Source organism: Emys orbicularis, chromosome 10, assembly GCF_028017835.1.
Source record: "Emys orbicularis isolate rEmyOrb1 chromosome 10, rEmyOrb1.hap1, whole genome shotgun sequence".
Taxonomy (NCBI): Eukaryota; Metazoa; Chordata; order Testudines; family Emydidae; genus Emys; species Emys orbicularis.
Genome location: NC_088692.1, coordinates 43994834 through 45096358, shown reverse-complemented (window position 1 = coordinate 45096358; position 1101525 = coordinate 43994834). Strand labels below are relative to the sequence as shown.

Below are 1101525 nucleotides of genomic sequence, written 5' to 3'. Positions count from 1 at the left end.
CAGGCAACACAAGTGCTACCAAGAGAAAAATGATTCTCTAAACAACGTTTAATAAAAAAAAAAATGCTAAGCTAAATATATGCTACAATACAAGGCAATTTTCTTGTGGTGCTGACAGTAAGATGCGCATGCTCTGTTCCTGTGAGGTTGCCTAAAGCAGTGGAATTATATGGAGATAGGCAATTCATAATAAATAAACTGTGCTACACACACCAAACATACTTCCAATCTCAACTGGAAGTCTTCTTCCTAGCATTTCTCACTAGTACCGGAAGAAGATTTCTAGCATGTGAAGGACAGGTCAGTTCAGCTACCTTAAAACCAGTAATGACTTACCTATCCAGAGACCACCTGAAAGAACAAGACCCCTCCAAATCAAAGATATGCAGGTCCAAGAAAATTATGCAACAGCACTAGCATAAAAATAAATCAAGTCTTCATCAGCAGTAGCCTATCCATAAACTGGAGGATGAGGCTGACATGAGCATACACCACAAAGGAAAGAATAAATGGTGAGCCTCGCTAGCTGAAACACAGGGCGATTTCTGTGCAACTAAGCCACATTTAGATTTGAGGCTCATTTTAAGGTAAACAAGCACCTAAGCTATCTCCCAAAAGACAGGTCTTCAGTATCTTACTCTGACCTACCCAGAAATTAAAAAGGAGCTTGCGTGTGTTCAGTCTCTCATCCCCAGCTGCACAGATACCTAAAACAATTTACAGAGCTTCCAGTAAAGCTCTCTCCAGCTCTGTGCATTTAGGGAATATGTACAGTACGTATCACATTTCAGCTCTGTTTACTCTGGCTCCCTCCTATGCTTGGGGTGCTGAGATTGAGAGGTAATTTTGTCAATAAGCGATATGATCACAATACTGAGCAAGTGGAAGGGTTGCTCTTGCCATGTAGCAATATGCTGCTAGGAGATAACGCAAGAGCCTTTTATTTTTGCTTTATCAGAAGCAAGACAGGGCTGAGGACTGCTGTGTACTCCCTGGGATTCATAAGCATGAAATTCTGTCTGGCTGCCTTGCTTTCAAGCACTATAGACACGACTGGCTTAAATTAACAATCAGCAAATCTGTTCCAAACAGGGATTTTGGTATCAGTTTCCCTCCTCCCGACATGCTTAAGACAAAGACAAAAAGCCAGTCTCTGAATTAAAATCCTACAACTTTTACATTAACATGAGAAACACTCTCAAGTCACTGCCAAGTGGTTAGAATATATTCTTTGGCTCTTCTCAGATAATATCCAGAGACTGTTTAATATCCCAAATTCCACCCCCCACCTTACTGTCTGAAATCCCCTTGAGAACACCATATTTCCTCAGACACTATATTCTTGGAGAAAAAGGCATCTCGTTTCCATAGCCTACTGAGGGTATAGTTCTGAATATAGGAGTCCTTCAGCTGAAATAGCATCTCCAAGTCCCACGGTCCGGATGGGATCTTTACACACCAAAACAGGGGTGAAATGGAATGAGATTCCCTCTCTGTGCCAGTGTGCCACTGGATCACCTGGATTTAAAGAGATTTTGGAGGGAGCCTCTGTATGGGAGGTCACAAACTCCAAGGGAGCTTTAAGAAAGACTCTGTCAGTATCAATGGTTTCAGTTGCACAAGCCTGTGTCCCTGCCACTCTGGCTCCAGCAGCCACAGCTGCTATCTGGTTGCCCCAATACCCATCCACTGTAACCAGAATGTGATAGGCCAGTGTGTGGAAGTGGATGCGGGTAAGATCAGATGCCTTGTCCATGGTCCTTCCATGCTTCTTCAGGATCCAGAAAAGGATGTCACTGACAATGCCCACATCTGGAACTCCATTCCAGGAACCAAGGGAGGCATGAGGACCAGAGGCTGACTGGGTGAGGAATAGCAGCTCCTGTTCATTTAGCCCGACAGAGTTCACCAGGGGGAAGACCTGCTAACAGAAACAGAATGAACGACAGTTTTTCTTCAGACTTAGAGGTAGAATCAGATTTCCCAGCTTCCTAATTTTAAAAATATTATGTTGTCACAGTACACTCTTAGCTATTGTGCATAACGGAGTGGGGGTGGGGGACTCCTGGCCCTTAGGGCCACAGATTGTGTGCACATGGGGAAGAAATAAATTTGGTTTCTTGGGAAGGTTGAAGCATATTTCTCTGCACAAGCACCCTATCCAACTGATTTATACTAAGGCAATAGAAGAAGTCAGGCATTCTACTTCCAACTGAATACATGTGGAGAAAAAGAAGGGGAAGGTTTCAGTGACAACCGAGGCTGTGGAGGGGACAGAAATCATGTCCAAGCTGGGGTGAGTTAGCTTTGCCCTTATCTAAGAGGAGCAAGATCAGAATACAACTAAAAAACATCCACCCAAGACTCTACTCACTTCTACTACAGGAATACAAAAAAAACCCCTAATTCACTCCTCTTAATACAGCCGTGCAGCAGTTTGGAAGAAATGGATCAATCTGTCAAGGCCCAAATGTGGGACACAACCTCTGACAAAGATCCAAAATAAGGGACACAAAATAATTATTCATGCAAGAAATGTAACATGCTGTGGAATTCATTCCTTCAGCGTAGATAACTTTCTGTAGCCTCAGTTTCGTAATTTTATTTCCAATATAAATAACTTTCAACAATGAAAGCAACAGAATACGAAATCCATATGAAACATAGGTAGGCTTGGCAGATTTCAGTTTTTCCCCTATAATTTTGACAGATATCAATGTTGATTTTTAAGGTTTTTTAGATTTGTATCTATTTAAATGTTCACAATTGTGCAAAATTATGGGTTTTAAACATTTATTTTTACCTTCAGTAATTTAAATGTTCACGGTTATAGAAAATTGGGGGGGGGGAGGGGCTTAAACATTTATTTAATGACAGCAGATGTTGAGATTCAAAAAAGTTAAAATTTTATAACCATTAAAACACACATTGTCAACATCGCATGTCCAAATATACAAAGTAAACAGCCTTAAATCAAACTAATAATTTCTCAAGCAGCATTTTTCTTACTTTGCCTGTCTGTAAATTTTGATGATCATGGATGGAAGTATGTCAGTTTGTGCATGCACAGTCAAATTTATGTTTATTGACATTTAAAAATAAAAATCTAATCCTTCCAAGCCAAAACATATGTAACTTGGGGACTAAAAGGAGTGACATCCCTTTAAATGAGGGAGCATTGAGTTGTATGTATGCAAAAACATCTAAAAGAAGCTTCAGAAGCCTAAGTATTTTTTTTAAAACCAGCTCCAGTTCAAATCATGGTTCTATCAGAAAGCTATAGGGCTGCTAAATCTGAAACAACTGTCTGAGATTACTCATGTCAAATCATCTGAATCTACAGAGAGTTCTTGGGTCATTTCCCTACTGCAGTTGCAAAGGAGGTTTATGGCTGTGAGCAACAAAGCAGTAGAATCCAAGTGTTTCCCTACAGTAAATCATGCAACTTCAGCTGCTGAGTACATTCATTTTTGCACACATCACCTAACACTGACCTCAGAACATTTAGGAAAACAGAGTGTTGATTGGCTGAGAACATCAGTTGATATCCTCTCAGTAGGATATTCCATTAAGGTGTTTCCAAGACAGATATTCCCTTTATACTGAAGAAAACACTCTGTCTACTACCAATTATGAAAACATAGATCGTTACACTTCTCCTGTTAATGCACTGTTGAGTGGGTGTGGGAACCTCAGCAGAGCAGTGACCTCGGCCGGAATACAAGTACAAAATGGCTCTACAGGCTTTATACCCAAGATACTCATTGCTCTCAGAAGAGGCAACCCCAATCCTAAATTTCCATTTATGATCACCCACCAGTCAGTCTGTGTGCTGCACCAGTGATGGAGTACAGACAGAGAGTGAAGTGGGCATGTCCTGTCATTTTGCTTACCTGATTCATAATCTTGCTCATGAGATCCTGGTCAGTCATACTGGCCAATTCCAGGTGTATGGGGATATCAGTGGGGATATCAGAGATGGAAGTCACAGCCTGCAGAAGGAAAGGCAAGACATCTTTGAGAAACAGAATGAATAAAAGCTTTTGGGCTCAAATATAGGCACCCTAACCTGCTCATGTCTGGATGCAGTCAGATTTCTATTTCTAAATGATCTAGCTGGCAAAAGGACTATGTTGCTCAGAGGAAGAAATAGGAGCAGCCTCTAGCGTTCTGAATCTCAGAGCACAACAGCATCAGACCATAATCTAGATCCAATCCCGCATTCGTCTAACTGTCCAATGCAGAAGACTTTCCAGACATGAAGCAGCCCCAAATGCTTGTTCCTGAAGCACAAGAGAACACATTGAATCAGGAGGCAGTCAGCTGTAAGATATCAAAGGGGTAGCCGTGTTAGTCTGGATCTGTAAAACAGCAAAGAGTCCTGTGGCACCTTATAGACTAATAGACGTATTGGAGCATGCATCTGACAAAGTGGGTACTCACCCACGAAAGCTCATGCTCCAATACGTCTGTTAGTCTATAAGGTGCCACAGGACTCTTTGCAGCTGTAAGATAAACAAACAGCAACTTCCACACAAGAGAGGCTCAGTGCAGCTTCTGCTTCAAGCAGGAAAGAATCCCTTTTGGATTACCTGACACAGCTACTGCCTACAGAATACAGGGGTCTCAGTTGCAGCCTTGACTATGCTAACGTGGGATGGAACACAGTGCATTCAGCCACTGGATGAGGCTCCAATAACTAGATAAATCCACCACAGTCTAGCCACCAGAGTGGCAGCTTCTTCTATCAAGATTCCACTGGATCCAACAAACAGTAATGTCAGTGTTAGAGGATCTCAACCAACCCACAAAACTAGAGCTCATGATGTTAGCTGTACGGTTTCAGATTACAAGTCTTTGGCCCATGATAGGAGGAAGAGCAGCAGGCAAATCGAGCAAAGACATCCTCTAACTGCATGCTGAATTCTCAGGAAGTCAACACCCTGTGCTACAGTGTTTACTGGGGCTGGAATTAAGGAGATGGTACAGTGCTCAGGTTCTTACCTCCAGAAGTCTCTTCTCACGCACTTCCCTGCTCTGCCCTTCCATCATGTGAAGCCCTGAGAGCACTACAAGGTCTGGCTGAAACTCATCCAGGCTGGACACAAACACCTCCAGCATGTTCATGGCTCCATTTGATAGGTCATGGGAGAAAATAAAGCGGTTGGCATTGGGAGCTCTCAACTGTCCCCATTCTTCACCTAGGAAGAAATCCCTCAATCAACAATAAAACAATTAAGCCAAATAACTAGAAAATAGTTTCTGGATCCTCACTGGAATCCCAGCATCAATCAGAGCAGTCATGGCTCCCTAGAGACCTAGCTAGGCAGAGTTTGACCACCTGATCAATACTTGACACTTGAGCTGTGCGTCATATTTAGGCCTGAATATATATATACAAAATGGTTCCACCCATCCCCACTGGGTACCTCTGAACACTGAGGTAAAGGAAAAAATTAGGTAAATTTGTGTTAGAGTCTAACAGGGACACAGATTATACAAACCACAGTCTAATTGGTCAGCTGTTCACTAACTCCCAGCTGTCTACAGATATAACCTCAACCCTGGAGTACACAAAAAAAAAAAATCCATACACCAGCTATGGTAAATGGGTTGTGGCGGGGTGGGGCTGGGGGGAGACAGCCTGAAGGGGATGGGGAATGTAGGGATAGAGCGGGGTGGAAGGACAAAAAGTGTTACTTGTATTGCTACCTGCAATTTGAAGGGAGGAAAGGTCACGAGACTGAAAGTTGCCCAAGCAGGAGCATTTATGAGGTAATCAGGGAGAGAACCACCAGGCCTGAGAGCCGGTGAGTGAGTTTGTTTGCTCAGATCTTACAGACTGATGGAGGATGAAATCAGTGTCTAGTTAGGCTGTTTTCATGCCGACATCTAGCCAACAACACTGGATTTAACTCAAGTTGCCCATCAGAAAAATGTTATAAAGAGCTTCACAGTGCAGTATGTTAAGGTCTATGGAGGACACAACATCCATAGCTCAACTGGTTCCCACAAGGGAACTACAAAGCAGTGCATTTCACACCAAAGCAGCATCTAGGAGAAGACAAAGGTGCCCATCATCCACATGGAATGTGTACTTCATACATGCAAGATCCACACAAAGCAAGCAGCGTGTTTTCCATTGGCTATGAGACAAAGACATGTCAACTGTGGTTAGCTGGCCCATATCGAGAGTTCTGGAGGAAGAAAACTTTGAGGAAGAAAGCTCTCAGTTCATACAAACAGGATGCAATAAAAAGGGAAGTACTAGAGAGTTTAATTAGCATAGGCTTTTGTAAGTGTTGGGGTCATTCTGGAGCCTGCTGCTACGACAGAGTAAACTTTTTAACCACACATGCAGCATTTCAGATACCTATGAAAGTCCTGCTCAGTTTCTGTTTGGAAAAGACAGCTGTCACTCGTTGTCTTGTTCATTGCCACTATGCAAAAGAAAGCCAAGTAGTCTTAGTCCTTGGGTTACAGGTAGCCACATGCAGAAAGAGTTCAGACTATATGGTGCCCTCTTTTTGAACTCAGGAAGGCTGTCAGTCTATTTTAATGTTAACAGAGAAGTCCAGGTGTTTTGTAATTATACCCATAAACGTTGCTTAGGATGCACACTTCTAATCAAACCTTCTAAGCTAATACTGTTTTAGAGCAATGGTGAGACTATTTACATTTCTCAGCTTACAGCACACAGAGATACATAGCTCTGAGTGAAATCTGATAGGACAGCAATATTGCAGCATTGGAGCAGGATACAGCATGTATAGGGACCACAGTTTAAGATGATTGTTCATCTAGCAGGCTACCACAGCTCACAGAACGGATGGAGCTACCAGATTAGCTCCGACACTGACAGCCGCTAATACTGATAACTTACACAGTTCTTAAGTTTACTGACATGCAGAAAGCTTTTAAATACATAATAAAACCAGAAACACCTTTGAGTTTTGAATAAGGTATCTATCACCTTGATACTTCACCACCACAGTGCACAGGTTTTGGTTTTTTAAATCTCTGAAAGTTTGGGAAAAACCAGGACAATTGTTTCACCTGTAAATTGGTGTCCTACAACAGACTTCTACTAAGTCAGATCTACAACTGGGAAGCCGAAGCCACTTCAACTTGAGAGGCAGGTTTATGCCAGTATATTTTTCATTACAGCTAAATCTAACAGGCTGTGGTACAGCATCAGTTCCTGAAAATATTTCCAAAGCTAAAGACAATCTAAAAGACAAGTAAAGAAGCTCTGGATTGGTGATCTCCTCTGTCAGAAGACCCATTCACAGGTAGCTAGATGTCCGGTTCTATGCAAGTGGCCACCACCTACCAATACAGACCTACTACTGGGACATACAAAGAGCTAGAAAGGGAGGAAAAAATAATGAGAACAGGCAACGTTAATAACTAGGTGCAGTCAAGGCTTCTTGGCATAGCCCCTTCATCCAGAAAGATCCTAAAACAATTTACAGACTACAGTGGGATCACCGATTATTGAAGCAAAAACACTGGGAATGGAATATGGCAGCTATTCTGTATCAGCGAAAATACACAACAGGTTTTAGGAAGGAAAGTGAAGAATAGCTTCTTCAACTGAAACCATAGGTGGAAGTTTAAGAGGCAAGATGTAATGCCCCCAGGTTAGGATCCGATCAGCATATTTACCAGATGATACAATGACCACAAAGGATCAATAGTTTGGTTTTACACTGCATTCCAAAGATGGCACTCTCTAGGAACACAGTGCCCAAGTCATGACTCTAGGGCATCTCGTTCAGGGGTACAGTGCCACTTAGTGAATCGTCAGTGCCACTTACTGCTATGTCCAGGTTTTCCTCAGAGGTCTCCCAAATGACTAAATACAATCCTCTAATTTAAGGGGGAACACCATGCAACGGGAAAGGTACTGTTACTGCAGTGGTTTTCATGCTCTATGTGAACTATTTAATAAGGAAACCATCTTAGGGATTGTCTCTTCTGAACAATCCCACACATCCTTATAGCAGATGTAGAACCTGATTGTATGAAAAGATAAAATTAAGACAGTATGAAAAGACAAGATGACTCGCCTGCTTTGATGCAATGAATATGGCTGGTTGGTTCCATTCCCACCATTTCCTCTCTCAATGTACAGTAGGACTTTTAGTATGGGACCATTTTTCCTTGCCTTCTCTACTCTAGCTCATTTTACAGTTTGGTTCTCTCCTCTTGTCACCACCACTCCAATTCTGGAATCTGTATATCTGGGGTTGAATTTACACCAGAAAGAAATCCCAAAGATTAATGAAATAGCTACACGGAGTTTTGGCAGGGGGTTTTTTTTAGTTGTTTTTTTGAGTTGATGGGTCAAACAAACCTCTGGAAATCCTTGATTGGGCTGCAGTGGAAAATATTTGGCAATGAACTAGACCTAATCAGTTTTTTACCCCTTTAATGTCCAATGTACTGCAATATTCAAAGTACCTGCTTGATACTCCAAGATAAGGTGGAATTCATCAGTTTCCTGCATAGATTCTGGTGGGACAATTACATTATCATCAAGTAGTTCATGGAGTTTAGGACCAACTGGACCACAAAGAAGGATCTAGAAACAAAACAAAACACAGTCTAAACAAGGATGCAGTGGCATGTCCTCTATGAGCAAAATCTGTAATCATCTTCTCTGTACTCATGTTAAGTAGCACTCCTCATATTTTTCTGAAGGTAAAGTCACTCTGACTGCTCCCAGATTGACTCACCTGTTTGCTTAGCAGTAATGATGGGGGGCAGGAGGGGCATGTATGCAGACAGTGCACAATACTTTCTCAAGGCTTATTTTTTAATTTATTTTTTTTAAGATTTGAATCATGGCTACCAGTTTCATTAAAGAGAGGGGCTGATGATCAACTGCTGTACAAGTTTCTCAAGACTATTCCAATAATGCACATCTGCTCCTACTTGCAGCACCCTTAATATTCCAATACAGTCTAAGAAAGAGGGTGGGGGAGGGGCACTCTCCAAAGACTGCTAAACTGTGCAATAACTGTTACATGAAAAAATGCCTATTAGAAATACCTTCTAAAGTTGAAGTGTTTCCTTAGATGAGACTTGAAACCATGGTGAATTGCTAGTACATTCACCCAGTGACTTGATTTGCTTATCAATATAGCTAAATTTCTATATCAGGCCTGCACAACTCGTAAAGCGGCGAGGGCCATATTACTCCAAAGAAAACAGCTGAGGGCCGAAACCCCCCGGCCCCGCGGAAACACCCCCCCCCCCCCAGCCCCGCCCAGCCCCGCGGAAACAAACCCTCCTTCCCCAGCACCGCCCCGCCGAAACAGCTAAGGTTTGGGTGGGAGGGTGTGTGATACTTTATTAAGAATTTTTCAATTAAATCAAACAATTTTTTAAATTATTTTAATTTTTTTTATTAATCATGGAAAAATTTAAAAACATCTGTTCCGTTGAAAGAAAACATTTGTACTTTTCATAATTACCTTGCAAATTTAATGAGAAATATTACATCTCTTTTCGGCAACAAGCTTGTCGCATTTGGGGGTCATATTTGAAGTGGATATTTTCACAATGTCTTCCAAATGGTCGTCAGTCAGAGAAGAACGTTGCTTGTTTTTATTCATGTTCATGATGGAAAATGTTTGTTCACATATGTAAGTGCGTCCAAAAATGCTGAACGTTTTCAGTGCAACTTCATTGTCCAGACTTTTGTAGAAGTCCCGCAAGCTGCTTTCTCTGTGCTTATTTCGGTAAACTGCTGAACACTGAAGTTCAATAACCTCCAACTGCAAATCTAGTGGCACTTCCTCTGGATCCACAGAAAAGGGATCTTCAATCAGCTTCAACTGGACGTCTTCTTCTTTAGACAAAGTAAGTCTTCTGTCAAATTCTTCAATCACAAGAATGATGTGCTTTGCGTATTTTTCTCCTAACTCGGCGTGTTTGTGCTGAGGGATACGCTGTGCACAAGTGGGAAAGTGACACATTTCACCTTTTGACAGCTGACTTCTGAAAAGTTTCAATTTCATTTTGAAAGCTTTCACTGCTGCACACATTTGAAATATAAGTTGATTTTTTCCCTGAAGTTGAATGTTGAGATCATTCAGGTGTGCTGTAATATCACAAAAGAAAAAGAGATCTTGATTCCAGGACTCATTTTCAAGCTCTGGGAATTTTATTGGCCCATTTTCTAGGAATTTTGCTACCTCCTCTTTCAAAGCAACGAAACGCTGGAGCACTCTTCCTCGACTCAACCACCTCACTTCTGTATGGTAGATTAAGTCATTGCACTCGGTGTCTACCCCTTCAAGAAAGGCTCGAAATGTCCTATGTTTTAGTCCTCTAGAACGGATGTAGTTTACAATGGAAACTACCACTGACATTACATGCTCAAATTTTAAGACTTTGCTACACAAAACCTGCTGATGAATAATGCAGTGATGTTTGGTTATTTCTCTCCCGATAAATTCTTCAAGAAGAGTAACTGCTCCAGCATTTTTTTGGCACATAGCTGGAGCACCATCAGTACAAATGGCCACCAAGTTTGTGAAATCTAACCCCGACTTATCATTCGTGCACTTTATCACTTCACTGGAGATTTCTTTTCCGGTTGTGCGACCCGTCATGGAGCACATGCCAGCAAGTTCTTCAGTAATTTCAAAGTTTTTATCAATACCTCTAATAAAAATAAGAAGTTGGGCGGTGTCTTTTAAATCGGTGCTTTCATCCATAGCTAGGGAGTAAAAGCAGAATTCACTGACTCTCTGCTTTAACTGATCACTTAAATTGGTAGAAATGTCAGCTATTCTTCTCCGTACAGTCATGCGTGATAGACTGACATTCTCAAATATTCCCCTCTTTTCTGGACATAACTCAGATACAGCAATCAACATACACTTTTTTAATAACTCACCTTCTGTCAAGCATTTCCCAGCAGCAGCAATTTCCTTAGAAATTTTAAAGCTTACTTTAGTAACTGTATCGTTCTCAGTGCTCACTTTCTTGAAAATTTGCTGTTCTCTACTAAGGTTTTTCGCTAAACTGGCTGCTTTAATTATTTTTTCATTTGGGCTCAATTTGGCGAGATTGGGATGCTTAGTTTCAAAGTGCCACCGAAGGTTGTATTCTTTCGGAACGGCTAACGTTTCGCGACACACGAGGCACAGTATTTTGTCTTTGGAAATAGTATATAAGTATTTATTCGTCCATTCAGTGTTGAAAACTCTGTACTCTGATTCTATTTTTCTCTTTTTCTTTTCACTCATGGTATCCATTATGAAGCTCAAGATTTTGTTGAATAAATTCACACACAAGGGAAACACTCACAGTCACACACAAAGAGAAGAGATATCTCACGGCGCATGGCACACTAGCAAGGCACTGACGGTGTGTGGAAGCCTGTAGGTCCAGGGGTCACTATATTACTGCACACAGCAGTCAATCAATGCAGTTGTAGATAAATCTCTGCATTATGCATTTTTATATAACTTTTATATGACTTTGTATTGAACTTTGGTACTATGTTATAGCGGGCTCCTAAGATAGTATAATTAAGGTAAAAGAAAAATTTCTTCTGTGCAAATTTTTGAAGCAGAGTTCAAATTTGTGTGCCATGAGGCAAATGCGCCCAAGTGAGTAAAATGCTTATACATTTAAAAAGTTTTAATTTGCAATTTGTGTCAATTTATATGGGTTTTCAAATAGACATCATAAGTAAAAAAAGAAAAACAAAAGTTTGTGTTTTAAATTGAAAATTTTCCTAAAAAATATCAATAAATGATTATCAGCCAAGAATAGATATGTAATTACAAATGCATTTTAATTTGCTTATTGGTCGAAATGTCAAAGACGGCTAAACTAACCTTACTGTTTTTCCCTGCGATCTTTTTCATTTGCCCATTCAATATAAACTCTGTCCAGATCTATCAGTCCTCAATCCAGCTGGTAACTCTTAATACACATCAGCACCCCACATAGAACCCCCCACTCGCTAGTTTCCCAATACACACAGATTTCTCCTTCCTCCCTCCCAGTGCCCTTCCCCACAGCCCCACCACCACACTAAACAATGCCCCACACAGACCCCCAGTGCCCTGACACACACAGATCTCCCGCACTGCCCAGCACCCCCCAACAGGCCCCCACTGCCTAGCACCCCAAAACACACAAACCTCCCCCACTGCCCAGCGCCCTCCACACCCTCACAGCCCAGCACCCCCCGCACATCTCCCAGACACTCACTCCACCACACCCTTCCCCCTTCCCTGGCCGCACTCACCAGCCCTGCTGGGAGGTCTGTGGCTCCTAGGGTGAGAGCGGCAAGGGGAGTCTCCAGTGGTGAGCGGGAGCCGGTTCGCACCGGTTCGCGGGAACCAGTTGTTAAATTTAGAAGCCCTTTTAGAACCAGTTGTCCTGCGCGGGACAACCGGTTCTAAAAGGGCTTCTAAATTTAACAACCGGTAAGTTGAAGTGACCAGGACCGTAGCTGGGGGGGAGCAGAGGGAGCGGCTGCTCCCCCTGAGCACATTATCCAAAAGTGGCGCCTTAGGAGCCGACCCCATGGGTGCTCCAGCTCTCCGCCCCGCTCCCCGGCCCCAGCTCACCTCCGCTCCGCCTCCGCCTCTGAACACTCTGCCCCGCTTCTCCCCCTCCCCCCCCGCTTCCCGTGAATCAGCTGTTCGCGCGGGAAGCCTGGGAGGGCAGAGAAGCAAGCGGTGGCTTCGCGCTCAAGCCCAGGGAGGCGGAGACGGAGCGGAGGTGAGCTGGGGTGGGGGGAGCCGCCCGCGCCACAGCAGGTAACCCGGGGGGAGGGGCGTGGAGGGGAACCGCTCCCCGCCCCAGCTCACCTCTGCTCCGCCTCCCTGGGCCTGAGCGCGAAGCCGCCGCTTGCTTCTCAGCCCTCCCCGGCTTCCTGCGCGAACAGCTGATTTGCGGGAAGCGGGGGGGCTGCAAGCTCAGCCTGACCCGGTGCTCCAGGCACTGCACGGTGGCGGCGTGGCCCGGCTCCAGCCGAGCGGCGCGGCTGTAGCGCCGCCAGCCACCTCCAGGCAGCGCGGTAAGGGAGCAGGGAGGGGGTGTTGGATAGAGGGCAGGGGAGTTCAGGGGATGGTGGGGGGTGGATAGGGGTCGGGGCGGTCAGATGGCAGGGAACAGGGGGATTGAATGGGGGCAAGGGTCCCGGGGGGCAGTCAAGAAGGAGCAGGGGTTGGATGGGGCGGTGGGAGGCAGTCAGGGGCAGGGGTTCCAAGGGTGGTCAGGGGACAGGGAGAAGGGGTGGTTGGATAGGGAATCAGGAGAGGAGTTGGATGGGGCAGCGGAGGGCAGTCAGGGGACAGGGAAGGGGGTGGATGGGGCAGGGGTCCTGGGGGGGGGCATCAAGGAACGCGGGGGGTTGGATGGGGCAGGAGTCCGGGGGGGGGTGGGCCAAAAAGCGCTCAGGACAGGGGCGGTGGCTGAGCCCCGTGTCCCGCTTGGGGGGGGGGGGGCGAGGGCTCCGTGCCCATGTCCCGCTTGGGGCAGTGGGGAGGGGCAGCGGCGCGCGAGGGCTCCGTGTCCTGCTTGAGGCCTGGGGGGTGCGGCACCGCGCGCGGGCTCCGTCTCCCGCTTGGGGCCGGGGTGTGTGTGTGGAGGCGCGGCGGCGCGCGAGGGCTCCATCCCCGTGTCCCGCTTGGGGCGGGGGGGGGGGGGAGGGGGCCGGCAGCGCGTGAGGGCTCCCTGCCCGTGTCCCGCTTGGGGCGGGGGGGGGGGGCCGGCAGCGCGCGAGGGCTCCCTGCCCGTGTCCCGCTTGGGGCAGGGGGGCCGGTGGCGCGCGACGGCGCAAAAATATCCTTGCGCCGGCGTTGGGTGGGGGGCACCTGAAAGCCCCGCCCCCACAGCTCTGATTGGGCTGGACTCAGCCGCCCGCATTGCTGGCTCCTGTCGGCGGGTAGGCACGCCACCAGGAGCTGCCCCAGGAAGCGCCGCCACGCCAGCCTCGGGACTTTGTGTGCGTGGGGTTTGGAATCCCCCCGCACAGGGCCGGCTCTAGGATTTTTGCCGCCCAAAGCAAAAACAATTTTGGCCGCCACCCCCCCCCCCCGTTTTTTAATTACCCCACCCCCGGCCCCGCCTCAACTCCGCCCCTTCCCTGCCCCCTCCCCCCAGGCTCTCAAGCCTGGGAGGGAGGGGGAGACTCCGAGTGGCCGCGGCGCGGGCGCTGCTTTTCTCCCTCCCTCCCAGGCTCTCAAGCCTGGGAGGGAGGGGGAGCAGCGGCGCTCGGGATCTCCCCCTCCCTCCCAGGTTTGAGAGCCTGGGAGGGAGGGTGAGTAGTGGCGCGCGAGCGGCAGCAGCAGCGGAGGTGAGCTAGGGCGGCCGGGGCACATTTTTAGGGGCGGCATTCTGGCGCCAGCCATGCCGCCCCTAAAAATGTGCCGCCCCAAGCACCAGCTTGTTTTGCTGGTGCCTAGAGCCGGCCCTGCCCCCGCGGGCCGCACAGTGAGCCCCCGCGGGTCGCATGCGGTGCAGGCCTGTTCTATATGAAACAATATTGCCTAGAATGAATATCTGTATTTTGTATTGTATGGAAACCCCAACTTCAGGCATCACAGGACTAAAACAGTAGCAGTTGCTCCACAGTACCATGCCGAGAACCATCAAATACACCCATGGGTGAATTTGTTTCAAACAATCTGGCTCCTACTCACTGCACCATAAAGCATTCTTGAATTTCATAGACCTATCCTACAGGATAGCAGAAATTAGAGGAGGACCAAGACCAACCAATCATGCATATTTGGTCTATTAAAGACCATGTCAATACATAATCAGTGGTGATAGAAAGACTAACTCACGGGATACAGCAAAAAGAATATTATTAAGACAAAATATATTGGATATAGAGAAGCTTACAAACCAGATACATTTCCTCTTTGTGTAGCGTAACAAGCAGTTGTGCTGGGTCAGACTCAGCTTCCACTAAGGAACATAATCTTGTGGTGTGATCCCAGAATATACATACAAGTGGTTTGGAGCCTGATTACAAACAATTAAATAAAACCAGGTTTTTGAGACACTTACCTTCAGGTTTGGATTTGTTGCAAGTTTCTGACCAATTAGGGCAGCATTTCCTCCCACATAGAGCTGTAAGAGATAAAGCATATGTGTGTAATATTAATAGTTTTATAGATGGAGTTCTACATATCTGCAATAACTTTGTCAGAATAAATGAAGTTAACATTGTGCTTTCATGGGACTGCGTCAGAATAATTCCACAGTTCTCTGTCCAAGACTGTTTCCTCCAATTTAACAATTTTTGTCCCAGGATGTTGTTATTTAGCCAGTATTAGCCTTCTGATAGCCCACTCGACCATACATTTCAATTTGTTCACCCCCTAAGCATTCCCAAAAGCTGTCCATTTAATTTGTTATTTTTATTTGGGGGGGGGGGGGGAGATGTTATGTTTTATCCTTATTAGTGAGCTGTGCAAACAATCATTTTAAGATATAAAAAAGATTTATCAAGCTGAAGGCCAATGTGCACAAATGAGAGAGAATCTGACAGACATCATAAGCCAAGCTGATGCCAGAATTCCAAGTAATTGAAAAATAAAGCAAGATATACTGAGCTATTGTGATTAACTGTTTCTGTTGATACCATTTTGCTAGATATGGAGCTCCTTCAGGTAAATTCATTACCTGACACCACAAGACAAAAGTTGTGAAATTCATAATCCAGTCACTGTGAACATGTACAAGACCAAACCCACAAAGCACCTAAACCACAATATGAACTTGTTTTAGATCATAGAATCATAGAATATTAGGGTTGGAAGAGATCTCAGGAGGTCATCTAGTCCAATTCCCTGCTCAAAGTAGGACCAACACCATCTAAATCATCCCAGACAGGGCTTTATCAAGCCAGGCCTCAAAAACCTCTAAGGGTGGAGATTCCACCACCTCCTTAGGTAACCCATTCCAGTGCTTCACCACCCTCCTAGTGCAATAGTGTTTCCTAATATCCAACCTAGTCCTCCCCCACTGCAGTTTGAGACCATTGCTTCTTGTTCTGTCATCTACCACCAGTAAGAACAGCCTAGCTCCATTCTCTTTGGAACCCCCCTTCAGATAGTTGAAGGCTGCTATCAAATCCCCCCTCATTCTTCTCTTCTGCAGACTAAGTTGATCTTCAACTTCTCCCCACCTTGCAGTGTAGAAATCAGGGAACTGGTCAAAAGCTATAGGAATTATGAGAACTAGTTTTAAGAGAAAAATAGGTGGAAGGCCAGAGACCAGAGGAAAATGAAATAAAGAGGACTGGAACATCTAGAGAAAGGGTCACTTAAGAACATAAGAACTGCCATACTGGGTCAGACCAAAGGTCCATCTAGCCCAGTATCCTGTCTACCGACAGTGGCCAATGCCAGGTGCCCCAGAGGGAGTGAACCTAACAGGTAATGATCAAGTGATCTCTCTCCTGCCATCCATCTCCACCCTCTGACAAACAGAGTCTAGGGACATCATTCCTTACCCATCCTGGCTAATAGCCATTAATGGACTTAACCTCCATGAATTTATCTAGTTCTCTTTTAAACGCTGTTATAGTCCTAGCCTTCATAACCTCCTCAGGTAAGGAGTTCCACAAGTTGACTGTGCGCTGTGTGAAGAAGAACTTCCTTTTATTTGTTTTAAACCTGCTGCCTATTAATTTCATTTGGTAACCCCTAGTTCTTGTATTATGGGAATAAGTAAATAACTTCTCCTTATCTACTTTCTCCACATCACTCATGATTTTATATACCTCTATCATATCCCCCCTTAGTCTCCTCTTTTCCAAGCTGAAAAGTCCTAGCCTCTTTAATCTCTCCTCATATGGGACCCATTCCAAACCCCTAATCATTTTAGTTGCCCTTCTCTGAACCTTTTCGAGTGCCAGTATATCTTTTTTGAGATGAGGAGACCACATCTGTACACAGTATTCAAGATGTGAGCATACCATCGATTTATATAAGGGCAATAATATATTCTCCGTCTTATTCTCTATCCCCTTTTTAACGATTCCTAACATCCTGTTTGCTTTTTTGACTGCCTCTGCACACTGCGTGGACATCTTCAGAGAACTATCCACGATGACGCCAAGATCTTTTTCCTGATTTGTTGTAGCTAAATTAGCCCCCATCATATTATATGTATAGTTGGGGTTATTTTTTCCAATGTGCATTACTTTACATTTATCCACATTAAATTTCATTTGCCATTTTGTTGCCCAATCACTTCGTTTTGTGAGATCTTTTTGAAGTTCTTCACAGTCTGCTTTGGTCTTAACTATCTTGAGCAGTTTAGTATCATCTGCAAACTTTGCCACCTCACTTTTTGCCCCTTTCTCCAGATCATTTATGAATAAGTTGAATAGGATTGGTCCTAGGACTGACCCTTGGGGAACACCACTAGTTACCCCTCTCCATTCTGAGAATTTACCATTAATTCCTACCCTTTGTTCCCTGTCTTTTAAACAGTTCTCAATCCATGAAAGGACCTTCCCTTTTATCCCATGACAACTTAATTTACGTAAGAGCCTTTGGTGAGGGACCTTGTCAAAGGCTTTCTGGAAATCTAAGTACACTATGTTCACTGGATCCCCCTTGTCCACGTGTTTGTTGATCCCTTCAAAGAACTCTAATAGATTAGTAAGACATGATTTCCCTTTACAGAAACCATGTTGACTTTTGCCCAACAATTTATGTTCTTCTAGGTGTCTGACCATTTTATTCTTTACTATTGTTTCGACTAATTTGCCCGGTACCGACGTTAGACTTACTGGTCTGTAATTGCCAGGATCACCTCTAGAGCCCTTTTTAAATATTGGCGTTACATTAGCTATCTTCCAGTCGTTGGGTACAGAAGCTGATTTAAAGGACAGGTTACAAACCATAGTTAATAGTTTCGCAATTTCACATTTGAGTTCTTTCAGAACTGTTGGGTGAATGTTATCTGGTCCCGGTGACTTGTTAATGTTAAGTTTATCAATTAATTCCAAAACCTCCTCTAGTGACACTTCAATCTGTGACAGTTCCTCAGATTTGTCACCTACAAAAGCCGGCTAAGGTTTGGGAATCTCCCTAACATCCTCAGCCGTGAAGACTGAAGCAAAGAATTCGTTTAGTTTCTCCGCAATGACTTTATCGTCTTTAAGCGCTCCTTTTGTATCTCGGTCATGGAGGGGCCTCACTGGTTGTTTAGCAGGCTGCAGAATTCAGAGCTTTTCCTGGCTCGGAAGAGCATTTGGAAAACTCTACATAAATAATCTGCAGAAATTATCTACCTTAACACTAAGTGCTAAATGGACACATGGCAAAAAACTCCAGAAGGCCCAATGTACATCAGAGCAGATGAACCAACTAGGAGACGGGTGTTTTAGAAAGACTGCCTATTCTCTTTAGCTCTCTCTAATGCCAGAGAGATGTGCATTTCCAAGCCTTATATCGTGGAGCTTCTGAAATTTATGGAAATGTTTTCAATTCTTTATTCTTGGATCCACCCCCTCACCACCTGTACCATTTAAAAAAGTTAGAGCCTTCTTTGTGGTATCAGCCCTGGCCCTCTGTCATAAAACAGACATTTCATTTGTTGCCTACATTATATTCAACAGCATTCTTGTGAATGCCATTTAAACTATCAGAGCCAAAGTATATGCTATGCTATGCAGCTTTTGGCAGGCTGGGATGTGCAGAAGGAAGAGACAACTCAACATTCTGCGATTTAGGATCCTACCAATAGGCAGAGTTAGAGAAGAATTACATTTTCAAAGAAAGAATCTGTGCATTAGCAGAGTGTTTAGATTCTTAGCAGCTTCACATAAAGTGATCAAGTTTTTCTAAAGTTAATATAGTAAAGCAGCAGTGTAAATTTTTATTTCTGGAATCTCTTGCACGATCATTTTGAAGTATGAAAAGGGCCATGAAAGCTGCTATACAGTTTGTCCATGTACAAAGGATAAGCCTTCTCAGTCTAGCCCTAAAATAGAGAACACACCTGTGCCCCAGGGTACTCTGACGCTGCTCGTGCAATGTGATCGAAGGTCTCCGCATCACTGAAGAAGCGCTCAGCAGCTGCCCCTTTCTGCATGAAATGGATGAAGGCTTCTTTCAGGTCCTTTCTGGAATTCAAGACAGCATGATCTTTCCCATCCCCAGGATCAAGACCAAGTGCCTGCAACAGCTTCACACCGGAGACGATTACATCTACACAGGCATTGACTCTGGAGAAAGAGGACAGAAAGGAAAAGTGAGCTGGGAAAACAGAGAAAGAGAGACTTGGGGGGACGTCTAAAAGTTCTGGGAGAAAGTTGCTGTGTTTTGGCTTATTGAAATTGTTAGCACTCAGATTCCAGAGAATTTTACAAGCAGCTTCAAGAAATGCATCAAGCATTGCTTTAACTGACAAAGTGGCCTGCTTTTGACCCATTTTTATTCAACTAAAAGACTGTGGACTAGGGACAGATTTCCAACTCTTTTATTCAAACCTCACACAGGCATGAAACACAAAATGGGCACAATAGCAGTGCTTATTACCTGCCAGGGTTGATAAAAATCAATGATTTTTTTTTTTAATTTAAATTGGATTTCTTTGATAAAATGTTTTTTGAGGAAAAAAAACTATCTAAAGATAGGTTTAATTAGGATATCTTTTGAGCGATAGTGTATCTTATCATGGAATAGGGATTATAAATTCTAATTCTATAGTATGAGACAATATATTCATGTAATGTTTAAGAAAAGTTTTGTAAATGAGTTCCAGTAGTTCATGGATTAGGGACCCTTATGGGGTTCCATAGGCTTCTGTACAGATTATTTATCTTTCTATCTACCCAATGGGACTCAGTGCTCAATCTAGAAGATACCATCAGAGATGCTTAGTTTTGCATTTCTCAAACTGTGGATTTGTGTCTCCAGAGGTAACATGCTTGTTAACAGCAACAATATTTTAAAAATAAATAAATAATATATAGAGGTGAGAAATAACAGACCTCAACTCTATTGTCCCTGTGCAAATTTGTGTACACAGGGTCAATTCCTTACCTCTCTCTAAAAGTACAAAGTTTCAAAAAGTTCAATGAATAGAAGATTGTTGGGGGCGGAATAGATCTGGACAAGTAGAAGTCTGGAGATAAATGTGAGAAGCAAGGGACATTTGCTTGTTTTGTTAAAATATTATACGTTTGCTGTTAAGAAAAAAATCCAGAATACTTAACGTTGTTTTAGTTAAATAAAACAATTTAAATGTCTGTCTGCTGATGTTCTCCTTCTAATACAGCATGGCAAGAAAATCCTCCAGATATTAATGATTAACCTGTTGAATTGGAGATAGTTCACCTCCCAGTGACTTCATAAATATCTGCTTCAATTACCTTTGGTAAATGAAATAACCAAACAATCATTCATTTTCTGATATAGCTGTAAAACTAATCTGAACAGTTTTCAAAAAAGATACTGTTTAAAAATGTATAGTGTGTACCTTCTAAAAATGAAACCTACATCTATCTCGGAGTTATGAAGAATATGTATTAAGGTTATAACAACCAACAAGAATGCACTTTTATGTAGAAAACCATGATGAAATCGAGTCTTCCTGACGAGTGATTTAAATCAAATCCACCCTGTTTCCTGCTAATGGATGCGGGGTGGGAAAAGAAACAAGACAGGACTGGAACTGGGTTCTGTCTGATAAAGACATACCCTCATTATCACATTCCGGTGTAGAATAAAGGAATGTTTCTTATTTCTCAGTAGTTTTGAGGACACTGGTCTTCCATTCTGACCCAAGTTTTACCATTTTATATTTGTTCACCGTTCCAACCCCCAGAGAAGTCAGTCAGCTCTCTGCTACAGGTGAGAAAATCTATTTGGGACATGAAGATCTCAATGGTGCATAGGGATGGACGAGCATACGTATGCAAAATGTCTGATGTATAAGCATGGAGCAGGCACTTGTTTATAGCCCCCGAGAATTCTGCCGTTCTAAAAGGCACTCTGATATCGTGGTGATGATAGTGCAAGAGCCTGAACAGAATCAGTAACAGTGCTTATACTTATAATACATCTGTAAGGGGGACTAGATGGCTCAGGAGATCAGCAGTGACACTCAGAACCTTTCAACTACAGGTCACTGATTCAAACCCACATCAGCTCAGTAACTGGTGTGGCTTTAACCCAGTTCCCCATCACTTCCGCCCTCTACCCCCAAACACACAAAATTTGCAACCTTGTAGTCAATCTCCAGAGAGGCTAAGGAGATGGGCCCACTAAGTCATGATTAATTTACAGTAGACAGCATGGGAAAGCTTGCATTGATACTACTCATACTGCACCTGTTCGGTGAATATACAGGACTTCACTCAAGCAAGGAAAAAGGGAGAAGAGACAGAGACTCCATGAAGTCCAGCAGGGATTTTGTTATTGCTGCTAATTTTATCAGAAGGCATTCTGATACTATGGTGATGAGCAGCAGTATAAAGCCCTAAGATAGCTAACTGGAATACAGCACCTTTCACTAGCACTGAAATTCATACACCTAACTGAAGAGAAAATTCGTTAAAGCATATTTATGGTTCTGAAAATTCCTCTGCCAGTATTACATACATGTTTAAGTGCAAGAGGTTACAAAGGTTTGCCAATATACTTAATATAATAAGGAATTGTTTTTTGTTTTACTTTTGAGGTTTAAACACGTGTGCAATTTAAAGTTGCTAATAACAAAACTGAAAGTTTTTCTCAGCTCAAACTGTCTTAGGCCAGTGTCAAAGAACACTAGTGAACGTTGCTAGTAGTTGGATCCATTTGTAAAGAGCTAGGAGAGCATCCTCAGCTGGAAGATTTGAAGATCATTTGTACAACACACAGATAACACCATTCCAAGCTCCTGGAGGTACCATATCTTCCTCTCTCCATGAATGAAACAGGAGCCAGTATTACAATATTTAGCTATTTGCAAGAAGTTTTTGGGACAAATTCAGAGTTGGATGTAAGGAAGCCTAAATTGCTGTAGCATCTTCCAGCCCCTTCACCATATAAATTACATCAACAATTCCATGAGATTCACACCCACTTACCAATGTGTAATTTACACCCCCTTACATATAACCTCTGGATTTGACCCAATGAGTCCAAGTTAGTGTAACCTACATGCTGAGGGGCCAGAAGAGAGAGGTATAACAGGAAAAGCATCTAACACAGGGGTGGGCAAACTTTTTGGCCTGAGGGCCGCATCGGGTTTCGTAAATTGTATGGAGGGCTGGTTAGGGGAGGGGGTTGTGGCCCGGCCCCCACCTCCTATCTGCCCTCCCCCTGAGACTCCTGCCCCATCCAACCCCCCCTGTTCCCTCCACACATCCCCGCTCCCTGTCCCCTGACCACCCCCGGACCCCCGCCGCCGTCCCATCCAACCCCTCTCATTCCTGACGCCCCCCCAGGACCCCTGTCCCATCCAACCACCCCTTCTCCCTGTCCCCTGACTGCCCCCGAAACCCTGCCCCAACTGCCCCCTCCTTCCTGACTGCCCCCCTGGGACCTCTGCCCCCATACAACCCCCTGTTCCCCCCGACTCCTACCACCACCCCGAACTCCCCTGCCCTCTATCCAACCCCCCCTGCTCCCTGCCCCCTTATCGCGCTGCCTGGAGCCACCACCACGCAGCACAGAGACCTGGTCAGGTCGGGCTCTGCAGCTGTGCTGCCCCAGGAGTTCAGAGCATTGCGGTGGCGGTGGAGCAAGCAAGCTGAGGCGGCGGGGGAGGGGGAACAGCAGGGATGGGGATGGGGGTAGCCTCCCAGGCCAGGAGCTCGGGGGCCAGGCAGAATGGTCTTGCGGGCTGTAGTTTGCCCACCTCTGATCTAACAGGAGGAGAATGTAAGAAGGTGTAATTTGCAACAGTCTAGACTCACCTCTGAACTGGGCCCTTTTGTTGCTACAGAAAGAAGTTGAGCAGGCAAAAATGTTTCCTTTCCAAATACATCCCACATTTAGAACATGGCTAGATAGGGCTAGTGAAAATGGTATTCATATTCATATTTCAGTGTCTTGCCTACATTTGAAGGGAATGGAAAACAGTCTGAGGTCTGGTCTATACTAGAAAATTAGGTCAGCATAATTATGACTCTCAGGTGTGTGAAAAATCCACGCCCTGAGCGGTGTCGCTAAGGGCATGTCTTCACTAAGCGCTGCCGTGGCAGGGCTTTAACATGGCTGTGTAGTCACAGCACCAGCAGTGGGAGAGAGCTCTCTAAGCCCTGTAAAAAACCCACCTCCACGAGGGGAGTAGCTACCAGCAGTACACTGTGTACACTGGCACTTTACAGCACTGAAACTTGCAGCGCTCAGGGGGGGTGTTTTTTCACACCCCTGAGCGAGAAAGTTGCAGCGCTGTAAAGTGGCAGTGTAAACAAGGCCTAAGTCCCTGTGTAGAGAGCACTAGGTCAACAGAAGAATTCCCTCCCATTGGCATAGAAAATGTCAACACTGAAGCAGTGCAGCTGCAAGACACAAACTAAAGGACATTAAAGGCCTGGCGAGTTCTCAGAGTATGAGCTGCAGTACTTAGTGAACTATCAGAAACTCCTCTGTATCCTGCAATGAGCTTATATACTATAGAAGCGACAATCCACACACACAATAGGAGAATGAAGAAACAGTAAGATCAATCAACATTTCTACCTCAAAGCCACCGGAGCAAAGGTCAGCAGCCCTGTGTTTTAACATACCATTAACAATGCAATAATGACATGAACCAGTTATGGTGTTTAAAGTGAGAGCTGCTCCTACACCTCTAATAATTTTCCAGCTATCTTCCTTCTGCCTCTCACCCCATTTCTCTACCACACCCCTCCATGCTGTTAATGTACTCCCTTAATGTTAATGCCTCTGTATAGTCTGAGCTCTATTAAAGTTTGAGGCCACAGGTGTTCAGTGTGTGCATCAATAGATCAGCCTCTTTAACGCAAACTCAACTGAGAGCTAAGTGATTTATAAAATGTTTTCTTCCACTCTAAGCATGGCAACAACAACAACAAAAATCAGACACCAAAAATAACCTCACACTGTATTTGCCAACTTCAACTATTTTACTATTTTTTAGGAAAGATCTGCATCCATTGTGAAAAGTTTCACTCTGATACAATTCAAATGACCAAGACATACCCTGCCCAACTGTTTTAACACCAGCCACAAAATAATAATTTAGGGTTGAAAAGAAATTACGTCACACCTGAGGATTAGTCAACTAGCCATGGTATAACTGTGCTGTCATGCCCTGAAATGTAAAGGAAGTAGAAGCAAGTATTGATTTAGTTGCACCTTCATCAGTCAGTCTGGTGGGGCATACCAACCGCACCTATTGATTTCTGGAAGGAGTTAATGAGAGCCTGTGGGCTCAATCAGCCTCATCACCCTCCTGCTACACCTGCAGTAGGTATCAAGCCTGGAGGGAGGAGTTAAAAGAGCTGAACAACCCAGCTCACCTGGGGGTTGATGAGAAGAAGAGCAGGTTGCTGGCTCTCAGCGATAGAAAGCTGGTGACAATCGTAGAGGTGAGCTGGACTGCTAGTACAGAGCCTCCTGGAAGGCAGGCCAGCAGGCCAGCAACAGGAAGCCCAAGACCGTTGGGAAGGAAAGTGAGTCTGCCAAGAATTCTCTGTACTAGGGGGGTCCGTAGGCAGCAGCAAGGGCCCTGTGGAGCCAGGGACTGCCCTTCCAGGGGAGTAAAAAAACTCCTGCAGCAGAACCAGCTAGGTGAAATAAGTACTAAGAAGCCCTACAGTGAGCCTGTGGAAGAAGCTTAGAGTGGAGCTGATACACTGGGAGCCCTGGAAGAGGCTCTGACAAAGGCCCAAGACAGGGCAAGATAGGAAGTGATCCAGGGAGGCAGCAAGGGATCTATGTTGCCAGGCTTTGATTGTTTATTTAAGGGTCCCTAGACTGGAATCCAGGGGAGAGGGAGGACCTGGGATCTTCTACCAGCCCTCTGAGGAAGGTGGAGCAGAAAAACACTAACAAGGGGTATGGACTACTAAAACTCTGTTTTGTATATGGGGTAAGGACTAGTGAGTCCACAGTTGGACTAAAAAGGCCCAAAACAAGGTGGATGGACTACCGTTTGCTGGACTACTGGTTTACCCCAGAAGAGGTGGGACTATATATGACCAGGCCAAAGGGCTGAGTCACATGAAGAAGCTAACCACTATTGGCCAAAGCGGCTGTCAACAGGGGGTGCCCAAGGAGGAGAGTATGCTATGCCATACCCAGCCACAAGGGGGTTCATTGTCTGGTGAGTCACATGCATACAGTCAGCTTTTAACTTGATATTTAAACTAGGGCTGTCGATTAATGGCAGTTAATCACATGCGTTAACTCAAATTAATCGCGATTCAAAAATTAATCACGATTATCGCAGTTTTAATTGTACTGTTAAACAATAGAATACCAATTAAAATTTTTGGATGATTTTATAGGTTTTCAAATATACTGATTTCAATTATAACACAGAATACAAAGTGTACACGGCTCACATTATATTTTATTACAAATATTTGCACTGTAAAAATAACAGTATTTTTCAATTCCCCTCATAAGTACTGTAGTGCAATCTCTTTATTGTGAAAGTGCAACTTACAAATGTAGAAATTTTGTTACATAACTGCACTCAAAAACAAAACTATGCAAAACTTTAGAGTCTACAAGTCCACTCAGTCTTACTTCTCATTCAGCCAATCGCTCAGACAAATAAGTATGTTTACATTTATGGGAGATAAGGCTGCCCAATTCATTAACAATGCCACGAGAAGCTGAGAACAGGCATTTACATGTGACTTTTGTAGCCGGCATTGCTAGGTATTTACATGCCAGATATGCTAAACATTCGTATGCCCCTTCATGCTTCGGCCACCATTCCAGAGGGCATGCTTCCATGCTGCTGATGCTCATTTAAAAAAATGTGTTAATTAAATTTGTGACTGAACTCCCTGGGGGAGAATTGTATGTTTCTGGCTTTATTTTACCTGCATTCTGCCATATATGTCATGTTACAGTTGTCTCAGATGATGACTCAGCACATGTTGTTCATTTTAAGAACACTTTCGCTGCAGATTGGTATTTTCTTTGCATTTTGTCAAATGTGAGATTTCTAAAGATAGCTACAGCACTGGACCCAAGATTTAAGAATCTGAAGTGCCTTCCAAAATTTGAGAGGGATGAGGTGTAGAGTATGCTTTCAGAAGTCTGAAAAGAACACCACACTGATGCGAAAACTACAGAACCCGAACCACCAAAAAAGAAAATCAACCTTCTGTTGGTGGCATCTGACTCAGATGATGAAAATGAACATACGTTGGTCCGCACTGCTTTGGATTGTTATTGAGCAGAACCCTTCATCAGCATGGACGCATGTCCTCTAGAATAGTGGTTGAAGCATGAAGGGACTTACGAATCTTGAGCGCATCTGGCATGTAAATATCTTGCCACGCTGGCTACAACAGTGCCATACGAACACCTGTTCTCAATTTCAGGTGACATTATGAACAAGAAGCTGGCCACATTATCTCCTGCAAATGTAAACAAACTTGTTTGTCTGAGCGATTGGTTGAACAAGAAATAGGACTGAGTGGACTTGTAGGCTCTACGGTTTCATATTTTATTTTTGATTGCAGTTATTTTTGGTACATAATTCTACATTTGTAAGTTCAACTTTCATGATAGAGATTGCACTACAGTACTTGTATTAAGTGAATTGAAAAATGCTATTTCTTTTTACAGTGCAAATATTTGTAATCAAAAATAAATATAACATGAGCGCTGTACACTTTGTATTGTTATAATTGAAATCAATATAGTTGAAAATGTAGAAAATTTCCAAAAATATTTAAATAAATGGTATTCTATTTAACAGTGCAATTCATCAAGATTAATTTTTTAATCACTTGACAGCCCTAATTTAAACATAACTTAATACCTCTATGCTTGTATTATACCCTTGCTTTTCTTTATTAGCGGGGAGTCTTCTTGCATTATCTTGCATCTTCATCCATTTCCTTTTGCTTTCTACCTCCACCCCTTATTTTCCTTTTTCCTGCTCTACTTCAGGGATCGGAAACCTTTCAGAAGTAGTGTGCCGAATCTTAATTTATTCACTCTAATTTAAGGTTTCGTGTGCCAGTAATACATTTTAACATTTTTAGAAGGTCTTTCTCCAAGTCTATAATATATAACTAAACTAATGTATGAAAAGTAAATAAGGTTTTTAAAATGTTTAAGAAGCTTCATTTAAAATTAAATTAAAATGCAGTTCTCTACCTCCATCTCTGAATTTCTTTCCTTCCTGCTCCCACAAAAATCCCGCTCAGTGCTCTACTTTGTCATCCTACTCCCCACATGCTCCTTACTCTCTGTTCTCACCTCCTATCTCCAGGGAATGAGCCAGTAGCTCTCCAACAGCCATTCAGCCCACTAATATGTCCAAGATTTGCACTCACTTTCAGCAAGAAGGGTTTTCAACCCCAATAAATATGATTCTTCTACAGATCCTTTCATCTAATGCTCTCTTAGTAGTCCTGTGACTTTTATAACCCTTTTACAGGAAAGTAAACTGATAGCTCATCTATGGGCACTATACCTAAGACCTACTCTCAAATATATGATCAAAAATAGAAAAGCCCTGAAGCTTTCTGCACAAGTGGTCTCTAAACGCAGAAAGACACTAGTCTATACAGTCTTAGCCTCCCAAACAGCTCTGCCAACACCCCTGACCAAGAGTTACAGCTTACTTGTCTATTTCCCCTCATACCTCTTGTGCAGAGATTAATACTGATCTCAATTTGTGAGATCAGGATGAAATCAAACAACTTTCACTTCTGACAAACAAATTAAATACAGCTCTCCAAAAAACCACCCATAAGCAGGAGAACCCTGATTATAAATGCAATACACTATACCTTTCATATTTCTTTTCTAACCCAGTAATCCACAGGGATGGACACTGTTCCTAATATCACTTCTAGCTTTATTTTCTACTTTCAGCATGCATTTTGGGATAACCTCTTAACAGTTCTGTATTCCTGCATCGCCGCTGTGAGCGGTGATAGAGAAATACGCCCAACCCGTTGACCAAGCACAAACTAGGACAAGACACAGCAGGCCTGTGTTTGTTTCACAGCGGCTGCCTGGTCCCCAGGCTGGTCCCCCCGAGAGTCCAGCCAAAGGTCTCTGCCCCAATAGGCAAAGCTCGCCCTGCACGTCTCCCCAACTTCCTGCAAGAGCGTCTCTGCCTCGGCGATAGCCCTGATCACTGCCCTGCCGCCAAGAGCACTAGGTGCGGGGTGACTCCGGCAGGGCCAGGGCCCGGGCCCGGGCCAGGACTCCGCCCGGGAGGGGATCCGCGCTCCGGCCGGGCAGAGCCGCGCCGCCCTGCGTGACTCACCCCACGGCCACTCTGCTCCACGGCCGGGCGGGCCGGGTGATAAGCGCCTCCCAGGCCGCCGCCATGCTGCTCTCGGCCGGCTCGGCCCACAGGCGGCCGGCCAGGTAGCGCAGCGCCGCGCCGGGCAGCTCGGGCTCCCGCACGAAGAGATAGCCCGCGGCCAGGGCCAGCAGGGCCACGCACACCGACCGGGGCCACATGGCGGGGTCCCGAGACCGGCCCGCCCGCCGAGAGCCGGGGCAGGGGGCAGCGACCGGGGTCGGGGGCTCCAGCTGTCCGGCTCGGGGCGCGGCGGCCCCCGGCAGGCGGGTCTGGCCCCAGCCGAGCTGCCCGGGGTCTCCTCGGGGGTCTCCTGCCTTCTCGTTCAGGCGTCTCTGCCTGGGACCCGCCACGTCCTAGTAGCAGGAATCAATTGACGGTCAGCGGGGCCTCCCTACGCTATCTCCGTAACGCCACTCCGGCACGCGCCCGACCTGCCTTAAACAGTTTGGGGAATAGCGACCAGCTCTATAGGAACAGCGCAACCCATCCCACCGGTATCTGCGTAACTTCCGACTTACCCTAGACGGGCTCCGGCTGCGCAGCCGCGCATCCAGAATACAGCGGTGGCCGCGGAGTACTGCAACCAGCTTGCATGTACCAACAGGGGAATAGAGAGAGGGGGAACACGAATGTACCACCGGGGAGGGGGGTATAAGACCGCATCCTTTGGAGATGAGGGATAGTCCAGGAGGTGCACGTAGATCAGGGCTCTCCTAGCAGCCTGTTCCTGTGCTCCCAGGGCTGGATTTAGGGGCAGGTGATCACCTGGGGTGCCATGTTTGGGGGGAGCGGGGGTGCTAGGCTCTGGTTGCTGTGCCAGTCAATGAGCTATAAGAATGAAGTGATGTGAGACGACTCAAGCCCAGCTGCGGTATTGTGAACCTTGTGTAATTGTGAAAGTGTACTTGTGTTTTAAGATGTGAAGAGTATAAGTAGCGACTAATAAAGGACATATTTAATGAGATGCCAGAGATAGCTACTGAACCACTATCTACGCTGTGCTTCAATTTGCGAGGACAAAGGTGAGAAAAGCGATCTTTTGAACTGAAGGACTAAGGTTAATATTCCAAGGCTGTCACTTACTGTAACACTAATACATTGGTGCACAGTTCAGTTTCTTGATGTTAGTACATTTCAGTTATTCTTAAAATTAAAAAGTTTCTATAAGCTTAGAGAAAAAAAAATTATTTGCTTATATGTGGCATGACTAAATACAGATTTACAGATCCTAGCGTGCAAATTTATCATCTTATATGACAGGGATAAATCACACATGCAAATCATGCATTAAAGTCATGAAATGCAATACAAATGCAATAAAAAATAAGGTACTCAAAAGTTTAACAAATGGTGAGGGGGCGCTGAAGACACTCCTTGCCTGGGGTGCCATTTGGTCAGAGACAAACACCTACAAGATCTTTATCAAGCATTCTTAAAACTACAATTCCCACCTGAGGAAGTGAGGAAACACTTTTTAAAGTGCTTGTACAAATAAGCCCTGCTTTGGGTCCCATATGAGGAGAGATTAAAGAGTCTAGGACTTTTCAGCTTGGAAAAGAGGAGACTAAGGGTGGATATGATAGAGGTATATAAAATCATGAGTGATGTGGAGAAAGTGAATAAGGAAAAGTTATTTACTTGTTCCCATAATATAAGAACTAGGGGCCACCAAATGAAATTAATGGACAACAGGTTTAAAACAAATAAAAGGAAGTTCTTCACACAGCGCACAGTCAACTTGTGGAACTCCTTGCCTGAGGAGGTTGTGAAGGCTAGGACTATAACAGGGTTTAAAAGAGAACTGGATAAATTCATGGAGGTTAAGTCCATTAATGGCTATTAGCCAGGATGGGTAAAGAATGGTGACCCTAGCCTCTGTTTGTCAGAGGGTGGTGATGGACGGCAGGAGAGAGATCACTTGATCATTACCTATTAGGTTCACTCCCTCTGGGGCACCTGGCATTGGCTGCTGTCGATAGACAGGATACTGGGCTGGATGAACCTTTGATCTGACCCAGTACAGCCATTCTGATGTTCGTAGATTGACAGAGCGAGACGGGTACCCAGAAGTCACCTACTACAGGACAGGTCCAACAAGGAAAATAATAGAACACCACTGTCCATCACATACAGCCCCCAGCTAAAACCTCTCCAGCACATCATCAACAATCTACAACCTATCCTGGAAAATGATCTCTCACTCGCACAGACCTTGGGAGGCAGACCAGTCCTCACTTACAGACAGCCCCCCCCCCCCAACCTGAAGCAGATACTCACCAGCAACTACACACCACACCACAGAAACACTAACCCAGGAACCAATCCCTGTAACAAACGTCGTTGCTTACTCTGTCCCCATATCTACTCTAGCAACACCATCAGAGGACCCAACCACATCAGCCACACCATCAGGGACTCATTCACCTGCACATCTACTAATGTGATATGTGCCAGCAATGCCCCTCTGCCATGTACATTGGCCAAACCGGACAGTTTCTACGTAAAAGAATAAATGGACACAATCGGACATCAGGAATGGTAACATACAAAAGCCAGTAGGAGAACACTTCAATCTCCCTGGACATTCTATAACAGATTTAAAAGTAGCCATACTTGAACAAAAAAACTTCAAAAACAGACTTCAAAGAAAAACTGCAGAACTAAAATTAATTTGCAAATTTAACACCATTAATTTGGGCTTGAATAGGGACTGGGAATGGCTGGTTCACTACTGACCCTGCCAGCAGGTAGGGGATCTTGGGGGACAACTACTGCACTGGTGGGATGCAAAATAAACTTTATTAAGAAAATGCCAAAAACAGGGAAAATTCAATAGTGAGGGGTATGGGGTTTGTTAAGGTAGACAATTGGGGAGGGGTTTCTTTTAGTAAATAGGATAGGGGGTTTCAATAGTGGGGTACAATACAGTTGGTAACCAATTAACACTGAAGTATAAATGTAACAGGTAGCTAACAATTTCTATGTAAAGAGTGTGTCACAGCAGCATATAACCAACTAACAGTATGGGTAAAATGTGTTAAATAACCAACAACTTTAGGTAAAAATGTGTCACAGTGGTGTAAATGTAAAATGTGAGGTGTGTTAGAGAGAAAAAGGGGTAACCAATGGGGTTTTATGCTAGACTTCAGTAATACAATTGAGGTTTGGCAGCAGTGGGAACGGGGTGAGCACGTGGGGGAAGGGATTAAAAGAGAGAGAGAGAGAGAGAAAGAAAAGCAGGTAGAGGAGTGAGGTTGGGGGATGGGGGAAGAGGAGCACGTGGTGAAGCAGAGGCCAAAGGCAGAGGGAGATTTAAACTCAGGGAGACACAGAGAGCAGACAGGCTGCAAGTTTAAACAGAAGAGAGAGAGGAAGAAAGTGGTAGAGGAATGAGGTTGGGGGATGGGGAAGAGGAGCACGTGGTGGAGGGAGATTTAAAGTCAGGGAGACACAGAGAGCAGACAGGCTGCAAGTTTAAACAGCAGAGAGACAATTATACAGAACACAGCAAAATCTTATCTATGATTTAACTTAACCAAGACTACACAAATTAGCAAGTAACAAAACACAATGCAACAATTCTTTAAGCCTAACTTACAGAGTACAATGCAAGCAATTTTCTAAACCTAATTTAACCACAGCTATGCAAAATGAAATTACAATTTATCTAGACTAAAGGCTAAATCTAACCTAATGGGTGCACCTTATACTAGGGGTAGTTTTAGAGGGCAGAGTGGTGTGTGCCCAGGATACAGCTCCAAGGGGCGGGGAGGGGGATTAACTAGTGGTGGCTGCAGCAGTGGGGTGGCTGCAAGCTGGCAGCCCAGGATACAGTCCAGGAAGGCACAGGCTTATTTCTAGCAGCAAAGGCGCTGCGGAGCAAGAAACAGATTACAGATACAGACCAAGGAGTTAGCTTGGGTCTGCCTGCTGGAGAAAGAAAGCTAGCAGCCAAAACAAGGGGAGTGTGCAAGAGGTTTTTCCTTACCAATCCCCAAAGCAGCAGCAGGAACAGCATCAGAGGACACAGAGAGGACTCGATTCGCTTACAATAATCAGGAGATCTCCAGGCACAAATTCGTTGTTCGTGGGAGGGGAGTTTAAAAATGGGGGTACGCTCAAAAACAAACGAGAGCGGGGAGAGGGCCCCCCAAAGACCCCTAGCTGATCAGACCAGGTGGCAAAGCAAGGACCTTCTCCGGGGGTCTGATCAGAAAATGTCTGGTTTTAAAGGCAAACTCAGGCAGTTTCCCGCCAGTAACTCTGATTGGTTCCCCTTAATCCAGGGGAGGAGAGAAGGCAGGGAAAACTGCAGGTAGGCACAGGACATGTCTGGGCAAGTTCTGAGTCACAGGTATGACTCATATGCTCAGCTATGTGGCCACTTTAGGTCTTGCATACCTGGGCAGAGCACCCTACACCGAGCTGGGTCCGAACAAAGAAGCTAGACAAAGGAGCGAAAAGCCCCCCCCCCCCCCCCCCTCTGAGCAGAGCAATGGCTCCAGTCAGTCTGCACAAGCCATTTCCATGAGCAGGGCCAGGCTGTGACTTTGGTCAGTTTCATGGCCAGGGGGCGGCCACTCAGCACAAACAGAAAGGAAAGGGGGGGGGGTGGAAAGGAATCCAGCAGGCAGGGGGACAGCTGTAACAGACAACTACAAAAGCAACTTTCCCTCTCCTGGCATTGACATCTCCTCATCAATTATTGGGAGTGGACTACATCCACCCTGATTGAATTGGCCCTCTCAACACTGGTAAGGTAACTCCTTTCTCTTCATGTGTCAGTATAATAATGCCTGCATCTGTAATTTTCACTCCATGCATCTGAAGAAGTGGGTTTTTTACCCATGAAAGCTTATGCCCAAATAAATCTGTTAGTCTTTAAGGTGCCACTGGACTCCTCGTTGTTTTTGTGGATACAGACTAACACGGCTACCCCCTGATATTTGGTCTAGAGCCAGTCTTCTGTGTCCTTGTGTAATGTCTCATGGGCATCAGGCCACAATGCCTCAAACCAGAATGAGCCCCTTCCCCTCCCCCCCACCAAACCAGTCATCCCCAGGATAACCAACCCCACACCTGAAAAGATCATGAGTCTGACCCCCAAAAGTCATGAGACTGGCTTAAAAATTAGATTTAAGAATAATTTGTGTGTTTTTACCAAGAAGTGGCTGTTGTAACAAAGGGCAAAATTCACAAGTCATGTCAGAAATGATGGGAAATGTAAAAAAACGTGGAATAGCTTGATACTTGTGATGACAAATTGCAAGTGGGTGACTGTCAGTGGCTGGCTAGTGTGTGGAAGAGAGGAAGTTATACCTAGGCTTGGAAAGACTAGATTTTTACTGGTAAATGTAGGTGTAACCCTTCTGCCAGTCAGAGTTCACAGCAACAAGGGCTGGGTTCAGTATCTAGCGGTTCCTTTTCAACAATACAACACAAAACCAACTCGAGCCCCCACCCAGTGACCTGGGACAATTACGCACCACCCTCTGGGCGCCTCTCAGAGGCAATACTTCCCCTCTCGCAAGCACAGAGTCTGAGTGTAGCAAAAAAAAATTAATAAAAGGAGGGAAGTAACCCAGCATTAATTTGGAGAAACACCGCAACCAGGGCTCATAAACATAAACCATGAGCAAAAGACCCACCCCTCAGGTTCTTAAGTCCAGCAACCCAAAAGTCACTTTAACGTGCCCGTCCCTTCTCTGCACCCCACTCACAGTTGTTGTCCTTGGACAGTGCAGACCCAGCGTTCCGAGGTGCATCTGCAAAGTTCACCTCCCATCTGGGTGGAGGGAGGGGTAAGGAGGCACCTTACTTGCGCCACTGCTTGGGTACTCACTTGCTGCCGCCCCTCTCTGTGGGGCGCTGCTTTGTAGGGTGACCAGGTGTCCCGTTTTCAATCGGAACACCTAGTCGAAAAGGGATCCTGGTGGCTGCAGTCAGCACCGCTGACCAGGCCATTGACTGTCTGGTTGGCAGCCCTGCACAGCCCCATAATTTCCCACAATTGTGAAAATTTAAATTGATAAAAATCAAATAAAAATCCTTAAAACCCTTAGTTTTACATGCCTCTTGTATGGCAGTAGCACATCTCCCCTCCCTCTCTCCTTCTTCTGCCCACACATGACAATGTCAGCAAGGTTGAGGATGGAAGACATGGAGGGAAACTTGAGAGTACAAGTTATTGTAATTTACTAGTTGCTGAAAGCCTGTGTAATTCATAATGGGTGTAATTCGTAAAGTCATCTGTGTACAAAAACTGAAAATGGGGGCTCTTGTTTTCCATGTGCTGTGTTGTCATGAGCAGTGTTGCTGTTTGTACACATTCCCCATAGTTTGTGAATGAAGCTGGCCCCTGGCTAGCGGCACAACCACTGCATAACTACAGGTTTCAGAGTAGCAGCCGTGTTAGTCTGTATCCGCAAAAATAACAGGAGTACTTGTGGCACCTTAGAGACTAACAAATTTATTACTCCCACTTTCTGTGATCAGTGGTCACATTCCAAGTGCCACAAACCCTTTGGACTCCAGCATTCCCACTGATGATTGAACCCTGGTCCTGTTCTAAACAAAAAAAGCCCTCAGCCTTGCTTGTAGCTGTTTCCTTTGCTTCCCACTGACTCAAGTTTCTCTCGTTGCAGCATCTGGTCTTCAGAGCCGACCAGTTGCTGGTATGCATGTGCCCTCAGTGATAAGTGTACATTGTGTGGAGGCATCAGCATCAAAGGAGTTCATATAAGATGGGGAGGGTCCTTCGATTCAACCAGTTGTACCCTGCTATGTGAGTATAACAGAAATACCTGCTAAAACCATTCAGTGCAATCAGGTTTCAACCTGGGGGAGCATGTTTATTTATAGCCCTGCCATAGAACATCATAATTAGACATGCCCATAAGACAGTTGCAACTCATTACATTGGTACAGTTCTGGGATTCCATTGTTAGCACTATTTCACCTGAGACTTGGGTTACAGGCAGATTCATAGAATCATAGAATATCAGGGTTGGAAGAGGCCTCAGGAGGTCATCTAGTCCAACTCCCCTGCTCAAAGCAGGACCAAAACCAACTAAATTATCCCACCCAGGGCTTTGTCAAGCCGGGCCTTAAAAACCTCTAAGGTAACCCATTCCAGTGTTTCACCACCCTCTAGTGAAATAGTGTTTCCTAATATCCAACCTAGACCTCCCCCACTGCAACTTGAGACCATTGCTTCTTATTCTGTCATCTGCCACCACTGAGAACAGCCTAGTTCCATCCTCTTTGGAACCCCCCTTCAGGTAGTTGAAGGCTGCTATCAAATCCCCCCTCACTCTTCTCTTCTCCAGACTAAATAACCCCAGTTCCCTCAGCCTCTCCTCATAAGTCATGTGCCCCAGCCCCCTAATCATTTTCGTTTTCGAATGATTCGTTTACGACTCATTGCCTACATTATGACATTAGATAGGTGGTTAGCCAGAATCCCAATTTGGGGAGATTATTTTTTAAATCTGATGCTGCTGAAATGTGCTGGATTGTCAGCCCTGGAAACTAAAGTCTTCTCTTTCCCCACAGAACAAATACCACACAGGCAGCTTTCAAACCATGTTCTGCGGGAACCACCTCTAGGGACAACTGGAGTTCAGTCTCTATGGCCCATTCCATCACTGGACTCTATGGCCCATTCCATCACTGGACTCTAATGGTACTACCAATTAGAGATAACTGAACAATTAGTTTTATGATATTGACTCCTGCCTGCAAAACTACAAAACAAAAACAAAACTACAACACACTTGCCCCTGCAAAGTCATTTCACTTAAGGAGCCAAAGAGGCATCAATTGGTAATTACTTCTAGCCAGTATAGAGCTGAGATTGATTCGAACTGCCAAATGAGAGGTGAAACAGTCAGTTTAGAAGTGAAAGTCTGTCCCTTATTCCCAATCCCCTGAGCCATCTGGCTTCCCATGTATTTTTGTATTGGGGTGAGGGTGTATAAATGGGGGTTGGATTAATAAAGAGCTGTGGCTCAGGCCCAAGAAGAGATAAAATGTTAATAAAAACCTTGTTTACTTCTACAAACATTACAAAGTTGGGGTTCAACATTGTGTGACATGTTAGCAATAGCTTACCCCTATTGTAAGAACCACCATTAGTAACTTTTTCTTAAACATGTAGAAAGAAGGGGGTGGGGGGAGAGTTAATGCATGTGAAACTTAAAAAGTGAAATAAAAACTCCATTTTAACAATTTCCCCTAGTCCCTTCTGTGTTGTTATTCTTTTATAATGAAAACCCTCTCATTGACAGTTTTTGATGGTATTAACTGTTCTCGTTGGGGGAGGAAATAAAAAAGAGGAAGCCAGTTTAAATGGTCTTGAGTTATTGAAGGCGGCTGAGCCTGTTTCGACAAGCTCACACAAAATGGGAGAAAGGAGTATAGTAGGGATAGACAACAGATGCATTTTCCTCTTTGCTTGCAAACTAGCTGTGGGAAATTACAGGCACAGCACATGGTTCTCATGGTTCTCACTCAGAACTGGCACGCTTTTACCAGTGTTGAGCATTTAAAGGCCTTTCTTTGAGCCTGCCTTTCTGATCACAGGCTCACAGAAGGTTTGCAAAAGGTGGCCAAGTAAGTACTGCGTGCAGCTAAGGGAACGAGGTGCTTTGGAGATGTTTGCAATTCCCTGATCCCGAAACTGTCCATGGTATAGGAAATCTCAGCTCTTCAGTCCTAGTCCGCTTAGTACAGAAGTGGTACAAAGAGTGCAGAGGGGAGAGGTGAGCCCTGATCTCATTTCCACCTATTCCCCATTTTGCACCCTACATTCTTCTCATTTTACTGCTTCTTTTTTTTTATGCACACTTGGCTTTATGCCTCTTATCATGCTGGCCCCATAAACCTGAAGCTACATCCCACTTGTCTGCCTAACATCTGTTCTGCTCTATCAAACCAATCCTTTCACACCTACTTCCTACTTTCTCTTCTCCAATAACCTTTCTACAACCTTCCCTTTGAGTCCATGCCTTGTTTAATTTGGGTTGTAAATGCTTTGGGGCAGGGACCATGTCTTGGTTCCTGTTTATGAAATGCTGTGTGAATTTCTGGCACTTTTTATGTGATGTTTCATAATAGCCAGTGGCTATGGAGTGGGATTTGTCTGTTAGCCAGTGGTATCTGTTCTAGATAATAGAATATGTCACAGGAGTAGGAGCTTTTGGGTAGGATGCTGTCAAGGCTGTATCCCTACTTTGAACTTTAGGGTACAAATGTAGGGGCCTGCATGAAGACTTCTAAGCTTAACCACCAGCTTAGTTCTGGTCCGCTGCCACCATCCCAAAGCTAATTCCCTTTCCTGGGTAGCCTTGAGAGACCTTCACCAATTCCCTGGTGAATACAGATCCAAACTCCTTGGATCTTAAATAAGGAGAAATTGACCCTTCCCCCCTCCTTCCTTTCACCAACTCCTGGTGAATACAGATCCAAACCCCTTTTGGATCTTAAAACAAGGAGAAATTGACCCTTCCCCCCTCTTTCCTTTCACCAACTCCTGGTGAATACAGATCCAAACCCCCTTTGGATCTTAAAACAAGGAGAGATCAATCAGGTTCTTAAAAAGAAGGCTTTTAATTAAAGAAAAAGGTAAAAATCATCTCTGTAAAATCAGTATGGAAAATAACTTTACAGGGTAATCAAACTTAAAGAGCTCAGAGGACCCCCTCTTCTGTCTTAGGTTTAAAGTACAGCAAACAAAAATAAACACTCTGGTAAAAGGTACATTTACAAGTTGAGAAAACAAAGTAAATCTAAGACGCCTTGCCTGGCTTTTACTTACAATTTTGAAATAAGAGAGACTTGTTTAGAAAGATGGGGAGAACCTGGATTGATGTCTGGTCCCTCTCAGTCCCAAGAGCGAACAACCCCTTAAACAAAGGACACACACAAAAGCCTTTCCCCCCCCAAGATTTGAAAGTATCTTGTCCCCTTATTGGTCCTTGGGGTCAGGTGTCAGCCAGGTTACCCGAGCTTCTTAACCCTTTACAGGTAAAAGGATTTGGAGTCTCTGGCTAGGAGGGATTCCATAGCACTGTACACAGGAGAGCTGTCACCCTTCCCTTTATAGTTATGACACGCCCCCCAAATCACAGATAGTGTTGGACGTTTGGTTCCACACTGGCTGTGATTTCTTTCCTGGAGCTCTAGGAGAAAACAGAGTTAATAAGACACATGTACCTTTAGACATACTACTGATTATATAAAAACTAACAATATGTTTCATTCCAGGAACAATTGTTAACCAGTTAACTCTGGGAAACTTTCCCGGGAGAGTGCATCAGCCACTTTGTTAGAAGCTCCCGAAATGTGTTGTATTTCAAAATCAAAATCTTGGAGAGCTAAACTCCACCGAAGAAGTTTTTTGTTATTTCCCTTGGCGGTATGAAGCCACTGTAGCGCAGCATGGTCTGTTTGTAGTTGGAACCGCCGTCCCCAAACATATGGGCGTAGCTTTTCCAGCGCGTACACAATGGCGTAGCATTCCTTTTCGCTGATTGACCAGTGGCTTTCCCTCTCAGACAGTTTCTTGCTGAGAAACACGACAGGATGGAATTCCTGATCCGGTCCTTCCTGCATTAAAACTGCTCCCACGCCTCGCTCGGACGCATCTGTGGTTACTAGGAACGGTTTGTCAAAGTCTGGGGCCCTTAGCACAGGGTCAGACATGAGTGTTGCCTTAAGCTGGTTAAAGGCCTTTTGACACTTATCAGTCCACTGAACTGCATTTGGCTGTTTCTTTCTGGTTAGGTCTGTCAGCGGGGCGGCGATTTGGCTGTAGTGTGGTACAAATCGCCTATAATATCCGGCCAAGCCTAAGAAGGATTGGACCTGTTTCTTTGACTTTGGAACCGGCCACTTTTGGATAGCATCCACTTTGGCCTGTAGGGGATTTATAGTTCCTTGACCCACCTGGTGTCCCAGGTACGCCACTCTGTTTTGGCCTATTTGACACTTTTTAGCCTTAACAGTTAGTCCTGCCTGCCGGATGCGCTCGAAGACTTTTTTCAGGTGCTCCAGGTGTTCTGTCAATGAATCAGAAAAAATGGCCACATCATCGAGATAGGCAACGGCAGATTCTCCCAATCCCGCTAAGAGACCCTCTACAAGTCTTTGGAAGGTGGCGGGTGCATTTCGCAACCCGAAAGGGAGTACATTGAATTCATACACCCCTGCCTGGGTGACGAAGGCGGACCTTTCCTTAGCGGGTTCATCTAGTGGTACTTGCCAGTACCCCTTGGTTAAGTCTAAAGTAGAGATGAATTGGGCATGTCCCAATTTCTCCAATAGCTCATCTGTGCGTGGCATTGGATAGTTGTCAGGACGAGTTACAGCATTTAGCTTACAGTAGTCCACGCAAAAGCGTATTTCCCCATCTGGTTTGGGAACTAGAACCACTGGAGATGCCCATGCACTGCTAGAGGGGCGGATTATACCCATCTGTAGCATGTCCTGGATCTCCCTTTGTATAGCCGCTTGGGCATGAGGTGACTCTCGGTAGGGTGGGGTTCTAATTGGGTGAGCATTACCTGTGTCAATGGAGTGGTATGCCCGTTCGGTCCGTCCTGGAGTGGCTGAGAAAATCGGTGCAAAGCTTGTGCACAGCTCCTTTATCTGCTGTCGCTGCAGACGTCCCAGAGTCGTGGAGAGGTTCACCTCTTCCATGCCACCATTCCTTTTTCCTTCATAGTAGACACCTGCAGGCCACTCCGCGTCATCAGTTTCCTGGGCTGTAAACTGGCAAACGTTTAATTCTCTAGAATAAAAGGGCTTAAGAGAATTAACATGGTATACCTTAGGCTTTATGTTGGAGGTGGGGGAGGCTATGAGATAGTTAACAGCTCCTAGGCGCTCCTGGACCGTGAATGGTCCTTCCCACGATGCTTCCATTTTATGGGCCTGGAGCGCCTTTAAGACCATGACTTGGTCTCCTACTTTGAAGGACCGTTCTCTGGAATGTTTATCATACCAGGCCTTTTGCTCTTCCTGAGCATCCTTTAGGTTTTCTTTAGCAAGGGCTAAAGAGTGTCGGAGGGTGTTTTGTAGGTTGCTTACAAAGTCTAGACTGTTAGTTCCTGGAGAAGGCGTAAACCCCTCCCATTGCTGCTTCACCAACTGTAATGGCCCCTTAACCTCGCGGCCATACACAAGTTCAAATGGTGAAAACCCTAAACTGGGATGTGGTACAGCCCTGTAGGCAAAAAGCAACTGCTGCAACACTAGGTCCCAATCATTGGAGTGTTCATTTATGAATTTACGTATCATGGCCCCCAAAGTTCCATTAAACCTCTCCACCAGACCATTGGTTTGATGGTGATGAGGGGTGGCAACCAAGTGATTCACCCCATGAGCTTCCCACAGGTTTTTCATGTTCCCTGCCAGGAAATTAGTTCCCGAATCTGTAAGGATGTCGGAGGGCCAACCTACCCTGGCAAAAATGTCTGCTAATGCCTGGCACACACTTTTAGCCTTGGTGTTGCTTAAGGGTACAGCTTCCGGCCATCGGGTAGCAAAATCCATGAAAGTCAGTACGTACTGCTTTCCTCTGGGTGTCTTCTTTGGGAAAGGACCCAGAATATCCACAGCTACTCGCTGAAATGGGACCTCAATTATGGGTAGTGGCTGGAGAGGGGCTTTAACCTGGTCTTGGGGCTTTCCCACTCGTTGGCACACCTCACAAGACCGGACATAATTAGCAACGTCCTTGCCCATTCCCTCCCAGTGGAAGGACTTCCCCAACCGGTCTTTGGTTCTGTTCACCCCAGAATGGCCACTGGGATGATCATGGGCTAAGCTCAAGAGTTTTACCCGATACTTAGTGGGAACTACCAGCTGTCTTTGAGGATGCCAGTCTTCCTGGTGCCCACCAGAAAGAGTCTCCTTGTATAAAAGTCCTTTTTCTACAACAAACCGGGATCGGTTAGAAGAGCTGAGAGGCGGTGGGGTGCTCCGTGCCGCCACCCAAGCTTTCTGAAGGCTGTCATCTGCTTCCTGCTTGGCCTGGAACTGTTCCCTTGATGCTGGAGACATCAGTTCCTCCTTGGACTGTGGACTGGGGCTTGGTCCCTCTGGAAGCGATGCAGGTGCTGGGCCTGTTTCCATTGACTGTGAACCGCTGTCCGCTGGTGCACTATGTGGTATTTCAGGCTCTGGCTGAGCCTTTTGGGTAGGGTTATTTGCTGCTTCCACCAGTTCAGACTCGCTGGTGCCCTCTGGCATTGGAGTTGTAGACGGGTTTGCAAGCGCTGGACTCAGTGCTGACAATGGTTCTGGTGCTGGTTGCGTTGCCAGTTCCGGTTCTGGGACTGGCTTTGGCTGGGTCTTTGGGATTGGATCCACTACGGCTGTTGCAGTCGTTGGCAGGGGATCCGGTTCCACCACCTTTGTTTGGGTCTCTGGTAACACAGACGGGGTCCTGGTGGACGGCTCAGGAACAGGGATGGGGGTGAAAGCTTGCTTAGCCTGGCTGCGGGTGACTATTCCCACCCTCTTGGCTAGCTTCACATGGTTGGCCAAGTCTTCCCCCAGCAGCATGGGAATGGGATAATTGTCATAGACTGCAAAAGTCCACATTCCTGACCAGCCCTTGTACTGGACATGCAACTGGGCTGTAGGCAAGGTTACAGACTGTGACACGAAGGGTTGAATTGTCACTGTAGCCTCAGGGTTGATGAGTTTGGGGTCCACTAGGGATTGGTGGATAGTTGACACTTGTGCCCCAGTGTCCCTCCAAGCAATAACCTTCTTTCCGCCCACTCTCAAGGTTTCCCTTCGCTCCGAGGGTATGAGAGAGGCATCTGGGTCTGGGGATCTTTGGTGTGATTGGGGTGTAATGAACTGTAATCGGTTGGGGTTCTTGGGGCAGTGAGCCTTTATATGCCCCAGTTCATTACATTTAAAACATCGCCCTGCTAAGGTATCACCGGGGCGATGTTGGTTGATGGAGACTGGTGTGGTGGGGTGAGAAGGCGTCTGGGGTTTCCCTTGGGATGTGGGTGGGGCCTTGGGTTGTCCCCGGTGATAAGGTTTTGTTTCGGCTTGCCCCTTCTGATATTCGCTCCAACTGCTACTAGCTTTTTTCTTTTCTGTCACCTCCACCCATTTGGCTCCAATCTCCCCCGCCTCGGTTACAGTTTTGGGCTTCCCATCTAGGATGTACCTTTCTATTTCCTCAGGAACACCCTCTAAAAACTGCTCCATTTTTACTAGGGAAACCAGATCTTCCAGAGATTTAACATTTGCTCCTGATACCCAGGCATCACAATTTTTGTCAATGTGGTAGGCATGCCGGGTAAATGACACATCTGGTTTCCACCTTAGGGCTCTGAACCGCCGACGGGCATGCTCGGGTGTTAGCCCCATTCTGAGTCTGGCCTTGTTTTTAAAAAGTTCATAACTGTTCATGTGTTCCTTAGGCATTTCAGCCGCCACTTCTGCTAAGGGTCCACTGAGCTGCGGCCTCAGCTCTACCATGTACTGGGTTGGAGGGATGTTGTATCCAAGGCAGGCCCTTTCAAAATTTTCTAAGAAGGCCTCAGTATCATCGCCTGCCTTGTAGGTGGGGAATTTTCTGGGATGGGAAGTGGTACCTGGAGAGGAGTTGTTAGGATGGTCTGATGCACCCTGCCTAGTCCTTGCTGCTTCCAGTTCCATCTCTTTTTCTTTCAGCTCCATCTCTCTTTTATGGGCCTCCTGTTTGGCTTTTTCTTCTCTTTCATGGGCCTCCTGTTTGGCTTTTTCCTCGAGTTTTTTAATTTCAAGCAGTCTCTGATGTTTTCTCTCATTTTCTTCTGCTTCTAGTTTGGCCAGTTCTATTTTGTTAGCTGCGTCTTTGGTAGTCATTTTCCTGTTTTCTTGTGCTGGGTCACACCCTCTGCAGTTGACTGAAACTGAGATGTATTTAGCTTAGGCTCCTGCTGAGTGCTGCTGAGTTAACAGAGACTTTCTAACTAGCTACTTCCGAGGATGTAAAAAGAAAAAAAAAACAATTCAGCTTGTAAATTACCTTTACCAGATCAAAGTTTGCTCACTTATTTGAACACTTCTCTTAACAAAGGACCTTGTTAAAAAAACTTAACACCTCTGCCTTCAGGCAAGGAGAGATAAGATATGCATCTACCTTCAGCTCTGCTCTCCAAGCAGCTAGAAGGAAAAAAAAATCTCTTACTGGCTTTTGGGTTTAAAACGATCCCACCGCTGTGCCACCATGTCAAGGCTGTATCCCTACTTTGAACTTTAGGGTACAAATGTAGGGGCCTGCATGAAGACTTCTAAGCTTAACCACCAGCTTAGTTCTGGTCCGCTGCCACCATCCCAAAGCTAATTCCCTTTCCTGGGTAGCCTTGAGAGACCTTCACCAATTCCCTGGTGAATACAGATCCAAACTCCTTGGATCTTAAATAAGGAGAAATTGACCCTTCCCCCCTCCTTCCTTTCACCAACTCCTGGTGAATACAGATCCAAACCCCTTTTGGATCTTAAAACAAGGAGAAATTGACCCTTCCCCCCTCTTTCCTTTCACCAACTCCTGGTGAATACAGATCCAAACCCCCTTTGGATCTTAAAACAAGGAGAGATCAATCAGGTTCTTAAAAAGAAGGCTTTTAATTAAAGAAAAAGGTAAAAATCATCTCTGTAAAATCAGTATGGAAAATAACTTTACAGGGTAATCAAACTTAAAGAGCTCAGAGGACCCCCTCTTCTGTCTTAGGTTTAAAGTACAGCAAACAAAAATAAACACTCTGGTAAAAGGTACATTTACAAGTTGAGAAAACAAAGTAAATCTAAGACGCCTTGCCTGGCTTTTACTTACAATTTTGAAATAAGAGAGACTTGTTTAGAAAGATGGGGAGAACCTGGATTGATGTCTGGTCCCTCTCAGTCCCAAGAGCGAACAACCCCTTAAACAAAGGACACACACAAAAGCCTTTCCCCCCCCAAGATTTGAAAGTATCTTGTCCCCTTATTGGTCCTTGGGGTCAGGTGTCAGCCAGGTTACCCGAGCTTCTTAACCCTTTACAGGTAAAAGGATTTGGAGTCTCTGGCTAGGAGGGATTCCATAGCACTGTACACAGGAGAGCTGTCACCCTTCCCTTTATAGTTATGACAGATGCTAACAAACATTCAGAAAGAAACAGTTTGAGTGGAACTGTGCAGAAGAACAGGTAAACACTGATTAAAACAGGAGCTTTGTGTGTTCTCAGAAACTGGGCAAGGTTCCCCACCTTCGCTCTGCCAATGTACCTCAATCCTGAACTGCAGCACCCCCTGCTAGTCTGCTCCATAAGACACACAGTGCTGCTAATGCATCTCACTCCTGATCTGCAGTACCCCCTGCTATTCCAATCCTACCAACTGTACTAAATTGTGCCAAGTTGTTTGGTTTTGGCCACAAAACTCATTTTCACTTGTCTCCTAACAAGACACCGAGTGACTTTCATCCAAGCACTGTCAGCAACACAGAAAAGGAAGAACATGTGAACACCCAGCCTCCTGCTAAATTCTCTAATTATATAGTGATGTGTTACTAACAAACACTTTCAAGCCTTGGCAATCGCCAAATGCATGTCAGCACTGTAGTCTATCAAAAGCAGGATCACACAGGAAAGGTGTGTCTGGTTTTAAATCACTTCATTAAGTAGCTTAACAGTCTGGACCCAGAATTTAAATTCTGAATAGATATCTAATGTAAAGCCTGAAATGTCAATTGTTTAAATGTTCTACAGAATCTGGGATCATCATGTTAGATGCATGTGCTTTTGCAGAAGTGAACAATTCTGAGCAGATAGTTTCTTTTCCCCACTCCCTTTAACTTTAAATGCTGCTGGTTTTAGAAGATGAATCATTTAAAATAGGGGCGTCATTTCAGAAAAATTCTTGGGTGGGTGGGCAATGTTGTGCCATCATATAGAATATCATATGGGATTATATTATATCCTGCAAAGTCTGGGGTAGGGTGGGGCAGGGAGGCAAGAAGTAGAAGATATCACCGAGCACATGGACCTATGAAAAGTCTGGGGGGAGGCATCTGCCCCATAGCAAATGCTGCTGCTAATTTAAGTCCTGTTCTTTTAAGAACTCTGCAGTGCTGATGTGATGGCTGTCAGCATGGCTGAAATGCAAGGACTGAACTGGGGACCTTTAGAGCTGAAAGCGTGAGCAGCTATAGCTTAGCTAAAGGGCTGCCCTCTGTAGGTGGGGCTGTAACAGACTCACATCCTCTGTGGATCAGGCAGCCAAGGGAACACAACACACACTGCAGCTGAAGCAAGCATGAATTCGAGATGATGACAAAAAACTTAGCAATCAGAATTAATGCCAGTGACAGGACCTCACTTTATGGAGGAAAGGGTTAAGATCAACAAAGCTAAAAGAATTCAAAGTCTCATCAGAAGAGAGAGGTAAGGAAATTGTATCAGTAATCTGAAAAAAGGTGTGGAGAAGTTTGGGAATCAAGGTCACTTGGCTCTGTCTCCAGTCCTGTCATATTTGGCTAGGGCCGGCTCTACCCCAAGCAAAAAAAAAAAGCCGCTCGGACTGCCGCTGCCCGAACTGCCAAAGCAAAAAAAAAAAAAAAGCCGCCCAGACTGTGCCGCCCCAAGAATGGACGGAATGCCGCCCCTTAGCATGTGCCGCCCCAGGCACGTGCTTCCTCCGCTGGTGCCTGGAGCCAGCCCTGTATTTGGCTCCAAACTAGTGCAGACCCCATCAGATGGACTAGATGAAGGACGCTGCTTCCCTTTCAAGCCATCTGAAAAAAAAAATCTGTGGAAAAGATTAGTAAGGCCCAGAGCCTCAAAGGCAATCAGACACCTAACTCCCTGTGACTCCAATGGGAGTTCTTCCTCCAAGGACTTGCCCCTGCCACTCGCTCCTCACCCATCCCCATCACTCGCTGGATTGTCTCCACCTCCCTCGCCCCTCCCCCCCCCAGCTGGGCTCCCCCCGCTCCAGGGCTGGGATGGGAGCTGCTGCAGCCTGACAAGGAGCCTGCCTGCAGGTAGAAGCTGGCCCCTTCTGAGCAGGGTCTGGCGCAGGTTAATGACCCAGTGCCTACTCCTGCCCTGCGGCAACTGGACTTTTGGTGTCCAGTCAGTACATCTGACTGGATAGTGCCTGGTCCCCTTTTCAACCAGAATTTCCGGTTAAAAACCAGGTACCTGGCAACCCTAAATGGCACCTGGACAGAGAAGCCAAAAAATGGGCTGTCCAGGTAATACCCGGACAGGTGGCAACCCTAAATTAGACGCCTAAATATCTTTGAAGATCTTGACCCAGAGTCTACAACCAACATGCTCAGGGGAAAATAAGTAGAAGGGAAAGAACAGAACAGGACAAGAGACAAGGAAAAGGAGGCAGGGACAAATGTGAGTAGTTAGGTAAAGACTCATTAGAAAGAAGGGGGAGGGAAATGTAATTTGTGACAGAACATCAGCCCCAAGGCTGAAGAGGGTGGAATAAGCATTGGGGGGAGGGGTGTGTGTGGGGGAGCCCAATCAGAATTTTGCTAAGAAGAGAACCCAGGTTACCTGCCCAGCTGACCGAAATTTAAACGGTTTTGTGACTCCATGCACCAGGCCCCAAGGCCACTTGTTCAAATTTGTCATCCCAGCAGGGAAGGGGCTCTGCTGTTATTCCACCAGCTCCAGTCAGGAGCCACGGGGGGGGGGAAGGAAACGGGGACTGGACCTCCCACACACACACACACATTGTGTCCCTACGAGTATGGAAAAGCTGGAGCGGGGGATGGCCTGAGGATGTGCTGCTCTTCAGGTCTTTCCACTTGCAGAGGGGAGGCTGCATAAGGGCCTGTTGAGTTTACTCAGCCACTGTGCTTGTGTAATCTTAATGGCCCACTCACTGCACAACTGTTCAGTGTCTGGCTTGAACATCCAAACTGGACACTAGCCTTAGGATTAGGGTGGGCAATTCTGGCCTCCTGTCCTAGGCCCATTCCAGGGGCATACGGGAGCTGTCATGGGCAGGGAGAGAATTGCCCTAGTGGAGGAGAAACATAGGGCTACTGACATGAGCCCCATGCTGCTCTTCTCCTCACAGATCCCGCAACAGAGGGCATTCCTGGGATGTGCCCTTGCCCTGCGAGGAGCCCCACTGCCACCTTTGCCCCCTTCTCTGTGCCTCTGAGGCAACCAAGCACAGAAACCGTGCCAGGGACTGAAACAACAGCAACTGGAAACAGTAAAAATCAGGTCCCAGGGCCTGCTTCCAGCACACAGACAGGATCTTCTGACTGACATAATTTGACTTTTGCAATATTTTTTGTCAGGCACCTTTCAACACACTCACTGAAAAATAAAATAGGATTTTGCCATGAGCCTATGCAGTGTTCAGCCGACAGACGGCTGTTTCAGAAACTTCACTGGGGAGATCCTCAAAACTATTGGTATGTTGCATAGTCCATATTACAAACTACTCACAGACATCATGGTTAATATATATTAACTGACACTATTCAGAGAAACTGGTGTGTAACAAAGATTTCTTCCTAATGTCTATTTACTACATGTTGAATAGCTTCATCTTTCGGTAGTACAGCTGTCTCTGGCATTTGTCACGTAGATGAGCAACAGCATGTAGTGGCAGAGAATTTGGTACTAGTATAAGGGGAACCAATGGCAGTAATTGTGGCTGCATGTGAAAACAGATCTTAATCTGTCAGTGAAAGGCATCTCCAGACAGATGACCGCTTTCTCACACAAGTAACCTGCAAAGAACTAGATAACTGCATTTCTCCTTGAGAAGAATAGAGAGTGATTCTGAAGAAAAAATATCAGAGAATTCCAAAACAGAGAGGAAGAAACCAAAAGTAATCAGGCCATGGAAGAACTGAAAAATAAAGCTCAAGAAAAATACCTTCCTTATTTTCAGAGAGCAAAATTAACCCCAGTGTAAAGGACTAGCACAAAACTGACACATCATCGAAACCCCGCTTAAGCACTATTTTGAATACTTCAGTGATACATAGGCTTTATGCAGGTTCTCTGAACAGGGATGAATTTGAGTCTGCTTTTGTTATTTCAAAATACCAGTAAAGATTTCCACACACTTAATATTTTCCATTGCCTTTCCTTTGCTGAGGGCATGAGAAGGTGGTATCCTGTACACAACTCAAGTATCATGCATATTCCACACTACCTGAAGCAGCTGCACAGAATGAAAAAGCCAGACCCCAGTAGCTGTCATCCAGACTAAAGTGGGTGAACCCATTCAGAGCCAAATGCTGCCAAAAAAGGTATCAACCTGTGGAAGGCAGCCACACAATTAAATCCTCTGACCAAAAATGAGAAACACCAGAAGACGAACACAATGAGCAGTAGGAAGAGAGAACAGGAGGAATAGCTGCAAAAATACAAAGACTGACTCCAGACTGTACAAGGAATAAGATGTGCAACACTGCTAGGCAGCATGTACTCCAGGTTTGAAAAGCATGGATGATAATTCACCCTAAATCAGCCCTCCCATTAACAGTGCAGCCTGTAGTTTGGAGGGCTTTGTTCCAGAAATGACAAGAGATAAAAGAAGGCTATTATTATCCTTGGCATCCCTGGGGTTCTGAGGGAATTTCGTTGCTTTCCTCTCCATTAAGAGATAATGCCCCAGTAAAGAACTTGAGCTAAGAGACTACATGGAAGCAAACCTCCCCTTCAAGTGGGAAGCCAGACCATGGGAAATACTATGGAAGGTTAATAACTATGAAGCACTTAAGTGCCTGTAGAACACTGGAAAACAGGCAAAGACAACCTGAGAGCTCTGGATAAGAGTGAAACACGAGCTGAAAAGCTCCACCAGGACACCAGCGACTTCCTAATGATGGAAGTGGCTAGCAGGTGTCAAAGAATATGAAAGAATATACAAAAGGTGCCAAAATAAGAGCCACATCTATTGCACCATCCTGTACGCTCAGAGCACAGAGACATAAAGCTGCCATGCACTAAAGAATTCCAACCACCCTGCCTATTGATGCACCCATATCAACCCTATATGTTAGACCAGTGGTTCCCAAACCTGTTCCGCTGCTTGTGCAGGGAAAGCCCCTGGCAGGCCAGGCCGGTTTGTTTACCTGCTGCGTCCGCAGGTTCGGCCGATCGTGGCTCCCAGTGGCCACGGTTCGCTGCTCCAGGCCAATGGGAGCTGCTGGAAGCGGCAGCCAGTACGTCCCTCGGCCCGCGCCGCTTCCAGCAGGTAAACAAACCGGCCCGGCCCGCCAGGGGCTTTCCCTGCACAAGCGGTGGAACAAGTTTGGGAACCACTGTGTTAGACAATTACTATGGTAACAGAGATACCTTCAGTAACCAGGCCCAGCTTGGCTGTATCCAAAATTATCGATTTGCTTTTCTCAAGGTAAGTGTTGTGACAATAGTCAGTTTCCCCTTAACCATTAGAAGACGTCAGTCAAGGGCTGATGGCCCACCTCGGACAGTAATCTTCCCTTTGAGGCAATCTAACCTCTCCTTTTACAGCTACATGGACAAACATCCCAAGAAGGGGGGCATCTGGGCCCAACACATAACTTCCCCAGGAGGTCTATGTCACATGCATCTTACAAGCTCAGAGCGAGCGCAGGTGACGTTGCAGAGGTCTATGTCCTTATGCAAAATCTTCAGGCTAAGGCATTACGCGCTCTGCTGAGTTACAGTGACCCTCATGTCACATCTAATATTGTTTCGCTGTTTCATTCACAGGACAGAGGACTCACCCAGTGAAGGCTCCAAAGACAAAGACAAAAAGACAAACTGGACTTATGAAAAGACAGTAGGCAGTGTCTATGTTAGAACGTGAATGCACTGATTATGATGGAATGTGTGACTGTGGCTGAAGTATGTGGGGTTCAGGGATCACTCTGGGATCAGGGGATCCCCAGACTTCCTGTCTCTGAAGCTAAGTTGCTTAAAGGTACAGTTCTCAATATCACAAAGTAAGCCATGTGACTGAGTTATACTATGGGTTGCTCTTTTGAGTCTTTACTGTTTTAGTTAACATTATTTGATATAGAGTGGCAGCTAAAGGTCCTGACAAGATCAGGGCCACATTGTGTTAGGTGCTATACAAACACAGTTAAAAACAGTCCCTGTTCTGAAGAGCTTACAATCAAAATAGACAAGATGGATAATGAGTGGGAGGGGAAACAGAAGCCCAGAGAGATGACGAGATTTGCCCAAGGTCACATGGCAAATCAGTGAAGGGGCAGGGCCGGTGCAAAACCCTAGGCGAAACTTCCACCTTGCGCCCCCCGCCCCAGCCCTGCGGCAGCTCCCCGCCCCCCCACCCTGAGGCGCCCCCCCCCCGCGGCAGCTTGCCCCCCGCTGCCTTGAGGCGCCCCCCCCGCGGCAGCTCCCCCCCCGGGGAGCCGTGCGGCAGCTCCCCACCCCAGCTCACCTCTGCTCCGCCTCCTCCCCAAGCACGCTGCCCCCGCTCTAATTCTCCTCCCCTCCCAGGCTTGCGGCGCCAAACAGCTGATTAGCGCCGCAAGCCTGGGAGGCGGGAGAAGTGGAGCAGCGACAGCGTGCTCAGGGATGGGGCATAGCAGAGGTGAGCTGGGGTGGGGAGCCCTGTGGCAGCTCCCACCCCCCCGCCCTGAGGCACCCCCTCCCGCGGCAGCTCCCCACCCCCCCGGCCCAGGGAGCCGTGCAGCAGCTCCCCACCCCAGCTCACCTCTGCTTCACCTCCTCCCCGAGCATGCCGCCCCCGCTCTAATTCTCCTCCCCTCCCAGGCTTGCGGCGTCAAACAGCTGATTGGCGCCGCAAGCCTGGGAGGCGGGAGAAGTGGAGCGGCCGCTGTGCTGGGAGAGGGAGTCTGAGCCGCACGTGTCAGCGCGCTGCTGGCAGTCCAGCCCAGGAACGCTGTAAAAAAAAAATTGGGGGCACTGCTTTTTCGCGCCCCCAAATCTTGGCGCCCTAGGCAACCGTCTAGTTTGCCTTAATGGTAGCACCGGCCCTGTGAAGGGGTAGGAATAGACCCCAAGTTTCCTCATTCCCAGTCCAATGTCCTAACCAATGGATCACACTGTTTTTCATAATGGTGCTCTACACAGGTGCAGGGGTCCACTTGACAGATCCAATTGCAAAATCAGCACCTTGGAGTTTCCAGGACCTGTGTTTTTTCTTGAAGAGCCTGGGGAGGATGTGAATTCCAGTGAATCATTCACTGCAATCTCGCACGTGAGTAAAACCTTTATTTTTAAATGTATTTTTATTGGATTTTAGGTATAGAGAAGAAATAATAGCAATAAAACCAATAATACAATAATATTAATACTAATACCTAGCTCTTATATAACTTTTTTTTAATCCAAAAATCTCAGAGCACTTTACAAAGGAGTTCAGTATCATTATCCCCATTTTTATAGAATAATAGTAATGTAGGACTGGAAAGGACCTCAAGAGGGCATCAAGTCTAGCCCCCTGGGCTTAGGCAGGACCAAGAAAACTAGACCATCCCTGACAGGTGTTTGTCTAACCTGTTCTTTAATACCTCCAGTGATGGGGATTCCACAAATCCCTGTGGAAGATGGAGAAACTGAGGCACAGGAAGAAGAAGTGACTTGCCAAAGGTCACCCAGCAGGCCAGTGGCAGAGCTAGGAATAGAACCCAGGTCTCCTGAGTCTCAGTCTAGTGCTCTACCCACTAGGCATGTGCCATAAAAAGAAAGCATTGCACAGCAAGGGGAAAAAAGAATACAGAAATCATGATACTGTATGTACCCTCCAAGCAATGACAGTATATGTTATCAAATTTAGACCCACAAGATTAAACAGAAATTTCAACATCATGGGCCTATTTTATAATAGAACCCTAGGAACACAACACAACAGGGCCTGAAAATTGGATCGCAATATCCTGGTAGTCATTTTCATTGGTGTGGAATAGACTATTTAAAAGTTATGGATGATTTAAAAGTTACAAAGCCTGGATTAACAATAAAGAAAGAGAGCACACAACAATGCGGCAACAATTCAGAATGGGTAGTGTGATGGGGTGTATACCCCACACTAGCAGAGAAACAGTTAACTGGAGCCAGGAGCAATTAGTGCACCCAGTTGCATCTGGAGGGTGGGCCAGGCCCAATTTAGAATAAGGCCCATGTGGGGAGGACCTGGGTGACTGAGTCCCGGGGTGGGGGGTGACTAATAAAGGACTTCAGGGCAGAAGAAAAAAGGCAGGAGTTCAAGGGGGATAATAGGTCTTGGGATCTTCCCCTGAGAAGGGAGCTCTGACAAAGGGGCCAGGAGAGAGAGACAGACACACAGAGAGCCTGGGGACAGGCAGACAAGAAGCTGGACCCTGGAGATAAAGCTCTGGGAAGTGTTGCTCTATGCAAGATCAGGAAAGAATGCTACAGAGCCAGGGAAGGGGCAAGGGCCCAGATCCACAAAGGTGAGTAGGCATTACAATACTGAGCATCACAACACCTGACTCCGAGGCCCCTAGAAAATCACTGGAATGCACAAACCCTAAGTTAGGTGCTTAGGCTTCCTATACAATGCATGGGGAGAGACAGGCACCTGAGAGCAGGATCCAGAAAAGCCAGTATGCTAGGTGGGGAGTCCCCTTAAACAGCCACTGGGTGATGCTGCTGAGAGCAGTGTGTGCTAAGCCCTGTGAGGCAGGGCCGGCTCCAGGCACGAGCGAAGGAAGCAGGTGCCTGGGGCGGCCAATAGAAAGGGGCGGCACTCCGTCCGTTATTGGGGCAGCACGTCGGGTCTTCGGTGGCACTTCGGCAGTGGGCCCTTCACTCCGTCTCTTCCTCTTCGGCAGCACTTCGGCGGTAGCTCAATCCGGCTTTTCTTTTCTTTTCTTTTCTTTTCTTTTCTTTTCTTTTCTTTTCTTTTCTTTTCTTTTCTTCACCACTTGGGGAGGCAAAAAAGCTGGAGCCGGCCCTGGAGAGAGGTGCTGAAATCCAGGCTGCACCTATCTCTGCTTGCGATCCACAGCCAGGAGCCTCTCTCCAGGAATCACAGGGCCTAGACACCTGGCAAGAACGGCTTAGGCATCTGCCTAACCCCACACAAAACAAGCCGCGAGGGCAGGGCCGGTGCAAGGAAGTTTCGCACCCTAGACGAAACTTCCACCTTGCGCCCCCCCCTGCCCTGAGGCGCCCCCCCGCGGCAGCTCCCCCCCCCCCAGCTCACCTCTGCTCCGCCTCCTCCCCAAGCACGCCGTCCCCGCTCTAATTCTCCTCCCCTCCCAGGCTTGCGGCACCAAACAGCTGATTGGTGCCGCAAGCCTGGGAGGTGGGAGAAGTGGAACAGCAATGGCGTGCTCGGGGAGGGGGCGGAGCAGAGGTGAGCTGGGGTGGGGAGCCCTGCGGCAGCTCCCCTCCCCACCCTGAGGCACTCCCCCGCCCACGGCAGCTCCCCACCCCCAGGCCCGGGGAGCTGTGCGGCAGCTTCCCACCCCAGCTCACCTCTGCTCTGCCTCCTCCCGGAGCACGCCACCCCCGCTCTAATTCTCCTCCCCTCCCAGACTTGCGGCGCCAAACAGCTAATTGGCGCCGCAAGCCTGGGAGGCGGGAGAAGTGGAGCGGCCGCTGCGCTGGGAGAGGGAGTCTGAACCGCATGTGTCAGCGCGCCGCCGGCAGCCCAGCCCAGGAACACTGTAAAAAAAAATTGGGGGCACCGAGAATCACTCTTCACAATTCAAACTTTAGGTGGGGGAGTCCTAACTATTTGCAACATAAACTGACCTCTTCTGAGGTAACAATTTTCAGAAGATCAAGGGGAAGCATTTCTATAATTCAGGGTACAGGAACCAAATGCTCTGGAAAACCCAGAATTTGGACACTTTGAGCCCTCCCTTAGTGTTCCATCGTTGCTGGTGAAGAACTATTTTTTACTGGAAATATTGCCAGTTTAGAGTCCCACAGTCTTTTATAGTCTTAATCTCAGTCTTAACCTGGCTCAGTCACTGCTCAGGACCAGTAAGGCAAGCCCTAAAAGGTAATAGATTCATATATTTTAAGGCTAGAAGAGACCATACTGACCACCTAGTCTGACCTGGAGCCCCTTCCCCAGTGATTCCTGCATCCACCCATAACTTCCGTTTGAGCTAGAGTGTGTCTGTTAGAAAGACAGCCAATCTCGATTTAAAGACTTCATGTGATGAAGAATCCACCACATCCCTCGTTAAGGTGTCCCAATGGTTAACTGCCCTCACACTGTTAAAAGTTTGCCCTGTATTTCTGGTCTGAATTTGTCTAGTTTCAGCTTCCAACCATTGGATTTCTTATACCTTTTTCTGCTAGATTAAAGAGCTGTTTACTATCAGAAATCTCTTTCCCATGCAGATTGTGATCGAATCACCTCTCAACCTCCTCTTGGATAAGCTAAATAGACTGAATTTTTTTAGTCTCTCTCTATAAGGTAGGTTTTTCCAGACCTCGAATCACATGTGTAGTTCTTTTCTGAACCTTTTCAATATGTCAACAATTGGACAAGTCCCACATGGATTCCATCCTTCCTTCTACAGAAGACACTGATTATTATAAAATATCCAATTTAACCTTGAGGGCAGTGATCGGTTCTTTGAGGGACTGGCCTTCCTCCTCTCCTGCACCTCCTACGGAATACAATGATGCCACCCCAGGAGTTAGTGGACTGGAGAAGTTAGCCCAACCCCTCAGGGTTGGCCTTACTTTCCCCATTTCCTTTGTGATCTCTTACTGGTAGGACAGAGAGGAGATCTGACACCCTCAGAAGAAACATGTTGAATTGTTTTTTCCACAGGGAATTGGGGAAGATGATGGTCCCCAGTGCTGAAATCGCTCTGCTGCACAGCTGTGGCTGCTGGTGCCAAGCTCTGACCTCCAGTGAAGCCTTGGGTAACACCATTTATGCTTCTCTGAATTGCTGCAACTGTTCATAGAAACAGAGGGGACAGGACATGTTGCAGGAAATGAGGCCTGAGATTGGGAGGAGGGATTCAGCTGCCTGCAGGAGTTGAAAGGCCACTGGATTTGGCTCAGGTTTTGGGATGTAATGCTTGGGAGTCACCTGCTACCTTTTCCCTTCAATGGCAGCTGCAGGAGCTCAGCACCTGTGAAAGCAACTAAGCCAGGGTCCGTGGAGTGAAGGAAATCTGACTTGTGATGGGGGGGAAATAGGGAGGGATGGAAATTGCAGATCTGACAGATGAGGGAATTCTCATAAAGTCACAAACGAGCAGAACAGGCAGCACTGTGTGTGTGCACACAAGCGCACGCTGGTTGTGGATCTTGTATGTAGTTGTTGTGCCCTGAGGGCTGCAGAAGCTGGAGTGTGGCCAGAATGCACTAGAGGGCGCTGTGTGCTTTCCATTCTGTTCCCTCCCTGTTTCACAGCATGGCAAATCCTATTTTTTCTGCCAGTTTTATTGCAATAGCACATATTCCATGGATTAGGGACAATATGCTGGATAAAACAGACAATAACAGGCAGAAAATAGGAGTGGAAGATTCACCTTGAAGCCCAGTGATTCCAGAATTTAGCGGGAAAAAATAAAATGCTAGAAACCTTAGATCTGTCCAGCCCAAAGGGAAAAGTGGACAGAAAAACAATTTGGTTTCAAACCATGATTGTTAGTGAATTTTGTTACAATTCCATCAGCTAGTTATCTAGACACTGCCAGCCACAGTCACAGTCTGAACGGGAGAGGGGTCTGAGGTTTTTGTTCTCCTCCCATTTTCGTGGAAACATCTTTTGGATCTTTAGGGGTTTGGATGCGTCATAAACCACCCTGGGGAAAGTGGCCCTGCAGCTCTGCTGGGGCACTGCCTAGCTCCCCCATCCAGGAAGGGGTCCTGGGGACAACACATGTCACCAGAGTGCGTTTTGGCATCACCAGAGTTGCGAGGTGCCCGGCTAGCCCCTAAGCAGTGCCTAATTTGTTAGTTTTAAAAATAATAAAGAGATGAGATTTGTGATACCTCTTCCTACCCTGGTTTAATCCTCCCATTCCCCCATCTTTCCCAGGGCCTGGGCCCATCCCACTGTGAACACACTGTACACCACAGGGTAACATTTTTAATTTCCTGGGGGGAGCACATCTCATGCCAACTGACAGGCTTTTTTGTTCTGCATCAGGCCTTTTATTAACCCCCTGCTAGATCGTGCGCTCTCTCTGCCTACCTACACCCGCTGCGTTAGTGATGAGAGTGTTTGTAACAGCAGGCCTGCCTTGGGAGATTATGGAGTCCTGCGGGCAGGGAGCAGTGGGTTGGCCGGCCTGTGTGCACATAGATTGCTAGCTGGAGCTTTGGCTCCATCTGCCTTCTCTGCTGGGGGGCGGGGGAGGGGGAGACCTTTCATTCTTCCTCCAGCTCCAGCAGTTTCATTTCAAATCCCACCAGAGCTGCCCCAAATCTCCTCACTTGCAGATTTGGTGTCACACCTGTGAGGTTGGCTGGATCCTGGCGGAGGGGTGGATGCTGAGAGGCATATGGGAGGTGATGTGTTGCTGAGGGATGACGAGAGGGTTAGCTAATACAAGGACATCTGCCATTTTCCTAAGCGCTCTGCTATCCTTCACCTTCTAGTAACCGACATCATTTATCTTGTATCTCAAGCAAAACCTGAGCATTTCCGATCAATAACCTCATCCATTTCCCCTCACGTATTTAGTGCCTTAGTTCCATAAAACGTTTGTCTTACACAGAAACAAAGAATTTATGGGGAAGACCTAGGACTGCTGGATTATTCAGACAAATGGATTTGGGGCACACACACACCTCCATGTTTCCCTCCCACAACACTGCAATTTCCAAATATCATCCTACCAAAACATTTAAGATACCTGCCCCGCAATAATTATCCTCCAGGCCAATACAGCACCTCTTAATCTGAGATCAATACCATCATCTGACAGCCACGATTAATTAAACTAAATACCACATTCAGCACTTTGATTCATATCATCCTAGAACAGCCTTCTATGTATTATAATCCATACATGGGTCTAATAATGTCCTCAAGTGAAAGGGAGGGAAAGATTGACACATCAAAAACAACTTCATTAAAAATCTGAATGATATAAGAAATCTCAAGACAAGTGGTAAACAGATGAGCCAGATCCTTCTCTACTGCTTATATGGCTCACACCATGAGCAAAATCCTACATCCAGTGAGTAAGAGTAGCAGAATTAGGCCTATGATGATTATTCTGATCTCTAGCCAGCCGCTGAGGCTGTATTTTATCTCACATTTTGTTCTCATGTTTGCCAGTGAAGTTGTTTTAAAATTGGAGATGGGCCTGAACCAGAATTTTGAATCCAAACCCTCTTCCCCTGAGCTATGGAGGAATTCACATGCAGATCTGAGCTTCCCAGCTCAGGGCTGTCTCTGTTACAGACCGAGGCAGAACATCAAATAATAACAACAGCAATGGAAAAGCTTTTTACTTCTAGAGCACTTTTAGCTGGACACTTCAAAGTGCTTTATAATAAGCTCTGATTTTACAGGTGGGGAAACTGAGGCAGGTAGTACTGTTGTGCCAGCTGATACAGTGAGTCAGTGGCAAAGGCAGAAATAAAATCCAGGAGTTGGATCCCTCCTCCATTCTGCTGCCTTCCTCAAACTGGGCAAAGTCTCATATGTAGATCTGGATCTGGATCCAGAAGCTGTGATCTGATCCCAGCTCTAGTTTAACCTCAAAGCAATCAGCCAGGTCTCCTCCTCACACATGCTGCTTATGTGTATGGTTAGAAAGAGCCTCTCTGAGAAACCCTGGTTTCAAATTCTTTTTAAACTGTGCCTCCACTCATCCTCTCACAGCTGCTCCTTCTCAGATGTGATTTAGAGTCCTTTGCACTTGCTCCCAAGGAATTTCAAATGACATGCCTGGAACTGGGGTGCAGTGGTTTGTGGGAAGCTCCTGGTGTCCGCGTGGAGACTGTGACTCAGCAAATCTACTTCAACAGAAATGCTGGGAACCTCTCTGTATGTAGCATGGCTACACTACAGAGACTGTACTGGCATAGCTGGCATAAACCCATAGTATAGCTACCCCCAACCCCAGTGGAAGGGGTTTTTCTATCGGAGTAGGACCACCACCTCCCGGTAGGCTTGCCTACACTACAGACCCTACAGTGGTCCAGCTACAGCACTGGCTGCTGTAGCTCCATAGCGTAGACACTTGCTATGGTGATGATGGGTTATTTTGTCGCTCCCACAGGCGCCGACTTTCTAAGGTGCCAGGGAGTACTCGACCCCTGGCTCTGCCCCCAGGCCCTACCCCCTCTCCACCCCTTCCCCCAAGGCCCTGCCCCCACCCTGCCTCTTCCCACCCCCGTTCCACCCCTACCCCACCTCTTCCCGCCCCGTTCTGCCCCCTCCTCCAGTGCACCACGCCCTTGCCCCTCGCCCTTCCCTCCCAAATCCTCCTGCATGCCACGAAACAGCTGATCGCAGCAGGGAGTGGGAGGCACTGATCAGCGGGGCTGGTGGCTAGGGTGACCAGATGTCCCGATTTTATAGGGACCATCCTGATATTCGGGGCTTTTTCTTATATAGGTGCCTATTACCCCCCACACCTGTCCCAATTTTTCACACTTTCTATCTGGTCACCCTACCACCGGCGAGTGAGAAGCACGGGGAGGGAGAGGGAGGCACTGATTAGTGTGGCCTGCCGGCAGGCAGCATAACTGATGGGGGAAGGGGGCAGCTAATAGAGGGGCTGTCGGGGGTGCTCAGCACCCACTATTTTTTCCCCATGGGTGCTGCGCCTATGGTCGCTCCATAGCTAGGTCAACAGAAGAATTATTCTGTCAACTTAGGGGGTGTCTACACTGGGGTTTAGGTTTGCTTACCTATGTCTCCAGGTGTGTGAATTTCTCACTTCCTTGAACAACATAGCCAGGTCAACCTCAGTTTTGGGGTAGGCCAGGCCTCAGTGACAGTAGCTACATTAATGGACATATTTGTCTGTCAACATAGCTGCATCTATACTGCATCAGCTGTCAGTCAGGGGTGTGGGTTTTTTCACACCCCTCGCTGATGTAGCTATGTAGCTAGATTTGATGTAGCTATGTAGACCAGGCATGAGAGTCCTGATCCACAAGACTGAGAATGGCAGACCTAACCACCCCTAAGCGCTCTGATAGGTCTGACATCTGATTTCTCCAGTGCAGCCATCTGGGAGATCCACAAAGCATGCAGCATCTTCCAAATTATACATGTGTTTCCTTTCTGCCCTTGTAGGACAAATCACCATGTATAGTCATTGAAGGGAAAAACTCAAGCTTCTAGGTCGACTCCAGATCCATGTTTCCTCATTAGAAAGAGGCTATGCTTTCCTAAAGAGCACACAAACAGGAATGTGCCCCTGAGGCTGCCAAGGAGTGACATGCTAGACTAGGGCTGGGCATTTACACTACGGTGTCCATAATGGCTGGAGAAAACAACAGAGATGTGCCAAGGCTCAGAGCCCTATTCTCAATTACAACAGCTTCAGGGAGCTTCAAAACCTGAGGCATTCAAAACTTGAACTTAACAAAGAGTGAAAAAATGTGTCCATGTCCATTTGAATTTGAAAGTGCATTCCAATTCAACCCCATTAGTAGTGCTTTCAGGTTTGCTTTCTGCAGACTTTCTAGCAATCAACCTCTACCAGCATGAATACTTGCAACAAGCAAAGGTGAAAGCTTGAATGTTTGTCAAAAGCAAATTTCATGTCACATATTTGATGCCACATCTAATGAGGGAAGAGAAATGATAGCATGTGATGTATGTAAGTGACCTGGTGAGCATGAACATTCCCTGCTAGTAGAGAATTGTTCCTTGTAAAAATTTGCAAATTATTTTGTGCTCAGCTGAGAATTTTGCAAATCAACTGACAGAAGAAAAACGGTGAATTCTGCAAAATAAATTATTTATTGGGAATTCTCTTCTCCGCTCAATTTAAACCCCTGCTCGCACCCTCATGTTGGAACACAGGATGGATCCCTTGTTGTTACTTGCACTTGTTGTTAAGTGTCAGTTCATAAATAGCAAATCCTGTGTTTGCCATCAGGCTGATTCTCGGTACGAATGAGCCAAAAAAATACAGATCTCTATCCCTCCTTCCTGAGGAAACTGGGGTTGTGGATGGAGCTGCAATACAACACCGTGTGTTTCTGGATTAAAACTGCTAGCCTTAGGTTCGTTGCACAACTGAGTAACAAAGGCCACTGTGCTTTCATCAGCCACACAGTGCAATTCCCCCTCCCACACGCACACAGTGAAAGGCACTGCTGGTGAGGTTTTACTGCTAATATAAAATGAAAATTATATACAAAATAAAGAGGAGAAAATTCTTATCTCTGCATTGTACTATTGTTCAGGGTATGACATCACTGGGAGCCAATCAGCAAGCACCGTTTGTGCCTGGACTTCTAATAAAAGCCACTTTCTTCAGAATAATTTACAGTAATAATTTATTCATCTTCCATGGAGTGATACTGCCCAGTCCTCACCCTGCTACAGAGAAAGCTGAGCACCTCACATTGGATGACTGCATCGCCAGGCTTGCATCCAACTAGAGATTTTATCATCAATAATAATTGTTTGTATTGCTGTAGCACTTAGAAGCCCCAGTCATGAACCAGGACCTTGTTGTTCTAGGTGCTGTACAAACACAGAATAGCAGCGGGAACTGGTATGGAGCGGTGGTATTGGAAAGGCAGCGTAACAGAGTCAGCTGCTGAACTATGGGGTTCACTGCCACCCCAAAACTCAGTCAAGAATCACTTGGTGAACCTGGGCTGTGGTGGGTGAGCACCTCACTCTCCTTGGGCATGGGGGGGAAGGGCAATTGGTTTTTTTTGGTGGGAACCAGGAAAAATTCAACACTTTCGGCTGAGATTCATTTTGAATTTAGGGGGTTGTCTGAATGCAGAAAAAGTGTGTGACCCCAAACTGCAGAGAGGCTGGGCAGCGCCTGTGACCCAGGTGTGTGCAGCTTGGCTTGCTGGGCTGCAGCTGCACTGTACAGAGAGAATACTAATGGTCAAAGTAGTCCTGAGGACAGCCACGACTAGTCAGGTAGCTGGATTAGTCTCAGAGCATCTCCTTGGAGCCTCCTTCAAACCTGTAATGTTCTCCTGAATGATCCTGAGGCTGTTAGATGTGGCAACCAGTCTGCTCTTCCCAGCTAGGCACAATAGCCCTGCAAGCAAATGTGCAGCCTTCTGCGTCCACATGCTTAGGGCAAACGTGTAGGGGCAATTCAGGAGTAGGTAAAAGCGAGACGCAGAGCCCCAGGGATTCCTCAGTCTGCTACACCAAGTGGTTGCTTTGAGCTGCAGACGCGGTTCCATGGTCATTTGGAGAGGAAAACTCACTGGAAGTGCAGCTGCAGCCCACACATTTTATTGCTCTAAAGCCATTTGGGTCTCCCATTCGATGTCTCTACGAAGGAGATTTGCCATCTCCAAATTCCTTGTCCTGGTGTCTGTGATTGGAAACTCTTGAGGCATATTCAGTGGGCTCGAGTGTGTTCCAAGGCTCATTGCACCTGACAGACTGGCACCAAATACCTCCCTGAGACCTGGGGAGCACAGGGGGAAGTAGGCCACTGCTGCAGCACACTTTAATTGAGTGACCAGATAGCATGTGTGAAAAGTTGGGCTGGGGTGGGGGTAATAGATGCCTATATAAGATAAAGATAAAGATATTAAGATAAAGCCCCAAATATTGGGACTGTGCCTATAAAAATCGGGACATCTGGTCACCCTAGCTCCAAGCAGTGGTCAATCTTTCCCTGTCCCTTTGGAGAGATGCACTTTGGAGAGCAGCACTTGAATAGATCTTAAAAATCCAAATAATTCTTTACTGCAGCCAGATCCCTCCAGCAGCAGGGTTTGTCTCCCCTACCGCCTGCAGCAGTGCAACCCCCTGAAAAGAACACATGGTTGTATTGGCCATTCCCCGTGCCTCTCTCCAACCTGTAGCCCAGCCAGTGTGGGTGTGGACAGCAACTGCAATACCCTATACACTCATACCCCTTTTCAATACACTTGCCAGATGTTAATGACTTGACTCGCACAAACTCCTCCAGCAGGTATTACACCCATTCCACAGAGGGAAGAAGGAAACTGAAAAGTATAGGCTCAGATTTTCAAAGTGACCTCTTATTTTGGGTGCCTTTAATTTTTGGGGCCAAGTTGAGATGGTCTGAGCCTGTTTTTTTAGAGGTGCTGGTCTCCCATGGGCTTCATTTGGACTTGTGCTCTGCACCTCTGAAAGGCAGGCCCTAGCTGCCTCAAATTGGGCATCCAAAATCAGTAAGTAATTTGCTTTAGGTCACATGAGAAGTTAGTGGCAGACCCAGGAACAGAATCCCAGCGTCCTGAATTCCCACGCTGACTGCTAGAAAACCATTCCAGTATTGTCACTGATCTGTTGAAAGTGCTCGTGAATACATTTTTCTGAAACACAGTTGGGTTAAAAATGTTTGTTTTTAAGTGGAAGGAGTTTGGCACAGCACAGACACATGAGTCAGTTACGAGGGCAGCAACAAATGGGAATGCAGGATTTGTATGTGTTCCAGTGACTGACACCAGTGTTAGTAGCTAATCAGAATGCAGGGATTTGTAGAATATGGCACAGTTAGTGAAAACTGCCAAATTATCATGTGTCCATAATTGGACAACATCTTTCCTCTCTGATTGGCCAAGACAATGCCATTTTAGCATAATGGGCCACCATAGGGACTAATCACTTTTGCTCTTTTGAAATTCAAAACAAACAAATTCAATGAGCTAAGTTAATTTGCTTTCGAAATCCTTTTGCAAACACATCCAGTTAGGCTTTCTGCTGGACGTTTCTTAAGTAATTTTAGCCCCTCAACTTAATGTGCTGCATTGATCCCAGCGAGCAGAACAACCCCACAGGATAAATAATCTGTCTCTCAACAATTCCTTAATGAAGTGTTTAGCCAACAGTCCATAAAGCTCTGAAGGAGTCTAGTGTAGCAGTCTGATAGGAGCCCACCCGGGCTATAATCTTGCTCCACTGAAAAATTATTCTTTTAGGTCTGGATTCTGGCCTTCATACAAGTGTACAGAGGGGCAAGAGGAACGTACACAAAGCCACCCTGAGACAGAACAGCTGCCAGAGCTTCCCTTAGGGTTACGTTGTTCATCCCACCCCTAACTACGGGCTGTGCCTGACCTCCTCCATGGGTTCCGCTCTGCATTGTTACCTTCCATATGATAGGAACTGAGGGGCTGATTCTGACAGGTACTGAACACCCTAATTGCAAACAACTTAAGCAGGAGTTCCTGGTGCTCAGCAACTTTCAGGATCAGATTGTTGGGCTGAGCCCTGAGATCTCTGTTCAGTGTCAATCCTTATCACTCTGGCAAACACCCATGGGGCCATGTCAAATTTCAGGGTAACTAACTGTGCCTTGTTTCCCCCCCCCCCCCCCCATGGTCCCTTGAGGTCACCCAAAAAAGGTTTCAGGCTCCCAGCCATCACCTCTCTTGGGTAGAGACCTGCATCTCTCCCTCCTGACCAGCTCCCTGCCTTACTCTGGGATATCCCCAGCAAGCCAGCCTGCCTATAGGCAATCACCTGTGGGTTACTTTCTCATCACCAGCTACAATCAGCGAATGGCCAGAAGTTACTAGGTACCATCAGCTCTTTCTAAGCAAGCACTTTATTCTTAGGGTAAAAGCATTATGGAGAAAACATAAAAAACAATACAGTTCTTATGTGCATGCTAGAAGCTCACCAGAGCTCACCCCTCAGTCTTATGGGGCCCTACTAGGCCAAAGTCTTTCCAACCCTTCTGCAAGGGTTTGGGGACCCTGCTTAGGGAGAAAGTGCTGTCCGTTTGACTCAGGGTCTTCTCTCTGATCCAGCAGTTTAAATCCAGCCTTTTTATATCAAAAGCCCTTTCTTTGTCTGTTGGTCTCTGGAAAAAACAGTTTGAACCATTCTATGGAAACCCTACCCACCTCTCTCCGGGGAGTGGTACCTCTTTGGAAGTGTTTATAACCTAAGCGGTTCACCTTAATCAACACACACACACACACACACACACACACACACACACACACACACACACACACACACACACACACACACACACACACACACACACACACACACACACACACACACCACCCTCTTTTGGTTCCTGGAGGAGTATGGTGACTCTCCCTGCCTTGGAGTTACATACACTCCCTGGCAGACATGCATTTAATACAACAGGTGCCCCAATGATATCACACGGGATTGAAATATCTGTCACTAGCCGCATCCCAGAGTCCTTGCACCGCTTTTACTTAGTTCTTGCTCAGGCAAAAAAAAAAAAAGTCCATGAGAGTGTCATCGGGTGGCTGCCTCCCAGGTGCTCTCTTGTGGCATTAGGTCAGCTGTGTGAGCAGCTCCTGCCTCAGTTTCCCACTACAAGGGGCTTTTCAATAACTCCCAAACTCTTTTGTCCATTTAGGTTCTGGTTTATTAAATTAACAAAACAGTAAAAATAAAGTCCTCAAGTCCCCCCTCAAACCCATCCATTTCCCTCCTCAGCAGGTCCCCCCGGCCTTTTCTGTCTGAATCTGCCTCCCCAAGTCCAAGGTTTCTCTGCTGGAGCCTACTCACTCCCTGAAGCCTCTCTCCTCCCTAAGAACTCTCTTCCTCTGCAGCTACTAGCTGCCCTTTCTGGGGGAATCAGACGATCCCTGGTCAGGTGTGCCTCCTTCGTAATCAGGGTTGGGGGCCCCCAGGCCTCTAGTCCTTAAGGGACAAGCCATCCTGTTACAGGGAGTTTTGCCTGAGTGAGGACTGATCATGGTTGTCAGGCAACCAAGAGAGATGCCTGCTTCCTCCTCAACACCCTCCGTGTCTAGTTGTGTTACTTTGACAGGTGCTAGGTTGGACTTTAAGTCATTAGTCACCCAGGGTGAAATCCTGGCTCTGTTGAAGTCAATGGGAGTTTTGCTATTGAAAGAGTTAAGTGGAGTTAGGATTTCATTCCAGGCATTTCAGTCCAGACTCCTTAGCTGGTTGGACTACATCTGTGCCCGTAAGCAATGTTCTGACTAAAGCAGTGCCCTGGGGTGGAAGAGGAAGACACAAGAAATGGATGGGGGGGGGGGCAGGAACTTGAGAGGGAGGATGACTCAGGTATTCCATCTCCCTTGTTACCTGCAGGACCCCTTTAAGAGTTTTGTTTATTGATTTACTTGAAACTACATCCCTGGCCTCACATGAGTGCAATCAGAGGAAATGGCAGGCCAGCTTCGAGGAGTTCATTGCACATTTTCCAAGAATTTCTTGTCATATTTGAAGATAAAATGAGAGGATAACCTACCCGCACACAGAGACTGAGGCTGAAGGCTGTTAGAATACACAGAAATTAGTTTCAGAGCATGGGGGTGATATGATGAAATCCTATAATAGGAATGAGAATAAACCTGTGCTTGATAGACTTAATGCTCTTGTAAATGGAGCCATGTTGAAAGTATCAGAATTGTTGGTGCAGTTAAGCAGGCAGAATCTGGAAACACTGGGCCAATTTATCTATCACTTCTTGGCTGTGTGAGGAATTGCAAACATCTCATTTGTCTTGAATGCACCTGTCTTGTAAGGCCAAGGAGTCCGTCATTGGTCTTGGCTCAATGGCAGAGGTCCACCTTTTCCCACTGTGATGGAGTGTATAAACTCTTGAATGTGCTGTTGCAGAAAGGGATTAAAATAGAACCAGAGGGAACCTGAGTATTCCAGCTGAACCCAAGTGCAGCTGAAGATATGAAAAGACCTGTCTCTCAGTAGTGGGGTGCTCTGGGTAGAACAGATTTCAGAGTGGTAGCCAGGTTAGTCTGTATCAGCAAAAACAACGAGGAGTCCTTGTGGCACCTTAGAGACTAACAAATTTATTTGAGCATAAGCTTTAGGGGGCTAAAACCCACTTCATCAGATGCACGGAGTGGAAAATACAGTAGGAAGATAATATAACAATACATGAAAAGATGGGAGTTGCCTTACCAAGTGGGGAGTCAGTTCTAACGAGACAATTCAATTAAAGTGGGATATTATCAACAGGACAAAAAATCACTTTTGTAGTGGTAATCAGGGTGGCTCATTTCAAACAGTTAACAAGAAGGTCTGAGTAACAATAGGGGGAAATTAGCATGGGAAAATTAGTTTTTAGTTTTTGTAGTGACCCATCCACTCCCAGTCTCTATTCAGGCCTAATTTCATGGTGTCCAGTTTGCAAATTAATTCCAGTTCTGCAGTTTCTCATTGGAGTCTATTTTTGAAGCTTTTTTGTTGAAGAATTGCCACTTTTAAGTCTGTTATTGAGTGTCCAGAGAGGTTGAAGTGTTTTTGAATGTTATAATTCTTGATGTCTGATTTGTGTCCATTTATTCTTTTGTGTAGAGACTGTCCGGTTTGGCCAATGTACATGGCAGAGGGGCATTGCTGGCACATGATGGCATATATCACATTGGTAGATGTGCAGGTGAACAAGCCCCTGATGATATGGCTGATGTGGTTAGGTCCTGTGATGGTGTCCCTTGAATAGATATGTGGACAGAGTTGGCAACGGGCTTTGTTGCAAGGATAGGTTCCTGGGTTAGTGTTCTTGTTGTGTGGTGTGTAGTTGCTGGTGAGTATTTGCTTTAGGTTGGGGGGCTGTCTGTAAGCGAGGACTGGTCTGTATCCCAAGTTCTGTGAGAGTGAGGGATCGTCCTTCAGGATAGGTTGTAGATCCTTGATGATGCGCTGGAGAGGTTTTAGTTGGGGGCTGAAGGTGACAGCTAGCAGGACACTTACACTGAGAAGCTGAGCAGTAGGGCTTACTCCTGCATGGAGTGAAAGAACTTGTGTAGGTCTGAGCCAGAAAATGCTCCTATACCCAGTGGAAAGAAGGAGCCTGCTGCAGGAATGGATGTTAAGGTCTGCTGAACTTTTTCAGAAGCTTCAATTTCCTTGACCCTTTGCAATTTTGCTGCATCTATCACATTCACAGACCGTCTAGTGACTTAGACCACTCCCATGGCTCACTAGAATTATCTGGGCATGCAAATGAACCAAGCAGGAATAAGACACTTTTTCGTGCTGTGACTTTTCTTATTCTCCCCACATGGCAAAATCACCCCTTTTATTGCCTTTCCTTCATTACAGCCTTTTAGACTCGTGAGTTAGTGTCACATACACATCCTGTGCTGTTGATCTCTGAGTTGTTTGCCGTGCTGTCAGGGCCGGCTCCAGGCACCAGGCACCCAAGCACGTGCTTGGGGCGGCACCTGGTAAGGGGCGGCGGGAGGAGCGCGGCTCGGCATTCCACGGGGGGGGGGCGCTCTGGCGCCGCTCGGCGGGGGGGGGCAGCGCTCGGCGGGGGCGGGCTCGGGGGGGGGCGGGCTCCAGCGGCGCGGCGCTCGGCGGGGGGGCAGCGCGGGGCTCGCGCTGGGGGGGGTTCCGGCGGCCTCGGCACGGGGGGCGGGCTCCGGCGCGCGGCAGTCGGCGGGAGCGGGCTCCGGCGCGCGGCGCTCGACGGGGGGGGGGGGGGGCGGCGCGGGCGCGGCGCTGGAATGGGGGTTCCGGCGGCGCTCGGCAGTGGGCGGGCTCCAGCGGCGCGGCGCTCGGCGGGGGGGGGGCAGCGCTCTGGGGGGGGTTCCGGCGGCGCTCGGCTGGGGGGAGCAGGCTCCGGCGCGCGGCGGGGGGGGGCAGCGCAGGGGGGGTTCCGGCGGCGCGGGGGGGGGCGCGGCGCTCGGCTGGGAGGGGCGGGCTCCGGCGCGCGGGGGCAGCGCAGGGGGGGTTCCGGTGGCGCGCGGCGCGGGGGCGGCGCGGCGCTCGGCTGGGGGGGGGGCGGCGCGGCCGCTCGGCTGGGGGGGGCTCGGGGGCGGTGCTTTTTTTTGCTGCTTGGGGCAGCAAAAAAGCTAGAGCCGGCCCTGCGTGCTGTAATTTGTCTCTTTTGCCTTCAGAGGAAGAACTCAAGTTCCCATGCTGCCGCATCTTGTCCTTTCATGGCCCTCTGATCCAGAGACGGATTAGGGGTTTTGGGGCTGTGGGCCAGAGCAAGTGGGAGCCCCTCCCCACCCCTTCTGCCTGCAGTCCCCCTGTCTCCCCGTTGCGCCTGCCAGGGGGCGGGGTGGGGCGCAGGGCGGGGTGCGGGGACTTGCCATGGTCCCCAGCAGGAGCACCAGGCAGGTGGGTGGGGAGAGTGGGGCAAGCCCCTATGCCCTGTCCCATTCTCAGGCAAGAGAGCCAGGTGGGCAGCACACATTGGGGCATGGGGGTGCCCATTTTTCTGGGGCCCCCTCATTGGCAGGGGTCACTGGGCACGGGCCACGTTGGCCCAGCGGCTAATCCGCCACTGCTCTGATCACTGCTTGGCTTCTCATACATTCAGAATTAAGGTTCACCAGTAAGGTTTTCTCCAGAGTCAGAACTGACTCTAAGTGCCGTTTCTGGGAAAGTACTTTATCTAAGATTCTGGTGACATGTTTGTTTCCTATGGGCTCCCACTCAGCCTCTCCAGACTCACAATTAACTGGCAATTTAGATGAACTCATAAATGTTTCTGTTGTTTCCACAGGTTTCTTGTTTCTCTGGTAGTAATTCTCGTGAATTAGGTACATCTAGAAATAAAGAATGTAGGCCATACATTCAGGATGGGGGACTCTGTCCTTGGAAGCAGAGTCTCTGAAAAAGAATTGAGAGTCAAAAAGGATAATCAGTTGAACATGAGTTCCCAGTATGATGCTGTGACCAAAAACGTTAATGCGATTCATGGATACATAAACAGGGGATCTCAAGTAGGAGTAGAGAAATTATATTACCTCTGTGTTTGGCACTGGTGGAACTGCTGCTGGAATACTGTGTCCCGTTCTGGTGTCCTCAATTCAAGTAGATTGTTGATAAATTGGAGAGGGTTCAAGAGAAGAGCTACAAGAATAATGAAACGATTAGAAGACATGATAGACTCAAGGAGCTTAACAAAGAGAAGGTTAAGGGTTGACTTGATTGCAGTCTATAAGCACCCACATGGGGAACAAATACCGGATAATGGGCTCTTCAATCTAGCAGGCAAAGATATAACAGACTCCAGTGGCTGAAAGTTGAAACTAGACAAAGTCAGACTGGAAATAAGGTGTAAATTTTTAACAGAGAGTGTAACTAAACACTGGAACAACTGACCAACAGGTGTGGTGGATTTTCCATCACTGGCAAGTTTTTTTGGTAGTTTTTCTAAAAGATCTGCTCTAGTTCAAACATAAATTAATTCAGGGCAGTTCTATGGCCTGGGCAACACAAGAGGTCAGATGAGATGATCCCTTCAGCCTTAGAATGTGTGAAAACAGGCAGAATCCAATAACACAGCTCCCGGCCCAGCCAGATGCTGAAGTGCCTTCAAGGAACCTGCTGCAACCACACCCTGCTTTTAGCAGTGTTCAAGCCTTAAAGAGACAGAGCATAGGAAATATAGCTCCAGCACACCAACAAGCTCTGAGGAAAACAAAAATATTATTCTGCCTCATCCCTCAACCCCCCACCCTCCAATGAGGCACCACTGCAATGTACAGTTACTGTTGAGTGCTGCACAGTCAGACAAGCTTCAAAATTGTGTCCAGTCAGATCTTTGCAGTTTAAAATTCCTCTCTCTTCTTAGTGCTAATGATGCACTGTGTACTTCCACTGCCATAGAAAACAAAAACAGGATATCGAAATTGGCTGCCAGCAACCAACACATTCCCATTCCCAACACCCCCGGATCTGAGATGATATTACAGGCAATGCCCATACTGTGCTGGATGTGGAGCTGCTATGTACTAATCTAGACATACTGCACTGTAACCATGGGGTGAATACTGGGGGTGACCTGGTCAAGAAGACAGTCACTGTATAGCTATACCGTGATGTTGTGCTTTCCTCTATGAATATATTGGTTTAGTTTAGTAGGGGGCTCTTGGAAAAACAAATAGGAAGGCAACACAACAGCTATAGATAAGTGGCCTCCCAAGAAACACTTGGGAACAATTCCAAGATCTTAGCGAAGATGCTACTTCCAGGCTCCAGCCCAGAGTTACATGGCTGCTTGCCAAGGCTGGGAGCCCAGAGATCAAAGGGACACTAAGCAGTTAAAAAGACTCTGTGGAGAGACAGAAGAGGAATGGTCAGTGAGTGTGGCGAGATGGACACAGACACAGACTGCCTTAGACTGGTCCTGTGTCTGAAGCAGTTGGAGCCTTCTCTGGCTCCTCGGGGGATGGTGAATCTTAGGGGGAGACAGGCAGGCATGCGTGGAGATGGTTTGTTGTTTTAAGATCTCAGTAAATAATACTTTGCTTTAAGGCGGCTGCTTGGTATCTGGATACCATGGTCATTTCTCCTGGAGGGAACAGAACAGCAGAGTCTGAGCCTAAGTTGGACCTTCTGCAGTGACCATGGTTAGCACCAGGGGAGGGGACTGCAGCCCAAGGCCCAGTCTGAGGGGAGAGAATCACATGATTCCACCCCGAGAGAGGTGATAGCTTGAGGCCTGAGACCTGAGGTTCAGGTAGCCTGGGAACTCTGACAAACCCATCCTCACTAAAGGACTCAGGCCCCTCCTGTTTACAGACGACTGCTACTTAGGGTATGTCTACACTACGAGAGTAGTTCGATGTTAGTTAAATCGAATATGTGGAATCGATATTACAAAGTCGAACGTGTGTGTCCACACTAAGGACAGTAATTCGACTTTGTGAGTCCACACTAACGGGGCAAGCGTCGACATTGGAAGCGGTGCACTGTGGGCAGCTATCCCACAGTTCCCGCAGTCCCCGCTGCCCATTGGAATTCTGGGTCGAGCCCCAAATGCCTTCTGGGTAAAAAAATGTGTCGAGGGTGCTTTTGGGTGCCTGTCGTCATCCGTCCGTCACTCCCGCCCTCCCTCCCTCCCTGAAAGCGCCGGCGGGAAATCAGTTCGCGCACTTTTCTGATTAGTGACAGCGCGGACGCCACAGCAGTGCGAGCATGGATCCCGCTGCGACCATCGCTGCAGTTGTGGCAGTTCTCAACGCCTCGCAGCTTCTCATCCACCTTTACCAGAGGCAGCTGCAGAGAAATCAGGAGAGGAGGCTACGGCACCACCGTGAGGGCATGAAGTCGGAGAGTAGCTCCGAGCTCTCAGAAAACACGAGACCCAGCACCCAGGACATCTCGGTGTCACTGGGTCTTGTGGATACTGTGGAACGGCGATTCTGGGCCCTGGAAACAAGCACGGACTGGTGGGACCGCATAGTGCTGCAGGTCTGGGATGAATCCCAGTGGCTGCAAAACTTTCGCATGCGGAAGGGGACTTTCCTCGAACTGTGTGAGTTGCTGTCCCCTGCCCTGAAGCGAAAGGACACCCGGATGCGAGCAGCCCTGACTGTCCAGAAGCGAGTGGCCATAGCCCTCTGGAAGCTTGCAACGCCAGACAGCTACCGGTCAGTCGCGAACCACTTTGGTGTGGGCAAGTCTACCGTGGGGGTTGCTGTCATGCAAGTAGCCAAGGCAATCGTCAAGGTACTGCTATCAAAGGTAGTGACCCTGGGAAACGTGGAGCTCATCATAGATGGCTTTGCCGAGATGGGATTCCCAAACTGCGGTGGGGCTATAGATGGGACTCACATCCCTATCCTGGGACCGGACCACCAGGCCAGCCAGTACATAAACAGAAAGGGATACTTTTCAATGGTGCTGCAAGCACTGGTGGACCATCGGGGACGTTTTACAAATATCAACGTTGGATGGCCTGGCAAGGTTCATGACGCTCGTGTTTTCAGGAACTCTGGTCTGTTTAGACGGCTGCAGGAAGGTCTTTACTTCCCGGACCACAAAATAAGTCTTGGGGATGTGGAGATGCCTACAGTGATCCTCGGGGACCCTGCATACCCGCTAATGCCCTGGCTCATGAAGCCCTACACTGGCGCACTGGACTCAGAGAAAGAACTCTTCAACTACCGGCTGAGCAAGTGCAGAATGGTAGTGGAGTGTGCTTTTGGCCGTCTCAAGGGGAGATGGAGAAGCTTACTCACTCACTGTGATCTCAGCGAAACCAATATCCCCATTGTGATAGCTGCTTGCTGTGTGCTCCACAATCTGTGTGAGAGCAAGGGCGAGACCTTTATGGCGGGGTGGGAGGTTGAGGCAAGTAGCCTGGCTGCAGATTACGCCCAGCCAGACAGCCGGGCGATTAGAAGATCCCAGCGGGACGCGCTGTGCATCAGGGAGGCTTTGAAAGCCAGGTTCCTGACTGAGCAGGGTCTCCAGTGACTGTTTAGTTTGTGGACACAGATGCTGAACCTCCCCCCGTTTCTTTACCCAGTTACTGTTGACTATCCTTCCAAGTTACATACCCCCTTCACCACCTTCCCAACAAATAAAATCTGTTCCGTTTTGTTAATGAACAACGTTCTCTTTCTTACTGTTTTCGCGGGAATGTTTTAAACCGGGGACGCAGACTGTGGCGGGGGGCGGGTTTAGTGTTCTGATGCAAATGATGCTTCTAAACTCCGGGAATGACAGGCTCCGCAGTGGTGGATTGGTTGTTTCAACGGAGCCTGCCAGCAGTCCTGGGCGGGACTGCGTGTATGTGTCGGCCAAGTGACTTTCTGGCAGGGGGCGGAGGGTTACAGACCCCCTGCTGCGTGGCTCTGTGATCCAGGATAAGGACCGCGGCATAAGATCTCTAACTGCCATCCCCCACCACAAAGTCACAGATCAACCCCCCCGCCCCCCAGAACATGAAAACCACCTCCCAGACTGACCAGGGTAACTGGTGACTGCACTGTGTATGTGTCCTGATGCTGGACCTGCCCCCGCCTCTGTAGCCTGCTAAAGGTGACTGTCCTGTCCAATTAACAAACCCCTTCCCCCCCTTCAGACAGAATCTCCTCTAAAAGACAATCTTGGAAACAGTACTTAACAGAAACAGATGTTTTATTATGAACCGCACATGAAAAGGGGGGGGAGGAAACTTGGACGGGGGCTTGTGTGAGATGGGTAGGAAAGGACTTTTCAAACTTTGTGGAACGAGAGCCTTCTATTGCTGCAGCAGTCTGCAGGGGTTGACTGAAAGTTTTAACGGCCCTTGCCGCCCCTCCTTCTTTGGACTTTTGGTGAGGGGGGTGTGGGACTTGGTGGCGGGGGAGGGCGGTTAGAGATAGACTGCAGCGGGGCTCTGTCCTCCTGCCTCCGGTCTTGCAGAACATCCACTAGGCGCCGGAGCGTCTCCGTTTGCTCCCTCATTAGTCCAAGCAGGGTTTGAGTAGCCTGCTGGTCTTCCTGGCGCCACCTCTCCTCCCGTTCCATGACTGCTCGGTGCATTTGTGACAAGTTCTCCCTCCACTGTGTCGTCTGGGCTGCCTGCTCTCGTGAGCAGTCCATAAGTTCATAGAACATGTCCTCACGCGTCTTCTTCTTCCTCCTCCTAATCTGCGCTAGCCTCTGGGAGTGTGATGCCAGGCTGGGTTGGGAGACAGTCGCAGATGTGTCTGTGGGAATGGGAAAAAGGGAGTGAATTCCTGAGACAGATAAATGAAGTTGCTAACAAAGAACATAGTCTTTCTCTGTGAACAACACCATGCACTGCACCTTTCACATGCGCACTCAGGACAAGGTCGAATTTTCGGCCCTCGCCTTCAGTGCCTGGGGTCTTGCAGTTGCGATCTGAGAAGCGTGGCAGGACACCTCTACTTTTGTTGCAGGAAAACATGGTAAGCCGTAGACTTGTGGCAGCTTAAAACTTTAATAGTAGCACTGGGCTCCTTTCGCACTGAAAGCAATGCCACTCTCTGCTGGCAGCAATCAGGGAAGCATGAGCTCTGCCCCTGTCCCACCACCTCGCGGCTGTCCCAGGGAAAGATCCCTGTATGCTGCCCCTCTGCCGCCTCCACCGCGTGGCTGTAAAGCAGTCCCAATACTAACATTCCCCTCCCTAATTTAAAGCAGGGCGTCATGTGCGACATCACGCTGATGAGGATCTCGGAGAGCGACAGGGGACGGATGCTTCGGGAGAGCATGCAGAAGCCAGGGCCGTATGCCGCCATGCTCTGCCGTGCTATGATCCCGGACTACTTGATAGAGTCATGGCGTGGGAATGTGTCTTACCACGGTGGACCTAACAAGATCGCCCTGCCACGGAACCTGATGCGCAGGCTTGAGCAGTACCTCCAGGAGAGCTATACTGAGCTCTCCCAGGAGGACTCTCTGTCAATTCCCGGACATATTGACCGTATTTTCGTGTAACTTTACTTGAAGGGACTACAGAGTGGAGCGTCCTGTGCTTGACTAATCATGAAAATCCGGACATTACTTGATTTTTTATACACAGTTGGGACTAAATAGTTGCCTAAGGCAAAGAAATCATGAACACCCAATTGCTGATATAGTTAATATTCCTGTTGTGTTATAAATAAAAGTTTCTATGTTTAAATGAGTGAATGAAAACCCCATTGTTAACAATATAAATATACCAGTTATGTTAAAATTAAATGTTTAGATGTTTAAAGCACTCACTGCTTGATCCTTCCCCTGACTCGGTGTCCGGGGTAACGGATGGGGACGGTTGGTAGGGGATCTCGGTAAGGGTGATGAAGAGCTCCTGGCTGTCGGGGAAATCAGCGGTGCAAGCGCTGTTGACTGCCTCGTCCTCCTCATCTCCTTCCTCATCTTCCCCGTCCGCTAACATTTCCGACGAGGAACCGGCCGTGGACAATATCCCATCCTCAGAGTCCACGGTCAGTGGTGGGGTAGTGGTGGCGGCCGCACCTAGGATGGAATGCAGTGCCTCGTAGAAACGGGATGTGTGGGGCTGGGATCCGGAGCGTCCGTTTGCCTCTTTGGTTTTTTGGTAGCCTTGTCTCAGCTCCTTGATTTTCACGCGGCACTGCGTTGCATCCCGGCTGTATCCTCTCTCTGCCATGGCTTTAGAGATCTTCTCGTAGATCTTTGCATTCCTTCTTTTGGAGCGCAGCTCTGAAAGCACGGACTCATCGCCCCACACAGCGATGAGATCCAAGACTTCCCGATCAGTCCATGCTGGGGCCCTCTTTCTATTAGATTGCATGGCCATCTCTGCTGGAGAGCTCTGCATCGTTGCAAGTGCTGCTGAGCTCTCCACGCTGTCCAAACAGAAAATGAGATTCAAACTGCCCAGACAGGAAAAGGAATTCAAATTTTCCCGGGGCTTTTCCTGTGTGGCTGGTCAGAGCATCCGAGCTCGAACTGCTGTCCAGAGCGTCAACAGAGTGGTGCACTGTGGGATAGCTCCCGGAGCTATTACCGTCGATTTCCATCCACACCTAGCCTAATTCGATATTGCCATTTCGAATTTAGCGCTACTCCTCTCGTTTTCGAGGAGTACAAAAGTCGAATTTAAGAGAGCTCTATGTCGAACTAAATAGCTTCGTGGTGTGGACGGGTGCAGGGTTAATTCGATGTAACGGCGATAAATTCGACATAAACTCCTAGTGTAGACCAGGCCTTAGTGGCACACAAGGCTGACATTTTAGGTTTATTCTCCCCACCACCACACACACACTATAGTCAGAGCATTATCTGGTGCCAGGGACTGAATGTTACATCTGCATTTTGTTACATGTCCATTCCAGTGTCTCTCTGGAAGAGAGGAAAAGCCCATGGGAGTGAACATACAAAGATTGCCCAGAAACCATTGGCCAACACAAGATCACTGTCTGCAATCTTCAAACCTGAATGAGGACAACCAAATCCAGCTCTTAGCCAATCATGTTGGCATGTATGTGATTTGAGCACTATTAAAGTGCCCTTGTTGGAGAGCTTTGCGCACAATCCATAGCGAGGAGCTGTTCAGTTTTCAACTTTCCAGCACTCAAGATGGAGCTATGCCAAATCCTGCAATCAAGCATGGCCTATACTTTGAAGGAATTAGGATCCAGTTGATCTGGATCTGAACTCCTGTACTTCACACACATAAAGGAAATGACTTCCATTTTTCTTTGTTTTAATATCTTCCTGTGTTGTAATAGCAATAATGACCTCCCAGTCAGACATTTCCGGACATTTAATGACAATCTATGATAAGGTTTCTTCGCTTCACCTCAGATCCTCCAACTGGTCATAAACTGCCAGGAAATGTCTGACCACAAAATTATTACTGGTGAGCACAGAAGCACTAATGTTACCTGGGGTTTAGCAAGGTAAAGGCTTTCAGCATCATTCCTTTTACTGCCTGAATTTTGGGCTAACTGGGTTCACATACGTATTTATACAAGCAGAAAATGTCATTATTCTGTCCAATTATAATCCCAAATTAAAAAAATTAATTGAAGCATGGTTTGAATAAGCAAGATATTGAATTGAGCAGGTTTTGCCTAAGTAAATATTTTCCACTTTGAAACCTAATCTATTCACTTAATAATCTAAAGCTCACTTTTATTAATTTATTTCCCACACCCCCCCCCCTTTTTTTTTTTGGTTTGCAGGAAGAAAAAAAAAAGTCTATTCCATTAGGAACTGTCACTGGCTTAAGAGGATTTTACTCCACATTTTATAGTTTGACTCAAAGAAAATTTATTCTTGCAATAGGTTTAACAATTCTTAGCTAAAGTCATCTTCCCAGCTGCAATAAAAAAAAGCTTTGGCTTTTGTTAGACTTGCACATTCTTGGCTGCCAACAATGATTAATCTTTCCCCTCCTCAAATTCAGCTCATTACTTAGGTTTGACTTAGGAGTGCCTATTCCCTCTAGAGCTTGAGTCAGGCTTTCTTGCAAGGCTCCACCAATGTGCTGCAGGTGTGACCATGGGTCCCCAGTTGTCCTCCCATCTTTCCAGGCTGCCTTTGCACCCTAACACCAATCTGCAGCACCCTCCATTAGAAACATCCAAAATGGATTAAGCTAATTTGAAAGAAATGCACTTTCATTCCAGAATAAGATTGTCCAGACATGGAATTATTCAGGAAGTTATTCTGGTATAGCTGTTCTTGAATAGCTATTCCGGAATATCTCCACGTGTAGACAAACCCTAGAAGGCCTAGGGCTCTTCTGGAGAGAGAAGCCTGGCCAGCAGGAAGGATAGTCCAGTCATTATGGAAAGAGGAAGACTGGTGCAGAGAACACAGGTGGCCCAGTGGTTATGATGCTAAACTGCAATCAGGAAGATCTGGATTTAAGTCTTTGCTATCCTACATCCTGTCTGTGTGATTGTGAGCTAGGTGCCCCAGTGCTGGTTTTGGCACCACTGCAATGCACAGAACTCTCCTGCACTCTGTAAACACATAAAGCACCAAAGCTTTCAAGGTAAAAGTTCCCTCAGCGCCTGCGTTCCTGCCTCTGAGCATATGCACAGCTGCCTCCCTGTAGGTGTTCAGGTGCACATTTCCTGCTGAAGCCCCAAGGCAATTCACAAAGCAGTGGAAAGTAAGTGTTTAGTCACCTAAGTCATATATGGGGCCTGATCCAACAGGTGCACTCAGAGGCCACCAGCAGAATGGGTCCTGTTCAAAACGGGTGTCGCTTACAACTTTTAGCCTAGTGGTTAGAACACTCACCTGGGAGATGGGCAGCCCCAGGTTCAGTTCCCCCCTGCTCTGGGAGGGGGGGGGGATCTGAACAGGGGTCGCCTACCTCTCCCGTGAGTGCTCTGAAGGCTGAGCTAGGGGATACATTGGTGGGGAGCGGGGACTTAGTCTCTTCTATTGGAGCTGTTCCACTGTGGATAACTAAGGAAAGCATGACTGGAGCAGGGGGACTGGACCTGGGGCTGCCCATCTCCCAGGTGGGTGCTCTCACCAGCAGACTACAGCAGTTCCCATTCATGGATAGCTAAGCAGAGACAGGCACCTCCCTGCACCTGGACTAAGGTTCCTACCTGTCATCGGCATCTCCCATTGGCTGGCTTAGGCAGTTCCCTGCCTAGCGTGCTGCCTTTAGTGAATCACATTCGAAGGCACCAATCTCTCCCCATTCATGGTATAGGGAGCTGGGTGCCTCACTGCAGCTTTGTGGATCACAGAGTTGTTCCTCTGATTTTCTAGCTGCCTAAAAGTTAGGCGCCGTGATGCTCAGCGCTGCAAAGCAGAAGTCCCTTCATGGATGCTAACCTTAGTCTCTCTGTGCCTCAGTCCCCACCCCCCAATCTATAAAATGGGGATAACAAAGCTGCCCTATCTCACCAGGGTGTTATGGAGCACTCAGATGCTAAGGCAACAAGAGCTGGTCACAGGGTGGCTGGCCGGCCGCTTTTAGGGGAGTCAAGGCCCAGTCTACCCAGGAAGGACTTCTTTAAGGAGAACAAGCCCACCTGCAAGTAATTCACTGCCTAGGTGGCTGGTTGGCAGCTAATTGACTAATGAGCACCTGGACAAGAAAAGGCTACCAGAGCTCAGCTGAAGGAGGAGATGCTAAGGAGAGGAGCTCCAAGGGAAACAGAGCAGAAGTCCCAGGGAAATGAATGTAGGGCAGGACCTCCCCAGGTAGTTGCAGGAGGCCCAGACTGCAAGGAGCTGTGGACTGCCAGGCTGCCTGAAGGGGACTCTGCATCAGCCAGCATAAGGAGAGAGAGAGCATTATAAGGAGCTACTCTGCGAAAGGGGCCTGAAAGTAGGAAATGGCCCAGGGAAACAGCAGCAAGTCTGAGGGCGTAGGCCTTAGCTGCTTAGTGTGGGGCATCTTGGCTGACACCCAGAGTAGAGGGAGGGCTGGGTTTTCCTACTGACCCCAAAGGAAGGGGATGCAAAAGCCCCCTGAGGCAAGGGGGGGACAAGGACAATCAAATGCAGGATGGGGCTGAGATCACTAGACTTCTGCTTTGCTAGACTCTTTGCTTCCCTGAAAAGGATGAGGACTAGAAATGGCTGGGCTATAAGGCTGAGTCTGAGAAGGGGAAAATCGCTACAGGCTTGGAGGGGCTGTCAATAGGAGGCACCAGAGTCGAAGAGGCTGCTGCACCATGCCCAGCAAAGAGGGGGTGTGCTGGCTGGCGTGTGACCTCCTTGACTTTAGCTAGACAGCATGTCAGTGCTTTACAGTGTGTGGATTTGTGGTGTGGCCAAACAAGTGTGACGTGAAACCTTGTGTTAACAAAACTCATGTTTTAATTGATGGCCAATTCTGGTAAACAAATGCAGCCCTTTAATGGCTTTTATAGATTAAAGAAAAAACATGGAAGGGAAACTGAGGTACTCAACCCGCTTTCCAAGAGAGACCTTTGGCATTACAAAGACACACACTTTTTATGAGCACTTTGATTCACATTAGAAGTGAATTAGTTAGTTATGAATCTGCTGGTTTTGCTCTCTCTCAACACCTGTATCCTTTCAGCTTGGAGGATTGTAAAACACTCTGCATAAAGAGATCATTTCACCCATGTCTGAAAAGCAGCCACCTCTGGGGTGGAACATGGCAGCTGTTTAGCAGTACCACACAACAGTTTGTAAGAGGGGAAGTGAAAGTAGAATAGGAAATGTACAAGACACCTGAGCTAGCATCTGTATGTTTTCAGAAAGGGTTTGTTAATAAGCACAAGGGGTCAGGACCATTGTTTTACATCTTCTCAGATGCCTGCTCCATGCTAGAAAATATCCCTATGCTGACAATGGCTGTCAGCAATAGGAGCTGCTAAGCCGGTGCTAACACTGCCTAGCTCCAAGCACAGGAAAAGAGAAGCTGTGTTCAGGGCCAGTTGAGAAAACAAGATTAAGTGCCAGGCTGGTCAGAGCAGGTTTTATGAGCAGCCCTAAAACAACAAGCCCATGTGAGCACAAGGAGAAGGCACCAGTGCTTTTTGGAAGGGAAACGTGAAATTTCTAAGTGCTTATTATAAATCATAAATTCATTCCCACAAGAAACACTTTGGGCACCTAAGCCACCTCCAGGCAGCAAGTTCCTGCTGATGGATTGCAAAGCTTAGATAGGCACCTCCGTGCAGTCCAGATTTACCCACCGATTCTGGGAAAGGGGTGGGGCTTAGTACACACCCCTCTGCTCGGCACCTCCCATTAGCTAGTTTAGGCAGCTCCCTGCATTGCCTGCTGGTGTTTATAGCTTGCAGCCTAAGGTAGCATTCTCTTCCCATACCTTGTATGGGGAACCTAGGTGCCTTACTCGGTTTTGTGGATCACAGTGTTTGTTCCTGTGACTTTTCTAGATGCCTAAAAGCTGGGCGCCATGATGCTCAGTTTTGCAACATCTAGATCCCTTTCTGGATCTGCATGGGTGTCCATGAGATAATGCACTTTGATAAGAGACATGCAGTGTGCGCTGGTGTCATAGGGTGGCTGGCACCTAGAAATGAAGCAGCTTTAATGTGCCCAAATAGATACTCCCAGACTGGCCAATTAAGACAGCAGGGCAGTTCCTGGGACCATGAAGAGCCAGGCTGACAGTAAGGAAAGGGGAGATAGAGCAGCAAGGAATTCCCTTAGAGATGCTGCCAGGGGAGGCCATGGGAACCTACTGGTGAAAGCCCCCAGGCAGAAAGCCCTGGATGGTAGTGCTCAGTTAAAAGAGCACAGAAGAATCATGCAGCTGACTCTGAAGCAGGCAGGACTGAGAGAGGCAAAGGGGCAAATCCCCTGGGAGCTGTAGCCAGGGGTGAGCTGAGGACCTGTCTGGAGTTTTTACCTATGTTTGGAAAATAAAACTGCCCAGAAAGAGAGACTGGGTGTGGCAGCAGGTCCTTCATGGGCTGGGGACAAGCAAGCACCTTACAACTGCTTTGTGCAATGGGTCATGGAAGGGGTAAAATATAGTGATGTAGCATGGATTTCACACACAGTACATGGCTATTGTCAAAGGAGGTTGGTTAGGGCTTAGCAGCCCTGACAGTGTCCCTTAAATCTCAGGAAAGTCTTGACTGTGAGCAGTGCCTTATCACCCACTGGTGTCAGCAGGATTTGGGAGTCAGGACAAATGTGGAGGGGAACCATATAGTGTCCATGCCCATGCTGTCTGTCTGATCTGATACCCATCCCTCTTTTCATCCATCTAGCCCTCCTTTCTATAACTACTTAGCCCTCCACACTGTAATCACCGGGTGCCTCCTATTTCTTAAGGTGTGCCTGTATTTTCTCTCTCTTCCTTCTTTTGTTTTTCTCATGAATGAATCAATGAGAATACTCTCAGGGAGGAGGAGGAGGAGGGGGCACTCACAGGTGTGTTTTATATATGGCTCTGAGCGTGGCAAGATCAATGGCCAGTCTCATTTCCTCCAGCAACAAGTTCCATATTCTTGGTCTGGCTCCCATGGAAGTTCTGTCACTGGTGGTCACAAGCCTACTGGCCAACAGCATCATTGTGCCATTGGAAGGCAGCTGTCAGGTCCTGGTAGCCAAGACCAATTCCATTTGCCTGGTCTGGGGAAGTTTCCATGGTTGTCAATCTCCCACTGTTCTCTAGCACTGAATTGACCGACTGGTCCTGAAGACTCCTCTATGTACTTTCCTCATTCGTGCCCATTCCAAGTGCGTGTCAGCTTTACTCCCAGACAAGACCTGGGAAGAACATGGCCCCATCTGCTGCTCCTCCATCGTTCCTCATCAGCCAAGTAAACAATTTACAAGGGGTTTATACACAGAATGGTTTGTTTAGGATATTGTCTGTGTGTCAGCCTCAACAGCTCCTCATCCTGCAGGGCGGTGGGAACTCTACGCTGACGTCTGCATGTCTGTGGCTGATCTAGTCAGAGGAGGCAAAGGGTGCAGTAAGGAACAGCTGGGACCCAGCAGCTTGTCAAAGGAGTTGGGATCACTTTGGCTGAGCCTTGGGCAGCACAGTCGAGGTGGGGGGAGGGGCAGTGCATGTGGCTAGCATGTGCGGAGTGGAAGTTTCTAAGAGAGGAAGGAGTTGTGTACACCCATGAATTAGCTGGGAGCCTGATGGATTTAGAGGATCATAGCAGGGTCACACGCACACACCATAGCTGGAGAGGAGCTTCTCTGTGTTGAGATGAAGAGGAAAGTTGGCTTGTGACGTTGCGCCCTTTGCTGGACATGGTTACATGGGAGAATGGAACAAATCTGAGTGGAAAGTCATCAACCGTACACCACGTAGATGCTACCCTAGAAGTGGTACAGGAACCTCCAACATCTACAGCTGCATTCGAGAGAAGCAGTGACTACTCGGGCATTATCGGAACTTGTTCTGAATCTCTCTGCCCATAGCCCATTTAGGAAAATAAGGCAGTTAAATCAAAAAATCATGCATCCCAGGAGGTTAAGGTTCTAAAATGCCCATTCTACATGCAGTCCATTCACAGCTACTAATTCAGTAACCAAGGGGCAATTTTCCACTGTGCCGTGTCATCTCTTATTACACCTACTTGGCACAGATATGCCACGAAATCAGAATAACTTTACACCACTTTGCACCCCCCACACTGGTGTAAATGAGGCCATGGTCACATGGCAATAGAAAATGACATGGATAGGGTAGTTCTTCTCAATGAAGGATAGTTGCAGGGGCAGTTGCATCCCAGGTAGCAAAGCGCCATGCTGAAGTGGGCAATCTCTAAAGCAGCAGCAGGACATCCGGAAGGGCTCTCAACAGATAAACCCACAAAGGCACTTTGGGGTGCCCCTTACTGAGTGCATATGTGGCTAAGGAGGATTACAGTGCCCTGTCCCCAGTGTCAGTTGTGGGGGGAGGGGGATTCCTACCATGCCTGAGAAAATAGCATAGCGTGTTTGCCAGCTCCCCCAAACTGTGTCTCATCCATCTGAATAGGGACTTATGCCACGCACATCAGCAGGGTCTTTGATCACTTCATAAACAAGCAGCAAGGTGCGAGAGCAGGCTGGGTAAGAAGATGCATGCACCCACCTCTCTTCCTAGCAGAACTGTACCCAGCACTGCCACAAGGAGCTTTTCACACTGGAGCAGCATTTACCCTTGGCCAGAGACTAAACTTCAAATGTAGAGACAGCATTAAAAAAACCCCAGTGAAATCAACAGGGGCAGATTTCAGAGTCAGAGCATGGCCAGCAAACATGCAGCATGGAGCCCAATGATCACATCACCTTAGGCTTTTTTAAATATAAAAAGTTTAAAACAAAGCACAGCCCTAAACAAAAGCTGTGTCTCCCCCCCCCCCCCACTTGTGTAGTTCCCAGGGTGCAAGGTTGCAATAATTGGGACACTCTTCCTTGGTACATTGTTCTATGATGCTGTCCAGCTCCCACCTTGCAGTCTCATCTTTCTCAACTGCAAGGAGAGCAGGGTCACTCAGCCATGTCTGTGAGAGTGTCAAACATGTACTTTTTGACACGTCTTCATGGGCTCATTGTGTGTTCAGCACTAACCATTCCATGGCTAGTGGTGAGAAACAGTCGAGACACAACATTTCCATTTCTGGTAAAATGTTATCAAGAGGACTCGACACTATGAAATTCAAGTAGCTCTGGATTCCAAGAGGCAAATTGATCACCCCGGTGTCTTTTGTAAAATAAAACATCTTGAAAGACAATCTCGTGAATTGAGTCTAAAGAAAAATATGAATATTTTCCCATATTAACAAAGCAAAATGGCCATTTGATCAACATGGCTAATATCCATGGTTGCATCTGCAATCGCAGTAAAAGCTTAGCTTATGTGCAGCTATTAACTATGTGCCTCCTGGTTTCAGATGCTAAAAGACCCAAAGTTCATCAGTAAATTGTCTTGCTCAAGTATTTGATTCTCTTGGTGTCACTGATCTGTTGGGCAAAAATTGGATTATGTCTGGCAAGTAGCTTAATGATGCTCAAGTAAATACCACAATTGTTGCTCCCTAACATTTCATGCTGACCACGGAAAGGGAGACTAATCAGCCGCAGACTCACCCGGCGGCACCGCCTGCTGGTCATCTCAGGAATTAGCTCACCAGTCATCAGAGCACCCTCTGCAGGCCAGGTCTGCCTGTCATTGGCCCCCCGTGTCCCTCCTGGACCCCAGTGCCCTTGTCTTGGGTGCTGCCCTCCTGGCAGTACCCCACTCTCTCTGGGTCTCCCCACCCAGGGGAACCCCCACCCCCTATCCCCACGTCACCTCAGTCGTGGCTACTGCCAGTCACCATCTAGCCCCCACACCCTGCAGTCTATCAGCTACTCATCACAGGCAACAAGGGGTTTGGACTGGCTGCCTTTACCCATCCTCAGGCTGTCCCTCTGCAACCCCAATACCTATGTGGGCCTAGGACCAGGCCCTGCAGCCTGGGGCATTGCCAGCCTAGGGCTTCCCAGCCCCTAAGGCGTTTCCCCAGCCCTGCCTCACTCTAGGTCCCCAGGTGCATTCCCCAGCAGCCAGACCTGTCTCTCTCTCTCCTGTCAGAGTGAGACTCCTGAGCTTCTGGCTGTCCTGGCCTTCTTATAAGGCTGAGTTGCTCAGTTTGGGGCGTGGCCCCAGCTGCAGCCACTTCCGCCAATCAGCCAGGGTTTTGCTCCTTTCCACAGCCCCAGCCCTCTGCAGGTCTTTTCCAACCCCTTCAGGGCTGGAGCGGGTGTTCACCCCGCTACAGAGACCTAAATTAGCTAAAGTTTTGACTGTGTCAAACAATATTTGTATTACTTGCCACTTCCTAATATTTTCAGATGCTTGTGTATCAAAACATGGATTGATACTATGGTCCTTCGTGAACTGTGACTGCATATATTTTTGCTCCTCCCATGAACAGACATTGACTTTAGCATATTCTTCCAATCTTTGAAACCTGTTATAAAATCTCAAAGATCAACCAACAAATGTGATAGTATGCATAATCTGAAAGATAGGCGTATGCTAGCCACTTGACACACAAATTGTCATGCAGTGCATTTGTCATTCTGTAAAATGAAGATGGAAAAATGGTGGCTTGTTTGTGGGGAAAAAGGAAACTGTTCATTTGGCATATATTTTCAGTGGACTGGCAAGGAACAATCTGTACAAGCATACACAATTGCTCTGGTGATAAAACGGAATCTTGAAAGTAGATGTTACCAGATGGGAACTTTAAACCTATTTCAGCAGGAAGACTGCTATGACCTGCTTCATTGTTGACCTGCTCATCCACAGGGCCTTTGGCTTTGATTGTTTCAAGTTCATCTCCAGGGTCTTTGAGTCTTTTGATTTTAAGATAGTCTATTGGAGTGTTGGTTTGTAGCTCATCTCAGGGTCTTCAGTTGTGCTGGTTTCAAGCAAATTTTTTCAGGAAATATCATCAGCTACTATTATAGGTGCAACTTCAGTGGTACTGCATGAGTTGTTTTCCTGACTTAAACCTTGACACGACAGATTCATGCTTGCTGAATTGAGATCCAGTCCTGGACTTTCTATTTCATACTGTGGGGTTGACCCGGAAGTTTACAAAACAATAGTTGCTGCTTCTTAGGATTTTTGGAGTCAGTTCATAATAAAATCTTTCTTCTCATTTTCTAAACTTGTATTTGTATTTATGGTTTTCATTTTCAGATAGTTATTCTCATACTGGAACATAAATTGGAACTATAGGCCTAAATAAAGTGTATTTTTGTGCTGCTTAATTTATGCTTCAGTTATGGGGATAAATCACAGGATTTATTTTCTATGCAGAGTCTAGCAGATTCTGTCAGTAGGCCTAGAGTGGGGCAGGGGTGGGGAGAGGCCAGAGAAGGCACACTTACCTCTCTGTGTCCCATGGCAAGAGGAGGATATGGAAAGAAATTACATTCTCCAACAGCAGCCCCTTCAGCACTGCAGCATGGCCAGTGGCTGCAACCCCTGCAGGATGAGTAAGAAACTCCTACTACTACTGGGCATGCTCAAGTGCTGTGGGATTTTGCAAAGGCATTGCAGGACAGGTGGGTGGGGTCCCCTGTGACCCCTATAAAAATGGGGGCTGATGGCCAGGGATAGTATGACACACACAACCCATGCAATTGCATAAGCCCTGATGCAGGGAGGGGGCCCCTTGGAAAGGTTACTGACTCAGCTACTTGTGAGGGTGGGGCCTCAGAATCAAGCGGGGCAGATGGCAGTGACAGAGGAATAGGAGGTGCAGCTAGGGTTCCCAACTTTCTAATCACACAAAACCAAACACCCTTGCCCTGCCCCTTCCTCAAGGCCCCTCCCCTCACTCACTCCATCCCCCTCCCTCTGTCACTCGCTCTCCTCCTCCCTCACTCTTGTTCACCAGGCTGGAGTAGGGGGTTGGGGTGTGGGAGAGGACTCTGGCTGGGGGTGCAGGCTCTGGGGTGGAGCTGGGGATGAGGGATTTGGGATGTGGGAGGGGGCTCATGGCTGGAGCAGGGGGTTGGGATGCAGGATGGGGTAGGGGCTCCGGGAGGGAGTTTGGGTGCGGGAGGGGGCTCCGGCCTGGGGCAGGGGGTTGGGGTGTGGGAGGGGGTGAGGGCTCCAGCTGGGGATGTGGGCTCTGGGGTGGGGCCAGGGATGAGGAATTTGGGGTGTGGGAGGGGGCTCAGGGCTGGGGTAGGAGGTTGGGGTGCATGAGGGAGTGAGGGGTGTGGGCTCTGGCAGGACAGCGCTTACATCAGGCAGCTCCCAGAAGTGGCCAGCATGTATGGCTCCTAGGCGGATGGGCAGCCAGGGGGTTACACGCGCTGCCCACGCTGGCAGGCGCCACCCCCACTGCTCCCATTGGCCGCAGTTCCTGGCCAATGCGAGCTGCAGCGAAGCCGGCGCTCGGGGTAGGGGCAGTGTGTAGAGCCCCCCTGGCCGCCCCTGCGTCTAGGAGCTGGACAGATCTGCCGCTTCCAGGAGCTGCGCGGAACCAGGGCAGGCAGGGAGCCTGCTGCGCCACCGACCGGACTTTTAGCAGCCTGGTCCCTTTTCAACTGGCCGTTCCAGTCAAAAGCCGGATGCCTGGCAACCTTAAATGCAGCTGCTGAGGGCCCCTGCACTTGGAGGATCCCTGCAGCTCAGGGCTGCTCAGCTGCACAGCACATGCCCGGTCCAAGCTGCTGCCAGTGTTTGCAGCCTGCTGGAACGTCTTGGGAGTGCAATGTGCCAGTCCCCACTGCCACGTTTGAATTTGTGCCTCCAAAATGGTGGCTCTGCCATGAATTGTGATGAGTGGGACCGCCAATGGCAGAGCCTCCAGCTTGGTCGGAGGCCCCTCCTCTCCTCCCACTGCCCGGGAAATTCAAATGGGGAGCAGGACCCGGCACGCTGCTCTTCCCAGGAACTCTGACTCTAGCTCTGATGGGAGCAGCTGCGGTGTAGCTTAGTTGCTTTGGCTCCCACAGCAGCAGTTCTGGCTCTGGCGGGAACAATGGTTATGGCTGTAGTGGTGCAGGGCCCCAGGCCAGAGGGAGCACATGGCATGGCATGGGGATGGGCAGGGATGAGGATAGGGATGAGTGTGGGAGGTGGGGGCAGTGAGAGGTTATTTAAATGTGGGACATGTGGTGGCAGGTGGGACCCCCAATAAAAACCTCTTGTTCCTCTGCCACTGGCAGATCGGGGGGCTGGATCATGTGGGGCCTCATCAGCATTTGCTTAGGCCTGGTCTACACTACACCTTTAATTCGGATTTAGTGGCTTTAATTCGAATTAACTCTGGAACCGTCCACACAACGAAGCCATTTAATTCGAATTAAAGGGCCCTTTAATTCGATTTCTGTACTCCACCCCGACGAGCGGAGTAGCGCCAAAATCGAATTTGTCAATTCGAATTAGCGTTAGTGTGGCCGCAATTCGATGTTATTGGCCTCCAGGAGCTATCCCACAGTGCACCATTGTGACCGCTCTGGCCAGCAATCTGAACTCGCATGCACTGGCCAGGTGGACAGGAAAAGCCCCGGGAACATTTGAATTTCATTTCCTGTTTGCACAGCGTGGAGAGCACAGGTGACCACAGAGAGCTCATCAGCACAGGTAACCATGCAGGCTGATAATCGAAAAAGAGCACCAGCATGGACCGTACAGGAGGTACTGGATTTGATCTCTATATGGGGAGAGGATTCAGTGCTAGCTGAACTGCGTTCGAAAAGACGAAATGCCAAAACTTATGAAAAAATTTCCAAGGGCATGATGGAGAGAGGCCACAATAGGGACACAGATCAGTGCCGCGTGAAAGTCAAGGAGCTCAGACAAGCCTATCAAAAAGCAAAGGAGGCAAACGGTCGCTCCGGGTCAGAGCCGCGGACATGCCGCTTCTACGCTGAGCTAAATGCATTTCTAGGGGGGGCCGCCACCACTACCCCACCTCTGACTGTGGATTCCGAGCTGGGGATAATCTCATCAGGGACACCTGATGATTCCGCGGAAGGGGAAGAGGAGGAGGAGGAGGAGGACGAGCTGGCAGAGAGCACCCAGCTCTCCGTTCTCCCCAACAGCCAGGAACTGTTTCTCACCCTGACTGAAGTACCCTCCCAAGCCTCCCAAGCCAGCACCCAAGACCATGACCCCATGGAAGGGACCTCAGGTGAGTTTACCTTTTAAAATATAAAACATGGTTTAAAAGCAAGCATTTTTAATGATTAATTTGCCCTGAGCACTTGGGATGCATTCGCAGCCAGTACAGCTACTGGAAAAGTCTGTTAACATGTCTGGGGATGGAGCGGAAATCCTCCAGGGACATCTCCATGAAGCTCTCCTGGAGGTACTCCAAAAGCCTTGCCACAAGGTTTCTGGGCAGTGCAGCCTTATTCCGTCCTCCATGGTAGGACACTTGACCACGCCATGCTAGTAGCAAGTAATCTGGTATCATTGCCTGACAGAGCCTGGCAGCGTATGGTCCCGGTGTTTGCTGGCATTCAAGCAACATCCGTTCTTTATCTTGCTGTGTAATCCTCAGGAGAGTGATATCGCTTAGGGTAACCTGGTTGAAATAAGGGAATTTAATTAAGGGGACTGAGGTGGCCGTTCCTACTGGGCTGTTTGCCTGTGGCTGAAAAGAAATCCTTCCCTGCATTTAGCCAAGTGCAAGGGGGGGGGGGAGGATTGGCCCAGAGCTTTTCGCGTTTTGCTAGCAGGGATCTTCCCTGATACCAGCCAGGCGGTGGGGGGAGGGATAAAGCACTCATCCCAGAGAATTCATGGCGGGTGGGGGGGGGGGGGTGTTAGTTTGGTTCCTGCAGGGATCTTCCCTGATACCAGCCACGCGGTGGGGGGAGGGATAAAGCACTCATCCCAGAGAATTCATGGCGGGTGGGGGGGGGGGGGGTGTTAGTTTGGTTCCTGCAGGGATCTTCCCTGATACCAGCCACGCGGTGGGGGGAGGGATAAAGCACTCATCCCAGAGAATTCATGGCGGGTGGGGTGGTGGTGTTAGTTTGGTTCCTGCAGGGATCTTCCCTGATACCAGCCACGCGGTGGGGGGAGGGATAAAGCACTCATCCCAGAGAATTCATGGCGGGTGGGGGGGGGGGTGTTAGTTTGGTTCCTGCAGGGATCTTCCCTGATACCAGCCACGCGGTGGGGGGAGGGATAAAGCACTCATCCCAGAGAATTGGATGGGGGGGGGGTGTTAACCTTCAGCAGCAGAAAACAAGCTAACAGGAAAACTGCAGCACAACGGGCTTTGCTTGGTATGTGGGAAAGCAGGGCGCAGAAGCCTAAAGACAGTGGCTTACCATGGCAGCATGCAAGGTGAATTCTGTTTCCCCGACCTGCGTCTGTGATCTCTAGCAGCAAAGCCACAGGCACTCAATATTAAGAGGCAAAATGCGACCTTGCACAGAAATCACATGTGCTATGTAATGTGAATAGTATACACCGTGAAAGAGTATAAGCATTGTTCTGAAAAATGTATCTTTTAAAAAAATTCTCTCCTTTTTTCACTCCCTCCAGCAGGTGCAAATGTTTCAAGCCTCCCTCCTCCTTCCCGAAGGCTATCCCAGATAAGGCGTCGTAAAAAAAAAACGAGAGAAGAGATGTTTTCCGAAATCATGCAATCCACCAGGAATGAAAGAGCTCATCTGAATGAGTGGAAGGAGACGGTTTGCAAGTATAGGAAAGAAGCCAGTGACCGTGAGGACAGGAGGGACCAACGTGAGGACATGAGGGACCAACGTGAGGACAGGAGGGACCAACGTGAGGAGAGGAGAGACGCTCGAGATGAGAGGTGGCGGCAGGAAGATCAGAGGAGTCGGGAAGCAACGCTGGGGCTGCTGCGTGAGCAAACAGACATGCTCCGGCGTCTGGTGGAGCTTCAGGAACGGCTGCTGGAGAACCGAGTGCCGCTACAGCCCCTGTATAACCCCCCTACCTCCTCACCATGTTCCATAGCCTCCACACCCAGACGTGTAAGAACACGGGGGGGGAGGCTCCGTACACCCTCCCATTCCACCCCAGTGGACAGCCCAAGCAAAAGGCTGCCATTTTTTTAACCTTTTTTTACTGGGCTTTTCCTTCCCGCAGATCCTCCTCCCAAACCCCACTCAGGTTCTGTGCCGCTACAGCCCCTGTATAACCCCCCTACCTCCTCACCATTTTCCATAGCCTCCACACCCAGATGTGTAAGAACACGGGGGGGGGGAGGCTCCGTACACCCTCCCATTCCACCCCAGTGGACAGCCCAAGCAAAAGGCTGCCATTTTCTTAACCTTTTTTTACTGGGCTTTTCCTTCCCGCTGATCCTCCTCCCAAACCCCACTCAGGTTCTCTCCCTCTTTTTATAATCAATTCATAAAGAATAAATGATTTTTAAACAATGGTGACTTTATTTCCTTTGAAAGCAAGCTGGGGGAAGGGGGAGGGTGGGTTCCTTACAGAGAATGAGTCAATAAAGGGGGCGGGTTTTCAGGAAGGATAAACAAACATAAATTTCACACTGTAGCCTGGCCAGTCATGAAACTGGTTTTCAAAGCTTCCCTAATGCGCAGCGCTTCATCGTGTGCTCTTCTAATCGCCCTGGTGTCTGGCTGCGAGTAATCAGCAGCCAGGCGATTTGCCTCAGCCTCCCACCCTGCCATAAAGGTCTCCCCCTTGCTCTCACAGAGATTGTGAAGCACACAGCAAGCAGTAATAACAATGGGGATATTGGTTTGGCTGAGGTCTGAGCGAGTCAATAAGGATCGCCAGCGACCTTTTAAACGGCCAAATGCACATTCTACCACCATTCTGCACTTGCTCAGCCTGTAGTTGAACAACTCCTGACTCCTGTCCAGGCTGCCTGTGTATGGCTTCATGAGCCATGGCATTAAGGGGTAGGCTGGGTCCCCAAGAATAACAATTGGCATTTCAACATCCCCCACGGTTATTTTCTGGTCCGGAAAGTAAGTCCCTTGCTGCAGCCGTTTAAACAGATTGGTGTTCCTGAAGACGCGAGCGTCATGAACCCTTCCCGGCCAGCCCACATGGATGTTGGTGAAACGTCCCTTGTGATCCACAAGTGCTTGCAGCACCATTGAGAAGTACCCCTTGCGGTTTATGTACTGGGTACCCTGGTGCTCCGGTGCCAAGATAGGAATATGGGTTCCATCTATTGCCCCACCACAGTTAGGGAATCCCATTGCAGCAAAGCCATCCACTATGACCTGCACATTTCCCAGAGTCACTACCTTTCGTAGCAGCACCTCCGTGATTGCTTTGGCTACTTGCATCACAGCAGCCCCCACAGTAGATTTGCCCACTCCAAATTGATTCCCGACTGACCGGTAGCTGTCTGGCGTTGCAAGCTTCCACAGGGCTATCGCCACTCGCTTCTCAACTGTGAGGGCTGCTCTCATCTTGGTATTCTGGCGCTTCAGGGCAGGGGAAAGCAAGTCACAAAGTTCCATGAAAGTGCCCTTACGCATGCGAAAGTTTCTCAGCCACTGGGAATCGTCCCACACCTGCAACACTATGCGGTCCCACCAGTCTGTGCTTGTTTCCCGGGCCCAGAATCGGCGTTCAAAGCCTATAACCTGGCCCATTAACATCATAATCTCCAAAGCACCGGGGCCCGCGGTCTCAGAGAATTCTGTGTCCGTGTCCATGTCCTCATCACGCTGGTCGCTGCGCTGCAATCGCCGCCTCCTCCTCCTCCTCGCCTCTTGTTTCTGGTCCTGTGTAAGCATAAACTCCACGAGAAAGCGCGAGGTGTTTATAATGTTCAAGACTGCGTTCTGGAGCACAACGGGATCCATGCTTGATGCAGAATGGAGTCTGCAGAGTTCACTCAGGAAAAAAGGCGCGAAATGGTTGTCTGCCGTTGCTTTCAGGGAGGGAGGGGGAGGCTGTACCCAGAACTACCTGCGACAATGTTTTTTGCCCCATCATGCACTGGGGTCTCAACCCAGAATTCCAAGGGGGGTGGAGACTGCGGGAACTATGGGATAGCTATGTAAAAGCTACCCACAATGCAACGCTCTGGAAATCGATGCTACTATGGTAGCTTGGACGCAAACCACCGAATTAATGGTGCCTAGTGTGGCCGAATACATTCGAATTTACAAAATCGGTTTCCTAAATTCGAATTATATAAATTCGAATTAATCCTGTAGTGTAGACATACCCTTACACTGTTAAATCTGCCACTGGAATTCAGCCCTCCCTCTGCAGGTAAAATAAGTTACTTTCCCATAGTGCTGCAGCCACAGGGCTGTTACAGTAGGGTGCACTGTAGTATGCTTAGGTATAGGATGATAGCTAGGAACTTATGTCTACACTGCAATCAGAGTGTGATTGCAGCTCAGATAGGCATACCTGCACTAGCTTTGATCTACCAACCTAGCATGGGTAAAAATAGCAGTGGGCATGCGGTGGCATGGGCTGCAGCCCAGGTAACAACCCAAGTATGTACCCTGGGTCACTGGTGAGCTTCTACAGCCCACACTGAAGTTTGCGCCACTGCGTCTTCACCGCTGGTTTTACCGTGCTAGCTAGATTAAAGGTAGCGCAGGTATACCAGCCCGTGCTGCAGTCATAACTCTGATTGCAGGGTAGACATCCCCTTAGAGAACATCGCTGTCAGGAAGTGCTTGATGGGAAAGGACAGCATACACTGAGGAAGGAATAAAGCCTGAATGTTGCACTGTCCTGGCTGCCTGGTTTTATGCTTGTACAATAGCCATTAAGTTCTCTGTTTCTCATCATTCTTAACACTCAGCTCTTCTGAGCATCAATATACCATAGCCCCCCCCCAAGCCACAAAATCCGGATCTAAACTTCTCCCAAAGCTCCAAGTGTAGGGTGGGGGGGAGATTGCTTTCGGGCCCCACCCTATATGATGATGTCGATCTGTCTGAAACCAATCATGTATTATTATGCAATTCCTTTTCTCATTGCCCCCCCAGCCAACAAACAGTTTGAAGTTTGAATCTAAAAATCCTGATTTAAAAAGGAAGAGATTCCAGAATTGCACTTCTGATCCATAGCTGAGTGATCTAGCTTCCAGAAGCAAATAGATGGACAAAGCCAAACATCATTAGAAGCCAGATCTGACCACGTTTTCTATCTACAGCATCACACTTTCCAAATATTTCATTCAGTGTGGTCACCAGCAGTGATTCCAGAGATAATCCACTGTCTCCTGTTACAATTTCCTCCACGACTGGGGCTCAGCACTACTGTGCCGTTATTCATTTGCTTCAACATCATCCTTAAAGAAAGGTCAGCAATTTCTTCCTCCTTCTTGTGTCTGCACTTCTCTCTTAATGCATGGAATGGCCCTGGAGTGACCTGAGAAGAATTTTGGAGGGCTGCATTCTGGACATTTCTGTGGATTTTTAAAATATTCAATTAAAAACATATTTTCCATTGAGGGAGAGTGGCTATTTGACTGCTGTCCAGCAGGAGCCTAGCTTTACACCGGGCTCTCACTGTAAATATTTAAACAAAAAATAATCTTGTCTAGCTAAATTAAATCTGGTTTAAGTCACATGTGGAAATGAATCTGGTAGTTTCAGCCTAGCCCCTTGTGGCTGTTTGTTCGCTTTATCGCAGAAACCACCAAATAGTTTGTCACAGTTGGCAGTCTGTGCTCCAGCAAGAGCAGTAGGGGCTGCACATCTGGACTGAGGTGCATTGGCTGAGCTGTAGGAGGCCCAGGAGTGCAATAGCAGGATGGCTGCAGGCCACCATGGATGTGCATTGGCAGACTTGCATGGTGCTGAGGGCTGGCATATTGGGGGGGAGCTGCATGTCAGGAATGGGGGGAGTGGGGGGTGGGGCAGGGCTGGAATAGCCAGGAGAGTTGGGGAATGAAGTGCATCAGCCAAGCAACATGGGCACCAGAGCTGGAATAGCAGGGGGACTGCAGGTCAGGAATGGGACACTGGTGGAAAGTCACTCCAATATGGTGACAAATATATTTCAAACAATGAAGTTTTTGCATGATCAATAATAATCTGTGATAGGCAGCTGCACCCACAGCGCTTTGGGTATCTTGAAAAAGCCACTGTCATTTACAATACCCAGGTGAGTTGCCTGATTGGATTTCTTGAGTGGAATCTGGAAAGCCCAAATGCACCCTACAAAAGGAAACCACTTGAGAGGGTTAAACATGACCACTGCCTCTGCGATGCAGCTGCTTTCCCAGAGCAGAATTAGGGTGACCAGGTGTCCCGATTTTATAGGGACAGTCCTGATATTTGGGGCTTTGTCTTATACAGGGTCCTATTACCCCCCACCCCGTCCTGATTTTTCACACGTGCTATCTGATCACCCTGGGCGGAGTAACCACTGCATAGGAGCTGTTGTAGTCTGATGATGCAGCCAGTGGGGCAAAGTTTAAGTAACATTATGGGCAGTAAGGCCTGCTTCTCTGCTTCCTTGCCCCTTGTGTTATCATCTGCCTCTGCGCAAAGTGAGCGTGAGACGCTACCGTAGCAGAGTGGCATGTTCCATGCCCACTTGGCACAGGTGTAAATGACAATACCTGGAGCAAGGAAATAGAAAATCAAGCCCAGTGTGAGACCTGGTGTGGATTTGATCCAGAAGATTGTAGGGAATGAGTTAAACCTCTCCCTCTGCCTCCGTTCCTCTGTGAAGCTTGGCTAAAGTTACCACATATTTGACCTTTGCTTTAGACCTTGGCGGCATCCAGTGTGCCTCACCTCCTTACTCTGCATTTGGGCTGAGGGAAGCCCTGTTGTATGCGCGTTTGGCCTTGAAAAAGGGAGGATATTCTTTCAAGCTATGTCTGTGTTGTACAGTAAAGCTCGCCATGCAGCTGTCCAAGCCCCTCCTAGGCCCACAGTGTCCTTTACTGCTGTAGCTGACCTTATGGCCTTATCTTGTGTATCACCACAGCAGGGAACTGGTGACTGCACCAGCCTGAGAAATCTAATAGTTCACTGAAGTTATCAGGCTACTGGTTAAGACATTGCCAGCAGCCTGAAATTTTTGAATGAACTCATCACAGCGTCTGCTGTAAGAGGGAAAGGCGAAGGGGCAGTGATGGGAAGCTCAGTATGAGGTGGTGCCGGAAGTGAAGGAAAATCAGAAGACCCCTCCCACAATCAGTCTGCCTTCAGTCTACCTGGATGGAGACAGGTGGGAAGAGGATGATCCAACATCTCAGTGACTGAGTCCCCTCCACCACAAAGAGGGACTTGGAGCTCAGCTCTCAGTCTGCCAGCACTTCCTTGGCAGAGAGGGTGCCCCTCGTGCCCAGAAAGCCCATAATCAGCATGCAGCTGGGGGCGGGGCGGGGGCAGGCACAGGCCAAGGGGAAAAGCCCAAAAGGTGCATTAATGAAAAACAACTGGGTTTGAAAAGTGATAGTAATAAAATGATGCCATTGGGTCAAAGCAATGCTGTGGATTACAACAGGGCCATCCCCGGCCTATGGTGTCAGGCAAGAGAGCCCCAGAGCAGGAGTAGTTCGGCCCTCTGGCCATGTTTTACTGTTCTTGCCTTTCAGAGCTCAGCCAGTGTGTGTGTTACGGGGTCGTAGCTGAGATGGTAACCTATTGGTGGGGAGCAGTGTGGTGAATGGTTGGAACACACAACTGGGAGTCAAGCCGTTTCCTTTCCAGGCTCTGCAACCGCTTCCCAGCTAGGAATTATGAGTTAGCATTGGTAACATGCCTGGAAGATGGAAAGCGCAATGTAATTGATAGGGATGATGATTAATAACAATGTAGGTAGCAAAGGGTGATTAATGTTTTGCAAATCCACTTTAGGAACCCGTAAGTTCCCTGAATCTTATGAATATACACATAGTATATTGGGACTATTGTGCGCAAATCCTGTTCTCTCACACTGAGCCGTGCATGTGTATGTTACAGCCGTGGCACGCTGGGCCTGGCTCCAGAGGTGTGTACTCTACATGCATACAAACTGCTTTGTGTTTGGATGCATAAGAAGCTGTAATGATTCCCATTTGGGTTTGACCTTTTGCTCGATATTAAGTCTCACTGTGACGCACTGAGATGAACACTGCAGTGAGTGCAATTCCTCACGATGAAATATCTCTCCAGTGGGTAATTCCAGCCTCATCTGAGCTATTTTTTCCCCCACTGAATCATTTATTCCTGGTGTCAGAAAAGTGCAGAACGACTCTCCCCACCGGCTCTCGGTGCTCAGAGTCTCATTGATTCCTCAACTCTTATGCCTGCAAATCTGCTACCGCAGCAACCTCCTTCCAGCTAGATTTTTTCCCCGGGGGATGCTGGGAGAAGGGGAGGATCCCAGGAAGGGGAGAGCTTCTCTAACAAGTCCATTCACAATCAAGGGGAGATGTGGTTTATTTAAGCTTCCTGATCCCCAGTCCATGTCTTTCTGTTTGGAGGCTTTTCACACTAGTCCTGATGCTGTGAAATACCTTCTCAGTACATTAGAGAGGCAACATGGGTGAGGTAATTTATTGGCCTAACTTCTGCTGGTGAAAGAGACAAGCTTTCGAGATTACACAAAGTTGTTCTTCAGGTCTGGGAAAGGTACTCTGAGCGTCACCGCTAAATAAAAGGTGGAATAGACTGTTTAGCATAAGGAGTTAATGTTGTAAGAGACCATTCAAGGTGAAGTGGGCAGCTAACACCTCTGCAGTCATAGGACAATGGAGGGTTAGTGGGTTATAGATTGTTGTAATCAGCCATAAATCCAGAGTCTTCCATGAATTTTGGTGTCTAAAATTATGAATTTAAGCTCCTAGGCTTGTCTTATGAAGGTGTTGTGTAGATTTCCTTTGAGGATAAGGATTGAGAGGTCATTATTTAATCTATTTATTACTGACCTCGGAACCGAATGTAGGAGTGGGCTGATAAAGTTTGCGGATGACACAAAGTTGGGAGGTATTGCCAATTCGGAGAAGGATCGGGATATTCTGCAGGGAGACTTGGATGACCTTGTAAATTGGAGTAATAGTAATAGGATGAGATTTAATAGTGAGAAGTGTAAGGTGATGCATTTAGGGATGACTAACAAGAATTTTAGTTATAAGCTGGGGACGCATAGGTTGGAAGTGACGGAGGAGGAGAAGGACCTCGGAGTCCTGGTCGATCGCAGGATGACTATGAGTCAGCAATGTGACGTGGCTGTGAAAAAAGCTAATGCGATCTTGGGATGCGTTAGGCGAGGTATTTCTAGTAGGGACAAGGAGGTGCTGCTTCCGTTATACAAGGCGCTGGTGAGACCTCATTTGGAGTACTGTGTGCAGTTCTGGTCTCCTATGTTTAAAAAGGACGAACTCAAACTGGAACGGGTACAGAAAAGGGCCACTAGGATGATCCGAGGAATGGAAAACCTTTCCTATGAAAGGAGACTCGAGGAGCTCGGTTTGTTTAGCCTAACCAAAAGAAGGCTGAGGGGGGGTATGATTGCTCTCTTTAAATATATCAGAGGGATAAATACCAGGGAGGGAGAGGAATTATTCCAGCTCAGTACTAATGTGGACACGAGAACGAATGGATATAAACTGGCCGTGGGGAAGTTTAGGCTTGAAATTAGACGAAGGTTTCTAACCGTCAGAGGGGTGAAATTTTGGAACAGCCTTCCGAGGGAAACGGTGGGGGCGAAAGACCTCCCTGGCTTCAAGATTAGGCTAGATAAGTTCATGGAGGGAATGGTTTGATGGGATAACGTGATTTTAGTCAATTAGGCAATAACGTGCCATCGCTGGTAAAATGAGGGTCCAGCTGGAGATTCTTGCCTGTATGCTCGGGGTTCTACTGATTGCCATATTTGGGGTCGGGAAGGAATTTTCCTCCAGGGTAGATTGGCAGAGGCCCTGGAGGTTTTTCGCCTTTCTCCGCAGCATAGGGCAGGGGTCGCAAGCTGGAGGATTCTCTGCGACTTGAAGTCTTTAAATCATGATCTGTAGACTTCAACAGCTGAGTTAAGGGAAAGTGGGTGGGTCAGCTTTTGTGGCCTGCATCATGCGGGAGGTCAGACTAGATGACCACAATGGTCCCTTCTGACCTTAAAGTCTATGAGTCTATGAGTCAGATGTGGAGTGATCATTTTGTGAACAGTGTTCACTCCCGGGTGATACAGTGTTTTTGCTTCTTGTCATTTTTCTGTGTGAGTTATTTGAGAGCGTAGTGGTTGTCTGGTTTCACCCACAAAGATGCTATTGGGACATTTAGGGCACTGGATGAGATACCTATCACAGCATGTGGTGTATGTGTAGGACCCATGGATCTTGAAAGATGTGTTGGGGGGGATATTGATAATTGTAGCAGTGGAGATATGTCTGCAGGTTTTGCATCTATTGTTCTGGCAGGGTCTGGTGTTGCTTTGAATTGTGGGTCTTGGTGTGTGGGGAGCTTGCTTCTGAGGATGAGCTTGGCGAGGTTGCAGGGGCAGGGGTTGAAGGCCAGAAGAGGGTCTTTCAGAATGTGGTCCCCATCGATTATGGGTTGTAATTGTTTAATGATACCCCCTATGGGTTCCAATGTTGGGTGGTAGGTGACAACAAAGAAAGTGAAGTCAGAGGGTTTTTTCCATATTGAAGCAGGGTCTGTCGGGTATTTGGGTGGCACATTCCATGATGCAATCTAATTCTGTCATGGAGTGATCTTGTTTGGTGAAGGCGTTTTTAAGTGTGTTAATGTGCATATCCCAGACTTTCTCCTCAGAGCATATTCTGTGGTATCTGAGTATCTGGCTGTAGATAACAGATTTCTTGGTGTGTTTGGGGTGGCTACTGGATCTGTGAAGAGAAGTGTGGTGATCCGTGGGTTTCTTTGTATATAGCTGCCTGTAGGATTCCATTGTGGAAGCTGATTGTGGTGTCCAGGAAGCTGATGCTGGTGCAGAAATGTTCCAGAGAGAGTTTGATGGATGGATGGTGGTTGTTGAAGTTGTGATGGAAATCTGAGGGAGTTTAGGTTGCCTGTCCAGAGGATGAAAATGCCATAGATGTATCTGAGGTATATAATTTGTTTTGTGCTGTATTTGTCCAGAAATTCTTCCTCAAGATGGCCCATGAAGAGGTTGGTATATTGAGGAACTATCTTGGTGCCCAGGCCTGTTCCCATGGTTTGCCCAAAGTGTTTGTTGTTGAATATAAAGTTGTTGCATATGAGGACGAAATGGATGAGTTTGGCGATGTGTTTGGGGTGGATCTCTGAGGGTTGGCCATTGTCTTGTAGATATTTGAGGCAGGCAGCGGTGCTGTCTTCATGAGGGATGTTGGTATACAGGGAGATTACATGTATGGTGGCAAGGATGGTGTTCTGATGGAGGTTGTTAAACTTGTGGAGTTTCTGGAGGAAGTTGGTTGTGTCCTGGAGGAAACTGGCCCTCTGTATGGTGAGTGGTTTGAGGAAGTCTTCTATGAGTCCTGATACCCCTCCACTAAAGAGTGCTGTGGCCAGATATGATGAGTCTGCCTCGGTTCCCTTATTTGTGTATCTTGAGACGCATGTAGAAGGTTTCTGGGATGGATTTGTGGGGGATGAGATTATAGAGTTTCTCTTAAAGTTGTTTGGGGAAGGATTTGATGATATCCTTAAATCTCTTTCAACATGTAAACTCCTTATGCTAAACAATCTGTTCCACCTTGTGACACACTGAGTTCCTTTCCCAGACCTGAAGCAGAGCTCTGTGTAAGCTTGAAAGGTTGTCTCTCTCTCCAACAGAAGTTGTTCTGATAAGAGATTTCTTCACCCATCCTGCCTCTCTAATATCTTGGGACCAACACTGCACACAACAATGGAAGATATTGAATTTTCTCAGTACATGGCTCCCATTGTGGGCTTGGAGACAGGGCTTGTCAGAGCTTCTGTGTAAAGCACATTATGCTGGAAGGTCATATTTTCAGGAATATGAATCGTATTCCTCAGTCGCAGGCTAATAGGCCCAGTTTTAGGCATCATGCAGAAACTGATACAGTTCAAGGAAGGCAGGGGTAATTACTCAGACATGAGTGGTATCTCTGGGTATAAATAGGCGGAGATGCATTAGCACAGTGAATCCGGTTCCCAGGCACAGGGTTACACAGAAGGCCAGGTGTTTGTGTGTGGGGAAGGGGGCACACTGCACTCCTCCCTCTGGAGCACTAAGCAGCATTGTCTGTGAGGATCAGGCTGTGTGTGTATCATACACAATGGAATTCCTGGGATTGCAAAGAGCCCTGAAGGACCTTGGCCTTTCCTGGCTTCTAGTCTCATGCTTAACAGGCTAACTCCATTGCTCACAGCAGGGATGAATCTGAGCCACTCTGCTCAGGGGCAGAGAAAGCAGCTCCTTTCTATGGTAGTGAGCAAATGCAATCGCTCACACACCCTCCATGCAGGAATGAGAGCATGGGGACCTCTGGACTTGCCATGGTCAATCTGTTTTAGGCACTTTGTCTGGCCCCCATCACCATAGTACCTCCCCCTCTTTAATGCATTTACCCTCCCAGTACCCCAGGTGGTAGGGCAGTGCTACTATCCCCATTGTACAGGTGAGGGAACTGAGACACAGAGACTAGATGACTTGCCAAAGGTCACACAGGGAGTCTCTGGTAGAGCAAGGAACTGAACTCAGGTCTCCTGAATCCTAGCCTAGTACCATATCCAATGGACCATCCTTCCAATCGGTTAGGAGTCTGCCTGGGCTTTCAAATAAGACTGATGTGACCCTGGTACATTAATTTGCTCCTCTGGAACCATAAGTTGTTCTTTCCTCATTCTCCATTGGACATTGGGATTCCACCATCTTTCAGCATTGCTTTCATTTCACAGAATAACACACCCAGGTTAGTGAAATCCTCCTTGGCGTTGGTCAGTGCAGTGCAGTTCCAGAACAATTGCACAATGAGTCCTGTCTCCTAAACCCTAGTGCAACTTCCGTGGTACTTACCTCTCTGCACCCCCTTGGTGTCATTATCCAGTAAACTGCAGGAACTTGTCATTAGTTATGAGGTGTTTATTAGGGATGGGCAAAATTGTTTGGATAAAGCAAGAGCTGAACTGCCACCCAAACAGGAATCTGAACCCCAGACATTTCTGAAGTTCAGTGCAGCTGGGCTAACTTTGCTTCTCATCACTCTGCCTTCCCTGGATGTCACTGTGCCCAGAGGCAGGGCTGGGGAGGAGAAGGTGCTGGTGCGCTCTGGGGCCCAACTGGCAGCAGGAATTTAAATGCCCCAAATCACCTCTTCTGCTGAGATTCCCAGCTGTGGTTTACAGGTACAGAGCCACTTGAGGTTTACTCAGTACTAGATTTACTTTGTATTTAAAGAAGGCTTTTGTAATCTCCTGTGGATACCCCCTTTGGATTCCTGACTGGGATTTTGGAACAACCAGAGAAGATCTTACCCTCTGGAGAATCCAGCTATTCTCCCCTGTCTTGCACCTTGTCACTTACACATGTGTGATGTGAGAGTCCACCAGTCTTTGGGAGGTTAGTCAGGGCTGTCTGGGTGCCCATGAGGAGCCGATATGATCAGAGAAGGTCACAGTCAGGCACTTCACTACTGAGTCTCAGGGCTTTGATTAAAAAAGTTCCCAGCAGCCTGGCCCTGGACATGAAGGCTGACTTGATTTCCGTGCCCAGGAACATTGTGTTCCCATTATTTCTGTTCTTAACCATACTTTACCATCTACAGCGTGCCCACAATGTGACCCTGCTTTTCCCCAGCACCTCTTCTATCCTGGCTCAACCTCTTCCATCCTTTTGTTGAGTGTTTGAAGACAAACACCAAAGGATATGTGAAAAGGGCAATCTCCTTAGCCATCTCAGCTGCCCCCATGTTGTGGGACATCCAAATGCACCTGTGCCTCACCGTGACACAGGACATGGGCTCCACCTGTTCAAAGGTGGTTATGCAATGCTATAGACACTGTAGTGGCATGGTACTCAATGGGTTAAGGCAAATGCAAGAACAATAGCAAGTGCAAAAATGTACCGGCTAGCAATTGTGGGGGAGATGGGGCTAAAATTAGAAAGCTGATGCATATCAGAAGCTATGGAGGCTGCTCAGCTTTGGCAGATACTTAAGTCACTGTTTATTGCAGTGCTGCATGGGAACAGAAAAGATCAATATTTATTAGTCACAGAAAGCATAATTTTGCATGAAAAGCATTGATCGGCCTGCCATCTGAAACAATGGCCTTATATCTTCTTTGTTATTTGGTCTGGATTCCCTTGAAATTAGAGTACTGCCCTCTTGACAGACAAAGACGGGAAAGGAAAGCAGGACTCGGGGAAACATACAGCGAGGATATGCTCTAGGGGGGAACCAACAACCTGCCTGAGGTTAGGGCGGCTATATTGCTGTTGGCAATGGGAATTGGAAGAGGAGTCCTGGCAAGGAGCTGAGGTGGCACATTTATGACTCACTCCAAGGTCTCGTCTTTGGAAATAGAGGGCAAAATTCTGGGATCAGGTCAGGCTCCCAGCCGATAACAAGGAAGTGTACACTAGTGGTTAGTGCAGAAACCTGGTCTCTTGGGTTCCACTCCTGTCTCTGCTTCTAACTCACCTGTGCAGGTCACTTTCATAGCATATGCACGACACTGGATTTGAACATAAACGAATCACCATTTTGGTCACCAGTACGCTTTGTATATTAAGTTTTCATTGTCGTAGGTCCAACATCAAAACAGAAAACCCACACTCGGTTCCCCCTTGTGCCTGTGCAGAAGCAGTGAAACTGCCATTTCCAGAACCATGCTGACATCACTAGAGACGCTGGTGCACAAATAAAGGTGGTTTTGCAGGAGTCTGAATCAGGACTTCTGGGTTCTATTTCCAGGCCTGCCACTGACTCACTGTGACATTTGGAGCAAGCCACAAGGTAACCTTTGTAGGCTACACTTTCAAGAGGTCTCAGTACCCACAGTCAGGGCCAGATTCCAAAAGAACCTCATTCCCATTTAGACAACAAGCTGTGTCCTGCTTATCAAAAGAGCTGAGCATGTTGGGCACTGAGGGTATGTCTACACTACGAAATTAGGTCAAATTTATAGAAGTCGATTTTTTAGGGAACGATTTTATACAGTCAATTGTGTGTGTCCCCACTAAGCGCATAAAGTCGGTGGAGTGCATCCACAGTACTGTGCTAGCGTCGACTTTTGGAGCGTTGCACTGTAGTAGCTATCCCACAGTTCCCACAGTCTCCGTTGCCCATTGGAATTCTGGGTTGAGCTCCCAAAGCCTGATGGGGCAAAAACATTGTCGCGGGTGGTTTTGGGTACATGTTGTCAGTCGCCCCTCCCTCCATGAAAGCAACGGCTTTTTTCCGTGTGGGTGCCATACTGCTTTCAGCAGACGGTGCAGTAGGACTGCTAACTGTTGTCATCAAACGACCGCTTCCGCTGCCACTCTGCTCTCCTAGTGCCATGAATCCACTTCACAGGTCCTCTCGTCATTCTGAATAAATATCTATTCTTGTGGCATCCGCTGCAACTCTGCTCTCCTGCTCTTGTCTCGCCATACCACGGCAAGCCTGCAGCCCGCTCAGCTCAGCTAAGGGACACCACCGCTGTTGTGTCCTGGTGCTGCTGGCAGCAGAAGGTGCAATAGGTCGGCAAAACTGGCCATCCAACCACCGCTTCTGCTGCCACTCTGCTCTCCTGCTCTCCCGGTGCCATGAATCCACCTCGTAGGTCCTCTACATGACCGTCGTCATCCACCGCTTCTGCTGCAACTCTGCTCTCCTGCTCCTGTCTTGCCATACCGTGGCAAGTGTGCAGCCCGCTCAGCTCAGCTAACGGACATCGCTGCTGTTGTGTCCTGGCAGCAGACGGTGCAGTAGGTCTGCAAAACAACCACCACTTCTGCTGCCACTCTGCTCTCCTGCTCTTGTCTCGATCAATAGCGAATTTCTCCATGTTGGCTGTCATGGGCTCCCGCTTCTGCTGCAACTCTGCTTTCCTGCTCTCATGAATCCACCTCGCAGGTCCTCTCGTCTTTCTCTATAAATATCTATTCTCGTGGCATCTCTCTATAAATCTATTCCGTCATCCACCGCTTCCGCTGCAACTCTGCTTTCCTGCTCTCCTGCAGACACCATACCACGGCAAGCATGGAGCCCGCTCAGATCACCATGGCAGTTATGAGCACTGTAAACACCTCATCCATTATCCTGCAGTATGTGCAGAACCAGAACCTGCAAAAGCAGGTGAGGAGGTGACGGCAGCGTGGTGACGAGAGTGATGAGGACATGGACACAGACTTCTCTCAGAGTACGAGCCCCGGCAATTTAGATATCCTGGTGGCAATGGGGCAGGCTCATGCCATGGAACGCTGACTCTGGGTCCGGGAAACAAGCACAGACTGGTGGGACCACATAGTGTTGCAGGTCTGGGATGATCCCAGTGGCTGCGAAACTTTCACATGCGTAAGGGCACTTTCATGGAACTTTGTTATTTCCTTTCCCCTGCCCTGACGCGCAAGAATACCAAGATGAGAGCAGCCCTCACAGTTCACAAGCGAATGGCGATAGCCCTCTGGAAGCTTGCAACGCCAGACAGCTACTGGTCAGTCGGGAATCAATTTGGAGTGGGCAAATCTACTGTGGGGGCTGCTGTGATCCAAGTAGCCAACGCAATCACTGAGCTGCTGCTATCAAGGGTAGTGACGCTGGGAAATGTGCAGGTCCTAGTGGATGGCTTTGCTGCAATGGGATTCCCTAACTGTGGTGGGGCAATACATGGATCGCATATCCCTATCTTGGGACCGGACCACCTTGGCAGCCAGTACATAAACCGAAATGGGTACTTTTCAATGGTGCTGCAAGCACTGGTGGATCACAAGGGACGTTTCACCAACATCAAAGTGGGATGGCCGGGAAAGGTACATGACGCTCGCATCTTCAGGAACTCTGGTCTGTCTGAACAGCTGCAGCAAGGGACTTACTTTCCAGACCAGAAAATAACCATTGGGGATGTTGAAATGCCTATAATTATCCTTGGGGACACAGCCTACCCCTTAATGCCATGGCTAATGAAGCCATACACAGGCACCCTGGACAGTAGTCAGGAGCTGTTCAACTATAGGTTTAGCAAGTGCAGAATGGTGATAGAATGTGCATTTGGACGTTTAAAAGCGCGCTGGCACAGTTTACTGACTCACTTAGACCTCAGCGAAACCAGTATTCCCATTGTTATTACTGCTTGCTGTGTGCTCCACAATATCTGTGAGAGTAAGGGGGAGACGTTTATAGCGGGGTGGGAGAGGTTGAGGCAAATCGCCTGGCTGCTGATTATGCGCAGCCCAACACCAGGGCGGTTAGAAGAGCACAGCAGGGTGCGCTGCGCATCAGAGAAGCTTTGAAAACCAGTTTCATGACTTGCTAGGCTACGGTGTGAAAGTTCTGTTTGTTTCTCCTTGATGAAAACCTGCCCCCTTGGTTGACTCTACCTCCCTGTAAGCCAACTGACACCTCCCCCCTTCGATCACTGCTTGCAGAGGCAATAAAGTCATTGTTGTTTCAAATTCATGCATTCTTTATTAATTCGTCACACAAATAGGGGGATAACTGCCAAGGTAGCCCAGGAGGGGTGGGGAAGGAGGGAAGCACCGGGTGGGGTGGGGTGGGAGGAGAGAAAGACAAGGCCACACTGCACTTCAAAACTTATTGAATGCCAGCCTTCTGTTGCTTGGGCAGTCCTCTGGGGTGGAGTGGTTGGGTGCCCGGAGCCCCCTTTGGGCGTCTGGGTGAGGAGGCTATGGAACTTGAGGAGGAGGGCAGTTGGTTACACAGGGGCTGCAGCAGTGGTCTGTGCTCCTGCTGCCTTTCCTGCCTCTCAACCATACGCCGGAGCATATTAGTTTGATCCTCCAGTAGCCTCAGCATTGCATCCTGTCTCCTCTCATCACACTGCCGCCACCTATCATCTTGCTCCAGCCATCTATCCTCTTGCGCATCCCTCCTGTCCTCGCGTTCATTTTGTGCTTTCCTGGACTCTGACATTGTCTGCCTCCACGCATTTTGCTGAGCTCTTTCAGTGCATGAGCTCAGAGAACATTTCATCGCGAGTGCATTTTTTTCGCCGCCTTATCTGTGCTAGCCTCTGGGACGGAGATGATAGAGGGAGTGTTGAAACATTTGCAGCTGCAGGAGGAAAAAAAAGGGAGAGTAGTGTAACCCTTCTGCCCATCTAAGTTGGCAGCAACAAGGGCCGGGTTCTGTATCTAGGGGTTCCGTTTCAATAACGCAATGCAAAACCGGCTCGAGCCCCCACCCAGTGACCTGGGACAATTACATACCACCCCCTGGGTGCCTCTAAGAGGCAATACTTCCCCTCTCGCAAGCACGGAGTCTGAGTGTAGCAGAAAATGTTTAATAACATGAGGTAAACGACATCAGCATTAAATTGGAAAAACAGCACAAACAGGATTCATAACACAAACCATGAGCAAAAAACCCACCCCAGCAAATTGGGCTGTGTCCTTTCCCTTTGGTTCTTGAATCCAGCAACCCAAAAATCACCCAGAGTCCCCAAAGTCCAACACCCCCAAAGTCTCTTGGGTCCAGCAACCACCCAAAGTCCCAAAAGTCCAACAACCCCCAAAGTCTCTGTCCCTGGTCAGTGCAGCCCCAGAGTAAAAGGGGGGGCGCACAGGGTGTTGAGGGGCACCTTACGTGATCCGAGGCCGGCCGGCCGTCTGTTTCTCCGTGGGGGTTCCGCCGCAGCCTTCACTACGAGCCAGTCCACTTCCTGCCATCCCACAAACTGCTCCGCTTTACAAGCTGCTCCGCTCACCAACCTGTGAGCCGCTCCAGCCGTCCCTGCAAACAGCTCTGCCCGCCGTTCCTTGGGCCGCTCCAACCGGCCCCGCAAGGCTCCGCGCCGCTCGCTGCTCCTCCAGTCGTCCCCACAAATTGCTCTGCCAGCTGCTTAGCAATATAGCTTCAGGCTCCCCCACTAGTTAACACAGCACTCAGTGATCTCAGCTCTTTTGTGATTTCAGCTCTTAGCAATTTCAGCTCATAGTAGGGGAGCCCCAGTGCTGGTGCACCATTGGCCCAAAGTGAATTCAGCTCAGCAGTCTGTAACTAGACTCCTAATGGAATCAAAGTTAGCTCTGACATTCAACAGTGGAGAGAGAAGGTAGTGCAATTGGTGTTTCAAACCCTCGGGGGGGAGGGGGGGGGCATACCATCCAGTACAAATACCTGTCCCCATCCTCTCTCAATTCACTGGGTTTTGTAACCCATGCCCCTTGTCAAGCAAGTGCTACTTAGGTAATGGTGAAGGACTCACTCAGTCCTTCTGTCATACAACAGTTCCACTGGCCTTGATTCACAGAATCAGGGTAACAAAACTTTATTCTTCCTGCCCCAATAACAGAGAAACTGGGGATCCCACACCAGCCAAAGTAACCACTTTCAGTTGCTGTTGTCTCATGCCAGGCGGGTGGGTGTGCCTATGCAAACAAGATCAGCCCCTGGAGTTCTTTTCCACACTCGCCATAATTCACCACCAGATGTCAGGGTAGAGCTCATCCTGACTCTGCTTACAGTAGTATTTAAAAAGACACATTTTTTAGAGAACAATGGGTAGACTCTTTCACGGTGAACCAAGCTGTTAACATTACATAGCACATGTGCTTTTGGTACAAGGTCGCATTTTGCCTCTGAATGTCCCCTTAATAAAATTTCCCTATTTCAACCAGGTGACCATGAATATCACTCTCCGAATGCATTCCAGTAGCTGTACTGGCCGCGAATGCATCCCAAGTCTTCAGGGCAAATTAATCATTAAACATGCTTGCTTTTAAACCATGTATTATATTTATAAAGGTACACTCACCAGAGGGGCCTTCTCTGCCTTCAAGGTCTGGGAGCCCGCCTTGGGGGAGGGTTGGGAGGGTATTGTCTCCAGGGTGATAAAAAGTTCCTGGCTGTCAGGGAGAACGGTTTCTCCGCTTGCCTGCTGTGCGCTATCTTCAACCTCCTCCTTCTCCTCATCATCCTCGTCCCCCAAATCCTCATCGCTGTTGCGTGCGGCTCCCCCCTTGCAGGAGTCCATGAACAGGGGTGGGGTAGTGGTGGGGCACCCCCTAGAATTGCATGCAGCTCATCATAGAAGCGGCATGTCTGGGGGTCTAACCCGGAGCGGCCGTTTGCCTCTTTGTTTTTTTGGTAGGCTTGCCTGAGCTCCTTAAGTTTCATGCGGCACTGCTGCAGGTCCCTGTTATAGCCTCTGTCCTTCATGCCCTTGGAGATTTTTTCAAATATTTTGGCATTTTGTCTTTTGGAACGGAGTTCTGATAGCACGGATTCGTCTCCCCATACAGCGATCAGATCCAGTACCTCCCGTTCAGTCCATGCTGGAGCTCTTTTGCGATTCTGGGACTCCATGGTCACCTCTGCTGATGAGCTCTGCACGGTCACCTGTGCTGATCAGCTCGCGATACTGGCCAAACAGGAAATGAAATTCAAAAGTTCGCGGGGCTTTTCCTGTCTACCTGGCCAGTGTATCTGAGTTGAGAGTGCTGTCCAGAGCGGTCACAATGGAGCACTCTGGGATAGCTCCCGGAGGCCAATACCATCGAATTGCATCCACACTACCCCAAATTCAACCCGGCGATGTTGATTTCAACGCTAATCCCCTCGTCGGGGAGGAGTACAGAAATCGATTTTAAGAGCCCCTTAAGTCGACAAAAATGGCTTCGTCGTGTGGACGGGTGCAGGGTTAAATCGATCTAATGCTGCTAAATTCGACCTAAACTCGTAGTGTAGACCAGGGCTGAGATTTCTTGAAACTCTGGCCATGTGTGTCACAAAAGGAGTTGCCAGTTCTGAAACCCCAGCCCTGCCTGTGGGTGCTGAGCCCTTGGAAATCTGGCCCTAAATGTCTGATTTTTCTGTCTGTGAAATGAGGATGATAATACTACCCAGCAGTGAGCTTGAACAGATGTGTCTGGGAAGTTGAGTGGTTCTGCCTGGTTATCTGAACAATGAATTTGGTGTCCTTTCATTCAAACAGGAGTGAACTTGTGCACAGGTTATGAAACAAAATTTTTGAAATGCCGTCTTTTCTCGCCCTAATGGAACCGCCCATTGTCACCTAAAACACTAAAGGCACTCAAGAAAAGTCTGGCACACTTAGATGAGGCATTGGGGAAAACACCTGAGAGCCTGAGTCCTATGTATATTACAGTTTCCACCATTGCTACCACCATGGCAGAGGAATTATGGGTCTCATTTTTTGCTAGTGTCGATACAGTCTAAGTGGCTGGACGCACGCTCCCCACGAGGGCTGAATTGTGCCAGAGCTCCTGAGACATCAGGCCCCTAAAGCCAAACACAAAGGGTGTAAAGAGGAGGAAAGTCACTCCCAGGCTAGATTAAGCCTCAGCCCAGCTCTGTGGCTCCCAGGAATCAGTCAGGCAAAGGAAATGTTCTGGTAACACTTAGGGTGACCAGACAGCAAATGTGAAAAATCGGGATGGGGGTGAGGGGTGGGGTAATAGGAGCCTATATAAGAAAAAGACCCAAAAAACGGGACTGTCCCTATAAAATCAGGACATCTGGTCACCCTAGTAACACTTCTCACTTCAGAGCAGTCTGAAGCGGACCATTTAGCAATAATCTGGCTTATGTATGGCTAATTCTTCCATGAGTCCTACATCAACTGAGGGTGGCAGCACGGTCTAGGAGACTGAGCCCAGCACAGGGATTTCAGGAGTTACTACTAACTTGCTGGGTAACTTTTGGGCAAATTTCTTCTCCACTCTGCCTCAGTTTCCCACTCTGGAAAAGGGGGAAGAGTAACTGACCCACTCCATGGGCTGTTGTGAGGATCTATTTGTGTCTGTAAAGCATTTTGACACAATGTATTCCTGGCATTGCTGCTTCTGGCTGCTGTAGCCAACTCTTCTGCATCATTCTCCAGACTCTTCCTAAGAAATGCAAGTGTTCAAGTCACTCCTTGTACGTTTTCCCTCAGAGACTGAAGCCAAAGGATATTTCAGGGTGGGCTGTCTAATTACATCACCACCTGGCAAAGAGGTACAGCGAGATGTGAGGAGAACACACAACTTCGCTGCATGGAGTCTTGTTGAGAGAGCTATAAATTTTGAATTAGGATATAAAAACTGCCTGAGCTGAACAGACCAATATTCCATCTAGCCGGTATCCTGTCTCCAACAGCGGCCCATGCCGGATGCCTCAGAGGAAGGCATAAAACCCCCATAATGCACCTAATTGTGCAATACTATCCTATGGGGGGAGATTTTGAGCTGACCCCAGCTGGTGAGCAGTTCTTGCCCTGAAGCAGAAGAATCAATAGCCGTTATGATATTCATCTTAGCTAGTGTCACTGTGGATGCTGTTCTTACTCACATAAATGTCCAATCCTGTTGAGAAACTTACTAATGCTATTTGTTCTATTGCTCTTTCGATAGCCTGTTGTAGAGCTGGTATTCTCATACTCAGGGACATGTGCGCAGGCCAGATCCTAGGTAAACTGCTGCTGTTTGCTGTCGGACACAGAAAGGGGTTTAATCCCCACTCTCCTTCCTCCTATTGATTAGTGATTAACCTCCCACAGGTTCCCTCTATAAAGAGGCCAGGATGTGAAGGAGGGGAATTGGTGGGCCTTGCTGGGTACACTGATTTTCTGCTGGGGCAAGATGTGGCACACAAGGGGTTAAGTTCCTTTGACTCTTTGTTATATCCAGAGCCTTACAACACTCCTTAAAGAGATGGACACAGGTGATCTGATTCCTTGTTGGCAGGCTGTGATCCCCTCACTCCCTACACCTGCTTGGGGTCATGGCTTATGTTTAGAAAGCATTTCCACTGTCTGGCAACACCCTGGTCTTGTTACCCCTTTGCTTGACAGGTGTTCCAGCCAAACCCTGCTGTCTGCTGGGCTGCAGGGGAGAGACACTTCAGCCCTTCAGCCAGCATCAGCAATCTGACTGCAAAGGCCTCTTATGACACATCCTGCCCCTGAGCTGGGCTGCCCATGCCAGGGCTGGACTCAGTCATGCAGGAGGCACGGGTGTGGTGGAAACTCCGAGGGACTTCTGCAAAGGGAACAGGTTTGATTCTACAGTCGGGTGAGGGAAAGTGTCCTGTTCAAAGAGCCCTGTCAGCATCCCTCACAGAGGAGGCTGCTCTCGCTTATCCTCCCCCCGACTCCCTTCTGTTCCTGGGCGCACACAGGCCTGAAAGGATTCAGTGTGGGCAGTGGATGGAAATTAGAGCTAAAAGTGGCTCGTCAGGGGACCAGTCGGTGAAGGTCTGCACTGCCAAGTGGGCGACCTGGATTCTGCTCTCTGTGTGGGTCTCTTGCTCTCCATCGGGGAGTGCTGGGGGCGGGGAACTCAGCCCCTGGGTGAAGATGGCGGGTGCCTCAGAGTCCACCACCAGCAGGGAGCACTCAGGCCAATGTCGTGGTAAGGTGACGAACTTCAACGATAGCGTCATCTGTTCCTCAGGAGTCCTGAGCTGGGAGCAGCCTGGATCATGGGAGAGAGTAGAGAAAAGGGGAAGGTACAGGAAACAGAACCCAGGAGCAGTGGAATTGTGCTTGCCTGCTAGCAAAAACAGCAGAGCAGAATTGAGGGAGGAGAGCATGTCTCAGCAGGGGTACCAGGCAGGGAGCTGACTGAGTCCACGCTAATTAGACCATTAAATCTGGCAAAGGCACAGACACTCGTGCAGCATGGCTCAGAGAAATGAGCGTCCACTGGTAATTCCCCAATAATAAATGTCTCCAGGAATTGTTCTGTTCAGCCAGTACTGGCTATTGTTGGTTATGTTCCTGGCCAGATTCTTCTCTCACCTCCAGACAAACCTCACTAAGGATCGCGGAGATGCACAGATGTAACTGGCTCTGTAACTCAATTTACACGCCTCACATTCCTTCCACGTGTTCCCTTTGTTTCTTTCTCCTATTAAGGGCTTCATGCTTTCTCTTGTACAAAAACAACAAGGAGTCTGGTGGCACCTTAAAGACTAACAGATTTATTTGGGCATAAGCTTTCGTGGGTAAAAACCTCACTTCTTCGGATGCATAGTGAGGTTTTTACCCACGAAAGCTTATGCCCAAATAAATCTGTTAGTCTTTAAGGTGCCACCAGACTCCTTGTTGTTTTTGTAGATACAGACTAACACGGCTACCCCCTGATACTTTCTCTTGTACAGCGCTTCCACACACACTCTCATGTACCATGGAATAGCTGCCCCCTTCCCAGGCACCAAGTAACCGTCTCTCCTCCTTAAATCCCATGTTTCCCATGAAGAATTCCAATATTGCATGCAGCAGGCCTCAGAAAATCATGAGATTTGCTTTAAAATGATGAGAGTTTTAAAGATAATATTTTTAGATTCTTTTTATTTTCCTTCTAGTTTGAGATCTAGGGGATGTTACCTTCTCAGACCTTTCCCTGCAACCATGAGAGCTAGCAACAAACTTTTTTATTAACACAAGTTGAGAGTCTCACCTGACCACATGACTCCAGGAGCTGGGGCTTTAATAAGAACACCAAGTATCACAAGATTCACAATAAAATCTCAAGAACTGGCAATATTGGAATTCCAGGGGAGATCTGCCTGGGGGTGGCATCATTACAGATTCTTAGCATGAACTGTTACATTTGTCTGTCAAGGTTTGGTTGTTGCTCAAGTTGCAAAATTTGCATCCAGGTTTTGAATACCCCAAACTGCTGGACTAACATATTTATGGATCTAAAGACGGAAGGTGCCTGGGATTATTTCAAGTTGAAGTTGCAGGAGCTGTCGGAGGCCTGTATCCCGAGAAAGGGAAAATGGTTCGTAGGCAGGAGATTTAGACCGAGCTGGATGAGCGAGCGTCTCAGACGGGTGATTAAGAAAAAACAGAAAGCGTACAAGGAGTGGAAGATGGGAGGGATCAGCAAAGAAACCTACCTTATTGAGGTCAGAGCATGTAGAGATGGAGTGAGAAAGGCCAAAAGCCGTGTAGAGTTGGACCTTGCAAGGGGAATTAAAACCAATAGTAAGAGGTTTTATAGCCATATACATAGGAAGAAAACAAAGAAAGAAGAAGTGGGACCGCTTAAGACTGTAGATGGAGTGGAGATTAAGGATAATCTAGGCATGGCACAATATCTAAACGAATATTTTGCATCGGTCTTTAATGAAGCTAATGAAGGACTCAGGAATAGTGGCAGCGTGACGGATGGGAATAAAGGATGGGGGGTTGACATTACCGTATCCGAGGTAGAAGCCAAAGTCGAACAGCTTAACGGGACTAAATCGGGCGGACCGGATGATCTTCATCCGAGAATATTAAAGGAACTGGCACGAGAAATTGCAAGCCCGTTAGCGATAATTTTTAATGAATCTGTAAACTTGGGGGTGGTACCATTGGACTGGAGAATAGCTAATGTGGTTCCTTTTTCAAGAAGGGGAAAAAAAGTGACCCGGGTAACTACAGGCCTGTTAGTTTAACATCTGTAATATGCAAGGTCTTGGAAAAAATTTTGAAGGAGAAAGTAGTTAAGGACCTTGAGGTCAATGGCAATTGGGACAAATTACAACATGGTTTTACAAAAGGTAGATCGTGCCAAACCAACCTGATCTCCTTCTTTGAGAAAGTAACAGATTTTTTAGATAAAGGAAATGCGGTGGATCGCATTCAGTAAAGCGTTTGATACGGTACCGCATGAGGAATTATTGGTTAAATTGGAAAAGATGGGGATCGATATGAAAATCCAGAGGTGGATAAAGAACTGGTTAAAGGGGAGACTTCAGCGGGTCGTACTGAAAGGTGAACTGTCAGGTTGGAGGGAGGTTACCAGTGGAGTTCCTCAAGGTTCAGTTTTGGGTCCGATTTTATTTAATCTATTTATTACTGACCTTGGAACCGAATGTAGGAGTGGGCTGATAAAGTTTACGGATGATACAAAGTTGGGAGGTATTGCCAATTCGGAGAAGGATCGGGATATCCTGCAGGGAGATTTGGATGACCTTGTAAACTGGAGTAATAGTAATAGGATGAAATTTAATAGTGAGAAGTGTAAGGTGATGCATTTAGGGATGACTAACAAGAATTTTAGTTATAAGCTGGGGACGCATCGGTTGGAAGTAACGGAAGAGGAGAAGGACCTCGGAGTCCTGGTTGATCGCAGGATGACTATGAGTCGGCAATGTGACGTGGCTGTGAAAAAAGCTAATGCCGTCCTGGGATGCATTAGGCGAGGTATTTCTAGTAGGGATAAGGAGGTGCTGGTTCCATTATACAAGGCACTGGTGAGACCTCATTTGGAGTACTGTGTGCAGTTCTGGTCTCCCATGTTTAAAAAGGATGAATACAAACTGGAACGGGTACAGAGAAGGGCCACTAGGATGATCCGAGGAATGGAAAACCTGTCGTATGAAAGGAGACTTGAGGAGCTCGGTTTGTTTACCTTAACCAAAAGAAGGCTGAGGGGGGATATGCTTGCTCTCTTTAAATATATCAGAGGGATAAATACCAGGGAGGGAGAGGAATTATTTCAGCTCAGTACTAATGTGGACACGAGAACAAATGGATATAAACTGGCCGTGGGGAAGTTTAGGCTTGAAATTAGATGAAGGTTTCTAACCATCAGAGGGGTGAAGTTCTGGAACAGCCTTCCGAGGGAAACAGTGGGGGTGAAAGACCTCTCTGGCTTTAAGATTAAGCTTGATAAGTTTATGGAGGGGATGGTTTGATGGGATAACGTGATTTTAGCCAATAGGTCAATAACATGCCATCGCTGGTAATTAGTAACAATGGTCAATGATGGGATATTAAAAGTTACTACAGAGAACTTTTTTCCGGAGGGTCTGGCTGGAGAATCTTGCTCGCATGCTCGGGGTTCAGCTGATCGCCATATTTGGGGTCGGGAAGGAATTTTCCTCCAGGGTAGATTGGCAGAGGCCCTGGAGGTTTTTCGCCTTCCTCCGCAGCATGGGGCAGGGGTCGCTTGCTGGAGGATTCTCTGCGACTTGAAGTCTTTAAATCATGATTTGGGGACTTCAACAGCTGTGTCAAGGGAGAGAATTATTCCAGGAGTGGGTGGGTCAGCTTTTGTGGCCTGCATCATGCGGGAGGTCAGACTAGATGATCATAATGGTCCCTTCTGACCTTAAAGTCTATGAGTCTATGAGTCTAGTTTCAGGCTGCTATAAAGCTAGGGGCCTGGTCAGATGACAGATTCAGATCCATATCTCTGGGTTCAGAGTGCAAAGATCCACCAAGTCCAGTGGTGTTTCAATGCAGGCAGGTACTCTGGAGCGATCTCTAGCTGGCAACTCTCCAGGGCAGAGGCTGTATCTGTCTGCATGTCTGTACAAGCACTAAATAGGCTACTCCTGGGGGGCATTCTGCACCAAAAAAATAAAAATTCAGCGCACAATATTTTAAAATTCCACAAAATTCTGCAAATTTTATTTGTCAAAATAACACTACATAACCACATCAGTTTCAAATATTTTGGTAATTTATTTCAAAATACCTGTCAGCAAGTATGTCTGTAACAATACAGACACACACAAAAATTCCCCCAGGAATCGAGCGTTAAAGAAACCCTTATGACAATCCAGTTCCTGTTTCTCTGCCCCCTTCCCTCTCAGCGCCCAGCCAGGGGGCCAGATACCCATAACCCCCCCCCCCCCCGAGCCCAGGTGCAGTGCCCCCCAAACCCTGTCCTCCTCCAGAGCCCTGTCGTGGGGCCCCCATGGCCAAGAAACCTGCCCCCCCTGCCCCCAGAGCCCAGTTGCAGGCCCCCCTTGCCCAGATACCTGCACCCCCTACCCCAAAAGCCCAGACACTCCCTCCTCTCCCCCCCAGAGTCCAGAGATCCAGGGGGAGAAACAGCCTGATGCTTGGTCCTGGGCTTGTGTGGAGTTTCCTGCATGCCGCTGTCTCCTTCCCTCAGGGCATGTGGGGAACTGCAACTACCAGGAACCCTCTAGCTCCCTTACTTCCCCCCCAGCAGTGTCTTCTATTTGTGAGCTCAGTCCAGCAGCCTCTAGTGGCGGCCAGCTACACTGAAGCCCATTTCTGTGGGGGAAAGGAAATTATGTGCGCACAGCATTAATTTCTGCAAAATTCTGCATTGCGCAGCGGCACAGAATTCCCCCAGGAGTAATAGGCTTATGGCATGTCTACACTGCATTTTAAAGCCTGCAGTAGCAAGTCTCAGAGCCCAGATCTACAGACTTGAGCTTACAGGACTTGAGCTGCGGTGCTAAAAACAGCTGTGTAGGCGTTCGGGCTCAGGCTTTGAACCCAGGGAATGAGAGGTAGGCTTCAGAACCCAAGCTCCAGCCCAAGCCACATCTGCATAGCTGTTCTTGGTGCTGTAGCGTGAGGCCAAGTTTATAGATCTGGGTTCTTGGACTTGTTGTGGGGTTTAAAATGCATTAGAGACATATTATAGAATATCAGGGACCTTGGGAGGTTATCTAGTCCAACCCCCTGCTCAAAGCAGGACCAATCCCCAGACAGATTTTTGCCCCAGATCCCTAAATGGCCCCTTCAAGGATTGAACTCACAATGCTGGGTTTAGCAGGCCAATGCTCAAACCACTAAGCTATCCCTCCCCCCCTCAATGGGTGAGTGTGTCACCCCTGCTCTGGGCCCTTTATGCTGGGCAAAGGGCCTGGAGTGCCATAAAGGGGCTTTAAAAGCCCTGGATCTGGCTCAGGGAGAATGCATGTAGCCCCCCGGAGATTCTGACCTACCCTGCTGTAATGAAGACAGCCTCCTGGTTGACTGGATTACATGGGAATCACTTTGGATTTGGGAGCAGCCTAGAAGTGGGAGGGTGCAAGTGTGGCTTAACATAACCTTAGTCTTCGCTTCCCAGTGGGTGCAGCATAGACCCTCACCCAGTAACTCCATAAACAAAGCATCGGAACACCACTGGAACTGAATTGCAGCAGCCAAGGAAAGTGACTTTTCCCCCTAAGAACAAGTATTCTTGTCTTTAGTGTTGCTAGTTTAAAAGTATGCATTGCAATCCTTGGCTGAAGCCGTCATACCTGGGAATACTGCAGCCTTCCTGAATTCTAATGAATGAGCCTGGTTTCTGAGAACAGCTACCATGTTTGCACGACCAGTTAGTCCTTTGTGAATGGCATTTACAATCATTCTTCAATGAAGAGCGATTTCTTTTTGCATTTCTTTTGGAGCTAACATTTTGTCAGTCAGGTACTGCTTTAATTAGCGTGGCTTTCTCACTGAGGTACGTGCTCCCACTGGCAGCAACCGGCACGTCTTACAAATTGGAAAACTTAATGAATCAAAGGGCCACCACCAACTTGAAAAATCATATTTCTGCCTGAAAAGCATGGTACCATTGCATCAAACTCCTAATGTGACTAATACTGAAAGAATTAATATATATTTTCCGTTTGTTTCCTCTTGTTCGTTGGACAGCATTTTGGAAATAGTCTGTTTCACTGTTTCCCTGTATAATTGGCTAGGCCACAATCCTACAACCATTAATACAAGTGAGTAGTCACGTTGCATAGATACCCAAGAGTGCATAGGCATTTGTGGGATCCAAGCCTTTGAGAGTCAGTTTTTTCCCTTGCTAAAAGAAACCTTGTAAAAAATCAACAGGGGAATAGAAAAACCCTTAAATTTTTGTAAAGCATTTTTATTTAAAATTTTGCTGCTGGGTGTGGAATTTTAAAAAAAATTAGTCAATTTTAAAAAAAATCAAGTTTATAGTGTCCCTTTTTTAGCCATATTAGAAAATATCGATCCTGCACTTTTTACTTGGGCAAAATTCTCCCTGAGATCTGGAACGTGAGGCTGGTAGAATGGCCAGGGGGTGGGGAGGCACTAAAAGATTTCCATGTTTTGGGGACCAGTTGGAACATCATGGTTTGGGGTGTGTCTGGATGCTAGCCATGACCAAAGGGTGGCATGATGTCCTTATGGGGAGGGACGGGGAAGCAGGGGGAAGACTGAGGGTTGTAGGAGGGGTTGTTTATTTGCCAGTATGAATGACAGCTCTTTCCAGAGTGAGTCGCTTCCTTCATATTCAGCTTCAGGTGTGATTTAAATCTAAATAAATTGGACCTATTTAATTTGGTTTCTGAAAATATCAGAAACTCACCACCGCCACCACCTATGATGTGGTGTAATTAGGGATTCCACTTTGAACAAATTGGCCATGTTGCATCATTGTCATGCTTACAAAGTTGGATGCACCTCCAACCCCTCTCTGAGTGCACCCCCATAGGAGACAGGCCTGGTGTGGTTAGCTCTCCTGGGGTGGAATTAGGTGACTCTCTGTGACACATAGTGCTGGCTGTAACATCATGGTCACTTAGGTAATTTTGTAACAGAGAAGATTACAGGCTCAGCTGGACTCAACCTGTTAGGTGAGGATTCTTGACACTTGTGGGCAATGACTGGGCTAATGAGGTAATTAGTTGAATAACAGAGCTATATGATTGGCAGGAACAGGAAGTAAGGGAGAGTGAGCTGGGTGTGGTAGAGAAAGCTGGGTGAAAGGTTCTTCCTGACAGGTCTGTGCTATGTTCAGCAGTGCTTGGAATCTGATTAAAAGTATACCTGCGGAAAGGAAATGCACTCTGTAGGTCATGAAGAAGAGACTACGTAAATGGGCTAGGCAGTTCATCACACTGGGTAGCTTAGGGAGCACCCTGTGACACTTCCGCTCCTAGACTGGGTCCTGGGTTGCAGCATCCTGTGGGTCAACCTAGCTGGTGTGACTGGGTTTAGTGTTTGCTGGCCTTCCCTTTGGGAGTCTGTGACCAATGGTGAATAGAGTTGGGATGCTGGCCAGGGCTGGTGCAAGGATATTTTGCGCCCTAGGCAAAACTTCCACATTGCGCCTTCCCACCCCCCTCCCTCCCAGAGCATCGCTTATTATAAACTTTCAAAAATGAATACAGTGGAGTCACACCTTACGCGGGGGTTAGGTTCTAAGGTCAGTGCGTAAGAGGAAAATCGCTTATAGGGAAAATTACCATAAAGTACAGTAGACACAGTATACGGTGTATGCACTAGAACAGGGGTCCTCAACCTACGGCACGTGTGCCAAAGGTGGCACGCGAGCCAATTTTTTTTTAATGGCAGGCTGCGGGTCCCGGCCACCACTGAGCCCGCTGCCGGCCTGGGGTTCCATTCACTCAGCCAGTAGCGGGCTGAGTGGGGCCGGCAGCGGGCTGAGCGGGCTGGCGGCCGGGACCCTAGACCAGGAGCAGACTGAACTGCTCAGTCTGGGGTTCCGTCCGCCGGCTCCTGCAGCCGGGGTCCCAGCCACCAGCCTCGCTCAGCCCGTGAACAGAACCACAGGCCGACGGACGGAAGACTGGGTGAACGGAACCCCAGACCGTTCACTCTGGCCGGCAGGAGGCTGAGCGGAGCCGCCGGCTGGGACCCCGGCTGGCAGTGGGCTGAGTGGGCTGAGCGGGGCCGGCGGCTGGGACCCGCAGCCTGCCATTAAAAAAAAAATCGGCTCGCGTGCCACCTTTGGCACGCATGCCGTAGGTTGAGGACCCCTGTTCTAGTGTATACTGTGTGTACTGTACTTTATGGTAATTTTCACTATATGCGATTTTCCTCTTACGCTCTGACCTTAGAACCTAACCCCCGCATAAGATGTGACTCCACTGTAGTGTAAAAAAAAATTTTGGGGCACCGCTTTTTGGCGTCCCCAAATCTTGGCGCCGTAGGCGGCCGCCTAATTCACCTAGTGGTTACACATGCTGGCAGACCAGGTGTTAGCTGGTCTCACCTGAGCACTGACAAATATGTAGCTGGAATCAGTCTGGCTCAGCTGTGTGCTATAATAATAAATGGAGATATCCTATCTCCTAGAACTGGAAGGTCATCAAGTCCAGCCCTATGCCTTCACTAGCAGGACCAAGTACTGATTTTTGCTCCAGATCCCTAAGTAGCCCCCTCAAGGATTGAATTCACAACCCTAGATTTAGCAGGCCAATGCTCAAACCACTGAGCTATCCCTCCCCTCTAGTGTTGTTAAAATAGGGATTGGAATTATAAGAATGTATTTAGACTTTATTGAATGCTTGTGAGTTGCTGCAGCATTAAACTCATAACATCTGTATCCATATTGTAAGGTAACATTTGAACGCTTGTATTGTCAGCCTCTGTATAAATTGTGACTGTGTAAATCACAAGCCAGGAAGGAGAAGGGGTCTTGTAACACTGCCCGAAGTAACTTGAGCATGAATACCACCCTCAGGGAACATAATACTGTATTCATAATACAGTTAGGAGCCAGAGCACAAACCCCAAATTGGTTGCGAGTTCTCTACTTAGATTTCACCAACCAATCAGTATGCTTGGTTAAAAGGCTAATCTGTATGTTAGCAACACAATGCTTAACCCTTCTTTAACTATGCCATGGAGGTTGGCTGTAACTAGAGCCACAAGCCAACATAAATTGCTTCTGTCAATGTTTTATTGGACTACGTCAAAGTAAAATCGATGAAGAGTTAACAAAAATAAACCAACTAATTTGCTAGACCAGACTAAGTCATAAACAGATTAGTGCGCTGTGGAGGGCTGGCTCCCGCATGCATATGTGAGCAGGTCTGTCTTCTGGGATGATTTCCCTTCCATCAGGCTGATGGAGGTGAAGGAATTAATAAAGAGACAGTCAGTGCTTAGCCATAAGGGGATCTGGGTTCATAATGTCTCCAATTTTGCTATTGCCCTTAATGTCATAACATATCAATGTTCTACCTACAGTTAACATAGAGGCAAGCTAGCATACGATTATTGTGTTAGAGGTTTGCTGGAACTTCATTAATTGACAATAAATTCAGACAAATTAATTAATTTCTAAAATGTAGCTTATTTTCAGTGGCTTTTTTGGGCACGCTTTACAGGCTCATGTGTGAAAGCGATTTCCTTCACCATCTTGTAACAAAAAGGCTGAGCTGGCTACGTGCACTTTGCAAGAAAAATAGCTGCTCCCTGGAAGAGAAATTACACAGTGAGGTTTAGGCCCAAAATGAATTCAAATATCTGCAATATAAATCTTGGGGAAAAAACAGGGTTTGTAATGGAAATCTTCCCTCATCTTAAATTACAGTGATGCACATGTGAACATGAAATTCATCCTGCAGTATCCAGGCAGCTCCCCGCGCTGGCCACGTGTCCCCACAAATAAAGAGAATAGCACAGAGTACCTGCAAAATGACCTTTCTTCTAACAGCTCCAATGCTTTTGTGCTGTAAGAGGCAGGATAAGATACATGAAGTGACAGATTGCTACTGACAGTGTAAGGCTATTTCAGCTGAGTTTCTCTACAGCCACAAGGATATATCCAGGGGTTTGTTAGGAGAACAACAGTACCTGCCAATAACCAGGTGGTCTAAGCCCTAGAGATAGGCTGATCATAATATATTTGCTATTTTGGTGGAATTACTATCTATAAAATCAATAGATATACGTGTATATAAATGTGTAGGTTATGTATTTATGTGTATGTACATCACAGGCAGGGTTGAAAGCACTGCCTTTATTAAGGATGTCCAACAAGTCCCATTTTAAGACCTTTGGCCAGTTGCTTAATTTTGCCAAATTTTAACTGTTTGGGCTGAATTTTCCCATGCTAGGTGTCTGCTTCAGGCTGAAAATTTCCAGAAAGTTTCTGTGGAAATGGCTCAGATGTTTCTGAGGATAAGGCTAGGGGCAAACACATTGTTTTGCCATGTAAAAAATTTGGTAACTTTTTCTTTGCAAAGCTGTGGTGCCCCCAGGCTGTGGAATAGGGATTTGAAATTTGGCACAGCGGTGGCCTTTATGTGAGGGTTGTGCATTGGCTATTCCTGTGCAAATTTTGCTAACTTATAAGTCTGGAAAAATTTCAGTTCATACATGCTCAGTGGAGATGTCTTAGAGTTGAATAGCTAAGATCGCCAATGATTCAGCCCTCGCTGAACATGCTCCATCCCTTCATAGCTCCGAAATGTGATCGAACAACACATGTGCAATTGAGCATGCTCCATCTCCACGCTGCTGCTCTGGGCTGGGGTGCAATCAGGCACCGGAGCTGAGAGCAGGGGGCCTCTCCTTCCTGTGCTCTCATAGACCCACCCTTCTGGACCCAGGCAGTGTGGTGGAAGAAGGCACCTGACTCAAATGCAAAGGGGGCAAGAGCTGGATAGGGGAAGGAATAGATCAGGTCAAGGAGCCTGATGAGACAGGGACAAAGAGAGAAGAGAAAATGGGTCTAGGAGCTAGGGGGTTGGGGTGAGAAACTGATTCTTGTTGGGCAAGGAGACTGGGAGCCAGGGGAAGACTGGGACTGGGAAACAGTAGGTGGGGGAAATGGGGTGGAGGTAACAGATCTTACAAGGAGCTGAGGTATGTGGGAAAGACTGGGACTGGGGTAAGGAACTGGAGTGGGTGGGAAGAATGAGATTAGATGAGGACCCTGGAGAGGGAGCCTGGGACTTGGGAGCATGCGGGGGTGGGGAAGAGGGGGCAAAGGAGGGGGAGAACACTTGGAGACCAGGGGGATGGGAGAAACAGATTAGACAAAGAATTGGAAGGGATGAGAAGTCTGAAGAGTGGAGACTGGCACTGGGTAGGCAAGGAGAATATGACTGGGACAAGGAGCCAGGAATGGGGAAGAGACAAGACTGGGACAGGAACAGTTGGCAGAGATGGGGAAGAAGGGGTCCTGTTTGTGGGCCATAGGCAGAAGGGTCTATACCCACTACAGTTCACTCTGGTCCAGAGCGTGGAATGGAACTCAAGAATCTTTAGTCTCCCCATTCCTCTGCCATGACCAAATATCCATGTATGTCTCATTCCAGCCTACTATTGATATCAGCACCAGTGGCAGAGGTCTGTGCAGTGGATTTAAAGGTTCCAACCCTGCTGATGAACCATGTGGGTGTCAATATAATGCCACATGATGGAATTTCTGACTTTTTTTTCAGTTTTCTTTTTTTAAAAACCTAGGCAATCGCACGTGTGTGTGTGCACATGCACCCCCCCCCCACCTATGTTAAAAGAACATTCAGGTTGCAAAGTCAAGCACTCAAAAATTAGAAAATGACACAATTAAGGATGAAGGGGGCAGGGGGAAACTGACTGGTTGAAGAGAAAATGTAGCTATATTAGTTGCTGTTGCAAATGATGTAATCAGCTAATTTGGATATTTGAAAATAATTGCCATTTTAACCATAGATTTGTTGTTTTTAATGCTGAGGAAGGTTGGCATGGACAGCCATGGTGAATGGAGCCCTCTGTTTATCTAGGCAGCAGCAGGACAAGGTTCTCACACACATTACCCTGCCAGCTTGCCTCAACCCCGAGATGGGGTGGGGACACTTCCTCGGGGATAGCAAGCATAGTTTGGTCTCCATGGCCCATGCAGTTCTTGGCCTCTCTGCTGAGTCGTCCAATGGGTGCAAAAAGTGGTGTTGAGTTTATGATGGGAGAGCTAGAAATGAGACCCACTAAACTCATCTCACATAGGGGCCTCTAAAAATCCATTAGATGGGAAATACTTTTAATCTTTACTGAGCTGAGCTATATTCAAACTGGCAACCTACTGGTGAAAGGCTCCATAATCCATTAGCAATGCCCTGAGACATCCAGTCCCCCAGTAAGTGCTAACTTAACAGGAAGGCCTACATAAATAAAGTATGAATGAGGATGAAGAGATAGACACTGAATGTACAATAGATAGATCATGCCTATACATTTTTATATGTAGTATTAAAGGAGAATTAAAACTGCAAAAGTTAGAAAATCCAAATTAAGCTGAATGAGGCAACCTTAACTCTGCCCTCTTGCATAGGTGCAACTACAAAAAAGTGGGGGGGATGGGATGAGTGGAGTAATTTCTTTAACCCCAAAGTTGCAGGGACAAGGTGCAGGCTTCACAGATGTGCTTGTTTCCTCCCTCTGCCCCCCCATACCATAAGTGTGCATGTGCCGATGTCTGTGCACACGTGCAGGGCTCTGAGTCCCTCTGTCTTCTCTCTCTCCTGCCTCCCACCAGGAGGAAGTCCAGCTGTATCTGGGTTTCCTCCTCCCCCTGCATGCAGCGCTGCCTGTGGTCACTTTGGTTCCTGTGATGTCAGTTGGATCCTGCCTAGGGTAAATTACAAACATTTATAGCCTAGTACGAAAGCAGTGTGGACTGTCCAGACCAGCTTGAACAAACATGTTCACTGTCTTGAGTTAGCTGGCAATCAATTAACTTGAGGTAAAAGTGTAGACACAGCCTTAGTTAGCATAAGTAAAATTTTACATTTGGAGTAAAATTTTCAAGAAGTGTCACTTTGAAGCCTCCATAATTGAAACGGTTTGGGCAATTACCATCAAACTTCCAAAATCAAAACATTTGTAATGTGCACTGAACGTAAATCACAGCCATACTTTTCCTGTGTAACATTGTAAGGGGCAATGATTATGGGGGTTATAATAGAGCCTGGGTTACATCCTAACAGTGGTGCTGTTGCTGAGCAGTTTATAGCTAGTGATGTTTTTTTTAATGGTCTGTAACTCACAAACTGCTCAGCAATTTTCTCTAAACTTGAAAAAATAAATGTAAAAAATCCTTTGCCTTTAGAAAAAGCCTGGATATATTCAGACCAAATCAATTTTGCCAACCAAAATTTTGGGGCTAAGGGTGCTAAATATGTGGCTTATAATGGAATCTGGCAGCAACCTTTACTACGGAGAGACTATTGTTTCTCCATAATAATTCAGCTTCCTATAAGGAAACCAACACACACAAACCTCCCTCTGTTGACATTTGCTGCTGGAGAGATTTATTTCTGTAATAAGTTCTTTGCAGCAAGACTTAATAAAAAAACAAAGGGGAAAGTTTATTAATTATATCTTTTACAGCTAATGAAACATAATATTCAATGGAAATAATTTCAGGCATCTACTGTGATAGCATGATCCATTTTCAATAATAAATGGTTTGTGCTTTCCCCTGTTGGCCTGCTGGATCAATCTGTTATAATGACAAATCTGCCCCTTTCCCCATATTTTGGTTCAAAAGAAGATGAAACCTTCTCCTGCCCTGCCCACAAAGAAGAGGCTGGAGCCAAATTGTTAGCTTTTTAATACTCTAGAAGTCCCAAAGAAATCAGTGCTCTTTGTTTAATGTTCTGGTGAAATTGGTGCTCATGAAATAGTGCACCAGTATCAGGGTGAGAAAGGGGAGGTAGGTTTGCTATTCACATACTGCTCTGCCTATGCACCACAGTCCTGGCCTAGGCCACCCCATACTGCCCCATCCCTGGCAACCCCAGCACCACTCCTCCAACGGACTTCTCCAGCACCTCCTGCTATTGCAGCCCTGGAGCCTCTTCTAAGCAAAGAATGTCAGCTTGTACTGAAATGCCATGCAGGAATGAGACTCATCAAACTCACTTCAGCTTGCTTTCAAACCCCCTTCACCAGAGGTGACAGGTCAGTGCATTAGATGCCCCTGAGTTATTACTCAGCTAGTCACTGAAGTAGCTCATGTTCAGTATCTGATGTAAATGGTGGATATAAGCCATCTCTTACGCTCTGACATTTGTTGTCCATGAGGCCAGGAAGCAGGGCCGGCTCTAGGATTTTTGCCGCCCAAAGCAAAAACAATTTTGGCCGCCCCCCCCTGCCCGTTTTTTAATTACCCCACCCCCGGCCCCGCCTCAACTCCGCCCCTTCCCCAAATCCCCAGCCCTGCCTCCTCCCCCCAGGCTCTCAAGCCTAGGAGGGAGGGGGAGAAGCAGCGCGCGAAACGGCCGCTCGGGATCTCCCCCTCCCTCCCAGGTTTGAGAGCCTGGGAGGGAGGGCGAGAAGCGGCGGCCGGGGCACATTTTTAGGGGCGGCATTCTGGCGCCGGCCATGCCGCCCCTAAAAATGTGCCGCCCCAAGCACCAGCTTGTTTTGCTGGTGCCTAGAGCCGGCCCTGCCAGGAAGTTCCTCCTTTAATATTGCTCTGATACTTTGCTACACTGTTGCCTCCTTCCTGCCAGAGTGGGGGCCTGTACATCATATACTGGCCCTGCCACTTGAGCCAAAAACAGAATCTGTTTGCAGTATAGGGCCTATGTCACACATTTGAGTGATTCTGATTCTATCCGCTTGGGGGCAGTTGCTTACAACCTGCTACACTGCCATAGTTTATTGCAAACAGTCCATTACACTTCACCTATGACTGAAGTGCAGCCACCTCTAGGGTAGAACATATTTTTAACATCACACAACAAAGCTACAGAACAGTTTAGGACAGGAAGTGAGGAGGAAATCTGTATCAGAATTGTAACCATGCAGATATTTTATCACACAGAATTAACATATATCCCGACTAAATGCAAATACACATCCTATGTGACCAGGGCTGGCTCTGGCTTTTTGGCCACCCCAAGCAAAAAAAAAAAAAAACGGGACAGCAAGAACGGCAAAGCAAAAAAAACAAAACAACAAACAAACTTGCGCCGCGGCCGGAGCACGGGTGCAGGGGGACCGGCCTGGGGGGGGGAGGAGGAGGAGGGAGCGGGCAGGAGAGAGAGAGAAGGGGGCGGCCAGGGCTACAGCAGGGGCGCTGCCACGCGGCCCCTCCCGCCGCGCCGCCTCCTGCCGCCTGCCGCGAGGCCTCCGCTCCGGTCGGCGGGGAGGGAAGGAAGAGGACTGCCCTGCAGGGCGCTCTGGTTCTCCGCGCCGCCGCCCCCTACAGGGCGGCCGGAGCGGAAAAAAAAAAAAAGCGTCTGTGCCGCTCTAGGATTGGGCAGAATGCCGCCTCGAACAATCTGCCGCCCCAAGCACCAGCTTGCTCAGCTGGTGCCTGGAGCCGGCCCTGTATGTGACATTCACTCTCATTTTTACTTTATAAACTATCAGTACAGTTGGTGGTTTTTCCCCATGGGGTTCACTGCAAATAAACGGTGACAGGTGAAGTTATTAGCTCTAATGGCTATGGACACCTCAAGACAACAGTCCTTCATGCATAAGAGGTTGTTTGGAAATTCTAAAAGAGGTGTTTATACAATGGCATGCCACAGGGGTTGGTGTTCAGTCTGATTTTATGTAATATCTTCATTAATGAGCCGGGCGAGGGAGTAAACCGCATATTAATGGCATTTACAGATGACACTATATTAGGAGGTGAAGACAGAAATAATGCAAAGGTAGGTTAGAAACAAATAACGCAATGGGAGGTTAGAAACAGAAGCAGGCCTGGAAATAAGGAGATCTGCGTCCTATCTGCTGCTGGCTTTCTGATTGGGTCAACACCAATCTTTATTCTGACAAAAAAAGGGTGGAGCCTAATGCTGAACATGACCATTGGGCATATTAAAACATGGTGTATTTTTTCAAGCTAGACGTGCTCTTTGTGGCCCCAAACATGCAAATGTGTAAGCACACAAGTAAGTTTGCTCAGGTGAGTAATCCCAATGGAGTGTCCTTGTTCTCCCCCGTCGGTGTGTCTGTAGCCATCTGTTGTCTCTTGTTTGACACGTAGATTGTAGCTCTTTGGGGAAGGGATGTCTTTTTGTTGTGTGTGTGTGTGAACAGCATATAGCACACTGAGGTCCTGGTCCATGTCTCAGACTCCTAGGCTCTATGGTAATATTGCTGCTGCTGCTGCTACTACAATAACAATGAGCTGTGATAGTCGTGGGAGCCAATGCTGAGATGGCATGGAGGAGGGGACGATAGGGTGTTTGTCTTCCTCACCCCCCGCCCCCCCCCCCACAAACTAGAATGCTTTCTAGAACCTCTTTTGTCCAAAGATCTCAAAGCAACTTTCCCAGCATTACTCAGATGAGCCGACCAACCCTCCTGAGAGGGTTGGGTGGGGGAGGGCTGGGCTGTGTTCTGTTTTTGGATAGGATGTAGCTCATTGTACCTAGCACATACTTATTGCTATATGTATTTTTGGATCACCCCCATCTTAGAGGGGCAAGCAGAGGGCTAGTTAGTCCTGTGAGTATGCACTCACTAGTGTGAGTGAGGGCTCCACGTGCAATCTTATCCTTAATGTTTGCCCAGCAGCAGTCAGCAGTAGAGGCAGGGATGGAAGCCAGGAGCCCTCACCCCCTGCTTCAACCACTAGCAAATGCTTCCTCCCCCTCCCCACCCCGGAAACCCCTCCTTAGAACCACCCGCGCAAGAATGGCTTTGTCCTTTGGCAGTGGGATGGGCACTGCCGTAGTGAATGGCCAGGCACATTTTTGGGGTTGTGTGTTGACTGAAAACTTGGCTGTGCTGGGCCGGGGAGAACAAAGGATTGTTGTTCAGCCGCCAGGAATTGGCGTCTCACTGCCTGTCTGTGTACATAGATCTGTAGATTTAGGCTGGGCTGTGTGGAATGGCCGTGGGGCAGCAGCCTGTTTGTATTAGCAGCCGTGGCTCTCCCCCGTGATAAACGCATCCCTTGTTACCAGTCCATGCTGAGTCTACCCTGGCTTCTCAGGCCCTGTGTAGTGACCTACTTGTCCAGTTTGCCTCTGGGCTCTTGCTATTGCTGAGGCATGTTTTTTTTAATAGCAACTCCTAAAGAACTGGCTCCTTCACAAGTGACTCACTCTTGGGACTGGTTGTCTCCTAGGAGACAGGTAGGGTGAAAGTGTGAAGATCACAATGGGGTAATAGGTGGGGGGGCAGGGCTGTCTGGAGTGAGCCCCACCTCCAGCCCATCAGGAACGCTAATTGATTTCCAGCCAGCACCTTCCGCCTCCCCCGCCCCCCACCTTCCCAGCCAAAGTGCCTTCCTTCTCCCAGTCCTTCACCTGGCCCAAGGACCCAGCAAAGGGAGCCAAACGGGGCAAGAATGCATATCCTAGGGGGGAAGAATGGACCCGAGCTGGGAGGGGAGCTACCAGCAGAAGGGGCATACTGGGAGAGCAGGAAAGTAATCTGCTTAGGGAGGGGGCTGCAGGTGGGGCGCTCAACAGGAGGTTGCTGTAGAGACAAGTGGTGGCTGAGGCCTGGCTCTGTTGGGAGGAGAGAGAAAGGTCAGAAGATTGGGCGGGGGGTAGGGGGGAAAGGAAGAAGGGGAAGATTAAGCACGTTTTATTCTTCATAAATTTCAGCTCCTTGGCATGGTGCGGGAAGGGCAGATTAGCTCCTCAGCACTGCAAGGTTTAACGAGGCTGTTAGTTAATAAAAGCAGATGGGAGGCATTTCCACTGTGTAACTGGCTGTCAACTGAGGGATTGACTAATGGGATTTTTTTTTTAAGTCATACGTCCTAATGCTGAGTCCCAACCTGGGGCTGGGCACCACAGGCACCTGGCTGATCCAGAGGGACATGTTCCCCTGGCACTCTAGCTCAGCCTGAGCAGTAATGTTGCTTCTTTAAAGTATCTGATTTTATTTGACCTCCGAAAATACCTCTGGGTTCTGCTGTACCTGTGGCTGCGGACACGGGGCACTCAATGATCTGAGCAGAAGTCCATCAAATCATTCTGTATCTCAGATCTGGAGAGATGGAACCAACCACTCGTCCTCCCACTATTTTCATCTAGTTTTTGGAGGGCTTAAGCACATCAGAGGGATCTGATGGCTCAAGATTGAAGCCTGTCTCTCCCCACCCTAGGAGGAGCATTGGAGCTGTGCTCTTCAGAGGGTTGGGTTTGAGATGTGCATTCCAGGCTAATTTCCCTTTAGGACATTGCCCCTTTTGCCGAGGAAGGACTGTTGTCCAATGGAGTGTGCATCTGCACAGTGCCTTTGCCAGCAGTTTTCGGCACCATCAGTAGGGTTGCCAACTTTCTAATCACACAAAACCAAACTCCCTTGCCCTGCCCCATCTCTGAGGCCTCGCCCCTGCTCACTCCATCCCCCCTCCCTCCATTGCTTGCTCTCCTCCACCCTCACTCACTTTCACCGGGGTGGGGCAGAGGGTTGGGGTATAGGAGAGGGTGATGGCTCTGGCTGGGGGTGCAGGTTCTGGGGTGGGACAGAAATTAGGGGTTCAGGGTGCAGGAGGGGGCTCTGGTCTGGGGCAGAGGGGTCCGGAGTGTGGGAGGGGGCTCAGGACTGGGGCAGGGGATTGGGTGTGGGAGGGGGTCCAGGCTCTGGCTGCGGATGTGGGCTCTGGGGTGGGGCTGGAGATGAGGTGTTTGGGGTGCAGGAGGGGTTTCAGGGCTGGGGCGGGGGGGGGGGGTGAGTGGGGTGCGGGCTCCAGGAGGGAGTTTGGGTGCAGGATGGGGCTCAGGGCTGGGTCAGGGGACTGGGGGGTGGTCTCTGGGAGGGAGTTTGGGTGCGGGAGGAGGTTCTGACCAGCAGGAGGGGGTTTGGGGTTTGGCCAGCATGTGTGGCTCCTAGGCGGAGAGGCCAGGGGGCTCTGTGCGCTGCCTGTGCCCGCAAGCGCACCCCCACCCCCACAAACTCCCACTGGCTGTGGTTCCCAGCCAGTGGGAGCTGCAGAGCCAGCGCTCAGCATGGGGGCAGTGCGCGGAGCCCCCGTAGCCGCCCCTGCGCCTAGGCTGGACATGCTGGCCACTTCTGGGAGCCACGCAGAGCCAGGGCAGGCAGGAAAGCCTGCCTTAGCCCTGCTGTGCTGCTGACTGGACTTTTAGCAGCCCGGTCAGGGGTCTCTTTTCGACCGAGTGTTCCAGTTGAAAACCGGACGCCTGGCAACCCTAACCATCAGTGTGGTGCCTTTGGCCCTTTCCACAACAATAATTGTATGAAAAAATCACAGGGGCAAGGTGGGGTCAAAATAACAGTGTTTATAAATTGACCCAGCATGCAAGGCCTAGTTACACATACACACCACTGCTCTGGCTGGCTTCTAAAACTGAATACAGTGATCACCACTAAAGGGCTCACTGATTATCTAAAGGGGTATTACCCAGGTCCCGTACACTACATTTAGGGAATCAGGGCTGACAGGATACTTTGAATCCTGAGGCCTGTTGTGTGTTGTGCATGGGGAAACTGAGGAAAACAATCGTGTGTCAGGAGCTAAACCCTTCTGTGCATGCATTCACTTTGGAGAGGGAGGGTTTGTGCAGGTGTTGGAGGGAGAAGTCCCAGAGGGAGCCCTGCTACCCTGGGGGGGACAGTATTCCTGCAGAGGGGCCAGATCCTGGGATGCCACTTCCCTCCCCTGATGACTACCAGGATTTGGAGGTTGTGCACCCGGCCTGCTCTGCAGTGCCCCAAGCCCCTCCCCATTGGAGGAAACTTGGAGATGTGTTGTCTGTCCCTCCGCCAGTTTCACAGCAGGAGAGAAGGCTGTGGGCCAAGTGAGGGCTTCAGGAGTGGAGCTCTGCAGAATCCAGGGGAGAGGAAACTCTTGCCCCAAATTAGTTAAGGGTCTTTTCCTTTTAATGCTTTGGTGGAAGGTCCTTGTGAAAATCTGGAAGAGAGAGTCTTGTGCAGTAAACGTTAAAACAGATGGCTTGAGTGTGCATGTGTGCGCGCATTGGAAAAAATAATCCCAACTAGACATACAAAATGATGGGGTCTGAATTAGCTGTTACCACTTAAAAAGGTGACCTTAGAGTCATTGTTGCTAGTTCTATGAAAACCTGTGCTTAATATGCAGCAGCAGTCAAAAAAGCTAACAATGTTAGGAGCCATTAGGAAAGGGATAGATAATAAGACAGAAAATATCATAATGCCACTCTTTGAATCCATGAGATGCCCACACCTTGAATACTGTGTGCAGTTCTGGCCACCCCATCTCAATAAAGAAATATTAGAATTGGAAAAGGTACAAAGAAGGGCAATGAAAGTGAATAGGGGTATGGAGCAGCTTCCATATGAGGAGAGATTTAAACTACTTGACTGTTTAGCTTGGAAAGGAGTTGATAGAGGTCTATAGAATTACAAAGGGTGTGGAGAAAGCAAATAGGGAAGTGTTATTTATCACTTCATATAACCCAAGAACTAGGGGTCACCCGATGAAATTAATATGCAGCATGTATAAAACAAACATAAGGAATTATTGCTTCATACAACACACAGTCAATCTGTGGAACTTGTTGCCATGGGACGTTGTGAAGACCAAAAGTATAACGGGGTTCAAAAAAGAATTAGACAAGTTCATGGAGGATAGATCCATCAATGGCTATTAGCCAAGACGGTCAGGGACACAACCTCAAGCTCTGGGTGTCCCTAAACTTCTGACTGCCAGAAGCTGGAACTGGATGACAGAGGATGGATCACTCAAAATGGCCCAGTTCTGTTCATTCCACCTGAGGTCTCTGTCACCAGCCACTGTCAGAAGATGGAACATTTAGTCTGACCCAGTATAGCTGTTCTTATATTCTTGTGTGGGTGGATGTGGTAGCTGACTGGAGAATTTGATTGGACTCTTTCAAAAATCTGTGATGCTTCCTTGAGTGAACCATTGAGACTGCAACTTTGCATGTTTCCTTTTTTTGATACTGAGGATTACATGGTGTCTTTATAAAGACACCGTTTTCCCTAACGATTTTCAGACAAGGCTGTAAAAATTCTTCTTATCATATTAGAGGAGGCTAACCCTGAGGGTAGCTTGTATGTAAAAGATTTTTCTCAACTTGGAATATCTTTTTGTGGAAGACTATATGGGTGCTTCTTCTGCAGATACCACACCTTTGGCAAGACCCCCATCCCTTTGAGAATGTTACCATGATGCTCTCAAATCTGGGAGGTTCCTTTATAGCCAAAAGTTGTTCTGACTGAATTTTTATAAAAAATAAGATACAGTGAACAGTTGTTTTGTTTGGTAACACTTCAGTTTACCTGCATATTATATTTTCAGGAGTTTCCTCTCCCGCTGGCTTGAAGACAGGCCTGCAAGAGTGATGTCAAATCCTGTACACAAGGGGCAACCAGTTTGGAGAATGAACCAAATACTGGTGTTGTATGGGTGAAATCCTGCTGGCCTCAGTAGGTAGCACTAGTGTCCCTAGGATGGGCTCAGAGGTGTGATTAGCCACTGACTGGAACATTTCAGTTTCTAACAGAGGGACGGATTCTCAGTTAGACTCATGTAAATCTGGAGTCAATTCAGTGGGGTTATTCTGGAATTAAACCAGTGTAACTGTGAACAGAGTCTCATCCAGAATTTTTGCCCCCTTTGTTGTGTCCTCCAATACTGCAGCTCAGAAAAGCAGAGGCAACCAGAATGCTCTGAAACCAGCTGTGGATTCCTGTTGTTCTCATGTAGTAACCTTATCTGATCAGCTTATATGGGCAGAAGCAGGATTTTCTTAAAGGCACAAACACATTCCAGGTCCCATTTCCTGGTTTATCCCAAGCTTCTCCATCAGCTGTAGTTTCTGTCCTAAAGAGGAGATGCCCCAGCTGCTCTCTACAGGTCTGCACCCTTATTGGGTGGGTGGGTGTGCTGTGGAGGGACATCTGAGCTGAAGAGCTTGGGACGCATGGATTCTCTGCATCCTACTCTATCATCCTTGCTGCCTTTGTGTAGCACAGCTTCACCTATTCCTTGCTGCAATGAAATGTGGCTTGCAAAGCAGCTTTCTCACTGAGAGAAAAGCTGCCAGGCTCCCGGTAGACCAGCACTACTAAAACTCCTCGGGCTTCCTCCTCTGTCAATGTCAAGTGTAAGAATTGCAGTGGTGCTCAGGCTCTCTTCCCCCTGTGCCTCCCACACTGTACCTTGGCCTGATGTTCTGGCTTCCCGGTTCCCCTTAGCACTGTCACAGATGGACCAAGGCTACCTTTCCATAGCACATTCTCCCTGCTCCCCCTAATCCATTGATCCAGCTCCTCTCTCGGGACGTACAAGATGTCTCACTCCTCCAGTCGCACACACCTCCCTGCATGTCATGGAGGGCCCGCTGACTTCCAGGCCCGCATCTCTCATGGTCCAAAAGTGCTTCATTCTCTGCAAGATGCCACCCCTGCCTATAATTCTGTTCCATCACCATCCATGGGGGAGACCAGTGGTCGATGCCCATCACCAGCTGCCTTCTCATCTCTCCTTTCACACTCCCCTTGGGAATATCCCAGAATTCCTTGACATTGTTTCCTGATGTCCTCCCTGATTTCCCTCCTCTGGGCTCTGGCAGCTCATTGTGTTCAGCTGTCTCTCCTAGTGCCACTGCCTCCCCTGGATCTTCTCTGCTTGCCCATCCTGTCAGTTGATTTTCTTGCTGTCTCACTGGAGGCTTTGCTTGCTGCCTCTGCTCTCTATTTTGATACCTTTCCCCTTGTACTTCATACCTATGGGGAGGACATACTTTGGGTGTTTACCAGCAAAGCAACCTGTCTGGTAGCCAAAAAGCATGCACTGTCTCTACCCAAAGATCCAGACCTAATTCTCACTAAGGGTATGTCTACACTACGAAATTAGGTCGAATTAATAGAAGCCGGTTTTATAGAAATCGGTTGTATACAGCCGATTGTGTGTGTCCCCACATAAAATGCTCTAAGTGCTCTAGTCGGCGGACCGCGTCCACAGTACCGAGGCTAGCGTTGACTTCCGGAGCATTGCACTATGGGTAGCTATCCCACAGTTCCCGCAGTCTCCGCCGCCCATTGGAATTCTGGGTTGCGATCCCAATGCCCGAATGATGCAAAACAGTGTCGCGGGGGGTTCTGGGTACATGTCGTCAGGCCCCTCCCCCTCCGTCACAGCAACGGCAGACAATAGATTCGCGCCTTTTTACCTGGGTTACCTGTGCTGACAACATACCACGGCAGGCATGGAGCCCGCTCAGCTCAGCTCACCGTCACCATATGTCATATGGGTGCCGGCAGACGTGGGACTGCATTGCTACACAGCAGCAGCAGCTAACTGCCTTTTGGCGGTAGACGGTGCAGCATGACTGGTAGCCTTCATTGGCGATCTGGGTGCTGGCAGCCGTAGGGCTGCATTGCACCAGCCCTTGCCTTTTGGCAGTAGATGGTTTATTACAACTGGTGACCGTCCTCGTCGTACAGCAGTGGCTGTCAATCATGGACACCTGGGCAGACATGGTCAGTCCAGCAGTGGCTGGAACTCCGTATGTCCCCCAGTCCCCCATCCTGCTGCCTTCACAATGACGATGATGGCTATCAGTCATAGTATGCCATTTTCTGCCAAGCGCCCTGTTGGCTCATCGCACATTAGCAGAGTCTTCCCTGAGCAGCAGATCGTGCAATAGGCCTGCAGGCTACTGCCAAGCGCCCAGTATTTGCTGCCAAGCACCCAGAAGATGCCGAGGGCTATCAGTCATGCTGCACCGTCGTCTTAAGATGTAAAAAATAGATTTGTTCTGTATTCATTTGCTTCCCCCCTCCCTCCGTCAAATCAACGTCCTGCTAAACCCAGGCTTTTGAGTTCAATCTTTGGGGGGGCCATTCTGTGCGACAGTTGTTTGTGTTTCTCCCTGATGCACAGCCACCTTTCTTGATTTTAATTCCCTGTACCTGTACGCCATGTCATCACTCGCCCCTCTCTCCCTCCCTCCCTCCTTCCCCTGGTCCGTCAGATACTAGTTTCGCGCCTTTTTTCAGACCAGACGCCATAGCTAGCACTGGGATCATGGAGCCCGCTCAGATCACCGCGGCAATTATGAGCACTATGAACACCACGCGCATTGTCCTGGAGTATATGCAGAGCCAGGACATGCCAAAGCAAAACCAGGACCAGCTGAGGAGGCGATTGCAGCGCGGCCACGAGAGTGATGAGGAAATTGACATAGACATAGACCTCTCACAAGGCACAGGCCCCAGCAATGTGGAAATCATGGTGTTCCTGGGGCAGGTTGATGCCGTGGAACGCCGATTCTGGGCCCACGAAACAAGCACAGACTGGTGGGACCGCATCGTGCTGCAGGTGTGGGACGATTCCCAGTGGCTGCGAAACTTTCGCATGCGTAAGGGCACTTTCATGGAACTTTGTGACTTGCTTTCCCCTGCCCTGAAGCGCCAGAATACCAAGATGAGAGCAGCCCTCACAGTTGAGAAGCGAGTGGCGATAGCCCTGTGGAAGCTTGCAACGCCAGACAGCTACCGGTCAGTCGGGAATCAATTTGGAGTGGGCAAACCTACTGTGGGGGCTGCTGTGATCCAAGTTGCCAGGGCAATGAGAGACCTGGTGATATCAAGGGTAGTGACTCTGGGAAACGTGCAGACCATAGTGGATGGCTTTGCTGCAATGGGATTCCCAAACTGTGGTGGGGCCATAGACGGAACCCATATCCCTATCTTGGCACCGGAGCACCAAGCCACCGAGTACATAAACCGCAAGGGGTACTTTTCAATGCTGCTGCAAGCCCTGGTGGATCACAAGGGACGTTTCACCAACATCAACGTGGGCTGGCCGGGAAGGGTACATGATGCTCGCGTCTTCAGGCAGTCTGCTCTGTTTCGAAAGCTGGAGGAAGGGACTTTCTTCCTGGACCAGAAAATAACCGTTGGGGATGTTGAAATGCCTATCGTGATCCTTGGGGACCCAGCCTACCCCTTAATACCATGGCTCATGAAGCCCTACACAGGCAGCCTGGACAGGAGTCAGGACCTGTTCAACTACAGGCTGAGCAAGTGCCGAATGGTGGTGGAATGTGCATTTGGGCGTTTAAAAGCGCGCTGGCGCAGCTTACTGACTCGCTCAGACCTTAGCGAAAAGAATATCCCCATTGTTATTGCTGCTTGCTGTGCGCTCCACAATATCTGTGAGAGTAAGGGGGAGACATTTATGGCGGGGTGGGAGGTTGAGGCAAATCGCCTGGCCGCTGATTACGCGCAGCCAGACACCAGGGTGGTTAGAGGAGCACAGAATGGCGCGGTGCGCATCAGAGAAGCTTTGAAAACGAGTTTTGTGACTGCCCAGGCTACGGTGTGAAACTTCTGTTTGTTTCTCCTTGATGAACCCTCCGCCCCTCCCCCCCCCCACCCGGTTAACTCTACTTCCGTGTAAACCAACCACCCCACCCTCCCCTACCCTCCCCCCTGCGAGCACCACTTGCAGAGGCAATAAAGTCATTGTTACTTCACGTTCATGCATTCTTTATTAATTCAGCATACAACTACGGGGATAATTGCAAAGGTAGCCCGGGATGGGTGGGGGAGGAGGGAAGGAAAAGGACACACTGCAGTTTAAAACTTTAACTCTTATTGAAGGCCAGCCTTCTGATGCTAGGGCAATCATCTGGGATGGAGTGACTGGGTGGCCGGAGGCCCCCCCACCATGTTCTTGGGCGTCTGGGTGAGGAGGCTATGGAACTTGGGGAGGAGGGCTGTTGGTTACACAGGGGCTGTAGCGGCGGTCTCTGCTCCTGCTGCCTTTCCTGCAGCTCAACCATACGCTGGAGCATATCAGTTTGATGCTCCAGCAGCCAGAGCATCGACTCTTGCCTTCTGTCTGCAAGCTGACGCCACCTATTATCTTCAGCCCGCAACTTGCTCTGTTCATCCCGCGATTCAGCACGCCACCTCTCCTCTCGTTCATATTGGGCTTTTCTATAATCAGTCATTGACTGCCTCCACGCATTCTGCTGTGCTCTGTCAGCGTTGGAGGCAGTCTGTAGTTCTGTAAACATGTCATCACGTGTCCTTTGCTTCCTCTTCCTAATCTTCACTAGCCTCTGTGAAGGAGAAAGATTTGCAGCTGGTGGAGGAGAAGGGAGAGGTGGTTAAAAAAGACACATTTTAGAGAACAATGGGTACACTCTTTCACGTTAAATTTTGCTGTTCACATTACACAGCACATGTGCTTTCGTTACAAGGTCGCATTTTTCCTCTTATATTGAGGGCCTGCCGGTTTGGTGTGAGAGATCACTCACGCAGTGCCAGGCCACAGATTTCAGCTTGCAGGCAGCCATGGTAAGACACAGTCTTTTGGCTTTTTTAACCTTCTTAACATGTGGGAATGGTTTAAAACAGTACTGCTCTCATTTCCCATACCAAGCACCCGTTGGGTTGGCCATTTAAAATGGGTTTGCAATGTAAAAGGAGGGGCTGCGGTTTCAGGGTTAACATGCAGCACAAACCCAACTAATTCCCCTCCCCCACACCCAATTCTCTGGGATGATCACTTCACCCCTCCCCCCACCGCGTGGCTAACAGCGGGGAATATTTCTGTTCAGCAAAGCAGGAACGGGCACCTCTGAATGTCCCCTTAATAAAATCACCCCATTTCAACCAGGTGACCGTGAATGATATCACTCTCCTGAGGATAACAAAGAGAGATAAGGAATGGATGTTGTCTGCATGCCAGCAAACACCGGGACCATACGCTGCCATGCTTTGTTATGCAATGATTCCAGACTACGTGCTACTGGCCTGGCGTGGTAAAGTGTCCTACCATGGCGGACGGGATAAGGCAGCCCTCCCCAGAAACCTTTTGCAAAGGCTTTGGGAGTACATGAAGGAGAGCTTTCTGGAGATGTCCCTGGAGGATTTCCGCTCCATCCCCATACACGTTAACAGACTTTTCCAATAGCTGTACTGGCCGCGATTGCCAGGGCAAATTAATCATTAATCATTAAACACGCTTGCTTTTAAACCATGTGTAATATTTACAAAGGTACACTCACCAGAGGTCCCCTGTGTGCCCTCAGGGTCTTCGTTGAGTTCGGGGGTTACTGGTTCCAGGTCCAGGGTGACAAACATATCCTGGCTGTTGGGGAAACCGGTTTCTCCGCTTCCTTGCGGCTGTGAGCTATCTACATTTCCTCCATCCTCCTCTTCCGAACCCTCTTCCCTGTGTGTTTCTCCAGTGAGGGAGTCATAGCACACGGTTGGGGTAGTGGTGGCTGCACCCCCTAGAATGGCATGCAGCTCCGCGTAGAAGCGGCATGTTTGCGGCTCAGCCCCGGACCTTCCGTTTGCTTCTCTGGCTTTGTGGTAGGCTTGCCTTAGCTCCTTAATTTTCACGCGGCACTGCTGTGCGTCCCTGTTATGGCCTCTTTCCTTCATGGCCTTGGAGACCTTTTCTAATATTTTGCCATTCCGTTTACTGCTTCAGAGTTCGGCCAGCACTGATTCATCTCCCCATATGGCGAGCAGATCTCGTACCTCCCGTTCTGTCCATGCTGGAGCTCTTTTGCGATCCTGGGACTCCATCATGGTTACCTGTGCTGATGAGCTCTGCGTGGTCACCTGTGCTCTCCACGCTGAGCAAACAGGAAATGAAATTCAAACGTTCGCGGGGCTTTTCCTGTCTACCTGGCCAGTGCATCTGAGTTGAGAGTGCTGTCCAGAGCGGTCACAATGAAGCACTGTGGGATAGCTCCCGGAGGCCAATAATGTCGAATTCCATCCACACTACCCCAATTCCGACCCCCTAAGGCCGATTTTATCGCTAATCCCCTCGTCGGAGGTGGAGTAAAGAAACCGGTTTAAAGGGCCCTTTAAGTCGAAAGAAAGGGCTTCGTCGTGTGAACGTGTCCAGGCTTAATTCGATTTAACGCGGCTAAAGTCAACCTAAACTCGTAGCGTAGACCAGGCCTAAAAATGAAAACTCCACAAAACCCATTAGCACTGGGCTGAAGCTCGTTAGACAGAAGAATAAAATGAGGCACAGAGGCAAAGTGACTTGGCTAAGATCATACAGTGAGACATTGGCAAAGCTAGGAGTAGAATCAAGTATAAACCACACTCCCTCTGCAGGGCCTGCCATAGATCCGAAAGTTCCCACTTGCAAGACTTCATGAACATAAAATTCCTTCATGGAAACTGATCATATCCCTCCCGTCACTCAGTATGTGGTCTACTCCTGCGCACGGGCTTTCGTTCAGGGAGCTGTCTGTAGCTCACCACATGTCTCCTTCACCAAATCTCAGCCCCCTCTTTACTTTGCCATCCCAGCATTACTCAGCACACTTGACAAGCCTTCCCCGAGCCTGGCCTTGCTGAATGGCTGGCCTTGCTGAGTTTCAGGGCATCTTAGGCCACAATCGCCCAGGGAAGGTAGGAATCTACTTTGGGTTTGGTTCTTGCTCTTACATTTTTAAGCCTAGAGTCCATTTCTGTTTGGCTGTCTTGGCTGCATTGTCTGGGTTGTGAGTTGTTCTAGCTGTGGTGACTTTTGCTCTCTACACACTAACACTAATAATAAGAAAGCACCCAGGCACGGCTGGCTCCCAATAACCAAACACAAACATGCAAGGCCTAGCTACACACATCCAGCTGCTCTTATGTTTTAGAAGCCATCAGAAACCCACAAAAGATTTGTGAGGGTCACTGGTGGGGTCACAACGTATTTAAAGGGATACTGCTCTATTCCTATACACAGGGTAAATTTCCGTTATCAGAATAATCAAACACCTCTGCTTGCAAGGGCTGGGACCAATCATTCAGTGGTTCAGAAATGCATCACTTAGCCTTCTGGGGGAACCTAAAACAAGGTTCCCTCAAAGAAAAAGCCAGTCACATTCCACCTACGGCCAGAAAGGGAATCTGCTTTATTTCCATCAGATGCTTAGACAAAGAAAATTCTAGCATTCGGCTCCATGAGGGAGGGGCAGAGAGCTGAGAGCTGTATGCAGCCCCCAGTTATGTCGCATGAGTTAATTATACAACCCACCATTCCTTACTGCACTTGGGGTACGTCTTCACTACCCGCCGTATCAGCGGGTAGCAATAGATTTATCCGGGATCGATATATCGTGTCTCGTTAAGACGCGATATATCGATCCCCGAACGCGCTCACCGTCGACTCCGGAACTCCACCAGAGCGAGCGGTGGTAGCGCAGTCGACAGGGGAGCCGCGGCCGTCGATCCCGCGCCATGTGGACCCCAGATAATTCGATCTAAGATACTTCGACTTCAGCTACGCTATTCACGAAGCTGAATTGCGTATCTTAGATCGATCCCTCCCCCCCCCCCCCAGTGTAGACCAGCCCTTTGTCTGGCACAAGCGTATGTTCTGGCTCCCCTAGTGGTAGCTCTTTAGAGCAGCAGCCAAAGACCGGCTCCATTTCAGTTATGATTTGTTAATGTTCCCTCTGGCTTTATTCCTAGCAGACATGTCTTGGCATTGTGAAGGGAAGCTGATATTGAACATATGGCTTACTGTGGAGCACTAATCTTCCCAGAACTCTTGCACTTTGAGGCAAAGCCAGATTGTAGGATAGAAGGTTGGCATGTCCGTCAAGTGTCTCTTTAAAGTATACTTGATAGTGTGGAAAGCCATTGCACCTGTTTAGGAAAATTAAACCTTTGCATGTGAAGTGCACTTGAGGTTGTCAAGTTATTCCTAGCTATAAAGCTGTGTAGCCCTTTAAGGGTTTCACACGCCCTTTATATAATTTCAGTAATGCTATGTTTTTGGGCCTCTCTTGTAGGGTTCAGTGACTGGCAGATAAGCCCCCACTCCCTCTGGAGAATGGCTTCTAGGGATTAGAGTTATAGGAACATTGGTTGGGTCGTCTATATAAAGCTTCGGTTACGGATGTAGCGGGAAATGTGACGGATTTGCTTGAAAGTTGGGATTAGTATGGCCTAGTTGATAGCGTGCTGGCCTGGTACTCAGGGGATATGGGTGCTAGGCCTGACTCTGCTGCTGGGTGAACTTGGGCAAGTCATGTCACCAGTCTGTGCCTCTTTCTCCCCAGCTGTAAAAGGGGGACAGTGATGGTGCTCTGTCTTGTAAAGCATTCTGCATTGTGTGGATGAAAAATGCTATATAAGAACAAGGTATTATTTATATTAAAGTCCTCAAACTGAATTACACTGTCCCTAAATAAAGACCCTACAATATCTGACTTTATTACATGATTGAGCCCCGCAGGGACACTGGAATTGTTTAGGCACTGCTACAGACTAGGGACTGAATGGCTAGGCAGCAGTTCTGCAGAAAAGGACTTAGGGGTTACAGTGAACGAGAAGCTGGATATGAGTCAACAGTGTGCCCTTGTTGCCAAGAAGGCTAACGGCATTCTGGGCTGTATAAGTAGGGGCATTGCCAGCAGATCGAGGGATGTGATCATTCCCCTCTATTTGACATTGGTGAGGCCTCATCTGGAGTACTGTGTCCAGTTTTGGGCCCCACACTACAAGAAGGATGTGGAAAAATTGGAAAGAGTCCAGCGGAGGGCAACAAAAATGATTAGGGGGCTGGAACATATGACTTATGAGGAGAGGCTGAGGGAACTGGGATTGTTTAGTCTGCAGAAGAGAAGAATGAGGGGGGATTTGATAGCTGCTTTCAACTACCTGAAAGGGGGTTCCAAAGAGGATGGATCTAGACTGTTCTCAGTGGTACCAGATGACAGAACAAGGAGCAATGGTCTCAAGTTGCAGTGGGGGAGGTTTAGGTTGGATATTAGGAAAAACTTTTTCACTAGGAGGGTGGTGAAGCACTGGAATGGGTTACTTAGGGAGGTGGTGGAATCTCCTTCCTTAGAGATTTTTAAGGTCAGGCTTGACAAAGCCCTGGCTGGGATGATTTAGTTGGGGGTTGGTCCTGCTTTGAGCAGGGAGTTGGACTAGATGACCTCCCGAGGTCCGTTCCAACCCTGATATTCTATGATTCTAAGTCACTTATCTCCAGCACCCAGACACCCAGCTTCCAATGGGATCCAAACCCCAAATAAATCCGTTTTACTCTCTATAAAGCGTATACAAGGTAAACTCATAAATTGTCCGCCCTCTATAACACTGATAGAGAGATATACACAGCTGTTTGCTCCCCCAGGTATTAATCACTTACTCTGAGTTAATTAATAAACAAAAGTGATTTTATTAAGTATAAATAGTAGAATTTAAGTGGTTTCAAGTAATAACAGACAGAACAAAGTAAGTTACCAAGCAAAATAAAATAAAACACACAAGTCTAAGCCTAATACATTTAAGAAACTGAATACAGGTAAATTTCACCCTCCGAGATGTTCCAATAAGCTTTTATCACAGACTAGATTCCTTCTTAGTCTGGGCCCAATCCTTTCCCCTGGTACAGTTCTTGTTAGTTCCAGCTCAGGTGGTAACTAAGGGTTTTCTCATGACTGCAGCCTCCTTTGTTCTGCTTCCTAGCCATTCGGTCCCTAGTCTGTAACAGTGCATGGGATTCTTCCGTCCTAAGTGCAGGACTCTGCACTTGTCCTTGTTGAACCTCATCAGGTTTCTTTTGGCCCAATCCTCTAATTTGTCTAGGTCCCTCTGTATCCTATCCCTACCCTCCAGCGTATCTACCACTCCTCCCAGTTTAGTGTCATCTGCAAACTTGCTGAGAGTGCAGTCCACGCCATCCTCCAGATCATTAATGAAGATATCGAACAAAACCGGCCCCAGGACCGACCCCTGGGGCACTCCACTTGAAACCGGCTGCCAGCTAGACATGGAGTCGTAGATCACTACCCGTTGAGCCCGACGATCTAGCCAGCTTTCTATCCACCTTATAGTCCATTCATCCATCCCATACTTCTTTAACTTGGCGGCAAGAATACTGTGGGAGACCGTATCAAAAGCTTTGCTAAAGTCAAGGAATAACACATCCACTGCTTTCCCCTCATCCACAGATTCAGTTATCTCCTCATAGAAGGCAATTAGGTTAGTCAGGTATGACTTGCCCTTGGTGAATCCATGCTGACTGTTCCTGATCACTTTCCTCTCCTCTAAGTGCTTCAGAATTGATTCCTTGAGGACCTGCTCCATGATTTTTCCAGGGACTGAGGTGAGGCTGACTGGCCTGTAGTTCCCCGGATCCTCCTTCTTCCCTTTTTTAAAGATGGGCACTACATTAGCCTTTTTCCAGTCATCCGGGACCTCCCCCGATCGCCATGAGTTTTCAAAGATAATGGCCAATGGCTCTGCAATCACATCCGCCAACTCCTTTAGCACCCTCGGATGCAGCGCATCCGGCCCCATGGATTTGTGCTCGTTAAATTTTTCTAAATAGTCCCGAACCACTTCTTTTTCCACAGAGGGCTGGTCACCTTCTCCCCATACTGTGCTGCCCAGCGGGAGCTGACCAGTCTGGGAGCTGACCTTGTTCGTGAAGACAGAGGCAAAAAAATCATTGAGTACATTAGCTTTTTCCACATCCTCTGTTACTAGGTTGCCTCCCTCATTCAGTAAGGGGCCCACACTTTCCTTGACTTTCTTCTTGTTGCTAACATACCTGAAGAAACCCTTCTTGTTACTCTTAACATCTCTTGTTAGCTGCAACTCCAAGTGTGATTTGGCCTTCCTGATTTCATTCCTGCATGCCTGAGCAATATTTTTATATTCCTCCCTGGTCTTTTGTCCAATCTTCCACTTCTTGTAAGCTTCTTTTTTGCGTTTAAGGTCAGCAAGGATTTCACTGTTAAGCCAAGCTGGTCGCCTGCCATATTTACTGTTCTTTCTACACATTAGGATGGTTTTTTCCTGCAACCTCAATAAGGATTCTTTAAAATACAGCCAGCTCTCCTGGACTCCTTTCCCCCTCATGTTATTCTCCCAGGGGATCCTGCCCATCAGTTCCCTGAGGGAGTCAAAGTCTGCTTTTCTGAAGTCCAGGGTCCATATTCTGCTGCTCTCCTTTCTTCCTTGTGTCAGGATCCTGAACTCGACCATCTCATGGTCACTGCCTCCCAGGTTCCCATCCACTTTTGCTTCCCCTACTAATTCTTCCCGGTTTGTGAGCAGCAGGTCTAGAAGAGCTCTGCCCCTAGTTGGTCCCTCCAGCACTTGCACCAGGAAATTGTCCCCTACACTTTCCAAAATCTTCCTGGATTGTCTGTGCACCGCTGTATTGCTCTCCCAGCAGATATCAGGGTGATTAAAGTCTCCCATGAGAACCAGGGCCTGCGATCTAGTAACTTCTGCTAGTTTGCCGGAAGAAAGCCTCGTCCACCTCATCCCCCTGGTCTGGTGGTCTATAGCAGACTCCCACCACAAAATCACCCTTGTTGCTCACACTTCTAAACTTAATCCAGAGACTCTCAGGTTTTTCTGCAGTTTCATACCAGAGCTCTGAGCAGTCATACTCCTCTCTTACATACAATGCAACTCCCCCACCTTTTCTGCCCTGCCTGTCCTTCCTGAACAGTTTATATCCATCCATGACAGTACTCCAGTCATGTGAGTTACCCCACCAAGTCTCTGTTATTCCCATGACATCATAGTTCCTTGACTGTGCCAGGACTTCCAGTTCTCCCTGCTTGTTTCCCAGGCTTCTTGCATTTGTGTATAGGCACTTAAGATAACTCGCTGATTGTCCCGCTTTCTCAGTCTGAGACAGGAGTCCTCCCCTCTTGCACTCTCCTGCTCGTGCTTCCTCCCGGTATCCCATTTCCCCACTTACCTCAGGGCTTTGGTCTCCTTCCCCCGGTGAACCTAGTTTAAAGCCCTCCTCGCTAGGTTAGCCAGCCTGCTTGTGAAGATGTTCTTCCCTCTCTTCGTTAGGTGGAGCCCGTCTCTGCCTAGCACGCCTCCTTCTTGGAACACCATCCCATTGTCGAAGAATCCAAAGCCTTCTCTCCGACACCACCTGCGTAGCCATTCGTTGACTTCCACAATTCGACGGTCTCTACCCAGGCCTTTTCCCTGCACAGGGAGGATGGACGAGAACACCACTTGCGCCTCAAACTCCTTTATCCTTCTTCCCAGAGCCACGTAGTCTGCAGCGATCCGCTCAAGGTCATTCTTGGCAGTATCATTGGTGCCCACGTGGAGAAGCAGGAAGGGGTAGCGATCCGAGGGCTTGATGAGTCTCGGCAGTCTCTCCGTCACATCGTGAATCCTAGCTCCTGCTGAGCAGTTTTTGGTTAAAGTCTACAGCTTTGGGGGCGTGGACCAGATCTGGGTCTGTGTTGCAGCAGACTAGCGTGTCTGGCTCAACAAGGCAGGGTTCTGGAGTCCCAAGCTGGCAGTGGAAAATGGGCTCAGAGGTAATTCCAGCACGTCAGGTGACAGTCCCAAGGGGGTTTCTGTGACTGAACCTGTCACAATGTTTACAGTGAAAACAAGAAAAAGTTTACTGAACAAAGCCCAGAGATTCATGTGATAACCAGTAGAAGTATTGTGAACAAATAGCTACATATAAAATCATGACACACATTTCATGTCTTATAGAGCAATGATCATCCAAGGTCCTTCCAGCGTTTTACAGCCAGGCGAGGCTGTGACCTTCCATTCCTGGGACAAGTTAGGCTGTCAGCTTGCAAAGATTATGATGACCAGTGGGCTACTGGCTTTCAGTGGAGACCTCACATGCTGCCCTTTTGTGAACTATTCTGCATATGTCTGACTCAGGGGATTCCTCTAAAACTCTATGCACCCCCTCTGGCAGCTGGCACTTAGTCCCTTCATCACAATAACTCTCAATGACTTGCCCAGGTCTTGGTGGGAAAAGTCTTTGAAGAGGATTCCCTACTGTCTCCCAAGAGCATCTACAGATGCTGAGCAGGGCCGTAGCAACAAAGAACATGGCCCCCTCCGAACGGTGGCCCCCTCCGAACATATGTCCGGGCGGGGCCCCTTACAATGCAGAAACTGGAATGCGGTATTTATTTTGCCACTTTTAGGGGCCCCCTTCCTTGCGGGGCCCCCTCCGGTCGGAGGGTACGGAGGGCGCTCGCTACGCCTCTGATGCTGAGGCTTCCATGCCAGGGCTGCTTCTTTCTGGGATTTACTTTTCTCCAGACCTTGAAGCCCATTCTCCTCTCTGGGCCCAGCTCTCTGGGCTAGTACATCTCTCCCTCTCTCTGGCATCTGCTCGAAACAAAATGATTTCTGCTGTATTTTCTTTTACTCTGCAATGACCTAATTAGTTAATTTTGCATTACAGCCTCTTTCAAAGTCATTTGTCAGAGCTCATCAAAGCTTCCTGACCCTTACACTGTGGGGAGGTGGATTATTAGCCTTTCTAAGGTCAAGGCTAGGGGAGATGTTTCCTTCACTTGAGGACTAGCATCGCTTACAAATTAATCTTTTTGCCTCCCCATTCAAGATCAAAACCACGGGCAGCTGGGAGAGCATTAGTGTAATGCTCATTCAAGGGGAAGGCTTTGTTCATTTTAAACAAGTACCATCCATGCTCCTAATGCAGCGAAGCGACAGACATCGTCCTCCCCAGCAATCAGCCCCCTCCGCTCTCGGGATGGACTGCAGGCAGTCCCATGCAGACATGCAAGCTGGCGGGGTAGGACATGAAGTAAGGAGCCTTCCGGGCCCCTGTATTGGTGCTGGACACAATCAGGCTCCTGCACTCAGGAGAAAATGGAAAATAAAGTCCAGATTGTGCCCAGTCCCTATGCAGAAGCTGACACCCCTTGGACAGTCAGGACAGTGATGCTGCCTCCTTCACGTGAACCATGCCCCACCCCCTGTACTGGCCAGTGGAACCCAAAGGGCAAGGGCCACATCCTGGAAAAGGGTGGAACAGCAGCCATGCGTCTCCTGTGCTCCCTGGCAACCCTGGGTCAGAGTCAGGCATATTGCCTCTGGGAGCTGCTGTTGGAACAGTGCACCTCTGCACCACCTACAAGGCCAGGATCTGCTTTGAAGGCTCTACATACATCCCTAAAGGGTGACCCGTGTGAACAGGAGAGCACCAGGGGGAGCGGGGGATGATAATGACTGTTACTTCTTCAGTAGCACCAACGTGCTCACAGACTAGGGGCAAATACTGCTTTCCCCTCACCCACTTTCGAAACACAACCAGCTCTGAGGTGCAGCATGGCAGCTGTTTAACACACACGGTAGAAGGAGGCTATAAAGGGAGGGTATTATATCACCCTTCCACCCCCCATTTCTCCCTGATGTCCAAAAAAGAAAGGGCTGAGAAGAAAGTTGGGCCATCACTTTGGGACGGTGGGCAGAATGCCATCGCTGTGCGCTGTTGCTGCCAGCACTGAGCACGCAGCAAACATTCAGAAAAGGAAGCAAAGCAGAGCTTGTCCACTTAAAGCTGCAGAGGGAATTGAAGGATCAGAAGTAATTAACCAAGATGGAACTCAGCCAGAACACTGGGGCTAACCCTCTACCCTTGCAAAAAGCGCCATGGGAACTTTAAGGAGTGCAAGTGGCCAGGCCCTCGATTTTAGATCTCCTCTGAAGTCTGGCTAGAGTAAGTCCATGTTTCAGTGTGGGTAGCACTATACACCCCCCTTGAGTCCGTGTGTTTATTTTCCCTAAGCTGACAGGATATGCCATTTCCCCCACTGTATTATTCTTGTGTGGTGTTGAGCTTCCGACCGTGGCCAGTGCCAGATGCCCCAGAGGGAATGAACAGAACAGGGCAATTTACTGAGTGATCCATCCCCTGTCATCCAGTCCCAGCTTTTGGCAGTCCGAGGTTTAGGGACACCCAGAGCATGGGGTTGCAGCCCTGGCCATCTTGGCTAATAGCCATTGATGGACCTATTCTCCAGGAACTGATCTAATTCTTTTTTAAACCCAGGTATATTTTTGGCCTTCACAACATCCCCTGGCATCCACAGGTTGACTTTGTGTTGTGTGACAGAGTGCTTCCTTATGTTTTTTTTAAAACCTGCTGCGTATTAATTTCATCAGGTGACCCCTGGTTCTTGTGTTTATGTGAAATAACACTTTTTCTGCACACCCTTCATGATTTTATAGACCTCTATCGTATCCCCCCTGTGATGCTGGCAGACCAGGTGTCAGCTCATGCCAAAGGTTCAGGGCCTCACTGAACACTGAAAAATGCATAGCTGGAAACCAGATCGGAGTACAATTGACCTGGGGTAAGTGACTGGACCTTTGGGACTGGGAGTACCCTGAATATTGTTGTGATTTTGTGTGTGTGTGTGTGACCATCTATCACATAGTCCAACTTGCTTGGGTAGCAAGATAGACTGGAATGCCCAAGTGGACTGTCTGTGACTCCATGGTAAGACTGTTATAGTGCTTTAGGAGTTTGCACTTGTTACTGGGTTGGTGAAATATAAATACAGCACATACAACCAGTTTGGGGTGTCTGCCCTGCTTTTTGACAATCTGGCCTGAGGTTGACTCTTTTATAAGATGAACAGTCCTAGGCTTTTTAATCTGTCTTCATATGGAAGCTGTTCTATACCCCTAATCATTTTTGTTGCCCTTCTCTGAACTTTTTCCAGTTCTAATATATCTTTTTGAGATGGGGTGACCAGAACTACATGCAGTATTCAAGGTGTGGGTATACCATGGATTCATATAGTGTCATTATGATATTTTCTGTCTTATTTTCGATCCCTTTCTTAATGGCTCCTAACATTGTTCGCTTTTTTGACTGTTGCAGCACACTCAATAGATGTTTTCAGAGAACTATCCACTGTTTCTCCAAGATCTTTTTCTTCAGTGTTAACAGCTAATTTAGACCCCATCATTTTGTCTGTATAGTTGAGATTGTTTTCCAATGTGCATTACTTTGCATTTATCAACATGGAATTTCATCTACCATTTTATTGCCCAGTCACCCAGTTTTGTGAGATCCCTTTGTAACTCTTTTCAGTCTGGTTTGGACTTAACTATCTTGAGTAACTTTATATTGTCTGCAAACTTTGCCACCTCACTGTTTATGCCCTTTTCCAGATCATCTGTGAGTATGTTGAACAGCACTGGTCCCCGTACAGATCCTTGGGGGACCCTGCTATTTACCTCTCTCCACTGTGAAAACTGACCGTTCATTTCTATTCTTTGTTTCCTATCTTTTTAACCAGTTACCAATCCATGAAAGGACCTCCCCTCTTATCCCATGACTGCTTACTTTGCTTAACAGCCTTTGATGTGGGACCTTGTCAAAGGCTTTCTGAAAGTCCAAGTACACTATATCCACTGGATTCCCCTTGTCTCCATGCTTGTTGACACCTTCAAAGAATTCTAATAGATTGGTGAGGCATGATTTCTCTTTTCAAAAGCTGTGTTGACTCTTCCACAAGAAATCATATTCATCTATGTGTCTGATAATTCTGTTCTTTACTATAGTTTCAACCAATTTGCCTGAAGTTAGGCTTACTGGCTTGTAATTGCCAGGATCACCTCAGGAGCCCTTTCTAAAAATCGGTTTTACATTACATATCTGCCAGTCATCTGGTACAGAGACTGATTTAAGCTATAGTTAGTAGCTCTGCAATTTCATATTTGAGTTCCCTCAGAACACTTGGGTGAATACCATCTGGTCCTGGTGACTTATTACTGTTTAATTTAACAATTTGTTCAACTCTGATACTTCAGACTTTCTCCCTCCTTGATGAAAGTACCTGCTGGATGACTCTAATGATGCTAGATGGCAAAGATCATCGATTTTAAAGGGGAATAAGTCTAAAAAATCTAAGAATCATTCCAAAGCTTTGGGCTATGTTCAGCTATTGACATCTGTGGAGTGTCTTATTCTTATGCGAGAGCTTAATTTGATCCATTAAATCATGGAGTATCTGGATGAACCAGAACCTGGGTGTTGCACTTTGTGTGTTTAGAGTTTCAAGTGCAAAGTTTTGCTGCCTCCCACGCTGACAAAATAGGTGTGTCTTTAAAATAACACCTTAGCGTGTCTCACTCCTTATGCAGCATGCAAATGAAGAACAAGGGGGCCAAATGCACTGAGACTAGGGCACAGATGTACAAAATATCCCACAAATGCATGTGTGCCCTATGTTCCCTCTCCATTCCAGGGGTGCTGTGCTGTGCTCACTTGTGCTATCTGGCATGCAGGGCCAGCTCCAGGCACCAGCTTGCCAAGCAGGTGCTTGGGGCGGGCACTCCGGAGAGGGGCGGCACGTCCAGCTATTCGGTGGCAATTCGGCGGACGGTCCCTCACTCCCGCTCGGAGCGAAGGACCTCCCGCCGAATTGCCGCCGCAGATCGCAATCGCAATTGCGATCGCGGCTTCTTTTTTTTTTGCGCTGCTTGGGGCGGCAAAAACCCTGGAGCCGGCCCTGCTGGCATGTCAAAAGGGGACACGGCCAGAGCAAGAAAGCATGGCTAATTACCAATGCTGGGTGCAGATTACACACAGCAAGACACAAGGCATGGTTAAATGCCAACACTGCCCAGACTGCACATCAGAGGTGCTGGAACAAGGGCGCTCAGGGGGCCGTACCCCTCCCACTTTTTGAAAGTGGAAAGGCCTGTCCCCTTCCCCACCTCTTCCCCCCAAGGTCCCACCCTCAAGCCAGCCCAGCAGCTGGTGGAACCCGGCCAGTTGTGGAAGCTGCATGGACCCTCCACCTGCCCACAGTGCAAGGGGGCTGAAAGCAGCCCCCAGCTTGTGTCCCCACCCGGCCCAGGGCAGGTGGAGGTGGAGGGTCCACAACTCCGCGCTGGCTCACCACAGCTGCCCGTGTGGCTCTCCCTGACCTGGCTCTGGCCAGGGGCAGGGCCTCAGAGCCGCTGCCTGGCCATGATAAGAGCCGCACAGGCAGCTGTGGGGAGCCACAGACCCTCCACCTGTCCTGGGCAAGGGACCCAGGGGGTGGGGACGCAGGCCGGAGCTGTTTTCCTCAGGCCCCTCCACTGCGGCTCCCCACAGCGGTCTGTGTGGCTCTTATCATGGCCAGGCTGAGACTCTGAGACCCTGTCCCCCAGCCAGAGAGAGCCACGTGGGCAGCTGTGGGGAGCCTGGGTCCCTCCACCTGCCCTGGGCGGGGACACGGGCAGGGGGCTGCTTTTGGCCCCCACCCTAAGCAGGGGGGAGACGGGCTCCCCAGCCCCACTCCAGCTTCTGGCTTTACCAGGGGCGGGGCTTCTGGGGGAAGAGGAGGGGCAAGGCGAGGCATTGGGGAGAGAAGGCGGGGCCTCAGGGGGTGGCATCCCCCACTTTTGGGAAGGCTCTGATGCCCTTGCTTCACATTCACACACATACAGGTGCATACATTCCCTCCCTCCCCCCACAGGCTGTATATAAAGTAAAGCAGCCTTGCATACCTGCACACAGATCGGCATGTGGCACTGTGGCTGTGGGGAATGCAGTAGCACAGACTGCATGAACAAGCAATGAGCAGTGAGTATTCTGAGTGGCAGACATGTAGGATCACACTCAATAAGGAGGACAAAAGGCAGGAATGTACAGTGAAGGTCCGGGAGGAGGTAAGATGGGAATGCAGCAGGGGAAGTAAGAAAAGTGTTTGATCTCACTGGACCAAATCCCCTTGGGCATCAGCAGGGACTTGGCCCACTCTGAGGAAGGAGTGTGCTGCACCCTGGGCAATATCACTGAGATATTAGCATAGGGCCTGTTAGCACAGCCACACTTGCTGGGGTAAAGGAGTGACTGAGATGCCATCTGCCCTATTGAGTCATCGCCACAATTCCTTGAAGTACATGCACTCACTTGGACTGGCCCAAGTGGAGAATACAGGTCTCCTTAGGCAGTGCTGTCTTGACTCTCACTGGGGGGTTGGCAATTGAACCACTGGAACAACTGTACTAATCATTAGAACATGACCAAGAGCCGTGGGGAGTTCTCCATCACTGACCATCAAGACTGGATGTTTTTCTAAGAGAGCTGCTCTAAGCATTATTTTGGAGAAGTGGCCTGTGTCACACAGGAGGTCAGACTAGATAGTCACAGTGGTCCCTTCGGGCCTTGGAAGCTATGAATGTAAAACCTCCATCACATGATATACGTGTGCCAGTTTTGCTGCTGTAGCTATGTGGCAAACAGCCATATGCCTCCTTCATCAACAGAGCCCCCCCTTACTACCCCCTCAACAGCTTTTTGTGCACAGTCCTATGTGCACTCCTCAGTGGGGCACCTCTGGGTGCCCAGTGTTTGTGGTTGGGCCCAGGCACCAGCTGGTACATCCATTTACTTAGCAGGTCTGTTTCTGCATTGCTTGAAAGAGTGGGCCCTCTAGAAGGGAAGGGGGGACAGAAGGGCAGAGGAATGATGGAAGAAGAGAGGGCAAAAGGAAAGGAGAGAGAAGCAGAGATAGGGAATGGAGTAAAAGCGGGGAGGGGTGGTGAATGGCTGGGAGAAATAGAGATGGAGGGTGGAAAGGGCTGCCTTGCCTTGTGTACTTGCCATACCCAGGGGTGTCTCTGCTTTAACACTGAGTTCTCCCTTCCGTCTGCTTGTTTCCTAATTGCTGGTCTTGTAAACTGTTTGATTTATGGCTCTGTTCATCAGTTCTGGCCCTCGGGTATATAACATGCTTTCCCTTCCAGGTTGGGAAGTGAATAACGAATTAACAGCCTTGCCTTAGGTTCAATAAGGCGCTGAGCGTTTAGGGATCTTTATTGTTTTGCATGTGCCAAGTCTAACTGTTTAATTTTTACTTCTAATTCATTGAGTTTATGCAGCGGCTCCTTCTCCTGAGCAGCAGCTGCATCATGGATGCTTGGTCATCAAGGCAGCCGTTTCAGTGTCCCACTAGAGGAGCCTTCAAGGAACAGTGTCATTATTAGTTTGCACAGAGAACTCAATCTATTTCCTTGCAGAGGGTTGGAAGCTAATGTTCTGTGTAATGCACATTTGTCTGGGGACAGTTGGGTCCCTTACCTCCTCCAACTGCAGAACAGGGGTGAACATCAATCTGCTGAGCAAAAATCATCCTGACAAAAGTTGGAGACAGAACTAGTAAAGTGCAAAGGTGCCACCACGAGGAGCACAGTATCTGTAACTAAATCAGTACTTAACCACTGGAACAGATTACCAAGGGCTGGGGTGGATTCTCCGTCACTTGGGAGACCTTCAAACAAGAATGTGTCAATCGTTCTAAAAGATACTCAAGTTCCATGGCAAGTCCGGTTGAAGGAATCGCTGAGTGAAATTCTCTGACTTGTGCTATGTAGGAGGTCAGGTGAGATGGTCAGAAAGGTTCCTATGACCTAAACTAATGATACTCTGACCTCAGTGGGTCAGGAGCCAAATTAGCGACAACATTACCCAAAAGAGCTACAGTAGCGTGAATTCATGGTTTCATTTACTACATTTATATTATTCTCACAGAAAAATGACATAGTAAAAGCATCCTGATTGGTTAATAATCAAATCTAAGTTATTAATCAATCACACAGTGTTTGAATATCATGTGCAGCAAAGAGCTGCAGGAGACACATGAAAGAGCCACTTGGGGCTCGTGAGCCTCAGTCTGAGTATCGCTGACCCAAACGCATCAAATTATTGGTTTGCAGGGAGACCTGATGGGCTGGAATTTCCAAAGGAGCTATAGGGAATTAGGCCCAGGCTGAAATTCACTGGACTCTGAGTGCCTAACTGCAGTTAGACTGTTCCAAAAATCCCTGCCTTTAATCCCACAAAGTTATGTAATGAGGGGGAGACTTCTGGTATATGGGTGAGCCCCTAATTTACTGTGGGACTGTATGCTGTGTGAATCCTTAAAAACAGAAGTGCTGGAACACACTTCCAGTACTTCCAGAACTATTCCTCATCGCTCTGGAAGTACCAGAATGCCCCCCAAAGTGCCGGAATGGCCTTCTGGAGTCTTCTGGCACAACTCGAACCCTGAGAGATCAGGGTCTGAGCACATCACTGGGGGTTCTGCTAGCTGCACCTAGCCGCAAACAAAGCTCTTCAATGGCCTGGACAGCTTCTTCTCTGCACCCCCAGCTTGGATGAAGCAAGGAAGGATCTGTCCACCTCAGCCACCCAAGGGGGGTGGGAAGAAGGCCATGGTAGGGGGATGGCAGAAGAGTAAATAAAGGAGATATTGTGGGGAAGGGTGGGGGGAGCACACCCTCACACTAATGTAAGAGCAGCAATGGGGGACAATCATGCCTTTGGCCATTGACATTTGGCACCCTAAATGACAGTGTGTGTGAGGAGGAATCCCTAAATCCTGGCCTAAGTGGATGATAAAGGTCCAGATGAGAAACAAACCCCAAACCCAATAATACGTACCAGCCCTGAGAGGAAAGAACATATGTATTCTTCTGAAGACGTACAAACCACATTAGCCCTAAGGGAGCTGTTCAGCAGAAATGTTATTTTCAGAGGTCTTAGGTCCAGGCGTCCAGGACTCTGGCAGCTGCTAGAGGATGGTGTCTCCAGGAGGGTTTCAGCTTTCTTGACCATGGGATGCTGTTCCGGGAAGAAGGACTGCTATGCAGAGATGGGGTCCACCTATCGAGGAAGGGGAAGAGCATATTTAGATACAGACTGGCTAACCTAGCGAGGAGGGCTTCAAATTAGGTTCGATGGGGGCAGATGACAAAAGCCCACAGGTCAGTCCAAAACATGGAGACCTGGGAGAAGGGTCGATTCTGGAGGGAGTATGGGCCATTGTAACAAAGATAAGGGAGAGGCAAGAGAGAACAAAGTGGGGAAATCAAATCAGTATCTTAGATGTTTGTATACTAATGCGAGAAGTATGGGGAATAGGCAGGAACAACTTGAAATGTTAGTTAATAAACACAACTATGACATAGTTGGCATCACAGAGACTTGGTGAGATAATAGACATGACTGGAATATTGGTATAGAAGGATACAGCTTACTCAGGAAGGACAGGCAGGAAAAAAGGGAAGAGGCGTTGCTTTATATATTAAAAATGCATACACTTGGACCAAGGTTGAGATGGAAATAGGAGACATACTTATTGAAAGTCTCTGGGTAAGGATAAAAGGGGTAAAAACCAAGGATGATCACAGGTGCTGACTCCGGGGGTGCTTTGGGGGCTAGACAACCACGGAAAAAAAATAGTGGGTGCTCAGCACCCACCAGGCATCTGCTGATCAGCTGTTCAGCCGCGGGCAGGGGGCGCTCAGGGAAGTGGGCAGGGGCCGGCCTCAGGGGAAAGGGTGGAGTGGGGGTGGGAAGAGGAAGAATGAGGGTGGGGCTTTGAGGGGAGGGAAGGAGTGGAGTGGGGGCAGGGCCTCAGGGCAGAGCAAAGGTGGAGTACCCACCCAGAAAAATTAAAGTCCGTGAGGGTGATGTCATGCTAGGGATCTACTGCAGACCACCTAACCAGGAAGAAGAGGTGGATGAGGCTTTTTAAAAACAGCTAACAAAATCATCCAAAGCACAGGACTTGGTGGTGATGGGGGACTTCAACTACTCAGACATCTGTTGGGAAAATAACACAACAGGGCACAGATTATCCAACAAGTTCTTGGGATGTATTGGAGACAATGTTTTATTTCAGAAGGTGGAGAAAGCTACTAAGGGAGAGAGGCTGTTCTAGATTTCATTTTGACAAATAGGGAGGAACTAGTTGAGAATTTGAAGTGGAAGGCAGCTTAGGTGAAAGTGATCATGAAATGACAGAGTTCCTGATTCTAAGGTATGGTAGGAGGGAAAACAGCACAATAAAGATAATGGATTTTAAGAAGGCAGACTTTAGCAAACTCAGGGAGTTGGTAGGTAAGATCCCATGGGAAGCAAGCAGGGCCAGATTTCCAATTAGGCACAGTAGGCATGTGCCTAGGGGCACCGGCGTTCTAGGGGCACCTTACCTCTCTAAAACTGTGTGCAACATGAAGGTCAACTGTAGGCAGGGTGGGGCGCTGAAGATGCTGTGCCTAGGGGTGCATAAGGTGTAAATCCAGTCCTGGATGCAAATCTAAGGGGAAAAACAGTTCAAGAGAGTTGGCAATTTTTTAAAGAGACATTAGTAAGGGCACAAGACCATATGATCCCACTGCCTAGGAAGTATGGCAAGAGACCACCCCGGCTTAACCAGGAGATCTTCAATGACCCGAAACTCAAAAAAGAGTTCTGCAAAAAGTGGAAACTAGGTTAAATTACAAAGGACAAATATAAATAAATAACAAGTATGTAGGAACAAAATTAGAAAGACCAATGCATAAAATGAGATCAGACTAGCTAGAGACATAAAGGGTAACGAGAAAACATTCTATAAATACATTAGAAGCAAAAGGAAGACCAAGGACAGGATAGGCCCTTTACTCAATGTGGGGAGGAGGGAACAATAACAGAAAATGTGGAAATGGCAGAAGTGCTAAATGACTTTTTTGTTTCAGTTTTCACCAAAAAGGTGAGTAGCGATTGGGCATCTAACATAGTGAATGCCAATGAGATAGTATCAAAGGCTAAATAGGTGTAACTCTTCTGCCAGGTGGAGCCATCAGCAACCAGGGCTGGGTTCAATATTGAGGAGTTCCTTTCCATTGATGCAACACAGAACCAGCTCGAGCCCTCACCCAGTAATCTGGGAAATTTACACACCACTCCTGGGCACCTCTGAGAGGCAATACTTCCCCACTCGCAAGCACAGAGTCTGAGTGTACAAAAGAAACTTTTAATAAAAGGAAGGAAGTAACTAGGTGTTAATTTGAGAAAACACCGCAAACAGAGTTCATAAACATAAACCATGAGTAAAAGACTCACTCCCAAGTAGGTTGGGCAGTGTCCTTTTCCCCTCAGGTTCTGAAGTTCCCCAACCCAAAAGTCCCTTTCATGTGCCCGACCCTTCTCTGCACTCCTCTCTCAGTTGCTGTCCTTGGTCAATGCAGCCCCGGAGTTCAGAGGTTCATCTACAGAGTTCACCTGCCCCCTGGGTGAGGTAAAGAGGTACCTTACTCGGTCCACTGCTCGGGCACTTGCTTGCTGCCCCTCTCTGCCAGCCACCCTGCTGGCCTCTTCCACTGGCCACCTGCTCACTGCGCCTGTCCACCAGCCACCCTGCTCGCCACTCATTGCACCTCTCCGCCACACCAGACACTCGTTCACCAACTGACTGTCAGTTGCCTTCTGCTGCCATCTGCCTCTCTGCTGTGATCTCTGCACATCAATCTCTTAGTAATTTTCAGCTCTTTGCAGGCTGAGCAGAAACCCTGCCCCACCTCAAGTGATTTCAGCTCTCAGTGATTTTTAGCTCTTAGTAGGTAGAGTAGAAACACAGTCCCACCACAACTGACTTCAGCTCTGATCAGGCATTTAACATAACAAAGAGACTTCTAAGGAAACCTATTTAGCTCTATTGTTTGAACAGTGGGGAGAAACAGATTAAATCAGTCTAGGCAAGACCCTTAATGAAGGCATGTAGCCTCCTGACTTGGGATTCCTATCCCTTACTTTCACAGGGCTCTGGCATTCAAGCCCCTGGCTTAATGACATCCTTTCAGCTGAAGGTGACCTCCCTCATTTGGGACAGGCTAAGCACAGTCCTGCTTCCCTGTATTCCCACAATAATTACAACATTTTGGTAACAGCATTTCACTACCCCTGCATTCAGTACCAAAGTGATTTGTACCCAACACCAGCCATAATTGATTACTTTGACACTGTTCTATGCGCTGAATATCTAAGCAGAACAGGAGCAAACTGTATTTACATAAACACACCCAATTCTTTCCCCCTCCCAGCTGCGCAAACCTCCCCTGTCCTTAGCTAGAGGACTCCTCCATTGGGCTGCCACTGAGTGTGATGGCATGTCCCTGTCTCACCCCCCCGCCCTCCGGTCCCCCATCCATGAAAGGCTTTTCCTGTGGCTGCTGTGGGAAGGTCTGAACTGAGCATGCTCTGAGCACCATGTAAAAGGGAACAAAGAGAATGAGTGAGTTTCTGCCTTGGGCCAGGATTTCTTCAAGGCAAACACGTGACTTGCTGATCAGCACCAGTGGCATGACACATGTCTTACTGATGGTTTTAATAACTAAACTTTCCCTCTTAATATGTTTGAATGTGTTTGTTTAATCCCTATCTTTGCACTGTGAATAGGGTTGCCAGGCATCCTGTTTTTGACCAGAACACCCGGTCAAAAAGGGACCCTGGTGGCTCCATCCGACACCGCCAACTAGGCTGTTAAAAGTCTGGTTGGCGGCGCAGCGGGGGCCTGGGGCTAAGGTGCTCCACGAGGCTCCCAGAAGTGGCCACCAGGTCCCTGCAGCCCCTAAATGCATGGGTGGCCAGGGAGGCTCCACGCGCTGCCCCTGCCCTGAGGGCCAGCTCCGCAGCTCCCATTGGCTGGGAACCATGACCAATGGGAGCTGTGGAGGCGGCACCTGTGAGTGCGATGGCAGCGCGCGGAGCCTCCCTGGCCGCCCATGCATCTAGGGGCTGCAGGGACCTGGTGGCCACTTCCTGGGAGCCGCTGTAAGCGCCGCTGAGAGCCCGCACTCCGAACCTGCTTCTGCTTCCTAACTCCCTGCCCCAGCCTGGTGAAAGTGAGTGAAGGTGGGACGAGCGAGCGATGGAGGGAGGGGGCAGGGCCTTGGAGAAGGGGTGTGGCCTTAGGGAAGGGGGACAGGGGCGGGGTAGCGTGTTCAGTTTTGTGCGATTAGAAAGTTGGCAACCCTAACTGTGAAGTGCCTACGTTATTTTTCCAGGAGATTGGTATTATATAAATGTTGCCATTGATAATGTCTAGGCTCTGAGAAGAGGCATTTCTGGGTTATGCACCATGCTTAATCTCAGCTAGGCAGAGTTGAAACACCTAGGTACATGTCTGAGGAGTGTGCTTAACACATCCTGGGGCTGTCCATATAGGCTCAATCCTCTTGTCATGGCGGACTTTTCCTGAGCAGCCACTCTGTTAAATGCACATGGATCAGCTGTCACCTTTCCTGAACCTTTCCCAATGGCATGACATGGCCTGAGGCACAGTCTCCATGAGCCTTTGAGTGGGGTGGAGTCCAGTGGAGTGAGGTAGCCAGGTACCATATCCAGCTGGGGTCACAATCTGGCCCTTAATGTCAGCACGGTGCTTTAAAATCTTGGAGGGAAGATGCAAAGTATTATGATTAAATAATTATGCAAAGAATTGCAAAATAATGCAAAGTATTATGATAATGAGCTGTCAGCATTCTCTCCTTCCAAATACCTTAATGAGCCTACAACAGGACAACACCTCTTGAAATGCAAGGCACATGCGTTTGACTTCTGAGACGCTTGCAGCACGAGCAACAGTACTACATTAACGTGCATTTGGGAACTTTTGGTGCATGCCAGCAGGGTCCGCATGGGCTAGTTAGTACATAACACACTGGTGCTCATCAGAACTTACACCCCACTGAAGTATATTTGGATCTAAATGCCTCACAGTCTGGGATGCAAGAGCGCAATGAAAGGAGATCAGAAGAGCACTCTGAACACATTCTGCCTTCCAGTTCATTAATTAGGAATTACTAAATGAATCTAAACACCCATGCAAAGTCCAGGCATTATCACTTACTGATAAAAAACTTTTTAAGGGCAAAATGCTGTGGGAGGAAGGGGGGATTGGAGCAGTAGCATCCATGCAGGGGGTCTGTAATATTTCCTGAGGTGCATGGCACGCAGGATGGCTCAGACAGAATGCACTCAGGGGGTTCAAGGGTTAGGCCATACCTTGAAGCTGGCTAACCATGCCACCATGGGGCTGCTAGCGGGGCCCCATCAAAGCTCAAGAGAGCAGTAGCTTGGAATCCTGACTGTGTATTTGGGGAGGAGGCAGAAGAAACTCCCTGCACCCTCTTCTCTCTCTCATCTCCATGCACCCACACTTGAGAGGGTGCCCAGTGGTCACTGTCTCTAGTTCATGCTGTGCTTTCCCCATCACAATGCTTGCACCACCTTGCCCAGCAATGGAGGTGTCTGTGGGAGCCGGCTGTTATAATTCCACCACCGAACTGAAGGGAGGGTTGGGGTAATTTATCTTCCTAAGACAGTCCCCTGCCTCTCTGGGTACTGCTAAATCCTCATTGCCATGGACAGCTCCTCCCTGGGGATTACAACAAGAAGAATTTAAATTGGAGCAAATGGTGAATATTAAAAAAAAAAAAAATTCACCTGGACTGATCCCTTTTGCGCACGGCCCCCACCAAACTCTGCTTTCTCGCTGCAAACATGGACCTAATCACCAGGTAATTGTACAGTCACAATTGTAAAAGTAAGCTCTATCTCCCTCCAACATATTGGAGTAAATCTCGAAGAGGCTGTGGTAGCACACTTAGCGATGAATCTGTTTAACTGGATGTGGTTGCCTGTGTATAGATGTGTGAAGAGCTGTTGAGGGGAAGCGAAGAGTCACAGCAAGTGTTGCATGTAGTTCTGAGCACAGCACAGTCCCTTGTTTCTTACAGGAGTCAGCTCCACAGTGTAGGTCCAGCTCTCATGAAATTCTGTCTCCTGCCCTCAGTAGCTTCCATCTATTAACAGTTTCATGTTTCCAGTGGTCCAAAGCTGTCACAGGAGGTTGTGATCGCAGGAGGAGAGGTGACCATATATTGGGCATAAAGTGGAATGACTTCATCTGTAATGCAGATGTTTATGGTCGCTCCAGTCTATAGACTACTGGGGCCATTGTCCATAGATGGTGCCTTACGCTTTTTGGATATATTGCGAGAATGCCACAAGACATTACAGTGAATGCTGTTCTCCATGTGGCTTGTAACATCTGGACGGCCCAGAGGCAGGCCCCCTATTACATGGGTTCCTCAAGTCTGTTCCAATGTTGGACTCTCAGGCTATCAATCCCTTGCAGCCTCACAGGAACGGACCAAATGGTGAATGATTGCTACGGCCGACTGTTCGTCTAAGCACTGAAGAAGAGAGAATATTATAAGAGAACATTTAAGTGTTTGCTCTGTAACTATAAAAGTCTTTGCTAAGACTAGCAGTCAGGGAAGAAGCATTACCGAGTGTGAAATACAAGTTCATCACAAGTGGTGTCATCTCCTCCCCAACAGAAGAAGCCTGGAGGCACCAGACAAACTATTGAGAAACATCTGTGAACAAAGGCCTTTTCTTTCCCCAACACCCATAAAGAGGGTACGTGCACAAGCCCTTGTCCCATCACAGCTTGAGCTCTGGGAAATGGGATAAAAATCCCTGTAAAAAAATAGTATCACTATGCTGCTTGAAATTTGAAGAGGGCAAAATTTCTAAGCATAAGCAAGGGATCCCCAAGCTGTTTGGCTTGGGTTAGCCCTACAGGACACATAGAGATTGCATATTATAGCAGCTATTATCTTCTTCTGGAACCTAAGACTGTATCTTGTGTGTGTGTGTGTGTGTGTGTGTGTGTTACCTGCTTTATCCTTGTAAAAAACTCTCATTTATTTTTCTTAGTTAGTTAGTATTGTCTTTGGTTTGAAATCTGCGGTACAATTGACCTAGGTAAGAAAGTCCTTTGGGACTGGGAGTAACCTGAATATTGTTGAGATTTTTGGTGTAAGGGACCCTCTATGACAGAGGCAGGCAAGATAGACCGGAGCGTTCCAGGGGACTGTCTGTGACTCCATGGTAAGGCTGTTACAGTGCCTGAGGAGTTCACATTTGTTACATGGTTGGTGAAATCTAATTACAGAACACACAATCAATTTGGGATTTGAGCCCTGTTCTTTGGCAGTCTGCCCTGAGGCTGGCGCCCATGCTCGTGAGCTACTCTGGACAGCTTGACCCTCTCCATAGCTGGAATGTTATGTAGGAGGCAAGTTCTACGAAGTGCTTCCCACTTTCTACTGACCTAACTTCTGCCTTGGTCAGTGATGTGCAGCAGCTGATCTCTGCTAGGTATTGGGAGAGCAGGGTGGTGTTGTTCTTGGCATCAGCCATAAGAGAGATGTGCAGCTGGGTATCATCTGTGCACTACTGGCATTTATCTGGGTGCTGTCTAATCAGCCCCACCGGTGGCTTCATATAGAAGCTGAAGAGGAGGAGAGGCAAGATTGGGCATTGTAGGCTCCCCACAGGGGAGGGTTCTTGGACCAGAGGAATAGGTTCTCAACACTATCGTCCTCCCCACACAAGCTGAGCATTGTGTGACACTCCCAGTATATTTAGTGGGCTTGATTCAGTGTTACACTGAGGCTCCTTTACATCATCTGGCAGAGTGAAAGTGACCTAAAATGAACAAAGCTGTGACCCTGAGAATAGCCCCTCTGCAGGTGCCCTTCCTGGCCAGGGTAGCACTGATGTCAGGGTGGATCTGGGATGCATAAGGGGAATGGCTGCACTATGCTTTCTGCTTCGAAGGGCCCAGTGGGCTATGGGAAGGGAAATGTAAGTGAAGGCAGCCCTACGGCTGCTGTAACTTACATCAGGGACCAGGCAGGGCTTGGCACACCCCCAGAATATAGGGAGCATGAAGATTGCTTACATTTAATTTAGAATACCCCTCTCCCTGTCCCAGGTACTGGACTATTGAACTGAAAATCAGACTGTGATAAATGAAGGGGGGGAGTAGCTCCCTTTTAAGGACACCCAGCCAGCCAGTTAATTCCATGGGGAATTAGCCTTGACATGGTGGCAGAGCAGTGGGATCATTTTGAAGCAGAGGCACGGGCCTCAGGATTTTAAAAGGACACATTTTTCCTTTTGGCAGCCTGCAAAGCCAGGGAGGGTTCTTTTCTTTTCTTTTCTTTTCTTTTCTTTTCTTTTCTTCGTTGCCTGAGGGGGAACAGGCATGCAAAGGGTTCAGCCTGCAAAGTCAGGGAATCCAACAAGCAGTTTATTTCCCCCCTAGCTTTGTGGCAACGAAATAGCTAGGCTAGACACCCCCACTACAACCCAGCGAGGAACTAGTGTCTCCAGCATCAAGGGGGCAGTTCCAGGCAGAGCAGCAAGCAGATGAAAGCCTCAAGGGAGCTTGGATGGCAGCACGGAGCGACCCACCACCTCTCAAAGGAGGACTCTTATACAAGGAAACCCTTTCTGGTGGACACAAGGAGGACTGGCATCCTCAGAGACAGTTGGTCGTTCCAACTAAGTATAGGGAAAAGCTCGAGCTTAGCCCATGATCACCCTAGTGGCCATGCTGGGGTGAACAGGACCAAAGATCATTTGGGGAAGTCATTCCACTGGGAGGGAATGGGCAAGGACGTTTCTACCTATGTCCGGTCTTGTGAGGTGTGCCAGAGGGTGGGAAAGCCCCAAGACCAGATCAAGGCCCCTCTCCAGCCACTCCCCATCATTGAGGTTCCATTTCAGCGTGTAGCAGTGGATATTCTGGGTCCTTTCCCTAAGAAGACACCCAGAGAAAAGCTGTACATACTGACCTTCATGGATTTTGCCACCCGATGGCCAGAAGGAGTAGCTCCAAGCAACAACAGCACTAAAAGTGTGAGCCAGGCATTGGCAGACATTTTTGCCAGGGTAGGCTGGCCCTCCGACATCCTTACAGATTCAGGAACTAACTTCCTGGCAGGGACCATGAAATGTCTTTAGGAAGCTCATGCGGTGAATCACTTGGTTGCCACCCCTTACCACCATCAAACAAATGGCTGTGGAAGTAGAGAATGGCCTAGTGGAGAAGTTTAATGGGACTTTGGGGCCCATGATACGTAAATTCATGAATGAGCACTTCAATTATTAGGACCAAGTGTTGCAGCAGTTGCTCTTTGCCTACAGGGCTGTACCACATCCCAGTTTGGGTTTTTCACCCTTTGAACTCGTTTGAACTAGTTAAGGGGCCATTACAGTTGGTGAAGCAGCAATAGGAGGGGGTTACATCTTCTCCAGGAACTAACATTTTGGACTTTGTAACCAATCTGCAAAACACCCTCAAAGACTCTGTAGCCCTTGCTTGAGAAAACCTACAGAATGCTTAACAAGAGCAAAAGGCCTGGTATGATAAACATGCCAGAGAGCGTTCATTCAGAGTAGGTGACCAAGTCATGGTCCTGAAAGCACTCCAGGCCAATAAAATGGAAGTGTCATGGGAGGGCCCATTTATGGTCTGAGAGCACCTGGGAGCTGTTAATTACCTCATAGCATTCCCAGACCCTACCCTAAAACCTAAAGTATACCATGTGTGACAAAGTTCCTCCTCTATCTTGGTGGGTCCTGCGCTTATTGGCGGATTTTCCTGCCTCAGAGATTCACCATGTGGGTTGGGGAACAGCCCAGAGACCTTCCCCTCTGGAAGAACCCACAGTCCAGGTCAATTGGGAGCTTTGGGGGGAACCCGGGCCCGCCCTCTACTCCGGGTTCCAGCCCAGGGCCCTGTGGACTGCAGCTGTCTATAGTGCCTCCTGTAACTGCTGCATAACAGCTACAACTCCCTGGGCTACTTCCCCATGGCCTCCTCCAAACACCTTCCTTATTCTCACCACAGGACCTTCCTCCTGGTGTCTGATAACGCTTGTGCTCCTCAGTCCTCCAGCAGCACACTCTCTCACTCTCAGCTCCTTGCGCCTCTTGCTCCCAGCTTCTCACACTCACCCCACAAACTGAAGCGAGCTCCTTTTAAAACCCAGGTGCCCTGATTAGCCTGCCTTAATTGATTCTAGCAGCTTCTTCTTAATTGGCTCCAGGTGTCCTAATCAGCCTGCCTGCCTTAACTGGTTCTAGCAGGTTCCTGATTACTCTAGTGCAGCTCCTTCTCTGGTCACTCAGGGAACAGAAAACTACTCATCCAGTGACCAGTATATTTGCCCTCTACCAGACTCCTGTATCCCACTGGTCTGGGTCTGTCACACATGTTAATTCTCTAAAGCCCTTTTATTCCTGAGAAATCAAGGTTCTCCAGTTTACAGCCCAGGAGAGAGACGACGTTGAGTGGCCTGAAGGAGTCTACTATGAAGGGAAAAGCAATGGTGGCATAGAAGAGGTGAGCCTTTCCATAATCCTTGGGCGTAAGCAGTGACAGTAAATCCAGGAGCTGTGCACCAGCTTCGCGCCAATGTTTTCAGCCACGCCAGGATGGACAGAACGGGCATACCACTCCATTGACACAGGTGATGCTCACCCAATTAGAGCCCAACCCTACCGGATGGCTCCTCAAGCCAAAATTGTGATAGAAAGGGAGGTCAAGGACATGTTACAGATGGGTGTAATCTGCCCCTCTGAGAGCACATGGGCCTCTCCAATGGTTCTGGTTCCCAAACCAGATGGGGAAATCCGCTTTTGCATGGACTACAGTAAGCTAAATGCTGTAACTCACCCAGAGAACTATTCAATGCCACGCACAGATGAGCTATTGGAGAAACTGGGACATGCCCAATTCATCTCCACCTTAGACTTAACTAAGGAGTACTGGCAAGTGCCGCTAGATGACCCAGCCCAGGAAAGGTCAGCCTTCATCACTCATGTAGGACTCTATGAATTTAATGTGCTCCCTTTCGGACTGCAAAATGCACTCGCCACCTTCCAGAGAGGTAGATAGCCTTCTGGCTGGAGTTGGGGAATTTGCAGTCGCCTATCTTGACGATGTGGCCATATTCTCAGATTCATGGGCAGAATACCTGGAACACTTCCAAGCTGTCTTCCAGAGCATAAGGGAAGCAGGATTAACCATTAAGGCCAAGAAATGTCAAATAGGCCTAAACAGGGTAACATACCCTGGACACCAGATGGGTCAAGGAACTATCAACCCCCTACAGGCTAAAGTAAATGCTATCCAAAACTGGCCTGTTCCTAAGTCAAAAAAGCAGGTCCAATCCTTCTTGGGCTTGGCTGGGTATTACCAACAATTTGTACCACACTACAGCCAAATTGCCTCCCCACTGACTGACCTAACCAGGAAAAAACAGCCAAATGCAGTTCAGTGGACTGAGAAGTGTCAGGAAGCCTTTAACCAGCTTATGGTGGCCCTTACATCTGATCCTGTTCTAAGGGCCCTGGACTTCAACCAACCTTTCGTCGTAACCACAGATGTGTCCGAGAATAGGGTAGGAGTAGTTTTAATGCAGGAAGGACCAGATCAACAATTCCATCCTGTCGTGTTCCTCAGCAAAAAACTTTCTGAGAGGGAAAGCCACTGGTCAGTCTCAGAAAAAGAATGTTACGCCATTGTGTATGCTCTGGAGAAGTTACACCCATACATTTGGGGACAGCGTTTCCACCTGCCGACTGACCATGCTGCACTGAAGTGGCTTTACACAGACAAAGAGACTAACAAAAAACTTCTTCGATGGAGTTTAGCTCTACAAGACTTTGATTTTGTGATACAACACATTTCAGGAGCCTCTAACAAAGTGGCTGATGCACAGTTCCGGGAAGGTTTTCCAGAATCAGCCGGGTAAAAATGTCCCTGTATTCTAAGTCGTTGTAGTCCTTAAAATGTGGAAAATACTGTTTAGTTCTTCATGTAATTATTAGTAAAATTAGAGGTTCATGTGTATCTTATTAACTCTGTTTCCTAAACCTCCAGGAAGAAATTCCAGCCGGTGTGGACCCAACCTGAACCAGGCTGGCCAGCACTGGCAGTGATTTGGGGGGCGTGTGATAAATGAAGGGGGACACCCAGCCAGTTAGCTATAAAATCCCTCCTAGTAGCTGTTCTCTACTTGCCTTACCTGTAAAGGGTTAAAAGTCTCACTGCTATGCATAGGTAAAAGGAAGTGAGTGGGCACCTGACTAAAAGAGCCAATGGGAAGGCTAGAACTTTTTAAAATTGAGAAAAAACTTCCCTTTTGTCTGTCTGTGGTTGTTCTCCGGGAGAGACGGACAGAACAAAGTTATGTTGTAAGAAGCTTGGGCCAGGTATGAAAATCCATGAGTATCATACCTAGAAACTACTCATTTGAAACCCCAAATATGTAAGTAGATCAGGAAATGTCCAGGAAGACCCGATTAGGTTTATCTCTTATTTCTTTATGGATTTTGGATTCCTCTGTGCTAACCCAGGTGCTTTTGTTTTGCTTGTAACCTTTAATCTGGACCTCAAGAAAGCTATTATTGATGCTTAATCCTTGTAGTTGTTGTTTTTTTAAATCTAGCAAATACCCAAGTTCCCAGATGTATTTTCTTTCTTTTTTTTATTAATAAAATTTACCTTTTTTAAGAACAGAATTGGATTTGTGTGTCTTAAGAGCTTTATGCACATGTTTAATTAGCTGGTGGCAACAGCTGATTTCCCCCCCCTTTTTCTTTCTCAGCTTTTCCCCATAGGGGAGGGGGGTGAAAGGGCTTGAGGGTACCCCACAGGAAGGAATTCCCAAGTGCGCCTTCCTGTTTCTCAAAGGGGTTCTGCACTTGGGTGGTGGCAGCATCTACCCATCCAAGGTCAGAGAGAAGCTGTAACCTTGGGAGTTTAATTCAAGCCTGGAGTGGCCAGTATTAATTTTTAGAATCCTTGCAGGCCCCCACCTTCTGTACTTGAAGTGTCAGAGTGGGGAATTAGCCTTGACACAGGCCCAGTGCATTTTCCATGATCAAAGTACAAACATCTCCAGTAAAATGCTGGAACTGTATTTGTTTTGCTTGTTTGCCCTGTAGTGCTGCCTCACAGCTTGGTTGTGGTAATGGGAGAGAACTGTTGTTTAAATAGGAAAACAAATTAATAGATCCCACAGTCCCTCATCCTCTTTTCAGCAGGGCACACATATGTTCCGGGGAGAAGTTGGTGAGATCCCCTTGCTGAAATATCAGTAGCCTATCGCTGCCTGGATCTCTGCTCCTTGAGTTGTGCTTTGCAGCCCCCAGATTGCTTCAAGTCAAGAGTGAACATTTATTAACTTACTAACTCTCCTCCTGTTCCCCACAAAGTGCTGTAACTGGCTCTGCTGCCTCATAGAGAAGATGTGCTATTGTGCTCTAATTGGAAAGTAAGGGAAAGTTACCCTGTTAGGTGGGGTGAGCGGGCTATGGGTGAGGGAATCAACATAACCAGTTAATATAGAGTGGTTCCTTTCCATGGTAACTGCAGTTCATTGAGAGCATCACCTCTGCAGATTCACTCTTGTGCAGAGTAGTGCAAATATCTGATTTTTTGGTTTGCTGATTTGTTCCGAAAAATTTGGTTGGGGGTTGTTTTGGGGTGCTCCAAAAGAAAATTTTTCCAAATGTTTGGTGAACAAAAACAAAAAATCCTTTTGGGTCAAACAAAAACTCTTGTTTCGTTTTAGGGCATTTTCAAAAGTTTAGAAATTTACATTAATTTTCTTTAAAAAAAATTGTAAACAAAAAGTCATTTCAAATGGAAAGATCTAAATTTCATTTTGAAAACAGTGAAACAAAACATTACAATTATTTGTTTTAGGCTTTTTTTCCAACTGAAATAATTCAGTGAAATCTACCCGAATTTGCAAAATGTTTTGGTTGAGCTGAATCTGCATTTTTCAGTAGAAAAATTTCAGCTGAAACATTTCACTCAGTTCTCCTGTGGGATGCAGCCATTCAATCCCCACAGATGACCAAACAAGGAATATAATTATGTACATAGAAATGAATGCAAAAATATTTGTCCCGCTAAGGAGACCAGGAATTAACAAAGAACACACTGTTGCCAAGAGGGTAAATCAAGAACACACCTCCTCTTATTCCAAGCACCCCAGGTCCAAGGGGTGAGTGAATGAGAATCCTGAAAGGTCTGACATGAGGTTAGCGATTATCCCCTCTCTATGGACACCCCACACCAGGATTCGAACCCTTGGAGCATGAGTAGCTTGAGAGACACCCAATGGGAAATACAGCCATAACTGCAAAAGAGAGGGCCAAACGCCAACAAAGAACAAATCTGTGTGCATGGGAAGAACTGTTTCCCCTTCTCTAACTACAGCCATGTCACTTAGGCACTCTATTGCAGAGATCTGAAGTTCTGTTAATAGCGGGTGGAGGTGGGGTTGTTTTTTCCCCCTCAGTTTCTTTGTTCAGTGTTTAGGTACCGGGTGGCTGGAAGGATTGCCTGGCTGGCTACATTAAGGAAGCCCTCAGCTAAACAAAAGTTTAAGTGTTCTTTCAGGGAAGGAGGGATTTGTTTGCTTATGGGTTTTTTTTTATGAATTATGCAATTTATTTTAATTAGCTCCTCTCTCTTTACGTAGGTCTCATTTAGCCAGAGAACAAAATTCTGAAAGGAGGATTTAAAGAGCGAGTGAGAGAAAAGAACACTCATTCAGGTTGGGATTATAAATTTATTCACTCTTTTTATCACCCAAGGGAAGGAAAAGAGAAGGACATGCCCTATACCGAGTTTAAGATAAATGTAAGGGGTACTTTTTACTGTTCTCTCCCTCTCTCTGGAATCTGAGTTCACCCCAGAGAATGAAATAAAATGAGGCAAGCTTTAGTTACTATAGCTCTGTCATGAATTCTACCACATCATGGGGGTGTACAGAGTTTATAAAATCATGTAGTCAGGTGTTCATTGAGGATGCTCTTCAAATGGGTCTGGCTGGAGCTATGAGCCTTTGAGGGCAAACAGTGATGGGACTGATGTCTGGGGTTTGGATGTCTGCTAGGAGGAGACAGGGACAGAATGACTGAAGTCTGACCAGAATAGGGGAATGCTTCTCAGGAGCCCCATATTCACCTCCAAACAAGGGGTCCAGTCTAGAGGTAACCAACATTGTTGGTCTGGTGATCAGCTGTGGTAGGCACATGGTGGATGGAAGGTGTCATTGACCAGCACATAGGTGGTCGTGCCTATACAGGAGTTGGTAACTAGGAATTGGAGCCCAGGGTCAGAGGCCAGAACCAAGGGTCACAGCTGGAGTCAGGAATTGGAGTCGAGGGTCAGAATTGGGTTACCTGGAGTGAGGAAAGGCTGGGAGCTACTGCAGCTATGGGTGAATGCTTTGAGCAGTCACTGAACAGTCTGCTGACTCTTCCAAGCAATCAGGCACTGTGGCCAACCAGGCAGCTTGGAGACCGGCTGCCTGGAGACTGGCTCTGTTGCAGGCCCTGATTCACGACTGGAGGTTTCTTTGGGCCCTTGGGTGAGAGGTGTTCTCTGTAGGGACGTTGAAGTCTCTTAGTGCAGTGAGATCTGGGGACCGCATCACTGTGTCAATGAGCATCTCTATCTGCTCTCCTGGGAAGCCTCCACTGTCTGGAAGTTAGTAGGATTTCTAGGTTGGCTTGTCAGCTGCTTTGTAAATGAGAATTATCTTCCTTCCACTCTTTTGCACTTGAGGCTGGACTGAGGTCACATGGTTACTCTGCCCCCATCATTCTGGGGGTTTGGTGGATGGGGTAGGTGACTTGGATGGGGTAGCTTGCAATCTGTCTTCTCACCAGGTACTGATAACACAGACCAGAGGGAGGAAGCCAATCATCTCATGATGCGGGAAGGCCTTGTGGACCATGGCTCTTGCTTTGAGAAGCATGACTTTGAGACCTGGGTTACAGCTGAGAGTGGTGCTCATCTGAGGGGCAGCTGCAGGTCCAGCTCCCCGGGGTGGAGGTAGGTTGTAGTGTCTTTCTGTTGAGGTGTGGGCTGACCTCAGACATCCATCTGTCCCATTAGCACTGGGGCTGGGGGGGCAGGGTAGTGAGCAGCCACCTTTGAACCGGATGCATTGGAGAACCAAAAACCAAAGGAGTGGCAAAGCTGCCCCACATTATGGGTCCTTTGTACCAAGCTGTAGGAGAGGGTGGAGCAGGGGTAGTTGTGGCTCTGCTCCTGAGCGCCAAAGAGTGGGCTGAGGGGCAGGTGGCCTTTCCCTCCTCCCTTCTTCCTTGCCACTCTCCCTCTCTCACCTCAGCTTTTGAGGGAGAAAGTGCCTCTCTGCCTGTGCACAGACTCTGGTGGGGGATGCTCAGCTGCTGCAGCCTGGGAGCTGGGAGGAGTAAGGAAGGTGGCGGTGGTGGGGCTGGGGAGTTGGACCCTATAAAGTCCATCTCCCTGCTGGTATCAGGACCTTCTGCCCTCCAAGCTGGAAGGTGATTGGTGGTGGTAGCAGCTGGGAAGCAGGGACAGTCAGCTGGGGAATAACCAGCTACAGATCAGGGTAGGGTTTGCCTATTGTATACGACTGTGAGGAAGGAGCCCTCCTGGTGCAAAGAATTAAAAACTTCTCCATCAAAGCAGTGTAAAGCACACCCGGCTGCTACAAGACCTCCAGTCCATATCTTAAGGCTGGCAGCGTTGCCTGTAGACTGTTGCCTTCCTAGCTGAGCTCTGTGACTTCTGTCTCCATTTATTCTTCCTCGGGGCACCTCCCTGCTGTCTGAGCGAGCTCAGGGTCACCCTCCCCATCTCCCACTTGAATTCTCTTTCTTCCTTCCAGCTCCTGAAACAAAGGTACCGATGGAATTTATTCCTGTGGATGAAGGAGTGCGAAACTGTCCGGGTTTTGTGAGGGCTTCATCAGCTTTTATTGCTTTTCAGTCCTCAGGTTCCAAACCTTCCTTCGGCTTGTAAAAATTGCCCACCGAGTGCAGATTCTGCCCTTATCCCGTCTGTTGGCTCCTTTGATTATTTTATTTATATAATTTAGTTTGTCTTGTCTTTTATTGTACTGGAACAGCAAGGGATTTTTATCTCATCAGTTTCTATTTAGCTTGTCAATGTAGCACACGATTTTCAACCTTTCCCTCCCTCTGCACATGAGCACAATGGCTAGTCTGGAGGAGAACAAAGCAGCTGACAGTTTTAAAAAGGCACATGTCTCTTAAGCTGCCCTTTAATGACTTCATAAACTGACCGGACACCCTGATTTAGATGGGACAGTCCTGATTTTATTCTACCATCCCAACTGATCCTTATAATTTCATAAAAACATGGTTAGAGGGAATGCAAACTACAACTTAGAGCAGAGGATTGAGAGCCAGGACTCCCTAGTTCTTTTTCCAACTCTTAACATTGGCCTGACCACTCCACACCTCACCAGTCTGTAAAATTGATATATTTGCCTATGTGACTGAGGTCTTGTGAGAGCTACTTACTTTATTTAGACTGTAAATGCTTTGGGGCAGAGACCAGCTTTTTGTTCTGTGTTTGTATAGCACCTAGCACGATGTGGTCCTGGCCATTAGCAAGGCTCTTAGATGCTATCACAATACAAAGAAATAATGATGATAATTCATGTTTGTAAAATGCTTTGAGATCCTCAAACAAAAGGTATTGCAGACAGGCAAAGTATAACAAGTTTTGGCCTCACATTTCATATATGGTCCTTTAAAATTATCTTGTGGATTGTAAATAGCTGTTTCCTTTAATGGCCATTCTGTTGCCAAGGCAACAGTTGTCACTTATTTTTGTTTTTAGGGCTCTCAAAAAAGTGTACTCCTCCTGCTGTGTCAACACTTACCCAACACTATTGCTGAAAGAGTTATGCTACTATGAATAGATGCTGCTGCTCTACAGATGAAGAAGTTCTGGCAAGATTTAGATGCCACGTAAGTTGAATCTGCTGTTAAACAAAAGCAGGCATGTTAATTTCAGCTCCATTCATTTCTTTCATTCACATATTTCAGACCTCCATGTCTGCTAAAAGGATAAACCATGGAAGAGAACAAGTATCTTGAAACTTCCAACAGGGTAGTAAAGGCAAAGAAAGAACCAAAAAAAAGTTAGAGTTTAAAAACTGATTAAAAACTTTCACCTGCCTTTGACTGTGTGGCCGGGCGACGATTCACCGGCGCAGTGCCTCCTGCTGGTCGTCCAGGGAATTAGCTCTTCCAGCCCAGAGTGCCCTCTGCAGGCCAGTGTCTCGCCTGCCACTGGGCCCTGTGTCCCTCCCGGACCTCGGTGCCCTTCTGTGTCAGGGTCCTGCCCTCACAGGAACCCACAGTCTGGGTCTCCCCGTCCCAGGGAAACCCCAACCCCCTATCCCCACCTTGCCTCAGTGGCTACTGCCAGTCATCGTCTAGCCCCCGCTCCCTGGGGCAGACTTCAGTCTGTAAACCACTCATCATCGGCCAGGGGAGTTGGGCCAGCTGCCTCTGCCTATATCTGGGCTACCCCTCTGCAGCCCTAGTACCCTTTTGTGGGCCCTTACTTCGGCCTGCAGCCTGGGGCTTTGCTAGACTGGAGCTCCCCAGCTCCCTCAGCCCTTCCCCAACACTGCTCCACCCTAGATACCCTTCTCAGCTTCCCAGGCAGCCAGGTCCTTCTCTCTCTAGGAAGCTAGAGAGAGTGTTTTTTTCTTCCTTCTGGCCCACCGCCCTCTTATAAGGGCCAGCTGGGCCCTGATTGCACTGGCTGCAGCTGTGGCTGCTTTCCCAGCTTTTCCCCTGCCACAGCCCTCTCCCAGGGCTGTTTTAAGCCCTTCAGGGCAGGAGCGGGATGACCACCCCGCTACAGACTGGTATACAACTTTTATATGTTTGCAGATGGGAAACATACTCAAGAGTTTCAGAGTAGCAGAGTGTCACAGCTAAATACCAGGTGGAACAATTGTTTAGCATAAGTAGTTAACACATATTTCAAGGGACCATTCAAGGCGAAGTGGCCTGTTAATACCCCTCCAATCACAGGGAGAAAGGAAGGGGTTGGGGGAAAGGCAGCGGTGGGGGTGGGGCTTGTTAGTAGGTTATAGATAGTTGTAATAAGCCATAAATCCAGTGTCTCTGTTCAGTCCATGATTTTTAGTGTCTCACAACCAGTGTTGACAGGGCCAATTCAATCAGGGTGGATGTAGTCCACTCCCAATAATAGATGAGGAGGTGTCAATTCCAGGAGAGGAAAAGCTGCTTCTGTAATGAGCCAGCCACTCCCAGTCCCTATTCAAGCCCAGATTAATGGTGTTAAATTTGCAAATGAATTTTAGTTCTTCTGTTTCTCTTTGAAGTCTGTTTCTGAAGTTTTTTTGTTCAATGATAGTGACTTTTAAATCTGTAATAGAATGACCAGGGAGATTGAAGTGTTCACTTACTGGCTTATGTATGTTACCATTCCTGATGTCCGATTTCTGTCCATTTATTCTTTTGTGGAGGGACTGTCCGGTTTGGCCAATGTACATAAGATGATAACGTCATTGCGGAGAAACTAAATGGATTCTTTGCTTCAGTCTTCACGGCTGAGGATGTTAGGGAGATTCCCAAACCTGAGCTGGCTTTTGTAGGTGACAAATCTGAGGAACTGTCACAGATTGAAGTATCACTAGAGGAGGTTTTGGAATTAATTGATAAACTCAACATTAACAAGTCACCGGGACCAGATGGCATTCACCCAAGAGTTCTGAAAGAACTCAAATGTGAAGTTGCGGAACTATTAACTAAGGTTTGTAACCTGTCCTTTAAATCGGCTTCGGTACCCAATGACTGGAAGTTAGCTAATGTAACGCCAATATTTAAAAAGGGCTCTAGGGGTGATCCCGGCAATTACAGACCGGTAAGTCTAACGTCGGTACCGGGCAAATTAGTTGAAACAATAGTAAAGAACAAAATTGTCAGACACATAGAAAAACATAAACTCTTGAGCAATAGTCAACATGGTTTCTGTAAAGGGAAATCGTGTCTTACTAATCTATTAGAGTTCTTTGAAGGGGTCAACAAACATGTGGACAAGGGGGATCCGGTGGACATAGTGTACTTAGATTTCCAGAAAGCCTTTGACAAGGTCCCTCACCAAAGGCTCTTACGTAAATTAAGCTGTCATGGGATAAAAGGGAAGGTCCTTTCATGGATTGAGAACTGGTTAAAGGACAGGGAACAAAGGGTAGGAATTAATGGTAAATTCTCAGAATGGAGAGGGGTAACTAGTGGTGTTCCCCAAGGGTCAGTCCTAGGACCAATCCTATTCAATTTATTCATAAATGATCTGGAGAAAGGGGTAAACAGTGAGGTGGCAAAGTTTGCAGATGATACTAAACTACTCAAGATAGTTAAGACCAAAGCAGATTGTGAAGAACTTCAAAAAGATCTCACAAAACTAAGTGATTGGGCAGCAAAATGGCAAATGAAATTTAATGTGGATAAATGTAAAGTAATTCACATTGGAAAAAATAACCCCAACTATACATACAACATGATGGGGGCTAATTTAGCTACAACGAGTCAGGAAAAAGATCTTGGCGTCATCGTGGATAGTTCTCTAAAGATGTCCACGCAGTGTGCAGAGGCGGTCAAAAAAGCAAACAGGATGTTAGGAATCATTAAAAAGGGGATAGAGAATAAGACTGAGAATATATTATTGCCTTTATATAAATCCATGGTACGCCCACATCTCGAATACTGTGTACAGATGTGGTCTCCTCACCTCAAAAAAGATATTCTAGCACTAGAAAAGGTTCAGAAAAGAGCAACTAAAATGATTAAGGGTTTAGAGAGGGTCCCATATGAGGAAAGATTAAAGAGGCTAGGACTCTTCAGTTTGGAAAAGAGAAGACTAAGGGGGGACATGATAGAGGTATATAAAATCATGAGTGATGTTGAGAAAGTGGATAAGGAAAAGTTATTTACTTATTCCCATAATACAAGAACTAGGGGTCACCAAATGAAATTAATAGGCAGCAGGTTTAAAACAAATAAAAGGAAGTTCTTCTTCACGCAGCGCACAGTCAACTTGTGGAACTCCTTGCCTGAGGAGGTTGTGAAGGCTAGGACTATAACAATGTTTAAAAGGGGACTGGATAAATTCATGGTGGCTAAGTCCATAAATGGCTATTAGCTAGGATGGGTAAGAATGGTGTGCCTAGCCTCTGTTCGTCAGAGGATGGAGATGGATGGCAGGAGAGAGATCACTTGATCATTGCCTGTTAGGTTCACTCCCTCTGGGGCAGCTGGCATTGGCCACTGTCGGTAGACAGATACTGGGCTAGATGGACCTTTGGTCTGACCCAGTACGGCCTTTCTTATGTTCTTATGTTCTTATGTACATGGCAGAGGGGCATTGCTGGCACATGATGGCATATATAACATTAGTGGATGTGCAGGTGAATGAGCCCTTGATGGTGTGGCTGATGTGGTTGGGTCCTCTGATGGTGTCGCCAGAGTAGATATGGGGACAGAGTAGGCAACGAGGTTTGCTACAGGGATTGGTTCCTGGGTTGGTGTTTCTGTGGTGTGGTGTGTAGTTGCTGGTGAGTATTTACTTCAGGTTGGGGGGTTGTCTGTAAGCAAGGACTGGCCTGCCTCCCAAGGTCTGTGAGAGTGAAGGATCATTTTCCAGGATAGGTTGTAGATCGTGGATAATGCGCTGAATGATCACGTCCCTCGATCTGCTGGCAATGCCCCAACTTATACAGCCCAAAATGCCGTTAGCCTTCTCGTCCACTGTAACCCCTAGGTCCTTTTCTGCAGAACTGCTGCCTAGCCATTCGGTCCCTAGTCTGTAACAGTGCATGGGATTCTTCCATCCTAAGTGCAGGACTCTGCACTTGTCCTTGTTGAACCTCATCAGGTTTCTTTTGGCCCAATCCTCTAATTTGTCTAGGTCCCTCTGTATCCTATCCCTACCCTCCAGCATATCTACCGCTCCTCCCAGTTTAGTGTCATCTGCAGACTTGCTGAGAGTGCAGTCCACGCCATCCTCCAGATCATTAATGAAGATATCGAACAAAACCGGCCCCAGGACCGACCCCTGGGGCACTCCACTTGAAACCGGCTGCCAACTAGACATGGAGCCGTTGATCACTACCCGTTGAGCCCGATGATCTAGCCAGCTTTCTATCCACCTTATAGTCCATTCATCCAGCCCATACTTCTTTAACTTGCTGGCAGGAATACTGTTGGAGACTGTATCAAAAGCTTTGCTAAAGTCAAGGAATAACACATCCACTGCTTTCCCCTCATCCACAGAGTCAGTTATCTCCTCATAGAAGGCAATTAGGTTAGTCAGGCATGACTTGCCCTTGGTGAATCCATGCTGACTGTTCCTGATCACTTTCCTCTCCTCTAAGTGCTTCAGAATTGATTCCTTAAAGACCTGCTCCATGATTTTTCCAGGGACTGAGGTGAGGCTGACCGGTCTGTAGTTTTAAAAGATAATGGCCAAGGGCTCTGCAATCACATCCGCCAAATCCTTTAGCACCCTCGGATGCAGTGCATCCAGCCCCATGGACTTGTGCTCGTTCAGTTTTTCTAAATAGTCCCGAACCACTTCTTTCTCCACAGAGGGCTGGTCACCTTCTCCCCATACTGTGCTACCCAGTGCAGCAGTCTGGGAGCTGACCTTGTTCGTGAAGACAGAGGCAAAAAAATCATTGAGTACATTAGCTTTTTCCACATCCTCTGTTACTAGGTTGCCTCCCTCATTCAGTAAGGGGCCCACACTTTCCTTGACTTACCCCATTTCCACACTTACCTCAGGGCTTTGGTCTCCTTCCCCCGGTGAACCTAGTTTAAAGCCCTCCTCACTAGGTTAGCCAGCCTGCTTGCGAAGATGTTCTTCCCTCTCTTCGTTAGGTGGAGCCCGTCTCTGCCTAGCACTCCTCCTTCTTGGAACACCATCCCATGGTCAAAGAATCCAAAGCCTTCTCTCCGACACCACCTACGTAGCCATTCGTTGACTTCCACAATTCGACGGTCTCTCCCCAGGCCTTTTCCCTGCACAGGGAGGATGGACGAGAACACCACTTGCGCCTCAAACTCCTTTATCCTTCTTCCCAGAGCCATGTAGTCTGCAGTGATCTGCTCAAGGTCATTCTTGGCAGTATCATTCGTGCCCATGTGGAGAAGCAGGAAGGGGTAGCGATCTGAGGGCTTGATGAGTCTCGGCAGTCTCTCCGTCACATCGTGAATCCTAGCTCCTGGCAAGCAGCAGACCTCTCGGTTTTCTCGGTTGGGGCGGCAGATAGATGACTCAGTCCCCCTGAGGAGGAAGTCCCCGACCACCACCACCCTCCTCATTTTCTTGGGAGCGGTGGTCGTGGAACCTCCATCCCTAGGACAGTGCATCTCATGCCTTCCAATCGGTAGAGTCTCCTTCTGCTCCCTTCCCTCAGATGTATCATCTACTCCACTCTCTGCATTAGTACCTGTGGAGAGAACATGAAAACGGTTGCTCACCTGTATCTCCATTGCTGGTACATGGACGCTCCACTTTCTTCTTCTGGAGGTCACATGCTGCCAATTTTCTTCACCGTCCCTCAGTCCCCTCTGCGCAACCTGCTCCGATTCTTCAGAACGTTGTGCCTGTAGAAGCATATCCTGACGTCTGTCCAGGAAATCTTCATTTTCTCGTATGCAACGCAGGGTCAATACTTGTTTCTCCAGACCTCGAACCTTCTCTTCCAATATGGAGACCAGCTTGCACTTTCTACAGACAAAGTCGCTTCTGTCAGAAGCCCGTGAGATGTTCTTTCACCATTGAGAGCTGCTCACCTCCTCCCCATACTGTGTTGCCCAAGTACAGCAGTCTGGGAGCTGACCTTGTCTGTGAAGACCAAGGCAAAAAAAGCATTGAGTACTTCAGCTTTTTCCACATCATCTCTCACTATGTTGCCTCCCCCATTCAGTAAGGGTCGTACACTTTCCCTGACCTTCTTGTTGCTAACATACCTGTAGAAAACCTTGTTACCCTTCACATCCCTTGCTAGCTGCAACTCTAATTGTGCCTTGGCCTTCCTGATTACAACCCTGCATGCTCTAGCAATATTTTTATATTCCTCCCTAGTCATCTGTCCAAATTTCCACTTCTTGTAAGCTTCCTTTTTGAGTTTAAGCTCACCGAAGATTCACTGTTAAGCCAAGCTGGTTGCCTGCCATATTTGCTATTCTTTCTGCACTTCAGGATGGTTTGTTCCTTCTTTAAAATACAGACAGCTCTCCTGGAGTCCTTGCCCCCTCATATTAGCTTCTCAGGGGATCCTTCCCATCAGTTCCTTAAGGGAGTCAAAGTCTGCTTTTATGAAGTCCAGGGTCCGTATTTTGCTACTCTCCTTTCTTCCTTTGGTGAGGATCCTGAACTCAACCATCTCATGGTCACTGCTGCCTAGGCTGCCACCCACTTCTACTTCTCCTACCAATTCTTCCCTGTTTGTAAGCAGCAGGTCAAGAGGAGCACGGCCCCTAGTCGGTTCCTCCAGCACTCGTACCAGGAAGTTGTCCCCAACACATTCCAAAAACTTCCTGGATTGTCTGTGCCCTGCTGTATTGCTCTCCCAGCAGATGTCAGGGTGATTGAAGTCCTCCATTAGTACCAGGGCCTGTGATCTGGAAACTTCAGTTAGTTGTCTGAAGAAAGCCTCATCTACCTCATCCTTCTGATCCGGTGTTCTATAGCACATGCCCACCACAACATCACCCTTGTTGCTCTCGCCTCTAAACTTAACCTGAGGACTCTCAACAGGCTTTTCTCAGGTTTCAAACTGGAGCTGAGCAATCATACCGCTCTCTTACATACAATGACCTTGAATGGTCCCTTGAAATATGTGCTAATTAGTTATGCTAAACAATCTGTTCTACTTGGTATTTAGCTGTAACATGCTGAGTACATTTCCCAGACCTGAAGAAGTTTAAGCTTGAAAACTTGTCTCTCACCAACAGAGGTTGGTCCAATAAAAGGTATTACTTCACCCACCTCGTCTCTCTCATATCCTGGGAACAACATGGCTACAACAACACTGCATGTCTCATTATTGTTATAGCTAATGCTAATTGATAACAGCCAGTTAGTAAATGAAGTGTATCCTTCAGAACAGGAGAGGAAGGCAGTAGGGGAGAAGAGCAAAGAACTACTACATGGTGGAGAGCTGGTAGAATCTGTGAATTACCTTAAAAATCCAGTGCAACCCACTCATTGCTTAGCTGCTGTGAGAATGTGTGTACTGTTTCTTTAAATCCCTGGCAGGACAAATCACATGCTGCCACACAGCAGCTCAGCTCAGCAGTGTCTCGATCAGGCCTTTTAAAATCCTTGCTTTTGGCCTCTCAGCTGCTTAAATCACAGAAACAGCTTCCTCAGCCTCAGTGGAACCAAGCATTAGAGACAGGAAAAGTGAAGCTCAGCTGGCCAATAGAGTAGGAGCAGAGCGGAAAGGACAGTCAAGCTAATAGAACCAAGCCCAGGCACCTGGCTGCCAGCATCACACCAAGAATTACCCTACACTTGACTACAGTGGCATCTGGTAAGTTTTCAGAAGTCAAAATGTGTCTCAGTGCTGCCAAGGAATGAAAAGGGGGAGATTTCAGTCTCTGAACAAAGGGTGACGACCTCCTCTGAATCACCTCAAACAACATTCTTGACTTGCCATTGCAGATAAAAACAGTGGTCTTCCTTCCTATCCTCCTGTCTCCAACATGTCCCATACCAGATGCTTCAGATGAAGGTGCAAGATACCATAATTGTTGATAGGTTTCAGAGTAGCAGCCGTGTTAGTCTGTATCCGCAAAAATAACAGGAGTACTTGTGGCACCTTAGAGACTAACAAATTTATTAGAGCATAAGCTTTCGTGGGCTACAACCCACAGGGGAAGTTTCTTCCTAGCCCCTTTGTTCTGAGGTTGGCTTAAGCCTCATGTTTCTCAGCATTGTCTCTCTTCCAAATGTTTGGTTGTGGTGGTGGTTTTTTCAATCCTAACTAATGTAACTGTTTAGTTCCTTGGGAAATAGTCACTTGTTTTTTATTAGTAATATTTTATTATTTATTTGTATTGCTGTAGCACCTAGGAGCCCTACGCAGAGGATAAAGTTGACGATACTGAGAACAGAGGAAGCCACCAACTCAGTGTATGACCCCTAGCTCTTCCAGTGGAAAATAGGGTTGCCAGCTTTCTAATGGCACAAAACCGAACCCTCCTGCCCTGCCCCAAGGCCCCGCCTCTGTCCCGCCCCTTCTCCAAGGGCCAGCCCCCACTTGCTCCATCCCCGCTCCCTCCATCGCTCGCTGTCTCCTACCCTCACTCACTTTCACCAGGCTGGGGCAGGGGTTGGGGTGAGGGAGGTGGGTGAGGGCTCCGGCTGGGGGTGCAGGCTCTGGAGTGGAGCTGGGGATGAGAGGTTTGGGGTGCAGGAGAGGGCTCCAGGCTGGGGCCAGAAATGAGGAGTTCAGCGTGCAGGAGGGGGCTCCAGGCTGGGAAAGGGGGTTGGGGTGGATGAGGGCTCTGGCTGGGGGGGTGGGATCTGGGGTGGGGCCAGGGATGAGGAGTTTGGGGTGCAGGAGGGGGCTGGGGTAGGGGTTTGAGGCGTGCAGACTCCGGGAGGGAATTTGGGTGCGGGAAGGGACTCTGGGCTGGGACAGGGGGTTGGAATGTGGGAGAGAGGATTTGGGGTGCGGGTCCCAGAGGCACTTACCACAGCTCCCAGGAAGCGGCTGCCAGGTCCCTGCAGCCGCTAGAAGCATGGGCGACCAGGGAGGCTTCACACGGTGTGTGCTGTCCTTGCACCTGCAGGTGCCTCCCCCGCAGCTCCCATTGGTCACGGTTCCTGGCCAATCGGAGCCATGGAGCCGGCCCTCAGGGCGGGGGGCAGCGCACAGAGCCCCCCAGGCCACCCATGCGTCTAGAGGCTGCAGGGACCCAGTGGCCGCTTCTGGGAGCTGCGCAGAGCTAGGGCAGGTAGGGAGCCTGCCTTAGCCCCAGGCCCCCACCGTGCAGCCTACTGGACTTTTAACAGCCTGGTCAGCAGTGCTGACTAGAGCAACCAGGGTCCCTTTTCAACTGGGCGTTCCGGTCGAAAACTGGATGCCTGGCACCTGGAAAATCCTGATCTAATGAGGTTTTTCCCCACCCCCTCCCTGATTGAATCCCAAAACTACTGGAATTAGAGGTAAAAGGGACAAAGTTGCAAATAGATAGAGTTTATCAGGCACCAAGCGTGTCTGCAAGGGACAGCCACGTCACTATGTGCTGACATAAGTGTAAAAACGTGCAGGCTGCCATGGGAAAGTAAGATCTTACTCAAATGTGGAAAATGTCATTTTCCCAGGATTTTTCTTTCCATTCATAGCTGTAGAAAATTGCATTTAATCTAGCAAGAAAACTGCTCAGAGATCAGGGTATCTGATATGTTACCTTATCCCTAGGGACTGCAAATTTCAGAGCTTCCTCAGGGTTTTTAAACATGAAGCCTTGTTCAAAGACTCAAGTGCAGAAAAACCTAATTTCAGAGAGAGTCTTAAGGCCCTTTTTATGCTAAACAAATACAGGTATGCAATCAGAAGGGGAATACTATTTGTTATATGAAAGATATGTAAATAATCAATTTTTCTTATTAATTATATGATATGAGGTTAGCTTCACTGGTGAGCACATGTAACTAATAGGGAACAGCTTCTGTGATACTTTTATTACTTTGATGGCACTGATTGAGAGCAGGCTACGCTTTCCTTATAGTCTTCAGATTAGGTACTAATTAAAGGGTCTGCTGTGAAACATCATGAATATTCTTTGCATGCAGATAGATGCCGAACATGCTCAATATTCTTTTACTTTCTATGGTTCTTAGACCTAACTAAAGCCCCAATTCATTAAAGCACTTAAGTATGTGCTTAAACCCCTTTGAAGTCAATAGGATTTAAACATATGTTTCAAGTTACATTTTACAGGGCCATAGACTGCTAGTTAGGAATAAGCTTAAGATCCTACTTCCAGTGAAGGACTCAAAGACATGATTAATGACTAACAAACCCCACTTACAATGTTTCGATGACACCACTCTGATTTTGCCGCAGTTAATTTTATTTAATGTTAAACACAACAAGCAAATTTCATAGTGCTTGAAAAGCTCCTTCTCCAAGAAATACAATAAAGAGGATAAACAGAGAAGATAGAGAGCATTATCTGTTGCTACATTATGTTATTGATGCCAATCAATGAGGAATCATTACAGGAGTATTTCTGTACAGTTGTAATAATACTGGTTCTGTGATAGCTTTAATGACTGGACCTTTGTTCTGTCTTCCAGCTGTGACTGTTGAATAACCAGTCTGCTTACTTTGCAGGGTGTTTTATGGAGTTTAAGTGCATTTAAGAACATTGTTAAAATTAGAAATGTCATTTAAGTATTCATTTGGAAGCAGATAGCTTTCCAGTGGTACATCTATGGAGTGTGCCCTAGGAAGCATCATTAGACACAGAAGAGCCTATTTAGACAACAGTTCCTTGGATACAGACCTTAAGCAACCGGCAGCCTCCCATTTCATCTCTTTTGCGTTCTTTAAAATTCTGTATGTGAAATATTAAGGTCATTAACCACCAGTAAAACTCTTCCAAAGATGGATATTACCCTAATTCAGGAAACACCTCTGCATATCTCTGAATATAGTTCATTGAAAAAAGACCGGGTATGAGAAGTATTTGTTGCATCCTACATTGCTCAGAGAGGAGTAGCTATACTAATACATAAAAATGTACCCTTTAGTATGATATGGATTAAGGTCTATATCCGGGTGGCTTGCTCCATGGGCTGGAGAGCCTGGGGCTAAGGGTTTTGTCTTACTACTACAGTGACAGGAGAGCTTCTCCTGTCGGTGTAGTCAGTACCGGATTTATAATGGTGCCAATGGCACTATGCCAACATTCAGAAGGGGCCCCAGCACCCAGACCGTGGCCCTGCCCCCCACTCCTGTGCTCCACCCTGAGGCACCACCCCCGCTCGGCCTCTTCCCCCTCCCCAAGGCCCTGCTCACTCCTCTCTGTCTCCTCGCCTGACCTGCCACTCACTTGCTCCTCTCCGCCACCCTCTCCACACCCACCACCTGCAGCTTGCTCCTTTCTGCCCCCTCCACCTAATGAGCAGCAGGCGGGGCCTTGGGGGGGAAGAGACCAAGCATGGTGGAGTGGGGAGCAGGGCCTCAGGGTGGGGCCATTAGGCAGATTAGAGGGCTGTGGGGCCCTGGGCCAGAGCAAGTGCAGGCCCTTCCCCACCCCTTCCACCTGCAGTCCCCCCACACCCCAGCAGGAGTGTCAGGTGGGTGGAGTGGGTCAGGGCATGGGGGTGCTCATTTTTACATGGCCCCCCCAGACACAGGCCCCATTGGCTAATCCACCACTGGCTAGGGCCCACAAAAAGTTAATCCAGCCCTGGGCATAGTTAAACCTCCTCCCTGAGAGGCAGTAGCTACATTGGCAGGAGAAACTCTCCCATTGTCATAGCACTGTCTACACAGGGGGTTAGGTCAGTGTAACTGCGTTGCTCAGGGGTGTGGATTTTTTACACCTCTGAGCCATGTAGTTATACCAATATAGGTCTGTAGTGTAGACCTGGCCTAAGCCAGCCCTGATTACACGATGAGCCATGCCTGGGTGAATCAGGTGATCCCCGTGTAAAAAGAGCAGGAAGTTGCAGTATAGGGCATGTGGCAAGGCACCTCTTCTCTCTTGCCAGCCTTAGCGTTTCTCCCCTCTGCCAATGGTGGGTCTGGGGTAATCAGTCCCACTCAGGCAGGGTTTGCCTTCCCCCCTTCGGTGCTCCCTTGATTGTGTCTTCAGGGTAGACCTGAAGGTGAGCCTTAGGGGTACTCCTTCCCCATTCAAAAAAGGGAAATAGTCCCATAGACGCAAACAAAGGGTGATACCTTTCCCTGCCTCCTCACTGGGACAAGGTGTCATCCTGTTGTTTGTCCTGGGGTGTCAATCCTTCCCCTAGCCAGCACTTGGGCTTGTCTGCTTCCCCTATGAGAAGGGACATAGCCTCTCCTCCTGGAGAAGCTAATTCCCTGCTGCTACTAGCCTGGTAACAGCTGGTGTGTCTGTGTCTTTCTTTCACTAGAAGAAGGATTTTAAAAGGGCTCAGGCAGCCCTTAATTGGATTCAGGTGTCTCTAATTAACCTGAGGTAACCCCTTCTCAGTTTGTGGGGGAAAGGGCCTTTAACATTCTAGGGCTAATATCTGTCTTCCCCAACACTCTCTTGTGGGTGTGGAGCTGGGTTTAGAGCTCTTGCTGCCTCAGGCCTGGTCTACACTACGAGTTTAGGTCGACTTTAGCCGCGTTAATTCAAATTTAGCCTGGACACGTTCACACGACGAAGCCCTTTCTTTCGACTTAAAGGGCCCTTTAAACCGGTTTCTTTACTCCACCTCCGACGAGGGGATTAGCGATAAAATCGGCCTTAGGGGGTCGGAATTGGGTTAGTGTGGACGGAATTCGACGTTATTGGCCTCCGGGAGCTATCCCACAGTGCTTCATTGTGACCGCTCTGGACAGCACTCTCAACTCAGATGCACTGGCCAGGTAGACAGGAAAAGCCCCGCGAACGTTTGAATTTCATTTCCTGTTTGCTCAGCGTGGAGAGCACAGGTGACCACGCAGAGCTCATCAGCACAGGTAACCGTGATGGAGTCCCAGGATCGCAAAAGAACTCCAGCATGGACAGAACGGGAGGTACGGGATCTGCTCGCCATATGGGGAGATGAATCAGTGCTGGCTGAACTCCGAAGCAGTAAACGAAATGGCAAAATATTAGAAAAGGTCTCCAAGGCCATGAAGGACAGAGGCCATAACAGGGACGCACAGCAGTGCCGCATGAAAATTAAGGAGCTAAGGCAAGCCTACCACAAAGCCAGAGAAGCAAACGGAAGGTCCGGGGCAGAGCCGCAAACATGCCGCTTCTATGCGGAGCTGCATGCGATGCTAGGGGGTGCAGTCACCACTACCCCAACCATGTGCTATGAGTCCCTCACTGGAGAAACACACAGGGAAGCGGGTTCGGGGTACGAGGAAGATGAGGATGAAGATAATGTAAATAGCTCACAGCAGCAAGGAAGCGGAGAAACCGGTTTCCCCAACAGCCAGGATATGTTTATCACCCTGGACCTGGAACCAGTAACCCCCGAACTCACCCAAGACCCTGGGGGCACACAGGGGACCTCTGGTGAGTGTACCTTTGTAAATATTACACATGGTTTAAAAGCAAGCGTGTTTAATGATTAATGATTAATTTGCCCTGGCAATCGCGGCCAGTATAGCTACTGGAAAAGTCTGTTAACGTGTATGGGGATGGAGCGGAAATCCTCCAGGGACATCTCCAGAAAGCTCTCCTTCATGTACTCCCAAAGCCTTTGCAAAAGGTTTCTGGGGAGGGCTGCCTTATCCCGTCCGCCATGGTAGGACACTTTACCACGCCAGGCCAGTAGCACGTAGTCTGGAATCATTGCATAACAAAGCATGGCAGCGTATGGTCCCGGTGTTTGCTGGCATGCAGACAACATCCATTCCTTATCGCTCTTTGTTATCCTCAGGAGAGTGATATCATTCACGATCAACTGGTTGAAATGGGGCAATTTTATTAAGGGGACATTCAGAGGTGCCCCTTCCTGCTCTGCTGAACAGAAATATTCCCCGCTGTTAGCCACGCGGTGGGGGGGAGGGGTGAAGTGATCATCCCAGAGAATTGGGTGTGTGGGGGAGGGGAATTAGTTGGGTTTGTGCTGCATGTTAACCCTGAAACCGCAGCCCCTCCTTTTACATTGCAAACCCATTTTAAATGGCCAACCCAACGGGTGCTTGGTATGGTTAATGAGAGCAGTACTGTTTTAAACCATCCCCACATGTTAACAAGGTTAAAAAAGCCAAAAGACTGTGTCTTACCATGGCTGCCTGCAAGCTGAAATCTGTGGCCTGGCACTGCGTGAGTGATCTCTCACACCAAACCGGCAGGCCCTCAATATAAGAGGAAAAATGCGACCTTGTAACGAAAGCACATGTGCTGTGTGATGTGAACAGCAAAATTTAACGTGAAAGAGTGTACCCATTGTTCTCTAAAATGTATCTTTTTTAACCACCTCTCCCTTCTCCTCCACCAGCTGCAAATGTTTCTCCTTCACAGAGGCTAGTGAATATTTGAAAGCGGAAGCGAAGGACGCGTGATGAAATGTTTACAGAACTACAGACTGCCTCCCACGCTGACAGAGCACAGCAGAATGCGTGGAGGCAGTCAATGACTGATTATAGAAAGGCCCAATATGAACGAGAGGAGAGGTGGCATGCTGAATCGCGGGCTGAAGAGCAGAGGTTGCGTGCTGAATCGCGGGCTGAAGAGGAGAGGTGGCGTCAGCTTGCACACAGAAGGCAAGAGTCGATGCTCCGGCTGCTGGAGCATCAAACTGATATGCTCCTGCGTATGGTTGAGCTGCAGGAAAGGCAGCAGGAGCAGAGACCGCCGCTACAGCCCCTGTGTAACCAACAGCCCTCCTCCCCAAGTCCCATTGCCTCCTCACCCAGACGCCCAAGAACACGGTGGGGGGGCCTCCGGCCACCCAGTCACTCCACCCTAGATGATTTCCTGAGCAATAAGTGTTAAAGTTTTAAAGTTTTAAACTGCAGTGTGTCCTTTTCCTTCCCTCCTCCCCCACCCATCCCGGGCTACCTTTGCAATTATCCCCCTAGTTGTGTGATGAATTAATAAAGAATGCATGAATGTGAAGTAACAATGACTTTATTGCCTCTGCAAGTGGTGCTTGAAGGGGGGAGGGTAGGGGAGGGTGGGGTGGTTGGTTTAAGGGAAGTAGAGTTAACCGGGTGGGTGGGGGTTCGGAGATTTCATCAAGGAGAAACAAACAGAAGTTTCACACCGTAGCCTGGCCAGTCACAAAACTAGTTTTCAAAGCTTCTCTGATGCGCACCGTGCCCTGCTGTGCTCCTCTAACCGACCTGGTGTCTGGCTGCGCGTAATCAGCGGCCAGGCAATTTGCCTCTACCTCCCACCCCACCATAAATGTCTCCCCCTTACTCTCACAGATATTGTGGAGCGCACAGCAAGCAGCAATAACAATGGGGATATTCTTTTCGCTAAGGTCTGAGCGAGTCAGTAAGCTGCGCCAGCGCACTTTTAAACGCCCAAATGCACATTCCACCACCATTCGGCACTTGCTCAGCCTGTAGTTGAACAGGTCCTGACTCCTGTCCAGGCTGCCTGTGTACGGCTTCATGAGCCATGGCATTAAGGGGTAGGCTGGGTCCCCAAGGATCACGATAGGCATTTCAACATCCCCAACGGTTATTTTCTGATCCGGGAAGAAAGTCCCTTCCTCCAGCTTTCGAAACAGAACAGAGTGCCTGAAGACGCGAGCATCATGTACCCTTCCCGGCCAGCCCACGTTGATGTCGGTGAAACGTCCCTTGTGATCCACCAGGGCTTGCAGCAGCATTGAAAAGTACCCCTTGCGGTTTATGTACTCGGTGGCTTGGTGCTCCGGTGCCAAGATAGGGATATGGGTTCCGTCTATGGCCCCACCACAGTTTGGGAATCCCATTGCAGCAAAGCCATCCACTATGGCCTGCACGTTTCCCAGAGTCACTACCCTTGATATCACCAGGTCTCTCATTGCCCTGGCAACTTGGATCACAGCAGCCCCCACAGTAGATTTGCCCACTCCAAATTGATTCCCAACTGACCGGTAGCTGTCTGGCGTTGCAAGCTTCCACAGGGCTATCGCCACTCGCTTCTCAACTGTGAGGGCTGCTCTCATCCTGGTATTCTGGCGCTTCAGGGCAGGGGAAAGCAAGTCACAAAGTTCCATGAAAGTGCCCTTACGCATGTGAAAGTTTCGCAGCCACTGGGAATCGTCCCACACCTGCAGCACGATGCGGTCCCACCAGTCTGTGCTTGTTTCGTGGGCCCAGAATCGGCGTTCCACGGCATCAACCTGCCCCAGGAACACCATAATTTCCACATTGCTGGGGCCTGTGACTTGGTCTAGGTCCATGTCCATTTCCTCATCACTCTCGTGGCCGCGCTGCAATCGCCTCCTCCTCGGCTGGTCCTGGTTTTGCTTTGGCATGTCCTGGCTCTGCATATACTCCAGGACAATGCGCGTGGTGTTCATAGTGCTCATAATTGCCGCGGTGATCTGAGCGGGCTCCATGATCCCAGTGCTAGCTATGGCGTCTGGTCTGAAAAAAGGCGCGAAACTAGTATCTGAAGGACCAGGGGAAGGAGGGAGGGAGGGGCGAGTGACGACATGGCGTACAGGTACAGGGAATTAAAATCAAGAAAGGTGGCTGTGCATCAGGGAGAAATACAAACAACTGTCACACAGACATGCCCCCCCCCAGAGATTAAACTCCTAAGCCTGGGTTTAGCAGGCCGTTGATTTCACGGAGGGAGGGGGGAAGGAAATGAATACAGAACAAATCTATTTTTTACATCTTAAGACGACGGTGCAGCATAACTGATAGCCCTCGGCATTTTCTGGGTGCTTGGCAGCAAATACTGGGCGCTTGGCAGTATGATGATGACGGATACCAGTCATAATATACTATCTACTGCCAAAAGGCAAGGGGTTGCTGCTGTGTAGCAATGTAGCCCCACGTCTGCCAGCCCCATGTCTGCCAGCACCCAGATCGCCCTCAGCCTCTTCTGGGTGCTTAGCAGAAAATACTGGGCGCTTGGCAGAAAATAGTATACTACGACTGATACCCATCATTGTCAAGACAGTTCGATAGGACAGAGCATGTCTGCCCAGGTGCCAATGATTGATAGCCACTGCTGTACAACAAGGACGGTTACCAGTCATAATATACCATCTATTGCCAAAAGGCAAAAGGTAAGGGGCTGGTGCAATGCAGCCCTACGGCTGCCAGCCCCACAGCTACCAGCACCCAGATCGCTGATGAAGGCTACCAGTCATGCTGCACCGTCTACCACCAAAAGGCAGTTAGCTGCTGCTGCTGTGTAGCAATGCAGTCCCACGTCTGCCGGCACCCGGATGACATATGGTGACGGTGAGCTGAGCTGAGCGGGCTCCATGCTTGCCGTGGTATGTTGTCTGCACAGGTTACCCAGGTAAAAAGGCGCGAATCTTTTGTCTGCCGTTGCTGTGACGGAGGGGGAGGGGCCTGACACAATGTACCCAGAACCCCCCGCGGCACTGTTTTGCATCATTCGGGCATTGCGATCTCAACCCATAATTCCAATGGGCGCCGGAGACTGCGGGAACTGTGGGATAGCTACCCATAGTGCAATGCGCCGGAAGTCGACGCTAGCCTCGGTACTGTGGACACGGTCCGCCGACGTAATGCACTTAGAGCATTTTATGTGGGGACACACACAATCGGCTGTATACAACCAATTTCTATAAAACCGGCTTCTATAAATTCGACCTAATTTCGTAGTGTAGACATACCCTCAGCTTCTCGCCTGGGCCAGAGACACCCCTCCCCCCCCCCGGCTGGTGGGCACCTGGAGGGAGGAACCCTGCCCCTGCTGCCACCACCTGAGGGGTCCCTCCTGCCTCGTTGCCAGACTGCCTGCTGGAACCCTGCTGGTGCCTCGAGGAGGAAGAAGACCTCTGTTGCTGGGGGAGCATGCAGGAACCCAGCAGGACAACGTGGAGGGGGCCTCCTGAAGGACTGAGTAACTTTTCAACTTTGCTCTTGTGGTGGGGGTATCGACTGTTGCTGTGGGAAGATGGGGTGGGGTGTGGTGCCTGCTCCCTCATCCATCTGTCCACCCTACCCCCGCCACTGTTGCTCCCTCCATCACCCCCACTTACCACTTGCCTCCACTCCTTACTCTGGGACTCAGCTGCCTGCCTTGTCCCTTTTCCACCACCTGGGCCTGAAGCAGCACCATGTTCAAACTGAGTTACAAGCGCACGTGCCGCCCTCCTTGGACTGCTTCCTCTTCCCTGCAGCCTTTGGCTGGTAGACTCTCCCACCCTCTGCCTTGCCCACCAGCCTTCCTGCTGCAGCCTGCCCCTTTTCCCATTGCCGCCTGCCCCTTGCTACCTTTTTTGCCCCCCACCCCCTTTTCCCCTGGACCTTAGTAGCTTCAGTTTGTTTACTTGCCCTGCCTTCCACGCTTGGGAGTTCTGTTTGTTTGCCTGTCCCACCCCGACTCCTGAAGCTAGTCCTTTTGGTTTGCTTGCCCTGCCCCCACTCTGCTTCCAGCCCATTTGTCTCTCCCCTCTCCCTCTACAGTGCCCCTGCCTTGCCCACCCCTCCTTCTGTGCACCCACATCCTCTCCAAATGCGCTTGAACCCCTTCCTCCCATTACGTTGAGCCCTGCTATTCACTGCACTCCCCCCCCATGATATTACAGTCCTTTCCCCTCCCCAGTGCAGCCAGAGGAGCCAGAAATCCTATCTTGTGTCAGTGCCTGCACCACTCCTTCCCTGCCTTGGTAGGTGCCCCTGTAACCCCCCCCACCCCCACCTTGGTGCCCTCCTCCTCTGCCCGCAGCCTGGCGGGGAGGAGTGGTTGATCTTCCCCTTCCCCATTCCTTTCCCTCTGGTGATTGTTCCCCATCCCCACTGACTATGGCAGGGGAAAAGGTGGGTGGGTCCCCTTGGGCGGAAGCCGCTGCCCCTCCTCCACCTGTTCCCCCGTCCCCCTCTGTGGCTACTACCTTAACCGCCACTGCCAAACTACCTGTCATTGCCCTCACTGGGGCACTGACATCCATAGTCGCCCCTCCTTCTTCCCAGCCTATCACTGCTCCCACTCGGGCCCTAGGGGCAGCTCCCCCCACAAACGCCCAGACGAGCGGGCGGGCCACACCTCCGCTGCGTGCAGTCCGGCGGGGTCCATGGAGCAGAGTGCAGTGGGATTAGCGCCAGGCGTAGGAGAGGGCCCATCCCAGGGGGAGCTTTCTCTTCCCTAGGCTGCCCCCGCACTCCCTCCTGACACTCTGTACCCTTGCCCCCTGGCCCTGGCCCTGCCCCTGCTAGCCAGCCTTCCGATAACACCTTAGAGGTCTGGGTCCTTGTCCGGGGGAAGGGGAGCAAGCTCCTCCCCACCCATGTGGAGGGGGCAGAGGCCCCCTGTAAGACCAGGAAAGGGGCCGCTGGGGCTGAGCCTTCTGCCTTGCCCCCAGATAAGCTCCAACCACTGGGGAAGTCGTGGCAGAAATGAGGGGCAGTACTGCCCCTCTTCTGGGGTCCCTCCACATGGGGGCCTCTGATGGACCCTCCTCCTCACCCCCTTGCCATCCGTACCCCCCATCGGCACCGAGGCAAGTGTTGCCTTGGATGCTGGCGGGGAGGCCTCCGGGGTAGTGGGTGGAGACTTCTCCATTTTTGAGGAGATTGAGGCCCTGGGTCTGACTCCAGTCACTCAGGGGGAGGATGACCCTACATCAGTGGGCCTCGATCTGGACAGCTTCACGCTGTCCTCCCTTCCCTTCCCCGAGCCACTGCTCCCACTCTCACTCTCGGGGAGCTCCCGGACTCATCCAGCCGCGGCCGGCACCCCACTAGTGGCCGCCGAGCCCACTGCAACGACGGCCAGTGCCATGCAGACGGGCCCTGAGCCATCCAGTTGCCCCACTCCAACAGGGGGTGCTCCCAATTTCCTTTCCAGGTGGGGGCCCCACTGTTGAACTTCCATGCCCTGATGCTGTGGCTACGGGCGCACCGCCCGCTATGGTGCCCGAGCCTGGCATCACTGAGGGCCCCCCTCCTGCTCCTTTTCCTCTCACCCCTGAGCCTGGCTGAGAGGTGCCACACCCCAGTAGCTCGGTTGCTGGGGCCCCTAAACCTGGGTCTGCTCCCCTCCCTGATCCTGCCCCTGATCCCAGTCCCATCCCTGTTCCCGATGCCATTCCCTTCTTCCCCCCCACACACACCTCCCATGCTGACACTGCCCCTGGAGTCGTCTTGTTCCCCTTCCCGTTGGACAACCCTCAAGGGGCGGCCTTTGTGTTTCCCTGTCCTGACCTCTTAGGGGCTGCTATTTTCCCTCTGCCACCCCCTTCAGAGATGGGGTCTGAGATGGGCTGTGCGGCGCCAGTACAACAGATTGCTACGAGGCCCAATGGGGGCCACAAGTGTCCCTGCCAGCAAGGGTCCCCCGCAGCCCTCACTATGGCACCAATCACCTTTGCCACATTAAACACCCAGAGATGTAGGATGGGTCTCCGCAGGTGCCATGTGCTCTCCTTCCTTTGGGAGGGGGGTACTGTGTTTCCTTCCTGTAGGAGACCCATACGGATCCAGCCACCGAAGCTAGCTGGTGGCTGGAGCGGGGGGACAGGGTATATTTTAGCCATCTTACAGCTAGTACGGCTGGAGTGGCTACCCAGTTCTCTCCCAACCTACGACCCGAGGTGCTGGAGGTTGCCGAGGTCATGCTGGGCTGCCTGCTGCACCTCTGGGTACGCATGGAGGGGCTAGTGGTCAACCTCATCAAAGTCTATGCCCTGACATCGGGCACGGAGCGGCTGCGCTTTTTTCAACAGGTGTCCGCCTTCCTCGGCTCCTTGGATCCTTGCGAGTGCCTGGTCCTGGGCGGGGACTTTAACACCACCCTCGATGAGCAGGACCACTCGGGAACTGAGCAGTGCCCAGCTGCTGTGGACATCCTTCGGGAGATTGTCAACCATCAGTCCCTGGTGGATGTCTGGCGCAACCACCACCCAGACGACGTCTCGCTGCTCACCTTCGTCCGGGTGGAGGCCCATCAGATGTGCCAGGGCCAGATTAACCTTTTGTGGGCCCGGCCAGCTGTATGCTCTGGCGATCGAGCTCTTTCTTTATCTCCTCCATCAGAGTTTGACGGGGTTGGTGCTCCGTGAGCCAGAGTTGCGGCTAGTCCTGTTGGCATATGTCGACGGCGTGCTCCTCACGGTCCAGGACCTGGGCGACCTGGTGTGGGTGGAGGCTTGCCAGGCCATTTATTCAGCAGCCTCCTCCGCCTGGGTCAACTGGGTCAAGGGCTCTGGCCTGGTGATCAGGGACACGTGGCAGGTGAGCTCCCTCCCACCCGCGCTTCAGGCCATTCAGTGGAACGCGGGTCCACTGTTCTATTTCAGCATTTCTTTCTGCCATGCATCCATCTCCTCCGGAGAACTGGCAAAGTTTAGAGGACAGGGCGTCGGAGCAGTTGCGGAGGTGGATGGGACTACTCTGGTGCTTCTTCCTATGGGGGAGGGCACAGATGCTCAATCAGTTAGTCCTGTCCATGCTCTGGCACCGGCTCAACACCCCGGTCCCAGCCCCGGGTTTCCTGGCCAACCTCCAGAAGTTGGTTCTGGAGTTCTTTTGGCCAGAAGTGCACTAGATCTCGGTGGGGGTTCTCCATCTCCCCCTGGAGGAGGGAGGACAGGACCTGAAGTGCCTGCACACTCAGGTCCATATCTTCCACCTCCAGGCCCTGCCAAGGCTCCTTTGTGGTGCAGGTAGTCCAGTGTGGGCACATTGGCGCACGCCTTCCTGCGCCGCTTCCGAGGGCTCCGATATGACCGGCAGCTCCTTTATCTCCATCTGAGAGGTCTTCTGCGAGACCTCTCCAGGCTGCAAGTCTTCTACCAAGACCTCCTCTGGACCTGGAGGCTGGTTTTGGCAACCAGGTCCATGGTGGCCACCGAGGGGGCAGACCTTCTCGTGGAGCCCCTGCTACACAATCCCCAATTTCATGTACAGGTGGTGGAGAGGTTAGTCCTGGTGCACCAGAGGTTAGTCCTGACAGAAGTCACCAGAATCAGAGACCTCTTGGACTATGACCGGGGAGACTGGGTGGACCCCCTGATGCTCGCTTAGCGCATGGGGCTCTCCACCCTTCGTACTCCCCAGCGCGTACTTCAAGAGGTGAGGGCAATCTTACTGCCTACTGCTCAGGTTTACCTCGACCAGGTCCTGCAGGAGGGTACTCCCTGCGCAGCCTGGGCCCTCCAGACCTTTTCATCGGATCTCTGCCCCATGAACCCCTCAGCCGCCCCACCCATACACCGAGAGCCAGCTGAATGACTTGCAGTCGGTTCGCTTCTGGACCGTGCCAAGGAAACATCTGTACATGTTCGAGCTCCACGCCCTTCATTTCCTCACCCTCGTGTCCCACCCCGATATGAAGTGGCAGGATCTATTACTACTTCTTGAGATGGTGAGGAAGCCGGTGGGCCAGCATATACTCCACCTTGGTCCCCTGGCCCACTGGGGATATCAGTTGGAGGCTCTTCCATGGAGCTGTGAAAATGGGCATGTACTTGGCGTGGTTCACCCCATCCCTGATGCCTGTCCTTTTTGTGGTGCGAGGGAGACCCAGACACACACATACGTGAAGTGCGCATTGTATGTAAGAGAGCAGTATGACCGCTCAGAACTCCAGTATGAAACTGCAGAAAAACCTGAGAGTCTCTGGATTAAGTTTAGAAGTGTGAGCAACAAGGGTGATGTCATGGTGGGAGTCTGCTATAGACCACCACACCAGGGGGATGAGGTGGACGAGGCTTTCTTCCGGCAACTAACAGATGTTACCAGGTCACAGGCCCTGGTTCTCATGGGGGACCTCAATCACCCCGATATCTGCTGGGAGAGCAATACAGCTGTACACAGACAATCCAGGAAGTTTTTTGAAAGTGTAGGGGACAATTTCCTGGTGCAAGTGCTGGAGGAACCAACTAGGGGCAGAGCTCTTCTTGACCTGCTGCTCACAAACAGGGAAGAATTAGTAGGGAAAGCAAAAGTGGATGGGAACCTGGGAGGCAGCAACCATGAGATGGTCGAGTTCAGGATCCTGACACAGGGAAGAAAGGAGAGCAGCAGAATACGGACCCTGGACTTCAAAAAAGCAGACTTTGACTCCCTCAGGGAACTGATGGGCAGGATCCCCTAGGAGAATAACATGAGGGGGAAAGGAGTCCAGGAGAGCTGGCTGTATTTTAAAGAATCCTTATTGAGGTTGCAGGAAAAAACCATCCTGATGTGTAGAAAGAATAGTAAATATGGCAGGTGACCAGCTTGGCTTAACAGTGAAATCCTTGCTGATCTTAAACACGAAAAAGAAGCTTACAAGAAGTGGAAGATTGGACAAATGATCAGGGAGGAGTATAAAAATATTGCTCAGGCATGCAGGAGTGAAATCAGGAAGGTCAAATCACACTTGGAGTTGCAGCTAGCAAGGGATATTAAGAGTAACAAGAAGGGTTTCTTCAGGTATGTTAGGAACAAGAAGATGGTCAAGGAAAGTGTGGGCCCCTTACTGAATGAGGGAGGCAACCTAGTGTCACAGAGTTTGGGGGAGATAAGGCCCTGCACCCCCGGCTTCCTGCGATTCACCATGACTCTCAGCCAGCCAGTAAAACAGAAGGTTTATTTAGACGACAGGAACACAGTTCAAGTCAGGTCTTGCAGGTACAGCCCACAGGACCCCCTCAGTCAGGTCCATCTTGGGGGACCAGGGGAGGCCAGGTGGTCTGTCTGCGGCGCTTTTACTCACCCGGCAGCGCTCCGGGTCTTCGGCGGCACTTCGGCGGCAGGACCTTCACTCGCTCCACGGGTCTTCGACGGCACTGAAATGCCGCCGAAGACCCGTGGAGCGAGTGAAGGTCCTGCCGCCGAAGTGCCGCTGAAGACCTGGAGCGCCGCCGGGTGAGTAAAAGTGCCGCCAGGTGAGTAAAAGCGCCGCAGCGGGTGGCGCCTTTTTTTGATCACTCCCCCTGTTCCATCTAGGTGAGTAAAAATTAAAAAGGTGCCAAGAAATTGACAAGGCGCCACTTGTGCTCAGTGGGGGAGTGGCCGCTGCCCCGCTCTCCCCCAGCTACGCTACTGCCAGACTACTGCCGTGGACAGCACAGTATGGGGAGGAGGTGACCAGCCCTCTGTGGAGAAGGAAATGGTTCAGGACGAGCACAAGTCCATGGGGCTGGATGCACTGCATCCGAGGGTGCTATAGGAGTTGGCGGATATGATTGCAGAGCCATTGACCATTATCTTTGAAAACTCATGGTGATCAGGGGAGGTCCCGGATGACTGGAAAAATGCTATTGTAGTGCCCACCTTTAAAAAGGGAAGAAGGGAGGATCTGGGGAACTATAGGCCAGGCAGCCTGACCTCAGTCCCTGGAAAAATCCTGGAGCACGTCCTCAAGGAATCAATTCTGAAGCACTTAGAGGAGAGGAAAGTGATCAGGAACAGTCAGCATGGATTCACCAAGGGCAAGTCATGCCTGACTAACCTAATTGCCTTCTGTGACAAGATAACTGGCTCTGTGGATGAGGGGAAAGCAGTGGACGTGTTATTCGTTGACTTTAGCAAAGCTTTTGATACAGTCTCCCACAGTATTTTTACCAGCAAGTTAAAGAAGTATGGGCTGGATGAATGGACTATAAGGTGGATAGAAAGCTGGCTAGATCATTGGGCTCAATGGGTAGTGATCAATGGCTCCATGTCTAGTTGGCAGCCGGTATCAAGCGGAGTGCCCCAAGGGTCGGTCCTGGGGCTGGTTTTGTTCAATATCTTCATTAATGATCTGGAGGATGGCGTGGATTGCACCCTCAGCAAGTTTGCAGATGACACTAAACTGGGAGGAGTGGTAGATACACTGGAGGGTAGGGATAGGATAGAGAGGGACCTAGACAAATTAGAGGATTGGACCAAAAGAAATCTGATGAAGTTCAACAAGGACAAGTGCAGAGTCCTACATTTAGGATGGAAGAATCCCATGCATTGCTACAGACTAGGGACCGAATAGCTAGGCAGCAGTTCTGCAGAAAAGGACCTAGGGGTTACAGTGGACGAGAAGCTGGATATGAGTCAACAGTGTGCCCTTGTTGCCAAGAAGGCTAACGGCATTTTGGGCTGTATAAGTAGGAGCATTGCCAGCAGATCGAGGGACATGATCATTCCCCTCTATTCAGCATTGGTGAGGCTTCATCTGGAGTACTGTGTCCAGTTTTGGGCCCCACACTACAAGAAGGATGTGGAAAAATTGGAAAGAGTCCAGGGGAGGGCAACAAAAATGATTAGGGGGCTGGAGCACATGATTATGAGGAGAGGCTGAGGGAACTGGGATTATTTAGTCTGCAGAAGAGAAGAATGAGGGGGGATTTGATAGCAGCCTTCAACTACCTGAAGGGGGGTTCCAAAGAGTATGGACCTCGGCTGTTCTCAGTGGTGGCAGATGACAGACAAGGAGCAATGGTCTCAATTTACAGTGGGGGAGGTCTAGGTTGGATATTAGGAAACACTATTTCACTAGGACAGTGGTGAAGCACTAGAATGGGTTATCTAGGGAGGTGGTGGAATCTCCATCCTTAGAAGTTTCAGAGGCCTGGCTTGACAAAGCCAGGGCGGGGATGATTTAGTTGGGGTTGGTCATGCTTTAAGCCAGCCCTTATTACAAAGATGAGTTCTACCTGGGTTGAATCAGGTGTTCTCAGGAGAAAAAGAACAGGAACTTGCAGTACGGGGGGGAAGTCCAGGAGACTGCAGCTCTGTCTGTAGACACAGCAGGGAACAAAAAGACCCCTGCAGGGCCCTGAGCCAGCAGGGGAAAGCAGGAGAGAGTGGTGTCCAAGCAGGGGAGAGGCTGTAAAGGCCTGTTTGGAGGAAGACTGCGAATTTGTCAGTGTTTTGGATAAATTAGGAGAGAGACACTGAAATGACCGTGAGGCCGAGAGGGCCAGTATGTACCAGAGGACTAGATAAATGGGACCCCTTGTGGGGATTGTTTGAACCACTTTTGAACTGTGAATTCTTAAAGGGCCCTGAAGAGGAGGAAGCAGAGGCAGGTGCCGGAGAGAGGCCTCTGGCCTTGAGAGGGTGCTTGGTAAGTGTGTATGGCACTACAAGGTCAAATCAAGAACGAACCCTGTTGTGTGAAGCATTATACAAACACATAGCAAGAGTCAGACTGTTCTCTGAAGAGTGCTCAGTCCGAATGTACGAGAAAAACAAATGTTGGGGAGGAATCCGAGGGATAGAGAGGTGAAGTGACTCACCCAACAGGTCAGTGGCAAAGCCAGGATTAAAACCAAGCTGTCCTGACTCCCAATCCACCATCCCACACATGAGACCACACTGGATCCCTTGGTGGTTAGATCAGTCATTAAAGATGAGAAAGGGAAGTTACCCATGCAAGGTCTGTTGAGCTCCACCTTGCTGTTTTTCTGCTGTGGCTGAGGAGTGTATTTAGTTGAGTTGCAACCATAGCTAGATACCTACCAGTGTAGTAACAGGCAAAATGTTACACACTTAGGACAAGATACCATCTCTCCCAGAGATTTCAGTAGGGGCCTGCCAGGCACTCAGTGGGTTGACCCTGTACTATTGCCTGTGTTAGGACCCTCACTTGTTGCAATTCAGTTATCAGGCATAGAAATTGCTGATTTTAGTGTTGATAGGTGGTAACCTGCTAGTGAACCTGGCAGCACAGAACCTCCTCTGCCTTCTGCAGGCTGCTATAGCAGGGTCTGAAGGAAAATCAGATCAGCTCAAATCCCCGTTTTGAGTAGCACATGTCAGGTTGATTTCTGCTGCTCCGGCTCTCCGTGCCAGTGCCTCTTCCTTGCCTGGAACAACTCTCTCTTGAGAGAGAAGTCTCTTGCCCCTGCAGTGGTAACTCTTGTGCCTCTGTGTCTGTACCCTAACCTGTACCCTTCCTGACGGCATGCAAGGCTGTGTATGCTCCTTCACAGGGCTATCCAAATAGCAGTACCAAAGGCTGAAATATGTAAGTCTAACATCTTTGTTAGGAAATCTTTGGGGATGACCTTCTTTTACTGTTAGTTTGCAGATGGATTTTGGACAGAACATTTACTGTAATAGATGTGAATCAGCAAGGATAGCAGGTAAATCATGTCAGACTAATTTGATTACTTTTGCTAATGAAATAACTTGGTCTAGGTTGCGTAAATCTATCTGGATTTCCAGGTTTTAACACAGTTTTGCATGATGGATTATTGTATGAACTCTCTACATTTAGGTTAAAGTAAACAAGTACTAAGTTGGAAAAGGAACTGGCAAGAAGGCAAAGAGTAGTGGCTTGGAGTTAAAGTTGAGTGTCTTTGAGGAATTGACTGAAGGCTCTCTGGGACTCTTTAATGTAATTTTGTCTACATCTTTAATAAATACAACACAAGATCATTTAAATTTGCAGCTAGTAGAAAGCTAGGGGGAGTGGGGAGGATGTAGCAGTTTGACAGGATAAACTTGACAAAAGATGTAAACAGACTCAAAAGTGCAATATGGTATTGAATGGCCCATGCTGATTTTGATGGAATTATGCCAGGGACAAACCATTGAGACTTAGGGTATGTCTACACTACGAGAGTAGTTCGATTTTACTTAAATCGAATATGTGGAATCGATATTGCAAAGTCGAACGTGTGTGTCCACACTAAGGACAGTAATTCGACTTTGTGAGTCCACACTAACGGGGAAAGCGTCGACATAGGAAGCGGTGCACTGTGCATAGGAAGCAGCTATCCCACAGTTCCCGCAGTCCCCGCTGCCCATTGGAATTCTGGGTCAAGCCGCCAATGCCTTCTGGGGAAAAAAATGTGTCGAGGGTGCTTTTGGGTAACTGTCGTCATCCGTCCGTCACTACCGCCCTCCCTCCCTGAAAGCGCTGGCGGGAAATCAGTTCGCGCACTTTTCTGGGCAGTGACAGCGTGGACGCCACAGCACTGCGAGCATGGAGCCTGCTGCGACCATCGCTACAGTTGTGGCCGTTGTCAACACCTCGCAGCTTATCATCCACCTTTCCCAGAGGCAGATGCAGAGAAATCAGGCGAGGAGGCTACGGCACTGCGGTGAGGACCTGAAGTCTGAGAGTAGCACAGACCTGTCAGAAAGCACGGGACCCAGCGCCGAGGACATCACGGTAGCAATGGGTCATGTTGATGTTGTGGAACGGCGATTCTGGGCCCGGGAAACAAGCACGGACTGGTGGGACCGCATAGTGCTGCAGGTCTGGGATGAATCACAGTGGCTGCGAAACTTTCGCATGCGGAAGGGGACTTTCCTGGAACTTTGTGAGTTGCTGTCCCCTGCCCTGAAGCGCAATGACACCCGGATGCGAGCAGCCCTGACTATCCAGAAGCGAGTAGCCATAGCCCTCTGGAAGCTTGCAACGCCAGACAGCTACCGGTCAGTCGCGAACCAATTTGGAGTGGGCAAATCTACCGTGGGGGTTGCTGTGATGCAAGTAGCCAACGCAATCGTTGAGGTACTGCTCTCAAAGGTAGTGACCCTGGGAAACGCGCAGGTCATCATAGATGGCTTCGCCGAGATGGGATTCCCAAACTGCGGTGGGGCTATAGATGGAACTCACATCCCTATCCTGGGACCGGACCACCAGGCCAGCCAGTACATCAACCGAAAGGGCTACTTTTCAATGGTGCTGCAAGCACTGGTGGACCATAGGGGACGTTTTACAAACATCAACGTCGGATGGCTGGGCAAGGTTCATGACGCTCGTGTTTTCAGGAACTCTGGTCTGTTTAGACGGCTGCAGGAAGGTATTTACTTCCCGGACCACAAAATAACTCTTGGGGATGTGGAGATGCCTATAGTCATCCTCGGGGACCCAGCCTACCCACTAATGCCCTGGCTCATGAAGCCCTATACTGGCGCCCTGGACACTGAAAAAGAACTCTTCAACTACCGGCTGAGCAAGTGCAGAATGGTGGTGGAGTGTGCTTTTGGCCGTCTCAAGGGGAGATGGAGAAGCTTACTGACTCGCTGTGATCTCAGCGAAACCAATATCCCCATTGTTATTGCAGCTTGCTGTGTGCTCCACAATCTGTGTGAGAGCAAGGGGGAGACCTTTATGGCGGGGTGGGAGGTTGAGGCAAATAGCCTGGCTGCTGATTACGCCCAGCCAGATAGCCGGGCGATTAGAAGATCCCAGCGGGACGCGCTGTGCATCCGGGAGGCTTTGAAAGCTAGGTTCCTGAGTGAGCAGGGTAACCTGTGACTTTTCAGTTTGTGTACAGAGAAGCTGAACCTGCCCCCGTTTCTTTACCCACTAAATGTTCAGTATCCTCTCCAGTTACATACCCCGTTCCCCCCCTTACAACCCACGTTTAAAAATAAAATCACTTGAATTTTGTTAATGAACACCGTTTTCTTTATTACTGTTTTCGTGGGAAAGTGTTGAAACTGGGACGCAGACTGTGGTGGGGAGCGGGTGTAGTGTAGTGATGCAAATGACGCTTCTAAACTCCAGGAATGACAGGCTCCGCAGTGGTGGACTGGTGGTTTCAACGGAGCCTGCCACCCCTCCTGTTCGGGACTCTGTGTGTGGGGGGGCTATGTGACTTTGTGGCAGGGGGAGGACGGTTACAGATCCCCTGCTGCGTAGCTCTGTGATCCAGGATAAGGACCGCTGCATAAGATCAGTAACTGCCCTCCCCCTCCACAAAGTCACAGAGCACCCCCCACCCACCACAGAACACTAAACCCACCTCCCAGACTGACCAGGGTAACTAGTGACTGCAATGTGTGTGTGCCCTGCTGCTGAACCTGCCCCCGCCTCTGTACCCTGGTAAAGGTGACTGTCCTGTCCAATTACCAACCCCCTTCCCCCCCTTCAGACAGACTCTCCTCTAAAAGAACATGATGGAAACAGTAATTAACAGAAACGTATTTTTTATTAGCAACTACACATGAAACTGGGGGGTGAAACTTGGATGGGGGCTTGGGTGAGGCGGGAAGGAAAGGACTTGTCAAATTTTGGGGAATGAGAGCCTTCTAGTAGTAGAGCAGTCTGCAGGGGTGGAGTGAGAGTTTTCACGGACTCTGCCGCCCCTCCTTCTTTGGACTTTGGGTGAGGGGGGTATGGGACTTGGTGGCGGGGGAGGGCGGTTAGAGATAGACTGCAGCGGGGCTCTGTCCTCCTGCCACCAGTTCTGCAGAACATCCACAAGGCGCCGGAGCGTGTCCGTTTGTTCCCTCATTAGTCCAAGCAGCGTTTGAGTCGCCTACTGGTCTTCCTGCCGCCACCTCTCCTCCCGTTCCATGTGTGATCGGTGCATTTGGGACAAGTTCTCCCTCCACTGGGTCTGCTGGGCTGCCTGGGCTCGGGAGCAGCCCATAAGTTCCGAGAACATGTCCTCCCGTGTCCTCTTCTTCCTACGCCTAATCTGCGCTAGCCTCTGGGAGTGTGATGCCAGGCTGGGTTGGGAGACAGTCGCAGCTGTGGGAATGGGAAAAAGGGAGTGAATTCCTCAGAAAGATAAATTTCGTTGTGAACAAAGAACATAGTCTTTCTCTGTGAACAAGACCATGCACAGCACCTATCACATGCGCACTCAGGACAAGGTCGAATTTTCGGCCTTCGCATTCAGTGCCTGGAGTCTTGCAGTGCACATCAGAGAAGCGGGGCAGGACACCGGAATTTGTGTAGCAGGCCGACATGGTAAGCCGTAGACTTGTGGCTGCTTAAAACTTTAATAGTAGCACTGGCCTCCTTTCACATTGAAAGCAATGCCAGTCCCTGCTGCCAGCAATCCGGCAAGCATGAACTCTGCCCCTGTCCCACCCCCTTGCGGCTGTCCCAGGGAAAGATCCCTGTATGCTGCCCCTCTCCCGCCTCCACCGCGTGGCTGTAAACCGCCGGTTACAGTTCTGTAAAGGAACAGGCAAGCAGTCCCAATACTAACATTCCCCTACCTAATTCAAAGCAGGTCACCATGAGCGACATCACTCTGATGAGGATTTCAGAGACGGAAAAAGAAAGGATGCTTCGGGAAAGCCTGCAAAGACCAGGGCCGTATGCCGCCATGCTCTGCAGGGCAATGATCCCGGAGTACTTGTTTGTCTCCTGGCGCGGAAATGTTTGCTACTACGGAGGACCCAATAAGGCCGCTCTCCCCAGGAACCTGATGCAAAGGCTTTCCAATTACCTCCAGGAGAGCTTCGTGGAGATGTCCATGGAGGATTTCTGCTCTATCCCCGGACATATAGACAGGATTTTACTGTAGCTGCACTGGCAGGGACTAAACAGTAGAGCGGCTTGGGCAGAACAATCATGCTAAACCGGACATTGTTAGATTTTTTTTTTTGTAGTTGCACTGCCAGGGACTGAACCGTTAAGCGCCTAGGGCAAAGTAATCATGCAAAACCCATTGTTAATATTGTTAATATTCCTGTTCTGTAAAAAATAAATGTTTAGATGTTTTAAACACTTACTGACTGATCCTTCCCCTGATTCCGTGTCCGGGTTAACGGCTGGGGACGGTTGGTAGGGGATCTCTGTAAGGGTGATGAAGAGATCCTGGCTGTCGGGGAAATCAGCCTTGTAAGCGCTGTCGACTGCCTCGTCCTCCTCATCTTCTTCCTCATCTTCCCCGTCCGCTAACATGTCCGAGGAAGCGGCCGTCGACAATATCCCATCCTCAGAGTCCACGGTCAGTGGTGGGGTAGTGGTGGCGGCTGCACCTAGGATGGAATGCAGTGCCTCGTAGAAACGGGATGTGTGGGGCTGGGATCCGGAGCGTCCGTTTGCCTCTTTGGTCTTCTGGTAGCCTTGTCTCAGCTCCTTGATTTTCACGCGGCACTGCGTTGCATCCCGGCTGTATCCTCTCTCTGCCATGGCTTTAGAGATCTTCTCGTAGATCTTTGCATTCCGTCTTTTGGAGCGCAGCTCGGAAAGCATGGACTCATCGCCCCACACAGCGATCAGATCCAAGACTTCCCGATCAGTCCATGCTGGGGCCCCCTTTCTATTCTGAGATTGCACGGCCATCTCTGCTGGAGAGCTCTGCATCGTTGCCAGTGCTGCTGAGCTCGCCACGATGTCCAAACAGGAAATGAGATTCAAACTGCCCAGACAGGAAAAGGAATTCAAATTTTCCCGGGGCTTTTCCTGTGTGGCTGGTCAGAGCATCCGAGCTCGGACTGCTGTCCAGAGCGTCAACAGAGTGGTGCACTGTGGGATAGCTCCCGGAGCTATTAGCGTCGATTTCCATCCACACCTAGCCTAATTCGACATGGCCATGTCGAATTTATCGCTACTCCCCTCATTGGAGAGGAGTACAGAAGTCGAATTTAAGAGACCTCTATGTCGAACTAAATAGCTTCGTGGTGTGGACGGGTGCAGAGTTAATTTGATGTAACGGCGCTAAATTCGACATAAACTCCTAGTGTAGACCAGGCCTTAGTGTAAATGATTTACTTGATAAGAGGAGAGTGGCAAGCTTGGCTACTCACACAGCAGGCCTGGGTCTTGCAATGAGGCCAGGACTGGGCCGCCAGGCATTTGCCATGTTGGTCTTACATGGGTCATGAGAGCAGTTGCTGCTACTGTGTCAGTATAAAGCCAGTGCTTGATGGGAGAATTGCTTTGCTCTTTGTGGGCTTTGCCTGCTCTCTCACTAGGAAAGGCCAGGTGATTGGAGAGCAGATCTAATGTCATCCCTTGCTCCAACAGCTGCCAGGCCAACACCCAAGTGCTTTGACTCCCTCTCGGTGTAGGTCAGGGTGAAGAATAAACCCTTGAAGAATTCTTACCTTTTGATTCCTCTCCCACTGTCCCTTCAGAGGGGAGCTCAGCTGGCAGAGAATCTATCCCTAGAACACCTTTCCCACCACCCATTTCCTGCAGTGATAGAGACGAGAGACTCCTACTGGTGCTTCTTCTATCCCAAAGGTTCGTGGAGTTAGCTGCTGAGGGAATGTCTTCACTGCAGAGTGAATTCAAGTGAATCTGCCCTCAAATTGCTCCTCTTGAGTTAGCCCAGCTCACGTGAGAGTGGCCACACTGCAAAATAACACTTGAGTGGCTGTGTCCACTCTGGCACTGCACTCATTTGTGAGTGGCGCTAAGACTTTTGGGGACACATCCCATGGTTCTTTGCACTTAGAAAGCTGAGCCACACTGTGAATTCTTTCCCATGGGATTGTGGGAGAACTTATCTGTCCTTTTTGGGGCACATGGGGGGAATTGTGGGAAAGGATTGTAGGACTTACGGCACTTGCAGGGAGCTGGCCTGTTCCATACCACAGAGAGGTCATGTTAGCAGCTGACGTGTTAACTTGAGCTTTAGCCTGCACCCCGCGTTGGACTAGCTAACTCGAGTTAAAAGCACCCCCACACTTGAGTTCAGGGGGTTTGGGAGTGGATGAGACTCAACTTTTTGTTTGGGCATGGACTCCTGGAAAGGTACCAGTGGAGTGGAAGGAAGGGATCGTTATCCCGCCCTATAAGGGGAAAGGCCCACACGCTGAGCCCAGTAGTTATAAAGCCAGTAGCTTTGCTCTCTTTCTGGAAAAATCTTCACACATGTCCTACTCACTTAGCTCCAGCCTCTCCTTGGCAAACAAAAATGATTAGGGGGCTGGAGCACATGACTTATGAGGAGAGGCTGAGGGAACTGGGATTGTTTAGGCTGCAGAAGAGAAGAATGAGGGGGGATTTGATAGCTGCTTTCAACTACCTGAAAGGGGGTTCCAAAGAGGATGGATCTCGACTGTTCTCAGTGGTACCTGATGACAGAACAAGGAGTAACGGTCTCAAGTTGCAGTGGGGGAGGTTTAGGTTGGATATTAGGAAAAACTTTCACTAGTAGGGTGGTGAAGCACTGGAATGGGTTACCTAGGGAGGTGGTGGAATCTCCATCCTTAGAGGTTTTTAAGGTCAGGCTTGAGAAAGCCCTGGCTGGGATGATTTAGTTGGGGATTGGTCCTGCTTTGAGCAGGGGGGTTGGACTAGATGACCTCCTGAAGTCCCTTCCATCCCTGATATTCTATGATTTCGAGTCAATACGTGCCAATAAATCATGCCTAATAGGTAGAAATGTCATGACTCCACCCATTCTATATTTGGTTTATACAGCTGGTTCAGTCTTTGTTTTAAATTAATATTGTTGCCCCTCTACCAGTGGTTGTAGATGTCGCAAGTCCGTTTCCCAGTGGAAGAGAAATCAGTGGTGTGGAGTCTGGGCTTATTCCACATGTACTTTGTTTTATGTACACATATACACTAATCCTGGAACAGAGGTGGTCAAACAGCCACAGGACAATCCCTTATTTCAGTAATCTCAGCCCAACACTACCACTACAGTGGTAAAATAGATGTGCAGTTACAATGTTATCCTTTATTTGCTTGGTTATCTCAGGGTTTATGTTTGTCTGTCTGATCCCCATAAGATATTACAGTAGCCTGTTTTAAGGCAGTCAAATTGAGACATCTTTCCTCTGTAATGGATGAGAGTATCAATTCAGGACAAATTGCTTAGAACAGGGCAGTCACAGCCCCAGGCTGGTGGTTTTCCACCTCTAAGGAACACCAAACCAGCCAAACAGAGAGGACTTCAATCTCACCTCACTGGCTAAGCATAAATTATACAAGCAATTCCCTTAAACACTCCAGTTTCCCAGTATCACCACCAGTGCCACTTGTTATGGGGACGAATGGTTATGAAAACCAATACCCCAGTAAAAGAAAAAAGGTTCTCCCAATCACAAAGGACAAGCCCCAGACCCAGGTCAATATACAAGTCAGATCTTACCCACAAATCACGCTGTTGCCAATCCTTTAGAATCTATAATCTAAAGGTTTATTCATTAAAGAAAGAAATATAGATAAGAGCTAAAATTGCCATTACTGTATGTAATTGATTCCATTTAACCAAAGTTCTTGGTTCAGGCTTGTAGCAGTGATGGAATAAACTGCAGGTTCAAATCAAGTCTCTGGAGTACATCCACAGCTTGGATGGGTCATTCAGTCCTTTGTTCAGAGCTTCAGTTTGTAGCAAAGTTCCTCCAGAGGTATGAAGTAGGATTGAAGACAAAATAGAGGGGTTTCCAGGGCATTTTATATTCTTTCTCTTGTGGGCGGAAACCCCTTTGTTCTTCTGTAAAGTCACAGCAACAAGATGGAGTTTGTAGTCACATGGGCAAGTCACATGTTCATGCATGACTCCGTTTTTTGCAGACCAACGCCATTGTTTACATGTTAGTTTGAACGTTCCTAGGAAAACTCAGATGTGGATTGGCATCTCCCAAAGTCCATTGTCCATTAAGTGTTTCTTGATTGAGCACTTACTGAGAATAGTCCTTTCTTAAGAAGCTGAGCAAATGCTTCACTGAGGCTACTTAGAATCAAACACATTGAGATACAAATCCATAGCCAATATTTATAACGTCAAATACAAAAATGATACACACATACAGACAGCATAATCATAACCAGCAAATCATAACCTTGTCATAGACACCTCACTTGACAACCTTTGTACAATATCTGCTGCACATATATAACAGTGGTTGCAACAATGATCTATACGGTCACAGTTCATGTCAATAATGTCACACACGTACACAAAACACAAAGTGAAAAATTGTATCAAAGTAAATGCTACAATAACTCTTAACTGAAAAAAAAAACAATTACTATTCCTTATTTAACTTAGCACTAAGAAGAGTGAGAGACAGTTTCTTCATAGAGATTCACTTACCGTTGGTATGCTGTAAAGTGATAGACTCAAAGAGCTCACTCTAGTCAGTTTCACAAAGAGACTGTTACAGGCTGACTTGATTACAGCTTATAAGTACCTACATGGGGAACAAAAAAGTTTATAATGGGCTCTTCAGTCTAGCAGACAAAGGTATACCAAGTTTCAGGGGCTAAAAGTTGAAGCTGGATTAATTCAGACTGGAAATAATGTGAATTTCTTTAACAGTTAAAGTAATTCACCATTGGAATAATTTACAAGGCTTGTGGTGGAGTCTCCATTCCTGGCACTTTATAAATCAGGATAGGAGAACTTATCTAACAGATCTGCTCTAGTTCAAACAGGAATTAATTCAGGGAAGTCCAATGTCCTATGTCATGCAGGAGGTCATAATCATAGTGGTCCCTTCTGATTTTATAATCTACGACTTTGTGAAATCTATGAACCACTCTCTTCCCTTCAGTGAACTCCGGAATGAGAATAAGCTACAGACTCCTGCCTAAAATATAGGCTGTTCAGGACCTTGGCTCTTTCTCTCCTCCACCATCTCCACCAGGGAACTGGAGGAGCCCACTAGCTCTAGATTAACCAACACTAAGGCCTGGTCTACACTACGACTTTAATTCGGATTTAGCTGCTTTAATTCGAATTAACGCTTGACCCGTCCACACAACGAAGCCATTTAATTCGAATTAAAGAGCCCTTTAATTCGATTTCTGTACTCCTCCTCGACGAGAGGAGTAGCGTCAAAATCGGTATTGTTAATCCGAATTAAGGTTAGTGTGGCCGCAATTCGATGTTATTGGCAATTAGATGTTATTGGCTACCCACAATGCAACGCTCTGGAAATCGATGCTACTACGGTAGCTTGGACGCACACCACCGAATTAATGGTGCCTAGTGTGGCCGAATACATTCGAATTTATAAAATCGGTTTCCTAAATTCGAATTATATAAATTCGGATTAATCCTGTAGTGTAGACATACCCTAAGTAACCACAGACAGCTCCAGCTCCAGATTCATATGACATGAAAAGTGTACAATCTTCCATTGTGCCTACCAACCCCTGACTGAGTCTGGGTCAGCTGGCACTAAGGAAGAGACACTTTTCAGCAGGGGTTCTCAAACTGGGGGTTGGGACCCCTCAGGGGGTCATGAGGTTATTACATGGAGGGTCGTGAGCGGTCAGCCTCCACCCCCAAACCCTGCTTTGCATCCAGCATTTATAATGGTGTTAAATATATTTAAAAGTGTTTTAATTTATACGGGGGGGGGGGTCACACTCAGAGGCTTGCTATGTGAAAGGGGTCACCAGTACAAAAGTTTGAGAACCACTGCTTTACAGCATACATCACTCTATTCTCGGCGTATTGTAACATCCTGATAGGCCCCAAGCACAAATTCAAAAGGGGGGTATGACGTTGCACTCCATATGCTTTATGAAAATATGCTTGGAATGTGAATATAATGTAACTGGAATATGCTCTATGCAAAAGGTCTCTTGTATGGTATCATTACAAAGCTTATAATGTACTAAGTGTGCTCATCCTATTTGTATGTATGTATCATTCTTGTATCTAAAACTAGAAATATGGTAACTCTGAAGTCCTATTGTAATTATGCAAAGTGTGGGCCATTAATGGTGGTTTAGAATCTTGATGGCACCCATTGACTAGGACAATTGGCTGTAGATGGTTTATTTACCTGCAAGTCTTCTTGTGGATGTGGGGGCCAACCTGTGGGTAATGAAGAATGAGGTCTTACAGTGACATGTGACCATGTCACCTGATACAGGAATCCATCTTAAACCAGGCGCTTTTCCATTTAGAAGGAGGGGTGGGAAACCAGAGAGACAAAGGATTCCCACCTTGGGCCAAAGCTATAAAAGGGGGTGGAACAGAACAAAGGGGGCTGCTGTCATGAGAAATCCCCTAGTTACCATGTGAGGTGGAACTAACAAGAACTGTACCAGGAGAAAGGATTGAGCCCAGACTAAGAAGGAGTCTAGTCTGTGAAAGAAGCTTATTGGAACATCTGAGGGTGAAATTTACCTGTATTCAGTGTCTTAAATGTATTAGGCTTAGACTTGTGTGTTTTGTTTTATTTTGCTTGGTAACTTACTTTGTTCTGTCTGTTATTACTTAAAACCACTTAAATCCTATTTTTTATACTTAATAAAATCACTTTTGTTTATTTGTAAACCCAAAGTACGTGATTAATACCTGAGGAAGCAAACAGCTGCGCATCTCTCTCTCGCAGTGTTATAGAGGGTGGACAATTTATGAGTTTATCCCATATAAGCTTTATACAGAGTAAAATGGATTTATTTGGGGTTTGGATCCCATTGGGAACTGGGTGCTAGAGATAGGTAACCTGCTGAGCAGTTTTCAGTTAACTACGCCCCCAAAGCTGCAGGCTTTCAGACCTGGGTCTGTGTTGCATCAGGATGGAGTGTCTGGCTCAACAAGGCAGGGTCCTAGAGTCCCAAGCCATCAGAGAAAACAGGCTCAGAGGTAATTCCAGCATGTCAGGTGACAGTGCCAAGGGGGTCTTGTGACCGAACCTGTCACAGGGAGCTCTAGGACTCAACTCTGAATTGTTTCCTCTGTCTGTAGTGAGGGGGCATAGCCTCCCTCCAAGACTGACACCAGGACACTCACACCCACCTCACCAGAAGCTGAGGGGTGGGACAGGAAGTATAAACGGTGGGCCCAGCAGCTCACTTAGGCTGGAGCCGCCGGAGGAGACAGACAGCCTTTTGCTGGGGCTGGAGCCTGAGGAGGGTCCCTGCAGTGCTGAGGACTTGCCAGAGCCATTGCCCAACCAAGTGCTGTCTACACCTCAATTAAATAGCCCAGTGAGCCCAAATCAGCTGGCACGGGCCAGCCATAAGTGTCTAATTGCAGTGTAGACATACAGAAAGTCATTCACCCAAAATGTCCTTTGTAACTCCTATCCACCCTCTCCTTCCCCTCCTGAACTTGAACAATGTTGGCTCTGTCTCTACCCCCTGCTTCCCTAAATTGAGGGGCTGTACCCTTCCTCATGGAGTCTAACTTTACTTCTGCAAGGCCCCATAAATTTGAGGGCTCCTAGACACAGTATAGGCTTCTGGGTAGGATTTATATCCATGCTTATCATAACCCACCCAAGACTCTGCTTTGTTCCATCACTCATGAGTTTTGAAAAGTTTTAATGTACTGACACTGCCTGCTGGAAACTGGCCTACACAGAGGATAAGGGGCCTATTACTACAGCCAGTTAAGGGAGATCTCTGTTAGCTCTGGCGATAGAAGCCTGTGCTTTTAGAGCTGAAGGACCAAGGTGTGACAGGGAACTGGTATGTAAGAGTGTTATGTATGCTGAGATATGATGATTTTGTGGACACAGCAGCTGACTGGGTCAGAGAAGAGAAGTTATTGTATTGATCTAACTTATAGTGAGGGTAGTGGAATGTTTATTATACGCCTATACTGCTTGAATTCAATGGGCTGTGTGCATGAAGGCTTCCCAGGTAAGAACACCCAAGTGTATACTTGAAAGACAATGGGGCAGACTGTTAGCTTCAAGAAGCCTGTGTCCTGCCTTCAACCAATTGCAAACCTTGTTTAGCCAATCCTGGGAGTTACCAGTTCAAAGGGCTATAAACAGTTAACAGTGGCTTGATCCCTGCAAAGGGGTGAGCTGCCAGGGGCTGTCCAGAGGCTTTTCCATGAGCTCTGACAGGGAGACAAGTTCACAGAGAGAGAAGCTCTGTGGAATTGTCTCTAGGGAGCTAGTCCTGCCAGATCCCTGTGTGAAAAATGGTTAAACTCCTGATGAACTAGATATGCATGTAGGCTGGTTTGTGGTTTTGAAGAGCTGTTTTCTCTTAAATGCCTTTGTTCTAAATAAATGATACTTTGCTTTAAAGGAGGCTGTTTGGTCACTGATTCCCCTTGTCATTGCCTGGAGTCAGGCTCAGTTCTGCAGACTCAGACCTACTGGGGTAATCACAGTTAGCACCAGGGGACTGCAGCCTGGGGCCCAGGCTGAGAGTGGGAGATCTCTGTAATTCCACCTGGAGCCAGGTGACTACCAGAGAGATGAGACCTGGGAGGAGGATGCACTGGAAGAGAGCAGGAGGGGTAAGAGGTGCAGATCACCTGGTCACTGTGATGCTGCATTCCAGTCCTGGCTGTGCAGGGGCATGGTGGGTGAGATTAATTTTGTTGTGTAATTATCTTTTCTTTGCAACACACACACTTTTTCACAAGGTCATCACCACCTACTGACTTTATTTCTGTGTCACGCTGCCCACTCCTGTATAGTCAGAGGGTGAGAGGATGAATTTCCCTTGCTGGCAGTTCAGCCTATAAGCCAGAAAGAGAAATGGAAACACAGGCTGTAAGACATGTCACAAAGCTACAGCGCAGCTCTTTCTGCCTCCCACACTGTGACTGATCTCTGCTTATTTTGGCTTGAATGCCAAGCCTGGATTTGAAATAGGAATGTACTATTCTCTTTTATAAAGTTATTTCAGGAGGCAGCCATGAAGGAGGAACCCAGAAAGCTGGAAGACAGGGTGTGAGAGATCAGAAGGAAATGTGGAGAACACAAGCTGCCACTGTTAGGATCCTGGGGGTGGGGTTGGATGAAGAGGGGTCTCCTGCTGTTCCCTGGGGCAGAGCTGGCATTGCTGTGCCGGGGAAAACATAGGCAAAGAGCTAATCTATCCAAACAGAAGGCCTTTACTTGGAGAAAGTGAACATACTGGGCCACTTTCTGTGCTGTTATACTCCATTGGCTCCAGTGGGGCTGCACGGCTGTAACAGGAGCAGAAATTGTTCTGTCATAGGCTCTCTCTGGAGCTGGACTGGTGCAGATTTGCAAGGGGACAGGAGGAGCTGATATCGGGATTATCAGCCCTGCAGGAGGGAAACTTTCCATGTTTCATTTGAGGAGAGAAAGCCACAGAACTTACCGCAGTAAGGCTTAAGTGGTGACAGCATCATACAATGAACGAATGCTTACCCTCCCACTCCAGATCAGGCACCAAAGAAAAGGTCTCTCCGTCTGCTTGTGTCCTCTATACTGCTTTTGAAATTCCTCCAGGCATTCAGAGAGTGATGGCTAAATCAGGCACATCTAGTTGGTCTTACCCAACACAAAAACAAAGACAAGCTCCACTCCAAACCATTACTTACACCCTGCAGTGCCCTGGATTTTTGCATAAAATCTCTCTGAGTAGAAAAAGCCCTGGGAGATAGCAGAAGCAGACGCCTGTAGTTTACCAACATAGGCATCCTCTCCTGCTGTCTCCCAGGGATTTGTCTACATGGGGAGATTTTAGGCACAAATTCCCCCTTGTATTAGGGTCTAAATTATAGGGTATTAAAAATTTCAGAAGTGGCCCCAGCTTTGTGTGCTCTAGGACTCTGACTGCTGCTACCAGCAGTGCAGTTAAAATAATGGTAGCACCGGGGGAAAGTTTTTAAAAATTCCCTAGTCTAATCTTGACCCTAGAGTTTCCTGTCTCCCTTGCAGTGTAATGTTGTGGCAGTGTGTGTGTGTGTGTGTGTGTGCTTTGAACGGCTATACACATAAGTGGCAGCTCTACATTTGCAAAATGATTCAGTCAGAGAGATGAAGGAATGAACATGTAATACACTCAACTTCTAGAAAGGACTGCATCACAACTTACTGTTGTTAGCAAGTGTTTCTCCAAGATCTAACTGCCTATACAGCCTTTTAACCAGAAGAGATAAGACTGTAACAGGACAGAACCATGTTACCCTGTGGAAGTTGATTGTCCTGCATTCTCCATCCCTCCTTCAATATCTTCCCCCAGCATCTGTGGAAGCCAATCAGGAGTTACCCCTGGTTTGCTGGTGACCTGGTAGCACTCCTGAATTCTGTCACAGGATGTTGCTACATGTTTCAAACATTTCTATTGCTGTAGGGAGGCAGTTGGTGGCAGTTAACACATACACACATATCCCCTGCTCCCCCCTCCCCGAATGGGAAACTTGCTAAATGACTTAAGTTTTTAGTGTGTTGAGCTAGACCTGTTAGAGAGTAGTGTGTGTGGGTTTTAAAAATTTTATTGATGGTTTGCAGTTGTTTACACTTTTCCTTGCTTTTTGCATAATTTGGGGGCCCTTTATAGAGCTAAAATACAGTGAGGAGACCAGCTCTCATTTTTAGGTCCTGAATAGAAGTACTATGAGCAGAGCAGATGTCTTATTTCAACCCTATAAATGGCTCCCTTAAGACAATAAAGATGTCAACACAAAGAATGAGATTTGAACCCCTGTTACAGACCCTGTCCATTGCTGTGGGCCTTACATTTCCCCGACATGGCTGGATAAGAATTCCTCTGGTGCAGGCAATGCACAAGACATCTATCAGCTGCTCTGCAAGACTCTCCCACAAGCCCTGCTGTAAGGGGAATGCCAAGAGCATGAGGGGTCAGGTGCTACAACATTCTCAGCAGTGGTGCTGTCCCGGGGCTATCTAAGTGAGGCCAGGCAATGTTTCAGCTTCCAGAGCAGTGGAGACTCAGGAGGGTGCAAAGATGGCATACAGCCACCTTTACCCTCCCTCCCTCCTCCAGTCCTGTGCAGTCTGTGCTGGCACAGACTCACCCAAATACCTACATACTGGGGTCATGAAAGCAGAGATTGACTATTAAATGGCTCACCTGGGCCTCTAAAATTAGACTTCAAACAGTCACCGGCTTTGGGGGCTGCTGAGCGACTAGGAATGACTGCATTTCACAGAGCAGCCTGAAGAGCCAAGTGTGGGTGTTATAGGAGGGGTTGGGGGGGGGGGGGAACAATCTTTACAGGGCTTTGTTCCATGTTACCTGTAAAGAGACAATGCCTCGAAGCTGCTAAGGGGGCCCTGGCCAAGAGCATTTTACAAATATTGCCAGGCTGGCCAGGTGCAGTGAGCAGGAGAATGGAGTTCGCCATCAGAGACTGACCTTTATCTGGCAGTGTAATTGAGACACTAATCCTCCACCCTCCCTGAGGACAGGTAGGAGGAAGCAGGTCAGCCTTTGACACATTAGCAGTAACTCCTACCTGCAGTCCAAGAAGCAGACTGATGAGCTCTGAGGGAAGTTATCTCCAGTCAGAAGGGGCACGAGGCTTATTACCAGTCAGGCGAGGGTGGTTGTTAAAAGGAGACCTCTCAGCCTCTGTGGCTGCATTTGAGTTCTTCTGGCCTTTCTCTGCCTCGGCCTTGGACACTGAATTCATGAGACAATTCTAGAGGTGGAGTTGTGGTTGGGGAGGCCCTGGCACTGGATGTGGAAGAGTGGTCATGAAAAATACATAAAATAAAGACCATTTACTAAGATGCAGGGGGTCTCACAGGGTAAATACTAGCTCCATAAGAAGTATGTCTGTCTAAACATCCTGGGCATTGCTTCTAGTGCACCCCTCATTCTCATATCATGGGACAGGATAAAGCAGGGGTCGGCAACCTTTCAGAAGTGGTGTGCCGAATCTTCATTTATTCACTCTAATTTAAGGTTTCGCGTGCCAGTAATACATTTTAACGTTTTTAGAAGGTCTCTTTCTATAAGTCTATAATATATAACTAAACTATTGTTGTATGTAAAGTAAATAAGGTTTTTAAAATGTTTAAGAAGCTTCATTTAAAATTAAATTAAAATGCAGAGCCCCCCGGACAGGTGGCCAGGACCCGGGCAGTGTGAGTGCCACTAAAAATCAGCTCTCGTGCTGTCTTCGGCACACTTGCCATAGGTTGCCTACTCCTGGAATAAAGCATCAATGAAGAATTGAGAGCAAAGCTATTCAATGACGGGCGACTGAATGCAACCAGCGAATGCTTTGCCTAACCCAATCCATTTCTCTCTCTCTCTCTCTCTTTCATTAATGTTTTTTATTACTCCCAATAAGAACTTTATGGACTTTATTTATCTCCCCCTCAGGAGCCTGATCGATATCTGGTAATACACGCTGCCCAGAAAGTGCTGACCTAGGTAGACACAGCAGAACATAAGGCACCAAGGGAGGGTCTCTTGCTGACTCCATTGCTGTTGCCAGATGCCCTCTTTGCTCGCCTTTTCAATCTAAAGTAGATGAAGTATTGCTACCATATCCCTCTGTGCCCCACTGCAAAGAACCTTACCTGCCTGTGGACCACATGCATTGTATAGCACTTGGGTCACCTGGAGCTCCTGGGCAGAAAGGGAACACGATTTGGTTCTCGCACTTGTTGGCAATAGTATCAAGCAGATGGGGTGTCCCTGGCAAACCTATTGGAAAGAGATGTGTGCGGTGGGAGTTTTTTTCCACTGCAAGGAGCAGTGGGGGCTATTGGAGGCTTTTTCTATTTCCTCCCCCAAGAAGGAAAAGGATGAAATGAACCGCTGAGCTTGTTTACAGAGGAAATAGTTACCAGTTACACCAGTATAGTTAAACCGCTAGAGCTGTACCGGTATCACTCCCCCTGCGGACACTTTTATTCCGGAATAAGAATGGCTTTTTTCGGGTTAGCTTGAATTCCTTCCTAAGTGACAAAAGCTGAACCGACAAAGGCCCTTTGCTCCTGGAGTAAGTGTGTCCCCAGCAGGAGCACCGCCAGCTTTTTTGCCGCCCTAGGCAGCGGAAGGTCCCGCCCTCGAAATACCGCCCCCGACAGAGGTGGCGGAAGGTCCCGCCCCCGAAATACTGCCGACGACCGGGGTGGCCGAAGATCCGGCCGCTGCGGTCGCCGCCCCCCAAATGTTAGTGTCCTAGGCGACTGCCTAGGTCGCCTAATGGGTTGTGCCGGCCCTGGTCCCCAGGAGGCATTATACCAGTGTAATTACAGGGGTTTTAATTCACACCTGAGCTTTTAGCGGTGTATCTTCGCTGAGTGGACAAGCCCTCAGTGACACAGAAGTTTTGGTTAAAGTAGAACAAAATAAGAGGATGGCTCAAAATCAGAGGGGGCGTTTCTTGGTGGGTCTTGTGATAAGGAGGCTGTGAGGGGTTATCCAAACCCCACGCTGGCCAAGAAAGGGTTATTGAGCTGCTGGGGCTCCATGAGCCTTGCCCAATACCAGATTTATAATGGCGCCATAGCACCGGGCCCACGGTCGACAGGGGCCCCGGTGCGCTCCTCTCCGCCCCCCCTCCCTCGCTCTCTCCTGTGGGGTCAGAGCTTGACGCTGCGGGCTGCTGTGGCTCCGTGGCAGCCTCTGCCTGCAGCCTGGCTCCTGCCCCGCCCCTTTCCCAGCATGCTGCGTACGTTCCCTCCCCCCCACCCCCAATCAGCTGGATCAGCTGCTAGCCAGCAGGAGGGGGAGGAGGGAGCCGCAGCACACTGCTCCGGGTGGGAGGAGGAGAAGAAGAGGCGGGGATGAGGCCTCTCCCCAGCGTGCTACGTTTCCCCCCCCCCCCCCCGCTGGTCAGTTGGATCAGCCTTGCAGGCAGGAGGGGGGCAAGGAGGAGCGAGCCGCAGCACACCACTCCGGGGAGGAGGAGAAGACAAGGCGGGGTGAGGCCTTGGGGAAGGGGCTGGAATTGGGGCATACCCCCTCCAGCCCCCTGCGTGAGCACCCCCACGACCCCAGCCTACCCCCTCAGCCCCCTGCCCACCCTAACCCCTGCACCCAACCAACCCCCGAGCCCCTGGCCCTGCCCTGCCCTGACCCTGCACTCCCCTCACACCTCCTCAGCACCCCCCACATCTCCCCAGCCCCCTGCCCCCGACCCCTGCACCCCCCACACCTCCCCAGCCCCCTGCCCTGACTCCTGCATCCCCCTCACATACCCCCAGCCCCCTGCACCCCCTTCACCCCCTCACACCTCCCCAGCCCTGACCCCTGCACCCCCTACACTTCCCCAGCTCCCAGCCCTGACCCCTGCATCCCCCCCTCACGCCCCCCAGCCCCTGCCCTGAAACCTGCACCCCCCTCACACCCACCCAGGCCCCTGCCCTGACTCCTGCATCCCCCCACATCCCCACCCCCATCCTGAGAACCAAACAGGAGCTGCCCCAGATAAGCGCTCCACACCCCAACCCTGAGTCCCCTCCCTTGCCCTAGCGCCTGGCCAGACCCTACACCTGAACATTCTTTTACAATATTTGGAAAGATCATTAAGTGGTCCGTTGAGACCCTCTGTGATTTTCAAGTGGTCTGTGGAAAAATAAGTTAGACTACAAGAACAATTAAGGTACCTCACTTTATTTTCATTTACTTGCTATTACTTATGGGAGGAGGATGAAGAAAAAAAGGATGAAAAATGGGGGAAGGGGGAGATAAGAGAGAATGTTCTTTTTCTTGACTGGGTCCCAAGGAGGAGCCCCAAAAATGAAGCTGAGCACAGGGCTGGGGGGCCCCAATAACTCTAAATCCACCACTGGCTGTCACGTCACCTGGGCTGGGGATACTGTCAGGGCCAGTGTAACCACTAGGCGAACTAGGCGACCGCTTAGGGCACCAAGATTTGGGGGTGCCAAAAAGCGGTGCCCCCAATTTTTTTTTTTTTACACTACAGTGGAGTCCTATCTTACACGGGGGTTAGGTTCTAAAGTCACCGCGTAAGAGGAAAATTGCGTATAGTGAAAATTGCCATAAAGTACAGTATACACTAGAACAGGGGTCCTCAACTTACGGCACGCATGCCAAAGGCGGCACGCAAGCTGATTTTTTTTTTTAATGGCAGGCTGCGGGTCCCGGCTGCCGCTGAGCCTGCTGCCGACTTGGGGTTCTGTTCACTCAGCTGGCAGCGGGCTGAGCAGAGCCAGCAGTGGACCGGCTCCTGCCAGCTGGGGTCCCAGCTGCCAGCCCCTCTCAGCCCGCTGACGATCTGGGGTTCCAGCTGCTGGCCCCTTGCCAGTCAGGGTCTCGGCCACCGGCCCTGCTCAGCTTCCTGCTGGCCTGGGTGAACGGCAGAAGACTGAGTGGAGTCGCCGCCTGGGACCCCAATTGGCAGCTGAGTGAATGGAACCCCAGGCCGGCAGCAAGCTCAGCGGTGGCCGGGACCCGCAGGCTGCCATTAAAAAAAAAAAAAATCAGCTTGCGTGCCGCCTTTGGCATGCGTGCCGTAGGTTGAGGACCCCTGTTCTAGTGTATACTGTACTTCATGGTAATTTTCACTATACGCAATTTTCCTCTTACGCGCTGACCTTAGAACCTAACACCTGCGTAAGATGTGACTCCACTGTATTCATTTTTGAAAATTTATAATAAGCGATGCTCTGGGCGGGGGGGGGGGGGGTGTGCAAGGTGGAAGTTTCGCCTAGGGTGCAAAATATCCTTGCACCGGCCCTGGATACTGTGTCAGCTGATCCCCATAGTCTCCTGGGCAGTACAGCAGACATGGCCCTGCCCACTAGCTCCTCTCCACTCCCTAGACCCCCCACCACTTGCCCCCCCCATAAGGCTTAGCCCTCTTACTTTTAAAAATGATTGCTTGCCCCTCCTCGCCCCCTCAGGCTTTTCTGGCACCCCTGTTGCCAGGTATCCAGTTTTAGACTAAAATAACAGGAGTACTTGTGGCACCTTAGTAGTTTTAGACTGGAAACTCCAGTAGAAAATGGGACCTGAGTGTCCGGTTAGCAGTGCTGACTGGAAACTAAATGTCCGGTTATAGGAGTAACAACATTAACCTCCGCTCCTCCCACTCCCAACACCCACCCCCAAGGGCTGGAAGAAAACTTGTCCTGCTTCTGCGGGAGGAGGGGCAGCTCAGTGCAGAGAGAGACAAAGAGAATGGGCTAGAACCAGGTAGGTACCCGCTGTATGAGGGCAGGGGGGGTCCTGTTTACCCCCTCCCCAGCCCTGCTGTGCTTACAGTTTACCCCTGACCCCTCCCTTGCTCCAGAGACCAACCCTAGCTCCTGCCCCACTGTGCTTTTACCCCCGCCCCCTTTTACAATTATTCCCCGGGGGGCCCACAAATATGTTTGGCGCCGGGCCCACAAAAAGTTAATCCGGCCCTGGCTTTGCCCTGCTACACCTGCAAGAGGTGTCAGACTGGGCAGGAGGGGCTAAAAGGGGAGAATATAGAATATATAGAGAATATATAAAAGGCTGGGAGGGAATATAGAGCTCCAGCTCTGAGAGAGTGGCCTGGCTGGGGCCAGGAATGGCCTGCTGCTGCCACTCAGGCAAAGGGATGCCGAACGTAGGGCTAGTGTTTGGATTTGCTATATGTGACTTGCCTATTGCTGCTGCTGAGTGAGACTGTTGTGGGTGGGACCCTGCTGGGAGGGGCCAACAGCCCCATAAAACCCTTTTGTCTTTTGCACCTAGCTGGGGCCCCAGCAGTGGCTTCTTGTGAGCCCAGGAGCAGCCCTACTATGGAAGAGTAACACCAGCTTGTGGCAATGGGATGGGACAAGAGGAGAAATCTGAAAGGAGTTCTTGTCCCTAAAGAGTCCCCTAGCCAGCCCAGCAAAAGTACGTGTAAGAGCAAGGGCCCACTAATGGGTGTTAGGCGCATGAAGACCTTTGTGGATCTGGGCCAAAGCATGTGGGGAGGGGCTACTGTTGGGTGCTGTCGTCGTCCCCCCCAAATACTGTTGTTCAGACTTGACAAGGATTCACAATCTAACATAAAACCGGAAGGGCCTCCCTGTTGAAATAATCGATGATCCCCGATTGACTTTCCTGCCATTTAGATAGCGTGGGAGAGAGATGATGTGGAGGTGGGGAAGGCAGGAGATACTGTGTTAGATATGGGACCATTAATACCTAGTCAACTGGAACAGGCCAGAGGCAAACTCTATTTGAATACCAGCAAACGTGCACCAGAACCAGCAGGCGCCTGAGCAGGTTTCCCATAAGATCTCTGAGCTCCCACCTTCGGCAAGATCTCTCAAGCCCCTGTCTCCTACACGGTCACATCCCAGACATCACTCTGGCCTGAATGTGGCACTTGTTGCTGAATTGTAACACCTGACTTCCACGCACTTGTTATCTCCGTACTTCCTCCTGTCACCTGAACTCTGCTTTCCTCTCCTAGGATCACAGCACTTCCTGCCTCCCCCTCTCTGCCACACCCCTGTCCCTGTCATTTTTCACATTTCCCTGACTAACTTCCCCTCTCCATCTAAGTAACTGCAGCAAGGGAGGTTTAGGTTGGACATTAGGAAAAAGTTCTTAACTGTCAGGTTGGTTAAACACTGGAATAAACTGCCTAGGGAGGTTGTGGAATCTCCATCTCTGGAGATATTTAAGAGTAGGTTAGATAAATGTCTATCAGGGATGATCTAGACAGTATTTGGTCCTGCCATGAGGGCAGGGGACTGGACTCGATGACCTCTTGAGGTCCCTTCCAGCCCTAGAATCTATAAGTCCCTGTATCCCTGTTCTGCTCCTCTGCCATTCTCTCAATTTCCCACCTTTGTCCCTTCCTGTTCTTCCCATCTGGCATCACATAGTGCCCTTTACATCTCCTAAAATCGCCCCCCACACATACGCCCTGAAAGCAGGGGGCTGGCAGCTGACAGGGCCATTTTGTTGCCTTGGGGAATTTTGTCCTTTGGAGTGGAGGGGACATAGTGGGTGCTGATTCCTCTGATCTCCCTTGGAGCAGGCAGAGCAGTCTCCCTTCTCCCCTTACCTCCTAGCTGGAAGGGGAGCTGGTAGGCAACAGAGTTTTGTGTGGAAGAGGCAGATGGGGGCCACTTCCTCTCCTCTCATTGGATGCTACTGCTCCAGGGAGGTTGAGAAGCCAGGAACCCCTCACCCAGCCCCAGCTCCTCACACTGCTCCCAGTGTGCCTGGGGAGGGCCCTCACTTCACCAGCCCATGAGGAGAGAGAGCTCTGGAGGAACTGAGCTCCCCCAAGCCAGAGAGAAGGGTGGGAGCTCACCCTCTGCTTTCAGTTGGGTCCCCCCTGAAGGAGTAGCCAGGAGAGCCCTGCCATGCAGCAGGGGCATTCACCTTTGTAACCTTGACCCATGTCAAGTTCCTGTGGCCCAGAAATAAAGAGCAGTTTCTTAGCAGCACTTCTCAGGGTCACACCTTTACCAAACTCCCCACCAGATGGAACTCTATGTCTGGCTCCAGTGATGGGCATCAGTTACACTTCACCAGCCCTAAATTCACAAGAAAAAATAAAATACACAGTGAAGGGATGGGCTGTTTCATTCTTACTCACTGATGCATGTGAGCAAGTGCTCGCCAGCATGAGCAGCAATGGCACAATCCACGCTTAATATTCCTTCACAGACATTTCAGGGGCTTAATTAACTTTCCGCTTGTGTTTTCTCCCTTTGCGTTCATGGCCATTTAAAACAAAGTGATGGAACATGGCAGCATGATAACGGGCATTTAATTCCCTTCTCATGGGCCTTCAGATTATCTGTCGCATCGAATGCGGAAAGGGGACAGTTTGCAGAAAGGCAGGGGGGAGCTTCCCACGGAGACAGAAGCTCACAAACCAGGGCCTCTGAGCATCTCTGGGGAGTTGTGCACATATGAGTTAGCTTTAAATACCATACATGTTAAAGACAGAAAAAGTCTAGTTCTTGGAATGTGTACACACTGTGACAGACCAAGACCAGTGGGGTACAGGAGTCTGGTCCTATTGGGATCCAGGATGTGGGCGGGCGAAGCCCACTGCTAAAGGATCCTCCCCAGCCTAAGGGGGGGTCCACAGGACCTGGAGACCAAAAAATTACAGGGGACAACTAATAAAAGAACAGGGACAGGAGTGAGGTCAAAGGGTCAAAAGAAGGGAACCAGACAGGGACACCGAGCAGAGAACCCCGGACAGCGCCCACTGCTCCTCGAAGGTGTCAAGGGAGCCAGTGGACGCCTCCCAGAGGAACTCTGCCCGGATACGTGAACGAACGGAGGACCGGAAATAGGCCCCACAGTCACAGGAGACTCCATCGGCCAACCTCTTCACTCTGGTTTTATAGATGGCCAGGAGGAGGTTGACCATGAGGTCCCGTGACTTTGTGGGGCGACGGATAGGGAGTGCATAAATAAAAAGGTGAGGGGAAAAGTGCAACCAAAATCTTAACAAAATATCCTTGAGGAGCCGGAATAGGGGCTGCAGCCTGGCGCACTCCAGGTAAACATGTGCCAGGGTCTCCCTCACGCCGCAGAAGGGGCAGGTGTCTGGGATAGGGGTAAACCGCGCCAAGTACACGCCCGTGCTCACGGCTCCGTGAAGGAGCCGCCAACTGATGTCCCCGGTGGGCTTCGGGATCAGAGTAGTATAAAGGCTGGCCCACCAGGGCTCCTCACCCTCCAGAGGTGGCAGGAGGTCCCGCCACTTCGTATCGGGGCGGGACGCGAGGGTGAGGACATGAAGAACATGGAGCACGAGCGTGTATAGATGTTTCCTTGGCGTGGTCCGGAACAGAACCGGCTGTAGAACGTGCAGCCAGCTCATGGCGAATGGACGGGGCGGGGGCCGGTTGGGTCCACGGGGCAGGGGCCCGATAAAAAAATCTGGAGGGCTCGGAGTGGAGGGTGGGCCGGGCGTGCCCTCTCGCAGGACCTGGTCGAGATAGTCCCGAGCAGGGGGCGGCAAACTACAGCCCTCACCTCCTGAAGTACGCGCTGGGGAGTACGAGGTCTGGAGAGCCCCATGCGCTGAGCGAGCGTCAGGGGATCCAGCCAATCTCCCCGGTCGTAGTCCAGGAGGTCTCCGACGTTGGTGACTTCTGCTAGGACCAACCTCTGGCGCACCATGGGGGACTCCGCCACCTGCACACGGAGCTGGGGGTTGTGTAGCAGGGGCTCCGCGAGGAGATCTGCCCCCACGGACCTGGTCACTGAGAACAGTTTCCAGGTCCGGAGGAGGTCCTGGTAGAAGACCGGCAGCCCGGAGAGGTCTCGCGGAAGACCTCTCGGATGGAGACAAAGGAGCTGCCGGTCATATCGGAGCCCTCGGAAGCGGCGCAGGAAGGCGTGCGCCAATACGCTCCACGCCGGACTACCTGTACCATAAAGGAGTCTCTGCAGGACCTGGAGGCGGAAGACGTGGACCTGAGCATGCAGACACTTCAGGCCCTGCCCTCCCTCCTCCAGGGGTAGATGGAGAACCCCCGCAGAGACCCAGTGCAGTCCTGACCAAAAGAACTCCAGAATCGACGTCCGGAGGTTGGCCAGGAAACCCGGGGCCGGGACCAGGGTGTTGAGCCGGTACCAGAGCATGGACAGGACTTGTTGATTGAGCACCAGTGCTCTCCCTCGAAGGGAGAGGCACCGGAGCAGTCCTGTCCATTTCCAGAGCCGCTCCGACACCCTGCCCTCTAAACCTAGCCAGTTCTCCGGTGGAGACGGATGCGTGGCAGAAAGGTAAACGCCAAGATAGAGCAGCGGACCTGCGCTCCACCAGACGGCCTGAAGCGCGGGTGGGAGGGAGCTCGCCTGCCACCCGTCCCCTACCACCAGGCCAGAGCTCTTGACCCAGTTGACCCGGGCAGAGGAGGCTGCAGAATACATGGTCTGGCAAGCCTCCACCCGCACCAAGTCGCCCGGGTCCTGGACCACGAGGAGCACGTCGTCGGCGTACGCCGATAGGACCAGCCGCAGCTCCGGCTCCCGCAGCACCAACCCCGTCAACCTCCTGCGGAGGAGACAGAGGAAGGGCTCGATCGCCAGAGCATACAGCTGGCCCGAGAGGGGGCACCCTTGACGTACTCCTCGCCCGAAGCTGACCGGTTCGGTCAGGGTCCAGTTGAGCCTGACCAAACACTCTGCGGAGGCATACAGCACCGGGAGAAAACCCACAAACTGGGGCCCGAAGCCAAACGCTCGCAGAGTGCCCAGGAGATACCCGTGGTCCACCCTGTTGAACGCCTTCTCCTGATCCAGGGACAGGAGGGCGAATGACAGACCAACCCTACACCCGAGTTCCAAGAGGTCCCGGACCAGATACAAGTTGTCGAAGATGGTACGGCCCGGGACGGTGTAGGTCTGGTCTGGGTGGATCACGTCCGCCAGCACGGACCCTAGCCGCAGCGAGATGGCCTTTGCTATGACTTTATAGTCCGTGTTGAGGAGCGAGATGGGACGCCAATTCCGTAAATCGCGGAGGTCCCCCTTCTTCGGCAATAAGGCGAGCATGGCTCACCTGCACGAAAGAGGGAGGACCCCGCCCTGCAAGGACTCGGCCCAGATGGTGACAAGGTCCGGGCCGAGGACGTCCCAAAACACGCGGTAGAACTCCACGGTCAGCCCGTCCATGCCCGGAGATTTATTGGTGGGCATGCGGCGGACGGCTTCCGAGAACTCGGCCAGAGTGAGAGGTAGCTCCAGCCGGTCTCGGTCGCCCGCGCTGACCGTCTGGAGTTCATCTCGGAGCATTCTGCAAGCGTTAGGATCGGTCGGATCCGGGGAGAAAAGGCCTGCGTAGAAGGCCCTGGCCCTCCCGCACATTTCCGCCGGATCCGTGAGGGGGGTGCTGTCCTCTGCTAGAAGGCAGGTGACGTGCTTCTTGGCCCCCCTCTTTTTCTCCAGGGCGTAGAAGAAGCGGGAGCCGCGATCCATCTCCCGAAGGAGGCGGATGCGGGATCGAACAAAGGCACCTCGGGCCCGATGGTCCTCGAGGGTCCGGAGCTCTTCCCGCTTCTCCCGGCACGCTCCGCAGAGGGATGGATCACCGGGGCTGGCGGCCAGACGCCTCTCCAGCTCTAAGACCTCCCGTTCCAACTGCCCTATCGCCGCATCCCTCCGTCGGCTGGTGCCCCGGGTGTAGTCACGGCAGAAGAGCCGGGCGCGCACCTTCCCCAGGTCCCACCACCGCCGCGCCGAGGGAAAGGCACGCCGCTGCCCTCGCCAGGCCAGCCAGAACTCCCGGAAGGACGCCACAAAGCCCACATCCTCCAACAAGCTATTATTAAAGTGCCAATAGGCCGGCCCCGGCCTCTCCGCGCAGAGAGAGGCTGTTACGGTGGCTAGATGGTGATCTGAAAAAGGGGCCGGCCGGACGCTGGAGGAGTGGGCCCGGGAAAGATGGAAGCGTGACATATAGATGCGGTCCAACCGGGAGTGGTACGACCAATGGACCTCCACCCGGACAAAAGTGAATGTCTTAACGTCACCTCGGGCCGTAGGTCGGGGGAGAACAGGGTCGCCACTCCAGCCGTACGAACTGTGAGGTGGCTAAAATAGACCCTGTCCCCCCACTCCAGCCGCCAGCTAGCTTCAGCGGCCGGATCCGTATGGGTCTCCTGCAGGAAAATCACAGAGTACCCCCCCTCCCGAAGGAAGGAGAGCACCTGGCTCCTGCGGAGACCCATCCTACAGCCCCGGGTGTTCAATGTTGCGAAGATGATCGGTGCCAGGAGGAGGGCTGGGGGGGATCCTCGCCGGCAGAAATGCCCATGGCCTCCTTCGGGCCGCGCAACAATCCGTGACCTACCCCGTAGGCGATTAAGGAGTCACGGAAGAGGCGGACCCGTTGGTAGGCCGCGGCGGCCTGCCTCCCGGTCCTCTTACCCTCCCCCATGAGGGCCCTCGCGGCCCGGAGGATCTGATGAAAATCCCCCCCATCGCTGGAGTGCAAGCTGTACCTTGTTGCGGGAGCCACGGACGTCCTCAAGGAACTCTCGGAGCTCCTCTCTCAGCGTATGGGGGGGGGGGGGTTACCGATCTATGGCTATCCCCCAGCGGGGCCCCGTCACAGCCCCGTGGCTCACCGAGACGGGCAAGCAGGGGGCAGACCCTCGACGTGGCGTCCAATAGGCTGGCGCCACGTGGCCCGCCTCAGACCCTGGCTCAATGGGGGGCGGCGGAGGGAAACTAGCAGCCCCCGGTGGGTCGGGACAGGGAAAAACAAAGGCCGCTCCTTGGGGGTCATCCTCTGGGATAAGGAAGGAGACAGCCCCAGGGGCGGCAAAAGCATCACGGGAAGTGGAGGGGACAGGGACAGGGTCGGTGTCAAGGGTAGGGTCGGAGTCAGGAATAGGGACAGGGGAAGGGGTGATATTGGGATCGGGGGTCCCAGCAGCCAGGCCACTGGGTGGGGGGGGGTAACACCCCGCAAATGGGCTCAGGGATTTGCGGGGAGGGAGGTGGGCCCTCCGTGATGCCGGGCTCGTGCTCCAAGGCAGATGGTAAGGCCACGGCATCTGTAGGTGGAGAAACAATGGTGGGGCCCCCACCCGGGAAGGAGGTCGGCTGCCCCTCAGCTATGAGGGAGTCCCCTTGTGACTCAGGTCCCGGTTGCATGGCACTGGCCGTCGCCTCAAGAGGCTCGGCGACCGCTAGCGGGGTGCCATCTGCAGCCGGGTTGGTGGAAGAGTCCAGGGGCTCCTCGGAGGCGGGAGCGGAAGCAGTGGGTAAGGGGACGGAACATGGGGAAAGGGGGGCTGAGGCAAGGTCGCTCAGATCGAGGCCCGCTGGCAGAGGGTCGTCCTCCCCCTGGGTAACCGGGGTCAGACCCAGGGCCTCGATCTCCTCATAAATGGAGGGGAGATCACCTTCCACCACTCCAGGGCTCTCCCCGTCAGCACCCGAAGCGACGCTTGCCTTGGTGCATACAGGGGCTTCAGATTGTAAGGGGGCGAGAGGGGCTCCATCAGGGGCTTCCATAGGAAGGGACACCGGAGGAGGGGTAGTGCTTTCCTCCGATGCTGCCACGTCTTCCCCAGCCGGTAATGGTGGACAAAACCCACCCGGGGGCAAAGCGGAAGGCTCAGCATCGGTGCCCCCCTTCCTGGTCTTCCAGGGGGCTACCGCATCAGATGGGAGGAGCGGAGCTCGAGCCTTCCGCTTGCCCCGCTTCCCCTGTACTAAGGACCAGCCCTCCATGGCATCATCTGGGGGCTGGCTAACAGGTGTCGGGTCAGGGAGCAAGGACGAAAGCTTAGGGACTCGGGGAGGTAATGGTGGCGTAACATGTAGGAGGGAGGATTCTCCCTGGGGCATGCCCTCTTCAATGCCCGGCGGTATCCCTACCTCACCCTCCTCTACAGGCCCTGCCAGAACGCAGGAGGCAGAGGCGGGGTCCTCCCGCTCGTCTAGGCGCACTGGGGGAGATACCCCTTGGGCCCGAGCGGGAGCTTTGGTGGGCCGGAAAGGAGGAGGGGCGGCTTCGGGCGCCGAGCAGCTAGGGGCGCCGGCGATGACGGGGCTGGCGCCCTGCCGGGGCTCGGGGGTCTCGGATGTCCCTCCGTGCCGGGCCAAGGGGCAGTCCCTCCGGACGTGTCCCATCGCCCGGCAGAGATAGCACCGGGCCTCCCCCGTTGAATAATGCACCCGGTAGTGGGCCCCCTGGTAGGGGACCAAGAAGGACCCCTCGAGCGCCTCTCCGTCACGTGCCGCCGGCGGCAGTTGTAACTGTACCTGCCGGCGGAATGAGAGGACATGACGGAGGGCGGGGTCTTTGCAGCCCAATGGGAGAGGGCTGACCACAGAGATCGGCCTTCCCAGGGTAGAGAGGGCGGGTAACAGGGCGGCATTTGGAAGGAAGGGAGGGACAGAAGTCAGGACCAGTCAGGCGCCCAGGTCTTCTAGCGGCTCCAGGGGGACGTACACGCCCCCCACCGCCAGGCCCTTCTCCACTGCCTCCTGGGCGGCGGCCTCCGATGCTAGGAAGAAGACGACCTTTCCGTACATCTTGGAGGCCGCCACAATGGCCGTGGGCCCCACCACCCTCGCCAACGCCCGCACGCTAATCAGGGCAAGGGGACCGCAGGGGGAAGGGAGCAACCAGGCGGGAAATGGGGCAGAGGAACCACGGGGCTAGCTTTAGAGGCTGGGGCGGGTCAAACAAAGGCTGCAGAGGGAAAGGGCGGGGCAGGCAAACAAACTGGAGCTAGCGAGGGGCTGGGGCAAGGGGGAGGGGCAAAAGGCAGCAAGGGGCAAATGGGTAGGCAGCAGGGGTACAGCTGGGGGCTTGCTGCAGGGGGGATGGGGTCAGTCCAAAAGGGGGGGTACGTGCACCCACATGCGCTTGTAACAAAAAAGAAAGTCTATGGAAGCTGGCTGCTGTAGCAGGTCCAATGGTGGCAACAGGGCGTGGCAAGCCTAGGTGAGCAGCTGAGTCCCAGAGGCAGGAGCTCGAGGCAGATGGTGAGTAGCCGGTGGGGATGGTGGAGGGGGCAACGATGATGGTGGTGGTGGGGATCGGGGGGGGGGGGGACACACAGATGGACCAGGGGGCAGGCTCCACGCCACACCCCCTGTGTCCCCACAAACACAGTCTAGATCCCTACCACAAGAGCACAGTTCAAAAGTTACTCAGTCCGGGAGGGCCCCCTCCACAGTGGTCTGTAGAATTCCTACGTGCTCCCCCACTGGCAGATGGTCCTCTTCTTCTCCTCAGGGCTCCAGCAGCTCCCCAGCAGCAAACGCAGCAGTTCCAGGCAGCAGTCTGGTGGCCAGCAGGAAGGAACCTTCTCAGATGGAGGAGGTGGTGGTGGCATCCCCAGTAGCAGGAGCAATGGCTGGGGTCTCTCCCTCCCCTCCTCTGGGGAGTGGGCCAGCAGGCCCCCCCCAAGGGGCTGTAGCTGGAGCAGCAGCAACCAAGGGTGTGGGTGGGTCTAGCAGCCAGTCAGCAAGCAGGTAGCAGAGAAAGAGGAGGAGGAGCAGCCCCCTACCTCCCTCCCTCCCTTCCTTCCTCCAGACTAGAGGGCTACAGGAGAGCGATTTATTAATCCCAGCTCAGACAGGGTTTCTGTTCCCTGAGTGACCAGAGCAGGGGCTGTATTAGAGTAATCAGGAACCTGCTAGAACCAGTTAAGGCAGGCAGGCTAATTAGGACAGCTGGAGCCAATTAAGAAGAAGCTTCTAGAATCAATTAAGGCAGGCTAATCAGGGCACCTGGGTTTTAAAAAGGAGCTCACTTCAGTTTGTGGTGTGAGTGTGAGGAGCCGGGAGCAAAAGGCGCAAGGAGGGTGTGCTGCTGGAGGATTGAGGAGCACAAGTGTTATCAGACACCAGGAGGAAGGTTCTGTGGTGAGAATAAGTAAGGTGTTTGGAGGAGGCCATGGGGAAGTAGCCCAGGGAGTTGTAGCTGTCATGCAGCTGTTACAGGAGGCACTATAGACAGCTGCAGTCCACAGGGCCCTGGGCTGGAACCTGGAGTAGAGGGCGGGCCTGGGTTCCCCCCAAACCTTCCAATTGACCTGGACTGTGGGTTCTTCCAGAGGGGAAGGTCTCTGGGCTGTTCCCCCAACCCACATGGTGAATCTCTGAGGCAAGAAAATCTGCCAATAAGCGCAGGACCCACCAAGATAAAGGAGGAACTTTGTCACAACACACACACACATGCCTTTGTGGATTTCCTAGTCTAATTCTGCATCTCACTGCTCTTGTTGCTCTTACAATGTGAAATGTGGATGTAGATCAAGGTTAGGGATATATTTCATGCTCCTGCACAAACACAATGTGAGATAAAGAATTTGTCCCCTTAGACATGGAGACGAGAGGGTATTTTCTCATAAGAAAGGAAATGCAGCCAGATACAAACCTGACAATTTCTTATACTCTCCTGACTTCCCTAGGAAGTTCAAACAAGCCAATTCTTTTAAACAGGGAGAGGGAAATAATAAAAAAAAAAACCTCCGGGAGTTTATTTACATTCTCAGAATTGTTCTCCGAATCACCGTCTTGGTGGGTGACCTTTTCTGCTCTCCTGTTTGATCAGGTCTGTGCTGTGATGGTGGCGAAGAAGAATACTGTGTGTTTTATGTGTTGGTGAACAATTAATAATTGTACCACATTTTACTGGAGCAGCATGTAAAATGCACCCTGGGAGGGAAAAATTACAGCTAACCAGGCTGTTAAACAGGCCGGAGCTTGTACTGTATTGTAGGAAAACAAAATGTGTGTGTCTGTGTGTGTGTGTGTGGGGGGGGTTCCTCTCACTCCTCAACAGCAGTAAATAACTGACACTCACCTTGATCTCTCCTTCAGCTACTTCTTTATCTCCCCAGCTTCTGTGCTAGAAGTAGAGAGGAAATATTTACTGTAGTTTGGATGACAGTGTTTTTATAGCCCTCTAATTCTTGCTTTTGTTTTCTAAGAAAGCCTTGATATAGCAGGTGTTGCCTGTCTGCCCCCAGCATACACACCCCTCAAAAGACTCCAGTTTACCTTCTTCCTGCCCGGTGTTGAAAATTAAACCCAACTGTACAATAACCATTTGTCTAAACCTATAATACTCGCATAATACAAGTGCATTGTATATGCAGGTGGATATGTATGGGAAGAACATGTACAGTGGGTTAGTCATTTTATATGTTTATAATCTAATTTCTGCAGGTTACACGAGACCCTGTTCTGTCCCTAGATTGCTTCTTGCATGTGCTAGTGAAAGATGCTGTATTGATAGCTCCGGAGACTGACATCCTCTACTTCATCGCAATACAGGTATTGCTTGGATAGTGGCAGAGCAAGCATCCCCACGCTGTCCTCTGCCTTAGAATTACCCTTCAGGGTGGGGCCTCTAGCTACAGGAGAAGTTCAGTTTTCATGCCCAGTCAGACATCAGTCTCTTATCAAGACAACCAACCCAGGTACCTGCCTGATAGTTCCCAGGGCCATGTGAGCATCTCCAGTAGGCGCTATGGACTGGACTAAGAACTCCAGCTCACTTCACTCAGGCCATCAACAGCTGTGAGATTGCGATAAATGAAGGGGGGGGGGCAGTTCCCTTTTATGGACACCCAGCCAGCCAGTAGCTACAAAATCCCTCTTAGTAGCTGTTCTTTAATTGCTCTACTTGTAAAGGGTTAAAAAGTCTCACTGCTATGCATAGGTAAAAGGAAGTGAGTGGACACCTGGCCAAAAGAGCCAATGGGAAGACTATAATTTTTTAAAATGGAGAAAAGACTCTCCCTTTTTCTGTCTGTTGTTGTTTTCCTGGGGAGAGGTGTTGTTTTCCAAGGGCAGAGTTATGCTATGAGAAGCTTGGGCCAGGTATGAAAAATCATCAGTATCATACTTAGAAACTACTCATTTAAAACCCCAGATATGTAAGTAGATCAGAATACGTCTAGGAAGACGTGACTGGGTTTATCCCTTTTATAGACTCATAGACTTTAAGGTCAGAAGGGACCATTATGATCATCTAGTCTGACCTGCACAACGCAGGCCACAGAATCTCACCCGTCCACTCCTGTAACAAACCCCTAACCTATGTCTGAGTTATTGAAGTCCTCAAATCGTGGTTTAAAAACCTCAAGGTGCAGAGAATCCTCCAGCAAGTGACCCGTGCCCCACACTGCAGAGGAAGGCGAAAAACCTCCAGGGCCTCTGCCAATCTGCCCTGGAGGAAAATTCCTTCCCAACCCCAAATATGGCGATCAGTTAAACTCTGAGCATGTGGGCAAGACTCACCAGCCAGCAACCAGGAAAGAATTCTCTGTAGTAACTCAGATCCCACCCCATCTAACATCCCATCACAGACCATTGGGCATATTTACCTGCTAATAATCAAAGATCAATAAATTGCCAAAATTAGGCTATCCCATCATACCATCCCCTCCATAAACTTATCAAGCTTAATCTTGAAGCCCAATATGTCTTTTGCCCCCACTATTCCCCTTGGAAGGCTGTTCCAGAACTTCACTCCTCTAATGGTTAGAAACCTTTATCTAATTTCAAGTCTAAACTTCCTAATGTCCAGTTTATATCCATTTGTTCTTGTCAGGGCCGGCTTTAGGCCGATTCACCCGATTCCCCGGAATCGGGCCCCGCGCCTTAGGCGCCTTTTTAATTTTTTTTTACTCACCCCGGCAGCGGTCCACTCCAGGATCTTTGGCGGCCCCGCTCTCCTGGCTGGAGCTCCAGCCGGAGCGCAGCAGCCCCGTGACCCCGGCCGTAGCGCTGCAAGCTCCACTGGCCCGCTCTCCTGGTTGGCGCTCCGGTCGGAGCGTGGCAAGCCCCACGGCCCCGCTCCCCAGCCCCCTGGCTGGAGCGCGGCAGCCCCCCGGACGGAGCACGGCAAGCCCCATGGCCGCGCTCCCCTGGCCGGCAATCCGAAGTGCCGCTGAAGACTGGGAGCGCCGCCCGGTGAGTACAAGCCCCAGGAATCAGGCCCCGCACTTGCTAAAGCCGGCCCTGGTTCTTGTGTCCACATTGGTACTAAGCTTAAATAATTCCTCTCCCTCCTTGATATTTATCCCTCTGACATATTTATAAAGCGCAATCATATCTCCCATCAGCCTTCTTTTGGTTAGGCTAAACAAGCCAAGCTCTTTGAGTCTCCTTTCATAAGACAGGTTTTCCATTCCTCAGATCATCCTAGTAGCCCTTCTCTGTACCTGTTCCAGTTTGAATTCATCCTTCTTAAACATGGGAGACCAGAACTGCACACAATATTCCAGATGAGGTCTCACCAGTGCCTTGTATAACGGTACTAATACCTCCTTATCTTTTTTGGAAATACCTCGCCTGATGCAGCCCAAGACCGCATTAGCTTTTTTAATGGCCATATCACATTGGCAGCTCATAGTCATCCTGTGATCAACCAATACTCCGAGGTCCTTCTCCTCATCTGTTACTTCCAACTAATGTGTCTCCAATTTATAACCAAAATTCTTGTTATTAATCCCTAAATGCATGACCTTGCACTTTTCACTATTAAATTTCATCCTATTACTATTACTCCAGTTCACAAGGTCATCCAGATCTTCCTGTATGATATCCCGGTCCTTCTCTGTATTAGCAATACCTCCCAGCTTTGTGTCATCCGCAAACTTTATTAGCACGTTCCCACTTTTTCTGCCAAGGTCAGTAATAAAAAGATTGGTCCCAAAACCGATTCCTGAGGAACTCCACTAGTAACCTCCTTCCAGCCTGACAGGTCACCTTTCAGTATGACCCGTTGTAGTCTCCCCCTTAACTAGTTCCTTATCCACCTTTCAATTTTCATATTGATCCCCATCTTTCCAATTTAGCTAATAATTCCCCATGTGGAACTGTATCAAATGCCTTACTGAAATCAAGGTAAATTAGATCCACTGTGTTTCCTTTGTCTAAAAAAATCTGTTGCCTTCTCAAAGAAGGAGATCAGGTTGGTTTGGCACGATCTACCTTTTGTAAAACCATGTTGTATTTTGTGCCAATTACCATTGACCTCAATGTCCTTAACTACTTTCTCCTTCAAAATTTTTTCCAAGACCTTGCATACTACAGATGTCAAACTAACAGGCCTATAGTTACTCGGATCACTTTTTTTCCTTTTCTTAAAAATAGGAACTATGTTAGCAATTCTCCAGTCGTACAGTACTACCCCTGAGTTTACTGATTCATTAAAAATTCTTGCTAATGGGCTTGCAATTTCATGTGCCAGTTCCTTTAATATTCTTGGATGAAGATTATCTGGGCCCCCCGATTTAGTCCCATTAAGCTGTTCGAGTTTGGCTTCTACCTCGGATGTGGTAATATCTACCTCCATATCCTCATTCCCATTTGTCATCCTACCATTATCCCTAAGCTCCTCATTAAAGACTGAGGCAAAGTATTTGTTTAGATATTGGGCCATGCCTAGATTATCCTTAACCTCCACTCCATCCTCAGTGTTTAGCGGTCCCATTTCTTCTTTCTTTGTTTTCTTCTTATTTATATGGCTATAAAACCTTTTTACTATTGGTTTTAATTCCCTTTGCCAGGTCCAACTCTACATAGCTTTTGGCCTTTCTCACTTTATTCCTACATGTTCTGACCCCAATAAGGTAGCTTTCCTTGCTGATCCCTCCCATCTTCCACTCCTTGTAGGCTTTCTGCTTTTTCTTAATCACCTCTCTGAGATGCTTGCTCATCCAGCTTGGTCTACAACTCCTGCCTAGGAATTTTTTCCCCTTTCTTGGGATGCAGGCTTCTGATAGTTTCTGCAACTTTGACTTGAAGTAATTCTAGGCCTCCTCCGCCTTTAGATCCACAAGTTCTTCAGTCCAATCCACTTCCCTAACTAATTTCCTTAATTCTTTAAAGTTAGCCCTTTTGAAATCAAACCCTAGTCCCTTATCTATTTTTCTTTATCCTTCATAGATTCTAGGACTGGAAGGGACCTCGAGAGGTCATCGAGTCCAGTCCCCTGCCCTCATGGCAGGACCAAATACTGTCTAGACCATCCCTGATAGACATTTATCTAACCTACTCTTAAATATCTCCAGAGATGGAGATTCCACAACCTCCCATCTAGTTTGAACTGAATTAGCTCATGATCACTCGAACCAAGGTTGTCCCCTACAACCATTTCTTCTATGAGGTCCTCACTACTCACCAAAACCAAATCTAAAATGGCATCCCCTCTTGTTGGTTCTTCAACTACTTGGTGAAGGAATCCATCAGCTATCGCATCCAGGAAAATCTGAGCCCTATTATTATTACTAGCACTTGTCCTCCAGTCTATATCTGGGAAGTTAGTCTCCCATGATCACACAATTCCCATTAGTGTTTAATTAATTAAAAACATTAAAGAGGTCTCTATCCATATCCAAATAGGATCCCGGTGGTCTGTAGCACACCCCAAGCACTATCTCAGGGGAGGCTCTAGTAGCTTTCTTTCCCAATGTGATTTTTGCCCAGACAGACTCTGTCTTATGCATTCCATCACTTCTTATTTCATTACAGTCTACCTCATCATTGAGAACACTTCAACCTCCCTGGCCACACAATAGCAGATGTAAAGGTAGCCATCTTACAGCAAAAAAACTTCAGGACCAGACTCCAAAGAGAAACTGCTGAGCTTCAGTTCATTTGCAAATTTGACACCATCAGATCAGGATTAAACAAAGACTGAATGGCTAGCCAATTACAGAAGCAGTTTCTCCTCCCTTGGTGTTCACACTTCAACTGCTAGCAGAGGACCTCACCCTCCCTGATTGAACTAACCTTGTTATCTCAAGACTGATTCTTGCCAGCATACTTATACCTGCCCCTGGAAATTTCCATTACATGCATTCGACGAAGTGGGCATTCACCCACGAAAGCTTATGCTCCAATACATCTGTTAGTCTTAAAGGTGCCACAGGACTCTCTGTTGCTTTTTACCTCATCATTGATATACAATGCTACTCCACCACCTTTGCCTTTATTTCTGTCTTTCCTAAACAGCACATAGCCTTCAATACCTGTACTCCAGTCATGACTACTATTCCACCATGTTTCTGTTATCCCTATAATATCTGGTTTCACTTCCTGCACCAGTAGCTCTAGTTCCTCCATTTTGTTACCTAGGCTCCTCACATTAGTGTACAAACATCTTAATTTTTGCCGTTTGGCTTCACTGACATTCTTTACCCGATTAAGCACAGACAATCTACCACCAGTATCACCTATTAGATGGGTATCTACACTACCCTTCCTCCTTATGTCTATTCTCATACCCACAGCTGTATCCTTTCTTACTTTGTTTTCTTCCCTCTCAATGTTAAATTCCGGCGTGGAGATTACCTGGACATCTCCCAACCATCTCCCCCAAATTCCTAGTTTAAAGCTCTCTTAATCAGTTGTGCCAGCCTCCATCCTAGAAGTCTATTTCCCTTCTTACTCAGGTGAAGTCCATCCCGAGAGAACAATCCTCTGTCCATGAATGCTTCCCAGTGGCCATACATCCCAAAGCCCTCCTTATAGCACCACTACCTGAGATCAGTGCTAGTTACAGGCCTGTCTATTCTTCTCAGTAAGGAGTCCCCAGTCACGTAGACCTGCGTTTTCCTGGTGGTGATGCAATTCTCCGGTCTATCCTCTGTTCCCTCTGGCTGCAAGTCCTCTCGATTTCTATTGTCCCTTGCAATCCTCCGCAACCCATCCCATATCCTCCTGGGGCTCATATTTTATTTCTTTATGGCTTGTGGATTCCTCTGTGCTTACCCCAGGTGCTTTTGTTTTGCTTGTAACCTTTATTCTTGATGCTTAATCCTTGTAGTTGCTCTTTTTAAATCTAGTGATAGCCTGAGTTCCCAAATGTATTTTTTTCCTTTTTTTATTCATAAAATTTACCTTTTTTAAGAACAGAACTGGATTTTGGTGTCTTAAGAGGTTTGTGTACCTGTTGTTTAATTAGCTGGCGGCAACAGCTGATTTTTTTTTTTTCCTTAGCTCTTCCCTGGAGGGGGGCTGAAAGGGCTTGAGGGAACCCCACAGGAAGGAATTCCCAAGTGCACCTCCCTGGGCTCTCAAAGGGGTTCTGCACTTGGGTGGTGGCAGCATCTACTAATCCAAGGTCTAAAATCCATCAGAGAAAGCTGTAACCTTGGGAGTTTAATACAAGCCTGGAATGGCCAGTATTAATTTTTAGAATCCTTGTGGGCCCCCATCTTCTGCATTCGAAGAGCCAGAGTGGGGAAATAGCCTTAACATAGATGGTGATGACTTTCAGTCCCTCCCTCCCTGGCTGAGTCCAGACCAGAGACTCAGGTTATGCCTACACTACAATCTGAGGTGAGATTGTAGCATGTGTAGAAGTGACTGGGCTAAATGTAGTGAAGTTGTGGCAGCATGAGCCCTGGTGGTGTGAGCAAGAAGTATAAGTACATACCCAGGGCTCCAGCCGAGTTTATACAGCCCATCGTGAAGCCAGCACCACTGCATCTTCACCGCTATATTTAGCTGCTCTAGCTAGATTAATGCAACTTGGGTATGTCTACCTGAGCTGCAGTCACACATCCAAATGCAATGTATACATACTCTTAGAGGTAAAGAGTTCTATATTTCATTACTCCTCTCCAGAGCCAGGATTTCTGTGGGAACTGTATATTTAAGAGGCTCTGGCAAGAGCCAGATGGTTATGTTGTACAGAGTCTTGTGTTAAGCAGACCTCTGTCAGACTCTTCGGCTCTGAGTGGCTGCTGACCATTACGTATCCATTGTTTGTTGTTTTTTGGGGGTGGGGAGTTGTTTTTGTTTTGGTGGCTATATGGTGGTGGCAGGATTCATGGCCATCTACTATTAATCGCCTGCCTCTTGGCATAGGTAGGAAGCTTTGCTTTGTGATTCTACGCAGAATGGGCATGGAGAGTCATGGAGGTATGGGCAAGACATGTCAATGCACGTTGATCAGTATGTAGTAAGCACAGCTATATACATGTAATTCCTAAAAGCCTGTGTCTAACCTATCTTTATGCAGTCTCCTGAATAAAACTGATCCAGGAAACTCCTTTTCAGACTGTCGGCAAAATGTGTTCATCTCTCCTCTGAACGTGTGCCAAATTGTAAATGCTTCAGGCCAGGGACCGTGTCTTTTTGCAATGTCTGCAAAGTGCTGTGTATGGTACTGCATGGTATTTATAACAATTGTAGAAGTAATGTGAGTTGCTGTGTTCCTATAGACTAGAAATGACTGGATGTGGGCAAAATTGATACATTGTTGCAATTAATGTTCTAGCCAGCATTAGTGATTGATTAGCTTGGCAATATAGCTGTTCAGATCAGGTTGAGGATCAATAGTGTGATATGCCAACTTTTTAACATGGTTAGACAGCTGTTTAGATCTCCTTGGCATCTCTGTTCCCTGGTTAATTAGAGGTAACTGGTGCGGTATTGTTATGCACTCATAGGCCTACAAATAGTTGGTGTAGGATTTTTATATATAGGTAAATATTAAGGTGTTTGGCGCATGATTGTCAAATAAAACACGAATGAAGTCTTTATATATTTTTGAAAGGAGTAAGATACTGAAAGGATGGGATGGAATTCCACATAAAACTCTTATCAGGAATAGGAGATACTGGGCCACAGCCCAGTCTGACCCCGATGTAAATCTGGAGCAACTACACTAATGCAACCTCAGAATAACTTTGTTGATTTTAGTGTAATTATTTCTGGTAGGCCAGATTCTGATCTCATTGTACACCATGCACTTATGTTTTTGGCGCACAGCGATACTGCACTAAGGTTTGTGAATAACAATGTTCTTACCTGTACCTAATAGCATACTTAAATCTTACACAAACAGCTATGCAAGTATGCTTAGGAAACACACTGCTCTTGGTTTGGTTTCTTTAAGAATTTATTTGAAGCAATTCCATAAAGTGAAAAGGACTCTGTCGAGGGTAATAGACGCTCATTCTGGGCTGTGAGCCAAGCAGATCTCTCACGAGCTAAGCACAGTCCTGCTTGGTCAGTACCAACCCTCCAATAAACACCTAGATGGTGCAGAAAACAGTGTAGAAAGAGGAAGGGATGATTCGGTGCTGAGGTCACTAGCTGGAGACTTGGGTTCAATTCCCTGTTCTACCACAGACTTCCTGTATGACCTGGAGCAAGTCACTTAGCCTCTCTCTGCCCTCAATTCTCCATCTGTAAAAATGGGGACCATAGCACTGCCCTACTTTACAGGGGTGCTGGGAGGATAAACATTAAAGATTGAAAAGTGCTTTCAGCAGTACTGCTGAAAAATGCTACGTAAAAGAACTAGGTATTACTATTGGTAGTTTAGTAGGTCATCAATTCTCTTCCCTCTGCATGGCATTTGCATGGTGCTAGTGGGCCTGTGCAGGTGGAAGTGCAGTTTCTCACATGAGACATAAAGGAGAGGTCCTTTCATCCAGTTGTGCTGGTATTGGACTAACAAAGGTGCTGAAGGTCAGGATTAAGGTGCACTGGCCAAACTGAAGTAAAGGATCTAGGACTGGAATAGACAGGAGCACTGCAGGTTGGGATTGTAACTCAGTGACAGAACTGCCCACGCTGTGCCTAGCTCTCGCCCACCCCTCACTTGAGCACTCCCATCCACTGCAAACACATCATATATATATATATATAGATAGATAGATATTCGCTCTCACGCTCTCTCTCTAAGGACACCTGTGCATGTGAGATGTCTGAGTTCAGTGCACACAGAGGAGGCCCATCGGAAGCAGCAGGACTTTTCCAGGGACAGCGTTTCCCTGAACTCATGCAGCACCACGGAGCTGTAAAGCTCATTGAGATCAAGGCACAAATGCCATCAGTGTCTCAGTCAATTCTCCCTTTAAAAATAATGAGTGAGAGAGGACGGAATGGGGTGCAGGGAGAGAAACAACCAATGCAGGGTGGTAAGGATGCTAATTGGAGCAAGGAGCGTTTTCCACTGAAGTTCTGCCTAGTGGAAAAGTCCTCTATAAAAAGGGCTCTAATGCTTTGTCTTGTATACCATGAAGCTAGCAGAGCTGAAACCTCTATCATGTAGATCAGTCTCTTCCCTCCTCCCCTCTTCTCCTGAGCCCATCTCCCTGCTAGGAGCAAATGTGCTGCTTTTTGTTAGGGATGACTGTGGCAGGTAAAGTGGAGGGCCGGTGCAATACAGGCTCCACCACCAGGCCCTGTTCCTTCTGCTAAGCAGGGCCGGCTCTAGGTTTTTTGCTGCCCCAAGCAAAAAAAATTTTGGCTGCCCCCCAGCACCCCCTGCCACCCCAGCACTGGGCTTCCCCCCAAACATGGGATCCGCTACCAGTACACGGCGGCCAAGCCCTGGCCCAGCCGTGACTCTGTCCCCATGCAGGTGGAGCTGCCGGGGGGCGCGGAGTGGGAGTACTTCCAGGTGGCAGTGCGGCTGCGGGGTGGCGCGGAGAACACGGCCCCTCCCTGGGCTTTGCGGCGCTGCTGGTGGCCAAGGTGGATCAGTTTGTGCTCACCGCCCTCACCCCTGATATGCTGGCAGCCGAGGACCTGGAGAGCCCCCCGGACCTGCTGCTCTTCAGCCTCACCGCACCCTGGCCCAACCCCAGCGGGCGGGAAGGCGAGGATCTCCGGCTGCAGGGCTACCTGCTCAGCACCGACGAGCCCAGCCGGCCGCTCACCTCTTCATACACTCCGGGAGCCCCTCTCCCGGCTCCTCACACACTCTGGGCAGGGCTGCCCAGAGAATTCAGGGGGCCTGGGGCAAAGCAATTTCGGGGGCCCCTTCCATAAAAAAAAGTTGCAATACTATAGTAACATGTATTTGGAAATGTAAAAAATAACTAGTGAAATAGATTCAAAAATTAATTTGTAATAATTTGAAAATACACTAAATACATTATTTAAAAACATTAAATGCTTTAATGGTATGTATACATTTGCAATTACATAATGGGCTGTTGCTGGGTGATGGTGATGGTTGATGCCAATGGGCTGTCGCTGCCTGGGGGTGGTGCTGCTGTTGCCCAGGGCTGGGTGGGGAGCTGGGCTCTGGGTTGGGGGGTACCTGCCTCACACGGGCTGGGCTCAGGGCTGTGGGGACATGAGATCGGGGGGTGTCCGGCTCAGAGGGGCTGGGCTCGGAGCTGGGGGTCAGGGCTGTGGGGGGGATGGGGTCGGGGGGTGTCCGGCTCAGAGGGACTGGGCTCGGAGCTGGGGGTCAGGGCTGGGTGGAGGATGGGCTCGGGGGGTGCCTGGCTCAGAGGGGCTGGGCTCAGAGCTGGGGGTCAGGGCTGCGGGGGATGGGGTCGGGGGTGCCCCGGCCCCTTACCATGCCGCTTACCCCTCTCCCAAACATCGCTGTAGCCGCCTGGTGTCTCCAGCGGGGCCTGAGTTCCCGCCGCTCGGCCGCAGCTTGCAGCCCCGCCCCCTTACCGGCTGAGATACCGGGGGATGGGGGAAGACGGAGGTGGGGGGAGCCTTGGACATACTCATGGGGGGCCCCTGCAGGGCCTGGGGCAAATTGCCCCCCCCTGGGGCGTCCCTGATTCTGGGAGCCCCTCTCGCCGCCACCGCAGCCCAGGCTCGGCTCCAGGGGGCGCCGCTTCTCTCCCTCCGCGCTCCTCACACACTCCGGGAGCCCCTTTCGCGGCCGCTGGAGCCCGGGCTGCGGCGGTGGCTAGAGGGGCTCCCGGAGTGTGTGAGGAGTGGCGGGGGGGGGGGGGGGAAGGGAAGGGAAGACTCGGCGCGGCAGCGGCAGCAGGACCCCATCTCCCTCCCTGCATCCCGGGCGCCGCTTCCCTTCCCCCCCCCCCCCCCCCCCGCTCCTCACACACTCCGGGAGCCCCTCTAGCCACCGCTGCAGCGGCCACGAGAGGGGCTCCCGGAGTGGGGGGGGGGGGAGAATGGGAAGCGGCGCCCGGGATGCAGGGAGGGACATGGGGTCCTGCTGCCGCGCCGAGTCTCCCCAGGGCAGCCCTGTACAGGGTGCCGCCGGGCTGGGCAGGTGGCGCGGATCCCAGCTCACGCTGGCAGCAGGGCGAGTGGCTGGGCCAGGGCCGGCTCCCGGCAATGCCGCCCCAAGCTAAAAAATAAAAATAAAAAAGGGGGGCCGGAGTGCCGCCTCTTAGAAAGTGCCGCCCCAAGCACGTGCTTGGAGGGCTGGTGCCTAGAGCCGGCCCTGCTGCTAAGTTACCCCACAAAGGTTTGTCCTGATGGTTTTTCCATCACTCCCCAAGCTGGTTTCTCTCTCTCTCTCCTCCTGCTGCACACCGACCCCTCAGTTCCTTCTTTCCACTTGCAGCAGCTATTGACCAACTCAGATATCTGGGGCTCGAGCAGCCCCCCACCTTACCCCTGAATCACTGACAAGACTGACTCATCTGCTCAGCACATCAGTGTGAGAGTGCATGCAAAGATGTACCTCGGCTGACTTAATTGTTCGTATCTGTGACCCCCAATGTCTTTGTAAATAAAATGGTTTAATCTCAAGGGGCTTGCTTGACGAAGAGAGTTGAATAAATAAATCAATATGTAAATAAATCAGCGAGAGGAAAGATGAACTAGGACTTTACAAAACTGTGATAAAGCATCTTAGGAGACTCACTGTTGCTATATTTCTCACCTAGTCTGACTAAGGGGACTGTAATGCCCTGGGCTGTGGGCAGGGGAAGGAGAGAGAGCGCGCGCTGTGACTGAAATTCCCTTCTGGATTGATTTGACTTAAATATATTCCATCGCTGATCTAATTGCTAGTTCAGTCTCAGGCTTTGACTTATTAATTTTTTCCCCCTTGCCTTCTTGTTTCTGCTAGCTGCTTCTTTCCTGCATTTCAAACAGCCTCATGGTAGGCAGCAGGCACAGCCCATCAGATCTTTTATCAGCCCCAAATAATAACAATAATTGCCCTTACTCAGCCCTTTTCAAGTGCCTGAGCAAAACAGAGTGAGGATCTCAGGCTCTGGGACATGGGGAGTTTCGCCTGCATAAGGGCATCAGGGTTTGTCAAAGTGCAAAAATTTTCAGGAAAAGTCCAGTCGCTTGTTCTAGGTCAGGAGTTAGGCCAGCTCTGCCCAAATGAGGGGCCATGTTGGTGAATTGTAGGCTAGCAACCAGAGTAAGTACCCAGGGCCCCCATTGGGCTTGTATTCAGGTGGCTGCTGTACGGGCTTCAACACCTTAATGTCTAAACTACTATTGTTATCCATGGTAGCTAGACTAAAGCTACCCTTGCTACAATCATCCCTTTGCTTTGCAATGTAGACATTCTACATAGCACAAAATGGAACAGAATGGCACACCCTTTTGTCTTTAAGGCTCGGCCCCTGGGCTGGAGACCTGGCCACTTGGATGGAGATAGGGTACTGCACCTGAGACCCTGTCATGTCCCTGAGTGGTGCTTGCATGCCTCCAGATTAGACCCTCACAACCTGTTTCTAGGGTCAATGGCTCTGATTTTCCACGGCTTTGCCCCTTGTGTCATCATTCACACCTGTGCAATGCAAGGGTAAACACCGCTATTCTGATCAGGTGGCATTTTACTCCTGCTGCTGGCTGTAACTGACAATATAAGATGCAAAGCAAGGGAGGATCAGACCCAATGTTCAACCCACAAGTTGCACTTTGGCCTGCCATGTTCCAGGCCATCCAGCCCTGGTCTGATGAAAGGGACCTTAGCAGCCTGTCAGAAACCTCGAGAATTTCAGTGTTTTCTGTGCTGGCCACATGAAAAGGAGAGGAGGGTAACCATCCCTTGCATTGTCTCATGCAATTACTCCAGCTCTGAATTCCGACCCTTGTTTTGCAACATGCCATGTGGAATTTTATCACCTTCAACAATGAAATCTGTCACCTTCAAGCTGCTTTATTGTAATCTGGGGACTTTAGCCCTGTCCGCTGTAACCCTGCTCTGGGCTGCTTCCGTACAGCGCTGCATTCCGCACTGCGCCATCACCAGCGTCTGTTGATTAGTGCTTTACTGACACCAACAGTGGTAACTTGAGCCAGGGGCCACATTTTGATTCTCCTCACAGGAATCGGATGGTTAGCTGATCTTGCTCCCTTCTCTTTTTGCTTTTCTTCTGTTGCGTGTGCATCCAAATTCTCAAATTCTGTTGGCTTGTTTTTTTCCTGCTCTGGGGAATTAAAAAAAATAAAATAAACCAAAAAGGCAGAAACTGCAACATATGCAGTTTAGAATATTTTCAAACATGATTTTGTTTAATTAAATGTAGGTTTTTAACTACCCAACCACCCTTGTTAGATAGGTTATGAAAATACCTGCAAGTTTCTTTGAATCAGCTTAAGTGTTAGATCTTATCTGTGGTAACCAAGCTAATAAACCTGTGAGTGAGTCTTCTTCAGCAGATGTAGCAACTGTCCTCGCAGCTCTTGAAGTGTCATGTTTTGTGATTTCCCTTGTTTATCTGCCGATGTGATACACTGAGATCAGAATGCTTTTCTTTGCTGTTTTTTGTTGCTTTTATTGTAGATGCTGCTTCCCTCCCCCTCCCCAGCACTATTAACTAGTGAGAGCAGTTAGGGCTAATACGGGGGGGAAGAGGGGGAAGTTTCCAATTGAAATAATAGTTTGAAAAAATAAATATGGGCTGGTTGAAAATTTTCTGTTGAAGCTGGCTTTCAACTGAATTTGGTTTTTCAACTGAATGGGTTTTGTTTGTTTGTTTTGCTTTATGGAAAGAGTTTGCTTACTGAAGAAAATTTTCACTTTTCATCTAGCCTCCTCTCACCCCCAAACTAAAAATATTGTGGCTGAACTTTTTGGCTTTTGTTTTTTTTGACAAAAAGTTCAATTTCCACATAAGATTACAACGATCTTTTTTCATATTCATTGAAATATTCCACATGGGAAATAAATTCCAACCAGTTCTTTATATACACACATGCATACACCTGAGCCTGGCATCTCCGGTTTTAATTTGCAACAGTTCATAATAATCCTTCAGAAACTTGAAACAGAAATGTTTCCTTAACAAAACTGCTTCTTTTCTTCTTGCATTCACTGCAGGTTGCTTATGAAAGTTGAACTATGCATGTTGGTTTGGTATTACAGGATTACTCACCTCATTTTAGCTCGATGGCACTGTTTTTTTTTTTTTATAGAGTTGAAATATTTATTTGAAAAATATGTGTAAAGAATGACAGCAACATTACAGAAATGAGGAAAATCAGGAAGTCATGTTTTCTGTCGTTTGCAGTGTTGTTGTAGCCGTGTTGATCCCAGACCTGAAGAAGAGCTCTGTGAAGCTTGAAAACTTGTCTCTTCTTCCCCCAACAAAAGTTGGTCCAGTAAAAGATATGATTTCACTCACCTTGTCTCTCTCATGTTTTCTGCTTGGCATTTCTAGGCATCTGTGTCTCTAGCTTTTAGGCACCAACCCAGATATTAAGATTGCAATTAATACTGGAGTTTACTTAATGTGTGCAGATCTGATATCCTTCCCACCACACACTGTCCCACCAGTGACCTTAGCTCTAGGCTGGAAGACAAAGTTTCCTTTCCCTGCTGGCTCCAACCCAAAGCCTCCCTTAATGCAATCAGTTAAGCCCACTGAGATTTTGAGGAAGTGGTGCTGGACTCTTGGGCCCACCTTCTGAGCTGCTGCCTTCAGCAAAGCTCAGGAAGGTGGTGGGAGTAAAGGTGCATCACCATTTCCCCCTGAATTCTGTGACTAGCTGGAAACTGATCCTGCTTCCTATGGCTCCAAGAGGTTGTCTAGGCAGCTGGGAATGGTCAGAAGACAGAGACCCTCCAACCAGGCTTTCAGGCCCCCGCCATGCCACCCAAGAATACCCCTTACACATGGGAAATTGGCAGAAAGCCACTTATGCTGTTTTCCCCAATGCTAACTTTCAGTATCTGCTATTTTAGCCTTGGGTTCCCACAGAGCTCTGCGGATGCACCTCAATGCTGACTTGCTACAGTCACAGATATTCCAGCTCTGGGCCTCTCCTGAACAGAGACCCCCTGCTAACATATCTCATTGGCTCATCCCCAAATCTCCACAATGAAAAACCTCTCCTCAGGCACATAGATTATTTTTTGCTTTGCAAACCTCATTCGCATCAGCTAATGAAAACTCCACATAATTTTTGCTGCAGATAGGACAGGAAAAAATACTTTGTTCCACCAACGGCCTCTTCTAAGACACTGCTGGAAATATACTCTCTGTATGTTACTTGTTAGGTGGCTCACTCTTTTGATTCCTTTTGCCTTGCAAGTCTTACTTTGGTGTGTGGAGTAGGATTTTCTGACTGCCCATCAGATCCATCCTCCCCAAAGCTTCTGTTTTTTCCAGTTTGTTAAACCTTTAATACACTTTTTTTTTTTTTTTAAATAACACTGATGAGCTGTGCTTTTGGAGTCTGCCTTTATGAGGGATTTGTGATTGGTGTCCACCAGGTATGAGACCACTAACCTCATTTCATTTCTGACTTCCCATCAGGATAAGGGCTTTACATCCCACTCCCTTCTTGATCACATCCATGTGAAAGAGGAAGGAAAGCAGATGGAATCAATCCAAGAGCTGTCATTCTGCTCTCCAATATTCCCCTCACCAGAGTGCTAAAATTGTGACACCATTCCCATCCCAAGTCATGGATGGGCCTGTGTTGAGAGGACACTGTCAATATACTTTTATAGTTTGGTTGGTTGGGGTTTTTTTTGTTTGTTTCTATTTCCAGTTACTTGCAGTAGCTCCATGGATCTCTGAAAACAAGGGCCGGATCCTCAGCTGATATAAATCTCATGGCTCTGTTGACTTTATGTGAATTTACAACAGATGAGAGTGGGCCCCAACATGTCTTTTCTAACCTGTTTTTCCCCCTTTCCTCTTAGCAAACATCAATTCCCCTTAGTCTCACCTATTGATTTATTTCCAACGATGCTGAAATTGACACAAACCTTTTGGTTTACTTTCTTATTTTTGCATCAGCGTGATGCCAGTACAGCTACTAAACAGCCAGCGGGGAGAGCAGGTGTGCATGAGCACAATCTGTATTTTGGTAGGACCCATAAAATTGAGACGGCTTACAAGACAATGTCTTGACAACAGAATTATTTATTGAGAATTCATCAAAAAAGTATCATCTGTGTAAATTAGAATCCAGATAATGTCACGCACCAAACTATGACACTATTCAGTTAGTCAAGTGTCATTTCCCCTTTAATACAGTCAATTATTTTTCCTTAGGGAAAAGATTTTGAAAGGCCACGTGTTCGTGTGGGGTGGGATGGGTTTATATGCTGCTTCACTTTTTTTATGTTGTTAAAGAAGTTCTGAAAAGTAGGTTTTGTTATTTCTTATATAAATTCCCCTTCTTTTCACCTTTGAATTATCAGGAATAGAGAGCTTGGCCTCCCCTGGTTTGGCTGGAGAACTCCTTGAAGGACCAGACCTTTGAAGTGGGAGCTCAGGTGTCTGTGTTCTTCCTGGGTGTCCTCTTCTCCTTTTCCAGGGTCTGAAAAACAAAACAGTTGCCTGTGTAATGGGAGAGTCCAACTGTGCCAACAAAAAAAAATAACTGGGCCTACCGCTCATTCCCACTGCTGCTCTAATGCAGGGCAGGCAGGTGGTGGAGGGGGAGCACACCCCCCCCACCCATGTAGAGCCTCCTGCTCGTTCCTTCTGCTGCTGTCACAAAAAGGCAGGCACATGGCGAAGGGAGGGTCCCATCATGCATGCACTCCTGCTTATTCCCTCTGTTGCAGGGCCAGGCAGGAGTGCAGGTGGGGGTGGGGGGGGGTTCATCTTACAGGCCTCCTGCTCATTCCTTTGCCTCCAATTCACAGCTAGGCAGAGAGAGTTGTGCCAACTGCCAGGGCCTATTTTCCCTGCTGCTCAGACACCAGGGCAGGTGGGTGGGCTGTGAGTCTCACCACAAACACACTGGTGGCCAGAAAGGGCCCTTTGAGGTTAACCCTGAACGCCTGGGTGTCCAGTGTTGTGAATGGGGCTAACAGACCACTATTAGATGTGGATGCCCTTGGCTTCCAGGTTGCAGTGCCCCTTCTTCTGGCAGGAACTGTCCGCCCCCAGGGTAGGCGAGAGAGACACTTGGAGCGTTTGTAAAGAGATTTTTGTTCAGAAATTCCTACATGTTTTTGCTGACCTAAGCACGCTGTAACTTTTCCAAATGCTTCTGACATTTCTCACAGAGCGATCCATTAATGCCACAGACTAGGCTTCTGCTGACTTCAGTTTGGCTCCCATGTTCCCTCAGACAGACTCTTTCTTTATGGGGGAATGCCTCAAGCCAAAAAAAGAAGAAAAAACAGCCCCTGAGCTAACTGAAAGCAGGCCCAAAGGGAAGAGCTTTTCAGTCGCGCTGCCTCTTGCTGGCTGGCTTCTGTTCTGGGCTTGGGGATGTGCCAAACTTCAGTGCCTCTGTGCTTTTGATTCCTGTTTATGCCCAGCAACATGATTGTCTATAATTATATATAATCTCTCCCTTGTTTACTCTTCTCTATCCAGGTCTGAACACGGCTTGTCGGCAGCTCCCTGCTAACGCTGTCAAGACTCCAGATCCAAAATGTTTCCTGGAGTCCTCAATCTTCTCTTTCAAAAGTAACAGCAAAGTTTGATTCCCCTCCCCCTATCCACCTCCACCAACCACATACTCTCACTCCCTTATGCCTCTCCACTCCCCGGCAAATGGACTATTCATACATAATGTGGAAACGCATTGTTCACCTTGCCTGCAAATTAACCTAAAGTGTGATCGAAAGGAAACAAATTTGTTGTGTTTAGTTACAGGACCAAAAGCGTGAGGCTGTTGCTGGTGTTTCCTCTGGCTTTTTCCCTTTTGCTGAACCACCATCCGTCTAACCAGTATCAGGCCGGAACTGGCACAACTAGATATCTGTGTGGATTGATTTGTTTACACTGGTAACAGACCATAAATCACTTGTAACCATCATCAAAGTTTATTGCTAAAGTTAATGCAATTTACCCCAATTGCTAAATATGCTCCCAGGAAAAAATCTGGTAGCGGCAGGCGCTGTGTCACGGAGCCCAGAATCACACTCAACTACCCATGAACTTGAAGATGATGTAAAAGCGTACGTGGATGCCGTGGACACATACAGACCAGTGTCAGAAAAGAGACCACTCCAGCTACAAAAAGCATCCTCGACAGACACACAACTTCAGGACATTCTAAGTTACGTTAGGCCCAAAGTATCTAAAGGAGACTAAGGAAGTGACAAAAAGCTACTTTGCAGCATGTGGACAATTAAGTCAAATGGACTCATGGTTAAAGGCTATTGCATTGTAATTCCAAACAAAATGAGAGGAGAAATCCTAAACCTCATCCATAAAGGACATCAAGGATTAACTAAATGCCACGAATGGGCCAACCAGTCAGTGTAGTGGCCAGGCATCAGCAAGGACATACTTTATTTTTTTTTATCTGCATGTGAACATTGCAGCACTAACAGACCAACACAACACAAAGAACCTTTAACACCACCACCTTTACCAGAAAGACTTTGGAAGAGACTAGCTGCAGATTTATGCAAATTCAAAGGACATCATCACCTGGTTGTTGTGGACTATTTTTTCCAGGTATATAGAAATAATGTACTTGAAAGGTATACTTTGGATTGTTATTGAGAAACAGAATTGCACTTTTGGTCACTTTTGGTATTCCAGAACAACTAGTGAAAGACAACAGACCACAACTCCAGATGAAATATGACTTTGATAATGTTACTAGCTGCCCACGTTACCCACAAGCAAATGGAGAGGCTGAGAGAGCTGTACAGACAGTCAAGAAAATCCTATAGCAGGAAGCTCCACATTCCTTGCTCTTCTAAATTACAGATCAACACCAATAGCAGCTCCTGGATACAGTCCAGCACAACTCATGATGGGAAGATGACTCAAATTCTTTTCCAAAGGTGGAACAGTAGTTATCCCCAAAGTGGCCAGGCATGAAGAGAGTAGCCAAATTGGATAAAAGGGCTAAAAGAGCTTATGAACACTTTTACAACAGATATCACTCAATAAAAGAACTGCCAGGACTAGAACCTGGTGAGGCTGTTCTTGTCAAATTAGATGAAGAAAAGGGATGGACAACTCCAGCTGTTGTAAAGAAAAAATAATTCAATGCCCAGATTATATGTGATTTAAGACTGACGCTGGAGAGTCCAACAGAAACCATCGACATCTACAGTTTGATCCTCAGAGAGAACAATCAACGGAGCAGCTGGCAGACGCAGACAAAGAAGACGACTCAAGGATTCTGGATCAACCACAGCCAGTCATTGCAACTAATGGACAGCCAGATGACCAAGTTGTTATGCATTTGGGTTGTTAGAAAACCAAAATGATTCAGAGACACTTAACAGACTGATCTGCACTGAACTACAAAGACAGTAATAGTTTAAATATTGCAAATGGTAGGAATGTAGAACTTAAATGGGGAGATGTAATGGAATTCTGAACTGTCCAGCTACTAGGTGGAGCTGTGTAAAATACCTTATTTAAACTAACCTCAGCCACTTCTGGCACAGCGTTAAAAGTTCTTATAATGATGAACACATATGGTGTGTATAAGCAAACTTTGTGACCAGTCCATATCTGGTACAGAAGAACATGACAATGGGACCATGAGTTAACTGATGCAGAAGATCTTGAACGAAATCAATTTCAACACACAGATGTAGGCAAAGAAGAGAGAGTCTCATCTATCCAATTTAGCTGTGTGGAGCCTTAAAATGCAGAGATTAGGGGAAAGTGCTGTAGTTTGAGGAAAAACAGAATCTTTGTTTCTTTTGGTTCAGTTTGATTCTAAATGCTCTGAAGCTCATAAAAATGTGGAAAAAAACACTGTACTTGGAAATGATTGTGACTCTAAAATCCATCATCTGCTTTCTTAGTCGTCCCCCCCCCTTTTTTTTTTATTTTAGAGATATTTGAATGAAAACAGAGTTTGTGTCTTTCTCTCCTTACTGCTCACTCCCTACCTGAAATTCTCATATTTTATTTGCAGTTACCAAAGTAACTACAAGCAGTGTCCCGAACAGAGGATTCTAATGAACAGCAGGAGCAGATGAATTCCTCAGAAGCAAAGATCTGGCTCTCGCACAAGCACAGAACAACTTTCTTTGTTTTCTGGGAGATTGCAGTGGCTCTTGAAAAGTAAATGATTGGGAGAAAAAAAATCAACTAGTATGTTTTTGGCACAGTCAGCTATTTCCAGTAAATACTGTTCATGTTAAAACTTGTAGAAAACTGAAGTAGTGTAGAAAGTGGGTGGTATGTTTCTACCAACCTTCTCTACACTAGCATTTTTCTTTTAATTTCCCCCTGGTGCACCTCTACTAGCACTCTCACTGTCATTATCACTAACGCAAAAAAGCTGTTAGTGCTCACTAGCATTTTAAACCACCATCTAGGCCTTCCTGAGCAGGATTAGACAGTGGTTAAAAATACTGGCACCACATCCATGCTAGCCCTGCCACCACTGGTGGAGCTGCCCCAACAACCTCCATGATGGGAAATATGAAGAAACATTCTAGTGCAGACACTGCCTTTGAGAAACCTCTCTTGGTATAGAGCATTCTTCTTTATTATTTACACAGTGCCCCAAAATGTGCTAGGCACACAAGATATGCAAATTGGACCTAGTTTCTGGGGGCTCTCCAAGTGTTTGTTTGCATGAGCAGCATCCCTATTGTGAGGAGGTATTGCTATGGAGAGCTACTCAATCTGTTTGATGAAAGTTTTTCTGTTATAAAATGCCATTACATGGTGTGACAGGGTGCACTCACCTCACACTGGATGGGGAATGGTTAATTCCTCACTGTGGGCTGAGCAAACCTATTGACTCTGGCCACTAGGCCTCATTGTTCTGGAAGTCAGGGTATTACTAGGTACTCTGGCCACTAGGCCTTACAGCCCGGGGACTCAGATGACTCCTATAGATTCTGATTCCTAGGCTGCACAGCCCTACAGCAAAGAGCCAATTGCTGGACTTAAACCCTTAGACCTCACTGCCTAGAGGCAGAAGGTGGCTTGAGAGATGGAGTGCACTCACCCTGCACTGGATGAGGACCCTCCACCCCATCACACATGGAAACACTGGTTTCAACAACAACTGTGTCAGGAAGGTTTCTCTGGAGAGAGAGATTTAGAGCCAACTCTTTTTTTTCATCCCAGATCAACCAGTAACTTGAACCAAGGTCTCCCACATCCTACAGCACTGCCCTAAACACTAGGCCAGCGTTTCTCAAATGTGGCCACCAAGGGATTTTTCTGCAGCCACAACAGCCTCTTGGGTGGATATTGGGGGGGGCCCTCACCTCACACTGGATGGGGCAGCTCCCTGCCCCCCCTCTGCCCTGAGGCGCCCCCCCCCCCCCCCGCGGCAGCTCCCTCCCCCTGAGGAGCCGTGCGGGAGCTCCCCACCCCAGCTCACCTCTGCTCCGCCTCCTCCCCGAGCACACCGCCCCCGCTCTAATTCTCCTCCCCTCCCATGCTTGCGGTGCCAAACAGCTGATTGGCGCCGCAAGCCTGGGAGGCGGGAGAAGTGGAGCAGCGATGGCGTGCTTGGGGAGGGGGCGTAGCAGAGGTGAGCTGGGGTGGGGAGCCCTGCGGCAGCTCCCCCTCCCGCTCTGAGGCACTCCCCCCGCGGCAGCTCCCCACCCCCCTGGCCCAGGGAGCCGTGCGGCAGCTCCCCACCCCAGCTCACCTCTGCTCCGCCTCCTCCCCGAGCACGCCACCCCCGCTCTAATTCTCTTCCCCTCCCGGGCTTGTGGCGCCAAACAGCTGATTGGCGCTGCAAGCCTGGGAGGCGGGAGAAGTGGAGCGGCCGCTGCGCTGGGAGAGGGAGTCTGAGCCGCACGTGTCAGCGCACCGCTGGCAGCCCAGCCCAGGAACGCTGTAAAAAAAAAAATTGGGGGCACCGCTTTTTGGTGCCCCCAAATCTTGGCGCCCTAGGCAACAGCCTAGTTTGCCTTAATGGTAGCACCGGCCCTGGGGGGGGGGGGGGAGTAGCCCCTCCTTGCAGCATCCAGCTGTTGCTCCTGGCTGCCTTGGTGTTCCCTGGTACCGCCAGCAGGGGATCAGCAGCCTGCACCACACAGCCTCCTGGGGGCTCTGGGCACCACCTCTACAGACACATGGGGTCAGTGTACGTGCGCTCAGCCGGCTTTGGGCTTCAGCCTGGTGCGGCGGGGCTCGGGTTTGGAAAAATTTTCAGAGCGGCCACCAGCAAGGGTTAGTGGCCACACTCTGAAGCTACCAAAAAAATTGTTCTGAGAACCCCTGTACTAGGCTATAGAGAGTCGGTCTAGATGTCTCTCATATTTTGTGGTCTCCGTTTTGTTCCACATGGAAATGAAACCAAATTTTGAAACCTCAGAATGTTTCATGGAATGGAATTGTTGTTTGCCTGCCAGCTGTAGTTCTATGCCTATGAAATCCAGTTCCACCGTGACCCCAAAATTAAATCTCTAGCTGTGTATATGTGTATGATCCTAGTGATGTGAGCATATGGGTAGCTACATAGCACAGTTACTTATGCATTTCAAACACTCTCTGCTACCTCTTGCATTCTGTACAGCATCCAGCATCCAAACACTACTGAAAAGAGGTGAAACATGGTAAGTCTCCAAATCTCTTGCGAACTACCAAAGGACATCCTGAGATGTGACTCCACTGAGTGGCAAGACTGCATGATAGAGCCTAAATGTTAGAACATGTCGCCACTGTGTACATACCCATAAAGACAATACAGTGAGTATTTCACTTTTCATTGGATTCATGAATGAATTTCATGAAATAAAGCTAAGTTAAAAGAACTGAGGCCTAACTCTAATGTATGTAAGTTCCCTTCTGAATCAGGGCCTCAATGATCAACTTTGAACCCTGAATCATAGAATTGTAGGACTGGAAGGGACCTCGAAAGGCCATCTAGTCCAGTCCCCTGTACTCAAGGCAGGACTACATAATAACTAGACCATTCCTGACAGGTGTTTATCTAACCTGGTCTTAAAAACCTCCAGTGACAGAGATTCCACAACCTCCCTAGGCAATTTGTTCCAGGCAATCCTTAACTACCCTGATAGGAAGTTTTTCCTGATGTCCAACCTAAACCTCCTTTGCTGCAATTTAAGCCCATTACTTCTTGTCCTGTCCTCAGAGGTTAATGAGAACAATTTTTCTCCCTCCTCCTTATAACAACGTTTTATGTACTTGAAAACTGTTATCATGTCCCCCCTTGATCGTCTCTTCTTCAGACTAAACCCAATTTTTTTCAATTTTCCCTCATAGGTCATGTTTTCTAGACCTTTAATAATTTTTGTTGCTCTTCTCTGGACTTTCTCTAATTTGTCCACATATTTTCTGAAATGTGATGCCTAGAACTGGAAACAATACTCCAGTTGAGGCCTAATCAGTGCAGAGTAGAGCAGAAGAATTATTTCTTGTGTCTTGCTTACAACACTCCTGCTAATACATCCCAGAGTGATGTTTGCATTTTTTTTTTTTTTTTTGCAACAGTGTTACACTGACTCATATTTAGCTTGTGATCCACTATGACCCCCAGTTCCCTTTCGCAGTACTCCTTCCTAGGCAGTCATTTCCCATTTTGTATATGTGCAACTGATTGTTCCTTCCTAAATGGAGTACTTTGCATTTGTCCTTATTCAATTTCATCCTATTAACTTCAGACCATTTCTCCGGTTTGTCCATATCATTTTGAATTTTAATCCTATCCTCCAAAACACCTGCAACCCCTCCCAGCTTGTTAGCATCCACAAACCTTATAAATGTACTCTCTATGCGGGACCCACTCAATATGCCCTTCCAGCTTGACTGTGAACCACTAATAACTACTCTCTGGGAACAGTTTTCCAATCAGTTGTGCACCTACCTTATAGCAGCTCCATCTAGGCTATATTTCTCTAGTTTGTTTATGAGAAGGTCATGCGAGACAGTATCAAAAGCCTTACTAAAGTCAAGATATACCACATCTACCACTTTCCTCCCATCCACAAGGCTTGTCATTCCATGTTAAAAGGTAAGAGTCCTTCAAAGCTCTGCTTTGTTCATAAGTCCATTCAGGTATCTTATGGAAGTGGAGCCTTGCCTTCATTCTACACTCCCATTCACCTTCTGTATAGAGAGAAGCAGGACCCCGACAACTCCTGCCTTGCTCCATCAAGAGTCTAGATCAGTGTTTCTCAAGGACCGGTCCGTGGACTGGCAGCAGTCCCTGAGATCTCCCTGACACAGTTTAGGAAGGCAGTAGAATTTGGGGAGCTGGGGACAAAAACAGGCAGAATCTGCCAGGATCCAGTTGTCATCCAGAGTCTGGTACCCAGACTCAGTGTCATGGAAATGAAGTTCCCTGGGGGAGGACAAACTCCCTCCTTTCACCCACAAACACACCCATAGTAAATTGAAATGCTGCTTAGGAGCTTGACTGTACAAGCCACGTTCTCATAGTTATTTGGGCCTGTACACGCTGTCCCTTGAGCTGTGAGCTCTGCAGGGCTGACTGCTGACAGGTATGTTTCCATATACCTGTTTCAGGCCTGACCATCGCATGGGTGTATGGTGATGTTGTCACATCCCTTCACCTGTGAACCTTCACCTGCCTGCACACACAGACCAGGTCTTCACTCATCGAGGACTCCTTTCCTTGCTACCCCACTGTAGTATAGGCAGTATTTACACTTGTGATGTCCTCCTGCAAGGCAGACAGCTCACTCTGGAGTGATGCAGGTTCCTCAATTGCTCAGTCCCTGACCTTCACTTGACTTCCACTGCAGAAGAGGTCTGTCAGGCCACTCCCAGTAGTGGAGTGTGTGGGGTCCCTATGTGCAGACTCAGGGAGGCCAGCTCTCCTTTCTGCCTGCTGGGGTCAGCTGCTGTTTGCTGATGGATGGTCCCAACCTGAAGTAACGTAAAGAGATTGGATTTTCAGAGAGCATTGTCTGAAAATCAGGCCTGTTTAAGGTGTTTTAAGTTGGGTACCCAAAACCCAGGCACACACAATCACTACTCAAGGCTGGAAATCTTGGCCTTATTTAATTTCTTCTGTCCCAGTAAATCACGCTCTCCCTGTGTCTTTCCTGAGCTGGGAGTTACTCTTCCACGTGTTCTCCCCCATTTGTCTGGGTTGCGCTCCCTTCCCTTCCCCCGAATCAATTCCTTTATTCACTGTTATTATTTGTGTTGTAGCACTAGCAGCTCCTGGAGTCCAAGAAATCTCACCTTAAAACTTTCCTTGTTGTGTTCGCTTATGATCGACTCTCCCACTGAAGCATTTTGTACAAGTGTGTGTATGAATTACACCATAGGACAGCTCTGACACCTATTCGGCCCCCATTGCCCATGTATTTCTTTGATAAGAAACATTTTCAAATCCATTGCGTGACTCTGTAATGGTTAAAGGGTGCTAGATTGGCAACCTAAGAGACTGAAATTCTCTTTTAATCCATAAGAGACAAAGCTAGTGTGATCTAGTGGCTAGAACCCTGGCCTAGCACTCAGACATGGGTTCTATTCTGAGCTCTGCTCTGACCTTGGGTAAATCTTTCCTCTCTTACCCCTTATCTGTTTGGTCTATTTTGATTGTGAGCTCTTCAGGAGAGAGACCATCTCTCCCTCTGTGAGGGTACAAAACCCAGGGCCGCCCAGAGGATTCAGGGGGCCTGAGGCAAAGCGGGGGAGCGGACATACTCACTGGGCGGCGCTCCGAGTCTGCAGCGGCAGGTCCTTCAGTCACTCTGCATCTTCGGCAGCACTGAAGGACCCGCCTCTGAAGACCCGGAGTGACTGAAGGGCCCCCCCACCGCCGAAATGCTGCTGAAGACCCGGACTGCCACCAGGTAAGTAAAAAGGCGCCTCTAGCCAGGAAAGGGATTCTCAGCCAGGGCTCGCGGGGCCTGGGGCAAATTGCCCCACTTGCCCCCCCCCTCCCCAGGCGGCCCTGACAAAACCCAGCACAGTACAGCCCCAGTGTCAGCTGGGGTCTTTGGTTTTGCCATAATACAAGTAATAAAATGTACACAGAGACAGCAGGGCAAGCTTCCCACATGCATGGCCCTGAAATCTGCTTAGAAGGAGCCTCTCAGTGAGTGAGGTGGGAACTGTGTCTACTCCCATTCAGTCCTCTGTGTCTCTGCAACTGCCAACAAAGGTGCTAAGTAGTTCCAATTACAATGTGTTTTTTGTGAGTTGAACTTCTGCCCCTGGGAACTGGAGTGAAACCACCAGACTTATTTCATGTAGGCCATCAAGTAGCCATACGATGGGAACAACCTTCAGCTATAACTACCACCTGGCAGGAGTTGAACCAGGTGTGTAAAGGGGAAAGGCTCAACACCACTATACTAATCCCCAGGGCCATGCAATCAGTACCAGATTTACCATGGCGCCAATGGCTCCATAGCACCGGGCCCAAGCTCAGAAGGGCCCCATAACACTCACTTCCTCCCCTCTCGCAGCGCTGCAGAAGCGGCGGCCCTGAGAGCAACCCTCGGAGCAGCAGGGATCCAGCATGGGAGCTGAGAACCCACGGGGCCCTGGGAACTATAGTTCCTTGGCCAGCTCCCTGCCTATAGAGCCAGCCCTGGAGCAGGGAAGGAACTACATTTCCCCGCATTCCCTTTGCAGCTATCAACAGGAAAGGGAGGGGGAGGGAGTGGGGAAGCTGTGAGACCCCATGTGCTGCAGCTTGCTGTGAATGGGGAGCTGGCTGCTAGAAGGGGGTGGCACTGTGAATGGGGAACAAGTATGCCCAAGAAGTAGAAGGCTTTGGCCCAGATATTGCCCTCAGAAGCCTTCCCCAGACTGGATTAGGGATGCTGGTGTGACCTCTCCTGGCAGCCCCCAAAGAAGGAATTGGGTGGACTAAATAATGGACAGTGCACCTCTCTATCTGAAGCCTAGCAAGGGAGGTATTGGATCCTACCAGAAGTTAAAATGATAAGTAAGGGAGGGAAGGCTCTACTAGAGGACCTGGGCCGCTTTAGATACAATACACTTCTGAGTAATTGGGTGGGAAGCCTCTCAGAAAAAGTTAGGTGCTGTAGGAGGTGTTGCTTATTCACTAGGTAATGCGAGACCTTCCTGTTACAATAGTAAACCAGTGCAGCATAGAATGCACTTTGCTCCTAGAGTCTAGAATGGGGTCCTTTGCTTCTATACACAGCCCATTAAAGTCAATGAAAAGACTCCCACTCACTTCAACAGGCTTTGGACAGAACTGGTTATACACGGGGTAACTCCACTGTCTTCATAGGGTTCTGGTCCCACAGCGGAGGGGGACCATGTGAGCTTGTTGTAGAGCTGCTGCTCAAGGATGGGAACCCCTGGAACTCTAGCCTCCAAAATCATTCGGGATGCACTTTCTGCTCGACTGTGTGCTAGCTGAGAGGTGCGTGGGAATTGGTGGCCTCTGCTGCAGGTGATGGACATCTCAGGTACTTAAAGCCATGGCCTAGAGGAGGGAAGTGCCTAACTGCAGAGTCTGCAGCTGCCTAGGGCCAGCACTGAGGATTTAGAGTCCATAGTGCTGTCGTTGCAAGATTCAAGCATGCTCTGCCTGGGAATTGCCACCCCTCCTTAGACTAGTAGCTACAGCTATCTAAGGCTGGCCTCTGGCAATTGGCCCCATGGCTGTAGCCAGAGAAGCTGCAGGTGGCTCTGTGACTACTGGGGGCCATTAAGCTAGGAGCAGATAAAGAAACTGGAGTTAACCTCAAGGAACAGAGGTCACCTGCAGGAAAGGAATGCCAAGGGAAGCAGGGAAAGAGGAAGAGGTCAGGCTTGCAGGGGAGAATAGCATCCAAGGTAGAAGGGAAACAGGCATGGGGAGAGGTGGTGCTGACCAGGTAGTAGACTAGTATGTAGATGGGAGCAGAGGGAGAAAAGCTGGTGACTTGGGGATCCTAGGGGCTAAGTCCTCACTTTGGGGAAATGGTGTTTGCAAGTGGCTTGCTCAAATAGTAGGATGGGTGCTGAGGGAGGCATTTGTCAGAACTGATCAGGTATCTGCTGGCTGTGGAACTTTATTGAGCTGAGACCAGAACCATATACAGTGACTGGTGACATAGGGTGGTACTGGAGACATGGCTATAGAAGGTCTGAATGAGGAAGGAGATAAATCTGTGGGGAGTTTCCCCTGATCACTATGAAAGTTCTGTTCACTGTGGACACTGGTAAACCCACATGGGAGTACAGCTCAATGAAAAACTGGGGGCTCAGGGAACTGTGTATGGCAATGCATAGAGTCATGTGGAGGTGTGTGATCAAAATGAAAAATGTCTCTGAGATTCAGTACCGGATATACTATGGCACCAATGGCATTGCCACACCAGGCCCACACTCGGAGCCCACAATGACTACATGGGGGCCCACAAAAGGTTAATCCGGCCCTGCATGCAATTCCACCCAGAAAGCATACTCCACTCCACTCCACCTAAATCACAGTCTTAGCCTGGTGCAGTTTTGTTGGCAATGAAAAGAAATAAACGTTGTTTCCATCTCACCTGTTCATTGGCAGTTTCCTTGCTCAAGTTTATATAATCCATTCCTCGGATTCCCTGGTCATTCTCTGTGCTCCATCCCAGCTTTTCTGTTCTTCCCTGGTTTGATACAGCATCTTGCTGGTCCTGCTTCACACTAAGAGAAAGGGTATTAGATGGATTCCCCATAGAATATACATTGAATGGAGAGAAGTAGCTGGTTTCCCTGCAATAATTTATCTGATTAAAAAATAACCTCCTACTCCTCCCCCATCCTACACCCTCTCCACACACACACACCAAAAAAAAAAAAAGCCTTGGCATCCAGGGTAGTATTTTGAACTATTATTCAAATTGTTGGAAAGGGGATTTAGATGGGAAAATACTGTCAAAAGATAGTTCTCTGGGGAAATATCATTAGCTCTGAAATTTGGAGCATGAGTTGTTATATGAAGAAGTGCAGAAAGAATAAATAATTCTGAGTCTAGTACTTGTGTGAGCTCTAGCTCTGCCATAGCCTTGATTCTGTTGTATAAAATATATAACAAGTGATTACGCAGTAACTCAATAGAAAGCAAGATTTTCCTGCTAACACAGTCAGCATCACTCTGTTTCTGCTAAACTCACCTAACACAGCCCAACTGAAACCAAAATTCCACTTCATAAAATACACAGCTGCCACCTGTACAGGTTCTGTTCCTTCCTGATCAGTATTAGCCTCAATTAGCTGTTTCCTTCCCTTTTAAAAACTTGCATTATTTTACTCAGATAGGTAGCTGTAAGTCACCTCCCTCCACATAATAGCAACATAGCCTAGGTGATCTGGACTATACATTTCATGCCCCTCGGCAGTTAGCTGTCCCTCTTTGTTTTGAGGGAAGGATGTACATATTCTATGTTTCATACTGCCACCACAGCAGGCAGTGATTTATAACAGTAGCTACCATATTAATGTCAAGGGCAGAATTGCTACAGACATTCAAGCTGCAAGAGAATATGAAAATTGGTTAGTTGGCTGTAGCATGGTCCACATATTGAGAGCTGTTAGCTATCGTCCATTCCTCTGTACCAAAGTGGACCAGCATTGTGCGATGCCTTCTGAGCCAGTGGGTGAAATGGTAACAGGCCAGCTCTAAACTTGAGGTTTTGAACCTGAGAGTAATTTCAGCCCGCTCACCAGAGCTCAGGTTTCTGACAGGATTGCTGTTCAGCTGAAACCTCTCTCCTCTCCTTTGTGGGGATTTTCACTGCCACAAGGCTTCATTTTTTCCAGATGTTTTACCTAATAAATCAGAGGGGCTCATCAGAGGACTTGAATCCAAAAGCTGTTACTATGACTCCTTCAGCACAGACTGGAATGGAAAGAAGCAGTGCAGACATTTTCTACAACTCTGTTCACATCATGATGGTGAAAATGGTCATTCTAGACTCGAGTTCCAATGCCCAGTCTATGGCTACCAAATCTCACACCAATTAAATCACCTGGATAACCATGTTGTACTGATGCTGTGTTCCTTTAACCAGTTTTTGTTTAACGTGGTCCTGCTAATTCAATCTAAGGTTGTGTGGGCACAGAAAATGTATTTGGTTAACCCAGGGAGGGCCTAATCCTGAGAGATGATGAGCTCAAGCAACTACTAACTGAAGTCAAGGGAACTTACTTTGTGTCAGGCCCCACCTCTTTTATCAGGTCACTTTCCCACTACATTTTCCCTCTCAATGCCAATGGAAGCTTTTTCTCACTGAAAGATTCCATAGGTTAGTTCATAGTTAAATGTTGGAAGCTGGATAAGGTTGTATAGTTGCAAAAGTGTGGTGGTGGTTATTAATAATTATTTTTATTACTGGTTTATTCTTTTATCAATAACTTATTTAGAAGGGATTCTCCAAAATAATAAACCTGTACTTTATGCAGTAAATCTTTATCACGTAATTTTCTCTTGCCACTGTATTCTTACTGCTAACTTGGTTGTCTGGTACTGTGAGAGTAGGAGAACTCTGTTACATGTGTGTTTTTACTTGCTTGTAGCTGAGCGTATTTGCTTTTGGGTAAGTGTCAGCTGAATGTTGTGGAGAATGTTTGTGTGCAGCTAATGTGTATACCAGGGTCCTTAAAAGTAACCTGAAGGAAGGATGGCCCACTGGTTAGGGCACTAGTGTGGGAGTTGGAAGACCTGGGTTTAATTCCTTGCTCTGCTATAGACTTCCTGTGTGACCTTGGGCAAGTCACACAGATCTGAATGTACAAAAATAGGCACCTAAGTCCTAGTTTCAGGACCACTGCAATGCACAAAACTCCTGCTGGAGGTACCTAAACTCACTCCTCACCTACTTTTTTGCAGTAATGGGTCCCTCAGCACCTATATTTCTGCCTTTGAGTGTGTGCACTGCTGCCTCCCCCTAGGTGCCCAGTTGTCTATCTCCTGCCTAAGACCAAGAGCAAGTCACAAACCAGGGGAAGATAGATGTTCAGCCGCCTAAATCACATGTGGGGCCCAATCTGGTAGGTGTTCTCTGAGTATGCCTACTGGATCAAGCCCCTCAGGTGTGTTCACCTAAAGCAGCTGGGGGCAGAAAGGAGGCTTACCTCCCTCATCACTTTTAGGCCAGGGGTTAGGATACTTGCCTAGGATGTGGGAGACCCCTGGTTCAAGTCCCCCTCCTCCTGAGGGGAGGAAGGGATTTGAACAGGGATCTGTCAGGTGCATACTCTAACCATTGGGCTAATCTGACATAGAGGGACTGCCTCAATTGCTCCCACTGCTGATCCACTGTGCATAACCAGAGTCACTGGGTGAGAGGGAGTGGATTCTGGGTAAGAGCTCTCATCGCCAGGCTACAGAATCATTCTCCTGTTTGTTTTCTCTCTCTGGTCCAGTGACTCCAAGTAGTTATCCATAATGGAACAGGTTCAACAGCAGAGACTGAGTAGCCTGACATCAGAATACCCCCCAGCCCAGTGGTTAGGCACGCACCTAAGAGGTGCTAGATCCTTGTTCCACTCCCTTCACACCCTCAGGTGGAAGAGGGACTTGAAATGTGGTCCCCACATCCCAGTCTAAAAATTACAAGGGAGGTCCTCTTCCTCCTCTAGCTTCTCACTAAAACACTGTAGGTGCCTAACTCCAAACAAGGGCTCACAGCTGTGCTTCACTAGCCAAAAGAGGCACCTAGAGGGGTGAGGGTTAGCATGCAACCCAGTGGTTGGCATCTCCCATTGGAGAGTTTAGGTGCCTCCCTGCCTAAAGTGCTGGCTTTTGTGAATCGCAGTCCAAGAGCCTGTTTTTCCCCCCTCGTTGTATAGGAGCTTCGGCACCTAACTCAGCTTTGTGCATCACAGTGATTCTCTAGGCCCCTAAAAGTTAAGGACTGTGATGCGTGGTATCACAACACCCGACTCCTGTTAGTGCATCCAGGCCCTAGTCTCTCTCTGCCTCAGTATACTGCGGATAATTGTATGCCTCTACCTCACAAGGGTGTTGTGAAGGGATTGTGAGGCACCCCTTAAGCCATATAAGTATCTATTTATTCTATAATTAGGCCATACTTTGAGTGCCCCAAGCAGCAGGAAAGAAGGGTACTCAGCACAGAAATTACACTCTCCTCCTGGCTCTCATATATAACTGCAACTCTCTAGCTCCCCTGGCACTGGGATGCCTCAGCATGCACCATTCTGGGATGTCAGAGAGTGGAAAGTCCTGGCACATTATGAGGATGGCCTATGGGAGTAGAGGAAGCTTCAAGTAAGTAGCTTTTATATTATAATACTGTGCTCTGGAAAAAGGTTTTTTTCCTAGGACACATTCTTTATTAATAATAAAGTCTTATACGTGTTGTTCAAATAATGTATTCACACCACATAATACAAATAATTGCTGTTTACCTTCCCTAACCACACCCTCTAGGCCAGCTCCACAATCCATTATGACTGCCTGGGATTTGTCACATCCTAGAACGCTACACTCTGGGTGATCATGACAGAGTGGGAGCAGCACAGCATGACTTCAAGAGCCTAAAAATAGGTACAATATTTTCTGAGTTGAAGGCTCCCCCCTGCCCCACCCAACGCTTGCGATTTGGCATATGCAGCACATAATTGTAGAGTTAATGATTTTAAAAAGTATCAGAGGGGTAGCCATGTTAGTCTGAACCTGTAAAAAGCAACAGAGGGTCCTGTGGCACCTTTAAGACTAACAGAAGTATTGGGAGCATAAGCTTTCGTGGGTAAGAACCTCACTTCTTCAGATGCAAGTAATGGAAATCTCCAGAGGCAGGTATAAATCAGTATGGAGATAACGAGGTTAGTTCAATCAGGGAGGGTGAGGTGCTCTGCTAGCAGTTGAGGTGTAAACACCAAGGGAGGAGAAACTGCTTCTGTAGTTGGATAGCCATTCACAGTCTTTGTTTAATCCTGATCTGATGGTGTCAAATTTGCAAATGAACTGGAGCTCAGCAGTTTCTCTTTGGAGTCTGGTCCTGAAGTTTTTTTTGCTGTAAGATAGCTACCTTTACATCTGCTAAGTGTTCAACCTCCCTGGCCACACAATAGCAGATGTAAAGGTAGCTATCTTACAGCAAAAAAAACTTCAGGACCAGACTCCAAAGAGAAACTGCTGAGCTCCAGTTCATTTGCAAATGCTCCCAATACTTCTGTTAGTCTTAAAGGTGCCACAGGACCCTCTGTTGATTTTAAAAAGACCATCTCCCTGAAGAGATCAGATTGTTTGTTTATTAGTGGACATTGCCAGTTTGGCGGCAGGACATGTTCTGATATCGTACACTGAAATAACTCCACATGACTTTCATGACACAATGGCTTACAAGTTTTCTATGGGCAATGGGGGTGGGAAAGAGTGTTGCTCATCTGCTGCCTTGCTATGTGGATAAGAATCAGATACAGTCAGAGGTGTGCTATAAAATGGGGAACTGAATTCTTGTGTGCATGGCTGCTCAAATACTTGAAGTATCAGAGGGGTAGCCGTGTTAGTCTGAATCTGTAAAAAGCAACAGAGGGTCCTGTGGCACCTTTAAGACTAACAGAAGTATTGGGAGCATAAGCTTTCGTGGGTAAGAACCTCACTTCTTCAGATGCAAGTAATGGAAATCTCCAGAGGCAGGTATAAATCAGTATGGAGATAACGAGGTTAGTTCAATCAGGGAGGGTGAGGTGCTCTGCTAGCAGTTGAGGTGTGAACACCAAGGGAGGAGAAACTGCTTCTGTAGTTGGATAGCCATTCACAGTCTTTGTTTAATCCTGATCTGATGGTGTCAAATTTGCAAATGAACTGGAGCTCAGCAGTTTCTCTTTGGAGTCTGGTCCTGAAGTTTTTTTTGCTGTAAGATAGCTACCTTTACATCTGCTAACACAATAGCAGATGTAAAGGTAGCTATCTTACAGCAAAAAAACTTCAGAACCAGACTCCAAAGAGAAACTGCTGAGCTCCAGTTCATTTGCAAATTTGACACCATCAGATCAGGATTAAACAAAGACTGTGAATGGCTATCCAACTACAGAAGCAGTTTCTCCTCCCTTGGTGTTCACACCTCAACTGCTAGCAGAGCACCTCACCCTCCCTGATTGAACTAACCTCGTTATCTCCATACTGATTTATACCTGCCTCTGGAGATTTCCATTACTTGCATCTGAAGAAGTGAGGTTCTTACCCACGAAAGCTTATGCTCCCAATACTTCTGTTAGTCTTAAAGGTGCCACAGGACCCTCTGTTGCTTTTTACAAATACTTGAAGTCACTCTAAATTGAATGATGGAGTGATGAATGTAGCACATTTTATTTTCCCTCTAGATCTTTTCTTTCCTTCATTCTATGACTCTGTAAATCTCATTCATACTCCCACACCTCTTCTTTTTTTTTTTTTTTTTTTTAAAGTTTACTCATTGGAGTTAATGCTAAACTCAGTCTCTGCCAAATCCAAATAAGCTATACTGTATTTATAAAGGAGCCTGGCTTATTCTGTACTGGGTGAGGTTTGATTCATAAATATAGTATTTTTTGGACAGGTCTGCTCCTTTGGTAGTGACCCATTCAAATGAGTTCCACTTTACACTGCTCTCAAGGCCATGCAAAGGAGGAGGGATTGTATAATGCCATATAAATCAAAGTTTCTAATAGGGATGTCAAAACCAGCAGCACAATGGTGTTAATAGTGAGCAGACAAGAAGTGTGGTAGCGAGTCAGAACCAGTCAGCAGAAGCTATGAAACTGGACTGTCTGGTCCTCAATGCTATCCACCCCGCTGCATCACGCACTATCTAAGACCTGGATTTCATTCTGTTGGTACTAGGGGGAGACTGGCTCACATCAAGTTTTCAAAGACTTCTGGCAATCAGATGGAACCGGTCTGGGAGCATGTCCTCCTGTTTTGAATTTCTACCCTCAGAAGGGCTCTGGAAATGAAGCAATAGGGGCACATACTTGGCCTGGTTCTCCTCCCAGTTACACTGGTCTAAAAATGCTGTCACTTGGCTGAAGTCAGTGGAGTTACATCTGTACAGAATTGCTGAGTGGATAATCTGCCCACTGGATCCACGGTGAGGCCACTCTTTGTGTAAGGATCTGTGAGAGGGCATTGCCCCACTCCTATCTCTGTCCTAGACACAAAGTGCTGTGAGACCTTCTTCTGGTCAAACACCTTGTGCAATTTATTTACCGTGTTTTCTGCACCATCTTTACAAATGTGTGCAGCTCTGTAGTTATAGGCATACAGTGCTTAGGTCACTCAGCCAAGGAGCAGAGACCGAGGGTACCTTTGTCCCCCAGAGAGATCTCTCCTTGTTCTGACTCTGAAAAACCTGACCGCCTCTCTCCTCCCCCTGATCACTTTCTTTCTGGGGCCTGGTCTACACTACGAGTTTAGGTCGACTTTAGCCGCGTTAAATCGAATTTAGCCTGGACACGTTCACACGACGAAGCCCTTTCTTTCGACTTAAAGGGCCCTTTAAACCGGTTTCTTTACTCCACCTCCGACGAGGGGATTAGCGATAAAATCGGCCTTAGGGGGTCGGAATTGGGTTAGTGTGGACGGAATTCGACGTTATTGGCCTCCGGGAGCTATCCCACAGTGCTTCATTGTGACTGCTCTGGACAGCACTCTCAACTCAGATGCACTGGCCAGGTAGACAGGAAAAGCCCCGCGAACGTTTGAATTTCATTTCCTGTTTGCTCAGCGTGGAGAGCACAGGTGACCACGCAGAGCTCATCAGCACAGGTAACCGTGATGGAGTCCCAGGATCGCAAAAGAGCTCCAGCATGGACAGAACGGGAGGTACGGGATCTGCTCGCCATATGGGGAGATGAATCAGTGCTGGCTGAACTCCGAAGCAGTAAACGAAATGGCAAAATATTAGAAAAGGTCTCCAAGGCCATGAAGGACAGAGGCCATAACAGGGACGCACAGCAGTGCCGTGTGAAAATTAAGGAGCTAAGGCAAGCCTACCACAAAGCCAGAGAAGCAAACGGAAGGTCCGGGGCTGAGCCGCAAACATGCCGCTTCTACACGGAGCTGCATGCCATTCTAGGGGGTGCAGCCCCAACCGTGTGCTATGAGTCCCTCACTGGAGAAACACACAGGGAAGCGGGTTCGTGATACGAGGAAGATGAGGATGAAGATAATGTAAATAGCTCACAGCAGCAAGGAAGCGGAGAAACCGGTTTCCCCAACAGCCAGGATATGTTTATTACCCTGGACCTGGAACCAGTAACCCCCGAACTCACCCAAGACCCTGTGGGCACACAGGGGACCTCTGGTGAGTGTACCTTTGTAAATATTACACATGGTTTAAAAGCAAGCGTGTTTAATGATTAATGATTAATTTGCCCTGGCAATCGCGGCCAGTTCAGCTACTGGAAAAGTCTGTTAACGTGTATGGGGATGGAGCGGAAATCCTCCAGGGACATCTCCAGAAAGCTCTCCTTCATGTACACCCAAAGCCTTTGCAAAAGGTTTCTGGGGAGGGCTGCCTTATCCCGTCCGCCATGGTAGGACACTTTACCACGCCAGGCCAGTAGCACGTAGTCTGGAATCATTGCATAACAAAGCATGGCAGCGTATGGTCCCGGTGTTTGCTGGCATGCAGACAACATCCATTCCTTATCGCTCTTTGTTATCCTCAGGAGAGTGATATCATTCACGATCACCTGGTTGAAATGGGGCAATTTTATTAAGGGGACATTCAGAGGTGCCCCTTCCTGCTCTGCTGAACAGAAATATTCCCCGCTGTTAGCCATGCGGTGGGGGGGAGGGGTGAAGTGATCATCCCAGAGAATTGGGTGTGTGGGGGAGGGGAATTAGTTGGGTTTGTGCTGCACGTTAACCCTGAAACCGCAGCCCCTCCTTTTACATTGCAAACCCATTTTAAATGGCCAACCCAATGGGTGCTTGGTATGGTTAATGAGAGCAGTACTGTTTTAAACCATCCCCACATGTTAACAAGGTTAAAAAAGCCAAAAGACTGTGTCTTACCATGGCTGCCTGCAAGCTGAAATCTGTGGCCTGGCACTGCGTGAGTGATCTCTCACACCAAACCGGCAGGCCCTCAATATAAGAGGAAAAATGCGACCTTGTAACGAAAGCACATGTGCTGTGTGATGTGAACAGCAAAATTTAACGTGAAAGAGTGTACCCATTGTTCTCTAAAATGTATCTTTTTTTAACCACCTCTCCCTTCTCCTTCACAGAGGCTAGTGAATATTCGAAAGCGGAAGCGAAGGACGCGTGATGAAATGTTTACTGAACTACAGACTGCCTCCCACGCTGACAGAGCACAGCAGAATGCGTGGAGGCAGTCAATTACTGATTATAGAAAAGCCCAATATGAGCGAGAGGAGAGGTGGCGTGCTGAATCGCGGGCTGAAGAGCAGAGGTTGCGTGCTGAATCGCGGGCTGAAGATGAGAGGTGGCGTCAGCTTGCACACAGAAGGCAAGAGTCGATGCTCCGGCTGCTGGAGCATCAAACTGATATGCTCCAGCGTATGGTTGAGCTGCAGGAAAGGCAGCAGGAGCAGAGACCGCCGCTACAGCCCCTGTGTAACCAACAGCCCTCCTCCCCAAGTCCCATTGCCTCCTCACCCAGATGCCCAAGAACACGGTGGGGGGGCCTCCGGCCACCCAGTCACTCCACCCTAGATGATTTCCCGAGCAATAAGTGTTAAAGTTTTAAAGTTTTAAACTGCAGTGTGTCCTTTTCCTTCCCTCCTCCCCCACCCATCCCGGGCTACCTTTGCAATTATCCCCCTAGTTGTGTGATGAATTAATAAAGAATGCATGAATGTGAAGTAACAATGACTTTATTGCCTCTGCAAGTGGTGCTTGAAGGGGGGAGGGTAGGGGAGGGTGGGGTGTTTGGTTTACAGGGAAGTAGAGTTAACCGGGTGGGTGGGTTTGCGGAGATTTCATCAAGGAGAAACGAACAGAAGTTTCACACCATAGCCTGGCCAGTCACAAAACTCGTTTTCAAAGCTTCTCTGATGCGCACCGCGCCCTGCTGTGCTCCTCTAACCGACCTGGTGTCTGGCTGCGCGTAATCAGCGGCCAGGCGATTTGCCTCTACCTCCCACCCCGCCATAAATGTCTCCCCCTTACTCTCACAGATGTTGTGGAGCGCACAGCAAGCAGCAATAACAATGGGGATATTCTTTTCGCTAAGGTCTGAGCGAGTCAGTAAGCTGCGCCAGCGCGCTTTTAAACGCCCAAATGCACATTCCACCACCATTCGGCACTTGCTCAGCCTGTAGTTGAACAGGTCCTGACTCCTGTCCAGGCTGCCTGTGTACGGCTTCATGAGCCATGGCATTAAGGGGTAGGCTGGGTCCCCAAGGATCACGATAGGCATTTCAACATCCCCAACGGTTATTTTCTGGTCCGGGAAGAAAGTCCCTTCCTCCAGCTTTCGAAACAGAACAGAGTGCCTGAAGACGCAAGCATCATGTACCCTTCCCGGCCAGCCCACGTTGATGTCGGTGAAACGTCCCTTGTGATCCACCAGGGCTTGCAGCAGCATTGAAAAGTACCCCTTGCGGTTTATGTACTCGGTGGCTTGGTGCTCCGGTGCCAAGATAGGGATATGGGTTCCATCTATCGCCCCACCACAGTTTGGGAATCCCATTGCAGCAAAGCCATCCACTATGTCCTGCACGTTTCCCAGAGTCACTACCCTTGATATCACCAGGTCTCTCATTGCCCTGGCAACTTGGATCACAGCAGCCCCCACAGTAGATTTGCCCACTCCAAATTGATTCCCGACTGACCGGTAGCTGTCTGGCGTTGCAAGCTTCCACAGGGCTATCGCCACTCGCTTCTCAACTGTGAGGGCTGCTCTCATCCTGGTATTCTGGCGCTTCAGGGCAGGGGAAAGCAAGTCACAAAGTTCCATGAAAGTTTCGCAGCCACTGGGAATCGTCCCACACCTGCAGCACGATGCAGTCCCACCAGTCTGTGCTTGTTTCCCGGGCCCAGAATCGGCGTTCCACGGCAGCAACCTGCCCCAGGAACACCATGATTTCCACATTGCTGGGGCCTGTGACTTGGTCTAGGTCCATGTCCATTTCCTCATCACTCTCGTGGCCGCGCTGCAATCGCCTCCTCCTCGGCTGGTCCTGGTTTTGCTTTGGCATGTCCTGGCTCTGCATATACTCCAGGACAATGCGCGTGGTGTTCATAGTGCTCATAATTGCCGCGGTGATCTGAGCGGGCTCCATGATCCCAGTGCTAGCTATGGCGTCTGGTCTGAAAAAAGGTGCGAAACTAGTATCTGAAGGACCAGGGGAGGGAGGGAGGGAGGGGCGAGTGACGACATGGCGTACAGGTACAGGGAATTAAAATCAAGAAAGGTGGCTGTGCATCAGGGAGAAATACAAACAACTGTCACACAGAATGCCCCCCCCCCCCCCGAGATTGAACTCCTAAGCCTGGGTTTAGCGGGCCGTTGATTTGACGGAGGGAGGGCGGGAAGGAAATGAATACAGAACAAATCTATTTTTTACATCTTAAGACGACGGTGCAGCATGACTGATAGCCCTCAGCATTTTCTGGGCGCTTGGCAGTTAGCCTTCAGGCCTATTGCACGATCTGATACCCACTGCAGTATGATGATGACGGATACCAGTCATAATATACTATCTACTGCCAAAAGGCAAGGGGTTGCTGCTGTGTAGCAATGTAGCCCCACATCTGCCAGCCCCATGTCTGCCAGCACCCAGATCGCCCTCGGCCTCTTCTGGGTGCTTAGCAGAAAATACTGGGCGCTTGGCAGAAAATAGTATACTACGACTGATAGCCATCATTGTCAAGACAGTTCAATAGGACAGAGCATGTCTGCCCAGGTGCCAATGATTGATAGCCACTGCTGTACGACGAGGACGGTTACCAGTCGTAATAAACCATCTACTGCCAAAAGGCAAAAGGTAAGGGGCTGGTGCAATGCAGCCCTACGGCTGCCAGCCCCACAGCTACCAGCACCCAGATCGCTGATGAAGGCTACTAGTCATGCTGCACCGTCTACCGCCAAAAGGCAGTTAGCTGCTGCTGCTGTGTAGCAATGCAGTCCCACGTCTGCCGGCACCCGGATGACATATGGTGACGGTGAGCTGAGCTGAGCGGGCTCCATGCTTGCCGTGGTATGTTGTCTGCACAGGTAACCCAGGTAAAAAGGCGCGAATCTATTGTCTGCCGTTGCTGTGACTGAGGGGGAGGGGCCTGACGACATGTACCCAGAACCCCCCGCGGCACTGTTTTGCATCATTCGGGCATTGCGATCTCAACCCAGAATTCCAATGGGTGGCGGAGACTGTGGGAACTGTGGGATAGCTACCCATAGTGCAATGCGCCGGAAGTCGACGCTAGCCTCGGTACTGTGGACGCGGTCCGCCGACGTAATGCACTTAGAGCATTTTATGTGGGGACACACACAATCGGCTGTATACAACCGATTTCTATAAAACCGGCTTCTATTAATTCGATCTAATGTCATAGTGTAGACATACCCTGGGCTAATTAGCCTTTGGGGCTCTCCTCCGCCCATCCCAATCTATCAATTAGGCACAGCTTTGCCGCTCAGGTTTACACTGGGGCAATATAATTGGTGATCCAGTGATCAGAGTGCAGGTACAGCTGGTCTTGGCCAGCACTCTGTCACAAGGTCCCACTCGGTAATTTGTTTCTGAAGGACAAAACTCCCTGTCTTTGTGCTTGCAAATAAGGCAGCTTCTCTACTCCAGCAGCAGTTTGTTGGCGGCAGCAGCAGCAGCAAGAGGGGGATAGCATAGAAAAATCAAACTGAAGAGTGTGAAAAATATAGTGAATCATTTAGTCAGCACTTTAAATGTGAGGCCCTGAACTGCATTTCCTGTACACTCAATAGCATAGTTATCATACACCTGGGAACCTTTTTATAGTAATATTTTTCTCTAGACACAGCTGTTCGTTGCGGGCCCAATGCAGCACCCCTTCCTCAGTCAAGTCCTTGCTCCTGTTGAAGTCGATGCTTAGCTTGAAGAGGGACTGCAGAACTGGGCTCTAACTGGAATTGCAGTGTAGGAGGTAATATTGGAATTCTATCCAACTCCTCTCTGGGCCAAATTCTTCCTGAGAATGCTCCCATGTATTTCACCATGAATCTTATGTGCAGCTCTAAGGGCATAACTTGGCCCTGTAAGTGGAGCTTCATTATACCCAGGGTCATGATGGGCTAAATCCTGAGGCTGTTACTCAGGCATGTTTCCACTGAAGCCTTTGGGAATTTGTGGAATACAAGCTGAGTAAGGATCTCTGGACACAGTCTTAGAAGTGGGTGCAAATGTATGTGTTCTTCCTTGATCTGACACACAAAGGGCCCATTGAACTCTAGGAATCCCAAAGGTTCCCCTCATGTTCTCTTTACTTACCTCCCGCCCTCCAGCTTCATGTCTCTGGGACTCATGACAGACCTCCAGCTGTGGAACACTGCAGCTGGGTTTGTCTGGAGGCCCTCAAAGTGGTTCCTACAAAGCAACGTGTGGCACTTTAGCCTCCTGAGGACTGAGTGTGCTGTCTCTGCTGCTTTCCAAGTGTCTGGCAGGCCAGGGAGAAAGGGGAGAGACTGAGCTCAAACCTCCTGCAAAGTAATACATTTAAACTTCAAAACAGAGATTTTAATGCTTCACAATTGGTCATGGGCCTTCCTTCTTACGAAGGGAATTGAAGAGGATGGAATGCTTGTGGGATGGGATTCTGGATAACACCATGAATCCATTTTATTTATACACACACCTCCCTCCCCATCCCCTTCTGTGACTGTATGCATATTTTCAGTATCTCTCAGTATTTTCTTTAATATTTGGCCTAATGATTTTGACTGCTAATAATTCATAGATTCTAAGACCAGAAGGGACCATTGTGATCATGTAGTCTGACCTCCTGCATAACACCGGCCATAGAACTTACCTGAAATAATTCCTTGAGTATATCTTTTTTAGAAAAACATCTAGTCTTGTTTTAAAAATGGTCAGTGATGGAGAATCCACCATAACCCTGAGTAAATTGTCTCAATGGGTAATTACTCACCGTTAAAAATATATGCCTTATTTCCAGTCTGAATGTGTCTAGCTTCAACTTCCAGACAATTGGATCATGTTACACATTTCTCCACTAGATTGAAGAGCCCATTCATAAGTATCTGTTCCCTGTGTAGGTATTTATAGTCTGTAATCAAGTCACCCATTAACTTCCTCTTTGTTAAGCTAAATGGATAGACTCAAGGAGCTCAGTCACTATAAAGCATGTTTTTTAATCCTTCAGTCATTCGTTTCTCATGCTCTTCTCTGAACTCTCTCCAATTTATCAACATTCTTCTTGAATTGTGGGCACTGAAATGGACACAGTATTCCGGCAGAAGTTGCACCAGTGCTAAATGAAATAACCTCTATACTCCTATTCAAGATTTCCCGGTTTATGCATCCCAGGATTGCATTAGCTCTTTTGGCCACAGCATCACACTGCAAGCTCATGTTCAGCTGATTATCCACCACAAGCCCCAGATCTTTTTTAGAATCACTGCTTCCCAGGATAGAGTCCTAATCTTGTAAATATGGCCTACATTCTTTGTTCCTAGATGTATACATTTACATTTAGCTGTATTAAAATGCATATTGTTTGCTTGTGCCCAGTTTACCAAACAATCTAGATTGCTCTGAATCAGTGATCTGCCCTCTTCATTATTTACCACTCCCACAATTTTTGTGTCATCTGCAAACATTATCAGTGATGATTTTATGTTTTCTTCCAGGTCATTGATAACGTTAAAGTGTAGGGCTAAGAACCAATCTTTGCGGGACCACACCAGAAAACAAAACACGCTCAATGACAATTCCCTATTTACAATTACATTTTGAGACCTATCAGTTAGCCACTTTTTAATCCATTTAATGTGTGTTATATTAATTTTATATTCTAGTTTTTTAATCAAAATGTTGTATGCTACCAACTGAAAGACCGTACAGAAGTCTAAGTATATTACGTCAACCCTATTACCTTTATCAAACTTGTAATCTCATCAAAAAATATCAGTTTATGGAAAATAGATCCTGTTAAACTAACTTGATATTGATTTGTATTAATTACATTACCCACCTTTAGGGTTTTTTTTATTACTGGTCTGGAATTTATTCTGCTTGCACACTATAAATGTGATCAAGTCGTGATCACTTGAACCTAAGCTTCCATTAACTTTTAGTTCTGTGATCAGTTCCTTTTTATCAGTTAGGACAAGGTCTAATATAGAATTCCCCTGTGTTGGCTGCAACACTTTCTGAGTTAGAAAATTATCATTTATAATGTTTAGAAATTCCAAGAATGTTTTAGTACTGGCAACATGAGACCTACGCATATATCACTCAAATTGAAATCTCCTGTGACATACAGGTCGTTTTTCCCCCCCTCTACACATTCTAGATAGGTGCGTAAGGAGGCGGTCATCCAGTTCTATAGTGTGATTTGGTGGTCTATAGCAGACACCAACTAATGCCCGCTCTTGTGCTTTATCTGTGAGGTCAATGATCCATAAGCATTCAAGATCATTTTCTTCTGCGTTATCAGTGATTCTGACACAGGTACTGCCATTTTTGATGTAGTGTGCCACTCCCTCTCCCCTTTTTTTGCCCATTCGATCTTTCCTAAATGGGTTATAACCATTGATTTTTAACATTTCAATTGTGCAAATCATCCCACCAGGTTTCAGCAATGCCAACTAGATTGAATTTATGCTTCTAAATGAGCAATTCCAGTTCCTCTTGTTTGTTACCGAGGCTCCTAGCATTAGTGTATAGGCAATTCAAGAATTTCTTCTCCATGTCCTTTGGATTTTGTATTGATTTTGTTCTCAATTGTGTGCTGAGTGCTCATATCTTCCGTCTTTCTACTCTCCCCTTTTGCTATTAGTTTAATCCCCTCCTGACTAATATAGCCAGCCAAGGAGAGTTGTCCCCCATCTATTGAGATGCAGACCATCCAAACTGTACTCTTTATGCCACCTCCTGTTAGGGTGATCAAAGCCAAGTTAGTATTTTGGGGTGGGTCTGCAAAAAAATTCCCTTTGCCCTCACAACTCTTGTGATCACATCAGTATGCACAGGGCCAGTATGGAGGCTTTCAGGGTATGTTAGTGACATGGCACCTCCAAACATAACTGACTAATTTTTCAGAGTCTTCTGGTTACAACAAACCATTCAAGGTCTGCTGGTCACCCATGAAAATAAGTTTACCAGTCTCAATTGAGTCCCTACTGTACATTTGTCTGTTTCTCAGTAAACGTTCCAGTTTGGCAGGCAGTTCATAAGAGTCCAGGATTGGAACAGCAGGGTGCATGGAAGGTCAGGATTGTGGGGTGCTGACAGAGCTTGGCAGAAGTCAGTAACTGAAATAGCATGTGATTGTTGCAGTTGAGAAGTGAGGTGCAGAGGCAAACCTGGATGAAACTCCAGGAATAGTACAACAGAGAGTACTGCAGGTCAGAAATGAGGTGGGTTTATAACTGTGTAAAGGCACAGACCGAGGACAGACAATTAGAAATAAGGTGCATAGGTAAAGCTCAGATACTATAGGGCTGGTGGCCAGATGGTTAGAGTGAGCTGTATAAGGACCAGGATGGAAATAAGGGGGAATTGCAGAACAGGAAAGGCTAGGGTACTCCTGCATGAGAGCTCCAGGTTCAGTGATGTTAGCTCTTCACTTCAACATTCATTCAAATAGCTGAAAGAAACCTGTGATTGGATTCCTAATTCTTCCTCTAAAATTCAGAAAGGTTGAGTATTTTAGATCCCTCCCACTATCATCTGGCTCACGGTGGGGAACACAGACCATTCAAAGTATAGAGGAGAGGATGTACTTTGGGAAGAATAGTGTGCAAATAGGTACCCTGTGGCTTTGATGCACAAAGCTGGATTTTGCTTTTATGAACATGTGCCAATTATAACATTGTGTGTGCCAACAGCAACTCTAACTTTCCTTAATACCTTTCAATGAGAATAAAATTTGTTCTTAGATGGTGCTTTTCATGCTTGAGGCAGTTCAAAGTGCTTCGCTAAGCATGGTAATGAGTTAGAGTCTGATAGTGCAGTGATTGTGTAGGCAAATACAATGACTATTATATGCTCTGCAATAATCCACAGTCTCCTATACTAGAAGATTGTTTCATTTATTGAGGAAGGGAATGTTGGCCAGGGCTCTGGGTGTCCTCTGGAGGTTTTTAATGAACTTTAACTTCCATCTAGACAGCTACCTAAGAAAGGTTTGAGCCAAGAGCCCTCATTCAAGGCATGACATGTCTAACAGTGGAACGCTGCACCTCTCAAAACTGCACTGTTGTGGCAGGTGTCCAAGACACATTGCTGCACTTGAGCTCACAATTGTCATGCCCAGAAGCATGTTGCATCCATCTGAGTCCTATTAATACATTCAATCAGACTCGGTTATTCAAAGGTTATTCAAAGCTGGTTTATTTTCCTTCCAGCTGAGGAACTCAGAGCTTTGCAGATGTTAATCCTCACAACATGTGAAGGGAAGGGTCTCGCTATTGGAGTGCCTCTTCATGGCCAGGTATAGCATCACAGCTGTCTCCCCTACCAATGACCACTCTGGTGGTCTGCTTCTTCCTGTGAGTCACTCAGCGATGTGGCCAGGTCACAATTGAAGTCCACCTGGGGTAACAGAGTCCCAAAATAAAAGTGCAGTGTCCTTAGATCAGGTCTTTGGCCCCGACTCTGGGCCCTATGATCCTTATGTCCCCGTCCTTAGGGCTCTTCATTGTCCCCATCCCCAGCCTCATACCACTGTACCAGTGGCTGAGAAGGGAACCTGGGCCTGCCCCTACACTGGGACCCTCTAATCAGCAGCCAAGGTCTGCTCAGTCCAACTCCTTACTACTGCCTCCACAGGTTTCTTCCTACCACAGCCTCTCTCAGGCCTTCTCCCTCATAACCTTTCTAGGTTCTCTGTTCTCTTAGGGTAAGTCTACACAGCCTGTGGCAGCAAGCCCCACCCCTGATTGACAGATTTGGGCTAGCGGGACTTGCGGGAGGGCTCTGCGAATAGCTATGTAGACAACACTTTGCAGTTGCAGCTCAGGATCTGAAGCCCAGTCCCCTCCTTAGGCTCTTACAACATAGTCCCTGCCCTCAGCTCTGCTGACTGGTGCTGGGAGGGAAAACCATGACTTAACACCACCTTTGCAGCTTGCTCATGAATGGGGGAATTGGGTGCATAGCACCTGCAATCCCCCATGTGCTCCTGGAGCAGCAATGTGAAAAGGTCTTCCACAGTTATACAGGTGGGTGGGTGGAGACCTTCCTCCCCCCAGCTCTCCTTCACCACTGCAGAGGACAACCAGAGCATAATCTAACCCTCAAATGTAAACTACTGTTTTCCATTTCCAGAAAATGTTATATGAGCCCCGCCTGATGCCTTCACATGAACTCTCGTGGTCACATGCACAAGGGCCTGGTCAGGGCCGTAGCAACAAAGAACGTGGCCCCCTCCGAACATATGTCCGGGCGGGGCCCCTTACATTTTTTTTGCCACTTTTAGGGGCCCCCTTCCTTGCGGGGCCCCCTCCGGTCGGAGGGTACAGAGGGCGCTCGCTACGCCTCTGGGCCTGGTAGCCCGCCTCCCTAGTACTAGATAGTGATGGGTGTTGGCAAACATACACCATCCACTTCTGCGCTGGGATGACACTTCTCAAGAGGGAGCTAGTCTTTCTCTGCAGCTGTATCATTCCAGCAACCTATGTATAAGAGCAAATGTTATTTTAACAAGAAGTTGGCTCCCCTTCAGGTGCATTGACGAGACATCTCAGCAGACACTTCTTCAGTGCAGTGTTGGATATACTGAGGGTTTGGCATCAGCATCACACTTAGCATACATTGGCTGCCAGTAGAGCTCATCTGCACATCAAAGTGCATTCTGTTAACCCTCTTCTTTCCACACTGCAACTCCACAGCCCACACATAGCAATACCGGTAAATAAATAAGAAGAGTTTCTCTGGCATTTTCAATGCTTGGAAGGCAATCTCCGTTCAAGGGCAACTGTAAAACTCCTCCCTAAAAGCTGGTGTGTCTGTTCCAGACTTGCTATGCTTATTCTCTGGGGAGAAAAGGGAATTTGCCTCATGTTCATCAGCACGTCCCCTCTGCTCACTGATGTGTGTTTTAACTGTGAGTAACAATAGTTTAACTCTCTGGAGTAGCTTTCATCTGAGGATTTCAAAGCGTTTTACAAACAGGGTAACCCCACAGACCTGAACAGAGCTGCACCAGTAGGAATGAGAGCAGAATCTGGCCTAGTAACTAATTAAGCTGCACATCACTCCAAAGGATATATACTATATATCCTATATTATATAGGTGTCCCTACGTGCATCACTCGAGTGAGACATCAGAGCAAAACTACACAGCAGTTTAGGACTGTAAATGAAGACAACTGCTGTCCCTAATATAAACTGTAAGGGTATGTCTACACTGCACACTAAGCCCAGGCCTGTGGGACTTAGGTTTGTGGACTTGGGGTTTCCAAGCCCACGATGGATGTCTACACTACATGGTAAATCTAGATTTATAATTGCTCCACCGGGTCTCGTGCATGGGCGACGGGTGGAGCCCCCCTTCAGGGAGGTTAGCCCCCAGCTCTGCCCCTTCCATTCATGCCCCTACTCCACGCAGCCAAAGCCCCAAGCACCCCGCCCCCCTCAGCCAAAGGAGCCTCGGGCCGGCCAAAGGAGCCTCGGGCCAGCCAAAGCCCCGAGGCCCTCCCCCGCCTGCCCAGAGGAGTCCCAGGCCAGCCACAGTTGTGCCACGCCTCCCCTCCCCAGACCCCAAGCCGCCCCAGGGAAAAGCCTCTCATCCCGAAGAGGCTTATGATATGCCCCATGACATTATGCCCCATAGTCTTCTTAGAAATATTGTTATAATATGTTTTTGGCATAATTAAGATGTGGTTTATGCAAAATGAGTCATGTGAGATATCATTGGAAAGGTTATGATTTACTGAATGATTATTCTATTTGTATGTGTAACAGGGTCCACGACCCGCCCCTCTTCTTGGGGCCCACTTGCCCTCCCTAATAAGGCTCAGAGAGGCTTCGGGGTTGTGCAACACCCGTGTCTTTATTTACTTATCGTTGTCCCACCACCAGTGTCCATCTATATACAAGCTTTACAGGTTTGGTTACCTCCCTTACAGGCAGAGTCAGCCTTCAGCTAGGAGTCCTCTAGCTCCCTCCCTGACTGACTTCTCCCTTGCTGAGCCCTTCCTTCCGGCTCCCTCCAAGCCTTTATAGCCCTTGGCTTGTCAGGCCAGCAGGTGTTGCCAATCCTCAGCCGGCATCAGGCCTTTTCCATCAGCTCCAATCTGCTTCCCTTGATTGGAGCTGACCGGGCAGGGGCTAATTAGGTGCTTCTGCACCAGGGCCCTGCTACGTACCTCCCCCTTAAGCTGATGCCAGGCCTGATCTTGTTCGGCCCCACTTTTCTCGGCTTGGGGTTTTACTCCGGGGATGTCCTCCCTGCCCATCTGGGTGGTCCCTGGGCTCAACCCTGTGGGGGTTTGGCATGTCCCACCCACAAAAGGTGCATTAGGTAGGGGGTGGGCCACCCCACAAGTCCACCTCCACCCAGAGATCATCACACCAGTCGCATCCTTGGGCCGGTCTCCCTGGACGTTCTCTTTCTTTCCCCGGTGGGGGAGACGGATCAGTGCCAACTGCAGGAGACTGTCCCGTGTCTCCGGTTCAGGGCCTCTGACTATTGGAGTTTGGACCTCCCCCTTTTGGGGTTCTACTCTCTGAGCTTGCTTTAGCTTCTCTTCCTCTATCATGGGCATTCCCTCCCCTGGGTGGGTACCTGGGCCATGGGATAATACTCCCCATCTCCGTGGATGCATTCCACCAGCATCCTTTCTCCAGGGATAAGCCAATGCAGCTTTACCAAGAGTCACTGTATGAGGGAGCGGGCTGAGGCCATATCCACTAGACCCCTCTGGAGCTTTCTTCCCACCTGCACAGGAATGGTGGCTCTCCCATGCCTCTTCTTCCGCCCCCCCAACCTCCTGTCGCTTGTCTACCAGCTTCCCAGCGGGGTGCTCACAGGGTTTCTTACCTCCCTCTGTGTCTTGCAGGGTCTGATGCTCCCTCGGGGGGAAGTCTGCCTCTGCATATTCCTCCGTCCTTTTGACCATGGCTTCTACGGTGCGAGGCTGATGTCGCTGCACCCAGACCTGCATGCTTTCGGGGAGGCACTGCACAAACTGTTCGAGGATCACCTGATCCATAATCTGCCCCACTGTTTGGGCGTCGCCCAGTCCGTCAATTTCTGGGTGAAGGCCCGGGGCCGCACGCCCTCTGCCCACCGAGCTGCCTGAAACTTTTGCCGGTATTTTTCCGATGAAAGCCCCAGGCGATCCAAGATGGCTGCCTTCACCGTGTCATAATCTCTAGCCTGGGCATCCATCAGGGCCATATACGCCGCTTGCGCCTCCCCAGCAAGATATGGGGCTAGCCACAGGGCGCAGGTTGTCCTGTCACATCCCCCGCCCAGGGCCACCCACTCAAAAGTTCCCAAAAAGGCATCAGGGTTGTCCGCCAGGGCCATCTTACAGAGGCCAAGGCCCAAGGGGTGGGTGCCATCTCCCCCTGCAGGATTCACCATTTTCTGCAGGAGCTGCTACTGCACCGCTGCCTGTTCTTTGATAAAGTCCTGCAAAGTCCGTTGTTGCTCGGCCTGCCAAGCCAGTAAAGCTTGCCTCTCCAGCTGGTGGGATTGCTGAAGGGCCTGCAGTGTCTTCTGTATCTTCCTGTGTTGCTCCGTGAGCCACTGCAGAGTGCCCACCATCTCCGGGTCGCCAAACTATGTCTCTGGCAAAGGTTCCTGGACAAGCCCCCATGTGTAACAGTTAGGGTGACCAGACAGCAAGTGTGAAAAATCAGGACGGGGATCGGGGGTAATAGGAGCCTATATAAGAAAAAGACCCAAAAATCGGGACTGTCCCTATAAAATTGGGACATCTGGTCACCCTAGTAACAGTGGGGTGCTCACAGGGTTTCTTGCTTCTGCACCAGCATCTGCTACAGTATGCATGTATCATTTTTGTATCTGAAGTTAGGAATATAGACTATTGTGACGGGGCAAGGCCAGATGGCTATAGGAAAGTAGTGAGAAACAGGTATGTTAGCCCCAGGCTAAACAAATCCCTGTTACCATGGTAACCAAATGGCAGTTGCTCCAGGTTAATCAAGACACCTGGGACCAATTAAAATCCTCCAGAAAGCAGTGGAGACAGCTAGGTTGATTGGGACACCTGAAGCCAATCAGGGGCTGGCTGAAACTAGTTAAAAACCTCCCAGTTAGTCAGGTGGGTGCACATGTCAGGAGTGACTGAGCAGCACACACCAGATAAGGCACAAGGAAGGAGGCCCTGAGGTAAGGGTGAAGTGGAGCTTGAGGAAGTGGGGGCTGCTGTGGGGAAGTAGCTCAGGGAATTGTATGCGTCCTGTTTTTAAAAGGTCAGCTATCATAGCTGATACTATTAGGGTCCCTGGGCTGGAGCCTGGAGTAGAGGGTGGGCCTGGGCTCCCCCCATTGCCCCCCCCCCCGATTAATCACTGAGACTGGGAGACAGACTGTGCAAGGGAGGATAGTTTCTCCTCACCTCCCTCGCTGGCTTAAGATGAAAATGGCTCAGTAGGCTGTGACCCTTTCCTCTAGAGAGAGAAGGGCTAAGTGGAGGGTCACAGTGAGCCTTTGAGGCTAGTGAAATCTGCCAGGAAACACGTGACCTACGGAGACAAGGACAGAGCTTTGTCACACTATGTATCCATTACAAAAGTGTTTGCACCTGTGGAACGCCAACCAGACCAAATGCAATTGTCTGACTGGTTAGTCAATGAACCATTAGGGAGAACAATAGGACTTTGAAGATGCTAATCTCCCACCTTCTGAGAAGCTTCCTGGGATGCTGGTGTGACACTGCAGAGTCATGTCATCATTTCACCTGGTACTGGACCCAATCTTGGCCTACTAGTATTTTTCCACTAATGGGGGTAGGGACGAAACTGGGAAACAAAGGATTCCCGCCATATGTAAATCCTATTTAAGGCAGGGAAGTGAGTAAATCTAGGTCGGTTCTTCACTGAATCCCCACCCAAGATGATGGCTGAAAACACCTAAGACTGATCTGGGGAAGAAAGAACTGGACCCAGGCTAGAACATGTCTGGCCCATGAAAGGAATATCTGGCGTTCTAAGCTGCAAGCAAGAGCGGTTTGTCTACAAGAAACTCTGCAACCTACTTAAAACAACATTTAGGATGAGAAATTATTACTTGTATCCAATTTTAGTGTATTAAGTTTAGTTTGCGTATTTGCGCCATAATCTGCTTTGATCTGTTTCCTATCCCTTATAATCACTTAAAATCTATCCTTTGTAGTTAATAAACTTGTTTTTGTTTTCAATAAACCAGTTTGCGTAATTCATAACTAGGGACAAAAAGCGGTGTATATCTTCCTCCACATTGAGGGAGGGGGCAATTTTCATGAGCTTACGCTGTACAGATTTCTGTGCAGTGCAAAACAATACAATTTTGGGTTTACGCTCCAGAGGGGCTGTGCACTTGCATGCTGGGCAATTCCCAAGCTTAGTCTTCCCACACAGAGCTGATCTCAGAGTCTGGAGTCTTTCTGCAGCTGGACGTGTCTCTACCTGTGTGTGTTGCGGCAGAGCACCGGCTTTGCCTCAGGGGGTCCTGCGCTTCTAGGTGGTTAGGGTTTGCCTCAGAGGTTTGCTGTGACCCTCAATGTAGCCTCTCTCCCCTTCTAGAGGCAAGGGTTACAGCTTACTGAGTCACCTTTATCATCTGCCAGTCAATAGGTTTGGTATAAGAACCCTCTTTAGTCCCTGTCTTCCTTCTCGGGGAGTGTTTGTGCAGAGGGCGGGAACCTGGGCTTGTCGTCGTCTTCGGGTTCCAGCCCAGGGACCCTAATTGGCAGTGGAAACAGGTAGTTTTCCTATACGGCTGGAGCTACAGCCCTTCCCTGGGCTACTTCCCCAAACGGCCCCTCCTAGCACCCTCCTTGGTACCTGACCGTGCTTGTTCTCTTGGGTCTTTTACTTCACAACTTCTTTCTCCCAATCATCCCACAACACACCTTCCTGCTCCTACCAGACAGCCTCTTTGAAGGGGCTTCCTTTTAAAAAAAAGTCCCAGCCAGTTCTAAATGAGCTTCAGGTGATCTGATTAGCCTGTTTCCTTTGATTGCTTCTAATCAGTTCTCAACTGGTTCCAGGTGTCTTTTGGAGTCTGCCTGACTTAATTGCTTCTAGTACCTTCCTGACTGCTCTGGCCACTCAGGAAACAGAAAACTCATCAAATGTGTTTACCTCTATCAGATTCCTGTCTTCCATACCACCCTCTGGTCTGGAGGGTGGAAGGGAGGTAGGGAGTGCTGGTGCTGCTAGACCCCCTGGGCTCTTCCTGATGCTCCAGCTATCCGCCTTGTCTGGACCAGACTTCCCCCCCCCCCATCCCTTCTCTGCTACCTAGTTGCTGGTGGACGCCCTGGTTGCTGCTGCTCCTGCTGCAGCCCCTTGAGGGGGCCTGCTGGCCCGCTCCCCAGAGGAGGGGAGTGAGGGACCCCAGCCATTGCTGCGGCTGTGGGCACCACCGCCTGAGAAGGGTCCCTCCTGCCTGGCCACTGGACTACCTACTGAAGCAGCTGCTGCTGCATTTGCTGCCTGGGAGCTGCTGGAGCCTCAAGGAGGAGGAAGAAGAGGATTGTTTTCTGCTGGGGGAGCGTGCAGGGACTCTGCAGACCACCATGGAAAGGGCCTTCTAAGACTGAGTAACTTTCAAACTGCTCTTGTGGTGGGAGGGGTCTTGACTTTGTCTGTGGGGACATAGGGAGTGTGGTGTGGAGCCTGCCCCCTCTGTGTCCCCCACCCCCACTGGCTACTTACCATCTGCCTCAGCTCTTGCCTCCAGGACTCAGCTGCTTGTCTTGCTTGTCACGCCCTGTTTCTACTGCTTGGGCCTGAAGCAGCAGCCAGCACAAACTCTTGACTTTTTCTGCAAGCGCACGTTGGCACAGGTGCCCCCCCTTGGATTGCCCCCTCCCCTGCAGCAGACCACCACCTTTCCCCTTACTGCCTGCCCCTTGTAGCCTTTTGCTTCCCCCCCCTTTGTCCCAGCCCCTCAGCAGCTTCAGTTTGTTTGCCTGCCCCACCCTTTTCCCTTTGCAACTGTTTCCTCCTTTTGTTCCGCCCCAGCCCCTGAAGCTAGCCCCTTGGTTGCCCTGTCCTACCTTCAGGGCCTGTTTGTCCCCTGTACCTGTCCCCGTAGTACCCCTGCCCTGATTAGCCCCTCGCTCTGTTTGCCTATGCCCCCCTCCCATGCACTTGTGCCCCTCCCCTGTTTCAGTTGAACCCCTGTATCACTACACACACACACACACACACACACACACACACACACACACACACCAATGCTATTATAGCCACTCTCCCTTAGTGCAACTAGAGGCGCCAGAATCCCATCTTGTGTTGGTGACTGAACCTTCCCCCCCCACGCTGACCTTGCCTCTATAGACCCCTCCACCCATCCCATTTTGGTGCCCTCCTCCTCTGCCTGAAGCCGAGCGGGGAGGACTGGTTGACCTGTTCCCCCTTTCCCTACCCCCTACGGTGTTTGTCCTCCATCCCCGCTCGTTATGGCGGGGGACAAGGCGGGTGGGACCCCTCAGGCAGACTCCGCTGCCCCTCCATCATACCTTGTGGCTCCCGTCTTGACCGCCACTGCCAAGCCATCTGTTAACCTCCCGCTGGGGCAGTGGCGGGCAAAGGGATGAAGTCCACTGCTGCTACCTCCCTTGCCCCATCCGATTCTGCCCCCCACCCCCACCCCAGCCAGCGGGAAAGGCCAGGGGAAAAAGAAGGGCAAGGGCCCTGCCAAAAAGGCTACGGCCTTCATGTTAGGGGCTTCCCTCTCTGCTGCGGCCCCGCCACCAGCCATGTCATCCCTCCCCGCTGCTCCCTCCACCAGCTCTGTGGGTGCCCTAGTCCCCAGGGCATACGCCCAGGTGGCGGCGGCTCCCCGGCCTGCTGCCATATCATCTCCCCCAGCCACCCCTCTGCTACCATCTCTGATGGCCGGGGCCCCTTCCCCACCTTGACCAGGAAGCACAGCATCCATTGCCTCCTGGTGCCTGCCTCGCCCCACATGGAGACCTATGTGCGGGCTTTGGCGAGGGTGGTGGGGCCCATGGCCATAGTGGCGGCCTCCAAAATGTATGGGAAGGTGGTCGTCTTCCTGGCAATGGAGGCCGCCACCCATGAGGTGGTGGAGAAGGGCCTTGCTGTGGGGGGGGGCTGTTCTTCCCCCGGAGCTGCTAGAAGATCTGGGCATCCGAATGGTCCTGACCTCTGTTCCTCCCTAATGCCGCCCTGCTACCTTGCCTCTCTACCCTGGGGGAAACCCCTCTCCCACTGGGCTGCAAAGACCCTGCCCTCCGTCATGTCCTCTCATTCCACCGGCAGGTGCAACTTCAACTGCTGCTGGTGGCGCGTGACAGGGAGGTGCTCGAGGGGTCCTTTCTGGTTTCCTACCAGGGGGCCCGCTGCCGGGTGCATTATTCCACGGGGGAGGCCCGGTGCTACCTCTGCATGTCCAGAGGGACTGCCCCTTGGCCTGGCACGGAGGAGCACCTGGTGTCACACCCCAATGGCCCCCCCCTCAGGGGGTCCCTTGGGGAGGCAGATCAGCATTGTATGTTGCTAACACTGTTATAGGCATTGCAAGGTATTTCGGGAAGGGTTAAAGGTGTGAGTGTGGAGTGAAAGGTTCCTTTGCAGGTTGCAAGAGGCTGAAGAGGGAGGGCGAGAGAAGGGAATGGGTTATCTTCGAGCCTAGCTGGAGCATCAAGTTAAGAGGCTGACTTCAGCCCAAGGCCACTGCACACAACTGACTCTCGGCTACCTGCCAAAAAAGACGGGAGCCTAGATTCTAACCGCGATCAGCCGTGAGAAAGCTAAGCAGGACTGCAGAGGCTGCAAAATTTAGTGAGACGGTGAGGGCCAGCGTGGGGGGCAACAAAGTCTCGTGTCCCTGAAGCTGGTGTGTTTTGGGAAAGCTGAGGAAGCCACAGAAAGCCAGTTTGGACTGGGACAAAGAGCACGGGGGACAGAGGTCCCTGAACGAAATGTCCCCAAAAGAACCCAGTACTTAAAAACCCTCCTGAGAGCCGAAGCAAGTTGGAGATCAACAGTGGACCCTGGACAGCCTGTGCACAGGACAGAACTCTTGTCCACCCTTCCCCCTCTTCTTCTTACATTACACCCAGGCTTGGCCAGCCTTGGGTGTTGTGTGTGTGCGTGTGCGAGTATGAAAGTGGGTTAGGGCATGGGCACTAACGCTTTCTTCCTTCCTCTGAGTGATGTGGGGAGCACCCCGCATTCACTGCTGTTATTTTATTAATAAAGCTTTAACATTTTGTCACTTGGTGTGCTCCTTCATCTCCTCCCCTAATGATCCTGCGGCCTCAGCCTGATCACCTTACGCCTCAGGCAGATTGGTAACAGAAATCTGTCACATTTTTGGTGGAGAATTGCGGGGGAGAGGGGGCTTGCGGAGCGCACCAACTGGTCTGCCCTTGGTATTTCATGTTTGCTCTGCCTGGCACAGCTGGTATTTTATGATTAAAGGTGTGTCCCACCCTCAGTTGTAGCTGAGAAATGGAGGGAGGTTTAGCATTCCTCTCTCCACCCTGGTAGGCGGGGGAAGGGTGCAGGTGGGTCTACCCCCGCCCGTAGAAGTGCCGGGCAATAGGAGAAGGACTTAGAGATCCTCGCTCTGAGCCGAAGAATAAAATTCTCCGTGCATACACCCTCAGCAGTAGCATGACTGATCGGAAGAGGAGAACATAGGGTTTCTTGCTCTGCCCCTGGGGGGAGGGGGGGGTTGTATTTGTGTATGGACCCTCGGTGGTAGAGGCCAAGTAATACAGAGGGAGGCTTAGAGTTCCTCCCACTGGAGTAACATTGGAAGCCTTGGTGCCGCTGAGGGCAACGTGAAATCTCAAGTGATCGAAAGACCGTAAGAGTTGTACTAACGGACTGTGACAACATGTTCAGGAAACAGAAGGGTACAACTGCGATCTCAGGAGTCCCGCAGTCATGGGCGATGGCATCAACGATGGGGTCAAGGCTGGACGCATGGGCTTTAGAGAGTGCGGACATGGGAGTCCAGCTGCCCGGCCCACTGGTGTCATGGGAGGTTAGTGGCCCTGATGCACGAGCTATGGAAGGGGCGACAAAAACCCGGTTGCCTCTTTCACAGGGGGGTGAGGACCTCTCCCGGCTGGAGAGGGCTCTCGCCAAGGTGGGATACAATCCCTGGGGTTCCGTGATGGAGCTTCAGAAAAGTGTGCATTCTTGGCAGGATTTATTAGACCCATAGGCCGAGTATGAAAAGCAGAAGGGTAAAAACCTAGGGGCAGCCATGGGATTGATATGGACTGCGGCGACCATGTGGTATCAAATGTTGGGACAGAAAGAGGAGTTGAGGGAAAAGGGAAGCCGTGTCTATCTGACGGCTAGTGGAAATTGAGCAACTGAAAGTGCAAATTCCTAACCAGGCGGCAACCCAAGCCTATGCCCAGGACAAGTTGCCGGCATTGAGACAGGACTTCCAGGCGGAAAAAGCGGAACGCACCCGCCTGGAAGCACTGGCTAAGCAAGTACCGGTCCTTCGGGGACTCATCAAAGATTTGACCATTCATGCCCAGCATTCGCCACAGCGGCAGTGTGTTTTCCATTAAAAGGAAATCGAACAGTTGAAACGCTAATTGGCCATGCCTTCTGTCCAGGTGGCAGCCATTACGGCGGGTGAAGGGGGAGAAGGTCGTATGTATGGCACCCCCAACTACAAAGAAGAGCACCCCGTGGGGTGATTATGAAGAGGAAAGGGACCAGGAGGGGTGGGGGCTAGTTAAGGAGCCCACCCTCCTTGCTAAATTGATAGTGGAACAAAGCCTGTGCCCATGGAAAGGGACGGTTCAACGAGAAAAACAGGATTGGGCCCAGACAAGCAGGCAGGCAACAGATAAAGAAATTGAAAAACAGGTATGAAGCCCTGAGGGCATAGTGGCAGGAGTAAGGAAAGGAGTAAGTGCAGACATGGGGAATTCAGATCCCTGAAATAGTATTTGGAATGGTGAAATCTGAGTTGATGAAGGTGTCATTTTGGGAGATAAGCAAGTGATTTAAGGAAAGAGAGTGAGAAGTTAACTCTGCAGAGGCTGGAGGGAATTAAGCAGTTAAATTTTGTGAAAATGTCAAAAAGGAAAAGTGTTATAAAGAAAATTCTTGGTTTCTTTGCAGTCATTCTGAAGGGAAAATGGGCCCTTTTCCAAAGGAATGTCTGTAAATAATCCAGGCAAAGAGACTATCTAACTGAAATCATTTGAGTTCGACTATGGATAATTCAGTAGTCAAATATGCTAAAAGAACATAAGGGGGTTCTTATGGAACTTAACTGCCCCAAATGTATAATGGGAATGTAATCTATATACAGCTATGTACAAACAGAGCAGCGTAGAAGGAATGTGCATTTTCCCCAGGACATGTGCAGTGTATATTGTAGAAGGGGTAAAAGAAATGCAAACATACCATGCTACTTAATTAAAATCCTATGAGGGCTCCAAAGGGAGCCACAATCAGTTGTGTTTTTTCCTTTTCAAATCACTGTGTGTTTTGGAAGCAGGAGTTAAAAGTAATCAGAACTCTGGTGAAAGTTGATTGTGTCCCTTTTAAGACAGAGTCTCTGAGCTGCTGATGGCTTTGGATCCAAAAGCAAACCAGAAAGCATCCATGTTAATGCAAATTACCTAACTGATAAAGGTAGAAGCCATTGAAACCTAGCCTGCATATAGAACAAACACAGGAAAATATGGGGGTAATTCCTCTGTTTTGCCTGCAATCAGCAAGGGTATTCGTAAAAGAAAGGAATACTTTAAGCAATAATCTGCCACCCCCAAAGGGGTAGAAACATGTTCTTTTTGTTTTTCAGAAAATCAGGAAAAGCTGATGCCAGCTGAAGAGCAACCCAAAATACCCAACCCAAAATCTATGGTCACAATAGAAATTGTGTTTTGTGTTCTATGTTTTGTCTTGTGGTGTTTGTTTTTGTTGCTAGCACCATTGTGTATTTTTTTTTTTTTAAAAATACTGCAGGGAAACATCCTCAGATAGTAGACACCATATTAGGAGGAATTGGTTTTGAAGCAGAGTTATGGAAAGTTAGCCCACTCCTCATATGGCACATGAAATCCTTCTGGCTTCCCCAGACCTCGAGCCAGTGGGCTGGGGAGGGAGGGAAGCTATTGGACACCAGAGTTTGTACCGAGTAGACTCCTCAAAAGTGGGTGTGTGCTTGTCCTTGCCTGTTGCTCCAAAGCCCTGTAGTAAAAATGTTTTACTAGGATCCTGTATGTGGGATGAATTGGATGATTATAATTATGAGGAGGGAAAATACCTCCAGAGGCTCTCCAGGGTTTGAGCGGCTGATGGAGCCCGACCCATGGTGTGGCGTAAGGCTGGAGGAGAGGAGGCATGGAAGCAACGCATAGTCCAGATAGACACAGTAGGGCCACAGCAAAATACCTGGCGGGTGGCCCCAGACCTCCTGTTGGGGTCTACTAGGCATAGCTACCAGGTAACTCGGGAGAGCGGAAGACCAAAGTGTCGATGAAGCTCTTTTGCTCTGGGCCTATCTGAACCCCCAAACCCCATCTTGTGAACTCTCACCTACTTCTGTGCTCACTGCTTACAGGCTTTGTAGCAAGCTGAAGCAGAAATGTAAGGGTCAGCTTTTCTAGCAGGCAGACTGCTGTAAACAGGCCTTGCAAGGCCACAAGATAAGCAGGCGTATGGGAACTTTCCTAATTGTAACTGCTAGAGAAGGGAGGGGTGGGAGGTGTAAGAGGGAGTAACAGGACAAAGGCTTACACAGAGACTGTTTGAAGTATAAAAGGTAAAAGTTATTTGTATTTGTTGCACTGGATTTGAGACATGCTGGTCTCCTAGTGCCATTTCAGAGCTCTGAAATAAACTTGGCTTGCTTTCTCCCCTCGGTGTCTTTATTGGTGCCAAGCACACCGGGCAACGGACCATTTGAAGTCCGCCTCGAGCACTTGGGCGGTAACACTCCCATGGACCCCCAAGGGTCAGACCTTGTTCCTCATGTGGTGACCTGGAGCGGAATGGGAGGCCCTTTGGTGAGCAATTATCGATCCCTGGATGCAATATCATTGTTGTGACCTCCTAAACCAGGCAAATGACATCCATGACGGAAGCCAGGGTGGGCTGTAATGGGACGACTAAGAACTTAAAGAGTTTTTGTATGTGCCTCAGCTTCCCCAATAGGTTCATTGGTGGTTCTTTTTCTTTCCCTTTGGTTTTGTTAACAGGACAGGCAGTAATAGCAAGAGCCCAGGGACATCCCAAACAGGAGTGGTGGGACTGCTCTTGCTGCTTCAGGCCTGCAGCATCCTTCATTGCAATACAATCCTCCTCCACTTAGCCCCCAGTCTTCAGGGAATGGTCCTAGGAAAGCACTTCCATGTCTCCCCCTGTCCCCAGCGGTGGTGGCAAATTTTACCAGCCACCACATGGGAGGCAGCCACTCAACGCTGGATCCTCCTTAATGCCACTTTAGGGGCTTTAGATATTTGTTTGCCTCTGGAATGCTTCCAAGTCCTAGCCTTCCTTCCCAATTGTACTGGGGGGGGGGGCACCTTCCAACTTGCCCTCCTTACCCAGATGTTGTCCCCCCCGCACCCGCCCCCCGGAAAAGGCGGACCCTAGTGAGCTCCTCGTGGGATGGGGCCAATTCGGCAGTCAATATTTGGAATATTCAGCAGGGGGCCATGAGAGACGAGCGGTTGGGACAATTGGAAAAGGCCATGGGGCTGGTCACAAGTGCAGATCTCACCCACCTTACAGTGGCCACCTCCGCCCTCACACATACTGCTGAATTAGCCCTCCACACGCAGGACACCTTGCGGGAATTGATTGAGACCATAAGTGAGGCTGGAGACCAACTAGCGTGGGATTCTGTGTGCTCCCAAATCCAACAATATTTAACCCAGCAAATTTGTAGCATCCAGGAGGATGTGCTCTATGGAGCCTGGCCTGGGGCAATCCATTCCCACTCAGGAATTCCCTGGGAACAATGGCCTTTTCGCTACTCCTGAAGACTCACTAATTGGAAGTGCACAGGCAAAGCCTGCTCCTTCACGGCCTTTGTCCCCATTAAAGGAGTATGGGCCCCTGCTATAAAAATCCAACCAGGTCTTTGGGAAGGCTGCCTCTGGGACTGGGTGGTCCATCGCGATGTGTGGGAGGTGGCTCCCCCCAATGACACGGTTAAGTGGTATGTGCTGACTATCAGCACATATGGATTGCAGAGGGCAACACCTGGCAACTATGGCCTATGGAACCCCCTTAAATGATGTGTAAAGAAAGGGCAATGCCAGGCCGCTTTTACAAGGTGGGTCAACACATCTGCTGGGAAGGGGAGGCATCAGGATATGCCCCCACTAAGGCACATCTGTTTACCAATACCTCAGTGTGTGTTTGGAGAACCATCGACCCTCTCGACTTGCTGTTACGATCTAAAACACAAAATTTTTCAGTGCATTGGCCTGCTGTTATTCGAAGTATTGTTAATGTTTCTAACTATGTTGTGTTTAATTTTTTATGGATCACGCCCAATGTTTTCCTACCATTGACACACACCCGGGAACAACTGACTGTGTTCCAGACAGATGCCTCCTCCTTTACAGTGTTGCAGCACACGTTTAATCTGGAGAAAACTGCCTTTGCCACAGCCATCCGGATGGGGCATCTATGCCAAAGGGGGATGTGTTCTGCTATGTTACTAATGAAGCCAGAAGCCACTACTGGCTGGTGTATGCAAATGTTGCTACCCTAACAATTTTGTTTGTGCTATATTGCTATTTATGTAGGAGGCCAATGGTGACCCTAGCCACTGTGTCAGAGGGAGGGTGAAAACCTAAATGGTGACCCCTCACAACAAAATGTTGATTTGGGGTCAAGGGGGGGGGGAATATCACACCCCAATGGCTTCCTCCCTCAGGGAGTCCCCTGGGGAGGCAGATCAGCATTGTATGTTGCTAACGCTGTTATAGGCATTACAAGGTATTTTGGGAAGGGTTAAAGGTGTGAGTGTGGAGTGAAAGGTTGCAAGAGGCCGAAGAGGGAGAGAAGGGAATGGGTTAACTCGACACATCGGGACCCCCAAGCCCTGGCAGGTGCCCCTGGCTTCCCGGAGCCGCCCTTCCTCCTCTCCCCAGCCCACTACTGGTCCTGCTTGGGTGCTGGGGGCACCTCCCCCAGCGTGCCCACTGCGTGCAGTCTGGTGGGGCCTGTGAAGGAGGGTGCAGTGGGGGTGCCGCTGGGCACGGGAGAGGGCCTGCCCTAGGAAGAGTTTTCCCTCCCTCATGCCATCCCACTGCTACCTCCCTGTGCCATTGCCCTTGCCTTCTGGCCTGACCCCTGCTAGCCAGCCTGCAGACGACACCATGGAGGGCTGGGTCCTTGTACATGGGAAGCGGGGCAAGCAGAAGGCTCAGGCTCAATTCTTCCCTTCTGATGTGGAGCATGCAGAGGCGCCGAGCCTTCTGCCTTGCCCCCAAGTGAGTTCCATCCACCGGAGCCGGCTGGGGAAGACGTGGCAGCAATGGGGGGCAGTACTGCCACTCCTTTGGTGTCCCTCCTTGAGGGGGCCTCTTATGGAGCCTCTCCCACACCCTTGCCACCTAAGCCCTCTGCAAGCTCTGAGGTGAGCGTCACTTCGGGTGCTGGCAGGGAGGTCCCTTGGGCAGTGGGTGACTTCTCCTCCATATTCGAGGAGATCGAGACCCTGAGTCTGACCCTGGTCACCCAGTGGGAGGACGACCCTCTGCCAGCGGGCCTCGGTTTGGGCGACTTTACACCGCCCCCCCCTTTCCCTTTCCCTTCCCTTCCTATGACTACTGCTCTCACTCCTGGGGAGCCCATGGACTCTTCCACCTGCCTGGCCGCAGACGACACCTCGCTAAAGGCGGCCGAGCCCATCGAGGTGACGGCCAGTGCCATGCGGCTGGGCCCTGAGTCACCAGGGGCACCCCTCGCTGTTGCGGGGTGGCCGACCTACTTTTGGGGGGATCCCACTCTTGATTCTCCATCCATCAATGCCATGGCTGCAGCACCCGCCAAGGAGCAAGAGCCCAACATCACCGCAGGCCCATTTCCCTGACACCTGAGCCTGGCCCAGGGGTGCCACCCCCTGGTAGCTCGGCTGCTGAGGCCCACAATCCTGATTCCACCCCTTTCCCTGATCCCGCTCCTGATCCCTGCCCTGCCCCCACTCCCAATGCTGATCCCATCTTCCTTGCCTCCACCTCCCCTGCTGCTGCTGCCCCGGGGTTGTCTCGTTCCCCTTGCTGGTGGATGACCCCCAGGGAGCAGCCTTCATGTTCCCTTGTCCCGACCCCCTAGGGGCTGCTATTTTCCCTCTGCTGCCCCCCACTTATCCGGGGTCTGAGTCGGGCTGCGTGACACCTGTACATCGGGTGCCACGCCGTGGGTTCGCCCCCTGCATGCCCGTTTTCGTAGGCCACGGGGCTTCAACAGGGGCCTCACCGGAGGATGGCCAGGGGGCCTGTGACCCTGCCCCCTGATAGGCTGTGAGAGGAGCTGCAAGAGTTTCTCCAGGACACCTGTGGGTCCTGGAACAAGATGCAGCTCGCTTTCCAGCTCTGGGGGGACTTTCATCAAATCCTCCGGGCCATGAGGGCCATTTTGGGGGAGGGTAAAGGGACCAGGAGGCTGGCCACTTCAGCCTACCAGTGGACCAGCTGCTTCCATGACTCCCTGCTTACTTATGCAGGGCCAGATTAACATTTTGTGTGCCCGGCACCAAACATATTTGTGGGCCCCCATCGGGGCAGTGGAGCATGGCACAGGGAGGTCAGTCCCCAGAGCGAGGGGCCAGCCAGGGGCAATGGGGCATGGCATGGCAGGAGTGGCCTCGCTCTGCCCAGCCCAGTGCAAGGGCACTATTTACAAACTGGTAGTTGCCAGACGCACAGTGGCCTGCCCAACCCTGTGCTGCCAGCGTGCCCCTTCCCCTTGGGGGCAGGCCTATGCCATGCCACACACCCCGGCCTAACACCCCATAGATGCTGACTCCGTGGGTGCTCCGGGGCTGGAGCACCCACAGAAAAAAAAATTGTGTGTGCTCAGCACCCACCGGCTCTCATCCCCAGCGCCTCCCATCCGCTGCTGATCAGCTGTTCAGCAGTGGGCAGGAGGCACGGAGGGGGAGGAGCAGGGTCAGGAAGAGGCGGGGGCACTCTGGGGAGCGTGCAGAATGGGGCAGGAAGAGGTGGGTGGCAGGGCCTTGGGGGAAAGGGTGGAGTGGGGGCAGGGCTTGGAACAGAGCTAGGGTCAAGCACCCATGGGGAAATCAGAAATTCAGCACCTCTGCAACCACCACCCCGACTCCCTATGGCCAGAACCCTCTCCCCCCCCTCCCTCCCACAAATGCAGAGTGCCCTGCACAACCCTGCAGGCCGAGACGAGCAAGTGGTGGGCGAGGGGGAGCCAGCGAGCAGGTCGGGGCCCCTTCTGAGCATTGGCTTGGCTCCGTGGCACCACTGGTGCCATTGTAAACCCAGGACTGTCGGGGTCGGTCACAGATTGCTGTGTGAGCATCCCTGGCAGCGAGGATCCCCTGCAGCCCTCCCTATGGCACCCATCACCTTCGCTACATTAAACACCCAGGGCTGTAGGCTGGGTCTCCACAGGTGCCAGGTGCTCTCCTTCCTTCAGGAGGAGGGGGTACTCTGTAGTTTTCCTGCAGAAGACCCATAAGGATCCAGCCGCTGAAGCAAGTTGGCGGCTGGAGTGGGGGGACAGGGTATATTTTAGCCATCTTACAGCTAGTACGGCTGGAGTGGCTACCCTGTTCTCCCCAACCTACGACCTGAGGTGCTGGGGGTTGCCGAGGTCGTGCCAGGCCGCCTGCTGCACCTCTGGGTCCGCATGGGGGGGCTGGTGGTCAACCTCATCAACGAATATGCCCCAACATTGGGCCCAGAGCAGCTGCGCTTTTTTCAACAGGTGTCCGCCTTCCTCGGCTCCTTGGATCCTCGCAAGTGCCTGGTCCTGGGTGGGGACTTTAACGCCACCCTCGATGAGCGGGATGCTTGGGGACCGAGCAGTGCCTGGCTGCCGCGTACGTCCTTCAGGAGATTGTCGACCATCACCCCCTGGTGGACGTCTGGCGTGACCACCACCCAGAAGATGTGTCAACGTTCACCTTTGTCTGGGTGGAGGCCCATCGGTCATGCCACTCCCGGTTGGACCCCATTTATTTATCACGCTTTCATCTTTCACAGGCACACTCCTCCAGCATCTGGCCAGCCCTGTTCTCGGAGCACCATCTGGCGACGGTGACAGCCTCTCTCAGTTCGGAGAGGCCGGGGCCGGCCTATTGGCACTTTAATAACACGTTGTTGGAGGATGTGGGCTTCGTGGCATCCTTCCAGGAGTTCTGGCTGGCCTGGCAAGGGCAGAGGCGTGCCTTTCCCTCGGCGCGGCAGTGGTGGGACGTGGAGAAGGTGCAGGCCCGGCTCTTCTGCCGTGATTACACCCGGGGCGCCAGCCGGTGGAGGGATGTGGCGATAGAGCAGTTGGAACAGGAGGTCTTAGAGCTGGAGAGGTGGCTGGCCACCAGCCCAAAGGATCCATCCATCTGTGGAGCGTGCCAGGACAAGCGGAGGAGCTCCGGACCCTGGAGAACCATCGGGCCTCGTGTGCCTTTGTTCGATTCCGCATCCACCTCCTTCAGGAGATGGACTGTGGCTTCCGCTTCTTCTATGCCCTGGAGAAAAAGAGGGGGGCTAAGAAGCACGTCACCTGCCTTCTGGCAGAGGATGGCACCCTCTCACGGATCCGGAGGAGATGCACAGGAGGGCCAAGGCGAGCCTTTTCTCCCCAGATCTGACTGATCCTGACACTTGCAGAGTGCTCTGGGATGGACTCCCAATGGTCAGCGTGGGCGACCGGGACCGGCTAGAGCTGCCTTTCACTCTGGCCGAGCTCTCGGCAGCCCTCTGCCGCATGATAAATCCCTGGGCATGGACAGGCTGACCGTGGAGTTCTACCGTGTGTTATGGGACGTCCTCGGCCCTGACCTTGTCACCGTCTGGGCCGAGTCCTTGGAGAGCAGAGTCCTCCCCCTGTCGTGCAGGCGTGCGTGCTCGCCTTGCTTCCAAAGAAGGGGGACCCCCACGACTTTCGGAATTAGCATCCCGTCTCGCTCCTCAGCATGGACTACAAAGTCGTAGCGAAGGCAATCTTGCTGTGGCTGGGGTCCGCTCTGGCGGACATGGTCCACCCTGACTAGACCTACACTGTCCCGGGCCATATCATCTTTGATAATCTGTACTTGGTCCGGGATCTCTTGGAGCTTGGGTGTAGGAATGGTCTGTCGTTCACCCTTCTGTCCCTGGATCAGGAGAAGGCATTCGACAGGGTGGACCACGGATATCTCCTGGGCACTCTGTGGGCGTTCGGCTTTGGGCCCCAGTTCGTGGGCTTTCTCCAGGTGCTGTACGCCTCCACGAAGTGTCTGGTCAGACTTAACTGGACCCTGACCAAGCCGGTCAGCTTCAGGCTTGGGGTGCTTCAGGGGTGTCTGCTGTCAGTCCAGCTGTATGCTCTGGCGATCAAGCCTTTCCTGTGTCTCCTCCGTCGGAGGTTGATGGGATTGGTGCTCCATGAGCTGGAGTTGCGGCTGGTCCTGTTGACGTATGCTGACGATGTGCTCCTCATGGTCCAGGACCCAGGCAACCTGGTGTGGGTGGAGGCTTGCCACGCCATCTACTCGGCGGCCTCCTCCGCCTGGGTCAACTGGGTCAAGAGCTCTGGCCTGGTGGTCGGGGATGGGCAACAGGCGAGCTCCCTCCCACCCACGTAGGGTGACCAGATGTCCCGATTTATAGGGACAGTCCCGATTTTTGGGTCTTTTTCTTATATAGGCTCCTATTACCCCCCACCCCCGTCCCGATTTTTCACATTTGCTGTCTGGTCACCCTACACCCACGCTTCAGGCCATCCAGTGGAGCGTGGGTCAGCTACTCTACCTTGGCGTTTACCTTTCTGCCACGCATCGCTCTCCGCCAGAAAACTGTCAAGGTTTAGAGGGCAGGGTGTTGGAGCGGCTGCGGAGGTGGACAGGATTACTCCGGTGCCTCTCCCTCCGAGGGAGGGCACTGGTGCTCAATCAGTTAGTCCTGTCCATGCTCTGGCACCGGCTCAACACCCTGGTCCCGGCCCCGAGTTTCCTGGCCAACCTCCAGACACTGATTCTGGAGTTCTTTTGGCCGGGACTGTACTGGGTCTCTCCAGGGGTCCTCCACCTGCCCCTGGAGGAGGGAGGACAGAGCCTGAAGTGCCTGCACACTCAGGTCCACGGCTTCCACTCCAGGCCCTGCCGAGGCTCCTTTATGGCGCAGGTAGTCCGGAGTGGAGCATACTGGCGCACATCTTCCTGCGCCACTTCCGAGGGCTCCGATACAACCAGCAGCTCCTTTATCTCCATCCGAGAGGTCTTCCGCGAGATCTCTCCGGGCTGCCAGTGTTCTCCGGACCTGGAAACTGGTCTCAGCGACCAGGTCCATGGCGGTAACCGAGGGGGCGGATCTCCTCGCGGAACCCCTGCTACACAACCCCCAGCTCTGAGTGCAGGTGACGGAGTCCCCCTCGGAGCGACAGAGACTGGTCCTGGCAGAAACCACCCAAATCGAAGACCTCCTGGACTATGACCGGGGAGACTGGGTGGATCCCCTGATACTTGCTCAGCGCATGGGACTCTCCAGCCCTTGTACTCCCCGGTGCGTACTTCAGGAGGTGAGGGCTGCTTTTCCGCCCACTGCTCGGGTCTACCTCGACCAGGTCCTGCGGGAGGGCACCCCCTGCCCACCCTACACCCCAGGCCCTCTGGTCCTTCTCATCAGGCCCCTGCCCCGTGGCCCCACCCGGCCATACCACCCCTTCACTGTGAGCCGGCTGCACGAACTGCAGCCGGCTTGTTTCTGGATCACGCCAAGGAGACATCTGTACACGTTCATGCGCCACACCCTTCATATCCTCACCCTTGCATCCCACCCCAACACAAAGTTTTGGGACTTCCTACCACCTCTGGAGGGTGAGGAACCCCGGTGGGCCAGCCTATATTCCACCCTGGTCCCGAAGCCCGCTGGGGATATTAGTTAGTGGCTCCTTCATGGAGCTGTGAGCACAGGCATGTTCTTGGCATGGTTCACCCCCATCCCAGACACCTGCCCCTTCTGCGGCGTGATGGAGACCCTGGCACACGTGTATCTGGAGTGCATCAGGTTGCAGCCCCTATTCCGGCTCCTCTTATATATCCTGTTAGGTTTTTGGCTGCACTTTTCCCCTCACCTCCTTACCTATGCACTCCCTATCCGTGGCCCCACCAAGTCACGGGACCTCCTTGTCAACCTTCTCCTAGCACTGGCCAAAATAGCCATCTACAAGACCAGAGAGAGGAGGTTGGCTGACGGGGTTTCCTGCGACTGCGGGGCCTATTTCCAATCCTCCATCTGCTCACGCATCCAGGCGGAGTTCCTCTGTCCCGCATCCGCTGGCTCCCTTGACACCTTCGAGGAGCAGTGGGTGCTGTCGGGTTCTCTGCTCGGTGTCCCCGTCAGGTTCTCTTCGTTTAGCCCTGTGACCTCACTCCTGTCCCTGTTATAGCTTTAGTTGTCCCCCATAATTAATTGAGATCCCGGACTTTGTGGATCCTTCCCTTAGGCTGGGGGAGGTCCTTTAGCAGTCCTTTAGCACTACCAGGATCCCAACAGGACCAGACTCCTGCACCCAACTGGTCTGGGTCTGTCACACTGTGCTAACAAAGGCTGGAGGGCCTGGCTTAGCAGGACAGGGTGAGGGAGCCCAGGCTGATGGAACAGATGGGCTCAGTGGTACCCCAGTACATCAGGTGGCACCCTGGAATGGGGGGGGGGGGGCAACCCAGCACAGCACAGCATAAACTCCCACTGAGTTTAAAACATATTGCCAATGCTTCTGGAGATTCTCCTTTAGCTTAATCAGCAGTGCTTCTCTTCTTGGATCTGAGGTTTGAGTTCCATGAGTAGATGATGCCTCATAATGGTACACTTACTGGTTCCACCTGTCTAGACTCTTATACAGTGCCCATCACCGTGGTATCTGAGTGCCTCCTAAGTTTACAAAGTGTACACCTAAAGATATAGGTCTCCATTTATCTCTTCACTCCAGTCAGTAGGGACTAGTTTTTTTTTCATTGTTGTTTATCTGTGGTTCACCTGGTCACAGAATTGGATTTTGCATTCTGCTCTGAAGGCTCTGAGGTTTGTTATCATCCTGATCTCTTCCAGGAGTAAATTCCAGGTTAGGAAGCCAGTTGCCATGAAACCTTCAATACATCTTTTTTACTACTGAATTTGATAGCTGCGTGGTTCTAATGCAATGTAGTTATCATGAAAAGTCATGATTTCACAGGGTGAAGCAGTCCCTCAGGTAACTTGGGCCAGTTCCATGGACAGATATAAGGAGGAGAATTGATTTAAACTGAGCCAGTATTCAGTGGAGGACCAGTAAAGAGAACAGAGCACTAGGTTGATGTGCTTTTAATGGCCGATGTTGCTGAGCAGATGGGCTGCTGCATTCTAATCTAATTTTTGTTTTGTCAGTGCTTTCATACACAGATATAGGGAATTTCAATAATCAAACCTAGAGGACTGAAATGCATGGATTACTGGGGCTACATCCAAATCCAACAGGCAAGGGGAAGTTTACTTGGATGCAGAATCTGAAAAAGGGGGTTGGCTGTAGCTACATGAGCATCAAGAAGCACCGAAGAGTCCAGGTAAATACTGAGGGTGAAATCCTGGCACTATTTAAGTCAATGGGAATTTTGCCATTGACTCCAAAAGGCCCAGGATTTCACCCAGAGGTTGTGGGCTGTTTTAACAATCTGAGAGCATATCATTGGATGAAATAGTGGTACAGCTGAACAACATATTATCAATGATCCTTGATTAGATTCCCCCCCCCCTCTGTGGTTTGGTTGTTTCCATGTGTTTCATACGTCCAGGTGAAGTCAGTTGCGTGTATGGGGCACACCTTCCCATTGCACTGTAAGCATGGTTATACCAGGCACAGACACCGAGGGTGATGTTACACCAATAGAGAGTCCTTCGAAGCGGTTCTGTTTCCTCACCAGCAACGTCTGTCTTTTCAGAGTTCAGCTCCTCATTTGGGTTCAAACCACCCGTATTTGTGCCTTGCCTTTGGAACGTGGTGCTTTTTCACACCCTGTAACTGGAAGGACAGAAGTCCACATCCTCTTCCAGGAGGGGAATATGGCTTAGAACAGGGGTAGTCAATAGGTGGACCTTGGGCCAAATCTGGATGACCAGACGCTTTTGAACAGATCCCAAAATCTTTTTATTTTCTTATTATCATTGTTGTTGTTTTTTAAATTATTTTCTTTGAAGTCTGGACCTTGATTATACCTGGACCAAGAAATTTGGACCTTGACAAAAAATAATTGACTAGCCCGGCTTAGAATGTAGTTTAAGAACCACGTAACCCTTCAAACAGTGTTTATCCCCAAGTATTTCCAACCATTTCACAACGGTAATTACCAGCACTGACAACTAATGTTATTTTTATATTACAGTGGTGCCTAGAGGCTAAAGTAAGATTGGGGCCCCATTATGCTAGGGGCCATACAAACACAGGCTGAGAGACAGGCCCTGCCCCCCAAAGATCTCATGCCCAGATCCTAAAAGATATTTAAGTGCCTAACTCTTACTGATCACAATGGGAATTAGATGGCTAAATAACTTTGAGGATCTGGGCATCACAATCTAAAGAGACAAGAAAAACAACTGTTTATAAGGGAACAGAGGCACAATTTGACTTACCAGGGCACCAGCAAGCCAGTAATCAAGCCAGGAATAGAGCTCAGGTCTCCCAAGTCCCCATTCACGCCCTACCCATCTGACTGTGTTGCCTTTCAAGGTATGTGTCTGCCTAACAAGACAGCAGCATTACTGCAACCTGTGAACAATTCAAAATGGTGGGAGGGGGGGGGAAATATAAGAGGGAGGGGAAACAGTGTCAAATACAAAGAAAAATAGTTACAGTCATTTGCCTCCAGGGAAAGGAATTCAAACACAAGGGAACAATTTTAGAACTAAGATGGAAGCAGGGCTGGCCTTACCATGAGGTGAACTGAGGCGGCCACCTCAGGTGCCAGACTGTGGGGGGGGGGAAGGGGGAAGGGCGCCACTAGGACCCAGAGTGTAGAAAATTGTGTCTACTGCTGGTGCATATGTATTCTCTTTGCTCTACTTGCACAGAGATGGTGGAGTGCTGTGCTGGAGGAAGGAGGGCACAAGAGACATAACAGGCAGGCAGAAGAAAAGGTGAGAGGGAATAACAGAAAGCAGCAGGAGCTGCAGGGAGAGAGAGGAGGAGGAGCCTCTTATATACCTCTCTAGCACCCGCAGGAGCCTGGACTGATTAACAACAGCTTCTCAGGGAGCTTCCTGTTTCCTGCTGCTTCCCTAAACCCACTTGAGGAGAACAGGCAGTCAACTGAAGTAGTAGGAGCCAGTTAGGCCCTTAAGATGCTGATACCTTCCCTCACTCAGGCCCTGCTACCAGCCTGCTTATTTGTCCCCTTCAATTGAGTGTTGAGAGCCACTATAACTGGCACAGAACAGCAGCCATGAGTGAAAGAAGAAAACACCCCTCTGGGGCAGCATTCAGAAAAAGAAAGAAAGCAAAGGAAGCTTTTCTATCTAAGCAGGAAGGAGCTCTCCTGAGATACATAGACACAAATGTTCACGGTAAGCTTTCCGGCCCCAGTGAAAATGTAAGTGATGAGGAGATGCCTGATCTTCCAGTTAGAGTACAGGTGACCTGGCAGCTACTGCAGCATCCATATCTCCATCTCAAATGGATGTAACCATGCACATTCCTGAAGAAAAGTGTAGATCAGAGAAGAGTGTGGTGGAGGTGCAACAAACAGCTGCTGCTGAGTTTAGTTCCTTAAGTCTAGATGATCCAAGACTGTGAACCCACTTGAGCAGTAGCCTGAGGGACTTCCTTGTACTGCATGGGCCACAGCAAGTGAAAAACTTCATGTTCCCCAAAGACAATGAAAATAGAAGTTTCCATCCATCACATTACTGGCGTGAATCCCCAATGGTGACAAAGTGGAGAGGCCATAGCTTATGTACTGAAAAACCCAGAATGCTGCATACTGTTTTTGTTGCAAACTCTTCCAGTCTAATGTTCCAGCCACATTGGGTTCTACAGGAACAAAGAACTGGAAAAACGTGGCTAGAAATCTGGCATGCCATGAGAAGGCAACAAATCACCAGAGAGTATTCCATAGGTGGAAAGAGCTTGAGATGAGACTAAGGTTAAAGGCCAGCTCTAGGCACCAGCCCTCCAAGCACGTGCTTGGGGCGGCACTTTCTAAGGGTATGTCTACACTACAGGATTAATCCGAATTTATATAATTCGAATTTAGGAAACCGATTTTATAAATTCGAATGTATTCGGCCACACTAGGCACATTAATTCGGTGGTGTGCGTCCAAGCTACCGTAGTAGCATCGATTTCCAGAGCGTTGCATTGTGGGTAGCTTTCCCATAGCTATCCCATAGTTCCCGCAGTCTCCACCCCCCTTGGAATTCTGGGTTGAGACCCCAGTGCATGATGGGGCAAAAAACATTGTCGCAGGTGGTTCTGGGTACAGCCTCCCCCTCCCTTCCTGAAAGCAACGGCAGACAACCATTTTGCGCCTTTTTTCCTGAGTGAACTCTGCAGACTCCATACCGCAGCAAGCATGGATCCCGCTGTGCTCCAGAACGCAGTCATGAACATTGTAAACACCTCGCGCGTTCTCGTGGAGTTTATGCTTACCCAGGACCAGAAAAAAGAGGCGAGGAGGAGGAGGCGGCGACTGCAGCGCAGCGACAAGCGTGATGAGGACATGGACATGGACCGTGAATTCTCTCAGACCGCGGGCCCCGGTGCTTTGGAGATTATGATGTTAATGGGCCAGGTTACAGGCTTGGAACGCCGATTCTGGGCCCGGGAAACAAGCACAGACTGGTGGGACCGCATAGTGCTGCAGGTGTGGGACGATTCCCAGTGGCTGAGAAACTTTCGCATGCGTAAGGGCACTTTCATGGAACTTTGTGACTTGCTTTCCCCTGCCCTGAAGCGCCAGAATACCAAGATGAGAGCAGCCCTCACAGTTGAGAAGCGAGTGGCGATAGCCCTGTGGAAGCTTGCAATGCCAGACAGCTACCGGTCAGTCGGGAATCAATTTGGAGTGGGCAAATCTACTGTGGGGGCTGCTGTGATGCAAGTAGCCAAAGCAATCACGGAGGTGCTGCTACGAAAGGTAGTGACTCTGGGAAATGTGCAGGTCATAGTGGATGGCTTTGCTGCAATGGGATTCCCTAACTGTGGTGGGGCGATAGATGGAACCCATATTCCTATCTTGGCACCGGAGCACCTGGGTACCCAGTACATAAACCGCAAGGGATACTTTTCAATGGTGCTGCAAGCACTTGTGGATCACAAGGGACGTTTCACCAACATCCATGTGGGCTGGCCGGGAAGGGTTCATGACGCTCGCGTCTTCAGGAACACCAATCTGTTTAAACGGCTGCAGCAAGGGACTTACTTTCCGGACCAGAAAATAACCGTTGGGGATGTTGAAATGCCAATTGTTATTCTTGGGGACCCAGCCTACCCCTTAATGCCATGGCTCATGAAGCCATACACAGGCAGCCTGGACAGGAGTCAGGAGTTGTTCAACTACAGGCTGAGCAAGTGCAGAATGGTGGTAGAATGTGCATTTGGACGTTTAAAAGGTCGCTGGCGATCCTTACTGACTCGCTCTGACCTCAGCCAAACCAATATCCCCATTGTTATTACTGCTTGCTGTGTGCTTCACAATCTCTGTGAGAGCAAGGGGGAGACCTTTATGGCAGGGTGGGAGGCTGAGGCAAATCGCCTGGCTGCTGATTACTCGCAGCCAGACACCAGGGCGATTAGAAGAGCACACCAGGAAGCGCTGCGCATTAGGGAAGCTTTGAAAACCAGTTTCATGACTGGCCAGGCTACAGTGTGAAATTTCTGTTTGTTTATCCTTCCTGAAAACCCGCCCCCTTTATTGACTCATTCTCTGTAAGGAACCCACCCTCCCCCTTCCCCCAGCTTGCTTTCAAAGGAAATAAAGTCACCATTGTTTAAAAATCATTTATTCTTTATTAATTGATTATAAAAAGAGGGAGAGAACCTGAGTGGGGTTTGGGAGGAGGATCAGCGGGAAGGAAAAGCCCACTAAAAAAGGTTAAAAAAATGGCAGCCTTTTGCTTGGGCTGTCCACTGGGGTGGAATGGGAGGGTGTACGGAGCCTCCCCCCCCCCCCCCCCGTGTTCTTACATGTCTGGGTGAAGAGGCTATGGAACATGGTGAGGAGGTAGGGGGGTTATACAGGGGCTGTAGCGGCACTCTGTTCTCCAGCAGCCGTTCCTGAAGCTCCACCAGACGCCGGAGCATGTCTGTTTGCTCACGCAGCAGCCCCAGCTTTGCATCCTGCCTCATCTTATCTTCCTGACGCCACCTCTCATCTCGAGCGTCTCTCCTCTCCTCACGTTGGTCCCTTCTGTCCTCACGTTGGTCCCTCATGTCCTCACGTTGGTCCCTCCTGTCCTCACGGTCACTGGCTTCTTTCCTATACTTGCAAACCGTCTCCTTCCACTCATTCAGATGAGCTCTTTCACTCCTGGTGGATTGCATGATTTCTGCAAACATCTCTTCTCTCGTCTTCTTTTTACGACGCCTTATCTGGGATAGCCTTCGGGAAGGAGGAGGGAGGCTTGAAACATTTGCAGCTGCTGGAGGGAGTGAAAAAAGGAGAGAATTTTTTTAAAAGATACATTTTTCAGAACAATGCTTATACTCTTTCACGGTGACAAATACTATTCACATTACATAGCACATGTGATTTCTGTGCAAGGTCGCATTTTGCCTCTTAATATTGAGTGCCTGTGGCTTTGCTGCTAGAGATCACAGACGCAGGTCCGGGCAACAGAATTCAGCTTGCATGCTGCCATGGTAAGCCACTGTCTTTAGGCTTCTGCGCCCTGCTTTCCCACATACCAAGCAAAGCCCGTTGTGCTGCAGTTTTCCTGTTAACCTTCAGCAGCAGAAAACAAGCTAACACCCCCCCACCATCCAATTGTCTGGGATGAGTGCTTTCTCCCTCCCCCCACCGCGTGGCTGGTATCAGGGAAGATCCCTGCAGGAACCAAACTAACACCCCCCCCCCACCCGCCATGAATTCTCTGGGATGAGTGCTTTCTCCCTCCCCCCACCACGTGGCTGGTATCAGGGAAGATCCCTGCAGGAACCAAACTAACACCCCCCCACACCCGCCATGAATTCTCTGGGATGAGTGCTTTCTCCCTCCCCCCACCGCATGGCTGGTATCAGGGAAGATCCCTGCAGGAACCAAACTAACACCCCCCCCAACCCGCCATGAATTCTCTGGGATGAGTGCTTTCTCCCTCCCCCCACCAAGTGGCTGGTATCAGGGAAGATCCCTGCTAGCAAAACGCGAAAAGCTCTGGGCCAATCCTCCCCCCCCCCCTTTGCACTTGGCTAAATGCAGGGAAGGATTTCTTTTCAGCCACAGGCAAACAGCCCAGTAGGAACGGCCACCTCTGTCCCCTTAATTAAATTCCCTTATTTCAACCAGGTTACCCTAAGCGATATCACTCTCCTGAGGATTACACAGCAAGATAAAGAACGGATGTTGCTTGAATGCCAGCAAACACCGGGACCATACGCTGCCAGGCTCTGTCAGGCAATGATACCAGATTACTTGCTACTAGCATGGCGTGGTCAAGTGTCCTACCATGGAGGACGGAATAAGGCTGCACTGCCCAGAAACCTTGTGGCAAGGCTTTTGGAGTACCTCCAGGAGAGCTTCATGGAGATGTCCCTGGAGGATTTCCGCTCCATCCCCAGACATGTTAACAGACTTTTCCAGTAGCTGTACTGGCTGCGAATGCATCCCAAGTGCTCAGGGCAAATTAATCATTAAAAATGCTTGCTTTTAAACCATGTTTTATATTTTAAAAGGTAAACTGACCTGAGGTCCCTTCCATGGGGTCATGGTCTTGGGTACTGGCTTCGGAGGCTTGGGAGGGTACTTCAGTCAGGGTGAGAAACAGATCCTTGCTGTTGGGGAGAACGGAGAGCTGGGTGCTCTCTGCCAGCTCGTCCTCCTCCTCCTCCTCTTCCCCTTCCACGGAATCATCAGGTGTACCTGATGAGATTATCCCCATCTCGGAATCCACAGTCAGAGGTGGGGTAGTGGTGGCGGCCCCCCCTAGAAATGCATTTAGCTCGGCGTAGAAGCGGCATGTCCGCGGCTCTGACCCGGAGCGACCGTTTGCCTCCTTTGCTTTTTGATAGGCTTGTCTGAGCTCCTTGACTTTCACGCTGCACTGATCTGAGTCCCTATTGTGGCCTCTCTCCATCATGCCCTTGGAAATTTTTTCAAAAGTTTTGGCATTTCGTCTTTTCGAACGCAGTTCTGCTAGCACTGAATCCTCTCCCCATATAGCGATCAAATCCAGTACCTCCTGTACGGTCCATGCTGGTGCTCTTTTTCGATTATCAGCTTGCATGGTTACCTGTGCTGATGAGCTCTCTGTGGTCACCTGTGCTCTCCACGCTGTGCAAACAGGAAATGAAATTCAAATGTTCCCGGGGCTTTTCCTGTCCACCTGGCCAGTGCATGCGAGTTCAGATTGCTGTCCAGAGCGGTCACAATGGTGCACTGTGGGATAGCTCCTGGAGGCCAATAACATCGAATTGCGGCCACACTAACCTTAATTCGGATTAACAATACCGATTTTGATGCTACTCCTCTCGTCGAGGAGGAGTACAGAAATCGAATTAAAGGGCTCTTTAATTCGAATTAAATGGCTTCGTTGTGTGGACGGGTCAAGCGTTAATTCGAATTAAGGCAGCTAAATCCGAATTAAAGTCATAGTGTAGACCAGGCCTAAGAGGTGGCACTCCGGCCCCCCTTTTTTATTTTTATTTTTTATTTTTTTTCTTGGGGCGGCATTGCCAGGAGCCGGCCCTGGCCCAGCCACTCGCCCTGCTGCCAGCGCGAGCTGGGATCCACGCCCCCTGCCCAGCCCGGCGGCTCCCTGTACAGGGCTGCCCTGGGGAGACTTGGCGCGGCAGCGGCAGCAGGACCCCATCTCCCTCCCTGCATCCCGGGCACCGCTTCCCTTCCCCCCCCCACTGCGGGAGCCCCTCTTGCGGCCGCTGCAGCCCGGGCTGCGGCGGTGGCTAGAGGGGCTCCCGGAGTGTGTGAGGAGCAGGGGGGGGGAAGGGAAGCGGCGCCCGGGATGCAGGGAGGGAGATGGGGTCCTGCTGCCGCTGCCGCGCCGAGTCTTCCCTTCCCTTCCCCCCCCTGCCACTCCTCACACATTCTGGGAGCCCCTCTAGCTGCGGCAGCCGCGAGAGGGGCTCCCGGAGTGTGTGAGGAGCGCGGAGGGAGAGAAGCGGCGCCCCCTGGAGCCGAGCCCGGGCTGCGGTGGCGGCGAGAGGGGCTCCCAGAGTCAGGGCTGCCTGCGGGGGGGGGCAAGTGGGGCAATTTGCCCCGGGCCCCGCAGGGGCCCCCATGAGTATGTCCAAGGCTCCCCCCGCCTCCGTCTTCCCCCATCCCCCAGCATCTCAGCCAGTAAGGGGGCGGGGCTGCAAGCTGCGGCCGAGCGGCGGGAACTCAGGCCCCGCTGGTGACACCAGGCGGCTACAGCGATGTTTGGGAGAGGGGTAAGCGGCATGGTAAGGGGCCGGGGCACCCCCGACCCCATCCCCCACAGCCCTGACCCCCAGCTCCGAGCCCAGCTCCTCTAAGCCTGGCACCCCCCGACCCCATCCCCCACAACCCTGACCCCCAGCTCCAAGCCCAGCCCCTCTAAGCCTGGCTCCCCCCGACCCCATCCCCCACAACCCTGACCCCCAGCTCCGAGCCCAGCCCCTCTGAGCCAGGCACCCCCGAGCCCATCCTCCCCACAGCCCTGACCCCCAGTTCCGAGCCTAGCCCCTCTGATCCGGGCACCCCCCGAGCCCATCCTCCCCACAGCCCTGACCCCCAGCTCCGAGCCCAGCCCCTGTAAGCCTGGCACCCCCCGACCCCATCCCCCACAACCCTGACCCCCAGCTCCGAGCCCAGTCCCTCTGAGCCGGACACCCCCCGACCCCATCCCCCCCACAGCCCTGATCCCCAGCTCCGAGCCCAGCCCCTCTGAGCCGGACACCCCCCAATCCCATCTCCCCACAGCCTTGAGCCCAGCCCGTGTGAGCCGGGTACCCCCCAACCCAGAGCCCAGTTCCCCACCCAGCCCTGGGCAACAGCAGCACCACCCCCAGGCAGCGACAGCCCATTGGCACCAACCATCACCATCACCCAGCAACAGCCCATTATGTAATTGCAAATGTATACATACCATTAAAGCATTTAATGTTTTTAAATAATGTATTTAGTGTATTTTCAAATTATTACAAATTAATTTTTGAATCTATTTCACTAGTTATTTTTTACATTTCCAAATACATGTTACTATAGTATTGCAACTTTTTTTTATGGAAGGGGCCCCCGAAATTGCTTTGCCCCAGGCCCCCTGAATTCTCTGGGCAGCCCTGCCCAGAGTGTGTGAGGAGCCGGGAGAGGGGCTCCCGGAGTGTATGAAGAGGTGAGCGGCCGGCTGGGCTCGTCGGTGCTGAGCAGGTAGCCCCGCAGCTGGAGATCCTCGCCTTCCCGCCCGCCGGGGTTGGGCCAGGGCGCGGTGAGGCTGAAGAGCAGCAGGTCCGGGGGGCTCTCCAGGTCCTCGGCTGCCAGCATGTCAGGGGTGAGGGCGGTGAGCACAAACTGATCCACCTTGGCCACCAGCAGCGCCGCGAAGCCCAGGGAGGGGCCGTGTTCTCCGCTCCGCGCCGCCCAGCAGCTCCACCTGCATGGGGACAGAGTCACGGCTGGCCCGCCATGTGCTGGTAGCGGATCCCATGTTTGGGGGGGAGCCCAGTGCTGGGGTGGCAGGGGGTGCAGGGGGGGAAGAGAGAGCCCAGTGCTGGGGCGGCAGGGGGTGCTGGGGGGGGGCAGCCAAAATTTTTTTTGCTTGGGGCGGCAAAAAACCTAGAGCCGGCCCTGCCTGTAGTGGGGTGGTTACCCCGCTCCTGCCCGGAAGGGCTTAAAACAGCCCTGGGAGAGGGCTGTGGCAGGGGAAAAGCTGGGCTGATTGGGGGAAGCAGCCGCAGGTGGGGCCACACCCCAGTCAGACCACAGCTGGCCCTATAAGAGGGCTGAGGGCCAGAGACTGAGAGAGACTCGCTCTCTAACTCCTGAGAGAGAAGGACCTGGCTGCCTGGGAAGCTGAGGAGGGTACCTAGGGTGGAGCAGTGCTGGGGAAGGGTAGAGGGAGCTGGGGAGCGCCAACCTAGCAAAGCCCCAGGCTGCAGGCCAAGCTAAGGGCCCACAAAAGGGTACTAGGGCTGCAGAGGGGCAGCCCAGATATAGGCAGAGGCAGCTGGTCCAACCCCCCTTGCCGATGATGAGTGGTTTACAGACTGCAGTCTGCCCCAGGGAGCGGGGGCTAGATGGTGACTGGCAGTAGCCACTGAGGCAAAGTGGGGATAGGGGGTGGGGGTTCCCCTGGGAGGGGAGACCCAGACAGAGGGGGTACTGCGGTGGGCAGAACCCCTGGGCAAAGGCACTGGGGTCTGGGAGGGACACAGGGCCAGCGGCAGGCGAGACATCAACCGGCCTGGAAAGCGCTAATTCCCTGGACAACGAGCAGGAGGCGCTGCGCCAGTGAGTCATCGTGCTGCCACACCACCATACAGTAAACTCCTCACTTAAAGTCGTCCCGGATAACGTTGTTTCGTTGTTACATTGCTAATCAATTAGGGAACATGCTCGTTTAAAGTTGTGTAATGCTCCCTTCTAACGTCGTTTGGCAGCCGCCTGCTTTGTCTACTGTTTGCAGGGAGAGCAGCCCGTTGCAGCTAGCTGTCCCTCCCCCACTGCCATGTGCTGCTCCTGCCCTCTGCCTTGGAGTTGCTCCCCGAGACTCTTGCTTGCTGTGCGGGGGGGAGGGAAGGAAGAGGGGGGCTAATGTCAGGGTGTCCCCCTCCCCCCTGCTCCTGCACCCCGCTTACCCCATCTTCCATAGAGCAGGGGGGACACACCAGGGCTCAGGACAGAGGGAAATGCACATATCTCCCTCCTGGAACCTAACCCCCTCATTTACATTAATTCTTATGGGGAAATTGGATTCAATTAACATCATTTTGCTTAAAGTCGCATTTTTCAGGAACATAACTACAACGTTAAGTGAGGAGTTACTGTAGATGATCAGCATCAAGAAGAGATTGCATCAGAGTCTCTTTACTGGCAAAATGTTCTGAAAAGGCTCATTGCCATTGTGAGAATGCTTGCTACCCAAAACCTAGCACTGCATGGCACTTCAGATCAGCTGTATGTGCCAAACAATGGAAACTTCCTTAAAATTGTGGAGCTGATGGCTGAGTTTGATGCTGTACTCCAGGAGCATCTAAGAAGAGTCACCACCCAAGAAATGTACACATACCACTACCTTGGAAAAACAATTCAAAATGAGATCATACAGCTACTGTCAACAAAAGTCAAACAGAAGATTGTGGCAGATCTGAAGTCAGCAAGATATTACTCTAGTATTCTGGACTGCACACCTGACATCAGCCATACGGAACAAATAACTTTAATGGTGTGTTTTGTAACAACAACAGAACCTAGTGAAAATGTCCCTGCAATGGTGACTGTCAGAGAGCATTTTCTAGAATTTATTGACATTGATGATGGATCTGGTATGACAAAGATGCTTCTTAAAAAGCTGGAAGATACGGGAATTGCAATAGCTGACATGAGAGGTCAGGGCTACGATAATGGTGCCAACATGAGAGGAAAGAATAGAGGAGTGCAGACACGGATCCGAGAGTTAAACCTTCGAGCTTTTTTTGTTCCATGCAGTTCTCATTCATTGAACTTGGTGGTCAGTGATGCAGCATCAGCTTCTAGTGAGGCTGCTAAATTTTTTAATGTAATTCAAAGCATCTATGTATTTTTCTCTGCATCAACTCATCGATGGCAAATTTTGAAGCAACATCTGGGAACATCCTCTCTGACACTGAAACCACTGAGTGCCACACGATGGGAAAGTCGAGTGGAGGCGATAAAGCCTATCAAACAACAAATTGGGAAGATAGATGATGCCATAGTTGCCATTATGGAGGATAATGCTATGACAGGAACTGTTCGTGGGAGAAGAGTGGCAGAGGGAAATGGAATCACCAGAAACACACATAACTTCAAATTTCTGTGTGGCTTAGTGTTGTGGCATGACATACTGTTTGAAATAAATGTTGTAAGCACGAGACTCCAAGGTGTTGACCTTGATATATCTGGAGCAATGGAACAACTGGACAAATCAAAGTCTTACCGGTCAGATGAGGGATTTCAAAACGTTCTGAAGAGTGCACAGAAGTTGGCAGAGGAACTTCACACTGAAGCTATTTTCCCACCCATTCAAGAATACAAGAGTCACCGAAGAAGAAGACATTTTGATTATGAGGCACAGGATAATCCCATAAGAGACCCCAAACAACCTGGTTGAATTCTTTAACCAGGTGCTAGATTGTGCAATACAGTCAGGTGAAGAATGTTTCATGCAGCTCAAGGAACACAGCAGTATATTTGGGATGTTGTATGATATTCCAAAACTCCTCACTATACCCGAAGAAGACCTACACCAGCAATGCAGGACACTAGAGACAGCGTTGACACACGATGACATGCGCGATATTGATGCGAGTGATTTAGGTGATGAACTGAAAGCCCTTTCAAGATACATTTCAGCAGGATCAACTCCAAAGGCTGTTCTGGAATATATGTGCACAAATAAGATGATCACCCTCTTTCCAAATGCTTTTGTTGCTCTGCGCATACTTCTAACACTTCCTGTAACATTTGCCATTGGAGAAAGCAGCTTCTCCAAGCTGAAGTTAATAAAAACACATCTACGCTCCATAATGACACAGGAGAGGCTGGTCGGTCTTGCAGCCATCTCAATAGAGCATGAACTGGCCCAGACTGTGGACCTTCAGCAGGAAGCAGTTCAAATCTTTGCAACCAAGAAGGCACGGAAAGCACCACTTTGATTATTCAAACAGATAAAAATGCCAGTGTTTACTATGCAGACAAGAAAAGTTACATTTGCTGTTCAGGCATTTGAAAGTTAACTGTTACTTAAAATTTTTGAACAAGGCATTTTAAGTTGTTAGTTCTCCTTTATTGGGGTAGTAGCAGAGCAGTACCTTGAGAGGAGTAGAACAGGAAGAAGGCAGAAATGAGACCTTTCAAAGTTTTGGCCCAAGCGAGGGAGCATGGGGGCGTCATTTGAGCTCCCCGCCTCAGGTGCCAAAATATTGTGGGCCGGCCCTGGTTACACTGGACAGCAATTAGCTGGTTCTACCTGGGAAGCTAATGCACAGACACTAAGAATCTCTGAGCTTGTCTCATGCTACTCTGTGGCAGAGTATTGCTCCCTGGTACAGCTCAACTCTTCTTACACAGGACTAGAAAATACTCAGCTGAATTAAACCATGCATTTAATAACAGGTACTATGAGACCAACAAACCTGGCCCGGCTGCCAGTCCCTCCTAACATTAGGAGACAAGTTGCCTTGCAAAATCTGCTCCTTAAGGTGTAAGATATGCCATGTCTACCCCTGTTTAAAGATATGTTTAATCCAGTGAGTCACTCGCTCAGCTCAAGTCACCCCTTTTGGACAATTCTCCTAAAGAACATTGATATCGTCTCCAAAGGGCATAGTAGGTGGCAATAACAAGCTTCAAACATAGCCAATTCTGGCCTTGCTACAGATCCAACACAGCACTGCTCCATCCCCATAGATAGTCCATCTTGTGCACTAAAGGAGGCCAGGTCCTGTGGAAAAAACAGTATTTGCTCATGCAGGTAATAACTGTATCCATAATGTATATGCATCAAGGGGCAGAACTGAAGTTGCACAGGCAGCTCTAATTCTGGTATTTCCTAAAGCTTGAGAGCTTCACTTTGCAACCTTAATAATGTTCTTTTCATGTAGTCTTTTTGCATGTGTGTAGTTTATTCAATTTTTTTTATAACTAACAGAAAAAAAAAAAGAAATTCAATCATGTGACATTATATTGACACCTACGTGGGTCATTGGCAGGTTTGGAACCTTTAGATCCATTGCATCTACCACTGCCACTTGAGCTAACAGAGTAAATGATAGCATAAGAAAATAGGAATGGCCATGCTGGTCAGACCAATGGTCCATCTAGCCCAGTATCCTGTCTCCAATAGTGACCAGAGTGGATGCCTTAGAGGAAATAAACATAACAGAGCATTATCGAGTGATCCATCCCCTGTCATCTAGTCCTAGTGTCTGGCAGTTGAAGGTTTAGGGACACCTAGAGCATGGGGTTGTGTCCCTGACCATCTTGGCTAATAGCCATTGATGGACCTATTCTCCATAAATGTATCTAATTGTTTTTCGAACTCAGTTATACTTTTGGCCTTCACAACATTCTCGGCAATGAATTCCACAGGTTAGCTATGTATTGTGTGAAGAAATATTTCCTTTTGTTTGTTTTAAACCTGCTGCCTATTAATTTCACTGAGTGACCCCTGGTTCTTGTATTGTGTGAAGGGATAAATAACACTTCCCTATGCACTTTCACCACACCATTCCTGATTTTATAGACCTCTATTGTATCCCCCCCTTAGTCATCTCTTTTCTAATTGAACAATCCCAGGCTTTTTAATCTGTCCTCATATGGAAGTTGTTCCATAGAATCATAGAATCATAGAATATCAGGGTTGGAAGGGACCTCAGGAGGTCATCTAGTCCAACCCCCTGCTCAAAGCAGGACCAATTCCCAACTAAATCATCCCAGCCAGGGCTTTGTCAAGCCGGGCCTTAAAAACCTCCAAGGAAAGAGACTCCACCACCTCCCTACGTAACGCATTCCAGTGCTTCACCACCCTCCTAGTGAAATAGTGTTTCCTAATATCCAACCTAGACCTCTCCCACTGCAACTTGAGACCATTGCTCCTTGTTCTGTCATCTGCCACCATTGAGAACAGCCGAATTCCATCCTCTTTGGAACCCCCCTTCAGGTAGTTGAAGGCTGCTATCAAATCCCCCCTCATTCTTCTCTTCTGCAGACTAAACAATCCCAGTTCCCTCAGCCTCTCCTCATAAGTCATGCGCTCCAGAGCCCTAATCATTTTTGTTGCCCTCCGCTGGACTCTTTCCAATTTTTCCACATCCTTCTCGTAGTGTGGGGCCCAAAACTGGACACAGTACTCCAGATGAGGCCTCACCAATGTCGAATAAAGGGGAACGATCACGTCCCTCGATCTGCTGGCAATGCCCCTACTTATACAGCCCAAAATGCCGTTAGCCTTCTTGGCAACAAGAGCACACTGTTGACTCATATCCAGCTTCTCGTCCACTGTGACCCCTAGGTCCTTTTCTGCAGAACTGCTACCTAGCCATTCGGTCCCTAGTCTGTAGCTGTGCATGGGATTCTTCCATCCTAGGTGCAGGACTCTGCACTTGTCCTTGTTGAACCTCATCAGATTTCTTTTGGCCCAATCCTCTAATTTGTCTAGGTCCCTCTGTATCCGATCCCTACCCTCTAGTGTATCTACCACGCCTCCTAGTTTAGTGTCATCGGCAAACTTGCTGAGAGTGCAGTCCACACCATCCTCCAGATCATTAATAAAGATATTAAACAAAACCGGCCCCAGGACCGACCCTTGGGGCACTCCGCTTGAAACTGGCTGCCAACTAGACATGGAGCCATTGATCACTACCCGTTGAGCCCAACGATCTAGCCAGCTTTCTATCCACCTTACAGTCCATTCATCCAGCCCATACTTCTTTAACTTGACGACAAGAATACTGTGGGAGACCGTATCAAAAGCTTTGCTAAAGTCAAGGAATAACACATCCACTGCTTTCCCCTCATCCACAGAGCCAGTTATCTCATCATAGAAGGCAATCAGGTTAGTGAGGCACGACTTCCCCTTGGTGAATCCATGCTGACTGTTCCTGATCACTTTCCTCTCCTCTAAGTGCTTCAGAATTGATTCCTTGAGGACCTGCTCCATGATTTTTCCAGGGACTGAGGTGAGGCTGACTGGCCTGTAGTTCCCCGGATCCTCCTTCTTCCCTTTTTTAAAGATGGGCACTACATTAGCCTTTTTCCAGTCATCTGGGACCTCCCCCGATCGCCATGAGTTTTCAAAAATAATGGCTAATGGCTCTGCAATCTCATCCGCCAACTCCTTTAGCACCCTCGGATGCAGCGCATCCGGCCCCATGGACTTGTGCACGTCCAGTTTTTCTAAATAGTCCCGAACCACTTCTTTCTCCACACAGGGCTGGTCACCTTCTCCCCATATTGTGCTGCCCAGTGCAGCAGTCTGGGAGCTGACCTTGTTTGTGAAGACAGAGGCAAAAAAATCATTGAGTACATTAGCTTTTTCCACATCCTCAGTCACTAGGTTGCCTCCCTCATTCAGTAAGGGGCCCACACTTTCCTTGACTTTCTTCTTGTTGCTAACATACCTGAAGAAACCCTTCTTGTTACTCTTAACATCTCTTGCTAGCTGCAACTCCAAGTGTGATTTGGCCTTCCTGATTTCACTCCTGCATGCCTGAGCAATATTTTTATACTCCTCCCTGGTCATTTGTCCAATCTTCCACTTCTTGTAAACTTCTTTTTTGCATTTAAGATCAGCAAGGATTTCACTGTTTAGCCAAGCTGGTCGCCTGCCATATTTACTATTCTTTCTACACATCGGGATGGTTTGTTCCTGCAACCGCAATAAGGATTCTTTAAAATACAGCCAGCTCTCCTGGACCCCTTTGCCCTTCATGTTATTCTCCCAGGGGATCCTGCCCATCTGTTCCCTGAGGGAGTCAAAGTCTGCTTTTCTGAAGTCCAGGGTCCGTATTCTGCTGCTCTCCTTTCTTCCTTGTGTCAGGATCCTGAACTCGACCATCTCATGGTCACTGCCTCCCAGGTTCCCATCCACTTTTGCTTCCCCTACTAATTCTTCCCTGTTTGTGAGCAGCAGCTCAAGAAAAGCTCTGCCCCTAGTTGGTTCCTCCAGCACTTGCACCAGGAAATTGTCCCCTACACTTTCCAAAAACTTCCTGGATTGTCTGTGCACCGCTGTATTGCTCTCCCAGCAGATATCAGGGTGATTAAAGTCTCCCATGAGAACCAAGGCCTGCGATCTAGCAACTTCTGTTAGTTGCTGGAAGAAAGCCTCGTCCACCTCATCCCCCTGGTCTGGTGGTCTATAGCAGACTCTGACCACGACATCACCCTTGTTGCTCACACTTCTCAACTTTATCCAGAGACTCAGGTTTTTCTGCAGTTTCATACCGGAGCTCTGAGCAGTCATACTCCTCTCTTACATACAATGCAACTCCCCCACCTTTTCTACCCTGCCTGTCCTTCCTGAACAGTTTATATCCATCCATGACAGTACTCCAGTCATGTGAGTTATCCCACCAAGTCTCTGTTATTCCAATCGCATCATAGTTTCCTGACTGTGCCAGGACTTCCAGTTCTCCCTGCTTGTTTCCCAGGCTTCTTGCATTTGTGTATAGGCACTTAAGATAACTCATCGATCGTCCCTCTTTCTCAGTATGAGACAGGAGTCCTCCTCTCTTGCGCTCTCCTGCTCTTGCTTCCTCCCAGGATCCCATTTCCCCACTTACCTCAGGGCTTTGGTCTCCTTCCCCCTGTGAACCTAGTTTAAAGCCCTCCTCACTAGGTTAGCCAGCCTGCTTGCGAAGATGCTCTTTCCTCTCTTCGTTAGGTGGAGCCCGTCTCTGCCTAGCACTCCTCCTTCTTGGAACACCATCCCATGGTCGAAGAATCCAAAGCCTTCTCTCCGACACCACCTGCGTAGCCATTCGTTGACTTCCACAATTCGACGGTCTCTACCCAGGCCTTTTCCTTGCACAGGGAGGATGGACGAGAACACCACTTGCGCCTCAAACTCCTTTATCCTTCTTCCCAGAGCCACGTAGTCTGCAGTGATCCGCTCAAGGTCATTCTTGGCAGTATCATTGGTTCCCATGTGGAGAAGCAGGAAGGGGTAGTGATCTGAGGGCTTGATGAGTCTCGGCAGTCTCTCCGTCACATCGTGTATCCTAGCTCCTGGCAAGCAGCAGACCTCTCGGTTTTCCTGGTCAGGGCGGCAGATAGATGACTCAGTCCCCCTGAGGAGGGAGTCCCCGACCACCACCACCCTCCTCCTCCTCTTGGGAGTGGTGGTTGTGGAACCCTCATACCTAGGACAGTGCAGCTTTTGCCTTCCAATCGGTGGAGTCTCCTTCTGCTCCCTTCCTTCAGATGTGTCATCTAGTCCACTCTCCGCATTAGTACCTGTAGAGAGAACATGGAAACGATTGCTCACCTGTATCTCCATTGCTGGTACATGGACGCTCCTCTTTCTCCTTCTGGAGGTCACATGCTGCCAAACTTCTTCACCATCCTTCTGCGCCTGCTCTGAATCTTCAGAACATTGTGGCCGTAGAAGCATCTCCTGACGTCTGTCCAGGAAATCTTCATTTTCCCTTATGCAACTGTGACGTTATTGATATAATCTGGGACCATATAGATCATTGTTGCAACCAAGGTCCTGTAGTGGCACCCAAATCTTGTATAAAGGGGGTCAAATGGGGTGTCTAAGACAAGGTTATGGATTACTGGTTATAATTATGCTGTCTATATGTGTGTATCAGTGTTATAGTTGAAGTTATGAATATTGGCTCTATACTGTCTGTATTGCAAACTTATGCTATGCTTCTGGGTGACATCCCAGGCAAGCTGGTGTTAGCTCTGCCTAGCCTGCTTGATGGCCCATTAAGAACCATCAGCTATACAATGGACTCATTGAGAAAAGGCAAATATGCCTTGAGACTCAGCAAAGTATGCAGGGACTGGCCCATGTGACTCCAGACTCCATTTTGCTGTAATTTTCCACAGTAAGAACAAAGGGTTGTTCTTACACCTGGAAAAGACTATATAAGGCTGATGCCTCATCTCCATTGGGTCTTCAATCCTGCTTCATACCTCTGGAGGAACTTTGCTACAAGCTGAAGCTTTGAACAAAGGACTGAGGACCCATCCCAGCGGGGGATGTTCCAGAGACTTGATTTGAACCTGCAGTTTATTCTAACACTGCTGCAAGCCTGAACCAAGAACTTTGCCATTACTGTATGTAATTGATCCCATTTAACCGATTCTAACTCTCATCTCTATCTTTTTCCCTTTATGAATAAACCTTTAGATTTTAGATTCTAAAGGATTGGCAACAGCGTGATTTGTGGGTAAGATCTGATTTGTATATTGACCTGGGTCTGGGGCTTGGTCCTTTGGGATCAGGAGAACCTTTTTCTTTTACTGGGGTCTCGGTTTTCATAACTATTTGTCCCCATAACGAGTGGCACTGGTGGTGAGACTGGGAAACTGGAGTGTCTAAGGAGATTGCTTGTGAGACTTGCGGTTAGCCAGTGGGGTGAGACCGAAGTCCTCTTAGTCTGGCTGGTTTGGTTTGCCTTAAAGGTGGAAAAAACCCCAGCCTTGGGCTGTAACTGCCCTGTTTGAGCAATTTGTCCTGAGTTGGCACTCTCAGTTGGGTTCCGCCAGAACCGCATTGTCACAGTGGCGTAGTCGTGCTTGGATCCACAGAACCAGGTCAATTAAGCTTTGGGTCAGAACCCCACGCTATCCACATTTGAATTTTGGGATTGAGAGTTTTGTTGGTTAAAGAGCTGCTGCAATGGCTGAGCAAAGAGCATATGAGGGACTTGGCAAAAAAGCCCTGGACAATTTGTGTTCAGAAAAGAGGATAAGCTTTAGAAAGAAAGCTACAAATCAAGAACTGAGAAATCTGTTAATAGCCAGTGATCAGGGGGCAAGAGCACAGCCCTTACCTGAGGCTACGGAAGATGCAGAAAAAATTAGGATGCAAAAGGTGACAAGTAAACTGCAATTTGAGCATGAACAGAAGCTAGCAGATCTTCGATTGCTGGAGAAGCAAAAAATAGCAGAAATAGAAAGAGAGAGAGAGAAGGAGGCTGCTGAGAGAGAGAAGGAGGCTGCTGAGAGAGAGAAAGAAGCCGATCAAAGAAAGAAGGAGGCTGATGAGAGAGAAGAGAGAGCTCGTAAGGGGCGTCTAGAGCTGCTCGCTGCTGAACAGGAGACTCACAAGATGGAACAGGAGACGGCCAGACTTCAGCTCCAAGTAATGGAAGAGCGGAGAAAGTCATCCCCACCTGGTACTCCACTTCCCCCCCGCCATGAGAAAAACTGGGAAAGGATGTGTCCCATTTACAACGATACTGAGGATATAGAGGAGTTTTTATCTACCTTTGAACGCCTCTGCAATCTGTACCAGATCCCCGACGGTCAGCGAATGCCTGTCCTGCTGACCAGACTGACTGGAAAAGCCAGGGAGGTATTTAATGACTTGGGGGAACAAGAAGCCTTAGATTATGAGCGGTTTAAGGATTCTGTGTTAAGGCGGTTCAAGGTTACTCCTGAATCTTACAGAGTTAAGTTTAGAGAGTTTAAAATGTCTAAGGATTGTACTTTTGTAGAATGTGCTCATAAGCTGATGGGTTTTGTTAAAAAGTGGGTTGTGGGAGCCAAGGCGCATGGGAGTTTTGAAAAACTGCTGGATTTAATAACTTTGGAACAGTTCTTAAACATTGTGCCTGACAATGTGAGAGCAGCTGTGTGTGATAGGGACCCCGAGTCAGTCCTACGGGCAGCAGAGATTGCGGATGCCCATACCCAAAACAGGGCTCGAGAAGGGTGTAAAACCCCAGGGAAAACTAATCACCATTCTCCCCAGTTCAAGAGGAGGGAAGGATTTAAAAGTAAACCTGACTCTTCTAAAGGAGTTCAAGGGGGCCCGGAGGGTAGGAACTCACATCCCAGGACGGAACAGGTTACATGCTATCACTGTGGTATGCTGGGCCACATGAGACCAGACTGCCCAACACTGAAGGGCAGCCCAAAACCAGCAACCCCAAATGCCACGGCAAATGCTAACCCTGTTGTTATAAACTCACAGACAAGCTACACAGAGCCCAGCATTGGTGCCCTGTGTGCAAATGCTGTTTCTGTGGTCTCTGAAGAATTTGACCTTAAAACTCACATTAAAGCTAAATATGGGGGAAATAATGCAGAGTTTATTAGCAGTGCAGAAGTGAATGGAGTAAGGTGTATGGCATAGAGGGACACCGCAGCAGATATCACTTTGGTTAAAGCAAGTCTTGTCAGGAAGGAAGATTATTTGCCAGGTGAAGATGTGACTGTTGTAGCCTTTTCTGAGTATTTTGTCAGGGTGCCTTTGGCTAAAATCCACCTGAAATGGAAGGGATTTAAGGGCACCATGGTTGTGGGAGTAAAAGACACACTCCCTAAGGATATTATGATTGGAAATGATATTAAAGCTATGGTCAGTCAAGTTAACACAAACCAGGCACAGGAGAGGATTAATCCTAAAGTTGTGCCTATGGAGGATTATTTTTGAGGATACAGACTAACACGGCTGCTACTCTGAAACCTGCCTATGGAGGGTTTCTCCAAAAGTTTGTCTTTGGAAAGTAGCTGTTTGGCTGTGAATGAAGTTTCTGAATGTCTATCTAATGTCTCAAAAGTAAATCTGGAATTAGATCAAGCGAAGGGAGAGGAGATTTTGGATAAGCCTAGGCAGTCTTGTGAGCTAATGGCTTTATCTAGTCAGCAGTTTGGGAAGGCAAGGAGAGTGGAAGATGAGTGTCCCCATACCTTACCTGTTTCCTGTGTGAAGAATAGTGACAGTGAAGGAAATGTGCCTGTGTCTGTCAGGGGTATTGACTTGCCTATGGAGGAAGCTACCCCTGTCTCCAAGCAGTTGTCTGTGAACAGCCCGGTGTGCTGGGACAAGGGAAATGAAATCCCAAACTGTGTGTCTAGTAAAGGAAAATGTGTCTCCAACTCTTTTTTGTCTGTGGAGCAGACAGAAAGTGCCTTTCAGCCTGTGATGGTTGAGAGTAATTCAGTTGTCTCAGATTTGGTTCTGGAATCAACTAAAGCCCAGGAAGGGAATGGTCCTAAGTTTGTGTCTGCTGGGGAGAATGGCACTGTAACTAGGTTGCATCCAGTTAGTGTTTTAGCAAAATCCCAGAGACCAGACAATTCTGGTGCTTGTATTTTGCCTGTTGCTCATGTGTGGTTGGAGAAGGGGGTAACAACTCTGTCTAATCAGAGTGATACCCTAGCCAGGGCACAAGGAGAGCAGAAAGGTAATTTGGTTGTAGTACCTAAGGACAGTTTAACAACTTGTAGCAAAAAGGACAAAATTCCTAAGCTTGTGTGTGGCAAAGGAAAGGAGAATGCTTCTGACCTTTCATCTAATGAGTCTATGGGTTTGCCTAAAAGGGGATTGTGTAGAAATCTGCCTGATGGGCCAAAGGTGATCCTAAATGTAAGTAAGACCCAGACAAAGTCTGTTGTTGCTCAGGAAAGTGTTCCTTTAGAGCAAGCCCTAGGTGAAGAGGGTAAGGGCAAAATTTCTGTGAGGGGTAATTTGCTGCTTAGAAAAGCTCCTGGGGAAAGGAATCCTCATGGTAATCTGTGCAAGCAGTTCACTGCAACTGAAGGGTGTGAGAGTGATTTAATCAAGGAACGGTTTCAGAGTAGCAGCCGTGTTAGTCTGTATCCGCAAAAATAACAGGAGTACTTGTGGCACCTTAGAGACTAACAAATTTATTAGAGCATAAGCTTTCGTGGGCTACAACCTTTAATCAAGGAAGTTTCAGTTCCTAACAGCCAGAAATTTTCTGTTGTGAATGGATCCACTGACTTTCCTTTTGAAAGATCCAGTGTGGGTAGCTTTGAGAAGGTCTCAGATGAAGTAAGAGCTGTTAAGAAAGTTAAGCAGCCCTATAACCAAGTGGCTGTGTGTGGCCATCTTGTTGGAAAGACAATGGTGTTGGGACAGGACTGTCTCCATGCTAATTCGTTAAGTGAGCAGTCGGTGCTTCAGGGTCTGAGGACAGATTTGGTTACTGGTGTTTCAGAGCAGAACAGTTTTATGGCCAAATGCTTGAGGATGCAGGGGAGAGCAGGCAAACTCTCACCCCCTCAGACTCTTTGGATTTGTGTGGTATCTCTTTAAGACAGAGTCCAGCCTTGGAAATGATAGCAGTTAAGGATATGAAAACTGGTGGACTGGCTCCTGTCTGTGGTAATGCAAATTACTTGCCTGGCTGGGAGAGGAAGGACTTGCTAATAGCTGTTAGCACAGAGAGCCCACCCCATCAGCCAGTGAATTCTGTTAAGCAAAAGAAATCAGGGTTTGATCCTGCAGGACAAGGAGGAAAGAGAAAACTAAATTTTGCAAAGGGAAGCCACAGGTTAACCCTAAGTTGCCCAAACTCCAATGGTATTAAGCCAAAGGTGTGCCATGACAAACATGATTGTAAATGAACACTTGCAATGAATTTGTTATTATTGCTAATGGTAATTTTTGTAACAAATGTGTTGCTATTACCACAAACTGTAAAAATGTACAATGTGCCTAATCTTTTGGAAAATCCATTGAACAGGTTAAAAGGAATACATGAGAACACACTTTATGTTAAAAGGCCTTGTTATACTGGTGTTTCACAGTTAATGCCTGTAAACAGTATTGGAACTTTTCACAGGGGGAAAGATATTCCAGACCTAATGTGCTGTATAAAAAGGGAAACCGAGGCACACTACCATATTGCTTTCATGGCTAAAGGCCAAAATTCCTGTACTGTAAACAACCTTAATATCTACATTAACTTGATGTTAATTGGGTTCCAAATATTTGCCAGAGCTTGTATGAATAAAGTAGCTGTTTTCTTTAGCTCGTGGCAAAATCACATGAGACATTCAGGAACCATGCTGCAAGAGCAGATCCAATCCACTATTGTTCTAACTAAGTTTTACCTTGAGTTTGTAAAAAGGTTCAATCATGTTATTGAACATGACTTTGATAAACCATTTCTGTTATACACTGGTATAACTTCTAACCCAATGCTAGCTGTAGTGAGACAGACCCAAGGATGGGGAGCTCTTGGGATGCAGTCAGTGATGTTTGTGTCATCCCTTCCTGCATCAATTTTGCGTTGGGGGTGTGACGTTATTGATATAATCTGGGACCATATAGATCATTGTTGCAACCAAGGTCCTGTAGTGGCACCCAAATCTTGTATAAAGGGGGTCAAATGGGGTGTCTAAGACAAGGTTATGGATTACTGGTTATAATTATGCTGTCTATATGTGTGTATCAGTGTTATAGTTGAAGTTATGAATATTGGCTCTATACTGTCTGTATTGCAAACTTATGCTATGCTTCTGGGTGACATCCCAGGCAAGCTGGTGTTAGCTCTGCCTAGCCTGCTTGATGGCCCATTAAGAACCATCAGCTATACAATGGACTCATTGAGAAAAGGCAAATATGCCTTGAGACTCAGCAAAGTATGTGACTCCAGACTCCATTTTGCTGTAATTTTCCACAGTAAGAACAAAGGGTTGTTCTTACACCTGGAAAAGACTATATAAGGCTGATGCCTCATCTCCATTGGGTCTTCAATCCTGCTTCATACCTCTGGAGGAACTTTGCTACAAGCTGAAGCTTTGAACAAAGGACTGAGGACCCATCCCAGCGGGGGATGTTCCAGAGACTTGATTTGAACCTGCAGTTTATTCTATCGCTGCTGCAAGCCTGAACCAAGAACTTTGCCATTACTGTATGTAATTGATCCCATTTAACCGATTCTAACTCTCATCTCTATCTTTTTCCCTTTATGAATAAACCTTTAGATTTTAGATTCTAAAGGATTGGCAACAGCGTGATTTGTGGGTAAGATCTGATTTGTATATTGACCTGGGTCTGGGGCTTGGTCCTTTGGGATCAGGAGAACCTTTTTCTTTTACTGGGGTCTCGGTTTTCATAACCATTTGTCCCCATAACGAGTGGCACTGGTGGTGATACTGGGAAACTGGAGTGTCTAAGGAGATTGCTTGTGAGACTTGCGGTTAGCCAGTGGGGTGAGACCGAAGTCCTCTTAGTCTGGCTGGTTTGGTTTGCCTTAAAGGTGGAAAAAACACCAGCCTTGGGCTGTAACTACCCTGTTTGAGCAATTTGTCCTGAGTTGGCACTCTCAGTTGGGTTCCGCCAGAACCGCATTGTCACAGCAACGCAGAGTCGATACTCGTTTCTCCAGACCTCGAACCTTCTCTTCCAATATGGAGACCAGCTTGCACTTTGTACAGACAAAGTCGCTTCTGTCCTGTGGAAGAAAGACAAACATGGCACAACCTGTGCAGGTTACAACAGCTGATCGCTCACCTTCCATATCACCTTCCTCTTAAGAGCTTCCTCAGCTGTTGCAGTAACTAGTCAGAGAAACCCACAGATGAAAGCCTCAGTGCGCTCTCCCCAGGCGAACTCCCAGGCAAACTCCCCCTGTTAACCTCTGCTGTTCGCCGCTCAGCTGGTTGTTTTATTTTTGAATGCAGGTTTTTTTTGTACATAATTCAACATTTGTAAGTTCAACTTTCATGATAAAGAGATTGCACTACAGTACTTATATTAGGTGAATTAAAAAACAAAAGAAATAGTATTTTCACAGTGCAAATATTTGTAATAAAAATAAATATAAAGTGAGCACAGTACACTTTATATTCTGTGTTGTAATTGAAATCAATATATTTGAAAATGTAGAAAACATCCAAAAATATTTAAATAAATGGTATTCTATTATTAACAGTGCGATTAATCGTGATTAATTTTTTTAATCGCTTGACAGCCCTAGTAATTATTATTAGGAGTACAAAATTACCCTTTTCTCACCATAACGCTGAACAAAATATAAACACAGTGAACCAAGTTTCTTATATATCTTTACACAACAGTATTTGTACCAATACATTTAGCTTTATTAATTGGTTACCCCTTGTAACAATCCAACGTTGTGATCACAGTGCTATATAGATACACTTTCTGGGTACCTCAAGATTTTCATGCTTCAGTCTCTCAAAGTACAACTGAAAAAAATTCAGGAATATTCTCATTTTAGTATGAAGATGACTAAGTTGAGCAGAACATGCGGATTGACTGGCAAGTGTTATAAAACAGATGATTAATCAAGGTGAACAATAAACTTTTCTAAACTATTGCTCAATTCCACAAAATTGAGTGCTGCTATCTAGTTAAAAGTGCAAAACTACACATTTTGTCCCTAGCAAAATATTTTGAACTAGTTTTAAAGCAGGTTATAGTACAATCACACAGCTGGAGGATGTATCCAGCCCAGCCATGTTTCATGTCTTATAATGCCCCAGGGGCCTGGTTATCTCATGATTACCATGCCACCTCTTGAGTCTTAGTACTATATAATTTATGCACTGAAAGAGACAATTCAATTAGCCAATAATAAAATTAGAAACAAAGATAGCATATATATATATATGAATAACATTCTGATCATATTATTTAGAGGAGACAAAGTGGAATGGAAAAATAAGAGCATATTTTGTGTGTTTAATGAAGGAGGAAAGTGTGTTCATAGCTCTTATTTTCCCCTTTGTAAAAATACAAGATTCAACAGTCAGAATTAAGCTGACTGGTAATGATACAATATTAAAATTATTTTGATTTGAATAGCAAATATTGTATACAACTAATTACCACCAGAAGAACAAAAATACTTTTTTTTTGCTTTTTTCAAAGTATATTTAGTCTTTTATTTAGTTGTATTCTGTACTTCAGAACGTATTGTTTTATTATTATTTTATTATTAAAGATAAGAATCTCTTGTTTATCCTTTGGTTACTTGAGAAACTTAGTTACCAGGAAAGTCAACAGCCACTGTTTAGCAGCAAACCCTCCCATCTCAAAGAAACCATGTGCCACAAGCTAATATTTTTACAGGATTTGCTTAATTCCTTTCAGTAGTTCTTAACACAAAATTACTTTCTCTCTTCAAGTTCACAGGGACATGTTGTCTAAGTATTCTTTACTTTGCAACTAGTCATCATAATAACCAAACTTTCAATGACTAATAGTTTTCCCTTTGTTAATCTTGTTTTAAGAGTCTTTCTGTATTTGCTTTCTTTGGTAATATATGTGGATAATGTGATGTTCTGCTTTTCCTAAGAATGGTCCAGAAACCTTATTGCATCATTCCCAACAGGCTGAACCATCTGAAATGTCGGTTAGGGTGAGTGCTGCAAGCAAGCAACTGTATAAGAATCTGTGGCCATTCTTCATCTCAGCCTAGATCCTTACCTGCACCATCTATAATGCAGGTTACGGTGAGTCCCAGAGGTACATTTTAAAAAAAATGTTTGATGACCAAACAAGAAATAGTTAAATATCGGGATGAAGGGACATGCAGTATAGCTCAAAATTATGTAGGGAGAGTATGGTTCATAATAACCCACCTTCTCTTTTCTGAAGAAATCCAGGAGTAGAAACTAGATTTGAAGGAGTCAATTTTTTTTTAAGTGAAGTAAAACTTATATTTTTTTTCCTGCTTTGAAGCACATAGGGCCAGAATTTTATCCGACATCATGCTGCTTTTCCCCCGTAATGCCAGCTTAACTGGATGGTATGTAAGAAAATAACTTGTACTGTCAACATTTGTTTTATCTTTCATAAAAAGATCATAATTCTGCACTGTTTTAATGCTCGATCAAATGCAAACACTGGTCACCCTAGAGGTTATAGGGGCTGGGAAGGGGGAGGGAGAAAAGATTAGTTGGGAAGTAAGGGGTATTGGGATGTAGGGGTAAGTATGGATAATGAGGGGTGTAGGATGGAGAGCTTTGTTGGGGTGGCACAGAAGAGAAGAGGACAAGGGGTATAAGCAGGGGTGGGCAGGAATAAAAATGTGGCCACTTTTGGAGAGGCACTTTCTGTGCCCCCCACTGCCGGAGGAGCTGTGTCTCCCCACCTTGGCCCCAGTGGAGCTGGCTCTCTCCCCCCATCCTCCACAGCCCCTGGGCCGGTGTTCCCCTCCCTCAGCAGACAGAGAAGCTGGATCTCCCCCTCCCCCCGCTGCGGAGCTTGCTCTCCCAGCCCTGGCTCTGAAGGAGTTCTCTGTCCACACTGAGTGTGTGTGTGTGTGCTGATTGTACTGATTGTAGGGGATCAGAGGGGTGTAGGATGAGGGGATGTGGGGTCGGTGGTGGGTAGGGGCCATAGGGGTGTGGGGTCGGTGGAGGTGTAGGGGGTCAGTGGGGTGTAGGATGAGCACGTGTGTGGTTGTGGGGGGTAGGGTAAGGGGGTGTGGGGTTGATGGGGGTCAGGGGGGTGTAGGATGAGGGGGTGTGGAGTCGGTGGAGTGTAGGGGGTCAGTGGGGTGTAGGATGAGGGGGTGTGGGGTCGTGGGGGGTAGGGGGTCAGTGGGGTGTAGGATGAGGGAGTGTGGAGTTGTGGGGGGTAGGGAGTCGGTGGGAGGTAGGATGAGGGGGTGTGGAGTCAGTGGGTAGGGAGTCAGAGGGGTGTGGGGTTGGTGGGGGTGTAGGGAGTTGGTGGGGGGTAGGACGAGGGTGTGTGGAGTCAGTGGGGGTAGGATGTTGGTGGGGGGTAGGATGAGGGGATGTGGGGTCGGTGGTGGGTAGGGGATTAGAGGGGTGTGTGGTCAGTGGGGGTAGGTGGTCGGTGGGGTGTAGGATGAGGGGGTGTGGGGTCAGTGGGAGGTAGGTTGAGGGGGCGTGGGATTGCCGGCGGGTAGGGGGTCAAAGTGGTGTGGGGTTGGTGGGGGTATAGGGGGTCAGAGGGGTGTAGGATGAGGGGGTGTGGGGTCGGTGGGTGGGGTGTAGGGGGTCAGAGGCGTGTAGGATGAGGGGCTGGGGTCATCAACTTGTCCATACACGGACACAAGTGTCTGTGGTATAAATAGGAGTACTTGTGGCACCTTAGAGACTAACAAATTTATTAGAGCATAAGCTTTCGTGGGCTACAGCCCACTTCTTCAGATGCTGTAGCCCACGAAAGCTTATGCTCTAATAAATGTGTTAGCCTCTAAGGTGCCACAAGTACTCCTGTTCTTTTTGCGGATACAGACTAACACGGCTGCTACTCTGAAACCTGTGGTAAAAATGTTGAGGTCCATGGTAATTTTTCAAAAAATTGAATGACTGAATGACACAACCCCCCACCCCAATGTCCATCACTAAGTACGATAATTTTGTTAAGTGTCCGTCACGCAACATGGTGTTGCCCACCCTGATGAGGGAGTGTAGGGGGTCAGAGGGAGTATAGAGGGGGAGGGGAGGGGTGTAGGATGAGGGGGTGTAGGGGGTCAGTGGGGACGAGCAGGCGCTGTTCCGGCACCAGCAGGGCCCGGTGGCCCCTCACAGCCCTGCCTGGGGCCCTGTGCCCAGCTAGGAGCGGCTCCCGCAGGAGCTCGGCGGTGCTATCCCCTCGATTGTCCCTCTCCGGGTTTCCCTGGCGTCCCCTTCGCGCCGCGTTTTCTCTCTCTCCAGGCGGAGTGTGGGATTCTTTGCGGGGGCGGGGGAAGGTGGTGCTCCGCGCGCGCCCCCGGCGGTTGGCCTTCGGAGGAGCGCGCCGCCTCCCGCTGGGAGAGAGACGGGAGAAGAGAAGTGCGTTTGGCGCATGCGCACGGGCGGCGGTGGTTGGGGGCGGAGCGCGGCGAATGCCCCTCTTGCTGTGTGCGGGAGACGTGAAGCCTGGCGCTGGGACCGGCCCGCGATGGAGTGACTCCCCTCCCCGGCCTTTCTGCACGGACGGCGCTAGCCCCGCGGAGCCCGACCAGGGCAGCCCTCTCCTCAGGCCGCCGCAGCAGCAGCGCCCGGTTAAGGGCGAGCGGACCCCGTCCGGTCGGAGAAGCCCTCGGGGGAGGGGCAGCTGCTGCTGCTGCTGGGTGCCCGGCTGCCGGGCTCGGGGCGCAGAGCGATGGCGGCGCGGGGAGCCAGGCGGCTCCTCGGCTCCCTGTGGATCGCCCTGCTCCTAGGGCAGCCGGACCCGGCCGGTGCCGCCAGGAGCAGCTCGCAGAGCCCCGCAGGTAACGAGCCGGGCGAGCCCCTGTGGCAGCGCGCGAGGGCGGTGTGGGCGGGGAGCTGGCGGGCAGAGGGGCTCCGCGCCGCGCGGAGGTTGCGCCCGGTCGCGGGGGGGCTGCAGTAGTGGCCTGGCGCGGCGCGCAGGGGCTGCCCGGGGTGACCGCTCCGCCCGCGCGCTGGAGGGAAGGGGCCGATGCGGCCGGCCGGGCAGGCGGCTCGCTGAGGGCGGGGAACGGTAGCCCCGCGGCTTTGGAGAGGTCCGGGCTGGGCTTTTACAGGCACCTTTCCCCAGCTCTGGGAAGGTCCGTTCCACTTGTGAGAGCGGGACAGTCTTGGGCACCTTACGTGCACCAGTAGAGGCTACTGCACATCTCCTTCAGTAGAGTTATCCCTGCCACTTCTCGGTACAGGGAGGGACACAGGAGGCACCTGGGTCCAGTTTTCCCCGTACGCTTCACCAAGGCCCTCCGTTTCCTGCTCTCATTGAAATCTATAGACAAACTACTATTGAAATCAGTGAGAGCAGAATCGGGCCCTAGCTGAGCTGCAAGACCAGACCTGCTTTGCTGATTTCAGCAGGGACTGCTTACCAGCCGAAAAATGACGACCTGCGGAGGGTGATCCTGTTGGTTAAAGGAGAGCCAATAAGTATTTTTTTATTTAAAAATTATCGAAAAAAGTCCCATTTTTTTTTGTCTTTGGGTGGGAAGAAATAGGGCTAGATTGTGTCACCCCTCAAAGTGACCACTAATGATCTTCTACATTGCTTGTGCCTCTTTTGCCTGTTTAACACTGGGATTGGCAGGCATACAAGACTTTAAATTAATGGTTTTGCAGCATTTCATTTTTTATAATAGTCACACTTGTCGGATTTTTACTGTTCATGATCTTAGTGTTTCCATTATGAATTCTGATTTTCAGGGGTTTAAAAATTAAATCACATCCAGTTGAAATGTGATATATGAATTAGTGTTTTCTAAATCTTACAAAGAATGTTAAATCTGTTAAATATGTTATAGAATGCTTATCAAGTCTTTAATAGTGTAAGCTGCTTAGTTTGCAAAGCTTTTGCTAAAAAAAAAAAAAAAAAAAACTTTTGTCCCTTTGTTGGCATTTGAATTCATGCTGAAAAAAATCTGGTTTCTAGTGCCAAGAAATACCTTCAACTTTTGATTGGAAATCTATTGTAGCTTTTGCATTTTGACATTTTAAAGATAGTGGTGGTGGTGAGGTTTTGTTTGAAAAAGAAATTATTGATCAGGCAGTGGAGTTTCTTCATAGAATTGACTGAATAGGCTCTGTTATTACATAGTATAGTATGGCTGTTTCAAATCACATTAGGCAGGAACTTGGCATGGGGGTTGTCAGTGTGGGTCCTGCTATAAAATATGTATGTATGGTGGCTGATATTTACATGACAGGAGAGTATTTGTCTTTACAAAATGCAAGTTTTGTAGGTTCTAACTCTGAAGTATGGCCTGTACCTTACGAAAAGGATGTTAAAAATGGGATATCGTAGAAAAAGATGTAGTGAAGTGGGAAGGGACCCACAGAGAGAGAGAGAGAGAGAGAGTACTAAAAACATGCTATATATGTTGGAACCAAAAGAAGATTCTCTGGAAGTTGGCTTGAGTCTGTGGCCTGGAGCCAATTAGGTGATTTTTTTTTTTTTTTAAATGACCTAGGGGAAAAAAAAGTACTATATTTTTGTCTTTGGACGGGAAGAAATAGGGCTAGAATTGTGTCACCAATCTGAAAATGACCAATTAGCGGTGATCTACAAAGATTGCTCATGCCACTTTTACCTCTTAGCACTGGGCTTGGATGGCATATAAGATTTTAAACTTCAGATTGTTTTTGCAGTTATTGCATGTCTTGGAATGATATTAGACAACTGCACTTGGAAAACAAATATTTTGTTCCTCTAGTACAGGGGTCAGCAACCTTTCAGAAGTGGTGTGCCGAGTCTTCATTTATTCACTCTAATTTAAGGTTTTGAGTGCCAGTAATACATTTTAACATTTTTAGAAGGTCTCTTTTTATAAGTCTATAATATATAACTAAACTATTGTTGTATGTAAAGTAAATAAGGTTTTAAAAATGTTTAAGAAGCTTCATTTAAAATTAAATTAAAATGCAGAGCCCCCCAGACTGGTGGCCAGGACCCAGGCAGTGTGAGTGCCACTGGAAAATCAGCTCGCGTGCCATAGGTTGCCTACCTCTGCTCTAGTATATAAAATATAATGTACTTGCTGGGTGCTGCAGGTGCCATTTAAAAAAAAAAAAGGAAAAAAAGAGAGAACACTGCTTGAGTGACTTAAAGCAGCAGAGCCCCAAGAGTGAATTCAACCATATGGTTACTGTAGGGTCATACATTCCTAATACATACTATAACTATTAAAATTGACCAGTTTATTCTTTGCATTCTTGCACTATGTAATTCCCATTAATGTTAACAGGAGCCATAGTGGCTAGAGGGACAAGAAGCCCATGCCCTTTGATTGGTTTTTTTATACTTTTACAAAGTTAACTGTTAAATTATTAATTTACCCTTCCTTTACTGTTGGTAAGAGTATTACCAGGCTTAATGTCCCAAGTCACCATTTATGATATAATTCCTCTTGTCTTAACTATTTATGGAATGATTATTAAATTCCCCAAATATGTTGTTTGATTTAGGTCAAATATATCTAGTTCTCTGACCCAAAGAGGTTAGACATGAAATGGCAAGGGAAGAAAAAAACAGAAACAGATAGGGGTGGGGAGGTCAAGGTTTATTTACAGTTATAAGATCATGAGTGTGCTTGGGTGATTTTGTGCAAATCTTTTATTGTTTCATTAAGAATTTTTGTATATATTTAACTTGCAAAATAATTATAAATACAGGACACTAAAGGAATTACTGATGTCATAGAGATTAAGGCCAGAAGGGACCACCAGATCATCTAGTGAAACCTTTTGTATATCACAGGCCACCAACACCACCTGCATAATAAATCTAATACTTGTCATACATGTATATTGACTATTCAGCATATAATTTGACATGTAAGTGACTTGATTGAAAATAACTCCTCCTAAGCTATGCATGATATATTGTTTTGGCATTTGCGTAAGTGCCCATGAATAGAGTGCAGTGAAAGGCCATCTTGATGTTTTTTCTTTGTGAATAAAGAATGACTTGCAATAGTCTCTCTATCTGGACTTTATGCAACAGGAATACAGCATAGTTTGTAGCAGCTGGTTGGTTTGGTTTAGTCTTCTGTACTATAAGTTTTTCTAACTTTTCAGCCATAGTTGTTAAAAGAGCAAAGTGAATGGACTCAGTTACAAGGGTATTATGTAGAATCTTTCTAGATAGTGCTTTATGTAAAGTTTGTTGTTATCTCGAGGGGAAGGCAGTACATTGCTACTTAGCTAAGTTGTAAGTGGGTGGTTTTTCTTTCAGTCTCACTTTTGCTGTGATATTACCTTGTTACTTCACATTTTAGCGTTCTTAAATTTATTTTTTTTAGTTGTAGGTCCTGTTTCAATTAAATGGTTGTTGACTGATGATGAAATTATTATAGTAAACTAATGTATGAATTTACACAGATTTGATCAGTTTATACATATACCTATGTGTAGTATGCATTTGTCACAAACAGGAAGTGTGTGGAAAATATTGTCATTTTCATTTTAAATTAGATTTCTTGGCTTAGTTGTGTTCCTCTTTTCTCTCTATATAAATAATATAGTACACACTTGGTTATTCTTGGCTATAAAGTATCCTGGTGGTTTGCAAGAGATCAGACTTTTGTCACTGTTCTATTCTAGGAGTGATTATTGCCAGGGCAGTGTAATATAGGGAAGTGGGGGAGAGATGCCACATTTTTGTTTGAAGGCTTTATAAATGTTGAGTCTTTGAAAGTTGTTTAGAGGCTTGCATTGTTAGTTCTGGTGGAGCTGAGTTCATGTCTTGAGTGTAGGTGAGGAGGACAAAGGTGCATGATAAATATGACTTCTGTGGATATCATCACATATATATTATGTATCTTAATGAGAAACCATTAATTTATTTACTTTGAAAGAGAAGATAAAATTATGCAAGCATCCTCAGAGAAATCTAAACACAGCTCAGGTGTCTTGTTCTTCTTTTTTTTTTTTTTTTTTAATATTCAGCTAGCTCAATTTTTTGTGGCTTTCTATCTGCATGAGATTTTCAAAAAATATTTAATGCATGCTTTTCTCTTAGTCAGCAATAGGAAGCAATGAGGGTGCATGGAAATGGAGCAAGATGGGTGTTTTCAAGAAAATTACATAAAGAACAATACTAACGTTCTTTTGGCAAATATATTTCTCATTTATGTAACAATACATAATTTCCAAATTGCAGCGTATAGATCACTTTGGGACAGAAAACAGGTGTTGCAGTAATTTTAGCCTTTTAGAAATCTTCAACTTCATGAAGTATATGCCATCACAGATATGATCTTTTTTTCCTAAAAATGCATAAGGATTTGTTTTCATTGTCACACTTTGTAATGCATGTGTGAGAGGGGAAAGAGTAATGAAATTGTTGCCATTATCTAATATTTATATTAGTTTTTTTGTGAGGAATCTGGGTTCTGGCTTAGAGAGAGAGGTTAATGAAATGAAAGTAGGCTTGATTCTGCTTCCACTGAAATTAATAGCCAACCTTCTCTTGATTTCAATGGCTGCAAGATTAGAACTCAACTGGCTGCAAGATCAAGATCACTATTTCTCACGTGTCTAATTAAAAGATTTTTTTTTTATAGCTAACATTGCTTTCTTTTCACAATCTCCCATCATTGCAGTACCAGTGTTCCTTTGATTTGTTATCCATTTTCTCTAGACATTCATCTACTCTGCTAAATATTGGTTACCTAGCTCCTTAATGGCTTCACTTGTAAATGATAACAAATATTTTCTTGCATATTCTTTCATAGTTGCCCTAATGTTACCCTCCCCCCCCCCCCAGCAAGCCCTAATGAGACTGACTGATATATATGGAGAAAAGGCACAAATCAATGATGTACTCTAGTAAAATGCAATAGTAGGCTTTTCTTTTGGTAGTGATGTATAGGAGAAATCCCAAAACTTGTTTAGTAGTGGTGTAATACCCAGATTGGTTTGTATGTCTATTTCTTAACTACAACAGACATTTAATGTGGTGCATGGTAATATGATAGTAATAAATCTAGTAGTTAAACGTGACATGTTAAAAGTAGGCTACGACATGCCCAAAGTATGATAGAAAATACTGTCACTAAATATCAAACTGGTTGTTCTTACAATACAAATTTTAGAGATTAAATTTAAAAGTAGTAGCCTGTGTTCACTAAATTTAAAATAACCTATCTGTGTATTTGGGTTGTGAATGGGGAAATATACTGCCTGTCCATATCTTTTATCATACTGAAATAGATTGATAAATGATATCATCTCACCCACCTAGTGTCTCTTAAAAATACCAGGTAAAAGAGCCAAAAGAATTCTTAAATCCATAGAATAAATATTACAGTGATATGAGAGAATTTGAGAAATCAACCATACTACTGGTTGTCTATTGATTGCTAGTGCTCCAATTAAGTCACTAAACTGCCTACTGGGGGGGAGAGATAGCTCAGTGGTTTGAGCATTGGCCTGCTAAACCCAAGGTTGTGAGTTCAATCCTTGAGGGGGCTGTTTAGGGATCTGGGGCAAAAATCTGTTTGGGGATTAGTCCTCCTTTGAGCAGGGGGTTGGACTAGATGACCTCCTGAGGTCCCTTCCAACCCTGATATTCTATGAAGATGGTAACCTGAGTAATTCCATGTAGTTTATGCACATACACACACTTTTTTTTATAGTTGCATTATAGGGTTCTTAACACCTCCCCTCCCCCCCCCCACTGGTATTATTTGAGGAACTAAATATTAGTTGGAAAAATGAGATTTAGATGTAGCAATATCTAATAAATAACTAATTTATTAGGTGCTTTCATTTTTAAAATGTTCAGTATTTTAAATGCTAAATATATACTATTAAGAGAATACCTTTAACTCTTAATTTTGCAAAGTGAACAATATGATTAACTGATGGATGCAAAAACTTTACATTCAATTGATAAAATAATTTTAGAGATTAAAATAGAAAAACTATCGATTAAATGGGATGAAGGAATAAACAGACCTGCATTGTTGATGGTGACTCTTCAGGATTTGAGAGGGGGGAAGGTTTCTGATGTTTCTCCAGGGTCTGGCTAACACAAAATAGGCTCAGGGTAACCCATTTTGCGTACTGTAGTATTCTGTAGAATTCAATGCATTTTTGTTTATGTATGCTTGTTTTTCTGTTACTCATACACATTTAACCATATACATCTACTATGAATAATATAAAGTGAATACAGTACTTTGATAGTTAAAGGTTATTGTTGTGTTTTTACCATTCTCATGTGCATCAGAGAGTGTAATGATGAAATGGCCTTAAAAGAATGATAGAAGCAGTTAGTGCTCTTTGAACATTTTACCAGAGTATTATAAGTGCCCTTTAAGAAAGTGTGTTACTGCAGTGCCATGATACTCTTAAATTCAAAGCGCCCTGCTGAAGAACAGATACCCAAATGTCCGTTAGAAATTCAATGGGTAGAAATTAACATTACATTCCCTGTCTCCAAACATTAGCAATTTACACTGAATTCTTGCATGAAGGTACTTAAGCCCCTGGAGAACTATATTTGGTAATTCCAGCTACTATAAAATCCATGGATTATACATAGAATACTGTGAATATACTAAGTGTCTGTTTTTTAATGTAAATTGTTTTTAATGATTTCCTCATAAAAATCCAATTGGAAAATTAAATCACCATTGTTTCTAATACACATTTACACGCTGCTGAGAATTTCTTTTGTGATATAAAAGTGCTTTACTGAATGGTTGCAAGTTGTGAAGCTGAGTGACACTTGGACTCATATCAAATTATTCCTGAGGGCATTCTGCGTGAAAAAAATTAAAATTCTGTGAAATTCTGCAAAGTTTATATGTCAAATAAATGTGGAGGCTCCAGCATGGCATTGGGGAGCACAGGCCACTGGCTGCACAGAGGTGGGAGATCACTGTGCAGCCCTCCCCCCCACCGCTGCCGCCAACCCTGCCACAGCTCAAGGACCGGGCCTGCCCCTCCATGTGGGCAGGCAGGCTCAGCAAGGCAGGATCCAAGTGTGGAGGGGCTGGGGGGGAGGGATCCAGGTGTGGGTTGAGAGGGTTTTGTGTGGGGCAGTCTGGGTGTGGGCAGCTCAGTGGGGACCCAGATGCAGGGGGGATCTGGATGCATTGGGGCTTGTTGTGGATTTCTGGTTGCAACGATAATGGGACTCTGCAGGGGGGGTCCAGGTGAAGGTGGTTGGGGCTCAGCCGGGGGTGGGGGGAGAAGTCTGTGTGTGGGGGGGATAGACCTCGGCAAGGGAGTCTGGGTATGCAGGGCTCAGTGGGGGGTGCAGATGCTGGGGCAGTGGGGCTCAGTGGGGTGGGGATCCAGGTGCAGCTAGTTGGGGTTCAGTGGAGTGGGGATCTGGGTGTGGGTGGCTTGAGGTGGTGCAGGGGGAGAGGGACTCATTGGGGGGTTCTGAGTGTGTGTGTGTGTGTGTGTGGTGAGGCTCGGCGGGAGGGTCTGTGTATGAGGAAGTCTGGATGCATGGGGGGTTGAGCTGATGGGGGAGCAGCTCCCTGTACAGGGTTCCCTCCCCCTGCAGCTGAGCAGCAATGGGTGCAGGAAAGAGGAGGGGAGGGGGAGTTTGCAGTGCTTTCTGCAGCCGGGGGAGAAATCTGGGGGTTGGTCTGACCTGGCCCTGGATGCTGTGCAGGGGAAGAGGAAGTCCAGTCCAGCCAGGACTAGCATCTGAGCCCAGTGTGCAGGGTAGGAGCCACCAGCCTAGTCTTTCCCCAGTCCCACCTCCTGCCCTGCAGTGATTTACCTCTCTGCTGGGTGCCCTGGGCACCTGAAACATACTGCTGGGGAGGGTTGCATGACCGCTCTTGTGGCTTCCCTTTGCTTCCCTGTCAGAAAGTCATTTTTCTGTGGGGAAGCAAAGAAATCTGCGGGGGACATAATCCTGTGCATGCTTCCCCCACGAGTAAACAAATTCCTTTTTCATATAATATTCTCCAATGCTATTTTATTTTTTATAAATAATTTTATAAGTTGTTTGGTTGGTGAGTATTCTTAGCATTGTTTAAGACCATTGCGGTGTTGCAATGTTCTGGCAGGACGAAATCAGACTCATTAGAAATCCACACTATTTGGAGAACAGTATGAGACAAGACTTTTTAGGAAGATAACAGTGCCTCAAATTGGGGGTGAATCCTGGGTGCCGTGGTTACAGTGGAGATAACTTGTAATACGGACTTTAGAAGTGAACATGTTACATTTTTATAGTTACTGCTAATAGAAGTTGCATACTTATTGCTGAGGGTTTTTTTTGAGATGCTTATTAATACCTGATAAAATTCACTTGTCAGATCAGTTGCTCTACACAATAGTTACTTCAAGGGCAGGGAAAATATGTGCAAAAGGTATCACCAAATAGGCATGGTGTCAATGTGAGAGCCTAAAGATTATCATTTATCACAATATAGTAAATCCATTCTGCTCAATGAAATGTGATACGTTGTAATATTTGGAAAGTTAATTCATCTGTTTTTTATTTTCTGTGTGTGTGTGTGTGTGTGTGTGTGTGTGTGTGTGGGAATCATAGAAGCTGTCACTGACATCACAAATTCCTCCATTTCTTTATAAACTGAAGGGGGAAAAAAAAGGAATCTGAATGGAAAAATAAATGAGTGGCCATTCTTGTTGGATTTATTAAACCTTTTTTAAGGCCAACTTCTAGGCTTGCTCCTTGGCTTAAGATTGTTTCCACAGTTTGACTATGCTGCTGACTAGTTCATTGATTCTCTTCCTGCAAATCTTTTCTTTGTTTGTCCTAGAAAGATAATTGAAATGTGATCTACAAGCTGTTATATAAATATTTTGTGCTTTTTTGGTGTGTCTTTCTCTCTCTCTCTCTCATGTGCACATCTATTTAAGACACAGTACATTTCTTTTGTAAGTACAATTTATGAATGTGCACCAATTTTTCACCAATACTTACAATCAATTTACTGTTCATGACTCATGACCAATCTTATTAGTCTTTCTGCTGTAACTTATGTTTTCCCATTTTATCTCTTAAAGATAAATGTAGTTTTTTTTTTTTTAAACTCTTCGAGTGTTCTTAAAATGTCCAGCCACTAAATTGATATACTCCAGCAGTTTTGGTACACCAGTCTGGAACACGTTGGCATTTTACACGCAACAGCACCAGGAATTCTGTCCAAAGTTTTAATGCTGAGGACTCTGTATTCCAACCTCTCTCCTATTCTCTGATTCTTTTTTAGTTTCTACAGTGAATTTCAGAATCCATACTTCTCCTTTGTGACCAAAATGGTTACAAAATATATTTATTCACAGTGTCAGAAGTGGCGCAAGGATATGTCTTCTAGAATTTCTAAACCTATGGCTACTGTGTCAAAGCTTTTAGATCCCTCAGACTCTGAACCATCAAAAAAGTGGTTTTCAGACACCTGCTATACTCGGATCTTCAACTGCTGTTAGTTGTGAAGAAACTATCTTGATAATGCAGAAGTGTGTGATGGAAGAGGTAGAAAAACCTTGTTTTTTCTGATTACTTGGTTACAGATGTTAAGGTTTCTTCTATCTTTCCTATCTGACTTTTCTTCTTTTGTAGGGCTTGTCTGCACTGAACTGAAAGTCATGTTTTTGCATTATGAGCAGATGAACAGGGCTTTGGAGCAGAACCCGGAGCTGGAGCGCGGAGCAGCTCCGGAGCAGTGGAGCTGCAGGTTTATGCCTGGAGCTGGAGCGGAGCCGGAGCACAGCTCCAAAGCCCTGGATGAATAAAAGTATACAAAAGGCAGATCAGGCACTATTTTTGTATATGTCTATCATGTTCTCTCTCTTTCATCTTCTCTCTAGGTGACCAGTCCTAGTCTTTTTAATCTCAATTCATACAATGTTTTATGCCCCAATCATTTTCATTGTCTGTCTTTTTTAGCTACATTCTACATGTTTACCAGAACTGAACATAGTAGTGGGAGTAAGGATATATCATTGATTTTATGATGGCTTTGTAATAGTTCCTGTGCGCTCCATCCAATTTCTCTATGCCTCCTAATGTTGTTTACTTTTTTGACCACAACTGCACATTGAGAAGAGGTCTTCGTTGAGCTATCCATAGTGACGCTCAGGTCTTTCTCCTGAGTTAGTAAGATAATTTAGAACCCAGTAAAATATGGGTAGTGTGGTTCTCCCCCCCCCCCCCCCTTCAGTGTGCATTACTTTGCATGTATCAACAGTGAATTTTCATCTATCATATTGCCTATGTTGCCCATTCAGGTAGGTTGGTTAGGTCCTTCTGTCCCTCAATGTCCTCCAGTCTTTGCTAACCTAAATAATTTTGTCAAGTATCAGAGGGGTAGCCATGTTAGTTTGGATCTGTAAAAATCAACAGAGAGTCCTGTGGCACCTTACAGACTAACAGATGTATTGGAGCATAAGCTTTTGTGGGTGAATACCCACTTCATCAGACACATGATATTGCTACCTCAGTGCTCATCCCCCTTTTGAATTAATTAATAAATAAATGGCACTTGGCCCAGTTTGGAACCTTGTGGCACTACACATAACTTTGTGGCAAGATAAAAATTGACTACTTATTCCTACTGTTTTTTCTCAGTTTCTGATCCAGGACAGTACTTTGCCTGTTCACCATGACTACTTAATTTCTTTAGTAGCCTCTTGTTCAGGAATTTTGTCAAAGGCTTCTTGTAAGTCCAGATAAATTGTCAGTTGGTTCTCCGTTAACCACTACTTTACTGACCCATTGAAAAAACTAGAGTTAAGAGTTAACTTTGTAGTAGTGGAGTTAGACGCTATCATTGATGTTCTACAATATTTTTAATTATAATTTCATCCAGTTGACCCAGTACAGAAGTATGTCTTGTTGATTTGTAACTCCCTGTATCTTCCCCGATGCCTTTTTTAGTATAGGTACAACATTTGCTGTTCTCCCAGTCCTCTGGTATAATAGCTTATTGCATATTTTTTGAGAGCAGCCCAGCCATTTCATTCTTAAATTCAATTGGAACTCTTGGGTGTATCCTCTCTGGATCAGATGACTTATTTATTTTTAATATATCAGTTTGTTTCTGCAGCCCTTCTTTTGATACGGCAATTTCCAGTGGCACCTGCTTATTACCAGAAAAGACTAAGTCTGAGTAGGTGTCCCCCTCACATCCTCTGTGGTGAAGACTGATATAAAGAAATCACTTAGCTTCTCAGCAATTTTCTTATCTACCTTTAATTTCTTTTCTCTTTCTGCTTATGATATATTTCAAGAGTTTTTTGTTTGTTCTTTATTTGCTCTTTTGATTTGCTCTTCAGATTCCTTCTTAGCCCTCCCAATTTCCTTTTTATATAATGCTGCTGTAATTTATGGTTCTTTTTATTGGTTTCACTGGGGTTGGATTTCCATTTCCGGAAGGATATCTGCTTGGCTTGAATAACCTCTTGAACCATGCTATTTAGTCGCACTAGTTTACTTTTTGCTTTTTTTTAATTAAAAATATGCATGACTTTTAAAATTATAGTTTTCTTAAATAGCATCTATACCTAATTTTAAGATTTTAATTGCTTTGTTTTTACTTTGGAGCTTTTTTGGCTTCTTTAAGCCATATCATGTTTTGATATTTGACCAGTATGTATGTCGATAGTTGAATTTTCCCATTATTATGATTTCATTAGACTTTGCCTCTTTGATCTGTTTTGTGCACTCTGTCTTTTTTCCTTATATGGATGTTGGTTTTATAACTCTGCTTTCATATTTGTAATCTTATAATCTGAGATTTGTATCCTTATAGATTCAACTGCATGATCCTCACCATTCAGAGAATTTACTTTACCAGATTCTGTGGAATCTTAGATATATACTACTCTTCCACATCTTCAACCTAATTTTCCCTTTTTATATACTGTATAGCCAAGTATTACAGTATCCCACTTATTTTTCCCCCACCATGTCTCAGTGATATCTGTTATGTTAAGGACTGTCCATTTCCATACATTCAGGTTCATTTATTGTTGCTCTCAAGCTTTTTACATTTGTATATACAGACATAACTTTTATTTTTTTATGTGGCTATTATTACTTTAATGTGACATCTTGTTGATTTAATAGCAGTTATCTGTGTGATCGTGACCTGTCCCTGCTCTGCCCCTGTTCAGCTGTAACTTCTGTTCTATCCTTTACTTGATACAAAGATACCTTTGTGTTGCTGACATCTCTAACAGTGTTTTCCCCCAAATTCTATGTTAAACAATTCCCCAAAACTTTATTAATTTAATTTGGCAGGGTTTGGTTCCGCTTTGGTTAAGATGGAATCCATCCTGTCTGCATAGGTTCTTCCTTCCTCAGAATGTACCCCAGTGTCTAATAAACTTTATCTCCTCTTTACATCATCTTCTGATTCATTCATTGAAACCCTGAATACCTGAAGGAGGTACCTCCCAACTTCTGTAACACTATTACTACTACTACTGATTTGGTGCATTCTCTCCAGTAAGTGTAGCAGGTTACTAAAATGCATTTTAGATCAGTAGAACAGTTGCTGTAACTTCTTAAAAGAAAGCATATGTCTCAGGTGCACACACTGGGGCAAAAGTATAGCATAATTTGCTTTCCAAGTTCTGATTTCAGACATTATTGTTGCATTTTTAATCATGAATACTGTAGTCATTATTTGAAAAGTGGGTGGGTCAAGAGTATCAAACATAGTGAGGAAGAAGGACTAGATAGATATTAACAAGGAAATAAAATGTGAGACTGGTATTGACTTTCGGAAACATTATTTTGAAAATGGGCCACAGAAAGAATTGCTTTATCTGTTGCTTCTTCACAAGACTGGTCATGGGAATTCAGTGTGATGTAGTGAAGTTGGGATCAAAATGTTTTTACATTGGACGGTATTAGAGTGAACATCATTTTGCTGCAGCAAACTCTTTTATTTCTGTATCAATTTGAGATGATCTTTTATCCAGAAAAATGCAGTTTGGGCAAACGTAACATTACCAAATCCGTTTTGCAGAATACTCATGTGAGACTACAGCAAAGTCATTTTTTCCCCTTCTGTAATCTTATTAAATTAGGCCTAAACATTCTAAGTAGGAATGATCCCTTGTAAGCCACACTAGTTTCATATGTGTAGACTAAAATTTGCTAAGTTAAAATGATGCAAATTCACATGTATTTCTAGCTGAATCTGCTGGTAATTGCAATGTTTTTCAAAATTCAACTTTAAACTGATAATGAATTCTCAGTTTTAGCTTTTAATTACAGTGCTCACCAATGCCTAATAGAATGGAACAATTACCTTCTGTGTTTTACATGGGATGCTAATACATTTATTCTTCTAGAAACTGAGTTTGAAAGGCCTGTCCCATAACTTTCCCACAGCTCCCTCTTTTCTGCAGAGTGGACTGGCCATAGAAACATCACATTCTATTTATCTTGCACAAAAACATTTTCTTGATTTCTTTTTAGAGAATAAAGTGTCTTATTAATTTAGGTTTTATTGTGTGGGTTGTTTATGGCCAGTGTGTATATTTGAAGGCTGATTTTTTGGGGGCCCTTTAGGTCTTCTTTTTCCTCTTTTTCTTTTGCAGTTTTAGGCTCTTTGTAGTTACTAACGTCTGGTTTTTGCTTATAGTATTCTTTGACAAGTGGCCAAATTTCAAGAAATGAGACCAGTAATGGCAAATCCTCTGTGATTGATGCCCATGGCCATATATGTGAAGTGGCTGGTTGATGGGTATTTGTTTTAAGGTTGTGGTTTTATGCTGATTTTTTTTTTTTTTTTTTTTTCAGATGCAGTTGGAAGGAAAGGCTCATACTTTTCTTAACTAAGAAGGCTTTGTAGCCACTTGTTCTGAGCTGTCCGTTTTGGTTCTATTGTTGAATGTAGATTCAGACTCTTCAGTCTGCCAGTGCAGTTCCCATGAGTCAAGAGGATTTTTTTTTTTTTTTGTAGTGTCCCTGTGGGTGCTCCACTTTAGGTGCTCTTGATTGGAGATTTTTGGTAGCAGTCCCCATCCTGCCTGCACAAGCACCCTACACAGCCTTAAGCCCTGTACCGAGGCTATATGGGACTACGCTGTTGGCAGCCGGTATCAAGCAGAGTGCCCCAGGGCTCGGTCCTAGGGCCGGTTTTGTTCAACATCTTTATTAATGATCTGGATGATGGGATGAATTGTACCCTCAGCAAGTTCGCAGATGACACTAACCTGGGGGGAGAGGTAGATACACTGGGGATAGGGATAGGGTCCAGAGTGACTTACACAAATTGGAGGATTGGACCAAAAGAAGTCTGAGGTTCAACAAGGACAAGTGCAGAGTCCTGCGTTTAGGAAGGAAGAATTCCATGCACCGCTACAGGCTGGGGACCAACTGGCTAAGCAGCAGTTCTGCAGAAAAGGACCTGGGGATTACAGTGGATAAGAAGCTGGATATGAGTAAGCAGCGTGCCCTTGTTGCCAAGAAGGCCAACGGCATATTGGGCTGTATTAGTAGGAGCATTGCCAGCAGATCGAGGAAAATTATTATTCCCCTCTATTTGACACTGGTGAGGCCACACTGAGTATTGTGTCCAGTTTTGGTCCCCACACTACAGAAGGGATGTGGACAAATTGGGGAGTCCAGTGAAGGGCAACGAAAATGATTAGGGGGCTGGGGCACATGACCTATGAGGATAGGCTGAGGGAACTGGGCTTATTTAGTGTGCAGAAGAGAAGAGTGAGGTGGGATTTGATAGCAGCCTTCAGCTACTTGAAGGGGGGTTCCAAAGAGGATGGAGCTAGGCTGTTCTCAGTGGTGGCAGATGACAGAACAAGAAGCAATAGTCTCAAGTTGCAGTGGGGGGGGTCTAGGTTGGATATTAGGAAACACTATTTCACCAAGAGGGTGGTGAAGCACTGGAATGGGTTACCTATGGAGGTGGTGGAATCTCCATCCTTAGAGGTTTTTAAGCCTGGCTTGACAAAGCCCTGGGTGGGATGATTTAGTTGGGATTGGTCCTGCTTTGAGAAGGGGATTGGACTAGATGGCCTCCTGAGGTCTCTTCCAACACTAATATTCTATGCTTCTGTATGCTGGTGAACCACTCTCAGTTCTTTCTCGAGCCCCTTCGGCCAGAGACTAGTCTAGCGTGTGCTTGTTTGCTGTGTACCTGTTTCCCTTTTTACTAGTGTTTTAGCTTTATAGTTGGTTCTTAGAAGTAGTAGGTTTTTAGTACCTTATAGTTGGAAAGTTTGTTCCCTTTTCTCTTTTTCTTTTTTCTTTTCTCACACATGCTTTTGTTTTTCTTTTTTCCCCTATTGAGGGGCTTGAACAAGTATTTCTTCCCAGGAATGCAGGGCTCCCTGGGATTTAAAAGGTGCTGCTCTTGTCGAGAAGCAGTCCTTGTTAGTGACAGTTATTCCCACTGCGTTCTTTGCTTAGGAGACTCTTGCTTTCCTAGCAAGTGTAAAATCTGTTCTTTGAAGGGATGACCCTATAAAAACAGGGAAATTAAGTATTGTCTATTAATGATGGAGCAAGCCTTAAAACCGGCTTTGGCCCTGGGTACAGAGAACCCCCCCTGTGCTGGGTCCCTCCACGGCTGCCAGTGCCCTGTCATCATCTAGATTGCATTCACTGAGAGCTTCCAAGGGAAAAACCGCTCCAGAACCCTGGACTCCAACACTTCTTGACTGAGATACCAATAACTGCACTGCCGGTTCCGAGAGCTTCCCACTCCAAGTACAAGGAAGGAGCAGTGCTTAATTTGTGCCAAGGCTTGCCAGGGCTGAGCCCTGGCACCACTAGGCTTGGCAGTTCATAACCCTGGCACCTCTGCGCTTGCTGCATACTGCCAGTTAATGAAGCCCTTGTGGAGCCAGCCAAGTCCATTTAACAAACTCCAACAATGCCCCCTCACCCCCACCCCATACAAGAGGGCTAATTTAAAAAAAATAAAAAATACTGCATCATGACCAGGGATTCTGAATTTTTATTTTCTCATCCAACATCAAAATGTCTGGTCATGGATGTAGTCAATGAAAGGGGCTGGCAGCATACCCCCAAAGCCATCGCTTATTAAAAAAAAAAAAAAAAAAAAGACCAAAAACGTCTGGACCTGTTTGGTCATAAGAGCTCTTTGTCAACAACACTTTTTAAGGTGAGGATAGCTAACCATGAGGCACTGATGTCAAAATATGGCAACATGAACTACGAGAAGTTCAATGCCTTTATTGACCATTTGCCACAGGAACATCAAGAATAGTTTAGTGCCGTCATAAAGGAGGGTCAGTTTTAGGCAAAAACTTCACCACAGGCTTCACTCTATGTGGTGGACGCTGCAGCCAGGTCTATTTCCGCTGCAGTAGTGATGAGGTGGTCCTCCTGGCTTCAGTTGTTTGGGTTTCCACAGAAAGTACAATCGACTCTGGAAGGCTTACCTTTTGATGGCCAAAAGCTTTTTGCAGTTTCTATGGATGACTTGCTTCATATCCTACAGGACTCTAGGACAACACTGAGGTCATTAGAGATGTGCATGCCTGCAAATAAAATTAAGTTTAGTAGGTTTCAGTTGGCACAAAGATCCTGCCCTGCCCAATTTTCCGCCTTCCTTAGGTCACCAGAGCCACCGGCTAAGAGGTTTTTCAAAGAAAAAGCCTGCAGCTACCTCAGCTGCTTCATCCCAGCCTTCAACATTGTCCAAGTGCCAGTTTTGATGGTTTGGTCAAGAGTCCAGACCACCCAATGACCAGGTTTTATCAGTTGCTTGACATAACTGCCCTTTCCTCAATTTGCACACCACCTCTCTCTTTCATCAAGCATGGGAGGTTATACCATCAGACAAATGGGTATTGCAGGCCATTATGTTGGGTTATGCTATTCAACTTACTTCCACCCTACCCTTATAGCCTCCTTCCCCGTCCCTTTTCAGGGACTTCTCCCACAAGCAATTGCTGATACAGGAGATCTCATCATTCGTAAGTTTAGGAGCCATGGAGCCAGTCCCACTTCAATGCAGGGAAAAAGGGGTCTATTCAAGATATCTTCTGATACCCAAGTTACCAGCACTGGGTCCTACATCCGCCCCAAGGGTGTTCTCAAAAATCATGGCAGTTGTAGTTTGCCTACTTATATTGTCGAAGAATAACTGTCTTTCCTTACCTTGATGACTGGCTCCTCAAGGGTTTGTCATGTAAGGAGGTATAGTCGGCAATTCAAATAACAACTTTACTAATACTAAGTCTAGGCCTGCATATCTTTACCCCCTACACAATGAATTCTCTTTAAAAGAGCACTTCTGGGTTCAATAATGAGCAGACAAGTTTCTTGCGCTAAAGAACCTTATAGAAAGAGTGCAGTGCATTCCTCAACTTCCAGAAAGGACATGTCTGCAGCTGCTGGGACACATGGGAGCTACCAGGTTACATCTCTGATATCTCCAGGGGAGTCTCAGGACTGCTTATGTACCCAACAAGCAAGTATCTGTACCTATAGTCACTCACCAGGTGGATGGGTCCATCCAAAGTGTGTGCAGGAATCTTGTTGAACTAGAATCATCCTACAGTCCTATTAACATTGAATGCTTCCCTCTTGGAATGGGGAGCACATCTGGGTCCTCTCACGGTCCAAGGCAAATGGTCATAACAGGAACAATGTTTGCACATCAGTGTGTTGGAATTAAGGGTGGTCAGAAATGCTTGCCTCCACTTTCTTCCCCTACTCAAAAGCAAGTCTATCAAGATCATGACAGACAACATAGCTTGCATGTATTATATTAATTGTCAGGTCAGCGCACATTTCCCTCACTCTGCACTTAGATGATGAAGCTTTGGAATTGGTGTGTAATCAGTCAGATAGTCATGTTGGTTTCTTGCCTACTAGGTATAAAAAACACCATGGCGGGTGACCTGAGCAGACAATGGTAGTTGGACTCTTGAGTCCTCGACATATTCCTAGCTTGGGTATTTTCAGAGGTTGAACTTTTTCCAGGGAAGCCAACACAAAGTGCATAAAATTTTTTTCTAGGGTGGGGCTCAGTCCCCAATCTCTAGAAGATGCTTTCTTCATTACATGGACAATGGGGATTTTCTATGCATATCCTCCAACTCCATTGCTCTTAAAGGTCCTTATCAAGATCAGACAGGTCCAAGCCAGTCATTTTGATTGCACCAACGTAGCCAAGACAAGTTTGGTTTCCTTATCTCATCAAACTCCCGAGCTCTTGCCCTCTGTGATGGGTCCTGATGAAATGCCGACTGTTGTCTCAGGGTGGGGGTCAGATGCTTCACCCCAATCTGAACATCTTGCAACTACAAGCTTTGTTCCTCAGTGGCTCTCAGGAATAGAGACCACATGTTCATCGGAAGTACAAAGATACTGTTAAATAGAAGAAAGGAATCTGTTAGACATACTTACCTTCAGAAATGGAGAAGATATAGCTTTTTGAATAAGCGGTGCCATTTTTCTCCTATCCACTTGTCTCTTTCCTCAATCTTGGATTACTTGATGGAATTGAAAATTTTCAGGCCTTTCTATGAGTTCCTTCAAGGTTTGTTTGGCACAATAACAGCTTTCTTGTGCCAATAGAAGGTTTCTCAGTATTTGCTCATCTGACCACAGTGAGATTCCTAGAAGGATTTATCAATCTTTTTCCTCAGAGTAGAGTCTCTGCACTTTGGGATCTCAATTTGGTTCTTGACCGTCTGATGAAACGACCCTTTGAGCCATTGACTGTGTGTTTACTACATCTGTCTGTGAAGATGGCCTTGGTGCCCATCACTTTTGCTCAAAGGGTTGGGTAGATGGGGGCTCTAATGGCAGACCTTCCCTTCCCTTTTCTTTGGAGAACAAAGTGATCTTTAAGATCTCATCAAAAATTCTTGTCCTCTGAATTTCATGTCAACCAAACTGTTCACCTCCTGCTCCTCCCCACCCGCAAAGCCCCATCCATCTACAGAAGAGTTTGCTTTTCATACGCTAGATGTTAAGAGGGAATTAACCTTTTACTTGGACAGGACTAGGCCATTCAGGAACACCCCTAGATTTTTTTTCTATTACAGATAGACTCTCCCTTAGACCTGTCTTCACTCAGAGACTTTATAAATGGATCTCTGTTATTGCCTACAATGCTTTTGCTGAGCTTACACCTTTTCTAAGAGTGACTGCACACTCTACTAGATTGCAGTCTGTCTGGAGCTCTACTCAGTGACATTCCAGTTGCTGAAATCTGCAGGGCTGCAAAATGATCCTCCAGTGCAAATGTTTTCTGAACTTTTTGCCCTAATTCATGTTGGAAGATCAGATGTGGCATTAGGCAACACAATTCTTTCAGAAGAGAGTCCATCACTGAAGAAACTCCCACCTCCTTAAAGTGTTATTGCTAGGGAATCACTTAAAGTGGAGCACCCACAGGGACATATTACTTGAAGGAGAGGTTATTTACCTTGTGCAATAACTGGAGTTCTTCAAGATGTGTGTCCCTGCAAGTGCTCCACTACCTTCCTCCTCCCCTCTACTTCAGAGCTGCTTTCGTGGTCTCTGTGGTAGAGAAGAAACTGAGGGCAGTTCGTCCACAAAGCCTTATGTAGCCTCGGTTCAGGGCACAAGGTTGCGTAGGTCGCATGTGTGAGCAGAACAGGCACTGCTACCAAAAATCTCTGATCAAAGGCGCAGGGGCACACGGGCATCTAAATTGGAGCACCCTGTGGGGGACACATCTTGAAGAACTCCAGTTACTGCACAAGATGAGTAACCTCTTCTCCTTCAAGCAGAGCTCCTTGGATTTGAAATCTGAGTTGTAGGTCCATCCTGAAGACACTGGATGTAAACAAGCTGGATCTGAAGTTGAAAAGGTTTTTAGCCCAGTCTGTGAGTAGTTCATTTTTGGAAGCTTTGTAAACCAATATAAAGCTTTCTGAAGATCTAAAAAAGAGCATTTTTTCATTCATCAAACACAGTGAAAGAATGATCTGATTGTATCCTGGCATCATTGGGATCCTCGAAAATCCTAGGTGGTTAGGGCTTGCTCTGATCCAAGTCAATGGGAATTATATAATGCTGGTGGGAACTACAATATGAGTTCTAAAGACTGGAGTGCTGTTTTCCCAAAGTAGTGTTTTACAGTTCTCCTTCTGAGACCTATCACTGTAGCCTAGGTTTAATTCAATGGAGATATTCATAGATATTCATTTGTAAGAGAAGACTGTTAATTAACTATAACTAAAGTTACCTGATCACATTGCCTCCACATATGCAGTAATCTATCCTGTTTCTCCATTCTGTGAGGACCTTGTTGTTCAAGCATCGGTCTCTTCTCCATAGTCAAGGCTGAATTCAGATTTGCACTTTAAGCAGGGTATCAACGTCTTTGAAGATCAAAGAACACCATATATACTCTCCACTCTTAAATCGCACTCTTTGAAAACAGAATTAACTTTCTGTCAATTTCCAAGTACTTCAGTTTAAGAAAAACACTTAAAAGGCTGTTTAAGAAACAATACTTGCCAGTCCTGTTTTGCCCCATCTTAATAATGGAATAACACATTCTTCAAACTTTCTATATAGTTACTAACTTAAATCCTGTCTCTAGGCTAGTTTTGAAGAAATTTTGTTGTAACTAAGTCATTCACGAATCCACAATTGGTACAATAAATATGAAAAAAAGTTTAAAATGTAAAGTAGGGAGATCAAACAGATGTATAAGTAAAAAAGGGCTTAGATCAGTGGTGGGCAACCTGCGGCCTGTGGGCCATACGCGGCCCGTCAGAGTAATCTGCTGGCGGGCCACCAGACAGTTGGTTTACATTTGAACGGCTGCCTGCAGCTCCCAGTGGCCACGGTTCACCGTTCCCGGCCAATGGGTGCTGCGGGAAGCGGCACGGGCCGCAGAGATGTGCTGGCTGCCGCTTCCCACAGCTCCCATTAGCTAGGAACAACTAACTGCGGCCATTGGGAGTCTGTTTTTGAAGCTTTTCTGTTGCAACAGACTCCAATGAGAAACTGCTGAACTTGAATTAATATGCAAACTAGATACTATCAATTTAGGCTTAAATAAAGACTGGGAATGGCTGAGCCATTACACACACTGAATCTATTGCCCCATGTTAAGTATCCTCACACCTTCTTGTCAAACCGTCTTAAATGGGCTATCTTGATTATCACTACAAAAGTTATTTTTCTCCTGCTGACAATAGCTTATCTTAATTAGCCTCTTAGGGTTGGTAGGGGAACTCCCACCTTTTCATGTTCTCTGTATGTATATATATCTCCTCACTATATGTTCCATTCTATGCATCCGATGAAGTGGGCTGTAGCCCACGAAAGTTTATGCTCAAATAAATTTATTAGTCTCTAAGGTGCCACAAGTACTCCTGTTCTTTTTGCGGATACAGACTAACATGGCTGCTACTCTGAAACCTGTCATCAAGCTGAGTAATGAAGAAGGAGTTTCCAACAGGGGGAGCAGCTTCTTCCAATTTGGCTTGGCACAACGTGGTAGCATTTGCTGGAGAAATGGTCGATGATTGGTCGTCTGCTGCTGAGTCAGTGATGAGACGCTTCACATATATCTTTGAAAAGTAACAGTTGTGGCATCTCTTGCATTTTGTCAAGGCGGTTCTTTGTGTTAGAAGGTGGGATATTAGAGAGGACTGTTAGCTACTTGGTGTTTGTTGGTCACATAACCCCTGTTGTTGTTCATATCATTTGATTCAGTTGTACATCCATGAACTTTGTATGGGAAGAATTTAACCCCACAAGAGCACAGTATTCTCCAACTGAATAGCTCCAAGCTCTGTGTGTGTGTGTGTGTGTGTGTGTGTGTGTATAATATATATAAGCTTCTCAAGCTGAGTCTGGAAGCTTACTTAGGAGGCCATTTTCACTCTTAAGCTTATGAGCTGCTTTGGTGAGGTGGTACCCACCAAGTTAGGTAAGCAGGGTGGATTTGATTTAAATCAAACTGATTTAAATCACTAGTCAGGAAGACTCTATTTAATCATGGATTTCTACATAAAAGTGCATTCTTGTTGGTTGTTATAACTTTAATACAAATTCTTCACAACTCAGATAGATGTAGGTTTCATTTTTAGAAGGTACACAATATACGTTGTCAAAGTGACTTACTTTGAAAACTTTTCAGATTAGTTTTACAGCTATATCAGAAAATGAAAGATTGTTTGCTTCAATTACCTTTGGTAAATGAAATAACCAGATATTTATGAAGTCATTGGGAGGTGAAGTATCTCCAATTCAACAGATTAATCATTAATATTTGAGGATTTTCTTGCCATGCTGTATTAGGAGGAGAACATCACCAGGCAGACATTTAAATTGTTTTATTTAACTAAAACAACAACGTTATGTATTCTGGATTTTTTTTTTCAACAGCAAACATATAATACTTTAACAAAACAAGCATATGAGTTTTTGAATTTAGTTAAACATTCAAGTTTTTTAAAATCAGGTTTGTTTTTGTTAACATTGTTTTTAACTAAAATAATTAAATGAAATATTTAAAAAAACAAAACAAAACAAAAATTTAATTGACTATGTCAGCCAGGTCAACATGAGAAACTTAAAATATTGGCTTCTGCAGCTAACTCAGTCTTCACCTTCATTTTCCTGTTTGTACATAATCTGGAAAAGAAAAACAAGCATTCCTGCTTTTTCAGGTCCCAAACCATTTGTCAATTTGGAATGAATTAGTCCAAAGGAAGAAAATATTCTTTCTACACTGGCAGAAGAAGTTACTGCTGTTAAAAGTGAGATTATCACTTCAACAGTCTCTGAATCCAAGTGCTTAAGTGGCTTCCACCACTTCACTGGTGTGATTTTTCTTTAAAACATCATCAGCAAACATATATTTCTTGAACAGGTCACCCTTAAGTGCTGAAGTTTATTATAGTTGGCATTATGGAGGGATGATTGCTGGATGTCCATGTCATAGCCAACTCCTCTTCTTCAGCAGTTAAAGTTTGACCCTGGTACCTAGTATTGAGAATATTTGCAAGAAAATGAGCTGGAGATAGTGCTTGTCCCATTCGTTTTTTTTAATGCTTGTAATTTAACTCTGTCATTGCGTATTTCTCTTTTTATGGTCTCACTCAGTTCCTTCCAAATTTCAACAGCGTCAGCAACAAAACAGCTATTTTCCTGCGTTTTGTTCAAGGCTACAGAAATAGGCTTCAGAGTACTCAGCATGTGTTCAACATTTCTCTTAAGCCCAATGTTGAGAGTGGCTGTGACGGTGCCATCTATTTTTTCACAATTTTGTTCACAAACCTGTCATCAGATTAGGCCAGTTCTTGATATAGTGCTCAAAACAGTCCACTACTGAGTTCCATCGCACGTCTTGTGGGAGAATTAGCTTGGTTCCTCCCACTTTTTTCAGAGCAGCTGCTGCAAAGTGGTGGTTCCAGAAGTATTTTGCAATTTCAACAACATTAGCCTTTATTTCTGGAACACTGAAGTCTTTGGCTAGGAGGTGTGTCAAATGAGCACTGCAACCGTATGTTGTTAGCTTGGGACTCTCTTCACTTTCTTCTAAATAATTTCTTCTCATCTTGGATGCATTTGCAGCATTGTCTGTGATCAAGCTGCATTCTAGACATTTGAATATTTTCCCACAGTTTATTATAGCTTTTACTGCTAGGTCTTGTAAGTATTCTGCTGTGTGTGCTTTTCCTGATGTATCAATTGTTTCTATAAGGAAGCCATTCTCCTGTTGTCACACAAGCACATACAACATGATCATTGTGGACATTGCTCCACCCATCAAGACTCAGGTTAACAACTTCATCCTCTACACCTTTTGCACACTGCTCAATTTCTCTGTCATACACTTTCACACGCTTTCATATCCAGGAATTTGCCTGCGACATCTGCTCTGTTGGGTGGACTGTATCCTGGTCTTAATGACTGAACCATGTTAATGAAGTGTGGATTCTCAATCATACGGAAAGCAGAGTTTTTGTTGCATAAACTAGCCGGGCAGTTTTTTCATCTGTTACCTCTTTTTGTAATCTGTTGGTTCTTATCACAAATTTATCTATGGTTGTTTCTGGATGACAGAGATTTTTTTCTTTTTGATACAGGTGATATAATATGGCTATGTGACTGAAACACTATCATTGGTAGATAACTCTGAAACTATAGAAAATGGTAGTGATCTTGAAGGTGGATAGTCTTCAGAATCCTGTATGTTGAGGATGGATTCTCCTAAACAAAATAAGTCAATGCAGTTATTACCATGCTGCTCATTTAGTATTACTCATTGCATTCACTGATACTCAGGCAGTCCTTAAGAAAGAAGTATGAAATAAAAAAGTTTACCAACATGAAGGTCCTGCATGTTCAGATATGTTCCTTTCATCATCTTCAATGCAGCTTCCTCCTGAGAAGAAACACTTCTCATGATGTTGTTTCATTTGGGCAACCAGGCCTTGCATTTCTTTGTTGGACTGTTTGCATTTTGCACGCATGCCTGTCTTACCCACAGGTAGAGGAACTTCATTTAAAATATTCCCAAACTGGGTCTCTTTTACGGCCTGCTGCCATTACAGGTTTTCCCTTCTAGTGAGAGAATGGAATGGTAGATGTCAAATCAATGAAAGCTACACCAGAAAGACCTCAAGACTTCTGGAATACGCTGCTCGAATAGTTTCACTTTTGTTTCTACTGCCTGTTCCTCCCGTCTCACATTTATCTCCAGACTTCTTCTCCGTGTCCAGATCTATTCCGCCCCGAACAATCTTCTATTCATTGAACTTCTTGAAACTTTTCACTTTTAGAGAGAAGTAAGGGATTGACTCTGTGTGCACAAATTTGCAGAGGGACAATAGGGTTGAGGTCTGTTATTTCTCACCTCTATATATTTATTTATTTATTTAAAAACATTTTTGCTGTTAACAAGCACGTTACCTCTAGAGAGACAAATCTACATTTTGAGAACTGCAAAACTAAGCATCTCTGATGGTATCTTCTAGACCAGTGTTTCCCTAACTTGGGGCGCCGCTTGTGTAGGGAAAGCCCCTGGCGGGCCGGGCCAATTTGTTTACCGGCCGCGTCCGCAGGTTCGGCCGATCGCGGCTCCCACTGGCCGCAGTTCGCTGCTCCAGGCCAATGAGAGCTGCTGGAAGTGGCGTGGGCCTTCAAGAAGATGTTGAGCTCTTGTAGAGAAGTGCCGTGACTCAAGTAGGAGAATGATGACACTGCCTTTGAGACACTGCTTGGCTTAAGTCTCCACTTCTTGCAGTAGCCACTAATGGCTGCCATGTGTGTTCAGGTTGTCCTCAGTCTTTTTGAAGTCTGTCATCTGCGTACATGAATGTCTTGAAATTGTTGCAGGCAGATAATTTGCAAATATGTTTATATATTAAAAAAAAAAAAAGTTGGAGCAAGCATACCCCTGAGGCAGTCAGTTCTTCTGGGTCAGCCATGTGCTCAGTTTATTCCCTAGCATTGCTTGCAATTGTCTGTTTTTTGAATTTTTGTAACCATCCAACCCATCAAGGTAACATCTTTGACATTGTGACCAGCAGGCCAAATTTCCAGATGTATCATAGACTGCTGTCAAGTCAAGAGACATAGCCGCTGTCTACTCCTGTTGAAAACCATTTTCTATATAGGTGGTAAGAGCAAAGATGTGATCACAAGTGCTCCTAATAGGTTTGAAGTCTGCCTGGTCATCACTCAGAGTGCTGTACTGTGGGTATGATTCTTTGCAGAATTAGTCTTCCCAAAAGTTTGTAAGCACAGCTCGGAAGTGAAATCAGATGGTAGGTTGTTGGAAGGGAGTGGTCCTTTCCTGTTTTTTGATATAGCTGTCACCCTAGCTTTCCTCCATATCTTATATGTCTTGTTCTCTTGAATGACACAGGATATGAAAATTTACAATCCATTTTATGCTTCTCTTACCAAAATAAAGTATAGTAGTATTTTTGGTGAAATCTTGTCAAGGCCGTCTGCTTTTTATGCTTTCATGCGACTCAGTGCTTCCTCCATTTCGTCATTGAGGAAAGACTGGAATATGTCTTCCTCATTCGGAGGTGGGGCCAGTCTGTATCTGCACCATTCCCTATTTACTGATTCCTCAAAGGCTAGTCTCTGTTGGCTTTTACCATGTTAATTAGGTACGTGGCAATGCTGTTGGTGGATATTTTACACTGATGTATGGGTAGTAGATTCTCTGCTGCTCCAAGCTTCCTTATGAGTGACCACATTTTCCTGCTAGACCTTCTCATGTCCCTATTGGATATAATTTCATCTCTGTATTCCCTGTGACGTGCAATGAGGTTGTCAGTGAGGTGGCTTGCAATCTGAGTCACTAGATTCTTCGTACTGCTTCAAAAGTTATGCACATTCCTCATGTAGGCAAGGTATGTAAGACTTTTGATAGCAATGTGTGATGGATTTGACTGCTTTGAAGATGAAAGCGAATATAAACCTCTTCCAGAGAGGTATTATGTGGTATGCATAGCATATATTCATTGGTCATCTCTGAGTATTTTTTGAGTCTGCTTTCCTATGGTTCCATTGAAATCTAGGGATAGTGGTTATTATGGCGATCATCACTCCTATCCAAGTGAGAATGGGACAGTGCTGGTTTTGAGGGAAGTTTCCAAGTACTCTGCAGGAGGCTGGTAATGGTTAGACCTGTGCTAAGGTGATCCATCTGAGGTCAGAAGAATAGCCCTGCTTCCATCATGTGGCAAAAAAAGGTGGCTGGCTTCTTAGGGTTATGCAAGAGATATAGGTAATTTGTAGAAGCCCAGTCTGAGATGCAGTCCATTTTTCTCAAATTCTTTGTAGCCCCATGAAGTGTGGGTGGCCACTGAAGTTCTCAGTTGAAGTGTTGGTAAAAGTGGGGTCTTCCAGGTTTCATCAGGAGGTTTATTATCACTTGCAACTTTAAACTAACTGACTCTAACATAGTCACAGTGAGATGAAGTAGTTGGCAAAGCCTCTACATCATCTATCACAGGGGTTCTCAGTTTTTTTTCTTCGAGGCCCTCCCAACTTGCTATTAAAAACTCTACGGCTCACCTGTGCCACAACAACTGTTTTTCTGCATTTAAAAGTCAGGTCTGGCGCTAGGGAATAGCGAGCAAGGCAATTGCCTGGGGCCCCACACCACAGGAGGTCCTGCAAAGCTAAGTTGTCCAGGCTTAGGTTTCAGACCCGGATGGTGGGTCTCAGGGTTGTGGGCATCAACCCTGTGCCGGCGGGGCTTCGGCTTTCTGCCCTTGGCCCCATTGAGTCTAATGCCAGCCCTGCTTGGCGGACCCCCTGAAACCTGCTTGCAGCCCCCCAGGGAGCCCCAGACTCCTTGTTGAGAACTGCTGATCTATCAGATTTCACATAAACGGCTCTGTCATATTTCCCATGAAGACTGTAGCTAACAACGTCATATCCTTTGATTGTCAGCCTACTGGCAAGAAAGGAATCTAGATGCGTTTCTTGGAGACAAATAGTGTCAACCTTGTGACAGGCCACAAGATTCTCTATTACTAAGCACTTTGCAGCTGACAACCCCTCAAGCTTGAGTTAAAGAATGGAAAACAAAGAACCAATGAATACTGCTCCCATACCACTGTAGCTGGTATCCAGAATATGTATTCAGTTTGCTGCTTTAGTTTCCCCAGAAAGGTACTCATGGGGTACACAATAACAATGTAGCAGCATTGCCCCCAGAGTTTAATGATTGTATCTAATTGTTGTTATAGATCAGGGACTCTCAAACTTCATTACATCGTAACCCTCTTCTGACAACAAAAATTACTACATGAGCCCAGGAGCGGGGACTGAAGAACTGACCCCTCGAGCCACATTGCCCCGGGCAGGGTAGGGGAAAGCCAAGCCCCGTTGCCCCGGGCCCAACACCACCAGGGCGGCGGAGCTCGGGCTTCTGCTTCGACCCCGGATCCCAGCAAGTCTAATGTCAGCCCTGGCGATCCCATTAAAATGGGGTCGCCACCCAGTATTTGAGAACTGCTGTTACAGATTAATCTACAAGGCCATGTCAATAGCTCAAGCTCAGTTGGGCCATTGTGAGATCACCCTTGGATTCCAGCCGATTTCCATGATTGAAATGAATCAGTGGCACAATGAGGGGTGTGTGTGGGGGGGGGGGGGACTGCACGTGTGTTAAGAGTTGTCATTGGTAGATTATTTTGGCCCTCAGATGTTGCTTCTCTTAAAAGTTCTTTGGTCACATACTAGGAAATTAATGGCCAGATTCACCAGCCTGCTTTGGATGCTTTCTGCTGCTCTTTAGTAGTACAAAACAACCTGAGTGAACTGGTCTATTTGGCCTTAAATTTAAAATAAAAATGATTTAAGGTTGTTTAATAACTTTAGCTCATTAGAGGTATTGCATGATAACATTCTGTTTGGATTTCTTGACTAATGTTTATGTATTTTAAAAAAACATTAAAAAGGAAAATCCAAGGTGGGAGAAATTACTTTACCTTGTAGATAATGTTGGAAGTATAGAATCTTAGAAATGTAGGGCTAGAAGGGACCTTGAGAAGTCAGTCCAGCACCGGTGCTGAGGCAGCACCAAGTAAACCTAGACCATCCCTGACAGGCGTTTGTCTAAATAGTTCTTAATAAATCTCCAGCGATGGGGATTCTATAACCTTCCTTGGGATTATATTCCAGAGGTTAACTACCATTATGTTTAAAAAGTTTTCCTAATATCTAATCTAAATCTTCTTTGCTGCAGATTAAGCTGATTGTTTCTTGTCCTCCCTTCAGTGGACATGGAGAACTATTGATCACAGTCCTCTTTATAAAAAGTCCTCACATATTGAAGACTGGTATCCGGTCCCACCGAGTCATCTTTTCTCAAGACTAAACATGCCCAGTTTTTTAACCTTTCCTCGTAAGTCAGGTTTTCTAAACCTATTATAATTTTTTTGTTACACAATTTGGGACTCTCTCCAATTTGTTCACATCTTTCCTAAAGTGTGGAATAGGACACCATATTCTAACTGAGGCCTCCCAAGCATACAAGACAGTTACTGCCTATATCTTACATATAGCATTGCTGTTCGTACACCCAAGAATATTAGCGCTTTTTCACAACTGCATAGTATTGTTGAATCATATTCAATTTGTGATCAACTGTAACCCCCAGATCCTTTTCAACAGTACTACCATCTAGCCAGTTATTTTCCATTTTTTAGTTGTGCGTTTGATTTTTTTCCTTCCTAGATTAACTACTTTGCACTTGCTTCTTCTTATTTTTCATTTTGTTGATTTCAGTCCAATTCTTCAATTTATCAAGGTTATTTTGAATTCTAATCCTGTCCTCCAAAGCGCTTGCAATCCCTCCCAGCTTGGTGTCATCTGCAAGTTTTATAATCATCCTCTCTACTCCATTATCCAAGTCATTCATAAAAATATTCAATAGTACCAGACCTAGGACTGATCCCTGTGGGACACCACTCGGTACATCCTCTATTTGACAGCGAACCATTGATATTTAGCCTTTGAGTATGGATTTTCAATCAGTTGTGCAGCCACCTTATAGTAATTTCATCTAGACCACATTTTCCCCAGTTTATGTATGAGAATGTCATGTTAGGACTGTGTCAAAAGCCTTATTAAAATCAAGATATGTCACATCTACTACTTCTCCCTATCCACTAGGCCAGTAACCTTGTCAAAGAATGAAATTAAGTAGATTTGGCTTGATTTATTCTTGACACATCCATGTTGGCTAGTCTCTATAATCCTATTTGCCTTTAGATTCTAACAGATTGATAGCTTATTTTAGTATCTTTCCAGGTATTGAAGTTAGGCTGATTCTAGTAATTTATGGGTTGAAAACATTACACTTTAAAAAAAATATTTGCAACAATCATTATGAACCAAGGAAATTCAGAATTAAATTTCGACTCAATGTATTTTCAGGTTGTAAAAGAAATACAAACACACATGTAAGGCACCCAAGCAAACTTAACTCAATCCTGTAGTGATACTTAGCACTCAAGTCATGCCAGAATGCTTGTGAATGCCATTACAGCAATTTTTTTGGTGGGGGAGCCAGAATGGCATTCCAGTACTTCTGTCAATCCTGGGTCAGACGGCTCCTTTTCCATGACCAACTGCAGAGTATCCTCTGAGCCAACAGGGGGCGCTTGGTGGTGGGTCAGCATGGAGGAAGCTGGTGGTGTTGTGGTCAGGACAGCATGGGGGTGCGTAAGCTGGGCTATGTCAGGAGATGGGTAGCAGAGCTGCCTGGACAATGGAGCCCCCCTGCAGGGAGCAGGAGTCAGTCACAGGTTGGAGGGGGACAGTATGGGCTCTGCAGGGAGTCAAGCCCTGCTCTTCTGGACCTCCCCTGGCTACCCTACTGCCCCAATCTTCCTCCCAGCTCCCCCTGCTATCCCGCTGTTCCCTCCCAACACCTCTCACTCACTTGTATTCGAGCACTTCTGTTTTGTGGACTGGAGGCCTAGTGATGACCTAGTTGGGGAGTGTTAGAAAAACAAACAATCTCTTTTTAAAATTCAGTTGCAGCTAATCGGAGACAGCATACATTAAAATATCTTAATCATAATTGTATGGTTATTGCCTGGTTATTATCTCAGTTTTACAGTTGGGGAAACTGAACCACAGGTAAAGTGACTTGACCAAAATGTCACAAACAGTGTCAGAGTTGGGTATAGAACCTGATTTTTAGTGGGTGGAGAACAAGATTAGACTATGCTGCTCCCCTTATGGCAAACTTTACAAGTGGTTCTGTGGAAATTGAAAGGAACTGAGGGATGGTTAGGGTGGGTCTCTTACACCCTCTGTTTCCAGTAGTTTGAGGGGGATGACTTGCCTCTCCTGATGGTTTTTGTTGTTGTTGTTGTTTTTGTTTTTTAACTGCTACCAAAGGTACTGTGGCATGGTAAAGTGGTATTGTCTTGTATATTCAGTGTGAGTATACAGATGCTTCTACAGTTATTGCCAATTAGCTTTGTTCTCTTGAAAAAGATCAGACGCTTGTTTTGGGAAGGGACCTCCTCCAGTCTTTCTTGTAGTGTTCTGCAGTTGTCATCCTGGGAATTGCTTTTGGTTGCTGGTTTCTTATACAGGTGATCTATACAGACAGTTTGCCTGAAAGTCAGGAAGATGTCTTGCCTAGAACTAGGTTCTCTGAATATTGTTGTCTCAGCAGATCCACACTGAGGAATATTAAATATTTGGGTTGATGCCTTTTATGACTATGATGGTTGTGTTTGGATCAGAAACTAATATGCATAGAATGCAATCTTCTACAGCGTGGATCTGTAGAGGAGTTCCAGTTCTGGTAGGTGAATTTCCTGTATTGAAAAAATACTTTGTCTATTAATTGTATAAAAAGAATATTAAATATGCCTCTCTTGAATCTGTTTGAATTTACATATGGGCAGAATGAATTCCAGAAATTAGCAGTGTGGCTTTGACTTCAGGCACCTTACATTGCTGTTATCATTGCCTTGCCTATAGGGAGTGTGCAGAAAATTACTTGAACAGAAATTACAGTGCAAGTGTATAAAACAGCAATGGATTTTTAAAAACTGCAATATATATATGCAGCGTATAATGTACCAGTCAGCATATGAACTTTTAATTAGCCAGTAAAATAAATTTCAATACTATGAATGTATGGTAAGAGGACGAAACTTGTAACCAAGATGTTCCAAAAATATATTTTTACAAAAAAAATCCCAAATGTGGCTTTTGTTTAGGAGATCATATTAACACCCTTTGTGACGGGTTCGGTCACAGAGACCCCCGTGGGACTGTCACCTGATGTGCTGAAGTTACCTCTGAGCCCATTTTCCCTGCCAGCTTGGGACTCCAGAATCCTGCCTTGTTGAGCCAGACATGCTAGCCTGCTGCAACACAGACCCAGGGTCCGGACCACGCCCCCAAAGTGGCAGGCTATAAGTGAAAACAGCTCAGCAGGTTACTTGCCTCCAGCACCCAAACTCCCAGCTCCCAATGGGATCCAAACCCCAAATAAATCCGTTTTACTCTGCATAAAGCGTATACAGGGTAACTCATAAATTGTCCACCCTCTGTAACACTGATAGAGACATACACAGCTGTTTGCTCCCCCAGGTATTAATCACTTACTCTGGGTTTACTAATAAACAAAAGTGATTTTATTAAGTATAAAAAGTAGGATTCAAGTGGTTTCAAGTAATAACAGACAGAACAAAGTAAGTTACCAAGCAAAATAAAGCAAAAACATGCAAGTCTAAGCCCAATACATTAAGAAACTGATTCCAGATAATATATCACCCTCAGAGATGTTCCAATAAGCTTTTTTCACAGACTAGTTAATTCCAGCAGACATCATAGGTGGAAACAGAGGGCTTTCTCATGACTGCAGCCTCCTTTGTTCTGTTCCACCCCCTTTTATAGCTTTGGCACAAGGAGGGAATCTCTTGTCTCTCTGGGTCCCCACCCCTCCTTCTAAATGGAAAAGTACCAGATTTAAGATGGATTCCAGTACCAAGTGACATGATCACATGTCCTGTGAGACCCCAGCCTCCATTCTTCCTGGGCTGGCCCACACATACAATGAAGGCTTACAGGTAAATAAACCATCTACAACCAATTGTCCTAGTCAATGGGAGCCATCAAGATTCTAAACCACCATTAATGGCCCACACTTTGCATAATTACCATAGGACATCAGAGTTATACTTTATATTTCTAGCTTCAGATACAAGACTGATAAACACATACAAATAGGATGAACACACTCAGTAGATTATAAGCTTTGTAATAAAAACAACAAGGAGTCTGGTGGCACCTTAAAGACTAACAGATTTATTTGGGCATAAGCTTTCGTGAGTAAAAACCTCACTTCTTCGGGTGAGGTTTTTACCCACGAAAGCTTATGCCCAAATAAATCTGTTAGTCTGTTTCTACAAAAACAACAAGGAGTCTGGTGGCACCTTAAAGACTAACACGGCTACCCCTTGATACTTGACACCATGCAAAGCTTTGTAATGATACCTTACAAGGGACCTTTTGCTTAAAACATATTCCAGTTACATCATATTTACATCATCCTTTTTGGACTTCACAACCTTGTGATGCAATTTGAAGCACATTTTTATAATAAAATCATAGAAAATAAAGACAAAAGAGTGTAGTCATCTTGTCCATTCCCAGAAAATGTGGGATGTGTTTGGTGGTTCAAAATTCACATTAACTTCAAGGCACCAGGATTTTACTCAAAGAATCTGCTTACAAAGGTTTACTGTATAGCAGCCATTCTCAAGTGGTGGTATGTGGAGCGCTGCCTGGTCATATGTAACGTTGTTTTAAGATCAATCAAATTAAGATACTTTGTCATGCAAAAGGAAAGTAAATGGTGGTGGTAGCTGGCATGGATGCTCATGAAGAGGAGGTGGTGATGTCTATAAGACAGATTTAAGAGGTCAATGCTATGCACAGGTTTGGGGGGACTTGTGATCTAGAGTTTATATCTGATTATCAACTTAATATCTTTTGTCAGATGTCACCGGTGTGGTGCTCTGCTCTGTTCAATGGTAAGTCGGCTCTGTGTGTGTGTGTGTGTGTTCCCTCTGTGTGCTGCCCTGGCTCTACAGATAGCTGACACAGCAGACCACGAGAGAATCCCCAATGACCACAGACTTCGATAAGGTACGAACGCACCCGGCCAGGTTTATTGTCAAATGAAGCACAGTAATAGTTTCCCGCAGACCCTACAGGACATACTATGAATATGTGCCCCCTGACAATGGACCAGCTCAGTCAGTGGCAGGATTCTCCACTGCCCCCTAGGCCAGACCAAGACAACCCCTCGGGTGCATTCTTATACACAGGTACAAACAAGTTACACATCACTCCTGACAACTCCTCTACATGTACAAGAGAGATACAACCCCTCTACATGTTAGGGTGCCGCCTCTCACCTTATACATGTTGGTTCGAACAAAACAACTCTATCCATCATATTATCCTTTTGACCCTGTCTTTAGGATGGGTCAGCATATTCCTTATTATCTATGTGGAACGTGTTAGTACTGGAATGTTCTGGTGCCATCCTGGCACATGTTTATCTTACTAGTGCTTAGTACCTTTTAGGTATGTGTATATGTGCAACATCAGCCTTCTTGGCAGCTTCTGTGAGCAGGGCCTGCCTCTGGCTCAGTTTAACTTTGCTTTATGTTAACAAAGTCTTGACCATTACTTTAGTTCAGGCCTTAGGTCTCATACTGGGCCTCTGATACAAGGGTTTATGTTTCGGGGCCTCATCTTACTACAATATGCAAATATACTAATATTATAGAAGTCTCTTCTTGGATGCGATGCATAAGGTATGAATGAAAAACAAACTAATTTCCCTTTTCTTTCTCTACTTTTCCCTCTTCCTTCCCTAATATCAGATTAATTCTCTGTCCCAAGTGAAGACTAAACAATTGTTAGCATTTAGTTAAGCACTGGGGTTCAGGATATGCACAGTGATCTAGGGATTTTGAAAAGCTCCATAAAGATTTCTTACAAAGCATCTCTGTTTATGTCACTTGACCAAGATTGTAAGATGTTGTGGCCAGGGAATCTGTCCTTTACTTGGTCTGTGAAGTGCTATATACACCTGGAGTTGTGCAGATAATCATTTCTTTCTCTGTTACATTTAAAGAAATAAGAATTGTGGGTTGTGGAGTGGAGGGAGGAATAGGTCACCTTTGGATAATTCCATTTATATCATGAGCTGCAGTCAAATGTATGACAGTTTTTGTCTGTAAACACAGAGCTGTATTTGCAGGGTTGGGTTAATTTTGTATTTCCATTTCCAAGTGCTTCTGGCCCTTTAAACAGTTTCTATTTCTAATAAAATTTACTATTTTAAAAAAGGCCCTAATTTATGAGTAGAAACTAATCTAAAGCTTTCTCTTGGCATCACTATTTGACCCTGTTGGATTTAGTTAGTAAAGGAAAACAAGAGACCCTTGGTTGCATGGAGAACTTAAAGAACTGTTCTAGTCACTAGACTAGAACAATCATTTTAAATCAAGCTTTATGGTTCCTAAAGCAACAGGTCTTGAGAGTTGGAAACAAGGCTTATTCCATAGGTCATTCTAATATAATGCATAACCACACTTTCTGAAACTGCATAATCGTTTGGGGTATGTGTGTGTAGTTATATAAAATTATAAAAATAAATTAAAAGGGCTTCATTTTTGAAATGTGAAAAATAATCCTTGTATTGAGTATCTTCAGTTTAAAATAAAAATGGGAAAACTAGTATTCTAGCGGTGCATTTAAAATGCATGCCAGTATTTTTATCATAAACCTCTTTCAGACTGGTATCTCTCTAGTACCATTTATTACTTCTTGCATCGGTAGTAGTTACTAGTGATCAAAATTAATGTTGTTTAACCTTGAGAGACCCAACAACATATATATTTTTTTAAACCTTTTTTTAAAGGTAGAAAGAAAAATAGTACACAAAATGCATAATGTTGACACAAAGCAAGGGAAGGCATAAATGTATAAAATATGTATTTGAATAGGTACAATAATGTGCCATCGTATCTGCATTTCTGGTCTTTGGATTTTCATCATAGTTGTCATGTTTTTAAATATATTTGCATAGAAAAGTCATCTACATCTTGCCCTCATTCAGTGGCTAAATCACTTTCTATCTGTTTGTCATATAAAATAGTTGTAAGATGTTTATTAGGTATTGTGCACAAATATAAACAGATTGATATATATTCTACAGAAGCAACATTTAGCCATATAAATCTACAGAAACATACATTTGATATCTTAAGGCCCCAGTGCTGCAGCTGACTCTTCAGAGGCAGACTGCTGAGCTTGCATGGAGTCCTATTGAAGATGAGCTTTTGCACTGATGTTGATGTGGCCACCTTCAGGTTAGATGCAGGATAAGGGCCTAAGTGCTAATATTCAGATTTCCAAAGAGCTGATTTTTAAGACAAATATTTTTTAGGATAGAATTCTTACTATTTTCATTTAAGAGTGATGACCGTAATTAGCTTTTCAAGCATCCTTGAATGTGTTTTTTTAAAAATCTAATAATCTTAGTCTAATTATGAAAGAGCTGCAGCCACTGTCCTTGTCACCTACTTGTAGAAATGAACCCCCTTTAAAGTGTGTTCTTATTTAAGATGATTGGCAAAAAAAAGAACTGATGCTCGGAATGCCTGACTTGCCTGTTATCTGAGAAAATATCCTGAAGTCTAGGCTGGAAGATGTGATAGAATTATTTTAAAAAATATGTAGTGGTGGTTATTTGGCCATTCTAGTGATTTTTTTTACATTTGCCAAGTTGCTTAAGAAAACTTCTGAATGTATTGTGTATTATAATACAAGGCCTGTTACCTGCCTTATTATTTTCCATCATCTTCTTTCCCAAAGATATTTTTTAATTTTGAGCACTTACAGCTCCTCTCAGGGGGGAGGGATAGCTCAGTGGTTTGAGCATTAGCCTGCTAAACCTAGGGTTGTGAGTTCAATCCTTGAGGGGGCCATTTAGGGAACTGGGGTAAAAAAAATCTGGGGATTGGTCCTGCTTTGAGCAGGGGGTTGGACTAGATGATTTCCTGAGGTCCTTTCCAACCCTGATATTCTATGATTCTAAGTGTCTCTTGCTGTGCTTCCTTGTTTATAAAAAAATAGATTTTCCATTTTCTCTGTGGGGGTGGGGTAGTTGTGTGTGTTTTTTGTACTGTTCCCTATTTGAATGCTTCTGGTCAGCTCTTCACCACTCCCTGGTATGAAGTTGAATAGGAGTAACAGTGAATTGGTGTTCAGGGGTGTAGTGAGATCAGAAATGGCAAGAAAAATCCTGTTGTGCTTTTCTTTTTTTGCGCGCTACTTTCCTCTCTTTCCCTCGTGAATTTTAGCATAAAACCAGATGCCCTTCATTTTGAGAGTACTCTTTTCTATACCTTAGTTAATTTGATCAGTGCCTTTTAATTGTCAATAAGGTATTTATAAACACACATTTCTCAGGTCTACTTTTATTTTTGTTGGTTATTGAGTCTATTTATGGTAAGTTAATTTTCAAACAGATTCGGATGACTGTAATTTGGAGTGACAGATAAGTGTGGTGTACCCAAAAAAGCACCCGGGTTTTTTTACTTTTTGTTTTGGATGTTACTGAGCTAGTCTTTGCTTAAGAAGGTTGCTCTTATTTTCATTGCCCGACAGAGCAGTGGAATGTTTGAGGCCCTCAGTAGGGGGCTGGTGAAAGCTGTTAGCCATCAGTAGAAGTAAAATTTGGACTGTGATTGGAGAAGAGCTGTAATAGTCCTGTGTATCTGAACAGAAGTGGTTGTAGCTGAGCAGATTTTTTTCCCCTTAGGATGAGAAGAAGTAATTTACACATGATATAGTGCACTGCTCTTATGAAGTTCTAATAGAAGGAAGCTAAATTTATGCAGTTTTATTTGTCCGAGAAATTGATTTCTTTTGGTAGACCTGAACACTGAGGGCCTGGATTACAACGAATTACTGTATACCTGAAGTGATTTACTTCTCTTCTCCACCAGCCCCCCAATACCTCGTAATCTCAGTTTTTGGCTAATATTTGCATCTAAATTACTTGGTTATAGCTATGTTCAGTTCTGAAAGATTTAAATTTGGAAATGCATAAGAAATCAAACAATATTACTTCAAATGTGGCAAGATATCAAAGACAAAGCTAAAAAAAATTCTGTCGTAGCAGTGTTTCAAGGCTTCACATTTCTGAGTTTAATCAATGTTTGAGCTACTGGAAATGTATTTGTAGGGGAGAAGCAGCTATGTAAATGTATACATTAATATAAACAAACACTGAGTTCTATTTCTTGGAAAACAAAACACACGCATTAGGAAGGGAATAAATTCAATTCCCCAGGGAGAGCAACAGAAGGGCATTTGACAAATACGTCAGGCGGAGTGAAATTTAAACTAAAACTACATGTATCAGTCTGAAAATTCACTTTCTGTGATGTGTAAGGCTGAAGAGTTAAAATATTAGTCTTAAATATTTTTAAAATATTGCATGTTTCTGTGGAGCAGCCAGAGGAGCTATGCCTGCTTTAGGCTGTGTGTTGAGGCTATATGCTTGTTCTCAGGGCTTTTCTCTTCAAAATGTTCTGGGTTCCGTATGTTAAGTGCATTAGGTTAATGTAGGCAATATAAACATTAAATTCTTGTTGTGTGAATTGAGTACTTTAAGAAACTTAGAGTATATCAGCTGAGAATAAATTTGCTGAAATAGCAAATCGTATTCTCTTCCGTATTTTTCCCTGAATTACATAGGGTTGCCAGGTGTCCGGTTTTCGACCGGAACGCCTGGTCAAAAACGGACAGCACCTCTGATGGGGCCATTAAAAGTCTGGTCGGTGGCGCAGCAGGGCTAAGGCAAGCTCCCTGAGGCTCACGGAAGCAGCCAGCATATACGGCTCCTAGGTGCAGTGGTGATCAAGGAAACTTCGCGCGCTGCCCCTGCCCCGAGCGTCAGCTCCGCAGCTCCCATTGGCTGGGAACTGTGTCTAATGGGAGCTGCGGGGGGCAGGGCCTGTGGACCTGGAGCCGGACACGCCAGCTGCTTCCAGGAGCTGTGCAGAGCCAGGGCAGGCAGGGAGCCTGCCTTATCCCCATTGCGCTGCCGACCGGGAGCCACCTGAGGTAAGCGCTGCCCGGCTGGAGCCCGAACCCCCTCCTGCACTCCAACCCCTGACCCCAGGTCAGAATCCCCTCCTGGAGCCTGCACCCCAACCCCCTGCCCCAGCCCTGAACCCCCTCCGGCACCCAGACTTCCTCCCGGAGCCTGCACCCTGCAACCCCTCCTGCACCCCAAACCCCTCATCCTCTGCCTCACCCCCAGCTGGAGTCTGCACCCCAACCCCCTGCCCCAGCCCTGAGCCCACTCATGCATTCCAAACCCCTCGGCTCCAGACCGGAGTTCCCTTCTGCACCCCAAACTCCTCATCCCTGGCCCCAACCCCAGAGCCCATACCCCCAGCTGGAGCTCTTATCCCCTCCAGCACCCAAATCCTCTGCCCCAGCCCAATGAAAGTGAGTGAGGGTAGGGGAAAGCAAGCGACGGAGGGAGGGGGAATGGAGTCGGTGGGGGGCGGGACTTCAGGGAAGGGGCTTGGCAGGGGATAGGGCAAGGGTGTTCGGTTTTGTGCCATTAGAAAGTGGGCTACCCTAGGATTTCACCAAGTGGGATGTTTCTCAACTAAGGAAAAATGGGTAGGAGAGTGCATTACCATGGCTACAGGGATCAATCTGGTGGAGTGTGAAGTGTAAATGAGCACTTGAACAGGTGACTAATCTTAAGTTAATAAATGTAATGCTTTTAGAACTTCTTGGTTATAGTAGAATAACTAAAAGGATTATTTTGATATCATATACTGTACCTTTTAAATATATTAGTCCAACCATATAACTTTGAATATACAAAGTGATATCTGCATTATTCCTGTCAATATCTGATACTCTGCTTAGAGTGCCATTGTTCGAAACTTGATTTTTCTAACCCTTTTATAATGAAAAATGTTGAGTTAGCAAGCCACCAGTGAATTTAAAACATCACATGCATCTGAGAAGACTAATGGATTTCTTCTCTTTGCAAATTTGAAAGAAAATAAGATGAATATGGTTTGACAAATTTTATAAGGAACAGTTGTCATGAAAACACTAATTATGGTGAATAGCTTTATCATGAGTGTTTTGCAAGGTTAATAGAGCTTGCTGTAGTAGGAAGAAACAAACGAAAGTGAAGTTTTTATTTTTCATCCTTTTTATACATCCTTTTGTTCTCTTTATCTGGTGTTTTTCTCCCCTTAGTGCTATTAAGGATTTCACTTTAGCGTTTCCTGTCTCATGGACATTACATCACCCATGTGTAGTGCTCCTCAGGAAGCTAGCATGTGCAATCTTCCTCAGGTCCTAAAAGAAGGTATATAATAATAGCACAGCAGCAAACCTAAAGCTGAACTGTTTTGGGGAAGAAAAGTTACAAAGCCCAATCCAGCTGTCATTTCTCTGTCTCTTTCTGAATAACTTGTAAAATCACAACAAACTCTTGAATTATTGTTTTTGCATCTAGGTTTGTTTTACCATTGAGGAAGAGCTGTGTGCATATATAGTATGCATAATATTTAATCCTTCCAACCTCTGGTTTTTAATTTAAATTAGAAACAAAATGCTAGATTCCAAAACTGAATGGTCTTGGTGACCCTAAAGTGTAAGGTGACCTTTTTTGGCACTGATCCCATTTTAAGAATGTATCGCTTCTTTGAGCCAAACTTTCAAACAGGTATTACTTTACAATTTAATTGGCTACATACATCTTGAAAAGGATATATACCAGTGGTTTTTTCCACTGTGGAGACATAAAGGTTTGTTTCACAGAAGAGAGAGCATAAACTAGCAGTTACAACGAAGCTTGTGTGAACTGAACTATACTGTATACTTTAGGGGAAAAGTTTGATCCTGGTTTGTTGCTTTTGGCAGCTTCAAACAAAACAGTCAGTGTTCTAGAGAAACTAAGGATTCTTTTTACGTTCTTGAAGACGCATTTAAAGAGGCGCACACTACTCCAAATCATTGTAAAACATCATCTGAAACAAACTTGCTTTCTTTAGCAGAAGGCTCCTTGCCTGGTTTCCTTTCTAAGAGTTCTACATGCACCATTAATAATGTCAGTTTGTGGTATATGTATTGTACACAAGACAATTGCTTTAGAAACAAAGACCATCTTGAAATGTAAAAATCAAGCTGGTTTGAAGTGTAAAAATCTTTTACAATTTTTTGGCTGCAAGCAACCCAGTTCAAGTCATTCTGAAACCAACAGAATTGTTTTCCCGCTGACCCACATTTAGGCTCTTTTCATGAGATCCAATCCAGTTGGGAACTCAATATTGGTTACATAAGCAATAGGGAGCCTAAAAACTTACGCATCCATCACAAAATATCTCTTCTTCTCTGAGTGTATGGTTGATATTCCCTCTTGATAAGTAATCCAGACACTTGCCAGAAATTGAAAGCAGTCAACTTCATTTTCAGTTTGTAAACCTTAGTGCTCTGGTATCAGCATGTCTAGATTGTCACTAGATAGCTGCCTCTACAGAAGGAGCTGCAGTTGTTGTTTGCTCCTACTCTGCAAAGGACATGGTTTATTGATTTTTTTCCCCTGGCTGTGGAGGCTGGGTATTTCATCATTATCTCCTTGATTCTTTGCTGTGGATCTCCTTTCCTTGGAGGGATTTTGTTCCCTAAGGACTTCTGCTGGGTCTGAGGTAGCCTAAGGATTGTCATTAATGGATTTCTGAATAGGACTAGTGGTCATCTAAGGGTACCATGAGGATTTGGTGTACCTTACGAGTAAAATTACGTTAAGAAGGACGTGTCCTCCTTAATTGCCATAGAAGTCCAAACGTCAGCATTGGAAGAGGAAAAAAACGTAGATCTAAAAGAGGGGTTCTCTTCTCATATAAGTCTTATTGGTGCACCCTGATGTCAAAAATGATTTGAGTATGAACAGATCTATCGTCCATGATTCACTTCAGATCATGGACTTTGTATCTTCTCCTAGTTTAGCTGAGAATTTGGGCTGATATACCCATATACTGAGTGGCAAAGCAAACCAATTTCTGGACAAGAGCGCTCCTCCCTTAAGGACCAGACCCCATAGGCAAAAGAATAGAGACCCCACTTAGGATTCTGGATTCATGCTTGAAATTTCTATGCATGCAGTGTACACCTCGAGTAGTTGTCAGGAGATCGCACATTATTGAAAAGTTTGTCTATGGCTTCCAGAGACAATTCAGGTGAATGATGTCATCTTTCTAGGTTCAGCAATGTTATTTGTGTGAAATGCCAGTTATGACATGACATTCACATCTAGAATTGAGGCAACCTAGAAAGCAACTAAAAGATCACTGAACAAGAGCAAGTCTGCATCTCATGAGAACAAGTTAAAGGCCCTGCCCTCAAAAGCATAAACCTAAGTTTGACATGACATAACCAGTGAGGAACAAAAACAGATAGAAGATGAGGATAAGATGTACATAATCATATGATCATCTTGATGATTATATTGAATTTTTCTATTTGCTTCTTGTTTCATCCCCTTCACTTCAGTATCTTCGTCCAAACCTTTCATATCTATCTTTCTTAATGTCACACTACCCATCTCTCTGATCAACTTCCTTCCCTTACATTTTGTTTTTAATGTCCAAAGTGTGCTAAGTGTACAGACAAAATAAGGCATGGGTCCCTGCCCCAAAGAGATTACTATCTTAAAAACAGGCTAAAGGTGGGGGAAAGGAGTACAATGTACAAATGAAATGAAAGGTAGGGGAAAGGACACAACATATAAGTATACAATCATCAGAAATATTGCCACTGATTTAAGTTTTTTTTGTTTTAAAATTATGGCACTAATATCCCCAACTGGCCCTCTGCTTAGTCATTATTAGTTCTATCATTCAACCTAGGTAGGTTCCATTACTCTTTTTCACGTTCTAGGCTTTGGACCTAGCATAGTCGTCTTTCTACAGCAGTGGTCCCCAACCTTTTTCGACGAGCCACGGAAGACCATGGCGGCGGATGAGCATCCGCTGAAATGCCGCCGACAAGCGGCGTCATCCAGAGGCTCGTCCGCCGGGCAGTACGCGGGCGCACTTAGATGTACCGTGTTGGGGACCCCCGTTCTACAGAATGCTCCTTTTCTCATTAAAACCCACTTTGTCCAGGAATGCCTTCTCCTGTCTCAATTTTCCAAGAACTTTCTCTCTTGGAATGTTGTTTCTTGTCTGATTTCAGATTGTGAGCAATTTAGAGTAGTGTTCATGTCTAATTTTTTTCAAAAATTATTAATTTTGTGGCTCTTCCCTTGCCTGAAAATGTTCTGTAATTGTAAACAATGGAATAGTCTATTGATGTATGCTACATGTATACTATTTTAGGTAACTAATCTTTGATCTTCATATTCACTATTTTTTCCATTGCATGAATTCTCCTGGGAAATTGGTGGTGAAACTGCCATATTTGCTTTACTTGAAAACTTAGGTTTATATGATAGTTCTGTATCACTGTTAATTAATATTGGTACAGTGCTTTGAAGATGTAAAGCTCTACAGAAATGCTAAGTGCTCTTCTTCCAGAGGCAATTATTAATTATCAGGCTGATGTATATAGAGAGAAGATAAGACTATTTAGGCAAAATTTGTGGCAAAATCCTTGAAATTTGGACAAATGTTTGCAAGAAACTTGACTCTGATTGTTTTTCTGCCATTGTTTTGTCATCTGTGGTACTGGTAGCAACTAGTAATATTTAAGTTACCAAAATGATTAAAAGCCAGCTTCTCCTCCCTTCTTTAAACAGAGGGCAAAAGGTAAAGCTCTGGATATAAAAGTAATTGGAATACAAATCAAGACTTAACAACTTTTGGTTCTTAATTTTTGCTTAATGGTAAGTATGAATAATTTTCTTCTTCAAAGTATTAAAAATTAATGGAGGATTGATTTATTTTTTCCTTTTTGTTTGACCACCCATATAATGGCCACAAGCAACCCTAATTCTAGTCTAACTAGACATTTGTCTGACCCTGTAGACCATGTCTTTTAATGTGCAATGCCAAATCTCCATAGAGAATAAGGCCAGCTGCTTTTGATAAGGAGCTACTAGAATTTTAAACATTTAGATAAATTACAGGTAAAAAGTATCAAAAGGAAATGTGATGGGCCAAAAGCACCTGCAGCTAGTGCAACTCTGTCTTTATTGTGGAGGCAATCAGTTGTTTGATATCTGTGGGTACATCTACACAGTAGCTGGGAGGTGTAATTCCCAGCTTGGGTAGAAGAACACGAGCTGGTTCTGCTTGAGCTAGCACCTAACATTAGCGGTGTGGCCATGGCAGCACACACTAGTCAGCCACGTACGTACCTGACTGAGATCCTAGGTACTTATTCTGACTGCTATCACAAGCTGCTCCCATGCCACAATAGCAACATGGCTAATTTTAGGTGATAGCCCATGCAGATTTGGCACATATCTTCTATCTGAGCTGGGTATTATACCTCCCAGCTGCAGTGTAGATGTAACCCGACAGGCTTCTCTGCAGAATGAATCATTTATTAGGTAATTTTGTCTTAACTTGAGAAATTCCTTATCACACATACATATTGTAGATTTGTTAGAGGAGAACAGATCTTTTCAAAATGGTATCCCAACTTCGTTTAATCTCTTGATGGAGGCTGTATTGCAGTGTGACGAATTAGTAAAATTGAGTGAGACATTTGGCAGTACGGTATCAGCTCATTCTTCTACTTTCTTATAATGGGACATTTGACCAAATAAAAACCCTATTGCTGCTGAGCCAGAAACAGGTCAATGTTTGAGTTTTAGGAATGTGCTTTTGATGTTCTTGGACAGCTTATCTCTCAACAAGAATTGTTAGTATTGGAGCTGCACAGATTGAATAAACTTCCTGGGAGGAAACAATTGTTAAGTATCCAGGAAGTTATTAGGAAACAGGAACAGAAGTTCACATTCATTGAGTTATTTTTAAAAAAGGCTGAGCCCTTTGAACACTCAGTCTTCCCTAATGTAGAGCTTGAAAAATGTACTTGCTCTTGACTAGTAGGAAAGTCTTCTTGAGGGCTAGAGGTCCTAAATAAAATTTCTCTAAAAACTCAAATTTAAATATTACAGATGTTCCTAATGACTGTGAAGAAAATATATTGATACATTACTGTTCTCTCCAAGTATGCAGCATTCCCAAGCAATTGTAGAGTGAAAATGTCTTGACTTTCATTGTTTTCCCATTGCTGCCCATGGTATTCTGAATAGCAGCAGGATAACCAGCAAGTCTCTTGTCAGTTTCTACTGCTGTTTGGGAACACTAAGCAGCAGCAGAAAAGAAAATGATTAAAATTGGAGGCAGCAAAAAAGGAGATTAGGGGAAAGTTAGAATAGTCAATATAAACTAGAGTAAGGGGTAGGAGCGTTGGGTTTCTTATCAAGGAGTTGTCCTGGACTTTGCTAGTGGATCCTCTCTCTAGCCTCTAACTTTCATATTGTCTTTGAGCTAGTCAATTAAGTTTTTGGTAATAGTTATTTGGTAGATGTCCCAAAATTCCATACAATAGATGAGGAGACGGATATTAAAGATGCCAAAAATCTGCTGCTGTGAGAAACTTGTCTCCATTAGATTGACTTAAAAGGAACCAGTTTACCCTCTAATTAGGGAGGAAAAAAATATTTTTTTTCTTCTGGAGAACTTGGGGGGGAAAAAATGAAAAGGAAAGTATAATAAGGAAATATGGTGAGAAAAAGTAATTCTGTGCCTTAGCAGTTTACAGTTTTATTTCTGAACTAGAGGTAATGCAATTCCTTGTTCACTTTGTCTATGTAAGTTAAATAATCATAACTATCATAATACAGGAATGTATTCCCACAAATGGAGTTATGATCAGCTAGTCACTTACGAATTTTATTACTAAAGTATAATAAATTTTAACACTGTACCCAGTAATGGTTCTTAAAATGCATAACTCCCTCTCGAGTTCAGAAAATGGTCAGTGGAGAGAATTTTTTGAGACTTCATGCTTAGTTAGAATTCAGAATTTAGAATTCAGATTTTATTTTTACTAACTTGAATGTATACATAAACATTTGTTTATTATTACTAGCAGTTTTTTCTACCAGTAAGAATTTATCTGGGAGTTCTCTAAATTGTTAAAATTACACCCTGCCATCTTTTCTACACTTTTTTAATTGGCAAACTGTCAAAATAAATTTTAGAATTTAGGATTTTTTCAGCTAAGTTTCTGTTGGTTTAAATACACGTTTTGTCCCCTGCTTTTGCAGATATCCATTTTTATTACCAAGAGAAACTAGAAGAATGTTGTGAGAATAATTAACATTAATCTGCTTAGAGTTGCACGGTGGTATGGTAGGCTTGTTAAATTTGTAGTTTGGTTTATGGTTTTGTACTGCTGCCCATCATTGTAGTATCTGAGCACTTTTCACTTTTTTTTTTTTAAAGGAAGAGTGAAGTCTCTAGTTTACTTCATGGAGTCTCTGGCACTTCTCCCTTTTGGGGTCAAAATTCTGCTTGGGGTTGGATTTTTTGGGTAGAGAGGAGTTGCACGGTTTGGGAATAAAAGGGATATTCACCTTGTCAGCATCACTCCATGGTGGAAAGGCTTTCTCAAAGAGGAATGCCTTGCAATGTGCCCTAGAGATGGCCTGACTCTGTGTTTGCCTTATATCCTCTAGAAAATTGTTCCATCTCTTTGACAGAATGCTTTGTCCCAGGTTCTCACATTCTTGGTCCAGAGGAGTGCAGCTTTACAAAGTGTTTTCCCTTTCTGACCAATCTCACTGTCTTGCCTCGGGTCAGTTTGAGACTGTGGCTCATTAACTGTGCTGTGTAAACTAAAAGTGGGAGGGATAAACCAGATTAAGAAAAGCTAATTGGCTTTAAAAAGTAGTTTTTAATATTGTCAATATATGGTCACTCTGTAGCAGAAATCATGGCGAGGGAGAAGTCACCTAATAACTCCATTTCAGTGGTGTTGAGGTCATGTGCATAGGCCACTGTACTCGATGACCTGCTTTCTATTTGATGCTCTGCCACATGGTTTATCTTCACAGCAGAGTTAACTTGTGTTATAACTTGAGCGTTGCCTCTAAACTCAAATCTCATCCATCCTCAAGAAAACTCAAGTATAGTGGATGCTTTAAATTAGAGTTGGCTGGTCTGGTGGTGGTATAGACTACAGCCTGTGTAAGTATGACAACTCAACTGTGAACTCTGTGCAGCTCGGGTGTTGTTTTGCAGTGTTACTGTTCTCACTTGAGTTACCTCTGCAGTGAAAACATACCCTTGCTCCCTGTGTTATTTTTGGCAAGTCATTTCACCTCTGGTTCTGTCCCCCCTTTTGTATGTCTTGTCTATTTAGACTGTAAATTTTTCAAGATGTAAGAGATGTTTGTACAGCAACAAGCACAATGGGGTTGCTGATATCTGGCACCTTAAACCATTACTGGAATGCAAATAATAATAGAGAATGACTCTCACATGAATGTGCCAGGTTAGTTAGCCTGAATATGTGCCATCTTTCTTTCATGGGAATTGGAAAATAATTCAGTGAAGAAATAGAACCTTGAAGGCTATTTTATTTTAGAAATGGATAACATGAAAAGCTGTGCTTGGAAATTGATCCAATATTTATAGATTTCCACTGTGAAAGATTTACAGCTGTCTGCTACCAGCACAGCTTATTATATATCTGAATTTTAATCTTACCTTGGATGTTTTAAAGAATTGTAGTGACCTCAAGGAAAGCTTTGAAAAACTAAAGGCATGTCTACACTTACCTCTGGAGTGATCGATCCAGTGGGGGGTCAATTTATCGTGTCTAGCAAAGACGTGATAAATCGACCGCCGAGCGCTCTCCCGTCGACTCCGGTACTCCACTGGAGCGAGAGGTGTAGGCGGAGTCGATGGGGGAGCATCAGCAGTTGACCTACGGCAGTGAAGACACTGCGGTAAGTAGATCTAAGTACGCCGACTTCAGCTACATTATTCAGCTAAGTTGCGTAACTTAGATCGACCCCCCCGCCCCCAGTGTAGACTATTTAGAGAGAAGTCTGCCTCTATTGTGTGTGCTTATACTGTGTGTTTTTTGTTTGGTTTTTATTGCTAAGGATATTTGCATAAGCACAAGATTTTTGTTTAGAATTTCCTCTGTTCCTGCTGTTTGTTTCTCACAGTAACTAATTGTGATGTCACAAAATGAGCACGACTTCAGGTGGGAACTAACCTACTTGAAAGTTTCTCCAGCTCCATCAGTCCTCTGTTTTAAAGCACTGCTATGCTTCTTGAGTCTCTGATCACAATTACAGTTTTTATTCATCTGTTACATTACTGAGGTTATTGGACTGTGCGGAGTGGGCATCATCCTAGTGTCAGAAGACTATGTAGACCAGGGGTCGGCAACCTTTCAGAAGTGATGTGCCGAGTCTTCATTTATTCACTCTAATTTAAGGTTTTGCGTGCCAGTAATACATTTTAACGTTTTTAGGTCTCTTTCTATAAGTCTATAATATATAACTAAACTTGTCATAACTATAAAGGGAAGGGTAACAGCCCTCCTGTGTACAATACTATAATCTCTCCTGGCCAGAGACACCAAAATCCTTTTACCTGTAAAGGGTTAAGAAGCTCAGGTAACCTGGCTGACACCTGACCCAAAGGACCAATAAGGGGACAAGATGCTTTCAAATCTTGGTGGGGGAAGGCTTTTGTTTGTGCTCTTTGTTTTGGGCGTTGTTCGCTCTTGGGACTAAGAGGGACCAGACATCAATCCATGCTCTTCAAATCTTTCTGAACAAGTCTCTCATATTTCAGACTTGTAAGTAACAGCCAGGCAAGGCGTGTTAGTTTTGTCTTTGTTTTCTCAACTTTTGCTAGAGTGTTTACCTCTGTTTGCTGTAACTTTGAACCTAAGGCTAGAGGGGGTTCCTCTGGGCTCTTTGAATTTGATTACCCTGTAAAGTTATTTTCCATCCTGATTTTACAGAGATGATTTTTACCTTTCTTTAATTAAAAGGCTTCTTTTTAAGAATCTGATTGATTGATTTTTCCTTGTTTTAAGATCCAAGGGGATTGGATCTGGACTCACCAGGAATTGGTGGGGGGAAAGAAATGGGGGGGAATGATTAATTCCTCCTTGTTTTAAGATCCAAGGGGTTTGGATCGGTGTTCACCAGGGAATTGGTGGAGGAGTCTCTCAAGGCTACCCAGGTAAGGGAGTTAGCACTTGGGAGTGGTGGCAGCAAAAGCAGATCTAAGCTGGTAGTTAAGCTTAGAAGTTTTCATGCAGGTCCCCACATCTGTACCCTAAAGTTCAGACTGGGGAAGGAACCTTGACAAAACTATTGTTGTATGTAAAGTAAATAAGGTTTTAAAAATGTTTAAGAAGCTTCTTTTAAAATTAAATTAAAATGCAGAGCCCCCCGGACCGGTGGCCAGGACCCGGGCAGTGTGAGTGCCACTGAAAATCAGCTTGCGTGCCGCCTTTGGCACACGTGCCATAGGTTGCCTACCCCTGATGTAGACGTTGTACCTGATGTAAATAGTGACTTGATACTTCAGGCTAATAGTTGGAAAATCTCAGTCTACCTTGTTGTAATTCTGCTTTTTGAAAAAGATTTTTGTTTTTTGTAAGAACTGGTTCTGCTTTCTAATCGTCCTCGTTGTTGTAGGTGTATATACGTCCAGGCTCATCTCATTTGGTGATTAGTCTGGTTTGTCTTGGAGTTCAGATACTGGACTGAACATGTTAGTTTGTATGGATTTCTGTTTCAGTCAAGGACTGACTAGTATCTGAGGCCTGGTTTACACGTAAAACTTAGGTTGACCTAGTTTACCGCAGTCATGGCTGTGAAAAATTTCACTCACTGTGTGATGTCAGGTAGGTTGACGCCACTGCAGATGCAACTAGGTCAATGGGAGAATTCTTCCATCAACCTAGCTACCGCCTCTAGAAGGGATGGATTTACTACATTGATGGAAAAAACCCTTCTGTTGCTATAGTATCTACACTTCAGTGGCACAGCTGTAGCGCACACATACCAAATCCATATTGACTGCTCGAAGACCTGCTTGTCAGGTGAACATAAGAACATAAAAACGGCCATTCTGGGTCAGACCAAAGGTCCGTGCAGCCCAGCATCCTGTCCTCTGACAGTGACCAATGCCAGGTGCCCCAGAGGGAATGAACAGAACAGGCAATCATTAAATGATCCATCCCCATTCGCTCATTCCCAGCCTCTGGCAAACAGAAGCTAGGGACACCATCCCTGTCCATCCTGGCTAATAGGTGGCAGGATCTGTCATAATTATATGATAGTGAGGTGGAAATATTGTTGCCAGGCACTTTCCCTGTTCAGAGCTCCCTGAAATATGCTGCCATGGAGACGTTCCTGAGCACTTTACCTTTAAGAACAGGAATCTGTTTTTCAAGAAATGTAAATGGCTTGTAATTCTTTTATGAAGAAATACCAGTAAGTTGTAATACATTAACATTTGCACACTCACATTCCTGCATAATTGATATTGCTTGTTGTATTAGTTAATGATCTGTCTCTTTTGTGTAAATGGAACTGACAGTTGAGGCCTGTTGTTGGAAATAATATTCCAAATACATTTATTATGGTTTACCATGACTCAGATTCCACACAAGCATTTCTTTGTTAGTCCAAAGTCCACATGGTGTTGGTTACATCCAAAATACCAAAGCAAGCATCTACAAACTTATATTTTATATCCAAATTATAATGCAGTTACAAGCATTGGCCACAATATTTATAACAGAATCAAGCCTGGGAAACACCTTCCCATCATGCCATCACTCCAGTTTATTTTCTATATCTTTTCGTAACTACTGGTTTAGCATTTCTTTACAATAAATCAATTATTCACTGCACCTGGTACCCAATTAACAAAGTTTTCTCAACCTAATCCTTAAAATAGGTAACTCTGGTATTTCAAGGGTCACGACCAGTGTTCCCTCTGATTTTTTCCCACGCATGTGCGGAGGGAACTTTGTGTGCACCAATGTGACACATCACCTTCATATTGGTGCGCATAACAAAATTCATGTGGTGGGGGTGGGGCCAAGTGTTTCAGAGTGTGGGAGGGCGGCTCAGGGCTGGGGCAGAGGGTTGTGGTGGCAGAGGGCTGGCTCAGAAAATTGGTGTCCGGGGTGTGTGTGAGAGGGTTCGGGGGGGGGGGAGGAGGGGATGAGGGGCTCAGGCCTGGGGCAGAGGGTTGTGGTGTGGGGGCTGAGGGGTCCGGCTGGGGGTGCGGGCTCTGGGGTAGGGCCGGGGATGGGGGGTTTTGGGTGCAGGCTGCCCAGGGGCTACGGCAGGGAGAGAGGACTTCCGCCCCCTCCCCCCAGCTCTCTCTCCCCGCCGCAGCACCTGGGCTGGGGGGGGGGGGGGGGGAGGTGCCTCTTCTCCGGCTGCAGCAGGTCCGTGCCAGGGCTGGGTTGGGACCGGGGGAAGGGCGCCTCTCCCCCGGCCGCGACAAGTGCGGGGCAGGTCCATGTTGGGGGAGAGGCATCTATCGCTGCTGCAGCCCTGAGCCCCTATGCGGCGCTTAATAGGCAGCTGCATGGCCATGCAGCTTAGAGGGAACTTAGGTCACGACAAGTTTAACACAAACAATCCCTCTTTCTCATGATATTACTTTTTTTTTGGTCACACACTTTGGGGCTATTGCTCATGCCAATGTCCAATTTCAGTTTAAAACTATTGTTCACTTGGGCCCAGTGTAGGTCTATATTAGTACTACTGTGGAACCCACTTAACAGGGATGAAATGTATCACTTGCTGTAGTGGGAGTAGACCTCCAAAACAACTGGATATTCCCTCGGAGTGAGCCCAAACACTGTGAATCTATTAGTAATCTTTAGGGAAGGAGCTTTGCATCCATCTTCACTGCAGAGGATGTGGGGGAGATACCCACATCAGAGCAATCCTTTTGGGAGACAGATGTGAAGTACTGTCCCACACTGATGTGTCAATAGAAGAGGTGGTTCTAGAATAAACTGATACATTAAATGTAATAAGTCACCAGGACCAGATTGGATTCACCCAAGAGTTCTGAAGGAACTCAAATATGAAATTGCAGAGCTACTAACTGTGGTATGTAACCTACTACTGAAACAAGGCACTGTACCAGGTGACTGGAAGGTAGTTAATGTAACATACTTTATTTAAAAAAAAAAGAAGGGGGGGGGGGGCTCCAGAGGTGATTCTGGCAATTTACAAGCCAGCAAGCCTAACTTTAGTACTGGGCAAATTGGTAGAAACTATAGTAAAGAACAGAATTAACAGACATAGATGAACATGATATGTTGAGGAAGAGCCAACACAGCTTTTGTAAAGGGAAATCATGCCTCACCAATCTATCAGAATTCTTTGAGGGTGTCAACAAGCATGTTGACAAAGGTAATCAAGTAGATGTTGTATACTTGGATTTTCAGAAAGCCTTTGACAAGATCCCTCACTAAAGGGTCTTAGGGAAACTAAGTAGCCATGGGATCATAGGGAAAGTTTTCTCATAGGATAGTAACTGGTTAAAAGATAGGAAACAAAGGGTAGGAATAAATGTTCAGTTTTCACAATGGAGAGAGGTAAATAGCAGGATCCCCTAAGGATCTGTACTGGGATCAGTGCTATTCAATGTATTATTATTCATAAATGATCTGGAAACGGATGTGAACCGTGACGTGGCAAAGTTTGCAGATAATACAAAATTATTCAAGATACTTAAGTCCAAAGCTGACTGAAAAGTTACAGGGAGATCTCACAAAACTTGGTGACTGGGCAACAAAATGGTAGATGGCATAGTAATGCACATCGCAAAAAATAACCCCAAATATACATATATAATGATGGGTTCAAAATGAGCTGTTACCACTCAAGAAAAAAATCTGGAATCACTGTGGATAGTTCTCTGAAAACTTGAGCTCAATGCGCAGCAATGGTTGAAAAGGCTAACAGAATATTAGGAACTATCAGGAAAGGGATAGATAATAAGATAAAAAATAGCATAATGCCACTATATAAATCCATGGTGCACCAGGCCTTGAACACTGTTCTATTCTGGTCACCTCATCTCAAAAAGCATATAGTGAAACTGGAAAAGGTTCAGAGACAGGTAACAAATATGATCAAGGGTATGGAATGGCTTCCATATGAGGAGAGACTAAAAAAATTAGCACTGTTCAGTTTAGCAAAGAGACAAGGAGATGATAGAGGTCTATAAAATCATGAATGGTTTGGAAAAAGTGAACAGGGAAATGTTATTTATGCATCCCAAAATACAAAAATCAAGGGTCACCAGGGAAGCTAGTAGGCAGCTGATTTAATACAAACAAGAGGAAGTAGTTTTTCACACTATGCACAATAAATCTGTGGAACTCATTACCATGGGATGTTTCTATGGCTAAAAGTATAACTGGGTTCAAAAAAGAACTGGATAAGTTCATGGAGGATAGGTCGTACAATGACTATTAGCCACAGTGGTCAAGGATGCAATCCCATGCTCAGGGTGACCCTAAATCTCTGACTGACAGAAGCCCGGCGTGGGTAGATCACTCCATAATTGCCCTGTTGTGTATACTCTCCCTGAAGTCCCTGGTATTGGCCAGAGACAGGATACTGTGCTAATGGACCATTGTTCTGGCCCAGTATGGAAGTTCTTATGTTCTTCAGAAGAATTGCACATAAGGAACTTCTGCTGTCATCTGTGTTTCACTGATTTGAGCTAGCTCATGTGACTGAAAGCTAAGATCTTGTATGGGATTGGTGTCCTTTATGAAATGAGTTGGACATCTTAGTTCAGTTTTAGTGAACAGATGTGTACATAATCACTACAGAAAAAATTGGCACTAATTGTGTCCCTTGTTGCCATTCTTGGTAGAAGCCAAAGACGACAGAGAATGGATCACACTCTCACTTCTAAGGGTAGTTCCTTTATATCAGGGTTATGGGTTGGCAGGGACATTTTGCTTGCATTATTATGGTCTGTGCTATATTTGTTCTGTGGACAGGGCTTCATTCTCAATTACTGTCAAATTAGTTCTCTTTCATGAGTCCTAATTCACATTTGAAGAAATAGCTTAAAGTAGCATTTAAGCATAATGTATATAGGTACCATACAAAATATATAGTAAAACAAAATGATCTGTTTCAAAGTTCTTTTAGTTTCCTTTAAAATGTAAGTAAAACATTAACAATTGGGTAAACTGAACTAATCTTGATCTAGCATTTTAAGTAAAAAAACCAAAAACCATGAGGGCTCTTAAAGTGGTGATTTCCATGAGACCTTAATCAGGAAAATCTGATAGCATAGCATTTTAAAATTTCATAATTTAAATCATCCCTGGAGTTTTATTAACTTAGTCTTCCTCCTGTGTGCATTAGGAAGGTGACTTTGAAGTGGAAGTATGAATTTTGACATCCACCCTCTATTGCAAGTTTCCTGGGTGTTAAAGCATTTTGTTATGATGGCAGTCTGTTCACTGTGCTTTCCTTATATTGCTGCATATGGAAGTCACACTTTTATGTGCTAGAATGGTGAGTGTTATTACCTTTAAACATTATGGAATCTTGTAGACAAATATGGGGGTGATAAAATCAGGGGTTATGGTGAATTAGTGCATTAAACCCTGTGATGTGAACTATTTTGCCTTAGGGTATGTCTACACTACGAAATTAGGTCGAATTAATAGAAGCTGGTTTTATAGAAATCGGTTGTATACAGCCGATTGTGTGTCCCCACATAAAATGCTCTAAGTGCTCTAGTCGGCGGACCGCGTCCACAGTACCGAGGCTAGCGTCGACTTCCGGAGCATTGCACTATGGGTAGCTATCCCACAGTTCCCGCAGTCTCCGCCGCCCATTGGAATTCTGGGTTGAGATCCCAATGCCCGAATGATGCAAAACAGTGTCGCGGGGGGTTCTGGGTACATGTCGTCAGGCCCCTCCCCCTCCGTCAGAGCAACGGCAGAAAATAGATTTGCGCCTTTTTACCTGGGTTACCTGTGCTGACAACATACCACAGCAAGCATGGAGCCCGCTCAGCTCAGCTCACCGTCACCATATGTCATCTGGGTGCCGGCAGACGTGGGACTGCATTGCTACACAGCAGCAGCAGCTAACTGCCTTTTGGCGGTAGACGGTGCAGCATGACTGGTAGCCTTCATCGGCGATCTGGGTGCTGGCAGCCGTGGGGCTGGCAGCCATAGGGCTGCATTGCACCAGCCTTTTGCCTTTTGGCAGTAGATGGTGTATTACGACTGGTAACCGTAGTCTTTTCCTATTACAAGTTGGATCATCGCACATTAGCAGAGTCTTCCCTGAGCAGCCGATCGTGCAATAGGCCTGAAGGCCATGGTCATCATACAGGAAAAATGTGGCTATCAGTCTTAGTACACTAACTGCCAAGCACCCAGAAGATGCCGAGGGCTATCAGTCATGCTGCACCGTCGTCTTAAGATGTAAAAAATAGATTTGTTCTGTATTCATTTGCTTCCCCCTCCCTCCGTCAAATCAACGGCCTGCTAAACCCAGGCTTTTGAGTTCAATCTTTGGGGGGGGCCATTCTGTGTGACAGTTGTTTGTGTTTCTCCCTGATGAACAGCCACCTTTGTCGATTTTAATGCCCTGTACCTGTATGCCATGTCGTCACTCGCCCCTCCCTCCCTCCCTCCCTCCCCTGGTCCGTCAGATACTAGTTTCGCGCCTTTTTTCAGACCAGACGCCATAGCTAGCGCTGGGATCATGGAGCCCGCTCAGATCACCGCGGCAATTATGAGCACTATGAACAGCACGCGCATTGTCCTGAAGTATATGCAGAGCCAGAACATGCCAAAGCAAAACCAGGACCAGCCGAGGAGGCGATTGCAGCGCGGCGACGAGAGTGATGAGGAAATTGACATGGACATAGACCTCTCACAAGGCACAGGCCCCAGCAATGTGGAAATCATGGTGTTACTGGGGCAGGTTGATGCCCTGGAACGCCGATTCTGGGCCCGGGAAACAAGCACAGACTGGTGGGACCGCATCGTGCTGCAGATGTGGGACGATTCCCAGTGGCTGCGAAACTTTTGCATGCGTAAGGGCACTTTCATGGAACTTTGTGACTTGCTTTCCCCTGCCCTGAAGCGCCAGAATACCAGGATGAGAGCAGCCCTCACAGTTGAGAAGCGAGTGGCGATAGCCCTGTGGAAGCTTGCAACGCCAGACAGCTACCGGTCAGTTGGGAATCAATTTGGAGTGGGCAAATCTACTGTGGGGGCTGCTGTGATCCAAGTTGCCAGGGCAATGAGAGACCTGGTGATATCAAGGGTAGTGACTCTGGGAAACGTGCAGGACATAGTGGATGGCTTTGCTGCAATGGGATTCCCAAACTGTGGTGGGGCGATAGACGGAACCCATATCCCTATCTTGTCACTGAAGCACCAAGCCACCGAGTACATAAACCGCAAGAGGTACTTTTCAATGCTGCTGCAAGCCCTGGTGGATCACAAGGGACGTTTCACCAACATCAACGTGGGATGGCCGGGAAAGGTACATGATGCTCGCATCTTCAGGCAGTCTGGTCTGTTTCGAAAGCTGGAGGAAGGGACTTTCTTCCCGGACCAGAAAATAACCGTTGGGGATGTTGAAATGCCTATCGTGATCCTTGGGGACCCAGCCTACCCCTTAATGCCATGGCTCATGAAGCCCTACACAGGCAGCCTGGACAGGAGTCAGGACCTGTTCAACTACAGGCTGAGCAAGTGCCGAATGGTGGTGGAATGTGCATTTGGACGTTTAAAAGCGCGCTGGCGCAGCTTACTGACTCGCTCAGACCTTAGCGAAAAGAATATCCCCATTGTTATTGCTGCTTGCTGTGCGCTCCACAATATCTGTGAGAGTAAGGGGGAGACATTTATGGCGGGGTGGGAGGTTGAGGTAAATCGCCTGGCCGCTGATTACGCGCAGCCAGACACCAGGGCGGTTAGAGGAGCACAGCATGGCGCGGTGCGCATCAGAGAAGCTTTGAAAACGAGTTTTGTGACTGGCCAGGCTACGGTGTGAAACTTCTGTTTGTTTCTCCTTGATGAACCCTCCGCCCCCCCACCCCACCCGGTTCACTCTACTTCCCTGTAAGCCAACCACCCCACCCTCCCCTTCTCCCTTCGAGCACCGCTTGCAGAGGCAATAAAGTCATTGTTACTTCACATTCTTGCATTCTTTATTAATTCATCACACAACTAGGGGGATAATTGCAAAGGTAGCCCGGGATGGGTGGGGGAGGAGGGAAGGAAAAGGACACACTGCAGTTTAAAACTTTAACTCTTATTGAAGGCCAGCCTTCTGATGCTAGGGCAATCATCTGGGGTGGAGTGACTGGGTGGCCGGAGGCCCCCCCACCGTGTTCTTGGGCGTCTGGGTGAGGAGGCTATGGAACTTGGGGAGGAGGGCTGTTGGTTACACAGGGGCTGTAGTGGCGGTCTCTGCTCCTGCTGCCTTTCCTGCAGCTCAACCATACGCTGGAGCATATCAGTTTGATGCTCCAGCAGCCGGAGCATCGATTCTTGCCTTCTGTCTGCAAGCTGACGCCACCTATCATTTTCAGCCCGCGATTCAGCACGCCACCTCTCCTCTCGTTCATATTGTGCTTTTCTGTAATCAGTCATTGACTGCCTCCACGCATTCTGCTGTGCTCTGTCAGCGTGGGAGGACATCTGTAGCTCTGTGAACATGTCATCACGCGTCCTATGTTTTCTCTTTCTAATCTTCACTAGCCTCTGTGAAGGAGAAACATTTGCAGCTGGTGGAGGAGAAGGGAGAGGTGGTTAAAAAAGACACATTTTAGAGAACAATGGGTACACTCTTTCACGTTAAATTTTGCTGTTCACATTACACAGCACATGTGCTTTCGTTACAAGGTCGCATTTTTCCTCTTATATTGAGGGCCTGCCAGTTTGGTGTGAGAGATCACTCACGCAGTGCCAGGCCACAGATTTCAGCTTGCAGGCAGCCATGGTAAGCCACAGTCTTTTGGCTTTTTTAACCTTCTTAATATGTGGGAATGGTTTCAAACAGTAGTGCTCTCATTTCCCATACCAAGTACACGTTGGGTTGGCCATTTAAAATGGGTTTGCAATGTAAAAGGAGGGGCTGCGGTTTCAGGGTTAACATGCAGCAGAAACCCAACTAACTCCCCTCCCCCACACACCCAATTCTCTGGGATGATCACTTCACCCCTCCCCCCCACCGCGTGGCTAACAGCGGGGAATATTTCTGTTCAGCAGAGCAGGAAGGGGCACCTCTGAATGTCCCCTTAATAAAATTGCCCCATTTCAACCAGGTGACCGTGAATGATATCACTCTCCTGAGGATAACAAAGAGCGATAAGGAATGGATGTTGTCTGCATGCCAGCAAACACCAGGACCATACGCTGCCATGCTTTGTTATGCAATGATTCCAGACTATGTGCTACTGGCCTGGCGTGGTAAAGTGTCCTACCATGGCGGATGGGATAAGGCAGCCCTCCCCAGAAACCTTTTGCAAAGGCATTGGGAGTACATCCAGGAGAGTTTTCTGCAGATGTCCCTGGAGGATTTCCGCTCCATCCCCATACACGTTAACAGACTTTTCCAGTAGCTGTACTGGCCGCGATTGCCAGGGCAAATTAATCATTAATCATTAAACACGCTTGTTTTTAAACCATGTGTAATATTTACAAAGGTACACTCACCAGAGGTCCCCTGTGTGCCCTCAGGGTCTGGGAGCACGCCTTGGGTGAGTTCGGGGGTTACTGGTTCCAGGTCCAGGGTGATAAACATATCCTGGCTGTTGGGGAAACCAGTTTCTCCGCTTCCTTGCGGCTGTGAGCTATCTACATTTTCTCCATCCTCATCTTCTTCATACCCCGAACCCACTTCCCTGTGTGTTTCTCCAGTGAAGGAGTCATAGCACACGGTTGGGGTAGTGGTGGCTGCACCCCCTAGAATGGCATGCAGCTCCGCGTAGAAGCGGCATGTTTGCGGCTCTGCCCCGGACCTTCCGTTTGCTTCTCTGGCTTTGTGGTAGGCTTGCCTTAGCTCCTTAATTTTCACGCGGCACTGCTGTGCGTCCCTGTTATGGCCTCTGTCCTTCATGGCCTTGGAGACCTTTTCTAATATTTTGCCATTTCGTTTACTGCTTCGGAGTTCAGCTAGCACTGATTCGTCTCCCCATATGGCGAGCAGATCCCGTACCTCCCGTTCTGTCCATGCTGGAGCTCTTTTGCGATCCTGGGACTCCATCACGGTTACCTGTGCTGATGAGCTCTGTGTGGTCACCTGTGCTCTCCACGCTGAGCAAACAGGAAATGAAATTGAAACATTCGCGGGGCTTTTCCTGTCTACCTGGCTAGTGCATCTGAGTTGAGACTGCTGTCCAGAGCGGTCACAATGAAGCACTGTGGGATAGCTCCCGGAGGCCAATAACGTCTAATTCCGTCCACACTACCCCAATTCCGACCCCCTAAGGCCCATTTTATCGCTAATCCCCTCGTCGGAGGTGGAGTAAAGAAACCGGTTTAAAGGGCCCTTTAAGTCGAAAGAAAGGGCTTCGTCGTGTGAACGTGTCCAGGCTTAATTCGATTTAACGCGGCTAAAGTCGATCTAAACTCGTAGTGTAGACCAGGCCTCAGTTTCCACAGATTAAATAATTATCTAGTTCATAACAAAAAGGGTTTAATTTCTAATAGTATCCTTAAACTGAAGGCATGATGCATTGACTTGCTGAATTTATTAACATACCTTGCATAGGGACTTTGATTTTTTTTTATATGTTAAAATAAAATTATTTTTAATAAGCAACAGAAGATGTTGGTTAAGGCTGTGAGTTTGCCAAGAGCCATGATAGTCAAACTAAGGCTCCATTGTTGGGTATTAATGGAAAAGGCCACCCCCCCCCCCAATCCTGTATTAATAGGATGTATTAGAGAGTAATAGAACAACCCATATACTATCACTACAATTGAAATTTCACCATAAGGAGATGGAAACTTTATCTAAAAAATATTTTTTGCTCTTTTAATGTTTCTTTAGTGACTGTCAGTGGTATTAGCCAGAATGTAACACAAGTTGAATTTTGTGTTCCGTATGTAAGCTGAAAGGAGGGTGAAAGGTCCCAAAAATGGGAATAATGTGCTACTGTCTTAATGGAAAAAGAAAATGGTCTAACACTTACTCTCCATTTAAACCCAAATATAATTAAAGGTAAAATATCTTGGTAATGACCGTTGAAAAATATGGATGACCGTGCTAAATATTTACATTTTACATTTAATATCCATATAAATCACTGTTTCAATAGCACCCAGCCTCAATTGTTGTGCAGGTTGGATGGTGAATGAGTTAAGGTATCATTAGACTCCTACCTCATTTACTGCAAAAGTTGAATGATATGTAGTCAGGGCCGGATTAACTTTTTGTGGGCCCAGCTTCAAATATACTTGTGGGGCCCCCATAGGGAACAATTGTAAAAGACAGGAGATTGGCACAGGAGTTGTCTTTGACACAGCGCACTTGTGCACAGGTTTTATTACGATATTTACAAGTTTAAGTTGCAGATGGAGGTGGCTGCCATTAGGGTACCAGCAATAGTAGCTCTAGGGCAAAAAGAATATACACAAGTGCACATAAAATACATTCTAAAAGAAAAAAAATACAAAATAAAACACAATGGGTATGGGGTGGTAGGGCTCCAGCTGCGCTGCGGCGCCCGGGCCAAGGAGGCTTATCTGGAGCAAGGAGCACCCACTGGTCGGGGTGCCTGTCCTCCAGGTGCCAGTGCTGCTGCCTGCCCAGCATGGTCCGGGACCCTCACGGTCCCTGGCCTCACCATTCGAATAACGGTGGCGCCGGGGCAGGGGAGCTGAATGCGCAGCACCCTCTCACTAGTGCTGTCCCTGGCCCGGCGGGGGCCCGAGACCCCAGGGAGGAGGCGGGGGCTGCGCTATCTGTGTGCAGGTGCCATGGGCTAGTCCAGCTGTCTGTGCGGCAGCCAGAAACCCCTGACCTGGGCCTGCCACTGCGCCACCCCCCAGCTATGCCAAGTGGTATGAGCTGCTGCAGGGAGGCAGAGCCGGACGCACCACCATGCCTCCTGCTTGCTGGCTGCCTCTGCCTGCTCTGCTCAGGGCAGACAGCTGCTGTCCTCCCCCCACACACATGGGCTCCTTCCCAAGTATAAACCCGGTACTGTGTGTAGCGAGTGAGACAAGTAGTCTGATGCACCCTCTCTTATTCACTGTGGGAATTGGATGGTGTGTAGTGAATGAAAGAGAGGACCGAACAGATAACAAATACATGCCTTGTTCACTGCACATCATCCAACCTCCACACTTCATGAGCTGGGAATTTTGTGAATAATTAGTATGTAAATGTATGGTGAAAGAATCAATGCATATGCACAAGGTAGAAGAGTTAAATTTGTATGGACAACTTTAACTTTGGTATTTGTCTCCCTTTTTAAATAGGGCTGGCTGGAAAACAAGAATTCTGTTTTGCCAGAAATGTCAAGGCTTCAGTATTTGGTTTTGTTCCACATCTAGACAAAAACCAGGGTGGATAAAAATCAAGATACCTTCTCATGGAATAGGGATTACAAATTCTAATTCTATAGTATGAGACAATATATTCATGTAATGCTTAAGAAAAGTTTTGTAAATGAGTTCCTTTAGTTCATGGATTAGGGACCCAATTTTATGGGGTTCCAGGGGCTTCTGTATAGATTTAGGTTAATCTTTCTATCTGAGCACTGAGTCCCATTGTGTAGTCTAGAAGATACCATCAGAGATGCTTAGTTTTGCAGTTCTCAAACTGGATTTGTGTCTCCAGAGATATGCTTGTTAACCGCAAAAATGTTTTTAAATAAATATATAGCAGTGAGAAATAATAGACCTCAACCCTATTGTCCCCCTGCAAATTTGTGTACAGAGTTAATCCCTTACCTCTCTAAAAATGCGAAATTTCAAAAAGTTCAATGAACAGAAGATGGTTGGGGGCGGAATAGATCTGGACAAGGAGAAGTCTGGAGATAAATGTGAGAAGGGAGGAACAGGCAGTAGAAACAAAAGTGAAACTGTTTGAGGAGCATATTCCAGAAGTCTTGAGGTCTTTCTGAGTGTAGCCTTCATTGATTTGAAATCTACCATACCAGTATTTTCCCCAGGAATTGAAATTAGGGGGTGTTGGAATATTCAGGGGGGATGAGGGCTGACGAGGGTTGAGACCTTGAGGGCAAAGATGGGCTGTATGGCACCATAGTAAAAACTGAAAAAAGTTTCCCAACCATTTTATTAGATTTAACTCATGTTTTAAAATTATCACAAAAATTAAAGTTGGTTACTCAAGCTTATTATGAAGCAGTACATCTACATCCTTCTTGGTTTCTTGCACTCTTTGGTGTCGTCTTGTGTGTCTGTCACTTCCAGTCCTTCATGATATGCTCATGATCAGGCAGAAGGAGACTTCTTTCAGAACACAAAATTCTATTCAATGAGGAAAAAGAATGCTCAACTGTAGCTGTTGTGACTGGGAGTAGCAAGAGATGAATTCCTACTTCTTTCATCTGAGGAAACCTAGCACAAAGATTCGGTTGAACCACTAGTGATGATAAAGAAGTTGAAGTTAAGTCTTCATTTGTTCATCGTATGATATTCCACTTTGTGTTCAAAATTCTCTATTCTGTCCTGATCACATGGTAGCCCCATTGCTGGTAATGCCTCGCTCCACTCAACTGTCAGTGTTTTATAAACCGGCATCTGTAAAAGCTACATGGAGGTTGAGTAGAATCCAGAAATCGCTATTGTAGATTTGTAAGAATCAAGTCTGTGTACTTTTTCAGATGGCTTAACAAACACTTCTTGTCCTCTTCACTTAAGAAGTCAATATAAGAACCTTCATTAGTCAACTTCTGGACTGAAGTCTTTGCTTCTTCCAGTACATTTTCAATGGATAGCTCTCTGATTGATCCAAGGGTAGCTTGTATTGCTGGACAAAGATCTACACTACTGTTGTAGCAGATGCCTGGATGACATTGTTTAATGACACAAAATGGTTTCAACAGTAGACTTACAAGAGAGAGAATGGTGCTAGTCTTCTCTGAACTTTGTAACAAAAGTAGTCCACCAGCCTCACTACTCAGAGCTGTCCTATCTTGTTGGATACTTTCCAAAGCCAGTAATAACAGTTGCAGTAATTTTAAGACAACAGCTAAGAATCGCTCATGAGAAAATCAGCAGGCTTTCCCAGGTTGGACTAATTTGAACTTCAATCCACATGTATCTTCTATTTGTTTTCCTACATGTCCAGTCCTTTTGGACTGTTGCTGAAAAAAGAGAGTATAAAAAGCCATTAAATTTATGGCTTTTTAATGTCTTTTGAAGATTCTGCAGCTTGTACTCGCGCTAGCTGGAGTAGATGGCTTCTGCAGCGTGTATAGGAGAGATTAGGATTATACTTTTCTCTGAGCAAAGTTTGTACTCCAGTATATCTTTCAGAGAAGTTTGTAGGTCCATCAAATGCACAAGCAGCCATCTGTTTGGGGTTCAATTTACAAGCATTTAACTCTTCTAAGATGTCACAGATGCAGTTGATGCATCTACTGGCCTACCACAGACATCAAGATGATGTACACACTGACTTGATGCCTCTTTGCATCGGTGCATTCATCAGCCATGTATGCACATATTTTAAGTATGGTGAGAGAGTTCTTCACTTTTTCAACTGCTGAGTCTTTCACTGTTGCACCACATGCTTCTAGAGAGTCAGCTGAGTTTTTTCAGAAAGATAGTGAGCATTTGCCAGTCTTGTTCGAAACCAGTGTCCAACTTCAGGATTAACAAGTAACAACGCACTTCACATTGGCCTCCAGTTTGTAGTGTGTGGTATCTCTTGCTTAAATAGAAAGTATGATGCAACAGCCATGTTGGTTCACATAAACGGAGTTGTGTCTCCAGCATTCTTAACAGCCTCATTAAGTTAATCTAAAATTGTCTTTGACAGTGACGGGCTTATAAGGCTTTCTGCACGTTGATGAAGTCCAGAGGCATGGTGTTTTTCGGCCTTTTCATATAGGTTGCCAGTATTGGCTTAGCTGATCAGTCTGGCAAACCAAGATCTGTTTGGCAGGAAGATTTATTCCAAGGGAGGCTTACAGTTTAGGATCATGAATCAACAGGCTGTGCTGGGTCAACACAGTTTTAGCCTGTGGGATAATATCCGGATGTTTTAAAGGAAAGCTTCTGCACAGTGCAAAGCAGGAGGCTATGGTCGAGGAGGACAAATTAGTTGCTAAAATAACATTTCAAGCGAGCCTACATGCAGTAGACTCTGCAGCTTGAGCTATGGCTTCTGCCATCACTGTGCAGCATTCATCTTAGCTGCAGTTGTCATGCCTTCCCCGGAGGTGCAGCCAATCATTCAGGGCCCCTCACTCTTCTGATAAGATGGATGAGAGGCTCCTTAATCTTAAGGATTCAAGGGCGACCCGTAAGAGTCTGGGGATTTATACACCAGTGACAAAAAGAGAACTGTTCTGCCCACAGCAGTCCTAACGCTTTCAGCCCTTCATGCCTCATACCCAGGACCTGTCCAGAAAGAGGGGAAGAAGTTACAAGAGGTGTCCTCCTCCTCCCCACTCTTCTGCAGCTGCTAGTTTTGTCTTCCCTGAACTGGTGGGTAGAATCTTGCAAATGTTTGTGAGGAAGTTCCCTTTGCCTTATAACAGATACACTCTCTAATTACAGATGCAGTGGATCTGGGTTGGGGAGCTCACTTAGGTCCCCTTCAAGCTCAGGGCCTTGGGACTAATTCTCCACATAAATATCAGGGAATTTTGGGCCATCCTTTTGGCTTGCACGGCATTCCTTCCACATATCAAGGGTTGGAACTTGTTGGTGCTCACAGACAATATAGCAGCCATGTTCTATGTAAACAAACATAGGGAGGGGCTGGTCGACCAAGTTATGCCAGGAGGCAAGCCTCCTTTGGAATTTCTGCATTGTTAGTTCCATCAGCCTGAAAGCTGCTTACATTCCAGAAGTTCAAAACACTATCTGGCAGCCCATAGGTCATTCACAGGCCACCACCACATGTCTCTTTGCCCTGATGTGTCCAGATCCAATTTTTCAGTGGTGGGGTACTCCCTAAGTTGACTTGTTTGTAACAAGAGCAAAAAGTAGTCATGTTTGTTCCTTAGTGGGGAGCAGCCCACTTTCACTGACAGATGCTTTCTTTCTACCCTAGTTAAAAGGCCTGCTGTACGCCTTCCCTCCAGTTCTGCTCCTACCCAAAGTGCTGTCCAAAGTCAGGAAAGATTCTGAACACCTTATTCTAATAACACCAAGATGGCCCCATCAACAATGGTTTTCAGTTCTACTAGCCTTGTCAGTCAGACCTCCACTGTCTCTCCCGAGAGAGGTGGATGTAATCTCCCAGGACCACGGCTGTCTTCTTCATCCTAACTTCAGGCTCCCCATCTGACAGCGTGGATGCTTCAGGCTGACAATCTCAGAAGGAGATTGCTCTAAGGGAATGCAGGAAATTCTGCTCAATAGTAGAAAGCATTCAACTAGGTCTACTTATCTTGCCAAATGGAAGAGATTCTCCATTTGGTCCATGCAAAGAAATGTTTACCCAATCTCAATCTCCGTTTATTATACCTTGGACTATCTCTTGTTTCTGAAACAACAAGGGTTAGCTCCTAATTCCATCAGAGTCCCTCTGGTGGCTATCTCAGCTTTCCATCCTCCTGTGGATAACTGATCAATTTTTTTCAAACCCTGTGTCTATCAGGTTTCTAAAGGGTTTGCACAGATAATACCTACAGGTACATAGCCCAGTTTCACAGTAGAGCTTAAATTTAGTTCTAGCAAAGTTGACTGGTCCCCCATTTGAGCTGCTAGCGACTTGTTCCCTGTTACACCTGTCTATGAAGGTAGCTTTCTTGGTTGCTATAACTTCAGCTAGAAGGGTAAGGGAGCTGCAAGCTTTAGTATTGGAGCTTCCTTATACAATTTTCTTTAGGGACAAGGTTTTTCTTTGACTTCACCCAAAATTCCTGACTAAAGCGGTGTCAGTTTTTTACATTAATCAAGCAATTTATTTACCAGTTTTCTTTCTAAAGCCTCATTTGAGTAAATGGGAAGAAAAGCTCCATCCTGTGAATGTTAGAAGAGCTTTGGCTTTTTACCTAAATAAAACTAGGCCATTCAGATCTTCATCTCAGCTCATTGTTGCAGTTTCAGACAGAGTAAAGGGCCACCCATTATCCACCCAGAGGATCTTTTTCTGGATTTCTGTCTGTCAAGGCTAATTCCCCACTCTGGCACTTCAAGTGCAGAAGGTGGGGGCCTGCAAGGATTCTAAAAATTAATATTGGCCACTACTAAACTCCCAAGGTTACAGCTTTTCTCTGACCTTGGATTGGTTGATGCTGCCACCACCCAAGTGCAGAACCCCTCTGAGAGCCCAGGAGGGCGCACTTGGGAATTCCTTCCTGTGGGGTACCCTCAAGCCCTTTCACCCCCCTGCGCGGAAGAGCTGAGGGGAAAAAAAAAATAAAAGGAAATCAGCTGTTGCCACTAGCTAATTAAACATGTGCACAAACCTCTTAAGACACACAAATCCAATTCTGTTCTAAAAAAAGGTAAATTTTATTAATTAAAAAAAGAGAAAGAAAATACATCTGGGAACTCAGGCTATTGCTAGATTTTAAAAGAGCAACTACAAGGATTAAGTACCAAGAATAGCTTTCTTGGGGTCCAGCTTAAAGGTTACAAGCAAAACAAAAGCACCTGGGGTTAGCACAGAGGAATCAACAAGCCATAAAGAAATAAAAGGGATAAACCTCATCACGTCTTCCTAGACATTTCCTGATCTACTTATATAGCTGGGGTTTTAAATGAGTAGTTTCTAGGTATGATACTGATGATTTTTTCATACCTGGCCCAACCTTCTTACAACATAACTTTGTCCTGTCCGTCTCTCCCGGAGAACAACCACAGACAGACAAAAGGGGAGTCTTGTTTCAATTTTAAAAAGTTCTAGCTGTCCCATTGACTCTTTTGGCCAGGTGGCCACTCACTTCCTTTTACCTATGCATAGCAGTGAGACTTTTTAACCCTTTACAGGTAGAGCAATTAGAGAACAGCTACTAAGAGGGATTTTATAGCTACTGGATGGCTGGGTGTCCATAAAGGGGAGCTACCCCCCTCCCCCTTTCATTTATCACACTGGCTGTATTTGTTTATGCTACCAATTGGCTGATATTGCATCTCCATGTAAAGTAGTAGCTCATTCAATCAGGTCACAGACAGATTCTGTGGCTTTTCTGGCTTGTTTGCCCATCCTGGATATTTGTAAGGCAGCAACCAGGTTGTCTGTCCATGCCTTTGCCTCTCACTATGCCATCTTTCATCGGTCTAGAGACAATGCCAGATTTGGACGAGTGGTCCTACAGTCCTTATTCAAGTAGACTCCGAGCCCATCTCCAGCTCAGACTGCTTGTGGAGTCATCTTCAGTGGAATGGACATGTGCAATCACTCAAAGAAGAAACAACTGTTGCCTGCCTTTCTGTAACTGTTGTTCTTTGAGATGTGTTGCACGTGTCCATTCCACGAACTGCCCCCCTTTCCTTTCTGTACTAGTGTTTTCTAGTAGAAAGGAACTAAAGTGAGTTGGGGGCAGCACTGCCCTTTATACCTGCGTGCAGTGGTGTTTGGCACCAGAAGGTGCTCATGCTGCCCCAATGATACTGCTGAGGGAATAATCTCCAACTGTGCATGAGACGCGCACGCACACAGTGGAATGGATGTGTGCAATGCATCTCAAAGAACAACAGTTACAGAAAGCTACGTAACCATTTTTTTTGTGGAAATTTGTGCTCTGGATAAGGGATGGAAATGATAGTGGGTGGGCAATGGAAACTGAAGGAATTGGTGGAGTGGAGGGAAAGGAGAAGAGTCTGAATAGACCAGTCAGAAGGAGGATAGGGAAAGCATGTCTGTTCTCTTTCATAGATTAAGGTCAGAAGGGAACCTTTGGATCATATAGGATGAGATTCTGTGGTTTTAAGTCACATTTGCTCCCTCCTGATTTGGGGCTGGCATGGCATAACTGAGGCAGCCCTCTGGAGGGCCACCTAAATTATGTCAACCTGTCCTTGGCTGCCTAGAGGCAGCAGCACTACCCAAAATCTCTGTAATGCTATGCACTGCGGCGCCACTCCCTTCTCAGCTCTGCTCCTGGCATGCCTCCCTACACTGGAGTTTGCATTGGTGTCCTTGGGAGACATCCTGCAGCTTTCTTCCTCAGTTCCTGTATTGAGGGAATTCTCCCCTGGCCAGATTAGGCTTTTTAGAGTCTTTTCATGCTTCTCTGGTCCTCTTACCTGATATAAAAGGGGGTAGGAGCAGTAGGAAGAATGTCATCTACATGCTGATCATCTGTATAATTTCACTTGGTGAGTCTTGCATCAACCTCGTAACTTCTGAATTAACTAGAGCATAACTTTTAGAAAGATATCCATTTGAGGGCAGTGAGTCTTTCAAAGCAAGATGAGGGGAGGCTTGGTGCTCCAAGCCCCCCACCCCCATTTTTGTTTGTGCATTTTGTGATTTGAATTTATCCTGAGTCATGCATGTAAATTGAGGCTATATGCCTTGGGCTTTCCTTAACAATTCAGTCATCAAATAATAGACAAAAGACATGTAACGTTAAAAAAAATCTTTTTAAGACAATATAATTATTTCTTAGGTGCCAATACTGTTTGCATGTATGGAATCATTTGGGATATATTGGTGCTTAGTCTGTTTTTAGCAAGTAAAATAAAGAGGCAACTTGACCTGAGATGCCTTTTAGAAACCGAAATGTGAAACAACCAAGAATGTTTAAATATTTGAAATTCAAAAGGCTGATCTTAACTCAAGCATAAATACTGGGTTATTTCAGGTCTGAAAATGCAGTAGCATACTAGTCTAGACATTCTCTGTAAAAGTATAAGGAATTTCTACCTGACATGATTTTTTGTAAATAAATCCACTAAAATATCCTGAAAGTGAAAGATATTAATTTTGTTTTACCTAGATGCAGAATTTGTTGAAATCTCTAGGTGATCTGGGTGAAAATAGGCAATGTATTTATCAAGTGCAGTGTTCTTCATTGCAAGGCCCACGAGCCTAAGTTCCCTCTAAGCTGCGCGGCTGCACAGCAGGCTATAAATAGCCATGCAACAACTCTAAAGGGCCACGCAGCAGGGACCTGGAGAGGAAGAGGTAGGCAGTGGGCGGGAACTCGGGAGGGGAGCAAGTTGGGGCTTGCAGAGCTGCTGTGGGCCTTCCCCCGGAGCTCCCTGCGTCGGGGGGGGGGGTAGGGAGAGGGCCCCTTTCCCCAGAGCTCCTGTGCTGCCTGCCGGCATGGGGGAGAGAGGGCCCCTTCCCTGGAGCTAGCTGCTGGTGGCAGGGAGAGGGCTGGGGGGAATCCGCTGGCCCCAGCCCCAGGGCAACCTGCCTGCACCCCAAACTCCTTATCCCTTGCCCCACCCCAGAGCCTGCACCCCCAGCTAGAGCCCTCACCCCCCCCATCCCAACCCTCTGCCCCAGTCCTGAGCCCCCTCCCGCATCCCAAACCTCTCATCCCCAGCTCCAGTCTAGAGCCCTCACTCCACCCTCTGCCCTACCCTGGGCTACCTCTCACACTCCGAACCCCTCAGCCCCACCCCATGTGGCTCTCACATTGGAGGTTTTTTGCAAAAGTGGCCCCTACTTCAAAAATAGTGAAGAGCACCGATCAAGTGCATGAGAGGGTCACCAAGTGAAAATTAGAGACTTCACTTAATATTTTTTTGTTTATGCCAAGCATTTAGCATCTAAAAATACTTTCTAAGGAGTGATATGAAAATTTTAAAAATGATTATCTTCAAAAGTAAGCCTCCCTTTTATGTGTGCACTCACAGTAACTCCTGTCTCCAGTAACTAAACCGTTTTCTACATTGTTGTCTTTTTCAAATATTTATGGTGATAGAAAAATAATCATGAGGCTTACTACAGGCAACTAGAACTTCAGAGCTAGGATTTCATTGGCAGGCTGGAAATCAGGCTGAGGAAAAATATTTACTTGAATAATTTGACATTCAAGAGGATGACCTATTGATGTCATTCCATTGCGTTTGACAGGTTAGGAATGAATCTTTAGTTGATGAGTATCAGGCTGAATTAAACTTCTAGTTTAAAGCAAGCTTTGCTTGAAAAAATTGGAAATAGTTATGTGTATTATTAATGAATGGTAAAATCACTGTTTAAATGTCTCTTCCTACAGTATATTAATTCTTCATGATAAACTACTACTAAAAAACTTAATACTTTGAGTGTATCCATGCTAGGGTTGCCAATTCTGATTGGACGTATTCCTGGAGGTTTCATCCCGTGACATAACCTTTCATTAAAGATTCATCTTTAATTCCTGGAGACTCCAGGACAATCTGTAGGGTTGGCAACCCTAATCCATGCCTTCACTCTCACTCAAATATTCTGCGCACAAGACCAAAGATTATGTACTCTCATTTTAAAGTAAAATTCCTCAAGGTGACTTCCCTCTTTGAACACTTACTCATGGGCCTCTTTTCCTCTCTGGATTTTAAATCATTAATTTGGCCTAACCAAAGATTTTTTTTTTTTTAACCTCTTCAGAAAATCACTTTCCTTTTTCTGGTCAAATAATTTAGCTATCATCTCAGCAAGACAAATATCGGAATTTATATGCCTCTTCATAGAGACTCAAATTACAAATTCACGTACATCAACTGGTTTTAAGGACTAATTTCACCTTCAATCACTAAGTGCTTTATAATTTTTTCCCTCAAGATCACAGGAGTTGTTTCTTACATTGCATGTTGTTAATTCAGAACTCACCCAAAAGAAACTTTGTGGCAAAACATAGATGACTGTAGGTTGTAAAGATGTACATTAGCCAGACTGCAGAATTCTGAAGTTCTCTTCCTCTAGAATCCAGTGGTCAGAGCCAAAAGATCTGTAAGTCTCCCATTGTCAGCTAACTCTGATAATTATAGAGGCTTACACACAGAGTGTCCTTAAAAGCAAACTAGCTGAAATCAACAGCAACTTTGTGGGCCCAAAACATTTAATGTAGCCTGCGCTGAGATGCAAGGTGGCTACCTTGCCTGGCCAGTGGTCTCTTGTTTCCAAAATGTTAGATTTTCAGATTTTTTTCAAATGCAGCATTCAGTGGGTGGCAGTGCACATCATAAGGCCTTGCTAATTCCTGGCTTCTTTCTATTTATATAGGAATTGGAGCTGCTATAATAGTTTATGAACACTGTATTTGAATTGGTTCTTTAGTTTAGTAAGGGGCTGTAAGAAAAAACAAGCAGGAAGGAAAGGAATGGGTCAAGATAAGCCACTTCTCTGCAAACGCTTGAGGGTTGTTAAGAGACAATGCCAGGACAGGAAGAAGTATGCGTGCGCTGGTGATCTAAGAATTGTGGCACATTTGAAAAGGAACACTCTTTTAGGAGAAGGAAGATTTGTTTCTGAGAATCAAGAATGAGAGGGACACTCTGCAGGTGTCTACAGAAGTTAGGATTTCCCGGTTGCCTTCAGGACATGTTTATGTAAGAGAGATATGTAGACTGTCTTTAAAATCCTCTTTCTATAAAGACTTTATTCTATTATAAACCATGTTTTTATGTCCTCTAACTTTTGATTTGAGAAGTGATCAGTTTAAAAACTTGAGGTTATAAGAATAACTTGCCCCTGAGAATTTAGAAACTAAAAGATACTGTATATACTCATTCATTAGCCAGTTCATTTATAAGCTGACCCCCCCCCCCCCCCCCCCCCCAAGATGGTTAGGTAAAAAGAGTAAAAACTGTATGACCCTTTCATAAGCCGACCCTGTATTTCAGGAGTTGGCAAACTTTGCCTCCCGGCCGTCAGGGTAAGCCGCTGGCGGGTCGGGGCGTTTTGTTTACCTGGCGCGTCTGCAGGCATGGAGCCCCTCAGCTCCCTGTGGCCGCGGTTCGCCATTCCCAGCAGCTTCCCGCAGCTCCCGTTGGCTGGGAACGGCGAACCGTGGCCACAGGGAGCTGAGGGGCTCCATGCCTGCAGACTCTCCAGGTAAACAAAATGACAATGTATTAGGTATTCAATTCAATGATTCCATAGAGTTTAAAATCATCAAATTTTGGTGTAGACCCGTTTATAAGCCAACCCCTGCTCTCTGATGTGTCATTTTTTTACCAAAAATATTCAGCTTATGAACGAATACCAATACCAATATATGGTAATGATTCTGAATCCAAAATTAACCATGTTTTAAATATTGCAAGTGTCTCATAATTCTTTGACCACCTCTTTCTTGGCAAACAAAATGTTTGAGAACTTCAGATTGCACATATGTGCACATAGGTCTCTCAGCAGTTAGAGAGGGCATTTTTCACCAATATGGCATCTTTTTTTTAAAAATGGCTAGTTCTGAATCTTGTGAACTGGATCTCTGCAAACCTCTTCATAATTAAAGTTGTAATTGCTGGATTAAGGTTTTAATTACAAGCATTAGCACTTAAACTGAATTTCAGTAGTGCTGTGGATTGGGACAACAGTGGTGGGTAGGTCATAGATAAAAATTGAACAAGGTGGCTAGGTTCTGGAGGGAAAGGATCCAGGAAGACGGTGAGGCTGCAAGTTCTCATGCGGAGGCATTTTTGGCAGCTGGCAAACCTGTTGAGGCCTTAAGAACAGGGCTTCCTTCCTGATTACCTTAGCAGAAGGTATGGGTGGGACCAAGGAGAGAGGTTGTCTAGGACTTATACTGGGCTGGGGAGTGGAGCTACATCCAAGTAATGAGGATTGGCTGGGGACTGGAACTAGGCAATGAGGATTGGCTGAGAAACTAAGGCTGGGGGCTGTCTGAAGAGCTAAATTGGTTGGGGAATGGGACTATGGAGTCAGTAAAATAATCCTAGCTGCTCTGGGAAAAAGTTCATATACCAGAGAGAGCTTTAATTAACATTTAAGCTTTCGACAAACAGGGTACAGAACTTTTCACAAAAAACAATAGAGCCTGAAATTTTATTACTTTAGAAACAAACGAACAAAACTAAGGCAATTTCAAACCAGAAGATCTTTTTTAAATTAAGGTTAATAAGTACTATTCAAGAATATACAGTTACACATGTCCATTAGTATTTTTTTACAAACTCTGCAAATTGCAAAATTTATTTACGTTGACACCAACCTTAATACCCAGTTTACTTACAGACCATTAAACAAACATTTTCATTGTCCTCCAAACAACCTTAACCCTGTCCTGTATCAGAGTTCTCACAAGAACTACAATTTTGCTCTTTACATAGATCTTTCTCAGATCCGTATGAAGAAGGCAAAAACAAAAAACCTCTTTAGTACAGTGTTTTTTTCTACAAAAGTTGTAAAATAAATAACTGCCTTTAAATGTGACTTTATAGTCCGCAAAATCAAAGATACTTAAATATTTCAAGACTACCTGGACTTCAGTCTAACCCTTTCAATATCTCCGGTTTCTACACCATGCCTACATCACTGGGTTATATAAGCATACCCAAATAACAATCTCTTCCTAATAAGACAAATAATTTCTTGTACCATAGGAAAAACATTCATGAAAACTAATATATGGATCAAACACAACTGCCTGGCACACTGAAAAAAATGTCCATTGCATTAAAGCAGGAACTTCTTGTAGTAATGAAGCATCAAATTTGATGCTTTAAACAAATATATACACCTTGAATTATCTAAATTTCTTGGTCTTAAAGAGACATATGATGGCCTGTTCCAAATTGTGTTGAAGTCAAAAGAGAGACTACCATTTACATAAATACACAAATGAAATGGCAAAGTTACTGTGATTTGGTCCATTAAGAATGTTTGCTTAATGATTCAGAAGAGTATTAGGATTGTTGTTAGGGCTGTAAAATAATAAACAGTTAAAGGGTTAACCGATAAGTAGGGCCCTACCAAATTCACTGTCCATTTTGGTCAATTTCATGGTCATAGGATTTTAAAAATTGTAAATTTCTTGATTTCTGCTATTTACATCTGAAATTTCTTGGTGTTGTAATTCTAGGGGTCCTGACCCAAAAAGGAGTCAGTGCAGAAGTAAGGATGGCATGATATGGTATTGCCACCCTTACTTCTGTGCTGCTCCCTGCAGAGCTGGGCCTTCAGTAAGCGGCCACCACTGTCCAGCCGCCCAGTGCTGAAGGCAGCAGCACAGAAGGAAGGATGGCATGGTAAGGTATGTTATTGCCACCCTTACTTCTGCTCTGCTGCTGGCGGAGCGCTGTCTTCAGAGCTGGGCACCTGGCCAATAGCCACTGCTCTCCAGTCACCCAGCTCTGAAGGCAATGCAGAAGTAAGTGTTGCAATACTGTGACCCCCTCCCTAAAATAATCTTGTGACCCCCCCGCAACTCTTTTGGGTCAGGACCCCCAATTTGAGAAACACGTCTCCCCCGTGAAATCTGTATAGTATAGAATAAAAGCACACAAGACCAGATTTCACAGTGGGAGATCAGATTTCACAGTCTGTGATGCGTTTTTCATGGCTGTGAATTCGGTAGGGCCCTACCGATAAGTATTAGTCTTACCATTAACCCTCCCTCGTTCACCCACCTTCTTCCGGGTGGTGATCAGCTGGTAGAAGTCCTTGCTGGGGTCATGGGCCTGTGTGCAGATCTCGAACAGGTTCTCCTGCAGCAGACACACCATTTTGGGATGCTAGCAAGAGGTGACTATGGCAACCAGGAAGGGGCGGGCATCATGAGAGGTCACTGGGAGCCCAGACCCCTCTTAAAGGGGCTGGGTCGATATTTACGCTTTAGCCCAGCGGGGTCTTCGCCCCAGCAGTAAGGAAGATCCTGTACACGCCTTAGATGGTAAAAACAGTCCATCCAGCCCCACTATTTTGAGGGGAAATACTTACACGGACCCAGAGGTGACAGAAGGCTACCGCTTGCTAGGCCAAGAAATGCCTGGCAGCGCAGGGAAGCAGGACGAGCAAACCGCCGGCCCGTGAGGTTTTGTGGGGGGCGGCTAGCCGGGCAGGGGGAGTGCGTTTAGGTGTGGGGGGGGAGGGGTGGACAGGGGTTGCAGGCCCCATTGGGGGGTAAAGTAGTCCCCAGCCTCCCCCATGCCACTGGAAGGGGTTTGGCTGCAGAGCTGGACGCTATGCTGGTTGGTGCTGTGGCTTCAGCTGATAATTGAAGGGAAGGGAAGCTGCTACTGGGGTGGCATGGAGCATCTGCGGAGACTGCATCAGGACGAACTAGGTACCTGGGACCCCTTTCTGTTTTCCTGGGTACTGAGAATGTGAGGGTGGTGCTGGGCCCCATCAACTGTCCCAGGCTGTCCTGGCTAGGCCTGTTGTATCACCCCGAGTATAAGCTCAGCTGCCCTTCCCCGTCTGTCCAGGGCAAGCGGGAGGGGAGATGTGCCATCTTAGGCATTGTATGGCCCGAATCGGTTAACCAGTTAACATATAATTTTAATAGTTTAAATGGGTACTTTTAAAAATGGTATTTACATCCCTAGATAGTGTCAGAATTGTTTGTGAAATTGTCTTGATTTCTATAGTTTGATTTTTTTTTTTTTTTTAAATGGATGAATGTCTTCCTTTGACTTGCTCTTGGCAAATTGGGCAGTTATTTTATACTAAAAGAAAATGTATTAAGTATCTGTACTATGTGAATGAAATAATATAGTAACTTAAAGCCAACTAACATTAAGATGGAGTATAATCTAATGTTCTAACAATTTTTGGACCATCTGCTTTCAATCTTACTTTAAGACAGACCACAATTTACCAGATTTCTGTAATCTATGTTTGTCTCCTACAGTTTATGTGAACTGTGGCTTTCTGAAGTTTCTTTTGGTAATGCCCTGCTCTGTTAATCTGCAAATTGATTTGTTGACCTCCAAGTCTCTTAACTTGTACTTGATTTAGCACTTTTTGCATTTACAGTTGATCGTTTAGTAATTTTGGTTTGTGCTATTTTAAAAATGTTTTATTATGTATAGCTTCAAAATCCTGTAATTTGTGATTTTTGTACAGTCATATAAAATCTGTGGCGATAGAGCACTGACTGCTAAAGTTACACATCAAGGCACTATTGCTTCATCTGTTGTGCTTTAAGCTATCATGGTTCTTAAATTGATATGTACAGTATCACTGCTATTCTATTCATTCATTGCTTTTCTATTCATTATACTAGGATCCTAAAACCCCTGTGATTTAAAAAGAACAGGAGTACTTGTGGCACCTTAGAGACTAAGGCCTTGGCTACACTTGCTGATGTACAGCGCTGTGAGTTAAACCTGACTTCGTGCAGCTCAGTAGGGAAAGCGCTGCAGCCTGTCCACACTGGCAGCTGCCCAGCGCATTGTCGTGGCCGCAATTGCAGCGCTATTGGGAGCGGTGCATTATGGGCAGCTATCCCACAGAGCACCTCTTCCCATTCTGGCGCCGTGGGTTGTGGGAAGGGGGCGTGGGTGTGGGGCATTCTGGGTCCTGTCCCAACGCCCTGTGATGCATCGCTTTGCATCCCAGAAATCCCTTTGTTTCCGTCCACCTTTGGCGCCATCTTTCAACAGTTTCTGTGCAGCGCAATCTGTCTGCGGGAAATGGAGCCCAAACTGCTGAGGCGTATGCTGACTTATCTCGCCAGCACGTCACGTTTGGCTGTCGAACTATTCCTTAAGATCCAACGTGACAGTGAGAGTGAGGAGTCCGACGATGTTATCGAGCCGTGTAATGCGTACGACACGAAATTGCTTGTGGCATTCACGGACATGCTCAGCAACGTGGAATGCCGCTTTTGAGCTCGGGAAAAAAGTACCAAGTGGTGGGATCACATAGTCATGAAAGTCTGGGATGACGAGCAGTGGCTGCAGAACTTTCGGATGAGAAAAGCCACTTTCATGGGACTGTGTGAGGAGCTTGCCCCCACCCTGCGGCGCAAGGACATGAGATTGAGAGCTGCCCTGCCAGTGGAGAAGTGGGTGGCTATTGCAATCTGGAAGCTGGCAACTCCAGACAGCTACCTGTCAGTCGCAAACCAGTTTGGAGTGGGAAAGTCGACCGTTGGAATCGCATCCTACTCAGAAGAACCGTGACTCTGGGTAACGTGCAGGACATAGTGGATGGCTTTGCACAAATGGGGTTCCCTAACTGTGGAGGGGCGATAGATGGGACGCACATTCCTATTCTGGCACCACCCCACCTAGGATCCGAGTACGTTAATCGGAAGGGGTATTTCTCTATGGTTCTCCAGGCGCTTGTGTATCACCGTGGGCGTTTCATTGACATTAACACAGGCTGGCCCGGAAAGGTGCATGATGCACACACCTTTCGGAACACTTGGCTGTTCAGGAAGATGCAGGCCGGGACTTTTTTCCCAGAGTGGAAGATCACGGTAGGGGAAGTTGAAATGCCCATTGTGATCCTTGGAGATCCCGCTTACCCGTTAATACCGTGGCTCATGAAACCCTACACAGGGAGCCTTGGACAGCAGCAAGGAACGGTTCAACTACAGGCTGAGCCGGTGCCGAATGACTGTGGAGTGTGCCTTTGGCCGTTTAAAGGGCCGCTGGCGATCTCTGTATGGGAAGCTGGACTTGGCCGAAAACAGCATCCCCGCGGTTATATCCGCGTGCTGTGCCCTCCATAATATTTGTGAAGGGAAGGGTGAAAGCTTCACTCAGGCATGGACCTTGGAGGTTCAACACCTGGAGGCTGAATTTGCACAGCCAGAGAGCAGGGCTATTACAGGGGCCCAGCGCAGGGCTGCAAGGATTAGGGATGCCTTGAGGGAGCAATTTGAGGCTGAAAACCAGCAGTGATATCTGTTGCCCTTCATGGGAGTGTAGTGCAGTAGTTCCAATCTTTGGGAATCAGTGTTTGCTAAGCAGATAAGCAGACTTGCAGTGCCTGTTTATTTCCTGGGCTACGGAGTCTTTTACTTTATGCAATAATAAAGAATGTTTTCAAAGCCAAAGAATCAATTTATTGAAAAGAAAAAAAATTATTTATTGAAAAGAAACAAGGGGGTGGAGTGGGGAACGGTACAATCACAGATTTGCATATGTCCTGTCTGGTGTGCTGTGCAGTGAGTGCTGCACTTCAGGATAGCTATACTGCATGGTGATGGGGGTTGAGTGCAGAGGGTAAGGGTCGTGGTTTTCAGGGCTGGGTGGTGAAGATACTGGTGTTGGGTGGCGTGAAGAACACGGAAGTTGGGGAAAGCGGGTTGGAGGTGACAGTGGGGCACAACGGAAAGTTTTGGGACAAGGGCTGTGGGGGGGTTGGCGTTTGCGTTTGCGGTACTGCTCCTCTTTCTGCATGGCTACGAGCTCCTGGATAGCGTCTGCTTGGCGCTCCAGGATGCTTATGAGCCGATCCGTGCTTTGCTGCCGGTGCTCTGTGCTTTGCTGCCGGTGCGCTGCGTTTTCCTGGCGGATCCTGCTTTCTCTCTCCCTCCAGTTCTGTGCTTTCTCATTCTCTTTAATAGATTGCCGCATCACTTCTTGCAGCATGTCTTCTTTGCTTTTTCCCGGTCTCTTCCTGAGTCTTTGCAGTCTCTGAGCAGGCGATAAGAGGGACGGCTGAGGTCTCAAGGTTGATGCAGCTGTATAGGCAAAATGCAACATTTAACAGTGGCAGCATTGTTTATACCAGACAGAGTAATGATTCTCCCCGCACTTAAGGAGTAGAAAACACACAGGGTCTACACAATAGCATAATTTTCCCGTCCGAAACAGAGCACACATATTCCACGGGAGCCTCAAAATGGTGAGTAAGGGGGACTGATTGTTTCAGGGCTGCACTGTCCTCTGGGTTTCTGTGCCTTGGGGAGAGCCAACAGCTTCAGGGGGCACCTCCACTGAACACTGTCCCAACATTTTCCACAGGAGGTGGTCTTGGACGATATCTCGCTGCTGAGGGTGACCTGGGAAGCAAGGGAGGGTCTTCTACTGCAATGCGGCTTTCGTCCTGGCCCATATGCAGCTTGCCTGTGTGCAGCAATGGTCCCCCCGCCCCTCGCGGCACAGTAGCGCGGACACGTTAGCCTGGTTGGGACAAGGACCACGGTGGCTCTCCCGATAAACCTATCTGCACACGTTCTGGATGAGACATTCGAGGAGATTACCGAGGCCGATTACCGCGATGTGATAAACCACATCAATGCACTATTCCGCATCTAGGCATGCATGCCTAACCCTCCTCTCCCAAAGAGCCCGCACCGAAAAAATTCCTTCCCGAAAAAAAACCCGCTTACCGGGAACCTGCTCTTCTGTTTGTCCTCCACCAAGTACCGGCCGCTGCGACTGGCTACCTTCCTCCTGGCTCGAGAAGAGCTCCTGGCTGCATGGCTCCAGGGATTCCGGGGTGTCTCCATCTGGCCCACCACCCTCACTCCTGTTTTCCTCCTCCTTCCCCACCCCCCCCGGCTCTGAAGTGTCCATGGTGGTGCTCGGAGTGGAGGTGGGGTTAACCCCAAGTATCGCATCCAGCTCTTTGTAGAATCGGCAGGTCGCGGGGGGAGCACCCGAGCGGCCGTTTGCGTCGCGGGCTTTGCAGTAGGCACTCCACAGCTCCTTCACTTTAATCCTGCACTGCAGGGCGTCCCGGTCATGGCCCCTTTCCATCATGTCCTTTGATACCTTCCCGAAGGTATCGTAATTCCTACGGCTGGAGCGCAGCTGGGACTGTACAGCTTCCTCCCCCCAAACACTGATGAGGTCCAGCAACTCGCCATTACTCCATGCTGGGGCTCGCTTGGCACGTGGAGGCATGGTCACCTGGAAAGATTCGCTGATAGCACTCCACACCACGCCGGGCTGAGCAAACAGGAAGGGGATTTTTAAAATTCCCGGGGAATGTAAAGGGTGGGTCACATGGTTGGTTACCTGAGGCCAGGGCAGTAGAGTTTGAACTGATGACCAGAGTGGCTAGAACAGGCATTGTGGGATACTGCCGAATACTTCTGGAGGCCAGTCACAGCGCATTGGGTGGCCACGCTGGCGCCGCAGCGCGGCAGCGCAATATACGCTATTCCTCTCAGGGATGTGGAGTACATGCAACGCTGCAACCACGGAGATATAGCGCTGCAAATGCCTTGCCAGTGTGGACGGGGAGTGAGTTACAGCGCTGGGGGCGGCTTTACAGCACTGCAACTCGCAAGTGTAGCCAAGGCCTAACAGATTTATTTGAGCATAAGCTTTTGTGGGCTACAGCCCACTTCATCGGCTGTAGCCCACAAAAGCTTATGCTCAAATAAATTTGTTAGTCTCTAAGGTGCCACAAGTACTCCTGTTCTTTTTGCGGATACAGACTAACACGGCTGCTACTCTGAAACCTGTGATTTAAAACTGATTCACTGACTAGGATTTCAAAATACTTGTTTGAGACCAGACTCTTAGAGACCATGCCATAGACCAAAGTGATACGTGCCATGATTTCATCTGTTTAACAACACACTCCAATATACATGTATTGTTTTACTATTTATCCATGTATACAAACAATAAATTGAGCTAGAAACATTTATTTTTTAGAAAATGGTTTTTTTAAATGTCAAAAGAAAGTGACCTTCAAAAGTCATTACACATCAAGGGCTTCTGTAGAGTGCTTAATTTCATTTGTTGCCAGGTTTGTGTGTGTAAGTATTGAGGGAGACCTGTAACTGGTGTTATGAAGGAAGATTTTGGTTAATTTAGCTGGTTGCTGTGCTTTACAGCATGGAACTATTAATTATTGACAAGGCTAGCTCAATCCAAAGCATCTGCACTGCTGTAGATCTATCTAATTTACCCTCCTGCATAGTGCTGAGAACAAAAATTAATTATTTGATTCTTACTACCTGTGTGAATGATATATGTATAAAGCTGGAAACACTGCTTGGGAAAATGTAATTTAAATAAGGTAAACGAGTACAAAGAGGCTGACAGCATATGATGAAGTGTTGATTTCTTCTCCACTTTTAGTTACAAGTTGGATTTTAACCAGAGACTCTCATACTGGCAAGCTGGTAAAGCATTAAACCTTTGCAAGTCTACCTTTTCAGTATGGAATTGTGGTGATTCTACCATTTTTCATATTGCTGGTTATGAAATGAATTTTTGTGTTTTGGCTGTGTAAGTTCTGAGTTTCCTAACCTCTACTGCACAGAAGAGCTACTTCATAAATACTGAAAAGCAGCCACCTCTGGAGTGGGTTGTGACAGCCATTTTGTATCAGATCAGGATGAAAACTCTTGCAGGGTCTAAATCCAAAGCAGCCCATGGTGAAGAAGTAAAGATCCACTTCCTTAGCAAATTGAAATTATTAGGGGGATTTTAGCCAAACCATAGTATGTAATTTATTCATATATAACCAAGATACAAGAAGTCGCATAGTCCAAGGACAGAAGAGACCATTGTGAACATCTGGTCTGACCTCCTGTATAACATAGGCCAGAAAACGTCCCAAAAATAATTCCTAGAACATACCTGTTTAGAAAAACACTCAATCTTTATTTAAAAATTGCCAGTGATGGAGAATACACCACTATCATTAGTACATTGTCCCAGTGGTTAATTACCCTCATTGTTAAAAAATTATGCCTTATTTCCAGTCTGAATTTGTCCACCTTCATCTTCCAGCCCTTGGGTCTTGTTATACCTGTCTCTGCTAGATTCAAGAGCCTATTATTAAATATTTGTTCCCCATGTAGGTACTTACAGACTATAATCAAGTTATCCCTTAACTTTCTCTTTGTTAAGCTAAATAGATTGAGCTCCTTTAGTCTTATCACTATAAAATGTCTTCTAATCCTTTAATCATTCCCATAGCTTTTCTCTGAACCCTCTCCAATTTTGCAACATCCTTCTTGAATTATTCAGATGTTATATTTTCGTGTGTGTAACCTTTGCCAACTTTCCTATACTATACAAAGTAGGTACGTTCCTTGTGCCTACACTTGTTACAGATTGGTCCTCAGGATTCAATCTTTCGATTTCGGCTTGTTTTCGGCCTTAATTGAGATCTGTCATAGTTGGGTTTTGAGCTCTATCTGCACCTACTATCCTCAAGTTTTGGTTTAACTGAATTTTTTTTTTTTTTAATTGCAGTAAGGTTTTACCAGAGTGGGTCACAAATCCTACTGTATAATCCTCCTCTTTTATCTGCGCTTGGAATTGGTACTGTTGCTAACAGTGGCAGAGTATGTCTCTGAAGTACAAATAGCCTGGGTGATGAAGTGGGCAACAAAAGACATTGTGAACAGTGTAAAATGTGGTAGGAGAGACGTGTTACATGACCTTAACTTTGCCTATGACATTGCTTTCCGAAGTATGACACAGAATGAATGATTGACCTTACATTAGAAGTAGAACAGGAAGCAGCAAAAACTGGATTGAAAGTAAATGCAGAAAAAAACAAGATTATGAAGGTAGGTTACTGCAAAGATGTATGTGGATAGAAGAGTTTTGCTATTTAGGGAGTGTGATATTTGAAGGTAGCTGCAATAAAGATACATCTGGTCAAGTAGAATATATCTACACAACCCATGGCAGCAAGTTGCAGAGCCTGTGTTGACAGACTTGGGCTCATGGGTCTTGTACTACAGCACTAGAAATAGCTGTGTAGACATTGCTGCTCAAGCTCTGACTCCCACCCCTCTCCCTAGGCTTCAGAGCATGAGCCGCAATATCTACACAGCTTTAACCTGGGCTCTGATATTCACTGCCACTCACTCTGTAGATGTATCCACAGAGGAGGACTCCACACCAAACAAAAGGTTATTTATACCATGTGGTTGTACTGAGCATGTTACTGTATAGAGCAGAGACTCAGCCAATCATACTGGCTAACAAAAAGAGATTGGAGGCTGTGCATCACAGATGGAAGTTGAGAGACATGCTAAGCAAGTATTGAATTGGGTACCCGAGGGGAGAAAGTGAGGAAGATCAAGGAAGAACTGGCATAAGACAATGAGAGAAGATATTGAATGTGCTGGCATCACCTGGGAAGAAGTACAGCTAGCAAGCAACTGGAATCAGTGGAGGAGCTGGACTACCCAATATGTCAGCTGCACAGGAGGAACTAAGATCTAAGGTATTTTTGAATTGTGAACTCCAGAACTGGACACTGTATTCCAGCAGCGGTTGCACCAGTGCCAAATACAGAGATAAAATAACCTCTCTACTCCTGCTAAACATTTGTTTATGAATCCAAGGATCATGTTAGCCCTTTTGGCCACGTTGTCGCATTGGGAGCCCATGTTTAGTTGATTATCTACCACAAAAACTTTCTGAGTCACTGCTTCCCAGGACAGAGTCCCCCATCTTGTAAGTATGGCCTACATTCTTTGTTCCTAAATGTATGTATTTACATTTAGCCATATTAAAACACACATTGTCTGCTTGCACCAAGCTTACCACTGTATCAGTGTCCTGTGCTCTTTGTTTTCCACTACCTCAGTTTTTGGGTCATCTGCAGACTCTATCAGTGATGATTTTGTTTTTTTTCTAGGTCATTGAGGAAAATGTTAAATAGCATAGGGCCAGCAGATTCTTGTGGGACCCCCTAGAAACATGTCTGCTCAATGATGATTCCATGTTTACAGTTACATTTTGAGACTTATTAGTTAGTCTGCTTTTAATCCATTTAGAGTGTGCCTGGTTAGCTTTATATCATTCTGGTTTTTTAATAAAAATGTTTTGCAGTACCAAGTCAAACACTTTACAGAAGTCTAAATATATGACATCAACACTCTTAACTTTATCAACCAAACTTGATACCTTTTTTTGATGAGATTACAAGTTGGTTTGACAGGATCTATTTTCCATAAACCTGTGTTGATGGGCAATAATTGCATTACTCTCCTTTAATTCTTCATTATTAGTCCTATATCAGCTGCTCCATTGTCCTACCTGGGATCAGTGTCAGGCCTATAATTACCCAGTTCATCCCATTTACACTTTTTAAATATTGGCATAACATTTGTTTTCTTCCAGTCTTCTGGAACTTCCTCAGTGTTACAAAACTTATAAAAAATCAACATTAATGGTTCAGCAAGCTCATCAGCCAGCTCTTTTCAGATTCTTGGATGCAAGTTTTCTGGACCTACTGATTTTAAAAATGTCTTCCTTTAGTAGCTGCTGTTTAACGTCTTCCAGCGATACTAGTGGAATGGAAAAAATGGTATGCAATATAACGACATCTGTTTTTTTCCAAATACAGAACAGAAATATTTATTGTACGCTTCTGCCTTTTCTGCAGTATTTTTGAAAATTCTACTGTTTCCATCTAGTAATGGACCAGTACTATTGTTAGGATTCTTTTTGTTCCCAATATACTTTAAAACTATTGATTGCCCTTAATTCAGCTGGCCATGGATTTCTCCTTGTGTTCCTTGGCATCCCTTATAAGTTTCCGTCAGCTCCTGACTTTGGATTTTTTTATTGGTTACTGTCAGCTTTCCCTTTCTTCCATTTGTTATATATTCGTCTTTAGTTTTTATAGCTGCCTTCACTTCCCTTCTAAATCAGACCAGTTTTTAATCAATACAGCCTTCCTTGGTTGTAGCTTTTTGGGTACAGTAACTCCTCACTTAATGATGTAGTTATGTTCCTGAAAAATGCGACTTTAAGCAAAACAATGTTAAGTGAATCCAATTTCCCCATAAGAATTAATGTAAATGAGGGGGTTAGGTCCCAGGGAATTGTTTTTTCACTAGACAAGACTATATTATATGCGCGCGTGTGCACACACACTATAAGTTTTAAACAATTTAATACTGGTACACAGTGATGATGATTGTGAAGCTTGGTTGAGGTAGATGAGTCAGAGGGTGGGATATTTTCCAGGGAATGCTTTTCTGCTAAATGATGAACTAGCAATTGGCTGAGCCCTCAAGGGTTAACTCTGTCAGTCTACAAGGCAGCAGGAATGGAGGGAGGGGAGAGAGCATCCACACTGTGTGTGTGAGAGAGAGATGCGCATTTCCCCTTTAAGTACACTGCCTTGTTAATTAGATCAGCTTGCTGCTGCCTGGAAGCTCCCTCTGTTGTGTGTCCCCCCTGCTCTATGGAAGATGGGGTAAGTGGGGTGCAGGAGCAGGGGGGAGGGGGACACCCTGACAGCCCCCTCTTCTTCCCCTCCCCCCCCGCACAGCAAGCAGGAGTCTAGGGGAGCAGCTCCAAGGCAGAGGGCAGGAGCAGCACATGGCAGTGGGGGGAGGGACAGCTGCAATTGCTAGCCTGCTGGGCAGCTGCTGCACAGGGAACTTAGGGGAGCGGGGAGCTGATGGGGGGCTGCCAGTCCACCCTGGTTCCCAGCCCCCATCAGCTAGCTGCAAGCAGTGGACAAAGCAGGCGGCTGCCAAACGACATTAGAAGGGAGCATTGCACAACTTTAAACGAGTATGTTCCCTAATTGATCAACAGCGTTAACCGGGACGACTTTAAGTGAGGAGTTACTGTATCTAATAAGTGTACTCAAACAATTCCCAGATAACATTCACATTTTTCTGATTAAATTTTTCTTTCCATCTGATTTGGCTCATAATTGTTTTCAGCTTTATGAAATTGGTATAGTTAAAGCACCAAGTATATTACTGGTTTGGACTTCATTCTGTTTGCACATTATAAATGGGACCAAATTGTAGTCACTTGTGCCTAAGCTACCATTAACTTTAACTCTGATCAGTTCCTCTATCTGTCAAGATGAGGTGTAAATAGAATTCCCCTATGTTGGTTGCAACACTTTTTGAGTTAGGAAATTGTCATCTATAATATTTAAAAATTCCAAGGGTGTTTTAGTATTGGCAGTATGAGAGTCCCAGCATATGTGTCACAGATTGGAATCCCCCATGATCACTCAGCTTTTTTTACTACAGGTCATAGGTAAGTGTGTAAGAAACTAATCATCCTGGTCCCTGGTCTGATTTGGTGGTCTGTATCGGACACCAACTAATACCCCGTATTGTGCCTTATCTGTTAGGGCCTTGATTCATAAGCATTCAAGAATAATGTTACTTTCTCAAGACCCACAGGGCCGTTAATACTTGATTCTCTCTTCTCTCCCTCCCAAGCCTCCCATGATATGCAGTCATGCGTTTTTAGAGAACCTACTGACATGCATGCTGACATGTCAAGATACAGGGTGATTCATGATGCACTTGGAATCTCTCTGTACATGTTCCTCCCTTCTTCCCCACACATTTTTTCCCTACACCTCAGACTTAACATAAATTCTTGGTCATAGTTGAGATCTGGCTTAAAAAAATATAGGTGTCCTATTGCATAGCAATCACACTTCCTGGAACATCTGATATTTCTTTGAAGTCACCCACCTAAATAAATAGTGAACAGACCCATACCCTGCTTAGTTTGAGACTGAAATTCAAGATGGTATGTCATCATATCAGGATATAGTGGGAGTAGCTTGCTCTAAGTCATGTGACTCTCCATCTGAAATTATCTCTGGTTTCCTTTGAGATAACTTAAAAAATAACCAGATTCATCCATACAAGTCAGCACAACCCATCACCAGTAAATCACTTAACTGAAAAACTCTAATTCTCTGTCTATCTTTATAATTCCACCTCATTTTGAATGTCTGGGGGCAAAAAAAATAGAAGATTTGCAGACTGCTCTGTGGATTATCAGATTCAAGCTATTTTAGAACAAGAGGGGTGGGGGAGTGAATTTAAAAACCCTGCCAGAAGCTTCTTTATTCCATAAGATGTACATAATAATTTTTTATCAAAACATATTTTGCACTTAAAACTGATTTAGTAAAATAAGTATTATCTGTAGTTAGTGAATTGATTGTTTCTAGTCACCATGTCCTTCAAGATTTTAGAACTAGTAGATCTTATCCTCTCACACCTAGGTTTTGTTCATAGGTTGGAAGAGGTTTTTCAACTCCCAATCAGTTTCTTAACTTTGAATTAATTAGTAATTGAACAAAACAAGTTAAATAAACTGAAATGAAGAAAATATCTTCTTTGCACCTGAAGAGGAGGCTACTGCTGTCAAAAGCTGATTTAGCTCTGCAACAAACTTTCTAGGTGCCTTAGCCAGTGACTTCTACCAGTGACTTCATTGGTTCGACTTTCTTTAAAACTTTGTCAGAAAACATGTAACTGGTTAATATTTTATTTCATTTAAATAAATTTAATAGATTATAGTAAATTTAAGCCTTAGGTTGTCATAATTTCAAATTTAATTTTAAACAGGTTTGTTTTAAATAAAAGTATTTCAAAATAAAATATGATTTAAATATATATTTTTTAAAAATCCCTATTTTTATCCACCATGTAAGTAATTCAGTTCCATAATATATTCTGGAGCTGTATAAAATAGGCTCATAACCGTACAGTTAAATCCATGCAAAATGACTTCTGTGAAAGCCAGAGGCATATAGTAACAGACCTATAAATATGGAATGGTTTTACATAAAGTAATGCCTTCATGAATTATTTTTAAATGTACAAAGAAAAAATAAATGTGGCAAAGAATGTAAATTTAATAAAGAAAAATATAACTGTATGCTTGCTTTTATTTCTCTGCAAACATATATTGCCTCACTGGCTTCCATGAACAATTTGAATCTGAAAAGAGAAAAATCGTCTGAATCTTTGTTCCAACACCCAGAAGCATTATTTTGGGACATGACGTGGTGGCTAAACTCAATTCATCTGAAGTGTAGGGTACTGACTTGATCTGTAATGCTGGCATACTAAGAAGCTAAGTGCCAGGTCTGTACTTGCTCTTAAGGCAGCTGTCAAATATGCTTTTGTCAGATCCCGCATAAGTAACTAGAGAGAGAGGATGGATGAACTAACAAGGTTTGCGATTTTCATTGCCTACTGCAAATGGATGTTTTATGGATTTTGCTACTAGGCTCAAGATTTTCCCTGAAAGGTATGAATTAGTCTGCCACCTAATACCTCTTAATTTCTTTTACCCTCCCTAAGAATAACACCAGTAAAAGCCAGAATTTTGGGTCCTAATGAACTTCCTGCATTTGAAGTCAATGGAAATTACTTGTATTCTGCAGGTGAGAGTCAAATCCATGATTTTTCCATTTAAAATATTCAGGTTGGAGATAAACCCTATTGAATCTTAGTCCTGTACTAATGCAGAAACTTAGACCTAAGATAGTGGAGTACTATTGGGGTTTCTTTTTTTCTGCTGTCAGCTGGAGAGTTCTTCAGTTAGTCTCTGGATGGCTAAAATACTGGAATTCTTACTATCAGCCAGCTTTAAAATGTTCTACTTTGCTAAGTGACTTAGGAAAAATAGAATTGTGAAGTTCCATATTCATGTCTCAGTGACTTCTGTACTAAATGTGCTGAGTTTACAAGTTAATGAATTCTTTTCTGCCACTAGCCCTATTTTAGAACATAAGAACAGCCATACTGGGTCAGACCAAAGGTCCATCTAGCCCAGTATCCTGTCTTCTGACAGTGGCCAATGTGAGGTGCTTCAAAGGGAGTAAACAGAACAGGTAATCATCAAATAATCCATCCCCTGTTGCCCATTTCTAACTTCTGGCAAACAGAGGCTAGCCGCTAGGGACACCATCCCTGTCCATCCTGGCTAATAGCCATTGATGGACCTATCCTCCATTAATTTATCTAGTTCTTTCCAATGGGAGCTGCGGAGTTGGCGCTGGGGGTGGAGGCAGCGCGTGGAGGCCCCCTGGCCCTCCCCAGAGGCCTCAGGGACATCCCGGCCGCTTCCGGGAGTGGCGTGGGGCCAGGTCAGGTTGGGAGCCTGCCTTAGCCCCGCTGGGCCACCGGACTTTTAGTGGCTTAAAATCTCCCAGTTTGACTTCAGTAGCCTCTGGGACATCGAGCCCAATTCCGGGAGGCTCCCAGCAAAACTGGAGGGTTTGCACTAGGGATGTAAATATCGTTTAAAAAGTTAACTGCTTAAATGTTTAAAATTATATAGTTTAACCAGTTAACCAATTAAAGGGAGAGGGGCTGGGGCTGCTCTGGACAGTGGGCGCAGCCCGAGGTTGTTGCTGGGGTCAGCGGGGCTAGGGTTGGCGGGCTGGTGCTGCTGGGGCTCCTCTGGCCCGCCCAGGGCTGAGGGTTAACAGTTAGGCTAGATTAACTGGTAAGACTAATGCTTACCATTTAACCGTTTATTATTTTACATCCCTAGTTGGCAACCCTACCAGCAAGTGCGCTCGGCTCTCGAACATCTGAAGATTATCCTATGCAGCTGGGAGGGTCAGTAAGTTTGGCCACCCCTGGTATATATAAAGGCCAAGGCACAAAACGAGATCAAACAACTAGAGACATAGAGGGTAACAAGAAAACATTCCACAAATACATTAGAAGCAAGAGGAAGACCAAGGACTGGGTAGGCCCGTTACTCCATGAGGAGGGAAAAATAACAGAAAATGTAGAAATGGCAGAGATGCTTAATGACTTTTGTTTCAGTTTTCACCAAGGAGATTGGTGGTGATTGGACGTCTAAAATAGTGAATGCCAGTGAAAATGAGGTAGGATCAGAGGCTAAAATAGGAAAAGAACAAGTTAAAAATTACTTAGACAAATTAGATTTCTTGAAGTCAAGGAGCTGACTGAGGAGGTATCTAGCCATTAGCAATTATCTTTGAAAAGTCATGGAAGACGGGAGAGATTCCAGAAGACTGGAAAATGGCACTATATTTGCCCATCTATAAAAAGGGAAATAAGGACAACCCGGGGAATTACAGGCCAGTCAGCTTAACTTCTGTACCTGGAAAGATAATGGAGCAAATAATTAAGCAATCAATTTGCAAACATCTAGAAGATAATAAGGTGATAAGTAATAGTCAGAATGGATCTCTCAAGAACAAATCGTGTCAAACCAACCCGATAGCTTTCTTTGACAGGGTAACAAGCCTTGTGGATGGGGGGAAGCGGTAGATGTGGTATATCTTGACTTTAGTAAAGCTTTTGATACTGTCTCGCATGACCTTCTCCTAAACAAATCAGAGCAATGCAACCTAGATGGAGCTAATATAAGGTGGGTGCAAAACTGGTTGGAAAACCGTTCCCAGAGAGTAGTTATCAGTAGTTCACAGTAATGCTGGAAGGGCATATCAAATGGGTCCCGCATAGAGAGTACACTTGTAAAGTTTGCGGATCATACCAAGCTGTGAGGGGTTGCAAGTGCTTTGGAGCAGGCCTGCACAACTCATAAAGCGGTGAGGGCCATATTACTCCAAAGAAAATAGCTGAGGGCCGAAACCCCCCGGCTGTGCTGAAACACGCCCCCCCCCCCACCCAGCCCCACCAAACCCCAGCCCCGCCCAGCCCCTGTGTAAGCAAGCAGGACGCACCCCGGCGGCGCCTCCTGCTGGTCTTCTCGGGAATTAGCTCGTCCAGCCGTTGGAGCGACCTCTGCAGGCCAGTGTCCCACTGCCGCTTGCTCTGTGTCCCTCCTGGACCCCGGTGCCCTTCGATCTGGGGTGCTGCCCCCTGGCAATACCCCCACACTCTGGCTCTTGGTCTCCTCTCTCTGGGGAACCCCCAATCCTCTAATCCCCACCTCACCTCAGTATAAGGCTACTGCCAGTCACTAACTAGCCCCTGCGCCCTAGGGTAGACTGCAGTATATCAGCCACTCATCACAGGCAAGGTTGGGTTTGGACCTGCTGCCTCCCTCTATAGCTGGGCTACCCCTCTGCAGCCCTGGTACTGGTCTTAGGCCCTTAGCTAGGTCCGCAGCTTGGGGGTTTTCCAGGCTGGAGTTCCCCAGCTCCTCTAGCCTTCCCCAGCCCTGCTCCACTCCCAGTACCCTGCTCAACTCCCTAGTAGCCAGACCCTTCTCTCTCTACAAGCAGAGAGAGACTTCCTCTGGGCCTCTGGCTCACAGCCTTTTTATACAGGCTAGCTGGGGCCTGAGTGTGGCATGGCCCAGCTGCAGCGGCTTCCCCAATCAGCTCAGCTTTTCCCCTGCCACAGCCCTCCCCCAAGGCTGTTTTAAGCCCTTCAGGGCAGGAGCAGGGTAACCACCCTGCTACACCCCCTGAAACACATCCCCCACCCCAGTGCCGCCCGCACCGCGGAAACAAACCCTCCTTCCCCAGCGCCGCCCCGCCGAAACAGCTGTGGGCCGAAAAGGAAGGGTTTTTTTTGGGGGGGGGGGAGGGTGTGATACTTTATTAAGAATTTTTCAATTAAAGCAAACAATTTTTTAAATTATTTTAATTTTTTTTATGAATCATGGAAAAATGAAAAACACCTGTTCCGTTGAAAGAAAACATTTGTACTTTTCATAATTATCTTGCAAATTTAATGAGAGATATTACATCTCTTTTCAGCAACAAGCTTGTCGTATTCGGGGGTCATATTTGAAGTGGATATTTTCATAATGTCTTCCAAATGGTCGTCAGTCAGAGAAGAACGTTGCTTGTTTTTATTCATGTTCATGATGGAAAATGTTTGTTCACATATGTAAGTGCTTCCAAAAATGCTGAACGTTTTCAGTGCAACTTCAATAAGATTCTTGTATTTTTCATCGTCCAGACTTTTGTAGAAGTCTCACAGGCTGCTTTCTCTGTGCTTATTTCGGTAAACTGCCGAACACTGAAGTTCAATAACCTCCAACTGCAAATCTTGTGGCACTTCCTCTGGATCCACAGAAAAGGGATCTTCAATCAGCTTCAACTGGACGTCTTCTTCTTTAGACAAAGTATGTCTTCTGTCAAATTCTTCAATCACAAGAATGATGTGCTTTGCGTATTTTTCTCCTAACTCGTCGTGTTTGTGCTGAGGGATACGCTGTGCACAAGTGGGAAAGTGACACATTTCACCTTTTGACAGCTGACTTCTGAAAAGTTTCAATTTCATTTTGAAAGCTTTCACTGCTGCACACATTTGAAATATAAATTGATTTTTCCCCTGAAGTTGAATGTTGAGATCATTCAGGTGTGCTGTAATGTCTCAAAAGAAAAAGAGATCTTGATTCCAGGACTCATTTTCAAGCTCCGGGAATTTTATTGGCCCATTTTCTAGGAATTTTGCTATTTCCTCTTTCAAAGCAACGAAACGCTGGAGCACTCTTTCTCGACTCAACCACCTCACTTCCGTATGGTAGGTGAAGTTGCTGCACTCGGCGTCTTCCCTTTCAAGAAAGGCTCGAAATGTCCTATGTTTTAGTCCTCTAGAACGGATGAGGTTTACAATGGAAACTACCACTGACATTACATGCTCAAATTTTAAAACTTTGCTACACAAAACCTGCTGATGTATAGTGCAGTGATGTTTGGTTATGTGTCTCCCGATAAATTCTTCAAGAAGAGTAACTGCTCCAACATTTTTTCCATACATAGCTGGAGCACCATCAGTACAAATGGCCACCACGTTTGTGAAATCTACTCCCAACTTATCATTCATGCACTTCATCACTTCACTGGAGATTTCTTTTCCAGTTGTGCGACCCATCATGGAGCACATGCCAACAAGTTTTCAGTAATTTCAAAGTTTTTATCAATACCTCTAATAAAAATAAGAAGTTGGGCGGTGTCTTTTAAAGCGGTGCTTTCATCCGTAGCTAGGGAGTAAAAGCAGAATTCACTGACTCTCTGCTTTAACTGATCACTTAGATTAGTAGAAATGTCAGCTATTCTTCTCTGTACAGTCATGCGTGATAGACTGACATTCTCAAATATTCCCCTCTTTTCTGGACATAACTCAGATACAGCAATCAACATACACTTTTTTAAAAACTCGCCTTCTGTGAAGCATTTCCCAGCAGCAGCAATTTCCTTAGAAATTTGAAAGCTTACTTTAGTAACTGTATTGTTCTCAGTGCTCACTTTCTTGAAAATTTGCTGTTCTCCACTAAGGTTTTTCACTAAACTGGTTGCTTTAATTATTTTTTCATTTGGGTTCAATTTGGCGAGATTGGGATGTTTAGTTTCAAAGTGCCGCTGAAGGTTGTATTCTTTCGGAACGGCTAACGTTTCGTGACACACAAGGCACAGTATTTTGTCTTTGGAAACAGTACATAAGTATTTATTTGTCCATTCAGTGTTGAAAACTCTGCTCTGATTCTATTTTTCTCTTTTTCTTTTCACTTATGGTAGCCATTATGAAGCTCAAGATTTTGTTGAATAAATTTACACATAAGGGAAACACTCAGTCACACACAAAGAGAAGAGATATCTCACGGCGCGTGGCACACTAGCAAGGCACTGACAGTGTGTGGAAGCCTGTAGAGGGGGAAAGAAACGGCGCACATAGGGTAACCAGATCACAGCAGTAAAATAGGACCTGCCCCGTCCCTGCTCGGCCCCACCATTACACCCCTCTTTAACCCCTAGGGGTCACTATATTACTGCACACAGCAGTACCAAAAATTAAAATACTGAAAATGGATGCCTCCTTCCAGCCACCGACTCGCCGCTCGCCTCCTCCCCTCCCCCCAAGTATAAAGCCTCGCCGCCACTACCTGCCCACTCGCCTGCTCAGTTCGTCATCCCCCCATGAAATAAGGGGTGGGGAAAAGGGGGACAGTTTGAAGAGATTTTCTGGGGGTATGAACTAAGCCGGGGAGGGGGAAGGGGAGCAGTGTGAAGGGATTGGATGCGACTGTCCCACACACAAACATAGGGGCTGCAGGGAGCCCTGGGGGTGGGGGCAGTGTGATAGGGGCTGGGGAGGGATAAGGTCCCTGGACCAGGGAGGGGGGCAGCAGTCCGGACAGGGCAGGTGCAAAACAAACACACACACACGGCCGGCTTTAGGAAGGGCGGGGCCCAATTCGAACATTTTTGGCGGGGCCCCAGCAGGGATGACTAGAAGGAAAAAAAAAAAACGTAAAAAAAAGCCTTTCATTTCTTCCATGTATTATTTACTTTCCATAACTATATAAATAATAAAATTATATATTATGTACATTGTGTTATATATGCTGTTGATCGGTTATTAATGAGCTCCATTTCACATGTGTGGGTCCCCGCCACTCCCTGGGGGTGTCCTAGGGTGACCAGATGTCCCGATTTTAGGGTCTTTTTCTTATATAGGCTCCTATTACCCCCCACCCCGTTCTGGTTTTTCACACTTGCTGTCTGGTCACCCTAGTGGTGTGCACATGTGTGGGTCCCAGCTGCTCCCTGCCCCCCTCATTGAAGCAGGTGTGCAGGGTTCCTGCCCTGGGAACTGCAGGGCACCAGTGGACATGGGGCTGGCTGGAGGCAGGGCAGGGGCTGACTGGAGGTAGGGTCTGGCTGCAGACAGGGCAAGGGGTGCGGGGCTGGCTGGAGACGGGGGTATGGGGCGGGGGCGCGGGGCTGTGAGGTTGGACCCCTCCCCCCGGCAGGGGGCAAACCTGGCAGCCGCGCTTCTGAGCGGCCGGAGCGTAGTACGCGCGGGCGGGGCTGTGAGATCGGCTCTGTCCCCGGGCAGGAGGTGAAGCCGGAAGCTCCCCCCGCCACTTGCCCGCGGGCCGCATGTTGTGCAGGCCTGCTTTGGAGGATAGAATTAAAATTCAAAATGATCTGGACAAACTGGAGAAATGGTCTGAAGTAAATAGGATGAAATTCAATAAGGACAAATGCAAAGTACTCCATTTAGGAAGGACAATCAGTTGCATTCATACAAAATGGGAAATGACTGCCTAGGAAGGAGTACTGCGGAAAGGGATAGTCATAGTGTACCAAAAGCTAAATGTGAGTCAACAGTGTAACACTGTTGCAGAAAAAGTGAACATCATTCTAGGATGTATTAGCAGGAGTATTGTAAACAAGACACGAAAAGTAATTCTTCTGCTCTACTCCGTGCTGATTAGGCCTCAACTGGAGTATTGTGTACAGTTCTGGGCGCCACATTTCAGGAAAGATGTGGACAAATTGGAGAAAGTCCAGAGATGAGCAACAAAAAAGATTAAAGGTCTAGAAAACATGACCTATGACGGAAGATAGAAAATAATTGGATTTGTTTAGTCTGGAAAAGAGACTACTGAGAAGGGACATAACAGTTTTCAAGTACATAAAAGGTTGTTACAAGGAAGAGGGAGAAGAATATTTCTTAACCTCTGAGGATAGGACAAGAAGCAGTGGACTTAAATTGCAGCAAGGGAGGTTTAGGTTGGACATTAGGAAAAACTTCCTAACTGTCAGGGTGGTTAAGCACTGGAATAAATTGCCTGGGGAGGTTGTGGAATCTCCATTATTGGAGATTTTTAAGAGCAGGTTAGACAAATACCTGTTAGGAATGGTCTAGATAATACTTAGTCCTGCCATGAGTGCAGGGCACTGGACTAGATGACCTCTCAAGGTCTCTTCCAGTCCTGTGATTCTATGTTATCCTTATAAAGTGCTCAGTTCCTACAGTTAAGATTCTGTAAAAGCCCTTATTGGCATCTTAATAGAAAAGTTGTCAGCCACTGAAATATTCAAAAGAAGTGTTGGAGGTACTGAACTGATTTTCCACCATATCATTCAGTTGAGAGCAGCCTTTTTTTTTTTGCCTTAAGACAGAATCTACAGCACTAGCTAGCCTTAATGGAGAATGCTTTCAAACAGTCATGTTTTGGTATGTGAAAACATATTTTTGATGCTTGCTCAGCAAGAAAGATTGAGTTTGAGTATACTAGATTGTCTAATACTACATGCTTTAAAGTGTAACTCGGAGCTTCTCTAGAAAGTATGCCAAATCTGTCAGATTTTGACAGTACAATAAAAGAATCACATCTTCCACGCCAAAAACACACTTAATGGAAATTGGACTGTTAATACTTAATGTTTTTTCCTTATTTTATCCTATAGGTTGGAACAGAGTAAACTCAGAAATGGTCAGGTTTCAGATGGATTTCCACTCCATACGGCTAAATGCAGTGCCTTGCATAATGACAGCATAATGAGAGCTTATGCTCTAATAAATTTGTTAGTCTCTAAGGTGCCACAAGTACTCCTGTTATTTTTTCAGAAATGGTCAGTCTTTCTGTGGTTGGCTCCTGTCTCCCATGTTTCTCTCTGCTGCCAGGACTCTTTACTGTGAAGTTGCACTGGGCTTCATGAAAGTTTCCCCCCCCCCCCCCCCCCAGCCATTGCATCTGTTCAGTTTGTATGTATGATTAGGGCAGGTCTGGATAGAATGGCATGTGTGGTGGGATTGGCTGTAATTAGGAGTATCAAATCACCACCTTCTCTCTCTTAAAACCCTTTATATGCCTCATCCAGCTTCAAGAAAATGGCCAGTCTGGTTATGGGAAAGAACCAGACTGACCAGTGTCCTAAGGTTTAAAGTACCGTTCACAAATGGCTAATATGTACTTCTCTTCATGTTCCTATATGAGGCTAGTCATCCAGAAGAAAGTGGTGTAATGTGAGGTTTTAGGTTTCGTTGTTCACATAAATAATTTGCCATTATAGAATTCTCAGTTTTCTCCATCAGCTAGACCAGTACCCCAGCTCTTAGCTGGTTCACAAGAACATGAGACAGAGAATATCTATTCTTAAGGAACCATTGAGTGAGTTTCCCTATGCAGCTATGGATATAGCTGTAGTGTGCAGTATGTTGGTAGCCCAGGTGCAATGTTCTTGTACAGAATGTACTTTGGACTGCTTCTCATTGCTAAGAATGGAAGCCACTTACATTCATTCATCTGCTGCTTCCCTATTGCCAAAACCAGGTGGCTGGCAGATATTAGAGGGTTGCTTAGAGCCCATAATGAGCTGGCATAAGCATAATTTGCCCTCTCAGTTCTCCAAGCACAACAGGAATACGGCCTAGAACCTGGAGGAAGGATGATAGTTTCTCTTGCTGTGTGTACTACAGAGGTAGTTGGCCAAGCATGAGGTGTTATGTTGTACCAAAGGCAGTGTGGTGTCCAGCTTTCTTTCCACAGGTAGGAAGAATGCAATGGAGTTTTTTCACTCTACTTTTGAAACTCCTAAAATCCCTGTGTATGTAGAGCTGTGGTTCTGAACCAGGGCTACGTGTACCCCGGGTGTACTCAGAGGTCTTCTGGGGGTACATCAACTCATCTAGATATTTGCCTACATAAAAAACAGGCTACATAAAAAGCACTAGCGAAGTCAGTACAAACTACAATTTCATAGACATTTGTTTATAGTGCTCTGTATACTATGTACTGAAATGTAAGTACAATATTTATATTCTAATTGATTTTTTATAGTTATATGATAAAAATGAGAATGTAAGCAGCTTTTCAGTAAATGTGCTGTGACACTTTTGGATTTTTATGTCTGATTTTGTAAGTTTTTAAGCGAGGTGAAACTTGGGGGTCCACAAGACAAATCAGACTCTTCAAAGGGTTACAGTAGTCTGGAAAGGTTGAGAGCCACTAGTGTAGAGGATGTCATCAGAGATCTTGTGTTCTGTCTCTCTCTGCTGGCAGGGAGTGACTATATATTCCCTCAAATATTTAGTCTTTTGTATATGAAAACTCAAAGAAATGTAACAGACACTAAATTTCCCCTTCCCATACATCTGATAAGCTAGTCTGTTTTGGGGTGGCAAAATAGGGGGAATGTACATCCAGTTGGTTTTGAAGTTGACATATTAGAAAAATATTTTTAGGCAGACAAACTGAAAACCAAAGCTTATCCAGGTGTGAGGTCTAGATAATTGGGTTTTTGATCAAACATTAATTTGGAAACAGCAGGAGAATATTACTTACATATTGTCTTTAACAAGTTAAAATGGAATTTTATTACAATTTTCTCACTTAAGTGGAATTCCTCTGCTTCTAGCTTCTTAATTAACAGCTTCAGATACGATTATTAAATTTAATTGCTTTTTAATGGGACACTGACCCATCTTTCATTCTATTAGGATGACATTTGTGTCAACTTTTTGAATAAAAAAAGGAAATGCGATTATGTAAGTGCACTAATGTAGGTGAAAAATGTAAGTGTTTTGGTGGGTGGAGAATAGATAATATTACTGAACTGAGCAAATTATTTCTCTTTTAAAACTACCCTCCATCCAGTAGAACCAGAACTCTCTGCCTTTTAGATTAACATTAATATGAACTAGTTTCTGTTCAAGCTCATTCATGTGGTTCTGATTATCTGACAATTAACCAAGCTGAAGTACCTTTTCAGCTCTGATGACTTCCACAGTATGACTTGCTAGTGGTCCAACAGGCAGATACAATTGAGTTTTGTTTTACTCTAAATCTACAGCTTCCTATCGCATTGGTGCGCCATGAATTACAGTAGAACATTGACTCTGTCTGCTATTAGAATCATAGAATGTCAGGGTTGGAAGGGACCTCAGGAGGTCATCTAGTCCAACACCGTGCTCAAAGTAGGACCAATCCCCAGACAGATTTTTGCCCCAGATTCCCTAAATGGCCCCTTCAAGGATTGAACTGACAACTCTGGGTTTAGCAGGCCAATGCTCAAACCACTGAGCTAACCCTCCCCTTCCTGTTACATTATTGGAAGGTGAGGAGATCTTTTTTTGACATTGTAAAATGTGCAATGTAGTAAATTTTGCATATTAAGACTTTTTTTTTTTTTTTTTTTTACAAAATACACCGTACAGACTATATACTAGTATTGAGGTATTATCAATAATAATTGGAGCTGAACTAGAATTGTTAAAATAAATACCTATTTAATAATGTATTATCTTTGGTATTTTGTTTACTTGTTAATTTGTGGAGGGCTTCACTCTCATTGGGATGAATTATGAAGGTTCTACTATATTTCTTCAAACGGTTTATTGTTTCTTCGTTCTACATATTGAATATTGGATTTTTTTTCTGCAGTTGATTGAATGAAGAAACAGTAATGGATATGAATGAAAATCTACATGAGGAACAGGGCTCAGTTTGATTCTTCTGGACTTCTTGATCTTTTGTTGTCATATGGGGGACTCTCCTAAACTCCTTGATGGATTAGGTTTTATTGGCTTGATTTTGTTGTTTGGTCATTCAACTCATCCCATCTCCTTTAGATTTGTAGATGGTGTGAGAACTCCTAGCATTGTGGAAGAGTGTTTCTCCTTTTGTCCACATTGTCAATGGAAATTCTTAGAGGTATTTACGTTTTTAGATGAGGTCTTTCTTTCACTGCTAACAAAACCCTTAATTCAAAACTTTTTGCACGTGACCAAGTCAGTATATCCATAAACTGAATTCTTAAGTATTTTTTGACCCATTAGTAAAACTAAAACTGTTCATGTTGATCAGTTTCATATGCATTGCTGTGGTCTGTTTGCAGGGTTAAATGGTGGGATGAGATTCCCAGCTAATTCCTTAATAACTGTTAGATGTCTTGCATTCAAAGCATGCGCATTGAAGCTCAGCTGCACTCGCTGAGCAGCTTGTTAATATGGCCAATTCGAGAATACCCAAGGCCATGTTTGACGGTCAGCTAAAGCAAGGCAGCTGTTCTCATGGTGGTCAATACAAACAATTTTAAAGATTCACTGAAGTCTAACTAGAAAGCATGTTAGGTTGACCCTAGCAACTGAGAAGCAACAGCCTACAACAGAGCAAGTTGCCGGCAGGTTTGCTATGTTGCCACTAACTGCCATGAAGCAAGGCACATTAACACCTTATATGAAAAGCATGAACAGCACAAAGCAAGAATAAAACAGCCTGCAACGGTCATGGACAATCTTGTCTGTCACACGTGTAACTGTGTTTGCTGTTCTCTCATTGGTCTGACCTCTCGTGTTCAGCAGAGTCATGTGAGACTTTCAACTTAGAAAAGTTTGAATATCTGCAGATGTGATCATCTTTAATCACACACAATATTCTGAATCTGCTAAATTCACTCTGCTAAAGTATTTAAATGTTGGTGCTTTGAACTTTTAGGTAACTGCAGCCACATTCTCTAGCGTTCAACATATCTGTAAAATACAGTTGAAAAATACAGTTTTGATTGCTAAGGGTATGTCTACACCCAGCCGCTAGTTCGGCGGCTGGGAATCGAAGTTCTGGGTTCGACTTATCGCGTCTTGTCTGGACGCGATAAGTCGAACCAGGAAGTGATCGCCGTCGACTGCGGTACTCCAGCTAGACGAGAGGAGTACCGCGGCGTCGACGGGGGAGCCTGCCTGCCGCGTGTGGACCGAGGTAAGTTCGAACTAAGGTACTTCGAACTTCAGCTACGTTATTCACGTAGCTGAAGTTGCGTACCTTAGTTCGAATTGGGGGGTAAGTGTAGACCAAGCCTTAGACTCTTTAGTAGTGACAACAGTTGGGAGCAGACCAGGTTGAGGTTTAAAATGTCAACTTACTAACATATGGTGAGCATAGACACACTGACTATATATCTATCTATCTATCTATCATGAACATCAGCCATAAATGCAGTCCATCCTTAGGTTCTTGCCTACTTTAACATCCTGGGATTTTTCTCTTCTGATTGGATGCTTCCTATTTGAGTGAGGTGTCAGCTAAGAAGGATCACACTTAATGTCTGCATTGCTCTGGTCGTTACCCGGAAAATGATTGAAAGGAAATTTTTACTTCTGAAAGATTCACTGAAAATGTACTATATTGTCAACTTCTGACTTGGGCTGTAAGTTGTTTTATTCCTGAAAAATGTTGCTGTTTGAAAACACATATGGCCTGTATCCTAAACGTGCTATGTTTGTCAGCTCCTGTTGACTTCAGCAGAATTTGTGGGTACTCAGCACTCCTGAAAAATCAAGCCGCTAGTCTTTATTATAGAGTCAAGATAGAAATGCCTTTTTCATTTTTACTCAGATATTTTAGCCCCAACTCTAAAATTCAAGAAGATGCTTTCTATTTCACACTTTTCATCATAGTGGTAGGCTGTTTTGACATTCTGGATTCAAGAAATAGATGTTAGTCATGTTTTGAAAATTCTTATGCTTTTTTGCCACAGCTTACCAATAAATCAGAAAAGGTTGAATTCCATATAGTGCAGTTTATTTGGAATACTTTCCTTAAATATTTTTATTGTGCCTTTAGGGTAAGTAAAATATAATATTTTAGTTATTTTAAATATAAATTTGTTGTATGGCTCACTGAAGGTGTTTAGCTAGGAGAGGAATTAAATTGCAGTAAGTCCATGGTGATTCAAAATCTCATTTTAAACAGAAGTACTGTAAATTTGATCTAAGTCATCATTTTTTTCCTTGGAAGTTGACTTGCTTTTTTCTTTTAAACTAGTTTTAATTAAACATTCCAGACCTTCAGCATTTGTGTGTGCAACAGTTCCTATCAGCTGAATGGAAATGGTTATCCTCTCCTTGTTGGCTTTTCCATTTAAATCCATTTCCCGAGAAATTGTAATTGGCCTTTCTGTATTCTTCACTAGCCTCTTCCCTGTTCTTAACATCGTTTTCAGTTTTAATTGCAAATGTACCAAACAGTGCATTGCCAACAATAAAATGATCATTGGTTCAAATTACCTTTATAGGAGAGGTGTTAAAGTACTCATAGCTCTTTTCCATGTTATCTTTGACAGTAGCAGGCAGACTCTTTATTTATAGTCGCTATCTGTAGAATGTGGAGCAATGGAACTCTCTCACAGAAAGCAGTATATTTCTTCGCTTGTTAATGTTCAAGCCTAGTAAAAAGGAGTTGCTTTACAAAGACTGTTATGTGCAATAGAGCAAGCATATCTGTGTGTATTGCAATATAGTAGTTTTACTGATGCCAGTATTTGAGGGTTGTTTTTATTTGTTTAGTTTTTTTTAGTTGGGAGAGCTTATGGAAGAGGACTTGTTGCTTTTATCAACTGATTTAAGACCATTAATTGATAAAATTACTCCTTTCATCTAAATCCTTGTAGAAGTACAGTACAGGGAGTCCTCGGACTTACGACACAATTTGTTCCTCAGAATTGAGTTGTAAGTCTAAACCACTTTTCCCATAGGAATCAATGGTATGAAGGGGGGATTGGTTCTTGAACCAAGGGTTGATACACTATTTTCACCACAATAACCCAGATTTTTGTACTAAATGAATTATAGATGACTGTTGCAACATCAATGTATTTACTGTATGCTGTATTTTGTAAACAGTATTCAAATAAATATATGAACTCACATATTCTGCTCAGAATGCCAGCAAAATAGGCTCAGAAAGCCAAGGAGAGGGGCATATATGCTGCGCCTCAGCCAATTGCTGTTTAAGCTTTCTGATTGGCAGAGTGTGGGGCCGTGAGCCAATAAAAACAAGTGGCAACTCTACCCAGCAACAAGCTACTCTGCTACCTTGAAGCGAATCAGAAGTGACCCCTTCCAGCTCCATACCAGTATAACGCAACCAAGACGTGATTTCAAGTGAACTTTTTGCAAATTGAGCATCGTAAGGGCAAAACGGGCAGTCAATTGAAAAGTGTCGTAAGTGGGATCCGAGGACTCTCTGTACAGTGTAAATCTAGAAGAATGTGCATTGGATATTAAAAATAGTGTTCTGGGTTGGCATTTGCAGCTACACTGGCAGGTTTGATAGATAACTAGATCCAGATGCAGTTTTCTTTAGTTATTCATACAAATAGAATAATGGCTTCGCATTAAATATTATAATAATCCTCCCCACCAGTGATCTAATAAGTAGTTGAAGTTATAAATCTGTAATCCAGATTCTTGATATAAAGTCACTGATGCTTCTGTTGGACTCCTAAAATCTGAATTTCTTCATTGTTTGTGTACCTCATCCATGGTAGGAAATAACCTAGATACAGTAAGCATCATTCTGTGAAAGTCCTGATGTTAGTGTGCTATTCCTTTTGCCCATCTTTAACTTCTCAGTGTCCTAAGGGACTTCATAAATATCACTTCCTCCAGCAAAGCTGCTGACATGAAGCAAAAACCTTCAATAAATTATTCATTTGCTGTTCATTTTCTGTGTTTAGGAATTAATGCGGCTTCACTTAGAAGTTCTTTTCCATGGCTGATGTTGAGCAAAATTGGTAGAGCTAAACCTGCATACTGAGTAACATATTAATTTCCTTAGATTGGTTTACATTTGTAACTAGTGGTCTAAGAAGCAATGAAAAAATAAGATTGCATTATTTTACTATTTAATATTTTGAATAATGGTTTAAGGTGTGCCTGTGAATTTTTTTATCAATTAAAATGTAGCTTTTAAAAGAGCAACTAAAGTGTGGTATTCTATCTAGAAGGTATAATTTTCAATATTTTGAGGTAAATTAATGGTGCGATAGCTCAAAAAAGTTAGTTTTGAATTTAAAATGTGACTCTTTGATCAAGGGGGGAGAGGGACAACCCAAAGTCCTTGGTGTTGATTACTTTTATCACTTTAGTGTCGTGTTATTTTCAAGAATGCTTTCTCTTTGTAGTTTGAACAGTGTGTCAAAATTACTACATTCTTTCTATCATTTAGCAATTATCTAGAAGTCAGAATCATATCTTTAGTTTTGTTTAAACCATTTAAAAACACAAGACATACAACTGTAGATGGCTTTTCTTATGTTGTCCTAGCATAAAAAGTGAACTAAGGCAAGTTTCTGAATTATTCCTTTTTCACTGGGAATTGTGGCTTGTTCCCTGGATTGTGCAGATTTTGATTTAAACCCATGAAAGTGTCTAGCTTTATTTTCATGAACAATTTGTTTCAGCCTTTGAAATAATGAGACTCACACAGTAAGTGTGAAAAGGTTATGTGGCATTCACAGAAAGGAGCATTCATGTTCAAGTCACTGCCTTGGAAAGGTGAAAGGGATGTTCTAAGATAGCTTTCCTTTTGTTAGTACAGCTGGTGAGAAGCATGTAGGATTCCTACTATATTTATGGAGGGATTAGCGGAAACTAGGTCTGTCAAGCGATTAAAAAAATTAATCGCGATTAATTGTGTGATTAAACAATAATAAAATATCATTTATTTAAATATTTTTGGGATGTTTTCTACATTTTCAAATATATTGATTTCAATTACAACACAGAACACAGTGTACAGTGCTCACTTTATATTTATTTTTGATTACAAATATTTGCACTGTAAAAAACAAAAGAAACAGTATTTTCAATTCACCTAATATAAGTACTGTAGTGCAATCTCTTTATCATGAAAGTTGAACTTACAAATGTCAAATTATGTACCAAAAAAAACTGCACTCAGAAAGAAAACAATGTAAAACTTTAGAGCCTACAAGTCCACTCAGTCCTACTTCAGCCAATCGCTCAGACAAACAAGTTTGGTTACATTTGCAGTAGATAATGCTGCCCGCTTCTTATTTACAATGTCACCTGAAAGTGAGAACAGGCATTGGCATGGCGCTGTTGTAACTGGCATTGCAAGATATTTACGTGCCAGATGCGCTAAAGATTCATATTTGCCTTCATGCGTCAACCACTATTCCAGAGGATATGCATCCATGCTGATGACTGGTTCTGCTCGATAACAATCCAAAGCAGAGCGGACCGATGAATGTTCATTTTCATCATCTGAGTCAGATGCCACCAGCAGAAGGTTGATTTTCAGTGGTTTGAGTTCCGTAGTTTCCACATCTAAGTGTTGCTGTTTTAAGACTTCTAAAAGCATGCGCCACACCTCGTCCCTCTCAAATTTTGGACGGCACTTCATGTTCTTAAAGCTTGGGTCGAGCGCTGTAGCAATTTTTAGAAATCTCACATTGATACCTTCTTTGCATTTTGTCAAATCTGCAGCGAGTGTTCATAAATCAAACAACGTGCTGGGTCATCATCCGAGACTGCTATAACATGAACTATATGGCAGAATGCGGGTAAAACAGAGCAGGGGACATACAATTCTCTCCCAAGGAGTTCAGTCACAAATTTAATTAACACACTATTTTTTTAATGAACATCATCAGCATGGAAGAATGTCCTCTGGAATGGTGGCTGAAGCATGACTGGGCATACGAATGTTTAGCATATCTGGCACGTAAATACCTTGCAATGCTGTTCTACAAAAGTGCCATGCGAACGCCTGTTCTCACTTTCAGGTGACATTTGTAAATAAGAAGCAGGTTGCAGTATCTCCCATAAATGTAAACAAATTTGTTTGTTTTAGCGATTGTCTGAACAAGAAGTAGGACTGAGTGGACTTGTAGGCTCTAAAGTTTTACATTGTTTTGTTTTTGAGTGCAGCTATGTAACAAAAAAAATCTACATTTGTAAATTACACTTTCACGATAGATTGCACTACAGTACTTGTATGAGGTGAATTGAAAAATACTATTTCTTTTGTTTATCATTTTTACAGGGCAAATATTTGTAAACAAAAATAATAGTGAGCACTGTACACTTCATATTCTGTGTTGTAATAGAAATCAATATATTTGAAAATGTAGAAAAACTGAAAATATTTAATTTCAATTGGTATTCTATTGTTTAACAGTGCGATTAATTGCAGTTAATTTTTTTGAGTTAATCGCGTGAGTTAACTGCGATTAATTGATAGCCCTAGTGGAAGCATAGGTCAACACTGGTTGCTGGTTAGTACATCTAGATATTTCAATAAGTATCCCTATATTTTTACTTTATTTTTAATTGTTTTCATTGTCATTTTATGGTGTTTAAATTATATAAAGGAAAACCGTATCAATATTTCATGACTGATGGAGCTAAAATATGGCTGCTATGATTTGACAGTATTATGTTAGTTTATCTCTTTGCCTTGGGAGCAATATGCAGTTTCCTCTGATCCTTTAGAAAAAACATAGAAAAGAAGCTAAAAGACAAGAAATACACACACACACACACACACACACACACACACGTTTTTCATAGAATATCATGGTTGGAAGGGACCTCAGGAGGTCATCTAGTCCAACCCCCTGCTCAAAGCAGGACCAATCCCCAGACAGATTTTTGCCCCAGATCCCTAAATGGCCCCCTCAAGGATTCAACTGACAACCCTGGGTTTAGCAAGCCAATGCTCAAACCACTGAGCTATCCCTCCCCCTATACAGTAGAACAGGGGCAATGCAAATATTAGAGAAAAATATATTGACAGCTATGAAAATTTAGAACAGAAAAGTACATGTAATTTCAGATGGCAGTGTTTGATCGGTGTTCTTGTATTAACCAAAGAGTAGAGAACTCTGGGAAATGAACCATATTTAAAAAATCATGGCAGCAGAATCTTGCATATTTCCTCTGATACCCTCTTTTCCCTCCATGAAATTGCTTCCTTAGATCCCCGTTCTTGGCGTTGTATATCCTACACACTCTGAAACTGTTAAAAGAAGTTACCCTAACTATAGGATTCCTGCCTGAGTGAATATGCACCACCATATTGCTCCCAAATCATATCTATAAAGAAACGCATTTGTCTTCTCTCCTCAGTTTCTGTTTTTTCTACCTGTTAATGAAAACTTGAATTACTGATATTTTACCATGTTTGTAATCTCTTTGTAGCTAGTAACTGTTAATGAATAGTTAAAAATTTGAATTAATTGCTGGTAGAATTTTTTTAATTAAAGTTGGACATTAATTTGTCTATCAAGTCTGGCTCCCTCAAGGATTGAACTCACAACCCTGGGTTTAGCAGGCCAATGCTCAAACCACTGGGATAGTCTGCTAAACCCAGGGTTGTGAGTTCAATCCTTGAAGGGGCCACTTAGGGATCTGGGGCATAATCAGTACTTGGTCCTGCTAGTGAAGGCAGGCGGCTGGACTCGATGACCTTTCAAGGTCCCTTCCAGCTCTAGGAGATAGGGTATCTCCATTATTATTTTATTTATTATTTTTATTAATTTTCCTCCTGTTACTGTTCTAGAATCTACTGATGTGGCACACCTTGACTTGAGAGATTATGGGTTTAATTGGCAAAATATGAGAAATACTTTTATAAAATGTCCGGTAGATGATTTGTAGATTCACAAATTAAGGTTAGAAGGGCCTGTTATAACTGTCTAGTCTGACCTGCATAATCTAGGCCGTAGATTTCTGCATAACACAGGAAATTCTTACATCTAGTCCAACAACTTGTGGCTGAACTAGATCATATATTTTAGGATAGGTCTTCCCTGCACAGTTAATATGGGTGATTGGTACCAGAGTTAGTTGAGTTTGGGTGTGAGCCTTCCTACAGCAAAACCATACCCATATTACTGTACCCTCACTGTTTCTGTGCTAATGTGTGTGTGTGTCTGGGCCATATCCATTGGTTCTTTGTGCTGACACACTTTAGAATTCTTTCCCTGTCAACTGCGGCAGTAATTTCGTGTCCTTCGGTATGGGGGTGGTGTGCAGAGCAGTTGAGGGATTGTGAGTAGGGACATTGGAGGCCCATCATCACCGGAATGATTTTTACCTGTGACCTCACTGCCAAAGAGTTCTGGGTACTAGCCTGAGTGAAAGCAGCACCAAAGCGCTAACCCATATCCCAGACTAATTTAAAGCACCACCAAACCTAGGTCAGATGGTTTGCTGTGTGGATAGTTGCGGGGTATAGGCTAACACTTGGGTAAGAGCCTGGATTAACACTGCAGTGAAGACCTAACCTTAGACATCCAAATGTCATTTAAAGATGCCAAATGATGGCGAATTTACCATATCTCCAGTAATTCATTACTCTAGTTGTTTTAAAAAAAAAAAAAAATCTTATTTCCAGTTTGAACTTTGATGTTAAACTAGCAGACAAGCATTGTAAGAGGCAGAAAAACCTTCTAGTATTCTCTTTTTTCTATGTAAGTAATTTATAGACTGCTGTCTAGTGGCTTTGTAACGTTTTCTTTGATAAAATAAATGGAGTGGGCTCCTTTAAGTGGCTTCTTGTTAGGTATGTTGGCCAGACCACATATCATTTTTGTAGCTTCTTTTTGAACCTTCTCCAATTTTTCAGACTTCCATTTGAAAGCATGGACACCAGAACTGGATGCACTATTCAATATAGTCTCACCAATGTCTTATATAGAGGTAATAACTGTACCACTTTCTTCTCCACATTATGCTCTGACTAGCCTGTAGAGGGAGACATAACACACATTTTCCAGTTATATAATCTTAGAAGATTAGGGTTGGAAGAGACCTCAGGAGGTCAGCTAGTCCAACCCCCTGCTCAAAGCAGGACCAACACCAACTAAATCATCCCAGCAAGGGCTTTGTCAAGCCAGGCCTTAAAAACGTCTAAGGATGGAGAGTCCACCACCTCTCTAGGTAACCCATTCCATTGCTTCACCACCCTCCTAGTGAAATAGTGTTTCCTATTATCCAACCTAGACCTCCCCCACTGCAACTTGAGGCCATTGCTCCTTGTTCTGTCATCTGCCACCACTGAGAACAGCCTAGTTCCATCCTCTTTGGAACCCACCTTCAGGTAGTTGAAGGCTGCTATCAACTCCCCTCCCCCCACTCTTCTCTTCTGCACACTAAACAAGCCCAGTTCCCTCAGCCTCTCCTCGTAAGTCATGTGCCCCAGCCCCCTGATGATTGTCGTTGCCCTCCATTGGACTCTCTCCAACTTGTCCACATCCTTTCTGTAGTGGGGGACCCAAAACTGGATGCAGCACTCCAGGTCTGGCCTCACCAGTGCCAAATAGAGGGGAATAATCACTTCCCTCGATCTGCTGGCAATACTCCTACTAGTGCAGCCCAATATGCTGTTAGCCTTCTTGGATTAAATATGGATTACCATTTAGAGCCTTGTTTTATAGAAGCACCTTTCATTTATTTTGTTAGGTATGCAAAATGCTTAAGAGATTAACCATATTAGAAGTACATTACCGGGTGCAGATGTTTCAGCCTTACTAATTTGCAGCAGTTGATGCAAACTATTTTATTTAGAGGAGGAAAGCCAACCTAAACATAAGGAATATCCATTATTTTGTTTTTAAAGTATCATGTAATGTCTGCCACCAGAGAAGCAGAAGATAACTTCTTATCTTACTGGAATATCAATGCTTTATGGTTAATGTTTAAGTGTAGTTTATTACGTGTCTGTCACTTTGACAATAGCCAAAGCCATAATCATGTATTATTTGTATTTCAGTAGCAGTTAGTCATGGACTAGGGCCCCATTGGACTAGACTGTGTACAAATACATACAAGAAAGTTGGCCTCTGTCCCAAGGTGCTTACAGTCTAAGTAGCTGTTACACTCACTCTCTTACAGTATGAATGTGCAGGACTGTGTGTGGCAATGTAGTTCTATTTACAATTTTTCCATAGACTTGCTTCTCTCAGTTTCTCAGATTTGTCATATGTAAAATAGGGTAAAACTTTCCCATGTCACTCGGTGTTGTGATGCCTTCACAGGAAGGCACAATGTGCTACATTAATATTATTTGGAGGATATGAAATATGCCAGTCCCTTGCTTACCTAAAATTGAATTTTAAAAAATGACCTGGTACAGAACTTGAAGATGAACTGCAGTGAATATAGTCCCTTGCGAAAGAGGAAATACTAGATAGGATACCCTTCGCTGAAACTTTCTACTATTTTTACTTTCTATATTAGAGAATAAATGTTAATGCTGGTTTTTTATAAATGTGAAAAATTAGCTCTAGAAATTATGAATTTGGATTTATGGAGTAGCTAGGACACTAAGTTTTTATTTAACTGTGTAAAGATTTTTCTATTTAAACAGTATCACAAGATCAAATTCCCTTTTTCTGTTAGAAATGAAATATTTATCAAGGAGTGTTCTATCTTCCAAGAGGTGCCCCTTACTATTGTGTAAAATGGTGCATGTAATGTGTGTGTGTGTGTGTGTGTGTGTAAGCTGAAGAATACCAGATGCAATATGTACCTTTCTCAGGATTTCTGCAATAGATGCCTCTTCAAAGAATAGATTTATTGAGAACAACTCGGGGCAGGTCTTCAGCGATCGATCTATCGGGGATCGATTTATCGCGTCTAGTGTAGACGCGATAAATCGATCGCTCTGCTGTCGACTCCGGCATTCCAGCACTGCCGAGCGGCGGCAGTCGACCCCGCTCCGTGAGGACGCGAGGTAAGTCGATCTAAGATACATCGACTTCAGCTATGCTCTTCTAGTAGCTGAAGTTGCGTATCTTAGATCGATTTCTCCCCCTCCGCCCCCCAGTGTAGACTAGGGCTTGGATGCACCAATATATAAACATAGTGTAAAGTCCTTTTAAATTAAATGAATGATAAAGGAATTAACTTCTAATGTACGAAGTATTCTAAAATGTCAAGAAATAGATTGACATTAAATATTTTTCTCTGTACCAAATCAAAATATTTTAATGTAGTTGAAATCAATACTTATTTTGGTGCACCAAAATATTAATAATCTGTTTAACAGATTGCTAATGTACTTGTACTGTTTTGGGCATCAATCACTATAGTATTCAGTAAGCTGTATATGGTGTATTTGACTATATGATCACATTAACTTTAATATCTTGGATTTAGGCAAGATATTACCAAAATTTTGGGCTCATGAGGATCAAGATTATTTCTCAAAGGTTTCATACTGAGTAAGAGAGAAAAGTGCTGACATTTGTCCACGATGCATAAATGTTAGACTATTCCTCTTGCTCCTCTCCTGGATTACAATTTTAAATTGTTTAATGGTTTGATATAAGTTTTTTCTTAGACATGTGAACTGAGAATTTTTAATACAGAAAAGCGAACTTCATTGGCATGTCTATACTGCATATCACTGTAATAGGATTGCCTAAATAAAGAGCTTGCTACTAGGTGGGACCTCTCTAATTTTTTTTTTTTTAGATATAAATAAAAACTGGGAAAACTTTATAGCATTTTTGTGTTAGCAAGTTAGTGAAATACATCTGCGCTGAAAGAGGCAGTCAATAAAAGGGACTGAAACCAAATAGTATGCAATAAGGATACATGAACACAGAGTGGAATAATCAGAAATGTACCTGTTCGATCAATAATGCACAGACACAGCTCATTGATGCATACAAAGGTCCCACTGTTGTAGTTAAAACAAGAACAGAAAAGTAGATTTATGTTGATGTTCTTTCTGGCTGGAGAGCAACCATTCTTGAAATGACTTTGTGTTGCATAATGGACTGTTAAAACAAGTTTAAAGAACAACAAAGATGTGGAGAGACTATGTATAAACAATATTAACTCTAAATAGGACATTTCAGCAGCCAGTACGTTGATGGAGGGTTTCCGATTGAATGGTAGACATTTTGGTTGGACGTTTCAGATCTTCAGCAGAAGTATGGGTAACCAACTATCTGATTGGTCCGTGCCAGCATCTCCAAGAAGAGGAACCAAGTTGGACCATTTAGCAGAAATGGGGGAAAACAGCCGGTCTCCTTCAGCACATTGCTTCCCGAAAGCCAAAGACTGAGGTCTTGCGCTGGCCACCTGGGAGCCCTCCTGGTGACCTCAAGTACCTGTCTTGGATCGGAATCTTTAACTGTGTTTCTATTTTCCAGCAATTCGGGTTGTCTGCTAGCGCATTGGGCAAAGACTATAGTTGTGTCTGTCCTCCATTCCACCTATTTCCTTCTTCTGTGAACAGTAACTGAGCTGACGGCTGAGCAAGGATTTGGTGACAAGTAACACAAATTTTCTCTTGGGTGATGACCCAAATCAGTCACTTGACTACTTCCTGAAAGTGGGTACCTAATTAGGTAGGAAGTGTACATGCTGGTGCTTTAAAGATGGTCACAGAGTTAATGTATCCTTGTTTTTTAACAGGTTCTAATCATGATTGTTGTAAAGTAGCTTTGAAGCTGAACAAGTTACGGTTGATAATTAAGTTTACAGAACACTGTATACATGTCTTTCATAGCTAATGGTTTCATACTTTCAAGTTCTAGGTGTACATAGACATAAAACAAGACCAAATGTGCAGACCTCTTGAATGGCACTCAGTCTTGTATGGTGTCATAAAATGTAGGAATTCATGTTAGGTAGTTAGGAGTGTTACTCAGTTCCTGGGGCTACTATTTGTGAGGAAATAGGTTAAAAAAGGGCTGACTACTATGGATCTATTTGGAGGGAGACCTTGATGTATTGGCAAGTAAGTAATTCACCAAAGTGTCTTATGCTTTTAGCTTTGGATTGTTTTATTTTATTTTCCTCCGTTATGTTAGCAACAACAAAGTTGATAACCAGTTTTAGCCCTATTCTGAGGGACTCTTAGTCAAAAATCTAAAAAGTTATCTTCCCAGGATAGTGGTTGAAAATAAGTAGGGTTTTTTTATTGTGATTTTGTTATTTAATTCTGAACACCTATATGATTAACATATTCACCAATTTTCTAGTTTGTTAGCAAAATTGTAGTCCAATACTATTTTTGCCTTATATCTTATACTATTATTTGCTGTTCAGAGTAGTTAATAAAGTTCTATAAAGTCAAATATAACTGTCAAGTCCATTTATTTAATTAAACAATTGAAATCCAAAGCACCCTAAGAAAAGTGGTTTGGGTAAGCAGTTTGCTTAATTAAGGATTGTTTTATACTCTGTTTTTCTTACAACAAGCTCAACAGTTGTGAAATACAACATACTTTTCAGTGTGTGTCAGAAAATCTGTTGCGGTATTACTAATTCAAATTTGGCAGGATTGTTTTAAGCTTCCTTGGCATTTGGTTAAAATTGACTTACTGTATTTACTGTTGAGGATTGAAATGTAACACCTTAAATTAGAGTATTTAAACTCATATGTAACAAAAGCTAGCCTCTGTAATCTGTCCAGTCTTTTATTTACAAATCATGATTCTTAATGAATGTTTTATAGGAAGGGATTAAAGAGTGAACAGAATTTTGCCTCATTTGCCAGGCACCATTATAAGATACTTAAATGGATTTATAATCTAAAGTTGTCTAATTGTGCTTGTTTCTCTGGAATGCCGTTTTTATCTGGAGGAAGGGCTAGGTAGATGAGAGTTTGAAGTTGCTTGGTATAGGTAACTTTTCAAGACAGTAATTTGAACGCTGTACAAGAGTGATGCTTATAGTAGGAAGAGAGCCTGAGACATAAGCTCTTGTATCAGAGGCCTGGTATGAGGCACGACCTGTTCACAGATTCTGCAAGAACAGGGCTGATATTGCAGAAATACACATTCCTAAAGTGCTAAGCACATAGTACTCACACAAACACGTCCTGATATTAAGTGGTACCAGAACATCCTGATATCATTGATGGTACATGTCTTAGTAGCCTCATAAAATCTGCCAGGTGCTATTACTGTGCTTTGTCAACAATAAACCTGGCCTGGTGCCTTCGTACCTTAACGGATCTTGTGGTCATTGGGTAGTTTGCTCAAGGTCTGCTGTGCTGGCTGTCTGTGCAGGGCTTCTAAGTGAATGGCTCTTGCATTCTCTCAAGGGTTTGTTGAGAAGTGTATATCAGGATCCACCCTTTCTTCCTATGTGCAGGAATTTCCTGACAGCCTTGCTACTGAATTAACTCAATGCATTCATACAGTAAACATCAAAATGACTCAGTTAAGATACAATATTCATAATTTACATGCCCCTCCAAATCCATCAGTGGGCTTATTTTAAAATAATTAAATGTAATTAACTGAAAAAAAAAATCAGTGATACCAACTCTTGAATCATCCAGAAAATTTAACTAGCCCCACCAAAAGCTAGGTCCTATTGTATTGTTTTAGGATCACTTGATGCAGGCGAGGAGGGGAATATTCTGAAAGTTCTCATTTCAATATCCTTGCACTCTTCCACAGATGCCATGGGTTTACCAGGGTTTAAAATCTTTGTGAATTTGAAATTTAAAACTTCCCCCATCTAGTAAGAGCTCTTGTAAAGAAGCACTTGCTAGATTTCATAACAGTATGTCACTATTGTGTCGGAACTTATTATCTAGAAACCACGGCCACTAAAAGTTTGTCATTTGGAAGCATTCCAGTGTCAAGGTAGGATGGAACTTGTTTTAGTTTTTTTTATACAATTCAACTTGTCATGGCAGCTCCAGTGTAATGGATACTCAATACAGATACTAGTATAGATAGAATTTTCTTAAACTCTTTAGGCTTGTCTATTAGTGCAAAAGTGCACTCTAGAGGAGTGTAGATTATAGAATGCTCTAACTGCCCCATGTAGACCCTGCTGGCTGAAACTAAAAGGTATGTAGTTCGCATTGATGTAGTCCCATTTCAAACAGGACTACATTAACGCACACTGGGTCCTTTTTTAGTTTTTGCTATCAAGGGTCTACACAGGGTGGTTAAGAATATTTCCTGTTTAAATTAACAGAAGCATAGGTCTCCACTAATTACACTGGTCTACAATTTTTGAGAAGTCGTCTGCTTCAGAGATAGAATGTGCTATTTATTATGTATTTTGATGTGCTGAATTCAAATATGACAATAAAACAACTGATTGGCTACTGTTTCTAAGATATTTAAGTTTTTACATTTTATGTCCATGTATATTGTGTAGATAGTAGAGTTTTAATCATAAATTGTAAACCTAGGTCTTTTCATGTGTTTATGGTTGCTTTACATGATAATATTTCACCTGTCCTGTTTATGTAACACTTTTTAAAAATCAGCAAAAGGGTTATATAAATAAAAGTTATTATGAAACAAAAGGCAAAAAACTATTATGTACATAGTTTAGTCCTATTCAGTGTCTACTCGGCGCTTCTTGGCTTGTCTCTTGTATTCATTAAATGGAGCATCTCTCGTCACTGTCCAGCAATAGTCTGCAAGCACTGATGGGCTCCATTTGCCCTGATAGCGTTTCTCCATTGTTGCAATGTCCTGGTGAAATCGCTCGCCGTGCTCGTCGCTCACTGCTCCGCAGTTCGGTGGAAAAAAATCTAGATGAGAGTGCAAAAAATGTATCTTTAGTGACATGTTGCAACCAAGGCTTTTGTATGCCTTGAGGAGGTTTTCCACCAACAACCTGTAGTTGTCTGCCTTGTTGTTTCCGAGAAAATTTATTGCCACTAACTGGAAGGCTTTCCATGCCGTCTTTTCCTTGCCACGCAGTGCATGGTCAAATGCATCATCTGGAAGAAGTTCACGAATCTTCACGAAACAACCTTCAAATCTCCACAAAGCTGCCACTGATGTTGGTCATAGTTTATGCACCTCATAGTTTGTTTCATGTTGTCATAGGTTTCCTTCATATGGACTGCATGACCAACTGGAATTGATGGCAAAACATTGCCATTATGCAGTAAAACAGCTTTAAGACTCGTCTTCGATGAATCAATGAACAGTCTCCACTCATCTGGATCATGAACGATGTTGAGGGCTGCCATCACACCATCGATGTTGTTGCAGCTACAAGATCACCTTCCATGAAGAAGAATGGGACAAGATCCTTTTGACGGTCACGGAACGTGGAAACCCTAACATCACCTGCCAGGAGATTCCACTGCTGTAGTCTGGAGCCCAACAGCTCTGCCTTACTCTTGGGTAGTTCCAAATCCCTGACAAGGTCATTCAGTTCACCTTGTGTTATGAGGTGTGGTTCAGAGGAGGAGGATGGGAGAAAATGTGGGTCCTGTGACATTGATGGTTCAGGACCAGAAGTTTCATCCTCTTCCTCTTCCTCGTCTGACTCAAGTGAGAATGATTCTGGTTCATCAGGAACCGGCAATCCTTCTCCGTGGGGTACTGGGCGTATAGCTGATGGAATGTTTGGATAATGCACAGTCCACTTTTTCTTCTTTGACACACCTTTCCCAACTGGAGGCACCATGCAGAAGTAACAATTGTTGGTATGATCTGTTGGCTCTCTCCAAATCATTGGCACTGCAAAAGGCATAGATTTCCTTTTCCTGTTCAACCACTGGCGAAGATTTGTTGCACAAGTGTTGCAGCATATGTGTGGGGCCCACCTCTTGTCCTGATCTCCAATTTTGCAGCCAAAATAAAGGTGATAGGCTTTCTTAACCATAGTGGTTATACTGCGCTTTTGTGATGCAAAAGTCACTTCACCACAAACATAGCAGAAGTTATCTGCACTGTTCACACAAGTACGAGGCATCTCTGCTCACTTTGGCTAAACAGAAATGTGTCCCTTTGCAAAATCAAACACTGACAAATAAGAGAGCACGACACTGTATGATTTCTAGAGCTGATATAGGGCAATTTGTTCAGCAGAGTGATGTAAGCTTCGTTATGATTGCATCATCCATGACTTCTAGGAAGAACATGATGCAATTCATATCATGTATGACGCAATACCAGCTTCAGATTGCATCATTCATTGTTTTGCCTAAAAAGCAAGTACTGTCCAAACCCAGTCATAGATTTATTCATAGATCCAGTCAAAGATGTATTTTAGTCATTTCTGGTTTAAATTGAGATCCCTTCCCTTTATAACTCACTTATCCTCCGCCATTCCCAAGTCAAGGGTTGTATATACTGACCCAATAGCATATCTTGAAAACTTGAGCCAATCAACAATTTTAAGCATCATTTTCGTTCTCAGTGACCCAGAATTAGTAAAGTTTGACTACATTTATTTCAGAAGCATTTTGGCTGTAGAGCAGTGTTATTTGGCTTCCTTTTCAATCTGTAGAGCCCAGTGTACCATTCTGATGGTGCTAATTTGTGGCCAATATCTCTGTCCTGTGTATTAGATCTCAGTATAAGTTTGTTTATTAGAACAAAATTTGTTTGAGGAAAGATGTTGCAAAGCATGATTAACATTTATTTCTTGAGTGAATATCTCAAACATTGAATCACTTAATCTGTCATGGCCAGAGAGATTATAACCTGGCTGATGATGGAAAGCAAATCTCAACCTTAACTATGGAGAGGTAACTGCCTTGCCATAATAGTGATGGCTTGATTTTTCAGAAGTGGTAAGCAACCAGAAATTCCACTGAAATCAATGGTTACTCTGGTTATTCAACTCTTCTGAAAATTAGAGCAGAAATCCCTGCCCTAAAAAGTCTACAATCTAGGTTTAAGACAAACAAGAAATAAGACATGGGTGAGGGAAGGGAGAATTAAGGGAATTGACTTTAAATCTTATAGCTTAGGGCCTGGTCCACACTACCCCCCCACTTCGGACTAAGGTACGCAAATTCAGCTACGTTAATAACGTAGCTGAATTCGAAGTACCTTAGTCCGAACTTACCGCGGGTCCAGACGCTGCAGGCAGGCTCCCCCGTCGATGCCGCATACTCCTCTCGCCAAGCTGGAGTACTGGCGTCGACGGCGAGCACTTCCGGGATCGATCCCAGAACATCGATTGCCTGCCGTCGGACCCGGAGGTAAGTGTAGACGTACCCTAAGTGTGTAATGTGCACATTTTGAGAACTTGATGTTTTTCTCAGTTTATTTGGAAAGATTGGGGTTTATTAGACCACTGTGACTGAAGCATTTTGGATGCACTAAAATATTTAAAACCCACAGACTGAGGGTGAAGAAAGTTTTTTTGATACTGCACATTCATAGATTTCAAGGCCAGAGGGGACCATTGTGATCATCTAGTCTGACTTTCTGTATGACAGGCCATAGAACTTCCCCCAAAATAATTCCTAGAGCATATCTTTCAGAAAAACATCCAACCTTGATATAAAAATTCAGTGATAGAGAATCCACCGCAACCAATGTTCCCTCTAATTTTTGACAGGCCGTGTGCGCAAAAAATTTCTTCTGTGCAAATTTTTGAAGCAGAGTTCAAATTTGTGCGCCATGAGGCAAATGTGCCCAAGTGAGTAAAATGCTTATACATTTAAAAAGTTTTAATTTGTAATTTGTGATAATAGTTTTACACCGTTATTTTATAAATGTCATTTAAAAATACTTAAAAGGAAATTTTACCATTCTTCATGAAGCAGAAGTTAGTTTTAAGCATTACGCTTTATGATCTCTTTTATAGACAATCACGAGCATATATCAAGCACATATTAATTATGATCATTATCAGTCCATAGGCTTCTGCCTGTTGGTGTCCACTTTCACCTTTCATTCTATACACATGTCCGAAAAGATTTTGATAAACATTTTATAAAGACAGTTTAATAAGTATGCCATTATGTCCATTTATATGGGTTTTCAGATCGACATCATAAGTAAAAAAAGAAAAACAAGAGTTTGTGTTTTAAATTTAAAATTTTCCTAAAAAAATCAATAAATGATTATCAGCCAAGAATAAGGTATGTAATTACAAATGCATTTTAATTTCCTTATTGGTTGAAATGTTAAAGACTGCTAAACTAACCTTACTGTTTTTCCCTGCAATCTTTTTCATTTGCCCATTCAATATAAACTCTGTCCAGATCTATCAGTCCTCCATCCAGCTGGTAACTCTTAATACACATCAGCATGTTCAAATGAACCACTTGTAAACAATTCCGTAGTTGGTTTTTTAGAGTGTTCATTAAGCTAAAGCTACGCTCACAGTCTGCACTTGATGCTAGGAATGTTCCTCCAATATCCATCAACTTTGCAAGATCCTGAAACTCTTCGTTCTGGTGAGCAAATGTCACTATATCTGGGAAACTTAAAACCAATTGGCTTTCGATTCTTTCGGCTACTGCAAACTTGAAGTCATTGTACTGACTGACTATAACAATTTCTTCAGCAAGAAAGTCTTTGTATTTTGAACATAGGGATTTGAACTGATGAATTCCAAAATGAAGTCACACTTAACTATTGCTGCACAATCAACAGCGGACCACTCCTGGACTTCATCCTCTGGAAACCTGTCTGCCAAATGTGCACACAAGATGTTTATGAAAGTTATTATGGAACTGGTATCAATTTCATTATTTTCTTGAGCGCTCATATCTAAGAGAGCCTTAACTTTGTCACACCATAAGACTGAATCGCCAAGGTACTGTCTTCTGATCTTGTTCAGTTTACCTCAGGCAAGGTGAAATGCTTCAAGAGGTGTAAGGCCCCGTTTCTGGAGCAGCGTGGATAGTGACGCCAACTCCAACATAACATAATTCAAAACTTCTAATGTTATTCGGTATTCCATGGTATTCAGCTTTTTGTGGCAGTATTTAGAAACTGGATCAGTATCTTTGTCTTGCTCAAAATATTCCAAAAGAGGATTATAGTTGCGAATAATTGCTTGAAGTGCAAAGTGCCTAGATAACCAGTGCACTTCATTGAGTGGCCTGAAAGCCACTGACTCACATTCAAAAGCATCCACTGTTGCCTGAAATTTGCATTTTCTCCTGGATGACCGACAGAACACCGTGTAGACAGTTCTCATTAAGGTTTCAATGTCTCTTATCTGCTTGACCTTTTTCCATGCATCGGAAATCCCCAAGTCTTCCCGGGGTGCAATGCAGTGTTGCTGGACTAAGTGTAGAAAATCACGTTTCAGCTGAGCTGCCATGCCATTGAGTTTGCCCAACATCATGGAGGCACCATCAGATGTGAACATCACCATTTTCATTAGATCAAGTTGGTGTTTTTTTTATAAAACTCTTTGATTGCAGACACTATTGAAACAGCATAACATTCTTGCAATCGTAATAGTCCACCAAACGTAGTTTTATAGTCTGCAGAATTTAACAGCTAGAGTATGTAACATAGCATTGGCAATTTCATGCATTTTGGACAATGCAGTTGATAATTTCAAGAAATTCAAAAGCATAATTTTTACTTCTCCAGCTCGCTGGTATGCGCACATACTTTTCCATATGGTCATTAATATCTTGAACAGAAAGCATTGAGCTGTTCATTTTAAAAGCCAATAACACACTGTCAATAAGTACCTTGATTTCTTCTGGGTTTGATCGCTTGAGTTCAAGATTAATTTGCCTCCTCTGCTTTTCAGCTGGACTTTCAAGAATCATGCTAAGCAATCCGCTCCGTAAGGAAGGGTTTTTGTTTCTAAGTCTTGTTACACCATCTATATGAGACTTACTTGACAGATGACACTTTAAGAAATCCAACTTCCATACATCGTTCCACATTCTTCCTGTTGAAAATTCTCCCGAAGCTCTGGCATCTCGACAATATACACAAACCATTCTGTTGTCCTCATCGTATGTGAATATTTCACGAAGTTTAACAAGCATTACACTATGTGACTTCGGTGTAACCGTCTCTATAGTCTCATCCAGCTATCCAGATTTAAATGAAGTTGCTGTTCTTTTACGCTTTAGACCTCTAGACAGTGACATTTTGGGATTGATTTTTTATCAGATTGGTTTGTTTAAAATTAATACTTTTATTATATGGCTACTATTTCAATGTGCTTAACAGCGTGACTCGACAAAAGGGCAAACGGGAGATCATTCAGAACAGGATACCGGAAGTTTGTGCATAGCAAAAAAAGTCAAAAAAAGCGGGAAAATGGTAAAACATCACGAGTAAATGTATGAAGTCCAATGCCTTTGAAAGATTTCAATCACAAAAACAACACTTACCTTTGTTCATTTCTGGGAAATCTTTGCAGTTCCTTAGCAACTACGGCCAGGCATTTTGACTTATTCGCACGTACTTGAGTTTGTACACAGCCAAATGAACAGACTACAAGGAGATGTGGGGGTCCCGACCGTCAGCATTTCGAACGTGGAACGTTGATCACGTCGGGACGGTTAGGACCCACACATCTCCTTGTAGTCTGTTCATCTGGCTGCGTACAAACTCAAGTACATGCGAATAAGTCAAAATGCCTGGCCGTAGTTGCGAACAATGTCAAAAGTCGCCCATAAATGATACTACATCGGAGCCAGGCCGAAATATTTCATTTTTTGTGCGCGCGGTGTTTCACCGTGTGCGCGGGGTTTAGGATCTGTGTGTGCGTGCACACGCGCACAGCTTAGAGGGAACAGTGACCGCAACCCTTGGTAAATTGTTCCTATGGTTAATTAAACCATTGTTAAAAATGTATGCCTTTTTTGAGTCTGAGGTTGTCTAGCTTCAACTTTCAGCCATTGGATAGTAGTATACCTTTCTTTCGTAGATTGAAGAGCCAATTATTAAATATTTGTTCCCCTTGTAGATACTTAGATTGTAATCAATTTGTCCCTTAACCTTCTGTATTAGACTCAAGAAGTTCAATCTATTTAGGTTATCACTATCAGGCATGTTTTCTAATCCTTTAATCATTCCTGTGGCTCTTCTCTGAGCCCTCTCCAATTTACCAGCATCCTTCTTGAATTGTGGACACCAGAACTGGACACAGCATGCCAGCAGCAGTCACATCAATGTCAAATAGAGGTAAAATAACCTCTCTACTTGCTACACGAGGTTCCCCGACTCTTGCATCCAACGACCACATTAGCTCTTTTGGCTGCAGCATCACATTTTGAGCTCATGTTCAGCTCATTATTCACTATGACCCCAATATTTTTTTCAGTCACTGTCTGAATAGATAGTATCCCCCATCCTTAGGATAGAGTCCCGCATCCTTTAAATATGGTCTAAATTTTGTTCCTAGATGTATATATTTACATTTAGCCGTATTAAAACACACATTGTTTGCTTGTGCCCAGTTTATCAAGTTTCCAGATCTCTCTGAATCAGTGACCTGTCCTCTTCATTATTTTCCATTCCACCAATTTTTGTGTCATCTGCAAACTTTATCAATGATGATTTTGTGTTCTTCCAGGTCATTGATAAAAATGTTAGATAGCCTTAGGGCAAAGAACGGATCTCTGAAGATCTCCACTAGAAACAAATCCACTCTAAGATGATTCCCCATTTGCAATTACATTTTGAGACCTATCAGTCAGTTTTTAATTCATTAAATGTGTGCCATATTAATTCTATATCATTCTAGTTTTTTAATCAAAATAAATCAGTCTATGTAATAGCAATATAATTAAAGTAATTCTACAATATTTTTACTCTCCTGTTTTGAAGTACATGGGGAAGAAGGTTAAAATATATCAATATTATATTCCTCTTAAAAAAAAAAAAACAAAAAAAAACCCTAATGTTATACCGATAACAGAAACTCAGTTAAGCAGAATTTCCTATGTTCTAATCAAAATTGAGTGTGCAAAACTCAGTTGTTTCAGAAGTTAAGTTTGAAGTTAAGTGGAGATTAAGGACAATCTAGGCATGGCACAATATCTAAATGAATATTTTGCATCGGTCTTTAATAAGGCTAATGAAGGGCTTAGGAATAGAGGGAGCGGGACAGAGGGGAATAAAGGAGGGGCGATTGACATTAAAGTATCAGAGGTGAAAGCCAAACTTGACCAGCTAAATGGGACTAAATCGGGCGGACCGGATGTTCTTCATCCTAGAATATTGAAGGAGCTGGCGCGAGAAATTGCAAGCCCCTTGGCGATAATTTTTAATAAATCTGTAAACTCGGGGGTGGTACCAATGGACTGGAAAATAGCTAATGTGGTTCCTATTTTCAAGAAGGGGAAAAAAAGTGACCCGGGTAACTACAGGCCTGTTAGTTTAACTTCTGTAGTATGCAAGGTCTTGGAAAAAATTTTGAAGGAAAAAGTAGTTAAGGACCTTGAGGTGAATGGCAATTGGGACAAATTACAACATGGGTTTATGAAAGGAAGATCGTGCCAAACCAACTTGATCTCCTTCTTTGAGAAAGTAACAGACCTTCTAGATAAAGGAAATGCAGTGGATCTAATTTACCTAGATTTTAGTAAAGCGTTTGATACTGTGCCGCACGAGGAATTATTGGTTAAATTAGAAAAGATGGGGATCTATATGAAAATCCAGAGGTGGATAAAGAACTGGTTAAAGGGGAGACTGCAGCGGGTAGTACTGAAAGGTGAACTGTCGGGTTGGAGGGAGGTCACCAGTGGGGTTCCTCAAGGTTCAGTTTTGGGTCCGATTTTATTTAATCTATTCGTTACTGACCTCGGAACCGAATGTAGGAGTGGGCTGATAAAGTTTGCGGATGACACAAAGTTGGGAGGTATTGCCAATTCGGAGAAGGATCGGGATATTCTGCAGGGAGACTTGGATGACCTTGTAAATTGGAGTAACAATAATAGGATGAGATTTAATAGTGAGAAGTGTAAGGTGATGCATTTAGGGATGACTAACAAGAATTTTAGATATAAGTTAGGGACGCATAGGTTGGAAGTGACGGAGGAGGAGAAGGACCTCGGAGTCCTGGTTGATCGCAGGATGACTATGAGTCGGCAATGTGACGTGGCTGTGAAAAAAGCTAATGCGATCTTGGGATGCGTTAGGCGAGGCATTTCTAGTAGGGACAGGGAGGTGCTGCTTCCGTTATACAAGGCGCTGGTGAGACCTCATTTGGAGTACTGTGTGCAGTTCTGGTCTCCTATGTTTAAAAAGGATGAACTCAAACTGGAACGGGTACAGAGAAGGGCCACTAGGATGATCCGAGGAATGGAAAACCTTTCCTATGAAAGGAGACTCGAGGAGCTCGGTTTGTTTAGCCTAACCAAAAGAAGGCTGAGGGGGGATATGATTGCTCTCTTTAAATATATCAAAGGGATTAATACCAAGGAGGGAGAGGAATTATTTCAGCTTAGTAGTAATGTGGACACGAGAACGAATGGATATAAACTGGCCGTGGGGAAGTTTAGGCTTGAAATTAGACGAAGGTTTCTAACCGTCAGAGGGGTGAAATTTTGGAACAGCCTTCCGAGGGAAACGGTGGGGGCGAAAGACCTCTCTGGCTTCAAGATTAGGCTTGATAAGTTTATGGAGGGAATGGTTTGATGGGATAACGTGATTTTAGTCAATTAGGCATTAACGTGCCATCGCGGGTAAAATGAGGGTCCGGCTGTAGAATCTTGCCTGTATGCTCGGGGTTCTACTGATCGCCATATTTGGGGTCGGGAAGGAATTTTCCTCCAGGGTAGATTGGCAGAGGCCCTGGAGGTTTTTCGCCTTCCTCCGCAGCATAGGGCAGGGGTCGCAGGCTGGAAGATTCTGTTGTGGGTGGGTCAGCTTTTGTGGCCTGCATCATGCGGGAGGTCAGACTAGATGACCATATTGGTCCCTTCTGACCTTAAAGTCTATGAGTCTATGACTCTAATGAGATTAGTGATCACTTATAAATTGACCAAAAGTGTGCTGGAAACTTTACAAATAACTTCTTATAGACTGTGCCCCAAAGAGCTTACAGTTAAACACTGCAAACAAAAAAAGATGACAAATAGAAGTTGTGATGGTGGAAGTGAGAATGAAGGATACACACTGAGAATAAGGCTTCTAAGTTTGGGTATCTAATTATGTAAACATTCCAAGTGACGTTTTTACATGTTAAGAACTAAATCATTCCCCCTTCACTCTTCGGTGTCAGTCCATAGTTATTCCTTGTCAATTGATGATGACGGTACAGCAATACTTTCTGATGTCATCTGTTGCATCTATGTCTCTTCATGGATCCCAGAGCTCAGCTGTTGTTCTTTAGCAGGTAGAGAACTGACAGTCAGCTTGCAAAAACTAAAAACTCCAAACTACATTCAGCTTTGGCAGCAAGACAATGCCTTTGTGTGCAGGAGTACCTGCAGCATCTACATGATACAACAGTGACCGACCCGGTACAGTGGGAGTCAAGTATAGCTGATTCCCACAGGAACGCCAAGGCACCTTCCAAGGAGTGGAAATGATACAGTTATAGCTGAGCACTAACACAAAATTTCAAAGTAGTTCCTCCCTTCTGTTTTAGTAGACAAGGTAAACTTGAAAACCTTTCCCTCTTGAAGTCCGTAAAATGCAAGACATTATGGAAAAAGCCACTCTATAAGAACTCTCAATTCCCAAGGAGTTTGAGGTCCAGGCAGAACAGGACAAATGTCTTCCCCACAGAAGATCCATTCTGTCCTTCACCAGGGACTGCAACACAGCCTTCTTCTAGGTTCTTTAGACAGTATTCCCTCTGAGATTCCAGCTATTACAGGGCTTCAGTAGACTCTCTATAAGGCAACTCTCCATACCAGCTCTTCCTCCAAATGGGTTCCTGTTACAGCCACACTTCCTCTTATCCATGAAACCGGGCAAGTTGTTTTGGGCCCACTCACCTCAGTATATTTCCACACATGGAGAAAAACATTTACCTCAGCCTAAATGACTTTTTAGGTGAAGCAAAACAACAGAGGTCATAAATGAAGACTCCGTTTGAGAGTACAGTGTGTCTTGCTCTGTTCCTAGCTGATGGCAAAAGAGAGCAAAATAGCTGATATGTGGAGAGGGGCAGCGCACAAATCTTGATATTAATTATAAGCCATGCCTGTGGTGTTTTCCTTTTCAGCTACAGTAGATACCCCCGGACAGAAGCTCTGTCCTCCTTAATATAGGAAAAGCTGACATTTAAACCAGGGACTATCATAGAATATTAGGGTTGGAAGAGACCTCAGGAGGTCATCTAGTCCAATCCCCTGCTCAAAGCAGGACCAACACCAACTAAATCATCCCAGCCAGGGCTTTGTCAAGCCGGGCCTTAAAAACCTCTAAGGATGGAGATTCCACCACCTCCCTAGGTAACGCATTCCAGTGCTTCACCACCCTCCTAGTGAAATAGCGTTTCCTAATATCCAACCTAGACCTCCCCCACTGCAACTTGAGACCATTGCTTCTTGTTCTGTCATCTGCCACCACTGAGAACAGCCTAGTTCCATCCTCTTTGGAATCCCCCTTCAGGTAGTTGAAGGCTGCTATCAAATCCCCCCCTCACTCTTCTCTTCTGCAGACTAAATAAGCCCAGTTCCCTCAGCCTCTCCTTGTAAGTCATGTGCCCCAGCCCCCTAATCATTTTCGTTGACTATCTTATAGCTTCCAGAGGAAATTTTGCCTTCCAATTTGTGGACCCGTGAAAGCATCCTTTTTACAGCATACAAAGAGGGGTTGGTCTGAGCGAGAGAGAGCGAGAGCGAGAATGAGTACTTCCCCTCCTCCAGATCCCCTGAGATGAGGATCAGTCCTATTTGGAGACTGGCTACTGGGGATCCTATCAATAAATTCTGTTACAGGAGTGAAACTTAAAGTGCAAGGACTTCTCAGGGGAGGCAGAAGCAAAAAGTTTTAGAGACTTCTTGCTGCCACTGCCAACAGGAGGCAGAATGAACTGGGAAGTTTTCCAGAAGGGAGAGCCAAGTCCTCCCCAGTCATTGATACTGACTCCAGAAGCTGCAGAGTAGAGAAAAATTAATTGTAAAAATTCTTTCTTTAGGAGAGAAATAGAAAATTCTTGTTCTGAGTGCAATAGATCTCTTGTCTTATTCAATCATATTTCTGCAATGAGAGTGCACCAGCAAGATTTTAGTGGCTTTGTATGACCCAGCTAAGTGCAGTTGGTTTGGCGCAGGGCAGGAATTTGCCCGGCTCACTTTGTCCTCTGCCCCAGCCAAGGCCACCTCTGCTGCTTCCCGTCCCACTGGTGGAGAGCGTGAGGTGGCAGTTAGGAGTCCCAGCCAGGCTGGCACCACAGAGGCTCCTGCAGGGCCAGGGGAGACATTACAGTGCTGGCTGATGAGGATCCATCTCCATGCCAGGATGGGATTTCCTCCCTCTCACACCAGGTGGTTGTGGTGCTGGCTACTGTGCTGGCTATAGCAACCCAAACTGTGCCTGAACCTGACTGAGCCTGAGAATGTTGAGTTGTTTGCATACTCTATCTGAACCCAACACTTATAGTTGGGTCCTGTTAGGTTGCAAGGCTCTAACTGGATCTTTTTATGCCCTTTTTTGGTTGAATTAAAGCTTTTTAAAATCAGATCTCTCTTCCCCATGTAGCCTGTGATCAAGTTGTCTCTTAACTGTTTGTTTTTTGGTTAAACTAAAAAAATTGAGCTTCTTAAGTATCTCATCATAAGGTGTGTTTTTGTAGACCTCAATCATTCTTATAAAAAGCAACAGAGGGTCCTGTGGCACCTTTAAGACTAACAGTTGTATTGGAGCATAAGCTTTCGTGGGTGAATGCGTCTGACGAAGTGGGCATTCACCCACAAAAGCTTATGCTCCAATACATCTGTTAGTCTTAAAGGTGCCACAGGACCCTCTGTTGCTTTTTACAGATCCAGACTAACACGGCTACCCCTCTGATACTTAATCATTCTTATAGCTTTTTTCTGAACCTTTTCCAAATTTTCAGTATCCTTTTTGAAGTGTGAATACTGGACACAGTATTCCAGTAATGGTTTCTCTCATGCCATATACACCTCTACCTCGATATAACGCTGTCCTCGGGAGCCAAAAAATCTTACTGCGTTATAGGTGAAACCGCATTATATTGAACTTGCTTTGATCTGCCAGAGTGCGCAGCCCCGCCCCCCCGGAGCACTGCTTTACCGCGTTATATCAGAATTCGTGTTGTATCGGGTTGCGTTATATTGGGGTAGAGGTGTATCCTTTCCCAATTCCTACTTGATATTGCACTATTTATACATCCAAGGATTGTGTTCACCTTTAGCTACAGCATTGCATTGGGAGCATAGTCAACTATTATTTACCATGACTGCTAGTCCTTTTCAGTGTTGTTGGATTCCAGGATTCCTATCTTGTGCTGTGCCTTACGAAAGTCATTGAGTATATTTAGGCTTGGAAGGATTTTATCTGTAAAAGTCTGTTTCACTGTACACACACACACACACATACACACACACACACACACACACACACACACGCTCACTCTGATGGAGAAAATGTTTCAATCAGTGATGATTGACATTTACAGATAGCCAAAGTAAGAAAAATGTTGGTTGAGCACTTATTAGAGTTTCATTTAAGGATATTTATTTATTTTGACATGTGATGCTGACAATTTGCTTATTAATAGTTAAAGGTAAATGTGTTCACAAATTCGGTAGATATATTATGTCATCTCATCATATAATATCAAGTTTACATGGCAAGACCTTTTCTATAAAACCATGTTGATTTGCACTAATTATTCTACTATCTTTCAATTCTTTATTGTGTTCCATGTCAGCCTCTGTATGATTTCACCTGAGATTAATATTGATTACCCATGCCATCCCATTTACCCTTTTAAAATATTGGGATTGTCTTATTTTTTTCCCAGTCCTCTGAAACATCCCCAGTGTTCCAAGGTTTGTTAAAAATAATATTAATGGTTCAGAGAGCTCCTTGGTCAATTCTTTTAATACTCTTGGGTGCAAGTTATCTAGTCTTGCAGATTTAGAAATGTTTAACTTAAATAGTTGCTGTATGGAATCCTCCCTAGTTATTGATGAAATAAAAAGTAAGATATGAATAAATCCTCTTGATTCTTTCCAAATTCAGAATAGAAATATTTATTGAATACTTCTTCCTTTTCTGTGTCAAGATTGACAATTTTACTATCCTAATTTAGGATTTAATTTGTTCCCGATACATTAAAATAATTCCTTATTTTCCTTAACCCTTCTGTCTGTAGATTTTTTCCTTGATACCTTTTATCATCATTTGTCTGCATTTCCTAACTGCTGATTTGTACTCACTGGTATTAGATTCCCCACTTTTCCAGTGTTATAGCTCCCTTTATTAATCTGGGTGGTTTTTTAACCAAAAGTTTTTTATTGTTATGTAATTACAGTCTTTTAAGCATTTAATACAACAGTTTTAAACAATAGCCATTTCCCATCCATATTTTTGTTAAAATTTGTCCTTTCAGTTTTGCTCATAATTGTTTTTAATGTTTGGAAATTGGCCTTTATAAAACACCATTTATAATAATATAATATACAACACAACTGGTTTGGAGTATATTCTGTTTGCACATAACTTATGAAATTAGGTTGTGATCACTTGCTGCACAATAGGGTTCACATTTATCTTTCCTGACAGCAGACTAATAAGAGCACTCTTGAAACAGAAGGTGGAATAGGACAAAGGCTTATTTATTTAAGGCTTATTTTGCTCCCAGCCCCAGGATTCATGGTGAACTTTTAGAGAGTTGACATACCCCAAGCTCATAACCTCCAGTACCTTGGAGTCATGATAAATACCGAACTCCAGGAGATATTTTAGGTAAGAGAGAGAGAACTAAAACAAAGCAAAAAATAAAACAGTGCAACCTGTCTGCCCAGAACTGCTACCATCTTTCAAAACTTTTATTTTGCTACGTATAGATCTCCTGACCTAGGTGAGAATCTACATTTGCTTACATTATATTTCTGCTTTATCCCTCAGCTGTTCATCTTCACCCGTTTTGCAAAGAGAGCTCTGAGGAGTACAGTCTTGCCTAGCCTGATGGCTTAGTAGTAACTGTCCAGTTGGGACACCTGATTAAATATCCACACATGAACATGACTAGATTCTCCAGCCAGAAAGTCTGGCATCCAAACACTTTTCACATTATCTGGTGTGGGATGATGATGGTTCTGGGAAGAGATGAAAAGGGATGTGAACTGAAAGAAGCTCCAAGCCATTCATCTACCACTACAAATACAAGTGAAGCTCCAACATGTCCTAGCACTGATCAGTGTAAATGGGGGAACCATAATGTGTTCCTTGCACCAATAAAGTGCTTGCCATGCTTGGGCTGAGAACCTTACCTCATAAAGTTGGATCCTGGTCATCAAATACCAGTTCAGTTGGTTCAGCCAGATGATTGACTGAGTAGATGAGAATGGACATAGTAGGCATGGAAGACTGACTACTCTGACCTGTAGAGATGACCCCATCAGGTCTGGGTTTATGTAGTGAGTGAATAAGTGAAGTATTTCAAGTTCTAGGCTGGGTAGTTCCACATCTTTTACTAGAACTAAATTAATTTAAAAAAAAAAAAAATCAGAACAAGCTTTGCTGCTTGACTTGTGATACATACGTATCCCCTTATGACTAGAGTTATTTGGTAAAATTATTAAACTGTAGAGCTTATATTTATATAGACACTATATAAATGGCCAAAAAATAATCCTGGACTTCTGCATGCTCAAAAAAGGTTCAGAGCCTAATAAAAGTATAATTCTCAAAGTTTAATTCCACTAGAAAAATATCAACGCTTTTTTATAAGGTAAAGATTTTAGTGGTAGGTGTATCCTTCCCTTGTTTTGGCTGTATAATCTTCAATCCTGTTAAAACAGTTAAACATACATCTTGTTGGGAATGAACTGTTATTTTGGGGGATGGGTCTGCTACCTGTTTGTCCAAGGCCTTATAAACACACAAGTTTAACTACAATAGTTTAAACTGGTGCAAATGTCTGTGGATATAACTTAAATTGGTTTTCACCTGACTTATAGCTATTTAGCTTTAAGTGTGTCCACATATAGGTTTGCAGTGGTTTAAATGATGAAGATAAACTGGTGAATTTTGCATGTAGCGAAGACTAGCTAAACTGCTAGAGGCCTGTGGCTTTCGGGGCATCTATTGCTGGAAAGTCTCTCCACAGCAGGGCTGGCTCTGGCTTTTTTGCCGCCCCAGGAGCGCCGCGGGGAGGGCGGGGAGCCCAGTCGCGGCCCCGCTTTCGGGCCTGAGCGCCGCCCCCCTCCAGGTGCCGCCCCAAGCACATGCCTGGTAGGCTGGTGCCTGGAGCCGGCCCTGCTCCACAGGCAAGAAAATCTGACTGTGGTCTCAAAAAAGATGAATACTTAAAAAAAAAAAAAAAAAAAAAAATTTACGTAGTACAGCTATGTTGCCTTTTATATCAACAGCCCTAGATTTCCATTTAAAATTCATATTCTGTTGTAGTGAATAACTCATTTCTGTTTATAAGGCTTTGGTTGTTTACTTTGACCCCCCCACCCCCGGTAGTAGACACTTGACAAGATCTCTGTAAATCAATTTGTTCAGGATCTAGAAGCATCTCATTAACATTTGTTTTCTCTAAACTGTGCTGCAGCTGTTCAACACGTTAAATCTCTCAAAGCTTTTAGAATTGTAATCATACATGTTGACAATGTGCTTCAAGTGGAAGAACTTGGTGGGTTTTTTCTCTTCCTCATCCTTTTCCCCATAACAAAGAACTTCCTTTCAAATTGAATTTCAGGTTCTGTGCATATCATTTTTGACTGAAAAAAGCTCAGTTGGAGAAATGACTGAAAGAATGTTCTTCTTTGTTTCATTTGAGAATAATTGTTCTTGATTTCGTCACTACTATAAAAAGCTAGCATTCAGTTTTTAGCTGCAGTTTCTGAAACAATGGACACAAGGAATCTTAACTTCCTTCTATGGTTAAAAAAACAAACCCCACATGGCAATATGTCATTGTGTGCTGCCTGTCCTAAACTGATGTGTTGCAGGCTGCAAGTCAAATGATATTTTATTTCAGCTTGACTAATATGCCTTGTAACGCACAGGGTGACCATGATTGCTTGCAGCTTTAGATGATTGATTCTCAGTACAAATGTCATAATAGATTATTTTAAAGAAGTGTAACAGAAAGGAATTGAAGTCAGTAATGCTCAGCATTCAAAAGATAACTCGTAGCAAAACATTACCGTAGTTTTTTTAAAAATATTTTTTTAAAAGCCTGTTAGATTTGTCAATATGGAAATAAAGATGAATTTCATGGGGAGGAGGTGGTGGGAAAAAAAGAAATAGAGATTCCCCAGAAAGAGCAATTAAGTAATTCAAATATGTACATATTTTTAAACCCACTAAATGTTGCTTGAATTACAAAGTAAATGAGAAATATGCATGTTAGATGCTCTTATATTTGTTTTGTAGCATTTTTGCCCCCAAGAATTAGTATTTAAAATGTATTTAATTGTGTAACGGAGTTAATATTACATTTGTTTTACAATAGTACAATTAACTCATTTTCTCAGTGTAAATGTTTGATATTTGACACTTATTCTTAATATTTAAGAGATAGGGAAGTATGTTTTAACTTAATTATAAGTACCAGATAACCCAAACTCAATTTTCCTTTTGGGGAGTGTAATTTAAAATCGCAGTGAAGCTGATAAAGATTTAATAATGCTCAAATTTAGGTTCAAAACTGATTTTATATTTACCTTATCTTAATCTAGCGTTATTTGCAAACCTTCCTATAGCCTTTTAAGAATGATCATGAAGAATCGGTAGTCTGGTTATTGTAAAATGCTACTTGCTCAACTAGTGTAACTATGGAAACGGGTGGTATGAGATTCCCACAGCGCCCCATCCCCCTCTTTGTATTATACAAATGTCTGAGGAGTGGGCTTTGTGATTAGTGGCATGTAGCTGTTAGTACGTGAATGCCTGTGCAGAGAATTGTATATAGGGCTTGGGATTGTTCAAATGGAATTGTACTTTTTGATTGATTGGAATGTTTTGAACTAAGGCCATTGCGTTGGGCCTGTAGCCACAAGTGAAAAGTGGAATGGCTATACACCATGTATTATAGCAGACAAAACTATTCACAGTTCATGCAGTGTGCTATAAATGCCATGTTAGCCTTTCTTGCCTTTTCATGGTCTTTTGGGCAGTATTGCTAATGAAGTTGAAACTATGCTCTCAGACTTAAGAAACATTCTCATAGGATAAAAAGAGTAATTTTAAGAACAGGTTTGAAACCTAATTCTAATGAGAAAATGAAAGGAGTTGTTTTAAAAACTGCAATGGTACCTGGAGGCCATGATCAGGGCCTCATTAATACTGGGCAATGTACACACAATAAAGACAGTCCATGCTTCAAATAGGTTACAATCTAAACAGTTACTCAGATCCTATTCTAAAAGTTCTCCACAAAATGTAAATGCCATACAACATATTTGAAGTTAAAAGTTTGGAATCAATTAACCTAGCTACTGAAATGTCATCTTGCTGAAACCCTGATGCAACTAGATTGGTAGTACAGTCTAAAATTTGTAAATGGATTCCTGTCCTCAGTCAATAATAGATCTATAGCCTAAGGGGGAAGGGGTGCTAAACCTTTGTTAAACTTTTGTTACAATTTTAAACTATTCCAGAATGTCCCCTAAATAAAAGATACTCTTAACTACTCCTCCATAAAATTTTATATTCACGTTTTCATGGTTTCCTCTTGTCTAATATCATTGACTCCTCCTTTGTTTTTATAGTGCTGTTGAAATGCCAGACAAGTAATAGGTCTAAACAATAAGGGGCTTATAATATAAAGGTACAAAAGTTAGTACTGTATAAAACACAGGAAGGTAATTGTTCATAGATGGTATATCTCAAGGTCTAGGTGAGTCTTTATTATGGAGGCACAGGTGGATGCATAGAATATATTAAGACCTCTTTAGAACAGTCTCCCATAGGACAGCATGCAAGAGAATACAAATATCTAGAGTGGATGAAGGAATCAAAGGAAGTGATTAGGAACATGGAGGGACCAAAGAGAATAGGAGTGAATATAATGACATTGATGTAAGCGTGGATGGAGTAATGGAAAGTTTCTGGTTAGGAATTAGTACTTTGAAATTTATTTGGAAGATGAGAAAAGTGTAGATTTTACACATTTCTGTCATGAACCAGTCAGTGCCAATCTGTGAGATGAGATATGTACATGGCTCCAAATTGGCTATTTTGAACAAGCTATATGTTGGACTAACTTTATAAAATCCTAGCAAAGGAGTCACTGCTCTGCCTAGCCAGTCTTGCTCCACTTGCTGTGAAAGGGAGTGGTGCTGGCCTCTGGGTCTGATATGTTGCTTCCTTCATTGTGTTGAACTTTGAGAGAGCCAGCAATCTTCCTTCCCAAGGGGTTGTGTCTTACCCAGCCCACTTGCCTTTCTTCCTAGGAGCCATTCTGCTGTGCCTTCTCTTTATTCTTCACCATTTGCTGTCTTGGTCATGTGGCAAAGAGTCTTGACCTTCTGTGCCTAACAAAGTTTTGGGTAGAGAGTGGTTTTCAGCCCTGCTTTTTAGTTGACAAATCCCCTCTCTTTTGTGGTATATATTCCAATGCTCCATATTTGTCTGAACAAAGGACAGAGGGTATTCTCAGTCCTCAGCCTGGAAATGAGAACATTATCTTCAACGTCAGAAGTCTTAATGCATTTTAGAGTCCACTCTAAAATCTCCATACTAATCTTCAAGGTGCTTGAGGGACTTGCATCTATTTTTACAGCATTCTCTAGTTGTTACCCAGGTCTAATTCTCTTCTCTCCCCCCCCCCCCCACCCCCAAAGTAACACAACACAAAACAAAACAAAAAATCCAAATGAAACAAAATCTAAGTTTCTATTCAGTTCCTTAGTCTTCAAATAATTCTTCTTTCAGTTCATAGATCCATAGACTTGAAGGTCAGAAGGGACCATCATAATCATTTCGTCTGACCTCTTGCACATTGCAGGCCACCGAACCTCACCCACTCCTGAAATAGATCCCTAACCTCGAAGTCCTCCGATCATGGTTTGAAGACTTCAAGTTACAGAGAATTCACTGTTTACACTAGTTAAAACTTGCAAGTGACCTGTGCCCCATGCTGCAGAGGAAGATGAAAAATCCCCAGGGGTTCAGCCAATCTGACCTGGGGGAAAATTCCTTCCCAACACAAGATATGGTGATCAGTTAGATCTTGAACATGTGGGTAAGACTCACAAGGCAGATATCTGGGAAAGAATTAGAATCATAGAAGATTAGGGTTGGAAGAGACCTCAGGAGGTCATTTAGTCCAACCTCCTGCTCAAAGCAGGACCAACACCAACTAAATCATCCCAGCCAGGGCTTTGTCAAGCTGGGCCTTAAAAACCTCTAAGGATGGAGATTCCACCACCTCCCTAGGTAACCCATGTGATGGTGTACCCCATAAGGCTTCATGGGAATATGCTTATGAATGTATAATATAACTGGAATATGTTTTATGCTCATATGTCATGTAACATATCTTTGTAAAGGTTATGATCTACTGAATACATTCCTCCTATTTGTATGCATGTATCATTTTTGTACTTGAAGTTAGGAATATTGGCTGTATAGTTGCTTGATTTCTATTGAGAAAGGAATGTACAAATTAAATGCCCAATCAAGAACCACTTAAGCCAACACACAGGAGCTTTCCCAGGAATGTGGCTTGGCTGGTAAGAAACTCAGTCATGCATGGACATATGACTTGCCCATGTGATGCCAAAACTCCATCTTGGGGCCGGACTTTGCATAAGAGAGAGGAGGGGGTCTCCCCCCACAAGTGAAAGTCTATTTAAGTCTGTGGGAGACCCCTCCATTTTGTCATCAGCTGGCTAAAGAGAGAGCCTCTCCATCCCCAAAGATACCTGAAAGAAACTGGGACAAAGGACAGTAACTACAGGGGGTGTGAGTGATTGCTGGACCCAGACTAGAAAGAGGCTAGTCTATAAAAGGAAGCTTATTGGAACTGGTGAGGTTTTATCTGTATTCAGTTTTCTTAGACATAGATTTGTGTGTTATTTTATTTTACTTGGTAATTCACTTTGTTCTGTCTGTTACTACTTGGAACCACTTAAATCCTACTTTCTGTATTTAATCACTTTTTACTTAATTAACCCAGAGTATGCATTAATAGCTGGGGGGAGGGGAAGGGGGAGGGCAAACAGCTGTGCAGATCTCTCTATCAGTGTTACAGAGGACGAACAATTTGAGTTTTTTATACAGGGTAAAACGGATTTATTTGGGGTTTGGACCCCATTGGGAGTTGGGCATCTGAGTGTTAAAGACAGGAACACTTCTGTAAGTTGCTTTCAGTTAAGTCTGCATCTGTGTTGGAGTAGACTGGCAAGTCTGGCTCAACAAGACATGGTGCTGAATTACCAGGCTGCCAGGGAAAGCAGGGGCAGAAGTAGTCTTGGCACATCGGTTGGCAGTTCCCAAGGGGGATTCTGTGATCCAACCCGTCACAACCCATTCCAGTGCTTCACCACCCTCCTAGTGAAATAGTGTTTCCTAATATCCAACCTAGACCTCCCCCACTGCAACTTGAGACCATTGCTCCTTGTTCTGTCATCTGCCACCACTGAGAACAGCCGAGCTCCATCCTCTTTGGAACCCCCCTTCAGGTAGTTGAAGGCTGCTATCAAATCCTCCCCCTCACTCTTCTCTTCTGCAGACTAAACAAGCCCAGTTTCCTCAGCCTCTCCTTGTAAGTCATGTGCCCCCGCCCCCTGATGATTTTCGTTGCCCTCCGCTGGACTCTCTCCAATTTGTCCACATCCTTTCTGTAGTGGGGGGCCCAAAACTGGATGCACTACTCCAGATGTGGCCTCCCCAGTGCTGAACAGAGGAGAATAATCACTTCCCTCAATCTGCTGGCAATGCTCCTACTAATGCAGCCCAATATGCAATAACTCAGAGCCCTCACCCTCTAGTGTTCCATCTTCAGCACTGGGGAATTTTTGCTACTGGCAGTCGATGATGGGCCACGTGCCATGGTAGACAGTCTCATCATGCCATCTCCTCCATAAATATATCCAGTTCAGTCTTGAAGCCTCTTAATTTTTTAATTTTTTTTTTGCCTCCACTGCTCCCCTTGGAAGGCTGTTCCAGAACTTTACTCCTCTGATGATTAGAAACTTTCATCTAATTTCGAGTCTAAATTTGTTGATGGTCAGTTTATAGCCTTCTGTTCTTGTGTCCACATTGGCGCTTAACTTAAATAACTCTTCTCCCTCCCTGGTATTTATCCCTCGGCGGTGTTTATAGAGAGCAATTATATCTCCTCAGCCTTCTTTTGGTTAGGCTAGACAAGTCAAGCTCCTTGGATCTCCTCTTAAAAGGTGGGTTTTCCATTCCTCAGATCATCTTAGTAGCTCTTCTCTGCACCACTTCCAGTTTGAATTAATCTTTTTTAAACATGGGAGACCAGAATTGCACACAGTATTCCAGATGAGGTCTCACCAGTGTCTTGTATAATGGTACTAACACTTCCCTGTCTCTACTGGAAATACCTCACCTGATGCATCCTAGGACTGCATTAGCTTTTTTCAAAGCTGCATCACATTGACTGCTCATAGTCATCCTGTGATCAACCAATACGCCCAGGTCTTTCTCCTCTGTTGCTTCCAACAGATAAGTCCCCAGCTTATAGCAAAAATTCTTGTTGTTAGTCCCTAAATGCATGACCTTGCAATTTTACTATTAAATTTCATCCCATTTCTATTACTCTGGTTGACAAGGTCATCCAGATAATTTTGTATGATATTCCGGTCCTCCTCCATATTGTCAGTACCTCCCAACTTTGTGTCATCCGCAAATTTTATTAACACTCTTACTTTTTGTGCCATGGTCAGTAATAAAAACGTTAAATAAGATTGGTCCCAAGTTCCCTTTCTTTATCTGCCTACAGTAGCCAGTAGAGCCTTTTCTCAAAATACCACACCCCTGATGTGGAAAAGATGGTGGTGCTCTGCACCTAGGTCCTAGTTGATACCTGGAATTTTCAAATCTAATCTCTTCTCTCTGGCCTCTGACTTAATAATTAGTCTAAAACAACAAGGCCCTACTTGGTGTATTATACAGGAAGTCAGACTAGATGATCAAAATGGTCCCTTCTGACCTTGGAATCTATAAATCTACTCTCTGCACCTCACCTTTCTATTTTCCTCTCTTCTTTTGTTATCCTGTCCTCCATCTTGTCTCAATTCAATAATTTTGTCTGAAATTTGTATATTGTAGGATTTTTAATCCTACTCCAGTATATTTTCAGATGCCACCTATGTTTATTAAATTACACATTTAATTTGTATTTGTATACACAGATGTGTTTTCTGTGAAATATTGACATATTTTTATTAAAAGTAAATAAACAATATTTAGTGTTTAGTGATTTACAACAGGAGCTTTATTGCGTATTAAAGCAGGGTTGGAATACACGTATTGTTTTTTCAGTGGTATCACGATGTAATTTTTCAGCAAGGCGGTGATTACTTTGATTCAAAATAGCCAATTTTAACTTAAAATTAAAGTGTTATTTTAAAGTGTTATTTTAAACATGGAAAATGGCTTCTTTTGGAACCCTTCATACTACAGTGCTCAGCAAAATGGGGTGCAGCTTTTTGTTAAGGATAATAGTGTGTGCTGCTTGTACATTGTTTGAAATGTAACTTGCAGTATGCTGACGTGCCCTTTCCTGTTAAGTGTCTGAAAACTGCTGCACCAGAAATCTGGTTTCAGTTAGTACCTCTGCTCATTTATACTACTCTCTTTAAATTGGGGCTGGGGAGGGAGAACCTAGAATGAATACTACATAGAATTTTGTTTTGGTTTGTGGTTACTGAGGGTCTCTGGCAGTTTTTAATATAAATTCTTAGTGAGCCACAGCACTGGGTTAACCTCAAATTACATAAAGGAGAAAACTTTTATTTCCAATTCGAACAGAGGATGAAGATTCACTAAATCTGAATTAACTTTGATGTTTTGAGGTGACTGATTTATAAATTTCACCAAATATAATTTTTATTCCATTTTATAGATGAAATACCACCTGGACTACACTTTAATGGTTTGTTTTGATCATGTGAATCTTTAACAGTCTCTCTCCCCCCCCCACCCCGGTTTTAAACGTTTCTTGTCTGTTTTTCTAGCTGGTTCTTGGTCTTGTTGAATTTTGTGACTCCTTGTGATATGTTGAAAAGAGAGGAAACGTAACTACAGTATATGCTTTTAAGGAATAAAAATGCTAATTATATAAACATTTTTTGAATGCAGAGATATTTTTTAGTTTAATACTGGTAGTATTGTGCCATGGGAACAGTTAAGGTGAGTGCTTATTGAATGTGTTAATCATATAACCCAAATATACAACTCAAATACACAACAGTCTAACATCAGTGTAAATTGACTATTAAAACTAGTTGTTGCAACCCTGATGAGCATCTCCTCCTGGACTCTCACCAGTTCACTGTACTACCCAACTAGTGCATCCTGCATGCTCTTGGCATGCTGGGTCTCATCTTGGCAGAGTTTAGGGCCTCTAGGGACATGCTCCAGGTGCAGAGCCTGTGCTTGACAGTTCTCCTGCCAGAGGTGATCCTGTGGTCTAAGGGCTTAAGCCCTGAAATCAGCACTGGCTTTCCCAAGCTTACACAGTAGCTTCTGTAAGTTTTCAGAGTCACACCAAAGCTGTGGACTCGCTGGCTGACAGTTTCCTAGGATTATCCTACTAGAACCCCTTGACATATTACAGTGAACAATTTGATAGGGTACCAGCCTGGAAGAAACAGCAACAAAAACACTTGCAGGTACCTCAACAGTCACTGGCACTGCAAGATCGCTTGCTGGTGCCGTGTATTCCCTCGGTACCTGAGAAGACCCAAGAAGAGTGGGACCCACCAGAAAAAGGATTGCTCCCTTCAGTCAAGTCCTCCTCCTCCTCGGCCCCTGAGGAGGTAGTAATGCCTCCTCTTAGATGACTTTTAGGGCCTTCCAGAGCTTAATAAAGTGTCTAGCAGAGTCTCTCCAGGTTCCTTTAGAGAGGATCCAAGAGTCTCAACATTCCCTGGTGGGCATTTTATATATCACTCCCCAGGGTAGGATCACCTTACCTATCAATGAAGCACTGTTATCAACTGTACGTACTCTATGGCAAAAACCTGTCACTATTCCATTCACTTGCAAACAGGCAGATCAAAAATATTATATTCTGTCCAAGGGAATGGAGTACTTCTTCGAGCCCACCGCCAACTCTCTTAACGCCTATATCTCCTGGGTGGGAAAAGCTATTTGTTGGCTGGTCTTCATTTTCGAGTTGCAAACTTCCAGGCCTTGAAATCAAAATAGGATTTTAACAACTGCTCAAAGTATACTCATTTTATTGAACAGCTGCCACAAGATCACGGGGAACAATTTCAAGCCTTAATTTGGACGGTGAGTGGATCATGAAAGCAGCAAAGAGTCCTGTGGCACCTTGTAGACTAACAGACGTATTGGAGCATGAGCTGTCGTGGGTGAATACCCACTTCGTTAGATGCATGTCCGATGAAGTGGGTATTCACCCACGAAAGCTCATGCTCCAATACGTCTGTTAGTCTATAAGGTGCCACAGGACTTTTTGCTGCTTTTACAGATCCAGACTAACACGGCTACCCCTCTGATACTTGGATCATGAAAGCTTGCCTGCAGTCTGCCTTTGATGCTGACATGGCTTCACGGTCCTTAATCACCACAGTAGTTACGCAATGAGCATTCTGGCTCCAATCTTCTGATCTCCTGAGGGAGGTCCACAGTATTTTGCAAGATCTCCTTTTTGAAGGGCCCAATCTCTTTAGTGGTGACATGGACTCCTCCCTCCACTTCTTTAAAGACTTAAGGGCAACATTGTGATTGTTGGCAATATGTGTGCCTGAAACAGACACGTTTCAGTAAGTCTCAAATGGCACAACGCTCCCGACTATTTCAGTACCACCCACAACAGATCTATGCTAGGTCTACAGAGTCCTCAAGGAAAAACTGCCCAACCACCATCTTCCTCTAAGCAACCATTTTGACAACTGGGTTGAGGGCCTCAAGCAATCTCTTCCTCCAGATCTTCTGCTACATGATTCCACCACCCTCCCTCCTTTCGGAGACCATCTGTCCTTTTTACTACATGTTTGGAAGCTCATCACCTCAGACAAGTGGATCCCAGATGTAGTCGCTACAGGATACGCTATCCGTTTCCATTCCACCCACCCTTAATCCCATTTCCTGGGACCCATCTCATGAGGATCTCCTAAAGCAGGAATGCCAGTTCCTTCTGCATCTGGTGCAATTGAGCCAGTTCCCCCTGAATTCATGGGAAGAGGCTTCTGTTCCAAATATTTCCTGATTCCCAAAAGAGGCGGCAGCTGGAGGTAGATATTAGACCTCAGGAACCTTAACACCTACACCCTATCACATCAGTTCAGGATGGTGATGTTAGCTACCATAGTCCCATCCCTAGATCCGGGGGACTGGATTGTTACCCTCGACTCCAGGTTTTCTACTTTCAGCTTGCTATCCATGCCTCCCACAAGTGCTTCCTGCATTTCATCGTAGGCTCACAGTGTTACCAATACCGTGTCCTCCCCTGTGCTTTCTCCATGGCCTTGAGGATCTTTGCAAAGTGATAATGGCTCACCTATATCAACGGGGCATTGTGGTCTTTCCATATTTAGATGACTGGCTCCTTGAGAACAATCTGAGCAAAAGACCCAGTTAGCAACCACCAAAGCCCTAACCCTATTTCAGTCTCTGGGCCTCTACGTCAATCTACGTTAACGCCAGTTCAGTGAATAGACTTCATTGGAGCCATGCTATACTTTCTAACTGCCAGGGCTAGCCTGCCCAAGGAGAGATTCTCCTCTGATCTCTACATCACAGCCTTCAAACAACCACAAGGACCTGCCTACAACTCCTGGGCCACAGGTCTGCCTCCATTTTCATTATGCTGCATGTGAAATTGCACAGATGCCCTCAAGCATGGGGAAAGACTACACCACAAACACAATATTTCCGTACGAATCATTGTACCTATGTGAGTACTGGAGACTCTCAGGTGGTGGAATGACCCACCAAAGGTCTGTTTGGGAACCCCATTCTCATGATCATCACCTTCTAAAATCCTCATGACACACCTGTCACGTTCTGGGATGCAATGCAGACCAGGGAGGGGATATGTCACTGCCTATCCTGTAATGCTGTGTGCCTCACCATGTGTTGCTGCTGTAGCTCCCAACCTGGGCTGCTCCCAACCAGACTACCATCATGAAGGTTACACCCTGAGTGTATGTGTATAGCTGCAGCCCTGGTCCAGCTGCTCTGATCTCAACAGCTTGCCAGCAACACACCAGTCACACCCTGGCTTCTACCAGCCTTGGTTCTTACGTACAGGGTAACTCCAAAACACTACCAGTCCTGGATTTTCTAAAAAATGTGTGTCTGCAATGTTTATCCCTTTCTTGGGCAGTTCAGATATTAAGGTCCATTGCCCCTGTAAGGAGTCAGTAGTTTGCTATGTTAACTGGAGTTTCCAAACAGTTCAGTTAAATACAGCACTGGATTGGTTTAGTTCAGTGGTTCTCAAACTTATTTGATTGGGCCCCCCTTCTTTGTGTCTGTAGTCATTTACGCTGCCTCCCCCCCCCCAGTAGATCTACCGCCATTCAGCTCTGGAGGCAGAGTGGAGAGCAGCGGTTGCTGACTGGGCGACCAGCTCTGAAGGCAGCACCGTGCCAGCAGCAGCAGCACAGAAGTAAGGGTGGTTAATGTGAAAAGTGATATTCCTCAATATCATTTTTCACAATAGACTTAGCACCCCATTGCCATCCTTACTTTTGTGTTGCTGCTGCTGCCCTGGGGTGACAGCCAGAGCCCCACAGCATTCAGATGAGGGATTGGGGGTGATGGAAGGAGAGCCCAAGCCCAGGTGGCAGGGCTCTAGCTGTCTCCTTTGTCCCCATCTCCTGGGTGTGCACGACCCTTCTGCACGAGCCCCAGCCACCTGGGGCTGTCAGCCAGAGCTCTTTAAAACAAAAAAACAAAGAAAAGGAGCACACAGCTCGCGCCTCCCTTGACACATTCCCATGCCTGGGATAAAGTTAGACATGGTTACGAGCAAATAAAAATGAAAACGCATCAAAAAATCTAAATCTTAATCTAGCAAGGTTTGGTTCAAGGCTTTGTTCAAGATGGTCTTTCTCACCCAGTCTTCCAGCAAGATGGTGACTGACCCGGTCCTCAGTTAGGATCTCTCCCAGAGGCCTAAAGGTGCTGGTGCCTTTGTCGTCTTAGGTGCAAGAAATCACTTTGAGTTTTCTGCCTCTTTTATAGTCCCATGCACCTTTAAAGAGGATTCTTCTGAAAGTTACCCTTCAAAGTAAAGTTTATCCAAGCAGTAAGGAAGGCAATATGGAGTCTGGTGGAGGAGGCGGCTCCATGCTCTTTCTTCCCACAGGGCATATTTCATACAAAGATAATTACAATAGTGTATCTGGTGTGAATACAGAGGTGCTTTTGGTCACACCACCTCTCTGCTTGGGTTGTGGGGGGGAGAGGGTGTATCTGTGAGCTGCCACAGCACAGGGCAAATAGTTCTCATTGCGCTACATCAACAAACTGGAACCAAGGACAGTCTGCTATGCATGTCAGCACTTTCTCTATGAGATAGTGGGGTAATGTTAGACAACAGGGCAGCTACACTACATAAGCTGACAAGACAGAGCGAGATCTGAATCCTTATGCGCAGAGTCACTAAAACTGTGAAGCTGATGCTTCTCTCATCACATAGACATTTCTGCAATTTACCCTGAGCAGGAGCTTCTATTAGAACTGCAAGTGAGAAATCAACTGCTCTGTTTTCCACAGCATCTGTTAAATGTGGGGCCTCCCGAAGGTAGACCTCTTTGGAACTTCAACCAATGCAAGGTGTTATCTTTTCTGTTCCAAAGAAGGATATGGCCACAATTCTTTGGGAGATGCTCTAGTAGTACTCTGGCCCAAAGTTCTGCACTACACTTACCTGCCTACACCTCTGATCCTCAGGACCTTGCTCAAACTGAGAGAAAAAGGGGTGAGGGCTATCTTGACTGCGCCCTCATTGCTGAGGCAATCATGGCTCTACTTTCTGTGGCAGTGCTTCTCTGCCTTCCCATCACAGGACTTAGGCACCATAACCTAGCCCAACCTTTTGTCTCTGAACCTGAAGGCTTGGCTCCTGTTTGATTCTCAGACATAGAGTTAAACTGTTTTGCCAGTGTTCAGTCAGTCCTCCTGTCTAGCAGGAAACTTACTTGTAAGACTTACCTGCAAATATGGAAATGGTTCCATTCCTGGTGTTATCTCTGCTCTTTGCAAGCTTCAGAAGCTCCACTCTCAAGGATCCCAGATTACCTGTAGGACTTAAACATAAAGTCTGTCAGTGAACTTAGAGTACACCTGGCTGCCATTACACCCTTCTACATGCCTATGTCGCCAAATTCCTTAAGGAGTTGTACAACTTATTTCCCCCTCTCCAGAACCTTGCTCCTACATGGGACCTTAATCTGGTCCTCAATGCCTTGAGGGGCCCCTCTCCCCATTTGAACTGATGGCTACCTGGTGCTCTTTACCTGCTCTTCCGCAAGAATTAATTTCTAATAGCCATCACCTAGGCCAGAAGGATGAGAGAACTTGGGGTGCTCACGGCAGACCACCATACACTACCTTCTACTGTGACAGGGTCATGCTATGCCCCCATCTTCCTCCCTAAAGTCTCATTGGAATTTCATATCAACCAAGATATGAAATTTACCAATATTTTATAGTTTACTTTATATTTTATACCTTGAGAGAGGAAGCAACTCTCCACACATTAGACATGAGGTGGCCCCTCACCTATTACCTCAACAGGACTAATACCATTATTTCCTGTCCCAGACTCTTCATCGGTTCAAGAAAGTATATAAAGGGGCACTAGTTGCTACTCAGAGACTTTCTAAGTGGGTTTTGGATTGTTAGCTTGACATACTGTGATGCAGCTGGGATAGAGTCATAGAGTGACAGCCCACTCCACTAGGACTCAGTCCACTTCTGTATCCTTAAGGATGTTCCCATAACAGAAATCTGCAGGGCTGCAACCTGGTCCTCAGTTCACATGTTCGCCAAACTTTACAAAATCGTACCAATGTCCAGAGCTGACCCACTTTCGGCAACTCGGTCCTCCGAACTGTTCTGGATTTGCTGCCTCAGCACCCACCTCCATGTTGAGATACTGCATGGGAGTCTCCTACAGTGGAGCACCCATCAAGACATATACTTAAAGAAAGGGGAGAGGTTACTTTCCTTTACAGTAACTTGAATTCTTCAAGATGTTTTGTCCCTATGGGTGCTTCACCTCCTGCCGTCCTTTCCTTCTACTGCAAAGTCTTGCTTATTATTTAACTGCAACTTTATGCTTGTCTGAATTTTGTTTTTGTTTTAAAAAACAAGACTTGAAAAGTTCCTGCCAGAGACTACATTTTGTGAATGCCACTCTTCAGCTGTTTTGTAACAGTGGGTGGTTGCCTCTACGTCCATTTGACAAGGTGCTTGAGTACCTCATTCGTCAATTCTACCTTGAACTGCAGGTCCATAATGAAATTTGCTAGTACATATGAATTTCTTGAACCAAGAAAGAACACATTTTGTATTTCCTATCTATCAAAGTGAAATTCCTAATAATTGTAATGTAGCTGGATGCTTCTTCAATGTAGTATAAATAATGGATATAAACTACTTCAGCTTTTAAGTCAATAGTGAAGATTCATTGAATGGGATATAAAATACAGTAGTACTATTGTTCAAAGCTGAAGAATGGCTAGGACAAAATCTTGTAAAATTTGATAATCAGGAAAGCTTTAGAAAGGAGAATTTTATCAAGATTTTTCCTTGTCTATATTGCTCACCTTATTTGTATAAGACTTCAACATTTTTATTCGCAAGTTAGGTTAGAAATGCGCATAAGATGAATGTGTACTTGTGCTAAGAAGCATTGGCATCCACCAATGGACAATGATTTTGGCCTTTGATTCCCGCTGATTATTGTCAAATCGGTGATTAATAAAGTTACAACTGTTCATGATTTAGTGAAAAATTAGGCCTTACTTTGCACATATCAGAGCCCTGGTGTGAAGATACTGCAGGGCCTCTCTTGTCATAGTTAATTCCACCTGCTTATTTGGAACAGCATTAACTGAAGAGAGAGCTACAAGGGGGTGGTGTGGCTGTTTACATCCATCCTGAAATGTAGAAAGTCTCCTGCCACAAAACTAGATAATCATATTAATACAACCAGCCAGTGGATGAAGATTGTGTATCCATGCTGCTGCTGTTCTGTCATCTGCCTTGATACAGTTGGTCACTAGTAATGTTGACTTGTCTGCAGACCACACCAGGAGTAGACAGAGTTGCTTGGGTGGCTCCTTTCCAGAGCATTCTCAAAGGATGCAAAGAGTCCTGTGGCACCTTATAGACTAACAGACGTATTGGAGCATGAGCTTTCGTGGGTGAATACCCACTTCGTCGGATGCAACGAAAGCTCATGCTCCAATACGTCTGTTAGTCTATAAGGTGCCACAGGACTCTTTGCTGCTTTTACAGATCCAGACTAACATGGCTACCCCTCTGATACTTCTCAAAGGATGTTGTCCCTGCTGAGAGTGCCCTCAGGAAGCACAAGTTCTGTAAAATCCATCTCGTCAAATCTCCTGTTAAACTTGTATATTATATGGAACAGTTACAAGAAGAAAGAGGTTGAACTGCCCTCAGTGCGCTGATGACATCCAGCTCTGTATCCAGCTAATCCAGCCAAAGTAGCTGCTTGTCTAACCCAATGTGTAAATCAGATTGGGGCATGGATGAGAGCTAGCTGGTTGTAACTCCATCCAGAGAAGGGAAAGGATGTTGGTAGGTTTGGGGAAACAGCTGGAAGAAATGATTGAGACTGTCTCTGTAAATATTCACCTACCATTTGTTGGGCAGTTCTGCAATCTAGGAGCCTGGTTGGACTTCAGCTGTTAATAGAACAGATAGCAACTATAGATCAGCTTTTTCCACTTATATACTGCCAGGTTACTTTCCTTTCAGTTCAGAACTTCAACATCATCAGTGCCTTTTGTCCTAGTCAGATTAGACTTCTGCAATGTGTTCTGCATTTGGCTACATCTTAAATCCATCTGGAAGCTGAAGATAACATAGAATTCAGTGGCTTGCTTGTTACAGGGTGCATATTTTCAGGAGTACGTGACACCAGAGCATCTGGATCTACATTGGCTATTTAATACCAGGTAGAATTTAAGGTATAAAGCCCTAAATGGCTTAGAACCTTCTCTCTTTGTCTCATAAACCCACAATTACATCAGTGGGGAATGCCAAACTGAAGCCCCACTCATGTAAAGGGATGGCAGTGCATTCCCTCAGCTTTCCCACATCCTAGTTTGCTGACCTTCAGGGCATGCTGCAGGACCCATTTATTTTTTCCTTGTTGGGAGGACTCTGGGAGATTTTAAAGATCTTACATATGTTTTCAGCTATGTGGTGATTGTCATTGGAAGAAGGGGATTACTTGGGTAATGTATTTTACTGGATTTTAAAAATATACCAGGGAGCACTGAGTGCCAGGGATAGGTACTCCTCTTTATGAACAAAATTTAGAAATCAAAATAAAAGAAATTATAGTCTGGAAAAAGCATGTGTATCTAACAGAGAAATGCAACCCCCCTGCATGTTGAACATACAGATCTTTGCAAAGACCTGTTAGACCTGTTAACAGGTGATGAAGTATTTGGTAGGAGCATTTGCTGTATTATAGTGTTTCAGTAAACTCAATTTAAAGGTTAAGGCAGAACTTGAGCTGTCGCATATAACTGCTGGTATGTCACCGTAGTGATGGATTAGTGAAGTCTCAAACTTGTTTGTCTAAGTTTTTTCTCAGAAATAGCATGTTGACAAATCTGATCTCACATTGATGTTTAGATCTTAGCAGTGATTGTCACTGAAAAAGACGATATATGTACAGAAACTTATATAGGCAGTCTATAGTGCGTGTTTTTATATAGAGGGAATACATGATGAGATGAAAAAATTTTTCGTAGGCACTCACTTGGGATGGCTGCATTACTTGCTAATGGCAAAATCCAAGGGCGAATTACCTTCTGGCACTTTAATTGAGGTACTAAAAGATACAGGCATATTTATTGTGAGTTCTGTGTAATTTAGTATGTCACATATTAAGTTCATGACATTATTCTACCTGGTGGCACTTTGTATTACTCCTGGGGAAATTCTGCGCCACTGCACAATGCAGAATTTGCACAGAATTAATGTTCCGTGCAGAATTTCCTTTTCCCTCCACAGAACTGGCGCTGAAGAGCTGCTGGCCACCACTAGGGGCCACTGGATGCAGCAGAGCCCAGCTCATCAGCTTGCAAATAAGACACTGCTGGAGGGAGGGGAGGAGCTGGAGGGTTCCTGGCAGCTGCAGTTCCTGGCATGCCTTGAAGGAAGGAGGTGATGTGCAGGAAACTCCATACAAGCCCGGGACCCAGCATCAAGCTGTTTCTCCCTCTGGATCCCTGGGCTTGGGAGGGTGGAGGGGGATGCAAGTCTCTGGGCTGAGGGGAGGGGGAGGGGAGCAGAGAAACAGTAACTGGGCTGTCATAGAGGTTTCTTTAACTCTCTTCTCCTGGGGGATTTTTTTTTTTTGGTCTGTATTGTTAGACATAGTTGCTGACAGGTATTTTATAATAAATTACCAAAATAATTGAAACTGGCATGATTATATAGTGTTATTTTGGTACAATATGCAGTATTTTGCACAGAATTTTAAAATTTTGGTGTAGAATTCCCCCAGGAGGGTTGCATATATTCAATTAAGTACTCAAATAACCCTGCCCCCTAATGAAACTCACATTCTACAGTCTTCTGCAGCCCCTCCACCCTTCTTCTTTGCCTTCTTAAGCAGAGTAGAACTTGGCAGTCATCTGCAGGTCCTCTCCCCATCCTAAGTGTCCTCTATTTGTCTTAAAATAATTCAGTTTTAGAAGTGTTTTGTTGTTGTTTCCAGTACTGAATAAAATGAACTTTCAGTGGTAAATTATTTTTCCTATTTAGTTACTTTTAAGATTTTGTTAGGCTTTCCATAAGATGATTTACTTTTATAATTTCCACAGAGCATAAAACAAGTGAAACACACACCCTTTAAAAATGGCCTCTAGCCAAAGTGGCTCTCTGCGATTTTTTGGGAGATGGGTAGGTATTGTGAGAATATAAATTACTTAAGGTGGGAGGATGTATGACACACTAACCTGTCTGCTCCTCTTCTGCAGTCCACCATGTTGTGACCATGTCTAGCATGCATGTTAGAATTCTGGTGTAGACAACACAGTTGTACTTTAACACAGGTTGGTATGACTATGAGAATGATCTGCAGCAAGGAAGCAATAGTACAATAATAGCAGAAATGGTAGGATGGCAACGCCAAGTCTTTATAAACACTTGACTGCTATTCAGTAACCCAGATTCCTCCTCAGGATCAAGCAGGGTATAGCATTGCAAATTTAGAAGAAAAATAATTATAAGAGTTCTAAAAAAGCACCTATCTATATGTTTCAGGTGCTCTTCACATAACTGAAAAAGACATCCTAAGTCAATGTTTCTGAAATGCGGCCACCAGGGGCTTTTCTTGCAGCTACAGTCTTCTGGGCAGTGATTGTGGGGGCAGCGGCAAGGCAAAGTAGTGGCCTCTTCCCTGGGGCCACCCGGAGAGGTTGGGCCCTGCCCCCCTCTGGAGGCACAAATGCCAGAGCAGACTGTGGATGAGAGTTCTCCACCTTCCCGGGGGAGTTTTAGAATTAATTCCGGGGTGGTAGTTTAGTGAGCATGTGATCTAATCATAGGTATGTGATCAATTGCACAGCTATGTAAAATGTATTTAACACGTGCCTGTGCAATTTGTTATGTGGATATCACCTCAATTTATGTAATATCAAAAAAACCCTTTCTTTATTGTAGCTGTCAAACTGTATAGATTTCTAATTATAGTAATGGATGATATTAGTAGATTCATAGTGTATGCATGTGGAAGATTTTCTTGTAGAGTTTCAGAAGAGCTTGAGGGATAGCTTTGACTGTCTCCAGAACTCTGCCATTAAAAGGATCCTGCCCAACACTTGTTAGTGAACATGCTGTCTGAGTTTAATACAATTTTTTTTTATCTTTATGTGCAGAAACACTCAATCAACTGTGCTTGAGCTGATGGCTTCCCTATCCAAACATGAGTTCACATAAGTTGCAGTGTGTCAAAATGTAACCTTTTCTTTGCTTTTATTCACAAAAGGAACTGAAAATTACAAACACAATCTAGCCTAACACTTGTTTGGTTTGGCTGTTCCAGGGTTCCTTCCTCAGCCCATGTCTTATGTCACCTCATTTCTCTAGAAAGCCATTCTCACCTCCCTTATCTCTGGATGGTGTAATCAACCACCTGTAAACAGGAGTCCTCAAAATACATTTGCTAGGAGAATCATTACCTGACCCCAGCTATGGCAGCCAGTTAGACCCTTATCATGTCGACGAGAAACACCAGCCAGACCACCTGGGAAAGAATTTACTGTAGTAACTCAGAGACCTCCCCATCTAGTGTCCCATCAGCAACTGTTGGGGATATTTGCTACTAGCAGTTGCAGATTGGCTACATGCCATCATACCATCCCTCCCCCCCCTAAACTTATCAAGCTCAGTCTTGAAGCCAGTTAGGTTTTTTGCCCCCCACTAGGTAGACTGTTCCAGAACTTCACTCCTCTGAGGGTTAGTCCTCCGTCTAATTGTGAGGCAAAACTACTTAATGGCTAGTTTGTATCCATTTGTTCTTGGGTCAACCTTGGCCCTTAACTTAAATAACTCCTCTCTCTCCCTGGTGTTTATCCCTCTGATGTATTTATAGAGAGCAATCATATCTTCCCATAGCCATCTATGGGTTAGGCTAAACAAGCCAACTGTTTGTGCTTAAAGTGTGCATTCTTATGAGATCAGTTAGAAATGGTCTAATTCTTTGATGTGGACTTGACCAAAGAGATGTAGCCCAATAATTGTAGTTTTTATGTTTGTATTTTGCATATAGTGTTATCTTGTGCTTTTAAAAAACCCCTCATGAGAGCTATTGACCAGAAGGTTGAGTTTTTGCCATTTTGTTCAAAAAGTGAAAATTGTTTGTTATAAACAGTAGGTTACAGCTTATAATGTACTCCAAATTGATTGTAACCATAGTTTAAAGAAAGGTTTACAAGAACTTCAGTTGCCCTAAGCATTACCTTGAGCATTAAATGCTGTTAATGATAGATTTTTCGGGGATTAGAACCTAATTATTTTATTATACTATGGCTAAGGTATGCTTGAGTTAAAAGAATTCTCAAATGAGCAAAGCTCATGCAAGTTGTTTGACCTCAGAACAATTTTAGTTTTTCTAACAATTACATTTTTTTAAATGAATGCTGAAATAATTAAACTGGATAATCGTTTAAAAATGTTGCAGCATTGTTGCTGAGGAACCACCTCCATTATACATGTCTGTTTTCAGACATTTATATTCAAAACAATTACCCTTTAGGTTGAAATTTCTCTTGCTTTGTTCTTTGCTGAAAGATGATTCTTTTTGGGGATGTAGTGAATTGAGGTAAACAATTTTTTGATTTTTCTCTCTCTGGGAAAAAGTTGGTTGTTGTAGCATAAAACTCTTCAGAGGCTGTTTTTATTCTCTGATTGTCCAAATGGCTTTTAGTTTATACACCTTGTTTTATAATTTAACATAAATCTGTTAACAAAAGCCTCATTTAGAAAGGATTAAGGTTGTTTAAATGTGACTTTCTCCACAAAGTAAACTTGACAAAGGAGATGCCAATAACATACCTTGATGTCCATGTCAGTGCACACATACTGTCCATCATAGTGTAAAGTAAAACAGCAATTACGACATCGCCAAATATTCATAGTTGACATACATACACAAGTTAAATGGGTGGTGTTGCATGTTCTTGGAAGAAGCCTAAGGTCATAATTAAGGTTCTCTTTGAGTAGACTTTGCAATGCCGGCTCTTGGAATGCACCTACGGTGCAGCTTGGACCGTTAAACAGCAGCACTGTTAAAGTGCTCTTGTGCGCTCCCCTTCCCACTGGGTTTTCAGCATTCAGAGGTGTAGTTATAAAAGGGGTGTGTGACCCATCAACTGCCTTAGTTCCTTCCAGCCACGGTAGCGGTTGACCAGCAATCTTGTGAGGTCTTTGGACCCAGATTCATTGGAAAGGCTCTTTGCCCGGGCTGCCACCATCACAGTTTTAATTAGGGTATAGTTAGTTCTTTATATTTTTATATTTACTTTTTTCTTTTTTGCATAAGGATTGTAGGGCTCTGGCATGGGTCTTTGGTTCTGGCTGACATAGTCTATTTAATTTGTTTTGTTTTTTTTAAATATTTCATTTAACTATTTTAGTTTAAAAACAATTTTAACAAAAACAAACCTGATTTTAAAAAAACTTGACTGTTTAACTAAATTCAAAAATTCATAGTGCTTGTTTTGTTAAAATATTATGTTTGCTGTTGAAGAAAAAAATCCAGAATACATAACGTTGTTTTAGTTAAATAAAACAATTTAATTGTCTGTCTGGTGGTGATCTCCTCCTAAAACAGCATGGCAAGAAAATCCTCCAAATATTAATGAATGTTGAATTAGAGAGAGTTCACCTCCCAATAACTTCATAAATATCTGCTTCAATTACCTTTGGTAAATGAAATAACCAAACAATCATTCATTTTCTGATATAGCTGTAAAACTAATCTGAAAAGTTTTCAAAATAAATCATTGTTTAAAAATGTATAGTGTGTACCTTCTATAAATGAAACATACATCTATGTCTGAGTTGTGAAGAATATGTATTAAGGTTATAACAACCAACAAGAATGCACTTTTATGTAGAAATCCATGATTAAATCGAGTCTTCCTGACTAGTGATTTAAATCAAATCCACCCTGCTGCAAGATCATTCTCCCTCACCCAGTATGATAAGGAATTAGAGCTGGTAAGAACAGTTTTACACAGAGGACATTTTGGTAAAATATGCTGTTTTTGTCAAAGCAGAAATGTTTCACAGAGGTATTGCTTTCCATAGAGCTTTTGTTTGGCAGGTTTCAGGTCCAGGGAGGGAAACTGACTGCATACCAGAGTGATTAATATATTGTTCTGAGAGACGGAGGAAAGAGGGTGGTCATCTTATTTGTGCACATATATTCCAGAACAGCCTTTGGAGTTGATCCTGCTGAAATGTATCTTGAAAGGGCTTTCAGTTCATCACCTAAATCACTCACATCAATATCGCGCATGTCATCATGTGTCAACATTGTCTCTAGTGTCCTGCATTGCTGGTGTAGGTCTTCTTCGGGTATAGTGAGGAGTTTTGGAATATCATACAACATCCCAAATATACTGCTGTGTTCCTTGAGCTGCATGAAACGTTCTTCACCTGACTGTATTGCACAATCTAGCACCTGGTTAAAGAATTCAACTTTGAATTGTTGTTTGGGGTCTCTTATGGGATTATCCCGTACCTCGTAATCAAAATGTCGTCTTCTTCGGTGACTCTTGTATTCTTGAATGGGTGGGAAAATAGCTTCAGTGTGAAGTTCCTCTGCCAACTTCTGTGCACTCTTCAGAACGTTTTGAAATCCCTCATCTGACCGGTAAGACTGTAGGTATGACTTTGCTTTGTCCAGTTGTTCCATTGCTCCAGATATATCAAGGTCAACACCTTGGAGTCTCTTGCTTACAACATTTCAAACAGTATGTCATGCCACAACACTAAACCACACAGAAATTTGAAGTTATGTATGTTTCTGGTGATTCCATTTCCCTCTGCCACTCTTCTCCCACGAACAGTTCCTGTCATAGCATTATCCTCCATAATGGCAACTGTGGCGTCATCTATCTTCCCAATTTGGTGTTTGATAGGCTTTATCGCCTCCACTCGACTTTCCCATCATGTGGCACTCAGTGGTTTCAGTGTCAGAGAGGATGTTCCCAGAAGTTGCTTCAAAATTTGCCATCGATGAGTTGATGCCGAGAAAAATACATAGATGCTTTGAATTACATTAAAAAATTCAGCAGCCTCACTAGGGGAGGACCATCGGGCCCAGGGTGCCTTCGTTCGATCCCGCATCCGTCTCCTTTGGGAGATGGATCGCGGCTCCTGCTTCTTCTACGCCCTGGAGAAAAAGGGTGGTGGTGGGGGGGCTAAAAAGCATGTCACTTGCCTCCTGGCGGAGGACGGCGCCCCCATCGCGGATCCGGAGGAGATGCGTGGAAGGGCCAGGGCCTTCTATGCCAGCCTTTTCTCCCTGGATCCAACTGTCGCCAAAGCCTGCAGGGTGCTCTGGACTGGACTCCCTATGGTCAGCGCGGGTGACTAAGACAGGCTGGAGCTGCCTATCTCTCTGGCCAAGCTTTCGGAAGCCCTCCGTCTCATGCCCACCAACAAATCCCTGGGCATGGACGGGCTGACTGTGGAGTTCTACCGCGTGTTCTGGGACGTCTTCAGCCCGGACCTCGTCACTGTCTGGGCTGAGTCCTTGCAAAGCGGGGTCCTCCCTCTCTCATGCAGGCGAGCCATGCTTGCCTTATTGCCGAAGAAGGGGGACCTCCGCGAAATACGGAATTGGCATCCCGTCTCGCTACTCAGCACGGACTATAAGGTCGTAGGGAAGGCCATCTCGCTGCGGCTGGGGTCCATGCTGGCGGACGTGGTCCATCCCGACCAGAGTTACACTGTCCCGGGCCGGACCATTTTCCATAACTTGTATTTGGTCTGGGACCTCTTGGAGCTGGAGCGTAGGGATGGTCTGTCTTTCACCGTCCTGTCCCTGGACCAGGAGAAGGCGTTTGACAGGATGGACCACGGGTATCTCCTGGGCACTCTGCGGGCATTTGGCTTCGGGCCCCAGTTTGTGGGCTTTCTCCAGGTGCTGTACACTGAGGCGGAGTGTCTGGTCAGGCTCAACTGGACCCTGACCAAGCCGGTCAGCTTCGGGCGGGGAGTACGGCAAGGGTGCCCCCTCTCGGGCCAGCTGTATGCTCTGGCGATCGAGCCCTTCCTCTGTCTCCTCCGCCGGAGGTTGACGGGGTTGGTGCTTCCGGAGCCAGAGCTGCAGCTGGTCCTGTCGGCGTATGCCGACGATGTGCTCCTCACGGTCTAGCACCCTGGTGACGTGGTGTGGGTCAAGAGCTCTGGCCTGGTGGTCGGGGACGGGTGGCAGGCGAGCTCCCTCGCACCCGCGCTTCAAGCCATCCGGTGGAGCGCGGGTCCGCTGCTCTATCTTGGTGTTTATCTATCCGCCACGCATCCTTCTTTGCCGGAGAACTGGCAGGATTTGGAGGCCAGGGTGGGTGAGCGGCTGCGGATTTGGACAGGACTGCTCCGGTGTCTCTCCCTGCGAGGGAGGGTGCTGGTGCTGAACCAGCTAGTCCTGTCCATGCTCTGGAACCGGCTCAACAGCCTGAGCCTGGCCCGGGGGACCTTGGCCAGGCTCCAGAGGATGGCCCTGGAGTTCTTCTGGCTGGGGCTGCACTGGGTCCCTGCAGGGGTTTTGAGTCTTCCCCTGGAGGAGGGAGGGCAGGGCCTGGTCTGCCTTCGTAGCCAGGTCCATGTCTTCCGCCTCCAGGCCCTGCAGAGACTCCTTTACGGTGCAGGTAGTCCAGCGCGGAGCACGTTGGCGCATGCCTTCCTCCGTTGCCTCCGAGGGCTCCCATATGACCGGCAGCTCTTTTTTCTCCACCCGAGGGGTCTTCCGCGAGACCTCTCAGAGCTGCCGGTCTTCTACCAGGACCTCCTCCAGACCTGGAAGCTCTTTTCGGCAACCAGGTCCTTTGTGTCCACCGAGGGGGCGGATCTCCTTGCGGAGCCCCTGCTACACAACCCCGATCTACGTGTGCAGGTGGTGGAGTCTCCCTCGGTGCGCCGGCGGTTGGTCCTGGCAGAAACCACTAGGGTCGGAGACCTCCTGGACTACGACGGGGGGACTGGGTGGATCCCCACGTGCTCGGTCGGCGCATAGGGCTCTCCACCCTTCCGACCCCCCTGCGCGTACTCCAGGAGGTGGAGGCTGCCTTGTCACCCGTTTCGTCTTCCTGCAGCGGGCCCTGCGAGAGGGCACTCCCCACCCACCCTCACCCTGGGCCCTCCGGACATTTTTATTTGGCCCCTGTTCTGCGAGCCCCCCCGGCCTCCCTGTTCCCACACCCCGAGCCAGCTGTGCACCCTGCAGCCGGTCCAGTTCCAAACCGCGCCTAGAGACCAACTGTACATGCTCGTGCTCCACACACTGCATTTTCTCACCCTCGTGTCCCGCCCTGACACCAAATGGCGGGACTATCTTCCACCTAAAGAGGTTGACGGGCCCTGGTGGGCCAGCCTTTATTCCACCTTGGTCCCATGGCCCACTGGGGACATCGGTTGGTGGCTCCTTCATGGAGCCGTGAGCACGGGTGTGTACCTGGTGCAGTTCACGCCCATACCCAAGGCCTACCCCTTTTGCGGCGTGAGGGAGAACCTGGCGCAGGCCTATCTTGAATGTGCCAGGTTGCAGCCCCTATTCAGGCTCCTCCAGAACCTCTTGTTGAGGTTCTGGCTGCACTTTCCCCCGCACCTGTTCCTTTTCGCACACCCCATCCTTGGCCCCACGAAGTCGCGAGACCTCCTCGTCAACCTCCTCCTGGCCCTGGCCAAACTCTCCATCTACACTACTAGGAGGAGGATGCTGGATGAGGGGGTGCTCTATGACTGTGAGGCCTATTTCCATTCCTCCCTAGTTTCACGCATCCGGGCAGAGGTCCGCTGGCTCCCTCGAGACCTTTGAGGAGCAGTGGGTGCTGTCGGGTTCTCTGCTCGGTTTCCCCATCTGGTACCCTCGTTTTGAACCTATGACCTTCACCTCAGTCCCTGTTTTTTCTCATTTGTTGTCCCCCGTACTCATTTGGTCCCTGGGTCCAGTGGTCCCTCCCTCTGGGCTGGGGGAGGGGCCTTTAGAAATGGGCGGGCTTGTGTGCCCGCCCACCTTCCGGGTTTCCAATAAGACTAGAAGCTGATGCTGCCTCACTGACCACCAAGTTCAATGAACGAGAACTGCATGGGACAAAAAAAGCTCGAAGGTTTAACTCTTGGATCCGTGTCTGCAGTCCTCTGTTCTGTCCTCTCATGCTCGCACCATTATCGTAGCCCTGACCTCTCATGTCAGCTATCTAAATTCCTGCATCTTCCAGCTTTTTAAGAAGCACATTTGTCATACCTGCTACTGTAGTATCGTCAATGTCAATACATTCTAGAAAATGCTCTCTGACAGTCACCATTGCAGGGACATTTTCACTAGGTTCTGTTGTTGTTACAAAACGCACCATTAAATCATTTGTTCCGTATGGCTGATGTCAGATGTGCAGTCCAGAATACCAGAGTAATATCTTGCTGACTTCAGATCTGCCACAATCTTCTGTTTGACTTTTGTTGCCAGTAACTGTATGATCTCATTTTGAATTGTTTTTCCAAGGTAGTGGTGTGTGTACATTTCTTGGGTGGTAACTCTTCTTAGATGCTTTTGGAATACAGCATCAAACTCAGCCATCAGCTCCACAATTTTAAGGAAGTTTCCATTGTTTGGCACATACAGCTGATCTGAAGTGCCACGCAGTGCTAGGTTTTGGGTAGCAAGCATTCTCACAATGGCAATGAGCCTTTTCAGAACATTTTGCCAGTAAAGAGACTCTGATGCAATCTTCTCTTGATGCTGATCATCTATGGTGGCCTTTAACCTTAGTCTCATCTCAAGCTCTTTCCACCTATGGAATGCTCTCTGGTGATTTGCTGCCTTCTCATGGCATGGCAGATTTCTAGCCACATTTTTCCAGTCCTTTGTTCCTGTAGAACCCAATGTGGTTGGAACATTAGACTGGAAGAGTTTGCAACAAAAACAGTATGCAGCGTTCTGGGTTTTTGAGTACATAAGCCATGGCCTCTCCACTTTGTCACCATTGGGGATTTCACGCCAGTAATGTGTTGGATGGAAACTTCTATTTTCATTGTCTTTGGGGAACATGAAGTTTTTCACTTGCTGTGGCCCATGCAGTACAAGGAAGTCCCTCAGGCTACTGCTCAAGTGGGTCCACAGTCCTGGATCATCTAGACTTAAGGAACTAAACTCAGCAGCAGCTGTTTGTTGCGCCTCCACCACACTCTTCTCTGATCTACACTTTTCTTCAGGAATGTGCATGGTTACATCCATTTGAGATGGAGATATGGATGCTGCAGTAGCTGCCAGGTCCCCTGCACTCTGACTAACTGGAAGATCAGGCATCTGCTCACCACTCACATCCTCACTGGGGCCGGAAGGCTCACCATGTACATTTGTGTCTATGTATCTCAGGAGAGCTCCTTCCAGCTTAGATAGTAAAGCTTCCTTTGCTTTTGCTTTTTCTGAATGCTGCCCCAGAGGGGCGTTTTCTTCTTTCACTCAAGACCGCTGTTCTGTGCCAGCTATAGTGGCTCTCAACACTCAATTGAAGGGAACAAATAAGCAGACTGGTAGCAGGGCCTGAGTGAGGGAAGATATCCGCGTCTTAAGGCCTAACTGCCTCCTACTACTTCAGTTGACAGCCTGTTCTCCTCAAGTGGGTTCAGGGAAGCAGCAGGAGGCTCCCTGAGAAGCTGATGTTAATCAGTCCAAGCTCCTGGTGGTGCTAGAGAGGTAGAATCATAGAATATCAGGGTTGGAAGGGACCTCAGGAGGTCATCTAGTCCAACCCCCTGCTCAAAGCAGGACCAATTCCCAACTAAATCATCGCAGCCAGGGCTTTGTCAAGCCTGACCTTAAAAACCTCTAAGGAAGGAGATTCCACCACCTCCCTAGGTAACCCACTCCAGCGCTTCACCACCCTCCTAGTGAAAGTTTTTCCTAATATCCAACCTAAACCTCCCCCACTGCAACTTGAGACCATTACTCCTTGTTCTGTCGGTACATAAGAGGCTCCTCCTCCTCTCTCTCCGTGCAGCTCCTACTGCTTTCTCTTATTCACTCTCACCTTTTCTCCTGCCTGCCTGCTATGTCTCTTGTGCCTTCCTTCCTCCAGCACAGCACTCCACCATCTCTGTGCATCTAGAGCAGAGAGAATACATATGCACCAACAACAGACACTATTTTCTACACTCTGGGTCCTAGTAGCGCCCCCCCACAATCTGGCACCTGAGGCAACCGCCTCAGTTCGCCTCATGGTAAAGCCAGCCCTGTCATCTGTTCTCTGAATCAGGCAGAGCAGGGACCTTAACTCGGGTCTTCCATATCCTGGGTCAGTATCCTAACCACCAAGCTATAGAGTGTGATGCTCATGTTCCAGTGCAGAAAGAAAACACCTTTTGAAACCTCTAAAGTTGATGCAAAATGGAATTGTCATTCTTTGGTCAGCTCTATATTGAGTTCCCTATTGGATACTGGCAGGGTTGGAAGGTACCACCATGGGCACTATTTAAAAGGCTGAAGAAAGGCAATTAAAAAGGGAACCTTCTCTCAGAAAATTACAACGGAATATCCTAAACTAGAACCATCTCATCTGGATCAATTACTCTCGCTATTACTGAGGGAACAGCTAAATCAATGGGTAACATAATGGGGGCTGGAACTCAGAATTAATACATGCAAGGAATATATTGTAAGGAATTATTGGAATTTCTTGTTCTGAGTTCTAAATTATCTATGACCACTTAGGAAGAAGACCTCTGCATTACTGGGGACAGCTCAGTGAAAACGTCTACTAAGTGTGCACAGATGTTCAAAAAATCAAACAATATTAGGATGTATAGAATATAATAGTGAATATATAATATATAAATTGGTTTGTCCTCATCTTGAATATTGTATTCAGTTGTAATTACCTTGCCTGGAAAAAAGAGCAGAAATAGGAGGGCATCTAGAAACAGGAGAAAAAATTATTAGAGGCATGAAAAGGCTTTAGTATGAATACCAAATAAAAAAAAGACTAATTTATAAAAATGACCAGTAAGAGGGTGATAGGGGACACACAGAGGAACTAGGTCAGTATTGTGGTGTTGTTTTTTCTTTGCTCAAAATACAACTTGTGAGCAACGTATTCCAAACTGATAGAGGTCCCTTCTGGCCTCGGAGTCTACCTAATTTGTGAAATTCATTGCTGGAAGGAAAAATGATTAGCTTACAAAGATGACCAATAGGAGGGGGACATAATGCAAGGCTCTCTGCACCCCGCCACCCCCCCCCCCCCGGCTTCCGAGCCTGATCTCTAGCCCAAGCTGCAACTTGAAAGAGTTGTCTACACAGCTATTTTTAGAGTGCTCAGGTGAGCTCTGGTAGCTTCAGTCTGTTGACCTGGGCTGGAAGTCTCACTGTCGTGGGCATGTCTACACAGCCCACTAAGTCCAAGAGGTTAGTAAGATTTAAAACAAAACAAACCACTACCACAAAAAAAACCCCTATGTGCTTATATGGATAATGGGAGCATCCACAGTTACACTAGATTGGATAAAGAATTAGAGACAGAAGGAATATTAACCCTTGTGCTTCAGGGCATAAGCCAATTACTAACTGATATGGGTTAGGAAATGTTACCTTTGAAGCATCTGGGACTGGTCACTGTTGGACAGGGTACTAGACTTCTTGGCTCTTCGGAGCTAAGATCAAGTGATCAAGTTTTATTTACAAATGTTTTTAGATGGTGAAATGCAATCTCCAGAATTTCTTTTGAAACAAATTTACCTTAGAAAAATCGTGGTTATGAATGAATGCACAAATGAATCCATCATTTAGATTTCCCCCATCATCTCTATTTAACATATGTAAAGCTAATATTTTAAAAGATAAAATAAATGGAGGCATAACTGCATCCTGGCAAAAATAAATTGGGTGACTTAAAACCCCAGTGTTTCATTTTAGGAAGCTGTGTGTGTAAACATGTTTGGTAAAAGATTTTACTTTATTGTTTCACGTTCTGCAGACAAGGTTTAAAATACTTGAAGAGGAGACAAGTATTTGTGTGAAGCTTTTAAAACTGGTTTTTCATTTAATTTTACCACACTTAGTCAATTGAGATGAAATAGGGAAAACTGATGGCAACTGGAAAGAACCAATAAAGCATAATAGGTAACTCATGTTGACATTTAAAATGAGACACACACACACCCATACACACACACACAGGGCTGTCCTTAGGCATATGCAGCATACGCGGCTGCGTAGGGCACCTGAAAATCCACCCGGCTTTTCCTATTCCTGTTCTGACCCTTTCTGCAGGCTCCCACAGCTAGCTGCTGCAGCCTCATGACTCTTACTCTGGATGGCATCTAGTAACTTAAAAGTCAAAAACCCTTCCAGCCTGCCAGACCTATTAGCACAATATTGAAACTGTTTAAGAGCCATTCAAGTGGTAATGAAGTCATTTAACAGGCATTTGCCAACCTCCAGGTATATACTGTCAGTTTCTGAATTTACTGACAAAAACAGTTGTGCATTGCTGGCCCAGACCCTGAGAGCCCAGGGCTACGAGGTCCAGATACACGTCCTGATCGTGGGAGCCCTGGGCTCCTGGGACCCCAACAACGAACCGGTTCTGAGAGCGTGCGGAGTTGGTCGACGCTACGCCCGGCTCATGAGACAGCTCAGGTGGTCCAGAGACATTTATACGGAACACATCACAGGACACCGTCAATACCACACTGAGTAACTGAGACCGCCGACCAGGGAAATAACCCACTTCCTTCCTTGACAGACCAAGGGTACCCCACCCATGTACTTATCCGCTACACCGATACTGACTTGGACTCCTTATTCATTCCATGGGTGGCGTACCCGAGCCCACTTATCCACTGACACTTTAAAAACTCTTGCATCCCAATCTGGGTCTATGCAGGTTATGCGATATGTATGTATCTTTACATCCTTGCAAATGATACTTGTAACCCCCCCATAACCCAAGCCTGACCCCAGATGTACAGTACCTTGCCTCTTAACCCGTGTATATTTCATTTTAAACATTTACTTTAATAAATTTTTTAAATCTGTTTTTACTCAGAACATGTTAATCTACAGGACCTTAGTTTAAAATTTGCTTTAAAAATATTTCATTAGTGAGTTGGTGAAGATTATAAAATCACATCTCTAAAAAATCCTTGCATAGATTTTTAGATGCACACTCATCTTTAGCCTTAAATGCTTGGATCTTCAGACATACCGTTTTTAAAAGAAATCCTTCAAAAGATCACCCTTATCTAAAATACACATTTTAATTTTAATTACTATAGTAGAAAAAACTTGCTTCCAAAGTTTTCCTGTCCTTTCTGTCCACCCCTTTCTCCCTTCACCCCTCCACCCCCATTGAAGAGAGCCCTTAAATGGACAACACCCCTTTCCTTCCAGATAACTGGACAAAGTTTCCCGTTCTTTACTTCTGACTATCGGATGAACTAGTTTTAAGAGAACCCTCCAGCAAAATCAGTACCTAGTAAGATATAAAATCCTTTGTTATGCCTAAAAAATCTTTGGAAACATATTTTTTAAAGTTGGTGAAATTTCACAAACATGTCTGTTGTTATGGAGATCACACAAAGTAAATTAGTGTTCCCTTTTTCTAAAAACAATGAACGTTGTTATAAACACACTAAACTTCTGTGACTGATTATTTTAAAATAATATCTTTGTTTCAGTCAGTTAAATATCTAGTAATCCGGAATGATTACTTTATGAAAGCTTCAGAGTACATTTAAAATATAAAATCAACTTAGAAGTACTGATTAAGAAAATGTAAAACAGAGAAGAGCTGCATCATGTATTACATAATATTTAATGTTGTATTCAGCAAGACAGCTGACTTGCCCTTACTACAAAGTTTTTGCAAATAAATTTCTGACAAACTTCAGGGCATATCAAAAAACCTGTGACATTTTTTATTCCCAAATTTAGTGCTTTTAATTAGGTACCTTCTGCATGTCCAGTCTTCACCCATCTGGCATGCAGTGGAAAACATGCTCCATTTTCTTTAGAAAGAAATTGTAGAAGTGTTTTTTCAAATGTCATTTGCTTCATTTGGGTTCAGGGATTTGGCTGGAAGGGGGTGAGCAGGGTGGGGGGAGGGTGGGGCCTGGGCAGGGTGGGGCGGGGTCTGGGACAGAGCAGGAGTGGAGTATGGGTGGGGCCACAGGCAGAAGAGATGGGCTGGGGAGCTAGCCTTCCCAAGCGTCAGCTTCACCTGCCCATGTCAGCAGGTAAAAGCGGGTTGGCTCCTGCACACCTAGTGCGCACTGCAGTCTCCTTCGGCAGGGGCCATATTCACAGAGCCGAATGCGCTGGTGCCACACGTTCTGCGTGAGGGAGAGTGTACGGGGGTCTCAGCGTCTAACTGTGACTCTCTGCCACCGTGAGGCAGGCTGGGCATCTCGGTATCCTTTGCTGCCCTCAGCTCTTCCCTCCCTTCCTCCCCTCCCCCCGGGCTGTGAGCCCGGGCTGCTGTCTGGCATAGGGGCGCCAGTTTAATAATACTGCATAGGGCCCCATAAATCCTAAGGACGGCCCTGCACACACAACTACACTGCTTGAAAGTAAGACTTTTAAACGATAACTACTCAGACAAGCACTTGACTCCTCCCCTTTCCTTAACAGACTGTAGAGATGTCAGTGCACCAACGACTCCTCTTTTGGGAGAAAGGGTTTGAGAATTCTCAACTGAATTAGTGTGAAAACTGTAGGTGTTCAGCCTCTGAGTGTAGGTTCTTCAAGGGCATATTATGCTACTATGTAAAAATTATTTCCGTCCTGCCCTGAAGAGATCACCAGCAGCTTAGTTTCTCTTCCTGAAAAATACTGTCAACTAGATAAAGTAAAATCATTTTGAAGCTGTAATGATGCATCCTACCAAATAGATTTTTGCGATAATTTGTTCTGAATGTAAATGTAGTTAATGCTATACAGTAGCCTTTCTAAAGTAGGTATATACTTAAAAATTGTTTAAATTTCCTTTTTATATAAACTTTATGCTTTGCTGCTTACACATACAGTATGCTTGAAGTTGTTAAATATTAAAAAGTAGCTGTAAGCATAGTTTGCATTGTGGAATTCCATGTTTCTTTCCATGACTCAAGTTCACAGGTAAATATTTTTTCTAACTGCCAACCCGGTAAACTCATTCTGAGATTTGAAAGCTAAATTGAGGTCTTTCCCTCATTTCACACCATTATTAATCCTGATTTAGCTGAGCTGTGTAAAAGGTGTGGAGATTCCCAGGATTAGCTTGCAGGGCTGGCAGTTGAGAATCAACCAAATCGTTATTTGTGAAATGGGTAAAATTTGATATGTTGTTGAGAGATGACAGATATGGAACACTGCAATGCCATATTTATTCACTGTTCAGAGGAGAAACGTGCATTTTAAGGACATGAACTCTGCAAGTGCCAGATGTTTAGGTATGAATGACTTGTATATTTTATTGCCAGAGTGGCAGCATTATGGTACTTGCTCTCTCCCCAGTCAGCTATCCTACTCATGGCTGAAATATTGAAGTACTGTTCCTTAATGTGGCAGAGAAGAAGCCAGATAATGCCACATCTTCTTCATGACTCGGTAAGTTTTCTGTTTAGTACCTGAGTGGGTCTGGACATGAGAATTTAAATGTTGCTTGGAAATGCTGGAAACTTTATTGGTGGTCTTGTCTTTCATTTCTATGTAGATGAATGCCTATTAGGTGTAGACTGGCCTGAAAATCAAGTAAAAGACCTATAAAATGGTATCTATAATTATAATGCTGTTCAAAGTACTTGTTTTATAAGTAGTGTTATCAACTATACTAGCAAAACTTAGTTCAACAGTATCTTCTTTGAATAAATTTGTAAAAATGCTTTTGATCTGTCACTGTTAGATTAAATGCACCTTTTTGAAAAAAAAGTGGTGTCATTTGAAAAGTGGACCGTTATATGCCCAAGAAGGACATTGCTAGAGTATATGGTTGTTACAGAAATAGCATAAGGAATACACATAGAATGAGCTGCCATTAAAATGTCAACAAGATAGCTTAGCTAACTGTGGGCACATGCTGACTTTTAAAAAGGAGAACAAGGTGATTAGGAACAGTCAACATGGATTCACCAAGGGCAAGTCATACCTGACCAACCTGATTGCCTTCTATGATGAGATAACTGGCTCTGTGGATATGGGGAAAGCGGTGGATGTGACATATCTTGACTTTAGCAAAGCTTTTGATATGGTCTCCTACAGTATTTTTGCCAGCAAGTTAAAAAAGTATGGATTGGATGAATGGACTATAAGGTGGATAGAAAGCTGGCTAGATTGTCAGGCTCAACGTGCCATCGCTGGTAAAATGAGGGTCCGGCTGGAGATTCTTGCCTGTATGCTCGGGGTTCTACTGATCGCCATATTTGGGGTCAGGAAGGAATTTTCCTCCAGGGTAGATCGGCAGAGGCCCTGGAGGTTTTTCGCCTTCCTCCGCAGCATAGAGGCAGGGGTCGCAAGCTGGAGGATTCTCTGCGACTTGAAGTCTTTAAATCACGATCTGGAGACTTCAACAGCTGAGTTAAGGGAAAGTGGGTGGGTCAGCTTTTGTGGCCTGCATCATGCGGGAGGTTAGACTAGATGACTACAATGGTCCCTTCTGACCTTAAAGTCTATGAGTCTAGGTAGTGATCAACGGCTCGATGCCTAGTTGGCAGCCGGTATCAAGCGGAGTGCCCCAGGGGTCGGTCTTGGGACCGGTTTTGTTCAACATAATTAATGATCTGGATGATGGGATGAATTGCACCCTCAGCAAGTTCGCAGATAACACTAAGCTAGGGGGAGAGGTAGATACACTGGAGGGTAGGGATAGGGTCCAGAGTGACCTAGACAAATTGGAGGATTGGGCCAAAAGAAATCTGATGAGGTTCAACAAGGACAAGTGCAGAGTCCTGCACTTAGGAAGGAAGAATCCCATGTCCTGCTATAGGCTGGTGACCAACTGTCTAAGCAGCAGTTCTGCAGAAAAGGACCTGGAGATTACAGTGGACGAGAAGCTCAATATGAGTCAGCAGTGACCCCTGTTGCTAAGAAGGCCAACGGCATATTGGGCTATATTAGTAAGAGCATTGCCAGCAGATTGAGGGAAGTGATTATTCAACACTGGTGAGACCACACCTGGAGTATTGCGTCCAGTTTTGGGCTCCCCACTACAGAAGGGATGTGGACAAATTGGAGAGAATCCAATGGAGGGCAACGAAAATGATTAGGGGGCTGGGGCACATGACTTACGAGGAGAGACCTGAGAGAACTGGGGTTATTTAGTCTGCAGAAGAGAAGAGTGAGGGGGGGGATTTGATAGCAGCCTTCAACTACCTGAAGGGGGGTTCCAAAGAGGATGGAGCTAGGCTGTTCTCAGTGGTTGCAGATGACAGAACAAGAAGCAATGGTCTCAAGTTGCAGTGGGGGACGTCTAGGTTGGATATTAGGAAACACTATTTCACTAGGAGGGTGGTGAGCACTGGAATGGGTTACCTAGGGAGGTGGTGGAATCTCCATCCTTAGAGGTTTTTAAGGCCCGGCTTGACAAAGCCTTGGCTGGGATGATTTAGTTGGTGTTGGTCCTGGTTTGAGCAGAGGTTTGGACTAGATGACCTCCTGAGGTCTCTTCCAACCCTAATATTCTATGATTCCATGACTATAGAGGCATTCCCTTCTCCTCCCCCCTTTCTTTCCTGCAATGTTGACACTGGGTATGACTAGCTTTAGCTCTTCTTTGGTGTGGGATTCCTGGTCTGAAGTTGAGTGGTGTATTGGACATATTGACATGCCATTGTAATGTACTGTAGGATCAACATAATATATCTTGTTCACTAAATACTTCCTACCCCTAAGCATGCTTTTAATTCCTGATGAATTTAGGAGTTTATAATTTAAAGATTTTTTTCTAAAATGTCTAAACCATGCAGCTATTTATGTATAGTAAGTATTTGCTTTCCTTGCTGCCATTCTGTTAATGTTGGATGCATGAACATGCTCAGGTCCCTGCTAGATAAAGTAATTTTAATTCTAATTACTGCAGTTTTCCTCAATGACTGTCAAATGCTCTGCCCCAAGGCATTTGTCTCCTTCAATTATTAAATGTTGGCAGATTCTTCAGATTTGAACAGAATGACTTTCGCTTTAATAGGAAGTATATAGAGGTGTGGATGGGGAGATGAGGTGTTGAGAACATAGATTTATATAGAAAGGGTTTAATCTGCTGCATGTTTTTCATAGCATTTTTCAGCTGGCATTGAAACTCTGGTGCAGTAGTGAAAGTAATGAATGAATGGTCAGTGGAATATCAATATTAGACACAACTCTATGCTTAAATAATTGGATTGAAGATGAATTTTTCCTTAGTTTCTATTTTTGTGTGTACAGTAGTCATTATTGCTTATGAAAGAACAAATATTACTGGAAATTTAAGTTCTCTATGTGCGATACAGTTACAAGAATTGGTAGTAACACTGCTAATTTTCTCCTATTGCCTCATTACATGGTAGCCTATGTTTTGGATGTGCTCTTTGAAGGCTTGTCTACACTATCGCTTTAGTCGATGTAACTTATGTTGCTCTCTCGCCGACATAGCTTCCGTCAAGTTCAGTACTAACCTCTGTTAAGAGTTTTGAGTGTGAGGTTTTTTTGGTGTGATATAGCCATTTGTTCATTAGGAACTGGATTGAGACCACCATTTCATAGACTTTGGAGCAGTACTAAATTGGTTTTAAATTTTGGGAATGACCCTGAGTTAAAGTAGGTAACTTTCATCAAAAAGTAAAAGCTTTTTATCCTAATATAAGTTCTTCTTCGAGTGCTTGTTCACGTCCATTCCACATTAGGTGTACGCGCGCCGCGTGCACGAACGTCGGAAACTTTTTCCCTCAGCGGCTCCCGTCGGGCCCGCAGGGTCTCCCTTCCCGCCAGAGCGGCGCCCCGCCCCAGCGTATATATACCCCTGCTGGCCCGACCCTCCCTCAGTTCCTTCTTACCGCCCGTGGCGACGTTGGAACAACTCTAGCTCTCGCTTGAGAGTGTCCCTTAGCATAGCCATTAGCAATAGTTATCAGTTCATTGTTTAGTAAGTGTTAGAGTTAAGTAGTTATTTAGTTGTGACAAAGACCAACCAAACTCTCGGTGATAGGGGTTTGGTCAACCCCGGCACTGGCCCTGGGCGGCGGGGCATGCCGCACGCCCAAGGCTTCAAGGCTTGTGCCGCGTGCCGCAGGCCCATGCCAGTGAGCGACCCGCACGAGTCGTGTCTCCGTTGCCTGGGGGAAGCACACCAGAAGGAGCGCTGTAAAATGTGTAAGGCTTTCAAGCCCAGAACTCAAAAAGAGAGAGACTTTCGCCTAAAACAGCTCCTCATGGAGATGGCGTTACAGCCCTCCGCTTCCACGGCACCGTCGGCTTCGGTGCGGAGTGCCCCGGCATCGGTCCGCGACCCGACACAGGCGGTGCAGACTAAGTCTACGGTGCCGCCTCGGCGAGATCACGCCCGGCACCGGTCTGCTTCGCCGGCCAAGCCCAAGAGCCAGCCCAAGGCCCGGGGTCGCTCCCCGCACAAGAAGGTGGCACCAACGAAGACCGCCAGTGCGTCCAAAGCCGTGCCGGCCCCGGCACAGGTCCCGGTACCAGTGGCTCCGGTGCCGAAAGGCCCGTCGAGCCCCGGGACAAGCGCGTCGAGTGAGGAGGAGGGGCTGGAGGAACTGTTGGAACAGCCCTCCACCCCGGACACATTTGAGGCGGCAAAGGACCTCATTGAATTGTCCTCCGTCAGCACACTCCGCACCAAAGACATTCCGCCGAGACTGCCTTCCAAGGGCAAGCCGGCGATGATGCGCCCATCGCGGTTGCCATCTCGGCACCGCTCCCGGCGCCGGTCCTGGTCGAGCTCCGCCTCGGTGGACTCCCGGCTTCCCGCCGCGCAACGGGCCTCCAAACAGACAGGCCCCGGCGCGAGCGAGGCACCGTCCCAGCAACCTGGCCCGAGCAGGCAACGGGACGCTTTGACGGCGAGGACCCCAAGACCGTCCTCCCGCAGCCGTTCCCGGTCCCGCGGTCAACGGTACCGTTCGCGATCCAGATCGGTACGGCGCTACTCACGGTCCCGGTCCTGACGGCACCGCTCCCCGACACCGGACCGGCACCGCTCCATGGCACCGCCGTGGCCGTCCAGGTCACCGTCGCTTGCGTCGGAAGAGAGTTCGGGACTGTCGAGATACGGCCGCAGAGGGCATGCCGCTACACGGCACGAGGCCTCTTGGCAACCGCATTGGAGCCATCCGGGACAGTGGCCGTTCTGGACCCCGTGGGCCTATCATCAACAAGGCCCGCCATCCAGAACTTCGAGATCGGGCCCTTCAGGGGACCGGTCCCGCTCCCCACGGTGCCGCCCCACCTCCCGTGCGGAGGCCACGGTCTCTAGACCGCCTGAGGCCGAAAGGGCGGACTCGGCACCGAGCCCGGCACCGTCCGTGACCCAGGGCAGGGAACGCACCCCGGAGGGCCAGCCCGCTGAGGAGGACTTACAGGAGGATGAGGACGCTCAAAAGGCCATGACCTCCTCCTCCTCACCGGATGAAGCCGTGGCGGGCACAACAGTGTCCGGCCCTCCCCCAATTGACCACCGGGCACACCAGGACTTGCTCCGCCGGGTGGCCCTCAATTTGGGGTTGCAGGCGGAGGAGACGGTCGAGCAGGAGGACCCCATGGTAGACATTCTCAGCCCGGAGGGTCCTTCCAGGATTGCTCTTCCGTTAATAAAGACTGTACAGTCGAACTATAAGACTGTGTGGCAGACGCCAGCCTCCTCTGCGCCGACCGCACGGGGCGTCGAGAGGAAGTACTTTGCCCCATCCAAAGGGTTTGACTTCCTCTTCTCCAATCCAGCCCCATGTTCGCTGGTCGTTTCGGCGGTCAACGAGAAGGAGCGCCATGGCCAGCAGGCCCCAGCCCCCAAGGCCAAGGAGGCGAAACGATTAGACTTGTTTGGCAGAAAGGTCTACTCGTCGGGAGGCCTCCAGTTGCGGATTGCGAACCAGCAGGCGATCCTCAACAGGCATAACTTTAACTCCTGGGCGTCGGTGTCTAAATTTAAGGATGCCTTGCCTCAGGGATCGCAGCCCGAGTTTGCGGCCATTGTGGACGAGGGAAAGGCGGTGGCCAAGACCTCGTTACAGGCCTCGCTCGACTCGGCTGATGCGGCCGCTAGGACTATCGCGTCCGGCGTGGTGATGAGACGCTCAGCGTGGTTGCAAGCGTCTGGTCTTCCTCCAGAGGTGCAAAACACTCTCCAAGACCTTCCGTTTGAGGGGACGGGGTTGTTTTCGGAGCAGACAGATGCCAGGCTCCATGGCCTCAAGGATTCGCGGGCTACCCTCAAGTCCTTGGGGATGCATACCCCTGTGACACAGAGGAAACCCTTTAAACCACAGCCTCCACAGAGGCAGTACCAGCCTCGCCCTCGACACGAACCTTACCGTAGGCGGGGCAGAGACAATAGGCGTAGGCGCAACAATACGCCTAACCAGGGTCAAAGCCAGGGCAACAACAAGCCCCAGCCGGGCAATAAGCAAGGATTTTGAAGACGCGATCGAGGACAGCGTACCGATCTCTTCCCCAGATCCTCCCGTGTGTTTCAGGGACCGCCTATCCCGTTTTTTCCGTGCCTGGTCCCGTATAACATCAGACCATTGGGTCCGCCGCACGGTAGAGTCAGGATATGCCCTCCAGTTTTCCTCGCCCCCCCCCCACACCCCCACCCCTCGTCCCTCTTCAGGGACCCCTCTCACGAGCAACTTCTTATGCAGGAGGTACGGACCCTCCTCGCTGTAGGGGCGGTGGAAGAGGTTCCTCCAGACCTCAGAGGAAAAGGGTTCTATTCCAGATACTTCCTCATTCCCAAGGCGAAAGTGGGCCTCCATCCTATCCTGGACCTTCGCAAGCTGAACAAGTACTTGCAAAAACCACGTTTCCGTATGGTCTCCCTCGGTACCATCATTCCTTCCCTGGATCCGGGGGATTGGTACGCTGCCCTCGATATGAAAGACGCTTACTTTCACATCGCTATCCGCCCGGCTCACCGGCGGTTCCTGCGCTTCACTATCCAGCAACGCCATTTTCAGTTTGCGGTCTTGCCCTTCGGCCTCGCAACGGCCCCACGTGTCTTCACGAGATGCATGTCCGTGGTGGCGGCCTTCCTTCGGAAACGACGGATGCGCGTCTACCCGTACCTAGACGACTGGCTCCTAGCGGGCCGGTCAGAGGCAGAGGTTCACGCCCACGTGACATTGGCGCTACAAGTGTTCCGCGATCTCGGCCTGTTGGTCAATGTGCCCAAGTCCTCACTAGTCCCCACACAGAGACTGGAGTTCATAGGGGCAGTCCTGGACTCAGTGGCGGCGCGGGCGAGCCTTCCCGTATCGCGTTTCCTGGCAATCCAGGAGGCCGTGACCTCCATCCAGAGATTCCCCACGACCACTGCCAGACGTTGCTTACAGCTCTTGGGGCACATGGCGGCATGCACCCACGTGGTTGGACACGCCCGCCTCAGGCTCCGGCCTCTGCAGCTGTGGTTGGCCCAAGTATATCGCCCCAACAGCGACCCATTAGACATGGTTGTCACGATCCCGGCTCGGGTATCAAACGCCCTCTGTTGGTGGCTTGACCAACAGCAGATCTGTGCGGGGGTCCCGTTCGCCGCCCCACATCCAGTTCTGACGCTGGTGACAGACGCGTCGGACCTGGGTTGGGGGGCGCACCTAGGGGACCTACGCACTCAGGGCTTGTGGTCCAGGGAGGAACAGTCGCTTCACATCAACCTGAAGGAGCTGAGGGCGGTTCGCCTCGCCTGCCAGACCTTTCACGCCACCATAAGAGGGCACGGCGTGTCAGTTCTGACGGACAACACTACCGCTATGTTTTACATAAACAAGCAGGGCGGGTCCCGGTCCTCTCCTCTCTGTCACGAGGCTCTCCTCCTCTGGGACTTCTGCATAGCCCATTCAGTGTACCTTCGGGCGGCATATCTCCCCGGGGTCCAGAACGGATTGGCGGACCGTCTCAGCCGGTCCTATCTCACACACGAGTGGAGGCTGAGGCGGGACATCCTCCGTTCAATCTTCCTGAGGTGGGGGTCTCCCCAGGTGGATTTGTTTGCCACCGTGAACAACAGCCAGTGCCCACAGTTTTGCGCCTTCCAGAACCGCAGTCCGGGCTCTCTGGCAGACGCCTTTGCATTCCCGTGGGGCGGGAGCCTGCGGTATGCCTTCCCCCCGTTCCCACTCATCCACAGGGTCCTTCTAAAGACCCGCAGGGACAGGGCGAAGGTCATTCTCATCGCCCCGGCGTGGCCACGTCAACACTGGTTTACAACTCTCTTAGAGCTGTCCGTGGCCTCTCCGATAACCCTCCCCCTCCATCACGACCTCATAACACAAGACCGAGGTCGCCTACTCCACCCGAACCTGCCATCGCTGCATCTCACGGCATGGCTGCTCTCTGGCTAAATGAGGCGGAGCACAGGTGCTCGCAGGAGGTCCAGCAAATCCTCCTGGGTAGTAGGAAACCCTCCACAAGGGCAACCTACCTGGCCAAGTGGAAGCGCTTCTCCCTCTGGTGTGAGTCTCAGCGCGTCCAGCCCTTGCGGGCCTCGATACCGCTGATCCTAGATTACTTGCTGAGCCTTAGGCGCCAGGGCCTTGCCCCCGCTTCTATTAAGGTGCATCTAGCCGCCGTATCGGCGTTTCACCCGGGGGAATTGGGGCTGTCCGTGTTTTCCAACCCCACTGTGGTCCGATTCATCAAGGGGCTGGATAGGATGTTCCCCTACACTCGCCCACCTATACCCCCGTGGGACCTCAATCTGGTCCTCACTAAGCTCATGGGGCCCCCCTTTGAACCCCTGGCCTCTTGCTCCCTCACGCACCTTTCATGGAAGGTCGCGTTCCTCGTGGCTGTCACCTCGGCTAGGAGGGTGTCGGAGCTGAGGGCCCTCACCTCGGAGCCTCCTTATACTGTTTTTTATAAGGATAAGGTGCAGCTTAGGCCTCACCCTAAGTTCCTCCCTAAGGTGGTCACGAGTTTTCACATGGGGCAGGACATCTGTTTGCCGGTGTTCTTCCCCAAGCCCCATACGGACCCACGCCATCGTAGCCTGCATACCCTCGATGTGCGACGGGCGTTGGCTTTCTATCTGGACCGTACCAGGCCTTTCCGCAAGTCGACCCAACTATTCGTGGCCATTGCGGAACGGATGAAGGGCCAGCCTATTTCAACGCAACGCCTGTCAGCGTGGATCGTGCTTTGCATACGCACGTGCTACGAGCTCGCCAACGTGCCTGCACCTCCGATCCGGGCTCACTCTACTAGGGCCCAAGCGTCCTCGACGGCCTTCTTGGCGCAGGTCCCGCTTCAGGAGATCTGCAAGGCAGCCACCTGGTCATCGGTTCATACCTTCACAGCCCACTACGCAATCCACCATCAGACCAGAGATGACGCGATGGTCGGCAGGGCGGTGCTTCAATCAGTTATTCCTTGACTCCTACCCTCCTCCAATGGTAAGCTTGTGAGTCACCTAATGTGGAATGGATGTGAACAAGCACTCGAAGAAGAAAAGACTGTTACTTACCTTCTGTAACTGTTGTTCTTCGAGATGTGTTGTTCACGTCCATTCCACTTCCCACCCTCCTTCCCCTCTGTCGGAGTCACCGGCAAGAAGGAACTGAGGGAGGGTCGGGCCAGCAGGGGTATATATACGCTGGGGCGGGGCGCCGCTCTGGCGGGATGGGAGACCCTGCGGGCCCGACGGGAGCCGCTGAGGGAAAAAGTTTCCGACGTTCGTGCACGCGGCGCGCGTACACCTAATGTGGAATGGACGTGAACAACACATCTCGAAGAACAACAGTTACAGAAGGTAAGTAACCGTCTTTTCTCTGAGATGCTTACTCACTGGGGCTAAATCTTGGTGTTATTGAAGTCAATGGTCAAACATCAGTGGGTCCAAGATTTGGCCCTTGGGAATTTTATTGATAAACAATTTAATAATGAGATCATAATTTAGATTGTTTCTAGTATTTTTTTTTTTTTAGGTTGTTGTTCCTGTGTGTGATTTCTTTGCTCCCAACTTCATAAAATTACTTTAATGCCCTAAAACAGAAGTGTGGTAATGATTATATAAAACATAGAACTACAGGGTTCATTCATGGCTTTGGCCACAATCCTAGGATAAGGAGCAGTTCATTGTTGCACTGCTCAAGGAACTCCCCAGGAGGGAAATTGTCTTGAGTCCCAATCTCCAGCCTGATTTCTTCACTACTCTGAGGAGGAAGTAAACTCTGAGTCTATACCAGCACAACTATGCTGCTTTGCGTGTAGCAGGGTGTAGCCAAGGCTCTGCCCGTTCCCTACCTCTTCTGCCTGCCTGAGTAGGGGGTGGTGTAATGTAGAGGCTCTACAGAGTTTGTTTCCACTCCCATGCTGAGTGCCAAGAGGGACATGCTGAGTGCCAAGAGGGACATACTGTGCCTCCTACTCACGTGCATTGGTGCACAGGATGGGCCATGATCAGGACCAGTAACATGATAGCTGTGAGATTAGCAAACATGAAAGTAAAGCAATAATCAAAAAGTGTTTTAATGTATGCATTGAAATCTCTAATTTTATAAGTAGGATTATTATATTGTAATCAAATTTTAATATTTTTGCTTTTTTGTATTACTTTACTAAATATTTCAGCATTTATTCAGTACCCTAATATTCCATTGCATAAGTGAATGTTTGTTTCACCTTTCCTTTACATTTCAAACAGTGCATATGTAGAATTTATCATAATCATAATGTATAAATTTTCAAGTGCATTATGCTTTTAGTTTCCCAATAGTGCAGCTACTGTTTGTGTATTCAGTAGCAGGTTGTTGTTGTTTCATAAAATATTAGCATAGTATCAATGCACTCTTCTCTCCCATTCCAGCCACTTTTGTTGTTCAGCCACTGGTTACTTGCTCAGTAATATGCTTGTGTCTTGTGGGTGCCTGATGTTTAGGCCCTGATCCTGCAGTGGTCTTCAGTGTAGATCCCCACTGGTATAGAGGTCCATTAGTGATTGCAGGATCAGGTGCAGCTGACTTTGGAGATGAAGAAGCATGTCAGGTTCCTCACCTTGTGCAGCTGCTGCTGCCACCACTGCCATAGTCTTTTCTAGTCACTGCCCAGCTGGTTGTTCCTGGCTCTGGTCTAGCAGGAGTAGAAGGGCCTAGCTGACTGCATCCATCAATCTCTAGTGGTTGAAAGGCTCAACTGCAGACAAATGCCAGCTGTCTTTTTACAGATCAGCTGAATATATGAGCATCCATCTGAGATATGGGAATGTGTGACAGGGCTGCGAAATGCATGAGTGTCACATGAGATTAATGACTTTTTGGTAGCCCTGTTAATCACTATTATCTACAAACTTGTATTAAGTTAATGAGGAGGTAAATAAAATTCTCTCTCTTTGTGGTGCCACTGTTATTTTGGAAATTAGTTTGTTTTTTCCTAACTTTGCATTCAAATTACACCTCTCCATTTAAATAGCAAATGTTCAGAATACAAAATCTACTGTAAAATATAATATTACTTTTTTGTACTTGACCTTTGAGCTGTCAGTTTTCTTTTACAAGTAAATTGGTTAAATACAGATTTAGTTTTGTGAAGGATGAAACTTCATTGTAAATTAATTTTTCCCATATGATAATGATTAACTTTTCAGATAGTAAGAATCAGTCTGAAGATTTAACATATACTTTGTCTTACCGGAATAAAAAGGCAAATGTAAATATGCCATTGTAAAAAACAGTCCTAATCAATATTAAGGTTCAAATACCTTTGTTTTTTCAAGCCTTGGCTACTGTAATTGGCTAGACTTACTAAGTCACAGGTTAGGATGTTGTATTGCAGACACAGGCCATGACAACATGCTGGTGCCCTGCCCTTGAATCCTGCTGTCTTTCTCCATGTCTCAGGAACCACAGCTCCCATGAATGCTAAATCAGTTTTCTCCCTCTGTGTCTGAAACACTCTTCCCACTATCTCCGCATCTGCATATGTCCAGTGAAGCAGATGTATTCACCTTTGGTTCTCATATATTGGTTACGGCAGTGGTGCCCAAACTTTACCACTTGCATCACCCCTTACCAAGAATAGAACATGACCGTGCATGTGTCCTGGATCCAGCACCCCTGCTTTTTTCCAACTGCTTGTCTCTCTTCCTCCTTGCCTGGGCATCTGTAACATCGGACCGGTGGGTCTTCAGAACAGTAGCTGGGGGGGGTATACCCTCCAGTTTATTTCTATCATCCCTTCCCCATCCCTCCCCCTCCCTCTTCAGGGACCCTTCTCAGGAGATTCACAGTGCTCCCTTTTGTCCTAGCAACGGCGCCAAGGGAGTTTACGAAGTGCATGTCGGTGGTGGTGGCCTACCTCAGATGTTGAGCTATCCAGATCTACCCATACCTTGACGACTGGCTCATCAAGGGCTGCTTCAGGGTCTGAGTCCAGGTTCAGCGCAGCGTTGAGATGTTGTGAGCCACTTGTCAAGCACTGGACCTGTTGATAAACGAACAAAAATCAATGTTGATCCCCGTCCAAAAGATAGAGTTTATCAGGGTGGTACTCGACTCTACCTGAGCCAGAGCATTCCTGCCAGAGGCTAGAGTCAGGGCAATGTCAGATCTGATTGCCAGCGTCCTTGCCCATTCGCTCACCACTGCCCGGGTCTGTCTCAGACTATTGAGGCACATAGCAGCATGCACATACATTGTCCAACATATGAGACTCGGGCTGCGTCCCCTCCAGATGTGGCTGGCGTTGGTCTATTCCTGGCCAGACGTCACAAGGTCATTGTGAACCTGCTGCGGGTACTTACCTCCCTGTAGTGGTGGTCCGACACAGTTCGGGTGTTGGCAGGCATGCCGTCCACAAGCCCACGACCCACGGTCTCTCTGATTTCAGATGCATCTGACGTTCGTTGGGGAGCACATCTTGGTACACTGCAGACTCGGGTTATGGTCTCGAGAGGAGCTCGTGTTACATATAAACATCAGGGAGCTCAGAGCAGTGTCTTCCTTCTCCAGCTGTCTGGTCGGGTAGTGCAGGTATTGATGGACAACACGGCCTCCATGTTCTATGTCAACAGGCAGGGGGGAGCTCTACGCCAGGAGGCCCTCCGTCTGTGGGACTTCTGCATCCAGCATGCAATCTACCTGGAAGCTTTGGACAGTCCCGGCATCCAGAACACGCTGGCAGATTGCCTCAGCAGGTCCTTCCTTCACTCGGAGGTTTTCAGAATGCTTTTCCAGAAGTGGGATGCTCCCTGAGTGGACCTGTTTACCACCAGACAGAACAGGAAGTGTCATCAGTTCTGCTCTCTGCAAGGCCTCAGCAAAGGCTCAATTTCCGATGCCTTTCTCCTGCCTTGGTCAGGAGAACTGATGCATGCCTTCCCGCCATTTCTGCTCATCAGCAAAGTCCTCTCAAAAATCAGGTGGGACAAGGCACGGGTCATTATGATCGCCCCAGCATGGCCTCGCCAGCATTGGTTCGGCATGCTCATGGATCTGGCTGTAGCAGCCCCGAGGCCACTTCCCAGCCACTCGCAGGATCACGGTCGGCTCCTTCACCCGAACCTTGCCTCTCTTCACCTCACACCTTGGATGCTGCTTGGCTGAATCCAGAGGAACAATCCTCTAGTCAGGTGCAGCAGGTTCTCTTGGAGAGCAGAAAGCCCTCCTCCAGAGCAACTTACCTGGCAAAGTGGAAGCGTTTCTCCTGCTGGGCATCGGAGCAGAATATCTCCCTGACCCAGTCGTCTGCAGTCTGTCCTGGATTACCTGCTTCACTTAAAGCACCAGGGCCCTGCCTTCTCTTTGATCAAGGTGCACCTGGCAGCCATATTGGCCTTCCATCCTTGCATCCATAGTAGATCGGTGTTCTCGCATGAAATGTCGATCAGTTTCCTGAAAGGCCTTGGAAGACTCTTTCCACCGATCCGGGACCCGGTTCCCAAATGGGACCACAACCTGGTCCTCTCCTGGCTCACAGGTCCGCCCTTTGAGCCTATGGCTCAAACCTGTTGTGGAAGGTTGCATTCCTTGTAGCTATTATCTTGGTGAGATATGTCTCTGAGATTAAAGCCCTCACTTCGGAGCCCCCGTACACGGTATTCTACAAGGACAAGGTCCAGCTGCGACCCCATCCAGCCTTCCTGCCAAAGGTGGTGTCGCACTTCCATGTCAACCAGAATATCTTCCTCCCAGTGTTCTATCCAAAGCCTCACACGACCAATGAGGAGAGGTGGCTACACACTTTAGATATCAAGCGTGTCCTGGTTTTCTACCTGAAGCGCACCAAGCCTTTCTCCAGATCGACCCAGCTCTTTATTGCAATAGCTGATAGAATGAAGGGCTGTCCGGTGTCCTCTCAGAGGATTTCTAACTGGATCACCACCTGCATCTGTACTTGTTATAAATTGGTGCAGGCTGTGCCTTCATCGATAGTGGAGACTCACTCGACTAGGGCTCAGGCATCTTCGGCTGCCTTCCTGGCTCATGTTCCTATCCAGACATTTGCAGGGCCGCAACATCGTCTTTGGTACACATGTTCACGACGCATTATGCCATCACCCAGCAAGCCAGAGATGACGCTGGATTTGGCAGAGCTGTGTTGCAATCGACATGTCCATGAACTCCTACCCACCTCCAGTGGTACTGCTTTGGGAGTTCCCTACAATGGAATGGACATGAGCAAGCACTTGAAGAATAAAAGACGGTTACCTTTCGTAACTGTTGTTCTTCGAGTGATTGCTCGTGTATTCCACAATAGGTGTGCATGCTTGCCATGTGCACCGGTGCCGGAAGTTTTCCCCCCCCAGTACCCGTAGCGGGGAGCGCCGCCCACGACCCCTGGAGTGGCGCCTGCCTGGCGTGGTATAAGGGGAGCTGCGTGCTCCCCCCACCCTCAGTTCCTTCTTGCTGCCAGTGAAGGTGCATCGGAACTGCTCTGCTCCAGCTTTGCTGTAGCTTGTCCCCAGAACTGTTCATTTGTTCAACGTTAGTACCTGTAGTTAGCTGTTTAGTTAGTTTAGTTAGTCAGTGAGCCTGGGCCAGGGCATACCCTGCGCCCCGGGGTTTAAGTCATACGCTCTTGCAGGCGTTCTATGCCAAGGAGGGACCCGCACGCAGACTGTTTGCGCTGCTTGGGAGAAACCCATATCAGTGAAAGGTGCAAGATTTGCAAGTCGTTTAAGCCTCGGACCAAAAGAGAAAGGGACATTAGGCTCCGGGCCATCCTGATGGAGTTGGCGCTGACCCCAACTCCGGCATGCTGCTCCGAACTGGTACCCAGCACCACAGTGTCGGTATGCGGCGACCCTCCGGTACCATTGACCAGTCGGCACTGCTCCCCATTCACGGGGCACGCCAAGAGGGCCAAGAAGACTCCCTCCTCGCAGCGGCACCGAGGGAAATCTGGGACAGAGGCTAGGCAGTCCTTGATCCCCTCCGGGCCCCAGGCCTCCGACTCAAGCTGAGCGGAGTAGCCTGGCCCCTTTGGAACAGGCCTCTCCAGATGTCCAAATGTCTTCCACGCCTGAAGCCCTCCAGGCGGCCCGGGACGTCATGACCCGGTGCCTGGAGCGCTGCCGATGTTGGCTAAGCAAGCCGCTACTGGGATCCACGGATCCGCCTCCGGCACCGGTCTTGGTTGAGGGAACGTTCCCGATGCCGATCACCGCCCAGCAACCGCTCGGGGCAGAGTCTAGGTGGATTGCCCTCGACGCTGACAAGACTGTCTTGCTGGGTTCCGTCCAGCCGGAACTCGCGGCACCGCTCATCCTCAAGGAGCGAATATCGACAGGACCGCGGTGGGCGTTGCCATTGGTCCCCGTCTCGGAGAGGGTCCCGCAGTCGGTCACGACACGATCGTCGACGCTGTTCCCGCTTGGCCTCCCACTCCAAGTCTCTGCCAAGACATTGTAGCCCCGGGCATCGATCGCTGGTGTCTTGCCATCGCAGGTCCGCCCGTTGAGGCCGTTCGCGGAGCAGCTATTACCGTCGGTACCAGTCCTCCATGTCGAGGTCGCGGTCCTTTGGCCGTCATAGATCACGGCACCACCACTCCTCGCGGTCCAGGAACAGCAGTGGATATTACGCCAGCCCAGTCTCCATCCGTAGCCATCCCTCGATGGGCCAGGCTGGCCAACCCGGATAGCCGGTCCTGCCGGTGCCACAGCAGGTGCAGTGGCACCGAGCGTCGTGGCTGGCCGAATGGTACCAGTGGGCACCGTGGCCTCCAGCGCAGCCCCCAGTGGGGGCTCGCTCACTCGGTGGCCGGAGCTTCAGAAGCACCGTTGGCCTCCTTCTCCAGACACCCAAGGAAGGAGTTGGTGGGACGTACGTCCTCGGCACCATGCCCGGAGTCCGACCAGGTGGTGGACCCTCCGGTGCCGGCCAACACCCAGAGCACCGCACCGGCCTCTTCGCCCTGCCCGGAGGAGGCGATTGCGGCCCCGCCTCCCTATGTCCCACAGGAGGACTCTAGGGCCCACCAAGAACTTTTAAAGAAGGTGGCAGTGAACCTACACCTCCAGGCAGAGGAGATGGAGGAGCCCTCGGACTCCCTGTTTAACGTGTTGTCCTCATCGGCACCGGGTAGGGTGGCCTTGCCTCTCCATGAAGGGGTGGCTAAGATTTCAAATGCCCTGTGGCAAACACCGGCCTCATTGGCCCCCATCGGCCCCCATCTCTAAAAAGGTGGAACGCAAGTACTTTGTACCCACTAAAGAGCACGAGTACTTGTATACCCACCCGGCGCCCAACTCCTTGGTGGTTGAGTTGGTCAATCATAGGGAACGGCAGGGTCAGCCAGCCCCAACCGCAAAGAACAAAGACTCTCGGAGACTGGACTCTTTCGAAAGGAAAATTTATTAATCTTTGAGCTTCCAGTTACGAGTGGCGAACCATCAGGCTCTCCTGGGCCGGTACAAATTCAATCTGTGGGGCTCCCTGCCTAAGTTTGAGGACTCCCTCCAGGAGCACGATAGGAAGGAGTTTAAGGCGCTAGTGGAGGGACGGACAGTGGCTGCTAGGGTGTCCCTACAGGCAGCTTTGAATGCCGCGGACACAGCCGCACGATCAATGGCCTCCGGGGTGTCCATGAGATGGGCATTGTGGCTCCTACTCTCTGGGCTGTCCAGCGAAGCACAGTCTTCCATGCAGGATCTCCCATTTGATGGGAAAGCTCTGTTTGCGGAAGAAACAGATACAAGGCTGCATGGCATGAAGGATTCCCACACGACCCTCCAGACTCTGGGCCTCTATGTCCCGGCTCTGGCAAAACCTAAATTCAAGCCGTGGCAGACTCCCGCTCAGGCCGCCCTCCCGAAGCAGCGGGACTGTAAGAGACGCCCTCAGAGGCAGTCTCGGCCTGCCCCCCAGCCTGGGTCCTCCAAGGGCAAGCAAGTGGGGAAAAGGTGTTTTTGACGGGACGCTCGGGGGCACCCCGCCAGTCCTCATCAGGGATCCACCCCCAATAAAGCTTCCCTTCAACCGGTTGTGTGCTTTCCTCTTGGAATGGTCATGGCTAACCTCGGACCAGTGGGTCCTCAATATCATTTCCCGGGGTTACATCCTCCAGTTTACTTCCTCCCCGCCCAACCGCCGCCCCCGTACTTCTTGGGGGACCCCTCGCACAAAGCTCTGTTTGAGCAGGAGGTGGGGCGGCTCCTAGGACTAGGAGCAATAGAGGCGGTGCCCGAGGAGTTAATGGGCAAGGTGCATTACTCCCGTTATTTCCTTATCCCGAAGGCCAAAGGGGGGCTCAGGCCCATCCTGGACCTCCGAGGTCTGAACCAGTACATGGTGAAGTTCAAGTTCCGCATGGTCTTCCTGGTCTCCATCATCCCCTCCCTGGCTCCTGGGGATTGGTACGCTGCCTTCGATCTACAGGACGCGTACTTCCACATCTACATATTCGAAGGGCACAGATACTTCCTCCGTTTCGTGGTGGGACAGAATCATTACCAATTCAGTCCTTCCGTTTGGTCTGTCCACTGCCCCCATGTCGGTGGTAGCGGCCTACCTCAGATGGCGGGGGGGGGGGGGGGTCCAGATATTCCCCTATCTGGATGATTGGCTTGTCAAGGGCACCTCCCGGTCACAGATGGGGGATCACGTGGCACTCCTCCTGTCCATGTGCACTGTCTTGGGCCTGTTGGTAAACAACACCAAGTCCACGTTAGTCCCGGTCCTACGCATAGAGTTTATTGGGGCGCTCCTGGATGCAGAATCGGCCAGGGCCTCTCTCCCGCCAGACAGGTTCGAGACCCTGAAAGATCTCCTAGACTCAGTCACAAGGTTCCCGGTGACAACAACCAGGGTTTGCCTGCAACTTTTGGGTCACATGTCGGCGTGCATGTACTTGGTCCGTCACGCCAGACTCAAGATGAGGCCCCTCCAGCTCTGGCTGGCCTCGAGGTTCTCCCAGGTCCCAAACAACATGCTCCAAGGGGTCCCATTCAGGGACAGGGCCCCGTCATTGGAGCTGGTGTCCGATGCGTCGGACCTGGGTTGGGGGGCCCACGTGGGGAACTTTCAGACCCAAGGTCTGTGGTCTGCTCAAGACCTGGCCCTACCAGGGCGGTGTGGCTAGCGTATATGGCCTTCCGCTCGCACCTAGAGGTCAAGGTAGTCAGGGTCCTCACGAACAACACAGCCTCAGTGTTCTATATCAACAGGCAAGGCGGGGCCCGATCCTCTGCCGTGAAGCCCTCAGGCTGTGGGACTTCTGTATAGCCCACGACATCCACCTGAAGGCCTTCCACCTACCGGGCGCCCAGAACGAGAGGGCGGATTGCTTGAGCAGGGACTTTCCCTCACAACACGACTGGTCACTCCACCTGGAAGTGACCCACTGGTTCTTCCTAAGGTGGGGAACTCCCCAGGTGGACCCTATTTGCGACTCGGCAGAACCAGCGATGCCCCTGGTTCTGCTCCAGGGAGGACCTGGGGAGGGGCTCTATCTCCGATGCCTTTCTCCTGTCCTGGTCAGGCCGGCTTCTCTGCACCTTTCCCCCGTTCCCCCTAATCAGCAGGGTCCTGGAGAAGATAAAGTCTGACAAGGCCGAAGTCCTCATTGCCCAGGCAGCATTGGTACGGGACCCTCATGGGCCTGGCAGTAGCTTCACCGTGGCCGTTGCCACTCCGCCCGGACCTGCCCTCTCAGGACCAGGGCCGCCTCCTCCACCCCAACCCGATTATCAAGGTGGGCGGTGGACCAGGGAGTCTCCCCGGTGACCGCCCCAATCCAGTTTATCCTTGATTACCTCCTCCACCTGAGGACCCAGGGCCTGGCGCCCTTGTCGGTCAGGGTGCACCTGGCAGCCATATCGGTCTTCCATCCACCGGTGCAAGTATTTTCCCATGCTATGACTGGCCGGTTCCTTAAGGGTTTGGACCGTCTTTTTCCGTATTCTAGACCCCCAGTCCCACAGTGGGACCTAAACCTGGTGTTGGCTCATCTCCCGGGGCCCCCATTTGAACCACTGGCCACGTGCTCCTGGTCTCACTTCTTGTGGAAGGTGGCCTTCCTGATTGCAATCACGTCGGCCAGGCGAGTCTTGGAGCTCAGGGCCCTGACCTCCAAGCTGCCGTAAACGGTCTTTCATAAGGACGAAGTCCAGCTCCACCCACACCCCGTGTTCCTCCCGAAAATGGTCTCCGCCTACCCACATGGGTCAGGATGTTTTTCTACCAGTCCTCTGCCCCAAGCCTCTCGTGTCCAGTGAGGAGCGCTGTCTCCACACGCTCGATGTGCGGCAGGCTCTGACTTGCTACCTCTAGCGGACTAAGCCGTTCAGAAAGTCCTCTCAACTGTTCATCGCCTTGGCTGAACGCGCGAGGGGCCAGCCGATTTCCACTCAGAGGCTGTCCAATTGGATCACTTCATGCATCCGTTCCTGTTATGAACTGGCGGGTGTTCCCCCGCCGCCCATTGTCAGGGCACACTCGACTTGGGCGCAGGCCTTGTCGGCTGCCTTCGTGGCCCACGTCCCCATCCAGGACATTTGTAGGGCTGCCATGTGGTCTTTGGTTCACACGTTCACCTCATACTATGCGATTGTCCCCCAGACCAGTGATGACGCCGGGTTTGGCAGGGCTGTCCTCCATCCTGGGAACTTGTGAACTCCTACCCACCTCCAACAGATATAGCTTGGAATCACCTATTGTGGAATGCACATGAGCAATCACTCGAAGAAAAGACAGTTACCTTTTCCGTAACTGGTGTTCTTTGAGATGTGTTGCTCATGTCTATTCCACATCCCACCCTCCTTCCCCTCTGTCGGAGTTGTCTGGCAAGAAGGAACTGAGGGTGGGGGGAGTGCGCAGCTCCCCTTATACCGCGCCAGGCAGGCGCCACTCCAGGGGTCACGGGGGGCGCTCCCCCCTACGGGTACTGCTAGGGGAATAACTTCTGGCACCGGTGCACGTGGCGAGCACGCATACCTATTGTGGAATAGACATGACCAACACATCTCGAAGAACACTAGTTACGGAAAAGGTAACTGTCTTTTCTTTGAGATGTGTTGCTCATGTCCATTCCATGACCCACCCTTCTTTGCCTCTGTCAGCGTGGAACTGAGGGAGGGGGGAGCTGGTGGCGCCCCTTATACCGTCACATATGCAGGACACTCTACAGGGCGCCGGAGCTGGTCCCCTACGGATACCCTTGAGGGAAAAACTTCTGGCACCAGTGCATGTGGTGAGCACACACACCTACAATGGAATGGACATGAGCAACTGTAACAGAGTGTGGCAGGGCCCCCTGGCTCATGCCTCTGCTAGGTCCACAAAGTCACTCTGAGACCCTGGGGTTAGCAACCACTGGTGCAGTTGATTCACAGGCTTGTTCCCACCACCGTTTCACCATGTACAGTTGGCCCTTCACCATCTGCAGGTAGGAGGGAGGGAAGAGCTACCTCCCGGCTTCTGCTACCTGCCTTTTCCCTTCTTTCTGCTCCCCCTTTGGCTTCCTTCCCCTGAGGCTTTTATACAGCCCCAGGCTAATTAGGCGACAGCTGTCTCTGCTTCCCTAATTAGAGCAGGTTAACTCCAGCCAGCTCTAATTTATTCCCCTAAATGGGAGCTGGCATGACAGAGAGCTGAATCGGCAACCCTTTGCCCAGCACCTTGTCACAGCAACACATCTTGAAGACCAATAGTTACGAAAGGTAACCGTCTCTTGCTAGGACTTGTAGGGTACTGGCTGGCCCAAATGCCTCAGTGCTGGGCTGGTGCATGTTGTGGCCCATTTCAGAAACATTGGTACAGGTACCCAGTTAACAGAACATATCAACCCCATTTCACAATCCTTTCATTGAAATTTTATATGGAATTTGCTAGGGAATCAGAATTTTATATCTGATGGAAGTTTTATTAGAGCTCTGAATTGTCAGGCCATTTGGTTTCTCCAAATTGTGAACTAAAATCTTAGTGGGATGCCGTGGTAACTGTCATTTCTTGGCATTCTCTATTCTGTTACAACGATTAAAGCTAAAGAAATATCTGTTTGCTATTCTTGTTACATCATTTGCTACTTTATATAGTATTTTATTGTAAAATGATGTATGACATTCCTGTGAGGATAATGTAAAAATACATTTTGTTGATCAAAATAGTTCAACCTACTAACTTTTAATACTTCTTGGAAACCTCTTCATTTTTATTCTACTAAAAAGAGCTTAGTTCTGACTGCTTGACATTTATCTTAACTTAATAAATGGAGTGGAAAGTTCATTAATTCCATTGTTTGTTTTTTAATCTACTTCATATGCCTTATTGTCTGTCTCAACCACTTGTAGCATTATTCATGCATATGCCCAGAAAGTCTAGCAGTTCTGCATAGTAATTTCAGAGAAGTGAAGGTCTACATGGGAATACAGAGCTGAGGACTCTGTGAAATGCACTTTCGTGCATAATTATCACTGTAGTTTTTAGCCAAATCTATCTGAAAGGTGGCTTTTAGTAGTAGGGGTGTGTTTGCCTCTCATGGAAAAGTGAAAATTCTAATTGAAAAGGAGGTGCCTTGTGGAAAGTTGCAAATTCTAGTTTTTCCAGGAAAAGAAAACTGTTTTGTTTTTGTGTTAGTGCTAGTGCTGTCATTTTCACCAACATGAAATCAAAGCCGTTTTATAGAATTCTAAAGGAAAAACAGTACCTAGGTCTTCAAAAATATCTTTAAGACCGAGAGATATTCAAAATTCCTGGAAGGATGGTGCAACAGAATCTGGAGACAAGGTAATTCCCATGATCACCACCAGTTTTATAGAATTCCTGCCCTTGAGTTGACCTGCTAACTTTTTGGACCAAATTTTTCATGTTATGTATTTAGTCATTTCTGAAAACTAACAACAAACCTACTCAAACATGAGAGAAGCGGATGCAAGCCTGACATGAGGTGTCAGTGGATGTGCCTGGGAGCAGTGAACTCCCTGCTGTTCATGCTTCTGCAGCCTGATTTTAGAAGTGTAGGCCTATTCTGAAACTGTGTGCTGCCTCCTATGGAGAGGTCTTTTGGGGGTTGGGTGCGTATTCTCAGGGCTGCTTCAGGGGTTGGGTGCCTTCAGACTTCCATGGAATTTCTCCCACTTCCCCTGGCTCTGTGGAGATACCTGATGTGTGAATTTGCTTGCCCATTGTGACGTTCCCCTCTGGTGTTATCTGGACCAGTGATCTGCTAGGTCACTCCAATCCTTGACTCTGGGAGCCAGCCTTACCCTGCTCTGCTGTGAGAACCACCACTCCTGGGCTGTTCACACACAGCCTCTAGCACAGGGGTCGGCAACCTACGGCACGAGTGCCAAAGGTGGCACACGAGCCGAATTTTGATGGCACGCGGCAGCGGGCTGAGCCGCTCAGCCCGCCGCCGCTCTGGGGTTTCCATCGCCAGCTCCTGCCAGCAGGGTCCTACCACCAGTCCTACTCAGCGCCCGCTGCTGGCCTGGGTGAAGGAACCCCAGGCTGGCAACGGGCTGAGACCCTGGCTGGCAGGAGCCGGCGGCCGAAACCCCAGAGCGGCGGCTGTTATGCAAACAAAACTACACAGGATCGTTTCAGGGGGCAAGGCAGAGATGCCACATTTATTATGATAACACAATTTGATTTATGACCAATAACTAATATATACACACACACACACACACACACACACACACACACACACACACACACACACACACACACACACACACACACACACACACATTAGATGTTCTGCAGCTGCTGTATAGTTACCAGTCCTGAACATAGCTTGAGTTCGTGGCTTGATTTCGCAGCTTGGGTTCGTAGCTTGTGGCGGCTAACTGGCCAGGAAAGCCAGGCACAAGGAAGGGCTGGGTCTGCCCTCCCATGTTGGCAGCAGACCGTTACCCTTCCAAGTCTTCCATCTCACTCATCCTTTTTGTAGGCTTTAGTTTTAATCCAGAGTCTATAGGTCTTGTTGTGTCACGCTGCCTCTAGGTTCCATGTGATTGATCACCCGTCAATTGCAGACATGACTTTCAGCCTCAGACCTGGCTTTTGAACTTCCTTCTATTGTACCTTTGTTCTTTTCTTTTTAGGGTGGACTTTTTTTTTTTTACTTTGTTAGGGCTGTTGTTTGCATCTTTAGCCATTGGTGTTTGAACTTTATTTAGGGTGACCAGATGTCCCGGTTTTTGGGTCTTTTTCTTATATAGGCTCCTATTACCCCCCACCCCCGTCCTGATTTTTCACATTTGCTGTCTGGTCACCCTAACTTTATTTCATCAGGATAGGCTGGCGCTGGAGGTTGATTCCATCATCCATACATACCTCATTCACACATCTAAACTAAACTAATAAGATTCAGCAGGGTTTTGCAAAAATGAAGGTTGCAGCAAGCTTTTACAAAATGGAGTAAGTGTTGTAAAATGGAGTTTGAATTACAATATGGCAAACTGAACAGAAGTAGACAAGTGTAGTGAATGGCAAACAACGAACAGAAGTTACAATACTGAAACAGTGCAAGTCTCAGTGATTTTAAGCAGGAATTGGATTGATGGTGAAACTTACAAGGGCAACTGGCTGAACGCTGTGGATCTTAACGAGCATCTTAATTGTCAATTAGCCAGTTATTGGGGTAACCGGTTTTATGAATGAATGTTGTTTCATTCATAAAACTTTACTTATGAAGTTACATTAATAAAGTGAACAATTAAAAACAACTTCATGTATCAGTTCTACACGGCGGGCTGAGCTGCTCAGTCACTGCACTGGAGGTTACGGCTGCTGGCCCCTTGCCAGCCGGGGTCCCCGCCGCAGCCCCACTCCCCTTGCTTCCAGTTGGAGTTCCAGCGCAGGCCCCCTGCCAGACAGGGTCCAGGCTTCCGGCCCTGCTCAGCCCTACCAGCCGCCAGCTCCACTCCCCTCAGCTGCCGATCTGGGGTTCCAACTGCTGACCTCCTGCCAGCCGGTTAACAACTGATCACTCAGAAGCCTGTGTGCAGCTTAAAGTATCCAAATACGTGCCAGACATTGGAAAACTCAGCAAGGAAAAACAAGGGCAAGGATCACACTAAACTGATAAGATCTGCATTTTAATTTAATTTTAAATAAAGCTTCTGAAACATTTTAAAAACCTTGCTTACTTTACATATAACAGTAGTTTGGTTATATAATATATAGACTTACAGAGAGACCTTCTAAAAAACCTTAAAATGTACTACTAGCACGCAAAGCCTTAAATTAGAGTGTATAAATGAAGACTCGGCACACCACTTCTGAAAGGTTGCCAACCCCTGCTCTAGCATGTAAGCTGCTCCTTGGATTGTGCAACCGAATGACGCTAGCCAATATCGCCGGTCCCAGACACAACCCTAGGAACCTCCATCTTTCAGTGTCCAGTTATGCCCGCTGGACACTGCAAGCTTATGAGTTCGTCAATTTAACAAAGCAATTGAGATGCACCAGGCTTGTTATCCCCACAGGAGTCTCTGACACACTTCAAACCAAACGCACTGCTTCCGATAGAATAAACAAAACAAATTTATTAACTACAAAGGTAGATTTTTAAGTGATTATAAGTCAAAGCATAACCAGTCAGATTTGGTCAAATGAAATAAAAGCAAAATGCATTCTAAGCTGATCTTAACACTTTCAATGCCCTTACAAACTTAGATGCTTCTCACCAAAGGCTGGCTGGTTGTTCTTCAGCCAGGCTCTCTCCTTTGATCAGTGCTTCAGTCGCTTGGTGTAGTGCTTGTAGATGTAGGTGAAAGAGAGAGGAAGAGCATGGCAAATGTCGTCTTTCCCTTTTATCATGTTCTTTCTTCCCTGTCTGCATCAGTACAGCACCCACACCGATGTCAGAGGCATCTGTACAAAGCTCAAACAGTTTTTCCAAGTCAAGGCTGTCTAGTACGGGTTTTCCAGACCAGATTGTCTTTATCTTATCAAAACTCTTTTGGCATGTTTCTGACCAAATCACCTTATTGGGTTGGTGCTTTTTACATAAGTTTGTGATTGGGGATACAATGTCGCTGAACCCACACAACAACCTTCTGTAGTAGTTTGCCAGACTGATGAATGATTGGACCTTTGTTTTAGTTTGGGGCACAGGCCAATTTACAATGGCTTCCACTTTAATGGGATCGGGGATATCTGTCCCCCTCCAACCAAATGTCCCAAATAAGGGACTCTGGCTGCTCCTATTTTGCACTTAAGAGGGTTTTACGGTTAGACCAGCCTCCTTGAGTTTAGACAGCACAATTCCCAGGTGTTTTTTATGATCGTCCCATGAGTCACTGAACACCACTGTCATCTATATATGCTCTTGCAAAATTTTGTAAACCATTTAACACTTTGTTGACCAGCCTCTGGAAGGTCGCACCAGCCTTGACCAAACCAAAAGGTAACGTTGTGAATTCATAGAGGCCTCTGTCACTGAGAAAAGCAGATTTTTTTTCTATGCATCCTCATCCAGAGGGATTTGCCAGTAACCCTGAGGTAGATCAAAAGTGCTGAGGTACACCTCTACCCCGTTATAACGCTGTCCTCGGGAGCCAAAAAATCTTACCGCGTTATAGGTGAAACTGCGTTATATCGAACTTGCTTTGATCTGCCAGAGTGCGCATCCCCGCCCCCCCGGAGCGCTGCTTTACCGCGTTATATCCAAATTCGTGTTATATCGAGTCGTGTTATATCGGGGTAGAGGTGTATTTGGTTTTGCTCAGTATATCCAGCATGTCGTCATTCGTAGGCATAGGGTATGCATCTGGTACTGTAACAGCATTAAGCTTTCTATAGTCAACACAAAATCTTAGGGTATGTCTATACTTACTTCCTGGTCCGGATGTAAGCGATCGATCTTCTGGGATCGATTTATCGCGTCTTGTCTAGACACAATAAATCGATCCCGGATCGATCCCGGAAGTGCTTGCCGTCGACGCCGGTACTCCAGCTCAGCGAGAGGAGTACGCAGCATCAACGGGGGAGCCTGCCTGCAGCGTCTGGACCCGCGGTAAGTTCGGACTAAGGTACTTCGAATTCAGCTACGTTATTAACGTAGCTGAATTTGCGTACCTTAGTCCGAAGTGGGGGGTTAGTGTGGACCAGGCCTTAGTTTTGTCCAGACCACAGGGGATGCCCAAGAGCTGTCAGACTCCTTAATCCCTCCCAGGTCCAACATATTGTGTGTGTCTGTACGAATTTGTTCTTGTACCTTGCCAGGGGCCCTGTAAGGCCTGGAAGGGGGTGGTTGCGTCCCTACTATAAGGATTTTGTGGTTTAGTATGTGTGTTTTTCCTGGCTTGTTGGAAAACATCTCACTGTATCCTTGCAGCACTGATAACACCCCCCCCCCCCTTTCAGCTGGTGTCAACTCATTGCAGATCTCAGTGCTTTCCATAGTTGAACCCTCTTGGCATTCAGCTTCCACAGTTCGTTGAAAATTTGTGACATGAAATTTGAGCTTCGATCAGATAAAATTTCTTTAGGGAAACCCACTCTGCTGAATATAGTGAGAAGGGCCCTCGCCACAGTCTTGGCTTCACTATTAGACAGAGCAACTGCCTCAGGATATCTGGTGGCAAAATCCACTACTACTAAGATATACCTGTTCCCTCTCTGGGTGGCACGCTGCATAGGGCCCACGACGTTCATCGCTACCCTTAGGAATGCCTGCTGTATCACAGGCAAGGGACATAGAGGAACTTTCTGGGGTCCTATAGGCCTTTTCCTCGCCTGGCACAATACACAAGACCTGCAATAATCTTTTACGTCATTTTGTATTCCTGGCCAGTAGAAATTCTTCTTCAGCCTGTCATAGGTTCTTTGTACCCCGAAGTGACCAGCAAAGGGACCATCATGCTCTAGCTGCATTAAGTCCCCACAGCATTGGCTGGATACAAACAACTGTTTAAAGGGCAGTTTGGCCAATGTACATGGCAGAGGGGCATTGCCGGACAGTCTCTATGCAAAAGAATAAATGGACACAAGTCTGACATCAGGAATCATAATATTCAAAAACCAGTAGGAGAACACTTCAATCTCTCTGGTCACTCAGTAACAGATTTTGCAACAGAAAATCTTCAAAAACAGACTCCAGCGAGAAACTGCTGAACTTGAATTAATATGCAAACTAGATACCATCAATTTAGGCTTGAATAGAGACTGGGAATGGCAGAGCCATTACACATTGAAGCTATTTCCCCATGTTAAGTATCCTCACACCTTTTTGTCAAACTGTCTGAAATGGGCTATCTTGATTATCACTACAAAAGTTTTTTCTCTTAATTAATTAGCCTCTTAGAGTTGGTAGGGCAATCCCACCTTTTCATTTTCTGTGTGTGTGTGTGTATCTATCTATCTATCTATCTATCTATCTATCTATCTATCTATCTATCTATCTATCTATCTATCTATCTATCTATCTATCTATCTATCTATCTATCTATCTCCTTACTATATGTTCCATTCTGTGCATCCAATGAAGTGGGCTGTAGCCCACGAAAGTTTATGCTCAAATAAATTTTGTTAGTCTCTAAGGTGCCACAAGTACTCCTGTTCTTTCTATGTCTTTAAAGATACTTCTAAAGAGCTACTTTTTTTCTTTTCTTTTTTGGAATTCACCAAAATGATGCAGACCACCTTGAAAAAAGGCATATAGGGGAAGATGATGCTGGACTCCCTAATAAGCTTCCAGTCCTCACCTTCATGGATTTCCAGCTTTGCTCTTGCTTACATCTCTGCTTTCATTTCTTTCAACCCTGTCCTTTCCCACATCAAGCCTCCCACTGAACTAGGACTCCTTTTTTGTTCCCTTTCTACTTTTTTTTCTATCTCTCTTCTTTCTTAGTGCCTCTTATGCTTGGAACACTCTTGCTTTTGTAATGTGCTCCTTTGGCCCTTCAGATCTCTCTTGCAAACACAAATTTGCAGCCTTTTTTCATTGTCAATCTTCCAGAGGAGTAAAGCAAATAAATGGGGAGAGGGGGAAGCAAAGAAATCTGCATTGTTATTAATCTGAAACTAGTGTTTAAATTGTATTGTATGTCTAACTTAGATGGCCAGTCCTTTGGTGCAGTTGCTGTGTCTTCCTCTACATACTGTATGGGGCCACATAAACTGTTATTTTTAATAAATGGTATTTATTAAGTGTTCACATTTGCTGAAGATCTCTTAAGCACTACCAAAGAATGTTGAGTACTCCAAGTATTTATATGGATCTGTTTGAACAAACAAAAATTAACCTTTCTGTTTTATTGCATTCCTGTTCTAAACCTTGTTTACAGTGCCATTATGGCCAGAAAAATGAAAGTCAGCTACTTACTCAACAGATCTGCTCCCTGCTTGCTTTGGTGACTACAATTGGTTTTTACTAACATTTTACCTGTCAGCACTGTAGAGCCAACACTGCTAAGAGAGTGGGAGAGATGGATTCTATTCTTGCTTCCACAGCAACAGAAGAATTCATAGAATCATAGAATGTCAGGGTTGGAAGAGACCTCAGGAGGTCATCTAGTCCAACCCCCTGCTCAAAGCAGGACCAATCCCCAGATCCCTAAATGGCCCCCTCAAGTATTGAACTCAGAGTTTAGCAGGCCAATGCTCAACTCACTGAGCTATCCCTCCCCCCATTATGGTTCCATAGTTAAGCATGCACTGAGTTTCTCATTTAAAGCAGTGATTCAACCACATGAAGAGTGTATGAAGAATATGTGAATCTTCCCTAAAATTAAAGTTCCTAGTTTTTCAGTACAGAATTACTTTTCTGATAATTTATAAGCAAACTAGGTAGTTCAGATTAATTTGAAAAATGGGTTAAGTTAGGGTTAAGCTTTAAATTAGCACCCAGTGTCAGTTTCTTTGTTCCAAATTATTGTAATAACAGAATAACACACTTCAATCTTTCCTGGGAGTTAAAAAATATATATACTGATATCTTGTGCATGGGCTACACTTAAAGATTTTTTTATGGGTTAATGGTTATTTTTTCTCATTTTTCTTAACTAGAAGGTTCTCCTTCTGCGAGTGCTGATGGTTGATGTTCTGCTATAGAGAATTCCACATAGACCTGCTCTCATTCAAAATGGCTGCCATCTCCCACTCGGACTCAGGCAACAGTGTGCTCTTCAATAAAGATGGCTTCTGGCTTTTCTCTCACTAGAAACAGTAGAAAAAGTGGTGGTTATTTCAAAATAGGGTGCCTTAACTGAAGGCATCTATGGCCTCATTTATACTGGGAACAATTAGAGATGACAGCTAGTTTGCAAGGAGGCAGTTCTTTGAGTCTCTCTGAGGAAAACTTTTATAGATCAACCTCTGCTGACAGATAATCTGTCAGTTATTAAAGTTAATGACAGATGTGAACCTCAATCCTAAATATTTACTTTGAAAAGTTATCTTTTGTACAAGATGTACTCAACGGAACAAGAAGAAGTGGAGATGGAGGGGTGTACGGGGTGGGGGGGGAGAAGAAAATTGTGTGTGCATCATGTTCATGCTTAGGAGTACATAGGTAGGGGCAAGAGGTGGGGGAATTTGGATAACAGCAGGAGATAAATAGAAATTGGGGCATATAACCTGGATTCTTTTGAATTTCTTAAGTATTGCAATGCAGCTGTAAAATCCAGTTTAACTAGCGAATAAGCTCTGGCTACTTTGTGTTGCTCCAGAGCACCATATAAGTTAAAATTTAAAAAAAGTTAAGGTTGCTATTAGGGCGGTCAGTTAATCACAGTTAACTCATGTGATTAACTCAAAAAAATTAATCGTGATTAATCAAACTGTTAATAGAATACCAATTGAAATTTATTAAATCTTTTTGGATGTTTTCTACATTTTCAAATATATTGATATCTATTAAAACACAGAGTACAAAGCGTACAGTGCTCACTTTATATTATTATTACAAATATTTGCACTGTAAAAATGATAGATAGTATTTTTCAATTCACCTCATACAAGTACTGTAGTGCAATTGCTTTATCATGAAAATTGAACTTACAAATGTAGAATTATATACAAAAAATAACTGTATTGTTTTATTTTTCAATGTAAAACTTTAGCGCCTACAAGTCGACTCAGTCCTACTTCAGCCAATCGCTCAGACAAAGAAACTTGGTTACAATTTGCAGGAGATAATGCTGCCCGCTTCTTGTTTACAATGTCACCTGAAAGTGAGAACAGGCGTTTGCATGGCACTGTTATAGTCAGCGTTGCAAGATATTTACGTGCCAGATGCGCTAAAGAGTCATCTTCAACCACCATTCTGTAGGTCGTGCGTCCATGCTGATGATGGGTTCTGCTCGATAACGATCAAAAGCAGAGCGGACCAATGCATGTTCATTTTCATCATCTGAGTCAGATGCCACCAGCAGAAAGTTGATTTTCTTTTTGGTGGTTCGGGTTCTGTAGTTTCTGCATCTGAGTGTTGCTCTTTTAAGACTTCTGAAAGCATGCGCCACACCTCGCCCCTCGCAGATTTTGGAAGGCTCTTCTGATTCTTTAACCTTGGGTTGAGTGCTGTAGCTATTTTTAGAACCTCACATTGGTATCTTCTTTGCGTTTTGTCAAATCTGCTGTGACAGTGTTCTTAAAACAAACCTGTTGGGTCATCATCCAAGCCTGCTATAACATGAAATATATGGCAGAATGCGGGTAAAACAGAGCCGAAGACATACAGTTCTCTTCCAAAGAGTTCAGTCTCAAATTTAATTAACGCATTAATTTTTAACGTGCATCATCAGCATGGAGGCATATTCTCTGGAATGGTGCCCGAAGCATGAAGGGGCATATGAATGTTTAGCATATCTGGCACATACATACCTTGCAACACTGGCTACAAAAGTCCCATGCAAATACCTGTTCTCACTTTCAGGTGACACTGTAAATAAGAAGCAGGTAGCAGCATCTCCCGTAAATGTAAACAAACTTGATTGGCTGAACAAGAAGTAGGACTGAGTGGACGTGTAGGCTCTAAAGTTTTACATTGAAAAATAAAACAATGCAGTTATTTTTTGTACATAATTCTACATTTGTAAGTTCAATTTTCATGATTGCACTACATTACTTGTATGAGGTGAATTGAAAAATACTGTTTTGTTTTTTACAGTGCAAATATTTGTAATAAAAAATATAAAATGAGCACTATACACTTTGTATTCTGTGTTGTAATAGAAATCTATATATTTTAAAATATAGAAAACATCCAAAAATATTTAAAGAAATGGTATTCCATTATTGTTTAACAGTGCAATTAATCACGATTAATTTTTTTAATCGCTTGACAGCCCTAGTTGCTATGTTTTCAACTCATTAGCATTCTCACATAGTAAGTCTCTTTGGGTTTTGTTTTGTGTATGAAATTTTTAATATAAACAAGAAATTCCCAGACAACACCTACATTAAGATGGAATTTAGGTTGACAATACATGTCAGTAGTTAGGAGAAAATACGTTATAAGGATGTTGAAATTATCCCCAAACCAAGAGTTATAAACTCAGTAAATTCAGAATTACCTTATATTTAAAAAAGAAAAAACAATCAAAACAGGTTTTGGAAATGCTGCTAGGGCACCTGAACAACCCTACCTGTGCTTTGTAATCAGGGCTGGATTAATGCAGGGGCTTTAGGGGCTGCAGCCCAGGGTCTCGGGCTAAGGGGCCCCTGCAAAAATAAATCCATAATTATATACAATTCAGTGGTCACCAACCCGTCAGTCGTGATCGACTGGTCGATCCTGGAGCCTCTGCCAGTCGATCGCGATCTCTGGGCCACTAAAAGTCCAGCGGTGCAGCAGGGCTCAGGCACGCTGTCTGCATGCTATAACCCCACGCTGCTCCTGGAAGCAGCTGGCTGCTGGCATGTCACTGCCTGCCCCTGGGGGAGGGGGATAGCGTGTCGGGGGGGGGGGGAAGGGAGGGAGGAGGCTCCGCATGCTCCCGGCCAATGGGAGCTCCAGGGGCGGTGCTTGTGGGCACAGGCAGCGCATGGAGACACGCTGTCCCCCTCCCCCCAGGGGCGGGCAGTGACGTGCCAGCAGCCGGACGCTTCTGGGAGCGGCGTGGAGCTATGGCAAGCAGACAGCCTGCCTGAGCCCTGCTGCGCCACTGGCCGGGAACCGTCTGTGGTAAGCGCCTCCCAGCCGGAGCCTGTACCTCGCACCCCTCCTGCACCCCAACCCCCTGCCCCAGGTCAGAATCCCCTCCTGCACCTACACTCCCTCCCAGAGCCTGCACCCCTCACCCTCTCCTGCACCCGAACACGCTGCCCCAGCCTGGAGCCCCTTCCTGCACCCAAACTCCCTCCCAGCAACAGTTGGATTTGATTTAAATCAAATTGATTTAAATCACTAGTTAGGAAGACTTGATTTAATCATGGACTTCTACATAAAAGTGCATTCTTGTTGGTTGTTATAACCTTAATACATATTCTTCACAACTCAGAGATAGATGTAGGTTTCATTTTTAGAAGGTACACACTATACATTTTTAAACAATGATTTATTTTGAAAACTTTTCAGATTAGTTTTACAGCTATATCAGAAAATGAATGATTGGTTATTTCATTTACCAAAGGTAATTGAAGCAGATATTTATGAAGTCATTGGGAGGTGAACTCTCTCTGATTCAACAGGTTAATCATTAATATTTGGAGGATTTTCTTGCCATGCTGTTGTATTAGGAAGAGAGCATCACCAGACAGACATTTAAATTGTTTTATTTAACTAAAACAACGTTATGTATTCTGGATTTTTTTTCTTCAACAAAAAACATGATATTTTAACAAAACAAGCATATGAATTTTTGAATTTAGTTAAACTTTAAAGTTTTTTTAAAATCAGGTTTGTTTTTGTTAACTGAAATTAAAAAAAAAAATAATTAAATCGACTATGTCAGCCAGGTCAACATGAGAAACTTAAAATATTGGCTTCTGCAGCTGACTCAGTTGTCTTCACCTTCATTTTCCTGTTTGTTCATAATCTGGAAAAGAAAAATAAGCTTTCCTGCTTTTTCAGGTCCCAAACGATTTCTCAATTTGGAATGAATTAGTCCAAAGGAAGAAAATATTCTTTCTACACCGTCAAAAGAAGCTACTGACTGCTGTTAAAAGTGAGATTATCACTTCAGCAGTCTCTGAATCCAAGTGCTTAAGTGACTTCCACCAGTTCACTGGTGTGACTTTCTTTAAAACATCATCAGCAAACATATATTTCTCAAATGGTTCACCCTTAGCTCTGAAGTTTAATATAGTTGGCATTATGGAGGGATGATTGCTGGATGTCCATGTCATAGCCAACTCCTCTTCTTCAGCAGTTAAGGTTTGATCCTGGTACCAAGTATTGAGAATATTTGCAAGAAAATGAGCTGGAGATAGTGCTTGTCCCATTTGTTTTTTTAATGCTTGTAATTTAACTCTGTCACTGCATATTTCTCTTTTTAAGATCTCACTCAGTTCCTTCCAAATTTCAACAGCGTCAGCAATAAAACAGCTATTTCCCGGCATTTTGTTCAAGGCTACAGAAATAGGCTTAAGGGTACTCAGCATGTGTTCATCATTTCTCTTAATCCCAATGTTGAGAACTTTGGCTGTGATGGTGTCATCTATTTTTTCACTATTTTGAGGACTAGGACCTCATTTCTGATGGTATCGTCTAGACTGAGCCCTGCCTAGCAAAAAACTAATATAACAGCTGTTCTAAGGTAAGAAGTAGGTTATTTTGAATTAACTTAACTATATTCTACATATTTTAAGACTGAAATGTAACCACAGAATGGCTTTATGTTAATGAAGAGGCAAGTTTACTATAGCATTAATAGCCTTGATGACATAATTGTTTTAAATTAGGTAAAAGACTTGTATACAGGGCCCCCACAAAATCTAATAGTCCTGGACCCAGAGGAGAGTTAATTCAGCCCTGCTTGTAGTAATGGAGTGAGGGTGGGGAACAAGAAAAAAATCTGTTTAAAAATAGTCAATGCTAATCTGGGACAACAAAATATCATCATCATGCATTATTGCATATTGTCAATATGGGGCAGAATTCAGGTTGTTTGGATGCCGTAAATTCATTTCAATACCTTAATATGTTTTAAGTTCTCAGATTCCAAGTTGAGTTTGCAGTGCTGTCTGAAAAAGCTCATTACTATAAACTAAGTAAACATAAAACATGATTGCCAAATGTGGGGTCAGCAAGGAATTTTCCCCTGGTCAGATTGACAGTGGTGATGGTGTATAAGGTGGGAAACTGAGTCATAAATCAATCCAAGTTAGGCTTAATAAATTTCCACCTGTATTTATACAGTTGCAGAAAGAATTATTGTCACATTTTTGTGTCTGGACATATATTTATGCTAGACGATAAACAGGAAAAGATGGAATAGATAGGGGGCCCAAATTTCTGCATTCCGGGGCACTGGGGAGTTCTCCTGTACTTCATGATGGTCGCTGCTGCCTCTGATCCCTGGTCCGGTCCTTTTGTCCATTCCTTCAGTTTCTGATCTGGTGTTTCTCCAATTTAAGCCTCACTTCCGTCTTTTTATACATTTACACAGAACATATTAATTAACTTTTTTTCCAATCAGCATTAAGCATTTTACATATGTTTTATGTAACCCATATAGTATGCATACACAAGCCTCAATTTACCCATCTGCTGTTTATACAATTTCCATGTTATTCTGTTTCTGTATCACCCTTTTCCTGGGTTTTCCCAGGAGAGGGGGACTTTTTGTCATTACAGGTTTGTGTACCTTTCATCTAAAGTTTTCCAGGACAAATTGTTACCTTTGCCCTATCAGCAATATCATCATTTATAAATGGGTGCTGTGGAACTCCTTGACGGAGGATGTTGTGAAGTCCAAGATTATAACAGGGTTCAAATAAGAACTAGATAAGTTCATGGAGGATAGGTCCATCAATGGCTATTAGCCAGGATGGACAGGGGTGGTGTCCCTCGCCTCTGTTTGCCAGAAGCTGGGAATGGGTGACGGGATGGATCACTTGATGATTACCTGTTCTGTTCATTCCCTCTGGGGCACCTGGCATTGGCCACTATTGGAAGACAGGATACTTGGCTAGATGGACCTTTGGTCTGACCCAGTATGGCTGTTCTTATGTTCATTTAAAGCAAATCTATATATAATTGGCAAAACCACTGTCATGCCAGCAAGGCCTAGACCTAACTGTTACATCACCTAAACTCATTCAATAGCCATAATCATAAATTAAGGTACAGCTAATAAAACTCTTAATCTTCTCATTTAGCAATTCTTCAGCTTTATATTTCAATGTCATAATTTAGTATGCATGTGTTTGTTTATATCCTTTCTTGGGCGAGCCAGGTTAAAGAGCACTCTGACCCCAAAATGTGAATATTTTCTTTGAGGGAGACAAGGAGGATGAGGTAGTATCTTTTATTGGATTAACTTCTGTTGGTAAAAGAGGCAAGCTTTTGAGTTCTGCAGGACCTGAGGAAGAGCTTTATGGAGCTTGAAGGCTTCATTAAAAGATATTACTTCACACACCTTCTCCCTCTCATATCCTGGGACCAACATAGCTACAACAACATTGCAAGCAATATTTTCTTTATCTTCTTTAAACATGGGTTTTCAAAGTGCTTACTCAAAGTCCACCATTATGTTTTTATGAATTGTTACAAAAACCCTCAAACTTGATAGTGATTTCCCCTTAATTAAGGGCCTTAGTAATCACTTCTCCTGAATAGTGACCTTAGGGTTTTTTTGCCTTCCTCTGCAGCATGTGGGTGCAAGTAATTTGCCAGGATTATCTCGGTATATCTCAATCATTTCCCTGCAATTTCATTGGCCTCAGGCCCTGGTGCACCTCGATCCCTCCTATTCTCTGCCTGTGTCACATAATAGTCTAGTCTCCTGTGGGCTGTAATAGTTTTCTCCAGTTTTGGTTGTTGGGTTTAGTGGGGTGCTGGATGATGATGGTGGCCTGTGATATACTGGAGGTCAGACTAGATCAGTGGTTCTCAACCTTTTTGGGATCAGCACCCATTTGTAAATGTTTATGGCCTATCGTTATTCAGTAAAAAGTCTGGAGGTGGAGGCCCTGGGGTGGTTTCAATGGGGTACTGGCTCCCGGGGCGGGGACAGGGTTGGGTCCTGCCTAGCACTCACCCCACAGTGGCAGCTTCTGTGCTGTGGAATTGGCTGGGGCTTTGCTCTCCACTCCAGGCATTGCAACCTCTGGGGTTGCACTGCTGCTCAGATTTGGCCCTGCCCTCTTGACTGAACCAAATTTGTGTGAGGGGCTTGTGACCCGACTCATGGGGTTGTAGTGCCACTCACTCAAATTTGGCCTAGCTGGACTCCTGTCATCATGATGTCTGGGCCAAACCTGAGTGGTGCTGGGACCCCAGAGGTTGCAGTGCCTGGAGCAGGAAGGCGAGCCCAGCCAGCCCCGTGGGACAAGAGCTGTCAAGCAACCCTTTGAAACATTCTGGCAACCCAATTTTGGATCCCGACCCATGGGTTGAGAAACCCTGAACTAGATGATCTGGTGGCCCCTTCTGGCCTTAAATTCTGACTCTATAATATGGATGTTAATGAGACAAAGATAGAAACCCATAAGGCAATTTTATAGTCCTTTTCAGACTACAGTATAATTGCACCTTAAAAGTTCGTTCTCGTTAACTGAAAACAAGACTAGAATGCACTGCTAAAAATGGGTGTTTTGACTTGTATGTCACCCATCTTTGTGAATTAAAATTATGAGTAAATAATCTCCAAAAGGAATGTATAGTGCTGCTTTAACAGGCTATAATGTAGATGGAATTTGGCATACTTCCCTTCCACATCTTGTCATTTCTCTGCAGGATTGGCCTTCCATTTGTATTGTTCCAAACTTGCGCCTCTTCTAAACAGAATGGTGACCAAGCTTTAGATGTTTTAGTGCACTTTCTAGTTTTTGCTTGTGAATAATGTTAGTCTCAAACTTCGTATACTACCAAGTTTTCGTTTAGTGTTTTCGTTTCTTTCTCTCGCACGCACTTTATAAAGCTCCATTTGTAATAATAGAGGTTCAACGTGAATTTTCATCTTAGTAAATTAATCATTTAGTAATGGAATTTACTAAGATGAAAATTCACTTTGAACTGCTGTTATTACAAATGGAGCTTTATAAAGTGCTTGGATCTGTTAAAGATTTCTATAGAAGTCAGAGTACTGTTGTTGCACATCCAAATATACAAAACCAGCTTTTTGAGGACTAGTACATTGGCCCGAGGGCCGCATTTACTGACATCTCCCCCCCCCGCTGTCCTCGGCCCCGCCCGCACTCCACCCCTTCCATGAGGCCCCGCCCCTGCCCCGCCTCTTCCCACCCCTTCCCTGCCCCTATTCCAACCCCTTCCCTGAAATCCCCACCACAACTCGGCCCCCAGGGGCTGCAGGAGGGGTGTGGTGGGGGCTCAGGGCAGGGGGTTGGGGTGCAGCGGGGGTTCAGGGCAGGGGGTCAGGGGGTTGGGGTGCAGGAGGGGGTTCAGGGCAGGGGGTCGGGGTGCAGCAGGGGGCTCAGGGCAGGGGGTCGGGGTGCAGGAGGGGTGCGAGGTGCGGCAGAGGGTTGGGGTGCAGGAGGGGTGCGGCAGGGGGCTCAGGGCAGGGGGTTTGGCTGCAGGAGGGGTTTGGGGGGGTGGGCTCTGGCCCGACGTGCACCGGGGGCAGGGCAGGCTGCCCTGCCCTGCCCCCGCTCCGGGAAACGGACGGAACCTAGGGGAGGAAGGGCGCAGGGGTGTGTGTGGCTGTTGCTTCAGGCACCGCCCCCAGAAGCTCCCATTGGCCGGGAATGGGGAACCGCGGCCAATGGGAGCTGCTGGGGGTGGGGCGGGCAGGCAGGCAGGGAGCCTGCCCTGCCCCCGGTGCGCGTCGGGCCGGAGGTAAACGCTGGGAGAGGTTGGGGGGCCGTGAGGAGCTCATGGGCCACAGAAAATAACCCCGCGGGCCGCGTGTTTGAGACCCCTGCTCTAAAACATCTGGCTGGAATACTTTTGCAAGGAAAATGGTGTATTAGACAGTTTAAGTTTGCAATTCATTTTCTCTGGCCAGAAAATGTGCTATTCACTAACCCTATGAAACTAGATTACTAAAAGAGTTACTGGCAGTAGCCAGCACAGAGGGGGGACTGACTTAGGAGCAGGTTCTCATTCAGAGAACTCAAAATGACAGGTATGGAAACTAATTTTATCTTTCTCTTTTTTGTGAATCTCAGACTTGGAGAACTGCTAGGAAATAATCGCCAAAGGAAAAGTGAACTATTTTCACACAAGCTTCCGTAATGCCTATGAGCTGTTGTGCTAAAAGCTGTGGGAGTCCAGGGGAAATGCTGGTTATGACTTGAGTTTTTTGAATTTTTGTTTGGGTAACAATATACAGTCTGAAGTTTTAAAAATATGTTCCCTGGTGTTGGAGTTTCTCTAGAGTTAGGCTGCTCTTCTGCAAGTTCACTTTGAATCCATAATGATACAAGGGCTGGAGGAGTTGGCAAACATGTGAGCTGTTACCTCTACGACTGCAGTGTCACCAGCAGATTATCCAGGTAGCAGTAATGTGGGTGCCCTCTTGTTTACTAGCTACCAAAGTGACCAAGCATTTCATAAACAGCCATGCAGAGAGAGCCTAATGCTATCTTCATAAGCTTGTTCTTTGTATATCATGCAGTATCTAAGGAGTTTCCTCTTCTGAGAGCAAAAGAGGGGACCAAGTGATGGATACCACTTGTGAACTGATACCATGTGTGATCACACCATGTAAAGTGATGGAGGCTTAGCCAAAAAACCCCTTACAGGAGTTTACAAGGAGAGGGGGAGGAACCTGCAAATACTCCTAATTCAAAAAGATTAAGATATTGTATTGCTTGAGGCTTGAGAACTGAAGTGAGGCTTTCTCTAGGCAAATACATACTGGCGGAGTCCAAGGAATCTTCAAGTCAAATTGGAAGATGAATGTTGTGGGAAGTGAGGCAGGTAGTTTCTAGGTCACTGCTCTAGAGTGATGGGGACAGTAGGAGCCCATTACTGTGGCAATTTAGGAGAATGGTTGAATCATAGAATCATAGAATATCAGGGTTGGAAGGGACCTCAGGAGGTCATCTAGTCCAACCCCCTGCTCAAAGCAGGACCAATTCCCAACTAAATCATCCCAGCCAGGGCTTTGTCAAGCCGGGCCTTAAAAACCTCCAAGGAAGGAGACTCCACCACCTCCCTAGGTTGTGTTGGTTTCTCCCTATGATTCCTGCTCATCCCCCCCTCACTGGCCTAACTTGTGCTGGCTGCTGTGGTGCTGGGATTAAATGGTGAAAAAAGCAGCATTGTGCCTCAAAATAGGCCCGGAAGACAATGACCTCTTGCAAAGCTGCCTATTGGATGTTGCATAGGAAGCAGAGTTGGAATGGGGTTTCCCAGTACAGAGAACCAAGAGTCGGAGCTGGGCCCTTTGAAACTCTGCTGTTCTCAGGGACAGACGCTCTTCCCTACCAGGTACAGGGCAAGCTCAGCAGGGTAGGAGAAAATTAGAAAGTCTGCCTGAAAAAAGCAGAGTTCTGAGGAGCCTGGAGGCAAAGGACTTTGGAGAGATGTTTGTAATTCTTTAAGTATACTGCCAGAGGTTGCTGTAGAGCAGGCTGCCAGGGAAGAAATACTGCAAGAGGAACCTCTTGTACTAGCTCTCAGCAGTTTTCCAAGCCTGATGGAGTAGCACTTCACCTGGAAGAAAGAAGGGGATTACTCCACAAGGAGAAAAATGAAGATGAAATTAAACACTATAGGGCATCTTACTTTTCTGTAAACTTTTGTAAAATTTTAAGTAAAGTTTATGCAATTTTTGGATAAAATATGCTTGTAATTATCTAGTTAATTATCTTGTTTTCTTCCCCCATTTTGCAATCACATTTAAAAAGGTTATATCATCACTTGAAGCATCGCTGTTGTCACTGACTACAGACTTCTGTTTTTCATTGTTCAGCACTTTCCTTATACTGCATGGTTTGCCATACATGTTAGTTGGACTTCTTGCTCCTTCCTCCTTCCTTACTTTTTTTTAATGGGATAATTCATTGCTGCAGTGCATTCAACTTTCTGCTTCTAGACCTTACAGAAGGATGGCCACAAATAGTTGGTGTATAACCTGGCAAACTCATATTTCCAAGCAGGTTCTTAGGATGTATGAGGCCCTGCGCAGTATTATTAAACTGGTGCCCTTATGTTCTACTGAAGGTGGTCCCCAGCCGGTGTCACTGACCCCAGTGTGTCAAGGGGGCACAGCCACCCCCACCTCCATCCAGGGACCCGCAGAACTCCCACCATTGCTGACACACACAGTTTTGTATGGAGTAGACGCTGCAGCAATGGCTCAAGGCAGGCTTCGCGCTGTCACATGGGGGCTTCATCTTGCCAGAGCCCCCGGCCCTCCTGCAGCCCCTAGCCACTCCTGGCTCACCACGAGCACTTTGACAGGAAGTACCAAGCAGTAATACGTGTGTGTGAGAGAGAGAGAGAGAGAGCCAGTGCGTGTGAGAGAGACAGAGAGAGCCTGTGTGTGTGTGACTGTGTGTTGCGAGACTGGGACAGTGTGTGTTGGGGGGGAGGGTTAGACTGTGTCTCTCTCACCCCCCCCCCCAATCTGTATTGGGGGACTGTGACTCGTGAATGTGTGTGTATGTGTGTGTTAGGGAAGTGAGAGATTGTGAGCGCGCTGTCACTGTAAGTCTCCCCTCTCTCCCTCCCTCCCCCACTTGTCCCACCCCGCCGCTGACTAACATGGAAGTTTCGCTCCTCCTGTCTTGTCCCCAGCCGGTGCTGGAGACTGAGCAGTGTAGGCAGGCAGGGTCCAGGGAGGGACACCGCTCCAGGCGGCGGTGGGCCAGACTGCCGTGCCGCCAGTAACCAGCCAGGGCCAGGCTGCCGTGCCGCCAGTGACCAGCCACTCCGCTCTGGGCTCCCTGGGGTGGGGCGGCAGAGCCAGAGGCTGGAGCCCTCAGCCGGCCAGCTGAGGAGCAAGTGAGGGAGGGGTCAGTGTTGGGGTCGGGGAGAATCCCACTGGCCCAGCGCGGGGAGGGGCCAGAGAAGCGAGTATTCCAGCCGTGGCCAGCGAGGGGAATGGTGCCCCATGCAGCCGTGTATGCTGTGTATGCCTAAGGATGGCCTTGTTTTCAAGAAAATCAGAACTAACTGGGAAAATGGGCTAAGGGGGAGAAGAATTCCCCATAAAGAGATGCAGCTTTTTCTAGTAATCCTTACATTAATCTTCATTGTTTATAAACTGAAGTGTACTCAGTGGGGGAAAATGCTTTGAAAGCATCTGTTGGAGAATGAAGACTGAACTAGATGTAATCTGTTTCATCTGTTGTTACAGATTTTATGTCAATGAATGAATGGCTAAACTTTTTTGTTCTGTATAAATGCTGTTGAAGAATGGTCAACCCTGTAGTATTAGATCATTACTGATAAACATGAAGAAATATTTAGCCTTTTCACAAGTGCACGTTCCTTTATTACTACCTATAAAATCATACTAGGCCTAATACGAACAGTCTTCCTTATAAATGAAAGCTAAGCTCCTTGTCTAAAATGACAGCCTATATTTAAATTTCTTGCAATTAATTAAGGAAGGCGCTTTTCAGTCACCCATAGAGAATAATCTATTGAAAAACCATCATTTGTTAAGGAGAATGAGAGTGTGCATGTTTATCATGGTATCCTAGGCAATTAGTACTCAATCAATGTCATCTGCTTGATCTGTATTATAAGAGGGCATCTACCCACAGAATCTATTATAATTTAAAAAAGAAAGTTTCCAGCTCTATGACTGTCAAAAAAGCTTTCCCCATGGTAAGCAAGGCATTGGTGTTCTTCATTCTGTCAAACAGAATAAGCCAAAAGTATGAACTGTGGTCATCCATCTTAGTGGAATGTTTGTTTCAAAAGCTATTAATTAGCATTTAAATGCAGATACTATGCAGTAACTAGCGAAAACACACACACTGAGTTTTTTCAACTTAAATTCTAAAAGCAGTTGGGTCTCCATTTGTTTCTGATCTGGAGAATATACACATTGGAAAGGGCCTTAAACTAGTAATGGAGCTATGTTCAAAAACTGTGTTGAAACTTCTGCTGAACTGTTCTAACCCAATAGGACTGATGTGGATGGGCCTAACTAAGTTAAAGAATGTCTTAACTCTGATACTGTTTGAGGTAGAGGAATGGCTAGCTTTGAACAGACAAGGTGGGTGAGGTAAAATGATTGGATCAGCTTCTGTTGGTGAGAGAGACAAACTTTTGAGTTTACACAGAGCTCTTTTTCAGGTAATTTTCAGTGTTTAATATTGATGGCTCTATCCACAGCAGTTCTAGCCTATCCTGTAGTAGGTGGTTCATTAGGAGCTATAGTAGAACAGTATTCAAAAACAGTAACCAAACACAGCATTCTATGTGTTTGTGTTTGGCGGGGTGGGTGAGAAAGCCTGCCCAACAGTTAGTCCTTCAAGTGTCCACTCATGGGGATATGCCAGCACCTGCAGCTCAAATGGTGGAACCTTCGCTTAATAAATTAATGGAGATATCCCATCTCTTAGAACTGGAAGGGACCTTGAAAGGTCATCGAGTCCAGCCCCCTGCCTTCACTAGCAGGACCAAGTACTGATTTTGCCCCAGATCCCTAAGTGGCCCCCTCAAGGATTGAACTCACAACCCTGGGTTTAGCAGGCCAATGCTCAAATCACTGAGCTATCCACGTACCCTCCTGCTTCTCTCTTCTGTGCCTCTGAACATTCTGTGGTGAAGTCAGGCTGTAAAAGGGGGTGTAGCACCCTCTGCTGCCTCAGTTCCTTCCAGCCTTAGCAGAGACAGACATGAACCTCTCTGCTTCCATTGGACCTGGATCCTCTCAAGAAGAATTTCATGCTCTAGTTTATTGTAGTTTTAGTGGTAAACTTAGTTTAAGGAAAAGTTTGTATTCTTTGGATAGATAGTAAAGTCTTGTTTCTGCTACGGGTTCCATGGCAGATCTAAAAGTTGAGACCTGGCTTCTAAAGGTGTGCCTTTTTTTCCCAGTGGTTTTTCTGGTGTTGGATGCCCATATACAGTGTTTGGTATGCCTCTGAGAGCATTACCGTCCTTCAGGGTGCTCTGTCTGCAGCATGTTCACCCCAAGGGTGTGCAAGGAGTGCCAGAACTGGCTGAAAGCCTTGTTTAGTCAAGAAGCTGTGACTGCAAAGCCTCTCTGATCAGACACATCTAAAGAATCGTGGTAAAAAGGCTAGTGTTGGCACCTGATGTCTCTAACTAAGAAGAAAATCCTATGCACAAGGTTCCTATCTCTGTCAGAGGATCAGGTTCTAGGACTTCAGTGCAGTCAGTTTCCAATCTTGAAGCACTCAGGGCATGTCTACACTTGCAGAGTTACAGCGCCGGCAGTTACAGAACTGCTCAGAGAGCGCTGAAGGGAAACGGCTGTTGTGTGTTCACACTGTCAGCTGCCTGCGCAATAGCATGTTCACACTTGCGGCACTTGCAGCGTTATTCAGAGCGGTGCACTCTTGGCAGCAGAGCATCTCTTTCTCTTCTGCCGCTAAGACTTGTGGGAAGGCAGACGGGGTTGTGGGGCATCCTGGGTCCAGTGCTAATGACCCGTGATGCATTGCTTCACCTCCCAGCAATCCCTGTGCTTCTGTCCACATTTGGCACCATCTTTCAATGGTTTGTGTACTGTGCGCCCTGCCTCTTCAGGCTGCAGGAATGGATCCCGAACTGTTGACCAGTATGCTGCTCGCTCTAACCAACACATCACAAGTGGCAGTGAAGTTATTCCTTAAACTACGAAGGCAAGAGGAGTGCAACATTGATCTCTCCATGCGTAGTAGCTACGACACGAGATTGCTTGTGGCATTCACGGAGGTGCTGACCACAATGGAATGCCACCTTTGGGCTCGGAAAACAAGCACTGAGTGGTGGTATCACATCATGATGCACATCTGGGATGACAAGCAGTGGCTACAGAACTTTCGGATGAGGAAAGCCACGTTCACGGGACTGTGTGATGAGCTCACCCCAGCCCTGCGGCCTAGGACACCAGAATGAGAGCTGCCCTGCCGTTGAAGAAGGGCGTGGTGATTGCACTGTGGAAGCTGGCTACTCCAGACTGCTACCGATCAGTCACTTATCAGTTCGGAGTGGGAAAGTCTACCTTTGGACTCCTGTTGTCGGAAGTGTGCAGGGCTATTAATCTCATCCTGCTCCGAAAGACCATGACTCTGGGCAATGTGCATGACATTGTAGATGGCTTTGTGCAAATGGGCTTCCCTAACTGCGGAGGGGTGATAGATGGCACACATATTCCAATTCTGGTCCCAGACCACCTAGCCACCGAGTACTGTACGTTAATCGCAAGGAGAGAAAAAAGTCATCCTTTTTACAAGTATTTTTGTGTATTGTGTGGTAGGCAATCATAATATTTAAAGACCCCAGAGGAAAAATTGCTGACACTTATGGAGAGAGGAATCCTGAGAGTCTGGGAAAGCCTAGACTTGGAACACTGTGAAACAAATTGTGTATTGTAATAAAGCAATGTCAGATTTATCATTTATTTGCTCCAGGGTCCTATTGTCAGCCTTGCATTTGAAATATTAAAATATCCAAACATCCTTTCTGGATGACTTGCTGCAATATGGACTGTAAAACTATGTAGTGTCCCTATTTGTTGAGGTGAAGTGTAATTACATCTGTGGAGGAGAGTGTAAAATAGTAGCAATTCGGAGAATCTGGCCTTGGTTTTCAGAAGTGGTCAACATACTGAAATGAATGGGTCTTGTGGGTGCTTAGCATTCCTGAAAATCAGGCCCTTGATGTATTCAGTCATCTCATGCTATTCAGTTTTATTTGTGACCCCCACATATTGTGCCATACGAATATAATATGATAATGAATATTGCCACTAAATCTGTTTCTTCACTGAAACGTTTTCCCAACTGTTCTATATCGACTAAAACGTTAATAATTTGTCTGTGCAAAATGTACCAGTCTGTGTGTATAGATATGTCCCTTAATTATGAATTCTTCAATAAATCCACAAAATATAAGTTCAGTGTAAACTCTTGTTGGCAGTTTGCAAGGATTATAGTTGTGTAACGTCTTCAATGAAAATACAGTTGTCTAGTTCTTTGAGACAGCTTGTTTAATGATCTAGGTTAGGAAGGGCATGACATGCTCTTTTTAGTACTACAAGGCCCAGTGGGAATGTTAATTAAATTCTGGCGAAAAGCCTTTTAAAAGTTAAGTCCTGTGGTGAGAGAGCTTGGATCTTTTGTCATTGACCTGCAGAACACAAAAAAGGACATCATCATAGTGACTGCCACTGTAGTTAAAGTTTCATCAGTGTTTCTATGCTAAACCTAGGTTTCCAGGGGGTTCAATATCTATTCTTTTAAATTGTATTGGACTCTTAATTTAACATGTACGATGTCACACCCGGGCTGATTGATATTTTTTTTCCTTGCAGCAAAATGTAAATAACCGATTCTCCTGAGATCCTTGTATGACTAAGTGACACGATTGGAAAGTACTTACGTTCTGACATGTAAGGGTGCTTCTGGCTGCCTTAATTTTTAATTTGTGGTTACAGTTAGAAAAAGTGCCTGAATTAACAGATCATGTTCCACATTCCCTCTCAGGGACTTCCAATCAAATTTGCTCATTTTAAAAGTTAAAACACAGTTTTATCTCAGTCACTTATATGAAAACCAGTATCAAACTCTTCAGCTTTGTACTTAGTTGCCAGCAATGAAGACTTTGGAATTGGTACTAAGTTGGCAATTTTGTTGGAGACAAAGTAGATTATAACATGTTCTTCCACAGCTAACTTCGTTGAATCTACAGTGTTAATAGTAAACTCATGTTGTCAAACTAGTTGGGGAGAACAGACATACTCAGCAGAACCATGCAGCCAGTGAGCCATTTCTATGGTCATTTTTTCTGACCATTGCCAGAATTTCTCAGTCTGAAATATCTTAGCTTTAGGCACTTGAATCAGAACATAATATTTTAATATAGTTTCATTTTAATATCAGAGTTCGAGTCTTTTAGAAAACTGTTTACAGATGTTGACAACTGGATAGTGAAGGAAAATCTTTTTTCAGTTTGGAAAGCCAGTTTTGGTTTACAAAGATAGCTTCTTGTGCAGCAATTACTATGTTCAGACAGTTCTTGAAGCATGTACACTTTTGTTTGCACTAAAAATGCAAGAATTTTTAGTACAAAAATGCTTACCAGTATATTTTGATTTTACAACATTAACATGATTTATTTGTAACTTAAAAACAAAACAACCCTCCCCAAATCTGTCGTGACAAAATAGCATTCTTACCCATAAATTAATTAAACTTGTGTATTCACATAACCTAAGAAGGTAGAATGTTTCCAGTCATGGTACTTGCACAACCAGCTGTAATTAAGATAACTTTAAAAGTAGGTATTTTTAAAGATCAAAGGTAATAAAGGTCTGTTCTAATTCAGATATACTTAATATATTGAAGTCAGCCAAGGATGTTTGATTTCAATGTTTAAAATTCTTGGATACTACAGGAATACCTATATAGAAAGGAATAGATTTGGAAAAACAAAAGTGAGGAAAAGTAGTTTTTATTTTATATAGCATCTTTAAAAATTCTCAATATTTTCTACATAGTTAGCATAGTTAAAAAGCTGTATAAAAAGTGTAATAGCAGAGCCAGGGCAAAGATGGAATAGATTTTCAAATTAAATTTGAAGAGCTCCAATTACAGACAGAGAAAAAGGAAGGCTGTTTCAGATAGGAGGCACTGCAGAGGGGAAGGTTTTTGTGCTAATGCTGGGAAGTCTCAGAGGAAAGTGCTAGGGAACAAGAGTGGAAGGAGAGAAGATAATTTAATTCTGGGAAGCAGACTAGATCAAGGCTGTGGAGAATTAAGGGGGGTGGGGGAGTGCAGTTTTGAATCACATCCTAAAATGGATGAGAATCCAGTGGATGTGTGTGAAGAAGTGATATGTTTGAGTTTTAGAGTGTGAGAAAGCAGGTGGCAGTATTCTGGAGAAATGGGTGTTGGAGTGTTGATATGGGAGGTAGTTTATAGATTACAAGGCCAACAGGGATCATTTGTGATTTAGTTTGACTTCCTGTGTGCACCGGCCTTAGGACCTCCCTGAATTAATTCCTGTTTGAACTAGAACGTGTCTTTTAGAAAAAATGTCCAATCTTGATTTAAAATTGCCTGTGATAGAGAATCCACAACCACCTTTGGTAAGCTGTCCCAATAGTTAATTACCTTTACTGTTAAAAATTCACACCTTATTTTAGGCTAAATTAGTCTAGCTTCAACTTCCACCTTTTGTCAGCTAGATTGAAGAGCCCCCTATTATCAGACATATAGACTGTGGTCACAGTTTATTCCTTAACCTTGTTTTTTTAACCTAAAGAGATGGAGCTCTTTCAATCTTTCACTGCAAGGAATGTTTTCTAATCCTTTAATCATTCTCAGGGAGAATTTATCAGTAAGGATTTTGTTTTCTTCCAGGTCATTGATAAAATGTTAAATAGTGTAGGGTCAAGAACTGATCCGTGTAGGACTCCACTAGAAACACCCCTATGTGATAATGATTCCCCATTTACAGTTACATTTTGAATTGAAGTAGTTTGAGAGGAGAAGGAGTCGAAGCAGATTGTTCTTTTGAAGGCATTGGTCATGATTCCATAGTAAAGTTTGTGTTCCAATTTATACTTAAAACAGGAATAAAGCTTCCATTTAAAAAAACGGTTAGTTTTCACTAAATTTGGCTCATTTGCTCTTCATAGGCTACATGAATTTTCTAAGCCATATATAGACAGTGTTGTGCAAATCAAAGTCCTATTTACTGGCATGAAATATGGGCAAGGAGGAGCTTTGTGTGGGCACCAAAGTAAGTAGAAGAAATGGTTAAATGGAGGATAAGAATTGAGAGGCAGATGGAGAAAACTGACTCTGGCTTTTGTTGATGCTTCTGTCTTTGAGACATATTTGTAGGAAGTTGAGTCAAAGGCAGTCAGCATTATAGCTGCCATCCTTCTGGCTGAAGATTGACTGGAGTGAGATTTTAAAACATTTAACTCTGCTTAGTCACCAAGAATGAGTTGATGTTGAGTGATGCAAGGTATTTGCTTACAATTTCCCCCCTGCTATGACTGGATTTGCTAGCTATGCAGTTTCTCTGGTGGCCAAAGTAGTAAGGGATTAGGTTCCATTTAAAAAAGAAAACATTGCTGCCCTTGAAATAGCAGTTGCTTTTCTTTGAACACAAGTCCCATGTGTTTGTTTTTAATTACTTATCAATTAACTCAGTAGATAATGAAAATTAACTCCAGAATGTTGAAATTTTTCTGATGCCATAGTACACACTCTATTTTTCTAATTTAGTGCCATAAAGTAGAGGTACTTAAGCTCTAACTACATCTATTTTCGGAAAAGTGGGTATTAACACCTAGTATGTGTAAATGCACTAGTCCCCTCTACTCCCAAGGTTTACCTCAAATATGTAACACATATTAGAACTACATGTGCCTTGTCCACACTAAGGTATTAACATATTAAACATACTCTTTTTCCTAATGAAGTACAAGATCTCTGAGTCATAGAGGATTGTATTGGTAACTTATCATGGATCAATTTCCACACATTTCTGCTCATTTTTGTCAATTAGTAGTCCATCTTTGCTGGAACTGAGGAACTAAGTGAAGCCTTTTACATCTATGAAAATAGAAGGTTGAAAATATTTAATTTTAATTTCCTTTTTGCATTTCTTCACTTTCCTTTTTATTCCTTACCACGTTTCCTTGTTTCAGTCTTTTGGCTTCTTAATGTCTCCTATTTTTGTTGATAAGAGGATATGGTTACTCTTCTTTCCTACTCTGTCTCCTGTTGTTCTCCTATTCTACTGTTGACCTTTTTATCATTGTTTTTCTCTCTTGGGATTGGTTTCTTGGTTTCTTTCCATGCCTACCCACCCCATCTAGCATAGGTTGCTTGTCATTTGTCTGGCTTGTGTCTTCGCAATGTTTAAAAATGGTCAGAACAATGCCAAGTACATTGCAGAAGATGGACCTTCCATGTCTAAATTCTTGCAGGATATATGAGCTTTCTTGCAATTGGGTCACTGGTGGTAGAATTCATAATCTTGATGTAATGTGTGGGGATCATGAACTATGGTGCCAACAGTCACTGATGTAAGGTTGCTTTTTTTATCTTGGTGAAACAGATTTCTTCAGATGTGTTTTCAGCGAGGACCATATGAATGAAAGATACGATATTTGAAAGCAAACCTGTCTTATTTTATCCAAGCAATAGAAAATGTCTAACTTTTCAAAAGGGATGCAGTGTATTTCCACTTCCATATCTCAAATATACATGTCTATACATACAACATGATGGGGGCTAATTTAGCTACAACGAGTCAGGAAAAAGATCTTGGCGTCATCGTGGATAGTTCTCTAAAGATGTCCACGCAGTGTGCAGAGGCGGTCAAAAAAGCAAACAGGATGTTAGGAATCATTAAAAAGGGGATAGAGAATAAGACTGAGAATATATTATTGCCCTTATATAAATCCATGGTACGCCCACATCTCGAATACTGTGTACAGATGTGGTCTCCTCACCTCAAAAAAGATATTCTAGCACTAGAAAAGGTTCAGAAAAGAGCAACTAAAATGATTAAGGGTTTAGAGAGGGTCCCATATGAGGAAAGATTAAAGAGGCTAGGACTCTTCAGTTTGGAAAAGAGAAGACTAAGGGGGGACATGATAGAGGTATATAAAATCATGAGTGATGTTGAGAAAGTGGATAAGGAAAAGTTATTTACTTATTCCCATAATACAAGAACTAGGGGTCACCAAATGAAATTAATAGGCAGCAGGTTTAAAACAAATAAAAGGAAGTTCTTCTTCACGCAGCGCACAGTCAACTTGTGGAACTCCTTACCTGAGGAGGTTGTGAAGGCTAGGACTATAACAATGTTTAAAAGGGGACTGGATAAATTCATGGTGGCTAAGTTCATAAATGGCTATTAACCAGGATGGGTAAGAATGGTGTCCCTAGCCTCTGTTCGTCAGAGGATGGAGATGGATGGCAGGAGAGAGATCACTTGATCATTGCCTGTTAGGGTCACTCCCTCTGGGGCACCTGGCATTGGCCACTGTCGGTAGACAGATACTGGGCTAGATGGACCTTTGGTCTGACCCAGTACGGCCTTTCTTATGTTCTTATGTTAAATACTAACTGATTTTGTTAACTGTTTCCAAAAATTTCACTTAGAGTTGAGTCAAATTTTGGGCCAAAAGGAAAACTTGAAAATTTTAACCAATGATCTATATTCTCATTTGTACTTTAGACCTCAATTGAATGGCAGAGATCTTGTGGATTTATGTATTCGTTTTTATTAGTTCTTGCACCTTGGTGCAGGCTTACAGATCCAAAGGGCAATAGGATAGGGTTTAAGAGGTATGCCTCTTGTACTACTGTCTTCCCTGCTTTGGATGCTCATAAAAGGTATTTAGGTTGCTTGGGGGAAGGACACTGTCATGGTGTGTAGTCTGCTGTTACCTTCACATCAAGAGCTTGCAGAGAGCATCAAAATTGGCTCTAAACCTTATTACTTCAGGAATCACTCACAGCCAACTCCTCCAGTTCCATGACCACCATTTTCATGTGCACTGAGAGGCCTGCATTGGTTCCTTATTCCCTTAGGGAATAAAAAAGCAATCTAAGATCCCACTGAAGCTACCGTCCTTCCCTCCATTCAACTATTGATAGTTTGTTCAGTGCAAAGATGGATGAAGTCCTAGAGAAGATGATCAACAGCTAGGTCGCTAGTGGTTCAGCAGTCCTCAAGGAGAAAATTTGGTGCTCTTGATTTCAAATCTCAGACTAATAATCTTCATCCACATCTTTGTATTTCACACACAGACCCCCAACATCAGCACCTACAACTTTCTGCTCAACCGTAGCAGCAGGAAAGAGAGAGAGAGAGAGAGAGAGAGAGAGAATTTCAAGACCCATATAAAGGCAGACAAACCTTCTCATCTACCGTGCCAGGTCTTGTACCACAGGTTTGGCATGAGGTTTGAGAACTGCTAACCAATCTGAGACTGCTCCCCCTCCCACCCCTTTGGGGCCTGACTTTCTCATTCCTACAGCAATTGGAGTACCGTTACCACAGACAAGTGGATTCTAGAAATTGTAAAAAGTCATAATTCCATACAATTTGACACCTTTCTTCCCTATTCAGGGATCCCTTGCAAGAACCTACTGAGGAACAAGGTCCGCTTGCTCTTGGAAGTAGGGGCCATCAAGGAAGTTCCAAAGTGATTCTGTTCCAGCAGTGTTGCCAGAGGTGCTATCTTGGCAAGCTAAGTCAGAATCTTATTAAACAGAAGGCAAAAGTTCCGGGATGGGGGGGGGGGGGGGGAGGGAGGAGAGTGTGGGGGGAGAGAGAGGGAGGAAAAAGAAATAAGGTGGGGGAAAGAAAACACAGGAGGGAGGGGTGAGAGCAAGAACTTTTGTCTTACATTCCATGTGTTTGCTGCACGATGCAGAGCTATGAGATAAATATTGTTGATAGATGCACCAGTCTATAGTGCCATATGACCCTGTCAGATCTAGAGAGGTCCTGTTCACTGGAAATGCAGCATGTCTTGATACATTCCAGGAAACAATCCACTCATAAGTAAGGCTAAGATTTAGTCATGGGCATTTTTATTAAAAGTCATGGAGAGGTCACGGGCAATATACAAAAATTTATGGCCCCGTGACCTGTCCATGACTTGTACTATATACCCCTGACTAAATCTTTGGTGTTCTGGGGGGCTCTGGGGGCACAGCTGCTGCTCTGGAGGGGGGGCTCTGGGTCACCTGCCGCTGGTGTGGGTGGGGCGCAGCCCAGGAACACTGGGTCATGACTTCCATGATCTCTGTGACAGACTCGCAGCCTTACTCATAAGTGCTGTGAACTCATGTGGAAAAGGTTTTGATTTTTGGCATCCAGTAACCACATGGTTCTGACTTCAGCTTTGCTCCAGTCTGTACTTACTTGCTTCTGATTTCTCCTTATAGTCTGTGATTGTGCATACATCAGCTCACCTTATATTAAATGAGGTAGGACTGTATTTACTCATGACACAATAAATTGATTTATTAATGGTTTAGTGAACATTTATCCACCAGTCGGAGATCCAGCTCCATCATGGACCTTAATCTAGTCCTCATTTGGTTTAGAAAGCCTTCCTTTGAGCCTCTGAATGAATGTTCACTGTTTCTTCTGTCAATCAAAACAACATTCATTACAGTCATAACATCTGCCAGAGAGCAAACAAAGTGCAAGCTGTGATGACTGATTCACCCATCACACTTTTCCACAAGGACAAAGAGGTTTTCCGTCCCTAACCTAATGTCTGACTCAATGTGGCAACTGATTTCCAACTCAGCCAATCAATTAATATAACCCATGCTCATTCAGCAAAGCAAAACACCAGACCTTGGGTGCTAAACAGGCTTTAGCTTTCTACCTAAATAGAAGTAAAGAGTTTAGAAAGTTATCAGATCTTTTTATTTCTTATCCAAGCAGTTACTTCACACACACTATTTCAGTGGGCTAGAGTGAGTAATATTGAAGAGAGCTACAAATTTGCCCCGTTCCTTTCCCTTTAGGGATTTGATCACATTCCACGAAAGCAATGGTGATCTCCTTGGCATGCCTTAGGCATATTCTCATTGTAGAAATTTGCAGAACTGCAACATAGAACTCTAGTCACATATTCCTGGGGGAATTCTGTGCCACTGCACAGTCACAGAATTTGTGTCTGGTGCAGAATTTTTTTTCCTGCAGAAAATACATTCGCCCACCAGAGGCTGCTGTGGTGATAGAACAGTCAGCAGCATGCCACTAGTCCCTCTGGTGGGCAAGCAGCAGAACTGCAGCACTTTGGGGCAGAATGCATTTCCGGGGGGGGGGGGGGGGGAAAGGAGGGGGATACTCTCAGCATGTACACTGGTGCAGAATTCCCCCAGGAGTAGAAGTTCATCAGAGCATCCTGCCCATGGAGTCAGGTTAGGACAGACAGAGTTGGGCACATGGGGCTGCTGGGGGTCACAGACTGGGGTTCAGAATAGGTAGTGGGGGAGACACTGTGGCACAGGCTCAGGAGCTAGTGGGGTGACAGCGTTGAGCCAGGGTCTGAATGGGAGTGGGGGTGCAAGGCCATATGTGGACAGGGGCTGCAGGGACACATGGGGATGGGGGAGGTGGCTGCAGAGACCCATGGGGCTGGAGGAGTGTGGGAACAGGGGCAGATGTGCCTCAGTGAATGGGAGAGGCTTGGGGTTAGCCAGGGTCTGCATGGGGGAGGCTCCCCTACTCTCTAACAATCCCTTCTCCCCCCCCCCCCAAAAAAAAGCCCTGTTCCATACTTTTCCCACCCACACCCACCAACCCTCCTGGTTCACTCCAGGCTTCTTCATTTTTCCTCAGCTCCTCCTTTACCTTTGACTCCCCCAAGCCTTTGCACTGCTTTTGATGGGTGCAGGAAATACAGTTCTGTATTGTAATTTAAATGAATTACTCAAAGTTCTATATTAATGTGACTAGTAAGGAATCTATTGTCAAAAAATATTACCTGAATTTTTTTTTTGGTCTGTATTATTACAGACATACCAGCTGACAGGTATTTTGAAATACATTATAAATATAGTTGAAACTGGCATGATTATATTGTTGTTTTGACAAATAAAATATGCAGAATTTTAAAATATTGTGTGCAGAATTTTTAATTTTTTTGGTGCAGAATTCCCCCAGGAGTAGTCACATGTTTACACTACACCTAGTATATTGCACTAGACCTGGTCGGATGCTCAGTTTGGTAGAGAGGTACGTCTGTCACTCTTTAATTAGGACTCCATGTCCCACCTTCTTCAGATGACAGTACTGCTTATCAAACAGTCCCATGAATGGAAGTGTGCAGAGCCACTCAAAGTTCCTCAGGAGGGACACCTACCTTCCCCTCTTCCTCAGAGTCCTAGTTACAGTTTCACAGCTGATCAAGTGGTGGAAGGACCTCCAGCCATTTCTGTTTCTCCCCCTTACCCCTCTATTCCCCCGGTTTCATAGGCTTGCCTTCAGAATGTTTAGGAACAGTGAGAAAAGGGGCAAGAGGGGGACCAGAGAATGGCTACAAAATGTTCCATTAACTAAGCTGCATCACTGGTGCATCACGTGAGTGTGAATGTGCAGGGTCCATGTCAAAGAACTCTGATTACAGGTGAGTAACCTTCATTTTTCTGTCTTCTGCCCTGACCCGACTCGTGTGTTCACTGCCCCCCCCCCTTTTTTTTGCAGGGGTCTGTGGGAAGTATTTGAAATTCTTATTTTCCCACAGGAGCAACCCTGGACATCAGCTAGCTCCCCAAGGCACCCTGCTGCAAAATTTGCTACAGCATGCAACCATAATGAGTAACCACATTAACTTGCAAGGATTCTAAAAATAATAAAGCAAGAAAGCTAATAAGAGGGATTTTTGAATTGTCAGGCTTCCAAGTTAACATCCCATTGTTATGAATGGGGTTTTTCACACTTCTGTTGTTGCTAGATTCAGACAGATGTTACTTTGTCAGTTTACATTTTGTTTCCTTTCTGAAGGTTATCTTTGCAACCATAATGATTACAGACTTAATTTTTAAAATAGAAGTTTTGAATAATTATGCAATGATTTCATTGTTAAAATGGGTAATTATGTGGCCATTTGCACAGCTACATCATGCCATTGTATAGAGGGCTGTGGTTTTGAAGGAATGGAATAGAGATTTACAAAAGAATTGGTATTACAACTTCATGTTGATTGTGATGCTGTAGCAAGGGAGGGAAACGAGAAGTCTTCAGCTCAGATTCCTTTGGATCTATGGAGAGAAATTATATTTTCAAAGAGCTTTATTTTTCTTTTGGTATTTTTCAAAAAGATTTTAACAAAACCTTTGCCTGTCACCTTCAAAAGGATTTAACAGTATTTCAGTGTGTTCATTTACAATATTCCGCTATGACTTCTTCCTTTGTTAGCACAGCAAATTTTGGATGCCCTTTCTCAGTACTACAAATTGTTCATTTTATTTTTTCATGTAGCCTCTATGGTACTTGTTTACAATGACTCATTAAAGAAATCATTAAAATGGCTACAGATTTGTAATTAAATTCTTTTCATGTGATCTAATTTCTTTAAAATTTACTTAACTCATTTCATAGTTATGTAACTAAATTATGTCTATTTTTAAAGCTTCTTGATACAGCACTAACACACACAACATTCAGTTGAGCAAGGGAAGATGAAGAAAGTTTGGAAGGCTCATCAGTTGTATCCAAAATACAGTAAATTAGCTGCAGGCAATGTAATATGGTGGTCTTCTTAATTGCACCGTTGGTGGGATGGGAGAATCTCAGATTATGGTGGATTCTCTATCACGGACAATTTTTAAATCAAGAGTGAACATTTATTCTAAAATATATGCTTTAGGAATTATCTTGGGGAAGTTCTATGGCCTGTGTTTATACTGGAGGTCAGACTAGATAATCGAAATGATCCTTTCCGCTCTGAGAATCTATTATAGAGACAAAAGCCCGCATTGGGGCCTTGTCTGCCCAAGGCAAAGTGTTTATGCTAAAGTATGGCTTAAACATGGATATGGATTGGCCTAACCGTTTAGGGCCGAACTTTGTTTTAAGGGGGTTGAAATGTATTTTCAGCCAAGTAGACCATGTTTTTAATCAAGTTCCACCCACACTGGCAGGGAAACCCAGAATATGTTGAATCCATGCTTTAGTATGGCAGTTAAGCATGGTTAGTTGTCTCAATTGAACAACAATGATGGATGACCTATTAATACCCTTAGGTGGAATGCCTAATCTCTGCTACACATGTGGTCATCTAGTCCAACCCCCTGCTCAAAGCAGGACCAATCCCTAGACAGTTTTTTTTGCCCCAGATCCCTAAATGGTCCCTTCAAGGATTGAACTGACAACCCTGGGTTTAGCAGGCCAATGCTCAAACCACTGAGCTATCCCTCCCCCATAGCAAAATATCAAAAATAGCAAAAACCTACTTATGGGGTGAAGAGTGAGGTTTTAGTAGTAAACGTGTATGCTGAAATTGAAATACTTTTCTCACTGCTCATGCTTTACTTTCTACATCCCTTTGCTGCTAGTTGGTATTTTGGTGCTGCAACTCTCAGCAAACCAAAGACGGCAGTGCAACGTCATATCCATGCAGAAAGACCGAAAAACACATTGAAAAATAGGGCTTTTCGGGTAAATAATTTTGCTAAGAATTTCTTCCAGGAAGGCCAGTTTATCAGGGATTTGAGATGTAGCCTGGCAGGACTAAATTTTATCTGGAACACTGCTGTATTTAATAGAGGGAACTGGAACTTAAGGGTGCTACTGTAATTTTTTTCTGATCTGGGCTGTGGCTGTTTCAGTCTGCATGGATTCTTGCAGTATTTGAGTATTAACCTACAAAAGCATAAATTGTCATCTATCCCTCCTAATCTTGTCTTTGCTTTTCTATGAATTATGAGCAGGAAAGAGTATAGGCTTTGTACCATAAGGCTGTAGTCCCACTCCAGACAGAAGCTGGAGTGTCTGTTTGGAGATGAGCATCTTTCTGTGCAATTCAGTGATAAAGAGAATCTTATCAATTTGTTAATTGAGGCTATTTTAGTAGGTAAATCCGATTTAAAAACTTGAGTGACGGAAGAAGTTAGAACATTTACAGGACAGATATTCATTAGACGTAAAGGTCTCTTTCATATTTTTACCATTCTAAAAACACTTAAATGCATGGTAATTCTTTTATGATTCTTAATTGAAACAAATCCAATTATTAAATGCCTATTCCTCTTTAAGCCAATGCTAAAGCATTTAATTGCTGACCAATACTGAGAGAAAAAAAAATGTTTGTGAAGTCATAGTTATTACCACTTGTATTCCATTTGGTGAAGGCTTTAGAGCATTCAGCATAAACTTTATTTTGTATTTGTGAGTGCATTGTTCTACCCCCTTTTTAGTGAATTTGTAATGCTTGTGAAAGGTGCCAGATTGAAAACCCTTTGGGGCAGGGACAATCTTTGTTCTGTGTTAGCACAGTGCCTAGCACAATGGGGTCCTGGTCCATGAGTAGGGCTCTTATGGTAATATAAATAACAAATAGTAATAATTATAAACCTATCCACCAGGGTGGATTTGATTTAAATCAAATGATTTAAATCATGATTTAAATCATTAGTCAGGAAGACTTGATTTAAGCATGGATTTTTACATAAACGTGCATTCTTGTTGGTTGTTATAACCTTAATACATATTCTTCACAACTCCGAGATAGATGTAGGTTTCATTTTTAGAAGGGACACACGATACATTTTTAAAGTGATTTATTTTTAAATAATTTTCAGATTAGTTTTACAGCTATATCAGAAAACGAATGATTGTTTGCTTATTTCATTTACCAAAGGTAATTGAAGCAGATATTTATGAAGTTATTGGGAGGTGAACTCTCTCTAATTCAACAGGTTAATCATTAATATTTGGAGGATTTTCTTGCCATGGTGTATTAGGAGGAGAACATCACCAGGCAGACATTTAAATTGTTTTATTTAACTAAAACAACAACGTTATGTATTCTGGATTTTTTCTTCAACAGCAAACATATTTTAACAAAACAAGCATATGAATTTTTGAATTTAGTTAAACATTCAAGTTTTTTAAAATCAAGTTTGTTTTTGTTAAAATTGTTTTAAACTAAAATAGTTAAATGAAATATTAAAAAACCCCCACAAATTAAACTGACTGTCAGCCAGGTCAACATGAGAAAATTAAAATATTGGGCTTCTGCAGCTAACTCAGTCAGTCAATTTGGAATGAATTAGTCCAAAGGAAGAAAATATTCTTTCTACACCAGCAGAAGAAGCTACTGCTGTTAAAAGTGAGATTATGACTTCAACAGTCTCTGAATCCAAGTGCTTAAGTGACTTCCACCAGTTCACTGGTGGGACTTTCTTTAAAACATCATCAGCAAACATATATTTCTCGAATGGTTCACCCTTAGCTCTGAAGTTTATTATAGTTGGCATTATGGAGGGATGATTGCTGGATGTCCATGTCATAGCCAACTCCTCTTCTTCAGCAGTTAAGGTTTGACCCTGGTACCGAGTATTGAGAATATTTGCAAGAAAATGAGCTGGAGATAGTGCTTGTCCCATTCATTTTTTTAATGCTTGTAATTTAACTCTGTCATTGCATATTTCTCTTTTTTGATCTCACTCAGTTCCTTCCAAATTTCAACAGCATCAGAAATAAAACAGCTATTTCCCGGCATTTTGTTCAAGGCTACAGAAATAGGTTTCAGAGTACTCAGCATGTTTTCAACATTTCTCTTAATCCCAATGTTGAGAACTTTGGCTGTGACAGGGTGCCATCTATTTTTTCACGATTTTGTTCACAAACTGTCATCCGATTAGGCCAGTTCTTGATATAGTGCTCAAAACAGTCCACTGCTGAGTTCCATCTCATGTCTTGTGGGAGAGTTAGCTTGGTTCCTCCCACTTTTTTCAGAGCAGCTGCTGCAAAGTGGTGGTTACAGAAGTATTTTGCAATTTCAACAACATTAGCCTTTATTTCTGGAACACTGAAGTCTTTGGCTAGGAGGTGCATCAGATGAGCACTGCAACCGTATGTTGTTAGCTTGGGACTCTCTTCACTTTCTTCTAAATAATTTCTTCTCATCTTGGATACATTTGCAGCATTGTCTGTGACCAAGCTGCGTAATAGACATTTGAATATTTTCCCACAGTTTATTATAGCTTTTACTGCTGCTACTTGTAAGTATTTTGCTGTGTGTGCATTTCCTGATGTATCAATTGTTTCTATAAGGAAGCCATTCCCTTCTTCTGTTGTCACACAAGCACATACAACAGCATCGTTGTGGACATTGCTCCACCCATCAAGACTCAGGTTAACAACTTCACCCTCTACACCTTTTGCACACTGCTCAATTTCTCTTTCATACACTTTCACATGCTTTCATATCCAGCAATTTGCCTGCGACATCTGCTCTGTTAGGTGGACTGTATCCTGGTCTTAATGAGTGAACCATGTTAATGAAGTGCGGGTTCTCAATCATACAGAAAGGAGAGTTTGTTGCATAAACACACCGGGCAATTTTTTCATCAATTACCTCTTTGTAATCTGCTGGTTCTTATCACAAATTCATCTATGGTTATTTCCTGGTGATGGAGATTTTTTTTTTCTTTTTGCTACAGTCGATATACTGTGGCTATGTGACATACATGATGTGACTGAAACACTATCATTGGTAGATAACCCTGAAACTATAGAAAATGATGGTGATCTTGAAGGTGGATAGTCTTCAGGATCCTATATGTTGAGGATGGATTCTCCTAAACAAAATAAGTCAATGCAGTCATTTGATTATTATTACCATACTGCTCATTTAGCATTACTCATTGCATTCCCTGACACTCTACTAGGTGAAATTGTAAAAGGAAGATCTGCCTATTTCAGCTATTTATTTTTTTATCACAACTGCATCTAACCCTAACCCTAATCCTAACCATAGAGTAACAACTATATTGTTTGCTCAAAAATGAGAAGATCCTGCATGTTCACACATGTTACTTTCATCATCTTCAACGCAGCTTCCTCCTGAGAAGGAACACTTCTCATGTTGTTTTGGGCAACCAGGCTTTGCATTTCTTTGTTGCACTGTTTGCATTTTGCACACATGCCTGTCTTACCCACAGGTAGAGGAACTCCATTAAAATATTCCCAAACCAGGTCTCTCTTATGTTCTGCTGCCATTATAGGTTTTCCCTTCTAGTGAGAGAATGGTATGGTAGATCTCAAATCAATGAAGGCTACACTCAGAAAGACCTCAAGACTTCTGGAATATGCTGCTCAAACAGTTTCACTTTTGTTTCTACTGCCTGTCCCTCTCTTCTCACATTTATCTCCAGACTTCTTTTCCTTGTCCAGATCTATTCCGCCCCCACCAATCTTCTATTCATTGAACTTTTTGAAACTTTTCACTTTGAGAGATGTAAGGGACTGACTCTGTGTACACAAATTTGCAGAGGGACAGTAGGGTTGAGGTCTGTTTCTCGCCTCTATATATTATGTATTTATTTATTTTAAAACATTTTTGCTGTTAACAAGCATGTTATCTCTGGAGACATAAATCCACAGTTTGAGAACTGCAAAGTAAGCATCTCTGATGGTATCTTCTAGACTGAGCACTGAGTTCCATTGTGTAGATAGAAAGGTTAACCTAAATAATCTATACAGAAGCCCCTGGAACGCCGTAAGATTGGATCCCTAATCTATGAAGTATTGGAACTCATTTACAAAACTTTTCTTAAACATTTCATGAATATATTGTCTCATACTATAGAATTAGAATTTATAATCCCTATTCCATGATGAGATATCTTTGAGCTATAATGCATCTGTGACGGTACGTCCCATAAGGCTTTATGGAAATATGCTTAGAATGTGTTTTATGCTACATATTCCATGTTAAATATCTCAAAGGTTATGATCTACTGAATCTATTAATCCTATTTGTATGCATGTATTATTTTTGTATTTGAAGTTATAAATATTGGCTGGGTACTGGCTTAATTTCTAAATAACCTTAGTAGAGCATTTGGTCAGTTTCTGGAGAAAGGAATGTTGAAGTTAAGTACCTAATCAAGAGACACTTAAAGGACAATGAATCTTAGAATGCTCCAATCCACATAAGAAGTCTACTTGAGGACGCTGAAGGTAGCATGTGACCCATGGCTGCTACCTGGTAAGAAACTGTGAGTCATGCATGGACATGTGACTTGCCCAGGTGACTCCAGAACTCCAACTTGGAGCTGGACTTTGCATAGGAGTGAGGAGGGGGTCTCCACCCACAAGAGAAAGTCTATTTAAACCCCTGGGAGACCCCTCCATTTGGTCTTCAGCTGGCTAAAGAGAGAGCCTCTCCACCCCCCCAGGATACCTGAAAGAAATTGAAACAGTGACTGCAAGGGGTGTGAGTGATTGCTGGACCCAGGCTAAAAGGAGAGTAGTCTGTAAAAGGGAGCATTCTGGAACTGGTGAGGATCTTATCTGTATTCAGTTTGGTTAGACATAGATTTGCGCATTTTATTTTATTTTGCTTGGTGACTTACTTTGTTCTGTGTGTTACTACTTGGAACCACTTAAATCCTATTTTCTGTATTTAATAAAATCACTTTTTACTTATTAGTTAACTCAGAGTATGTATTAATAACTGGAGGAGCAAACAACTGTGTACATCTCTCTATCAGTGTTATAGAGGGCGAACAATTTATGAGTTTACCCTGTATAAGCTTTATACAGGGTAAAACGAATTTATTTGGGTTTAGACCCCATTGGGAGTTCGGCATCTGAGTGTTAAAGACAGGAACACTTCTCTTAGCTGCTTTCAGGTAAACCTGCAGCTTTGGGGTAAGTAATTCAGACCCTGGGTCTTTGTTGGAACAGACTGGTGTGTCTGGCTCAGCAAGACAGGGTGCTGGAGTCCTAAGCTGGCAGGGAAAGCAGGGATAGAAGTAGTTTTGGCACATCAGGTGGCAGCTCCCAACAGGGTTTCTGTGTTCCAGCCCGTCACAGTCTCTTAATTAAAACTATCTTTAGATAGGATTTTTTTGATAAAATGCTTTTTGAGGGAAAAAACCTATTTAAATTAAAAAAAATCTGATTTTCTTTTTTTAAAAGCATTGATTTTTATCCACCCTGCTATCCACAATATACATGCAGATTCATAGATTCTAGGACTGGAAGGGACCTCGAGAGGTCATAAGACTAAGGAAAGTCAGATCTTACCAAAATGCCGGAAATCTGACCCAAAATACCACTTTTCAGTGGTGAAGCCAGTTTGGTTTCCATTTAGTCCTCGGTTTCTCTGGACTACGAATAAGGATCCTAGAGAGACAAGGTCGGTGAAATATCATCTCTCATTGGGCCACTTCTGTTGGTGAGAGAGACAAGCTTTTGAGCCACACACAGTACTTCTTCAGGTCTGGAAAAGGAATTCCCAGCCTCACAGCTAAATACAAGGTGGAACAGATTGTTCAGCATAAGTAGTTAACACATTCTAATGGACCATGCAAGCTGAAGTGGCCTCTTAACACCCCTGTAGTCATAGGACAAAAAAGGATGATGGAGTGGATTACAGATTGTAATAATAAGCCATATATCCAGTGTCTTTATTATAACCATGATTTTGAGTGTCTAGCAAAATTATGAATTTAAGCTCCCAGGCTTGTTTTGAAAGTGTTTTGCAGATTTCCTTTGAGGAGGACTACGAGGTCAGATATGGAGTGATCATTTTGTGAAATGTGTTTACCCCTCAATAATATGATGTTTTAATCTTCTATCATTTTTCAGTGTGAGTTCATTAGAGAGCGTAGTGATCGTTTGGTTTTGCCCACATAGTTATAATTGGGGGCATTTAGTGCAGTAGATGAGGTACACCACATGTTGTGATAGGCTTGTGTGGGTCCCATAGATCTTGAAAAGTGTGTTGTGGGGCATATTGATCATTGTAGAAATGGAGATGTATCTGGAGGTTTTGCATGTGTTGTTATGGCAGAGTCAGGTGCCGCATTGAGATGATGGGTCCCGGTCTGTATGGAGGTTGCTTCTGATGATGAGCTTAGGGAGATTGGAGAGTTGTTTCAAGGCTGGAAGAGGGGGTTTAGGGAAAAAATATTTCAGGATGTGGTCACTATCAAGTATGGGTTGTAATTATTTAATGATTACCTGTCTGGGTGGTAGGTGACAACTAGGGGCGTGATGTTTTTTTTTTTCTTCCTCTTTTGAAGCAAGTTCTCTTGGGGTATTTGGGTGGCCTTTCCAAGATGTGATCTGCTTTTTTTGTTGGAGTGTCCTTGTTTGGTGAAGGTGGTTTTAAGTGTGTGAAGGTATATATCCTGGACTTTCTTCTCGGAGCATGTTCTATGGTATCTGAGGGCCTTGCTATAAGATTTCTCGGTGTGTTTGGGGTGTTTACTGGATCTGTGAAGATAAGTGTAGTGATGCATGTTTCTCTTGTATTTAGTTGTTTGTAGGATTCCATTATTGAGCTGACTGTGCTGTCCAGGAAGTTGTGGGAATGTTCTAGAGAAAGTTGGATGGATGGATGGTGGTTGTTGAAGTTTGGTGGAAATCTGTGAGGGAGTTTAGGTTGTCTGTCCAGAGGATGAAAATGTCATAGATGTAACTGAGGTATATAATTGGTTTTGTGCTGTATTTGTCCAGAAATTCTTCCTCAAGGTGGCCCATGAAGAGGTTGGCATACTGGGGAGGTATCCTGGTACCCATGCCTGTTCCCATGGTTTGGACAAAGTGTTTGTTGTTGTATGTAAAGTTGTTATGGGTAAGGATGAAATAGGTGAGTTTAACAATGTGTTTGGGGTGGATCTCTGAGTGTTGTCCATTGTCTTGTAGATATTTGAAGTAGGAAGGCATGTGTCATTGTAAGGGATGTTGGTGTATAGGGAGGTAACATCCATGGTGGCAAGAATGGTGTTGTGATAGAGGTTGTTAATGTTGCAGAGTTTCTGGAGGCAGTCAGTTATGAAGAGACATTTTATCTTTGTCTCAGTTTGGCATTGTTGTCTTGTCTTCAGCCGACAGATGGATGCTCTTGGTTTCTTAGAAGCCTCGTCAGATTCCTCAATTTCTTCCCCAGCTAGGTATGGAAATAAACTTCAGTGTTCTGTGTTAGTAGTGCTTCTGAACCAAGTTGCCACATTTTATATTATACCCTTTTATTTTGTGGTTAAAGGCTCTGGTGGTGGTATTTTAAATTATATTAGTATGATACCAGCAGTGTGATTTATTATGTGTGACATATCCTGCTTCCAGTTCCTAAGTGGAGGGGGAGAAGCACCTTCATGGTCAAACAAATAGTTAGGGCACCCTATCATTCTTTCTTATTAGCTGCTCTGAAAATCTTAAGACTCTTACCACCAAACCAACATTATAATAACTGTTTTATTAAGAGATCCTGATTTGGTTGTCAGTCTCTGTTCCCTCCCAAAATAATTTCTTGCTTCTTTGATGAGTTTTCTCTGGCAGTGATGATGAAGCTATGATAAAAGAAAGTGATACACAGTCCTCCTCTCTACCTTGCTGACTACACTAGGAATATAGTAATTAAAACCCGTGCAATAGAATATGAATATTAATTAAAGAAGTTTATTTGAGAATAATTAAAAATGGACAGGTAATCATGTTTACCCTTTAATTAATGTAGGAGTAAAAAACTGTACGATGGTACCACATGATATGTTAGACTCAGAATTGGATTACAAATGATTACCCAAAAAGCAGACACTCTTGTCCCTTGAAGTCTAATTTCTTAATGTTTTTATTTCATACTATTGCAAATAAGATATCAGACTGCTCTCGCTGGTATCCATATATCACAAAAGGCCAAGGAAAAATGTCCTGAAAGACAATACCACCTTGTTCCTATAAATATACTAAAGTAGCACTTAGCCATTAATCAAATATTTCATTCAGTTAGAGAGTGCATTTTTAAATGGTGTATGTCAGTTTGGATCTGGAAGATAATACTCTTGATAAATCTTGAAACTTGTTATTTAGACCTCTTTGAAGTAATGAATTGATCAAAGTTGTAAAACACATTATTTATAATATTATAAACAATCTGGAATCTATAAGACAAAAGACATTTAATTCTGCTGTAATTTTTTTTTTTTTTTACCTTCTATAGAATTAAAGTAAAATAAAATGTGTTAACTATTTAGAGTTGGCCGTGACACACATCTGGGCAAATTGATACACTCTGCGCACAACATGCAACTCCGAAGTAATTTATAACTCCAGTCCATCAGCGTTATAAAACCAAAACTTACTAAAAGTTATTTTAGAGAGATACCAGTAATTAGATTGTCACGTTAAGGACTAAGATTTCTTTTTCTTCAAAAGAGCAGCTGAACTTTTATATTTTTAGAACTTTTATATTTGCAGCCAAATATAAACACTTTAACTAGAAAACGATGCTACAAAAACTGAATTTAACTAGATTTCAGATTGACTGTCTCCCGTTAAGAAACAGCTTGAATTTTCAATAGAAAAATGGGACGTCAACCAAATAAGACTACTCAAATTGATTAAGGGTTTTAGCAAAAAGATAGGGTGGCAAAATGTTCATGTTTTAAAATGCAGAAATAGCTATTTATAGCTAGAGAGCTTAAAAGGAATAAGAAGTGTTTTAAGAGAAGAAAAAACTATGCCAAAAATAGCTTTGTTAACAAAGGAGATAACGTTTACAACTTCTTAAAAACAAGCCCTGGGCAAAAATTTTATCCTCACAACACCCCATGAGGTAAGGAAGAACTACTGCCCCTTTTTATTTTCCTGCTTTGGCTTATTGCCAATACAATAAATTCGACTTTGTGTAATGGCACCAGTCACTGAACAACAATTAGTGTTCCAGTATATTATTGTAGTGATAATGGGTCTACCTTGGCATGCAGTATATCAAATCTTGTCACAAGTCTCTGATATAGTGTCCAAGTTTTATTGAATGTCCACAGCAAACGAAATTAAACTTGGATTTAATAACAACACTGCAAGGCATTAATAGGCCTTTGGTGCATATTTTGAGTGCTGAAAGGGTTAACCAATCAGTATGTATGTCAGGGGCACTGGAATGGGGGGGAGGGGGCAGGTGATCCTGGGTGGGGGGAGGGATGGCATGGGGGGGGGGGGGGCATGGTTCAGTGCTGGTGGCTCCGCCACTGTTAGGAAGCTTCCGCTGCCCCGATGTATGTCTTGGGCAGTTAAAGGTTAACTTTTTAATCCTAAAGTTTCATAAAACGAAATTTGTCAAAAGTGTGATGATTGCTGGTCCAGTGGAATACAACTTCTTCCCCTATTAAAATAGTTATTGTGGGATTCTGGGAAGGATGAGGGCAAAACTGATTTTATAGGCCAAGCTTAGTTATTCTTATAGCATGTCAGTATGTTGAATTTTTTTCTGTTCTGTCATAGGGCTTAGTAGAAAGTAACTTGGACATATAGTTGTTCTTGATGGCCCTTCCTCTTTCTTTTTATTTTGATCCCAAGTTAGTCAGGCTAGCGCTTTTGACTTTGTATCTTTTCTTTTGGGATTGTCCTTGAACCTTTAATAACAAATAGGGTTTTCAATAAAGTTGTTCTACAAAAATTTCAGTGTTGTGTCTCAAATTCCTAACACAGTTGTCCACTCAAGATATCTCCTGTCAATAGAAAATATTGGAAACCTTGAATTTTCAACTTGCTAGAACAGAAGAATATGACATTTCCAAACTATTAAGAAACACATTTACTACTGTAAGAGTTATGAGTAGTATGGCACACTAGATATTCTAATATTTTTCTGTTCCCCGTAAGAAATGTCTCCTTATATTAATAACTATGGAAGGGTAAACAAACATTTACAGATTTTACTTATGTTTTATAGGGTCCACCGTGAGAACCTTCACTCCGTTTTATTTTCTGGTGGAGCCAGTGGACACGTTATCAGTTCGAGGGGCTTTTATCATACTGAACTGTTCAGCTTACTGTGAGCCTTCTCCAAAAATTGAATGGAAGAAAGATGGGACTTTCCTAAATTTGGTGTCAGATGACCGGCGCCAGCTGCTACCAGATGGATCTTTGTTAATAAACAGTGTGGTGCATTCCAAACACAATAAACCTGACGAAGGATATTATCAATGTGTGGCAACCGTGGAAAGCCTTGGGACCATTGTAAGCAGAACAGCAAAGCTTACAGTAGCAGGTGAGTCCTGTAATTGACTGCATGACAATGTCGATATGCATGTGACGGGATCCCCGGGGTGCAGCCTGGGACTGTGGGACCACTTTGCCCCCTTAACTCTCCAGCCTGGGCTGTCTCTCACAATGCTTTGCTAGTGACAAATAGCAAACCCCTCCAGGCGCTGTTATCACTCAGCACAACCACATGGGGAGTCCCATACCCAGCTAGATTGCATGAATGCTCCCAGAGCCACTCATGAATCACAGAGAGAGGCACCAGCCGAATCCCCCCCAGCTCCCAGGCTTGTACCTCAGGAATATACCATCTTGCACTGCTCAAGACGAGTAATCCAAGCTTATTAATTGGTTTACCACTTCATCAATGGAAAGTGGATATCCACCAGCCTTTGTAAATGTGAGCAGATTTATCAAACACTTCAGGCAAACTCACTGGTAAAGATGAACAGTAAAACAAGTTTATTGACTACAAAAGATAGATTTTAAGTGATTATATAAGTGATAGGTAAAAAGTCAGAGTGGTTACCAACATAAAATAAAATATAAGCACGCAATCTAAACTCTCATCTCTGTTAGACTGGGCAACACCTAGATTAAGCAGTTTTTCTCACCCCACTAGATATTGTAGTTCATAGTACACAGGTTTCATCCTTGAAACCTGGGCCAGTCTAAGCTGTTGGAGTTTTCAGTCTTACAAATTCACAGCCATGAAAAACACATCACGGACCATGAAATCTGGTCTTTTGTGTGCTTTTATCCTGAACTATACAGATTTCACAGGGGAGACCAGCATTTCTCAAATTGGTAGTCCTGACCCAAAAGGGAGTGGCGGGGGGGGTTGCAAGGTTGTTTTAGGGGTGCCATGGTATTGCCACCCTTACTTCTGCACTGCCTTCAGAGCTGGGTGGCCGGAGAGCGGCGGCTGGTGGCCAGGCACCCAGCTCTGAAGGTGGCGTCCCGCCAGCAGCAGCGCAGACGTAAGTGTGGCAATACCATACCATGCCACCCTTTCGTCTGCGCTGCTGCCTTCAGAGCTGGGTGGCCAGAGAGTTGTAGCTGCTGACTGAGGACCTAATTCTGCAGGCAGCAGCTCAGAAGTAAGGGTGGCAATACCATACTATGCCATCCTTACTTCTGCGCTGCTGCTGGTGGCGGGTCTGCCTTCAGAGCTGGGCCTCCTGGCCAGCAGCTGCCCAGCTGCTGTCCAGCTGCCCAACTCTGAAGGCAGCGCCGCTGACAGCAGCAGTGCAGAAGTAAGGGTAACAGTACCGCAGCGCCCCCCCCCCCCCCCCCCACAGGACCCCTACAATTACAACACTGAAATTTTAAATTTAAATACCCGAAATCATGACATTTATTATTTTAAAAATCCTATGATCGTGAAATTGACCACAATGGACCGTGAATTTGGTAGGGCCCTATTTATAGCTGAGGCCTCAGTAATGTCTGATTCTATTATTTTTATGGACAATGTAGCTTTATGCAAACTATATACACTACATGAAAGAGGCTTATAATTACTTCACAACAACAAATCAGACTTCAAAAACAAAATAAAAAGAAGCCGAAGCAATTTAACGAGAAAAAATTGGCCATCCAGCAATTTTCCTTCATTTCTCTAATGATCTGCTTGCCAGCTTTTCTGACAATTTTTTCTTCTCCAAACAAATGGCTCAGGGTAATGATTTCATCCTGACTGGTGCTACAGCATCTCCCAGAGCTGCTGTTTGTTGCCATTTATATTCAGACATTGTCTTTATTACATTATTGTGTGGTATTGTGAAAGATCAGTAACAGTGGAAATAAACAACTGATTTTTCTCCATCTTACAGCAGTGGCTTCCAGAGTATCCCTGAAATGGGAAGTGGTTTTTTTTTTTATAAAATTCCTATATGTTTTTGGAAATGACATTAAAAGCAATCCCAATAATTTTATCTAAAATAATTATAATTTAGCCTCTTTTGACTGAGTAGTGGTATTTGATTTTGCTGAGTTCTACACCAGATCATTTACACTATGTGGCATGTCTGTTCTCATTTTCAGTGCAATGATTATGAATAGGTAAAGTTAATAGAGTGAGAAACAAAGAGAATTCAAAACACCTTTTAAAATGTCCAGTCCTTGTTTTCCCCTTTGTACCCTTCTGAAAATTCCAGTGATCTAGAGTGGAGGTTCTGTGACCATATCACCTTTAATAAACTTAGAAATGCTGCACAGACAGATTTTTTGTTTGTTTGTTTGCACTCCTAAAGGTACATTTAAAAAAGTTTGTAAGCATTGGCATAAACAAATCTTTCCACTCTGGATGAGGCCATTGTAATACAAATGTGTACCACACAAACATTTTCAACCCACACACCCACATTCAGCAACCCTGCTGTCTTAGAAGAATATTGATTGTGGGTGGAAACATTTGTTAGAAATGCATATGTGACAAAATATCAACTTATACATTTTTTAGTGGTAAGTGAAATTGAGTCTGGAGCTGAGATCTTGCTTAAAGCCCTAGCCTTTGAGAGAACAAGGATAGTAGTGGTGGTGTTGAAGTATTGGACTTGGACACAAAAGATTGGAGTTTAATTTCGGCTCTGCTACAATTTCCTGTGACCTTGGGCAAGTGACTTAATTTACCTATGCCTTAGTTCCCCATCTGTAAAATGGGAATAATACTTCCTTTCTCCCACCTTTTGACTATATTGTTTATTTAGATAGTAAGGGCTCCCTACGCACTAATGTAGTACAAATAATAATATTAAAATAATTAAAGTTGGGTAGGTTGGTCTTATGTGATGTATAGGAGTTTTATGTTGCCATCTGTGCTGGGATGCACTTCATATGTTTAAAAAATGGTGAGGTGTAATATACATTTTTTTATTGAAATGAGTTTGGAATAACTGTTACTTACAAATGGCAAAACTGCAGGTGAGTAATGCAGTTCAGTGATTGCTAATAAAACACTAATGCTACACTACATTGTGTACCCTGTATATACCCCTACACAGATACTATGCTTGAGTTTTTAACTTAAAAAAAAAAAAAAAGGGGGTATTTTTCAGAACCTTCTACATGTAAAGCCAGGCTGGCTACATGCTGTGAATATATAGGCTTTGAAAGGAGTGGTAAATTGTAAGTGATACTCTCAAGGCTGATTCCCCACTTTGGCACTTCGAGTGCAGAAGGTGGGGGCCCGGAAGGATTCTAAAACTTAATACTGGCCACTCCTGGCTTGTATTAAACATCCAAGGTTACAGCTTCTCTCTGATCTTGGATGGGTAGATGCTGCCACCACCCAAATGCAAAAACCCCCTTTTGAGAACTGACAAAGGTGCACTTGGGAATTCCTTCCTGTGGGGTACCCTCAAGCCCTTTCACCCCCCCCCCCTTTCCGGGGAAGAGCTGAGAAAGAAAAACAAAGGAAATCAGCTGTTGCCACCAGCTAATTAAATAACATATGCACAAACCTCTGAGGATACAATCCCCCCCCCCCACCTGTTTCTGAAAAAGGTCAATTTTATTAAAAACAAAAAGAAAGAAAATATATCTGGAACTTAGGCTTTTGCTCGATTTTAAAAAACCCACTTACAAAAATTTAACATCAAGAATAAACTTCTTGAGTTCCAGCTTAATGGTTACCAGGAAAACAAAAGCATTTGGGGGGTAGACAGAGGAGTCTACAAGCCAATAAGAAATAAAAGAAATAACCCTAATCATGTCTTCCTAGACATTCCCTGATTTACTTACATATTTGGGGTTTCAGATAAGCAATTCCTAGGTATGATTTGATGATTTTTCATACCTAGTTTAAAGCTTCCTACAGCATAGTTCAGCCCTGTTCCTGCTCTGCCTCTCCTCTCTCCGGAGAACAACAACAGACAGACAAAGGGGGAGTCTTGTTTCAATTTTTAAAAGTTCTAGCCTTCCCATTGGCTCTTTTGGCCAGGTGCCCACTCACTTCCTTTTACCTATGCATGCAGTCAGACTTTTTAACCCTTTACAGGGAAAGCAAGTAGAGAACAGCTACCAAGAGGGATTTTATAGCTAGGTGGCTGGCTGGGTGTCCATAAAAGGAAGCTTCCCCCTCCCCTTCATTTATCACAGATACATTTTATAAATATTATTAAATGTAAACGTTTCCCCTACATCATAATGTCACACATTTAATGATCTGCCAACATTAGAAACAGATGCCTTATACCATCTATATGGCGTAGAAAATATCAATAACTAAAGTAAGGTGTTGCTGCTGATACATACATGCATTAATATTATATGCAGTGCTGAATAAGATCTGTCTGCTTAGAAAAGCTTTGTAAAATATCATTTAATTCTCAGTTTCTGAGTTTTAGATTGCTTTGACTGTTACTAGCGACAGAGTCCTGTGGCACCTTATAGACTAACAGACGTATTGGAGCATAAGCTTTCGTGGGTGAATGCTCACTTCGTCAGATGCATGTAGTGGAAATTTCCAGAGGCAGGTATAAATATGCAGGCAAGAATCAGTCTAGAGATAACAAGGTTAGTTCAATCAGGGAGGATGAGGCCCTCTTCTAGCAGTTGAGGTGTGAACACCAAGGGAGGAGAAACTGCTTTTGTAGTTGGCTAGCCATTCACAGTCTTTGTTTAATCCTGAGCTGATGGTGTCAAATTTGCAAATGAACTGAAGCTCAGCAGTTTCTCTTTGATGTCTGGGCCTGAAGTTTTTTTGCTGCAGGATGGCTACCTTTAAATCTGCTATTGTGTGTCCAGGGAGATTGAAGTGTTCTCCTACAGGTTTTTGAAGATTGCCATTCCTAGGCCAGGTCTACACTACCGCGGTAGTTCGACAGCTGGCAATCGAAGTTCCGGGTTCGATTTATCGCGTCTGGTCTGGACGCGATAAATCGATCCCGGAAGCGCTCGCCGTCGACTGCGGTACTCCAGCTCGGCGAGAGGAGTACCGCGGAGTCGACGGGGAGCCTGCCTGCCGCGTGTGGACCGCGTCTGAACCGTGGTAAGTTCGAACTAAGGTATGTCGACTTCAGCTACTTTATTCACGTAGCTGAAGTTGCGTACCTTAGTTCGAATTTGGGGGTTAGTGTAGACCAGGCCCTAGTATCTGACTTGTCCATTTATCCTTTTACGTAGGGACTGTCCTGTTTGGCCGATGTACATAGCAGAGGGGCATTGCTGGCACATGATGGCGTATATTACATTGGTGGACGTGCAGGTGAATGAACTGGTGATGTTGTGGCTGATCTAGTTAGGTCCTGTGATGGTGTCGCTGGTGTAGATATATGGGCAGAGTTGGCATCGAGGTTTGTTGCATGGATTGGTTCCTGAGTTAGAGTTACTATGATGCGGTGTGTGGTTGCTGGTGAGAATATGCTTAAGGTTGGCGGGTTGTTTGTGGGCGAGGACTGGCCTGCCTCCCAAGGCCTGTGAAAGCGAGGGATCGTTGTCCAGGATGGGTTGTAGATCACTGATGATGCGTTGGAGAGGTTTTAGCTGAGGACTGTAGGTGATGGCCAGTGGAGTTCTGTTGGTTTCTTTCTTGGGCTTGTCTTGCAGCAGGAGGCTTCTGGGTACACTTCTGGCTCTGTTGATTTGTTTCCTTATTTCCTCGTGTGGGTATCGTAGTTTTGAGAATGCTTGGTAAAGATCTTGTAGGTGTTGGTCTCTGTCTGAGGGGTTGGAGCAAATGTGGTTGTACCTCAGTGCTTGGCTGTAGACGATGGATCGTGTGGTGTGTCCGGGATGGAAGCTGGAGGCATGAAGGTAGGCATAGCGGTCGGTGGGTTTTTGGTATAGGGTGGTGTTAACATGACCGTCACTTATTTGTACCGTGGTGTCTAGGAAGTGGACCTCCCGTGTAGATTGGTCCAGGCTGAGGTTGATGGTGGGGTGGAAGCTGTTGAAATCGTGGTGGAATTCTTGTAGAGTCTCCTTCCCATGGGTCCAGATGCTGAAGATGTGATCAATGTAGATAGAGAAGGGGCATGAGTGGACGAGAGCTGAGGTGGATGAGAGCTTGGGAGGCAGGCTCAGCAGGTGGCAAGTGAATCCTGGGACGGGGGGAGCGAGCAACAGGGGGAGGAGTGAGCAGTAGGTGGGGCCTGGGGAAGAGGTGGGACTGGGGGTGGGGCCTTGGAGAAAGAGGCAGGGCAAGGGGTTGGGCCTTGCGGGGCAGGGTGTCCAGTTTTCAGCAGTTAGAAAGTTGGCACCCATAGTGGGAAGAGCAGCAGCTGCTGCTCACCTGGAGGAGCATTCAGGGATGGCTCTGGTGAGAGAAATACTGATGGTGTCCCTGTCTTGCTCTGAGTGTGGCTCCCCCTCCCCTGTCCTGCCCCATTCACACCTCCATCCCACTGGGGGGAAGGCAGCGAACCGGTTGTGGGGGCACAATTGAAAAAGTTTGGGGATCACTGCACTAAAGCAAACCATGTCCTGCAAATTATTCACTACATTCTTGTTTTGGAAACTTTTCCAAGTAGAAAGCCTATCAGCTGCTTGGTGATGCCATGCTATTGAAGACCCAACCTCTCAAGTTGCATGCAGTCAGTTGGAGTGCTAAATGGGTAAAATTTTGTTGGTGGAAAAGATTCCTAATGATTTGTTACTTTAAATCTTCCATTTTAATGCTAAATATGTTTATTTACAAGATGTTGGACCAAGGTCTCCATGGCCAGTATGAGTTGATTAGAAGTACTAAGATCTTTTCCTCCATGTTTTTTTTTAAACTGATTACTCATGCAATTTGCAAAAATGGTGTGGAAGTTATTAGGTGGTATTATCATCAAGGGGAAGAAAAGGCATTTACGGGGTGGAGTGTTTACATAAATTAAATAACTTGACTTTTTTATCATTGATTTATATCAGGTTGAAGCTTTGTAAAACTAATTTGAAAATCTGTGCTACTGCAGCTTCAGATAAAATTTAAAATGATCTAATCTATAAATGCCATTCTTTATTTTTAAAATGCCACTATTACACTGTGATAGGCAGCAGACAAAATACTGACAATTAAGGCTCCTACCTCACTAACGCTTAGCAGGTCACGTGAATCGTCTCATTGACTTCAGTAGGGCTGTTCATGCTTAAAGTTAAGTTTTTGCAGCAGCAGGAGCTAAAAATTATTAACTTTTCTCTTAGTAGCATAAAATTTTTGTCACTTCAAAACTTAATTGCTTCCACGTTCCAGGCACCTACCGTTACTTAGACTTTCAGTATGTTCACAAATTTATTGTGAACTAATTTATAAAAAGAGCCAAAATGTACAAAAATAGACATTTATATGGGCCCCTGTGTCCATATTTAGGCACCTAATTGACTTAGGAGAACAAGCCGCACTGACTTCAGAACTGCAAACCCTGAGAGACGAGTATAGTTTTGTTGAAACATTTTAGCTTCTTAAATTGTGGAAGTTCAATATATTGATAGGTGGTGCTGGTTGCAAATATAGCCTGGGCTATTTGCTTATTAATTTGTGTTGTTTGACTAAGTATGTTAATGAGACTCTAGAATTATCTTTTACTGTACAGATGAACATTTTAAGTGTGCAACTGAGTAGAAAAAATTTCTATGTAAAATCTAAAAATTCTACCAACAATTAGGAAACTAAAAAATCAAATTCAAAATATCCATTTTATCAATAAAATGGGAAGAAAACAAAGAGCTAACATCACGTAAATATAAAATCAGTTTAAATAAAATGATTTAAATAAAAATTGTTACATTTAAAAAAAAAATCATGACATTTATGCTCTCCTTGTTTGGTCAAGCCCCAGGATGTTAAACAAGAGTTCAGAGAAAGTCTAGATGACAGTGCTCATAACATCAGTGCCTCATCTTCTTTACAGCTCCCATGGTGGTTGTGGTGGCTCTGAACTAGTGGCAGCAATTGTGAGAAATTCTAGGGAAAAGGCTAGTGTAGATAAGGGGCTTTCAGTTCTTTATCACAATATCAGAAGATGTAGATGGAAAAAAGTTTTATTATAGTAGAGCTCTAGTTCTGCTGTTAAGGTTAAGAACGCCTTTGTGTTTAAAGGTCGATGTCTCTAAATGCTATAAAATCCGCATGTTTATGCTGATTGCCTTGAAATTTGGTGTGCCTCATGAAGGTAGGTTAGTGATGCAAATCTGGGGTCATTTGATCCATTGATTCCCAAGATACAGCCCCCACTGCATCCCAAAGAAACCCCCATCTTTTCTTAAGTTTGCTGGAGTCTATCAATGTATTTGCACAGAGCTAGGGATCAAACCATGGTTTTGATCATGCCCAAAATGGTCTCAATCTCTCAACATTTACCCCAGCTAATGCATGACATTCTCACTTGCCCTTCAAGGGAGAAACATTGAAAACATTATTTGAAAGAATTTAGTTCTAGATTGGCACGTGCCAAATGGATTTCACTACGCATGTGCAGACAAAATGCCCAAAAGGTTTGCTAGCCAGTCACGACTCATAGAAGCTGTGTGGCTCAAGGCAATATATTATTGCTGTTGAACCTGAGCACACCCATTGCACTGTAAATTCAAATACAACCTTGTGCAGAAATTTGGGAGGTATGGGAATAGGCATATTGCCACTCAGGGCGAGCAGGGGCTTAAAAAGACTGCTCCTAAGCTAGCAGAGGAGCAAGCAACCAGGAGCAGCAAATGGGAGTTTTGTGAGGGAGTTTAGAGAGGGAACGTGAGAACCAGACACACACCTAACATTCTCTAAACTTAGGGCAATAAATACCTCTCCCCTCCCCCCAAAAGCAAGCAAACAAAAAAGGAGCAAACAACCCTCTCCCCCCCCCCACCCCGAAAGAGTACAAATAATGCAGGCAGAAGTCCAGCAGTTTATTGCACTGGTTCTCAACTGGGGGTTTGCGGGCCACTTGGATTAGATTTCAGGGGGCCCACCAAGGATTGGCTTCAGCCCTGGGCAGGGGGGCTTGGGAAGGGAGTGCCTCCCCCCCCACACCATCTCTGGTTGGGGGTCTGCAGGTTTGTCTGTGTAAGTTTAGGGGTCCCTGGGTAAAAAAAAGGTTGAGAACCAGTGATTTCTAGCACTCAGTGCAGCATGCCTTGTGGATAGATGGCCTGTTTGTGCATTTGGTGCAGGCCTATCCCTATATTGACTGGGTTCTTGTCACCTCCGGACAGGATTCAGAGATAATATTTGTAGACACTATTAATGACTGCTTCTTGAAGAAGCTAGTCCTGGAACCCACAAGGTGAGAGGTAATTGCTGATATGGTCCTAAATGGAGCACAGGATCTGGTCCAAGAGGTGAGTATAGCTGAACCTTTTGGTAGTACTGATCATAATGTAATTCAATTTAACACCCTTTTAGGGGTGTTGGGGGAAATACCAAAGAAGCCCACCACAGTAGCATTTAGCTTCAAAAAGGGGAACTATACAAAAATGAGGAAGCTAGTTAAGTGGAAATGAAAAGGAACAGTCAGAAGTGTGACATGTGCTAATTGCATGGAAAATTTAAAAACGCCATAATAGAGGCTCAATTTAAATGTATACCCCTCCCCCCCTCAAAAGAAGTAAGAGGATCAAAAACATGCCACATACTTTCTGCTTGGAACTTGATTTCTCTCACTCCCTAGACCAGGACTAATCCCCGTGTCTATTGTATATCTGAGTATTTATAAAACCAGTTTAAGAATAAATGCACACTTTTAAAGACATTCCTGGAAAGGTATGAATTTATATTGCAAGGCATTCTTCTATCAATATGCAGTGAGAAGGCACATGCTTTTCATAAAGTGCAGTTATGTAAATAAAGATAACTCTGCCCATTAGTCAATATCAACAAGGAGACTTTGCTAGCTACTAAGCTAATATTTACTGATAAAGGCCTACGATCTGTGCTAGACTGTAAATGTATATCTTTCTAAAGCAGAAACTAATAATTTTTCTAATGGAATATATAATTAGTTGCCTAATTTTTAATAAAATTAAATGGTCTCAATGGGTAACTATAATTTCTAAAGCTCTAGCACTACCTAAGTGTTTACGATCAAAATGGCTGGAATTACCTTCATCATCTCATACAAAATATTCGACTCAAAAAGGGAGATTATTATTTACATTTAAATTAAGTATCTGCTACTGTCCATTTGAGAATCTGCATCAAGCAGTTTTCTCCTACAGGTGTCACTCTCATAGGAAACAGAACTAAACACTATATGTTCAGAGTTGTTTCCTCTTGAAAGGCTTTTCAGATTGGAATATTCCATAGCATTAAACACACACAGAGAAGTGTATATTTTCTAGAGATGAAGCTGACCTATTATTGAGTTTAATTATTGGTGAAATAGAAAACTGGCATGGGAGTGTAACAGATTCCCCTGTGGAAGTAATTAACAAATGTAGGGAAAAAAGTCTTCCTCTCTGTTCCTGTCCATTCTCTAATTTACACCAACAGGTTTTAAATAGCAGTGCCCACAACCCTCACTCAGTCATGGGCAGGAATGTGCCTATAAGAGAATTTGGTGGTATCAATCAAGTGATATTTAATATGGAGTAAGTTAGTATGTTAAAATTGAATTATGAAAGCCTATAAGCTACATTTTAAAATGTAGACAGAGGCTGACTATCTCACCTGACAGGTTAGAATCTGTCTGCATGGTCAATAAATTAACCATTTGAAATGAGGTTAATTAACAATCCTTACAGACCTTTTCCACAATAGACCTTGACCCTGGGGCTCGGAGGACTGATACAGTTGCAGACAAGTTGTAGAGCTACCCGCTAAGGACTATGTGAGGAGTTGTCTGGTATGATAACAAACAAAAACAACGTTTGCAAGAGGTGCTAGGGATAATGATGAACTTTAGAAACACCCATGATAAATGGGCTGGAAATCTTGAAAAAACAGGTCCTGGAAGAATAAGCGAGAGACGTCTCAGACACAGAAAGGAGGGGGAATCTGAGGCTGCTCTGTCCAAAGAGGGTTAAAGAATAGACATTCATTTCAAGGAATGTACGCGATTTCTTTTCTTTCTGTTTTAACTAAATTATAGTGAGCCTATCCAGCTGAGTTTTGCTAAATTTTCAGATTAGATATGTTATGCACAACTTATTTTAAACTTTCTCTCTATTTTTAACAAACTTTATTTCTAACAATTTTTTAAATCATGGACTTTTACTTGGGTAATTTCCCACAAATCTTCCCAAAGAGGATAATACCTCACAAACTAAGGAAAGGTAGAGCAGGGTAAATAACAGATGGACGCTTAACATTCCAGTTACATGTTATGGCCAAAAGGGCTCAAAGATGTCCTCTCCTAAAAGATGTGCCACAAGAGGCTGCAGTCAGGCAAATAAAAGAGAGAAGTATAACAACGAGGGAGGAAATAAATTGATGGGGTTACAGGTGATAATACATTTAAAAAGTAATGGCTCCCAGAACTCTGCTGCCTGTACTGAAGTTCATACATCAAGGGTAAAATCCTGGCTCCAAGTAAATGACAAAACTCTTGTTTTCAATAGAGTCAGGATTTCACCATGTCTCTAATGTCCTGTGAAAAATGTGCAGTGTCAGATAGCCACCCAAGAGGCACAGCACAAAAATCTTACCCATGGCATTGGCAGTGTGCATGAGGGCTTTGCACTTTCTCAAAATCAGGCCTCTTTAAGGTTTCGCAAATTGGACACACCAAAATTGAGGCATCTAAAAATCACTATTCACTTTTGAAAATCTTAGTCCTTGTCTCCAAACAAAGCTCCTGTGCAAGAGCATGACAGTGTTTAAAGAAGAAAATATGCCAAACTTCACAGAGAATTTTAATTTTGGCCCGTGATTAAATATATAAGATTAGAGGTCCAAATTTGGGACTAAATCAAAGTAGCAATAAAGACAAATCGTTCTTGTTTGCCATCTCACATGAAAAGTAGTAAATGCAGCTTGGGAGAATCTAGAATGATAGATGTGAACTTGAATATTTTTATTACCCTGAAATTGTCTAAATTGTTCTCAGTTTCTACTCCTGGCTTACAGAAATTGTATAAACTGCATTCCTAAAATCTACCCTGCTCAACCTTTCCAGTCTTCCAACACTAAAAAGTAATGCATCAAGAACGGGATGTATTTTTTACCTAAGATAATATTTGGTTAAGACATGAATGAAAAAACAGATACTTTTATTTATGAAAATGTAATGTTGCAAAAAACATTTAACCAATATGCCACTTACTTTGAGCAGTTTAACACACATTAAGTACACCTCATCTAAGCGACTAAAAGCCTAAGGGCTGGTCTACACTAGGAACTCACATAGGCACAGCTATGTGTCTCAGGGGTGTGAAATATTCACACTCCTGAGAGATGTAACTATGCCAAAACAACCCCCAGTGTAGACAGTGCTAGGTTGATGGAAGAATTCTTGGGAAGGTAGATTATCTACGCTAACCAGAGAACCCCTCTCTATGTCCCTGTAGCAGTTTAAGTGTAGACATACCCTCAGACTGTCATTTCACAGTTCAAAAGCAAAATCTAATCAGAAAGAGCAGGAAGTTCTTTGCAGCATTATAAAAAGCTCACTGAATAAAGAGAATGAAGAGAAGATGGCTCTACCCTTGTGGTAAAATTTCCATGTAAAAGGCCTTATTGAAGTCTAGCTTAAACATTCTTTATATGAAATAAACTGGCTAGTTCTGATTCTCAGATATAAAGGTCAGGAGTCCTTTTTTTATGCCACATATTTGCAAGTAAATATGAAAAACAAAATATTGCATTTCAGATTAAAGCTCCCTGTGCCTTTAAACTAGAGGGGGGAGAAGAGCTAATTTAATTACTTTAATTCTCTTGAGGTCATGAAAGTTTCAAGTTTCCTGACATCATCATACTCATGCTCCTGTATTCCATGGTGGGGTGGGGGGAGAAAAGGAAACAAGGTCATATTGCAGAGCTGGACCCTAGTCTCCGCCTGTCACTTCCAGTAAACTGAGATTACCCAGAAAGCTAACCCTTTTTGATTTCTGAAAAACAGGAATGTCAACATGTGGAGTGAGTGACCTGATACATTACAGACTAGCAGAAATGCCAGATTTATGAAATTCAACCTCCAGCTATACAACATCTGAGCTCACTCACCCAACATTGTATGTTTTCATTAGTACAGTACTCTGTAGTATTGGAATTATTCACAGCAAATTTTCCATTTGATTTCACTTCAAAACCAAAACATACCTGTTTATTAGAACAGCATATCAGTCTTTAAAAGTGTTCATTTATTCTTAAACTGGTTTCACAAATGCTCAAATATACAATAGACACTGGGACTAGTCCTGGTCTGGGGAGTGAGAGAAATTAAGTTCCAAGCAGAAAGCGTGGCATGTTTTTGGTCCTCTATTATTATTATTATTTTTTTTTTTTGAGCTGAGGGGGTGGGGGCAGGAGGATATACATTTAATTTGAGCCTCTATTTTGGTGTTTTTAAATTCACACAGAGAAAGTGTTGTTTGAGTTGTTTATACTGTTCTGTATACTATACACTGAAATGCAAGTACAATATTTATATTCCAATTGATTTATTTCATAATTATGTGGTAAAAATGAGAAAGCAATTTTTCAGTAATAGTGTGCTGATTTTGTTAGCAAGTAGTTTTTAAGTGGGGTGAAACTTGGGGTACACAAGACAAATCAGACTCCTGAAAGAGGTGAAGTAGTCTGGAAGGGTTGAGAGCCACTGGTATAGCGAACGTAAATTGGGTACTCTGTTTACCCTTTCTCATAATAGGAATAAAACCAGAGATCAATGACATTGAAAGGCAACAAATCTGAAATGGGTAAAAGGAAATACATTTTAAGGCATGCATAATTAATATGTGGAATTTAGTGTTGCTAGATATCACTGAGGCCAAGAGCTTAATAGGAATCTTAAAAGGACATACCATTATGTTGTTCTCTTTACATAAAGAGAGCATAAAGAAGTACATTAGAATAAAAAATAAATCTTTATGCTTCATCCAAAATCAACACCTAAATGCCAAGAATTAGGAAGAAACTTCCTAACAGGTTATTTGATAACTAGCCATTACTGGGATTTTTTGTACCCCTCTCTTAACAGCAGGTAAGTGGCCACTGTTAGAAATAGTGTGCTGGACTAAATGGACCACTGATGGACCACTCATCTAATGTGGCTATTCCTATGTTGAATGTGTTAAAAAGTATCCCAGTCTCTTTATTAAATTTAGCTTTAATACATTAGGACTTGCAAAATAACTAGTATACTTGAAAACATGTAAGTTTGAAAACTTGATTTTAAGTGGCTATCTCTCAGTAGTTCTTCATCGTTATTCCTAGAGGTACAGCATGTTACATGATTAAATTCAGCTTTTGACTTGTCAGAACTCCGTCCACTGGAGTAATCTGTAGAAATGTCTCTGGTGCAGTACATTGGAAAAATCAAAGCTCAGAAGATCATTTAACTCAAACATGTAAGGGGGACTATGTTTAGGAAATGTATTAACCTCTAACTTAAGTGTTTGGGAAGAGTACTGTATTATGATGGTCACTGATAATTGCTCAATTAAGGCTGCAAAAGAGAGACCATTATAATTTCATATGCTGCTACTTTTATGGAACATTCCCCTGGAACAAAAATTTCCCTGCCTGGTTTCTGTACAGTAACTCCTCGCTTAACGTTGTAGTTATATTCCTGAAAAATGCTACTTTAAGTGAAATGATGTTAAGCGAATCCAATTTCCCCATAAGAATTAATGTAAATGGGGGGGGGGGGGGGAGGTTAGGTTCCAGGGAAATTTTTTTTGCCAGACAAAACACATTATTTCTCTCTCTCTCTCTCTCTCTCACACACACACACACTATAAGTTTTAAACAAACAATTTAATACTGTACATGGCAATGATGATTGTGAAGCTTGGTTGAGGTGGTGGAGTCAGAGGGTGGGATATTTCCCAGGGAATGCCTTGCTGCTAAATGATGAACTAGCACTTGGCTGAGCCCTCAAGGGTTAATACATTGTTGTTAATGTAGCCTCACACTCTATGAGGCAGCACGAATGGAGGGAGGAGACACAATAGAGGCATGGCAGTGGTTGCAAACATTCCCTGCGGAAACTAAACGGGATGATGAACCCACGCTATCCCACTGGAGCACACCACTCCCTCCACTTTCCAAGGTGCTGGGGGTGTGTATGCATGTGTGTGTGAGACAGAGACAGAGTGTGTGTGTGTGTGTGTGTGAGAGAGAGAGAGAGAGAGAGAGAGAGATGCATTGCCCCTTTAAGTACGCTGACCCCACTCTAAGTACACTGCCTTTTCAAGTAGATCAGCAAGTTGAGACAGCAGCTGCTGCCAGCAAGCTCCCTCTGCCCTGAGCCCTGTAGTGTCATCATCCCCCGCTCTGTAGAGATGGGATGCAGGAGTTGGGGGAGGGGGACACCCTGACATCAGCACCCCTCTTCCCCTCCACCCCCTGCACAGCAAGCAGGAGGCTCCTGGGAGCAGCTCTAAGGCAGTGGGGGTAAGGACACCTGAACTGCCCGGCACTTGATAGCCTGCTGCACTGGGAACTTAGGGGGGCTGCCGGCCCACCCTGGTTTCAAGCCCTCACCAGCTAGCTCCAACGGGCTGCTCTTCCTGCAAGTAGTGGACAAAGCAGGCGGCTGCCAAACAATGTTATAAGGGAGCATTGCATAACGAGCACGTTCTCGAATAGATCAACAAAACGACATTAACCTGGACGATGTTAAGTGAGGAGTTACTGTATGTGAATGGGAATTGTTTTTTGAAAGTTTGAGAAGAATCACTTCAGTTGTTTGAATAAGGGAAAGGTAGGGATGGAATGACTGGGGGAATCACAATTTCTGATGTAAAAATATTTTCTATTGATTTCAATGGGAGTTAGGTGCATAAATACCTTTAAAATCTGGCCCACTGTCCTTGCTTAGCTTGGGAAGCGGAGGGCAGCGGTTAGAGGGAATTAAAAAAAATACTCCTGAGCATGTTGATTGAACATCTAGGATTTTTCTCATTTTCTTGTCCCATCACATTCCCTCTGCTCTGCCCGACAGGCATAGGGACTGATTCTGTTAGGCTATTGCTGAGACAATTTGGATGAAAAGAGTTGTAAGAATCACAGTACCAAATCCAGCAAAATATGGCTAGTCATCCAATATATGAAAGTTTTGAGGGCATGAAAAAATGTGAATAATGCAAATTTATGGCATTTGCACAAATTTTGAATGCTTTCTGCAAACCTTTAATAAAAAACAGAAACCTGAAAACCCTTGTCTTTTGTAAAACTACAGCCATCACCCCATAGATTGGGTGGGCTAACGGATCCTATGGACAGCAAAACTCCAAAGTATTTAATAGAGATTTCAAATATATTTTAGTTCCTGTTGTCTGATAGCACCTTTAGATGGAGCACTGGTAGGAAGTAATTGTTTGAAAAAAATTGCTATCAGAAAATGTTTTTTGTCAACCTCTTCAGCAGAGAAAAAATTGATTTTAATTTTATTTTCCAATTGGAAAATTTGGAATGAAAATCTTCAACATAATGAAACAAATATTTGTTTTGTTTTTGACTTAGTTGTTCATTGCTTGATTGCTTCTTCAGTGGAACAGAAATATTACTGGACCATATTTGCTTGAGTTTTCAGTATCATTTTTTAAAAAAAGATAAATTTTAAATCTAAAGTAGGTTATATGCGGAGAGGTCAAATTTTGATTCTTAATTATCATGTCTATATGGTAGAAGGGAAGATTTGAAAAGTTTTCTTGCTGTGAAACATTTATTTTCAATAAAATTTGCAGTTTGAGTTGGGGATAATTTGTTAAGCTTTACATTTCAATATCCCCTTGAAAATTAGTTGTTAGATAGTATTATTATGGGCTGATGACTGAAAGATAAAGTGATTGCTAGTTTGAAATAAGACTCCTTGTGCTGTGAGGTTAATTACACCTTAGGAACAAAGAAAGTAGTTCTGGTATTTGTGTTTCACGTGTCCTGTCAATTTTGAATTACATGATCTATGCTTAAGGAATGCTGTCTTCTTTTTTTCCTAAAAGGCATTGGCATTGAAATCATAGTTTCCTGGAGTTTCAGCCATTTTGAACCAATTCAGCTTTTGTGTTTTGACTTAATGGTTCATAATTCTAATTTAATTTTAAATTAAATTTGGTATACTGTGCATGTGTATAACATCTTTTTATACTGTTTCATGTAATAAGGATCTGGTCAATCCTATATCTTTCGTTTTGTCACCTTTATTCTTATAATTTCCCCTCTTCCCCAAAGAAACCAATTAGTAAGTTGATCATTTTTAAATCAGTGTTTGATAGTAGGAACAAACCAGCAATTGTAGTAAATCTAATGACATCTGTAAACAAATGAGTTCATATTGCTTGGGAAAAGCTTATATTAAATGCAATGTGTTAGGTACTGTGTGTGGAGCCAGCATACTTGATGAAAAGCAACGTGATTATTCTGATCAGCAGAACATTAAATAAATTTGTCTGTCTTTTGATTACATGTCTGTAATGCGTTTATATTACAGATAGCAAAAGTGTGCCCAATTCTGGCACTCAAACCCAAACACTGTTGAGGTGCTGTTTTAGGTTACTACTATGCAGCATTCTTAGTCATCTAAAGCACAATTCCTGTCTGCTAGTGCTCCCAAATGTCTTAGGGCAGAGATCCCCAAACTGTGGGGCATGCCCCCTAATGGGGCACAGAGGAATGTTGGGGGGGGGGGGGATGAGAAGAGAGCGCCACCGAGCCTTGCCCCCAGCTCTGCTCTGGCCCCATCCCTGGCTCCACACTCAGCCATGAGCCTGGCTGCTGTCCACATCGCAGCCTGGCTGTGGCTCCACTCCCGGCCTGGCCCCTGGCCACAGTTCTGTTCCCAGCCCTCATCCCGCTCCCAGCCCCACCCCCAGTTGCGGCCCTATCCTTGGCCTCCTTACTCCTGTCCGTGTCCAGTCCCCCTCTGCCCTGGGAGCCACGGCCCCACTCCCCCCAGTCCCCGTTGAGGGTGGTGGGTGGGGATGTGACGGAGTAAGGTGGGGACATGACCCTGACAAGTTTGGGGACCATTATCTTAGGGTATAAGTACACTGCAATAAAACAATTAAGTCAGCTGACTTGGGCTCATGGGGCTCAGGCTGCAGAGCTCTAAATTTGCAGTGTGGACGCTCGGGCTGGAGCCCGGGTTCTGGGACCCTCTCCCCCACATAAAGCCTGTTCTTCAACTAGTATCTTCTCACTCTACCAACAAAACCAAGTTTTGGGTTCTCTTTTATACTGCCTTTGCAGCAGGAGCTATGGAAGGGACAGCTGGCTTCTGTTGGGCCTCACATGCCATGATTTAACATGACACTTGGCTATGAACTTGAGTAACGAAGTGTGGGCAGTCGTCCTTCCAGTCAAGTGGGTGATGGAGGCAGGTATCATGGGCCAGTTGATGACGGGGAGTCAACATCTCGATAATGAACAAGAGATGGTAGGTTGGGTTGGGATAGGCCATGAAGGTCTTGAAAGTGAAGACAAATAGCTTGTTTGATGTCAAGGCTGAATCCCCACTCTGTCACTCCGAGTGCAGAAGGTGGGGGCCCGCAAGGATTTTAAAAATTAATACTTGCCACTCCAGGCTTGTATTAAACTCCCACTGTTACAGCTTTTCTCTGACCTTGGCTTCGTAAACGCTGCCACCACCCAAATGCAAAAAAACCCCTTGAACCCAGAAAAGAGCACTTGGGAATTCCTCCCTGTGGGGTACCCTCAAGCCCTTTCACCCTCTGAGTAAAAGGCAGGATAGTGGTGTCCATATTGAGGAAACCCTCCCTCCTGAGGAGGTCTCAGAAAATGTTCCCTCTAATTTTATGTGCACCAATATTGAGGTAATGTGCAGATGTGTGTCACCAGTAGAAACAAAAAACCTATATATAAAAAAGGTTACCATAGGGATAATTACTCCAGCCAGCACAGGTTAGGCATTTTAGAACTCACTACTCAAAGAATTAAATTTAAGCACAAGAGTGAAATAAAATTATGAAATGAATAGATGAGTCAAAAAACTGAAATAACAGCACTTTGAAAGAATAAAATTACTGAGAAAATCTCTGTGTTGCAGGAAGTACTGAGAAGTAACAACACCACCACAAGTATATCTTGGGAGGTGAATGTAAAAGAGACTCTGTGTGTGTGTGTGTGTGTGTGTGTGTGTGTGTGTGTGTGTGTGTGTGTGTGTGTGTGAGAATCAGAGGCAGAGACTGTGTGTGCTGGCTGCTGGAGAAGTCTGAGAGACCATGCGCTGTCTCTTTAAGGCACTCACACCAGAAGGCTCAGACCGCAGCAGCTAAGCTCTCCTGCTCCTGAGTCCTGTCCCCCTTCCCCTGCTCTGTGGAGATGGGTAGGGGGACACCCTAACATCAGCACCTTCCCCCCCACCCCCTCCCACATTCTGCACAGCAAGCAGGAGGGTCCCAGGAGCAGCTGGCCAGGGGCTCCAAGGCAGAGCAGCAGGAGGAAGGGGCACCTAAACATAGACATGCCATGCTAATCAAGTGCACAGTACTTCATTCACTCCTGGATGGCCGCGTGACCGTGCAGCTTAGAGGGAACACAGGTCTCAGAGCCCCCGGGCTCCAGCCTGAGCCCAAACATCCACACTGCAATTTTAACCACACAGCCTGAGCCCCGCAAGCCTGAGTTAATTGACTCAGTCTCTGAGACTGTGCGCCATGTTTTTTTGACATACCCTTGATATTTCCAGAGTGGCTCACCATAACTTACACTTCCCTTAAAAAAAAAAAAAACAAAAAAAAGAGAGATATGAAAGAGGGTGACAATTGGCATTATCTTCTGCATCGAGGGGATTTGAGCAAGTCCCTGGCTTTAGTGTCCTGCAAGTGATACTGGCTTTCTGCTCTCCCAAAGGTGGACTTGAATTGCGTTTTATGAAATCCAGGCAAGATTTATCCAATTCGCATATGGTACTTCAGCATCTCTACAAACTAAGTGAATGATACTGATTGAATCTCAAGCAGAAGAGCTTCAAAATTTGAAGAGGTGTTGGAATAATTTATACTATAAACAAGTTCCCAGGACTGGATCGTATTCTTTCAAGAGTTCTGAGCAAAAATAAGAATTAAGTGGCTGAGAAGCTAACAAAAACAAAAATCTCACTAAAATCAGCCAATACACTAGAGGGTAGAAAATGTGTTGGTATCTTGAAAAGAGCAGGTGTCAAGGCTGATTCCCCACTCTGGCACTTCAAGTGCAGAAGGTTAGGACCCGCAAGGATTCTAAAAATTAATACTGGTTACTCCAGGCTTGTATTAAACTTCCAAGGATACAGCTTTTCTCTGACCTTGGATGGGTAGATGCTGCCACCACCCAAGTGCAAAAACCCCTTTGAGAAGCCAGGAAGGCGCACTTGGGAATTCCTTCCCGTGGGGTACTCTCAAGCCCTTTCACCCCCCCATCCAGGGAAGAGCTGAGAAAGAAAACAAAGGAAATCAGCTGTTGCCACCAGCTAATTAAACAACATGTGCACAAACCTCTTAGGACACAAAAATCCAATCCTGTTCTTAAAAAAGGTAAACATTAAAAATCTTTTTAATGAGCATCCATAGCCCTAGAGACAAATTCTCCCCGGTATCTACTCCAAAATCCCATTTAATTCACTCATCATTTTCATACTTTAAACTCCAACCACAAACAAAACTAAAAAGGTGATTTGGAAAGCGGTCCCACCACAATACATCTCTTCAGGGTGGCTCTCCTACAATGAAGCTCTGTGGATGAAACGTCAAAGAAGAGAAAGGTGTTACCTTACAGAGAATAACAGCCTCTAAATGCCCCAAGATCATACACTACAGGCAGTGTAAAGAAAGTTAAAATAAAGCACAGGGTTATATGTATTGTTATTTCAGCTTGCAAAGTGTAATCTCTTGCCATTGAGAACTGAATGCCATAAATTCCTATATTTTTGTCTCCTTGGTTTTCTGTAAACAATAAGTTTCTCTTTCTGAAAGAAAAGTTTGGATTCTCAGTATTTCCATTTAACAAACTCTAAACAAATTAAACCTGCTACTATTTTAAAAGGCAGGACTCTTCTAAATATTTAAAACATTAATGAGACAAGGTGAGAGAGGTAATATCTTTAACTGGACCAACTTCTGTTGGTGAAAGATACAAGCTTTCGAGCTGACAGAGATTTCTTCTTATTAGCAAGCCAAGTGCTGTAATCCATGTGAGCAGAACTCCGACTAAGGGCTGCATGATTTGGCCTGATGAGATCTACAGGTAGTATAAGATATATAAATATATAATAGTTGAAAGTGTAATCATAAAAACAAGGAACATGTGTATACTACCTAAGAAACTCTATATATTTGTGTACCCCGGTCTCTTGCTTTGTCTCTTCTCCAGTACCCTGTCTTATTAATTTAAACTAAAGTTTAAGAAGTGCCTAACTCATAAATTAGTTATACAGGTACTATGCATTACCTATAGCATTATATACATATAAAACAAGAACAAAATGTATAGTTTAAGCTAATTTTGTCCCATTGCCTGCCAAAAGCACATACTGTTACAAAATAGTTGTAAGGCTCAAAACAGCCTTAAAAGGCTGAAACGAAGTATTCAACATATTTTAAAGTACTATCTGCAATTTGTAAACACGTGCACTAATATGTTTGACAGTACTAAGATATGTTTCCTAGACTAGAGTAAATAACATAAGAAAACAAAAATTTCCATCTACCAAAGTGGAGGTTTAGTCACAATGAACCTCTCCACTCCCCTAAAAGAATAATGTTGTGATTTGTGACTCTGTATTTTCCCTAAATGTTCATTTATTCCTCCCATGCATGCAATTTAGACTATTCCAATGCTTTTATTTAAGCTAGACAAACAGATTCAAAACTTGTTTTCCATTGTCAAAGATGGTGAATATGGATTTATTCTAGTTTTTTCTGGTAATGGTTTGTATTATTGCTTATTTATTTCAATCAATCAACAAAGGAAGCAAAGAAAGTACGTGAAAGCAGATCTGATGTATTACTTAATGTTTGGTCAGATAAGATTTGTGAGAGTTAGTAAGAAACAATTCCTTCCCCACTGCACACTTGCTGCAAGACATTTGATAGTGAAGACACTATCGAATCATTTTCTAAATTAATGTAATGACAAGTGACCCTTGAGGTTCTACTTTGAAAGATACATTTTCATGGCAGCAGAAATACATTTATAGTAAAGAGAGCCTAGAACATTGGGCCTAGTGCAAGGCCTGAACCAGAGGCTGTGAACCAAAGCCAGACCATGTATTCAAGCAGATGCTTACTAGTTCACTGTTCAGTACATGAACTTGGCAAAGTTGTGGCTAGTGTACTAGGCACTAGATAGTTACATAAATACATTTTAAAAGGTTAGTACAGATACACCCCAATCTAGCACAAGATATAATGGTCTGACACAGGGGCGGGCAAACTTTTTGGCCTGAGGGCTGCATCAGGTTTCCAAAATTGTATGGAGGGCCAGTTAGGAGAGGATGTGCCTCCCCAAACAGCCCAGGCGTGGCCCGGCCCTGCCCCCTATCCGACTCCTCCTGCTTCTCGCCCCCTGATGGCCCCACCCAGGACTCCTGCCCCATCCAACCCCCCCCAGTTCCTTGTCCCCTGACAGCTCCCGGAACCCCCGCCCCCGACTGCCCCCCCATCCAACCCCTCCTCTCATTCATGACTGCCCCCCCCCCCCCGGGACCCCTGCCCCATCCAACCACCCCTGCCCCTGGCTGCCCCACCCAACCCCCCCTCTCCTTCCTGACTGCCCCCCCGGGACCCCTACCCCATACAACCACCCCTTCTCCCTGACCGCCCCTGGAACCCCTGCCCCTGAGTGACCCCCGCTGCCCCATCCAATCCCCCCCTCCTTCCTGACTGCCCCTCTGGGACCCCTGCCCTCATTCAACACCCCAGTTCCCTGCCCTCTGACCACCCCAACACCTATCCACACCCCCTGACCACCACCCCAAACTCCCCTACCCTCTATCCAACCCCCCCTGCTCCCTTACCGTGCTGTCTGGAGCATCGGTGGCTGGCGGCGCTACAGCCACGCTGCCCCGCTGGAGCTAGCCACGCCACTGCACAGCACAGAGCACCAGGTCAGGCCCTGGCTCTGCAGCTGTGCTGCCCCAGGGGCTTGCAGCCCCGCCGCCCAGAGCCTTGCGCGAGCGGCGGGGTGAGCTGAGGCTATGGGGGAGGGGCCGGGGGCTAGCCTCCTGGGGCAGGAGCTTAGGGGCTGGGCAGGAGGGTCCCGTGGGCCATAGTTTGCCCACCTCTGGTCTGACAGAACAATGAATACAGACATTTTGTCCAAGATATCAGGAACAAAGGGAGGTAACAAATAGGTGTCATGAAACACACATGGTGGTACGTACGTTTTTTATCATAGTTATTTGTCTCAGTCTATAAATGTTGGGATACCTTGCCTTAAACTTTTGTGTGGCCAAGGGAAGAGCAGTAATTCCCACTGCTGACTGAGCTGCTCCTTGCCACTGGGCACTCATGAATTAGTGTACCTGTACCTCCTATGGGATGCTAGTTCTATGCCTTGAGGGAAATAAACCTGGCTGAGTGCCTTTGTCAGTGAACCGTGCCTCTGGTCTTTCTTTATGAGTAACATCGAGGTCCACTGAATTAGCAGGCTGCATTATAAGTTAGTACTGATAACACTGGAGCGCCAAGGACAGAAGTACTGAGTAGCCTTAATAGCTTAGCAGCAACAGCATTCCACCCTTCGACAACATTAAGTATTGATTTGAGAACACTAAAGGAAAATGTTACTGATCCAGAGAGCAGGTTAATAGTTTTAGCCAAGTATATTTTTCATTTGAAATATTCCAGAAAAATGACAAATAAGAGAATATACAAACTAATTCTGCAGTTACCCACATTCCTTAAGCAGAAATCAGATGTTTCAAGAACTAAAAATCTTGCACTAAGGCAATGCAGGAGGTAAAGCAACGATTCCTTGCCTACCTGATAATGTCAGAAAAATCCCAAACAACTGTACTGAGATTTGGTGCTGGTGAATACTACGGTTGGAAGAGACATCTAGGTTGGAGGTCATCTAGTCCAACCCCCTGCTCAAAGCAGGACCAACACAAACTAAATTATCCCAGCCAGGGCTTTGTCAAGCCGGGTCTTAGAGGTTTTTAAGGATGGAGATTCCACCACCTCCCTAGGTAACCCATTCCAGTGCTTCACCACCCTCCTAGTGAAATAGTGTTTCCTAATATCCAACCTAGACCTCCCCCACTGCAATTTGAGACCATTGCGCCTTGTTCTGTCATCTGCCACCACTGAGAACAGCCGAGATCCATTCTCTTTGGAACCCCCTCTCCCCCCTTTCAGGTAATTGAAGGCTGCTATCAAATGCTCCCTTACTCTTCTCTTATACAGACTAAACAAGCCCAGTTCCCTCAGCCTCTCCTCGTAAGTCATGTGCCCCAGCCCCCTGATCATTTTCGTTGCCCTCTGCTGGATCTCTCCAATTTGTCCACATCCTTTCTGTAGTGGGAGGTCCAAAACTGGATGCAGTACTCCAGATGTGGGCTCACCAGTGCCGAATAGAGAGGAATAACACTGGTCTACAATTTTTGAGAAGTCGTCTGCTTCAGAGATAAAATGTGCTATTTATTATGTATTTTGATGTGCTGAATTCAAATATGACAATTAAAACAACTGATTGGCTACTGTTTCTAAGATATTTAAGTTTTTACATTTTATGTCTATGTATATTGTGTAGATAGTAGAGTTTTAATCATAAATTGTAAACTTAGGTCTTTTCATGTGTTTATGGTTGCTTTACATGATAATATTTCACCTGTCCTGTTTATGTAACACTTTAAAAATCAGCAAAAGGGTTATATAAATAAAAGTTATTATGAAATAAAAGGCAAAAAACTATTATGTACATAGTTTAGTCCTATTCAGTGTCTACTCGGCGCTTCTTGGCTTGTCTCTTGTATTCATTAAATGGAGCATCTCTTGTCACTGTCCAGCAATAGTCTGCAAGCATTGATGGGCTCCATTTGCCCTGATAGCGTTTCTCCATTGTTGCAATGTCCTGGTGAAATCGCTCGCCGTGCTCGTCGCTCACTGCTCTGCAGTTCGGTGGAAAAAAATCTAGATGAGAGTGCAAAAAATGTATCTTTAGTGACATGTTGCAACCAAGGCTTTTGTATGCCTTGAGGAGGTTTTCCACCAACAACCTGTAGTTGTCTGCCTTGTTGTTTCCGAGAAAATTTATTGCCACTAACTGGAAGGCTTTCCATGCCGTCTTTTCCTTGCCACGCAGTGCATGGTCAGATGCATCATCTCAAAGAAGTTCACGAATCTGAGGACCAACAAAGACACCTTCCTTTATCTTAGCTTCACTTAACCTTGGAAATTTTCCACGGAGGTACTTGAAAGCTGCTTGTGTTTTGTCAATGCCCTTGACAAAGTTCTTCATCAGACCCAGCTTAATGTGTAAGGGTGGTAACAAAATCTTCCTTGATTCAACAAGTGGTGGATGCTGAACACTTTTCCTCCCAGGCTCCAATGACTGTCGGAGTGGCCAATCTTTCTTGATGTAGTGGGAATCTCTTGCACGACTATCCCATTCGCAGAGAAAACAGCAGTACTTTGTGTATCCAGTCTGCAGACCAAGCAAGAGAGCAACAACCTTCAAATCACCACAAAGCTGCCACTGATGTTGGTCATAGTTTATGCACCTCAAAAGTTGTTTCATGTTGTCATAGGTTTCCTTAATATGGACTGCACGACCAACTGGAATTGATGGCAAAACATTGCCATTATGCAGTAAAACAGCTTTAAGACTCGTCTTCGATGAATCAATGAACAGTCTCCACTCATCTGGATCGTGAACGATGTTGAGGGCTGCCATCACACCATCGATGTTGTTGCAGGCTACAAGATGACCTTCCATGAAGAAGAATGGGACAAGATCCTTTTGACGGTCACGGAACATGGAAACCCTAACATCACCTGCCAGGAGATTCCACTGCTGTAGTCTGGAGCCCAACAGCTCTGCCTTATTCTTGGGTAGTTCCAAATCCCTGACAAGGTCATTCAGTTCACCTTGTGTTATGAGGTGTGGTTCAGAGGAGGAGGATGGGAGAAAATGTGGGTCCTGTGACATTGATGGTTCAGGACCAGAAGTTTCATCCTCTTCCTCGTCTGACTCAAGTGAGAATGATTCTGGTGCATCAGAACCGGCAGCCCTCCTCCGTGGGGTACTGGGCATATAGCTGATGGAATGTTTGGATAATGCACAGTCCACTTTTTCTTCTTTGACACACCTTTCCCAACTGGAGGCACCATGCAGAAGTAACAATTGCTGGTATGATCTGTTGGCCCTCTCCAAATCATTGGCACTGCAAAAGGCATAGATTTCCTTTTCCTGTTCAACCACTGGCAAAGATTTGTTGCACAAGTGTTGCAGCATATGTGTGGGGCCCACCTCTTGTCCTGATCTCCAATTTTGCAGCCAAAATAAAGGTGATAAGCTTTCTTAACCATAGTGGTTATACTGCGCTTTTGTGATGCAAAAGTCACTTCACCACAAACATAGCAGAAGTTATCTGCACTGTTCACACAAGTACGAGGCATCTCTGCTCACTTTGGCTAAACAGAAATGTGTCCCTTTGCAAAATCAAACACTGACAAATAAGAGAGCACGACACTGTATGATTTCTAGAGCTGATCTAGGGCAATTTGTTCAGCAGAGTGATGTAAGCTTCGTTATGATTGCATCATCCATGACTTCTAGGAAGAACATGATGCAATTCATATCATGTATGCCGCAATACCAGCTTCAGATTGCATCATTCATTGTTTTGCCTAAAAAGCAAGTACTGTCCAAACCCAGTCATAGATTTATTCATAGATCCAGTCAAAGATGTATTTTAGTCATTTCTGGTTTAAATTAAGATCCCTTCCCTTTATAACTCACTTATCCTCTGCCATTCCCAAGTCAAGGGTCGTACATACTGACCCAATAGCATATCTTGAAAACTAGAGCCAATCAACAATTTTAAGCATCATTTTCGTTCTCAGTGTGCATTTCACAGTACATTTTTGTACAGTCAGTTTCACTGAGTCACCTTTAGGGGTTGTCTCCTCTAGGCTCTATAGCCCTCCTCTTTCCACATCAACCTTTCCCTGACCCGGCTCTGAATAGGGCCTTTGAAGAGGGCTGCTGAGAGGGATAAACTATGAGCAGCTCACTGCTCCTCCTATATGTATAATTAACAGTCATGCTTCTCATAGAGTTCTTCCTTTCCTCATTACCAAGTGTGATTTGGTGCTCTCTCTCTCGTCCTACAAGCGCCAGCAGCAAGTGGATATTTCTGAATCTGCTGGATTCTCCAGAAGAACCAGAGTCCTTTCTAACAAGTGGAATGCTCTCATGCTTGGTTCTTCTTTCCTCCATTCTGACCACTCCAGGCAGTTTTTCCTTGGAAGTCTAGTCCTGTTACCCCCTTACCTTAAATCTGTGTGGCACTAACGGGGAGACAAAACCTCCAAGACTTTTTAAAAAGCCATAGCAAAGCATGAGCTTGGTTTCACAATTCACAAGAATGTTAATGAAATCATGAAAGAATCCTAAAATTGGTTAGATTTTAAACCTTCTCTTCCCCCCCTCCCCCAAACACCCTACACAAACTCTTTAGATTGCCTCAAGACTGCTATGACTCTTGGGGATCCTTTCTTTGAATAGATTCAGCGGTTAGATAGAGTGGAAGGAAATCCACTTCAGATGTCCCTTAAGTGTTCCTGTGATAGGAAACTAGAATCACATGTTGAATTTTAAGTAGGTCAACTCCTTCATCACCTGAGATATTGAAGAATAATCTAACTTTTCATCATGGCAGTAAAATGAGAGGAATTCTTAGTATCCTTTGATATGAAGGATGCCTACCTCAACATCTCAAATGCTTTGGGGTGCCAGAAGTTCCTCCAATTCATTTAGGACAATGAACATCTGCTATATACCACCCTCTCATTTGGTTTTACTTTGGCCTTTTGGAATTTCTGTAGGCATTTGGTAAAGGGAATACTGCCTTTCCCTGAAAGAAGATACCATGTTTGAGAGATCAGTAAAGGTGTCACTTTGCAGATCACTCCAAGACTTACTGAATCTCCTATCCTAGCTAGTGTTTCCAATCAATTCTGAATGGAAAAGACTGAATAGTTTCCTTCACTAATACATCTGTGATCCCTCTTTGACCTACACTAGCAGGAATTTTCTATTGGATGAAGAGTCCTTCAGGCAGTTTCCATACCTTGTTAAAACCAGTTGACCACATGATGGTCTTATTCAAAGAACCAGTTCCCTAGTAAGAAACATTTCCGACCCCTGCTTCATTCTCTTCATCAGTGGGATTCTCCTTACAGCAGTTTCCTCTTTCACATTAACTCTGTTGGACACTCAAACATTCTCTGACCTCATAAAAAACCCTTGGGAAATGTTTCTAAGAACCTCAATGATCATGGACACTGGGCACCAAGCCTGGAATGTCACTGCTCCATTGGTAAGCTCCAGTTTCCTGAACCTACTAAGAAAGAGGTCTTCATATTTAAGCCATTTGAAGTCAAAGCCATAAGAAATTATTGCTCTTCTAAGTAGAGCTGGACAAAATTTTTTGGCTGAATTTTTTCTGGCCAAAATGTCATAAATTCATGTCAAATTTGTTGAATTGATTTGATTATAAATATTCAGAGAAAACTGAAAAGTTTTGTTTTGACATTTTTGAAATTAGAATTTTTTATATTTTATTCTAAATGACTTTGTTTTGAAATTTACCTGAATTTTACCTGAAATTTATCACAGTCGTTGGAACTGTGGCGTCTTGCTCTGCAAGTTCTCCGCATTTCCCTACCTTTGGTAGACAGTTGTTTGTTTTTTGTTTTGTCTTTGTTTTAGTTAGTAGCAGTTGGGTTGGGGGATTACCCTCCACCCCGACTATTTTTCTTCGGGGCTTCATGCCCAAGTCCCCAGGATTCAAGCCCTGCAAGTCCTGCTCCAAGTCCATGCCAACGTGCGACCCCCATGACTCTTGTCTAAAGTGTCTGGGGGAGGCTCACCAAGCCGAGAAGTGCAGGATCTGCAAGGGATTTTGTCCTTGGACTAAAAAGGAGTGAGACTTTCAGCACTTAGTCCCCAGCCTCCTTCGGCGTGGCAGGACCCGGCACCAAGTTCTTCGGTGCGCAGCACCCCGGCGGCGGTAGTGAAGGCAGCACTGCAGTTGAGTCTGGCCGATCCCCACGGCACGGCCGTTCCCCGGCACCAAAGCCAGCAACATTGACTCGGCACCACTCCCAATCCCCGGCACCAAAGCGGCACCGAAAGCTGGAGAAGGGTGGCTCTCCTTCACAGAGAGCCACTTCCCTGGAGCCAGCCAATGTGGCACGTCCTGGAGGGGAGCGCCTGGCAGCGAAGTTTGTGGACGCAGCACCATCGACTTTGGCCCCGCCGGGGGAGCCGTTGAGTCTGGTGCCTTTGGACTCCCCAACCCACAGCGTTGTGGAAGTCCAGCTCCTTCCACCCCGGACACCTTTGCGGCTGCGAGGGACCTCATCGCCATGACGGCATCGGGGTCCCCTCTGTTCCATGCCAAGCCTCCGGTGCCCCAGCGGATGGCACCATCTCAAGGCAAGCTGGCGTTGATCTGACCGTCGGCACTGTCGGTTCTGGTGGTCGAGCCTTGGCACCGCTCCCATTCTCGGTACCGTTTGGAGTCCAGGCACTGCTGTCCATTGCAGCGTCGGTCGTACTCGCGACGCTGGACGTACTCATGGCATCGCTCCGGTTCACGTCGATGCTCCTGATCATGGTGCTGCTCTGCCCGCCAGTCGCCATCATGGAGCAGGTCCTGGATCCGGCACCGATCCCGGTGCCGTTCATTGTCTCGACGCAGCTCCAGGCCACGGTACTGCTCCAGGGCCCGACGCCGCTCCCCAGCCTCGTGGCACCGCTCTCCTCCTCGATGCTGCTCCCTGGCACAGATCCATGCGGCATCACCCTGGCCCTCACGGTCCGGTTCTCGTTCCTCTGGTTCAGAGACGGGACCGCCGCCAGTTGGACTGTGGCCGCCCTGATGCGGGGGCAGGACCATGGCAGGCGCACGGGCAGAGGCCCACCCAGAGGCTGTTCTGGGTCCCATTGGCGTACCACCAGGCCCAGGGTGCACAGTATGGTGGTTCCCAGTCGGCCACCTCTCAACCATGGGTGCCGGAAGCCTCCGCCAGTCGGCCCGCTCCTGGGGGTGTGGAGGAGATGTCATGCCCCCTCTGACTCCCTCTGACACTGGTTCCCGAGCCTGGGCCTGTGGTCAGCAATGCAGGGCATCAGGCCCCCATGGCACAGGGGGGTCAGGACGACCCTCTCCCCCCCGTGGCCTCTTCGTCCTCCTCCCCTGACGAGGCTGTGGCAGGCACCTCTATCTCTGGGCCACCCCCCCATAGATATCCGTGCTCATCAGGACCTCCTGCGCAAGGTGGCACGCAACATGAACGTGCAGGCTGAGGAGGTGGTGGAATCGGAGGACCCGATGGTGGACATTTTGGCCCTGGAAGGTTCGTTGAGAGTGGCCCTGCCCCTCATCAAGACCATCCAGACCAATGCCAAAACCATCTGGCAGACCCCGGCCTCCATTCCCCCTATGGCCAAGGGGGTCAAAGGTAAATACTTTGGCCCCTCGAGGGGTACGACTATTTGTTCACACACCTGGAGCCCTGTTCGCTGGTGGTTGCGGCTGTGAATGAGAAGGAGAGTCGAAGGACGCCAAGCGGCTGGACTTGTTTGGTCGCAAGGTGTACTCCACGAGTGGGCTCCAGCTCCGGATTGCCAATCAGCAGGCACTCCATCCTGAAGTTCAAGGAGTTTGTGCCTCCTGAGTCCAGGGAGGAGTTTGGGGCCCTTGTTGATGAGGGCAAGACGGTGGCGTGGCATGGACCTCTTTACAGGCCTCACTGGACGCTGCAGACTCAGCCGCACATACCTTGTCCTCGGGATTGCCATGAGGCGCACCTCCTGGCTGCAAGCTTCTGGCCTGCCCCCTGAGGTTCAGCAGACACTGCAGGACCTACCCTTTGATGGGGAGGGCCTGTTCACGGAGCAGACTGACTCTAGGCTATATAGCCTTAAGGACTCGAGGGCGACCATAAAGTCCCTGGATATGCACACCCCAGCAACCCAGTGGAAGCACTTCAAGCCCCAACAGCCACAGCAGCACTCCTACCCTCGTCGGCTGAGGCAGGACTTTTATAGGCCTCGGGGGTGGAATGGTAGGAGGAAGCCCTCCAACCTTCCGTCTGGGCAAGGCCAGGGCCCGACCAAACCATTGTCGGGTTCCAAGTACGCCTTTTGAAGGGACGCCCAAGGACTGTGTACCAGACTTACCCCCAGATCCTTCCCCACCCTTTTTGAATTGTTTATCCCACTTCCACCATGCATGGTCTCAAATAACCTCGGACCACTGGGTCCTTCGCACAGTGGAAGCGGGATACTCGCTCCAATTTTGTTCCTTCCCACCCTCTCACTCCCCCCTTTCCCTGTCTCTCTTCAGGGACTTCTCTCACGAGCAACTCCTTATTCAGGAGGTTCAGGCGCTCCTTGCCATGGAGGCAGTAGAGGAGGTTCCGCGGGAACTAAGGGGCAAGGAGTTTTATTCCCAATATTTCCTAATCCTCAAGGCCAAAGGGGGCCTCCGGCCCATTCTGGACCTGTGCGGGTTCAACAAATTGATGATCAAGTTGAAGTTCCACATGGTCTCCCTGGGCACCATTATCCCTTCCCTGGATCCTGGAGACTAGTAGGCCGCCCTCGACATGAAGGATGCGTACTTCCACATAGCGATTCATCCGGCACACAGGCACTTCCTGTGCTTTGTGGTCAACCGCGAACATTACCAGTTTACGGCCCTTCCATTCAGCCTTTCCACAGCCCCCCGGGTGTTCACCAAGCGTATGTCGGTCGTGGCTGCCTTCCTCCATCGACGGCGGACCTTACCTCGATGACTGGTCAGGTATACGTTCCAACGGCTGGGTCTCCTCCTCAATATAGCAAAGTCGACCCTAGAACTGACCCAGAGGATAGAGTTCATCGGGGCGGTCCTGGACTCCCTTCAGGCACGGGCCCTCCTACTGGACTCCTGTTTCAAAGCTATCACGGGCATCATTCGGGGCCTTCAGTGCTTCCCGAGCTCGACAGCAAGGGGATGCCTGAGTCTCCTCGGCCACATGGCTTCGTGTAGGTACGTGACCTGGCACACCAGGCTCCGGCTCCGGCCATTATAAGCATGGCTCACCTCGGTCTACAGCCCGGGGCGCAACAGCCTGAATTTGGTGTTCACTGTCCTGGAGTGGGTCCTCGACTCACTCCGCTAGTGGCTCGACCCCCGACTGGTATGCGAGGGAGTCCCCTTTCACAGCCCCCAGTCTTCCTTGTCCCTGGTCACGGATGCGTGGGACGCTCATCTAGGGAACCTTTGGACTCAGGGCCTGTGGTCTCTGTCCGAGTTATCCCTCCATATCAATGTCAGGGAGCTGATGGCAGTGCACCTTGCTTGTCAAGCCTTCCAGGCGCACCTGCACGGTCGTTGTGTGGCAGTTCTCATGGACAACATCACGGCCATGTTCTACATCAACAAGCCCATTCCTCACCTCTCTACCAGGAAGCCATTCGGCTGTGGGAATTCTGCATAGCCCACTGCATTCACCTGGTTGCGTTCTTTCTTCCCGTGATTCAGAACACGCTGGCGGACCGCCTCAACAGGTCCTTCCCCTCGCACAAGTGGTCTCTCCGATCGGATGTCATCCACCCCATCTTCCAAAGGTGGGGGTTTCCCCAGCTCAACCTGTTTGTCACCCACAGCAACAGGAAGTGCCCAGCGTTCTGCTCCTTCCAAGGTCGCAGCCCGGGCTCCCTCATGGATGCGTTCCTGCCTCCCAGGACAGGTCGCCTGCTCTGCGCCTTTTCTCCGTTCCCCATCGTGCACAAGCTCCTGCTCAAGATCCGCAGGGATGGGGCAAGGGTGATTCTGGTAGCTCCTACGTGGCCTCGCCAGCATTGGTACACAACGCTGTTAGAATTGTCGGTGGATGTTCCAGTCCTGTTGCCTCTGTCATCCCGACCTGCGATCCTTCCACCTCATGGCATGGATGCTGCATGGCTGAACCCCTCGGAGCTTCTGTTTTCGGACCCTGTAAGGCAGGTCCTGCTGGGCAGCAGGAAGCCCTGTACTCGAGCCACGTATCTGGCAAAGTGGAAAAGGTTTTCATGTTGGTGTGACCAGCACCGCACCCCCCCCCCCAGGTGCTGGTGCCCCTCATTTTGGAGTACCTCTTGCACCTGAAACAGCAAGGCCTGGCAGCGTCCTCTGTGAAGGTTCACCTTGCTGCCATCTCAGCCTTCCACCTGGGCGCGTCTGGCCGCTCTGTCTTCGCCAACCCAGTGGTTGGTCGCTTTCTCAAAGGCTTAACCTGGTCCTTTCTCGACTCATGGGGCCCCCATTCGAACCGCTGACCACATGCTCCCTCCTGTATCTTTCCTGGAGGACAGCTTTCGTGGTCACCATTACGTCAGCAAGACGCGTCTCTGAGCTGAAGGCCCTCACCTCGGAACCGCCTTGGTCTTCCACAAGGATAAGGTACAACTCAGACTGCACCCGGCCTTTCTCCCCAAGGTGGTGTCGGCCTTTCACACCAGCCAAGATATTTTCCTGCCCATTTTTTACCCGAAACCTCATGCTGGTCCCCGGGAACAGCGACTGCATTCCCTTGATGTCCGCAGGGCCCTAGCTTTCTACATCGAGCGCACTAAGCCGTTTAGGAAATCGACCCAGCTCTTCGTTGCGGTGGCGGACTGGATGAAGGGCCTCCTGGTCTCCTCTCAAAGAATTTCCTCCTGGATCATGTCCTGTATCCATGTTTGCTATGAGCTGGCCGGCATGCCGACCCCAGCTCTCACCGCACACTCCACTAGGGCACAGGCCTTGTCAGTAGCATTCCTAGCCCAGGTACCGATCCAAGAAATCTGCAGGGCAGTGACTTGGTCCTCAGTGCATACCTTCGCCTCACACTACACCATCGTCCGGCACGCCAGAGACGACTCGGCTTTCGGTAGAGTGGTACTATAGTCAACATTCCTTCACTCTGACCCCACCGCCGAGGAAAGGCTTGGGAGTCACCTAATTGGAATCGATCTGAGCAAGCACTCGAAGAAGAAAAAACGGACTCACCTTTGTAATTGTTGTTCTTCGAGATGTGTTGCTCATATCCATTCCAAACCCGCCACCCTTCCCCTCTGTCGGAGTAGCTGGCAAGAAGGAACTGAGGGGACACCTGGTCAGCAGGATCATATATTGAGCGCCATGCAGGCGCCACTCCAGGGGGCTCCACAGCCGACCCGACAGATGCTGCTAGGGGAAAAACTTTCCCACAGCCGTGCATGTGGCGTGCACACATATAATTGGAATGGATACGAGCAACACATCTTGAAGAACAACAGTTAGAAACGTGAGTAACTGTTTTTTTCTACCTGAAATGAATTTTTTTGTTCACTTTTAAGTTCGCCACATTTTTTTGAATTTTTTTTTGAACAGCCAGTGAACTGAAATATCAGTTACTTGCATAGCTCTGCTTCTGAGATCATCCCTGGTTCTCTCGAACTATTAAGCAGTGATATTCCATGTAAACAAGGAGGAACAAGAAGCAAGATTCTGGTGAAAGGAGCAACAATTTTGTTGGAACAGACATAGCAGTACTTTCGTTGCTGCAAAACAATTCACCTGGTTAGACTCTTCACAGCATTGAGCAGCTAACAAATGCTGAGTGACTGGTCTCTTCATGGTGTCCAAGCAATCTGGGCTAATTGAGGAATCAACAAGAATTTTTTTTGCAGCAGCAAATGACAAGGTTTTGAAGTTCTATAGTAGATTCAGAGGTCCCAGTGCTAGCCTCTGATTTAGATCATTCATCCCTTTTCTCTTAACTCATGAGTACTGAGGAAAGTGAAGATGGATAAAGCATCCTTGATTCTAATTGCCCCAGATCAAGATTCTGCTGCAGTATCCTTAGCTTCTGGGGCTAAACATAAAGGGTTGTCATGGTTATACGATTATTTAGAAGTTACTCTTGTACCCCACAGCTAAATCTGATTCAGAGTATTATTTTTAATGGTTTCTGGTTTAATTTACTACAAATGATGTTATCCCTTCTACTTGATTAAACTAATTGCAGGAAAACTTGCAAGTTATAATACCAGCTTTGTTTCTAATGATGGAATATTAATGATGTTACAGAAATTGCACTAGTTTTTTTTAAATCAGTTAAAATTGGTTTAGTTAAAATTGTGCAAACCATTAGGTGAACACTCCCTTTGGTTTAGATTGCACATGTAAAAGCAAGCTATACCAATGTAAGCAAGATTTAAACCAATAAGTGTCAACATACAGAATCACAATAGTTTAACTATATTGATATAAAATCACACCTTTAGTTAAACCAGTACAACTTTGTGTAGGCCAGCTCTCACCTACAAAGCATCAAGTTTTAAGTAATTTTCTGCAATCAGACATACATCACCTGACAGACACACACACAAAATGACGAACATAGAAAAAGAGAAGAGGGGAAAAGGAATAGGTACTTTTTTCTGGTGGTAGGTGGGTTATGATTGTTAGCTTTAGGCCCGAGTTGTGGCATTTTCTTTGGGAAGGTAGTCTCTGGCCCATTTGTGGTCAGGTAGGAATGTTGGATTAGCGATACTAATGAGTGATTGATAATTTTTGGTACCTCAATATTTAGGTGTCCCAAAATCACTAATCACTTTTGAAAATCTTGGTCTAAGTTTCTAAGCCTTGATTGACTCTAAGACCTTCAAAAAATGAACTGAATGCGATAAATACAATGACATCTGCTTGAGGCCTTGTCTAAACTGGGAATTTCCCCCGGTTACAGACATTGGTATGCAGCCAGCAACATAGCTGCACTAATGCAAACCCCAGCATAGGAAGATCATCTCATTGTTTATTTGTGCTCCCCCTGTTTGTCTGTATTATCTATTGTCTACTCTTTTCCTTAGAATATAAATTCTTTAGGCCACAGACCATCTGTTGTAAATTTGTACAGTGTCCAGCACAATGAACCCAGATCTCTAGACACTAATACAAACAATGTTAGTTACAATTTGCATTGGTGAAACTTTCATACCTTGGTTTTGAACAGCTGCACCGCTGCAAATAATAGCGTATATAATTTTTCTCTTTCTAAATTACAGCTACACTGATTGCTGACCACTGATGGCTGAAAATCCACAAAGTAGACAAGGCCTGAGGATCTGAAACAATAGCATTAAGAAAAATGACAAGTTTCACTGATGATATTAGCAGAAACAACTAGCTAATATGATTCTCCATTTTTGCTGGCTGTAGTAACAAATACTGGAGTGTGGTGCTGTGGGATAACTGGTTGATGTCAGTGGTTGCTGGAATGAGGAATAAGGAACTCAAGCCTGGCCTTCCCCATTGTCATCTGTGCCTCTGTGGAGAGACATGCATTCCACCTTACCCAAAGCCTCAGGTGGTCCAATGGGGGCTCTTGTTTTCAGGGCTTTAGGGGTTCTAGTCCTGCATTTTTAGGAGCATACTTCATGGAAAGATTTATGATCTTAATGGAGTGGATTTTTTTGGGTAGGATTTTATATTTTGTGCATTTTATCAGACACAGGATTACCCTTCCCTGCTCCTTGTGCACATTAGGACGTTCACAGGAGTGTGGCTTTCTTTGGTTGCTTTGCATTCCTGTGAGTTCCATGTGTTTGAAGTGGCAGTGGAGGAGGGTGGTGGTGGTTGAGCATTGATTGGAGAAGATGATGGGGGGATGTTTCTCTTAAAACTATAGTACCTATATAATATATCCCTAAGGTGTTACATTGTACACTTGTTGGGGGAGAGGTTTTCTACAAGCTTTTTCATTTATCTTTGAACTCATTTATTCTGTATTTCCCTATAATTTTGGCTTGCAGAACAGGAGAACTGGCAGCCTCTCTTGTGCCTGTTCTATCATTTTTGCAGCCACTGATTTGTCTCCCTATGGTTCACAGCTTAATTCTAAATTCTTTAGTGATTAAGCCATTGACTTCCCTTTCTTTTGTCCCAAGTGGGTGTCATGAAAGCATGTGATCAAGGATCTAACATTTTATTTACACAAGACATATTGATAGGAAGCCTGAGATTCCATTAATCTTTTTCGGTATTGGAAAGCTTCTTGGTCTGGCATACCTAATAAATCTATCATTGCATTAGGGAACAGATCGCCTTCTTTATCCTCTGAGTGTCAGGATCCATTCTGATAGGGAAATGGAGACTACTGGGTTAAAAAGAAACTCAGCACATGTTAAGCAACCTCTTGATGTTCTGTTGACATGTTCACTAGGCATTATTGTGTGGTCATCAGTGCCTTTGCAGAAATTGCTTTTGAGCAATGTGACTGGTGTAGTGGTCTGAAAATATTGTGTGTAAATATTACCTAATTTCCCATTGTCTTCTCTCACACACTGATTTGGGTTTTGAGTGCTGCTAGGCCTAGTTAATCCACTGTAGATTTGGGACTCTGAGCAGAAAAGGAAATGTTAATAACCTGAAAATTGGAATTCTTTAGAGAGCTGCCTCTGTCAAGAGACCTATCTGGTATGTTGTTCTATTCTCATAGTTTGATACAGAATTATTGTTGGAGATAATGATTTTTAAACCAATTATTCACTAGTTTTGCTAGGGAAGCTCTCATCTGGAGTGGCTTGATCGAGATATATTGAGAGTTGGATGCAGATCATTTTCATGATCAGAAGAGCTACTTGAGGGCAAAAGACAATAGCCTAATCCAATAATTTGGGAACAATTTATACAACTACAGTTTTCAAGTAATGAACCAAATTCTTGTTTTTAGGAATCATATGGATACATTTAAAATAATTTAATCATAAACTATATAAATGGTCTTTCTAAATTCCCAACATTTCAGCAATATAAGGTTTCCAAAGCCTCCTCAGAGCAAGTATCATGTCTTCCTTTACTGCTTTATCAAGTACTCTGATGTTTAACAAAAGTGAATGAAAGTTCATAAAATGTCAAAATAACCTGTAACAAATGTTGGTGGGAAAAAGTACAGAAGGAAGACAGACTGAGTTAGTCCAAACAAAAAGGTCGACTGATATTACTCAAGGACTATGCTGAGATCAAGGCTGGTAAACAAAAGAAGTGTGGGACTGTAAATCAGTGGACTAAAATTGGTGTGTCAGAAATTAGGCCTAATTGGCAATCAAAATAACGAGAAGACAATCCAGGAAGTTTTTGGAAAGTGTAGGGGACAATTTCCTGGTGCAAGTCCTGGAGGAACCAACTAGGGGCAGAGCTTTTCTTGACCTGCTGCTCACAAACAGGGAAGAATTAGTAGGGGAAGCAAAAGTGGATGGGAACCTGGGAGGCAGTGACCATGAGATGGTCGAGTTCAGGATCCTGACACAAGGAAGAAAGGAGAGCAGCAGAATACGGACCCTGGACTTCAGAAAAGCAGACTTTGACTCCCTCAGGGAACAGATGGGCAGGATCCCCTGGGAGAATAACATGAAGGGCAAAGGGGTCCAGGAGAGCTGGCTGTATTTTAAAGAATCCTTATTGCGGTTGCAGGAAAAAAACATCCCGATGTGTAGAAAGAATAGTAAATATGGCAGGCGACCAGCTTGGCTAAACAGTGAAATCCTTGCTGAACTTAAACGCAAAAAAGAAGCTTACAAGAAGTGGAAGATTGGACAAATGACCAGGGAGGAGTATAAAACTATTGCTCAGGCATGCAGGAATGAAATCAGGAAGGCCAAATCACACTTGGAGTTGCAGCTAGCAAGAGATGTTAAGAGTAACAAGAAAGGTTTCTTCAGGTATGTTAGCAACAAGAAGAAAGTCAAGGAAAGTGTGGGCCCCTTACTGAATGTGGGAGGCAACCTAGTGACCGAGGATGTGGAAAAAGCTAATGTACTCAATGATTTTTTTGCCTCTGTCTTCACAAACAAGGTCAGCTCCCAGACTGCTGCACTGGGCAGCACAATATGGGGAGAAGGTGACCAGCCCTATGTGGAGAAAGAAGTGGTTCGGGACTATTTAGAAAAACTGGATGTGCACAAGTCCATGGGGCCGGATGCGCTGCATCCGAGGGTGCTAAAGGAGTTGGCGGATGAGATTGCAGAGCCATTAGCCATTATTTTTGAAAACTCATGGCGATCGGGGGAGGTCCCGGATGACTGGAAAAAGGCTAATGTAGTGCCCATCTTTAAAAAAGGGAAGAAGGAGGATCCGGGGAACTACAGGCCAGTCAGCCTCACCTCAGTCCCTGGAAAAATCATGGAACAGGTCCTCAAGGAATCAATTATGAAACACTTAGAGGAGAGGAAAGTGATCAGGAACAGTCAGCATGGATTCACCAAAGGGAAGTCGTGCCTGACTAACCTAATTGCCTTCTATGATGAGATAACTGGCTCTGTGGATGAGGGGAAAGCAGTGGATGTGTTATTCCTTGACTTTAGCAAAGCTTTTGACACAGTCTCCCACAGTATTCTTGCCGCCAAGTTAAAGAAATATGGGCTGGATGAATGGACTGTAAGGTGGATAGAAAGCTGGCTAGATCGTCGGGCTCAACGGGTAGTGATCAATGGCTCCATGTCTAGTTGGCAGCCGGTTTCAAGCGGAGTGCCCCAAGGGTCGGTCCTGGGGCCGGTTTTGTTTAATATCTTTATTAATGATCTGGAGGATGGTGTGGACTGCACTCTCAGCAAGTTTGCAGATGACACTAAACTAGGAGGCGTGGTAGATACACTAGAGGGTAGGGATCGGATACAGAGGGACCTAGACAAATTAGAGGATTGGGCCAAAAAAAACCTGATGAGGTTCAACAAGGATAAGTGCAGAGTCCTGCACTTAGGACGGAAGAATCCCATGCACTGCTACAGACTAGGGACCGAATGGCTAGGTAGCAGTTCTGCAGAAAAGGACCTAGGGGTCACAGTGGACGAGAAGCTGGATATGAGTCAACAGTGTGCTCTTGTTGCCAAGAAGGCTAACGGCATTTTGGGCTGTATAAGTAGGGGCATTGCCAGCAGATCGAGGAACGTGATCGTTCCCCTTTATTCGACATTGGTGAGGCCTCATCTGGAATACTGTGTCCAATTTTGGGCCCCACACTACAAGAAGGATGTGGAAAAATTGGAAAGAGTCCAGCGGAGGGCAACAAAAATGATTAGGGGTCTGGAGCACATGACTTATGAGGAGAGGCTGAGGGAACTGGGATTGTTTAGTCTCCAGAAGAGAAGAATGAGGGGGGATTTGATAGCAGCCTTCAACTACCTGAAGGGAGGTTCCAAAGAGGATGGAGTTCGGCTGTTCTCAGTGGTGGCAGATGACAGAACAAGGAGCAATGGTCTCAAGTTGCAGTGGGGGAGGTCCAGGTTGGATATTAGGAAACACTATTTCACTAGGAGGGTGGTGAAGCACTGGAATGCGTTACCTAGGGAGGTGGTGGAGTCTCCTTCCTTGGAGGTTTTTAAGGCCCGGCTTGACAAAGCCCTGGCTGGGATGATTTAGTTGGGAATTGGTCCTGCTTTGAGCAGGGGGTTGGACTAGATGACCTCTTGAGGTCCCTTCCAACCCTGATATTCTATGATTCTATGATTCTATGATAAGATGGGCTATTCCAGCCATCACTCCCCTTTTGGGATTCTTAAAAAGAAAAAACTTTGGGGGACGCGAGCGCAAAAATTGCTGATGGAAAACATAAGTTGGCTGCCAACTAGGGTGACCAGATGTCCATGTTTTGACCAGAATATCCGGTCGAAAAGGGATCCTGGAAGTGCCGTGCACTGGGGCTGGCAGGCTACCTGCTAGCTTCCGCACCATGTGGCTCCCAGAAGCAGCGGCATGTCCCCCTTCCAGCTCCTACGCATCGGGGCAGCCAGGAGGCTCCGCACGCTGCCCTCACCCCAAGCGCTGCCCCCGCAGCTCCCAGTGGCCGGGAACCACAACCAATGGGAGCTGCGGAGGTGACGCCTGTGGATGGGGCAGTGCGCTGAGCCGCCTGTCCGTGCCTCTGCGTAGGAGCCCGGGGGGGACGGGATGGGGACATGCTGCTGCTGCTTCCGGGAGTTGCTTGAGGTAAGCGTCGCCCAGAGCCTGTACCCCATATCCCCTCCCGGGCCCCAACCCTCTGCCCCAGCCCTGATCCCCCTCCTGCCCTCCGAACCCCTCGATCTCACCCTGGAGCACCCTTCTGCACCCCAAACTCCTCATCCCTAGCCCCACCCCAGGGCCTGCACCAACAGCCAGAGCCAGATTAACTTTTTGTGGGCCCCCATTGGGGAAATAGGGCATGTGATGGGGGATGGTCCGCAGAGCGAGGAGCCGGTTGGGGGCAATGATGCGCAGCGCAACAGGAGTGGCCCCTCTCAGCCCAGCACAAGGGCACTGTTTACAAACCCACAGCTGCTAGACGCACACTGGCCCACCCAGCCCTGCTCTGCCAGCAAGCCCCTTGCACACTGCCCCCCTGCCCAGTGCCCTGCCCTTATGCCCTGCCCTAAACATATTTGTGGGCCCCCATTGGGGAAATAGGGCATGTGATGGGGGATGGTCCGCAGAGCGAGGAGCCGGTTGGGGGCAATGATGCGCAGCGCAACAGGAGTGGCCCCTCTCAGCCCAGCACAAGGGCACTGTTTACAAACCCACAGCTGCTAGACGCATACTGGCCCACCCAGCCCTGCTCTGCCAGCAAGCCCCTTGCACACTGCCCCCCTGCCCAGTGCCCTGCCCTTATGCCCAATATTTTATTACACAACTCTACAGTCAAAATAACTGAGTGTTGAAGGATGAAATTTTAGCATGGAAATGACCCTCTTTGAGAAATGCCTTCACTTTTTCCGGGAAAAAAAGGTTTTATGTGACAGAGCTGAGAAACCTGAATAATGAATATGCACAGCAGTTTGCCAAGCTCATATAGCGAGTAGCTAAATAAGAATTTGTTTCACACACGGTATGTCTATTGCTAACGCAGCTGGATAGCGAAAAGTCAAGAGGGCTCCTGCAGACTTTATAAGATCCTTATGAGGTTGAGGGAAGGGCTCTGCAGGAACCCTGGCTCTGCTCCTGCAGCTCTAGTAAAGTACTCAGAATCCTTTACCTAATCCCTGTGAATTTTGAATGAAACTGTGAAGTGAGCAGGGAATGAGGCAAGAAGGCCTTGATATTTATACAGCATCCCTTTACATGTCTGTATTTTTCAATGTATTTTTGCCTTCAGGTAGCAATTCTCCCTTTGTTTCCCTCTCTTTTAATTGAGGCAGCTTTTATTTGATGCTAAGGAAATATATGAAAACAGCTACTTTAATATGCCATTTTACTGAGTGTGACTGTGATATGTGCACTTATCAGGGCTGTTGCTCCTATCATTTCAGACTATTTAGATTGACCTTGGTAAGATCAGTTCTCTTAAGAATTCTTTGGCCAATCCACAGTTGAAAAGATCAGCTAAATACTTCACTTCTTGCTAAATTGTTAAATATTAAAGTAATATCTGACAGGGTCAGTTGTATTAATTTAAACAGACTATATGGGCCCAAAGAGTCAAAGATGTTAACATTACCCTGAAAGGGACCAACATTAAATTATCTTAAACAATGTTCATGGTTTGGTATACAGAGACCATAGCCTGCTTAGTGCCATGGCAAAACTCCATTACGAATCCATTTTAATGTTTTATTAATGATACAGAATAAGGAAAAACAGTTGAAGCATTTGAAATTTAAACTGTTAAGTAAGGCTTTCATTTTACAACATCCTTTCATCCCTTTTCCTTTAGCTGCAGATTGTCTTGGGAAGGAAAAACCTCCTTGTTCGACAGTTCCTCAGGTGGTAATAACTGGTAAAAAGTTAAGGCATTTTTCAGAGGGTTATTTCCACACTAAAACTTCATCCTTCAACCCTCAGTTATTTTGACTGTAGAGCTGTGTAATAAAATATTGTGGAAAAATATTTTTTATCATTCCCATTTTACTCAGTGTCTTCAACCATTTTTGCTCAAAGTTCAAGAAAAAAATCCCTTGTTATCCCCAAAAGGGAGAATTTCAGCCTGAAAGTTTAAAGCTTCAGACAGTTACGAGCTTCTGAAGAGACTGGGTTAGAATGGAAATGGTTATGTAATTGTAACTATGGCTATCATAGCTGTTTCCATTTCTGTGCCACTCATCATCCTATCTGGCTTCTGAGAACCTCGTGACAAACTTACTTCTCTGCCAATCATTTTGTGACTAAGGTGGATTTAGTGTCAGATTATGATCATTCATATGGTTGAATAAAAGAGGAGATGAAGGGCACTGGCAGCAACATCATCAAAACCTAGCATAGTCAGCTGTTTTCCAGCTTCCTTTAAACAAATGACCATGGTTAGTTTTCATACATAATTAGTAAAGAGGGAAGGTGGGCAGAGTGATGGCAAGGTAGATGAAGATAACACGAGAAATATATCTTAAGGTTGTAAATACCTTGAAATGTGAACATTTCACTTAGGATTTTGGTCGGGAATACAGAAATTCAGCACACTATGCTGAACATTATTGTAGTTGAGACTTTCACAATTTAGACCGTTGCATATCTTTTTGTTTTAGACTTTTCAACACTAATTTAAAAGGCTGGTTTAATATTTATGTTGAATTCTATTATACTGTGTTATAACAACTCTGCTGTAAGAATGTTTGCATACATTTTATTCTGGCTAGCAAATACTTCTACCCAGTGATAATTGGCTTCACTGGGACTACAGCTTTTATAGTCAAAATGCTTTGCTTGCTGCATATGTGAGGAAGTAGCATGAGGGTGTCATTTGACTGATATTGTTGATCAATTGACTTCTGTTTTGTTATAGAAGACTCTTACGGTGACTTGTGAATTATGGTGCAAATCTGATCTAGGTGTGTAGTAAATTAAATTACTTTTCTGCCTTTAGATATGTACTAGTGTTCTCTTGATTTTATTTCCACTGAGATTTTTCAGATCATTCTGGAACTCATAGAAATGCAGGGCTGATAGTGTACTTCATCTACTTTGGGAAAACTCAATTGTCTTTGCTTCTAGTAAGTTCATTAAAATATTTTGCAAAAAATATTTTCATAGAAAACTTTTAACTTGCCAGGGGTGAATGCAAAGTTGAAAATACTTTGTAACTTATTTGAAAAAAAACCCCAGATGCTTGAAAGTCAGGAAATTATCAATTAAAATTCTGACACCAACCTTAATTCTGCTCCTATACAGCCATTTAGTCTCTGCTTACTAGTGGGAAACATACATGAGTTGCCACATGGAAGAAACAAATCTACCCGTTGCATATATGAATTACAAGAATGTGGTATTGAGTCATATGCTACAACCAGCATTCACTCTTCTAGGTTATACTGTGTACAGAATTTAGTCTTACCTTGTAAGGGTAGATGGGTTATCATGATGTCTAAACTGAATGAGTAGGATACATGGAGTACAATTTTATCACTAACCTCTATCTGGATTTCTGACCAATATTAGTAATATCAGCAAAGCCCTACCTGTTTTAGAAGATATGGTGTGAGCCCCAGCTCATGTGGTGTGATGAACAGAGGGTAGGATTATTTCTCTGTCACATTTGTAGAAAGTAAGATGATCTCATACTTGAAGCATGGGTTTCTGGTCAGTATCCAGTGGGAGGGCTGGGTTTCCAAACTGGTATGTAATTTCCTCAGGGTTTGTGGCCTGTACTGGAAAATTTAAATTTGGGTGGGGGTTGGAGAAGAGACAAAGAATAAATTGGTGTTGGAACTTGAAGTAAACTTCCTGATTTATGAGAATTTAGGGTTTTTAAACTTTAACATTTTTAGTTTCTTTAAAGGGAAATAATCTCATCCTTTTCCTAAATGAACTTTTGTCTAGGCATTTTGTTAGGCCTTTTAAACAAATTTTGAAGACTGCAGAGCAATCCATTTTTATTATAATGTTTCAGCTAGATTTGCTGGTTTATCTAGAAAGTGATATACCGTATATCATAAGCTGAATATTTTTGGTAAAGTGATGCATCAAAGAGCAGAGTCGACTTATAAACGGGTCTACACCAAAATTTGATGATTTTAAACTCTCTGGAATTATTGAATTGAATATCTAATACATTGTCGTTTTGTTTACCTGGAGCATCTGCAGGCATGGAGCCCCTCAGCATCCTGTGGCCGCGGTTCGCCGTTCCCAGCCAATGGGAGCTGAGGGGCTCCGTGCCTGTGAACGCTCCAGATAAACAAAATGTCCAGGCCTGGTAGCAGCTTACCCTGAAGGGCCAGGAGCCAAAGTTTGCCAACCCCTGAAATATAGGGTTGGCTTATGAAAGGGTCATACAGTTTTTGCTATTTTTACCTATCCATCTTATAAACGAACGGGCTAACAAACGAGTATATATGGTAGTTTAAAGCCAGTAGTGTGCAAAATACAGCTGTTATGCCATAGTGCTGCATCCAGGGATAACTTTTTTGTAAGGCAAGGAAATTAAATGCACAAAAATACATAAATGCAAAGTTAAGGCTGAAAATGTAAACACTTGCATATGAAGAAATTCAAAAGCTACTTTAGTCATGTTGCTCATGTGCACCAGTACAGCGTATTTCAAGTTTAGTGTTTTCAAACATTATTATTATAAGAGAATTATGCACTACATTCCTACTGTGTTTCAATGACATTGAATGACTAAATGACTGTGAAGTTAATGTACATCTTTGTCGTTTGTGTAGTGAACACTGATAATGTTGCCATTGGGGAGCGCACACTTCTAAATTTCCTTTTGAATTTAAATTCTTAACTTAAACCTCTCATCAACCTATAATTGTATTTAATAGGCCCTCTCACAGAATTTAGGATCTGGGAAGGGAAGAGCATTCCAGGAGCCTCCTCTCCTTCCCCAGGGCATGCATTATGTCTTGTGATAATTTCAGGCCTTATTCTCAGCCCTGGGGTGCATGGCACTCAAAAAAAAAAAAAAAAAAAACACTGAGAGGAAGTGGGGCCATGTGCAGTCCCTCTCTGAGTTCCTGATATGATTCTACACCACAGCTTACTTGGACCAGTGGCTAGATGTCATCATTTGGCCCAAAGCATATGTAGCTTGATGTCCAAGAGGGGACTGGTCTAGGCTTCACCATTTTTTCTGGGGTACTGTTTGCTTCCTAGGGACACAGAGAGGGAGCACACAGGGGGAAGTGGGTGAGTTTTCTTTGCATGTCTCCTCCTTCTCCCATAAAGGCTTTCACAATTTGGCCCTCGGTGTTTCTTTCCCCTGTTAAAACATATTCAATATGATGCCCCATGTAGAATCTGTGTTGTATTCACTTGTTGTTCAAATAAGCAATTTTTTTTCTTATTCTCATCCATATCTGCTGATTCTAGAAAGATGGAGTGCAGCTTTTGTCACGCTTAAAAGTCAGATTGCTGGTCTGACCTTCAGAATTGTGGTAGTTTGGCATAACTTTGATTTTTCCATTCTCTTTTCACCTTCCTCTCCAGGACTTCCAAGGTTCACTAGCCAGCCAGAATCAACATCTGTCTATAGAGGAAACAGCGTAATTCTGAACTGCGAGGTTAATGCTGATCTGGTACCATTTGTGAGGTGGGAGCAGGATCGTCAACCATTCTTTTTGGATGACCGTGTATTCACATTACCAAGTGGAGCTCTAATCATTAGCAATGTTACAGATGGGGATGGCGGACTCTATCGCTGTGTCATTGAAAGTGGTGGGTCGCCCAGATACAGTGATGAAGCAGAGCTAAAAGTTCTTCCAGGTACTAATCTATTTTTTAAAATATTTTTCCCCATCAGTCTATCCATTGTGAGTTATCTCCTTTAATGATAAGATGAAAGGAAAACATAATAGGAACACTTACCAGATAGAAGGAAAGGAGATGTGGCAAGCAGCAGTCTGCGCCAAATGGCAGCTGGGCCTTTAAATGTGACAGAGGTAATGACAGCCCTAAAGCAATCATGAAAAGTGTGCTGGGAAAGAGTTGCTATAAAAAGTTCCCTACACTGGAGAGTTTTGTTTGTGAGGAGGCAATTGTAAAGAAAGGGGCTGGTCACTCTTTTGAGGCAAGATGTATAGATAGGCATCTTCAGGTTTTCCAGAATGGAGCCTGGTGTTTGAAATAGCTATGCCCAAGATTTTCAGAAGTGACTGGTATTTGTGATTGCCTCAGTTTTGGGGTACCCAACTGGAGGCATTTTTAAAGAGACCTAATTTTTAGAAAATACTGAGCATGCAGCTGCAGAAAATAAGGCCCGTTTAAGATGTCTCCAATTGAGCACCCAAAAATGGAGGCACCCAATCTCACTAGTTACTTCTGAAAAATCTTGACCATGTTTATCTTTTTCACAGATTACCTTTCTATAATTAAACTAAGGAGTGTTGTGGAAAATTGTCCACACTGTTGATTTTGGATCAGACAGCCTGAGGCTCCTTTATTGACAATCAAACATGCATGCATGGGGGAGTCAGCCAACGCAGCCGAACCCCCCCGACAGATAAATTACATATACTTCCTTAAAGTTTTACATCCATATAAGGAATAAAGCAAAACAAGTTTTCCTGTTTTTCTTAGTTTTGCCCTTTGCGGTTTCTTGCTCTGTCACCTGACATCTATTAATCATAATCTGTTACAAAGGTTAATTCTACTTTTATAATGTCTACACTTAGTTCTGCTTTTATGATTTCTGTCTACCCTTCTCCTTTTACTTTCCCCCCACCCTTTTCTCCTTCCTCCAGTCCACAGATACAGTTCATCTGACCCTACATACAGTTCACTTGACCAAAGTTTAGGCCTTAGACTATTTTTCCTCCACAATTCCCCCCTTTGGCGCTTCTCTAGCGCCATCTTTGGCCTAAACTTTAACATTCATGAGCCCATTGATTTCCTTCCTTTCCTTTTCTCTTATCTCATCCCAATTTTTATCATAAACCTCATTAACAATCATTAAGGCCACTTGCTCCCTTGCAGTGGGCTTAGCAGAAAAATTACAGGCACAGCAATATCCCTTACAAAAGCAATAGCAAAAACACAATCCTAAAACAAGCAATCCCAATACAACAGTCAATCCACCTATAGCAACAACATGGTGTTTGTATATAATTTTGGTCACTGCATACAGCACGTCTCGACTAGTGCACAAGGAAGACAGTCGATAGGCTGTCTGAAACCTTTTTCTATCTGATATACATTTTTAAGGATATGAATTTGTCCCTATAAATCAGAAATTTTTTTGGACCTCAGGTATCAATGAAAGCAGATTTTGGAAATGGCCTGGTACCAGGGTTGTCCAGTTAAAGGGCATTTTATACCTGAGAGTTGATTGCAAATTTTTATCCAAAGGCCAATAAATAACATGGCTGCCTACAGTCATAGTGAGGTTAAAATGGGCGTTGTATACAATATGGGCCTTAACAAATACACAGCTGTTATTAGCCTGGAAGATCATGACTCCTGTCAGGAAGGTTCCCAGTCCCTTACCTTCCCAACAAACATTGTTATGGACAGTGACAACTTTCCCCAGCTTGAGTTTACATATACATTGAAGCTGTGAGTGTCCATTGATTCCCCAATCCAATCCAAATATTGGGTGTTATTTCAGGGGCACCGACTATAAATTGGCTAGGTAAACCAGGTGGTTTTATTTCCCATATGTCTCAGTGAATAACCCAGTCCCAGATGCAACCTCCCCATGGACCAGGCAGGACTCGGTAAGTGGGTGCCCATACCCCTTTAACTGGTCCATACGCTTGGAAGGAGCACTGGGACTGTACACACTTCCACCCTGAAAGTGGATTAGATGGTACTCCTGAGGTGTCTGTGAGGGCAGTGGGCCAGGCCTGGTGCTCGAGGTCACTCCGAATGGCCACTAACTGATCATTCAGAAAATCCTGGATCTCTGAACATGCCGTGTCCCACTGCAATGCCTCCCCAGCACCAGTGATGTTCCAGACCATCTCTGCTAGAAGTCTCTGGGTTAAGGAACCAAGGGCGGAAATGATATGTAACTCACCTACCCCGGCTTGCACCTTGGTTAGTTGTGCCCCTGTAATAAGCCCTGAGGCCTTTTCTAATTGGCCCAATTTTTCTGCATGCTGTTGTTTTTTATGGATATTCCAAATTACAGCTACACTGTTGGCTTCATTCCATAGAGATCCGGTCAAGTCTCTCTTTTTTTTCTAGAGGAAATAACCCAAGCCCTCTGTTGTGCTAATCTAATGGCAGCCCCCCCCTCCCCCCCCCCCCCTGAACATAGAGGTGATCTGGAAACTGGATAAGGGCAATACAAATTTAACAGTTCCTAATGTAGTGTTAATTACAATCCATTGATATCCTAATACAGCTCTCTTTGGTGTAGTACTGTACCACATCTGTTGGTTAAACACCTTTATGTACTTCTGGGAGGCATTGATGTTAATGGCATAAGAAGAGGTGTATTACAGTAAGATACAGGTCACATTATTAGTCACTGGAATAATTTTTATGCAGGTAAAATTTCCAGTGGCAAAACAAACTCGTTGGGTATTCGTTTAATTGTTCACTAATATGGGATATCCTGAACCTTAAAAATAATTTCTTTTTCTAAACAATATTTAAATAAATCACTAAAGTGTGAAGGCCTTGGCCATTGGTTTTATCAAATATATGGCATTGTCTGTATTTGGATGTGTTACAGGGGTAATAGTGTAATGGAGGAGATGGCAGGGGCAGTGGCAACAAGGTGCCTTTGGTACTTGTCATTTAAAATCCAATTAGGGAGGGCAATACATGCTGAAGGACTTATCCAAAACACAGGACGCAGCCTGTAGAATAAACCCCAAAATCCAATCAATACCACATTCCCAAGCATGGGTCCCACAAGTTTCTTCCTGCCAGTGTATAATTCTTTGTTTCTTTACTAGGGTCAGTTTTTAATGTCTTTTGTAGTCAGGAATCCCTGGACTTTGGTGGTTTCAATGGAGTGAGTGTTCCTTCTTCTCTTTTCCTGAATCAGTCGTGGTTCAGCATCATACAAGGGAGAGGTTACTAGCACTTCACCTTGTCCTTTTTCCCTGCTGTCTAGAAGGCACAGCAGAGCTTGAAGGAGAAATAGGCTTATCAGTGAGAGAGCCCTCCCGAGGTGGAGGGGTCTTTTTACAGTGAGAAGCATGGGTCCAGGCAGGCAGTCCTTGGCACTTCACAGCGGTGTTGGTGGTTAACAGGACTTGGAAAGGGCCTTTCCAGCATGAAGCCAAAGCAGTCTTTCGTTGATGGACTTTACGTAGACTCAGCCTTCTGGTTTCAATGAATGGCAGGGCTGCTAGGGTCTTTGGATAGCACTTCTTTACCTGTGAGAAAAAACCTAACACATTTCATTAATGCCTGGCAGTATTTTGCAGATTTTTTACAGCTGCTTGGGCACATTCAAGCCCCCCCTTTTCTTGGTTGTCAGCCAAGTCTTAGCTGTAGCAGTGTCCTTGAATGGGGACAGCATCTTATCTTTGGACTGAGCTTGCTAGCTATTTTTTTTTCCAGTTAACTTGTTCTGTTCTTTTTCCTTCTCCCCTTCTTGGCTTCTTTTTAACCTACAAAGGAAACTTCCACTCATACACCTTTTCTCAACAATGAACACATACACATTGCCATTATACAGTACATTAGTCTTATTATTCTATGTATGCCACATTTACCCTTCCAGTAAAATAACTTTATTACAGAGCTATGGAGCAACAAACCAGGACAAGCACACCCACTTTTGAGGAGTCTACTCGGTACAACCTCTGGTGTCCAATAGCTTTCCTCCCTCCCCAGCCCTCTGGCTAGAAATCTGAGGTAGCCAGAAGGATCCCATGTGCAATATAGGGAGTGGGTTAACCTTTCATGTCCTTGCTTCCAAAGACTGTTGGTATGCAAATTTTAACAACAATTTTTTTCAATTAAAAGATCTGGCCAATGAAGTATTTTTCTTACTTAAGCAAATGTATTAAACTTTAGTATATCACATTTTCCTGATTTATCCAAACACTTTGTATTCCAAGTTGAATAAAACAAGTATCTGCTTTTTTTTTTATTTAACCGTTCTATTTAATTTTAAACTAGACTGTTCTATAAAAAATATTAAACACAACAATTCTGGCCACAAGACAAACACCACAAGACAGGACACAGAACACAAAAATAATTCCTATTGTACCAGTAAATGCATGGTACGTTGAATGCTATTTAGCTGGCATCTGTTTTTCTCTGATTATCTGAAAGACAAAAGAACAGAAGTCTACCCCTTCTGGGTAGTCAGTCATTGCTTAAAATATTTCCTTTATATACAAATACTCTTGTTGATTTCAGGCAAAACAGAGGAATTATCCCATATTTCCTTGTAATTGTTTTATAGGCAGCCCAGGTTTCAGTGGCTTCTACATTATCAGTTAAGATAATTTGCATTAGTACAGATGCTTTCTGGCTTGCTTCTGGATTCACAGCTATTCACAGCTTAAAGACTCTTACTTAAAAAGGGACACAATTAACTTTTAACTCCTGTTTTCAAACACACAGTGATCTGAAAAAGACAACACAACCTATTTTGGTAAGTTTGCATTTCCTTTACCTCTGTTCCAATATACACTGCACATGTTCTAGGGAAAATACACATCCTTTCCATCAATTTTTACACAAGGTGTAACTGTTTCTTTTGTGCTTACAAAATTTTTATGCACCCACAGCAAAGTGACAGCTCGACCACACAGAGCCAGTGGCACTGTCCTTCTCTCTCTTTACCAGATCTTTTATCTGCTATTTTGTTACACAAAAACAAATTCAAATCTTTTATTCTCCTGGCTTTGACTACCCTGCTGCAGCCACAACCTTTGGTCTTTATTTAAAACATTTTAAATCTTGTAAAGCATTAAGTCACCTTAAGGATTAAATGCTAAATACCTTAAACAACACTAGTTTCCTGTGTCTGGCAAAAGTATTCTCAGTTTTGCAACTTTAAACAATACCAATTTATCTCAAACTTATAAAATACAGATTGTACACAGCAGGAGTGTTCTTCAGCAAATTCGACTAAATTATTCATAGTTGAATAATTCCACTTAAATAACCTCTTGCCTGGATTACTTACAGACATTCCTACCAAGTTTCACTGCTTGATTCCCTCCAGTAACTACAGAGTTAACTTTTCACTGTCTTTCTTTCAACTTCCTCAAACTGTGATTGCCTGCTTATATGGGCCCAATCCTTTTTTTCTTTGCTGCATTATTTCTTTCCATGGGCACAGGCATTGTTTCACTACCAATTTAGCAAGGAGGGTGGGCCTTTTAACTAACCCCCCTTTTATTTATTTATATACACCTATTTACATACACACATTACATCTAGATGCATCTTATTTAATAATAACTTTAATTCTTTATGTCTGGACTTAATACAATTTTTTTCTTGAGGCGATAATAACCCCTCAGCACTGGTGCATTATAAAAAAGAACAACAGGGCTAGGGACAACGGGAGAGAAAGAAAGACCAACAGCATGAACAGCATGATAAAACGGGGGAGTCACACTTACTGACCATAGAAATAATGACTTCTTGTTAAATTAAGGAGGTAACAACAGATTAGATTCTTCTTTGGCCTTTTTGATAGAGGATACTGCTGCACCTTGGGAAGGGTTCTTGCTGGGTTTAGGTGAATCTTAACGGGCTGGGCAGACCCAATGCACCCAACCTGGTTGGCATGATCGGCTCACAAAGCCCACGGGGGGGAGAGACCTTAACCAGCAGTTCCTGTTGCAACGAGGAAGGGCTGGGGTCAGTCTTCTCCTATAAACTGCCAGGACTTCATTGTGAGCGGGACCAGGCACGTCCAGATACACACCATCTGGGGTATAGCAGATTATACAATTTAATTTACACAACAAGTCTTTTCCCAAAAGGTTAACCGATAAACAAGGACTAAAGAGAAAAATTGACAATAACAGGTCTATAAGATCATCAGGAGGTGTGGAGGGGATACTCCAAAGAGCTTTGCTTCCTGAAGGGGTCTAGATAAATAGAGCGATATCTGCTGGCCAGCGGGGTTACGGAAGAGAGTCAATTTCCTTTTTATCTTTTTTAAGCTTTTCTTGGGAGTCCTTGGAACTCCCTACTTGAGATTTATGGCGCCGTTTTACTGTTTCCTTACACCAATAAATATATACATCAAACTGATCTTGTCCGACTTTGTTGGCAAGAAGTGCGCCTCTGAGGTGCACAGTCCTGTCAAGGTCAAAGCTTTCTTCTAATGGAAATTACAAATTTGGATCATCTCTGGTATACCAATTACATTTATATTCCTGGAGTCTACCTGATTGTAGGGTTTCGGTCAGCTATCCCGAGGTTACCGACTGTGAGATCCAATCTCTCAATCCCTAGGTTTCCGATAGCGTCTTCCTGAACCCATAATCCCTTTTTCCCTCAGCTCCCCTGAACACTATCAGGCCACTCACACGGGTCAAAGGGCTTGCTTTAGAGACATTCCTGGTTGTAAGCCTCAAGGCCTCGCAGAAAGCTCTGGGCGTCTTCCTATGACCCTCACGCGTTTCAGTCATTCACACTTGCACACAAACGCTGAGGTAAGGCCTACAACCGAGGCCTATCCTTGTGGGAACTCCGACTCCCCGCCACTTACCCGTGGCTTTTCCCGGAACCAAAACATATAACATTTAACATTCACTGTGTGCCCCCTCTTTATACCGGCGAGGCGTGACCCAAACCCCAACATTCAGACATCCATACAAGAAAGGGTCTGGAAAGGCGCGGTCCCCGCACACACCCCTTCCGGCAAAGAGCACCGGCCCATCTTCAGGAGAATGGTGTCGCTTGCCCTACTGCCTCCGGTACAGCGGGCGGTTTCCAGGGGCTCCCTCGCTCTCCGAGCGGGGAAGGGAGCCTAAGGCTCCAAGAGGGGAATCGGGGAAGGGAACTCGGTCTCAGGGCATACAGACCAAAAGGAGTCAGGGAAGACACGGTCTCCGCACACCGCTCCCCCAGCAAAGGGCACCGGTCCGTCTTCGAGAGAGCGGAGACAGTCACCCTACTGCCTAGGAGTTCATGGACGGTTTCCCAGGGCCTCCTCGCTCTCCGAGCAGGGAAGGGAGCCTAGGGCTCCAGGAGGGAAACAAGGGTAGGGGACCCTGCGACCCTCACTCATTCACAAACATACGGCACACCCCCTAAACTGGCTTTTAGCCCCAATTACTGGCAGCTAGTTTTACGGCATTCACCACCAACCTACCGCTGGTGGGAACTTTCGCTGGCCAACCTACCTCGGGGGGTTCCAACACCGAACCTATGACAGAAAAAAAACAAAAGGGCGTCAGGCGTGTCTGTCAACAAAAGGTTCAGATCCAGCTTGCAACTCACCCAACCCTGAGCCTACGGGCAGATCCTCCACCAGAACCCACTCCAGAGATTTCAAAAGGTCTCTTACCTTTCAGATGGGCCCTGGGTTTGGTGGGAGACTGCCCGCAGTCCTCCGGTCTGGGGAAGTCTTCTGTGGATCCCGGACGAGCCCCCAAATTGTTGTGGAAAATTGTCCACACTGTTGATTTTGGATCAGACAGCCTGAGGCTCCTTTATTGACAATCAAACATGCATGCATGGGGGAGTCAGCCAACGCAGCCGAACCCCCCCGACAGATAAAATGCGAGAGATTATATAGGATAAAACCACAAAAATTACATATACTTCCTTAAAGTTTTATATCCATATAAGGAATAAAGCAAAACAAGTTTTCCTGTTTTTCTTAGTTTTGCCCTTTGCGGTTTCTTTCTCTGTCACCTGACATCTATTAATCATAATCTGTTACAAAGGTTAATTCTACTTTTATAATGTCTACAGTTAGTTCTGCTTTTATGATTTTTGTCTACCCTTCTCCTTTTACTTCCCCCCACCCTTTTCTCCTTCCTCCAGTCCAAGATACAGTTCATCCTACCCTACATACAGTTCACTTGACCAAAGTTTAGGCCTTAGACTATTTTTCCTCCACAGGAGTAACTATGACATCAACTACTTGCAGTTTCATATATTTAGTGTAATACAGGACAACTGAACAGCAGTATGACTGGATGTTCTAACAGGAACACAGCTATAAAAACGGATCAGAAATAAGACATTGATTTGGGTGCCAGGTCCAATCCGTAACTCTTCTGACCAGTATGAGAGCTTGTTTTACATGGACTTTCCCATTGATTGTGCAGAAGCTTTGACTCTTTCCTTCTAACGTTTTTTGATGGTTTAGAGTTCTGATTCTACTTCCACTGTTTGAATACCTGCCCCAATTAGATTGCTTTCAGGCTAGTTAAACTGCCATGGAAAACGTATAAACCCCATGAATTACAGCTGCTTTTGAGGCCAGAGTGTCAAAACCATACCCTGGTTTTTAACAGGTGTCAAAAGCAGCTGTAATTCACAGGGTTTCTATGTTTTCGTTGGCAGTTTAATCTGAAAGTACTTAGAAAATCAGGTTTCTAAGCAAGTTTAATTTTAGTAGTCTTATAAAAATCTTCAGGTTGCCTTGTTGCAGTGACTGGTAGACTTTTTTTCTGTCCTGGTGACAGAGCTTGTGTCTTTTTTTTATAGTCTTCAAACAGTGACTGAATTCTTGTTTTAAACTTGCTTTTAAAATATTTCTGAGTATTTGCAGGGCCTTCCAGATGAGCTCTAGAGATTTCCAGGTCTGTGGTGATTATAAGGATTTTTTGGAATTTCTATCATAGCCCTCCTGGTTTAGATTATATTATTGCACAAGATACCCACATTAGGGACTGCACTTAATGACTTCTCTTTCCTTGTTTTGGGAAATGTGAAAATGTTGAAAATGAAGTAGCATGTCTATAGAGAAGGAATTTCAATCTTCTCCTGAATTTAGTGTCTGTCTTTTTGAATGGAAATCAAATTGTCCCATAGAATGTTCTGTGTTCCTATATCTTGGCTGGACAGGTAATTGATTGTTTGAGATTCACTTGAAAGAAAGACCTATCTCTAATGTTCTTTAGTCCATTCTGCCCCACATTGTAAATCAATGCCTATCACCTGGTCTACACTAGAAAAATTTAACTGGTTAAAGCTCCGAGAATATTTGTAAAACACCTAGAATGTATTGCATTTACTGAATCAGGAATTGTGGGATAAATATTCAGAGAACATTGTCATTTATATTTTTCAGTGCTAATGTGGGCCAAAACTTAAACCAATTCAGCATGGTTAGTGTGGACGCACTGAATTTTGTCCATAAATTAGTTTTGTACAACAAGTTGACTTGCCAATGATTTAATTCTAGTGTTGACAAGACCTATGTGAGAATATTAAATAATTTAAACTGTATCCACAAGTAAAACCATAGCCCAAAAGTTAAACAGTTTATGAAAACTGAATAATCATGTTAACCTAAATGTTTTTCAGTTTGTCTTAAAGCATCCACACTACCCTTTAGAAATGCCCCCTCCCAAAAGTTAATTAAATTAACATTTTAGAAGCTTGCACCAATATGACAGGCTCACAGGCTGTGTCTACACTTGCAAATTTGATGTCTTTTTCGACACCAAGTCTTCACTGCTGCTCAGAGCAAGGTTTTGTGACAGTGCTGAAAATTCATGAGTCCTGTTTACAATAGCACTTAGACCCATGCTAGCGCTGAGACAGTGGTTTTGATGCAGAAGAGTGAGCACTGAATTTGTTAGTACAGACAGTCCATTTGTCCCAAAATATTAGTATTGTTACTATTAATAGTACTTTAGAAAATATTTATTTTATGGTAGCACCCAAAGACCCCAATCAGTTTTGCTGGGATTGGCACAATGACAGTTAGACTTAGTCAATGGAGTTTAAGAACAACCTTTATTGAGGTTCCTTTCTGAATAGGGATGTGTTTAAGCATGTGCTTAGATGCTTTTCTGAGACTGGGCCTCAAATTCAAGTGAATTTTTTTAGGTTTAAACATTCTTTACGTTGGCTCCATTAGTATACGTTTTAGTATTACTGAAAATTTGATTTGTTGTTTTTCCTCCTTAAATCAGGGCTGCCCAGAGGATTCAGGAGGCCTGGGGCAAAGCAATTTCGGGGGCCCCTTCCATAAAAAAAAGTTGCAGTACTATAGTAACATGTATTTGGAAATGTAAAAAATAACTAGTGAAATACATTCAAAAATTAATTTGAAAATACACTAAATACATTATTTAAAAACATTAAATGCTTTAATGGTATGTATACATTTGCAATTACATAATGGGCTGTTGCTGGGTGATGGTTGGTGCCAATGGGCTGTCGCTGCCTGGGGGTGGTGCTGCTGTTGCCCAGGGCTGGGTGGGAAGCTGGGCTCTGGGTTGGGGGGTGCCCGGCTCACAGGGGCTGGGCTCAGGGCTGTGGGGAGATGGGATCGGGGGGTGTCCGGCTCAGAGGAGCTGGGCTCAGAGCTGGGGGTCAGGGCTGTGGGGGGATGGGGTCGGGGTGTGTGTCCGGCTCAGACGGGCTGGGCTCGGAGCTGGGGGGTCAGGGCTGTGGGGGGGATGGGGTCGGGGGAGTGCCTGGCCCCGGCCCCTTACCATGCCGCTTACCCCCTCTCCCGGAGCCTCAGCGCGGTGCGTCCAGCGCTGCAGCGGCGTGGTGTCTCCAGCGGGGCCTGAGTTCCTGCTGCTCAGCCGCAGCTCACAGCCCCGCCCGCTTACCAGCTTAGACGCTGGGGGATGTGGGAAGACGGGGGGAGCCTCTGACATACTCGTGGGGGCCCCAGCGGGTCCCGGGGCCTGGGGGCCCCACTTGCCCCCCCCCCAGGGCGGCCCTGTCTTAAATTAGTGGGATACAAAACAATACAAATTGTGAGTTTGACTGATTAATCAGTCAGCTTAGTAAGTTAGGGTTACCATATTTTAATTTAAAAAAAGGAGGACACTCTGGCCCTGCCCCAACTCCGCCCCTTCCCCTTCCCTGTCCCTTCCCCAAAGTCCCCGCCCCAACTCTGCCCCCTCCCCTGAACGCTGCGCCCCCCCCGCTCCTCCCCCTCCCCTGCTTCCCGCAAATCAAATGTTCGCGGGAAGCCTGAAACAGGGAGGCAGCAGGTAAGCTGGGGCTGGGGCGGGGCTCCCTCTGGCGTCCGGCCAGCCCAGGCCAAGAGGCTCTGGCCCCGGCGTCTCCTGCCCGGCTCGGCTCAGGCCCTGGGGCGCTGGCCCTGGTTCCGGCCCCGGCCCCTGGCCGAGCACCGCCGGCCCCCGACTGAGCACCGCCGGCCACAGCGGCTCCGGCCCCCGGCCGAGCACCACCGGCCCCCAACCGAGCACCGCCGGCCCCAGCGGCTCCGGCCCCCGGCCGAGCACCGCCAGCCCCAGCGGCTCCGGCCCGGACCCAAGCCCCACGACCCCTCCCTCCCTATTTTCCCGGACATGTCCGGCTTTTTGGGATTTCCTCCCGGACGGGGATTTGAGGCCCCAAAAGCCGGACATGTCCGGGAAAATCCGGACGTATGGTAACCCTAAGTAAGTGACTAAAATATTTTTGTAAAACCCTAAACAAGAGTTACCAGTGTTTAGTCAGAAATAATTACTTCATTTAATTTGAAGAGAGTAACTTTTATTGAGAGTAACTTTTATGTCCATCAATGGCAATTAGCCAGGATGGACAGGGATGATGGCCCTAGCCTTTGTTTGCCAGAAGCTGGGAATGGGCGACGGGATGGATCACTTGATGATTACCTGTTCTGTTCATTCCCTCTGGGGCACCTGGCATTGGCCATTGTTGGAAGACAGGATACTGGGCTAGATGGACCTTTGGTCTGACCCAGTATGGTCGTTCTTATGTTTTTATTGAAAGAGATATCAGTTGTCCATCATACTGTTCTGAGCAAGAACTAGCCATCAGTCTCATAATTTTGAATCAATATAGTTTAAAGGAGAATGTTAGTTTCTAATCAGCCAGCAGAAATTTCATCACAACATTTTTTATTTTAACATTTTAAGCAGTTCATTTCAGTTTTGTGTCATGTTAATAGCAGAAGCAGGTTTCTTCATAATTTTAATTTTGTATAAATGACTAGACATTAGCAGCAAATGCATTTCAGCATCACTTTTCACACAGAAAACACATCTCTGCAATTGTATGGTCTAGGAAAGGAGAAAAGAGCAAGAAAATACTTTTTCCTTGAATTAAAACTCCTTTTACATATCTCGGATATATTACTTATGATCGTACTGACCCCCTGTCCATCCATGGTAAACCCTCCGTAACTTTTCTCTGGTTTATAAAACAGCTAACAATAAACCAAACCAAACTAAACATGTAGTGTCTGCATAAATACATTTTGGTATAAGCTGTGTGTGTAGAATCTCCTATATTTCATGACTAGCTAGACATATCCTCCTTATAGTGAGTGGAAAAGCTAAAACATATTGACAACTAGTGCAAAATCTAATTTATATCAGTATTTCAAGCTACCAGTTTCGGATCCAAAAGTTGCAAACTCACGTTTTTGTAGCAATGAATTTTGTAACCGGCAAAAAACATCAAATGAGAGTAAACTATATAATTCAATATATCTGCTTTATTCTCAGCTGTAGTTATTTTTATTAATTTTGTGTGTGTGCCATGAGGATTGACAAATTTCTAGAAGAGAGAACTCTGGTTGAAAGCTTTCTGCTTTAGGTTCTTCACATTTGGAACAAAGGAACTTCTCCTCGCTCCTCCATCCACACAGGCAGATGGGTGCTCCTTTTTTTTGGCTGCAAAACTACCTCTCTCAGGAGGAGCCTGCCCAAAAGTCCTAAGTCTTCCTTCCATTTTTTATACAGCAGGACATTTATTCTGAGTTCTGCAATAATTTTCTAATATAGGAATGCAAGGAGAAAGTGCCTGGATTGTGGCACCAGTTTTTCCTAGTCTTAAGAAGAATTGAACTGCTTATCCTCTGATTGTCTTGCTTGGGGCATGAGTAAAACCCTCTGACTCTACATCGGGGTGGGGAACCTTTTTTCTGTTGAGGGCCACTGACCCACAGAAAAAATCAGTCACAGGCCACACACAGCCCCGTGGGGAGGGCGGGGCGGGGAGGCTCAGGGCTTCCCCTAGGCTCCGGGGTGGGGCCAGAAATGATGGGTTCAGAGTGCATGAGGGGGCTCCAGGCTAGGGCCAAGGGGTTTTGAGTGTGGGAGCAGGCTCAGGGCTGGGGCAGGGGGTTGGGGTGGGAGTGTGGGCTGTGGGAGGGAGTTGGGGTGTGGGAGGGAGCTCATGGCTGGAGCAGGGCGTTTGGGGTGGGGGTGCAGGCTCTGGGAGGGACTTAAGGTGCGGGAGAGGGTTCCGACCTTGGGCAGGGAGTTTGGGGGGAGGTGCGGGCTCTGGGAGGGGTTTGGGGTGCGGAGAGGACTCAGGGCACGGGGCAGGGGTTGGGGTGCAGGAGGAGGTGAGGGGTGCGGGCTCTGGCTAGGCACCACTTACCTCAGGTGGCTCCCAATTGGCGACGCAGCAGGGCTAAGGCAGGCTTCCCTGCTGCCCTGGCCCCACGCTGCTCCCGGAAGTGGCTATGATGTGGCCACGCGGCTCTGTGTGGTGTGTGCTGCCCGCACCCGCGGTTCCTGGCCAATGAGAGGTGTGGTGGCGGCACCTGGAGGCAGGGGCGGGCACATGCGGACTCGGAGCTTCCCTGATTGCCCTTGTGCCTAGGGGCCACAGGGACAGCTGACCGGCCTGGCACCCCAGCTTCCCCCCGCAGCAGGGCGAGCCAGTGCTCGCGGTTCTAGCCCTGCAGGGTGGGGTGCTGCGGCTCAGGGCTTCAGGCCCGCAGCATGGAGACTTGCCACACGCCCAGGAGCGGTGCCAGGGGTTTTGGCGCCCTAGGCGGGGGTCCTTCCGCGCTCCCAGTCTTCGGGGCACTTCGGCGGTGGCGAGTGAAGGACCCGCCGCAGAATTGCCGCTGAAGACCCGGAGCGCAGAAGGATCCCCCCGCCGCCGAATTGCCGCCAAGGGCGGCAAAATGCCACCCCCCCAAATCCTGGTGCCCTAGGCGACCGCCTAGGTCGCCTAAATGGAAGCACCAGCCCTGCACGCGCCGGATTAAATTAAGCAGCCAGCCAGATCTGGCCTCTGGGCTGGAGGTTCTCCACCCCTGCTCTACATAATCATTCAGGCCTCTCTCACCAGCATCAGCACCGAGAACCAGAAAAGCCTTGATGCAGGCCTTTCCAAAGTTCCCTGCATGACCCACCAGGATGGCCAGCCACCTAGTTGGTTTTATAATTATTGTTGTTATACTGCAGGAGTGCCTATTGGCTGCAGTCAGGATTTGGAGTCCTATTGTACATGTTGTATGCGCACAGTCATGAAAAGATAGCCCCTGCCCCAAATACACTATTATATACACAAACATACAACACTAAGAATATGACAACAAATAAAACAGAGCGGGCAGGGCTCACCAGATCAAATGATAAATGTGATGAGCAACGGTCTTAGTACACTAGCTGCCTAGCCATTGTTGAGTGTGTCTTTTGGCATCATGACATGACAAAGGTGAATTTTGAGGAGGGATTTGAAGGAAGACAACGTAGTAGCTCTGCAGATTTTTACAGGGAATTCCTCTCATAATAGATGACATAAGAAAAATGCAAAGATGCGAATCCACAGGTTCCATAGAGTCTCTATGGATAGAAATTTCATGCTCTAGTAAAAATATAACATTAGGGATCTATTATCGACCACCTGACCAGGACAGTAATAGTGATGATGAAATGCTAAGGGAAATTAGAGAGGCTATCAAAATTAAGAACCCAATAATAGTGGGGGATTTCAATTATCCCCATATTGACTGGGAACATTTCACTTCAGGACGAAATGCAGAGATAAAATTTCTCGATACTTTAAATGACTGCTTCATGGAGCAGCTGGTACGGGAACCCACAAGGGGAGAGGCGACTCTAGATTTAATCCTGAGTGGAGCGCAGGAGCTGGTCCAAGAGGTAACTATAGCGGGACCGCTTGGAAATAGTGACCATAATACAATAGCATTCAACATCCCTGTGGTGGGAAGAACACCTCAACTGTCCAACACTGTGGCCTTTAATTTCAAAAGAGGGAACTATACAAAAATGAGGGGGTTAGTTAGACAAAAGTTAAAAGGTACAGTGACTAAAGTGAAATCCCTGCAAGTTGCGTGGGCCCTTTTTAAAGACACCATAATAGAGGCTCAACTTCAATGTATACCCCAAATTAAGAAAAACAGTAAAAGAACTAAAAAAGAGCCACCGTGGCTTAACAACCATGTAAAAGAAGCAGTGAGAGATAAAAAGACTTCCTTTAAAAAGTGGAAGTCAAATCCTAGTGAGGCAAATAGAAAGGAGCACAAACACTGCCAACTTAAGTGCAAGAGTGTAATAAGAAAAGCCAAAGAGGAGTTTGAAGAACGGCTAGCCAAAAACTCCAAAGGTAATAACAAAATGTTTTTTAAGTACATCAGAAGCAGGAAGCCTGCTAAACAACCAGTGGGGCCCCTTGACGATGAAAATACAAAAGGAGCGCTTAAAGATGATAAAGTCATTGCGGAGAAACTAAATGGATTCTTTGCTTCAGTCTTCACGGCTGAGGATGTTAGGGAGATTCCCAAACCTGAGCTGGCTTTTGTAGGTGACAAATCTGAGGAACTGTCACAGATTGAAGTATCACTAGAGGAGGTTTTGGAATTAATTGATAAACTCAACATTAACAAGTCACCGGGACCAGATGGCATTCACCCAAGAGTTCTGAAAGAACTCAAATGTGAAGTTGCGGAACTATTAACTAAGGTTTGTAACCTGTCCTTTAAATCGGCTTCGGTACCCAATGACTGGAAGTTAGCTAATGTAACGCCAATATTTAAAAAGGGCTCTAGGGGTGATCCCGGCAATTACAGACCGGTAAGTCTAACGTCGGTACCGGGCAAATTACTTGAAACAATAGTAAAGAACAAAATTGTCAGACACATAGAAAAACATAAACTCTTGAGCAATAGTCAACATTGTTTCTGTAAAGGGAAATTGTGTCTTACTAATCTATTAGAGTTCTTTGAAGGGGTCAACAAACATGTGGACAAGGGGGATCCGGTGGACATAGTGTACTTAGATTTCCAGAAAGCCTTTGACAAGGTCCCTCACCAAAGGCTCTTACGTAAATTAAGCTGTCATGGGATAAAAGGGAAGGTCCTTTCATGGATTGAGAACTGGTTAAAGGACAGGGAACAAAGGGTAGGAATTAATGGTAAATTCTCAGAATGGAGAGGGGTAACTAGTGGTGTTCCCCAAGGGTCAGTCCTAGGACCAATCCTATTCAATTTATTCATAAATGATCTGGAGAAAGGGGTAAACAGTGAGGTGGCAAAGTTTGCAGATGATACTAAACTACTCAAGATAGTTAAGACCAAAGCAGATTGTGAAGAACTTCAAAAAGATCTCACAAAACTAAGTGATTGGGCAGCAAAATGGCAAATGAAATTTAATGTGGATAAATGTAAAGTAATGCACATTGGAAAAAATAACCCCAACTATACATACAACATGATGGGGGCTAATTTAGCTACAACGAGTCAGGAAAAAGATCTTGGCGTCATCGTGGATAGTTCTCTAAAGATGTCCACGCAGTGTGCAGAGGCGGTCAAAAAAGCAAACAGGATGTTAGGAATCATTAAAAAGGGGATAGAGAATAAGACTGAGAATATATTATTGCCCTTATATAAATCCATGGTACGCCCACATCTCGAATACTGTGTACAGATGTGGTCTCCTCACCTCAAAAAAGATATTCTAGCACTAGAAAAGGTTCAGAAAAGAGCAACTAAAATGATTAAGGGTTTAGAGAGGGTCCCATATGAGGAAAGATTAAAGAGGCTAGGACTCTTCAGTTTGGAAAAGAGAAGACTAAGGGGGGACATGATAGAGGTATATAAAATCATGAGTGATGTTGAGAAAGTGGATAAGGAAAAGTTATTTACTTATTCCCATAATACAAGAACTAGGGGTCACCAAATGAAATTAATAGGCAGCAGGTTTAAAACAAATAAAAGGAAGTTCTTCTTCACGCAGCGCACAGTCAACTTGTGGAACTCCTTGCCTGAGGAGGTTGTGAAGGCTAGGACTATAACAATGTTTAAAAGGGGACTGGATAAATTCATGGTGGCTAAGTCCATAAATGGCTATTAGCCAGGATGGGTAAGAATGGTGTCCCTAGCCTCTGTTCGTCAGAGGATGGAGATGGATGGCAGGAGAGAGATCACTTGATCATTGCCTGTTAGGTTCACTCCCTCTGGGGCACCTGGCATTGGCCACTGTCGGTAGACAGATACTGGGCTAGATGGACCTTTGGTCTGACCCAGTACGGCCTTTCTTATGTTCTTAAAGATGTCTGAGGGAATATTGGAGTGATGGGTGATAAACGTTGGCATTGTTTGCAGAGTAGAGATAGGAGTTGACAGCTCAGAAGTATATAAGAGATGATAGGTAAGGTGAGGTGAAACCTTGAATGTCTTAGTGGTGAAGACAAGTAGTTTTTCTTTGATGCAGTGGAGCAGTGGGTGTGAAAGGAGGAATTAGAGGGGTGGTTCTTGGTGTGATCAGAGTGATGAGCCCAGGAATATGATCTTTGCAGTAGCATTTTGAATAGATTTGAGGGTTTGTCCAATTTTAGAGATTGTCTGTCAACTAACTTCCTTCTTGTGGATGAGACACAAATGCGCATACAGACTATTAGGTATTGATCTTACGGTGGTGAGTGTAACATAAATACTCTCAAAAGGCTCTGCCTGAAGTCCTGGTGCTTGAAAGGCTGGTATTAGCAGGAGAAGACTGGTAACTAAAGTGGTAGAAATGGTGTTGGTTTCTAGGAAATCAGTTACTTCCAGTGGATATTATAGGTTCTGTGTTAAAATTATGTACTGTGGTAGGGACAAGGTAGACAAACCAAAGTCCTGTTCCATCCTGATGATACTGGAATTCTTCCAGGATAGGGTCAAAAGGGCACCCTCAGTGGGTAAGCTTCAGCTCTGGGTAATAGCAGCATCTTTTTTCTAGGGTTGCATAGTGGGTCACTGAAGATACGTCTACACAGTGAAAAAAGACCTGCGACAGTGAGTCTCAGAGCCTGGATCAACTGACTCAAGCTCACAGGGCTCATGTTGCGGAACTAAAAATAACAGTGAAGCTGTTTGGGCTTTGGCTGGAGCACGGGCTCTGAAACCTGGAGAGGTGGAGGAGTCTCTGAGCTTGGGCACTCAGCCTGAGCATCTGCACTACTATTTTTAGCCCCTCAGCACGAGCCCTGCAAGCCTGACCTAGGTGACCCGGCCTCTGAGACTGCTGCCACGGGGCTTTTGTTTTTGGTTTTTTTGCTATGTACATGTACCCTGAGTTTTTCAATGTGGGAAGAAAAAATGTAAATTTGTCTGAAGAATTTTTCACTTCTGGGACTCTGATTTAGTGCAGAGTAGACTGTTGCACAGTCTTCAAGCCAATTGATGCCCTATTTCTCAATTCTGGCTGTCAGCGTAGGTGGCCTTTTCTGATAACCACCACCTATGCTAGAAAAATGTAGGTAAATTGACAGTTTGCTTGTTCTAACTTTCTTTCTAGATAGGCTGATCCTGAGAAACTGTCTCATTTTCAGACTCAAAGTAAAGTCAGAGTGCCATATGGACAAGGACTTTCACCTCACAACCTTTCCCCTAATTCTAAATATCCAAATGCACAGTTCAGTATTTTAATGTCCTTACCACATTTATCTACTGAAATAAGTAGCCTTAGGCCCTTGGATGCTCTTAGTTTTTTACAAGTGGCCTGAGAAAGGAAAAAGCTGTCTCCTTTTCTGTAGCATAAGGTTTGTATTACAAGCATACAAATCAGTCAGTTTGACTTCTTTCTCTGGGCTCAGGGTTGACTCTGCCACAGGGATTTCATTTCCCAGGCAGAAAGGGAGTTGGTATATAGGCTTGGCAGCTTGGTTTGTAGGCTTGGCAGGATTCAGTTTTAATGGATAGATGTAGGTCAATGTCTATTTCAGTTGACACACTGAAATTGATGAAAAAATGTGTCTGTCAGTAACAATTGGCAGGAGTGTACCCTCCCCTGCTTGCACATGTGGGTATCAGGTGTTACTGGCCCTGCGGCAATGCAGGGAGCCGTCTGCAGCCCGAATATCATGAACCCACTCATATTTCATCCAGAGGGCTTCCTGCACTGCCACAGGGCCGGTGACATCCAGTTCCTGCAGGCACAAGTTGTGGAGGCTGCAGTCCTGGCGAAACAGAGCAAACATCTCTGGCCAGAGCCGCAAAGAGGACTATGAATCCTCTGCCACAGAGGAGGCCACCCTTCTGCTGAATGTCTCTGTCTCGAACAGGAGACATTCAGCGGTGGGTAGCCTCCCCCAGGGCAGGGGACATGTAATGCTTCTTGCAGTTCTGGGTGGGAGCTCTCTGCTTTGCTCTGCCTAGCCAGCACCACAGCCTTCCACTCACCTTGCACCTGCAAGGACTGGTTGTCACTGCCCCTGTTGGCTCTTCAGGGAGCCCTCTGCAGCAACTTCGTCACAACCCTGCTCACGCACTCATCAACCACAAGTGTCAGAGCCATCCTTGGGCAGGTACTGTTCAGCAGCAGCCTGTGGCCGGGAACCTGTTCTCCTCCTAGCAATCCTGGCCTGGGGTCTCTGGTGTGCTAGGTCAGGACCTCAGCTTCTCCCAAACCTTGTGCCTTGAGCCCTTGGGTTCCTTTGTCAGCGCTATGCTACCCCTATCCCCAACCCACTTTAATTTCTTGCAACTGTAAAAATAAAAACAGTTACAAATATAAAAAATATTAAAAATAAAAATAGATAAAAATAAAAAATATTCTTAAATATAAAAAAGATATTAATAATCTAAATTAGCAAAAATAAAAATCAAACTGTCAATCCTAAGTGTTTGACAGGTAGCCACCTGAAAACATTCTGTATGCATCTTTCCAAAGTACTACAAAATAATTGCCACTGAATCTTGAAATGCTGCCAGTAAAGACTGTGTCCCAGGTTTAGTGGAGTGGGGAAAGATGAATTAATTCAAGTGGGTCATCATGAACCCACCTTGTAGTTTTAAAATTGTTTCACAGAGCCTGTTAGTCCTAGCCTCGGGGACCTTGAGCAGAAAGAGTAATTTCTTTTTTGTTATTGGAGTTCCCACCAAAGGGTCCTGTAGTTTGTTGTGAAGTTTGGACCAATCAGCTACTCGTATAGTGTTTAGTTCTTCTTCAAGTGATGGTCCCTATTGTATTCCACTGAGGGTTTATGTATATGCACCATGCATCTGGAGCCGGAGATTTTGAAAGTAGTTGTGTCTATTGGTCCGTGCATGCGCCTTTGGCTCACCTCATTGTTTTGCCCGAGGTGATAAGGGCAGGGTGGACCAACCATGTATCCAGTTCCTTCTCACCGCCACGTGGTCCGGGTTAGAACTATTAGTGTCCTCTCACGTGTGACGCACTTTAAAAAAGATAAAGAGTTGTACATACTCTGAAGCTAACTATTTTACTGTTTTTACTGTTTATGTAGTAGTTTTGGTAGTTTACTTGTTTCAGTGCGTGGATACTGGACTATGCCAAAGAGCCCAGGCTTTAAAATTTGTGCCTCCTGCCTGCGACAAACATCAGCACTGCCTCTACTGCTTGGGAGAAGCCCATATTTCATCCAGGTGCAGTATCTGCCAGTCCTTCTCCAGCCGTACCCAAGAAGGCCAGGCTCTCTGCCTCCAGAAGCACCTCTTGGAAGTTGCCATGAAACCTTATTCGGATCCAGGTTTGGCGCCCCCCCCACCCCCCGCCACATCCTCCTCCATACATTGGCCTGAGGCAACCAGGAGTGCACCTCCAGCTACAGAGTCTGAGTCCGGCACCAGCGGTACAACCGCTATGGACCCTGTGCTGGGGCCTACTTTGGAGGCAAGGAAGCATGCACATAAGCATGGCAGTAAATCTTCCTCCATCCCTAAGAAAGGAGAGGCTCCTTCCATGAGTTCCAGTCATGGGAAGGTAGCACACTCTAAAGCACACAAGCACAAAAAGAGACCACTGAAACCAATGGATCTGTCAGTACTGGGTACCGACCTGCACACACCATCAACACTGGCATTTCTCTGAGCTCAAGAACCATCCACTCCATGGAGGACCATTGTTCCGTACTGGATAGGGACGGAGAGAAGTTCCTTGACTCCAGGGAGGTTGGGGAAAGCACCAGAGCCCCGGGAAGTGTTTGCTCTGGGAAAGCTGAGGTCTCTGCACCATCTGGGACCCTCTACTTCTAGGGAGACTTTATCTCCTGTGCAGGGCATGCTGCAGCTGAATCACTCCTCACTCCCTGCTCTGGTGGTGTACACATTTCCACTGGCTCCGCCAGTACCGCTGATGGAACTGGTCTTTGAATTTTTGTCTTCAGAGGAATTGGATGAAGGACGGGGGCTGTCCATCCCTTCCCGCCACTATGAGTACCAGTAGAGGCCTTCTACATCCTGGCAGTAACCTCCACTCCAGCCGCCCACCACAACACCCTCTGGCTGTATCATACTGGCTCTACTGGGGATCCTGGTCCCAATACCCATCCTTGGAACCTGTCTATTCTGTCAGAGAAACATCACCTATTTCGCTGTCTTGGGCATCTTCGAGTAGATGCTCAGAACTGATGATGGAAGAAGAGCCACTCAGTCCGGTTCTACTGGTACTGCTGGAACAGGAGAGATTCCCATCGTCCTCATCTGAAGCAGCAGTGGCTTTGGTATCTCCCGCATCTCCTGATGACTACTGCCAGTTCCAGGATCTTTTGCGCAGAGTGGCAGGAGAGCTGCATATTTCTCTGGAGGAGATCCAATACACTCCTCAGAAGCTGCAGGACACACTTCACTCACTGGTGATGGGTAGAGTTGCTCTGCCAATCGATGCCATCCCCGAGCCAGCCTAGAATGGTTTGGCATATGCCAGCCACATGTATGCCTACCACCAACAGGGCAGATAAATGCTACTATGTGAGAGCCAAGGGTTATGAATTTTTCTCACGCCCTCCCCCACCCCACCCGCAATTCACTTGTGGTCCAGGGAGCGATGGAATGGGCTAGAAATCAGCATCCATGCTCCAGCCCATCCGACAGGGAAGGCAAGCAGCTGGACCTTTTGGGCCACAAGATCTTCTCCCCTCAGTCAGCCTTCCATTCAGGATCTCGAATTATCAGGCATTGCCTGGCAAATACAGTTTCCTTCATTACAGCAAATTGGAGGACTTTGCTGAAAAACTGCCACAAGACCAGGCAGACTTCCAAGCAATAATGGAGGGGAAGCTAGTAGCAAGAATATCGCTACTAGCTAGTAGCAAGAAAATCAACTACACCTTCCTGCCTCTTCCATGCTGCCACGAGTACTCCAGAGGATTGGACAGAACAGAGTAACAGTCATTCTGAGAGAGTTCTAGTTTCCCAACCTCCTCTACATGTCTGCCCATCCCCCAATTCCCATCCCTGCTTTCTTCAAGCTACTGACACAGCACAACAGCAGGATCAGACATCCCAATCCACAGACACTTCACCTCAGAGTGTGGTATTTGGATGGCATCTTCTCTAGAATGGGTGTGTTCAAAAGAAAGCAGTGAGAAAGAGCCCACTAGGTGTTCCTACCAGGTCAAGTGGAACTGCTTCACCCCAGAAGCAGTGGAGATTCCCCTGCTTTTAGACTCCCTTCTGTCCTTGAAGGCATTGGGTCTGTCCCTCAACTCCCTCAAGGTAAACCCAGCGGCAGTTAACATCTTCCCCCTCTCCCCCCCCCCCCCCCCACCAGAAGGACATTCTATCTTTACACACCTGCTGATTGCTAGGTTTTGGAAAAGTCTCATCAGAACCTTCCGACCCGTACAATCCATTTATCTCCAGTGGGACCTCAAATTAGTTCTCTCAGCACTAACGGAACTGCCATTTGAACCACTGTCTTCATGCTCTGTGTCACTCCTTTCCATGAATGTCACTTTCCTTGTTGGCTATCACTTCTTCGAGAAGGGTAGGTGAACTTTGGGGCCATGATTGCAGACCCTTCCTTCACCACTTTACATAAAGATAGTCTCCCTGCACTTGCATCCAAAGTTGCTTCCAAAGGTCATTTCCAAAGCATCATACCTTGGAATAGGAATGACGACTCCACTCTCTTGATGTCCGTCGGGTCTTCGCCTTCTACCTGAAGAGGACAAGACTGATCAGGAAATCTCCTAGCTCTTTGTTGCAATAGCTGGAAGAGTTAGAGGTCAGACAATCTCCACGCAGAGAATCTTCACGTGGATTTTTGGGTGCATCACACTCTGCTGTCAGTTATTGGAACTGCCTTCAGTTTCTGGGGTGCGGGCACATTCCACAAGAGCCCAGGCTTTGACCATAGCCTCATTCCATGACGTACCACTCTGGGACATATGTTGAGCAGCCATGTGGCATTATATCTTGGTGTAGGAATTGGTGGCAGATGCCTCCTTTGGCGCAGCTGTCCTCTGCTCAACCATTCCATCTTTATCCTTGCACCCTCCTCCGACTTAGGTACTGCTCGTTAATCACCCTCAGTAGAATACAATAGGGACCATCACTCGAAGAAGAAGAGGAGGTTACTTACGTATAACTAGAGGTTCTTTGAGATGTGTTGGCCCTATCTGTATTCCGTTTCTCACTCTCTACTGTGGATCTGTTGGATTTACAGTGAAGAAAGAACTAGAGATGCGGATGGTCTGCCCTGCCTTTATCACCTCGGATGAAACCATGAGGTGAACCAAGGGTGCATGCGCAAACCAACAGACACTACTACTTTCAAAATCTCCAGCTCCAGATGCATGGTGCAGTGTAATACAGATAGGCACCACACATCTCGAAGAACCTCCAGTTACAGGTAAGTAACCTCCTCTTACTGAGTGGCCGTTTCCAAGTTTTGTAGGTATAGCTAGTTACTCAGGTTGTTTCCTGGGGAATTTGGAGCAGGCTGCTCTTGAGAAACAATAACTCCAACCCCAGAACAGTCAATTTGCATGTCTGGAGCAGGAAGTCAGATGCAGCCAGTTAATCCTAGATTAGCTCTTTGCAGAAACTCCATTTATAGGTAAGACAAATTAGTGTCCTGTAGAAATGCCTTCTTGGCTTTATAGTTTTGTGTTTATCGTAGCTTCACCAAAAAGAGGTAGAGAAGCAACTAGCTGCTTCGTTGTTTTGAGCACTGTGTTTACTACGGAAGGGACACAATATGCTGGTGTTAATTTGATAATCTCATTGTCTTTATTCAGTGTTTGATAACTTCATTGTCATTTTATTTACAAAATATTTGCAGATCCAGAGGTTCCATTAAACCTGGTGTTTCTGAGGCAACCTTCTCCACTTACCAAAGTTACTGGGCAAAGTGCAGTTTTCCCATGTGTCACTGCAGGATTTCCAACTCCAGTTGTCAGGTGGATGAAAAACGAAGAAGAACTTACCACAGAAGGGTAAGTAATGGCTAGTAAATGGAAATTGACTTTCCCATTACCTAAACTTAGTAATATAGGAATTATTATGCCAAGTGAGACTTATGGTTTTAGACCTAAGTCCACTCAGCTTCTGCTTAATTTTAAAGTGACACAGTAGGTTCTACTGTTCTAATGTGGGGGTCTTCAGGTTGAGGGTTGTGACAAGCCTTGTGCCACGTAGGGTGGGCAGACCAACTCAGTCAATCCAGAACACTGGTAAAACAACAGAGGGTCTGTTCAGTGGATCTAAACCACAGGAATGTCAGTATGATGCCACATGATCACATTTATTTATTTGTTTGATATTTAAAAACAGGAAATTGCACACAACAAAACTGTTAAAAGAATGTTAAGGTGGCAAAGTCAAACATTTGAAAATAGGGAAATTCCAGAATTAAGGTTACCTTTGTAACCTAACTGGTCTCCCTTCTGCATATGCATTATGATATTATTTAATTACATGATCAAATGCTACGTTTTCCACAGTATCCTTGCCTCATTCAGTGCACAGAAAGGACTCAATGAGCAGCTATGGAGTATTTTTTTGTCCTCATTGTTCACTGTATGGTCCTATGCCTTATTTACTCCATACTATTCAAACCCTGCTTTGAAGACATTTATTAATTTCCTCATGGGCTTTTTTTTGTGGTGCTTATCTCTAGAGTATCTGAATGGTTCACAAATATTAATTTATTTTCACAATACATTTGTGAGATTAGGTGGTAATATGCCTATTTTACAAATGAGAAACTGAGGCACAGAAATCAAGGTTGAAAGAATCTTAATTTTGGTGTCCAATTTGAGATGCCACGGACTAGATTTTTCAGTGTACATAGCATTATATAGCACTTTATATATTCAAAACCCAGCTCCCATTGATTTCAGTTGCAGCTGTAAGTGTTCAGCCCTTCAGCAGTTCAGATCCCAAGGCCTCAATTTGAGCACCCAGAAACATAGGAGCATACTATTAGTGACCATGCATTAAAGTTTGGTTTAAGCAATTTGCCAGGCGTCACACAGGGACTCTGTGACAGAGGTAGGGATAGAATCCAATTCTCCGTGGCAGAATTCAACTGCCTTACCCGTGAGATCATCCTTTCTCTTCCTGTAATCTCCTGCCTGAATCGCTATATATTTTACAACCTCTGCAACAAATGAGGCTGAGATCCTACAGACAAGTGTCCTTCATTATACAACCTTGATTCATTGATTTAGGGCTGAGTATTGCATGTCTTTTTCTAGATTTAAGGCCAGTTATCTAGAATGTAAGTGGGTGTGTGTGGGTCTTTTCAAGCCAGCCTCCCAGGGTATGTCTACACTGCAATAAAACACCTGTGGCTGGCCCTTGTCAGCTGTCTTGGGCTCACAGAACTCAGGCTGTGGGACAATAAAATTGCACTGTAGACCTCCGGGCTTGGGACCTCGTGGAGGACGTGGAGGTGGCATTGGTCCCATAACCCAGACACCAGCCTGAGTCCAGACATCTACACTGCAGTTTTATAGCCCTGAAGCCCAAGTCAGCTGACATGGGAGAGCTGCGGGTGTTTTATTGCAGTGTAGGCATACCCCCAGTGACCTGATAGCCCCTGATAACTCCATACACTTTTATGAGCTAATGGTTACTACATCAGTGGACATCTAGTCTCTGAGAGAGATAGTTAAGAGGAATATTTCTTTTTCCTTTAAAGCTCAAAATAAATATTCACCTCTACAAAAAAGAGGGAATAAATAAGGGGTTGGGCCCTAAAAGCCTTTTTTAACATATTATACTACAAAGTCTCTTTGGTAAGCTAGGGGACGAGAGAGGTATTTGGCTGTTGCTGGCTGAAGTTGATTCCATTTGTGTTATGGCTTTTTCCTTAGAGAAGTGTGTTTGTTAACATGAAGTTTATTTTGAGGGGTAATAAAGAGGAAAATTTGATTTGCCTCACTCTGCAGAACATGAGTTCTTGATTCGTTTTTCATAGAACACAGTTCTCCTTTGAGTGATGAGTGTCTTCCAATGTGAGTGCACGTACGCTTCATGTGCCTGCTGCCTCCTTGTGCTCTGAATCAAGAACATAAGGGGTGACATTTATAGCCTGCTTCTCTAGTTCCTTTTTGCTGCTTGTGATTTGAGATGGAACCCCTGCAATTTTACAAGCTGTTCCTGTTCGAGTCTAGCTTTTTTTCTGGAAATAGTTTACGGTCGGATCATTGTATTTTATGAATTTAGGAGTTCCTTAGTGTAGATCAGGGGTCGGCAACCTTTCAGATTTGGTGTGCCGAGTCTTCATTTATTCACTCTAATTTAAGGTTTCACGTGCCAGTAATACATTTTAACATTTTTAGAAAGTCTCTTTCTAGAAGTCTATAATATATAACTAAACTATTGTTGCATGTAAAGTAAATAAGGTTTTTAAAATGTTTAAGAAGCTTCATTTAAAATTAAATTCAAATGCAGAGCCCCGCAGACTGGTGGCCAGGACCTGGGCAGCGTGAGTGCCACTGAAAATCAGCTCGCGTGCCACCTGTGGCATGCGTGCCATAGGTTGCCTACCCCTGGTGTAGATAGTGTTTCAGGGTGTAGGGGTTCCCTGTCCATCACTCACCATGCACTAGAGAATCAGCAATCCTGTGAGTTCTGGCTCCAAATACACCTAATGAAGTGGACAATGAGGCCCCAGTCTGCCCCCAAGTAATCTGCCCCCACAAGACGCTCCCTGGCTCTGGTCTGGCAGACACCATGCCTAAGGACGCTAGCAAGTGACGGGAGAAGCATAAGGACAAATACCCCCATAAGAAACAGGAAAAATCCCCTCCCTAAACCTTCCCAAACAAATGAGATTCCACACCTCAGTATGGGTGTGTCAGGAGCTCGCGAGGTGTGTGGGTCTGAACTACTGGTACCAAGGGCCAAGAGCATCCTGAAACAGCCAGCCACAGGAGGGGCAGGAACGACCCCGGTGTTAGCAAGGGAGACAAGGGAACAATTGCTGGCTGCACCGATACAGCACAGCGGGAAGAAGGACTTGGCAATGCTGACATTCACTGATTGAAATAGGCACGGTTGGCTCTACCAAAAGGCAGAAGCCCATTCTGCTCCCCACCTGCGAGACCCAGATCGTGGAAAACTTGGCCTATATTTCTATCCAGAGTCGCTAATACTTGTGGAACCAGTGGTTTCGAAAGCGATACCCATACCATTGGTGCACCATTTGCTGGTACTGTCCACCAGGCAAGGTATCACAAAATGCATGATTCCATTGTCTCTGCTGGTGGAATCTGAAGAGTCCTACTCCTCAAATGAACTGGAGGCTGAGACAGTAGTTCCTCTGCCTGCTCTGAGGCATAACGTTAACTGTGACAGGGCTCCAGAGTCTCTGGGCACCCTCATGCTGCCAAAGAGCATACTACAGGATTCAGGACCAGTGGTACCCTCACCCTTAGCCTTACGATTTCACTCACTGGCTCTTTTGGGGTTCTTGGGATTCTTATTTCAGACGTCCCAGTTTCAAAGGATCTGAGTGGGAGTCCAGACAAAGGTTGCCGCTTAGGGAGGAACTGCAGCCCACTCAAGAGAATTATGAGGAGAATGATCAACCCAAAAAGACAAACCCAGTTAATCCTCCTGCAGCACTTTCATCCTCATCACCTGATGAGGTGATGTTACTGGCCTTGCCATTGTCACCCAACAACTACAAGCAGTTTAAGGACCTCCTGAGGAGTATTGTGGAGTCACTCCAGATTCCCCTGGAGGAAGTCCAGGGCCCCACTCACAAGTTGTTGGACTTCCTTCAGACTGCTGGGCCTAGCAAGGTGGTGCTTCTGATCAAGAAAACTATATTGGAGCCAACCAGGATGGTCTGGCATGCTCTGGCCACCTGTGCCCTCTCCCCCAAATGATCAATAAAAAGTACTTTGTACCATCTAAAGGGGAAGAATATTTGTTTTGTCACCCCACCTCTGATGGTTCAAGCTATCACCAGATGCAACAGACTGCACCAGCCTGGGTCTACTCCTTTAGACAAAGATGCCAAAAGATTAGATCTCTTTGCAAGGAGGAGTTCCTCCTCCACTAATGTACAATTTCACATTACAAATTGTCAGGCTTTTATTTCTAAATGTGATTTTATTAATTATAACAAACTGTGAGTTGACAAATTTCTACAAGAACTCAGACTTACCTGAAGACAGTCCATGCGATGAGGGACCTCATAGCTCAGCTTCAGCTGAGTTCTCAGATTACAGTTTGATTTTATCAGGTCCTTCCAGACCATGTGAACACTCTTCACAAAGCTCCATTTCCAGTGCCTCCAGGCATGGTTATGGACAGTCTATGCTCCGAGCAGAGACAACATGGACAAACAAGTCTCAGTTCTCCACAGTGTTCATCATTCTCCTGGCTGGTCAGCAAAGACACAGGGATCACACATCTCGCAGAACTCTAGTTACGGGTAGGGTAAGTAACATTTCTGTAGAATTTGATGCGTTCTTTTAAGACTGCTGTACGTGTGACACAACATTTGAAAGGATAGATGATTCTTTCTGCAGAACCCAAAAAGCTTTCCAACTCCCTCTGCCTCACTATTCACCATAGTATTGTTTGAGCAGATTTAGTGAAAATTGGCGTTCTTCTCTAACTTGCAGTAAATCCTGCTGTATGATCAAATGGCTACCATTCTGAAACCGAAGCTTCCATGGATGATTTACTAGGTTAGTTAGTACCTTGTTTTCCCTTGATGTAAATTTTGGATATAAATTCCACTTTAAAAAAATTAATCTATTCTGCACAATTACACACTTATCTCCTTATGCAAAGTCTAGTAGGGAATACCTTTTTCTCATTGCAGTATTTTTCATAGCCTTCTGTTTCCCAGCCAAATTGTAAAAAACCCTAGTAATCATATACAAGACACCTGAACACTCATTCTATTTTCTTTCCTGTTTCATTCCAGCGCATAATCAAGCATGTTGAGGTCTCTTCCAACCCTAATCTTCTATGATTCTATGTTAGAGTAGCAATTCTGATTCAAAATTCTACATTTTTAAAAGGATTTTTGTCCTTTGTATAAAGCAGGGTGAATTTGATTTAAATTAAAGTGATCTAATTCTTTGATTTTTTTTTAATGATGATTTTAATCAGCAAGCAGGAAATCTTGACTTAAATCATCTATTTTAATCTTGTTTTGCAATTATACTTTAGTTATTTTCCTGAAGAAAGATTCATATTAGTTGGTAACTATTAAAATTTGGTACTTCTTTTTGCTACCCAGGAGGATATGCTGTATCTATAAACTTACTGAAACAATTATATAGCTTAACATAAATTTATTCATATTCTTAGTTTATTTTTATTTTGTTAGAAAATGGTCAGTGATGCATTTCTTATTTATTAGTTGATGATTAATTTTATATTTGATTTGTGTTAACCTGCATTTGGATGGAAATTTTAATTCAATTAAAAATGCACAAAACTAGCATTTTAAAATAGTTTTACATTAGTTAAATTTTAAAAAAATACCTTAAATGTGCTGGATACATAAAAACAAAATAAGTTGATCAAAATATGTTTTGTATTTAAAACTCTTATTTATTAAACAAAGAAAGTATAATCTGTAGTTAATATATTCAGCTGATTGTTTCTAGTCACCATGTCCTTCAAGATTTTAGAAGTAGATCTCTTCCTCATACTTCATTTTTATTCATCGATTGGTAAAGGAAAATAAGCTTTCCTTTTTCGACTCCTTGTTGGTTTCTCAACTCTGAATGAGCCAGTCAGTGAACTGAACTAACTGAATAAACTAAAATGAAGTAAATATTCTCTATATCTGCAGACTGTCAAAAGGTGGTGTAGCATCTCAGCAAACTCTGGTTCCAGGTGCTCAGCTAGTGACTTCACCAGTTCAGTGGTTTGACTTTACTTAAAATTTTGGCAGCATACATGTACTGCTTGAATATTGTTTAATTTAATTTAAATTATTGTAAATTAAGTATTGTATACTAAGCGTAGGCCTTAATATAGTGTGTCATAACTTCAAATTTAATCTTAAATAGATTTATTTTTAAAGAAAATATATTTGAAATTCAAAAAATCGAGTTTAAGTAAAATCTGATTAAAAAAGAAATCTGTTATCCTGCTACTGAGTCACTCAGAGCTATTGGTAAATTCTTAAATAGGTTGTTTTTGCTAACTATAATACTTCTCCCCTTATGACCATGCTCACAAACATAAACTTGCTAATTAAGGTCTGGACAGATTTTTTGTGTACATTGAGACCTCTTTAAAAAAAGAAGTTAAAGTTCATTTTAAAAAAAAATGAGGGAAGGGTGGGATCTGGTCCCCAAAAAGTGGATATGAAGTATTTGGGAGAGGGAGATCTCCTTCCTGTGAACCCTGTAAAGTGTATGGAATACTGGGGGTTTCTGATTGGTTTGATTTCCAGTAAAAGACTTGATAGTTTCAGGAACGAAAAGCAGTAAAGTGGAGCTGAAAACAAGAGGAAATATTAAAGGCAGAAAATAACGCTGTTTTTCTTTAATTGTGCTGTAGCGTTAGCTTTAACAGTGCCGTTTTCTTACCACTAGACTCATTACTTTATTTGATAACATAACCATTTTACATTCTGTTTTTTAACTGTGGCAAATCACCCTTTATAGAATTAAAGGTTTCAGAGTAGCAGCCGTGTTAATTAATTCTTTGGCCAAACCGGACAGTCTCTACGCAAAAGAATTAATGGACACAAATCTGACATCAGGAATCATAATACTCAAAAACCAGTGGGAGAACACTTTAACCTGTCTGGTCATTCAATGACAGACCTGCGGGTGGCTATTTTACAACAGAAAAGCTTCAAAAACAGACTCCAACGAGAGACTGCTGAGCTGGAATTGATATGCAAACTAGATACAATCAACTTAGGCTTGAATAAGGACTGGGAATGGCTGAACCATTACAAACATTGAATCTATCTCCCCTTGTAAGTATTCTCACACTTCTTATCAAACTGTCTGTACTGGGCTATCTTGATTATCACTTCAAAAGTTTTTTTCTCTTACTTAATTGGCTTCTCAGAGTTGGTAAGACAACTCCCACCTGTTCATGCTCTCTGTATGTGTGTATATATATCTCCTCAATATATGTTCCATTCTATGCATCCGAAGAAGTGGGCTGTAGCCCACGAAAGCTTATGCTCTAATAAATTTGTTAGTCTCTAAGGTGCCACAGGTTCTCCTGTTCTTTTTATAGAATTAAAGAAATTGTCCTCTCAAGCTATATGTTCAATTAGAATCTATAATTCTAAGAAAGCATATTCTTAGCAATTCAGTGGACTGCACCTTCTGGAAAGAATATTTATAATGTGAGCCAGATGCAGTGGATGTAGTTGGTTTGATGGAATGTTTGTCAAAGATTTCAACAGGATTTAAAGTAATGAAATATGTCATATTCCAGCATGAGTAAATTTTAATGGTGTCAGTCTTTGCAGGTTTAAACAATTTCATTGAATTATTATTTGAAGCAAAGCTATGTGATGCACATAGGAAATTGTGAAATTAGCTCCCCATGATAAAATATTTGCCAAACTAATTCCTTTCAAAACCTCCACTGAAATATTATTTTAAAAATCCTGGCTAACTCATACAAGAGTAAGACTCCAAGCACATTTGTTACCCCAACATGTAGTGACATTGCCATGAGATTTACCAATCATTGTCTGCAAGAAGTGACGTGCAACACTGCCTCATAGATTCAGCAATGAGTGATGCAAGTCATGCTTTTAGAAGACCAGCTCTCCTTTCCCTGGTCCATGGGGGCAGAGGATAAAAGGGGTGGAGGGGATTTGGAGTTCTGGGGGAAGAAGTTGAGGGACAGAAGGGGCTGGGTTCTCGTGGGAGAAGATTTGGGGGTTAGAGGCTTGGATGGGTAGTTTGACAGAACGGGAGTTGCCTGGCTGTGGGGGAGAAGTACATTAGGGGGTCTAGGCTGGAAGGCAAGATAGGGTGTGGAAGATGGGGTGTTGGGCAGCTGTGAGGGGTGGGGAGTATATCAGGGGAGCAGTACTTACTGGAGAACATGACACAGCCCACTTCCTCTTGGCTTCTGTCTCGGGGGGGCTGATTGGGCTCAGCTTCCCACTTTGGGCGTTTTGATTTCCGGGGTAATTGTTTTTGAGTGGCATTGCAACCTGGTGCATGGGGTCACAGTGCTACTCACTCAGATTTGGCCTACCCAGCCCCCTGTCGTCATGATGGAGGGATGGCTGTGCCAAACCTGAGCACCACTGTGACCCCATGCACCAAGTTGCAACTGAGCCCAGCCAACCCTGAGACCCTTTGACACATTCCGGTGAGCTAATTTTCGGTCATGATCCATAGGTTGAGAAACCCTATTTTAAAGCTTGTACTCTTATGTTTAGCTACGTGATCTGTCATAGCTAGAGAGAGGTAGGAGGAAGCATTGGTGCTTTGTGTGAGAAATAGATGAAAGGAAATGCAATACTGTAAATTATAGTTAACTGAAAGCTGCCCTTTCAAGAGTAGTGGTTAATTAAACAGATCTTTTAAAGAAATGTAACTGATTAACCACGTCACATGCCAAAAGGCAATGAATAATCCCTTGTAAATGATTATCTAGCAAAATACTAGCTATTAGAAAGATTATAGCCAAACTCCTCAGCACACTGAAGTTACAGAGGAGTCTTTCTCAGTTGTCAAAGGGATGGACTATTCATTTTGTGCACCATGCCAAAATACATTTTTATAAACAATATTGGCCTCTTAAATCCAGTTGCCCATAGAAACTTAATCCTGCCTCCTTGTATGTCCAACCTGTGCACGAGGCAGAGGTCCTGAAGAAAAATAGAACGTGGTCTTGTAATTAAAAACTGTTTTGTTATGTGTATGCACAATGTAGCTTTTCCTAACTTCCAAGTGTTTGACTTTGCAAACTAAACTTAAATGACCTTTTTAACATCGTTTTTGTATGTAATTTTCTAGAGATTTTTAAAAGAAAAATGGTAAAGACAAATTGTATTATACAACTGTAATGCCCTTCTTCAAATAAATAAGCAGCAGCATCAGGATTTTGAGTCCTGGAACTTCAAGCACTTGCAGCACAAACCTTTACCTCTTGAACTACAGAATTAACTATATTAGCTGGCATCAGGAGAAGTTTTTTATGCTAAAGGGGTTTCTGGTGCTCTATGCTAGGTCCAAGGTTGAGTAGTTCATTCAAATCTCTCCCCCTTAACCACTACTGCAACTGCTCTAGCAGTGCCCACATGTTTCCAGCATAGTGTTTGGAGGTGGCGCTGCTGCTGCTTTGGTGGCTGCATGGGGCCCAGCAATCCAGGATATTCACATTCTGTTATTATGTTGGCATGCTGCCAAAATTCTCTTGAGGAACACAAGTGAGAGAAAATGGCAATTTTTAACAATTTATAATTTAGCTAAACCCAAATGCAAGTTCAGGGGACAAAAAAAAGATACTTTTCTACCCTGTGGGCTTTCTCTCTGCAGGATTTTAAAGTCCTGTTGCAAATAATATAGCTGTTATAGCGTCTGTAGAAAAGATTACAAGCATACTTTATAGCGGAAAGTATTGGACTAACTAAATGTAACGACTGCTACCAGCTTTTCCTATGTTTGTTCAACTATGGAAATGTGATATTTAAATTCAGCATCCAGAAAATGCATTCTTCTAGCAAGGTTCTATTCAATAAAAACATGGTATTGTGTATCATGAACTGGGGTAATTTTTTTCTGGGTTTTTTTTTAACGTTTTTCGTCCCTTTCCATCAGTGTGAGTTTGAGTTTCAGAATGGCAACCACATATATAACTGCAAGCAGTCTTGCTGTTTAATGTGGTAATGTACCTTTTGGCATATCTATGAACCAAACTAGTGCTTGCTTTATATTTAATATTTTAATCTCTCAGAAAGCTAACTCGAGCCAAAGCAGTTTCAGTAAAGAAAAATAAGAGAAATGGGATATTGAGGAAAAGAAGGGGGTATTTTTCACAAGAAGGGTATTTTTGTGTTGAGCACACACCACGCACCCAGAAAGATCTGTTGATTGGGAGTTTAAATGATTCATGATGAAATGCCTATTTCAAAAGTCAGAATAGAAAAAGGTGTGCTGCTGCTGCAGCACAGAACTGCTGTTCAAATCTAGCTTGTAGAAAAGGCATCCCCATATAATCTTTTTGTTTTGTTTTGATCTAAGTATATAACTTGTTTTTCAGATTTTAATTTATTCTTTCAGCCAAACACAGTATGCAGTAAGAAGTCCAGCTAGAAAAGTGAATCAATATTATTGGCAGGAATGGTAGTATCTACTACATTTAAGCAGCAACAGAGGGTCCTGTGGCACCTTTAAGACTAACAGAAGTATTGGGAGCATAAGCTTTCGTGGGTAAGAACCTCACTTCTTCAGATGCAAGTAATGGAAATCTCCAGAGGCAGGTATAAATCAGTATGGAGATAACGAGGTTAGTTCAGTCAGGGAGGGTGAGGTGCTCTGCTAGCAGTTGAGGTGTGAACACCAAGGGAGGAGAAACTGCTTCTGTAGTTGGATAGCCATTCACAGTCTTTGTTTAATCCTGATCTGATGGTGTCAAATTTGCAAATGAACTGGAGCTCAGCAGTTTCTCTTTGGAGTCTGGTCCTGAAGTTTTTTTGCTGTAAGATGGCTACCTTTACATCTGCTATTGTGTGTCCAGGGAGGTTGAAGTGTTCTCCTACAGGTTTTTGTATATTGCCATTCCTGATATCTGACTTGTGTCCATTTATCCTCTTGCGTAGTGACTGTCCAGTTTGGCCAATGTACATAGCAGAGGGGCATTGCTGGCACATGATGGCATATATAACATTGGTGGACGTGCAGGTGAATGAGCCGGTGATGTTGTAGCTGATCTGGTTAGGTCCTGTGATGGTGTTGCTGGTGTAGATATGTGGGCAGAGTTGGCATCGAGGTTTGTTGCATGGGTTGGTTCCTGAGTTAGAGTTGTTATGGTGCGGTGCGTGGTTGCTGGTGAGAATATGCTTAAGGTTGGCGAGTTGTCTGTGGGCGAGGACTGGCCTGCCTCCCAAGGTCTGTGAAAGTGAGGGATCATTGTCCAGGATGGGTTGTAGATCACTGATGATGCGTTGGAGAGGTTTAAGCTGAGGACTGTAGGTGATGGCCAGTGGAGTTCTGTTGGTTTCTTTTTTGGGCCTGTCTTGTAGCAGGAGGCTTCTGGGTACACGTCTGGCTCTGTTGATTTGTTTCTTTATTTCCTTGTGTGGGTATCGTAGTTTTGAGAATGCTAGCAAACTGCTAGCAGAGCACCTCACCCTCCCTGACTGAACTAACCTCGTTATCTCCATACTGATTTATACCTGCCTCTGGAGATTTCCATTACTTGCATCTGAAGAAGTGAGGTTCTTACCCACGAAAGCTTATGCTCCCAATACTTCTGTTAGTCTTAAAGGTGCCACAGGACCCTCTGTTGCTTTTTACAGATTCAGACTAACACGGCTACCCCTCTGATACATTTAAGCAGTGGTACTACTTAACAGCATTCTGAAAGTTCTACTTGTCAGGCTGAAATTTTTGGCTTCTCCCCAAAGATGAATTTTATTGCAAAGTATGAGCAAAACCAGTTAATCTATTTTTGAATACAAGGAGAGTAGGAGCAAAATACGTATTATAAAATATAATAATGTTTCTGACCATTTTTAACAGCTCTACCATCAAAATGGGTGTAGATAGAAAGGTGAATAGGGCATCATATAGCTTTCACTGAGAAGTGCCTTTGAGTGTTTTGATATAAAATGGTTTTGAGTTTACTGAATTCTGAATTCTGAGCTGTTGATAGCAGTGTTGCCAACTCTCATGATTTTATGACAAGTCTTGTGGAGTTTGGGGGTTTTCGTATACCTGCGCCAAACCCCCCCAGCCCCAAAATAAATTCAGTTTAAAAGTGTGTTCTTTGAATGCTTGCCTATGTCTGTTCCATTGTAGGTATGTGTACACCCTGTGCATAGCTGTTGGAGAACTTCTTCCCTCATCAGTACCTATCAGGGCAGCCCAAACACCCCCAGCTATCATGCAGGTATAAGAAAGCAGAGCCACCCTGACCTCCCTCAGTTCCTTCTTACCGCCAAAGGCAGTGGTTGGAGTAATTTCAGACTTGTTGTGACAAGTGCTTCCCTCACTTTTATATATATATTGTGATAGACCCAGGCCAGTGGGGTACAGCAGAGTAGTAGAAGGCAGATATACTGGATATATATATACTTTTATATATATATTGTGATAGACCCAGGCCACTGGATAAGCAGTTTTCTGTTCCCTGACTGACCAGAGCAGGGGCTGCTCCAGGCTAGGGTGGACACATGACTCCAATTAGCCTGCAAAGAGTCAGTTGAAGCCGTTAGTCTAATGAGAACACCTGACTCCAATTAACCTGCAAAGAGTAAGGTGAGGCTGTTCAGCTAATGTGGACACCTGACTCTAATTAAAGCCCCTCTGATACTATAAAAGGGCTCACTCCAGTCAGGCTGAGGAGAGCCAGGGGAGAGGAAGTGCGGCTGAAGGGCTGGGTAATGAAGACACCCTCAAGCCACTGGAAAGGGAGCCCTAAGGTAAGGGTGAAGAAGGCATTAAGAGAGGGAAGTGGGGGAGCTGTGGGGAAGTGGCCCAGGGAAATGTAGCAACTCTGGCAGTGAAAGGTCGGCTACCAACAGCTGCTGCCATTAGGGTCCCTGGGCCGGAACCCAGAGTAGAGGGTGGGCCCGGGTTCCCCCCAACCCGCCACTACAGAAACATCTCCTGGGAGGGGAAGACAGGCCCCTGTCAGGACAGAAGGCTCAACTGTTCATGAATAAGCCCGTAGGGACAACAGAGACTGTGGGAGTTCTCTCACCAACCTCCTTGCTGGCTTATGATGAAAAGGGCTCAGTAGACTGTACTCTGGCCCTAGAGAGAGAAGGGCTATGTGGAGGGTCGCAGTGAGCTTCTGAGGCTAGTATAAACCGCCTGGAAGCGCGGGTCCCACAGGGACAAGGTCGGAGCTCTGCCACTATATATATATATATATATATATATATATATACACACCTCTACCCTGATCTAACACGAATTCGGATATAACGTGGTAAACCAGTGCTTCGGGGAGGCGGGGCTGCGCGCTCCGGCGGATCAAAGCAAGTTCAATATAATGCGGTTTCACCTATAACGCGGTAAGATTTTTTGGCTCCTGAGGACAGCGTTATATCGGGGTAGAGGTGTATATATTCTCTTTTATTGTTAGAAGTTAGTTAGTTAAAGTTAGTTTAGCTAGTTTATAGCGGTAGGTTTTAGTTTTAGGTCTTTTTTGACTAATTTTTATCTTTCAGTGAGAGGGTTGGTACAGAAATGATGCCTCACTCACTGAGGTTTAAGGTCTGCCAGTCTTGCAGGAAGCCTATGCCAGTCAGTAGCCCACACCCAGCATGTCTGAAATGTTTGGGAGAATCCCACATCAGTGACAAGTGTCAAATTTGTAAAAGACTTAAGCCCTGCTCAAAGAAAGATAGAGTGGCGAGGCTCAAGTGTTTACTTATGGAGGCAGCACTTTGCCATCCATTGGAGTTGTCACGTATGGAAAATACCCCAAACACACCAGCTTCAGTATGGAATGCCCCACAGGAGATGTCTGTGGCTTTTGGTCCCTTTCATCAGTGCCAAAGAAAAGGCACAGTCCCTCCTCAGGTTCAGTAGCACGCTCAGGAGCGGGTGAGGTTCTATGGCCTGTAATGTGCTAGATGATCACGATGGTCCCTTCTGACCTTAAAGTCTATGAGTCTGAGTCTAAATTTGTCAGTACTGAAGCCGGGTAGAGGCAGAGACTCTGCAAGACATTCGAGGGAGAGATGCTCTCTAGAGCAGTCATTCCCTAAAGAAGAAGGGATTGCTCTCTGGAACCTGTGCCCGGTCCGTTGAGGCTGTCCACTGAAAGATCCTTGTAGCAGGGTCATCAGTCGTTGCCACTTTCAACTACTCCAGAGGTGTGTGCAGCCACAAGGCACCTGCTTAGACTCTCGGTGGCAATATCCCTGGAATGGAAGGTAATGGAAGGCTTACAGTAGGTACCTATGCCTGCGGGGCTCCTACCTCACCATGTCAGGAACCTGGGGTACCGTTATCTCCCAAACTTCCACAAAAGTTGAGAGGCAAGCCTCCGATGATATCCCCATTACCACTGTCCCCGGGCTCAAGCTTCCTATCCCCAGATCCAATTACTTTTGCTCCTCCATTTTCAGAGGTTTCAGACTTGGAGATATGTTTATCTGTGTCCCAATCAAGAGGGAAAGCCTATGCTTCATCAGAGACTTGGGGAGCATGGGTCATGGAGCAATCACAGCACTGGGTTCCTCCCAAGGGGCAATGGCCAGGGCAAGGATGGGTCCCATGCCCATGTCAGTGGACATTCTGGACTCTGTGGGACATCCCTTCTCCTGATAGGATCTCCCCACAACTCTCATTCACTGTCCTCAAGGTCACTCCCGTGCGGCACTACAACTGTGACATTATTCTCCAGTTCCCGATACCGAGATTGGTATTGAGCAGCCACAAGTCACTCTGATGTCTTCTCCAATACACCACCACCTCAGAATCCTGTTGCATCTTCTTCCTCATCACCAGGTCAGGCTGTTGAGGTAGCAAGCGATTCGCCACCACCAGAGGACCACAGAGTCATCAAGATCTATTAAGAAAGGTATCCTCTGTTCTGGATATTCAGTCAGAGGAGCTGTGTTGAAAGGTCTCACAAGTTGGTGGATGTTCTGGTATCGGCGACCCCTACAAGAGTGACTCTGCAAAGCTATTATGGAGGCAGTTAAGGCATCCTGGCAGACACACTCCTCCTTGCCTCCTGAAGCAAAATAAACGGAGAGAGGAGGTATTATATCCCCTCTAAGGGATGTGAACAATTGTGTTCTCATCCTGCCCCAGGCTCCTTGGTAGTGGCAGCTGCTAACAAGCAGGAGAGACAAGGACATGAAGCATCAACACCAAAAGGCAAAGATTCTCATCTTTGTGCAGATCATAGAATCATAGATTAGGATTGGAAGAGACCTCAGGAGGTCATCTAGTCCAACCCCAACTAAATCATCCCAGCCAGGGCTTTGTCAAGCTGGGCCTGAAAAACCTCTAAGGATGGAGATTCCACCACCTCCCTAGGTAACCCATTCCAGAGCTTCGCCACCCTCCTAGTTAAATATAGTTTTTCCTAATATCCAGCCTAGACCTCCCCCACTGCAACTTGAGACCATTGCTCCAGATGACACAAATCGGGGGCGGGGGGCGTGTTGCAAACACTTTGGAGGATAAAGCTAAAATTCAGAGGGATCTTCATAAATTGAAGAACTGGGCTATAGACAACAAAATGAAATTCAACAAAGATAAAAGTAAAATTAAATGCACAAATACAGAATGGTGGATAACTGTTCATCTTCAGCAATGTCCCTTCACATTCAGGTGGACTTTTGGAGGACCATGTTTTATTGCTGCAGACTATGCAACAACATAGACCCACTCCAAATCTTCTGTCCTTGATTTTTTTTATTTTATTTTATTTGAGAGAGCGAGAGAGAGGACTTGCAGGTAGCAGTTTCTGTTGTCTTCCTCTCAGCTAGTGTAGAACAAGCTAGCTGTGCTGTTCACTTGCACAAGCACCAAGGCAGTCACGATACTCGGACTCCCAGTATGGCCTTCCTGGAACATGGACTTTCAACCTAATTTCCTAAACTCTTTTTAAAAAACAAATAAAACATTTTTAAGCTCTCTGAAGTGTTGTTTTCCCTTATATATCATCTTCATAATTTTACCTCAGATTTTTTTGGGTTATCCAGCTGGAATCATTGTCCATAGAAGAGTCTTGTCTTCAAGTCTTCCTGGACATTTGTTCTCAGTCTGGTTCCTAATTTGTATCCATACGGAACTATTCCTTTCACATAATTTGAAAGATGTTCTTTATTTTTTAATTTTTTAAACCAGCACATCCAACAGAAAAGTTGGTTCACAAATTGGAGTACAGACCTGTAAATTATCTGGATAGAACAGTCTTGGGAAAAATTAAATGTCCTTCTGTTCTCTGTGTTGGACATAAAATAGAAGAAAGCTCCAAAGGCCTCTGTCTAATAACAAATTACCCTTGTAATCATGTTAGCATATCTCTTCCAATGATATAATCCTAATTTAAAATGTTTTAACAGAGGAAGCACGTAGGTTGAGTATTGTATTTTGTCCACTTGCCTTTTAATAAAATTATAAAGGAAAAAAGTGTAATTATACAGGCTAGAACGTACACAAAAGTATTTTTAGTTTTGGACTTTTGACTTGGTCAAACTCAGAAAGATCGGATTGCTCTAATTGATTACTAATTAATAACTATAGACCAGTGAACACAGATTTTACTATATTAATCTATGTCAAAGACTATTTTATCAGAAAAATATGGCTCTGCAGTTCCAGAAGAGGCAGCTGATATACTTCTATTTCCCATTGGGATGATTTGGAATTTATCCAGTCAACCAGGCTTTTGTTGTTTGTTTCTCAGTTTTACTTTTAGTGATGTATGTGTACTTGTATTGTGTACAGTTGTTTAAAATTAAATTTTGCAAAAACTGAGGAGTGTTGGAAGATTCTTCTAAATATAAGGAACAGCACACAAGAAAGCAGGATATAATGGGAGGGTACCTAAGGAGGGAGGCTAGAATTATTGTTCTTTGTTGGTTTTGTTCATGAAAAAGCACTCACATGGCTTACATAATAAAATCTGAAGATAGGTAATTTTTTCCAAAGAAGACAAAAGTCAGCCCTGAATGTTCATATGGGGGAGAGTTTGTAAGTTTAGTCTTCCCACTGTTTTAGATCTGTAAGTTTAGTTTTAGTGTAGGAAGCACTGGTAGAACAGGTTTTATTTTGGAGCTCTTGTATACAACTCAAATGGCTGCCTTCTTTACAAAAACGCAATTACACAGAGTGTTTACAACCTTTTATTTCTTATGTTGATGCTAAGCTTGGCTTTTAATATACTTGAGTTAACCACTTTCCAGCTATGGCTGGAGTGGTTTTAGTGCTGGGAAAATCATCCTTTGAAGGCAGTGATTGAATACTTACATCTTTCATTAATTTTAATTACAGTATTTTAAAATAACTTGAATTGCATTTCACTCATAAGATTTGAAGCTTGAAAGTGCAAAAAATGCATTAATATTGTGTGGGACGTATATTGTTGAATTTAAGCTTATATTTAAGTAACGAGTCTAGTTAAAAACACACCATCCCTCTATGTTAATATACCATTAAAGAATCCAACCTCAGAAGTGATGTAATCAGCTATTTTTTCAGTGTATTTAGAAGTTTCATTTGGAGACCTTCCATATTTCTTTCTATCAGTACTCCATACAGATTACTTTGTTTGCTATATTACCTATATGTCCTGTCTTGCACAGCTCTGGAAAATTTCTGTTACTGGCGGGAGGGAGCCTGGAGATCAGTGATGTCACAGAAGATGATGCTGGGACATATGCCTGCATTGTGGATAATGGGAATGAGACAATTGAAGCTCAAGCAGAACTTGCAGTTCAAGGTATGTAGAATGTTTAGTTTTGAGAAAGAACTGATCTCCACGTATGTGAATATATTATGGAGTTTGTTCTTCCATCTTCATTGACTTCAAAAGGGATTCAGTTTTTTGTTCTTTCTACAATAAAACCAAAACCAACAACCTCAGTTGGTTTCCTAGAAATGTCACATGATTATACTCATGCTGTTTTGTACTCTTTGTATTGTTCATGATTTCATAAACGCTCAAATGAGGAATTAAATTTTTATACATATGTATTAACCACATTGAAGACAGTTGCACACATCAGATGATTACGACAATATTAAATGTTTGGCACTATAAACTTTCCTAAAGGGAACAGTCTCTAGGTTATTAGGACTGAAAGTTGACCTACCTTTATAATTACCTTCTAGGTCTTACCTGACAAGGACACTGTCACAGGTATTTTTCATAATCCGTAAAGATGTTACTGTCTTAGAGTAACCCACTGGAAAAATATAAAACTGAAATCAATTTATTCACCTTATTTTCTCTTCTTTTGTGTGCGTACCATTTACATGTAAGGTTGCTCATGAATGCTATTTTTTTTAATAGAAATAACATTGAGACATATATTTAAAGACACACTTTCAGTTATGTAAACTTTGCAAAGAAGTATACAAATAAGGTAAGTTCTCTAGAGGGCACAGAAAGTTAGGTGAAATGTTGGCACCTCTTAATCCTTGCCATGTCTCACAAGGGATCTCAGGTATGAATTTTTAATTGGAACTTTGTTCTACTACAATATATAGAAATGCCCCCAAATGCCTGATTGGTGCATATATACTGCATCTTGTCATAGAGCATGACTGATTTGTTTACAGTGGGTTGCACAGTAATGACGGCTGCTTTTATAAAAACAATTTAAAAAAAAAACCACAACATTGTTCTGCAGAGGTTGCATTTCATTATGTTTTAATGGTAGAATTAGCCAATCTTATAATAGTAACTATGTCATATTAGAGCTTTTCATGTTTCATAATAAATGGAGAACAACAGTCTTGTTTTAAAGCCAATTCATTTCTATAGACAACATTTGTCTCTAATGGGATTACTTTTTATTAGTTTGTCCTCCTAAGAAAGGAAAGTGACTCTACAACAGAGTGTTTTGGTTTACAAACCAAACCAAAGCTAATTCTGCATAGTTGGAATCTGGACTAATTACTTTTTTCCCTTTAGGAAATCAATACATTTACAATTCATTTTACTGTTTGCAGGTGCTAAGAGTTTTGATCCCATTAATTAGTGCTGACATAATTAAGACTGGAAATAGACATAAATACACTTTAAATTGTCTAGAAGGAGAGAAATACTGAAGCTGAAACTTACTGTATATACTCATTCATTAGTCCGTTCGTTTATAAGCCGACCCCCCAAGATGATTAGGTAAAAATAGCAAAAACTGTTTTCAAAGTTTCTAAGGGCAGGCTTGACAAAGCCCTGGCTGGGATGATTTAGTTGGGAATTGGTCCTGCTTTGAGCAGGGGGTTGGACTAGATGACCTCCTGAGGTCCCTTCCAACCCTGATATTCTATGATTCTGTGACCCTTTTATAAGCCGACCCTATATTTCAGGGGTTGGCAAACTTTGGCTCCCGGCCGTCAGGGTAAGCCACTGGAGGCGCGGGACGTTTTGTTTACTTGGAGTGTCTGCAGGCATGGAGCCCCTCAGCTCCCATTGACTGGGAACAGTGTGCCATGTGCTGGAGCCAAAAGCTTTTCGTAGCAGTGCCCGTTGACCCGCACATGTGCCATGTGTCCACAGGGAGCTGAGGGGCTCCGTGCCTGCAGACACTCCAGGTAAACAAAATGACAATGTATTAGATATTCAATTCAATGATTCCATAGAGTTTAAAATCATCAAATTTTGGTGTAGACCTGTTTATAAGCCGCCCCCCGCTCTTTGATGCGTCATTTTTTTACCAAAAATATTCGGCTTATGAACGGGTATATATGGTAATATACATGTACATAAAGCCAAGCACACAGAGTCAGTATACTGCTTTAGGGAGTCCAGAGTAATAAGCACAACTTTCTGTGACAGAAGTGTCCCTCAAATGTATATTCATTGAACTCTGTCTTAAATTTTCATAAAGTAGCAAGGTGGGTGAGGTAATATCTTTTATTGGACCAACTTCTGTTGGTGAAAGCGCCAAGCTTTCGAGCTACACAGTACTCTTCTTCTATTTCATGGAAATCTGCTTTCTTCAGATGAGGTCATTTAGATGTGGAGAGGTGCCTTCCAGGCTACTTCCAACCTTCTATGCTGGTTCAGGTTCCCTCTCTATTCAGATTAGTGCAGTCATGTATTTATGGTAGTTAAAATCTAGTTCAGGGTTCAAAGCATATTTATCTATGGTTGTTAGGAAGCTTTAGGAGTCTCAACTGAAGCACTAGCAAGTCCCAAAGTCTGATATTGCCAAAAAATCTTTGTATGCTGTCTCCGTTTTCTGGCAGGGTGGAACTATACCCAAGTGTATTGTCCTGGCATACCAGCTCTGGAGAAGGAAAATGAGCAGATGGGGAAAATTGGCTAGTGGTCTATTTTTAACCATTGAGTTTATATAGATATATTAAAAAAAAAAAAAAAAAAAACACAACAAAGCAAGCCATGATATAGTGTTAAATGGTTCAGAAAGTTACCTTTCAAGAGTGCTTACCTCTGGGATATTGGGTTATAAAATACGTGTTAAAAGCCTCCTCCCAAAATTTACATAATTTGTTGTGAAATATTAGGTCACAGAATATCAGATTTCATATTGTCTATTTCCCCTCTGTAATCTTAATGTTAAATTAACAAAGGAAAATTGCTCACCTGAAGATTGTTACTGGACAATATTCTTTATGGGATTGCATATTAAGAAGGTGCAAAAATTTGGCTGCCTACTGGTTGGAGGGAGTATTTTACTGGGAGCAAATTACCAGTGCTCAATCTGCACTAGTTGCTTGTTAGTTTCTAGATGGAATAAAAGATATTGGTATTGACCTGTGAAGTCCTAACTGGTCTGGGAACTTCCTGTCTGAGAGCAGGCTTCTCGCCTCATAAAATGCTGTTATGGTAGTTATCGGGCACTTAAGCTGGAGCCTGCTTGGTTTAAAAGTAAAGGAGTTTGTTGAGAAGTTATTCTTTTTGAGAGCTGCTTCACTTTGGAATTACTTCCACTTTGATCCAAAATAATGAGAATCTGTTGACCTTCAGCGTATGCTGCAAATGCCATCTATTGATCTTGACTCCAGGACAGGGAGAAGAAACTTGGGGAGACTGGTGTGCCTTTTTTTCCTGTGTATTTATATGCAGGCTGATACATATCTATGCAAGGTGGGTTATGTGAGACCTTGTGTGTTTAGATGGTTAAGAAGCTGATTATGTATTTTACAGAATCATCAAGGGGACTCAGACTTTTTTATGTAGAAGTGGAAATAAAATCAAAGCTATGAGACAAACTAAAGAAAGCAAAGAAAATCAAAGTTAAGATTGACACTGCATCCTTAACTTGTCCCATTGTGTCTGGCCATTTGGGTATTAAAAGAATCTGAGATCAGTGTTAATGTGTGACACTGAAACAACCAAGCATAATCAGACAGATCTACAATGATGTTGGCTTTACTTCTGGCATTCATTTGTTTGGTTGTGTCAAAACTTTAATATTTTTTTGAAAGTTAGTCCTTTTATGCCAATCAGTTGCTATAGAATTAGCAACAAGAACATCTGACTTCTAGTATCAAAGCATTAGAGAAAAACTATTTTTCTTCGAGTGATGGTCCCTATATGGATTCCAAACATGGGTGTGCATGCGTGCCATGTGCCGGAGCCAAAAGGTTTTCGTAGCAGTGCCCGTTGACCCGCACATGTGCCATGTGTCTCCCTTGCAGCTGAGGCTATAATAGGCTGTGTGGGTTGATGCTGCTCCGGTTCCCTCTTACCACCACATGGCTGGAGTTGGAACCCCTTTGTCTCTCCACGCTCTTGGCTCTGCTAAAGGAGTGATTTTTCTAGTGTCTTTCTGTATATAATTGTCTGAATAGTTGTTCCTAGTTGATAGTCATTAGTTAGTTCATTCAGTACGTTCAGTTACAGTAGCTTTCCCTCCAGTTTGGGGGTTGACATTCTTTGTCCAACAGCAGTGCAAACAACAGTTTCAATGTGTTGGTCAGGAACGGCTCCTACTCCCACCTGCAGCACCCCATGTCATCTTTGGGGGCCAACTTGCTCCATTTGCCCACAATCGGGGCAAGATCGCCATGGACAATTGAGTATTGGAGATCATCCATCAGGGTACTCCATAGAGTTCCTGCCTCATTGCCCACCCTGGTCCCTCCATGGGGACTCCTCTCATCAATCCCTCCTGCAATAGGAAGCTGGTGCTCTTCTCCTCAAGGGTGCCATAGAGCCTGTCCTGCTTTGCTACTGGGACAGGGGCTTTTACTCCCCATACTTCCTCATCCCAAAGAAGGGCAGGGGACGGCGACCCATTCTGGACCTTTGAGTACTCAACAGATTTCTCCAGAAATCCAAGTTCCGCATGGTGATGCTAGCGTTGATTATTCCCTCCTTCCCTCATGGAGCCTGGTTTGCGGCTCTTGACCTGAATGATGCCTATTTCCACATGGATATTCACCCTGCCCAGTGCAAGTTTCTCCAGTTCACTACTAATTTCAAGTCCTCCTCTTTGGTACTGCGACAGCTCCCCGTGTCTTCACCAAAGTCTTTGCCATTGTCGCCACCCACATACAACGCGTCTGCTTCTCCATGTTTCCTTACCTGGATGACTGGCTCTTCATGGTGCTCTCCCAACGAGTCTTCATCACTGCCATCATAGTTCCTTGTGCCCTCCTCATCTCTTTGGGCATTTGTATCAATGAGGAGAAGTTGGTCTTCATACCTAACCAGGTCATCCACTTTATCGGCACCTGATTGGATTCCGTCACTGCACGAGCCTTCCTCCCGGCAGATCGCTTCGCCATGCTCACTTCTACAATTGTGCACTTATGCCGCAACCCCCGCACCACCATCTGCCACTGTCTCTTCCTCTGTGGACATATGGCAGCCTGCATCTCTATCATGCCCCACGCTTGCCTCCACATGTGTTGCCTTCAGCTGTGACTCCTCTCCATCTACAGACCACAGAGTCCTCCTTCCCCAGATGGTCCTGGTCTCCTTCATGTGGTGGGCCAACCTTTCCAAGGGCATACCCCCTTTACACCTCCTTATCCCACAAGCCACCATCACTTGGACCACCGCACAGCCCAAGGGATCTGGACTCCATGGGAAGCCAGGCTGCATATCGACATCCTGGAGTTGAGAGCAGTCCATTTCATGTGTCGGGCCTTCCTTCCCCTTATTTGGTCCCACCACATTCAGCTGCTCTCCAACAACATTGGAGCAACGGTTTATATCAATAAGCAAGTCAGCTCCTACTCTTCTTCCCTCTTTACCAAATCCATCTGATTGTGGAACTGGTGCCTCAAACGCCACGTTACACTCCAGGCCCACGTACTTCCCAGGCACCCAAAACTCACTGGCAGACACACTCAGCAGGTCTGTTCACATGAACCACAAGTGGGAACTACACAACACCATTCTCCTTTACCTCTTCCACAGGTGGGGCACCTCCCCTTTGGGAACCTTTTGCAACCAGCGAGAACCACAAACTGCCCCTTGATTGCTCCAGAGGAGCCATGGGAGATGACTCTCAGGGGGATGCCTCTCTTCCCCCCCCGGAGGGGCGATCTGCTCTATGCCTTCCCCCCCCCCTTCCCCTCCTCCCACAAGTCTTCCACAAGATTTGCAGAGACTGAACTAAGGTGATACTGACAGCCCCATTCTGCCCCTGTAAGTATTGGTTCACAGACTTCCACCTCTCTGTTCACACTCTGATCTGCCTCTGTGCCAGCCCAGATCTCCTCACACAAGACCAGGTCCAGCTTTGACATCCCAGTCCTGGTCCTGTCCACCTCACAGCTTGGTTTTTGGCTGGGACTCGGGAATAGCCATGACATGCTCCACCCCGGTCCAACATATCCTTACACAAAGTAGAAGGGCCTCCACCAGGGCCTGCTACCGGGCCAAGTGGAAGTGCTTCACCTCATGGGTGCACCAGCATCGACACCCATGCAATTGATCTCCACACCCATCAGCTTCAATTACCTCCTCAAGCTCAAAACCTCAGGCCTCGTCCTCAGCTCCATCCGGGTGTACTTGCTCAGTGCCTTTACCCCCTGATGGTCAATTTTTCCATATTCTCGCACCCTACCACCATCCACTTTCTAAAAGGTTTGCTCAATACCTTCCTGCTGATACAAAACCTGTCACCTCCATGGGACCTTAACCTCATTCTCTCTGTCCTCACAAAACTGCCTTTGAGCCCCTCACCACTTGGTCCCTCTCCCTCTCCCACCTCTCCATGAAAGTACTCTTCTTGGTGGCCATTACCTTGGCACAACAAGTCAGCGAACTGGTGGCCATGATGGCTGACCCCACCTTACATGATCTTCCACAAAGATAGTTTCCTTGCACCTGCATCTGAAATTCCTACCAAAGGTGGTGTCAGAATTCCACCTGAATCAGTGCATTCGCCTCTTGGCCTTGTATCCCAGACTCCACACCTCTCACCCTGACAGTGCCTTCCATTCCCTTAACGTCCACTGTGCACTTGCCTTCTACCTCCAATGCACGCGTGCCTTTCTGATTTCTCTGAGACTCTTTATTGCCATTGTCAACTGATGCAAGGGGCATGTCCTCTCCTTGCAGAGGATCTCCAAGTGGATCTCTGGAGGCACCTATGACATTCTGTACTTCAAAGAAACACCCTGGAACCCCCATATTCACCACTGTGATATGATTTTTGATATTTTTTGTACAAAGTATGCCTTGTGAGGTATCATTTAAGAAGTCTTAATCTATTGAATATTAATATTCTGTTGAATTGTACGTAATATCATTGTATCCAAAGTTATGACATTTTGCTATATGTGTGTAACTGAAATATGTTGAGTTTGGGGAACGCCCACAGCCAGGCTTTCAGTGGCAACAAAGGAGCAACTATCACTGACCAGGCAGGCATCGCTGGCCCATCAAGAAGAATCCACTCTCCCAGAGACTTCTTAGAGAGGGTACGTACGCAATGGGGTTCCGCCTGACCCCCACGTCACAGCAAGGACCTTTCTAGCAGCTGGAAGAAAGTATAAAAAATGGACAGTGACATCATCACTTGACCTCTCTCCTCCCCCATCTCAACACCTGGAAGATTGTCTGGAAGACAAAGATGTTGAACTGTGGAGATTGGTCCCCAGTCTGGGAAAGGGAATTCAGCCTGTGTATTGAGAACTGTGAGCTGCCTCTAACATGTATTAGGGTTAGAGACTGCTTGATTCAAATCCTGCTTGGTCTGTGAATTTATTTTTATTTCTTATGTAACCAACTTTGATCTCTATGCCTGCTACTTATAATCACTTAAAATCTGTCTTTCTGTAGATAATAAATCTGTTTTATATTTTACCTAAAACAGTGTGTTTTTGGTTGAAGTGCTTTGGAAATCTCAGCTCAGATTACAAATCCTGGTTCATGTCCAATTTCCTTTGATGAAGTGGCGAACTAATTAATGAGCTTGCACTGTGCAAGGGAGTCTTGAGTAGTGTAAGACACTATATTTCTGGGGTGCAAGGCTGGAGGCTGTGGTGATTGGCTGCTGCCTCTCTCTGTATGATTCATGAGTGACTTAAAGAGCATTCATACAATTTCGCTGGGTATGAGTCTCCACATGCTGATGGCTGAGTGATTACAGCACCTGGAGGGGTTGGTTGTTTATCATTGTCATAGCACTGAGACAGCCAGCCCAGGTTGGAGAGTTAAGGGGGCACAGCAGTCCCACAGTTCCAGGTTGTACCCCGGGGGATCCCATCACAGCATCTATGAATGTTACACCTCTCCTGGTGTCACGGCGTGCACTATACGAGCACTCGCGGCCACATCTGCCTGCCTCACATAAGTACCATGGCAGGATATCTCTCATGCCACCACATAGCGCTCCATTCCGACCTTCCCGGCTCATTACACCTTTGCACCGGTGACAAAAGTGGGCACAGCTGTGGGCCGCGCTCTACTCCAGACAGTGCTCCCTCACAAGTCCTCGCACCCACCTGCTCACTAATCACACCCATGTTTGGAATCCATATAGGGTCTATCACTTGAAGAAGAGGAGTTTACTTACCTGTAACTGGGGGTTCTTCAAGATGTGTGGACCCTATTTGGATTCCAACACTCACCTTCCATCACCTCTGCTGTGGACTGGACTTCTCAGTGGTAAGAGGGATACTGGAGTGGTGTCAACCCACATGGCTGCTTATAGCCTTGGCTGCAAGCATGGGAGGTATGCACAGCGTTCATGCAGGTCAACGAGCACTGTTACAAAAACCTGCCAGCTCCATCACATGGCACGCATGCACACCCACATTTGGAATCCAAATAGGGATGACACATCTCAAAGGAGCTCCAGTTACAAGTAAGTAACCTCCTCTTATGCACAAGAAATCCTACGCCATTGACATGTTTGTCCTCTCCACTGTAATAGAGTACATGGCCTTCTTCTGTTAGTACCTGTCCAAAGTTCTTCCATCTGACCTCAGAGATTCCTAGGAGGTGCCAGGTGTATTGTTCCATTTCGTATGTGAGTTCTTTCAGCCTCCCTATTTGTCTCAATGTCCTTACATTCCATGTGGCTATGGTGATGTTATCTCTTCCACGGATCCTCTTTGTTGGGGTTACACCAGTAGTATACCTGTCGCATCTGCCCTGGTGGGAGACGGATGGTGCAGTCATTATTAATCCGGGCTGCAATCAATCCGGTATGGACATCGTTGACTTGCTCATCATATGGTATGTCTTGGGCAAATTTCTAATCTGGTAGAGCCTATCTCTCTCCAAGCAGCCCCATTTTAGTTGTCTCTTACGACATGCAGGAGGAGCAATGGGCCTATTCTGTCCCTGGACAGAAAAGTTGTAGGATTTCTTGTGCATAAAGATATCAAGAATTCAGTATTAGGATGCTGCCCAATGTCCAGGAGGCTTATTTCCATCCATCTAAAGGCAGTACCATTTAATATCATAATGCTACAAGTCTACGCCCCTACAACAGACTATGACGATGAGCAAATTGAAGATTTTTACAATTAGCTCCAAGACATCATCGATAAGGTACACAAGAAAGATATCCTGATTGTACAAGGAGATTGGAATGCTAAAGTGGGTACTGATGCACAGGCATATTGGCGAGATTATTGTGGCCCTTTCTGTAATGCAGTAACCAATGAGAGAGGATTGAGACATTTGGAGTTTGCCAGCTATGACAGTCTGGTTCTTGCAAACACATTAGGAACACATAAAGCATCCAGACGATCAACATGGCACGCACTTACTGGTCTACATCACAGCCAGATCGACTACATCATGGTGCAAAACCGATTATGTTCTGGGATTAACAGAGCTAAAACAAGGAGCTTCCCTGGTGCTGATATTGGAAGTGATCACAACTTTATGATGCTAAATTTTTGGCTGCAGCTAAGGAAAATCGTCAGGCCAAAGTTCACCAGAACCAAGTTTGACTTAGAAAGACTCAGAGACCGAAACATTGCAGAGTCATTCCAAGCAATGATCGGCAGAAAATTTGCCCCGTTGCTTGCTCTAGAGGAAGACGTAGAAACAACGACCAACAATTTTAACGCTGTAATGAATGAGGACATCCTTGGGAAATATCGTAAGAAAACAAAACCATGGGTCACAAATGAAATACTATAAATGTGTGACATTAGAAGCGAACTTAAGAGAGACAAGAACAGCACTGAGGGAGCTGATAAATACAGAGCAATTGGCAGAAAGATTAAGAAAGGAATGAAGGTGGCCAAGGAGATATGGATTGAAAAACAATGTTCTAAAATTGAAGAGTGTATCAATAACAAAAATAGCAAACGAGCCTTCCGGGTTGTAAAAGATCTAATGAAGGAAAGATGGACCAAAGCTAACGCAATTCAAGACACAGAAGGGAACAGTCTTACAGAAGAAAGGGACATCATCAATAGGTGGACAAACTACTGCTCTGATCTATACAACCACCAGACAAATGGAGATCCTAGTGTCTTAGACAGCCCAGATTCAACAGAGGAGGATGACTTTCCAATACTCTGTGAAGAAGTGGAGACAGCTGTGAAATCACTCAAGAACGAAAGGCTACAGGTATTGACAACATCCCAGCTGAATTGATGAAATTCAGAGGAGAAATAGTAATAGATGTACTCACCAAGAACTGCAAAAAGATCTGGCAGACCGGTGAGTGGCCCTCCATGTGGACACAGTCACTAATCATCTGTCTGCCAAAGAAAGGCAACCTGCAATTGTGTCAAAATTACCGGACCATAAGCTTAATTATCCATCCCAGCAAAGTGATGTTGAAAGACATATTGAACAAATTGAAGCCACAAGCAGAAAATATCATTGGTGAAGAACAGGCTGGCTTTCGGGCTGGAAGAAGTACCACAGAACAGATTTTCAACCTTCGTGTTCTATGTGAGAAGTACTTACAACACCAGCAGGACATCTACCACGTCTTTGTTGACTTCAAGAAGGCATTTGACGGAGTATGGCACAAAGCTCTCTGGGCAATCATGAAGAAGTACAATGTTGGTCATAAGCTTATTCTTACCATTAAACAACTGTATGCCAAGGCCAGCAGTGCAGTTCTCGTCAATAGCACAATAGGAGAGGGTTCCAGCAAGGCTGCCTTCTTTCGCCCACACTGTTCAACATCTACTTGGAGCATATGACTGATGCCCTAGAAGATCACATATGCACAGTCAGCATTGGAGGCAAACAATCTCAAATCTTTGGTTTCCTGATGACATTGATGGACTGACAGACAGCGAAGATGAACTTGCCAACCTTGTGAAAGGATTGGATGAAACCTCTACAAAACATGGCATGGAAATTAGTGCAGAGAAAACCAAGCTGTTGACAAACAAACGTGATGGGATCAGCATATCACTGTCAGTGGACAAGAGCTGGAGACAGTGAAACAGTTCAAGTATTTGGGGTTAATCATCAATGATGAAGGATCCAAGGCAGAAATTCGGGCAAGAACTGCGCAAACAACAGCAGCAGTGACAAAGCTAAAGCCAATTTGGAGGAATAAGAACATCTCCCTGGAATCCAAACTGAAACTGCTGCACGCATTGATCATCTCCATTTTTCTGTATGTGTGCGAGACAAGGACCCTTATGGCAGAACTTGAACGGAAAATACAGATAGTAGAGATGAGATACTTTCATAAAATCCTGGGCATTTCCTACTTCGACCACGTCACTAATGAAGAGGTCCGCAACATCATCACCCAATGTACTGGGTCATATGAAGACCTCCTGACGACCGTGAAGAAGCGTAAGCTGAAGTGTTACGGCCATGTAACAAGATCATCTGGCCTATCCAAGATCATCCTCCAAGGGACAGTACAGGGGAAGAGAAGAAAAGGTAGACAGAAGAAGAGATGGATTGACAACATAAAAGAGTGGACAGGAATGGATTTCGCGGAGACTCAAGCACTGACACACAATCATCAGGGGTGGAGACAATTGGTCGATTGCTCATCAATGATGGTGCCCCAACGACCAATGCGGTTATGGGAGTGATGATGATGAACTTCCTCTTGTGGGTGATACTGAATAATTTAGGAAAGTTGTGTGTGGTTTTTTTATAGGCTCTAAACCTCTGTCCCTTACATGTACTTCCCTCCATCTTAAGTCATTGTATGGAGACTAATTGCATTTCTCTATTATTGTAATTTGGCAAAGAACTGTTGATTGGTTGGAGTGACTGTAATTTGATTATTGTATCATTATCCTCTAGAAAAATTCTCAGCTTTTCCCACCTAATGATCCTCTGATTCCAATCAACCCTCTTATGTCATTATTCTTCTTGGAGAATTAAATCAATAGAGATTCATACAAGAAATCGAGTTTTGGGTACTTAATTCCCTTGTGCTTCATCTGAACGTCCTTTCCTGGACAAACCAGTTTCTTTCTTAGTACGCTATTGTTATTTTGCTGTTTCTTTTATTATTGAAATATTTAACTACAGACTGTACTAATTAAAACATGCTCTCAGTTTTTTCCATTAATATGTTATGCTGATAATTCACTGAGTTATTGTAGACCTGTACTTACCAGGTTTGGGTAAAAAGGCATTGTTTCACAATGTTAGGGCTATTGAAGGGGACGGCTCTTCTCAGAGACTCTTAACTGAGAGCTCCCCCAAAGTACAGTGGCAGTAGGTGCAGCCCTGTAGGAATTTTGAGGCAGTTGCTGGTAAGTTACCAAAACCAGTAGGTTGAACCTGTTAAATTGTGGATGTAAAATCAAGAGAATTATTAGAGCTATAAAATAATATTGCTTAATCAAGTCCTACTCATAACCATTCATTTGTTAAGCACTGATGATATCTTACACTATAGAGGACACAAAATGAAGGCAGGCCCACCCTGAAAATCCTACACTTTTTTAAAAATACAGAAGATGGGTTGCACTCAAAGTCTTGAAGGAAGAATGCTGAGGAGAGTTTTTCTTTAACATTTGGTTGGGTTAACATGTGGATATTGCAAAAGAAGTTAATCTTTTTTGGAGGGAATTTAAAAGCTGGGAAAGTGGTGGTTTGGGAAGTAGGGATCAGAAGAACATTCCACAAGTAGCAGGTGGTGTGGTTAAAGGCATGAGGACAGGAATGAGAGGAGTCAAAACTGTGCATTGATAGTTGAGTGGAGGGGATGGAGGGTGTGATAACAGACTAGATCATAGATATAGCCAGGAGTTAGGGCCATGAAGGCAAAATAATGAATTTTAAGCTTCAGGCAATGGATAGTAGGGAGCCAATAGAAAGATTACAAAAGAAGCATGATTTGATCTGATAAGCGAGGAAGATAATTCCAGCATCTTCATTTTGCATATGCTCAAGGCAGGCAGTGTAGGCACTGGGATGCCAGAGAAGAAAGTTACAGTAATCGATTATGGCACTGACAAGTGTTTGTCAGAGAATGTTCAAATTTTAAATGTGTGTTTGTGGAAGAAGTAGCAAGCTGTTTATATGTCCTGGGTGTATGAGAAGAAAAGCAGGAGAGGTCATAGAGTTTTCAGTTAGGCTAGATTTGCAGTTTTGTCAGCATAGTTATGTAGGTCAGGGATGGCAAAAAACCATACCCCCTAGCCAATATAAGCATGCTGGCCAAAAAACCCCAGATATTTTAATAAAAGATTGCTTTTGTTGGCATAGCTCTAATGTCATTCAGGAAAGTGGTGGTGAAATGCCATCAAAAAAAATGTTGGCATCAGCTGCATCCATAGTAGGGGACTCTGCTTGTATAGCTATATCAGCAAAGCATTTGTAGTGTAGACAAGACTTTAGTAACACTGTTTGTAACAGCTGCATTGGATGAAGTCTACCTCAATGTACGCACTATATTCTTTTAAATATTTATATGTTTCAAGATGGTAATACCTGGTCATTAAACAGTAAGGACCATATGTAATATTAACCAAAACAATGAATTTAACATCAATGGCATGTTTTAGGTGGAAATTTTTAAACAAGAGGAAATATCCAGTGCCACAAGGAAAAAAATAAAACCTTAAGAGAAACTAGAAGATCATTCATCAGCAAATACACACAGATTCATATACACATTTTAGGTTTCACACACACCCAAAGCCATGTTTATGCACAAATCCTTGATTCACACATGTCTTTGGCATTTTGTATGTGGCAGTGAGCATAAGAAGATCCCAGGAAAAGTAGAAATCTGAACTCTTCTTTAGCTACACAGCTGAGTTTTACAGTGGACTCCATTGAACTTTCTCTGTTCCCAGTGAAGAAGAATATAGTTCAGTGTTTGAAAGGATTTGGTACAAAGTCAAATTTCTGTTAGCTACATGGATGTTTGCCTTCTATGATGAGATAACTGGCTCTGTGGATATGGGGAAAGCGGTGGATGTGATATATCTTGACTTTAGCAAAGCTTTTGATACGGTCTCCCACAGTATTCTTGCCAGCAAGTTAAAAAAAGTATGGATTGGATGAATGGACTATAAGGTGGATAGAAAACTGGCTAGATTGTCGGGCTCAACGGGTAGTGATCAACGGCTCGATGACTAGTTGGCAGCTAGTATCAAGCGGAGTGCCCCAGGGATCGAGCCTGGGGCTGGTTTTGTTCAACATCTTTATTAATGATCTGGATGATGGGATTAATTGCACCCTTAGCAAGTTCACAGATGACGCTAATCTGGGGGGAGAGGTAGATACGCTGGAGGGTAGAGAGAGAAGGTCCAGAGTGACCTAGACAAATTGGAGGATTGGGCCAAAAGAAATCTGATGAGGTTCAACAAGGATAAGTGCACAGTCCTACACTTAGGAAGGAAGAATCCCATGCACCGCTACAGGCTGGGGACTGACTGGCTAAGCAGCAGTTCTGCAGAAAAGGACCTGGGGATTACAATGGATAAGAAGCTGGATATGAATCAGCAGTGTGCCCTCGTTGCCAAGAAGGCCAACGGCATATTGGGCTGTATTAGTAGGAACATTGCCAACAGAGCGAGGAAAGTGATTATTCCCCTCTATTCGACACTGGTGAGGCCACACCTGGAGTATTGAGTCCAGTTTTGGTCCCCCCACTACAGAAGGGTTGTGGACAAAATGGAGAGAGTCCAGCAGAGGGCAACAAAAATGATTGGGGGCTGGGGCACATGGATTACGAGGAGAGGCTGAGGGAACTGGAGTTATTTAGTCTGCAGAAGAGAAGAGTGAGGGGGGATTTGATAGCAGTCTTCAACTACCTGAAGGGGGGTTCCATAGTGGATGGAGCTAGGCTGTTCTCTGTGGTTGCAGATGACAGAACAAGAAGCAATGGTCTCAAGTTGCAGTGTGGGAGGTCTAAGTTGGATATTAGAGAACACTATTTCACTAGGAGGATGGTGAAGCACTGGAATGGATTACCTAGGGAGGTGGTGGAATCTCCATCCGTAGAGGTTTTTAAGGCCTGGCTTGACAAAGCCTTGGCTGGGATGATTTAGTTGGTGTTGGTCCTGCTTTGAGCAGGGAATTGGACTAGATGACCTCCTGAGATCTCTTCCAACCCTAATATTCTATGATTCTATGTTGTTTTTTCCCTTTCCTGTCAACAGGAGGAGTGGTGCTATGTATCAGGTTTATTTTAGCAATATTATAGTAGGTTGTGGGTACTGGGAAAACTGTTTTGATCTCAACCAGCAAAGGAAAGAAGCTGTCAGATTTCCGCTAGGTAAAAGAGGTGGTGGTGGTGAAAGAAATGCTGGGGAAACAAGTAGTAAATGTATTTCAAATTCAGTCTGCTGACTTCTATTCAATTTATAAACTTACATCAGGAAGAGCCATGGTGGCAGTTAGATGCTGACAAGGTTACAAGTTCATTCTTCATCTGGGAATCATTTTAAATTTATTGCTGTATCCAGATCCCCTAGGATTTCTGCAAATACTGTGACGTGAGTTAGACTGCTGCTAGAGCTTCCTGTCGTCTGCCTTGGTACTTATCGTGTAGATAATGAGTTTAAAGGGAGTTTCCCCTTTCTATTGAAATATTTACTGCAGCTTATACTGAGCCACAAATAATAAAACAATTTTTCCATTTTCATTTCCCTAGAGTAAATTATAGAATTGATTAGCTTGCATTAGAAGTCCTTTCACTTAAACAATGAAATACTGTAGATTTCATATTTATGTGGCAAGAGTTAAGCTTGCTACTTTCACAGTATTGTCTTATTTTTCATATATTTTTCCATAGATTTCTAGTGTTACAGGAATGAGCCTTTGAGTGTTCTAGGACAGCATTCAGTATCGATATTGTATATTAAGTACCATACATTGAATGTCATACTGATATATTAAAATCAGAAAATCAGTTTAAAGGAAACATTTTATTTAAGGTGTCTCTTAAGGGTGATAGAGTTGAGATACTATGTGATAGAATATGGCAGGTGATCTAATTACTATCAGAATAAATAGTACAGAAAAATCAAGCAGTCTCAGGAAAGATATATTTCGGGGGAATTGGTGCGCTCTGAAAGGAGAAATCTAGAATATTTTTAGTGTACCTTCCCCATACTTACAGTAATCAGTACCTCTAAGAAGAATGCTTTATACACCAGGAAAAATCTACAGGAATACAGAGGAAAATCATATTTTTGCACTTTCTGTGCATTTTATGATCTGAATTACTAATCAATAAGATATATAAATAAAGGCAATATATTATCTAGCTAATATATGTATATATCAGGAATTGGCAACCTTTGGCACACGGCCCGCCAGGGTAAGCACCCTGGTGGGCCATGCCGGTTCGTTTACCTGCTGCGTCCGCAGGTTGGGCCGATCGTAGCTCCCACTGGCCGCAGTTCACAGCTCCAGACCAATGGGGGCTGCGGGAAGCAGCGGCCAGCACAGCCTCGCCCTGCGCCGCTTCCTGCAGCCCCCGTTGGCCTGGGACGGTGAACCGCGGCCTGTGGGAGCCACAATCGGCCGCACCTGAGGACGCAGCAGGTAAACAAACCGGCCCTTGGTGGGCCGCGGGCCAAAGATTGCCGATCCCTGGTATATATTATATTGGAAATCACAACACTCAAATCAAGTTTGAAAAAGATCTCTACCATATTATTGCTATATTGCAGAAATGTGCTTGATTAGTAATCAGTTATCCTGATGACTGAAACTTTTATTTTTTGTGTTGTGCCCAGACCTGATCACTCTACTGTCACACTCAAAACAATCTAACATGGAGAAACTGATAGTGCTCCCAGCGTTCCTACAACTAGTGGAGTTGAATGACAAAATGAAAGGAAATTTGTAGTGTTGACATATTCGTTAAAGCAGGTATTAGAGATGTTATTTTCTAAGAAATGCTCCATAAACTTCATAGCCAGTCAACTTTATTTTTAATTTAGCTAGTTTTTACTGGTGGAATAAGAGTGATCTCCATTGGGCAAAAATTTTAGGAGGTTAACTGTAGATGTAAATTTATTAACCAAACTATTATACAAGAACAAAACGGGTTCTTTGCCCCATCAAAGGCAGGGGGGCTCTAGTAGATTGGGCACTGGACTGGGACCTGGTTTGTGTTCTTGGCTCTCAAATGACTGACCTCTGTGTGACCTTGGGTGAGTCACTTCACTTCTCTGTGACCCCTGGCATCCAAAGTCATTGATTATACTGTTAAGATTGTACTTTTATTAATATTTATAGTATTTTTCCGTTTGAAATTATAGATTTAATTTCTACCATTTTTCTAAAGAAAAGAGACCTATGATCCACAAGATTTGACAAAATAGTTTGAAAAACAGTTTAGACATATAATATTGTTAGCTAGAAAAAGGGCTTGGAACAAACAGCTCTCCTAATAAGTAGAAACTTGACGTAGGAAGCAAGATGAATGGGAGGCTGTGACTCCTTCCCATGGCTCTGTTCCTGATGCCGATGAGACAGACCAGTGCTTGAAAAAATCCCTTTAGCATGTCTCTTGACTCCATATTGTGTGTGTTTGTTTGTTTGTTTGTTTAAGTCCTGTTAATGCTAATGTTGGGGAAAGTTGAAATGTTAAAATTTCCAACTAATTTTTGAGCTCCCTGTTTAATTTTTTGCTGTTTGTACCGAATGCCATATATGTAGAAGCTTCAAAACAATCTACTTGCTAGGAGTTGTATAAATGAACTATAATCACACCAGTCTCAGGTTTGCAGATACTTATTTAACTTTACAAGTGTGATACTTTTGACGGTCATAAGGAAACAACACTTTGAGCAGCCATATTTTCTCTCAAGAATATAAGTATTCTTATAATACATTGGGCTGAATGCTAACACTAGCATACTTTATATTTCTGTTTTTCCTTCAGTAATTCAAAATGCTATTTTTGAGGTGTTTGAAGATGCATACCATATTGAGAAATACATCGTTTCTAATCTTATTGTACCTAACACCGATGGATTCCCTTGGAGCCTCATTATTACTGGTCTCCTTTTGCTACAATGGCCTTATGTGCTGACCATGTGGCAGATGGTGTCTCCCATCCATTTCATTTCTTTGTCTTCCACAGCCAATTTTGTCAGGTGTCTATGACTTACAAGCTCATTTTGATTCATTTCTTTTCTAAGCTGGGCTTCATAGCATTCTCGTAAGAGTTAAGCAGTTAGATGATAAAACCAATCACTTAGGGTATGTCTACACTACGAGAGTAGTTCGATTTTACTTAAATCGAATATGTGGAATCGATATTACAAAGTCGAACGTGTGTATCCACACTAAGGGCAGTAATTCGACTTTGTGAGTCCACACTAACGGGGCAAGCGTCGACATTGGAAGCGGTGCACTGTGGGCAGCTATCCCACAGTTCCCGCAGTCCCCGCTGCCCATTGGAATTCTGGGTCGAGCCCCCAATGCCTGCTGGGGAAAAAAATGTGTCGACGGTGGTTTTGGGTAACTGTCGTCATCCAACCGTCACTCCCGCCCTCCCTCCCTGAAAGCGCCGGCGGGCAATCATTTCATTTAGCGTGCTTTTCTGGTGAGTGACAGCGCGGACGCCACAGCACTGCGAGCATGGAGCCCGTTGCGACCATCGCTGCAGTTATGGCCGTTGTCAACACCTCGCACCTTATCGTCCACCTTTTCCAGAGGCAGATGCTGAGAAATCGGGCGAGGAGGTTACGGCATCGCGGTGAGGACATGAAGTCTGAGAGTGGCACAGACCTCTCGCAAAGCACGGGACCCCGCGCCGTGAACATCATGGTGGCAATGGGTCATGTTGATGCTGTGGAACGGCGATTCTGGGCCCGGGAAACAAGCACGGACTGGTGGGACCGCATAGTGCTGCAGGTCTGGGATGAATCACAGTGGCTGCGAAACTTTCGGATGCGGAAGGGAACTTTCCTGGAACTTTGTGAGCTGCTGTCCCCTGCCCTGAAGCGCAAGGACACCCGTATGCGAGCAGCCCTGACTGTCCAGAAGCTAGTGGCCATAGGCCTCTGGAAGCTTGCAACGCCAGACAGCTACCGGTCAGTCGCGAACCACTTTGGCGTGGGCAAATCTACCGTGGGGGTTGCTGTGATGCAAGTAGCCAACACAATTGTTGAGCTACTGCTGTCAAAGGTAGTGACCCTTGGAAACGTGCAGGTCATCATAGATGGCTTCGCCGCGATGGGATTCCCAAACTGCGGTGGGGCTATAGATGGAACTCACATCCCTATCCTGGGACCGGACCACCAGGCCAGCCAGTACATTAACCGAAAGGGCTACTTTTCAATGGTGCTGCAAGCACTGGTGGACCATAGGGGACGTTTTACAAACATCAACGTCGGATGGCCGGGCCAGGTTCATGACGCTCGTGTTTTCAGGAACTCTGGTCTGTTTAGACGGCTGCAGGAAGGTATTTACTTCCCGGACCACAAAATAACTGTTGGGGATGTGGAGATGCCTATAGTGATCCTCGGGGACCTAGCCTACCCGCTAATGCCCTGGCTCATGAAGCCCTATACAGGCGCCCTGGACACTGAAAAAGAACTCTTCAACTACTGTCTCAGCAAGTGCAGAATGGTGGTGGAGTGTGCTTTTGGACGTCTCAAGGGGAGATGGAGAAGCTTACTGACTCGCTCTGATCTCAGCGAAACCAATATCCCCATTGTTATTGCAGCTTGCTGTGTGCTCCACAATCTCTGTGAGAGCAAGGGGGAGACCTTTATGGCGGGGTGGGAGGTTGAGGCAAATAGCCTGGCTGCTGATTATGCCCAGCCAGACAGCCATGCGATTAGAAGAGCCCAGCGGGACGCGCTGTGCATCCGGGAGGCTTTGAAAGCTAGGTTCCAGAGTGAGCAGGGTAACCTGTGACTATTAACTTTGTTTAAAGAGAAGCTGAACCTGCCCCCGTTTCTTTACCCAGTTTATGTTGACTATCCTCTGCAGCTACATACCCCGTTCACCCCGTCCCCCCCCCTTCCAACACATGTTTAAAAATAAAATACATGGAACTTTGTTAATGAACACCTGTCTTTATTACGGGTTTCGCGGTAAAGGGTTGAAACTGGGACGCAGACTGTGGTGGGGAGCGGGCGTAGTGATGGAAAGAACGCTTATAAACTCGAGGAATGACAGGCTCCTGCTCTTAGAGCGGTCCGCAGTGCTGGACTGGTTGTTTCAACGGAGCCTGCCACCCCTCCTTTTCGGGACTGTGTGTGTGGGAGCTATGTGACTTTGTGGCGGGGGAGGACGGTTACAGATCCACTGCTGCGTGGCTCTGTGATCCAGGATAAGGACCGCTGCATAAGATCTCTAACCGCCCTCCCCCGCCACAAAGTCACATAGCCCACCCCCACACAGAACATGAAAACCACCTCCCAGACTGACCAGGGTGCCTAGTGACTGCAATGTGTGTGTGACCTGCTGCTGAACCTGCCCCCGTGTCTGTACCCTGGTAAAGGTGACTGTCCTCTCCAATTACCAACCCCCTTCCACCCTTCAAACACACTCTCCTGTAAAAGAACATGATGGAAACAATAATTAACAGAAACGTATTTTTTATTAGCAACTACACAGTTAGGGGATGAAACTGGGACGGGGGCTTGGATGAGGCGGGAAGGAAAGGACTTACCAAATTTTGGGGAATGAGAGCCTTCTGGTACTCAAGCAGTCTGCAGGGGTGGAGTGACAGTTTTCACGGCCCCTGCCGCCCCTCCTTCTTGGGACTTTGGGTGAGGGGGGTATGGGACTTTGTGGCGGGGGAGGGCGGTTAGAGAGAGACTGCAGCAGGGCTCTGTCCTCCTGCCTCCGGTCCTGCAGAACATCCACAAGGCGCCGGAGCGTGTCCGTTTGCTCCCTCATTAGTCCAAGCAGCGTTTGAGTCGCCTGCTGGTCTTCCTGACGCCACCTCTCCTCCCGTTCAATGTGTGATCGATGGATTTGGGACATGTTCTCCCTCCATTGGGTCTGCTGGGCCGCCTCGGCTCGGGAGCAGCCCATAAGTTATGAGAACATGTCGTCCCGTGTCATTTTCTTTTTACGCCTAATCTGTGCCAGCCTCTGGGAGGGGGATGCCAGGGTAGGTCGGGAGACAGTCGTAGCTGTGGGATGGGAAAAAGGGAGTGAATTCCTCACCAAGATAATTTTTTGTGAACAATGAAGATAGTCTTTCTCTGTGAAGAAGACCATGCACAGCACCTATCACATGGGCACTCAGGACAAGGTCGAATTTTCGGCCTTCGCATTCAGTGCCTGGGGTCTTGCACTGGAGATCAGACAAGCGGGGCAGGACAGCGGAATTCGGGTAGCAGGCTGACATGGTAAGCCGTAGACTTTTGGCTGCTTAAAACTTAAATTATAGCAGTGCCCTCCTTTCACGTTCAAAGCAATGCTCCTAGCGTTCGCCAGTTCCTGCTGCCGGCAATCCGGCAAGCATGAACTCTGCCCCTGTCCCACCCCCTCGTGGCTGTCCCCAGGAAAGATCCCTGTATGCTGCCCCTCTCCCGCCTCCACCGCGTGGCTGTAAACCGCCGGTTACAGTTCTGTAAAGGAACAGGCAAGCAGTCCCAACAGTAACATTCCCCTAATTCAAAGCAGGTCACCATGAGTGACATCACTCTGCTGAGGATTTCTGGGACAGAGAAAGACCGCATGCTGCGTGAAAGCCAGTAAAAACCAGGGCCGTATGCCGCCATACTCTGCAAGGCAATGATCCCGGAGTACTTGATGATAGCCCGGCGTGGAAAAGTTTCCTACCACGGAGGACCCAATAAGGCCGCTCTCCCCAGGAACCTCATGCAAAGGCTTTCCAATTACCTCCAGGAGAGCTTCGTGGAGATGTCCCATGAGGATTTTAGCTCTATCCCCGGACATATAGACCTTCTTTTCCAGTAGCTGCACTGGCAAGGACTAAAAAGTAGAGCGCCTAGGGCAAACTAATCATCATAAACCGGACATTGTTTGATTCTTTTGCAGTAGTTGCACTGCCAAGGACTAAAACGTTAAGCGCCTAGGGCAAACTAATCATGAAAAACCCATTGTTAATATTGTTAATATTCCTGTTCTGTTCAAAATAAATGTTTACATGGTTTAAACACTTACCGACTGATCCTTCCCCTGATTCTGGCTCCGGGTTAACGCCTGGAGACGGTTGGTAGGGGATCTCTGTGAGGGTGATGAACAGATCCTGGCTGTCGGGGAAATCAGCGTTGTAAGCGCCGTCGACTGCCTCGTCCTCCTCATCTCCTTCCTCATCTTCCCCGTCCGCTAACATCTCCGAGGAAGCGGACCTCGACAAAATCCCATCCTCAGAGTCCACGGTCAGTGGTGGGGTAGTGGTGGCGGCCGCACCTAAAATGGAATGCAGTGCCTCATAGAAACGGCATGTCTGGGGCTGGGATCCGGAGCGTCCGTTTGCCTCTTTGGTCTTCTGGTAGCCTTGTCTCAGCTCCTTGATTTTCACACGGCACTGCGTTGCATCCCGGCTGTATCCTCTCTCTGTCATGGCTTTTGAGATCTTCTCGTAGATCTTTGCGTTCCGTCTTTTCGAGCGCAGCTCCGAAAGCACGGACTCATCGCCCCACACAGCGATCAGATCCAAGACTTCCCGATCAGTCCATGCTGGGGCCCTCTTTCTATTCTGCGATTGCATGGTCACCTCTGCTGGAGAGCTCTGCATCGTTGCCAGTGCAGCTGAGCTTGCCACGATGTCCAAACAGGAAATGAGATTCAAACTGGCCAGACAGGAAAAGGAATTCAAATTTTCCCGGGGCTTTTCCTGTGTGGCTGGTCAGAGCATCCGAGCTCGGACTGCTGTCCAGAGCGTCAACAGAGTGGTGCACTGTGGGATAGCTCCCGGAGCTATTAGCGTCGATTTCCATCCACACCTACCCTAATTCGACATGGCCATGTCGAATTTATCGCTACTCCCCTCGTTGGGGAGGAGTACAGAAATCGAATTTAAGAGACCTCTATGTCGAACTAAATAGCTTCGTTGTGTGGACGGGTGCAGGGTTAATTCGATTTAACGCTGCTAAATTCGACATAACCTCCTAGTGTAGACCAGGCCTTAGAAAGTGCATTTGACAACTCTAAATCTCTGGTAGGTATATCAATAAGAGATAATGTCTACTTCACAGGAAACTAGAGATATTTGAAAACCAAATTAAATCCTGTAACATCAGAATAATAGGTCTTTCTGTAGATCTAGATGGCATGGATTTTTGCATTAAGCTTTCACTATTATTGGAAACTATGCTAGGGAAGAAATTTGAGCCACCATTGCAAATTGCTAAAGCCTTTCTCATACTGTCTAGGTCTTCTATATTGATTGCTGTTTCTAATTGAGCTATATGCTGTGCCCTGGTGATAATCTTTACTTCAGTAACAGATACAGAAAATAATGCACTAGGTATGAAATAGTAAAGGTAATCTCTCATATTTAGGAGAAAGTATTCTGCTTTCCTAGTATCACCAGGGTTTCATAGGATCTCGGGGGGAAAAGATAATGTTAAAATAAAACTTATCTACCAGTCTGGATATATGAGTCCCTTTCTCCTGAAAAGTTTAATGAAATCACAGAAAGAAGTTACTTTTTTTGATTACAGTAATGTAAAAATGTTTCTTCTTCGAGTGCTTGTTCAAGTCGATTCCAATCAGGTGTGTGCGTGCCGTGTGCATGGTCATCAGAAACTTTTTCCCTTAGCAGCTCCCGTCGGATCGGCTGGGGAGCCCCCTGGAGTGGCGCCTTCATGGCGCTCAATATATGACCATGCTGACCCGACTCCCCCTTCAATTCCTTCTTACTGTCTGTAGCGGCTGTTGGAACTGTGACTCGCTTGCTTTGCAAGTGCTCCCTTAGCATAGTTACCTAGTCTAGTTCTTCTGGTTTTCTTGTTTTGTAGTTGTTAGTTGTTAGTACAGTTATAGTTATAGTTAATATAGGTGTTTGTGGCCGTGATCGTTCCCTATCCCCTCACCCCTTCTTGGTACCCAGGGCATGCTGCGAGCCCAAGGCTTTAAGTCTTGCAGCGCATGCCACAAGCCCATGCCAAATAGTGACCCCCATGACTCTTGCCTGAAGTGTCTGGGGGAGGTAAAGCAGACCAAGTGCTGCAAAATCTGCAGGGCTTTTAAACCTAGGAGCGGGATTTCCATTTGAAGCAGCTGCTCATGGAATCCGCACTTCGTCCAGCAGCTTCAAACCACCAAGGCTCTGGCCCGAACACATCGTTGTGGAGCGCTCTGGAATCGGTTCGTGAGTCGGGGCCGAGGATTAGACAACAGGTGACAAAATTGCTGGTGGCTGCGGGAACTATATCTGCATTAGTGCTCCCAATGTTTCTGCCACCAGTGGAGCTGAATGAATGGTAGGTAGGTAGGAATTTTTTTTGCAATGACTTAATTGCCGTGGCAACCTTTCTAAAGTTGTCACTTTCGTGCAATGAGGAGATAATCTCTTTAATATTGACTACTTTCTATATCTATATGAATTGACACGATTGCCCCCTTTGTATTTTAGAAAAAGTTTGACTATGTCTGCTTAATTAATTTGATTATCAACTTTAGTTTGTGCATAAAAACTCATTAGTATATTTTCCTTTTAGATTTCTTGGAAGAAATTGTTTCTCACATATAACATATGGAACACAATATGAGACTTTCCATGACTTATCTAGCAAGAACAATTAATATTGGGCATTGTACTATATTACAACAAGGCACTGGCTGTCACAGTTGGACATGCTATTGCAAATGATATACCTTTTCCATAATGAAATAGATGTTAGACCAGTCAGGTGATCACACTGATTGAAACTTCCAGGGTGCTTTTTAATGTGTGTTAAGTGCTGAAGGAGACAGCAGATATGATCACAAGATGGAGATATACTGTAGATTTTATTACTTGCCTGTCAAGAAGAGATATGACACTTGGAATTTCAATTAAAAATAAAAGCCCAAATCAAAGATTCAGTATTAATTTTTAAAATGCCATATGCTGAAGACTCACAAGAAATAATGTGTGAATTGTGAAACTCATTAAAATGCCTTCCTTCTAGGTGAGAAGTCCCTTTATAGGAATGGCACCTTAATTGGCAACTATTGCTATCTGTGATACCAGGGTCATCCTTGCCATCTTTTATTGGTTAAATCAAGTTTTTGTGTTTGATTCACAACTTTATACTGTCTTACTTTCAGTTGCTGTTGTACATCTTGTCAGTTCCAGCAGTGATAGGGTTCTGCAATACTCTTAAATTTTCAATTAGTGGTGGTAAAGTTTATTTGGATTAAGTTTAAAATAAACGGAAATGGTAAGTAACAGAATGGACACTAATCAAATGAGTCTCAGGAGAGTGGGATAAGATGTGTGTATATTGTGAATATCAGGATATGTTTTTGATAATAGTTAAGATGAGAATGGTTGATGTCTTATATAGCAAGGGAATATTTTATTTCTCTGGTGGGAAGGGGAGAGTATTGCAATTAGTGGAAGTCCAATTATGAAGCAGTACTCCTTGGAAGAAGGGAAGCTTATCCAGTTATGGAAAATGAAACAATTCAGTAATTTTATTTCAAGGGGGCAGGCCTATTATCTATGGTGACTTACTCCCTAAGCATTTTTGTAGTAGATCAGCTAATTAATTTCTCTTCATAATGAGAATAGTTTAAAGGAAAAACACCCATAGAGTTTGATTCCTTAAATAAAACTGAGTTTGCTTAGCTAGAGCATCAATTTAAATTAAATTTATTATTTTGTAGTAGGCACAAAGGACTTAAAGGCATGCATGAATAATGTAATCACTTGCATGTTTTTCAGAGCCATTTTTGAGGATGTGCTTCCTCTTCAGAAGTGAGTAAAAGGGAAAGCCAGGATAAAACATAATGGGAACCAAAATACCAGGTAGAAGGGAAATGCAAATTTATAGCAGTCACCTGCTAAATGGCTATTTTAGGCAGGGCCGACGAGGGGGGGGGAAGCCGGTACAAATTACCGGGGCCCGACGGTCCGGAAGGGGGCCCGGCTTCCCCCCCCTCTCGTCGCCTTACCGGGGCCTGGCGGTCCGGAAGGGGGCCCGGGGCCCGGCTTCCCCCCCCCCCCTCTCGTTGGCCCTGTTTAGCCGGTCCGCCCTTGCGGGAGGGCCCGAAAAAATTTTTTCACCAGGGCCCGAACCCGCTCTCGGCGGCCCTGATTTTAGGGCAGCAGATTTTAGTGTATTCATGATGTTGCCAAACTGTTCAGATTTCTTGCACTTTACCAATCTCTCATACATTTAATTTAGGCACAGGAGAGGTTGAGATTGTGGTATTGAACATTAAACCATTGATGGTTTCTTGTGGCTTTTCCTTTTTATCACCATTCCTAAGGAAGTAGCCACATTTTTAAGATACTGTTATGCAAAATATTTTTAGAGATGGAAAGATTTTTGGAGGAATAGAGGTTTACATGTTCAACATCTCTTCCTACACTTATTGAAAGCGTTGCACAACAACTATAGAAATGGCATCACGGGGTTTCATATTTGTGTCTTGGTGATTTTCACGTCAAATGTACTCAGTTTACAAGTAAAAATATGTTTTCATCTGCAAACGCAACTTAGGATATAAGAATGAGGTTTTTTCCTCCTTGTTCATCAACTGTAATAAAGTTTCTGAAGGCCAAATTTGTACCCTCTGTGACACCTGTGCAACCTTGTCTTCTGTGAGTTCGTACAAGTATAATTGATTGGAACTTAGTAAACATTTTCTGTTGATTCACAAGAAGGAACAGAATTGAGTTCATGCTTTCTTAGTTGTGTTGACTCAGTGGTGCTAACAGGTTTCTAAGTAGTAAGGAACTAGCTTTCTGAATATGTAAAGGGGGTAGATCAGTTGAGTAAGATCTCATTTTTGCATAATCACTTTGGAGTAGAACGGTACTGAAAGTTTTGCAGGCTGGGAAAATCATCATTTTACATGCTCTCTAATTCCTACAGCACAATTTCTTGGGATTTTAACTTCAAATTTATTCTAATTATTCTAAAAGAATATCTTGATGAAATGAGAGATGAGTTGGATATTATTTAGTGAGTCAGCATACCATAGTGTGAGAGCCTTCAGGCTGCCTGTATGTATAAAAAAACAAAAAGGGTAGACAGAAGCCTAATTTTAAAAAAATCATTTGTCAGCCATCTAATGAAAATATTTCTAGTAAGATAGTTTGTAGTATGAGTTCAGTCAACACTGTTAAGTTCCATTTTTAGTACTATTAAATGTTTTGTTTTCTCCAGAGTGTGTATGAGGCAGTCTGAGAAGTTTAATAAAAGAAAAAATATCAGTTTTGTCCTTTTCTTTTTGACAAATTATTTTTTCCATGACTTGTCAATGCAGCTGTAATTAATATGACTACATTCCTGTCATGGATAGCTTTTCTTGTTTACAGGCATTCTGAACAATAACATAGCTATGAATACAAGGTTTATGTTTTGCTTCCCCTTTTGGCTAGCTCCTTTATAGTACAGCATGAACTATCACATGTACTTCACAGACTGAAGCTTATTAAAAAAATTAAAACTTAGCAATCCTAGAGAAAAAGACATTTAGAATGTGTGAGGACTGTGCACCAGATTTTAATGGTTTTGGTGTAGGGGAAAATTAGGGCCTAAATCATGGTACTTGAAATTGTTCGTTGAATTTGTGCCTTTGGGCAGTGATTCCTAAATTTAATCAAAAATTCAAGAACATGTATGGCTCTTAATTATCTCCATAATCAGAGGTGATGAAAATGACTCTTCAATAGTAAAGGAGTTTTAACAGAAGAGGAGTGACCCAATGAATGCTTGTAATTGTAGTTATGTAGGATACAATTATTTGGCTATTAGAGTATTTGTCATATTATTGAAATTATGCCGCCTTCTCTCTTCCCACCCCCCTTGCTTTATTATTATAGGATCAGAACAAGGTGGTTCATGGAATGCAGCATCATTACCCCTTACACTAACCATAGATTTTCTTCCATGCACTAAGACCTCTGTACATTAATTATTACCATATGACTATGATAGAAGGAGTTCTGTCTATAATTCAGCAAAAGAAAAGGATATTTTTGGAGGGAAATAATGTGTATTTTGTTCCCCTGATTTAACTACAATAACTCACAAATGTGTAAGATTTCTTGTTTTAAAAGAATACTCTGCCTTTGATACTAAAATGGAGATCCCTTATCTGACAAATCAGTGGTAATTTTGAATGGTTTAAGTACTGTTTTCAAGTTTATTATGGTAGCAATAAACTTTTATCTAGTACGCTTGTAGAGGTTAATGTTTGCAATAAAAAAAAAAGTAACTGCTGTATTTGCTAAATTAAAACTTGAATCATCCAAACTTTGTAAATGTTGTTGTTCTCTCTTGGTGACTTCTGTTTTTGCTAGTTATTTTCAATTGCTGATTTTTTGGTGGGGGAGGGAGGGTATCAGTATTATGGATTCTTTACACTCTGCTATCCATATGTGTTAAGAAACATATTTTTCAAAAATATTGCAAACACTTGGCATTTCTATCATTTTTTAAATACGAAATGGATTCTTTATTCAGAATATATCCTCCATTGATTTCCTCTGGGGAAAAACACTTTAAATATTGGACGCTTTACGGTCCTCATCTCCAATACATGGCTGCCTGAATTCCCATTGCTTTCATTGTACTAAAGTAACTGAGAATAGAATAGAATTTGTTCTGGAGAGTTTTTCAAGAGATCAACCAAAATCTAAAGTTACTATCTCCTTATTTCATAGAATCATAGAATATTAGGGTTGGAAGGGACCTCAGGGGTCAGCTAGTCCAACCCCCTGCTCAAAGCAGGACCAATCCCCAACTAAATCATCCCAGCCAGGGCTTTGTCAAGCCGGGCCTTAAAAACCTTCTAAGGAAGGAGATTCCACCAACTCCCTAGGTAACCCATTCTAGTGCTTCACCATCCTCCTAGTGAAAAAGTTTTTCCTAATATCCAACCTAAACCTCCCCCACTGCAACTTGAGACCATTACTCCTCGTTCTGTCATCTGGTACCACTGAGAACAGTCTAGATCCATCCTCTTTGGAACCCCCTTTCAGGTAGTTGAAAGCAGCTATCAAATCCCCCCTCATTCTTCTCTTCCGCAGACTAAATAATCCCAGTTCCCTCAGCCTCTCCTCATAAGTCATGTGCTCCAGCCCCCTAAGCATTTTTGTTGCCCTTCGCTGGACTGTTTCCAATTTTTCCCACACCCTTCTTGTAGTGTGGGGCCCAAAACTGGACACCGTACTCCAAATGAGGCCTCACCAATGCCGAATAGAGGGGAATGATCATGTCCCTTGATCTGCTGGCAATGCTCCTACTTATACAGCCCAAAAAGCCATTAGCCTTCTTGGCAACAAGGGCACACTGTTGACTCATATCCAGCTTCTCGTCCACTGTAACCCCTAGGTCCTTTTCTGCAGTACTGCTTCCTTGCCGTTCGGTCCCTAGTCTGTAGAAGTGCATGGGATTCTTCCTTCCTAAGTGCAGGACTCAGCACTTGTCCTTGTTGAACCTCATCAGATTTCTTTTGGCCCAATCCTGTAATTTGTCTAGGTCCCTCTGTATTCTATCCCTACCCTCCAGTGTATCTACCACTCCTCCCAGTTTAGTGTCATTTGCAAACTTGCTGAGGGTGCAATCCACGCCATCCTCCAGATCGTTAATGAAGATATTGAACAAAACTGGCCCCAGGACCGACCCTTGGAGCACTCCCTTGGGGCTTGATACTGGCTGCCAACTAGACATGAAGCCATTGATCACTACCTGTTGAGCCCGACGATCTGGCCAGCTCTCAATCCACTTTATAGTCCATTCATCCAGCCCATACTTCTTTAACTTGCTGGCAAGAATACTGTGGGAGACCGTATCAAAAGCTTTGCTAAAGTCAAGGAATAACACATCCACTGCTTTCCCCTCATCCACAGAGCCAGTTATCTCCTCATAGAAGGCAATTAGGTTAGTCAGGCATGAATCCATTCTGACTGTTCCTGATCACTTTCCTCTCCTCTAAGTGCTTCAGAATTGATTCCTTGAGGACCTGCTCCATGATTTTTCCAGGGACTGAGGTGAGGCTGACTGGCCTGTAGTTCCCTGGATCCTCCTCCTTCCTTTTTTTAAAGATGGGAACTACATTAGCCTTTAATATACAGTTCTAGTTTGCACAACTATAACAGGAAGAAAAATAATCCTCCCAGTGCATGACTACTATAGAGATGTCTCTTGTTCCCAGGGCAGCATGTAAGAGGTTACAAAACAGTATTTCTATAAAGATGACAAAAGGACTTCTGAAGCACAGGACATCGAGTCAGTTATTTTAGTGCATGCAGTTCCTTTTTTTTTTTTAAAGGCAAATAATACTGAGTTTAGGAAATCTGTATCCAGAGAACAATTTTAATATATAAAAATTATCTTTAAAATATTGCTTTTGCCGAGTTTTTATACCAACATACACAGATTGTGTTAAAAGAACATTAAGGTTGCAAAGTGAAGCTCTCGAAATTTAGGAAATATCAGAACCTTAATTTGGCCCACTTGTGCATATGCCGTGATACAGTTTTTAATTATATTATCACATACTATTTTTTTCCAGAGGGCCCCCGCCTCATTCAGTGCACAGAATGGATGAGGCTCATTTAATGATAGCATTTAGTATTTTGTTTTCCCACGTTCAATGTGTGGCCCCAGGCCTTATTTACTGCACATTATTGAAATCCTTCTCTGAAGACAAAATTATTAATTTTTTCATGGGCTTTCTTATGAAGCTCATCATTATAGTATCTTAGTGCATCACAAACATTAAATTATTTTCACATCACAGCTCTGAGATTAGGTAGTATTATTATCATCATTTTATAGATGGGGAACCGAGGCATAGAGAGATTATGTTCAAACGTATCCACTAATTTTTGAGACACCAGGCACCTAATTTTTCAAAGTACACAACTTCTTCTGACATCAGTGGCAGCTGTGAATGCTCAGCACTTCTGCAGCTCAGTGTCCATGGCACACACAAAGCGAGGAGCACAATTAGTAATCGCCTCTGAAAAGTTTGGTTTAAGCGATTGATCTCGCATCACACAGGAACTCTATGGCAGAGGCAAGGATAGAATCCAGTTCCCTAGGGCATTATTAAACTTCCTTAACCCGAAGACCCTCCGTGTTATTCACTACTCACCTTCCAACTTCTACAACAAATGAAGCAGGAGACCTATAGATAAGTCACCTTCACTACATAATCCTGATTCATCCTCAGAGCATATCCCCCCGTGCTTTTAATGAGGCAGCGGTCCAATGCAAATAAAAGTAACTGATATATAATTAACGACTACCATAATATAGATGCATAGGGGGCTGAATTGAGGTTTCATAGGCAATCTTAATTCTGGCATTTCCTAAAGTTTGAAGTCTTGATTGTGCAATGTTAATAATGTTCTTTTAACATAGTCTTTTGTGTGTAATTTCCTCGTTTAAAAAAAAAAACTGAGTAAACAGAAATGGAATCATGTGACATATTGACACCAACATGGGTCATCAGCAGCGTAGGAACCTTTACATCCCCTGCACTGTTTTCTGCCCCTTGAGCTAACAGAGTAAATTATAGCAGTTGTAGGTGTGCTCATGTACATGGACCACTACTAGATGGGGATGGGACCCTTTTCCAGTAGGTATCACAGCTACTTGCGGACAGCCTAACGTTGAGACTTGGGAATTGTGGATTCCATGCCAGGCTTTGGAAGTGGGGTTGCTATAGTAAATATATGGAGATATACCTATCTCATAGAGCTGGAAGGGACCCTGAAAGGTCATTGAGTCCAGCCCCCTGCCTTCACTAGCAGGACCAAGTACTGATTTTGCCCCAGATCCCTAGGTGGCCCCCTCAAAGATTGAACTCACAACCCTGGGTTTAGCAGGCCAATGCTCAAACCACTGAGCTATCCCTCCTCCCAAGTGTACACAGATTCTTCTGCATGTTCCCTCTAAGTGTCCAGTCCTAGTCTCACCCCTCCAGACTTGCAGTCCCAGTACACCACTCCCTACTTCTCATCTAGTCTGTGTCTCTCCCCTACCCTGGCTTCCAGTTGCCTCACCCTGCCCACTTTTCCTATCCACACTAACTCTCTGTCCAATCTCCCTTCCTGGGCTCCCTCAAATCTCAGTTCCCCCATTCAGTTTATTGTGCTAGTCTCTTTTCCTACCCTGTCCCAATTCTCCCACCACGTTCCATCAAATCTCTCTCCCCCTCCTCCTTCCTTCCCCACTGATTCTCAGTCCCTGTATCCTTGCCCAGCCAGTCCCAGTCCTCTACCTTTCTGGTTCCCAGTCTCTCACCTGCACCCTAATTGCCAGTCCCAGTTTCCCTCTCCCTTTTTCTGTCAGCCTCCAGTCCGTTTCTGCCTCCCAACCCTCAGGCTCCCTGTCCCAATTTACTTCTCCTACCCCCAGTACTTCCTTGTGTCCAGTTCTTGTCCCCTCTGCATTTGAATCAGGTAACTTCCTTCTCACACTACCTAGTCCTGGCCTGGAGGTCAAAAGCACAGGAAAGACAGGCTTTTTGCTCTCAGTTCAGATTCCTTGACCCAGTACAGCCCACAGCAGCCCAGAGCTGCATTGCAGGAAAAGTTCTGCTCGGCCCCTGGCTGGAGCATGTCCAGTGCAGTAGGAATTTTCAGGGGATTCAGCTCTTAAAGTCTAAGAAGTCTCTACTGAGCATGTATGAACTACAATTTTTCAAAGTCTTTAGAACTTGGCCAAGTATGGGTGAATTTTACAAAGGTCATCTCCATGCCAAATTTCAAAGCCCTTCTTGAAAGCATTGAGGCGTTAGAGGTTTTGAAGAAAAGGTTACCAGATTTTTTTAACACAGGCAAGATAAGGTGTTTTCACCTAGTCTTAGTCTCAGGAATGGCTGATCTGTATTGGCTGAAATTTTCCAAACACATTCAATCTGAAGCAACACCCAGTGTGTAAAACTTCAGCTGAAATGGTTAAAGTCTGGCAAAGTTCTAAGGAACTGAAAACAGGTTCTTATAATGGGAAGTTTCTGGCAACCACAGTAGTAATAGGTGGCGCTACCTGCACCTTCTATTTCTGAAAGTCTGGTTTATAGTCTGGTGGAATGATTGGTCTTTAATGGTGATAGATTGACAGGTTGTTATAGCAGTTGCTCTACCAGTGATGCAATGACCTCTCTGCAATTATAAATGTTTTAATGTGCCATAATAATCATCTGTGGGAAATGAGCTGTTATTTTATTAAATGAATAATTTGTGAAAGCATTAACATTTTACTTTGGACTGTAAATTATTGTTAAATATCAAATGTAGTGTATATTAGCACACACCAGCCAGCCTGGCTGTCCCTTCAAACCCTTTATTTTTACTCTTCAAGAAAACAATCACCATATCCAAAGTAATATCCATAAATACCAAGAGTAAAGTTTGCTATTTTCCGTGTTGTTAAAGGAGTGCTGCAAATCTTTCCATTAAATAGTCTGAATAGAAATAGATGTGATATGCTGGATTTTTAAACTGTGGTGTTTAGCAGACAGGAAAAAATCTAAACAAAATAATCTCCCAAGAGCAGAATCTGCCTAGAGGCACCAGTCTGGCTTCTCTTGCAGCTCTCTGTTTATTAGAGGTGGCAAGTCAGTAAATTAAAACAGAAAGTCTGGAGGTTTATGTTGGAAAGTAGTTTGTGCTACAAATATGGAACGAGGGCCCAAAGGCAACAGGCCTCCATTTTGCACAGGATGATGTCTGATGCCTCCTCACCATGTGTTCTTCATTTAGAAAATTAGGGATTTGGAATCCAGATTTCATTGGTTTTGGCACTGCTGTAAGAAAGTTAAATTTTGATGAGAATTCTTGTGATTCAGATGTTTCCATGGTACGTGGGATGGATTCAGGGTCAAATAAGCTTTTATTTGTCATGGAAGAGCTTGGAATGGGAGGACTTGTTAAAACTTAAATATTAAAACAAGGGGGAACACAGTGAAAATAGGAGTTTCACCTTATTGATACCTTAATTATTTATAAGCTATCTATTTCTGAAACAAATATAGAAGCATCCAAAAATACTTTAGGTTTACTTTGTACTTTGATTGTTGTATAATTAATGAATATTTAGTTAGGTAGTACCCATTATGTATATTTTAATGTTTAATATTATGATTACGTTAGTAATCATGAATGTATAAAATAATTTCTCTTCTTTTAATAGAACCATCTGCTCTCTAGCATGAGGACTGGTGAATGTTGTTCAAGTAGTCCTATGTTAAACCCACATTGTGTACACACATTGTTTTCATTTTCTAGTTGGTGGGTCCTTTATGATCTCCTCTGTCCCACAGCACCCATCCATAAGCTATCTTGCTCAGCAAATTATTAAATTACTTTGAAAGCAAAGACTCCTTTCCTCTCCATGAAGCCTGGAGTTCTTCTAAAAAATTCCCTTAAATGCTGAACAGGTGTTAACAATGGTGGGTAATTTTTAGAAAAGCTCCTTGGCGTAGACTGGGCCATGGAATGTGGACATGGTGTTGCAGTCTCGCTGGGTCCAGGGAGTCCCAATACATGAGTGTGCTGGATTCCCCTGCACCACCAAGTCAGCCTGCAAGGAAAGGATTTTTATTAACTATTATTAGAATGTACAATATCTGGAAAATTTGCTGCACAGGGACAGATATGTCATTATTCAAAGATATTTACACAAGAGCTGAGAATGGTGTTCTTATGCTTATAAAACATGCTAATTTTAAACAGATCTCACCAGAGTACCTGATCTCCAACTTGCTCACCCTAAATGCCTAATCTCCCTCACAGATTATGATTTGGCATTGAAAATGGGGAGGATTATATTGTATAGCCACCTTTTCCTTCATAGTGATCAATGGCTCCATGTCTAGTTGGCAGCCGGTTTCAAGCGGAGTGCCCCAAGGGTCGGTCCTGGGGCCGGTTTTGTTTAATATCTTTATTAATGATCTGGAGGATGGTGTGGACTGCACTCTCAGCAAGTTTGCAGATGACACTAAACTGGGAGGCGTGGTAGATACGCTGGAGGGTAGGGATCGGATACAGAGGGACCTAGACAAATTAGAGGATTGGGCCAAAAAAAACCTGATGAGGTTCAACAAGGACAAGTGCAGAGTCCTGCACTTAGGACGGAAGAATCCTATGCACTGCTACAGACTAGGGACCGAATGGCTAGGTAGCAGTTCTGCAGAAAAGGACCTAGGGGTCACAGTGGACGAGAAGCTGGATATGAGTCAACAGTGTGCTCTTGTTGCCAAGAAGGCTAACGGCATTTTGGGCTGTATAAGTAGGGGCATTGCCAGCAGATCGAGGAACGTGATCGTTCCCCTTTATTCGACATTGGTGAGGCCTCATCTGGACTACTGTGTCCAGTTTTGGGCCCCACAGTACAAGAAGGATGTGGAAATATTGGAAAGAGTCCAGCGGAGGGCAACAAAAATGATTAGGGGTCTGGAGCACATGACTTATGAGGAGAGGCTGAGGGAACTGTGATTGTTTAGTCTCCAGAAGAGAAAAATGAGGGGATTTGATAGCTGCTTTCAACTACCTGAAGGGGGGTTCCAAAGAGGATGGAACTCGGCTGTTCTCAATGGTGGCAGATGACAGAACAAGGAGCAATGGTCTCAAGTTGCAGTGGGGGAGGTCTAGGTTGGATATTAGGAAACACTATTTCACTAGGAGGGTGGTGAAGCACTGGAATGCGTTACCTAGGGAGGTGGTGGAATCTCCTTCCTTGGAGGTTTTTAAGACCCGGCTTGACAAAGCCCTGGCTGGGATGATTTAGTTGGGAATTGGTCCTGCTTTGAGCAGGGGGTTGGACTAGATGACCTCCTGAGATCCCTTCCAACCCTGATATTCTATGATTCTATGAATTTGGCTCTGCAAATCCCCAATAAGCAGGTGTCAGTTACTATGCTTCATGATCTTTAAACCACGTTGTGATGTCATGAAACCATTAGGGGTCCAGTTCTAAATAATCGGTCAGTTTGATGTTATAAAATGCTCAGTCCCTGTATGTAGTTCCTCTTTCTCCTGTTGCAGGTGGTCTCAGAACTATTGCTGCTTCCTTGATTTCACACTTAAAGCCATATTGGTAGGAAATATTAAAAATGGTTGAAAAAACATATGAGAAGAAATGTGTTCTTTTTGCAGGAACTTCTGCAACTTGGTTAGACTGAATTTCTCTGCTTTTATGTCAAGCCTCTCAACTGTCATACACATTGGTGTCAGGAGTGTCTACACCTTCTCTCCTAAGATAGGACATCCAATAGAGAGATTTTACAACTGAAGAATCTTAGCACACGTAGGCTGTTGTAACAAATTTGGTTTTAATTTAGGGACATGTCTCCTTCTCATTCCTTCCCAGTTATTTTCTTTGATAGCCAAGACTTTATTGTGATGCAATTACAGCACATGTGGAGAATCCCTCTTCTGCTCCTGCTATCTCTGGGAGAACAGCTGTATTCTTCCACCCCTCCCCTCCCCAGTCAGGGACGGCTCTATGTTTTTTGCCGCCCCAAGCACAGCAGTCAGTCGGCCTTCAGCGGCATGCCTGCCGGCGGTCCACAGTCACACGGATTCAGCGGCATTTCTGCCAGTCCCGTGGCTTCGGCGTACCCGCCGCCGAAACCGCGGGACCAGCAGACCTCCCACAGGCACGCCGCCGAAGGCCGCCTGACTGCCACCCTCACAGAGACCGGCAGGCCACCCCACGCAGCTTGCCGCCCCACGCATGCGCTTGCTGCGCTGGTGCCTGGAGCCGCCCTTGTCCCTAGTAAAGCTGAAGGTTGTTCCTACTATTTCTCTCATTTTTGATAAAGAAATGTTAAGATTGCAAAAATAAGCACTCAAATATTAGGAAACTCCAGAAGTCAAAAGTGACCTGTAGAGAGGAAAAATAAAAGCTTGGCTTGTGCAGTTTTTGGTTCTTTGTGATGTATAAAGTAATCCTGGTTTTTCTAATATTCATCCCCTCCACACACACACACACTCTCTCTCTCTCTCTCTCTCTCCCCCTTTTCCTTGGACTCTTTTGTGACTGGAGAACTAGTGAAATTATGACATTGCAAGAGACTGAAACCTAAACAGCCAAGAGAGGGAAAGGACTTTTAGGCCTGCTCTATACACAGTTTTTGTACCAATTTTATCTGTTTCAATTAGTGGTGTGATTTTATACCAAAACAGTACAACCATGAATTTACAGAATAAGATACCGATATAGGCAGCTTTACACTAGTATAAGTGTGCCCACAGTTGGAGGGTTATACTGCTTTAACTATATTGGTTTCTGAAGTGTTTGTAGATAAGTTCTTAGTTGGTTTAAAACAGTTTAGCTTTTGTTTGTTATGCTTAATACCTGCCTAACACCACCAACTAATCAACGTTTTGAATTAGTGAAATCTCGGTTAAAGATTCAGCAGCACTGTCCCGTTAATTAAGGTTTGAAATCTCACAATGCACATCCTTCAAAGCATGTCAAGAGGGCCTCTAGTGAAATCAGGGAAGATCAGAATTGACATTCCTGATCCTTAAAATCTCTAATAATAGGCAACCTGAAAGGAATTAATAACCCATTATCAAGCAAAGAAGGACAACTGAGTATTTTGAATATTTTTCACAAGTCCCCTTTAAAAGTTGGACTAAAATGCCAACTTGTCCACATTGCATGCTTTATTTCTTGCATAGCATGTAAATGATACTTAGCAATTACATAGCGCTTTCCATCAGTAGAGCACAAAATGATTTACAAATGGAGGTGATGGCCTCATTTTATGGATATGGAAACTGAAGCGCAAAGAGGTTGATCAAAGTCACAGAGCTGGGAATTTGACAACAGGAAAGGTTTCATCCTAACATGCAACTTGGCCAAATTAACATTGCTAGAGAAGTCTTAACTTTTGGACTTTTCTGATTTGATTATGCTTCCTTAACGCTGAATTAATGCTAGCTTTTGTTTTAAAGAAAAGAGGAAAAATCCAGAGCTTCCTCAGTTTACAAATTCTGTACACTTTGGCAGTAGAACTAATAAACTCCTTGCTCAAAGACCATTCTCAAGCTACAATTAAGATATTGTAAGGTCCTCAGGCCAGAGTTAAACAGATTGCAGGTCTTACAAGCTCTTCCACTCTACTATAATTAGAGACTGGTCTTGTTGGCTCAGAGATTATCCAATCTATTTTACCTTTAAATGGTATTTCTCTGATGGACAAGGATGTTTCCAATATCCACCATCATCTGATCTATGGATAGTTCTATTAATAATGTTCAATTTTTTCTGTGCTGCTTCAGAGACATTTCTCTTGGGGATGGCCCATGGATAGTGTTTTGTACTTTGCAATTTCTGGGCAAGTTTTTTCACTTCGAGCATGAGCAAGATGCCTTTGTTTTTCTATCTAATTTCATTCCAGCCAGGATTCTTCCCTCTCACTTTGTATTTCTCTTCATATTAAATGCTTTGGCATTTGTGTGGAAGAAGCTATCAGCCTCTAGACAACCTGTGTCAGTGCTCAAAATTCTACTATCTTATTGGTCATTTGTGCCTTTACAACTACAATAGGTGCAAAATCCCATCTGAGAGATACCGTTTTGCAGGTAATAAAAATCGTCAGTCACTATATGCTTTACATGAAAGGAGGGTTATAGAAGAATTCCAGTGACCTGTTGACATAGTAAACAATTCCCAGAGTTCAGAACTATACAGCTAAATGTGTATGTATATTTAATTTTCCCAGTATCTAAAACTGCTGGTCATTTGCTTGTTAAAAACAGATGTGAAATTTTTATTCTCAGAGTTAAGAATAAAGGTACATTATGTTGCTACCACAAGAGCTTTCATCCTCTTAGGACAGTTTCAGTTCATACATTGGAAATTGGGGCTTTTGCATATTAAAAATGCTTTGCATATACTAGTTTACATTTTTATAATCTTTTTCTTTCTTGGTACACTGCCTTTTTTATGCATTTGACAGTTTTCAATTCTGTGGATATTTCTCTAACTAGATTCCATTTTGTCAGCTTTTGTTTGCTATGCAAAATTTCCAGTTACATATTAAATGTGTTTTTCAGAAGATGACAGTCCTACTCAGAGGTTTGGAAGACTTTTGACTTTCTTTAGAAATAGCTTTTTTTGAGAGTTTCTTTTAATCTATTTCATAAACAAGCCTCTCCCTCCTTCCACCATTGCCATTAGGGAAGAGAGCATTTTCACTACACAAGACCCTGTTGCTGTTGTTCACTTTAAGAAAACTAACTACTGTATGTGGATATACTGTATATTTAAATACCAAATCCCAATTTGTATACATTATCTGTCTTTTTTGGAGGGAAGATGTTGTCATGTATGCCATTTTAGAGCAGAGATGAATTTTGTGTCTTATTCTGTTACGGACTTCCTGCTTTGAAAACTATTCATTAAAAAAGCCAACAAACTGATCAAGCTAAAATAAGTGACTTTTGCTTACATTTTAAGTTACCTTAAGACAGATGTTACATTGTTTGACTTGTACTTGAGCTAAATGATAACTGAGACTTGCTGGGGATTAGCACGCTCCTTTTAATTTTTAAAAATCATAATTTAATCAAAATTGTCATTAATTTAATTTTTAGTCCTTTGACCCAGTACCTGATTGATGTAGAGGGATTTGTAAAATTTTCGTTACTGTCCGTACTGTATGTGCCATTGCCAAATAGTTAACAGGAATCAGTTAAGGTCATCTTATTGACCAAAGAAATTGCTTTTAAATTTAAATGAAATACACACCATTTAGAATACAGTACTCTACTGTGAGAGTTAAGTCGACTTGGCATAGCCAAGCTACCGCAAGCAATAAAATGGTGACCTATGCTGTAAATCAGATCGGAACCATCCATCAACACATCTTCTAGTTTGGTATATGTATGGAAAGACCCAAGGGTTTTTAATCCTGGCAAGTACAGAAAGATATAGTTAGAATGGTATTTGCAGAAACATGAGCCATATTTGCCACAAAGTGAATAGGTTAAAAGAAAATCAAATACATTGCAGCAGTAGTAGTGAGGGTGTGAAAATAGATGAAAGATGTGACTAAGTGGATTAGCTGGTATGATCACCATACTCTAGAACTGTTTCCTTACTTTCTTTATAAGCAGCATTTTGGGGTGGAATAAAGTTTCATTTTTAAGGGTGGTTCTAATTAGGGCTGTCAATTAATCACAGTTAACTCATGCGATTACCTCAAAAAAATTAATCATGATTAAAAAAATTAATTGTGATTAAACACAGTTTTAATCACAGTTTTAATAATAGAATACAAATTGAAATATATTAAATATTTTGGATGTTTTTCTACATTTTCAAATATATTGATTTTCAATTACAACACAATAGAAAGTGTACAGTGCTCACTTTATATTTTTATTACAAATATTTGCACTGTAAAAATTATAAACAAAAGAAATAGTATTTTTCAATTCACCTCATACAAGTACTGCAGTGCAATCTCTTTATCATGAAAGTGCAACTTACAAATGTAGATTTTTTTGTTGTTACATAACTGCACTCAAAAACAAAACAATGTAAAACTTTAGCGCCTATAAGTCCATTCAGTCCTACTTCTTGTTCAGCTAATTGCTAAGATAAACAAGTCTGTTTACATTTACGGGAGATAATGCTGCCCGCTTCTTATTTACAGTGTCACATGAAAGTGAAAACAGGTGTTCGCATGGCACTTCTGTAACTGGCGTTGCAAAGTATTTACGTGCCAAATATGCTAAACATTCGTATGCCCCTTCATGCTTCGGTCACCATTCGAGAGGAATGCTTTCATGCTGATCACACTTGTTAAAAAAATAACATGTTAATTAAATTTGTCACTGAACTTCTAGGGGGAGAATTGTATGTCTCCTGCTCTGTCTTTTACCTGCATTCTGCCATATATTTCATGTTATAGCGGTCTCAGATGATGACCCGGCATATGTTGTTCGTTTTAAGAACACTTTCACTGCAGATTTGACAAAACGCAAAGAAGGTACCAATGTGAGTTTTCTAAAGATAGCTACAGCACTCGACCCAAGGTTTAAGAATCTGAAATACCGTCCAAAATCTGAGAGGGACGAGGTGTGGGATATGCTTTTGGTAGTCTTAAAAGAGCAACACTCCAATGCGGAAACCACGGAACCCAAATCATCAAAAAAGAAAATCAACTTTCTGCTGGTGGCATCTGACTCAGATGATGAAAATGAACATGCGTTGGTCTGCACTGCTTTGGATCGTTATCGAGCGGAACCCGTCATCAGCATGGACCCATGTCCTCTGGAATGGTGATCAAAGCATGAAGGGACATATGAATCTTTAGTGAATCTGGCACGTAATTACTTTGCAACGCCAGCTACAACAGTGCCATGCAAACATCTGTTCTCACTTTTAGAAGTAAATAAAAATTGGGCAGTATTATCTCCCACAAATGTAAACAAACTTGTTTGTTTGAGCGATTGGCTGAACAAAAGTAGGACTGAGTGGACTTGTAGGCTCTAAAGTTTTACATTGTTGTATTTTTGAGTGCAGTTATTTTTTTTGTACATAATTTGACATTTGTAAGTTCAGCTTTCATGATAAAGAGATTGCAGTACAGTACTTATATTAGGTGACTTGAAATACTATTTTGTTTCTTTTTTACAATGCAAATATTTCTAATAAAAATAAATATAAAGTGAGCACTGTACACTTTGTATTCTGTGTTGTAATTGAAATCAATATATTTGAAAATGTAGAAAACATCCAAAAATATTTCAATGGTATTCTGTTATTGTTTAATGGCATGATTAATCGCAATTAATTTTTTAATCACGCAATTAATCGTGATTAATTTTTTTAATTGCTTGACAGCCCTACTTCTAATATGATACAACACACTTGGGAGCAATGTCACACCCTATTGGAACGTATCTAGTTCCACCAGGAGGAAAATGAAATTCCTCACCTGCCATTCAGGAATTCCATACCTTCCACAGTGGTATGAGATGAGTCTCATCAAAATAAAAGGGCTTTAGAACAACTGGGAATTTTGGATACTGCTTGGTAGGCAAGATGAGCTATAATTTTAGTCAGATTCTTTTGTGTGAAATGTATAGAAAAATTAAATTACAAAACACTTTTGATGAATATCAGATGCATAATATTAACACACACTTTACAGTAATCTGTGTAGTTTTATATCCAGTATTGTGACAAAGAGGTTCTTTGGATTTAGAAATTTCATTTTTTATATAATCTGTATAAGAGAGAGAGTGAAGAAGGGTGCTTTTGTGTAGAGGGGTATATGGAGAGGGGGAAGAAGAATTTGTGGAGGGGCTGAGTTGGTATTACATTTTAATTGTGGGGTTTTAGATATGGTAAGGGGCAGTTATAGATGGCTGTGGGACTACAGGTAGCTGCTTCATTCTACACTTGAAGACCCTTGCTTGGGTGCCCTTTGGCTACCGTGGCCCATTGGAAAGGGTAGAACAACGCTGGGGGAGTCGGGCAACAGGATGATGATGGGTTATGAGGGTTTGAGTGTGACACTGAGGTGACAAAGTGTGAAAACACAGTAAGGATAAGGTTTAATATTGGGTCAAGATGTTTAGTCTCTAAAACATTGGTATTGCCTTTTTCTGAAGAGGCTACACTATCGAGTGAGAAGGATCCTGGCCTTTCATTCATGTTGGTTGTTGCAAGGTCAGCAGTCAGTAGAACTTCTGTTATCTATGACCGAATTAAGGATGAAGCCCCAGCTTTGCATTTATCTAGGGGCACAACAAGGCAGGGCAGGGAGCCCAGGGCTCTCCCTCCCCCTTGTCCATAGTTGCAGTCAGTGCTGGTCCTGGGGTCTAGAGCCAAGGTTGCCATTTAGGTAGGGTGGGAAAGGGGCAGTTGCCCTCCCTGAACTCCTAGGGAGCTGACCTGAGCCCAGAGGATGGGCTGCAGCTGGTGTTTTGTGCAGACCCTAGGATTGCTTTGTAGAGCCACGCCTTCATAGGAGAGTTGTTATTGGCCCATGGCACTGTCAGTCACTGCAGTTCTTGTGGGAGGGGTCTCCCCTTGCTAAATCTGCACACCTGCAGCTGGGAGCATGACCCAGGTGAGAATAATAGAATCATAGAATATCAGGGTTGGAAGGGACCTCAGGAGGTCATCTAGTCCAACCCCCTGCTCAAAGCAGGACCAATTCCCAACTAAATCATCCCAGCCAGGGCTTTGTCAAGCCGGGCCTTAAAAACCTCCAAGGAAGCAGACTCCACCACCTCCCTAGGTAACGCATTCCAGTGCTTCACCACCCTCCTAGTGAAATAGTGTTTCCTAATATCCAACCTAGACCTCCCCCACTGCAACTTGAGACCATTGCTCCTTGTTCTGTCATCTGCCACCATTGAGAACAGCCGAGTTCCATCCTCTTTGGAACCCCCTTCAGGTAGTTGAAGGCTGCTATCAAATCCCCCCTCATTCTTCTCTTCTGGAGACTAAACAATCCCAGTTCCCTCAGCCTCTCCCCATAAGTCATGCGCTCCAGACCCCTAATCATTTATGTTGCCCTCCGCTGGACTCTTTCCAATTTTTCCACATCCTTCTTGTAGTGTGGGGCCCAAAACTGGACACAGTACTCCAGATGAGGTCTCACCAATGTCGAATAAAGGGGAACGATCACGTCCCTTGATCGGCTGGCAATGCCCCTACTTATACAGCCCAAAATGCCGTTAGCCTTCTTGGCAACAAGAGCACACTGTTGACTCATATCCAGCTTCTCGTCCACTGTGACCCCTAGGTCCTTTTCTGCAGAACTGCTACCTAGCCATTCGGTCCCTAGTCTGTAGCTGTGCATGGGATTCTTCCGTCCTAAGTGCAGGACTCTGCACTTGTCCTTGTTGAACCTCATCAGATTTCTTTTGGCCCAATCCTCCAATTTGTCTAGGTCCCTCTGTATCTGATCCCTACCCTCCAGCGTATCTACCACGCCTCCTAGTTTAGTGTCATCGGCAAACTTGCTGAGAGTGCAGTCCACACCATCCTCCAGATCATTAATAAAGATATTAAACAGAACCGGCCCCAGGACCGACCCTTGGGGCACTCCACTTGAAACTGGCTGCCAACTAGACATGGAGCCATTGATCACTACCCGTTGAACCCGACGATCTAGCCAGCTTTCTATCCACCTTACAGTCCATTCATCCAGCCCATACTTCTTTAACTTGGCAGCAAGAATACTGTGGGAGACCGTATCAAAAGCTTTGCTAAAGTCAAGGAATAACACATCCACTGCTTTCCCCTCATCCACAGAGCCAGTTATCTCATCATAGAAGGCAATTAGGTTAGTCAGGCACGACTTCCCCTTGGTGAATCCATGCTGACTGTTCCTGATCACTTTCCTCTCCTCTAAGTGTTTCATAATTGATTCCTTGAGGACCTGCTCCATGATTTTTCCAGGGACTGAGGTGAGGCTGACTGGCCTGTAGTTCCCCGGATCCTCCTCCTTCCCTTTTTTAAAGATGGGCACTACATTAGCCTTTTTCCAGTCATCCGGGACCTCCGAGAGGGGAGGGGGCTGCCTGGAGGGGCCAGGGTGTCAATGGAGAATCCTCTCCACGTGGTCCCCCCTTCCTCTCTCTGCATGCAGCGCCTGGGATGGTGACAGAGCCCAGGAACAGCTGTTGTATGGGGCAGCCCTTCTCCTTCCGCCTGCCGCTGGGAGGCCAGGACATCAGGTAGGGCTGGGGGATTGGGCCCCTCCACCGTACCAGTGGTATGGGACCAGGAGGAGCTGTGGGGGAGCTCAAACCTTAACTGCTGAAGAAGAGGAGTTGGCTGTGACATGGACATCCAGCAATCATCCCTCCATAATGCCAACTATAATAAACTTCAGAGCTAAGGGTGAACCATTCAAGAAATATATGTTTGCTGATGATGTTTTAAAGAAAGTCACACCAGTGAACTGGTGGAAGTCACTTAAGCACTTGGATTCAGAGACTGCTGAAGTGATAATCTCACTTTTAACAGCAGTCAGTAGCTTCTTCTGCTGGTGTAGAAAGAATATTTTCTTCCTTTGGACTAATTCATTCCAAATTGAGAAATCATTTGGGACCTGAAAAAGCAGGAAAGCTTGTTTTTCTTTTCCAGATTATGAACAAACAGGAAAATGAAGGTGAAGACAACTGCAGAAGCCAATATTTTAAATTTCTCATGTTGACCTGGCTGACATAGTCGATGTAATTTTTGTGGGTGTTTTTTTTAAATATTTCATTTAACTATTTTAGTTAAAAACAATTTTAACAAAAACAAACCTGATTTTAAAAAATGTGAATGTATAACTAAATTCAAAAATTCATATGCTTGTTTTGTTAAAATATTATATGTTTGCTGTTGAAAAAAAAATCCAGAATACGTTTTGTTTTAGTTAAATAAAACAATTTATATGTCTGTCTGGTGATGTTCTCCTCCTAATACAACATGGCAAGAAAATCCTCCAAATATTAATGATTAACCTGTTGAATTGGAGATAGTTCACCTCCCAAAGACTTCATAAATATCGGCTTCAATTATCTTTGGTAAATGAAATAACCAAACAATCATTCATTTTCTGATATAGTTGAAAAACTAATCTGAAACGTTTTCAAAGTAAATCACTTTAAAAATGTATAGTGTACCTTCTATAAATGAAACCTACATCTATCTCGGAGTTATGAAGAATATGTATTAAGGTTATAACAACCAACAAGAATGCACTTTTATGTAGAAATCCATGATTAAATTGAGTGTTCCTGACTAATGATTTAAATCAAATCCACCCTGATCTGAAGCCACTGGGATAGCTACTGAGAGAGCTACTGGCAGAGTGTTATCCACGAGGCCCTCAACTTTGAAAAGCACTCACCCACCCTTGATCAGAAATAGTCCAGATCTGTTTAGGGCACCCTACAACGCCCATATGTTTTTCTGGACTTTTGAGGAGGGTTAGGACATAGAAGGAATATGGTAGTAACTAAGGTGTTATGGAATATTGGTTTGCTTATTATTAGATGATGGCTGGTTTTTGTAAATAGGCATGCGGCAATTCTCCAAAAAGGGCCATAATTTCAGAGTTTAATGTACCCAGCCTGTCCACACCCACATCCTAGATCATTTGAAGCTTATTTTATGTACATTTAGACAAGGTGTGATGTGGAGCTATCAAATGGTGCCGTAAGTGAGGTGTGCATACAATTTGTGACACACTCTTGACATCTGCAACATACTTTCTGCTGTACATGTGTTAACAAGATGTGACTCTGTGTCATCCCTATTTGGTACTGGGAAAAATCTGTGATTTAATATTGCCAAAACAGTTAAGCTTACTGCTGCAGAGATCTTGCCAAATTGGGGGGGAGAGACAGACAAGCGATCATTTCTGCAGCAGGAAAGTTGGTAGCAGTGTTACATGACCAGAATGAGAAAGAAAAGGAGTCTCAGAGACCTGTATTGCTTGCACCTGAATCTAGCCATCAAAAAGCCATCAATTTACTGGCCAAACTCTCACCATGTGAGGACAGTTTTGAAGAGCATGTCAAAAGAGCATCTTGGCAAACAAAAATTTGGATGTCTTTGAACATAGGTAGACCAAATACTGGATCACCATTACAACATGGATGGAAAAATATGGATGATGAACTACTTCCTGTATGGCATCTGAGCTTCTTCAAAACTTCATTTGTGCCTGTACCCATAGGGGTTGCTTCACAATCAACTGTGTCTGTTGTCAGAACAATCTTGCCTTGGCATGTACACAGTTCTGTTCAGGGAATGAGGACTGTGGTGACCCATGCATTCTCAACAGAGGTATGAAGGATGAACAAGATGATGATAACAACTAGAAATGTCACCAGCACTATTATATTTCAATGATACCTTTAGAAATTTATTATTAGATTTGTTTTACCCTAGAGATTGTTGTTGTGATGGTTTGAGATCCCAAAGAAATCCAATTTTATATCATGAAATAATATGTAGACTAATTAAACTAACAAACGAATGCAAATGGTTCAAAGTGGTCATTTTTATGTGTTGATGATGTCATTGCTTAGCCCTGTTTCTATAGTAACAGCACCACTTGACAGCTCCACGTCATACCTCATCTTAAAGTAGACCTAATAAGATTTCAAGTGATATATGATGTATATGTGTGTAGAGAGATACATTAAGTCAGTCTAATTGGTGGAGTCTGCTGCTTGCCTAAAACGGGAGAGGCTGACCAGACTGCTTTGCTGTGTAAGTTTGTACTCAGATCTTTCAGATGATTGCCCTTTGTGGAAATAAATATTCACATAAATGAATAAAATCTTATAGAGATTAATATGTTTTACTTTTAGTGAAGGCATCAAATTTTCAAATAAACTCTATTAGACTGAGCTGCGAATAAGGCCTAAAACATTTTAAAATGTATTTTCAGGTCCTACCTCACTCATATTTTGTATGCCACTAATTTGATTCATATATGGATAATTAATTTTATTCACAACTAAGATACACAACTTTTGATTAGTTATTATGCCAAATGGTGCTTAAAGGTTTGAAGTACTACATTAATTCTTCCCTCCCAGCCTGAGCTGCAAATTTGAAATGAGATTGGGAAAAAAAAGAAACTTGGATTTGTTGTTGTTGTTGATGGGGAAAAGGAGTGATTTGGTATGACAATGAAAGGAAAGCTCATATGGGGATTTTAGGGAGGGACTAAATATAATTGGTTCTCTCACTCATTGGAGGCAGTGCATGTGGCTGACTTGATAGCAGACCTTTGTCAAGCTGCTACCTGTTGAGGCTATTCAGTCTTCCTGCTCCAAACATTGGTAAAAGAGTTGCAAAGCTATGAAAAGGTACTTAAAGAAACCATGATGCAAAGCTTACAGTAGACAACACTTCTTTATTCCCGTCATTGTAATTATTGAGGGACGTCCATTCCTAATCTTTGAAAATCTAAAAATGAATCCACAGATTATGCAAATACCAGTACTATCAAGTCAAATATAGAATTCTATCTAGCATAGCACGGTAAGGAAACAATGAAGTGCTGCAGTTGCACTGTTGCTAAACACTGGTTTCCATTGGAGATCACTAGGTATCAGTGTTTAAACATTAAAAAGTTTAAAATAGCTCCAAAATAGTGAAGGAATTAAATGGAGCCCACGGAATAGGGATGTTGCAAGTATAATAGTCTGCATGTGAAATTCTGCATAAGCATTTAGCAATTAAAATTGTTCTTTGCATGGGTAATGATATTAGGAGGGAGAGGGAGGGAAAGCAGAGCTGCCAAGGCTGCTTTGAAGTTTAATTGTCTATTTGGTAACGAAACACATAATCTTCCATTACAAATCTTATTTTATATGGTAATTGGCTCATTTGCTCTCCGGTTATCAATTTAACTTCTCTACCACAAACATCTGCATTTATGTTGTGTTTAATCGGTCTGAATGCTAAACAATGAAGTAGTTAAACTGTAAAAGAGCACATTTTAAAGGCATTATTTTTAATTCATTAAAAAGAAAATAACTGAAAATGAAATGTACATTTTCCATATTAAACATTTGTGAACAACTTGGCTTTTGCCCCGTAGCCAGAAGAGCACTCCTTATTTGAAAGAGACAAAGATTCCAACTCTAGTCTCTTAAACAAAGATTACATGGGAGTAGGTTACAGCACACACAGTTTGACATCCATTTTTGTGATAGTCTCCCCCAAGATTTAATTTACATTTCCCCCTACTTGTGTGTACTGCCCTGACTTAGAGGGACCACACTGCTCCTAGAGGTAATTTGATGAAATTATGCATTACCATTTCAAACTGTAGGGGTTGTGTTCTGTCTTGTAGGTGGAATTGGAAGAATAGTCCCAGCTCTGTTTGTTTCACATATTTTCTATCTTGAAAATATTGGGGCAACCATTCAGTTTTCCATCCCTCCATCCCTACACACACCTTTTGACTATTGACTTTCATTCCCAAGCCTTTCTTTTGCTCCCTTTCCTGCTTTTGTAAGTAACCTTGGATATATTTCCTGCCTGTTTAGTCCTGATAAATATATATAAGTTTTCCCAAAGCTTTGTAGTAATGTTCTGCCAATAATATGCAGTCTTTACTTGCAAGACTGTGACAGCTATAACTAGCTGTTGGGGAATAGATGACAGTGGACATTGCTCACACTTCTCTTGAAATAGGAAGACCAACTATGTGTCTTTGGTGATGCTTCCAGCCCCTAGTTGCCTAAATAGCAAGATGTTTGAATGTACTTGTTCGTTAACTGGGATCATAGATGGGCAAAAGTGCTATTGAGATTTAGGTCTCATAGTTACTACTGGAATTTTGTCCTTATTAGAAAGCCACTACACAGTTCAGCACAATTGGCAATCTTTGCTCAAATAACATACGGAGTTAACCTATAATATCCCCACCTGCTAGGAAGTCTAACAGTGGTGTAATAGAATCTTGTATCGTGTTTGGATGTAAATGTAAATAGCACTTAATCCTTGCAACAGGGTGGCTTGCCCCTTAAGCGCTGGGGCTAGCCAGCCCTGATTTCGGAATGAGCCATACCTGGGAGAGATCAGAGAAATTACCCGATAAAGACTACAAGAAGAAGACTACAATGAAGGGGGGATTAGAGACTGCTAGGAGTGAGCAGGCTCTATGAGAGAATCCTTGGAGTGAGGGTTGAGACTCCAGCCAGGTAGGGCCTGGGAGTGGCCTGCCAAACAGGAAAGGTCCCTGGAAGAAGGCCAGGGAGAATGAAGAGAAATCTTTGTGTGGACTTTTGGATGGACTTGAACATTTTATTTTGAATGTTTGTTAATTTAATAAAGCATAACCCAAGAAGGGATGTGAATGGACAAAAGTACAAAGTCAGAAGGGACCATCGTAATCATCTAGTCTGACCTCCTGCACGTTGCAGGCCACAGAACCTCACCCACCCACTCCTGTAATAGACCCCTACCCTCTGGCTGAGCTACTGAAGTCCTCAAATCATGGTTTAAAGACTTAAAGTTACACCAGATTAAATTTGCAAGTGTCCCATGCCCCATACTGCAGAGGAAGGGGAAAAAACACCCCCAGGTCTCTGCCGAATCCAGGGGAACATTCCCTCCTGACCCCAAATATGGCAGTCAGTTAGACCCTGAGCACGTGGGCAAGATCCACCAGCCAGACACCTGGGGAGGAATTCTCTGTTGTAACTCATCTGTAGTAACCCCATCTAGTGTCCCGTCACACAGAACAATCCAAGAGGGGAAACTGAGGTGGGGGCACTCGAGAAGCAGTTGACCCTGTTATAGTCCTTGTTGCAGATTTCTAAACTTATTAGCAAGAGTTCTGACTTTACTCCTAAATGTGGAATTTTTGAGAACAGAGAGTGGAGGGGAAATAAGTAAACTTTTGCAATTATTTTTTTAAAATATTGCAATCTTTCTTTTGACCAGTTGTCAGTGCCTAAAGAGGAGATAGTAGGAACTTGAAGTTTGGCAGGGACATAATTCCAGGGTCATAGATATGCCTTATGAGGGTCTGGTGAAAACCAGCTTTGATCTGGCCAAGTGATAATGACTTCTTAAAATGTCCTTTTCACATACACGCATTTTTGTTATATGGCTGTGATCTGCAGAAGTTCCGTTGGCACTTCATATGCGTGTATAGAAGCAGAGTGGAAGTTTCCTCTTGTTATATGTTTCAGCATTCTACTTGAGATGTGCAATAGCATGCATAAGAAAGTTAAGTGGAATTTCATTTTTAATGTGTAAGTTCATGTGTACTGTACTCTGTGACGGTGTATGCAAGGATACAGTGCTCCAAAGGAGTCCTGTCTCATTCCCTACTATGAATAGTAATGTGTATGTAGGAGGGAGAGCATGGAAGGAATAATGTCTGCTTCTAGAATATGTAAAGGTGAGTATGGAAGATTTGCAGGGGTTCTTCATGGAATCTTCCTTCACTGAATGCACATATTGTTCAGGACAGAGTGTTCTGCTTCTGTCTAACAAATGGTTTGCATGCAATGAAATATTTTATTTTACCTTAGGAAATTCCATAAAATAGCATAAAAGGAAAGATGATGATACAAAATGAAGTTCAGAAGTCAGGACATTATTAAGTTACAGTTGTCCTTGCAACCTTGTGTGTGTGCAATGTAGCCTCTATTTATGTGATTGGATACTATTTTCGTTATGCAAGATCCGTGCTTCACACCGTGCCCAGATTGGACAGCGATTGTATCAAATGAGGCAGGAGTCCTGTTGTAAAAATAATGTCTGATTGTGAAATTAAAGGCTGTACTGTAATGAACATGCATGAAGTTAAGTTTGAACAGAAAAGCTGTGTGTGTGTGTGTGTGTGTTTGTGTTTCCAAGGAGAAACTTTCTTCCATTTTTATGATAGTTTTTATGAAAACACAGGTAATGGAGAAGACCTTGTAATAAAATGGTTAGTAGACATGGGGGAGAAGTGCTTAAACTGGTCACTTTTTATAGCAAAGTGTTTCCATATTCTTATGTCCTTATTAAGTTGCTTCATTTATAAGCCAGAGCTACAGTTAGTGTTTGGAGAGTTGCTTGTCTCCGGATAACCATAAAAAAACCCTTCACACACAGACAGCCTTCAATAAAAATGGAACTGTGTTCTTAGGAAGAAATGTAACATGTTCTAGCATTCCTTCACTTTCCTTAGCAGGAAATAAATCCCATTGACTAGTCAAGTATGTGAGATGTTTGCCTAAACTCTGTTGCCCTTACATATTGACTTTATTTGACAAATGGTGAAGGGGAAAAGAGTGCTTTTGACTCTCCCGGGAATCAGGGCGGCCAAATAAGTAAGCAAATTGTTCTTATGTCTATGTGTGTACCAGAAACAAGCAAACGTGAACATTCTTCAGAACAGGTGATATTCATAGAGTTTTGCTGCAAGCAATTCCTCATTCTGCCACTAAGCTAAAGAGTTTTAGGGGCCGCACTTTGTATCGAGCCTCCCAGGTCGGGTCAACAGATTCAGTCTGGTGGGGCTCATACTAATGCTTTAAAACTAGCTGTATAGACAGTGCTTTGAAGTTGCAGCTTGGGCTTTGAAGCCTATGGAGGGGGTGGGCTTTGAAGGCTGAGCTTTAACTTCAAAACACTGTCTGTACAGCTAGTTTTAGAGTACTAGTGTGAGCCTCTCCACCCTATTTTGTCGACCCAAGCTGGGAGGTGTGCTCCAGAATGCCATGTAGACACGCACTTAAGGTATGTCAACACAGCGAACAAACATTCCCAGCTGGCCCGGATCAGCTGACTCAGGCTCATGGGGCTTAGGCAGTGGGGCTGTAAAATTGCTGTGTAGATGTTGGGCCTCAGGCTGGAGCCTTGGCTCTGGGATCGTCCCCCCCTTGTGAGGCCTCAGAGCTCAGGTTCCAGCCTGATCCTAAACATCTACACCACAATTTTAAAGCCCCGCAGCCTGAGCCCCATGAGCCCCAGTCAGCTGACCTGAGCCAGCCATGGGTGTTTAATTGCAGTGTGGACATACCTTGTCTGCTGGTCCTTGTTTCTTAGCAGTAAATCTGTTCCATAGCAGGCTTGTGTTACTTACAAAAAAATTCTATAACTTTTATTACTTGAAAGTCCAAAATATGGCCAATTTTGGAATTGTTACATGAATTTCAAGCATCTACATTTGAGTATTTTAATCCACCATTGATATATGTAATCAGGTGGAATTACTTCTCTGCTGTAAAAGAGAGTATATACAACACATATTGGAAACAGTCTTAAATTACTTTCTCCCTGGGGTCTGACTATGTTTTCTTATATCAGAGGGGTAGCCGTGTTAGTCTGGATCTGTAAAAAGCAACAAAGAGTCCTGTGGCACCTTATAGACTAACAGATGTATTGGAGCATAAGCTTTCGTGGGTGAATCATGTTTTCTTGTCAAGCTTAGCTGTTCCTAGGGTTATCTCTGCATTGTCTCTTCTGACCTATCCTCTATTTCTTACTGTAGTCAGACCTACACACCATTTTATAGACCTGGAGCGGTCCTAACACTACCCACCTATTCTCGCTGCTAGCATATGTCAGCAAAATAGACCTGCATCTCTGTGCAGGTGCCTAGAGTATACAGCAGCCATTAACTCAGGCTTGGTCTACACTTACCCCCCAAGTCGAAGTAAGGTACGCAAATTCAGCTACGTGAATAACGTAGCTGAATTCAACATACCTTACTTCGAACTTACCGTGGTTCAGACGCGGTCCACACGCGGCAGGCAGGCTCCCCCGTCAACTCCGCGGTACTCCTCTCGTCTAGCTGGAGTACCGCAGTCGACGGCGAGCGCTTCCTGGTTCGATTTATCGCGTCCACACCAGACGCGATAAATCGAACCCGGAACTTCGATTGCCAGCCGTCGAACTACCGCGGTAGTGTAGACATACCCTCATGCTATTCTGGAATCCATATTGGTATGATCAGTTGTACTGGCTAAAAGATACACAAAAATAATTTAACTTTATCTCCTTTCTCTGACTTGGTTCTGTGTGAATGATCCATCATATTTTACTTTACCATCAAATAAACATGTTTTACAGTACTTCTATCTTTAACATATTATTTATATGGCATCAAGTGAGGTTGCTCAATGTTATACATGATGTCTGCTGGTCTGGCCTTGTTTTTTTATTTTTGTTTATTTTGAGCACCATAAAGGTTCATGGTATTGAACAGGCACATAAGACGTAATTCTTGCCTTACAATCTAAGTGAGACAGCATGCAGATGAAAAAAGAGTAGAAAATGTTTGGATATGACACAAAATTGTGTAAATTGAGTTGTCATGTTATTCATAAAGACATCAAGGTGATTCGTACTTTAAGAATGTGAGAGAGAAACAAAATTTCAATCCTTAGGTATGTGTTACTTTTTTTGGTTTTGTCAGCTTATCTGTCTTTTTGTTCCCTAGGATATGTAAATTTAATTTAATTTTTCATTCAGTTTATTTGGTGGTGATGTTCCACCTTGAGTTTCAAGCATTAGGATTCTGGGCATACCTACACCTTGTGTTTACAGGAAATCTGTATTATACTAGTTGTGGGATTTTGTCTGTCTTTTCAATATGATTAAATTGCTGCAGCTGACAAATTGTCTTCTTTAATATAGACTAGTTACAATTCTTTGTTTTCTGGAGCCCAACTTGACTTACAGTATTTCTAAAATGCAACTTATTAAATATTTATGTAGTACTTTTCATCCACAGATTTTGAAGCCCATTACAAAGATAAGTAGGTGTTATTCCCATTTTACAGATGGAAGAACTTTGGCATAGTGAACTTAAAGGCTCTATTATACAAACTTACTTGTGTTGCTGAGAACTTTCCTCATTGGATTAGTTTCATTAAATGTGGTGTAAAGGTTGTACAATGGAGCTCTAAGTGGTCTGCCCAAAGTCACATGGCGAGTCAATGACAGAACCATGAATGGTCTCTTAGCTCCTGGTCTGAGGCCATGTCTACATTATGGGCGCTGCAGGAGTATAGCTACGATGCCCTGGCTATGATGCTGTAACCTCATAGTGTAGACGCAGACTTCGGTGACGGAAGGGGTTTTTCCACTGTTGTAGGAACACCACCTCCCCAAGCAATGGTAGCAGTGCTTAATTTGTGCCAGAGCTTGCCAGGCTGAGCCCCGGCACCTCTGGGCTTGCTGTGTTAGTTATGAAAGTTAAAAAAAATAGCTTGAGCCGCAGTACCTCTTTCATTACAAATTAAACACTGAATGGTAGCTAGGTTGAAAGAAGCATTCTTCCATCGACTTAGCTGCTTCTACATCAGGAGTTAGGTCGACATAGCTTTGGTACCCAGGGGTGTGGATTTTTCTCACATCTTGGTTCCGTAGCTGTGGTGACCTAAGGTTTAAGCATAGACCAGGCCTGATACCCTATGCCACTGCACACTCTGCCTCCATTTAGAATGCAGCTGTCTAACAGGCATACAAGAGGGTGCAACATATTACTCAACAACAGAAGTCTTATTGTTGGACCCCAGTTAAATTCTGCATTGATTTTTAAATACTTTTGATTTTTAGGCTCTTAATGATTAGCTCCATCATATATGACTCAGCTTCTTCTCCCATATATTCCCATCAGATCACTTCAGTTCAAAATAGCTGGCTGTTTAATTGGCCCTGAATATAATCTTGAAACAGCAGTAGCTAGAACATTTTGTATCTATATCCCTTGGCGATGGAATGCACTTCTTGCTATTATTCATAATTCTCATTCTGTTAGAATTTAAAAGTAGTTTAAAGAATTGTTTTCTGTTTGCTTTAATTGTTCTTGATCACTGACAATTACAGCTATAATTTTCAAAGGAGCCTAAAAGAGGTAGGTGCCCAATTCCCATTGAATTGTAATGGGAGTTGGGTGCCTATCTCCTTTAGTCTCCTTTGAAAATCCCTGTCTACATTGCTACTGTTTGTTTTACAGTGCTTGGTGTACTCTTTAGCAGTGCTTATAATTAGAGCTGAGTGAATAAAGGGTTGTTAACTGTCCATTCCAAAAAAAAAATTAAAAATGTTTGGTTTGGGTGAAACCAAAACTGACTTTATAACTTTTTGGTGAATGAAAAAAAAATAATGTAAACTGAATGATTTGCTAATGTCAAAATGAATCATTTGTTTCTATCCAAAAAGTTCTGTTTTGATTTTTCAGGCATTTTGACAAAAGGAAAGGAGGACTAGATTTACAAAACTGAGGAGGAGGTGGTCATGGTGCCTTCCTCGCCAATGGTTAGGACACTGACCTGCGATTGGGGGGTGGGGGGGATCTAGGTTCAGTCCTCTCTCTGATGTGGAGAACGAGATTTGAACTTGGATCTGCCAGGTTACAGAGAGTGATGTTGCCATTGGGCTATGGCATATTCAGGTTATGGGGCTTTCTCCATCTCTTCTCTAAAGCTGTTCCACTTTGTATAAATAACGACAGTTACTAGAGCAGGGCTTGAACTTGGGCATCCCACATCCTCAGTAGGTGCCCTACCGAGCAGGCTATAGAGTCATTCTCTCTCTCTCTTGCTGGCCCAGTGACAGTGGATAGTAATTGGGTTAATTTCAACATTACTGAAACATTTAGACTTTTTCAGTTCGATCAAAACTACTTGGTGAAATTGACACAAATACATAAATAGTTCCGGTCAACCCCAAACTGCTTTTTTCAGCAAGTAAACTCTTTGTCCCAAAAATTTCACCCAGCTCAACTTATAATTTATGTATCGTTTTATTATATAGAGAGTGTAAACTCCAATGATATTACCAAAGTCTAGATAAACAGTAACTTTTCTCCTTCTACCTTTATATGTAAAGCTCCACCTGAATTTCTGAAGCAGCCTGCTAATATTTATGCTCATGAATCTATGGATATTGTCTTTGAGTGTGAAGTGACTGGGAAACCAACTCCAACAGTGAAATGGATCAAGAATGGAGACATGGTGATCCCTAGTGACTACTTCAAAATTGTAGTAAGGACATTTTCATTTTCAGTCATTTCAACCTGTTGACCTGTACCTTAATCCTCCTATGTACAGTAACTCCTTGCTTAATGTTTTAGTTATGTTCCTGAAAAATGCTACTTTAAGAGAAATGATGTTAAGCGAATCCATTTTCCCCATAAGAATTAATCTAAATGGGGGGGTGGGGGGGTTAGGTTCCAGGGGAAAAAATTTCGTCAGACAAAAGACATTATATACATATACAGTATAAGTTTTAAATAATTTTAAACAAACTAATACTGTACTCACCAATGTTGATTGTGAAGCTTGCTTGAGGCAGGGCATAGTGAAGTCGGGGCACAGGGGCTTGCCTCACTCCCCGCTCCTGCCGGGGAGTGGGGTCGGGAGCTTGCCTGTTCCCTGGCTGGAATGCCAGGCGGGCGGAATGGGATACGCCCCCGCACCTCAATCCCGCTCCCTGGCTGGATCGCCGGGCGGATGGGTGGAGCGGGGCGAGCTAAACAACCTTATAACGGAACGTTGCACGACTTTAAACGAGTATGTTCTCTAATAGATCGGCAAATAATAACGAAACAATGTTAACCGGGACGACTTTAAGTGAGGAGTTACTGTATGTACATATAAGCTATGCTGTTTTATAGGGTCAGCTGCCTATTTTTACAGTGTGTGGTTAAGGTCCAGAAACATTAAATGGCTCCTTGAATCCTTTATTGCTGTGTAATCCAGTGTGAAGCATTTTATTGAAGAGCATAGACACTGTGTTCCTTACACTATAAAAGTCTGTTTCTTTATAGCATACATCTTTTACGTGAGACATACACAGTAATGAATTAATTGGAGAAAGACAATCTATCAGTTTGAATTTGAACAGCCTCAGTCCTTCTCATACAGTAGAAAACTGCCAAGTCATGAGGTATATGTGACCATAGATTGCTTGAGTTTTGTATAGTCATTTTGGCTGCACAAGAATTAAAATCGCAAACAAAGATGTACCATAGAGATTTACTCATGATATAATCCTGAGTTTTGGCTGAGCAAACCTTAAAGTGTAATTCTGTACGGTTTAATGAAATTCATTACTGAGATATGTATCTTAAAGGTTTAATCGGAGGCTACAAGACTGTGTAGGTAAGAACTTGATTTCCAAGTGTGCAGTCTGTCTTTTACAATCATTTTTAGTTTTACTAACATAATTATTTGATACATGATTGTATACATGCCTATGCTTAACTTCTGAATGTTAGGATCAGGTTATGATTTCCATAGCCTATTAACAATAGTTTTGTTCTGGTTTTTGGTGCAGCCATTTGAAAATTCAAAGTAAAAGATACTTTACCTGGGACAGGCTCATGGTTGTCATAATAGCCATAATATGTGGGCATTTTCTCAGAAAGTCATAGTAACCATTTAAAAACTAATGTGCTTGCATTTATAGTTCATTTTTAATGAATGCATCATGAAATGTTTTGCCTTTTCCCCCCCAGAAGGAGCATAACCTGCAGGTTTTGGGTCTTGTGAAATCAGATGAAGGATTCTATCAGTGCATTGCAGAAAATGATGTTGGAAATGCACAGGCTGGAGCCCAGCTGATAATACTTGAACATGGTAAGATAAACTGGGAAAACATGGTGCCAGAAGGTGGGGAAAAGCAGTTTCAAGGGGCTTTTTCTGCATGAGGCATTACGTCCACAACTCAGCTAAACCAGAAAGCCTTTTTAAAGCATGAGTCATTGAGTTAAGTGTTTTTACTGTACATTAATAGTTTTTTATAGGAAAAGAATGAGTAAGCCCCAAACCATTCCCCTTTAATATGGAGAATGTACTATGTTATCCTGGAATGTTTATTTAAAAAAAATAACAAAACACAACAGAGCCAGACTAAGATAGTACTAGGGCACAGCTAGATAAAAATATAGTGGCTATAGCTGAATTGAAACTGATGAATGGGATTACAGAAGTGAAAAATGAGCAGTCATGGAACTTTATACAAGTGAATTAGTTCAGACAAAATTCATTTCAATTTCAGAAGCTATTCTCCCCTGTCAGAATTTATTTGTTTAAAGTAATCTCCATCACGTATGTAAACTGATAAAAGAATTCTTTAAAAGAACTTTTGTGGAGTAAGATAAATATTTGTTTTCATGCCCTAATCAGAGAAATCATTAATAACATTCACATCCTTACCATTTAAACATATAATGTCCCATATTACATATTTTAGGTATTAAGGGAGCATAACTACTGTCATGATAGTAGAAATACTCACTAAGAGAAACACCGAATAGTACAAATAACATCCTAGGGCATCATCTTGGATAACTCTTCCAGCCTCAGGTCACAAAACTTTTGGTAATCAGTCTTAGGAGGGTAGGGGAGACAACTGATATGAAGGCGAAGGAAGACATCAGGCAAGAGAGCATTCATTTCATACTATTATTTGACTTTTGCCTGTCCGATCCTGGTCTTGTTTTAGAAGTAAGAATTCTTGGTTATGTCAAGGAAGGTACCTGCTATGCATTCTGTTGTCCGCAGAAAAGGATTCCTTTGGGTTCAGAAAAATTAAAGAAGAGACATTGTTCAGATAGGACCATAGACATGGTATGACTGCACTTGCAATACTAGCAGAAATAGAACAGCTAGACATGATTTTGGGTGTTCAGTATACCGAGAATATACTGTACAATGTGGGTATGTTTCAGTGCTGGTTGAAGTCATTTCTGTATTTTACAAAATTTGCTATATATTTTGGAGCGAAAGATGCCCCTGCTGGATTCAACTGCTTTAGTGCTATAAACTATGGTATTTCCCCATCTGTCCAGTATTAGGAATCTGGATCCAACAATGGTTTACTACTATCTGTGTGTCTAGGGAACAAAATTAAAAGTAATCTTATCTCTTCTTGAGGGATTCTGATGACTACACAGGTCAGATCGAGAAGTTCTCAAAAGCTGGGAAATGGAAGGATAACTCCATATTTTCATTTTATTTTTTTTAAATGTTGAATAATTCATGTATCTGAGTTCTAGATTCAGGCCCTGCCCAGGCTTGTACGTCCTCCCAGCTCCCAAGAGTTTTGCTTTCCTCCTTCTCTTTCAACTTTAACTCCCTGGTGTCACTCCTATGCTGCTTGTTTCCTCCTCCGACTGTTTCACCTCCTATCCTGCTCCAGCCATCTCTCCTGTTACAATAGAGGACTTTGCCTTACAACTCTGTCCTTTCTTTTGCATGCTGCCAGAGGATTATGGGAGCAGTATTGGTGGATTCTCATAACAGGTGTAACAATACACCTATGAAATTATATTTTTCTGTTATGTGGCCTGCAATGTTTTTAACATTGCACTCCATGTGTAACACCTATATGTTCTAAATACTGCTCTTTGTTGACATATAATCACAAGGTTGATAGCATAATGTACATTTAATTTTTCTTCATTGCGAATGATGGCTTAACGAGTGGTGAAGCAAAGTCATGAGTGAGCTGTGCATATTAAATTCTAACTCATGAAAAGTGGTGTATGTGCTGCCTGCCATCACATTTATACACAGAGAGATAATATCGAAATAAGCTATTAAAGCTGTATACTATCTCAGATAAAATGAAAGGCAAGGAGGAAGTAAACTTTCAGGAATGGGAGTGTATGGATGTCTTAAAGTACATGAAGATAGTGACCTTTGTTTTGGTGTGCAAATTAAAATATATATATTTTACACTTAAAGGTTTTTGGGTTTTTTGGCATGCTAACTCAAACAGCTGTTTTATAAATCTTCAGACTTGGCTCCTGGTGATGAGAAATATTGGCTTTGTGAAGTTTGAAAAATCAAATAAAAATGTACAACTGGCAAAAAAATTGCTTACTGTCTGTGCATGGTTTTCTTACATATTGAAAGTGCATACCTAAGTCAATTTCCTTCCCTTCCCAATCTCTCAGTTTCTTCTGTCTTCTAAAGGTGACATTGGAAAGTTCCTGGCTGGGTTGGCAAGCCTTTCTAGGAGGCTTCCCTTTCCAGTAGGCTTATAATTTCAAATCCTTTCTTAAAAAAGGATTAAAATGAGAAGTTAGAGGCCATATGAAGCAGTTATGGAAAGGGCATTCCATGTTTACAGACCAGTGCTTGAGAAATGGACAAACCGATACTACTGTGATGAGAGTCATAGGAACCTGAATACAATAAGGCATCAATAGTGTCAGTTTTGGCACGAAGTGGGATGTGGAAAACATAAGAAATTAGCTTGGCTAAGTGGGAAAGGCAGAATTATGCAGGACCTTGAAGGTGAGGATGAGAAGTCTTTGGTATTGAGAGAGGTTAAATAGGAGTACAGCTGACCACTTCCTTACCATTCATTATTTTGTGCTGCATGTCAGCTCTTAGTCACTGCCTCTTTAACCTAATAGTCTCTGGGCTTGTCTACACTTACTGGGGGATCGACGCACGGTGATTGATGCATCGGCAGTCAATTTAGCGGGTCTAGACCCTCTAAATCAACTGCAGATCGCTCTCCCATCGACTCCTGTACTTGACCTGAACGAGAAGCACAAAGGGAGTCAACAGGAGAGCGTCTCCCATCAACATAGCATAGTGTGGACCCCGCGGTAAGTAGATCTACTTAGATTGATCTCCCCCTGTAGTGTAGACAAGGCCTTAATCTTTCTAAACTCTTTGTATGGAAGTCTTTCTTGGTGTTTGTTTTTTGTTGTCTTCCTCTAGATCTTTCCAATTTTGGTCATGTCCTTGCAGAAGTGGGCTGGCCCGACTGGGGAATGATTTAAAATTGAAATATATTGTGCTCTTGTGTTTTCTGCTGTAGATGTAATACACATCTGTATAATATATGATAATCAGCCATAGAATAAGTCTTCATTTTCTGTGCATGTACAGTAATTTCACACTCCACAGACGCAATTCAGTGATTTGCTGCAGTTCACTGCACACTAACAATTATAGTAGACTAGAAAACTGTATGTAAAACAGATTTCAAATTACAGAAATTAGATATTTTGCTTTGATAACATCACCCTTTGTGGATGAGATTTTGTTTCTTTGCGTTAACGAGAAATTCTGAAAAACTTGTGGCTGAGGACAAGCTATGTGTGGCAGAGACCTTGAAACAAATAGTGGGCGATTTAAAGGGGAAACAAGCTGTTAATATTTTTGGAGGGGAGGAGTCGCTGGTGCCATACTAGCTGTTTGAAAGGAGGGCTGATGGGAAACAGGGGTGGCCTGGTGTAGCGGGGTGAACACCCGCTCCATCCCGGAAGGGGTTGGAAAAGCCCTGCAGAGGGCTGGGGCTGGGCAAGGGAGTAAAACCCGGGCTGATTGGGGGAAGTGGCTGCAGCTGGGACCACGCCCCAAACCGAGCAACTAGGCCTTATAAGAAGGCCAGGGCAGCCAGAAGCTCAGGAGTCTCACTCTGACTTGAGAGGGAGACAGGCCTGGTTGCTGGGGAACTCACCCAGGGGACCTAGAGGGGGAGTCAGGGCTGGGGAAAGGCCTTAGGAGCTGGGAAGCCCTAGGCAGCAACTCCCCAGGCTGCAGGGCCTAGTTCTAGGCCTCCTAGGTATTGGGCTTGCAGTGGGGCAGCCAGAGGGTCGGTAAAGGCAGCCAGTCCAAACCCCTTGTTGCCTGTGATGATCGGCTGATAGACTGCAGTCCGCCCCAGGGCGCAGGGGCTAAACAGAGACTGGCAGTAGCCACGACTGAGGCGACGTGGGGATAGGGGGTGGGGGATTCCCCTGGGGTGGGAAAACCCAGTAAGACTGTGGGGTACTGCAGGAGGCAGAACCCTGAGATAAGGGCACCAGGGTCCTGGGAGGGACACGGGGGCCAACGGCAAGCGGATCACCGGCCTGCAGAGGGCGCTCCTGGGTCGAAGAGCTAATTCCCGAGGACAACCAGCAGGAGGCGCCGCAGGGGTGAGTCGGCGCTGTGCTACACCTGGCTAGACACAGCTCATAGTGCTGTTCCTCTCCAGCAGTACTTTCAAAGGACTGCTCTTCTGCAGGGAGCAGAGAATTGAGGGCAGCTCTGCCTGTAGGGGGCAGGACCTGGAAAGGTCAGAGGCCAGGCAGGATGGTCTGGGTACTATTCTTCCTACCCTACCAGTATCTCCCCTTCACTTCCCTAGACTGCAGCATTCAGCGTGTGGGTTGTGCATAACTCTCCCTCTCCCCCCAGTGCAAATATTTTAAGTTCCTCCTCTCTCTCCTGTATTTATGGGGATGCCTGCTTCCTAAGTTATCGCAAGTGATTGTGGAGTATGGCTCTGGTGCCCATCTGCCACACCCGACCCCCAATGTATGCAGGCTTTTAGGGATGTAGCTGTTGTCATAAATACTACCCTCATCTTCACCCGAGCTCTGATGCTACTGTCATTGCCTCCTGGTTCAACAGCTGAAGTACTTCTTCCTGCTTCCCTTTTAATGCTGCCATGAAGAGACCCCTGGAAGAGCTCTTTCAGACATCGTATCAGGAAGGGAGAGTCTCATTCTAGTCTCAGGAGAGGGCTCCCAGGAGTCTCTAGATCCCTCCCAAAAAGCTTTTTTTAAAATGTTCATTTTTAATTTAATTATACCCTGGTTGAGCTAGGGATGTAAAAGTTTAACTGGTTAACCGATAAGCATCAGTCTTATCAGTTTCAGTTAACATTAAACTTCGCTGCCGGCCCTGCGCACCCAGGGTCCCGTTATAATATATATATTGTCAATTCAGATATATTACTTACTGCTGAGGTTTATGGGATCCTATCTTGCAGGGTTTTTAGAGAAACTAAGAAGCAAAAATGACCAGAGTCTTCATCTTGTAATGGCAGGATATTGATCTTGTGATCTCTGGTTAATCATCTTTTGGAAGGTGAAAATACTCCAAAGGTCCTACCAATATGTCCTTGTTTTCCCGCACAAAATACAGCAAGCAGATAATACTATGGATGTGAGTAAGAATCACTGCAATTAAACATCTAACCCTGCACTCCTGGCCCCAGGCCCGCCCCCAGCTGTGGCCCCATCCTCCACCCCCTAATTTGTGTCCGTGTGTTTCCACCCCCTCCCCCGAGAGTTAGGGCTCTGCTCCCAGGCCCAGCTCTGGGGGTGGAGGTGGGGGGGTGGACAGGGGTAAGGAGGCGGCTGACTTTCAGCACCCCCACTATTAAAAATATTCTAGTGCCACTAGTTCACAATGAATCTACTGCGCCTATATTTTATCTTTGTCAAGTGCCTTTATTAACAACTAAAACAGCCAGTCTTATGTGTAAAACTAAAACCCACTTTTTTGTTTAACTTTTTTACATAATATCCCTGAGTCGTGCATTGACCTTCCACCACTCCAATGGACTGCATTCCAATGAGCCTTCCCTGAAGTAATTTTCCAGTTCATTTTCTACTGCATTCTCCACATTCTCCTTTTTGTTGTAAACTTCACCTAAAAGCATTACCATAGCACTCTTCTGAGTTTCATGCATTTTTTTCGGCACTGGCTCTATTGGCTTATCCGGTTCAGCACTTCTCAGTTCAGCCCTCGCACTCAGAGTTCTTCTATTTCTAACATTGATACAAGTTGCAGAAGCTTTGATTTAGCAACGATCTGGACAGCAGGTGAAAGAAACCGCATGTGTTTATGTCGTAGATCTAACAAGGAGGCAATAAGTGCAGGTTTGGCAGTTATGGCAGTATTATTGGGTTTCATGCGATGCTCCAGAGAGTGACGAACAACAGCCTTGAAATCAGCGACTTTTCCATTTTCGACAGGAGCTTCGCTTCCGAGGTGAATTTGGAGAAGACCGTTGCAAACTGGATAAATATATGAAATTGACATTGACTGTTGAGCAGACACGGCAGTTGTAGTGCATTTTAAAGTGGAAAGTACTGGTAAGATATCCTCTATTAATTGCCAGTGCTCATCTTGCAGCTGAAGCGTTTGGGCATCAGATTGTTTTGTTACAGAGCAATCTGAAAGCGCAGCTGTTATAGCCAACCTTTGCTCATTGAGTCTTTCAAACATGTCAGATACTGAATTCCAGCGAGTTTTACACGACTGGATCAGACAGTGTTGCATAACCTGAAGCTGTGTTTGTTTTCTTTTGAGTGCATTTGCAGCCACGATGCTGTGGTGGAAGTGTGCAACTAGTCTACTTGCATTTGCAAGAGCACGATCCACACTACTTGAAGAAAACTCATCATTTATGTCTAGCTGCAAAGTATGGGCAAAACAATTGACAGATTCCCATGTAACATATCTCAGTGTGTTGGCGAGAACAATGTTGCTTGCATTATCGTGTACGCATGCCAAGACATGGCCTGTCAGACCCCATCTTTCCACTGTAGCGCTTAATTTTTCAGCAAGATTTTCTGCTATATGTCATTCTGCCATACTTTCAGTTTGTAAAACTGTGCATCAAAGCTCCCAATTTTCAATATAATGGCATGTTACAGTCATGTAGCTTTCTGTAGTTAATGCTGTCCAGCAGTCAGTGGTGAAAGCTACTTTAACAGCGTTTTCAAATTTTTCCCGGACAAACTTCACACAGTCTTCATAGCACTTCTCTAGTCGCGAGGTTATAGTCTATCTCATAGGCACATGGTATTCAGGTTCTACAAAACTCATCAATGCATGAAAACCCGTACCCTCAACGACACTTACAGTTAGCATATCTGTAGTGATCATGGTGCACAACAACTCCATTAGTTTTTCCTCACGTTGTGTTTGGATTTTCTTGAACTGCCAGAAACAAACGCTGTCAGCATTGTTTGATTTTTGCCTTCTTTTTCACATGAAACAGAGGGATGTTTCAGCTTCAAATGGTTTAGTGTTGCTCTGGTGCTGTTTGCATCCCTCAGCTCTGCATTACACAGTTTACATTTAACGGTGTCTTCTGTTATTTTTTTTAATGATTCCAGGCAGTATTCCTTTTCGATCACTCCATCTTCACTATGAAACAGTAGTTACCAAAAATCGCGATAACTTGCATGATGTTGTTTGAAGGATGCTACCAAAGTCTGACGGGAGGAGGGAACACGGACTGTATTAACTGCTTGCTGTATTTTGCATGGGAAAACAAGGACATATTGGTAGGACCTTTGGAGTATTTTCACCTTCCAAAAGAAGATTAACCAGACATCATAAGATCAATTTCCTGCCATTACAAGATGAAGACTCTGGTCATTTTTGCTTCTTAGTTTCTCTAAAAACCCTGCAAGATAGGATCCCATAAACCTCAGCAGTAAGTAATATATCTGAATTGACAATATATATATTATAACATATAATGGATCCAGTAGGGCCGGCAGCTGGGGCCCCGGGCACACAGGGATGCAGCCAGGAAGGACCCTGGGCGCAGGGGTGGCAGCGGAGGCCCTCATAAAATGTGGGGGTGCTGCAGCACCCCCCGCACTCCTAGTTTCTCGCCAATGTGAACTCCTTAAAGGTTAACCGTTTAACTGATAGAATTTTAATAGGTTACACGGTTACTATTTTAAACCCTATTTACATCCTTAGGTTGAGCAAATACTGATCTTTACCTTCATGCTTTTGCAACATAGGGATTAGGGATACACAACTCATACAATGTAACAAAGTTCTTTCCTATCAGCATTTTTAGAGTATTATTTTGTGCCTACACTGTGTTTAAAATCTTTGATGGCTACTATACAAAACTGTTTTTTTCTTTTTTTATAGTTGTTAAATGTTGGTGAAAGGTCTGAGAGCTGCTACTAGGACCTGTAGTCCAGCCACTGGTAGTGTAGCAATCAGTTGGGGTCTGGAAAAGAACAGGTGGTAGCAACTAGAAGGAGGTGCCTTGAGGGGAGGAAGGCAGATGGTTTGCTGTCACCCCTACATGACAGGCACTTGACAAGTACTCAGGCAGCCAAAAAGTGAATCATTATTGATTGCCATATACAAAAAATTCATAGACTGTAAATAAATACGCTGATTTATGTAGACAACTGTTTCAAAACATCATTTAAAATACACTATCTACTATCTTCAAAATCGTAAAGTAAACATAGTAGAGTAAGTGTATTTTGAATCTTTCTACTGCAGAAGCTAGTGTTTCCCTGCCTGTTTTTTTCCTTTTTCTTGGTCTGTAGATGTTAGAAGACTGAAATCATGAGAGCAGGAGGGTTGATTGAGCTGGTCCCCAGAAATATGCCATATCATCTCTTTTCTGATGGTACCATCAGTTTCTGTAGCCTTTAAATGTTCGTGAAAAATAGTTTATACCCTTTTGAGTGCAGAGAGAACCATATGAATGGGAACCAGTGCAGTATTGTCAGTAGCAATGGGCTTCAGAAAGACACAAACACTAGCTCCAAGAAGTGTGAATTGCCCCCTTTTACCTACTGGGGCGTTAACTTTAAATTTGAATTATGAAAATTTTTATATTTCCTGTTTCCCTATTCATCACTTTGTGAGAAACATTAGTTTGGAATTGCATTTACAGTCTGACTTTTTAGACCAAACTTGGTTAGAATATCGCACCTTTCCTGGTTGCACTGAATGGATATTGGCTCTTCCACTGAGGTCTCTTTCTATGTAAAAACTAATTCTGAGGATATTTTTAAAATGCACATTGGCCTAGCTCTTTCTGACTGTGGCTGTTGAAGAAATTCCCTCGGGGTATCATTGCTGCATGGATCATCTCAGCTTGTATTGATCCATCTCAGTCTCCATGGAAGTTTAATGATCAGCTATCTAACATCCCATCTTACTTTAATTGTCTCATGGGTGTATGTAGAAGCCCTGGGAGACACAGCTCATAGAATCATAGAATATTAGGGTTGGAAGAGACCTCAGGAGGTCATCTAGTCCAATCCCCTGCTCAAAGCAGGACCAACACCAACTAAATCATCCCAACCAGAGCTTTGTCAAGCCGGGCCTTAGAAACCTCTAAAGATGGAGATTCCACCACCTCCCTAGGTAACCCATTCCAGTGCTTCACCACCCTCCTAGTGAAATAGTGTTTCCTAATATCCAACCTAGACCTCCCTCACTGCAACTTGAGACCATTGCTTCTTGTTCTGTCATCTGCCACCACTGAAAACAGCCTAACTCCATCCTCTTTGGAACCCCCCTTCAGGTAGTTGAAAGCCTTGCAAAGTATAAGGCATCACAGAATTCGTTGAAAGATGTTGCCAGGGCCAGTAGATTTCAGCAAGGGGGCCATGCTGCAGATATTGGGTTGCATATCTTCAACAATTTTCATGGCATCCCTTACGTGAGAGGAAGGATGGGATTATGGGTAAATCACTGGAGCGGGCTGCAGGAGATCTGGGTTCAGTTCACAGCTTTCCCACAGAGCAGTGCGGGCTTGGACAATTTGCTTAACGCTGTGCCTTAACTCCTAACTTGTAAAGTGGGGATGATGGTACCTACCTCTTATCTCATGCCCTCTGTCTCAGTTTGGGGTCTCTGGGAAATACATGCAATTTTTATTTATTTATTTTTGTATCAGTATGAGACAACCTCAGTGGGCTCTGAAAATGCAATGAAGCAAGCCACCAACAGACTCTCACATTACATCTGGATGACAAACAATTTCAGCTTCTCTAGTTTGCTGCCAGTTAAGGGCTATCTCCAGTTAGAGCTGGATTTCCAAATTTCTTCTACCCAACCACAGATGCAACCTACCTAGTGATGAGGTGCTCTCACAGAGGGGCTTCATGCTTAGAGCACTTGATCTCATCCAGCAGGACCTTTAGAGACTGCGTATGCCAAAAAGGTGCTTCTGATCCGGATTGACAAATCAGGCCACAATGTTTTACAAAAACAAACAGAGAAGACCAGGATTTTGCTTCCTCTGTTAGGAAACCCAGTAGATGTGGAAACCCAGTAGATGTGGATCTGAGTAGTGTCCAACAAGACATTTCTGGTAACCACTTCTCTGGCAGTAAAAGAAAATATCGCAGACAGGCTAAATTTATGGTTGTTCCCCACCAGTGTTCCCAGGGATATGGAGTTTTAAATCTGTTCAGAACTGACAACAAAAAGCTATTAATGCTCTGGTCAAGGCACAATGTACCCAGTTGAAGGGCACCATTTCTTTCCACCAGGTAGTGAAAAGGAAGCTCTCATGTTCTTCTCCACCAGTACTTCTAATGGCAAAGGTTCTGACTAACCACAGGGGAGAGAGAGGTTCAACTATCTTAAATACACCATATTAGCCCTGGAAATACGGTTCTCAAACTTGCTGAAAATAGTAGTGATAAATTGCATCCGGTGGAAAGTCTAGCCACATGTGATCACATCCCTGTCAACATGGCTTCTGAGAGGGTAGTAAAGAAATGCTTGATGTTTCAGAGCACGCATCTCAAGTCCTCCTGGCTCCTCTGAATGTATGTACAAGATATCTAAACTTTATATAGAAAAGGCTTGTGGTCTGATTCGAAAAAGTCCATATGGATCATTTCAAATGCCCTCCCCGATAAAATTCATGATTACCTTCATTTGTGTGGGTCAGAGACAAATAATCTACATGTTAATTTTGCCATTCTTTTGCACTATTGCACACATGTAAAAGGTAGATCAGTTTCTAGGCCACTTGCCATTAGTTTAATGTGAAAGTATTTTTGTTTTAATTAATTTTTTTTGGAGTTGAACGGATTGTGAATTGAGAAATAATACTGTACTGTTAGAGATATAATACAGAAAATGCTGACTTAATATACCATAGAATTGTGTAAAGCTACACAAATATTAGGAAATTACGCAAAATATGAACAGTTGGAAGAGAATAAAAATTCTACACTGAATCAAAGGATGACTCTTTTGGGTTTCCTCCCTTAAGGCTATTTTGCTTCTTCCCACAAGCTGAAATTGCTGAAAACACTTTTGTGTATGTGTTTGTGTGGGGATGTATTGCTAAGCAATGAAAATCAGAAAAGGCCCCTATGGTACACAAATGGATTTTAGAAATCTAAGTGTGAAGCACTGGTTTATAGACTGGGACTAAATAAGATTTTTCCAGAAAATTTGAATCCCTGCCTAGATATAAAGATATATTTAAAAAATCTGCTTAAAAATGGATCATGGAACACAAGGGAGAAGAAAATAGTAATCATTGACAAGTTGCTGTATGTGAAGAGCAACTATTTCTGCCCCAGGAATCAAAAACCTAAAGAGATTTGAGAATTGCCATCTGGTCTTGTGTGGGAAGTAAACTCTAGGGTTATGTCTGCACTGCAGTGTAAGCTCAGGGTTCAAACTCAAGCTCCAGCCTTACCTCCTTCCTCTATCCATACACAAGTTGTGCTAATCCAGGGTTCGGACCGAGGGTCCCACGACCCCACATGGGTGGAGGGTCTGAGCTTGAGTCAAGCCGGGACACAGGATTCAAGTCTTATTGCTTTGCAGTGTAGATGCAGCCCCACTGGACTCATGCCGTGGGAGTCTACCAAAAGTATGCCACAATCTCATGGGCTGACTTTGTCCTCTGGACAGTAAAATTTGGTGGACAGTCAAGGTTTTCCACACTGCACATGAACAAAGGGTTAGAACGGCCTTATTTTGGAAGGGTGTGACATACCTAGGATACAGTCTAGATTGAATAGCCGTGTCACCACTGTCTTCTTACCTGGGGTGCCCTTTACACTGCTTTGCTGCTGTAGCCTCCAGTCTAGACGGCTCACAAACAATAACCAGCACGTAAATCACTCCCAGCTTTGTTTGCATGTGCTGCAGCCAGCCAGCCATATTTGGGCTCTTACCAGCCTTGGGTATAGTACAGGATGGCTCCAAATCACTCACTGTACTGTCCAGCCCTCTCCTGGACAATACAAGAATGTTAAGTCTGTTATTTCATTAAGTTAATAATATAGCAATTATTTCAAATAGTTCTTTAGATACTTCAGTGTAAATACAGTGGATGAGATAAAACAGTAAAACAAGTTTATTAACTACAGAGAGAGAGAGAGAGATTTTAAGTGAACACAAGTAATGAGCATAAAAGTCAGAAATGGTTACAAGAAAAATAAAGATGAAATGCAATTAGTGGCTAACTTAACAAACCATGTTAAATTCAAAGCAAAGTTTTCCTCACCACATGCTCTCAACAGTCTTACTGGCCCAACTTTTTAGGTCAGGACCCTTCTTCTGGTTAAAGGCTGTTTCCTTTGTCCCTTTTCCTACAGTGAATTGATGGATAGGGAGGGGGAGGGTGGTGCCTTGGAGTGTTTGTCCGGCTTTTTATAGTGTGAGCCTCCCCCCGAACCATTTCCAGCTGAGATTCAGGAGACAGAGAGTCTACAGGAAAGGATCTCACCTGTTGGAGCTTCCTGCTTGATGACTCTGTTTACTGCTTAAATGCAAATTAAGCAGAACACACATTCCTTTGTTTGAGACCGACCTGTTTTCCAACCTCAGTTTGGAACATGTATTAATAACACCGTACAATGGAATCTTATAACTTCACATGTTGCCACATGTATTTTATCAGGACAATATTGACCAGCAAATTGAGTTTTCAGATCATACCTTACAAGGCATACTTAGTACAAAGATTATTATAACAGTGTGTAGTGTGTGGACACAAGGGTACATTTGATCACAAGGGGCGCTAGGAAGTCTGCGATATGGGTGGGTGGACTTGAACCCACATAATACAGTATAGACACTGGAGCCCCAGGTTGGGACTAAGGGTTCAACAATGCATTACCTGGGGTTACAAATGAATGTAGACGCTCAAGCCCTAAGTTAACAAACCCGGAGTCTTGAGTTCTACTAACCCTGGGCTTTTATAACAGTGTAGACATACCCTACATCTGGTCTCAGATTCAGGTTTGAGCCTAAGCTCCCTTTCTGTCCACACACAAATCAGTCTGACTTGGGTCAGTAAGCAGTCAGGACCCAGGTCCTAGGATCCTGCTATGGTGATGGGTCAGAGACCAAGTCCAAGCCCTGTCATATTGCAGTGTGGACACAGCTCAAGGCTCAGACCAGAGTCAGAAGGTCTATGTAGTGCAGTGTGGACATGTTAACACAGCTGTGAGACCTGGGTCCAGCAATTGTAAATCCATGTTTTCAAAGCAGTGTGGATGCTCAAGCAGAGGCTTGGAAACACAAGGGCCTGACCCTGAGTCCAGCTGACCCAGGTTTACAATGTAGTGTAGACATACCCAAAAAATGTAATGGTTGTTTGCTAAGTTTATAGTAGGGATGCTGAAAGACATTGAACAAAACTGTAACCCCTGTATATGATGGAAACCATTTCAACTCAGGGGATGCTGCCACACCCCCAGCACCACTAGTTCCAGCACCTATGTATAGTTATGTGAATTAGTTACTCAGTAGACTAAGGAAGGTGTTTAGTTCAAAATAAACTGCTGTCATGTTAAGACATATTTGTCTGCGTGACTTTTAAGGCTTAAAATACTTAAGGCTGGTGGTTTGTCATGGACAAAATGGGAATATAAGGTCTTTAGCAAAAAAGCTAAGTTTCACATTTACAAAGAACAATAAGAAAAGTCATGAGGTTGTGTTAGTTTGACCAAAATATCCTGTATTTGACAATAAGTTATTTAAAAGTTTTTAATGATAGGTAATACTTTTAAATGACTTTAAAATCTGTCTCTCTCACATATATTCCATTGCACTTGTACTCTCTGTCTTTACATGCGTGTGTGTGTGTGTGTGTGTGCCATAGGTTGCCGACCCCTGATTTAGTCAAATGACCTTTGCTTCTTTCCTGTTTGAGGTCCCAATTCAGCAAGATACTTCAAGACATGCCTAGGCTGAAGCATGTGAATAGTTCCATTGATTTTAAGAAATTAAGTTCAAGAAATTTGAAGTCTACTTTAGTATAACTCATTAAATCTGGAAGTTAAAGAGCTGTCATAATTTGAATTCAGTGGGACTACTTATGCTTAAAGTTTGGCACATGCTTAAGTACTAAAGCTAAGCTAAGTGCTGAATGGGGATCTAAATTGATAATTTTTTTAATAGTTGTCAGTATGCAATGCTATTCCACACTAACCTCCTGTGTGGACTCTCTGATTCTATACTAAGAGTGCCTTTGTGAGGTTTAACTTAATCTGCTTTGGAAATGGATTAAACCAGGGGTAGGCAACCTATGGCACGCGTGCCGAAGGCGGCACGCAAGCTGATTTTCAGTGGCACTCACACTACCCAGATCCTGGCCACCGGTCCAGGGGGCTCTGCATTTTAATTTAATTTTAAATAAAGCTTCTTAAACATTTTAAAAACATTATGTACTTTACATAGAACAATAGTTTAGTTATATATTATAGACTTATAGAAAGAGACCTTCTAAAAATGTTAAAATGTATTACTGGCACGCGAAACCTTAAATTAGAGTGAATAAATGAAGACTCGGCACACCACTTCTGAAAGGTTGCCGACCCCTGGATTAAACTAATCTATAAAAAGACACTTTTAGTGCAGAATAAGTGTGTCCACAGGGGGAGCTAGTGCAGAACAGCTATTACACTCTAAATCAGGGGTCGGCAACCTTTCGGAAGTGGTGTGCCAAGTCTTCATTTATTCGCGATAATTTAAGGTTTCGCGTGCCAGTAATACATTTTACATTTACAGGGGCCGGCAGATGGAACCCCAGACTGGCAGCAGGCTGAGCGGATCGGCGGCTGGGACCCCAGGCCTTCAGTGGGCTGAGCCGCTCATCCCACTGCCGGTCTGGGGTTCCATCTGCCAGCCCTTGCCAGCCGGGGTCCTGGCCGCCAGCCCCACTCAGCCTGCTGCCGGCCTGGGGTTCCGTCCATCCAGATCGGCAGCGGGCTAAGCGAGGCCGGCGACCAGGACCCCAGGCCGGCAGCGGGCTGAGCGGCTCAGCCCGCTGCCGGTCTGGGGTTCCGTCTGCCAGTCCCTGCCAGCCGGGGTCTCAGCTGCCGGCCCCGCTCAGCCCGCTGCTGGCCCAGTGTTCCGTCCATCCAGGCTGGCAGTGGGCTGAGCAGGGCTGGCGGCGGGGACCCCAGGCTGGCATCAGCATGCCACAGTAAATCACCTCGCGTGCCGCCTTTGGCACGCGTGCCATAGGTTGCCGACCCCTGCTCTAAATTCATACCCCCCGTTTATTTTGCAACAGCTTACCCTTCTAGACAAGCCCTTAATTACACTTTAAAAGGCATAGCAATGGAGTTACCGTGTTGTTGGAGAAGGCAAAGTATCCAGAAGATGAGATATATTGTGTGTGAAATTTATAGGTTGATATAGGGATGGTTACGGGGAGGAGACAGACTGAGAGAGAGGATCAAAGGCATCATGAGTCTCAAGGATCAAAGGCATCTTGATCTCAAGATTCGTTCAGAAGAATTGAGGTAGAAAGTTAGGACCAGTTTTTCAGGCAAACAACTGATGGCTTTACTCCTATCATGAAAAACCAACAGCAGGGGATACACCCACCAGCATAACATTGCCTTGCATCAATCTCACTGTCCAGTCCAGTGACCATCTCATCCATTGCACACACACCCCACCCATACCCTCATCCTCTCCTCCGCCTCCTATCTCCTATCATCTGAGCCATCACCTCTCTTTTACTATGATGCTGTTGTCAGTAATGAATATTATCTTATATCATTGTATAGCAGGGGTTCTCAACCTTTTTCTTTCTGAGGCCCCCCTCAACATGCTATAAAAACTCCAGGGCCCAGCGGGGGTGGGGGGAAGGGACTCAGGGCTCCAGGCACCACCAGCCAGAGGAGCAGCTGCCCTGCACTGCCTGGCTTCGTCTTCCCGCCTAGGATCTGTCCAGAGGGTGGGGCCTGAGGGGGGCTGAAGAAGAGGAGGAGGTGGGGGGTTGGAACTCCTCCAAGCACTGCAGTTTGGGGGGGACAACACCCTCATGCCCCCTCAACTCTGCCCATGGGCTCGGGGCTTCAGTCTGCGCTGCTCCCGGCTTCAGCGGGGGGGGGAGCTCGGGTTTTCAGCCCCGCACTGCTCCCAGCTTCAGCACGGGGGAGAGGGGAGCTCGGGGTTTCAGCCCTGTGCCTCTCCCGGCTTCAGCCCTGCAGGGGGGTACCAGGGGTGGGGCTTCAGGCCTGCGCCGCTCCCTGTTTCAACTGCGTGGTGGGGGGGTGCCGTGGCTCGGGGTTTCAGTGGTGGGGCCACAGACCCCTGGTTGATAACTGCTGTTGTATAATATAGTATAAGGCCAGGAGGTCCCAATAGTACCTCCTGTGTATTACCATCCATTAAATTTCACCCAGTTGCCCCTGTGTTGAGCCCAAAAATTTGGGTTAGACTAAAGCTTTTTAGTCATCGGGAGACTAAACTTGTGGGCTATTGTATGGATATTGATCTCAAAGGCCTAAAGAGTTAAAGGTGTTCATAAACTCTCACTGTCCAGCATTAAATAGTGATAGATGGGTTTGGGGGTATGTTTCTACAGAGGCCTTGGTTCTACTCGGTTGTTTGGCAGAAACCTATAAGGATTCATTCAAATTGAAAGTTTATTGCTTAAACACAAGAAAGAACAAGAAATGAGCATTCATATTGAAACTGTGGTTGAGCGATTATGCAAAACAAATGTAAACAACACCTTTTAAGTCCCTCTCCGTTTGGAGGTAAAATATTGGTCTCGTATTTTCAGAACAACCTTCCTTTGATGAAAAGGAAAAGGTTAATTTTACTCTCTGTTCTAATGTGAGAAGGGCATTCACTTATCCTGTTCTAACAAACAGACATAATATGGAGAAGAGACAGAATGGAAAAGATAGGAGAAATATGGCTTTTGTTGATGTTTTTGGAACACTAGACTACTGGTCAGGAACGAGTGGCTGCTTTGGCTGGCAAATTGACCATGACACCTACTGCATGGGCCCTGGTTCATTCTCTGGTCAGGCACATCATCTGTTTGGATCCTTTCTCCTTAGACAAGGCGGGTTTGGATGAATGAAGTGTATTTGATTTTAGGATTTGATGAAAAGCATAGAGAACGAGAAATAGGATAGGCAGCATATTTTATTCATTATTTTGTCCTCCAGTTAAATCCATTTCCATAAGGCCAGACTTGTCATAGGTAACTTTGTTCACAAATGTTCTTGTTTACTAAGTATGATCTCACCTCAGTCCTTGACTTATATAAGTAGGCCATATTTTTTTGGACTACTTCGATTTTTCTTTCAGGTTTTCTTAAACCAGTCCATAACATTCATTTATTAAAAATAGGTCAAGTTGTTTACTTAGTTGTTAATTCTTAAGCAGACATGATGACATCGTATGAACTTTCACATACTTTTCACACTTGCTTAGGATAATTTTTTGGGTCCAATAATCAGAACAGAGCCTCAGGTAGAGGACAGGACAGACCAATATGCGACCATGGCCAAACACCTCTGCAGTAGCAGGGAATTGATTAGGTGGGTTATGCCCACGTGATCTATGCTCCATGCTGCAGAGGAAGGTGAAAAACACCAAGGTCCCTGCCAGTTTGACCTGACCCTAAATCAGTTGGACACTGAGCATATAAAGAAGACACACCATCAAAGCATCCAGAAAGAGGGTTCTCTTTACCACCTCAAACACTGGTCCACCCCATCCAATGTCTTATCTTCACTGGTGAGGCCACATCTGGAGTATTGTGTCCAGGTTTGCGCGCCCCTCCCCCCCCCCCCACTACAGAAAGGATGTGGAGAAATTGGAGAGAGTCCAGCGGAGGGCAACAAAAATTATCAGGGGGCTGGGACACATGACTTACGAGGAGAGGCTGAGGGAACTGGGCTTGTTTAGTCTGCAGAAGAGAAACAGTGAGGGGGGATTTGATAGCAGCCTTCAGCTACCTGAAGAGGGGTTCCAAAGATGATGGATCTCGGCTGTTCTCAGTGGTTGCAGATGACAGAACAAGAAGCAATGGTCTCAAGTTGCAGTGGGGGAGCTCTAGGTTGGATATTAGGAAACACTATTTCACTAGGAGGGTTGTGAAGCACTGGAATGGGTAACCTAGGGAGGTGGTGGAATCTCCATCTTTAGAGGTTTCTAAGGCCCGGCTTGACAAAGCCCTGGCTGGGATGATTTAGTTGGTGTTGGTCCTGCTTTGAGCAGGGGATTGGACTAGATGACCTCCTGAGGTGTCTTTCAATCCTAATCTTCTATGATTCAGCTGTGGCCAATCCCTGATGCGTCAGAGGAAGGTGGAAAAAATCCTCAGAATACAACTAGCCAATTGTATATTGGGAGAAAAAGTCCTTCCTGACCCATGTGAACGACCAACTGACAACCTGAGAAGTGATTACAGTCATTGTCTTAATGCAGTGCTGCCGACGTTATGGGCATGTTGAGAGCAATCCAGAGCTTTTTGTTTTTTTCATGATCCATGAAGGGAGGGCGTGAACTGGGGGATTCATAAACTCTAAGGCCAGAAGGGACCACCACGACCATCCAGCCTGATTTCCCTCCCACCCTGGCCACAGAATTTTTCCCAGAAGACAGACTAAAGCATATTTTAGGAAAGTATCTAATCCTATTTTATAGGCTCTAAGTGACGGTGAGGCCCCACGTCCCCAGTAAGGTGTTCCAATGTTCAATCACTGTCACTGCTAGGAAATTGCATCTTATTTCAAGTTTGAATTTGTTCTTAGATCTCTTCTCTGTGTGTTATTGCCTATGCACAGTGGACCTTCTCTCTGATAAACTGAATATATGAGCTCTTTAAAACTCACATCAGAAGGCTTGTTTTCCAACCTTTGGATCATTTTTGTGGCCCTGCTTTGAACTCTCTCCTTCTTGGAGTATGGACACCAGAACTGGACACAGTGTTCTAATAGCTGGCTTACCAGTGCTGTGTACAGCGGCAAGATCACTTGCCTACTTCTACTTGATATTCCCTTTATGTAGGGGACAGTATGATGAGGTTGTCTACAGTGGCATACGGCCATCCACATCTGCTGTTAGCAAATATCTCCAGTGGTCAGCGATGAGACACTAAATGGGTAGGACTCTGATTTACTGCAGAGAATTCTTTCCCACATGTCTGTCTAGTGTGTCTTACCCACATGCACAGGGTCTAACTGATCACCATGTTTGGTGTCAGGAAGTTATTTCCCCCCCAGGTCAGACTGGCAGTGACCCTGGGTTTTTTTTTTTTTTCCTTTCTCTGCAGCCTGGCTCACCGAACTAGAGTAAATGGTGGCTTTTCTATAATTTTTTTAATCCTTAAAACCAAATGTGAGGATTTCAGTAATTCAATCAGATGTGATGGGCCTATTAGAGGAGTGGGTGGGTGAGGTTCTGTGGCCTGTGAAGAGCAGGAGGTCAGACTAGATGATCATGATGGTCCTGTCTAGCCTTAAAGTCTATGAATCTATACATTGAAGGATCACGTTAGCCCTTTTTAACACAGCATCGCACTGACAGTTCACACTGCGATAGTTATCCACGATGATCCCAAAACCCTTTTCTGAGTCACTGCATTCCAATTGAGAGTCTCCCAGACTGTACGTGTAGCCTGCATTCTTTGTTCCCAGATGTATTACTTTTCATTTGTCTATATTAAAACATATTTTATTGGATTCTGATCATTTAATCAGGCAGTTCAGCTCCCTCTGTAATAGTAACATGTCATCCTCATTATTTATTACCCCACCAATCTTCATCTGCAAACTACATCAGCAAAGATTTTATGTTACAGTAAAACCTGCCATAGAGCACCTCTGAAGAGAGACCACCTGTCACGAGCGACTGCTTGCAGAGGCCACAGCTCTCTGGTGTGCAAACCTTTGAAGAGAGACCATCTCTTACAAACAACCACTTTTGCTAACTTCCATGAGTGGTCACTCTTGACAGGTATCTAGATCATTGATAAAAATATTGAATAGCATTGGACCAAAAACTGATCCCTGCCGGACCCCACTAGAAACAGCCCGGCTCATTGTCTCCCCGTCAGCAACATTTTGAGATCTGTCAGTGAGACTGTTTTTTAATCTATCTAATGTGTGCCCTATTGGTTCCAGGTCATGCAAGTTTTTTTAATCAAAACATCCTGTTGGTACTTAGTCACATGCTGTACAGTCATGAGTAGATCAAACTGTACCAAGCAAATTAGTGTATGCAACGCCTTTACACTTACCAGAGACGGAGACTAAGGGACACTGAAGAAGATTAATCTGAATTAACTAAAGGTGTGAATTTAAAGTGGATTCATTAAATTTCATTTAAACCCTGTGTGGATGCTTTGATTCAGAATTAAAGGGGCCTTACTTTAGTTTAGCTTAATTCATTTATAAACGGTGAGAGAAGTTGTTCATCACTATGTGAGTCTTAAAATCTGCACTGAACAAACTAGATTCGATTTTAAGTATCTGGGATGCTCACCTACTAAAATATTTTGTGTTTCAAGAAGGTAAAAATCTTGTTGACATTTATATATAAATTACAGTTAAATGATCAACCTGATGTGCCACAATGTATAAATATTGTTCTATTTTTCTTTCTTTGATGAACAGCACAATGACAGGGGATCAGTATGAGCCTGATTTCTATCATCACTATTACTCTGTCAAAAATTTTCATTCTTTTTTGAGTGATGGTCCTTATGTGTATTCCGTACATGGGTGCGCATGCGCACCATGTCCCTGAGTCCAGAAGTGTTTCTTAGCAGAGTCCGTTGACCCACATGTGTGTAGTGCATCCCCTCATGTTCCCAGCCGATGGTGTAATAGGTAGTGCAGGTCGACGCCTCTCCACCTCCCTCGTACTGCCACATGGCATGAGTCGGAACCCCTGCTCCTTCACGCTTGTAGTTTTTCTGAGTGATTTACCTTTCACTCGGTGTATATAGTTGTAAATGGTTGTATATAGTCTTTCTAGTATAATTAGATAAGTTAGTGTAGTTTCTTTCCCTTTTTGGGGACTGATCCCCCCACCCCTCATGCTCCCCTGGGGACTATGCCCCAGATTCTGGGATTTAAAAATTCTCAGTGAGTGACAAGTACCAGCAGTGCCTCTACTGCCTCAGCAAGGCCCACATCACAGCGCGCTGCTCCATTTGCAAGTCCTACCCACCCTGAACCTGGGAAACTCGAGAGCTCTGTCTCCATAAGTACTTGATGGAGGAAGCTATGAGACGGAGGGTGCACTTGGATCTGGGACCAGCAGACCCCCCTGTACAGCGACCATCACAGGTGGTGAGCGCCCCTCGAGCACCTTGCATGCACCAAAACTGTCTGTACCAAAAGCCAAAGACAAGTCCTGGCATGAGAGTAAAAAACACTCTCCATGGGAAAAGAGCAGATCCCCACCATGGACTCTCCCAAGCACAGTGTTTCCTCCCTGAGCTGGGCCAGATTGGATGAGATATTGCACATGGATCTCGCCGGACCAGCACCCAATCTTCCCCATGTGGAGGGTAAGACCACGCGCAAATGTGATCCGATGGTACCGACAGCAACCCATGAGTCCAGAACACTCACCAGTGTGTGCTCCATCCATTCCACCGGTACCTCTGCGCCTCCCAGACAGGCCGCAGATGCTGCCAGGCCCCTCTGGCATCTTCATGAGCACACCATGAATTCCTGGATGCTCCAAGCCTTTCTTGGAGCTGGTCCTACCCTACCGCAGTCTCCTCTCCTCTCTGGCAATATCCCTATTCTGGAGCAGTGGTTCTCAACCTTTCCAGACTACTGTCCCCCTTTTAGGAGTCTGATTTGTCTTGCGTATCCCCAAGTTACACCTCACTTAAAAACTACTTGCTTACAAAATCAGACATAAAAATACAAAAGTGTCACAGCACACTATTACTGAAAAATTGCTTTCTTTCTTATTTTGTATGTATGAAATTTTAGTTTGCTAGTGCTTTTTATGTAGCCTGTTGTAAAACTAGGCAAATATCTAGATGAGTTGATGTACCCCCTGGAAGAATTATGTGTACCCCCAGGGGTACATGTACCCCTGGTTGAGAACCACTGCTCTGAAGGATGAACCTCTGCTGCTACTGCTGCTGGAGAAGCCTGTCCCATTGCCAAACCACAGCGCTCCGGTACCGACGGGACTCCCTTTGCCGGAACTGTCTTCAGAGACCGAGGAGTTCTTGGAGCCAGAATCCTCGTTCTCCATGATGTCACACTGAAGTCCGGACTCACACACAGACTGCCTTACCCCCCGGTGTATGATCTGGCAACGGAAGCCTGTGATTGCTACGCATGGGGCCCACCAAAACTTAGACACCCTTCTTTCTGGCCCTCCTGGGGACACTGGGATCCCTATCATAAATACCAGGCACCATCTAAGGCATCCTATCGACCATCCCCCATTTGCCCACCAGCGTCATTGTGTTATGAGGAAGAGACAGACATCGAACTCGTACCGCCAGGCCCGCCGGTCCCCACTGCTGCATCTTCATTGCCTGATGAGGCACTTATTCCCCTCCCAGTCTCTCCACCGGACAACCATCACCAGTACCAGGACTTGCTCCAGAGGGCAGTGGGAGACCTAGGTATCCCGTTGGAGGAGGTTCAGGACATGTAACACCAGCTCCTGGACATCTTCCAACCCCAGGGGCCCTCTCAGGTAGCTCTAACCATTAACAAGGCCATCCTGCAACCAGCACATGCAGTATAGAATCATAGAATCATAGAATATCAGGGTTGGAAGGGACCTCAGGAGGTCATCTAGTCCAACCCCCTGCTCAAAGCAGGACCAATTCCTAACTAAATCATCCCAGCAAGGGCTTTCTCAAGCCGGGCCTTAAAAACCTCCAAGGAAGGAGATTCCACCACCTCCCTAGATAAAGCATTCCAGTGCTTCACCACCCTCCTAGTGAAATAGTGTTTCCTAATATCCAACCTAGACCTCCCCCACTGCAACTTGAGACCATTGCTCCTTGTTCTGTCATCTGCCACCACTGAGAACAGCCGAGCTCCATCCTCTTTGGAACCCCCCCTCAGGTAGTTGAAAGCAGCTATCAAATCCCCCCTCATTCTTCTCTTCTGGAGACTAAACAATCCCAGTTCCCTCAGCCTCTCCTCATAAGTCATGTGCTCCAGACCCCTAATCATTTATGTTGCCCTCCGCTGGACTCTTTCTAATATTTCCACATCCTTCTTGTAGTGTGGGGCCCAAAACTGGACACAGTACTCCAGATGAGGCCTCACCAATGTCGAATAAAGGGGAACGATCACGTCCCTCGATCTGCTGGCAATGCCCCTACTTATACAGCCCAAAATGCCATTAGCCTTCTTGGCAACAAGAGCACACTGTTGACTCATATCCAGCTTCTCGTCCACTGTGACCCCTAGGTCCTTTTCTGCAGAACTGCTACCTAGCCATTCGGTCCCTAGTCTGTAGCAGTGCATAGGATTCTTCCGTCCTAAGTGCAGGACTCTGCACTTGTCCTTGTTGAACCTCATCAGATTTCTTTTGGCCCAATCCTCCAATTTGTCTAGGTCCCTCTGTATCTGATCCCTACCCTCCAGCGTATCTACCACGCCTCCCAGTTTAGTGTCATCTGCAAACTTGCTGAGATTGCAGTCCACACCATCCTCCAGATCATTAATAAAGATATTAAACAAAACCGGCCCCAGGACCGACCCTTGGGGCACTCCGCTTGAAACCGGCTGCCAACTAGACATGGAGCCATTGATCACTACCCGTTGAGCCCGACGATCTAGCCAGCTTTCTATCCACCTTACAGTCCATTCATCCAGCTCATACTTCTTTAACTTGGCGGCAAGAATACTGTGGGAGACCATATCAAAAGCTTTGCTAAAGTCAAGGAATAACACATCCACTGCTTTCCCCTCATCCACAGAGCCAGTTATCTCCTCATAGAAGGCAATTAGGTTAGTCAGGCACGACTTCCCCTTGGTGAATCCATGCTGACTGTTCCTGATCACTTTCCTCTCCTCTAAGTGTTTCATAATTGATTCCTTGAGGACCTGCTCCATGATTTTTCCAGGGACTGAGGTGAGGCTGACTGGCCTGTAGTTCCCCGGATCCTCCTCCTTCCCTTTTTTAAAGATGGGCACTACATTAGCCTTTTTCCAGTCATCCGGGACCTCCCCCGATCGCCATGAGTTTTCAAAGATGATGGCCAATGGCTCCGCAATCATATCCGCCATCTCCTTTAGCACCCTCGGATGCAGTGCATCCGGCCCCATGGATTTGTGCTCATCCCGTTTTTCTAAATAGTCCTGAACCACTTCTTTCTCCACCGAGGGCTGGTCACCTCCTCCCCATACTGTGCTGCCCAGTCCAGCAGTCTGGGAGCTGACCTTGTTTGTGAAGACAGAGGCAAAAAAAGCATTGCGTACATTAGCTTTTTCCACATCCTCTGTCACTAGGTTGCCTCCCTCATTCAGTAAGGGGCCCACACTTTCCTTGACTTTCTTCTTGGTGCTAACATACCTGAAGAAACCCTTCTTGTTACTCTTAACATCTCTTGCTAGCTCCAACTCCAAGTGCGATTTGGCCTTCCTGATTTCACTCTTGCATGCCTTATACTCCTCCCTGGTCATTTGTCCAATCTTCCACTTCTTGTAAGCTTCTTTTTTGCGTTTAAGGTCAGCAAGGATTTCACTGTTAAGCCAAGCTGGTCGCCTGCCATATTTACTATTCTTTCTACACGTCGGGATGGTTTGTTCCTGCAACCACAATAAGGATTCTTTAAAATACAGCCAGCTCTCCTGGACCCCTTTGCCCTTCATGTTATTCTCCCAGGGGATCCTGCCCATCTGTTCCCTGAGGGAGTCAAAGTCTGCTTTTCTGACAATGGAGTGGGTGCGCCAGCACCCACAGAAGTCTGCTCCTTTGGACAGGGCAGCAAAGACCTGCTGGACAGGAAAGTATATTCCTCAGCACGACTACAGTTCCAGATTGCTAGCCAACTATGATTTTAACAACTAAAACAGCATAGCAGAGTTGAAGGACAAGCTGCCACTGGACCAACAGCAGGAATTCGTGCTGGTAGACGAAGAGTCACCAAGGTGGGCCTCCAGGCCGCTGTGCACGCAGCCAACATGTCATCTCACCCTCTAGCAACTGGGATCATTATGCGCCAGGATTCATGGTTACTATTGTCCAGCTTCCCCGGGGAGGTCCAAAATACCATCAAGGACCTGTCCTTTGACAAGAACAAACTGTTCCATGAGAAGATGGATGAATCCCTCCACTCACTGAAGGACTCCAGGGCCACGCTATGGTCCCTGGGCATATATACCCCGGCCCTGAGATGCAGACAGCAGAGGCAACTGTTCCGCCCATGACCACACACTCCAAACCTAGCCTACTACCAACATTACCAGGAGCCTCCATGTTGGTAACACCAATCTCAACAGCCATGCTTCCCCGCCTCCGCCATGACCATCTCCTCAACCCTCTCCCAGCAACAGGCAAAACCTCAGTTTTGATGTGAAGCTTGAGAGCCACAAACCTGCTCCGATGTCACCCATGATGCCCCATATCATATTTGGAGTCCGTCTTGCCCTATTTACCACAATTGGGGCAAGATCACCATGAACAGTTAGTTACTGGAGACTGTCCACCACAGATACTCCATAGAATTCCTCTCATTTCCACCACATTGACACCCTTCTCCCGACTCCTCCCTGGGGACCCATCCCATCAACTCATTCTCCAACAAGAAGTGGATGCTCTGCTCCTCAAGGGTGTGATAGTGCCTGTCCCACCTCACTACAGGGGACAAGGCTTCTACGCACTGTACTTCCTCATCCCGAAAAAGGCCGCCCCATTCTAGATCTTCAGGTGCTGAACACTTATCAGAAAGTCCAAATTACATATGGTCACGCTGGCATCGATTGTCCTCTCCCTCCCCAAGGAACCTGGTTCATGGTTCTCGACATGAAGGACGCTTACTTCTATATGGTGTCAAGTATCGGGGGGGTAGCCATGTTAGTCTGTATCCACAAAAACAAGGAGTCCGGTGGCACCTTAAAGACTAACAGATTTATTTGGGCATAAGTTTTCGTGGGTAAAAAACCTCACTTCTTCAGATGCATGGAGTGAAAGCTACAGATGCAGGCATTATATAATGATACATGAAGAGAAGGGAGTACCTCACAAGTGGAGAACCAGTGTTTACAAGACCAATTTGATCAGGGTGGATGTAGTCCACTCCCAATAATAGATGAAGAGGTGTCAATTCCAGGAGAGGCAAAGCTGCTTTTGTAATGAGCTAGCCACTCCCAGTCCCTATTCAAGCCCAAATTAATGGTGTTAAATTTGCAAATGAATTTTAGTTCTGTTGGTTCTCTTTGAAGTCTGTTTCTGAAGTTTTTTTTTGTTCAAGAAAGTAACTATTAAGCTATGAAAAGCAATTATTCTTGAACAAAAAAACCTTCCCATGCCATAAGCTACCATCACAATGGACGCCTCCCTCGCGGGGTGGGGAGCCCACTTAGACCAACACACAGCTTAGCGCTTATGGACGCTGCAGGAAGCCACTTAAACGTGCCGGAACTGCGGGCAGTCCGGCAAGTGTGCCAGGCCTTCCTCCTGCTCATTCCTCCAGGTCCAATTGCTCTTTAACAACATTGTGGCAGTGGTATGCATCAACAAGCAGGGCGGTGCCAGGTCTCCCTCCCTCTGCTCCAAGTCGGTTTGGCTTTGGAACTGGTGCATCAAGAACGACGTGATGCTTCAAGCCATGTATATACCAGGCACCCAGAATTCCCAAGCCAACGCACTCAGCTGGACTCTACCTCAATCACCTTGGGTACCTCTTTGCAAATTGAGGAACCCCCGATGGGACCTCTTTGCCACTCATGAGAACCGAAAGCTGCCCCACTATTGTTCCAGGGGAGCAATAGGGGACGACTCTCAGGGTGATGCTCTCCTCCTGCCTGGACAGGCTATCCACTATGCCTTTTCCCCATTCCTCTCCTACCACGGGTGCTACGCAAGGTTTGCCGGGACGGAGCTATCGTCATACTTGTAGCCCCCATTCTGGCCCTGTCTATTCTGGTTTTCAGACCTCCTCAGATTCCCAGTCCGCTCACAACTTTGCTTTTGCACACTCTCCGATCTACTCTCACAAGATCGCTGGAAGATCCGTCATCCCAATCCAAGCGCTCTTCACCTCACAGCCTGGTATTTGGATTGGTATCGAACGTATCCCGTGCATGCACCAGAGCCTGCTACTGAGCTAAATGGAAATGCTTCACAACATGGGCTCGCTACCATCACCATTCACTAAACACAGTGTCTATTCCAGTCATCCTGTACTACCTCCTTGCCCTCAAAATGTCAGGCTTAGCACTCAGTTTTATATGAGTACACCTGGCAACACTCCATGCCTTTCTTCCTCCCATGGACAGTGCCTCGGTCTTTATGCACCCCGACACTATCACTTCATGAAGGGTTTACTCAACACTTTTCCACCAGTACTCAAGCCCACACTCCTGTGGGACCTTAATCTTGTTCTCTTTGCCCTCACAAACTGCTAGCAACATGTTCCCTCTCCCACCTCTCAGTGAAAGTGACATTCAATGAAAGTAGCCATCACCTCAGCCAGATGGGTCAGTGAACTAACGGCCATGATGGCGGACCCCCCTTAGACAATATTCCACAGGGACAAATTGTCCTTGTGTCTCCACTCCAAATTCCTCCCAAAAGTAGTGTGGGAATTCCACCTAAATCAGAGCATCCACTTGCCAGTTTTCCACCCCAAACAACACGTTTCCCCCGCTGACAGAGCCTTACACTCCCTCGACATCCACTGTGCACTGGCATTTTACCTACAGAGGACTCAACCCTTTCAAACATCGCCAAAACTATTTGTGGCCATTGCTGACCGATCCCTTTTGTCCCAAAGTATCTCCAAATGGATATCAGGGTGCATCCGCAAATGCTACAACCCATCCCAATACCCCCCCACACACACACTTGATAGAATCACTGCGCACTCTATGCGACTGCAAGCTGCCACATCGACCTCACTAGTGGACGTGTCCTGGCAAGACATCTGTCAGGCAACCTGGCACTCCATCCTCATGTTCATGATACACTACGCCATTGCACAAGCAGCAGCTACAGACACCACCAAAGGACAGGCCATACTGCAGACCACACTTCCATTGGCATTCTCGCACCCAGCTCCACGCTAATCATTGCTTGCTAGTCACCAAGTGTGGATACACATAGGGACCATCACTCAAGAAGAGGTGGTTACTTACCTGTAACTGAAGGTTCTTCGAAATGTGTGGTCCTTATCCACTCCCCACCCTCCATCCCCTCTCCTTCAGACTGGATTCCATGACAGTAAGAGGGAGATTGGAGAGATAGCAACCCGCACTATGTATTATACCCTCAGTTGGGAGCACAAGGGGACCACTGCGCACGTGTGGGTCAACGGACATTGCTAAGAAACACTTCCGGACTCAGGCACATGCACACCCAAGTGTGGAATACAGATAGGGACCACACATCTCGAAGAACCTCCAGTTACAAGTAAGTAACCTCCTCTTTTGTGATGTTCCTTAAGGCCAAGAACTGTAACACTATATAACGAGTGAGTGCCATTACTAGATTTCCAGGTTTGTAGCTACATGAGAATTCTACTAAAGGATTTTTTCCCTCTCTCTATTACTCACAAATAATAATTTGGCAGAGCAAGCCTTGATTTATACTTGATCCTAACCTCTTATTATATGTGTGGAAAGGAAAAATCAGCTTTTGCACCAGAAGGGAACTAATGTGTGAATTTTTTTAATTGGTTGCTTATATTTCAAAGTTGTTAAATTATACAGTAATGTCATAGTCAGACAGCAGAACGCCATTTGGAGAAAAAAGGGGGTTGTTTTACATTTTGGCTGTATATGCAATAGAATTCATACAGTTAAAATATTAAGTGTGGGAGAAGATTAATTTTCTACAGATGTTATCTTAATGTAATCTTAATTTTTGTGTAGTGGTGTCAAGAAGTTTTTGTAGCAGGCTCAAAGCATGGTTAAAAATAAGGCATAAAACTAGGAATTTCCATTTTTAATAATGTACATTGTTTGTCTAATCTCAGAATAGAAACTGAAGTGAAAATTGTCATTGCCTTAAAAATATCCATGTGTGATATTTTTTTAAGATGATGTTTGTGATCGGGGGGCGGGGCTGGTACACGCGTTTCCAAAATCTTTAAAAAGACAAATGAATTCTGCCTGCTTTTGCTGCTGACACACTAATACTAAAGGTACTGAGGGAAGAATAAAGAAAAAATGAAGCCATGCCTAGATCTGCTTTCCTAGTTGTGTCTGTCTAGGTCATGAAGAAGACAGGTTTTGCTATGTCTCAGTGGTAAATGTTTCACCGTTGGGTTAGAGAGAAGAGCCTATCTCATTCTTTTCTTCTTCAACATGTTTATTGCAATTGCTTTTTAAATTGGGCTCTTGTGTTAGTAGTCAACTAACAGAATAAAATAATTAATTCATGTGTAAGACGAGTGTTGCGTCTCATTGCTGCAAGCTCCAGCCATGATCTTAAGTGGTTGGGATGTAACTGCAAATTTCTATATGCTCTGACGTACACACAGATCTTTTAGAACTCTTTCGGCTAGTGACAGAAGTTTATTTTTTTAGTACTATTGATGTTTAATGGAAACATTGAAAGATATATTTACTGAAGGACCAATATTGTTTATAATGTTTCTGTATCTGTTTTTGTTCTTTATCACTAGGAACTCAAGATCTTTATTAAGAGTTCATCTGCTCCTTCTTTTTATCCTATATGTGATTTCCTGACATTTTAGATGGTTTCTATAAAGATAGCACTGTCAAATATAACACTGTAGTGAATAAATAAATGATAAATAAGCGGCAGGAGCATATGAACTTTGACATAGAAATCTATTTGAAATACAAATACAAAAATATCATAATTATATGAAACAATAGAATTGTATCAAAAAATATTTTTCAAACTTCAGGGTGTCAGAGCTATTCTTTAAGTGGCATAAAATACCCGCAATACTGAATTAGACAAAGCGTTCTAACCCTCAAAGGAGTGAAATTCTGGAATAGCCTTCCAAGGGGAGCAGTGAGGGCAAAAAACCTAACTGGCTTCAAGACTGAGCTTGATAAGTTATGGAGAAGATCATAGAATCGGAAGGGACCTCAGGAGATCATCTAGTCTAACTCCCTGCTCAAAGCAGGACCAAGCCCCAGACAGATTTTTGCCCCAGATCCCTAAATGGCCCCCTCAAGGATTGAACTCACAACCCTAGGTTTAGCAGGCCAATGCTCAAACCACTGAGCTATACAGATGGTATGATGGGACTATCTACAATGGCATGTGGCCAATCTGCGACTGTTAGCAGCAGATATCTCCAATGGCCGGTGATGGGACACTAATTGGAGAGGGCTCTGATTTACTACACTGAAGGTGTCTGGCTAGTGGGTCTTGACGGCATAGTCAGGGTCCAAGTGATTGCCATATTTGGAGTCAGGAAGGAATTTTCCTTCAAGTCAGATTCGCAGAGACCCTCGGATTTTTCTGCCTTTCTCTGCAGCATGGAGCAAGGGTCACTTGCTGATTTAAAGTAGTGGAAATGGTGGATTCTCTGTAAGTCTTTAAACCATGATTTGAGGACTTCAGTAACCCAGCCAGAGGTTAGGGGTCTATTACAGGAGTGGATGGATGATGATCTGTGGCCTGCAATGTGCAGGAGATCAGACTAGAGGATCATAATGGTCCCTTCTGACCTTGAAATGTATGAAGATAGAGACATGTCAATAATAATTTACTTATCAATATCCAGGGCCTTTTATATGAAAGGATTATCATAGAATCATAGAATATTAGGGTTGGAAGAGACCTCAGGAGGTCATCTAGTCCAACCCCCTGCTCATAGCAAGACCAACACCAACTAAATCATCCCAGCCAGGGCTTTGTCAAGCCAGGCCTTAAAAACCTCTAAGGAGGGAGATTCTACCACCTCCCTAGGTAACCCATTCCAGTGCTTCACAACCCTCCTAGTGAAATAGTGTTTCCTAATTTCCAACCTAGAACTCCCCCACTGCAACCTGAGACCATTGCTCCTTGTTCTGCCATCTGCCACCACTGAAAACAGCCAAGCTCCATCCTCTTTGGAACCCCCCTTCAGGTAGCTGAAGGCTGCTATCAAATCCTCCCTCACTCTTCTTTTCTGCAGACTAAATAAGCCCAGTTCCCTCAGCCTCGCCTCAGAGGTCATGTGCCCCAGCCCCCGATCATTTTCATTTCCCTCCGCTGGACTCGCTCCAATTTCTCCACATCCTTTCTGTAGTGGGAGGCCCAAAACTGGACACATTACTCCAGATGTGGCCTCACCAGTGCCGAATAGAGGGGAATAATCACTTTCCTTGATCTGCTGGCAATGCTCCTACTGATGCAGCCCAATATGCCATTAGCCTTCTTGGCAACAAGGGCACACTGTTGACTCATATCCAGCTTCTCATCCACTGTAATCCCCGGGTCCTTTTCTGCAGAACTGCTGCTTAGCCAGTCAGTCCCCAGCCTGTAGCGGTGCATGGGATTCTTCCTTCCTAAGTGCAGGACTCTGCATTTATCCTTGTTGAACCTCATCAGATTTCTTTTGGCCCAATCCTCCAATTTGTCTAGGTCACTCTGGACCCTATCTCTACCCTCCAGCGTATCTACCTCTCCCCCCAGATTAGTGTCATCTGTGAACTTGCTAAGGGTGCAATGATCATCCAGATCATTAATAAAGATGTTGAACAAAACCAGCCCCAGGCCCGACCCCTGGGGCACTCCGCTTGATACTGGCTGCCAACTGGACATCGAGCCATTGATCACTACCCGTTGAGCCCGACAATCTAGCCAGCTTTCTATCCACCTTATAGTCCATTCATCCAATCCATACTTCTTTAACTTGCTGGCAAGGATACCTGGGAGACAATATCAAAAGCTTTGCTAAAGTCAAGATATATCACATCCACCGCTTTCCCCATATCCACAGAGCCAGTTATCTCATCATAGAAGGCAATCAAGTTGGTCAGGCAGGACTTGCCCTTGGTGAATCCATGTTGACTGTTCCTGATCACCTTCCTCTCCTCCAAGTGCTTCAATATGATTTCCTTGAGGACCTGCTCCATGATTTTTCCAGGAACTGAGGTGAGGCTGACCGATCTGTAGTTCTCTTGGTTCTCCTTCCCTTTTTTAAAAATGGGTACTATATTTGCCTTTTTCCAATCGTCCGGGACCTCCCCCGATTGCCACGAGTTTTCAAAGATAATGGCCAACGGCTCTGCAATCACATCAGCCGATTCCCTCAGCACCCTCAGATGCATTAGATCTGTACCCATGGATTGCAGTGCACTTTGCAGACATACGGTATGCAGGAAATGTTTCAGCCATCTCTGCAGTGAAATATAACAGTATCTATCAGTACTACACAAAAGTTCAAGACATGGAAGCAAGAAGAATGCTGTATCCGGTTGAAACTGCAAGGAGGATTTTGGTAGTTTTGAATATAATTCCTCGAACAGAAATTTGTCCAGGGCTATCTGAACCTTGGCATTTTGCAGCTGTATAGAGTTCTGTGCTAGGGCTAGAATACCAGCCACAGTTCCAAAACAGATGCATGTATTTATTTCAATTTACACTGCAATTTAAAAAAAGTGTCCATCCCAGACTGTGGGAATCCTTGAAGGTCTCTTTAAAAAGTATTACACTTGAATAAACTAGCACCAGAGGTCAGTAACAAAGCATGATACCACTACAGATGTTCCTTGGATGTCTGCCATTTAATGGTATGCCCAAGTCTGCTTGTTTTGTGAGATTATTGTTGTGGTTTGTATTACATTAGTGCTTACAACCACCAACAGAAATTGGGGCCCGATTGTGCCAGGCACTGGACAAACAGTGAAATGAAAAGTGAAAGACCGCATCTGCCCAGAAGAGCTTACAGTCTAAGGGCACGTCTTCACTACCCGCCGGATCGGCGGGTAGCAATCGATCTATTGGGGATCGACTTATCGCGTCTAGTGAAGATGCGATAAAATCGATCCCTGATCGCTCTGCTGTCGACTCCGGAAATCCACCGCGGCAAGAGGCGGAAGCGGAGTCGACGGCGGAGCGGCAGCGGTCGACTCGCCGCCGTCCTCACAGCCAGGTAAGTCGACCTAAAATACGCAACTTCAGCTACGCTATTCACGTAGCTGAAGTTGCGTATCTTAGGTTGACCGCCCCCCCCACCCCCCCGTAGTGTAGACCTAGCCTAATAGACAAGAGACACAAAGTGTTAGATCAGAAGCAGACACAGAGAGGTAAAGTGACTTGCCCAAGATCACTCAGCAGGTAAGTAGCAGAAGCCTAATAAGATCACAGCCGGAAGTAGTGTTGCTGCAGTCTGACTCCTCAACTCTGTAACTTTCCTGTAAATGGCTCCACATACAGTAAAAGTAAATGTTTTTTCCCATGTGTACTGTATTTTTATTTGTAACTTCCCTGTAAAGAACTATTTACGTTTGAATATAGTGTATTGGATGTCAGAATCAAATTTTTGCTTTCTACTGTTATGAAAAATTGAAGTTAAACTACCACACATTGCTAAAGACTCCACTTTTCTTCAGAGATTTCAGTCCTGCATAAGAATACAATTTTAAGAATATTTACATTCCCAGGGCAGTCTATATAGGATGTATTTTGTGTTGCCTTCGTATATGATGGCATTGGCTTAGTTTTTATTATTATTATTATTATTTACATGTTCTTGGGGACAGGATATTAGAAAACTGATTTTCAAACGTGGCAGTATGTTGTTTACTTCATTTTTGAATATGCAGTTATGGTTGTGTTTTGCTTGAGCCGCAAAGCCCATTTCTGAGCATTAGGTTTTCAGGTCTCTGGGGGAAGAAGGTATGACTGTGTGTTTGGGTTTTTTCCTTCTTTTTAGTAGTCTGTGTCTGTTATGTTGAGAAACATATTCAGTGCCTTTTTCTTTTTACGTCCTTCTGTTGGATGCTGGTATCTTCTCTGAAATGCAGCATTTCTGATTAGGATTATAGGAGAGGCTGCCTTCCTCTCTGGACTCACTGCTGTGTGATGCGTCAGTAAGGTCTGTCACACCTTTTTTAATGACTGTTTTATATGACAGGAAAAAATCAAATTCCTTCCTTTAAAGCAAAACATTTCACAATGCCGTGACTTTGGGAGGAGTGTTCTTTATTATCCTGGATTTTATGACTTCCTTTAAAAGTTTACAATGAAATATTTTTAAAAATTTACTCATTGCCAAAACTGTACACATCTGAATGTATGTATGTTCACAGAATACACACAGTGTCCATATATTGTCTTCATTGTCTTAAGAGTTTATTATAGTGATTTGATTTATTCTTCTTTGAAACAGGACTAAGTCAGAGCGCATTAGTGGACTGTTGATGCACATCAGCAGGGGGCACATTGTTAGACCGTGGCAGGCTAGCACAGGCTAGATTCACACCATAGCTTGCTGCGTACTAAACGTCCATGTAGACAAGCCCTAAGAAAGGTGTAATTCAGGTGTGTTTGTACTGAATATCTGTTACAAAGTGAGGAAGTAATTCAGTCACTGTACCTGATCTGCTGAGACTGTCAGCAAAAGTGTCAATTTTATCGATATGGACACTTGTCCAGTAAGAACTGGACTTGTATCACCAACTAATATATTATTTAGTTATATGGTGGTAGTACCTAGTGCACTGTTAGGAATAACAAAAGATAAGCCCTGCACAGAAAAACTTAGTCCAAGCATAAGAAAAAGAGACTAGGTAGATACAGGAAACAGATGGGGGGGCTGCCCTTTAAAAGATAAGATGTGGTAAATACGTAATGGTGCAATTATTTCATGACAATAACACTGCCACCAGGTGATGCTGTATTGCTTAATTCTGCAAAGGCAAATGTCAAAGAATCTGATTAGCTGATGAATGTAGCTTGTGACTAATGCTCTTTAAAGTTTCACAGCCTCCTAACCAAGACCAAAGATAAATATTCTGTCACTAAATGTAGGAGGGGGAGAGGGTACTTTCTGTGATGTTCAAAGCTGGGCAAACAGTGCTTTTGATGGAATTGAGATATGTTTCAAATTCATATTCTGGCCTAGCATTAAGTAATTCTTTGACTGTCAATCTACACAGAAAAGACTGCTATTTTAACAAGTAAATAACCTTGCCAGCATAACTAAATTCAACGTTGGCAATTTGGTTCTTATGAGACATTTATTTTTTACTTTTACAATTAAAGAGGGTAAAGCATTCAAACATTTTGAGTAACTTAGTTCATGATTTTTGGTGAAATGGTAATTTGCTGTTTTTAAAAAAAAGTTTTTGTAAGCCAAGCCAGAGGTTTCATTGTTCTCAAGCAGCTATAACGTTGATCACTGTGTTTATAATCTTAAAATGGGTTTCCTTTACGTTTGCAGCATTATATACAGTCTTTTTATATCCAAGGCTCTGAGTGCTCACAAATGTTAAGTAATTCTCAACAATGTCTTTACTAGGTAGATTGTAGCTGTAGTATCCTCATTTTGCAGATCCGTAAAACTGAGGCATAGAGAGTTCAACTTGTCCACGGTTGTTCAGCCACTAAGTGGCAATGCTGTCAGCAGAATGCAAGATTCCTGACTAGTTAGGTGTACTGGTCACTAGACAAACATTTTTACTATTGTGACAAAGTTCCTCCTCCATCTTGGTGGGTCCTGCGCTTATTGGCGGATTTTCTTGCCTCAGAGATTCACCGTGTGGGTTGGGGAACAGCCCAGAGACCTTCCCCTCTGGAAGAACCCACAGTCCAGGTCAATTGGGAGCTTTGGGGGGAACCCGGGCCCGCCCTCTACTCCGGGTTCCAGCCCAAGGCCGTGTGGACTGCAGCTGTCTATGGTGCCTCCTGTAACAGCTGCATGACAGCTACAACTCCCTGGGCTACTTCCCCATGGCCTCCTCCAAACACCTTCCTTATTCTCACCACAGGACCTTCCTCCTGGTGTCTGATAACGCTTGTGCTCCAGCAGCACACCCTCTTACTCTCAGCTCCTTGCGCCTCTTGCTCCCAGCTCCTCACACTCCCACCACAAACTGAAGTGAGCTCCTTTTAAAACCCAGGTGCCCTGATTAGCCTGCCTTAATTGATTCTAGCAGCTTCTTCTTAATTGGCTCCAGGTGTTCTAATTAGCCTGCCTGCCTTAACTGGTTCTAGCAGGTTCCTGATTACTCTAGTACAGCCCCTGCTCTGGTCACTCAGGGAACAGAAAACTACTCATCCAGTGACCAGTATATTTGCCCTCTACCAGACTCCTGTACCCCACTGGTCTGGGTCTGTCACACTATATACATCTCTCTCTTTATTATGTCTGATGCATAATAAAACCTGCTGTTTTACATAAACCACTACTTTGGTGTAGTTTAAAATGGCCGTGGTCGTCATTCTTATGATAACCATTTTATTTTTTTAATTTTCATTTGGTATAGTCAGTGTTAGGCTGTTGGCATTGGAATGCTATTGCCTAAAGCAAGAGGAAAGCCTGTGACTATGCCATTGTGTGCAATTGGAGAGAAAGAGAGAGGAAAAGGGAAATCTAAACTGGAGGGGCTAGACAGCATGGAAAATATTCATAATAATTAGCTAACCAGTAAAACATTTCATTTTAGTAGCCCTTTGGGAGTGATGTTTTTGATAAAGAGAAGTTTTTTTAAATGATCACATTAGCATCCTGAAGTGCTTATCATAGAATAACATCACTTAAATATATTTGAATTAGTTCGGTCTCCCCCAGCAAATTATTTTAATAATGATGAGATTCTCTTTGCTGTGTCATTGAAGAATTGTACCATCTTAATCCATCAAAATGTAGTAGTCATCCTCACTTCTTTACTGGATGGAAAACCACCATGGGAATGTTTTATACTGTGCTTTCACCACTGGAGACCTGGGTTCAGATCTGTATTAAGTTAAAATAAAAATGATTTTGGTTTCAGTCTAGACCCCTGTGGATATTTGTGCACAGTACAAAGCATTTTGATACAATTGTCACAATAGGTAGTCACTATTCAAGAAAAGCCCTTGGACTAGAATATTTGCCAAGGAATGTTATGACAGAACAGACTTGAGCAATTAAGCAAGCCAGATCGTGCTCCAGTGTTCATTCTGCACGTTGCCACAGCTGGACTAACTGGGAACTTTATGGTGTTCAGATCTGTCAGGTGCGTGATAAGGAATCTTCTCTTTAGCTGAGTCAGTAGGATTTGTGTTAAGCTTGTCTTAGCTGGAATTCACTCTTTGCATATCGTAAACATGGGATATTTCAGGCCATGGCCTAGGCAAATTGGCAGAGCTATGTGTGGGAAATCTACAGCACATACATTATAATGTCTGGCAGAACATTTATATCTCTTGGGATGATAAAGTTATTTTTCTATTTTTTTTAATTGTAGGTTAGTCATTTCCCACATTATAACATTTGATATCAATCCCCTGCGTCATAGCTGGATACTTACTGAATGCCCAGTGCCTGCAATGACCATTCGTCTTGGTAGTTAAAGGTCATCTGCATCAGTTTAGGTCTCATAATACAAGCATCTTGTTGTGTTTTGTTGCTGAGTTTACTATAAAATGCATTAGAAAACTTCATTCTTGGAGCAGAAAGAGCAATATTTTGGAAGTTTTGTTTCCTACTATTTAAAAATGTTTATCCAGTCTTTATGGTTCAGACAGATAAATCGGCCTCTTTTCAGTGTCCATCGGTCAAGCAGTTAAGTCCCATGTTTCAGCATTTCCCTAAATATACTTTTAGCAACCATATCATTATTTAATTATAACCTTCTGAGCACAGTGGAGCTGCTATTTAAACTATAAGGGGGACTGATTCATTTAAGATCAGCTGCGGTTCTGCTGAACCATTTCTTTCAAATGATCAAGGAAACATACTGTCTGTGGATTTTGCAGCATCGTTGGGCATTAGACTGAGTGTGGAAAATGTTTGGGTTTTTTTTCCTTGAGAGCCCATTCAAAAATATGTATTAAAAGAATCTCAATATCAGCAATAGTTGAGAAGATTGTTCTGTTGTTTATCTTTCTGGCATTGTGGAACATGATTCTTTATCCATGTTCTTAACAAATCACTTGCATCTTTGACATGCTGCTAAAAAAAATTGAGATTAATACAAACTACCCAGAAATAGCAATTTAAGGAATGTTCCAGAGGAATGAAAAAATGATGAAATGTATGTAAAGACTTGTTTCACAAATACCTTGTTAAACTGTGCTTAAACGTTTGAGATAATAAAGTGGTTCCTTTATTGTCATTAAACTAATTTTAGTGTAATTATCCATTGACATAGCTGTGCACTACTGAGCATTGTGCTCACAAATCTGTTTGTAATGGCATTCAAGGCATTTCGAAAAAGAGTGGGGGGCTGAAGGGAAGAAGGAAATAACCTAGTCTTCTAAATGGATACCATAGCTATCAACAATACCAATTTGTTACCAACTTGATATTTAATTGCTGCTTCCCATGGGTGAGTTTGCTTGCCTATTCCTTGCTTACCTTACATGTACAATTTACACGTCCTTCATGCATTTATTTGGATCATGGTTTATTTTTCATACCCCGCTGGTTTTTGTTGTGTTGGCGTGATCTACCTACAATGCAGTCAGGAGAAGTATTTCCAGTCTCTGGTCTTACACAAGGACACAACTGAGTTTTTGTTAATCTGGGAAACTTTGGCAGCTCTCCCAGATGCTTCGGCTTGCTGCCTACAGGTTCCTCAAATACAGTATACAGATTACTTCAAGCAAATGATGGGAGTGTTTCATTATATGTAGAGATTAATATATTAATAAGTGGACCGTGTTTTAAATTAAGCATGAATTTTAAAAAATTCATTAGAGCTATTTTTTATGGGCAGATTTCATCAGGTACTTTGGGTTCAGTTCAGTTATTTAAAAACCTTTATATAACTCTTTTAATTAACATGGTGATTTGCAAAGATAGATAAGACATGTTCCCTGCCCCAAAGAGCTTATAATTTAAATAAATCACCTGACACTATTACCAAGACATCATACATGAACCAAAACATTAATCTAATGTAATCTGAAGATGCATATTTTGAAATTAGAATGTCAAGAAGTGTTGGATTTTAGGAGGGAGAACTGCTATTGTGGAAAAAGATTTGCTACTTAGTTTAATTTTTTTTCTTTTTAAATTCATAACAGATATTTGTTTCCCTCATTCTTCCTGGAATTAGGCTGAGCAACTAAGAGTGTGGCTATGATTAACTTTCTTTGAGTGTTAAGCCAATGAAATTGATGCTATGTGGAATTATGTGGGTAAAATTTTCAAAAGTGCCTAACTGAGTTAGGGGCCTAAGTCCCCCTGGAATGGAATTTAGGTTCCAAACACAGTTAAGTGCTTATGAAAATGCTACCCTGTAGCAGTGGAGCAGTCATCTTTCAGGGATGGACCAGAAGTTACCACTTCAGAAGACGAATGGCTGCCTGACATGGCTTCTATGCAGTACAGTGCAACTTGATATTTGTATAGCACTCTTCACACAAACTGAATCCCAAAGTACTTAATGGAATTAAATAATGAAGTAACAGATAAGAATAGAAGGAAAGGAAATAAAATCTGCAGGGGAAAAATAGGTTTTCAACTGGAATTAAAAACGAGAGTCTTCAGCTATGCTGGGAGATTATTCATGATTACAGGAGCTATATAGAAGGCTACCACATTTTTATCCACAATAGCAAGATTGTGTTGAGGGAACATAAAGGGTGTCAGTGATTAGGGACACAGTCCAGTGAGATAGGTGCTTAAATATGAGCTTCAGAGGAGCTCCACTGACTTAAATGGGACTATGAATATGCTTAAGGTTAAGCATGCACTTAAGCACTTTGATGAATGCTATTCTCCTGCTTTGCCCCCTTTATCCTTTGGTACCTCCCATACACCTAGGAGTACTAGGCAAAGCAGCGTAAGACCACATACACCCACATCTCTCCTGGGTTGCTGCAGCTCTTATTTGGCCCAAGAACAAGGACCAGATGTCTGTAAGAAATCCATAAAGATATAAGGGGGAAAAAACTTGGATTGGATTCTGAAATGGATGAGAACCTAGTGGAGTTGTTTGAAGATGGGAATGCTGACTGCACTACATACTTTGTCTGAGAAGAGTCAATGGCATTCTGTACATGCTGGTATTTGGAGGGATTATTAGTCTGTTGTATTTCAGTTTCTACTGCTCTACAGCAAAAACTCACCTATCCCAGGTTCTGGGGGCCTTAGACAATCTCTGAAAATTACTCTTCTTAAAGTAAATAGACTCTGATCACAGTATCCCAGCAATAATATCCGTGTCACTGGAATTTAGTGGTCATGATGGCTTCACCTACACTTTTCCCAAACATTGCCAATGTAAACAAGGTCAGAGAGGAGCTTTTAAAAAGGGGGAGGGGGGCGGATTTCAGAAGATGTGGACTATGTGGCAGTTATAGTGGTGATATAGTGGTAGTTATGGTGGTAGATTGGCATATGTGATATGTGGGGCGGAGTTAAGGCCCAGTCAGTGGAGGGAATGCAAGGTCTCAATCAAAGGAGAAGATAGAAGAGAGATGGAGACTTATTTGCTGTGGTCCTTTAACCAATAAAAGCACAGGTCTTTGAAGCATCGTGTGCGTGATTGTTTCATATTAAGTAGTTCTCATATTCTGTAGGTCTGATAAAAGCAAATATTCTATGCTATCAGCCAATGAATATCACTTCTAGCACTATAAAAACATGACGAGTTGTTCTTGGTTTTGTTTTGTTTTTTTAAGGACTGAACCTGCAATATGAAAGTGATACGAAGCATAAACTAAACTATAAGCATGGTTGTAAGTGTATTGTGTATATTGCTTTAGCCATTGGTGTCAGTTGTTTGAGAAATGGAAACTATGAGATCAGAGAATTCTGCTTGGTCAAGACTGAGAGGATATTTTGTTGACAGTTTTCATATTTGGAATTTAAAATGAAGGTTCTTTTAGTAACACTGTCAATAGCCCTGTCTTTCAGTGTCTGCGCTGATTTGCTGTCTTGTTTGTCGTTCATGCAACTGTAACATTATTTTATTCTGTGGATGTGTCTGTGTCCTTGCCACTCATGACAGAGGTGCTTATCATCCACCAATACTGCAGTTGTCCCTCTATGCCTCTAGTGCACAACAATCAGTCACTTCCTCCTTCTTCCTATTGATATCATAGCTGCATAAAAAAAATTTAATAGCATATGTGTACCATCGGCAAAAGAGTGAGGCAAACTCCGAATTTTAATAATTCACACCAGAGCCTCTACTAAAGTGTCTAAAGTTTAATGTAAAGCCTGAAATGTGATGCAAGCTACATAGCATGCATCAAAGATGTTTTTAGCTTATTGTAAATACCAATTTAATCCTGATTTCCTAGAAGGTCAAAAACAGTTCCATTATCTAAGCAATCACAATGATTGTCAGACTGTTCAACTAGTGCTCATTCAGATTTTACATCAGTAATATTTAGGACATGATGATTAGGCTTACACATGGTTAATGTAAAACAAAGTACAAAATAATTTTCAGAAAAACTATAAAGGAACAATAATACCTTGCTATTATTTTAGTATTATGACACAGCTTAGAAAGTGGACAGTTAATGATTTGGACTTTTTGACTCTAGACACCTGAGTTTAAAGTCCACATCCTAAAATGTCAAGTTGCTGCTCCAGATCATGGAGGCACTATGACTTCTCAACAAAATGTTTGTAAGAGTGTTAAAAACATGTATTGTTCCCTAACCACATTTTTGGAAATGGCTGAACCGTTTTAGATGACATTTCCAAAAACAAGTCAACCTGAATGGTTTAAGTTTTTAATAAAGTTGTAAGCAACTGAAAAAAAAATCTTGTAATGGAAAATGTCAGGTGACATTAGCAATCAGAGTTGTTGCATGCACAGTCTATAGTACTGCATGTAACTGGGCTTCTCCTACACGGAATATTAGCACTAGATTTAGTGGAGGCTTGCATGGATTGCCTTAATGGGATTTAGCATAAAACTATTTATATACAGTAGCTGCTGCTATTAACATGCATCAGATTACAGTTTACCACTTTTTAATATATTAATCCAAGGGATTTGTCTCAGCATTACTATAGAGGCGTCATATATGATGACATACAAGACATTCGACAACAAAGTTTACATAGCATTCTTCATCTCATGAAGCAATATTAGGTGTGGTTCTGTTAATACCCTTTAAAATTGTCATTAAAAAAATCAATAAACAATGAGAAGTAACTAGTTGTTGGAGAGAAATACCTGATTTGGGTGGAAGATAGGAGCACCTGTCTAAATTTCATAGGAAGAATATCACTGCATCAGATGTATTGACTGTATTACACCCCAAACTCCTTCAGATGCCAGTTACATGGTACTATGCAGCAGGTAGGTGACACTATAGTTTGATACGTGACTGGAACTCTGCTAACCTACTTCATAATTTGCCCATCAGAACTGGATAACCTTGCAGTGCCTCTTCAATGAGATTTGTATAATCCAAAGAATACCTTTTATAACTGAGTCTAGTACAAATTAATACCACATTTTAACAAAGTAAAATAGAAAATCAGGTTTGACTGTACTATTGAATAGCAAATGAAAGTTGATTTTTTTTTTATTTCTTACAAAAAATGAAAAATATTGTTGGGCACTGATGTGTCCTCTTATGAGGTGATATTTTTCCTCAATTCTCACCCTTCCCCTTCCCTTGCCACTTCCATTACAATGGAGATTTGGTCTGCTTGCTCTACAGTGATGTGTCCTTTAATATTTCCCATTAGTTTTCAGTAGTTACCTTTTGCCTGCATGTCAGCCTTCAGTTTAATGGCCTTTTGTGTGTGTGTTCATTTTGTTTTGTTTCCCATCGTGGTTTTGTTTATTTCTTTTGTTTTTTTTCTGTTTTCTTTTTTTAAACCGTCGTGATGTTTGCCCTTCATATTCCCCAATGTTTGCACATGACAAGATGTTGCCATCCCAACATTACCTCCCACTTCACTGACCAGTGCCACTACTGACCATCTAGCACCAGCTACAACTGGACCATTGCCTTCGGCTCCTCGGGATGTCGTGGCCTCCCTCGTCTCTACTCGCTTCATCAAACTCACATGGCGGACACCAGCATCAGATCCTCATGGAGACAACCTCACCTATATGGTATTCTACACCAAGGAAGATATAAACAGGTAAAGAGCTCTGCTTGTGAATTGGATTGAATTCAGTTTTCTGCATCCTTTCACATCTCAAATACTGTCCCCTCACACTAGTTTCTAAGGGCAAACAATATATGTATAGTGGCTCCATATATTGTCCAAAAGCTGAAGGGCTAGAGGGGTTGCCAAAGTTTTACTGGGAACAATTAGAATTAGCAGTCTTTGATATTTGTTCCAGGGCTAAATGTTCAAGGGACAAATGAAATATACTTGAAAAACAAACATTGGTAGTTTTCAAACTGAAGCGTGTTAGTGAAGTGGGCATCAGCCTGGTTATGAATCATTGCAAAGGGTCAGTTGCATACTTTGAGCAGACTGCTTAATAGCTAAAAGTGCTTGTGGACTTTATCGCCCCCTATGGGATGCTGATAGTGTGGTAATCTCTTGCACCTGTTAGCCCTTAAACAGTCAATAGATACCACACCACAATATCTGAAATGCAGAAATTATTTCATGTTCTAAAACCAGGGACATACTGTCAGATTCCAGATACTACAGTGTGGTAACTGTTGGTGACTGTTGACTTCTTTACGTACAACAATTGCCATTAAAATCATTGTAGTGCGGATTATTCATGAATCTTGTGTTGGCACAATGCTTCACCAGTTGAATTCAATACATCCAGCTTTCTTAGTGAAAGGATCTGCCGCTCAGAATGGCAGTCTAGCATCACCATGAGGTAGAAGCTCCCCTAACTGGTAAACAGGAGTTAATACTCAGTTTAAGTAGTGCAAGTCTTCACGGGATGTCAGGGAGCTGGTGTCTCTACCATCTGGGAACTCAGGGGGCAAATTTCTGGGAATGCCTGCCTGCCTCCCCCAATTCAGTTGTGTAAATATTCATCAGGAACCAGGAAGACACTTCCTGCTGAAGTGCTTCTCTCCTGAGAAAAGGGGCAGAAGCATCTCTTAACCTTTAGAGAATTACCTAGGAAACTCTGGGGCATTACCATGTAGGTAGAGGTTGATTAGCTGCTAATACCCCCTATGGTTCACTTAGTTTGGCCCACACAAATTCTGCTGTGGCCCTAATTCAGCAAGATTTTTTAGCATTTGTTTAACTTTAGGCATGTGAGTCATGACACTGACTTCAATAGGATTTCTTGTGTTTAAAGTTAGGCACTTGCTTAAGAATCCTGCTGGATCAGTGCCTAAGGGTACGTCCACACAGCAATACAAAACCTGCAGCTGGCCCATGTCAGCTGACTCGGGCAGTGGGGTTATAACATTGCAGTGTAGATGTTTGTGCTTGTGCTGGAGCCTGGGCTTTGAGGCCCCGCAAATGGGGAGGGTCTCAGATCCCAGGCTCCAGCCCAAGCCTGTATCTACATTGCAATGTTATAGCCCCACAAGTTGGGTCCCATGAGCTTGAGTCAGCTGACAGGCCAGCTGTGGGTGTTTTATTGCAGTGTAAACATACCTCATGTGAGGTGGACACAGCCCCAGTCAGCATTCCTGCAGACTCTGCTGCTAATCTCTTTGTATAAGTGTATTTTTCTGCCAAATAAAGATAATAATGTTTACCTACTTTAGAAGGGTGTTATGTAATTTAACATTTGTAAAGTGTTGAGATCCTGAGATGAAAGCTGGACCAGGAGATCTGCGTACCTATGGCTAGAAAATTTTGTGTAGCTTAAATAAGAAGCTAAAAGAAAATGTAATGAACTAGATTAAAAGTAAGATATGACAATCATCTTCTCTAAATGCTATGCCTTCTCATTAAAAACAAGAGTGCTTGCTATCTGCCTTATCATATTCAAATTAGGCATGACCTGACAAGTTGCCAGTGTTTATCCAGGTTAGGCTGAATTTTGATTCTATTGAACTTAATTAAGCAAACAATTCATGGAGTCATAGAATCATAGATTATTAGGGTTGGAAGAGACCTCAGGAGGTCATCTAGTCCAATCCACTGCTCAACGCAGGACCAACACCAATTAAATCATCCCAGCCAAGGCTTTGTCAAGCCGGGCCTTAAAAACCTCTAAGGAGGGAGATTCCACCACCTCCTTAGGTAACCCATTCCAGTGCTTCACCACTGTCCTAGTGAAATAGTGTTTCCTAATATCCAACCTAGACCTCCCTCACTGCAACTTGAGACGATTGCTTCTTGTTCTGTCATCTGCCATCACTGAGAACAGCCTAGCTCCATCCTCTTTGGAACCCTGCCTCACTCTTCTCTTCTACAGACTAAATATGCCCAGTTCCCTCAGCCTCCCCTCCTAAGTCATGTGCCCCAACCCCTTAACATTTTCATTGCCTTCCGCTGGACTCTCTCCAATTTGTCCACATCCCTTCTGTAGTGGGGGGACCAAAACTGGACGCAACACTCCAGGTGCGGGCTCACCAGTGTTGAATAGAGGGGAATAACCACTTCCCTCGATCTGCTGGCAATGCTCCTACTAATACAGCCCAATATGCCGTTGGCCTGCTTGGCAATGAGGGCACACTGCTGACTCATATCCAGCTTCTCATCCACTGTAATCCCTAGGTCCTTTTCTGCAGAATTGCTGCTTAGCCAGTCGGTCCCCAGCCTGTAGTGGTGCATGGGATTCTTCCTTCCTAAGTGCAGGACTCTGCACTTATCCTTGTTGAACCTCATCAGATTTCTTTTGGCCCAATCCTCCAATTTGTCTAGGTCACTCTTGACCCTATCGCTACCCTCCAATATATCTACCTCTCTCCCCAGCTTAGTATCATCTGTGAACTTGCTGAGAGTTCAATTAATCCCATCATCCAGATCATAAATAAAGATGTTGAACAAAACCGGCCCCAGGACTGACCCTTGGGGCACTCCGCTTGATACTGGCTGCCAACTAGACATCGAGCCGTTGATCACTACCTGTTGAGTCTGACAATCTAGCCAGCTTTCTATCCACCTTATAGTCCATTCATCCAATCCATACTTTTTTAACCTGCTGGCAAGAATACTGTGGAAGACCATATCAAAAGCTTTGCTAAAGTCAAGATATATCACATCCACCACTTTCCCCATATCCACAGAGCCAGTTATCTCATCATAAAAGGCAATCAAGTTGGTCAGGCATGACTTGCCCTTGGTGAATCCATGTCGACTGTCCTGATCACCTTCCTTTCCTCCAAGTGCTTCAAAATGGATTCCTTGAGGACCTGCTCCATGATTTTGCCGGGGACTGAAGTGAGGCTGACTGGTCTGTAGTTCCCCGGGTTCTCTTTCTTCCCTTTTTAAAATATGAGCACTATATTTGTCTTTTTCCAATTAGACTCATAGACTCATAGACTTTAAGGTCAGAAGGGACCAATATGGTCATCTAGTCTGACCTCCCGCATGATGCAGGCCACAAAAGCTGACCCACCCACAACAGAATCTTCCAGCCTGCGACCCCTGCCCTATGCTGCGGAGGAAGGCGAAAAACCTCTGGGACCTCTCCCAATCACCACGAATTTTCAAAGATAATGGCCAGTGGCTCTGAAGTCATATCAGCCAACTCCCTCAGCACCCTTGGATGCATTAGATCTGGACCCAGATTGTTTATTAGGGGATTATATTAGTTAACACTGAAACTAATCATCAATTCGGAGCCTGAAGCTAGTCCTCCATTCAAAGCTTGACTCTTGTCATGCATACAGTCACTAACTTCACTCTACCTAAACCAATCTACTTGAAATTTCACAAACAAATCCTGTGATAGGATTCTAAAAGGTATTTGGGAGATAAGGGGCAACAAATGGGATGCGCTCATATCTTGAATCAAATTAAAATTAGAAAAAGGTTTGGCATAGAAATACCAACTTTGTTTTACAAAGGATACTGTCAACTTGAAATCTAATCAATTTTTTTTTAAACAACGAATAATAACAGAAGTTCTCAAGCTGAGATGCATGGACTGCTGATGGTGTTCAGAGAGCAGATTGGTCACATAGTACTAGCTCCTCCATATTTCCACTTCCAATGTTGCAATGAAAGATAGCAAACATACACTATGGCTGGGATGTTCAGAGAGACCTAGGGAATCACACACCCAGCTTCCATTGAATTCCCCTTAATACCCTTTGAATTTCACAGCCTTAAGGTACTTTTCTTTTCTATGTAAGGTGGGTTATGAGACCATCTCTATTCTAAAATACAATACACACTAAAAAAAATTAAAATTCTTAGCTAAAGCTAATTTCAGGTATTAGTTTGTTACCGAGTCCCTTGGTCATTTTTTGTGTGACTTGCAATCACATTTTCCTGTTTAAATGTTTTTTCTGTCCATTGTTGCGGGGAAAGATTCAAACGAACAAGGGAAACTGATTATGCACAAAATAAACTGAAAAATGGGGAGAATTATTTCTTGAAACTCTGTCACACTAATCTTAGATATTCTAACAATGGTAGTCTAAAAAAAAAAAAAAATTCAGACAGAAGAATGGTGAAGTTGACAATGGGTATTCCATTAAACTTTTTGATGCGGACTGACTTCTTTGACTAGTTTTATGGGTTTGTTGCAGAATTGTTTGTTAATCCAATTTTTAAAATGTTAAGAGAATGTTACAATTACATAGTTAATTACTCAGAAATTATGAAATCCCAATGTTAAGGTTGCATGTGAAAAGGTAACTCTGTCCCCTCTTGCATATCTGTTATGAAACAGTCTTTAATCACATGATCACTTTCTATTTGTTGAATAAAACAATATCTTACATTTTTTCTTAAGTTTTAAGTGCACATATATAATTTTTTAATACTTGTACTGTTTTCAAAGTCATAATGAGCCAATATATCTTTGCTTTATGATTTGACTTTTAAAGGTGTTGGAATGACTTCAGTGGAAATACACAGTGTAGTTGTAGCCGTGTCAGTCCCAGGATATTAGAGAGACAAGGTGGGTGAGGTAATAGGTTTTATTGGACCACCTTTAGAGAAGGGCAACTAAAATAATTAGGGGTTTGGAATGGGTCCCATATGAGGAGAGATTAAAGAGGCTAGGACTTTTCACCTTGGAAAAGAGGAGACTAAGGGCGGATATGATAGAAGTATATAAAATCATGAGTGGTGTGGAGAAAGTGAATAAGGAAAAGTTATTTACTTGTTCCCATAATATAAGAACTAGGGGCCACCAAATGAAAGTAATGGGCAGCAGGTTTAAAACAAATAAAAGGAAGCTCTTCTTCACACAGCGCACAGTCAACCTGTGGAACTCCTTGCCTGAGGAGGTTGTGAAGGCTAGGACTATAACAGGGTTTAAAAGAAAACTAGATAAATTCATAGAGGTTAAGTCCATTAATGGCTATTAGCCAGGATGGGTAAGGAATGGTGTCCCTAGCCTCTGTTTGTCAGAGGGTGGAGATGGATGGCAGGAGAGAGATCACTTGATCATTACCTGTTAGGTTCACTCCCTCTGGGACACCTGGCATTGGTCACTGTCGGTAGACAGGATACTGGGCTGGATGAACCTTTGGTCTGACCCAGTATGGCCATTCTTATGTTCTATCTTCTGATGGTGTAGGAGACAAGCTTTCGAGACAAACAGAGGTCTTCTGACCTAAATGAAGAGCTCTGTGTGGCTCAAAAGCTTGTCTCTCTCACCATAGAAGTTGGTCTAATAAAATATACTACCTCACCCACCTTGTCTTCAGTGGAAATAGTGCTGCGGCACTTCTGAAAACCAGGTCATGAGAGGTGTCTTTTCTACCAAGTATGTATATTAACAATTTAGAGACAAATTCTGATACCCTTGATCATGTTGAGTAGTACCTTATTCTGCTATTAGTCCCATTCATTGTTACAGTATGTGATCATGTAATCAAGGACTATGTCTTAGTGTGTATATATAAAGGGACAATTGTACTTGCAACCTCAACATTGTCATTTCCTGACTTGTGTGTGACTAACAGTCACACACAAGTCAGTGTGTGTGAGTGTAACAGTGACTAACAGTCTTCTCACATAGCTATTTAAACAGAATTCCTACAGGAAAAAGAGGAAAAACTGGTAGGAAAAAAATTCCATAATGTGAAACTGTTTGTCTGGACACCACTGGAATACCCTGTCCTACATAAATGACAGACCATAATCGTGTGTGCAGCTTTTACTTTATACAAGATGAGCAGCAAATGAGATGGTTCCTGCAGAGTGCCCATCCACCAATGATTCACTTTCACTGAATTTCTCTGTACAGTGAAGTGAGCCACACATAGATATGGCTTGGCCTACCTTAGCTGCTCACTTTATGAGCTTAATGATAAGACTGCAAAATATACTTTTCATGATCAGAGCATGATTTTTCACTGCAATGCTCAGGCACTCCTCATGAGCAGTAATACCATACCAAATGTCAGCTTTCACTTACCAGCTGCTTCATCTGTAGAGCTGTTAAAAAAGAGGTTGCAAAAAAAAAAGGGGGGGGAGCTTATATTTTCCATTTTCCTCATATTCCAAAGCAGCTGAATCAATTTTCATTTAATCAATTTCTCTCAGTTAGAGAATAAGTTTTAAAAGGAGAGCTGAAAGTTATAGAAAATAAACAACTGAAAACAAGGAGTTGCAATGCAACTACTTATGCAGAGAGCTATTGTGTCTGCTTTCACTACTCCTGATAATTACAAAGCAGTTTTTGATTATATAAATTCCACATGGTCCAAATGCTGACAGATGCAATGTGAGGGGGTAATAGATATGGGAAGCTGTCTTGAGGGGGAAGGCAGTAGAGTACCTTGTGTCACATTTTGTACTAATTTGTGAGTGATCAGAGAGAGCCAGATGGAGGCAGTGAGCAGTTGGGGCCTATCTAATGGTCTAGGAACTATTCCCCAGATAAATCCACTAAACCTTTAAGTGCCTCCATCCCAGTGTACAATATTTCTCTTCTAACAGTAGGATCTGGAAGCAGAAAGAAGAAGCTACATGGGCAAGAGAGGCTGTGTGGATTATCATAGTTGGACTTGAAACCACACACCCACGATTGTAGAAATCTATAGAAGCCATCTTTTCTGCTTCTGTATCACTGAACTGAAAACCAGAGATAACTTTGTCCTCGAACCATGACCATCATCTTCATCTCACATCAGTGACTTCAGTATGGAGAAGTGACCTGCTTTCATTGATGGAATTACATTTAAACTGAAGTGCATTGATGGATTTACATTTAAATTGTGGCACGTGACTTCATGTCGCTATAGTCGGGGCATTAAGTGTACCCACGGAAGATAAAGTACTGCCTTCCTTAAAAATCACTAAGTCGTACCCGCCTTTTTGTCTCTTCACTAAGAATCATAGAATATCAGGGTTGGAAGGGACCTCAGGAGGTCATCTAGTCCAACCCCCTGCTCAAAGCAGGACCAATCCCCAACTAAATCATCCCAGCCAGGGCTTTGTCAAGCCTGACCTTAAAAACCTCTAAGGAAGGAGATTCCAAATGACCGAAATCAAGTTAGTTTCCCAAAGTGTGTACAAGGTTTCAAGTGCAGAAGTGTTTTTTCATACTGTGAAACTTTGCATAAACACTGTGTCAGGGCTACAGACTGCTTAGGAGGTGGACCATAAATTAGGTAGCTAATGGTACAAGATAGTGGGGTAAATTGCATATACCAAATACATGGACAATACTAACTCCATCTACTCCAGGATTCAACGCCACCAATTCCAAACTCTGCAAATAGTCTTTTTCCCCCTAATATCTCCAGCAAAATGTCTCCATGTGGGTACAATGGATAAGTCTGCAGGGAATGGGGATGAGGCAGAGCTAGGGTGGTTTTGGTGTTTCAGTAATACTTTCCTAATGTTTGGATTCTTTTAAGTGTAACGTTAAATTTGAATTTCCAGGCTAGCATTTGTAGCTTTTTTTGAGAAAATGACAATATTCTCTTGAGGGCTTTTTCCCCCTGAATTAATTGATAGCTATTTGCAATCTTAATTCCATTTTACAAAGCTGTTTGTCTGAGAATTTAGATAGAGTGAGATAGGATAGCCTTAATGTTCTGTTGGGTAATATAGTTATTCATATCAGACATCTGTTATGTTACCTATTATGCGTACCTAAACACATTGGAGCTCGTAAAGGTATTCAGGACTCTCTAAGAAAGAGTATAAATGAGAGATTTATGTAGCACTTAGACTTAGCTCAACATATTTTTACCATACTGTTGTGATGGAGGGCACAGTCCCTGTTATTTCTGAAAATTATAATACTTTGACATATCCACCTAACAAATTTCTGGTTAATAAGTGTTCCCTTTCCATTACAAGAATTTTATTTTCATAATTTTGCAAAACAACTTGAGTGTTACATTTTTAGGTAAAACTAGTGAGTACATTTACCTTTGGGTGATAAAATGTGATATATTTTGCATGTCAATGAGAGATTCACAGCTGTTGAACAACATTCATCCAATTATACTTGTTCTATGTATTTTAAATACCAATCATTATATACAATGTAGGCTATAAAGGGACCCCCTCAATTTGCAAAATCGCATTGCCAACTGAAAATTTTGTACCTACTGTAACTGGAAAAGTTATTTGGGAAAAACTATCTCTCTGTTTTTCCAGTTTGATAGCACTTTGGGATCACTCAGTTTTACTGAGGAGCTGACTGACTATTCTCTTGCTGAAAAGACCTCTATAAACATCAAAAGAGGAGAAAAGTATTTTTTGAAGTTCAGAAAGTAGGATACTCTGTCAAACTGACATTTTAAAAAATAGTCGATTAAAAATTAAGTTGCGTGTGTTCTTTTAAGGTTCCTTATACACTACCAAAGAGACAGTGCTGGGAAACTATTTTTATAAACTGATTTTAAAAACTGGTTTTAGGAAGCATGGTTTTTCCTCAGTGGGGGCAGAGCATAATATTGTGGTAGTGTGGTAGCATAAATGGTTTTGAAAACAGTTTTGAAAACCAGTCTCCAGTTGGGCACAGAACTAGCTGAAACTTTTTTAAAATCTTTTTTTTAAACTGGTTTAATTGCACTGTCTTTCCATAATATAAACCAGACCTGAAGGCAGTGCGGAGAAAGAGGGGAAAATTGTATGAGAGAAACTTTTTCTCCCTCTTCAGCACAAATGAGTTAATTGCAGGTAATCATTAGTGTGAGAATTGTCTGCCCTCTGCTGCAGAGTTAAACAAAGTGCACTAATCAAGAGGGAAAGGATGGTATTAACACAATGTTAACATTTTCCTTTTATTAACTCACTGGGGCAGTTGCTGATGTCTACTACTGGAATACTGCTCTTATTTTAATTTGAAGAAAGTGGAAGAGTTTGCCTTTTTCAAACAAAACAGAGTATTTAAATAATATTTTTAAAACACCCAGCTGGCCAAAAATTCACATGGAAAAAGTGAAATGTGTTTGAAAATAAAGGTAATAACTACTGGTGATTTTTAGGTTTTAACAATTCCTTTCAATTTTGAGCTGGATAAGACAGTCCTCAATACCATACTCCCACACTGAATGTATCTGTAGAGGCATTTTCTGCTGTTTTGTAGCTCTAATTGATGTTTGCTGAGTTTGTGGGCACTAGCCCCTCTGGTTGCCATAATATTCAGACATGCATAATCTGTTCTCCCAGCTAGAATATAACTCACTAAAGGTTAGCATTGTGACAAGATATTGAAGTTCAACCAGAGGTGGCTCAGATTACTTGCCTTTTTATATCACTTAGAGCAGTGGTTCTCAAACTTCTGTACTGGTGACCTCTTTCACATAGCAAGCCTCTGAATGTGATCTCCCCCTTATAAATTAAAAACACTTTTTAATACATTTAACAACATTATAAATGCTGGAGGCAAAGCCGGGTTTGGGGTGGAGGCTGACAGCCTGCGACCCCCCATGTAATAACCTCGTGACCCCCTGAGGGGTCCCGACCCCCAGTTTGAGAACCCCTGGCTTAAAGTATACAGATCCTCTGGCCAGGGTAATGTGGCACCTTAGCCTGGTCTCCTACAAAACATCTCTTTTAAAAATTACTTCATTGTCTATTATTTGTTGCTTTAACAGTAATAAACATAAGATCAGTTCTCCTTTGATAACACAGGTGACACTTCATAGAGTTTATGTTCAGAAAGGTCCGATCAGCTAGTTTTACCTCCTGTGTATCAACAGGCCAATTACCCATGTATTGAGCTCAATAACGATGTGTGACTAAAGCATAACGTGTGCTAGGCTTAAGCATATCTTCCAGAAAGGCATCCAGTCTTGATTTGAGGATAACGAGATGGAGATTTATCATTCCCCTTGGTAATTTGTTCCAGTGGTTAATCAATCTCGCCATTTAAAAATGTGCCTAATTTCTAATTTGGATTTGTCTGGCTTAAGTTTCCAGCCATTGGTTCTTGTTCAGCCTTTTTCTACTATAGGAGTGGGCAAACTTTTTGACCTGAGGGCCACATCGAATTTCCAAAATTGTATGGAGGGCCGGTTAGCGGAGGCTGTGCCTCCCCATACAGCCAGGCGTGGCCCAGCCCCCGCCCCCTATCTGAGCCCCCTTGCTTCTTGCCCCCTGACGCGCCCCCCCCCCAGGACTCCTGCCCCATCTGGCCCCCCTGTTCCCTGACTGCCCCCAGCCCCCCCACCCCAACTGCCCCCCGCCACCCCATCCAACCCCTCCTCTCATTCCTGACTAACTCCCCGGGACCCCTGCCCCATCCAACCACCCCTTCTCCCTGACCACCCCCGGAACCCCTGCCCCTGACTGCCCCCTGCCGCCCCATCTAACACCCCTCTCCTTCCTGACTGCCCCTCCGGGACCCCTGCCCCCATTCAACCCCACTGTTCCCAGCCCTCTGACCGCCCCGACCCCTATCCACACCCCCGGCCCCTGACCACCACTCCGAACTCCCCTGCCCACTATCCAATCCCCACTCCCTGCCCCTTTACCGCACTGCCTGGAGCACCGGTGGCTGGCGGCGCTACAGCGGTGCCACCCACAGCACCAGGACAGGCAGCTGTGCCGCCCGGCTGGAGCCAGCTGTGACGGGTTGGATCACAGAAACCCCCTTGGGAGCTGCCACCCAATGTGCAAAGACTACCCCTGCTTCTGTTTTCCCTGCCAGCTCAGGATTCCAGCACCCTGTCTTGTTGAGCCAGACACTCCAGTCTGCTCTAACAAAGACTCAGGGTCTGAATCACTAGTCCCAAAGCTGCAAGTTTACCCGAAACCAGCTCACAGGAGTGTGCTTGTCTTTAGCACTCAGATGCCCAACTCCCAATGGGGTCTAAACCCAGATAAATCCGTTTTACCCTGCATAAAGCTTATGCAGGGCAAACTCATAAATTGTTCGCCCTCTATAACACTGATAGAGAGATATGCACAGTTGTTTGCTCCCCCAGGTATTAATACATACTCTGAGTAAATTACTAAATAAAAAGTGATTTTATTAAATACAGACAGTAGGATTTAAGTGGTTCCAAGTAGTAACAGACAGAACAAAGTAAGTCACAAGCAAAATAAAATAAAATGCGCAAATCTATGCCTAATCAAACTAAATACAGATAATCTCACCCTCAGAAATGCTTCAGTAAGTTTTTCTCAGACTGGACACCTTCCAGGCCTGGGCACAATTCTTTCCCCTGGTACAGCTTTTGTTCCAGCTTAGGTGTTATCTAGGGGATTCTCCATGATGGCTCCTCTCCCTCTCTGTTCTCTTCCACCCCTTTATATATCTTTTGCATAAGGCGGGAACCCTTTGTCTCTCTGGGTTTCCACCCCCCCTCACTGGAAAAGCACCAGGTTAAAGATGGATTCCAGTTCAGGTGACATGATCACATGTCACTGCAAGACTTCATTACTCACTTGCCAGCACACATATACAGGAAGACTCACAGGTAAACACAGTCATCTGCAGACAATGGTCCTTGTTAATGGGAGTCATCAAGATTCCAAACCATCATTAATGGCCCACACTTTACATAATTACAATAGGCCCTCAGAGTTATGTTTTATATTTCTAGTTTTAGATACAAGAGTGGTACATTTATACAAATCGGATGATCACACTCAGTAGATTATAAGCTTTGTAATGATACCTTACAAGAGACCTTTTGCATGAAGCATATCCCAGTTACATTATACTCACTTATATTTTTATAAAACCATATAGACTGCACAACGTCACACCCTCCTCCTGAATTTACTGCCAGAGACTTGGACACTGACCATGGCGGAGGCAGTATACCTAAAATTCGTTTTGGGGCTCCCCTATGGGGCAGACACTCCTGTGTCCCCCAAAAGGGAAAGAGACCCTGATCCAGCTGTAGGCTCACAGCTACCAGCTATGAGAGACCTTTCGCTGGCCAGCAAAATCCCCCCCCTTTCACTCAGGTTGGGTTTGCTTCCAGCTAGATCCTTGGGGTTTGTTCCCACCGCAGCAGTCACCAGGACCCCAAATTCCAGCTCCAGGATACATGTCTCTGTGCACCTCTTCCACTCCATTACAGCCAGGTCATGCTTCTGGGTCTTACTTGCTTTGTCTCTTAAGTCCAGGCTGGTGGGCAGCCTTTTCTTTTTCCAGGTCAGCCTTTTCCCAGGCAAATTGTACATCAATTTCCATTTGTCTTTCCTTGAGACCATCACTTGACGAGCTGGGATACCACAGAGAACACCCTCCTGCCAGAACAGGCACCCCTCCCCTCCTGTCTTGCTAGGTTAGACACTCCAGTCAGCTTCAGCACAGACAGAGGTTGGGCCACACCCATCTGCAGTTCACTGAAACTGAGATGTACTCAGCTCAGGGGCTTCTTAGTTAACAGAGACATTTCCAGCGCCCATTGTTCAGTCTTTCTGGGCAATTTGCAACTTGTGTAGTTTTAGCTTCTTTTGATCTTCATTCTTACTTATTTTGCTTCCTTTTCTGTCCCTAATTTCCTTTCCCGAAATAAGCAAACAGAAAATAACAAACCAGTAACCACTTTGTCTGTTCTTCAGCCACCACACTTAAAATTCACTTAAAATCACTACCAGTATCTCAAAGCAATCAGCTGTGCACAGATCCTGCTCGACTACGCCACTGTGACGGGTTGGATCACAGAAACCCCCTTGGGAGCTGCCACCCAATGTGCCAAGACTACCCCTGCTTCTGTTTTCCCTGCCAGCTCAGGATTCCAGCACCCTGTCTTGCTGAGCCAGACACTCCAGTCTGCTCTAACAAAGACTCAGGGTCTGAATCACTAGTCCCAAAGCTGCACGTTTACCCGAAACCAGCTCACAGGAGTGTGCTTGTCTTTAGCACTCAGATGCCCAACTCCCAATGGGGTCTAAACCCAGATAAATCCGTTTTACCCTGCATAAAGCTTATGCAGGGCAAACTCATAAATTGTTCGCCCTCTATAACACTGATAGAGAGATATGCACAGTTGTTTGCTCCCCCAGGTATTAATACATACTCTGAGTAAATTACTAAATAAAAAGTGATTTTATTAAATACAGACAGTAGGATTTAAGTGGTTCCAAGTAGTAACAGACAGAACAAAGTAAGTCACAAGCAAAATAAAATAAAATGCGCAAATCTATGCCTAATCAAACTAAATACAGATAATCTCACCCTCAGAAATGCTTCAGTAAGTTTTTCTCAGACTGGACACCTTCCAGGCCTGGGCACAATTCTTTCCCCTGGTACAGCTTTTGTTCCAGCTTAGGTGTTATCTAGGGGATTCTCCATGATGGCTCCTCTCCCTCTCTGTTCTCTTCCACCCCTTTATATATCTTTTGCATAAGGCGGGAACCCTTTGTCTCTCTGGGTTTCCACCCCCCCTCACTGGAAAAGCACCAGGTTAAAGATGGATTCCAGTTCAGGTGACATGATCACATGTCACTGCAAGACTTCATTACTCACTTGCCAGCACACACATACAGGAAGACTCACAGGTAAACACAGTCATCTGCAGACAATGGTCCTTGTTAATGGGAGTCATCAAGATTCCAAACCATCATTAATGGCCCACACTTTACATAATTACAATAGGCCCTCAGAGTTATGTTTTATATTTCTAGTTTTAGATACAAGAGTGGTACATTTATACAAATCGGATGATCACACTCAGTAGATTATAAGCTTTGTAATGATACCTTACAAGAGACCTTTTGCATGAAGCATATCCCAGCATATCCCAGTTACATTATACTCATTTATATTTTTATAAAACCATATAGACTGCACGACGTCACACCAGCCATGCCACCGCGCAGCACAGAGTGCCAGGTCAGGCCTCAGCTCTGCAGCTGCGCTACCCGGCAAGAGCTTGGGTGGAAGTTATCTGGGATGGCTGATTTTAAAATAATTCTCACAAGTAGATGATGTCTAACTTCCTCACTTACTGCTGGACTGGAAAGTATTTCATCATCCTACTTCTTTCCAAATACAAAAGAGAAATATGTATTGAACATTTTTGCCTTTTTGCAACATTATTAACAATTTCATTATCTCTGTAATGGGGTTGCTGTACTCACTGCTGGATGGTGCTGCCTCCTGGTGGTTCTGGGGATTAGCTAAATCAGGCTGATGCCCCTTCCAGCGGTTACACCCTGTCAGTTTCTCCTCTGAAGCCCCTCTCTTGCTCTCAGGAGCCACAGCTGTCCTCTTTGTGACTCAGCCCTCTTTGTGACTCAGCCCTCTTTGTGACTCAGGTCACTATTGTGGTTTCCCTTTCTTGGGGGGAGGGGGGAAGGTGAGGAGGAGTGTATCAAAGTTCCTGCTCTCCAGCAGTCTCAGGCAGTCGTCTTCTTCACTGTGTTACAGTGCCACTCCTGAAGTGGCTGGCAGGGGAACCCAGGCCCACTCTCTACTCAGGGTTCCAGCTCAAGTACCCTCTACACAGCAGCCAAGATCCATTCCCTGCACCTTGCTGCCTTTCACTGAGCTGCTTCCATACCCTCCTGGCTCTTCCCACTCCTTTGGGTTTGCCAGTCTCTTCACTCCCTCCTCCCAGGGAGTAATTTAGACAACTCATCTCTGCCGCCCCACCCCCTTTTTCCCAGGGAGTGACTGCAGTCTCCTTCCCTGCAGTCCCCTTTGCTTCCAGTTTCCTGTCTTTTCTGGAAGCCCTGCCGCTCCCTCACAGGTGAGCTTCTCTCTAATTAGCTGCCTCCAGCTGATCGGGCCCACCTGGCCTAATTCAGCTATTGCAGGGCCAGTGTGGGGAGCACACCTCATCACAATCTCCGTCTAGTAATAGTCCTGTAACATTGATATAATTTCTTTTGTTCCTAATATACTTTTTTTTTTTTTTTAAACCCTCTTTGTTGTCCGTAGCCCTGCCAGCTATGGTGTCTGTAGCTTCTCTTATCAATTTTCTGCACTTCATAACTTCTAATTTATATCAACTGCTATCTCTACATCTCCCGTTTTCCATTTCTTATATATTGCTTTTTTTTTTTTTTTTACTTCTAATTGTTTCCTTCACTTTTCCACTAAATGAGGATGGGCTTTTAACCAAATTTGTTCTCTTTCTTGATTTTGAAATTGAGGCTTTTTGACCATCTAATAAACTCTTTTTTAAAAACTCCCAATTTGCACTCTCATTTTTCTGTCTAAATTTTTCCTCCCAATCATTTTTGCTCATTTCCTTAACTTTGAGAAACTAGCCCTTTTGAAGCAGCAAGTATATATATTACTGATTGAAGGTATCCTCTATTTGCCCATATTGAATGTCATCAGCTCATGATCATTGGTTCCCAGACAATTACCAACTTCCAGTCCAGTGATTAATTCATCTTTATCAGTCATAAAGATGTCCAAAGTAGAGTTATTTCATGTTTGGTGCAACATCTTTTTTGTTAGAAAATTATCATTTATAATTTTTAGAAAAGTCTAAAGATGTTTTATTGCTGACTACATGAGGCCTTCACCATTCGTCTCCCAAATTGAAGTCCCCTCTACCTGGACTTTTTCCCCCCACTTGTTGCTGATAGGTGTTGTTTTAGGGAGTTACTCATCCTATTCTCTAGTTCCATCTGCTGGTCTGTAATAAATCCCAACACCCCATACTGGATTTAAACTGTATTGCATCTTTTGTCAGTCACCAAAAAAAAATTAAAAAGGAATTCCAGCAAAATATTTAAAACTCTCTTGAAGTCTATCTAACGTACACCACATCCACAGCAGTCAAAATAAATGAAATTTTAAAAGATCAGGAGCAAGTGATTTTCAAGTGTGTGATTATAAACAATGGTTTGTGTGGATGATGCCTAAAGAATCCTTTCGAGACATCCCTCACATTAACTATAATATAGACCTACCTCCTCTGAGCCAGTTTGGATAAGTTTTAAAGGCTGCCACTCACATCTTTATGCATTTCAGGTCCCACGTGGACTGAATAAAATTGTTTTAGAGCAGATGGAAAACTAGTTGTACAGTCTGATTATGGGCTCTTCCCACTGTCAGTGTCCCCAGTGATGTCACTTTTCAAATATATAGCTATAGCTAAACTCAGAAAAGCCAAATGTCATTAAAAACTACATTTCAGTCTAGTTTGGCAAAGTACTTTTCCTCATGTGAACTTTCAAGCTGGTGGGCTGATCAAAATGGATGAAGTTTTACTTCGAGGTTGTGACATGAACTGAAAAAATCTGTTACATTTTAAAAGTTAAGGATTGAGTCTCCATCTTAAACTTAAACATACACTATTGGCCACAACTAGACTCTTAGTGCCAGGTATTGTAAGGGTCGTCTAAGATCACTGCTTGGTATTATGTGCCGTACTGTTTCTTAGAGACAAGGTGGGTGAGGTCATATCTTTCACTGGACCAACTTCTGTTGGTGAAAGTGACAACACTGCAAACATAGCCTTAGACATTTTACAAAAAATGTCCAAATATCAGAATGAACTAAATCAAGTTTGAGCTCAAAAGAGAATCGTAAACTGATGCTTTAAAAAAAATCCTCTGAATTAATAACCAAAACAGTTTAAACAGTTCTTAATTTTTCTCCCAGGGCTTTGGACTTCTATGACAAATTTTCAAGTTGAATTATTATCTGGTTATGAAGAATAAGACAATCCAACAAAACAGTGCCCTCCTCCTCCCCTCATTGTGGTGTTGTGTAACTTTTTTTCTTTGCTATGTTTGTTCAAAATGAAGCTGCAGAACTAGAAGCTGTTTGTCTTAAGTGCTTTTGGCATATTAACATTAATGTGTAATCAATGTAATATAATTAATCATATCAATTACTTGTTAGATATGTACAAACTATCCTTTTACTAATCAATGATAAATCTTCACTTTTGCGTTCCTGCCCAAATCTTTTCTTTCCTAAAGGGAACGTGTTGAAAATACAAGTCGTCCTGGAGAGATGCAAGTGACAATCCAAAACCTGATGCCAGAGACCGTGTATGTTTTCAGAGTTGTGGCTCAAAACAAACATGGCCCTGGAGAGAGCTCAGTACCACTGAAGGTGGCGACTCAGCCTGAAGGTAAGCCTTGAACATTTCTACCCCTTACTGACTTTCATTGACCTAGATCTACAACTGCCATTGCAAACAGTCTTTTCCTTCTCCTGGCCTTTTCCCATAATAAGTTGCTATTCATGCTCTGGTTGCACTTGCTGATCTTACTAGTATAGCTTTAGACTGAATTTTTCAAGTCTGCCTCATATTATAATATTAAACTAATCTGTATTACTTATATTTGGAAATATAAATTTAATATTGTAATATATGGATCCTTAAAAATTGAAATTAAATATTAAAAATTCTTAATATATTTGAATTAACATTCTATTTTGTCACAATATAGACTGCTTCAATTAACACGTCCAGATAAAAACTGAACTGAAGAAGGAGCTCTATGGAGCTTGAAAGCTTGCCTCTTTCACCAAGAGAAGTTGATCCAATAAAAGATATTACTTCACTCCCCTTGTCCCTCTCGTATCCTGGGACTAACACGACTATAGTAACACTGCAAATAGCTTAAAAAGTGTTAACCTGGAGTTGAGGTTGAGTAACTTAACCTTGTAATTGTTGGGATGTTGTAATTGTCCCAGAAATATGTGTTATAAATCCAGGAAATTCAGAGTTAAGGATAAACTTAAGAGAGTCAAACATGCTATGTTACCCGCACAAAATTCTCTGTTACTCTCACACTCTAGAGCAGGGGTTCTCAACCTTTTTCTCTCTGAAGCCCCCCTTGACATGCTATAAAAACTTCAGGGCCTGGCGGGGGGGGCCTCGGGGCGGGGGCCGTGGGCATAGGCGTAGTTTGATTTCTATTTGGGGGGGCAGGGGCCAGCAGGGCTCGAGCCAGCTCCGCATGGCAGGGTCTAGGGAGTGAGCGTCACCCCCACCCCCTGACTCATCTCAGCAGGCCACCCAGCCTGTCTGGGTTCGGGGAGGGCCACACAACCAAAAATTATAACTCAAAGGTGGGGGGCTTAGCTCAAAAAGTTTAAAAACAGCTTAGGGTGCAGGAGGTGGTCGCTAGGGGCTATGTGCATGCAGTGGGTAGCTCAACTAGCAGGGAGGGGGTAGCTGGGGCTGTGTGCAGGCAGGGGGGTAGGTCAGGGTGCAGGGAGAGGGGTACTGGGGCTGTGCAGGCAGGGGGTAGCTCAGGGTGCAGGGAGAAGAGTACTGGGGCTGCATGCAGACAGGAGATAACGCAGGGTGCAGGGAGGGTGTAGCTCGGTATAGGGAGAGGGGTATTAGGGGCTATGTGCTGGGAGGGCTTCCCTGTGGTCCCTTGTCCCGGAGGGGTCTGCCAGCCATGGAGCTGGGTCTCCCCACCCAGGGGGCTCTTACCAGCTGTCTCTGTGGGAGCAAAGGGGACTGGAAGCTGAGGAGCAGCTTCAACCTGGGGCACCAGCAGGAGAGGAAGGAATGCTGAAGCTGCCTGCTCCATGGCACCAGCCAGAGCAGCAGCTGTCCCGCACTGCCCGGCTGCGGCTTCCCGCCTCCAGCCTGGTCAGGGGGCGGGGAGAGGAGATGAGGGGGACTCAGGGAAGGTGTGGAACTGCCCCCGGGACTGCCTTGATCTTGAGCTGTAGTTTGTGGGGAGGCAATGCCCTCAATTTCCCCAACTCTGCCATGTGCTCAGGGCTTCTGCCCCACAGGGAGCACAAGGGCTAGGGGCTCCAGGATTCAGCCCCGTGCCTCCCTGCTTCAGCCCCGCGGGGGCGCCTAGGATCGGAGCTTCAGCCCCGCGCCTCCCCTGGTTTCAGCCCTGCGGAGTGGGGGGCAGGCGCTGGAGATCAAGGCTTCAGCTCTGTGGGGGAGGGGGCACTGGGGATCGGGCCTTCAGCCCCGCGGGGGGGAGGGGAGGGTGCCAGGGATCGGGGCTTCAGCCGCTAGGCCCCGTGGCCCCCTTGAAAGGTCTCACGGACCCCCGGTTGAGAACCTCTGCTCTAGGGCACCCACCTTTACTCAGTTCCTAGGGCTCAAGGCATAATCCTCTTAATTTAGGCACCCACCCTTTCCTAGTTCCTAGGGCTCCAGGCTCTACTCCTGCTTCGGGCAAACACCCTTTCCATGTGGACTTAGAGCAAACACCCTTTCCCTGTGGAGTCAGGGTTTAATCTTTTGCAGGTTTATGGTGTCTTTTACCAGTGAAAGAGCCTTACACAGTAATATCCTATGTAACCTCTATTTATTAACAATTACCGAAACGCAGAATGCACACGCTACACATACAATGCTCACTACTCCCAATAAAAGAGATGAACATTTCTTGATGGCCAGTCAGGATCAGGTCCATCTGGGGGACTTCAGTTTCTGCCCGGTGTCATTGGCAGAGTGTTGAGGTCTGGCAGCTCTGTTCTAGGTGCTGTATCCTGGAGTTGGTTCCCAAAGAACTTCCTCTTGGACCCCAGTTTATATAGTGAAAATTGAGGCCTGCTTAGCTGTACCTTAACCAATCAATTTACTAAAATTTTACTAACCAATGCTAATATATTGTAACAAAATTTTCTAACCAATCCTACCCCATCACCTTAATTGATTTACACCTAGCAAAATTAATTATGTAACAGACAGAAACAATCAAAGAACCAGACAGAGCTCATACAGACAAACAATAGAGAAGTGGGGACCATAATGACAAAACAATAAAGAAATTAGGATTTCACAACCACAACTATTGATAAGTGATTTCTTGACAGACAGAAGGCTATCAAATTAAGTTTTCTTTAACCATCTTAAGATCTGTTTCTTTATCTGGTGCTAGTGGGTGCCATTAGGACGGGGTGTCCTTCTTAACAGCCTCATATTACATTGTTTTGATGTAAATTATATGGAATGTGAGGACGTGACTTCCTGCTTCTCAGCTAATGGCTGCTGCTCTTTTAATCTGCTGCAGACAAAGGCCTTAGACTTTAGGCCTTGCAATATGTCTACAGATAAAGTCCTTATCCTTACAGCTAAGATATGACAATACATAGTTAAGGCACCCAAATCTTAGCTCCATCCTGTAGCGTTGCAGTGAATTGACCAGACAGTTATGATTAGTTTATAATGTTTGTAGTCCCAGGTTAAAAAGAAGTTTCATTTTTCCCCTCATGTTAGAGCAGAGTTAAGGTTGTTTTGTTATAAAGAATAATGGGGAAAACAAGTATTAATTCTTTATATACATGCACACAATATGGAAAGTTTGAAGAATCTGTTATTCTGTAACACCATTCAGGACCAAAATAATCTGACCCAGGGAACTAAACTTCTTAAAGGAGCCATTTCAAATTATTTTTAACTCCTAAATTAATTTGTAAATTGGAGTAAATCTGTAATTTGGGGAGGGATACATGGTATTTGTCATATGAAACAAAGTGGGTGAATCCCTACTTCAGGTGCAAAATTCAACTCAGCCTTAACTACAGAACCAACCAACCAATGCTTCCATACTAAGATGCTGCAAGTGTATTATATACAATACTTGCCTGTATATACATGTAAATGTTCACTTTTAAAGTATTGTATACTTAATCTAGTATATTGTGGAAGTGTGGTTTACTTTTCATATAACTTACTTTCATTGATTCTGGCATATATGTAGTAGTAGACAGCAGTACAAGATACCCATATATGTGTGACACTTTGGGTATTCACTCAGATCAGTAAGGGGTTGTGTCACTGCCTGCCCTGTAGTCCTGGGTGCTTCTGAGCTGTGCAGCTGTGGCTCAGCATCCTGACACCAGCAGCCTCCTTACAGGACGATGGCCTCACCCTGCCTTCCACCATCCTGGTTACTCCTTCCAGGGTGATGGCAACAGCCCCTCGAGTCTCCCCCAGACCATCTCCTCTGCAGTGCTCAGCCTCAGCACTCACAAACCTTATCAAGTTCTCTGGTCCATTTAAAGAGACTACATAGCACTAGCCTGGTAGTTTGGCTGAGGATTTTACTCTTCAGCTTGAAACACTGCACCGAGATGATTGTGTAATAAACCAAAATTAACAAAGAGCAGATAGTTGAGTAATACCAAGTAGAGAGAATTGGGATAGAAATCGTTAAACAAAAAAAATACGCTTCTAAGAGTAAACCGTAACTTAAGAAACTAGAACCTTTTGTTCAGAGTAGTTTTCTCACCACAGAGCTCAAAGCACCTAGTTTCTTTGTCTCTTCAGGTGAAAGACATCAATATGGTTCTCTGCTTATATCCTCGAAGTTTATCTGTGTTTTCAGTCAGGAAGCCCTTCTGGGGGCTCAGCTTGATGATGCCATGTTAATTTTTGCAGTCTTCTCCCCCTGTCATGTTAATTATATGGCTATCTCCCAACTTGCTAGTTTGATGGCTTTGTTTACCTTTTATGTAAATGTACTTCCATTGTCTCTTTTTGCTTAATTTACATTAGAGACATGTTCCTTTGTATAGAGTGGGTAACTTAAGCCCTACCTGCCAACACATTTTTAGAATATATTTCCAGCACATATTTATAATTTTTCATATATCACCCATGCATACACAACTCAATACTATTAATGATCAGCGCATTACCGGTTTGCATATCATACCTTACATGACACCTTTTAAATACAGATTATGACAAGAATGATTTGGGGCACACTGAGACACTGCTAGATACCAGGGGGCTCCCTGCCCTCTGGCATTGGAATGCTCTTAGAGTCACAATGTGCATCTAAGGTTGTGGAAAAAATAATGTATTTGAAATATAGTCTGTGACGGTGTAACTGTATCATAATGTGTATGCACAAGCAGGCAGAGTTTTGTAATAATGTTTGTCCTTGATTTTTTTGTTTACTGATTTTTGAGTGCAACCATTTTTTAACCATGCAACCATAATGTTCTAGTAACATAGATGTAAAGAAGACAAATGGATTGGAATCAAAGGAACTGGGAAGCATTAATATACATTTTTAATTGTTTGTTTGAAATATTTAGTAGTCTACTGAAAATCTCCCTTAGGATAAGAAAAGCCCTTTTAGGGATAGACATAGGATGGATTTAGCTGTTGGTGCTAATTCAATGAAATGATTCATAACCAAATAATTCAAACAGTCAGAGTGAACCAGATTTAGTTCTTTCCACTTTTGTAAGCAGATCTAATTACAATTTTGGCTGGGTCACTTTTATCCATGAGAGGAAGACAATAGTTTTCTTTCAGGGAGTTAATCCCCTAGTTTCTAAATAGGCAAATTGGTCAGAAGATCTCTAACATGTTCTTTTCTTATCCCGATCTGTATCCCTTACATTTATTGTCAATGGTAACTTCACTAGTCATCTGGTCACGTTATTTTTTTGTGAGAAAACTGAGGCAAAGCTCTGCCTTCCTATCATCTTCTGTTCTCAGCTCACCTTCTCCATTGAGCAGCAAGCCAACAGCGTGCTTAATCTTTCTTTTTTTGTCTGACATATTTGAAGAACCTCTTCCTGCTGTCTCTAACATTTCTTGCCAGCTGTAACTCATTCTTCACCTTGGCTTTCCTGATTTTGTCCCTACATGCTCGTACTATTCCCATGTATACTTCCTTGGTGACATGACCTTCCGTCCATTTCCTGTATGTATCCCTTTTGGGTTTTAGATAGCTAAAAAGCTCCTTGTGCAGCCACATTGGCCTCCCATGGCTCTTCTTATCTTTCCTCTGTGTCAGAATAGCTTGATATTGAGCCTATAGTATTACATCTTTAAAGAACTGTCAGCCCCTTTTGACTTCTTTTCTTCCTAATTGGTCTTTTCATGGCACCTTGCCTACAATTTCTTTGAGTCAATTGAAGTCTGCCTATCTGAAGTTCAGTGTCCTTGTTTTGCTGTTCTCATGTCCTCCTTTCCATAGGATCTTGAATTCTATCAGATCACGATCACATCCTCCCAAGTTCCCAACCACCTTCACATTTGCAACTAATTCATCCCTGTTGGTCAAAACTAGATCCAAAATGGGTAACCCCCTGGTTGTTTCCTCAAATTTCTGAATTGGAAAGTTGTCCCCTACACATGCTAATAATTTGTAGGATTTGCAGGATTATGTTTTGCTGCAATAGTCTTCCAACAGATATCAGGGAAAGTTAAAACCCTCCATTAATACTAGCTCATGTATGTTAGTTATCTTGTTACCTACTTGTAGAATGACTCATCTACTTCCTCTTCCTGATTTGGTGGTCTATAATAGACCCCCACCATAACATTGCTACTGTTCTTTTCCCTTGTTATCCTCACCCAGAGACTCTCAATAAGTCTTCTGCTCACTTCCCATTGGACCTCAGAGCAAGTGTATTCATTCTTGACTGTATAGCGCAACACCTCCTCAAGGAAAACTGGCATAGCAGCAGCACTGCTGAGAAGGATCTGGGAGTTGTGGTGGATCACAACCTCAACCTGAGTCAGCAATGTAATGCTGTTGCAAAAAAAGCAAATGCAATTTTTGTTTGCATTAACAGAGGCATAGCATGCAAGTCACAGGAAGTGATAGTACCACTCTACTCAGTGCTTGTTAAGCCTCAGCTGGAGTGCTGTGTCCAGTTTTGGTGTCCAATGTATAGAAAGGATGTAGAGAAACTGGAAAGGATCTAGAGGCGAGCGACAAAGATGGTCAAAGGGATGGAATGCAAGTCATATGGAATGCAAGCAAAGGTTGAAGGAACTGGATATGTTTAATTTGGAAAAGGGGAGATTAAGGGGGGGATATGATAATGGTCTTCAGATATACGAAAGGCTGCAACAACAAAAAAATGAAGAAAAGTTATTCTGTTTTGCCATAGAGAGCAGGACAAGAGGCAGTGGGTTCAAACTCCAGCAGACGCAGGTGTCAACAGCCCCACCGTGGTCACCAAAAGGGGATTCCTCCAGCATAGAAGGGCAGTTCAGCCCCTTGCCAAGACCCCACCAGTGCGATTAGGCACCTGAGTCTGCATCTGTGTCTATGTCACCGCCTTGGCAACACAACCAGTGGCCAGCGCAATGGCCTTATTGGAGTGCATGGGGCATGCTGGTGATGACGATGTTCCCTTCGCACCGCTTATCTGCTGTCACCTCGGAGCAACAGCTGGTGGCATCAGGCTCAGTGCATGAGACCCGCTCGGAGGTCGGGGTGGAGGAGACAGCGCCCACCCCAAAACTTCCCTCCCCCACCGGGGATGATGCCTCATCATCATCCTCATCCCCAGATGAGGTGGTCGCAGGACTCTTGAGGGCCAACCCGCCAAATGATTTTAAGGAACACCAGGTGGAAGAGATGGCCAAGCAGGTGGATACTTTGTTCAGTGTCCTCTCAGCCTCTACCCCGTCAAGTGTTGCACTACCAGTGTATGACGGGGTCCTGAAAATTGCCTCTGGCAGACCCGGTCGTCCATCCCTTCCACCTCCAAAAGGGCCGAAAAGTAGTACTTCGTCCCGGCCAAAGGGTTCGAGTACCTTTATACCCACCCACCTCCGGGCTCACTGGTTGTCCCTGCGGCTAACGAAAAGGACAAGCAGGAGCACACTAGTTCAACTCCCAAAAATAAAGAGGCCAAAAGACTGGACCTTTTTGGGAGAAAAATTTATTCAGCAGCCAGCCTGCAATTCCGGGCGGTGAACCATCAGGCCCTCTTGGGCAGGTACAGTTTTAACTTATGGGACTCCCTCCATAAGTTCAAGGAGTCCTTCCCACAGGGTCTGGCCCAGGAATTCAGCAACCTGGTGGAGGAGCGCACCACAGTGGCTAGGTGCTCCCTCCAAATGGTATGGGACGTGGCGGACAAGGCAGGTAGGGTGGTCGCGGCGGCGGAGGTTATGAGGCGCAGCTCTTGGCTTCAGACCGCTGTCCTGTCCCAAGAGATGCAGACCTCTATCCAGGACCTCCCATTCGATGGCAATGGGAATGGTTTCTTTTCAGTGCAGACTGATGTGAGGCTGCGTGGATTAAAGGACACTCAGGCCACCCTTCACTCGCTGGACATGCATACGCTGCAGTCTGCATGGAAGCAGTTCCGGCTGACCCTGCCACCAAGGGCTTGGCAGCCCCGTCAAGGGTCTGCAAGGAGAAAGGATAGAGACACGAGCTTTAGTTACTGCCGCCCTTCCTCCTCCCGCTCACCCACGTAGCCTGGCCTGGTGCAGCATCCCGGGGGCCAGAAACGCTCATTTTTAAGGTGCGCTTGAGAGCGATGCCCGAATCAGGGAGCTCAGAGTGGTTCGCTTGGCCTGTCAGGCTTTTCGGTCCCACTTACAAGGTGGTTCAAGTCCTGACGAACACCACCACGATGGACAACACCGCCACGTTTTATATCAACAAGCAAGGTAGTGCAAGGTCGTCAGCCCTTTGCCAGGAAGCCCTCCGGCTCTGGGACTTCTGTGTGCAGCATGCCATTCATTTCGTGGCAGTGCACCTCCCCGGGACCAGGAATGCATTAGCAAATCGCCTCAGCAGAGCCTTCTCATCTCGCCACGAGCGGTCACTCCACCCTGAGGTGGGCAGCGGGATCTTCCGAAAATGGGGATCTCGCGATTTGTCAGAACAGGAAATGCCACCTGTTCTGCTCATTTCAAGGGATCGACAGGGGCTCCCTGTTAGACGCCTTCTTACTTCTGTGGTCTGGAACTCTGATGTACGCTTTCCCACCAGTGCCGTTGCTTCACAGAGTCCTCATGAAGATCAAGCAGGACAAAGCCAAAGTTATCGTGATAGCACCGGCTTGGCCTCGCCAACACTGGTTCGGCATGCTGATGGACCTGTCAGTGATGACCCCGCTGCAGCTGCCCCTCTGGCCAGATCTCCTATCCCAGTATCACGGCAGGCTCCTGCACCCAAATCTAGCAGCACTGCACTTAACAGCTTGGTTATTGCATGGTTGACTGCTGAAGTGCAGAGTACTCGGCCCACGTCCAGCAGGTCCTACTGGGTAGTAGAAAGCCCTCCACTAGAGCAACCTATCTGGCCAAATGGAAATTATTCACATGCTGGGCCTTGGCCCAACAGGTTAGGCCTGAGCAGGCCTCGCTGCAGTTGATCCTGGACTACCTTATGCATCTCAAGCTCCAGGGCTTGTCCCTTTCATCAATTAAGGTCCACTTGGCTGCCATATCAGCCTTTCACCCTCCGTTCCAGGGCAGGTTGGTCTTCGTTCATAACATGACTGGCCGGTTCTTGAAAGGTCTGGAGTGACTCTACCCCCAGGTCTGGGATCCAATCCCTTCATGGGACCTGAATCTAGTACTCGAGCGGTTCATGAGAGCTCCCTTTGAGCCCTTGGCATCCTGTTCCCTTCTTCTGCTCTTCTGGAAGGTGTCATTCCTGGTGGCGATAACTTCTGTCTGAAGATCCAGCTGCAGCTGCATCCGGCTTTCCTGTCCAAGGTGGTTTCGCAATTTCACGTGAGCCAGGACATATTTTTGCCAGTCTTCTTCCCAAAGCCTCATAAGTCTGAGGAACATAGGTTGCACTCCCTCGATGTCAGGAGAACGCTAGCCTTCTACATCAAAAAGACCAAACCATTTCACAAGTCGACACAGTTGTTCATTGCAGTGGCGGATAGGATGAAAGGTCATCCTGTGTCCACCCAGAGAATTTCATCTTGGATCACCACCTGTATTTGATTTTGCTATGATATGGCAAAAGTGCCTCCGCCTTCGATTGTAACCACCCACTTGATTGGCTCATGTGCCAATTCCAGATATCTGCAGGGCCGCCACTTGGTTGTCCGTTCGCACGTTCATGTCTCACTATGCGCTTACCCAGCAAGCCTGAGACAACGCCGGCTTCGGTAGAGCTGTATTACAAGCCGCACGTCTGTGAACTCCGAACCTACCTCCAGGAATACTACTTGTGAGTCATCTAGAATGGAATTGACATGAGCAAGCACTCGAAGAAGAAAAAATGGTTACCTACCTTTTCATAACTGTTGTTCTTCGAGATGTGTTGCTCATGTCCATTCCGTTACCTGCCCCTCTGTTGGAGTTGCCGGCAAGAAGGAACTGAGAGGGCATAGGGCCGACAGCACCTGATATACCAATGCATGAGCATGGCACTTCAGAGGGCGCCACAGCCAACCCTACAGATACTACTAAGGCAAAAGTCTCTGACCATTGTGCACGTGGGCGCGCATGCACCTAGAATGGAATGGACACGAGCAACACATCTCGAAGAACAAGTTCCAAAACGGTAGGAAACTTTTTATTTTTTAAAGGTCTGGAGCATCTCTACCCACAAGTCCGGGATTCCGTCCCTCCCTGGGACCTGAATCTGATGCTGTCAAAGCTCGTGGAGCTCTTTGAGCCTCTGGCTTCCTGCTCTCTCCTGCTTCTCTCCTGGAAGATTTCATTTGTGATCGCAATAACATTGGCCCTGTCCAAGATCAGGGCGCTTACTTCAGAACCACCCTATATGGTCTTCTACAAGGATAAGGTCCAGTTGCGACTGCACCCAGCATTTCTGCCTAAAGTCGTTTCCCAGTTTCATACTGGCCAGGACATATACTTACCCGTCTTCTTTCCAAAACCTCATACGTCAGATAAGGAGCACAAGCTACACACCCTGGACATCAGGAGGGTGTTGGCCGTCCATGTAGATAGAATGAAGCCATTCCGTAAGTCAACGCAGTTGTTCGTTGTGGTGGCAGACAGGATGAAACATCACCCAGTTTCTACTCAGAGGGTTTCGTCTTGGATCATGGCATGCATCCACCACTGCTATGAGCTGGCGAAGGTGCCTCTGCCAGTGATCGTGATGGCACACTGAACTAGGGCACAAGCATCATCAGCGGCCTTCCTGGCACAGGTACCAATCCAAGAGATCTGTAGGGCCACTAACTGGTCGTCTGTCCATACGTTTACATCTCATTATGCGCTTACCCAGCAAGCTTGAGAGGCTGGCTTTGGCAGAGCAGTGCTGCAAGCTGCAAGACTGTGAACTCCAAGCCCACCTCCATGGACACTGCTTGTGAGTCATCTAGAATGGAATCAACATGAGCAAGCACTCGAAGAAGAAAAAATGGTTACCTTCAAGATGTGTTGCTCATGTCCATTCCATTACCCACCCTCCTGCCCCTCTTGGAGTTGTCAGTAAGAAGGAACTGAGAGGGCATAGGGCCGGCGGCACCTGATATATCGACGCATGAGCGTGACACTCCATGGGGGTACCACAGACGGCCCTCCAGATACCAGTAAGTCAAAAATCTCCGATGACTGCACACATGGGTGTGCCAAACCTAGAATAGAATGGACATAAACAACACATCTTGAAGAACAATGGTTACGAAAAGATGGGTAACTGTCTTGTCTGTTTCACTACCTAAATCTGTATTTTTTAAGAATGGGATATGATTGCCAATCATAAAGAAAATAAAGAGCATTTTTCAGTTCTGAAAGCCAAGAGTTTCTCCCTGAAGAGTAACCTTTATTCTGGAAGGTGATAAGAGTGACATCTTGCTTCTGTCCAAACCAGAAATTTCTGGGGTACTTGTGATATTTCCAGTTGTGTTGAGCTTTTGAGGGTCTGGTAGTTAATGAGCTGTGTCTATCAATAATGGCTAGGTGGATTAAAACATCAGTAACTATACACAGTCCATGAGAGAACAGACAGCTGCTCAGAATGTTGCCTATTTTAGTTATGCTGTTTAAAATGTAGTTTTATTGCCTCTTTTTCAAAAGTCTTGAGCGCTTGCAGCTCTCATTGACCCCAGTGGGAGATGGGGTTATTCCAACAGCTCTGAAAATCAGGCCATTAATTTTTATCTCTTATGACTCTGTGAAGATCTTTCTGATCCCATCAACCCTTAGTTTCTATAAATATGATTACTTTTAGTTCTGTTAATGTTTTATCTCTGTTCATTACCACTTGTTCCTGTATTCCACACTTAATTGTCTCAGCTGAGCATAGAAAGTGCAAATACTTTGAATGTGCACTACACAAAGACAGCTAGATCAACATATTATAATTACTTAAGCATGTATTTTTCATCCCTTTTAAAGTGTATGGAAGTGGTTTACTAATGTTAAAGCATGTGTTTTAAATGTAAGTGCCTTTGCAGAATCTACCTCAGAAACGAAATTTTCACAGTGACACAAAGAATGGAATAATTTTTGTTTGTTTTGGAGGAAGAGAGGGAAGAAAGTATTAGTGTCAGAAGTTCTTTGATTTTGCTCCATCTGTTACACCAGCTGGGCTGATATTTCTGTGTTCTTCAAAGCAAGTTCTGTTTTGGCATGAATGGAGAGCAGGTACATTCAGAATATCTCTCTGAAATGCAGTATAAAAAGTTCCAGCATATAACGTACCTTTGCAGTAGAACTCCTTTTGAAATCAGAAGTTGCTCTGTGGTCTGCAGGGTTTGCAAATAATGAGATTAAAAAACGAGGTTTTCTATCATTTGAGACAATACCATATCTCTCAATCTGCCAATTAGTGAAATGGAGTTCAGGTATTCTGAAACTGAGGTAGTGTGGAAGAGGGTGGAAAATTACTGGAACATATTATCTCTCCTTTACACCAGTTTTATGCTTATGTGGCTCCTTTGATGTCAGGGAAGTGACATCCATATAAAACTGGTGTAATGGAGTGGAGTTTGATTCACTGTTAGTAGAATGTGCCTAAAAGTCTATGCACAATATGTAGGGATAAGTTTGCAGAAGGGTGGACTCCCATTGCGGACACAACTTGTGCCTGCAAAATGTACAGTAATATTAATGGATTTGTTCAGTTACCCAGAATACCTGTTTTAAGGAGGATTTCAGTGTTGATTGCTTTTTGGGTTTGTCTCAGTACGTTTAGCAATGTCAAATTTAATAGTTACGTTTGATGAATTTACACTAGTTTCATGTTTACGTTCCAGTTCAACTTCCTGGTCCAGCGCCGAACATTCGAGCATATGCTAATTCACCCATTTCAATCACTGTCACATGGGACACACCGTTGTCGGGCAATGGTGAAATCCAGAACTACAAGCTCTTTTACATGGAAAAGGGGACAGATAATGAACAGGTATGATACCTATATCTCTCTGGACAGAATATAATGCCAGTTTAACTCTGATCATACAGCCATATGCCCAGTAACAATACTTTCTAGTTATAACACTTTTCCTCTGAGTTTCTCAAAACATCCTGCCAATCATTTGACTGGCAGTTTGGATAATGCCAGCATATTAAGGGTTAAACTGTGGAGCTATAGAAACTGAATGTCCCTCTGAAAAGAGGAACTGTGAGTTTTATAGTATTATGGGGCTCATGAAGTATGAACATAACGGAATTAAGGCAGTATTCTATGTTCTAACTCATCTCATATAGCAACAAACTGATACATGACTTGTTCAGGCCTGATCTACACACAAAAGTTGCATGAGTTAAACTAAAATTAGTTTTAAAACAAATTAGTTAAACTGATGTAAACTCCTATGGATTTTCTTATCAGTTTACAATTGACTTGTGCTGGTTTAGCTTTTACCAAGGCAAGATGAATCGACATAATCCAATTACATATCAATATGTGTTTTCATACTGGAGGTTGCATGGTTTTAACCAAATTGCTCATTTTAAAACTGATTTTAGGTAAGCTGCACCAGCCTTTACATAGACAATGCCCCAAGTTAGCGAATGTGTATGAAGAAATATTTATGGAAGGGCAAGGCTGGATCTGAGTGGGTACTCAGAAAGTTTAAAGGAAACCTAAATACAAAAAGCCTCACTGGCTTTTGGATTTATTTCAGCAGTTCTGGTTTAAGCACAATAACAATAACTTAACAGAAGTCTCTGGCTCCATTCCCTCCACAAAGCTTTACATGTATCTCATATATCTAATTCCTGAACTGACTGAGTCCTTGTTGGGAATTAATACGAAAATGTATCTCCAGGCTGTTTGTCCCACAGAGCCCTTCTCTAAGGGCCACCACTGCAGTGGGAAACATCAAGGATGCAGTCCTCTCCAGAGGGCACCAAAAGGCTCATGCACCATCACAAGAGAATGCGTCCTGGGAGTACTTAAGAGCCAAGTCATTGAGCTTGCTAAGGAGTATTGGAAACACAGTGAGGATCTTAAGTTTAGCAATATTAACTCAGACTATGTCAAGGGGGCTTGCTAAGTTTGTAAACAGACTCGTTCCTCTTTTACGAGAGATGGAAACAGCTAATTTAATTGGTGGCTTTAATGTGATCCCTGATCTTTGCAAATATTTCCATTGCTTGAGTTCTGTGGCTAGTATTTTGGAGGAAGTGAGTGGGATCCTCTTAAGTGACTAAGCTTTGTTGACTCAATAGATTGTGACTTTAATGGAAAAAGCAACAATGCTGCCGCTGTAGCTGATTATGAGTTGGGCTGCAGGCTTGTTATGGTGGGTAAAAGAGCCATAGATAGTCAGTATTTCCCATTTGTCTGTTAATTTTTGTGTGTGTGTGTGACTCACCTTGCAGTGGTGGCTCCTATCCCACCCACAGGGCTGAGCACAGCTCGCCACTCCAGGTGTTGCAGCCCAGTGAGCAGGGTCACAGCACTGGTTAGGTTTGGCCCAGCTGCCCCTCCATCATGATGGGGCAGAGGCCAAACCTGAGCAGCACTGTGACCCAGCACACCAGGTTGCAGCGCTTGCCTGGAGCCAGGCCTGTTAGTATGTCAGCATTGCTTTAGGGATTGACAGGTTTCAGAGTAGCAGCCGTGTTAGTCTGTATCCGCAAAAATAACAGGAGTACTTGTGGCACCTTAGAGACTAACAAATTTCGCAGTTTCTTTGAGAGTGTGTGACACAGTCTCTCAGCATAGTCTGTGTGATATGTAGATTGTAATGGATTTTTTACCTTTAGTCCTAAATTTGTTAGTCTCTAAGGTGCCACAAGTACTCCTGTTATTTTTAGGGATTGAGTCGCATGTATCTTTGTTCGTGAACAGGATGTTGATGTTGGAGGTCACTCCTACACCATTAGTGGATTAAAGAAATATACCGAGTACAGCTTCCGAGTGGTAGCCTACAATAAACACGGTCCTGGAGTCTCTACCCAAGATGTTGTTGTGCAGACTCTGTCAGATGGTGAGTTGCTTTATTCCAGTTTTTTTGTGGAAATCATTTGTTGATCTCTTGCGATTAAATGGATTTTTAGCCGAATAGAGCTGCAAGAGTTTCTTGTGACACTTTGCCCTGTATCATGATGTGGTTGTGGCATATGCTCATGCATGCTAAATAGACTCTGTGAGATTGTTGGAAGTGGGTGGAAGGAGATTACTATACCTGCAAAAGCATCTGCTTTTATATATGGAGATATACCTATCTCATAGAACTGGAAGGGACCTTGAAAGGTCATCAAGTCCAGTCCCCTGCCTTCATTAGCAGGACCAATTTTTTTGTCCCAGATCCCTAAATGGCCCCCTCAAGGATTGAACTCACAACCATGGGTTTAGCGGGCCAATGCTCAAACCACTGAGCTATCCCTCCCCCCATGAGCTATCCCTCCCCCTTTTCTAATAATCAAGCAATTATTTCCCTAATATTCACATCATGGGCTAACACTTGTACAACGTATCTAGATCAAAAACACAGAGAGAATACTACTGAAGCCGGTAACTCCAAATTTTTTTTTATTTTTGAGTTTCTGTAATTTACTGTATGTAAGCAGATTTTTCAGGTTAAGAGAGTTTTCATCAACCCCAGCATAAATACTTGCATTGGAATGATTAAGTCCTAGTCTTAAATTTAAAAGATGCTTCTTTGTAGTGGCACATACAGCACAGCTATGATAAATTAATGATTTCTTTGATGTTTCATATTTGTTCTTACATTTTCCCATTTTTTCTTCTCCTTTTTTCCCTTTAATAATTCACCTGCTAAGTTTGCTAGCTGATGGGGAAAAACACTGTGTATTTTTGATCTGGTTCCCATGTGAATATTGTTAAATCAGTAGTATTTATTGCTAAAAGCAGGCGATTGTTACAGTATTTCAGGCAAGCCAATCGGAAAGGGAAGTAAATTTGGCTATATTAAAAAAAATTGTTGAGTGGCCACTATTAACACTGGCTTTTACCTGTAATGCTTAGCTCTAAAATATGCTTGTAATTATTTATTCTTTATTGCCCTTCAGATACTTCTTCCCTTTTTCAGGTTTCCCCCCTACTATTTGCAAGCAGGCTCCACTTGCAGAAAATTTTCAGTTTTTGTTTTCTTCTTCTTAATCTGTTTTCATCCTTGTGAAAGAGTGCAGGACTTAATCCTCACTTATGCTGAGCTCACATTCAGGGAGAAGCCTGCCCTTCTGCCTCCCCCATGCTGAGTCTAGTCAGTCTCCAGCGTAAATTACGGTAGCCGTAGGAGGGCTCTCAATTGATGCTGTCTGGAATGGTTCCCTAGGAATTATTCTGCCAGCTAAGTATCATCAGAGTTCAACATGCTCTGATCCAACCTATATAGCCTTATTATGCTGCAGCCTCACCCTAGCCCCTTACACTATGCTGGCTCCCTTCACTTCTATGCCAGGAGAACACTCAGCTATCCATTTGGGATAACTTTATGTGAGTTTTGCACCACTGAATCAGTGCAGAGGGGACATAACAGGGTCTAAGGCTCTCTAATATATCCTTTGCTTCATTTTCTCACAGCCTAATTGTAAATGTCATGATACGAAAGTTGCTACTGTTTAACTAAAACAACAAGGAGTCCGGTGGCACCTTAAAGTCTAACAGATTTATTTGGGCATAAGCTTTCGTGTGTAGATGCATCTGAAGAAGTGGGTTTTTTACCCACGAAAGCAAATGCCCAAATAAATCTGTCAGTCTTTAAGGTGCCACCGGACTCCTTGTTGTTTTTGTGGCTACCCCCTGATACTGTTTAACTAAACAGTTTAACAAAGAATTTCTCATTTTCCACCACTAAACAGATCTGAGCTACTTTGTAGCCAGTTTTCCTTTGGCAGGATGTCATGATATAAAGAATAGGGCCAAAATTTCAAATTTGGGTGCCCAAATTAGGAACCTAAGTAAATGTCTTGATTTTAAAAGATGCTGAGCAATCATCTCTTCTAGTGTTGTCAGTGAGAGATGTAGATGCTCAGGAACTTCGAATATCAGGCCACTTTTATTCAGGTGCTTAATAATAAGCACTCAGGTTAAAAAAATAGAACCTGAACCACTAGATATAGACTATCCGGGTTGGAAGGGACCTCAGAGGTCATCTAGTCCAACTCCCTGCTCAAAGCAGGACCAATTCCCAGACAGATTTTTGCCCCAGATCCCTAAATGGCCCCCTCAAGGATTGAACTCAGAACCCTGGGTTTAGCAGGCCAATGCTCAAACCACTGAGCTATCCCTCCCCCCGCGCGCACACATGTACGCACACATGCACACCCCACCCCACAAGGCCTACTTAGCTGAACGATTGCTGTGTATCATAAAGTATTCATGGTAGAACTATTTAATGAGTATATAAAATATGGTCTAAGACTCTTAAAAGTCAGATCCCAAGATCTCGTATACAATGGACCAATATCAGGGAGGAATTATATTACTTACAGAGTTTTGGAGGAGTAATTTTTAAAACATTTCTAGTCCCCAGTGCTGCACCACAGAATCTGTCGCTGGAAGTGCGGAATTCCAAGGTAAGATGCTGTTAATTTGCCATTTTTGACAGGTGGGTGAGTGGTAGATGGAGCCCAGGTAGACCAAAATTTCAAGCCCCCTTAGACTCTTCCTTCAAATCCCCCCATCCCTCAAGCAGACTTTGACACATGTCCCCCTCTCCCAGATAGACTGCCCCCTCTCCAGATCACAGGGCCTGATCAGCTTAGTCCAGATCAGTCCTGTACCATCTCCCCAAGTACTCAGGTTCAGGACAGCCTTTTTCTTTCCATGTGCATCACCTGATTACTCCAACCTACATGTCCTTAGTTTCCAACCTCTTGGATAACTTTACCAGTTTTGGTACAGCTCAGGTCTTACTCTCGGAGATAGTGCCTGCTGTCTTCCGTTCATTTGTGTATGTTCTAACAAACTAGAGGAATTATGACCCTGTGTTTGGAGCAGCACAAGCTCCATTGTAGGTTAGGAGTACACGTAACTAAATAGGAGTTGGGCAGTGGCAATGCACCAGGGCTAAGCACAGAGGCTTCGTACTATAGAACAGAAGAGTTTAGATCAAATGCAAAAGCCCGAAGTAACAGAACTAGAATGTGTTCCCAGTGATTAACTACTGCCCTGTATGTTTGATTTATAATAATTTCATATGTGTGTGTGTATACATATGTGCATATAAACATTATTATGGGATAGCCTCCTGGGTACTTTAAAATAGAGAACCATGTGCACATTCATTTTTATTTTAGGCACAAAGATTTTACAATTTGACTATTTTTGCAGATTAGTTAAAAATTCTTTCCTAAACCTCCCGTTTTACTGTTTGGGGTTTTGGGTTTTTTTTGGTATGCACCAATACTTAAAGCAAGATAGTACTACATGGAGCATTAGGAATAAGCAGTTTGATCAGCTAGATGGGAGGCAGTGATTTATAATGCATTTTACCTTTCACAGAGCATCATGATACATTGGCAACCCCCTCCTGCAGGAACACACAATGGTCAAATCACCGGCTACAAAATTCGCTACCGTAAAGCATCTCGTAAGAGTGAGGTATCCGAGAGCATTGGTGGGACACAACTTTTCCAGCTAATCGAAGGTAAGCTATTTTACATCATTTAGTCAAAACTGAAAAAAGTCACAGTTATCCCCATGCTCCTGTTATAAGGAGCTGAGGAGGTCCTGATTGTTTCTGGGAATGGCAGGTTTGGGAACAAGGTTCTATACACTCCTAGCCTTTACAGGTGACCTGAAAATGTGCTTTATGTGAGCTAATTGTGGTAAGTTTGGAGACAGCATGGGACAGCAGGTAGGGCAGGACTGAAGTCATGACCTAAGTTCTATTCCTATTTCTGCCATTGGATTGCTGTGTGTACTGGACAAGTCCCTTAAGTCCTCCGTGCCTCAGTTTCCTTATCTGCAAAGTGGAACCTTTGTAAAGGATTTTGAGATCCTTGGTTGAAAAGTGCTAATGGAAGTTTTTTATTGTTGATAGCAGAATTGTACTGAATACATCGTATAACAAAAGTAACCAGGACACTCAACACATAAGTGATTCTAAATGTTTTGTTCATTTTTTAATCTCTAAAGTCACAAATAGCCAGCCACTGTTTTTGCTATAAGAGATAAAATAATTAGAGCCCTGCAAATTTGTGGACCATGTTTGCAGATCAGATGTGGATACAAATTTTGTATCCATGCAGGGCTCTAAAAATAATAGCCTAACTAGATGAACACACACTTAAAAAAGGCAATTGCATGATTTGTCCCCAGATCTGCCAGCTCCATGCACAGTGGGTTTCAGTGGTGTTGTGGCGTTCTAGAGTGGAGCAGGACCTCTTCTATTTAGGGCATGTAAAGCCAAACCAAAGTACACTTAGAAACACTTGTTTTGTTTACGTCCCATCATATCCTTGTCATTAGGGAAATTCAGCATGCAACCCATATCATTAGTACATTTAAATAGGCTCTGTCAGAACAATCTGAATTTTGTAAACTTAACATCAGTTGACAGGTCAATGGAAAATTTTCAGAGAAATGGTATTCCTTTAAAAATAGCCTTCACAATCCAGACTTTACAGCATTCTGTTGTATGAAAATAGTAAAGTGGAACTGATTAGAAATTGTTTATAAACAAAACTGAAATTGAGTGCTCTGAATAGTGCAAATACACAAATACGAGAAATAAATGCTAAACATTTATTATAATAAACTAAAATGTGAATAATGAAGGTGATGCTGAACTGATTTTTAATTCTAGTGTTCATTTAAAAATTAGTTGATCTGTGAAACTAATATTACTTTAGTTGTACCACAAAGATTTTACTCTCGGGGGATTTTTAAGTTTTGTTTTTTGTTTTTTCCTTGGATCGTTTCCTCCAAGATGTTACATTATCCTTTGAATCCTGGGTTTTTTAAGGCTCTTTGGATATCATCTTGAATTCTTAGCTCCCACTACATAGGAATTGCCACATTGGATTGCACCAGTGGTCCATCTAATTCAGTATCTTGTCTGTGACACTGATCTGTACCAGATGTTTCAAAGGAAGGTGCAAGAAATCCCATAATGGACAAGTATGGAATAATTGCCCACAGAGGAAGTGTTTTTCAAACCATGTCAGTAAAGGTTTATGTTCTTTATTTAAAATACTTTAAATGGCACAGTGGTAGGTTTTGGGGGTAATGGTGGATGCTCTTATTCATATGTATGTTTGATACACTGTAATAGTTAATATACACATTTATCTTCCCATTGCTTTGGTTATAGCTTGTAGATGTTTTTCTAAGAAGAATAATTCACTTTCTACATACTTTGATCACTCAATAGCTGGCACTAAATGCAGAAGGTTAATTATAGAAATGTGGAGGTTTCTGTTGTGCAGACAAAGGGCTACTAGCATGAAAAGTAGTCTTTCATTTATCAGCTGGCTATATATGTTGCAAACTACATTCATGCTGTTCTGCCAGTGACCTACAGGGAAGGTCTCCAGAGTGCCATAGTCCTGGGTGTCTGCTGTCACAGTCTGGCTGTTACACTATAATTTGTGTCAGTTTCACTTACTGGAGTCTCACTGCAAGTAGTGCTGATTTCCATTCCTGACCTCAGGTTATGCTCAACAGCAGTCTCGAGGGTGAAAGGCCAAAACATAATGCAGTTAACTTGCTGGCTCTGTTTCAGGCTCGACCCAAACGATGTCACAACAGCAGCTACAGTGTGTGCATCCACGCATTTAGTTTTGCATTAACAAGCTTTTACTGTCAGTCTGATAGTGAGATTCTTGATGTTTTAATTAGAAATTGTGATTCTTTGATCACCATTAGAGCTCCTATTTTAGTAACTTGTATATTGTTTTTATATTAGGTCTTGAGCGAGGTACAGAATACAGTTTCCGTGTGGCTGCCTTAACAAGCAATGGTACAGGACCAGCTACTGATTGGATATCAGCAGAAACTTTTGAGAGTGATCTAGATGGTAAGGACCATAAGCATGTTTCTGACTTTAAAGACCTCAAAATTCGTGGACCAGGGTAACTACAAAATTTGGCAGATTTTTTTCCAAAGCAAACATAATTTTGCTCAGTTGTGCTTCCTATATTCTAATTGCACAACAGGACACATGCATTTTATTTATATATAATTTAAGTAGTAGTCACTAATGTAATAAAATTCCTGTCAAGAAATTGGCCTGAAAACTGAAGATGTAAATACTGCTCCTTTACTTTCCGTTCTACATATTGTGTTGCCTTCCCCACTAAATAATACCCAATTACAGGGTGCCAACGTCAATTATTAATTATTCAATGTCAATTGAAAAGAAATAATGTAATTGGGTACCTGACTTTAATTCTCCACATGTTTTCACCCTGTAAAAGTGGGGGAAAAGTTGTTCCTTGAGGCAAACGAAAGTGTGATCGTATACTTATTATTTATACAGCAGGCTAGTGTTTTATGAAGCAAATAAAACACAGTGCATGCCCCAAAGAATTCCAGTCTAATGCCCCAATCTTTAAAGGTCCCGTGCTTTGGCAGACTGCTCTGCTTAGGGGGTGTCTTGTTGACTGCAGAGGGGCTGTGTGTTCAGTAGTCTGCCCACACGTTGTACATTGCAGGTTGAGGCCTAACTATAGTCATGGTGAAATGAGTGGGAAGCACAAAGACTGAGTAGAGAAAGGGAAAATGTGTATGAAGGTAACAATAATAAGATTATGTGGTGACTTAAGTACTTAGATTCACACCCTGGTGATAGGCTGTTTCTTCTTCTACACTTCTTTCTCTCTCACTTCTTCTTTCTTTATAGTAGAGAGAGGGTAAAAGGGCATTTGATTGAGAATGGTAACTATTTGGGTCTGATGGAAGAACCGAGGTTAAGATTTTCAAAGTAGTCTAGGGAATTTAAACCCATATCATCTTCCATTTAAAATTAAATCCTCTAGATGGTTTAAAAATCCTATCCTGAGTCTCTAGGAGGGATTTGAATGAGGAAAGATGCTTTAGCTGGTGCCGTCCAGAATCTGACCAACTGCAGTTGAGTTTGGTAAGAAACAAACTATTCTTTTAAAAAGTGTCACTTCATCATTTCATGCAAGAACTCTTAGAAACTGCATTCAGTGACAGTGTAAGAGAATATCTTGAAAAACAGAGGTGATTAAGGATAACCAATGTGTGTGAGGCCATGCTTAACTAATCTGCTGACGTTATTTGATGATATATAGCTGCCATGGTAGGTAAGGGGAATTCAGTACATGCACTATATTTTAAATTTTCAAAAAGTATGTAACAGGTTCCACATTGGAGACTAATGGCTAAGGTAAAGAGTCACAAAATAGCAGGCAACATTAGGGAGCTGGCGAGAACACTGCCTTTAGTAGCTTATACAAAAGGTAGCCACAAACAGAAATTTCAGTTTAGAAGTGGTTATGAATAGAGTCCTAGGATCAGTTTTAATAATCTGTTAATCTTTTTTTGCATTTCTTTTTTTTTCTCTTTATCACCTTCCTTTTTATTCCTCCTTTTTTGTTTAAAACAGCCTTATACTCTGCTCACCTTGGCTCGTGGAAGATTCTCTTGTATAAGGCAATCTTATGGTAGTGTAGTGCCACCATAATGGTGCTTGCACTACCCAGCCTCTCATGCAGTGGGGTGGCTGTGGCACCTCTGCACACAGCTGATCTCCAGTTGATGGAATGGCCCCTGTACACTGTTGTGAGAAGTTTAGAATGGACCGAGTTTGTACAATTTAATATCTCATTTTTAACATTGTATTAATGTAGTTTTTTATATTGAATAATTGTGAATTTTAATTGACCAGTAATATTAGATGGAGACCATAAGCCCTCTAGGTCAGGCAGGCCAATAGGCATGTTCTGATCTGACATCCAGATCAGTGCAGTTGGTTGAATATTTTCAATAAATAAAACACAGTTCATTAAGTGAGAAACCCTGCAGGCAGGAGCCAGCAGAACTAGCGGAATAGATTTTGTGTGTGTGTGTACCTAATATTCATCCATCTTATCTTTTATTTGAAATATTTAACATCTGCCACTGCAGGTTCCACTGGATGGAGAAAGTAATGCAAATAAAAAGCAGCTATTTTTCCTTTACTTTCAAGCAATTTAGTTAAAGGTACAGACATATATATTAAGTTTGTTTAGTTGCTTATTTTTCAATTAACAATGGTGTTAAAAGCCCTTCATTAAAATTACTTTGGTGCTATGCTTCTGATAGTGCTATGGAAATCCATCTGAACCCAGCTACTCAGTTTTGACCTATTTGATTGGACCCTGATTGAGTGTTTGCTATGTTCAGACACTTAATGTGGATTCCACAGGTGCTCCTTTCTGATGATGTCTCAGCAGTAAGATTGCATGCAGTGGGCTCATAACTAGACCAGTGAGGTGATGCAGATTTATGAGAGTATTAAACATTAGCCACATAGTCACAATATGTCTGAGTACTTGCTTTGGTAAGTAAAGGGGGCTTATAGATTTAAAGAGGGACTACTAACCTTGAGTTCACTGGACAAATCACAAGTGATTTATGTAGCAAATCTAATAACTTCTTATTGGCAGTTGTCTACTTAATTCTACAGTGAAGTCATAATCTTTTTGCTATGTCATCAGTCTGTTGTCATGGAAATATTTTTGATGCCAAAAAGTCAGCAATGTGACTGTGCTGCAGTAACATACATAAGAAGTAAATGGTTCGTGAGCATGGAGTGGGGTAAATCCTTTATTTTAAGCAAATTTTGAAAAACTGCAAAGTGGCAAGGAAAATAAACAAAAGCCAGAAAGTTAAATGGATTTGTCTCTGTAGGTAATATTTTGCTCTAGTGTAAAAGTTCTCCTTTATGAAAAGTATTAGAAGTGTGAATTTCTGTATATATTAGAATATAAAATTAGGTTAATTTTGGCAGCACAAGGAGTTAAATTGGGTCTGACAAGCTTGTAAGAATACTTGGTTTCGTGATTTTTGTTAATGATAAATCCCTTAAATTGCATTTTTCTTTTTGTAACAGAAACTCGTGTTCCAGAAGTTCCAAGCTCCCTACATGTTCGCCCACTTGTTACAAGTATTGTAGTGAGCTGGACTCCTCCTGAAAACCAGAACATTGTGGTAAGAGGATACGCTATAGGGTATGGCATTGGCAGTCCTCATGCACAGACTATCAAAGTGGACTACAAACAACGCTATTACACCATTGAGAACTTGGGTAAGGAACATTCACTAACATGGTTTTCTAAATTTTAACTCTGATTTGTATTGGTATTTTCCAAGTAACAGCTTAAAAAAAAAAAAACAGAACTGTGTTTTTCAAAGATTCTTCCATTATGAAGTGTAGCACGGTGGGCACTCACCGCCACTGTGCCTCCTGCTGGTCATCCGGGAATTAACTCTGTTCCAGCCTCGGAGTGCCTCCTGCTGGCCGGTGTCTTCCTATTGGTGCCTCCTTCCTCCTGATCTTCACCACTTATAGCACTTCAGGCCCCGCATCCCTCCCGGACCCCTTACCTTGGGGTGCTGCCCCACAGCAGTGTCCCCACACTCTGGGTCTCCCCTCCCCGGGGAACCCCAATCCCCTAAACCCACCTCGCCTCAGTGACCCACTGCCAGTCCTCATCTAGCTCCTTCTCTCAGGGGCAAACTGCAGTCCGAAGTGGCCACTCATCATCGGCAAGGGGGTTTGGATCTGCTGCCTTTCTAGCCCCGGCTGCCTCCCTGCAGCCCTAGTACCTCCCCTGGCCTTTAGCAAGGCCTCAGCCTGGGGACTCACCAGGCCAGAGCTCCTCAGCTCTGCCTGTCTTTCCCCAGCCCTGCTCTGCCTCAGGTACCCCGCTTGTTGTCCCAGGCAGCCTGGCTCTCTCTGCTCCTCAGCTGGAGCCAGTCTCTCTTTCACTCCCTCAGCCTGCCCTCTTATCAAGGTGTGGCTGACTACCCAACCAGCCGCCCTTGGCTGCTTTTAACCCCTTCTTAACCAGAGCGGAGTGACTGCCCTGCTACATGAAGATTCTACATTGAGGTTCGAAACTTAACTGAAATTTATCATAAATTCTGTTTCCTGTTAAAAAGAGAAAAAAGCCAGCATCCCAAGTTCATTGAGAGGAAGCATTGATTTGTTCATACCTTGCAAGTATTAGATTTTCCTTCGAGTATTATAAGAAACCCTTGTGATGAGCACCACCCCACTGTTCTATCACTAAAAAATGAGCTCTCCAAATAAGAAAAGGTCTAAAGATTTGGAAAACAAACCCTTACAGGCTGTTTTGTGGCATCTAGTGAAAGTGCTTTGAAGTGAAATGTGTGACAATACGGAACTATATTGGGGCCTAGGATAGTAGAACAGGGCCTAGGATAATATGGTAATATTATAGAAACTGTTGGGGTATTTTTCCTCAATGTTATCTCAATCTTGCTCCAGTTAAAGACTTGGTATGAATACAGACGTCCTACAGTATGCGAGAACTCTTGTACGTTCTGATACACGAAGCATGCTGGAAGAAGAAGTCTTTGAGAAAACTCGCAGTTCTAGTTTTGCTGCTTATTGGATGCATTTCTCTGTTAACAAGTAAAGCAGTGAGTGATGTATAGAGAAACTACAGGCAGAAAATAGAAGTAACTAACAATTTGCAATGAGAAATTGCACTACAACTACATGTGAATTTTTCTTCCATCAGATCCAAGTTCCCACTATGTCATAACTCTGAAAGCATTTAACAATGTTGGTGAAGGAATCCCACTCTATGAGAGTGCAGTGACCAGGCCTCATACAGGTAAAGGACAGTGTTTGCCTTCTTTTACTCATAGGTGAAAATTATAGCCTTGAGTCCCAGGAAACAATCAAAGACATGAGAAAATGCATAATGCAATAGAGTTTTATTCTCTGTGTCCTAAACTGGTTCACATTATTGCCTTTGTGGTTAACTTCAGTTGTTAAACTACCCAAAACTCTATGTTTGGTTTTGGTTTTAAATTCTAGAATTTACCCTACAAAAACTTATAAATGTTCTGATTTCAGAATGTGGCTTTAACTGTGTAGTGCAGATGATACATGTACACTTTGAAAAATCTGGCCCTAATTTTTTCCTTTTATGTATGTCTCAGAAAAAGGATAGCATTTATCTTTCAAGCTGAGATGCTGATTATAATGCATGCATTCTCTGTATGATGTGTTTAGGTCTTGTTTTGCAGTAACTACATTAAATGAGGCATTAGGATAATGTTTTTCATCTTGTAATAAACCGATAATAAACCTGATATTATCTTGGGCTTTAAGCAGAGTAATCCATTAGCCTCTGTGTTGCTGTTATCCTATGTCTCGTTCTGCTTCTTGGCATTGCTAACATTGTGTAGCATTTTGGCCTTGTTTTAAGACATAATTCATCAGATGTGAACATTGTTGTGAGTTTAATCTTTCTTTTGAAGACCAGGAATTCTGCTAGGTTTTCTAGAGTACCTTGGAGTTTGAATTCCCTGAGTCACTGAATATTTCATATAACATGGATTTTTCCCCCAAAAATGCTCTGAAAGATACTTCTCCAGTAATCTTGTATGAAACACTAATTACTTATACCTAAGAAGTCCATCTTGTTCTTCTCATATCATTGTTTTCTGGAGAAGAAATAAGTGGATGTTTTTGAGGCAAATAAAGCCAAAGGTTTGAACTAGTATCTTATCCTGAAAGTACTTTATATGGTGATTGAAGTTCATAGACGTTAGCATGGTTACGTGATGAACTTTACAGGATATTTTTATTCATAACCTTTGCATTAAGAAGCGATCGGGATGGAATAATTACTTTGCTAATCTTATGTTCCCTATTAACTCTGGCTTTTCTCTCTTTTTCTCCATTCCTCATCTTTCATTCCATTGTATTACCCTGCATTTCCTTTTTTGTTTTTGTTTACATTAAAATGCCACATTCTCCCTTTTTAATTATAATACACGACTTTTTACCCATCAATCCTCTAGACACTTCCGAAGTTGATTTATTTGTTATTAATGCTCCATACACTCCAGTGCCAGATCCCTCCCCCATGATGCCACCGGTGGGAGTTCAGGCTTCCATTCTGAGCCATGACACCATAAGGATCACTTGGGCAGACAACTCTCTGCCGAAAAATCAGAAGATCACAGATGCTCGCTACTACACGGTCCGCTGGAAAACAAACATTCCTGCAAACACGAAGTACAAGGTACTGGAGGCTGAACAACATCAACACAGTTGGTACAATGTAATGAACACAGATTCGATGCTCTGTTTTGTGTTAATTGTGATTAGAGCGCTGAGATATTTGATGAGCAAACAGTTTAGATTTGGGTCCAATTGAATTTGGCATGAATGGACTCCCATTTACAACAATATCCCTCAGTTTAGTAATCACTTTAAAGGTTTTTATAAACTTGATCTAACTGGACATTTTGGGGTCTATTTTTCTGTCAATAGTTCTGTATAATATGGAGTGATATATGTGAGTGGATAGAAGAATAATCTCCTTTTTGGGGTGAAGGTAGGTGGAGGAAGACACTTGCAGGATTAATTTCCTCTGCTGGAGTTTGGATGCTAAAAAATATAGAGTTTGTATTCTTCATTTGGCCTTGGCATAATCTGCTTGCGTGAAGGACATGGGCTCACCTTTATGGGGCCAGTAGCACAGTAATACTGTGTATGTTACTAATGGCTTCTCTTCAGACAGTAGTGATGGGAATCTGAATTAATGGGGTGAGTCAAACTGAAAGATATTTACCCTACTTCATGTAAAAGGAAAAAGACAAGCCTTTCGGGTCATACTAAGTTGATGATAAAACTATTTTTATGATGGTGATTGTATAAAAAATTTATAACTATTGCATTATGACATTCCCTGCTTCTCAGACTTTTCTGTATATACCATACCAGAGACAGTTGATTTCAAGATTTCTTTGGGCTAACAGTGACTTGAAGGCCTGAAAAATGCTGACTGTACATTTCAAGTTAGAAATGAGCCTCAAAAGAAATGGTTATTACATTTGCCAGTTAATGGAGCTCCTTTTATGCTCCTTTACAGAGCAATCTTATTACAAACCACAAATGTTATATTGGTGTGAAAAGATACATGGTTTGTGTGTTATGCCTCTAAAGGCAAGTATTATTTATGAATCCACATTCCTGAGTCACGTGCACTGGGCATCTCGGGAGCCATTTATACAGTGCTTGTAGCTTTATGAGTTAAGACCCTATCGAAGATACAGTACTATATGAATTGCTCCCATAATGCTCTGTGCTGGTGACCAGATGACTCAGGAGAGTGGATTCATAAATAATGGACCAAACATAATACATAATAATGAAATAAAATTGTTCAAAATTCCTCAATGCAAAGTGTTTTCCTCAGAACACATAAGCATCAGACCCATTTGTGTTGCCATCATCATCTATCCCAGAGCATTAACAGTCTGTGCACTGTTTGTTTTTTCTCTGATTCAGCCACATACTCTTTACTGTTTTATGGAGCAATAACGACTGCTGATTTTCAGCCCACTAAAGGGCAAAATCTCTTGAGCAGTCCTGTCCGTTATGCTGGTGGATTTCAGCCAGATCCTTGGTACTCTTAATTAGTATGAACTGATGAATGTGCATTGTTGCCAAGCCCATTTCCAGTGACCTTACTATTAAGTGAACATACTGGGGCTATCAGTCTCAGTGGAGTTACTCATAGGTTCTCTGTCAGACTAATTGCCACTGACCAACCAAGTTCTCTGACTTGGAACCAGCTGGATGCAGTGTTTGCATGGCACTTTCATCTCACAGTTTCTGGCAGAGGAGGTTCAGAATTCTGACAAGCTTCTAAGGAAGAACATGCCTTGTCCCTTATCAAAGTAACCCTGTGCAGTTCATCCCATTAGGAATCAGAAGCTGCCTTCCGAATCTGCAGTTTCAGAAGAATCTTCTTCTTATGCCAAGTTCCACAATAGTGTAGGCCCATGAAAGGTCATTAAGTGTAATTTTGTTGTCTCAGCACATCTCGGGTGTTCAACTCTAAGTCAATGATAGATTCTTCCCTTAAACATCTCAAGATGGGATTCCAGGAAGTTGTGTAGATCCCTTACTGCTGATCCCTTTTCAGGAAGGAGCTAGGACATCCATCAGTTAGGTGGCAGTGCCTATGTCTCAGATGACCCCAGCATGCAGATGATATATATAAAGCTTTTTCCTTCTGTTATGGAGAATAGGTTTTAGGTCTCCAGTAGATCCATCACCAGATCTGTTCCTATTTCTGAGTACATTTAGTGACTCACATTACGGATTTGCAATTACCTCAATCTTGATGCCTCCAGTCCTGCAGATGTTCAAGCCAGTGTTTCACCCATCAGTGTCTTCAGCTAACTGCATGTTGACACAATCCATTCATAACTTGCTGCTTTTGATTCCCCCTCGTACGTTGAAATTGGAGAAAAATTTAGAACAAGATGAGGTTGTAAACCTCAAATAGAAGTTCTGAGATTACAAATCCAGGAACTCGCTTTTCCTGAGTTTGTACGTAGGGTAACTATGAAGAGCTTCATGACACTAGAACAGATAGGAAGTATCTCCTGAAGCTGAAGTATTCTACCTGCTGCCAACCAAGAGGATGCATTGGTTTGACATGTCAGAGAGCATTTTTCAAATTGTCTTTGTTGCTTGAATGCAGTTGTCCTACACACAAAGTGCATTCATCAGATGGTGGGTTCCAAATAAGTAAACCACTCGTTTCTGGAGTTTAGCTCTTTTAGAAACCTATAGAAGGAAAATAGATTTTTGCAGGATAAAATTTATCATATATAATTATAGTACTAGTTAAGCAGTATTTAGTATCATGGGATATCACTGCCACTTTCTTAAAATAGTAAATGGAACAAAACAATGAATGAAATTGAAAGTACGGTATATCAGGCCACTCCAGTTTGTCTCCTTGGCCTTGTATTGTGTGAAAGGGCATTCAATGAAACTGAAAGGCAGGCACCAAATTTAAAACAGACAGAAGAAAATTCTTCTTTACACAATGCACAATTAACCTGTAAAACTCATACCTGCCAGGTGTGACTGAGGCCAAGAGCTTAATAGGATTCAAAAAAGAATTGAACATTCATATGGATAAAGAAGAATATCCATGTTTACTCTGGCAAGGGGGGAAAAGTATAAAGTTTATTAACTCTCCTATTTCAGGGTGTAACTTGTGTGACAGACCCAGACCAGTGGGGTACAGGAGTCTGGTAGAGGACAAATATACTGGTCACTGGATGAGTAGTTTTCTGTTCCCTGAGTGACCAGAGCAGGGGCTGTACTAGAGTAATCAGGAACCTGCTAGAACCAGTTAAGGCAGGCAGGCTAATTAGGACACCTGGAGCCAATTAAGAAGCTGCTAGAATCAATTAAGGCAGGCTAATCAGGGCACCTGGGTTTTAAAAAGGAGCTCACTTCAGTTTGTGGTGCGAGTGTGAGGAGCTGGGAGCAAGAGGCGCAAGGAGCTGAGAGTGAGAGGGTGTGCTGCTGGAGGACTGAGGAGCACAAGCGCTATCAGACACCAGGAGGAAGGTCCTGTGGTGAGAATAAGGAAGGTGTTTGGAGGAGGCCATGGGGAAGTAGCCCAGGGAGTTGTAGCTGTCATGCAGCTGTTACAGGAGGCACTATAGACAGCTGCAGTCCACAGGGCCCTGGGCTGGAACCCAGAGTAGAGGGCGGGCCCGGGTTCCCCCCAAAGCTCCCAATTGACCTGGACTGTGGGTTCTTCCAGAGGGGAAGGTCTCTGGGCTGTTCCCCAACCCACATGGTGAATCTCTGAGGCAAGAAAATCCGCCAATAAGCGCAGGACCCACCAAGATGGAGGAGGAACTTTGTCACACTTGCCTTATGGACAGATTATTACCTAATTGTCCAGACCAGAGTGACTTGTTCCTCTGAAGCTTCTTGTACTTGCTACTGTCAGAGGTTGGACATTGGGCTAGATGGGTCATGATCCTCTGTGGTACTTCCTGTGTAAAGCTGATGAAAACCACTTTTGAATATGTGATTTCATGTTAGCTCAAGTACTACAAATGGAGTACTTTGCTTTTTTTTAAAGTGGCAGTCAGTAAACAATTACAAGGAACTATTAACCTCTAGGTTGCAATAACTGCTCCACCCAAGATTAAATTTTCTTAAAAGTAGGTTGCTTTGCCTATGCATCTAATATTCCTTGGTAAGACTGATTAAAATTGAAATTTCTGACAGTCATTTCCCCTGTCTTTATTCTTTCTCTCCTTCATACTTAGGGCCCTATCAAATTCATGGTCCATTTTGGTCAATTTCACAGACATAGGATTTTAAAAACCATAAATTTCATGATTTCAGCTATTTAAATCTGAAATTTCATGATGTTGTAATGGTAGGGGTCCTGCCCCAAAAAGAATTTGTGTGTGTGTGTGGGGGGTAGCGAGGTTATTGTGGGGGCGGGGGGGGTTGCGGTACTGCCACCCTTACTTCTGCGCTGCTGCTAGGGGCGGCCCTGCCTTCAAAGCTGGGCAACTGGAAAGCAGCAGCTGCTGGCCAGGAGCCCAGCTCTGAAGGCAGAGCCACTGCCAGCATCAGTGCAGAAATAAGGATGGCATGGTATGCTATTGTCACCCTTACTTCTACGCTGCTGCCTGCAGAGCTGGGCCCTCAGTCAGCAGCCGCCGCTATCCAGCCGCCCAGCTCTGAAAGCAGTGCAGAAGTAAGAGCGGCAGTGCCGCAACCCGCCTAAAATAATCTTGCGACCCCCCCCTCTGCAACCGTCTTCTGGGTCAGGACCCTCAATTTGAGAAACGCTGGTCTCCCCTGTGAAATCTGTATAGTATAGGGTAAAAGCACACAAAAGACCAGGTTTCACAGTCTGTGACACGTTTTTCATGGCCATGAATTTTGTAGGGCTCTATTCATACTGATCCTGATGAAACCGAACTAGTCAAATCCAAAAATAGCTTTTCATTTCTTTGAACATTCAAAGCACTCTGTGACTCCATTTCATTTGGCAAATAGAAATTTTCCTGATCTTTTACTGGGATACTTTAAAAAGGTTTCATTGTATACTTTACATCAGAAATAAGAGTTTTATTGCCTTTACACTTCTGTCCTTTTCATTCAGACGGTATTCTCTCATTATTTTCAAGGAATGTGACTTTATAGATAATCTTTACCTTTAGAAAAAGAAGCATTACCTGTAAGTAAAATTCTCTGAAGGTAGCAATTGTTTATGGCTATATATTCACATTGTCCAGTTTTGAAGTTGCCAGTCACTTCATTCTGCTTTTAGATTAGAGGTAGAGCCAAATAAGGAACCAGTTATATTATTTATGTATGCATCAGGTGTACTATTTATACTCAAGCCACATTCAGTACATACTGGACAGTTTAGCCCAAAGGCAGAAATGGTAACTAAATGAGTCATATTTCTGATTACCTGTGCTGGAGGCCATGAGTGATTTAAGAAAGTCTGTCCACAGATGGTCCTCCTTTCTGCAAACCAGCATACAGGTATAGAAAATAAAACCATTTTTTTCCTGGAGTCTCAGAGAACCAACATTTTTTAGCTAGTTTTTGAACTCATTAGATTTCATCTTAGAATTCTGACATAATTTTTGAAAAATACTCAAATTGCAAGATCGATTTTTAATTTTAGCTTCCCTTTATCATTCTTTCCCATAGTTAGTTCATTTAGTGGAGCACTGTAAATTAAACACCACCAGTAGACAGCTAAAAGTCTTGCTGCATAACAAGTATGTCCTAGACCTTGTGCATTTTACATTTTACATTTACATTTACATTTATGATCGACTAGTATTGAATGCTCTTGCTGATTACAAAAGGAACTTCTCGTTTCAGATAGAGTAAATGATTAATGAATTTGCATGGTAGAGCAAAAAAGAATATTGAGAGAATTAATGGCTATGGTTTTCAAGTGTTGGTAATGTTATAATAATGCTTTAGGCACTTACCTTAGCCAAGCGTATTTGACACCTTGTAAATGGTGTTTTTTGCTTCAGAAGTTCCTTATACTTTGTGTTTCTTTCAGACTGCAAACACAACCACCTTGAGCTATTTAGTGACCAGTTTAAAACCAAACACCTTGTATGAATTCTCTGTGATGGTGACTAAAGGTCGAAGATCAAGTACTTGGAGTATGACAGCTCATGGAACTACCTTTGAATTAGGTATTCACTTGTGTCTTTCTGGAACTGTTAACCATTTCAATGAGATGAATAAAGTCAGTCCTACCCCAATGCTGATTCTTTGCATAGACTTAAAATGGCAGTCCTCTGCTGTTGCTGGTGTGGGATTTGGGGGAGGGAGGGAACAGAGTGGGGGCATTCCTGATATTAATATTCTTTGGAAGTCAATGAAGGGGAGATTACATAAAAGAGAGAATTGTGATCAAATTACAGAAAATAAATGGATAAAATGATCTGCAATTAATGGATGGGAAAGAAGAGAGAGAGACATGTTTTAAATATCTGAGAAATCACATCTTAATAGCAGCTACTGAGAAAAACCTTGTAATTAATAATGACAGTTTGCTTAAATTCATTAATTATAGAACAAAAATGAGATGAGCCAAACTATTCTGAGAACTTTAGTGCATAGAAATTTAGTTATCAAAATCAGCCCTAAATTCGTCATCTCCTCGTGAATTACCTAGGCAGCTATCAGAACTATAGAAGCTGTAAACTGTGCTTACAAACTACAGAACTGTTGATAGCATTACAGCTGCTGGTAGAAGCTGATGCCTAATGAGCATCTGTAGGTTGCAGAACCCCTCTGCCCCAGACCTGTCCCCCGGTATCTTATTTTTCACCTGCAAGATTGGTCAAAGAGCAGGGAGCATTCACTATCTCTAAGTTAGCTTCCAGCTATTTTCACTTTAGCTTAAATTTAGCTTTCTTAGAATCATAGAACCATAGGATCAGAAGGGACCACAAGGCTCATCCAAGACAGATGTTTATCCAGACTCTTATTTAAAACCTACAGTGAAGGAGATTCCACGATTTTCCTTGCCAGTCTGTTCCATTGTCCTACTGTTCGTACAGTTAGGAAGCTTTTCCTGAGATTTAATCAGTGACGTTATATGAAAACATGAAAATCTCAGCTTTCATTTAAAACATAAAGTAACTTTCTAGTCCTTGTGTTTGTGGAGAAAAACTTGAAAACATGACCTTAGTGTGCCCAAAAGGCTCAAAAACCAGAAAACAAGTAAAAAAGAACTCCTAATGTATCGTGTTTTTTTTTTTAAGGTTCATGATTTAATCCAGTCTCCTGATTTTAGGTGCCTAACTGATGATTTTTGAACAGTTGGGGTTGGCAATGCTGCATAGGACTTTTTCCTCAACTACTGCTGAAGAAAGGTTTGTTCTTCTTCAAGTAGTGTCCCTATAGGTGCTGCAGTGTAGGAGTGCTTGCATCCCTGTGCTGGTGATCGGAGAACTTTGCTAGAAGTGTCCGTTAGGCCCGCATACGTACTGTCTCTCTTTGTGTGCTGTCTCTCCAGCTCACGTTGGCTAACCCCCCTCAGTTCCTTCTCAACCACCCCAGCAAGAGATGAAGTCATTAGCAGTCCATTAAGACTATCACTTAATTTACATACCTATAGTTAGTTGGTCTACTACTTATAGTTCTAGTTGTAGTCATCTTCTCCTTTCTTATTTTACCCTTGAAAATAAAATAAAAAATACATTAATTTATTTCCCGTTCTTTCTCCCGTGTTGGGGATCCTTCCCACCCAATGGGGTATGCCTGGTTCGTCAACTTCAGAAAGTGCCTCACTTTTAAAGAGGCCATCCCGATTGCAGACAAGCACTCTCAGTGCATTCACTGCCTCGGGGAAGGCCATACACAACAGAAGTGTGGTCTTTGCCATCAACTCCAGCCAAGATCCCGCAAAGACAGAGCTCTGCCAGAAGATCATCTTCATGGAGGCAGCTCTCCAACCCCAGTCGCCTGATAGACATGAACCTTCCCCGCAGCATTCTACATCTAAGGGCTGTGGGTCAAGGAAACAGGCTGCAGATCCCTCTCATAAATCATCTAAGAAGAGAGTGGGAAGTCCCTACAGTGAGCCCCAAGATAGCCATAATCATTCACCATCTCACTCGGTATCTTCGGCATCACCAGCACCGAGATTATCTCAGTCCAGCACCTATGGATCACAGAGACCGACAGCAACTGAAACTTCTGACAGGCCTACAGACCCAATGGGCATGGGCACTGAGTCATCAGCCCTGAAGGACCGGGGTAAGCAATCTTCTAAAAAGATGCTCCTGATACTCGAATCCACATCGGCACCAACAACGATGGCTCGCCCAGCACTGGCGCAACTAGTCTGGACAAGATCCCCGTCCTCCCTGGCACCACCACCAATGCCGGGACAATCAGTACCGGCAGAATCCCACCATTCCAGAGACCTCCACGTGCCGGATGCACCGGAGTCCCCATCTCTTGGTATCAAGACCTTTGCACCAAGCCTCCACTGAGTACGGGAAGTATCCCTGTTGCCGTGCCATGCCCCTCTGCCCTCTAGTGAGGGTTCAGACAGTGAGCCAGAGGAGGTAGTGTTGCAGTACTCCTCCCAAGCTCCATATGGTGCTTACTACCAACAGAGACCAAGGATATACACACAGATGGCCCCACCAGCACCATCCTGGTATGGCCACCCATGGGTGCCATCGCTAGGCTCTATGCCACCACCATCCCAATGGCTATATTGGGACCCTTGGGTGGTGCACCGCCAGCATGCCTCTTAGTCTTCGAGCCTTGCCCAAGAACCCTGGAAACAGGCCCCCCTTGGCCGCAGCATCCAGAGCTTCAGAACCGCCTCAAGTCATAGAGGAACAGCAAGCTGGTATAGAGGGGGAAGCGACACCAAGGATCATATCCTCTTATTCTCCAGATGAAGCCATCATGCCTCGTCCGCCATCTTTGGCAGACAACTTTTGTCTCTCCCAGGAGCTGGCAAAGAGAGTGGCAGTCATTCTCTAGATACCATTGGAGGAAGTCATGGACACTCCTTGACATTCTCCACTCTGCCTACTCCTCAAGGATCACCCTCCTGATTGATTAAGCCATTTTAGACCCAGCAAAGACCAACCTGCAAGTAAGTGGACAAAAAATACTATGTCCCCGCTAAGGAATCTGAATTCCTATTCTCCCACGTACCACCCAACTCCATCGTGGTGGATGCCGTCAACTTCCACGACCGATCACACTGTCGAGCTACTCCCTACGACAGGGACTGGAAGCGCCTTGACCTTTTCGGTAAAAAAGTGTATTCCTCAGCCACTGTACAATTCCGTATCGCCAACTACCAGGCCCTCATGGCGAATTATGATTACATAAATTACTCAAAACTGAATGACTTTATTGAAAAGATGCCAGAAGCACATTGTGGCCAAATTTAAGGCCATTATCCAGGAGTGCCAATTAATGGCAAAGACATTGCTTCAGTCTGCCCTCAACGTGGCTGACACAGTGGCTGGGTCTATCTCCACAGATGTGGTGATGCAAAGAGTGTCATGACTCCATTTGTCAGGCTTCCCGAAAGAGGCACAGTCCACTGTTGAGGGACCTTCCTTTTGAGGGCATGAAGCTCTTCGCCAAGAAGACTGATGTCTCCCTTCACACCCTGAAGGACTCCAGAGCTACCCTCCGATCAGTGGGTATCTATACATGGAACAAAAGAGATGATTTAGTCCCCCATCCCAGTGTAGAACACACACGTCTCAGTACCAACCTCAACACCACTACGAGCTGCAAAGGAAGAAAAGGAAATTCCCTAACCACAAACCATCTGGTCCACAATCTACGTCCCAGCCCTTTACATCTAAGCACCACTTTTGACGAGCAGGTCAAGGCGCCATTAGACCACTCCCCCCCGACTGACACAGCCGACCATGCCAATTTGGCCACTGATTGGCAGCGTTCCACAGCACCTGGGAATGCATAATGTCGGACCAATGGGTCCTAGAGGTGGTTCAAACTGGGTACTTCATGCATTTTACCTCCCTACCCCTTCAACAACACCCTTCTCGGTCCCTCTTCACGGATCCTTTTCACAAAAGTTTACTACAAGAGGTAGATCGTCTGCTATAGTTATGAGCCATTGAAACAGTACCTCAACATCTACAAGGCAAGGGGTTCTATTCTTGTTATTTTCTAATACCCAAAAGGAAGGGAGGTTGGAGACCCATACTAGACCTCAGAGCTCTCAATAAGTTTGTCAAGGCTCAAAAATTCAAGATGATCACCTTATGAAGGATCATTCCAACTTTGGAAAAGGGAGACTGGTTTTCGGCCCTGCCATACCTATCAATGAAAACGGCCTTTCTCACAGCAATTACCTTTCCAGGAGAATAGGAGAGATAGCGGCTCTGGTGACACATCCCCACTACATGGTATTTTTTCCAGACAAGGTTACTCTCAGGCCCCATCCAAAATTCATCCCTAAGGCAACCTCCTCCCCATTTCACCTGCATCAATTGATTAACCTTCCAATCTTCTACCTCAAGCCTCACCAAGACAACAGGGAGGCTATATTACATGCTCTAGATGTCAGGAGAACCCTGGCCTTCTATCTGGACAGGACAAAGTCCTTCAGGAAGTTCCCTACACTTTTGCTCTCCATTGTGGAAAGATCCTAGTGCTCAGTTACAGAAGGCAGCACTGTGGAGCCGAAGATGGCATAGTGGAGTCCCACTATGATCGTATAGTGTTCTGCGAAAGTGTGCCCAAAGGCTCTCCAAGTGGGTCTCAAATTGCATCAGATAGTGTTATCAAGTTCGCAACATAATCCCTCCAGACTCTAAAAAATAACAGGAGTACTTGTGGCACCTTAGAGACTAACAAATTTATTAGAGCATAAGCTTTCGTGGGCTACAACCCACTTCTTCGGATGCAGACTCTATTCATACACATTCAACAGGGTCGATCTCCTCATCTATTGTCTTCTTCAAGAATGACCCTAGCTCAGAGATCTGTAGAGCAGCGACATGGGAGTCAGTTCACACTTTCGCAGAACACTATGTGATCACTGGGACTCCATCTCCAATGCCATCTTCAGTTCCGCAGTGCTGTCATCTGTAACTGACCCGACTCCGAAGTCCTGGCCTTCCAGAAGGGGTACTGCTTGGGAGTCACCTACAGTGGAGCATCCTTAGGGACACTACTTGGAGAAGAAGTTACTCACCTTGTACAATAACTTCGGTTCTTCGAGATGTGTCCCCCTACGGGTGCTCCACAACCCACCCTCCTCCCTTCTACTTCAGAGTTCTTGTCTATGACTCTGTTGTAGAGAAGGAACTGAGAGGCGTTAGCCCACTCACACGGGCTAGCCTTGTGGCGCAGCATGAGGAGAGACAGTGCATGTGCAGGCCCAATGAACACTGCTACTGAAGTTTTCTGATCAGCAACGGAGGGACACAAGCACACCTATAGAGGAGCAACCACAGGGGGACACATCTTGAAGTGCCATTGTTACTGCACAAGATGAGTAACTTCTTGTTGTAGTTCAAGCACAGGCCTGGAAATCGGAAACCTCCTGAGTTCTAGTCTTGACAGTGTTCCTGGTTCTCTCATCCTAGCCTTGTCTAAGAGGTTGATTCGTGCTTAGCTTAAGTCCATCCCTGTTCTGTAGAGCACTTGAACACCTTTGCTCGTTTGTTGAATTGGGGCAATAGTTACTAACCTTTGAGCCTCTCTTCCCCCATCTCTATAGTGGGGATAATAATACTTAGTAACCTAACACAGGGGATGACAGGAGGATTAATCACCAGGAGGTAACATACATAAAGCACTTTGAACAGGAAAAGCACTATTACAACACTAACTAGTACTCTTACTGAATTCAGTTTCCATGGCAGATGTAGTTTGCTAAAAATTACATAATTAGAAGTCTGTTTTTTATAGTTATATAGTTCCAAGGCATAGCTGGTTATTTAATTGCACCTTTGGAGACATCAGCTCTATGCAGTTCATTGCCATTAATCTGAGCCCCATCTGGGTATTTCAGTTCACAATAAGATTCTGATTCACACATTTAAGCCTTTAACTGGGGTAAAAGGCCTGTATCGTTTCCTCATTTTTGTGCAGGAGGGATGGTGGGGAGAAGACTTCTGCCTCAAGCTACTAAAAAGAAAAAAAGGGCCATGTATTCATCATATCTGTTTCCACAGTTCAAATAAACCTCGGTTAAAAGAGAGCAAGAGAGATAACACCTCTGTAGATGCAGACTTCCTTGCAAGCCATCCAGAAACCTGTAGTCAAAGTGAAGGGTCTCTCAGAGGTTACAATTAAAAACCTCCAGGAGTTTACCTTGGTGTTTCAAATGTGTTCATGGTGGAAAATTGCCATTGCAAGATCTGAGCCCCAGAGCAAACATTTTTGTATAGAGATAAATTTTATCTTTTATGTTTTATTATTTTACATAAAAACAAAACATGGAATGGTGTCTTTACAAGTTGATGGGATTTCAGGAATGTTAAACTATTGTGGACTACCAGTCAGTACTCTTAACTAGTAGCTTTGCTTCTACAAATATATTGTCTGTTTAACAAAAAAAAAGACAATAATTGAAGACACATGTTGTTTATCCAATCATGATCCACAGCATCTGTTGGTCTGTAGAAATAGATAGCTCCTTAAGGAAAGGAAATATTATGCACCATATGGCATTGGCCATTTTAATGGAGTAAATCATTAAAACTGCTGCCCTAGAATGGTAGATTTACCTTGCGATTAAACATACTGGGTTTCTATTGCTGGGCATCCATACTTCTGTGGCAAAGCAAGTTTAAAAGGATGGTTATGGGATCATTTACATGCATTCAGTGAGATCACTTACATGCTTCTAATGAATGTTTGGGGTTTTTTTGCAGTTCCTACGTCTCCACCAAAAGATGTGACTGTGGTGAGCAAAGAGGGAAAACCTAGGACAATAATTGTAAACTGGCAGCCTCCGTCTGAAGCCAATGGCAAAATTACAGGTGCAGTTTGTGTGCGCTCTCTGAAGTGATCCTGTGTCCTTATTTTTGGTATACTGAGCTTGGGAGGGTAGTTCTAGGAGATAGGATATCTCCATCAATTTTAATTTAAGTTGTTTTAGGTAGATTTGCTGTATGTTTGCCTACTTTCAGCTCCCCATCCACCCCACGTCTTCAGTATTGCATAGGCAGGTTATTTAGTTGGTGCTTGGGGTCGAGGGGTTGATTCTGTGCTCTGGCTGACTCTGACAACAAGGCAGGATTCAAACAGTGAATGATGTATGCCAGTAAAATGTACTTCCTGCCTAGAGCCAGAAAATTGGGGAAACCTAAGGGTGTTGTTTTAGAAAATCTTTGAAATGGAGAGTCCAAGTAAACAGAACTCTGAGGGAAAGGAAACTTGTAACATCCATTTCAGTAACCTCTTTAAAAAATGTCTTATGTTTAATATGGTCTGATAACGAGTCCTTGAACAGCAAGGAACAAGGGTTGTGTATCCTTTTGGAACGAAGAGACTCTCCTCATTGCAATAGTGCAAGTCTCCTGTTTCTAGCTTTCATTCTGTACTAGTGGACTTTAAACCTGAACTGGTTTGAGTCTGAAAATCAGTTACTCCACATTTAATCACTTGCGAATTATGCAGCCATCTCAAATCCAGGCCAATAAAATCTTTATACCACCCCATCAAGTGTTCCATATATGTGTATGTGAAAAAGAAAGAGACAAACTTAGATTTTTAATCCAAAATTGTCATAAAAATCCAGGCACAAAAGTTGCTTCCCCACTCTTAAAATGATGAAGAAGATGAAAAAAATAATGTGTTTGCTCACCTGGATTAAGCAGAATTTTACAAGACTAAGCTTTATTATTGTTTGAATGTGCAGCTATCACAGCTGAATGTTTTAAAAATGTTTTGTAATCACGTTTGCAATCACACTATAAAAGGGAATCTGATAAAATGATTGCATTATGTGAAGCATTAGAATTCCCTTTATATGTCAGTTGTATGCCAATTCCACATTTTACAGGAACATGTGAACAGACTGCCCTCTGGTGGATTGAATAGAAAACAAGATACTAAATAGCTCACAAAGTGAGCACTGGCCTTTCTGTGCACTGAGGGAGACAGGGTCCTGTGGAAAAAACAGTATGTGATCATGTCATTAAAGACTGTATCATAATGCATACACACAAAAGGGGTGAATTAAGGTTGCACAGGCAACTTTATTTGTAGCATTCCCTAACTTCTACTGGCTTGTTTGCAACCATAATAATGTTTTTTTAACATAACTTTAGGTGTCTTATATGCAGGGCCGGCTCTAACTTTTTTGCTGCCCCAAGCAGCAAAAAAAAGCGCCGCCCCCTGAGCCCCCCCTGCCGAGCGCCGCGCTGCCGGAACTCCCCCCCCCGAGCGCCGCGCCGCGCCCCCCCCCCCTGCCGAGCACCGCGCCCCCGGAACCCCCCCCCGAGCGCCGCGCCCCGTGCTGCCCCCCCGCCGAGCGCCACGCCGCCGGAGCCCACCCCCCCCCGCCAAGCGCCATGCCGCTGGAGCGCCCCCCCCCCTGCGGAATGCCGCGCCACGCTGCCCCCCCCGCCACCCCAAGATTGGCCGCCCCTTACCAGGTGCCGCCCCAAGCATGTGCTTGGTTGCCTGGTGCCTGGAGCCGGCCCTGCTTATATGTAAATAAACATTAAGAAGTGCAATTTCTGGGTTCTACAGGCCTTTGTTGTACAATATATTGAAAATACCAACCAATTAATCGAGACAAAAATAAAGAGTGTTGTCTTCAATTGCATTAATCTCTGGGTTTGATTGCCACTTTACATGCTGCTCCTTGCTTAGGGCAGATCTTAGCTGCATTGCATGGGACCAGCCCGGGGAATAGAGGTGGGTGCCACCCACCTGCATGGGAGAGGAAGTTACAGCTCTGTGGAGTACGCAACCCCTTCCATTCTTCTACCCATGGTACGGGTAGTCCATGCAAGGGAGAAAGGGGACATCAGATATCCCCTTGTGCAGGTGCATAGGGCTACTGATGTTTAGCCCTGTATTTGTTAATGAGTATTTATTTTATGCCATTGTTTCTACCCATTCACTGTCATTAAATATATATTATAATCATGTTGCCAGTTCATCATGGTGCCATACATACAGTATGTTCAATAAAAGATTATGTTGATTTAATATACCTTTACAGGCAATATGCAATTCTCTTGAGGTTTACGTTTTTTCGTTGTTAATATAAACTGAGATAGCAAAAAGTTGTAACTACTTTTTTTTTTATTTTAAAGCTATCATTTTTCTCTAAACTGCTAATATTTGAGGAGGGAACATTCTTATAATAGTCCTCAAATTATTATTTTACATTGTTTTCATATGATTGGAAAAGAAGATGGAAATAATGGAATTCTCTATAATTGAATGTAGGATCATTTTGATATTTTAAGTGGCATTGTTATACTTTATGATATAATACAATGGTTTAAAATTTCCCATGGGATGTGTATCTAATATTTAAATGAATGCTTATATATTGAAACAAAGGAGGTTGCGGTTCTCAAAAGCCCCTCAGTGGTTTAAGAGCACCTATTCCATCTAAAGTCAATAGGACCTGTGCTCTGGAGTCATTTAAGGAGCAACAAAAATCCCACCCTTTAATGCATAAATTTTATCTTATTGGTACCTTTGAACAGGATACATCATTTACTACAGCACAGATGTGAACGCTGAGATACATGATTGGGTCATTGAGCCTGTGGTGGGAAACAGATTGACACACCAGATCCAAGAGTTAACCCTTGATACGCCATATTATTTCAAAATCCAGGCCCGCAACTCCAAGGGCATGGGGCCTATGTCGGAGGCAGTACAGTTCAGAACACCCAAAGGTAAAGTCTCATGTATGTTCTCCAGCATTTCCTAAAATACCTGTAGGAAAAGCAACTGGGGGCATCAATTCTGTATTGAATATGGGCTGCGGAGGAAAAGATGAAGTTTGATTAGGGAAGATGTTTTCTCTTCATTCTTCCAGCAGCTCTTGGCTGGAAACAAACGCATAACCCAGTTTAAACCCATATGTTTGTGGAGATTTATTTTTAAATTAATTATTGGCCCATATGTCACCAAGCTGTTATTACATAGTCAGTGCCGTAAGTGAGCTTCAGAAAAACTGACTTCTAGTTACCTAAAGACTTCAGGTGCAGTGTGTTGCATCTGCCCAACAGTACAGGCAGCAGGATTTGCAAATAAGTTCTTATTGGTCTGCAAACAATTACATGTTAATGTCATGGATGATATAACATGAACAAGTATGATATAACTGCCTCTTTAATCAAGAGATGCTTGTTCATGGGTAACTGGTGAAAGGGTAGGAATGAACAAGACATTGAAAATATGTACCAATTAAGGAAACATGGAGAAATCATTGTATAGGACAGATGTTAATGTAGATAATATCTGTAAGGAGAGGTGAAAAATAACCTTGCAAAAAAGGTATGTGTCGATTTAATATCTAGGAGTATTGTTTCTATGTGAGTTTTGGTGTTTAAAAATGGAAGTTTAAATCTCTAACTAGTTTTTTTCTGTTGTGTGAAGTTCTTTAAATACTGCCTGTCACTTCTTCAGACTTGGTGATCTTTCTCTTGTTTTTTACTCCCCTGTGCTTATCCTGGTAGCTGAATCCTCAGATAAAATGCCTAATGATCAAGGTAAATAAATGGACATTCTTTCTCCTCTATTCCATCTCTTTCACACACTACTGTGTTTCTTTTCCACCTGGAATTGCACTTGATAAATGAAACACACATCAGCTGCTCTAAATATAACTGAGCGAGCTCTTGTGGAGCTTTTATTAGCAGAGGAACTAGAGATTTTATTTGTGGTCTGGATGTCAGGAATGTAAAGTGATCTCCATAGTCAGATGTCACATAAGGGGAGAAGTGGGTTATGCCAGCCCTGAATCATTCTGTTAAAATGGATTTGGATTAGGTGATACTCAAGTAGAGCTCTGACCAGTGAACCCTGGATCTCAGCACAGAGAGGTAGAAGACCAAAGAACACTTGCTGGATTAGCACAAGTTCTGTTTTGTCAGCTCTACATCTGTTATTATTTTTGCAGTATATAAAAGTAGCCTTAGTCTTGTTCAGCTTTCTGCATGAGAGAGTCTGCCGGTTGGCTCATTTAGAGATCAGTCTCCACTAGGAATGCAACAACTTTAGCCACCAAAACCTTTAAGCTTACTAACTTGACAAATGGTAGCTTTGAGCTTGCTGTGTGGAGCTGGGGTCTGTGGTGAATTTTTAGGGCTAATTTTGCTTTCTTCCAAATCAGGTAAACATCCCACTAATAAGGAGAGAAATGTATTTTAGTGTTTGGGGAGGAACGAGTTTAAAGGGATACTGGCAAAGAATTTAGGCATATGATTAAAGCTTAAAGTGAAAATGTGTTCCATGTTATAAATATATTTTTTTAATCCATTACTGAGAAATATTTTGTAAACACTGTTTATTTTACCTGTTCCAAACCAAACAGAGATGACTGAGGGCAGCTGAGGAACAAACTCTTATCCAGCCTTTGGTTGCAAAAACCGTGGCTGCTATCCCAGTCTCTATCCCAAAGGGATGGGAAAGACTAAAACTTTGTGTTTTAAATAAAAGTTGCTGCACTGTCTCTTTTGCACTGCTCTTCTTACCTCAGTTCTGCACATAACTGTCTTCATGTCCTTCATACAGCATGAGCATCCTAAGGGAGGAAAGTTTTATCACAGTAACATTTTGTTGGTGTTCATAATTGCATAGAACTTTTAATTCAAAAATGCATATATGAAAAGCAGGAGACGTTTGTTTTATAATTCCTGTAAATATAATAGAGCTTTGAAGAGGTGACAAACTAGGAGCAGTGGGTGAAATGAAGAAAAGGAAAGCATAGGCTGAATAGCAGAAAAAAACTTATTGACAACAAGATCTGTTAGACTGTGGAATAGTGTCTCTCGAGAAGTGATGGGAAAAGCACTGGAGAATATAGGGAACAAACCAGCCCACAGTGAGTGGACTGAATCTCTGACCTCTGTGGTTCTTCTTATTTCTGCCTTAGCCACATACTGATGGGTATGTTATCTCAGAATACATTTTCAAATCTTTTTCCCACAGTGTTTCTCCTTACGTACATAGTATGATACTTTGCCCCTCCATTCTCCTTCCTTGTAGCACAGGTGTTGGCACACAGTAGAACAGGTTCCCTGTTGAAGCTGTCTGTGTGTTGCACATTGGTCAAGTACAAAGACAAAAGGCAATGTGTGTAGTACACAGTAGAGCTAACCTACAGTAACAAAAGGTAATAGTGTTATTTTCAGCTGTAGCATACTTATGGGGCACTCCCAAGATAGCTAGCCTAAAAAACTGACCTATTAACACTGGAAAGTCTTTAAGGATTGCAAGCAAATTTTATTTCTACCAATCCTTGCTGAAGAGGACAACAGAGAACCTCAATACTTCCAGTACAGCTTTCTGCAAACAGTCTGGTACACATCCTCTAGGACCAAAGATGGGACATGTACACTAGCTAGTTCATAGTGTCATGTTGAAAATAGAGGAATTTATTCTAATTCTTGCTGCAGTGATGATCAGTTTTGGAGGAGAAGAACAATTGCTTGCAATCCTTAGGCTAGTGGGCCCATTTCTCCTCTCAATTACAATGGTGTAAAACTGCTGTGAGAGGATGATCGGGTTCAGCATCTTGCAGATAGAACTGTTGTCAAGGTAGCATGAGATGTGAAAACTCCAAAGCGTTGAAAGGACAATCTATCAATCCCTCATTCTAGGAATTAGATATTTGCCAGACTGACTGAGAGTCACTATGCGAAAGGGGTCTAGATTAGTCCATTATGATCATCTAGTCTGACCTCTTGATGCATAACACAAGTCATAGAATTTCACTCGGTTGTCACTGCATAAATTGTGGTTGAGCTATAGACACGCCAACATGTGATTGAACTTTAGAAGAACATCTAGTTCTTTGAGTGCTTGCTCATGTCCATTCCATGTTAGGTGTGCACACATCACATGCACCGTTGCTGGAGAATTTACCGTCAGTGGTATCCTTCAGGCCAGCTCTGGTGCTGCAAGCTTATGCACTAGTATAAGGGGCCTAGCCTGCCCTGCACCCTCTCAGTTCCTTCTTACCACCCATGACCATTGCTAGAACAGCTTCCCTTGCTTTGGCAAGGCGGTCATTCAGTGTTTTTTTTCCTGTTATTCTCTAGATTAGTTATATTAGTCTTAATTTCATGTAATAGTGTACATAGTTAGATAGAATTAGTGTATATACACCTCTACCCCGATATATCGCTGTCCTCAGGAGCCAAAAAATCTTACCGTGTTATAGGTGAAACCGCGTTATATCAAACTTGCTTTGATCTGCCAGAGCGCACAGCCCCGCCTCCCCAGAGCGCTGCTTTACCGCGTTATATCTGAATTTGTGTTATATCGGGTCACGTTATATCAGGGTAGAGGTGTAGTTAGGACCCCACCCCCCCCGTCTTAGCTTAGAGGGGCTTCTTTCGCCCCTGGAGCCAGGAATGCTCCAGGCTTCAAACCCTGCGCCTCCTGCAGCAGGCGTATGCCAGTGAGCAACCCACACTCCAGCTGTATAAAGCGTCTGGGAAAGGTGCACATATGACAGTGTTGCCAAATCTGCTGGGATTTCAAGCCGCATAGAAAGAAGAACAGGGAGGCTAGACTAAAGGCTATCCTAAGGGAAGTTGCACTTAAACCAGCATCAGAGCCAAGCTGATTGGACTCAGCTACGAGCACCTCGGCTTTGATGCAAAGAGTATCTCCGGCACCGCATGCTTCTCGGCACCATTCTCCATCTCTGGTACCAAGAAAGAAGCATAAGAAGCAACGGTCTGAGAGGGGATGCTACCCGGTACTGAGGAAGGACAAACAAGGGGAGTGCAACGGAGTGCAACCCATGTCAGGCTGCACCTCCACTGCACGTTAGCGGCACCATCAACTCATCCCTAATCGCAAATGACATTGAGTCCAGTGCAGGACCATCTGCTGATGCCAGGCCATCATCGCGGTGCCAGCAGGTTCACGGTACTGTCCGAGAGGAGGGCTCCTCCAACTCACAATCTGGCAACAGACCCGGACTCTGGTACTGAGCCTGGTACTGACACACAGGACTTAGGCCTGGGGGACATAGCTGGGGCTGAAGAAGAAGAGGAGGGCTCCCTGCTGGTACAGGCTTCTTCCTCCTCCTCCCCAGGCTGACTTTAATGCCCACCACAAGCTTTTAAAAGGATGGCTTCTAACCTAGACTTGGAGGGTGGGGGTTCTTAAAGAGTCCTCACATAGCCTCATTGATACTTTGGCCACAGCAGCCCCGTCAAAGGAGGCCCTACCTGTCAATGAAGCCATTATGGGTGTGGTCAGATCCTTATGGCATACCCCATCTTCTCTTCCTCCCACTTGAAAGAGGACAGAGAAGTAGTACTATGTGCCTGCCAAGGGACATGAATCCTTGTACTTCCACCCTCCTTGCATGGTTCCTTGTGTCACAGTGGCCAATGAGAGGGACACTGCTGGACATGTCACTAGTGCCCTTGCTGCCGCTTCCGCCCTGCCTGGCCCTGATCTCACAAAACCACAGCCATTTACTCCACCCAAACCTCTGGGTCCTTAACCCGACTGCATGGAAGCTCCATAGTTGAACCTGAAGAAACAGGCCTGTTCAGAACAAGTTGGCCAGATCTTGCTAGGTAGTAGGTAACTATCTACTAGAGCAACTTACCTAGCCAAGTGGAAGTGTTTCTTGATGTTTCTTGCCTTCCTAATAGTGATTACCGAGGGGAAGGTCTCAGAAATTAGGGCCTTTATGTCAGAACTCCCATATACAGTATTCTTTAAGGACAACGTTCAACTGCGCCCCCACCCAGCGTTCCTTCCAAAGGGGGTCTCGCAGTTGCACAGTAACCAGGCTATTTTCCTGCCAGTTTTCTTCCCGAAAGAGCATAGGAATGCAGAGGAGTGGCATCTCCATTTGTTGGATGTTAGATGTGCCCTGGCCTTCTACATTGAGAGGACCAAACCCGGGCAGCTCTTTGTGGCAATAGCAGACATGATGAAAGGCTTACCGGTTTCATCCCAAAGAATGTCGTCCTGGATCACCTCCTGTATTCATATGTGTGATGAGCAGGCGGGCATTTCACTTGCTGCCATTTTGACCATTCATTCAACAAGAGCTCAGGCTTCAGCAGCAGCTTTCCTGGCCCAAGTCCCGATCCAAGACATCTGCAGAGCAGCGACCCGGTCGTCAGTATCTTCCCCTCCCATCAGGGCCGGCTCCAGGCACCAGCTTACCAAGCAGGTGCTTGGGGCGGCCACTTCGGAGAGGGGCGGCAGGTCCAGCTGTTCGGCGGCAATTCGGCGGACGGTCCCTCAATCCTGCTCGCAGCGAAGGACCTCCCGCCGAATTGCCGCCGCAGATCGCGATCGCGGCTTTTTTTTTGTTTGTTTGTCTGCTTGGGGCGGCCAAAACCCTGGAGCCGGCCCTGCCTCCCATTATGCCATCACTCAGCAGGCTAGAGATGGTGCCAACTTTTGAAGAGCAGTGTTTCAATCTGCATGTCCATGAACTCTGAGCCCACCTCCTTGGATACCGCTTGTGAGTCACCTAACATGGAATGGACATGAGCATGCACTCAGAATTAAAAATGGTTACTAACCTTTCTGTAACTGTTGTTCTTCCAGATGCGTTGCTCATGTCCATTCCACGACCCACCCTCCTGCCCCCTGTCAGAGTTAGCCAACAAGAAGGAACTGAGAGGATGCGGGGCCAGCCGGTCCCCTTATACTGGCGCATGAGCGTGCACCACAAGAGGGGGCTGGAGCCAGCCCAATGGATACCACTGAGGGAAAAATCTCCAGCAATGGTGCACATGGTGCACGCAGCGCACACCACACCTAAAGTGGAATAGATATGAGCAACAAATCTTGAAGAACAACAGTTACAGAAAGGTTAGTAACCATTTTTTTTACTTTAAAGTCTTCAAGTGATGGAGAATTCACCATCTCTCTAGGTAAGTTGTTCCACTGGTTAATTAATAATAACTGTTAAAAATGTGCACCTTATTTCTAGTCACATTTTGTCTAGCTTCAGTTTGTAGTCATGAGATTGCAGTAGCCATTGTCTTCTAGACTAAAGAGCTGTCTGTATTAAAAATGTTCTCCGTGTGTAGGTACATACAGACTGTAATCAAGACACTTCTTAATTTCTCTTGGCTAAACTAAATAGATGAAATGTCTTTCGTCCTCCCTGTAAGGCAGGTACCAAGACCTCTGATCATTCTTGTGGTGCTTGTGTGAACCCTTTCCAATTAATCACTTCAAAGTGTGGACCCTAGAACTGAACACAGTATTCCAGCAATGGGGTGAATTTTTTAAAAGTGCCTAAATGACATAACATGCAAGGTCAAGTTTTCAAAAGTGACTTAGGCACTTAGGAGCCCAAGTCTCATTGGCTTTTTGTGAGATGTAGCCTGCAACGTGCCTAAGTCACTTTTGAAAATTTGACTTTACCTCTTAAGATACACGTAGGCATTTTGAAAATTTTACCCCCAGTCTCAATGCTGTATTCAATTATATTACCACCTCATCTTGTGTTAATTCTTCTAGCCACTGCAAAGCACTGGGAGCTTGTGCTGAGTTGGTTATTCACCATTATCCCTAAGTTCCTTTCAGAGTTACTGATTTCCAAAATACAGTCCCCTGCCCCTGTGTGTGATTTTGTTCCTAAATGTATACTCTTGCACTTGGCTGTATTTAAATGCATATTGATCAGGTGAGCCCAGCTTACCGAGTGATCCACTTTGCTCTGTAGAACTAATCTTTCATTATTATTTACCACTCTGCCAGTTTTTATGTCATCTACAAACTTTACCAGCAATTAATTTATATATTCTTTCAGACCATTGATAATGATGTTTGATGATATTGAGATAAGAACAGTTAATTGCAGGACCCCACTAAAAACACCCACTTTGGATAATGATCTTTGACTTTAGTAAACTTTTGATACTGTCTCACATGACCTTCTCATAAACAAACTAGGGAAATGCAACCTAGATGGAGCTACTATAAGGTGGGTGCAAACTGGTTGGAAAACCATTCTCAGAGAGTAGTGATCAATGGTTCACAGTCATGCTGGAAGGGCATAATGAATGGGGTCCCGCAGGGATCAGTTCTGGATCCGGTTTTGTTCAATATCTTCATCAATGATTTAGATAATGGCATAGAGAGTACACTTATAAAGTCTGTGGACAATACCAAGCTGGGAGGGGTTGCAAGTGCTTTGGAGGATAGGATTAAAATTCAAAATGATCTGGACAAACGGTCTGAAGTAAATAGGATGCAATTCAATAAGGACAAATGCAAAGTACTCCACTTAGGAATAAACAATCAGTTGCACACATACAAAATGGGAAATGACTGCCTAGGAAAGAGTACTGCAGAAAGGGATCAGGGGGTCATAGTGGACCACAAGCTAAATATGGGTCGACAGTATAACACTGTTGCAAAAGAAGTGAACATCATTCTGGGATGTATTAGCAGGAGTGTTGTAAGCAAGACACGAGAAGTAGTTCTTCTGCTGTACTCCACGCTGATTAGGCCTCAACTGGAGTATTGTGTCCAGTTCTGGGCGCCACATTTCAGGAAAGATGTGGACAAATTGGAGAAAGTCCAGAGAAGAGCAACAAAAATGATTAAAGGTCTAGAAAACATGACCTATGAGGGAAGATTGAAAAAATTAGGTTTGTTTAGTCTGGAGAAGAGAAGACTGAGAGGGGACATAACAGTTTTCAAGTACATAAAAGGTTGTTACAAGGAGGAGGGAGAAAAATTGTTCTTAACCTCTGAGGATAGGACAAGAAGCAATGGACTTAACATGCAGCAAGGGAGGTTTAGATTGGACATTAGGAAAACCATTGTCAGGGTGGTTAAGCACTGGAATAAATTGCCTAGGGAGGTTATGGAATCTCCATCATTGGAGATTTTTAAGAGCAGGTTAGACAAACACCTGTCAGGAATGGTCTAGATCAGGGGTCAGCAACCTTTCAGAAGTGGTGTGCCAAGTCTTCATTTATTCACTCTAATTTAAGGTTTCGCATGTCAGTAATACATTTTAACGTTTTTAGAAGGTCTCTTTCTATAAATCTATAATATATAACTAAACTATTGTTGTATGTAAAGTAAAAAAGGTTTTTAAAATATTTAAGAAGCTTCTTTTAAAATTAAATTAAAATGCAGAGCCCCCCAGACCAGTGGCCAGGACCCGGGCAGTGTGAGTGCCACTGAAAATCAGCTCGTGTGCCGCCTTTGGCACGCGTGCCATAGGTTGCCTATCCCTGGTCTAGATAATACCTAGTCCTGCCATGAGTGCAGGGGACTGGACTAGATGACCTCTTGAGGTCCCTTCCAGTCCTGTGATTCCTGTTAGAAGTTTTTAATATCTATCTGTTACCCAGTTTTTAATCCATTTAGTGTGTGCCGTGTTGATTTTGCGTATTGCTAATTTTAATCAGAATGTTGTTCAGTATTAAGTAAAATACCTTACAGAAGTCTATGTATATTATGTCTGCACAATTACCTGTCATCCAAATTCATAATCTGATCCAAAAAATTGTATCAAGTTTGACAAGACCCATTTTACATAAAAGTAGGCATGAATTATGCTACCATCTTTTAATTCTTTAGTGATTCCATTCCATATCAGCCTTTCCATGATTTGCCCGGTTTCAGTATGTGATTCAATGTCCAGATATTACCAGACTAAAGTTACCCAGGCCATCCCATTTACCCTTTTAAAATACTGGCACATTAGCTTTTTTTCCTAGTCCTCTGATGCTTCCCCAGTGTTCCAATATGTGTTAAATACCAACATCGATGGGTAAGAGAACTCCTTGGCCAATTCTTTCAAAACTCTTAATTGCAAGTTATCTGGTCCTGCAGATTTAAAAATGTTTACCTTCAGTACTTGCTGTTTAACATTTTGCCTATTACTGTATTTCATTATCACTGTAAGATGTGAATATTTCATCCAGTTTCTTTCCAAATACAGAACAAAAATACTTACTCAACACATCTATCCTTTCTGCATTGACAATTTTACCATTCCTATCTAGCAATGTACCTACACAATTGTTAGAATTTATTTTATTTCTCATATATTTAACAAATTCCTTCTTACTGTCTTTAATCTAGTGTATTTTCTGTCTTTTTCATTGAGCCCTTATCAATTGTCTGTATTGCGTAACTGCTAATTTATAGAGATTGCTGTCAACTTCCCCCTGTTTCCATTATATCTCTATAATCATTTTTATTGCTTTTTCAACTTCCCATCTTAATCAGGATGATGTCTTAACCTTATAAGCCTTCTTTCATGACTGCAGAATTGTAGGGGTTTGGGTGTCAAAATTTCAGGGTAACTGCATCTGTATTCCCCCTCTGTGGTTCCTTGAGGGCACATACAACCCTTGATGGAGGGTTCCGTCTCCCAGTGTCACGTGTCTCTCTCTCCTGACTCTAGGGGGTTTAAGGCTGCACAGTTCCCTGCCTTACACTGTGATATCCCCAGCAAGCCAGTCTGCCTAAAGGCCAGTGCCTGTGCTTTGCCTTCTCTCCAAGAGCTATGCACCAATTACAAGTTACCACACAGCTCTTTCTAAGAAGCACCTTTATTCTTAAGGTAACATTACAGAGAAAACATAAAAGCTATAAAATTTCCTAGATGCATATTAGAAACTTACCAAAGGTCACCCCATCAGTCATAGAGGCCTTAGTAGGCCAAAATCTTTCCAACCCTTCCGCAAGGATTGGGGGCTGCCTTTGGACAAAAAGTCCTGTCTGTTTGCTGGATCAGAAAGAAGGCCTGAGTCAGTTTAAATACAGTCTTGTTATGCCAAAAGCCCTTTGTCTGTTGATCTCTGGAAAATTTGAACCTTCATATGCAGTCCTCCCCCGGGTGGGGAACCTCTCTAGATGTGTTTTCCACCTAGGGGATTCAACTTAATCACCTCCTACTGTTTTTGGTTTCTAGAGGAGCTGTAATAACTCTCCCCCTGGGAGTTGCATACAGTCCCTGGCCCACAGTGAAACAAACTTAATACAGTATGCTCCCCAAAGATATCGCATAGGATTGCAATATCTGTCATACTGGGCATCTATTTTTCACATTTCTAACTGTGTGTATATATATATGTAGGTGTAAAAAGTGAGTGTGTGTGTTGCCACACATTTACCATCAACCTCTTCTATTATTCTAACTTTGGCATAATAGCAATTTTGTATTGTCATTATTTTAATGATAAGTCAGTGGAGAAAGAACCAGGATATATGTATAGAAACAGAATTGTAGGGCTGGAAGGGACTTTGAGTTCGGCCCCCTGCACTGTGGCGTGACCAAGTAAACCTAGACCATCCCTGACAGGTGTTTGTCCAACCTGTTCTTAAAAACCTCCAATGACAGGATTCCACAAGCTCCCTTGCAGTTTAACTATCCTTAGAGTTAAAATAATTTTCCTAATATCTAACCTAAATCTCCCTTACTGCAGATTAAGCCCATTACTTCTTATCCTACCTTCAGGGGACAAGGAGAACAATTGATCACTCTCCTCTTTATAAGAGCCCTTAACATATTTGAAGTCTTTTATCCCTCCATAGTTGTCTTTTCTCTGGACTAAACATACCCCGTTTTTTTAATCTTTCCTTACAGGCCAGGGTTCTAAACCTTTTATCACTTCTTTTTTTCTCTCCTGTGGACTCTCTCCAATTTGTCCACATCTTTTTTAAAGTGTAGCACCCAAAATTGCACACAGAAATCCAACCGAGGTCTCATCAGTCCCAAATAGAGTGGAACAGTTACCTCCCATTTCTTATATATGACACCATTGTAAATACTCCCCAGAATATTAGCCTTTTTTGCAGCTGCATCACTTTTTTGACTCATATTCAGTCATATCCACTGTAACCCGCAGAGCCTTTCCAGCAGTACTACCACCTAGCCAGTTGTTCCCCATTTTGTAGCTGTGCATTTGATTTTTTTCTTGCACTTGTCTCTGTTGTATCTTCTCTGCTAGAAAGGTTCTGCTGACTCAGTAGGGGCGCTGACACTAGATTTGAACTTGTGATTCTGTGTGTCTTGCTGCTGCAGCAGATTGCCTAAATTAGTTCTGAGTTATAATAATAGTGAACATATGGTAAAATAAAAAGAGAGCTGCACTCTAATTATTAGGTCACTTGTATCAGGGCCGGATTAACCTTTTGTGGGCCCCAGTGCCAAACATATTTGTGGGCCCCCATGTAGTCATTGTGCTCTCCAACTGTGGGCCTGGTGTGGCAGTGCCATTGGTGCCGTAGTATATCCAGTACTGAATCTCAGAGACATTTTTCATTTTGATCACACACCTCTGCATGACTCTATGCATTGCCATACACAGCTCCCTCAGCCCCCTGCTTTTCTCATTGAGCTGTACTCCCATGTGGGTTTACCAGTGTCCACAGTGAGCAGAACTTTCATAGTGATCAGGGGAAACTCCCCACAGATTTATCTCCTTCCTCATTCAGACCTTCTATAGCCATGTCTCCAGTACCACCCTATGTCACCAGTCACTGTATATGGTTCTGGTCTCAGCTCAAAGTTCCAAAGCCAGTAGATACCTGATCAATTCTGACAAATGCCTCCCTCAGCACCCATCCTACTATTTGAGCAAGACACTTGCAAACACCATTTCCCCAAAGTGAGGACTTAGCCCCTAGGATCCCCAAGTCACCAGCTTTTCTCCCTCTGCTCCCATCTACATGCTAGTCTACTACCTGGTCAGCACTACCTCTCCCCATGCCTGTTTCCCTTCTACCTTGGACGCTATTCTCCGCTGCAAGTCTGACCTCTTCCTCTTTCCCTGCTTCCCTTGACATTCCTTTCCTACGGGTGACCTCTATTCCTTGAGGTTAACTCCAGTTTCTTTATCTGCTCCTAGCTTAATGGCCCCCAGTAGTCACAGAGCCACCTGCAGCTTCTCTGGCTACAGCCATGGGGCCAATTGCCAGAGGTCCAGCCTTAGATAGCTGTAGCTACATGGTGGCAATTCCCAGGCTGAACATGCTGGAACTTTGCAACGGCAACACTATGGACTCTAAATCCTCAGCGCTAGCCCTAGGCAGCTGCAGACTCTACAGTTAGGCACTTCCCTCCTCTAGGCCATGGCTTTAAGTACCTGAGATGTCCATCACCTGCAGCAGAGGCCACCAATTCCCACGCGCCTCTCAGCTAGCACATAGTCGAGCAGAAAGTGCATGCTGAATGATTTTGGCGGCTGGAGTCCCAGGGGGTTCCCATCCCTGAGCAGCAGCTCTCCAAGAAGCTCACATGGCCCCCCTCCACTGTGGGACTAAAACCCTATGAAGACAGTGGAGTTACCCAGTGTATAATCAGTTCTGTCCAAAGCCTGTTGAAGTGAGTGGAATTCAGCATAGTGCATTCTATGCTGCACTGGTTTACTATTGTAACAGGAAGGTCTCACATTAAGCAACACCTCCTACAGCACCTAACTTTCTGAGAGGCTTCCCATCCAATTACTAAATGTAAGCCTGCTTCGCTTACAAGGGCTGAAAGTATCAGGTAGTATGGTTACAAAAGCAAGGCACTTCTGAATTCAGTAGGAATTTTCCATGTGCACAGAACACAGACAGGACTGGTTCCCACATGGTTACAAAACTGCAGTAAAGTGGAACGATTTTCAGCTTGTGTGATTGGAGGCTATCTGGATCCATATTATAAGACTGTCCTACATAAATGAGGAAAAGTTGAGGTGTCTTTGTTATTCTTTTGTTCCACTAGTTAACAGTAGTTCCAATTCTTGAAGTGGATATGTTATTTGCTTTCAGTTTAGTAATGAACCAGCTGGCAAATAGATGTACCTCCATTGTCATCCACTAATCACACTGCTCTGTCCAGAACTTTACGTAATTTTTAAGTGTGTTGTCTCTGAAAGACAGACCAGAAGTAGCTAGACTTGTTCTCTTAACGTCCACTAAAAAAAAATTTCTGACTGCAGTGTCACTTTCCGGGTGCGGGGGGGAGCACCAAAAAAATTGCCTTGCAAGCTTTTATGGATAAGCAAAGACTGACTATGTCTAAGATACATTCCCATTGTTTATATGTTTCTGTCTCCTAACCAGGCTTGTAATTCTGGGGCCAGAAAAAGGAACTTAGCATGTTGTATATGCTATTGTTCAGTGATGCCCAAGTAGATATAACCCCAAATGTAAGCATCTAGGAAGTTGCTTGAATCAGTCTATTGGCTATCATGGTTACAAATCATCCTTTCTTTTTATTGATATTTTAAAAATGTAATAAAAAGGAAACAGCCCAACTTACTGAGAAAAGCAGCATCCACCTGTTAGGTGGTAGCCCTTCTCAACTGTTTCTGTGTTTGGAGGTATTCAGAGTTTGCTGGACTTGTTGGGAACATCTCTGGTGGTGTGTATTTGCTATTCATGTCCATATGAAAACAAAACTTGTACAATATAGGTCCAAGATGATACAGGTTTTTGGAAATGAATAGCTAGGAGATGAAGAAAGTTTATCACATAACTGGTATTTATTAATGTAATTTTTTTCCCCAGCATTAGGGTCTGCAGGAAAAGGAAGTCGGCCATTGGATATAGGACCTGACTACAAACCACCCATGAGTGGTAAGGCCTTTATAAAGCATTTCAGCAGAGACCTATTAGGCTGAAATTCAGTATGTCTTGGTATAATGGTGTGTGATGTGATATGTCTCCTAAAATATGAAGCTATTATTTACAGCCCTGAACACATCTTTTCCAATAATTGCAGTTTTCCCCTTTTATGAACCATTTGATATTAGCAGTTCACAAATAAGACTGGGAAAATAATTTAGCATGTTACTATAATACAGTCCTTGTCCACCGTGAAAGAACAAATGGGAACAAAAATGTTTATAAGCACCAGATTTCAATTATGTCACCAAACCTTTTCCCAGCCTAGTTTAAAACGACTGCCACTATGTACCAGTGACATAATAGGGTCAAGGAGAAAAAAATCTTGCTCTTAAACCTTCCCCTCATTTGCATTTAGTATCCTGAAAGCCTTGCACTGAGGTACCACTGGTTACAGCTGCATAAAATGTATCTTATTTTAAAGAAAAATGATCATTGTAGTAATACCAATAATGTATTAAGTGTGGTTACTGTGTCCAAAGGAATGCCTGATACCCTTTAGTTCCAGCAGGGTCTTTTTCATTGCATACTTGTCAGCTTTCCTGGATGTGTTTTCAGGCCCTTCTTCCCTTTCACCGTCCACCACACATCTTTCTAGAGACAGCAAAGTACAATTCCCCAACGTCCTAGAGGCTTGGACTGTAAAAGAAGATAGCTGCTATTAGCACAGTGCTGTTCTCTGGAAGCAGCATGCTGGGATGGATTTTTTTTTTTTTAATTATGGAAGATACTTGAAATTAAAGGTTTATATTTTACTTTGAAACTTACATTTCTGAGCCACCCCTGGGAAACTACTATTTCTTTGAACAAAAATGTAATTTGTGTGCTTGATTGTTATTTTTGTTTTGTTTTAATTAGAGATGCCACAAAATTCAGATCCAGAAGTAAACTTTTGCCCAAGTTCAAGGATCTAGGTCAGACCCATTACAGAAACAGTGGTACCCTGGGCCACAAACTCCAGATTCCAATATTTCCAAAGTTCCAGGGCAGGGCAGGGATAATGAGTTCATTCATATGACAGAAGACTGTCTGGACATTGGAGACACATGGTGCAGGAAGGGGGTAACTGAATAGGGAGTTAAGTAATAATAATAATAATCTGTAGCTCTTTATAGCACTTGTCACCAGTGCATCTCAAAGCTCTTTACAAAGGAAGGTCAGTGTCATTATCCCCATTTCACAGATGAGGAAACTGAGGTGCGGATAGGTAATGGGAAGGCCCCTGCAGGTGGCACTCTTACAGCCCCAGACTATTGGGGTATTGGAGTGTGTGTTCCAGTGGGCTTCTGTCCTCTTGCCTAATCTCTGCTGGGACCCGCCCAGCCATCCTCAACAACAGTAGTAGAGTGGGAGAACTTGTGGGGCCTCAGAAGGAGATACAGTCAGGTGATAGAATTCTTAGGCCTGGTCCACACTACCCCCCCACTTCGGACTAAGGTACGCAAATTCAGCTACGTTAATAACGTAGCTGAATTCGAAGTACCTTAGTCCGAACTTACCGCGGGTCCAGACGCTGCAGGCAGGCTCCCCCGTCAATGCCGCGTACTCCTCTCGCCGAGCTGGAGTACCGGCGTCGACGGCGAGCACTTCCGGGATCGATCCGGGATCGATTTATCACGTCTAGACAAGACGCGATAAATCGATCCCAGAACATCGATTACCTGCCGTCGGACCCGGAGGTAAGTGTAGACGTACCCTTACATTAGTTGGTCCAGTGACATGCAATGAGCATGTTCGTTGTTCCCTTGGAGACTCCTTAGAGATTGCTAAGGGGAGCAGTTGATCAGATGTCATTATATATAAGCATACTCTGTGCCTATCTATTGGCATATTATCCTGTCTCAACATTTTCAGTACAAATAGGACTTAACCGATTGATTTTTGTATAACAATTCTTTTCTCTTAATCAGAAGTGCTCAATCAAATACATTTTAATGTGAAGACTCGTTGCTTTGCAGGTTAATTATGCCAGCCTCTCACGTATTGAACCTCTTTGTTGTGATATAGTTGGGTGTCTCACCACACCTGAATGGTTTTAGCAGCAACTGTAGGTACCATTACGTAATTTTTTAATGGGCTATCATGTGGAAATAGATCATCAAAATGTTATATAGGAGAAAAGGATAATTGTACAGAGCCATAATCAGGTAATTGTACATGGTCATAATCAGGTGATGATGTGCAAATGTTTAAATAACAAAAGATAAGTGCGAGAGTACTTAACATGAAATGCACCAGCTGAACCAAGATTAGTTTCTATCTGACACTGTGTACTTCCTTCAGGCTCCCCATTACTGTTGATTCCTTTTTGCATCCTGCAGTGGGGAGCTTTTTCTCAAGTAAATGCTTTGTATAACAAGTGCTTTCCTCTCCTCCCCCCCCCCACCCCTCTTACAGGCAGTAACAGTCCTCATGGAAGCCCCACATCCCCCCTGGATAGCAACATGCTTCTAGTCATAATAGTATCTGTTGGAGTGATCACCATTGTGATAGTGGTGATTGTTGCTGTCTTCTGCACTCGTCGCACCACCTCTCACCAGAAAAAGTAAGATGTGCTTTACTCTGTTCTAGTTTTCTCCCTTTATTCAGTTACTTAATAGCTGTATCTATGACTGCAAGAGTAGTGACATCTCAATTATGACCTCACAATTGCAGCTGGTACTGGCAAAGGCTTAGAAAACATTCCATCTGAAAGTGTTGGTACAACCCTCAGCCATTCATGCATTTTCTTTGCCCTTACCTATCAATATCAATTGTGTCTTATGTGGGTTGAATTTAAGTCAGTTAATTATTATATAGGTCTACGCCACTAACACTAGCTGTTTAAGGGTGGCTGTTTCCTTGGCTTCACTGATGAAAGAGTTAAATATCTTACTCCAACAAAAGGTGATGCCATTTTAGATTTAGTACTGGTAAGTAACAAGGCCCTTAGAGAAGAACTCATTGTAGAGGTTCAAGTGATCATGAATTAATTCACTTTAAACTAAATGGAAGGATAAACAAAAATAGGTCTTCAGCTAGGGTCCTTGATTTCAAATGGGCAGACTTAAAAAATTAAGGGAATTAGTTAGGGAAGTGGACTGGACTGAAGAAGGATCTGAATGTGGAGGAAGCCTGGAATTACTTTTAAGTCAAAGTTGCAGCAACTCTCTGAAGCCTGCATTCCAAGCAAAGGAGAAGAATTGTAGGGAAGGGTCACAGACCAAATGGATGAACAAGCATCTCAAACAGGTTATTAAGAGAAAGCAGAAAGCCTACAAGGAATGGAAGAAAGGGTGGATCAGCAAGGAAAGCTACATCTTGGAGGTCAGAAAGCATAGGGAAAATGTGAGAACTGCCAAAAGCCAAGCAGAATTGGACCTTGCAAAGGAAATTAAACCAATAATGAAAGGTTATTTAGCCATTTAAATATAAAGAAAACAAGGAAAGAATAAATGGAACCACTAAGCACTGAGGATGGAGTGGAGATTAAAGATAATCTAGGTATGGCCCAACACCTAAATGAATACTTTGACTTGGTTTTTAATAAGGGTAATGAGGATTTGAAGGTCACTGACAGGGTGGCGAATGGGAACAAGGATGGAAGCTAAACTCAAACAGCTTAATGGGACCAAATCGGGAGGCCTGAATAACCTCCATCCACATTAAAGGAACTGGCACATGAAATTACAAGCCCAATGGCAAGGATTTTAATGAATCAATAAACTTGGGAGTCATACCCTATGACTGGAGAATTGCAAATATACAGTAGCTATATTTAAGAAAGTGGGGGTGGGGAGTGATCCAGAAAATTTACAGGCTTGTTAATTTGACCTCAATTGTATGCAAGGTCTTCAAACAAATTTTGAAAGAGAGATTAATTCTTCTTAGTGTATGTACAACATGTCTCAGGTGGCCCCTGACCAGGATTCATCACCAAATTTGGTCCACTAGTTGGATCATTAGCTTCCCCAGCTTGGGCCAGGTACTGACTGGGAGTGCAACGTGAACATTGATCCATGTCCCCCAGAGAGTAGTTAAGGCCATAGAGATAAACAATAATTGGGATAAAATACAACATGGTTTTACAAAAGATAGATTGTGCCAGACCAACCCAAGTTCTTTCTTTGAGAAGATAACCAACTTTCTACATAAAGGAAGTGAAGTAGATCTAATTTACTTGAATGTCAGTAAAGCATTTGATACAGTTTCACGTGGGAAATTATTATTTAAATTGAGAGGATGGGGATTAAGATGAGATTGAAAGGTGGGAGGTTGCTAGTGGAGTTCACTTAGGGACTAACATCAAGATTTTTTGCCATAAACTGGGGACGTATCAGTTGGAAGTGACAGAGGAGGAGAAAAACTTAGGTGTGTTGGTCTATCACAGTATGACTATGAGCCACTAATGTGGTATGGCCGTGAAAATGGCTGATTCAATCCTAGGATGCATCAGGCAAGATATTTCCAGTAGAGATAGGGAAGTGTTATTACCGTTATACAAGGCACTGGTGAGACCTCATCTGGAGTATTGTGTGTAATTCTGGTGTCCGATGTTTAAGAAAGATGAATTCAGGCTGTAATAGATGCAGAGAAGGGCTACTAGGATGATGAGAGGAATTAAAAACCTATGTTACGAGAGGAGACTTACAGAACTTGATTTGTTTAGCCTAAGAAAACAAAGGATATGGGGAGATATGATTGCTGTCTATAAATATGTCAGAGGGATAAACATCAGGCAGGAAGAGGTATTAAACTGGCCATCAATAAGTTTAGGCTTGAAATTAGATAGATGAAGGTTTCTAACCATCAGAGGAGTGAAGTTTTGGAACAGCTTCCCAAGGGAAGTAGGGAGGGGCAAAGACTGAGCTTGATAAGTTTATGGAGGATATGGGATGATGAGACTGCCAACGATGACATAGGACCCATCCGCAACTGCTATTAGCAAATATCCCCAATGGTTGGAGATGGGACACTAGAGAGGGAGGGCTCTGAGTTACTTTAGAGAATTCTTTCCCTGGTGTCTGGCTGGTGGGTCTTACCCACATGCTCAGGGTCTATTTGATCACCATGTTTGGAGTCAGGAAGGAATTTTCTCCCAGGTCAGATTGGCAGGCACCTTGGGGGGTGTATTTGCCTTCCTCTGCAGGGTGGGGCACAGGTCACTTGCTGCTTTGAACTAGAGAAGCGGTTCTCAAACTGTGGGTCAGGACCCCAAAGTGGGTCCCGACCTAGTTTTAATGGGGTCACCAGAGCTAGTGTTAGACTTGCTGGGGCCTGAAACTGAAACCAAAGCATGAGGCTGGGGCTGAGGCTAGGTGGGCCAAAGCCCAAGGGCTTCAGCCCCAGGCAGAGGGCCTGTAGCCTGAACCCCGCCACCCAGGGCTGAAGCTGTAGCCTGAGCCCTGCCACCCAGGGATGAAGCCCTTGCTTTGGCCCTGGGCAGTGGGGCTCAGACTACAGGCCCCCTGCCCAGAGCTGAAGCCCTTGGGCTTTGGCTTTGGTCTGCCTGCCCACCCGGGACGGCGGGGCTTGGGCAGACTCAGGCTTCAGTCCCCCTCCTGGGGCCGTGTAGTAATTTTTGTTGTCAGAAGGGGGTTGTGTTGCTATGAAGTTTGAGAATCCTTGAACTAGAGTAAATGGTGGATTCTCTGTCATTAAAGTCTTTAAATCAAGGTTTGAGGACTTCAGTAAGTCAGCCAGAAGTTATGGGCCCACTAAAGGAATGGGTGGGTGGGTGAGGTTCTGTGGCCTGCAGTGTGCAGGAGGTCAGACTAGATGATCATGATGTTCCCTTCTGGCCTTAGTCTCTGAGTCTAATAATGACATGATGCCCCCCACCTATTCACCATCCATGAGGGGAAAGGCAGTCACACATACAGGTAGATGAACACAGCTTTCCCAGCACAGATAAAAACTTCGTTAAGTGAAACTTTCCAAAACTCAACCAGAGAAGAGAGCATCCTAAATTTTGACTAGTGATTTTGGGTGCCTCCATTTTTTAGTTGCTTTAGAGTTGTAAAAGAGTGCTGAGGGCCCTCCCTATGAAAAATCCAGCCCCTTTAAGGTGTCTCGATTTGGAAAATAAAAATCATTGATCACTTCAAAATTTAGGCCAGTGTGTTTATAACTGAGGTACCAGGCAAGTCAGTCTGAATCTGATTGGCCTTATTGGTAAAGTAAATAGAAAACTCTTCAGTGTGAAAGTTGACTGTAACAGCTAAGGCAAGACAGACTCACCTAACTGCCTCCAACTCAGCAGTTCTGCGAGGTGAGACTTTGTTCATTTGCTCGGTCACAGCAGTTTCTTTTTTTTCTTGTCCGTACAATATAAGCACCAAACTCTTTCTGGCTCAGATTGAGTTTTCAACCAGTTACCACAGCTTTCTCCTCCGGTCACTGGCCATGTTTAAACCATGGTAATTTATAAGGATGACACAAAGATGGAAGATATCTAGGTGCCAGTGTGTCAGTGTTTGTGACTAAGAGGTTGTCACAGCTTTCCACTAAGCCATCAGAACAGAGTACTTCAATGGATAAGCAGCAGTGTCTGCTAGGGAAGCTTGCTTTTTCATTAGTGCTCCCTTCCCTTCTTCCTAACACTTAGCCCTGCTCTACATTGAAAAGTTATATTGGCATAAATACGTCAGTTGGGGTGTGAAAAAATGACCACACTGACTGATGTAGCTTTGCCAATGTTAACGCCCAGTGTAGACGCGGCTGTGTCGATGGAAGAGGGCTTCCATCGATGCCTTCTGTCAGTGTAGTCTGTGTAGTGTAGTCTGTGTCTACACTATGGTGCTATGCCAGTATGAGCTTCATAGTGTAAACATACCCTTAGTGAACTTCAAGTCTCCACTTAAAATCTTTTTGGATTTGAGTGACATTTAGTGTAATGCATCCCTGATTCTTTGTATGAAAGATTTATATGCAAAAGTTGCTTGGTTCTATTATTAGTCTTGTCCTTTCTGCAGAAAAGGACCTGGGGATTACAGTGGACAAGAAGCTGGATATGAGTCAACAGTGTGCCCTTGTTGCCAAGAAGGCTAATGGCATATTGGGCTGCATTAGTAGGAGCATTGCCAGCAGATCGAGGGAAGTGATTATTTCCCTCTATTCGGCAATGGTGAGGCCACATCTGGAGTATTGCATCCAGTTTTGGGCCCGCTACTACAGAAAGGATGTGGACAAATTGGAGAGAGTCCAGCGGAGGGCAACAAAAATGATTAGGGGTCTGGGGCACATGACTTACAAGGAGAGGCTGAGGGAACTGGGGTTATTTAGTCTGCAGAAGAGAAGAGTGAGGGAGGATTTGATAGCAGCCTTCAACGACCTTGCAAATGGAATTAAAACCAATAGTAAAAGGTTCTATAGCCAAATAAGAAGAAGACAAAGGCTACATCTACACTACAGGGGGGGGGTCGATTTAAGATACGCAAATTCAGCTACGCGAATAGCGTAGCTGAATTCGACGTATCGCAGCCGACTTACCCCGCTGTGAGGACGGCGGCAAAATCGACCTCCGCGGCTTCCCGTCGACGGCTCTTACTCCCACCTTCGCTGGTGGAGTAAGAGCGTCGATTCGGGGATCGATTGTCGCGTCCTGACGGGACGCGATAAATCGATCCCCGAGAGGTCGATTTCTACCCGCCGATTCCGGCGGGTAGTGTAGACCAGGCCAAAGAAAGAAGTGGGACCGCTAAACACTGAGGATGGAGTGGAGGTTAAGGATAATCTAGGCATGGCCCAATATCTAAACAAATACTTTGCCTCAGTCTTTAATGAGGCTAATGAGGAGCTTAGGGATAATGGTAGGATGACAAATTGGAATGAGGATATGGAGGTAGATATTACCACATCTGAGGTAGAAGCCAAACTCGAACAGCTTAATAGGACTAAATCGGGGGGCCCAGATAATCTTCATCCAAGAATATTAAAGGAACTGGCACATGAAATTGCAAGCCCATTAGCAAGAATTTTTAATGAATCTGTAAACTCAGGGGTTGTACCGTATGACTGGAGAATTACTAACATAGTTCCTATCTTTAAGAAAGGGGAAAAAAGTGATCCGGGCAACTACAGGCCTGTTAGTTTGACATCTGTAGTATGCAATGTCTTGGAAAAAATTTTGAAGGAGAAAGTAGTTAAGGACATTGAGGTCAAAGGTAATTGGCACAAATTACAACATTGTTTTACAAAAGGTAAATCGTGCCAAACCAACCTGATATCCTTCTCTGAGAAGGTAACAGATTTTTTTAGACAAAGGAAATGCAGTGAATCTAATTTACCTCAATTTCAGTAAGGCATTTGATACGGTTCCACATGGGGAATTATTAGCTAAATTGGAAAAGATGGGGATCAATATGAAAATTGAAAGGTGGATAAGGAACTGGTTAAAGGGGAGACTACAACGGGTCGTACTGAAAGGTGAACTGTCAGGCTGGAGGGAGGTTACTAGTGGAGTTCCTCAGGGATCGGTTTTGGGACCAATCTTATTTAATCTTTTTATTACTGACCTTGGCACAAAAAGTGGGAATGTGCTAATAAAGTTTGCGGATGACACAAAGCTGGGAGGTATTGCTAATACAGAGAAGGACCAGGATATCATACAGGAAGATCTGGATGACCTTGTAAACTGGAGTAATAGTAATAGGATGAAATTTAATAGTGAAAAGTGCAAGGTCATGCATTTAGGGATTAATAACAAGAATTATTGTTATAAGCTGGGGACGCATCAGTTGGAAGTAACAGAGGAGGGAGAAGGACCTCGGAGTATTGGTTGATCACAGGATGACTATGAGCCACCAATGTGATATGGCCGTGAAAAAAGCTAATGCGGTCTTGGGATGCATCAGGCGAGGTATTTCCAGTAGAGATAAGGAGGTGTTAGTACCATTATACAAGGCACTGGTGAGAACTCATCTGGAATACTGTGTGCAGTTCTGGTCTCCCATGTTTAAGAAGGATGAATTCAAACTGGAACAGGTACAGAGAAGGGCTACTAGGATGATCCGAGGAATAGAAAACCTGTCTTATGAAAGGAGACTCAAAGAGCTTGGCTTGTTTAGCCTAACCAAAAGAAGGCTGAGGGGAGATATGATTGCTCTCTACAAATATATCAGAGGAATAAATACCAGGGAGGGAGAGGAATTATTTAAGCTCAGTACCAATGTGAACACAAGAACAAATGGATATAAACTGGCCATCAGGAAGTTTAGACTTGAAATTAGATGAAGTTTCTAATCATCAGAGGAGTGAAGTTCTGGAACAGCCTTCCAAGGTGAGTAGTGGGGGCAAAAGACTAAGCATGATAAGTTTATGGAGGGGATGGTATAATGGGATAGCCTAATTTTGGCAGTTAATTGGTCTTTGACTATTAGCGGTAAATATGCCCAATGGCTTGTGATGGGATGTTAGATGGGTGGGATCTGAGTTACTACAGAGAATTTTTTCCTGGGCGTCTGGCTGGTGAGTCTTGCCCACATGCTCAGGGTTTAGCTGATCGCCATATTTGGGGTCGTGAAGGAATTTTCCTCCAGGGCAGATTGGCAGAGGCGCTGGGGAGTTTTCGCCTTCCTCTGCAGCGTGTGGCCACGGGTCACTTGCTGGAAGATTCTCTGCATCTTGAAGTCTTTAAACTATGATTTGAGGACTTCAATGGCTCAGACACAGGTTTGATACAGGAGAGGGTGGATGAGATTCTGTGGCCTGCGTTGTGCAGGAGGTCAGACTAGATGATCATAATGGTCCCTTCTGACCTTAAAGTCTATGATTCTATGATACCTGAAGGGGGGTTCCAAAGAGGATGGAGCTAGGCTGTTCTCAGTGGTGGCAGATGACAGAACAAGAAGCAGTGGTCTCAAGTTGCAGTGGGGGAGGTCTAGGTTGGATATTAGGAAAAACTATTTCACTAGGAGAGTGGTAAAGCACTGGAATGGGTTACCTAGGGAGGTGGTGGAATCACCATCCTTGAAGGTTTTTAAGGCCTGGCTTGACAAAGCCCTGGCTGGGATGATTTAGATGGAGTTAATCCTGCTTTGAGCAGGGGGGTTGGACTAGATGACCTCCTGAGGTCTCTTCCAACCCTAATCTTCTATGATTCTAGGATTGTCGTACCAAAAGAACTTAGGTGTGAAATATCCTGATAAATACAATTCAGGAAGTTTCTGTGTGATCCGTGGCACTCTAGTGCAGCGGACTGAAAATTCTGTATTTTTGGTGAATCCCAGGATGGATACTTTTATTGAATTAAAGGGACATTATCAATTTGATTTTTCTGGTAGCGCAATCCCTTAAATAGCATGTCCCCCATTATTTTTCTAAAAATTATAAAGGTTTATCTTCTTCCCAGTTTATTTTTATAAGGCCCTTTCAGCAAGAGAAGCGGCAGGCCCCAAGAACAATACCTCAAACTTGCTCAAGCCCTTTCTCCACTCACCCGCTTCCACTCTCCTGTGCGCTCATTCCTGCCCACTTACCTCTTCAGCAGTTTAGGACTGAGATAAGGCCTCCTAACTTTTACATTCCACTCACCCAGAACCTGCAGAGGAGTTTCAGGGAGTGAAATACCCTCGCTCCTGCTGCACTCTTCAGGCTACCCTGGCGCCATGACAAATGGAGCTTCTCTGGGTAGCCACTCTCTGCACAGTGTAAACAAACTGAAAAAGCCCCCTCCTCCCCAATTTTTTATTTGCCTTGTTTTAATCTTAATTGTTACTTGCATTCCTTCTTGATGCCAGATATGACGTTTCCTCTTTTGCTCCCAGGGTCCAAGGTGGAAAGGGGTGTTTGAACGCCTCATTTTCCACCTGTAAAAACCCTTAACATCACACAAAAATCGCCTCACACTCCAGAACCTGGCATTGTTACTCCAACAAGAGCGAGTAAGCACATTAGCTGAATGTGTCTGCTAACCTGATCAGTAGTAAAATCATTAACATTTAAACTATCAACATTAAACTTCAGAGTTATCACCATTTTGAAGTAATTGTGTCATTTCACACCCCACTTGCAGCTATTATTTAAGGCTATTTGCACACTTAGGACTACAACAGAGCATTGGTTTTCATACACTTCACACTTATCTTCACAACCACAAGGACTGGGAACTTACCAGTAATGTTTGTTCATGAAAGCTTAGGTTCTGCAGCACGTGGCAGATTTTGAAACAAAAATCAATGGCTGCATAGTACACCAGCCTATCCCTTTAGGTGTGTAACATGTACATCTGTAAAAGAAAGCTTCTTGCCTGGTAGTTAGCTGCCCCACAGCTGAATAGTAGATCTGAAAGAAATTTAAATGAAAACTCTCCTGTCTCTGAGAGTAACAAAATATTTGTCTAAGAATGTTTCATTTATTTTCTTGTTTTGCAAGGAAACGAGCTGCCTGCAAATCAGTGAATGGGTCCCATAAATACAAAGGAAATTCCAAGGATGTCAAACCCCCTGACCTTTGGATCCATCATGAGAGACTGGAGCTGAAACCCATTGATAAATCTCCAGACCCTAACCCAATCATGACAGACACCCCAATCCCTCGCAACTCCCAGGACATCACGCCAGTTGACAATTCCATGGATAGCAATATCCATCAAAGGCGCAACTCATACAGGGGTAAGTTTGCCTAACAACAAGCCATAGTTGGATCTTGGTATTTAATTGTGTAAAATTAGATACAGTATAACCACTGTATCTGGCAAAAGGAATTGTTAAAACGTTATTTAGATTATAATAAAAGTTTTTATTAAATTATTTTTCTTATGTTTCTATTTATTAGGTTGGGTTTAGTGACTAGGTTACAGGGCTCTGTTCCATTCAGGTGTAGAGGATTCATCTTCATGGTTTACATATGTATCAGTGGGACAATAGAGTGCACAAGAATTAATTTTTGAGTTATTCTTTGGTATATCATAATAATGGTACCTAGTTATAACAAGTTAGTAATCTTGTGTGCAAGATAGTATAACAATTATCTCATACTAGTCTGTGGAGGGAAATGATGATTAGTGCCATCTGTACATGACTGAGCTTAATTCATACTACCATTTGTCTCCAGAAATTGCATTTCTATAGGATATTAGTTTCATGGAAGTCTGGACTGTTTTTCCCATTCACAATAGTGCCTGTAACCCAACCCGCCCCTTCTGGTATTCCAGTGGAGGGGGTGGAAGAACTATATCTAGTCTGTTAGTCTTGGATGCTTGCCAGTCATGAGCTGCAGAACTATTATGAAGAGGACAGCCATACTATGCACACAGAATTAAAAGATGTTTGTAGCCAAATCACCTGGTTGTGTGTTGTCATGACGGAATCAGTGCTGTAGTAAGTAACCTTCCGTATTCTTTCTTCAGGGCATGAGTCAGAGGACAGCATGTCCACATTGGCAGGAAGAAGAGGGATGAGGCCAAAAATGATGATGCCATTTGATTCTCAGCCCCCTCAGCGTAAGTTAATAGCCTTTCTTACAAATTGTCTCAGCCAGAAAGAATGTTTTGTTATAATTGGGAACAACAAAACGAGCCATTGTGAATATGTTCTCAACACCCTCCACCCCTAAATAATTCCATTCCAGGTTGCAATGGGGATATTATCAGGAAGGGGCACTGAAGTCCTGTTACACCTTCATTTTATTGGCAGAGAGATTTGGATAGCCCTTTCTGAATAAGGATTATTTACTGTGTGGAAGAAATAGCTCAAAAAAGCATTTGCACGTATTTTAGAAAGAAAGAATAACTATATAAAACAATCCTGTAAGCTTCCCAGTACTCAGTCTGATAGTACTTTTGTTCCAAAAAAATGATGATATTCTGATCTCCAGGTGCTGGGAGTGCTGCGTAGAATGCTCACTGATAGAAGCTGAGGTTCAGTGGGCCTGGTCAAGCAGACTCTCATTTTGGATGCTTCCTACTGCTTTTTGTCTTTCAGTGTGTAGACTTAATGTACACCAGCTGCCAGACATCCCATTAGGGAAAAAATATCAAGTTTCAAATAAGAGGATCGTTTGTGGGTGCCTGGTTGGTTACCTTTGGTATCTGTGTATATTCCTGACTACCAGTTACTGATGATTGAGAGAAGTGCACTAACTGTAGCACCATGCAATGGGGCCATGCTATTTTCCCCATTACTTCAGAATATTGTAAAAACAGTTCTTTTATCAAACAATACTTGCAGTTTCAAACAATGTCTCTGAGAGCAGAGGAAACTTTGCCACATTGCATTAGTTTTACTGGTCTTCAGTCTTCGGAGAATTACTGAGATCTTGGCTCAGGTCATAGGTAAATATAAGTTTGGTCTTATGCTGGTTTCCACAAACATTTGTCTTTATCACAAAACCACTATATGCCGTTGTCAGGCACAAGTCAGCACAATATGCATTTTTTCTTCGAGTAGCGTCCCTATGCGTTCTCCACTTCAGGTCCTCATGCACCTCATGCGCCTTTGATTGGAGATTTTCAGTGGTAGTGACCATTTGGTCCGCACACGTGCTCCAGACATTCTCATGCCCTATACAGAGGATATATAGAGCTGCATGGGCTAACCACCATATCAACTGCTCTTCACCCTGAGACAGAGCATCTTGCATGCCCACTCTAGCACAGCCTGTAGCTTAGCCCTTTTAGTTTAGTTTGTATGATAGTTCAGTTTACTTTAGTAATTTATCTAGTTTGCTTGTTTTGAATTCTGTTTTTATTGGAGGATTTTTCTATTAAAACCCACCCACCACCACCGCCTCTGTTGCTGAGGGGCTATCTTCAGGGAGGTCATTGTTGCTAGGGTATGCCAGGATCTCCAGGCTTCAAGCACCACCTTTCCTGCCAGGAATCCATCCCAGTTAGTGATGACTATTCTTGATCCCTCCACTGTTTGGGAGACTCCCACATACTGGCCAAGTGTAAGATCTGCACGTCTTTTAAAAGCAGATTTAGGAAAAACAGGCAAATTAAGTTCAGGTTGCTCATGATGGAGACCTGCCTCTGATCCAGGCTTTAAGAATCCCTCTGTACACCTGCCTTCAAGCACATTTAGTCCCTGTCAACATCCATATCCCAATCACCAAGAGCATCACGAGATAAGACCATGGAGGGTACTGATAAGACTCCAAGGAAGAGGAGCTCTAGATCTCCCACTTGAAAGTCATCTTCAGAGAAACCTTGGTCATCTCATGGAGTGACCATTTTGCAGACCTCAGGTCCCAAAGCAAGTACCATTGAGGCTCCAAGCTATTCTGGTACTGGGGGGTTCATTGAAGACTTTCAACTTCTCCAAGGGCCACAACCTCCCTAGGCAATTTATTCCGATACTTAATCACTCTGACAGTCAGGAAGTTTTTCCTAATGTCCAACCTAAACAGCCCTTGCTGCAATTTAAGCCCATTGCTTCTTGTCCTATCCTCAGAGGTTGAGAAGAACTTTTCTCCCTCCTCCTTGTAACAACCTTTTATGTACTTGAAAACTGTTATCATGTCCTCTCTGTCTTCTCTTTTCTCCAGACTAAACAAACCTAATTTTTTCAATCTTCCCTCATAGGTCATGTTTTCTAGACCTTTAATCATTTTTGTTGGTCTTCTCTGGACTTTCTCCAATTTGTCTACATCTTTCCTGAAATGTGGCGCCCAGAACTGGACACAATACTCCAGTTGAGGCCTAATCAGCGCAGAGTAGAGCAGAAGAATTACTTCTTCTGTCTTGATTACAATATTCCTGCTCATACATCCCAGAATGGTGTTTGCTTTTTTTGCAACAGCGTTACACTGTTGACTCATATTTCGCTTGTGATCCACTATGACCCCGAGATCCCTTTCTGCCATACTCCTTCCTAGGCAGTCATTTCCCATTTTGTATGTGTGCAACTGATTGTTCCTTTCTAAATGGATTACTTTGCATTTGTCCTTATTGAATTGCATCCTGTTTACTTCAGACCATTTCTCCAGTTTGTCCAGATCATTTTGAATTTTAATCCTATCCTCCAAAGCACTTGCAACCCCTCCCAGCTTGGTATCGTCCGCAAACTTTATAAGTGCACTCTCTGTCCCATTATCTAAATCATTGATGAAGATCTTGAACAGAACCGGACCCAGAACCAATCCCTGCAGGACCCACTCGTTATGCTCTTCCAGCATGACTGTGAACCACTGATAACTATTCTCTGGGAATGATTTTCCAACCAGTTATGCACCCACCTTATAGTAACTCCATCTAGGTTGTATTTCCCTAGTTTGTTTATGAGAAAGTCATGCGAGACAGCATCAAAAGCCTTACTAAAGTCAAGATATACCACATCTACCGCTTCCTCCCTATCTACAAGGCTTGTTACCCTGTCAAAGAAAGCTATCAGGTTGGTTTGACACGATTTGTTCTTGACAAATCCATGCTGATTGTTATTTATCACCTTTTTATCTTCTAGGTGTTTGCAAATTGATTGCTTAATTTGTTGCTTCATTAGCTTTCCGGGTACAGAAGTTAAGCTGACTGGTCTGTAATTCCCCAGGTTGTCCTTATTTCCCTTTTTATAGATGGGCACTATATTTGCCCTTTTCCAGTCTTCTGGAATGTCTCCCGTCTTCCATGACTTTTCAAAGATAATTGCTAATGGTTCAGATATCTCCTCAGTCCGCTTCTTGAGTATTCTAGGATGCATTTCATCAGGCCCTGGTGATTTGAAGACATCTAACTTGTCTAAGTAATTTTTGACTTATTCTTTCCCTATTTTAGACTCTGATCCTATCTCATTTTCTCTGGCATTCACTATGTTAGACGTCCAATTGCCACCAACCTTATTAGTGAAAACTGAAACAAAGAAGTCATTAAGCACCTATGCCATTTCCACATTTTCTGTTATTGTCTTTCCCCCCTCATTGAGTAACGGGCCAACTCTGTCTTTCATCTTCCTCTTGCTTCTAATGTATTTGTAGAATGTTTTCTTGTTTCCTTTTATGTCCTTAGCTAGTTTGATCTCATTTTGTGCCTTGGCTTTTCTACTTTTGTCCCTACATACTTGTGTTATTTGTTTATATTCATCCTTTGAAGAATATTGGCAGCATGTGACCTCCAGAAGAAGAAAGAGGAGAACCTATGTACCCCCAATGCAGATAGAGGTGCAAAACCATTTTCAGGCTCTCTGCACAGGTACTACTGCACAGAAGGATTTGGAAGAGCCCTCTGTGGGAAGGGATCAGAAGGAGACCCTATCGGCCAGAAGGCATGGGATGCATTGTCCTAGGGATGGGGGTTCCATGACCACCACTCCCAAAAGGAGGAGACGGGTGGTGGTGGCCGGGACTCCCTCCTAAGGGGGACGGAGTCATCCATCTGCTGACCAGACCCGGAGACTCAAGAAGTGTGTTGCTTGCCTGGAGCTAGAATCCAGGATGTGACGGAGTGTCTGCCGAGACTGATCAAGACCTCGGACTGCTATCCCTTCCTACTTCTCCACATGGGCACCAATGGTACTGCCGAGAGTGACCTTGAGCAGATCACTGCAGACTACGTGGCTCTGGGAAGGCGTTTGAGGCGCAATTCGTGTTTTCATCCATCCTTCCTGTTGAAGGAAAAGGCCCAGGTAGGGACCATCGAATTGTGGAGTTGAATGCGTGCTTACACAGGTGGTGTTGGAGAGAGGGCTTTGGATTCTCCGACCATGGGATGTTGTTCCAGGAAGAAGGATTGCTAGGAAGAGATGGGATCCACCTAACAAAGAGAGGGAAGAGCATCTTCGCAGGCAGGCTTGCTAACCTAGTGAGGAAGACTTTAAACTAGGTTCGCTAGGGAATGGTGACCTGAGCCCAGAGGTAAGTGGAGAAGTGGGATACCGGGAGGAAACACAAGGAGGAGGGTACAAGACGGGAAGCCGCCTGATTCATACTGAGAAAGTAGGGTAATCGGCTAGTTATCTTAGGTGCCTGTACATGAACGCAAGAAGCCTGGCAAACAAGCAGGAAGAATTGAAAGTCCTGGCACAATCAAGGAACTATGATGTGATTGGAATAATAGAAACTTGGTGGGGCAGTTCACATGACTGGAGCACTGTCATGGATGGGTATAAACTGATCAGGGAGGAAATGTGGAGGAGTTGCATTGTATGTAAGAGAGCAGTATGATTGCTCAGAGCTCCAGCATGAAACTGGAGAAAAGCCTGTTGAGAGTCTTTGGGTTAAGTTTAGAAGCAAGAGCAACGAGTGATGTCGTGGTGGGCGTGTGCTATAGACCACCAGATCAGAAGAATGAGATAGATGAGGCTTTCTTCGAACAACTAAGTGAAGTTTCCAGATCACTGGCTCTGGTTCTAATGGGGGACCCTGACATCTGCTGGGAGAGCAATACAGCAATGCACAGACAATCCAGGATGTTTTTGGAGAGTGTTGGGGACAACTTCCTGGTATAAGTGCTGGAGGAACCAACTAGGGGCTGTGCTCCTCTTGACCTGCTGCTCACAAACAGGGAAGAATTGATAGGGAAGTAGAAGTGGGTGGCAAACTAGGCAGCAGTGACCATGAGATGGTTGAGTTCAGGATCCTGACAAAAGGAAGAAAGGAGAGTAGCAAAATCCAGACCCTGGACTTCAGAAAAGCAGACTTAGACTCCCTTACGGAACTCATGGGCAGGATCCCCTGGGAGGCTAATATGAGGGGGAAAGGAATCAGAAGAGCTGGCTGTATTTTAAAGAAGCCTTATTGAGGGCGCAGGAACAAACCATCCCGATGTGCAAAAAAGAAAAGCAAATATGGCAGGCGACCAGCTTGGCTTAACAGTGAACTCTTCGGTGAGCTTAAACTCAAAAAGGAAGCTTACAAGAAGTGGAAATTTGGACAGATGACTAGGGAGGAGTATAAAAATATTTCTCAGGCATGCAGGAGTGAAATCAGGAAGGACAAATCACACTTGGAGTTGCAGCTAGCAAGGGATGTTAAGAGTAACAAGAAGGGTTTGTTCAGGTATGTTAGCAACAAGAAGAATGTCAGGGAAAGTGTGGGACCCTTAATGAATGGGGGAGGCACCATAGTGAGAGATGATGTGGAAAAAACTGAAGTACTCAATTCTTTTTTTGCCTCGGTCTTCACAGACAAGGTCAGCTCCCAGACTGCTGCACTGGGCAGCACAATATGGGGAGGGCGTGAGTGCTCAGTGGTGAAAGAACAGGTTAAGAACTTAGAAAAGCTGGACATTCACAAGTCCATGGGTCCAGATCTAATGCATCCAAGGGTGCTGAGGGAGATGGCTGATGTGATTGCAGAGCCATTGGCCATTATCTTTGAAAATTCGTGGCGATCGGGGGAGGTCTCAGACGATTGGAAAAAGGCAAATATAGTGCCCATATTTTAAAAAGGGAAGAAAGAGAACCCAGGGAACTACAGACCGGTCAGCCTCACCTCAGTCCCCGGCAAAATCATGGAGCAGGTCTTCAAGGAATCCATTTTGAAGCACTTGGAGGAGAGGAAGGTGATCAGGAACAGTCAACATGGATTCACCAAGGGCAAGTCATGCCTGACCAACCTGATTGCCTTCTATGATGAGATAACTGGCTCTGTGGATATGGGAAAAGCGGTGGACATGATATAGCTTGACTTTAGCAAAGCTTTTGATACGGTCTCCCACAGTATTCTTGCCAGCAAGTTAAAGAAGTATGGATTGGACTATAAGATGGATAGAAATCTGGCTAGATCATCAGGCTCAACAGGTAGTGATCAACAGCTCGACTCGTCTAGTTGGCAGCCAGTATCAAGCAGAGTGCCCCAGGGGTCGGTCTTGGGGCCAGTTTTGTTCAACATCTTTATTAATAATCTGGATGATGGGATGAATTGCACCCTCAGCAAGTTTGCAGATGACACTAAGCTGGGGGGAGATGTAGATACACTGGAGGGTAGGGATAGGGTCCAGAGTGACCTAGACAAATTGGAGGATTGGGCCAAAAGAAATCTGATGAGGTTCAACAAGGATAAGTGCAGAGTCCTGCACTTAGGAAGGAAGAATCCCATGCACCACTACAGGCTGGGGACCAACTGGCTAGGCAGCAGTTCTGCAAAAAAGGACCTGGGGATTACAGTGAATGAGAAGCTGGATATAAGTCAGCAGTGTGCCCTTGTTGCCAAGAAGGCCAATGGCATATTGGGCTGTATTAGTAGGTGCATTGCCAGCAGATCGAGGGAAGTGATTATTCCCCTTTATTCGGCATTGGTGAGTCCATACCTGGAGTATTGTGTCCAGTTTTGGTCCCCCCACTACAGAAGGGATGTGGACAAATTGGAGAGAGTCCAGCGGAGGGCAACGAAAATGATCAGGCGGCTGGGGCACATGACTTACGAGGAGAGGCTGAGGGAACTGGGCTTATTTAGTCTGCAGAAGAGAAGGGTGAGGGGGGATTTGAAAGCAGCCTTCAACTACCTGAAAGGGGGTTCCAAAGAGGATGGAGCTCGGCTGTTCTCAGTGGTTGCAGATGACAGAACAAGAAACAATGGTCTCAAGTTGGAGTGGGGGAGGTCTAGGTTGGATATTAGGAAACAGTATTTCACTTGGAGGGTGGTGAAGCACTGGAATGGGTTACCTAGGGAGGTGGTGGAATCTCCATCCTTAGAGGTTTTTAAGGCCCGGCTTGACAAAGCCCTGGCTGGGATGATTTAGTTGGTGTTGGTCTTGCTATGAGCAGGGGGTTGGACTAGATGACCTCCTGAGGTCTCTTCCAACCCTAATATTCTATGATTCTTTGTAATTTGACCGAGTTTCCACTTTTCGTAGGACTCTTTTTTGAGTTTTAGATCATTGGAGATCTCCTGGTTAAGCCAGGGTGGTCTCTTGCCATACTTCCTATCTTTCCTCCCTCATAGTTGAGGCCAATAACCAGATGGAGAGGCAGGGTCAACCCAGAGCTACGCCCCAGAATAAAGACTCGAACAGACTGGATCTGTTTCGGCGAAAAATTTATTCGTCTTCCAGCCTTCAGTTGAGAGTGGCCAACTGCCAAGCCCTCCTTGGCTGCTATGACTACAATATGTGGCAGTCTATGGCCAAATTCGAGGTCTTGCTGCCTGAAGGGTCCTGGAAGGAATGTTGGGCAATCCTCGAAGAGGGCACGGCTGCAGCGGGAGCGGCCCTCAAAGCAGCCTCGGACGCAGCAAACTCCACGGCTCGCACCATAGCCTCATCCATCTCCATGTGAAGGGCGTCCTGGCTGCTCCTCTCGTCTATCAACGGAGGCTCAGCAATCGATGAAGGACCTCCCCCTTCGACGGCCAGGCCCTGTTTGCAGAGCAGACGGACAGTAAACTGCATGGCCTTAAGGACTCCCGTACTACCCTGAAAACTCTGGGGCTGTATGTTCCCGGTCCAGCCTGTAAGTGGTTCAAACCACAACAATCTCAGGGCCAAGGGAGTCAACCCCACCAGGAGACCCCCCCATAAGAAGAGTAGGGGCTACAAGCACCGCCCAAACCACCCACCTCCACCGTCTGCCCAGTTGGGCTCGACCTGCAATAAGCAGGGGGGCAAGCGAGCGTTTGGAGGGTGCGCTCGAGGGCGACCTACCAGACTATACCCTGGATCCGTCTGTCCCGCTGTTCTCCAACCACCTTTCTTTTTTTCTCCGTGCCTGAACCACTATAACTTTAGACCGCTGGGTCCTCAATACTGTGGCGGAGGGTTATACCCTACAGTTTATTTCTACCCCCCTCTTTGACCTCCCTTCTCATGAGAGTCTCCTGGTGCAGGAGGTAAAGGGGTTGCTGCAATTGGGTGCAGTGGAAGAAGTTCCTCTCAAGTTCAGGAACAAGGGGTTCTATTTCTGGTACTTCTTAATCCCAAAGGCTAAGGACGGTCTGCAGCCCATCCTGGACCTGAGGGACCTCAACAAGTATCTAAAGAAGCAAAAGTTCTGCATGGTCTCCCTGGTGTCTATCATCCCCTCCCTGGATCTGGGAGACTGGTATGCCACCCTTGACTTAGAGGACGCATAGTCCCACATAACAATCTTTCAAGGTCACAGACGCTTCCTCTGGTGTATGGTGGGCCTCCACCACTATCAGTTTGCGGTCCTCCTGTTTCATAGAATCATAGATTATTAGGGTTGGACTAGATGACCTCCTGAGGTCCCTTCCAACCCCCTGCTCAAAGCAGGACCAATCCCCAAATGGCTCCCTCAAGGACTGAACTCACAACCCTGGGGTTTAGCAGGCCAATGCTCAAACCACTGAGCTGTCCCTCCCCCCAATGATAAATGGCCCCCTCAAGGATTGAACTTGCAACCCTAGGTTTAGTAGGCCAATGCTCAAACCACTGAGCTATCCCTCCCCCCGTTTGGCCTGGCGACAGCACGCAGAGTGTTTACCAAATGCATGTCGGGGTATCCTCAGGCATCGGGGTATCCAGAGCTACCAGTACCTCAACGACTAGCTAGTCAAGGGTAACTCCAGCTCTCAGGTCCAGTAGGATGTCACAGTGCTGCAAGACACATGTCGTTCCCTGGGCCTAGTGGTGAAAGAAAAGAAGTTTACGTTAGTTCCGGTGCAGAGGATAGAGGTCATCGGAGCGGTGCTTGACTCTACCTGTGCCAGAGGTTTCTTTGTTTTATAGTCAACCAGGATCACTTCCAGTATCGATTGCTTCCGTTCAGCCTCTGGGTGTTCTCAGAGGTTATATCAGTGGTAGCCGCTCACCTATGACAGCTAGGTGTAATCATCTTCCCTTACCTCAATGATTGGCTGCTTAAGGACTCATTGTACCACAAAGTTCTTTCTGCAGTACAGATAACCATGTCTCTATTCTACAGGTTAGGTCTTCAACTCAACATGGAAAAATCCATTCTGACCTCAGTATAGTAGATACATTTCATAGGGATGTCTCTGGATGCTGTAACAGCCAGGGCTTACCTACCTGTTGACAGGTTTATGACCCTAACAAACCTCATCTCCAGGTTTCAAATAAGCCCCCAGGCATCGGAAAGAAGTTGTCTTCAACTGCTATGACTTGTACTTTTGTAAAGCAATATGCCCGGTATATAGCTGGTATATAAACAATCACACCCTCATCTCAACCTGTTACCTTCCAGGCATACAAAACACAATGTCTGATGATCTGAGCAGGCACTCCCTAGATTCCAACTGGGACTCAGACTCTCGAATTCTCAGACATATTCTTCTCACTTGGGGGCTTCCAGAGGTGGACTTTGCCATCACCACCAACAGGAAGTGCAAGAAATTCTGCTTGAGATATGGGCTGGGTCCCAATCCCTAGGAGACACCTTCCTCATTTTTTGGACGAGGGGTCTTCTTAAGGTATACTCCCCAAAACCATTGATCCTCAGTGTGTTGAACAAGATTAAACACGAAAAGTCAGAATTATTCTAGTTGTACCAACTTGGCAGAGACACATGTGGTATCCTTACCTGATTCGCCTCATTTCTTGTCCACCATTGAGACTTCCAACCATTTTGATTCCAGTCAGACTCTTCATCTCAACTTGAGAATGCTTCAGCTCAGAGCTTGGCTCCCTGATGGTTCTTGGGACTGGAGATTTCAGCAGAAGTACAACAGGTATTGTTAAAGAGCAGGAAGATATCTACCTGAAAAACTTAACATTGAAAATGGAAGAGATTCCATCACTGGTGTGCCCAGGGGCAGTTTTCCTCTCTGCTGTTCTCAATTACCTGTCGGAATTTAAAAAAAGATAAGTGTTTCTCTGAGTTCCATCAAGTTTCACTTGGTGGCTATCACAGCCTTTCATTCACTGGTAGAGGGATTCTCACTATTTGCCTACCCCACAACAGCAAGATTAATCAAGGGATTGATCAAGGGATTGATTAATCGCTTTCTGCAAATTAAAGGGCCCACCCTTAAACTTGATTCTTAATTCCCTTATGAAACCTCCCTTTGAGACACTATGTGTTCTCTATTTGAGCTATCAATGAAAGAGGCTTTTTTGGTGGCCATCACTTCTGCCAGGAAAGTTGGAGAAATGGGAACTTCAATGGCAGATCCTCCTTTTACATTTTTCTTCAAGGACAAAATTTTAATTGCAGCCACATCCTAAGTTTCTTCCTAAAGTATCTTCTGAATTTCATATTAACCAGATTATTTATCTTCCAGTTTTTATCCCAAAGCCACACCAGACTAGAGAGGAAACTGTCCTCCATACCTTGGATGTTAAAAGGGTGTTTAACTTCTATCTGGACAGATCCCAACTGTTTAGAAAGTCTCCCAGACTGTTTCTTTTGTGGACAGATCCAAAGGATCCACAGTTTTCACCCAAAAACGGTCAAGATGGATCTCGGGGTATATTATCTCTTGTTATGAGGCTGCCAGCATTCAGCGTCCTCCTTGAGTTCTACCCCATTCAACAAGGTCCTAGTCTACCTCAGTGGGAATATTGAAAGATGTTCCAGTTCTTGAAATCTGTAGAACTGCAAGCTGGATCTCAGTACATACTTTCTCTAAACATTATGCATTGGTTCATGCATCCAGTTCAGAGGTTTTGGTTGGAATTGCAATTCTATCTTCAGTGTTAGATCCAGCTCTGAAGCTCCTTCCTCCTTCTAATGATATTGCTTGGGAATCATCTGAAGTGGAGGACCCGTAGGGACACTACTTGAAGAAGAAGAAGAAGAAGAAGAGGTTACTCACTTTGTGCAGTAATTGGAGTTCTTTGAGATGCGTGTCCCTATGGGTGCTCCACTGTCTGCCCTCCTTCCCCTCTGATTCAGAGTTTTGTCTTGCAGGACTTCACCATAGAGAAGGAAACAAGGGTCATTCACCCATACAGCTCTGTATATCCTCAACACAGGGCATGAGGCTGTCTGGAGTATGTGCGCAGGCCAAATGGGCTCTGCTAACGAAAAACCCTGATCAAAGGCACATGGGGCGTGTGTACACCTGAAGTGGAGCTCCAAAAGGGGGACACATCTCAAAGAACTCATTCTCTTCTCAAGAGAAGACCAAGGCTAGGCATAGGAGGGGAATTCCAGATGAAGGCTGGCGTGCATTGACAGAACTGTGTGGTAAAGCATCACAGCACCTGCCTGACCTAAGCTCAGACTTCCTTGAACAATCAGTTTACATACATCTCAGCTGGAGTACGGTGTCCAGTTTTGGTTGCCAATATATAGAAGGGGTGTAGAGAATCTGGAAAGGATCCAGAGGAGAGTGACAAAGATGATCAAAGGGATGGAACACAAGCCATATGAGCAAAGGACCTGGGTATGTTTAGTTGGAAAAGAGGAGGTTAAGGGGGCGGGGACAAGATAGCAGTCTTCAAATACTTGAAAGGCTGCCATTAAAAAGGTAGATTAGATGAGTGTTTCAGGGATGCTGTTTTAATTAGTCTCTCCTTAGCCAGTCTCCTGGTTCTGAAGAGGCTTATACTGCAGGTTAAGTTCCAAGAACTGGAATCTGCAGAGGCAGTTTTATGCGAAAGAGGTTGGTTACTCCCTGTAACTGCAGATCTCTGAATACATTGCCTCCACAAATTCACACCCTCCTCACCTCAGAGACTGTTATCCAAACAGGTGAATAGGAATGGAGGGAGCAGGGGTTTCATTCTTCTTTTTAACCATACTTTATGTGCAAACTTGCATGCAGTGAGGCAGGAGGCCCTAGCTGTACTAACTACTTTAAAAGATTCTGGATTCACATGGTGTGTGACTCCTAACTGGGGAGTTTTTGAGGCAAATAGGTCTGGGCAACTTCATGTTTGGGTAAGTAACCGACTACAGTTTTCTTATTCTTTAACTATGGTGCTAGCAATGAGCCCTGACCTTCAGCATATCCCTCCAACTTTCTTTTGGGCCATTTCTTGAGTAATCTAGTGTTTGAGTCTAGCATAAGAGCCAAATCCTGTGTAAGACAGCCCTCCAAATTCTGGAGTGTAGTGTGAACTTGCAGTTGTAGAAACCCTTGCTTTGCTGTTAATGTCACTGCCACAAGTTGGGGAGAATGTAAGACATACAAATGCTGCCCTCTTGAGAAATTCAAGTATTCATGCCTCTCAAGCAGAAAGAAAAGTGTAGAGAGAAAAAAAGGCCTCCAGTTTGAATGTATTGGATGAGAATTCTGCTGATTCTGAGCAGAAGGAATGAGTAAATCTTCTGCATCTCATCCTGTGCTTGTCACCATCTGTCTAGCATTTTTAATTAATCAAAGGTACTGTAATACTTGCTCATGCTTGTTGGGAAATTAAATTCTCTCAGACTGAAATGGTTTTCACAGTTTGAGTTCACGTTTACATTCCCCTTTTAGGCATGAAGTTTACAGCCTAGAGTTACACAGGAAAGCTCTAAAAGGAGCTGATCCTCATTTTCTCAAGAGGCCTCTCAGTGAAAGCAGGACCAAGAGTGGTGTGTTCTTTCAGCATAAGAAAAATCATGAGAAGACTGATGTCTGGGGTTTTTTGTTTGTTTTTATAGTAGGGGTAGAGCGGGAATTTAAGTCTACTTGATTCCCTTCTCAATCTGATGAATGGCTGGCTAGCTTGTACTGTGCCTTTGAGGGAGAAGGGAGGGGTGCAGTGCATTTCTATATGTGTGCATGCTCGTCTGTATGTTAAGCGTTTTTTCTGTCTTGTGTCCATTCACAGCTGTGATTAGCGCTCATCCCATCCATTCACTCGATAACCCTCACCATCATTTCCACTCCGGCAGCCTCGCTTCTCCAACTCGCAGCTATCTCCATCATCAGGTCAACCCTTGGCCGATTGGCACATCCATGTCCCATTCAGACAGGGCCAATTCCACAGGTGAGAGATGAATGACCAGGTAGCATTCATTTGAAAGGGAACTATTCACAAAACGTATGTGGAAAACAAAGTTCCAAGGAAAACCCTCAAGTCAACTTTAGTAGTTTGGATCTGATCAGTCTCCATTGTTCTTATTGTCTCCTTAGAAGTGAGAAAATAACATACTTATGCCTACTGATATTTTTTTCTTTTCCAGTGTTAGACAATGAGTCTCCTTGTTTTGAATGAAACTAAAATTAACAAAAATGATTAGGGGTCTGGAGCACATGACTTATGAGGAGAAGCTGAGGGAACTGGGATTGTTTAGTCTCCAGAAGAGAAGAATGAGGGGGGATTTGATAGCTGCTTTCAACTACCTGAAGGGGGGTTCCAAAGAGGATGGAGCTCGGCTGTTCTCAGTGGTGGCAGATGACAGAACAAGGAGCAATGGTCTCAAGTTGCAGTGGGGGACGTCTAGGTTGGATATTAGGAAACACTATTTCACTAGGAGAGTGGTGAAGCACTGGAATGCATTACCTAGGGAGGTGGTGGAATCTCCTTCCTTGGAGGTTTTTAAAGCCCGGCTTGACAAAGCCCTGGCTGGGATGATTTAGTTGGGAATTGGTCCTGCTTTGAGATGATCACCTGAGGTCCCTTCCAACCCTGATATTCTATGATTCTATGTTTGGTTTTTTTGCGTGGCAGCTGCAACTTACCTTGCACCACACCTCATCACAGTGAAAAATGTGCTTTGTATAACCAATTCAGCACTGAGAGCCATCTCTGGGAATAGTGTTTGCTAGTTCATTACTACTGAAGACCAAGGCTAGGTCTACACTACAGCGGGGGGTCGACCTAAGATACGCAACTTCAGCTACGTGAATAGCGTAGCTGAAGTTGCGTATTTTAGGTCGACTTACCTGGCTGTGAGGATGGCGGCAAGTTGACTGCTGCCGCGCCGCCGTCGACGCCGCTGCCGCCTCTTGCCGCGGTGGATTTCCGGAGTCGACGGCAGAGCGATCAGGGATCGATTTTATCACGTCTTCACTAGACGCGATAAGTCGATCCCCAATAGATCGATTGCTACCCGCCGATCCGGCGGGTAGTGAAGACGTGCCCCAAGAATGGAACAGAAGAATTATCAGCTTTATTTTTATTTCTCAGTAATGGAGTGATGAGTTAAGAATGAACAAAATCCCCTTGCATGGTGTCAAGTATCAGAGGGGTAGCCGTGTTAGTCTGAATCTGTAAAAAGCAACAGAGAAATCCCCTTGATACTTATGAAGATTTTGTCCCATTATCTGAATTTTGCATGGGTCAAATGTTGAGCCTGGGATATCGGATAGTGTCCTTTTTTAGCATCTATAGAATCTGAAACCCTGTTTACATTTAATTTGCACACACTTAGAATATTAATAACTTTCCTGGTTGGTTGTGTTAAAACAACAAGAAAAAACATGATCTTTCCTACATAATGTTTTTAAGCTTCAAGCACAGTGGTGTGTAAGTACAATTCTTGCAGTATTCCTATTAAAGCATCCAGTGCTATAAGAAATATCTAGGCAACATTGCTGTGTATGCTGTAAGAATCACAAATAGTTAAACTTCTTAGGATACAATGAATGCAATGCCTCTAGTCTATTGTTAGGTTCTGAATCCTGATAAGGTACCATAGGCAACAATGAAGCTTGTACTGTTGTTTTCTGGAATGTCTCAGTTCATAGGCAAAGTTTCAAATACCTCATGAAGCTGCTAATATGCAGATGAAAGATTGTGTTGTAGTAGAAGGTATTGCTTGTTTTGTTTTGTTTTTTGTACTATTCAAATTATTATGGGAGTAGCAGCTCTTGCAGCCAAGATATTTTCTTGTGCACAGACTAGGTCGGATAGAGTTGCCATAAAAATGCAAGATTCCCTTTCATTGCCCTGCCTTCATGATCCTCTAGAAGATTTTGGTTTCATCTATATATCGCAATGATTGCTCATATATAAACATCTAGGTATTTTTAGTAGTTATAAAGTTGTGGAATGTTCTAGTCTCAAATTAGAATTAAGATGTGCATCACATGCTGTTTATTCCTTAAGCAAAAGCTGATGATGATGCAGAATTTCACGGTGACTTTGTGATTCGCCATATCGATTGCTTAGGTATTGGGCTGATAATAGTTTCCCTTTGGAGCTATGTACTAAAATGAACTCTTCTCTAAGGCCAGGTCTACACTAACCCCCTAATTCGAACTAAGGTACGCAACTTCAGCTACGTGAATAACGTAGCTGAAGTTCGAAGTACCTTAGTTCGAACTTACCTCGGTCCACACGCGGCAGGCAGGCTCCCCCGTCGACTCCGCGGTACTCCTCTCGTCTAGCTGGAGTACCGCAGTCGACGGCGAGCACTTCCTGGTTCGACTTATCGCGTCCAGACAAGACGCGATAAGTCGAACCCAGAAGTTCGATCGCTCGCCGCCGAACTACGGGGTAAGTGTAGACCTACCCTAATAGTCGACTGACCACCACTTGGCATATTATATCTTGATTGCTGCATCCTATTTAGGCACAGTAACCTAGACAAAAAGACAGAGAAGAATTTAAGTGCACACAGGTAACATTAGGATGAGTGAGGAGAAGAAGTCATTTGTGGGTATGCAATGTGGAAATGTGAATGGGATACACATTTTTAGATATTAAGATTTGAGACACACTGTCGTTAGACCAATATCATAGAACAAATCTATATCTGAATTAGCAGTGGTTTTGTTTTTCTCCTTGTGTTTCTTATTTGCCTGAAAATAAGCTGCAGAAACCTTGTAGGACAGTAAAACCTCTGGTCAGCTGTGGACTCCTTTGGTGCCAAAGCTTGCATTGTCATGGGATGGCTGTTTTTTTGTTTGTTTGTTTTGTTTTTTTTCTTTTGTCTTGTGAAATTTTTATGGACTTGCTTCTTAAAACAGGGCAGTTACATAGTATTGGATGTTAAGTGCTCAGGTGATTATTGATGCATGAATCAGTTCCCTAGCTTTAACCAGGATCTTCAGGAAAAGCGCTTGGTAAAGACTCCTGCTTTGGTCCCACGTGGCTATTGGGATGCTGCAAAAGGAAATATTTAATAGCCTAGCTGAAAGGAGGGAAAACTTCCGTGGAAGAAAATAAGCCCCATTTTTACTTTTCCATTGTAGAATCTGTTCGAAATACACCGAGCACAGACACCATGCCGGCTTCCTCATCTCAGACATGTTGTGCTGACCATCAAGAGCCAGAAAGTGCCACAGCATCTTATCTGGCCAACGCGCAGGAGGAGGATTCAGGTCAAAGTCTCCCTACTGCCCACGTCCGTCCCTCTCACCCTCTGAAGAGCTTTGCAGTGCCAGCAGTTCCACCCACAGGTTCCACATATGACCCAGCATTGCCAAGCACACCATTATTAACGCAGCAAGGTGAGCAGGGTGGGGTGGAAGGATAAATGACATGATATAGCTCTGAGAATCACAGTGCATATCCAGCACGTGGAGGAGGATAGAGTGACGAATAGTGGAGTTGTCAGTGGAGATAGGTGAGGGCGGGAGAGGAAGGGGATCAAGAGGAAAATGAGGAGATGCTTTTGGGAAAGATTGCACCTGACATCCAAGGAGAGATGTTAGAGAGGCAGTCAGAGATAAGACTGGGCTGAATTTCATACATTTAGTTTTCAAGCACAGCAGTAAACTTCATCTTCAAGTATTTGGATAATCCAAAGGGATGTTCAACTCCAGCGTTCATTAATTTGAAGCATTAGTTCTAACCCACTGGAAAACAGTTGTAATCTGATAGAACCCTTTTGATCTGGCCAATTCAAGATCATTCTCCGCACTGTGGCAATGCTGCTGACATTCCCGTAACCACCTTCTCCGTCTGGACAGGGAAATTATGGCTAAGAGTATAAGTTCCCTGTAAGTTGCATGGCCACGCAGTAGCCTATTTTAGCGCCACACAGGCGCTCAGGGAGCCCCCACCTAGCCCAGCCCCCAACCTGCCATGGAAGGGGAGTCCCTCCCCTGGCCCCAACTCAGCCTGCAGCCCGGACCTGCCACAGCTGGGGCTGTGTGGCCGGATTGGGACCGATCGGCCAGGGCGGCGTGGCCCAGGCCGGCCCAGACCTGGCGGGGTGGCATGGCCCGACCCTGGATTGGCCTGGACCCAGCTGCAGCCAGGGTGTGGCCCTCCCCAGGCCCAGATCTGCTGGGGTCGGGGAAGGGGTGCCTATCCTGCAGCCCCAGAGCTCCTGCGGTGGGGAGAGGCGCCTCTCCCCCCCGTCCCAGGTGCTGCCTGCGGGGAGAGAGCACTGAGGGGAGTCCTCTCTCCCCACCGTGGCCCCGCAGCACCTTCCTGCACTCCAAACCCCTCAGCCCTGGCCCCACCCCAAAGCCCGCATCCCCAGCTGGAGCCCTCACCCCCTGTATTCAACCCACTGCGCCAGCCCTGAGCCCTCATCCCTGGCCCCACTCCAGAGCCCACACCCACAGCCGGAGCCTTCACACCCCTGTACCCCAACCCTCTGCCCCAGCCCTGAGCCCCTTCCCACACTCAGAACCTCTTGGCCCCACCTCCACCACATGAATTTTTTTATGTGCACCAATATGAAGGTGATGTGTCACACATCACCTCCATATTTATGCACATAACAAAATTCATTCTGCACATGGGTGGGAAAAATTAGAGGGAACACTGCTAGGAGTATGTAACATTTTTGCTTTAAGCTTCTAACCATCCAGTTCACTCGGTGAAGACTGCGTCGATCGGGACTTTAGGGAGAACTCGACCACCTATGCCAGTGGTAGTGCCCAGCGCCCCCGATGTGCAGGAGACCACCAGGATGCTTGAGGACTCAGAAAGTGTAAGTGTATTTACAGCTTTCTTGGCAGTACTTACCACAGCATGACAAACCTCCCTGGATGCCTGCAGAGAGCATTATAGTAATGCTAACTATAAGGAAGGAGATTTCAAAGGCAAAAAAATTTCATTAGGCACCCAGGTCAGGCACTCAGGTATAAGAACCTATATAGACTAGACTAGAACTCCCATTGACGGTCAGTGGGAGTTGGGCTCTGAACTGTCTTTTATGCCTTTGAAAATCTCACCCAGGGCAAACTTCTTTTATATTTTGTGGTGAAGTTAAGGACTTACTACTTAAATTTAAGGCCAAATAGTGATTGTTAGAGCCAAGCCTATGGTAATGCTCTGTCAGTATACTTCTGCCTTGGTGTGCACTACTCCCTCTGTTCCACTCCAGGAGCCTTCCTGAGCAGAGATTGACAATTTTACCAAATGCATCAGAACCTCAAGTTAACAAGCCTCTCAGTTACGTGAATGTGGGATAACGTTGTTCCCCCAGGCTTCCTGCACAGTTAGCTGAGGAGGAGGAGTTGTCCAAGCCTCTGGTTTTCCCCTAACCTGTCTTGATGAAAAGAGGAGCAGGGTAAAGAGGAGCTATGTTAGACTTCTGCACTGGACTGTATGTGCCAAAGAATTACTGACCAGAGTGGGAAGCCCCAGCGAGCATTGTTTGCTTTCCTGGAAAGCCACTGCTGCTTCACATGCTATGATCTTGCCCAAGCTGGCATTTCATTTCCCTACAGTTGTTGTGAAAGAAGGCTGTGCCTGGATTTAACTGTTAATAGAAATCCCATAGCTGTAATCTCATGCAGCACAACCATATTACATCCCAAGGATGAAGAGTGGGGATGACAAAAGGGGATAGTTGAGGATTAGTCTCAAAACACTTAAACCTGTGACCCTAAATCCATATTTAGGCTCCTGAATGAAAGTGGCTTGATTTTCAAAGATGTTGAGCAACCCTAGCTCCCATTGAAGGCTGTGGGAGCTACAGATGCTCAGCATCTTTGGAAATCAGGCTACTTTTTTTTTTTTTTTTTTTGGTAAGTGAGCAGTCTAACTAGACATCCAGCTTTGAAAATGATAGCTAAAAATCCTTTGTAGCTGACACTACCATAGCACTGCTTCAAATCATTATCTTTGATGTACTTAGTGTTGTGGGTGCAGAAAATGTTTAATTTGAAATTTCTGTTTTTCTTCTCTTTTTCCACTTTCCCTGTGTTTTTTCTCTATCACACTGTATTTGTCAATAATTCACCCTTTTTGGTTTGATTTCTGTATGTTTTGTTGTGGTTTTGTTTGCATGCCCGATTCTGGTGCACGCTTTGCCCATCTGTCTCTTACTCCTTTCATCACTTTTGCAAAATTCCGGCATTTGAAAAATGGTTGGTGCTTTCAATTTGTGCATTCACATAACCATCAAAACTTGGCTTTGCCTGTCTATGATTTATAGTCATATTGTATACCAGAGTCATTGATCATGCTTCCTCCCACTCTTCCTTAAAGAGCACAGCTCATCTTGTCCAGTAACCCTCTTAAATCTCCTGCAGAACTATGAACCAGATGAGCTGACCAAAGAGATGGCCCACCTGGAAGGACTAATGAAGGACCTTAATGCCATCACTACAGCATGAACATCTTCACCAGGACATGACTCCAAATCCAGTTTCACAAGTCTTGGAACTCAGCCTTGGAACACAAGGAATTGTACAGAGAAAGAGAGGGACAGCACACGAGAGCAGACGTAGAAAGCAAACAAACCAACTTGTGCATTAATGCTAATGCTGGTTAAAAAAGATGACTTTTCTCCTCCTCGTCCTGAAACAAAGTCATTGCCAAGTTGAAGTCTTGTTTGCCTGCTGAGACCATGCAGGATGGGACACTTCAGGTGAAATCTAGTGTCCAAGCAAGAGAGGGGAAAAAATCAAATGGACTTTACATTCTTTTTCTGGTCAGGTTTTGTCTCAGTGGTGTGATTGCCCTGCCTTTTCAGTGTTGGACATTCGCATTTATGTACAATTTTATTTGTGTGTTTTTATTTTATTTTATCTTTTTTTATAAAAAGGAAAAAAATTGTGTAATCTGAAAAAAAAAGAAAAACGTTGTTTTCCACAGCCTAGACTGATGTTTGACTGCTTGTTCTATTGTGTGTGGAAATTCATTGCCAGTGTGGGGTATTCTGTTTTGGTTTTTTTATTCTGCATATAATTACATCCCCTTCCAGCAGTTAATCCATGGCCATTTGGGATGCTGCATTGCTATTTGTAAGCTCTTTTATTATTTTTATATTATAATTATTAAAAGCCTGACTTTCTCCTCTCATCACTGTGAGATTACAAATCTGTTTGAATTGAAATGTAACATTGAAAGACTTGTTTGTCGCTTTTTGTGCAGTTTCAATACTTTGATGGGGGGAAAGTTAATGGGGAAGGGGGAGGGGAGCCAGGGGCTAATGGGAGGTTTCCTTATTGTTGTTTTCCAGTCTTCATATGTTCACTAAAATACTGAAGAAAATGAAAGCATCTTCTGTTATGTCCTTTCTTGTAACTTAATTATATCTCTGGTTATTAAATTGCAGTGGGAGTGTCATTTAGAACCATTTTTTAAAAGTTCCTCTTATACAGTAGGATTCCTTATGTACAGATGACATCACCATTTATTTTGGCAACAGTGCTTGGATTTATTGTTAGCTATAATTTTAAAGATCCTACAGATCTTAAAACTTTTAAGTGCAAATTGAGCATTATTTCAGCTCTTAGAACATACAGCAGTCAGCAGTGCACAGTTTGCACAACACTTCTCCGCTGCTAGGGTGCTTAAATCTGGGGTTTAAGTGCTGGCATATCCTGAAGCAGAGAAAGGTGGAGCTCTTGTAATCCAGCAGGATAGCATGCCTTTGGAAACAATCAAACCCCACCCATAGGATCTTTTAACTAGATAAACCCCACCCAGAGGCTCTTTCAGCTAGATCAACCCTAGTGTAGTTTTGCTGTCCCAGGCCATTTAAACAGTGCTTTGAAAAGAATCTTAAATGTTCAACTACAATCAAGGCAAAATGTATTTTTCTACATATTTAAAACCCGTTGAAAAATCAGTGTTAATGACTCAGGTGCTGTTCACACATCTCTCTAGGAGGGGGAGGGAAGTTAAAAGGGAATTCCTGCATGAGGAGAAAGTGGTGGGGTGAGGTAAGTGAAGTGTCTTCTTTTTCCTCCTTCCACACTCGCTGCCATGTGGTACACCAGCATGCTTGGCTGTGCCACACTCGGCAATGGTGACTGGCCTGAGGAGTAGTGTTTGATGAAATCTCAGCTTCCCATGGAACTCATATGCACACTTTTTTGAAGAAATGAAAACAAGAACTTACTGATGGCTTTTTATGGAAAATCTATTCTGCCAAAGCAGGTTAATGACAGGAGAGGTGAGGTGAATAGCACTTCCAGTGGGCACAAACTGGCTCTCTGGGAGACACTTGCACCTCTCAGAACATTGAGCAGGAAACATTAGGATTTATGTAATAAAGAAAGCAATAAGGCTGCATATTCTTTTTCTTCTATCCATTGGATTAAAAGCTGACCCTCTAGGCTTATGGTTTGGTTCCTGACGCTGAGAAGGGACGCAATGAATCATCCTGGAAAGTAGCTGGGACTTATTTGGGATTTGACTTCCTTTCTTTTCCTAGACTCCTTGTGTGTTGCCATTTCCAGCGGGTTTGCTGGTATTATTTATTATTTGGGTGGGGGATCGGGGGCATTGGTGAAAAGTGCAACATTTGAGTACCCCGGGCCACCTGAAAATAGATGTTCAGGCCTTTGTCAATACAATTCAGGACAAAATAAGCTACAGAACTTGTATTTAATGAACAAAACACACACACTTGGATGCACATGTAAGGGTGGTGTGTGTTTTCCTCTGATCTATACCCAAAGAAATGCCATCATGTGTATTCAGTACTCTTAGCTGGTGGGTCTTTGTGAATATTACTTATGTACAACACAGGGAATGTTAATATTGCCATTGAATTTGGGGTGGGGGCTAGTATATTTTTACTGATAAAACAACTGTTCAAAGTTGTTGTTTTTTAAGGTTAAACTAAAAGAAATGCTCAAATCAGTGTACAATCTGTATTGCACTTTTTCACATTTTAATGCTACATTTTCTTACATATCCTGTGATTTTGAATTTGGAACATTGTGTATCTTGTAGTGTCATAGTTAGGCTGAAAATGGCAGCTTCCTTCAGAAGGATTTGGGAAAAAAACAAAACAACCCAGTATATGGTTTTATGATTCTGATGTAGGAGAATTTTGAGGACTGCTGTAGAATTCTACCTTTCTGTACAATTTTTTTTCCTTTTCTGTAGTATTTGCTGTATACTCTATGGCTTTTTTAATAACTTCATGTTTATTATTTAGTATTGGATATCCAATACACATTTTTTAATCCAATCAAATTCTGGTCTGCTTGGAGAGTTTGTTCCCTTTGTTCATTCCCATATATCAAGGCTGATTCCCCACTCTGGCACTTCGAGTGCAGAAGGTGGGGGCCCGCAAGGATACTAAAAATTAATACTGGCCACTCCAGGCTTATATTAAACTCCCAAGGTTACAGCTTCTCTCTGACCTTGGATTGGTAGATGCTGCCATCACCCAAGAGCAGAACCACTTTGAGAGCCCAGGAAGGCACACTTGGGAATTCCTTCCTGTGGGGTACCCTCAAGCCCTTTCACTCCCCCCTCCAGGGAAGAGCTGAGAAAGAAAAAGAAAAAAAACGGAAATCAGCTGTTGCCACCAGCTAATTAAACAACATGAGCACAAACCTCTTAAGACACAAAAATCCAATTCTGTTCTAAAAAAGGTAAATTTTATTAAAAAGAAAATACATCTGGAAACTCAGGCTATTGCTAGATTTTAAAAGAGCAATTATAAGGATTAAGCACCAAAAATAGCTTTCTTGATGTCCAGTTTAAAGGTTACAAGCAAAACAAAAGCACCTGGGGTTAGCACAGAGGAATCCACAAGCCATAACGAAATAAAAGGAATAAACCTGATCGTGTCTTCCTAGACATTCCTGATCTACTTATGTATCTGGGGTTTGAAATGAGTAGTTCCTAGGTATGAGACTGTTGATTTTTCATATCTGACCCAAGCTCTTACAGCATAGGTGCTGCCCTGTCTACCTCTCCCTGGGAGAACAACAACAGACAAACAAAAGAGGAGTCTTGTTTCAATTTTAAAAAATTCTAACCTTCCCATTGGCTCTTTTGGCCAGGTGCCCACTCACCTCCTTTTACCTATGCATAGCAGTGAGACTTTTTAACCCTTTACAGGTAAAGCAATTAGGGAACAGCTACTAAGAGGGATTTTATAGCTACTGGCTGGCTGGGTGTCCATAAAAGGGAGCTACCCCTCCTTCATTTATCATACCATACCTGCTAGTTTTTAACCCTTTGTGTGACCCAGGATTGAATTTTACTCATACCTGTTTTTCCTTCTGGGTTAAATGGGTGGAGCAGCGCAGGGTTGAGGGGCTCCAAGGGAAAAGGCAGAAGCATCACGTTACTGGCAGTGGGGTGTGTTTCTCCAACATGCACACAGTGTCTTTGCACTTAACTCCCCTACATTTCAGAAACTCAACAGCATAAATCTCCTCTTCCAACAAACTTGCCCCATAATGACAGTATTTCAAAGCAATGAAGTATGCTATGGAAAGTGTCCTTAATACAATAAACCCATAAATCCATAGAGAAACAGAATTCTAATGCTTTGCACTTAGCCGTTTGTATCTGTAGATTTCAAAGTGTTTACAATGTTGGGGTAAGTATCCTTATTTTACTGATCAGAAATAGAGGTAAGTTACTTCTCAAGCCAGTCACCTAGCTACTTCCCTGGCAGAGTCTGGACTAGAGCCCAGATCTCCTGGCTCCCTGCCCTGAATGCAGTCTACAAGACCAGACGGTCGCCAGCCCATGATGAGCAATATTCCATGTTTTACATTATTGGGATGATCTCTCCAAGTGCTTCCCATTTTCACACTCACCTCAAGCCTGGTTCTCCTAGGATACGTCTACACAGCCCATGAGAGCTAGCCTCTGACCCAGGGCAACAGAGTCAGTCTGATTCTGATTGTTTCCACTTAAGCTTTGGCGATGTGTTGAGGAATTAGAGGGGAATTGGGCTCCAACGTGTTTCTAGGGAGCTACCTTTAGTACGGCAGCTGACCAGGGACTTTGTGGGTATATAGGAGACAGGGAGTTTACAAAGAAATTTACCTCATTTTTGTACAATGGTGCATTTATCAAACAGCCCATGAATGTTGCATAATCTATACCTAAACCAGACAGAGAAAAGGTTGAAAAGGCTAAGCAAACACCTTGCCTAAGTTTAAAAATGGAAAGAGATGGCTGTTACATTGGTCACTTCAGGTAATTTGATGGTATTGGCTTTGCAACTTAAACTAAACTTGATACAAATTTTATAAGGTGGAGGGAGGAGAAGTGACCTTTAGAGGGCAGAGGTGATCTTAAGTCTCTCACAAGAAGAATTTCTCAGGTTGGCTGGCTACTAACTCCCACAGACTGGCAATGACAAGGCATAAACACCAGAGGGCAGCCAATCCCACATATACCTCACAGTTAAACATAGCACAGGGGTAGGCAACCTATGGCACGCGTGCCAAAGGTGGCACACGAGCTGATTTTCAGTGGCAATCACACTGCCTGGGTCCTGGCCACTGATCCAGGGGGCTCTGCATTTTAATTTAATTTTAAATGAAGCTTCTTAAACATTTTAAAAACCTTATTTACATACAACAATAGTTTAGTTATATATTATAGACTTATAGAAAGAGACCTTCTAAAAACGTTTAAATGTATTACTGGCACGCAAAACCTTAAATTAGAGTGAATAAATTAAGACTCAGCACACCACTTCTGTAAGGTTGCCGACCCCTGACGTAACTTCATTATTGGAAAAACTTATAGCATGTGATCATCCATCAAATGAGTTATTTGCATTACTATAGCATCTAGGAGATCTAGTCATGACCAGGACCCATTGTGCTAAGTACTGAACAGACTGCTGATGCATTCAACACTGCATCCCCCTGTCACTGCATTGTTAGGCCATAGCATTGCACTGATTTAATCTAGAGTGTTAATTTAAACCAGTTTAGTTAAACCATGCAAACTCCTGTATGTCAGGGCCGGCCCACAACATTTTGGCACCTGAGGCGGGGAGCTCAAATGATGCCCCCATACCCCCTCGCATGGGCCAAAACTTTGAAAGGTCTCAATTCTGCCTTCTTCCTGTTCTACTCCTCTCAAGGTACTGCTCTGCTACCTACCCCAATAAAGGAGAACTAACAACTTAAAATGCCTTGTTCAAAAATTTTAAGTAACACTTAACTTTCAAACGCCTAAACAGCAAATGTAACTTTTCTTGTCTGCATAGTAAACACTGGCATTTTTATCTGTTTGATTATTCAAAGTGGTGCTTTCCGTGCCTTCTTGGTTGCAGAGATTTGAACTGCTTCCTGCTGAAGGTCCACAGTCTGGGCCAGCTCATGCTCTATTGAGATGGTTGCAAGGCCGACCAGCCTCTCCTGTGTCATTGTGGAGCGTAGATTTTTTTTATTAACTTCAGCTTGGAGAAGCTGCATTAGGGGGGCTGTGTTGGTGAGTATCTGAGTGTCTGTTGCTGGGACAGTTTGTCAGTTTGACCGTGTGCTTGATTGCTTGCTTGTTTGTTTGAAAAGTGTGAATTGGGAGTGCTTTGTTCCAGGTGGGCCTTGAGTGGGCCTGACTGGTATATAAGGGCAGTCAGCAGCGAACCAGCTGAGCGTCGAACAGCAGAGGCTAACAGAGGGAGTTTGCCTGGGAGCTGTCCGAGAGGAGGTACGCTAAGTGCTGCATTAGGGGGGCTGTGTTGGTGAGTATCTGAGTGTCTGTTGCTGGGACAGTTTGTCAGTTTGACCGTGTGCTTGATTGCTTGCTTGTTTGTTTGAAAAGTGTGAATTGGGAGTGCTTTGTTCCAGGTGGGCCTTGAGTGGGCCTGACTGGTATATAAGGGCAGTCAGCAGCGAACCAGCTGAGCAGCGAACAGCAGAGGCTAACAGAGGGAGTTTGCCTGGGGAGAGCTCACTGAGGCTTTCATCTGTGGGTTTCTCTGACTAGGTACTGCAACAGCTGAGGAAGCTCTTAAGAGGAAGGTGATATGGAAGGTGAGCGATCAGCTGTTGTAACCTGCACAGGTTGTGTCATGTTTGTCTTTCTTCCACAGGACAGAAGCGACTTTGTCTGTACAAAGTGCAAGCTGGTCTCCATATTGGAAGAGAAGGTTCGAGGTCTGGAGAAACGAGTATCGACTCTGCGTTGCATAAGGGAAAAAAAAGATTTCCTGGACAGACGTCAGGAGATGCTTCTACGGCCACAATGTTCTGAAGATTCAGAGCAGGCGCAGCAGGGACAGAAGGATGGTGAAGAAGTTTGGCAGCATGTGACCTCCAGAAGGAGAAAGAGGGGCGTCCATGTACCAGCAATGGAGATATAGGTGAGCAATCGTTTCCATGTTCTGTCTACAGGTACTAATGCGGAGAGTGGACTAGATGACACATCTGAAGGAAGGGAGCAGAAGGAGACTCCACCGATTGGAAGGCAAAAGATGCACTGTCCTAGGGATGAGGGTTCCACAACCACCACTCCCAAGAGGAGGAGGAGGGTGGTGGTGGTCGGGGACTCCCTCCTCAGGGGGACTGAGTCATCTATCTGCCGCCCTGACCGGGAAAACCGAGAGGTCTGCTGCTTGCCAGGAGCTAGGATACACGATGTGACGGAGAGACTGCCGAGACTCATCAAGCCCTCGGATCGCTACCCCTTCCTGCTTCTCCACGTGGGAACCAATGATACTGCCAAGAATGACCTTGAGCGGATCACTGCAGACTACAGGGAAGAAGGATAAAGGAGTTTAAGGCACAAGTGGGGTTCTCGTCCATCCTCCCTGTGCAAGGAAAAGGCCTGGGTAGAGACCGTCGAATCGTGGAAGTCAACGAATGGCTACGCAGGTGGTGTCGGAGAGAAGGCTTTGGATTCTTCGACCATGGGATGGTGTTCCAAGAAGGAGGAGTGCTAGGCAGAGACAGGCTCCACCTAACGAAGAGAGGGAAGAGCATCTTCGCAAGCAGGCTGGCTAACCTAGTGAGGAGGGCTTTAAACTAGGTTCACCGGGGGAAGGAGACCAAAGCCCTGAGGTAAGTGGGGAAATGGGATCCTGGGAGGAAGCAAGAACAGGAGAGCGCAAGAGGGGAGGACCCCTGTCTCATACTGAGAAAGAGGGATGATCGATGAGTTATCTTAAGTGCCTATACACAAATGCAAGAAGCCTGGGAAACAAGCAGGGAGAACTGGAAGTCCTGGCACAGTCGGGAAACTATGATGCGATTGGAATAACAGAGACTTGGTGGGATAACTCACATGACTGGAGTACTGTCATGGATGGATATAAACTGTTCAGGAAGGACAGGCAGGGCAGAAAAGGTGGGGGAGTTGCATTGTATGTAAGAGAGGAGTATGACTGCTCAGAGCTCCGGTATGAAACTGCAGAAAAACCTGAGAGTCTCTGGATAAAGTTGAGAAGTGTGAGCAACAAGGGTGATGTCGTGGTCGGAGTCTGCTATAGACCACCAGACCAGGGGGATGAGGTATACGAGGCGTTCTTCCAGCAACTATCAGAAGTTGCTAGATCGCAGGCCCCGGTTCTCATGGGAGACTTTAATCACCCTGATATCTGCTGGGAGAGCAATACAGAGTTTTTGGAAAGTGTAGGGGACAATTTCCTGGTGCAAGTGCTGGAGGAACCAACTAGGGGCAGAGCTTTTCTTGACCTGCTGCTCACAAACAGGGAAGAATTAGTAGGGGAAGCAAAAGTGGATGGGAACCTGGGAGGCAGTGACCATGATATGGTCAAGTTCAGGATCCTGACACAAGGAAGAAAGGAGAGCAGCAGAATACGGACACTGGACTTCAGAAAAGCAGACTTTGACTCCCTCAGGGAACAGATGGGCAGGATCCCCTGGGAGAATAACATGAAGGGCAAAGGGGTCCAGGAGAGCTGGCTGTATTTTAAAGAATCCTTATTGTGGTTGCAGGAACAAACCATCCCGACGTGTAAAAAGAATAGTAAATATGGCAGGCGACCAGCTTGGCTTAACAGTGAAATCTTTGCTGACCTTAAACACAAAAAAGAAGCTTACAAGAAGTGGAAGATTGGACAAATGACCAGGGAGGAGTATAAAAATATCGCTCAGGCATGCAGGAGTGAAATCAGGAAGGCCAAATCGCACTTGGAGTTGCAGCTAGCAAGAGATGTTAAGAGTAACAAGAAGGGTTTCTTCAGGTATGTTAGCAACAAGAAGAAAGTCAAGGAAAGTGTGGGCCCCTTACTGAATGAGGGAGGCAACCTAGTGACAGAGGATGTGGAAAAAGCTAATGTACTCAATGCTTTTTTTGCCTCTGTCTTCACAAACAAGGTCAGTTCCCAGACTGCTGGACTGGGCAGCACAGTATGGGGAGGAGGTGACCAGCCCTCCGTGGAGAAAGAAGTGGTTCGGGACTATTTAGAAAAACTGGATGAGCACAAATCCATGGGGCCGGATGCGCTGCATCCGAGGTTGCTAAAGGAGTTGGCGGATGTGATTGCGGAGCCATTGGCCATCATCTTTGAAAACTCATGGCGATCGGGGGAGGTCCCGGATGACTGGGAAAAGGCTAATGTAGTGACCATCTTTAAAAAAGGGAAGAAGGAGGATCCGGGGAACTACAGGCCAGTCAGCCTCACCTCAGTCCCTGGAAAAATCATGGAGCAGGTCCTCAAGGAATCAATTATGAAACACTTAGAGGAGAGGAACGTGATCAGGAACAGTCAGCATGGATTCACCAAGGGGAAGTCATGCCTGACTAACCTAATTGCCTTCTGTGATGAGATAACTGGCTCTGTGGATGAGGGGAAAGCAGTGGATGTGTTATTCCTTGACTTTAGCAAAGCTTCTGATACGGTCTCCCACAGTATTCTTGCCGCCAAGTTAAAGAAGTGTGGGCTGGATGAATGGACTGTAAGGTGGATAGAAAGCTGGCTAGATCGTCGGGCTCAACGGGTAGTGATCAATGGCTCCATGTCTAGTTGGCAGCCGGTTTCAAGCGGAGTGCCCCAAGGGTCGGTCCTGGGGCCGGTTTTGTTTAATATCTTTATTAATGATCTGGAGGATGGTGTGGACTGCACTCTCAGTAAATTTGCAGATGACACTAAACTGGGAGGAGTGGTAGATACGCTGGAGGGTAGGGATCAGATACAGAGGGACCTAGACAAATTAGAGGATTGGGCCAAAAGAAACCTGATGAGGTTCAACAAGGACAAGTGCAGAGTCCTGCACTTAGGACGGAAGAATCCTATGCACTGCTACAGACTAGGGACCGAATGGCTAGGTAGCAGTTCTGCAGAAAAGGACCTAGGGGTCACAGTGGATGAGAAGCTGGATATGAGTCAACAGTGTGCTCTTGTTGCCAAGAAGGCTAATGGCATTTTGGGCTCTATAAGTAGGGGCATTGCCAGCAGATCGAGGGACGTGATCGTTCCCCTTTATGCGACATTGGTGAGGCCTCATCTGGAGTACTGTGTCCAGTTTTGGGCCCCACACTACAAGAAGGTTGTGGGAATATTGGAAAGAGTCCAGCAGAGGGCAACAAAAATGATTAGGGGTCTGGAGCACATGACTTATGAGGAGAGGCTGAGGGAACTGGGATTGTTTAGTCTCCAGAAGAGAAGAATGAGGGGGGATTTGATAACTGCTTTCAACTACCTGAAGGGGGGTTCCAAAGAGGATGGAGCTTGGCTGTTCTCAGTGGTGGCAGGTGACAGAACAAGGAGCAATGGTCTCAAGTTGCAGTGGGGGACGTCTAGGTTGGATATTAGGAAACACTATTTCACTAGGAGTGTGGTGAAGCACTGGAATGCTTTACCTAGGGAGGTGGTGGAATCTCCTTCCTTGGAGGTTTTTAAGGCCCGGCTTGACAAAGCCCTGGCTGGGATGATTTAGTTGGGAATTGGTCCTGCTTTGAGCAGGGGGTTGGACTAGATGACCTCCTGAGGTCCCTTCCAACCCTGATATTCTATGATTCTATGATTCCACTGGCAACTGTTACAGAAAGTGTTAGAAGTATGCGCAGAGCAACAAAAGCATTTGGAAATAGGGTGGTCATCTTATTTTGCACATATATTCCAGAACTGTCTTTGGAGTTGATCCTGCTGATATGTATCTTGAAAGGGCTTTCAGTTCATCACCTAAATCACTCGCATCAATATCGCGCATGTCATCATGTGTTAGCTCTATCTCTAGTGCCCTGCATTGCTGGTGTAGGTCTTCTTCAGGTATAGTGAGGAGTTTTGGAATATCATAGAACATCTCAAATATACTGCTGTGTTCCTTGAGCTGCATGAAACGTTCTTCACCTGACTGTATTGCACAATCTAGCACCTGGTTAAAGAATTCAGCTTTGAATTGTTGTTTGGGGACTCTTATGGGATTATCCCGTGCCTCATAATCAAAATGTCTTCTTCTTCAGTGACTCTTGTATTCTTGAATGGGTGGAAAAATAGCTTCAGTGTGAAGTTCCTTTGCCAACTTCTGTGCACTCTTCAGAACGTTTTGAAATCCCTCATCTGACCGGTAAGACTGTTGCTTTGTCCAGTTGTTCCATTGCTCCAGATATATCAAGGTCAACACCTTGGAGTCTCTTGCTTACAACATTTATTTCAAACAGTATGTCATGCCACAACACTAAGCCACACAGAAATTTGAAGTTATGTATGTTTCTGGTGATTCCATTTTCCTCTGCCACTCTTCTCCCACGAACAGTTCCTATCATAGCATTAGCCCCCAGGGTTAGGAGCCGTTTCTGGCATCCTTGTTAATTTCACTCACAGTTGCTGGGGGGGAGGGAAGGGGAACGGTGTGTATGACCATGGCAGGGGCAGTTCCTTTCTGACCCCGGGATGAGGGGATCTCCTATACACAAAAAATACAATCAAAATCAGGAACCATTTCCAAGTTCAAATCTATCCCATTCCCTCCCCAGCAGAGGATCATGGTTGTCATGTCCAAACTGCTTGCAGATCCTCTTTGAAATGTTACTGTTTAAAAAAAAAAAAAAAACATGGAGAACACGGTGGGAAGATGTGTCATGATGATCAGGGTTTATTTTGGGCAAAGCAATTTTGCTAAAGCAACTAAAGATTCACAGGGAAAGCAAATAGCCCCCATAGACAAAACCACAAAGGGATTGGAGGGGAAAACTGGATATTCAGGGAAATTATTGTGCCTCCTTTGAAAGAAATAGTAGTTTTCATTCCACCCTCTTTATATATTGATTTAAACACCTGAAATGTCCTTAGGACATAGAGCGCAATCTCAGATCTCTTTTTGTTTTGTCTTGCCTGCAGAGTGCAGAGGCTGAAATTGACAAAACTTTCTCTAAATATCTTGTATATTTCATGAAGGCTATTCCAGTTGTCCTTCATTCACCCCTGCCTTCCCCTACTACTAGCCACCCATTGGTGTGCCCCCTGCACTCTTTTATGTGCCTGGAAGGGAGATTGAAAAATCCTTGATATCTGACTTGCTAGGAAATAGGGAGGATCTAGGGAAAGCGGGGCACTGGTGGGCATGGTGCAATTCAGTCCCTGGCTCCCTCCCTGGCTGACTGGCTATGTTTTTTGCCTTGGTTACTTACTCCTTGGCAGACCCAGCCCAGCGGCATCTGCTGGCTCTCTGCAGGCAGCAGCAGCCCACAGGGGCCGGTTGCTGGGGTCGCTGCAGGTCGGCGGCAGAGTGCAGTTGCATTGTTTGTGACACATTCATACACATACATACTGTATGTATTACTATCCCGTGGGGAGGGCGCCGGTGCCCTTTTGAGGGGTGGGGGGACAGGGGAGATAGTATTTCTGCTGCTCACACCTCAGGAACTTCTGTAAGAGGCAAGGTCTGGCTGGGCACTGCCAGCGCATCTGTGGGCACCCAGCTTTTGGGTTGCTGCTTAATGGTGTCCCCAGGAAAACTTCCAGCCTCAGCAGCTGCTGTTCTCTCTTCCAGCTGTGGGAGGGAGCCGCCCGGGAGACAGGGGAGGAGACGGAGGTCTGGGGGGCATGCGGCAGCAACAACACAAGCAATAGGGGAAGGCAGGTGGGGGCTGCAGCTCCAACGGGAACCACTACCCACAGCAAAGCCGCCCCAGCCCCCGGCTCAGTCCTGGCATGTGGAAGGTTTGAGTGGGCCAGCCTAGCGGGGGCAAGAAAGGGGCATCCATGGGAAGGACTGGATGGAGCAAAGCATCCTTATAGCAACTCCCACATTGGGCCATACAGCTGCTCTCGCTGCTCTCCCTGTTGTCGTGCCATGCCTCGAGGTGAATGTGCTGCACGTCGGCCCTTTCCAAGCCACAATTTCGCATATGGCATGGGATTCCACTGAGTATAAGGAGGTCCCACACATGAAATGAATAGCAAGTCCACCACATGACGAGTGGTAAGTGCAATCCGTTTCACTGTAATGATGTTGTTCATCGCACTGAATCCCCTTTTGCAGTCAGCATTGCTTGCAGCAAGGGTGTCCACTGCAAGGACGAGTTTTTTAAGTTTACCAGGAATGTTTTTTCCTCCAAAAGCCTTGAATTCAACAAATCCCTCAGTCGATCAGCCAATGCTCTTATTTCCTTTTCTCCGAAATGGGGATTCTCTGGATTCTCTTGCCATTTTTTGGGATTCAAAACTGACAAATTGTTAATTAAGTTCTTATAATTGGAAGACCTTTCTTCATGTTTGCTTTGATCGGCTTTGTTTGAGGCAGTTGTAAATAGCAAGCCCGCGCGATTACCATGTGGGGGTACCGTATGGCACTCAAAAGCTAACTTTGGAACATCCACATGAATGTCTTCCTGGGAAAACAAAATCTTCTTGTCTTGCTTCACAGATCTAAATCTACTCTGATCCAGATATATTCTAAATATATATGTACAGTATGGATGGATCTCTCAAAAAAGATAGCTCTTCAGTGTAGGAGTTGTACCAACAAACAGCCCCCTGGGGAAGGACGGACTCCATTAAGCAGCACACATTAAGCAGAAGTTCCTGAGGTGTGTTAGCCTAGAAACACTTGTCTCCCCCCGCCTTAAAAGGGCACTGGCACCTTCCCCACAGGACAGTAATACATACAGTATGTATGTGTATGAATGTGTGTGTCACAAACAATGCAGCTGCAGCCTGCCGCCGACTGCCCCGACCCCAGCAACTGGCCCCTACTATTGTATTATAGTAGTATTGGAGATCCCCTCATCCAGGGGGCAGAAAAGAACTGCCCCTAGCCCCCCCACCCCCAACAACTGGGAGTGAAATTAACAAGGATGCCAGAAACGGCTCCTATGCCCGGCAGCTGAACTGCCCAGGGAACAGCTGAGTTTAACTATTCTTATGCAGGCAGCAGCAGCAAGCATCTCTCAGCCGGTCTCCCTGCTCACTGCAAGCTAGAGCCTAGAGGAGATCCCCTGCTGAGTGGGGGGGTGGGGGAGGAACGCAGAGCCTTACTGTCTGCAGCCTGGCTGGAGGAGGAGGGAGGAGACGAGAAACCAAGGTGACAGTGAGTTTTCCCCTTCCACCTGCTTTTATTAGCTCTGGATTTAAGCTGTGCAGCCAAATGCTTGTATTTGTTGTGTATATGAGTATTGGAGATCCCCTCATCCCGGGGGCGGAAAAGAACTGCCCCTGCCATGGTCTCACACACACCCTTTCCCCCACAACAACTGTGAGTGAAATTAACAAGGATGCCAGAAACAGCTCCTAACCCCAGGGGCTGAACTGCTCAGTTTAAACCTTTCTTATGCAGGGGGCAGGCTTCTCCCTCCCTCAGCCAGTCTCCCTGCTCCCTGCTGCAAGCTAGAGGGGAGTCCCTGCAGCCGCTGCTGAGTGCCAGGCAGGGGGAAAGCACGGCCTAGCATCTGCAGCCTGGCTGGAGGAGGAGGGAAGACATGGAGAAAAATGTGACAGTGAGTTTTCATTTTTTCAGGCTTATTCCAATATTAAAGTTTTATTACAGACAGTATTTTTAGTAGTAGTAGCAGCTTTATTTTCTATATCTATGTCATGCAATGGGAGGGATCCATGAAGTATGTAGGAGAGGTGGGTTGCTTACTTGCGATTGGACCATATGGGTAAAAAATGTAAATTACTTTCACCCCTGCCCAAACCCCAGGGCTCCCAGCTGCCTCTGTAACTGGTAGCTCCTGGGGTGATTTAAAGGGCCCGGGGCTCCTAGCTTCAGCCGGATCCCCGAGCCCTTTAAATCCTGATTTAAAAGCCATGGGATTTAAAGGCCCCACCTCTTCCGGTAGAGGCCACGCCTCTTCCAGTTGAGGCCCTGCCCCCTCCGCAGGACTCTGGAGTACTGGTAAGTCCTTTAAGTTACTTTCACCCCTGATCTCAGGAGAGCTCCTTCCTGCTTAGATAGAAAAGCTTCCTTTGCTTCCTTTCTTTTTCTGAATGCTGCCCCAGAGGGGTGTTTTCTTCTTTCACTCATGACTGCTGTTCTGTGCCAGCTATAGTGGCTCTCAACACTCAATTGAAGGGGACAAATAAGCAGGCTGGTAGCAGGGCCTGAGTGAGGGAAGATATCAGCGTCTTAAGGGCCTAACTGGCTCCTACTACTTCAGTTGACTGCCCGATTTCCTCAAGTGGGTTCAGAGAAGCAGCAGGAAACAGGAAGCTCCCTGAGAAGCTGATGTTAATCAGTCCAGGCTCCTGGGGGTGCTAGAGAGGTACATAAGAGACTCCTCCTCCTCTCTCTCCCTGCAGCTCCTGCTGCTTTCTGTTATTCCCTCTCACCTTTTCTCCTGCCTGCGTGTTATGTCTCTTGTGCCCTCCTTCCTCTAGCACAGCACTCCACCATCTCTGTGCATCTAGAGCAGAGAGAATACATATGCACCAGCAGCAGACACAATTTTCTACACTCTGGGTCCTAGTGGTGCCCCCCTGACCCCCAGTCTGGCACCTGAGGCGACCGCCTCAGTTCACCTCATGGTAAGGCCAGCCCTGCTGTATGGACACTCTTTTCAGCTTAGTGGCTGTTTCGGGTTAGCTCAAATCAGTTAGGTACAGGTTTAAGATAAACCACAAAAAGCCCCCTTAAACTGAAATAAGAGCATTCAAACAGGGGATGCTTTGGTTTAACTAAACGGGTATACAACCAAATTTAAGTTAAGCCAGTGCACCCTGCCCATGTGGACAAGGCCTCAGCCTTTATCTGTGCAAAAAATCAAACCGTCCTGCATGGCCCAAAACTTTTTCTCCAGGTCACGGGCATGACTGAGTAAATATCTATACCCCACTGTAAATGGATGCAGTGCTTTACAGAATACATACACCAATATGCTTATACACTTAAGGGGCTGATTTTTCATATGTGAGGAACACCCCAAAATGCCATTGAAGTCAAGGAAAGCTGCGGGTGGTTGGCATCTCTGAAAGTCAGCCGCCAAGACTGCAGGAACAGTGGATGTGGAGGCAGCTGATGAAGATTCTTGGCAGAAGTGGATTTTGAAGAGGAGAGAGAGTGTTTGATGGGAAGCAGTTCCAGCTGGGAAAGCACTGAAATAAGGAATGCAGATGGAGATGAGAACACTGCAGCAAGAGTGAGGGGCAGCTGGAAGAGATGAGCAGAGATCTAGAATGTGACTGTGCCTTTGAAGGGAGATGCCTGATTGATGTGATACAGAACAAGTTGTCAGGGGACAAGTACTAGAAACTAAGGAGGGGAGTTGGGGGGTTGGGAAGGGACAAAGCTAAATCTGGCACATTGCAAAATCCACTTCATACCAATCTCACTGCTGCTTGGTGTGCTGCTATGTGGGAGGAGGTTCGCCGGAGCCATCGTAGTATGCACTGTGACTTAGAGTGATTTGTGACCAAATATCCCTATCATCACCCGGCACTACCTTCCTCCAGCCCAGGGTATCCTTTGGAGCATTGCATGAGGATGGCAACGTATTCAACAGCCTTTAATGCAGCAAGTGGTGTCCTCTGTGCACGTTTTGGTGCCCATTTCCTCTCCCTCTTCCCATCTGTTGTCTGCTTCTCCCCTACACCATCCATCACTGCATGGTCCAGTTCTCCTGCCACCTGGTCCTTCTCCCCATGTTTCCTATGCCCCTGAAGCAAGGAGGAACCAGCACTCTCAGACTTGACACCTTGCATGATCCACCAGCACATGCTCTGCAGACTGTCTTGAGCTACAACAAACCAGCCTGACACACCCTGGTGTGTGGAATGTGCTGCTTCTTGCAGTCCAACTCCCAGATCAGGGGTTCTCGCAACAAATTTTTTGGTGGCCTCAAGAGTGTGGCCATCAACTCTCACCAGTGGGTGCACTGACACTTTTTTCCTAAAATACTTAATTAACTTTAGGAAAGCAATTAAATGTGCACAGATTCACATCCAAATCATTGTAATGTATATTTGTAGAGTTTGTTTTGGCAGACTCGATAACAAAAATAATGCTGCCTCCCTCTTTGCTCCCCTCCCCCTGCCAATTCAAGGCTTAGTGGGTCTTGGGGCTTGCAATGAAAAGTGATATTTGTTAATAGCACAGCACACTTAGTAGCTACCTGGGAGGCTATGATAAGTGATACTAACAAACCTACAAGTATCACTTTTCACAGATAGCTAGTCAGTCTGCTGTGAAAAGTGATACTTGCATGTTTGTTAATATCACTTTTCTCAGCAAGCCCCAGAACCCATTAAGCCCAGGATGGGAGAGCCGAAGTGGGAGGCAGCAGGGGCCAGAGGCAACAGTGAGATGGATGTGGGGGCAAAGGAAGCAGCAGGGGCTCAGGGCAATGGGGGTGGGGATGGATGCGGGGATGGATATAGGGCTGTGGGAGACAGTGGGGGCCGGGATGCATACAGAGGCAATGGGGGTGGGTCATGAGCCCCACTGTTGAGTGACCAGAACCAGGCCCTGGTGTCTGCTGCCATGCGGCCAGGGCCGGGGCTCAGTGCCTGTGGCCAGAACCCAGAGCTGGGTGCCGGAGCCCAGGGCTGCATGGCTGGAGTAAGCGCCTGACGCTGCGTGGCCGGAGCCCGGGAACAGAGCTGTGGGTCGGCGCCTGCTGCCATGCAGCTGGGGCAGGGGATCGGGACCAGAGGCTAGGGCTGTGTGGCTCAAGCCCATGGCCAGCGCCCACCACCACATGACTGGAGCTGGGGGCAAGAGGCCAACTGAAGCTCCACAGCTGGAGCCAGGGGTCAGCACCTGCTGCCCTGCGGCCTGTCAGGGATTGGCGCCCAAAGCCCCGTGCTTGGAGCCCACTGCCCTGCGGCCGGGGCTAGGGCTCGGCGTCTGTGGCCAATCCCTGCCACTGCGCGGCCGGAGCCCGGAACTGTAGCTAGGAGCCAGCGCCTGCTGCCACGCAGCTGGAACCAGGGGCTGGAGGCTGAAGCCCCACAGCTGGAGGCCAGGGCCGTGTGGCCAGAGCCGGGGGGTGTCAGTACTCGCAGCCCCATGGTCGGAGCCCAGGGATGCACGATCAGGTTCCTGAAGTCCCACTGCTGGAGCCAGCTGCCCAAACTCCCTTCTCCCCAATGTGGGTCAAGAACTCACCTTGCTCCTGCAGCGTTGTGCCCTGCCTCTCTCCAGAGGCAGTGCAGGGTGGAGCATCCAGGAGCAACAAGGGGAGGGATTCAGGCCGGCATTCTGCATGTGCATTAGTCATTTAAAAAACAGAGAAAACAGGTCCCTGCTCCTGAGTCTGTGCTGCCACCTAAGCAATTGCTCAAGTGGCAGAGCCAGGGCATTGCACAATTGTGCAAAAAACCATGAGGGACAGGATGGACCAGCTTTCTAAGGGTCTTTAGGAATGCAGCTAGGGATTTTCAAAAGCACCCAGGTGCCTCTCGACATCTTTAGACACCATGCTAGCTTTGAAAATCTGGCCCAGAGCCCAAGCAGCTGCCTCCACCCTAGCCACCTGCTGGGGCACCACTTGTCTGAAAGGGAGCAGGAGGGGCAATTCAAAGCAAATCAATCATTTCCCTTGGCATCTGGTTAGGGCATAGCCCTCTGTGATTCCCACCCTCCTGCCTTAGGCAGCAAGTCTTGTACTCAATCAGCTGCTTACCAGTGTCTGCCACTGGCTGAATGTTGGAGGGGGCTGTGTCCTAAGTTCCCTTTAAGCTGTGCAGCTGCACAGCAGCCTATTAAGCGCCGCGCAGGCGCTCAAGGCTGCAGCGGGGAGAGATGCTTCTCCCTGCTCGCCCCAGGCCTGCCGGTGGGAGAGGCGCCCCAGCCCCAACCCAGGCCAGCCCTGGACCTGCTGCAGCTGGGGGAGTGTCACCTATCCCCCCTAGTCCAAGTGCTGCTGCAGGGAGAGTCCTCTCTCCCCGCTGTAGTCCCGGGGCCGCCTTCACCCCAAACCCCTCATCCCCGGCCCCACCCCAGAGCCTGCACCCCCAGCCGGAGTCCTCACTCCCTCCCACATCCCAACCTTCTGCCCCGGCCCTGAGCCCTCTCCCACACTCCAAACCCCTCGGCCCCACCCCCGCCACATGAATTTTGTTATGTGCACCAATATGGAGGCAATGTGTCACACATCACTTCCACATTGGTGCACATAACAAAATTCATTCCGCACATGAGTGGGAAAAATTAGAGGGAACACTAGCTGTGTCCCATGGGAGAGGGGCCCACTGATCACAGAAGTGCTATGTTTGCCCAGCAATTCCTTGTGCGTGGATTGAAATTGTTAACTAAACTCTGCCACATCTGTTAAATCTGCTCTCACAGCATCATGATCCTAATCCTGCCTTGGTCACATAGCAAAGTCTCCACATTGTGACAGCAGCCCAGGAGAGCCTGGCTCTAGCCCATACGTCCAGGACTGACACCCAGAACACAGGGGTGTTGGCTTCAGCAGCAGCATTTGAATGCAAATGTCATTACAGCACCGCTGGGCTGGTCCCTGCCACTCCTCAGGGTTTGGATTGACTGTCACCATTTTTTTAACCGTGCTTCTTGGGGAATATTCAGGCCCCTGAGCAGACGTTTTTGCAGGTGGAAGCAAGATGCAGAGGTGGCAGCATTAGTTTCTCGTTTGATTACCATCACTGTCTAAGGAAATGCAGGAAAAGTTGCCAATAGCAGGCACGCTACTTAATGTGCACCAGGAAAGCAAAGAGCACGAATTCAGGTGCACAGACTGAGATTTGGGCTGGTGCGGCCGTTGCCTGTGTATTTTGGATTACAATTTTTGCTGTTAAACTTAGAAACCTAGATATAGAAATGTTCTCTCCCCACCTCCCCCGTAGTTTTATATTCAGTAAAGATGGGCGAGCTACCTTGTTCACAGTCAGGTTTGAAACTCAGAACAAGATGGTGCATGACCTGCGCCCTTCAGCACGATCAATATCTGCCCCAGTGCTCGCAAGCTTAATGTATAGTCCCTGTTAAACTCATGGCCTTAAAGCCACTGGGTTTATGGTTCATTACATGAACCTATAACAAAACTAACCCTCCTTCGCCCTAGAGTTGTTAACTACCCATGTCTACCTTGAATGATTTCTTCCACGTTAATTCCCTATGCTGAACAATCTGCTCCACTTTGTTTTCAGCTGTGATGTTCTGAGTACCTCTTCAGACCTGAAGAAGAGCTCGCATACTTGCCTTCTTCACCAACAGAAGCTGGACCCATAAAAGCTATTACTTCACGCAGCTATAAATTAGGGTTGCTAATTTTCCGATTGCAGAAAACCAAACACCCTGCCCCGCCCCTTCTCTGAGGCCCTGCCCGCCAAGCTCATGCCATCACCCCTCCCTCCATCACTCGCTCCCCGCCCCTCACTCACGCTCTCATTTTCACTGGCCTGTGACAAAGGGTTGGGGTGTGGGAGGATGTGACGGCTCCGGGGTGCGGCCAGAAATGAGGGGTTTGGAGTGAGGGAGGAGGCTCCATAGAGTTGCCAGGCATCTGGTTTTCAACCAGAAAGCCCAGTCTATCTCCGCACAGCTCCCGGAAGCAGCCATGAGGTCCCGGCAGCCCCTAGACACATGGACGGCCAGGGAGGCTCCGCGCGCTGCCCCCACCCCAAGGGCTGGCTCTGCAGCTCCCATTGGCCAGGAACCGCGACCAATGGGAGCTGCGGGGGCAGTGCCTGCAGGCGCAAGGGCAGCGTGCGGAGCCTCCCTGGCTGCCCAGGAATCTAGGGGATGCAGGGACCTGGCAGCTGCTTCCTGGGAGCCACGGTAAGTGCCACCGGGACCCAGCACCCCATACCTCCTCCCGCTCCCAAACTCCCTCCCAGAGCCTGCACCCCCACAATACACCAACCCCCTGCCTCAGCCCCCTCCTGCACCCCAAAACCCTCATCCCCAGAGCCCCCATAGCCCTCGCCCCCCCACACCCTCAACCCCCTGCCCCAGCCCTGAGCCCCTTCCTTCACCCCAAACTCCTCATCCCCGGCCCTGCCCCAGAGTCCACACCCCAAGCCAGAACCCGCACCCCCTCCCACACGCCGAACCCTTCAGCCCCAGCTCAGCTCCCCCTCCTGCACCCCAAACCCCTCATCCCCAGTCTCACCCCAGAGCCTGCACCCCCCCACACACACCCCAACCCCCTGCCGCAGCCCAGTGAAAGTGCATGAGGGAGGGGGAGAGCAAGCGAGGGAGGGAGGAGGAATGGAGTGAGTGTGGGCGGGGCCTTGGAGAAGGGGCAGGGAAGGGGTGTTCGGTTTTGTGAGATTAGAAAGTTGGCATATCCGTCTAGTTGGTCTAGGGCTCCGGGCTCTGGGCGGCGATTACCTCAGGCAGCTACCGGAAGTGGTGACATGTCCATCTCCTAGGTGGATGCATGGCCATGGGGGCTAAGCGCGCTGCCACCATCCACAGGCACCGCCCCCGCAGCTCCCATTGGCCACGGTTCCTGGCCAATGGGAGCTGCGGAGCCAGCACTCAGGACAGGGGCAGCATGTGGAGCCCCCATGGCCATGCCTCAACCTAGGAGCTGCAGGGAAATGCTGGCCGCTTCCGGAAGCCACGCAGAGCCAGGGCAGGCAGGGAGCCTGTGTTAGCCCCGCTGCACTGCCGACCGGACTTTTAATGGCCCTGTCAGCAGTGTTGACCAGAGCCACCAGGATCCCTTTTCAACCGGACGTCTGGCAACCCTATATGGGACTAATGACTACAAGAGCATTGAAACCAGAAACTCACTGTAAGTTTGCACAAATGAGCCTGGGACTCTGAGCAACAATTTAGTCCGAGCCTTACTGCAGGCTCCTTTGATCCATCTCCTTAGCAATGGTAAGGCCAAGCTATGCCAGGGCACGGCGCAGCTACTGGCACACGTATGGAATGCGGCTCAGTTCTCAAAACGCTTCTAAAACCATTTGCTAGTTCAGATACCAGAGCCTCATCCTAAGCCTTCCAGCAACCAGCTCCTTCCATGGGATTTAGCTGTGGTGCCATACCATCTGCTGGCCAAGGGAGAAAGTGCACTGCAGGAGCACGCAGGTGCCAACTGCTGAGAGTTTTAAAATCAAATGTCAGTGACAGAGGAAATAGACCTGGTGTAAAGTTCTGGCACCACCAGAACTGGTTTATCCTTTGCTCCTGTTCAGCACCCTGAGCAGGGAGAGGGGAGGAGGTGAACCATGAGCACCTCTTGGTGACACAGTCTTGTATGATGCATGCTGGCCCAGGGTTAGTCTGCATCGCTCCTCTAAGCTCCATTTTTTCCCCCAGCATGTAGAACTTGCTCACTCCAGCAGCATGGGGCTGAGCAGTGTGTCCCTCCCCCCAACCCCCAGGGAATGTATATGCTCTGGTAAACTACAGCGCTCAGAAGCAGTAATGGTTCCTCACCACCCCCCCACGCCCAAGGGAGTCCTTGCTAGATCTTCAACAGGTGACCAAAACAAACAATACCTTCAGCCCATTCCTCCTCCCTGTGTCTCCGCTGCATCCTGATCAGTGCAGTTGTCATGGGCACGGATTCCCAGATCCTTGCGTGCCTTTGTATGTGAGGATAACACCAGGCAACCCATTGCCTCCACATGCACCGTTACCACAGCAACAGCATCGGCCAATTACTCAGAATAAGGCCAGGGGATGGGTTTCCTGCTGCAGAAAGGGAATTCTCCCTGCTGCTGTCTTTCTCAGGAGAAATGCCCCCCTCCCTCCATGTTACCTCATTGTGCCATGAAGGATCGAAGGCTAATGGAAAAAAAGAAAGTTTCTGTGAAGTGGACGTGATGTGTTGGCATAGTGACTGGCTGTGTAGGCTCCCCACCCCCACCGCTCGTCACAGCCCCTCAATTCTGACCCACAACCTCTTCCCGCCTGCAATTGCTGTCCTGGTCACTCATGCTAGTCCAGTCCCAGATGCCACATGCACAACACAGCTCTGTTGATGCCCCTTCAGCCCAAACTGCAGCAGCCCTACAATTCCAGTCCTGGGCTCCCCATACAGAGGTCTCCCCGAGCCACACAGTCCTGACCCACAGCTCTCCACTAGGCCAGTCCTTGATGCACCACATTCCTGACCCACAGCCCCACTTCCAAGTCCAGTCAGGGGATCCCCAGACCCAGCTCTGCCAATGCACCTTGGGCCTGGATCATCTCTCAGAGCTGTAAGTTTTTCCTCCCCTCACCCAGCTTAGCCCCCACCCTGGAGAGGAGTTTAACAGAGTGTGTCAGCAGCTGCAAAACACCAAGCCCAGCACACACAGGGGAAGGGAAACGTTCTGTGTTCAATACAGCCTGCCTGCCTCTCACACACTGGACAGCCCCTCCCCTGTAACAGCCCCCAGGCTGCAGCACCTTCCTGGTACCTGGAAGCCTCGCCTGGAGGCCCCCCGGTCCCCCCAGTTGTAACACACATTTCCCTTGGGATTTGTGCCAATTCATCACCGTGGCACTGGGGACGGCCCGTGGGTCCTGGGCGGGGCAGGACCAGCCGTTCTATGACAAATTTGGATTTCCGCAGTGTTCAGAATATTTTGTGACCAGTGCAGTGTAGGTGGTGTCATTACCACAGCACTTCCCACCCACAGGGCTTGAAGCAGGGCCATAGCATCAGCCCCATTCGACAGATGTTAAAATGGACATAGCGTCAGTCAGCAGGGCTGTGGCCGAGGCAGGACTTGAACCCAGCTCTCCTGAGGTCTGAGCCAGGCCCCTGTCGTGACCTGTGTCCTCCGTGAGACAAGCAAATATTGGGGCAACAGAAAGCTCAGTGACTGTACTGAGGGCACCCAGCCTGGCTGCCTGCCAGCCTCTTGCTCACCTCACAGCCCTGGGCTGTACTGCCTGATGCAGGCCCAGCCCCTGGGTTTAATCACTACAGGAGTCACAGCACAAAAAGCCTAGTTCCCTGCTGAGCGACTGCCAGGACATCTCCCCAGGGAGCAGGGCTGGAGCTGTGGCTAGCCATTTCTGGGCTTTGTTCCTGCTAGGGGCAGGGCTTCAACCCAGGAGCCCTCGCACTCGTGCCCCCTCTCTGTGAATGGGAACAGACACTCCCCATGCAGTAAAGGGCCAGGTGCTCTCTCTCTCTCTCTCTCTGGGAGCTGCACCAAGAATGGCTATTCTTTGGGGCATACCCAGGGACCAGTGCTACTCGACTGTCATGATGGATTTATACTAACAGGCTGTGCAGCTCTCCCCACATCCCAGGCTGTGACAGGAGCTGCTCTCCCAGTCTCAATACCCAGGGCTTTACCATCCCTCCTTTCTACATGCCTTGCTGCTGCCACACTCCAGCTTTGCCTAGTACTAGGGTTGCCAACTCTGACTGAAGCTATTCCAGGAGATTTTTTCCCCCCCAACATGATGTAATGCCATTTTCTTAAAATAGCCTATTAAAATCGCTAGGATTGCTTTCAGTAGTCACTGGGAGATTGATGCTGATTCTGGGAGACTCCAGGCCAATCCTGGAGGGTTGGCAACCCTACCTAGCATGAGGCTCTAGTGAAACGGTGCCCATGAACAAACCATTTTCTACTTGCTGCCGCTCCTTCCTTCTCGGCCGGGCCAAGGATTCTCTAGCCTGATTGACTCCTGGCTGCTAAGTGAGGTTGCTAACACTGCCAGTCACCCAGGAGAGCAAAGCAGCCAGCGCCTGACTGAACAGCTTGGCTTCTCCGCACTTGGCCGTGTCCCTAATTGGCATCAGGGTGCCTGCCAGACAAAGCTACCGGGGGTGAGGTGGCAGCAGCAGGGGTGTTGGGGTTGGCTAGAGCTTTCCTTTGGCCTCACTCAGCTTTGGTGGTGTCAGGTGTACCGCTGGGAGAGCGGGAGCTCAGGATTAGGCCCCTGGTTATGGGCATTTGTTCAGACATACAGAAGATGTGATGGGCAGAGGGAACCCAAAACCTGCTGAAGGGACATGAGGCAGCAGCAGGCATGTCATGGCCATCACCAGAGACTGTGGTATGGGGTGGGAGGTGGTAATGGGGAAGTCTACCTGGACTCCCCACACCGGGTTGTGCCCAGCTTACCTACAAGAAGACCAGCAATAAGCCATGTGCTTGCTCCCTCCTATGCCCAGCTGGGACTGGCCTGCCTGCCTCGCAAAATAGGCCTGAGATGTGCTCCCAGGGCTTGGGAAATTATGTGCACTATGGGAGCACCTCGGAGCCACAGTCACGCATCTGGCCCCTATCGCCTTAGGTGCTGTAAGACAAATAACCAAGAAGCCAAGCCCAGGCCAGCTCCAGGCAGTGCGCAGGCTTCGTGACCACTTGGTAAATGGGCAGCAGTTGTTCAGGTGAAGACCCACCACTCTGTGCAGTATCATAGAAAGTTCTGGAACATGCTTGCACCAAACAAACAGTGACTCAGCTGCTTGGCGGAAAAGCAACTGCCTCAGTGAGCAAAGTCAGGCCAGCCTGCACTGCGTCAGAGGAGCAGCATGAGTTTGCATGGGTACATCCCGGGGGAGAGGGTGGTCATCTAGTGCACGGTGAGAGCAGGAGGCTTGGGGAAAAGCGTTGGGGTGCAGCTTTGAGCATCTTTCTTTCTAGTATGACAAGTGGGCTCAGTCACTATTCTGATTGGGTGCCCCCTGCTGGCAACCCACCAGGCCAGTGTGAAGGGAATTGAAGTCTCTTAGGTCCTGGATCCTCAGGTCTTTTAAGCCTCTTGGCCTGAACAGAGTCCAGTCACTGCCCCACTCTTGGGGGGTCCCTCAGCACACGCTCAGGGCATAGACCTTAGAACTGGAACCTGTCCTTCAAGGGCCTAGCTCCTTTGGGTGCAGCACTGACCCACTGACCCATCAGTCTACCCATGCTTAAACACACCCTGGCCCAGCATGCTACCCCCAAAGGGGCAAAGCTTGTGGGTCCAGTTTAATGCTCCCTGGAGGCACTCTGGCAGCACAAAGCAGTTAACACACGCCACATTATTGCTCTTTTACTTAATCATATATCAAAACACAAGCATTCAGACCATTTACAAAACAATTCACAGCTTAACTGCAAAGTGACTCCCACTAGCTTACCCTTCCCAAGGGCCTCTCGATGGCTCAGGAAAGCAGGCCTAACCCCCTGCCTGATGCAGACTTCTCCTCTATTATGCTGGGTTACTTTTCTCTCTTTTTGAACTACAGACAAAAATAACCAAAGACCCAGCTAAATCAGCTCCTCCCTAGTTATAATTTTTAGCCCCCTGTCTCCCCCCTCCCATGTCAGGTGATGTTTTGTTCCACCTCCCCAGGTGACCAGAAAACCCTGTCAGGTGACTGCGTTGCCACAGTTCCCTCCTCGCTGCTAAACCAGTCCTCCGGGTTGGCGCTAGAGTATTGTCCAGAGCAATTACATGTCAATGGTTGAGCGTTTTAAATCAATGACCCTCTTTTGTTATTCTTTTGGCACCAGCTTTTGGGATTTCAAACCAACATGGAGGCAAACAGACTGCAGAGAAGACAAAAGTCTGCACAATCAAAATAGAGTTTGTAGCCTGACACAAGTACCTAAGAGTCATAAATTGCACCAAAACAATGAGAAGTCCGGTGGCACCTTAAAGACTAACAGATTTATTTGGGAAGAAGTGGATTTTTTACCCACAAAAGCTTATGCCCAGATAAATCTGTTAGTCTTTAAGGTGCCACCGGACACCTCGTTGTTTTTGTGGATACAGATTAACACGACTACCCCTGTGATAAATTGCACAGCCACATTCCCAAACCATCACAATAGCTGACCTTTCCCAGCCGGCTGTATAGGTGGGTGGCACTTCTGAGGGCAGGGGAGCTGTCTAGTGCAGTGGCTTTCAAACTTTCCAGACTACTTCACCCCTTTCAGGAGGCAGATTTGTCTTACAACTCACTTAAAAACTACTTGCTTACAAAATCAGACCTAAAAATACAAAAATGATACAGCACAAAATTGCTAACGGCCTCATTTTTACCATGTAATTATAAAAATAAATCGATTGGAATATAAATATTATACTTACATTTCAGCATATAGTTATATAGAGCAGTATAAACAAGGCACTGTCTGTATGAAATTTTAGTTTGTTCGGATGTCGTTAGTGCTTTTTACGTAGCCTGTTGTAAATTAGGCAAATATCCAGAGGAGCTGATATACCCCTGGAAGACCTCTGTGTATCCCCAGGGGTACGTGTACCCCTGGTTGAGAACCACTGGTCTAGTGTTTAATGAAGGGAATGGTGGGGAGCTTTGGTGAGGCTGGAGGATGCACCACAGGTTATTTAACCAAACTATATTGATAATGGATTGAATTCGGCACTGAGTGGAACCTACTGGTGAAGCCAATGGACCTGCAGCTGTTGCAAGCAGGGCTGATTTTTGCATGTGTTGGGCCAAGTAGGGGTTAGGGACAGAGGAGATAGTCAGAGAATGCAAGTGGGTGTAAGATACAGCAGGACATAAGGCTACTGAGACACCACTGGCCGCTACTGGATGGCTTCAGAACTGCACTAATGTACATCTTAGGCCAGCTACCGCTAACATCTGATGGAGATTCTTCTTTAGCTTCAGTAGCAGGGGCCTATATGCTTGGAGAAGGAGGATTTGTGTTTTAGAGCTGAATGCACAACACCCCGACAAACAGGAAAGCCCTTCTACGGCCATCAATTTGTCCCAAGTATATCCATTTTATAGCTCCTTTCAGTCCTACCACATCCCAGAAGGTATATGCTCAACCACACACCCCACTGGCTGGCAACCATTTCTGGGGCAGAGGGCAGCTATCTACCACTGCAAAGAACAACAATGGTGGAGGGGGAAAGTTTAGCTAGGAGTCTTGGGCAAAACCCTAGTCATGATCCAGTGGGAGTTCCTGAGTCTAATGTCAAGTCTGTAGCTGTCAGAGACTGACATTGCCAAGGGTCAGCGAGTGCATGCATGAAGCATGGGACAGGAAAGAGGCCATGTTTGCACATCCCCAAAGCTGGGACTCAGGGTGGGGGGGAGGGAGGGCCTGCAGTTTCCATTGGACTTGCCTCCTCCAGCAGTAGTGTCACTCCCCACCCCACAGGACCATGCCATGCCCTACTCAGATGACTTTAATTGCTTTAAAATACAGCCCAAACCCGAGTGCAGTGTCAGGCGAGCTGACAAGGCTCTAATGATCCCGATGAAGGTGATGTGACAGGCTGGACAAGGCGCCTCTGTCACCTGCTAATTTTCCTGCCACTCAGCCATGTGTTTAATCAGCCCTCATAAAGCAGCAATTAGTCCAGAACCAAGGTCTCCTTATCACCCACCGCTACGTTGCCATGGCAACTAATATTGTACATCTTAACAAGAGCTTCTTGAGAGCAAAATTGCAGCTCATCATTATTAACGATAACAATGCTTGGTGAAAGTGCTCAGCAGGCCTAGGAACTAGGTTGGCAAAGCAGCTCAGCCATGAGCCAGGCAGCCCCAGAGATGCTGCTTCGGGGCAGGTGGCTTTCCCCAGAGTGGGGCTTTCCCCAGAGCAGGGGCAGGCGCCCTGTTGCAACACCAGGCAAGAATTAACTGTATCTGTGGCCTGGTTTGCAAGGAGCCAGGGCGCCATCTTGTGGTAATGGAGGAAACACCTAGCTCTCTCCTCCCTGCCCCCCACCAGCCCATGTACACTGTCCATGGAGGGAAGGAAGGCCATACCCTGCAGCACGGCTGTCCACCGAGCCAATATTCAGGGAAACAGGTTTGAAAAGAAGCCTCTTTCCAAACCCGGATGCCTCGCCTGGGGCGAATGGGCCTGTCCAGGTTTATTAAATCTGAAAGATTTTATTATTCTCATGTGATTGTCACCATTAAGGCCATTTACTTTTTCTCCTTTCACTAACTTGGTGCCATGACAGTGAGCTCGTCACTTCCTTCTCATTCCTCCTGCATCTGGGCTGTCATCACTGCAGGAGAATGGTTAAACGCTTTGCACTGCAACTGTTCCAAGAATACATCCCAACTGCACCATCTACGTCTGCGCAGAAGCCACCTCGCCATGCTAGTATGTGCCATAGGGCTATGCCAGAACCATCTCCCAATGGTCGGTGGAGCCACGCTGGGACAGCCTTTACGCATAGTCTAGTCCGACATACAAACACTTTTCCCAAATCTGTGGGGATGTAGCAAGTTCAGTGCTGCCAACCCTCATGCTTGCATCACAATTCTCACAATAGTTTGTATTTAGCTTAAAGCTCCTGCAATCATGGGGTTACCCAAGAATCTCAACTTTCATTGTTAAAAAAATAAAAACAAATTTTATCCCTCGTGACTGTGAAGCCAAGCTGGGAAATGTGACCTGAGGCACTTTCAAGGCTCAAAAACCAGAAGGCAAAAAAAAATTACCCAAAATTATTTTTTTAAATCTCATGATTTTTATGCCAATCTCCTGATTTCTGACAGCCAGCTGTGTGCTTAGCCATCACAGTGCTTGAAGCAGGAGGGGAGGTCATGTGACTGCCCTCTATGTAGCTGTTTGAAAGCAAGCGCTAGTGAAAACGCATTAGCACCTGTGGCTAAATTGCAACCCCCATTAAAGATTGATGAGCGGCTGGTTCAGTTTCCTGTGCTTTTACCCCGTGTCTCTCCACATGTCTCCTCATTTAAAGAGGTACATGACAGCCGCTCGTGGTGAAATGAAACCCCAGGCATATGGGGACACAGGGTTTGCCATGCACCAATACTTTACTGCTCCACGTCAGCTGGCATCCCGCCTGCAGCAGGGACCCAATGCCTCAGGGGAAGGGGAAAAAAACCCCATCATGTACCCAGCCAACCCTACATGTTTGCCTAGAAGCCTGCGAGTCAAAATACACCGTGGCCAACTGTGGGGGACACTGACCTGAGGAGAGAGGGCAGTCCTGGGATTAGGCTGCAGTAGAGCATAGAAAAGGGGCCTCAGCTCCTCCCTCCGTCCCCAAGACAAAGACACCTCAGGATGTCTGCTAGAGCCAGGGCTTTCCAGTTAGAACCCAGGCCGGGGCTGAGCAAACCTGGAGACCTTGTCTAGAGAAGACATGGGTTCGTTCCCAGGGTGATGTGTCAGCTGGGCTAATGGGCAGCAGCAGTGCTAGTTCAAACAAGCAAGACATCCCCAGTGATGCCTCCCCCAGTTCTCCCCCAAGCCACCCCAGGGGCCGTACAGCATCACACAGAACCAACTATATCTCGGCATGGGGGTGGTGGTGATGATGGCAGACAGGAGCAAGGCCAGAGCTGACAGCGCCTGTCAGCTTTGGCAGAAGAATCAGTGAGGAGCTGGATTTGACTGCCTCTATCACAGCCTGGCTGATGCCTGTGGGCCGAGCAGGGAGGGGCTGGACTGGCATGGGCAGACCATGCGTAGGAGCTTAGCGGCTGCTTCGCAGACGTCCGCTCTGCGTTTGGCAGAGCCCAACTGTTATGGAGAAGCAACTGGGAGCTTGTGTGGGCAGGTCCCAGTTGTTTCCATAGTGGCGGAAGAAAGTGGGATATTAAGAAAGTGACCAAGCAGAGCTGTTTAATTTGCAGCACAGGAGAGGAGATCAACTCCCTGGGGTTTGATGAGGTGTTTTCGGCATCAGGGACTGGCAAATGAATATCCCACAAGGAAGCCACCATTAACACCCTCCTGCCCAGCACTGCAACACCTAAAGGAAAGAAAGACAAGCAACGGCTGTGCCCCTCCCTGGGTCAGTCCAAGGCACCTGCAATGTAACTGACTAAGCCATGAGGATTCCTTGGGGAGGAGTCTGCCCAGAAGCTGGTGGGGTGTCAGTCACTGTAGGACACTGTAGGAAGCGCAGGAAAAACTCAAGAGGGGGAAAGCATATTGCATTTGGGATGAAGCCTCCACTTTAATCTGCCCAGCTGCTGTCTTTTGCTGGTGAAAATACAACAGAGGCAGCAGCATTTCAGAGATTTCAGTCACTTCTGAACACCTGTGACTTTTCGAATCAGGGGTCTGCTAGCACCTGGACTTGAGCAGAACAGTGATTCACAAATGTGGCAGATACAAGGTTTTGCCTGATGCAGGATTACAGCGGACCCCGTTCCGATGCTCCCAAAGTGGGAGCAGGGGTGAAGACAGTTGGAGAGGCCAGCAGCATTGGCTGCTGTTGCAATGATTTTGTGTTGGGACCGTGGGAGGGGAGGCATAGCAGAAGCATTGTAAATGTGGAAACAGAAGCACAGTGAGATCAAATGACTTGCCTGAAGTAACACCACAGAGCCAGGAATAATTCTGAGTCTCAGGCCTCTCTTGTAACTGTAACACACTGGTGGGAACCTGTATCAGTGCAGGAGAGCGTCTGGGCCCATAGCAAAGTGACAAAGCAGCCCGCCCTTCAGGAGGCCAGGTCTCTCTGCAGCATGAAGGCCTTGCAGTGAGCGAGTTGGAAGACACTTGGCACTGCATTACCTCCATTTGCTTGTGACCCATAGCCCATTCCTGGGTGCTGTGCACGTGCGCTGAGTAGCAACAGAGTGTCGGCTTGTTAACAGAACATTTCACCGAAGGGACAATGAAGTTGGCACCCTTTTATAGTGTTTGTGTGCATGGGAAACCCAGTTCAAATGAGGCCTGGGGCAAGGGAGGCTCAATCCAGGCAAGCTATTCCCAGGGCCACCACCACCGTCCGTGCCCTGCAGCAAGAGGCTCTCCAAGCTGACAGGCAGCGATTTTGCAGCCAACAATCCATCTGCCCCGCACACTGTCCAGAGCCAAAGCCTGCCCATCATTGTTACTTGCCTATACGCGCCAGCGTGGCACCCAGACCGACCTCACCTCCCTTTGCACAGGGAGCAGGCTCCCACCTCAGGAAGATTAATTACTGCCAAGCCTGGGGCTTGCCACTTGCTTTTCTCAATCACCATATGAAATGCAATCAAGGAAAAACACAGATGATTAAGAGAAACAACAGCAATCACAGCATGTGGGATGGGGTCAAACGCAGCGCCCTCCCTTGGGAGGGGGCAACATGAAAGGGGAGATGCTGTTATAGGAAAGTGGCAGCCATGAGACCTTGCTCCTATGTCCCTGCAAATAGTTGGGGGCAAAGCCATCACACACTGGGGCCTGGGGCTGCGTCTCCACTCGTGTCTCTGCACCATGTTGCCTTCCCAGGAAAGGCTGGGGAGCCCAGGCGTGCTCAGCTCGAGGGTGGGGGAGGGCAGGCGGGAGTGATGGAGAACAGGGTGATCAGAAGGGGGAGGGGGCGAGAGAGAGTGATTGGGCAGAGTGGACAGAATGAATCTGGGGGGGGGGGGTGTGACGGGGCTGCGGTTACATGCAAACAGCCAGTCACTGACACATCGCAAAGCAATCGGCCTTTCTGCAAAGGGACGCTCAGTGTCACAAAAAGAGTTTACCAACAGGACTGCAGGCTGGGTCCTTGCTGCTTTCTTTAACTGCATCTCAAGGGCGGGGGGCGGGGGGGGGAGGTCCCACTGCCTAAACAGGAAGGAATGGTGGAGCATGGCTCCATCCCATAATACTCGGGGTAACCCAGTTAACTCTATCACCACCATGTTAATCTAGACGCACTTCACACCTAGCTATGGTATATGTATGGCACTCACCACGCTGGTATCTGAGCACCTCACAATCCCTAGTGCATTTATCCTCCCACCCCACTGCGGGGTAGGGCTGTGCCGTTAGGGGACTGCGGCACAGAGAAACCCAAGCTCACCCAGGGAGTCTGTGGAGACACAGGGAACTTAACCCATGTCTCTGGCTAGCACCCTAACCACTGGACCATCCGCCTTCCCTCCTCTGCCTGCTGCAGACCCACGTGCTGAGTTCTGAGTGCAATGCAGGAGCCCATCAAACACATTCAGGCCCCCTCTCCCCCCTTGCTATTGGCACTTCCCTTCAAGTGGAAACAGCCTCATTGCCACTCTGCTCCACCTCTCCTGAAGCAAGAGAGGCTGGCACGTGGATGGCACCGGTAGCTGCTGCCCTCAGTTACACAGGCAGAAAGGTCAGGCTGAGTGCCTCTCCCCCCGGCAGCACGCCGACAGGAGCGGGCCTGCATGCCGCTAACTTCTGACAGCTCCAGCAAGCGGAAAACCAAGGTCAGCCCAGCCAGCCAAGCCCACTGGGATAATCACACTTCACGTGGCAGCAGATTCACCTCACACCAACTGGGCAGGGGCCAAGAGCAGCTGATATATACAAGTATACAGCTGAGAAAGCATTTCTGTCCTCCACTGAGACTCAGTTGTGGGCCTACCCCTTCCTCATGGCTTTAGCGAGTTCCCTGCCTTACATCCCCCCATGTTCCTGTTCTAGAGAACTTTTATCCAGGGTGAGGGGCCTTTGGTCTGATAGCTACCGGGCTTCAGAAATTCCACCCACTCCAAGGGGTAACCTTCTTCGCCTGGATGAGTGTCACAGACTCCACCCACTTCATCGCAGTGAGCAATACCCGTGTTGCCCCTCGCCTCCACTCTGCCCCCCCCCCCCAAGCCACTGCTGTTTAATTCCCATTGCAAGTCTTCATGTTCCCATTGTGACACAGAGCCCCTAGCACAGGGTTACCTGTTCTTTGCAAACAACTTGAACCTCAGACCTGACAAACTCACTACACCAAATGCACATCTTGCAGGCTATTTAGCCATAAACAGTAGCATGTGAGGTATCTATAGAAAGCTCGTAACTTTTCAAGATTCATAGTCATTGCAAGCTGTATGTACGGGAAATATTTAAGGAATAATGAAACTATATTGAAAGTGCGTTTTATAGATTTGGAGTAAAAGCTAGTCACGTGGAGCTAATATGGCTCAGAGATGGCCCACTCCAGCAGGAGGAAGTTGTCACCCCACCCTGGTTAACCAGTGGTGTAATGCAAGGCTCCTTTCTTTAACCTTGCTCCATCCCATGACTATCAAAAGGCTGTATAGTACAGCGGAGGAGGGGAAAAGGCAGGGCTCTGTGTCTTCCATTGAGGAGATCTCTTGGGGAGTGGGGATGTTTTCATGAAAGATTGGATCTGGTTCCTGTGAAGCCAGCCAGAGCTGCAACAGGAGTGCCGGACGGGGCACGGCAAGCCCCTGTGCCCTGACCCCTTTTCCCCGGCAGGAGCGCCAGGTGGGGAGAGGGACTGCAGGCAGAAGGGGTGGGAAGGGGCCCCCACTTGCGCTGTCCCAGAACCCCACAAAACCATAATCTGCCTCTGCTCCCAGCCACAAACAGGGCCCTGCCTCTTTGCCAGGACCCTCTGCTGCTGCCCTCCAGCCCCAAGAGCTTTGCTTCCCCCAGCACCCACACTCTGAACAAAGAAGTAACTCAGAGGCTGCTCTGCTTCTCACTCCCTGTTTCTAGATTGAATTTGGCAGCAGCTCACAGGCTGCCTGGCTCCCTGCCTTCCCACGCCCATCCTGCTAAAGAGGCAACAGACCCCGTGCAGCTCTGCCTGCCCTGTTACTCACGGGGTTCCCTGCCTCCCTCCTGCCAGAGCCCTGGCTATTAGTGAGCCCTGGCTTGTTCATTCGCACATCCTAGCATATAGTGTGACATGGCTTCCAAGGGTAAGTCTACACTTCAAAAAAAACTAAACCCCAAACCAAACCATATCAGAGCCTGGGTCAACTGACTTGGCCTAGCGGGGCTCGTGCTACGGAGCTGAAAACAGCAGTGCAGACATCCTGCTGGGGTGGAGCCAGGCTCTGAAACCCCGCAAACAGTGAAACCCCTTAACAGTGAAATCTTTGGTGAACTTAAACACAAAAATGAAGCTTACGAGAAGTGGAAACTTGGACAGATGACTAGGGAGAAGTATAAAAATATTGCTGGAGCATGCAGGGGTGTAATCAGGAAGGCCAAAACACAACTGGAGTTGCAGCTAGCAAGGGATGTGAAGGGTAACAAGAAGGGTTGCTACAGGTATGTTAGCAACAAGAAAAAGGTCAGGGAAAGTGTGGGACCCTTAATGAATGGGGGAGGCAACCTAGTGACAGATGATGTGGAAAAAGCTGAAGTACTCAATGCTTTTTTTGCCTCCGTCTTCACAGACAAGGTCAGCTCCCACACTGCTGTCCTGGGGAACACAATATGGGGAGGAGGTGAGCAGCCCTCAGTGGTGAAAGAACAGGTTAAGGACTATTTAGAAAAGCTGGACATGCACAAGTCCATGGGTCCAGACCTAATGCATCAGAGGGTGCTGAGGGAATTGGCTGATGTGATTGAAGAGCCATTGGCCATTATCTTTGAAAATTCGTGGCAATGGGGGAGGTCCCGGATGACTGGAAAAAGGCTAATATAGTGCCCATCTTTAAAAAAGGGAAGAAAGAGAACCCGGGGAACTACAGACCGGTCAGCCTCACCTCAGTCCTTGGAAAAATCATGGAGCAGGTCTTCAAGGAAACCATTTTGAAGCACTTGGAGGAGAGGAAGGTGATCAGGAACAGTCAACATGGATTCACCAAGGGCAAGTCATGCCTGACCCACCTGATTGCCTTCTATGATGAGACAACTGGCCCTGTGGATATGAGGAAAGCAGTGGACGTGGCATATCTTGACTTTACCAAAGCTTTTGATACAGTCTCCCACAGTATTCTTGCCAGCAAGTTAAAGAAGCATGGATTGGGTGAATGGACTATAAGGTGGATAGAAAGGTGGCTGGATTGTCAGGCTCAACAGGTAGTGATCAACAGCTCGATGTCTAGTTGGCAGCCGGTATCAAGCGGAGTACCCCAGGGGTCAGTCCAGGGGCCAGTTTTGTTCAATATCTTATTAATGATCTGAATGATGGGATGAATTGCACCCTCAGCAAGTTCGCAGATGACACTAAGCTGGGGGGAGAGGTAGATACACTGGAGGGTAGGGATAGGGTCCCTGAGTGACCTAGACAAATTGGAGGATTGGTCCAAAAGAAATCTGATGAGGTTCAACAAGGACAAGTGCAGAGTCCTGCACTTAGGAAGGAAGAATCCCATGCACTGCTACAGGCTGGGAACCGACTGGCTAAGCAGCAGTTCTGCAGAAAATGACCTGGAAATTACAGTGGATGAGAAGTTGGATATGAGTCAGCAGTGTGCCCTTGTTGCCAAGAAGGCTAATGGCATATTGGGCTGCATTAGTAGGAGCATTGCCAGCAGATTGAGGGAAGTGATTATTCCCCTCTATACGGCACTGGTGAGGCCACATCTGGAGTATTGCGTCGAGTTTTGGGCCTCCCACTACAGAAAGGATGTGGACAAATTGGAGAGAGTCCAGCGGAAGGCAACGAAAATTATCAGGAGGCTGGGGCACATGACTTACGAGGAGAGGCTGAGGGAACTGGGCTTGTTTAGTCTGCAGAAGACAAGAGTGAGGGGGGATTTGATAGCAGCCTTCAACTAGCTGAAGGGGGTTCCAAAGAGGATGGAGCTTGGCTGTTCTCAGTGGTGGCAGATGACAGAACAAGGAGCAATGGTTTCAAATTACAGTGAGGGGAGATCTAGGTTGGATATTAGGAAACACTATTTCACTAGGAGAGTGGTGAAACACTAGAATGGGTTACCTAGTGAGGTGGTGGAATCTCCATCCTTAGAGGTTTTTAATCCCTGGCTTGACAAAGCCCTGGCTGGGATGATTTAGTTGGTGTTGGTCCTGCTTTGAGCAGGGGATTGGACTAGATGACCTCCTGAGGTCTCTTCCAACCCTAATCTTCTATGATTCTATGATCTCAGAGCCTGGGCTTTATTTAGTAGGGCTGTGGGTGAAAACCAATTGCTGGTGCAAAGGGCAGACGTTTTAGGGCATGAAACAAGCAAGACTGTGGATAATTTCCCCATAAAGGAGGAGACGACACTCATTCATTAATTTACCCGGAGTTCTCCAAATTCTACATAGCATGGGCCACATTTTAATAGAGAGATTGTCCTATGGCCACCCTCCCACCCACTGCCCATCCCCCACATCTCCTCCCATTCCCATTGCTTGTCCCCCCTTTTCCTGCCATTCCCCTTCACCTGCCCCAGCCATCTCTCCCACTCTTCATCCCATCTCCCATCCCATTCCCCACTGACCATCACCCTGGCATCTGGACACATATTGCTCCCTACAGTTGGTACTGCACCACCCCCGTACTAGTTTTAGGATCTCCATGAACTAACAAGGTTAAAATGTCCCTGATTACAAAACCTTTGGACTCAAACCTGCAGCCTTTCCTCAAGTGTGTAATTTCCCTAGATTCAGTCAGTAAGCATTGGTTGCAGGACCAGGGCTCTTAACTAAGGGGAATGTAGGATCAAAAGATCACATGAATCTTTGGGTTTGTTTTCTTCATTTAAATAAGTAGTAGAGTCCTCAATCTCTAACATCCTGCCTGTTGTGGAGGTGAATGAAGCAAAGAGTGAGTCCGATGGGAATTCGTGGTATTGTTTCTCAGCCTGTCCGGCCCATCCCATGAGCTCTCAAGTTCATGGGCTGCTCAGTTCATTGGGTTTGCAATGAAGACAAAAAGTGTGCGTTTGAACCTGGCTGGAGTGAAAGTAGCAGCTGTCAGGCCTGCCCGTGGGGAAGGAGGAACTCCGAACAATGCTCAAACACCACTCCAGATATTTCACTGGCTCTTGGAGGCACAGCACTAATTGAATTATAAGGTCCCCTTTGGCCATTGTGTTTTGCAGACAGAAGAGTGTGAAGGGAAACACAGTATTCTTTCCAGACTGGATCATTCACAAATCACCTTGTGGTTCAGTGATAAGGAGCCTTGTAATCTCATTGGGATGCTGCCAGGCCAAATAATTCACTGGGTTTGCAAAATGAAAGAAGAGGCTCAGGTTTGGAGCCACACATGAACCAAAGAGCCCCCAGTTCTGGTAAGGAAGCATCACAATTTAAAGCTGGATCTGGATCTGCATGCTGTAGCTAGACCCCATCTCTATAATGGGCCAAACCCCTGGATCCATGTACCCCCATAGCACTGGGTGAAAAGAGGCGGGGCAGGACATATTAAATCCAAGATTAGCATCCTGGGCTCATCATAGAATATCAGGGTTGGAAGGGGGTCATCTAGTCCAACCCCCTGCTCAAAGCAGGCCCAATCTCCACTAAATCATCCCAGCCAGTGCTTTGTCAAGCCTGACCTTAAAAACCTCTAAGGAAGGAGATTCCACCACCTCCCTAGATAACCCATTCCAGTGCTTCACCACCCTCCTAGTGAAAAAGTTTTTCCTAATATCCAACCTAAACCTCCCTCACTGCAACTTGAGACCATTACTCCTTGTTCAGTCATCTGGTACCACTGAGAACAGTCTAGATCCATCCTTGTTGGAACCCCCTTTCAGGTATCATACAATCATAGAATATCAGGGTTGGAAGGGACCTCAGGAGGTCATCTAGTCCAACCCCCTGCTCAAAGCAGGACCTAATCCCAACTAAATCATCCCAGCCAGGGCTTTGTCAAGCCTGACCTTAAAAACCTCTAAGGAAGGAGATTCCACCACCTCCCTAGGTAACCCATTCCAGTGCTTCACCACCCTCCTAGTGAAAAAGTTTTTCCTAATATCCAATCTAAACCTCCCCCACTGCAACTTGAGACCATTACTCCTTGTTCTGTCATCTGGTACCACTGAGAACAGTCTAGATCCATCCTCTTTGGAACCCCCTTTCAGGTAGTTGAAAGCAGCTATCAAATCCCCCCTCATTCTTCTCTTCTGCAGACTAAACAATCCCAGTTCCCTCAGCCTCTCCTCATAACTCATGTGCTCCAGCCCCCTAATCTTTTTTGTTGCCCTCTGCTGGATTCTTTCCAAATTTTCCACATCCTTCTTGTAGTGTGGGGCCCAAAACTGGACACAGTACTCCAGATGAGGCCTCACCAATGTCGAATAGAGGGGAACGATCACGTCCCTCGATCTGCTGGCAATGCCCCTACTTATACAGCCTAAAATGCCGTTAGCCTTCTTGGCAACAAGGGCACACTGTTAACTCATATCCAGCTTCTCATCCACTGTAACCCCTAGGTCCTTTCCTGCAGAACTGCTGGGATTCTTCTGTCCTAAGTGCAGGACTCTGAACTTGTCCTTGGTGAACCTCATCAGGTTTCTTTTGGCCCAATCCTCTAATTTGTCTAGGTCCCTCTGTATCCTATCCCTACCCTCCAGCTTATCTACCACTCCTCCCAGTTTAGTGTCATTTGCAAACTTGCTGAGAGTGCAGTCCACGCCATCCTCCAGATTATTAATGAAGATATTGAACAAAACCAGCCCCAGGACCAACCCTTGGGGCACTCCGCTTGAAACCGGCTGCCAACTAGACATGGAGCCGTTGATCACTACCCGTTGAGCCTGACGATCTAGCCAGCTTTCTATCCACCTTATAGTCCATTCATCCAGGCCATACGTCTTTAACTTGCTGGCAAGAATACTGTGGGAGACCGTATCAAAAGGTTTGCTAAAGTCAAGGAATAACACATCCACTGCTTTCCCCTCATCCACAGAGCCAGTTATCTCCTCATAGAAGGCAATTAGGTTAGTCAGGCATGACTTGCCCTTGGTGAATCCATGCTGACTGTTCCTGATCACTTTCCTCTCCTCTAAGTGCTTCAGAATTGATTCCTTGAGGACCTGCTCCATGATTTTTCCAAGGACTGAGGTTAGGGTGACCGGTCTGTAGTTCCCCGGGTTCTCTTTCTTCCCTTTTTTAAAGATGGGCACTATATTAGCCTTTTTCCAGTCATCCGGGACCTCCCCCAATTGCCATGAGTTTTCAAAGATAATGGCCAATGGCTCTGCAATCACATCCGCCAACTCCTTAGGACCCTCGGATGCAGCGGTAGTTGAAAGCAGCAATCAAATCCCCCTCATTCTTCTCTTCTGCAGACTAAACAATCCCAGTTCCCTCAGCCTCTCCTCATAAGTCATGTGCTCCAGCCCCCAATCATTTTTGTTGCCCTCCCCTGGACTCTTTCCAATTTTTCCACATCCTTCTTGTAGTGTGGGGCCCAAAACTGGACACAGTACTCCAGATGAGGCCTCACCAATGTCGAATAGAGGAGATTGATCATGTCACTCGATCTGCTGGCAGTGCCCCTACTTATACGGCCCAAAATGCCATTAGTCTTCTTGGCAACAAGGGCACACTGTTGACTCATATCCAGCTTCTCATCCACTGTAACCCCATGGTCCTTTTCTGCAGAACTGCTGCCTAGGCATTCGGTCCCTAGTCTGTAGCAGTGCATGGGATTCTTCTGTCCTAAGTGCAGGACTCTGCACTTGTCCTTGTTGAACCTCATCAGATTTCTTTTGGCCCAATCCTCTAATTTGTCTAGGTCCCTCTGTATCCTATCCCTACCCTCCAGCGTATCTACCACGCCTCCTAGTTTAGTGTCATCTGCAAACTTGCTGAGGGTGCAGTCCATGCCATCCTCCAGATCATTAATCATCTCTTTTCTACTCCCTCTTCCTCAGACATAGAGTCCTGCTTCTCCTCTCATAATTCCATTGGCATCAGTGGAGCTACACTCCTCCTGATTTACTCCAGTGTGAATTGAGAATCAGGGCCCAAGCATCCCTGTCCGAGGCACCTGAGTGTGGAAATGTACAAGGTGTGATCTGTTCAGAAAGTCTAGCACTCTGACTGGCTGAATAGCTCATACGATTGTGTAAAAAAGGCAGGTCACTATTAATTAAATATGGATGGATGATACTTAAGTTGTTTGGGATGTATCAATTCCATGTGACATGTGACAGTTGCCACGATAATATTAAACATGGTCTTGGCTACCATTTGCGAAAGCCAATTACACCCTTGAGACCTGGAATTGCTATGGTGACACACAACAGATTGCATCACAAATGGCTCGATATACCTGAGCACAGCTGGGAGATAAAGGGAAAAAAGATTTTCTGAGCATTAGTGGAATTTTTTAGTTGATTTGCTGTGGCTACCTTCACAACCACTGTGTGTTAACTGACGCCAAGCATAATGCCCAGGCACTACATAAATTTTCAGAAGGGCATAAGCAAAAGGAAGCATGGTCTGGTATCTAACTAGGGCACTAACCTAAGGCTTGTGAGAGCCAGGTTTGAGTCTCTGCTCTGCAAGAAACTTTCTATGAGCATCAGGGTAAGCCTTTCGGTGCCTCAGTTCCCTGGGGGCGAATAGGCACTGTCATACCTCGCGGGGAGCTCTTGAGGACAGCGATATTAAAGATGGTGAGGTGCTCAGCTAGCACACTGGTCCAGGCAAGTAGTAAACAGTGAGTGATGTCTTGGCTTTATGCTGGTTCTTTTCACGGGGTGAATTTCAGCTGGTGTGAATATTCTAGTGAGTTTACTAGCAGAAATGGACAGGGAATTTTGAATGAGTCTTAGCAAATCTCCTTGGCCAGCCGATTTTTTAATGAAATAATTGTATTTGCGGCAGGAATCTCATTCTAAAAGTGATGCCAGACCTGACAAGATCTTCAGCCAAAACGCCCTGCACATTTCTATTTAAATTGCAGAGTCTAGACTGGGGATTTGCTCTGATTACAGCCATGAGTATAGGTGAGCCAGGGTAGCCCCTCACCTGGCGCTCGCCCCGGGGGGTCGAGAATGGGGAAGCCCCACTGGTGGAGAGAGTGGCTTTACCTGTCTGTATGAAGGGTCGCACCTGTACAGCTGCAATGCTAGCAGCACTGAGGGAAACCCCCAGGGCAGATGTGGTCTGAGAGTGGGGCAGGACTCTGGGAGAGGAATTGCCATGAGCTCCCACCAGCATCAAGGGAGAGAAGCTGGCAGTGGCAGCCATCACTTCATTACATATATGCTAATTCCAAACCCTCCCTTCATTGCTCTGCCCTTCCCCAACCACAGACAGACCCCCCCCCCACCAATTAATCAGTCTGCTGCCTTATTGTCAACGCCACAGCTTCAAAACTCACGAGACTGGGTTTAAAACTGAAGATTAGACTGTGCTTAATTTGGATTTTGAACATCCCTGCTTGTCCCCCCACCATGCGGGGGTCACAAGTAGTGTCATAAACTCTCTCAAATGTATGGGGTGAGGGGATTCGGGCCCCACATCAGGAGCTCTTGCGGCCCTCCGATGGCAGGGACCCTCCAACTTCTCCCCAAACCCCAGTGCACCATTAATCCTGTGTTCCCCCAGCCCCTCATCTTCCTCTCCCCCAGCCCTGCAATTCATTACACCCCCCCCCATCTGTCTGTCCCCCAGAGCCTCAGCCCTGCTCCTCCTGGGACTCTTCACCCTCCGCTTCCCCTTCCCAGGGCTTCAAAGTGGAGGCGCACACTGACCCACCGCTCACAGGAGGGTGGGAAGCAGAGCCACCCTGAGCTGGGGGGGGGGCAATTTTTGCTCCCTCCTCCCTTACCCAAAAACAACGCTGAGCTCCTGAGGGAGGGGGGGAAGCACTCTGTCACTCTGATTGGCTGCGTACAAGTCGATTCACTTACCGCTGTAGCACCCCACCCCCACCCCCAGTATCAGGTCACGGCCTTGTAGGGTCTTCACCTTTAGCACCCCTGCTGTTCACCTCGTTGGCCCTGCGAGAGCCTGGCTCTGTGCACAGCCGAGTTCCCTGGGCTCTGGTTCAGCAATAGTTGGTCCAGACCCCTGCCGCGGTAACAAAGGCCGAGCATCCCAGGAGATCCTTGTGACGGTGCAACCCATAAGACTTTATGGAAATAGTCTTATGAATGTATATATGACAGAACTGGAATATGTTTTATGCTACATATGCCATGTAACATATCTCTGTAAAGGTTATGATCTACTGAATCTATTCATCCTATTTGTATGCCTTTGTCATTGTTAAGTATCAGACATGCGTCTGACGAAGTGGGTATTCACCCACGAAAACTTATGCTCCAATACGTCTGTTAGTCTATAAGGTGCCACAGGACTCTTTGTTGCTTTTTATGTGTCATTGTTGTATTCAAAGTTATGAATATTGGCTGTGTACTTGCTTGATTTCTAAGTAGCCTTATTAAAGCATTTGGCCAGCTTCTTGAGAAAGGAATATGCAAATTAAGTGCCCAATCAAGAAACACTTAAAAGACATTGAATCTTGGAAGGCTTCAATCCACATAAGAAGTCTACCTGAGGATGTTCAGGGTAGCATGTAAACAATGGCTGCTGCCTGTAAAAACTGAGTCATTCATGGACATGTTACTTGCCCATGTGACTCCAAAACTCCATCTTGGAGCTGGACTTTGCATAGGAGAGAGGAGGGGGTCTCCACCCACAAGAGAAAGTCTATTTAAACCCATGGGAGACCCCTCCATTTTGTCTTCAGCTGGCTAAAGAGAGAGAGCCTCTCCACCCCCAAGGGTACCTGAAAAAAACTGGAACAAAGGACAGTAACTACAAGGGTTGTGAGTGATTGCTGGACCCAGACTAGAAGGAGACTAGTCTGTAAAAGGAAGCTTACTGGAATTCCTCTGAGGGTGAGGTTTTTATCTGTATTCAGTTTTCTTACTGTATTAGACATAGACTTGCGTGTTCCATTTTATTTTGCTTGGTAATTCACTTTGTTCTGTCTGTCACTACTTGGAATCATTTAAATCCTACCTTTCTGTATTTAATAAAATCACTTTTTACTTATTAATTAACCAGAGTAAGTATTAATACCGGGGCGGTGGGGGACACAAACAGCTGTGCATATCTCTCTATCTCTGTTATAGATGGCGAACAATTTATGAGTTTACCCTGTATAAGCTTTATACAGGATAAAACAGATTTATTTGGGGTTTGGACCCCACTGGGAGTTGGTCATCTGTGTGTTAAAGACAGGAACACTTCTTAAGCTGCTTTCAGTTTAAGGCTACAGCTGTTAGGGGACTACAGCTGGGTCTGGGCTTGCAGCAGGCTAGTGGGTCTGGCTCAAAACAGGCCAGGCACTGAAGTCCCAAGCTGCCAGGGAAAGCAGGGGCAAAAGTAGTCTTGCACATCAGCTGGCAGCCCCAAGGGGGTTTCTGTGATCCAACCCATCACAATCCTTCCACCCCTTTGGGGCTGTTCCTCAACCCACCCATCGGGCCCAGTCTGCAGCCCCACCCTGGGCTCAAGAGTCCTTGTGCTTGGGTTTGTATTGTATGCCCCTGCCTTGGGGCTTGGAGGGGAACCCAGACTCACCCTCTGTTCTGGGGTCCAGCCCAGGAACACCGTTCTCAGCAGCTAGGCCTGCTCCTTCAGATGCACTGCTGCTTCACTGGGCCACTTCCTACCTCCCAGCCCCTAGTGCTGGTTCTCAGCCTCACCTCTGGTTCCAGGCCCTCCCAGCTTCTTCTTCCCCTGAAACACCAACCCACAGGGTACTTCTCTGACCTGCCCCTTTTCCTGGCCACCACGGGGACTAATTTCAGCCCTATGGCCCTCTTCAGCCTGTCTGCCCCAGGCCCTTTGCAGAGAGCAGTGCTGGGGCAGGGGAGTGGGGTGCGGGGGGTGAGGGCTCCGGCTGGGGGTGTATTCTCTGGGGTGGGGCCAGGGATGAGGAGTTTGGGGTTCAGGAATGGGCTCCAGGCTGGGGCAGGGGGTTGGGGTGTGGATGGGAGCTCCAGCTGGGGGTATGGGCTCTGGAGTGGGGCCAGGGATGAGGGGTTTGGGATGCACTAGCAGAGGGTTGAGGTGTTGAAGGGTGGGGGGGGTGGGCTCCAGGAAGTAGTTTGGGTGCAGGAGGGGACTCTGGGCTGGGGCAGGGGGTTGGGGTGTGGGGTCCCGGCGGCGCTTATCGTGGCTCCCGGGAAGCATTGCCAGGTCGCTGCAGCCCCTAGGCACATGGCAGCCAGGGAGGCTCCGCCTCGTGCCCACAGGCACCACCTGCACAAGAGCAGCGCAAAGAGCCTCCCTAGCCACCCATGCATCTAGGGGCTGCAGGGACCTGGCAGCCACTTCTGGAGCCACATGGAGCTAGGGCATGCAGGGATCCTGCCTTAGCCCCAGGCCCCCACTGCGCCGCCAACTGAACTTTTAATGGCCCAGTTGGCAGTGCTGACTGGAGCCGCCAGGGTCCCTTTTCAACCGGGAGTTCCTGTCGAAAACCGGTCGTCTGACAACTCTAGCCCTAGCCCCAGCCAGATTGTTACTAGTGAGAAAATCATGAGCACTGTCCTCTTTCCCCTTCTGGACACACCTCATGGGAGGCTGCTTCACTCCTTGGCCCGGGGTTTCTGCTCCTTCCCAGTCACTTTGCTCTCCACCCAGGGCCAGATTAATGCAGGGGCTGCAGCCCAGGGCCTCGGGCTAAGGGGGCCCCTGCAAAAAAATCCATAATTATATACAATTCAGTGGTCACCAACCTGTCGATCGCAATCGACTGGTCAATCCTGAAGCCTCTGCCAGTTGATCATGATCTCTGGGCTGCTAAAAGTCCAGCTGTGCAGCAGGGCTCAGGCAGGCTGCCTGTATGCCGTGGCCCCATGCTGCTCCTGGAAGTGGCTGGCTGCTGGCATGTCTTTGTGGCCCCTGGTGGGGGAGGGGATGAGGCTCTGCATGCTGCCCCCACCCCCAGCACTGTCCCCGCAGCTCCCATTGGCCAGGAACCAGGCAATGGGAGCTGCAGGGGCAGCGCTTGCAGCCACAGGCAACACACGGAGACACGCTGTCCCCCTCCTGCCACGGGCACGCAGAGACTTCCGGGAGCAGCGTGGGGCGCAGGCAGGCAGGCAGCCTGCCTGAGCCCTGCTGCGCCGCCGGCTGGGAGCCACCTGTGGTAAGTGCTTCCCAGCCGGAGCCTGAACCTCACTCTCCCTCCTGCATCCCAACCCTCTGCCCAAAGTCAGAATCCCCTCCTGCACCAAACTCCCTCCCAAAGTCCGTACCCCTCGCCCTCTCCTGTACCCCAACACTCTGCCCCAGCCTGGAGTCCCCTCCTGCACCCAAACTCCCTCCCAGAAAGAAACTAATATAACAGCTGTTCTAAGGTAAGAAGTAGGCTATTTTGAATTAACTTAGCTATAGTCTACATGTTTTAAGACTGAAATGTAACCACAGAATAGCTTTACGTTAATTAAAAGGCAAGTTTAGGATAGCATTAATAGCCTTGATGCCATAATTGTGATCATTTTGTTTTAAATTAGGAAAAAGACTTGTATACAAGGGCCCCACAAAATCTAATAGCCTTGGGCCCACAGGAGAGTTAATTAGGCCCTGTCTCCACCCCTCCGGGTGCAGGGTGTGCCCCAGAAGGGATGGGGCAGCAAGGAGTCCCTCACTCCTCTCTTTCCTAGCTGGGAGTTTCACGTGCCTCCCCCTATTTTCACCCTTGCCCTGGGTGGGGGGTGGGAGGAAGGGAGCAGCACCAGGAATGGGAGAGACAAAGCTGCTCCTGAGCAGGAAAACTCAGTGCCCGGGGGTGCACCTATTCCTTTAAGAGATGGCCACGTTGGGAGGCAACTATGAGTGAGAGCTCCACTTGCTGGGGAGTGGGGGGAGATGCCTTATGGCACATGGAACAGCTCTGACTGGCTGCCTTTCTCCAGGAGGTGGGGGAATAGGAACAACAGCCAATCAGAGAGTGTTTGCTGAAGACTGACAGGTTTTCTCCATCGAAGGGGCTGAACACCTGCCATCAAGAGGGGGTGGGAACCCCTAGAGGTGGCAGGCAGGGTTATGACCAGCCAGCCAGGGGACAGGAATGCATCACAGGCCCCATAGATCCAGTCCAATCATTCAGGTGTGAAATTCTCACCATGGCCTGCTCACTCCCCAGGAATCATTCGCAGAGGCGATCCGGCCAGTCGCCCCTAAGGACAAATGTTCCAGAGAAACTGGCCTTCTGTTCACAGCTAATGTGTGAAAAGGAGGTGACAGTCATGGCATAAATGGTTTGCTATGAATTATTCACCCAGCCCTGGCTCTGAGGCTGGTTCCATGTTATAATATCCCTCCCCTGAAGACAAGAGACAGGTTGGAGGGAACAGCAACAAAAATGTCTGGCCCTGAACTCTTAGCCCTCCCAGGAAAAAGCAACTTCAGAATTCAGGGTTGGAGACAGATCTGAGCCAAACACCTGGATTCAAACAGCCAAGAGTCTCATGACTCCAGGAGCTGGAACTTTAAAACCCCCCAGATATCATGAGATGCATGATTAAATTGTGAACGTTGGCAACACTGTCCTTGTGGCACTGTCCCTCACCCTTGCGAAGGGTAATCTGCAGATCCAGGATCCACATTGGGCTGGGAGTGAATTCCCAGTTCTACGCTGATCTGCTGTGTGCGCCAGTGGGGAAGTCTCTTCACCCCTCTGTGCATCAGTTCCTTAACTGTAAAATGGGCAAGGCTTGAACTGGAAACAAGTGTGGTGATGCTCTCCCAAGCTCCACCCACAAGCCAAGCTCCACTTGAGATTCCTAATTTCCAACATGAGATGCCCTCAGCAGATTGTGTAAATATTCAAGATATGACCATGCGGGCTCTGTGTCCTCTACAAACTTGGCTGCCCTTCACTGGGGCTCAGGGTCTTGCTGCTGTTGCAGAGTTTCCCTGAGGGTGGAGACCAGGGATGGGATGGCCTGAAATCTGTCCAGAGAGAGGTATGCCTTGGAATGAAGAAGGGGCTCTATACATTCTACGGACTATGCTGGAGTGAGGGATGACTTGTAATTAATTCTTAATCCTAAGGAGTGGTGCAGATTGAGGACTGTGAAGAGGACATTGGAAACTTCCTGATGGGGAATAACCTCTTAGAAGCCATTTGTCCACGCTCAGGTAGAGCTGTATTCCTTCTCCCATGTGGGCCCCTACTACTGCCTAGCTTTTCTGAATACTCTTGGGGCAGAAGAGAGGCTGAGCAATAGTACCCTATACAGGGAGCAATTATGTCCCAAGGTGACCGGAGATATTGTCTGTCAGTCAGAAGAATTGCTATGTGAAAATAAACATCTTGGAAGCTGAGAGCCGCAAACCAATCCTAAGAGTCTAATGAGGGGATGATGGAGGCTAGAGTCACCATTCTGAACTGGAGCCAGTATGTCAATCTGTTCAGTTGCCTCGGGCCCATGTTAAGATGTATTTGTGACATTCTGTACCTTGGGGGAGCACCCTGTAACCCCCATATTCCTCATTCATATATAATTGTGATCTTGCATATAAAGCAGACCATGTGAGGTATCAGGGGAAAGGTTATGATCTGCTGAAAGTCACTATTCTATCAAAATATGTATATCATTAATGCATATGAAGTTATGAGAATTGTGTTGTATGGTTCTCACTAAAATATGCTGTGGGTTCAGGAAGCGCCCAGATACTAGCTCTCCAGAGACAATGCCAAGGAAAGTACAGAGGAGTACCAACGCCCGGGTGGGTGTCAAACAACCATTAGCAGCCATTGTCCAGCAAGGGAGCTACAATTCAATGACTCACCTGCCACACCAGGGGAATTGCTCAACCTTGCCTGGGGACTCAGCAATGCCCACCAGACATGCCTGGACTTCTGTTCTCCAAGCACATGGGACTGAGGGTATAAAACAGAACACAGGGGCCCCATGCTTGGCCTTTCTCCTGCCCCCACATATGCTGCAAGCAACAAAGACACTCAGAAGACTGAAGACTCCAACAAAGGAGACTGGCCCAGGTTTAAGGGACAAACCTGTATATTAAGGACTGCAATATCCAGTGGGGTGAGAAAACTACTTAATCTAGATGTTGCCCAGTCTAATAGGGTTGAGAGTTTAGATTGCGTGCTTATATTTTCTTTTCTTTTGGTAACTAACTCTGACTTTTTGCCTATCACTTATAATCACTTAAAATCTATCTTTTGTAGTCAATAAATTTGTTTAACTGTTTATCTGTACCAGTGGGTTTGCCTGAAGTGCTTGGTAAGGGTGCTTGCTCAGGTTTATAAAGGCTGGTGTATACCCACTTTCCATTGATGAAGTGGTGAACCAATTAATAAATTTGCACTGCTCATCTTGAGCAGTGCAAGACCGTATATTCCTGAAGTACAAGGCTGGGAGCTGGGGGGATTTGGTTGGTGCCTTTTTCTGTGTGATTCAAGTGGCTCTGGGAGCATTCATGTAATCTAGCTGGGTGTGGGGCTCCACATGCTGTTGTGTTGAGTGATAACAGCACCTGGAGGGGTTTGCTTCTTGTCACTAGCAAAGCATTGTGAGAGACAGCCCAGGCTGGAGAGTTAAGGCGGCACAGTGGTCCCACAGTCCCAGGCTGCACCCCGGGGATCCTGTCACAGTATTCACGCTTTTTTTTCTGGGAATAAAGAAGCAGCAAGAATAAAAACCCTTCCCTTTCATTTTGGATTGTTCAAAATGGTTAGTTTCGATTTTGACTTTTTAAAATTGTATGTTATAACTAAGAATGTAATTCAAAATGTTAAACAATTTGAAATGAAAAGTCATTCTTAAAAGAAAACTGGAAACTTTTTGTTCCAAAAAATGTCAAAATGGGATGTTCTACATTGTTGGAAATCCCGCCCCCCAAACAAAATTTTGGCAAAATTGACACAAATTAATTAATCATTTTGACTTTGATGGATCTGCATTTTCTGATGGAATGCCGATCTAAAGTTTTCTGACCAGCTCTATTCCTAGCCAGTTTGCAGGCCCAAGGACAGTTGACTGAGTGGGTTTCAGACTGGAACCAGGAGCCTGCAGGGTAGAGTTCCCGCTTATAGGGGCACTAAAGAAGAGGGATTGCTGGGAGAAGCGTCCCTTTTTGATGTCAGAGGAATGTCTTTCCAAAACCTTTCTTTCCCCTCATTGTCTGCTCTAGATGGTGGAGCTTTAGCCAAGTATCTCTGGAGTAGCAAGTGGAGTGAAGAAGGATCAGAACAATGAGCAATGGTCCTGGACGTGGCACTTGCCCAAACAGAAAAGACCCTGACTGTGCCCATGGGTTAGAGAGATGAGTCCTTTGCACAATGGGCATGGCTTAAAGCTAGAGGACTGAGGCTCAGCCTTTAGGTGGGAAGGCACTGACTAATGACAGATTGAAGAAATGACAGATTTTAGAGAATGAATACAAAGAAGGGGCTGCCAATAAGGCAGAAATATCTCACTGAACTAAGCTATACAAAAGGATTGGGCAAAAGGTGCTGTGAGGTAGCAGGTGAACACGGCTGAGCTCCACCTCACTGCCACAGGACGGAACTAAGCGGTGGGTGGGGCTTCTGTGTGCCCTTGGTTGGGGGGCATGAGGACATGCAGGTGTGGCCCCAATAGACACTGCTGGCTCAAGAACCCAATCTCACCTGCATGAGATGCATGAGCACCTAAAGTGGGATCCACATGCACAAAAACTCAAGGGAGAACTTCCTTTTTTTAAAGAAATGAAAGTTAGATTCTGGAGGACAACGTCATCCTCGAAACATGTGCCATATGTACATTTCAGCATTGCCCAGTCGTGAAAATGGAGATTCAATATTTCCTTTCTCCCAACTTTCCTCTGGTTTCTTCGCAGAGCATAAACTCTTGGCAGCAAGGACTGCTGCTCACTATGTGCTTGTATGGGCTCCAAACTCAGCTGGGGCATCCTGGCTCTCCGGTAACACAAATACGAATCCCTATAAGCATCTATCATGTTTCCTCTTGTAGGTTTAAAAGCACAGAGCCCTTCCTTTTCTGCACTTGTTGGTGTTCTCTAGCAATTTATTTTTATTTTCCTAGAAAAAAGGAAGCCCCTTCAAAATCACACAGGCGGTTAGGAAAATACAGACAGATAGGGGTACAGACAGGAAGGGAAATGCAAAGTCCCCCAGTACCCCCAAGCAGGACTAGTAGGAAATAGATGTCCTGAAATGAGAGATCATACAATCTGTTGTTTACCTTCTCCTGTGGGTTAAAGTAAACAGATACCAAGTCAGAAGGTCTTTTTTATATACTAAGTTTTTTTTATTGTGTCTGTTTTATATTCCAAACCCTTCCCCTACAACTCTTCCCTCCCTCACAATAAAACTACTGTGACAAGCCTAGTGTTGACTGAAGTCCAGTCGGAGTAACTCAGTATTAGCTACTGCACCGCTAAGAATCAGAAATAAAATAATGTCCCCTAGAAAATCAAAACAAAGGAACCCACCCGAATGAAGCCTGTCCACCAAATGTGGGGAGGAACACAAGCCCACCAGTGACAGCCCAGCAGGTGTGTCTGTGCAGCTCTGTGTGTCTGAGTATCCATGGGTCTCATTCGAAATTCAAGTGCCAACACAGCAGTTGCAGCATGTTCATCCACAAAGGCTTGGTGTTGTTGGTCTCTAGGAGATCTTTCCCACCCACTCCTTACCTTCTCCAACCCCAGCCATCTTCTCAGGTCCCACTCTCTCAAGACTCTCAGTGTGGTCTGTCCAGCATGTGGCAACAGGGGAAATTTTTTTAAAAGGTCTCCCAAAGCTTCCTTCTAGGAATCATCTCGGATCCTTGAGCATTGGGGGGGGGGGGGGGGGTGAGGGGGGGGCGGTGTTGTTGGTCAGTTTCCCCCTCTGTCAGTGGTTTCTGTTTCAACTGGGCCTTTAGCTGAAGCTGGTCGGATGATCCTATATACGTTTTGGAAAGCAAGGTATATACTCTATAGGCGTCACCTGCCAATTGCCCCTACAGGAAGGTCAAAACTGACATGTATTTTAAAACTAGAATATATATGTGTATATTATATATGTGTATAGCTGTGTATATTGTATCTACATACATAGACACTTATATATACACACACACATATATAGCTGTATTTAGTTAGTAGAAAATTTTTTCTAGCATAACCTTGACCCTTTAAGGAAGACCAAAGCTGATTACATCTTAATTGTGAGCCACCAAAGCACCTTGAACCAAGAGTGCCCAGTTACACTTGCAGCAATTTTTGGAGATACAGGCCCATGTCAGAGCTTTGCAAATGATTCGGTATAAAACCAGCAGCCAGCCAGTTTTTTAGGGGGCTGGGGAAAGACAGGAGGATTGCTATTACTCTGATTGTTACTGTTGTTCTGGCATTGTGGCAGGAGGGCCTGCTTTCGTGGGAGCACTGGAAGGAATCTATGATATTAGAGGGCAGGGGAAGAAGGGGCACATGGGACCCTGTGATAGAAAAAAGGCGAGCGCTCGGCTCTTTACAGTGAGGTGACCAGAGACACCTGTTGGTCTAAGAAAAAGACAAGCAAAGCAAGAGGAAATATTTGCTCTAGAGGTAAAGGCTGCAGCATCTCAGCGCTGTGCACATCCAATGGCTGAAACCTCTCCAGGATTCTAGTTATTGTCCTGTCCCCGCCTGGATTGCCTTACATCAGGAACCCAAGATGTAGCCTAAGGAGCCCGCAGGATCCGACAATGTCTGATGGTGCTGTCATTGCAGAGTGGAGCCACAGCCAATCAACTGCAGGTTATTATTGCTGGTGAAGTCAAGCAAATGATTTCTGTTCCTCTGGCAGAGGAGAAGCACAGGCCACAGCTGGCAGTATTTAATACACATATTTTACATGATATTAATTTAGATGCAAATCAGGTGGCTCCCTCAGGCTCCAGCAGAGCACCAGGGTGACATTCTGTGCCACACCATGGGGCTTCCCTGAACACAGGAATGGCAGGATGGAAACTAGCTGGACTCTACCTTTCAACATAATTTTACCCTGTTCCCTTGTGGTTTAAAGCAGAGGCCCCCAGAAGCTGAGATGCTAACACTGAGGGAGGTGAGGCGAATGAACCATCCTCTTCCCACCACTTGCTTTGACTTCCTTCAGCTGGAATGCAAAATCAGCAACAGGCCCCCGAGCATGGTTCTAGTTGTGAGGCAGCAGCCATGTTGCTGGTCGGCTGGCAAAGCACAACAGTGACCAGTGAGATGAGACTCGCACCTCCCCTGCCCCCAAACTCTTTAGCAATACCGAGGGGACATAGCCCCGCCCTACCATGATGGACCTGTGATTGGCTTTTGCTCCCACTAACACATCTGTGGGGTGGGAAGAAATCAGAAGCTGGAGCCTGCAATGCTGAGGAAAGAGAGGGTCCTTCTATAGCCAGGTCACCAGGTGCTTCACCTTGTCCAGAAGGAGTCCAAGAAAGGGAAAAGCAAACCCCCTGCCCTTGTGATTCTAATCCCTACAGGGAACTGCATTAGCAATACTGACCCTCCGTCACTTCCTCTGCAATCCACTGAGGACACGAGAAAACCATGAACGAATCAGAACCTTCCGATGTGCACAGCAAACTGCTCAGGACCTCCAAATCTAGACACTAAAGGCCAGATCTCCAGCTGGTGCAAATCAACACAGCTCTTCAAATGGAGCTGTTCCAAAATACACCAGCTATGGACCTGGCCCAATGTTCCTTCTCCTGCCCATGTCAACCTGGGATCTGCGTCTCAACAGGAAAACCTTTTGGTGGCTCTATGGCTGATCATTCACAAGTTCCAGCTCAGGACACATTGTATCTGTGTGTTACCTCAGTGGATTAAATTTCCTCATTTTCTTTTGCTCCACGTATTAAAATATTCTATAAAATCAAGTGGCCAAAAATCTATAGCTCTAAGTATACCTGGTTATCTTCTTTTTGTTTATCGCTAATCACAGTCAAACCTAAAGAAAGAAAGGCAAATAAAGAAAGAAAAAGGAAAGCAATGACTTGTGAAAGTCTGATCAGGAACTGAATTGCATGAGTGACAGAAACTGCTTTGAGAAGAGATCCTCACAAATTGGAGGGAAGTTTGGATCTGACAGGTTCTAGCTCCCCAGGGAGCACAACAGATTCTTTCCTCCCACCAGCAGTCAGGGAGGGAGCAATGACAGCACTGGCTCCAAACACTAGTGGGTGTGGCAGAGAACCTGAGGACATCTGACGCGGCAAAGTCATACGCCCAGGAATAGAGCTACACGGCTTCCCGAGAAGTTCAGACCCTCCCCCAGAGAAAGGAAAGAAGCTCAGAACAGACTCTCTAGAGGAAAGAGGAGAGCTTTGGCTCAGAGTCTGAGCCAATTCTTGGGGCAAAGATGGCTGGGAAGCAGAAATCAACTTGATGTCCTGGCTCAGGCGTCTTGGTGGCAAATGTGGAGAGCTCTTGGGTTGAAGGACCAGTGGAGGCAGGCTGGAGGTCTGAGGCATGAGCAAAGATCCATGAGAGCCGGAGGCCCTGGCAGGGCCACACTGGAAAGTTCTTGCGGCCACTGGGCTCTGACTAGGAGGACTAAGGCCAGAAGGGGTGTAACAAGGGGAGGCTACACCAGGCTGCTGCAGTGGAGACATGGAGGCAAAAGGTGACCTTTCCTGGTGGCCTATCATCCCAGTTGCAGAACCTAATGCACTTGGTTGGATTTGGCACAGCGCTGAAAGGGAGCCTCCAGAGGCTTGTGCCAGCTGGCTTAAGCTAGAGGATGGAGAACTGGAAGAAGGAGGAGGTTGAAAGTGGTTCATTCCTCCCAAAGTTCCACTTCCCGTGAGTGGCTGTAACTGTCCCACCTGCGGTGGCCTGGGGGTGGTGGGCTGGAATTGGTTGAGAAGATTGCTAGGTGAGTTTGACGAGAGCTGGGTGAAGGAAGTAGATGGAGAGCTAGTGGTGGCCTGCTGAAAGTGGCCAAACCCACTAGGTGGAGTGTTGCTGGAAAGTGGCTGCTGCTGAGCTGTCCCTAAAGGAGACCCTGAAGGTGCCTGTTGAAACTGGTTTAATCCTGATGATGATGTGCCACCCAAGCACTGTTGGCTTGAGCCAGGGGAAGGAGATCCAACCGAGGCCTGATAGAACTGGCCTAAGCCAGCAGAGGCCGTGAATCCTGCCAGCTGCTGGATTTGGAAGGAAGATGATGAAGGGGTTTCAGCTACTGGAGTGTGCAGCTGGGATGGCGTGCTGGATGGAGAACCTACGGCAGAAGGACCAGCTGATGGTATAATAGACTGAAGCCTTTTCAGTTGTCTCGGTGTCTGGCTGGATGGCTGCCCCAAGGAACCCAAGACAGACACTGGAGGACGGAATATAGCCGTCGGGAGGCGTGGGTGGTGGGTCAGAGCTATTGCTACTGAAGTGGTGGCTGCTGCAGCTTGCAAGGGCGCCTGGATCAGTGGAGTCCAGATGACGGGGGTTGGTGTGGAAGCTGCAGCTGCAGCTGCGGCGGCCGCGGCCTGAACATTGTGAGTGCAGTGTGCCATCTCTCTGTCATGCTGCACAATCTGCTGGATGATCTCATTCTCCTGGTAGTTGAAGACACCAGAGTTGAGGTCGTGCTGGACTTTATGCAGCAGGATGGAATTTTTCTTACCTGTAGAAAAAAAGGAGAGAGGAATAATCAGTCTGATTGGTAAAAGCAAGGGGCAAACCTTTCAGCAGGTATCAATTGAAGGCCACTGCCTGCACCTCCCAGTTCATTTTAGGGCCACGTTGCCCCATTCTCATTTGTTCCCTCAAATGGAGGTGCCATGGCACCTTTGTGCCAGCCAATAAGCTCACATACACTACATCCGCTAGCCAAGTAGTGTCCCATAAGATCTTGCCTCATGGGGCATGAGGAGTCTTGCTCACCCGGTGTTTTAAGGGACCAGGTCAGGGCAGATTGGCAAACTGCTTTTTTTTGTCTGGAGGCTATTATCTTGTGCTTCAGAATCTCAACTTCCATTTAAACAATTACTCTGTAGTGCTGGTGGTTACAAAGAAAACACCAAACATATGAACTGAGTGTAACTATGTCAGTGATGTCTGCCTGAGCCTGCAGAGAACCTGAAACAATAGCTCTGCCTCATTCACCTCAATGGATTAGTTTACTCTGAAGTCTAATGGCAAAACTTTTTAAATACAAACATTATTAACTATTTCACCCCTGATCCAGTGCTGAGGGATGATTTTGTAAAGATCTGCTTTCAGCGACATTTCATTTTGGTATCTCAAGTGGGTGGAGCTTGGTTTGTGGATGGACCTTGGGTGAGTACTCCGACTTTCCCCCAAATTCTATTCCTGCTGCATGTTCCTCGTGCTGCCACCACCCTGGATTCCTTTGAATTGTACAATCGTAAGACTGGGAGGGACCTTGAGAGGTCATCTAGTCCAGTCCCCTGCACTCATGGCAGAACTAAGTATTATCTAGACCATCCCTGACAGGCTTTCAACAAACAGCTCCTGAAGTGGCAGCTGGGCCTTTCTTCTCACCTGGAGGGAATCCAAAACAGAGGCCAAGGTTTAGTGGGGTTTCCTGGCCATTGCACGTTCCTGCAGTTTTCTGGAGAAGCTCAACATGTTCTCAGGATGGAACCGTACCTGATAAAACCCAGCTGCAGAAAGGCAGAAGCCATGTATGCCACACATACAACTTTGGATTTTCTTGGACAAATTTCCTCTGGTGAATGGTAAGTTATTTTCTGCAGCAGGCCTTTTATTAACACTTTTCTAGCTAACACTCAGCACTTCTGTAGCACCTTTCAACCTAGGGTATGACAGCGCTTGACTAATTTCAAATGATTTTGCATCTCAACAACTCAGTATGGTCACTATTATTGTCCCAATATTTTTTACAGCTGGGTAAACCAAGGCACGGAGCGGTGAAGTGGTTTGCCCTAGATTACACAGCAAGGCAGTGACAGCACCCAAGAGCGCTGAATCCCAGTCTCCTGAGCTAATCGCTGGACATCCCTCCTTCGTATCCAGTCTACATCTCATTGCACCTACTGGGCTAGTGAGACATGGTGAGTCAGATCCTCAGCCCTCCTCCTGTGCAAAGCAGCCATCAAGCCTGATGAACTGTGCCCCTGAGGCATCGGGGAACCTTCTAATGGAGCAGAACTGTCAGAGAATACTCTAAATCATCCCCATCTCCTGTATCTCGGTACAGGGGGCATTCCTAGCAGAAAGGGGGCATGACTGAGCATTCCTACACCCAAGCAAGCCTTGGCTGCCACAAAGGGGCTGGGAGTGGCTTGGCATAATCCCAGAGTATCCCAGAGGCTGCTGTATTCTATGCTGGGACCTGGACCAACCCCCAGCCAGCCCAAGTATTGGGGGAGTGCATAAGGTGACCTAAAGCCACCTTCACCTAGCTCAAGCATAGTGGATGATCTGAATAGAGTGAACAGAGACACTGCACAGCACACTGTGCTGGGTGCATACAACTTCTAATCATTAGTCACTGTGCATTATCCTGCAGGACTGAGGGAGAGACAGTGGAACCGCCTCCTTGCCTTGGAGGTTTTGCAAAGCGCTTCAACCATTGTTTGGGTTCACAAGAACATCCTTCCCCCATGTTCTCCATCATTTAATCCCATGTCCATTTAGGGTAACCAGACAGCAAATGTGAAAAATCGGGACAGGGGGTGGAGGGTAATAGGAGCCTATATTAGAAAAAGACCCAAAAATCGGGACTGTCCCTATAAAACCGGGACATCTGGTCACCCTATGTCCATTTCCCCTTTAAGGGTGACTGTGACATTTAAGTTATCTCTAGACCCCTTTGCCCCAGACTCTCAAAGCACTTTACAAATGGTAAGGAATTAAGGATGAAATCCTGGCTCCACTGAAGTCAATGTGAACTCTGTCAATGGAGCCAGGACTTCACCCTAAGCCTCGCAGTTTCCCTAGCAGGGAGGTAAGCAAAGCAGGTGCTTCTAGCTGAGAGGAAGTCTCTGTGCACTAGGGACAGAAGAACTCTCCCTCCCCAAAGGCTCTGCTGGCCCAGGTGAAAGCTCTCTGTGCAGCAGATTGCCTGCCATTATTGTTTCATTAGTGCCTTGTAAGCAGAATTCCAAGCCAATCAAATTTAAGTTCCAGCTCAACTTTCAGCCTTGCAGTGTAATATTACCCAGCACTTTGCCCTTTCCAAGTGTTGCAAAATTCAGTGACACAAGTTTGCCTGGCCCCAGAATGCACCTGGCGCTGAGGGGAAATTTCACGTGATTAAAGAACAGATTTGAGCTATGAGTGAGGAGCCCTTTCACCAGATCACAGCACCATAGGTGCCGACTTCTACTCCCGCTGGTGGGTGCTTGACCCCCCCTCTGTCCCTGCCCCCGCCCCTGCCCCCATTCCAAACCCTTCCCCAAAGTCCCCGTCCCTGCCCAGACCCATTGTGACTCCTTCCCCAAATCCCCACCCTGGCACTGGCCCCGCCTCTTCCCCACCTCCTCCCCAGAGCGCGCCACGTTCCCGCTCCCCCCCACACCCCCGGAGTGGCCAAACAGCTGTTTGGCAGTGGCCGGGCGGGAAGTGCTGGGAGGTAGGCAGAGGCGGGGGTGGAGAGTAGCTTGGCTGCTGGTGGGTGCACTCACTAATTTTTCCCCATGGGTGCTCCAGCCCCGGAGCACCCACAGAGTCGGCGCCTATGCACGGCACCTTCTCAATGGAAGAGAACGTCTGATGCATCAGAATTTAGTTGTATCCTCAAAGCCTAATGAAAACGAACTATTCTGTTACCGCATTGCTGCATGAGGAGTTGCTGCTCATAGGAGTTTGTATCATATCCTTAACAAACTGGCTTCAATTAAATCCACCACTTGACTTTTCAAGGGCAGTCCACACTCCCAGCTGATGCCATCCTGAAGATATTAGAGCAGCTGCCTGTGGGTTTCCCTTTAGCTTTTGTTTCTTGGTGCTGGCAGGATTTGGAGGGCTCAGGTTAGTCAGTAGTAACCTGCATGCAGCACTCAGGAGTGCGCGTGTGCATGGCAGCTTGTCTTGAGGCTGGGGTTCAAGGTGAGCATACAATGGCATCCCAAGGCGCCAGCCAGTTTGGATTAAATCAAAAGCAATATTAACCTTCCTCCCAAACAAAACTTTCCTCAAGCTCCACACCAATCCGTTAACTTCCTTTCTCATTCTGTTTCAGTGCCCCAGGTTCCTGCCTGCACTTTCAGCTCCCATCCAAAACCAGGACTGACAAACACCGTTCCTCCCAGAGGGTTTGCAGAATTTGAATTAGACACAGGCACAGTATGGCAGATTGGATCTGTAAACACCTTCCATCCTGAACTCTGGCACCACAGCCACCTCGCATCTTCAGAATTAAAGACTGTCAGCATAATTAATGCCAGTCAACAAAGTTTATGGAAAATAGGGCTTGTCAGATAAACTTGTCATCATTCTTTGTTGAGATCATTATTCCAGATTAACTTTCACATGTAGACAAGTTCTAAGGATTTGACTTAGTCCCACATAACATTCTGATACAAATATTTAGCACTATACAAAATCAATGCAACTGGTTAACCAACAGACTGCAAAAAGTAATTGTAAGTGGGGAATTGTCACCCAGTGGGGATGCTTCTAATGGGATCCTGTAGGGAATCTGTTCTCAGCCCTATGCTAATCAATACCTTTATCAATGATTGGGCAGAAAATATAAAATCACTGCAGGTAAAATTTGCAGAGGACACAAAAATTGGTGGAGTGGTAAATAATGATGAGGACATGCCATTAATACAGGCCAACCTGGATCTTTTGGTAAGGTGAGCCAACATGCAGTTTAACACAGCCAAATGCAAGGTCATACATCGAGGAACAAAGAATATAGGTCACTCTTATAAATTGGGGGACTGTAAGCAGTGACTGAAAAAGAGTTAGGGGTCACGGTAAGTAACCATCTAAACATGAACTCTCAGTGCAATGCTGTAGCTAAGAGGAAGAATGGGATCCTCGGATGCATAAGCAGGGGAATATCAACCAGGAGCAGGGAGCTGGTATTATCTCTGGACATGGCACTGGTGAGACCATTACTGTGCCCCATTTTGGTGTCCACACTTCAAAAAGGATGTTGAAAAGCTGAAAGGGGTGCAGAAAAGAACTACAAGAATGATTCAAGATCTGGAAAACCTGCCATAGACTGCTACACATATCACCAGGATAGACAAGCCCTGATTCTCCCTGCAGCTCATGTAGCTATTTACACCAGTGCAAAATAGCTGTGAAAAGCTACAATTTGGATTTGGTAGTGTTTTGCACTGGTGTAAATAGCTATATGAGCTGCAGGCAATGGAGAATCAGACCCTGTATGCTTCCATCATCATTCAAATTTATGCAGGACAAGAGTGTGGCCACTTCTGGGATGCAATGGGACAGCTCTTCAGCAGTGCATAGCAACATTACACAACAGTTCTGGTGAGGATGTAAACAAGAACCTACCCAATTGAAATTGCAGGGTAGGAAACAAAATGGAATTACCCAAGCTAGAATTTGGCTAACACACTAAGGATCAAAAGGGTATGTCTGAGAGGGCAACACCTCAGGTTTGCAATAATGAGTTTTCTAGAATCACAGGTGCAAATTCCAACCAGGGGCACAAAGAGCACTCCCACACAGCTGCAAGGCCAGGGTGTGGAGAGGGAGATATGGGGGGGGAGGCCTTCAAGGAGACAATCAAACTCCAACCCTGTGGCTGAAAGTTAGTAGCTCTGTGGATATTGTATAGTGGGTTTCTTTATCAAGAAACTGGGCTGAGGAAGCCTGGAAGTGAGAAGAGATGGAAGGAGGAGGAGAAGCAGCACGTGTGGTTACTGCAGCCTCCCCAAGAGTGCTAGACCAGCATCTGCTCTGTGATTCCATCATCACAGCAAACGCCGCGCCTCACTCCTTCATCCTGTGTCAACTGCACTTGGCTTTCAATTTGCTCTTCTGTGCTTGAGGCACCTCTGGTCTCAGACACACTGCCCTCACTCCACAGCAGAATGCTGGGATGTTAATGATTGTTGCCCAGGTAGATTGAGAGGCAGGAGAAGGTCCTAACTGTTCAATGCTTGCACTCTGTGACAGCAGTATAGCGAGAGCTCCTACTTCACAGTACATTCAATACATCCTTACCCTCTGTGAGCCGAGGCCCCCCTGTATTCACACCCTACACACTACTGCAATAATACTGGTATACAATATGCCGTGTGAGGTATCACATGAAAGCTAATAACATGCTGGTTATTAATATCATTGTAAAATGCATGTGTTAACCTTATATGTGAAGTTATGAATTCCCTCTGTATAATGTTACTAGAACATTGTTTAAGTCAAAGACAGCCTAACCTAGGTAAAGGTGATAGACGGGTCTGCCCCAGACAAAGGAAGGGAGGTTTACCTCAATTTACATATTAGCTGGAAACAAAGCTATCAGCTATCAAAGCTGCTAAACCAGTGGGCCTTATCGTGAGGTGGAACACAAGAGATAGAGAATTAACATGGCTCTGTACCCCAGAAAGACAGAGGAGACTGAGTTCCCAGGAGGCCTTCCTGACATGTAACACAAAGACATCCCTTTGGGGAGACAAGGAGCAGAGAGAGACTCCAGCTCAATCTTTCACCTTAAGGAAACAAAGAAACCGAGCACTTTGATGTCTGTGATGGCTCCTGGCCAGGCTGGAAAGGAGACTGGGGGTAAGAGAAACCATCTTGCACAAAGACGGTATCTTGCCAGATTAAGTTTCAGATTTTAGGTACGTATTTTCACTTTTATTTGTTGTAGCCAGCTCTACCTTTATCTTTTACGGTTCTTACCCCTTATGCTCCCAATGCTTCTGTTAGTCTTAAAGGTGCCACAGGACCCTCTGTTGCTTTTTACAGATTCAGACTAACACGGCTACCCCTCTGATCTTTTACTTGGTGTCTCTTAACCCATGCTCTTTTGTTAATAAACTTTTTACTTTTACCATAACCAGTTCAGGGTGGTGTTTGAAGAGAATGGTGTATTTACCCCAGTTCAATTAATAAGCTGTGATGTACTGACTCTTTAACAGAGCAGTGAACTTAATATCTTCTGTGAATGCACTATGATATGCGGCTGTGCACTGCAGAGAAACTTCCCTGGGGCACTCAGATGCTGGAGTTCACTGATTGTACCTACTAAGTGAGGTCTGGGCCAGAAGAGCCTTGAGGAGTTGGCTGTGGGGGAAGGGGAGGCAGACAGACTGGCGTGGCAGGGAGCTGACACACAATCTAGTTGCCAGCAAAATTCACTCCTGTTGAGGCAGAGAGGTAACACATTGGCACGCAGCTCTGGGCACCCCAGCAGCATGTTATACCCTCACACACCTTTCCACTGACCCATCTCTCCTCTGACCATGTGTGTGGCTCATTGGCTGTTTCCAGTGGGGCAACCCCATGCAGTGTCAGACCATAATAGGTACAGGGTGATGCCCTAGTTGAGGAAAGATGGTTTCCTGACAGTTTAACTAAAGCCGTGAGTGAAACACAAGCCAAAGCTGGAGCAAGGCAGGAGAGAGGAGTTTCCTAGGGAGAGTGTTTCTGCAATGACTTTTTTCTTCCTTCTTTCTTTATTAAACTGCTCTGACTACAGATCAGTTTCTTTGCTCTGGATTTATTGTCATTTCACCTGCCTTGAAATGAGATCTGCAAACATAGTGATCAAAGGCTGACTAATTTGGCTTCTCTAAGTAGCTTTGTGTAATCCGAACTGTAATGCTATTCTGTACCACAGTTTTGTTCAGTGAACCACAGTAGGATGCTTGGACAGAATAATCTATTTTCCTCTCATTTCAGCGCTGGAAGCACAAAGCCTGTGTGATGTCAAGACTTTATCCTTCTAGACCTTCTATCCATCTGATAGTACGGTGATGAGCATGGTATAAGAACTGATATAATATATAGAATACACACTTATCTGTTCCAGTTTGACTCCTAAACCCGAATATGCAGAACTTCATGGCAGCAGCAGTAAGCAAACTCAGATCCTCCTTCTCCAAAAAGCACAGCCCCCGGCCACTTGAGTAGAGGAGACTCGTCACTAGGTGTGAGTAATACAGGATCTCTGACACGTAGTTGAACAGTTCTGATACCATCCAGTAGAGGACAGTGGTGCACAAAGATACATGAGCCAGTTTATTAAAGTTGCATTAGCAAAGATCTGGACACACCAGTGGTGCATCATAATTAGATTGCACAAGCTCTTTGGAGCATACACTGTGTCAGTGTTCTGTTTGTACAGCACCTAGCACAAGGGGGTCCTGGTCCAGGACTGGGGCTCCTAAGGCAGCGTTTCTCAAATGCAGCCACGGCCTCCTGGGCAGTGATTGGGGGAGGGAGGGCAAAGCAGCAGCCCCTTCCCAGGGACCACCAGCAGTGGTTGTGCCCTGCCTCCCTCTGGAGAGACACAAGCTGGAGGAGCAGGCAGCCAGTGAGTTTCCCACCTTCCTGGGGGCAGTGGGGTCAGGCATCAGCCCTTGGGTGGAAGGCTCCAGCCACAGGGCTTCGGGCTCTGTCCCTAGGCCCTATCCCCTGGATGTGGGGCTTCGGGCTCCATTCCCTGGCTATTTGGTGACGTGCTCTGGCCCAAGCTCACCCCCCCATCAGTTCTGCCCCCCTGCTGCCTCCTCCAGTGCCCTATCACTGTGGCCTCTGCTGCCTCTGTATCACTTTTCACAGCAATGCTTAGTAACTAGCAAGTCTTTAAAAAAAAAAAAAAAAGAAACCAAAAAAAGCAAAAGAAACAATAAGAAAAAAAGACAAGAATGTTCAAGGCACCTTATTTGTGTTTCTATTCTGTTTAGGTCCAATAAAGAATAGAGACAACTGTATACTATTTTTATTATTGAGTCTGCAAAAAATCCCATACACAAATAGATTACAATGATTTGGACATGTAGATGCGCATATTTATTTGTTTTTCCTAAAGTTAATTAAGTATTTTAAGAAAAATTGTCAGAGTGGCCACCAGCAAAATGGTGGCTGCATTCTGTTGTGAGAACTCTGCAATACAAATAATAAATAATTGTAGAAAATACTATGGGTCCTACAAAAAACAATTTCTCATCAATACAGTGATGGATTGAAAACAAAAATGGTATTTAGAACCTAGAGGACATGCCCAACGCAGTCATAAGAGCTCTGAAGTTCAGTGATGCCTCTGAAATTTTGGAGGTTAACTAAGGCTAGGTCTACACTACCCACCTGAATCGGCGGGTAGAAATCGATCTCTTGGGGATCGATTTATCGCGTCTCGTCAGGACGCGACAATCGATCCCCGAATCGACGCGCTTACTCCACCAGCGGAGGTGGGAGTAAGCGCCGTCGACTGGGAGCCGCGGCAGTCGATTTTGCCGCCGTCCTCACAACAGGGTAAGTCGGATCTGATACGTCGAATTCAGCTACGCTATTCGGGTAGCTGAATTTGCGTATCTTAAATCGACCCCCCCCCTGTAGTGTAGATGTAGCCTAATAGACTGTTCTCTCTTAATAAAGAATTGAAAAGTCACACACTTCACCTGACTGTAGATAACACACAAAGGATCCCAGGGAAAAGGGCCATGTGGTTTAATGAAAAGAATCAGCTCTCAACAATAGTTCTATCAAATCATCAAAATGAGTTTTCTGTTGTTAAAATTCTGCACAGACCCTGGGGAGATTAGCTGCAATGCTATGTTCATTCTGGCTCTCTCCCTGCAGTTCAGTCGGAGGCCAGTGGCTGTAGTTTAAGAATTTGGGTCAGTGAATTGCTTTTTGAATCTACATGCATTTTCAACATTCTCACTTTATTCTGGTGGCTTCTGCACAGCTCCTTAGCTCCTGGGAGGCTCAGGTACATTCTGTGTCTTTATTATGAAGACTGAATAGTAAACACAAGGTCAGATCCTTGGCTAGAGCAAGGAGTTTGCAGCACAGCTCAGGAGTGAAGGTGGCCTTTGCAATCCTCTGATCCTGGGCTATTGTGCACTGGGCTGGTCTCCTGTTCTAACTTAGCTGGCTGCCAGTGGCTCTAATGGGCCAATATTGCAGCTGGTGATGGCTGGGGGAGCAAAGAAGCCCTGGATATGGCCCCTACACTGTCAGCATGTTACCTGCACTAGCCCTTTGCACTGCTCAGACCACAGGGGCTACACTGCTATTGTTAGCATACTAGCTTGATCAGAGCCACGTGGGTCTGTATGCTCACACTGGAAATGACACCTTCAGCTCTGGTGTAACATACCTATAATTACATCAGCACAAACCCTGTGTCTAGAGCAGGCCCCCAAATCAATCTCTTTTCTTGTCCAAAATCTTGTTAGTTGTCTCTTGATGTGAGTCTGTCATTTCCCTTGCATAGGAAAAGAAGACTTTAACACGTTGGCTAAAATCAGAATTGGTCAAATTGTAATTGTTGAATAATTTATTTGAGGAAGTTCATTAATCATATTTAAATAAATCACATGATAAATATTTCTCCCCCCCCCCCGCCTCAGGGCTGGCCTTACCATGAGGCGAACTGAGGCGGCCGCCTCAGGTGCCAGACTATGGGGGGTGAGGGTGGGGGACCACTAGGACCCAGAGTGTAGAAAATTGTGTCTGCTGCTGGTGCATATATATTCTCTCTGCTCTAGATGCATAGAGATGGTGGAGTGCTGTGCTGGAGGAAGGAGGGCACAAGAGACATAACACGCAGGCAGGGGAAAAGGTGAGAGGGAATAACAGAAAGCAGCAGGAGCTGCAGGGAGAGAGAGGAGGAGGAGCCTCGTATGTACCTCTCTAGCACCCCCAGGAGCCTGGACTGATTAACATCAGCTTCTCAGGGAGCTTCCTGTTTCCTGCTGCTTCCCTGAACCCACTTGAGGAAAACAGGCAGTCAACTGAAGTAGTAGGAGCCAGTTAGGCCCTTAAGATGCTGATATCTTCCCTCACTCAGGCCCTGCTACCAGCCTGCTTATTTGTCCCCTTCAATTGAGTGTTGAGAGCCACTATAGCTGGCACAGAACAGCAGTCGTGAGTGAAAGAAGAAAACGCCCCTCTGGGCAGCATTCAGAAAAAGAAAGAAAGCAAAGGAAGCTTTTCTATCTAAGCAGGAAGGAGCTCTCCTGAGATACATAGACACAAATGTTCATGGTGAGCCTTCCGGCCCCAGTGAGGATGTGAGTGGTGAGGAGATGCCTGATCTTCCAGTTAGTCAGAGTGCATGTGACCTGGCAGCTACTGCAGCATCCATATCTCCATCTCAAATGGATGTAACCATGCACATTCCTGAAGAAAAGTGTAGATCAGTGAAGAGTGTGGTGGAGGCGCAAGAAACAGCTGCTGCTGAGTTTAGTTCCTTAAGTCTAGATGATCCAGGACTGTGAACCCACTTGAGCAGTAGACTGAGGGACTTCCTTGTACTGCATGGAACACAGCAAGTGAAAAACTTCATGTTCCCCAAAGGCAATGAAAATAGAAGTTTCCATCCAACACATTACTGGTGTGAAATCCCCAATGGTGACAAAGTGGAGAGGCCATGGCTTATGTACTCAAAAACCCAGAATGCTGCATACTGTTTTTGTTGCAAACTCTTCCAGTCTAATGTTCCAGCCACATTGGGTTCTACAGGAACAAAGGGCTGGAAAAATGTGGCTAGAAATCTGGCATGCCATGAGAAGGCAGCAAATCACCAGAGAGTATTCCATAGGTGGAAAGAGCTTGAGATAAGGCTAAGGTTAAAGGCCACCATAGATGATCAGCATCAAGAGAAGATTGCATCTGAGTCTCTTTACTGGCAAAATGTTCTGAAAAGGCTCATTGCCATTGTGAGAATGCTTGCTACCCAAAACCTTGCACTGCGTGGTACTTCAGATCAGCTGTATGTGCCAAACAATGGAAACTATGCATCCGAAGAAGTGGGCTGTAGCCCACGAAAGCTTATGCTCAAATAAATTTGTTAGTCTCTAAGGTGCCACAAGTACTCCTGTTCTTTTTGCGGATACAGACTAACACATCTGCTACTCTGAAACCTTCCTTAAAATTGTGGAGCTGATGGCTGAGTTTGATGCTGTACTCCAGGAGCATCTAAGAAGAGTCACCACCCAAGAAATGTACACACACCACTACCTTGGAAAAACAATTCAAAATGAGATCATACAGTTACTGGCAACAAAAGTCAAACAGAAGATTGTGGCAGATCTGAAGTCAGCAAGATATTACTCTGGTATTCTGGACTGCACACCTGACATCAGCCATACGGAACAAATGACTTTAATGGTGCGTTTTGTAACAACAACAGAACCTAGTTGAGCTTGGGGGGAGGGATAGCTCAGTGGTTTGAGCATTGGCCTGCTAAACCCAGGGTTGTGAGTTCAATCCTTGAGGGGGCCACTTAGGGATCTGGGGCAAAATCAGTACTTGGTCCTGCTAGTGAAGGCAGGGGGCTGGACTCGATGACCTTTCAAGGTCCCTTCCAGTTCTAGGAGATGGGATATCTCCATTAATTTAAAAAAAAAAAAAAAATTAATTAGTGAAAATGTCCCTGCAATGGTGACTGTCAGAGAGCATTTTCTAGAATTTATTGACATTGATGATACTACAGGAGCTGGTATGACAAAGATGCTTCTTAAAAAGCTGGAAGATACGGGAATTGCGATAGCTGACATGAGAGGTCAGGGCTACGATAATGGTGCCAACATGAGAGGAAAGAACAGAGGAGTGCAGACACGGATCCGAGAGTTAAACCCTTGAGCTTTTTTTGTCCCATGCAGGTCTCATTCATTTCAGCAGGATCAACTCCAAAGGCTGTTCTGGAATATATTTGCACAAATAAGATGACCACCCTCTTTCCAAATGCTTTTGTTGCTCTGCGCATACTTCTAACACTTCCTGTAACAGTTGTCAGTGGAGAACGCAGCTTCTCCAGGCTGAAGTTAATAAAAACACATCTACGCTCCACAATGACACTAGAGAGGCTGGTTGGCCTTGCAACCATCTCAATAGAGCATGAGCTGGCCCAGACTGTGGACCTTCAGCAGGAAGCAGTTCAAATCTTTGCAACCAAGAAGGCATGGAAAGCACCACTTTGATTATTCAAACAGACTAAAATTCCAATATTTGGGGGGATAGCTCAATGGTTTGAGCATTGGCCTGCTAAACCCAGGGTTGTGAGTTCAATCCTTGAAGGGGCCACTTAGGGATCGGGGGCAAAATCAGTATTTAGTCCTGCTAGTGAAGGCAGGGGGCTGGACTCAATGACCTTTCAAGGTCCCTTCCAGTTCTAGGAGATAAGATACCTCCATTAATTAATTAATTTATTTTTATTTGTTTACTATGCAGACAAGAAAAGTTACATTTGCTGTTCAGGCATTGTGAAAGTTAAGTGTTACTTAAAATTTTGGAACAAGGCATTTTAAGTTGTTAGTTCTTTATTGGGGTAGGTAGCAGAGCAGTACCATGAGAGGAGTAGAACAGGAAGAAGGCAGAATTGAGACCTTTCAAAGTTTTGGCCCAAGCGAGGGGGCATGGGGGCATCATTTGAGCTCCCCGCCTCAGGTGCCAAAATGTTGTGGGCCAGCCCTGCCCAGACATCCGAGGGCCAGACATCCACTTGCCTTCAGCACTGGGATGCCACAGAGAGGCAGCATTGTTTAGTGCTTAGAGCAGAGGATTAGGAGTCAGATCACCTGAGGTCTTTGTCCTGCACTGTCACTGACTTGCTGTATGATCCTGAGCAGGTCAAGTCACCTCCCTCTACCTCAGTTTCCCCATCTGTAAAATGGAGACACGATACTTACCTGACAATTGTAAAATACTCTGAAATTCTCAGATGAAAGATGCTGTATACAAGAATGTACAAAATATTATTAATGGAGCAGCAGGTGCTGTGGGTGGGTTTTCTGTTTTGGTTTTGAAGGGGAGTGGATTACAAAGAAGAAAGATGTTCCAGTGATTTAAGTGCTAGCTGGAAACCTGAGTTCTAGTCCCTGCTCCGCCACAAGTTTCCTGGGCGACCTTGGGCAAGGCACTTACCCTCGTCTACACTATGAGTTTAGGTCAAATTTAGCAGCATTAGATCGATTTAACCCTGCACCTGTCCACACGACGAGGCCATTTTTGTCGACTTAAAGGGCTCTTAAAATCGATTTTTGTACTCCTCCCCGACGAGGGGATTAGCACTGAAATCGACATTGCCGGGTCGAATTTGGGGGTAGTGTGGATGCAATTCAATGGTATTGGCCTCCGGGAGTGCTCCATTGTGATCGCTCTAGACAGCACTCTCAACTCAGATGCACTGGTCAGGTAGACAGGAAAAGCCCTGCAAACTTTTGAATTTCATTTCCTGTTTGGCCAGCGTGTCAAGCTGATCAGCACAGGTGACCATGCAGAGCACATCAGCAGAGGTGACCATGGAGTCCCAGAATCTCAAAAGAGCTCCAGCATGGACCGAACGGGACGTACTGGATCTGATCAATGTATGGGGAGATATTTGAAAAAATCTCCAAGGGCATGAAGGACAGAGGCTATAACAGGGACCTGCAGCAGTGCCGCATGAAACTTAAGGAGCTCAGGCAAGCCTACCAAAAAACCAAAGAGGCAAATGGCCGCTCCGGGTCAGACCCCCAGACATGCGGCTTCTATCATGAGCTGCATGCAATTCTAGGGGGTGCCCCTACAACTACCCCACCCCGGTACGTGGACTCCTGCAAGGGGTTGATGATACTACAGGAGGGGATGATGATACTCCTGCAACAGGGATGAGGATTTTGGGGAGGAGGAGGTTGAAGATAGCGCACAGCAGGCAAGCGGAGAAACCGTTCTCCCCAACAGCCAGGAACTGTTTATCACCCTGGAGACAATACCCTCCCAACCGTCCCAACCCGGGCTCCCAGATCTTGAAGGCAGAGAAGGCCCCTCTGGTGGGTGTACCTTTGTAAATATAATACATGGTTTAAAAGCAAGCGTGTTTAATGATTAATTTGCCCTGAAGACTTGGGATGTATTTGCGGCCAGTAAAGCTACTGGAATGCAGTCAAGCAACATCCGTTCTTTATCTCTCTCTGTTATTCTCAGGAGAGTGATATCATTCATGGTCACCTGGTTGAAATAGGGGAATTTTATTAAGGGGACATTCAGAGGTGGCCGTTCCTGCTGGGCTGTGTGCCTATGGCTGAAAAGAAATCATCCCCGCTGTTAGCCATGCGGTGGGAGGAGGGGTGAAGTGATCACCCCAGAGAATTGGGTTTGAGGGGGGGTTTAGTTGGGTTTGTGCTGCATGTTAACCTGAAAACCGCAGCCCCTCCTTTTAAATAGCCAACTCATTTTAAATGATCAATCCAACTCTCCCTTTTTTTCCTCCCGCAGATGCAAATGTTTCAACGCTCCCGCTATCATCTCCGTCCCAGAGGCTAGCGCAGATAAGAAGGTGAAAAAAACGCACTCGCGATGAAATGTTCTCTGAGCTCATGCAGTCCTCCCGCACTGAAAGAACCCAGCAGAATGCATGGAGGCAGACAATGTCAGAGTCCAGGAAAGCACAAAATGAATGCGAGGACAGGAGGGACACACGAGAGGATAGATGGCTAGAGCAAGAGGAGCGATGGTGGCAGCGTGATGAGAGGAGGCAGGATGCAATGCTGAGGCTACTGGAGGATCAAACTGATATGCTCCGGCGTATGGTTGAGGTTCAGGAAAGACAGCAGGAGCACAGACCGCCGCTGCAGCCCCTGTGTAACCAACCGCCCTCCTCCCCAAGTTCCATACCCTCCTCACCCAGATGCCCAAGAACGCGGGGGGGCTCCAGGCACCCAACCACTCCACCCCAGAGGACTGCCCAAGCAACAGAAGGCTGGCATTCAATAAGTTTTGAAGTGCAGTGTGGCCTTGTCCTTCCTTCCTCCACCACCCCAATCAGTGCTTCCCTCCTCCACCACCCCTCCTGGGCTATCGAAGGAGGGAGGGGAGGGCGGTTGGCTTACAGGGAAGTAGAGTCAACCAAGGGGGCGGGTTTTCATCAAGGAGAAACAAACAGAACTTTCACACCATAGCCTGGTCAGTCATGAAACTGGTTTTCAAAGATTCTCTGATGTGCAGCGCACCCTGCTGTGCTCTTCTAACCACTCTGGTGTCGGGCTGCGCGTAATCAGCGGCCAGGCGATTTGCCTCAACCTCCCACCCCGCCATAAACATCTCCCCCTTACTCTCACAGATATTGTAGAGCACACAGCAAGCAGTAATAACGATGGGAATATTGGTTTCGCTGAGGTCTAACCGAGTCAGTAAACTGCACCAGTGTGCTTTTAAACATCCACATGCACATTCTACCACCCTCTGACTTGTTCAGCCTATAGTTGAACAGCTCCTGACTACTGTCCAAGATGCCTGTGTATGGCTTCACGAGCCATGGCATTAAGGGGTACGCTGGGTCCCCAAGGATAACTATAGGCATTTCAACATCCCCAACGGTTATTTTCTGGTCAGGAAAGTAAGTCCCTTCCTGCAGCCGTTCAGACAGACCAGAGTTCCTGAAGATGCGAGCGTCATGTACCTTTCCCAGCCATCCCACGTTGATTTTGGGGAAACATCCCTTGTGATCCACCAGTGCTTGCAGCACCATTGAAAAGAACCCCTTTCGGTTTATGTACTGGCTGCCTTGGTGGTCCGGTCCCAAGATAGGGATATGCGTTCCATCTATCGCCCCACCACAGTTAGGGAATCCCATTGCAACAAAGTCATCCACTATGACCTGCACATTTCCCAGAGTCACTACCCTTGATAGCAGCAGCTCAGTGATTGCGTTGGCTACTTGGATCACAGCAGCCCCCACAGTAGATTTGCCCACTCCAAATTGATTCCCAACTGACCGGTAGCTGGCATTGCAAGCTTCCAGAGGACTATCACCACTTGCTTGTGAACTGTAAGGGCTGCTCTCATCTTGGTATCCTTGCGCTTCAGGGCAGGGGAAAGCAAGTCACAAAGTTCCATGAAAATGCCCTTACGCATGCGAAAGTTTCGCAGCCACTGGGAATCATCCCAGACCTGCAACATTATGCAGTCCCACCAGTCTGTCCTTTTTTCCCGGGCCCAGAATCGGCGTTCCATGGCATGAACCTGCCCCATTACCACCATGATGTCCAAATTGCCAGGGCCCGTGCTTTGAGAGAAGGTTGTGTCCATTGGGGGGGAGGGATAGCTCAGTGGTTTGAGCATTGGCCTACTAAACTCAGGGTTGTGAGCTCAGTCCTTGAGGGGGCAACTTAGTGATCTGGGGCAAAAATCAGTACTTGGTCCTGCCTAGTGAAGGCAGGGGGCTGGACTCAATGACCTTTCAAGGTCCCTTCCAGTTCTAGGAGATAGGATATCTCCATTTTAAAAAAAAAACATCCTCATCACTTGCTTCCTCGCCTGCTTTTGCAGATTCTGCTGCTGCATATACTGCAGGATAATGCGCAAGGTGTTTACAGTGCTCATAACTGCCGTGGTGATCTGAGTGGACTCCTTGCTTGCCGTGGTATGGCGTCTGCAGGAGAGCAGAGTGGCAGCGGAAGCGTGACGATGGTTTGCAGCACTACTGCACCGTCTGCTGCCAGCAGCACCCAGGACACAACAGCGGCAGCTGAGCTGAACGGGCTGCACACTTGCCACGTTATGGCCTCTGCGCAGAAAAAAGGCGCGAAACGATTGTCTGACGTTGCTCTCGCGGAGGGAGGGGCGACTGACAACATGTACCCAAAACCACCCGCGACAATGTTTTTGCCCCATCAGGCAGTGGGAGCTCAACCCAGAATTCCAATGGGTGACGGAGACTACGGGAACTGTGGGATAGCTACGCACAGTGCAACGCTCCGAAAGTCGATGGTAGCCTCGGTTCTGTGGACGCACATCACCGACTTAATGCGCTTATTGGGGACACACACAATCGACTGCATAAAATTGCTTCCTAAAAAATCTACTTCTATAAATTCAACCTAATTTCGTAGTGTAGACATACCCTTAGTCTCTCTGTGCCCAGATCCCCTTCTGTACTATGGGGATAATAGCACTGCCCTGCCCCCAGGGGTGTTGTGTGGGTATGTACTGCATCCTTTATATTTCTAGGAGTCTTCAGTTTGCAGCTGCCATTTTGTGCAAGCAGAGTTTTGCAGACTGTAACCAAGGAGATGACACAAACTGAGCTCTCCATTGGGGACCTGACTTTTGTTCTTTGTTGCTCTCAATCTAAACTCAGGGTTATTCTCACTGAATGTAGGTAGGTGCTCTTTGAATATGGAGAGACATAGCTTCAGCTGGTGTAAATGGTCTTAAGTCCCTTTAAGTCAATGGACCTGACAGTTTACAGCAGCTGAGGATCTGTCCTGGAAAGCACAGCATCTGCTCTGCCAGAGGGCAGAGAATTGTACCAGGCATAATCAAAGCCTTTTAAAAATTTCAATTGCTCTGCACATGGTTGTTCTGACCCAAAGTAAAGTAGTTGTACAGAGAGGCAATATGTCCTAGTAGACAGAGCATTGGACCGGTACTCAGGACTCCTGGATTCTATTTCCAGATCTACCATTGGTTGCTGGGTGATGTTGGGAAAATCACTTCTCTCTGTGCCTCAGTTTCCCCATATGTAAAAGGGGGATAATGATACTGACCTCATTTGTAAAGTACTTTGAAATCGATGGATGAAAAACACACTCTATAAGAGCTAGGTGGTATTACTACTGGAGCAGCTGAGCAGCTCTCTAAAATACCCACGTACATTCATTAGCAGAAATTGCGCTATTGCTATACTCAACAACCTGGGGGCAGAGGGTGTAAGTCATCTTGAGAACTGCTTAGAGCTGGTCTATACCTACCTGCTACAGAAGAGCTTCAGAGTGTGTGTGACTGCTACGGCATTGCCAGCTCCAGGTGTTTGAAAATCACGAGTCAGGCCCCCCAAATCACGAGATTTAAAAAAGTTATTTTGGGGGTTATTCTTATTTGGTGTTTGCTGTTTGCGCCATTAAGGATCACATTTTTCAGCTTTTCTCTGCAATGATGAGAACTAGAAACTTTTCTTTTTAAAAAATGAAACAGTCTCATGTAATCACAACTCCAGTGGCTGGGGCTTTAAGAAAAAAAAAAAAACAGACAGAGTCGCACTACAGTTGTGAGAATTGGCAGCATTGGGACACAGAGTTTGCCTGTGTCTGTCTCTGCTTCTCCCCAGCTCTACGCTGGATTCCCTCCCAGTCCCCAGGGTATGAAATGCATTAAGGGAGGGAGGAAGTGAGAAGAGGTCTGACCAGAGCACACTGCACTCCAGCTATTCTCTGCTGGTGAAATGGCCCATAGAGGGCTCTTACAACTGGCACAACTTACAGCAGTCTGGGGGCTGCTCTCAGTTGTTCTGGGGGTGAGGTAGGCCCCTGGCATGTCGCAGAATTCAAGAGGATAGCTTAGAGCCACATTTGCACGCTCCCCTTTCCCCCTGACATAGGTGCACTGACAGCAGGAACAGAGCAAAGTGAAATCAGGGCCAGAATACAATTTTAAGAGGGCCTTTCATTCAAAGCTTTTCTAAGGATTTCTCTGCTCCTGGGGAGCAATGGGAGCATAGTAGCACATCTCACCTAGCCTTCACAGACAGGGTCAGTTCCCAGACTGCTGCACTGGGCAGCACAGTATGTGGAGGAGGTGAGCAGCCCTCAGTGGTGAAAGAACAGGATAAGGACTATTTAGAAAAGCTGGATGAGCACAAGTCCATGGGACCGGATACACTGCATCCGAGGGTGCTGAGGAAGTTGGCTGATGTGATTGCAGAGCCATTGGCCATTATCTTTAAAAACTAGTGGTGATCAGGAGAGGTCCCAGACGATTGGAAAAAGGCAAATATAGTGCCCATCCTTAAAAAAGGGAAGCAGGAGAATCCGGGGAACTACAGACCGGTCAGCCTCACCTCAGTCCCTGGAAAAATGGAGCAAGTCCTCAAGGAATCCATTTTGAAGCACTTGGAGGAGAGGAAGGTGATCAGAAACAATCAACATGGATTCACCAAGGGCAAGTCATACCTTACCAACCTGATTGCCTTCTATGAGATAACTGGCTCTGTGGATATGGGGAAAGCAGTGGATGTAATATACCTTGACTTTAGCAAAGCTTTTGATACGGTCTTCCACAGTATTATTGACAGCAAGTTAAAGAAGTATGGACTGGATGAATGGACTATAAGGTGGATAGAAAGCTGGCTAGATCATCGGGCTCAACGGGTAGTGATCAATGGCCGGTTTTGTTCAACATCTTCATTAATGATCTGGGTGATGGGATGGATTGCACCCTCAGCAAGTTCACAAATGATACTAAGCTGGGGGGAGAGGTAGATATGCTAGAGGGTAGGGATAGGATCCAGAGTGACCTACACAAATTGGAGGATTGGGACAAAAGAAATCTGATGAGGTTCAACAAGGACAAGTGCAGAGTCCTGCTTAGGACAGAAGAATCCCAGGCACTGCTACAGGCTGGGGCCCAACTGGCTAAGCAGCAGTTCTGTAGAAAAGGACCTGGTGATTACAGTGGACAAGAAGCTGGATATGAGTCAACAGTGTGCCCTTGTTGCCAAGAAGGCTAACAGCATATTGGGCTGCCTTAGTAGGAGCATCTGCAGCAGATCAAAGGACGTGATTATTCCCCTCTATTCGGCACTGGTGAGGCCACAGCTGGAGTACTGTGTCCAGTTTTGGGCCTCCCACTACATAAAGGATGTGGACAAACTGGACAGAGTTCAGCAGAGGGCAACAAACATGATTAGGGGGCTGGGGCACATGACTTATGAGGAGAGGCTGAGGGAACTGGGGTTATTTAGTCTTCAGAAGAGAAGAGTGAGGGGGGATTTGATAGCAGCCTTCAACGACCTGAAGGAGGGTTCTAAAAAGGATGGAGCTATGCTGTTCTCAGTGGTGGCAGATGACAGAACAAGCAGCAATGGTCTCAAGTTGCAGTGCGGGAGGTCTAGGTTGGATATTAGGAAACACTATTTCACTAGGATGGTGGTGAAGTACTGGGTTGGGTTACCTAGGGAGGTGCTGGAATCTCCATCCTTAGAGGTTTTTAAGGCCTAGCTTGACAAAGCCCTGGCTGGGATGATTTAATTGGGGTTGGTCCTGCTTTGAGCAGATGCTTTGGACTAGATGACCTCCTGAGGTCTCTTCCAATCCTTATCTTCTATGTTTCTATGATGGCTGGACATGCCTGATGTGTAGATCACATGACTGAGTCCCCGAATCCCGCCACTGTTTGTGTGGGATGCTCCCATGTGACTTGGGAACCCCCACATCCACCTACACTGGGATTCACCCCTAAGTATCTTGCAAACACCGTTACTTTCTTCTATTCAGCAGTTTCTCATTTGATCCACCCTCCCTAGCAGCCATCTGGGTGACGCCCGGAGGGTGTGGAAACAGTGGCTCTATGTGGTGTTTTATTGAAGCATTGTCATTGTAAATTGGTCTGACTGGCGCCATCAGCGCTGCCCCTGCCTCTGCTCTCACTGGGTCTGCACCCGGCTCCATGGTTCCACAGAGTCCCATGCCGCCTGCCGGGCTTCACACTGCAAGGAACAGGCTGTCAGTGGTGGGGCCTAAAACAGAAGAGTGGTGGCAAACGTGGGTTCCATGAGGTCAGCTGGAACCTGGACCAGAGCATCGCGTCAGGGCTACACCAAGCTCCTCCTGCTGCTACTCTATTTCTCCCTCGTTATGTATGTTCCTCATCGAAAGTGTGTAACAACCCCCTCCACCATGGTTCATCAACAGGGATGGAACCCAGGACCTTCAGCCCAGGCCTCTCCCACTTCAGCTAACAAAGCAGCTCTGCTAGCTAGTAGCAGCAGTGGATTCTTATCCTCTGTGTGGATCTGCTACTAGAAGGAGACATCACAGTTAGTATGTTACAGCTCCTTATTAGAGGAGCCACTGCTGTCTACACAGCTAGGAATCATGTGCTCTGGGCTCACACGTGCTTTCTCCTCTGCTCTGCTGAGAGAGAGATTTCAGCAGTTGTATTACCTACTCAGAGATGCAGCAGATGGGTGTGGAGCTTGGCACCACAGCACAGCCTGCTCACATGTACATACATGCACAGGGGAGCTCTGCGTTTGCAAGGCTGAACAGCAGCATAATTGTCCATCACAGGGAATCTCTTTTCAGAGACTCTGCAGAACTAGAGATAAGAAAGCCCTGCTAGCTCCCATCTAGTCCATCCCCTGGGGAAAAGGCAGGACTGCTCCTTACAGCACATTTTCTTGGGCTTTGTTCAAGTGTCCCAAGTGACAAAGCTGCCACAACTTACACTGGGGCCTAATTAGCCAGTGCTTGGCCAAGCTGCACATATTTAGGCTCTTACCCTTTCCTCCAGAGTCAGTCCCTCCAATTTGCAATATCATTCTGGGAGCAAGATGCCCAGAACTGAATGAATGCCTCTTGGTATGGCCAGGCCCAGAGCCCCCTTCCAGCTCCTCCGTACCCGCCCGGAACATTGCCCAGAACTGCACTAGCCTTTTTGAGTCTAGGGGGTGAAAACAAGCACACATTTTTAAAGAAAGGACTAATTAACAAAGGGCAATGTAGGGGTTACTGGACTGGGGCTCCGGAAGATTCAGTTCCAGCTTTGTCACAGACAACCTGTTTGACCTTGGAGAAAGCACTTAATCTCCCTGTGCCCAGCTCCCCAGCAATACACAGGGAATAACCCTTCCTTTCTCTCTCCCTTTGTCTTGTCTATTTAGACGGTCCACTTTTCAGAGCAGACACTCCCTCCTCCTACGTGTCTGCCCAGCACCCAGCACAATGGAGCTGCCAACTCTGTTGGGGGAATATATACAATAACTTGGGGTGTATCAGCCTTACTTATGGCTCCTTTCGCCTGTTGGGGCTCAGTATTTTGCCATACTCCCAGTTTAGTACACCTACAGAAACCAACCCTGGGCCTTGGCTCTGTTTTGTAAATGTTCCCATATCTTTGTTTAATCAGGCATCTAATCATAGCAAATACATTCATAATTGGGCTAATTAGCATATAAGGCTTAACTTTTATGTTCTGCAGATCACTTTGCAATAGCAGGATCTTTCTTTGGATCAGCAAGAACCCGGTCTCCTGCCCTCCTCAGAACATCTCCTGTCTGCTCTGCTGGTCTTGTTTTCTGCAGCTATAGTCCAAGGCCTAGCACCGGCATGTCCACACCTCACTGTGCCATAGTATATCACAGGGGTGTGGCTCTTCCTAATCCCATCTGGTGATGAGTTTTTGCTGTAAAAATGAATAATGCTAGTCCATGTAATTATACCCTAGCTGGTATCCCTGCAAACGCTGGGCCAGATTTATGCTGAGTACTATCTTATTCTGCACAAAGACTTATTGAAATCCATGGGATTGCTAGCAGAGTAAAGATGTCAGAATCTGGCCCATTTCTCTTAGTAGTAGGAAGCCCCTGGCATTTGCACAATGTCAACTACCAACCAAAATTTGGCTTAAGCCCCATTTCATGGTGGATATTACACTACAGCATATGGAGTACCTGCAAAATCTTGCACAATTGGCAGGAGGTGCGCCACAGAGGCCATTTGGAAATGGAGACAATGGAAACTGAGGTATGTGGGGGGTGAGGTTATCTGCTTGGAAATGGAGTTGAAGGAGATGGGGTGGGGAAGGATTTACCCATTGGCAAAAGGGACTGTGGAAGAAGGTAGGGCAGGGTGTGGTTTCCCCCACTTGGAAACAGCCACTGAAAGGAGAAGGGAGCCCATGGACGTGGGTGATGAAGCGTTGCCTCATATTCTCTACTCACCAATTCTATCCAGCCTGTCCAGTGCCACTGTTTCAAAAGCCCTTCTCATCATGGGATACTCTTCCAATACCTCGTTGAAGTTGTCCACCGAGAGGGAGTAGAGGCGGCAGTAGGTGTCAGCTCGCACGCTTGCTGTGCGCCGGCCACGGGTCAACAGGCAGATTTCTGGAATGAAGACACAGTCTGAGAACCCTGGGACTGGGAGAGCGAGGAAACGACATCCCTGCCTCCATATTAACAGTATAAATGTTCCACTATGCAATAACATTTACCGAACAAAATACCAGAGAGCTCAATTGCAGTAACTGCTGTACAATATGGCACTGTGGGGATTCAGCTGATCTAATTAGCCAGCAAGTTCTGTAATCGTGGCTTATCATAGGTATCACTTGTGCATTCAGAATGGAGGAACTGTCTCTCTCACACTTTTCCTGGCCCACTGGGAGTGGAAGGTCACACCATGTCTCGCTGAAGCTAACTTCCTAGATTTGCAGTTAGGTCTTTGATTTGACCTGTGACCTCAGCGTCAGGAGGTTCAGCGATCCCCCATGCTGATGACATGTAGGCAAAGAAACTTACGAGTTATTGGTGGATCTGCTATGATCTTATTAACTGACAGGATAAGCTCACCTAGTGAAACCCCTTTATTACTAACATTAATGTAATTAAATTTCACATAGCCATTCTTAGGCCAGCAGAGAACACACAAACTTTCAACTTTGTGGCTGTACCACACATTGTGCGTGTATGTGTGCGCATGTAAGTAATTGGACGATGCCTTTCCCCGGCGTCCCGTCTGGATCTGCCCCAGCGTAAGAGGTACTACTGCAGTGTAATAACTCTGACTGATGCTATAATTTTTAAAATCTGTTTTAAAAAAGAGCTGGCACCTCTGGGAGATGGTTCTAATGGACCCTGCCACCAGGAGGAAAGCCATTCTCCTCTGGCAAAGTAGATGGGTCCAAACAATGTTGCCCTGCCCCTCTGAGAGCAAGGGCACCACTAGATTCAGTGTAGTGCTCTCCTGTTCCCACTAGCCGCTGGGTATAGTGGGCGCAGGAAGATCGCCAGGCTTTGTTGATGCCGCAGCTGGTATCCTTCCTTCCTCCCGCCCCCAATCAGGGAATCCAGCCAAAGGCATTTCTGGGGGTGAGTGCAGATTACTCAGAACCCATTGCCCATTCCAAACAGGGCTCAAGGTCAGCAAGTCTCTCCTCTATTTTAGCCCTTCCAGGGCCGGCTCCAGGCACCAGCTTGGCAAGCAGATGCCTGGGGCGGCCACTTCGGAGAGGGGCAGCACGTCCAGCTGTTCGGCGGCAATTCGGCGGATGGTCCCTCACTCCTGCTCGGAGTGAAGGACCTCCCGCCGAATTGCCGCCGCAGATCGCGATCACGATCACGGCTTTTTTTGTGTGTGGTTTTTTGGTTTTTTTTTTTTGTTTGGCTGCTTGGGGCAGCCAAAACCCTGGAGCCGGCCCTGAGCCCTTCACAAGTCAGCCAGCCACCCTCTGAAGATTTGGAATGTGCACTGCATGTGGGGTGCTGGGGACTGTGCAGGGTACTCATGTGAGAAGAGTGAAGGGGACCCCATGGCCTACTAGGGGGAGAAAGAGGGTCTCATGGCTGGAAAGGGAGGAGCTACAAAAGCTCAGCCGTTTCATGATGAAACCAACAAGTTTCTCTTTGCTATTTCAGATCCATGTGAACCAGAAACTCCAATGGGATTGGAGCCCAGCTAATGGATCACACTGGCCTGGGTTTGCACAGTCATGCAAATATCCTGGAGCCTGCTAGGACAAAGGGGGTTCTTTAGTGAATTTGGGGCCTGCTGAGGGGGTGGGTAGGAGTTCCTCTGGGGAGGAAGGGTCCCAAGGTCTGTTATAGATGGAGGGGGATCCTTTGGTTGTGGAGAGCAGGCCACGGGGCTTAGGAGGTGGGGAAGAAGGGGCCCGCTCCGCCCATCCTCTCCAGGTCCACTCAGCCTCGGCAGGTTTAATGTTTGCTCTGGAAGTTGCCCCCATGTGAGGTCCGCTTGTTTGGGGTTTCCGGGTGAAAGCTTTGCAGAGCCCTAGGAGTGAGAACATTGCAGTCACCAGTCCCACAGCCTGCAGGCAGGCAATGAAATCCCATCCCACTGTTTATCATACTGCTCCCACTCATCTCACTGTTGCCTCGTGCCCCACTCCCCTGATGACCTGCGTCAGATTTAAATAGCGAGTTCTCTGTCGAGGGACTGTTGTTTTGCCCTGTGTTTGTACAGCACCTAACATCATGCAGCCTGATCCCTGTCCATCACTACGATACAATGCCTGGACAGCAGGAGGGATCAGGCAAAGGTATCTTTATAAGGAAGGGCCTGTGTTTGGCAGATCTGTTAATGCACTAGGAGCAAGGAGGAAATGACCATTAACAAAGGACATTAACAAAGCTTTCCCCCTCTTTGATGCTGATCTCATTATTGTTCTTGTATCTGTGGCGCTCCAGTCATGGGTCAGGACCCTGCTGTGCTATGCGCCACCCTAACACTGAACAAAAAGACAGTCCCTGACCCACAGAGGTCACGATTTAAGTGTAAGACAAGAGTCCTCAGGTGGAGACAGACAGACAAGGTGACAGAGGCTCCAATTCTGTCTGGTGCTGACCCCCTGTCTATCACAAGCACCAACATGAACCAGATGAGGACTGCCTAGGGAACAGCCATGGGTCTTGTTGCCCAAGCAGCACAGTTGGGTGGGTTACTGACTCTCACCTCCAAAGTAGGAGCCATCTGCCAGTTTAGTCTCCTTGTTGCCTTTGGTGAGCACGCTCACCACCCCGTGCTGGATGAAGTACATTTTCTTGCCGATGGTGCCCTCCCGGATGATGTAATCCCCCGGCTGGAACACCTCAAACCGCAGTTTGGTCAGCATGGACGTCACAAAGTTGGGATCGGCATTGGCAAACAGCGGCATGGATGCCACCAGCTTCCGGCAGTTGAAGTTTATGATTTCCTGGAGGGGTGGGGGGAAGAGACAGAGACACGCACAGAGAGAAACGCTTCAGTTAGGGTCAAAACCAAAGATACTATTCTCCCAAAAGATCCATCGTAGGATGGACACAAATCCAGTGCCTGCTGGGACAGCACTCTGGGAGGGCCTGGATGCTCGAATTCAAGACATCCTCGCTCTCTCTCTAACCTGGGACCTGACAGTCACCTCCCCCACACACCAGTCTTTGGCAGCCATGCACATCATGGGTGGCACAAGTGACATGCCCCATGAAGCAGCTAGAGGGCTCGTTCCTGGAAAAATGCTGTAACTCGCCTTGGCAGCCCTACGTCCTGCATTGTCCTTGCCTGCTTCCAAGATGCTAAAAACTGGGCAGATGTGCCCAGCCACTCAGAAAAGGAAATATCATGGGCAAGTGAGGACTTTGTGGGGGGAGAAGGTGGGCAGGATAGGTGCCCACCAGTTAGTGTGGCCCAGGTTGGCTGTGACTTAAGGACATAAGAACTGCCATACTGGGTCAGACCAAAGGTCCACCAAGCCCAGTATCCTGTCCTCTGACAGTGGCCAATGGCAGGTGCCCCAAAGAGAATGAACAGAACAGGTTATCATCAAGTCATCCATGCCCTGTCACCCAATCCCAGCTTCTGGCAAACAGAGGCTAGGGACACCATTCCTGCACCATTCCTGACTTCTTTGATTTGAGTATCTCAGATGAAGAAAATACAATGTGATTGTACCTTTGTCATAAAATATACATGTCCTGTATATATTTCAGTGCATCACACCCTCTTAGGATACGACGGTGCTTTTCACTGCACTGCGCTGCTCAGGGTCACATCGATTCAAACTCAGAAAACAAGGTGAAGTGAAATTGAGGCAAGTCATCTACCAAACCCACTTCCAGAAGGAATCTGATTCTTCCTTCTTGTTGCAATTTCCTTTTCGAGGCTCCCTTGTGTTAGTGAGAAAGGTTCTTCTCTCCCCTCCAGCCCACTCCCACCCTGGCGTTGGCAGTACGAGCTTTAAATTGTAGGGGGGCTGTCCATGTGCTGGGCAATAAACCAGTGACCTCGTGCGGCTGGCAGGCTGTCTGGGGAAATGCTGTTGCTTTGGCATATGAACTTGTGAATGACTCTGGGTGCCCGATCATTGGCTCTAGCATGGCTCCTTCATCTGCAAAGAGCTAGTCTGGTAATGCAACATCCGTGCACAGTACATAACAGACATGCATTTGGGGGTCTCTCCAGCAGCAGAACCACTCAAAGTCACAGGGGTATTCCATCACATGGGCTCTCTTCTCTTTGTGACTTGTTTCCTCCTCTTTTCGGGATGGCTAGCAGAGGAGGAAGATAGGTACTGGGAAAGCAGCGACTTCCAGTCACTGCCAGTTCTGTAACCTGAATCAGGAAAAGGAGTGAGGAGCCCTGGCCTCACTCAGCCCCCCCAATGAACACTCAGGGCACCCCTCGTTACCTCACGCAGGGGCTCGCTCAGTTCTCCCAGGATGCTCTCCTCGTCAAACATCTTGCCCTGGTAGCGGTGCTCGTAGTAGTCATGGATCCGCTGGCGCATGTCAGCGGGGAGCTTGTGGAAGGACATGTACTGCTCCACTTGTTTGTACTGAGCAGGGAGACAGAGACAAGCAAAGGCAAGACATTACCGGGACACAATGCTGAAGGGCACCTCTGCTGCCTCCAGTCATCTTAGCTGCAGACGCCTGTGCACGTCAGAGCAAATCTCAGATGGTGGCTACACCTGCCTCCTTCACACCGACCTGCGTCTGCTGTGTCTGGCAGAGCCAGGTGATGCAGAGATCAATGAGCCAGAGGAGCTCAGAGGCCATTCCCACACTCCCCAGAAATGGCTACCACACGTTTTAATCCTTAGCACAGTAAGGGTGACTTCTCCTCAGTCAGTTGCACAGAGGAACCTGAGACACATGTTCTCGGTGACCCAGGATCCTCTCCCTTCCACCTCACCCACCCAGCTCTCTCCCAGCTGCCTGGTGCTCCCCAGCCACTATACCGTCTTTCTGCTGGTTTCCACCTCTCCTCCCTACATGTGCTCTGTGCGCAGCCAGCCCTATCCTGAGCTCCCAGCAGACACCTGCCCCCCTCCATCGTGCCTCCCAGCGGCTGGGTGGGGTATTGGCAGCCAGGATCTCATGTCCAGAGGACTTGGGGTGGATTCCCAACTGAAAGTTTAAAGACAGAAGCTCTCACCAGTATTCCTGCCATTGGAATCCCTCCCCTGTCCCCACATTAGACTCCCCTGCCCAATTGGACTGGACCCAACCTCTTCTGCTCTGTGTTCTCAGGCTTAAACGGTTCGTTTTCATTTTCAGTTCAGGGGCAACCAACGTGGGGTTACTCAGTTCCTGCCAAATGAGCACTAACAGCTCAGTGCCAAGAGTTCACCTGACTGAAGAGTAAATGCGCCCATTCCTGCAAGGCTAACACCCAGAACCCCAGGCAGTGTCAGGGACCACCCAGGAGACCCTAAAGCCCCCTTTACGTGTTCTCAGAACAGGTACATGGCTGAGCTTCCCTTGCCCTCACACACCCCACCTCCTGCCTGTCTGCCGTTACCTTCACCTGGATGGGCCCCCACTAGGAATGAGCACGAAAGGCCCATGCTGGTCACTTGGGAATGACCTTTTGCCCCATTTGGTTAGATCAGCAGTGGCCTCAGACTGAGCAGTTGATGAAAATAATGGGCCAGGGGAGGCATTTGGGGGAGGTTTGCTTGGAGTACTGTTAGGCTGTCATGCACATCATGTCTAAGGGCTGCCCATCACCTCGTCTATTAATGGCGGAGGAGGTCAGAGCTGACTTGAGACTTTCCACTCCCAGCTCTTCTAGGCTTTGGAATAATGATTTTGAGTTCTGGCAGCCGCCAGCACTCAGGAAAGCAAGGGACTTATAGCCTTGCATTCCACACAGTTCTGCCGAGCCATCGCAGTTTGCATTCCTTACTGGTCCAGTAATGGGCAACCACACAGCTTGGCCAATACTCTTCAGTCCTGATGTGCAGCACCCACCAATCCCATCTCTATCTCTGCATTGCAGTCTTGCATGCACTCACTCCTGGTTCTGTCAATACAGCTCAGCTCTGACCTGGAGCACCCCTGCTATCTCAGCCCTAGTCCCATCCTGAGAAGAAACTAACAGTTCTGTCTAACTGTGGCAGAGCACAATTACCAATAGGCATCATGACAGCTTCCTACAGAAAACTCAATGCACCTGAGTCCTCCCATGGCAACAGCCACTGCATTGCCATTCCTGAGCCCCTCACACAGCTCCACAAGTGCACCTCCAGGGTGCCAACTGCTGTGAATTTAGTGCTGGCTTTTGAATTGGAATGAGATCAAACACTGTTTCACTTCTGAATGGCCCGTACAGAACTACAACCCAGATCTCCACAGGCAGAAGGCTAGTGTACTAACTTGGTCCTCTTCACACCTCCGTGGGCATTTATATCTGTCCCAGGCTCACTCTCCATCTCGCTGGTACTCGATATCACAGAATCGCTACATTTCTCCACAGGTAAGGTCAGCTAGCCCTTCTCCCTCCCAGGGCAGGCCTGTTTCCTATTACACATGTAACAGAGTTTTGCACAGTTTAAACATTACAGGCTTGGGAAACTATTCTACAATTACGCTGACCAGTATCGTCTCACTATTCCCTTGTACTCCTTAGCTGTTCTCTCTTGTCTTATACTTGGATTGTCAGCAATTTGGAGCAGGAACTGTTTGTTCTGCATTTGCACAATGGGGTCTGGGCCATGACCGGGGCTCCTAGGTGCTAAGGCAGTGGTGAGCTGGAGCCGGTTCGCAAGAACTGGTTGTTAAATTTAGAAGCCGGTGTAGAACCGGTTCCTAAAGGGACGGGCGGCTGAGCAAGCTCCGGTCCGCGGGCCACATCCAACCCGCGGGACCGTCCTGACCGGCCCGCCTGAGTTCCCAGCTAGGGAGGCTCCCCCCCCGCAGAGCCCCAGCATGCCATGCTGCCGGCACCAGCGCTCTGGGCAGCTCTGCAGCTCCTGCTGCTTTGAGTGGCATGGTAAGGGGGTGGGGCTGCGAGCTCCAGCGGCCGCGCGGCAACAGCAGCATGGTAAGGGCCAGGGGGCCAGGCCGGGGCTGGGAGGAGGGGTTGGATAAGGGGCAGGGAGCAGTTGGAGGGGGGCGGAGGTTCTGGGGGGGCGGTCAGGGGACGAGGAATGGGGGGGGTTGGGTAGGCGTGGGAATTCCGGGGGTCTGTCGGGGTGGTGGTGGATGGGGTCGGGGCAGTCAGGGGACAGGGAGCGAGGCAAGTTGGGTAGGGGGTGGGGTCCTGGGGGGCAGTTAGGGTGGGGGGGTCTCAGGAGGGGGTGGTCAGGGGACAAGGAGCAGGGGGGGGTTGATGGGTTGCGGGTTCTGAGAGGGGCAGTCGGGGGCAGGATGTGGGTTGGGGTTGGATGGGGGTGGGGGACAGGCACATAGGGCTTGTACTCACCGCGCGGTTCCCTACCAGATCTTCGGTGGCACTTCGGCGGCGGGGGTGGTGGTGGTGGTGGTGGTCTTCACTCGCTCTGGGTGAAGTACCTGCCGCCGAAATGCCACCGAAAACCCGGAGCGAGTGAAGACCCTCCCGCCGCCGAAGTGCCGCCAAGGACCCGGTAGGGAACTGGTTCTTAGGATTTTGGGAGCTCATCACTGTGCTATGGTAATACAAATCAATAATAAATAACAACAACGTGTATTACAGGGGCATCTACAGACTCCAACCAAGATCAGGGTCCCATTGTGCTAGGCGCTGTACAAAAACTCAGTAAGATATAGTCCCTGCCCCAAAATCTAAACAGTCAAGACAGACAAAGGATTGGAAGAGAAACTAAGCCACAGAGAGGTAAAGTGACATGCTCAAGGTCACCCAGCAAGCCAGCAGCAGAGCCAGGAACAGAAGCCAGGTCTCCTGAGACCTAGTCCAGTGTTAGATCCATTAGATCACAACTGAACCAAGCGCACAGCCTGATATTCAGCCTGTTACTCAGCCTGGTTTTCTCTTCCTTACTTTCTTTCCATTCCTCCTAGTTAAGTCACCTTGAACCACTCTGCGTTATCCCATTCCATTTCCTAGGCACCTCTTCGCCAAGCTGTGAATAGTTAGAGGTTCGAATCTTCCCATAGAAGTCAATTACTCCAACCCCCTGATCAGTTCTGTTTTTTTCTGAATTCCCTCTAGTTTGCCAAAGTCCTTCTAGTTATGAGGTGCCCAGAAAGGAAGGCGATATTCCAGCCCCTGTGCTGGTGTAAATCAGCATAGCTCCACTGGAATCAAATGGCCCAGGAAAGTCCATTACCCTCTTTATTACTTATGTGCATTCCTTTAGCATCTAACAGCCCCAACCAGGATTATGGCCCCACTGTACAAACAGAGTAGAACACAGGCCCTGTCCTGAAGGGCGTACAGCCTAACTAGACAAGACAGACATTAGCTAAGCTATTTAGCAAAAGCTGCAAAACAGTTTGTCCCCACTTTCCACTCACATAACAACCCCTCCACCACCCTCTTCTGTTCAGCAATTAAGCACTCATTCCTCACTTTCCCTACTTCATGATGCGTGGCCACCAGACACCAAATTTGTGCTGGCCTTTTCCACAGCCCTATTGCACTGCAGACACCCGCCAGTCTAATTTGGCTACAGTTTTGCCTGTGGATTTGCATTGCCACAGCATCACTTAACGGGGACGCAAGGGCTCATTTGATAGGACACGGGCAGCGCCAGGGGAGAAACAGGCCTTCAGTGGAACCAGAACCATGAATAAACAACACTCCCTCAAGGGTGCAAGAGTGGGCCAAGATCGGATGTGGGGAATTGTGCAAGATGGCATACAAACACGAAGTGAGAGACAGGCCTCACCCTGAGGAGTTTACATTCACAAAAAGCGGGAGAAAAGACAGTATTATTCTCCCCATTTCACAGATGCAAAGAGATTAAGTGATATGCCAAAGATCACGCAGGAAATATGTGGTAGAGCCCAGAAATGAATTCAGTTCTCTTCAGTCCCAATCCAGTACCTTAAATGAGACCATCCTTCCTCTCACATCATGGGTACCAGGAATACTGTTGCATCAAAGAAACCCAATATTCATAGCATTGTCTTTGCTGAAACCCACCGGCTCTGGCAAAACCTTTCCACCAGATCTACAATGCCCTGGACCCCATGCTAAGCCAGGAAAGCTTTGAGTTGCACAGTGTCTTGTGGGGCTCCTACATATTCCAATTATCTCATGGCTATAAGAGAGGTCTTATGGATATAAGAGAGGACTTTGCCAGTTTAACATGGACAGACACCACTGCAAGGTTATGGGGCAGCTGAACAGTCATTTCCATGGCACATCAGATGGGGAGAGGTGGGGAAGGGACATCTGGGATGGCAGCTGTGTGGCCGTGTGGCACTCAAGGCAGTGGGCAGCTGCAGGGGCGGCTCCAGGCACCAGCGCACCAAGCGCGTGCCTGGGGTGGCAAGCTGCGGGGGGCGGCCTGCCGGTTGCCGTGAGGGCGGCAGTCAGGCTGCCTTCGGAGGCATGCTTGCGGGAGGTCCGCCGGTCCCGCGGTTTCGGCGGCAATTTGGCGGCGGGTACGCCGAAGCCGCGGGACCGGCGGACCTCCCGCAAGCATGCCGCCAAAGGCTGCCTGACTGCCATGCTTGGGGTGGCAAAATACATAGATCTGCCCCTGGGCAGCTGCATGTCTATACCCAGGGCTCTCCTAAGTGTGTCATTCATCCCTATGCCACTCTAGACCCAGAGAAAGGCCCGTGGCTCACCCTGGCAGGTGACAGATCCAGACCTAACCCTCTGCTCAGCAAGGACATGGGAATGCTGCAAACACAGAGGCAGGGAGATGACAGAACGCTGTAGTCAGCACTGCTCTACAGCACCTTCTCTTAGCTGACTAGAGGAGCAGTCTAGTGGCTTCTTTGGTGGCTACCTATTCCTAATTGGCTGTGGGGGAGCATTTCTGTGCATCACAGGTGGGAGTAAATCAGAAGCAAATACATGGGGATGTCCCCGCGACCCTCTGCCACAGCAGGCTGCTGATCCTACTTGCAGAGGAGCTAGGGTTTTCATAGATTCATAGACTTTAAGGTCAGAAGGGACCATTATGATCATCTAGTCTGACCTCCTGCACAACGCAGGCCACAGAATCTCACCCACCCACTCCTGTAACAAACCCCTAACCTATGCCTGAGTTATTGAAGTCCTCAAATCGTGGTTTAAAAACCTCAAGGTGCAGAGAATCCTCCAGCAAGTGACCCGTGCCCCATGCTGCAGAGGAAGGCGAAAAACCTCCAGGACCTCTGCCAATCTGCCCTGGAGGAAAATTCCTTCCTGACCCCAAATATGGTGATCAGTTAAACCCTGAGCATGTGGGCAAAACTCACCAGCCAGCAGCCAGGAAAGAATTCTCTGTAGTAACTCAGATCCCACCCCATCTAACATCCCATCACAGATCATTGGGCCTATTTACCTGCTAATAATGAAAGATCAATAAATTGCCAAAATTAGGCTATCCCATCATACCATCACCTCCATAAACTTATCAAGCTTAGTCTTGAAGCCAGATATGTCTTTTGCCCCCACTACTCCCCTTGGAAGGCTGTTCCAGAACTTCACTCCTCTAATGGTTAGGAACCTTCATCTAATTTCAAGTCTAAACTTCCTAATGTCCAATTTATATCCATTTGTTCTTATGTCCACATTGGTACTAAGCTTAAATAATTCCTCTCCTTCCCTGATATTTATCCCTCTGATATATTTATAAAGAGCAATCATATCTCCCCTCAGCCTTCTTTTGGTTAGGCTAAACAAGCCAAGCTCTTTGAGTCTCCTTTCATAAGACAGGTTTTCCATTCCTCGGATCATCCTAGTAGCCCTTCTCTGTACCTGTTCCAGTTTGAATTCATCCTTCTTAAACATGGGAGACCAAAACTGCACACAATATTCCAGATGAGGTCTCACCAGTGCCTTGTATAACGGTACTAACACCTCCTTATCTTTACTGGAAATACCTCGCCTGATGCATCCCAAGACCGCATTAGCTTTTTTAACAGCCATATCACATTGGTGGCTCATAGTCATCCTGTGATCAACCAATACTCCAAGGTCCTTCTCCTCTGTTACTTCCAACTGACGTGTCCCCAATTTATAACCAAAATTCTTGTTATTAATCCCTAAATGCATGACCTTGCACTTTTCACTATTAAATTTCATCCTATTACTATTACTCCAGTTTACAAGGTCATCCAGATCTTCCTGTATGATATCCCGGTCCTTCTCTGTATTAGCAATACCTCCCAGCTTTGTGTCATCCACAAACTTTATTAGCACATTCCCACTTTTTGTGCCAAGGTCAATAATAAAAAGATTAAATAAGATTGGTCCCAAAACCGATCCTTGAGGAACTCCACTAGTAACCTCCTTCCAGCTTGATAGTTCACCTTTCAGTACGACCCGTTGTAGTCTCCCCTTTAACCAGTTCCTTATCCACCTTTCAATTTTCATATTGATCCCCATCTTTTCCAATTTAGCTAATAATTCCCCATGTGGAACTGTATCAAATGCCTTACTGAAATCAAGGTAAATTAGATCCACTGCGTTTCCTTTGTCTAAAAAATCTATTACCTTCTCAAAGAAGGAGATCAGGTTGGTTTGGCACGATATACCTTTTGTAAAACCATGTTGTATTTTGTCCCAATTACCATTGACCTCAATGTCCTTAACTACTTTCTCCTTCAAAATTTTTTCCAAGACCTTGCATACTACAGATGTCAAACTAACAGGCCTATAGTTACTCGGATCACTTTTTTTCCTTTCTTAAAAATAGGAACTATGTTAGCAATCCTCCAGTCGTACGGTACAACCCCCGAGGTTACTGATTCATTAAAAATTCTTGCTAATGGGCTTGCAATTTCATGTGCCAGTTCCTTTAATATTCTTGGATGAAGATTATCTGGGCCGCCCGATTTAGTCCCATTAAGCTGTTCGAGTTTGGTTTCTACCTCGGATGTGGTAATATCTACCTCCATATCCTCATTCCCATTTGTCATCCTACCATTATCCGTAAGCTCCTCATTAGCCTCATTAAAGACTGAGGCAAAGTATTTGTTTAGATATTTGTTTAGGGTTGCCAACTTGGTAATATTTAAAAACCAGACACTCCAGCAGGAGTGTCGGAACCACCCCGCCTCACCTATTCCCCCCAAAGCACTACCTCTGCCCTGCCTCTTCCCCAGAGGCCCCGCCCCCATTCACTCCTCTTCTCCCCTCCCCCATGTCGCTTGCTCTTTTTCCCTTCCCAACCCCCGCCTAGGTGAGGAGAGACTCGCCTGCGGAGCCAGGACTGGGAGCTGCAGCCACCCGACACAGGTAGGTGGTAACCCCAGCTGAATAAGGGCTGGCGCAGGTGATGATCCAGCACCTCTCCTGCCCACAGTAACCGAATATTGAGTGTCTGGTCAGTAGATCTGACTGGACACTGTCAGGTCCCCTTTTTGATCAGACTTTCTGGTCAAAAACCAGGCACTTGGCCACCCTAATGAGGAGCACTGTTCTAGCTCTGTGGCTGTTTAAAGAGCTGGCCCCCCAGACCAGCTGAGACCAAGCCCTCATCTAGTTGGAGAACCTCCCGCATTGAACAGTAATTGCCAGCCAAGTACCGGATGAAGATACCAGAGCCACAAAATTTACGACAGTTGCTCAGCCTCAGGGAAACAAAGCATGTGCTGCACCCAAGGACTGACCATCTACCCAGTTACTTATGGTATAAAATGGCAGAAGAAAATACGAACCAGAGAGCACACAAATTGGGGAGCAGAGAGTTATCCACTAACATTCAAAGAAAGCAGGCTGGATCCTCCCAATGTGAGGAGGAGCTGCTGGGAGGAGAGTGACTGATTGTTGTCTCCCGTTAATGAGAATGCAGTACAGAGGGCACTCCTGCTATCCTGCTGCAGCCCGCACTGAAGACTAGTAGAAATAAAATGCATGCACAGGGGTCAAGCTCCTTTCTTTCTGATTGCTGGCCCAAGCCCAGGATTGGCAAGCATTTACTGGTCTTACCAAAGAGTTTCTAAGTAAAGCAGGTTAAGAGGTAACACACCATAAAATCATGTAGTTCCAATTACCTTCTTGCTTTCCCCACCCTCTTCAGGTCTGACATTAGTAGTAGGAGGTGTAGCTTTATAGCATTTGAAAGCGAGGGTTCCAAGCTGCTTTCAGATGCTGAAATGCATAGATTGTCTAGTCTAGCAATTGCTGAGATAGTTAAAAATCATGCTGGTATTGAAGTGGGATTAAAAATAAAATGGTAATCAGAATTATGTGAATTTAAACATATCTCAACCTCCCAGAGCTAGGGACATATGCCTTATACCATCGCTATGCAAATCACAGCTTTCTGCTGGCATGTGCTTGTATGTCTGAGATCCTTTGAGCTATCAGACCATGAATTTAAAGATGGTTCCTCAGACTAGCAGTGCATTTCTGAGACAGTCCTAGGAATGACAGGGTTCCAGATCTTTCTCCTCTGGTTACGTCTTTCCTTGGAGCCCCCACAGCAGCTGATCCTCTAAGAGATTCGGGTTAGCAATGCTGAGATTACCTGCTGTAGCCACAGATACAAACTGCTGCTAGACTGGTTCAGGAAGGTGAGTGTTCTTGTTGTGCCACTGGCTAGTACTCAGTCCCCACTACTATTCAGTGCTGAGTCAGAGAGGAACTATACCTTGTCTGCTCAGCTCGATGCTGAAAATTAAAGAGGGCCTGATCTTGCTCCTTTGAACTCACTGGAAAAGCTAAATGCCAGTCTCAGCCTCACTGAGAAGGTGAGAGGGCATCTGGGGGACCGGGTGAGTAGCAGAGTGCTCATGTTAGAGTGTTTTCTCATTGCCAACTCTGAATGTTAATAGCATTTGTAATTTTAGCTTTAGACAGTCGCCCCCTTCCCTAGCTGAGCTCCTCACTCTGTGCAGGCCAGCCAGCCTGCGGGCATGATCGCTGTGCCTGTGCAAGGCCTGTGCCCTGGTTCTGTCATTTGAGGGAATTTTCCCTGGATTGTGGAGCCTGAAGTGGGATCACAACCATAGCCCACCAGCAGCTCAGAGGGCTCTTCTGCTCTTTCACACAGCCTCTTGTCTGGAGACAACAGCCAACTGCTAGTTCAGAAACACCTGGGTTGTTTGCTCACAGGGTGAACTCTGCACTGCTCTACAGCCAAAATGCTTCTGAAATAAATGTAGTCAAACTTTACTAATTCTGGGTCATTGAGAACGAAAATGATGCTTAAAATTGTTGATTGGCTCTAGTTTTCAAGATATGCTATTGGGTCAGTATATACGACCCTTGACTTGGGAATGGCGGAGGATAAGTGAGTTATAAAGGGAAGGGATCTCAATTTAAACCAGAAATGACTAAAATACATCTTTGACTGGATCTATGAATAAATCTATGACTGGGTTTGGACAGTACTTGCTTTTTAGGCAAAACAATGAATGATGCAATCTGAAGCTGGTATTGCGTCATACATGATATGAATTGCATCATGTTATTCCTAGAAGTCATGGATGATGCAATAATAACGAAGCTTACATCACTCTGCTGAACAAATTGCCCTAGATCAGCTCTAGAAATCATACAGTGTCGTGCTCTCTTATTTGTCAGTGTTTGATTTTGCAAAGGGACACATTTCTGTTTAGCCAAAGTGAGCAGAGATGCCTCGTACTTGTGTGAACAGTGCAGATAACTTCTGCTATGTTTGTGGTGAAGTGACTTTTGCATCACAAAAGCACAGTATAACCACTATGGTTAAGAAAGCCTATCACCTTTATTTTGGCTGCAAAATTGGAGATCAGGACAAGAGGTGGGCCCCACACATATGCTGCAACACTTGTGCAACAAATCTTCGCCAGTGGTTGAACAGGAAAAGGAAATCTATGCCTTTTGCAGTGCCAATGATTTGGAGAGAGCCAACAGATCATACCAGCAATTGTTACTTCTGCATGGTGCCTCCAGTTGGGAAAGGTGTGTCAAAGAAGAAAAAGTGGACTGTGCATTATCCAAACATTCCATCAGCTATACGCCCAGTACCCCACGGAGAAGGACTGCCGGTTCCTGATGCACCAGAATCATTCTCACTTGAGTCAGATGAGGAAGAGGATGAAACTTCTGGTCCTGAACCATCAATGTCACAGGACCCACATTTTCTCCCATCCTCCTCGTCTGAACCACACCTCATAACACAAGGTGAACTGAATGACCTTGTCAGGGATTTGGAACTACCCAAGAGTAAGGCAGAGCTGTTGGGCTCCAGACTACAGCAGTGGAATCTCCTGGCAGGTGATGTTAGGGTTTCCATGTTCCGTGACCGTCAAAAGGATCTTGTCCCATTCTTCTTCATGGAAGGTGATCTTGTAGCCTGCAACAACATCGATGGTGTAATGGCAGCCCTCAACATCGTTCACGAACCAGATGAGTGGAGACTGTTCATTGATTCATCGAAGACGAGTCTTAAAGCTGTTTTACTGCATAATGGCAATGTTTTGCCATCAATTCCAGTTGGTCATGCAGTCCATATGAAGGAAACCTATGACAACATGAAACAACTTTTGAGGTGCATAAACTATGACCAACATCAGTGGCAGCTTTGTGGCGATTTGAAGGTTGTTGCTCTCTTGCTTGGTCTGCAGACTGGATACACAAAGTACTGCTGTTTTCTCTGCAAATGGGATAGTCGTGCAAGAGATTCCCACTACATCAAGACAGATTGGCCACTCCGACAGTCATTGGAGCCTGGGAGGAAAAGTGTTCAGCATCCACCACTTGTTGAATCAAGGAAGATTTTGTTACCACCCTTACACATCAAGCTGGGTCTGATGAAGAACTTTGTCAAGGCCATTGACAAAACACAAGCAGCTTTCAAGTACCTCCGTGGAAAATTTCCAAGGTTAAGTGAAGCTAAGATAAAGGAAGGTGTCTTTGTTGGTCCTCAGATTCATGAACTTCTTCGAGATGATGCATTTGACCATGCACTGCGTGGCAAGGAAAAGACGGCATGGAAAGCCTTCCAGTTAGTGGCAATAAATTTTCTCGGAAACAACAAGGCAGACAACTACAGGTTGTTGGTGGAAAACCTCCTCAAGGCATACAAAAGCCTTGGTTGCAACATGTCACTAAAGATACATTTTTTGCACTCTCATCTAGATTTTTTTCCACCGAACTGCGGAGCAGTGAGCGACGAGCACGGCGAGCGATTTCACCAGGACATTGCAACAATGGAGAAACGCTATCAGGGCAAATGGAGCCCATCAATGCTTGCAGACTATTGCTGGACAGTGACAAGAGATGCTCCATTTAATGAATACAAGAGACAAGCCAAGAAGCGCCGAGTAGACACTGAATAGGACTAAACTATGTACAGAATAGTTTTTTGCCTTTTGTTTCATAATAACTTTTATTTATATAACCCTTTTGCTGATTTTTAAAGTGTTACATAAACAGGACAGGTGAAATATTATCATGTAAAGCAACCATAAACACATGAAAAGACCTAGGTTTACAATTTATGATTAAAACTCTACTATCTACACAATATACATAGACATAAAATGTAAAAACTTAAATATCTTAGAAACAGTAGCCAATCAGTTGTTTTAATTGTCATATTTGAATTCAGCACATCAAAATACATAATAAATAGCACATTTTATCTCTGAAGCAGACAACTTCTCAAAAATTGTAGACCAGTGTAATTAGACTGAACTCCATTTTCCTACAATTGCCTCATCTCAGTGTCATCTAAGTTGCGGTTCAATTGCCTTTGATCTCTACAGACCAGGCACTCCCTGACCTGTGTCTCCAGAGCCATCCCATCAGCCAGGTCCCTATGTGACTCAAACCACAGCTCTCCCTTCCCTGCTCCTGCCCAACCAGCATCTCTCAACAGATTCAATAGAGCATTAAAAACTCAAGGCTCCACCTTGCCTACAGTTTTACTAGTGATGAGAGAGCCAAAAGGCTCAGTGGGTCCATTCTGCACCCCAAAATGTCGATCCTTATCTGAACTTTACCTGAAAACTGCACTGGAGATCTCAAGCTTCCTGGTATGTCCTGCCATCAGTGGGGCTGAGACTAACACATGCACAACGCTTCACGTAGCATTTAAATACCTAAGGTTCTGGTCCAAGACAGAACCCACAAATGCAGAGGCTACTCCAAAAATGAAAATGCACTGCAGGAAGAGTGAGCGGAGAACTCCCCAGAGAGGATCTGTTAGAGAGAGACACTGTTTCTTTTGATTGCGGTGTGAGTTGTGGATGAAGGCTGCGTCCAGGTCTGATTTCGGCAGGCCCATTTTGCCCAGCCTCTCTCCTGCAGTCGTCTGCTCAGTTCCCTCGCTTGTGCTCTTGAATTTGCCCGGAGCTCAGTGACATATGCAGAAATTAGTGACGCCCCCATGTTCAACCCAAAAAGACTCATTTAGGGATTATCTGAATCTCTCTGAAGAAAATTGGGGGGATTTAAATCTCAATTCATCTTCTTCAAGTCTGCTTTTCCCAGCAAGCCCTGGAAGGCAACACTAGTTTATTAGAAGGGAAGGATCTTTTTCTCCCAGGGTGGGTCACTCTAGTTTCCTGTCTATTCCCCCTTCCCTGCACAGCTCACTCAAAGCTCTTGGGTGCTGAACACTTTTAAACTCATTTTAACCCATTGCTCCTTGTTATGGCTCCATGTAACAGCTATAATATCACAGATCTGGACACATTTCTCAGGGAATCAGCAAGGAAGGTTTCTGAACATAGGAAGACTACTCCCCTCCCACTCCTGGCCTTCCCCACTCACTCCTCTCTTCTCCAGTCCCCACCTTTCGCTTGAATCAAGATCAGTGCAATCTGTCACATTAGACACTGATCCTGCCAATACTTCCACACATGCTTTACTTCACACACAGACAAGGACTCCCACTGACTTCCCCAGGACTATTTGGGTGTGTAAAGTGAAGCAGGTGTGGTAGTGTTTGCAGAGGAGGGCCTTAGTCTGTTCTGTATGTCCTTTCCATAGCAATGCCCAGGTGATTCTGGGATGCTGTAGTAACGCAACTTTGATTTCTTATTAAAGATAGGACTAAACCTAATACCCAGATCTATCCACTCCTCAACCTTTAAAGCATTTGATGGCTGCATTTGGATCCAAAGCCACATTTTGCAAATACTCTTCACTGAATATCCTGGTTCTCAGCTCCTCTAAACACGGGGGTTCAGATCGGGATCATATTTTTACTGTTCAGCCCTGGCTCTATTTTTATACTGCAGCAGGAGGGTTTTCAGGAGCCATATATCACACTGAAATATTGAGAACAATCTGGGCCTGATCCTGCACTCAACGCCAGTGAGTCTGGTGGAGTCAGGGCCGGCTCCAGCATTTCTGCTGCCCCAAGCAAAAAAAAAAAAAAAGCCGCGATCGGCGGCGGCAGTTCAGCGGCAGGTCTTCGCTCCTAGATTTGCCGCAGGTGCCGCCCCTCTCCCTTGGCCACCCCAAGCACCTGCTTGTTAAGCTGGTGCCTGGAGCCGGCCCTGGGTGGAGTTACTCCTGATTAACACGGGTGTAAGCAGAATTAGGGTCCTTATCTCCTGTTCTATTACAACCCCCCCAGAAATGGGCTGAAAACTCAGTGTATGTTTTTCCACTCTCCATGCAGGGTCCAGGCACAGTCCAGCCATAACCATCAGCCACCCCTGCTGCCGCACCAGGCTGTTAATCAGTCCCCATTCAGGTGAGGATGTGTTTCAGACAATCCCATTGCTGGACTGTGATGGGGAGGGGTCATTTACCAGATTGATGAAATGGAAACTGCTGCTCTCTGCTGCCAGATTGCAAATGAGAGGGACATCCCCTGTGGTAGGGGAATGGTTACATTTAACCCACACAAGGCAGTCTGTATGCTCAGGGGGTGAAATTCTGGCCCCACTGAAGTCAATGGGAGTTGTGCCAGGTTTCACCCGGTGTCTATACAGCAAACAAAACCCCGTGGCACTGAGTCTCAGAGTCCGGGTCTACAGACTTGGGCTTGCGCTACAACGCTAACAATAACCATGTACACAAGCTTCAGTGCCAAGCTCCAGCTCCAGCTCCAGCCAAGGTGTCCGCACGGCTATTTTAAGTGGAGGAGGGGCTTTTGCTATGTAGACACACCCTAAAGGTACAGTCACCCTGCACCTGGCAGTGAGCCTCCCAGCCTAGGCTGACCCACTTGTGTTAGTGGGGCTCAGGCTAGAGCACTGAAAACAGCCGGGTAGATGTTGCTTTGGCATTGCAGCTTTGGCTGGAGCTCAGGCTCTCAAGTCCACCCTCACCCCTTGGCATGTAAGCCTGAGCCGCAGTGTCCATACAGCTATTTATAGCGTGCTAGCGCAAGCCCTGCTGTCAACCTGGCCTGGGAGGCTCCCTTCCCAATGCAGTGTGGACATACTCTTAGGGGTTGATCTGGGTGCATAACACAGTGGAGGTGCAGTCCAGGGCTTGCCTGCTCTTATGGGTGCTCCCCCAGGAGGTGTGCCCCAGCAAGGATGGTGCGTTGCGGCACCAGACAAAACATCCTTATGCACCAACAGGTGTGAGGGGAGGGAAAGCCATTCAAAGAACTCATTTGCATGATTTTGTCTCCAGGCTGGGGAGAGACCCCTGATCCAAGCACCAAGCAAAAAATTTTTTGGCTGCCCCCCACCCCAGCCCTGGGCTCTCCCCCCTCCCCCCCACCAGTGCCCTGGGCTCTCTCTTCCCCTCCCTCCCCCCACCCCCTGCCACCCCAGCCCTGGGCTCCCTCCCACCAGTGCTGCCCCAAGCACGTACTTGGTTTGCTGGTGCCTAGAGCTGGCCCTGGCCCTGGGGCTGGGATTTCCCTTGGGACACAGCTCTTCAAAGATCCCAGCCTGCGCACTCAGTTCACCCTGGGCGGGACATTCATTGCCAGCGGGTCTGGAGAGGCCGGGGTAATGGAGAAAACGCTCCTTTTGCAGCAGTGAGCAGGAGGAAAGCGCAATGGAGGGGTAGGGGTGGGGAACGAAGAGGCTGTGCAATTCCAATCAGCGCCCACGGAGCAGACACCTCCACTTCCCGCCGGGGTCACTGCTCAGCAGGGAGGCTCGGCTCTCAGCGTTACTCATTTATTTTCCCATACATGTGCAGAAATGAATTTGAAAACTGATAATGAAGTTTGAACCTTCCCTGCCCCCCACACGTGGGATGTACTGAACTGCTAATGACAAGAGCTTTCTCCTCACTGTGAACACGTGCAGACACACACACAAACGCACTTCTCAGGCCAGATTGTTGCTGCACATGGCTACAGGACCAAAACATGCACCCTCGGCAGAGATTCACTCACGGGAATAACAGATGTCAAAATCTTAGCCTTTTCCTGCAATTGGCCAGTTCATCCCTGGTGTAATTCCATTGACAAGACTGGAGTTGTGCCATGGATTAGTTTGGCCCACAGTGATTTGTACATGTTGGCTAGGTATGTGCTGCACATGCAGTTAACTCCCACCATCCCACCCCTGCATGCACGCACATGCACAGTATTTCACATGTACACTCACCCTCCCACAGGCTCAGGTGCACCCACATATACACTGAAGTCAATAAGATCAGTGGCTCTCAATCTTTCCAGACTACTGTACCCCTTTCAGGAGTCTGATTTGTCTTGTGTACCCCCAACCCAAGTTTCTTCTCACTTTAAAACTACTTGCTTACAAAATCAGATCTAAAAATACAAAAGTGTCACAGCACACTATTACTAAAAAATGTCTTACTTTCTCATTTTTACCATATAATTATAAAATAAATCAATTGGAATATAAATATTGTACTTACATTTCAGTGTACAGTATATAGAGCAGTATAAACAAGTCATTGTCTGTATGAAATTTTAGTTTGTACTGACTTTGCTAGTGCTTTTTATGTAGCCTGTTGTAAACCTAGGCAAATATCTAGATGAATTGATGTACCCCCCAAAAGACCACTGTGTACCCCCAGGGGTATACATACCCCTGGTTGAAAACTACTGAATAAGATTGACGCACCCAGACCTCAGCACCTGTTGCATGCTGGGGATCTCCCTGAGCTGGCTGATATAAGGGGTTATTGCCCCAGGTTGGGCATCTGGGAGCCCCTTTCTAAAGCACTATTCAGGAAGACTAGTCACCTGTTTCTTACAAACTATTTGAAACCAGATGGTGGTGGAGGTGGTGTGACTGGGGTTCAGAGCACAGGCTGTGTGACTCAAAGCCAACCGTCATTACCAATGCCAGCTGTTCGATGGCCTGTATGAAACAGGTTGCGGACTTTGCAACGTCCTGGTGACTTTTCTGCCACATTCTGAGTGAGGACTTGAAAACAACCAAAGAATCCAGCCCAGCTCTCAGAGAATCTACCCAGATGCCAGTGCCCATGGAGTCTGAGCCCAGCATGGACCACCCATGTGATGCAGACATGATCAGTAAAGCTCATAGATTACATGCCTCACTCTCAACTTTGAGTTCTTTTACTCACCCTAACACAAGGAGACATACAGACATGGAGACAAAACAGTTCTAAGGATAGTTCTTAGCAAACAGAGGTCCATCATCCTCACAGTGCACACTTAGAAAGGAAATTGCCAGGGGATGGCTGATGGCAGAGAGAAGTTTTAACCTCCAGGCTGGCAGCGAATGCCACCTGTTGCCAGCTGAGGGCTGTTTGGATGCCTAAGTGAAGTTAGTGGCAGTTTCATTCCAGTTCCCACTGGGACAAATAGCCAGTGGCACTAATTAGCTCAGGTGCTGGCAGTCTTAGAAGAGAGGCCAAGGCCTGAATGGGCCCTGAGGGCTGGATTGCCCTCTCACCTGGGAAGTGCTGCCTCTGGTGCAGTTTCTCCTAGTACTGCTTCTACTCTGCTAGTTTTCTGGGTGCAGAACCTCAGTCTCCCGGGCCATCAGCCCAGCCCCAAATCCACTTACATGTTTTAGAGACACCTTCTCTCTTCTCAAACTTTTGTTTGGCCTGGAGCTTTTAAGAGGGCTGCAGTCATGTTAATTTGACTCAGTGCACCTTTTCCTGGTGGGACTAAATCATGAGTTGAGGTTTGTGTTTTCTCATACTGACCCATTGTGATGCCATGGAGAGGCAGAGAATGAGTTCAGGTCTATCTCCTAAACAACAGGCCTGAGATCATGGGAACTGGCAGTCACGTCCCACTCAGCTTGGAAAAGCCCAGGCTAGATTCACAGGATACAGGACAGATTTGTGCAAGTCAGGAAGGCCCCACTCATTTCCAAGTGGCTGGTGACCCCTGGGAAAGGACCATGTAAGATCCAACAGCCAGACACAAGAAGGCAGGTTAAGCAGGGACTCTCTGCTGGGGTTTGAGAGCGGTAAGCAGACCCTGAATACTGCAGTGTAAGCGTGTCTCTTTTTAATGCAGGAGTGGGCAAATTACAGCCCGCGAGATTGCCATTGGCCGGGAACGGGGAACTGCGGCCAATGGGAGCTTCGGGGTCGGTACCCACAGGTGATGGCAGCGCGCGGAGCCCTCTGCTCCCCCCTCCCCCAGGGGCCCCAGGGACGTGGTGCCGGCCACTTCCGGGAGCAGTGCAGGGCCAGGGCAGGAAGGAAGCCTGCCTTAGCCCCGCTGCGTGCTGCTGCCATCCCGGAGCTGCTCCAGGTAAGCAGCGCTGGGCCAGAGCCCGCACCCCGAACCCCTCCTGCACCCTGCACCACAACCCCCTGCCCCTGAGCCCCTGCCGCACCCTGCACCCCAACCCCCTGCCCTGAGCCCCCTCCCTCACTCCACACCCCTCCTGCACCCCAACCCCCTGCCCTGAGCCGCCTTGTACACCCCACACTCCTCCTGCACCCCAACCCCTTGCCCTGAGCCCCTTCCTGCACACTGCACCCCCTCCCACACCCTGAACTCCCTCCCGCACCCCAACCCCCTGCCCCAGCCTTACATTCATGGCCCTGCATGCAATTTCCTCACCCAGATGTGGCCCTCAGGCCAAAAAGTTTGCCCACCCCTGTTTTAATGCCTCTTTCAAAAAAACCCAGACAAGCCAACAGTCCCCCGTGACTGTGCATGAGAACTGACGCTGCCCCTTTGGTGCAGTGACAAGCCAGTCTGGGGCTACACGCAAATATTTACCTAATGGTCCAGTGTGTAACTATATATTTACAGCTGCCTTAGAATGGGCAGCATGGAGAGCAATGAAGGTGTGGAGAAGAGAGCTTGAGAGAGCATGTGAGATCTGGAAAGGGAGAGGGGACTCTGGGAAGAAATTTCAGCTAGATTGGACTCTGCATGGCTAACAGCAGCAAGACCTAGTTCTTGTCAGTGGCTGCATCTCAGGAGATAATAGGGAGAGTAACACCTCCCTACAGGACACACCTAGCTCCCAGTGCCTACTGGTCTCCTGGTGGGATGAGAGAGGGAGAAGTGGGGTCCAGGGAGCCCACACACAATGCACAGTCAACCTGTGGAACTCCTTGCCAGAGGATGTTGTGAAGGCCAAGACTATAACAGGGTTAAAAAAAGAACTAGATAAGTTCATGGAGGATAAGTTCACCAATGGCTATTAACCAGGATGGGCAGAATGGTGTCCCTAGCCTCTGTTTGCCAGCAGCTGGGAATGGGCAACACAGGGATGGATCACTTGATGATTACCTGTTCTATTCATTCCCTCTGGGGCACCTGGCATCGGCCACTGTTGGAAGACAGGACACTGGGCTAGATGGACCTTTGGTCTGACCCAGTATGGCCGTTCTTATGAGCCCAGCCCTCTCTGTCCTGTTCAAAGAAGTACAGAGGCAGTACATTCAGCTCTCCCAGCTGGCTCAAGGTTACAGAGTCTATCAAGGGGGGTGAATAATGACTTCCCATTAATATTAATCCTGCTGAGCTCTAGGACAATGAGAAATCAATAGGACTTCTCGGCGCGGCGAGCAGGAGAGTGGGAGCAGCTGGAGATGAACAGTGGCAAATTTGTCATTGAGCCTGGCCTCCTCTAACAGCCCATGTCACCCTCCCCCCACCTGTGCACATGGCCCTGCTGGGAGCCCAACACCTGAGCTCCTCTTACACAAGACCTTTAATCACCAGTGCAGACAGAAGAAGCAGAGCTGGAGGGAGCCTGGAGAAGAGGACGGGCTGGCAGATAGACAGGGAGGGAGATTCATGGGTTTGTGACATGGCTAAGGGGGAATAAACAATGTAAAATGTCAGATTCAGCAAGGGGGAAAAGCCTTGCCAAGTCTGGTCTAGCACAGCAAGATGCCAGGGGGATTCTTGGCTGAATCGCACCATTTACACGGCAAAGCGCCTTTGGGTGTAAAGTGCACAGCTTTGGGAGCAGCCATTTTCTACCCTCCCTGGGATGTCACTGGGCAATCAGCCCTTTCAAGGCAAGGCAGGAAACAACAAGCAGTGCTCGATCAGGGCCCATCACAGAACCACAGCATTCCAGGCCAGAAGGGACCAGACCAGTGGCTCTCAACCTTTCCAGACTACTGTACCACTTCCAGGAGTCTGATTTGTCTTGCATGCTCCCAAGTTTCACCTCACTTAAAAAGTACTTGCTTACAAAATCAGACCTAAAAATACAAAAGTGTCACAGCACACTTACTGAACAATGGCTTACGTTCTCATTTTTACCACCTAATTATAAAATAAATCATTTGGAATACAAATATTGTACTTACATTTCAGTGCATAGTATCTACAGCAGTATAAACAAGTCATTGTCTGTATGGAATTTTAGTTTGTACTGACTTTGCTAGTGCTTTTTTATTAGGGCTGTCGATTAATTGAGGCTAACTCACGCGATTAATTCAAAAAAATTAACTGTGATTAAAAAAATTAATCATGATTATTTGAACTGTTAAACAATAGACTACCAACTGAAATGTATTAAATATTTTGAATGTTTTTCTACATTTTCTGCTATATTGATTTCTATTACAACACAGAATACACAGTGTGCAGTGCTCACTTTATATTATTTTTGATTACAAATATTTGCACTGTAAAAATGATAAACAAAAGAAATAGTACTTTTCAATTCACCTCATACAAGTACTGTAGTGCAATCTTATCCTGAAAGTGTAACTTACAAATGTAGATTTTTTTTTGTTACATAAGTGCACCCAAAAACAAAACAATGTAAAACTTTAGAGCCTACAAGTCCACTCAGTCCTACTTCTTGTTCAGCCAATCGCTAAGACAAACAAGTTTGTTTACATTTATGGGAGATATTGCTGCCTGCTTCTTATTTACAATGTCACCTGAAAGTGAGAACAGGAGTTCACATGGCACTTTTGTAGCCGGCGTTGCAAGGTATTTATGTGCCAGATATGCTAAACATTCATATGCCCCTTCGTGCTTCAGCCACCATTCCAGAGGACATGCTTCCATGCTATTGATGTTCGTTAAGCAAATAGTGCTTTAATTAAATTTGTGACTGAACTCCTTGGGGGAGAACTGTATGTCCCCTGCTCTGTTTTACCTGCATTCTGCCATATATTTCATGTTATAGCAGTCTCGAATGATGACCCAGCACATGTTGTTTGATTTACAAACACTGTCACTGCAGATTTGACAAAATGCACAGAAGGTACCAATGTGAGAGTTCTAAAAATAGCTACTGCACTTGACCCAAGGTTTAAGAATCTGAAGTGCCATCCAAAATCTGAGAGGGAAGAGGTGTGGAGTATGGTTTCAGAAGTCATAAAAGAGCAACACTCCGATGCAGAAACTACAGAACTCGAACCACCAAAAAAGAAAATCAACCTTCTGCTGGTGGCATCTGACTCAGATGATGAAAATGAACATGCATCGGTCTGCTCTGCTTTGGATTGTTATTGAGCAGAACCTGTCATCAGCATGGATGCATAGCCTCTGGAATGGTGGCTGAAGCATGAAGGGACATATGAATCTTTAGCATATCTGGCACATAAATACCTTTCAAAATGTAGAAAACATCCAAAAATATTTAAATAAATGGTATTCTATTATTGTTTAACAGTGCGATTAATCGTGATTAATTTTTTTAATTGCACGATTAATCGCGATTACTTTTTTTTAATCGCTTGACAGTCCTACTTTTTATGTAGCTTCTTGTAAAACTAGGCAAATATCTAGATGAGTTGATGTACCCCTGGAAGACCTCTAAGTACCCCCAGGGGTACACATACCCCTGGTTAAGAACCACTGGACCAGACCATCGAGTCTGCCCTCCTGGAGATCACAGGCCACCAGCACCACCCAGCACCTGCACACTAACCCAACAACCAAGCTGAGACAAAAGTGTCACAGCCCTCAGGAGACTGGATTGGTACGAACCACAGGCGGCAAACAGGAAGGACCAAGGTACCTAAGGGCCAAAGACTTCTGCAATGGCAGGGAAAGGATCCCTGAGGTGCTGAATGCCCTCAATTCCCACTGAAGAGCCTGGCAGTTCAGGGCATGGAGCACCCCCCAGGATTGAGCCCAGCTCACATGCCAAATGAGCCAGCATCTCTCTGTTGTGGGACCTTTCCCTATGCATAGCAGTTACCTGGAGGTATCTGGGCAGGATCACCAGCAGGCCAGGGGTACCTTCAGGGAACTGCTGTACCAATGCCCTGCCAGGCTCGATGCAAGGGAAGAAGAAAAGATGCTCAAGAGCAAGGACGTACTTGCAGTTACACACGGGGCTTGGTCGCCCATGATGTGGGTTCAATTCCAGGCCCAAGTCACTGAATCTCACTGTGTCTCAGCTCCCCCACCCCATGGAGCACTGTGAGGATCTGTTTGTTCTCGTACAGGTGGCGCTCAGATTCAGCGAGGGATGGGCACAAGGGGCGATCAATAGCTAGAACTGGAGCAGGCTGTCCAACCATTCAATGGCTCGGAGCACAAACTGAAGAATGTAGGGCCACCTCATGCACTCCTTCCTCAGACAAGTCTCCCACTGACAACTGCAGAGTCTGGCCCTGAGTTCTGGCCCTCCAAAGCTGTTTGTGCAACTGGCCTTTCTAATGCAAGAGCAAACTGGCTTGGCTAAAATATAAGCCAGCCTAAAACTTTACTGCAAGCTTGAATCTGAACCTTTTCCTGAGGGAAAGTTTTGTTTAAAACCAAGAATACAATAAAAGATTCCCCAGACCAACACTTTCTGTCTGCTCCTCCGTGCAGGGCCACAACCATCATACCCATGAAACAGCCCATCCGGCCAAACAGTATGGACCACTGCACAAGAACATCCATTCCAATGAGGCACAGCCCAAAGCACTGTGGGGGCCTGGTCCGCAACTAGGGCTGCTAGGCACTGCGGGAATACAAACAACTACAACAACTCAGGATAAGTCCCAGCCTGATGGCTGCTTCTCCAAATCAACCCTCCGAATCTCTCTGCTTCTAATATGCTCCAGCAAAAATGCTGTCCCAGGAGGACTGAGCTAAATTGAGCTGGGGAGCTGAAAATCATGAAGCAGACTCATTTTTTAATTATGGCTATTCAAGTTCCAGGAATGCAGAAAGTAAATATATATTTGTTTTTAGGCCATCTTTTGCCCCATTTGCAACAGGAAATTGAATGTACTCAATTCCCTCTGGCTGAGCTCCTGAGAGAAACCCAGGGGAAATGAATACGCTGTAACCAGCACACACAAAATTTATTTTTTGTTATGTCCTCACTGCTCATTGACTCTGCCATAAAGATTTCCCTGGGGATGTTCAGATACATGCAGGATTAACCCCTCATTCACAACATCCTGAAATTCTATTCCTGCTTTAAATGTTACACCCCTCCAACCACCTTCCACCAGGGCCAGCTCTGGCTTTTTTGCCGCCCCAGGCAAAAAAGCCTCCGGCCGCCCCCCCTGCCCCCCCAGCGCGGGGGGGGGGGGGGCGGCCGGAGCCCCGGGGGTAGGGCAGCGAGCCCCAGCCGGGGCTCCGCTCTCCCCAGCGGCAGGGGGGAGGGCGACCGGAGCCCTGGGAGGAGGGCGGAGTGCCCAGCCAGAGCGCCGGGGGGAGGGAGGCGAGCCCGGCCGTGGCCCCGCTCTCCCCGGCGGCGGGAGCCGGAGCGCCGTGCCGCCCCCCTCCAGGTGCCGCCCCAAGCACAAGCTTGGTGGGCTGGTGCCTGGAGCCGGCCCTGCCTTCCACTCCAATCCCCATGGCTAAACTGTGTCCTTATTTCCTGTTTGGTGCTTGAGAGCTCTGGACTATGCACATTGATCAGAATCAAACACAAATGGGCCACATTCCATCCTGGACTTCAAATCTGGCTGGACCAAACCTACTGCCCAGACCAGCAGATGCAAACTGAGCTGTTGCTACCAAGTCCAGGCAGCTGAATTTGCAAATCAGTCTTTAGCTTACACGCTTTCAAACACATTTGTATAAACACTCTACACACACTTGAACAATTTGCACTGTGACTGCTGCAGGCTCCTTCATTTTTGCATTCCTCACTCTCTCTTTTCCCCCTTCCAAACCACCCACAATATAGTGGCAAAATTATCTACGTTGCCTGCTGCTCTGATCATACCCAGTTTCCCTTCAAGTTCCTTTCCTAGCTCCCTCAACTTCTCAATCAAATTCAGGTTCAAGCTCTCCCCACAAATGAGGTTCTGCCTATTTCTTTTTTTTGTTCCCTTTTGCTCCCTGCCTTGCCCCTGCTCTCTGTGCAAGCTACACAACCGGCCACTTCTGTTTTTTCCTCCTCACACTTCCAGTTTTGATCTCCTATGGCTGGAACCTTCTTCTGGACCAGACCCACAATCTCCTTCCAGGTTTCAGAGTAGCAGCCGTGTTAGTCTGTATCCGCAAAAAGAACAGGAGTACTTGTGGCACCTTAGAGACTAACAAATTTATTAGAGCATAAGCTTTCGTGGGCTACAACCCACTTCCAGTGTCTCTTTAAAACTCACTTCTATGAAGCCTAAAAACATGTTGCTTTACCCATTTAAATAATAATCACCCCCCACATTTGTAGGTGGGGAAACTGAGGCATAGAGATGGAAAATCACTTGCCTAACGTCACCCTGCAAATCAGTACCAGAGTCTGGATTAAAACTCAGGTCTCCTGACTCTTAGCACCCTGACCATTAGACCATCTGTCTCCCACTCTGGTGGTACCTTGGCTCCCCTGACAATCTACGTCCTTGTCCAGAGGTGATTGAACTCTATTGACCAGTGGTAGGTGCCTGTCTCCATGTATGGAGGTAACCAAACTCCCTTGTTGTTAAGTAGACTCCTCACTTCTGGGCACCTATACTCTAGGTCCACAGCTACACACAGTTCTACAAGCACTTTTTCTTCTTCATTACCATGCAGGGCCTGGCTGCTTCAAATTAAGTTAGAACTCCTGCCCTTTTGTATCAGCTGGGACAAAATAACTCCATCACAGAACTGTGCCACGAGACTTATTGTCTTGACTTTGCATCAGCTAACACACAAGGGTGCAATGTAATAGCATGACACTGTAAAGTCATCACATTTGGCCACCACATCGCCCTGTGGTGAATCTGGCAGCTACACAGCCTACTCATTGTCTGTTTGGCTCGTGCGTGCTTTGAGCTACATGCAGCAATATGGTAGCACAGGGTTGCTCACAAGTGCTGGAGTGGTTGGAATTGATACTTTTAAAGAAAGGCCTGGCTAAAAAACAGCAGCGCTCGCTGGAAGATTGACGTGGGCTTTGAAACCAAACCTGAAAGAGACAAAATGGGTGAAAATTTTAGCTGCCACTGAAGTTGATAGCGTCCCTTTAGAAAGAGAGTGGAGTCATGGGTTGGCCAGCCTCCCCGCAGTCAGCCTCCTGCGGCTGTTATGCTGATTTCTTCCCAGGGGCCAGTAGGGTTTTCTTTGAGTGAATGAAAAGACACCAACCATCCATAAACTGGTGACACCTCAGCTCTAATCTAATTGTGGCAAAGCAGGGTCCTTACCTTCTCCTGGTACTGCCGCCGTGAGGAGTCCAGAGACTGGATGAGGGCTGTGGCATGGCCGATGAACATGGCATAGCAGGTGGCACCAACGATCATGCTCAGCATAGTGAGCCACACATCTGACATGCCAACGGGAGCCTGCTGCCCATAGCCAATGCAGAGCATGTGACTCATCGCCTTGAACAGTGCATAGGAATACTGCTTCCCCCAGGAGTCATTCTAAAGAGACAGACACAGACAGACAGACAAGGCTTTAGCAGCTTTACAGGACACAAGGAGGAAGCCAGGGAGACATTCCCTGGGACAGACTTTTAACACAGATGCCTAAGGTTAGGCTGCTAAGTCCATATTTAAGGTACCTAAACAGGTGACTTAATTCCCCGAAGGCCACATACCAAGCAGTCCCATCAACTCCCCTGAGAACAGCTGGGGTACTCAGTATATTTGAAGAAATTAGATCTTTCATTTAGGTGCCTAACTCTGGGCACAGAAGCCTAAATTTAGGCACCAACATTTGAAAATCATGGCTAGGATTTACACAAATTGCATATACTGGCTCCAGCCAAACCTTCTGCAAAGGGAACCCAGAGAGACTAACACGCTGCTAGCCCAGGATGAACTTAGGCAGCGCCATCAATCACAGCACACAAAGGCTACAGGGTGATTCCCAGGGTGATTCGTGTGCTGGAGGAGGAACTGCAGCAAATCACTGCTCTGCCTAAAAACTGGTTAAGCTGGGGAACAGCTGCTCCAAGCTGCTATTTGGAACCCCTTGATGGGTTGTGTTCTAACATCACTTGTATGTCTCTGATTTACTCTCCAGCTCAGGAGTGCCAGACCCCAACTGAACAGGCATGAAGGGGTGAAGGCAAGTTAGTATTTATAATGTCCAGGCAGCCCTTTCCCCAAGAGCAGCGCAGGGACTTGTATTCAGTGTAAAATAGTACTTCTCCCTGCGAGCAGCACAAGCCACGGGTGACCACATTGCAGGGACGCACTACGCTGTCACAGCAAAAGGCAAATAGATTAATTGCTTTCTTGGGAAAGTCTGCGCAGTCCTGGCTCTGCGCTGAAATGAACAGCAGGAGCACACCAACTGCTACAGAACTAGATAGGGCTTAATGCAGGCAAGTTCGAGGTTTTCTGAGCTACTCAGCCTAGATTGAGTTCACACACCAAATACAGGTTTATTAACTACAGAAGGGGTGCAATGATGGCTCTACGGTCCTTCCCACAAAATCCTACTTGGTCATTACACTGTCATCGCACACTGCTGCAACAACATATATAAACAATACCTTCACTGTGGTTACATGAGTGACAGTAAAGAACCCACCAACTCACCATTCTTCTGTTCCTAGGAAGACGCTAACGTTACTGATTGACTTGTGCCAATAACATGGGACAGACCAGCTTGGGGAAGATCTTTGTGGGGCAGGGTTGGTTGGTGGGTGAGTGTAGTATAACCAAGGAATAGTTCTACTAACCACCCAGAGAGACCCTGTCTACACTAGGGACATTTCCCAGGAGTTTCCCACCATTGGCTCAGCTCCATCATGTAGCAGCATTGGGAAGCCTCATGCTAATGGGCCCTGTAGTGAGTCGGTGTGGCTCCCCTCCTGTCCTGAAGAGGGAGCACCGGCGCAAACACCCAAGTGGGCGGAGCCACCGCCGCCTGTCCCCGCCCCCCGGAAGTCACGGGGCGGGACAGTAAGTATAAAGGCCGGCAGCCAGAGCTCAGTCAGGCGCCGGCCACCGCAGGGAGCAGACGTGCGGTCGGGAGCTCCCCGCCAGGATACCTCGGAGGCCCGAGGTGGATGCCCTAGCTGGCCGGAGCTGCCCCGAGCTCATTACGAGGAGGAGCCGCCGGAGCCCGTCCGCTCCCGTCGCTGGGAGGCACCCGTGGAACTCCCCCACAGCAACCCTGAAGGGGAGGTCCCGCCAGAACCCTTGCAGCCCTGCTGTTATCCAGAGGAGCCGCCCGAGGGCCAGTGGCCGGATTTCCCTACGGAGCTGCCGGATCTGCCACCAAGCCCCGGCCGAGAGGAGGCTCCACTGATGGACTGGACCGCACCCGGTGCCACAGACGAGGTAGGCCCCGAGGGGGAGAATGGAAGTAGCCCGGGGATAGCCGACCCCAGTCAGGCTACAGAGGCCTGTGAGCCCATGGCAGTGTGTTTCGGTCAGGATACCCCACTGACCGGCAGCGACACTAATCACTGCAAGGGCCCTGGGCTGGGACACAGTGGAGTGGGTGGGCCTGTGTCCCCCCCTGCCACCCCTACACACGGGTGGCAGGCTTCCCCCTCACCCAACGATCAGGTAGGAACCTGAGCCCCTTACCTGCCGGGGCTAATTGCCTGTTTGTGCTCCACCCTGAACCAGGGCCGGAGCTCCTAAACTGCCTGCCTACTCAGTCTCTGCCCCAGAGGGCCTGAGCTACTACACTGCTTGCCTGCTCAGCCCCTGCTCCAGAGGGCCTGAGCTAAATTGACTGTTTGTGCTCCGCCCTGACCCAGGGCCAGAGCTAATAGACTACGTGTGTGCTCAGCCCCTGCTGCAAAGGGCCTGAGCTTATTAACTGTTTGCGCTCAGCCCCTGCTACAAAGGGCCTGAGCTTATTGACTACTTGTGCTCAGCCCCTGCTACAGAAGGCCTGAGCTTATTAGCTGTTGTGCTCAGCCCCTGCATCGGAGGGCCTGAGCTAAGTGACTGTTTGCCTGCCCAGCTCCTGCTCCAGAGGACCTGGGCCCCCCCAAACTACTTGCTCGCCCAACCCTGCGCCAGAGGGCCTGGGTCCTTTGACTGTGGTTTACTCAGCCCCCTGGACCAGGGGGCCTGAGTCCTAAGCTAACTGACTGTTTAATTCGTGCAGTAGGGAGTCGGTGTGGCTCCCCTCCTGTCCTGAAGGGTCGAGCCCCGGCGCAAACCCTTTTACAGGCCCCCAGAAGTTTTTGGACACTGCCCACCACGGAGAGATCTAACCACAATGGCGGTGAACAGGCTGGTGACCCATCTACAACAGGACTCCCAACATTACCAACCTCACTGGGAAACTTGTCAGAAGCTCCACTAGCATAGATGGAGACAGAGCATATTATTGCTGCTTCTGGGCAGCCAAGAAGAGCTGGAACCTCTGGAGAGTGTTCATGGGCGCTAAGCAAGTGGACAGAGACTCAGGATAGTCTGACCCAGGCTATATTCAGTGGCCACACATATAATGTCCTGATTAAAAATGGACAACACAACAAAAGCAGCGGCAAAAGGAACACAGAAGTAGCCCATTCAGAGCCCCATACAGATACAGCTCCTCACCGTGCCAAACTCTCTGGGCTGGTCTTGCTAATAAACAAGGAGCCAGTTCAACCCAGTGCATTGGAAAACGTCTCCTGCCATTGAGACAACATGGCAATTGCAGATTCAGAGCCCTGCTACGAAATGGGCCCCTCACTGTGCCAGTGGGGACACCTCTGCCAAGGGGAGCAGCGTTTGCACCTCGGAATGGGAGCACAGATTTCACTTGCAGACAGTGCTCCATAAGGAACCTCATGGATGGACACTGCCAGGGGTTGTGCACTGAATTGGTGTATCCTCCATACACCTTGGCTATGCCCTCATCCCCACCCTCTTTTGAGGCTGTGGGGTTCCTGGTCAAGCAGGGGTTGGGGGTTTTCCTGGGGGGCATCTGTCACTACCTGGGGTCTTGTGCCATGAGCTGAACCAGCTCTGAGATGTTGGGGCACCTCAAACTAGGTTTTGTTTTAATGAACGTGTTGTTCCCTTACCGCTATCATTGCAGTTATGGTATTTACCCACCTTCCCTTTCCCTGGGCCCCCTTCATTCTAGCAATCACAGAGCCATCACTGTAAAAAGCCCCATCACTTACACAACAACACACACACACTCCCCAATCATTAGCCCTCTCTCCCCACCTGGCCTATTGTCCATGTACTGAAGGGCTAAAGGGAGCTCTGAGATTGTGAGCTAGACCAGCTGCCCTGGCCAGACCTCTGCCCGTGATGACATGTCACCTGTGAGGTGGGCAGTGGATTGACAGCACCAATTATACCAGCTGCCACAGAAATACAAATTTGGATTTATTGGGATTGGTGTTTCTGCGTTTTTCTATCACAAATTTGCTTAATATTAGCAATAATGCTGGAAAGTTGAATCCTCATGTCAGGCGCAGCATCAAGCCTATTCCTATATTGGGTTTTTGTTGCAGTATAATACAAAAATCCTGTCTCACACAAATAAGTTGTAGCAAAAGGAAGGAGCACTCGAACTGCACGTTTAGCCACATTAGGGTACTCTTCGATTAGGCTGCTCCAAAAATTATTCAGCTGAAGTTCCTTAAACTTTTGTTTCAAATCAGAGTCAGAAATTAAGTCAATTAGGCTTTCATAATCGTGCTCAGTAAAGCCGACTGGTTTGGCTGTAATTACAAATGGATTTCGAACCCAAGCATTATCATCAGTAGTTGGAGGAAAATATTCTAATAAAGAGGCCTGCAAGTCACGTAAGTGCTGTAAAATGGTGCTGAAAACTTCTTCATGGACTGTAGAATTTATTTCAGTCAGAAATTCATGTACTGTAGGGAAGCAGTCGAAGTTATTCTGTTCTACAGAAGATGCCCAGAATTCCAGTTTCTTTTTTAACGACGAAATTTTATCCATTCTAGTAAAAATGGTCACATTCTTTCCTTGCAGCGACAGATTAATTTCATTTAATTTTGCAAAAATATCTGCAAGATACGCAAGTCTCATTAGCCATGAGGAATTTGTCATACAGTCATTAAATTTTCATCCTGAATTATCTGAAGTGAAGAATACCAGTAGTTCACTATTTAGCTCAAAAAGCCTCACAAGCACTTTTCCTCTGGATAGCCACCTCACTTCCACATGTAAAAGAAGCGTTTTGTGCTGACTACCCATTTCCTCGCACAAAATTTTAAATAACTTGGATTGAAGTGGTCGAGATTTGACAAAATTGATAATTTGTACTGCTTCATCGAGCACAATTTTCAGATATGCTGGTATTTTTTTAACTGCAAGTGCTTGTCTGTGTAAAACACAATGGCTCTTAGTGCTTTCTGGTGCCACACTTATGATTCGCGTTACAGCTACCTTCATCTTCCCGATCATTGCCCAAGCACCGTCAGTACATACATCAATACATTTTCCCCAACTAATTTCATGCTGTCTGATAAAATTGTGGATGCAGTTGAATATTTCTTCTCCAGTCATGTTGCTTTGCAGAGATTCACATAAGAGCAGGTCCTCTTCAATAATATTATTAAATCTATATTTGACAAATACTAGTAGCACAGCAAGTCCTGAAACGTCAGTGGACTCAGCTAGCTGCAATGAATACTCATGGCAAATTTTCATTAGCAAACTAGCTCTTTTTCTATGTCATCGGCAAGATCTTTAATATGGCGTGCAACAGTATTATTTGACAACTATACAGCATCACTTTTTTTTTACCAGACTGCTCACTCAACATGCACATTACAATATCTTTCGCACAAGGCTTGATAAGCATTTCTCCAATAGTGTGAGCTTCTCCGGCAAGCGCTATACGGTAACTTACCCAATAAGATGCCTCTGTTGCACTTTCGTTGTCTGTTTTAGCAATTTTAATCATTGAAAGTTTACAATTTCCAAGTAAGTCATGCTGCCTCTTGAAAAAACATATACCTTTGTCTTTGTATTCAGCATGCTTGGTTTCCAAATGCCTACGAAGTTTAGCAGGAGCCAATGAACTGTTTGCTAGTATTTTGTTGCACACGAAGCACTGCGCATCAGGAACATCTTTATTTCCAACACACGTAAAACCGAAAGACAAATAACTTTCATCATACTTTCGTTTCGGTCTTTTAACACCTGCTTCTTCTTGTTTTTTGATATACTTCAGTGGAAATTCTTTCACCTTGGATAACTCACTAGTACTAACAGATTTTTTGGCAACAAAAGACTGCGATTGTTCATCCTCACTTTGAAGTGTCACAATATTTTGCTTGTTTATTTCGGCCACAGTTGGAGTACCAGAAGAACTTGCTTTTCGTTTCAAAGTTCCTTCTTTTAGCCACAAATTCATGGTGATTAGGTTTAGTAAAAATATTTAGAAATACTGATTTTTGTCAAATTTTGTTTGTCACGAATATTTATATTGTTTTGAGCGAAGCTAGTTTAGTTGTGCTTATCGCACAGACGGTAAAGACCCACAGGTTTGAACGTGTTGAGTGAATATGTTATATTCAACATGGCGTAAAGAGAATGGTGTGTGCATACCACTGCAGTTCGCGCAGCCTTGAGCAGAAGGGGTACGACGTCACTAACTGAAACGTGCCCGAAAGGGGTAGACATCAATGTGCTTGTGTGCCGCGTTCAATTTACACCATGATATTCAATACAAGATCTATCAATAACTGGAAAAAGAGTTTTATATTAAATTATAGTCATTCAAAAAGTGTTGTAAACTATGCTTCAAATATGCCAAATTGAAAATTAAAAAAAATTTAAAGACCCTTTTTTAAAATTATGATTCTTTCACAGAACACCTATTCACATCGTGTGGAACACCAGTGTTACGCAGAACACAGTTTGGGAAACGCTGCTCCAGATCATTTATGAATAAGTTGAATAGGATTGGTCCTAGGACTGACCCTTGGGGAACACCACTAGTTACCCCTCTCCATTTTGAAAATTTACCATTTATTCCTACCCCTTTGTTCCCTGTCTTTTAACCAGTTCTCAATCCACGAAAGGATCTTCCCTCTTATCCCATGACAACTTAATTTATGGAAGTGCATTTTGTGAGGGACCTTGTCAAAGGCTTTCTGGAAATCTAAGTACACTATGTCCACTGGATCCCCCTTGTCCACAAGTTTGTTGACCCTTCAAAGAACTCTAATAGATTAGTAAGACATGATTTCCCTTTACAGAAACCATGTTGACTTTTGCCCAACAATTTATGTTCTTCTAGGTGTCTGACAATTTTATTCTTTACTATTGTTTCAACTAATTTTCCTGGTACTGACATTAGACTTACCAGTTTGTAATTGCTGGGATCACCTCTAGAGCCCTTTTTAAATATTGGTGTTACATTAGCTATCTTCCAGTCATTGGGTACAGAAGCTGATTTAAAGGCAGGTTACAAACCATAGTTAATAGTTCCGCAATTTCACATTTGAGTTCTTTCAAAACTCTTGGGTGAATGCCATTTGGCTTGTTACTGTTAAGTTTATCAATTAATTCCAAAACCTCCTCTAGTGACACTTCAATCTGTGACAATTCCTCAGATTTGTCACCTATAAAGGACAGCTCAGGTTTGGGAACCTCCCTAACATCCTCAGGTGTGAAGACTGAAGCAAAGAATTCATTTAATTTCTCCACAATGACTTTATCGTTTTAAGTGCTCCTTTTGTATCTTAATCGTCCAGGGGCCCCACTGGTTGTTTATCCGGCTTCCTGCTTCTGATGTACTTAAAAAACGTTTTGTTATTACCTTTTGAGTTTCTGGCTAGCTGTTCTTCAAACTCCTTTTTGGCTTTTCTTATTACATTTTTACACTTAGTTTGGCAGTGTTTATGCTCCTTTCTATTTACCTCACTACGATTTGACTTCCACTTCTTAAAAGGTGCCTTTTTATCTCTCACAGCTTCTTTTACATGGTTGTTAAGCCACAGTGGCTCTTTTTTAGTTCTTTTACTGTGTTTTTTAATTTGGAGTATACACTTAAGTTGGGCCTCTATTATGGTGTCTTTGAAAAGTGTCCATGCAGCTTGCAGGGATTTCACTCTAGTCACTGTACCTTTTAATTTCTGTTTAACTAACCTCCTCATTTTTGCATAGTTCCCCTTTCTGAAATTAAATGCCACAGTGTTCGGCCGTTGAGATGTTCTTCCCACCACAGGAATGTTAAATGTTATTATATTATGGTCACTATTTCCAAGCCGTCCTGTTATAGTGACCTCTTGGACCAGATCCTGTGCTTCACTCAGGACTAAATCGAAAATTGTCTCTCCCCTTGTGGGTTCCTGTACCAGCTGCTCCAAGAAGCAGTCAATTAAAGTATCGAGAAATTTTGTCTCTGCATTTCGTCCTGAGGTGACATGTACCGAGTCAATATGGGGATAATTGAAATCCCCCACTATTATTGAGTTCTTTTATTTTGATAGCCTCTCTAATCTCCCTTGGCATTTCATTGTCACTATCACTGTCCTGGTCAGGTGGTCGATAATAGATCCCTACTGTTATATTCTTATTAGAGCATGGAATTACTATCCATAGAGATTCTATGGAACATGTGGATTCATTTAAGATTTTTACTTCATTTGATTCTACATTTTCTTTCACATATAGTGACACCCCCTCTCCCCCCCCCACACGACCTGTTCTATCCTTCCGATATATTTTGTACCCCGGAATGATTGTCCCCCATTGACTGTCCCCACTCCATCAGGTTTCTGTGATGCCTATTATATCAATAGCCTCCTTTAACACGAGGCACTCTAGTTCATCCATCTTATTATTTAGACTTCTAGCATTTGCGTACAAGCACTTTAAAATCTTGTCACTGTTTATTTGTCTGCCCTTTTCTGATGTGTCAGATTCTTTTTTATGTGAATGTTTCTCATCTGATCTGGCCCATACTTTATCCTCTTCCATCCTCTCCTCCTGACTAAAACCTAGAGAATCTCTATCAATAGACTCTCCTCTAAGAGAAGTCTCTGTCTGATCCACGTGCTCCTCTGCAGTGATCGGCTTGCCCCCATCTCTCAGTTTAAAAATTGCTCTGCAACCTTTTTCATGTTAAGTGCCAGCAGTCTGGATCCACTTTGGTTTAGGTGGAGCCCATCCTTCCTGTATAGGCTTCTGCTATCCCAAAAGTTTCCCCAGTTCCTAATAAATCTAAACCCTTCCTCTGTACACCATCGTCTCATCCACGCATTGAGACTCTGAAGCTCTACCTACCTACCTTGCCCTGCTCGTGGAACTGGAAGCATTTCTGAGAATGCTACCATAGAGGTCCTGGATTTCAGTCTCTTTCCTAGCAGCCTAAATTTGGCCTCCAGGATGTCTCTCCTACCCTTCCCTATGTCACTGGTACCTACATGTACCATGACCACCGGCTCCTCCGCAGACTACACAGAAGTCTATCTAGATGCCTCGAGAGATCCGCAACCATCTGCCTTCATGCTCATCTGTGGCTGCCACTGAAATGACAGAGGCAAGAGTCAGGCACTACACAGAGGGGAGACAATGTCCTGTTTCACCCCAGCTGGGCAGCGCTCAGGAAATGTCTCCATTGGCCTTGTCATTCTGGCTTCTCTACAGCATCTCTCAGCCTGAAGGATCCCATAGTGCTCTATCAGCGGTACATCTATGAGAATCACTTATTTCCATCACGGAAATGCAGCTGCTTTTGGGGTTGAACGCAACAGCTGTTAAACACTGCAGTGCAACTTGATGCTACAGTTTAAGACAGGAAGTGAAGGATGCTCTATCAAGCTGAAACTGAAGTGGGAATTTTGGAGGACAGATTTCTATCAGCCCTGTTGGAATTTGGCTAAAATACCCAGGCTAACACCCTTTCTCACCAGAAGATCTGCCAGTGGTGTTGGGCCCTTCTTGTGAGATGCTGAGCAAACTCAGTTCTCATCCAGCTCCGCAGGAGTTGACAGTAGAGGAGGAATTCAACACCACACAAAAACTGGGTCTCTAATGGCCACAGGTGGCCAGGGCCTGAGATCTAGAGGAATGAGATACAGGATTGAGAGCTGACAATTGGGAGCAGCTCTGCCAATGACTTGCTGTTTGGCCTTGGACAAACAACTTCAACTCTCTGGCAGCCCCTTAGGAAGCGGGGGATAATATTTACCCACCTGCCCTGGGACTTTAGAGGGCAAGGCAGTATTTTGTACAGTAGTTACCCAACGCAGACCAGAGCCCCCTAGCATCCTACTGATGCACAGGGTCAGAACTGGCTCAGAGGGAAGAGTGCTACCAACTGTACCGCCAACACCATTCCCTCCAGCATCCGGCTCCGCCCTGGGAAGCAGCCTGTTCCACACCAGACCCTGAGTAACTTTTCAGATCTTATGGAGGTTACAGCTCAAACTGCCAGGGCTGTAGGCGAGCAAGGAGCAGCTGGCACTGGGCAGGGCTGTGTGCCAGTGACAGCAAATGAGAACAGCAGAAACTGGAGCTTCAGCTCAGTGCCTCAGGATGTCAATCTACCCACTGAGCACTTCAGGCACCTACAAAACCTTTCCGGACACTTGTGATTGCAATCTCTGGGATGCCCATTGGTTTATGGACCTCTTCAGGCTGTTAATTTAGGCCTGGTCTAGGCCCAGGGTTTTTTACCAGCACAAATATGTCTACTGACCTGTGCCAGGCAGGGCGTCAGACTAGATGATGACAGTAGTCTCTTCTGCCTTAACATCTACGAATCTGTTACACTGGTGATATTTTTGTAACTGAACTAGTAATGCTGTGTGACAAAGTTCCTCCTCTATCTTGGTGGGGTCCTGCGCTTATTGGCGGATTTTCTTGCCTCAGAGATTCACCATGTGGGTTGGGGAACAGCCCAGAGACCTTCCCCTCTGGAAGAACCCATAGTCCAGGTCAATTGGGAGGATTGGGGGGAACCCGGGCCCGCCCTCTACTCCGGGTTCCAGCCCAGGGCCCTGTGGACTGCAGCTGTCTATAGTGCCTCCTGTAACAGTTGCATGACAGCTACAACTCCCTGGGCTACTTCCCCATGGCCTCCTCCAAACACCTTCCTTATTCTCACCACAGGACCTTCCTCCTGGTGTCTGATAACGCTTGTGCTCCTCAGTCCTCCAGCAGCACACCCTCTCACTCTCAGCTCCTTGCACCTCTTGCTCCCAGCTCCTCACACTCCCACCACAAACTGAAGTGAGCTCCTTTTAAAACCCAGGTGCCCTGATTAGCCTGCCTTAATTGGTTCTAGCAGCTTCTTCTTAATTGGCTCCAGGTGTTCTAATTAGCCTGCCTGCCTTAACTGGTTCTAGCAAGTTCCTGATTACTCTAGTGCAGCCCCTGCTCTGGTCACTCAGGGAACAGAAAACTACTCATCCAGTGACCAGTATATTTGCCCTCTACCAGACTCCTGTACCCCACTGGTCTGGGTCTGTCACAGCTGATACAAACCCCAGTGTGGACACAGCTATAAGGGGATAAAAGTGCCTTATACTGATGTAGCTTATTCTCCTTCCTGTAGGGTAATAGATATAGCAGAATAACTGCAGCCACACGAGAGGGAGTGTTCCAGGGTAGTTAAAGTGGCAGAACTTGTGTGTGTTAAGCCCTTACACTGTGTTAAGGAAACAGCTCTGTCCTCATTAAACAAATTTTCAACCAAGCAGAACCAAGTTACAGAACAGTGTGTGAACCCAGCTGAGCAGGGATCCATTTGAACATACGTCTGGCACTGACCTAGTTTAGTGCATTCCCTGATTCAGGGAGCATTTGCATGGGTGAACTCACAGGTTTTTTAAATGATCTGCCAAACCAGTTTGACTATAGCCCTAATATAGATAGCGCTGCACAGGTCTGGGCACCCTCAGTGTCCCATACTCAGCCGCTCCTGCTCAAAATGTTTTGTGGCAATTCTTGTAACTCCTCAAAGGAAGCATTGGGTCCATGGGTGGTATGTGGATGCCTCCTTTGAGGAGACTAGACTCCCCACCCTTGCCCCTTCTGCCCGAGGTCCCGCCCCACCTTGCCCGTCCCCTCCCTTCCACCTGCCAAAGCCCTGAGGCCCACCGCAGCCAGAGGAGCCCTGGCCAAACTGCCCCAACCCCATGGCCATTGGCTGGCCCCCAAGCGCCGGCCTGACCAGTCCCAAGCCAACCCCTGACCCAAGTTGCCCTGGGTCCCCCTTGGCCATAGCCAGCCGGCTGAGCCTCAGCTCTAGGCTACCAGCCCAAGCTAAGCTTCCACCAGCTTTGGGGGATATGGGGAGTCAGGGCGGGGCCTCGAGCACTTTGGAGAAGGCTCCATGGTAACTGATGCAATGGCTTATGTTATGGGACATTCCTGGCAGGGCAGCCAGTTGTGAGCGATTGAGCCAATCTATTACAGCAGAAGTCCATGGGGCCGGATGCGCTGCATCCGAGGGTGCTAAAGGAGTTGGCGGATGAGATTGCAGAGCCATTAGCCATTATTTTTGAAAACTCATGGCGATCAGGGGAGGTCCCGGATGACTGGAAAAAGGCTAATGTAGTGCCCATCTTTAAAAAAGGGAAGAAGGAGGATCCGGGGAACTACAGGCCAGTCAGCCTCACCTCAGTCCCTGGAAAAATCATGGAGCAGGTCCTCAAGGAATCAATTATGAAACACTTAGAGGAGAGGAAAGTGATCAGGAACAGTCAGCATGGATTCACCAAGGGGAAGTCGTGCCTGACTAACCTAATTGCCTTCTATGATGAGATAACTGGCTCTGTGGATGAGGGGAAAGCAGTGGATGTGTTATTCCTTGACTTTAGCAAAGCTTTTGATACGGTCTCCCACAGTATTCTTGCTGCCAAGTTAAAGAAGTATGGGCTGGATGAATGGCAGGCCAGTCCTCGCCCACAGACAACCCGCCAACCTTAAGCATATTCTCACCAGCAACCACGCACCGCACCATAACAACTCTAACTCAGGAACCAACCCATGCAACAAACCTCGATGCCAACTCTGCCCACATATCTACACCAGCAACACCATCACAGGACCTAACCAGATCAGCTACAACATCACCGGCTCATTCACCTGCACGTCCACCAATGTTATATATGCCATCATGTGCCAGCAATGCCCCTCTGCTATGTACATTGGCCAAACTGGACAGTCACTATGCAAGAGGATAAATGGACACAAGTCAGATATCAGGAATGGCAATATACAAAAACCTGTAGGAGAACACTTCAACCTCCCTGGACACACAATAGCAGATGTAAAGGTAGCCATCTTACAGCAAAAAAACTTCAGGACCAGACTCCAAAGAGAAACTGCTGAGCTCCAGTTCATTTGCAAATTTGACACCATCAGATCAGGATTAAACAAAGACTGTGAATGGCTATCCAACTACAGAAGCAGTTTCTCCTCCCTTGGTGTTCACACCTCAACTGCTAGCAGAGCACCTCACCCTCCCTGACTGAACTAACCTCGTTATCTCCATACTGATTTATACCTGCCTCTGGAGATTTCCATTACTTGCATCTGAAGAAGTGAGGTTCTTACCCACGAAAGCTTATGCTCCCAATACTTCTGTTAGTCTTAAAGGTGCCACAGGACCCTCTGTTGCTTTTTACAGACTCCCCTAAGTCGGTCTATCTAAGGTACTTATCTGGCCCCCATTACCATAGTCTTTGAGCACCTCATAATTTTTAATGGCTTTCTCCTCTCAGCACGCCAGGCTGGCAGGGCTGTCACCCCCATTGCACAGGTGGGGAACTGAGGCATAGAGAGACTAAGTGACTTGCCAAGGCCACACAGAGTCTGTGGCAAAGCAGGGACTTGAACCCCAATCTCCCAAATTCCAAGCTAGTGCCCTGACCCCAGGTCATCCAGCCTCTTCATCCCTCCCTATCCATACTGTTTATTGCCTTTTCCTAGGTGTAGGGCTTGGCATGTGTCAGTCTGGACTGTCCCCTCCTCGCCTGCGGTGCCACTTGCTCCAACTCCTCCAGCTGACGTTTGGTTTTAGCTGAATTTGCACTGTAAATCTGGCACATCAGGCTGGCATGAGAGCCTGGCTGTTCAAGAACGCAGCGATGGGATGCAAAGCTTTGGGAGTTTGGCTCAGGAGAGAACCGTCTGAAAGTCCTTCCAGGCTGCTCAGCATGTTTGCAGCTTCCACCCAGTTCCTAGTGGGCAGGTATCCACATCACAAAACCCACCACAGAACTGGCACTAATTGACTTGGGTCAGTACTGACCAGGCAGAGAGACTCCGCTCCCCCTTCAGCTGCTGCTCAGGCTAGTACCTCCCCGGGATGGTTGAGGCACATCAGCAGAAAGGCAGAGACAGCATGATCTAGTGGCCAGGGCACTGGATGCCTGGGTTCTATTTTTGGCTCTAACAATGTCCTGCTGGGTGACCATAGGCACATCACTTCCCCTCGCTGCGCATTCTGGTCTGTCTAGACCGTAGGCTCTTCAGGCCAGGGGCCGTCTCTCACTCCGTTTCTGTCCAACACCCAGCACAACAGGGCCTTGATCTCTAGTCACCACAATAGAAATAGAGAGGGGGCAGCGTGGGGGAAGATCGTGCTGTACCTGTCCTGCAGATCAATAGAGCAGTCAGTCTGGCACCATTCACCAGCAGGGAGAAATAAACAAACCAACCTCCCCACAGGTGGTTCTCTGTGGCTTCTAACTCAGCCTGAGATGGGCCACCCATCCTGGCCCTTCACAGCTCTGCATAGGGCAGGCATGAGATGTTGGCTGAGCCTTTTTAATTTCAAGTTTCTTTCTGCTTCAGTGCCTGATTTTGAAGAAGAAATTGGCTGGGGGATCCAGAGGTTAAGAGCTGCAATAAGAGGCAATTTTTTAAGGTTTGTCAGTTTTGCTGCTTAATCATCTGGACGTTGTCCCTTTGAATAAGGGATCCTGAATTCTTGGGGAAATGCTGAAAGGCACCATGAGCTCATCAGGCACTTACCATATGTTCCATGTCTCATCATAAACATTGCAGCCACCAGCAGAGCCCCGGCTATTGCTCCTGCTATGGGAGTTGCAATACTGCCTGGCACAGTTTATTTTCAGGATGCTTTATAGTCTGTACAACACCCCCATAAGGCAGGGAGGTGAGCAGTGCAATCACACCATCTTATACACAGAGAAACTGAGGCAAGGGAGGATGAATGACTTGCTCAAGGCCACAGCAGGGATTGGTGTCAGGAATTAGGAGCCTGTGGTTCAAACCCAGGCCTGCCTTTATGGGGAGGCACTGGGCACGCTGCCGCCCCAGCTCAGCCCCACAGATGCACAAGGGCCTGCTCCCAGCATGGAGCAGCAGGGCCGCCCAGAGGATTCAGGGGGCCTGGGGCAAAGCAATTTCGGGGGCCCCTTCCATAAAAAAAAGTTGCAATACTATAGTAACATGTATTTGGAAATGTAAAAAATAACTAGTGAAATACATTCAAAAATTAATTTGTAATAATTTGAAAATACACTAAATACATTATTTAAAAACATTAAATGCTTTAATGGTATGTATACATTTGCAATTACATAATGGGCTATTGCTGGGTGATGGTGATGGTTGGTGCCAATGGGCTGCCGCTGCCTGGGGGTGGTGCTGCTGTTACCCAGGGCTGGGTGGGGAGCTGGGCTCTGGATTGGGGGGTGCCCGGCTCACAGGGGCTGGACTCAGGACTGTGGGGAGATCGGGTCAGGGGGGTGTCCGGCTCAGAGGGGCTGGGCTCGGAGCTGGGGGTCAGGGCTGTGGGGGGGATGGGGTCGGGGGGTGTCCGGCTCAGAGGGGCTGGGCTCGGAGCTGGGGGTCAAGGCTGTGGGGGGGATGGGGTTGGGGGGTGTCCGGCTCACAGGGGCTGGGCTCGGAGCTGGGGGTCAGGGCTGTGGGGGGATGGGGTCAGGGGGGTGTCCGGCTCACAGGGGCTGGGCTCAGGGCTGTGGGGAGATGGGATCAGGGGGGTGTCCAGCTCAGAGGGGCGTCCAGCTCAGAGGGGCTGGGCTCGGAGCTGGGGGTCAGGGCTGTGGGGGGGATGGGTTCAGGGGGTGCCCGTCTCAGAGGGGCTGGGCTCGAAGCTGGGGTCAGGGCTGTGGGGAGGATGGCGTCAGGGGGTGTCCGGCTCAGAGGGGCTGGGCTCGGAGCTGGGGGTCAGGGCTGTGGGGGATGAGGTCGGGGGGGGGGTGCCCGGCCCCTTACCATGCCGCTTACCCCCTCTCCCGGAACCTCAGCACGCCGTGTCCAATGCTGCAGCGGCGTGGTGTTTCCAGCGGGGCCTGAGCTCCTGCCGCTCAGCTGCAGCTCGCAGCCCCGCCCCCTTACCAGCTGAGACGCTGGGGGATGGGGGAAGACGGAGGCGGGGGGAGCCTCCAATATACTCGTGGGGGCCCCTGCGGGGCCTGGGGCAAATTGCTCCACTTGCCCCCCCGCCCCCCGGGCGGCCCTGTGGAGCAGGGTTTGTGTAATTTTTTGAACCCGCCTCCTTGCTGTCTCCTGCCAGCAGGGGGAGCTGGGCTCCTGCCTTCTCCTGTGTGCATCCAGAGCAGACTCCACTTAGGTTCTGCCGCTGCTGCTTTCCAGACCAGTCAGCCCTGCTTGTTTCACCACAGAGGGCTCTGCAAGGCGCATTCCACCTCCCTCCAGCTTCCCCCACCTCCAGGTGATGCTAGAGAGAGGAGGAAGATACTGGAGTGGGGGAGGCAGTGGAGGGCTGCTGGATAGCTGCGGGGTGCTTAGGGTTGCCAACTGTCTAATTGCACAAACCCAAACACCCTTGCCCCATCCCTTCCCCAAGGCCCCGCCCCTGCTCACTCCATCCCCCCTCCTTCTGTTGCTTACTGTCCCCCACCCTCATTAATTTTCCATGGGCTGGGGCAGGGGATTGGGATGCGGGAGGGGGTGTGGGCTCTGGGCTGGGGCTGAGGGGTTCAGAGTGTGGGAAGGGATTCCAGGTTGAGACTGGGCAGGGGATTGGAGTGCGGGGGGTGGGGGGGATGAGTGTTGTAGGCTCCAGCTGGGCGGTGCTTACCTCAGGAAGGCTCCCGGAAGTGGCAGCATGTCCCTGAGGCTCCTAGACTCAGGGGCAGCCAGGCGGCTCTGCCCTTGCCTGCAGTCACGCGGCTCTGCCCTTGCCTGCAGTCACCACCCCCGCGGCTCCCATTGGCAATGATTCCTGGCCAATGGGAGCTGTGGATTTGGCGCTCGGGGCAGGGGCAGCGTGCAGAAACCCCCTGGCCACCCCTGCACCTAGGAGCCGCAGGGACATGCTGGCCGCTTCTGGGAGCTGCATGGAGCCAGGGCAGGCAGAGAGCCTGCCTTAGCCCCGCTGTGCCACTGACTGGACTTCTGGCCTGTTAAAATCTCCTGGAGTGCTTTCAATAGCAACCAGAAGATTGAGGCCGATTCCAGGAGAGTCCCGGCCAATCCGGGAAGGTTGGCAACCCTAGGGGATGCTGTATTGCTGAGGGGGGAGGGGTTGTGGAATAGGGAGCTGTGTGTTGGGGGGATGCTGGAGGGATGCTTTGTTATTGGGGGCTTGTGGAGGGCTCTGGGGTGTCAAGAAAGAGCAGGCACTTACCACCATGCGATTGAGGGACACCCAGCAGTCTTCAGGGAAGTCCTGCAGCATGGGCACCAGGAACTGAAGGCAGCCATCCCAGTGACACAGCAGCAGCATCATTCCAATCAGGTTCACAATCCGCACCACCGCGCTCGCCAGGTCATAGGTCATGTGGAATATCTGCAGGGGCCAGGATGGAGACGATTCACACCCAGCTCATCAGCCAACCAATACAACCAGCAGACGGAGAGCTCCAAGCCAGGGAGCCACAACAAATCAAAGGCAGCCCAAGACAAGGTTGGGTCAATTCTCCACGGGCAGATCAGTGGTTAAATACAAAACATTAGAGCAACTCAGAAAACAGGTTAAAAAAAATAATCACCAAATATACCCACCCCCTCCCATTTTTCATCCACATTTCACTTGGATTTAAAATTTTCAGTCTGCTTTACAAAATAAATCGCATAGCTTCTCTTCAGCATTTCACTCGCACGTTACTTCTCTCCAGGGAGCAGTCCTCCTTTGATATCCCCCGTTTTGAAAATAGATTGTAAGTCCCACAGGGCAGGGGCTTTCTCTGTGTTTGTATATTGGATGCATGTGCCAGCATTCTCTCACACGCAGCAGCCTTAAACCAGCCAGAGCTCTCCAGTGAAAAATTCAGCAGAACTTGTCTCTTATCCAGCTGTCCCCTCTGCCCTTGGCCTTACATGGAGGACGGCAGGCTGGTGGAGAGGAGGGGGCACGGCCTAGCTGGGCTACACAGAGTTGGGCTACCATCTTCTGCTGGTATGCAGAGTCTTACCCTTCACAGGGCCATTTAGAACCAGAGGGCTCAGCAGCCCTGAATCAGGGAGTTGGAGTTGGTTCTCTGCAGCCACCATTCTCCATTACAAGGAGAGGCAACGTATTTTCCCCATTGTACTAATCATAAGCAGAATATATTCAGAAGTCCACGTATCATGTGATCAAGGCGGGGTGCAGACAGACATATGCCCCATAGAGTACAGCCCAGCGGGGACACTTTGCTTTATTTGCTAGGGAGAACTGGCATTCTGAAAACACTGGGGTTTGTCTCGCTAGGGACATGCAACCTACATGGAGCTACTATAAGGTGGGTGCAAAACTGGTTGGAAAACCATTCCCAGAGAGTAGTTATCAGTGGTTCATGGTGGAAGGATGTAACAAGTGGGGTCCCACACAGTGGCGTAGCCAGCTTTTAAGAGGAGGGGGAGCAAAGATAAAAAGGCACCCCCCCTTGGCTCCTCCTCTGGCCACGCCCCCTTGGCTCCTCCTCCGGCCGCACCAACCCTCCCCCTCCATGGCTCCTCCAGCCCTGCCGTGCCACCCCCGTGGCCCCCCCCTCGCTCCTCCGGCCGCGCCCACCGCCCCCATGGCTGCCGGCCGCACTGCGGGCCGCCAGCCTGGGCGCCCCCTCGCTCCTCTCTGGCCCGGCCGTGGCTGCCGGGCCGCCAGCCTGCGTCCCCCCTCGCTCCTCCGGCCCGGCCGCGGCTGCCGGGCCGCGAGCCTGGGCCCCGCCTCGCTCCTCCGGCCCGGCCGCGGCTGCCGGGCCGCGAGCCTGGGCCCCGCCTCGCTCCTCCGGCCCGGCCGCGGCTGCCGGGCCGCGAGCCTGGGCCCCGCCTCGCTCCTCCGGCCCGGCTGCGGCTGCCGGGCCGCGAGCCTGCGTCCCCCCTCGCTCCTCCGGCCCGGCCGCACCGCGGGCCGCCAGCCTGGGCCCCCCCTCGCTCCTCTCTGGCCCGGCCGCGGCTGCCGGGCCGCCAGCCTGCGTCCCCCCTCGCTCCGACCTCCGGCCCGGCCGCGGCTGCCGGGCCGCCAGCCTGCGACCCCCCCTCGCTCCTCCGGCCGCTTTTGGAAAGGCGGGGGAAGCGGCTGCTTCCCCTGCACCCTGCTAGCTACGCTAGTGGTCCCACAGGGATCAGTTTTGGGTCTGGTTCTGTTCAATATTTTCATCAATGGTTTAGATCAGAGGTGGGCAAACTACGGCCTGCGGGCCACATCCGGCCCGTGGGACCTTCCTGCCTGGTCCCTGAGCTCCCGGCCGGGGAGGCTAGTCCCCGGCCCCTCCCCTGGTGTCCCCCCTCCCCCTCTGGGCGGCATGGCTGGCTCTGGCTGGGCCCCGTGGCTGCGAGCTCCTGCCGCTCCAAGCGGCATGGTAAGGGGACGGGGAGTGGGGGGGGGGGTGTTGGATAAGGGGCAGGGTGTCCCGGTGGGCAGTTAGGGGACAGGGAGCAGGGAGTAGTTGGATGGGGCGGAGGTTGGGAGGGGCAGTCAGGGGACAAGGAGCAGGGGGGTTGGATGGGTTGGGAGTTCTGATGGGGGCAGTCAGGGTCCAGGCTGTTTGGGGAGGCACAGCCTTCCCTACCCGGCCCTCCATACAGTTTTGCAAGCCTGATGTGGCCCTCGGGCCAAAATGTTTGCCACCCCTGGTTTAGATAATAGTATAGAGAGTACATGTATAATGTTTGTGAGCGATACCAAGCTGGGAGGGGTTGCAAGTGCTTTGGAGGATAGGAATAAAATTCAAAATGATCTGGACAAACTGGAGGGATGGTCTGAAGTAAACAGGATGAAATTCAATAAGGAGAAATGAAAAGTACTCCATCTAGGAAGGAACAATCAATCAGTTGCACACATACAAAATGGGAAATGACTGCCGAGGAAGGAGTAATGTGGAAAGGGATCTGGAGGTCATAGTGGACCACAAGCTAAATATGAGTCAAAAGTGTAATGCTGTTACAAAAAAATCGAACATAATTCTGGGATGCATTAGCAGTATTGTAAGCAAAACACGAGAAGTAATTCTTCCGCTCTACTCTGCGCTGATTAGGCCTCAACTGGAGTATTGTGTCCAGTTCTGGGCGCCACATTTCAGGAAGGATGCGGACAAACTGGAGAAAGTACAAAGAAGAGTGACAAAAATGATTAAAGGTCTAGAAAACATGACCTATGAAGGAAAATTGAAAAAAATTGGGTTTGTTTAGTGTGGAAAAGAGAAGACTGAGAGGGGACATGATAACAGCTTTCAAGTACGTAAAAGGTTGTTACAAGGAGGAGGAAGAAAAATTGTTTTTCTTAACCTCAGGATAGGACAAGAAGCAAAGGGCTTAAATTGCAGCAAGGGAGGTTTAGGACATTGGGAAAAACTCCCTAACTGTCAGGGTGATTAAGCTCCGGAATAAATTGCCTAGGGAGGTTGTGGAATCTCCATCATTGGAGATTTTTAAGAGCAGGTTAGACAAACGCCTGTCAGGAATGGTGTAGATAATACTTAGTCCTGCCATGAGGCAGGGGACTGGACTAGATGACCTCTTGAGGTCCCTTCCAGTCCTATGATTCTTTATTAATGCTCTGCTCTGTCGCAATAGCTGAACCCCTCTGCTGTGGATCACTGTGGGCGGAGAGGTGTACACACTCCTGCACAAGTGTAACTGGGGGAGGTTCTCTCTGTAAAGGAAGGCCTGTAAGTTACACATGACACATGGCACACAGAGCATCCCAAGGTTCCCTGCACCTTTAATACAGACGTGCAGCTCAGGAAGACTACAAATCCCAGCATGCCACAATCCAATTTAACAAAAAGCCTGTTTGGATCAAGATGGAGCAGTTTATGTTGGAACCTGTAGTCCCTATGGGATGCATATTCACGTTACAGTAAATCTGTTGCATTTGAGGTGCCTGGCAAGTTGTTTGTGTTGCCAACTTTATAATCGCAAAAAAACAAAACACCCCTGCCCTGCCCCATCCCTTCCCCAAGGCCCTGCCCCGCCCCGCCCCACCCTTTCTCCCCATGTTCTGAAGGGCTGCCATAGCGATTTTTGCCAGTGCAAGGAAGGACGGAGGCACGACAGACAGATGTAGCCTAGCCCTGCCTGCTCATCACATCTCCGTGCCTTGGCCAGGGAAATCCTGAACACCGCTCCCCATGTGAAGCAATGCTGCTGTGGCTAGAGGAGGGATGACACATGTGAGTGAAGTATGTAGACTCATTGCTGTCAGCTGCCTCCCACCAAATGTATCCCGGCCCCTCGTCATGAGGAGACCTCTCCCTTCCCCATGTTGGGGATCCAGGCACAACCTGGCTGTTTCACAGATCAGCCCACAAGCTATTCACACAACTTCTTAGTTTGATTTTAATTGAGTCAATTGAGTGCCGAGAAACCTGAGGGGCTGAATGTCCCCATGTGAGTCAGGCAAAGCACAGACAGGACTTGGGCAGCACAAAGGAGATGCATTCTGGACAAGCATGTCCCTAGTTACTCCATGTACCTCATAGCTCTACCCAGGCACCTTGCATCTGGACTTATCCCAGCCTTGGGCTCCCTACACAACTCTGCCAATGTGGCTCAGTCCTACCCATAGCCCCCTTGCTATTCCAGTGCTCAGTCCCCCACTCCTCACAGCTCTGCCAACGCACCTCACTCCGGACCAAAATGACTCCCGTGGTCCCTTCTAACCCTATGGTTCTATGAATCTGTGACTTGTACCCCTGCTATTCCAGTACTGGGCTCCCCTCACAGCTCTGCTGATGCCATTCCCCCTCCCCCCCGACCTCTGCCAAAGGGGTCTCTATCCTGAGGTGTAACACCCCGTGCTATTACACTGGGGATTTTGGCTGGGGATCTAAAAGTCAGCTAGGCAGAACATATGCTGACACCTACATAACTCATTCTCCCTTATGGCCTTGGCAGGATCTACACTCGGTTCTTCAGAGGAACATTAGCCCTCTGGTACCACCTAACCTAGCTTTCTCACATGGCACTTGGCCAAGCTGGGTTGAGAAATTGATGCAACCCCTCATGTAAGATGGAGAAGTAATTTTCAGTTAATTAATAGGAACCACTAACTATAATAATTAATAATTTAGAACTAGTCATACTCCGTACTCTGAAAACATTTAGCACTAGAGCAACGCTGTCCACTCATGCTGCTCTGTTACTTCATTAGGCCTAAGTGACGGGTTTGTATGAAGAAAGAACCAACCCAACCATCACCCTCAAATTTAAGCTGACCGTGGGACTCAGGAGACCCAGGTTCAATTCCCCGTTCCATGACAGATTTCCTTGGGAAAGTCCCTTAGGCCTAGATCCTCAGAGGTGTTTAGGCACTTAACTCCCATTGGTTTCAATCCTTGGAGGATCCAGGCCTTAGTCTCCCTATGCCTCAGTTCCCCATCTATACAATGGGGCAATAGCTCAGCCCTACTTTACAGGACTGTTGTGAGGATAAATTAAAGAACGTGAGGCGCTCAGATACTGCAGCAATGTGGCCAGGTAAGTGGGGAAGTAGAAAGGCAGACAGTTTGGTTAACTGTTTCTAAACCCCATTGTTCACCCAGCTTCCTCTGCTTCTAGGGTGCAGCAGAAAACAGAGCCAAAATAGCATGAGAGGCCACCAAACAGCATTTCCAAGCAAGATGGACCCAGAATCCTGAGTGAAAGGCTGCGGTAGGAAATCCAGCTCTGTTTGGCTGGCTCAGCAGGTTAGTATGACAGCTGAGCAAATCCTTCAGAAAGAATCATTTGACTGGTTTCATCTCTTCTTCTGTCGCAGAAATGATCACCTCGAGTCCAGAGTATTCAAATGACAACCGAGGGCTATGCTGGTGCTTGGGGCAATGATCTGTGAAAGGGGCCACAAGTGGATATTTGTCAATGGAGGGTTTTAGTGAGTTAAATGACATTTCCTATCCTAGGTATCTGCACTCTCACATTTCATCAGAGTTCTAGCAATAATTCCATCCCTAGGAGCCCTGCCCATGGGGACAGTGTCCGGAACTGCCTTTTTTCTTTAACATAGAAAGATAGAAAATCAAAAGCCTGCGGAAATGGACATCTCAGGGGATTTATAAAGGGATACAAAGCTTTTCACCCCCTAGCTGGGGATTTGGCCCTATTCCAGCTAGGGATGCAAAGCTTTCACCATCTGATCTGTGTTCAGCAGCCTGCATGAACTGAGTTGGGAGCTTCAGCCTAGTTCTTAGTGGACAGGTGTCCCCATGACAAGCCGCTGCCTTTGCTCTTGGCAAGAACTGACTCCCTTGGCTGGCAGTCCCAGGAAAGGAGGCCAAAAGTTGAATGGGCCATATAGAGTGAATTGCCATCCCCAAGGCTGCCACCATCTGGACAGACAGCCCCAGTCTCCAGGGCAGTCAGTTCAGTACCTTTCCCCCCTTGAAATAAATTCACTTTCAGACATTAAGAAAAAAGGAGGAACCCGCACTCTGAGGAGCAGAGACGTAGCCACAGGGGGATGTGGTGGATGCCCTTCGTCTGAGCAGATATCCCTGCAGTAATTTTGCCCCATGTCATGGGGAATACGGGTTCCAAACACTCACCAGAGAGCTCCTAAGCTGGTCTCTCACCAAGCACTGTGCCTTGCTGCCCTGCAGCACCCTCCCGCCCCCCCCCCCCCCCGCTTGTGCATGAGAGATGGGGAAGGAGCATCCGAAAGTACATCGCACGGGGACATGAGCTGTGATTGGTACTTGTCTGGCTTTTGTCATTATGGCAGGGAAGCCTGGAGTGCTAATGACCAATCTTGTGCTGGGTGCTATTGGGGCTCCCTAGCTCCCTTGGAGTTGGTCACACACTTGGTCTTTCATCTGCTTGCCATTTGAGTGATTGGGGTTTGGCAAAGGCGGTGGTGGCCTGTACTCAACCTCCGAACCTCTGTTTCAGGAGAGAGGCAAGGGGGAGGTGGTGACACTGGCTGACAGCGCTAAGGGCTTCACCTCAGAAACCAGGCCAATTGTCCACAAATGGCTATGACTTGTGAATCCCTGTTATGAAGTCTGCTCTACACCCCCAGTCAAGGGAACAGTAAAGCTTCCTGGCAGGCCAGCAGCAGGAGGGACTGTGAACATCGCAGCCGAACTGAACCCTTTTCCAGTAAAGCAGCCTCTAGTTGTGGATGTGCCTTAGAACCCACTCTGCATCTAATGGGATTATCCATCAGGCTCCTAGTGGTACACATTTGAAATCCTGTCAGCACCGACCAACTCTGTAGAATACATCTCCACTGGCTCTACACCCCTGTAGGATTCCGCTGGGCTGGGTGAAGCCTCAGATGGCCACTAAAGTCAGAGGGCAAAGTAGACTTGAAGGTGACTTAATAGGGCAAGGGGCCCCCAGCTGTGGAATCTAGGCCGTGGCTCCATCACACTGTTTGAACTAAAGGTGTAGTTGTTTAAGTCAGTGCATATCCGAGTGTGGATACTCGGACTGATGTATCAATTGTCAGTAGAATTTTTGGTAAAGTATCTATAATTTCAGTTCCTTGAGAATAGTGTTGGCTAAGTAGTTTAAGTGTCCAACATTAATTTATGGTACAAATCCAAAAATATCCCTTTAGAAGAAAACACTTAAGGGTACAAAAATCAAGACAACAAAAATAATTTTAAAACCCCACCTTATGGGACAGAGTTACGGTTGTGCTGTGATTAAATGTGCATTTGATTATTTCTGAAAATAGCATGTTTGTCGATTACGTGAAGAATGCGAGATTTAGGACACTCTTAACTATTCGTTCCTTTATTTGGGTTTTGCAAATGAAGCATTAGGAAAATTTTGTGATTTTTTTTTCAAGTAGCAAACTTAGCTAGTTTTCTAAACAAAGCTTTTTGTTTCTAGATATATGAGAGTTGAGCGAATGAGGAAAAAAGTTTTCCATAGAGTATTGGCTTGAATTTAAAATTCATTGGACCACTTATCTGTTGCACTGCACCTTGTATAGTCATTTAGACTAATGCAGAGTGAACGTAAAATCAGGGCCGGCTCCAGGCACCAGCTGAGCAAGCAGGTGCTTGGGGCAGCCAAGGGGAAGGGGCGGCATGTCGGGCTCTTCGGCGGCAATTTGGCGGACGGTCCCTGTCCCTCTCGGAGGGAAGGACCTGCCGCCGAATTGCTGCCGAAGAAGAAAGCAGCACGGTGGAGCTGCCGCCGATCGCGGCTTTTTTTTTTTTTTTCTTTGCTGCTTGGGGCAGCAAAAACCCTGTAGCCGGCCCTGCGTAAAATGCTACCACTTTGATTTGATAGCATTTCACTCTTCCTTTGCACTGGTGTAAATGACTATACAAGATGCAGAAGAGAATCAGACTTGCTCATGCTCATGCTTTGCTCATGCTCAATCCACTTTTGGAGTAATAGAGTTTTACACACTCAACACCTGAATACTCATTCATAGTGTATTTAAACTTACATGTGCAAGAATTTGCACCAAAATTTAAATTCAAAATGATCTGGACAAACTGGAGAAATGGTCTGAAGCAAATAGGATGAAATTCAATAAGGACAAATGCAAAGTACTCCATTTAGGAAGGAACAATCAATGAGTTGCTCACATAAAAAATGGGAAATGACTGCCTAGGAAGGAGTACTGTGGAAAGGAATCTGGGCGTCATAGTGGACCATAAGCTAACTATGAGTCAACAGTGTAACACATGATAGTTTTCAAGTACATGTTACAGGGAGGAGGGAGAAAAATTGTTGTTCTTAACCTCTGAGATTATGACAAGAAGCAATGGGTTTAAATTGCAGCAAGGGAGATTTAGGTTGGACATTAGGAAAAACCTTCCTAACTGTCAGCGTGGTTAAGCACTAGAATAAATTGCCTCAGGAGGTTGTGGAATCTCCATCATTGGAGATTTTTAAGAGCCGGTTAGACAAACACCTGTCAGGGATGGTCTAGATAATACTTAGTCCTGCCATGACTGCAGGGGACTGGACTAGATGACTTCTCGAGGTCCCTTCCAATCCTATGATTCTATGAAAATTGGTGCATTTTACATGGTATCAGACATAGCAGGTGGACAAGGTTCCCTAAGACCCTCACCAGATCTCTAGTACCGATACAATTAAACAGACCACAAATGTCCAAGCAGTTATTTTGTGTGATTAGTACAAGAGAAATTTACCTTTAAACTTCCCCCCCATAGCCCAGTTCCTTTAGGAACGATGCCATAGGCAAGTCCTGTATGACACAGAAAGGGAAAAAAATTACTTTTTAAGAAGCTGATGAAAAATGCTCCTTCTCTCCTTAAACTGCTTCTTCTCTCCAAGAGATTCAAAGCATCAGTAGCTTGTGCCTGATTACAAAAATAATGATCATCCAATCAGGAAACAATAACGATACCATCTGGCCAATCACAGCTAACAGCTGACTAAGTGTCGAATACTGGCAGAAAATTGGTTGTGATCAAACTACAGATAGAAATAAAACTAGAGGAAAAAGTTAATAGGAACATAAGAACGGCCATACTGGGTCAGACCAAAGGTCCATCTAACCCAGTATCCTGTCTTCTGACAGTGGCTAATGCCAGGTAACCTATAGGGAATGAACAGAACAGTAATCATCAAGTGATCCATCCCCTGTCGCCCATTCCCAGCTTCTGGCAAACAGAGGCTAGGGACACCATCCCTGCCCATCCTGGCTAATAACCATTGATGGACCTGTCCTCCATAAACTTATCTAGCTCTTTTTGGAACCCTGTTATAGTCTTGGCCTTCACAACATCCTCTGGCAAGGAGTTCCACAGGTTGATTGTGCGTTGTGTGAAAAAAATACTTCCTTTTGTTTGTTTTAAACCTGCAGCCTATTAATTTCATTTGGTGACCCCCTAGTTCTTGTGTTAGGAGAAGGAGTAAATAACACTTCCTTATTTACTTTCTCCACACCAGTCATGATTTTATAGACCTCAATCATATCCCCCCCAGGCATCTCTTTCCATGCTGAAAACTCCCAGTCTTATTAATCTCTCCTCATATGGAAGCCGTTCCATACCCCTAATAATTTTTATTGCCCTTTTCTGAACCTTTTCCAATTCCAATATATCTTTTTTGAGATGGGCCGACCACATCTGCACACAGTATTCAAGGTGTGGGCGTACCATGGATTTATATAGAGGCAATATGATATTTTCTGTCTTATTATCTATCCCTTTCTTAATGATTCCCAATACTCTGTTTGCTTTTTTGACTGCCATTGCACATTGAGTGGATGATTTCAGAGAACTATCCACAATGACTCAAAGATCTTTTTCTTGAGCGGTAACATCTAATTTAGATCCCATCATTTTATATGTATGGTTGGGATTATGTTTTCAATGTGCATTACTTTGCATTTATCAAGATTAAATTTCATCTGCCATTTTGTTGCCTAGTCACCCAGTTTTGTGAGATCCTTTTGTAGCTCTTCGCAATCTGCCTGGGACTTAACTATCTTGAGAAATTTTGTATTATCTGCAAATTTTGCCACCTCACTGTTTACCCTTTTTCAAGATCATTTATAAATATGTTGAATAGTACTGGTCCCAGTACAGACCCCTGGGGGACACCACTATTTACCTCTCTCCATTTATTCCTACCCTTTGTTTCCTATCTTTTAACCAGTTACCAATCCATGAGAGGATCTTCCCTCTTATCGCATGACAGCTTACTTTGCTTAAGAGCCTTTGGTGAGGGACCTGTCAAAGGCTTTCTGAAAATCTTAGTACACTATATCTACTGGATCCCCTTGTCTACATGCTTGTTGACCCCCCCCCCAAAGAATTCCAGTAGATTGGTGAGGCATGATTTCCCTTTACAAAAACCATGTTGTCTCTTCCCAAACAAATTATGTTCATCTATGTGTCTGACAGTTTTATTCTTTTTAGTTTCAACTAGTTTGCCCGGTGCTGAAATCAGGCTTACCAGTCTGTAATTGCCGGGATCACCTCTGGAGCCCAATTAAAAAATTGGTGTCACATTAGCTATCCTCCAGTCATTTGGTACAGAAGCTGATTTAAATGATAGGTTACAGATTACAGTTAGTATTTCTGCAATTTCACATTTGAGTTCCTTCACAACTCTTGGCTGAATACCATCTGGTCCTGGTGACTTATTATTGTTTAGTTTATCAATTTATCAGGTAAATTAATCTACCCAAGAACATTCCAGAAGCAGGGAAAGAGGCTAAAATCTCCAAGTAAACCATTCACCGGGAATTATTTTCTTGGCTCTAACGTATACATCTGGATCACTCCCCCACTTCTGGGGACGAACGCAAGAATAACACTGCACAGCTTTCACACAGGCTTCATACTGATGGAGGAGCAGCAGAATATCCTGTGTCACCAACATTACATCTGGCAGCAGCCTCGATTCCTCTTAGAGGTCTTCCATCCAAACACTGACTAAGCTTGATCCTGCTTAACTTGCAAGATCTGACTAGAAAAGACCACAAGCTATGTCTACACTGCAGCTGGAGGTGCAATTGCAGCAAGTGTAGACACACCTGAGCTAGCTTTGATCTAGCTCACAGGACTATCAATAGCAGTGAAGCCACAGCAGCACAGACTGCAGCACAGACCAGCCACCTGATTAAGAATCCAGGGTCCCAGACAGGCTTACACAATCCATGCTGCCGCGGCTTCACTGCTGTTGTTATTTGCATTAGCTAGGTTAATGCTAGCTTGGGTGCATCTACTCATGCTGCAATCACACCTCTGAGTACAATGTCTAAGGGTAGGTCCACACTACCCGCCCAATTTGGCGGGTAGAGATCGATCTTCTGGGATCGATTTATCGCGTCTCATCTGGACGCGATAGATCGACCCCAGAAGCGCTCCCCCGTCGACTGCGGAACTCCTGCTTGCCGAGAGGAGGAAGCGCTGTCGATGGGGGAGCCTGCCTGCGCTGCGTGGACCTGCAGTAAGTAAATTTAGTTCGATCTAGGAAACGTCGACTTCAGCTACGCTATTCTCGTAGCTGAAGTTGCGTTTCCTAGATCGATCCCCCACCCCAGTGTGGACCTGCCCTAAGCTGTTATTGCCCCACACCAATGTTCAAGGTAATGCAACTGTTCAGGGATCATTATTTTTCTCACTTAGAGCTTGTTGTTATATGAGGACAGAGCCTGCTGTTGCCCGCAAAGAAAACACCTTCCTTCCTCTTCTCCAAACTTAACAAACATCCCACACAACACAAACAATGACATGCCCTGGCTGCTAGTTGACAACAGGATGTGCAGTGGAAGAGGGGGAAGATCAAACAAGCACCTCCCCAAGCTTGGAGATTTTATGAGGTGGCTTTCCCCGAAGGAAGATAAATACTCTCCAGGAATATACAATACTTTATAGACATCAAAACACTGACAAGTAACAAGTACACCTAAGCCACCTACAGCCAAACCCCTTGGCCAGCTAACTCATACTATGGTGATAGACAAGGCATAAGAACCAGGGTGACTAGGATAGATTGCAAAATAATTCACCCTTCAGTGCACTGAGGAACCAGCGCACACACTATCCAAAACTCTAATACATTTTATTTTAGCAACACCATACAAAAGCTCTCAGTTGCTTTTTCTGCATTTCTTATCCCACCACTGCTGACCACCAAATATCCATCAAACTCTCTCATTTACATCCCGCTAAGATTGCTCATTTCCCCCAAGTGAGGTTGCAATTCAAGCTGTGCAAAACCAGACACACTTTACCCCAAAACGTGTGTCGTTTTGGCCAATTACCAACCCTCAAGATTGCACAAAATGGCCATTTTTGCCACTAACACACACAAGTTCTGAATTTCAAAGGCACCTGTTACTCACAACGGACCCGTTTTCATTGATCAGAAGCTAATTTGAAGTGGAAAAAAATGTGCAAGAAGGGGTGAGGGGGCTTATTTTCAAGGCTATAACAGTGTGAAGAATTATGTTGCACGTGGAGGGGTTATGCTTTGCACAGTGAATGTTCTGTAACACTGTCAGCCAGCATAATTTAACTGCATGGAAGCAAGAGAGATTTACACTAACCTCCAGAGGGAGTTTAATTCTTCATAGACAGCTGGCTTCCAGCAGGACTGATCATGCTAATGGAGCTTCTTCTCCAGTCGTGAGGTGGGAGTGAGTGGGCAGGAGACAGGACAAAAGCCACCAGAAAACCCAACTAAAAAGAAAAAACATTTTCTTCTCTTCTCCTGCAGAGACTCGCGTCTGCTGCAAAATGTTTACAGCAGGAATAGGTGAAGTAGCAGGACTAATTAGCACCAAAAAAGCTAGTGCAAACGGCAGATGTTTATAGATAGATAGATAGATAGATAGATAGATAGATAGATAGATAGATAGATAGATAGATAGATAGATAGATAGATAGATAAAACTCCAAAGATCTTGCTTGTGCCATGTGTTTGTGCCTCTTAGAGTTCAGGTTGTCATGGCAACTGCCTCCCTTCCCATGCAACCATTCAGACTAGATTTTAATCGTCATCATTTAAAGAATTTTTCTTACCACGACAAACACGACACAGACAACTCTAATGACTGGCTTGCCCTTCAATTGTCTTTTCCAAATATCTCTAGGAAAAAGATTCCGGAGTGGATCCTGCTCCCACCGAACTCAAATGTGAGACTCCGGGGAGGAGGCAATGGTTGAAATCTCAGAGAAAGTGTCTGATAAAAGCAACAATAAGGTTGGTGCTAAATTTTTTAGATGTACCATTTCCAAAAGTGATTTAGACACCTAGATGTCCAAGCATTTTGTTGACTTTCAATGAGGATTTGGCTCTGAAGTGCCTAGGGGTCACACTTTCAAAGGGATTTAGGCACCTAAAGATGGAGATGAGACCTAGTGGGACTCTTAAATGTGCCTAAACAGGTTAGGTGCCTAACTCCCATTAGCTGCATCTTCAGATGCCTAAATCCCTTTAAAAATCTGGCCCTAACACATTTTTGAAAATGGGAATTAGCCACTTTTGGAACTTTTACTCTGAGTCTAGAAAACTAACACAAAAAGAATCAAAAGTGAGGAATGTCAATCACTTGCAGTTAAAAATGAGCACATCCGCTTAGCACTGTGTGCAACGCCTTACTAAAGTCTAGATTTATCACATCCACTGCTTCCCCCCACCCACTATATCAGTACACCTGCCAAAGAAGGAAATTAGATTGGTTTGGCATGATTTGTGATTGACAAATTTGGGCACCCAACTCCCACTGAAGTGGAAATTGGCCCCTAGCCCCCATAAGCCACTCTGAAAATCTAGCCGTAGGTTTTGCTAAAACACTAGTTACAAAACTCAACATATAAATTGGAATGTTTTGGTGGCATTTTAAATTCCAAGAGGTTGGTTTTTTGTTTGTTTGTTTGTTTTTTGGGGTTTGTTTTTTGGTTTTTTTGGGGGGGTTTTTTGTGTTTAAACTAGAGATGTGTCCAAGTCTGAACAAAACAAAATTCTGGGGTGTTTGCACCTCAGATGTCAATCTGAATTTTGCATCATGGCTCTATCTTGCACTTAAACCGTTCCATGCAGCGCTGGAAACCCAAGCACAACAGCTGCTGGTGGTGCAGGAAAATCAGGAAGAGAAACTGACCAGTTTAGCTTCTTTGTGGCCAAACTAAGTGCAAGAATTAAACTAACAGCAGAAAGGTGAAAATGAAGGAAAATTGACAATTTTTTTTCCAGTTTTAATATTCTACAAGGAGAATAATTAGTACAGAAGGACATTTTGAGTAGAATTTTAAAATATGATTATCATTTAATCAGTGTCCCTCTATTAAAACAGTTCAAAACTTAGCAAGGAATAGATGACTGAACGATTTACGTTTCTCATCACTTATATGGGGCCTCAGGCAAGTCATAATGTCTCTGCACCTCATTCACTGCATCTGTAAAATGGGAGTAATAATACTTTCCTCTCAGCAGTGTTGCAAGGGTTAATGAATATTTATACTCTGTGTGGACTAGGTAAAGTGCTATGTAAATGCCAAGTTTTGTTATTCTATATCATTCCTCTTACATCAACATAAGAGGAATTGGTTGAAATGATCATTAAAAACAGAATTATAAAACACTTTCAATAGGTGACTGATCATGGTCTGAAAAGGACTCACTAGCATAACTTTGGCAAAGAAAACACTATGCCTCTCTAACCTATTAGAATGCTTTGAGCAGGTCATGGACACAGGAGAACTAGATGACATCGTTAATGTGGCATTTCAGAAAGCCTTTGACAAAGTCTATCCCAAGGCTTGGGAAGCTTGGTCACCCTGGGATGAGAGGTAAAGTTCTGTCATGGATTAGCAAGTGGCCAACAGACAGCAAAGAGGAGAAATAAATGGTCAGTTTTCACCATCAGCAAAGATTAACAGATCCAAAGTTCTGTACCATGACCAGTGTTTAATATATTTATCTGTGAAATGGAAAAGGGGTTGAGCAGCAAGATGAAAACGTTTGTAGACGACATAAAATTATTTAGATTAGTCAAGACTAGCGAAAAGCATGCAGAAACTTCAGAGGGGCTTTACAGGCGTTCTGAACAAAGCCTATTGAAATAAATGGAATGATCCCCATTGATTTCAATGGGCTTTTCATCAGACACAAAGCTAGTTAAATTGGCAACACAATGTTAGATAAAACTCAAGGTTTGTAAATGCAAAGTAATGCACATAAGAAGGAATCATTTGAGCTATCCATACTGTGACAAAGCTCCGTCCTTGTCTCCGTGGGTCCTGCGTTTCCTGACTGATTTCGCTAGCCTCAGAGGCTCACTGTGGCACCTTATAGTTCACCTCTCCCACAGCTTCGATTACTTCGTAGGGTCCCTGCCACTGGGCCAACAGTTTACTTTCTGCTGTGGGCACCAGTACCACCACCCGATCCCCTGGTTGGAACCATCGAAGCTTCGCTTGGTGGTTATAATGGGTTCATTGGGTCTCCTGTGCTCTCTCCAAGTGTTCCCGTACAATGGGCGTAACTTGGGCTATCTGATCTCTCATCTGCAGTACATGCTCAACTATGTTCCTTCCGGGATTTGGCTCCTCTTCCCAGGCTTCTCTGGCTATATCCAATATGCCCCGGGGGTGGCGCCCATATAGTAGTTCAAACGGAGAGAAACCCGTGGAGACTTGCGGAACCTCCCGGATGGCGAACGTGAGGTAAGGCAATAGGGTATCCCAATCTTTCCCATCCCGGCTTACCACTTTCCTGATCATGGCCTTGAGGGTCCTATTGAACCTTTCCACAAGGCCATCTGTTTGCAGGTGGTATACAGAGGTCCGTAGGACTTGTACATGGAGCAACGAACAGAGATCTTTCATCAACTTGGACACGAAAGGTGTCCTTGATCAGTCAATATCTCCTTGGGTAGCCCAACCCGGGCAAAGATCTGTACTAACTCCTTAGCTATTGTCTTGGAAGCCGTGTTGCGTAGGGGAACAGCTTCCGGATTCCGGGTTGCATAATCCAGTACAACAAGCACATGTTGGTGGCCCGGAGCTGTCTTCTCTAGGGGCCCTACCAGATCCATGGCTATCCATTCGAAAGGAACCTCTATTATCAGAAGAGGTATCAAAGGAGCCCACAAGTGCGGGCGAGGGCTATGTAACTGACACTCTGGACAAGAAGTGCCAAATCGCCTGACATCTTCATGTACTCCTGGCCAGAAGAACCTCCGCAGGATCCGCGCCTGGGTTTTCTCTACCCCAGGTGTCCTCCAAACAGGTGACTGTGGGCAAGACTCAATATGGCTTTTTGATGTTTTTGTGGCACCAGAAGTTGTTGTATCTCTTGCTCCTGCATTTGGACCACGTGGTACAGGAGATCTTTCTTCACTATAAAAGTAAGGTCCGGGACCCCGGACCTTCCCATCCACGGGTATCCCATCGATGTCAGCCACCTCTTTCCTGACGTTATCATATCTGGGGTCCTCCGCCAGGTCCCGCCCGAAAGTCTCTCTCCCGGGACTAACCTGCCCAAGCTCCCAGGGCCGGCTTCTGCTTCTTCCAACGGCTCGCCACCGTCATGGCTGGGGGCAGCCTCCGGCTCACCTTCTGTGGTGGAAGTTTCTCTGTTGGCTGCTCGTGTCCATCTGCCTACTAGGGAGGTCTTCTGGCCCTGGGTCAGGATCTGGGTTCCCAAGGCCTTCACGGCCTTCCTCTCTTTTTTTGTCTTCCGGGTCTTTCGGGGGGCTGAGAAGTGATCCTGAGAAATCTCAGCAAACATCAGGGGTTGCCATTCCCACGGTGACGAGTCGCTGTTCTCAGGGTCCCCACCTCCCTCCAGCCTCTCCGGGGGAAGTAAATTATCAAACCCTGGATAGTCCCTCCCAATGACTACAGGATATGGGAGTTTAGGAACTACACCCACCGTCACCTCAATGGGGTTCCCCTGAACCTCTATCTCCATCGGGATGGTGGGGTAATGGCTCACGGCCCCATGCACGCACATCACTGCTATGCGTTTGGCTTGTAGCAGCTGACTACTTTTTACCAGCTTACCCGATATGAGGGTGATAGCACTCCCAGAGTCCACAAGCGCTGTAGTCTCTGCTCCATTTATCCTCACTGGCCTGGTGTAGTTATGTGGGGCTAATGCGATGCCCATGAGGTGGATAAGGGAGCATGGGACCTCCCAGTCCCCTAAGTTACATTGCATGGGCTCCTCGGTGCTGGGACACTGTGCTGCTATGTGTCTCCACTCCCCACATGCATAACATCTATAATTGCTTCTAATAACTTCCCTATCCTGGGGGTTAGGGGGTTTAGTCCCAGAGTTCCCCCCACTCAGGTCAATCCCTTCCTTCTGGGGTCCCCGCTGGTTTTCAGCCCCACCCCCTTCTTCCACCTAGGACTCCCCGGGGATTTGGCTGCCCAACCATCCAGGGTTGGGGTCGGGTGCTTTCTTCGAAAGGGGCCTTCCTTGGGTAGTCGGGTCAGTTCCCTGGCTGTCATCCGTCTTTCTACCAGTGTGATCATCTCGTCATACGTGGACGGATCGTTCTGGCCTACCCATTTACGGAGATCTGGTGGCAGTCCCCGCATGTAATGGTCCATGACCAGGGTCTCCAAAATCTCCTCTGGGCTGCACACCTCGGGCTGTAACCACTTCCGTGTGAGGTGTATGAGGTCGAATAGCTGAGACCGCGGGGGTTTGTTCTCCTGGTATTTCTTCTCATGGAACCTCTGGGCCCTTACCACTGCCGTCACCCCTGATCGTGCTAGGATCTCTGCCTTCAGCCGGGTATAGTCAGTGGCGTCCATGGCTGGCAAGTCAAAGTAGGCCTTCTGGGCCTCTCCACACAAAAAAGGGGCGAGAATGCTGGCCCACTGCTCCTGGGGCCACGCCTCACACTGAGCAGTCCTTTCGAATGAGAGGAGATATGCCTCTATGTCATCTCCTGATGTCATCTTTGGCAGACAACCAGCGGCCCTCAGGGTTCGCGTCCCGTCGGACCCCCGGGCCTGGGTGGTGAGGCTCTTCAGCTGGTCCACTACCTCTCGCAAGAGGGCACAATCTTGGGTCACCTGGCTCATCAATAATTGATTGGTTTCCTGCTGTAGCCGCATAGACTCCTGTTGCGCCATTGCCTGAACCCGGGTGGCCTCCTGCTGGGCTGCCGTGGCTTGTACCAGAGTTCTTACCACCTCCTCCATTGTGGTATAAAGCAAACAAACAAACCAATACAAAAAAAAAATCCAAAACCCCAGTGCACTTTTTTTTAAACCTCTTTCTTCTGCCACGCTGTGAATGAAATCCCACTCCTGACACCAGTTGTGACAAAGCTCTGTCCCTAACTGATTTCGCTAGCCTCAGAGGCTCACTGTGACCCTCCACTTAACCCTTCTCTCTCTAGAGACAAGGGTCACTGTCTACCGAGCCATTTTCATCATAAGCCAGCGAGGGAGGTGAGGAGAAGCTATCCTCCCTTGCACAGTCTCTGTTGTCTCCCAGTCTCAGTGATTAATCAGGGGGGCAAAGAGGGGGAGGCCAGGCCTGCCCTCTACTCCGGGCTCCAGCCCAGGGACCCTAATAGTATCAGCTATGGTAGCTGACCTTTTAGCAACAGGACACATACAATTCCCTGGGCTACTTCCCCACAGCAGCCCCCACTTCCTCAAGCTCTACTTCACCCTTACCTCAGAGCCTCCTTCCTTGTGCCTAATATGGTATGTACAGCTCAGTCTCTCCAACAGCACAACTTCCTCCCACAGCTCCTGACATGCGCACCCACCTGACTAACTGGGAGGCTTTTAACTAGTTTCAGCTAGCCCCTGATTGGCTTCAGGTGTCCCAATCAACCTAGCATCCTCCCTGCCTTCTGGAAAGCTCTTAATTGGCCCCAGGTGTCTTAATTGACTGGAGCAGCTGCCATTTACATATCCTGGTACCAGGGATTTGTTTAACCTGGGGCTAATATATCTATCTCCCACTACTTTTCTATAGCCATCTGGCCTTGCCCCGTCACAATACACATTACTGGCTTCTAAGTTAACAACACAGGTAAAAGGAACTGGGCATTGCTGTGGAGAGTGCATTGAAAACCTCTGCTCATTGTGGTCAAAAAGCAAACAAAAGGTTAAGGTGGGGAAGTATTGTGCCATGACATAAGTCAGTGATCAGTCCCCTCATCCTGGAACACCACATTCACTCCTAGCCACCCTGCTTCCAAATCAATATAATAGACATAGGTTTCGAGGTAGGAGATGAAAATGATTAGTTCAGGAAAGACTTTCACAGGGGGAGTGTAAATTTGTGGGGATGTCTTGTCCAGAGAGGAGGTGACCGAGGGGGCATGACAGTGGTATACAAAACAACAACTAGCACAGCAAAGGCAGGTGAAGCATTCTGATTTACCCTATCTTATAATACAAGAGCAAAGGAACATTGAATGACATTGAAGGATGCCAAATTTAAAAACTGATCAGAGGGGACACTATTTGTTCCACATAATGCACATTTAACCTGTGGTACTCAATGCCACCCAGGTATCACTGATGTTAAGAGCTTGCCAAGATTTTAAAAAAGGACTGGGTAACAAGGACATCCACAGTTATATTAGAAAGTGGGTTTTTTTAATGCCCTTCCCTTCTCAGGGTAGAAGTCACCCTCTAACTGATGGGATTTAAGAAGAAACTTCCCCTACGGGCACTTTGTTACAGCTTCCTTCTAAAGCATTGCTACTGACCTTGACTGGATACTGGACAAGATGAACCACGGGCCTGATCAGTAATGGCCATTCCTATACTCCTAATTACACCAGTGAAAGAGCATGATCCTGATATCTAATTGCTGATAGCTCAGTATCTAAACAGAAACCCAAAATCGGATCATCAAAGCAACAAAATCAGATCCATAGAAGACACTCTTCAACTAAAAACTAAAACCAAAAGCTCAAAGTCCAGATCAGGCTCCAAACAGCCACAACTCTTTATCTCTCTTTCAGTCACACTTTAATTTGCCAGCCTCAGGTAAGGATTCAGTATACTCTTAAAACAATCTGTGAATGTCACATACCAGGGGATTAATACAGCTAGTGGGGTCCAATATAACTCAGTGCTAGACTCAGAGGTCCTGTGCAAGAGCTGTGAACTAGAGAATTAAATAACTCATGCAATATATTCTTGACCAATGAGTGTTTATTTATCACATTTTCCATTTAAATATGCAAGTGAAGAACACGCACGTTAATCCTGCATTAAGCTTTATGCAAATGTCTAGAGAGAGCGTATGGAAGGGATGTGACCTAAAATAACACAATCCCAAAGGTGAAATGCCCATGCACCTGTTCATCCCCAAACACCCATATTTGCATTTGCAAATCCACATTTCCTCACAGAGATCAGAGAACTGCGTTCCTGCCTGCGTGGAATTAAGCAGGCTTAGGAGGGTTTCCCAAATTCACTGAGGGTTTGAGTCCCATCAGTTGCCCGGCAGCATCCCAGGCGTCTGAGCAGCCCTCTTCAGGACAGCACTGCTCACCGTAGTAAGGGAGGGGCCTAGAAAAGGTGGCCTAAAAATTGCCTGCCCTACAACAACTGGCCAGCAAGCCGCGGCTGGCAGTTCAACCCAATCTGCTGCCGAAACCAAAAGAAAAATTTGAGAAAACTTACCATTGGTGTATGGAATGTTCGTACCCTCATGGATCGAGAAGCTGTTGCAAGACCTGAAAGAAGGACAGCCCTCATTGCTCGAGAACTAGTCCGTTATAACATCGATATAGCGGCATTCAGTGAAACAAGATTGCCTGGGGAAGGTTTCTTGAGTGAACCAGGAGGTGGTTACACCTTCTTCTGGAAGGATAAGACTGAGACAGAGGATAGAATACATGGAGTTGGTCTGGCAATAAAAACCTTATTGATGCATCAACTCCCAGACCTTCCAGTGGGTATCAATGAAAGATTGCTGAAGCTACGCTTCCCACTAAATGCCAAACGTCATGTCACCATCATCAGTGCATATGCACTCACTTTAACATGCTCTGACAACTCAAAGGAACAATTCTATGAAAATCTCGACAGACTGATCAAGGCCACACCTGTAACAGATAAACTACTCTTACTTGAAGATTTCAATGCCCGAGTCGGGGCTGACAGCGAGAACTGGAAAGGAGTAATCGGGCCACATGGTGTAGGCAAAATGAACAATAATGGACTACTTCTTTTGAGTCTTTGTTCTGAAAATGACCTGACCATTACCAACACTCTGTTCCGACAAGCAGACAAATACAAAACGACGTGGATGCACCCTAGGTCCAAACAGTGGCATCTGATAGAGTATGCCATTGTTAGAAGGCGAGACATCCGAGACGTACTGATTACCAGAGTAATGCGAGGCGCAGAGTGCTGGACAGATCACAGATTAGTCAGGACGTCTCTTCAACTCTACATCGTTCCTTCTCGGCACAAACGTCCTAAGCATGTGCGACCTGCTTTCAATATAGCCAAACTGAAGGATGCTCAATGTTTCAACAAATTCCAGAAGAGTCTTGATGACAAACTGACATCCCACGGACAACTGATCGGTACTGTAACTGAAAAGTGGGACCAGTTCAAGCAGATAGTGACTGACACAGCAATAACATCTCTTGGACCAAAGAAAAGAACACATCAGGATTGGTTTGATGAGAACCAAGAAGAAATATGCTCAGCATTGGAAGTAAAGAGAAAAGCCTTTATCGAATGGCAGAATGACCCCTCCTCAGTCTCTAAACGGGACCATTTCAAGTACCTTCAGAGCAAAACACAGAAAGACCTCCGTCAGATACAAGATAACTGGTGGGAGAGCAAAGCCAAAGAAACTGAGCACTATGCTGAGACCCACAACTTAAAGATGTTCTTTAGTGCTATTAAGACTGTCTATGGACCCTTTAAACCAAGGACCACCCCATTGCTCTCATTAGACAACACAATGCTGATTAAAGATAAAGAAGGCATCAACGAAAGATGGCGAGAACACTTTAGCAACCTTCTCAATAGACCATCAACCGTGAATAATAATGTCCTTAATGAAATTCCACAACAACCTGCTCTGACAGATCTTGACTTTCCGCCCACTATAGATGAGATTAAGAAAGCTGTTAGCCAGATGAGTTCAGGGAAAGCTCCTGGAAAAGATGGGATACCAGCAGAGATATATAAAGCAGCAGGTCCAGCAGCACTAGTAGTGTTCCACAGTGTGATCATCAACATCTGGGAGGATGAAAACATACCACAGGACCTTCGCGATGCTACTACTGTCTCTCTTTTCAAGAACAAAGGCAGCAAAGCAGAATGTGGAAGCTATAGAGGCATATCCCTCCTCTCTGTTGGAGGGAAGATCATCGCCCGCATCATCTTGAACCGCCTAATAGCAAGTATTTCCGAGGCAAATCTACCTGAAAGTCAATGTGGTTTTCGACCTGGCCGGAGCACAGTCGACATGGTGTTTGCTGTCAGACAAATACAAGAGAAGTGCATTGAACAGAACATGCACCTGTATGCTGTCTTCATAGATCTGACAAAGGCGTTTGATACCGTCAACAGGGAAGCCCTTTGGACCATTCTAACACGACTTGGCTGCCCAAGAAAATTTGTCCAGATTATACGCCTTTTTCATGACAGCATGACAGGTGAAGTATTGTCTGATGGAGCCACATCAGCCCCCTTTAACATCACCAACGGCGTGAAACAAGGATGTGTTCTCGCTCCTGTCCTATTTAACCTGTTCTTTGCATGTGTCCTTAACCATGCACTGAAAGATCTGGACCGAGGTATATACTTGAAATACCGGCACAATGGTTCACTTTTTGACCTCCGTTGCCTGAATGCAAAGACTAAGACAGTGCAGAAATTCCTTCTTGAGGCACTCTTTGCTGATGACTGTGCCCTCATGGCTCACACTGAAAATGATCTTCAGCACATTGTCAACAAGTTTGCTGACGCCTCGCAACTTTTCAGACTAACTATCAGCCTTGGAAAGACAGAAGTTCTCCATCAACCTGCACCCGGATCAAATGCTTCTGTCCCGAGTATCTCCATCGACGGCACTCAGCTGAAAGTAGTGGAGAACTTTAAATATCTGGGTAGTGTCATATCCAGTGATGGATCACTGGATAATGAGATCAATGCACAAATATCCAAAGCAAGCCAGGCACTTGGCTGTCTGCGTGTCAAAGTTTTAAATCACCACAACACCCGGATGTCAGCAAAACTGCTTGTGTACATAGCTGTTGTTCTTTCATCTCTTTTGTACGGGTGCGAAACATGGACACTATATAGGCGTCACATCAAGCAGCTCAAAGCATTTCACATGCGCTGCCTCCGCAACATCATGAAGATCCGCTGGCAAGACAAAGTGCCCAATCTCGAGGTCCTCGAGAGAGCCCAGATGACAAGCATCGAAATGATGATCATGAAGTCACAGCTACGTTGGACCGGTCATGTCAGCCGCATGGATGCCAACAGAATCCCCCGCCAGCTTCTGTATGGTGAGCTGTCCCAGGGCATCCGGCATATAGGTCGTCCACGGAAACGTTACAAGGACACCATCAAAGCCAATCTGCAATACAGCAGTATCAAACCTAGGGACCTTGAGGACGCCGCCAGCAACAGAACACAGTGGCATGCAACAATCAGAAATACCTGCATTGCCTTTGAGGAAGACCGCTGCCGGCATCTACAAGAGGCACGCGAACGACGTCACAGAGCATCAGCAGCACACAATCCACTGACCGCGAACTTCCCATGCACCATCTGCAGCAAAATGTGCACCTCTAGAATTGGCTTGTACAGTCACCAGAGGGCACACCAAAAGACCAACAACTTATGATCTGCACAGATTTGTCATCATCGGATTCGATGGACTACCAAGAAGAAGGAGGGTTTAAGTTTATCCTTTTCTGGTACTTCACTCCCTATAAGAATTTGCTCCAAAGTCCTCATTATTACAACCCTTTTTAGGAAATCCCTTAACAAATGACATCCCCCCTGAAGCTGACATTTACCCTGTGCCTCAAGGGGCAGATTCAGTATTGTACTTCCTAGAGGCACAACACAAATGGCATAGGTCACCCTAAGCCATCTTTGCACTGCCTGGATTCTAGGCTGCTGCACGGGACGTATTGGTGTCAGTTAGAGTAGCCCAGGGGCTGCTCTAACATATGACAGCCTCCTCATGGCTGTGTATGGATGGCATAACAACCCGGAATCCTCATAGTGCACAACAGGCTCGCCCTTAGAGCAGTGCACAGGGACCAGGGCAGGAGCCACAATCAGCCCTGCTGGTTTTATTATTGTTTTAATTAGATTTGTTTTCACACTGACCCTTTGTCAATCTCAGCTATTAATTCTGGAAAGCTGTCAGATTTCCTGTCAACGGAAATGCCTGCAGTTAGTTTGAGTTTTTTTAAACACAACAGATGCCATAAATTCCAATTTGCAACATCCGTCCGCAGATGCTGTTATTGTGTTACAGTCAATTACATTATGTATTAGTTTAATATATTGCGGCTTATAGCACAAAACCACCCTGCCTGGACAGGTCACATTCTACAGGGAGATGGAGTGCTTCCCTTTAACTCAATCCTCCAGTTAATTAGATTAAAACCTCAGGAACCAAATGCAACTTCCACCCTTCATTTTTTATGCCATTACTGACTGAAGTGTCCTCAAAAGGGTATTGAACTGACAGCCCTGGAGACTTAAATCCTCTGATTAACCATGAAACAGGTGCAGAGCAGACCGGGTAACAAAAGCTGTTCTGGATCCAAACTGTGACTTGGGCCTCACTGTGTAATGGGCCAGACCAGAACAATGACACCTCCCCGCCCCTCCGATGCACAGCATGGAGCACTAGGGTGCATAGAAGGTTCCTAAGGGCACTTTATGCTCAGAGCTGGGGCAGTTGTAGGCACTGAGTGGGAGCAAGGCTCCAGCCCCCTGCACTCCTGCTCCACTGTTCCCAACAATGCAGGGGCAGGCAAAAAGCAAGGGAACATGACTTGAAGTGCCAAAAGTAAAACAGGCCCTTTCTCTCTCTATCCAAGCCATCATCACCACAGTTTGTGAGTACCCTGCAATCTGTAATGTCTTAACTCTCACAGCATCCCTGGGGGGCAGCCCAGGGCTCTTACCCCATCAGAGAGATGGTGAACAGAGAAATTGCCCAGGATCACACAGGAAGATTGTGGAGGAGCAGAGAACTGAACCCATGTCTGCCAAGTCCCAAGCTAGTGCTCTAACTATTGGACTGTCCTTCCTCTCTGCATGCTCAGAGTCAGAGCTCTGGCTAGTGACTAATGACCTGATCTGCAGTGAGCTGAGCAGCTGCGACTCTTATTGCAGCCCCTGGCCCTCATAAGAGCTCAGCATTTCTGAAAGTCAGGCCATTAAATAAACCTTATTGGAGGTTATTCCAGTTACTCCAAGCAGTGCTGGCTCTGCAGGACTGAGTGAGCTGGATTCCCTTTCTTTCTTCTTCTTCATCAACAGGAATGTTACTGAATTCCAGTCGCTGCTGAGCAAGCAAATCTACTAACGACAATGGGGTGTAGCTGAAGGCCTGATTTGCCTTGAAGAACTTTGATTAACAGCTGACAATATGCAAGGAGGAAAAAACCCAGCTTGACTCTCAGATCCCCTGCTGTCTGCAAGGCTGGTACTTTATATAAACGTCAGCCCCACTATGCCATTTTTACAGAGCCAGAATGTAACCACACAAAGCAAGATCCTCAGCAGGCAAATGAAATGTTAATTACATGATCCCCTCTTAGGCTACTCCTGCCACCAGACAGCACTAGCTGGTGGCCACACAGAAATGTCACCATTATTGTAGGCTGGTTCCCCTGTGCTCCATGCCTTGTTCACTTTTAACATCCTGATCCTTGGGCATGTTCAGAGATTCAGTTCTGGATCCAAAAGAGCACCACTCAGACCAAATTCTAGTCTGCTCTAACATACTGGTCTCAAGTGGAGTTCCACTGGGATCTGTTCTGGGCCCGGTGTTGTTTAACATCTTTATCATTGACCTGGATGTAGGAATAGAGCATACTGATCAAATTTGCAGATGGCACAAAGCTGTGCCGAGGGGGGGGGGGGAGAGCTTGCCAACACTTTGGAGGATAGAGGTAAAATTCAAAGGGATCTTGATAAATTGGAGAACTGGGCTATAGACAACAAAATGAAATTCAGCAAAGACACTTGTAAGGTGCTACACTTAAGGAAGAAAAACCAAATGCATAAATACAGAATGGGGGGTAACTGGCTTGGCAGCCGCACTGCTGAGAAGGATCTGGGAATTGTGGTGGATCACAGCTTCAACATGAGTCAGCAATGCGATGCTGTTGCAAAAAAAGCAAATACAATTTCAGGTTCATTAACAGAGACTAGCATGCAAATCACAGGAGGTGATAGTACCACTGTACTCAGCGCTAGGTAGGCCTCAGCTGGAGTACTGTGTCCAATTTTGGTCATCAATGTATAGAATGGATGTAGAGAAACCGGAAAGGATCCAGAGGCAAGTGACAAAAATGCTCAAAGGGATGGAATGCAAGCCCGAGTAAAGGCTGAAGGAACTTGATATGTTCAGTTAGGAAAAGAGATTAAGTGGGACACGATGGAACAGACTGTGTAGGGAAGTCATGGAAGCTTCTTCACTGGAGGTTTTCAAAAGGAGGCTGGGTAGTTGGACACAACTTTCAAAAGGAGACTTGGATGGTTCAGACACAACAAATCCTGCATCTTGGCAGGGGTTAGACTAGGCGGCCCTTGCGGTCCCTTCTAACCCTATGGTTCTATGATACTATGATGGCTCGACCAAGACCAACCTTTACAAACCAGGTGTGTGTATCTAGATACCCAACTAAATGGCCTGATCCTCAGAAATGCTGAGAGCACCCACATGTGAATTGGTTTTTACAGCTGCCTTAGACATTCAAACAAAAACTCACTCAACCAAAACCTGTAGATCAGGGGTTCCCAAACTTGGTTTGCAGCTTGTTCAGAGTAAGCCCCTGGTGGGCCGCGAGACGCTTTGTTTACCTGAGCATCCGCAGGTACAGCTGCTCATAGCTCCCATTAGCCAGGAACAGCCACTGGAAGCTGCGAGTGGCCGTACCTGCGGACGCTCAGGTAAACAAAGCATCTGGCGGCCCACCAGGGGCTTACCCTGAACAAGCCACAAACCAAGTTTGGGAACCCCTGATATAAACTAATGCTTTGGCCTTATTTGGACCACTTTGGGCAGTACTTGTCATCCCATCCCAAGAAGAATATTGCAGAGTTAGAGAAGATTCAGGGAAAGGCAGTGAGGATAATCAAGGGCCTGGAAAAACTCTCCTACTAGGAGAGATTGGAAAGATTGGATTGTTTACCTTGGAGAGGAGACAGATAAGGGAGGACATGATAAAAGTACATAATATGATTAATGATATAGAGCAGGTAAATCAGGATCTTCTGTTCTCCCAGTCTCCAGAACAAGGGGATGTTCAATTCACTTCATAAGGTAGCAAATTCAAAACTGGTAAAAGGAAACATTTTTCACTGTATGCTTAGTTAGAACTCACTGCCACAGGATGTTGTTGAGGCCAAGAACTTAATACAATTCAAAGAGGGTTCGGCAGTTTATATGGATAATTTGACTACCCAGAGTTATAACAATGCAAAAAGTGTTTTGGAAGGCATAAAAAAATCTTATGCTTCAGAATGTCAATCAGTCTCTATTGTGGATGAGACCTTCATAGGGGGCAGATTATCCCATATCTGCCTACTGCAGGGTTTATTACCCATTCCTCTGAAGCAGCTGGGCTATGGTCAGAGACAGGATACTGGAGTAGATGGACCACAGGTCCAATCCAATTGTTAGGTTCCTGCGGCTTTACCCTGAAGTTAATGGAGTTGCTCCTGATGTACATTGGTATAACTGAGATCAAAAGCAGGCCCCAGGAAAAGAGTGAGTGGGCAGGGGAAGAGCAGGATGTCAATCCTGTCAGGACTAGTAGGGCAATTTTCAGTTGGAGGAAGTCATGCCAAAAGAGAAAGGGGAGGGTCCCTCTTTCTAGGGCAAGAGAAAAAAACTGGTCAGAACAAGTGATGTCAATTTCAACCAGTCTATTAAGTAACAAGTCTTTTAGTGGGATCCAAAATAGCATCTAGCCACATGATCCAGTGTGAAACATGATTAAGTCCCTAACAATTACCTCATTAGCATCTATGTATCTATCTTAGGATTTTGTACTGCCACCCATCACCATAGTATCTGGGTGATTTCCACTTAAAATAAATAGCAATAGCAAAGTCCTGGTGGACTTCATGGAGTCTCTGGCATTGCAACCTTTCAAGGGTAAAAACTGCTGGGTGAGGGTTTTAGATTTTATTAAATTCCCTTTTTTTTTTTTTGGTTGGTCAGGGTTTACTGAGTGGAAAGGATGTCAGAGCTGCGAGTGTCATTCTTAGGGGGGAAAGCCTCACAGTGCAATGTGAATATGCAGTAACAAAGCCGGACCCTGCCGTGTTACCAGCCTGATGACATGCATCAGAGCAGGAAGATGAGAGGTGCGGCTGGAGACACGGGGAACTGCAGGAGTTTTCCATAACACTCTTGTATAGCTTTTCCTTTCTGATTTAATGTTCTACATCCATGTCATACTTTTTCCTGCTTTCCCAAAGGGCTATGCAAATCGCCTGCTGTGCCCTGTCTCTCCAGCTGCAGCTCTGGTTATTTCTGTCTTGATATCTGTTGTCAGGCAGCATTTCCTATTGGAATTATAATTAAAATGGCAGCCTCTTTATATAATGGAATTATTGTATTTTCCAGCCTGTTCCTCATGCATCTATTTAGAAAAACTGGACATGCACAAGTCCATGGGGCCAGATGCGCTGCATCCGAGGGTGCTAAAGGAGTTGGCGGATGAGATTGCAGAGCCATTAGCCATTCTTTTTGAAAACTCATGGCGATCGGGGGAGGTCCCGGATGACTGGAAAAAGGCTAATGTAGTGCCCATCTTTAAAAAAGGGAAGAAGGAGGATCCGGGGAACTACAGGCCAGTCAGCCTCACCTCAGTCCCTGGAAAAATCATGGAGCAGGTCCTCAAGGAATCAATTATGAAACACTTAGAGGAGAGGAAAGTGATCAGGAACAGTCAGCATGGATTCACCAAGGGGAAGTCGTGCCTGACTAACCTAATTGCCTTCTATGATGAGATAACTGGCTCTGTGGATGAGGGGAAAGCAGTGGATGTGTTATTCCTTGACTTTAGCAAAGCTTTTGATACGGTCTCCCACAGTATTCTTGCTGCCAAGTTAAAGAAGTATGGGCTGGATGAATGGACTGTAAGGTGGATAGAAAGCTGGCTAGATCATCGGGCTCAACGGGTAGTGATCAATGGCTCCATGTCTAGTTGGCAGCCGGTTTCAAGCGGTGTGCCCCAAGGGTCGGTTTTGTTTAATATCTTTATTAATGATCTGGAGGATGGTGTGGATTGCACTCTCAGCAAGTTTGCAGATGACACTAAACTAGGAGGCGTGGTAGATACACTAGGGGGTAGGGATCGGATACAGAGGGACCTAGACAAATTAGAGGATTGGGCCAAAAAAAACCTGATGAGGTTCAACAAGGACAAGTGCAGAGTCCTGCACTTAGGACGGAAGAATCCTATGCACTGCTACAGACTAGGGACCGAATGGCTAGGTAGCAGTTCTGCAGAAAAGGACCTAGGGGTCACAGTGGACGAGAAGCTGGATATGAGTCAACAGTGTGCTCTTGTTGGCAACAAGACTAATGGCATTTTGGGCTGTATAAGTAGGGGCATTGCCAGCAGATCGAGGAACGTGATCGTTCCCCTTTATTCGACATTGGTGAGGCCTCATCTGGAGTACTGTGTCCAGTTTTGGGCCCCACACTACAAGAAGGATGTGGAAAAATTGGAAAGAGTCCAGCGGAGGGCAACAAAAATGATTAGGGGTCTGGAGCACATGACTTATGAGGAGAGGCTGAGGGAACTGGGATTGTTTAGTCTCCAGAAGAGAAGAATGAGGGGGGATTTGATAGCAGTCTTCAACTACCTGAAGGGGGGTTCCAAAGAGGATGGAGCTTGGCTGTTCTCAGTGGTGGCAGATGACTGAACAAGGAGCAATGGTCTCAAGTTGCAGTGGGGGAGGTCTAGGTTGGATATTAGGAAACACTATTTCACTAGGAGGGTGGTGAAGCACTGGAATGCGTTATCTAGGGAGGTGGTGGAGTCTCCTTCCTTGGAGGTTTTTAAGGCTTGGCTTGACAAAGCCCTGGCTGGGATGATTTAGTTGGGAATTGGTCCTGCTTTGAGCAGTTGGACTAGATGACCTCCTGAGGTCCCTTCCAACCCTGATATTCTATGATTCTATGATTCATCTTAACCGGTATAAGTGAAATCAGAATCAGGCTCCTTTCCTCCAATCTCCAGCCTATTGTTTCTTTAAATTTCTAGTAGAGAGCCAGACCTGGGTGAGAATCAGGGGAAATTCTATGAAGAGGTTCTCCTGTGATGCAGAGGTAGGATAATACTGCTTTCCATATTTGGATAAAGTTCCTTGTTCAGTTTTAGCTGAAACGGACTCTTTTGGGGAGTCACATGACATCCTGGTCATTCCCCTCCTCCCATCTTGGCCACCATAGTTGAGGACCATTCTTCAACTTCTGCTGCCATGTCTGATTTAATGACAGTCATTGCTGCTCACCACCCCTCACCCCGAATGCGGCACTTTGAAAATTTGCCTCTGTAGATTGAAGCAGCAGCAATGGCAGTGCTGAAAAGTTACCAGGGAAAATGAACTGCATTAGAATGACAACACTGATCCTTCTTTATGATCCTGCTGCAGTGCGAACCCCACCAACCCCTGCAGTGACTTATTAGAGAAATCGAAGTGTGTGGCACAAATCACTCTCACCCGTGTAACTTAATTATACACCTCCTCAAGTGCCAAAAGGCTTCCAGAGCAACCACAAAAGGCAACTTCACATCTTGTCCCACAGGACAAAGTATGAACAGAGCTGTGAGGCTGCACCACACTATTCAGACCACATAGGCGGGGTGGGGGAGGGGAGGAAGGAGCCAGCAGTGCAGTAGTTTAGTGGGGTGTGGTTCTTTTACTCTAGCCAATGGCTGCTCCACAAGCAGTACTCACGCAAAATGATGAGTCGACTGTGTGGGTGAGGAATGGAGCCAGTTGCTTGACCCCGTAGCTGTGGCAGAGCTGAAATATGACTCAGAACAGAAGCATGTTATCAGGTGGAGGACACACATACCAGAGGCTGTACCCTGACAGCAGGGGCACGTGAGAGTGAAGCACAGACCCTCAGCAACAGCAGGGAAGTAAGCACATTTCCCCGAGCCAGCTCCAAGGTACCATTTTTGGAAGATTTAGCATTAGGATTAAATTATTCTACCTTTTGAATAACAAGAATAATTCTCTCTCTTCTCTGGCCCCTTCTGTCTAAAGATCTCAAAACACTTTACACAATGGTAAGTGAATTAAGCTTCACAACCCCTGTAGTACGCTCTGGGCATGTTATTTGCCCCCTCCTCTCCCCCATCTGACAGGCAGGGAAACGGCAGCACAGAGAAGTTAAGTGACTAGCCCAGGATGATACTGATGATCCCCCCCCCCCCATCTCCCATGTAGGGAGATCTTTTGTCCAGTTTAAGGATGGACAGTCCTAGTTTCGTGGCGCGCTGTCTCTGTCTGATAGGAACTTAGCACCAGATGTGAGTTTGTCCAGTGAAAATGAGGGGAGGAGAGCGTGAAAGCAGGAGGATGCCAGCGGGCGGGGGTGGGGTGGGGTGTGTCTTTATACAGAATGATGCTGGTGGCAATTGGCCCATAGAGACAGGCCGTCACAGGCAGGGATGGGTGGGGATGTGCCAGGGGCCACCTCAGCCTCAAGTCCATTAATTTAACCACTAGGTGACACTCCCTTCTATTAAAAGCCCTTCCTAATGGTTACTGGACAAAACAGTCCCTGAAGTTCAGGAAACTCAAGAGCAAGAGTATATTTAGTATAACGAGGCTGGCCAAAATAGAATTTGAAGACCAACTAGCAAAAGACTCAAAAACCAACAGTAAAATATGTTTAAGTACATCAGAAGCAGGAAGTCTGCCAAACAATCAATGGGGGAAGTTGAGGTGCTAAAGGACCACTCAAGGAAGACAAGGCCATTGAGGAAAGGCTAAATGAATTTTTTGCATTGATCTTCACTGCAGAAGATGTGAGGGAGATTCCCAAACCTGAGCCATTCTTTTTAGGTGACAAATCTGAGGAACTATCCCAGATTGAGGTGTCAATAGAGGAGGTTTTAGAACAAATTGATAAATTAAATAGTAATAAGTCACCAGGACCAGCTGGTATTCATCCAAGAGTTCTGAAGGAACTCAAATATGAAATTGCAGAACTATTGAGTGTGCTATGTAACCTATCACTTAAATCAGCTTCTGTCCCAGATGACTGGAGGATAGCTAAGGTGATGCCAATTTTTTAAAAAGGCTTCAGAGATGATCCTAGAAATTACAGGCTGGTAAGCCTGACTTCAGTACCAGGCAAACTGGTTGAAACTACAGTAAAGAAAGGAATTATCAGACACATAGATGAACACAATTTGTTGGGGAAGAGTAAACACAGCTGTTGTAAAGGGAAATCATGCCTCATCAGTCTACTAGAATACTTTGAGGAGGTCAACAAACATGTGGACAAAGGTGATACAGTGGATACAGTGTACTTGTACTTTCAGAAAGACTGTGACAAGTTCTCTCACCAAAGGCTCTTAAGCAAAGTAAGCAGTTATGGGATAAGAGGGAAGGTCCTCTCATGGATCAGTAAGTGATTAAAAGACAGGAAACAAAGGGTAGGAATAAATGGAGAATGAGGTAACAGAGAGGTAAATAGCAGTGTCCCCCACGGAACTGTACTGGGACCAGTGTTGTTCAACATATTCATAAATGATCTGGAAAAAGGGATAAACAGTGAGGTAGCAAAGTTTGCAGATAATACAAAACTACTCAAGATAGTTAAGTCCAAAGCAGACTGCGAAGAGTTACAAAGGGATCTCACAAAACTAGGTGACTGGGCAACAAAATGGCAGATGAAAGTCAATGTTCATAATTGCAAAGTAATGCACATCGGAAAACATAATCCCAACCATACATACAAAATGATGGGGTCTAAATTAGCTGTTAACCACTCAAGAAAAATATCTTGGAGTCATTGTGGATAGTTCTCTGAAAACACCTACTCAATGTGCCATGGCAGTCAAAAAAGCGAACAGAATGTTATGACCCATTAGGAAAGTAATAGATGATAAAACAGAAAATAGCACAATGCCACTATATAAATATGATACGCCCATGCCTTGAATACTTTGCAGTTCTGGTCACCCCATCTCCAAAAAGATATATTAGAAATGGAAAAGGTACCGAGAAGGGCAACAAAAATGATTAAGCATATAGAACAGTTTTCATATGAGGAGAGATTAAAAAGACTAACTATTCAGCCTGGAAAAGAGGCAACTAAGAGGGGAGATGATAGAGATCTATAAAATCATGAATGGTGTGAAGAAAGTGAATAAGGAAGTGTTATTTACCCCTTCACATAACACAAGAACTAGGGGTCACCCAATGAAATTAAATAGGCAGCAGGTTTAAAACAAACAAAATGAAGTTCTTCTTCATATAACAGACAGTTAACAAGTTCCAGAGAATGTTGTGAAGGTCAAAGATATAACTGGATTCAAGAAAGAATTAGATAAGCTCCTGGAAGACAGGTCCATCAATGGCTATTAGCCAAGATGGTCATGGATGCAACCCCAAGCTCTGGGTGTCCCTAAGCCTCTGATTACCAGAAGCTGAGACCAGGAGTGGTGGAAGCACTCTAAAGGGGGGAGGGGCACAGGCATCCGAACTGTTGCCCCACCGCTCTGTGCCACCCCACAAGGTCCCACCCTTGCATTGCCCATTCCCCCTGCGGCCCTGCCCTCACACCGTCCATTCCTTGAAGACTCTGCATCCATGCCACCTCTTCCCTCAAGGCCCCGCTCCTGCACCGCTTCTTCCCCCCAAAACCCCACCCCCCGCTTGCTCCTCTCCACCCCTCCCCCATTTTTACGGCCAGTAAAAAGTGTGGGGAGGTCATGGCCCTTTGGCCCCCTGTTCTGGCGCCCCTGGCTGGGACTGGATGACAGGGGATGGATCACTTGATGATTACCTGTTCTGTTCATTCCCTCTGAAGCACCTGGCATTGGCCACTATCAGAAGACAGGATCCTGGGCTAGATGGATCTTGGTCTGACCCAGCATGGCCGTTCTTATGTATGAAACTTCTAAATGCACCACTTTACGGTGGGTGTAGTACTCTTGCAACAGATGGTATTTAAACTCACTGGGAGATCCGCCAAAAGCAGCACCCAGTCTTGAACTTCTTTGGATTTCAAGGGGTGGGTGTGAAGACTCAGCTCTCAACCTGGCCATCTGGATTTGGGTCTAGGTTGAATCCAAGCAGAAGGAGCCTAATTTTCCAGTTCAGTTTCAGATACAGTTGAAATGTTACAAGACGACAAGATTTTGCCTCCTTCCATTAATCTTGCAACAAAGCCTAACTCCTGTATTCACAACATCACAACGTTACAGAGCCACAACCACCTACTACTGCACCATGCTGCCCCCATAGACATGTGGAACTACATAAGGACACTTCATTCTCCCCTCCACCACCACCTCCTCTAAGCCTGTAGACATTTACAGGGGGAAATGTTTTGAAAAACACTGACACCCTGGAGGGAATTCAGAGAACAGCAAGCAAAAATGATGAAAGGGCTGGATCACAAATATTTCACTGGGCTCAATGACCCCAAAGGTCATGGAAGGTGAAGTGAAGAATACAATTACCAGCTATAAAGGTCTGAAACCCCAAATGGGAGTTTGCAGCTCCCTGTGATCCAAGCATCCTAAACTTTGGCAAAGTCTGGTTTCAGATCAAGGTTTAAAACACATACATGTACATGGGGGGTTGGGTTTGGGTTCTAGCAGATACATGAAATTATCTGGCTCTGAGGTTTTGGTTGGGACCCCATCTCTAAATTTGAAGACTGTTCCAAGGGGATTAACCAAGAGTGATGGGAAGAAGTTAGGAAAGGGAGCATTTAAACTGAATATCATGGGGAAACTCCTGCTTGGGAGGTTTTTTAGGTTGTGCCAGTGTTCCATGGGATGTGTACAAACACTCAGCACCAGAGTGGACTCTGGGGTACGGGGGCGGGCGGGAAGGAGGAATGAATGTGCCTGTATCTAGATGGCTCAACAGATTTTGCCATCTCAAACTTCTACGATCCAGTAAATTTAAGGTGACTTCACAAATCCTGATAATCTCAAGGGACAGATAGAGAAGATGTGCCGTGATAGCCTCGGACTGGCACAGCCAGCCACACAGACACAAGTATCTGGCCAATATGTCCTCTGGCAAGCCAGCTGGATTTGAAACCCACCAGCCCCGCCTACATGCACAAGAGAGAAAGGATGTCTTCGCCAACACAGACGACCCTGGATGACCTCTGGCTGCCATCTCTCCAGGAATCAACAGGCTCTCTCACCACCATACCCATGAGGTGGAGGAAATCAGCTCCCTTTAATCACTGACTGTTCAGAGATGGCTTGTTACACCTGGCCAGAGCTCTCAGAGCGCAGTCATTCTACAGGGAGACTCAGGACCCCAAAAGTCAGAGTGTTTCACTGTCCTTCCAACCAGGCCACATGGCCTGTCCAGTTCCAGAACTTGAGCACAGAGTTATGTTTCAGATCTTTCCCCTTCTGCACTCCAGTCTCCTCTCTGCTGTAGCTTTCTTCGCACCAGCGCCAACAGTTGGAAGTGGCAGCTGCTCACCTTCCAGCAGTGGATCCTCCAATTATGCTGGCTCTTTGGTACAACCTTCTCACCTTCCCAGGCCAAGAAAGGACCCCGTGGCATAATGAACCTATCAGCCAGGATGCATAGGACTGGTTATTAGCTGTTAGATTCAGTAGCATTGGAATGCCTTCCAACAAGCAACAGGAGCCAAAAGCCACTGTACAAGATCCCAACATGCAGATCTCATCCTTGGGAGCTGCCTCGCCCACAAGTGAAATGCCCCATCTCCTTTAGCCCAATCTCCCCATGTTCCTCAGTCAGAGATGAAGCGCCCCCTGCCTCCTCTGCTCTCACTTATATGGAACTGAGGGAAGGAAAGAGATTCCTAAATATAGTAGTTCACTGCCCCCACCCCCCATTCTAGGAGGCCTGGGGCACATCCTGAAGGCCAGGTCTCCCATGGGTTTCTTCAGCTATGTTAGCAACAAGAAGGTGGTCAAGGAAAGTGTGGGCCCCTTACTGAATGAGGGAGGCAACCTAGTGGGGAGGAGGTGACCAGCCCTCTGTGGAGGAAGAAGTGGTTCAGGACTATTTAGAAAAGCTGGATGAGCACAAGTCCATGGGGCCAGATGCGCTGCATCCGAGGGTGCTAAAGGAGTTGGTAGATGTGATTGCAGAGTCATTGGCCATTATCTTTGAAAACTCATGGCGATCAGGGGAGGTCCCGGATGACTGGAAAAAGGCTAATGTAGTGCCCATCTTTAAAAAAGGGAAGGAGGAGGATCCGGGGAACTACAGGCCAGTCAGCCTCACATCAGTCCCTGAAAAATCATGGATCAGGTCCTCAAGGAAACCATTTTGAAGCACTTGGAGGAGAGGAAGGTGATCAGGAACAGTCAGCATGGATTCACCAAGGGCAAGGCATGCCTGACTAACCTAATTGCCATCTATGATGAGATAACTGGCTCTGTGGATAAGGGGAAAGCAGTGGACATGTTATTCCTTGACTTTAGCAAAGCTTTTGATACGGTCTCCCACAGTATTCTTGCCAGCAAGTTAAAGACGTATGGGCTGGATGAATGGACTATAAGGTGGATAGAAAGCTGGCTAGATCGTCGGGTTCAACGGGTAGTGATAAATGGCTCGATGTCTAGTTGGCAGCCGGTGTCAAGCAGAGTGCCCCAAGGGTCGGTCCTGGGGCCGGTTTTGTTCAATAACTTCATTAATGATCTGGAGGATGGCGTGGATTGCACTCTCAGCAAGTTTGCAGATGACACTAAACTGGCAGGAGTGGTAGATACGCTGGAGGGTAGGGATACTATACAGAAGGACCTAGACAAATTAGAGGATTAGGCCAAAAGAAATCTGATGAGGTTCAACAAGGAGAAGTGCAGAGTCCTGCACTTAGGATGGAAGAATCCCATGCACTGTTACAGACTAGGGACCGAATGGCTAGGCAGCAGTTCTGCAGAAAAGGACCTAGGGGTTACAGTGGACGAGAAGCTGGATATGAGTCGACAGTGTGCCCTTGTTGCCAAGAAAGCTAACAGCATTTTGGGCTGTATAAGTAGGGGCATTGCCAGCAGATTGAGGGACGTGATCATTCCCCTCTATTCGACATTGGTGAGGCCTCATCTGGAGTACTGTGTCCAGTTTTGGGCCCCACACTACAAGGATGTGGAAAAATTGGAAAGAGTCCAGCAGAGGGCAACAAAAATGATTAGGAGGCTGGAGCACATGACTTATGAGGAGAGGCTGAGGGAACTTGGATTATTTAGTCTGCAGAAGAGAAGAATGAGGGGGGATTTGATAGCTGCTTTCAACTACCTGAAAGGGGGCTCCAAAGATGATGGATCTAGACTGTTCTCAGTGGTACCAGATGACAGAACAAGGAGTAATGGTCTCAAGTTGCAGTGGGGGAGGTTTAGGTTGGATATTAGGAAAAACTTTTTCACTAGGAGGGTGGTGAAGCACTGGAATGGGTTACCTAGGGAGGTGGTGGAATCTCCTTCCTTAGAGGTTTTTAAGGTCAGGCTTGACAAAGCCCTGGCTGGGATGATTTAGTTGGGGATTGGTCCTACTTTGAGCAGGGGGTTGGACTAGATGACCTCCTGAGGTCCCTTCCAACCCTGATATTCTATGATTCTATGTTGGGCCATGTGCAGTCATGCCAGACCACTGCTATGGCTTGCTGTTGGGAAGGGGGAACTCACCTTGGCAAATCTTCCTGACAATGGCTGGCAGAACAGCTAGCCAATAAGTCCTCACACCAGTAACCGACTGGAGCACTAGCTCCTCTCAGCCTCCCTTCACCCCTGCTCACCAGTCAGCCAGCCCCAAAGGCCACGACACACCAGGCCATGAGGCTGCTTTTCAGCTGTGCATAGTGCTATGAGCAACAAGGCCCAGGGGTGGGAGTCTGTAATGACAAGCACAGTCTGCCAGCAAGCAGCCTGCATGCACCGGACACCATCACCCAGCCCTGAACACTGCACAGCAGGCCTGCATCCTCAGCTCTGCTTTCACAGAAAGGGAGAGAAGCTTCAGCATGGGCAGCACACCAAGCCACTGCCAGGAGGTGGAGAGCCTTTTCCATGGCCCCCGTCGTGGCCTGTCCAGGAGCTGCAGATGGGCTCGGAGGCAGGTAGAGAGAGCTCTCTCTCCTCCATCGAGTAAGTCAAGCTGCCAACAGTGTGATGCTGTATGCAGCACGTAGGCATCTGGAGATTGCAGATAAGAGCGGAGCACTTTGTGATAAGGTTCCTTTTAGAGGCGCCATCTCCTGTGGGACTCTGCAGCATGCTCTGCCGCCAGGCAGGAGGAAAGGACAAAGGCCCAAGAGGAACATGCTCCAACCAGGCTCCAACCTCCAATCTCAACATTCCTAGCACTTCCAGGGAGCAAAGGTGGGAACAGCTGTGGGAATGATCGTGGAGGGGATCAGGAGAGGGGGATGAAATAGATGCGAGAAAGAAGGGAGCAGCCATGAAGTGGTAGCAGCACCAACTGTATGTCCCACAGAGCACTGAGGGCTCTAGGAAGGGAAATATCCAGCTCCACCAAAGCCCGCCGCTGTGCTCTCCCATCCCCAGCTGCGCTCACAAGTAGCGTTATGTGAGGCTGGCAAAGCAGAAGTGCTGTGGCCCGCCCTGCGATCTGCACATGCCCGCGGCTCTCTGGATCAGGAGGATTTGTCATCCTTCGGTTTGGGAATGATTTTTCCATGGTGGCAAAATGGGATTCCTCTCCTAGAGCATCTCCTGACACCCTATTTCCAGCAGGACTAATACACCCCTCACACTGGGCCTAGACAGGCTGAGGCATACTCTTTAAGAGTAACAAGAAGGGTTTCTTCAGGTATGTTAGCAACAAGAAGAAAGTCAAGGAAAGTGTGGGCCCCTTACTGAATGAGGGAGGCAACCTAGTGACCGAGGATGTGGAAAAAGCTAATGTACTCAATGATTTTTTTGCCTCTGTCTTCACAAACAAGGTCAGCTCCCAGACTGCTGCACTGGGCAGCACAATATGGGGAGAAGGTGACCAGCCCTCTGTGGAGAAAGAAGTGGTTCGGGACTATTTAGAAAAACTGGACGTGCACAAGTCCATGGGGCCGGATGCGCTGCATCCGAGGGTGCTAAAGGAGTTGGCGGATGAGATTGCAGAGCCATTAGCCATTCTTTTTGAAAACTCATGGCGATCGGGGGAGGTCCCGGATGACTGGAAAAAGGCTAATGTAGTGCCCATCTTTAAAAAAGGGAAGAAGGAGGATCCGGGGAACTACAGGCCAGTCAGCCTCACCTCAGTCCCTGGAAAAATCATGGAGCAGGTCCTCAAGGAATCAATTATGAAACACTTAGAGGAGAGGAAAGTGATCAGGAACAGTCAGCATGGATTCACCAAGGGGAAGTCGTGCCTGACTAACCTAATTGCCTTCTATGATGAGATAACTGGCTCTGTGGATGAGGGGAAAGCAGTGGATGTGTTATTCCTTGACTTTAGCAAAGCTTTTGATACGGTCTCCCACAGTATTCTTGCTGCCAAGTTAAAGAAGTATGGGCTGGATGAATGGACTGTAAGGTGGATAGAAAGCTGGCTAGATCGTCGGGTTCAACGGGTAGTAATCAATGGCTCCATGTCTAGTTGGCAGCCAGTTTCAAGCGGAGTGCCCCAAGGGTCGGTCCTGGGGCCGGTTTTGTTTAATATCTTTATTGATGATCTGGAGGATGGTGTGGACTGCACTCTCAGCAAGTTTGCCGATGACACTAAACTAGGAGGCGTGGTATATACACTAGAGGGTAGGGATCGGATACAGAGGGACCTAGACAAATTAGAGGATTGGGCCAAAAGAAACCTGATGAGGTTCAACAAGGACAAGTGCAGAGTCCTGCACTTAGGACGGAAGAATCCCATGCTCAGCTACAGACTAGGGACCGAATGGCTAGGTAGCAGTTCTGCAGAAAAGGACCTCGGGGTCACAGTGGACGAGAAGCTGGATATGAGTCAACAGTGTGCTCTTGTTGCCAAGAAGGCTAACGGCATTTTGGGCTGTATAAGTAGGGGCATTGCCAGCAGATCGAGGGACGTGATCGTTCCCCTTTATTCGACATTGTTGAGGCCTCATCTGGAGTACTGTGTCCAGTTTTGGGCCCCACAGTACAAGAAGGATGTGGAAAAATTGGAAAGAGTCCAGCAGAGGGCAACAAAAATGATTAGGGGTCTGGAGCGCATGACTTATGAGGAGAGGCTGAGGGAACTGGGATTGTTTAGTCTCCAGAAGAGAAGAATGAGGGGGGATTTGATAGCAGCCTTCAACTACCTGAAGGGGGGTTCCAAAGAGGATGGAACTCGGCTGTTCTCAATGGTGGCAGATGACAGAACAAGGAGCAATGATCTCAAGTTGCAGTGGGGGAGGTCTAGGTTGGATATTAGGAAACACTATTTCACTAGGAGGGTGGTGAAGCACTGGAATGCGTTACCTAGGGAGGTGGTGGAGTCTCCTTCCTTGGAGGTTTTTAAGGCCCGGCTTGACAAAGCCCTGGCTGGGATGATTTAGTTGGGAATTGGTCCTGCTTTGAGCAGGGGGTTGGACTAGATGACCTCCTGAGGTCCCTTCCAACCCTGATATTCTATGATATTCTATGATAGGCAGGAAATAACAGGAGATTCCCCCAAATGAGCAACAGAAGTCAACATATTGGGAAGAAAGATTCCCCAGCGCAGCACTCAATGGAAGGCTGTGGGAGAGTCTCCTAGGGGAAGTGGGGATGTCCCACTGTTTGGAGCATATAAAACTCATCTGGAAACAGCACGGAAATACAGTGCAGGGAACGATCCTGTACTAGGAGGCGCTAGCTGAAGCACTAGGACCGCTCTCATTTCTAATTTCTGTGGCTCCTGGTTTACAGGAGACTGTTACATTCCCTTTTCTTCTTTGGTCCAGCCTTCCACATAGCTCTAATTTTCCCTTTGCGCTCCAGAATTGGAAGCTGTGTCTGGTGTATCCTGGGCATGGGATGGAGACCCATCTGCCAGAGCTGGCGGGCTGGAATGGAAGAAAAAGTCTCAAGCAGTCGGTCCAGTCATGTGCCCTAACAATTTCCTTCAGACATTGGCATTCATTCCTACATGTTCCCCTCTGCACTGAGCGCAGGGCAATTCACTGACTGCAGGAAGGTCTGCTCAGGCAGCCATGTCACAAAGGGGTTTATACGTCCCGGCAGCAGGGCCGGCTCCAGGCACCAGCTTGCCAAGCAGGTGCTTGGGGCGGCCACTCTGGAGAGGGACGGCACGTCCAGCTATTCGGCGGCAATTTGGCGGATGGTCCCTCACTCCCGCTTGGAGCGAAGGACCTCCCGCCGAATTGCCGCCGCAGATTGCGATCACAGCTTTTTTTTGTTTTGTTTTGTTTTTTGCGCCGCTTGGGGCGGCAAAAACCCTGGAGCTGGCCCTGCCCGGCAGGGATGCGGTAGAGCAAAGATATTTCATAGAGTATGTGTTCCCTGTGCAGAGGGAGGAGCCATGAGCTGCTCTATCTTGCCACATGAGACAAGGCCAACAAACCCTTCCAGGAAGAGGAGAGACCACCAGGGAAGGCATAATACTCTCTAACCATACATTGCTGCACTTCTTCCACCTGGCCCATCCTTTTCTCAGCAGCCACACACAAGCAGCCACCTCACTTGTCAATCCAGGGCATGGGGTGGCCACAGAGGGCCCCAGTAATGGTGGGAACAACCTGGCTGATGGAGCACCCCATGCCCCTGTAGTGTTTCTGCCAGAAGCAATGAGTCAGAAGAAGAAGAAGAATCCCTTGTGCATCTCCAGCTGGGACTCAGGGTGCAGGAGAGAAGGGATGACAGGGCAAACACATGGAGCCAAATGCATCTGTGTGCTGGGTCCCTAAACAGGCAACAGAGCCACTGTTATAGCCCCCTGGGAGATCGCCCAGAAAAAGGGGAGTCTCTGACAGTGTACAGTCAGCTTAACTACCGCTACATCATCCTCTGCAGGAGTCCCCTTGGTATGGCAGGATGAGCAGGAAGCATGGCTGGTGAGTCAGGGCAGCCGTCGGGTTGCTCTAATCTCCGTCATGGGACAAATGAGCCCCAGCATCAGAGAGGCACAAAATCACCTACCTTTACCTCAATCCCTGTGCCAAGTTTAGCCGTAAGGATGAACTGGCCCTGCCATAACTAACTAGAGCTGGGCACAGGAGACAGAGTCTCCTTGTGCAAATCCCAACCTGGGGTGGTTGGGGTCAGAGGAGCCAAGATCTAGGACTCCGCTTCCGGCCCAGCTCTGGGGAACACTGGCTGGCCCTGCTGAAGCCCTAGGGATCTCTCTAGTGCTAAGTTTATCTAATTAACTGTTGACAGTTGCAGCATTATTTCTTATAGCACAATAAAAGCCTGGCACCTTGTAAGTGTAAAATGGAATTAGCTGATGTTTGGGCAAAACAGACAGGAGAGGCGTCTAATCAACCCTATTCAGGGGACAGCAACTCCAGACTGGGCTGTGCTGAGATGCAGCAAATCAAGGGGAATTAATACTTGGCAGTTCGCTGTGCAAAGCCAAAAAAACAAACACAGCTGCTGCGTCTTAAATGCTCTCTACCCCTCCAGGGACCCTGGGAGGAACAGGCCTATCAGCTGCTTTACGAGCCATTATCCTCACTGTTTCCTCACAGTGTTTACAAGGAGGCACCCTTGCTGCTTGTTTGATTGCTTGTCACCACCAATGCTGAGAGAGGTTCTCTCCGAGCCACCCGCTGCAGGACTCCCTGCCTCTCCACCACGGGGACGGAGATGAGTCTGCCAGACCCTGAGCCGGGGAAGGCTCCCGACCTGTCCCTGACAGAGACTGAGCAAGACCCTGACCCATGCTCATGGAGAAGAGTCTCCTGACTTCTCCCTGCTGGGGATGGAGAAGACTCTGGCTTATTGCCTCCGTGTTGGGCAGAGTTCAGAAGAGGGGGGTTTCTCACCCCCCCCCCCACCCCTGAGCTCACTGTCAGCACTGGCTCCTCCCCCACCTTTAGGCTCTTGCCATGTCAGTTGTTCTCCAACAGCTCTAAAACCTGCCCTTCCCTCTCCATCCCCTGCCTCATGCCCTGGTCCTCACTCACCTTGAGAGCTGCCATCTCTGCCTCCCTGCATCCTAGCCCTGCTCTCACTAGCTACTAGGACGACTTCCACTCCTGCCACTCCAACTGGGCCTGCCTCTTTGTTAGGAATCCTTTGCTGGCTTCCTATGTCTCTGAATTCCTGGGATACAGTTCATCACTAGTGCAAAACCAGGGATTTCAGCAGAGCCACCAGAGGAGTGAATCTGGCTTCTCAGCCTCCCTTTGATGGCTCTGTGCAAACACCCATTACCTACCCCTTCTGCCCTTGTTTCATTCTCCACTCCCTGTGCATCTCCACAGCCTCTCTCCCAACCAATCCCTTTATTGCCTGCCCCATTGCTGACTTCACGCCTTCTCTCATGATGCCCCACTGCTCAGAACAACCTTCCACTCCCCTCTCTCACACCAATCCCTCTGCTTTCACAACATAGCTGCCCTGGTTAGGCATATCTGTAAAGCATAGACTCTGTGGGGTAGAGAAATGATACGGGCAGCTCATCACACTGAACACATCCAGCAAGAGCTTGGCCTTCACAGTGAAGGTAACTATCTGTTGGAACAACTGACCAAGGTCAGGGTGGATTCTCCATCACTAGAACAATTTAAAACCAGTTGGGATGTTTTTCTAAACAGTCGGCTCTGGTTTCAATGGGGATTGTTTAGGGGCAGGTCTCTAGTCGGTGCTGTACAGAAAGTCAGACTAGATCAGGGGTTCCCAAACTTGGTTTGTGGCTTGTTCAGGGTAAGCCCCTGGCGGGCCGCAAGACACTTTGTTTACCTGAACGTCTGCAGGTACGGCTGCTCGCAGCTCCCAGTGGCTGCGGTTCGCCATTCCCAGCCACTGGGAGCTGAGAGCGGCCGTACCTGCGGACGCTCAGGTAAACAAAGCGCCTCGCGGCCCGCCAGGGGCTTACCCTGAACAAGCCGCGAACCAAGTTTGGGAACCCCTGGACTAGATGATCACAGTGGACACCCTTCTAGCCCTGGAATTGTTGACTCTATAATTGTTAACAGCCCATCACTCCTTTCCAAAACCATTCTGCCTATCTCCTTGCTGTGTCATTGTCACTGTTGTAATTACTGCCCCTTAGGGGACAGTGGCCATGAAGTTTGGTGACACAATCCTTTTCCAGGATCTTGAGCTAATGAGTCTCTCCACGGTCAGCAAAGTAAATAAGTCAAGTGTAAGGGGACTGTTGCCCCCTTACTAACATTCAGTGGGGGTGTTTTGATTGGCTTGCTCCCAGTACTAAAAGGGGAAGGGTCGATGGCAAATCAGGAGCCTGAGACTGACAGTCCCCAGGAACAATGGGGAGAGGCCAATGCTCCAGATCAGCCTGATTGACAGGGCGGGCAGGCTAATCAGAGGGTCAGGAGGCGAGGGAGGTCCCGTCCTCCGTGTGAGCTGGAATTGCCTGGGTCAGACTGAGTAGGGCCGAGCTAAGGAGAAAGCAGGGGCCCAAGCTGAGCTGGAGAGCAGAACCGTGCCAGATCCAGAGGGGCCAGAGGCGCAGCCACAGAGCCAGAGACAAAGCCCAGGGAGAGCAGATCCTGAGCTGGGAGCAGAGCTGCAGCCCCAAAGCCAGAGCACAGCCAGGAGAGAGCAGGGGCCTGAGCTAAGTTGCTGGGAGCAGAGCTGCAGCCCCAAAGCCAGAGCACAGCCAGGAGAGAGCAGGGGCCTGAGCTAAGTTGCTGGGAGCAGAGCTGCAGCCCCAAAGCCAGAGCACAGCCAGGAGAGAGCAGGGGCCTGAGCTAAGTTGCTGGGAGCAGAGCTGCAGCCCCAAAGCAGAGTTACAGAAGCAGCCTGCAGAGCAGACCTGCCCTGGGAGGAGAGCTGCAGCAACCAGAGCCAGAGGGGCCAGAGAAGCAGCCCAGGGAGCTGGAGGCAGAGCAGCAGCAGCAGCCGTGCTGAGGCAGAGTGGAGCTGGAGCTGGGGCTGGAGCAGTCCGGAGCTGGGTGCGGTGAGCAGCTGGGGAGAGTGAGGGGGACCCTGGCAGTGGGCCCAGCGCAGGGAGATACCTCAGCCAAGAGGCCTTGCAGGCCAGACTTGGAGGGGGATCGTAACCCTGACAGGGCGGGGGCGACGCTGGGAAGAAGGGTCCTGCCACCTAGAGCCTGAGAGCGTGTGGCCACCGCCAGAGCAAGTGTCCAACCCACAGCGTCTGCAGCACAGCCAGGGCCTGAGAAGGAGGCCCGGGACCTACAAGGAACAGACTGTGAACTGCCCTGACGTTCCAGAGACACTGCTTGTGATATTCCCTGCCTCAGAGCAGGGTGATGTGTTTCCTTTAACCTTTTCCATTTTTCCTTATTCTTTTTTAAAAGTAATTGTTAATTAAACAACTTGTATTTGCTTTAAATTGTATAAGATGATCAGTGGGTCAGGGAGGTGCCCAGTGCAAAGAGAGTACCCCGGAGTGGGGACACCCTAGCCCCTGTCCTAGGTGACCACAGCAGGGTTGGGGGTCAAGCCCCCCAGGAATCCTGGGCCCAGCCTTGTCGGGGTTTACGAGGACTCTGCCAGACAGGAGAGTGGAAGGGGAGTCCTCAAGGGCAGGGAGGCCTCTGGGTAAAGGAAGTGGGAGCGAGGACTCGGATCCTTTCGTTAGCCCACTTCACCGGGGTAGTGCAGAAGCCAGAAAAGTTCCCCACAATAGCGGGACCATTCCCCCGCTTACACAAGGAAGAGGAGGTAAAAGACCCCACTGGATGGTGCTTCTGCAAGTTTGCAATACAATGTGGGGCCACAGACAATAAGTGTGGAACAGAGGGATATATAGGCCTTAGCTTAGCCTAGGACTGTCTTTCTTGAGTGGGGAGATAAGAGGTGCACGGCTGGCCAAAGAGCGACACGGATAATTGTATTTTGAAATAGTATCTGAGCTGGATTGCTCAGAATGCAGATCAGGACAGATCCTGGTCCTCTAGCTCCAAGGTGCTTTGCAAACATTAGCTATCTTAAACCTCTCGAGCCCCATGTGAAGTAGTTCAGCTATTGTTAGCCCTGTTCTACTGATAGGGAAACTGAGGCCTTGACATTCATGGACCAATGTAAGAACTCAGAAGTTCCTGTGTTCAGTCCAGGCCTCCCTCTATTTTCATTCCTTTCACCAACAGGCAGATTTCTTCTGGTCAGTTCTGATTTCTGGCTTTTCCCATAAACATGGGAGGAGACCTTCCTGGAGAAAATGGTGATGATCCATTTACCTACAGTTCAGCAGGTGGCCGTTTGCTATTGTGCTCTGCCAGGGTAGATCTTTGCCATTTTCCACTGTCCAAACAAACAACAAAACCTCATTTTTTCCTTTTGGAAAATGAAGCATTTTGCCCTTGACCAGCCTGACAATTTCATGGAAATCTGCAAGTCACGTCAGCTGTGGCGACCAGCAAGGTGAGAGCCAATAGCTCCGAAGAGCGACCCAGCTTGGGATCTGTATTAAGAAGACAACCTGCTGCCATTGTCCATCCTGCAGATGCTGCCGAGCATTCAGCAGCACAAATGCTGAGTCATGCATTGTGACTCTCACCACCTCAAGAGGAGTTTGGGCTGCCAATGCTGTCTGGGATTTTTGTGCACTAGCCAGCGATGTGCTGCCAATGCATGAAACAAGGGGCTCCCACAAAACTTTGCCAGGAGCGTGGGATAAACCCCCGTGTCCCTAGGGCACTGCAGCGAGGAGGGAGAGAATCTGGGTAACCCAGTCACTTGTTTTTGTATTTAAACAAAAATTGCTTTCTTGGCTGGAAGAGAATCAAAGAAAGAGGTGGGTGGCAGCATGGACCCAACTGGCTCTTCGGAAGGCTTATCCTTTGTTCCCGACACTGTGAAGAGCATATGGAGAATACAGCCCAGAGTTCAGCATGTGTCATCTGATGAAGGGGTGGATGGGGGTGGGTGGGAGGTAACTTTGGGGTTTCTTCTCCCAGGAAGTGTTTTGAAAATCCCCAACCTTTAGTGCACCCTGATCCATTCCACACACTTCACGGGGATTGCAACAATCCCCAGGGAGAAGCTATCCATGGCAGGGACGGCTTAGCAATATCCAGAGAGGGGGTGACTCCTCCAGAGGCAAGGAAATCCCTCAAGCCCCCTCTCCAGTTTGGTGGCAGAATTTTAGCCCGGGGATCTAAAATTCTGTAGAATTTAGAGAGGCCCCTCCAGCAGCTGCATGCAGTTTGCTTTGGCTGTGTTTCTTACTGGGAGAAGGAGGAGGGTTGCTGCTAGGATACTAATGCCCCTCTTCGTGGTGGGAGATGCTGCTGTAGTGCAGAGAAGGTCCAAGCTTCTGTCTGGAAGCTCTGTTGCTGGAGCTCCAGGTAAGGGAGCCTCCTCGAGGTCTCAGAATACCCAGCAGGCTGATGATTAACTCCATTAACAACGGAATGGGCCTCTCTCTTGGTTAAGTGATGGTGGATTGAAAGAAGAAAGGCTCTTGGATTTCTGTCGTAAATGCACTGTCAGGCCTCACCCCCACGCTGGACATTCAAAGCCCCGGTTGCCCAAAGGATCACGGAGAATGGCCCCAGCCTTTCCTTGTGCCTTCAGGCTATTCCTGTTTGCTCAGAGTGGGGGGAGGGGGGCGCACGGGTTGACATGGAAGAGGGAGCTGAGAAAATTCATCTTTCTGAGAGAAGCAGGAGGAAAATGTCATCTTGCAGCCCGGAAAAAGTTACACATTGATTTCTACTTCATATAAATGAGGTTAAGTTGAATGCATTAAGCTGGCAAACTGGATAATTGCATGTCCTGAAACTGTCTTCACCACAGCTCTTTCCACAGCTGCACTTAGAAAATAACTTCATTAGTATGGCTCTCGCTCATCAACCCTTCACACTACTCCGCCTCACGTCAGATGCAAAGCCTGCACCCCCTGGGGTGCTTTTCCCCCTTTAACTAACGGAAAGGGGTCGTTTGGCTCTCCTTGTCACGTCTGCATATTGGTGCTGAGATAGAAGTGGGTAACAAATAAATGTGCTCAGGGCTGGAGCTTTCCATCCTCTCCCCCTCCCGCCCCCCCCTCCCCAGGGTGTGCTGTGGAGACAGCGCCTCACCATGGCTGTTCAGAACTTCCAGGAGTGACGTGGGAATTGCTTAGGGCAAAAGATGGCTTGGGAGCACTCTGGAGGATGAACACCCATGAAGTTTCTTCCTTCTCTAAGACATCTGCATAAGGTCAAGGGAGGAGGGGCAGCTGGTGCTTTCCTGAGTGGGGAACCCAGCTAATGCACCCAGCAGTGCTCCACAGCCCCATGGGGGACTGACCAGGCCTCAGCCCTTATGTGTGCAGAGAAATGGTTAGCAATGCTGCTGGGCATGCTGCCCAACCAATTGCCCCCTGAGCCATCCCTGCAGGTAGGAGGATCCTGGTTCCTCAGCTCAGCTGACACCCCCCTCTCCCCCCATTGCATCTCATACTTGGAGAGGCAGCTCTTGCCCTTAAAGGAGCTCCCTTGCATGGCAGTACCCACAGTGCCCTTCCAGCTCACAACTACTCCATGGCCATGCTAGTATCTCAGGTCTGGGGACAAGCAAAAAATGTCAGCAAGGCCTGGGTGTACTCAGCCTTCTTTACTACAGTGGGCGTGAGCTGCAAGAGGTATGCAGCTGCTGTCTAGGTCTAGAGCCCCAGCAGTGATTCAGTGCATTCCACGGGCTACATTACACTCCTTCAAACCAGGAGACCTGGGTTTTTGTTCATTAACCTGTCTCTCCACTGCCCAACCCATCCTCTGTACTGGAATGCATGAAGGGGCCATGCACATGTGCATTACTGTGGAGTCAATTTGGACAGCAGCTAGTGGTGGCTTGTACGCTGAAGGGTCCACCTGGTCTCATGCCTAGGTAGAACAGGGCTGAGTCACAGCATGCATGGCCACACGGCTCGAGGGCAGATGCCCCTTTGCTGAACATATGGCCTAAATCATCGCAGTAGGTCATTTTTATTTTTACTGCCCTGTTGAGTGACTCTTCTCTGTCCCGTTCCCATTCATTCCTCAGTGTCCTGTCTGCGGAAAGTAGGTACCCAGTTTTATATACTCTCTTAACCAACATGGTTCCCTGTTGCTACACCCTACTATTATGGCCCCAAACCCCCTAGACTCACACCTGCAACCAGCTGTGGGTGAGGTTCAGTTTCAGAGACAGCTCCTTTCCTGGGGTTGCTTTTTAACCATTTGGCCCTGTGAAATTGTCAGGCAGGTTCCCTGCCTCATTTGTGGGTCCAACGTCCATCTCTCCCACCAGTCTCATTTGATGATAAAGCAGCAGAGAGGAAACTCTGCTCTAGCCAGCTGTCTCGTTAAGTTCTTTACCTGAGATGACTACAATCCATAGAGCCTTCTTGGAAGTGGGTTCACTGTCATTTTATGAAGGCAGCAATTACACTGCTGCCCTTTGCTACGGCTTAGGCAAAATGGATTTATCTGCTATGTGGTGCCAGGCACATCTGGCAGAAACTCTTGACATGTTTGGCTGAGCACGTCTCTCATGCTGCCCAAACACTATAGCATGTATTGCAAGCGGAAGGACCAGGGTGGTGGGATCAACATCCCAGTTTGTAATGAAACCCTCCATCAAAAGGAGCCCATCAGCAGCTGCTAACGTATGTGCTGTACACGTCATTTTAGGCAGCTTAGCCACAGAAGATGCAGCCCTGGCTAAGCAGAGGTCTGCACTGATCTTCTTTGGCAGGTTTGCTGTGGCACATGGACTGCTTGAGCTGGTTTGTACCTTACGACAGTTTCCCAATGCCACTGAGAATGGAGACCTTCTAAACTGCCTAACACATCTGCTAGCACTGGCCTAGCATAGGCCCATGTAGGTCTGAATCTCAGCTGCTTCCATGTATCTCAGCAGATACCCATCAGGCCTTGACCCTCTTGGTCCCTGTGCTCATTGGACTCTCTCCATATTAGTTACAGGGTTACCAGTGGCTCCTCAGCTGCTCTTCCTGCTACACATGGGCTTAATCTGGAATTCAGAACACAAGACACAGCACTGGGGTGCTCCAGCAATGCCTCATGTAGCAACATGATGGGAGATCTCAGTGTGACAAGAGCACCATGGCCCTACATCAGTACAGTAGGTGACTGGCCCATTACCAGTGTATGTAGCATCTATGGGAAGAGTTTATAGCTAGCTCACCTGGCTCCCCCTTATTTACAGGCCTCTTATGAAACCACCATGGTTGGAATCTGAATCTCCCTGTGCCAGACTCCAGCACTTCTTCACCTGAGACCCTGTGTTACCATGACATGGCAGCCTGGGGCTAGAATACAACCTAGCAGAAAATTCTACGCAAAAATAACTGTCTGGAAAAAAATAGCCACAACTGGGGAGGCATGGACTTCGAACGAGGAGCTGCTGCTGCTGGCTGGGAAATAGATCCAAGCTCTCCAAGAGGAAAGCAGCCTTATCACAGTGCCCAGAATGCACCGGGAAAGGAACGTCATATGGAGTAGTCTAGAGTCCTACGGACGGCAAAGTGACAGGCTACAGCAGCCTCTAGATAGCACACGGAGCTGATTCTAGTCATCCTGTCCTTAAATCACAGTGTGTTTGGTGCCGGTGAAAGGTTCCAGTGTGATAGCCCTGATGACTTGCAGGCCAGGCAGAGGCAGGACAAACTTCCCTGTACCCTCTTACCAACATGCTTTCACCCTGCTCTAGAGAGACCACCCTCCAGGACTGAGAGGCTGCCCCTGAATGGGACCTGGGGACCAACGAGGCTAGCTGTGGTGATGGCTTTGTAACAGACACGTGTCTGCCAAAAACTGATCAGAGATAAATACACCTCTACCTCGATATAACGCTGTCCTCGGGAGCCAAAAAATCTTGCCGCGTTATAGGTGAAACCGCGTTATATTGAACTTGCTTTGATCCACCAGAGTGCGCAGCCCCGCCCCCCTGGAGCCAGGGCCGGCTCCAGGCACCAGCCGAGCAAGCTCGTGCTTGGGGCGGCAGATTTCAAAGGGCGGCATTCCATCTAATCCTTTTTTTTTTTTTTTTTGGTTTTGTTTTGCGCTTCAATGCTTTGGCCGCCCCTGCAGGTTTTTTCTTTTTGGTTTACTGCTCCCGCCGCCCTGTAGGGGGCAGAGGAGGGGAGTGCCCTGCGTCAAGCCCGGTAGGGCAGCCCGCGTCCTTCCCTGCCTGCCGAACGGAGCGGCGCGGAGCCCTCCCAGCAGGCGGCGCAGCAGGAGGGGCCGCGTGGCAAGCGCCCCGCTTAAGGAAGGCCTGGCCGCCCCCCTTCTCTTCCCCCCCCCCCCCCCCGCTAGCCGGGGTGCGCACTCCGCTGCCCGGGGTCTGCAGGGCCGGGAGTCCCCCTGCACCCACGCTCCCACTGCCCCGCAGGTATTTTTTGTTTGTTTTTATTTTTTCTTTCCTTCGCCGCTCCGGCAGGCGAGCCAGTTTGTCGTCCCCCCCCCCACTTTGCTGCTCCGGCCGGCCGGTTTGTTCTCCCCCCTCCCCCTTCACCGCTCCGGCCAGGGGCAGGTTTGTTTCCCGGGGCCCCCCCACCCCCCCTTTTGCCGCCCCGGCCGGTTTGTTGTCTCCCCCCCTCCAGCTGGGGGCAGGTTTGTTTCCCACCCCCCCCCCTTTGCTGCTCCGGCCGGCTGGTTTGTTCTCCCCCCTGCCCTTCGCCGCTCCGGCCGGGGGCAGGTTTGTTTTCCTCCTCCCCCCCTCCCCTTGCTGCTCCGGCCGGCCGGGCGTTTTTTGCTTTGGGCAGCAAAAAAGCCAGAGCCGGCCCTGCCTGGAGCACTGCTTTACCGCGTTATATCTGAATTCATGTTATATCGGGTCGCGTTATATCGAGGTAGCAGTGTAGTCGAACAGCCATAAGATGGCATATAACGTTCACTCGCTACCAAGCTGGATCTGAACTAGTGACCTAGAGACAAATGGCTCTGCAGCCCCTGGAGCCATCCATTCTCTTTATCATCCTATCTCATTGATAATAAAAACATTAAATATTGCCAGAAAGCAAGTGTAAAACTGCTTTTCTCCTCTCCATCCTAACCTCCTCATCCTTTGCAGCCACATAGCTATTCAAATATTTGCCTTGCTCTTTATAATTCATTACAACCCATTTTTTTATTATATTCCCTTTGAAAATTGTGTATTTTCATTGCCCAGGTGGAAAGCTTAATTTGCACTACAGCTACATAACTTCCTGCTGAGGGCAAAATCCAAGACCAGACCTCATTAGTTTTATTACTCTAACAAGGACTCTGCTTAGGTACAGATGTCAATCGCTAGCAGCTACAACCCATTAAGGGAGGGTGTGAGGATGTGTAGGAGCAAAAGGGGTCACATTCACAAGTCAAACAGCAGGTCACCATGTACAGGGATGAAATACTGCCCCACTGAAATCAGTGAGAGTTGGAATTAGTGGGGCCAGGATTTCCTCCGGAGGTAACACATGCCAGGGCTCTTGGTCATTCTATGCAGTGGGAATGCAAGTTACTAGGGCTTCAGCAGGAGTGCTAGAGGCTGCTCCAGTGGCCATTTAAAGAAATGCAGGGGTGTACAGTTGGGAAACTCACTGTCTAGACTCCCCCCAGTGGATCAGCTTTCGTTCAAAGATCTCAGAGACAGTCCTGGGTCATGCTACAGACTTTCCAGTGGGGGTTTGCCTTGACAGTGAACATTAGAGATTAACAATGCCCTGGAGGTCATTTTCAACACCTAGCACACTGGGGCCCCCAAACAATGTTGGGACCTCGAGGATCTACTGTAGTACTATAATTTGACCCATCTGCTCCATCCCTAGTGCAGGACTGCACCCTGCACTACATTCTCTAGAGCAGCACTATGGGGCGGGCCTCCCACTGGAAGCACAGGAATCATAAAATCATGAATCATAGAAAATTAGGGTTGGAAGAGACCTCAGGAGGTCATCTAGTCAAGGGTCATCTATGTCAAAGGAGGTGCAAGCTGTGCGTTTGTTTTTGAAGAGCTCTGGCTGTCAGCCCTGGGTGGCTGGGGCTTGTGCAGAAGGGCCATGCACACTCAGGAGGTGGGGATAAAGGGAACAGCCAGAGCCCTGCCACCCAGGCTTGGGCTCACCCCCCCCCCCACCAAACCCTCACCGGAGGCAGCCGGAGCTCAGGTTATAGACTCATAGACTTCTCCTTTCCACCCCCACCATTCCCACACCAGGAGGCAGCCTGGGCTCGGGCTCTCCTTACCCCCCTCCCTCCTGCAGTCTCTCACCTGGATGCCGTGGGACTCTGGCTATAAGCCCAGAGCGGCAGCAGCAGTGCAGAAGTAAGGATGGCAATGGGGCACTAATCTGCTGTGAAAAGTGATATTGACGAATATCACTTTTCACATTAACCACCCTTATTTCTGTGCTGCTGCTGGTGCGGTGCTGCCTTCAGAGCTGGGCGCCCAGCCAGCAGCTACTGCTCTCCACTCTTATTCTTTCCTCACAAGCCGATCCCTCCTTTTAATCATGTTTTTTGGGCTTCTCTGAAGTCCCTCAAATGTGCCAACGTCTTTCTGGAACTGAGATACCCATAACATTAAGTTACAGACCCTGAGAACTGTATATTCTCCAGGCTAAACCTACACCCCTTACCAGTACTCAGCAGAGGCAGAGGACAAGATCAGCAACCTGTTTGGTAGCACTGGATGGGGAAAGGTTTTTTGTTCCTAGGGAAAATACATTTTTTTTAAGTTGTCATTTAAATTTTTCTTCAGAAGTTTTCATGTTTTTAATTAAAAAATCCCAAACCTGAAATTTTTCCAGTTTTTGGTTTCCAAAAGCAAAAATAATTTTGTTTTTTTGACAAAAAAAAAAGTCCTATAGAAAAGTCCATTGTAATGAAAGCACCATTTTTTGTCCAAAACAAAAATTTAACCAGAGCTGTTGTTTTGCTGTTTAAAAACAGATTTCTCAAGAAGGAGATTCCACTGTTCTCCAGCTACACATTTAATTTCACCAAGGAAACAATGGCTTTGACCTCAAATGACCGACAAGTCTATACATGGTACTACATACTAGTACTGAGTGTTAGGGTAGGTGCCACTGGCAAAGCTCAGCAAATTAGATTTATTATTCAGTCAGTTTTGCCTCTCTCATTTCAAACTTTGTATGAGCAAAGATTTTTATTGTATTTAACATTCAAAATCTGAACCACTCTTGCTTGTTTTGATTGGATGCACAGATCAGAGGTTGACCACAATGGTCCTGTCTGGTGGAATCAGAGGCATGTGGTCTTGTTTCTGTCCCCCGACCGGAGGAATTTAAGACAAGCTTTCTAGGACGAACACTTGCATTTATGTGGTCAAAATCTGCTTTCCAAGAATATTCTCTCCTACTTATTTAAAACTGGCTCTTTCCATAGTCATTCCTGCCAGGACACTTGTTTGCAGGCATACTTTTAGAAAGCAAATACAAATGACTACGATGAACTGAATGAACTCAAGTTTTAGTTCAAGTGAACATTAGCGAAATCTTTGTTGAAGCCTTTGCCCTGCTCTAACCTCACAAGCCCATGGAGGAAGTCGGGATTGTCTGTTCACAGAAAGGGAAGGTGCATGTACAAAAATCATCCGGTTCCTGAGCCCATGGCACCTTCTGGCACCGACAGGAACTGATAAGTGGCTGGTTGTGTTGCCGCACTGCAGCCTTTGAGAAGGTTCTCTCCCACACTCACTGTGGAGCTGAATTCATGCAGCGCTTGTACAACTCCAACATGTGAGAGGGGAACAAATAGGGGTGGGGGAGTAGAGTGAACTTGGGAAATGAACATCTTACAAGTTCTACCCCTTTGACTCAGAGTAAGAGCCAGGATAGAAAGCCCCTCTGCATTTAGTGGCAAGAGGAGCTGTGGATGGATGCCTGAACTCCCTACCCTCAGAAGGAACTTAAGTCTCAATATTAGGTGACTATTTTTTCCCCTGCAGCAGCAATTTCTCCCTCAGAAGGCAAGGCACAAGCTCCATGCAGGTGAATCAAACTGCTCTACCACAACACTAGGTTTCCACCCACAGAGTAGGACAATCCCCCCGCCAGCTAGCCCTATCACACTCACGCTGTCCTCCTAACTAGCCCATGCACACGAACTAACCCTGCCTCCTACTGACCCAGCTACTGTTTCCCACCCTCTCCTTAACTACCCTCCACACCCCCACTCTGTGTAGGGGGCTGGCTAGCTAGAGAGACAGAATGATGACAATGGGGGTGACTAGTAAACAAGGGAGAGTGACTGCATGTTAGCCTCTCCTCAGCCTGCCTATACATGCAGTCATTTCCCCATATCAGCTAGGCCCCAACCCAGACAGACCCTCACTTCCCCCTCGCCTCCCACATCGTTCTGTCTCTCTCTGGTTGGCTAGCCCTCCACCTCACGCCCTGCCCCCACAGTCAATCCAGTCTCACATGGCTCCCTGCTACAGCTGTACATTTCTGGCCTGTGCAGTGAGGAGAGCTGCATGGGAACTTGTTGTCTGAGACAGATCAGCTGTAGGCACTTCAGGGTAAGAGACACGAGAACTGTCTGTGTGATTCCAGCGAGCAGGACAGACTAACCTTGCCCAAGGAGGAGGAGTAACTCTCCTCCCTGACACCTCACTGCTTTGTAGCATGTGACACCCCAACAAGGAAATCTCTCACCACTCCACCCAAAACCAAGAAACCTTCCTACCATTGGGTCATCCCCGAGAACCAGCTGTTTTGGCTCAGTCCTGTGCCAAAGACAGGCCTGGGCTTGCACTGCTGGGCTCTGCAGTGTAGTCCCCAGTGGCAATACATCACCACCTGTCCCTTACACTTGCAGCGTAACACCTCACTGGAGAGCCCGATCTCTGGAGTGTTCCAGAGCACCTGGAGATGTCATGCCAATGGTAGCCACACCTGGGCTTAGTGTCGCTGGCAGCAAAGGTGCACTAAACCACATGTTGGTCATGTTATCAGACTCAAATTAGGGACAGTTGCCCACTGTGAAATGGGAGGGTAGCAGGGGAAGAGGGTGCCTGATTAGCTCTTAATTGCTGATGTTTTAAACAAGTTCAGTACAAGAAGCAGCCAAATTATTTAACTCCTCTTGGACCAGCAGAACCATAGCACAGAAAGGAACAGATTCATGCTCCTTCAACACTACAAAGACTCCTGGGCTAGAGATAGTCAAACTACTCATGTCAAACAAACCTGATAGCTTTCTTTGGCAGCTAACAAGCCTTGTGGATGGGGGAAAGCAGTAGACGTGGTATATCTTGATGTTAGTAAAGCCTTTTATACTGTCTCGCATGACCTTCTCATAAACAAACTAGGGAAATATAATCTAGATGGAGCTACTGTAAGGTGGGTGCATAACTGGTTCCCAGAGAGTAGTTATCAGTGGTTCACAGTCATGCTGGAAGGGCATAGCGAGTGGGGTCCCGCAGGGATCAGTTCTGTGTCCAATATCTTAATCAATGATTTAGATAATGGCATAGAGAGTACACTTATAAAATGTGCGAACGATACCAAGCTGGGAGGATAGGATCATAATTCAAAATGATCTGGACAAACTGGACAAATGATCTGAAGTAAAGAGGATGAAATTCAAGAAGGACAAATGCAAAGTACTCCATCTAGGAAGGAACAATCAGTTGCACACATACAAAATAGGAAATGACTGCCTAGGAAGGAGTACTGCGGAAAGGGATCTGGAGGTCATAGTGGACCACAAGCTAAATATGAGTCAACAGTGTAACACTGTTACAAAAAAATCGAACATCATTCTGGGATGCATTAGCAGGAGTATTGTAAGCGAAACTCGAGAAGTAATTCTTCCGCTCTATTCTGCGCAGATTAGGCCTCAACTGGAGTATTGTGTCCAGTTCTGTGTGCCACATTTCAGGAAAGATGTGGACAAATTGGAGAAAGTCCAGAGAAGAGCAACAGAAATGATTAAAAGGTCTAGAAAACATGACCTATGAGGGAAAACTGAAAAAACTGGGTTTGTTTAGTGTGGAAAAGAAAAGACTGAGAGGGGATATGATAACAGTTTTCAAGTACATAAACGGTTGTTACAAGGAGGAGGGAGAAGAATTGTTCTGCTTAACCTCTGAGGATAGGACAAGAAGTAATGAGCTTAAATTGCAGCAAGGGAGGTTTAGGTTGGACATTAGAAAAAACTTCCTAACTGTCAGGGTGGTCAAGCACTGGAATAAATTGCCTAGGGAGGTTGTGGAATCTCCATCACTGGAGATTTTTAAGAGCAGGTTAGACAAACACCTGTCAGGGATGGTCTAGATAATACTTAGTCCTGCCATGAGGCAGGGCACTGGACTAGATGACCTCTCAAGGTCCCTTCCAGTCCTATGATTCTACTCATCACAAATATTTGTGCCTGAATTAATCCCATCCCAAGTCATTTGTGAATGGATCGTGATCCTATCCGACATATTTATTCATCAGTATTAATGGACGCTTTTGGATGGACAATTTTCAGGCTATGGATTCATTCGCTTCATCTACTCACAGTTCATTATTGTGTGTTTGGTCACCTAATTCACATGGTATTGTTTCTGTTCTCTGATTGGAACTAGGAGGCCTGGATTCTGTTCCCAGCTCTGCTTCTGACCTGCTGTGTGACCTGGGAAAAGCCACTCTCCCCTCCCGCACTCCCACATGCCTCTGCTTCTCTTCCCCACTTTCATCTGTCTTGTCTATTTACAAACTATTTGGAGCGACTGCCCCTCACTGTGTCCCCACACAGTGCCAAGCACAATGGGGCTCTAATCTTGATTGGGGACCTTTGGCAGTACTCTAATACAAATTATTATTAACAAGGACACACAGATGAACCCCGGCGATTTCACAGTGACTGAGGACACTCCCTTCTTAGCCATGCCACTGTGGGGAGCAGGACAGGAAATGGCACAATTGCATAAAATCGGTGCTCCCAAAACTGGGGAACCCAGGACTAGCTGGGGTACAGAGAAGAGAAAAATGCATGATGCTTGACCAGCCTTTCCTCCACTGCAGATGTGCTCCTGAGACATGGGTATAAATATAGGGAGCTCCTTCCCTGCTTCTGTGGAGGGAGCAGGGGACTGGGAGGTGATCAGTTCTTAGGCCATAGCCAAGACAAGGGGCTCCAATCAAACCAACCTGGGAACCAGAGTATCAGCACCCATACATTGGAATTTCCTTGCAGGGCCAGGGAGGTGCGGAGAGCTATCAGGCTGTGCCGGATTGTTAGGTTTCTCCCCATCACCAAGCAGTGTCTGTTTGCTGGCAGATTGTCTGGCTTTCTTTTTCCCCTGAACATGGCGTTTGAGAATTTAGAAAAGCTGGCAGGTAATAAATACATCACCACGCTGTTTACTCAAGAGATAAGCATGTAATGAATGAAGTCACTTGGATAAACAAGTGCTACAGGTTCATGAAAACATGTATCTGAGGCCAAGTCCGTGTCTGTGCAGGCACCTGCAGAGAGGCTGATACCCCAGGTCAGTGTTTCTCAAATGCAGCCACCTGCAGATTTTTTTGCGGCCACGACAGCCTCTAAAGTATGGATAGAAATTGGGGGGCATTGCCCCCCCAAATGTATGTGTTTATAGTGTGGGGGGGAAGACAATGTAAAGGTTCCACTGCCTCCCGAACAGCTTGAGTCACAGCCCACCCCTTACCCTCAGTCTCCCCTCCCAGAAAACAGTGGCCCCTCCCTGCAGCACCCAGCTGTTGCTCCTGAATAGCTGTTACCAAGGGCAGTGAGATGCGCTGCCTTGCTGTTTGTGCTGGTGCCACCAGCAGGGATCGGTGCCCTGCATTCTGGGCAGCGCCTCTGGAGACACGAGGGACCAGTGTGTGTGGGGCCTGCAGCAGTTATCTGTGGAAGCAGCTGCAATGTTCGGTTGCTGTGGCGCTCCTCTGATCAGCTCCCCCACTCCCACCCAGCCAGGGCATGGAGAGCCTGGGACTCCGCAGGCAGCCGGTGAGTTCCCAACCCACCTTCCCCAGGGTGGGCTCTTGCTGAAAAGCCACGGGAGATAGGGACAGAGACAAGTTGGAATTTGGACATGTATCTGTGCATATTTATTTGGCTTTCCTAAAGTTAATTAAATATTTTAGGAAAGATTGTCAGAGCGGTCCCCAGCAAGAGATGGTGGCCACACTCTGAGAGTTGAGAGTTTGTTGTGAGAACCCCTGCCCTAGGTTATTTACCTAGTAGTGCTTTCTGGCTCTGAAAGAGCAACAGCAGGCAGACTGGCTATCCATTTCTCCTTGCGGTTACTCTACAATCTCATATGACGTGCAGTGGGATGACCTGAATTTACTCTCATTTTAAACAGTGAAACATCATCCAACATTACATCATGACCCTTAAAGAGACAGTACAGTCTAAAGCAACAGTGCCAACATTTTGCCAGGTTAAGGGTCCTCCTAGACTCATAGACTCATAGACTTTAAGGTCAGAAGGGACCAATATGGTCATCTAGTCTGACCTCCTGCATGATGCAGGCCACAAAAGCTGACTCACCCACAACAGAATCTTCCAGCCTGCGACCCCTGCCCTATGCTGCGGAGGAAGGCGAAAAACCTCCAGGGCCTCTGCCAATCTACCCTGGAGGAAAATTCCTTCCCGACCCCAAATATGGCGATCAGCAGAACCCCGAGCATACAGGCAAGATTCTACAGCCGGACCCTCATTTTACCCGTGATGGCCCGTTAATGCCTGTTTGACTAAAATCACATTATCCCATCAAACCATTCCCTCCATAAACTTATCAAGCCTAATCTTGAAGCCAGAGAGGTCCTTCGCCCCCACCGTTTCCCTCGGAAGGCTGTTCCAAAATTTTACCCCTCTGACGGTTAGAAACCTTCGTCTAATTTCAAGCCTAAACTTCCCCACGGCCAGTTTATATCCATTCGTTCTCGTATTCACATTACTACTAAGCTGAAATAATTCCTCTCCCTCCTTGGTATTAATCCCTTTGATATATTTAAAGAGAGCAATCATATCCCCCCTCAGCCTTCTTTTGGTTAGGCTAAACAAACCGAGCTCCTCGAGTCTCCTTTCATAGGAAAGGTTTTCCATTCCTCGGATCATCCTAGTGGCCCTTCTCTGTACCCGTTCCAGTTTGAGTTCATCCTTTTTAAACATAGGAGACCAGAACTGCACACAGTACTCCAAATGAGGTCTCACCAGCACCTTGTATAACGGAAGCAGCACCTCCCTGTCCCTACTAGAAATACCTCGCCTAACGCATCCCAAGATCGCATTAGCTTTTTTCACAGCCACGTCACATTGCCGACTCATAGTCATCCTGCGATCAACCAGGACTCCGAGGTCCTTCTCCTCCTCCGTCACTTCCAACCTATGCGTCCCTAACTTATAACTAAAATTCTTGTTAGTCATCCCTAAATGCATCACCTTACACTTCCCACTATTAAATCTCATCCTATTATTGTTACTCCAATTTACAAGGTCATCCAAGTCTCCCTGCAAAATATCCCGATCCTTCTCCGAATTGGCAATACCTCCCAACTTTGTGTCATCCGCAAACTTTATCAGCCCACTCCTACATTCGGTTCCGAGGTCAGTAACGAATAGATTAAATAAAATCGGACCTAAAACCGAACCTTGAGGAACCCCACTGGTGACCTCCCTCCAACCCGACAGTTCACCTTTCAGTACTACCCGCTGCAGTCTCCCCTTTAACCAGTTCTTTATCCACCTCTGGATTTTCATATCGATCCCCATCTTTTCTAATTTAACCAGTAATTCCTCGTGCGGCACAGTATCAAACGCTTTACTAAAATCTAGGTAAATTAGATCCACCGCATTTCCTTTATCTAGAAGGTCTGTTACTTTCTCAAAAAAGGAGATCAAGTTGGTTTGGCACGATCTTCCTTTCGTAAACCCATGTTGTAATTTGTCCCAATTGCCATTCACCTCAAGGTCCTTAACTACTTTTTCCTTCAAATTTTTTTCCAAGACCTTGCATACTACAGAAGTTAAACTAACAGGCCTGTAGTTACCCGGGTCACTTTTTATCCCCTTCTTGAAAATAGGAACCACATTAGCTATTTTCCAGTCCATCGGTACCTCCCCCGAGTTTACAGATTTATTAAAAATTATCGCCAAGGGGCTTGCAATTTCTCGCGCCAGCTCCTTCAATATTCTAGGATGAAGATCATCCGGTCCACCCGATTTAGTCCCATTTAGCTGGTCAAGTTTGGCTTCCACCTCTGATACTTTAATGTCAATTGCCCCTCCTTTATTCCCCTCTGTCCCGCTCCCTCTATTCCTAAGCCCTTCATTAGCCTTATTAAACACCGATGCAAAATATTCATTTAGATATTGTGCCATGCTTAGATTGTCCTTAATCTCCACTCCATCTGCAAGCTTCAGTGGCCCCACTTCCTCTTTCTTTGTTTTCTTCCTATTTATATGGCTATAAAACCTCTTACTATTGGATTTAATTCCCCTCGCGAGGTCCAACTCTACACGGCTTTTGGCCTTTCTCACCGCATCCCTACATGCTCTGACCTCAATAAGGTAGGTTTCTTTGCCGATCTCTCCTCTCTTCCATTCTTTGTACGCTTTCTGTTTTTTCTTAATCGCCCCTTTGAGACGCCCGCTCATCCAGCTGGGTCTAATTCCCCTGCCTACTGACCGTTTCCCCTTTCTCGGGATACAGGCCTCGGACAGCTCGTGCAACTTCAGCTTGAAATAATCCCAGGCCTCATCTGCCTTTAGCTCTCTAAGTATGTTAGCCCAATCCACTTCCCTAAGTAGTTGCCTTAATTTATTAAAGTTGGCCTTTTTGAAATCGTAAACCTTAGTCACAGTCATAGTTTTATTTCTGTTAACCCTTCCATTTAGTTTAAACCAAATTAGCTCATGGTCACTCGAGCCAAGGTTGTCCCCTACAACCATTTCCTCAACGAGGTCCTCACTACTCACCAGCACCAAATCTAAAATGGCATCCCCCCTCGTCGGTTCAGCTACTACTTGATGAAGGAATTCATCTGCTAGCACGTCTAGAAACATCTGAGCCCTATTATTGTTACTAGCATTTGTTCCCCAATCTATGTCTGGGAAGTTAAAGTCCCCCATGATCACACAGCTCTTATTAGTTTTTACTTCCTTAAAAACATTAAATAGTTCTCTGTCCGCATCCAGGCTAGATCCCGGCGGTCTATAGCACACCCCAAGCAGTATCTCAGGGGAGGCTCTAGTAGTTCTTTTACCCAGTGTAATTGTTGCCCAGACAGACTCCGTCTTATCCATTCCATCACTTATTATTTCTTTACATTTTAGCTCATTATTGACATACAATGCCACACCCCCACCTTTACCTTTTTTCCGGTCATTCCTAAACAGCACATACCCTTCCATACCTGTACTCCAGTCATGACTACCATTCCACCACGTTTTGGTTATTCCTACGATATCAGGTTTCATTTCTTGGACCAGGAGCTCCAATTCCTCCATTTTGTTACCTAGGCTTCTCGCATTGGTGTATAAACATCTTACTGTATGCTGTCTATCCTTTCTCCCATTAGTTATGCACTTTGGTACGGACCCGGTAGTGTCCATCTGCCCCCTCCTTCTTATGTCCAATTCCCTACCCCTACCTATATCTGTGCTTTTCTCCTCGCCCTCTTTTTCAGTGTTGGAATCTGGCGTGGAGATCAACTGGACATCTCCCAACCGTCTCCCCCAAGTTCCTAGTTTAAAGCCCTTTTGATGAGATGAGCCAGCCTCCCTCCCAGAAGTCTATTTCCTTCCCTACTCAGGTGAAGTCCATCCCGCGAGAACAGCTGTCTGTCCCCGAAAGCCTCCCAGTGGCCATACATCCCAAAGCCCTCCTTATAGCACCACTCCCTTAGCCAGCTATTTATCCTCACAATCCTGTCTGCCCTTTGCTGTCCTTCTCTAGGAACAGGCAGAATCCCACTGAAGATAATCTGAGCCTCGACTTCCTTAAGCGTCTTCCCCAGCCTGGCATAATCTCCCTTGATTCTCTCTAGCGAGAACCTAGCCGTGTCATTCGTTCCTACATGAAGGACGATCAAGGGGTTCTTACCCGCTCCTTTTAGGATCCTTTTCAACCGCAGGTCCACATCCCGTATCTTAGCGCCCGGCAGACAGCACACCCTTCTGTTTTCCGGGTCCGCCCTGGTTACAGGCCTGTCTAACCTCCTCAGTAAGGAGTCCCCAATCACATAAACCTGCCTTTGCCTGGGGGCAGCGCAATCTACCAATCTATCCCCTGTTCCCTGCGGCCGTAACTCCTGTCTGTCTCTATTTTCCCTTATAGTCCCCCTATTGCCATCCTGTATCCTCCCGGGGCCAAGTGTTGATGCTACTTCCATCAACTCCTCCCCCCTGTGTATTGGACTAGCCGCCCTTCTTTTCTTCCTCTGCCTCCCACCATCAGGTACCACCTGCTGCGTCCCCTCCTCGTTAGCCAAACACCCAAACCTGTTCCTGAGTTCTATTTCCCCCTCACTAGCCCTCCTTTTCCTTGGCCTGCTTCTCACGGTCACATGCTTCCACTGCTCTTGTTCTCCCCCCGACATTCCCCCCTCACAGACCTTGGCAACTTGCCAAGAGCCACAGCTAGAACCCAAGTCTTCTCCCACTTACAGTGGTGTGAAGTGGGAGGAACTGCGCTCCTGGTGTGAAGGGAAAGGGGCCTCAGGGCCCAAGTGCACATGAAACACAGCCTCTGCTCACCTCCTCCCATTGGTGGATGTAGCGGATGAGCCTTGAGAGCCTCAGCAGGCGCAAGAGGCTGAGGATTTTGGTGAAGCGCACAATGCGCAGAGCCCGGGCAGTCTTGTAAACCTCTGAGTCGATACGGGTCTCCACGATCAGGAAGATGTAGTCCACGGGGATGGAGGAGATAAAATCCACCACAAACCAGCTCTTCAGGTACTTCATCTTAATTCGTTGGGGGTCAAGGATGATCTCGGTGTTATCCTCTACCACGATGCCGGTCCGGAAGTTGAGGACCAGGTCGATGAGGAAGAAGGTGTCTGAGACCACATTGAAAACGATCCATGGGGTGGTGTTCTCGTCCTTGAAGAAAGTGATGCCCACGGGGATAATGATCAGGTTTCCCACCATCAGGAGCAGCATAGTCAGATCCCAGTAGAACCTATACAGCAAGACAGAGACAGGATATCAGCCAAAGGAGGTGCCCCAGGGCAAGAGAGACCAAGTCATCTGCTTTATAAAACTGTACTGTTATTAGCTTCCCCACCCCCTGCCTGCCTGTCAGAGGTACATCTAGGGCACACCAGTGACCACTGTATTTAGGCACTTAATGTAAAGAGGGATATTAGGTTGCTGGCATGGTGGATCCTGATGGGGGTGTAGGATGCAATGGGGGTGTACACTCCAAAATCCTGATCAGGGCTTTGGAATAACCCAAAAGACCAAGACATTTACATGGCTGACAAAAACAACCACCGTTCTAACAATAAACAAACACTAAAAAAAAAAAGCTAATGGAAGGGATACAAACCCTCTCACTTCAGGCGTCAGCCAACCTTTGACCTTTGGGAGTCAGAAGGAACGTAGTGCTTTGGGCAGGCTCTCTCAGAACTGCCCACTGCGGGTTTCTTGCACCTGCTCCTGCAGCAGTTGGTGCTGATCACAATCAGAAAGAGGACTCTGCACTAGATGGAGCCTGCTCTGATCCAGTGCAGTATCCCGAGAATTCAGCTTAGATTTCTCACTGTGCCTAGCGTGTGCAGAGACTGGATTTGGGGAGTTTAGACAGTGCTCCATGGATGCCCATGCAGTGCAGAAATGATCAATACAGCTCATAGTCGCGTGCCTGAAGATATGTATTTAATTGTCAAAGTAACCAAGGGAAACATTTCACTGCTGTGCCCTCAAACAAGTCTCTGATACTCTGGTCTTTTCTTTATTGGTCAATCAATATTATCTGAAGGGCTCTCAGAACAGCATTCATTTTATTTTTGGAAAGCACTGTGTGTCTGAGCATAATCCCTGATGTTATAAACCACTCGCTGTTTTTTACCAGGTATTAGTATAATAGATAAGTGATCACACGATGCTGCTGCAGCAGCTAATCCAGAGTAAGACAGACAGAAAATCTCACTAATTCTCAGACTTTGCTGAGGAGTCTCACAAATAACCTAGTAGCCTCACTCCAATCCTCAACAGAGGCTTAACTAGTGGAGACATCGATGTAACGTGGCCTCATTATCACCAATATTGCATTACTTCTACACAATATACTACAGGGCATTTACTGCTATATTAAGAAGTATCATAAACAATTAAAAATTAAAATGCGCTTGTCAAAGTAAATGAACCAAGTGCACAGGGCAAACTCATCTATCGGCTTTGTTTGCTTACTCACACTGTCACAAGATACTTTATTTATTATTCTTCATTTCCTGAGCACTCAATATATTCTCTGCCATGTAGAGTACAGAGAGGAAGACAAGGTCACCGTCCCAAAAGGCTTACAATAGAAGAGATAAATTCCACTCCTATTTACACCGGGGCACTCTTGAGTGGAGCTGCTCTGGATTTTCATTGATGTAACCAAGCACAGAATTTGGTCTGTGAAACAGACATAGCACATGTTTCTTGGCAAATTGGCTACACAGCCAAGATGGGTTTGCATCAGCCACACCCAACTTTGGGATGCTCAGAATGTAGATCTAGTTAAGAATTTTACTCCTTGAGTCTGTATCTTGGGCTAGATTCTCAGCTGGTATAAAACAGCGTAGCTCTAGCAAGTTCAACGGAGCTACATTAATTTGTGCAAGCTGGGGATCTGACCCCTCATCTTTATTTTGTTAAATTGTCAACAAACAACAACAAAAGACTTCTCTGTCTAGATCAATGAACACTGCACTCCCCAAACAGTAAGTATATTGTATAATTGTAAGATATATTTACAGACAGACAGACAGACAGACAGACACACACACACACACACACACACACACACATACACAGAGTGGGGATTTTCAGAAGTATTCAGCATTGGCCTAAATCTGGTTCCACTGAAGCCCATGGTAATGGACTTCAGTGGGAGCAAAGTTAGGCCAACAGTGAGCACCTCTGAAAATCCCATCAGCTAATTTTATCTTGCTCTTCAATGCATAGGCATTGCCCTGCCACATACCCAGTGCAACTGCCTACCTAGCATGCAAGCCCAGTAGCGGATGTTAGAAACTAAGCAACAAAATAAGTCTGTGTGTCTAAGAGCACCATCATGCCATATCGCAATACATGCTAGTACTGAACAAATCCAAGCTGTAAACTTGTTTATTAAGGGCCTGATATGATGACGCAGCTTTCCTATTCAAGTAATTTAGATAATCACACAACAGCATGCAAGTCTGGAAGACATTGGTATATGGTATTGGTATATGCCGCCCCAAGCACCTGTTTGCTAAGCTGGTGCCTAGAGCCGGCCTTGATTCCTCCCCAAGTTTCAAAGGACGCGGATGAAAGCTAAAGTAGCAGCCAGCCCTGCATACACATAAAGGTGACAGTCGCTTTCTGCAGAGATTTTTTGATTTCTCTGCCTGCCTTTCTCAACATCAGCAGGTGATTTTAGGGTTCAGCAGAGAGTGAGAAACTGATGGCATTGGCTAACTAGTCAGTGTGGGTAGCAGGAAATTTCCCACACACAGGTTGAGCAATATACTTCAACCCTGATTTGCAGAACTCCCTCATATTCCAGTCCACTGTAAATTAATCCAGATACACAGCTCTGCCAGCTCCCTGTGGTCCTGAATACTGCAGTCCCTGCTGCTCCAGTCCTAGTACCCCCTCATAGCTCTGCCAACACACGTCAGCCTTGACCTGATCAACGGCAGTGCCACTGACATTATAATGCTGAGTTTTGAGTTTTGCACACGCACACACAGTCATTTTGTGAGGCGAACAAGCAGAGATTAAGTCATAACGTTCATTTCCATGTGGTACTTAAAGCAGAGTTTCAGCACAGATTTGGAGAAGTGAGTCAAGACAAATGCCATCGATTCCTCTTGTTCCTGGCATCTAGAAAGCATCACATATGGAATAGAGACGATGAGCATCTATATCCAATGCACTGACTACTCACTAATGGGTGCCCCAAATGGTGAGCAAATACAACCTTTGGCCTCTATGAAGAAGAAAACTGCAGCTGAAGAGCACCAGGATTTTGGCCTAGACACCATTCCCACACTGCAAAAAGAGGTGCCTAGTGGAATTTGCTAACCAGAATTCCTAGAAGTTATAAAAGCAACAATAAGGAAGCCACAGCCCACATATATCTAGGTCAAATGCAACACACTTACTGAAGGATCATTAATTTAGTGTCAATGGCTGCTCAGTGATCACAACACCTTGGGGGGATCAAACATCTTCATGTCATTTTATATTTGCAGTAAGAAGCCTCTTTTTGCCCTTTCTAAGTTATTGACTGAGATGAATAAAAATGCATGTGACGTTTAGAAGGGCTAGTAGCAATTATTAATAACCATGCGCTGCATTTCTCCAACACCTCCCAAGGATCCCAAAGCGCTTCCCAAACAGTAACAAATTTAGCCTCATAACTCCCCTGAAAGGTAGGTAAGGATTATCACCTCCATTTTACAGATGAGGAACCGGAGACATGGTGAAGGTAAGGGATAGTCTAATGGTTACACAGCAAGTCTGTGGCACTGCAGAGAACAGAACTCAAACGACTCGCAGTCTTGTGCTGTGACCACTAGATCTTAAACTTTTCCCATATTGTGGACTACAACTTATAGAGAGATTGGCTTATGGATGTTTCCCTTCCCATTTCCTTGCTGACCACAGCTCCCCTCCCATTTCCAAAAGCTTACATAGAAAATTAACAGCAAGAATGCATGAGATTTATTTTAGCTGACTTAGTGCTGGTTTTCCTCTTGTTTTGAGCTGCTCAGTCACACTGTCTGACCAGCCAGTTCTAACATACTTGCTTTTAATACAATATGATCACACACCTTAGAACTGGGGGGAAAAAATCACATTGCAGCCCACACCCTTAACTCTGACCTGCTAATCTGTAATTTAGTTACAACGTTCTATGGATATGCCTATGAAATAGGGTGGGCATGTGCATTTCAATCATATTTGTGTGAATTTCTGAATGGCAGTGGGTATTGCATAGCTGATCTGATTTTTTAAAAGTCACAGTGTAAATACCTAGCAGATGTTCATTTGTGATTTTTGACCAGCGAGTCAAATCAGCTTTCTGTTCAATACCTAGTGTATGCTGTGTGGACATGCTAGGATTGTAATTTTACAATAACTGACATTAAATTAAATATTGAAGTGTTGGAAGGACAAAGTTCAGAGTGCACGCTGCAATGGGATTTTCAGTTTTTGGCTGTGTGCATTGAGAGGGGATAGTATTATGGAACAGAAAATTATTGTGTGTCAGAGGGGTATTAGTGTGTTGGTCTGGATCAATATCATGGATGGTATCAGTCTAATGTTTGGAGATTTATATTGTATTGGGCATGAATGCTGCCTTAATTTATGTTCTCCTGGACTTTTAAGTATTTGCAGTTTCATAAGAAAAATATACTTAAGCAACAACAAGGAGGAAAGAATGCAAGCCAGAATAGGGAAAGAACAAGTTAAAGAATATTATGATAAGTTAAATGTATTCAAGTTGGCAGGGCCTGATGAAATTCACCCGAGGGTACATAAGGAACTAGCTGAAGCAATCTCAGATTATCTTTGAGAACTCAGAGCACAGGTGATGTCCAGGAGGACTGCAGAAGGGCAAACATAGTGCTGGTTTTTAAAGAGGGGAGAAAAGGAGGACTCGGGGAATTACAGACCAGTCAGCCTAACTTCAGTTCTTGGAACAAATGATCAAACAATCAGTTTGTAAGCACCAGAGGATAACAGGGTGATGAGTAATAGCCAACATGGTATTGTCGAGAACAAATCATGCCAAACCAACTTAATTTCCTTCTTTGAGAGGGTTACTGGCCTAGTGGATGGGCATGCCATATCTTGATTTTAGTCAGGCTTTTGACACAGTCCCACATAACATAAGCAAACTAGGGAAATATGGTCTAGATAAAATTACTATAAGGTAGGTGCACAACTGGTTGAAAAACCACACTCAGAGAGTAATCATCAATGGTTTACTGTCAGACTGGGAGGATGTATCTAGTGGCGTATGTCTATGCTGCAGTTAAAAACCTGCAGCTGGCCTGTGCTAGCTGACTCAGGCTCATGGGGCTTGGGCTAATGAGCTGTTTAACTATGGTGTAGACATTTGGGCTTGGTTGGAACCTGGGTGCTAGGACCCTGCAAGGTGGGAGAGTCCCAGAGCACGGGCTGCAGCCTGAGCTCAAATGTCTACACCACAATTAAACAGCACCTTAGCCTGAGCCCAAATCTGCTGGCACCGGAACTGTGGGTGTCTGGTTGCAGTGTAGACATACCCTCAGGGTTCTGTCCTGGGTCTAGCACTATTCAACGTTCTCGTTAATGAGTCATGGTGGGAATCCACAAAGTTACTATTATACCTAAACTTCAGACTCAGGCACCTAAGTCAGGTGTTATGTGCCTATGTCCCAGTTTTGGCTCCACTGCGATTCACAAAACTCCTGTAAACTCTGTAGCTGTCTAAACTCTCTTGGCAACTGAGCTTTTCAGAGTAAAAGTTCCCCGGGTGCCCATGTTCCTGTCTCTGGGCATGTGAACAGCTGCCTCTCTCCTGTGTCCGGACACCTCTCTTCCGCTTGAGCCCCAGAGTGATTCACAAGCCAGGGGAAGAAAGGCATTCAGCCACCTAAGTTGTGTGCAGGGTCCACTCCAGCAGGCATGCTCAGAGGCCACCTAGCAGACCGGGTCCCATTCAGAGTCTGGCCAGAGAGGTGGTGGTGCCCACCTTACATCTCTTAGCTCAGTGGTTAGAGTACTTACCTGGGATGTGGGAGACCCAGGTACAGCCCCCACCCCCCACCACCTAGCAGAGGGGGAGAAAGACGCCTCCCTGCAGACTGGACTTAGGTGCCTATCCCCATGAGAGGGGTGGGGCTTACACACACTGTTCTTGTCATCATCTCCCATTGGCTAGCTTAGGTGTGGGCTAACATGCTGGCTTTTGTGGATCGCATTGCAAGGCGCTGATCTCTCCCTTTGCAATGAATAGGGAGTCTAGGCATCTAACCCAGCGTTGCAGATCTCAGTGCTGAACCTATGATTTTCTAGGCCTCTAAAAGTTAGGCGCTACAATGCTTGGTGTTGCAATGTCTAAATCTCTTTGTGGACCCGCCCTTAGATAATGCAGTAGAAAGTATTCTTATAAAATATGCAGGTGGCACCGAGCTGGGAGGGTTGCAAGCACTTAGGAGGACAGGGATTAGAATTCAAAACAACCATGACAAACTGGAGAATTGGTCTGAAATCAACAAGATGAAATTCAATAAAGACAAGTGCAAAGTAGTTTGCACTTAGAAATGAAAAATCAAAGGCACAAATACAAAATGGGGAATAACTGGCTAGATAGTAGTGCTGCTGAAAAGGAGCCGAGGCTTTTAGTGGATCACATATTGAATATGAGCCAATGTGAAGCTGTTGCAAACAAGGCAAATATTCTGGGATGTATTAACAGGATTGTCGTAGGTAAGATTTGGGAGGTAACTGTCCTGCTCTGCTCAGCACTGATGAGACTGCAGCTGGAGTACTGGGTCCACTTATGGGTGCCATACTTTAAAAAAAGATGTGGAGAGAGTCAGAGGAGAGCAACAAAAAATAAAATGTTTAGAAAACCTGACCTATGAGGGAAGGTTAAAAACACTGGACATGTTTAGTGTTGAGAAAAGAAGATGGAGTGGGGACATGATAACAGTCTTCAAATATGTTAAAGAAGACAGGGATCAATTGTTCTCCATGTCCACTGAAGGTAGGACAAAAACATAATGAGCTTAATCTGCACAAGAGAGATTTAGATTAGATATTAGGAAAAACTTTCTAACTATAAGGGTAGTTAAGCTCTGGAATAGGCTTCCAAGGGAGGATTGTGGAATCCCCATCACTGGAGGTTTTTAAGAATGACAAACACCTGTCAGGGATGATCTAGGTTTACTTGGCCCTGCTTCATCATGTGGGGGATGGACTGGATGACCTCTTGAGGACCCTTCCAGTCCTAAATTTATATGATTCTAACTTTAACTCTAAATTAACAAAGCATTTGGGCCATTTTCAACCTTCATTGCAATGCAGCCAGCTCTGGGTTGAACCAAGTAGCTTTCTGCCAATGCACAGAAATGAAGCAAAACCAAAGCCAGAATATCACCAGGAGTGGAATTTAAATGAGATACCATGGCTAACCTTCCTACTCTTACAAAGAGTGCAATGGTATATTTAATGACCACATCCCATCAAAAACACCCACTATCTCCAACAAGACCAGTCTGGGGCGCTGGTTAAGAGCTGATTCAGAGAGAAGAATTCCCCTCTTTATATGGTCACTCTTTACATGGGAATGTTTCCTAAATTTTTGCCTTTAAGCAGTTTTTTCCCCTGACAAAGGAGCAGCTCCCATCTCCTGGAGGATGCATGTTGAATGATATACTACTACACTCACCAGCAACTTTCTTGACAGGAAACAGGTCACTGTTTAATTCCCTGGACTGCTAGTCAGGCTAGAAATAGAAATCATCATTTGTAAAGTGCATTAGCAGATGTCAGCATGACTGGAGTGGGGATGGTAGGGTTTGGGGGAGGTTGGAGGAAAGGTTCATTTCAGAAAGCAGCTACTCACTGGGTAGAATGAGGAGATACACACACACGGAAGGAGGGATAGATAGACACTCATCTATATTGAGCATGTATTTCTGTTAGATAGTCATGACTTTGCATTATTCACAGAGATAAAATAGAAGAGATGTGGTGAGTCACTGCTACTAAATGCATTAAAGTACACTTAGGCAAATACCCAGTGTAGGAATCACTGCTAAACAAGTTCATTTACTCATAGTGATCTATTCAAATGCGCTATCCATGTGAAAAACCTCTCTGAAATAAACACCCATAAAGAGAATTCTTGTGTTAAATGACTAAAAACCCAGCAAACCTGAATGCTACATAATGGAAAATGATTAGGGGACCTGTTAAAAGAATGAGATAAATTGCTTTAATTAACTCCATACTAAGCTATGCAAATAAGATGTATACTCTGCCATCCGTAAATAACCACCCAAGAGTACTGATGAGGTGTGCATCACATGACAGCATACTGCAAAGTCTGCTTCCTATAACAGTTTACCAGACTAACACCCTGGCCATACTAGTCAGCACCGGCTGCTTCCCGTCAGTTGTGCATGTTCCAGTTCTCCATAAAACCTGGACTACACCAAACTCCATCTCCACTGCAGGTTAAAATGTATGCAAGTGGATGGAACGTGAGCAATGGTGCGGTGCCAGACCTGCCATAGAGGCTAAGGTCCAGATCCTTAAAGAACATTTAGGCTCCTAACTTCCACTGAAATCAAAAAGAACAGCCATAATAGGTCAGACCAATGGTCCATCTAAGTCCAATGTTCTGTCTCTGACAGCAGCTAGTGCTAGATACTTCAGAGTGAATGAACAGAACAGGGCAATTTCAAGTGATCCAGCCCCCTGTCATTTGTCCTAGATTCTGGCAGTCAGACATTTAGGGACACCCAGAACATAGGATTGCGTCCTTGACTAATAGCCATTGAGGGACATTGATGAACCTAGCCCCCATGAACTTAGTTAATTCTTTTTAGAACCCTGTTATACTTTTGGCCTTTACAACATCCCCTGGCAACGAGTTCTGCAGGTTGACTGTGCGTTGTGTAAAGAAGTACTTCCTTTTGATTGCTTTAAACCTGCTGCCTATTAATTTTATTGGGTGACCTCTAGTTCCTGTGTTATGTGAAGGGGTAAATAACACTTGCCTATTCACTTTCTTCACATCATTCATGATTTTATTGACTAAAGGAAGTTAGGAGCCTAAATATCTTTGAGGATCTTGGCCTAAGGGTATGTCTACACTACGAAATTAGGTCGAATTTATAGAAGCCGGTTTTATAGAAATCGGTTGTATACAGCCGATTGTGTGTGTCCCCACATAAAATGCTCTAAGTGCATTAAGTCGGCGGACCGCGTCCACAGTACCGAGGCTAGCGTCGACTTCCGGAGCGCTGCACTGTGGGTAGCTATCCCACAGACCCGCAGTCTCCGCCGCCCATTGGAATTCTGGGTTGAGATCCCAATGCCTGAATGATGCAAAACAGTGTCGCGGGGGGTTCTGGGTACATGTCGTCAGGCACCTCCCCCTCCATCAGAGCAACGGCAGACAATCGATTCGCGCCTTTTTACCTGGGTTACCTGTGCAGACAACATACCACGCCATGCATGGAGCCCGCTCAGCTCAGCTCAGCGTCACCATATGTCCTCTGGGTGCCGGCAGACGTGGTACTGCATTGCTACACAGCAGCAGCTAATTGCCTTTTGGCAGTAGACGGTGCAGTATGACTGGTAGCCTTCATCGGCGATCTGGGTGCTGGCAGACGTGGGGCTGGCAGACGTGGGGCTGCATTGTACACAGCAGCAACCCCTTGCCTTTTGGCAGTAGATAGTATATTATGACTGGTATCCATCGTCGTCCTACTGCTGTGGCTGTCAATCATGGGCACCTGGGCAGACATGCTCAGTCCTATCGAACTGTCTTGACGATGATGGCTATCAGTCGTAGTACGCTATTTTCTGCCAAGCGCCCAGTATTTTCTGCCAAGCACCCAGAAGATGCCGAGGGCTATCAGTCATGCTGCACCATCGTCTGCCAGCTTAAGATGTAAAAAATAGATTTGTTCTGTATTCATTTGCTTCCCCCTCCCTCCGTGAAATCAACGGCCCGCTAAACCCAGGGTTTTGAGTTCAATCTTTGGGGGGGGCCATTCTGTGTGACAGTTGTTTGTGTTTCTCCCTGATGCACAGCCACCTTTGTTGATTTTAATTCCCTGTACCTGTACGCCATGTCGTCACTCGCCCCTCCCTCCCTCCGTCCGTCAGATACTAGTTTCGCGCCTTTTTTCAGGCCAGACGCCATAGCTAGCACTGGGATCATGGAGCCCACTCAGATCACCGCGGCAATTAGGAGCACTATGAACACCTCGCGCATTGTCCTGGAGTATATGCAGAGCCAGGACATGCCAAAGCAAAACCAGGACCAGCCGAGGAGGCGATTGCAGCGCAGCGACGAGAGTGATGAGGAAATTGACATGGACATAGACCTCTCACAAGGCACAGGCCCCAGCAATGTGGAAATCATGGTGTTACTGGGGCAGGTTCATGCCTTGGAACGCCGATTCTGGGCCCGGGAAACAAGCACAGACTGGTGGGACCACATCGTGCTGCAGGTGTGGGACGATTCCCAGTGGCTGCAAAACTTTCGCATGCGTAAGGGCACTTTCATGGAACTTTGTGACTTGCTTTCCCCTGCCCTGAAGCGCCAGAATACCAGGATGAGAGCAGCCCTCACAGTTGAGAAGCGAGTGGCGATAGCCCTGTGGAAGCTTGCAACGCCAGACAGCTACCGGTCAGTCGGGAATCAATTTGGAGTGCGCAAATATACTGTGGGGGCTGCTGTGATCCAAGTTGCCAGGGCAATGAGAGACCTGGTGATATCAAGGGTAGTGACTCTGGGAAACGTGCAGGCCATAGTGGATGGCTTTGCTGCAATGGGATTCCCAAACTGTGGTGGGGCGATAGACGGAACCCATATCCCTATCTTGTCACCGGAGCACCAAGCCACCGAGTACATAAACCGCAAGGGGTACTTTTCAATGCTGCTGCAAGCCCTGGTGGATCACAAGGGACGTTTCACCAACATCAACGTGGGATGGCCGGGAAAGGTACATGATGCTCGCGTCTTCAGGCACTCTGGTCTGTTTCGAAAGCTGGAGGAAGGAACTTTCTTCCCAGACCAGAAAATAACCGTTGGGGATGTTGAAATGCCTATCGTGAGCCTTGGGGACCCAGCCTACCCCTTAATGCCATGGCTCATGAAGCCGTACACAGGCAGCCTGGACAGTAGTCAGGACCTGTTCAACTACAGGCTGAGCAAGTGCCGAATGGTGGTGAAATGTGCATTTGGATGTTTAAAAGTGCGCTAGCGCAGCTTACTGACTCGCTCAGACCTCAGCGAAAAGAATATCCCCATTGTTATTGCTGCTTGCTGTGCGCTCCACAATATCTGTGAGAGTACGGGGGAGACATTTATGGCGGGGTGGGAGGTTGAGGCAAATCGCCTGGCCGCTGATTACGCGCAGCCAGACACCAGGGCGGTTAGAAGAGCACAGCAGGGCGCGGTGCGCATCAGAGAACCTTTGAAAACGAGTTTTGTGACTGGCCAGGCTACGGTGTGAAACTTCTGTTTGTTTCTCCTTGATGAACACTCCGCCCCCTCCCCACCCGGTTCACTCTACTTCCCTGTGAACCAACCCCCCCCTCCTCCCCCCCTTCGAGCACCACTTGCAGAGGCAATAAAGTCATTGTTACTTCACATTCATGCATTCTTTATTAATTCATCACACAACTAGGGGGATAATTGCCAAGGTAGCCCGGGATGGGTGGGGGAGGAGGGAAGGAAAAGGACACACTGCAGTTTAAAACTTTAACTCTTATTGAAGGCCAGCCTTCTGATGCTTGGGCAATCATCTGGGGTGGAGTGTCTGGAGGACCCCCCACCGTGTTCTTGGGCGTCTGGGTGAGGAGGCTGTGGAACTTGGGGAGGAGGGCTGTTGGTTACACAGGGGCTGTAGCGGCGGTCTCTGCTCCTGCTGCCTTTCCTGCAGCTCAACCATATCAGTTTGATGCTCCAGCAGCCAGAGCATCGACTCTTGCCTTCTGTCTGCAAGCTGTCATCTTCAACCCGCCACTTGCTCTGTTCATCCCGCGATTCAGCCCGCCACCTCTCCTCTCGTTCATACTGTGCTTTTCTGTAGTCTGACATTGACTGCCTCCACACATTCTGCTGTGCTCTGTCAGCGTGGGAGGACATCTGGAGCTCCGTGAACATATCATCCCGAGTCCGCCGTTTTCTCCTTCTAATCTTCACTAGCCTCTGTGAAGGAGAAACATTTGCAGCTGGTAGAGAAGAAGGGAGAGGTGGTTAAAAAAGACACATTTTAGAGAACAATGGGTACACTCTTTCACGTTAAATTTTGCTGTTCACATTACACAGCACATGTGCTTTCGTTACAAGGTCGCATTTTTCCTCTTATATTGAGGGCCTGCCGGTTTGGTGTGAGAGATCACTCACGCAGTGCCAGGCAACAGATTTCGGCTTGCAGGCAGCCATGGTAAGCCACAGTCTTTTGGCTTTTTTAACCTTCTTAACATGTGGGAATGGTTTCAAACAGTAGCGCCCTCATTTCCCATACCAAGCACCTGTTGGGTTGGCCATTTAAAATGGGTTTGCAATGTAAAAGGAGGGGCTGCGGTTTCCGGGTTAACATGCAGCACAAACCCAACTAACCCCCCTCCCCCCCACACCCAATTCTCTGGGATGATCACTTCACCCCTCCCCCCCACCGCGTGGCTAACAGAGGGGAACATTTCTGATCAGCAGAGCAGGAAGGGGCAACTCTGAATGTCCCCTTAATAAAATCGCCCCATTTCAACCAGGTGACCATTAATGATATCGCTCTCCTGAGGATAACAAAGAGCGATAAGGAATGGATGTTGTCTGCATGCCAGCAAACACCGGGACCATACGCTGCCATGCTTTGTTATGCAATGATTCCAGACTACGTGCTACTGGCCTGGCGTGGTAAAGTGTCCTACCATGGCGGACGGGATAAGGCAGCCCTCCCCAGAAACCTTTTGCAAAGGCTTTGGGAGTACATGAAGGAGAGCTTTCTGGAGATGTCCCTGGAGGATTTCTGCTCCATCCCCATACACGTTAACAGACTTTTCCAGTAGCTGTACTGGCCGCGATTGCCAGGGCAAATTAATCATTAAACACGCTTGCTTTTAAACCATGTGTAATATTTACAAAGGTACACTCACCAGAGGTCCCCTGTGTGCCCTCAGGGTCTGGGAGCACGCCTTGGGTGAGTTCGGGGGTTACTGGTTCCAGGTCCAGGGTGATAAACATATCCTGGCTGTTGGGGAAACCGGTTTCTCCGCTTCCTTGCTGCTGTGAGCTATCTACATTATCTTCTTCCTCATCTTCCTCGTACCCCGAACCCGCTTCCCTGTGTGTTTCTCCAGTGACGGAGTCATAGCACACGGTTGGGGTAGTGGTGGCTGCACCCCCTAGCATGGCATGCAGCTCCGCGTAAAAGCGGCATGTTTGCGGCTCTGCTCCGGACCTTCCGTTTGCCTCTCTGGCTTTGTGGTAGGCTTGCCTTAGCTCCTTAATTTTCACGCGGCACTGCTGTGCGTCCCTGTTATGGCCTCTGTCCTTCATTGCCTTGGAGACCTTTTCTAATATTTTGCCATTTCGCTTACTGCTACGGAGTTCAGCTAGCACTGATTCGTCTCCCCATATGGCGAGCAGATCCTATACCTCCCGTTCGGTCCATGATGGAGCTCTTTTGCGATCCTGGGACTCCATCACGGTTACCTATTCTGATGAGCTCTGCATGGTCACCTGTGCTCTCTACGCTGAGCAAACAGGAAATGAAATTCAAACGTTCGCGGGGCTTTTCCTGTCTACCTGGTCAGTGCATCTGAGTTGAGAGTGCTGTCCAGAGCAGTCACAATGAAGCATTGTGGGATAGCTCCCGGAGGCCAATAACGTCGAATTCTGTCCACACTACCCCAATTCCGACCCGCTAAGGCCGATTTTATCGCTAATCCCCTCGTCGGAGGTGGAGTAAAGAAACCGGTTTAAAGGGCCCTTTAAGTCGAAAGAAAGGGCTTCGTTGTGTGAACGTGTCCAGGCTTAATTCGATTTAACGCTGCTAAAGTCGACCTAAACTCGTAGTGTAGACCAGGCCTAAGTTACTAAGACAGGCCCTGATCCTACATGTGTTTAACTTTACTACCATCGACATTAACAGGACTACTCCAAGTAGGAAACTTACATATATGTTTAAGTGTTGCTAGGGTCAGAACCACAGGTAGGGAGGGGAACCAGACAAAGCATTCACTACTGGTACTAGCCTATGTCTCAGTGGATTAGAGCTACTCTATCACATCTGATTCACTACAACCGGTGCTCTTGCCTTGACAAAATTCCTATGGAATTCACTCATCAAGTTTGGGGAGGAGGAAGGGAGAGCAGGATATGTTAGATGTTTTTAGCCTTTCAGTTGAATTATCTTCATTATATATTAAATTATCCCTCACTCAAATTTGTCTGAACAGTCCAGGATTCTGTATGATTTCAGAGCAGATAAAATATGCCTACATTATAATTTCACCTGTAACATGTAAGATGTATTATGCCATATGGGTGAGGGGGGAGGGAGTGAAAAAAAATGGTAGTGCAGTAATTTGAACTGGTATTGGTAGCCTAGATTTTGGTAGTGCAGTAGCTTGCTACTGTTTCTCCTTCAGCAGTTTTTTACCTAACTCTACATAATTAATAAATAACAATCAACACTTGCATTTTTCAAAGTGCTTCTAAACATTCATTAATTCCCAGTAGTGCTAGGCAAGCAGACCTTTTTGTCCCCACTTTACAAATGGACAAGGCAATACAGAAAAGTTAAATGACTTGTCCAAACCAATATGTCAAGACAGTGCCAGCGCTGAGATTAGAACACAGGAGATTTTGAGTATCAGGAGGTAGCTGTGTTAGTCTGTATCCACAAAAACAACAAGGAGTCTGGTGGCACCTTAAAGACTAACAGATTTATTTGGGCATAAGCTTTCGTGGGTAAAAAAACCTCACTTCTTCAGATGCATGGAGTGAAAATTACAGATGCAGGCATTATATAATGACTCATGAAGAGAAGGGAGTTACCTCACAAGTGGAGAACCAGTGTTGACAGGGCCAATTCGATCAGGGTGGATGTAGTCCACTCCCAATAATAGATGAGGAGGTGTCAATTCCAGGAGAGGCAAACCTGCTTTTGTAATGAGCCAGCCCTCCCAGGCCCTATTTAAGCCCAAATTAATGGTGTTAAATTTGCAAATGAATTTTAGTTCTGCTGTTTCTCTTTGAAGTCTGTTTCTGAAGTTTTTTTTGTTCAAGAATAGTTACTTTTAAATCTGTTATAGAATGTATAACAGAAGTGTTGAAGAAATACTGGCTTTTGTATGTTACCATTCCTGATGTCAGATTTGTGTCCATTTATTCTTTTATGTAGGGACTGTCCGGTTTGGCCAATGTACATGGCAGAGGGGCATTGCTGGCACATGATGGCATATATCACATTAGTAGACTTGCGGGTGAATGAGCCCTTGATGGTGAATGATGGTAACATACAAAAGCCAGTAGGAGAACACTTCAATCTCCCTGGACATTCTATAACAGATTTAAAAGTAACTATTCTTGAACAAAAAACTTCAGAAACAGACTTCAAAGAGAAACAGCAGAACTAAAATTCATTTGCAAATTTATCACCATTAATTTGGGCTTAAATAGGGACTGGGAGTGGCTGGCTCATTACAAAAGCAGCTTTGCCTCTCCAGGAATTGACACCTCCTCATCTATTATTGGGAGTGGACTACATCCACCCTGATTGAATTGGCCCTGTCAACACTGGTTCTCCACTTGTGAGGTAATTCCCTTCTCTTCATGAGTCATTATATAATGCCTGCATCTGTAATTTTCACTCCATGCATCTGAAGAAGTGAGGTGTTTTACCCATGAAAGCTTAAGCCCAAATAAATGTTAGTCTTTAAGGTGCCACCTGACTCCTTGTTGTTGTTTTTTAGGAGATTTTGACTTAGTTCTATGCTTAATTCCCTATTATACACTAAAATTGGAGCATTTTATTGACACGGTAAAAATATAATCACACATATAAATATGCACGCAGTGATATTTTTATTCCAGTTATAGTTTGTAATAGTTTGCAAATGTTCAGTGCATTGATGCATTTACCCTATTATAACACAGTAAAATATGATTTATGACCTTTAACTTACAAAAAGTGCATTAAATCAATAAGAATTAGTTTAAATTATTAGTGCTTTGATGTCAGCTACAATACATCCACTCTATTATCATGCTGTTTAAAGACATGAAGGGCTTTGCATGGCACTGTTCACAAGGAGATGTTTATAGAGAAATTCAAGAGAATCAAGAGCTACCAAAACTGGCCTTATGCCAAAGGTAATCTCCGAACAGAGAATGTGTTAATCTATAGTATGCAATAGCACAATGCTCTAAATAAATCAGAGCCTTGTTAGTTCTTAGTACTACCTTTGATTTCAGCATGAACTTTTTTGGCCAAACTGCATGCTCTGGGACGGACACAAGGAAGCATTATTTCCCTTGCGAGTGATCCATTTCAGCACCATGGACAGCTCTTTCCAGTGCACTATTGAGTAGTTGCTGAAATGGCCCTCTGGAGATAAACAAATGATATGCCTATTATAACAAACAGCCTTTTAATTGCTATGATTAAGAAAGTCTTGGACCTTGCACTTTCCATTAGTTCAAATAAAGGAGTGCAGGATGCAATAAAAGGAACCCATTACCAAGAGCCCCCCTTCCATCAAATATTAACTAAAAGAAATTAAAAAGCAGTCAGCCTTGAATGTGCTCTGGCTTCTGCAGGAAGGGAGAGCACTTCATAAACTTGGAGCCTCAAGAGAGAAAGCTCCAGCTCCTGGATGCTAGGACAGCCAGCAGCTCCAGCCTCAACCATTGCCGCTGCTGGGATGAGCCATAAGACAATAGACTATCCCCCAGCAAGACTGGATCTACAGGACTCAAGACATTTCTATTACCTCCACTGAAGACCTACTGTTTCATTTGATTTAACATTGCCTTTTAAATTATTCATTCAAAGGCTATGGTCCCTCCATGTCAGTGTGCTTCTCCTCAAGTACATGTAGTTTGTGATAACACCACTTCATTTTGCTTTTCGCCCTTTCACATGAGGATCTCAAAGCTCTTTGTAGGCCTTTGTGAATTAGCTTTTCCAACAGACTCCTATGAGCATAATTAGTCAAATTAATCAGATGGGAAACCAATCACAGAGAGGATAAGCAACTTGACTGAAATGAATCCGTGACAGAGCTGGGATCAGACTCTAAGTCCACACTAACCACTAGATGGCACTTCTTTTTACTTGTGACCCTTCAAGTCTGATAGGATGGTATTTTTTTAAGTTTACATAAGGAGAGTGGAGAGTTGTATCCTTGTGCACAATGAATGGGCCATGGATACTGACTGCCCCTTCCATCCTGACAAGTGGTCCCACCAGTCATGGTTGAGGCTGGTTCAAAAGGTAGTGAGGGAGTGTGTATGTAGCTTGCACTGCCTCTGCCTGCCCTCTGTATGTCTTATGATCTCCAGACCTGTCAGGCCAACAGCTTCCTACAGCTGCAAATATTCCCCCAGATTCCCTTTCCCATTAGTTATTGTATGTCAGTCCATGCTCCCCAAGACAAGTAATATTGCTTTACGCTTATACAGTGCTTGTAATAATAGGATTCAATGACACTTGACAGCCATCAATCAAGCTACATAACCCTCCAATCCTGCTGTAAATGTAACCCCGATTTTACAGATGGGGAAACAGTCACAGAGCCGGTGAGTGACTTGCCTAAGGTCACTACATGAATCAGTGGTAGAGTCAGGACTCAGGAGTCCCATCTCCCCATCCCATGCTCTACCCACTGGATACTGCTGCCTCCATAACCCAAGGCATTCATCTCATTCTTGGGAGCAACCCCGGGGAGAGCATCATGCACACTTGTTCCACCACAATTCAAATACAATGCAAACAAGCAACATCCAACATCTGAAAAAAATACTGCGTTAAAGATTGCAGAAAGGTCTGAGGAAGCCAATGTGCAACATGCCATTGACAAAAATGGAAGGAAAAGCCAGTACTGAAATGTATTCAGCTACTTGAATCTCCTCCTTGGCCTGCACGCATGGCATCACAAGGAAACGACATATTCCTTTACTGTGTTACAAGGATGTTCCCCGCAGTGACAAGAGACACAAATGTCACAAGGATAACAGCCATACTAGGTTCTTTGCAAGCTACTCTTGTGGCCACTGCCCTGGACCTGCTGTGTGCTCTCTTTCCTGCAACCGCTTGTTCAGCAAACTAAGCAGTTTCTTAAATCTATATTTAGAATCTGGCTTTCCTAAAAAAGAAAGAGGAATCAATGTGATTTCATTTCCCACCCCCCACACACAGAGCCTTAAGAGACCTTGTTTGTTCAGAGCTCAGGTTCGGGGAATTATCTGCCCTAAATCTGAAGAGTGGAGGCAGTTAGAGCAGAATTACCATTTCAGCTCCTAGACAGCATTAGTCATATTCACACCTTCCCTGGATCCAGCCATTATCAGCTCAGAGCGAGTCATGCTCTGCAACAGGACAGTAGAGCAAAGAGGTTTTAGGACAATTACTTCCTGTGCAAAAATTTCATTCCCTCCCCTCCTTAGGGCTTGAAAGGGAGAAAGTTCATATCTTGGAGCTAGACATGTTTATACAGTTCTGGGGAGACCACAGGCTCAGCCACAGTTGGGTGGATTTGAAGATGACATGCAAAGGGACACGAGTGATATTTCACTGCCAAGGGAAGCTGGTGATGGCACCACTACCCCCTCCCATATGTGTTCTGCTTTAAAATCCATTAGGGCCTTCACCAGAGACTTGTACGCACAAGCTGACCAGGAGAGGTGCCCAATCAGTGTGTCTCCTGGCCAGCATGGTCCCACCTTATCATGGCTCGGCTCCACCGACTATTGGTGTTGCACTGGCTAATTCCATGTCCCCGGGTGGAGTGAAAGTCACAGAGAGGACTCTGCACACCTGCTGCTGTGGTCTGGCACCTAGGTTCTGCTGGCTTGTTCCAGTGGAATCCTAGTGGGATCACTTCTTGGGCAGTCATGTCACTGCAAAGGCTGTCATCTCTCTCCATGCTTATCCTAGCCAAGTTTCACCAGGAGGGGCTAAGCAGCATAACCCCTTCCATACAAAGCTACCTAGCTATGTATAATTCCTTGTTCTCACCCTTCATCCAGGCCTGCTGGAATCCCAGCAAGTCATTGAGGAAAAAGCAGTGCAAAAGATCTAACCCTCTCTTCATGTCCAGCCCATTGTACTGGATAAACACATTGTTAGCCCCCTTCCCCATGCCTCTTTGTTAAGACGTTCAATATGTCTTGATTTAACAGAACTCCCAACATAAATTATGTATAAGCCCAACATGCTTTGTTTGATCTCCCAAAAATCTCCCAAATGTATGAATATGGAAAAGTCCCTTTTTGTTTGCTGTCCATTGATCCAAGCTTTGACCCTTCTCGACATGTATTTATCTCTGATGAGCGAATAATAAAAAGAACCAACATGCTGGGGGACGGAAGGAAGCCCCTTCAAGGGTACCCATTGCCTTGGAAACTTGCAGTAGAGAATATACAGCTCAATAGGGGCAGTAGTTTGCAAAGACCCAGTGCATCTACTGTTGAATGTATAGGAATACGAGTAAAGATGGGACCGAGCTACAAAACTCAGATCCTGGTCACAGTCCAACCCTGAGCACTTCTCAGATCCAGAGTTTGGTTTTGCCCATTATAGAGATGGGCCTGAATCAAATTAGGATTTGTATCAAAAAACTTTCCCAAAATGTTTGGGAGCAGGGTTTTGTTTTGGACCCATCTCTGAACACAAATGGGGTTGTCTTCTGTTTCAGAGTTGCCAGATGCCAATTCCATGGAAAGACACACACAGGCGTAATTCTTATGGGCCTGATCCTGTGGCCCTTACATGACAAACTGGGCTACTCGTGAGTAACAGCTACAGATCAGGCTCAATATACTCTATGGTTTAGAATCAACAACGCTGCAACCACAACACAATATGACAAAGAGAACATGTAAACTAAAGTTGTACAAAATATATTTCTCAACTATGTTTCTCTCCACAAGCTACAGAGACCATGGGCCAAATTCTCAGCTAGTGTAAAATGACACAGCTCCATGGAAATCACATCACTTTAGACTTGCTGAGAATCTGGGCCTTTGTCGTTCATTAATTGAAGGAAAAAAGGCTAGAATATAAAAATAAAAGAGAGACGACTGGTGTCACCATATCTATCCCAGCTGAGAATCACACATAGCCAATTACACATAAGGCAATCCCACCATCATCACCACTTTTATCGGAGTAATGAACTGGGTCAGATAACAAGAAATGGCCAGAACAGTCACCAAGAGTCTAATGGAAGCTGGACCAGATTAATTTTGCAGTTTCATTATTGCTCTTATTTACAGTAGCACCCACAAAATGCCAGGTGCTTTCCAAATATTCCCTGCCCCAAGGAACTTGTAATCTAAGGAGGGACAGACGCATAGACAGAGCTTATGGGAATTGGAATAACAACAGTCCATTTGTACACAAGCCAACTCAATACACTGTAAGCAGCACAGCAGAAGTGGGGCCTCTAGGAGGACTTACATGTGGACAAGGGAGGGGTCTTGTGGATGGGTTCAGGGAGGTGCAGAGGGGGCTGCATGAAAGAAGCTGGCAAAGAGATTGACAAACTTGGGAGCATTGGTAGAGAAGAGAGGACAACATGGAGCTTGACATGGACCTCCTTGATTCTGGCTGGGTCAGGAGGTGAAAATGCTGAAGTACCATGGAAAAGAGCTGGCCTTGCTACGTTTTTGTCTGTTCTATCCTGTGCAGATTCTTACTTCCCCTCATCACTGCAGGGTCCGAGCACTCTCTCCCCACAGGGAGAACTGTGTGTGCAGTTGAGCGTTTGGTTTGGAGGCTAGTTTTTTGTTTTGTTTTGTTTTTTGAGAATACCCAGGCTGCTCTGAGTTGATGCTGGATAGAGAAGGCAGGTTGAAGAAACACACCTTGTCCTGGAACAGAGGGTGGGGAGGTTTGTGATGGTCCTTAGTTCCTGGGGGAGAGTCATTCCACACTCTCAGACTAGCTACTGAGAAAGTTGTCTCCTGCATAGACTAACATCACCCTTATTGTGCCAGCATAGCCGAGATGTTGACCACGGTCTTCATCTTGGAGCTTTAGATGATGTTTTAGATACCCTGGGCCCAAGCCATTGAGTACCTTGAAGATTGGGATTAAGACCTATAGCCTGACTTGGAATTCAATGAAAAGCTCTGCAGAGAGGGGAGGACAGATCTGATGTGCACGCGGTAGCCTTGTTGCTGAAGATACATGCTGCAGCATTCTGTACTCATTGGAGTTTCCCAAGGGTGCCCAGATATACCACATTGCCATAGTCCGCAGTAGAGATGATGCAGGTACATATAAATGAGGGCAGGCCATTATCTATAAGGATGACACAGACTCTCTTAGCCAACTGCCGATGAAAGATGGTTCTGTGGCTGGTGGTGGATGCTGCTGTGCAAGAGATTAGCGTCAGCAAGGAATCCAGAAACCTTCCACCCCAGAAAGCAGCATGCTCTGGAAATCTGGCTAGAAAGTCCATTGCCAGGAGGCTCCCAGTGCAGTTTGCTCAAGAAGTCTGTATAAAGCATCCAGGATTTGGGACACTTACTAAAAACTTTTGAGCTTCACATACTCACACGAACATCTCTGAACCAGCTCCTCAGCTGGCATGAACTGGCTTCACTAGAGCTATACTGATTTGCGCCCGCTAAGGATCTAGGCCTTTACAACCAAAATAATAAAGCAAAAGAGTGGGGAAAGGGTTGGGTGAAAAGTCAAATGTGAGGCTGATCCAACAGCTCTTAAGTCATGCAAGTCACTCTTAGTGAGCTATCCCATCGACATCTGTGGTTCTGCTCCCAAGAGGGAGGGATGCAGGATCAGGCTCTATTGTTTTTCAAAATGAAAATGTTTGGGGCGAAATCCGTAAAAATAAAGTGACGTTGATTTTGCAAATGCCTAGATTTACAACTGGGTTGAATAGCAGCACTGTGTAGAATGCTGTGCCGATGCACGTGCACTCTTGCTGCTTGACTCAGGCCCTGGGTATGCCTGCTCGTCACAGTAATGAAAAGCCATCAAGCTTTCTGAGACAAGCAGGGAGCTTGCTGTGGTCATTGACATTCAGAGTTAGAACATAAAGAGCATAAGAACGGCCATACTGGGTCAGACCAAAGGTCCATCTAGCCCAGTGTCCTGTCTTCCAACAGTGACCAATGCCAGGTGCCCCAGAGGGAATGAACAGAACAGGTAATCATCAAGTGATCCATCCCCTGTCACTCACCCCCAGCTTCTGGCAAACAGAGGCTGGGGACACCATCCCAGCCCATCCTGGCTAATAGCCATTGATGGACCTATCCTCCATGCACTTATCTAGTTCTTTTTTTGAACCCTGTTATAGTCTTGGCCTTCACAACATCCTCTGGCAAAGAGTTCCATGGGTTGACTGTTTGTTGTGTGAAGAAATACTTCTTTTGTTTTAAACCTGCTGCCTATTAATTTCATTTGGTGACCCCTAGTTTGCCCTAATGGCCAGAAATTCCTCCCCCACTGCAAGAGGCGGGAGCAAATGAGTCACAAAAGGAAGGGAGCAGAGTCTCAGCTATAAACTAGTTCTTCTTCACCCCACCCCGCTTTCCAAGCCTACAGTGGACCCTTGACCCCTGCTCTAATGGATCAGGGTTCTGCAGGCTGGGAATGAGAGGAGCCAAAGGAAAGAGATACTCCCTGCAACATGCTCCCCTGTGTCTTAGTGCCTTTCCCAGTAGAAATTGCTTCTGGCATTAATGCAGCTTGGAGCAGCTTTGACTCCCATAGTACATCTTCTATTCCCCAGCCCACTTGGCAGGGGTAGAATTCAGGCAGCCAACAACAGCCGAGCTCCAAGAGCTAGAGGTGAAGGGGAGGCCAGTGTAGCACTGTCGAGGGGCCTAGGATCTGAGTGCATGGAGCTTAGGACTCCATGGAATTTCCAAGCCACGTCTCCCATTCCTCCCTACAAAGACCAAACCACCAGCCCTGTGATGGGAGGAGTCAGAGGAGGCAACAGTCTGTTCCCCTCCTTTTCCAGCAGGAAGGAATAATTTGACTCTAAATGGCAGGTTTTTTCCCCTAAGAACACCAGGCCAAATCCTCAGCTACAACCAATCAGCATAGCTCACTGAAGCCAACACAGCAATGCCAATTCACACCAGCCACGGACACGGACCACCATCCCTACAGGATAACTCATCCTAGATCAGGAGAGCTAAAGCTGCCTCTGAAGCGTGGAGCACAGGTCACTTGCTTGTTTGAACTAGAATAAATGGCAGCATATCTGTAAATTGAAGTTTTTAAACCATGATTTGAGGACTTCAGTACCTTAGCCAGAGGCTATGGGCCTACTACAGGAGTGGGTGAATGATTCAGGAGGACAGACTAGATGATCACAATGGTCCCTTCTTGCCTTAAAGTCTATGACTCTTTCAGACAGGCTTCATCACATAGCCCAGCCTGGAGCCATCTCGGCATTGATGTGGGTGGGGGAGGGGGGGAGGGGAAGGAAAAAGCGATCCAGGGACTATGTGAGGTTTCAGTTCTAAGGCTAGAAAATTCCCCAGCTCTTTATGCCAGTGTCTTGCTTGCACTGAGTAACAGACTGGACAGGAGCTCCTTGCATGCTGGAGAAGACAAAGGCTGCTGAGATCTCTGGACTAGTCAGGTGTCCACAAGCCCAGAGTCAAGAGAGAGAGTCACTTTTTTAAATGCAGCAATTAAGAAAAAAGCCCCAATTGTTTTAGGTCTCAGCAGAGAAAGATTGTGCTAGGGCTATACTTATTTACATGCATCTTCTACCCCCTCTTCACACAAGACACATTTAATTCCATTATAATACCTGGCTCAGAGAGAGCTTTTATCCAATGATATCAAAGCCCTTTGCGAAAGGGGGCTACCAGCATTTTGCAGATGAGGGAACTGAGGCACACAGAGTAAGTCATTTGGTTAAGGTCCCACCCAGCACGGCAGCAGCAGAACTGAGCACAGAATAAAGGTCTCCCGCCTCCTAGTCAGTGTTCCAGCGCTCACTGGGAGACAGAGCGATGTTCACAGAACCGCCTCACTTCCTTCACTTAGGCTCTGTTGTCTCCCACTTGCACTTCACCACGCAGGGAACTGGAAACTCCAAGAGGTCGCCCTTACAGACTGTTCCATCGCAGGGAGGCAGCTTACCCCAGCCCTCCCCACCCTGATGGAACGACCAGGCCCCACATGGGGCAGTTCCATCTGCAAGGAGCCTCTTGGTCTCCCAACCCTCTGCAGGTCTCTCTGAGCCCCTCCATTTCCCTGACTCCTCCGCAGCAAGTGTTCCTGCTTTAGATAGAAAGTAGAGGGAGGCTCAAGGGCAGCAGGAGTTTTGGATGGGAGGAGCAGGATTAAGAAACCAGCACCTCCCCATGGCAATTCATGGCATCTTATAATGCCATAAAAAGAGCTCTGCAGAAGCAGCAGGAAGAGTCTATTCTTTGAACTGCTATTAAGCTTCCTGCTGAATAACTGACCTACTGTGTATTAATATTGCAGACATTGTGCCCTGGGACATCACAGGCTAAAACCTGGAAAGTATTTTATTAAATAAAACATGTTAGAGAGGAGCCAGGCAGCAAAGCTCCGATCCAGACCTCAGCAGTGCTGTGATCCCACCACTCCCTTTGGGCCCATCTCGAGAGATTTGCCAGGGAGTGGGCTTAAATACAACATCAGCGATACAGAGGCCTTGGCTACACTTGCAGATGTACAGCGCTGTGAGTTAAACCTGACTTCGTGCAGCTGAGTAGGGAAAGCGCTGCAGTCTGTCCACACTGATAGCTGCCCAGCACACTGTCGTGGCCACATTTGCGGCAATTGCAGCGCTATTGGGAGCGGTGCATTATGGGCAGCTATCCCACAGAGCACCTTTTCCCATTCTGGCGCCGTGGGAAGGGGGCGTGGGTGCGGGGGATTCTGGGTCCTGTCCCAATGCCCCGTGATGCATCGCTTCGCATCCCAGAAATCCCTTTGTTTCCGTCCACCTTTGGCGCCATCTTTCAACGGTTTCTGTGCAGCGCGATCTGTCTGCGGGAAATGGAGTCCGAACTGCTGAGGCGTATGCTGACGAGTCTCGCCAGCACGTCACGTTTGGCTGTCGAACTATTCCTTAAGATCCAAAGTGAGAGTGAGGGTGAGGAGTCCGACGATGCTATCGAGCCGCGTAACACGTACAACACGAAATTGCTTGTGGCATTCACGGACATGCTCAGCACCGTGGAACGCCGCTTTTGGGCTCAGGAAACAAGCACCGAGTGGTGGGATCACATCATCATGGAAGTCTGGGATGACGAGCAGTGGCTGCAGAACTTTCGAATGAGAAAAGCCACTTTCATGAGACTGTGTGAGGAGTTTGCCCCCACCCTGCGGCGCAAGGACACGAGATTGAGAGCTGCCCTGCCAGTGGAGAAGCGGGTGGCTATTGCAATCTGGAAGCTGGCAACTCCAGACAGCTACCAGTCGGTCACAAACCAGTTTGGAGTGGGAAAGTCGACCGTTGGAATTATGTTGATGCAAGTTTGCAAGGCCATTAATCACATCCTACTCAGAAGAACCGTGACTCTGGGTAACGTGCAGGAAATAGTGGATGGCTTTGCACAAATGGGGTTCCCTAACTGTGGAGGGGCGATAGATGGGACGCACATTCCTATTCTGGCACCACCCCACCTAGGATCCGAGTACGTTAATCGGAAGGGGTATTTCTCTATTGTTCTCCAGGCGCTTGTGGATCACCGTGGGTGTTTCATTGACATTAACACAGGCTGGCCCAGAAAGGTGCATGACGCACGCATCTTTCGGAACACTTGGCTGTTCAGGAAGATGCAGGCCGGGACTTTTTTCCCAGAGCGGAAGATCACGGTAGGGGAAGTTGAAATGCCCATTGTGATCCTTGGAGATCCCGCTCACCCGTTAATGCTGTGGTTCATGAAACCCTACACAGGGAGCCTTGACAGCAGCAAGGAACAGTTCAACTACAGGCTGAGCCGGTGCCGAATGACTGTGGAGTGTGCCTTTGGCCGTTTAAAGGCCCGCTGGCGATCTCTGTATGGGAAGCTGGACTTGGCCGAAAACAGCATCCCCGTGGTTATATCCGCGTGCTGTGCCCTCCATAATATTTGTGACGGGAAGGGTGAAAGCTTCACTCGGGCATGGACCTCTGATTTTCAACACCTGGAGGCTGAATTTGCACAGCCAGAGAGCAGGGCTATTACAGGGGCCCAGCGCGGGGCTGCAAGGATTAGGGATGCCTTGAGGGAGCAATTTGAGGCTGAAAACCAGCAGTGATATCTGGTGCCCTGCACGGGAGTGAAGTGCAGTATTCCAATCTTTAGGAATCAGTGTTTGCTAAGCAGACAAGCAGACTTGCAGTGCCAGTTTATTTCCTGGGCTAAGGAGTCTTTTACTTTATGCAATAATAAAGAATGTTTTCAAAGCCAAAAAATCCATTTATTGAAAAGAAATAAGGGGGTGGAGTGGGAAACAGTACAATCACAGATTCGCGTATGTCCTGTCTGGTGTGCTGTGCAGTGAGTGCTGCATTTCAGGACAGCTATACTGCATGGTGATGGGGGTTGAGTGCAGAGGGTAAGGGTCGTGGTTTTCAGGGCTGGGTGGTGAAGATACTGGTGTTGGAGGCAGCGGGTGGCGTGAAGAACACGGAAGTTGGGGAAAGTGGGTTGGAGGTGACAGTGGGGCACAACAGAAAGAGTTTTGGGACAAGGGCTGTAGGGGGGGGTGGCATTTGTGGTACTGCTCCTCTTTCTGCATGGCTACCAGCTCCTGGATAGCATCTGCTTGGTGCTCCAGGATGCTTATGAGCCTATCAGTGCTTTGCTGCCAGTGCGTGGTGCTTTGCCGCCGGTGCGCTGCATTTTCCTGGCGGATCCTGCTTTCTCTGTCCCTCCAGTTCTGTGCTTTCTCATTCTCTTTAATAGATTACCACATCACTTCTTGCAGCATGTCTTCTTTGCTTTTTCGCGGTCTCTTCCTGAGTCTTTGCAGTCTCTGAGCAGGCGATAAGAGGGACGGCTGAGGTCTCAAGGTTGATGCAGCTGTATAGGCAAAATGCAACATTTAACAGAGGCAGCATTGTTTATACCAGACAGAGTAATGATTCCCCCCGCACTTAAGGAGTAGAAAACACACAGGGTCTACACAATAGCATAATTTTCCCGTCGGAAACAGAGCACACATATCCCACGGGAGCCTCAAAATGGTGAGTAAGGGGGACTGATTGTTTCAGGGCTGCACTGTCCTCTGGGTTTCTGTGCCTTGGGGAGAGCCAACAGCTTCAGGGGGCACCTACACTGAACACTGTCCCAATATTTTCCACAGGAGTTCGTCCTGGACGATATCTCGCTGCTGAGGGTGACCTGGGAAGCAAGGGAGGGTCTTCTACTGCAATGCGGCTTCCGCCCTGGCCCATATGCAGCTTGCCTGTGTGCAGCAATGGTCCCCCCGCCCCTCGCGGCACAGACACGTTAGCCTGGCTGGGACAAGGACCACGGTGGCTCTCCCGATAAACCTGCGCAAGCGCATTGCACACGTTCTGGATGAGACATTCGAGGAGATTACCGAGGCCGATTACCGTGATGTGATAAACCACATCAATGCACTATTCTGCATCTAGGCATGCATGCCTAACCCTCCTCTCCCAAAGAGCCCGCACCGAAAAAATTCCTTCCCGAAAAAAAACCCCGCTTACCGGGAATCTGCTCTTCTGTTTGTCCTCCACCAAGTACCGGCCGCTGCGACTGGCTACCTTCCTCCTGGCTCGAGAAGAGCTCCTGGCTGCATGGCTCCACGGATTCCGGGGTGTCTCCATCCGGCCCACCACCATCACTCCTGTTTTCCTCCTCCTCCTCCTCCTCCCCCCCCACACCGGCTCTGAAGTGTCCATGGTGATGCTCGGAGTGGAGGTGGGATTAACCCCAAGTATCGCATCCAGCTCTTTGTAGAATCGGCAGGTCGCGGGGGGAGCACCCGAGCGGCCGTTTGCGTCGCGGGCTTTGCGGTAGGCACTCCGCAGCTCCTTCACTTTAATCCTGCACTGCAGGGCGTCCCGGTCATGGCCCCTTTCCATCATGTCCTTTGATACCTTCCCGAAGGTATCGTAATTCCTACGGCTGGAGCGCAGCTGGGACTGTACAGCTTCCTCCCCCCAAAAACTGATGAGGTCCAGCAACTCGCCATTGCTCCATGCTGGGGCTTGCTTGGCGCGTGGAGGCATGGTCACCTGGAAAGATTCGCTGATAGCACTCCACACCACGCCGGGCTGAGCAAACAGGAAGGGGATTTTTAAAATTCCCGGGGAATGTAAAGGGTGGGTCACATGGTTGATTACCTGAGGCCAGGGCAGTAGAGTTTGAACTGATGACCAGAGTGGCTAGAACAGGCATTGTGGGATACTGCCGAATAATTCTGGAGGCCATTCACAGCGCATTAGGCGGCCACACTGGCACCGCAGCGCTGCAGCGGCAGCGCAATACTCGCTATTCCTCTCGGAGAGGTGGAGTACATGCAGCGCTGCAACCACAGAGATACAGCGCTGCAAATGCCTTGCCAGTGTGGACGGGGAGTGAGTTACAGCGCTGGGGGAGCCTTTACAGCGCTGTAACTTGCAAGTGTAGCCAAGGCCAGAGTGTCAAACATCTCATGTGAATAGCCACCCTCTCTGAGATAGAATAATCATTGCCCAACACTGATCTTTCCTTCCCTGCCCAGTCAGGTCAATGGGAGTTTGCACAACCCAACGAATAATGCAGGGTCCTCTTGTTTTTGAGAAGTGTTACAGTAATGTTGCAAAACACTGCACCTTCCTGTAATACTACTGCAGCCTCCTGGACTGCAACTGTAGAATACTGGAGTACTTCTAGCATAGGTACCCATCAATGTAGCCTCTGGCTACCATTATAAGAACTTGCATAGATACGGCTTCTAAATAAGGGTTGGTCTTTGAGGGCCTGATGTCACACTATTTAAGACAATGAGAGCATTGCCATTGGCTTCTGTGGGAGTAATACTCGGTCACAAACCATTCCTTTGATTAATTCTTCTTGGAAATGTAGAATTAATTAAGAATTCAGCTCAGCAATTAGAAGTAAATATATTTTTTAAATGATCAACCTTCCAGAAACAAGTTCTGAAATATATTCAGATTGAGGCATCCCAGTTTCTTCATTACAGATTTTTGCCTGTTTTCCATCTAAAACACAAAGGACATCCCAGGAGAATGTTAGGACAAACTGGTGATCAAGGCAGTAGTCTGGGACTCAGGAAACCTGGGTTCATTTCCTGATTATGCCACAGAGTCTCTGTGTGACCTCTAGCAAGTCATGTAATCTCTCCTTCTATCAGTACCCCATGTGTAAAATGGGAATAATACCACCTCTCTACCTAATATGAGTATAACAAAGGTAAATCCATAAACATTTGGGAGGTGCTCAAGTAGAATGGTGATGGAGGCTATGTAAGTGACTAGACTCACAAATAGACGAATTCTTACATCAGAGTTACAATGGAAGATTCTACCAGCTGTTTAAAACAAATCAAGCAGCCTCTCCTCTTAATGCTTTCCAAGGTATTCATTGCCAAAGCCAAGGTTTTGAAAAATGATTAGTAACTTTGGGTTCCCGACTTGAGAAACTTTAAAGTGGCCTGATGATCACAAAGTGCTGAGAGCACCCACCCTATGACAGTCAGGCCCTTTTAAGGCTCCACAAAACTGAGACATCCACAATCACTAACCACTTTTCAAAATCTTGACCCATAAGGTTAACAGGATCCAAAACAGCTGAAGTGCATTCCAAACTACAAAGAACTAAATATATGCCAATCCTTTGGGCTCCTTATCACCAGATTTTAACTGGCTTTTATTAAAAACAAACAATCTCTTTAAAGATTTTTGATGTACATCGACCATGATTATTCCACCATCAGTCATGAGTAATTCAAACACACAGATATCTATATTCATGAATTGAACTACAATTACTAATTGAACAGAATGGACGTCTATATTTAGTTATTGAGATCTGAATTGTTTGTCTTGCTCTGTGCCTTTAAGACTCCGATCCCATCGCAAACACCACATACATGTTTATTAAAGGTGTGTTTTAAATTTACCTGATGCCTGTTCGGAATTAGTCACTGGGAATGGTGCACCCCTCAAATAACCCAACTGTACTCGGTGACACACAAAGTATTTTGAAAACAAAAGAAAAGAGCAAGATTGTGACTCTAAGCCACTGCCTAGGTTGGGGGACACGTAGGTGGGGGCTGCATACCTGCAGCTGCTCTCAGGGGCATTGTTTATGAGGCAGGCCCAATGGCTCCAGAAGCATGGGCTGGAAATGCCCATCTCATCCTGCAACAGGCAGCAGCATCCTGTCTAATGTGTTAGTCCTGCTCTGGGCCAGGCACTGGCGCAATTAACCCTCTTTTCTGTTATCCAGTCCTTGGGCAAGGACCAGGACTGTGCCTGACCAATGCACAGGGGGGCCAAAAGGGAGCAGGAGGAGAACAAAGATATTTTGCTTAAGGCTAGACACAACCTATCCAGTCATGTTTATGGCCTCAAATCAATAACAAAAAAACCCCATGTGCAGTCTTGAAAATTACGACCACAAGAGATTTCCCCAGACTTTAAAGTTACAACCACATTTATATTTTAAAAGAAAATATCAGAAAACAGGTTTTTCCATTTGCTGTCAATGCCCAGGGGTAAGTCCATTCCCTGCCCTGTTTTAAGTAGCTGTGATGGCAGCTAAAAAAGCACAGATCCCTGAACTCAGGGAAGCAAAGGAGGAGCTGGATCCTTAAATACTTCACTGTCTAAAACATTTGGTAGTTTTTAATTCTACATATGTGGGGACCAATCCTCACTCCCAGTGATTTCAATGGGAGAAGGAAAAAAACCTAACTGCTTCCCTTGACTTGACGAGGTGATTTTCAGGATATCGCTTTTAATTTTTTATTGTTCTACTCACTGCACTTAAGAAAGCTCCAGTAGGAGGCAGGATCTAGGACCTGATCCCTTTTTACCTAATTGTGTCCACCTGGGCTAACACTGGCACAACCCAGTCCAAATGACTTGCACTCACTGGTATGCTGAAGTGCTCAGAGAGGATTATGAGAGGAAGGATGGTCCAGTGATTTGGCCCCTGACCTGGGATACCCAGGTTCAATTATCTGCTCCTCTAGGCTTCTTCTATAACCCTGGGAAGTCACGCCATCTTTCTGTGCTTCAGTTTCCACATCTGTAAAATAAGGATAATTGCCTGCTTCTCAGGAGGAGTTGTGAGGATATAGGCAGATAGATCCTCTGATAGTTATTCGGGCCAAGTTGAGGAGAGAGCCCATTTTTGCAAACCTTCTCCTCTCATGCTGGTGTAAATCAGGAGACCCTCCCCTAAAGCTCATGAAGTCAGCGAGAGGACCATCAGGACAAAAAGGTTCTGATAGTTTGGCATCCAAACCAAATCCCAACTCTTAGCAGCTGAGCCACCAGTAGATGGAACCTTTACTCTGTGCTCAGAAACAAGGGGACGGTCCTTCCCAGGAAGCCTAGAAGAACAGGGAGTGGATTAGCTCCCTTCCTCTCAGGCTTGTGCAAGAGAACTTCCCCAGCACCCTCTCAACCTGCTTAGACAATTAACTCCTGGGTTCAGGATCCAATCCACCACAGACAGCACTGATTCATACCACAGCCTCTTCATGGGCTAAGGGGAGAAAACTCCATGCCTCCTAAAGGTCCCCATCCTAGTGGGGTCAGGAAGGAATTTTGGCAGGGACCCTGGGAGGGTTTCACCTTCCTCTGCAGCATAGAGTGCAGTTCACTTGCTGGGATCATCTGGGCATGTCTTACCTAATCAATTCTTTGTCTCTGCATGGGCCATGGGTGTTGATGGCACCTCAGTCTCTCCTCTTCTCTGCCCGTGGCACACAGTAAACTAGCCATCTGAGGACTTTCATCCAACTAGAGTCATTGGGCTCAACATAGGGGTAAGTGGATGAAAATGTATAGCCTGTGTTATGCAGGTGGTCAGGCTGAAGGATCTAATGCTCCTTTCTGGCCTTAACCTCTATGAAATTGCTCTGGAATCTCAAAGTCAGATTCCACAAGTAACAAACATTAACAAGAGCATGTATATATCACTATGGCACAGCAAAAGCAGGACTCGGGCATTGCTCTAGATACAGCAGTGATAGGTGCCTAAGCAATATCTAAACTAGAAAGATCAGCCCCAGAAAAACACAATGGGTGAAATACATTTCTGGTGTAATTTCCCTGACTTCAGTGGCATTACACCAAGGAATTTGGCACCATACATCTATTCAAATAAAAATAGTTAGTATATTCCCTTTGTATATCAATGAGGATCCCAGAGCACAGTGCAAACTACGTGTACTGGAGTCATTTCAGCCAGCACTGGAGTGAAGCTGACTCTGGGATGAAATGCAACAGTTGTTAAGCAATGCACAGCAACCCCCACAGAACATTTCAGGGCAGGATGTGAACAGAAATACTGTACGCTATTGAAGCTGTAGTGGAATTATTCCAGTTGGAATTTGGCTAAGAGACCAACTCTTTCAAAAACTGCTGTGGATCTTAAATAATTGGGGTGGCCTGTATATCTGTGTTCTAAAGTTGGACGAATAATACAAACCAAAATAGTTTATTTCATTAATGGCGCCTCTCACCTTTCCCACAAACTGTTCAGGAGCAAATGACTTTCTCAGCTTGCTGCGACTAGGTTTGTGAAGAATTCTCACTCACACATGCTTTGTTGCTCAGCTGTGAGGATTTAAGATTTGAAATTCAAGAATCAAACCATTTTGATTGGCCATACAAGTCACATGGTATGGTAGTGTTCCATGATTGGATCACAACCCTTCGAATCAAATTTCAGGTGTGAAGAATATAACAAATTTCCATAAATATTCATTTAACATTCACTCTTTTAGTGAACATTCCCACCAGCGAACTAATTCACTAGAAAGAACGAGGAGTACTTGTGGCACCTTAGAGACTAACAAATTTATTTGAGCATAAGCTTTCGTGGAGTAAAACCCACTTCATTGGATGCATGCAGTGGAAAATATCTTCCTACTATATTTTCCACTGCATGCATCCGATGAAGTGGGTTTTAGTCCACGAAAGCTTACGTCCAAATAAATTTGTTAGTCTCTAAGGTGCCACAAGTACTCCTCGTTCTTTTTGCTGATACAGACTAACACGGCTGCTACTCTGAAACCTAATTCACTAGGACACCCATGAATGAATGCAGGAAGACCACCCCTAACCCTAGTCAAAGAGAATTTGAATGAATGATTAGGGAACATTTCACCCCACTCTTACCCAGCATGCCTTGGCATGTCTCATCCAGGAGATGAAGAAAGAAGAACTGCTGACCTGATATTGCTTGGGAACATAGATTTCTGCCAGTTACTCTGGAGAAATTGTTTAAGAACATCCTTAGGAAAACAATACCCCTGTAAAGGCTGCCAAGATCAGAGCCTGTGCGGGTCACCTTCCAGAGGTCTGGAGGCACAGACGACTTTTCTCAAACTCTCTGAAAGTTCTGTATTCATGGATAGAGATTATATGTCTCCCTCACTCCTTAATGATGAACCAGGCACCTGTACCTCTACTGCCCATTTCCCATTCACTTACATGCACTCTAACCTGCAGTACAGCTTGAGCTATTCTTGGGGTTGAGAGACTGGGTTTTGGAGAAGCTCCACTGCAATCTCTAGCATGCCCATTGACTGTGGGAGGAGACAGGCACTGGCTGGACATCTAGCGGGATGGACTTCACCTGAGTAGGGAAGGGAATAGACTTCTGGGAGGGAGGCTGGCTCATCTCATCAAAAGGGCTTTAAACTAGGAACTTGGGGGAGACGGTTGGGAGATGTCCAATTAATCTCCACGCCAGATTCCAACACTGAAAAAGAGGGCAAAGAGATAAGCACAGATATAGATAGGGGTAGGGAATTGGAGATTAGAAGGAGAGGGCAGATGGACACTACGGGGTCCGTACCAAAGTGCATAACTAATGGGAGAAAGGATAGACAGCATACGGTAAGATGTTTATACACCAATGCGAGAAGCCTAGGTAACAAAATGGAGGAATTGGAGCTCCTGGTCCAAGAAATGAAACCTGATATCATAGGAATAACCGAAACATGGTGGAACTGTAGTCATGACTGGAGTACAGGTATGGAAGGGTATGTGCTGTTTAGGAATGACCGGAAAAAAGGTAAAGGTGGGGGTGTGGCACTGTATGTGAATAATGAGCTAAAATGTAAAGAAATAATAAGTGATGGAATGGATAAGACGGAGTCTGTCTGGGCAATGATTACACTGGGTAAAAGAACTACTAGAGCCTCCCCTGAGATACTGCTTGGGGTGTGCTATAGACCGCCGGGATCTAGCCTGGATGCGGACAGGGAACTATTTAATGTTTTTAAGGAAGTAAAAACTAATAAGAGCTGTGTAATCATGGGGGACTTTAACTTCCCGGACATAGATTGGGGAACAAATGCTAGTAACAATAATAGGGCTCAGATGTTCCTAGACGTGCTAGCAGATGAATTCCTTCATCAAGTAGTAGCTGAACCGACGAGGGGGGATGCCATTTTAGATTTGGTGCTGGTGAGTAGTGAGGACCTAGTTGAGGAAATGGTAGTAGGGGACAACCTTGGCTCGAGTGACCATGAGCTAATTCGGTTTAAACTAAATGGAAGGATTAACAGAAATAAAATTGTGACTAAGGTTTACGATTTCAAAAAGGCCAACTTTAATAAATTAAGGCAACTACTTAGGGAAGTGGATTGGGCTAACATACTTAGAGAGCTAAAGGCAGATGAGGCCTGGGATTATTTCAAGCTGAAGTTGCACGAGCTGTCCGAGGCCTGTATCCCGAGAAAGGGGAAACGGTTAGTAGGCAGGAGAATTAGACCTAGCTGGATGAGCGGGCGTCTCAAAGGGGCGATTAAGAAAAAACAGAAAGCGTACAAAGAATGGAAGAGGGGACAGATCGGCAAGGAAACCTACCTTATTGAGGTCAGAGCATGTAGGGATGCGGTGAGAAAGGCCAAAAGCCGTGTAGAGTTGGACCTCGCGAGGGGAATTAAATCCAATAGTAAGAGGTTTTATAGCCATATAAATAGGAAGAAAACAAAGAAAGAGGAAGTGGGACCGCTGAAGCATGTAAATGGAGTGGAGATTAAGGATAATCTAGGCATGGCACAATATCTAAATGAATATTTTGCGTCGGTGTTTAATAAGGCTAATGAAGGGCTTAGGAATAGAGGGAGCGGGACAGAGGGGAATAAAGGAGGGGCGATTGCAATTACAGTATCAGAGGTGGAAGCCAAACTTGACCAGCTAAATGGGACTAAATCAGGCGGACCGGATGATCTCCATCCTAGAATATTGAAGGAGCTGGCGCAAGAAATTGCAAGCCCCTTGGCAATAATTTTTAATAAATCTGTAAACTCGGGGGTGGTACCAATGGACTGGAAAATAGCTAATGTGGTTCCTATTTTTAAGAAGGGGGGAAAAAGTGACCCGGGTAACTACAGGCCTGTTAGTTTAACTTCTGTAGTATGCAAGGTCTTGGAAAAAATTTTGAAGGAAAAAGTAGTTAAGGACCTTGAGGTGAATGGCAATTGGGACAAATTACAACATGGGTTTACGAAAGGCAGATCGTGCCAAACCAACTTGATCTCCTTCTTTGAGAAAGTAACAGATTTTTTAGATAAAGGAAATGCGGTGGATCTAATTTACCTCGATTTTAGTAAAGCGTTTGATACTGTGCCGCACGAGGAATTATTGGTTAAATTGGAAAAGATGGGGATCGATATGAAATTCCAGAGGTGGATTAAGAACTGGTTAAAGGGGAGACTGCAGCGGGTAGTACTGAAAGGTGAACTGTCGGGTTGGACGGAGGTCACCAGTGGGGTTCCTCAAGGTTCGGTTTTGGGTCCGATTTTATTCAATCTATTCGTTACTGACCTCGGAACCGAATGTAGGAGTGGGCTGATAAAATTTGCGGATGACACAAAGTTGGGAGGTATTGCCAATTCGGAGAAGGATCGGGATATTCTGCAGGGAGACTTGGATGACCTTGTAAATTGGAGTAACAATAATAGGATGAGATTTAATAGTGAGAAGTGTAAGGTGATGCATTTAGGGATGACTAATAAGAATTTTAGTTATAAGTTAGGGACGCATAGGTTGGAAGTGACGGAGGAGGAGAAGGACCTCGGAGTCCTGGTTGATCGCAGGATGACTATGAGTCGGCAATGTGACGTGGCTGTGAAAAAAGCTAATGCGATTTTGGGATGCGTTAGGCGAGGTATTTCTAGTAGGGACAGGGAGGTGCTGCTTCCATTATACAAGGCGCTGGTGAGACCTCATTTGGAGTACTGTGTGCAGTTCTGGTCTCCTATGTTTAAAAAGGATGAACTCAAACTGGAACGGGTACAGAGAAGGGCCACTAGGATGATCCGAGGAATGGAAAACCTTTCCTATGAAAGGAGACTCGAGGAGCTCGGTTTGTTTAGCCTAACCAAAAGAAGGCTGAGGGGGGATATGATTGCTCTCTTTAAATATATCAAAGGGATTAATACCAAGGAGGGAGAGGAATTATTTCAGCTCAGTAGTAATGTGGACACGAGAACGAATGGATATAAACTGGCCGTGGGGAAGTTTAGGCTTGAAATTAGAAGAAGGTTTCTAACCGTCAGAGGGGTGAAATTTTGGAACAGCCTTCCGAGGGAAACGGTGGGGGCGAACGACCTTTCTGGCTTCAAGATTAGGCTTGATAAGTTTATGGAGGGAATGGTTTGAAGGGATAACGTGATTTTAGTCAATTAGGCATTAACGTGCCATCGCGGGTAAAATGAGGGTCCGGCTGTAGAATCTTGCCTGTATGCTCGGGGTTCTGCTGATCGCCATATTTGGGGTCGGGAAGGAATTTTCCTCCAGGGTAGATTGGCAGAGGCCCTGGAGGTTTTTCGCCTTCCTCCGCAGCATAGGGCAGGGGTCGCAGGCTGGAAGATTCTGTTGTGGGTGGGTCAGCTTATGTGGCCTGCATCATGCGGGAGGTCAGACTAGATGACCATATTGGTCCCTTCTGACCTTAAAGTCTATGAGTCTATGAGTCTATGAGCTCTTACCATGTGGAGCTGGGGTTGAGAACCACCATGCTCTGATAACAGAAATGTTGTTCCCAGTACAGGAGCCTGACATGCTCAGCTCTGCTTTGTGCTTCTCACATCCCCATCAATCATGAGGCAGTGTATTATTATTAGCTGCACCCCCGATTTTACGTATTAATTTCCAAAGCAGAGTCATTCACACACATAACACATCCGCCCCCATGCCGGAATGCTTAGACAGACACAAAACCATACAGCAGCCAGCTATGTGGGGTGGGCACAGCTTGCATTAGCTTATGATGAAGCTAAACCTTAATTCTACAGAGCTGAAGATGCTGGATGTGTGCACAGGTCTGCTGACAATCTGTAGATCTCAGAGCAGGACAGACGATGTCAAGGCAAATCCTCCCATGCCTGCAGTGCAAATTTCACTGCACGGCTCCGCTTGTGGCAGAGGTTTCCAAATCCCTATTCAAATACTCAGTAACCCACACCATACACAAACCTGCCAGTGCCATTGCTGCAGTACCAGCGGACCACAGAGCCAGCTTAACCTCCCCTGCTTGAAAGGCTGCCCCTCCTGTTCAATGCAGTGGCACGAGTGGTCACAGAAGCCTCGTGGACAGTAACAAGGAGGAATTCACCCCATCCAAGTGGTGGATCACAGACAGGCAGGAGAGGAGGGATATCAGGGGTACAGAGAGATGTGGCAGGGGGCGTTCATAGTGAAAGAACTAGATGGACCCCCCGCACATTACTTTGCATAGGGCCTTCTGAATGCTAAGGACCAGACCTTTTCAAACACACAGTCAATGTTCAGCCTACAGCCACCCCCATACTTGGATTTTCCTTTAAGCATGTGTCATTTGTTCAGGCTGCCTTGTTCCAGCTCTCAAGCATGGAACAAGCACCTCAGCTACTTTCTAACCTGAGCTTAATCAGGACTGACTTTATCTGAAGCACATTCACGTTTGAGCTGAAAGCCCAGCGTCACAACAAATAAAGGTTGTTCCACAGGAGATTATACCAGGTGATGTTTTCCAAGCCTGCCACATCCCAAAAAGGCCAGATCGCATAACCCTGGGGTTGGGCCTTCCATCTGGTCACGTTTACTGTAACCAAGAGGCTGCGATTCCAAAAGCAGAGGGTGTCCCATGTTGTGGCGTGCATTGTGCACAAGGGAAAGGCACAGCATTACTTTATTTTGGAAGCATCCCCAATCCTTCCCAAGGTGCTGCACCAGATCACTGAAGAGAGAGAATTCCTCTAGTCGCTCTCCCTGCCAATGCAGGAATTGTCCCTATGACACATTTACAGATTGTTTGTCTACTCTAGCTTTAAAAATGTGCCAAGCAATGTAGAATCATAGAAGTTATTCCTGTTATCTGAAGTTAGATAACTTCTATGATAACTTCTGTTTTTCAGATTTGGTGCTGGTCAAATTTGTCTCATTAAAGTAAGGACAAAGGAACCAATTCTCTAGAAATCAGCCAGCAGTGTGGAGAGCCATTCAGGCCTGTGCTATTAACTGGCTAAGGGGTGTATCCCACATCTTCAAAGACAGAAGACAGAAATTCCTCCGAGATTGCCCTGTAAACCCTTGGACTGCTGTAGATCACACATACACTATGTAACAGTGGATCCCAGAGCAGGTAACACTATTTTGCCCTTCTTTAGCACCTTCCATCTGAGGGTAGGAAAGAGCTTTACAAAAGGTTAAGCCTCACAACCACTCTCCTGGTCACTGAGTATTATTAGCCATGTTATACAGCTGGAGAAAGAGTGACTTGCTCCAGTCACAAAGAGTGACTAGGTGACAATGAATGTGTGACAGAGGGCTTGTCTACACTTACATTTTATAGCGCTCTAACTTGCTGGCTCAGGGGTGTGAAAAATAACCCCCCTGAGCGCAGCAAGTCTGAGCGCTTTAAAGCGCTAGTGTAGACAGGCTCTGAGAGCTGGGAGCTGTGCTCCCAGTGCTCGGAGCTAATCCCTTCGTGGAGGTGTATTACCAGGAGCGCTGGGAGAGCTCTCTCCCAGCGCTCGCACGTGACCACACTCGCACTTCAAAGCGCTGCCGCGGGAGCGTTCCCACGGGAGCACTTTGAAGTTTCCAGTGTAGCCATGCCCAGAGTCAAGTATAGAACCCAGATCTCCCACCTCCCAACATTTCACTTTGACAGGTAGACAATGCTTCCTCTCCAGAGACTACTGATCCTTCAGTTCCACTGGGACACACACATTGACTTTGATGGGGTTACTCCAGGTTTGTACTAGTGTAAGTGAGAACAGAATATGGCCACAGTCTATACTGAGCCCTTCCTCTCTCTACAGCTCATTAAAGACTGTGGATGGAAGGTACCTGACTGTCCTCATTAACACCAGTGTAAATCACTAAAGTCAGTGGAGTTACAACACAGGAAAAAATGGTATAAGCAAGGGGGTGGGGGGAAATCAAATCAGTACTTAGTGAAGGGTTTTCTCTGTGAGAAGAGGCAGCATGGAGCCAGCTGTCAGTATCGACCCTGTTATCATTCTGACTGTTGGGAGAGCCAGTCCAAATCCTGACACTGCCTGCAAAGTGTCACCCCTGTGCTGCTTCTGTGTCTAATGCAACATCTGCTTCTTTGCAGAGCTCTAATACCTCCATTATCGGCTCCTGCATTCTCTCATCCTGCACCCCCAGGGTTCAGCACCTTCCTTGCAATCTCTTCACTAACATAACAGAGGGGATTGAATTCTCAGAATGAGCCAGTGGACAAATAGGGGTTTCAGCACCCTGCCCACTCACCCCTTGCCATCACTGCACTCTGTTTCTTTGCAGACAAGACATTGTGCTGGGCAACAGTGATACTAGTGCTGTGGGGAGTGAGTGCCTGGCTATGAAATCATGTGTGATGTGATGGGTGAAAGTAAGAGACTTATTAATGTGGAGTCCCTAAGTCTTCAGAATGCAGCTGTTATCTCCTTCACAAACTCTGGAGCACTGATAACTTTGCAAGAGATTTCTTTCTCCCCCAACAAATCTATAAATACTTCAGCAGGTTTCCCATCCCCCAAATGTGCAGGGGACCTAAATCTCTGTCAAATTACAGCAACATTAGAGCAGCTCTGAGTAAGGGAAAGGAGAGCTACAAGATAACAAGTGCAAGGAATGGGAGGTACTCATTGCCAGTAAAGCCAGAACTTGTGCAATCACAGAAACCAGACCCACAGCTGTGAAAGAGGAGAGGGGAAGCTCTTGCACTTTTCACTGCCCAGAGTCAGTTGACAACCTGCAGAACCTCTCCTGCTTCTAAGCTCCTTAACAATAGATGCATAAACACAGGCAACCTGGCAAAGATTTAAATCAATAGTTAGCATGTTTAGAAGACGCACCACAAATGAGATTAACTCATGTGCCTCACTGGGGCTTGGTTGGGAGCCTATCATGTCAGATTTATGGTCCCTTGAGCTGACCTTGGAATTCCCCTCTGGATCATCATCTGCCTCTCTCTTATTGACACATCCTTCCATTGCTGCATGCGGTGTCCTAACAGGAGCAACTGTCTGGTTGTATTACATTCTGGTGCTAATGCTAAGCACAGGATGGCCACGTTTGACATGAATATACTGCATGGGGCAAATATACTGCATTTGTAAAGGGACTCCAAAGAAATGAAGCATTAAACTAGGGTCAAGGTCAGAAAAGGGTCACTAGAATGGCACCTTGTTAGTGCCTAGCACACACCTGCTCCCTCCTCAATGTTCCCAACATCCTAACCACTTTGTCTGCTGACCAAAAAAACAACAACACATTTTAGTGCTGTCAGCACTGCAGAGCCCATACATCTATGCAGAGCAAAGCTGCATTCTATTCTGCCTCATGCATCACCAGCAAAATTGGCCACCTAAACGAGGATTCCAGAATATTTCCTACTGCCTGTCGTATACGAGGCAGAGAAAAGGCAGCTGTGATTTGGAGGCACTAGAATGAGCTTTCAATGTTACTAGCTAGGAAAATCTTGTTCTGACTTGCAAGCTGAGCCATTTAATAGAGAATGGGAATGAGACATGCTTAGACACTATGGTGACTGATGGGCATGAATGCCTAGAGAGAGGATCTGAGATGTCGTTACATAAAACATCTCTTAAAATGGCTTAAAGCAGAGTTGACTCTACTGACAGACACTCACTAGCCTTGCTATATCCCAGTATCAGGAGGGGCTTGGCAGAGGAGATAACCCACACCAAAAAGGTGATAATGTTACAGATCAGGAAAGAGATTTTCACAGGCACAAAGGGCAATTAGGCACTGAAAGGCAATGGGAGTTGGGCATCTGACTCCCCTTTCCACCTTTGAAAATCTTCTCCATAGTCTCATGTTGTATAAAAGCTGCACCCTTCCTACTGTACAGTCACACAAGGGACCAGACTGAAACATGGTTACACAGGTCCTCTGTGCAGCCATCATTCATTTAGCTCTGTGGGTTGAATCTCAAGTTCCAACAAAGTGCCTTTTCTGGTTGGGGCCGTGGTGGAGTGAGGAGTGAGAACCAGCGGCTCCTCTGCCAGCATGGCTTGTACTCGTCTATTAATATCTGTGTACTCCAAAAACGGGGAGGTATCAGGCAAAAATGTCACCATGCCTGCTGTATTTAAAGCTCCTATTCGCCCTGATATCGTGAACTTCGTTCATACCAATTTGCCCAAGAACAATAGACAACCCTATGCTGTCAGTGAACTTGCAGGACATCAGACCAGTGCTGAATCTTGGGGTACTGGAAGAGCTGTTGCTCGTATTCCCCGAGTGCGAGGTGGTGGAACTCATCGCTCTGCCAAGGTGCTTTTGGAAATATGTGTCGCGGAGGCCGTATGTTTGCCCAAACCAAGACTTGGCGACGTTGGCACCGCAGAGTAAATACAACTCAAAAACGGTATGCCATCTGTTCTGCTCTGGCAGCTTCTGCTCTCCCAGCACTGGTTATGTCTAAAGGCCACCGCATTGAAGAGGTCCCAGAACTTCCTCTGGTAGTTGAGGACAAAGTTGAGGGTTACAAGAAAACCAAAGAAGCTGTTCTGCTTCTGAAGAAGCTTAAAGCATGGAATGACATTAAAAAGGTTTATGCCTCTCAGCGTAAGCGTGCTGGGAAGGGTAAAATGAGGAATCGCTGTCGCATCCAGCGCAGGGGACCCTGCATTATCTATAATGAGGACAATGGCATCATCAAGGCTTTTAGAAATATCCCAGGAATTACTCTTCTCAATGTAAACAAGCTGAATCTTTTGAGACTTGCTCCAGGTGGCCACGTTGGGCGTTTCTGCATTTGGACTGAAAGTGCCTTCTGCAAGCTGGATGAGTTGTATAGTACCTGGCGCAAACCTGCTACCCTAAAGAGTGACTATAAAGTTCCAACAAGCCAGTTCCCGGGTAGTTACCTTTCACTTACGCTCATGAGTGAGAAGAGATATGCAGGGAAATGGATTCTTTGATGTTCTCAAAGGAGGAAAAGGATTTGGCACCTTTATTTCTGAGTGACATTCATCTGCAAGTAAAATGATTTAACAGCTTGTTAGAGTGCCAATTAGAACCAACAATGATTTGATTGACCTGTAACTACCTTGGCACTAACATGTCTTTAAAAATGAGAGAGAGAGAGAGAAATGCATGATGTGGGAAAGAGGAGAGCTCCGATATGATGGTCCCAAGAGCAGTCTGAAGAATTCTGTGGCTTAGCTAATGAGTCACTGATAAGAAACAAACACAAATTTCAGTAGTTTCAAACTAAAATGATGCTGATCTCCAGAAAGACAGCGTTCTGGTTTCTGTATTCTGAAAGCATTCTGATGCAATATTACTTACTTTATTGCACCACATACTATTGTATAATGCAAAACACCTGCACAGCAGAACCCCACCTGTTTATAACACTGAAAATATTTACATGTATATTTTTCTGTGTGCTCATCAGTAAATACTTTTATAAAACACACTTTCCCTCCCCCCCCCCCAAAAAAAAACCTGCTTCATCCTAGCAAGATGAAGATTTCACTTCTATAGACATATGTAATCTGGATGGTTTATGTATTGAGATTATTTGGATCCAGCAATCAAGAAATAGAAGATTTTATCTAAAAATTGGTCTTTATAACAAGAATTCCATTTTTAAGTCAGTGGAGGAGGGAAGAAAGGGGACTGCCACTCCTTCGGCAAAGGGATTGGGAGTGGGAAAGGGAAATGGGAGGTGGGGAAACTGAGAACCAATAGATGAAGAGGGGAGACTGAGATGAGATGAAGAGCTGTGGGAAAGTGGGAGACTGGGACTGGCTGGGCAAAGAGACCAAGGCCTTGTCTACACTGACACTTTACAGCACTGCAACTTTCTCGCTCATGGGGTGTGAAAAAACACCCCTCTGAGCACTGCAAATTTCAGCACTGTAAAGTGCCAGGGTAGCTACTTCCCTCATGGAGGTGGGTTTTTTACAGCGCTGGGAAACTGGGACTACACATGTTAAAGCGCTGCCCTGAGTCAAGGAGCCAGGATGAAACAATGACGACACAGATTGGATGAAGAACCTAAGAACCTGCAGAGGGAGATTGGGACTGGGAGCCAGTGGGCCTGGGGACCGTGAGCAGAGGAGGCATTGGTGGAGACCAGGGTGAAGGAGATAGATTAGATAAGGAGTGAGAGGGAGGGAAACTGGGCAAGGAAAATGGGAACAAAGATATGGGGGGGGGACCAAGAATAGACAGGCAGGGACTGGGAGTGCAGGGGAGACTCAAACTGGGTGCCCAGAGGCATAAGACTAGTCCGCGTTGGGCAAGGAGACTGAGATAAGAAGTCTGAGGAGGGGAGACTGGAACTGGCTAAGATGGGGTGGGAAAGAGACAGGACTGACACAGGGACTGGTTAGAGGGGGAAGCTTGGGGGAAATGAGCATAAGAGTGCATGCCCATCAGAGCGCGCACACACACACACACACACACACACACACCAGCCTAGAATGGAACTCAAGATTCCCGAGTGTCACCACTCCCCTGCTGTCACCAAATAGCAGTGAAAACCATAGTCTCTCTCTCTCTCACCTTTTTAGTGCTGGTCTACATAGATACCCTGGCTGCTGCTGCTCTCTGTCACTCTGTTAGATCAAGTGGCAGAGGTCTGTGTGACAGATCTAAAGGTGCCAACCCTACTGATGATCTGCATGTGTGCTATTATGATGCTATATGATGGAATTTCTATATTTTAAAAAAAGCAAACTTAAAAACTAGGAAATGACACACACAAAACTATTTTAAAAGAATGTTATTAAGGTTGCAAAATCAAGCACTCAAAAGACAGGAAATGCCCAAATTAAGATGGCCTGTACAACCTTAACTCAACCCCCTTATGTATATGCATTATGATATGGTAATTACATGAGCATATGCTATTTTTTCCATATGACTCCTGCCTCATTCAGTGAACAGGATCAACCCGCTATAGGAATGAATGAATGAATGAATGAATGAATGAATGACTGTGTAATGAAGGAGACTGTTGTCGGTAAGCAGGGCTGGCTCCAGGGTTTTGGCTGCCCCAAGCAGCCAAAAAAAAAAAAAAAAAAAAAAGCCACGATCGCGATCTGCGGCGGCAATTCGGCAAGAGGTCCTTCGCTCCGAGCGGGAGTGAGGGACCATCCGCCGAATTGCCGCCGAATAGCTGGACGTGCCGCCCCTCTCTGGAGTGGCCGCCCCAAGCACCTGCTTGCCAGGCTGCTGCCTGGAGCCGGCCCTGTCGGTAAGACCCCCTGCCCCATTTGTTGCAGAAGTTGGAAGGTGTGTGATGAATGAGGCAGGAGACTGCAGGAAGAGAAAGGATGGTCTGAATGCTGCTCTGAAATACTGGCATTTCCTATTTAAGGCTTGACTTTGCAGCCTCAGTAACATTCTTTCAACATACATTGGTGTTTTGCGGTAGTATAATATACATAATCACAACTAGCAAAGTCAGTACAAACTAAAATTTCACACAATGACTTGTTTATACTGCTCTATATACTATACATTGAAATGTAAGTACAATATTTATATTCCATTCCAGTTGATTTATTTTATAATTATATGGTACAAATGAGAAAGTAAGCAATTTTTCAGTAATAGCGTAGTATAATAATAGTGAAGCCTTTCCAATTACTTCAATACTTCTGTATTTTTAGGTCTGATTTTGTTTTTAGTTTTTATGTGAGGTGAAACTTAGAGGTATGCAAGACAAATCAGATTTGTAAAGGGAGTAAAGTACTCTGGAAGGGTTGAGAGCCACTATGGTAATGGTCCAAATCTTGCCCTGTCATTATGGTAATAAGCTGTAGCGTTTGATCCATAGAGGCATTATTTTCTTTAAATGGTGCTTGTTCTAGTACCTGAACATTCCTCATAAACAAATGCACTTATCACCGCAACACCCTTGTAAGGCAGGGAGCTATTATCCCCACTTTATAGATGGAGAACTAAGGCACAGAAAAATTCAGTGATTTGGACAGGGGCCCACACAGAGTCAGAGGCAGGAATAGAACTCTGAACCCCTGAATCTAGACTAACCAACTACAAGACTGGGCTTCCTCTCTTGGAACCTGAGCCAAAGCCCACTGAAGTCAAGAAGAGCCTTTTCAATTACTTCAACGGGATTTGGATTAGGGCCTTGTGTGACAGATGTTGCAACCCCATGCAACATCTCTGGGACCATGCTGTGTTAAGTGTATAACATATCACTGGGGGACAGGGATTGTTACCACAGCTCCTCCACGAACAACAAACAGTGGGGGGATGATACAGGTGAATCAGTTAGGTTATAAACACCTCCAGAGGGGCATCATTTCCCGGGGGGGGGGGGAGAGGAGGGGGGTTTGCATAGACTGGTTCAACTGTGTTTTCCAGAGATCAACAGACAAAGAAAGGGCTTTTGATATAAAAAGACCAGGTTTAAACTGATGCAGGGCCTGCTTTCTGATCCAGCAAACAAGGCCTTCTGTCCAAGGGGGAGGAGGGGAACCATTGCAGAAGCACTGGAAAGACTTTGGATTACTAGGGCCCCATAAGACTCATGGGTGACTCCTGGTATGTATTTAAATCCATTTATTGTTTTTATATTTTTTCTCTGTAATGCTTTTACCTGAAGAATGTGCTTGCTTAGGAAGAGCTGGGTGGTAACTTGTCCCTGCCGGTAAAAGCAGTGTCATCCTCAGAGAGAAAGCAACACACAGGGCTGGCCTTTAAGCAGACTGGCTTGCTGGGGATATTTCAGTGGATGGCAGGGAGCTGTGTGGCCTTCAAAATCCCCCGTCAGAAGGGAGTGGGTCAAGAGTCCCTGTCCAGAGACAAGTGACAGCAGAGATCTGAGACATGACTGGGCACTCCTGGGCTAGATGGGGTGGTGGGGGGAGGGGGAGGGAGGAGATGGAATACAGTCGCAGTTTCCCTGAAGCTGTGACACCCTGACCCATTCCTACTAAATACCCTAGAGTACAACTCCCATGGAAGTCAATGGGAAGTTTTGCCTAAGTAAGGATGGCAGGACAGGGCTTAGTGAAATCATTTCACAATTAGCAATGTAGCACCAGTTTTAACCCAAGCATAATCAGTTTGAAACTAAGTAAAGAGACTCCAGTGTTTGAACCACCTGTGTTTAACATGTGTCTATGACTGGGCTATACCTACCATTTTTACTAACAGGCAGAGCTTCTTCTACCTCTCACTTTAAACAGAGATCTCACTCAATTTGCATTCTGACACTGAAACAATGTGCAGCTTCCATTCCACTTCACTAAGAGTAGCAAGCAATTCACAGGATCAGAGTTCACTATGGTGGGCGGTCTCAGAACATGGGCAGGCATAAAATGATGCAGAGAGGTGGCACTCAGAGCCATTTTAAAGCAGCAGGTAACGAGCATACCATTGCTGATTCAGAACAGGGATGACAATACCTGCCTGATGAACTGACATAGGCAGTGGGTATCACTGTACATGCTGCAAATGGTTTTTCATCTTAGCAAAACAATGAGTAAAAAGATAAGCAGGGAAGGATCCACTAGTGCCCCATGGGATCCTTCACAAATCAATAAGTCTATTCAAAAACAATCATGGACCTTGTGTTTCTCATCCCCTCATTGGCCCAGGCCTGCAAACACTACCAGGTTAATGTGTACTACTGGGAGCAGTTCTATTGATTCCACAGTAGAAAGAACTAAGGCTAATAGTATCTGGGGGATTGGGGCCACATTCAGGAATGAAAACAACTGTGTTCCTTAAGAGTTCCTGATGCTCGTACATGTCACGTGACATTTGCGGCTCAGTTCACTCTAAAAAGCAGCATGCTACACCCACTTTGCAAGCAGTTCCTGACCACAGAGAGAGCAGATACCCCCAATATCCTTCACTCGAACACAAACAAAAATCTATCATTGTTTGCCTATTATTTTATCTTAAACAAATTGTACTGGATCAATGCTTCCTCCAAGTTAGAAATTATGAATCTATTTATCTAGCCACTGAAAAAGCTTTCAAAGTTTCACATAAATCTTGATTTAGGAAACGTACATTGAATCTGCACTGATGTGCAATCAGCCATGAATGCAAATAAACTCTAGTAACTAATATATAGGTATGCTTCTCAGTGTAACAGCAATTTTTAATAGAAAGTGTATTGGTTAAGTCACTTTTTCAGTGCTTCTAGAATTAGCCCATTCATTAGTCACCATACTTAGGGCATTGGAGCTGATTTTTATAAAGGTCATTCAGTTTCTTTTCCTCTTGCAATGGACTAGAAGCTGGGATCAATGGAGCATTAATCCGTATTAACTCATTTTACTGTTGGAGGGGTCATAGATTTGCCACTGAATTAACCATATGAGGTGTAAAACAGATTCTTTAATGACAATCTATGATGAAAGCATCTGTTGTGCCACTGCGACAGGAACTGCCCGCACGCCATTATAAATCAGGAGTACCTCCAGTGAAGCAAGTAGAATTACACCAATGTAAGTCAGGGCAGAATCAGGCCCAATAGTAGTGACTCGACATACTGAGGCATCCAGCCCACAGGTTCACATCCCCAGCAGTCTAATGGAACAAGACAGAGATCTGGAAAATCATTGCTGCAAGTGCAAGAGCTACTCTCAACAGTTAAACTGGTTACCCCAGAGAGGCAGGAAACACGATCTGGGGCCTGATTCTCCATTGCCCTGGACCTTGTGTAGTCATTACAAAATATCAGAGGGGTAGCCGCGTTAGTCTGTATCCATAAAAACAATGAGGAGTCCGGTGGCACCTTAAAGACTAACAGATTTGTTTGGGCATAAGCTTTCGTGGGTAAAAAACCCCGGGGTTTTGCCACCAGACTCCTTGTTGTCATTACAAAATTTTTCCCTAGCACTTTGGAGACTATGCAGTTACAGGGCAACAGAGAATCAGGCCCATTATACGGTCCTAACAGCATGGAATCTGCACCTGCCTTTGATTAGGAGCAGTCAGTGTTGCACTGAGTAATTTGTAATGGAGGAAGTAAAGTCCTTTGGCTCAAGGATATCCAGCCCTTGGAAGTACTTTGATAATACCTACTATTTGTTGCAATCTGCAGCATTTCAGAGGCAAAAATATTGTCATCCATAAAAGGGAGAACTAAGTTGCCCCCAAGAAGAATGCTTCAGCACCAAAATCAGGGAAAATTTCATTTGCCCCCTTCAGTTCAAACACAGGCAGTATTCTCAGGGAAGTCTACACATTTCCTTTCAGTGGCAGTCACCTTCATAGGGATATTCTCAAGGGACCTAGAAGCAGGGAAAGGGGGAAAACAGTGGGGGGAAGACAGGCAATGGCCATAAAATACAGTATCGTCTCCCCCTCTCTTCATCCCCTTCACTAACGTACATTGTGTAACCAATGCTGCTGTCCCATCTGTGACAGGCCCAGTACGGCCTGTGGGGAGAAAGAGTATATTGTGTGCCAGACTTCTAGCATAAGGCTACAAGGGAACACAAAACAGCAGCAGATCATCTTAACTGGAATTTAAAACCAAGAGTGCCTTGCACCTGAGGACAATATCCAGCCAGCACTATCATCTCTGCACAAACACAAGGCTACATCAGGCAAGGACTTAATTATTAATACTAACAAATCACATATATGCATATGTGCATACGCATGTGACTAAGAGACCTACTGCGTGTTACAGACTTGGTCTTATCATTTGGTCTGGGTGTGTCTAACTTGCCTGCATGTTTTATTCCTGTGTGTGATGCTGTGAATGGCCATGCATTGCAGCACCTCAGAAATAAAAACTTACCTCATAATGTGTTGCTCTATTTTAAGCAGCAAGTGTTGGCTAACTTAGCAAGTCTAGTCAAATAGGAACATCTCACCTTGGATGAGAGGCACATTGGCTACTATTACAAACATCTCTGTACTGGAGTTTGACAGTCTGGTTCTATGCTGAAAAATTAGCCCTAAAGAAAGAAGGGGAGAATGAATCCAGAGTATGAGTGAAACGTGCAAGCTCTAGGCTACTTTTGGATGGAGTCCGCTCAGATGGCCAATGCACTAAGAACCAAACAAACCTTTAAGATGCTGTATACAAGAGAACAGTTCACTAGAATAACCTAAGAGGATACAGAGGTTTGGTTCGGTTTTACATCCAGGCAGAGGCAGATAAGACAAAGATTTGTAGACAAGGCCACACAATTATTGTTTTTCAAGCCAACCCCTCACATTCCACGGTGTCTGTGAGACATCACAACTGGGAGGCAATTTTAAACCCTTTTCAATCCGGGCATAAAGGAGATTATGTATACAAGGACTAAATATGATGATGTGACTATTGGAAACCCTTACATGCTGGGTCAGCAGTGCATTTGGGACACTTCAATGCATGGATTTAACTGACAGTGCAGGCTTCCAGATTAAAAAAAAAAAACCTATTATTGTGAGTTAATTCAAGAAATATCAATTAATCTGATCACTGGCAGGTGTGGACCCTTGAAATGTGTGAACTGATTTTTAAATCTCTAAAACATAGTTTCAGGGGCTTTGTATTGGTAAGAAATCAACACTCCCCCTCCCCTGTAACCATCTCCCTGACCCCATCCTAGGAGATAATGCTGGGCTGGATGATTCGCAGTGTGCATTTTGTGATATGTATTTGTATGGGGAGCTTCCACTGCATTTTAATGTAGCGCATAAACCTGCTGTAATTAAAGTCAAAGCAATAAACCTTGGACATTGTTTGCACTAAGTACTCCCTTACTGACTGCAGTACTTTACATATTGCACTGAGGAACACTTGCCTGTACAGTAGCCATCAATTCACCCAGAAATACCCAAATACTGTGACAGAGAGCATTAAAGAAATTGGCTCTACTGCTTACAAGTTAATTCTCTCATTAACCCACAATGAAAGATTCCCACTTAAGTGAAAGTGAGAACAGTTCTGTAGCAAAACCAGGTTAACTAACCCCATTCAAATTAGGTCCACAAACAGGATCTATATATGCAACAAAAAAAGTCTTTACCATTCTTTGAAGGACTAGGATTCTGCTTAATGAATGGCGCTATCCCTTGTATATACAAATGGCCAATGGTGCTGCAGTAAGTACCCCAGCAGCAACATCCTTACTCCACTCTTGGGGGATGGGGGAATAACGATCTAGGGATCAACAGCAAACAGCGGAGCTAGAAGATGAACAAAGTAGACCCTAGAGGTGGAAGTGGAGAGGCAGGAGCAGTTTAGCAAGCTGCAGGCACCAAACTAACCACAGCTGTGCATCAGGTGGAGGGCAGGTTCCCAGTTACGCTGGACTGTGGAGTGGCCCTTAACGCAGGTGGGAGCTGATGATACATTTGAAAATATAGTCAAAAATAAGATGGGGGGGGGGGAGTAAAGTTTTGCTTAAATAAATAAACCCCGCGGAGGGCGACAGCGGGTCTGCATTAGGGCTACTCAGCAACAGCCACGTCCTTTAGCGACAGGGAAACTAAGCAGGAAGGTTCCCTCCGGGCAGGGGGCTCTGGGCTGGGAGGGGCGCAGCAGGTGGGGGGTTCTGGGCTGGTAGGAGGCAACGCGCGGGTTGGGTGATGAGAGGCTCTGGGCTGGGCACGTCTGGCGGGGGGAGCTCTGGGCTAGTGGTGGGCATGGCTGGCGGGGTCTCAGTACCTGAAGTCGCTGTAGGGGTGGATGATCCAGAACCCGGCGGACTTGACCCGCTCCTGCTCCCGCTCCACCGCCTTCTGGCTGCCGAACATCCTTAGCGAGAACTTGTTGACCCCCGGCTGGAGCATGGCCCCGAACTGGCGCTGCATGAAGCCGGCCTGGCCCAGCTGCAGCTCCTCGTCCGGGGTGATCTGGTCGCCCCCCGCCCCGCCTTCCACTTTGATGGAGGCGGAGGCGGGCAGGGCATGCGGCTCCGGCGGGGGGGACGGGGCGGGGGCCGGTGGGGGCTCGGGCTCCCCGCCGCCCGGGGGGCTCCGCTCCTCGCCGGGGGAGGCCGCCTCCCCCTCGCCCCCAATGAGCCGCGTGCCCTCGGCCGCGTCGTGCGGGTGCCGGCTGGCCAGCGAGGACAGGCTGCCGCGGAAGCGCCGGCAGTCCCCGTTGGTGCTGCTCTTGGCGCCCGGCTCCGGGCCGGCGTCTCCCCGGGTGCCCCCCGCCGCGGGCAACGGCTTGAGGCGGATGCTCCGCCTGCGGGTATCCTTGTCGCCGTCTCCCTCCTCGTCCATGATCGACGCCTTGGACCCATCGGGCTGGGGCAGGCTGTAGAGCCGCTTGCGCATGGCTGGGGGTAGCTTGTCCACGGCGGCTGCTCCGCCCCGGGGCCCCGGCCTCCCGCACCCCAGCTCACCGGGCAGGGGGGGCCGACGGCAGGCGTGTCATCTCCTCGCCGGAGCGTGCCAGCCACTGGCTCTACATCAGGCTCGGCTCCGCGTCCACAACAGGGGACGGCAGCCCCCCCGTCCCGGTTCGGCTCCTTGCTGCCTGCTCCCCGGGGGGCGAGGTCACTGCAATCCAGGGCCGCCCCGAGCCCCGCCGCCGGGCAAGTCTAGGTCAGAGCCGCACTCCGGGCTTGACCCGCGGCCGCAGCAGCCGTGGCCATGCCGCTTGCGAACGGGCTGCGGCTCCGGCACAACGCACATCACCCCGGGGCGCCTCCACTCCTCACCCCCCCGCCACTAAGACACAATTAACCGCAACTTGCAGCATCCCCAGCTTGCTGACATCACTGCCCTCCTCATCCCTCCTGCAGCTGCTGGGGCTGGGAATATTCATGAGGCTATCTGATTCAATTGGGTTGCCATAGGAGCACTACTGCAAACAGGCTCTGCCTACCTGAGCCATCACCCCGGCTTCTTAAAAGGGCAACGTCTGGCTGGGCAGGTGGCGTATAGCTAGATGGACATTGCAATATTTCTGAGCGCAGCCTGCAATGTCCATTCGGATTGGGCACTGCAGCGCTGCTCCTGGTCCGAGATCCCGGGGTTCTCTTCGCTCATTGAGCAGGTTTATTGTACAGTTTAGTTTCAGAGGAAACTACTTGGGGGTAATGAATTACAAATGTTAAAAAGACCAACACAGGTTCATTTCCGCTCGTTCTTGGAGTTGTGACTGTGTCATTGCAGTTTTGCTCCCGAAAACACTGTGGCTTTGGTGAAAGGGGAAAAAATGCAAAGCCAAAGCGAGACCAGTTCACCTTGAAAAGCTGTCGTGCTGGACACGTGCTTACATGCAAAGCAGAGGGTCTGAGGGATGCCCGGCGTTTCGATCGCAAGTTGGGCTGGAAGGAAGCCTATCTTACTCTCTACACGCCTGCAAGCCATGGATTGGTTTCAGGCTTCCCTTTGTCTTGCGATCCCCTGAGTCCTGTAAACGTTACTGTCTGTAGCGGTCATTCCAAAGCTATATTTCAAAGACCCCCCCCCCCCAAACCAGGCAGGCTGGGTTTGATGTCGGGAGGGGGTGGAAAGCCCGGGCTCTCCCTGAGACGTGGGGAAACCACTTGGCAGGGGGCAGCTGACTCAGCAGCTCACCCCAGACTCCCTGCGTCTCCCAGGAGACTGGTGCTAAACTGACAGTTTGACCTGGAGAGCCTCTCTCCCTGCACTGAACCTCCCTTAAGGGATGCCGAAGCTGTGG

General features: G+C 45.9%; 3 protein-coding genes and 1 pseudogene across 4 annotated transcripts; 2 read left to right on the top strand and 2 right to left on the bottom strand.

The window, feature by feature from the left end:
• Window positions 1–1372: 1372 nt before the first annotated feature.
• On the bottom strand, window positions 1373–28634 carry ADPGK (ADP dependent glucokinase). 2 transcript variants are annotated; one of them, XM_065412398.1, is made up of 7 exons: window positions 28435–28634; window positions 19006–19231; window positions 15055–15117; window positions 8467–8587; window positions 5005–5201; window positions 3894–3992; window positions 1373–1924 (listed from the first exon to the last, which is right to left on the bottom strand). In XM_065412398.1, the coding sequence occupies exons 1-7, from the start codon at window positions 28632–28634 to the stop codon at window positions 1373–1375; spliced, it is 1458 nt and encodes a 485-aa protein (XP_065268470.1). The 2 variants fall into 2 exon arrangements, with proteins under 2 accessions (XP_065268470.1, XP_065268471.1); XM_065412399.1 differs by having other exon boundaries at window positions 1373–1921.
• A 301542-nt stretch (window positions 28635–330176) lies between these two features.
• On the top strand, window positions 330177–857983 carry NEO1 (neogenin 1). The gene is made up of 29 exons (XM_065411681.1): window positions 330177–330285; window positions 560349–560666; window positions 607294–607569; window positions 632124–632277; window positions 649758–649894; window positions 706372–706526; window positions 708002–708122; window positions 751431–751650; window positions 768886–769040; window positions 781811–781959; window positions 783856–783994; window positions 786499–786548; window positions 787477–787621; window positions 789884–789994; window positions 793037–793231; window positions 794694–794789; window positions 795988–796211; window positions 802065–802203; window positions 808912–809019; window positions 811711–811905; window positions 812692–812724; window positions 825701–825769; window positions 828215–828362; window positions 837170–837408; window positions 838146–838238; window positions 851346–851504; window positions 854657–854914; window positions 856214–856350; window positions 857900–857983. Exons 1-29 carry the CDS (start codon window positions 330177–330179, stop codon window positions 857981–857983), a joined length of 4416 nt encoding a protein of 1471 aa, XP_065267753.1.
• Window positions 857984–911423: 53440 nt separating this feature from the next.
• Window positions 911424–1100183, bottom strand: HCN4 (hyperpolarization activated cyclic nucleotide gated potassium channel 4). Its single transcript, XM_065412232.1, has 8 exons — window positions 1099555–1100183; window positions 1047825–1048248; window positions 983428–983589; window positions 966138–966356; window positions 940612–940758; window positions 938901–939141; window positions 936152–936316; window positions 911424–912985 (listed from the first exon to the last, which is right to left on the bottom strand). The coding sequence occupies exons 1-8, from the start codon at window positions 1100166–1100168 to the stop codon at window positions 911424–911426; spliced, it is 3534 nt and encodes a 1177-aa protein (XP_065268304.1). The 5' UTR covers window positions 1100169–1100183.
• Window positions 1089893–1090864, top strand: LOC135884532 (large ribosomal subunit protein uL4-like; annotated as a pseudogene).
• Window positions 1100184–1101525: the final 1342 nt, after the last annotated feature.

Excerpts from the sequence above, each read along its gene's own strand:
- NEO1 (XM_065411681.1), top strand. The coding sequence starts at position 330,177 with ATGGCGGCGCGGGGAGCCAGGCGGCTCCTCGGCTCCCTGTGGATCGCC. Across the intron at positions 794,790-795,987 it reads AGTGACCAGGCCTCATACAG|ACACTTCCGAAGTTGATTTA; the intron begins GTAAAGGACAGT and ends TCAATCCTCTAG. Across the intron at positions 809,020-811,710 it reads AGCCAATGGCAAAATTACAG|GATACATCATTTACTACAGC; the intron begins GTGCAGTTTGTG and ends ACCTTTGAACAG.
- ADPGK (XM_065412398.1), bottom strand. The coding sequence starts at position 28,634 with ATGTGGCCCCGGTCGGTGTGCGTGGCCCTGCTGGCCCTGGCCGCGGGC. Across the intron at positions 5,202-8,466 it reads TATCTTGGAGTATCAAGCAG|GTGAAGAATGGGGACAGTTG; the intron begins GTACTTTGAATA and ends ATTTCTTCCTAG. Across the intron at positions 3,993-5,004 it reads GTGAGAAGAGACTTCTGGAG|GCTGTGACTTCCATCTCTGA; the intron begins GTAAGAACCTGA and ends TTCCTTCTGCAG.
- HCN4 (XM_065412232.1), bottom strand. The coding sequence starts at position 1,100,168 with ATGCGCAAGCGGCTCTACAGCCTGCCCCAGCCCGATGGGTCCAAGGCG. Across the intron at positions 940,759-966,137 it reads GGCGGCAGTACCAGGAGAAG|TACAAACAAGTGGAGCAGTA; the intron begins GTAAGGACCCTG and ends CTCCCTGCTCAG. Across the intron at positions 939,142-940,611 it reads TGAGCGAGCCCCTGCGTGAG|GAAATCATAAACTTCAACTG; the intron begins GTAACGAGGGGT and ends CCACCCCTCCAG.